This window comes from Lissotriton vulgaris, chromosome 3_1 (genome assembly GCF_964263255.1).
Source record: "Lissotriton vulgaris chromosome 3_1, aLisVul1.2, whole genome shotgun sequence".
Lineage (NCBI taxonomy): Eukaryota > Metazoa > Chordata > Amphibia > Caudata > Salamandridae > Lissotriton > Lissotriton vulgaris.
This window is the reverse complement of record NC_141689.1, coordinates 928,815,411-929,884,133: the sequence shown is the minus strand read 5'-3', so window position 1 is coordinate 929,884,133 and position 1,068,723 is coordinate 928,815,411. Positions and strand designations below refer to the sequence as shown.

At 45.1% G+C, this 1,068,723-nt stretch overlaps 1 protein-coding gene and 1 pseudogene across 1 annotated transcript; one reads left to right on the top strand and one right to left on the bottom strand.

Annotated features, from left to right (window-relative positions):
- Nucleotides 1-182,483: 182,483 nt before the first annotated feature.
- LOC147727230 (annexin A1-like) lies at nucleotides 182,484-853,704 on the bottom strand. Its single transcript, XM_086963596.1, has 12 exons — nucleotides 852,874-853,704; nucleotides 767,743-767,827; nucleotides 552,584-552,678; nucleotides 477,699-477,812; nucleotides 330,585-330,675; nucleotides 316,865-316,944; nucleotides 316,521-316,577; nucleotides 289,338-289,431; nucleotides 218,151-218,246; nucleotides 199,411-199,469; nucleotides 190,644-190,766; nucleotides 182,484-182,540 (listed from the first exon to the last, which is right to left on the bottom strand). The coding sequence occupies exons 1-12, from the start codon at nucleotides 853,702-853,704 to the stop codon at nucleotides 182,484-182,486; spliced, it is 1,782 nt and encodes a 593-aa protein (XP_086819722.1).
- LOC147727231 (uncharacterized) lies at nucleotides 362,466-363,249 on the top strand (annotated as a pseudogene).
- Nucleotides 853,705-1,068,723: the final 215,019 nt, after the last annotated feature.

The window sequence follows — 1,068,723 nt, the reverse complement described above, 5'->3', positions numbered from 1 at the left end:
TCCATTAGCCTCAAACTACCACTTTCACGGAGCCTGGTATCTAGGGTCCCGATTCACAGAACTAACTAACCACAAAATCCCTAAACTTACTACCATTTTGGTATTCACAGAAGGCACTTATTCATTTCGGTATTCACAGAAGGCACTTATTCATTGATGAGTAAGTGCCTTCTGTGAGTACCAAAATGAGTATGTGCACTTATTAATTTTGGTATTCACAGAAGGCACTTAGGCCTAGATGTAGGTAATTCTATTTTACCACTTCTTAAATACCGAATTTTACCGATTCGGTATTTAAGAAGTGGTAAAATAGAGGGCAGGGGGGGATGTAGGTATTACAGATTCTGTAAATACCGAATCGTTAAGATTCGGTATTTACCGATTCTGTAAATACCGATTCGGTAATGCCCATTGATTCCTATGGGCATTGAAGCCCATAGGAATCAATGGGCATTACCGAATCGGTATTTACCGATTCAGTAAATACCGATTCCAGCAAGGGTGCAGGGAGTGTCACTTTGACACCCTCTAGCACCCCAAATACAGGCATGTGTGCCATGTGGCACACAGACATGCCCTAAGGGCATATATGTCTGTCACATGGCATAGGTGTGCATGCACACCAGGATTCGGTATTTTACCACCCAATTGGATTGGGTGGTAAAATACCGAATCTGAAAGGCCTTTGGGGCTCAGAAGAGTCCCACCTACATCTGGGTTTTACCGAATCGGTAAAATTACCGATTCGGTATTTTACAGAATCAGTAAATTTACCGATTCGGTTACCGAATCTGTAAAATTATGCCCCTACATCCCAATCACCAAATACCGGTCGGTAACGGCCGGTATTTGGGCTCCTACATCTGGCCCTTATTCATTAATGAGTAAGTGCCTTCTGTGAATACCAAAATGAGTATGTGTACTTATTCATTTTGGTATTCACTGAATAGTCCAATAGTATGTGCACTCATTTTGGTATTTACAGGAGGTACTTACTCATCAATGAGTAAGTGCCTTCTGTGAATACCAAAATGGTAGTACCTGTTTAGGATTTTATCTTAAGTTAGTTCTGTGAATCTGGCCCTATATTTATAAATACACACTGGTTGCATAGTTAAACCCATACCAAAGTAACATTAAAACAATTTTAAACCTGACAATGTGGTGGCCCTTAACATGGAATATCAACAGAGGTTTTCACTGGGCAGCTATTCCCAACCTGTTAAAAACAAATGATATGGAAAGTATACCCCATTTGATATTTTAAAAATAATCAATTCTCACTTGCAAGGTGTACTGAGCCCATACACTTTACAGAATCAGCAAGTGCTACATATTCTATGGTATGAAATGGCATGCATGCAGATTCTTACTCAAAATTTGAAAAACAATACACATAGACAATTTCCATTGGCCACCATTAGCAAGGGTTATACAAAAACAATTTGTGAGACAAGCTTCAATTTATAGTCTCAGCACCTGTACTCTCACCCCAGTGAAGTCATCCTCCAACTCATGACCGAGGACCCCCCTATTTAAGGAAGCTGTTTAGTTACTTGTTGGATCTGCTTTCTGCCTCACAGTGCCTAACTTCGATCCCTCACTTTCGGCGGACAAGGATTGAAGGCGGCTCTCTATCCTTCAAAGCGGCAGATGCGTGGAATTCTCTTCCCCTTGAACTACGCAGCATCGATGACCCCTCCATGTTCAAGGAAAAACTAAAAACCCTGCTGTTCGCCTAATGACAATCTCCCCCTTCTGTTTCTTTTACTGGTTCTTCACGCCGGGACACTCATGAGTAGCCGTGTGAGTTATAAATTACTGTAAGATAACATAACACATAACCTATGTATGTATGTATGCATGCATGTATTTATGTATGAGAACAAGGTCAACAACAGGCATAAAGTCAACGAAGTATGGAAGAAGTAACTACTCTGAGGCTGGTTTGGGTGATGGAATGTTGTCTAAAATGATGAGTCTTCAACTCTTTTTTAAATGCGACCAGCATTTGTGCAATCCCGATGGATATGGGCATGTGGCCCCATATCTCAAGTGCATAGATGAACAAGTATTGGTAATCCAATAGGTCTCACATTGTTTGTTTATGTTTTAGAGCTATTGGCATGGTAGATGGCAATGTCTTTTTTATGTGCTATTGAGTGTATGTATATGCTGTGTAATTGTAGTATGTAGGTTGGATTTGATTAGTTGTGGAATTGTGTGAAGTGGAATTTTGTGGTGTGGAGTGGAATTTTGTGGTGTGGAGTGGATTTTTGTAGTGTAAATATGTGGCATGGTGTGTTGTAGAACTACATGGATAGACTGCACCCTTGCCGTGGGGGTACCGTGGGCCTACCTTAGGGGTGCCTTACATGGAAGGAAAGGAAAGGTTAGGGCCTGGTAAGTGGGTGCAATTGCCAAGTTGACAAGGTAGTTTAAAACTGAGAGTGTAGACATTGCAGTGGCAGGTCTGACATATATTTGGAAGGGGAAACATCCTTTACAACGCAACTTTTACCATGCAGTGCCTTTACGACGCAACTTTTACAACGCAAACCATTACAACGCATTGTGCTGGGGGGCGCTCTAGGATAGGGAATAGGTTTGATTTACTATCCAACACCTTCCCTACTATCCACGGGGACTGGAGTTGGAATAGTAAATTAAACTATTCACTATCCAGCGCCCCAAAGCACTATGCCTTGTAAAGGCATGCGTTGTAAAAACTGCGTTGTAAAGGCATGCGTGGTAAAAGCATGCGTTGTAATGTCATACATCCATTTGGAAGGCTATTTGTATGGGTGGCACAATGAGTACTGCAGGCCCATTAGTACTATTTTGTTTACAGGCCCTGAGCACACACAGTGCACTGTACTATGGACTTATCAGTAAATCAAATGTGCCAATTATGGATCGCCAGTTATAATTACAATTTACACAGGGAGCCCTTGCACTTTGAAACTAATCAGCAGTGGCAAAGTGTTCAAAACATCTAAGCCAGCAAAAACGAAATCCAGCACAGCATCAAAAATACAGGCAGTAGATGCAAAAAGTCAAGGAAAACCACGCCAAAGATGCCAAGTCTAACAATTCCACACTGTGAGCTGTGAACTTGGTTGAAGAACGGTCATCTTTCAGATGGAAAAGGAAGAAGTGGACCTTTGTGCACACTCTTTAGGAGTGTGACCTGATCCGGTTGGTATAGAGTCGGTTTTAAGCTGTTTGTTGCTCAAAGGGCAGGGGTTGGGTGGAATGCCAGTGCTCCTCGAATCACTAAAGGGTATTTTGGGTGACATAAGTTGAGGCACAAATTGATCCTCATTGCTGTGGGACTGATAGCCCAAAGAGATGTTGTTTTTCACTTGGGTAGTCTTAGTACCCCTGATTTGGGGCATTGGAGGAAGGGAATGGATTGGTGCATGACTACTGAAACAATTGTGTGAGGAAAGTTGAAGGTGTGTGAAGAAATTAAAAAAAAATGTGAGTCAATTGACGGACTCTTTAACTTGAAGTGGCACCGGTGGTGCAAGGGGCTGTGCTCCCATGCTGAAGTGCAGAAATGAGCTCTAAATCAATTTTTTCTGCTTTTGTCCTAAAGTGAACCATGTCCCACTGTCCCAATAGTTTGTCCTAGCCATTCTGGGATGGCTCCAATTTGATTGTTTATCTTGCTGGCTTGAGGAGCTGTTTTTCGTACACCTACATTGTAAGGTAAGAATAGGAAAGTACAACCAGAAAATATATTAGTAGTTAAATTACAGTGTGCCCCAGTAGCTACATATGGGGCAGAGTTTTGGGGCTTGGCAAAAACCATAGTATCCAATCAGAAGAAAATCGCTTCTGTAGGAAAATCTTGGGTGCCCCAATCTCGACCTCCGAGTATATTTGCCACAAGCACTTCATATGTGATTTTATTGAGACTAGACCAGTGCTATTTTGGCTTGCGATCTGGAGGAACAAATCAGCCACCCTGACACAAGAAATTATAAGTGATTGTCTTAATTGTGAAAAAGGAATGGCCATCCCCTGGCTCTCAGGAGTTTATAATAGTCTATGTAGGGTGGATAAAGGCCACATCTTCTTGGACCCCTCCAGAATTGAGCCTAAAGATAAGAACAAGTTAAAATATGCACTATATGCACTTTACAACTCAGAAAGGATAATAAGGAACTTATTAAATCGTCAGTTGTGGCATATATGAGCAATGGTTTGTGCAGGCATCCAGTCCCACTTTATCTTACTCTGCCAATGACCAACTGGAAACGATCACTCTTGTTCCGTTTAAGGGCAGGAACTGTACGATTTCTATTATGTTTCCCCCTGGGCTATTATTCAAAATCACACAATAAGCCTTGTCCTTGTGATGGAGTGAGCACACAAAACTATTTGCACTTTTTCTTCTCTTGTAAATTTTACTTAAAATATATCAAATGGTTTTTAGCTTCGTATTCTAGTAAACGAAGACCCCTTTCCTTGTGGCAGTTCTACTTGATGTTGCTCTTCTTGTACACTGACTGATGAACTGGTCTTTCGCACTAGCACTTTTTTGAGACTCATTACCCGTGTTCGTCAAATGATGGAAAATCCTTGAATACCTGTTACATCCTAGCTGCTATAATAATCTGCTATCCAAATTCTGATTTTGTAAATGCATTTGAAAAGTTTTTTATGGTATTTATTTTTATGATATTCTGTATATGAGATTGTTTTTATGAATTTTTGAAATTCGAATAAAGATTTCGAAACATTTATTGATATATTAGTAGTTAAGCTTAGGTAGATGAAGTGAAGTTAAAACTAGTAATGTGAAGCCAGAATATTAATAATTTACTATAGATGATAAGGTAGTGGTAAGTGAAGTAATGATACTATATGACTGTCCGAGCCATTGCAGGTTGATATTACTAGCCTCAACATATGTCATACAACCATCAAAATAAGTTCCATGTGTACATCTGATTTACGGTTTTGATTCTCCCTCATTTTTTTCTAGCAGTTTTAAATAGCGCAAACATGACCAGAAGGTATTGAGTGCCTTGACTTGCAACACAGGAAACCCTGCGGATCCGATGCACAGACATGAGGAGGGGCCATCACGCATTGTGCCCAACAAAACCAGATTGGAGGAGGTGCTATCACACTCTGTACAGTGTGAAGGCCAACAATATTAGTCTCTTAGTCAAATCGCCGGGGAAGAACTTGGTACACAAAGGAGGGACATTTAGATAAATGCACCAATAACAAGCCAGCATATCTACATGATACAGACAACAACTAATGGCAGTTAGTGGGTGTGCCAAAGCCCACAGAACAGAAATACCAGGTCTTGCAAGGCTCGACTTAAAACAAGCCTACTGCCTTGTTTTTGTTTTAGATTTTACACTTTGTAGTAGTCTGCTGTTTGATTGTGTCCTGGCTGTGAATGTGCTGAAATCCATCATAGATGGTGAGCTTGTCTTAAGGATAAGTGGGGATGCTTGTCATGATGGCTACTTTAATAATGCAGCTGGTTTTAAGATGGTGCAGGCCAGCAAGGAGAGCCAATGGAGTTCCATAAAGATGGGGGTGATGTGATCACATTTCTTCCAGTACTGGATAAGACCTACTGCAGCCTGACCGGTAAAATGGCCTTAAGGGGTGCAAGTATGGATGAACTTTGAATCAGAAATAAGTCATTATGCAACCTTATGAACATCATATCCAGCAATGCTAGATAACCAGCATAAAAATAATTGTGTAGTCTTGAGAAGTAAATCTTTAGAGATCAAAAAGGGCCTATTACATATTGCATTCTACCCCATGTAACCATTGACTAAGGATCCCAGGAAAAGCTTCAAGTTTATAGGTAAGGGATGGCAAACATTGTTCCCTCACAATGCTAATATGGGACTTAATGAGTGAGAATACATTTTGAGTACAATTCAGTGAGTCAGTACTATTTTTTAAATGGGCAACATATTGCTTGTGTCCATCTTTCCCCTTCAAATCTACTCCCAGGTAGTAGTAATGAGAGATGTGTTCTACTCTGTTGTTACTTATAGCCCGATTTACAGCCGTCCTGCCACAGTGGCAGTCCCTAGTACTCCGCAGAGTCGATGATCTTTCACCCACCGTATTTAGATGCATGCAGGCTGCCTCATCGTCCCTGTCGACAAAGTGTTTCCCGCCACGGTTGCTGCACACTCCCAACTGATGCAGCAGAGTCCAATCTGGCAACCACAACTCTATCAGGGTGGCGTGTTCCAGCTGTGCAGATTTAGATTTCATAGTTGTACTGGTGGTCTACTAGCGGCGGTTCCCAAACGGAATGAGCCTGTTGTGGTACACGCTCAACGATGCACCATTACTGTGACCATTGGATGGATGTTAGTAGAATACACTTGATGTCCACTTGCTAAATGGAACCACCTCCATAACACATTTTAAAACACACCCCATTTCAGACCATGATCCTTTGCCATTCTTTTGCAACAAGACATTTGCTACCAGAGGCTTTGCCAGTGAAGTGAAGGTTTTTTCTTCATTCTTCCCATCTCCTGTCCTTTAATCCCCTTTCATGTATTACCTTGTGGTCAGTTATTTAATATTATTTTTTGCACAATGCCAGGCCCCACAAATCCACAATTTACTCAGGGAGAATTATCAGTCATGGTGGATGAGAAATACTAAGAGTAGAGCCGAAATTGTCCAAAATGCCCCCATCACAGAAAAGGCAAACTTGGGCCATAATAGTCGACAAAGTGAATGCTGTAGCCAACAGCCTGCATAAAAGGAAGGAAATTGGGAAGCTGTGAAACAACCTGGGGGTGGATGCGTTCCCTGGCCTCAAAGCATCACATGGAGGACAACATTACTAGTGGTGGCTCTCCCAAGCTCCCAATACCATTCATGCCCTGAGAGCAGAAGGTCTTGCTGATCCTACATACTGAAGGTGTGACAGGAATACCTGGTGAAGTGGAGTCTAGTAAATTACATTTTGCAAAGTCTTAATAAACCTCAATATCCTGTTTGTTCTCAGCTCAGCCGTTTCCAATGTGTTTTTCATTACTAGAAACCTCAAACTGTCAATATCACATAATTTAGATTGTGTGAATATATTGTGTTGCATCTAAGATTACAGAGGCCAATACTCCATTACATGTTACATGATGGTATGGTGGTACAATGCCAAATAACCCATTACCATATGTGTGTCATATTGTAACGATCTGGCCCAATTCCACTTCATATTTTCCACAGGTATGATCCACTGGCTATGTTGCAAGTCTTGGTAAGCTGACTTTGAAATGACTACAACTACTATGATGCCCTGTTTCTGTTTCTCAAAAGAATATTGCTATCTTATATTTAGGAAGCTGTCTCTGTATATACTATGCCAAAGTAAGGTATAGTGTGCACAGAGTCCAGTAGATCCCCAAAGGTAGGCAGAGGTTAAAGTAGATAGTTCATCACTCTCTATTTGTGGTAGCGTGGGCGAGCAGTAAGGCCTTATCAGGGGGTAGTGCTAAGCATTTATTGTACACACTCAGGCAAGAAATTATTTCACACACACAAGGACTGAACTCTAACCAATTAGTTATGTGTAATAAAATAATATTTAGGTATATTTCTTTTCTAGAACCAAGCCAGGCCTGTTGGCAGGTAAGTACAAAAATACTTTGCAAGCACAAGCAGTTTAAATAAAGTTTAAATGCATTGAATTGGTTACAGAATACTTTACTTTGTATTTGCAAATAGTCAGAATTACTTTTCACTTCTTTTTTGTACACAGCCATGGATCTCCAGATACTAGGCTGGTGCATTTCCTATGGGAAGGAAAAATTTGATATTGTGCTTTGCAACTGCTTTGCAGGTTTATAGAATTACTCACAAGCCACATGCAGTCCTGAGAAGGAAGAACTGGATTAACGGGTCCATGGATAGGATTCGGTAAAATGCCCACTCGAGTCTCACTGCCAGTGGCACAGAGGCAGCTGGGGGCAGAGTGCAGGGACCAGAAGTTAGCCAATGGGCTAAGCACCGTCATTGGCTTGGGGACTGCAGTGAGCAGGCAACAAGGTTGGGAAACAAAAGCTCCTGGGGTCAGCACGGTATTGCCCAATGGCCAACACAAGAACTACACCACCAGCGGCACAGGGACAGCCGGGTGTAGGGTGCAGTCTTGACTGATACTGCAAATTCGGTCACAGTTTCCTCTAAGTCAGTCAGCTGCTGGTGAGGCAAATGGAGTCTTTGCCCTGTGGCCTCAAGCGTTCAGTGACATAGTCGGCTAGGTGGTTGCTCTTTCTGGACCATTTTGGTTACGGAGTTGGTCCAGGTGTCACATTCGGTCATGGTTGAGGGGTTCTTAGCTGCCGGTTGGGTTTGGGAGCTTGTTGAGGTTCAGACATCACTTGGATCCAGGATAGGATTGCTGGGAAGACCTTCTAAGGGTGTTGGTTCACTCGGGCGCCGGAGGAGGAGTGATGGAGACTCAGGGAGTCGGCCGGAGTCAGAGTCGGCTACTTTCGAGCAAGTCCTGTGCTGATGGGAGACAGAGTGCTTTTCAGGCACAAAGGCAGGGCATTTTTCAGGAACAAAGGCAGGGCAGGCTCTTGGTTTTTGGGGACTGCTGGCTGCAGTACACACCGAGGTTCAGTTGGAGAAGTCTGAGGTCAAGACAAGCCGGAAGGACTGGGGCCAAGTCAGTTGGTGTCCTCCTCTTATTCTCTCCGCACAGCTGCTCGGTCCTTCATCTTCTTGCTTCTTCTTTTTGGCTCAAGTCTGAGGAGGCAAGGTTCAGGGTTGCACCTAAATACTAACTTTAGGGGTGTTACAGGGAAATACAGGGCGGGACCAATGGTTCCCTTTCTTGAGGTGGGTACTTATGCCCCCTCCAGTGGGAGGGGGCATAAGCCTCACTCTGGTTGGCTGTATCCCCAATGTGCAAGATAGAGGGGACTGGGAGTTGTACTTCACTTCACCTCCTGCACCTAAGGGGTGGGGTTGGCACAGGTGGACAGCCCTCTCCTCCTAACTTGATTTTCCCACCGATTCTTCCAACAAAATTAGGAGTCAGAACTGGTGAGTGCCAGTTGGTAGGGGCAGAAAATATCTGGGGGTAGCTTACAAAGGCCCCTAGCCTTTGAAGCTTTCCCTTTGTGGACCCTGCTCATCCTGGGGGATGAGGTTTGGTACCTCGTCCCAGGATGTGCTTTGTTTCAGGTCCCCGATAGCAGCAGGTTCTCGACCCAGGGGTCCAAAAACATGTGTGGTGGTGGCAGGTGGTGAGCGGCCACTCTGGCAGGACACTTGAGTTAGGTCATTTTTCTGGTGGCATCTCTAAGATGCCCTCTGAGTGCATTTTTCATTAACTCCCACACTGGCATCAGTGTGGATGTAATGTGCTGAGTAGTTTGATACCAAACTTCCCAGTTTTCAGGAAAGCCATTATGGTGCTATTGTGTTATTATTGACAAACTCCCAGCACCATATACTTTTTATGGCATTACTGCACTTACAATATCTAAGAAATAACTTGGACACTGTAGGGGTAGAAGGCTCATGCACCTGTACCCTCACCACTAGTGTAGTGCAACCAGCTAGAAGGGTGGCTTACCTATGCCAGGGAAGTGGGTGGTAGGCATGGCACACAGGGACGTGTGCCATGTCGACTTTTTACTTTCTTCTGTGCCAAACACGCAACCTGCAAGGGCAGTGTGTGTGTGTGAGTGTGTAAAGGTCCTCTAAGTATGGCACAATAAGTCCTGCAGTCCTTAGGGACATTCAAATGGCCATGTCTGAACTGGGGTGGCTTGGTGAGCAAAATAACAATGGATTAAACCCAGATCTGTGACTGGGGGTGAATGTTTTGCCATTGCACAACATTCCGTCCATCATCTTGTATGTTTTGCTGTTCACCCTATGTGGGAAGGATATGCCCAGACGTGGGTCCCTTGCTCACTACGCCACTGGAGTCAAGCTATCCCGGCTAAAGACAGCTGATAGCTACAAACCGGTACTAGGATGCTTGATTCCGGTCCAGGGAAGACATGGCTTGGCAGTTCGGGCTGGACTGTTCCCATGAGGCACAGGATCAATACTGATTTGCATATGGCCATGTCTGAACTGGGGTGGCTGGGTGAGCAAAATAACGATGGATTAAACCCAGATCTGTGACTGAGGGTGAATTTTTTGCCACTGTGCAACATTCCGTCCATCATCTTGTGTGTTTTGCTGTCCTTAGGGACATTCCCTGGTCACAGTACACTTGGTACCTATGGTACCCTTTTGAAAGGACTTACATGTAGCCAGAGAGTTGCCAATTGGGTTTTTCATTAGTACAGATTAGGGAAAGAACATAGGCCCTGTGTACCTGGTTGGCAGGAACCCAGGGCACACTCAGCAGTCAAAGTACATCAACATTATGCAAAAAGTGGGGGCAACCATGCAAAAAGGGCGACCACTATCTTCCAACAGGCTCTCCCTTCTGATGGAAAACCTCATCAGACCGGACCAAGCAGGCTTTATACTGGGATGATCCACCTCCCATAATCTACATAATCTGTTCTCCATCATGCAGGGAATGGACCAGGATGAGCCGTCTTTTTAGACACCACTCCCTGAAGTGGGGCTACTTGTTGGTGGTATTGACCCACATGGGATTCCAGCCTGGATTCCTCAACTGGATTAAACTGCTGTACTATCACCCCAAGGCCACATTACTCTCGAATGGGGAGCAGTCCTCAGCCTTCATTATATCCAAGGGCACATGGCAGGGGTGTCCCCTTTCCTCCCTGATGTTTGCGATCGTAATTGAGCTGTTGGCTGCCATGCTGCGCCTGCATCACAAACAATATGTGGTAGACTATCCAATCCGCCCCATCTTAATTTCGCTCTGTGCGGATGATATCATGTTATATGTGCGAGAGCCTAACAATGGATTAAATGCTATGAATTACGAAATAATAAAGTTTGGAGCCTACTCGGGCATAACAATAAATTGGGGAAAGTCTCAAATCCTGCCGCTTACTCATAGCAAAGCTTAGTTCCCAATGGAATACCCACTGCAGTGGTGTGACGAGAAGTTCCGGTATCTTGGTATCACTATCAATAAAGGTAAAGATGCGCTAATGAGGGCAAACTATGGAGTGATCATCGACAAAGTGGAAAGCTTGATCACCAGATGGATAGCTCTTCCGCTCCCCTTTGTGGTCCATGTGGCCTTAATGAAAATGGTAGTTTTGCCCAAATTCCTATACTTGTTTACAAACATCCCCTTTTCGCCGGGTCGTCACTTCTTCACCAGGTTGAGGAATCAACTTATCTGATTGGCATGGGAAGGAAAGCAGCCTCGGATAAAATTGAGCACCCTACTGCTACCATTTGCCCAGGGCAGCTTCGAAGCATCTGATCCGGAATTGTACAGTTTCAGTGACCAGGCGCACTATGCAGCAGATTGGCTGGATCCTCTGCCCTTCATGACTCACTTGGCGGTCGAGCAGGGGCTTGAGGCGTCCCCCTCCCTTGCAGGCCTGTTAGGCATAGATAATAAAATGGCTGGGGGATCCCATTCCACAGTGACCAATAATACGTGGCGCTCCATAGCCAAACGATCCCAGATGCCTATGTATATTCCCCGCTGCTCCCTATTCGGGATGAGCCTAACCTACACGTCACACAGGAAGGCATCTGCATAGCATATTCCTGAGGTTTGGGATACATACACGGGGAGATCTTTATAAGGGAGAGTGACTCAAAGACGCAGAGGCATTCTTCGGTGACACATGTCCCACAACCATGGATCGATTCCTATGCATACGCCTACGACAGGACGTCATGGTCTCTACGCCTAAGTTTCCAGAGGAGCTCCCCATACTACTCTCGCTGCATCTGACACTGGGGGCTGGGGCAAAACACGCTGTATCAACCATATACAAAGCCACCATAGGGGCAGGACTATCGGGGCCCACAAAAGCGAGGCAGGGATGGGAAGGGGAGCTAGGTCAACCACTTACTGATGATGCCTGGGCATACTGCTGTCAGCAGACTGAGCGCATCACAGCCACTAGTAGGTTTAGATTGATACACTTCAAATTTCTCCACCGCATTCATTATACTCCAGCAATGCAGCACAAACTTCAACTGCAGGACAACGCTGTGGGAGAGAGGGGGCGTGGTTCCTGCATGTTGCATGGTAATGTAGGTCTGTGGCGCACTTTTGGACCAAGGTAGTGACGGCCCTGGGAGACATGATTGGGGAGAGGCTTGAACTTACACACAAAATGGGTCTCCTGGGATACCTCCCTGGGCATAAAGGCAACATTAGGCTCTTCCTGGCATTGGGTCTCTCACTGGCAAAGCGTAAAGTTGCATGCAGATGGGGAAGGGGCAGGGTGCCCAAATTTAAGGACTGGTTAGCTGACCTCTCCTATTGCAAGGAGCAAAATGCCATTTACGTGGAACTTCCCAATCGCGGCCCGAGACATATGGGCACCCCTCATAACATATCTATTGAGGGGCACGGGATGGGAATCTGACGCCACTGTAGCGCCTATGCAACCTGTTAGCCAAGAGAAGGTCGGAGAGTCTCAGACCAGTGGGGAGGCATCCTAGAATGCATGTTGAGTAAATGTATATGCCTCCCATGTCCATTTTTAAGCCGAATGTACTGTACCCCACATTTGAAGAACAGCATCTCTATGTTACTGACCATGCACTGTGTCCCTATGTTTCGATGTTTGCGCTGTAGCTGAAATGCCCACCATGTATTGTTGGTTTGAAAGTACTGTATTATTAACAGAAATGCCAATAAACAAAGTTAAAAAAAAACATGCAAAAAGGGACACTTTCCTACATCATATGTCTCAGCACTACCCTCCTCCACAGCACATCTACTACCTGTCCAACGCACCAAGAAAGCTTCTTGGGGAGACCAGCGCTTCCTAGTCTTCACTCCCAGACTTTGGAGTTCCCTCCCTCTCCGCATTAAAACCAGTCCCACACTGATCACCTTCAGGAAACAATTAAAAACCTGGCTTTTCAACCAATAACCACCCTCTGCAGCGATTTCCTTTCTGAGTTCAAGTCCACAAGCGCCGAGACACCCTAGGGTATTTGCGCGCTATACAATTTGCCTAAACATAAACATAAACATAAACATTTTCTCTTATCTTCAACATACAGTAAAGTCATATGGTGGTCAGTCCCTATTCAATGCATTCTTATGAAAATGGCTTGTGTTGTTTTTTTAATGTTGGGCTGTTCTTCTCAAACAATTGAATTGATGTCATGAGTTTCACAAATCAAACGGTGATGACATAAAATTCATACGGTATGGAATTTACCATGCTGGATACAAGTGTTACTTGCACAAATTGACTCTGCATTGTTCACATGATGACTAATGCCAAGCATCCATTCAAGTTTTGGAAATGTCTGTTTTGAAGTCAGCTAGGCCTTGGAATTGTGAATTGCACATTTCACCTCTTCACTGTGTTGGTCTGAATGATTGGGAGATGGAAAGAATACTTCCTCATCACTTCATGAACATTTCAGGACGTCCTATTACCTGCTTATTTGAAGTTGTTTTGATGGAAACTGCTAAAAGATATGGTAATATGTTCAATACCACTGCACGCTATCATCACAATAATCTCTACCTATTTTGTCTCCTGGCTATCTACATGTTTTGACTCAAAAGATTTGAATGTACAATACAAACTATTACTCATAAAAATGTTCTCAATGTCTCAATAGTCCTAACTGGCACAGTACATGGCAAGGAATCTGCCACTGAAAAGATCAATGCCACCACCAGCAAGAAACCCCAACACTAATTTCCTCCACTGTAGGCCTAGCATTCACTCTGTGTAATATTTCGGGACACATTTGCCTTTGTGATGCCAGTAGTATTTTGGACATTGGACTCTCCAACCAAGGTTTGATTTGGTGTTGTTCATCCTCTACTGGTCAAAAACTCATTGCCTGGTGTTATATATCTCAACTCTATCAATACATTTGTTTTCTTTCATCATAACTTGACAATTTCACTATTACAGTATTTCTCAGTGCCATTTTGCACATTTCCAGTTCAAGATCATGCCAATGTGGAAGAAGTGGATATGTCTAAAACAACAAGATAGCATAGCCAAATTATCATTGACTCATGTCATAGCTGGAGTCAGATCTTCTGGCTCAATGAGGAATCCCATTTCATTAACACAAGCAGACAATACCTGGGCAGCAATACATTTTGTAGACACTGGGTCATTCCAAACCTCTGGTCCTGTATCTTATAGAATGCCACAACCAAATTTCAGTGGTGTGCCATAACAAGTATACCCCAAAATGATGTGTTGCATCAACTGCTACATACACTTAACACACAATGAGGATTTTGCCAATGTGAAGGGAGATGAGCATGATTTGTCTACACTATTACATGTGTGTTGCGTAAATGATGGCACACATATTGCTTTATTGCCAATACATGACAGAGAATATGTCCAATGTCATCTTCAAATCTTCCATTCAATCACAGTGTAAGTTGCCTTGGTACAAGATTTGTATACCCAACGTCTATGTCTGTCTTGTCCAGGATCAACCCAGCTTCAATTTGTACTTCAAAACAGCACAATATGCCAACAAAAGTCAAATTTCTGATATGTCCAAATGGAGATGAAATGGCGAAGGAACCTAAAAAAGATCAAAACAAAAAGATTACCAGTCTCACGGAACATGATGGTCACATTACAAAGTCAACCTTTGGAGAACACAGATTCACGAAACAATCTGAGATAAACAATGCAACTGAACATAGGAGTCAATGTCTCCAAACTTTGATCAACAAACACCTTTGGCCTGTTTTTTCCTGAACTTGCCCTTTCCATCAAAGTGCCACCACATACTTCTCTAATCACCACATCAATAGTTGGTGTAATGGTGAAGGAGATAACATGTAAATATATACTTATACTTGTGAGAAGAAGTTGTCAATGACATCTTGACGTAAGTCAACTTCTTCCTCTTCACCACTATCATCTGCATTTGGCATAGGAGGATCCTCTCCTGGTGGCTCCTCATGGCCTCCATCCTCAGTGATATAAGGGAAATACTGTCACAGAGCAATGCTGTACAGCATGCAGCAGGCCCCTGGGATTCAGCACACATTATCAGGTGAATAGAGGAGAGTTCTGTTAGACATGGCATCTTTTGACGTGTTTCCCCATAGTTTTTGCTTTCTGGCCTCTCTTTTTTTACTCAGTTTTTGCTGGTGTAATGATTCTGAGTACTTTCCTCACTGCTGTTCATTGGTAACATGCGAGTGCTTGTGTGATAAAATGGACAAAGTTGCAAGCCCTTGCCAACTAAAGACCCCCATTTCTAACAGGCTCCAACAGTTTTGTCAAGTCAACAAAATCTGACCACCGTGTTTTTCCATGTGTCTCTTTGAAGCGGTTTTCCCCTGGCATAGTTGGATTCCTCAGTGGTTCCAATAAACAAGGTCATTTAACCCCTTCTCTGCGTGGCAAATTGCACCGTGGTGCGAGAGGGGGCGTGGCTGGGCGTGGCGTGTGCTCATGACGGGCGGGAGCCGTTCAAACTCGGCCCACCAATTAATTCTCCCGCACAGGCAGGGCATTACTCATGCGTGGGCAGAGCGGCAAAAGTCTGACGGCTCCGGGCCATCATGAGCACACCACTACCGTGACTCATGACGGCCGGGAGCCGTCCTGAGCATCAATGAGGTTAAGGTAAACTGAGTCTCCGAAACGGAAGACAAAACATTTTCAAAATAATGTAACACAATTCTGGATTATGGAACCAGAAATATTCCAAACAATGTAATGTAAGATTTTACTGACCAACAAGCCTGGCTCTCTCAGTTCTAAGTTGAGATGAGACATTTGCAGGGGTATGGGGCTATTCTGCAGTACAAACGAATTATGGGCAGAGCTAGGGAAATATGCACAGGCACTTGTGATGGACAAATCCTGTAAGCAGACAACTTGCATAATGATTGAATAGAAATGTTTCCGACTCCACTAGACCTGTTCTTTGCATGGGGCAATTTGTTGATCATCACTTGCTCCAACCACATGTGGTGGGCAACCCAACCCATAAAAGCCCCACTTCACATTGGCTAAATACTGCTGCAGTGGAAACTGGATGAGGCTGTTGATGTGTCTCATCATTGAAGATAGAACGTCTTGTAACACACCAATGAAAGTTGGTTGTGACATATCACCAGACACCCGTCGTGCTTGTATTGTCAACGCTCCGTCCATCATTTACTTTAGTTTTTCTTTATATCACCAGACACAGCCACAGTGTAATGGAAAGAACCTGTATCCACAAAATGAAGTACTGCCATGAGTTTGACAATTGGTGTAATAGATGTGGGATTTCTGTTGAGATCTAGCACAAGCTGATAAATTCAATCCAGTATAGTTTGTCTATTCAACCGGAACTTCTTGATTCTTCCTGAACTTCTAAAACTTGCTGAACTCCCTTTTTGTCATGATGCTAAGATCTGGAAATTGGCAGTGCATATGAGGGTTATGTCTCCTCACTCTCCCAGGGTTCAAATTTGCTACATTTTCAACAGCAACACATTTGATAATTATCCGTGAAGTCATGTACTCCTGCAAAATTCATGTTATCCATATTTTAATCCAGCATTTGCTTTTTGTCCTTTATTCTTCACAAATGACATTTACTGCCTCAAATGATTGGGAAATTTGAAAAGATGGAAATATTACATTTTAAATTAGTTTTTTTACACACTTTTTTAAAATAGTTAATCATAAAATACTGCTAATGGAGATGTAAGCACACTAACGTACTATATTAAATCGTTTTTTTTCAAAAGAGTGAGTGTCCATCAAAGTTTGTATGTGTGAAAAAACTAGTCCCCATTTTGAGTGGTGGTGATACACTTAACAGTTAAAACACACTATTTTGAACTTCAGAAATGGCTGCTGCCTGTCCTCTCAGACTGGACATTTGGAATCAGATGTGTGTGATGCTTGTTGACCGCAGTGAACTCCAACGATGGACACAGCCATAGGCTAATGTTGTTGAAAGGAATTTACAAAGACCAATGGCTGTGACCATTTCTTCTGACGATTGTGTACATCTAGTAAATGTATGCTACAGTTGGATAAAAATCACTTGCCTCCTAACATTGCTGCTATAAAGACTTGCTCCAGTTTTGCTGCTGTATTTTGCTTGTGGGAGCAGATGAGGAGACCACTTCCTTCTTGCCAGAGGAGCTGGATTTGCTGGTACAGGAGGTTCTCTCCCTGTATGGCCAGCTCTATGGCTCACCAGAGGGACATGTACATGTCTGAAATATATATGGGAATCTAACTGGCTTTTTCCATTGACACAAGCTGCAATGTCCCTTTGAGTACCCTGAGTGAAGTGTAATTAGTGATCTGTGATGTCATATATAATGTTCCTTAGAGAGGACAATGATGGTGGGGTTTTCGAAGCACTTTGCCATCCTAAAAAAAAAAGAAAGCTTAATTGTGTGCTGTTTTTTAAACCCCTGTAGTGCAATTGGTGTGTATGGAGAGCTATATCTAAATATAAGTTTGATTGACATGTACTACGTTGTAAACGCACATCATGGCAATTTGAGAACACATTTCCCACGGTTTGCCAGAGTCCTCCTTCAATGGCGACGGGCATGACCTATGCGAGGAGCATTTTCCCCCTTATGCTCTGCCTTCTTTCTGTTATTTACAGCCGTATCATCAAACCATGGCTTACCTGCCTACGCATGAGTGCTTTCTCGAGGACTTCCAACTGCCTCGCCCAGCAGGACCCTGACGCAAGATCCACTAACCCAATCCAAGGTCTCACAGAAAGCACATCTGGGGGGTTCCAAGAAGTGAACAGAAAAGCCAGTGAATAGTGTGTTGCAGAAATGAGGAATGCATTTTCAATTCCTGGACTATGAACACCCACAGAGAACTGCCACTCGAGCACTCCAGACGAGGAACCTAAGGAGCCATGGGAACTCAGAACACAGACCAACCGGATGGAGGGACTCACCTTGTCCCAGAGAACCAGCTCCGAGAGACAACTAACCAGTGCTGTACCCAGCCACATTCCAGGATGAACATGGCTTCTGCATGTACAGCAACGATTGTGGAGCTAGCTAGGATGCAGTATTTTAAGGTCCTTGAAATGTTGAAGTTGGGTCGGGGATCAAGCTGAAGAGGGACAAAATAGTCTACTCTAGTCCGGGTACTTGGTGAAGGGCGTTTTTTTAAGGTGTAAATGGTCCCACACAAACCCACGCTCTACCATACTGAAAGAGATTGGATAACCAACTTACCTATCTCTCTCTCTATTCCCTGCCCTGGCACTGGTACGTTTGCAGTATAGTGGAAGACCTCTACTCTGACCTGAAGAAAAGAGAGAGACAAGCTCGAGGAAAAGAATAATACCCATGTCTAAAATACTGAAAAACAAATATATAACGGTTGTCCGCCATTGTGTTCGCTAATTCCCTACACGTGGTGGAGAATGCTGGCAACTCACCATTAGTTTGAAATAATGGAGAACCTGCTTCAACTGTTTATAAAAGGGCAAGAGAAACTCGAATGAGCCCTAGAACAACAGATGTCGTCTGCATAGGCAGCTAGAGACTTATTCAAGGACTTTATAATGCAACAGGTTGAGTGTATCCACAGAGAAGGAAAGGACCAGGTACAACTGACCACCAGACTGCAAAACCCACCCTCGGGCCCCACCAGGTTCCAATTGCATTACAGAAGTACATCCTGGGCGAGGACCCAGACGTCTTCCTTTTAAACTTTGAAAGAGCTGCCTGAACTCGTGGTTGGACCATGGCCAAGTGGCCCTTCTTTTTGGCACCCTTCCTGACAGGAGAAGCCCAAACCGCTTACCAAGTGGTGAATGCCAGTGGAAATACCCCATACTCCGACATTAAAGCCCTTACACTTGGCCACCTCAGTACAGACTCTGAAGCCTATGGGGTCAAGTACAGAAAAGTGAGTGCGACGCCTTGTGATAACTAAAACTAAAAGCCACTGCTGGCAAGTGGCTTTACCCACAAGAAAACACTAAGAAAGAGATTATGGCTCTCATATATCTAGAGCAGTTTTAGAGGCTTTGCCCTTCCCCACCTACTGCTGGCTCAAACAACACAGTCAACAGCAGTTGAGCAGGCTGTCGAAATGGCCACCAAGCTCGCTCAAGCTCAGCCCATGCCTCTCCTTGGGAAGTTAATAAGAACCAACAAACCCATGCCACAGTCGTAAAACCAGAGAAAAAGACAGCAAAAACTACACAGAAAGTAACCTGTCCCCAAACCCACAAGACAGAAATGTTACTCTCCTGAGGACCTCAGTGTTTTGACTGCAGGAATTGGGTACACATCGCATGGGTCTGTCCCAAAAAGAAGACTCCAGAAGAACCCATGGACATTAGCTATCTCTCTAAATCTATTCTTTATTCAGAGAAGCTGGGAACATCTTTCTTTATAAATCTTTGGGTAAATGAAAAGTAAACCACTCCCTTGTTAGACTCAGGCTGCAGACAGTCCGTCATTCTCATTTGGTAAAAGCCTCTCAGCCCTTTCCTTGAACCAAAGTACCCATAAAGTGCATCAACGGGGACTTAAAATCCTATCCTCTAGCAGTAGTTCCAGTCAGGGACTCTATTGGGTCCACCTCTCTAGTCATAGTAGGTGTGATGCATAAACTACCTGAAGAGGTCATTTTAGGTATTGACAATCGCTGCTTCATTGATTTTGTTACGGACAACTTTAACAAAACCCATTTGAATCTCCTTACTCAAAGTCCCTGGTCTTCTAGTTGGAGATTTAGGTATGCACAAAATAATGATCCCACCCTTCAATGTGCCTGGCAACAAGCCCGAAGCCCCCCGAAACCTATCCTTGTTTCAGACTACATAACAATCTCCTCTTTCACATTTTATTTTATTTTTATTTTATTTGCTTTTAGAGCGCTAGACTAGACCCCCGAAGGGGTATCTCCGCGCTATAACTGCAGATGGAGGTAGGAGTAGCAATGTATTCAGGAATAGAGTAACGTTAGTAGCTGGAAAACAAATAGGTTTTTAGATTTTTTCTGAACATCAAATGGTTGGTGATTGACCTTAATTCAAGCGGTAGTGAGTTCCATAATATGGGTCCAGTGTGGGCCAGGGCACGGCCACCTTGTCTGGTTTTCTTGATTCTTGGTGTTTTAAGAAGTTGCTGGCTGCTGGAACGCAAAGAGCGTCCTGGAATGTAAGGCTGAAAGATGTCAGTGAAATACTTAGGGCCTATCCCCATTAGGCTCTTGTGTATGGTACAAAGAGTCTTGAACTGAACTCGTTTCTTCACTGGGAGCCAGTGAAGCTGAGACAGTAGGGGGCAAGATGGTGTCCTAGGAGGAGCATTCACGACAATCCTTGCGGCAGTATTTTGAATGACCTGCAATTTCTTGAGTTGCTCCTCGTTGGCTCCTTGGAGCAATCCATTGCAGTAGTCAACCCTACTGATAACCAGCGCCTGCACCAGCGTTTTTCTGTGGTGATCCGGGAGATAGGGAAAGACACGTCTTAGCATCCCTATAGCCCGGAAACAGGTGCCGGCTACTTGATTAGCGTGGTCCTTGAAGGTAAGTTGTTGGTCAAATAATACTCCCAAGTTTCTGATCTTACTCTTGGGGGTAGGGACAGGACCCAGTTCTTGAGGCCACCAGTCTGATGACCAGTGTGTCATTGCCTGACCGAACAACATCACTTCGGTTTTCCCGACGTTACACTGCAGACAGTTAGATGACATCCAGTCTGCAATGGCTCTCATGCCATCTGCAAATGATCTTTTAACTGCAGGTGTAAGATTTTTAAAGGGAAAAAGGAGTTGGGTGTCGTCAGCGTACGACACAGGGGTGAACCCGAAAGATCTCGCTAGGTTGGCAAGGGGGGCCACATATATGTTGAAAAGTGTGGGGCTCAGACATGAGCCCTGTGGCACCCCCTTATTGAGCTCCCTGTAGGTGGATGTATGGGCGCCCAGCCTAACCTCTTGAGAACGCCCGGACAGAAAGCTCTCCAACCAAGTCAAAGCCCCTCCCCCTATTCCCACCTCCTTTAGGCGATGGAGAAGCACCTTGTGTGACACCGTATCGAAAGCGGCGGAAAGGTCCAACAGCACCAGAATCATAGAGCAGCCATCATCCAGTGCCATTTTGATGTTGTTGGTCACTGTTTGAAGTGCTGATTCTGTGCTGTGGTTCGGCCTGAACCCCGATTGAGAGTGGTCCAGGCCTTCCGTCGCTTCCAGATGTTGGGAAAGGTAGGTATTCACGTGCTTCTCCGTGATCTTGCCTAGGTAGGGTAGGAGAGAGATGGGACGTAGGTTGGATAGGTCTGTCCAGGGAGATGATGCCTTTTTTCTTATCGGGTTCACCACTGCCTTTTTCCAATCTGCCGGGACCTGGCCTGTCCTAAGGGAGATGTTGACCATTTCAAGTATGTGGGGACCTAAAAGAGGAAACAGTGGACCTACCATTTTGGCTGGGACAAGGTCATTGGGGGATCCCGTTTTAATATGGTTACAGAGAGTAAGAAGCTCTGTATACGTAACGGGAGGGAAGAACGTCAGAGAGGGTTTATTGTCTGTAGTGGTAATCGTAGTGGGACCTAGATTAGTATTATTTTTATTGATATTGTTGGCAGCTACTATTTTTTCATATATGATGTTGATTTTATTCTCAAAGAACAGTGAGACTTTATCGCACAGGTCCTGCGAAAAGTCGTCTGAGCTTTCACAGGCCATGGGCTTAATAAAGTTTTGGAGAATGTTAAAAAGCTCCTTAGGGCTATTGCCTGCCTCTGCTATTTGCTGTGTTAATTGTTGTTTTCTTGCCAGCTTTATATTTTTATAGTATTCTGATTGAGCTTTTATAAAGATCAAACGGCAGTCTTCATTTTTAGTTTTTCTCCAAGCTTTCTCCATACGTCTGCATTTTTGTTTTTCTGCCCTCAGTTCCTTTGTATACCATTTTTCTTGTTTTGACACTGTGTGTTGTTTGTGTTTTTTTAGGGGAGCAATAATTTCAATTGCTTTTTTAATGGATTCATTCAGCTTAGCTAGGGCTAGATCCGCTGTATCAGATTCTAAAAAGTTCGGATCTGTCCATGCTTCTTGAGCTGTGTTAGCATTAACTTTATGCCATTGACGTCTCCATAAGGGGGAGGGGGGAGCGTTCTTAATAGGTCTTACAGGAATTAGTAGCATAAATTCCAATAAAGAGTGATCGGTCCATGATATACTTGTGGCCAGGGAGCAGTTTATTTTGGCGGAATTAGAGAAGATAAGATCAAGCATGTGTCCTCCTATGTGAGTAGGTCCTTGATTTTTTAATTCCAAGCCCAGATTTGATAGATCTGTAAGTAGAGCCGTGGATTCGGTTAGCATTGGCTGATCTACGTGTGTGTTAAAATCACCTAGAAGTAAGAAGTCTTCTTTGGATTTTATATGTGGGGCTAAAATTTCCTGAAGGGTGAGTGCAAAATTCGGATCTGCTCCCGGGGGACGGTAGACCAGAGCACCCTTCCAGGTAAAATGATTAGTTAGGTAAATTTTAAAAAGCAAAATTTCTAATTGTGAGTTAGAGTGTTGTTCAATGATTGTGCATTGTATATTATCCTTATATATAATTGCCACACCACCTCCAATTTTGATATCTCTGTCTAGATGTTTGATTTTGTACCCAGAGGGAATCCCCATTGCAATGGCTGTAACTGTATGGGGTTTCAGCCAGGTTTCCACAAGGAAACATATATCTGGTTGGATAGAATGTATTAGGTCCCAAACCTGATGTTGGTGTTTAGGTAGGGAACGCACGTTTAGGAGAAAGCTTTTCAAACCTTTGACAGAAGCATTGGAATCTGGGGGGGGCAATTTGTTGTTCAGTAGGTGTCGACACAGAGGACAGGAGTAAACCTCCTCAATGCGATACCAGGGTATGACTGTACTACAGCATGTAGGTGGTCTAAGGCTACGTAAAGTGTGGGCTGAGTAAAGGAGGGGTTGGGAATCCTTACCAGTAACTGTTTGGGGGAAGAGACCAGGGTCCATCGCCCCTCGCCCCGTCCTGTCCCGGACGGGCGCAGACGGGCTTTTCTTCGGCGCTTCTTAGGCGCGCTCGAAGGCGCCCCCTGCGCGCAACCGCTGCGCGCTTGTAGGAAGGGCGTGGCTAAATAGCCCGGAGTGAGGTAGCCACTAGAGCGCTAACCTCAGCTCCGGCTAACCGGAAGTGCAGCCTGGCTCTTGCCTGTCCGCCCTCCGCACAACGGCACTGCTTGCCGAGTCGGACCAGGGCGGGCAGACTGTAATATTGAGCCCAGGCGAGCGATAAAAGCGGGAGAGAATGCAGGGATTAAAAGAAATGACCTGAGTGGTCTATCAAGTGAGTTTTAAAAGCGCAAAAGAAAAAAATGATTTCTTTCTTGTAAAATGCTTCTCGCAGCCCAGATAATATCGCTAATTAACACTCAGATGTTGAAAGTACTCACAGGCAGCAGCGGGTCCGGGAGACACTGCCACCGTCTCCCTACCGCGCGTGCTCGTGAGTCAGGGCGGCCTAAATAGCCCGGAGTGAGGTAGCCACTAGAGTGCTAACCTCAGCTCCGGCTAACCGGAAGTGCAGCCTGGCTCTTGCCTGTCCGCCCTCCGCACAACGGCACTGCTTGCCGAGTCGGACCAGGGCGGGCAGACTGTAATATTGAGCCCAGGCGAGCGATAAAAGCGGGAGAGAATGCAGGGATTAAAAGAAATGACCTGAGTGGTCTATCAAGTGAGTTTTAAAAGCGCAAAAGAAAAAAATGATTTCTTTCTTGTAAAATGCTTCTCGCAGCCCAGATAATATCGCTAATTAACACTCAGATGTTGAAAGTACTCACAGGCAGCAGCGGGTCCGGGAGACACTGCCACCGTCTCCCTACCACCCCCCAATTAGTGGTCCCTCACAGATTTCAAGATCAGGTCCTTTTTTTTGCTCATTCCCATCTTTCCGCAGGACATAGCAGTGCTGAGAAGACCAGACAAAATATCCCAAAACATTTCCACCAGCCAGAAATGACCAGCCATATCACCAAATATTTTAAAGGATGTGAGGTTTGTTGGAAAAATAACCCATATAAGTGACCAGCTGTACCACTACAGCCTCTTCCTATAATAGGAAAGCCATTTGAGAGAGTGGGGATGGACCCAAAAAGCTCCCTTCCTAAATCAAAGAAAGGGAATATATATGCACTTGTTGTTATTGATTATGCGACTAGGTACCCAGATGCCATCACCCTAAGGGCCGCTTAACAGCAGGCATGTTCTTTCCTAGAGTGGGTGTTCCCAAAGAAATCTTAACAGACTAGGGGCTCCTTTTGTTTCCCCGCTTAGGAAACAGGTCTGCAAAACTCTAAACCTCTCACACATAAAAACTTCAGTCTACCATCCGCAAACTGATGGGCTATGGGAGAGGTACAATGGAACCCACAAACTTACACTGAAGAAAATGCTAGCAAGTGAAGGCAAAGAGTGGGACCTGCTTCTACCCCTTGATCATTTTGTTATCTGCGGGCAAGTCCAGAGAAGCTTCGGATGCTTATCCTTTGAGTTATTATACTGACGACAACCCAGGACCTTATTGGAAATTACAAGGGAACCATGAGAAAGGGGAGAACATCCAAGAAACCCTAACCCTACTTGATTAAACCCAGGGACTAAGGTCTTGTATAAGCAAATTACGGGACTTGGCTTTTTCCAATCTGGAGAAGGCTCAAAGAAAGCAAAAACTCTTTTATGACAAGGGAAAAAAGTGGAGACACCTTCAAATCGATTATGGATTCCTGGTGCTCCTTCTCTCCTCCCAAACGAAGATGAGGACGGAATGGAAAGGCCTGTATAAAATCATTGGGGAAATAGGCCAAACGACCTATCAGGTCCAGATGAATATTTATTTGTTTATTTTTAGAGCGCTACACTCATCCCGAGTGATATCAAGGCGCTAATAGCGAATAAGTTGGTTAGGCTGCTAGGGGGGGAGGACACAGATGAGTCTTAGTATCTGGGGAACAGATGGGTTTTTCATTTCTTCCGGAATGATAGGTAATTGGATGTGAGCCATAGATCCAGAGGCAGTTCATTCCATTTCTTGGCTGCCAGGTATGAAAAAGATCGCTCTCCAGTCCTCACTTTCTTGATGCGCTTTGTTCTAGCCAGCGCTTGATGTAATGACCACAGGCTCCTTGTGGGGACATAAAACTCAATTTTCTACTGGAGTATTTTAGGGTCGCTTTGATACAGTGCTTTATGTGCATGACTGAGTAATTTAAATACTGCTCTTTGACGCATGGGTAGCCAATGCAGGTTCATGCACATTGGAGCTGAACTTAGCCCGCTTTTGTTGCAGACAAGTTTGGCAGCGGCATTTTGGAGTACTTGTAGCCTCGTGAACAGGAGCTTAGTCATGCCTACAAATAATGTGTTCCCATAGTCGAGCTGACTAATCCGCAGGGCCTGCGTGACTGAGCTCCTGCAGTCCAGCGGTATCCATGGGAAGAGTCTAGCTAATAATTGCAGGGTCGCAAAACTCTACCACAAAGAATCCGCACATGGTCCTTCGCGGATAGGGTGTCATTGATAATGATGCCCAAGTTTCTTGCACATTGTTTGTGAGTTGGGGCAGTGCCAAGTGTTTGTGGCCACCACTTGGCATCCCAGATTGATGTGGCACCTCTGAAAAGCAAGATCTCTGATTTCCCTGCATTCAGCTTTAAGGAATGCTCGTGCATCCATTGTGCCATCTCTGCAAGGCAGTTATGTAGTTTTAGTTTGGTAACCTCAGGCCTTTCTTCCAACGCTACAATCATCTGTGTGTTTTCTGCATAGGAGCATATGCCAATTCCCCACTTCCTGCTGATTTTGGCCAGAGATGAGACGTAGGCATTGAATTAAAAAAGAATCCAAAGATTTCACATTGACCTCCTAAAAAAATGGATAGGCCCCCCTCCCAAGTCTACGCATCTTGCCCAGACTGCTTCCCAGAACCCTTGATCAGTTGGTCATTAATGATTCCCTGACACTCAAAAACTAAGCCAAACTCCATGCAACGCTATTACCATTATCTCATACCTTTTCTGATCTCCCAGGAGAACCTCATTGATTGAGGGCCTGGACGCCTGAGGGCAGCTGTAGCACTTTACAAATCTTATTTTCATTTCATTTCATTTCATTGAACACGCTATAGACATGCGTCCTGGTGAGATAGTGAAACTGAGACCCTATCAAATACCAGCTGCCAGAAGAGAGGCTATCGATGTGGAGGTAAACAGACTGCTTGAGATGGGTTTTAATAAACCTTCTCAAAGCAACTGGTCATCTCCAATAGTCCTGGCCCCGAAACCGTATGGATCAATATATTTTGTATTAACTTAAGGGCCATCAATTCCATCTCTAAATTTGATACATACCCTCTTCCTTGAATCGACAAATTAATAGAAAATTAGAAGAGGCTCATTATATCTCAACCATAGACCTCACAAAAGATTACTGGCAGGTGCCCCTTGTGGAAAAAGACCAAGAAAAAACTGCCTTTGACAAGCCTAACAGGTTATATGAGTTTACTGTACTTCCTTTTGGCTTCCATGAAGCACCTGTCACGTTCCAGAGGCTTATGAGCAACATCCTTCATGAGCACCAGACATATCTCACCCTATCTGGACGATATTGTCATTTTTAACCCTTCTTGGGAAGATCATCTTGCACATTGTACAATAGTTCTTCAGACTCTGGAAACAGCTTGCTTACTCATCAATGCTTAAAGTCCTGAACGACCTTTCAAAAAGTGTAATACTTTGGATACCTTTTAGGTAACGGTCTTATCAAACCACAAGAAGATAAAATCAAGGCCATCTTAGATGTCCCTTTTCCAACTAACAAAAAGGAAGTAAGAACTTTTTTGGGGTTACTCGGATACTATTACAGGTTCATCTACAATTATTCAGAAATTGCCACCCCTTCAACCAATCTTAAAAAAGGAAGTAAAGTGTAAAGACCTAACTAATCCAGCTGTCGAGGCCCAAAAAGCCTTTGCAGAACTGCAGAAAGTAATCACCTCTAGCCCCGTCCTGGTTTCTCTGAATTTTAAAAAAACATTCATCCTAAAAACAGATGCTTCTGAAAATGGACTGTGCGCCATCCTCTCAAAGATCTCTGAGAAGGTAATTGAGTTCCCTGTCTTGTTTATCAGCCGAAAACGTTTTCCCTGTGAAATGGAATACCCTACTGTTGAAAAAGAGTGTCTGGCCATCAAATGGTCCATTGAGAAACTGCACTATTATCTAGAAGGTTCACATTTCACACTCTACACAAATCGCACCCCCTTACAATGGCTGAGCCGGAACAAAGGCAAAAACCAAAGAGTCCTTCATTGGTTCCTGTCCCTTCAGCCATTTCACGTTGATTTCCAGCATATTAAGGGCTCAGCAAATGGGAATGCTGATTTCCTTTTTCACTTAACCCTCTTTCCCGATCGGAAAAAATCTGTTGGAGGGGTGTGTCACAGTTTGCCGGATCCTTCCCACAATGGCGACAGGCATGACCTACGAGAGGAGAACTTTCCTCCTTACGCTCTGCCTTATTTCTGTTATTTACAGCCATATCTTAAGACCACAGCTTACCTGCCTCTGCGTGAGTGTCTTCTTGAGGACTTCTAACAGTGGGACGGCTCGGAGCTGAGCCCTGCCCCGCAAACCCCTGACGCAAGACCCACCTACCCAATCCAGGGTCTCACAGAAGGCACATATGGAGTGTTCACGGAAGGGAACAGAAAAGCCAGTGAAAAGGGCATCGCAGAAACGAGGAAGGTGTTTTCGATTCCAGGACTACCACCACCCATAGAGAGCTGCCGCTCCAGCAGTCCAGATGGGGAACCTAAGGAGCCACAGGAACGCGTAACACAGAACAATCTAATTGAGGGACTCCCTTGTCCCAGGGAACCAGCCCAAGAGCCAACCTACCCGTGCTAAGTGCAGTCACATTCCAGGAGGAGTGTGGCTTCTGCAGGTACGGCAATGGATTGCGGAGCTAGCTAGAAGGCGGGATCCCAAAATCCCTGAAACGATGACGTTGGCTGGGGAAAACAAGCTAAAGAGGAACTAATCAGTCTACTCTTGTTCGGGCACTTGGTGAAGAGCGTTGTTTTTAAAGGTGCAAATGGTCCCCCACAAACCTACCCTTTAGCCTACTCAAAAAGATAGGATGACCCACTTACCTATCTCTCTCTCCCCTCGGAGGCACTGGGGACATTTGTATTGGAGATAACAGTAGCTCCCAGACCCCTTCAGCATAGCACATAGCCTTGAGGCCATTTATTAGATAGGCATGTGGTCCTTTTTGCATTGAAACGTTAAGGGAAGCCTGTGTTGATATCACATCCAGGTCATGAGGCTGCAGATAACAAGGCCTGACAAGGAGCAGTACTCAGTCAGAATTATGGGCCGGGGCTGGGTCACAGGGACAAGCAACTGAAGGTGTGAGGTACATCTGCAATAAACATATATCCTTGCCAGGGTTCATAAATATGCCACAGAATGATTTTAAATGGACAACAGTTGAAAGGGAGAGCTACCAAACTACTAGAGCTAACACTTCATGTCATTAGACTCCCATTTCAAAGTGTTTCATACCTAAACTGCATTCCTCTTATTCCCAGTGGCCAATATTCACTGTGCAATAAGTATTTATTAAGTATTTATGTTTAGCCTTCAGTAGTTCACTATCCATTGCACTGATCAGGAGCAGGTCACGTCACAGAATATGTAGGAGCCCCCTGGGTGAGATTATGTTATACACCTGGATTGGTGAGTCTAGACCTTGACATGGGTTGATGGTAGGCAACAGGTCACTGCAAAATTGTGTATGAAGATATTGGTTTTGGTCATCATGTGACAATACACATGTTGTATACTAACATATGAGTTATGCTAGTGATAGATGTAGCAAAATCGTGTTACATCAATACAGACAAACAAAAGTCACATAACCATTGTTTTTGCTATCAGTTCTTGTATCCATAGAGGTCAACGCCCATCAGAAGTGGGACATGTAGAAGGCCATCACCAGAAAGGTGTGGACGCTGGCAGTCTTCAATCGCCACAGCATCCACTGCCGGAAAAGGTGGGAAGACGTACAATGCTGGACATGAACGTCAGCTGATGACCAGCTCGGTCAGTCATCCCAAAGTAGTCAGGTATGTGTGCTGCACTCTGACTCTCTTAATGGCCCGCATTCTTGTCGTGGCCTATCTGTTGCTTGATGGGCAGTTGAGGGCCCAACAGCAGCAACAAGGGGGTAAGTTTTTATCAGAGTTTCACATGTTACATGACAATTTTTTGGTTACAGGCAGGATTGTTCCCAATCAGTGTTGCGGGGGACCCAGGTACATTGCACAAAAAGAGTTCTTGAAGGAGTCATTTTTGCACAATGCGTAGGATGATGTGCTTTGTCAATTAAAATGTTGTCAATGATCCCACCTGATTCCTATTTGCAACCAATAGACTGTTGTGATCAGACATTGGCTGCCTAAACTCCACATTTATATCATGTTGCTTGATGTCATGATGGACAGTTGCACCAAACAAGTCAATAGTATTTATTGTGTCAGGTATGATGCTCCTTCACTATTGGTGATGATGTAATGGTAGCCCTATTACATATGCAATAGCATACTAGGCCGTTATGATACAGTTGATTGACAAAAAGTCCTTGTTAGACCCAGCAGTTTCTGGCTGGCTGGGATGCATCTAAGCCAATCAGAATCCACCTTTCTAAATAGGATGAGTATGATACACTTGTCCAATAACCTGTGGTCAGCCTCTGGTACCTTGGGACTGAGCAGTCAGGCTCATCCTCAAGGCTCTAGTGTAAAGTACTGGTGCAGCACCACCCTCGCAACACACTACGCCACAAAAAGACTCCACACCATATGTATAAAACACTTGTCTTTTTATTACACACACACAGTGATATTAAAATGAGATGCACAATTTATATACACTTTACAGTCATACACAATTGTCAAGATTTTCCTTTGAAATCAAAACAAAACACACAATGCATATACACTTTGCAGTTCTATTCAATTGTCAAACTTTCCAATTAGCAGAATGGTCAGAAAGTCACAGGTGTTTGACTATGCCTTGTGACCCAGCCCCTCAGTCATTCAACTACACCAGCCAACAATACACTTTGCCCCTGCTGATGCCTCATTGACTAGCTAGTCAGAACCACCTAACACAGAAAGAAACAGGTACTTAGTTTTGCCAATCCGGATTAGACTTCCAAGCACCCAGCAGAACCAGCACAAGTGCAGGATCGCTATCCTCTCGTAGACCAAAGGTTGTGACCCAAGAAGCTGACAAGCTTCCAAGTCTGGAGAAACGTCTTCCCCTCAAGAGGAGGAATGACATGCCATAGCCCCGACAGTCAGCTGCAGGTGCCTACAAGGCACACGAAACCCCATGGGCCATGTGACAGTGTTCTCCACAACAAAGCACCTTGTGGCGCGGGTCAAGGGCGAGGAGCCAACAACCTTGGACAGAGGCTGCATTGTCAGGTGCTCTAGTCCTCCCAATCTGGAGCGCAAAGTCAGTCTCAACTCCCGGCTCAGGTTCCCCCAACTCCCTTCTGACACCACACGCTCTGGACTCAAGCTAGCACAGGTCCCCTAGTTATAGGTATCGGTCCCTTGGACTCTGCAAGCTTCTCCCACACTCCGCAAACTTCTTATATCTCAGCACCTCAGGTGGCTGCTGATCTTTATGAGCACACTTCTCTGCACAGCGTGATGATGGTGTATGCCAGTTCTGTCCTTGTCCCGCCCACAATCACTTCCACCCATCTCCTATGCACCTGGTGTGATCCTTACGATCTTGTGAAGATGGTGCGGTACTTTGTGTCCCTGGGAGCTCATGGACACAAGGACAGCTCACTGGCCCTTGGAGAGTACTTAGGGACAGTTGCCATGACAGTTGGTACTTAGCTGCAGGCCAGCAACGTTCAGGCAAAATCCACCAAGTGATAGTTCCCTTCCTGGAGCACACAGGTTCCAGTCCACCACAAGTCTTCAGATAGTCCAGCAGCAGTCTCCCCTGACCTATTGGTTCCCCATGTTGAAGACCCAGTGTCAAACCAGCGTAGTATGGCTCCAAATCAAAAAGAATCTCTACATTCGAAGGCCTGAGCCCCAGTAATTATACCCACCATGGCCTTTGAAAATATGATGAATTCAAAAAGCCACCTTTGAAATGGACAGGCCCTCTCTAAATTGTGTCATGTCTGTCATCCTATCCTGGAATGTTTGATCACTATCTTTAGTGAAGTCAAGACCCTGCCCCTTGGAATGCAGGTGTCAATTTGACCCCCACCTAACTGTCCCAAAAGGCTCCTCAGATTCAGAAGTCCTTCATTTCCCTTGAGCCCCTAGTTTATGGCCTTCTATTAGGAATGCACAGATGTAGCTGTCCCTCTAGCACTAGATGTGAATTAGGAGACATGCACACAGAGCTACGAGAAACAAAATGCCCACTTTGCCAAAGTGACATTTCCAAAACTGTAATGTCGAACCCACTCATACTACCAGAGAGGATTCAGAATTATGAACTCATTGATACTAAACTCTAAACTGATACTATTCTGCCCACAGAAAATACTGCTAGATAGCTTTCCCTACACCCGCAAATGATAATCCAATGCGAGAAGCAGCGCCTGTCATACCTAACACACTAGATACATAAACAAAGGAAGAGTGTCCGTCAGTGTGGCGTTAATAAAGTAGAAATAGCACGTAAAAATATGAGGCCAGCTGTGGTTGGTCAAAAGACTGGACCAACTTTCAAGAAAAAATACATGATTTTTTCAGGAAACCCTCACTCACCCTAGTGGTGACATGCTTCATCATCGGGTCCACTAGGGAGATCGAGTACCTCCCCAGTGTGCTACGACGCCAGGAGACTGCGGAGCAGGTTTGTGAGAGTGAAGAGTGAAAAAAGTTAAGTGTGGTTAAAAATGTCAGAGGTTGTACCAAAAAATCATTTATTAGCTGGTCAACTTGACATATTAAAATTAAAGACTATGTGCAGGGAAACTAGCCAAAAGAAATACTGGTGTTTCCCTGTTAGGGGAAGGTCAACATGTTTCTGCCCTTTAAGTGTATGAATTTACAGGGCTTTCATCAGGACCAGCATGCGAGTGTTGCCTCAACAGGTATAGGCGCGCTAAGGCCCACCCTGCCGTAGGCGGTGAAAGTTAAAAAGTAGCACTATGTGTAAAAATTGGTGCGTTAAAAATACAAACCAAAAGGCTAGGGGATTTACCTCTATTGCGAGGAGCCCAGAAGTTTGTACTCAATGTGAACCACGCCCCATAGATTCAGGGGGGGGGGTGGGAGCGACAATGGCACACCGCCCGCAACGCTCAGCACCCACTCGGCACCTAGCTGTCCCCCGCTGGATCTCGTGGATGAACTCTAAACTGCTACTATTCTGCCCACAGAAAATACTGCTAGATAGCTTTCCCTACACCCACAAATGATAATCCAATGCGAGAAGCAGCGCCTGTCATACCTAACACACTATCTGATGCCATTTAAGACCCTTGCATGTAGCGCACACACGCATGCCGCCTGCTTCTTTCTAACATCGCACCCTTTCACCAGGGAGAACTCTGATATAGCTAAAGACATACAGAACCTTGGCATATAACTTTTAAATTCCAAGCAGTGTTACAGTAATCTATGCACGCAGGCCCCATCAGGGCAAACCTGTGGCACAATCGATGAGCTACCTCTGTGGATGGCACAACCAGTGCTACAAACCCACGGAGGAGCATTCACGATACATGCACCAGGTACATGTTTTAGCCATTCCCTTGACAAGGGACTTACAGCTAACTCAAATCAGCCAATCATATATACACCCATCACCTGTAGGTATATACACAGAACTTTGAACTGCACTGCAGTGTCAAACATGCTCAAAGTCATAAGACAGCAAAATAAGATCAAAACATGAGGTGGGCAGCCGAAAAGGTCAGGATAGACCACGCCAACACATGCCAGGTCTAATAGTCACATTGGTAAGTTGGGGTTCTACACAAATAAGAGAGACCACATGATCCAAGTTGACAAGTGACATCAGTATTAATGGCAACATTTTGTATTCAAAGCATATCCAAATTGTGTTTTACATCAGAACTACTGTTTCATACATGTTCAAAATGACAGATGTTTGCCACACCCACATGCACCCTCCCAAACACACACCTGTCCCTTCCAACCCCATACCATCTCTTCTACCTTCCAACCCACTCCTCAAAAGGCTATACCCAACCCTATTACCCCCAAATGTAGCCCAAAACAAGGAAAAGGACCCCATCCCAACGGGAAGACCACCTGTCCCAAAAGCACACACCCCCAAACTCAAGGCCACATTTCCCAGAACCACACCCCCTCCCAAATCGAAGGACACCCCTCCCACCCCCCCCAAGACGTACAATCTTTGAGGGGACTGCTCTGCCCACTAATTGCCCTTTCCCGCAGATGTTCCCCTGGCAGTGCAATTGGAGGCAATCTGGGTGCAATGGCACCCATGTGCAGAAGAACTGTGTGGACACATATGGACTGGCATTTGCTTTGTTTCATATTAGTGGAGAGTTTTCTCATTGTGAATAAATCACATTTCATCTTTTTACCAAGTTTGTCCAGGCATTAATATTCCTATGAAATTGTTTGATTCCATCAATGTACATACTTTATACATGTCTACTATGTTAAATACATACACTGTTTCACATGGTGTTTTGCAATTAGGTGCAGCCATTCAACATAGTAGTGGAAACTTGCACACATAGATGTTGAGAAATTATTTAAGGCAATTTTACTACAGGTTTGTTTGTTTCACCTTTATTACTGATAAGTAGGTACACATATGCATTTCACTTTGTAATATTATCTGCAAATTTAAATTGTATACAATACAGGATTTACACTAGAGAAGGGATAATTTAAATAGATGAGGAGTGATTCAAATTTGGAACTGCCATTGATTTTCCATGTATTCTATGAGGTGGGGGTTACAGCTTGTCTAGTGCAATTTCCTCATGAGGTTACATTGCACTTATCCCCATATGTGATGCATGGTTTTATTGTGACAATGTTAACACTTTATTTCCAAACACCTGAATTTCGAGTTTCTATTTTTTGATTTATTATCCATTTTTGTGCGTGTCCTTTTTTTGGAAGGCAGCTGGTGCTTTATTCATGAACACAATGTGGTTAGACATGTGTTACTGTAAACCTCTTAGATGTCAACATTCGAGACATGTCCATTTCACACTGGTATGCTATTACTTGTGAGAGTAACTTAATGATGCATGAGTCCCGAGCATTTGTGTAGAGCCAAGTGAAAAAAGTAGCCTCTGTTTCCGGCGACGACAGGGTTGATTTACATTGTGATCTTCCTGCCTCTTCTGCTGACACAGGAAATAGGAATGTGAGTAAAGTTGGGTTTGTGCCTATTATGCGTTCCATTCCACCAACTTAGGTGTGAAGGGGTCTTCGCCACAGCTGCGTTGGCAGGAAGGCACATTGTGATTGTCCCAATGGAGAAACTGTTGGTCCTCCCTCTGAAAGCCTCTTTTGCCTATCCTGCCATCAATACAGTTGAGATTTCCTGGCGGTGATGGAGGGATCACAGCAGTCATTTATCTATGCAATCACCAACATCTAAATAGGGTGGGTGGGCCACCAAGCTGGAGGGCACGAAGACAGCCTAAAAAACATGGCAGGACCCAATCTGCCAAGATCTAAATCAGGTCCTAAGCTTTCAGGATCCGTTGCTCAGTTACTTTGCCATTGGTGCATTTTTCAGTTCAGCATTGATGCCAGTATCCTCTAGCACAGCCAGTAAGCATTACAAGCCAAATGGACAACATTATCCACTTGCTTTAAATCAGTCATTTGTGCATAACCTACTTTCGGCTATGGAATGAACTCATTCTAGTAAATTTCCCAAATCTGCCAAGTACAGATCAAATACCAGGGGTGCTAGGACTTTCCATTGTTTTAATTCATGGATTGTTCAAATCCAAGGACAAAGTTCACTTTTACGACCCAGTTGAATTCTTACCCAGTTGTAGTGTTCAAGATGTACCGGATTGTGATTGCTGGCAACAAAGTCTGTTATTTTCCATTCTGTAAGCTTCTGCAACATCCTTCTCCTCCCCACACTGTCAGGGGTTAACCTAAAATCTATGACACATACGTGAAGTGGAGTCTGAGTGTGGACAGAGTGCTTTCTGAAGAAAGATAGAATAAGATGTTATCCAGCATACCAAAACTTGGCTTGAAAACTCCCTCTTAATAAAAGCTCAAACTGTCTTTAATCATGTAGCTTTCGATTTTTTTCTTCAGATGTCTAGTATAATATGGTATACTGTCTTGAATCTATGACTTACAGGCCTATTATGAGATAATTTGCCAGCTCTGTTAACCCTTCTTGCACAGCTGCTGAAGTGTCAAACCCATGCATGATTTTAGTATTATATTCAAACATGACAGTCACAACAATCGAGTGGAACCAATGCAGCCAATATTTTGGGCAGATATCCTACCACTTTACACAGGTTTGCATCACAAAGTAGATGCAAACAGGCACAGTTTGGGGATTTATTTTCCAATGCAAATCCTGATTACATAGGAAAGTAGCCCTAAAGTAATGACACGACTAATGAGCTACTTTGCATTAAGTGAGGGGTTCCATGGGTTGTACATTGTGATTCCCATGCAACTAGCAATGGATTTCGATGTAAAGACCTAGCTATTAGAAAAGATACAAAGGACAAAACACCAAAATTAACAACCTTTTTGAGGCAAATGTAAAAGAAGAGAAAGGTTTTCTTTTCTCAAAACCTTTCAAACTTTGAGTGTGTGATGCAATGTACTACACACACAGAGTGGGGAAAGTGTTATACTGTGTCTAAGCATAATATTTTGTACTGGAGGCATATCCTAAATTACTTTACTTCCCTTTTCAACACACTTTTCTGATCACTTCAGGCCCACGTAAAACATTGGTTAGTTCTGGAGAACATAGAGGTCCTCAGAGGAAAGGAAAATGGTTGTCCTTATACCCCAAATTACATAATCAATAATCACCAACAATAAGGTTTACAGAATGTATTTTTAGCTTATGATGTCTTTTTGAGTTGTAAAAATGCATCATCATTTCCTAGGAGACCCATTTAAGGGACCAGGATCTCACATATACTCGTCCCTCAGAAAAACATCCAGAACAGAGCATGATCTTTTTTGGAAAGCTGTAATGATTTGATCAGGTAGTGACACACTTAGGGACTAATTACGACTTTGGCAGTCCTACAGCGACACCACCAACACGCTATCCGCTGTAGGACCGCCAATGCTTTTTTGCACCACCACACCAGATTAGGACTTTAATCCTGTTCTGGCAGGCGTTGCTGCAGTGGTCTAACTGTGGCAGCTGTTAGGCTCATAGAAGGATCTAACATGCAGACTGGCTCCAATAGAGAAGTGACTGTCCCTTCCTCCCTGGTGTGGCATACATGCCTGTGAAACTTGGGGTGTAAATAAAGAAGGGCACTAATTCTGCCTCCACCCGCTTGCACCCTCATGCCCAGGAGCAATAGGGGGCCCTATGTGTTGCCTCTCTACCACCCTTTTAATGGCGAGCTCACTGCCATGCACAGGGTAGTGGAAAGCCAACTTGTAATATGGTTGGCGGTGCCCTAGCTCCTCTGCCAGCATATTACTGCTACCTAACCGCTCGCAACTGCTGTGGGATCCTGCTTCCTCAGTGGACGCAGCAGTCTTGTGGTGGTACAACCTCCACGCTTGTAATACGACGGGTGGGCTTGTAGTGTGGTGGTGGTCGCACCGCCACCAAGAGTACGTGTAGTCATAATGAGGCCCTTAATGAAGCTAGTGGTATCTTCATCATCAGTAGATCTTTACAGATGAGTATCTTCCATTCACATCGCATTGACCTCTTGCTGACATTGTCAGCCACGACATAGGGAAAACAAAACAGGCATGCTGAATTACTATTTTTAGTTAACTGGAGTTGATAATTACTTTCCACATTTTTTAGAATAGAAAACTCATTAACGCTTGAAACAATTCCAAAGAAGTGAACGTAAAAATTCAAAAGGACATGCCTCCAAGGTGAGGAGTGAGAGAATGATATTGTACTCAAAATAGACCTGCCATTTAAAGCACAGAATAGAATGGTGTGGAGGAAATCAATTACCCCTGAACAATGTGTCATGTTTCTGTATCAGGATGGTATTCTCTGGAATTTTAAAATGATCATTTAGCATAGATGACATATCTGTCAATTTGCACCAATTAGATTTGAAATCAATGTCCCTGGAGAGAATCCAAACAACCTCACAATTTTAGCTTATGACTGTTCATCAAACTAACCTTTCAGCAAGGGATTTCTTGCCTGATACGGTAAGGTTACATAGTTTTCAACCTTAAGCTCCATCTCTCTATGAAGAGAGCTAGAACAATAGCAACTCAAAGATCGAATTGGTTGACTTTGCGATTAATCAAATAACCTATGTAAGCGAATAAGTGAACTTAGAATTACTTCTATTCAATGCGTTTCCGGCAGGGAGTGAATATTTTAGGATACCAGGAAGAAGAAAAGAGACCATATTTAAATTAAAAAAAATAAAATAAAGCATACTGTTTCATCAAAAAGCATAGGATATCATACATAATGTTTCATCAAAAAGCATAGGGTATCTACATTTTGCGCTAACAAGAAAACACAAGCAACCTTCTACTAACAACATTCATGGTTTGGAGGTTGACGCCAAGGTTTCAGTACTTCCTGTATGAGGGAGTACCATCTTATGTGTCAACAACTATTTTCTAGTAAAGTGCTCCAGCAAACACATTTTAAATACCCTGCAATATGCGTCTGTACACACAATCAGAAATCCTACATTAATTCTTGCTCCAAAGGCCTCTTTCTGTTGGGTTCTGATATTGGAGCAAGATTCGAGGGATAACCTACACGTTGTACCCTTATGACATTAACTGCACACCTTTTAAAAACATGCTGAAGACTGAACGACTAATCTGTTATGTATCAGTTGTTAAAGAGGAGGTTCACTTTGCACTGAAAGCGAACTAGCTCTCTAAATTTAAAAGGCTGCCTATCGAATGGCCCCAAAGAGAGCCACATGTGCTCCTCTTGATAAGGATGTCACTACTTCTCTTTGATGTGTATGCTGTAAAGGCTAGTCTGTTTCCTGTTAAATCACCCGATGGACTTCCCTGTGAAATATGGACCACTTTTGTTCTGCTGCCCAAAGCTGATTGAAAAGTGTTTTTGAAGCTAATAGCCCTTGCGTCAGAAAAAACATCCATCACTGTGATAGACAACTCAGCTGTGAAGCAGTTAGATAATATTGCTTAGTTTTGAGGCTCTATTGAGTGGTGAACTCTAGTTGCACTTTGATGAGCTATCAAATATTTAGTTTCTTTTAGATGTTACTCTAAACTGTTGCACTGATATACAATTATAAAAATAAACACATATAACATGTGAAATCAATGTGCTGTTTATTGAGACATATAACTTTGATTATCCATATATTATACTTATTTTACACGTCAGTCTTCAGTTTGTAATTATAGTTAGGTCAGAGTTTCCATAGGAATAGCTTTTCTGTTTGATTAATAACTTTGGCACCTTATGATAAACAATAAAAAAACTCTCCAAAACAAGTTCATCCACCTCAGCTTATTCCTGGAAAGATTCAGGAGTATCCGTCAAGTGGGACTGTATCACGGAACAAGGCATACCTTTACCACGCATGCCTTTACAATGTTGTTTCTACAATGAACATGCCAACACATCATATGTCTTTACTATGTACAAACATACATAGGGGTTCATTGTAAGTACCTTTCCACGCATACCAGCTAATACCACACATACCGTTACATCGCATTATGCAAATACATGAAAAGTTATACTTTTACATCTTATAAAAAGCTATTACATTTTGAAGAAAGTATGTAGAATAAGGTAACACAGTAACATTTTTCAGCACATCTTTTACATAAAAAATTAATTGAAGAAATCATGTTGTAATATAACTAACACTTTAATAAACACATTTACATATGTTTTTTGCACAGTAGTCCTTTCTTTATTTTAACCCTATTTATGTATTTTGACCCTAACCAAGATGGCTGTTGTTATATGTGTGGATGATCAAATAAATGTTTTTGTTAGCAAATTAAATACAGTTCGATTAAGTCTTCTTGCCTTTATAAAGTTTTATACAGCGCAAACATGACCCTTGCGGTTATCAGAACACTTTACAATGAACAAAAAGGTGACAAGTATAAAAATAACAACATCATCAAGGAGGAGCAAGGTGTGGGGTACTCCCTTAAAGAGCACACCAGAGGTTCCAGTTGGACAGCAACCAGTAAAACAGAGTAAGAACATAGTTTATGAGAAATAAGCATGCAAGCAGGCAAGGGATAGATCAAGTTCTGGACTATAGTTCATGTGTACACTGGCATAGATTTGTTCATCAGTGCCCTTTTGACTTTCTTCATGAATGAGGCAGTTCTGGAACTCATGGTTATTTCATAGGGAAGGTCATTCCAGATTCTTGGGGTCATACCTGGGAATGTGACGTTGTAAGTTTTCTTTTTATGAAATTTTGGTGGTTTCAGCAGGAAGGGCTTCTAGATGCTATGACTCCACCAGACAGATCTTGTTGTTGTGCAAGGTAGCTTGGAGTGTTGAAATGTAGGGCTGTATGTGCCATGCAGGCAATTTTTATATGAATCCTTGCCTCATATGGAAGCCAGTTAAGTGATTTCACGTCCGGAGTGATGTGATTGTTCCTTTTTGATCCTGTAATGAGTCTAGATGCAGACTTAAAAGAAGCCCTTAGTGGTGCCAGCTTGGCTCTGGGTAGGCAGCAAAGGGTTGCACTCCCATAATCCAACCTGGGAATCACTAGTTCTTGCACAGCAGACTTGAGGCCATCCTGGGGAAGGAAGGAGTTTTGTTTTTCTTAATTTGCTCATGTGGAAGTTCGCTACTTTGGTGGCAGAGCTGATGTGCTACTGCATGTACAGATTCTTGCTGAGCGTTATTCCCAGAGATCTTGTTGACTCTATATTGTGTAGAAATGAACTCAGTGCTGTTAGTTGTTTCATCCCTTTTGCAATGTCCAGAGAACGTTTGGGTCAGACAATTAGAACGAATTTTGTTTTGAGAGCATTTATTTTGAGGAGGTTACCAGTCAGCCATTTTTGTATTTTATGTAGGATTGAATTTAGAGATCCAATATTTCAGGGGAAGATACGATTTATTACAATTGGCATAGTGTAATACACTACAATACATATTTTATTTTGAATTATGGAATACCACCAAAAACGGATAAATTCAGTCTTCCCCCATTTTGTGCTCAGTGGTAAACTGACTTTGCTCGTGACCACAGGCATCAGAGAGAGGAGGAGACCAAAAAGGCATTAGTCTTCATACACTGCCAAAGGACGAGGAAGAAGTGGGGGCCATCAAAAGCATGTCCTGTGGCAGGACCCCCAGACAGAAACCTCAAGAGTGAACAGGAGCCAGACAGCTGGCAAGAGAAGCTAATAGTTAATCTTTCTACAAGAACTTTCACAGAAGTTGAGAAGAGTGTACTTTGCAAAAGCCTTTGGTTTCGTCCCGACTCCTAATGAGGATGATTTTAGGACAGAACTTGAATTACACCGGTTCTTTAGGATTACCCGCCTACACGCCTTTTTTTTGTAAAACCACCTGTGGAGACAGACGACTCTGGGTTCAAAAACCCTCCACTTTTACACCTTTAGCAGGAATGGTGCCACCTGAGGTGGTCACCTTTGAGCAGGCCAACCTGAAGGATTTATGCCAAGCCCCGCGCAAGACTCCCTTTCACAACATGTCAAAGATGGAAACTATGGCCATGTAGACCCTGGGGACTGACACATCGATTAGCATCAAACCTGCAGAAAAAGGAGGTGCCATTGTGATACAAGACACAACAGATTACAACTTGGAGTGCAAACGACGATTGTCTAACAACCGTTACAACACACCTGTCAGGGAGGACCCCACAAACCATATCAACAGACATATAACATCAATGATGTTTACAGCAGAGGCACACAGGTGGATCAGCAAGAAAGAGGCAGAGTTTCTGATCAGTGACCATCCCACGACACCTTGCTTTTACACCCTCCAGAAAATTCATAAGGGGGGAGACCTCCCGTGGGTAGGCTCATAGTGTCATAGATAGGTTCCATACTAGTACCACTATCCCAGTTTTGCGACTACTTCTTGCAACCCCTGGTAACAAAAATGCTGTCATTCCTAAAGAATATGACAGTGGTCCTCAACCTCTTGGAGGGACTGGGTGAGAACTCCCTGGTTGACCGATTGATTACATTAGCCATGGAGGTCCTCTATACAAACATTCCCCAGGACGCCACTCTGGAAATGATAGAAGCTTCCCTCAGGAATGAGGATTGGACCTCACCCACACCCATCAATTTCATCATGGAGTGAGTGACCCTTGACCTTAAAGAGAACTATTTCCAATTTGAGGACTAGCTGTACCAGCATATGCAAGGTACCCCAATGGGCACTACATTTGCCCCATGTCTGGCATGCTTATACATGACAGACTTTCAGAGGAAAAAAATAGAGAGTAACAACAACCCCTACAGAGAAAACATACTATTGTGGAGGAGGAATATAGATGATATACTCATCCTGTGGCAAGGCACCACTGACTCCTGCACTGAACTCTGCAATTGGGTGAACACACTTGATCAGATCCTCAAGTTTAGCAAAACCACTTCCCTCACCAAGATACCCTTCCTGGACTTAGTGGTAATACTCCATGAAGGAAAGCTCACCACAAAGACATTCAAAAAACCTACCGATACTAACAGCCTCCTTCAGTATGACATTCATCATCCAAAACACCTATAGGACAAGCTCCCGTTTGGTCAGTTTTTGCGCCTACTTCGTAATTGTAGTGAGTGCGGCATTACAAACGACAAGCTGAATCCCTGTGCTCTGACCTTGAGGCCTGTAGATACCACATAAATGTGGTTCAAAAAGCCAACAAAAAAAGAACCAGAATTAACCACAGGGAGGCCTTATTGGAACCACGAGAACTTCCACCCAGTGATGTTATCACCTGCATCACCTCCTTTACCACACAGTCCAATAAAATCTAAAAGATCTTAAAATAACAATTGCCCAACCTGTGTACTGGAGAATTGTCACCAGCTACCCCTTGCTTCACTTTTAAACGAACTGCCAATATCAAGGACAGGTTGTACACACAAGACCACTCCCTACACCCATCAGGCGCCAGCAACAACTATGGGGGCTCCCTCCCGTGTCTGAGCATCACCCATGTGGGTCATGTAGTGTGTGTCCTTTCACACGCCAATCCAAGCAGGTAGACATAGGTACCACTGATGCATGCATATAGAGAACCCATACAAACTGCAATACACGCAATTGTGTGTACATGCTTACATGCCCTTGCCAGAAATTATGCATTGGCACGACCACATGGGCAATTAAATTGCTCATCACTGAACATCGAAGCAACATAAGATGAACAAATATCATGAGAAACTACTCACATACTACGTGGAACAACAACACACACCTGACGACATCCAGTGGACAGTCCTGGAAGCAAATGCCACCCTGACCTCTCATGCTCTTTTAGTCAGTGAACAAAGATGGGTATTCCGATTGAAAAGACAAGCTTGAATGATGATATTTCATGGGGAGGTGACTCACTGACACCTATTTTCTGACTAGAGACAATGGGACTATGACCCTGAAAACACCGCTTGGTGAGACTGACAATCACTCTGTTCCACCAAGGTTTTGTTACCCCTTGGACATAGCCCCCACATGATAAATCCATGCAGTCTCTTCAGTCGAAGTAGACCCCTGTAATTGTAAATCTGACCCACCAAGGTGCCCCATTTGTTACCCCTCATGATGGATTATAATCAAATATATCCATCACTATTGAACCAGGGCACTCCATTCCAAAATGGCCCCTGTATTTTCACATTATGTGTGACCATGTTCCAAAATGGCCTCTGCCTTGGTCGATCCATACACCACTCCAAGAAGGCCCCTGTAATGGCAAGACTAATCCAACATGGCTGCCATCCATTACCTCTTGATAATCCATTTTAGAAACTCTCTTAGGCCACCCAGGGACAGCTGGCTATAAGTAGGTCCCACATTGGGCACCTCGCGGATCCAAGTAAGTGCATTGTATGCTGAGTGAGCTACTTTCCAACACACACATACTGTTATTTCCTATTGCCTTGCAAACTGTGGGGTATTTTGGCATTTAATATTAGCATTATCGTCCAAATGATCCCGCCGCCATGCCGTTTTTTAACCTTCTTTAACACGCTTTCTTTGCACGTGGTGACATCTGGCCGTGTTCATATGCGGTCCTGACCACCCCGCTAAGTTTGCTTGCCCCACGACCCACCCCTGTAAAGAAGCGTGTCTTGTGTGAGTGCCGCTCATGGCTCCTGAGTCACACCAGCATGTATCATTGCCAGCACGGCCGGGATCAAGTGTCAAAAATCTTTCAAACACGGTGCGACCTGAGCAATGAATGCCGCTCATGGCTCTAGAGCACTATGACATGGTGCAGCCGGAATTACGTGTTGAGATCCGCATAGCTGCAGCACGATCAAATGGCTTGAGCTTCAGGCGCTTTGGGATGTACAGGCATGTGTCAATGGCCCTCTCCTCTCCAGGTGTGTAGCGTGTCTCTAGTGTGAGCAGCACATTGCTGAAGACTCGAGCAGACATTTCTTTTTGCGAGTTCAAACCGGGATGCACAGTATCTGTTGAGGGACCCATTTTTGCATTGCGACTTGAGCATGAGACACTTGGTTCTTGCGCAGGAATTGACTACCTGTCCTTGTACTCTCTATGGCCACCCGGAGCCCACGCTAGCCTCCTGGACAATATGATCAGTTTTAATTTTTCTGCACCAAGGGATAACCCAATCAGGAAACTCAGACTGATAAGCATATAGCGCAACCGTTTCCCCCAACTGCTACCCTCTCAAATTGGGGCACTCATTTCAACCTTATTTAAAATGTGATTTACCACACTCAGGTGCCAGTTGTGATCATCACTCTCTGCAGAAGGCACCAATTTCATACAAACTAGACAAACTATGAACCTCCTTATAATTAGAGCGCCCCAACCATGTTAACAATTTACACTCACCTTTTGCAGATTGGTCCCCCTAGTAAGTTGAGCGAGTTTGCCAGGTTATCCCTGTAGGGGCATCATTACCTTCCACTTTCGGTGAGGGAAAAGGGTGTAAGAGACTGCATGGTCCACAATAATAGCCTACAATATTAGTGTCACCACGTGACTTGGCCACACACTCACAATATTTGATGTATGAAATATGTGACCACTTGATGAGATGGTGTTACTGTGTATTCTTACAAGTTGGTTTCCCTATTTGTTGTTCAATAGGTTCTTCAGATGTCCTGCATGTTGATAATGCTTATCTTTATAGCCACCACCAAGTATTAGAACACCATATTAGCTGCACTTACAGATGGCTATGCCACAGACAATCACAATGGAGATGCATGGTTTGTCACCGTAACCATGCAATGAAGATATTCTCTGTTTTTTAAAAACATATACCTTGTAACTGTTTTCTTCTCCAGGAGCCTTGCTTACTTTCCCTACTTTTGTTCTTTTTCCTAGGCAATATACATGCCCACTTCTCTTACCGTTTTTCATGATTCCATGTAATTTACTTTCAGTGGGACCCAGGCCATGTCTCATCCAGTACTAACTTCCTTTATGATATACTTTTTTATCCTCTAGGTGCACCATTTTCCGGAAGTTATATTTGTCCCTCACTTATGATTTGTTACTTCAGAAACTAGGACTACCTAGGAATCCTGACATAACAGGACGTGACTTTGACCTCTGTCTTACACTACTTGCCGCCCCCTTTTTGAGTAGATGAGGATTATAGGTCCTGATAAATTGTTGAGATCCTGTTGGACTTTTTAATTGGCAAGAAATATGTTGAACCTTGGCACACCCCACTGTGACTAATTTTTCCCTCTCAGTTCACAACTTTTCAGTCTGTTTTTACTCATTGCCCAAGTACTCCTCTAATAAACTCCTTTTGGCGAATCCAGGAGCCCTTTTTAAATCACACCCACACAGTCTCACCTCTACTCACTTCACATAGGCTCTCCCTCACATAATACCATCTAGCTTCATGACGGCAAAACCAAGAAGGCCTCCTGCGAAGAGCTTCCCTGCGGGGCCCGCTGGGCATTGCAGCACCAGCCCAACGTGGAGCTGCCCTATGATGAAGCATGACACCCCTTTGGTGTGAGAGGGCCCTTGCTTCTTATTAGAGCTATCCCTGGATGAGCATTACTACCCTGTGCTTTCTAGCACCTACTAATAACTGCCATTACTGACTTGGTCTGACATCCTTTTCCTTCCTCCAGCCCCCTAGGAACAGCATCCCTTTTGTCTTTAGCTTATGATTGGGGCTCGTATGCTTGACCAATCAAGCCCCCATCCCTCCTTGTGAGACTTAATAAACTTAGCCACCCATATGTTTAAAAATGTAAAGTAAATTGTTCTCACCTGACCATGGAAAGGGGCGACCACTCGGTCCCCCCGAACGTATGGTAGGGTGCCCTGACCCCCCGGGAAACCATTTTGGGCGGGAGGCGTGTCTCGGCTGGTATGCCCGAAGCGGCGTAGCCGGGGCGCGCCTTTTTCCCGCCCAAGAGGGGTTGTCCTAGACACCTACACCGTTGGCCACGCCCTGTAGGCGGATCGGAGGAGGGTACACGCCCTCCCGAGGAAGAATAAAAGGAGCAACAATCCAAAGAAGCATCCTCTTGTTCCTGTGCTTGGAAGCTGCACCTCCTCGTTGCACGTGAGCCCTCGACGGAACAAGGAGCCAATTTTGAGAACTTGTAATTTTGTGCTTCTCTTTTCAGTGACTCCGAATCTTTGGATCCAGGACCTCGTCGAGCAGCAAGTTTCGAATATCCGATAACGATGCCTGGCAAGACGGTCGGAAAGAAGGTTGGGACCAAACAGATGCTTCGCATGCTGGTGAAAGACATGGCGAACATGAAAAAACAGATGGCGGCAATGAATAATACGGGCAGGCCGAAGAAAGTCTTCGGACCAGCATTGCCGGGAGTAGTCCCTGCCGGGAGAGGTAAAAGGGCCAGGAATAGGGTGGCAGGGGGGGAGGCCCCAGTTCCCGAGTCACCCCCGGTGAGCCTGGTCAGTCCAGTGGAGGCCCCAGTTCCGATCCCGAACACGGGACAGCCGATCCCTGTTGTGGTTACACCCGTTAACGAGGAGGATATGCCTCCCGAGTTGGCCGCCCAGTTAGCTGCATGGTTAGGCAAAAACACCGAGGGTGCTACGGCGCCAGGAGACATGGCCGAAGAGGCCAGGTTACTAATGAAGCAGTTGCGGCAGTCGAGAGATGCTGCGAAGGCTCCTTTTCCTCTTGTTTCCCCTCAGGTTCCCTCGGAACAACCGGCGTCTGGCGTTGGAACAACAGCAGGACCAGCTACCGATTCGGGTAAGCAGCCGTTGCCAATGGCAAGGGAGGGATCGTTACCCTCAAGAAGGGAAAGGGTGGTTCAACATATCCCGATGGCCACGAAAGAATTGATCTGGGCTGATAAATATGTGAACATGTTTTCTCTCTTGACCGACCACCATGAGGTAGAGCACGTTAAAAGTCAGAAGGATTTGTTGCATCCGAGTGTATGGCGTGCAAAAATGGCGGGATTCAGGGTGGATGAGACGATCGCTAATTGGGCCAGGGCGTTTGCAATGTTCACTGCGATCATGGGGGAACGTAGGCCCGAGGTATTGACTGAATTGGCTTGCTACCAGACACGTATAATGGATTTCTATGAAACGTATGAAGGCAATCAATGGCTGGGTTATGATAATAAGTTTCGTAAGGCCAAGGAGCACGACTCATCTCTGACGTGGGATTGTTTCGACTCCATCTCTTGGCAGAAGCAGCTCATGCCGAGCACGACAAAGTCGTCTTCGCTTGGCGGGAATGGGGCGGAGCCCTCCCGCCATTATCCGGCGGCGCCCTTTCGAGCAGGCACCAGCAGTGATCAACACCCAAGGAGTAGTGGGAACTCGGGTAGAAAAGGGGTCTGTTGGAGCTTTAACAGAGGCAAGTGCACGAGGCCACAAGGGGCATGTAAGTTCAAGCATGAGTGTGCGGGGTGCGGACAATCTTCACACCCGAGAGTTCGTGCAGAGCCAAGAATGGTGATACAGGGGGTAGAGGAGGGGCCAAACAATGTCGACCGAGTGGCACCGCTACCTACTCCCGTGGACATCATGGCAATGATCCCTTGGCTGAACGAATACCCTGATCATGTCTCCGCCGGGGTGTTGCGAGACGGTTTCTCATATGGTTTCCGCATCCCGGCGGAGGATTTTCGGGGGGAATCACAGTGTAAGAACCAACTGTCGGTTCAACAGAATACGGCGGTAGTGCAAGCTAAGATTGCAAAGGAGGTGGCCCGTGGTCGGGTTGCTGGACCTTATGGGCATCCGCCAGTTACTAACTTCATTTGTTCACCGTTGGGAGTAGTCCCCAAGAAGGACCCAGGTGAGTTTAGGTTAATCCATAACTTGTCCGCTCCTAGGGGTCTTTCGGTGAACAATGCGATTGACCCCGGAGTTTGTTCGGTGCGGTACGCCTCCTTCGATGAGGCCGTCGCCATGTTGAATCGCCTGGGGCCCGGAGTGCTGATGGCAAAATCAGATATTGAATCAGCGTTCCGGTTGCTCCCGGTACACCCGCGGGATCAGCGTTTGTTAGGTTTTGTGTTTCAAGGATGCTACTACATGGATAAATGTATGCCAATGGGTTGCTCCATCTCTTGTGCGTATTTTGAGAAATTCAGTTGTTTTTTGCAATGGGCGTTCACCAGAGCTACGGGCTTTACGCAGGTTATGCATTACCTTGATGATTTTTTGTTCCTGGGGGCAGCCGGTGACACAGAATGTGCACAGGCTTTACTGGAATTTTGCAATCTCATGAAACGATTTGGCATGCCACTGGCACCAGGGAAGACAGTGGGGCCATGTACTTCACTCGAGTTTCTTGGAATTGAGCTCGACTCTGTGGAGGGATGTTTCCGTTTACCCAAGGAGAAGGTAATGAAATTTAAGGCCTCTCTCGAATTGTGCATCTGCGAGAAAAACGTAACTCTCCATCAGTTGCAACAAGCAGTGGGCCAGATTAACTTTGCCCTTAGAGTGATACCGATGGCTCGCCCCTTTTCCCGCTCTATTGCACAAGCCATGGTTGGCCTCAAGGAAGGGCACCACCGCACACGACTGTCAGCAGAGGTTCGCCAGGATATGCGCATATGGTTGGCATTTCTGGCAGATTTCAACGGTCGCGTCGAGTGGAATAAGCCACCAGCTTCCTCTGAGGAGCTGGGGTTATGGACCGATTCGGCGGGGAGTGTGGGATTTGGCGCCGTCTTCGGTAATCGATGGTCGGCGCGAACATGGCCGACGTGGTGGCACGACAGTGGGCTCACAGGTAACATTGGGTTTCTTGAGCTGTTCCCCATTTTGGTGGCCTTGAAGACATGGCCGGATGGGTTTCGTAATCGCACAGTGGTGTTCTGGTCTGATAACATGACCGTGGTTGAATGTATCAATAATCAGGCAGCACGCTGCAAGTGGATTTTGAGATTACTGAAAGAAATTGTTCTACTGTGTATGAGACTAAACGTCCACTTTAGGGCAAGACACGTGCCTGGTGTACTGAACCAGGAGGCTGATGCACTCTCTCGTTCCCACATGCAGGCCTTCAGGGGTTATCTACCCTCTGCGGACTTGGTGGCGGCACCATTTCCCGAAGCTCTCTGGTCACTCGGTGCCCCGGATTACAAGACCTCATAGGAGCAAGTCTAGCACCCAGGACAAGGAAGGCATACGAAGGAGCGTTCCGTTCCTATTGGTAATTTTTGGGTCCAGCTAGGGGGGAGCATTGGGGGCAGGAGGAGTATGTCCTGAAGATTCTGGTATCACTACATCAGGCAGGCCGATCAGCGGCAACAGCCAATAGGCACCGGGCCGCCATTGCCTTCATGGCGCAGGCTCATGGCATTCAGGACCCCACATCGTCCTTTCTCGTAAAGAAGGCACTGCGTGGGTGGCAACGCCTTGAGGGTCGTAGAGTGGACGAGAGGCGCCCGATTGGGCTAGCAAGGTTGTCCCTGTTAATGTCCGTACTCCCTGCAACTAGGCGTGGGCGGAAAATCCGTTCCGCTCGCGGATTTTGCGGATTTTCGGGAAATCCGCAATCCGCGAGATTTGCGAATTTCCCGCAAAATCCGCAAATCCGCGAGCAGCGGATTTTGCTCGCACTGCTCGCACTGTTCGCGTGAGTTCGCGCCCCGCGAATAAGTGCAAAATTGCAGAAATACGATTTTAGCAAAACTGAAAGTAACTACTTACCAGGTTCAAAAGTTCAGGCTCATCATTAGTAGCCATTTCCTGGAGTGCTTCCTGAGGGGCCCCTCCAGAGTTCAGTTGCCAGTTGAAACTAGTATGTGACCCTGCTCTGAACCTCAGAATAGTTACACATATGCCACAAAGGTCCTGAATTACAGCTAAGGGAGACAAGCAGGAGCCAGGCTGGAAGTTAAAATCCATTAATCAGCCCCTAATTCATTATTGTCAGTTGGGGCAGGGCAGGTGTTGTAACTAATTTTGCAACAATGAAAGCACTTAGCAAGTGCAAAAGATCACTAATCAGGGCGCACTAAGGAAGCAGGTGCCAGCTAAAAAAATATTCTGTGACACATGAATCAGCCCCAAATTAATTCAGGTCACTTGAGGCAGGGAAGGTGTGCTTTGCTTTGCCGAAAATAATGTACACTGGACAACCAGAGGGTGTGGTGATGAAACAGAGGGTGGCATGGGTGGGCCAGAGGGTGGCATGAGTAGTCAGAGAGTGGCAGTGGTGACAGAGAGTGGCAGTGATGAAGAAGAGTGTCCCAAACAGGCTGGACACGTAGAAACAACAAGTTCGCGAAACTTGCGACCCGACAGGTAAGTTCGCAATTTGCGAAAGTGTACAAAACCCTCGCGAACTGGCAGAAACACGGGCGAACACCAAAAAAAAAAAAATCCGCAAATTCGCGGGAATTCGCGGATTTTGCGGATTGCGAATCCGCAAATCCGCAAAATTCGCGAACGCGAGATCCGCAAAATTCGCTCATGCTTACCTGCAACATGTTCATCCCAGTCAGAGACAGTGCTTTTCCGGGCCGCTTTTGCATTAGCATTCCATGGGGCTATGCGGGTAAGCGAACTGGTAGCGAGGAACAAGCAGGATACGGGGGGAGGTCTGTGTCGAGAACACATTCAGATCAAGGGTGATACAATGGTAGTCACAATAGCCAGGTCCAAAACCGATCAGGGAGCGATCGGGGACAGTGTTGTTGTCCAGCGCATTCTAGGGTCCCCCATGTGCCCGGTGAAATGCGTGGAGGAATATTTAGCGCAAAGGGCGGCATCATGGGGGGGAAGCTTGCTGAGACACACCGACGCCACCCCACTGACTAGGTTTCAGTTTCAGCGGGTGCTAACAATGGCAATCGCAGCAGCGGGCTTGAACCCGAGCGATTTTGGGACCCATTCCTTCCGGATAGGGGCTGCTACAGAGGCTACAGCCATGGGTCTGAGTGTTGAAAAGGTGAAACAATTGGGACGTTGGTCCTCGAACTGTTATAAAAGGTATGTGCGGTTGCACATGTTGTGAAGCCGATGTCATTCACTCACGCTTCTTGTTTTCTGTTTGGTTTACAGTTTCGCGAGCAGGCTTTGCGGGGCGGACTGTGCAGTTGACCCGACACCTGGGGACCAGCGGTCAAAGATCACCGGCTGAGGGAAGAGTCGTGTGGGTCGTTGGCCACTCATACGTGAGGCGTGCCGCCGACGTATTCAAAGCAGGTGACATGATTCACGTGGCTGGGGAATACGGGTACAGGGTGACCTTCCACGGAAGGGGCGGACTCTGTATTGACCATTTTCAAAGTTTTATTGAGGGACTGTTAGGGCGGACGAGGTCACCGCCGTCTGTAATCATAGTACACCTTGGGGGCAATGATTTGGTGACCATTGGTCGACGAGTACTTCTCGAGCTGATTTTATCCTCTGTTAGTTGGTTGGCGAGAAGGGTTCCAGGGTGTACAATAGCATGGTCACACATGATTCCCAGGAAGGTGTGGCGGGGGGGCCTCTCTGTGTCAGCTTTGAATCAGTCGGTAAAGAAAGTCAATAACAAACTTAGTAGGTTGTTTCACTCAGGACAGTTGCATTGTATTCCACATGGATGTATTCGGGGGGACCACATGCATCTTGAAGATGGGGTCCATTTGTCCCGGGAGCGGAATGTCTTACTCATAGGAGACTTCATAGCTTGGTTAAAGGGTTTGTGTAGCCATGACCTTTAGTAGGAGTCTGTGGGGGGTCCGGATAGCCGGTCAACTATCCGGCCTGTGGCGGTAAGGTCATGATCGGTGAGCAGTAATTTGAAGATCCCTAGAGGTGGGGCGCCACCCATTATGGATGGGAGCGCCCGGGGGGAGGCGGCCATTGGCCCCTCACACGGGGAGGCGGCACCCTCTAAGGATGGGGCCGCCAAAAGGGAAGGCGGTCATAGGCCCCTCCCAGGGAAGGAGGCGGCTACGGGCCCCTCCTACGAATATCCCGGGGCCAGGACATCCGCGACGGCGGATGTGGTAAGCAGTGTGGGGTGGGAGGGGGGTCTACGCTACCTTCTAGACACCTCACACGAGTCCTCGGACGACCACTAAGACGGCGTCGAGTAAATAAGGGGCCCCCGTTAAGACAAGGGAAATTGGAAGTTGGCACAGAGGTACAGTCCTCTGTGCGCCAGCCCCTCACAAGTGAGGGGGGAGTTCTGGTATTAGGGATCTGACACCGGTTACGACCTTGCCGTTGGCCCGTAATGTTAGGATGTACAATTTTTATTTAGAGAATATGCATTTGCAGGATGTTTAGACTCGGCTAGGAGAACCTTTGTATTAGAGATGTGTTAAGGTTAGCCAATAAACATCGCAATGTATAAATGAAAAATTGTACATGATATGAAACTGTTATTTTAATGTTTTAATTTTGTTTCATATTTTAATAAATACGGCCGAGAGGGTAACTCCCTCCCGCCTTCCAAAAGTTCAAGAACTGTGTCCGTCTTCCCATCCTAGGGGATTGTGTTGGGAGGGGGTGACGGGTATCCCGGCCATATGGAAAGGGGCGACCACTCGGTCCCCCCGAACGTATGGTAGGGTGCCCTGACCCCCCCGGGAAACCATTTTGGGCGGGAGGCGTGTCTCGGCTGGTATGCCCGAAGCGGCGTAGCCGGGGCGCGCCTTTTTCCCGCCCAAGAAGGGTTGTCCTAGACACCTACACCGTTGGCCACGCCCTGTAGGCGGATCGGAGGAGGGTACACGCCCTCCCGAGGAAGAATAAAAGGAGCAACAATCCAAAGAAGCATCCTCTTGTTCCTGTGCTTGGAAGCTGCACCTCCTCGTTGCACGTGAGCCCTCGACGGAACAAGGAGCCAATTTTGACCCACCCACCAGCCCCTTATGGCAACAATTAGTATTGCAATTAAGTCGATTTGCAGTGATAATATCTCTTTTTTCCAGGTTGTTTTAATAAAGTTTGGTTTGTTTTTTAAGGCAATAAAATGATTTGCTTTTTACCATGTTTTTTAAGCGGAGTATCACAGTCTAGTTTGAAAGATGTGTTACATGTGTAGATAAAGGTTTATATTGCGAATGTCCAGTATAATCGCTTTTCCGCTCCTCATTAGGTTCAAAATGTCGTATTTATTTTGGTCGGGCGGTAAGGTCATGATCGGTGAGCAGTATTTTGAAGATCCCTAGAGGTGGGGCACCACCCATTATGGATGGGAGCGCCCGGGGGGAGGCGGCCATTGGCCCCTCACACGGGGAGGCGGCACCCTCTAAGGATGTGGCCGCCAAAAGGGAAGGCGGTCATAGGCCCCTCCCAGGGGAGGAGGCGGCTACGGGCCCCTCCTACGAATTTCCCGGGGCAGGACATCCGCGACGGCGGATGTGGTAAGCAGTGTGGAGTGGGAGGGGGGTCTACGCTACCTTCTAGACACCTCACACGAGTCCTCGGACGACCACTAATATGGCGTCGAGTAAATAAGGGGCCCCCGTTAAGACAAGGGAAATTGGAAATCTGCACAGAGGTACAGTCCTCTGTGCGCCCGCCCCTCACAAGTGAGGGGGGAGTTCTGGTATTAGGGATCTGACACCGGTTACGACCTTGCCGTTGACCCGTAATGTTAGGATGTACAATTTTTATTTAGAGAATATGCATTTGCAGGATGTTTGGACTCGGCTAGGAGAACCTTTGTATTAGAGATGTGTTAAGGTTAGCCAATAAACATCGCAATGTATAAATGAAAAATTGTACATGATATGAAACTGTTATTTTAATGTTTTAATTTTGTTTCATATTTTAATAAATACGGCCGGGAGGGTAACTCCCTCCCGCCTTCCAAAAGTTCAAGAACTGTGTCCGTCTTCCCATCCTTGGGGATTGTGTTGGGAGGGGGTGACGGGTATCCCGGCCATACAGCTTGTCCATGCTTCCAATCTTGACCATGAAACTCCACCAACTGTGGAGACAGAAGCACAACTTCGTATGCCAAGTCTGAAAGTAAAAAAGAAAATATATAACAATTTTACCCATTACAACAAATGGACAAGCTTGAGGAAAATACTAATGATTTAAAAAATATAATGCATTACAAATAAAATATGCTATTTTTTGTAATTTAAACAATGTTTTTTTACTATTTAGGAAAACATTTTCCTTTTTTTAAAACAATTTATTATCACCTCCAGAGAAGATCGCTACCACTCAACTTTGGCTTAAACACCTAACTGCACTCAATGTCCAACCCACCATCGTGGACTCAGCAAAATCTTTAGGCATAACACTCGACACCAATCTCAACATGCAGCAACATATCAGCAAGGCAACTAAGGGAGCGAACTACCAAATCAATACCTTGAGGAGACTTAAACCCTTCCTCCCAGCCAAAGACTTCCAAACTGCAGTACAAGCACTAGTCATTCCTCGAATAGAATACCGCAGCACCGCTCTCTGCGGTCTCCCTCTAACCACTACTGCACCCCTAAGAGCTTCTCTAAACGCTGCAGCGAGACTCATCACTGGGTCAAAAAAACACTAACATATCTCCCCTGACTTGAAATCTCTGAACTGGCTGCCTTTTGAAGCCAGAATACATCTGAAAATCGCCTGCATGAAACACAAGGCTGTCACCTGAGCTCACCCGGATATCTCACCCAGAAGCTGACAATCTCTGGCGGCTCTAGAAACACTAGAGGCACAAACAATCTTCTGCTAAAACCTCGAAGATTCCGGAAGGAAAAAACTTATAAACGCTCCTTCTCAGGAATGGCACCCAGGATCTGGAACTCACTCCCTCCTGAAACCAGGCTCATATCATCCATCACACTCTTTAAGAAAGAAGTAAAAGCTATCCTCATGGCTTAAATACACCTGAGCTATTGTCGTCAAGGAAAGACGTTGGTTTCTAAGTAGCTGCACCGATATGTATTATCTGGTCGATCCCTGCGATTATTTGTATTACTTGTGTTGTTGATTTACCTGTCGGCCTATGCTTTCACTTTTTTGTACCACTTGCATTATTGACGTAACTGTTCTACTGTGCTTCCTCCTATGATTACCCCTCCCCAGTTATTACCTACAATTACGCCATATCTAATGGCTTGTTATGTATGCTCTGTAAAGCGCTCTGATATCTGCAAAGATCTGGTTCGCGCTATATAAAACTTTCAAAATAAATATATAAATAAATAAATAAATAGTTTAAGTAAAATATGTGGTGCAAATTTTTGTCTTTTACGTTAAAATGTTTAAAGATAGTTTTTTAGGCTATTATTTAAAAATGTTGTTCTATGTTTTACAGATTAATGTCAGTATGTTTATACTTGCAGTTCATCTATTCTTAATACATAATTTGTCTGTGTAATTAACATAAAAGTATTAAAATTAATACTTGAGTATTAAAACACAAACCCACTCAATACCCCGATATGCCTTGCATTCCATCCCTAAAGGTGTGTTTTACGGTCCTAAAAATATTTTAATTGAAGGACATTATAATTATGTATCATATATCATAATGTGTCAAAAGAAATTCTCAAGTATCAAAATTAATACTGGAGTATTATTGCACTTCTCCAGCCAATACACCTAAATCCTTTGCATCCTGTCCCTAAAAGAATGTGCTACTGCCCTAAAAATATTTTAATTAAAGTACATCATAATTAAATATCATATATTATACTGCCTAAATATTAACCCCTTGTATGCTCATGACGAGCTGAGCTCGTCATGGCATACAGTGCTCGGGTGCTCATGACAAGCTCAGCTAGTCATGAGCCCCACCCACGGGGGGAGCGCTGACGCTCCCCCCATGGCTGCCCGATCTAATGATTTTTTACAGGGAAGGCAGGGGAAGACCTTCCCCTGCCTCCCCATGCCCTCCCTGCCCGTGTCATCAATGCGCGCCGACGTCAATGGAGGTTCCCTCCAACGCTCAGGGAAGCCATTTGCTTCCTGCGCGTCGGAGAAGAACAGGTAAGTTTGGGGGCTGGGGAGGGGGGATTTTAACTAAAGAGGCATTGGGGGAAAGGAAAGGGCTTTCCATTCATGCCTCTTTTGAGCATTCCTGCTGCACGATCCAACTAGATACCAGGGATTTTTTTCGCGGAGCGGCCCCTTGGGCAAGGGTAGCTCTCCTGTTTGGGGGCAATTTATTTGGCTTTGTCTGCCCCCCAGAGGGGCAGAATTAATTATTTTTTTAAAAATCGTTGCACTTTGGCCAATGAGCAGGGGAGTGGCATGAGTCACTCCCCTGTTAGGGGCCATTTTGCGTAGCCCTAATGTTTTTTGTTTTGTTTTGTGGAGCGACCCCTTGGACAAGGGTCGCTCCCCTTTTGGGGGCAAGTTGTTAGCCTTTGGCGGCCCCCGGGGGGGGCCACATTTTTTTATATTAATTAGGATGTGCTGGGGAGTGGCCCCTGCGGCAAGGGTCACTCCCTTTGGGGGCCATTTGGTGTAGCCCTAATGTTTTTTTTTGTTTTGGGGAGTGACCCCTTGGACAAGGGTCGCTCCCCTTTTGGAGGCAAGTTGTTAGCCTTTGGCTGCGCCCCAGGGGGGACATTTTTTAAATATTTATTAGGATGCCCTGGGGAGTGGCCCCTTCAGCAAGAGTCACTCCCCTTGGGGGCCATTTTAGGGCAAATTTATTTTAAATTATAGAATGTGCTGGGGAGTGGACCCTTGGGCAAGGGTCACTCCCCTTGGGGGCCATTTAATGAAGCCCACATTTTTTGTTTTTGTTTTGGGTAGCGACTCCTTAGGTAAGGGTTGCTCCCTTTTGGGGGCTATTCTTTTTGCTTTGTTTGCCCCCCTTGGGGGGGGCAGATTACAATTTATAAATATGTATTTGACACACTGTCAATCAATCAATTTGTCTTTATTCGGTTCTTTTACACATAAGCCTATAAAACATAGTATGGGGATCAACCAGATCTTCCTATGTTCTAGGTAAAATTTGCAGAACAACACAGTATGCATTGTTGTCTGCTCAGATCTATCATCACAGGGGCAGCATGGTAGTTCTATAGACCATTTTTTACTTTCTGGAAATACAACCAAATAATGAAAAATATTGAGCCTGAATCTAACCAGCAGATATCTCTCAAACACACTAAAATTGTGTATTAGATACGGCTCAATTGAAAATGTCGTTTGGATGGCTATAGAGTGTTGTACTGAAGGTTTGGTTAACTCCCTAGCCAACCTTACTTCATCTAGATGTGCTAGGCACATAGCCTTCAGAGTCTTTCTTGGTAAGGAGCATATGGAAGACGGATTTAAGTAATATTTTCTAAACCCAGGTCTATTAGGAAACGTTTTACGTAGAGTAACCAACCGATCTTATGGTAATGGTCAAGTGACATACACTCTAAAATGATCCCCTGGGTGAAAAGGTTTTTATCAGTTGACCAAATACGGTGCCACAAAAGGAGTGGTTCCGTTTTTGCTATATCAGTCAAATAGGGGATACCTAGTTCATTATGGCAGGAGTAAGTAGAGGTGCTTTTGGGAGCTACCAGGAGGAACCTCAGGAACGCATTCTACACGGTTTGTAATATGGTGGTATTTGTATGTCCCCAAACTCCAGAACCGTACAATGCAATCGATTGACATTTAGCTTTGTATATTTGAAGCAGTTCTAGAGGTGGCCTTTTCCCCAATTTTTTCGAAAATTGAACCAGGGCTATTATTGCACGCATTAAGAGAAGCTTTCTAGACTCTACCGCGGGCTTCCAGTTGAGTCTATTGTCTATTAAAATACCCAAATTTGGGTACTGGTCGGTGTTGTCTAATTTCTCCTCTCCAAGATATATATTATTGTGCCTTTTTTTCCCTGGGCCCATAGTCATGGTGAAAGTTTTTTGACATTTATATGTAGGTCCAGGTTACCAATGAATTGTGCGTATTTGTTTAGGGCCTTCTTTAGTTCAATGGGGGTTCTGGCGAGTAGCAGGGCATCGTCAGCATAGAGGAGAGTGGGGATTGAGCGATTTTTTACTCGGGGTAGGTCCCGGCTCCCATTGATCATTTCCCTCTCCAGCCCGTTGGTATATAGCGTGAAGAGGAGTGGGGCCAGGACACATCCTTGTCTCGCTCCTCTCTCTATGTCAAACGATGCCGTTAGTTCACCTTGTAACCCAAATCTCACCCTCGCTGATGCGTTCATATACAGTTCGCGGAGGAAATTCAGTAATAGTAACTCAACGCCCATTTCCTCCTGGATGGACCGTAGTTTGCTATGGGATACGCAGTCAAAGGCTGCTGAAAGGTCTACATAAACCATAAAAATAGAGCCTCCCTTTGAGCTAACATATTTGCCCAGAATGAGTGACAGATTCAAGGCCTGGTCTGTCGTTTCTAGTCCTTCCCGGAACCCATACTGCAGGTCCGAGAGGATCACTCCCTCCTCTGCCCATTCTTGGAGGCGCTCTAGTATCACTCTGCCCGCCACTTTGCCTAGGTAATCCAACAATGATATGGGTCGATACCATGAAACTTCCTGGCGGTCCCCTTTTTAAAAAATGGTGACCATGATGGACTTTGACCACAACTCTAGTAAACCAACCTCACAGGATGCCATAAATACTCTTGTCACCAAAGGGGCCCATAGATCTAAGTTAAATTCAAAAAAGTCTATTAGTACCCTGTCCGGTCCCGGAGCCTTTCTACTCTTACTGGAATTTAAGGCTGACCGCACCTCCTCAAGGCTAATGTTCAACGAGATTGGATAGGGGGAACTAGTCTGCGCTTTCTCTTCATTGGCACTTACTTGTTCTGTTAAGTTCTCTTGACATTTAGTAAATATTTTTGAAAAATGGTCTACCCAGGTGGTTTCGTCGATGGCAACGTCAATGCTGGGAGCCATATTATCCTCCGTTAAATATGGGGATTTGACCACGGCCCAAAATGCAGCACTATCCCTCTGTTGACAACTATTGTGCAATTGTACCCAGAGGGCTTGTTTTAGTTCTAATTTCCTTTCTTTTAGAGCAGCCTATATTCCCTCCTTAATTTTGTAATGTCGTCAGGGGCCCTATCTATTCTGTTAAGTGCCCTTTTCAGTTTAGAGTGAGCATCAGTGCATCTGTGGTTAAACCACCCTTGATTCTTCTGCTCCAACCTTGTCAATGTTACAGAGAGCTCAATTTTTATTGCCTCAAGTATTCCCCTGAATTTAATCGGAACGTCCTTGTCGGGGGTAGCCCGATCTAAACATTTGTCTACTTCGCTAGAAACCTTGTATAAGACTTTTTTCTCTATAGCTATGGGGTCAATTTTCTCCCACTTTAGAGAGAACCTGTTTATTTTATCTAGGATTAGAGAATTCTGTTTTAAGGCACTCAATATAGAGTCCGTCCTCGAGTTCTGAGATGAGCGGGATTGGATGCTAAGAGCAGAATGGTCACTCAGTGTCGTGGTGTGCACTGTAAACTTGGTTACCCGCTTTACCAATTCCGTGGATATGAGGTTGAAGTCTATTGTCGTTTATCTCCCTCCTCCCAGACAGGTCGGATCATAGTAGGGGGGAGATGGTTTCCTTGGGTTTACTATGGTGAGCCCCAGATCAGATAGTGTAGCATTTAAGGAATTTCCAATTCTGGAGTGGGAAAAATGCGCTATCTGATCCTCCTTTTCGTCTGTTATCCCACACATAGTGGAAGTGTTTGAGGCACATAAATGGTGATTAAAGTCTTCTACCCAGATGATGGTAGCTAATTTTACAGAGCCTCTCATCAGAGCGGACAGTTCCTCATGTAGGTGAAATAACGTAGTCATTAACTCGCCCTCTGGAAGATTGTTATAGAAGTTTACCAATACTACGGTTTCCACCTTGTTAAAGTGAAGTATAAGTAGTTGGTAATTGACTTCTAATTTTGTTGGGACTACTTTCAGGGCACCTAATATGTTAGAAATGTAAATTATTAGACCCCCCTTTAGGTCTACCTGAGGAGACTGCAATTGCTGGTGAAAAGAATCTCTTATAGCCCACTAAATGGATAGGCACGGTGGACCAAGTCTCCTGGAGACAGAATATACCATAGTTTTGCACACATTCACGCCAGGTGACCATATCCATTTTATTTTTAAAAGCCCCGCTATGTTCCAAGACATCAACCCTATTGAAAAAGGACTGCTTTCGCGTTTACTACCTGCCAGACCACTAGCATCTCTTGTACCAGGTACCATTCTTAGGGACGTTATCAGGTTTTCACCTCCAGTACTGGCAATTGCTGTTGCATTTTGCCTAGACCCCGTAACCCCAGAAGCCAAATCAACCCCCCTATAGTCTGTTGTTTCCAATCCCTCCCCTAGCGGCTCTTGTTGCGACGTTAAGTACTTATCCCTTTGCAAATCGTCCATTGGAGAACACCTATATTCCAATGGTCCATGAGCTGGCTCAGTCCCCATCAACGGGTTGTAAAGTCAATCAACACCTTCTGAACCAGAAAGTGCTGAAAATCGATTACCAGTGGGGTGGAATTTCGGTCTAGCCTTTGAGTAACCCGCTCTGTTTGCGATCTTGACATTAGTGGCTGTGGGTAGAAATAACTAAGGTCTTGTGGTACTATTCCCTCCCTACCGTTCTCTGTGTACCAGTCCCCAATATATCTACTGGCCCTCTGGTCTCTAAAATTAATGATGATTATATCCCCCCTTATGTCCTTTGGACTTTTCCCCATCCAGTCTACTCGTCTAAAATTGGAAAATCTCTCCATTGATGTTCGGTGGTAATGGTATATTTTCCTTGAGCCAGAAAATGACCTTGTTTTTTAGTGCTTGATAATGTTTGTGTTTTCCTGGCTCGGGTTTCGGCACCCCTGTTAGTACTACCACAAACGGTGCTGCTTCTGGAGGGAGATCGACTTTGGGCAGAAAGGCTCTGGGATTCTTCAGGGATTGGGTTTTCCTTACATTGGTAGGTTGAGTACTAGATTGGGTATTTTCTGGGTTCCTACGCAGTTCCCCCTCTACGGGTCTATTAACTACTGCCACTACTTTTTCTGATGGCTGTTGTAATTGTGGTCTCAAAACATTTGGAGTTGGAGGGATCTGCTTTTTGGGCACATTTGTCTTGTTTAACCTATTTACCCCGGGTAGCACTGGTGGTTGTGCGGGATGAATCTGTTTAGATACTATTAGATCCTTAATTAGTTCTGTGTTGGATCTAACTGCCTTTTCTATAGTTCCCAAATGATCTGATACTTTCTTCAGCCTCTCAACCAGGGGCAAAATAAGTGATTTAAGCAATTGCTCAACTCCACCCAGGATAAATTCTGTATCAGTGTCGCTATGGGGGATGTTAGGGTGGCTAAAATTCGCTAACATGGGCCCTGTCTTCTGTGAGGATTTCGCAGTCAATTTTGGAGTTTTTGCATTTCTGCCATTATTGGTGTTACCCCTCGCTTCCTTTTCTTTGTTATCTGTCCTGCTCGGGTCACTGTTTTGGGTACTTCTTTTTGACACACTGTGAGTGAATGTAGTGGGGAGTGGCCCCTTTGACAATGGAGTATAGCAAAAAGGGGTTCACCCAACCATAGTCACTGGGACCTGGGTAGTTACAGTACAGAGAGAGAGGGGTCCCAGTAAAGGACAATCAATTCATAAACATAAAGAAATGGAGAAACAGTGGATAAGAGATAAGCCTGCACTGTATTTATTCACAATGTAGGTGCGTATTCAATATCATATCATTGAATGAACATTCATAGACTGTACAGTGCCCCAAGGGGTAAGGGAAGTGATAATGTGAGGATGGTGTGGATAGGGAATAGTGACTGTAAAATACAACCAAATGGCGCAATCGCACTTGTATGTCAATTTAAATGTAAACCAACAAAAGACCAAAGGTTCAGTACATCACTTGATCAAATTCATACTCCACATAAAACATCAATGTGTATCAATAATGGGGTGAAGCTGAAAAACAAAGAGACAGTTGTCGACGTTTCGACCCTCTAAATGTCGCAGGATTTATTTGTACCCTTGCTTCGGTGTCTTCATCAGGATGGGGTAGGGGCAGGCAACCTATTTAATATATATCGATAATTAATTGAAATTAGTTTCAACTCTGATAATGATTCACAGTATATGCTACTGTTAAGCACACTCTTCTAGACAAAGCATACCAAATTAATTGTTGCTCGTCTTCAGATTGAAAGTAGACAGGGTGAGATTTGTCTGTTGGTGTTAGCTTTGAATCCTAAGGGTGAGAGAGTTTTACAATAGTGAAGAGTGAAAACTGACATTAAATTACATTGTTAAATGAAGTTTGACCGAGAGAGCACTTACATGCTGTGTCGATGCTGAAAGGCCCTCAGGTCTAGGATTAAAGGAACGGACATAGTATTAAATCCGGCCCTATTTTCATATAGAGTACAGGGTATAAACAGTTAATTGTTATATAAAAGGGAACCATTGACTCACAGTAAGGATGAGCATTCGTGGTCGAAGGCAAGGCACAAGCTCAGGCCGGAGAGTCTGAGGAGGGATTGGATGACTCAAGAGCAAGGAGCAGTGCCGAATCTCATAAAGACAGGGTGTCGGAAAAAAGCTTACCCGTGGGTAGACCGTTACTATGTAAGTCCCCATTCGTGTGTAACATCGAAAAACACCGCAACAGTGCAGCATCTGGGGAGAGAAAACAGGACCACAGTTTGTAAATGCCAAGCCTTGAACGTTAAATTGCCACATCGGTCGTATCGACAAAAAAGCTGAAAGCTTACCGGAGGCAGAGTTAATCTGTGCTCTTCATCGGCTCGCGACTAGCAATGGCGAGCGGAGCCCCCTGTTGGGACTGTTACTCAGGCAACCAGGTCATGTGACCCCAGAGTTGCGTGTAGAGATCGTAAACAGACTCCCGACCATGTAATGGTTGCTGGTAGGCGATGAGCAAATCGATAAACCAACGTTGTTTTTGAAAAACACTTTCATAAAGAGATCAGAACGTTATTAGGGAACATTGTGAAGCACCCGGTGGTCAGATAGGGTTGTATTACAATTTAGTTGGTCCCGATGAAAAGGAGACGAATTCTAGGGACATCGAGCATTGGATTGATTAATTGGTGCTATAACAAAAATCACAGTGGTGTACCTCTCACATGATGGTAAAGACCACAAAGGTGAAGAAACAACTTTAGTGAATCTAAACACAACTTGTTAAGATAACAGGGGTTTAACCATAACTTTATCAATGACAATAAGCATGTGAACAGTACTGGGATAATAAGCATGTCAAAAGTCAAATAACATATTATGAAACAGATATACACATATAGTTATTCATACGGCGTACCAGTCAGGTGAGGGTAGAGGCCGTATCAAGTAGATCTAATAGCCAGTGTCCAATCATGAGTCCCTAGGGATAGGTTAGGGCAGAGTAGCTAATTGGGAAAAAGAGCTGTCATGTTCATTCAAGCCATTTTGAATTGAATCAAAGAAAAGCATCCACTTTAGCTCTCTGGTATTAAGTATACTGCGGATATTGCCCCCACGGGGTCCTAGGCTTACCTTCTCTAGCACAATCCACTTGAGGCTATCAGGGGGATGGGCACTAGATTTTAAGTGGTCAACAAGCGGTGCGCCCTGTACCTCGCATCTAATGCGACTCATATGTTGGAAAATTCGTACTTTTGCCTTCTGCTGTGTTTGTCCAATATAAATCAGATTGCATGGACATGTTATAGCATAGATTATATTGGAAGTATTGCAATTGCTGTGAGATTTGAGCTGAACTTTCCGATGATTGTGCTCAAACTCTTTAGCTTGTATTGTAGTGATGCAGGCCTTACATTGTCCACATCTGAAATGGCCAATGATCGGTGGAAGGTTCTATAAGGAGGTTATGGTTGGGTCCTCTCGGGTTGGTAGGAGAGATCGTACCACGTAATCTTTTACACTTTTCGCTTTCCTGAAAGCGTGTAATGGTGTATTCTTCAGGTTCACATCATCTGAAATCATTTCCCAGTGTTGGTTCACAATGCGCTTTATTTTGTTGCTTTTAGTTGAAAATGTAGTCACACACACAATTCTGTCTTGTTGTTGATCTGTTCTATCTTTTGGAGTTAATAGGTCCTCTCAGGGATAGAACCAGGCATGTTTCCTTGCTTTTTTGACCAGTCATCTGGGATAGCCACGTTGTTGGAGTCGACTGGAAAGATCTTCTGATTCTGCAAAATAATGATCTTTCTTGGAACAGTTCCTACAGATATGTAGGAACTGCCCAAAAGGCAGGTTATCTCGTAAGGCTCGAGGGTGATGACTATTGTGGGTGGGCGTAGTGGGCGTAGTGGGGCTTCGCGAAGCTACGTGAAGTGGGAGAGACACTACGTCCACCTACCACTTCGCGTAGCCCCACTACGCGCCAGCCGCCTCCCTCCCATCCTCCATAAATACTTAAATTGAATTTTATAAAATGATTAAAAACCACTTAACTTGTCCGCCGCGTCCACGGGGCTCCCTCTCGTCATCGCGCGATTTGCGCCACCGTCTTTGATAGTAATGCGCATGCGCAGCCGTCCGCACATGCGCATTTCTCGTGAGAAATGCGCATGCGCGGGCGGTCGCGCATGCGCATTACTATCAAAGACGGCGGCGGGAATAGCGCTATGACGAGAGGGAGCCCTGGGGACGCGGCGGACATGGTAAGTGGTTTTTAATCATTTTATAAAATGCAATTTAAGTATTTAGGGAGGGCGGGAGGGAGGCGGGTGGCGGGCAACTGGCGGGCAACTTCGCGGGCGTAGTGTTGCCTGCTACGCCCACTTCGCAAATGGCGAAGTAGGCAACACTACGTCCACTCCGTGGGCGTAGCGAAGTGCTACGCCCAGGGTTACTATTGTATAGCAACAATGAATTCCTTTCCGCGGGCTTGCGGTAAAGTGTCGTGAGTAGAGTTCCTGAGTTTTCATAAATGGTAATGTCAAGAAAATTCACAGTGTGGTTATCAGACTGGATCGTGAATTTAAGATGGGGGGATTGCTGGTTGAGCCATGAATAAAAGATGTCAATTCATTTGAATCCCCATTCCAGATCACCTTTAAGAAAAAATTAAAAACTGCATTATTTCCTATATTAGAATAAACAGTGGTTTCTGGTAATTGCCCATGGTTTAGTGCTCAATTTTAGCGCCGTGATATCCTGGTTGGATGAATGTTGCACTTTAGAAGTACATATAACAATAACAATAACAATCAACAGGATGTCGTCAATATATCCCATCTAGAGACCAAGCTGGTCTCTGAATGGATTAAGGTTATTAAAGATGGTGTCATCCTCGAAAGCTGACATGTAAAGAATAGCCACATCAGGAGCGAATGGAGCACCCATCGCTACTCCCTTCGTTTGAAGGAAGAACTGTTTTTTAAACATGAAAAAGTTTTCAGTCATAGCTATCCTGAGTAAAGCAATAATGAACTCAGTTGGAACTGTCACTGGTGCCAGTCGTTGTTGGAGACATCTAGTTATCACAGCCAGGACTACCTCCTGGGGAATACAGGTGTATAAAGAAATGACATCACATGTCGCCAGAATTTGATGTTGCGGATCAAAAGGTAAATTCTCCACAATATTTATGGTATGCAGAGTATCCCGTAAATATGATTGTGTGGATTCTGCAAGAGGTTTCAGGAAGAAGTCGATGTATCTCCCAAGTGGCTCAAGCATGGAGCCGCAGCCCGAAATGATAGGACGTCCCGGGGGGTCAACCATACTTTTGTGGATTTTCGGTATGGTATATATGGTGGCTAACCTAGGACTCTTTTGGTTGAGATACTGGAACTCATTCTCCGAGAGGAACCCTTGGTCCCGGCCTTCCTGGGTCAATTCCAAAATTTCAAGGGCCAATGCTTTAGATGGATCCGCTCTTAAATGTTGATAGCTTACACCATCATTCAGTTGTCGACCGATCTCTAGTTCATATTTAGACACATTTTGGACGACAATGCCACGCCTTTGTCGACTAGCTTGATGATAACCTTGTTATTTCGAGCAAAAGATTGAAGTGCAGCCTTCTCATTTCTGCTTATGTTGTACTTAATATAAGACTTGTCTTGCAAAGTTTGTTGCACATCTCTCCAAACCACGGCTTCATATGCCAAGAACTTATATGACATTGCACTGGAAGGAGGAACAAAGGTGGATGGTATCCTAAGACCCGTATAGGATGAATTCTGATAGGGTATACATAGTTGCGAAAGAAGTATCTCAAGCGGATCTTTCTAAAGAATTTAAACAGTTCAGTCCGTACTGTGAATTGTCTGGTGTGCTGGTGGGGACATAGGATAGCCCTTTGCTTAATACTTTTAATTCATCATCATTCACATTGTACTGGGATATATTGACAACCGGACTAGGGGTAGATGTAGGATACACCACCGGTATGTCTTGTTGCGTGTTACCCCCTCGCCGTGTTGCTCCTGCTGGAAATGAACCTGCTTCTGAGCTTGGCCTCGGCCTCTATCCCAGTTGGTGGTGTTCTGTTGTTGACCACGTTGTTGGCCTCGGGGCCAAATGTTGGCCCTGCCTCTCGGGGATCTCCATGGGGCTTGTCGTTGGCCTAAAAAAGGATAGTATTGATTTTGATGGTAACCGTAGTCAGGATAGTTATAGGAGTGACTTGGGCCAGCTTGATATTGTTCGCCCTCTGAACTGTATGATGAATCAGAAAAGATGGAATAGTTACGTCTACCGCGATAGGATCCACACCCTCTGTTGGTGAAGCGCCCTTGATTATCCTGGCGGTAGTAATCATCTTGCAGGTAAGGATAGGTTTTTTTCTTATCATATAGGCATATATCACGTGCAAGTTTTTCCAATTTTCTGTTCAGTGTGGTCAGATCAAAGTCTTTAAGAGATGCTTGAAGATTACTTAGGGTGTCTTTAGCACTGACAAAGGTCACTACCCTTTTTTGGTGCATATATTTTGCCTTGCCATTTTGGTATGCCCATGATGTTAGGTTTTAGTTGGTGTAGCTCACTCCAGCACCCCAGTTCAGATATGGCCATATGCAAATTAGTCTGACCCTGTGCCTCATGGGAACATTCCAGCCCGAACTGCCAAGCCATATCTTCCCTGGCCCGAAACAACCATAATGGGCCTGGTTACTGGCTAATCAGCCGTTATCAGCCATGTTAGCTTGAGTCCAGTGGCAAAATGAGCAAGTGACCCACGTCCGCCAACTTAGGGCAATCAAAGCGCACAGGGTCAGTCTGATTTGCATATGGCCATGTCAGAACTGGGGTGGTTAAGTGAGCTAAACAATGTTGATGGATGAAACCAAGATCAGTTGACTGGGGGTGAGTGTTAGATTTGCTCAAGCGCTCCATCCATCATCCCCTTTGGTATCACCTTGAAGGGAAGTTCTGTTGGTTTTTTTTTGTAGGGCCACTAGGGCACCAGGGTTTATTTTTATGTTGGGGATCCACCCCTTGGACATGGGCCGTTCCCCTTTATGGGAGGTGATTGTGGCCTTTTCTGCCCTCTTTGAGTGGTATAGTAGCAGTATGTGTTTAGTCCCATCTGTCCCCAAGGGGTGCAGAAGCCACTAGACACCATAGTTTTTAAAATGTTTGTTTTGGTGGGGTGGCCTCAAGGGCAAGCGTTGCTCCCCTATTGATTTTATACTGTTAGGCCCACCAACCCCTTAGCTTGGCAGGTGGACTGGTGCATTTTTTGTATATGTGATTCTAATGTTTTTTTCTTCTTTTTAAATCTAGTGTAAAGCTTTTGATTCCTGTTTGCGGTTTCGACAGTGGGTGTTCTGCAGTTTTGTGTAGTTGCATTTTTGAGGTAAGAAAAACATTTTAGTTGTACGTACTCCAAATGAGTAATATTGCAATGTATGAATTATCTTTTTTGTAAGTGGTGTCATAGTAGCATTTAGTTAGTGTTTTGAGCATGAACATTTTTGTGATGTGTTTTGCATTGTCTTCTGTGTATTTTTTTTCTCTTTCTTTTTTTATTGGGATATTGTTGAGCCAAACTGTGTCTGTGCAGATTATGTGGTGGTAAGTTTAGCTGCTTCTGGCAAGTGAGTGGTATTGTTTTGCAGTGTATTGGTATTTTTGGTAAAGGTGAATTTTGTTCATTGCTTATTTTACATAGTGTTTGTTGTTGCTGACTTGTGTGACAAATTACCTTTATTAGTAATCATTATGTCTAGCAGTAGAATGACTGCTCAGCAGGTGGTTGGTATGCTTCTTGAATCTTCCTCTGAGCCGGATTATGACATTGACAGTGCGTCTGAGGGAGAAGAGGGAGGGGAAGATTCTGGCAGTGAGTTTTCTCTCCCAATGGAATCATTGGATGTTGAAGGTTCTATCAGTGCAGATGAAGGGCGTGTTTTAGAAGATGATACTGCTGGGCGATGGTGCAAGAGGCATCTGGATTGCAGCCTGAGGATGCTAGTCTTCCTACTGGAAGTGCTGGATTCTGGGTTGATACTAACATGGTGCAGCCGCTGTTGTCTGCCCTTAGCGGTGATGCAGGATTGTGATTTTTTTTGCCTATACAATATTTTCAGTCATTTATGGATGATGTCTTTTAGGGTGAGATTGTTGAGCAGACTAATTTGTATGCTGAACAGTTTTTGAGGGACAACAGTGACAAACTTAGGCCCCACTCTAGAGCTACCCGGTGGATTCCCACAAATCTGGAAGAGCTGAAGATGTTTTTGGGTTTGACTTTATTGATTGGTTTGGTAAGGAAGCCGAACCTGACATCATTTTGGTCTTCCAGTCCCTTGATGGCAACAGCCATATTTCCAGCTGTTATGACTCGTGATCGGTATTTACTTTTTCTATGCATGTTGCATTTTGTCGATAATTCTTTGGCGTTGCCACGTAGTCACCCTGACTGTGACCGGATTTTTAAGATTCGGCCTGTTCTTGATTACTTTGTTGATCGATTTTCAGAGATTTACATTCCAGGGAAAGACATATCTATTGATGAGTCTTTGGTTTTGTTCAAGGGTCGTTTGGTTTTTAGGCAGTACATCCCTAGCAAGAGGGCACGCTATGGAATTAAACTGTATATGTTGTCTGAGAGTAAGACAGGATATGTTTTTAATTTTCGTGTGTACACTGGTAGAGATTCCACTATTGACCCCCATGGTTGTCCGTCCACTTTTGGAGTTTCAGAGAAAATTGTGTGGGATCTTGCTAGAAGACTGTTGAACAGAGGCCACCATTTGTACCTTAATGACTTCTACACTGTTGTCCAATTGTTTAAGGAATTGTTTAAAGTGAACACTTTTGCATGTGGCACAATCCTCTCTAACTGCAAAGGTTTTCCGAAAGAGCTTGTTTGCAAAAAACTTCAGAGTGGTCAGTACAGTTCCTTGCGTAGTTAAGAACTACTAGCTGTGAAATTTGTGGACAGGAGGGATGTGTACATGCTGTCTACCATCCATGATGAGAGTACTTCACCTGTGCCTGTTTGAGGTCAGGTTGCTGATGTGCACAAACCTGTGTGTATTCTGGACTACAATAAGCACACGGCTGGTGTTGACAGAGTAGATCAGAGGTTGAAACCTTACACTGCTATTCCGAAGGCTTATGTTTGGTATAAGAAGTTGGCCATCCATTTTTTCAACTTAGCAACTTTTAATGCTTTTATTGTGTTCAAGGAGTATTCTCCTGCGTCCAAGTTGACATTTCTTCAGTTTCAGCACTCTGTGAAATCTAGCCTTGTTGTTGTGGAACAAGTAAGTGTTCCTAGATTTGGAGTGGTGGAGGATGTGACTCGATTGAAAGATCGCCACTTTCCTGATTACATTCCTCCCACATCTACAAAAGACTTTTCTACTAGGAGATTTAGAGTCTGTTGGCAAAGAGGTTTGCGGAAGGAGACTCGTCTTTTCTTCCCTGGGTGTCCTTCTAACCCTGGGCTGTGTGTGCCTGCTTGTTATAGAGCTTACTACACACAAAGTAACTTGTGGGAGTATCTATGAGTTGTAAAATGAACCGCCTGGTCTGTATTTTTTAAAATTTGTATTCTGTTTTAAGGTTGGCATTAGTGCAATGTATTTAGTTTCAGATTTTGTGTTACTAGATTTGTATCTATTTGCAAATAATTTTTTTTTTGTAAAAATAATTTAAAAATGTGATGGTGGTGTGCGTAGGCTGGCGCTTGGCTGGCGGTGTGCGTGGAGTGGCGCTTGGCTTGTGGCGTGCGTGGAGTGGCGCTTGGCTGGCGATGTGCGTGGAGTGGTGCTTGGCTGGCGGTGTGCGTGGAGAGGCGCTTGGCTGGCGGTGTGCGTGGAGTGGCACTTGGCTGGAGTGCCTGGAGTGGCGCTTGGCTGGCGGTGTGCGTGGAGTGGCGCTTGGCTGGCGGTGTGCGTGGAGTGGCGCTTGGCTGGCGGTGTGCGTGGAGTGGCACTTGGCCGGCGGTGTGCGTGGAGTGGCGCTTGGCTGGCGGTGTGCGTTGAGTGGCGCTTGGCTGGCGGTGTGTGTGGAGTGATGCTTGGCTTGCGGTGTGTCTGGAGTGGTACTTGGCTGGCGGTGTACGTGGATTGGCACTTTTGCTGGCAGAGTGTGTGGATTGGCGCTAGACTGACCATGTGCATGGCCTGGTGCTTGGATGGTGGTGTGGGTGGACTGGCGCTTGGCTGGCGTTGTGTGAGAAGTTACTTTCTGTTTGGTAACTACACACACTTCTAGCTGAGCGTCACTCCACGCAGACCATCACTTTGTGTAGTTGCTGTGTCTGGAATGTGGGCGTGTGAAAGTGATGGGCCTTGAATGACGCTGTCTGCTGGTGTGAGTGTTGTAGTGTGATGGGCCCGCGGCTGGCGGTGTGAATGTTTTGTATGTGTCACACGTATGAAAGTTGTAAGAATGGCCTGTAAAGAGGTTGGTGCCTTGACGTGGCTTTTACAGCTCACGAGCTGTGAGTCAATGGTTCAGTTTCTCATTCTTTTAATTATTAACAGTGCATTTCATTTTTGTGAAATGACTTGCCAATACAATTGTATATACTGAATCATCACTCACCCTTGTGCCAAATCCAACCAGTATGTGTGTGCTTGAGGATTAGATGGCTGTGCAGTAATATTTGTCTTTTTTCTCTTTCTGATTCAGGGTGTACCTTGTCCCTTTTTGTGAATGTTGTAATGTGTTGCTTTTGCTCCCAGATGGTATGAATGGTTTTGTGTGTATCAGGTATGAAAGGTGCGTGAATGGCCTGTAAAGCGGTTGGTGCCTTGTCGCGGCTTTACAGCTCACGAGTTGAGAGTCACTGGTTCAATTTTTATGTATTTAATTATTGACAGAGCATTTCATTTGTGTGAAATCTCTTGTTAAATATATTTTATGTACTGAACCATCACTCGCCCTCGTGCCAAATCCAACCAGTATGTGTTTGTGTTTGAGGAATAGATAGCTCTGCTGGAATGTTTGATTTTGAGTGTCTCTGTTAAGGTGTACATTCCAGCTAAGAATAACCTAGTAAATGTAGATATTATTGTTAAACCATGGGAGTATATGGTGATGTCTCTCTTGTAAATTCCAAGTTAATTTTTTATCCACAATGTCCTGCAAACTTGAAAATGTCTGTCACAATTTCCATGCAATATTGTCCCAAAAATCTCACGCTGTAGAACTGAAGACATAATTAAGTCAAAACAGTTTTGCAAGGGAAGTCACCTGGGATTTTGGACCCGTGCTCGACGGCCATAATACATTTCTGAAAAGTCTCCCGGGGGCTTCCAAGGAGGTATGGCTTGCGCGGATCCCCCAAAGTTTTCTTACCCAGAATCCCTTGCAAACCTCAATTTTAGCTTTAAAAATAATTTTTTCACACATTTTTGTGTGGGAAAGCGTGGCATCACTGGGCTCACACAAATTTCCTACCACCCAGCGTTCCCCCAGGTCTCCTGATAAAAATTGTGCCTCACTTGTGTGGGAGGCCCAAGTACCCGCGACAGACAAGGGCCCAAAACATAGTCAGGCGACTTCAAAATTGCTTATGTCAAAACCACCTACTTTTGCGTGGGGGGTCACCTGAGTTTTTGGCCCCGTGCTCGACAGCCATCTAGGGAAACCTACCAAACTCACACATTTCTGAAAATTAGACATCGGGGCTTCCAAGGAGGTATGGCTTGCGTGGATCCCCCAACGTTTCCTTACCCTGAATCCCCTCAAACCTCAATTTTAGCTTTAAAAAATAATTTTTTCACACCTTTTTGTGTGGGAAAGCGTGGCATCACTGGGCTCACACAAATTTCCTACCAAGGTAAGGGAACGTTGGGAGATCCATGCAGGCCATACCTCCTTGGAAGCCCCCGGGTGTCTACTTTTCAGAAATGTGTGGGTTTGGTAGATTTCCCTAGATGGCCGTCAAGCACGGGGCCAAAAAACCAGGTGAGCCCCCTTGCAAAAGCAGGTGGTTTTGACATAGGCAATTTTGAAGTTGCCTCACTACGTTTTGGGCCTTTGCTTGTGGCCGGTACTTGGGCCTCCCACACAAGTGAGGCACCATTTTTATCAGGAGACCTGGAGGAACGCTGGGTGGTAGGGAATTTGTGTGAGCCCAGTGATGCCACGCTTTCTCACACAAAAATGTGTGAAAAAATGATTTTTAAAGCTAAAATTGAGGTTTGCAGGGGATTCTGGGTAAGGAAACGTTAGGGGATGACAAAAGCCATACCTCCTTGGAAGCCCCCGGGCGTCTACTTTCCAGAAATGTATAGGTTTGCCAGGTTTCCCTAGATACCGGCAGAGCTATGGCTTCAAAACTACAGCTAGGCACTTTGCCAAAAAAGGGTCATTTTCCACTGCGAAATTGAGGTGTGACCATGTTGCATTTTGCGCCGTTTCCTGTCGCAGGCACTAAGCCGACCCACACAAGTGGGGTACCATTTTTCTTTGAAAACTTTGGGGAACGCGGGGTGGAAGGAAATTTGTGGATCGATGCAGATTACAGAACTTTCCACCACAGAAATGTGGGAAAAATTTGTTTTTTTTGTCAATTTTTTAGGTTTGCAAGGGATTCTGGGTAACAGAAGCTCATGTGAGTCAGTCAAGTCACTACATCCTGGATTCCCCTGGGTGTCTAGTTTTAAAAAATGTATAGGTTTGCTAGGTTTCCCTAGGGGTAAAAAACTACAGCTAGCTACTATGCCAAAACAGGGTCATTTTTCACTGCGAAATTGAGGTGTGACCACGTTGCGTATGGCGCAGTTTCCTGTTGCAGGCACTAGGCCGACCCACACAAGTGGGGTACCATTTTTCTTGGAAGACTTTGGGGAACGCAGGGTGGAAGGAAATTTGAAGATCCACGCAGATTCCAGAACCTTCCACCACAGAAATTTGGCGAAAATTTTTTTTTTGCCCATTTTTTAGGTTTGCAAGGGATTCTGGGTAACAGAAACTGGTGGGAGGCAGTCAAGTCACCCCATCGTGGATATTTCTGGGTGTCTAGTTTTTTAAAATGTATAGGTTTGCTAGGTTTCCCTAGGTGACGGCAGAGCTAGGGTTCAAAAACTACAGCCTGGCACTTTGCCTAAAAAGGGTCATTTTTCACTGTGAAATTGAGGTGTGACAACGTTGCGTTTGGCGCCGTTTTCTGTTGCAGGCACTAGGCCGACCCACACAAGTGGGGCACCATTTTTCTTGGAAGACTTTGGGGAATGCAGGGTGGAAGGACATTTGTGGATCCAAGCAGGTTACAGAACTTTGCACCACAGAAATGTGGAGAAAATTTGTTTTTTTTGTCCATTTGTTAGGTTTGCAAGGGATTCTGGGTACTAGAACCTGGTGGGAGGCAGTCAAGACACCCCATCCTGGATTTCCCTGGGTGTCTAGTTTTTAAAAATGTATAGGTTTGCTATGTTTCCCTAGGTGCCAGCAGATTTAGGGTTAAAAAACTACAGCTTGGCACTTTGCCAAAAAAACCGGTCATTTTTCACAGCAAATTTGAGATGTGACCATGTTGCATTTTGTGCCGTTTCCTATCACAGGCACTAGGCCGACCCACACACGTGGGGTACCATTTGTCTCAGAAGACTCTGGGTAACGCGGGGTAGAAGAAAAGTTGTGGATACACGCAGATTCCAGAACTTTCTACACAGAAATGTGACAAAAATGTGTTTTTTTTGTCAATTTTTTACCTTTGTAAGGAATTCTGGGTAACAGAAACTGGAGGGAGGCAGTCAAGTCACAACATCCTGAATTGCCCTGGGTGTCTAGTTTTAAAAAATGTATAGGTTTGCTAGGTTTCCCTAGGTGCCCGCAGAGCTAGGGTTAAAAAACTACAGCTAGACACTTTGCAAAAAAAGGGCAATTTTTTTACTGCGAAATTGAGGTGTGACCACGTTGTGTTTTGCGCGGGTTCCTGTCGCAGGCACTAGGCCGACCCACACAAGTGAGGTACCATTTTTCTCGGAAGACTTCGGGGAATGGGGGGTGCATGGAAATTTGTGGATCCACGCAGATTCTTGAACTTTCCACCACAGAAATGTGGGGAAAATGTGTTTTTTGGTCCATTTTTTAGGTTTGCAAGGGATTATTGGTAACAGAACCTGGTGGGAGGCAGTCAAGTCACCCCATCTTGTATTCCCTTGGTTGTCTAGTTTAAAAAATGTATAGGTTTGCTACGTTTCCCTAGGTGCCGGCAGAGCTAGGGTTCAAAAACTACAGCTAGGCACTTTGCCAAAAAAGGGTCATTTGTCACTGCGAAATTGAGGTGTGACCATGTTGCGTTTTGTACCATTTCCTGTTGCAGGCACTAGGCTGACCCACACAAGTGGGGTACCATTTTTCTCAGAAGACTTTGGGGAATGCAGGGTCAGTGGAAATTTGTGGATCCACGCAGATTCCAGAACTTTCCACCACATAAATATAGGAAAAATGTGTATTTTGTACACTTTTTTAGGTTTGCAAGTGATTCTGGGTAACAGAACCAGGTGGTAGGCAGTCAAGTCACCCCATCATGATTTCATCAGGGTGTCTACTTTTCAAAAATGTATAGGTTTGCTAGGTTTCCCTAGGTGCCGGCAGAGCTAAGGTTCAAAAACTACAGCTAGACACTTTGCCAAAAAAAGGTCATTTTTCACTGCGAAATTGAGGTGTGACCACGTTGCATTTTGCACCGTTTCTTGTTGCGGGCACAAGACCAACCCACACAAGTGAGGTACCGTTTTTATTGGGAGACTTAGGGTAATTCAGATTTGTAAAATCAACTGTTATTACTTATTGAGTTTTCATTCATTTCTCCCTTCCAAATGAAAGACTGTGTAAAAAAAATGTCCTTTTGAAAAATGACCAATAATTCTCATGCTAATATGACTATTCCCAATTTTGAAAATGTGCAAATATATACTGTTTCTAAACTCTATAATTTGTACCCAATTCAGAAATACATAGGTGTCTTTCATACCAATTTTTCCATGTATACATTTTCTCAGAATAATTGCTCTATACCCGGTACATAATAAAATACCATTGCAAGTCGCTGCTCAGTTTTTGGCCCTGGGTTCGTCGGGTTCTTGGTGAACCTAAAAGTCCTATATATCCCCACAACCAGGAACGTCCAACGGATGTAACAGTATATTGCTTTTAAACAACTGTCATAATTACAAGAAGTTACAGGTGAAAACGTTAAGACAAAAGGCTGTTTTTTTCAACTAATTTTCAATTTTTCCAATGTTTAACTGTTAGTTTCTATAAAGAAAGCTTCATGGATGTAGACAAATAACCCCTTTCTAAATTCAGTATTTTTATTACTTTTCTAAAATGTATATCTTTCCAGGATCCATTATTGCTTTCATACTCATTTCATTTTTACCATTAACTGGAAGGAGGTTGAAAGCACTAAAAATTACAAAATGAGGCTATGTCCCAGAAAAATGCCAAAACTGTGTGAAATATTTTGGATCTCTGACAAAAGACTGTCATTCCCTAAAAGTTGGGAAAATGGTGATTTCAGACCCACAACCAGTTTTTCCCATTTTTTCTGATAAAAACAACATTTGTACTGTATTTTGCTTAACTTCTGGGACCCCTCCAAGGGAATCCACAAACCCTGGTTCCCTTTAGAATCCCCATGATGTTGGAAGAAAGGGACGCAAAATTGGTGTGGATACCTTATGTGGTCAAAAAACTACCGGGGCCTAAGCACGCACTACCCTAAATAGCCAAAAAAAAGTCTTAGCACAGGAGGGGAAAATGTCTAGCAGCGAAGGGGTTAATACTTGTGTTAAAATATTATCTGAGTATTAATGTACTTCCCCACCCCTATTGAAAAGGGGGGGCTGATGGTCTGGCCGGAACACCTTAGCAATCTATCGGTGGTGTTCTGGTCGGATAACATGAGTGTGGTAGAATGCATTAACCAGCAAGCGGCACAGTGTCCATTCATACTGCGCTTGGTAAAGGAAATTGTGCTACAATGCTTGAAATGGAATGTGACTTTCAGGGCCAAACATGTGCCAGGTGTTCTCAACAATGCAGCTGATGCCCTTTCTCGCTTTAAAATGCAGGTATTCAGGGAGCAGCTTCCAGCAGCAAACCCAACGCCAGCACCTTTTACGGTTGCTGACTGGTGGATTGGTGCCCCAGACTACCGTACCTTGTGGCATCTAGCTTAGCCCCCAGGACCAAGACAGCATACGAAGGGGCGTTTTTGTCTTACTGTACTTTCTTAGGGTGCAATTGGGAGGCTAGCTGAGCGCAGGAGGACAGTTTTGTTGCATACCTAGAGTTGATGCACAAGGAAGGGCGCTCGGTGGCCGCCGCAAACAGGCACAGAGCGGCAGTTTCCTTCTTCTACGTTTGTAGTGCGCAAGGCTTTAAGGGGCTGGCGTCACATACAGGGACACTCGACAGATTCGAGAAAGCCGATTGGGCTGGTAAGGCTCACAGCCCTGCTGTTAGCACTCCAGGGAGTCTGTAGCTCAACATGGGAGGTGATGCTTTTCAAAGCGGCGTTCACAATAGCGTTCTATGGAGCTCTAAGGATAGGCGAGCTGGTAGCTGCGTCAAAGAGTGACAAAATGGGCGGTCTCCAAGTGGCCTGTGTGGTGATCCAGGTTGATACAATGTGGGTAACAATTCAAAGATCGAAAACCGACCAAGAGGGAAGGGGGATACCATAGTGCTTCACCGGGCTCGGACTAACCCTTGTTGCCCAGTCTCGCATGTAGAGGCTTTTAGAAGGCAGCGGTTGGGTACGCTTGGGGGGGCATTATTGTGTCACACGGATGGTACACCATTGACCAGGTATCAGTTTAGGAGAGTCCTAGATCTGGTGGTCGCAAAAACAGACCTGGATCCCACGGAATTTGGCTCCCATTCCTTCAGGATCGGGGCAACAACTGAGGCAGTTGTAAGGGGACTCCCAGTCGAAAAGGTTAAAAGGATTGGGAGGTGGTCTTCTGAGTGTTACAAACGTTATGTACGTATTGACATGTTGTGACATAGCCAGATGACTCACGCTTGGTATCCCTTGGTTTTGCAGTTTCTCGAACCGGTCACGCGGGAGAAGAACTAGCTGAATGTCGGCAAGAAAAATCAGCTTCGCAACGCAAGCACATGAAGATCAACGGACAGTGGTGACTTGGATCGTGGGCCACTCTTATGTTCGGCGCGCTAAGAATGTATTTCTTTCAGGTGACAGGATGAGAAGGGCCGAGGAAAAGGGGTTCTCAGTTTCCTTCTTTGGGAGGGGAGGCCTGGGCCTTGGGCAGTTCAAGGACTACTTTGTGGAAATTTTATCGCAGCAACCCGCTCCCCCGTCAGTGGTGATACTTCACCTGGGGGAGAACGATTTGACCAAACTGGGGAGACGCATCCTGATAGACGAAATCATATCCACTGCGGGGTGGGTGTGGGTGTGAACTTGCGCGGGTTGCACGGTAGTCTGGTCGCAACTTATTCATCGTTGGCAGTGGCGAGGGGGGGACTCGGTCAAGGCATTGAATCACTCGGTAAAGAGGATCAACACACAGCTGGACAAATTGTTTTGAGCCCCCCGGTTGCAGACGATTCCTCACGGGTGTATTTGGAAGGAGCATTTCAACCTGCGGGACGGGGTGCACTTGACTGAGGCTGGGAATGTTCTGTGGTTGAACAACATATTAGCATGGCTAGAGGGATTTGCGAGGGGAACATGACCTCTCTGAGGAGTAGGAAGGGAAGAGGCCAGAACGTCGGGTAACAATGCTGGCCTGTGGCGGTAAGGTCATGACCGGTGAGCAGCTATTTTAAGGCCTGAGGGGCGGCATCATCCTTTGGAGGTGTCCGCCCAGGGGGAGGAGGGGTCACTGGCCCCTCCTAGAACTTCAGGGGCAACTGGTGATACAAGTTAGGTCCCTCCTTCAGTGGTTAAATGGAGTTCGCGGGGTGGACCGAGTAATTAACGGGCTCGGCTGCATGGGTGGACCGAGTAATTAACGGGCTCGGCCGCATGCGTGGACCGAGTAATTAACGGGCTAGGCTGCATGGGTGGACCGAGTAATTAACGGGCTCGGCTGCAGGGGTGGACCGGGTAATTAACGGGCCCGGCTGCGCATGCGCACCGGCGTAAGGGCGCAGCTTGTAAGACCTGACACCGGTTAGCGACCTTGCCATATCGGCATAATTGTTAGTATGCAAACATTTTCACATGAGGATGTTAGATTCTGTTAGGAAACAAGCTGTATTAGAATCTTGTTAAGGCTAGCCGATCACACTTGTCGATATGAATGTATCTAAATGTTCCTGAATATATTTGCATAAAAATTTTATTTTTTGTTTAACAATTTTATTATTTTGTATCTTAATAAATACGGCTGGGTGGTCTTGCGATCCCCCGCCTTCCAAAGACAAATCATGTACCGTGTCGATGTGTTCTGGGTTGATGTGGGTATACAGGGAGAGGGGCGGTAGCCGTTACTGACCATGATCCCTTCCATCCAATTTCTAAAGGTATCTGTTACAGACCTAAAAATATTTTTTTAGCAAATGAACCCATGTCAGATATGATTCCCATATGTCATTTGGCTTAGATGAATGTTGCATTAGTTCCCATAATGTTGATAATTGTGTGTGACTGAAAGTGACATCACGCAACCAGGCTTCCAATTTAGGAATCCCCCACCAGCCCCAATGTATGGCTACCCTCTGCTTGGCAAAGAGCAAGAGCATGGCATGCAATTTCCTGGTTTCAGCCGGCGTGTCTTTCACATAGCCCAGTAAACCAATGTGCGGCTCGGGGTCGACTGGTGTACCAATTATATCATGAATTGTATTAAAATTTGCGCCCCAGAATGATGCCAATGGAGTACCATGTCATGTGTATGAACATGGCAGGGTCGAACCCACATCTCCTACATCTGTCATTTGCCTTGATCTCCATTTTATGCTTACAGACTGAAGTTCTGTATAACTGATGGATGAATTTGAAAGGATTAAGTGCAGATGATAATTGGGCGAAAGTACAGCAAGTTGACCACAACAGAAAGCCCGATGGTGGTCTGTTAAATGGGATTGCAGTTCTGAGTTCCAACCCTGGAATGCCTTTGGCGTGATTATGGGGGTGGTGTTCTGCACATTAATGTATAGGTGTGTTATGAGCTATAAGGGGGAGACCGTCTGAATAATGTTTTCAAAAGCCATCAAAGTGGTCGAGGGAACATGGAAGGTTGTGTGTATTTGCTTGCAAGTTGCCCTGATTCTATACTAAAGAAAAAGCTCTGAGAATGTCCTTCACCTCCCGACTATGGTTTCCAGTGGAGCTCTAAACTTTTCCTCGGGATACAGATCAACAAAAGTATGTAGCCTTAGCTATGGCTCTGCTGGCACACTCCGACAACAGTCCTAAATATATTTTAAATAAATATTGCTATTAATTTAAATCATATATAATGACCTTTTTACATTAGTACTTAGATTTTAAGCAAATATAACCATTTTGTAATTAATTATATAGTATAATTAGCTTTATACTTACTCAATAATGCATGGTCAAGGCATGTGTGGTAAGTGTATATTCCTATAATGTCTGGTAATGGCTAAGCCTGGGCAGAGTTCACCTAGCGGTGCTATGCGAAAGTCAGCGAAGTTGCTAAACCACTCCGGCGGGCTACGCATAGTTCCACGAGCACGCAGAGTTGATTGTCAAGACTGTTCTCATGATGTTTTCCACCGTACGTGAACACGGATTGCGTGTTCGGGTGGAAATATTGTGTGAAGTGCACCACGCGTCAGACATGGGCATGGCCATCTTGTTTCTTACTCTGTTTGTGGTGCTGGGCCTACTTTTTCATCCTTATTTAATCTCTTTTGTCCTTGGCTTTTTATTTATAATCTTACCCTTTGTTTTTAAGTATGTATTTGTTTTTTTTTCTACTTTACTGTGTTTCAGGCGAGTTTTGCACTTTATTTTTTAGCTTTCCTACTTTCTTATTACTACCCAATCCTTCCTTCTTTTTCCCTGTTTCTTTTTTTCTCTCACCCCCCCAGCCCCATGGCAGGCAAGGGTGCACCAAGGCATGGCCTCCTCCGCCCTGTTTTCCAAGCTGAAGGTGGCAGCACTATTTTTTTATATCCAGTGCCACCTCCCCTCCACCCTGGCAACAGGAAGCAGGCCTTGGTCCAGCAGCACTTAGCAAGGGTGCAACGGGTAGTTTACCGCTGCCCTAAGGTCTGGCGCACCCATCAGCATATGGCGCACCGCTGGTCCGACATTCTTGACCGAGAGCAGGACCTGCTGGACCTGCTAGGTGTTGCGGTTGAGGGGCTTGGTGAGTAATTATTAAAATTATCCATTTTTATTATTACCTGTGTTCTATCCTATAGCTATTTTTTTTTCCCCAACTAATGCAAGCATGCTACTTACATACAGGGAAGTTAAGTGTTCAAATATTATGTAATACTTTTATTCTAGACAGGTGCTTAGCTTACTTGGTGCTACCCATGTAACCTAGTTATTGAATCATTCTTGTTGCCACTCAATTGGGCTGATGTGAATAGTAATGATTATGTTAGACGTCTGTAATTAGTTATTTGTAATGTTGTAACCGCATGGTGCATACCAATGCCACACGGACGGTGCAGGGATGATTGTGAACAACAACATCTATTTTTCAATGAAAGCTTGTGCTGCAGGCCTTTTTTCACCAGCCACACAAGTTTCCATTGGCATATGGAGGTTTGCAACCGCCCTATGGCCTATGGACGATCACATTGATTCATAGAAGACTAGTGCAGTCGTTGTGACCACTGCGCCAACCTACGGCAGGTCGGTTCCAGAACTGCAATGGCGTCCGCCCGACAGCATTGGATTCATAATGATAAGGCCTTTAGTGATTAGTGCACTGGCCCATCAAAGGGATTTGACTTGAGACTGAGAGATTGCAAATGAGATTTGAACATGAAACATCATGATTTGTTTCAATTTATTATTAGTAATTCCAAAATGCAGTTTACTAAATTTGGAATAGGAGATAGGTTTTGTACATTTTTAATAGGATAGGACGATCTGTGATATACTACTACTAGATGATTTGATTTCGAAAAGTTCAAGGTTATTGCGATTGCCTTTGACTTTCAAATATATTTTGGGGAGATATTATTTATTATACCTTTAATCTTTTATTGTCTTTATGTTTTACATCACCATCCAGGTGCAAGAAGAAGGCTGAGGCAGGTGAGTGTCTGGGAGCTTAAGCTGGAGGCGCCTCCCTGGGTTCCTTGGCCTATGGCTCTGCTGACCCCATTAAGTCCTCCTGGTCTTAACATTAATACATTTATTTCCCTAATTTGTATGCTCCTTTTTGGATAAAGTGATGTCTACCTGTTTATATGTTATTTCACAAATTCTGTTTGATGTATCCATTTCTAAATTCTTGTTATCCTTGGATTATCATATTTACTTATTTTCTATATTTCAAGTTTCTCTACTTTAAGTCAAACTGTCTCTAGTTACTAGTAGCCTGTCTACTCTGTAGCTTCCTTTCTTCTGCCTTGTTAGTCAGGTTTCCCTCTACCCTTTTGTGGACTGGGTTTTGGTGGTACTCTAAGACTCAGAGAACATTGGTCACATAGTAATACTACTCCTCTGCTGTGCAGATTGCATGCCCATTGCCCATGTAAGGTATTCTACACATGTAATAGATGGGAAGCCTTATATTCACTTAAACAAGAGAGTGGCAATGGTCACGTTGGACACCCCAAAGTTGTGTCTTCTTATTAGCTAGGCCTAGCATCATATTAGCAGCAGTTGGTGAACTGATGACTTTACACCATGTGTGGGAGGAAGTACGAGGAGGACAGCCCCATTGCGTTACCCAACCAAGGCCATATGCTATTTTTGTCTGCAACCATCAGATTCATCAATCAACAGCTCCAGCCACTTCTTAACAGCATGTCTCTTGCCTTGACTTCAGGCTTTTTAGATATTGTCCAACAACAAAATGCCCATCCTGATATTTGTTTATAGAAGATACTGTCTGTAATGAATGTATCCAGATTGTAGTGAATGATGTGTGTGGTGAATTTTTTATTTCGCTATAAAACAATGATTAGGGGGAGGTGTATCTAGCATCTAAGAAATGTGTAATCTTTTTTGCAGCCACAACAACCACCAGTGCTGGGGCCAGGACAGACAGCACCAGCCAGTCTGCAGATGTGGCAGCAGAAAGGGGTGAGCCAGCGGAAGTGACTGGCAGTAGTAAGTCATATTGCTTGCTTATTATTGACAATTAATCCTAATTATCAGCTCACTGTAAAGGTGCAGTCTTGTTGACTTGTGAACAACAGGTGTACAACATAACAGCAGGAGTTGAAGTTGAGCTGAGTGACTAATGTCCGCTCCTATCTTCAACTCAGCAGAAAACGTTGCATGAACAAGACCTTGAACTATGGGTTGCTGGAAAAGGGAAGGATGTAAGGGGAAAGGTTGTGTGAAATGCATTATATATGACTGAAAGCGAAGGAAATAGTACTATAGGTGGCTGATAGCAAGGATGCATGGGTGGGTGAAGGATGGATGAAAGGTTGGTATACAGGTAGGAACAAAGCTTGCCTGGGTGGGTGAAAGTGTATGTGTGAAAATGATGCCTGCCTGGGTGGTTGATTAGAATCCTGTGGTGGTTTCTTTTGATTTAAATCAAGACACATGAACATATCAAATGTCAAATAAATGTATGTTGCTGAAAGGTTTTTACTTGAGATCATAAGACTAGAGTGAGACAGAAGGCAATGTTTGGGCCCTTGGATGGATGGCTACATGGATGGATGGGTAGTTTCAATGTTAAAGAGTGGATTGAGAGAATGTAAAAAAAATCTTAAATGGTGGTGAGTAGCTAAGCCAAGGGTGAAGAATAAAACATAAAATACTTGAAGAAGATTGCAATGTTGATTGTAAAAATCATTGGGAAGGAGAATAAGGAACTCTGGTGCTCCTCTGTAGAGGTGTTCGTCTCACCTTTACTTGCCTAGAATGTTTTTTTTTAGGGTTTTTACTTTATTCGAATGGTTGAGGAGGTGGTATTTCGGACTCCTCCCTAGAGTCACTGTAGTTTTCAAGCACATTATGTATCCTTCCTACCCACCCATCATCAATCACCTCCCACCATAGTTACCCATGGCATACATTTCGGTGTGTTTTGCTTAGAGCATTGTTTACAATTTGAGTTTTTTTTCTTCATATGTAGCTACTCCTGCTGCTCCACCGACCAGGCAGGAGATTGCAGCCTGGACTTGGAGACCATCAGGGCTGAGTATCAGAGGCTAGTTGCCAAGGAGGATGAGGGTGAAGATGCTGCAGATGCCCCAGGGCCCAGCCAGGCCCCAACAACCACCCCACTACCACATTGTTGTTGCGGTCCAATGGGTGCCCACCGGCGCCACCATCACTGCACCAGCACTGCTGCTCCTCCTTATGTCCACCATTATGAACGCCGCATCATGTGAAGGCTGGCAAATATTGTTGCCAGGCAGGAATGAGTGGTGAAACACTTCCAGCAGCTCCTAACCTGCCTTTAGTGCTCTCTTCAGGCCCTTTTTTAATCTGTTTTTGGGTGGGTGGATTTGGGGGATTGTTGGGTTTTTCTTTATTTATAGACATTTCTTGGACATTACTTGGACATTGGTTGGGGTTAGGGACAAGGGTGGGTCAGTTGTGGGTTTTGTATATTGTTCAGGGAATAATGAACTTTTCATACTTTTACATTTGAATATATTATGAATGATTTAATAAAATGTGGTGCGGTTGATTGTTTGTTTTACTTCTCAGTGCTGCCTTTTCCGCAGCCAGTTTTAAAAGGCTGCTGATAGTGTAAACAAAATGGTGATGCGGTACCTTCCCTTGTACTACTACTCTTTCCTCCTAGTCTCTGCAGTCTACTCTGCTACTACTATATAATTAATTTATTTTAACTAAGTCTGCGCGAAATCGAATTCGTGGTCTGTAAAATCAGAGAATTCGTGCAAATTGGTGTTTTTGTTTTTGCGTGTTTGCAGGGCGCTGTGCGTGTTTGCAGGGTTTTTTCCACCGCAATGACCTAGAACATACCCATGCGGTCATACATGGGCACAGCCATCTTGTTTAACGTGTTTGCGTTGCGTATATCCGGTTCCGGGCCCCAGATGCATGCTCGCGTTGTGCAATTCCTACGTGCGGGCCTCAATTACGTGTTCGCGTCCATTTTTGCATGTTCACAGGAGAAATATAGAGCAAATTTATTTATTTATTTATTTATTTATTTACTGAAATTTATAGAGCGCGAACGAATACCCATGGGTGTCTCGGCGCTAGACTGCAGTAATGTCTCTCCTAGAGGGGAGTTCATGCGGGCTGGTATACTGTATTACACGTGGTCCTCAATGGGCGCGGCCATGTTGTTTTTCATTCATTGCTATGGTTTTGGGCATGCTTTTTGTATCCTCCCCTAATCTCTGCAATCCTTTGTTTCTTTGAACTTATTTTTGATCTTTTTTACTCATTATCCATCCCTCCATTTTTCTACATCTATATTTTGTGTTTTTTCCACTTTTGATTACTTTAAAACTACTTTTTTAAACTTTGTTTTTCTTTACTTTTTCCCTATTCTTTCCTATTTTTTATTTTACTTTACTGTCCAGGACCATGGCGAAGGGAGCCGGCAAATATCTGAAAGGGAAGGGTCCCGCACCCCGTAGCCGGCTCCCTTGTGGGCGCTTAAGTGGGGAGGATGTTACGGCCAGGGAGATTTTCAGGGCGGTGGAGGTGGCTGCACTTATCTTTAATGTGCAGCGCCACCTCCTCAAGACCGTGTCAGCAGGGAGCAGGCTCGGGTCAGGGTGTGTCCTCCAGGAGCGTCGCCAGCTGTGGGCTAATGTGTAGTATAAACAGACAATGGTCCAAGACCCAATTTTTTCAAAAATGAAAAATCAAAGATTTAGCAACTCAAGGTGTGCATAAAATTCACAACCCAAACACAATTAAATGAAAAACAAAAGAATAGGCAACAGTAATAAATTCAAGCTTTTTATGCATTTGATTCATGCTTGGGATTCAGAATTATATCTACAAATTTTTACATTTTATATACAATGCCCCGTATCAAGAGCGTGCAGTAAAAGAAAGGAAAGTGTCAAAGGGCGTGATGGTGATGAGGTGAAAACGGAGGACAGAAATCACACAGAGTGTATAAAAAGTTATTCTGTATTGATCAGAAGAAACAGTCAACAAAGGACTAGAGCAATAAACCCTGGCCACATTAGTAGGTCAAATATACAGTCCTTAGTCATGTTCATGAGACATTAGATGTATAAATGTCTGCACTGAAGGGAAGGTAACATTAGTGGTCCAGGTATTCTTAATTATGTGTCGACGTTTCGACTCGTCTTGGGGCCTTGCGGTTAGTTAGTCCTGGGCCATGCGAGTCTTCTTCAGGACGGATATAACGGGGCAAGGGATCAAGTAGATGACCCTACAGGAAATACAAATATCAGTGAGGATGTTGCCTATTTTCTATTAAAATTGAAACCTAGGGGAGGGTTCAAAATTAGCTTACCCTTCACAAGTTGGGGGGTAACTCAGTCTTTTCAGATTCGTGAAGGTGTCTTAGAGGTCCTCTGAAAAAATCAAAGAGGAACCTATGCATTACAATAATGCTAGCCCAGTGGAAAATTAATTGCCAGAATGACCAGTATAAGTATATAGTTGATTACCTTATGTTTGTACTTGAGGTTCCTATGTTAATCATGAGATCAATATAGAAAATATGTCTCCTCAGTTCAATTATAGGCACTTGTACAGCTGACAGGAATCATCCCATATTGTTGTGCCTGAAAAGTAAAGGCCATTGACTCGTGAATACCAATACCTTGTTGTACAAACAGAATTGTAAACAGATGGCCAGTCAGGGGCCAATTACCTGTATGAAGGTATCAATGCCAAGAATTCCAAAACGAAAACGAAGTCAGGGACAGCAACTGCAATGTGCAAGAAAGGGAATAAATGTCCATTCCTAACAAAAACGCTGCGCGTTATGCTGGCAGGGCTGCCTAATGAACTTACTTGTCAGTCCGAGCAGAATACTGCAATGTGCAAGAGAGGGGATAATTGTCCATTCCTAACAAAAACGCTGCGCGTTATGCTGGCAGGGCTGCCTAATGAACTTACTTGTCAGTCCGAGCAGAAGTGTCTGATCAATAGACACGCGTTAAGGAACCTCCAGACCGAGTGGAGGAAGCTGTCGGTTGTTGGTTGTGTTTAGCCGCATTTGAAATAATAGAGCGCGAAAACGGACAAATCCGTGGCAGGGCACTTCCGGGTGTCCAAGGACACTCCCTTTGCCGAGATTAGACGGGTACAAGTTGATAACATCAACTCAACAGGGTATAATTGAATTACTGGCAATGTGAGCGCCTTGCAGGTTATTATATGGGTCAAAAAATTAATAATTAAAATTATTGATTATGGGAATATTATTGCGCAATGCATATTCCTATTTGTTTTTAATTTACGTTCCAGTAGGCTGAGCTCACTAACCCCCTGATTATGATACATATACATTGTACTGCTTGCAAATTAAAAGGGCAGATTAGCTGTAAGGATGAACCTCCATAGCGGCCATCTTGGATTGGGGAGAAACAAATCATGCCCGATAGATTAATCATGTTTAAAACATACAATTTGACAGACATATTTACAAGAAAACAGAGAGACAGTAGCAGCCACTGTATACAGTTACAATTCAATGCGTAGTTGTCATAGTGGTGGGCACTATGTATATTTATACTAAAATACATAATTGCCAAGGTGTTAATTATGTACAGTGGCAGTAAGGGGACAGTTAGACAAACACTATATACAAGTACACTCAATTCATAGTTACAATTTAGAAACCAATGTATATAATTGCTCTCGGAGTAAAATTATCCTAGCAGTGATGATTAAATGGACATATGGGATCGAATATTTGTTGCAGGTAACTTAAGGAGAACAACAGGGGGAACAGGATCAGAGGATTCCCACTTGTCTATTGATCTCCTCCAATTCATTCAACCCTTTATGTGCCGTGTCCAAGAGGTGTATCCAACGGCATTCCCTCCTGCTAAGGGTGCTCTGTATGTCACCCCCTCGTGGGTTAGCTTGTATTTTTTCCACCACCCACCATTTGATGCTTTCCGGGGGGTGTGAAAAAGTAGTGAAATGCTGTACAAGTGGAGCCCCTATTGTTTTGCATCGTATTCGACTGACATGTTGGAGGATCCTACACTTTACTCTTTGGATGGTTTGTCCAACATACATGAATCCACAGGGGCAAAGGATGGCATAAATCACCCCTGTGGTGTTGCAATTACTGTGGATTTTTAATGTGTGTTTTTGATCATTGTGAGTAAAAGTGGTACATTCCACAGACATGGGGCAAGCTTTGCAATTCCCGCATTTTTTGTGCCCAATTACTGGGGGTAAACCCCATAGTGTGGTTTGAGTCGGGGCTACAGGTGTTAGAAGAAGTGACTTGATGAGATGATCCCTAATACTTTTGCCTTTTCTAAAAGCATGCAAGGGGGTCGAGAGGCCACCTACTTCATCCTGCACCAAATGCCAATGCCGGTTGATGGCTTTTTTTATCTGGTTGCTTTTAGTATTATATGTCGTCACACAGACTAGCCTTTCTTCATTTTTGTCTTTCTCTTGTGTCGTGAGTAGTTGGTCCCTATGATTATGCCAGGCTCGTTTTCGTGCCCTCTTAAGTAGGCTGATGGGATAACCTCTCTCACTGAGTCTAGCAATCAAAAGGGAAGACTCATCGAAGAAGTCTTCCTTCTTGGTACAGTTCCTTCGGATCCTCAGGAACTGTCCAAAGGGAAGGTTGTCCCTGAGGTTCCGGGGGTGGTGACTTGAGTACCTAAGAAGTGTGTTACGTTCACTGCTTTTCCTGTAGAGAGTGGTGTACAGGTGTCCTTGTTCTGATTTTATTTGTATATCCAAGAAACTAATGGTATATTTATCGCATTCTAGGGTGAACTGAATGTCCGCCAGTTGTTGGTTGAGCCAGTCGTGGAAGTCAGTCAGTGATGTTTTACAGCCGTTCCAGATGAGAAGGACATCATCGATGTACCTGGCCCAAAGTTGGATTCGGTCACGATAAGGGTTAGTTTGATTCAAAACATACATCTTTTCATACTCACTCATAAAGATAATAGCTAAGTTAGGGGCGAAGCTCGCCCCCATAGCTACGCCCTTGGTTTGTACGTAAAATTTACCCAGAAAGGTGAAAAAATTCTGTGTCATCGCTATGTTGAGAAGTCTAAGGATAAACTCAGTCGGAACCCTGTGTGGGGCTGGTCTAAGGTTGAGGACCCTTTCCATGCAATCCAACGCAGCCTGTTGGGGGATATTGGTGTAAAGGGCAGTGATGTCCATGGTTGCAAGCAGGCTAACCTCCGGATCGTATTGGAGACCATCCACTAACTGTATGGTTGCCGTAGTGTCCCTTAGATAAGTGGAGGTGGAGATTGCTATAGGTTTCAGGAATATGTCAATATATTTACACAGTGGCTCCAACACTGAGCCACATCCTGAAATAATGGGTCTCCCCGGTGGGTCTACCAGACGCTTGTGTACTTTGGGGAGTGTATAAATGGTAGGCGTGCGTGGATGTTTATTGTTCAGGAAATCAAATTCTTGTTTGTTGATGATTCCTTCCTGCAGGGCATGGCTTGTCACAGTGTTCACTGTGTGGCTAATCGTCTTAGTCGGGTCTTTTTTGAGGAGCTTGTAATTGCCCTCAACGTTCAGTTGGGTCAAAATTTCAGAGCTATATTTGTCCACACTTTGAATAACAATCGCGCCCCCCTTATCGGCGGGCTTTACTACAATATTGGTGTTCTCTTTGAGACCGTAGAGGGCCAACTTTTCTTCTTTGCTCATGTTATATGGTACATATTGTCTAGTACTAAGGATCTGTTCCACATCTCTTGTGACTACCTGTTCATAGGCCAAGATCTTACTGTTGACCAAATGCGATGGCGGGTTGAATTTGGATGGTGGTCGCAATCCGCTAGCTGAAAAAGTCGGGTTATGGGGGACTTTCTGGAAATAATGTTTTAAACGCACTTTCCTGAAGAATTGCTGTAACTCAATTTTTAAGTTGAAATCGTTGGGCATGGATGTTGGGACAAAAGAAAGCCCTTTAAAGAGCACTCTCTGTTCCTGTTGTGTTAGTACATGATCGGACAGATTTATAATCGGATTTTCTGGTCTGTGGACTACCATCTGTAGTGTTGGCGTCTCGTCCTGATCTCGCCATGAGAATCCGGCTGGAATGGTTTCTTGCCCCTGCCTGTCCCTCGATTCCAATTTCCACCCCGCGCTCCCCTGGGTCGTCCCCAGGGGCGGCCTCTGCCGCGTGGTCCCCACCATTGATCCTCGCCTAAAAAAGGCTGTTGATCTTGGTAATTCTGGGCCGAAGAGTTTGCCCCTGTACTTGTACTTGGACGATGTTGCTCGTTATCTGAGCCACTACTTGCTGATGAGCCTGAGAAAGTATTGTAGCGTCTGTATCCACCACGGTCTCTACTCGAGAAACCACCTCTATGATCTTGAGTGTAGTATCCCTCCTCTAGATAGGGGTATGTGACCTTTTTATCATATGCCTTAATGTCCTTGGCCACCTTCTCTAGTTTGGTTCCCTGTGTGTATATATCAAACTCCCTGATAGTTTTTTCTAGCCTCTCTAATGCTTCTTTAGCATTGACCAAGGCTTTATCATCAATAATTTCTTTTCTGAGTGTTGCTATCTCCCTAGTTAACCTCTCTACTTCAGCTACTGCTGTCTCAATGCCCAAGACCATCCAATGTCTTGAGCACGTATTGGATATAAAACTGAAGCCCTCCTTAAACTTTGGGTTTTCTAGGAAGATGGCTGGTTCGTTCCTGACCTGTAATCCGATTGGGATGACGTTTGATCTTAGATATTTGGCTAATGTATGCCCATGTAACCTCGTACGTATTAGCTTCTTTTCCAAGCGTTCTAGTTTGGTAATCTTTTCATTTAATGTCAAGTCATTGGTGGTAGTAGGGTCAGTAAGGAAAGTCCCACTGCCCTCTTCTAATAAGGGTTTATCTATATAGTCCTCACTATAAGATAAAGTCTCTTTTTCAGACATTCTATGGTGGGCTAATGTGTGCCGGGCCATGCGGAGGGAGTCGGGGGTTCGGCGCACCTACCAGCAAGCGACACACCGGTGGTCGGACCTCCTTCACCGGGAGCAGGACCTGCTCCACCTGCTAGGTGTAGAGATCCCTGGCCTTAGTGAGTAGCTATTTAATAACTACTTTGTTTTCTTCTGCTCTGTGTTATATTGCTAATATATGTGTTTTCCTGAAGAGCAAGAATACTGCCGATTCGATTATATTGCAGGTAAATTAATGTTTATATAGCTTCTGTGATTGCAGGTGCTTGCCTGCTCAGTGGCGTTGCTACTATGCTTCCTTGTTTGCAATTTTGTGCTTATTTGAAGGCAGAACTGCGTAATGCTAAAGAAACTAGTGACTCAAGTCTAGTCCTTCCTTTGTACTCCTGCTGCCACTAAGAAGAGATAGTGGTGGATTGATAGGTTCAGTATATTATGACTTGTTATTTAGTAGTAGGACATTTTTTTAGTGGTCTGCAATCATGATGACGGACTGTGTCTGTCACGTTGCGTGCTGGTGAATGCTGGCAGTCATAGTAGAACCTTTTTGTTGTTGGTTTAGTTAGTGATTTACATAACTTTCCAAGTAGACGGTCTGCGAATCCAGCAATACTGTACTATCTATCCTAGTTGACCAGATCAGATAGGTCAATCAATACATGTAGCGCAATTGTTGGTAATTTGTTTCCCCAAGATAATTTTAGATTGTGGTCAAAGAAATCAAATATTTCAAAAAAACAATCTTCCATGTTTTTGTTTATTTCATGATCATCAGCACCTCCCAGGGGCAAGAAGACTACACCTGAAACTCCGGCGGAAAGAGGTGGGCAGGAACGGTCCTCTGCAGGCCCTTCTGCTGGCCCCAGTAAGTTGGTTGTTCTGTTGTTAATATTAATAATTATACTTCCCTAATTCTATTTTTCACAAAACAGTCTTTGATCTTGTAGACTGTTTCTACATTCTTATCTTGCCTCTACCATCACTCCCTGTGCTACTACTAATATTTACTATTATTATGAGTAGGTCTGTGTAGGTAGCTAAGCTTACCCAGTCGGCAAACGGTGTTAAACCAAACTCTGATCCAGCAATAGCTCTAGGCACTGAGTGCAGTCCTCTGGGTTGCCCTTGCTGTCTATTCCAATGTTCTTAATGTAAGTGCTTTGACAATTTCCAACAACAAAATGTCAATGTGTCCAACAAGAATAAGCTAGTAGTTCGTTTTTTTGAGTTGATAGGAGTACATACCATACCGCTAGTATTTCAGGGACTATTCTGCACATACAGAAGTATGGAGAAGAGAAATAGGACATTGTTGATGGTAGGTGCAGTTCGACTTTCCACATACCTCAGTCCGAACAGAAGTGGAACCCCCAAACCCCTGACCGACTATCTAGTGAATCTGACCAATGATTACGACCCAGAAGAACAGAAGTTGACTACCGCCGAGTCCCAGGTTGCAGGCAAGTGTGCTAAACAAACAGTGTCCCAGTAAAAACTCCTGCGAGCGTCATTTTGTGGTAGATAATTTTGATGTATCCACAATATGTTTTGGGCCTTTTTCTGTTGCAAGTACTTGGCCCACCCACAGAAGTGAGGCAGAATGTTTAACACGAGGTAGAGGGATCAGAGATTGGTAGGAAATTTGTGGTTTCTTTATGATTCTAGAAGATTATGGCACAGTAATGCAATGAAAATGTGTGACGACTTTAGTCACATTTTGAGGTTTGCAAAGCATTGTGGGTAAGAAAACGTGTTGGGATCCATGAGAGAGACACCACCATGTACCTTTCTGAGTGTTTAGTTTATGAAACTATCAAGAGTTGGTAGATATCACTCAGAAGCAATCTACACCTTTGCAGAGATAGTCAGAAACAACAATTATTAATGCACAACCAGCCATCACTCAAGTACACACACACACTGGTTATATTTGGCACAAGGGTGAGTGATGGTTCAATATATAAAATTGTATTAACAAGAGATTTCACAAAAATGAAATGCATGGTTAATAAATGAAAGTTCAAAACAATTAACCAGTTGCTCATAATTCGAGAGCTGTTAAGCCATGTCAAACCCCAGTCACTTTACAGGCCATTCATACAACTTTTGTACCTGATACACACGACCATTCACACTGGCAGCCAAGAATTCAACACATTACAACATTCACAAAAAGAAGCAATGTACACCCTGGTGGAGAAAGACAGAAAAGGCACAACCATCCATTCCTCAAGTACACATAGACAGGATGGATTTGGCTCGAGGATGAGTGATGGTTCAATATATAAGATTTTATTAACAATAGATTTCACAACAATTAAATGCACTGTTAACAATTGAAAGGTCAGAACAGTGAACTATTGACTAACAACTCGTCAGCTGTAAAGCTGCAGTAAAACACCAATCTCTTTGCAGGCCATTCACACACCTTTCATACGTAACACACAAAACCATTCACATTGCCAGCTGCAAGACCAGCACATTACAACACTTACATTAACAGACAGTGCCATTCAAGGGCTCATCACTTTCATACACCCACAGGCCGGACACATCAACTACACCAGCAGACATAGCGTGTGGACTGGCATTTGGCTTCCAGTGTGTAGTGGCCAGCAGAAAGTTACTATTCACACACCGCCAGCCATGTGCCTGTCCACACACACTGCCAACTAAGCACCAGTCCACACACACTGCCAGCCAAGCCCCAGGCCACTTACACTACCTGCCAAGTGCCAGTCCATGCACACCTCCAGCCAAGCCCAAGTCCACACACACCATCAGCCAAGCCCCAGTCCACGCACACCACCAACCAAGCTTCAGTCCACACACACCACCAGCCAAGCGCCAGACCATGCACACCATCAACCAAGCGCCAGTCCACTCAAACCACCAGCCAATCAACAGTCCAAGCACACAACCGGCCAGGCTCCAGTCCTTGCACACTGCTAGCCAAGCACCAGTCCACGTTTGCAAGTAGATACAAAACTACAAACACAAAAGCACTAACTAAATACACTCCACTAATGCCAACCTTGAAACTGTACAAAAAATATAATACAATGCAGACCACGAAGTTCACTTTCAGACTCATGGATGCTCCCAAAAACTCTTTTGTGTGTGCTTAATCCTAAAACAAGCATGCGCACACAATGCAGGTTTAGAAGGACATTCGGAGCAGCACATAGAAAGTCTCGGTCCGCACACCTCTTTGCATAGAGATCCTACATCTGCTGTTCGGAAAGTTGTTTTCGAATGTGGGAAAAATGTGATCTTTCAATCTAGCCATATCCTCCACCAGTCCAACTCTAGTAACACTAGCCTGTTCCACTACAACAAGGCTGCTTATCACAGACTCCTGAAACTTAACAAAGGTCATCTTTGACTCTGGAGAACAACCATTAAATACAACAAAAGCGGTAAAGGTTACTAAGTGGAAAATATGCATAACCTACTTTTTATACCAAATTTAAGCCTTACAAAGAGTAGTGTCGGGTTCAACCTCTGATCTGCTCTATCAACACCACATGTGCCTATTATAGTATAAAATGCACACAGGTTTGAATACTTTAGCAACCTGCCCCAAACAGTCACAGGTGAAGCACTTTCATCATGAATAGTATTCAGCATGTGGACATCTATCCTGTCGGCAAACGTAACAGTTAGAAGTGCATCTCTACGCAAAGCACTGTCCCTACACAAAAAAGTGCCCACTTTGACCAATTCCCTGAACAAATATACATCAGTGTAGAAGTTATCTACATATAAATGGTGACCTTTAATAAAACTCTGCCAAGTTCCTACACAATTTTTCCACTCACTCCAAAGTGGATGGACAACCAGGAGTGTCAATCCTGGAATCCCTGGTGTACACCCTGAGATTAGAGACATCTCCAGTCCTACTCCCCCTCAGCATATAAATATTAGTTCCTTAATGTGCCCTCTTGCTAGGAATGTACTGCCTAAAAACCAAGCCGCCCTTGAATAAGACCAAAGAAACATCCACAGGTATTACTTTCCTTGAGCATAGACCTCTGAAAAACGATCTACAAAGTGATTAAAGACAGCCCAAATCTTAAAAAGACAGTCATAATCAAGGTGATCTCATTGCATTGCTACACCATAAACAACAAAATACAGCATCCAGAGCAGAAGTAAATACCGAGCATGACTCATGATTGCAGGAAATATGGTTGTTGCCACCAAGGAACTAGCAGACCAATAAGAAGACATCAATGGTTTCCTTATCAAGCTCATCAAAAAAGTTAAACCCAAGAACTTCTTCAACTGATCCAGGTTTGTGGGAGGTTTAGCAAGTAGCTCTAGAGTGGGAGGTCAGCTCTTCCAATGGGATGCCTTGCAGCCCCAGGCTGCAATCCAGATGCATCTTTCTGCTCTATCAGCACATCAATGTCCTCTTCTAAAACATGCTCTTCATCTGCACTGAGAGTGGCTTCATCATCAGATGATTCCTCTCGGACAGAATTTTTTACTCCCTCCTCTGATACAGATGCAGAGTCATTCTCTGAACCATGGTCAAGGGAAGACTCGAAAAAGCATACCAACAACCTACTAAGTGGTCATCCTGTGGCTAGCCATACTCGTTGCTAAGAAAAGTAACTTCACAAACAAGTGGAAAAAAACAACACTTTGTAAAATAAGTAATAAACAAATTGTGGCATTATCACAAAGATCTATATACTCAAAAACAATATCACTGACTTGCCAGAGACAGCTAGACTCACCAGCACCACTCTGCACAGACACAGCAAAAACAAACTATATCCCACTAGAAAGAAAAAAAAGTACTCACAAGATAACACAGTACACATCATTCACAAATGCAAAAAGATTTTTACACACAATAAAACAATGTAAACATGCTTCCATTATTACACTATTTACACAAAACGCATTAATGCAGGGAAAAATTAATCATTTAGGGCCCGATTCACAGAATGAACTTATTACTTTTGGCATTCACAGAATGCACTTACTACTTTTGGTATTCACAGAATGAACTTACTCATTTCGGTATTCACAGAAGTTAGGACTACTAACTTTAGGACTCTTAAATGCCTTCTGTGAATACCGAAAGTCTTAAAATTAGGATTTTTCTCAATTTAGTAGTAGTAAAGTTAGGACTACTAACTTTAGGACGCCTAAATGCCTTCTGCGAATACCGAAAGTCTTAAAATTAGGATTTTTCTCAATTTAGTAGTAGTAAAGTTAGGACTACTAACTTTAGGACGCCTAAATGCCTTCTGTGAATACCGAAAGTCTTAAAATTAGGATTTTTCTCAATTTAGTAGTAGTAAAGTTAATTATCCTAACTTTACTACTACTAAATTGAGAAAAATCCTAATTTTAAGACTTTCGGTATTCACAGAAGGCATTTAGGCATCCTAAAGTTAGTAGTCCTAACTTTACTACTACTAAATTGAGAAAAATCGTAATTTTAAGACTTTCGGTATTCACAGAAGGCATTTAGGCGTCCTAAAGTTAGTAGTCCTAACTTTACTACTACTAAATTGAGAAAAATCGTAATTTTAGGACTTTGGGTATTCACAGAAGGCATTTAGGAGTCCTAAAGTTAGTAGTCCTAACTTTACTACTACTAAATTGAGAAAAATCCTAATTTTAAGACTTTCGGTATTCACAGAAGGCATTTAAGAGTCCTAAAGTTAGTAGGCCTAACTTCTGTGAATACCGAAATGATTAAGTTCATTCTGTGAATACCAAAAGTAGTAAGTGCATTCTGTGAATACCAAAAGTAGTAAGTGCATTCTGTGAATGCCAAAAGTAGTAAGTTCATTCTGTGAATCGGGCCCTTAGAGTATATAGTACCAAAACGTTTTCTTACCAAACACATGCAACTGCACAAACTGCAGAACTACTGGTGACAAAACCGCAAGCAGGAATAACAGCAAAAATAGCAACATCTTTGAACTAGAGTAAAAAAGAGAAATAAAGCATTACAATGACAAGAAATAAAACAAGTAACATTATAAAACGCTAGTTCAATACCCAAGTGCAAGTCCACACACACAGCCAGCCGAGCTTCAGACACACCCAAAACATTTCTCTAGTGTCTAGTGGTTTACTTCTGCTGGTAGGTTTTGTCTGGGCAGATGGGCCTCCAAATAAGGCCCATCTGCCCCAGGGGGCAGAAAATAGACAAAATACATTTTAAACAATTATTAGCCCTAATAGGGGCTATCCTTGCCCAAGGGACAGCACCAAACTTAAAATGACGATATCCCTGGAGCCAGTGTGTTTTATGCATCCCCTTACTGGGGGAAGATGGGCTTCCAAATAGGGCCTATCCACCCCGGGTGGGTCAGGAAACAGCCAAAAGTAATTTAAGAAAATGATATTCCCATTGGGGGCGATCCTTGCCCAGGCAACCACCCCTATGCCTAATTTAACAATATCCCTGATGCTAGACAGTTTTCTGCCCCCTGGCTAGGACAGATGGCCTCAATGTAGGACCGATCTGCCCGGGGGGGACACAAAATGGCCAAAGGTAATTTAAAAAAATAATTAGCCCCAATAGGGGTGATCCTTGCCCAAGTGACCATCCCCAAACATAAAATTACAAAATCCCTGGTGTTAGTGGGCTTTGTGCCACCCCCCTGGGGGCAGGTGGGCCTCCAAATAAGTCTGATATGCCCCGGAAGGCAGGAAACAGCCAAACGTTATAAAAAAAAATGATAGCCCCAATGGAGGCGCTCCTTGCCAAATGGACCACCCCCACGTATAATGTTACAATATCCTTGGCGCAAGTGGTTATTATGTACCCCTCCCCAGTGCAGATGGGGCTCAAAATAGGACCTATCGGCCTCTACGGGGGGCAGAAATGACCAAAATAAACTGCTCAAATTTGGAAATGACCCTTGACAAAGGGATGACTCTATTTCCCAAAACATACATCCCTGGTGCGAGTAATGGCATTCCTACTCAAATCGTGATCATGCAGTACAAATGCCCTGCAAAGAGACATCCTGCTCCCTTCTCCCAGCTGTGCTCTCCCTTCCCCCTCCCCTATTTAATGGTGGCCTCTGCGCTAGTGATGGAGCGAGACCTCTGACCTTCTGGCAAGAGATCTGCTCTCTCCCCCCGCAGTTCCGCTGGTCTGCGCTTGTTCTGCAGCTGCCCGGTGTGAGCAGGGTTCAAGACTGCTCTCCTCACGCTCCCTGTCTTCCCCAGGTTCTCCTCCTACTGCTGGTACTGTTTACTTGTTTATTGCATTTTTTCCTGCCTTTGTCTGCCTTTCAATTGCTTTGCCTGTTTTTGACTGAACTGTATATTTTGCTGTGCACTGTGCATTTTGTCAGTTTTGTTGACTTTGCAGTCTTTCCTTTTTCACTGCCCTGTTGCTACTCCTGCCCCTGGCCCCTATCCCCACCCGCTTCACCCCTCCCACCTCCCACCTCCCCGAAGCGCTCTCCCTCCCTCCATTCCGCTGCTGGTGGCACACCAAGTGCAAGCCCGTCTGTCCCTTCCGCAACCAGCATCAGGACCCCTGGTCTTTCATCCCGACAGAGATACAGCCCCTCGGCTCTCCACAAACTCAACACCGGCAGGAAGAACAACAACTGCATGCTCGCTGCGCCTCTCAACACACATGGATCCTTCACCTGCCATCACTGTCGCCACTCCTTCACCTCTGCCAAGACACAGGACACCTCAACTCCCTCCAGCAACAACTCTGTTGCACCCCAACTCCTGAGTTGTACCCTCCTTAACATCTGCTCCCTCCACAGACAAACAACAGAAATCTGGTACCTTCTCGACAGCACCTTGCCGGATACCGCTTTCCTCACTGAAACTTAGTCAAACACTGCCTCCGGACCAGACATTGTGTCGCCATACCCGAAGGATACAAGTTTAACCGCAAAGACTGACCCTACCGCCCTGGGAGAGGCATCACCATCGCCCACAAAGCCAACCTTCACTTGAGCACCTACACCAATAGGCCCACCGACCTGATGGAACACCTCCACTTCAAGATACAGGCCAACCCGTCTTCCACCCTCCGAAGCACCCTTATCTACAGTCCCCCAGACCCCGGGCTACATTCGCTGACTCCATCACCAACATCATCTCACCACACAACATCTCCTCCACTGACTTCATGCTACTAGGATACCTCAACTTCCAACTCGACAACCGCCAAGACCCCAACTCCGCCTCCCTCCTGGACAACCTCCACATCATAAGACTCAAGCAGATCATACCAGAACCAACGCACATCCTCAACCCCGTCTTCACTGCAGGTAGCTCCATCACCTTCAGTCACACCACCGAACTCAAATGGACGGACCACCACTATGACCATTTCCCCTTCAAAACCAAAATCCCCACAAATGCCCACACCAGGCCCAACACAGGAATCGAAACAAGATCTCCGATGACCAGCTCTCAGAAGCCCTCAGAAGCTCCGCTCCCACTGCCACCGACAACAACCCCACCACCTCTGCCTGCATGCTACATAACTGGATCATCTACTGCGCCAACACCATCGCACCCCTCAATAAAGCCCCCAAACCTCACGCCAAGATAGTCAGCTGGTTCTCTACCGAACTCCAAGACTCCAGACGTACCGGCAGATGACTCAAGAAACTGTGGAGGAACTCCAAAACCCCGACAAACCTTGACAACTTCAAAACAGCTACCGCCGCCCACCACAAACTCATCAGACTCTCCAGGAAGAAAGCCCTTCAGGGCAGAATCTCCACCAGCGCACACAACAGCAAGGAACTCTTCAGCATCATCAAAGAGTTTGTCCAACCCAGCAGCGAGACCACAGACATCCCACCGACCCAGGACCTCTGTCACAGACTTGGTGCCTTCTTGAATCACAAAATCAAGGCCATCTATGACAACTTCGATGATGACAGCTCTCACGAGGAAACCCCCCTACCGATACCAGCACCACTCAACCAACACTAGTCAGATGGACCGCCCTTAGCATCAAAGACACTGTGCAGATAATGAAGACCACCCACTCCAGGGGCCCCCACAGACACTTGCCCCACCACGTCTTTCACAGAGCTGCAGACATCGTTGCACCCAAGCTACAAAAAATCATCAATCAATCTTTCAAGACCGCCTCTTTCCCCGAAGACTGGAAACATACCAAAATCAACCCTCTCCCAAAAAACCTTCAGCTGACGCCACCGACCTCAAAAACTCCAGACCTATCTCCCTGCTTCCTTATCCGGCCAAAGACATTGAAAAAGCCATTAATGAACCAACTCGCCACCTTCATAGAAGAAAACAACATCCTCGATTCCTCACAATCAGGCTTCAGGAAGAACCACAACACCAAAACCACTCTCCTCGTGGAATCTCTACTCAACAGAAGAGAGACGTGCCCCTCATTCTCCTGGACCTCTCCGCAACCTTCGACACTGTCTCTCAACGCACCCTAGCCCGCAAACTCCACGAAGCAGGTATCCAGAACAAGGCCCTTGACTAGATTGCCTCTGTCCTCTCCAGCAGGACCCAATGAGTCAGACTCCCCCTTTTCAATCAGAACTCACCTTAACTACCCGCGGAGTCCCACAAGGATCCTCCATCAGCCCGACCCTGTTCATGATCTACATGGCCCCATTCGCATCAATCGTCAGAGCACACAGACTTAACATCATATCATACGCAGACGACACCCAACTCATCCTTTCCCTCTCCAACCAACCCAACATCACCAGATGCAACCTTCAAGTTGGTATGGAAGCCTTCGCCAGATGGATGAAGAACATTTACCTACAACTCAATGAGGACAAAACCAAAGGGCTTATCATGGATCAACACCCGATGCCTGGAACGACACCTGGTGGCCCTCCACCTTTGGGGCCCTCGTCGCTCCTACGAACCATGCACTCAATCTCGGGATCATCCTGTACTCCAAACTCAAAATGGACCGCCAAGTCAACATCATCACCTCCTCCTGCTACCACACCCTCCATCTACTACAAAAGACCTTCAACTGGATCCTCTACACACACAGGAAAACCGTCACACATGAACCTCACCCGCAAACTCCAGAACATCCAGAACGCCACCACCAGATTAGTCCTCAACCTACTGCGCCACTGTCACATCAGCCAACACCTACAGACCCTACACAGGATCCCTGTATAGAAGAAAATTACCTTCAAGCTTCTCACCCATGCACACAAGGACCTCCACAAGACTGGACCCACCAACCTAAACCACACCCCCCCAATGTTCTCTCCGTTCGGCCCAGTTCACCCTTGTAACTGTACCTGTACCTCGGACCAAGAAGACCAGAGCAGGATGACGCTACTTCTCCCCCCTCATGGCCCTTCCATTCTACCTCCGACAGACCACATGCTCCAGAAGTTCCTAAAAAACCTCAAGACCCAGCTCTTCGATGGGACTCAGTGACCACCCTCCAGACTACTGTGGCCCCCCGTAACCCTTCTCCCCCTCCACCCAGTGCCTTGAGACCCATTCTGGGTGAGTAGTCTGCGTTCTACAAGCCCATGATTGATTGATTGATTCTTATGTAATGTCCTCTGAGGGAATATCAATGCACTGACCTTGCACAGGATCGAGATTCACATAACTGCTTCTTTTATAGGGAATTTGGCAGATACACATTTCTACTGCTATTTATTGACCACTAGAGTGCAGATCTGAACTTCCATCTGCATCGGTTTTTATTTTTACTTCTATTCCTACAGTTCTTCCGGTTTCCTGGTTACTAGAATTTACCCTTACTTCTGTCAAATGCCTTCACATTTCATGCTATTGAATGGTTTCTGGTGCTTATGCTGCTAAACTATAGTTATTGTTAGTGTGGCACAAACAGTGGACTGTTTAATAATTTTTGCATCTTTGTAAAGGATGTCGTCCTTGTAGGTTTGCGATTAAGCATGGTCGGAAAATCCATTCCGCTCGCGGATTTTCGGTAAATTCGCAATCTGCGAACTCTCGTGAATTTACCGAAAATCCGCAAATTCGCATGCAGCGGATTTTTTTGCTTGGTGATACAATATTGCGGCGTGCGGCGTTCACTTACCGTCATTCAGCGTTTGCTGAGTTGTTTTTCTCAATATTTTGCGAGTGCTGCACCATTTTGGTTTGGCGACGCATCGCGAGAGTTCGCAATTGCGAACATGTAGATGCGGCGGGCAGCAACAATCTCGCACTCGCGAAATTACAAAATTTGCAATTCTGCACAAGAAATCCACCAGCAAGCAGCATAAACCTTCTGAAAATGATGATTTTTTATCAGAATAATTCCTCAGGTTGACATTTGCCTGCACTTTTTTGGATTTGAGGCCTTTTTGACTTTCTTTGGATCACTTTTGGATTAGAAATCTACTTTCACAAGGAAGTTTGTTTGGGGCATTAAAGTTGCTGTTCTGCAGAAAAACGAGTTTTGCAAAACTGAAAGCACTCAGCAGGTGCAAAAGTTCACTCATCATTAGTAACCATTCCCTGTAGTGCTTCCTGAGGAGCCCCTCCAGAGTTCAGTTGCCTACGTTTGTTTGGGGCATTACAGTTGCTGTTCTGCAGAAAAACAACTTTTGCAAAACTGAAAGCACTCAGCAGGTGCAAAAGTTCAAACTCATCATTAGTAACCATTCCCTGTAGTGCTTCCTGAGGGGCCCCTCCAGAGTTCAGTTGCCTACTTGCAACTATTCTATGACCCTGCTCGACCCTCACAGCAGGCTCATAGAATAACTACAAGTAGGCCACAAAGGTCCTAGGAAAAAAAATTGCACTGCAACAGAAAGCAAATTACAGATAAGGAAGCAGGTGCCAGACAGGAAGTTTAAATTCAGTGACACATCAATCAACCCAAATTAATTCATGTCAGTTGAAGCAGGGCAGGTGTGCTTGCTTCCCCCCCCCCATAATCTACAGTGATGAATCAGAAGGTGGCAGTTATGTACCAAAGGGTGGCATGGGTCAATCAGAGGGTGGCAGTGGTGAAACCGAGGGTGCTGTGAACCTGTGATGATGAACCAGACGTAGAAACAACAAAGTCGCGACCGTTGCGAGCCAACAAGTAAATTCGCTATTGCGAACTGGTACAAAACCCTCGCGAACTGGTAGAAACCCTTGCGAACACACACACAAAAAAAATCTGCAAATTCGCGAGAGTTCGCGGATTTTGCGGATTACGAGTTCGCAAATACGCAAATTCTCGAACGCCAGATTCGCAAAATTCGCCCATGCTTATTTGCGATAGTGGTCTGTGTCATGTCACTGTCAAAGTCTCAGTGCGAACAGACCCCTTTATGGTCTTGAAGAACCCTAAACTTCAGGATTTTTACTTTGTGTTCAGAGGAGTGGACTCTAACACCAACCAAATACCCTCGTAAAGTGCTATTTGGGGTTCACTGACTTACTTTTGCAGAGGCAAGCAGGGCTCAGGCATGTCTAGTTTTCCTTCTCTGACAGTATAGAATCCCTCAGGCAGGAGGGTAGTCTTCTGCCAGCAGGACAGTCCTTCTTTTGTAGTATCCACTTATCTAGGAGTGCAATAAAGATTCAGTAAGTGGGCCCAATATGTATGCCTGTTGTCTGCTTCAAAGTCGGTGAAACTTTTAGACTTCACCCAAATCTAGGTCTTGAATTTCTTCCCTTCCGGCACTGGTCCCAGGATGTCTAGAGTTACAAAAGGCTGGTGAAAATTCCTTTGTTTGATCGATGAGGCAAGTCCTTTGAAGTACAATTTAGGCAGGTGACAGATCCATCCCTCTAATCAGGTCAAGATTAACCATCCTTCCAACACCCAGACCCCCTTCGTGATCCTGTCTGGGAGGAATACACAAAGTAGGTTAAGACTTACACCAGGAAAAAACAGATGTGACTTAACACCATCTTCCCACTTTGAAGATATAAACATGGTGTCTATGACATCAACAGACCATTATCAACTAAGCCTGAGAAAAAACTATTTTCATTTACAATTTTCATGCTTCCTGCAGTGCAAAAATATTACTGCTCCAAATGTCACATGCACATTGTGTAATCAAGTACATGTTGTGGCCATCCAGGGTACCGCAGTATAGGCACTTCCAGAATGTAGAAGCACCTCAGATCAATGCACCCAAACAAGATTGCCTAGCCTCGGTACCAGAGATGACATGCAGTAGGTGATGAAGTCTAAAGAACACTTAATAATGTAGTAAGCCACCAACAGGAAGAGCAGGACTACAGTAATGCAATATTTTACAAAATATTGCAATGAATGTCATCAGGTAGTCTTTTCATGTGAGACTAACAGTAGAGTTTTCGCCAAAGCAATGAACAAAAGTTTCATTATTAAGCAATGCAAAAACATTTTGTAAAGACATTTGGAAAAATGTAAAAAAATCCTTAAAAATAAAAAAATATTGCATCTACTTCTGCCTAACTCCATTGTGGGTGTGTATGCATCTCTCCTCTCCTGCTTGCTTTCTTTGGTCAGCTTTGTTCCCCTCTATCTGCACTCTCCCACCTGCACTCTATTATCTGTGTGCGTGCCCCTGCCTTTTATTTCCTGCCCTTCACGGTCCATTGTGTTGCGACTCAATATAACACCTGCCTTCCCTTCTCAGCTTGCACATACTCCCTCTCCCCTCTCCACCCTGCCCTTCATTCTCCTTGTACATGCCCCTGCCCCCTTCTCCGGCCCTCTGCACTTTGTTGTTCTGCGACTACGCTTGCTGCTTCTTGTCCCTAGTCAAGTTGCTTCCCCTGCTTATATCCTCCTCATTTCTGCCTTGCGATGTTTGAGTTTGAGATCCTCCCACCTGTCTTCTAATATCTTTGGTCTGTTGTGCTACCACTGCCCATGCTGACTGACCTTTCTGATCAGTGTTCTATTCCTTTGTTTGCTTCCCTATCATCTACCCTCTGTTCTCTGTGTTTCTGTTCCTGTCATGGCCTCCTGGCCTCCATGATCCACTGTACTGCCAATGCACTTGCAGCTTGCAGTCCCTGCTTAGCCTGTTTCCCCTCATCTGCACCCATCTAATGTCCTCTGTTGTCCATGTGAGTACACCTGAACACACTCTGCTGCCCTCTCTGGTACCTTTTGTTGGTACCGTCAGTTGCACCTTCTATCTATGATCTCTTTGCTGACCCCAGTACTCCCTCATCCCACTGCTATCGAACATCTCATGGTTTTCAAAGCTGATGCCATACACTACATATTATATCCCACTTAAAAAGGTATATTTACATGTGAGTATGCCTACACATATAAGTTCACTACAAAGTGCAGATGAATATGCGTCCACCGCCTGAAACAAGGAGTCCAATTTATGAGTAACCTTTTACATGTTGGTTGAGGTCACAGCCACTGTTTTGGTCATCTCCACCACTGTGGTGATCTCACATTGGTAGTGTATAGGGAGATATTAAAACATTTATTACATTTTAAAATAGTTTATGTTAAATGTTAACATAAATTAAATGTATATATTTCTTTTAAATGTAGAACATAATACAAAAATAGTTCAGCAACTTCAACTTAATGTTGAATTACAAATGTATTGTATTTAAAGAAATGAAAGTGTTTAATTAAAGATGTATTTTTAAAAAACTCCTAACGCAAAACTTTTGTATTCATTTCTTGAGTATTAAAATTGATCAAAAGTTATAAATAGCACTAATCTTTAACATTGTTTTTGAGCTAGAAATATTTTTAAATTACAAATATTTTAGAAGAAAATAACAGTCATTTTTTATTAACATATACTTTTTAACATAAAATGATATTATTGTATATCTTTAAAATTCAAAATACATTAATTTATTTGCACAATATATCCTATGGGGGATGAAAAGCAAGCAACTCTTTCAGAAGATCAGTTGTCTTCCAGATCCCCAGCAAGGAAAAAGAGGGTTAGCCCATCGTCTTCTTCTGCAAGCCCCTCTTCTGATGATCTAGACACCACTTGGAAACCCCCACCTCGGTCTGAGAGTGAGACATGCAACAAGACAAGGCTAAGGAAACGGAAGGTTCCAGAAAGCCTTAGAGTTATGGAGGTTGATGTAGAAGAGGAGGATGATGATGAGCCTGTCATCATGAACATTAGTCCCGCCCCAGTGGCAGAATGGGAATGGGCAAAGAGGAATGGAGCATTAATCAGGAAAATTCAAGTCTGGTCTCCCACCAGGCAGCTTTGAACCATCCAGTAGGCAAATTCATCACCAAGGGCAAAACGTTAAGGGGCATGTATAGATAGTGCAGCAGGCAGGCTGGAAGCAAGGAAGTGAAGGGTGCCCTTAGCAAAAGACAGCTCTAATGAGTATGAGAAAAAAGATGACCCTCTCCTATTAGTAAAGTCACCGTTTATATTCCAAATCATCCATTTGTAACATCAGTTGTCACCATACGATGGTCTGATCATCATGTGTTCGTTCTTCCATTCACCGGGTACAAATTGATACATCAACATATTTGCCCATGCTGGTCATGAGAAATGACTGTCCATTACATCCTCACATGTTAGTTCACAAAGAGCTTATTTACTTTATTGCTCCTCGTGGATATAGTCCAAAGATCGGGTTCCCACAAATTTACACACAGAGAAATACTGAAAAAGTGTCTTATTGCTTAAAGAATGTTGCACAAATAGAACAGATAAAGCTAAATTTGGGGAACGTAACAAAAATCCAAACCAGGCTATAAAATAATGCACCTTAAGGGAAAAAAGGCCACTCAATGCATTTTAATGTTTGCATTTCTTATTTAGTTAAATAAACTGCTAAATAAATTAAAGTATAACAAAATAAATCAAACATATCATATATGGGCATATTCGTAATGTTGGCAGTAATTAACACACAAAAAAGTTCAGCTCCAATTATCAATCCATCAATCATGGTTGATAAAGTGCAACTACTCACCCAGGAGGATCGCAAGGTGCTCGGGAGAGAGGGGCGTCTCCGTTGCGTGTTGGGTTATCCAAAGAGCCTGGTATTGAGGTCCTTACCAAACTGGGGCAATGTTGGAGATAGCTAGAGGTGGAGGGGGAGGTAGTCCCAGGGTGTGGCTGTGATGTAGGAGAAGGACTTTCCTCTTGTTCTGGTCTTGTAGATAAGTGAGACGGAGGCCAGAGAGAGCTCAACAGATCAGAGGTATCTTTTAGGTGTGAGGAAAGAAAGCGAATTTGTTCAGGTATGTGGGTCGGGTGTTGTGAAGGGCCTTTTTAAGTGTGGGTGTGGAGTTTGAAGGTTATCCTTCTTTTAGCTGGGAGCCAGTAAAGATGGAGTAGCTGTTGGGTGAGATGGCCGCAATGATGGATGGCGAAGATCAGTCTGGAGTTTGCACAGGAGTTTCTTGTTGATTCTGGAATAGAGAGAGTTGCCATAGTCCAGTATGCTGCTGATGAGCGCATGCATGACAGTTTGTCTGGATTTGGACGGGATTCATCTGAACGTCTTTCGGAACATGCGGAAGGTGTTGAAGCAGGCCGAGGATACAGCGTTGATCTGACGGTTCATTGTGAGCAATGAGTCTAGTATGATGCCGAGGTTTTGTGCGTGGTCCATCGGGATGGGGGATTTCTGAGGGCAGAGGGCCATCAAGAGTCATGCCATTCAAAGGGGTTGCAGCCAAGGATGAGGACTTGTGTTTTCTTGGAGTTGAGTTTCAGGCAGCTGTTCTTCATCCAGGTGGCAATGGCTTTCAACCCTTCTTGGAGGTTGTATTTGGTGATGTTGGGTTCAATGGTGAGGGAGAGGATCAGCTGGGTATCGTCGGCGTACGAGATGATGTTGAGCCCATGGTTTCCAACGATGGTCGCGAGGGGGGGCTATGTAGACATTGAAGAGGGTGGGGCTGAGGGAGGCGCCCTGGGGCACTCCACAGTTGGTCTCTGTCGGTTCGGAGAGGTATGGAGGGAGTTTGATCTTCTGAGTCCTGCCAGTGAGGAAGGACCTTATCCAGTCGAGGGCCTTGCCATGGATGCCAGTGGCACAGAGTCTGGTGGCTATGGGGGGTGCTTTGTGAGATAGTGTCGAAAGCAGCAGAGAAGTCTAGCCTTTCAGCCTGGAAGAGGAGGGAGTGGATGTTGTCAGTGGTGGTGATTAGGGCAGTCTTGATGCTGTGGTGGCTGCAAAAATCCAGAATGGGAGATGTCCAGGATGTTGTTAGCTTCAATGAAGTCTGCTAGCTGGTTTTTGATGGCCTTTTGGACGGCCTTGGCTGTGAATGGAAGCATCATAATACGACTCCATACTCAGAACTTCACTAGGGTCAGGTGTGGGAGAGAAGGCAATTTGTCATCTAGCTTCTCCGTTGGCAGGGGAGTAAGACAGAGTTGGGTTCTGGCGCCAACCCTGTTTTGCCTCTATGTCAACGGAGTAATCCCCCATCTGAATGCAGTCCCCAACAGAGATGCCCCAAGGCTGGCTGGGTCGGGAGTCTCTGCGATCATGTTCACAGATGATACCCTGCTACTCGCTAAGACTCCAATGGGAATACAGCGTGTCTTGGATGGCTTCGTCACCTTCTGCTACGATAGGGGGCTTGAAATAATACATACAAAATTAAGTTCATGATTTTTAACCCCCCGAAAACAAGTCGCCCAAACCCTGCTATAGGTGGTGTACGGCTGGAAAGGGTGTAGACATTCGAGTATTTGGGTCTGACCCTTAATGAAAACATGACCTGGGCCCAACATCAGATCAAATCCTAATTAAAGCTCTCCCAAAAGGTGGGGGGATTCTTAAACTACTGAACAAATCAATGTTAAAACGTGTCGGCCCACCTCTTGAAATCTACAAAATGCAGGCACGTGGGGCGGTAATCCATGGAGGTGAATTGTGGGGCCACAATTGTGCCCCGCAACTACTGCCACGGAAAACAAGTTTATCAGGCAGTTGGTATCCATGCCTGTCAGCACACCCCTGCTTCCCCTCAGGCTATATTTGGTATTGAGATCACTAAAAGAGGAATTGGGCCTTAAGCCCCTAACATTCTGGAGGCGACTGTGGGTCACCCTGGAACTCTCAAGCTATAGGGAAGAACTTTTGGACCTATTAAATCTCCCTAATGTATGGAAACTTCCTTGGTTGAAATATATTAGACAGGAATTTGAGAGGCTAGGTTGTCCCCTATTGTGGACCAACCCGGAACAAGCTTGCAGAAGTAGAACCCGTAAAAACCTGGTTAAAATGTATTACGATCAGAATCTGTCTACTTGTTTATCGAATGCCCAGATGGGGTTATTTTCGAGCACATTTGTAGTAACGAAAGATTACTATAAAATGGAGTCTATGCTTGATGATATTAGTCCTACCTCCCACAGGAAGTTGTATCTTCAATGGAGACATGGCTCCCTGCCAATCAGAGCCCTCACTAGCCGTTGGTGTCCAGCTACCCAGCATGTGGTAAAATGAGATTTAGTGTATCTTTCTGTGTAAAGCTCCAGGTTGCTTGTAGGTTTTTAATGACGAGCTGGACTTTGATTTAACCTTTATTTTAATTGCTGTAAATGTTCTTATGATGAATTAGTTTTATGATAAGATGTACCTTCATTTTATCTTAAAATTGTAATGATTTTTGCTGAAATTTTAACTGTGACTTTTTTTATGACATATTGTGTCGAAATAAAGATGATACAGAAAAAAGAAAAGGAAGCAGGTAGATGGGCCTGAAGTTCTTGAGGTCTGTCGGGTCTGCGGAGGGTTTCTTCAGGAGGGGGATAACCTTGGCGTCTTTCCAGTCATCGTCGAAGGTAGCGGTCTCGAAGGAGCAGTGGAACGTCTGACATAGTTTGGATGCGATTGCAGAGGCGGCACTGTTGGGAATGTGGTGGGGGCCGGGGTCTAAGGGTGCTCCAGAGTGGATGCTTTCCATGATCTTTAAGTTGTTGCCTGTCGTGTGCGGGGTCCATTTGAGCAGGGTCTGCTGGGTGGTGTCACATAGAGGGAAGCTGGAGTGGTCTTGGTTGTCAAGTTGTCATAGATCATCTTAATCTTATGGTGCAGGAAGCGCTGAGTCTGCTGCAGAGGTCTTGAGAGGGTGGGACGTCTCTTATTTCGCTGCAGGGTTTGACAAATTCCTTGATGATGGAGAAGAGCTCATTTGTATAGTGAGCTTTGTTGAGGATTCTGTCTTGGAGGGATTTCTTCCTAGTGGATTTGATGAGATGGTGGTGTGGAATGGTGCCTGCTTTGTAGGTGATGCGTGTTTAGGGGTTTTGTTGTTCCTCCATGTCTTTTCAAGATGTCCGCAGGAATGTCTGGATTTTTGGAGTGCAGGGCTGAACAAACTTTCTTACTTGATGTGTCTTCTGGTGGCTTTCTTGAGGGAGACGGGTGTGTTGGTGCAGTTCATGATCCAGCGATGGAGGTTGCATGCAGCAGTGTTTGCATCTGGATTAGTCGGTGTTGGGGTGCTGAAGAGGGCGGAGGTGAGGTTTTTACTACCAAAATGTTTTAAAGTACCTACATGTAAGCTATTTCTAAAAATCCTTCAAATTGAATAATCTTTAAGGATATAAGGTCTTTATAATGTTAGTCAATTATACTGAAACCTTCAGTCATATAGCAAATTGCTTTCATGGATTACACCACTGGCTATACTGTCATGGCGCTTTACAATAATATAACAACAATGGAGGAGTGCTCCCTGGAAAGAAAAATACAGAGAAGGATTACTTCTGTATCTAGAGCTTAAGGCTCAGGTTAGCACTAAGTGCCCCAGCCCTATACCGGACAGTGTTTGTCCTTGTAGAAGACCCCTCACTCACCAACCTGGTTGGTGACATGCTTCATCATCGGGGTCCCACCACATAGGCCGAATGCCCATAGGGTGTGCTGCGACACCTGATTACAGTGGAGCGGGTTTCTTGATTATATGTGCAGAAAAAATACTATGATTGTGTATTAAAAAGGGCCAAGACTACTCACTCCAAGACTTTATTCTTGAGTGCTTAGACCCTGTTAAAAGCAATGTGGCACCTGTGCCTATTTAGAAAGGCTTCGGTTTCTCGAGAAGTGTGATAAAGTAAAAAATAGCGAAGTGTGCTATGTTAAAAATAGGTCTACATGTTTCAACCACTTTAAAAATTATTAGGTTTTCGTCAGGTTTTACGGGGACCAGGAGTTCCCACCACACATAACCTGTGCAATTTCCCTGACTCTCTCCATTGTTATACGCTGTACCATAATATCAATGGAAATGCTACGTTTTATCATTAATTTTCGTGTTGAGTTTGTTAGAAATATAAAGAGATAAGTTAATAAACGTGTTTAATTCATTATTTGATTAATCTTACTTTTTCTACCTAACCAATCACACTTTTATAGTGCTGGTACTTCTATGATGTTTCACCGCTCTCCGAATGTGAGAAAAGAATGTACTGATGTTGCATGCAATGGACCTGTCTTTTGTGAGGGATGTTTGCTCAGCTTCTGCAAATGTTGAGCATGAGAGGGGGAACTGCACTGCAGCTGCTGTCAGAAAGAGACCTGCTTTGTTTGAGGGAAACTATACACTATGCAAGGAAATTCTTCAATGTTACTCAACTTCAAGTACTTTGTATGTGTTTCTACACATAAATATGCTGTACAAGGGAGCCTTGAATATCTATTCTCATTACAGTACCTGTTCTGTGTTTTAATGAAGCTTGCTCTGCTTCTTTGGTGTGTCCCAAGTAAGTTTGTGGTATTTTAGTCCCTTCTATAAGTCCTGTTCAATATGAGGGACACTTGCACAGCAACTACTTGTGGGATGCCTACAGCCAGTGGCAGCTAATAATTTAGATGGAGTGGGCAAGACACGCACACATGCCCACTCATTCACACCCAATCACAGCACACATTCACAAATACCCATATGTCCATATATACAGACATAGGCATGCACCAAATGTTTTTTAAATGTACTGGATTCCAGCCTTGGATGGCAGGGTGAAGCTTCAGTGGTTTCTGAGGATTGAGATTGCTGCCTCCTCTCATTGACTGAATTTGTCATGGGTCAGCCAAAGAGTTAATGCAGCAGTCCCTTACTCATCATAGAGTGTAATGGAGTCAGTGAGACTGCTTCCTCAACTTACTCTGTGACTACATTCTGCCATGGGGACTTCAGGGCTTAAACCTGTAGCACCTAGGTCAAATGTTATATGGGACGCTCCCTCTCGCCATGAGGGAGGGACCACACATCACTTTGCCAGGCTGAGCAGGTCACGTCTTCTGGGCTGTAACATCTTCAGCCTAGAAAAGTTCAGGTCAAACATCCAGGCGCCTGCACATTTAGTGCAAGTACATTACCTGGCTGCCTGGCCTGGACATGATTGCCACGCTATCCTAAACCCCTGCACCATTCCATCTTCTCAAGTTTAAAATCTTCACTCAACCTTGAATAACAAACATATTAATAAACTTTAATCAGTGCCGCAAAACTGCCATTCCTAAGTGTGAAATGCAGACTTGCCACCTGCAGGCCAAAGTAGATGTCAGTTGCGAGGTTGAATTCATTGAGCAGGGTTGAAGTCTCATATAATAAAAACTGTGTCTATTCCACACCGAGCTGTTGTTCAAGAAGAGGTGTGTGGAGTGAAGAACAGGCGTAAGTGGAGGGCAAATACAAATAGTGGAGAAGATACTTGTGGGAAAAGAAGAGAAAGTACAATTGTGATGAAAGGGAGAAAAGAAAAAGGGATAGTGATGGCACAAAGCAGAGATGTAAGGAGTAAGAAGGCATTAAAAGGTCACCATTACTGGTAAAAGTATTTCATTGCGCTTGTTTTCTGCCTTTATCACCACCTTTTACTAGTTGAGCACTGACTACTCTGCTGTGAGATGTTGGACTGTTTTGCTAGAGAATAACTGTGCCTGTGTGTTGTGGGAACTGAGGTACAATTCCTGAAGCATTCAAACACATCTTTTATGTTTTTCAACGCTTTCCTCTGACAGCACTTTTGTGAATTCACTTCAGCTGAAGTCACATGGTTCAAAGGTTATGTCTTATTGCGTTATGCCCCAAGTCGTCACTCATTGAACTTTGGAAATTGGCTCTTCTATGCGCTATTCCTAAAGTCTACAACCCCAGTTTATGTGTAGCTTCCACACTCATTTCTAGAAGTGATTATAACAAACGTGCTAATTATTCAAGTAGATTCTGGTAAGGGAAGGTTTCTGAAACACGGATTAGTCTTGTGTAGTACCACACAATGTTACATTTGTACAGTATTAGTTCTCCCTTTCTTTACAAAGGTTGTAAAAGCGCCCTTTGTTCAGACGTGTCAGTAAGGGTTTGGTATTGTGGGCGTGCATGTAGCTGCAGTGTGTTGCTGAATTATCCAGTAGCTGGGTGTTTAGAAAAGGGTTTGCGCAAGAAGAAAGTCTACTTCTTTCAGAAAAGAGGAATGTCAACCCCCTCCGGCTTTTCACCACAAATGAACTAAGGCACATAGCTGCCCTTGTGCCTGGTTCATCCCACACAAGCTGGAGCTTGCCTCCACAAAAATGTGTCTTGGTTCGGGTGTGTCTCACCCTCCAGAAGCTGAACTGCACTCAATCTTTACAGATTCAAGCTTGTGTGGAATACTTACTCTGCCAATGTCTGCAAACCAAGTATTGCCTAACATAATTAAGTAACCAATGGGTTCTTGTAATGTGCACATATAACTGCAGAACTTTAGCAGTTGTTTAGCTTGAACATGCATTTGCTAATCAGCCCATGTGCAGGATAGTGTTACATACACTATTGAGAAAGAGAGTGAGACCATTAACGTCCTTTACTGCATGGGTCTGTCTGTTGCCATACCAACCAAATGGGAACCCTCGAAGTTGCAGTAGCCCAAGTTACTCATCTATCAGCAAAATTAACAAGAAGCAGTTGACACTGATCTGCCAAATAAAATGCTCACACTGAGGGCCATATTTATAAAAAGAAATCATGCAGTGATGGGGCCGGATTCCGTATCCTAAATTTGCTCAGGAATATCTGGCTGATGGTCTTCATTGCCTGCTAGGAAGTGTGGAGGGAAGAAAATTATTTACCAATTATACAATTTCAATTTCAAAAAGCTTTATTTGACAAGAAGTCATAAAAGCACATACAAATTTTTGAATTTCTATATCCCTGCAACAAAATGAGCAAAAGGCCGTCCTGCAGGTGGCTTGATAATATGGGTCCGCCAGAGCTTATGTTGTAAAGTCCAGCAAATTGGGTCCCCAGAAAAGGATATCTTGATGGTCAGGCTTGAATGGAGCCTTGAACACTGGGTGGCTATTTTTAATGTCTATGCTAGGGGAACAATTGGGGGCCGTACTTCTGAGGTAATTATCGCCCTTGATTCCCAGCTAGAGGCTTTGCCAGGCCATATTGTCCCGATTGTGGGTGGGGATTTTAACATTACTTATGAACCACTCGGTCAAGAAGACTTGGATTTATCTGCAGAACAGGACCGCAGATGGGGTATCCCCAAACTTGAAGTCCCAGTGATAAAAAGATGGTCAGCTGCCGCAATTCAATTAAAAGCAATGTGCCTAGAAAGAGGCCTTAGAGCAGCAAATGGGCGAACCCCTTCAGACCAGCAGGGAGCAAACACCTTTGATAATGGATGAAATAGCAGCAGAATAGACTACTTGCTGGCGGACATAAGAATATGGCACAGCCTAGTGGATATGGTCATTACACCTCGACTGGAAAGTGACCTATTTTTCTCTATTTTTAAAATTAAAAGGTGGACAGAGTAGAGCCACCTAGGGGAGGAATTTCAACATTTGACATTGTTGCCTCAAATAAGATGCGCCATGTTAAATGGAATACATTTATTGAAAATCAAATAAAGTTGGATGTGCTCACAGCGGAAGTCGTGAGCGAACTGGCCCAGTTAAACATCCAAACCAGTTGCTCGGATGTTCCCCAAATTATGTTAAATGCACACAATCAACTCTTCTCTAGGTTAAAGTCTTCCTTCCTAAAAGAAATAAAAACAGATAATAGAGGTTCAAACCATACTGCTAGGTTGTATAACGAATCCTGTAAATTAGCCTGATGTAAATTGAGTGTGGAACTAAGGTCTAATATTGCTGCTAGAGTGAGGGAGGCAAGGGACTCCTATAGACATATCCAGAGGGTTGCAAAAAGAGAGTGGGACCAAGATAGGTGGCGGGATTTGAGACATGCTTGTGAAGCTAAAGATTCCAAGCAATTTTGGAATATTTTCAAATGGGATAGGGGAGGATTGGCAGAACCGCCTCAAAATTATGTTGCCCAGTCTCAGTGGTTAGAATTTTTTAAGCCCCAGTATGCTTGTAGCCTGTCAGAAGAGGATTACCCCTTGCCCCCATTTATCTTTTATCAAATACAGCTTTTTACTACAAAAGATGTTAGTCTAGCACTCGATTGTGTGTCAAGGGGCAGAGCCTCAGGCATGGATGGTATCCCTGCCTATGTATTTTTAAGCGATAGACTGTCATGGTGCCAGTACTTTGCCTTGTTAGCTAATTCAGTGGCTAAGGGTGCTCCCATTCCAATCTCGTGGAAGGGAGCAGAAATAATCCCTGTTTTTAAAAAGGGAGACAAATACCTCCCCAGTAACTACAGGCCCATCAGCCTAATAGATTCAGCACAAAAATGTATGGGTCGCTTAGTCCAGAATAAAATACAGTCGTGGGTAGAGGAACAAAATATATTATCCCCATTTCAAGCGGGCTTTCGTTCATGCACTAGTTCCATAGACCAAGTCTTCCGCTTCATTACAATTTACTGGAGGAATGTGGTCTTATCTAAGGGGACTCTTTATGCAGTATTTGTCGACTTGAAATCGGCTTTCGGTTTGGTCCCTCGCTGTAAACTCTGGAAAGTTCTTGCTGAATTGGGGATGGCCCCAGAGCTAGTGACCCTTCTTGTCCGCTTGCATGTGAGCAATTTTGCTAGGATCAGATGGGGGACACAGGGTGAGGTCACCTATTCATTCCCTGTCAACGTAGTGTTCGGCAGGGTTGTGTTTTGTCCCCCACCCTGTTTTCCTTATACATTAATGGAATAGTGCACCATTTTTCCAGATACCCTACTGATGCCCCTGTCATAGCTGGGGCTCGTGTACCTGTCCTCTTGTTTGCGGACGACACCTTGATTGTCTCCAGGACCCCGAGTGGACTGCAGAAGGCTGTTAACGCCTTTGGGGAATTTTGCCATCTGCGAGGGCTTGAGATTAATACCTCAAAAAGTAAGTTTATGTCCCTGAACCAGCATAAATCTTTTAAAGGTGGAATCTTCCTGAACGACACTTCTTTAGAACAGGAGGATGCTTTCACCTACCTAGGTATTTTGCTCTAGAATAGCTTGGGATGGAAAAGCCACACTGACATGGCCATTTTAAGATTCCACCAGCTTGTAGGTATTTTATCCTCCAAACATAAATCCTATTTCACTAAACCAATTGCTCCAGTATTGGAGATATATAACACCAAAGTGATAAGCTCTGCCCTTTACGGAGCAGAGCTATGGGGATTTTATAACTTGAGTCATATGGCAAAAGCTGAGAATAAATTCCTACGTAGTCTAGTGGGTGTTACCCAATGTACACCAATGGTACCGCTCTTATTAGATTTAGGTAGAAAAAATGTGGTATATATAGCCAGGCTACGTCCACTTTTGTACTGGAGGCGAATCTGGACCACCACTGAACTTACACACTATGCCCAGGGCTTGAAAGATGTGATTTCGGGAGATCGTTTCCATAAAATCCAGTGGTTAAAAGAGCTTAGGTCTCTATTGATAAAGCTGGATTTAAGGTTATTATGGGAGGAACCGGAAACAGCAACTTTCCCTACAAAAAAACAATTGAAAGAAAAATACTAGGAAACGGTCCTGTTATCATCCTACCGGTCCGGTATGAATACTAACCTGACAGGCCGTTTTTTAGATTGCAAAACTTGGCCGTCCTGTGAAGCATATTGGGACATAATTGAGAGCCCCCCTGATCGAAAATTGTATTTTCAATTTCGGGTTGGTACCCTACCAATTAAAGCTTTTACCTATAAATGGGCGGCCTCCTGTAGTGACCGGGTTTTTGGCTCTATTTCTGAGTGATGGTGACTTTAAGCTTGCTACCATCCTGAATCTCTATTCTTGGCTTGTGTTGGTCCTTTTCAGGCCTTTTTCCAGACCTAGAAGCATAAACTAGAGGATAGCTGCTTTATATGATGATAGATCCCTTATTCTTGACTCTAATCCATCTATTGCCTATTGGCTTTGACATAATTATGTGTCCTTTCATCATCCTACCTATAGTAGAGGGTGGATCCTGTAGTCCTGACTTTATATTACATATTGGTATGGTTTGTGTATGTACTCTGACAGAGCTAAGTGTTATTTCATCCTTTTCGGGCCTACAAGGCCCAGAACTAGAGAGACTCCATTTTGCTTTCTGTCCCTGCAGACTGAGATGCTTGCAGGGTAAAGGTGATGTTTTAGTTATGAGGTGTTGTTCACTTGGAGAGAACCGGTCTGGGCTGGCCCTTATCGGTAGACTGTATTATTCTTTGTGTCGAAGACACCACAAAAGGCCGGCCGGCTGGGTGTGTGTCCTTGTCGCGGAGTGGTGCAGGGATCTGATGGGCGGCAGGCTGATGACTGGAACTTTCCATGAGGAGAGAGCATTCCATATTAGTGAAGTGCAGAAGAGGCGGAGTCAGTTAGTCGATGCTTGGAACAAAGAGAGGAGTCAGGGAGTTGGAGCCGGAGAGAGAAGAAGTCAGTTGAAGCTGGAGAGAGAAGTTAGTTAATGCTTGGAGGGAGAGAAGTCAGTTGAAGCTGGAGAGAGAAGTGAGTCGGTGTTTGGAACAGAGAGAAGGCAGATGATGTTTGGAGCTGAAGAAATCAGTCAGAAGCAGTTACTTATCAGAAGGAGTTGTGATCAGCTGGAGTCTAGAGTGATTCCTTTTGGAAGAGTCTGAAGTTATATCGTGGATTAGTCTGTGGGAGCCGCTGGAGTGAATTGGACATTGGAGCTGGGATAATCAGACAGAGTGAAGAAGCTAGTGGAGAGAACGGTTATCAGAGCGGCAGAAACTATTAGACTGAAGCTGGAAGGTGAAGACAGTTCGTGGGGGAGAGGAATCCAGTGCAGAGTGATCAGCGCAGATGCGTGTCCAAGAGTGCAGGGGAGAATCTGAGACGAGCTAAGGCACAGACGAGAGAGGAACCCAGATGACAGCTAGAGCAAGACTTCATACTAATCAGGTGATATCTGTCCTGTTATATTAGTTTGCTTTACATTTAAACATTAACCTTGTCCCTATTGTATTGCTAATCCTTTTTCTTTCAGCGGTGTGCAGTATAATCCATTCCCTCTTTAGCTTTCTACAGTCCCTGTCAATTACATGTGGATGTGTTATAGTAATAAAGCTTTCCATTATAATAAATAGACCCCGCAGATCTGTGTATGTGTTTATGCTTCTTTTACTTTTCAGGCTATGTGTTATAGTGCAGTATTATATTGTTGATGTTATTAGTAAATAAAGATACCCCAGTTCTTAATGAACCAGTGTGTATATACTTCATTCTTATACAGTAAAGTTAGCCTTTCTTCTAGTCAGGTGCTGTTGCATGAACGGATGCTACCCCCGATCAGGTAAATGGTAACTGAATAATGAGGGAGAGAGGAGCCCTTGAAATAGAGAATAAGTTGTACACCGTGTAATCCGGCCATTCTTGTGTGATCCATAATATTGTAGTATTGTACCTCTAGTGGATAGTGAGAGATTCCCCAACATGAAGAGCTAAAGGTACTCATAGGAAAGTGATCGTTGTTGTAAGGCGGCGTTAATGAGAGCACCAGGGGGGGAACTGGTGTGTAATGAGATCGCCTCTAGAGAAAGTGGCGTTAATGAGAGCACCGGGGGGAAACCGGTGTGTAATGAGATCGCCTCCAGAGAAAGAGGCGTTAATGAGATCATTGACTGCGGTCAATGTTTATACCCACAGGATTGTGGCTTGTGTCAGTATGTAATAGTGAGAGCACTGGGAGGATACAGTGCCTATCTTGAGCGAGCACTGGGTGTAGCCAGTGTGTAATAGTAAGTTATTGGAACTGCCCCCTTCACTATGAGTAGGAGGGTAGCATAGTCTGGGTCTGAGTTGCCGCGAGACTATAAGGTATGAGTGTGGTGTAGGGCATGGACGTCCTTAGTAATCAGTGAGTATTCCTAGTAATCCCTATAGATTTAGTGGTGTTTCTGATGATATGAGCTTGTATATTGCTAATTCCCCATCCTCAGGTAGGTACCCAGGTGCCTGGATAGATGGGTCCTGAGGAGGGAGGTGGTTGGGTTTCGGCTGGGTTGGTGGTGTCTTGGTGAGCTGATTCTATCTGGTCCGAAAATCTAGCCTTTACATCTGGCGTCGCGAACCGCTTCGAATAAAGTGCATGGGGAGTGGCCCCTGACATGTATATGGACTTGAAACCCTTTAAATTTGACATCTGGAAACAGTCTGTGAATTGCATGGTGAGGTGTGGTCCCTGACCTATGGGCTTGAACAGTTGGAGTGTAAGGAGATTGCAGTACATCATGGCATCTGACTTATGCAGTGTGGAAGAAATGCTTTTCATGTTGGTGTTTGAACTGATAGGCTTGAAGGGTAACAGTACGTGTGGGAGCCAATTACATCTTGGTGTTAATGCAGTTGTAAGTATGTGTGTGAAAAATGCTTGTAAATTGCCCATTAAATGGCTTGCTGCATTTGCTTATGCTGTGAAATGTGAAATGTGAAATGTATTCAGTGTAATATGACTTGTTGAGCTCCTTGTGAATAGCTCCTTGTAAATATGGCTTGTGAATAGCATGTCATTATTATGACTTGCCGAGTTCCTTGTGAATAGCTCCTTGTAAATATGGCTTGTGAATAGCATGTCATTATTATGACTTGCTGAGTTCCTTGTGAATAGAGCCTTGTGAATATGGCTTGTGAATAGCGCGTTGTGAATATGGCTTGTACATTGCATGTTAGCATTACGTTAGGCAGGAGAGAGCTGGATCTCTTTCAAGTGCTTGGAGAAAATATTTTAAAGATGTGCGCACGTGTTATATGAAAACGTGGAGAGATGAGTTCTGGAATTCCCCATGTATCTGCAGACATCAAGGAATGATTGTGTTTGAGCTGCCAAAGGGTTAATATCTTGAATTGAGACAGCAGTATTTATTTCAACATGCTGTTTAACATGCATGGTTACGTGAGCTGACACTAAGAATCAGTGACTGTTAGGATTAATGATGGTTTGATTTGACTTTTTAATTAGTTGCAGGGATCGCCTATGTACTTTGACAGCTAGCTGACGGAAGGGTAACATCTTGCACGGAGAAAAAAAGCTGTGTTCATATAACATACTGTTTGAAATGCGTCCACGAGTTTGTGTGGGTTTGCCTTTGAACACATGATTTAATGTGTCTGACTCGGAGGTCGGAGTATTATAAATCAACCAGTCGGATTAAGAAAAGGGTTTTCAGCTCAGCGTGGATGGCGCAAAGGGAGATACATCTCAGTGTTTTAGAATTAGTGTTTACCGGTTGTGAAATAAAACAGACCCATCATGGAATGTGCTTTAATCAGTGAAATGCAACCGTGTGCTTTTAAAAAATGCTTTGTAGTGTATTTTGCACATCTAGAAAATATTAGTGATTATTTCCCTAAAGCAAGCTGCCCCTTTTGTTTAAAGTTCAAATGCAAATGTTTCTGTATTTTGCGCTGATATGAAGCAGACCAGCGTGAGAGAAAACCCACTCAGTTAGGAATAAAGGCTATATGCAAAAAATAAATCTGACCCTTTTAATCATTAGACCACAAAGGCTTGCGCACCAAATTATGAATTCTTGATTACATGTATAACTTTTTTTCCCCTTGTTTAAATTGATGGTGTTTCACATGTTATTTTAAGAAATGTGTCGTGATTTCCTATGTTGCTGCACGTAATGTTATTCTAATGTTTTTTCCTTTCAGCAAGTAACAGTCCATTATGATATATAGTTTGTCTTAGATTCTACAGAATTATTTTGCTTCTTACTTGAGAATGCTAGCATATGTCTAGGTTACAATAAATGTTTTTATTAATTCCTGTTTTTAGGATGCTTTTTACCATGTCTAAATTTGCTTAAATTAGTTAGAAATAATGGTGCAGGTTTTTCTTTGCAGCCTGAGAACGGGTATGTTTTAAGTTAGATGGAATGTGTTTTTTGACCTTGGCTGATATGATAGCCAGGCTCTAATGAGTGTTTTGAACGGAGGGGCCCTTTTCGGTGCGTCCGTCTGAGGCAGACTTGTCCTTGCCTTGTTTTTTTTATTTTTGGCAAATATTCAGCAGTTCTCAGCTCTCAGAGTTTTGAAAGGGTGGAGGACCTGCCCCGTGGGTGACATCAGGATAAGGGGAAGGCAGTGTAGAGAAAAAACTTGGCAGGAGCTTCGCTCCTGCAATGAGATCAGCATTTGGCAGTGATTCAATATCACATCGCAGTGTAGCCCGGCTCCTGCCTATTATGGTTGGAGCTGATTCAAAACTCTGAGCGCGGACATCTTTCTGGAGGGAGGGGCTGTTTCTCAAAGGAGTGAGAGGTAGTTAGCCGCCCCAGCCCTTCTGGCTGTGTATGAAAAAATTTGATTTTGCCCAAACAAAATTAAAGAATATGGTATAGGTAGAATGTTTAAATCATTCCTTGGATTTAGAAGAGTTCTTTTCATGAATTAGGAGGTTTCTTACAGAAATGAAAAGCACTTGGGGTGCTTTTTGAATGGAAAATGTGTTTTTGCAAGATTGATGATACTTGTTTTGCTCCAGATGGCTGTTCTTTTTGTGGGGCCCCTGTATGAGTATGGAATTTATTATTTTGGAATGATGTGTTTTATTATTTTCTGAGTGAGTGCCCCCCCCCCCCCAAAAAAAAAAAAACCCGAGCCTGGACCCAGACCGGAAGCTGACGTACCTGATGACTGATGACCAGATTGGAGGGCGTGCTTCCTTGGCAAAGGATACAGATGAACATGGAGGATCATGACCTATACGAATGAACTGTTTTCCTAAGAAGAAACCATCTATGGATTCCTATAGAAGAGAACTTTTTATAGTGACTGAACTTTTGAACTTGGCCATATATTATTCCTGGATTTCCTAAAAAAAAATTTCTTGACAAAGCCAATAGTTCTATTTTTGATTTTTTTTTTATTAATTGACTTTTTGCAAGTGATGATCTAAAAGAACCTATTTTTATTTGGTTATAATGATGTTCCTTTACGAAAGGAGTCTGAAATGTAATTCCTTGGCCTGCATTCTTGAGTCTTGCATTTTTTCCCATGTTTCTATTTCAGATGGACATTATGCCACTTTTGCAGTTACCATAAACAGGCCCCAATTGAAAAAAAAATTCTCAGTCCTGTTCATGGTTTTGATTTTCCAGTTTAAAAGATGCAGTGCCACAATAATGCAATGATGCAAATGATAATATTTGAATGTCATAGGGTGTAGTATGATTAGTGAGCTGCTTTAATAATCTGATGCCCTGTGATATATGATATTTTGATTTTAGCATGCTACGCTATTTCATTATTGATACAGATTGACTTTACACTTGTTTATCTTTCACCTATTTTATAGTTTTCCTGTTTTCTCTAAAACAGTTTTACCAATGTGGGAAAAGCAATGTTTTAAATGATGGTATACACATGTGTTCCACAGATTGACACAGAGGGATTAGATGCAAACTGTTTCCTGAGTTAGATGACTTATGACCTTTACCTATTGCCTTTGGCATGGTCTACTATTACTTAATTTCCTAAATTTAAGTCTATGATTTAGCTATTTTAGCTATAGGGATTTCTGGACAGACTATTTATGTCTGAATTATCTTTTAGAAGAATATATACACGACAATTAGATAACTTTCTTTGATTTATTGCTTGATATGCATAGTGCTACACCAGCTATTTTGTAGAGATGAGGTTGTCCTTGTTTTCCTATTACTACACTTTCACTTTGATCCATCAACTCTTATTTAGAACAGTGGGATTAGTTCCAAGGGTGGTCAACTTAGACTTTAAGTTGTCCTGGGAGGTGTGTCTTTTAAAAAGGAAGTTTATCAAAATGGGACTAGCTCAAGAGCAGGGTTTAGTCTGACATTATTATTATTGTTTTCCTAGCGACTCAGTATGGTTTTGCCGATTGGCAGTGGCACCTGTTGGGTGTCTTTGGAAAGCCCTCACCCACCAACCTAGTTGGTGGCATGCTTCATCATCGGGCCCACCCAGTGACACCTAGCGTGTCCCGGGTGTGCTTCGACGCCTGATTACAGCGGAGCAGGTATGTCACTGTGTGTGCGTTGTGGGGTGTTCAGGTATGTGAAGTTAAAACGGATTGGCGGATGGTCCCTGAGGTGAGGATACTTTATTAAAAGGGCCTCCGTCAGCGGTTAAAAATAAGGCTGTGGGACGTTAGAGGCGGGTTACGACCTCCTACGTCCTTAGAGTGTCAACATGTTTCAGCCAGTGCCTTATTACTAATCTGGCTTTCATCAGGACTGTAAAATATGTGTGAGTTAAAATAGGGGTTGTGTAGTGTAGTCTATGTGTCTACACGCCCTAAAGTGTATCTAACTGTGAGAGGGGGGATTCCCTTCTCAAGATCACGCTTTCAATGCTTGTTTTTTGCTCCAAGGTTATTGAAGTGGCAAGGTGTGGCCAGGATTTCTGGCCAGCAGCAGCGTGGGACCTGTTGTGCCTCCTTCGCAGAACCCCTATTTTAACTCACACATATTTTACAGTCCTGATGAAAGCCATACCATACTGAGTCGCTAGGAAAACAATAATAATAATGTCAGACTAAACCCTGCTCTTGAGCTAGTCCCATTTTGATAAACTTACATATAACTAGGGATCTGGACTAGCTATCTGGTCCTCTCTCTCCCTCTTGATTTTCGCAATCGCAGGTGTGTCTTTTAGTCAGGTTATGTCCTACATCTATTAGTAATAGTTGCCCAGACCTTGAGGACCCTTTGTCATGTTTATTTGTCAGATTTTACCAAATCCTTTCTTAAGTTGACCGAAGTAGGTAGGCCTCATTAAGGCCCTTTGTTGTTTTCATTTAACAAACATGTCCCTACATCAATAGATTTCATGAGTTATCACTAGAAGTTGAGGCACATTTAGTTCAAGGGTGCTTTGGTTAGTTTCTGTTGTTATCAGATCAATCTTAGTTACATTTCAACATTCATGTCAAGGGTGCTTTGATTTGTTTTCAATTGGTTGCCAGATTTATATTCCCTACATCAAGTTTTAGGTGGTATTTTCCTTAGTTGTCATTTATTTTAGGGAGTCTTTTGGTTTTTGATTTTGTTGATATGTTATGTTCATGTTTGTTTATTTGTTTGTTGTTGTTTATGGATGTTAGCAAGTTAAAGTCAAGGGTGCAATGTAGTGACCGGGTTTTTGGCTCTATTTCTGAGTGATGGTGACTTTAAGCTTGCTACCATCCTGAATCTCTATTCTTGGCTTGTGTTGGTCCTTTTCAGGCTTTTTTCCAGACCTAGAAGCATAAACTAGAGGATAGCTGCTTTATATGATGATAGATCCCTTATTCTTGACTCTAATCCATCTATTGCCTATTGGCTTTGACATAATTATGTGTCCTTTCATCATCCTACCTATAGTAGAGGGTAGATCCTGTAGTCCTGACTTTATATTACATATTGGTATGGTTTGTGTATGTACTCTGACAGAGCTAAGTGTTATTTCATCCTTTTTGGGCCTACAAGGCCCAGAACCAGAGAGACTCCATTTTGCTTTCTGTCCCTGCAGACTATGATGCTTGCAGGGTAAAGGTGATGTTTTAGTTATGAGGTGTTGTTCACTTGGAGAGAACCGGTCTGGGCTGGCCCTTATCAGTAGACTGTATTATTCTTTGTGTCGAAGACACCACAAAAGGCCGGCCAGCTGGGTGTGTGTCCTTATCTTATCTTATCTTAGGGGATTCTTGTACAGCGCACTGTCACCGGAAGGTTTCCTGGCGCTGGCTGAGTGCCAATGAGATGAAAAGACGGGGGTCTAGCCAGTCTGTGTGAAGAGGTGAGTTTTCAGGAGTTTTCTGAAAGCCAGAAGGGAATTGGCAGATTTAAGAGGGAGAGGTAACTGGTTCCAGAAGGCGGGGGCAAGGTAGGCAAATCTGCGACCGCCGTTTTTTTTTAGTTTGGTAGCAAGGACAGCTAGCAAAAGGCGATGGGAGGAACGAAGATTGCGTACCGGACGGTAAGGAATGACCAGTGATTTGAGAAAGGCAGGGGAGGTCCCGAATACAGCTTTGAAGGTCAGGCAGCCGATCTTAAATGCAGTCCTCTGCTCCACCGGCAACCAGTGGAGTCTGTGAAGCAGTGGTCTCGCGGATTGCCACTTCAGGGTTTTATAGGCCAGCCTTGCGGCTTGGTTCAGTACAATCTGGAGCCTATTAAGGAGGAATTTAGGTAGGCCATAGTACAGGGAGTTTGAAAAATCCAGGCGGGAGAGCACCAGGGCAATCAGGACTTGTATCAGGGCCTCTGGTGTCAGGAGATGGGAAACTTTCCTAATTTTTCTGAGCTGGAACATACATGATGATACAACCGTGCCAACCTGAGGCTTAAGAGAGAGCTCCGAGTCAATTATGACCCCGAGGATCTTTGCTGACTTAGCCGGGACGGGCGGGGAGCCGAGCTCAGTTGGCCAGAACTGTGGGCCCCAGTGAGTGAAACTGTTTCCTGGAAGGATTAACTCGGTCTTCCCCGGGTTTAATTTAAGCTGGTGGGAGTTCATCCAATGTTGGATGTGTAGCATCACTGCTTGACAATCGAGGGCTGCATTGGGGGTGTTAAGCGGGAAAATGATTTGCAGATCGTCTGCATAGTTGAATACGGTGATATTCCACCTCTTCAAGGAAAAAATGAGCGGCTGAAGATAGAGATTAAAAAGCAGAGGGAACAGGGACGATCCCTGAGGCACTCCGCAGATGGATGGGACCTGTGCGGCTGTGAAGGGACCAAGCCGGACCGCCTGCATTCTGCCGGACAAGAAGGATTTGAGCCAGGCAGAGGCCAGGCCTCGGATGCCGGCTTGCTCGGCACGGTGGATAAGGATGTTGTGGTGGTCCACCGTGTCGAACGCAGCCGACAGATCCAGTAAAACAAGCGCCTGTGATGTCCCTTTATTGGCATTAGCCCTAAGCGTATCCATAACTGCCAAGATCACAGCCTCGGTGGAATGGGCTGGTCTGAACCCAGCCTGATTAGGTTCGAGAAAGTTGGAACGCTCGATAAATTCAGATAGGCAGCCAGTAACATGTGCCTCCAGGAGTTTGAATAGGTAGGGCAAGAGGGAGATAGGCCGAAAGTTGGCGAGATCGTCCGGGTCAGCTCCAGGCTTTTTCAGTAAGGGCACAAGGACAGCCTCCTTGAAGGAATTAGGTACTACTCCTGCCTCCAATGAGGCATTTAATAAAGGCAAGATGCAGTCCGGTATAGACAGGCAGATGTCGCGAAAGACAGAGGGGGGACAGCAATCATTAGGTGAGCCAGATTTAACTCGAGCAGCAAGTTTTGCCAGAGTGCTGGGGTCGAGGGCAGGGAAAGAAAGCAAGGAGAGCGGGTTTTCAGGGGGGGAAGCTGGCATATCATCAGGGAGGACTGAAGGAATCGTATCCTTGATCTTGGAAATTTTTCCAATAAAGAAATTATTTAAGGCATTACAAGATTCTTGCGTCGGGGTCTGAGAAGGAAGAGTCCTTGCATCAGACGTAGGCTCCCTCATGATTGAGAAGATCTCCTGAGATTTGTTAGGAGCAGTGAGAATCCTTTCCGAGATGTGAAGAGCTTTAGCTGCAATAATAGCATCTTTATATTTTTTTCTCGCAGCGATATATAGCTCTCTGTCGATGGGCAGATAATTACGTCTCCACCTACGCTCCGTCTGGTGCAGTTCGAGTTGCTGAGCTTTCAGGGTGGAGTTGAACCACTTGTGGGACTTACTGTGCCGGGAACGGGGGAAGCTGGAGGGAGGGGCAAAGCGATCACTGGCTTTGATGATCCAGCCAGTAAGATCTTCCACCAGAGTGTGGACAGTCGCAGTTTTAGATAACGAAGGACGAGTCTCAGCCAAGAATGAGAGGAATACCTGAGAGTCAAGAGTGCTCCATTTACGGGCAGTCCCACCGGCCATGGGAGGGACCTTAAAGCAACCTCTGACTGTGATCACTGTATCGATCAAGTAATGGTCAGACCAGATACAAGGGGTGATCACAGGATAGGAGAGAGTGAGATTATGAGTCCAGATGTGGTCTAAAATATGACCCCCAGTGTGAGTGGGGGAAGTGACGTGTTGGTTCATGTTGAAGCTGGTGAGGACTTCAAATAGCTCAGCCGCATGAGGGCCAGCTTCCTTGTCATTATACCAATAGTTGAAGTCGCCAAAGATGGCGACTCGAGCAGATGAAATAAGTAGATTGGCTATCTGTTCACTGAGGGCAGCAGGGAACGAAGGCATAGGGTAGGGAGGACGATAAAGAATGATGATGGTAAGAGCACCCTCTCCGGTCTTTAGCTTAATGATGAGATTGTCCATGTCAGTGAGAGTAAAAGAGGAAGTGGAGGTAAATTTAAGCTCCTTACAGATGACAGCTGCCACCCCGCCGCCGGTGCGGCCAGAAGGTTGGTTCGTATTGAGCAGGAAGTAGTCGGGGGCAGAGCAGCTAAGATGTCAGGGAGAGAGTCATCATTCAGCCAGGTCTGAGGTAAGTATGAGAATATCAGATATCGGTGAGGAGGAGGAAGAGATCAATCTGATGCTTGACCAGTGAGCGTGTATTTAAGTATAGGGCTCGGATACGTGTTTCAGTCACACTGGGGTCGGATAACTGTTTAGTGCAAGGGAGGGGAGGAGGTACATACCAAGCAATACCGAGGGCCGAGATAGTATCTAATGTCCCCGGGGGTAGTGCGACAGATACACAATCCAGATCCCTAAGTGCATGAGAGGAATAAACACAAGGGGAAGTGGCCTCCAGCGCCTCCTTAGCGCGGACGGGCGCAGACGGGCAGGACTCTGGCACGACTCCGGCACAGGTCCGGCGCGTCCGCTGCCCGCGTCCGCTGCGCGGATGCATGACCGTCCCCTTTTATGCGCGACTAGAGCGCGGGGGATTGGACACACACTCAATATGGCCGCCGCTTGTCTGAACCTGGGACCAACTCTGCATGCGTCTATACTCGGCTGGGAGTGGCCCAGGGCAATAAGGAAGAGTGGGAAGGAGTCCTTGACGCGGAGTGGTGCAGAGATCTGATGGGCGGCAGGCTGATGACTGGAACTTTCCATGAGGAGAGAGCATTCCATATTAGTGAAGTGCAGAAGAGGCGGAGTCAGTTAGTCGATGCTTGGAACAGAGAGAGGAGTCAGGGAGTTGGAGCCAGAGAGAGAAGAAGTCAGTTGAAGCTGGAGAGAAAAGTCAGTTAATGCTTGGAGGGAGAGAAGTCAGTTGAAGCTGGAGAGAGAAGTGAGTCGGTGTTTGGAACAGAGAGAAGGCAGATAATGTTTGGAGCTGAAGAAAGCAGTCAGAAGCAGTTACTTATCAGAAGGAGTTGTGATCAGCTGGAGTCTAGAGTGATGCCTTTTGGAAGAGTCTGAAGTTATATCGTGGATTAGTCTGTGGGAGCAGCTGGAGTGAATTGGACATTGGAGCTGGGATAATCAGACAGAGTGAAGAAGCTATTGGAGCGAACGGTTATCAGAGCGGCAGAAAATATTAGAATGAAGCTGGAAGGTGAAGACAGTTTGTGGGGGAGAGGAATCCAGTGCAGAGTGATCAGCGCAGATGCGTGTCCAAGAGTGCAGGGGAGAATCTGAGACGAGCTAAGGCACAGACGAGAGAGGAACCCAGATTACAGCTAGAGGAAGACTTCATACTAATCAGGTGATATCTGTCCTGTTATAATAGTTTGCTTTACATTTAAACATTAACCTTGTCCCCATTGTATTGCTAATCCTTTTTCTTTCAGCGGTGTGCAGTATAATCCATTCCCTCTTTAGCTTTCTACAGTCCCTGTCAATTACATGTGGATGTGTTATAGTAATAAAGCTTTCCATTATAATAAATAGACCCCGCAGATCTGTGTATGTGTTTATGCCCCTTTTACTTTTCAGGCTATGTGTTATAGTGCAGTATTATATTGTTGATGTTATTAGTAAATAAAGATACCACAGTTCTTAATGAACCAGTGTGTATATACTTCATTCTTATACAGTAAAGTTAGCCTTTGTTCTAGTCAGGTGCTGTTGCATGAACGGATGCTACCTCCGATCAGGTAAATGGTAAGTGAATAATGAGGGAGAGAGGAGCCCTTGAAATAGAGAATAAGCTGTACACCGTGTAATTCGGCCATTCTTGTGTGATCCATAATATTGTAGTATTGTACCTCTAGTGGATAGTGAGAGATTCCCCAACATGAAGAGCTAAAGGTATTCATAGGAAAGTGATCGTTGTTGTAAGGCGGCGTTAATGAGAGCACCAGGGGGGAAACTGGTGTGTAATGAGATCACCTCTAGAGAAAGAGGCGTTAATGAGAGCACCGGGGGGGAAACCGGTGTGTAATGAGATCGCCTCCAGAGAAAGAGGCGTTAATGAGAGCATTGACTGCGGTCAATGTGTATACCCACAGGATTGTGGCTTGTGTCTGTATGTAATAGTGAGAGCACTGGGAGGATACAGTGCCTATCGTGAGCGAGCACTAGGTGTAGCCAGTGTGTAATGGTAAGTTATTGGAACTGCCCCCTTCACTATGAGTAGGAGGGTAGCATAGTCTGGGTCTGAGTTGCCGCGAGACTATAAGGTATGAGTGTGGTGTAGGGCATGGACGTCCTTAGTAATCAGTGAGTATTCCTAGTAATCCCTATAGATTTAGTGGTGTTTCTGATGATATGAGCTTGTATATTGCTAATTCCCCATCCTCAGGTAGGTACCCAGGTACCTGGATAGATGGGTCCTGAGGAGGGAGGTGGTTGCGTTTCGGCTGGGTTGGTGGTGTCTTGGTGAGCTGATTCTATCTGGTCCGAAAATCTAGCCGTTACACCTCCCCAGATGAAAAATGTCACAATTGTTTAGACATGGTAGTCTATAGCCCATTTATTTTTTGTATGCCCCCTATATTTATTTATTTTTATTTTATTTTCTTGTAAAGCGCTAACAATCATCCCAGTGGGATATCACGGCGCTATGATTACTAAAGTGCATGTACAGTTGGCATAGGTCGAGTGGTATACAACGTTTAAAACAAAGTTTTTACCACGCACTACCACTACAACGCAGGCATTACCACGCATACCATTACAACGCATTGCGCTGGGGGGCGCTCTAGGATAGGGAATAAGTATATTTTATATCCAACACCTTCCCTAGTGTCCACGGGGACTGGAGTTGGAATATAAAATTATACTTACCACTATCCAGCACCTCTAAGCGCTATGCGTTGTAACGGTATGCGTTGTAAATACCGCGTTGTAATGGTATGCGTGGTAAAAGTATGCGTTGTAACGTCATACATCCAGGTCGAGTGGATTAGTCTGGATGGGGGAATAGGAAAGTTTTTACTTGTTTCCTGAATGCCAAGTGGCATTCTGTGAGTCGGAGGGCCATAGGCAGTTCATTCCACTTGATTGCAGCGATGTGGGAAAAGGCTCGCTCACCCATCCTAGCTCTCTTTACCCGAGGGGTTCTTCCCCGTGCCGAGAATTGGGAGCGGAGGTTCCTGGTGGGAGCATAAAACTGAATCCTGTTTCTGAGGATGAGAGGGCCTGTCTTGTGCAGTGCTCTATGTGTGATACACATAATTTTAAAAGTTGCTCTTTGCTTCATTGGCAACCAATGGAGATCACGCAGACAGCTCTTGGCCGAGTCAAATTTTCTTTTCATACAGATAGCCTTCTCTACTGTACTTTTAAAATGGAATCCCTTCCTAGTTCCAAAGAGAATTTCCGCAAAGGGTGTCAGCACGTGCTGACTTCCTAAGAAGTGCACTCACGTTAAATGAGTCAAGTAGCATAAAGCTACAGAGCTCGTTTTAAGATGCTCTCCTTCCTCTGTCAAAAGCGGACGTCCTACAAATATGTCCCTGTGCCTAATACAAAAAGGATAAGTTACACCCCTAACAGGTCACATGGTAAATTATTCTGTGAACACCTTCTTGAGTAAGTTTCCATAAAATAGAATTGATCTGCTCTCCCAACATAGCTGGAATGATGCCCTGGTCTACCGTCCTCCGGGACCCTTTTGTAACTTCTCGCTCCAAGTAATGAAACCCATCTCCCTGTATGTTATTTGTCTAGAGACTTTCTGATCCTAGGTGATTTCAATGTCTATAGTGAGAACACCACAAACCAAGATACTTCTACTTTCCTGGCAGAATTAACATCACTGGAATTAGGTAAGATCAACGATGGCTCCACCCATCTAGCTGGGCATACACTGGATATTATCCTTACTTACTACCCCAATATTATGTGTGGAGCTACATCTCCACTATCCTGGACATACTACTCACTAATTGAGTTCCACAATAATGGCCCTGCTACACCCAATATCTCCAGTTCTAACTCACCTAGGTGGCGCAGACAGTGGCACAAACTCACGCCGGAGCATTTTCAAGATATCCTTCCTAGCCTGTAGAATCTTGATGCAGACAACTTCGAGGAATGCCTGGCGGGTTTTCATTTTACTTTTAAAGCCACTATGGACTGTGTAGTCCTGCTGAAACAATATTCCAGTGTAGCTAGATGCCCGAGACAGCATGATTTTCCCCAAACCTCCGGACAGAAAAGAGCCGCTGTAAAAATTTGGAACGACACTGGCGCCATTCGCACGATTCTCAGGATAAAGAAAGATTTAAACATGCACTGGCCCAATACCATAAAAACATTAAAATTGCTCCCAGAACCCACATAGTGATGCAACTTAATCATGTTTATCAGATCTTAAAAACTTTCACCAATCCCAAGGCATGCGCTAAAGAAGAAACATGTTCTCAAGCCCTGTGTGACAAACCAGCAATACACTTTACAGAGAAAATTAAATTGATTTACAATAAAATCACTTCAACCCGATGTCCTCAGACTGACCTCACACAAACCACCCTCTGGGCATAGATAATGCACAGAGATTAGACAAATTCAGGACACTTGAGTCAGAGGATTTCGAGAATCGAAAGCGGCACAAATTATACCCATCTGAAAAAATCTTAAAGCCCCTATGGAGGATTCATCCAACTATCTCCCCATTTCATTACTACCTCTCCTGACCAACGTTCTAGAAACATCCGTCTGATTTTGTCGAAGCTTTGAACTGTCTCGATCCATCTCAGTCGGGCTTCTGACCCAGGCATAGTAAGGAGACTGCTCTGATTGAGGTCACTGACAACATTAGAGTGTCCCTGGATAATGGAAATCTGTACTTCTGGTGTTGCTTTAGTTATCACCAGCCTTCAACACAATTTCCCACCAGGTTCTGCTCAGGAGACTTGGGGAAATTGTTCTCCAAAGGAGTGCTCTGCAATGGATGATTAGTTTTCTGTCTGACAGAACTCAAACAATAAATCTAGGCCCTTTCCGTTCAAAGACTACTAAGCTGACTAAGGGAGTATTGCTGGGCTCGTGCTTGAGCCCCACCTTATTTAACATATAGGTTGCTCCCTTAGCGGGACTACTAAAGAAATTAGGATTTGTTCCTATGTCTTATGCTGATGATACTCAGCTACTACTCTTCTTTTATAAGAAAAATCCAAATGCTCAGTCTATTTTCTCAGAGGGGATGATGGCCATCGCAGTCTGTATGTGTGACAACTTCCTCCAGCTTAATGTAGGGAAAACTGAGATCATGTTGTTTGGGAGGGCACCATCAAGGTGGTTGTCTGGGTGGTGGACAGAGGAGTTGGGCATTACAGCGACGCCCAAAACAGTGGTAAAAAATCTGGGTGTCTGTTTGGACAAGAAACTGACTACGAAGGAGCAAGCCACATCTATTTCTGGGTCATGTTTTCATATGTTCAGTCTCCTTCGGAAGTTATTTCCCTTTTTGCTTTTAATCATGCGGAAAACACTTATTCAGACATTAGTGTTATGTCGCCTGGACTATACCTATCCTCTGTCTGATGTACACATTTCTTCTCTATATCAGATAACATACATGTCAAATTATGTCAATGGACATCTGCTGTATGTAAAGGTACTGTGGGAACAAAATAATTTGACATTCGGTCTTCCTTCTTATAATAATCATATTTGTTCAAATATTTTAATACAGTGACCTCGGGGAGCACTACATCATTAGAAAAATAATATTCAAAGTATGCTTTACTAAAGAACATACTCAGCAACACGCTATATGTCATGCCATATGTCGGGGTAGGTGATGATATCTAATACCCTCCTCTACCGATGCTGGCAATTGCATGCACACATAGCAATTCTCTGCATCCACGTACTCATACAATAACCTTGCGTACTTGTTAGAGCTTGGGGTCTCTAGTTGCCAATGGTATACACATTTGTCCAAATGGGGACCCTTGCGTCTGAGTCAGGGAAAGGGGATTACACTACTGGATAACCCCTGCTCACCCCCTTGATAGCTTGGCACGAGCAGACAAGCTTGTCTCAGAGGCAGTGTGTCAAGCATTTGTGAACACTACTGAAGGACACCACACCGGTGTTGTATAAAAAAAAGTATATATTCCATAAACTTATCACAAGACCACAAACGACAAAAATCCACAATACTGTAATCACGATTAATACTTCACGATGGTAGAAGTTATTAAAAAATAGGTCATTCACTTAATCAGTTTTTAGCAACAGACAACCCCAACTGGAGTTATCACGACAGCGAGGTCAAAGAGTTTTCCAAAGTACGGCTCCGACTGCGAGGTGCGCAGCTTTAGGCCGGGAGTCAAAACAGACCCCCACAGAACAGTACCTTGGAAAGTGAACACAAAGAGAGTACACAGCATCTGGGAAGTGCAGTGTCATTGGCGCGTTGCAGCGTCGGTTCCTCACCCCTGGGTGAGGTGATGCGTCGGTGTCCTGGATGCTGGCGCAAATCCAGGGGTGGCATTGGTTCCTGACCAGAGAGGAGGTGACGTTGCGATGGCACCGATACCCTGGTTCCTTACGGTGTCACTGTGTCGATGAGTTCTTGGCCTCCATCGTCGAAGATCGGCTCGCGATAATGTCAGCTTCGGAGTTGATACCGCACAGCAGCAGGCGTCGGTCTATGTGTACAAGTCGGAGCAGCGCTCACGACTTCGATGCAGATTGCAGCAAATTTCACTGGCATTCGTGTCGCAGTTTCCATCTGTAGCGACTTAAACATCAAGTTCTCTAAGCGGGCAAACAGAAGGGGTGAAGTCTGATATATCTGAGACTTTGGTCAGGAGGCAAGCTCAATTCAAGCCCTTTGAGAAATATTCTACAAGATGATGGAAGTTCTGTAAAAGTTCCTTCTCCTTTCCTCGGCAATGAAGACACCACTGCAAGGCCAACCCAACAACAGCACACTGGCAGAGGAGAAGTCCAAACTCCTGCAGCTTCCTTCGGTTCTTCTCCTCAGCAAAGGTTTGTCTTGTGTTCCCACAAGTGACCTAAAGTACTGGGGTCTGGGGCCCAATATTTATACTGCAAAATCCGTTGTCCTCTGACAGCAGAGGATCCTGTACCTAGTCCAAACCAGTTCTGTGCGGTCTTGGAGTACTTTGTTTACATGACTCCTTCTTTCCTCTGGCAGGGTGGGTCAGGGTCATCAGACACACTACGGGAGGTGGAGACAGCATTGTGAAAGGGTGGCACAGTCCTATTCAGGCCCAGGTGCTACTCCTTCCACCACTCTAAATGAAGATAGGTCTACTCAGCCCTGTGCTGACTCTCCCTGTCTCCTGGAGCCACCCCTGCCCCTGTCACTCACAAAACCAGACACAAAATACACAACCTAGCAGAGGCAGGCTGGATGGTCAGACAAGAAAATACCTCCTTTCTAAAAGTGGTATTTTCAAACGCAGAATGTTAAAAACCAACTATACTAACAGATGCATTTTATCATTCTGAGTTCAGGCATACTAAACTCGAATCTCTACCTCGTCCCCCGGGTCAGTTAGGATTATAAGGTGTAATAATTAAGCTGCCCATTCTGACCTATGGGGACTGGTAGCCTTGAAATAGTGAAAAACGAAATAGGTTGTGATTCACTATCAGGCCATGCCACACACATCACGGCATGTCCTACCTTTTACATACAACACACCTTGCCCGTAGGCCTACCATCGGGGTGACTGATATGCAGAAAAGGGAAGGTTTGGCGAATGGCAAGTGGGTGCACTTGCCTAATCGACACAACAGTGCAAGACTACACACGGGCTCCGCAGTGGCTGGCCCGAGTTACACTTTACGGGCTGCTTCGGTGGGTGGCACAATTGGTGCTACAAGTCCACCAGCAGTATTTGAGTTACAAGACCCGGGCACACACGGTGCATGATACAAGTGTCTGACAGTAAGCCAAATAAGTCAATCATGGGGTCACTAATCAAAACATCAATTTAACATACGGAGCACTTGCACTGTGGTACTGAATAGCAGTGGCACAGTGCCCAAAGCATCTAACCAGTAAAAACATATCAAAAGAGGAGGCAATCAGTAAAAAAGGACAGTGAGACTCACACCAATGGTACCAGGTCTAAGAGTGCGCATTAAATGTAAAGTCACCCCTGGAGAGATATCTATGTAATAAGCAACTAATTTCTTTAATCATGTCCTCATCTGATTCTGATGCACCCCCTCTAATGTGCAGAAGGTGTAAGTGTCATGGCCCTCAGGAAGAGCACCCAAACAATACCCTCTTAAAGGCTTCTGTTATTTCCCTTGATGACATTCAGGGTATTCCCCTTGCAATTACTATGGCCATCAGATCTTTAAGTCATGATATCCATGTGTTTGTTTAAAGTTATGATGTTTGATAAAAGACTTTAGCAATATAATTGTTCAAGAAAAAGGTTTCATTATTTGATATGGGCAATAGAATCTTGTTTACCAACCACAATCAGGCATTAAGATATATCCATAAAAAACTTTTCAACCTGCACGTTTTAAAACTTGTAAGAATAAGCATTTCACATGTTCACGTTTCAAACAGTCAAAGGATTAACATTACACGTTCGCCGAATCTGAAAGAAAAGTCAACAACAAAGAGATAAGTGACTAGTTCATTTTCAGAATATGATTCTTCCCTGAAAGAACGATCGGTAAGTGCATTTTTTAACTTAAGAATAAACTTGAATGTTGCACATCAGGAGCGCATAGGAAAATATAATTTTGAACCAAATTGGTGACAACTAACCGGTAAAAGGACCATTGTTTGTTGCGCAAACTTTGAAGGTTATACTCTGGACATAATCACTTAGTGGTAAGAATAATTACCACTCATCAAAGGTAATTTGAGAAGTTGAAATACTCTGAGGAGAGTTTATTAATAATTGTAAACTCAGAAGATGTTTAATTACTTGTAATAACATTTTCTGACTTTTACAGGACAAGAGAATAATACCTACAAGTTATAGAAAATACTTAAGCCATAAAAGGAACGGCTGATTGTTTTAGGTAAAGGTACTGACACTTCAATGTTAATTCAGAGACCAAATACAAAAGATTGTTATATGCAATTACCACATTAATATATGGTTGTTTTACTTATTGAGATGATAAGTGGATGCTGTCAATTAGAAACTACCTGTGAAGTAGTGTGGCTCACTGGTTAGAGGCGGCAGACCCGAGAGCAGAGGACGGCCCGGGACCAGAGTTCGATTCCTGGCGCGGCAGGTTTCTGGACCAGGGTCAGCGGACTTGATAATTCTCTCGCCTCGGTGCCCACTCTGATCAGCGATCACACTTGGCAACTCTGGGCATTAGCTTGCCTCATCTTCACTAACGGCCCCACCAGACTGCCGGGGATGCCTGGTCTCACCCTGGAGATACCCATTAAGGGACCATCTCTCAGGGAAGCCAGGAAGGGTTTCGCAGCGGTCGAAGCGCCTTGGGACCCTACGGGTAAGTAGTGCGCTATATAAATGCCTATACATTTACATTTACCTGTCTTATAATTGTGTGAAGACGCTAAATAGAGGTTGTCAGAATATCCTGCGCATCAGCATCCAGAAAGTATCTCTTTTCTTGTCTTTTGAACCCCTTTCCCCTTGGGGGCTCTTCAGATTTCAGAGTGTACACACAACTCTGCCATTTGAGAAGCCTCTGGGGAGATTGGGGTTCGATCATTGCAAAGAAGAGCAAGGAGATCAGGTGGGTAGTTGCTTGACAGTACGTGTCCTTCTTTCCCCTTTTTTGCACGAAATTGCAATTGACGACCCTGACCCCCACTATCAGTGTACCTATCAGGCATTTCTGCCTATGGTTCGAATTTCCAGACTCCATATTGAATCAGTTTTACAACTTGGTGCAGTAATGAAATACCAAAGTCTTCTCCTTTCCCTTAAGAATTTCTCACACAAAGTTCTTACTAGATTCTTTTTGGATCCTTTAGAGTTCTTCCGTATTCAGTTCAGCAATGATAATTTACAGTTCAAGAATAGCCATTCCTATCTCTCTTTCTTCTTTTACTGAAAAGTCACTAAATATATTGTTCTTCCACTCGGGCCTAGGTTATATTTTGTAAGAACAATGGTCATGTACTTTCTTTTCCTTATTCAGTTCAGTTTTTGTCATAGATCAAATCAGTGCCACGAGCATCAAAAACGAGTTCCAAAATCTCCATACGAAACGCTGCCAATTCTTGAGCCGAGGGCTGGCAACCAAATGTTGGAAATGAGAGTTGATTTAGGATCAGAAGTCATAATCCACTCAGTCTTGGAGGATCAGGTACCGTCAGAGTCAAGAGCCCGGGAGCCTTGACTCCTGGGACTAACAGTTCTATGTCAATAATCAGCATGGTCTCTCCGCCTCTCACTCTTCCAGACCTCAGTCTCCCGGACCTCTCTGGTCCCTGCATCTGTCCCTAGGTATGTCCACTTGGGAGCAGCGTACCTCCGACACGGCACTCGTTCTCTTCTTGATTTCCTTAGGCCTTCTTGACTTGGCTCAGATTTAGAAGTATGGCAGCGTGATCCTATTCTGATGTACGCCTCAGATTCAGGCTTTTTTGTCTCACTGGCCACGTTTCATTTCCAGCCTCAGATCTTCTTTCAACCCTGGTCTGTTCCCACCCGTCTGGTCAGCTGAATCCAACTCTACTTCGATTCCAACATCTCCGTATCCCACAGTGTTGGTACTGGAATCTTGTGCAGCGCATTCCCTTCAGCTCGACCCAGTGAGCAGTCTGTTTCCGTAGTAACCCTCACAGCTTGGTTTGTGCCCTCTTCAGAACTCGCACTTTCACCTGAATGTCTTTAAACGAGAGGAGTTATTTCTTCGGTGGGTGCTGGTACTCTGCAGGTGTGAGAAGCGTGGATCCAGTTCGGTAAGCCTCCGCACTTCACAACTGTGCTAGTAACCAGGATTAACTTGTAGGGAACTCACCACTGTGCATCAAAGCAACTCTTCCTTAGGTGCTTCCTGACCAAACCTAGTGCCCCGGGCTTAGGTCATGGAGGAGATCTCTCGAGGTGGGTGCAGTTGCAGTCTCGATCTGGTGAGGCATAGAATTAAACATATCAGCCAATCCCTTGCAATAATCAAGAACCAAATCATCGGTGATGTATATCAATGCTGTAGCTGGCATGGCAGGCAAATGCATCACCCTCCCCATCAATATCTCGTGGGGGGGAAGTCCTGTCCTCCTATCTGGAGTGCTACACAAACTCATCAGTACCAAGGGCAGCACATCAGGCCATTTAAAAGACGCTGACGAGCAAACCTTCGCCACTCTCATCTTGATAGTCCCATTTATCTGCTCCACTAGGCCGGACGCCTCCGGCATGTAGCTACAATGCAGTCTGTGATCCACGTGTAAGGCGGCACACAACAGATTCATGATCTCACTATGAAAGTGAGTTCCTCTGTTCGATTCTATTGGGGTCGGAATTCCGAATCATGGGATAAACTCTCCAAGTAACAACTTTGCCACTGTTAGTCTGTCACACCTCCTAGTCAGATGCGCATCTACCAATCGTGAAAAGACACACACCACCACCAAAACGTATCAAAAACCATTGCACCTGGGCATCTCGATAAAGTCCACCTTCATCCAATTGAAATGACCTCCTGACCTCCCAATATGACTCAAAGCAACTACAGTTTTCTCTACTGGATTAATTTGCTAGCACGTAACACACCTTTGACACACTGCCTCAGCATACACACGAAACCGTGGATTAAACCATATCTGTTCAAACACCCTCACCATGGCGTCTCTTCCAAGGTGAACTGCTCCATGAATATGCCTTGCCATATGTCTCAACCAACAGTAGGGTAACACTGCTTTTTTATCTGTTGACACCCAAATGCCATCCCCTCTTTTTTTCACCCTTTGCTCTAACCCATGCTGCTTCTTCCTCATCTGGGATCTCTTCTTGGAGTCTCTTAACCTCATCCCAAGTATCAGCCACAGCCAACATCATGCTGAGCGCAATCTTTTCTGTGGTCTCCCACATATTCTCTGTTAAAAATACAAGTATGTATAGCACAAAAGCGAGTCACTTCATCAGCCTAGCGGTTTCCCTTGGTGACAAAGTCCTCCCCCTTCCCATGTGCAGCACATTTCACCACTGCTATTACCTTGGGTTTCTGCAATGCCTCTAGCAGCTGTTGTACGTGTTCCCTATTTCTGATAGGAGATCCTGATGACGTTAAGAACCCCCTCTGTGACCATAACTGCCCGAATTTGTGAACCACTCTGAACCCATACTATCTGTAAAGATAGTCACCCTGACTTGGTCAGACATGAGACATGCGCATATTATGCTAAATATTTAGGCCACTTGTGCGGAGTATACTTCTTGTAAACAAGCAGCTTCCACTACTTCAGAGATAGTACAAACAGCAAAAGCTGTTCTCAAATACCCCTCATCGCCTTTTAAGCATGAAACATCAACAAAGAGGACTATATCAGATTCAGGTAAAGGTTCGTCAACAATATTGGGTCTGGGCTTGGTAGAGAGCTCAGTCACCTCTAGGCAGTGATGTTCCTCACAATTGTCTCCTTCAATAGGTGGATATGGCAGCAGAGTAGCAGGATTCAGCATAGAACATCTTTTCAAAAAAACATTTTCGGATGCCAACATGACTTGCTCATATTTAGTGAACCTATTATTGGTAAAATACTGACTTTTGGTTCTTATCATCAGGAGTTCCACTGAGTGCAGGACATATACCATATGGGGATGACCCATCACAATGCTTTCACATATTTCAATGCTGACATCTGTTGCAGCAAAAGATCTGAGACATCCAGGCAACGCAGAAGCCACTGAATCTAAGGTGGCTGAAAAATAGGCCACTGGTCTACGGGCACCCCAATGTGTCTGAGTTAATACTGCCAATGTGCACCCCTCTCTTTCATGGCAGAAAAGCGAAAACGCCTTGTTATAATCGGGCATTCCCAGAGCTGGCGCACTACGTAGGCGCTCCTGTATCTCCCGGAAGGCCCTTAAACAGTTGCCATCTCATGGTACCTGATTGCTTACATCCTTATGTGTTAGTCTTAACAGAGATCTTGCCTGTAGAGACAAGTGTGGGATCTACTATCAACAGTAGCCAATCATACCCAAAAACATTGAGACTTCCTTCTGCGTCTTTGGAGTACCCATTTGCAAAATTGCCTCTGTACGATCTGGCGACACCTTTCTCTTTCCCTTTTCGATCCGATGCCCCAAGTACTGCACCTCAGGCAAACAGTACTAAAGCTTGCCAGGGGACACTTTTTGTCCATTCTCTGCCAGTTGATTCAACAGAGACACAGTACCTATTGAAGTTCTGTAAATTCTGTCTTGTCCCGTGAGGTTATGGTTCCGTCACGATTTTGGTGATGTTGTACTGTATTTAGTAAGTACGGTTAATATGGAGTGAATTTGTCACGTTAGCTAGCGAGTTCATTATGTATTCAGAGACTTTGTCTTGAATATGGGTTCCATTTTGTCCGTGCCTCCATTTTGCGGTGCCATCCCGCAGGCCGGTGAATGCGGTCGAACGAATAGAGCGACCTGGCCTTCTCATATCGGTATACATTAACTAGGTTCTTCTTGACTCTAAGGTGAACTGTAAGAAACTGACCCCTTCACCTGAAACTGACCTCGCTATGCCAATTTCCTTGGTTGATCGTTGTCTGAGATTGCCAATCAAAGTTCAGGACATCGTTAACTTTTAGGTTCTTTACACATGCCTTATCTTGCTCTTTATCTGTCATTGTTTCCTTTCTATGTTTCTTCATTACATGCATTGTGCTTTCAATTATGGGTTTGTCCGGCTTGTGGAGATTTAATTTGGGACATTCCTAATAATTAACCTGTGGGTTGGGACAATGTGAATTGAGGTTTTTGCTATGTGATGCTGCGTGGGAAAATGTATCTTATTGGTCAGAACTTTGTGCAGTGGGTGTCCATTTGTAATGTGAATATTGGGTATAAAAAGGGATGTTTCGCCTTACAAAATTGAACAGTTTCCTGAGTTTTACACCGTGTTGTATTTCTAGGATTCCTGTTACTAGCTGCAGCTAATAAAATTGGTCTTTGACGCCACCCAGAAGTATTCCGTGTCTCTGTATGCCAAGACAGGTGAATCAGAAGACTTTGTGCGTGTCCCTGGCGCCGCTGGGTTTAAACCCCGGTTCTTCACTATCATACAAGCATCTTCCGTCTCTGAGGAAACCAGAAAATCATCTATATATTGGACAAGAACCGAATTCTGTGGCATTGTCAGACAGTCGAGGTTCTTTTTCAAAATCTGATTGAAAATAGACAGACATTTTGTTTACCCTTGTGGGATATGACACCATGTTAACAAACGGTTCTCCAGCCGGAAAGCAAATAAAATTGTCTCTCCTCATTGAGGGGTATCGAGAAAAATGCTTGGCATAGGTCAAGGACCGTAAACCATTCAGCCTCGCAACGAATTTGTAACAGAGTTACAGCTGGATTCGGTATCACAGGACAACATGGAATTACAATCCCATTAACTCTTCGCAGGTCCTGCACTATATTTGCCACTAGGTTTGTGCAAGCCATTATAGGTGAATTAAAGGGGCTTCCTCTGATTGCCTTCAAAATGCCTTGAGCAATCATAGATTTGATCACTGGTGTTATTCCCGCCACCATCTGTGGTGTTAACTTACACTGTGGCATCCTTGGGAATTCGACATTCAGCTTGACCTGTGTCTTAACTGGTTCAACTCATTCAATCAGACCAAATCTGTCTCCTGTAAAATCCCATACCACACGAGAGACCGAGTTCCTGCAATCAAAAGGCAACTAGTCTTTGGCCAAGACAAATAACATTTCTGCACACAAATTTTTACATGCCACCTTAAAGGTAGCATTGTCATCACAGGCCTGTAATTCCACTCCCCTCGGAGTATAATAGATGGTACAATTTAGTTTGCTAAAAAGATCACGTTCTAACAAATGAACCAGACTCAAATCACACACTACAAACTGGTGTCTATCCTGAAAGGTTCCTATTCTCACAGGCAACTCATTTGTTGGTTGAGGATTGGTCAGCTTCTGATAGGTAACTCCTACCACTTGGATTGATTGTCCAGAAAGTGACAAGTTGGGGACCACTGCTGACCTTATAGTAGATAGTGCTGCACCAGTGTCAACTAAAAACGTAATGGGATGAAGTTGACATCAGCTTCCATAAATGGTCCACTCTTATCTATCTCTAGAGCTGCGCCTAAGGTGCAGTCCTCCTCCCCCTCTTACACCTTCCTTGTAATCGGTTCATATCAGAACTGTTGGTCAATTCAATGAAGGGCATCTGTTGATACACATATTTCCTAGAATAGATCCTTGGGGGTTGGGGCACCTGTACCTGAGGTTCAGTACCTCCCCCAAACATGCACTTAGGCCTAGTCACTGTGTTCAGACCATCAGATACCTGCACAGTTTCCTCATTTTGCATTTGATTCGCTGGATTTTAGCGACACTCGCACTTTCAAAAAGCCCGATTTTGTGTCAATAATGACTAGCAGTATTTTTCCTCTCCTGTCCCTGTATCCATTCTTCTTCCTCTCCCCTGCCCTAGGGGCACCACCACATTTTGCCCTACTCCTCAACTACTCCCTTGCTGTTGACCTATAGTGCCTCTGTTCCTCTGCACTACATCTGGTATTTAAGCATACCTCAACTGTACCATCATCAACGTATCCTTCATTTTCCTATGGGTGGACTCTACTTGATTACTACAGTACTTGGCATAACGCAGAACCTCGTCCACTGACTTGTTCTGCCAACATATCAAATGTTGCTGAATCATTAAACTTATCTCAGCCCTCAATCCTAACACAAATTTCAATACAAACTGTTCTATATCTTTCTGTTCAAGGGCATCCAGCTTACTATGCTGCTTAAAGGCCATTAGGAGTCTCTCGTAATACCCAAGTAATTGTCTGTCGTATACAAGATCGATAGTATACACTCTCTCAAGAACATTAACACTCCGTGACCCACGACCTGCATCAGTCACTCGAGTAGGTATAATCCGCCCCTGGCCTGAGGTTTCCACACGCGACTCTATTATATCCACTCACACAAATTTCCCTACCCCAAGTGAGCCGTAGATAGCGCTCCATGACACCCCCATCAATGATCAGACAATTACAGTACAAAGCTATCCCGGGATCTTGGACTGCTCCTGAGTCCGTTTTCCAAAAACCTCCTGATCGGCATATGTTCGTACCAGTAAACCAATAAACTCACATTCACTCGACTATCATTCCAAATCCGTAAGACATCACACAACCAATTCACTGCAATCTAACGCACACATCACTATTCATACTCATGCTACCAATGTCTCCTCTGCACCATCAATTTCCACCGACCTCCGTCAACACCCGCTGTCCTCTGCACTCAGTCATGGGCTATCTTTTGGGGCTCTGTAGGTCTAATTTTGTTCTAGATTTTCTAAGATCTCCTCTCACTTCTAGAGGCAACCATCCATTTCTGCTAATAATTGATGGGGCCAGATTCCATATCCTGAATTTGCTTAGGAATATCTGGCCGATTGTCTTTATTGCCTGCTAGGAAGTGTGGAGGGAAGAAAATAATTTACCAATGATACATTTTCCCTCCTGTCTAACTAAATAACTACAGACTCAGAATTCAGTTTTTGTTGATTTAATACAAAGCCAGGAAAAACTGAATATAGACACACCTCAAAATCAAGGCATGGAGATACATGAAAACTAATACAGAGCCCAATTCACGAATATAGTTCATACAGCACAATAGGCACAGAACAATAATTTCCAAAATGAGAACACAGTTGAGTAAATACACTGCATCCAGATACTTTGTCATTTGTATTTCTGAATTAAAGAATAATCTGTCCCTACTCTACTTGTATAATGGCATCCCTTCCTAGTTCCCAAGAGAATTTCCACAAATGTTGTCAGCATTTGTTGACTCCCTTAGAAGTGCACTCACGTTAAATGAGTCAAGTAGCGTAGCACTACAGAGCATGTTCTAAGATGCTCTCCTTCCTCAGTCAAAAGTGGAAGTCCTATAAATCTGTTCCTGTGCCTAATAGGCACAGCGACAGATGCTGTGGCGTTGAGTGATGCTGTGGCATTGAGTAATGCTGTGACATTGAGTGATGCTGTGGCATTGAGGGATGCTGTGTGCTGAGTGGTGCTGTGGCGTTGAGTGGTGCTGTGGCATTGAGTGGTGCTGTGGCATTGTGGGGTGCTGGGGTATTCAGTGGTGCTGAGTGATTCTGTGGTGCTGAGTGATTCTGTGGTGCTAAGTGATGCTGTGGTGTTGAGTGGTGCTGTGGCATTGAGTGGTGTTGTGGTTTTGAGTGTTGCTGTGGTGTTGAGTGGTGCTGTGGTGTTGAGTGGTGCTGTGGCATTGAGTGGTGCTGTGTCATTGAGTGGGGCTGAGTGATGCTCTGGCATCGAGCGATGCTGAGTCATTGAGTGATGCTGTGGCAATGAGTGATGCTGTGGCATTGAGTGATGCTGTGGCATTGAGTGATGCTGTGGCGTTGAGTGATGCTGTAGCGTTGAGTGATGCTGTGGTGTTTAGTGATGCTGTGGCATTGAGGGATGCTGTGCGCTGAGTGGTGCTGTGGCGTTGAGTGGTGCTGTGGCATTGAGTGGTGCTGTGGCATTGTGGGGTGCTGTGGCATTCGGTGGTGCTGAGTGATTCTGTGGCGCTGAGTGATGCTGTGGCATTGAGTGGTGCTGTGGCATTGATTGGTGCTGTGGTGTTGAGTGGTTCTGTAGTGTTGAGTGGTGCTGTGGTGTTGAGTGGTGCTGTGGAGTTGAGTGGTGCTGTGGCATTGAGTGGTGCTGAGTAATGCTGTGACGTTGAGTGATGCTGTGGTGTTGAGTGATGCTGTGGCATTGAGTGATGCTGTGGTGTTGAGTGATGCTGTGGCATTGAGTGATGCTGTGGCATTGAGTAATGCTGTGAGGTTGAGTGATGCTGTGGCATTGAGAGATGCTGTGCGCTGAGTGGCATTGTGGCTTTGAGTGGTGCTGTGGCATTGAGTGGTGCTGTGGCGTTGTGGGGTGCTGTGGCGTTCAGTGGTGCTGAGTGATTCTGTGGTGCTGAGTGATTCTGTGGTGCTAAGTGATGCTGTGGTGTTGAGTGGTGCTGTGGCATTGAGTGGTGCTGTGGTTTGGAGTGTTGCTGCAGTGTTGAGTGGTGCTGTGGTGTTGAGTGGTGATGTGGTGTTGAGTGGTGCTGTGCGTTGAGTGGTGCTGAGTGATGCTGTGGCATCGAGTGATGCTGTGGCATTGAGTGATGCTGTGGCGTTGAGTGATGCTGTGGCGTTGAGTGATGCTGTGGCATTGAGTGATGCTGTAGCATTGAGTGATGCTGTGGCATTGAGTGATGCTGTTGCGTTGAGTGATGCTGTGGCATTGAGTGATGCTGTTGCATTGAGGAATGCTGTGCACTGAGTGGTGCTGTTGCATTGAGTGGTGCTGTGGCATTGAGTGGTGCTGTGGTGTTGTGGGGTGCTGTGGCATTCAGTGGTGCTAAGTGATTCTGTGGCGCTGAGTGATTCTGTGGCGCTGAGTGATGCTGTGGCGTTGAGTGGTGCTGTGGCGTTGAGTGGTGCAGTGGTGTTGAGTGGTGCTGTGGTGTTGGGTGCTGTGGAATTCAGTGGTGCTAAGTGATTCTGTGGCGCTGAATGATTCTGTGGCGCTGAGTGATGCTGTGGCCTTGAGTGGTGCTGTGGCATTGAGTGGTGCTCTGGTGTTGAGTGGTGCTGTAGCGTTGAGTGATGCTGTTGCGTTGAGTAATGCTGGTGTGTTGAGTGATGCTGTGGCGTTGAGTAATGCTGTGGTATTGAGTAATGCTGTGGTGTTGAGTGATGCTGTGGCGTTGAGTGATGCTGTTGCGTTGAGAGATGCTGGGGGGTTTGAGTGATGCTGTTGCATTGAGTAATGCTGGTGTGTTGAGTGATGCTGTGGCGTTGAGTAATGCCCTGACATTGAGTGATGCTGTGGCATTGAGGGATGCTGTGTGCTGAGTGGTGCTGTGGCGTTGAGTGGTACTGTGGCATTGAGTGGTGCTGTGGCATTGTGGGGTGCTGTGGTATTCAGTGGTGCTGAGTGATTCTGTGGTGCTGAGTGATTCTGTGGTGCTAAGTGATGCTGTGGTGTTGCGTGGTGCTGTGGCATTGAGTGGTGCTGTGGTTTTGGGCCAGATGCATCAAGCGAAATGCGCTCGCAAAAGGGCCAGATTCTCAGAATCTGGCCCTTTGCGAGTGCAATTTTTGCATTTGGGATGCATCATCCCAAATGCAAAAATCGCAAATAGAGAATTCGCTAAAATGCGATTGTTTGTATTTAAGCAATCTCTAATTGAGATTCCTTAAATGCAATGCATGAAAGTATCAAAAATAGTGAATTCGCTAATAGGGCACGCAAATTACCATGAAGTACAACTTCATGGTAATTTGCAAAAACTTTGAAAAATGCACTTTTATGCTTTTTTCAAAGTTTCATGTTGCGCACACACATCCCCTAAGGGCATGTGTGTGCGCAACATAAATGCACAGATCACATTCAGGGGTTTAACAGGGTGTCCTTTGGACACCCCTGCACCCTTGAACTCGCAATCTCAATTTGCGAATCGCTAATTGCGATTCGCAAATTGAGATTTTCTTCTCATTCATTCCTATGGGCCTCTAGGCCCATAGGAATGAATGAGGAGGTATTCATTAATTGCGACTCGCAATTTGCGAGTCGCAATTAAGGAATCGCTATTATTTTTGTGATTGCTTGATGCATTCCATTTTGCTACTCCTTATTAGCAATTCCTTAATTTTCGCTAATAAGGAATCGCAAAATGGATGCTTGATGCATCTGGCCCTTTGAGTGTTGATGCGGTGTTGAGTGGTGCTGTGGTGTTGAGTGGTGCTGTGGCATTGAGTGGTGCTGTGGCATTGAGTGGGGCTGAGTGATGCTGTGGCATCGAGCAATGCTGTGGCATTGAGTGATCCTGTGGCATTGAGTGATGCTGTGGCATTGAGTGATGCTGTGGCGTTGAGTGATGCTTTAGCGTTGAGTGATGCTGTGGTGTTTAGTGATGCTGTGGCATTGAGGGATGCTGTGTGCTGAGTGGTGCTGTGGCATTGAGTGGTGCTGTGGCATTGAGTGGTGCTGTGGCATTGTGGGGTGCTGTGGCATTCGGTGGTGCTGATTGATTCTGTGGCGCTGAGTGATTCTGTGGCGCTGAGTGATGCTGTGGCATTGAGTGGTGCTGTGGCATTGATTGGTGCTGTGGTGTTGAGTGGTTCTGTGGTGTTGAGTGGTGCTGTGGTATTGAGTGGTGCTGTGGTGTTGAGTGGTGCTGTGGAGTTGAGTGGTGCTGTGGCATTGAATGGTGCTGAGTAATGCTGTGACGTTGAGTGATGCTGTGGCGTTGAGTGATGCTGTGGCATTGAGTGATGCTGTCGTGTTGAGTGATGCTGTGGCATTGAGTGATGCTGTGGCGTTGAGTAATGCTGTGAGGTTGAGTGATGCTGTGGCGTTGAGAGATGCTGTGCGCTGAGTGGCATTGTGGCTTTGAGGGATCTATGACAGAATTTTGACAGACAGAATTTCGACCTACACAAATATCGGCATAATTATATCGATTGCAAGAATATCGACGCCCTATGTACAACATGGTAAGTACCAAAATATCGAAAAAATAATATCGATGTTAAAAATATCGTTGTCAAATATATCGTTTTTTGGGGTTTAAAATAACATGAAAAATACTGTAAATAATACTTATAAATTACTTAAACAAATTTAAATATATTTAATAATGGTAAAAAAAATAATAATACATATTTAATAAAAAAAATTAATATTAACAAATCATATATAATATATACTTACTTAACAATAATTACTATTCCCACTCCAGTGGGTGCAACAGTAGAGAAAACTGACCCTGAACCCAAAAAATATCCCTTTACCCAAAAACCCCAAACTGACCCTGAACCCTAAAAATACCCCTTTACCCAAAAACTGAAAACTGACCCTGAACCCAAAAAATACCCCTTTACCCAAGAACTGAAAACTGACCCTGAACCCTAAAAATACCCCTTTACCCAAAAACTGAAAACTGACCCTGAACCCTAAAAACACCCCTTTACCCAAAAACTGAAAACTGACCCTGAACCCTAAAAATACCCCTTTACCCAAAAAACGAAAACTGACCCTGAACCCTAAAAATACCCCTTTACCCAAAAACCCAAAACTGACCCTGAACCCTAAAAATACTCCTTTACCCAAAATTAATTAATATTACAATTAAATTACTTCCCACCCTATTCCCCTATAAACCCACAACCCGCTCCAGTAGTAAAACATATAATTTAGTTAAAAATATACATAAATTATCAATTAATTATTCAATTATTCAATTAAAATAAATCATTGCCAATTAATATTTAATTGCAAAATGAATTAATCATTAAAAAATAATTATTTAATTACAAATAAATTACTTCCCACTCTATTCCCCTATAAACCCACAACCAGCTCCAGTAGTAAAACATATAATTTACTTAAAAATATACATAAATTATCAATCAATTAATCAATTAATCAATTAAAAAAATTCATTGCCAATTAATATTTAATTGCAAAATAAATTAATCATTAAAAAATAATTATTTAATTACAAATAAATTACTTCCCACCCTATTCCCCTAAAAACCCACAACCCGCTCTGGTAGTAAAACATATAATTTACTTTTATATATTTTTTATTTATAAAAACATATTAAACACATATTATAACAATTAATTTAAATACTTAACTAAAATTTCTAACACATATTAGTAAATCGAAATTACTTACATCGATATATATGCTATCGATATAAGTAATTTCGATATTACTTACCTTAGGGTCGATATTCTTGCCATCGATATTCTGGACATCGATATTCTGTCCCTTCGATATTAGTAAGTCGAAATTAAAGATTCAATATATTGACTGTTTACCGGCTTTGAGTGGTGCTGTGGCATTGAGTGGTGCTGTGGCGTTGTGGGGTGCTGTGGCATTGAGTGGTGCTGTGGTGTTGTGGGGTGCTGTGGCATTCAGTGGTGCTAAGTGATTCTGTGGCGCTGAGTGATTCTGTGGCGCTGAGTGATGCTGTGGCGTTGAGTGGTGCTGTGGCGTTGAGTGGTGCTGTGGTGTTGAGTGGTGCTGTGGTGTTGGGTGCTGTGGAATTCAGTGGTGCTAAGTGATTCTGTGGTGCTGAATGATTCTGTGGCGCTGAGTGATGCTGTGGCCTTGAGTGGTGCTGTGGCATTGAGTGGTGCTCTGGTGTTGAGTGGTGCTGTAGCGTTGAGTGATGCTGTTGCGTTGAGTAATGCTGGTGTGTTGAGTGATGCTGTGGCGTTGAGTAATGCTGTGGCATTGAGTAATGCTGTGGTGTTGAGTGATGCTGTGGCGTTGAGTGATGCTGTTGCGTTGAGAGATGCTGTGGTGTTGAGTGATGCTGTTGCATTGAGTAATGCTGGTGTGTTGAGTGATGCTGTGGCTTTGAGTAATGCGCTGACATTGAGTGATGCTGTGGCATTGAGGGATGCTGTGTGCTGAGTGGTGCTGTGGCGTTGAGTGGTGCTGTGGCATTGAGTGGTGCTGTTGCATTGTGGGGTGCTGTGGTATTCAGTGGTGCTGAGTGATTCTGTGGTGCTGAGTGATTCTGTGGTGCTAAGTGATGCTGTGGTGTTGAGTGGTGCTGTGGCATTGAGTGGTGCTGTGGCATTGAGTGGTGCTGTGGTTTTGGGCCAGATGCATCAAGCGAAATGCGCTCGCAAAAGGGCCAGATTCTCAGAATCTGGCCCTTTGCGAGTGCAATTTTTGCATTTGGGATGCATCATCCCAAATGCAAAAATCGCAAATAGAGAATTCGCTAAAATGCGATTGTTTGTATTTAAGCAATCTCTAATTGAGATTCCTTAAATGCAATGCATGAAAGTATCAAAAATAGCGAATTCGCTAATAGGGCACGCAAATTACCATGAAGTACAACTTCATGGTAATTTGCAAAAACTTTGAAAAATGCACTTTTGTGCTTTTTTCAAAGTTTCATGTTGCGCACACACATTCCCTAAGGGCATGTGTGTGCGCAACATATGTGCACAGATCACATTCAGGGGTTTAACAGGGTGTCCTTTGGACACCCCTGCACCCTTGAACTCGCAATCTCAATTTGCGAATCGCTAATTGCGATTCGCAAATTGAGATTTTCTTCCCATTCATTCCTATGGGCCTCTAGGCCCATAGGAATGAATGGGGAGGTATTCATTAATTGCGACTCGCAATTTGCGAGTCGCAATTAAGGAATCGCTATTATTTTTGTGATTGCTTGATGCATTCCATTTTGCTATTCCTTATTAGCGATTCCTTAATTTTCGCTAATAAGGAATCGCAAAATGGATGCTTGATGCATCTGGCCCTTTGAGTGTTGATGCGGTGTTGAGTGGTGCTGTGGTGTTGAGTGGTGCTGTGGCATTGAGTGGTGCTGTGGCATTGAGTGGGGCTGAGTGATGCTGTGGCATCGAGCAATGCTGTGGTATTGAGTGATGCTGTGGCATTGAGTGATGCTGTGGCATTGAGTGATGCTGTTGCGTTGAGTGATGCTTTAGCGTTGAGTGATGCTGTGGTGTTTAGTGATGCTGTGGCATTGAGGGATGCTGTGTGCTGAGTGGTGCTGTGGCATTGAGTGGTGCTGTGGCATTGTGGGGTGCTGTGGCATTCGGTGGTGCTGATTGATTCTGTGGCGCTGAGTGATTCTGTGGCGCTGAGTGATGCTGTGGCATTGAGTGGTGCTGTGGCATTGATTGGTGCTGTGGTGTTGAGTGGTGCAGTGGTGTTGAGTGGTGCTGTGGTGTTGAGTGGTGCTGTGGAGTTGAGTGGTGCTGTGGCATTGAGTGGTGCTGAGTAATGCTGTGACGTTGAGTGATGCTGTGGCGTTGAGTGATGCTGTGGCATTGAGTGATGCTGTCGTGTTGAGTGATGCTGTGGCATTGAGTGATGCTGTGGCGTTGAGTAATGCTGTGAGGTTGAGTGATGCTGTGGCGTTGAGAGATGCTGTGCGCTGAGTGGCATTGTGGCTTTGAGGGATCTATGACAGAATTTCGACAGACAGAATTTCGACCTACACAAATATCGGCGTAATTATATCGATTGCAAGAATATCGACGCCCTATGTACAACATGGTAAGTACCAAAATATCGAAAAAATAATATCGATGTTAAAAATATCATTGTCAAATATATCGCTTTTTTGGGTTTAAAATACCATGAAAAATACTGTAAATAATACTTATAAATTACTTAAACAAATTTAAATATATTTAATAATGGTAAAAAAAAAAAATAATACATATTTAATAAAAAAAAATAATATTAACAAATCATATATAATATATACTTACTTAACAATAATTACTATTCCCACTCCAGTGGGTGCAACAGTAGAGAAAACTGACCCTGAACCCAAAAAATATCCCTTTACCCAAAAACCCCAAACTGACCCTGAACCCTAAAAATACCCCTTTACCCAAAAACTGAAAACTGACCCTGAACCCAAAAAATACCCCTTTACCCAAGAACTGAAAATTTACCCTGAACCCTAAAAATACCCCTTTACCCAAAAACTGAAAACTGACCCTGAACCCTAAAAATACCCCTTTACCCAAAAACTGAAAACTGACCCTAAACCCTAAAAATACCCCTTTACCCAAAAACTGAAAACTGACCCTGAACCCTAAAAATACCCCTTTACCCAAAAAACCAAAACTGACCCTGAACACTAAAAATACCCCTTTACCCAAAAATCCAAAACTGACCCTGAACCCTAAAAATACTCCTTTACCCAAAATTAATTAATATTACAATTAAATTACTTCCCACCCTATTCCCCTATAAACCCACAACCCGCTCCAGTAGTAAAACATATAATTTAGTTAAAAATATACATAAATTATCAATTAATTATTCAATTATTCAATTAAAATAAATCATTGCCAATTAATATTTAATTGCAAAATGAATTAATCATTAAAAAATAATTATTTAATTACAAATAAATTACTTCCCACCCTATTCCCCTATAAACCCACAACCCGCTCCAGTAGTAAAACATATAATTTACTTAAAAATATACATAAATTATCAATTAATTAATCAATTAATCAATTAAAATAATTCATTGCCAATTAATATTTAATTGCAAAATGAATTAATCATTAAAAAATAATTATTTCATTACAAATAAATTACTTCCCACCCTATTCCCCTAAAAACCCACAACCCGCTCTGGTAGTAAAACATATAATTTACTTTTATATATTTTTTATTTATAAAAACATATTAAACACATATTATAACAATTAATTTAAATACTTAACTAAAATTTCTAACACATATTAGTAAATCGAAATTACTTACATCGATATATATGCTATCGATATAAGTAATTTCGATATTACTTACCTTAGGGTCGATATTCTTGCCATCGATATTCTGGACATCGATATTCTGTCCCTTCGATATTAGTAAGTCGAAATTAAAGATTCGATATTTTGACTGTGTACCGGCTTTGAGTGGTGCTGTGGCATTGAGTGGTGCTGTGGCGTTGTGGGGTGCTGTGGCATTCAGTGGTGCTAAGTGATTCTGTGCCACTGAGTGATGCTGTGGGTGATGAGTGGTGCTGTGGCGTCGAGTGGTGCTGTGGTGTTGAGTGGTGCTGTGGTGTTGGGTGGTGCTGTGCGTTGAGTGGTGCTGTGGCATTGAGTGATGCTGTAGCATTGAGTGATGCTGTTGCATTGAGTGATGCTGTTGCGTTGAGTGATGCTGTGGCGTTGAGTGATGCTGTGGCGTTGAGTGATGCTGTTGCATTGAGGAATGCTGTGCACTGAGTGGTGCTGTGGCATTGAGTGGTGCTGTGGCATTGAGTGGTGCTGTGGTGTTGTGGGGTGCTGTGGCATTCAGTGGTGCTAAGTGATTCTGTGGCGCTGAGTGATTCTGTGGCGCTGAGTGATGCTGTGGCATTGAGTGGTGCTGTGGCGTTGAGTGGTGCTGTGGTGTTGAGTGGTGTTGTAGCGTTGAGTGATGCTGTTGCGTTGAGTAATGCTGGTGTGTTGAGTGATGCTTTGGCGTTGAGTGATGCTGTGGCATTGAGTAATGCTGTGGTGTTGAGTGATGCTGTGGCGTTGAGTGATGCTGTTGCGTTGAGAGATGCTGTGGCGTTGAGTGATGCTGTTGCATTGAGTAATGCTGGTGTGTTGAGTGATGCTGTGGCGTTGAGTAATGCTGTGGCATTGAGTAATGCTGTGGCATTTAGGGATGCTGTGCGCTGAGTGGTGCTGTGTCATTGAGTGGTGCTGTGGCATTGAGTGGTGCTGTTGCGTTGAGGGCTGCTGAGTGAATCTGTGGCGCTGAGTGATGCTTTGGTGTTGATTGATGCTGTGGCGTTGAGTGATGCTGTGGCATTGAGTAATGCTGTGGTGTTGCAGGATGCTGTGGCGTTGAGGGATGCTGTGCGTTGAGTGGTGCTGTGGCATTGAGTGAGTTGTGTTAGAGGGTAAAGTTGGAGGGATGATTTGGAGGGTGGAGTTTGAGTTGGAGGGTGGATTTGGAGGGTGGAGTTAGAGGGTCTAGGGTGGATTTGGAGGGTGGATTTGGAGGGTGGATTTGGATGTAGGATTTTGATTTGGATGGTGTAGTTGGATGGTGTAGTTGGATGGTGTAGTTGGAGGGTGTAGTTGGAGGGTGTAGTCGGAGGGTGGAGTTGGAGGGTGTAGTTGGAGGGTGGAGTTGGAGTGTGTATTTGGAGTGTGTATTTGGAGGGTGGAGTTGGAGGGTGGAGTTGGAGGGTGGATTTGGAGGTTGGAGTTGGATGGTGGAGTTGTAGGGTGGAATTGGATTTTGAAAGTGGAGTTGGAGTCCCTAGTTGTAGTTTGCGGGTGGATTTGGACGGTGTTTTTGGAGGGTGGATTTGTATTTGGAGGAACGAGTTGGAGTGTGGATTTGGAGTGTTGAGTTGGAGGGTGTAGTTGGATGGTGGAGTTAGAGGGTGTAGTTGGAGGGTGTATTTGGAGGGTGTAGTAGTGCTTGGATGGTGGATTCGGATGGTGGATTTTGAGGGTGGAGTTGGAGGGTAGAGTGGTCGGCAGGTAGAGTGGTGGTGTTAGAGTGTGGGCGCTAGAGTGTGGGTGCTAGAGTGTGGGCACTAGAGTGGTGGATAGGGTGGTGCTGGATAGGGTGGTGGCGCATAGAGTGGTGGCGCATAGAGTGGTGGCGCCTAGAGTGGTAGAGTGTTGATGGTGGGAGTGGTAGAGTGGTGGCGGTAGAAGGCTGTACCGAGTGAGAGAGAGAGTGTGTGTGTGTGTGAGAGAGAGTGTGTGTGTGTGTGAGAGAGAGAGTATGTGTGTGTGTATGAGAGAGAGAGTGTGTGTGAGAGAGAGAGTGTGTGTGAGAGAGAGAGAGTGTGTGTGAGAGAGAGAGAGTGTGTGTGTGAGAGAGAGTGTGTGTGAGAGAGAGAGCGAGTATGTGTGTGAGAGAGAGGGAGTGTGTGTGTGTGAGAGAGAGTGTGTGTGTGATAGAGAGAGAGAGTGTGTGTGAGAGAGAGTGTTGGTGTGAGAGAGAGTGTGTGTGAGAGAGTGTGTGCGTGAGAGAGAGTGTGTGTGAGAGAGAGAGTGTGTGTGTGAGAGAGAGAGTGTGTGTGTGTGTGTGTGTGTGAGTGAGAGAGAGAGAGTGTGTGTGAGAGAGAGGGTGTGAATAACAAGAAGCCAGGCAGCCCGGAAGGCGTCTCAACATCCTGTCCGAGTACAAGCAGAACAGGGACACCAGCCTTCACTTTCGTAAATCCAAAGCAGTCTACTTCTTGATAAGAACTCAAGGGAGGCACGAAAAGGTGAAATGCCTTCCAGTTTGAAGCACCATCAAAGGGCTGTTAAAATCGGATGCGAAGTATACCCATACTTGTGAATTTTAAACGCTCTGGCATTGTCAATAAAGCATTCTCAAATTGAATTGCATGGTAGAAAAAAATGGAAAGCGAGCAACAGAAATCATAACCAAGTGGAAAGAGCCCCTGTCTAATCTGTAGTAGATTCTGCTCTCTTGCATAAAAGCGTAGGATGTCTTACGCCAGAGCCGCAGATTTTGAAACTGAGCAACACCCTGTGGTTCTGGGGGATGTATGACATTACAACGCATACTTTTACATTGCATGCTTTTACATCGCAACTTTTACAACGCATAGTGTTGAGGGGTGCTGGATAGTGAATAGTTTAATTTACTATTCCAACTCTAGTCCCCGTGGATAGTAGGGAAGGTGTTGGATAGTAAATTAAATCTATTCCCTATCCTAGAGCGCCCCCCAGCACAATGCGTTGTAATGGTTTGCGTTGTAAAAATTGCGATGTAAAAGCACTGCATGGTACAAGTTGCGTTGTAAAGGATATTTCCCGATTCTGGGCAAATCACTTCATTTTTCCGTGTCTAAAAAACAAACACAAACAAGACCGAAAGAAACTGGAGAAAATTACACAAATGGAAGGAAAGAGAGACGAGGGAAAGATAACAAGCAAGAGAATGAAAGATGAGATGAAGGAAAAAAAGAAAGGTGGTGAAGGGCATAGCGACTAGCGAGGGAGAGAAAGCATAGAAGGGGAGAAGAAATGAAAGAAAATGAGAGAAGAGAAAAAGAGAGTAGAAAGAAAGAAAACAGCAGCATGTCTTATCAACAAGACTGAGAGACAGCTGAAGATTAATGAGAGAGAGGGCTGTGAAGAGGGAGAGAGAGAGAGAAAGGGCGAGTGAGAGAAAAATCAGAGGTAAATGTATTGCACTCGAATAAGAAGCAGCAGGCCAAGGGAAGATAAGTGGGCATTAATGAGATGCCACGGGCTTGGAGGGAGAGGATATGGGAGGGGGAAAGGAGGGAGAGTAAACATAAGCAAGTGTGTGAGGGAGAGTAAATGAGAGGAGGGAAAAAGAGAGCGTGAGAGAGGGGGGAGAGACAGGAGGCGAGAGCATATGGGCAGTGCTGTGGGTAGAGCAGCAGCCTTTAATGTCTATTGGTGTGAGAGACAAATGTTGGTGTGCGAGGATTCCTTTCAAGTAAGGTGGGGGGGCAGGGGAGCAGGGGAGCATGCGACTGGGAGGGAACGAGCATAGCGCGCGCCTGGCGAAGCTTCACGCTTCAGTAGACAGCATGCATTGGGAGAAATCCGCTTGTTCAAGAGGGTTGTTTCAACTACAATAGACCAGAGCTATAAATAGCTCGACCTAAAAAGGCAAAGTTACACCCCTAACAGGTCACATGGTGCAATATTCTGTGAACACCTTCTGGAGTAACTTTCCACAAACTCCTAATAATTTTACAGCTCTGTTGGCCAACCTTGGTTTCACCTGGCACTGAAGGTGTCCTTCCTTCTCTCTGTCAGAGTTCTTCACAGGCATTCATCTCCTCCCATGTATCTTCTTGAATCTAAACTAACGAGGTGAAATTCCTGCACCTGCAGGAGGGGCGAAAAGAAAACCTTCTACACACATCAATTTTAATTAACTCCAACCCTAAAGCAAACAAGGAGAAATGAAAGTTTAGGAAAACTAACCCTGGGCACAATACTAAGCTACACTCTCTGAACGTGCTTAGTATGTGCTCCTTTACACTACGTGAATTGAAAATAGCACAGTGCAAAAACACGTAGCGTAGCAGGCATTTTTTGCTTGCTCGTAGTCCCCAAAGTCAGGTTCGCGACCGTGAGCGAGCAAAATCAACATCATAGCAAGATTTGTTCCTCATTCGCAATCAGCAACATGAAGTTGCCAATTAAAAGCTTAGAAAATAAACCTCCCCGCGGGATTGCCAACGCGGGGAGGTCAGGATTCTCATTGCGAGTGGTTGTGTATGCTCTCGACCGCTCGCCATGAGAAACTACCAGTCTGCATTGAGAAAGCTGCCGCTCGAGTACAAATCTACTTGAGCTGCAGAAAACGATTGCTTGCACTGTGCAAGATGCCGTTTGCAATGACTGCACAGTGCAGACAAGCATCCGGCACTGTACGAACTGCATATTCTCTACTGCACTACGCAGTTTGCATAGCTACTCATAACGTGCGTAATGTGAAGTACACTTCACGTAGCTAGGCCTAGCACTACTACGCAAACTGCGCCAGGGAATAAAGAAAATAAAAGGTAGGCCTACAATTTGGCTAACCTAATGACTTTGTTAATATGCATTCATTACACAGGCCTTTATATGAATCATCTTATAACAGTGAATACATTTGTTTTACCTAATATTCATTATATACGTGCATAGTTTACGTGATTTCTCTAAATATGTGCAAAATGCTGATCAATCCTGCAAATAACATCAAAACTTCATTCTGGTTTAACATGATGATATATAAACTCCATTCTAATATGCACAAAGTTCAACCAAACATTAAAATATACGCAACTGCAATTTGTACATGTATATAATGCACCGGTACAATTTTAAGAACGTTCAGCACAGCTTTGACCATTATACAGTGCATGCCTGTCCTTTCCTAGTGATGGCTCACTTTTGGCTCCCTAGTGCCAACTTAGGCAACCATGGGGCATATTATCAAGGGGGTTTATCGCCGCTTTTTTGGCTTTAAAAGCCAAGAAAGCGGAGATAAAATTATCTCCCTATTACCTAGCTGTCGCTAACACCAGTTAGCAACAGCTAGTAGGAGATAGCGACCATCGTGGGCCCCACTTTGCATGTCAGTGATATTTATCACTAATGACATGCAAAGTGGGCGTGCCAAGATGTTAGCGACTGGAAACAGTCGCTAACATCGCTATCTCCTATTACCAACTTTTGGAGATATTCGCGCTAAGCGCGAATATCTCCAAAAGCTAACACCTGCCCTGAGCAGTTCCTAGCCATGTTATCCAATGGGAGGTGGATAACATGGCTAAGAGCATTAGCTCGGTAATGCATGAATATCGCTGACTTTTCAGCGATATTCATGCATCGCTGCCGATTTATATCGCATTTGCGATAAACCTTAGTAATACCAAGGTTTATCTGCGATAAAAATCGCCGCAGCTGAGCGGTAAATTTTTGTCTCTAACTAAGCAATAGCGATAAATATCGCTATTGCTTGGTAATATGCCCCCTTATGTCATGTTGCAAGAGTGCCTGCACTGCAGATAGTATTGTTTTTGTGCAGGGAAACCTTCATGCGCGAAAACAATCTTCAGAGGCAACTTCCTCTTTCTAAGTGTGTAGCATAACTTCTTACAGCTTGTTTTATCCATTCAGCTTAACTGGAGGTCAGCCAATTGACTCTTGTAGTCCATGTCTTTGTCCTGGGAGCAGGTCCAGCCTTTAAGGTCTCCTCGCGGGTCTCAACAACAGGTGCAGTCCTTCTTCTGTCTTCCACGGGTCCATTATTTTCTGACAAGGGTGCTCAGGGGTGCCCAGACATTTAAGCCTAGCCTTAGCCTGTGGGTGAGGTATCTCTTGCCCCCCCCCAACTAACAAATAAGGAAAAAGTTCCCAATGGTATCCCAACCCATTTTTGTAGCAGTCCCTAAGTGTCCTACAGCAAACAATCCCACAGTGCTCTTCTCTCCATAAATCTAACATGGCATTACCTTTTTTTCCTGTATAGGATACCTGTGGCCCCTTTAAAGGTGTGGCTAGAGAAATGGGCAGCCTCCTCTGCTCAAATCTGGTTCTAGGGGCAGAGCCTCTCCCATTTGGATTAGTGCCTGACGGACTAGGGTTAGAAATGAGCAGGCAGTCCCACTGTTAGCTATAATCTGCCTTTTACAGAGTTGGCCTCTTTGAAGTTAATTGAGCTCCTGAGCGCAACCTAGATGGTCATCCTGTCAGAGGAACAGAACACCTCCCCACACCCAAGTTCTTTGTCTCACTCCTGGGATCAAGTTCACACCTCATCAAAGGGCCCATTCAGTTTCTGGGTGACAAGTGGAAACTTGGAAACTATCTAAAACTGCCTTTTGTAAAATATTTGGTAAAAATCCCACTTTAACAATGGTTTTGGCTCGTAAAAAATATTTGAAATATATCCCAGAATTAGCTTTGTTGCTGTTTCCTAAGTGGAAGTAACATTATTAATTGTAATATTGCTTTCCAGAGTTTTCCTAGGGAACATCTAACCCTGCTACAGGCAAAGCAGCTTTTAGGGCCTTATCATTATGAGGACATGTTCAACTTTAAATGTTTCTATGTCCGACTTTTAAATATGATGCGCTCTGCCTCATAGGCATTTAAGGCCTATTAGGGTGATTTATTAATATTTGAAAAGATGGCTTATGTCTGTCAAAAGGGGTTATTTTGGCAAATTGGATTTGAAGTTTTAAACTGCATGGACAGCTACAGTGGTAGGCCTGCAGTGATATGTTGCACTGTTACTCTAGTGATAGCTCAATGGGTGCTGCAGTCTACTTGTGGCAATTAATGTACCTACCCTGGGTACACTTAGTCCCATATACTAGAGTGTTACAGGTAAGTTAAATATTCTAATTAGGAGTGTAGCCAATATTAACATGTTTTAGGGTCAGAGCACATCCGATGGTCAATGAACAGCAGTGTCGCAATGTGCAGAGTAAACAAACACATCAGGTGGCCACAAAAAAGGAGCATGTTCTACACTATGGCATAGAGCAGGCAGGCTTAACTTGGAGGCAATGTAAAAATTATGTTTGCAGTACCAAAATGGCAATAAAGTCAGTACACAACAAAAGAAAAATACCAAACCATGTAGAAAAATAGAGAATATTTTAATAAATAAAATGACACCAGCACAACAAGAATCCAATAGGAGAAAACATTTATTAATGTTTAAAATGTAAATATGAAAATAGCACCAAAAAGTGTTTAGCACCACTCATTGTCATCTGGCTGCGCTTTACCGGAACCTAAGCGCAAATTAAGGCTGATCACGTTGAAACGCCGGTCGAGTACAGAAACCAGTTGGATGTTTTACCTTCAGACTTTAGTCCCTGAAATGGAAGTCAAATATCCTCTGTGAAGCAAGGTAGCAGGCTATGGCCGAGGCAGGTTCCACAACATCAGGTAGTCAATGGACAGGGTCCCAGTGAAGCCACTGACTTTTGACAGGAAAGCTCTGAGTGGGAGAGATTTGAATTTTGTGCCCAAGGAAAGTCACTCCCTGGATGGATACTGATAATTTTGGTGCATTTGCCCAGAGAAGGTTTCTGACTTTGGACAGTGTCACTTTTTTGGAGCTTGGATTCTTCCAGCAGTCCGAGCCTGCAGACTGTAGATACGTTTATTGGTTAGTTCAGAAAATAGTGTATTATTGCATGTGCCGTCGACAATCATTTTTCATCGGGGTTCCTCTGCTCTTCTGTACGGCTGTTTTTTTCACACTCCATTCATGCAATTTTAGTGAGGTACCGGAAGGTGTCCCCTGTCGGGGTATCTATTTTTAATGGCTTACGTTAAAGACTGGGTTTTGTTTATGGTACTCCTCAGTTTTTTATGAGTTGTTAGGCCTCCCCTTATCCTTAACCCCTTCGATGCTCATGACGGAACGGTTCGGTCATGAGCATCGGTTGAGCTGTGCTCATGATGGAACCGTTCCGTCATGAGCCAGTTGGCTCATTAGAACCTTCAGCACGGCGCGAGAATTTGCGCCGCGCTGAAGGTGTTAACTACCTGAGTGTCAGGCTTCTGAAGGATTTTTTCCGGCATGACCTGGTGAATATTAGGGTGGCATACATTTTAGCTAGGGTCTATGGGCGTCACCAGCCCTTTGTTCTGAAAGTGTGCAAGGAGGTGCTATCAGTGTGGGTTGTGTCTTTTGACCTACACATATGCAGGACGATATGTAATGAGGGGCGTGTCACAATCTGAGTACTGTTGGTGGTTGCAACGTGCCCTGAGATCACGTGTGTCCGCCTATAGTCCCTGGCATGTGTCATGCAACGTGACCCTGGTGGTACCAGGTGTCTTGACTGCGCCTTTTTTCTAGAGAAAACTTTTGGGCTTCTTTTTGTTGGTCCTTTGGGTGGCTCCCTAGAACTTACATGATCTTTTGTCTCATTTTTTCATGAAAGTGGAAGCAGTCAGAAAGCTGTATTGTGGCCCCAGAGTACACCTGCTCATGTTGTTTTGAGGTGTTTGAGGCTGGGCTTACTGCTTTCTCTAGATGGTGTATGTAAGTCCTTGTGTGTTGGCTGATTGCTAGGCCTGATACGGGGGTGAGGACTTTCTGCATTCTACTCTAGCTTTGAGCTGTGATGGACTTTGAGGATGCCCTTCTCCCAGGCACTCCCCTCTCCCTCAGACCACATCTTTTCCAAGGTATTTGGGCATGCAGTTTGCAACTGTGTCTAGGACCTCCTAACCGGCAACATGCTCCGGTCTTTATTTTGAGTGGCGTGAACCAGGGAACAGACTTTGGATATTTGGAAAACTTGAGGGAACAGAAGAAAAAACATTGATGCATGAAGAATCCGGTGTTAAAGTCAAGAACTCATGAACATTTTAATAATTATGGTGATGGGCTGGGACAGTTGCTCTGGTGAACCTCCCCTCCCAACTGACTCTGCGTTATGCAAAAAAGCCAAAAGCTTAAAAGACACTCTGGTAAGAATGCAAAGGATGTAAGAACTACTGTACGAAGCCTATGGGGGCCTACCAGAGGTGATGAGCCACCACCCTTGCGGTAACAGCAGTGTCGGTCACCTGCCAGAACAACAAAATCTCTGAATTTAGAACCAGGCAAAACATGAACACTATGCAGACATACCAGTTGCAATTCATCAAGTGTGGTCTACCTTATCACATGCTCCTGTGGATTATGCTACGTGGGGATGACCATGAGAAAAATTAAGACCTGAATTGACTATTACAGGAGCAATATAAGGTGCAGATGGAGCAAAATAAAGAGGATGGACTACTTCATCAATCAAGGACATACTCGCACCGATATTACCTGGGTAGTAATAGAGCAATTGATAAGTGCAGAAAACTTGAAAAGCCGCATTTCGAAAAGGAACAACGCTGGATTTACCGGATTTCAACAGGAAAAACAGGCATAACCGACAACATTCCCTGGAACAATATAATTTAGTACCTGACCCACATGACTTCACTTCTCCATCCTCTTCCCTAAGGGCATGTATGTGCACCACATGGCACTTTGAAAAATGCAAAAAGTGAATTTTTCCTAGGAAATTGCAAACTACCACCATCTTAAGTTGGTGGTAATTTGCGATTCCTTAAAACAATATCGCAATTTGTGATGGCTATAAGAATAGCATTTAGGGAATCACAAATTACGATTCCCTAACTGCATTCTCAATTTAGGTAATCGCAAATAATTGCAATTACCCATATTGCAAATTGTTAAAGCTTGATACATTGCAAAACGCTTTTGGAGATGCAAACGGGCCAATTCTGTGAATCGGCCTGTTTTTAATTGCAGAATGCGTTGATACATCTGGGCCTATAAGTAGAGAGCACATGCACTTTAGCACTGGTTAGCAGTGGTAAAGTGCCCAGTATCCTAAAGCAAACAAAAAGGAGTCATAAAAGGGGAAGAGGAAGCAAAACATTTTGGGGTGACCCTGTAGAAAGGGCCATTTCCAACATGACTTCCTCTCTAGCCTAAAGCCAGGATAGCCAATGTTTGTAAAATACCCCTCACACACCAACAGGCCCCTTGGTGTCATGCTTCATCATTGGGGCCTTTGCACCCCTCTAACGGGATGCGGCGTGCTGCGACCTATGACTACGTGGGAGCACTTATAGTATGGACTATGTGTGGTGCGTGTGGTGGATGTGGTAGGGTACTTTATGAACAATGTGAGTGGTGGGATGTGGTGAAGGTTAAAAAGTACCTGGCTCGTAGGTGTTAAGGAAAATTTTTTATTCAACCTCGGACTGGTACTAGTAAAAGAAGTGCAGTTTGAGGTAATCAGCTGTCGTAATTATGGACAGTACCTCTGGTGTGCGTCGACATGTTTCGGAGCTGGTGCTCTTCTTCAGGACGGGGGCACAACTTCCCCACCTTACTCACGTTTTTCTATTTTGGTGTGGAATAATCCAAAAAGTGAAGGACTATTTACAGTGTTATTAAAGTTAACTAAGGCTACAGTGTGCCTACAGCGGCTTTGGAACATGCAGTTGCATGACCTAGAGAAAACAAAACAAAATTAAAAATAAATTTGGTTGCCCTGGTTGGGCTAGCTCTGACAGGTGCAGTCACCTGGAGCACCAAAGATTCAATGATCCTGTAAAAGGAAGGGGACACACAAGACACACAACACACAGAACACATATTAAGTAAGAGAGGCACTGGGTCATACCTAATGTGTTAGGTTTTCTTGCTTCATGAGCATCAAGTGAACGTAGAGGGTATTGTTGTTGCTAAATTTGTAACCTAGATGGATAGAGATTATGTTTCAGTCTCTTGTACTCACTGTTTTTAGGTAGTGGATGGTGTTAAGGTGTACCAAATACTCACAAACTCTGGGTAGAAATTTCTCTGTGTTCTCCCTACGCTGCTCCGCTGGTACTGACTCCTGGAGCTCTCCCTATCATATTTATACCTGCAGTGCTTAATTCATTTCTGCCATTCATTGGCTAATAGGCGGATGTATGTTATGACCTTATATGGTCGATCCGCCCGTTAGCCAGTGGCATGGTATCCTTTAATTGGTATGCCCGGTTCTCTCGCGCATGCGTTTTTCTAGACCGAACGCTGGAGGCAGGACATTTTGATGCACATGCGCGCTTCGGGCACAGGTCCTTTTCCTTGCAGCTGACGGCTATTTTTCAATAAAAAAACGGGCATACCAATTAAAGGATACCATGCCACTGGCTAACGGGCGGATCGACCATATAAGGTCATAACATACATCCGCCTATTAGCCAATGAATGGCAGAAACGAATCAAGCACTGCAGGTATAAATACGATAGGGAGAGCTCCAGGAGTCAGTACCAGCGGAGCAGCGTAGGGAGAACACAGAGAAATTTCTACCCAGAGTTTGTGAGTATTCGGTACACCTTAACACCATCCACTACTTAAAACAGTGAGTACAAGGGACTGAAACCTAATCTCTATCCATCTAGGTTACAAATTTAGCAACAACAATACCCTCTACGTTCACTTGATGCTCATGAAGCAAGAAAACCGAACACATTAGGTATGACCCAGTGCCTCTCTTACTTAATATGTGTTCTGTGTGTTGTGTGTCTTGTGTGTCCCCTTCCTTTTACAGGATCATTGAATCTTTGGTGCTCCAGGTGACTGCACCTGTCAGAGCTAGCCCAACCAGGGCAACCAAATTTATTTTAAATGTTGTTTTGTTTTCTCTAGGTCATGCAACTGCATGTTCCAAAACCGCTGTAGGCACACTGTAGCCTTAGTTAACTTTAATAACACTGTAAATAGTCCTTCACTTTTTGGTTTATTCCACACCAAAATAGAAAAACGTGAGTAAGGTGGGGAAGTTGTGCCCCCGTCCTGAAGAAGGAGCACCAGCTCTGAAACATGTTGACGCACACCAGAGGTACTGTCCATAATTACGACAGCTGATTACCTCAAACTGCACTTCTTTTACTAGTACCAGCCCGAGGTTGAATAACATTTTTTCCTTAACACCTACGAGCCAGGTACTTTTTAACCTTCACCACATCCCACCACTCACATTGTTCATAGAGTACCCTACCACATCCACCACACGCACCACACATAGTCCATACTATAAGTGCTCCCACGTAGTCGTAGGTCTCAGCACGCCGCATCCCGTTAGAGGGGTGCGAAGGCCCCAATGATGAAGCATGACACCAAGGGGCCTGTTGGTGTGTGAGGGGTATTTTACAAAACATTGAATGTCCCCGCATCTGTGGTCGACATTCCCCCCTGGTCCACAGTGAGTAGGATTCTTTTTGTTTATGTAAACAGTGCCCGTGGAGTAAGAATCCTGACTCTCCACTCTACCTCCCTTTTGTTGTTACTTTCTGTAAAGCCATGATAGACCAATCAATACTTTGATGGACGTCCCTGCTTGGGTGATGGAAAGAAGGACAATAGTCCACTACTGCAGGGGCAATTGTCAGTTCTATGTTTCATTGAACTCGGCTGGATCGCTCTGTCTGTACTCTCCTGAGCCACTGCCTGGACGCATCTGAACCCTTTTCCTAACCGTGGACCCCATTTGTGCAGCACCTACTCATAATTTGCTCACAGATGCATCCCAGTACTCAGACAGTGCCACCATGGCCGACAAAGTTATGCATCCCTTTCCACACCTTGGGTATGACTTCTGTCCACAACCCAGGGAGAACTCTGCCCATAAAGACAACAACCAACAGAAGTCATAGACAGCTGTCAGTATTCAGAGCCGGTCATCAGGTCATCCAGGGGTCTCTAATCTCTGTGGTTTCTAAAGTGGGTGGAAATAGCCCCAGCAGCCTTTCACCCTTTTTCCACTTCACCTCCCACCAATAATGGGGTGGTATCCAGAGTCTTGTCAATCAGCCTAGGGTCTGCACCCTGAGAATGAACAGGAGACAGGGATTGTCTCTCCCTCACCCTTTTCATGCCTCTGGGGTCCTGCACCTTCCGCTTGGAAGGGTACCCCCAGGTACAGGAACTGTTAGGGTGCCATGGGCGGCCGCCCCTTCCAGTTCCCCTGACTTCGAGTGCAACTCATTCTTGTGAAAGCATTCTATGGGCATCTGTGTACTAGCTATGACCCTTCTCTGGGTCACCCCTTCCCGCCCCACTCTAGGGAAACTAGGGCCAAAGGGTAGAAGATGTGCTGCCCATGGGCTGGAGTAACCCTATACACCTTGCCTGTAAACTCCTCTGTAGATACTAGCATTCAACAACCATGGTCTGGCTAGCCCCGATGTCCCTTATAGCAGTGACTGGGACCCCGTCGACTGCCACCTGGTGGAAGTGATGAATCCCACCCTCAGGGATCAACACCTCACCCTCTGAGTCCTTCTCCCAGCTAAGGGTGATCACTTCTTAGTCTATCAAATGCCCCTGGGAACTATTTTCCCCTAAGGCCACATTGGCCACCCCTGTAGAGGTACTACCAGTTGGTAGTTGCTTGTGTCATAGCTGGGAACAATCACAGCCGTGGAGTTGGAAATGGGGTGGCCTGAGCCACTGCCTTCCAGAATCTCCTCCCTGTTTCTCAGATGGGGCATGGGAACCCTTTCCTCCCCCTTTACCCTGAGGCCTGTCTGTGTCTTCCTTGATCTCCCCCTCACTCTGCTGGGGTGCCTGAACCACCCCACCCAGGTTTACTACCATGTACCTTTATGTGGACTCTGGTGCTTATCCAGAGGTCAGCCTCTTTAGCAAGCAACCTGGGGGCAGAGAGCCTACTGTGAAAAAGGTGCTGTCGCAGATCTGGAAAATAAAGACTGAACATGTGCTCTCTAGCAGCCAAATGAAACAGCCCCATGTATTCATTAACCTCACTACCCTTCACCCAACCATCCAGTGCCTTGCAAAAAGGGATCCACACATCTCACCCAGGTCTTTTGGGAAAGCTTCTGACTATCACTAAATTTCTGTCTGTACTTTTCTTGGGTCAACCCAAATTTCCTGATAAGGGCCTCCTTCTTGATGGAATACCTCATCCTGTCACCTTATCCAGGGCAAGTAGGGTGTCCCTTCCTTTGCTAGGAATGTGCCTCCACAGATTAGCTCTTCAATCCTCCTCAGGGACATTGTGCATCTGTAAAGCACTCTCCCAGGCCTCAAACCATCAGTCTGTGTTGTCTCCCACAACAAAGGCAGACACCAAACCCTTGGGTATATGGACCTTCCTGTCAGAGAACACTGAAAAATTGCTGCCACCACTGGACTCTCCTTGCTTAGCCTTGAAGTCCAGATAATGTTGGTGCCTCTCATGAGCCAACCGCTCTAGAGCAAATCTCCATGGCAGTTTTTGCTGCACCTTGGCCATTTTTATTTTATTTTACTTCCACCATTGGCAGTCTCTTTCTCTACTCCTCCTCCTTAATGGCCTATCTCTTTTGCCTTTCCTCATATCTGAGCTTAGCCAGCTCCAATCTGAACTTTCTCTCCTCCCTCCTGTCTTCCAGCTGCTCCGGAGACGGGATTTTAGATGAAATACTGCACTCTGCCCCGGAGGGATCCTCCATTCCATTGACTCCCTGTTCTACAGACATTTCCAGATTCTGCAGTAAATCCTGCTCCATATCATCCTCTACTATCACTGCATCCTTCTCCTCTGGGTTTGCAGGTGCATCCTGGGTTTCCATCAAGGCCCTTAGCACCTTTTGCAGCTCCAGGTAGAGACCCTTGTGGAAATCACAATTCCCTTGCAGAAGGTTTTGAGCTGGGCCACAAAGTAACTCTCCAGCTTGGCCAGCTCACACTCCATGGCTGCAAGTGCAAGAGCAGATTCAGATTTAGAACCTCCAGTGAGTGATATGATTTTAGAAAAAAACCAAAAGTGTCTATAAAGGGGAATAAGCCATTTAAAAAGGTTAATTAGAGAGAGGATAGATGGAGGAAAAATGCCAATGAGGATCAGAAACAATTGATTAGAATTGGTCGTTTTTGTGGATTGTAGTGTACACCAAATTACTGTAAGGCACTGTACACACACAGGTCCTATTTTCACCGCTGATCACCAATATTAGAAATTGGGATTCTGGTTGGCAGAGGTATGCACTGCCAAATAGTGACCACAATCCTAGTTGGGGGGAGTCAGATACACACCCAAGATAACCTGTGCTCACCCCCTAGTAGCTTGGCACAGCGAGTCAGGCTCAACTTAAGAGGCAATGTGTAAAGTATTTGTGCAATACTTAATACAGTAAAACAGTGAACAACACCACACAAAAAGAATTCACACCAGGTTAGATGAAGCAAACTTACTTTACTGAACATAACAAGACCAAAAGGACAAAAATCCAATAAGTTGAACCGAAGTTATGGATGTTTAAGCACTGTATTTTAAAATATTCTTTAGAGTTATAAAGCACCAATCGGAGCTATCTGGTTGCTCAGGACCGGGTCAAATCTGAAAAGTAAAGCCAACCACAATGGAGCGTGGGACAGACACAGGAGCCCCTCATGGCCTGTGGCAAATAATACTTTCATGGAAGAATCGTTGATGTCGAGGAGCAAGCTCGGAAGAGCAGTCGTAGGTGTCCGTCTGTTCCGAGTCGCACAGTTCGGGGATGCGCCGGCATCGAGCCCCTGGTGATGAAGGCAATGCTTCTACGTGGAGCTGCACTGAGATGTCCTTGAAGCAGCGATGTGTCAGCATTGAAGGGAATGTGTCAGTTCCGACAGGCACAAAGTTGGAAATGAGTACTTTCTCAGACAACCCACTTCCAAGAGGCTCGGGGTTGGATTGGCATCACTTGGCAGGGTAGGACTCACAGTTGGCAGAGTTCAGAGGCTGTTGATGGGTTGAATGAAGTCTTTGATGTCCCTGAGACTTTAGAACAGGAGGCAAGCCAATAAGTCCTGGAGTCACTGGGTTCTGGGAATGTAGAGATACTGGTTCACTCTCTCTCACTATCAGTAAAGGAGGACAGCGGGCACAGTAGAGCAGGAGCCCAGCAGAGTCCAACAGACTGACTTCCTTTCAACAGCAGAGCAGTCCTTCTTTTTGGCAGGGTGCCCTCAGGTTCAGAAGTGTACTCAGTTGGTGGAGTCATAGGTCCAGTACTTATACCCAGTTGTGCTTTTAATGTAGGTGAGACTTCAAATAGAGTTCTTTGAAGTACACAAGGTCCCTGCTCTGGCTCCAGACTCACTGCAGGGGAATATGTAGCTCTTTGTCGGGGGACAGGCACAGCCCTATTCAGGTGCAAGTATCAGCTTCTCCCTCTCATCCTGCCTAGGGTAACCCATCAGAATGTTAATGGCCCATCCGGATGTGAATGGCCCAACATGCAGAGCTCAGCTCCCTTTGTGTGTGACTGTCTAGGGGGAATGCACAAAGCTCAACTGTCACCCACCTCAGACTTGTATCAGACACAGGCAGAGGCACAGAATGGTTAAAGTAAGAAAATGCCAACTTTCTAATAGTGAAGATAAAATACCCATATCTCTATCTGGGAGTGCCCAGTGCACCACACGGGCGTCACATTATAGTGTACACAATGTATACAAGCAATTTTAACAAAACATGTAATGACTGCAAATTATATAACAACAGTTCTCAGTCAAATTTTCCAAGAGTCAAAAAGTGATTATCCAGCCTTCAAATCATAAAGCTGCTGTTAATCTGCTTTTATTCTTGGTGATTGCAGATGATATTCACAAAATAACAACTGATGTTGCTTTTAGTCAGCATAAACAGTGGATTAAAAGTCCCAATGCATTTCGGGCTATTAAACAAAGTCCTTCATCAAGGGAATCTGAAAGACGATGATAAATACAGTAAGTGACATAAATTGCAATAGAGTGAAATCAAAGTAAATTCTCAGAAAACCCAATTCCAAGAGGCTCAGGATTGGATTGGCATCACTTGGCAGGGTAGGACTCACAGTTGGCAGAGTCCAGAGGCTGTTGATGGGTTGAATGAAGTCTTTGATGTCCCTGAGACTTTAGAACAGGAGGCAAACCAATAAGTCCTGGAGTCACTGGGTTCTGGGAATGTAGAGATACTGGTTCACTCCCTCTCACTATCAGTAAAGGAGGACAGCGGGCACAGTAAAGCAGGAGTCCAGCAGAGTCCAACAGACTGACTTCCTTTCAACAGCACAGCAGTCCTTCTTTTTGGCAGGGTGCCCTCAGGTTCAGAAGTGTACTCAGTTGGTGGAGTCATAGGTCCAGTACTTATACCCAGTTGTGCTTTTAATGTGGGTGAGACTTCAAATAGAGTTCTTTGAAGTACACAAGGTCCCTGTACTGGCTCCAGACTCACTGCAGGGGAATATGTAGCTCTTTGTCGGGGGACAGGCACAGCCCTATTCAGGTGCAAGTATCAGCTTCTCCCTCTCATCCTGCCTAGGATAACCCATCAGAATATTAATGGCCCATCCGGATGTGAATGGCCCAACATGCACAGCTCAGCTCCCTTCGTGTGTGACTGTCTAGGGGGAATGCACAAAGCTCAACTGTCACCCACCTCAGACTTGTATCAGACACAGGCAGAGGCACAGAATGGTTAAAGTAAGAAAATGCCAACTTTCTAATAGTGAAGAAAAAATACCCATATCTCTATCTGGGAGTGCCCAGTGCACCACAAGGGCGTCACATTATAGTGTACACAATATATACAAGCAGTTTTAACAAAACATGTAATGACTGCAAATTATATAACGACAGTTCTCAGTCAAATTTTCCAAGAGTCAAAAAGTGATTATCCAGTCTTCAAATCATAAAGCTGCTGTCAATCTGCTTTTATTCTTGATGATTGCAGATGATATTCACAAAATACCAACTGATATTGCTTTTAATCAGCATAAACAGTGGATTAAAAGTCCCAATGCATTTCGGGCTATTAAACAAAGCCCTTCATCAAGGGAATCTGAAAGACGATGATAAATACAGTAAGTGACATAAATTGCAATAGAGTGAAATCAAAGTGAATGGCATATGCCAGAGTAAGGACAAAACGACATTCAGTGTCATCATGCCTATATGCGGTGCGAAATAGAACATTAATAAAAAATTGATGTTGCAGTGCCAACACGTGATGTTAACCGAAAAAGTGAAAAAGTGAGAAACCGAAAAATGCTCGAGAGTGTTGTTAATAGTCTCGTGCTGAACCAAGGGACTATCACCCATCCGTGCCCATTAATTAAAGTTTTGTCGTACCTCAATCGTTTTAGAGGGAGGCCTCTAAATGTAAAGACCAGCCGGCGATATGTCATTAATCTATAAAATGGGAAGACAAACACCGTAACCAAGGGATACAGATAAGAGAGCGCCTCAAAGCTTACCTCAATCTGTTGCAGTTAGTTGCAAACCTCTCATGAATTATCAAAACTTGGTTACACAACCTATGAAGAGAAGCTAGTATTAAACCTGGAAGTCCATGTATGAGGGCTTTTTTCAGACCGAATATCAATAACTGTTGAGTCAACTTCCCCAGAATGTCGGACACTAAGCCATGGAAGTCAGTAACGAAGACGCTGGCTGCAGCAAGGAAGGCCGGACGTCGTCTTGCATTATTTACATAGCGAGGGGCAAAACTATTGATATGGAAATAGGACTGTCTGCTGAATCTATGGTGGCCATTATTGAAAGTGTAAAGGTCTAGTGTGTTAGATCATGATTATTTAGAATGGAGGAATGAAAAAGAAAAACTTGAAAGTGGTGAAGTGTATGAAAAAAGTAACTATGAAATAGCGCAAAAACTACACGAAGATTAAAAAATTAAAGAATGATAATAGTGCTCATGCACGAGAAAGAGCGAGGCACTGCCAAAGTGACCAGCATAAAATTCCATGTAGAATAGTAATACCAACCATATAAACATGATGAGGCATAGTGTATGAGAATCATTCAATTACAGTATCATGATGCAAACAATATGTACTAACAAATCCAAATAGATCAATGCACGTAGAGAACAAATACAGAGACAATTGCAAATATGTTGTTACCTATTTGATATGAAGCACCAGAATATGAAAAGATCATTACAATATAATGATAAAAAATGAATAGTACAGTCTATTCAGGGTCAAACAATGTATTTAAAGGGTAAATGCAGAAGCATTTCAATCATTATAAAAAACAGGACAATTCAAATTTGTCATTCAACTCAGTTGGAGACAGTGTTTGCATGAACCAAATCCAGTGGGACTCAGGTTGTGATAAAAATGTGGGCATGTCTCTAACTGGTCAAGTTTCTACCACCTCTAGAACCCCAAATCTTAACTGTGGTATAGTGTGTTTTTCTGAAAGTCAATGTTGTGCTAGAGGAGAACTGAGCGTTCTTGAGCTGATGCGATTCTTGTGTTCAGTTTTGCAGGTGCAGAGATTTCTCTCTGTTGTTCCAACATAATACAAGTCGCAAGGACATTTGAGTACATAAATCACATGGTAACTATTACAGTTGGAATTGAAATTCAGGAAGATGTTTTTCCCTGATCGGGGATGAGGTAGACTGTTCCCTGTGATGATGTTATTACAATGTGAGCAATTCATGCACTTGGACATTCCTGTAAACGATGCTTTGACCTTATTTTTGGATTTGTTCAAAATCTCTTTTAGATTTCATGATCTCTTGTAGGCAAACAACGGTGGGTCTGCAAACATTCCTTTCTAGAATGATTGATTTCAGAAGATTAGAATGGGTTGAGTATGTGGAGACAAATACCTCCCTTGTTGAACCAGGTTTTTTAATTTTCTTTTTCAACAGGTCTTAGCGACACAACGCTGATGACCTGATGACTGCCTGCTCAACTATCACTGGACGGTAACCTCTGCCTAAAAATTTGTCTTTAGATTGTTCTATAGTCTGCAAGCTAACCTGAGGATTGGAGGTAATGCGCCTGACTCTCAAAAGTTGAGAGAAGGACAAATGGCTTTTTAGTGACCAAGGATGAAGCTTTGATATAGGAGAGCATTGCTGCGATCAGTGGGTTTTTTAAAAATGGTGGTTTCAACAATGTTGTTTGACAGTGTAAGCAGAACATCCAGAAATGCTATGCTTTGAGATTCAATGTGATGGGTGAATTGAATCCTGGAATTGATGCCATTAAGTATGAGAACCTGAGTTTCTAAATCATTACGAGACCCATGCCAGACAATCAATATATCGTCAATAAAATGACGGTATACTATGAGGTTAGATGCCCATTAAGGATTGGATCCCGCAAGTGACTCCCCACATGTGCACACGTTGCCATTGAAGGCAATGGAATGCTTGCACGTTTTTGGCTGAAAAGCCGAAGCCATTCCAAAAGGTCTTTTTGCCTAGCTGCGCATGCGCGCGTAGGCGAGACCTAAAAAACAAAGTCCTTCAGCAGAAAGGTATTCTGGTATTATACTGACCTCTACTGGTCGTTTTCTATCAAGACAATTAAATAGAGGAAGTTGAACAGAAGAAAAAGTCCCTAAGCAGAAGAAGACAAGTCCTAGGGCTGATCTCCAGAGCCCACAAAGTACCTATACACATAAATATATACTAAAGTATATACAAGAGGTCTTGAATGCTCGACTTGAAAAGGAAAACAACTAATAGACAGGATCGAAATATTTTAATAGCCACCCTAAAATGTGCATCTGTTCTGTCCTGAGATCTTTGAACGACAGTAATTCTGAGGTTAAGTCACCAGGTACAGTAGCACTAAACAGAGTTTAGTAACATTTAGTAAACTGAGCAGAAACACAACAGATTTAACTCACAATAATGAATGGCCTCTAAAGAGTAACCCTAGACTGCACCCAGCTACAGGCAATTAGAAAGCCATACCCTTCTCAGGATGTGATTGCATGAGAGCATACCATTCTGTTACTTCTTGCGCTTTTCATTGCAGAGGATATCAATCAATTTGACATTTTCCAGATACCTTCTGATTTTTCTCTCCATCACGAGTTTAGAGGGGCTACAAATAAAATATATCATATTACCCATTGGCTCATAAATGAATGCTGGACACCGAAGTAAAATACACCTGGAAATATGTTGTAAAACTATTTTGCAATCAAACATGTATTACTTCTATTCTCCCCAATAGCTTAAGAATTCAACAACAGCCTGATGAAGATTCATAGTGGGGTAATGAACTTGTGGATTGAGATGTTGCTCATATTCCAAATGATGTACCTCATTCTCCTCAAATAATGAAAATCATTTGAGGATTATGAAGGAAGATTTTTACTGACTGGTTACAGCTTTCATGGGAACTGCACGTGAACATCGTGCCTAGCTAAGCGGCTTCTCCTTGGTATGTATATTATATTATTGAATGTAGTAAGGACTGCAAAACACCTGGAGAGTATGTGTTCTGTCACACAACGACAAATATTAGTTCCATAGGAAACTTGGGCAGTTTTCCAGGGGTGCACATTGTTTCAAAATACAGAATCCCAAGTATCAGAGGCAGAGCTAGGGGTGGAGGTTGGTATTGCAGCCAGTGTTAAGCATCCAGATCAATTTTTGATCAATGATTTATTTTTCATAATGTCTCTTGCTATGAAGAAATAAAAAAATAATTATAACATAAAATACAAATGTGTTAGTATTCCTACTTTTACATATGTACACAATAAAAACAAGCATTAAAGCTACAACTTCTAGAAAATCTTTCATGTTAAAGAACACATGCAATTTTTAATCTCTCAAGTTTGTTTTCATTTAAAGAATTGTTAGAATGAATTAAATACCATCAAAATTAATAGGAAAAAATGTTTACTACCAATAATGTGAAGAATGACCATACATGATGTTAGTATTATTCCCCAGCTCCATTATTTTCTATGAGTGTGCCTTGTGGTAGCAATGTTTGGCCAAGGGTGGTGTTTGACTTTCCCTTAAGCTAGGCTAAAGTAGATTTGATCCTCGTCAGTATTAATACTGGAGTAGAAGTGCATCTTTGTGAAACAGCATTGGCTTACTTTTTTGTGGATGCCCTTTAGCATTAGCATGTGCCAACCAATACCCTTTATGTTGATTTTCTATTAAATATTCCCTATTCTACTACTACCACTCCAATCCCCTCCCACACTTACACCAAAATCATATACCTATGAGTGCTGAGGGCTCCATGCTCAAGGCAGAGAACTCTGCACATAAGATACACTGCTGGTGCAGGCAGAAGTTTCTACCTGGAGATTTGTGAATACACTTTGTGAGCATGTAATGTATTACTGCTGGAAAACAATTTGACATACTCAAACATTATTTGGTGAGTAGACCCTTGTATGTTTTGGATTTTCTCCTTCTGTCCAGAATTGTATGTTATGGCCAGCATTATGTTGAGAATAACCTGTGAAAGTTTTCTTTATTAAAGGTCTTTTGTATGTATGTAAGATTGCATATATCTGAGGGGGGCTTTAGGGTGTCTAACTATGGTGTACCCCTGTGAAGGCTTTAATAGCATTGCCAGATCAGACCGTGCATTGACAGTGTGACACCACTTGGGTGACACAGAATTAGTGCTTAATTATGTACGTTTTTGACCACTTGAATCTGTAATATGACACAGTAGCAGAGATAAATGTGTTGCTTTGTTTCTCACACACCACAATGCAAGTATGGGAACTCTCATTTTGCATTGTTCATTACACTTTGCATCTCTATCAAGAACTGAAGTGTCTTCTATGATACAAACATGCTGCAGTGGTGCTACAGGGTTACCCCATGTTGCTACAGTATTACTTTACATATGTAGTCGAGGTAAAACGATAATGTTTATTTCTATTTTATGAAAACAGTCAACTATGCTAGAGTGGTGAATATAGGTATTGTACCATGCCCTCTCTGTGGGGTCACCCCCAAACATTTTGCCTTTACCCCTTTTGTTTTCTGAACCCATTTTTGTCATCCTTTAGAACTCATTGCATTTTACCCCTGATAACCAGTGCTAAAGTGCTTGCACTCCTTCCTTTAAAAATTGGCATATTGAATGTACTAATATTTCCTTTGTAGAGTGGTACTACATGCACACAGGGCCCGTAAATTAAATGCTACTAGTGCACCTGCAGCATTTATTGTGCCACCCACATTAGTAGCCTTGCTTAATTTGCCTCTGATCTGCCATTGCTCCTGTGCACAGTTTTAAACTGCCATCTTACCGTGGCAAAATAAACCGTTTGCCAGATCTAAACCTTCCTGTTAAATACATCTTCTTTACCCCTTAGGATAGGTCCCAAACAACCCATAAGGAATGGCGCAGTGTATTTAAAAAGTTGGACATGTGCTTTTAAGTTTTACATGTCCAGGTAGTGAAAAAGTCACAAACATGTTTTTCACTACTTTGAGGCCAACCTCTCCCATAGGATGACATTGACCTACCCTATTACATTTAATAAGTGAGAATGTTTGTTTGGTTCCATGTGAGAATATCATGTTTGGTGTCTAAGGAATTGTCATTTTAAATCCTCTTTAGTAGTAACGTAAAATTTTAAGTCACAATTCTGAAAATGTAACTTTTAGAAAGTAAAAACATATGTGAGAGTGCACTCCTTCCCTTATGAATTCATTGATTCATCCGTATATTATTGTTCTTGTAATGCCTGCTAACAGCTGCTGAGAACTGTACCAAGTCCCAGTAATGTAAAGATACTCCAAAGCGGGCACATAATTTGCGCACCCGACTGTCGCTCTGCTGCATGGGGGATAACCCCTCAAAGTAAAACACTTCACCTAAAGTTCAACATTTTTATCACTGTATTCCAAACTTTTTACCAGTCATTTTATCCATGTTCTTTTATATTTAATCACCATGGAGCCAGAATGGTTGCACCTGAGTGCTCTATTCACTAATTTCAAAGGCCTCCTGTTGCCAATCTGGGCTTTCAACAGTGGCACGTGAGGTCAACCATGCTTCAGAAAAGACCCTTTAAGTCATTCCGAATTTATTTCGAGCCATGCTGGCTCTTCGGCAGGGTTCACTAAAATACATGAAAAAAACAACTCAACTTACTGCTCAATTCAAACATACTATGCGAAATGAAATGCTGAAATACCCAATGTCGCAACCCAAAATGACCCTCTCTACCTCCCCTAACCTTATCATTTGAATTACACTCATGTACTCTAACTTATATAAACCCATTCCCACTGCATCCTCAATCCCTCAAGCAAAAACTGCATCGAAATGCTTTGGGTATGACATAAATGGTCTTTTCTGAAGCATGGTTGACCTCACATGCCACTGCTAAAAAGCATGGATTGGCAGCAGGTTACATTTGAAATTGATGAATAAAGCATTCAGGCGCAACCATTCTGTCTCTGTGGTGTTAAAACATGAAAGAACACGGATAAAATTACTGGTAAAAAGTTTGTAATACAGTGATAAAAATGTTGAACTTTGGAGTAAGTGGTTTTCGTTGAGGGATTATCCCCCATTCAGCAGTGCAGAAATCGGGTGCGCGAATTAAGTGCCCGCTTTTGGAGTACATTTAGGAAGTAGGCATTTTTTTGCCCTAAACATTTGGTGCCTGCAGTTTGTACCTAATCCACATGATTAGGTGTACTTGGTTGTTGACCTTTGTGTATTCCTCCAAAACATCTGCACAATGGAGGGACTAGAGTTTGGGCAGATGGGCCATTGTAGCAGGATGATGGGGCGGAGCTGTGCACAGACCTGCTTGCCCTTCAAAGACACTCCCTCAGCTCGTACACAAAAAACTTCACACCAGCCTTCTGTGACTACAAATATACTGGGACCAGATCAGGAAAGAAGGAAAATCCAGACACGTCTTTCAGGGTAAAACTTTAAGAGTTTCTTACACTTCAAAGGTGGTACCAGGTATAAAAGTTGGACTCCCAGACCCAATCTTCAGTTCACTTCTAGACCTAAGGAAGGACCCTCAGAAGACTAACTTGCAGCCTTTGGCCCGCTGCGTACTTCAAAGGACTGCCCTACACACAATGAGGACTGCCCTGCTTCCTGAAGCCTGCCCTGTGCCTAAATCACAAAAGGTACCCTAACGTAATAGAAATAACTTCAACTAACCTTGGTTAGGAATGGGAAGGTTAATAATGAAGCATCTTAGTTATTACCCACTAGGTTGTGGGAAAGGAAAAGATTTCTTTTGTTTATATTACCCTCACACACCCTAGTGGTGTCATGCTTCATCATCGGGTCACCATGACTCCTAAAGGTCCGTGTGGGCTTGACCGTTTTTCAGGGACCTCTTTCAAGATGTGGCCAGGGGGTCTTAAAGATTAAACATCCTCAGACAATTCCTGGTTTCCCTTTATTCTGTGAAATGACTGTGATAATAAAAATAAAAGCATATAAATGGGCAATTGGATATTAATGGTCCTATGACCCCCGTGCCAACATGTTTCAACTCACTATATGGCCAAAAACTAGTCCAGGGCTTCAGTGCAAAAAAAGAAGAAATTAACTCCCTGGTGAGAGCTGAGGTGCAATACTACACTACTTCTATTTTGTGAAGAAAGTGCAGATAGCTGCTCCTTTGTTATGAACAAAAGATAGACTTATCTCGTGCATGTTTACAATTTCCAAGCAGTCGAACCCAATCAGCTGGGATCAGCTGACGACGGCACAGGGTAAATACCAGATACCTCACGTCCCGCGCAGCGGGCAGGCCAAAGGCAAGCCCATCTGCCCCCGTCCGCGCCCGTCCGCGCCCGTCCATGCCTGACCGTGCCCAGGGGCCAGGTCCCCTGGACCAAAAGGGACTGAGATTACCTACCCAAGACAACAGCTTATGGCAATAGGGACACTGGAAAAAGATCGTTTGCGGGCACTGCATTGACCTTGCATCCAGTAACCACCCTTGCCCTAAATGCAAATTCCTAGTCACAAAAACAAAGCCCATCCCTCTTAAAAAAGTCAAAGATAAGGAATATAAATTACTCCTAGTAAACTGCAGATCATTGCGGAAACACCAATCAGAAATAAACATTCTACTCAGAGAAGAGGGTCCGGAGGCCCTTTTCCTCACCAAAATGCGGTTGCACAAATACTCAAATCCAGATGTGGTACAAACACTCCCCCCAGGATATCATATGCTAAGGAATGACAGGAAATCAGGGAAGGGAGGAGGAACCGCCATCATCATTAAAGACCACATAAAAGGCCAGATAGAACCAGACATTGCATTAGAATGCGAGAGTGTGGGTTTCACACTATCCTTTACCCACACATGCTCAATAACCGGGATACTGATTTATAGACCCCCTTGCTCCTGCGGAAGGTTCATTGAATCACTCACAGACCTAACATCAGCCAGGGCAAACCTAACTGCAAATATCATCATCATAGGAGAACTCAATCTACACATAGAGGACCCCAAGAATGCAGAGGCATGCAACCTAACTCAAAATCTTCTAGTGCTTCAAATGGGACAAATGGTAACCAGACCAACTCACAATAAAGGACACTTGCTAGACCCGGTCTACTCGAACATGAACTAACTCGAGACACTTGACCCCGTCCCCATCCCCTGGTCAGACCACTTTTTAATTCCCATAGTCTGGAAAACACCTTACCCTCCACCAGACTACCAACTCACGAAAGAGTGGGACCGACCATGGCCAAAAATCATCCCTGAGACCTGGACAGAGCAGTTAACTACCACCTACCCTAGCAGTGCCACAGAGCCCACTAGTGCATTTGAGAAATATAATGATTGGATCACTGCATCCCTAGATGCAACCATCCTGCTTAAATGGAGGGCAAAGAGGCCCACTAACAAAAAATCACCATGGTACACCCCAAATATTCGGGAACTCAAACAAAGCTATAAAAAGCTTGAGAGGGCATGGAGACGGAACTACTGCCTGGAGAAAAAACAAAAATACAAAGAGGCAATAAAGATTTATCAAACAGAAATAAGGAAGGCACAAACACTTTACTTTGCGGAAAGGATCAAGGGAGCAACCAACGCCCCTAAAGAAATAGCTAGAATAGTGAAAACGTTATCTACATGCCCACAGCCAGAAGGTCCCAAGGAAAGAGCCCCCCAGAGATGTAAGGAAATAGCAGAATTCTTTAATAACAAAATACTCTATATATACAACTTGTTCCAACCCCCCAGAAGGACACACCATGCCCCAATACCCCTAGTGGACCGGACACTACTAATGGATTAGAAAAACTAGGGCGTATTGAAGAAATACCGATCATGGATCTCACCACCCTTGATAACATTTTTGGGAAAATCGAATCTGGATCACCCAGCGACCCAGCTCCCGTACACATGCTAAAGAAAGTTAAGGAAGCAATCCTCCCAGTTCTCCTAGAAATGCTCAACCTATCCCTGACCATGTCAACAGTACCGGTAAGATGGAAACAGGCGATGGTGAGGGCACTCTTAAAAAAACCAAGCCTAAATCCAGATAACTGGGGGAACTACAGACCAGTCTCGCTCCTACCACTACTCTGTAAGATACTAGAGAAGCACGTGAACACGATACTGTCCAACTATCTAGAATCACAGGACATCCTGCACAAATCACAAACAGGCTTCCGTTCTAACCATGGGACTGAAACAGCACTCCTAATGGTAATGGAGGAAGCTAGGAAAGTACTGGATCGCGGAGGAACAGTGGCAGTTATCCTACTGGATCTTACGGCCGCGTTTGACACGGTTAATCATAGGATCCTATTAGACAAAACTCAGAGAGATAGGAATCGGAGAAAGGGCCTTAGAGTGGCTGAAGTCCTTCCTATCAGACAGAACCTTCCAAGTGTTCAAATGCAGGCACAAATTAATAGAGATTCCTCTCACGTGTGGAGTCCCACAGGGCTCCTCTCTTAGCCCCACCCTTTTTAATGTGTACCTAAGACCACTAGCTGAGATAGTACAGTCGTGTGGTGTCACTATAGTCACCTACGCAGATGATACTCAGCTGGTAGTAGCCCTAGAACACCCTAAGGAGAACCCCATTGACCTTAAATCATGCCTGGAACAGGTAGCCACATGAATGGAGCAATCGTTCCTCAAACTCAATGGAGACAAGACGGAGCTAATGATTCAGGGAAATAAGGCAGAGACGCACACAAACATAAACTGGCCAAGCCGCCTAGGCCCCACCCCCTAGCCCAAAGAGAAGATCAAATGCTTGGGAATCTGGCTAGACAGGTCTCTCAAACTTGACCACCAAGCAGTCACAGCAGCAGCCACTTGCTTTGGCAACCTAAAACAACTTAGAAAGATTTTACCACTTCTTCCGGATACTGTGCGTAGAACCATGGTACAATCACTGATTCTCCCCCGGCTAGACTATTATAATTCACTCTACCTTGGAACCTCTAAAACCACAATCAGGAAATTACAAATAGTGCAGAACGCAGCAGCCAGAATACTCCACAATATTCCAGGCAAAAAATCAGCGAAACCGGTAATAACAGCACAACACTGGCTACCCATAGCAGAACTCATCAAATTCAAAGCACTATGCACTGCCCACAAAACTCTCTGGAAGTACCCTGCACGTTTGCACTTTTTGCTCATGTTTTATAATTACTGTGTGTTTTAATATGTTTTAGATTGTCTATATTGTAAATGCACTTTTATGGTTTGAATCAAAACCGAATGAAGTCTTTTTGACTTGACTTGAATACAGGCCGAAAATAAATCATACCCTCCTTACTTTCCACCGACCTTCACGTAACCTTAGATCCGCCAGCCTTTTCCAATCTAAGATACCCAAAACAAAGAGAGCAAGAGCAGGCGGACGCATGTTCTCCTATAACGCAGCCATACTATGGAACTCTCTCCCGACCAAGCTCAGATCCAATCCTGACCATCTAACGTTCAGGAAACAACTAAAAACATGGCTATTCCAGAACACTCACTAGATCTCCTAGGTCCAGTCCATCGCCCGATAGCTCTGGGATGCCTTTGGTTGCCATGCGCTCAACAAGAATTAATTAATAATAGTAATATTCATTTTCTTTTTACTCCAGCTGCATAACAGGGAAAAAAAGAATAAAAAAGAGAACATAAGGTAACAACATTATTGTGATGCCTGTGGTTTCCCATTCGTGATGTGCTTGTGAACTGCACACATGCTCATCCAACAGGAGGGTGAGTGCAAGCCATTTTTCTCTGTAACCTGGCTGGTGCGCATTTTACCAGGGTTCTTTTCAGCCACTCTTTATAAAGTGCTGTATATTGAGTGGCGATAAACATCGCATTCTGATTTTATTCCCATTCTGGTTTACGTGTAATTGTTAAAAAACACCGGCGTGACACTCGCATCAAACCATACAATTGCACAATCATTCACTATAGGTTCATTCAAACTGTCACATTCTGCTTTTAGTAAATCTGCATTGATAATTACCATCCCCACATACCTGTATGTGGTGTATCCCGCATGGGGCCAATCAAGATACTCACTTCAAGGGTCCTGTTGAATTAAATACAGACTCTACGAAGGGTAAGCATTGGCAAATTAAATAACTCCATTTTCACATTTTTAAAAGATGCTTACAAAATCAAGAAATCAAGGAACTATTTGATATGTATTATACCTTTTTATTTGTTTATAGCTGAAGCAAACACACAATTTGAGTTGCATTACCAGGAACAACGCTGTCTAGTCACTTCCGCACATAGACACAAGAATTTTTTTATAATCTCCACTGGTTTTCTCCTGTGAATGTAAACAGATAACCACATTGAGTTAGAGTTGCTAAACAAACAAGAAAAACTAAATCGGATGGTTGGGGAAGGCAAAACACAAGATACTTAAAAGCTACAATTGAAGTAGTTCAAGCAGTGTATAACATTTCTCTAACTGGGAAAGGACCTAAATCATACAGAAACCCATCCTCAGAAGGTACTGCTGAGTCCAGCCTTTTGGGGATTTTTCTTGGTTATCTACCTCTCTTTCCTCTGCCTCATTTTGAAAGCAACATATCTGTCTTAGAATGTATAGCACCTTGAAATCGTTGGATGAGTTTAGTGCCAAACAAAGCACCAAATAAATAAATACATACAAATGCATGTGAATGAAGAAGCCCGATGGTTTCCCCTTCTTACCTTACAGATGAGATTTTGGTTGATCTGCAACTGTCCAGTATTATTAGTAGCATCGCTATTACCATATTTTGTGCATCATTCCTGCTGGATAACAGTATAAGGATGAACTGCTCCCTTCTAGGATGTTTAGTTGTCAGACATGCTGCTGTCTTTTATACTTCGCTGGGTTTCAAGATAGATGAAGTTGTCTTTGTCCAGTCAGGAGTGGAATATAGGAGTAATTAGCAGAATGTTAAACTGTAAATGTTATCTTCAGGAAATTTACCTGGATAAATTAGATGCTGGTATACTTGGCAGACTACATATTCCATGCCAAATTACTATTTCTGTCAAAATAAATTCTCAGATTATAGACTGATTAGCTGGCAAAGGCAGGAGGTCCATATTCGCAGCCATACCAGTTTGCTCCAGGCGGAAATATCAGGCTGGCAAGGAGGAGCTCAGTTTTGGCTGGATTACGCTTAAGAAAGTTGGTTCCCATCCACCATTGGCTGATAAATATTTGGCCAGCGAGTCAGGATCTCACATGCTAACATCAGTTGGAGAGACTTTAGACAACCTGAAGATATTCTTTGTGACATCAGCATATATTTACAATTGGGCTCCTGGTAGATGGGGGAGCTATGTGAGTGGCCACACACACAAATTTTAATAGAAACGTGGAGAATGGTGATCTCTTGAGAATATCACAACTGAATTCCCTGATCCCTTTGGTAAATGTGCGAGGGTGACAATCTATTGCCTATCCCTGAGAAAAAATTTGTACCTGTTGAAAAAAGTTTCTGTGAAACCTGTCTATGTCAGTCTATTGGTGAATAGTAAATAGTAATTATTTGAGAAGTTAATGTTTCACACTGTAATAGCAAGTGCATTGTGTTGTAAAAGTAACTGTTTTGAGGAAATGGTCAAAAGAGGATCTGCCTCTTGGTTACTTATTTATTTTTTGGGAGTTTCATATAGTGCGAACTCGACCCAAAGGTATCAGAGTGCTTTACATAAGCACCAGTTGCATTACAGATAGACACTTTCATTTTTGATAGGCACAGAAAGATTACGTGATTTGCCCAGAATCACAGGATGTTGAGTGTCTCCCTGTTGAGACTCGAACCCGGTTCCCCTGCTTTGAGGTTGAATACTCTATCCATTAAGAAACATCCTCTCTCTTAGTGTAACTATTTACGTGTAACCATTTACCCAGTGTATCCACAGACACTAGCTCATAGAGTGCAGTCTAGCAATAAAAAAAAATTCAAGAGATGGCTGTACATTGATGATACCTTGGTCGTTGTCAGAACTACTGCTTTTTTAAACCTAAGATTAAAGCTATCAATGACTTTTTTGCGATGTCGAGGAGGGAATAATTGTATAGATTATAGACATATCAATCCATGCATACCATCAGTCTACTTCAAAGGAACTACCAGGAAGTAATTGTGCCACACCTAAGAGGTATATATGCCCACATAGCGCTGTATCGTCTATATCTGTTCTGCAAAATAAATATAAGACAAATGGCCACCCTGCACCAATCCTCAATCAATCAATCAAGACATTTGTATAGCGCGCTACTCACCCGGAGGGTCTCAAGGCGCTTGGGGAGGGGGGGGTCCGCTACTGCTCGAACAGCCATGTCTTGAGTTGCTTCCTGAAGGTGAGGTGGTCTTGGGTCAGGCTGAGGTAGATGGGGAGGGAGTTCCACGTCTTGGCGGCCAGGTAGGAGAAGGATCTTCCTCCCGTTGTGGCTCTTCAGATGCAGGGGACGGCGGCGAGGGCCTGGCTGGTCGATCGGAGCTGGCGGGTGGGAGTGTAGAAGTTGAGGCGGTCGTTGAGGTATCTTGGGCCTTGGTTGTGGAGAGCTTTGTGTGCGTGGGTGAGGAGTCGGAACGTGATTCTCTTGTTGACGGGGAGCTAGTGCAGGTTTCTTAGGTGTGCGGAGATGTTGCTGTGTCGGGGGATGTCCAGAATGAGTCGTGCTGAGGCGTTCTGAATCCGCTGGAGTCTTTTCTGGAGTTTTGCAGTGGTTCCGGCGTAGAGGGAGTTGCCGTAGTCCAGATGGCTGGTGACGAGGGCCTGGGTGACCGTCTTCCTGGTTTCGGTGGGGATCCAACGGAAGATCTTCCGTAGCATGCGTAGGATGTTGAAACATGACGAGGAGACGGCGTTGACTTGTCTGGTCATGGACAGGGAGGAGTCCAGTATGAAGTCCAGGTTGCGTGCGTGGTCCGTTGGTTTGGGAGCGCTGCCCAGGGCAGGGGGCCACCAGGAGTTGTCCCAGGCGGATGGTGATGATCCCAGGATGAGGACTTCCGTCTTATCTGAGTTCAGTTTCAGGCAGCTGTTCATCATCCACTCGGCTACGTCTTTCATCCCTTCGTGTAGGTTGGTTATGGCGGTGGCGGGGTCGTTGGTGGGGGAGAGGATCAGCTGGATGTCGTCGGTGTAGGAGATGATGTTGAGGTTGTGTTGGCGTGCGATGGCCGCAAGGGGGCTCATGTAGATGTTGAACAGCGTGGGGCTGAGTGATGATCCTTGTGGTACGCCGCAGATGACTTCGTTGTCTTCTGATCTGAACGGGGGGAGGCGGACTCTCTGTGTCCTTCCGGCGAGGAAGGAGATGATCCATTTCAGGGCCTTCTCTTGGATTCCGACGTTGCTGAGGCGCTGCACTAGGGTGCGGTGGCATACAGTGTCGAACGCCGCGGAGAGGTCCAGGAGGATGAGGGCCGCTGTTTCACCGTTGTCAAGCAGGGCTCGGATGTCGTCAGTGGCTGCGATGAGAGCGGTCTCGGTGCTGTGGTTGGCCCAGAAGCCGGACTGCGAGGGGTTGAGGGATCCACTTGTCTCGAGGAAGGCGGCCAGCTGTCTGTTGATGGTCTTCTCGATGACTTTGGCAGGAAACGGGAGGAGCGAGATGGGGCAGTAGTTTTTGAGGTCGGTGGGGTCGGCTGATGGTTTCTTCAGGAGGGCGCTGAGTTCGGCATGCTTCCAGCTCTCCAGGAAGGTTGCGGTGTTGAAGGAGGTATTGATGATGACCCGGAGATGAGGTGCAATGACGACGTCGGCCTTGTTGAAGACGTGGTAAGGGCAGGGGTCGGTTGGAGATCCGGAGTGGATGGAGTTCATCGTGCGTATGGGCTCCTCGGTGTTGATCGGGGTCCAGGCGCGGAGGTTGGTTATGGGGGGCGTTGTTGCGGTTGTTGGGTGCATCGGCTGTGTGCTGAAGCTGTTGTGTATGTCTGCGATCTTGCAGTGGAAGTATGAGGGGAGTGAGTTGCAGAGGTCTTGCGATGGGGTGATGTCGTTGTTTCCGGCGCTGGGGTTGGAGAGCTCTTTGACGATGTTGAAGAGTTCCTTGCTGTTGTGGGTGTTGTTGTCCAGATGGTCCTTGAATGCGGTTTTCTTGGTGGCGTGGATCAGTTGGTGGTGTTTTCGGGTGGCGAGCTTGAGGGTGGTCATGTTGACTGGTGTTGGGTCTCTGCGCCAGGCTTTCTCGAGGGCTCGGCAGTTCTTCTTGGAGCTCTTGAGTTCGTCGGTGAACCAGGATGCTTTCTTGCTGCCGAGTCTGCTGGGAGGGGTCCTCAGTGGGGAGAGGTCGTCTGCGCAGTTGCTGATCCACCACGCAGAGCTGGCGGGGGGGTTCAGGCCCAGGGATGCGGCGAGCTGGTCGGCTGTGATCTTGTTCCAGCTTCTGCGTGGAACCTGTTGCTCGTGGTCGTGGATCGTGTTCTTTTTGAAGCTGAAGTGGACGCAGCTGTTGTCTGTCCAGTGGAGTCCGGTGGCGTGGCTGAAGGAGATGTCTTCCTGGAGGAGAAAACGGGGTCAAGCGTGTGGCCAGCGTAGTGGGTGGGGGTGGTCACCAGCTGCTTGAGTCCGAGGTTGGCGTGGTTGTCCAGCAGGGAGGTTGTGTTGCGGTCGCTGTTGTTCTCCAGGTGGAAGTTGAAGTCCCAGAGGAGAATGTAGTCAGCGGAGAGGAGGGCGTGTGGGCTGATGAGGTCGGCGATGTCTTCGCTGAATTGTGTGCGTGGCCCCGGGGGTCTGTAGATGAGGGTGCCTCTGAGGGTGGTCTTGGGATCGGTGTGGATATGGAAGTACAGGTGTTCGGCGGCTGTGAGGGAGTCGTCGGTGTTGGTCGTGATGCGGATTGTGTTCTTATGACGATAACGATGTCTCCTCCCGTCTGGTTGACGCGGTCCCTCCGGGTGAACTTGTAACTGTCCGGGATGGCGATGGCGATGTCGGGCGCTGAGGAGGCGTTCATCCATGTTTCCGTGAGGAAGGCGACATCTGGGGATGTCGAGTCGAGGAGGTTCCAGAGCTCCACAGCGTGTCTGCCGACGGAGCGGGTGTTGAGCAGGATACACTTGAGGTGGTTGCTGCTGGTGCTCGGCTTGGTGGGTGCAGTGCAGGTCCGGATGCAGGAGAAGTCGCAGGAGTGGCAGATGAAGGGTCCGTGGGTGCGTCTCGGGGTGGCGCAGTAGCAGCCGGGGGTTCGGCTGGTGTTGAGTGCGTTGAGGGTGGCTGTGTCGTAGGTTCGGCGGGTGGGCTGGCATCCTTGGGGGCCAGGGGGTCTGGTGCTAGGCGCGGTCCGGTCGCGGACAGGCGCAGACGGGCTTACCTTTGGTGCTCCTTCGGCGCACAATCTGTGCGCCCGCTGCGCATCAACGCTGCTCGTGGGAGTGGCCGTCATAAGTAGGGAGCCGGGAGGGCGGGTCGGCTGGGTCTCGGCGAATGGGCGGCGGGGGGCGGGGCCGCAGGGAGGCAGTGGCGGGAAAATCGGAGCGAGCGAGCGGTCGGCTCTGTGGTGGCTGGGGCGCTCTGGCGGCCGGTTCTCAGGTGGCTGGGGCGCTCTGGCGGCCTGTTCTCAGGTGGCTGAGGCTCTCAAGTGGCGGTCGGTGTCAGCGGACACAGGAGGGGGTGACCAGGCCTAAGGAAGGTGCGGTGGTCACTAGTGAGGGCTGTCCGCGGTCCCCTTAAGTAGGGAGCCGGGAGGGCGGGTTGGCTGGGTCTCGGTGAATGGGCGGCGGGGGGTGGGGCTGCAGGGAGGCAGCGGCGGGAAAATTGGAGCGAGCGGCCGGCTCTGTGGTGGCTGGGGTGCTCTGGCGGCCGGTTCTCAGGTGGCTGGGGCGCTCTGGCGGCCGGTTCTCAGGTGGCTGAGGCTCTCAAGTGGCGGTCGGTGTCAGCGGGGACAGGAGGGGCTGACCAGGCCTAAGGAAGGAGCGGTGGTCACTGGTGAGGGCTGTCCGCGGTCCCCTTAAGTAGGGAGCCGGGAGGGCGGGTCGGCTGGGTCTCGGCGAATGGGCGGCGGGGGGCGGGGCCGCAGGGAGGCAGCGGCGGGAAAATCGGAGCGAGCTGCCGGCTCTGTGGTGGCTGGGGCGCTCTGGCGGCCGGTTCTCGGGTGGCTGAGGCTCTCAAGTAGCGGTCGGTGTCAGCGGGTACAGGAGGGGGTGACCAGGCCTAAGGAAGGCGCGGTGGTCAATCCTTGAGCCTGATTCACAAAAGTAAAGTTAGACTTTTGGTTTGAGTTTAGACCAAAAGTCTAACTGTACTAGTTTTTGGTATTCACAAAGGTAAATTATGAGTAATATCTTTACCTCCGCACTCGGGACGGAATCTCCTCACTCAGGAGGAATCTCTGCACTCGGGCAGAGATCCGCCCTGAGTGTGGAGATTATGATCGAGTGCGGAGATTCCACTGCAAGTGCAGGATAGAATCTTCTCATTTGGGCATAGATTCTTCCCAGAGTGCAGAAACTCTGCCAGAGTACGGACATTAAAATACTACTCGTAACTTAACTATGTAAATACCGAAAGTCGTACTCCTAGACTTTTAGACTAAGTTTATCTTTGTGACTTGGGCCCCTTGGTTGTATCTCAATCTCTTCCTAGCATTTGGCATCCTCTGTATTTTTAAACCGTGAATGGAAAATGCGCATCATCTATTTGGGTAGGGAAAGCAAAAAGTACCGTTTAAAAGAAAGGCAATTTCCATTAGTTAAGGGTGACCGATCTCTCCTGAAGTTAAGTTCTATCTTTACATAGCAGCAGCACTATGCCTGTGGTGAGGGATATCAATGAGGAACGCTGAAATTATGTAATGTAATGATTCCTCACACACCAGAGGGATATGGCCCTTAGAATGATTCCCACATTGAGATTCTTCATAAAGGCAGATTCAGCAAACTTGTTCATTTGAGTAAGTTAAAACTTGCAAAGTGACAAGCATCTAAAGGTTTCATGGCCTTCTTGGATTTCTCAATACAATTTGGGTTTCAAGAGCAGACTTGTTTTTAGAAATATATTCCTCAACTATTTTAACTTGAAATGGGTGTGTACTGCTTATGAATACAATTATTATAATCTGTTTTAGGTATATCTATAACAGAGTCACACTGATGCCAATAATTGTGAAAAATGTAAGATTGACTCTAAACAATATCCTCGGACGAAGCGTAACATGCCCATTCGATGTATTAGTTGTAACTTGAGGCCTATAACATATAATCCTACATCCTCTTGCTACCTCTAACACTGTAATGCTGGGCACCATAGTTTGTTTATTTTTCGTACATACAAACTATGGCATTCTAAAAGTCTAAACATAGAGAAAGGGTTGCGTGCACGGAAGGCCTATAACTAATATCCATGGTTTCCAGTGGCCTATCTCAAGCTCCCGTACATGGCCAAAATCTTGGCACGGAATAGAAGACAGGGAAAATGCTATTTTAGGACATACATAATTTTCCTTAGGGCTACATTACAATGGATCAAATATACTAATATTTACAGGCTAGATCATACTCCATAAAAAATACACACAATTACACTTAATAGCTCAGTTTGTTGCCAATATGTAGAGCAGAGGTTAGCAAAAGGCTGCCTATGCTTTGGTTTTGTTCCATGCTGGTCAAAAACAATGTGTCCAATTCTATCAAATGCCCGACTTTTGCACCTTCATGAAACTTAAATGATTGCGATGGTGAAAAATGCTACCTGACAGTGACATTTTCTACATAAACATTTATGCACACTAATTCACAAATTAACATTGAATGTGAAAAACTTATTTCACTAAATTGGAGGTTTAACCAGTTTTTGAAAGCTTTTCTCCCAGAATTTCATCTTTTTTTAATATCACTGATTCCTAAACTTTGTGAAGTTCTTCTTTAGGATTACTGGGGTGGCCCAGTGTGTGGGAGACATCTCCCATACCTGTGTATCAGCCAGTCCCATGAGTCCCTGCTTGAGGCGCACAATGGGCTACCACCAACCAAAAAGGATTCTGCCTCATCACCAGTCCATTGTAGAATCGGGCAGCAGATACTGCAACATTATTCTGACATAAAGAGAATGGAGGGGGGAGATCAAATCATGTAAAAGATGGTATCTACACCTCTGCGTTCTCCTGCTAATTGGCCGCACAGAGGTCATAGGTGAGATCTTGATGGAATAGAGTATACGGCCTCACACCACCAAGATCTAAAGAGAGTACTAGATTATTGCCTTTTTAGCTTCAGTCAGAAGTAACGGCTCTGTACCAGAAGGTGGATTACTCTAAAATAATTCCTACATAAATGATCATACTAATGCAGTCTTCTCTTGGATAACAGTGACACATTCATTACTTTACATTTAAAGCATGTCCCTCTAGACTGATGTGCTAGTGCAAAATTAAAAAAATACAAAGGAAAACATTAGGAAGTCATGAAACACTTACCTGGATAGCCTTCCAAAGTGCTTTGCCATACATCCGCTTGTACTGAGCTTTGATCTCATTCAGGTCAACCTCATAACGGGAAACCATAATTCTTATCAATGTTCTGTCTCTAGTTCCAAAACCCTGTTGAAATTGCAACTCATTTTTGTTACCTATAAACTTCACGCTACTATTCAAATCAAATTATTTTTCTACTTGCATTTTTGAAGTTTAGCATCAAAACAAGCTCTTTTGTGTAATTCTAATGTATGCAATTTGAAAATAACATGTTCACTTTTATGTGGAGTTATTTTATGTTAAGATAGTTATTATATAATGCATATATCCCATGAACACTGTTGCATCTAGGCCCTGGCTCATCCAAACCTGACTGATTCACAAAGGTAACCTTTGACTTTTGGTCTAAGTTCAGACCAGAAGTCTAACTTTACTACTTTTGGGCATTCACAAGTAGTATAGTTCTGGCAGAGATCCGCCCAGAGTGCAGAGATTCCGCCCTGGGTGTGGAGATTCCGATCCAAGTGTGGTGTGGAATCTCCACACTTAAGCAGAGATTCTGCCCCTAGAGAGAAATTTCCACCCCAAGTGTGGAAACTCTGCTCTGAGTACAGATGTAAAGATACTACTCATAACTTACATTTGTGAATACCGAAATTCATGAACTTAGGGGCATAGTACAAGCCCCTATCGCCACAGGAACATCACTTTTTGTAACCTTCCTGTGGCGATAGAGGCCTTGCCTTATGTACAAGGCAGCGTTAAGCCACCTAATGTGGCTTAACGCTGCCTTGTACATAAGGCACCTGTTAGAAATGGGGTCCCAGGCTGGCACTGACTGGTGCCAATGTCCAAATAGAGACCATTCTTCCTAGGTCAGGGCAAGAGGGCTACCCACTTCGATAACCCCTGCTCAACCCTGTGGTAACGTAGCACGAGCAGTTAGGCCTATCTCAGAGGCAGTGTGTGAAGCATCTGTGACCATGCACAATAAGGCAGTAACGACACCAGAGCAGGACACAACTCAAGTAGGTATATAAAAATAGTATCTTTATCCAAGGTTTAACTCAACACTCTCAAAGCGTTTCAACAAGCTACAATGCACGTAAATCAGTAGGGACTTAAGAATGCACTAACGTATTTACCAGAACGTGGCACTGACTGAGATCAAGGCCGGGGCCTACACCGCTCATTGCGCACCAGGTTCCTGCCATTGAAAGGGGACACAGCACGCAGCTTCTTGAAGAAGCGGAGACGGTGACAAGCGTACGCCCAGCGACCACAAGGGCTTCGGCTGCCCGGGCTGGCGGTGGTGATGACTCTCATTGTGCAGCTCAGTGGTGGGCTCACAGCGGCAGCAGCTCTTGCTTAGCTGAGGCAGCCCACGAGATGATTGAGACAATCCTTGACAATGGTGAACAAGATGTGGGCAAACAGTGGCTGCAGCTCTCCCTTAGCTGCGACGGCCCATAGGATGAATCACAATGATGCAAAGTTGATAGAGGTGCGGGCACTCAGTGGAGGCAGCACTCTCTTAGCTTCGGCAGCCCACAGGACAAATCACGATGATGCAAAGTTGCCAAAGGTGTGGGCACTCAGCGACAGCAGCTCTCTCTTAGCTGCGGCAGCCCACAGGACAAATCACGATGATGCAAAGTTGGCAAAGGTGAGGGAACTCAGCTGCAGCAGCTCTCTCTTAGCTGCGGCGGCCCACAGAACAAATCACGATGAGGCAAAGTTGGCAAAGGTGCGGGCACACAGCGGCAGCAGCTCTCTCTTAGCTGCGGCGGCCCACAGGACAAAGGATGGCTGGCACAATGGTGGGCACTCAGCGGTGGGAGCTCTCTCTTAGCTGCAGAGGCCCACACAGATTCAGCGAAGGTTCTGAGGATTTAAATTGAGGCCGACTCTCAGTGGCGGCAGCTCTCTCTTAGCTGCAGCAGCCCACACAGATTCAGCAAAGGTTCAGACGATTCAAATTAAGGTGGGCTCTCAGCTGCGGCAGCTCTCTCATAGCTGTAGCAGCCCACAAAGGTTCAGCGAAGGCCCCAGATTACTCAATGGAGGCCTCACCTGCAAATAGGATTCCTCGCACAGGAACTCCGAAGGCTGACAGGATGAAGTCTAATGTCCCTGAATTTTCAGCAGTAGACGCTCTCAATTCAGGCCCTCGGGTAGTTTCTTCAGCAAGTTTGGTGAAAGTTTAAAAGTCCTTTCCACTATTCACTCAGAAAGAGGTTTGTCTTGACATCCAGAAGTAACCACTTGAAAAATTTTTCATCGCAGCGTTTTATATCTAAAAAGTCTTTGTTCTTCTAAGGTTGCAAATCATTGAATACAGCCAGAACCAGTTCAGTGGGGTCAGGGGGCACTTGGTTTACGAGGTGACATCCTGTCCTTTCAGAATGAGGGGCCTGCTGTAAGATGCCCCATGGGAGGTGGAGCCATCATTCACCTTGCCAGGCACGGCACTGCTCTTATCAAAGAGTCACCCCTCCCAATGCTCTGCATGCCGCTCTCTCTCCAGCCATGTCTGACCCAGCAGGCCCTACTGCTGCAAATCCAGACGGCCAATACACATACTAGCAAAGCCTACAGAAAAGCTTAGGCAAGAAAATACCTTGTTTCCAGAAGAGGCATTTTCGAACATGAGATATGTAAACAGTCCTTACTAAAAGGTGTGTCTCCCTGTCCCCATCTTAAACCTATCAAATTTGAATTTCCTATCAGTTTCCTGGGGTCAGATAGGATTATGGAATGTAATCCTCAGCCTGTCCATTCCGGCCTATGAGGACGGATAGCTTCAAAATAGTAAACAGTGAAATGGAGGGTACTCGCTATTAGAACATGCTACACAGACCTAGGCATTATGGTGATCCAAATTCATACAGTCATATTTACACAGGGAGCATACACACTATGGCACTGATTAGCAGTGGCACAGCGCCCAGAGCCTCTAAATCCAGCCAACATGAAAGACATGAAGAGAAAAGAGGAAGGGAGACCCACGCCAATGATGCCGGGTCTAACAGCACCCTTTCACGCTATGGTTAGCGTGAAAGGGACGTGCAGTGGGTGTTGCGGTGGGCGTTCCACCGCAATACCCATTGTATTTTACGCTGCCCCCTATGTACAAGGGTGGCGTACATAGGAGGTAGTACCACAAATTAAGACCAGGAAAATCCTGGTCTTAAGTTGGCAAAACAAGGAGAAAATGATTATTTCTTCTCGTTTTTGCTTCTTCCATGTGAGCTGCCCCGTTCAGCACTCATGGGAAAAGCAAAATGCCATGGTTTGTGTATGTATAGGAAGGTGTCCCTTCCTGTATATAAAAGAAACCTTTTTAAAATATGCCATTTTGTAACTTTCATGTGTGCTGCATGAAGCAACACACATGAAAGTTACAAAATGGAATTTTAGGATTGTTTAGGTGCAGGAAGGGACACCTTCCTACACATAACCAACCCTCCCAACAAAAGATGAAATAGGCAAAAACAGGAGGCTGGAAGGCAAAATGTTGAGGAAAAGCCACATCGAGGATGTCAGGTCCAACAACTGTTCTAATGACAAGGCATTATTTCAGAATGGAAACTCTTTCAACTTGATTCACCAAGGTAAACTTAGATCAAAAGACTAGGGGGATATGTACAATGTTATGTTATGTTATGTTATGTTATGTTATGTTATGTTATGTTATGTTATGTTATGTTATGTGGAGTCTTGTAGAGCGCTTAGCTACAACGGCAGAGTGTCCCGGCGCTATCAGACCTGTCAGGCTACGAAGTCTAGAAATCGCAGAGAACCACTGATCATACAACCAAGTTTTGAGCTCCTTTCTGAAGGAGAGCAGGTTGTCTGACTTCCTGAGAGACAGAGGCAGCTTGTTCCACCATTGGGGTGCCAGAAGTTTAAAAGAGTGTCCCCCAATGCCCGCTCGTCTGATTACCGGGACAGTAGCCAATGCTGAGGAGGCAGATCTTAGGGATCTGGCAGGATGGTAAAAGCGTATTCTTTTCCTTAAATAGAAAGCACCAGTGCACGAAGAGCTTTAAATGCCATGGTCAGAGTCTTAAAAAGGATGCGATTGCGCACTGGCAGCCAATGTAGTGAGATTAAAAGCACCAACGTTTTGGACCTCCGACTGAGGCCAAAGATTGCTCGCGCGGCTGCATTTTGGACAGTCTGCATTCGGGTGAGGAGATACTCCGGGAGGCCCAAATATAAAACATTGGCGTAGTCCAGCCGTGATCCAATCAAGGCCTGAACTGTGATCCTCCTATCGGCAAATGACAGGAAAGGAAGGAATTTCCTAGGAATTTTTAGCAGGCCGAAACATTGTCCCACTAATCCCAAGATATGGGGTTTAAGAGTGAGCCCATTGTCCAATTTCACACCCAGGTTTTTTGCCATAGAGGTGGCAGCTGAGGGAGAAAACATATCAGCAGGCCACCAGAATTTCCAGTGGGCGTCCGGGGGACAGCCAAAAAAAAGAACCTCTGATTTATCAGAGTTACATTTTAGTTGGGTCAATTGGAACCATGCAAAAACGGCTTCTAGGCAGCTCTTGATGTTATCGCCATTGAAAGCAGTATTTTTATTACAAGTGAAGAGAAGCTGCATGTCATCGGCATATGACACAATCATGGCTCCAAAGGACTCAACAAGTGCTGCCAAGGGGAACATATATATATTAAAAAGAGTAGGAATCAGAATTGATCCCTGAGGGACTCCCACTTCCAGCGGTGGAACCAGGACTGAAAATGGAGGGGCCCAGATTGCTTGTTGGCGGTCAGAAAGAAAAGACTCAAACCAACTGAATACCGTCCCTCTCAGACCAATCTCCTGGAGTCTTAAAAGAAGACGGCTCTGAGGGACGGTATTGAAGGCCGTCGACAGGTCAAGCAGGACCAGCATCACCTTTCCTCCATTGTCCAGAGCCTCTTTAATAGACTCAGATACCTCCAACAACGCCGTTTCCGTACTCATATTGGAACGGAAGCCGGACTGGGTGCGATGGAGATATCATGAGCCTCAAGAAAATTGACGAGGGAGGAGTGGACATGCTTTTCCACGACTTTAGCAAAGGCCGGAAGAAGTGAAATTGGATGATAGTTAGCATGGACGAGGGGGTCAAGGCTGGGTTTTTTCAAAAGAGGGAGGATATGGGCGTTTTTCCAAGAACTAGGGACAGTGCCCTTGATGAGAGACTGATTAAGGACCGGATTAATTATGGGATTGATGACATACGCTATCTTGGCGATGAACTTAGCAGGACAAATGTCCGTCGGCGACCCAGATTTTAGTTTGGATAAGAGTTTCAGAGATGCTTGAGGGGAAAGGGGGGGAAAAGTAGTGAGCAAGTTTCGTTCAGAAAAAAGAGGAAGGAGCGTGTGAAAAAGGACTAAGATCAACCGTTGGGCATATCGTCTTGAATGGAGCCTGGATATTCTTAATTTTACTGGCAAAGTAATTAGCCAATTGTTTAACCCAGAGTTCCGAGGGAGAAAATTTGGATATTGAGGATGAAGGGGAGGTAAATTCCTTAACTATAGCAAAAATGTCCTTGCTGGTGTTAGCAGCTGCTTCAATTCCTTTAGCATAGTAAGATTTTTTCTCAAGGAGGATATCCTTGTGATAGATTTTAATGCAGTCCCTGTAAGCCTCCTTTAATGGCACATCATAGTTTTTGCGCCACGCTCTCTCAGCTTTCTTACAAAGTCTTCTGCTTTCGTGCAATGCCGGGGTAAACCAGGGAGCAGAGGCACGTGTGTTGTTTTTGCGGCTAGTGGAGAAAGGTGCCATTTCATTGAGGCGGTGTGTAAGCCAGGTCTGAAACAATTCTAAATCAGCCTCAAGATCGCCTGTTAGATGGCACGGGTGCGAGGTGAGAGATTGAGCTAGCATGTCAGATGACACCCGATGGTAAGAGCGGGTGACAGATGGCCGCGAACTAGAACCACTCTTAGAAGATTTTAGCACATGCAAGATATCAAAATTCACTAAATAGTGATCAGACCACACCACAGGAAGAGGAGGGGCTGAGGCGATAGGAATATTAGAAAAAATTTGATCCAATATGTGGCCTTTGTTGTGGGTGGCTGTATTGTGATAAGGAATCAACCCAAATGGATTAGTGACGTCCAGGAGCTTAATGGTATCTACAGCATCTGCCACGCCCATATGGATGTTGAAGTCCCCCAAAAGCAAGCAATGTTCACATTTCATAATTAGTGAGGAGACAGCGACATGAAGTTCCTCATAAAAAGAGCTGGCATGGCCCAGTGGCCTATAGACTAGCAACCCAGAGCATGAGTGGTGGGGAGAAAAAGATAAGAAGAAGCTGAGGGACTCCGTCCCCTGAATAACTTCTGTGGGAATAATTGAGCAAGTGTAGCGTCTGTCCACCACAATTGCAACTCCTCCACCCTTGCCCTTTGCCTGGTCTTTTCTAAGAATGTAATAGTTCTGAGGGAGAGCATTGGATAAGTCGGGACTGGAGAAGTCTCTCAGCCAAGTCAACGTCAAAAACAGACACGCAGGCTTGGACTCGGATAATAAATTAAAGAGATCCAGGGCATGTTTACCCATGGACCGCGTGTTGAGGAGCATACATTGGAGCTTCTTTTGGAGGACTTCCCCGGGATAATGGGATGAAAGGGGCCCGGAAAATCTTTAGAAGATGAGCCAATAGGAGGTGTCCATCTGCAGCTGGAACAGCGGAAGACACCCTGCAAACTATCGGGGGCCACCGGACAACAGCCAGCATTGATGACCCTAAGTGTTTTTAAATGCTCTGGCTTGTAAGTGAGCAAGTCAGTGTGGTATTTATTACAAATCCAACCGTCCGTCCGACACCCGGTGCCTCCGGGTCGCTGACGGAGCCTCTTGGGCTTAATGACATGCTCTGCCACTTCGGAAATGCAAGGCTGTCCCACATTTACAAGAATGTGCTGCAACCTTGCGTTTCCCCCTGCGATGGCGCTAAGTTTAACAACTTAGCACCAACACAGGCACCCTTGCACCAGAGTACACCAGAGTTACATTGCCTGTAAAGCTAAAAAGAATCAAAGGTAAGTTGATATGGATTGGACGCCCCAAAGTACTTGAAAAGAAATTTCAGACACCATCCCAAAAGGTAGCCAAGGCGGGGCATTCTTTAAACATATGAATGTCAGAAGCTAAGGCCAACCCGCATTTCTTGCAGCTCAGAGGTGAGCCTGTAGTGATTTTAGAAAGTTTTAATGGAGAGAAATAGGCCCTGTGAATGGTAAACAGGGGGTTCCTTTTCAGCTGTGCCAGTTTTACTACCTCATATAAGATCTTGCAAGAATTCTGCCATAAATATTCGCATTCTTCTGCAGGTAAGGGACAACCCCACAGTTCCTCGGCCAGTTTAAATTCACCATCCACAGATTCGATTATGGCTTCATACCAAAAAAGAAACCTCCTTCTTCCCAGGGGGCTTAGTCACAAGCTGAAACCTTGAGAGGCCTACACCAACTTTGTCTTCAAGTTTTTCCCAAGAAACAAGAATACCGTCGGTGACCAGGTCCCTCCAGTCCGCCAATAAAACCTTTTCTCAAGGGTACTGCCAGCCTATCAATCAAACACTCCGGGGCAACAGGAGAGTCCCAGAGGGGATCCTGGCTAGAGAAGTAATAAAGCGTAGCTGTGCCCCTCACTCAGTTTGGCCCAAGTTTTAGAGAATCCCTGAAGAACCTTCAACTTAACCTTTTTAAAAAAATTTGGGTCTCCAAAAAAAACCCCTCCTCAGGTAAGTTGGCGCCTCTAAGCGTGGCTAGAATCAAGAATTGAGACAAAGGGGTATTAGTTAGTGGCAGGATGGGCTATCTTTGACTTGATGAGGGAGAGGAACTGTCAACTACCACACTTGCATATCACAAAGGCTCTCCCTGAGAAACATCACAATGGAGTTGACACTAGTCTTTTTTCTCCCAGTCAAACTGGGGCCAGAGCATGGAGTGAGGAAATTTCTAGCACCTCTGGCAGTGGAAAACTCTGAAAACTTCTCCTACTTCAAACTGGGAACTAGGTATAAATAATGGACCCCACAACCCAACTCTCCAGTAGATCTCTGGAAGTCTCAGAGAACTGTTTTGCTGCCCTGCAAGAAGAACTTCTGCCCTGCTCCTTGGCTGCCTGAGTGGGAAGGACTCTATCTGCATCCTGAACCCATGGCCACCAGAGTGACTCCAAGGGCTACTTGGCTGGCCTACTGCTCAGGGCCTCAGGAACAGAAACGGCTCCAACCACTTTAAACTCAGCACCTGCACTCTGCCTGCTGTGAGTTTTGCCTCCAAGTTCATGATGTGGCAGGATTAGAAAAATGTTATGCCATAAACATTTATGTGTCTGAGTCATATTTATTCATTAAGGCAATGTTTGTGGAACATCTATGCATTCAGTATGTAGTATACCTTTTAAAACATCAAGGGCCAGATGTATGACCTTTTTTTCAGGGTCACAAATGGGAAATTGGACCGTTTGTAACTGCAAAATGAGTCTGCCCTATGTACAAACCTGAGTCAGTAACCTATTACCGACTCACAAAATAGGATTGTGACTCGCTATTAGGAAGAGGAGTGCCAAAGGCCTCCCTTCCTAATAGCGAGTCATACTTCAATGTACCATTGTTTTGCGACCGCATTTGCAGCGGTATTTGAAAGTATTTTAATGCATTTGGTTCCATTTCTTTACAGCTGACACACACAGTAGGAAAAACGGTCAGAAATGTATTCACATACAGTACCTTCATTGAACGAAACAACTGTAGAGCAAAATAGGCTGGTTCGCTAATTACGCAATTCACTGCAAAGACAACGATTAAGAATGTATTTAATACAGGAGCAGAAATTCGTAACATGGTTGACGCTAACACCCATATATTTTTTTCATTGCATTTTTTATTACATTGTTATATAAGAGAATGGATGACATGACGTAAATTAAGTTTGCCAATAACAAACATCACAAAAACCTGATATTTCATACAAAGTTATGTTTTTGATACCTGTGAAAATGAGCATTTTCTGTCATAAGTTATGCATGAGAGGCTCTGTGTCTATTCATAACTGCCTGGCTCTTCCTCCTTACATTAAAGACTGTTTAAAATCTGCCTCATCTATAATAATCATCACGAAATCCCCTTTCACAAGCCCTCCAAAATTACACAAACACTCCAAACCACCATTCAATGTTATCTGCTTCAACAGCCACCCGCTTCTTACATGCCCAAAGAATTAACCGTTCAGTCTTTGTCAATGTACTCACTTTCGTATTAGTGCCGGTTTCCTTTGAACTCTACTGGGGCAGGGCTGGAGTTGGGAAAGAAAAGCAGCCCTGGAAAAATGCTCAAACCAGCCCGCTATCTTTGTCTCTTTGTGTAAACCCTCTCTTTCCATCCATCCATTCTCTCTCTAGGGCTGATTTTGACTTTGGCAGTGTAGGAGCGGAGCAGCATGACACCGCCCGCTCCTGCACTGCCAAAGTCGACCGCCGCACCCCCCCCCCCCGACCAAAATGAGCGATCATTTTCTGCGCAACAATCACACTACAAACGACCTCAGATGGACTGTGATCGAACAAATCATTGGAGGTTCGAACATCCCAGACAGACTGTTTGAAAAAGAACAGAGATGGGTATATCGCTTGGGAACCCATACTACTGGTCTCAATGACGATATTCCCTGGGCCTCTGTTCTAAAATAACTTTATTTTGAATCTGACATTTGTAAACCGACCTTCCTTACACATGCGCACCACCAACCTACCGACCCGGAAATGGGTACGACTCCTTTAAGTAGGTTCACGCTCTACTCCATCCACCATGACGCATGCGTATTACACACCCCTTCCGGACCCGGAAGCTCAACTCAGCCTCCCTCTCTCTATAAATAGTCTCACACTCCTTCAGCCTGGATCGGCGAGACCCGGTTCCGAGGGCTGAGCAGGTGTATCAGCGGGAGACTGGCGTAGTGGGCGTGAGTGTATCTGCGACCACTACAGACCTTACGAGATAAGTACTCTTTTCAGCCAACTGATTGTGTTCGTCCCTTGTTCCCTTTTTGTTCCCTCTTTCCCTTACAGGATGTGCCAAAAAGCGCTGCCTCCCCCCTCCCGAGGTCTATGGGGTGTAATACCACCCCCTGTGAAGTGAGATTTTTCTCTTTTCACCCTTGAAACTCTTGGTTGAATGATCACTGGCCCTTGGCCCATTGATCGCTCGAGTGACAGAGATGAGTATGAATGCCCATCACATCGCAATTCCCCCATCTCTCACTCTCACAAATGGTCAAGCTCACGCGCACTGTTGACAATCCAAATAGTACACTAGTGAGCCTGTTCAGTCACGACTAAAAGTCTAATGGTATATGTTCCTGTCTAGACCACAGGCAGAGCCACGCACCTCTGCTAATTTGTACGAGATGTGCACCCCCAAGCACCTTGAGCACTAGTCACAGGCTTTACCATATGAGCCTTATTGACAAATGATTTTAACCTTTTTGTTTGTCTTTGTATATGTCTGTTTGTACCTTTTATCTTCACAGGTTTTAATTTTGGTCTCCATATTTTTGGAAACCTGAGGCTGTGTGCTTCCCGCCTTCCGGCCGGTGTAGCCCCCCTCATTTTACTTCACAGACACAAATTTTTCACTTTCAAGGCCTACGGTCGGGTGGGCCTTAGCGTGCTCATACCGCCGGGGTTTACACTCTAGGTCCTGACGAATGCCTGGTTAACTATACCGCTTGGGCAGAAACATGTTGACCAACCACACTTTCACTTAAATGTTATCGGTACAAGACCATCCAATTAGTTGGCCTTGTTTATCGACACATTTTTTACTTTGTCCTTGATGATCAGCTAATAAATAATTTTTTGATACATTCAAGACAATTTTAAACCACCACTCTTTACACTTCTCACGTTACTTATCACATAGCCCCTCCATCCTCACATGACCAGCTCCGCAGTAACTCTGGCGTTGCAGCACACCGGGGTGACATTCGGTCACACCCGGTGGGGCCCGATGATGAAGCAAGTCACCGACCAGGTCGATGAGTGAGGGCTTTATTAACAAACCAAATGGGCTTGTGTTTGACTCCTTGTGCTCAGTGCAGACCCCCTCTCTACCTGCATTAGAACACTCTTTTGTTGTTAACTTCTGTTAATCTATTGGGGACTAAGAGTGTTCGCGCTTCTCCCTACCTCTCTCTTTGTTGATAGATATATAGCAGCGCAAAGCTGTGAGAGTTTATTAACCCTCAACCCCCACCATGGCGAACTTGGGACTTACTTTCTCTGAAGCTGAAATTGACGCACTTATGGCAGATTCCAACCTTTTTGCAGACCCGGCCATCTCTCAGGCTATAGCACATACTTCGGAGTGGGAAAAACTAACCGAAAATAAACGAGACCGTATACGGACGATCCTACACGGTACTATAATGAAACATTACCTCTCTTCCAACTCGGCACCCAGGGGCCTCCTGGTAACCAATGCTCCACGCATTTTTCTGAATGACGCACAATTTCGCAAAGATTGGGCCATGATTGCTTGGCACTGCACTCGAGACTGGCTTGTGCTAATAATCAAGACCGCTTTGCGCCTGTCGGAAACCCTACTAATAGAAATTCAGGAAACAGAGACACACATCAAAACTACCGTGACCGGTTATAAGAAAAAACTAGACGAAATTAACCGAGAAATGAATGAATATAAGGAGAACCTCCTACAGGCCAAGCTAACTAAATTCCAAAAGGATCTCAAAAAATTTGAGTTCAATAAAATCTACCCATATGCGGACCCTGACTATAAAGCTACAGCAAAGAGTGCTAACGATTCTGATGCTACTGATGATAATTCGTCCAACAGCAGTGGATCGAGTTCAAGTTCATATAAACAAGGACGAAGACGTGGCAACAGAGGCAACAGAGGCAACCAGCGGTATCAACATAACCACATACCCAATTGGCCGATGGCACCACATGCAGGTTTTGGGCCCTCACCTTTCCCTTTTCCACACCCACAATTTCCGATGATGGGATGGAATCCAGGTTGGCACCAACCGCCACCAGCAAACCAATACCAGCAGCCTTTTTTAGAGAGGGGCCGGAGAGGAAGAGGCAGAAACAGAAGAACCTCCAACCAAGTCTCCTGGCAACCAGACGATGCAGTTGGCAATCACACCAGGATCAAGACACCGCAAGCGGGGACAAGCAACCAACAAGTCTAGTGAACAACCTTTCGGACTACCAACTGACTACTACTGAGACTAAAGTACTAGAGAAGGGGCTGGGCTTTGTACCCACTGCCCGCCCGGATAAGTTCAGATTACACTGCGAACTAGCAGACTTCTTTCGCAAATTGAAGCTAAAGGCATTTTTTGAAGGAAAAGAGGATCCTAATGCAGACACTAGGAAAGGGGACACAGGACTAAGGTTAAAATCAACCTTTGTTCCTCCTCCACACACGGTACCTGCAGCAATTATAGCCTTCGAACAAGCAGTGTTTCTGGACCTGGAAACTAGCTCTGAACCTGAGACTTATGGAAACTTCTGCACCGCAGAATATCAGGCACTGGAGAAGTTGAAAAACAATAGCGAGATCACTATAAAACCTGCCGACAAAGGCGGTGGTATCGTCATTCAAAATACCAAGGATTATGAGAAGGTCTGTGAGGCACTTCTGAACGAAACTAACAACTATACTCCACTCATCACAGATCCTTCCCCGGATCTACAAAACCGGATTACAAACATGGTTAAGGAAGCCGAAGAGAATGGGCATCTATCCAAGAATGAGGCGGACTATCTCTCAACCAGTAAAAATATCATCCCGTATTTCTACACGCTTCCCAAAACTCACAAAAACAGGCTGCCGCCACCAGGCTGCCCCATAGTGTCAGGAATTGGGTCTCTACTAGAACCACTGTCTACTTTTTGCGACCAGTTTCTAAAACCCATTGTCCAAAACACCCCCACATACTTAAAGGATACGAAAAATCTCCTGTATGAATTACAGGCCATCACCTTTGAGCCCGATACCATCATCCTAGCAACCCTTGATATAGAGAGTCTGTACACCAGCATCCCGCAGGATGAAACTATCAAGGTGCTGGGTACAGCTCTCAACTCGGTCACATGGGAATACAACACCCCCAAGGAATTTGTATTAAAGTGCGCAACTATTGCACTCAAAGAAAACTTCTTCTCTTACAAAGGCCAGCTGTACCTGCAATGCTCTGGGACCTCGATGGGCAGCACGTTTGCGCCCAGAGTGGCGGGGCTGTATGTATCAGATTTCGAGGCTAAAAACATTCAATCCATTAACAATCCATTTGCGAGGAACATCACCTTCTGGAAACGATACATAGACGACGTGCTGCTCATCTGGAAAGGCAGCATGGAACGTCTGATGGAATTCGTGGGGTGGATCAATACAACCAACAGGTATTTGAAATTTACCCACACAGCGAGTACCACGGAGGTGGTCTTCCTGGATGTGGTCATTACGAACAGCGGTACCTCACTAACGACCAAAACCCACTACAAAGCCACTGCAAAAAACAACTTACTGCAATTTTCTAGTTTCCATCCGCGCCCATTGAGGGAGAACTTACCCTATGGGCAATATCTAAGAGTCCGTAGAAACTGTAGCAACCTAGAGGATTTCAAGACCCAATCATCTGACCTTACAGTTAAGCTGACCCAGAGAGGCTATCCCAAGCGTATCCTCCAAAAAGGCTTCAAACGAGCGCGAAACCAACCGCGTGAAGCCCTCCTTGAACCAGTTATGAGAATAACGGAGGAAATACCACTTACGTGCGTCACCACCTACAGTACGTTATCGAATCTTGTAAAGAAGTCGATAAACAAAAACTGGAAAATAATCACGAGCACGAAAAAAGACTGGCAAAAACCTTTATTCTTGTTCAAAAAGGGACACAGTTTAAAGGACGCTCTCGTTCACACGAGACCGAGACAACTGACAGCACCTCTGATACGGAGTATTACAGACGCTTTGAACCTCCCCAAAGTCACAGGCCATTTCCCATGTGCCAATTGCTCGGTCTGTCACCTGACTACTCCATCTAAAACCCTGGATCTGGAACCAGGAAGAACTTGGCACCAGAAAGTACATACCAACTGCAATTCCATCAATGTTGTCTACCTTGTCACTTGCCCCTGCTCTCTCCGCTATGTGGGCATGACCACGAGAAAAGTGAAGCAGAGGGTATGTGAACATAGAAGCAATATCAGGTGCAAAAAAGCTACGACCAAAATGAGCGATCATTTTCTGCGCAACAATCACACTACAAACGACCTAAGATGGACTGTGATCGAACAAATCATCGGAGGTTCGAACATCCCAGACAGACTGTTTGAAAAAGAACAGAGATGGGTATATCGCTTGGGAACCCATACTACTGGTCTCAATGACGATATTCCCTGGGCCTCTGTTCTAAAATAACTTTATTTTGAATCTGACATTTGTAAACCGACCTTCCTTACACATGCGCACTACCAACCTACCGACCCGGAAATGGGTACGACTCCCTTAAGTAGGTTCACGCTCTACTCCATCCACCATGACGCATGCGTATTACACACCCCTTCCGGACCCGGAAGCTCAACTCAGCCTCCCTCTCTCTATAAATAGTCTCACACTCCTTCAGCCTGGATCGGCAAGACCCGGTTCCGAGGGCTGAGCAGGTGTATCAGCGGGAGACTGGCGTAGTGGGCGTGAGTGTATCTGCGACCGCTACAGACCTTACGAGATAAGTACTCTTTTCAGCCAACTGATTGTGTTCGTCCCTTGTTCCCTTTTTGTTCCCTCTTTCCCTTACAGGATGTGCCAAAAAGCGCTGCCTCCCCCCTCCCGAGGTCTATGGGGTGTAATACCACCCCCTGTGAAGTGAGATTTTTCTCTTTTCACCCTTGAAACTCTTGGTTGAATGATCACTGGCCCTTGGCCCATTGATCGCTCGAGTGACAGAGATGAGTATGAATGCCCATCACATCGCAATTCCCCCATCTCTCACTCTCACAAATGGTCAAGCTCACGCGCACTGTTGACAATCCAAATAGTACACTAGTGAGCCTGTTCAGTCACGACTAAAAGTCTAATGGTATATGTTCCTGTCTAGACCACAGGCAGAGCCACGCACCTCTGCTAATTTGTACGAGATGTGCACCCCCAAGCACCTTGAGCACTAGTCACAGGCTTTACCATATGAGCCTTATTGACAAATGATTTTAACCTTTTTGTTTGTCTTTGTATATGTCTGTTTGTACCTTTTATCTTCACAGGTTTTAATTTTGGTCTCCATATTTTTGGAAACCTGAGGCTGTGTGCTTCCCGCCTTCCGGCCGGTGTAGCCCCCCTCATTTTACTTCACAGACACGAATTTTTCACTTTCAAGGCCTACGGTCGGGTGGGCCTTAGCGTGCTCATACCGCCGGGGTTTACACTCTAGGTCCTGACGAATGCCTGGTTAACTATACCGCTTGGGCAGAAACATGTTGACCAACCACACTTTCACTTAAATGTTATCGGTACAAGACCATCCAATTAGTTGGCCTTGTTTATCGACACATTTTTTACTTTGTCCTTGATGATCAGCTAATAAATAATTTTTTGATACATTCAAGACAATTTTAAACCACCACTCTTTACACTTCTCACATTACTTATCACATAGCCCCTCCATCCTCACATGACCAGCTCCGCAGTAACTCTGGCGTTGCAGCACACCGGAGTGACATTCGGTCACACCCGGTGGGGCCCGATGATGAAGCAAGTCACCGACCAGGTCGATGAGTGAGGGCTTTATTAACAAACCAAATGGGCTTGTGTTTGACTCCTTGTGCTCAGTGCAGACCCCCTCTCTACCTGCATTAGAACACTCTTTTGTTGTTAATTTCTGTTAATCTATTGGGGACAAAGAGTGTTCGCGCTTCTCCCTACCTCTCTCTTTGTTGATAGATATATAGCAGCGCACAGCTGTGAGAGTTTATTAACCCTCAACCCCCACCATGGCGAACTTGGGACTTACTTTCTCTGAAGCTGAAATTGACGCACTTATGGCAGATTCCAACCTTTTTGCAGACCCGGCCATCTCTCAGGCTATAGCACATACTTCGGAGTGGGAAAAACTAACCGAAAATAAACGAGACCGTATACGGACGATCCTACACGGTACTATAATGAAACATTACCTCTCTTCCAACTCGGCACCCAGGGGCCTCCTGGTAACCAATGCTCCACGCATTTTTCTGAATGACGCACAATTTCGCAAAGATTGGGCCATCATTGCTTGGCACTGCACTCGAGACTGGCTTGTGCTAATAATCAAGACCGCTTTGCGCCTGTCGGAAACCCTACTAATAGAAATTCAGGAAACAGAGACACACATCAAAACTACCGTGACCGGTTATAAGAAAAAACTAGACGAAATTAACCGAGAAATGAATGAATATAAGGAGAACCTCCTACAGGCCAAGCTAACTAAATTCCAAAAGGATCTCAAAAAATTTGAGTTCAATAAAATCTACCCATATGCGGACCCTGACTATAAAGCTACAGCAAAGAGTGCTAACGATTCTGATGCTACTGATGATAATTCGTCCAACAGCAGTGGATCGAGTTCAAGTTCATATAAACAAGGACGAACACGTGGCAACAGAGGCAACCAGCGGTATCAACATAACCACATACCCAATTGGCCGATGGCACCACATGCAGGTTTTGGGCCCTCACCTTTCCCTTTTCCACACCCACAATTTCCGATGATGGGATGGAATCCAGGTTGGCACCAACCGCCACCAGCAAACCAATACCAGCAGCCTTTTTTAGAGAGGGGCCGGAGAGGAAGAGGCAGAAACAGAAGAACCTCCAACCAAGTCTCCTGGCAACCAGACGATGCAGTTGGCAATCACACCAGGAGCAAGACACCGCAAGCGGGGACAAGCAACCAACAAGTCTAGTGAACAACCTTTCGGACTACCAACTGACTACTACTGAGACTAAAGTACTAGAGAAGGGGCTGGGCTTTGTACCCACTGCCCGCCCGGATAAGTTCAGATTACACTGCGAACTAGCAGACTTCTTTCGCAAATTGAAGCTAAAGGCATTTTTTGAAGGAAAAGAGGATCCTAATGCAGACACTAGGAAAGGGGACACGGGACTAAGGTTAAAATCAACCTTTGTTCCTCCTCCACACACGGTACCTGCAGCAATTATAGCCTTCGAACAAGCAGTGTTTCTGGACCTGGAAACTAGCCTCCATGTTGTTTCTGCTCTGAAGCAGAAACAACATGGAGGCAGGAGACGATAAAGAGATGTTAAATACACATTGGAGATAATATAGTGGGAGAAAGAAAGTAACTATGAGCAAACTTACTATGTAACACAAAAAAGTTGCACAGTATACTATAAGTCTCACTTTATATTTTTAACATTTTTGATCTACTTGATGAATTACATATAAAAATGAATAATGGCTCAAACAATTTTTGATTATTAAATATAAATTTATTCTTCTGATTCTTTTTCATAATTTAATAAAACTTCTAATAATATATTGTCTGGAATGTCCTCATTTGTATTCTGTGATTCCATTGATTCCACACACTGAACTAATTCATGGTCCAGAGACTCATCCATAAAGTCAAAGTCATAATTTTCAGCAATTGTTTCTTCTGTGTTTTTGCCAAAACAATTTCAAAATAAATATCCTGTTCTCCTTCCATTTTGTCCTTACCTTTTTTCTGATTCACTTAGTTCCTTTCTGACACTCCTTCCTTTACTCTCTCTGTTCTTTCTCTCTATCACTCCCCATGTCTTACCCTTATTCACTTTTATCCACCCTCTTTCACTCCTCTTTATTTACACTCACTGCTATTTTGTTTCCCTCTGTCACCGCTGTTCCTTTTCTCTAGTTCTGTCACTACCTGTCATTCCCCATCCTTTACTCTCCTTCTTTTTACTTTCATCACCCATTCATATTCTCCCAGAACTTCAACTTTAGTCTTCTTCCTCTTTCTTCTCTTCTTTTCCTCCCTTATTCATTTTCCTTTTCTCATTATATTTTTTTTCTTTTTTTTTTTAAAAGTTCGCTGACGGAGCGCGCCCCAGTTCGCGAACCGGGACGCTCACTGGTACGCGCACCGAAAGCGCACCAAAGTGAATTTTTTTAAAAAAATGAATATACTTTAAAAAAATATATATTATATTAATATACAATATAGGGTTCATTTTTATAAAAACATACCTTTCTCAGCTATAGACATTTGCGAAAAAATAACCTTAGAAATTCACTAAAAAGTACATAAGTATGAAGCCCTAGAAAAAGTTAAGAATTAGCATTTAAAAAACCTATGAAATTCACAGAAAAAAACAAAGGTTTCACACCAGTTATAGTTAGGAATTAGCAGTTAAAAAACCTTTGAAATTCACTGAAAAAACCATTGGTTTCACACCAGTTATAGTTAATAATTAGCATTTAATAAACCTATCAAATTCACTGAAATAACCATAGGTTTCACTCCAGTTATAGTTACCTGGAAATTTTACTGACATAAAACCATTGAAATTCCCACGTTATAGTTAGTTGGACTCACTATAACTTGCGCGTGTAATGCACTGCTGATGACATCACATATTACATCACTCATGACATGGTCAGTGACATCACTCATGACATCACTGATGACACCATCCTTGTGACAGAGAGACTGACCTACTTTCACTGTAAAGTAACCCTTGAAACACATTTTGAAAAATAAAAACTAACATTTAAAAAAAGTGGACATACCTATACCAGTTACAACAACCAATTTAGTAATTCCACCATTTATATACACATCCACTCACTCACCAACACTTCTATATAGTCACTCATACATATACTCACTCATCATATGTAGTGAGACACCTATACATCTATTAACACACCAACAGTCTTCCAAAAGTTGCTCACACACATACTCACACATGCAAATAAACTATTGAACATCCATTTATTTGCATATACAACTATACACACACTACCACCTTACTTCTAAGGAAACTTACACATACTTAGTCTCTTAAACAATCACTTATAGAAATACATACTTATTAAAACAAGAACTCTTTCAATCTCTCACTCTCACATATACTCAATTATATACACCAATATTCACATATACTAGATTAAAACATATGTAGTTACTGATAAAGTCATTAGTGAGACATTCATTTACTTACTAACACATACATATACACACTCATTCACCCATACAGTCTGGCACATATGCTGTCTTCAAAACACATACAAACAGTGAGTCAGTCATTGATGCATCAGTGTGCTAAGTAACACCCCCACCAAATCATACAGACATTTATACTGATACTAAAAAAATATCTAATAAGCCATAGAAACACACATGTAACTACTCACCAACCCATGCACCCACTTATATACAAAGTGAAACACTAATACAAACATTTAAATATTGAAACAATACTCGCTAATATATGTATTCACTATGATACACTTAATAAGCCAGTTAACCAATCATTTTTTTAAAAAAAAATATCCATTAAGACACTTATTTAACCATTTATTCTTCCATCGACCTTTACATATACATGTATGAAAAATATTTTTTTTTCAGAAAGACACACATTCACTAGATGGTGTCATCAGTGATGTCATGAGTGATGTCACTGACCATGTCATGAGTGATGTAATATGTGATGTCATCAGCAGTGCATTACACGCGCAAGTTATAGTGAGTCCAACTAACTACAACGTGGGAATTTCAATGGTTTTATGTCAGTAAAATTTCCAGGTAACTATAACTGGAGTGAAACGTATGGTTTTTTCAGTGAATATATATATATATATATATATATATATATATATATATATATATATATATATATATATATATATATATATATATATATATATATAACCTACTGGCGGATACACAGACAATTAAAATATGTTTGCTCTGAAAAACACTGGAAATAGCAGCAGCGCTTTATGGGAAGGCATAGACACAAAGCCTGGCACCAACAAAGCTGGTTATAGCAGAATTTAAAAGCCCCGTAGGGGAAGCGCAATAGAGCAATACACGTTATAGCTGGGGGAGACCAAACAGACAGGGGAGATCAAACAGTTAGCTTTGATCTGTATTTATAAACTCCCCTCTGACGTAGGGGGAGAAAAAACAGATGGTCTTGAACACGCTGGATGCGGCCGGATGCGCCCCCGGCTGGGCGGCGTTTAGTTAGAGCCAGAGTCGGCACGGAGCCAGGACGCCAACCTCAGCACTTGGCCGCCCGATGCTGGGGCTGGATGCTGGATGCAGCCTGCACCCCCCGCGTTTAGCTGGACCCCGGTAAGGAAACTAAAGTCAAAGTCAAGAGGGAGCCGGAACCGTGAGCTCAACTGCAGCAGTTTGATTTCCTCCCGCTTTGCTTAAAGCAGCCGGGCGATCGAAATGATTGAAACTAAAGAAATAAGGAATGAAAGAACAAAAGAAAAAAGGAAAGAAGGAGATATGAATAAAAGAAGGAAAAAAGATAGAAAGAAAGAAGGAAAGACAGAAAGATAAAACAAAAAGTAAGACGGCAATGAAACACATATTACAAATGCCGAAAATTAAACACAATAACTGGTTTCCTTCCCGGGCAAAGTTTATTAAAAAACCTTTATTGAAATTCACCAGAATAAATGTCTTCTGCTTAGGAATTCACATGTATAATATTGAAGCTTTCGACAATTGAATACACAAGAACAGTTTCAAATGATCTCAATCTGTGAAATACCAGCAGTAAAACAGTAAACAAAGGACATTCTAAAAGGACTTCACAACAGCATTGGCAGTACACAGGAACTTATAGAGAGAGGAATGTGGCCTGTGCTCATATCTGGTATAGGGTCCTGCTGTCACATTGGACTCTATACACGAAGGCAATATCAAAGCAATAGAGTAAAAAAAACATTGGCACACAAAGTAACTAGCTTGTGTGTCGAAGTGCTCATTGTGAAAGAGAAAAATGCAGTCAGTCAAACTGATGTTTTCCAGTGACTGAAGTGGGCTTATTCTCTTCCCCATAAAGTATATTGTAGTGGGCAGAAGCAAAATATGAATGACACACCAACAGACCAATGTGTGATGAAGGCTGACTGAAAGCCACTTTAAATAAGAATATTGTACATTTATTCTATTAAAAATCAGAATATATTGGCTAACGCCATACCTACAAAGAAGCTTTTGAACCATCCCTCTTCAGTCACTAACTTGTTTGTGCGAGCCCCCTTCAGACATTGGCTCCATTGTCTGTCCATCAAATTGTGGATCAGTATTTGGTGTATGACTGTTCATATTTCCTACTTTACATTGGTGAGTATAGAAATTAGTTCACCTGAAGACTTCTACTGTTGCCACCCTTTGTCTTTCTCCATCATTATGGGCCACACTTGCCTTGCCCACTTCACCACCCACATGCTCGCCCTACCTCTCCTGGCCGCTGCATCCACAGCACTTCGCGTAGATTTAACACAGTGTCCTTCTCCCTCTGGTGCCTGACCTTGTTTGCGGGTTGCTTAAATTTCTGCACAAGTGAAACAAGAGCCTATCTCCCTGGAAGCTGAATGCTCTGCATTTGTATGGTGACATTGTCGTAATTTGACGATGGCTGGGTTAGCGCTTAGCTTTGCTACACGTTATTTCCCTTAACTTGGCCTTATTCAAAAACGCCATTTTGTATGTTACCACGGCCATTTTAGGGAATGAGCGGCCTCGTGGTCAGCATGCCCTTTAGTCCTTTGTCCGTGCCGCTGACCGCTTGAGTTTGCCCAGCAACAGGCTATTTTTAGTAACGGTCAAGCCAGTACATGCGCAGTTCCAACTGACCAGTCACCCCTTAGGAATGTTCCGCCAAACTGACCAGTGGAGTTGTAACCCTTCCCATTAGTTGGCTGTGCTCCAAAAATGACCATATATGTACCTAAACTCTGTAACCATGTACCGCCTACCTTTTAATTGTCTGTAAATTGTATAAAAGAAGGACTCGCACCAACGTTCGGTGTGATACTTCTTGCATTACCGAAGGGTGCTGTAGGAATGTACCACCACCCCATGGGGTCTTAATAAACTTGTCTTTTGTACTTTTTAGTTTCTGTGCCAACAGTTCTTTTGGTGTAAGTGGGTATTCTGCGGAGCATGTAGGCCTTGGGAACCCAACACCACAACATGGGGTGTCCCCTTCATATCACTGACAGTGGAAACAATGCAGGTGTGTGTGTCTAGCAGTAGCAGTGATGTGAAGCGGTGGAGCACACACTTAACTGATACATCATACTATTGCATGTTCCTGTGATGGCTAAAATGTTTACAGAAAAATGCATGGGTTTGGTAATCACCACTAAACTCAGAATCTTGATCCAGGTGTAAACCCAAATTGGGAATCCTGTGGGTCCATGAAAGTGGCCCATGCTTTTGAGATTTTCATTCATACTGTAATGTCTTATTATCAAATCATGGCATAATTTGCTTTATCATGATGCACCTTTTTAGCTGACGTTCCCTGCCACCATTTCTTTCACATCTAGTAGATTTCACTGTTGCTCTCCTACTTCTTGTGATGAAGCAAGCTTAAAATCTGTGCTGCTCTTACTTCTCTGCATTTATTCACATTAACTCATTACCCAAAGTCTGGTACCTGTGCATACGCCACAGCTGTGTAGATGATGGAAATAAAAATTAACTCCAGCATTATCTGCATCACCTTTCTCAAACACACACCGACTGGCTCATGCCCACAACCAAAGAAGTCTATATTTGTTATATGTTAATGTTAATGTTAACCGAATTTATACAAAGCGCACGAAAACCCAGAGGTGTCTTGGCGCTGAGGATTCAGTAGCCCGCACAACATCTAGTCCTGGAACAGCCAGGACTTTAAACCTACCCTGAAGATGGATAGGGAATTCACACTTCTGAGTTCACATGGAAGAGTGTTCCAGAGCTTGGAGGTACCATAGTGAAAGCTTTGTCCACCTCAAAACAATGTATGAACTCTGGGCACCGTCAAGAGTCTGGCCCCTTAGGAATGAAGTTTTCCTGTAGGTTTGTACCAGACAAAAAGCTTCTGAAGAAACGAAAGGCCTGTGTGATTCAGTGCTTTGTAGGCCAAGCACAGCGCCTTAAATGTAATACTCTGTGGTACCGGGAGCCAGTGCAAATTGTGTAACTCATTTGATACTGATTTATGCTTGGGGATGTTGAGCAATAGCCGTGCTGCTGTATTTTGGACCATCTGAAGCTTCTTTAGACACTGCTTCTGAATATTCAGATATAGCCCGTTGCAATAGTCCAGTTTGGACTGGATCAGAGATGTTACCACTGTTTTTCTAATCTGCGTGGGGATGTATGGGAGGATCTTCCTTATTTTCTTGATAAGATTGCCCTTCCTTCCTGTCTTGTTGGGTATAGTAAGTCTATTTACTACAGAAAATAGTTCCTTGGGGGATTTTTTTGCTGTCTCAATCTGTTTGGTGAAGTAATGCCTCTTTTGTGATATTAATAGGTTTTTATATTGTGTTAGAGCTGTCCTATACACTTCCCTTTCTGGCAAGTCATAATTTACTCGCCAACGACGTTCCAGACGGCGACAATTTTGCTTTTCTTTCCGTAGTGTGTCAGAGAACCAGGGGCAGATGGAGTATTCCTGTTCCCTGAAGATTTTTCTATGGGTACCAAAGCCTTAACTGCTTTAGTAAGCAAGTCTGTGTATTCGATGGCAGCTAGGTCGGAGAGGAAATGATGCAGATATGTTCCCGGACGCTATCTAACCCCGTGACATATGAACAGTTCTTCTATGATTAAGCACATCGTCATCCTATTCCTATGACAAACCATCTCTAGCAACAGCTTTGATATTCTTCTTCTTCTCTTCAAGATAAATGTGCAATTAGCCTCTCTATCGAAGCATAGCAGGTCGGGTGACTTGGGCTCAAGTTTCACCACAGTTCCTCCCTTGATTGGTACCGACAGTGACCGCTTCCTCAGATTGATTCTCCAGTCTTATCTGATCCATTTTCTATAAGTTATCTACATATCATATAGAACTAGCATCTTTCTGCAGAATCGTTCACTTGCGTTTATCAACATCTAGTGTTCAGCTTCTGTTCTGTTTTCTGTTGGAAATTTTGGTGACTTTCCTGAAGAAGGCGTCTTGTATGCCGAAACACGTGTAGAGAAAATTACAAACATCTACTACATCTCAGCGACTTGTGGTTCATACCACTTGCATTGTCAATTTGTTTCTTCATTAATTTCAATTATTTGTTCCATGTTTAAAATGGTTAGTGCGGTGTTTATATTATTGTTTTGTATGTCATGCTATTTATGTTTCATCATGTATTTTTATGTTAGACTTTTACATTTTATGTGAATAAAATGATATATTTTTAACTTATGTGTGTAGTACACTGAGCGTACATATGTAGTTATTATCTCTCCATGTATAGGACTTGATTTTCATATATGGTCCCTAGTTGCTTAGGAATGTGTCTTCATTTATAATAGCTAGGTCGGTGTGACCATGAGATTGTGGTTGCGAACCCTCCAACTGTGTGCGGAGAAATGCTTTGTCCACTTTACTCCATACTGTATGAGAAGAGGCGGGAGACTTAGTGGTACCAACAAGTCCAACAGACATACCTAGAAGGCTGAACTTGATTAGTGAATGGTCTGACCATGTCAGAGGAAAGGTTTCATGAGCTGTAGTAAAAATGCCATCCAGCGTATGCTTGGCCTTGTGGGTGGGAGTCTGTACTAGTTGGGTCAGACCTACAGCTCCCAGTGTGTCTAAGAGTGCGCCTGTCTGTCTATTGTCCTTCTCTTCCAGATAAAAATGAAAATCTCCAAGGATGGTGAAATCCTTATTTAAAAGAGTAGGTTCAAGAAGGCTATCCAGATTCGTTATAAAAGTGCTTCTAGTGCCCGGTGGTCGCCTCTGAAAGTCAGCTTAGGGCTGAGTTCAAGTGTGAAATAAAGAGCCTCATATGAGGACATTGAGGTAGGGTAAAACGTTTCTGGGAAACGTTCTCCAAAAAAAATTGCTATTCCACCGCCTCTTTTTAAAGACCTGTCAACCCTGATCGATCTAAATCCAGTGGGGGTTGCAGTGATGAAATCTGAGTCAGAGGCATCATCTGCCCATGTTTCCGTTATGAAAAGTATATCTAACCCCATGTTTTCTATCATGTATGCAACTTCATATTTGGGTTTTGCCAATGATCTAACGTTGAAAAGGCCGCAATAAACCTCAACCCTATCGGAGAGTTTGGGAACATTATGGCCCTGAAAATTTCGGGGAGACTTGAGGGCATTGATCCTTCGAGCTTGCGAAGTGTGAAGCCGCAGGGAAAAATTGCATTGCCTTCACCAGGACCTAGCAGACAACAATTATCCTTAGTATTATCAAGGCGAGTTAGCTCCCTAGCGGAGTATATTAGCATATGGGAAGTCAACTTGCCAGGGGTTCTGGCCTTAGGCGCGGTCCAGGCGGAACGGGTGCAGACAGGCTTTCCTTAGGCGCACCCGCTGCGCGCGTCTGCTGCACATTCGCACCATCTGGTGATTATATACGGATTTCCGTTGGACGACTAGACCGCAGCCCGACCAGAAATGGGTGAAATGAGTAGCAGAGGTAGGAACGCCCTCCGCACAAATGGCACGTCAGCCATTGCGTATCAGGGTCAGCCCCAAAGTGCAAAGAGCAGATTCGGAATACAATGAGCAGGTGAGCAGCAATGAGTTTAACATTTTTAAATCTAATAGGCAGTTACAGTAGCAGAAAGATATACGTAACTGTAAAAGTTATAGGATAAAACAATCAGAGCAAAGTAAAAGACAAGGCTAAAAGGTGCAGGGCATCAGCAGGGCTAACTTGAGTATGCTCCGCGTCCGCACCATCTGGTGATTATATACAAATTTCCGGTGGACAACTACACCACACCCCGACCGGAAATGGGAGAAACAAACAGCAGAGGTAGGACCGCCCTCCGCACAAACGGCACGTCTGCTGCGGCAGAACAGGGTCTGCCCCAAAGTGCAAAGAGCAGATTCAGAATACAATGAGCAGGTGAGCAGCAACTAGTTTAAAAAAAATTAAATCTAATAGACCGTGGCAGTAGCAGCAAGATATACGTAACGGTAAAAGTTATAGGATACATCAATCAGAGCAAAGTGAAAGACAAGGCTAAAAGGTGCAGGGTGTCAGCAGGGCTAACTTGAGTATAAAAATATGATTCCATCTCTGAAGCCAGGACTGCCAAGGAAAGTGCCTGGTACCTTGAATGTCAAGCCAGAGGGAGTGGCTGCTTCCTCTGGCATGCCCTTCTTGATGTCCATGATTGGGTCCTTGGTAAAAAGGCATATATGAGCACTGCTATCATTACATAGCTATCCCATACTGTTAAAGTGTTTAAATAATAAATACACATATCAAAAGTAGACGCAGTTAAGAGAACCAGCTGGTAATCTTTATTGACCTCTTGTACTCGGGTCTTGAACCCCTGGTCTCAAAGATCATAAAAACTGTAACGGAACCAAACGTAAATAGAGTCCAAGGAGAGATGTTCACTTTCAATGCCCTTTGTACTAGTGGGTCCCAATTATGCATGGGGCGCGCTTTCCCTGTTGGCACCCAGTGCGTCTAAAACAGGTATGCCAGGCACAAACACGGTAAGTGTGCCCCATTACATAGAATCCCCTACCCCCAAGGCAGTGCGCTCAGGTGAAAAAAGAAGCGGCTTTGAAGCAGTTGCTACATGTTTCACTATGCAGGTTGCAATCCCGTGCACTTTTAAAGGGGTTTAGAGAGCCCCTTGCAGACAAGTTCAGTGAGTAACTGTACCCGCCTTAAAGGAGATGTCTGGATGGTCCTTAGGACCCTCATTTACCCTTCAGAGGGCTGCTATCAGGGATTTCACTGGCAGTGCAACAGCTTTTAGGTGGGGCATTGTCAGTGAACCCCCTGACAGCCTCTTTGCCTCAGCTCCCACATCTATAATACAGTTCCGGCACAGAGACAAAGAGATTCTCTCATTTGCATGGGGTCAAGCCCCCATGCAAATGAGGGAAAGTCTTCTTGAGAAAGTGCTGGCGCTGTATGAGCACCAGCACTTTCAGTATTACAGGAGGGGCTGCCCAAGAGTCTGCGGCCCCTTCTGGAATAATAATGTGCTCCGGGGGCGCGCAAAGCGGGTGCAAATGCCTGTTGCATCTCCGGGGCACTTTGTGTAATATGGCCCCTGGCCTTGTTTTAGCTCCTTGGCTATAAATAGGAGGCTTTTAGGAGTCTTGGATGGGTCAACCTCACGGTGTTACCTATGCTATCACTGACATTTTCTTGATTCAAAATTCACATACATAAAAAAAGAGACATCAGAGATCAACGTTTTAGGGAAAACCAATACATACCAATGGTTGTCAGAAGGTTTGCAAGGTTCCCAACAAATTCCTGGTTCAGCGCCGTTTTCAAATCATGCTTGCTATAGGCGAGATATCTCTTGAAGACTGTGCAAACATTAAATAGTAATATATAACCAAGTGAAACATTACTCACAGTTGATACAGTGTTTTTTTTCTGGTAATGCTCCATGATCATGAAATAAAATCATATAATTTGCTCAACACTATATGAATGGTGCCGCCACCAATGAAGGCAGACTTTTTCCTCTCCAAAGCTCGGACAAAAGGAGATGATTTGACTGGGTAAGTGGGGCGATCAGTAAATAAGGATAAAGAGAATGCATGTCATCACCAGTATCTATACTGCCCATCTTGGGAAAGGACAATTATTCCACAATAATGAAAACAATTGTATTTTTAGTGCAATAGTAGGCCATTGCCTGTCTGCAATTAAAATGTATGTGAGCATTAATGTTAGTGGAGAATAATGGTAATTGGAGAACTGCTAATGTCAGGGTAGGTGGACAAGAAGATGAGTACAAAGCAGATATGATTTTAAAAAAAAGAAAAGAAGGGCAGAAAGCGCCCAATTTAGTGTTTGGCAGATAGGGCACTTTGTCACAATGAGGTTGGAGCATCCAAGCCATGTCTTCCCTGGACTGGAAACAAGCATCCTAGGTCCGGTTTCTGGCTATAAGCCATCTTCAGCCAGGAAAGCTCGACACTCCAGTGGCTTAGATCAGTTGACTGGGGTGAGTGTTTGATTTGCTCAAACTCTCCATCCATCACACCCTTTTGTATTGCTTTGCTCACCCTAAGTTGGCAGGGTATGCTCAGACGTGAGTGCCTTGCTCACTTTTCCACTGGATTCAAGATAGCCTGGCTGATGAGGATTATGAATCCGAAACCGTTCCAGGATGCTTGTTTCCGATCCAGGGAAGAAATGGCTTGGCAGTTCGGGCTGGACTGTTCCCATGAGGCACAGGGTCAGACTGATTTGCATATGGCCATGTCTGAACTGGGATGGCGGAGTGAGCTAAAGAATGGTGATGGATTAAACCCAGATCAGTTGACTGGGGGTGAGTGTTTGATTTGATACGCTCCGTCCATCATCCGGTTTTGTATCACTTTGTTCGCCCTAAGTTGGCAGGGTATGCTCAGACGTGAGTCCCTTGCTCACTTTGCCACTGGATTCAAGATAGCCTGGTTGATGAGGATTATGAGTCCGAAACCGGTCCCAGAATGCTTGTTTCCGGTCCAGGGAAGACTGGCTTGGCAGGGGAGTGCCAATTGCAAAAGACATGGAGCATGATCCGACAAGGATCTGGGAAGATAAGACACCCCCATGGTCCAGGTGGCCACATTGCGAGAAACCAACCAGAAATCCAAGTGGGACCAGGCACCAATACAGTTGCCTTCCCTAATCGCAGAATATCTACAGTGCCAGATATTGACTAAATCTTCATCTGAAATTATAGCCTTTAGGGCTTTGCTTTCTGAAGGATGCAGGGCCCCGGCCATCTCCCTCCTGTCAAAGTCATCATCCAAGATAGCATTAAAATTCCCCCCCACCAGATAACAGTGCTGCAACTGGTTGCCCAAACTCTAGCCCAGATGTCTTGGAAGAAACTAGGTGAGTCCACATTAGGGCCGTATGTCACGACTATCGCAACTGGGGCCCCACCCAATGTACCCATTATGATAATAAATCTGCCTTTGGGATCCCTGTGTAGTTCCCCCTCCCTCCAGTCCAAGTCCCACTTAATCAACACTGCTACTCCTCGGGAGTAGTTGGAATATATGGAGGAGTATACGTTGCTCCACCTCTTGGCCTCAGATTAGGGAAAGGCACGACATTAAGGTGGGTTTCCTGCAGTAAACATATGTCTATGTTATGTCTCAATAGGTAAGCATGCACAAGCCTGGACTTCCTGCCGTCATTCAATCCCTTGAAGTTCCATGTGAGAAAATTCAGATTGGTAGCATGGTGTCAAACTGTACGAAGTGCAAGAAAGCAGTGGGGCAAGGGCAGCACAGCATGTTCCTAAATCTTCCTGTGCAGACAAACAAGCAACAAAGAGTTTTACTGGCTAAACACACAACAACATTCCCCACCTCCAACCGTCCACCCACTCCAACCACCCAATCACGTTGTAGGTAACTCTCCCATGAACACATAGAGAAACATTGAGCACACGTGAATCCTCCCATAGAGATGCAGGGACACCGGCACACTCCCCTGCTGACAATGTGTACATGAAAAAGTATCTAACAAATATAAGGGTAGTTGCAAAGAAAGAACCTAACAAATTTATTTCTTTATAAAATTATATCATTTTTAATGGCTTCTCATGTTAAAAAACAAATATTACTATACATCCACATTACATAATTTTTTTTTTTTACAAAACATAAATCATATAAATCGTTAAAATATCATCACACAATTATTAAAAGAAGAAGAAGTGGCAATCAATACTCTCGACGCGCGTTTCGGCTTTCTGAAAAAACGCCTTCCTCAGGAGCCACAATTTATATTAATAAAATTTCAATGCTTAGGACCAGCTTATATTCCTTTTCTCTTTAGCGGTTCCCAAACCAATGATGTAATGGATGATAAAATTGCTAACTAAATAAAAATGAGGAATCCGTTACGATATTGGATTCAGTTAAGGTCAAATGCCCTCTTAATAAAATTGCCTCGCGTCTGCTCTCTTGAATGTAAATTTCAAGTTGCATTCCTTAGGTCGGATACGAAAGCCGAGTGGAGTCTGAATTGCTCGTATCAATTTCATTCGAACGTCTAAGAGACCCGGGGACACTTCTATCCGTGCTTATTCTTCCTCGAAGCGGTTCATCAAGGATTGCAAGAAAACAGGGGAGAAAAGCACGCCACTGTAATGGATATCTATCATCGTATCCTAGACTGGGAAATCTCCTACCCGTGCTCCTTTTTATCGACGTGTTTCATATTGTTTGCGACGCTGCATTTGATAGCTGCTGGCGTTTCGGGACCGTCCTTGCTGTTTACATTATACACTCCCCTGCTGAGGCAGGGAGGCCAAGATACTGCAGAGAGCTGAGCTAATAACAGGAGAATAATTCAAATAAACCACACACATATCTTTAGGGTCTGACTGGAGTCCTGTAAGGCCATATAACTCTGTCCAGTCTGGTATATCGCAACTTTGACCGACATGCCGCATGGGCCCCCCACGACCCCCACTTATATATAAGCAGGCCCCCGCCGATGCAGGTCTCACACACCCACCCTGGGCGAAGCCTGCCAAAAGGAAGAAGCTTAACATAGGAGATCAAGCTATAGCAGACAGGGGCCATCAAAGAATAGGATGCCAAACAGGGCTCCCACCAACAAAAACAATACTAAACATTCAGAGCATATAACATGGAATAGCAGGAGAGCTGTCAGTCATTGTCACTTAGCTGGATTTCTGCCGAGTCTGCCGATCTGGAGCCATGCTTTGACTGCTTACTGACGATGCGTATTGCGAATTTAAGGGCGGACTTGGCATCAGTAAAAAAGTGTGTAGAGCCATCATGTGTAACCTTAAGTTTGGTGGGATAAACAATGAGTAGTGGACCTGGGCCTGCAACAGGATCCGCTTCGCAGGGAGAAATTAATGTCTCGCCGACTGCACTGCAGGTGTAAAATCTGGGTAAAAGGAAAGCTGGTTATCCTTGTGCGTGACTTTCCCAATCTCACGCGCCAGATGCAGAATCCAGTCGCGGTCTTGGTAATTAAAGATCTGAGCCAGTATGGGCCAAGGTGGAGCTTCAACTGGTGTTTTAGGGCCGAAAGCACGCAAAGACAGGGGAGAGGTGAGTATCAAACAGTTACTGGAGTTAATCAGCCACGTAGGTCTCCATCTTGACAAGGGCCGTGGTCTCCGGTATCCCTGTGATACACAAGTTGTTTCTGCGAGACCTCGCCTCCAAATCTTCATTTTTGGCGCAGATTAGCCCCAACACTCTATCCATCCGCAGTAGTTGTTCTTCTGTTTCCACTTAAAATTCATGGAAGTCGGATATTTTATTCTCAAATAAGTCGAGTCTATGTTCATGGGTCTTTACCTGGGACTTGACGGATTCCAGTTATGTAGTGAGCGTTGTAGGAGAGTAGGGTCTGCTATCCTATGGTCACCCCAATTTTTGCTTTTTGCTTCACTGGTTTTCAACTTACTGAGGCTGTGGGCCTGCTAATCAGACCCCCAGCCCGCTGTTCTCTCTCTAAATTCGTAATACATGTGCTATAGGTACATACCACTATTGGAAATGGACTCCTTGTCAGCCCCTGTACCATGCACTATAGGAGCTCAGGGCATAGGTGCCACCAAGGCCTACCAGGGGCTGAAGCATAGCTTTTGCCACCCCTGGCAGGTTCTTAAATTGACACAACTGGCTGATCACTCAGCTGGGGAAAGTGGGTGTAATCACCCCTTGCTTAGATATAGTATACCTATATCTAAACCTATATCTGGACACATATAAACCTATGAGCCACTCCTATGGAAGGCCTTATCAATTCTGGAGGCAGAGTGCGTGGTTTAATGTGAGATGGAGCACTGGCATGAGCTGAGCCTGTCTGCAGCTGTCGGGAACAACCCCCTAAGCTGTTCCGGGATAATGCCATACCATATACCATTTACCATTTAAGAAGTCTTTATTCGATTATTTCATCTTAAAAGACAAACATACACAATAAAATAACAAGTACATATAAAACAGATGTAACCGACATACATATAATGGGTACAAAACAATAATTAATTATTGCATTAAAAAGTATTAAATCAGTTGATATAGACATTCTTATAATGGGTACATAACGATAGATTAAGAACAATATAAAACCAGGAAGATCAAGATCAGCATTAAAAGTTGCTATTTAAATGTACAAAGGCAATCCTAGCACTGGTTATTTTTTATATCATTAGATCTAATCACCCACGCCCATCCGAGGAATTTCGCCACACCAGTAGCAATGAGAGGGGTTAGATTGGTTCTTAAGAGTCTGCTAGCCTCAATAGCTGAGCGAGTACCCAGGGATCTACAAACTGGGCCGAGCCATTTGGTCCTTGGAGCTGCATAAAGTGGGCAGACAAACAAAAAATTATCAACACTTTCGCTTGAATCTTGACAATGAGGACAACGTTCTGACCCTCTTGAACACCATTTATTGGTAAATACCCTTAAAGGCAGCGTACCACATCTAAGTTGATGGAACAACTTACGGTCCATTGGTTTAGTAATTAGATCCCAGTATTTTTCAAACTTAGAGGCATCTTTGTGTTCAATGAACTTACTAGAAAGGTTATTAGAAGGTAATCTCTGATGTCGGTTTGTGGTCACCCAGTCCCAATACAGTACTTTTAATGTTTTCTTTGTGGGAAAGTCTGCCGAATCAGGGGCCACCCAAAGTTTACTTAACCCTAGAGCATAGAGTGACAATTTAAGATCTCTAAACCAACTTATATTCAATGAACCGGGGATGTTTCTAACATCAAGGCAGGCCTTTGCATACATGTTAAGCTCCAGCGTCGTCCATAGGCGCCTCCAGAACGCCAGTGGGCGAAATCTAGCCTGCTCTTCAACCGGAAGACACCCTATATCGTACATAAGTGGGATCCTTGGGGTAGACTGCGGCAGCCCTGTGGCTACCCTGAGAAATTTGTTTTGGGCTAATCTCAGGGGGTCCAGGTTGCTATACCCCCAAAGTTCCGCCCCATAAAGAACAGAGGGAAGAACCTTAGATCCGTAGATTTTAATAACTGGCGAGATGGGCCGAGTATAGGATCTTTTGTGCTCTTTAATCAGCGCACTTCCAACCTGGAGATGTTTCAAAGCCATTAGCTCAATCTGTGGGGTCCAGCTTAGGGAGTCGCTGAATGTAACTCCTAAGTAAGTGAACAACTTCAATTGTTCAAGGGGCATACCCCCCATTGTGACCCTCACAGAGATCTGCTTGTGGCATCTTAAGACCATAAATTTGGTCTTAGAAACGTTTACCTCTAACTCATGTTCGTGACAGAATAACTCAAACCTAGAGAAGGCCCGCTGAAGACCCTGTCTGGTTTTAGATATTAAAAGGGTATCGTCAGCGAACATGAGTAGAGGTATTTTCATCCCTGCTAATGAAGGGGCATCTGTGGGCTGATTAGCAAAATAATTGACAACCCTATTAATATATAGGGAAAAAAGGGTAGGGGCTAAAACACAGCCTTGCCTAACACCTTTTGCCACGGAGAACCTGTCTGTCACTTCCCCCGGTTTGCCCCAACGCACCTGGGCGTAGGTATTCCTATGTAAACTAATTAACAAATTGACAATAGGAGTCGGCATGCCCATATCTAAGAGGCTCTTCCATAAACCAGCCCTAGGTACAAGGTCAAAAGCAGACCTAAGATCTACAAATGCAGCAAAAAGGTTGCCTTTGCCTAAGTAGACCGTCTTCCAGAATAGTAACATAAAACGATAGGCCTGGTCTAAAGTGCTAACGTGGGACCTAAATCCAGCCTGTAATGGAGTCAGAATATTTTCAGATTCTATCCAATCTTGAATCCTGACAAGGACAAGACGGGCTATAATTTTTTGTACTGCATCTATTAGGCTGATAGGCCGATAGTTAGAGGGAATCGACCTATCACCTTTCTTGTATATGGGCAATATTTCCGCCCCGGCCCAGGAATCAGGAACTCTGGCCCCAGATGCCAGAGCATTAGCCAACTGTACCAGATAAGGAACCCATAGATCTTGATCCCGGAGGAATAAGTCGGCTGGGATGCAATCTGGTCCAGGAGCCTTCCCTCTTGGGAAAGAGTTCAAGACAGATTTCACTTCTATTGGGGTAAACACTAGAGGGTCAGCTAGTAATGGTAAGCAGATGTTACCTAGACAACAATCTGGACCCTTAAATTGGTTCCCAAAGTAACTAACCCACTGTTGTTCACCCACTGAAGATGGACTCGGCCGATCATCCTGAGACAAGCCCCATCTAAGTAGATGCCAAAACTGCTGGAAATTCTTGGAACTACATGCATCCGCCAATGCGGACCACCTCTCTTCATCCCATTTCACCCTGGCTCTATGCTTCGCTGCTTTAAAAGCCTTCCTACAATCCCTTATACGGCTCAAATCCGTAAGTTTTAGAGCCTTAAACAAATCAGCATGGGTTCGACGACACTCATCATCGAACCAATTTAACCTTTTTGTACACCTCCTTCCCCCCCTCTTAGTCAGGGATTTGATGAAAAGTTCCTTTAGAGACCCAAACATAAGAGTGTGAGTTTCAGTGATCATAGTGTTAATTACCTCCTGAGATTCACATTTGGAAATGTTATCCAGGGAATCGGAAACTACAGCTCTAATAGCTTTACAGGCTTCAGGATCCACACTAATATTTGTCCAACGTACTCTTCTAGTGTCATTAGTGAGAGTAACGTTGTCCTGAATGAAATTGGGGGCATGTTTTTCTAGTCCTGAGAAACTTGTGTCCCTAAATGCTACCACTAAGGGATCGTGATCACTTTCAGGGCGAGATGTTACCTCCATATCCACCAACAAGTGCCACATTTTAACATCCAGTAAAACATAGTCGATTCTACTACAATACCTACCATTACTAAAAGTAACCTTACCTAACCTTTCTGAAATTGTTCTACCGTTAAGGGCGCGCAAGCCATGATCCAAACAGATACCCTTGATAAAAATAGCCACCTGAGACCACCTTTTAATCGGAACAAGATCCAATTGTGGGATCCCCCAGTCCTGGTCTTCAGAGTCAACAAAAGAACCGTCATCCTGGCACTGGGGTTCAAAGCATGAGTTTAGATCACCCATTACCACCTTTAGCCCTAAATCTGTGGCTGTACTTAAGTAATCATCCAGGATGATGAGGGATGGAGAGATCTTACCTCCCTGAATACCCCTGGCATAAATATTAACTACCAGAATATCCAAACCACTTGTGGATTTCATACTAACAAGTAGTATGTCCGGACTGTCAATATAGACTTCTTCGGCTATGACGTCCGCTTTCTGCCTAACCCACACTGTCAGGCCCCCCATAGCCCGACCTTTTTGTCCTCTAACAGCCAATTTGCTAAAGGACAAGTAACCAGTAAGAAACAGTGGTTGCAGTGACCAGGTCTCTTGGAATGACCAGACATCCCCTTTGCGAATGAAGCTAACGCAATCCGGTATAGACAATCTAGGTTCCACACCTGCAATATTCCAGCTACCCATAATAGTACCATGGGCATTTGTCAGAGCATTAGGTATCCCCTTATCGAGAGGACACTCAACATTTACATTTGGAATAGCAACTGTCTGCATACTGGCAGCTCCCATTATAACAACACCGTCACCCAGTAAGTCATGTATACCAGAGCCAGAAAGCTCACCCAAAGTACCTACCGCTGGGGTTCCAGACTCAATGGATGCAATTGCTTGATCTATGGGTTCTTGCACCACTAATGTATCCCTAGACCCATACAATTCAAAAGAAGCTACCGTTACTTTTTGAGCAGGATGGCCCCCGGGGTCTAAAACTATACATGAGACATTCAATTTGGATTTAGAAACTACATCCCTTGGGATTTCCAGACTGCCCACATCAGCCATTGCAGTGGTATATTGTCAATCAATATGATTCAGGTCTGATAGGGGCGCATACAGATTCCTCAGCGGGATGTTCCAAAACTCGTTCTGCTGGATGAATTTGCCAGGGATGTTGAAATTAGAAGGGTTGCTAAACTGTTGCCGGGGGTTGGGAAAATCAAGTGGTGTGGAATAACCCAAGAACTGTGGGTATGTATTAAAGTTAGCCCTGGATGGTGTGTAAGTAGAACTATTGTATGCTGATTGTGAATAAGCTTGATACATGGCTTCTGGGTTGATCTGGGGCCCATTAAATCTATGGTTGAAGTTGGTCCATTTGAGGGGGTGTGGTTTACTTAACGGGCGTGATTGTCCTTGTGATTGGCCTTGTGGATTAACCATTGACTCAGGGTAGAAATAACTTAGGTTCCTCGTGGAAATACCACCATTGTAGTTTCCCACGAACCAGTCGGTGGGATGGGACACTACCCTGTGATCCCGGAAGTTAATAATCATGATATCACCCTCAATATCTTTTGGGCGGGGACCTACCCACTTGCATCTACGAACAGAAACAATATCACCATTAAGATGGGCCGGAAGTGGTCTGTTAGTCTTCAACCAAAAGATGACCTTATTCTTTAGATTATCATTACTTTCCCTATTACCATTGAGAAGAGGAGGCACACCCGTCATAATGATGACGAAGTTGGCTGAGTCAGGTGGAAGATCTACCATGTTTCTATGATTTAGATTGGGTCTAAAGGAGGAATTGACTGACTTGACTACTCCTGTATTGTGGGTTGCCTTATTGCCCACAGCCGGTGGCTTGGTACTTGGTACACTCGCCTTATCTTTAACAGTGTTCGAAACCCTACTCCCCACGGCCGGTGACTTGGTAGTTTGTACACTCGGCTTATCTTTAAAAATATTGGAAGCACTTTTAGGTGCGGAAGGCCCTTGTTGTGTTTTAGGTTTACTATGTGTTATGTTGTTAGTGGAAACTCCAGATTGAGTTTTCAAGGGAGCAGCAATAACACTGGGCTTTGAAAGAGGGGCCGGTAGGCCTACCAAATTCGTTGGTAAAGGTGGAAACCCAGTGAGTAAAAGTTGGTCCATCTTTTCACGTAGTACCCTTACACGTTCCAGGATGGGTAGCATATAGGATTTCAGGAGTTTCTCAAAGATGTCAAAACACTCCTTGTTGAACCCAGTATTGGCATCCACTGAGGGCGTTGGTGGAAGGGAAGACCCAACGGGAACTTCAATGACAGGAGGTACCGAAAAATCGGTTAGCTGCGTGTTTAGGGTGGGGGGACAAGTTTGTTGAACTATACCTTTTCTTTTAACCCCCCCCCTTTTTCCTTTTCTTCCTCGGTGGAGGGCAGACAGCTCGTACATTTCTATTGGATTTGGACTCAGAAATGATATTAGAATGGGTCTGCGAATTCCTTCCCTGGGATACACTTAAACATGAGTGATTAGTAATGGTTGAATGTAACTCTGGGGCTGCAATCTGCTCAACATGATCGGTAAAGTCAATATAGCTACTCTGGACAGGATTAGGGCTAATATGACGCCCCTCGCTGTTGGTAGGAGAGCAAACAGGAGAACAATTAGGAATACGAAATATACTCGGAATTTGGTCAGTGCTTGTTACGTCCAGATCAATAATCGTTTTCCCTTGTACTGCCATATCTTGGGAATTGTTAGATGCAGGCTGAGAGGTCAACAATGTTTGTTTCAAAAGTTCAATGGACCGACGAAGATCAGCCCGCTTTTCAGCAAGAAGAAGTTCTTTGCCAATCTCCTTAGTGACCTTGTCGAAATATTTATCAAGGGGCCCCTGGAAAGATGAACCCACACTAGGAGGGATAGAACTAGACATATTCACCAAAGGACAAAAGATGGCCACAGGAGACAAGACCCTTTGACGGCATGCACTAAGGATATGTAACAGGGGGAAGAATAACACTCAGTTCCTTTATAAGAGTTAGAGACCTGGCCCAGCCCAGCCTCCTTCGGCCCCTGACGGCCACAGACGGTCCCGCCCTTGTCCCGGGCTTCTCCCGGCATGCTCCCGCTCGCTCCCGCGAAGCGGGGGGAGTGGTCGGCTTTAAACTCAGTTGCAGCTAGCTAATAGATTGAAGGACAGGGGGGTGTGGCCAGCGGGGAGAGCAGCCCAGGTGTGGTGAATGGGCGCGCAGGGGCTCCTGGACACTGGAGTCCCTGCCTGCGTGCTCGCAGCCCCGCCGATGCTCTCACCTGCCCGCGCCTCCTCTGTAGCACTCCCACACAGCCAGCCGCCTCCGACACACAAGGCGCTGCGGGACCCGCAAAGCAGGTCCGGCGAGGTTTTACACGCTGTCAGCTGCGGTGGCCTCAGATGCAGAGATTCCTCTGAGATAGGGGCTGAAGTCCAAAGGTCAGCTCTGCTCGAAAGAAAGGTTACCATATACTATTAAGTGCCTTATAATCCTCGCGGTTATATAGCAACTTTGGTTTGGCTTTATCAAAACATGTCGTGTAAGGTGTCATACGATTTGGAATACTATCCCCTCGACAGTTCTGTCGACAGGGATAGCATTCCACCCCTCTAGAGGGAGAAGACATGTTACTTTACTGAAACGCGGTTGATTTTGAAAAGAGCCTCAGATCCACAAAATGGAGGCTTCTGCCACAGACACAAGTTTGACCTCCTGCTGCTGACCGAAACTCAGCAGAGGAGGCCTGGACAAAGGCTTTCCTGTCACAGGGCGGTGTTACACCACCCCAGACAGGAGATAGTGGATTGTAGCAGGGAGGTTTGAAAGAAACCAGACACTGCCTGGGGAGCACAAGGCTGCCCCTTGCATAATCCGGCCAAACCGGTTCTGGGGCACACCAGCCCCTGTCCCAGCGTGGCCTGGATCAAAGGAAAGGGGTGTATCCACCCCCTTCCTGGGTCCCACCCATAGGAGGGGACCTAGCAGGTAATCCAGCCTCCTAGATTGGTATAAGAATGGGAGCAGTGCCAACGCACTCAGATTATCCTGATGAAACATTTGAAATGAAACTCTGAACCCTTCGACATCCTACTAAACGTAGAAGACTGAAGAATCTCCCTTGTGGTCAAGGAGTGACCACCCTGTGCAAACAGGCACCATCCAGCACCTCGACGTCTGCTTTGTTGCAGTTCCCGCCGGAACTCGAGCGACAGAGATCGACGAGATCAAGCTTGCCTGCCTTCTAACAGCCTGATCCACAGTCCCTGCAGAGCTGAGACCCGTGGAGGCGACCAGAAGCGTGGGTCATGCCATCTTGAAAAGATCACGAGACGCTGAAAGTGTAGCCCACGAGTGACCCTTGAAGCTGTACACCGGGGTTTGAGAAGCCCCAACCCTGAGCCACTCTTGCACCAAAGCTCACCCCTCTACACTTGACGAGTGCTGCGTGGGGTCCTTCTGCTTTCTTTGGATCAACGCGCTGGCCCGGTCACTTGCCAGCTGGCTTGTGGCCCCTGTGCCGACGAAAACCTAAAACCGACTTGTGATTCTGGTTGCTCCAGATTTGCACCAGCTCTTCTGAAAAGGAGCCCCCGCTTTGACCCTCCTGGTCCCAGTGAGAAGCAATCTTCTAGTCCTGCGTGGATTGCTCTTGCCAAGTGTTGTTTGCTCGAATCTTGAAGCCGACGTTGCCGACGGTGAGAGCCTGCGTGGGACAGCTCGTGACCAGCTCCTGGACGTGACACTGCCTGGGGAGCACAAGGCTGCCCCTTGCATAATCCGGCCAAACCGGTTCTGGGGCACACCAGCCCCTGTCCCAGCGTGGCCTGGATAAAAGAAAAGGGGTGTATCCACCCCCTTCCTGGGTCCCACCCATAGGAGGGGACCTAGCAGGTAATCCAGCCCCCTAGATTGGTATAAGAATGGGAGCAGTGCCAACGCACTCAGATTATCCTGATGAAACATTTGAAACAAAACTCTGAACCCTTCGACATCCTACTCAACGTAGAAGACTGAAGAATCTCCCTTCTGGTCAAGGAGTGACCACCCTGTGCAAACAAGCACCATCCAGCACCTCGACGTCTGCTTTGTTGCAGTTCCCGCTGGAACTCGAGTGACAGAGATCGATGAGATCAAGCTTGCCTGCCTTCTTACAGCCCGATCCACAGTCCCTGCAGAGCTGAGACCCGTGGAGGCGACCGGAAGCGTGGGGTACGCCATCTTGAAAAGACCATGAGACGCTGACAGTGCAGCCCACGAGTGACCCTTGAAGCTGTACACCGGGGTTTGAGAAGCCCCAACCCTGTGCCACTCTTGCGCCGAAGCTCACCCCTCTACACTCGACGAGTGCTGCGTGGGGCCATTCTGCTTTCTTTGGCTCAACGCGTTGGCCCGGTCACTTGCCAGCTGGCTTGTGGCCCCTGTGCCGACAAAAACCTAAAACCGACTTGTGATTCTGGTTGCTCCAGATTTGCACCAGCTCCTCTGAAAAGGAGCCCCCGCTCTGACCCTCCTGGTCCCAGTGAGAAGCAATCTTCTGGTCCTGCGTGGATTGCTCTTGCCAAGTGTTGTTTGCTCGAATCTTGAAGCCGACGTCGCCGGCGGTGAGAGCCTGCGTGGGACAGCTCGTGACCCGCTCCTGGACGTGACACTGCCTGGGGAGCACAAGGCTGCCCCTTGCATAATCCGGCCAAACCGGTTCTGGGGCACACCAGCCCCTGTCCCAGCGTGGCCTGGATAAAAGAAAAGGGGTGTATCCACCCCCTTCCTGGATCCCACCCATAGGAGGGGACCTAGCAGGTAATCCAGCCCCCTAGATTGGTATAAGAATGGGAGCAGTGCCAACGCACTCAGATTATCCGGATGAAACATTTGAAATGAAACTCTGAACCCTTCGACATCCTACTCAACGTAGAAGACTGAAGAATCTCCCTTCTGGTCAAGGAGTGACCACCCTGTGCAAACAAGCACCATCCAGCACCTCGACGTCTGCTTTGTTGCAGTTCCCGCTGGAACTCGAGCGACAGAGATCGATGAGATCAAGCTTGCCTGCCTTCTTACAGCCCGATCCACAGTCCCTGCAGAGCTGAGACCCGTGGAGGCGACCGGAAGCGTGGGGTACGCCATCTTGAAAAGACCATGAGACGCTGAGAGTGCAGCCCACGAGTGACCCTTGAAGCTGTACACCGGGGTTTGAGAAGCCCCAACCCTGTGCCACTCTTGCACCGAAGCTCACCCCTCTACACTCGACGAGTGCTGCGTGGGGCCATTCTGCTTTCTTTGGTTCAACGCGTTGGCCCGGTCACTTGCCAGCTGGCTTGTGGCCCCTGTGCCAACGAAAACCTAAAACCGACTTGTGATTCTAGTTGCTCCAGATTTGCACCAGCTCTTCTGAAAAGGAGCCCCCGCTCTGACCCTCCTGGTCCCAGTGAGAAGCAATCTTCTAGTCCTGCGTGGATTGCTCTTGCCAAGTGTTGTTTGCTCAAATCTTGAAGCCGACGTCCCCGATGGTGAGAGCCTGCGTGGGACAGCTCGTGACCCGCTCCTGGACGTCGCAGATGCCCCAGAGCCCACGTGGCAGCGGAGAGAAGCTCCTCGACAACCACCTGATTGCGCCCGACATTGCCTGGTTCCGTCCTGGTTCCACCCTGGTCACTGCTGAGTGACCCAGACTCTGTCCCCTCTGCTTTCAGGTACTTTTCTACTCTGATCCACCCTTGGATCACATCGGACACTTCTCCTTCACATCGCCTGCAGCATCTTCAGCTTCAAGCACCAAGAACCTGCGTGACGAAACCCGACGCCACTTCGACCCTATGCACCCGCTTTCTGTGGGTGAGGTAACATTGCAACGCCGGTGTTCCCACACTGGTACACACCTCTAGGGCCTGTGTCTTAAGTTTTGTCTGTGAGAAGTTGGCCTGATATATGATGTTTCCAATTCTGGAACCCCCTTGTATCAGTCCAAACAACCCTTATGATGATCGGTTGTAAGTCAACCTTATAGACCAGTTATCCTAGTGGTAACGTGGACAAAGCAGTCTTAGGCTTAACTCTGAAAGGCATGTGAAGCCAACTGTATTACCATACACAACCCCCTTGAATACCAAATGAAAGGACACCACACAGATATATATTGAAAATATATATATATTTATTAACTACAAATATCCCCTGAACTCTTTATGAGCACAGAAGCACAAGCGTTAAACCAAACACAGTTTAAAATACACAAAAGTTGCACTATATGGATGAGCCCTAGGGGCCACCTAAACCATATACTAAGAAAGTGGTATAAGAGATACCAATCTAAAAGGAAGCAGGCCTAGGGCCTTGGGAATCGCTTGAGCTATTCGGGACTAGCAGTGACTAAGTTGGGAAAGTCCCGCGGGACTCGGGTGCAGTGTTTAAAGTGCACGCACTCACCAATACAAAGTCTATGGTGCGTAAAAGTTAGAAAGTTAGTTAGTTCGAAACCTTCCGAGTGACCTAGAAAGCTGAAACTTGAGACACAGGCCCTAGAAGTGTGTACCAGTGTAGGAACACCAGCGTTGCTGATTTACCTCACCCACAGGAAGGGGTGCATAGGGTCGAATTAGTGTCGGGTTTCGTCACGCTGGTCGATGGTGCTTGGAGCTGAAGATGCTGCAGGTGGCTCGAAGTGAAGAGTTCTGGTGGATCCAAGGGTTGATCTGAAGATGTGAAGACGTGAAAGCAGAGGGGACAATGTTCAAAGTCACTAGCCAGTGACTACCGTGGAACCAGATTGGAACCAGGCGATGTCGGGTGCAAACAGGCATTGAGGTGTAGCTTCTCTCTGCAGCCACGTGGACACCGGGGGATGAGGATGCCCAGGAGTCGGTCATGAGCTGTCACACGCAGGTTTCTCGCTGTTGGCGGTGTCGGCAACTTGATTGAAGCAAACAGGCCTTGGCTAATGCAAGCCACGCAGGAGTCGAAAGAGGCTTGTTACTCGGACCAGCAAGGTCAGAGCGTGTGCTCCTTTTTACAGGAGCTAGGGCAAGTCTGGAGCAACCAGACCCGCAGTGTAGTTCTTCGTATTCGTCGCCAAGATGGCCGCTGACCATGTGGCTAGTGGCCCGGATGGCGCGTCAAGTGGCACAATGCAAAAGGGCCCCACGCAGATCGTGGAGATGCTGGGGGGCTGATCTTCGGTGCAAGCGCTGCTTGGTGGTGGCGGTTCTCAGTCCCCAAAGCACAACGTCGAGGATGCCTCTGATGCTGCGCAGTCAGCTCTTCGGGTGTCTTCCAAGATGTCCGGTCCCATGTCTCTCGGTACCTCTACAGGTCCCTTCTTTGCAGGGACTGTGGATCGGGATGTGAGAAGTCTGGGAGTCTGGGTCTTGTCAGGCTCTGGGCTCGGGCTCCGGCGGGAGGCGGCAGCAAAGCAGACGTCGATTCGCTGGTTGGTACCTGCGTTCACAGGGTGGCCACTCCTAGGCCACAAGGGAGATGCTCTTCAGTCTTCTGTGCAGCAGAATGTCGAAGTCCAGTCGTCTTCTTAGTTTCAAGTTGATTCAGGATGATCTGAGGTGCTCTGGCACTACTCCCACTCCTATTCCCAATCTGAGGGGTGGATAACCTGCTAGGTTACTCCTCTGGGTGGGACCAGGAAGGGGGGCGATTACACCCCCTTTCCTTTGTCCAGCTCCTCACCAGCCCTGGGTCTGGAAAGTCCCAGGACCGGTTTGGACTGGCTTATGCACGGGGACACCTTGTGTGCCCCGGGCATGTCTTAATCTATTCAGCCCTGTCCTACCCAATACACAAAACCCTGTCTGGGGTGGTGCTCGCACCTCCCAAGGCAGGAAACCCTTTGTCCAAGCCTTCCTCGCTGGAAGGACTCCCAGCAGCAGGAGGTCAGACTTGTGTCTGTGGTGGCAGCATCCATTTTGTGATGCTGAGGCTTTGGTTAACTTTAACCGGGGTTAAGGCTACGCACATGTCGTGTCTCTCTAGACGGGTGGAATGCTATCCCCGTCGACAGAACTGTTGAGGGGATAGTATTCCAAATGGTATGACACCTTACTCGACATGTTTTGATAAAGCCAAACCAAAGTTAGCATATAACCGCGAGGATTATAATGCACTTAAGAGTATATGGTATGGCAATATCCCGGAACAGCTAAGGGAGTGGTTCCCGACAGCTGCAGACAGGCTCAGCTCATGCTAGAGTATCATCTCACATATTTCCAAGCACTCTGCCTCCAGGATTGAAGAGGCCTTCCATAGGAGTGGCTGATAGGAACATATGTGTCCAGTTTAGGGTTAGATATAGGGATACTATATCTAAGTAAGAGGTGATTACACCGATTTACCACAGCTGAGTGATCAGCCAGTTGTGTCAAATATGGGGGCCAGGCCAGGGGTGGCACAATACATGCTGCAGCCCCTGGTAGGCCTTGGAAACACCTATGCCCTGGGTACCTAGGGTACACTGTTACAGGGGCCAATAAGGTGAACCAGTTCCAATTGTGTATGCACCTAAGGTACATGGAGTCCATTTTAAGGAGAGAGCATTTAGCCTGGGGCCCTGAATAGCAGGATCCCAGGCCAACTATGTCAAAAACCAGCTAAACACCAGGCAAAAAGTTTGGGGGTAACCATAGTCAGATATCTACCTTCCTACATAACCCCCCCCCCCCCCCAAGCGAAAGGAGATAAGGCTATCCTTGACCAGGTAAGCCTATATTACCTAAGTGGCCATATAAGGAAGTACCAGCTCTGGCTTGGTAACCCCCTGTCTCATGGCCCACTAAGCAATCCCTCACCCTAAGGGTATCTGAGGGTCTCCACCATAGGGAATCTCTACCTGTGGTGTGTCTTTGCAAAGTTTAAGGCTGATGTTGGGATGGAGTACTGAAGTGAGATTCCTCTGTAGGACTCAGCTTCCTCCAATCACTCTCCACCATGTGTGCCTTTCTTTCTTTGACTGAGTTGCACTGTGCTCTCAGGGTCAACCTCTGGCTACCTAAAGCTGGAGGCTGGGTCCCTTTGGTTGGCTTACTGGAGGGACAGTTCAGGTTTGGGCCCTTAGGGTCCCAGGTTTGGCTGTGCCCAACAATATCCATCTGGGGGAGGTCCCTAACTACTTTTAAGCAGGATCCCTCAGGAGTTTTTAAAGATTTCACCTCACTAGGGCTACTAGTTTTGGTGCCCCTAATCTGTTGATGGGGGTGCTTTATTTGACAGGGGGCCCTTAGGAGCTCACTGTCCTTCTTGTCCTCTGCAGCCCTGGGCTGAGTAAGGCAAGGTAGAGAGGGGCAGGTTACCTGCTCCAGACTGGGTCCCACCTGAGAAGGGTCCACTGCCATCAGAGGCTCTGTCAGGCCAGGCCTAACAACCTCCGGGACAGTTCCTTTATCAGGGGTAAGATCAGTTCCCTGAGGAGGCTGATCCTTTCCTAATGTCTGGTGAGGGGGAGATTTCTCTTCCTCCTCCATGCTCTCAGTTTGGGTGGAGTGATCCATCATTTCAGGCTTCACTACCCATGTATCAGTTTGAGTTTGGGCTGTGGCCATCACAGCCCCACCAACCTTTTCAGGAGGAGACTCAGTTTGGGTATGAGCTGTTATCATAACAGCTCTGTTAATCTTTTCAGGAGGGAAGTTAGCTAGAGATGGGGCTGAGGTTTGCTCAGCCCTCCCAATCTTTTCAGGAAGGACATCTTGGATTGGGGCTGTAGCCATTATAGCCCCACTAACCTTTCCATGGAGATTTACCATTCTAGAATGGGTTTGCTGTTCAACCTCGGCCCAGGCTGAGATTTCCAAATCATTACCAAGTAGGCAATCTACAGGCAAGTTTGCTGACACTGACACTCTCTTTGGGCCAGTGACACCTCCCCAGCTAAGATTGACTACTGCCATGGGGTGATTGGTTTCTATGCCATCAATGTTTGTCACCTGAGATGTGGCATCAGATAAAAGTTGCCTTGAGGGGACTAGACATTCAGCCACCATGGTGATGCTCGCCCCTGTGTCTCTGAAGGCCTCAACTTTCAAGCCATTGATGAGGGGCTCCTGTCTATACTTGCTCAAAGTGTTTGGGCAAGCAGTGAAATTGGTAAACCCCATGCCAGTCTCATAGACAAGTGTATCTGAGGTAGGGGGCCTGGTTAGGCCAGGATCCACCTGAGCTCCAAAAGTAAATCCACCCAAATTCTTGGGGGTGCTCCCACCACCTGGGGGACCACTGCTGACAGTGACAGGAGGTGTTGGAGCCTTACTTGGAGGTATATTCTCTTTATTGCCATTCTTGGGACAACAGCTGTCTGTTTTGTAATGCCCAACCTTTTTACAGGCATGACAATAAGGCTTTTTCTGGGTTGAAGAAGTGTCTTGGGACCCACCCCAATTCTTGGAGTTTTGGGGCCCTGGGGAAGTCTTTTCCTTGATTTTATCCCCACCCTTCTCTTGAGGCTTGGTAGTCTCTTTCTTTTGGTCACCACCCTGGTTCTTAGGCCTGATCCCGGTTCTGACCCATTTGTCTGCCCTCCTACCCAATTCTTGTGGGGAGGTCAGATCAGAGTCAACCAGGTGCTGATGTAGAAGCTGATTTTGACGATTACTTAAAATGTTCTCTCTCATAATTAAATTATACAATCCTGTATAGTCAGTAACCTTACTTCCCAGCAACCAGCCCTCCAGAGCCTTAGTGGCACATTCAACAAATTCAGACCAGTCCTGAGTCTGTGTCTTCTGGGTGTCTCTGAACATTAACCTGTACTGTTCAGTGGTTAAGCCTAACCCATCAATCAGAGCACTCTTCAGGACCAGGTAGTTTCTAGAATCCCCATCACTAACTGTGAGGAGTCTGTCTCAGCCTCTACCTTCAAAGGAGAGCCACAAGATTGCTGCCCACTGCTCCTGAGGGATATGCTGTACCTTGCAGACTCTCTCATGTGCAGTCATCCATTTGTGGATATCATCCCCAGCTTTGTAGGGGGGCACAATCTTACTCAGGTTTCTGGTATCAAAAGACCTGTCTTTATCCTTAGGGGTAGTGCTGCGACCAGTGGATCCTAATCCACTCTCTCTAGGCTGTCTTGCTCTAGCAAGCTTCTCTTGGGCCAGGGCAACCTCTAATTCTTGTCTCTGGATCCTAAGCTCAGCCTCTCTCATTTTGGCCTCATGCTCCCTTCTCTGAGTGCTAGTCATCTCCCTTCTGGAGTGACCATGAGAACCTCTAGAAGCCTGGGAGGTATTGGAGTCACCTGAGTGATTCCTCCTCCTCCTACGCTCCTGGTTAAGTCCACTTTGGTGTCTGGGCAAGGTCAGCCTTGCTTCAGTCCCAAATACACTTAAGTTAGCCTGGTTAAGCCTGCTGACTAGCACCTGGCTATTTCTGCCATCATCAGAATCACTTCTCCCCCTTCTGTCTCCTCTTTTTCTTCCTCCTCCACATCTACCTGAGGAGCTCCAGTGATGGGGACTTCCTCATCTACTAGGACTATAGGGACAGGGGCATCAGAATTGTCTTCCTCAGAAGGAGAGCCTCCTTCAGCATTCCCTGTGGGGTCTGCTTTAGAGGTCTTTAGAGTCTCAGACTGATCCAAGATCTCTCTAAGGTGGTCTGTAGTAGGGGAAGGCCCTGTCTTCAGACCACTTAAGGCACAAAGCTGCCTTAATTCCTTAAAGAAAAGATAGCAAATTTGGATGGTGCCCTTGGAGGGTCACTCTCAACAGGAGTAAGTCCACTGGACCCCTCTGCTCCAGACATTGCTCTAGTGTGGTGGATGTGTTGCAATCTACCTACACTGGTGTTTACCTACTAAACCTATCTAGTAATTGTAGTCAGGGTGTGCTACTCTCTATCCTCTACAACAACTAAGTTCAGTAGAACTTATGTATACTAGTCTTGTTTTATATGTACCTAACAGGTACCTGTATGATCTTTCAAATGATAATCTCAAAGATTGTAATGGTAAAACAACAGCAAGCTCAGATCCCAATCCGCTGCTCACCAATGTGAGAAGTTGGCCTGATATATATAATGTTTCCAATTCTGGAACCACCTTGTATCAGTCCAAACAAACCTTATGATGATCGGTTGTAAGTCAACCTTATAGACCAGTTATCCTAGCGGTAACGTGGACAAAGCAGTCTTAGGCTAAACTCTGAAAGGCATGTGAAGCCAGCTGTATTACCATACACAACCCCCTTGAATACCAAATGAAAGGACACCACACAGATATATATTGAAAATATATATATACATATATTTATTAACTACAAATATCCCCTGAACTCTTTATGAGCACAGAAGCACAAGCGTTAAACCAAACACAGTTTAAAATACACAAAAGTTGGATGAGCCCTAGGGGCCACCTAAACCATATACTAAGAAAGTGGAATAAGAGATACTAATCTAAAAGGAAGCAGGCCTAGGGCCTTGGGAATCGCTGGAGCTATTCGGGACTAGCAGTGACTAAGTCGGGAAAGGCCCCCGGAACTCGGGTGCAGTGTTTAAAGTGCACGCACTCACCGATACAAAGTCTATGGTGCGTAAAAGTTAGAAAGTTAGTTAGTTCGGAACCTTCCGAGTGACCTAGAAAGCTGAAACTTGAGACACAGGCCCTAGAGGTGTGTACCTGTGTAGGAACACTGGCGTTGCTGATTTACCTCACCCACAGGAAGCGGGTGCATAGGGTCGAAGTAGTGTCAGGTTTCGTCACGCTGGTCGATGGTGCTTGGAGCTTAAGATGCTGCAGCGGCTCGATGTGAAGAGTCCCGGTGGATCCAAGGGTGGATCTGAAGATGTGAAGACCTGAAAGCCGAGGGGACAATGTTCAAAGTCACTAGCCAGTGATTACCGTGGAACCAGATTGGAACCAGGCGATGTCGGGTGCAAACAGGCGTTGAGGTGTAGCTTCTCTCTGCAGCCACGTGGACACCGGGGGTCGAGGATGTCCAGGAGTCAGTCACAAGCTGTCATACGCAGGTTTCTCGCTGTTGGCGGTGTCAGCAACTTGATTGAAGCAAACAGGCCTTGGCTAATGCAAGCCACGCAGGAGTCAAAAAAGGCGTGTTACTCGGACCAGCAAGGTCAGAGCGGGTGCTCCTTTTTACAGGAGCTAGGGCAAGTCAGAAGCAACCAGACCCGCAGTGTTGTTCTTCGGTTTCATCGCCAAGATGGCCGCTGACCATGTGGCTAGTGGCCGGGATGGCGCAACGAGTGGCACAAAGCAAAAGGGCCCCACGCAGATCGAGGAGATACTGGGGGACTGATCTTCGGTGCAAGGGCTGCTCGGTGGTGGGGGTTCTTAGTCCCCAAAGCACAACGTCGAGGATGCCTCTGATGCTGCGCAGTCAGCTCTTCGGGTGTCTTCCAAGATGTCCAGTCCCACGTCTCTCGGTGCCTCCACAGGTCCCTTCTTTGCAGGGACTGTGGATCGGGCTGTGAGAAGTCTGGGAGTCTGGGTCTTGTCAAGCTCTGGGCTCGGGCTCAGGCTCTGGCGGAAGGCGGCGGCAAAGCAGATGTCGATTCGCTGGTTGGTACCTGTGTTCACAGGGTGGCCACTCCTAGGCCACAAGGGAGATGCTCTTCAGTCTTCTGTGCAGCAGAATGTCGAAGTCCAGTCGTCTTCTTAGTTTCAAGTTGATTCAGGTTGATCTGAGTTGCTCTGGCACTGCTCCCACTCTTATTCCCAATCAGAGGGGTGGCTCACCTGCTAGGTCCCTCCTCTGGGTGGGACCAGGAAGCGGGGCGGGTACACCCCCTTTCCTTTGTCCAGCTCCTCGCCAGCCCTGGGTCTGGAAAGTCCCCGGACCGGCTTGTACTGGCTTATGCTTGGGGACACCTTGTGTGCCCCGGGCATGTCTCAATCTATTCAGCCCTGTCCTACCGGATACACAAAACCCTGTCTGGAGTGGTGCTCGCACCTCCCAATGCAGGAAATCCTTTGTCCAAGCCTTTCTCGCTGGAAGGACTCCCAGCAGCAGGAGGTCAGACTTGTGTCTGTAGTGGCAGCATCCATTTTGTGATGCTGAGGCTCTGGTTAACTTTAACCGGGGTTAAGGCTACGCACATGTCATGTCCCTCTAGAAGGGTGGAATGCTATCCCCGTCGACAGAAATGTCGAGGGGATAGCATATAACCGCGAGGATTATAATGCTCTTAAGAGTATATGGTATGGCAATATCCCGGAACAGCTAAGGAGGTGGTTCCCGACAGCTGCAGACAGGCTCAGCTCATGCTAGAGTACCATCTCACATATTTCCAAGCACTCTGCCTCCAGAATTGAAGAGGCCTTCCATAGGAGTAGCTGATAGGAACATATGTGTCCAGTTTAGGGTTAGATATAGGGATACGATATCTAAGTAAGAGGTGATTACACCGACTTACCCCAACTGAGTGATCAGCCGGTTGTGTCAAATATGGGGGCCAGGCCAGGGGTGGCACAATACATGCTGCAGCCCCTGGTAGGCCTTGGAAACACCTATGCCCTGGGTACCTAGGGTACACTGTTACAGGGGCCAATAAGGTGAACCAGTTCCAATTGTGTATGCACCTAAGGTACATGGAGTCCATTTTAAGGAGAGAGCAATTAGCCTTGGGCCCTGAATAGCAGGATCCGAGGCCAACTATGTCAAAAGCCAGCTGAACACCACACAAAAAGTTTGGGGGTAACCATTGTCAGATATCCACCTTCCTACATTGTCCATCTAGGTTCAGCGGATGTATCCTAAAACTCTATTTGTGTAACTTTTACGAACCATTGACTTAACATTGGTGCATACGTGTGCTTTAAGCGCTGCACCCGAATCCTGCGGGCTTTTCCTGACTTCAGCATTGCTTGTCCCGACTGCTCCCAGCGATTCCCTAGGCCCTAGGCCTAACCACTGTTCGATTGGTATCTCTTATACCACTTTTTTAAGATATGGTTTGAGTGGCCACCCGCCCTCATCCATAATTGTGCAACTTTGTATGTTATACTGTGCTTTTGAATTAACGTTAGTGCCCCTTTGCTCATAAAGAGTACTGGGGATTATTCTTAGTAATAAACACATATATTTTTATAATATATACTTGTGTGGTGTCCTTTCATTTGATATTACAGGACTGTGATTGGTAAAACAGCTCGCTTAACACGACCTTTTGAGTTAAGCCTTTAAGGCTGCTTAGTCCATGCTACCCCTAGGATAGCTTGCCTAATAAGGTTGACTTACAACCAGACACCATAAGGGATTGTTTGGACTGATACAAATTGGTTCCAGAATTGGAAACATCATATATCAGGCCAACTTCTCACATTGGTGCGCAGCGGTGGGGATTTGAGCTTGCTGTTGTTTTACTATTGCAATCTTTTTATCAAATTGAAAGATCACATCAAGTACCTTAGGTACATATAAATCAAAAGCTTAGCATATTAAGTTCTACTAAACTTAGTAGTTGTAGATTAAAGGGATTAGCACACCCTGACTACAACTCACTTGCAAGGTACAGTAGGAAAACACTAATGTAGGTAAGTGCACCACTTGCACCTCACTAGCAGTCATGTCTGGCGCAGGTGAAGCCTCAGGCTCTGCTCCTGTGACAGTTGACCTTGCCAAGGCAACTTCCAGCTATGACAAACTTAGCCACAAAGACTTGAGTGCCTTTTGCATTGCAAGAGGGCTAAAAAGGGGCAGACACCCCACCATTCCTATCCTGATAGCCATCCTGGAAATGGATGACGTAGCTAAGGCGAATGCAGCTCCCTTAGATTTAGGAGATGGAGTGACCCACCCTGGGAATGAGACCACTCCAGAGGAAGAAGAGGAGGAGGAGGAGGGCTCAGAAGAAGATGAACCTGAGAATCAGGATCAGCAGGGTAACCAGATTGTAGTTGCCAGGCTTAACCAGGCCAACTTAAACCTACATGGGAATGGAGAGGGCCAGCACCTCCCCAGACCTTACACCATAATTCCCTCAGGCAATAGAAGGGTGAGATCTCCATCAGGGGACTCTCGTGTTTCTAGTGTCTCCAGGGAATCTCAAAGGGGAATGACTTCCCCCCAGAGGAAAGAGCATAGGGCCAGGATGAGGTCTGTCCAACAGCAGATAGAGAGGGAAGAGATAGCCTTGGCTCAAGCTAGACTTGCTTTAGCAAGAGAACAAAAGTTGTGTGGATTAGATTCCACTGGTGGCAGCAATATTCCTAGAGAGAAAGACAGAGGCTATGACAATAGAAACCGGACAAAATTGTGCCCCCCTACAAGGAAGGGGATGACATCCACAAATGGATGACTGCTCTTGAGAGAGCCTGCATGGTACAGCAGGTTCCTCAGGATCCATGGGCTGCAATTTTATGGTACTCCCTTTAAGAGAAAGGGAGAGATAGGTTAGACCTGAGGATGCCAAATACTACTCTGTCCTGAAGAGTGCTCTTATTGAAGGGTTTGGCCTAACCACTGAGCAATACAGGTTGTTGTTCAGAGACACCCAAAAAGCACAGACTCAGGACTGATTTTGTTGATTGTGACACTAAGGCTCTGGAGGGTTGGCTGCAGGGAAGTAAAGTCTCAGACTATACAGGATTGTACAATATTATAATGAGAGAGCAGATCCTTAATAACTGTCAGAACCAGCTGTTGCATCAATACCTTATTGACTCTGATCTGACCTCTCCCCAAGAATTGGGAAAGAATGCAGACAAATGGGTCAGATCAAGGATTAAGCAGAAACCCCAGAACCATGGTGACCAGAAGAAAACAGACCAGAAGGGTGGGAATCAGAAAGATAAAGAAAAGGACCAGAAGTCTCCAGGCCCCCAAACTAGTAATAAGGGGGGTGGTTCCCAAAATGACAAAAAGAAAAAGAATGATGGCCCAAAGAAACCTTGGTGTAATACCTGCAAATCAGTTTCACACTGGGGCAGCGAATGCACCAAGAAAAATCCAGTTCCTACCACTGCAGCTCCTAAAGCAACTGCACACCTAGTTCAGTCAGCAGTGGTAGTGCACAACCTAAGGGGATAGTAGGGTTAACCTTGGGTACTGAGGTGGAAGCTGGCCTAGTCAGAGTCCCCACTCAGGCAGTTCTCCTATATGATGTGGACTTATCTTTGTCCACTACAGTGAGTCCCAGTAACCTGGGCAAACATAGGCAGACACCTTCAATCAATGAGAAACTGGCTCAGGCCTACAGGGACACTTGTGCCAGTGTCACTATGGTGACAGCTGACTTTGTGGACCCTGGTCAGATTGTACTAGGTGAGAGTTACCTAGTGACCAATGCAAGCAACTCCACTACTTCACATAGTATAGCTGTTGTGAACTTTTGCTGGGGAGGGGTAAATGGCCTAAAGAAAGTTGTGGTAAGTGCAGACCCAGTAGACTGTCTGTTAGGTAATGATCTTGAAAGCTCAGTTTGGTCAGAAGTGGAGTACAGGACTCATGCAGAAATGCTAGGGATTTCATTTCATGTCCTTGCAGTGACAAGGTCTCAGGCTAAGAAGTGCCTTCCTGAACCAGTGATGGATCATGAAACATTAGACCAACCACAACCCAAGAGAAGAAGCAAGAGGGTTAAGGCTGTGCCTTCCCACTTGCCCCAGGTTGAGGATCAGACTTCACAGGAAGCTGATTCTGCAGTCCAAGAGGAGACTGTCTCAGAGGAACTTGAGCCTGACCAGGTTGAGTTTCTAGGGACAGGCAGACCTGGGGCAGGCCCAATTAGATTGCCTTTCACTTGAACCCCTCAGACAGCAAGCTGCTGCTGAGGCTGCAGGGAATGCTCAAGGTGCCCATTAAGTTTATTGGGATGATGGACTCCTTTACTCAGAGGCTAGAGACCCCAAGCCTGGTACCACCAGGAGGTTGGTCATACCTTTGAAGTTTAGGGGTTTCCTTTTTACCTTGGCCCTTGATATTCCCCTTGCATGACACTTAGGCCAGAATAAGACTTGGGACAGGCTTGTTCCTCACTTTCACTGGCCTCATATGTCAGAAAATGTCAAGAAGTTTTGTCGCTCCTGTGTCACTTGCCAAGCCAGTGGTAAGTCAGGTGGTACAACAAAGGCCCCCTGATACCACTACCTGTGGTGGGGGTACCCTTTGAAAGAGTTGGAATAGACATTGTGGGTCCCATGGATCCTCAAACAGCATCTGGGCACAGATTTATACTGGTGGTAGTGGATCATGCCACCAGGTACCCAGAGGCAATTCCCCTGAGGACCACAACAGCACCTGCTGTGGCAAAAGCACTCATTGCAGTTTTCTCAAGAGTGGGCTTTCCAAAGGAGGTTCTTTCAGACAGAGGTGCCAACTTCCTGTCTGGATACTTAAAAGCAATGTGGAAGGAGTGTGGAGTAAACTACAAGTTTACCACACCCTATCACCCACAGTGCAATGGGCTTGTGGAGAGATTAAACAAGACCCTCAAGGAAATGATAAAAGGATTACCAGAGAAGCTTAGGCGGAAATGGGACACCCTTTTACCCTGCTTGCTCTTTGCTTACAGAGAGGTCCCACAGAAGGTGGTTGGCTACAGCCCTTTTGAACTTTTGTTTGGCCACCCTGTAAGGGGTCCACTATGTTTGGTAAAGGAAGGATGGGAGTTACCTCTCAAAAAGCCTAAGCTAGATGTTGTGGACTATGTACTTGGTCTCTGCTCCAGGATGGCTGAGTATATGTAAAGAGCATCCAAAAACCTGGAGGCCAGTCAAGAATTACAGAAAGCTTGGCATGACCAAACGGCTGTTCTGGTTGAGTTCCAGCCAGGGCAGAAGGTGTGGGTGTTGGACCCAGTGGGCCCAGCAGCACTCCAGAACAAATGGACTGGACCCTATCCTATCATTGCGAAAAAGGGAGAAGACACCTATGTGGTTGACTTTGGAACCCCTAGGAGCCCCTACAGGGTGCTCCGTGTAAATTGTTTGAAAGCATTTGTTGACAGGGAGGACATGAGTCTCCTCATGGCCACAGATGGGGATCAGGAGGAAGAGAGTGACCCTCTCCCAGACCTGCTTTCCAAGAACCCTGATGATGGTTCAGTTGATGAAGTAGCCTTGGCAGGCAGTCTCACTGAGCAGCAACAGGTGGACTGCAGACAGGTGTTGCAGGCCCACAGACACATGTTTTTACTCACACCCAGTCAAACTAACTGGTGCACCCATGAGGTGGACACTGGTGACAGTCTGCCTGTGAAGAATAAGATCTACAGGCAACCTGACCATGTCAGGGATTGTATAAAGGCTGAGGTGCAAAAGATGTTGGAGCTTGGAGTGATTGAGCCATCAGAGAGCCCATGGGCTAGCCCAGTGGTCCTTGTGCCAAAAACTCATACCAAAGATTGAAAGAGAGAAATGAGGTTTTGTGTGGACTACAGAGGTCTCAATGCTGTCACAAGGACAGATGCTCATCTCATTCCAAGAGCAGATGATCTCATTGATAAATTGGCTTATGCCAAGTTTCTGAGCACATTTGATTTGACAGCTGGCTACTGGCAGATCAGGTTATCTGAAGGGTCAAAAGTCAAAACAGCATTCTCTACCCCTAGTGGACATTATCAGTCTTTGGTAATGCCCTTTGGTTTGAAGAATGCACCTGCCACCTTCCAAAGGTTGGTGAATCAAGTCCTTGCTGGATTGGATGACTTTTGCGCAGCATATCTAGATGATATTGCTGTCTTTAGCTCCACCTGGGAGGATCACCTGATCCACCTGAAGAAGGTTCTGGAGGCCCTGCAAAAGGCAGGCCTGACTATCAAGGCTACCAAGTGCCAGATAGGGCAGAGCAAGGTTATGTACCTGGGCCACCTAGTAGGTGGGGGTCAGGTTCAACCATTGGAGAGCAAGATCCAGACCATACAGGACTGGGCTCCTCCAACTACCCAGACACAAGTCAGAGCCTTCTTGGGCCTGACTGGGTATTACAGAAAATTTGTGAAAAACTATGGGTCTAATGTGACACCATTGAATGCCTTGACATCCAAGAAGATGCCCAAAAAGGTTCAGTGGACAGTTAGCTGTCAAAGGGCATTTGATGACCTGAAGAAGGCCATGTGCTCTGCACCTATCCTGAAGAGTCCTGACTACTCTAAACAGTTCATTGTACAGACAGATGCTTCTGAGTTGGGGGTGGGAGCTGTGCTTTCACAACTTAATCAAGATGGTCAAGACCAGCCCATTGCTTTTATTAGCAGAAGGCTGACCCCCAGGGAGAAACGTTGGTCAGCTATTGAGAGGGAGGCCTTTGCTGTGGTTTGGGCCCTGAAGAAGTTGAGGCCATACTTGTTTGGTACTCACTTCCTAATTCAGACAGACCATAAGCCCCTCTTGTGGCTAAATCAGATGAAGGGTGAAAATCCCAAACTGCTCAGGTGGTCCATTTCCCTACAGGGGATGGACTTTACAGTGGAGCACCGCCCAGGGACCGACCATGGTAATGAGGATGGTCTCTCCAGGTACTTCCACTTAGAACATGAAGACTTATCTGGTCAAGGTTGAGTTTAATGTCCCTGCGTTTGGGTGGGGTTGTGTAGGAGAGTAGGGTCTGCTATCCTATGGTCACCCCAATTTTTGCTTTTTGCTTCACTGGTTTTCGACTTACTGAAGCTGTGGGCCTGCTAATCAGACCCCCAGCCTGCTGTTCTCTCTCTAAATTCATAATACATGTGCTATAGGTGCATACCACAATTGGAAATGGACTCATTGTCAGCCCCTGTACCATGCACTATAGGTGCTCAGGGCATAGGTGCCACCAAGGCCTACCAGGGGCTAAAGCATAGCTTTTGCCACCCCTGGCTGGTTCTTAAATTGACACAACTGGCTGATCACTCAGCTGGGGCAAGTGGGTGTAATTTCCCCTTGCTTAGATATAGTATACCTATATCTAAACCTATATCTGGACACATATAAACCTATGAGCCACTCCTATGGAAGGCCTTATCAATTCTGGAGGCAGAGTGCGTGGTTTAATGTGAGATGGAGCTCTGGCATGAGCTGAGCCTGTCTGCAGCTGTCGGGAACAACCCCTAAGATGTTCCGGGATAATGCCATACCATATACTATTAAGTGCCTTATAATCCTCGCGGTTATATAGCAACTTTGGTTTGGCTTTATCAAAACATGTTGTGTAAGGTGTCATACGATTTGGAATACTATCCCCTCGACAGTTCTGTTGACAGGGATAGCATTCCACCCCTCTAGAGGGAGAAGACATGTTACTTTACTGAAACGCGGTTGATTTTTAAAAGAGCCTCAGATCCACAAAATGGATGCTTCTGCCACAGACACAAGTCTGACCTCCTGCTGCTGACCGAAACTCAGCAGAGGAGGCCTGGACAAAGGCTATCCTGTCGCAGGGCGGTGTTACACCACCCCAGACAGGAGATAGTGGATTATAGCAGGGAGGTTTGAAAGAAACCAGACACTGCCTGGGGAGCACAAGGCTGCCCCTTGCATAATCTGGCCAAACCGGTTTTGGGGCACACCAGCCCCTGTCCCAGCGCGGCCTGGATCAAAGGAAAGGGGTGTATCCACCCCCTTCCTGGGTCCCACCCATAGGAGGGGATTTAGCAGGTAATCCAGCCCCCTAGAGTGGTATAAGAATGGGAGCAGTGCCAACGCACTCAGATTATCCTGATGAAACATTTGAAACAAAACTCTGGACCCTTCGACATCCTACTCAACGTAGAAGACTGAAGAATCTCCCTTGTGGTCAAGGAGTGACCACCCTGTGCAAATAGGCACCATCCAGCACCTTGACGTCTGCTTTGTTGCAGTTCCCGCCGGAACTCGAGCAACAGAGATCAACGAGATCAAGCTTGCCTGCCTTCTTACAGCCTGATCCACAGTCCCTGCAGAGCTGAGACCCGTGGAGGCGACCGGAAGCGTGAGGCACGCCATCTTGAAAAGACCACGTGACGCTGACAGTGCAGCCCACGAGTGACCCTCGAAGCTGTACACCGGGCTTTGAAAAGCCCCAACCCTGAGCCACTCTTGCACCGAAGCTCACCCCTCTACACTTGACGAGTGCTCTGTGGGGCCCTTCTGCTTTCTTTGGCTCAACGCATTGGCCCGGTCACTTGCCAGCTGGCTTGTGGCCCCTGTGCCAACAAAAACCTAAAACCGACTGGTGATTCTAGTTGCCTCAGACTTGCACCAGCTCCTCTGAAAAGGAGCCCCCGCTCTGACCCTCCTGGTCCGAGTGAAAAGCAATCTTCCAGTCCTGCGTGGATTGCTCTTGCCAAGTTGCTCCGATCTTGAAGCCGACAGTGCCGACGGTGAGAGCCTGCGTGGGACATCTCGTGACCCGCTCCTCGACATCGCAGATGCCCCAGAGCCCACGTGGCAGCGGAGAGAAGCTCCTCAACAACCACCTGATTGCGCCCGACATTGCCTGGTTCCGTCCTGGTTCCACCCTGGTCACTGCTGAGTGACCCAGACTCTGTCCCCTCTGCTTTCTGGTACTTTTCTACTCTGATCCACCCTTGGATCAAACCGGACACTTCTCCTTCACATCGCCTGCAGCATATTCAGCTTCAAGCACCAAGAACCTGCGTGACGAAACCCGACGCCACTTCGACCCTATGCACCCGCTTCCTGTGGTTGAGGTAACATTGCAACGCCGGTGTTCCCACACTGGTACACACCTCTAGGGCCTGTGTCTTAAGTTTTGTCATCTAGGTTCATCGGAAGTTTCCTAAAACTCTATTTGTGTAACTTTTGCGCACCATTGACTTAACATTGGTGCATGCGTGTGCTTTAAGCGCTGCACCCGAATCCCGCGGGCTTTTCCCGACTTCAGCATTGCTTGTCCCGACTGCTCCCAGCAATTCCCTAGGCCCTAGGCCTAACCACTGTTCTATTGGTATCTCTTGTACCACTTTTTTAATATATGGTTTGAGTGACCACCCACCCTCATCCATAATTGTGCAACTTTGTATGTTATACTGTGCTTTTGATTTAACGCTTGTGCTCCTTTGCTCATAAAGAGTACTGTGGATTATTCTTAGTAATAAACACATATATTTTTATAATATATACTTGTGTGGTGTCCTTTCATTTGATATTACAGGACTGTGATTGGTAAAACAGCTCGCTTAACACGACCTCTTGAGTTAAGCCTTTAAGGCTGCTTAGTCCATGCTACCCCTAGGATAGCTTGACTAATAAGGTTGACTTACAACCAGACACCATAAGGGATAGTTTGGACTGATACAAAGTGGTTCCAGAATTGGAAACATCATATATCAGGCCAACTTCTCACAAGCGTGTCAAGCTTGGTGTCGATATTGAGCAGGCTTGACCAGATTTCAAGCATCAGTGTATGGAGATCTTCACCTTGATCTTCCAATTGCTGTTCCGTATATTTCTCTGTGCTGGCTTCGGGGTCAGATTCCATGAGTCTAATCAACCTCCGCTGGTCAAAGTTTAACTTCGGCTGCTTTCCATCTTGTTTACCCATATTTTGTGCTGGTGTCACCAGTCTCAGCTGCAGAGCTTCTCAGCCTGTTGAGGCACAGGGCACACATCCAGGACCCTCTCTTCAGTATGTGGCCGCCTGTGTCGAATTAGTGTGGGTTAATGCTCAGTCTCTGCCCACACGGAAGCAAAGGTGGCCCCCCAGCACCACAACCAGCAAGCGGACACACCTGTGGAGATCGGCAACACACTCCTAGTAAAGAATGCTCCTCAGCACATTACCAATCTAGCAGTCCATAGTGGCGCCAGGAGTGTTAACCCTAAGTGTCCTCCCATCACGATCTATGTGTTCTTGGCACTACCGCTCAGCACTCCACCACATAGGCCCCTCTCGCAAGTTGGCTGCTGCGTGGGGACCAGGTCCGCAGGATCAAGACAACTCGCACTGCATAGCCAGGGGCAAGGTGCACACTGATTGGGGTCCCTCAAAAACATTGGTAATTATTTTGCCCGTGGATATCAAGGGTACGATCTCCAGTTCAAAGTGTGTCACCAAAAAGCGCCAAGCTGAGCTCACATGAGGCACGGCTGCAAAATGACGCCTACAATTCACGGGGCGCTCCACATCCACCTCTCCACCGTACCTCACCTCTGGAGATCAAGTCGTATGTAGCAAGTCAGTCAGCGAGGCTGCACAGCACTGCGGCAGGAGCCGGCACCGCCACCGGGACCTCCAGGAAGACGGGAGCACCTCGCTGTCGTCTCAGCTGAGGCCCTCACAATGCCAGCCGCTATGCTCAATTTCAAGGTCTGCCTGCACACGCAGCGTCTGGATGTGCCTCTGTCGCCGGCCTCCACACTGCACGTCGCACAGACGAGACCCAGAGCAGGACACATAAATGCGAGTCACAGTGATTGACTCCTGAGGTATTTCTCTTTCGATGTGTGGATGTTAGCTCGGGATTAGCTCTCCATTTGCAAGGATAAACGCAGGATCGTTTCTCGGCCGGCAGAGCTCACTCACAGAGCAGCCATACCACAGCTTGGCAGACCATACCCCCCCTCTCCAGGATTTTGACTTCGCTTCAAATGAATCAAGAAAACAGGACATAGCAGAGCAGAAGCAAGAGGCTGCACTTATGGTTTACCAAGCCCAAACCAAAAAAGCCTCTGGCCTGACAAGCCGGTTCACCCAAAAGACCCAGACCCTAGGAGTCCTGCCACGCATGCAAGGAATGGTTAACAAATATTTCCCTAAGAGGGATCCCCACCTACCAACTTCATTGGGTTCATGGGACTTTAACAGTTCATCATTTTCCTCATCGTCCTGCGTAGGATCAGAGGGCAAACTGGAATCAGGTTAAAGTCCCGTAGGTAAAATTCTTGCCCTGGCCTACAATGGGATCCCCAGTGCAGCAAAGAGAGCCTTGTTTTCATTCCCCAACCAACCCTCCAGACAACTGCCCCAGAGTCTACAGTAACAGAGAGTGATAATCATTCTCTGAATCAAGTGAGCATACAAAACTGGGGCTTGGAAAGAGAAACCCTGCACAAAGAACATCGCTCACAAGCAGTCAAAGTGATCATGGAAGTCCACTGCAGCCAGACCCACCCTCTCCTTTTGGGCTACACTACCTAAAACCAAGCCATCAGAAACTGCTCCAGAGGCAGACTCTGTTCAATCTCCTTCTAAAAAGCCTAGGATGGAAAGTATGTACGATCAGGAACTCTAAAACCTATTGGGCCAGTTCCTTGCCACACTAGAAGCTGAGATGGAAGCATCAATGGCACAAACTACAGCGTTTAGAAATGACCTTAAACCCAGAACCATGAGTCCCATTCACCAAGGAGTACCAGTCTCTCCTTCTCCCCAAGCCTCCTAGCCCCACACCGGCCTCCCTGTCCTCCATTAGTATCAAGCATGATATGATGGCCAGGGTGCTCGTATGTCAATCACATAAGATGTAGCTCCAGATAGACCTAACTCAATCCATCACCTCGAGCTGAATTGAATTGGGACTCAGGATTAGGACAATGGAAAATCTCTTTTGGTAAACAGGGATGGATAAACTCTGCTAATGTTCCCCATAGCTTGATAAACTAAGCTCTCTACCTGAGATACTCTGTTCTCTTATGGACAGGGTAAAGCTTTCAGACGTGACCTCAGAAAAAATTGTAGTCCATCCTCCCCAAACCAAAATCTTAGACCCAACCCAATCATCACTACCAACAACTTTTCCCCAAATGGGGTAATACTGGCCTCACCACGGCCCGAACAGAAATCCCATTCTTTATTAAATCAGCCCACTTACACCTTGGCTAGTATTGAAGCCTAACTCCCCTGAAGCTCGAACAGAGGGAGAGCACAAGTTCAATCGCCTGAATCACCATTCTCATCAGGCACCAAACCTTCAATAACAACAAAAAAGATACTGAAAAAAACAGTCTAAGAAACAGTGCCTCACAAAACAGAGATCCCTCATCACAGGACCTACCAGGGTCTCTCATGTGAACCAAAAGGATGGGTCCACTAAACTCTTGTCCATATTTATCACAGCTCCTAAATCAAGCCTGGGCCACCTGATAGGCACAAGCATGCAAACCGGCATGGAAAGTTCATCGAGGCCTTCTGCTTCCCTCTGAGGCGTTGCAATCCAGACCACAAAAAGCAGCAGCTGCACTGATTTGCCAAATGGACCTGGAAAAAACATTAAAAAGTGACTACTCTGGGTACTGGCTTGGATCAGGCACCAGCAGTTAGCACGAATCCACCTGGGGTCACAAGGCTTCTTATACCCACAATTGAAACATAAATGGCATACAATGAACCCCAGAAAGGTAGTGGTGCACTCAGCAGCATACTAGACACAAAGCAATCCAACACCCCCCAGCCACAGGGTGGAAGGGCTACTCAAAGAGGCTGTTTCTACGAGCCCATCCTCTGCATTAACCCGTTAAGCGCGCCGCAAATTCCGCCCCAGTGCAGACGTTCCATTGCGCGGGCGGGATCGTAACGTTCAGCGGACGTGCGCAGCACTAGCGAGGTAGTGCACGCGACGTCCGCCGAACGTTCGCAGCACTTAAAGGGTTAAACAAACTCACAGTGGCCACTTACGGGATCAATTGTGTGAAACCTTAAAACCGGCATATGATAAGTGTGCATCTATTCTTAACTGCCCCAAGTAGAATTAAGTACTAATAGAATACCTTCTCACTCAGATGAAGCTGTTAGGGGGCCTCTCACCAAAGGCGCCCCTAGCCCTCCTGGCTATGCAAGTAGCATCCAAAATACATACTGGCCTATTGCACCCAGCAATCAAGCACAAACAAATATGTGGTATGGGCTGAGCGACGAGAATTCGGACCAAGCCCATCTAAGCAGTGGGTCAATCCTACACCCGGTGAAAACAGTTAGTTTGACATTCAGCCACAAACAACATCGATACAAGCAGTCTATTGCTCGAAGGCAAATTGGGAGGGACAGCCAGTCACACACAACAAATGGACCATCAGCTCAGAATTGGAGACAACGCAGCCCCACATTTCCAACTCAGTGGCTCCCCAGGTGCATCTTGCCACACAGCTCTCCAGCTGGAATGGGGTCTGGAGACTCAACCTTCAAACCAGGTGAAGTCACATATGCAGGGACCATGGACCACTTTGGACTAGCATTCATTCCACACTACAACTCCAAGTGTGCCACTGACATATTAAACAGGGGTAATTTGTTACATTTGTTTAAACACATTTTAAAACTGAATGATCTGTCATCGGCTGAACTAACTTGTGCAAAGTTCGCCCATTTCCTGGAAAAAAGACCCTGGATGCCACAATCATCACATGGGAAAGAGCTGATCCCAGAGATGCCATACTGAATGAATACATTATATTTGAAGAATGGGATATCGAGTTGTTAAAGCTCCACCCACCAACATACCCCCATGTCCTACTGCGGCAGGAGCCCACTATGCAACACAGAAGTGTTCAGAGAGGGGGGTGAAGTGCCACCACGACTGGCTACCAAGCATCTCAAAGGGCAGGCAGGCCCCCCCCCCACACCACCACACATCCGCCTGCTGCCTTGTTTCCTCCTGCTGCCTGCCGCCGCCTCCCTGATGCCTGCGCCATCTCCCGCTCCTTCCTTCCTGCCGCTGCGTCCCTGCGGCCCTGCCCCCCTGATCCCCATTGGCCACCCTGCTCCCACCTCCTAGCTGCTCCTCACTCCCTACCCACCTCTTAAGGGGGCCGCGCAGTGGCGTAGGAGCGACCTTTGACCCTGCTCACAGGCAGGTCACTCCACACGCCACAACACAGCCGCCTGCTGCCTTGTTTCCTCCTGCTGCCTGTTGCCGCCTCGCTGCTGCCTGCCGCCGTCTCCCGCTCCTTCCTTCCCACCGCTGCATCCCTGCGGTCCTGCCCCCCTGATCCCCATTGGCCACCCCGCTCCCGCCTCCCAGCTGCTCCTCCCTCCCTACCAACCTCTTAGGGGGGCCGCATAGTGGCTTAGGGGTGACCTTTGACCCTGCTCACAGGCAGGCGCTCCCCACGCCACCACACAGCCGCCTGCTGCCTCGTTTCCTCTGGCTGCCTGCCCGCCGGCTCCCTGTTGCCTGCCGCCGTCTCCCGCTCCTTCCTTCCCGTCGCTGCGTCCCTGCGTCCCTGTCCCCCTGATCCCCATTTGCCAGCCCGCTCCCGCCTCCCAGCTGCTCCTCCCTCCCTACCCACCTCTTATGGAGGCCGCGCAGTGGTGCGCAACGGCTGCACGCAGCGAGTGCACCGCTGGCACGCCAAAGGCGCCCATCCGTGCCTGGACCGCACCCAGCACCAGAACACCTGGACCCCGCGAACGCCACAACACCAGACTCCGCTACAATGCCAGCACCCTCTATGCACTCAACGCCTGCAAAAACCACACCTGCTTCCAAGCCGCCCTGAAACGGACTCACGGACCTTTCTCCTGCCACAACTGCAGCTTCACCTGTGACATAACCACAAAACCTCCAAGGACTGGACACAACCACCTCCTCTGCATTCTCCTCAACACCCGCTCCGCGCGCAAACACGCCGTGGAGCTCTGGGATCTGCTCGACAGCACCGCCCCAGATGTGGCCTTCCTGACTGAGACCTGGTGGAACGACTCCTCGGCGCCCGATATTGCCATAGCCATCCCGGACTGCTACAAGATCACCCGCAGGGAACACGCCAATGGAATCGGAGGAGGAATAGCCATCATTCACAAGTCCACCCTCAAGGTCGCCACCCACACAGATGACTCCCTCAACACCCCCGAACACCTGCACTTCCAGATCCACACCAACCCCAACACCACCCTCAGGGGAACACTCATCTACAGACCACCCGGACCCCGAGCTCAATTCAGCGACCCCATCACCGACCTCACCAGCACCCACGCACTCACCTCCATGGACTACATCCTCCTCAGGGACCTGAACTATCACCTCAAGAACAAGAACAATGCCAGTTTCGCCACCCTGATCGACAACCTCGCCAACCTCGGCCTCAGACAACTCGTCACCGCACCCACCCACGCGCTGGCCACACACTGAACCCCATCTTCTCCACAGACACCCACGTCGCCTTCAACCACACCATCGAAATCCACTGGACCGACCACCGCTGCATCCATTTCACCTTCAACAAGCCAACCACGCACCAACGAACCCAACAGCCGCCTTGCCGCTGCTGGAGAAAAGTCACCGAAGACCAGCTGATCACCAACCTCGCCCAGAACCCACCCACCAACCCAGACGCCGCAGCCTGCAACCTCAGACAATGGATTGACGACTGCGCCAACACCCTCACACCACTCAAGAAACACTTCAACAACCACGCCAGCAAAAGAGCCACCTGGTTCACCGACGAGCTGCAGACCTCCAAACGCGCCTGCCGGAAACTGGAGAAGATATGGCTCCACGAAGGCACTCCGGACAACCACGCAGCCCACAAGGACACCACTCGCAAACATCACTACCTCATCCGAATAGCCAAGAGACCCTTCTTCAAAGACCGCCTGGATAACAACGCACACTACAGCAAAGAGCTCTTCAGCATCGTAAAGGAACTCTCCAACCCCAGCGCCAACGCCAACCACATACCGCCCTCACAAGAACTGTGCAACTCACTAGCCATCTTCTTCCACCGCAAGATCACTGACATCCATTACAGCTTCAACACCATGACCGCCCCAACTACACCAGACCCCACCTCCCCTGTGAACACAACCAGCTCCAACTGCCTGACGACCTGGTCCAACTTTAACGATGACGAGACATGCAAGGTCATGAACTCCATCCACTCAGGATCTCCGTCAGACCCGTGCCCACACCATGTATTCAACAAAGCAGATGCCAAAGGCGTGCCAAAGTCAAGCCCGTCTGCGCCCGTCAGCGCCTGGACTGCGCCCAGCGCCAGAACTCCTGGACCCCGCGAACGCCACAACACCAGACTCCGCTACGACGCCAGCACCCTCTACGCACTTAACGCTGGGCGAAACCACACCTGCTTCCAGCCGCCTCGAAATGGACTAACGGACCTTTCTCCTGCCACACCTGCAGCTTCACCTGCGACAAAACCACCAAACCTCCAAGGACTGGACCCAATCACCTCCGCTGCATACTCCTCAACACCTGCTCCGCAAGCAAACACGCCGTCGAGCTCTGGGATCTGCTCAACACCTCCGTCCCAGACTTGGCCTTCCTGACCGAGACCTCAGGACTCCTCAGCACCTGAAATCGCCATAGCCATACCGGACGGCTATAAGATCACCCGAAGGGATCACGCCCACGGAATCAGAGGAGGAATAGCCATCGTCCACAAGTCCACCCTCAAGGTCGCCACCCACACAGACGACACCCTCAACACTGCCAAACACCTGCACTCTGGATCCACACCGACCCCAACACCACCCTCAGAGGAACACTCATCTACAGACCACCCGGACCCGAGCTCTATTCAGCGACTTCATTGCCAACCTCGCCAGCACCCACGCACTCAACTCCATGGACTACATCCTCCTCGGGGACCTGAACTTCCACCTCAAGAACAACAACAACGCCAACTCCACCACCCTGATGAACAACCTCGCCAACCTCGGCCATCTTCTCCACAGGCACCTACGTCGCCTTCAACCACACCACCGAACTCCACTGGACCGACCACCGCTGCATGCATTTCACCTTCAACAAACTAACCACGCACCACTGCACACAACATCTGCCTCACCGCTGCTGGAGCAAAATCACTGAAGACCAGCTGATCACCACCCTCGCCCTGAACCCACCCACCGACCCTCCGAACCCAGACGCCGCAGCCCGCAACCTCAGACAGTGGATCGACAACTGCGCCAACACCCTCGCCCCACTCAAGAAACACTCCAACAACCACGCCAGCAAAAGAGCCACCTGGTTCACCGACGAGCTGCAGACTTCCAAACATGCCTGCTGGAAACTGGAGAAGATATGGCTCCACGAACGCACTCCAGACAACCAGGCATCCCACAAGGACGCCACTCGCAGACATCACACCCCTCATCATCACCTCCCCTGTGAACACCACCAGCGCCAGGCACCTGACCTCCTGGTCCAACATCAACGACGACAAGACACACAAGGTCATGAACTTCATCCACTCAGGATCTCCGTCAGACCCGTGCCCACACCATGCATTCAACAAAGCAGACGCTGCCATCGCACCCCAATTAAGGAAGGTCATCAACATCTCCTTTGAAACAGTGACATTCCCGGAAAGCTGGAAGCACGCCGAAATCAACGCCATCCTCAAGAAGCCCAAGCCGGACCCCGAGGACCTCAAAAACTTCCGGCCCATCTCCCTGCTCCCTGTTCGAGGCGAAGGTCATCGAGAAAATCATCAAAATGCAACTGGCACGCCGCCTGGAAGACAACAACATCTTGGACCCGTCCCAGTCCGGGTTCAGACGACACCACAGCACAGAGTCAGACCTCATTGCTGCCAGGGACGACATCAGGCGTCAACTAGACAACGGCAAAACATCAGCCCTCATCCTCCTGGACCTGTCAGCCGCCTTCGACACAGTCTGCCATCGCACTTTAAAGGCACGCCTCCTAGAAGCCGGAATCCAAGAGAAGGCCCTTGACTGGACCACGTCCTTCCTCTCCGGCAGAACCCAGAGCGTCTGCCTCCCGCTATTCCGATCCGAGGCCACCGATATCATCTGCGGCGTCCCCAAAAGCCCATCCCTCAGCCCGATGCTGTTCAACATCTACATGGCCCCCCTCGCACAAGTGGCCCTCCAAAACGACCTCAACATCATCTCCTACGCAGTCGTCTGAAGATGAACTCGGACAAGACTGAGGTACTCATCCTCGGACCCACCCCCTCAGCCTGGGATGACTCCTAGTGGCCGACCACATTGGAAAACAGCACCAACACCCACTGACCATGCATGCAACCTAGGATTCATTCTCAACTCCTCCCTCTCCATGTCTAAACAGGTCAATGCCGTCTCCTCCTCCTGCTACAACACCCTCTGCATGCTCTGCAGGATCTATAAGTGGATCCCGACCAAAACAAGAAGAACGGTGAGACAGGCCCTCGTCAGCAGCATACTGGACTACGGCAATGCACTCTACGCAGGAATCCCAGCCAATCACCTACGACGACTACAACGCATCCAAAACGCCTCAGCCCGACTGATCGTCAACGTCCCCCGCTGCAGCCACCTCACCCCCCACCTGAGAGACCTACACTGGCTCCCCGTCGACAAGAGGATCACCTTCAAGCTCCTCACTCATATACACAAAGCACTCCACAATGCTGGACCAGCCTACCTAAACAGCAGACCTCAGCTTCTACACCCCCACCAGCCAGCTCTGCTCTGCCAGCCTTGCCCTCGCTGCTGTCCCCCGCATCCAACGAACAACCTCCGGCAGCAGATCCTTCTCCTACCTCGCAGCCAAGACCTGGAACACCCTCCCCACCCACCTACGGCAGACCCAAGACCTACTCGCCTTCAGAAGACTCCTCAAGACCTGTCTCTTCGAGCAGTAGCGGCACCCCCTCCCCTCAGCGCCTTGAGACCATCACGGGTAAGTAGCGCGCTTTACAAGTACTCTGATTGATTGATTGATTGAAAGGCAGCTAATGCTCTATAGGTATTATGCACCAAGAATCAAAGAGATGCAATATACATGACAGCAAGCAACAACAATGACAGGGGGAACCAGCTGGTAGTTCCCCAATCGGGAACCCAACAGGACTATTCCTAACAACCTCCTATCAGTCTGCCTACAAACTCAGAAAGCTCCAAAGGAGCAAAATCTCATAATTACATCATTGAACGTGGGTGGTCTGAGGACAGTTCTAGAATCAAAATCTGTGGTGGCATTCCTATAAAGCAAGATCGAAGTTTTGCCCCATAATCAAAACCCCCCAGCTTTGAGAGTGGTAAAATTTTCAGGGCTAACAATTTCTCAAAAACATCTTCCCTTGCTCCTGATTTACTGCTATCACAAAACACTGAAAGCATCAAGAGAGCGTGCAATCAGCGATCGCTGTAACCACTACAAGTCCCACAGTACCTTCAAAGGAATCTCAACAATCAATTACATTTTCCCGGTCTGAAACCTTTGCAAATTGTCTTGCCAACCTCGAGATTCCCAACAGGGGTGAAAGCGACCTTAATTCCCTAACTCTAAGTCTGGAGCTGGTAGTTCCAACAGCAGCTAAATACCACGCAGTGGATTTTTTTCACATGCCCGGAAGCTACAAAGTTAGTCAGGAGGATCAGTTGGAGGGCCACAGACACCGCTACAGTGACTAGGTGGTGACAAAAGGTGCTTATCAATCCCATAAATGCACAGGGAGTCCTACAAAACAGTAGTGGGGCAAGATGGCAGCTGCTGCAGTAGTGGGGCAAGATGGTGGCTGAGTGAGCTGGCTCCTAACTACCTCCCCACAAAACCTCTCCCTCCTTGATTTTGGATGCTCGCAATGGTATAGAGCCACTAAAAAAAAGGAACTTACTTTTCCGCATCTCCTCAGATGATCCGTCTTTCATGGTCCTGGCTTCTGGGGGTCCCGCTGCCTTGCAAATTGGTGGCGTGGAAAACTTCCAGTATTTCCTCTCCGTTTGTTTGCTGTATTTACCCCGCTTTAAAAATGCCACGAAGACCGGCACGAAAAGCATTAAGGACGGGGGCTGCCGGTAGGCTCTGGAAGCTCTCAGCTACCTACTCCGAACCTCGATCATAGAAGGCGACAATCTACTTCTAATGGTGGCTTGGCTGCCCGGCTCTGGGGACCAACAAAAAAAAAAAGGTTCAGCTTGGGGAAAGCAGACGGTCCCTGCTTTGTTTAAAGCACAAATCGATAACAGTAAATCAACGCGGCACCCAGCAGCCAGTCTTAAATGGATCAGTAAGACGATACATGCTGGCGGCGGTTGCTTCAATACCACAAGATGCTCCCACTCAAGGAATGAAATCGCCGCGGGGTGAGCCTCTCAATCAAGAAATTAATGAGGGGCCACTGGTATGTGTTGTTGAAATCCCAACCATGGATGTAGCCATTCTCCCTGGTGGCAGTGGAGAGCCTGGAAGTTCAATAAGCCTATCCTCCATAGGTGTTCCTTCGGTCGGCTGTGAACGGTATGGGGTCTCAACAGCAAGAGGGGTACATTAAACATTATGGGAGCAGAAGTCCTTTCTGGTGAAGGCCAGGCAAAAGTGGCAATAGAATCGTCTTACACAGCTACGGATGCTAATCATGTGGAAGATAAGCTATTAACCTCTAAGGAGTAGCATGTTGTAGATACATTCTATTCATTATCAAATTACTCTAACTCCTCAGGCGATGATCATCCCAGCAATAAATGTGCCACAGATAGAAGCGATAGTAGCAGCCTACACTGGGAAGAGGAGAGTGATAAAACATTGCTGAACATGGCATGGAGTGCAGACTGCTAGACCCAATCACTCGCTCGGATCAGGCCAAGGGAGGACAGGCTGATAGTAGGCCACGCGCTATTCTTATTTGCCTCAATAATTCTTTGGCTAGGGAGGCCCTTTACGATCTGGCCAGAGCAGATAGGAAGAGTACTGGTAAGGGCTGTGATTTCTATGTGAGGCCTGACTTCTGTCAAGCGACAGTTGAAAAAAGATGGCTCCTGCGGTAACTAATGCTGGCATTTCAGGCAAAGGGAGCACAGGTCTTTCTACTTAACCCTGCTAAATTGAAGGTGATTTCCCAGGGGCAAATGCATTCTTCTCAATCTGAGATCCAAGCAAAGGAATTTTTGTCCTTATTATAGGCTTGCAACGGGTAGCTGAATTAGATACGTTTTGTATTTTATTTGCTAAGGGAGAATAAGCTGGATATTATAAGATATGAGTTATGAGACTCCAATTTCGTTTCTCTTTCTTATAGAATTTCCATTTTTTCTTTTTGTCTGATTCCTTGCTCGTTTAATATGTTTGTTTTGGCTCATCTTTAGAATAGATTGTATGTTATATGGTTGAGGGAGGTTTAGCTTAGTGGAGGGGTATGGAGGCCCGCTCAACATCACCAGGGACAGGTGGTCCCTATGCCTCGAGAGTTGGGGGGTTCGGGAGGGGTGGGTCAGGGTTTTGGGGACAGGGAGAGGATTCACGGGGCGGGGCATGGGTTGTGGGTGGTGTTGGCAAGCACAATTGATAATTAACTTGCATACTCAGAGTGTACATCTTCATTTGAATAGGAAAATACTGAAAATACTGAACTGCATTGCTTGTAAAGATTATTTGAAATATATATGTCATGCTATCAGCTTAGGGAAAGAACTGGTACCCTATAAGGATAATGGTTAGGGACAAATTACGCATCTGTTCTATAAATATCTGTGGACTCAATGATCGCAAAGAAGGAATCTATTTGCCAAACTGATTAGGCATATGCAACTAGAGGTTTTATGTGTACAGGAAACACATATAGCCTGGAGTAAACAAAATTGGCTTAGAGATACAGGTCTTGATCTATTGCCTTGTACACGTCAGGGCACCACTACACAGGGTAGCAATTTTAGCAAAGCATGGAGTCATAATTTGCAAATGCAAGAAAGAGGATCAACTAGGATCAACTAGGGCGATGGGTGATTTTGGAAGCAGATATTAATGGTGCTCCTTTTACAATCTGCTCCCTGTACGGTTCAAACTTAGATGACCCTGAAGTTTTGAATTACATCAGTATTGAACTAGCTGTGTGGCCATCTCTGCAGATCTGCTGCAGTGACTTTAACATTCATCTAGAGAATAGCTTTAATCTCGCTGGTAATAATTTATATTCAGGAAGAAAGAGCAAGACCTTTAAAGCACTACAGGGGCTAGTCAGGGAACATGGACTAGCGGAGGTATGGCATAGATACAGACCAGGGGATTCGGGCTTCACCTTTTTATCTGCACCACATAACAAACTGGTTTGGCTGGATTTACTTTTGGTTCATATCAAATAGTTGAAAATGCCAGCATCAAATTGTATCCAAGAATAATCTCAGATCATAATCGGCGAAAATTGAACAACCATTAAGTGGGCTTTCCAGAACTCCACCGATATGGACGTTTGACAGAAAAATTCTATTAGATGAAGTCTATTGGGCACATGGCTAAGTGGATCACTGATTTTTCTAATATCAATAAAGGTAGCGCTCCTGAAATCATAGTGTGGGATGCGTTCAAAGCCGCTTTACGGGGGACACTCTCAGTTTTTTTTGTATCGCCAAAAGACGGTTATAGCAAAGACCAAGGGATGGATTGCCTATCTAAGCCTTGCAGAGGTTGAGCTTCTAAGGAAAATGAGTGCTGCTCAAAACATAGATGAGTATCAACATCTTATCGCTGCCATTAAATCTAAAATACATCAATATTTTGCGAAAGAGCTCGCTGCTAAGTAGATACAGCACAGGTCTGATATTTATGAATTTGGGGAAAACACTGGGAAATTTTTGGCCAAACATATCCAACAGAGGGCGTCTGCGAACTGAATAAGTAGGATTTTAGATTCACTGGGTCAGATACAAGACACTCAGTCGGGAATCCTAAGCGTATTTCAAAACTTTTATTATCAGCTATATACTGCAGGAGGGGAAGCTACTACGGAAAGTATCAGGGAATTTCTAAGTGAACAAAACATGGTGAGAGTCATGCCCGAACAAAATGAGGCTCTCAACGCCTAAATCAGCAGTGAGGAGGTCGAGAAAGCAATAGTGTACCTAGCCACGGGTAAAGCAGTTGGGCCTGATGGGATCCCCCTAGAGTTTTTTAGGACATTTCGGCAATTGCTAGGTCCTATATTGCTATCTTTATTCCAGCTTGCTCCTCGGGGCCAGACCCCTAAATCATGGCAGAAGACTACTATTGTAGTGTTCAAGAAAAAGGGCAAACTTGAACTTAAACCGGGATCTTACAGACCGATTACACTCATCACGGCGGATAGCAAGATCTACTCGAAAATAATTGCCTCTAGGCTGGGCTCAGTTATAACTCCTTTGGTATCTATTCGACAACACAGGTTTATCCCGGGTTGGGATACAACAGACCATGTCAAGAGAGCAATAGCCCTCTTTGATTGGACACAGGCCACTGGATCACCGCTCAGGATTATCCTGTTAGACACAGAGAAAGTGTTTGACAGGGTCTCCTGGCGGTTCGTTTGGTCTGTTTTACACTGGAAGGGATTTACTACAGAATGTATTCAAGCAGTCCAGGCCCTCTACGTAACACCGAAAGCAGCAATTCGTATATCAGGACAAATATCACAAACATTCAATATCTGCAGAAGAACAAGGCAGGGGTGCCCCTGCTCCCCACTGCTATTTTCATTGTACATTGATCCTTTTTTAAATAAGCTGGAAGCAGAAACTAACATTGAGTCGGTTAAGGCTAACAATATTAGCTATAAATCATTGGCATATGCCGATGATATTGCGATCTTCACAAGTAACCTAAGGTTAGCTTTTCCAGTAGTGGAAGATCTGGCGAACTAGTATGGCACAGTATTCGACTATAAAATTAACATGGACAAGACCCATTGTTTACACTCAGACAGCTCCCCTACGTTAGGCATTCCAATTGCATCAGAGGCAACCTATTTAGGAGTCAGATTAACAGCAGCAGAGGAACTTATCCCGGTACTTAATATCTTAACGGTGATTCACACAGTTAGCAAGTCTTTGGAGAGACTAGATCATCTACATTTAACACTACATGGTCCCTGCATTGTTATCAAAATGTCTATTTTCCCAAAATTCTTATCTTTTTTTCAAACGATTCCATTGGCATTCCCAACACCCTGTATAACAAAAATTGAAAGGGTTTGTTTCAGGTTTTTGTGGGGCTATCGGCGGCCCAGAATGGTAAGTGGATGACTCTTCCCAGATCAAGGGGTGGATGGGGGTGCCACATTTTCTATTATATCACTGGGCAGCACTAGTGCAGCATATGGGAATACCGGTGACTGGAAATATGGCTAGGTCAGAGGCTGTTCCCAACCACATATGAGATGCATTTAGGAGACAAAGCTAGACAAAGGTTAGTTAAAATTTTGGAACCAAGCTACTATAAGAAGACAACATTCAAAATAGTACAATCGGCTTATTCAGTTTGGAGGAAAATTCGATGTAGATTTACAATATCTAACATTAACGCATATACCCCCCTTTCAGCGAGTGGTCTCCTACCAACTATCTTCCAGGACAGAATCACTTCAGCTGGAGCAATGCAGGAATCACTGTCCTAGGGGATTTATACCATGAAGGACAATTAGTCCCACTTATGATGTTACAAGAGAAGTTTGGTCTCTCTAGGGGGGACTTTTCCAAGTTTTTACAGATTCTGAATTTCCTAGGTTCTAGTGTACAAGGTGCAAACAGTAATCTGGGCACTATTGGTCTAATAGAACTGCTGCTGAAACAATCACGGATTGGAGAAATTTATCAAGCATTACTGGCAGAGTTCTCAGATGATTTAATATCTCGAAATGCTAGCAGGGAGAGGAGGCTAGGGAAAACAGGGATAAATATGGAGACATCATTGGAATTAGCTAATTGTGTGCTTATATCTGGAAGCCACAAAACTCAGCATTTTATGTCTGCTTTTGATTTATACTATACCCTGCCAAGACTTCTAAGTGGGCTAGCTCCCTGGGGAGTTCATGTAGTAGATGTGGGCTCTAGGGAGCAGACACTCTACACATGTTTTATACTTGTCCTGGGTTGGCACTTTTCTTGAAGGATATAAATCACTTTTTGAATTTGATTCTTGCACTCACATAATATTTTCTTCTGAATTGATAATCCTGGGGGTAGAAAGTGACAAAGTGGGAGAACCTCGCGGTAGGGCTGAGACTAGTTTTCTTTTCATTGCTAGGGCTGTCCTAAGTCTATGGATAACATCTCAGTGGATTAGTCCAGATGCTCCAACATTTATTAATTGGGGATCCAGGACAATAGCGCTATACAATATGGAATCTTCTGTTTATAAAATACGAGGGTTAAGGAGACGAGCATGGGAGTTAAAAATTAGGTTTGCTATTACTAGTTGCTTAGAGAAGACTGTGTAGACTAAAGGTATCCTTTATTATTTATCTATTGCCTCCACTCTCCCTGGAAAAAAAAGAAATTATCTTCTAGCTTCTCTTTTTTTTGTCTCTTTTTCTCTTTTTTGATTACTGCAAATAATGAACTATAAATCTCTATTTTTTCTAAAGTTTAATGTACATTGCTGATATGTTGATGAAGCTGTATTTACTGTGACAATTCATTTTGGGGGAAAAAAATAATAATAAAAAGGTTACAAAAGTTTACAAAACAAGTGGGACAAACTGACAATAGAACTTATAGAGTCATTATTCACTGCTGGAGCTCAAAAGCAAACCCCCTGCAAAAGGGAAGTTTCAGCTAAACCGACCATATATAGACCCTTGTTGTTACAAGGTACAAGCTCACATTTTAAAACTCCATGACTGCTGACTGCACTAAGAAACTAGATAATATCCAGTGGCATGATAGGACCAACCTCCCCCTAGTTTAATGCTGCTCTAACTAACTCCTATACATGACTCAGATCAGCAATCTGCACCGCTGCACTTTGTACCACCCTGTCTTAGGCTATTATCAGTGCATTTCTGGCTTTCTAGAATGTAAATATTTTTACTCTAACTAATCTTTTTCATCCATGTGTGTCTGACATACATATAAATTACTTTACTAGTACAATGAACTGAATCACTCATTAAAAGTGGATTTCAATGGGTGCTTTACCTATGACGATACACACAATAACCTTTCGTTATGTTTTTTATTAACTAAACAATACATTTTGATTCCTATGCGAGTGGGCGGCCAGATGGCTTGTTTCACTGTACCTCATCGCCAGCAATATCCTTTTTCCATTTTTGTGCCTAAGCAATTTTAGTTACCATGATTATCATAACGTCACCTTGACTCAACTTCTTTAACCAAACAGCTATAACCATGCAGATAAAAAGGTACACACTTATTTAGATGGAAACTCTCCCTCTTTGTCAATTTCATGACCTAACAAGATGCTTGCTTCTGCTTAACATGCAACACTTGGAATCTAGCACCATAAGAAAAACTAAACCGTTTTTCCTGAGAGAACAGACAGTGCTTAAAAGACATGATCATTTATTTAAATACCATTTTAATATTGAGATAGAAGAAGTTTCACCCATATGAGGCTGACGGCTATTATCCATTGTAAACTTGCATAGGTCTACATTACTCAGTCAATGTCTTTGCAGTGGGAATCCAACTAACACAAAGAATATTTAGTTCCGGTACAAATATCTATATTTGCGTTTACTTTTTATTTAAAGGTTTGACGCCCTAACTTGCCTGCATTCCTGCTTTGCCGTTTGTGCTGCTGCCTTTGGGCTTCGATATTGTGCCACATCACGGGGCTAACAGGAGTCCGCATCACTTCTCCTCTGCTCCCGAACGCGGACCGCGGACTGCCTGGACTCCATCTCCCAGAGGGCAGTGCGGTATCGCATGAGGAGCAGCGCCAGCTGCCACGGGTCCATAAAACTCACCGGGGGCTCACGCGGTGTGGGACGCCCTCTCTTGCCTGCATTCCTGCTTTGCCGTTTGTGCTGCTGCCTGGGGGCTTTGATATTGTGCCACATCACGGGACTAACAGGACTCCGCATCACTTCTCATCTGCTCCTCTGCTTCCAAACTCGGACTGCAGACTGCCTGGGCTCCATCTCCCAGAGGGCAGTGCAGTCTCGCGTGAGGAGCATCGCCAGCTGCCACCGGGTCCATAAGGGGGACTTGGGGGGCAGCCGAGCCGCGAGGTCTGCCCCCCGGGCAGGTTTGGGAGGGGGAAGTGGGAATCATGGAGGCGGCCATTTTGTCGCTGTTTGGGCTGCCTGGGATAGCCCAAAGGCAGCCCAATTAATACTAAACAAGCCCAAAGGGGCCATATAGGGGGTTTACACTTCCGCCCAGCCACCATTTTAGGTATTGAAACCTGGTGGCTGGGACCGTAATTAGCAGCTTGTCAGGAAAGTTTTAGTCAGGAGCTTTTTGTTAGGCTTTTCTGGGGCAGCTTTCGCTAGTTTTAAGGCGGGGGGCTTGGCGAGGGGCGAGTCCTCGAGGCACTACCCGGATGTGGCGAGGCGGGCGCCCGGCGGGGCGGGCTTTCGTGGCGTGGCGGCGGCGGCCATCGCCTGCGCGCCGCCACAGAAGTTTGCGCGTTTCCAGGTAGGGGTCAGGGCTGCGCGGATACCAGGAGCGCGGCCCTGTTTTGTGACGGGTGGAGTGGGGATAAAACAACGATGCAGGGAGGGCGGACGAGGCGCGCTGCTAGTGGCGCCTCGCCGTCCTTCAGAATGGAATCGGCGGGGAGGGCGGGGCGGCAGGAGACCGTGGGCGGGTAGCGAGGCGGAGGGGTGTTGCGGCCGCCCTGGCGCGGCTGGCGAGGTCGGGGAGGCTATGCCGGTGAGCGGGGCCTCCCGGGCGTTTGGTGCACCGGGCGGGAAAGGGGGCGGGAGGGATGGAAGCGCGCGCCTCAGGATCGGGGGGGGGGAGGGGGGCGGGGGGGAGAGCGTGCAGGGAACCCGGGCGGAGAGTGGGGAAAAGGGGATGTCGACAAGGGGAGGCAGCCCACCATCAGAAGGGGAGCCAGGAGAGCGCTTCACCTGCCTGGCAAGAGAGGGGGACAAGGGGGGCTGGCAGGGAGGGTGCTGAAGGGGGCGCAAGGTAGGGGGGTACCGAAGGGCGGTAATGGGGGGCATGCGGGGGGCGTTCTCACCAGCATTGCGGCTTTGGTAAGACCCAATAGGGCAGGGAAAGGGAGCGGTAAGGGTTTAGAGGTTTCGAGTCATGGGGTGCCGGTGGAGGGGGTGGGTAGGCGGGAGGGGAGCTGGCCGGGGGAGGGGACCGGGAGTAGGGGGGTTAATATGGAGGGGGTACGAGGAGGTCGGGGGGATGAAGGGGGGCGGGGGAGGGGGGCAGGCGGTGCAGGGTCCCAGTACACCAGCAGTACCTTTGCTTTGGCAGGGGGTCGGCCGGCGTGGGGCTCCGGACTTGGTATGGCTTGGGGCGGCCCGGTGGCACCAAGGAGAAGGGAGGGCTGTGCTTCCTGCAGCAGGCTCGGAGTACACGAGGGTCTCGACGCGGCTGGTTACGAAGGCCCCAGGCGGGCTCGCCAGTCCCTCCACCCACAGGGCCTCCAGCGGCTTGGGGATTACGAAGGCCCCAGGCGGGCTCGCCAGTCCCTCTCACCCACAGGGCCCCCAGCGGCTTGGGGTTCGCCAGCGGCCATGGAGCAACGGCACGGAGGACTACTTGACTAGACTTGGTATTCAAAGATAAAATAGTGGTCCGCAAGTGCAATCTTTGCACGTTTACCAATCAACTCAGCTGGGGACTTGGTGAGAGCTTCGTTTCCTTTTATAAGACAATGCGGATGACATTGGGGGGCTACAATTGTGGAATGCTCGCGGGCAAGCTTTACACGTCCTTTGGGCCAAGGATATTAATTTCCTTGTCATGTGCTTTTCATGTGCTTTTCATTATACACGCTTAGTCACACTTGTGCTATCTCTACCATAGGAGTTCGTCATTACCACATCAGGTTTTCTGGGTCCTCAACGTATTCGGCCAGTAGGGTAGGATAGATAGGCAACCTGCAACAAGCAGTCTACCGGGAGGATGGGGTGGTCCTTACGCAGGCAGCATGGGTAAGCTTAAGTCTCTCTTAGATAGAACGAGGAGGTGGTGTTAGTTGGACAATATGTGTATAGTTGTGGAAACAGTGGAGGAGTCCTGTGGTTATGCAAACGCTATGGTCGGATGTTGGAATCATTGGACAGAAGTTTGTGGATGTTGAAATACATTGGACACGAGTTTGTGGTATATTTCTTTCCCAACACATTAGTTCCAATATATACAAGAATAAGATATCGCAAGATCTACGGATGAAGGACGCGGCGTTCTGGTTAGGGTTCTTTTTCGGACAAGCGGCCATTAAGGGACAGAAAAAGGGGTTTTTGGGGATCAGGAGTACCCCTGAGGGGTAGCAGTGGGTAGGTTGGTATTCCGTGGTGGTGGCTCGCAAGGTCGGGCAGGAGTGTGTGTTACTCGCCTGGGCGAGGTTGGGTCATGTAGCCACATAAGAGATCTCTATTGCGGGTGGGAATGGAGACATGAGCGGACATAGAGGCAATAATTCTATGCCTTTAGGGTGGTCCAAAGTTGTTGCAGAGAAGTGGGAATATGGAGGCTATTAGCCACGTGCCCGTTTTGGTTGGAGGCAAAGTCAGGCATTAGACTCCATACCATTATGGCCGACATGTTTGCTGTGCAGTTGGTCACGTGATCGCAGGAGCGACCATAGCGTAGCTGCACCCATCAGCGAAGACTGGACTGTTGAAGCGAGTTTAGTGAGGGCGGGATTGATTTAGGCAACAATGGGTCTGTATGTTTCACTGTGGCTGGGTGTTTTTGTTGGGTTGTACAGCGCTATGCACGGAACTCGGGCATTACTTTAGTTTGTCACGTTACGTTTCCTTGCGAGGTTGCACGGGCAAAGTACGGGGGATGTAAGTGCAGTTGGATTCGTTCATGGGGGCGCTACGGTCTCATAACATGATTGAATATCGGTACTGTGGAGTACATGTGTTCAATTTTAGTTTCGTCTCGAAGAGTGGCGGGAGGTAGGATAATCGGATTAGTGCTGGTTACACAGCAGTAGGAGGATATGTATAACTTCAGGTGGTTGCGGTGGGGACTTTGGTTCCTTTTTGAGAACGGACAATTAGGTCTTGGCTGCCGGCCGTGATGGTGAGTACTGAGGAGCTAACATGGATGTTGGTGGAGTGGGCATTTCACATAGTAGGATGGTGCGGCACCACTGAATGGACAGCCGTCTGAGACCTGGTTTACGTTTGACTCCACGAATATCTGATGGTGTGGTGGGGTTTTCGTACACGCGGGCACGTTGGGAGTGGAAGAGGTGCAGGGGCATTGTGATTATGCTCTTGGGGGCATTACGTTTGTGGTGGGCAGACGATACATATACATGTTCTTAGGGGATTGGTCGTACAGATGTGTGGTGGTACATGTGTGATTTTACAATAGATTCATGGTGCAACACTTGTCCTGACGAGGTTATCGGAGATAATGGTGTGTGGGACCGAACCGGCAACGATATGACACTCTTCCATATACAAGACTACTGAGCATGGCATTGGGATTAGGTATACAAGGGAGGAATAATGTTATATGGCAATGTGCACTTATTGACCATATAGTGTGGGAGAAAGGGTCGAACAACACCGTACATGGTAAACCTGGGCAGCTGTGGATATTTGAGTAGCCAGACATGAATGAAACATGGCTTCACATGGGGATGTACGTAAGATAGGCTCTTAGGTAGCTTATGGAAACTGCAACATTTTGATTGATAATAATCAAGGGGGCGGTATGGAATGTTGTTCACTAGGGGCCACAGATATGCTCGTAGGCATCTTATGCAGACTGCAATGATTTGATTTGATAATAATACCTGGAGCGTTGTGGAATGTTGTTCACTATGGTGCCACAGTTGAAGGTAAAAAATAACTTTAAAATAATTCCCTAAGGACCACTTTATATTATGGTCTTTGACTAGGCCCAGTTCCTGGGGAATATTGTCTTGCCATATGTCTGTTCATTAGGTAGGTGGACACGGATTGCTGATGGGTGCGCGAGGTCCGGCGCGTTGTTTGAAGGTTTCGTAGGTTCCAGCAATGGTTGTACAGAACGAGCGGGTCACTGGGGAGTTTCAACCCTACCTGGATGACTCTTTTTCGGGGCGGGGCCCCGGACTCCACGAACTGCCAGGTGGCCTGGACAGGTTTCAGGAGATCACGGAGGTCCTTGGGGTGCCATTGGTGTCGGATGAGGCAGTGGGGGGCCACGCACAGCGCTGTCACCTTTGTGTAAGAAGCTGGTCTCGATTTTGCTGGAGGCACGGTTGCCGGCAAGCGAGCAGCAAGGATGTGGGCGGCTCAAGGTGATGGAGCCAAACCACAAAGGGCTAGTGTGGGGAAATTCAAAAGACAAGTGGGGCCAGGCACGGTGCTGTCAATTTTTGGGTATTGAGCTGGGCTCGGTGTTGCTGGAGACACGTTTGCCGGCAGACAGGCAACAGCGGATGGGGAGGCGGATAGGGGTGAGGGAGGCAAGGAACAAGGTGCCAGTGTTGAAACTTCAAATGACAAGTGGGGCCAGGCACGGCGCTGTCAATGTTGGATTTTGAGCGGGTCTCGGTGCTTACTGGAGGTGAGGGAAGCAAGGCACAAAGTGCCGGTGTTGGAAAGTAAAAAGACATGGTGGACGGCATGGTGCTGTCAAATTTGGGTATGGAGCTGGGGCTTGGTGTCGCTGGAGACACGGTTGCGGGCAGACGAGCGGCGGTGAATGTTGAGGCGTCTCGAGGGGAGGGGGGCGAGGCACGAGGTGTCAAGGTTGGAACGTCGAAAGACGGTGGGGCCAGGCACGGCGCGGTCAATTCTGGGATTGAGCTGGTATTGGTGTTTACTGGAAGTACGGTTGCCGGCAGGCAAGCAGCGGCGGATGTTTATTTATTTATTTATTTTTAGAGTTTTCTATAGCGCGAACTTGAACCGAGTAGGTTATCAGACGCTTTACGTAGCACCAGTTCCGTTACATGTTATCACAGCAGTTTACATAGAATCAGTTACGTTACACAGTTCAGGAACTTGAACCGTTTAGGCTATCCAAGCGCTTTACATAGCACCAGTTCCGTTACATGTTATCAAGGCACTTTACATAGAATCAGTTACGTTACACATTTCAAGAACACGTTTCTTTTTGTTCTAGTGAATAGGGTTATCTCTTCACACGGGGGAAGGGATACACCTGGCTATATTGTTGAGCGGCTCAAGGTGATTGAGGCATGGCACAGAGTGACAGTGTTGGAAATTCAAAGACAGGGGGCCGGCATGGCGCGGGGACATTACACGTCGGTGGCGATGATCTGCAGTGGATCGGCGTTAAGGGCGCAGCGGAGGCTTTGGAACGTGCAAGGGGTCGATGAGGGGGCATAGTTATTGACAAGTGTTGCTCTTGAGGCCGGGAATGGTTTCTTAGCTCGGGCGTTGTGGATTTGGATGGCGGAGTACTCGTTGTAAAGGGGGCCGAGTGGCAAGCACGGGATGGCTTATTTGGTGGTAAGCTGGTCTCAATCCTGAATGGTTTCAGGTTGCATGGGTCAGGGAGGCCCGTTTGTTGGGGGGGTGCACTGTGAGTGGGGGCAGGCGGTTGGCGTCTCAATTTTTGCATCAACAAAGGGGGGTTTGGGGGGGCAGGAAAAGGGGGGAGGCGAGGTGTACTCGCCTACCCCACTTTCCCTGGGTGGCGGAGTTTGGGTTGATGTTGGCCAAGTTTGGCTGGAGTTCGGGTCTTTATCATTATGTTGGGGATTTGGGGAACGGGAGCGGGGAAAGGGTAAACAGTTTTGGAGTTACATTAGAAGGGCTTAGTTACAGTTGCAATAAGGCAGATAGGTCTGTAGGTATCAATAGGTTTTGGAGTTAGGATGTAGGGGAGAAAAGTGGATACATGAGGATGTAATGGAATTGTATATTTGTATATGCAGGGTGGGGGGATTGTATCATGTGGGGATCGTAGGGGTGGGGGCAGACAAAACCTAAGGGGTCAGGTAACTCGATGTTTAGAGAGGTGTTAGTTTTGTGAGGTGGTTCCAGTTTTTATATATGTGATGTGCACCTGTTTCAAATAAAGCGGCCTTTTACACACACAAAATGGTAGTCGGTCTTGATTGCCCCCCTTCATCCCTCCCAAGGGGGACTTGGGGGGCAGCCGAGCCGCGAGGTCTGCCCCCCGGGCAGGTTTGGGAGGGGGAAGTGGGAATCATGGAGGCGGCCATTTTGTCGCTGTTTGGGCTGCCTGGGATAGCCCAAAGGCAGCCCAATTAATACTAAACAAGCCCAAAGGGGCCATATAGGGGGTTTACACTTCCGCCCAGCCACCATTTTAGGTATTGAAACCTGGTGGCTGGGACCGTAATTAGCAGCTTGTCCCACCCTCCCACCCTTACGATGGGGTTGTTGGGGGGGGATGTATTGGCGGTTATGTTTTTAGGTGGCGGCGTTTGGGACAGGTGCACAGGGGGGATTTCTGTATGTATTTGTCGCTTTGAGCAGGTGCAGGCGGAGTTTGGGTTGATGTTGGCCAAGTTTGGCTGGAGTTCGGGTCTTTATCATTATGTTGGGGATTTGGGGAACGGGAGCGGGGAAAGGGTAAACAGTTTTGGAGTTACATTAGAAGGGCTTAGTTACAGTTGCAATAAGGCAGATAGGTCTGTAGGTATCGATAGGTTTTGGAGTTAGGATGTAGGGGAGAAAAGTGGATACATGAGGATGTAATGGAATTGTATATTTGTATATGCAGGGTGGGGGGATTGTATCATGTGGGGATCGTAGGGGTGGGGGGAGACAAAACCTAAGGGGTCAGGTAACTCGATGTTTAGAGAGGTGTTAGTTTTGTGAGGTGGTTCCAGTTTTTATATATGTGATGTGCACCTGTTTCAAATAAAGCGGCCTTTTACACACACAAAATGGTAGTCGGTCTTGATTGCCCCCCTTCATCCCTCCCAAAACTCGCCGGGGGCTCCCGCGGCACGGGAAGCAAGCGGGCTCACCCGGGCAAGGGCGGGCCCGTCCTTGCCCGTTGAAGCCCAGAGGAGGCTGGGCCATCCCTCTAACAAGCGGCCCTACATTATACCATCTCTATAACAACCTCCAGGTACAGATTTTAATTATACCTTTTGCATTATTGACTCGTGTGAAGCTAGATTGGTACTCAACGTTGTGGTGGAGTGACTTTCTGATGCACAAAAAATGAGTAATTCTGCAATGACAAATAGAAAGGGGCCAAGGGGACTTTGGATGCATTTATAATGAGCTCAGAATCATTACTATGCCATGAGATAGAACTAACAGAGAGGCGGTTGTCTTTAGACTTCTTATCTCACTCAAGGCGAACCTCACTAGCATTATATAATCCGGCAGGCATCTCCCAAAACTCAATTCAATCCTGCTCATCACCTTATAACTTGTGGACAGCACCAATGGCCTTGGATTTGCTGGCCCTTGTACACAATGAGCCGCCAGCACCACAAATGGATATCATTAACGGGCCAAGTATAGCCTCTAGAACCCGGACTTCCAATTTTTCTATTGGGGGCACAAAGTCTAAGCCGAAGGTAAAGGCATCCGTGAACCGTAAAAAGGGTATGGGTCCTTCAAAGGAAAAACTTGTGTGCGACTCCCAGACCAATATAGTGGTAAAGAGTTGTTCTGTAGGTTCCTCAGACCATGGACGTTTCATTGTCTATGCAAGCCTGCCCCAAGGAGGATGGCTCAGCCACTAATGCCATTAATATGACTGTATTGGACACTGCCCTTGGTCGGATCAGAGAATCTATAGACAAATATGTTGCCTCATTGGACGGCCGTTTTAAGCTTTTGGAAGGTACATTGACTGATTTGTCCGGGTGCCTGGAGTCATGTTCTATTTCTGTGATCTCTTCGGGGCCCAGTGAGGGGCAGAACTCTGGCAATGCCTCACACCATCAACTTCCACCATCAGCTTCTTGCACATTAGAGAAACTGCTGGCAATGACCCTGGTGATTGAGGAACTGCTGAGTAAGATACAGGGTATAGGAACAAATAACACACTGCCCAGTCGCTCAGGATGTTTAGCGAGCACATTAAATGGTGGAAATATAGCCAACCCCCTTATGGCGGACATCTCACAACCAGACGACAACCTGGGAGGGGTGCTGGACACATGAGTCATCTTAATTTAGATTATGACAAGGCGCCATCCGATATTGCACCCGTTATTAATCAAAGATTGACCAACCCGGAGATTACACATAGGGAAAGGGACAGGGTAAATTATGAAGTCTTGACCTTAAATTTACCTCCAGAAGCCACACTGTATACAAGAATATTTGCAAATGTACCACAATCCTCGTCCAAATCAATTGAATCCCGGGAGACGTTACATAATAAGTCTCTTGGCTGGCTTGGGTCTAAAATTGGTCTGACCAATGCCCTACTAAGGGAATTTAAAATGGCAAGGAGAGTGGGATGGGTGGGGAAACGTGACAAGAGGCTCCCGGGTAATTGCATAGTCCTTACTTTTAGAACACCTAGCTTAACACAAGAAGTTTTGCTCCAACAGGGTTCCCTTTGTGTGACCAATAATGGTATAAATTTACTCCCATTGGGTTACTTTTATCCCCCCCACTAACTACCTCCGATGCGCAGGACTGGAGACGCAAACCCCAGCCCACTTCTTGAACAACATGCACCATACTCAATTTAGTATACCCCTGACTAATAGATTTGAGGTCCTTTCTTTCTTGGAAGATAACGATTCAGAAAAGGGGGAGGGTGGGACCGGGAGCCGATATTTATGCAGGTCCTGCACACAGAGCTCCAAGAGGACTGTGAGAAGAAATAGTTTGCAGTTCCTAGAGTGGGAGGAGGAGGGAGAGGGGGAAAGACAGGTCTTTCTTCATGATGCCCTCACACACCCCAAAAGGTGTCATGCTTCATCATTGGGCGTTGCTCCTCGTCGGGCCGGTGCTGCAATGCCCGATGGGCCCACCGTAAACAGGGCTCTTTGACGGAGATCTTTTTAGAAGAAGCCGTAGGGTGTGTGTGGGTTAGAGGACAGGGGAGAAGTGGTGCACGTGAAGTGAGTCTTAAAATAAGTCTGGATCAGTCCTATTCACGTGTGATTTTTAATGATTCAGGTAGATCCAGCCTAATTAGAAATATATGGATGCTCTATGGGGAAATAATGTTCCTAATGGGCAGTCTGACGGACAACTCTGTTCACGGGAATGCTATCTGTTTTTTGTTCCTGAATGCCTCATCTAATACGGGCATAGTTTCCATCATGCATGCGGATCAGGAGATTCAAGATGGGCGGGGGAAACACCATCTCCTGCAGGACCAACCAGAGGCGGTCTCGGGGAACCAGGTCAAAGGCGGTCTTCCAATATAGAAGTACCAGCCTGAAAGCCTGGTCTATTGTGCTTGTGCATGCCCGAAACCCTGCCTGGAATTGTGAGATAATATTATTCTCCTGGGCCCACGAAAGGATCCTCTCCAGGAGGACCCTGCCAACAACCTTCTGACCAGCGTCAATAAGGCTTATTGGGCGGTAGTTGGCAGGGTCCCCCCCCTGGCCCCCTTCTTATAAATAGGTATCACTTCTGCTCCCTTTCCGGAGTCTGGGACTGGAGATCCTTCAAGCAAAGCATTAATCAGGAATACAAAATAGGTAGCCCATTCTCAGCGTTTGCCCTAAATAAGTCTCCCGGTATACCGTCTTGGCCCGCGGCCTTGGCTGTAACAATTTTGTTTATGGCCGCCACTACCTCATTTTTCCCTATGGGGTCAAAGGGGTCCAAGGGGATCGGAATGGATACCTTAGGGCAACTAGAGGACCCACATCTCTCCAAGGTCTCGTCTCCTGCATAGAGTCTCCTGAAATGATCAAACCACTCGCCATCAGAAATATGGTTAGGGATTTGATCCGGGTCACGGCCATTGGATCTTCTTACCAGGGCCCAAAAGAGCTTGCCGTTCTTAGACTGTCTCACTGTCTTTAGGCAAGTCCAATGTGATTCTTCCCATGCCCTTTTCGCCTCTATAATGGCTCGTCTGTACTGTAGTCTCGCAAGAAGCACCTCGACAATATTGTGGGATTTGATGGCAAGTATCAATGCTGTCTTTTTCCTCCTACAATCCTTGTTAAACCACTTCTCCATTGGCTTGGTACTAAGGGAGCGCTTTTTAAGAGACAAGGCCTCTAAGAAAAGCGAACCCATCAGGTCAATTGTTTCAACATAGATTGTCTCCACCACTGGGGACCCAGCCTCGTTCATACATGCTACAGAAAGCTTAGTGGTCTGATCTTTTAGGATTACCCCTAAAGCTATATTTTTCTGTTCGTTCAGAGTACATTTTGGCCTTTTGAGAAACCTTTTGCAATTAGATGGTATAATTGACTTTGTAAGCATCCCAGGGCTAGCAATACGGCAATGCTTTGTTTTGCCACAGTTCCTACATGGAAAGAGATAGAGGATTTTGATCACTATCAATAGATGGTATAACAATCATATCACTCACATATTTCCATAGCCTCTTATCAACCGATATATAATCAATTCTGCTCGGACATGACACTTTGTTATATGTATTAGCTCCCAGGACATCGGAGGGCGTGCGCCCGTTGACAGCTCTTAGACCAAGTACCAACATTAGGGCATTCATTTGAATGACCACTGGCGACCATTTCTTCACTGGTAAAATCAACAATGAAGGTATACCCCATCTTGCATCTTCATCAGTGGGAAAAGCGTGACAAACCGTCCTGCTATAGACCAATATCATTATTAGATTATTTTTCAAAGGTGGCTGGGCGTGTTGTTTTAAACCGCCTCCAGATATGGGCAGAGGAAAACTGTATAATCTCTGAATTACAGTATGGCTTCCACCAAGGTGTGGGAATCATCAAACAATGTTTGAATCTGAACGTACTGATAGGAAAGTACTTAAAGGCTAAAAGGGGGAATTTATTTTTATGCTTTGTTGATTTGAGTTCAGCCTTTGACTGTGTTAACCATCAGAAGCTATGGAGCATTTTAGACGCCATGGGGGTTGATCCACCCATTCTTAACTTTTTAAAACAGTCTTATTTAGATGCTAAGCCCTGGGTGCACTATGGAAGGGGTGGTAAACTCATTAAGACCCTACCGATAAAGAAGGGGGTGCGGCAGGGGTGCGTGTTGGCACCCCTCTTGTTTACTCTTTATATTAACAGCCTGGGAGCAAAATTAGGTAATGATTGTCAGGATTTGCCATGCATAAACGGACGGCCAATTGGAGCCTTATTAAATGCAGATGATGCCGTCCTATTGGCCCATACCCCCATTGGACTACAAAATGAATTAGCAGCTTTTCTGCCTATATGCTAGATCTTGACCTTCGGGTCAATATAAACAAAACATTTACAATGAAATGTTGTAAGCCTAGCACCAAGTGCCGAGAATTCGATATTGAAAACAAGAAACTCGAATTCATGGCCCATTTTTCCTACTTGGGTATTGTATTCGAAAAAAGGTGTCTATGGGCTAAAGCTATCACATCTAGGAAATTATTATTCTGTAAAGCCACTGGTGCTATAATTAACTTTGCCAGGAAATTGGGGAGGCTCCCAGTTGCAGATTTAATAACAATCTATAAAGATAAATGCATTCCTGTTGCCATGTATGGAGCAGGCATCTGGGGTTATGCCAATGCCGAGTGCCTGCAAATAATTGAAAATAGGTTCCTGAGATATCGTTTAGCTGTACCTAGTAGCACAGCCACATTCGTATGCCCCGCAGAGCTGGGGTTGTCTTATCTTTTAGACTTGATTGAATTGTTGCGCATCTTGTTGTGGCAAACAGTTTGGACTGGTACTTCTACCGGCTGAACAGGGAGCTGATCATTGATTGATTGTCCCTTGACGGGGCTGATCGTATTACCTGGTTGACCTATTTCAAAAAATTCTTAGAGAGTCTAGGACACCCAGGATATTTCTCTAATCCTGACTGTTTGAACAATGTTACCAGAAATAATTTAAAATCACCATGTCTGGACTATTTGGAGTCCATGAATCAATCCAGTAACATTGTAAAACCGTCAGTGAGTAAACACCAACTACTCTGACTCAACCAGGAATACAACCATACTAATTGAATACTGCAGGTGCCTATGATAGATTGCTATTGACCCGCCTACGCCTTCCCATCTTTCACACTAGGGTTACCTTCCCATAAATTAATGACTGGTCCCGCACCTTATGTTTATGCCCCTGTGATAACATCTCTGCTCAGTCGATAATTCATGTTATGTTTTTTTGCAAGTTTTATTCTATGCCCCGGAAAAAATGGATTTGACCAATTTTAATAAGTTATGGCTTAAGATAATGTCGTCCCGCCCTTCTAAAGTTGCAATATCTGAATGACAGATCCGGGATTTATCACATTGTCAGACAACGCTGTATACCCCTCCAAGAGGTAGGGGGGCATGTCCTGGTTTGTGGCGCCAAAGCGCAATGGTAAAATGCGGAGAAAAAGCAAACAACAGAGAAGGATGACTTGTAACATGTTTAAGATGATTTTTTATCATGCTTGTTTAAACATTGACGTGACGGCACTGCTTTGAGAGCAGGTTGAGCTATGCCTTTAGGGAAATGTAGTCCACATCTGCTGGAATTCGTCTTTATTATTGTCCAATTGGACTAAATATCCCATCTCACCTTGCAATGGCTGGCTTCCAATCAGAGCTTTGTTTACATACTGGGATACGTAGTCCCACCTCGCCATGTCCATTGTCTTTTCCATTCTCAGGACTCGTTTTCCCATAGCTCCGTGTGAGCCGAAAGAGAGCGGTGTGCGGCCTAGTGGTAGAGCCAGCAGGAGGCGCTGTGGTTTGGCGGAGTGCGCAAGGGGTGGAGCGGCTGCTGGAGAGTGAGGCCCGGTACGTGGCCTGTGCTGGAGACCGGGATGCGGTGCGCCCGCTAAGCCCCCGCCATGTTCAAGTGCATGCCCCTGTGGCGCTGTAACCGGCAGCTGAAAGCCGTGGACCGGCGGCACTGCTTTCTGCAGGCTGTGCCCAAGGAGGTGTACCGGCACTGCGGGAGCTTGGAGGAGCTGCTGCTGGACGCCAACCAGCTGCAAGGGCTGCCCAAGGTAAGAGGTGGGTGCACAGTCCCAGCACAAAGTACCGGGGCACATGGAGCCCTCAGAAACAAGTGTAAAGACTGACTGCTCATGGCGAGGGGGAGCCAAAGCTGTCCATATGGGATGTGGAGAGAGGGGAACAGCTGGTACCTGGGAGGATGTAGGGTAAGGGACCCTACTAGGTACCAGGGGAATGGGGCCTTAACATACTTAACTCGAGGGCAGGTGCACATCTCATTTACAGCGAGACAAGCACACATTCAAAGGCAGGCAGACACACACCTCATTTAGAGCAAAGGAGGCACACTTCAGTCGGAGGCAGGCAGGCCTCACTCGGCGAGACGGAGCGGACGCTTCTCGGCGGAAGAGTGGGGCAGCTCAGGAGTTGGTGTCTGGGTTGGATTCGCCACGTCCTGTCCCAGGTGAGTGCACGTCCCGTCCTTTCACCTGAAGTGCTTGATGTGCCCGGTGAGAGTATGTGGTTGTATCCGTCAAGGATCGTGAGGTTAGCCTCTGGGGGCACTCTGTCTGTGCCCTCAGTCCCAAGGCCAGGCGTGTGCTGCGGGCAGCGTGAGCCCCAGACCTCGGCTCTCCAGTCCCCTCTTTGAACTGGCTGCGAGCAGTGCACTGGTCCCCAGATGACCACTCTCCCTCCTCTTCCTTCGGACTTGCAGATTGGTAGCCTATGATGTGGGGGCGACGAGTGGACGAGCAGGAAGACCCCGTTCAGATCTCACGCTCAATCTACCACAACTCCTTGTGTCTGTCCGTCCCCCACCCCCGCTCTTCCTCGTGCCCGTCCCCCCGCCAACACTGTTCCTCGTTGTGCTTGTGTCGTCGCCCACCTTGTTCCTCGTTGTGCTTGTGTCCGTCCATCACCCACCCACCCACCACCCCCGCTCTTCCTCGTTGTGGAGGCAATTTGCCATCTTGTAATAAACTGACCACTGCGGAGTGAGATTCAAGTACTGTTGTGGAGGCACAAACATGAAAAGTATGCACATTATATGTCTGACCGATAGCAGCATTTTACATTCAAGAAAGAGGCAGAGTTATTCTACCCCATTCACTTCTGGATAGTTAGTTGCCACTGTTTGGATGGTTGGTTCAGTATACTGAGTTTGGAATTGGGCGATGTTAAAAAATAAATAAAAAGAGAGAGCGCATTCGCCTTCTCAAAATAGAAGGAAATATAAAAGGGCTAAGGCTGCTGGTAGCAGGGAGAGAGGATCCTCTCGCCCCTTGCAAGTTTTGCCTCGAACCAAATTGTGAAGAATGGCTTCTAAGACTGTCTACTATTCTAAAAATAAAGGATGTAAACAGAAGGATAGGGAGCGTATCATTATTCACCACAATCATGGACCTCTCTCGAACATGATATATAGGGGTAGGGCTCTGCTAATAATGCTTTCATTTATTTATTTATTTATTTGATCAATTTATAGGGCGCAACAGCTACCCAAAAAGGGTTTCCCGGCGCCTAGGCACAGCTAGTTTGAGGGCAGAAAGAGGGAGGTGGCTGTTGAGTGTTTATTGTTCAAACAGCCAGGTCTTAACAAGCTTTCTGAACCTAAAATAATTTTCTTCCTTTCGGATACAGGGGGGGAGCGTGTTCCAAAGGGAGGGTCCCAGATAGGCAAAGGATCTGCCACCTGTTCTTGCTCGTTTGAACCTTGGTATGCAGAAACAGGCTGCCGTCTGCGACCGGAGGTTTCTTTTGGGGGTATAGAGGTAGGCAAGAGTTTGGAGATATTTTGGTGCTGTTCCTGCTTTTATTCTGAACATATAATTCAGAGCTTTAAAGCGGATTCTGCTTTCGATCCTGAGCCAGTGAAGATTCCGACGATGGATCGAGACTCCGGAGTTCTTCGGAATATTGCAGAGTAGCCTGACCGCTGCATTTTGCACTACCTGTAGTCGTCCGATCACAGATTTGTTTGCGCCCAAGTACAGAATGTTGCCATAGTCAAGCCTTGATGTAATAAGGGCATTGACTACGGTCTTTTGCGTTGACACAGGCAGCATCCAGAGGATCTTCCTCAGCCATTTAACTATGGTGAGACATAGGCTGGTTACTTTACTGACCTGTTTGTTCATGGATAGGGAGTTGTCCAGTATAAAGCCCAGATTACGGGCGTGGGTCACCGGGGTAGGGAAAACGCCCATCTGATCAGGCCAATGTACGGGATTCCGGAGATCTTGATCTTTTCCCAAAATCAGTATTTCCGTCTTGTCGCCGTTTAGTTTTAACTGGTTTGTTGTCATCCAGTTCAAGATTTTTGATAGTCCTTTCTTAAGTAACTAGGGGGAGTGAGGACAAGATTCAGATAGGGAGAAGATGATTTGGGAGTCGTCAGCGTAGTTCATAAGCGTTAGCCCTGATTGTTCAACAAGGTCGGCCAGGGGTTTGAGATACATATTGAAGAATAAAGGACTTAGGATGGACCCCTGGGGCACTCCATGCGATGCAGGCAGGGTGTCTGAGACGGCTCGTGAAGATGCAATCTGGAAAGTTCGGTTAGCCAGGAAAGATCTGATCCAATCCAAAGCCTTTCCTCGTACACCATTTGAATACAGCTCTTTAATGAGAGTTTCATGGGAGATGGTGTCGAACGCCGCACTTAGGTCCAATAAGACGAGTGCGACCGGCTGACCTTGGTCGAGAAGCTTTCTGATGTGTTCAGTGACACCAAGAAGGGCGGTTTCTGTGGAGAAGCCAGCCCTGAAGTCAGATTGCGAAGGATGGAGTAGAGAATTTTCTTCTGCGAAAGTGGCTAAAGCAGAGAGTACGTGCCTCTCTAGAAATTTAGAAAAAGCTGGGAGCAGAGATATAGGTCTATAATTTGCCAGTATTTCTGGGTTTGCAGTTGGCTTTTTCAGAAGGGGTGTCACCATGGCATGCTTCCATAAGGCTGGGACAGTAGCAAGGTTGAGGGATGAGTTTAGGAGATTAGCAATGATCTCCAATGAGTGGTCATCCAATTTTTTAATGATTTTGATAGGGATGGGGTCCCTGGGGGAGCCGGATTTAACAGTTTTAAGGATTCCTTTCAGTTTATCTATTGAAAGATCAGGCCAGGATTCCAGTAGATTTCCATCCAGAAAGGTGGATATTGAGTCAGAAAGAGTGGAAGGTTCTGAAACAGAATTTCTTGCCTTAATGTCTGAAATGATTTTATCAATTTTCTCAGTAAAAAAGCATGCTAATGCCTGGCATTGTTGCGTGTTTAATGGGGGTGCAGCAGCTGTAGTGTGTGCGCCAGCCAGTTCCTTGACTTTAGAAAAGAGAGTTTTAGGCATGTTGGTTGCTTCAACAATAGTTTTTGAGACAAAAGCAGCTCTTGCCTTTGTACAGGCCGTGTGATAAAGATTCCTGGCTTCTTGGTAGCTTCTTTTAGCATTGGGATCATAATTTTTATGCCATTTGCGTTCTAATGCTTTGCATTTGGATTTTTCAATCTTTGGGCTATCGTTAAACCATGGAGCCGGAGGGCGATGTCTGCTCCCTTTGGTGCAAGTAGAAGGCAGACATTTGTTAGCTGCATTGCTAAGCCAGTTATGCACTTCAGTTGCTAAGCAATCCATGTTGGAGTATTGGCTTGGAGGGTTTTGTTGTAGTGCTGAGTTTAATGCTTCAATGTCTACTAACTTCCAATTTTTCCTGTAGGAAGCGTCGGTATTTTGTTGCAAGCTGAGGGAGGGTGGGAAAGTAATTCTGAAATTAATAATATGGTGGTCAGACCAGCCAGTGGGCAAGGTGGCAATACAACTTCCCTGATGTTGGATATTATGGGGTCCAACAGGTGGCCCGCTATGTGAGTCGGGCTAGAATTTATCAGGGACAGATTTAGAGCCTTTAGGTCTTCCAACAGGTTAGAACATGAGGGGATGGTGGGATCTTCTAGGTGCAGATTTAAATCACCCAACAAGGAAAAGTTGCTTGATGACATGTAGTAGGGAGTAATGAGAGTGGCAAATTTGGATACCCATTGAGAGGAATTGCCTGGTGGTCGATAGATCAGAAGGCCTGACATTGTAAAATTGGGGTTCAAGGAGATTTTGAAAAGACCTGCTTCACAGTCTGGGATCGGTACAGGTTCCAAGGTGCATTTTAGTTCTCGGTTAAAAATGATGGCTATCCCACCCCCTACCTGTTTGTCCCTGTCTATTCTGACAATGGCGTAGTTATCGGGGAGGGCAGTAGCAACATCCGGGCCGGCGCTGTCATGCAACCAGGTCTCGGTTAAGAAAAGGGCACTAGGACTTTTTTCAGTAAGGAGGTTGAATATATCATGTTTATGTTTGGGCAGTGATCGACAATTTGTGCTATAAAAAACATAAGTCAGTGGCTCGATGTTACGCAATAATTAGCTTTTTCTGTGTCTCCTAGATGGGTCAGGGTGGGGTTGACAAATTGTGGTGGACAGTTTACATTCGGAGCAATCACGTGTTCCGACTTTATGGAGGTTAAATATGGAGCACCTCGGGTTAGGGGTAGGGCGCAGCGCTTTCAAAGCGGATGACGATCTTACCAGCCTTGCGGATGAAAAGGAAGTGAGAGCCTCGGCCTCGTGCCCCGTCCTGGCACGGACGGGCACAGACGGGCTAGTCTTTGGCGTGTCTTCGGCGTGCTGATGGCGTGCCTGCTGCGCTCGACCGCTGCGCTGTCGAGTAGTGAGCATGGTAAAGAGGTGGAAGAGGAGTGGGCGTGGCTACCTGTGCTGGGCGTGGCCCCGAGTCACGTGAGTGAAATGACGCTGAGTAGGGATTTAGATCTTCCCCCTTCTAACCTCATCTCAAAAGAGGGTGTGACTGTGGTAATGGATATACTTTAGGGTCTACTGGGAAGGCCATCACTCAAGGAGGCCCGTAGCATCAGTCATAATCTATTGGTATAGTTTTGTGAACAAGCAAGATACAAGCTTTGCGAATGGAAGGAGATGAAGAAGACATCTGTTCTAAAAGTTTTCAATCATATACCCAATCAGGAATTTTCTCTCCTCCACCCCAGGGAAACTAGTAGAGCCATAGTGGTTTAATCTGAAGACTGTGGGTATGATCTGGAGATAAAAGTCCACTGGCTGTGGCACATATAGAAGTAGACTGTCAGCTATTGCTTCCCTGCCCCCTCACTGTGCTTGCTTCCCTGCCCCCTGGCTGTGCTTGCTCTCCTGCCCCCTGGCTGTGCTTGCTCTCCTGCCCCCTGGCTGTGCTTGCTCTCCTGCCCCCTGGCTGTGCTTGCTCTCCTGCCCCCTGGCTGTGCTTGCTCCCCTGCCCCCTGGCTGTGCTTGCTCTCCTGCTCCCTGGCTGTGCTTGCTCTCCTGCCTCCTGGCTGTGCTTGCTCTCCTGCCCCCTGGCTGTGCTTGCTCTCCTGCCCCCTGACTGTGCTTGCTCTCCTGCCCCCCTAGTTGTGCTTGCTTCCCTGCCCCCTGGCTGTGCTTGATACCCTAGCTGTGCTTGCTTCCCTGCCCATGCTTGCTTCCCTGCCCCCTGGCTGTGCTTGCTTCCCTGCCCCCTGGCTGTGCTTGCTTCCCTGCGCCCTGGCTGTGCTTGCTTCCCTGCCCCCTGGCTGTGCTTGCTCCCCTGCCCTCAGGATGTGCTTGCTCCCCTGCCCCCTGGCTGTGCTTGCTCTCCTGCCCCCTGGTTGTGCTTGCTCCCCTGCCCCCTGGCTGTGCTTGCTCCCCTGCTCCTGCACACTGGTTCCTCTTGCTCCCCTACACCCTGGTTCCCCTGCCCCTCGCTGTGCTTGCTTCCCTGCCCCCTGGCTGTGCTTGCTCTCCTACCCCCTCACTGTGCTTGCTCTCCTGCCCCCTCGCTGCGCTTGCTCTCCTGTCCCCTCACTGTGCTTTCTCTCCTGCCCCCTCGCTGTGCTTGCTCTCCTGCCCCCTGGGTGTGCTTGCTCCCCTGTCCCCTGGGGGTGCTTGCTCCCCTGGCTGTGCTTGCTCCCCTGGATGTGCTTGCTCCCCTGCCCCCTGGACGTGCTTGCTCCCCTGCCCCCTGGCTGTGCTTGCTCCCCTGCCCCTTGGCTGTGCTTGCTCCCCTGCCTCCTGCCCCCTGGCTGTGCTTGCTCCCCTGCCCCCTGTTTCCCCTACCCCCTTGCTGTGCTTGCTTCCCTGCACCCTCGCTGTGCTTGCTTCCCTGCACCATCGCTGTGCTTGCTTCCCTGCCCCCTGGCTGTGCTTGCTTCCCTGCCCCCTGGCTGTGCTTGCTTCCCTGCCCCCTTGCTGTGCTTGCTTCCCTGCCCCCTCTCTGTGCTTGCTTCCCTGCCCCTCGCTGTGCTTGCTTCCCTGCCCCCTCGCTGTGCTTGCTCCCCTGCCCCCTTGTTGTGCTTGCTTCCCTGCCCCCTCTCTGTGCTTGCTTCCTGGCCCCCTCGCTGTGCTTGCTTCCCTGCCCCCTCGCTGTGCTTGCTCTCCTGCGTGTGTGTGTGGGGCTTGGGTATGTGTGGGGGGGGACTTTGGGTGTGTGTGTGTGGGGCTCTGGGTGTGTGTGTGGGGCTCTGGGTGTGGGGCTCTGTGTGTGGGGCTCTGTGTGTGTGTGTGTGTGTGTGTGTGTGCGTGTGTGTGTGTGCGTGTGTGTGTGTGTGTGTGGAGCTCTGTGTGTGTGTGGGGGGCTATGTGTGTGTGTGTGTGGGGGGGGGCTCTGTGTGTGTGGGGGCTCTGTGCATGTGTGTGGGGCTCTGTGTGTGTGTGGGGCTCTGTGTGTGTGGGGGGGGGCTCTGTGTGTGGGTGTGTGTGGGGCTCTGTGTGTGTGGGGGGGGCTCCGTGTGTTTGTGTGTGGGGCTGTGTGTGTGGGGGGCTCTGTGTGTGTGTGTGTGTGTGTGGGCTCTGGGTGTGTGGGGGGCTCTGTGTGTGTGGGGGGCTATGTGTGTGAGTGGGGGGGGGGGCTTTGTGTGTGTGTGTGTGTGTGGAGCTCTGTGTGTGTGTGTGGGGGGGGCTCTGTGTGTTTGGGATGCTCTGTGTGTGTGTGTGGGGCTGTGTGTGTGTGTGTGTGTGGGGCTCTGTGTGTGTGGGGGGCTTTGTGTGTTTGTGGGGCTCTGTGTGTGTGTAGGGCTCTGTGTGTGTGTTTGTGTTGGGCTCAGTGTGTGGGGCTCTGTGTGTGTGGGGGGCTCTGTATGTGTGGGGGGCTCTGTGTGTGTGTGAGGCTCTGTGAGTGAGTGTGGGGCTGTGTGTGTGGCTGTGCGTGTGTGTCTGTGGCTCTGTGTGGGTGGCTATGCAATAGGTCATTCATTTGCAAGGTATTAGGCTATTGGCATTGTAAATGACAATGCCATTTATTTAACGATTAAGCTATTGGCAATGTAAATGACAATGCCATTTATTTATGATAAAAAAATAAAATAAATATTGAGCAATGCCAATAGCTTTACCTTTAATAATGCTGAGACCATTGCATTGTAAATGCTTGTTTTACTTGGATTTGAATGCATCAATTTAATTCCTTTTTTAAGAATACAAACAATAAGATGAAGGGTAACTAGGGGGTGAAATGAGAAATTGAACATTTCAGTAAGTTTTTGGGGTGTTTCATGTTTAAGAATACAAACAATAAGATCAAGGGTAACTAGGGGGTGAAATTAGAAATTAAATATTTCAGCAAGTTTGTGGGGTGTTTCACGAACAAAGTGAACATGTGCAAAAATGTGGTTACTCGCCTCAGTTTGCACAGGTGCAGTAACCTTTCTGCAATGAATCTGCCTAATCATTAGGGGCCGTATTATTTCTTTCAGTGACGAGCGCAGAGGCAGAATCAATTAGTCATTAATATGCACGAGGCATTAAGCTTTGTGCCACCCCTTGTAATTGCTTGCCTGCGAGAAACAGTAGATCACTGTCCACCCATTTTCAAGCGGCCAACATTTGTTAAAAGCAGCTGGGGTGGCTTTAAAAAACAGGCTTACAGGGAATGTGTTTGGGATGAGCTTCCAGTGGACCCTCGACAAATGTAGTCTTCCCGAATTAAAAGCAGCCACCAAGCAAATGGCTGGTATTGTCCCAGTAGCACTTATTATCTTTAGGTTTGTGAAAGGATCTCACCATCTGGCCAGTAATCAGGGAAACATCCTAAACAACGAAGATCACGCTAGTGTGGGTGCCCCTTTCATGCACCTTATCTTTGTGATTCAAGCCTGAGTTGCAAAAGGCACAGTAAACGTCATGAAAGCTTTTGTGACTTTTCAAAGATCATTCTATATATTGCGAATCGTGTGTTGTGGTAGCAAATCATTCCATTTTGCAAATCAGAAGCATTCAAACCACAAATGCACTTCGTTCATGTAAATGTAAATTAATACTTGTATAGCGCACTACTCACCCGCAAGGGTCTCAAGGCGCTTGTACGAATACCGCTGTGGAACCCATCCTGGCTTTCCCTGTGAGGCGTCCACTCCTGGGCACCCCCAAGGTGGAGGCCAGGCATCCTTAGCATTGTGGGGGCTGTTGTGGAGATTAAGCAAGCTATTGCCCAGAGTTGCAGAGTGGGACTCCATGATTGGAATAGGCACCGAGGCGAGAATTATCAGGTCCGTGGAATTTTGATCCCAAGACCCGCCGAGGCAGGAAATTGAACCCTGGTCCCGGGCTAGACCTCTGCATCAGGGTCTGCCGCTCTAATCATTGAGCTACACTTCTCCACGTCATCAATTCTTGAGTTGAAAAGTGGTTGCTAGTCAGAGTGTAGTTTCTATGAAGCATAGTCCTTAATATGTACTCGAATGTACATTTGCAATGTGACTTGAAAATTGAGATATATTTGCTTTACATTAAGGAATGTATGCATTCAATTAACTATTGTAAATGTAATTATTCACCCACTTGAATTAGCCTCCAGTTAAATACCCATTGCACATGCATTTCCTGACTTCTTGCGATGTAAGATCTCACTTATACCTACCCTTACGAAGGTGTGGGAAACTTCTTGTTGTAAGAATGTTGATGAAGGCATTAACATCTGTCCCCTTTCTCTTCTCCCCAGCTTCATACAAGGCCTATTTCAAAGCAAAGCAAAATAACTTATTATTCCTTAGTATGGATGGGTTCAATAAAATGCATTTCTTGGTATGTATTTAAGCGCATCATCTAGTCATATTGTCCTAGATTTAATACAGGTGTATGTCGGCTGAAATTTACTGTAAAATTAGAGTGAAAAGTTCCTGATAGGATTTTCTAACTGCACATTTGTATCTGATGACCTATCATGATACCAGACAATGATGCAAATATCTCTTTTCCCACCTCTTTCTTCATGCTTTCCTCCCCTTGAGCAATATTCTGGAGCTGTCTTTACTACAAACTTAGCCATCCCAGAATCTCACTGGTATTCTAATGTTTGAACATTCTGAACGTTTCCTTGAGCTTCAGGAAGAAAATCTTCATCAGAATTTTGGGAATAATCACAGCCTTTTTTAACACATTTCCCATGGCCTGCTGAGGTCTTTATAGTGGAATAAACATCTTACATTTTGTTATTCAAAAGCCCGAGGAGACAAAGCATTCTCAAATTTGCTTCTTCAAAAAAATGCAATAAGAAGGAGAGGCACCATTTTTATCAGTAAGATAAAACAACTGTTACGTGAGAGTCAAGGAGACAACGTCAATGTGCTAAATACAGTAGATGTTGTTGTTTCCATAGCATATGGCGCATCGAGAAATTACAAGGATAAATCCAACATAACAAAAACAACGAAGTGAACCATCCTTCACATCCTTGGACAAATTGTGTTACTGGGAAGTCGTAAATGGAACGACATTTGTCACCATTGCTGACATTCTACAACATTCTCATAGCTACTTGGCTGGAAAAATAAGTACTTAAAGAGCGGCTTCCTATCATTTAGGTGGTGTGTTGGATTACCAGTGGGGTGGTGATGACGATGCCTGATCACCGTTCATGAGCATCGGAAGGAGGACTCACAATGTAGGACCCCATCTCACTCCTGTTTGATAGGAATGCTCTGAGGGATTGCTTCAGTCTTACGTTCTCTTCGTTAACACCTGCAGAATGACATGTGAGTGTGAACTGCCCCCAAACTCCATTAAAAAGTCAGCAGAAACCCAGAGTTGCTTGATAAATCTCTGTTTTCTTTGCATTGCGTGTTTGTGATAGTCTCTCTCTTTCTGCTCTCTCTGTGGTACAGTCAGTTGTGAGACTGCAACCCTCCCCCAACATTTCACTTTTTCCTTCAGAACCACCACCCTAGCAGAAAGAGACATGGTTGGAGTCTTGTGGGAAGAGGCATACTTTTAGAAGGCCACCCGGCTGACGTTAAAGCGGTGACTATGAATAAAGCGTTGTTGAAATTAACCCCTCCCATGCTGGTGACAACCCCCGGCCGTCACGCCCCGCGGTGGGCGTGTGCTGATGACGGCTGGGGTTCGTCACGGCCCCGCCCTTTTCTTTTGTTTACCGCACAGCGGTAAAATCGCGGCCGCAGCGAAGGGGTTAAAGGAAGTGTAAGATTCTAGGCAAAGTTATCATAGGCTGAGCTTGGGTATAAATACAGGGGATCGTGATTGATCACTGCTGCATGGACTGAAGAATCAGAATAGTGGAAAAAGGGATCAAGGGAAAAATGGAAGATCTATGGGGGGCAGTGTGCCACAATTAATCAATGCAGACAGGTAGCGAGAGGTGTGGTGCAGCGGCCGGGGTGCCTGCCTCAGGAGCTCAGGGCTCACAGCTAGACTCCCGACGCCTGACTCTGGATCGCAGAGCACACAGCTCGATTCCCGACGCCTGACTCTGGATCGCAGAGCGCACAGATCGATTCCCTGCTCCGGTAGCAGCTCAGCACCATGTGACTCGGGACAATAGCTCACTTAATCTCCCCGACAGCCCCCAGTGTCCCTGTTGAGACCCCTAGTGGTGAGTAGTTTGCGCCCTACAAATACAGTATTGATTGATTGACAAATATATTACAAGTTGAGGAGGCTACAACCGGTCCAACAACCAAACAAATATCCACGATTTAGGATTTGGAATGGAGACATAATTCTACCTGCTCAGGAAGGGGAGTCATTGAAAAAGCCCAACACAGTCAACTTTTACTAAGAATTTTGCAATTTTCTCATCACCTAACTATTCTGCTGTCATGAGTGGCTGCCTCCACGAAGAGGGCTATTTTTGACGCTCTATATATTCAAGTAAATCAGGTGGGAAACAAAAGAGGCAAGGAAACCAGTGTCGCTGCGGATCAAATTAGTCACACCTCTCTGAATACAAACCTTGTACAAATGATATCTGACTGGCTCCGCTATCTTTTGGCTAGGTTTAGGCTATAGAAATCCCATTTGCATAAGTACATAAACTTGATAGCCAGTACTCAAATAAAGATCACATCGTTGCCCGCCCTTTATATCAAGTCATGACTGAATGGATCAACAATAGAACAAAAGCCATTCCGTTTCCTACCAGTCCCTGTCATACGAAATCAACTTCTTTGATCATTCGATACTAAATGGATCATTTTTTAAGACTATTGTGAAATTGTTTAAAGAAGGAAGATTACACAAATAGCGCAGACCAGTTATTGAAACCGTATAGAAAGAGGGTATTTCAAGAAATTGCAAAGAAGAGAACCTAGTTTAATTAAAAAGAGGCATTACTTGGACAGACTGATGAGAACATACAGAAGAATCTGGGATGTGTTGCCACCTTCAGAGAATACAACAAACAAGTTAAGTCCCTGATGCAAAATAGTGGAACAGTTTCGGGACAACGAAGGTACCACTTGACTTAACCTACTCATCTTTGCCCTTAAAAAGCACAGAAATATTAAAGCATGCAAACAGACTACGCAGCAAACTGAACATTTCAGAATAGCATCAAAACTACCACGTGTGAATGTCAGCACAAACGAGGTAAATGTTCGATCTGTGCACAAATTATTGAAGGACAAGAGTTGAAGAACAACAGCCACACCTACTGTGTCCCTGAGCTCGGGGTCCTCGCCGCACCGCGGGGGGTCCTGGGGACTGTGTTACACCCCTGTGTACCTGTAATTCCATCATTGCACGCAAGTGTATGTGTGCAAAACTCGTCAATCTTTTATATAATCCAGTACAAATCAAAATTGAGGAATAAGCAATCAATGCCCCATTAGTCAGTCAGCCAATTTTCGCAGGAAAGTCACACAAAGGGAGCTATTGTATCGACAACACTAGAAGGTATACACCTTGACACCAGTGACAGTGATACAAATACATCTTATTTCAAAAGGAGACTTGTATAATGTTAATAGATTAGTCAAGCGAATCAGGACTCAAAGAAATGTCAGGGACAAGCAATATTAGGTAATCATTTCATCAATCCTATGTCTCATTTTTAGTGATAGTCAATAAACGAGAGGATCTCTCAGTCAGCAAGTTATCCTGTGGCCATGCTACCTGGCAAGGATGAGAGACACATGTGAGTGTAAGAAGTGCTTGATTATTTTAAGTTTGCTTTAGTCTGAAAATTGGCTATTCTGAATCTGTGCGACTATACCGCCCATCATTACGTCTGCCAAAAAACAGGTGTACGCACAATCTGATCCACTACAGATGTAACATCTCCTGTTATTCCCATTACTCCACGTTCTGACTTCCCAGGAGCTGTCTTTTGTCAAGTAGTGGGCACTTCAGAGAAGCACGAGTGGTACCACTCTGAGTTGGTGAATTAACAGACTATTTCTCAGGGATTTCAAGAGAGAGCGAGCTATCGGAACACTCGCAGATGCAGGTTAGGTGCCTGATCGACCCCTTAAATTTTAGGAAATTCCAGAAAAAGGAAGTTAAAAAATATTTATAACAAAAATAATGGCTCCTAAAAATTGAAGACTATTTGAGCTCATTAACAGTTCACCAGATTAGGAGTATACAAGTTTAGTAAAAGCCTTTTGTCACTTGAGCCACAGATCGACAATAGAATAGAGGACTTACAGCGTCCTTGTCACGCACTTAGCAATGATGGTGGGAAGGATGTACCTTCCGTGGGAAGAGATTCTGCTTACTTGGCCCAACAGGTGAGTTCTGTTGGGTTGATTCATTAACAGGACACACAATTCTAACCCACGCTTGTGGCATGCTTCATAAGAGAATTCTAGAAGCACAAATTCATTTAAAAGAGGGCCACCCTGAATGCATGCTTATTTGTGGGATTTGTCAAAATAAAATAACCCCATTTGGGTTTTGCAGCAACTAACCACGTATGTTTCAAAATAACAACATTTTGCTATAAACATTTCTTCTTTGGAGAGCCTAATTGTATCTGTTTTCCTTTTTTTTCTTCAAAGAGAGACCTGTACTTTTTAAAGATATAGCTTTGACCAGACATGTATTTTATTATCCGTGTTCACTCTGTCACACTGCATTAGAGTTTTAATCTTGGAGTAATCTCATAGAAAAATCACTATCTACTGCCCCTGAATGCCAGGAGTGGAAAGAGAGTTCTTGGTCAATCCAAATGGAGTTAAATTTTGTCTAAGACAACTGTGAACTAACCGTGATGTGCCCCTACAAGACAACTGGCCTCAAATTCACCTCTTACATACCAATCAAATGTATATCTTCAGGTGCGCAAACCATACCCCAGCAGCAACAGATTCTGATACAGATTTCGTTGTTGGTGATGTAAAGTGGTTTAACAAATTGCAAGCATTTTTCCCATCACTTTTTTATGTGTTTCACGTAACGCCCTAAGTTGCAAGTGCATGTAAACCCAGACATGGGTACTGTGCTCACTGTGCCCTGGAAACAAGCTGTACCTGGCTGCTGAGCCCCTATCAGGGAGAAACCAGTCCTAAGTTGCTTGTGTTCTGGTTCCAGGAGGACCCGGAGTGACAGTTTGATCTGGACTGTTCCCATGAGGATCAGGGTCAAGGCTGATTTGAAGGGTGCAAACTGAGGTGGCATGGTGTGCAAACCAATTGTGGAGATTTGGATGCTATTCTAAGCAATTACCAGTGTTTAGACAAATTGCAAGCATTCCTCCTGTCACCTTTTATCTGTGTGTAGTGGTGATCATAATTGCAGAAGGCAAACTCCCATGAAATGCAGGCAAGTATCAGACAAAGGTCGCCTTACCTATCATTCAGTCGCACATTTCTGTAATACATCTCTGAACAGTTTTTATAGATGGTCTACATTAAACTGTGTCAGATTAATAGATTGACTTAATAGGGGCCTATTACTATCTCAGTGGGAAAGCCACCGACCTTAGGTCGGAGGCTTTCCCACCAAGATCGTCGGTTTCAATTCAGACCACCTGATAACAATATAGGCAGTCGGAATTAAAATCAGCCGGTCATGAAGTACGACGGGCTCAAGGATCCAGTCGGAGGCTGGCCTGTAATCCCATTGGACGTTGTTTACACCGTTGGGATTACAATGCTCAGTTTCAGACGGGCTTTCCATGACTGGCTTTTCGATATGGAAAGCCTGTTAGAAAGAGAGTTTGGAGGCCACTGGCAGTGCCCCTTCTTTTTTGTGGCCTCCGGTTGGGGGACGAGGGGGCACCTATAGTGCCATTCTGTTCATGACTGTACCATGGTGGCACGTTGCGCAGAATAAACCCAATCTCCCATTTCTCTATGGCCAGTTTAAGGCTGCAGCACAAGCTCCTATAGGGAAATGAGAGCATGCAACTGCACCATCTGCATTCTCTTGTAACTCTGCGGGCGGAACCTCCAACTGGAGGTCAGTCGGTCCTCATTCCACGATGATGTCAACATCATAATCAGGCCTATAGACTGTAGTGATTGACTAAAACTCTTTCTTTAGCAACAGGCATTTATTAGTAGCCCAGGTACTCGTTTTAGCACTGAAATTGGCTTGAGAGATAGTGAATCATTACGCAAATCTTTGATTTCAGATCCTACCCATGACGTCTCTTGTTCTTTTCTTTAGGCCTCGATTTTGACATTTAAACATTGATTAGTGGCACTACCCTCACCCAGGTGTTGCTCTTGCCATTGCTGTCACTACCCTGTCAAAGCTATAAATATCTGAAAAATGCTGCAACAGTACAATCACATAATTCCAGTGGCCCTGCTTATAGACCTTCTGCCTGTCCTATTTCAAATGCCATTCTAATTTGTAGGAGACATTCAGAAACAAGACATGAAAGACACTAAAGAGATGAAGACTGGTCAAAAAAGACATAAATATACTTCCCTGCTGTCAGATTCATCTCTAAAATCTAACACTGAACAAATCACAAACATGGATCTTATTCTACAGTGAATTACAACTGTACCAAGATTTGCAGAGAACCCAGAAAAAACACGAATATAATGCAAATGGACATTCAAGGGTTAAAGAAGAACTTTATGGATTTGGCTAGCAGAATCGTTGAAGATGAGTCTCATATCAGCTGCCTAGAAGATGATGGATCAATATCACTGAACCTCAACAATTCTATTTGTTCTAAACTTGACTTTCTCTCTTTGAAGTTATTGATCTGAAAAATCATGGTAAAGAGGAACCCCAAAGATATTTGGCCTTTTGAAGGTGTAGAGGATACTGCAAATTCTTGTGTGGAATTTCTAGAATTCCCTGTATCATAAACATATTTTTCTGTAGAGACATTAAAATTTGGAGAGCTTGCAGAATTTGCTCAGGCAAATCTCTTGTGGACTCATTTAAAAGTAAGAAACAACTGAGAACCATGATCTTCAAACTACTGAGATATCAACACACTGAAGAAATTGTCAAGCATATGAAATACACCAATATATAAACCGGGAAGAGGTTAAACTCGGTATTGCTCAGGACTAATCCTGCACTTCTGTGCAGAAAAAGCTTTCTGGCCCTCAGTCAACAGCTCTGATCTCTATTCATCAACACTTTTTTGGGTCCATCCCGCTTTAATATCATCTTCAATGACAAACCCAGAATCTGCTCGGATCCAGAGAGATTCAGAATGTTTTTTTTCTCACTATTTTGGCCACTGACCTCTAATTTCTGTATAGTTATATATGGACATGGTCAGCTAACCCAGTCCTTATTTGTCTTCAAATTGCAAAAGTTTGTATTGTTTGGGTAATGGGTTATGGTATATTATATATATCTTTTTACTAACTCTTCTTCTTTGTATAAGGCTTTTTAGATACCTAACATTACATAGTTTGTCAGTGATGTTATATTACTATCCCTATCTCATATTAAGGTATCTTTTGATCTCATTCCCACATGCAAACAGAAATTGCTCAATTGATAAAATGTAAGTTAATATTAATTTTAGACTCTGCTTGGATGTTCTGCAGCCATTACATACACCATATGCTCCTAACAAGTAATGATAGCTGTTCTCTGGATGCCAACTCTTGCTGTTCCAGTTCTTCGCAAAGGGTGGGTTTTTGATCCCTAGGGCTTCAGCTTTTTTGGTATATTATGCTTATTCTTTCTTCTGTCCATTACCTTGATTCCTCATTTCTCTCTCCTTTCCTCTTTCCCAATCTGGCTTAAACTGGCATATGAGAGTGCATTTATAGATACACCTTGTTGCGGTAATAGGCTACTGCATTGCTATGCCCTCTCTTGTTGGTGCCTATTTAGTACATCATCATTCTATTTCCTCTTCTACCATTTGATCTCTATTGGATACTTTATGGTGCATACCTTGCTCATAATGAAGTTATGTATGCTAACATTACTCAATCACTAACATACTATCACTGAATATAAAAGGGCTAAATCATCCTTTTAAAAGGGAAAAGGTAGTTTATTACTCTCAAATATTAAAGGAGGATATCATCTTATTACAATAGACAATATCTGGTTTGTTAGATTCCTCAAAATTCAAATACTCGGATCAGTGACTGTTTAGCAATCTTGCCCATCAAAAGAAAGATAATGTTGTAACACATATATCTAAAACATCCAATATTACTGGGACCTTAAGTCAGCAAGACAAGTTAGGCAGATAGGTAATCATCCCAGCTAAAAGAAAAGAGACTAAGTACTATATTATTAATGTTTATGCACCAAACAATGATGGCCCAGACGTCTGGTCTTCCTTAAATACAGCTATCTCAGACCTCCCACAAAATAACAGTGTAACAATGGGTGGGAATTTCAATCTTCCTCTAGATAGAACTCTTGAACCTCTATTACAGGTCATTTCCAAAAGAGCAAATACCCAACTTTTGAATCTTTGTTAAAACCAATAATGTATTAGTAATTTAGAGGATCCACATCACCTATGGTAGTGATTAAACATTTTATTCACAACCTCATATTTTGTACTCTAGGATTGATTACCTTTTAGTAGAGACCGATTGCTCAAACAATCCTCATCTTCAAACATTGAGCAAATTGTGATCTCAGACCATGCATGCATTTCCCTAGAATTTAACCTTGGTGTGTCTATACCATCATTAAGAAAATGAAGAATGAATACTATTGTTATAGATAACAAAGAAATGAATCAATCCATTCAGAATTTCATTATCCGCTATTTAAATAAAAGCAACATAGCTGAGACTTCTCCAAAAATCTCAACACACTGAAAAAGTTCTCAAGCACATGAAAAATGACAATACAAAACTAGGGAAGGTAATTGATAGTACTAAAGACTACTCCATAGACACATTGCTTCAAAGAAAGAATTTTCTGGCCCACAGACAACAGCTCCGGTCTAAATCCTTCGATACTTGTATTTGGGTCTATCCCATTTTAATATCAGCTTCAATGACAAGCCCAGATACTTCTCGGATCCTGCTGATCTCCAGATACTTCTCGGATCCTGTAGTTTAGACATTAATAAGGGCCTCAATACGATGTCGGTCGGTAAACATTCCGACCGACTCAGTGTCGGAACCGTTTCCGACCGAATCGGGTTTAGATAGTCTAACCAGCCAATTTCGATGTTTTCGAACACCATTCGGTCGAACTCCTGTTGACTTCAATAGGAGCCTGTGTTCTAACTGACAACACAGGCTCCCATTGCAAAATTGGGTGGTGCGGAAAACCTTGCACCCTGTGGCGGGCATGCCATTGTGAAAGCCACACTGTGCATGGTTGGAAAGAGGGGACCCATGGGTACCCCCGTAGGCCCAACCAGAGGACTCTGAGTGTAGGGGGCCTGCTACGTGCCCCCAAAGTGAGTTTCCGACAGCCGATCTGTATCAAACAAACCGAGTTGGAAAGGCAGTCCGAATCCGACATCGTGATACTTCAGTCAGAAACGCAGTCCAAAGAGCTGTACCAGTTGGCTCCGACCAACCCGGTTTCACCGAATGTCGATCTGAACCGAGTCCGAAAGACCGTATGGTTATCTACTATCGTAATCTGTCAGTCTGAAATGTTTCGAAGTCAGTCGGAAACGCTGGTTCCAACACAGATTCGGACAAACCAAATGCTGTTCGGAGACTTTCCAACTGACATCAGAATGAGGCCCTTAGCATTCAGACATGGATCATTAATAGTAGCAGTTTGTGTGTATTTTTCTCACTATTTTGGCCATCAGGCTTTAGTTTCTCTATGGTCGTTTGGTGGGCATGATCAGCTGACCTGGTCCTAATTTGACTTCAAACTGTTAAGGTGTGCATTGTTTGGTTAATGTGTTATGGTATATTATAGAAATACTTTTGCTAATTACTCTTCTCTGAAATTGAAGGATTTTTAGATACATAACCTTACAAATGTTGACTGTGATGTTTTATTACTCTCTCCATCTCATATTGAGTTGGGTATCTTTTGATCTTATTCCCACATACAAATGGAAATTGCTCTATTGATATGCTGCAAGTTGAGGAATATTTTTTTAGGTTGTTTGGCTGTTCTGCCGTCATTATATGCACCATCACTCCATTTAATCTTCTACCATTTGACCTTTATTGGATACTTTATGTGGCCTACCACACTTACTTGCTCACAATGAAGTTACTAACAACACTCTCACTGAATACAAAGGGGTGAAATCATTCTGTTAAAAGGAAAAAATAGTTGATAACTGTCACAGATTAAGGAAGATATATCATCTTCCTACAGAAAATGAGACTTAGGGCCCCATTAGGATGGCGGGCGGATCGCCCCTGCCAGGCCGGCAGAAGCCACCGCCGGCCTGGTGCCGGCGATCTGCCTGCCATCCATGCAGGAATGATCCCCCGCCATATTATTTTGGCTGGGGGGTCCTCGGCCGATGGAAAGACCGTCCGCTGCTTTTCTTCCCGGTCGATATATCGACCGGGCAGAAAAGGCTTCTATATGGTGACAGTGTCTTTCAGACACTGCCAGCCATATTAGCATGTGCTATTGTGAAGGTTTTTCCGTGGCGATGCCGCCACCGAAAGGCATGCAGAGTCTGCTTTCCCATGGACTCCTGGGGGGTGCACATGGTTTGGTACCCCCCTGCCTTTCAAAGAACAACGTGGCAGGCACCGCGGAGTGCCTGTCACGTTGTGCTTTGAAATTCACAACATGTACTTTAGCAATGCTAAAAATACGGGATGCGGCCGCCACTGTGGCAGGTGCTTCCTAATTGCCCCCACGGGACCCCCGCCCTTATGGCGGGCGTGGTCCCCTTCACCGTGAGGATGGAGGGCGGACAAAGTCCGCCCGCCATCTTAATCTTAGTCTGCTAGATTCCTCAAAATCCAAATACCCTTGGATCAGTGACTGAGGTAACTGCTCATCAAAAGAAAAATTGTGTTGTCCCTGTTTGCTCTAGCTTCCACACAAACTTCATCACTGAGCATACACATTGTGTATACCTGGCAGAGTTCCCTCTCTCTCTTTTTCTGCTTTTTCTATCTCTAGTTTTTAAAATCCCCTCCTCTATGCTTCCAATGTTATGGTACAAATATATTGTGCTGCTAATAATACTTTTTGGTTATTGGATGTAAAAGTCATCTTGATATTCACACAATTGATATACACTCTCAGCAGTTTCGATGGCCCTACAATGATACCTCACCTAATTCTCATACACATCATATGAGATATATGTTGGCTATTGTCTATTTTCATGTCTCAATTGTAACTAAGTCTGTGTCCTATTCTTAGTATGCACCATGATAATTTGTATCCATATAACAACTCAATAAAAACATTTGAAATGAAAAAGATGCTTTACAGACCCATAGGAGAAGTGCAAATTCTGACATCAGATTGGCAGAATCTCCACTTTTTTACTACCCTGGAATTGGTGGCACATGTGTGGATGGAAGGACCTTGAAGAAAGGAACCTAGCACTGCCTCCACTATGTTGCCTCCATTAACATCTTTTCAAGGTGTTAATGAAATACATTGGTACACCTTGAAGTTCACATAGCGATGTGATACATATGTGAAGGCACCAACACATGTGTACTGGTGTCTCCTTGGGCACAGATGCGGATGTTGTGTATAACAGCTCGTTTTAAATTTGAAATAAACCAATCAAAGTTCCTTTTGCTTTTTTCAACCGTAAGTGATTTTATTCATCATTTACTTTATCCAGGTAAGTAAGCAATATGATTTATATCACTCCTAGGTTTCCATTTTGTATTTATTCCCAATGCATTTCGGCTACTGCCTTCATCTGGGGAATATCGATTAACACTAGAGCTACGATGATTTAATGGGGAATCAATTCAAACGCCAAAATGGAAACCCAGGAGTGATATAAATCATATTGCTTACTTATCTGGATATTCACAGCATCCGCATCTGTGCCCAAGGAGACACCAGTACACATGTGTTGGTGCAACTTTGTTGTCTATTACTCTCTTCTGAGCAGGGAGATATTCTTTGGAGCAGGATACACACTTTAGTGTGTTTTATCTTTTAGGCTTTGCACAGTAAAAACCATTAGTCTTATACATATGTGAATGCCATAGAAACAATTAGCAAAACTTTTTCAGATATTTTATTATGCTAAATATATTCATGTAGGAGCTCTCATTTTTAGATACGCTTAATATAGTGTGTGTTGAAGTAAAGTTGAGTAAAAATCATTGAAGGAAACTACCAATGTATTTGTAGAAAAGTTATGTTTCATCCATTCGACAAAAATACTCAATTTGGCAAGCTTTATCCAGTATATACAACAACCATAAAAGTACAAAAGCACATATTAGCAAACAATTAAATCGTATTACTAAAAAAAAGTATGAATAAGGACAATCCAATTAATTATCACAATAAAATAAGTTGGGAATTAAAATGGTTTTTCTCGCATAAATTGATTTCTAAATGAATGATGCAACAGAGAAACATATCTCTGCATAATTTAGTTCAATTAATAGGTTCAGAGCAGCATTAGTTGTTCTTACATTGTGTTTCTTGAACAATGGCTTTAACTAAAAACTTCTAAAATTCAAATAAAAATTACAAAAAAGTAAAAAGTGCATAGTGCTCTCTTTGAAATACTCGTCGCATGGGCATAGGCTTACAGGAACATTTTTCATTTAGGGAAAGGCAACTAAATGATGATCGATTCCTATTCGCAGCCTTGTTAATATGAATTGGTGCAAACGTTTGGTGACTAGAGACAGGCATCATTGGAAACCACCACTGTCTACATTTGTTTTGAAAGACAAAAATGTAGTATGCTTCCCCACTTTTCTCATGCAGGTCTCATTTTTATGAGCTAAGAATAAACCCTTTATTTTATGTTTGGACAATCCTATCACATAAGCTAGGTTTTCACAAATCTTAATTTTAAATAACTCCTTATGTAGGTCCGTGACATATTTGATCCACGGGATAGATAGACTATTGTCAAGTTGTAAGCAATCCTGAATGATTTGTTGTGTAAACCTTGTCTCTTCCTTGGCACACATGGATCTCCAGCCCATTAGTGGTTTCATAGCAATCATATCTGATAAATATCTAATTCCCACTTCTTGATGTATTATCTCTGTAGATGCAGACCTGGGCAGACATAACAAGTGTTTTCAGAAGGAGTTTTCGTCCAGTTGTAGTGCAAAACTTATAGTGTTTGTAATGTGGCCCCATCCCTGAGCCATATAATGCAATAGAGGTACTTCGGGCCTTACAAATATACACCATATCCTTGATATGGCGGCTTCCCTCTTTGGATGCAAAACGAAAAATACCTTGTGTGCTCTTTAGCATTCTAGTATGGTCATTAGTTAGTTCTTGTGACCAGTCACCCTTGCTTGAAAAAGTAATTCCCAAATAGCAAAAAATTTTAACTTTTTAATTTTTTATGTTTTAAGCCACATACCATAGTGAATGTTTTTGCTTTGTTAATTAACAACTTTCTATTAGTGATAAAAGCTGGAAACTTATCTATTAATCATTGTAAGCCTACTGGAGTTCTAGATAGGACACCCCATCATCTGCGTAAAGCAGGACTGGTATAGCTTGACCTGCAACTTGGGGTGCATCCGCCTTCACTGATTTAAGTACTGTGTCAGCCTCATTTATAAATAAGGTAAAAAGCAGTGGGGCTAAAACACAGCCTTGGTGGATGCCGAGTTTCACCACAAAACTTGGGATGCAGTTACCTCACTAACCATACCTGACTCGGGATGTCAGTGTCTCATACAGTTTTGCCAAAAAGAAATAATAAGTTCTAGTGCTCCCAAATGAAGCAAAACTGGCCAAAGAATGGAATGGTCAACGAGGTCGAAAGCACTGCTGAGGTCTGCAAAACATAAATACAAGCTCCCTTGATTTGCACACATATGTTTGCCTATTAAAAGCTCTAAATTAATACATTGCTCTGTTGTACCTAGCCCTCTTCTAAAACCATATTGTCCTGGCGATAAAATCTCATTCTCAGTGACCCATTCCTCTAATTTCACCAATATGACTCTACTCATCACTTTTACCGAGGAATCTAAAAGTGTAATAGGACGGTAGTTTTTGGCTTCCGATTTGTTCCCTTTTTTGTAAATAGGAACAGTAACTGATTGACCCCAGGTGGATGGTATGCCATCAGTCACTGCTAACTTAAAATCTAAGGGAAGTATGGGGCCCAATAGATCTGGCAAGGTTTTATAAACATACCTAGGGACTCCAAAGGGGCCAGGGACTTTCCCTCCATTAATGCCATTTAGACCCTGCCTAACTTCCTCAAGACTAATGTTTAAGGATATTATTGGCCACTTCTGGTGTGATGGACTGTGGGAACTAGAGGCCTCACAAACAGGTGGGTTAAAAATGCCAAAAAATGTTAAAGTCCATTCTTCATAGCTTACATGAGACAATATTTCTGGGTATGAATCATTTTTCAGGAAAGGTGAGTTAACAGTTTCCCAGAAGAGCTTATTATTAGATGTATCCGCTGCCCCGGATTGTTTGTCCCATGCTTCCTCTTGGAGCTCTTTCTTACTCTTTGCGAGCACTAGTTTATAGTTAAATGTTAGATTTTTAATTAGCTCTTGGTTTCTAAATCCAATACTAGGAGCCTGTTACAGTTGTTTGGAAGCTTGAGTACAGGTGATTAAACCATCCCTTGTTTTGTATAGATGTGTCCCTATAGAGAGCTGTCAGTATCTCATCAATGGTGTTACTCATGTTTCTGAAATGGGTTAGCAACATGGTGGGGTTAGCATCTGCAGTAAGGCAATATATAATCTGTCCACCACATTTTTTACAATATCATATATTACTTTATTCGGGTCTACCCCTTCCCACTTTATTCGGGTTCCATTTGGTCTGAGCAGGGAAATATTACCCGTAACAGTGTGTAGAGATGGACATTTTTTACCTCACCCCAATATTGACAATATAATGCAATTGTGGTCGCTGAGTAACAGTTGTGCAATCCTAGGTGTAGTGCACAATTGAGTAATACTTGTAGAAATTAATACATGGTCAATCACTGAATTTGCATTCCTGCCAATAAAGGTTGGTATCACATCCTCATTAACATCTTGTGCACATTGCAACAAGCCAAGGTCATATTTCGTCATAATTGTATTTAGTACTCCTCCATAGTCATTGTGTGGGAAATGTATACAATCGTCCCCTTCATCACTCTTATACCCAGTAAGCTTTGGTCATGGATAATGGAGATATTTGCGTGTTAAAATTCCCAACCCATATAATTACAAATTAATGTTCAATGCACCCATCACATTATCAAGCCCCTCCTCCAGGTCAAATATTGCATTGCTACGAGTAGAATTAAGGATGTTATTATAGAAGTTAACCAGTAGCAAATCCCTTCCATCTTTACAATTCAGCCAGAACATCTGTGAGTATGCTCCTATTTTGATAACTCTTTTGACGGTGACTGGGAGTTTATTTGACATTAGAATTACGAATCCACCTTTCGCTCTACCTGCAGGAGATGGCAATGCCAGTAAGTCATATGAGGTATGCCCTGCTATATGTACTTGATCAGTGCACCAGACTTCCTATAGACAGACTATATTGTGTCTATTAATGAAGTCTGCCATCCTAGTAAATCTTTCTTGCTTAACAGGACATCTATATTCCACGTGACTATTGTGTGATCATTTACCGGTAGGTTCTGTGTATTATGATCCAGTTAATCACAAATAATATCGTCATCCCCCTTGTATGCAACGTCTCTCCATGCACACTTGTTACATCTAACATGATATTAGGCATAATCACCACTGGGTTATCAGCTTTTGATGCTCCAGCACCCGTTAGCCCTTTCCATTTTTGCCAGCCTCCACATTATATGGACATGCAACATTATGTCAATCATTTTCTTCCTATATACCTAGAGCTTGATATCTGTTAGACACTGGTAGAGCATTTTGGGGAGGCTTTGGCCCAGCAAAATTCAAACTAGGGGGCCCGATCGACTCCCCTATTAGTTATTGATCTTAGATGTCTATAGAAAAAGCCAAGAGGTAGGAGGGACACATTATGATCATATTGTAGTGGTGCGACTGCTCTTTCCAGATTATTCCTAGCCCAACTGGGGTTTCTAAAAATTAATAATAATACAGTCTCCTTTAAAGCACTTAGCCAAGGGGCCAATCCAGCTTATTCTCCTTGTTAGAAGAATCTGGCTTGCACATTCCATTGACTAGCCACAATTCTTATCTAGTCAGTGAACACCTCTGTTTTTCAGGGTATTGTCTGATTCCTTTTGGTCCAGTAGTAACTGTGGCACATCAACCATTACTGCCACATACGGGCAAAATTCAGGAGGTAAGATTATAGAGAAACCCACTATACTCTCAATAATCTCCTCACCACCTTGCTTACTACAGTTAATAATTGGTCGGTTCAACTCTTACCTGTCCCCTCTATCAGTGCATGTTTGGTTAAACTGTGATTGCCTTGATTGGGGATGAGTTACTGGCTCATTATGGCCATCTTTACTGCTCGAAGTAGCTCTTTCTTGGGAAACGTGACCTGAATTGCTACGAGTTGGCATGCATGTTTCCTTGGTGGTGGCAGCTATTTCCTGGGGAGGCTGTTTATTACGTACCCCCATTACGCCACTCTGTCTTTCCCATGCACTGTTATCAAGATTACTTAGTATACCATTAATCTTAGCTATTTCACCATTCAAGTTATCTAGTTTATTATGAAGGGTTTTTAGCATTTCTTCAATTCTCAGTGCTACAAGAGCTGTACTTTGTGTCGCATGTGCATTCATTAAAGACTCTTGCTCGGGAGGGGCATCACAGGCCTGGGCTACTATATTCTGTGATGGTCCTTTATTGTTTTTATTACTCCCTACCTTTACCTGGCTCTTTTTACAGCCTCTTTTCCTTTTGGAGTAGGGGAACCATTAGGCGAGTGTAATCGTAATGTGCTGGTCTGTGAATGCAATTCTGTGTTGAGGTTAACAGTACTTTCTGTTATCCTTGGTGTACCTGGTTGCTTGTTTTTAGTGGATTCCCTTAATTGAGCATTCTCCTTCTGAACTACACCGCTAACCCCACTATCGATCTCTTCTATCACTGTACCTGATCCTAATGATAGGCGGGGTTCCGCCCTATCAATTTCTACGTTAATTGCACTGACTCCACGCTCTAGATAGGAATCAATGGTAGTACATGGGGGATTAACTACTACTTTTTTTTATTTCGCACTTGGCTATTACTATTACCCCTTTTGCTAAATGTTGTCCCCTCGTTCAGCAACGAAGTGCAATGTCCCTTGACGGAAAGCCAAAAAAGTGCAAATGCAATGACTTAGGGCTAGGGGTTTTAGGGTCAAGGTGCCAAGTATAAGTCTATAGGACTGGGGGTTTAGGATCAGAAGTGCCAGGTATAAATACAGAGGGCCTCATTACAATGTCGGTCGGAAGGGATTGGACCGGCTTTCGGTCCATCTGAATGCTGTGTTAGAAGCCTTGTTTCCAACTGACTCCGCAACATTTCCGACCGACCGATTACGATGGTCAGAAACCGGTCAGACTTTCCGACTCGGTTCCGACTCGCATCCAAACAGCATTCAGAGAAATTCAGTCAAAGCCAACTCATATGGCTCTATAGAAAGCATTTCTGACCGACGCATTACAATGGCAGATTCGGACAGCCTTTTTTAATCAGTTTCTCCAGCATGGATTGACTGTCGGAAACCAACTTTGGGGGCCCATAGCAGGCCCCTCTTCACCCGGAGGCCTCCGGTTATTGGGTGATGTTTTAGCTTTAGGTATTAGTTAATGTATACAATTACAATTTTAGAGAATTATAGTTTTTATTGTAATCTTAAATAATATATTGGTAGGTTCAATTACTTTTTCTTTTCTATTTTAATAATTTTGTATGTATAATTGTAGTTTTTGTGCTAAAAAGGGATTGAGTTGTCAATGTTTTGTTTCAACAGTATATTAAGTAATACTATATCACTATTTAATTATTTAAAAAGGCTATTATGTAATTTCGTACCTATACTAAATCATCGAACAAATATTTTAGAAACATTGGGGTTCATTTATTTATCTTTTAAAAAGTACCTAATTCTTTGATAAAAAATCTATTAAAAACAGACAATTCATACTTAATCAATTTGCTTCAATGATTTCAATATGTACTGAATGATAAAACCTTTCTGAATTTTTCTAGAATATTTTATTGAAAAATGTAAAATATGTTACTTTTTGAAAATGTGCTATTTTTAACTAGGACAACAAATGAAAGCTCTCACCCTAATATTTGTATCTTCAGCAAAGGCAGTCAGACATGAAATAAAATACCAAAGCAAACCTCCCTAATGTACTCACTTTCACCAATGTGTGTGGGACTGGAATCAAAATAGTAAAACTGCCTCCTCTGATACTCTCCCCAATGTTAATGGGATTGAGGTTAGAATAGTAAGTCTGAACCCATCCCCGAATGTATGCAGGCTCCCCAGTGTTTATTGGGACTAAATCTAGAATAGTAAATATGCCCTTCCACCAATATATACACTTTGTACCATGTTATTATCACTTGAGCTAGAATAGTAAACCTCATACCCCAAAATTCAATGCACTTCTTCCTCCTTAAGGCAGTAGAGTAACTCTGACCTCCACACACACACATATATGCACTTTTCCCAATCTTAGAATAGTAAATTGGGACCCCTAAATATATGCACATTCTCAGAGTTAGTTGGACTGGGGTTAGAATGGAAAAAAAGCTTTACCCAAATATGTGCACTTTCTCAAATGTTAGTGTAACTTAATCTATAATAGTAAATATGCCCACCCCCAATATATGCAGTCTTTCTCTAATGTTTGCTGAACTGGTGTTACATTTAACCCCCCCACCCCCAATATAGGGATATTCCCCAGTGTTCAAGGGATTGAACCAGAACAAACATTAAAGCTGAATATCCAAAATATATGCACCTGTCCCAATGTTAGGGCTAAAGTTAAAATACTAAAACTATCTGCCTCACACCCACCCTAAAAACATATGCAGTTTCTTGAATTTTAAGAGGGATTGAAGTTAGAATAGTATACCTATCCTGCTCCAAATTCTTTATGCACTTTCTCTAATGTTTGTGAAACTTTTATTAAAATAGGTAATTTGATCCTAAAGTTTTCTAATGTTTGCTTTAGTAAAGTAAAGTAAAATAATACCCTTTAATTTTTTTTTCTTAGTTGTGCGGTTTGAAGGGGTTTGGAGTTAACATGCTATGACTACTCATTAAATGTATTTATAAGTTGTTATAGATGCATAAAGCATTTAAAATTATGAAAATATTAAATTTAAAAAACTGTGTTATAACAAATGCTAATTACTACATTTAGAATTACAGTCCATCTAAAAAGAGTGTTTTTTAAAATGTAATAAAAAGTCCATTTTTATAGGACTTTTAAAAATTATTATTTTGTATACATTTGTATGGTTTAAGAAAAAATATGCTTTGTTATTTATATTTGAACTATAATTAGACATGCTTTAATTTTTAAAATATAATTTTGCAAATAAAACATATTTTAGAATATTAGATAGCTATATAGTTGGTTGGTGGGTTGATTAGCTTTATTTCGATATATGCAATATCTTAAAAGCAGTACAGCAGATAAAATGGTCACAATATTTACAACATGTGCAACACCTTTAGAATGAAAAGGAATAAAAACAGTGACACAATTGAGAACCAATATATACAATTAAAATTAAGATTAAATTGAAAGAGAAAGCCTTTTTGCACCAATCAACCAGGACCACTTTAAAAATGTAGACACGCCGCAAACCACCAAGGCGGATGTGTCAGACAATAAAATCCGTAGGGCCACAGAGTGCTGGCGAGTTCCTAGGAGTCTGCACAGTGGTTTAAGCCATTGCCTCCTGGGAGCAGAATAGTCTGGGCATTCAAAGAGGATATGTGCTACTGTCTCGATCCGTTTAGAACAAAGGGCACAGTAGGGGGACAACTGGGAGGACGATTTCCACCGGGATACCAAATCGCTAACAGGTAAAGTCCCCACTCTAAACTTGAAATATAAAGCCCAGTCAAAGGGAATGGAAATCATGTCGAGGTATGGTTCATAAGCCACCACGTCTTTGATCTTCAGGAAATCTGAGGAGGAATTACAGTGACGTGTGTCGACAATGAGTTTAGAAGTGACCCAATCCCAGTAAATTTTCTTTAACGCGGCTTTAGGAGGGGCAGAGCGAGTATCCCAGGCATCACCAAGTCCCAGCTCACCCAAAAGGCATTTAACATCCCTCAGCCATTTAATCCTGTGCCAACCTCCCATAGCCATAACCTCAGCCAATGCCTTAGCATAGGAGGCAAGTTTGGGCACCCTCCAAAGCCGAGCCCACAAGAGCAACGGACGAAGTCGTGCCTGGTCCGCAATTGGTCTACAACTTAGATCCAACAGCACGGGGACTGTGGGTGTACTCAGAGGGAGAGCCAACAGATCTTTCAAGAATTTGGACTCAGATTTTACTAGTACATCCAAATTACCTGTACCCCACAACTCCGCCCCATACAGGGCTGCACTGACCCCTCTGGCTTTGTAGATCTCCAGAACTGGGGCGATAGGTTTTGTTGTGGAGGAACGTTGTTCCCTAAGCAGCACTCCTCCCACCCTTTTGTGGTTAAGCAGCATCTTGTGAATGTGCGGAGTCCAACTCAATGAGTCACTAAGGCGAATTCCCAAGTAATCGAACTCCGATACCCTCTCTAGAGGAGCCGAGTTCAACACCGGGGGCGCCCCAGTTTCCCGGGAGGATTCATGATCAAGTATTTGGTCTTATCAACATTGATCACCAATCCCCTAAGGGAACAAAACTCCTGGAAGAGGTTAAGCAATTTTTGGAGGCCCTGGGGGGTCTTTGCAATGAGGAGGGTGTCATCTGCAAAGAGCAGTGTTGGAATTTGTGTCCCTGCCAGGGAAGGTGCGTCTGCAGGTTCTTTAAGCAGATACTCAACCACACCATTCACATACAAGGAGAATAGGGTGGGAGCTAGCACACACCCCTGGCGCACATCCCTTCTCACTGGGATCCTGTCAGTTTATTCCCCGTTCGTACCCCACCGCACCTGCGCACAATTGCCTGTGTGTAATTTTATCAGGAGCGATAGGATATAAGGGGGCAGCCCCAGACCCTATAAGACCCTCCACAATTCCTCCCTAGTTACCAGGTCAAAGGCAGTCTTGAGGTCGATGAATGCCAAGTGAAGACTGCCTTTGCCCAGCACCACCACCTTCCAGTTCAGTAGGACTAATCTAAAGGCCTGCTCAATAGTCCCAGTGCCTGAGCGGAATCCAGCCTGGAAGTCTGACAAGATGTTATTGTCATCCGCCCATTGTAGAACCCTCCCCAGGATCACCTTCCCTGCCACTTTCTGAGATGAATCAATCAGACTTATAGGCCTATAGTTAGCAGGGTTGTCCTGACAACCCTTCTTAAATATCAGGACAACATCCGCCCCTTTCCAAGATTCTGGTACAGGGGCTCCCCTCATGATGGCATTTAATAGTGTAGAAACCAGCTTCCCCCATTCCTTGGAATTTGCACGTAACAAGTCACCGGGAATCCCGTCAGGCCCAGCGACTTTAAGGGGCACCAGGGACTTGATTACGTCCTCCACTTCTCTGGCGGTAAAAGTGTCTCCCTCTATATCCATTGCGTGGTCCACTAGAGTCCATGGGTTGGTAAAGGCCCCATCAGAAGCGGTGTAGAGAGACAAGAAGTGGCTGAACCAGTTCTGGGCTGGGATATTACATGTCAGCAGAGAGTCACCTGGCCTATCCCTTGATCTTACCAAACTCCAAAAACCCCTAGCATCCCTTGCCAAACTTGCAACCAGGAGGTCCGCCCAAAATTTCTCCTCCCACTCTCTTTTTGCTACTTTCATGGTCTCAAAATAGTCTTTCCTAGCGAGCCTAATTGCAGCCTGGGATTTAGATTTAACTTTTCTTCTACCTGCATTTTTTAGTAAACCACCCCTGTACTTTGGGCAGTTTCTTCCTTTTATTAGCCGCAAGGGCCATGCTGGGGAGAATGAACAAGTTGCTCAAGGCGCTGGTTAGATCACAGAAGGTCATAGAGACCTCCTCAGACAGTCCAGTCAGTGAGTCCAATTTACACATTGCTGCGGCTAGGAGCACCCCTATGTCTGCCACTTTCTCTTTGGACAAAGTAAGCTTAGCCCATTTGAGCCTTCTGCCACTATTAGATGGAATGACTTCATGGGAATGTGGTGATATATGGGAAGAAATTCCACCCCTGGAAGCAAGCCACTGGAGAGAAAGGACAAGTGAGAGAAGATTGTGATCACTCTCAATTGATGGTATGACCTCCATATCCTTCAGGAATTTCCATAGCCTCACGTCAAGAAGAATGTAGTCTATTCTCGACGTATGGTTTGGCCTGTTATAGGTATGGGCTCCCGCTACGTCAGACTTTGTCCTCCCATTAGTAGCCCTAAGATCAAATTCCATATTTAGGGAATTGATCTGTACTGCCACTTGGGTCCACCTCCTTACTGGGGTCAACGCTAAGGCAGGGATCCCCCTCCTGGAGTCCTCCTCGTTGGTTCCCAGGGTATCGTCCAGGCCCAAGGGCTCAAACGTACAGTTCAGGTCTCCCGCCACCAGGGTGCGGGATTTGTCGGGGCGCTGTCTTAGCAAGCCTTCTAATAGGGAAATTGTGGGTGAATGTATACCTCCCTTCATGCCTCTGGCATAGATATTAAAAATGTCCAGGAGCAAGCCACCCTGTGCACCCTTTAACGTAATATTAAGGAGATCAGGTGAATTAGAGAAATTCTGGACCACCTGGCAGTCAAGAGAGATCGCAACCCATATGAGAAGTCCTCCCGAACGGCGTCCCCTTCCCGATGGAGGGGATACAGCGGGGACAAAATAAGTTGAATAACCTACCTTGTGGCAGGGCTCCCTACTCCAGGTTTCTTGGAAAATACAAATAGAGTAGCCCTCCACAAGGACGTTCCAATCCGGTAAGCCCAGCTTCCTCGAGATACCCCCAACGTTCCAGCTGAAAATCCTAAGTTCTGGATCCGCCACAGACGGCCCCCTGTGGGACTCGAGGCCTAATGACCCCCCCATCGGATCTATGGTCCCCAGACCACTGTCCCCACTTTGGGTTCCTATACACAGGTTGATAGCCTGAGCTTGATTAGAGGCTTTGTTTGACTGGAAAGGAAGATTGCTATTGTGTCTACCCAGTTCATTAGGAGCAGGGGCGTTACTAGGGCTCAACGACCCAATAGCCGCCTTTTGGCTGGTATCGGTTCAATAACCAGGAGGCCTCCCATATGACCCAAGCCAGGCTGCCGGTTGGTAAAGAAGTGGGTTGGCAGTGTTCTCAGGATAGGCAGGGATATTGCTCCATCCCCCACCTGCGAGATGTATACCATTAGAGCTTACTGCAGGCCTAGGATAAAAATAGGTTAAATCTACTACTTCTACGCCTGCACTTCCAGTACCATGCTTCTGGTTACAGATTGTTTGGGCAACCCTACAGTCTTTAAAGTTTACCACCACACAATCTCCAACTAATGTAATGTGGGTGTACTTGTAAAGTGCACTGCGACTCCATAGAGTATCCTGGCGCTGAAGACCGCTGGGGAACCCGTCCTGGTTTTCCCTGTGAGATGGTCCCTTTCTGGGTATCTCCAAGGTCAAACCAGGCATCCCCAGCGTCTGTGGGGGGCCGTTGTAGATATCAGGCAAGCTTAATGCCCAGAGTTGACGAGTGTGTTCCCTGGTTAGAGTAGGCACGGAGGCGAGAATTATCGAGTCCGTTTTGACCCTGGTCCACAACCCTGCCGCATCGGGAATTGAACCCTGGTCCCAGGCCGTTCTCTGCTTACGGGTTAGCCGCCTCTAACCAGTGAGCCACACCACTCCACTAAGTGCTTAGTACCATACCCAACCCACCCTACCCTTCTAACTCCTAGGATCAACCCATCTAATCCCCTGGGGAGAGGTCTATTAGCTTTTAACCAATGCATGGTTTTGTTTTTGAGAACCTGATGGGATTCGTATTGGCCTTCCCTCAGGGAGGGTACGCTGGTGAGTATAGCGACATACAGGTGGCACTCAGGGGGTAAGTTCATGGGTGGAGCTGCTAGTGCCGCTTTGGGGGGCAATACTTCTGGCTGAGGAGCTTTTGGGAGGTTAGTGCAGGTTCTTAGTGGAGGGGCATCAACAGGTCCGGTACCATGCCCAATCGGGGTTCCCTTGGGTTTGGTAGGTCCCTTCCTGCCAGGTTGCTCAACCCTGGTAGGTGTCTTAGCCGGGACAGTAAGTGGTTTGGGTGCATTTAGTTGTGCTAAGACCGGTGTTGCGGCCGGCCCTGAGAGTCCAGTGCTACTCAAGGGAGCCACCGTTTGGGTAACAAGTGCATCTGCCGCAGCCTGCTTATTTGCAGTATTTGCCATATTAAAAGCAGCAGTAGGTGCGGCATGTAGAGGAGTAGGGATCACCCGAGTATTGGTATCCCCTCCCAGTCCATCCTCCCTAATTCTACGGTGCAATTTGATAAGGGTTTTGAGGGAGAAGAAGTTATCCAGAGTTGCCTGTTCAAATCTGTCCAGCCTCTCTCCCAACCCTTTTACTTTCTCTACAATCGGGGATAACAGTGATCTCATCAGTTCCTCAATTTGTACAATAGCAGTGGAATTAGGTGGAGCTGCAAGGGAGTCGGTCGTTAAATCTACACATACTTTCTCGACTGACTTACCGAGGTGAGCATCCCCCTTCTCAATCCTGGGATTTTTCATGCCTAGCCCCTCACCTGTTTTTGTTCCCATTCCTCTAACTCCCTGATTCCTTTGTCTCTTATATAGCTTTGGGAAGCTGCCTTTGCGCGGGTTAGCAATCCTCTTCCTTTTAGTGTGTGTTAAGCTCTTTGGCACCGGCAGAGGCACATCAGGTATCTGCGGGGTATGGTTATTAGAAATAGGAATAATAGGGCAGGAAGTAGGGACACATTTGGGCGTGGATCCGAAGTACTAGTAACAGTAGGCATGGGTATAGAAATAGCTGCCAAATTCTCAAGCCTATCTACACTGGCCCTCAGGGAAGCAACCCGTGACAGCTCTTGTATGGGGGAAGTAGTTAGCAAGGGGGCACAATTACTTGCAGGGGAGGTAACAAATGCCAGGGAACCCAAAGATGACCGTTTGGACGGAGGGTGTTCGTGAGAAAGGCGCCGCTCTGTCATAGCAATTTCTTTCCCTATGACAGTGGCAACCGTGTGATAACTTGGTCCATTGGTCCTATGATACAGCTGGTTCCCCCCCTCCCCTCCTCTCAGGCTTCTCCCTGAACGGGTGGACATTACCACAAGACAGCAAACCAGGGATTTCTATTACTAATAGGGAACCCCTCTGTACCTAATGAAACAGTCAAAGATGTAAGTGGGGTGGCCCAGCCCAGCCAAGGACAGCCCCGGACAGCCACAGACTGCCCGCCCTTTGCCCGGTCTTCGCTCGGCGTCCCGCTCGCTTCCCGCGGAGCGTAGACGAACTGTTGAAGTAGGGGCGTTGCAGGCGGGGGGCGTGGCTACCGGGGGCGTGGCCGAGATGGTCGAGGCTGTGCAGGGACTCCTGGGCATGAGAGACCTGCCGTGCACCGCCCCTGAAGCTGCTGCTTGCTACCCGAGTCAGGCAAGGTCCACAGGCGAAGATTCAGAGACAGTCCCCAGCTCGAGCCACAACACCAGGGACCCACAATGCAAGGCACAGAGGATAGCCCCAGGTCACTTCCTTCCTCCAGTAATCGGCCAGTAGTGTGAGCGTCAAGATGGGATACGTAGTCCTCTCCGCACTCCAGCATTGACACAGAGACTCCTCAATTACGGGTGAGATCGGAAATAAGCAAAAGCGCAAAATTCCCTGAGAGCTATAGTCTTAGCCCAAAAGCTAATCTGTGACACAGAGACTCTCCAATGACAGGTAAAGCAAGAAATTGTAATCGTTCTCCAAAAGTTGGCCCGTTCACAAGGTATAACGCTGAAAGAAAGAGCCAGACCATCCGTTTAACAACTGGCCTACCTCGGTCCGATAACGCGGGGAAGAAGAATACCCAGCCTCCTCAGTCTCACGCATTCGTCAGAGCGCAAGCTGCAATAGAACGGGAAAGAAGCACCGCTGTACCACTGCAAGCCTCCGTAGCCTCCGTACCTCCTTCAATTAACGAAGCACAAACAAGGCAAAAAGCACCTTAGGGCGTCCTCATCTGTTAGCGTCTCCGCCTCTCAAGTCGCAGCAGACCGAAGAGTAGCACCTCTGTGACGCTGCAAACCTCCGTTACGTCTGCAGCCACTCCGGACAACGAAGCACCTCGGACACCTCAAAGGACCCGCAAAAGCAGCGAGATTGGAAACGCCAGCCAGCCTGAAACCACCATCTTACACATGGTAGGAGGGGCGAAGGAGATCTGCTATATATTACACTGACGTCAGTCAGTAGTACATATATTACACTGCAGCATATTTATATACTTATCTATTTATGATAAATGTTTTCGTTTCTTAGCAAAATATTAGATTTATTTTAAATTAAAATATTACATTAAATCTAAATTGCATTGCAGTTATTTTTTATATATTGTAGATATGTTGGAATTTGTTCTAATATCAAGTCACCATCTCTTTTTTAATCTATATTTTTAGAATCTATATTTTTGTATTTAATATATTTTAAATATGATGGTTTTAATGTCAACATTTTTGTACTTGCCTTTATAACTATCAAAAGTTGATATAGTGGCCTTAAATATTTTTACTATGAAATGCTTGTATCAATATTTTGCAGTTGATATTCTGACATGCAACTCATCTTCAACTTTAAAACAATATAGTCATTCAGTCCTTAGCGAGAAATAAAATGCAGAGTGGATTTTAAACAAGTTAGCATTTAAATAATTTCAAGATAACAATTACCTAAACACCAAAAGTTTATGTGGTCTTTTCAGAAAGGGTGAGGTGCAAATAATTTAAAATACATTTGGGACAATTGCAGGAGTAAATGTACTTGTGCCAATATAGCAGTGTAAAGAAAAGGCTGAGTGAAATGTAGTTTTAGGAAACTGAGATCAGGTAACTAATTTATGTTTATTGATATATGTAACAGTAAAACATCTTCTATGACATCCGACAAGAGTACACACTCTGCCACGGTTTTTTGTGACATTCTTAACTGTTTAAATACATGAGAAAGAAAAGATGACTACCATATTGTTTTTAGAAGGACAAGACCACCAAGAACCTGTACGTGGAATGCTTACCCCTGCATCCCTGTCCACAAATTCATCATCCAAATGAGTATCGTCACTTCTGTCACCCTGGAAAAATCAATTGCTGTGCGTTAAATTCAGATTTGCAACATGAATTGTTATTAAAAGTGCATACTCAAACCACATGAAATAAACTAAACATTACCAGTCCAAAGACAATCATATGCTTTCAAGTAAAAGCCAAAAACACTCTATCAAACAGACCAACTAACGTGCAATGAAAATACATGTGAGCAAACATCCAAATGAGTGATTAAAAAGGAACAATGAAGAAGATTCTGCTTGAAGAAGGCTCTGTTTATAGACATAAAATTACCTGGGCATGGCATGCTCACCTTGGCTAGTACCAACAAAGTTTTCCGAAAATATCCACTTGTGACTTCGCTAATATCTTTAGACAGCTCAGTATAGAAATCTGCATAAAGGAAATAGAAAAATACCTATAATAGCCACATAATTGCAGCTTGGTAGCTGAAACCTTTCCTGATTGGGTCTGTATTAGTGTGTGGAATAGCACACAAGAGTTAACAAAGTTGAGGGCACTGGATTCACTTAGTGAGCCCTCAAGGCACAAACAGTGTCAAAAAGCTATTTGATAAAATCTACTTTATTCAAAAGGCTTCTGAATACTATAACTCCTGAAAAAAGTAAAATGACTTCCTAGAACACAGAGATGGAAAATGCTATGGGACTAAGACACTGTCACAAGTCTGACTTGCGCACTTTTCAAGACCTACCTGCTGTCACCAAGGCTGGTTTTGGAATCCAAATAAAATTAGACCTTGAAGACCCTTTCCTCTTAAATCCATGTTTTCCTTTGCCATCACTAATAGAGGGGTGGTCAATTAAAATCGTTCAACTATGCTCTTATGACCCAGCAGTGCAGACAGATATTCTATTTGCTGAAATATAAATCCCATTATATCATATGGGATTTATATTTCAGAAGACAGAGACCGCAATGGACCTTGTGAGGAGCAGTGTCATTATTTCTTAACTCCTTAACCACAGCCATTATTTCGCCGTGAGGCGGTTCCGTGGAGTGGGCGGGGCCACGAAGGCCATTGGCCGTTCGCAGCACCAGCGAGGTAGTGCTTGCGACGGCCAACGACAGACGGGAGCATGGAAGGGGTTAAAGAAGACCACCATTCACTTCAACTGATAATCCACTTTCTGACATCACCCCATTGGAGCTCATAATGGAAAATGTATGTCCAATGAAGGAATATTTATGTAAACAATATTTAGGAAAGTCTAGATGACATTCTGGCATAGAAATTTGAAAACGAATTATCGTTAGCTGATGACACTGTGTAACACCATTTTCAAAGGTCAGAAGATAAAAGTGCCTAAGGAATGAAAGTTGGGTAGGAAGATTAGGATAGTCATCATGTGTCAAGTAATTTGAGTAGATATTTACTGTAATATGATAAACAGACTTAAGATGATAACAGCATGAAAAGAGGTCTGTTTTGCAGGATTAGAAGCGTGGATGTGAAACTGCAGAGGTGAGTACATTTGATTGTTGGACTTTGCTGTTTTTGCAGGGTGATCCCCTAACTGTTTGCTTCTTTCTCCTATTTTTTCCTGACCTGTTGTTGTTGGCTACAGGTCTTTGGCCACTTTATCACTGTTAATCAGTGCTAAAGTGCCTCTGTTCTCCCAGAATAAATTATGTTTATGGATTGATGGTTCCCTGGTTGACTATTTAATTTACTGATATAGTGCAATGTGTGTGCCCCACGCCTGTACATCAAATGCTACATGTATGACTGCAGCATTGACTGTTACACCCACATGAGTAGCCCTGAAATGAAATCTCATACCTGCCACTGCAGTGTCTGTGCAGAGTTGTAAACTGCCATGTTGACCTGGCAAGTGCACCTACTTGCCAGGCCGTAATCCCTAACCCCTGTAGTAGGCCCAAGGTTCCCCTATGGGTAGGGTGCAGTATTGGTGAAAGGTAGGACATGTGTGTGACATGTCCTGATAGTGAAATACTACCAATTTCATTTTTCACTATTGAAAGGCTATCTGCCCAATGGGATATATTATGAAACATTTTGTAACATCTTAGAAGTATAACTTCCCACTGTGACAAGATAGACAAATCAAGTTGAGGCTCTCTGAATTCAGAATTTATTAACACATATTTTAACAAAGATGGTTTTTAAATTGTGTGTATGAAAAATCCACTTTTAGAAAGTAAATCAGAATAAGCTAAACGTGCCTTCAAGGGATTTTGGGCCAAATGTAGGAGCCCAAATACCGGTCGTAACGGCCGATTTCGGCAGTTACCGACCGGTATTTGGGTTTTGCTATGTAGGGGGCTGAAAATTACAGAATCGATATAGTTACTGATTCGGTAAATTACCAAATCGGTAGATATACTGATTCTGTAATTCCAAATGTAGGTGGCACAGTTTACAGTGCCACAGGCCCTTAGAAATTCGTTATTTACCATGTAATACTGTTGCATGGTAAATTACGAATTTCTGTGTACATGCACATCTGTGCATGTACACCTGTGCAATATGGCACACATACATGCCCTAGGGGCATGTATGTGTGTCACATTGCACACAAGCCAAAAACTGGGGTGCTACAGGGTGTCAAAGTGACACCCTGTCGCCCTTGGCAATTCGTTATTTTACCGATTCTGTAATTACCGAATCGGTATTTGCCATTGATTCCTATGGACTTCAAGGCCCATAGGAATCAATGGCAAATACCGATTCTTTAATTACAGAATCGGTAAATACCGAATCATACCAATTCAGTATTTTTTACCGAATGAATACCTACATCAGATTTACCGATCCATGAATACCGAATCGGTAAAATTCGGTATTTATGAAGTGGTAAATCTGATTTACCTACATCGGCCCCTTTATTACAGAAAATCTTGTTGATTCAAAGAACTACATCTGTGAAGCCCTAATTAGTGACTTCAAGGAAACAAATTACCAAAGTCAACAATATTCATTCAATGTGAGTGTATCAGCAAAGAAAAGCAAGTCAGGTGTATATTAATTTTTCTAAACTGGTGTGGTGTCCATTTGTGGTGTTATCACTGTATTACTGTGCGTTTTGACTCAGTACAGATACTTTACACATTGCCTTTTGGATTAGCTTGTCTGCTTGTGACAAGCTAAACAGGGGGTTGTCTAAAGTTTATTTATTTATTTTATTTATTTTTTGAGTTTTCTATAGTGCTGGCCAGACCCAGGGGTATCGGAGCGCTTTACAGTCGGTCAGGGTGAAAAAAGTGCGGAGCAGTACAGCAAACAATAAACAAGATACATCCAAGTTCGATTCTTAACAAAGTTGTTTGCCGCCTAAGGGATGGTTTTGAGGTAGTGTTTTGAGGTAGTCATAGTTCCATGGTGGTCTATTGAGGTAGAGTTCGGGAATGCACGGTTGAGGTAGAGGGTTTTTAGACGGCTCTTGAATTCGGGAAAGGAAGGGGTAGTTCTGATGTCCACTGGGATGCAGTTCCAAATTTTTGGTGCGTTGCCGGCGAAAGAGCGTCTGGCAGTTTTTTGTTTCTGGGTTTTCAGGGGGATGCGTAATAGGGAGTTTGAACTTCTGAGATTTCTGGTTTGGCCCGCCTTCTTGAGTCTGGAGGCTAGATATTCCGGTTTCCCTGTGTGCAGGGCTTTGTGTGTGAGACAGGCCGTTCTGAAGTTTGCGCGCATTTCCACTGGGAGCCATTTTAGATCTTTGAGTGCGGTGGATATGTGGTCAAATTTCCTTGCTCCTGAGACCATTCTGGCTGCTGCATTGAGGGTTGTTTTTAGTGCTGCCAGGTGTGAGAGGGCTGTGCCGGATAGGGTTGCGATTCCATAGTCCAGTCTGGACAGGACCAGTGCTTGGGTGGCTTGTTGGAGATCCCTCTGTGGGATGTGTGGATGATTTTGTTGAGGAGCTTCAGATTGAGGAAGGCGCTTTTTGCGGAGTTCTTGATGTGGTTTGTCATTGTAAGTTTGCGATCAAGGGTGATTCCAAGTGATTTTACTGAGTTGGTCAGCGTGAGATTTCCTTTGAGAGCGTCAATGGTTTTCACCCATTCAGTGATTTGCGGGTTGTCATCTCTGTAGGAGATGAGGAGGATCTCTGTTTTTCCTTGGTTTAGTTTGAGGTGTCTATCCCCCTTACCCTGTCTAGAAGAAAGAGTCCCTACTTGGACCTACCTCTGCCAACTAGAGACCCCCATTTCTAACAACGATCATGTTTGAAAGCTGGAGGTTGACTACCTAGATTACATTTCAGAACTTTAAAGATGAAGGTAGTGGGAAGTGAGAGGGCAAAGAGGGCAAAGACGTGTTTCTTTAAAGGGGGAAAATAAAAAGACCACTTAATGGTGTCAGGCAGACAACCTGAGCAGAGAACGAACGATCAATGAATATTGTGAGATATAGAAGACGATAGTAGCGTTTATGAATAAGAGATGAAGGCATTGAATCAGAGACTCAGCAGCACTTGGGATAGCAAGAGTCAGAAAATAACAAAGCTTAGAATCTGATATCAGATTTTGGGGTGTGCAAAACTCATGCAATTTGGTTTTGTACAATATATTGAACTTTGTACAGATTACATGAAATCGCCCTTCATTATACAAGATGCAAAACTGACATTATATTTTAACTGGCTATATTGTATCGAAATAGTTGCAAAATGCATCCTACTGCCAACTTTGGAATACGAGGATGAATGTTACACTAAAAATAGTGCAATAAAACAAAAGCACTGCTAATGACAGCAACTCACGTATTGTTGGGCCTGTACCTTTCTGGAACATTTTTACTGCAAATGGCACATAGTTGCAAGACATGACATTATAGCAGAATGTCGTCTGGCAAGAGTAACGTGGGGTTACTACAATTATGCTGAAATATGCCAGCATAATGATGAATTCACCTGGGCCTAATTAGGAGAATCTAGAGAAACAGAGTCGCATAGAGGTGGCTTGTTGGAGATCCCTCTGTGGGATGTGTGGCTTGATTTTGTTGAGGAGCTTCAGATTGAGGAAGGCGCTTTTTGCGGAGTTCTTGATGTGGTTTGTCATTGTAAGTTTGCGATCAAGGGTGATTCCAAGTGATTTTACTGAGTTGGTCAGCGTGAGATTTCCTTTGAGAGCGTCAATGGTTTTCACCCATTCAGTGATTTGCGGGTTGTCATCTCTGTAGGAGATGAGGAGGATCTCTGTTTTTCCTTGGTTTAGTTTGAGGTGTCTATCCCCCTTACCCTGTCTAGAAGAAAGAGTCCCTACTTGGACCTACCTCTGCCAACTAGAGACCCCCATTTCTAACAACGATCATGTTTGAAAGCTGGAGGTTGACTACCTAGATTACATTTCAGAACTTTAAAGATGAAGGTAGTGGGAAGTGAGAGGGCAAAGAGGGCAAAGACGTGTTTCTTTAAAGGGGGAAAATAAAAAGACCACTTAATGGTGTCAGGCAGACAACCTGAGCAGAGAACGAACGATCAATGAATATTGTGAGATATAGAAGACGATAGTAGCGTTTATGAATAAGAGATGAAGGCATTGAATCAGAGACTCAGCAGCACTTGGGATAGCAAGAGTCAGAAAATAACAAAGCTTAGAATCTGATATCAGATTTTGGGGTGTGCAAAACTCATGCAATTTGGTTTTGTACAATATATTGAACTTTGTACAGATTACATGAAATCGCCCTTCATTATACAAGATGCAAAACTGACATTATATTTTAACTGGCTATATTGTATCGAAATAGTTGCAAAATGCATCCTACTGCCAACTTTGGAATACGAGGATGAATGTTACACTAAAAATAGTGCAATAAAACAAAAGCACTGCTAATGACAGCAACTCACGTATTGTTGGGCCTGTACCTTTCTGGAACATTTTTACTGCAAATGGCACATAGTTGCAAGACATGACATTATAGCAGAATGTCGTCTGGCAAGAGTAACGTGGGGTTACTACAATTATGCTGAAATATGCCAGCATAATGATGAATTCACCTGGGCCTAATTAGGAGAATCTAGAGAAACAGAGTCGCATAGAGGGGGTTAACGGACCATCACAGGGAACATGCTAGATCAATTATGGAGTTAAAGAAGTAGCAAAATCAGAAGTAGACAGTGCTTAATTTGAGACAGTGGTTTCTGGTGCTTTCCACCGGCACTGAATTGTCAACAGACTGCCATATGGAGGCATTGTTTCTCTACATTAAAGATGAGCACAACAACAGAACTTTAGCAATATAAATTACAACATGACTAATAACTACTATCCAAGCAATTCTTATAGCTTTGTGGGTCTGGAATAGTCTAAATTTCACACGTGTAGGAGTGTGATGGTTAGTAGTTGCGTTGGTACTTTCATTGGCAGCGCTGGTAGGGGCAGTGAGTGGTGCAAGTTGCAGTGGCCTCCTGACAACGGCCTTGGCACTTATTTTTTTTATTTTTTTACAATAGCGAGACAAGAGATTGGGAAGATCTTTGAAAATAGATAGGAAAGACCCCAGGTATGGTGACAGAGTGGCTATAGGTGTGAGAAAATAACTTTTCTTGGCAAACAGAAGACGAGAGTCATGAGCCGAGTGGAGACTGGAGTGAGAAATGTGTTATTAGAAGGATATGCCTTTATTAAAAATTATTTTGCTTTCAGGTAGGATGATTTCTCTAAACAGAGAGAATAAGTATGGCAAGGTCAGGGAGGAATTCTGGAAGGCTCAAAAGACTGAAGGAGTGAGTAGAATTGATGATGCAGATCAGAATGGGTGAGAAGTAGTTGAAATCACTATTAAGGTCAGTAGGATTCAGATTAAATGGGTGGGAAATCTATTGTGCGTGAGACAGAAGGGAATAACAGAACAAATGCCTAGGAAAAAACAAAACTTGATAGTAAGTAAAATGAAATAATTAGTAAAATGTGAAATTTGAAAGTAAAAGAGAGAGAAAATGTCTGAAGTTCCACAGAGGGAGAGAGGAGACAGTGGTTCAGAAGCATACTGAAAATCAAGAATGCAAAGGCATCCAGCAGCTACATCGGGGGATAAACGCAGTGAAGCCCACATTTCAACAGCACAACATAAGGTGAGCCTGGCGCATCGTTTTCAGCGCTACTAATGGCTCTCCTGGGCTAATATTCAGCGAGAATCGATTTTCTGATTCCGGCCGCCATTTTGTTTCGCGTTTTAACGCGATTTTCCCCTCAACTGCATGACTATATGAAAGGCTTCTCCCCTCCCACACTTGTCATGGCTAGCATTTTTTTAATCCAATACTCTTCAATTTTTGGGCTCTCATTCCCCACTAATACTACCTAGGACATGACATCTGCTTGACTTTTGCCACCATTTTAAATACATTTCTCATGTTTTTCCTCATTTCTTCTTCCTGGAACTCTGGACATCCATTTATGCAGTGAAGAATTGCTAATTTGAGACCCCTTTTTTACATTCTTTCTACTTCTATATGGAGAAATTGAGCAATCTCAAGCTTTCTGCGGCAAAAAAATTAATTATATGCTCCGACTCTGACTCTACTATTCAGGATATGGAAGGCAATCCTGCTCCAAGCAATGATTTACAACCTGGAACATCTTCCAAAATGCATCCTGCCAGCAAACTTCCAACAACGACAGGATCTACCAAACGTCTAAAGAAAGACCCACCCTCTCCGAGCTCTGCTTCTTCCTCATCTTCTATGGATCTCATATTGGAAGAAATACGTACCCTCAAGCCATTTATGGAGATGACCACTAAAACTTTACAAACTATGGGGCCCATTAGGATGGCGGGCGGATTTCCTCCGCCAGGGTAGCGGTGGCCACCGCCACCCTGGCGGAGGCAATCCGCCCGCCATCCTTCCCTGCATTCCCCCCCGCCATATTACGATGGCGGAGGGGAGCGCAGCGGTCGGAAAGACCGCCCGCCTGTTTTCCGCCCCGGTCGCATAGCGGCCGGGGCGGAAAAGGGATAACATGGTGGCGGTGTCTATCAGACACCGCCATCCATATTAGAATAGGCATTTCTCAATGCCTTTCCGTGGCGGCAATGCCGCCACGGAAAGGCATGCGGTCTTCACTCTGGGGGGCCCCTATGGGCCCCCAGAGTGACGGGCAAAGGGGGGTGGCACACGGGGGGGTACCTGTGGTACCCCCCTGCATTTGCATAATCGCAGCGGCAGGCACCGCGCGGTGCCTGCCGCTTCGAGTATGCAAATGCGTGCATTTGTTTTTCACATTGTGGCGGGCGGTGCAGTGAGCACCGCCCGCCACAATGTTACTTTGAGGAATGCGCCCGCCACAGTGGCGGGCGCATCCTAATGCCAATGTCGGGACCCCCGCCCTTTAGGCGGGCGGTCCCAATCTCCGTTAGGGTGGCGGGCGGAATGTTTCCGCCCGTTATCCTAATGGACCCCTATGCATGATAAATGGTCTTCGTTGCATTCTCGTGTGCTGATCCTAGAACAATCGACAGAATCTCATCACACTTCCTGCTCTCGTATTTCTTCGATGGAAGCGGACATACTTCAACTCAAACGTCAAGCGGAGGATTTGGAAAATCGAAATCGCAGAAACAACCTTCGCCTTTATGGTCTTCCAGAACTTTTGGAGGGGTCTAATCCTCCTGCCTTCTTTCAAACTTTTCTCCCGAAGATTCTGGACTTACCCGCCTCATTACCATCAACATCCAAAGAGCCCATAGACCGGGCCCCAAAGTGTCTAACAAGCCTCGAGGTGTCATCATGTTGTTTCTGCAATACACTGATCTTCTACAGGTTCTCTCAGCGGCCAAAGCTAAAAAGCAGATTATATGGGAGGGACATTGCCTGTATCTGTCACAGAACGTAGCTAAAACAACAGCTGACCGTCCAAAAAAATTTCTAGACATGCGTCCTCAACTACGAGCCCTCAACGCTAGATATAGCTTGCTCCACCCATGTCTCTTCAAGGTCACTTACAAAGACAAAACTACCACGTTTGAAAATCCAGTTGCTCTATAAGAGTTCCTTTGTCATCATGGAGCAGATGCAATGGACGCCTCTGGAAATGCTTAGTTACTTAACTGGTTTTTATAATGGTTTAACTGGTTTTTCATACCATTGGTTATGTGGTTATGCTCTATGTCTTGTTGGTCTTTCAATGCTTGTTCTTGATTATTCCCTTTTGTATGCATATACCCCTTTTTTATCCCATGTTTTCTTCTCATATTTACTACCCTAATTTCTCTTTTTACAGATGTCATTGTCGTCCTTCCTTACCCGATGTGCCCCTTCTGTTTCATATAATCCAGGTGTTTTGTAGCGGTTGTTTGGTGCGCTCTCGTTGTCTGCCGTCGTCATCTTTAGGCGTCGCCACCCTCATTTTTCGTTCGTTCCCGTAAGTTTGTTTTTCAGTTGTATGTATTGGACATGTACTGTCTTCTTGTTCCATATCCTTTTTTCTTATTTCTATGTATAATGCTCTTTTCTCTTTCTTCTTCTCTTTACCTTCATCTTCTCTTTTCTTTTACCCTATTATTCTCTTAATTATTTTCTTCCTTTATATTCTTTCTTGGTTGCTTTTGTGAGCTAAATTTATTCGTTCATATTCTCTTATTGACTTAAATTCTGAGTTACTACATGAAATGTTAAAGGTTTAAATAATTCAATTAAAAGGCATCGGGTATTGTCTCATCTTGCTAAGCTTAAGACTGATATTGCCCAGATTCAAGAATCCCACCTTTCAGATAATGAAGCCTCTAAGCTTAAAAGATGTTGGGTGGGTCATGTATTTAACTCCCCTGCTATGGGCAAGAAAAATGGTGTCGTGATATTATGCTTTAAAAAATTGAATGTTTCTCTTATTTCTCATGAATTTGATGATAATGGCCGATGGGATTGTTAAATTACTTCTAGATAAGATTCCTATTGTTATTTTCAATGTTTATGTTCCTCCTGGTGTTGCTAATTCTTTCTGGCCTACCATCTCTGAAAAACTGTATTCACTTAATGATGATTATCTTATTCTTGGTGGTGATTGTAATCAAGTCCTTGATCCTATCCTTGACCGTAATTCTAAAGTTACATTTTGTACATCCAAAATGCACACTCAATTTACCAATTCAATATATAATAAAGCTCTAGTCGATATTTGGAGACTATTTCATCCCGACCTTAGAGAATACAGTTTCTATTCCCCTTCCCATCATTCCCAATCCCGTATAGATTACCTTTTCCCTAGCAAATTACTAGCTCAACACGCCACTTCCTCTGACATTGGGTCCATTTTAATTTCAGACCATGCTCCTGCCCATGTAGATGTCGATCTCATTCCCTTCTCTCCTCATCCTGGTTGATGGCGTTTTAATAACTCCCTTATCCTGGATTCCAATTTTTTTACTAAATTCACTGAATTCGCCACTACATTTTTTCTAATCAATCATACCCCAGATTCCTCCTTTGTTATGATATGGGATTCTTTTAAGGCAGCTGCTCGAGGTTTTATTATTAATTTTGTCTCACAGAGGAGGAAATCCTTGGAGGCTAAGTCGACCCAACTCCTTCATAAAATAAAACTCCTTGAGAACACGTATTATCAAACCAACACAGAAGTTTCCCTCAAAGAACTTATTGATGCCAAAATTACATTTAATAAATTAACTACTGATGTAGCCTCCAATTACTTGTTAAAATGCAATTCCCGCTATTATGGAGGGCAAAATAAAATGGGAAAATTGCTCGCCAATTATTTGAAGGTAAGGAAGGAAAGACTTAAAATTAATTCTGTTCAAAGTCCTACTGGTGAAGCTTTATTCAAAGATAAAGATATTCTCCATGAGTTTGTCAATTTTTATCAAAATCTATACACCCCTAAAACCATCCCAAATTCATCAGATCTCATGCCTTATTTTCAATCTATTCCTTCCCCTCCTTCTGCTCAAGTGGATTTTACCTCCTTGGATTTGGACATCACTCTCAATGAGATTTCTCACGCTGTCTCAGTTTTACGCCGGGGGAAAGCACCTGGCCCGATGGATTTACCATTGAATTTTACAGTCACTTTGCTTCACTTCTTTTACCAAAATTACTTCTTTTGTGTTCAATCTTTTTTAGACACTGGTTCCTCTCAAGTTCCATTTCAAGAAGCTATGATCTGTTTAATTCCTAAAGATGGCAAGGATCATACTCTCTGCAAAATTACCGCCCTATTTCTTTGGTTAATACAGATTATAAAATGTTTGCTAAGTTGTTGGCTCTCAGAATGGATCCAGTTACCTGACTTAATTAGCCTGGAACAATCAGGTTTTGTCAAGGGTAGACTCTCTTCTGACACTTCTCGAGTCTTCTTTAATATCCTAAGTAAAGCTTCTTCACTTAACCATCCTTTGGCCGCCATATTTCTTGATACAGAAAAAGCATTCAATACGATTAGTTGGGACTTCATGTTTCATGCTTTGCAATGGGCAGGTTTCCCTCCTAAATTCATTACTCTTATTTCTTAGCTTTACTCTGGTCCCCGAGCCTTTACCTTTGCTAATGGTATGGTCTCCGATTACTTTTCCTTGCATAGAGGTGTTCGGCAAGGCTGCCCACTATCTCCTTCATTATTTGTTTTGGCCCTGGAACCTTTTTTGACCAAAATTCGACTGGATGATAATATTTCTGGCTTCCACTTTGGTTCTCAACAAGTTAAGCTCTCTGTTTATGCCGACAATATCCTTTTATATTGTTCTGACCCTCAATCTTCTCTTCCTTCAACAGGTTTCTTCTTTTTCTCAAGTTTCTGGTTACCGACTTAATGTAGATAAATGTGAGATTCTCCCCTTAAACAATTTATGTCAAAAACATCTTTTTGAACAATCTGGTTTCTCTCGGCAACCCTCTAAGATTAAAAATTTAGGAATTTGGTTTGCTCCTCTTTTGTCGGACACTTTGAAAATACATTTTGATTCTATACTTAAAAAACTTGGCTCAGCTATATCCCGCTGTAATCCTCTCTTCCTTTCTTGGTGGGGTCGCCTTGATTCTATTAAAATTATGTTGTCTTCTATAGTACTATATACTATATCTATGATACCTGTCCATATTCCTGGTTATTACTTTAAGAGAATTGATGCTACTCTAAAAATTTCTATGGAAAGGTAAATGTTCTTGCATATCTCTGACATCTCTGAAGAAAGATAAATCCTATGGTGGTCTTCGCTTTCCTGACTTTTCAACTTATCATCGCGCTTTCTCATTGAAAGAAGCTGCCCGTTGGATTACCACTGATTTCTCGTTTTACCCCCCTTTATGGCTAAAAATAGAACCTTCCTTCTTCCCTCCCTTTGATTTTCAGGAAATTCTTTCTTTCTCTACCAAACTATCCTCTCTTTGCCACCCTGTTATCTCACATTCTCGTACTCTACTTTTACCTTTTTTATCCTCCTCTTATTCATCTCTTCATTCTATTGATCTCCAACCTATTTGGCATAACAAACGTATTCAAATTCGTAGTAGCACTATTTATTGGAAGTCCAGGCATTCCAAAGGTATAAGGTGGATTTCTCAACTTCTTTCTCCCAATCAACCTCTTCGCTTCTCCGAAGTTAGGTCTACATTCCCCCTTCCCCTATCTTCTCGCACACAATATGACTTGCTTTATCCTGTCTTAGTTCAATATATCCAATCTTTACCCATGTCCTTTGCTATTCCCGCCACTTCTCAATTCATTTCTTCAGCGTTAGATCAATCTCCATCTGCTTCTTTTCTTCATAAGTCCTTTCAATCTCCCCTAGATAGGCCTAAAACTAAAAGTGAATTAACCTGGGAAAAAGACTTATCTCAGGATTGGTCAATTCCTCTCTGGGACAAAATATGGTTTAAGATTCATAAGACCTCCAGAGCTGCTAATACTACTCAAACCCTTTTTTTCATTTACAATCGGATTTTATTTACTCCACTAATTTTGTCTACCTTCTCACCAGATACCCCTTCCACTTGTTGGTCTTGCGCACATCCTTCTGCAGATTTAAAGCATGCTTTTTGAATGTCCCACCATTTCCCAGTTCTGGAATCGCATTTGGTCCCAAATTCAATTAATATTCCATGTCCAAATTCCCTTCCCGATCACTCTTGCCTTTCTCGGTACTCTCTCCCCTATATGGCCTCAATCTTCATAAAACATTAAGCTCCTTGACCTCTTAATTGCTATTGCATTCTACCTCATCACATCTAACTGGAAAGAGGCGAAGAATGTCACCTTTCGCTCTTGGTTGAACGCAGTTTGTTTTCACCATCGACTAGACACCAATGATGTCACTCCCATCTCCTTAGCAATCTAACAGGATCTACTGTGGCGACCTTTATCTAATTATCTAACTCTAATTACTTCCCCGCCCACCTCATCCACATTCCACTCTGATGATGTACGTAAACCTCCTTGAAAATCTTCCCATTGCCTTTTTTATCACTACCCTAATTAGTTGACAGTTTTTATCTTTTTGACATAATGATGATTCCTTGTCTCTTTTGCTTGACTATGCTTATGATGTTACCTTCTCTTTGTAGAATTTTTTTACTGATTTTCTTTTATGTCTCTTTATACTTTACTAAGTTTTTTTTATTACCATTATGTTTGTATCATACCTTTTGTAAGATCATAACATTTACCTGTTTTCTTCATTTATGTTCCTGCCTTTTTGTTCTCAATAAACTCAAACTTAAAAAAAAAAGAATGCAAAGGCATGAGCAGCGATAATATGAACAGTGAAATCCTTGAATACAAACCTAAATATCCTTCCATAAAGAGGAAAGAGGGAAGGTAGCAATAAATAATATAGCACAACTAGAATCAGTCACTGTACCAAAGCTGAAAAGCTGTTAATTCTAAATGTGTGTGTTTGGTGACTCATGGACCAATTGTGATAATCGAAAGGGTTTTACTATAAGAGTGGTACTGGTCTTTCCCACATTCGCCTCCTCACACTTTCCTATTGAGCCTAATAATTCCTCAGCTTTAGCTATATAAAATCTAAAGATGAATCATGGTCAACAATCCTATCTATATACATCTTAACGGAGGTACTTAAAGATTACCTTCTTTGTAGACCTTAAGGATCGCCTTGATTTCTGTGTTGTTTCTCGAAGCAAGGATTTCAATGAGGATGTCTTGATCTGTCTCCAAAATCTATATAGAAATACAATATAATAAACTAGTTGCCATTTAATACAATAACATTGAGACACCTCAGCTTTTGCATTCTTTGCACCCTGTAACTCAGGATTTAAAATTATGAGGCAAGTACAAACAATAGACAAGCACAAGGAGGCATTTGTCTGAATGTATCAGGCAGATTGATTTGCCATTGCACTATAAAAGGCGATTTTAAGGATTTAATAAGTTTAACATGCTTACAAATGCAAAACACACAAGACTTGATTCCAAAAGGTAACTTACACACTTTTGGGTAAATTCACATTTTGGAGTGCGTTTATGGCTTTCGGTATTCACAAACTTCGAATGTAAACCTACTACAAAGGTGTAAGCTGCATGCCTCCATGGGTGACGTTACTACCTAACCACCTCTCTGACCCTCCTTAATTTCTTTAACTCCTCCCACCCACAGTTACTATTAAAACGTGTTCTTAAATGTGTGTGGCAACTCTGCAGTTGGTGTGCAGAATCCACACACATATGTATAGATAATTTGCAGGCTCGCATTGTTTGACAATTGCAATTGTAGTATTTATTTGGTATTAGAATATGTACTACAAAGTGCAGTTTGTGAATCACGCTCACAGTGTTTGATACACAAAATGTTTTTGAAGTGGAAGACAGATCTGCTTAGAAAAAAGTGGAACACTTCATACACAAATCTGATTCACAAAGGAAGGACTGACGCATTGCAGCATAGAGCATTGACACTTGACCCATTACCTCCTCCTCCATCGTCCTCATTTCATTAAATCAGTGATTAATTTGAGCCAGTAGTTTCAGGTGCTCAGAACCGGCACTTAATCATCAACACCGGTGCTTGAGCACCAGTTATGGACACATGAATTTTGGTAGGCATAGGGAGATTAAGTGATTAGGCTAGAATCATAGGATGTTGAGCTGACACCGACACTCAAACTTGGTTCCCCATCTCTGAAGTCGGCAGCTCTTGCCATTACCCCACATCCTCTTCCCACTTGTTGGGATTAAGTGTGAGCGCAAAATCCGTTACGCTCGCGGATTTTGCGGATTTTCGATAAATCCGCAATCCTGCGAACGCTCGCGAATTTACCGAAAATCCGCAAATTCGCACACAGCGGATTTTTTTTTCTTGGTGATACAATTTTGCGGCGCGCGGCGTTTACTTACCGTCATTCAGCGTTTGCCGAGTTGTTTTTCTCGATATTTTGCGAGTGCTGCGCCGTTTTGGATCTTGCTGCGGGATCCCGCAGGAATTTGTCGAGCGCGATTACGTCATCGCGGTTTGCCAACTTGCACAGCGAGAGTTTGTCAACGCGAGTACGCCGTGATCACGTATCGCGGGACTTCGCAATTGCGAGCTTGTAGATGCGGCGAGCAGCAATAATCTCGCACTCGCGAAAATACAAAATTTGCAATTCTGCGCAAGAAATCCACCAGCAAGCAGCATAAACCTTCTGAAAATGATGATTTTTATCTGAATAACTCCTCAGGTTGACATTTGCCTGAACTTTTTTTGCGAGGAGTGCATTTTGGGGAGTGGGGGGGGGGGGGTGGGAGGAAGGAAGTGCCCCACAGTCTTCAACTTCCTGTTCCAGTCCAGCAGGCTCCTCCCAGTGCTTTGTCCATCTCCTTGGATCTGGAGCTGGAAGGATTACTTTTTGTGGATGCTGCTGGATATTTGGATTTGAGGCCTTTTTGACTTTCTTTGGATCACTTTTGGATTAGAAATTTCACAAGTAAGTTTGTTTGGGGCATTACAGTTACTGCAACTACAATTTTGGAATTTTCGATTTTTGGGCTGGTTTGGGGCCTTTTGCCCAGGGGTACTCAGTGGTGGGTGCACTGAGTATTTCTGTGGGGTGTTTTGAATTTAAACATCATGGAGGGGCTGGATGGCTTGGGATTGTGCTGATTTTTCTGTGATTTTCGTTTTTTTGGCCTGTTGTGGCCTTTTCACCAGGGGTAGTGAGTGTTACATGGGCCTAGTCTTTCTGTGGGTTGTCTTGAATTTAAACATCATGGAGGGGCTGGATGGCTTGGGATTGTGCTGATTATTCAGTGTTTTTCGATTTTTTGGGGTGTTCATGGGGATAGGCCATGTGGGTGGGGGCCATTTTGAGTGCTGCTACAGGCCCTGGCCATGTGCTGGGAGGGAGGGGGCCATTTTGAATGCAGGCAGTGTTGTTAGGCCTGCAACCATTTTGCCTAGTTTTCAACCTTTATGCCCAGTGCTAGTGAGTGTTTGCATGGGCCTAGTCTTTCTGTGGGGTGACTTGAATTTAAACATCATGGAGGGCCTGGATGGTTTGGGATTGTGCTGATTTTTCTGTGATTTTCGTTTTTTGGGCCTGTTGTGGCCTTTTCACCAGGGGTAGTGAGTGTTGCATGGGCCACGTCTTTCTGTGGGTTTTCTTGAATTTAAACATCATGGAGGGGCTGGATGGCTTGGGATTGTGCTGATTTTTCTGTGTTTTTCGATTTTTTGGGGTGTTCATGGGGACAGGCCATGTGGGTGGGGGCCATTTTGAGTGCTGCTACAGGCCCTGGCCATGTGCTGGGAGGGAGGGTGCCATTTTGAATGCAGGCAGTGTTGTTAGGCCTGAAGCCATTTTGCCTAGTTGTCAACCTTTATGCCCAGGGGTAGTGAGTGTTTCATGGGCCTAGTCTTTCTGTGGGTTGTCTTGAATTTAAAAATCATGGAGGGCCTGGATGGTTTGGGATTGTGCTGATTTTTCTGTGATTTTCGTTTTTTGGGCCTGTTGTTGTGGCCTTTTCACCAGGGGTAGTGAGTGTTGCATGGGCCTAGTCTTTCTGTGGGTTGTCTTGAATTTAAACATCATGGAGGGGCTGGATGGCTTGGGATTGTGCTGATTTTTCTGTGATTTTTGTTTTTTCGGGGTGTTCATGGGGACAGGCCATGTGGGTGGGGGCCATTTTGAGTGCTGCTACCGGCCCTGGCCATGTGCTGGGAGGGAGGGGCCCATTTTGAATGCAGGCAGTGTTGTTAGGCCTGCAACCATTTTGCCTAGTTTTCAACCTTTATGCCCAGGGGTAGTGAGTGTTGCATGGGCCTAGTCTTTCTGTGGGGTGTCTTGAATTTAAACATCATGGAGGGCCTGGATGGTTTGGGATTGTGCAGATTTTTCTGTGATTTTATTTTTTGGGCCTGTTGTTGTGGCCTTTTCACCAGGGGTAGTGAGTGTTGTATGGGCCGAGTCTTTCTGTGGGTTGTCTTGAATTTAAACATCATGGAGGGGTTGGATTGCTTGGGATTGTGCTGATTTTTCTGTGATTTTCGTTTTTTTGTGGTGTTCATGGGGACAGGTCATGTGGGTGGGGGCCATTTTGAGTGCTGCTACAGGCCCTAGCCATGTGCTGGGAGGGAGGGGGCCATTTTGAATGCAGGCAGTGTTGTTAGGCCTGCAACCATTTTGCCTAGTTTTCAACCTTTATGCTCAGGGGTAGTGAGTGTTGCAGGGGCCTAGTCTTTCTGTGTGGTGTCTTGAATTTAAACATCATGGAGGGCCTGGATGGTTTGGGATTGTGCTGATTTTTCTGTGATTTTCGTTTTTTGGGCCTGTTGTTGTGGCCTTTTCACCAGGGGTAGTTACTAGTGAGTGTTGCATGGGCCTAGTCTTTCTGTGGGGTGTCTTGAATTTAAAGTTCATGGAGGGCCTGGATGGCATGGGATTGTGCTGATTTTTCTGTGTTTTTCGATTTTCTGGGGTGTTCATGGGGACAGGCCATGTGGGTGGGGGCCATTTTGAGTGCTACTACAGGCAGGCCCTGGCCATGTGCTGGGAGGCAGGGGGCCATTTTGAATGCAGGCAGTGTTCTTAGATCTGCAACCATTTGTCTAGCTTTCAACCTTTATGCCCAGGGGTAGTGAGTGGTGCATGGGCCTAGTCTTTCTTTGGGGTGTCTTGAATTTAAACATCATGAAGGGCTTGGGATTGTGCTGATTTTTCTGTGATTTTCGATGTTTTTGGGCTGTTGTTGTGGCCTTTTCACCAGGGGTAGTGAGTGGTGCATGGCCTAGTCTTTCTGTGGGGTGTCTTGAATTTAAACATCATGGAGGGCCTGGATGGCATGGGATTGTGGTGATTTTTCTTTGTTTTTTGATTTTTTGGGGTGTTCATGGGGACAGGCCATGTGGGTGGGGCCATTTTGAGTGTTGCTACAGGCAGGCCCTGGCCATGTGCTGGGAGGCAGGGGGCCATTTTGAATGCAGTCAGTGTTCTTAAGTCTGCAACCATTTTGCCTAGCTTTCAACCTTTATGCCCAGGGGTAGTGAGTGGTGCATGGGCCTAGTCTTTCTGTGGGGTGTCTTGAACTTAAACATCATGGAGGGCCTGGATGGCATGGTATGGTGCTGATTTTTCTGTGTTTTTCGATTTTTTGGGGTGTTCATGGGGACAGGCCATGTGGGTGGGGGGCATTTTGAGTGCTGCTACAGGCAGGCCCTGGCCATGTGCTGGGAGGCAGGGGGGCATTTTGAATGCAGGCAGTGCTCTTAGGTCTGCAACCATTTTGCCTAGCTTTCAACCTTTATGCCCAGGGGTAGTGAGTGGTGCATGGGCCTAGTCTTTCTGTGGGGTGTCTTGAATTTAAACATCATGGAGGGCTTGGAATTGAGCTGATTTTTCTGTGATTTTCGTTTATTTGGGCTGTTGTTGTGGCCTTTTTACCAGGGGCAGTGAGTGGTGCATGGGCCTAGTCTTTCTGCGGGGTGTCTTGAATTTAAACATCATGGAGGGCTTGGGATTGTGCTGATTTTTCTGTGATTTTCGTTTTTTTGGGCTGTTGTTGTGGCCTTTTCACCAGGGGTAGTGAGTGGTGCATGGGCCTAGTCTTTCTGTGGGGTGTCTTGAATTTAGACATCATGGAAGGCATGGGATTGTGCTGATTTTTTTGTGTTTTTCGATTTTTTGGGGTGTATAACTGAACTGATGTTCCTCTGTCTTCCATTGCTTTTAGGTGCACAAGACTCAAGAGAACCACCAGTGCCAGGAAGAAGTCCTGCAGCGGTGTGTGTGTGCAGCATAACGTCACGCGACGTCACGTCTGGCCACAGACAACTCTGCAACTCGTGCAACTGCGGCCTGCTGTTCTGACCTGCTCTGAAGAAGATGGCCCCAAAAAAAGTTCTCCGTAGCTTCTCTAGCAAGAAAGTTGCCAGTAAGGAGCAGAAGAAGCAAGTTACCAAGGAGGCTGGTGTGCCGGCCGGTGCGTTTTTTGGGAGTAAAAACAAAAGTACGCCTGCAGCAGCAGCGGGATCTGCTGGGGACCAGGCTGGGAGCAGCACCCCCGCTCCATTGGGCTCAGTGCCTCCACCACCACCACCACGCCAACTTAAGTCCAAGCCCTTGAGTGGTGCAGAGGCAGTCGGTGTACTTCTTCAGTCACCATCGACCAGTGATGTTGGCTCATCGCATGAAAGTAGCAGCAATGTCCCTGAATCAACACAGGTTGTTGTAACTCATCTGACAAGTGTTGAACAACCTCAGCCGCAACAACAACCACATGTGCAAGTACAAGCCCAAGTACATGTGGAAGGAGAGGCAGCGCAAGGAGATGCGCAAGCAGAGGTGCATGGAGGGTCACAAGTGCCCACAATAGTTGTTCCTCCCGAAGTAGGGGCACATCAGGAAATCGACAATCAAACCGAGGTATCATTTGAGGAAGCCACTCCTCCTGATGATCATTCATTGTCTTCCACATCCCTAGCAAGGAAAAGATCAAGGTTGGTGTCTACATCTTCTTCAAGCCCACCTCCTTCTGATGATACGGATCCCAATTGGGAACCAGCACCACTGCCGTCTGAGAGTGAGGCACACCATTACCTGACAAAGGTACTTAAGCGTAAAAGGAAGGTCGTCGAAAAACTCATAGTTATGGAGTGTGATGAGGCTCAACAAGAAGTGGCGGATACTCCTGCGGATGAAGACTCTCACGATGACGACGCAGTCATCATAAAGTTCACTGCAGCCCCAGCGGGCATGCATCAAAAAGACATTTTGACCCTAGCCCGAGAAGCTGCTGAGCGTGATGATGTTGTCGACGAGGAGGCAATGAAAGAAACACCACAATCATTGGAGTTAACTAGTACACCAACACCTACCGCTTCCATTTTTCTTAGTCGCCAGAAGGGACCTCCATCCACCTCGACCTCAATTAGTGGTGGTGAAAGTGCAAAACGTACTGAAGTTCGGCAATCCACATCCTCCACTTCATCTGGCATTAGCAGCAGGACCACCACCACCAGTATCGCCGCCTCCTACGGCCCCCAAAGACATTTCAAGTCCGCAGTTTGGGACTTCTTTAGTGTTTGCCCAAAAAAGGAAAACTTTGCCATTTGTAGCATTTGTAAGTTGGCAGTTAGTTGTGGTAAGTTTGGTTCCAACTATGGTACCAGAGGCCAGAGAGGTCATCTTGAAAGAAAGCACGCTGTCAAATGGTTTGCGCACCTACAGGCGATCAAGGAAGCCCGAATTGCACGTAATGCTGTTTCATCTGATGATGACGAGGAGGAAGAAGACGTGTCAAACACTTCACTTACACCCAGTACCCCTGTCAACAGCACACCCCATGTGAGCCACACTAAGAGTGTGGGAAAGAGTGAAACACCAATGGGAAAAAGTTCATCAGCGAGCGTAACTGGGTTGAAGATATCATCATCATCATCATCCTGTAAATGCTTGGTCCAGGGCAACGTTAAAAAGATGCTGTTTACAGAAGTGCAATATGAACGCAACCACCCACTGACGCGTCTGTATAACACTAAGCTGGCTAAAATGCGAGCTCTGGACCTTCTCCCTCTTTCTTTTGAAGAAGGTGTTGGTTTTCTAGAATTAGTGGCAGCGCTCTGCCCTAAATGGAAGGTTCCTAGCCGGTTCTATTTTGCCAGAGTTGCGGTTCCAGCACTACATGAAGATGTGCAGGAGGTGATTGGGGCAGCTTTGCAGATGAGTACTGTTCACACTATACATCTGACAACAGACATGTGGACCAGTGGCACAGGCGCTGATTACATGTGCATCACTGCACACTGGGTCTCTTTTTCAGGGGTTAAAGCAAAGCTAAACGCAGATGTTGACCCGGACCAGGTTTTTAAAGCTGCTCGGAAACATGAAACACTAGCCATGTTTGGTTTGGAGAAACGTCACACAGCACAAAACATTTTGGATGAGTTTAACACAAAGGTCCTTGACTGGCTGTCCCCCAAAAAACGCCAGATTGGTTATGTTTCCACGGATAATGGCTCCAATGTAGTTAAGGTCATGGAGCTGGGTCAGTATTTCAGAGTGCCGTGTTTGGCGCACTGTATAAACCTGGTTGTCAAAAAATTCTTGAGTGAGAAAGACAGTCCAGCCTACGAGGTAGTAGACACCTGCCGAAAAATGTGCAACCATTTCAGCCATTCTTTTAAGGCCCGGAAACATCTGAGGAGCCTGCTACATGAACATCGAATGCCAGTGAAAGCACTCATCCAGGAGGTGGCAACACGTTGGAACTCAACCTTCTACATGCTTGAGCATCTGTATGAGCAGTATACGGTACTCGATCACTATTTCTTAAAACAGGGTACAGCTCACAAGGACCTGAGGATGGGTGCGGCGCAATGGGACATAGTTAAAAGCCTGACACTCATGCTTCGTCCTTTTGAGGTCTTCACGCGTGCAGTCAGCGAGGAGGACTGTAATTTGGGAAAAGCTATCCCATTGTTGTACATGCTGGAGCCCCAACTGAAGGAGGTGTCTTCTGTGTTTCAAAAAGATGAAAAAAACAAAGACCCTTTTGTTTTGGCGGAGAAATTATTAGAGCGCCTACAAGGTGATGAACGTCTTCAAATGATCCACTCAAACCAGCATTACATTTGTGCTACGATTCTGGATCCACGCTACAAAAAGGCGCTGGCAGTCCGAGCATTCTTTCCTTTTGCTGATGAAGATGTTACAAAGTACAAACGTTGGCTAGCCATGTCAGCCAAGAGGTTTGAAAGAGAACGACAGAAGATTGATGGAAAAGGCAGTACATCAGCATCAGCATCAGCAGGCCACCCCCAGTCAAAACAATCCACTTCTGCACCTGTGGCTGTGGCACAAGTGACCTCTCAGCCGTTAAAGACACCGGCAACCGGATTATCTGCACCAGACACAACAGTAACATTGGATGCTGAAGAGGATTGGCTAAATCGGCTTGGGTTTGGTTCTCAAAAGGTCACAGCAAAAGCTAAGCAAAGTGGAGGAACCTTGGAGGACCTTGAGTCGATGGTGCAGGACTATCTGAATGACTCAACAGAGGTCTATGTTAATGCTTAACCATTGGCGTATTGGCATGGGAAAAAAGAATTGCGGCCACAGCTCTCCAACCTGGCTTTAAACTACTTGTCTTGCCCACTCACAAGCGTGTCTTCTGAACGTGTTTTCAGTGCTGCTGGTGGCATTGTAACACCCAAATGGAGCCACCTCTTGCCCAAAAATGTGGAGAGGTTAACAATGATCAAGATGAATGAGCACCTCATACCACCAGATTACAAAGTACGAGAAAGCACGCCGCATGATGACGAGGAGGACAGCAACGTAGATGAGGGAATTTATTCTCTGTTCGGTGACACTGACCTCACCCTGCCTGAATTCGCAGAGTATGATGACGAACTCTTATTCTTATTCCCTGACACCGAGCCCTGAAAATGAGACAATAAATCAATAACTTTCTTTTTCGTCCTTATTCACTTTTATTCCTGTGTGTCTGTCTTTCTTTGTTGTGCACAGTTAATATAATTCAAACTTTAATCACCTAATCACAAAAACAAGCCCAGCAGCAGAACTGTCTTCACTTGTTTGCTTATTGATTTGAAGGTGCCGCAGTCTGCATTCCTCAGGTTCACAAGTTCAGAAGAACATGCTCCTCTATCCTCCTCCTCCAGACTCCTATTTCCATCAAAGCAGAGGGCTGGATTACGCCCAATGAAGAAAGACCCAGCACTTGTGGGGGTGTTCTACTTCTTTGCAGGTGAGTTGACGGCTCTGGGGCCATTGCTGGGAAGCTCCAATACCGGAAAAAAGTGGTTTGGACCAAATCTGAGGCGGAAATTATTTTGTGTTTTTGCTGACTTGCTTGCCTTTGAGGTGCTCTTTGGGGGGGTTCCTGGTGTTTGTGGGTGAGTTTTGGGGTCTGGGAGCACTGCTGAGACAGTCTAATCTTGATTGCATTTGCTTTTCAGGAAATCCATGGTGGAAAACTGGAGTTATGGCCTAGCTGCACAGCGCGTTTGGACCGAAGGCCGAGAACTATTGTAAGTATGAGATTTTGCTTTTGGGCTGTTTGGGGGTGTTGTGCTTTTTGGCGGGTGGGTTGGCGGGTCTTGAGGCATTCCTGGGAAGGTCTAATACTGGATAGAAGTGGTTGGGACAAAATCCACGCTGATTTTTTGTTGTTGCTATTTCTGACATTTTGCTCAATGTAGCGTTTTCGGGGGCCTCTTTGGGGGGCTTCCTGGTGTTTGTGGGTGGGTTTCGGGTGTGGGAGCACTGCTGGCTATGGATACTTTAGTTTGCAAGAGGTTTGAAGCAAGTCCTTGGTGGCCGAGGGGAGTTAGGGCCTAGCTGCAGAGCGCGCGCGGAGTGATTTGGGAAATTGGTAAAAAAAATGACTAAGTCCCCATTTTTGTACTTTTGCTCTTTGGCTGTTTGGGGATCTTCTGCTCGTTTTCTCCTGGGTTGACGGCTCTGGGGCCATTGCTGGGAAGCTCCAATACCGGATAAAAGTGGTTTGGACCAAATTGGAGGCAGAATTTTTTTTGTGTTTTTTCTGACTTGCTTGCCTTTGAGGTGCTCTTTGGGGGGGTTCTGGGTGTTTGTGGGTGTGTTTTGGGGTCTGGGAGCACTGCTGAGACAGTCTAATCTTGATTGCATTTGATTTTCTGGAAATCCGTGGAGGAAAACTGGAGTTATGGCCTAGCTGCACAGCGCGTTTGGACCAAAGGCCGAGCAATATTGTAAGTATGAGATTTTGCTTTTGGGCTGTTTGGGTGTGTTGTGCTTTTTGGCAGGTGGGTTGGCGGGTCTTGGGGCATTTCTGGGAAGTACTTAGTTATCAATAGGAAGGAAGAGGAATGGCTGTCCTATCGGTTCCCCGAAACAAGGTACAGTTTATCAAAAGGAGATAGGACACTTGTAACCACTTTTTCCAAGAGATTTGAAAAAGCCCTCATAAACGCTGCGTATCTCGAGAAGCGGTATATTTTATTCTCCGCCCCACGCAAGCGTTTTGGCAACAGTCATTGGGCTTATTCAGTCAGTGTCTTGCCAGCCTCACCCGAGGCGATCTCTGGTTTTTTGTGGCAGTATCCAGAGAAAAGCGAGTTACCCCACTGAAGCTGAGTGATAAGATAAAAAGTGTGCAGGTGAATATAGGCTTTATTCAGTTCACTTGACCACTTATTAAAATTTATTAAGTATGCTCTGGGGATAGTTAGGAATCCTTAGCATAGGTCAGTTAGAAAAAAAAATAACGTCGACATGTTTCTGCTCTGTCGGCCCGAAGGTCTAAGAGCTTTCGTCAGGACAAATATACAAAAAACACACAAAGTGAGTATAAAAATTGATGTCAAATTTTTGACATAAAGGGACTCTATTAATTAATAGTCTTACCCTTGAAGGTTTTCATATACCTAAGGATTTAAGAGGAAAGAGAAATGGGGGTAACTATTGACCATTTGGCAATTTCATTCTAGAATACTGGTTTAATCAAACAAGCATTGTGTCGATATGTATTTTGTATAATTTTTACAACAAATAGTGCAATTAGAAGAAACACACAACTGAAGTGACATTAAGGTGAATTTTGGGGGAAGAAACAGCGATATCACAGTAGTGCACAGTTAGCTATGGTATGATAATTCATACCTGTGAATTATGGCTAGGTTTTTTGGACGCTTCAATAGCAAGAGGCAGGAAATAAAAAGTCGCTCTTGTACTTGTATAGGCATTGTACCTCGTGGAGAGGTCTTACCTTAAGAAGAAATCAATCGCATTTCAGCAGGAGGATTCAGGCTGAAAGGACATCGAGAAACGGGGTTGTGAGGGAGCTGTGTGTTAGAAACTAGCACACGGCGATGGAAGTGGAAACACTCACCCGCTTTCGAAGCGTACTCCGCGTCTTGTGCTGGCTCTGCCTCCTGGAGCACGCGTTCGATGGCGTTTTACCAAGTTTAATCATGGAAAGAGAGAGCGGACATTTGTTGTTTGGCAAAACGGGGTACTTTTAGAGACAACAAAATGCAATTAGCGTCCTACGATTTTGCAGTAAATGATTTATGCGTGATGAGCATGGTTTTTCTTAAATTGCCAGAGCTTAAAAGCGGTATTATTAAACAATCGGCAAAAATGCCGAACAAGGTGGTTTTTCTACCATTGCTTCTCACTCGATATTAATGTGTCTCATTTATTGTGTGGGGCTTGCAATTGAGTTGTTAGGGCTCAATTTACAGAATTTACTGTGGAGCTCATAGGTTCAGCGTGCATAGTGGACATTGTTGTCTGGCAAAACGGGGTAATATTAGAGGCAAAAATATGCAGTTAGCTTCCTAAAAATTAGCAATAAGTGATTTTTGCATGATGAGCATGGTTTATCTTAAATTACCAGAACTTAAAAACTGTATTATTAAGAAATCAGCAAAATGCCGAACGAGGTGGTTATCATACCATTAGCATCTCACTTCGATGTTGATGTGTCTCAGTTATGTGTGGAGCTTGCAAATGAGTTGTTAGGGTTCAATTTACAAAGTTTACTGTGATGCTCGTAGGTTCAGCGTGCAAAATGATGCCATGAGATATCATCATTCAAACCAAATTTATTGGTTTTAAGACGGTCTACCCAACGTTGTTCTTTCTCATATAGTATTTTATCTGCGTTGGGTGTAGTTTCTGATATCTTTTCTATTACTGTCCACCTCAGGTCTTCGATGCTGTGATTTTGTTCGATGAAGTGAGAGCACAGCTTGGTTGTATTCTTTTTAAGGCGAATATTACTTTTATGTTCCCCTACGCGTAGTTTCACCTTCCTACAAGTCATCCCTATGTATTTTTTGTCGCAAGGGCAGGTGACCATATAGATCACATGGGATGAATTGCAGTTGCTGTGTTGTCTCTGTGTCCATTTTAGTGTGGGGGACAATTGTAAAGTTTTGGTGCTAGTGGTCGATTTGCAGGCTAGACAGGACCCGCATGGATAGTGTCCTGTAACTGGAACCATGTGGGCATTTATTGTAGGTTTTGCCATGATTGTTTTCTTCGGGCGCGTATGTACCAACATATCTCGTAAGTTCTTTGTGCGTTTGTTTGCCATCCGTGGCTTTGGCCATTTGAATTTTCCAGTGTTGACAATATGCCAGTTTTTGTGGATGAGTTTGTTCACCTGGTATGAAGCTGGGCAAAAAGTGGTTACGCATGTCATCAGATCCACAGTTTCACTTTTTTCAACAGTTGTCAAGAGGTTATCTCTAGGTTGGTTCGATGCTCTTTTTCTGCATCTTGCTATGGTCGATGTCTTGTACTCCCTTTGAAGCAGTCTCTTGCTAAGTTCTTTTGATTGTGCCAGATAGTCCTTTTTTTGGCTGCAGTTCCTTTTCAACCTTAAAATTTGGCTGTACGGTAGATTGTCCCTTAACGGTTGAGGATGGTAGCTCTTGTAGGACAATAAACTGTTCTTAGCTGTTGGTTTCCTGAATGACTTGGTTTCTATTTGCAGATCTTTCGAGTATATTGTCAGGTCTAGGAAGTCAATGCATTTCTGGGAAGGTCTAATACCGGATAGAAGGGGTTGGGACAAAATCCATAAGGAAAAGCCTTTTGGGTTCGTTAGGGTTAGCCCTAACAGCAGGATTGCGTGTGTTTTGGGGTGTTCTAGATTTTTGCAACTGAGTTCTGGGGTCTTAGAGCACTTGTGAGAATTTGTAATTTTGGTTGCAAGTCATTTGAAGAAAATCCATGGTGGGAAAGGGGGGATTTGGCATAGTTAAAGAAAGCCTCTGCCACTATTCTTAACTTAGGGCTCGTTAGGGTTAGCAGTATTTCTATTGCATGTGTTTGGGTGGGGGGGTTTTCGAGTCTTGGAGTGATGCTGGCTATGGATACTTTTGCTGGCTTGCAAGTGGTTTGAATACAATCCACGGTGGGTAAGGGGGTATTTGGGCCTACTTTTACTTTTGAAGTACGTTTTGTCACTAGTTTTCTGCTAGGCCTCGTTTTTTGAGATCTGATTGGGGGTCTTCTACATTTTTGCAACTGGCTTTAGTAAGGGTCTGGGTGGAAGCACTGCTGGGAAGGTCTAATTTTGTTCTAAAACACAGTTTACAGTACACCTAGCTTGAAGGGAAAGATCCGCTAAATTAATTTGCCCATACTTATTTATCCTTGAAAAGGTGACTCAGACAGAGTACGCACTTTCAAAAATGTTGTACTGTCTATTAGGAAAATCAAAGTGTGACTTTTTGCACTACACAGCGTACATACCTTATATTTATTTATCAGTGCTGTTTTTCGTTCAATAATTACAGGCCGGGTTTCAGTCTGTGCAATGGGGAAAAAAGGATGGAGTCAGGCTTCACATTAGCGAGCCGCAATCCAGCATCAGCCAGGCAGGCAGTGGACAGGGTGTCTTCTGGTCACCAACATTGATGGACGAAGCGTCAGCTGGAATGGAGGAGTGCCGCTAATAAGAGGAATTGTTTGCTGCATGCAACTTACTTACCAAATTCAACATGACAACTACAACAATGCAGATACAGTATCCATTATTTTCTTCAATGAGTGTGTGTGACTGCATTTCTTGGATCTCCCTCTGCTTCTAAATTGATCCCTACAGCCATTCTATAGGTTTTTACTTCGGCTATTATTTAAACCTAATTTAATGTAGCCCTGTGTACTGTCGCATTCTGTCATTCACGGTTGTCGAAAGTACTACTTACTTTTCTGTAACAATGCATTCAGTAGTGCATGCACTTCCTTTATGTCACGTAAAAGATTTATGGTTAGCTTTGTACCCAAAAATTTCTTTATGTTCAACTATTGTTTGTCCATGCTGTGCTTTTTTTTTTTTCTCAACAAAACCTACCCAAAAAGAAACCCCCATTCCCATCCATTTTACAAACCCCAACCCTCTTCCCCCGGGTTGTGTGGTTTTGCTTGATGTGTGACTAAATGACATCAATAATTCCACACACTTGCTGGGGATGATAAGGTCATAGCAACAGGCTGGTGAAGGAATCCGAGGATATATTCTAGACTTACTCAGCTTCAGTACTATTTCTTGTAGTAGTAGCCAATGTGAGAGAAATCCTACACAAGTACAAGTTATACTATCAATACTTTACCATTTGTTAGGCTACATTGTGGCACTGTTGTAGTCTAGTGTACTGTCACCTGCTTTATTCTCTATCGTACCGTTGTAATGCTACAGTAAGGACAAACCAGGTTTCATTTTCTTTTTTTCCATAGCCATGCAACTGCCACTGTGTCACACCAGTACTACCACCGCATTGAGGAGGAAATTTCAGCCGCCCTGGATTGCAACCTTAATCGCCATTTCCCGTGGAGCCAGCCCTGGGCCTAGCCCTACTTTCAAACAGAAATTACAGGTAAGATAAGCGTTTGGTTGGAGGTAGTATAATGGAGTATTAGGAGAGACGAGAGATTGACGGTAGTACTACTAAAGTCCTAGGACTATTCAGGAAAACAAACTTACTGTTAAACCCCCACCCACCAGACTCAAAAGCAGTAAAAAACAGGTATGGTCAGATAAAGTTTCAAAAAGTATATTTTTATAGCCCTAAAAAAATAATCTCCCGCAAGACCCTCCCTAACCCCAACGATTGTCCTTCAAAAGTCCCCAAAAAACCCAACTCCTAATTCCCACCCCCCAAAAGTCTCTAAAAAAGGAGCAAGGGACACTACGGCAGGGTGCTGTTGACTTTAGCAGCCAGGGCATCATGCTCCTTGCGGAGGGTGGCATGTTCAAAGCGGAGGCCCTCCACCAAGTTCTTATAGTTCAGCACCTCCTGCTCCAGGTAGGACAGTCTGAGGGATAAGCGGCGCCGGCGTGCCTTGCAAATCCTGTGGGGGGCAGCTGCTGTCTTTGCTGCTCAGCGGTGGCGTTTGGCTTTGGTAGCCCGGCTCCCTACCGCTGGAGCACTGCGCTGGCTGGCAGCCCGCACGGAGGAGGATGCAGCTGTCCCAGTGGACGTTGTTGTAGTACCAGACTGCGTCTCCTCCTCCTCCAGGGCCACCAGCCACCGATATTCAGCGACAGTGGCATCCAGCCTCTGTTGCTGGGCCATTCGAGCCAGCTCCCTCCTCCTTGATGGTCTCTTGGATTTGGAAGGAGCAACTATATGAAGAAAGAAAGACATAGTCTGTAACCAATGCTCCTTAAGATTAACACAAAATGATTGAGCAGAAAGTTGTGTCACAGTACAAGTAGCAAATTGAAAGCACAGTAAATAACTATTGAGGACAGTATCTATGTAACCTCCGACTTCTTCATCCTTGCTCTAACATTAGTAGGAGTTTAAGGAACACATTCTACGAGCACTATGGACTTCCATTACAGTCGACTATGACAGTACACCAGTCTTATTCTTCTTCTTCTCGCTTGTTTAGGAAAATTGGTATGTTATCTTATGCAAGCCGGCATAATGCCAGCGCAGTGAACTTGCACCCGAGAAAAACAGACGCACACCATGGTGAGTGAGACAGACTTGCGTTACTGTACCGGTCCAGGACATGCAGGTGGTGAAGCTCTTACTTTTCTATTACGGGTGGCACTGAGAATACTCTGTTAAAAGGGCTACTGCTTAATTAATTTAGCTTTCACCCTACAGTGCAAATGAGTATTAGAAAAGGAAAATGAAGAAGCTAAATAATCTGATTATCTATCACTTCACATGGGATGTATTTGATGACATATGGGATGACTTTAGGTGCTTTGCTTATTATTGAGTGAACAGTGATACACCCACACATGAATGACGTACTACTACTAAACTAAAGTTATTAAGAGAGGTAGGGAGTGTCCACCGTAATAACCGGATATATGCTGTGCTTGCAGTTGCAATACAAACTATTGCTACTATTCATGGTAGTATTTGGACAAAATTACAACTTCTTTTCCTTGCCTTTCCTACACTGGAACGGACGTGCGGGTGCGGTGTTACATGCTCTTCAAAGTAACACTTAGTTCATCCAGTGACCGTCTACTCTCTCTAGATACACATATGCTATCTAAGAGTATATGCTATCTAAGAGTCAGATAGTACCATGATTCAGGCATCCATCCATTCAAAGTATATGCACACATACAGTTTCTGTGTCACCCACCCAGGCTGTTCTCCTTCCACCCATCCTTGCTTCATCATTCACCCAGCTATGCACCATACCATATTCTTTCCTTCCCAGCCACCTCAGGGACCAAGCAAACACATATCATTGTTCTTTGCCAGTCATCATTACATTTCTCGTCCTTCCACACTTACTTACACCCTTCTTTCGCTTTTCGTTCATCCCATCCATCAAGTTCATCTCAGATCTGATTGGGATTCTTCTCGCCAAAAACTTCACAGCTAACTCGAAGTACATTTAGAGGAGGCTACTATACCTGGGGTACACAGTCAAAATATTGAATCTTTAATTTCGACCTACACTTATATCGAGTTGCTAATATCGAAGAGACAGAATATCGATGTCCAGAATATCGATGGACAGAATGTCGACCCTAAGGTAAGTAATATCGAAATTACTTATATCGATAGCATACATATCGATGTAAGTCATTTCGATTTACTAATATGTGTTATAAATTTTAGTTAAGTATTTAAATTAATTGTTATAATATGTGTCTAATATTTTTTATATAAATAAATATATATAAAAGTAAATTATATGTTTTACTACCAGAGCGGGTTGTGGGTTTTTAGGGGAATAGGGTGGGAAGTAATTTAATTGTAATTAATTAAATATTTTTTAATGATTCATTTATTTTGTAATTAAATATTAATTGGCAAAGAATTATTTTAATTGATTAATTAATTATTTAATTGATAATTTATGTTATTTATAAGTAAATTTTATGTTTTACTACTGGAGCGGGTTGTGGGTTTATAGGGGAATAGGGTGGGAAGTAATTAAATTGTAATTAATTAAATATTTTTTAATGATTCATTTATTTTGTAATTAAATATTAATTGGCAAAGAATTATTTTAATTGATTAATTAATTATTTAATTGATAATTTATGTTATTTATAAGTAAATTATATGTTTTACTACTGGAGCGGGTTGTGGGTTTATAGGGGAATAGGGTGGGAAGTAATTTAATTGTAATTAATAAAATCATTTTTAAGCATATTTTATTTTGTAATTAAATATTAATTGGTAATGAATTTTTTTAATTGATAAATTAATTCTTTAATTGGTAATTAATTTTTTTAATTTATAAATTAATTCTTTAATTGGTAATTAATGTAATTTTTAATGAAATGTTATGTGTTACTACTGGAGCGGGTTGTGGGTTTATAGGGGAATAGGGTGGGAACTGATTTAATTACAAATAATTTATTATATTTTTATGTATATATTAATTTTAAATTAAATAATTATTTGCAATTAATTATTTCAATTGATTAAGTCATTATTTAATTGACAATTAATTTTCAATTAAATGTTATGTGATAGTACTGGAGCGTGTTTATAGGGGAATAGGGTGGGGTGGGAATAGCAATATTAACCTTTACGCTATCCAACACTTTCCCTATTGTTGCACCCTCTGGAGTGGGTATAGTAATTTTTACCCCTACGCTATCCAACACTTTCTCTACTGTTGCACCCTCTGGATTGAGAATAGTAATTTATACCCACCCGCTATCCTACGCTTTCCCTACTGTTGCACCCTCTGGAGTGGGAATAGTAATTTATACCCCTACGCTATCCAACACTTTCCCTACTGTTGCACCCTATTGAGTGAGAATAGTAATTTTTACCCATCCGCTATCCAACGCTTTCCCTACTGTTGCACCCTCTGGAGTGGGAATAGTAATTTTTACCCTTACGCTATCCAACACTTTCCCTACTGTTGCACCCTCTAGAGTGGGAATAGTAATTTTTACCCCTACGCTATCCAACACTTTCCCTACTGTTGCACCCTTTGGAGTGAGAATAGTAATTTTGACCCACCTGCTATCCAACGCTTTCCCTACTGTTGCACCCTCTGGAGTGGGAATAGTAATTTTTACTCACCCGCTATCCTACGCTTTCTTTACTGTTGCACACTCTGGAGTGGGAATAGTAATTTTTACACCTACGCTATCCAACACTTTCCCTACTGTTGCACCCTCTGGAGTGAGAATAGTAATTTTTACCCACCCGCTATCCATCGCTTTCCCTACTGTTGCACCCTCTGGAGTGGGAATAGTAATGTTTACCCTACGCTATCCAACACTTTCCCTACTGTTGCAACCTCTGGAGTGAGAATAGTAATTTTTACCCACCCGCTATCCTACGCTTTCCCTACTGATGCACCCTCTGGAGTGGGAATAGTAATGTATACCCCTACGCTTTCCAACACTTTCCCTACTGTTGCACCCTCTGGAGTGGGAATAGTAATTTTTACCCTTACGCTATCCAACACTTTCCCTACTGTTGCACCCTCTGGAGTGGGAATAGTAATTTTTACCCCTACGCTATCCAACACTTTCCCTACTGTTGCACTCTATGGAGTTGGAATAGTAATTTTGACCCTTACACTATTTAACGTTTTCACTACTATTTAATTTTCTTAATTGGGAATACAAATGTTATGTGTAGGCATTTATATAGCGCACTGCTACCCGTAGGCGTCCTGGCGCTTCGACCACCGCGAAACCCTTCCTGGCTCCCCTGAGAGATGGTCCCTTAATGGGTATCTCCAGGGTGAGACCAGGCATCCCCGGCGGTCTGGGGGGCCGTTAGTGAAGATGAGGCAAGCTAATGCCCAGAGTTGCCGAGTGTGATCGCTGATCAGAGTGGGCACCGAGGCGAGAGAATTATCGAGTCCGCTGACCCTGGTCCAGAAACCTGCCGCGCCGGGAATCGAACCCTGGTCCCGGGCCGTCCTCTGCTCTCGGGTCTGCCGCCTCTAACCAGTGAGCCACACTACTTCACTAATCTATGCTATCCAATGTTTTTATTACTGTAGTTATTTTTATACTTTAAATAGTAGTTTTATTTATTTATGTATTTTATATATTTTGTAGTAATTTAGATAATGTTGTATTTAATTAACTTTAAAAATATAGAATTATTTAATTATTATGTTTTAAATATATATTTATTTATATATTATATTAATTTATGTATGTAAATGCATTAGTAATTTACATTATTTTTTTTATAAATTATAAATAATTGACATAATTAATAAAAAATATTGTTAAGTAAGTATATATTATATATGTTTTGTTAATTTGCATTTTTTTTTAAATAAATATGTATTAATTATTTATTTTTAACATTATTAAATATGTTTAAATATGTTTAAGTAATTTATAAGTATTATTTACATTATTTTACATGTTTTTTTAAACAGAAAAAAAAACGATATATTTAACAACGATATTTTTAACATCAATATAATTTTTTCGATATTTTGGTACTTACTATGTTGTAGATAGGGCGTCGATATTCTTGCCATCGATATAATTGCGTCGATATATGTGTAGGTCGAAATTCTGTCTGTCGAAATTCTTTCATAGATCCTATACCTGGTTTATTTATAATACACCCATGCAAAAAGCACACTCTGCAGTCTTCAATCTCAATTAGTAAGGAATATATAGCTTACCTCTGCCCGCCACCACCGTGTCATCCCCCACAAAACTGTCCGGCACTTCCACCGCCTCCTCCCCAGAGTTGTCCTCGTCCAATGCCACCACCACCTCTGCGCTGGCCCCGCCTCCAGATGTTCCACCTACAAAGTACATTTAATAATGTTAGAATACACCACTCACTACTATATACTATTTGGTCTAGGAGGAAGAAAGAAATGTGAAAAAAACAGTATACAATGTAATAAATTGTGACTGTCTATTCTAAAGTAAAAATGTCCCTTTTTCCAGGGAAGGCTGTTGTCTTGCTGCACCTTTTTGGCACAACTGATGAATGCTTGCTTTTTATTTTTAACACGCACCACTTTTTCTCCTAACAGACAAAAGCTTGACTTCTAAGAACACGAGCAGGATCAAGTTCAAACCAGGTGAGAGCTCGGCTCGACCACAAGAAATGTGCCCAATTAATCGTCAGCACTAGGCACTTTTCCATTTTCAGTTAAACGTTTACTTTTATGACAAACTTGATTTTAATAAATGTGTTTACTTTTAATAAAGCTTTTAAAATTAAATAGACTCTGTGGTTTTTGGTCCTCCAGACTAGAGTGGATGAGCTAAAGGTTTTGCAATTTTTGCAAGCATGAGTCCGTGCCTCTGACATCATTGGGGAATAATCATCGGTGACTTTGGGAGCTAAATGACTCTGCCACACTATCTAGTCAGTAAGGAGATTGGGGGTTCAACTACAAAGTCTGTTATCACTGAGGTATGTGGAAAGTCTAACAGCACCTATTATAATTGATAAGCTAAGCAATGCATTATTTTGTGTCCATAGTTCTATTTGTGCAGATTTGTCCCTGCAACAGTAGTAGCATGGATTGTCCTCCTATACAAACCAAAAGTAAAGTAGTATCTTATTCTTTCTTGGTGGTCATTCACCTTTTTATTGTTGGCAATTGTCAAAGCATAAACATTTAGAAGACTTGAAAAGACATTATGGACAATCCCAGAGGACTGCACTCAGTGCATAGAGCTATTGCTGACTAGAATGGGAGTCCAATGGAATTGCCAAATGTGCAATCTTAGTTAGCCACACAGACAGACTAATAAGAATAATCTAGTAATACCACACGGAGTCATAGTCGAGGCAGGATAAGAATTTAGATCCAGTCTACAAGAATATCAAAGACGATTTAGAAAAAATCGAATGAGGAACGCTGGGAAAAAATAAGTACTCTATATTAAAATTAAAACTTACTGGGGCCAGCAAAGGAGCCCTCGCCTGCCCGATCCTGGCCTGCATCCTGAACATCACCCTCCTCCTCCTCCTCCTCCTCCTCCTGTGTCCTCCTCTTTCCCCTGGGGGAAGCTGATGTACAACATGAAAGAAAGAAAAACAGAAAACATGGATGATATTTGTCAACCAAATCAAACATTTCAAAAGAACTAACAAAATATTTTGGCGAAATAGCAAATAGACAACTATTCCACAGGATATATTATTGACCAATCTCATGTGGACTACTACGTTATTTGTATTGCTTGATTTGCGGACCGTCGAATTGGAAACTTCTTATGTAACTCACTACACAAAGTACTAAAAAGATTTGCTTAGGATTGGCAGGCAGCAGTCCGCTGCATGCGAAGTGAGAGCCAAAGTCCATCGTGATTGCAGATCAGCGACAACACTAAAGTTTCCTACTACATTAACCAGTCATTAAAAAACTCAAACTATCAATCCACCACCATTATTTCTTCTTATCGCCATGTGTACAAAGGAAGGACTGGACTTGAGTCTGTAGGGGCTGATTTAGAAGCCCCTTGCGGCTTTTTTGCTCCATTATTGCGTCACTTTTGTGGCGCAGCGACAGCACAAAAGAGTCGCAATGGTGCGGCGTATATTAACAACGTGACGCATATGGGAGATGCATCACGTTGTAAAGCCCTGCGCCATCAGGGGGCGTTCCAGCGCAAGGGAGGGCGTTCCTGCGCAGGAACGCATCCTAAAAGTGGCTGAGGGAAATCTACAAGATTTCAATCACTCTCTTTAACGACAATGATGCGTGACTCAAACCCTGCGCCTGCTTGAAGCAGAGGTACGGCTTGACGCAGCATTGGGGAGATAGGGCACCCCAGAGCATTGATGGAGCTGCGCCATTGTTGCGACGCAACTCCAGCAATGCGCCGCCTTTACGCCACAGATGCGTAACGCTTTGGTGACGTTTTGGGCCCATGGTGCACTGCATTGTAAATACGGCGCAGCATGGGTGATGGTGGCGTGGCGCACAATTACTGGCGCATCCCTGCTACTTTGCAAGGATGCTAGGTAATTAAAAATCTGAACCTTAGTGTGTAGCATTATGCAGTTCTTTAAACTACACTCATACATAATTTCACAGGCCAATGAAATGAACACAAAATCGAAAACAAATAAGCATAGTAGCAACACTACTGAGAAGGAGAGCAGTGCACCTGAAATGCACAGAAGATTTTGAAATATAATTTACCTACAATGTAATGAGCAGCATTATTGCTCTTGGTAAAAAACAAAAATTTGCAATATAATAACACAGCAGGAGAAAACAGAGCAGTAAAGAAATAGCTACTACTACTCACCAAGCCCGGGGATCTCGAGGCCAAGCAGGTCGAGCAGATCTCGTTCACTGGTCAGGACATCCGTCCAGCGGTGGGTGGCCTGGTTGTAGGTGCGCCAGACCCGAGAGTGGTGGTACATGGCCCAGCACACCTTATCCCACCACTTCTGGCGCTCCCGGATCCCGTACCCGACACCGATCCTGCCGCTTGCCATGATGGTCCTGGGGAGGCGGCGCTGAACATAAAAAATGAGTGCGCCCACCTCCTCCGGGCTGAAGATATCCCTGGGTACGACCTGCTCCCCCCTCAAACGCCCGCACGGGAGCCGGGCACTGGGTGCGGGACCCTTCCCCTTCTCTGGATGCTTCCCGGCTCCCTTCACCATGGTCTGGGCGGAAAGGAATAAATAAAATAGAATAGGGAAGAGAAGAAAAGAAAAGAGTTTAAAAAAGTAGTTTAAAATTAACCAAAAGTAGCAGTAAACACAAAAATATAGTGCTAGAAAAATAGAGGGATAGATAATAAGTAAAATAGATTTAAAAAAAACTTCAAACAAGCAAAGGATGGCAGAGATTTGGAGAGGATACAAAGAGCATGCACAGAACCATAGCAATGAATGGGAAACAAGATGGCCGCGCCCGTTCACGACCGCGCGGGTAAGTTCGCGCGAGATTTTCCTCGCGAACACTCGCAAAATTGTACCGGCAAGCCGCACACTTTGCGAGATTACACTTCGCGCCCGGAAACGGAAATACGTCATGGAAACAAGATGGCAGCGCCCTTGAACGACCACAAGGGTTACTTCGCACCTTGCGCTACAAGCGGCTCGCGAAAACACACAAAACCTTGCGAACTAACACGCCGCAAAAAACAAATCGCATATTCGCACGAATTCGCGGCTTCCGAATTCGATCTCGCTCGTGTTCGCGCCCCGCGGATCCCGCAAAATTGCAGAAAATCAAGTTTTGCAAAACTGAAAGCACTCAGCAGGTGCAAGAGTTCAAACTCATCATTAGTAACCATTCCCTGTAGTGCTTCCTGACTGGGGCCCCTCCAGAGTTCAGTTGCTAGTTGCAATAATTGTATGACCCTGCTCTGACCCTCACAGCAGGCTGATAGAATAGCTACAAGTAGGCCACAAAGGTCCTGGAAATAAAAATTGCACTGCAACAGAAAGCAAATTACTGATAAGGAAGCAGGTGCCAGACCTGTAATTTTAAAACAGTGACACATTAATAAACTAACCCCAAATTAATTCATGTCAGTTGAAGCAGGGCAGGTGTGCTTGCTTTTCCCCCCCATAATCTACAGTGATTATGAACCAGAGGGTGGCATTGATGTAACAGAGGGTGGCATGGGTGAAACAGAGGGTGGCAGTGGTGAAACAGAGGGTGCTGGGAACCTGTGATGATGAACCAGACGTAGAAACAACATAGTCGCGACCGTTGCGAGCCGACAAGTACGTTCGCTATTGCGTACTAGTACCAAACCCTCGCGAACTGGCAGAAACCCTTGCGAACACAAAAAAAAATCGCTAATTCGCGAGCATTTGCGGATTTTGCGGATTGCGAGTTCGCAAATTCGCAAAATTCACGAACGCCAGATTCGCAAAATTCGCCCATGCTTAGTTGGAATTCATTGTTAGTTGTTAGTTCTGTGTTAGGCAGCACCAAAAGGAGGTACGGGCTGGTCGAAGCTGCCTCCTGACAAAAGCCCTGGTGCATATATTTATACAATTTAACCACTGCATTCTTTAAATGCTAAGGTTGGCTTTCCTTTCTCCTACACTAAAAAACCTCACCTAAAGTGGTAAATGCGGACCTTCACTACAACACATCCATCTTTCTCTGTGTTGTGAAGACAATATATGGTTCTCCATACTCTGCTATAAAAAGTAGGAGACATATATTATTGAATATTTTCTTCAAAGTTATGACATTGAGAGCCTGATGATTAGATATGAGTCCCTTCAAGCATTAAGGAGGTGTCCCTTCCTGTATCTATGGTCGTATTTCAGAAAGCATATGTAGGCTTTATTTTTGAGTATACGGCTAGGTAGAACATCCTGCTCCAAAGGTACTTCTCCACAAAAATTCCCCTGCATTCCCCTCTAACCCTCTACTCTTCTCTGAAAGTGCCTGATGTTTTTTAGGGCTCTCAGGGAAATATGAGTCATGAATGTGTTGAAGTCATGCTTTATGTTGGCAGCACATTAGTGGGGATAAGGATACTCCTTCCTGCTGCTGTTATAAGTTAACACAAGCCAGCATTTCCTCTTTGCAACCTCTTTAGCCCCAAGCACCACCTTGCCTGGTCTCAAAACGTGGTACTGCAAGGCTTCAGCAGTTCGCAAAAATGTGCTGCCTAGTAACCAGGAACCTTGAAGGCTACTGAGGGAGACACCATGTCACAGAACCTGTTCTGTCCTCAGAATGAGAAACTGAGTTACAAGAAGGTGCTCATAGGCTGGCTCTGTCTGCCCAGTTGCAAGAAATGATCACCAAATCAGTGCATGTTGGTCTTCAACTCTATGAGGGCCTATTCCTTATAAACACAATAGAAATGCAAGATTTTTGTCTCTAGAAACTCTAGCTGTGGAAGAACTGGAACAAAGGGGTAGTTGTGGTCAGGGCCTTAGCTGACTTAAGCCCTGCAGAATTTGCACACTAATCTGCCTTTACTGACCCAGGCTTGCATAAGGTGGAGGACAATTTTTTACATGGGACCAGAGTCTGACTGAGTTCTCCTGCATAGTGTTATGCATAAAAATACAGAAGGGGAGGGGGGCGTGTCTAAGATGGCTACATGAATGGCCGTGTTATCAGCTTGCTCCGTTGCGACCACCAAACATCTTTCAATTAGCATCCGTCAATTAGACCAGCAACCCACGGCATTACTGCGAGATGCACCACGGACATCCCACAATCTAGCTGAGCCCATCTGAAGTCGCTCCGGCTGCGGAGAGGCAGGCCATCGAGTTGCAGACCTGGGTCCGTGTTTGCGGCCTCTGCCTTCATTGGACCTCCGCTGCAGACACCCCTAGCCGGGGGAGTCTGATTCATTACCAGAGGCCCTACTGTATGCCGCATTGTGCTTGTGGCCCCATGGATGCGGCATGAGTTTGCTGTGCCTCGTCGAGCACCCTGCTATTTCATCGATGCCAGTAGTGAGGTTCTATGCCACAGCGAGGCCGTCCCGGCCACGGACTCAGGTAGGCCACCCATGCCTCATACCTCCTCCGGTATGCTTCAAACCTTGTGGCTGTTACTGGTAGGGTCCCTCAGGGACCTGACCTTCATCTGTGTGGGCCCTTATTCACGGGCCCACCAGACTGCTACCAAGAGGCCCGGTCCATATTTTGTTGAACTGCATACTCCGTGCACATAGAGTGGTTCATGAGGCCTGGCCGGCGCCCACCATACCATACTGACTCGAAGACATTGCAGTTACCCCCTGGACTCATGGAGGCCCCTTCAAGACCGGGGGGTATACAATGGCTGGGCAGTCATAGCTCCCTGCTGCGCATCGGCGTGTGGACGCCCCTTGTCTCTGCAGCGCTGAGCCGGGAAGCCCCCTCCTGTCCAGGGGTGAATACGAGTAGAGGGGAAGAGGAAAACGCATAGAGTTTCATTATCTTGTGTGAGATTCCATCCCAGGGCACGGCCTTCATTGACAGGGCTCATAAGGGAGGCACCCTCCTCTTGTATTATGGATAAAACAGCTGACATCTACACTGTACGGTAACTAACACCCACTGGACGATTGCTGCCTGTGACTCGATAATTTTTCTGCCTTGCCCTGCCACACACTATAATTGTCACTCTTGCTCGGTGCCCTGGCCCAGTTGCTGCATTTAAGGTGGGAGCAACAATAGAAGACTACCCCCTTGACCGGGTGGGGCTCTGGCATTGGTCCCATTGCGTTCTTTCTCTCCCTCTCCCTGGTACTTACGGAAGGCCATTACCACCAGGATGGGCAAGCCAAGGCCTGAGAAACAACAGCCATCGGCCATGGACCTACTGGGCCCATCATCCGCCGCCGCGGGTGCCGGCCAGTTATTAACAGACCAACCCATGTCACAGGCCGACCCTTCACACTGCCTCAACGAGCTAATGGCAACGGTGATGGACATTAAATCTACCCTGGTCCCAAAAATTGATACGTTATGCGGTGTTGCAGGAATTCTGCTCAGACACAGAACTGTGCACAGGGACCCAGGACGTCAGTGAATTGTGGTGGACCAAAAAACTTTCCTTAGTACCTAGAACCCCTAACCAACTAGCATCAGTGTCACATTAGCTCTTTGTCCCACAGCAAAGTAATCAATGATTAGACAACCCAGAACATGCGACTAAGGTTACTCTCAGGAATGGTGGGAATCAAGAACACTCTTTCGTTTGTTAGTCTCATGCCAGTCCACAGCATGGGTAAAAAATGTTTATTTTTAACGACATGCACTAAGATGCAGTATTTTTGCAAGCATAAGATTAAAAATAATACAAGCAGCATTGTTACAATTCCATAAACATGAAAGCGGAAATCATAATATAATGATGGTGGGAACAGGTTCTATAGTGCCTTGAATGCCATCCTCCTAGCTAGGAACTATGTTTTATAAAATATAGAAGGTCTCCTAGGCTTGTGTGTGGGACCCCATATGTCTAAGATCAGCAGGAGTGAATCAAATCAGGATCTGCAAAAACTCTCTGTCTCTCTGGAAACGGAATTCTTCCAAGTGTCTAAAATCATGTATGCAGTGCCATATTAAAGGGACCAGAATTCCAGTTAACTGCAGCTGCATATATGCTGTGTCTAAGCATGAGCCGATCAGCCAGAACAACAGCTAAACATTGTTATGATAACCTTGGAGGCTTCAGAACTCAATTTGCAGACTAAGGTCATGATGTAAGTCTAGGGATGTTGAAAACAAGCCATTCTCATGTGAAGATATTATAACAGCTACCTTCAGTGTTGTGTGCAAAAGCGGCAAAAAGGCAAAATGGCGTTCAAACTTCTAATAAGCTTATGCTAACATAGCAATGTGCGCAAGCAGAGATCTGCCCTCACTACACCCTCCCTTGATCGGAGAACGCAACAGAAGGGGAGCAAGTTTAGAACGCAGAGTTAAAGTTCAAATGAGACAGAACCAAGTTAAAATTTTGCCAAACGGGATAATTGGAAGTAAAAACATCTGAATCCGTTAACCACAAAAATTCAAAACCCAACAGGGGTGTATAACGTCAAACACAAGTAATGCGTAGAAAGAAAAAATTAAAAGATATCATGAGGCCATTACTTGTCTATGAAGTAGAGAGACAAAGAAATTGTCACTTCAGTCCAACAGAGTATAGGCACAGTATGTTGCAACCGCCTCCAATCCAACAGGAAGTCGTTGTTATAGTCAGTAAACAGTTCAGCCATCCAATTCAGTAATGGAAAAGAACATACATGTTCTTCAACAGCTGCCGCCTCTCGCACCGTCAGAGGACAACTCGGGTGTTCTTCGAGATAACTGCATGCCAGAAAGTCATGGGCTGCAGTCCGTATAATCCAATTACCTGTGACTCCATGAGCCGCTGCGCAGGCCATAATCCCGACTCATTACTAGATCATAATCTGGGTTAGAAGACACCGTATTGCAGAGACACAAAGACAGAGCCCACTCAAAACTGCAATCCAGGAAATGGAAGACAGGCTGCATGCACGTAACGTACGAAAACCGGAAAGATAATCCATACGCCACACTCAATGTAGCCAAAGGTAGTGAGCCATAGTAGTCAAGCAACCGGTTATGAAGCTGGAGCAGCCGGGGCAGGTTGTCGTGTGGCACAGAATGTGCAACCATTTTTGAGCAAGCAAATTAACAGCTGCATACCAGCAGCCAAGGCGAGAATTAATGGTAAACCGCCGAAGAGGCTCGAAAAAATTGAATGAAAAATTGCCGGTATCACACCAAAAATAGTTTAGAATGAGGCCACAAACCCGAGAACTTACTACTCTAAAAAAGTGCACCAAGCCTGTTGTCAACAAGGCATTGAATATAGTGTGAATCAAAGTAACAAAATGGATGGGGAGATCAGTATTCAAAAGGGGATGCACCTCTGTGCGAGTGTTTGCTACATGAAGGAAAAATGTTTCACACGCGGATATAAGGGCGACTTCTTTTTGAGAAAAGTAGAGCTCTTATTCGACTCATCTTGTTGAACTCTACTTTCAAGGTAGGAATGGAAGGCCAGATGGATACATCGAGCTTTCCATGCAGAGGATGCAACAGCACATTTTTACAAGAGACAACACGTTGGGAGACAGTCACTGTGTACGGAATACCTGCCAGCATACCACAGCAATCTTCAATATTTAACCCCATCGATGCTTATGACAGAACGGTTCCGTCATCAGCGTCGGTTGAGCTGTGCTGATGACGGAACCTTTCCGTCATGACCACACCCGTTTTTTAGAACCTTCAGCACAGCGCGAAAATTCGCGCCGCGCTGAAGGTGTTAAAAGTAAAGAATTATCCTTTGCTAACAATGTGAAAGTCGGTGTAATAGCCGGGGCTGGTGTACCTTTTAAAATGCAGGCCAAATTTGGGGTGTCTGAATTACAAGAGCTGTGCAATTGTATGTTCCTACAGACCAATGAGTGGGCGGGTGTTTTAATGCAGTCTTCACCTTTCAATTAAACGTCTTTACCGTCCCTCAGGCACCTATAGCTAAACGGTAGGGACCAAACTTCATGGATCTAAGTGCTACCCAAGGGTTCATATCTGCCTATGGCATCGTGTTTCATACATGCTTCAAATGAAAATAATGGAAAAGGTAGAGTTATTAACCGAAGAATAAGCCGAACAGCAGAATTAATTTTGGCCACAGAAAATGGTAACGGTTCCAATTTTTTAATATGCAAATGTGAATATGTAGCATCTTTTATGGACAAAATTGTTGTTTTACTGATTAAAGGGTATTAATAGAGAAGAAGTGTTCATGTAATCCCAAGGCACCTTCCAAGCCTTCAAAGTTTGTAATGTCCATGCAAACTGCATAATAGAACATAATTGATTTTGACCATGGTACAAAACAGAGCCATCATCTTGCACAATATCAACGACAGAAGAAACACTATTGTCTAACGTGTAAATATGGGAAGAAAGTGTGTTAATGCTATTATCTACAACTGCAAGTACTTTTTCTAAATTAGCTTGATCAATAGCACTTAACCAAGCAGCTTCAATTTGAGACAGATTCCAAACCTCGTTGTAAATAGCATAAACCCATCTTTTTGATCTGCTGTGGCAGGACCTTACACAAAGTCATTCAAATCAACATTGTCAGTCAATTTTGATAAATGAAGCTTAACCAACGCTAAAGTGGAATGTTTAGCCAGTTCTGACATAGCTTGCCTACTGAGTAGGTAGTGACTGAATGGCCACTTTCAAAACGGGGATCCACTCTAACCTGTGTGTCACCCGGGGCCAAACCCAGAAAACGATGTTGGCATGAATCTGAACTTTTTTGCCATAATAACTAACCTTGGGGATCAAAACGTGAAATATTAAAGGACACATTTATTAGCAGAGACTGTAAATCACTAAGGGCCAGATGTAGGTAACCAAATACCGGTCGGTAATGGCCAAAATTACTGAATTTCGGCTGTTACCGACCGCTATTTGGTGTTTGAGATGTAGGGGCCACAAAATCGTACGAATCGATACATTTACTGAATCAGTAAATTTACCGAATCGAAAATGTACCGATTCAGTAAATTTTCCGGTTCGGTAAATGTTTCAGATTCAGTAAGTTTTCCGATTCGGTAAAATTACTGAATCTGTAAATAAGAAATGCTAAAAAATGACTTTTGAGATGAAGGTAACCTCTATAATTCAAAATTTACATGAAATTCGGTATTTAAGAGTCTGTATTTACCATGGATTCAAATCAGGTGGTAATCAGGTGCAGGCTATAAAAGAGTGCCTAAAGAATAACTGTTTGACTAGAATGGCGGTATTCTACGTGATTGCGAGGCAGCTACGGCTCCAGGCAGAAGGAGAGAGGGTCTGGAGAAGGGAGGAGCAGGTCTACAGGCAGAGAATCACCCTATTCCAACTGACTGAGCCAGAGATCATACAAAGATACAGGCTACACCCCCAAACCATCCTGGAGCTGATCAGGGACCTCCACCCACTTTTGGAGCACCCAACCCCAAGGGTGCATGCCATCCCACCCCATGTGCAGGTGCTGCGTAGCCTACACCTGCTTGCCTCTGGGAGTTTCCAGAGTGTGGTTGCTGCGGTAGGTGGGGTGTCCCAGAGCTGTCTGTCATGTTTAGTTAGGAAATTCTTAGAGGCCATGATGCAGAAAATGCATTGTTACATCATCTTCCCTGCAACGCACGCAGAACAGCTCAGGACCAAGACAGAGTTTCATCAAATGGCACATTTCCCCACCGTCATTAGCTGTATTGATGGCACCCACATATAAATATGTCCACCTGCGGCCACAGAGTACATTTATAGGAACAGGAAGTCTACCCACACCATAAATGTACGGGTAATCTGTGATGCAAAGTACATCATCACGGACATAGTTGCCAAGTTTCCTGGAAGTACCCACGACTCATACATCTTTCAAAATAGTGGAATTTACACCCGCCTGACTGCGGGGGAGTTTGGCGAAGGATACCTGCTAGGTAAAACACTGTGTGACACTTCCTTGATACATATTGCAGATGTATATGTATGTGTGGATGAGTAATGTCTTTTTCTGTTACATATAGGGGCTAGTGCATATGGGGTCCGGTCTTTCATCCTTACTCCCTACCTCAACCCTTCAACCCCCAGCCAGAGGAGATACAACAGGGCACACAAAACTACCAAGAACATTGTGGAGCACACCTTTGCTCTGTGCAAAACCAGGTTCCCCTGCCTCCACAAAAGTGGAGGGGCACGCCAGTACACACCAGAGACCTGCTGCAAGATGATTGCAACCTGTGCAATGTTGCACAAACTTGCCATGAAGAAGGGCACCGAGGTGGAATTATCTGAATATGAGGACCATGATGATGAACAAGCACTGCCTGAACCCAACACTTTAGAAGTTGCAACACCAACAGATGGCAGACACAGACGGGAAGAGATCACACGCAAATACTTTTAAGTAAGTAAAGAGACACAGACAGGTGGAGTATGCACCCAATGTAGTTTAATTTTGTCACTACGCAGGTTCCTAAAGCACAATTGTGCAAATCAAATTATATACATTCAATGATGTTAGTCCTGGGTCACTTCCCCATTAACTGAACTACTCATTTTCGTTCATGCCTACCAGTGCCAGATGTTTGTTGCTGGCTGTCTTCACTTGGCGTTTGAGCTGTTGCCTCACCGTGGTGCCTGCTGCTCCTCCGTGTCTTTACAACAAGGGGGTTTGCCATGCTGCTCCTACTTGTGCTCCCTTCACTCTCTGGCACATCCAGAGCAGCAGTTTGTGCTGTTTGTGCATTTATCAGCACCTCAACAGCACTGGTCAGACTAGCAATGCCCCTAGAAACCTCATTACTATTTTGCATTAGTCCCTCCTGCATGTTTATGCATCTCCTGCATAGCCGGGAAGTGGCTGTGGCCAGGCGGTTTATGGCTTTATTTTGTTGCTGCGCACGCTGATTCTCCTTGCACCTTAATGCAATTTCCTGATCTAGTTTGGTGCACAGAAGCTGCACCGATTGTGACATATCACGCATCCCTGCAGCCATCTCCTTGTTGACATCAACTAGTTCTCTGATGCCCTTCCCTATGTCTTCAATATTGTTGTTTAGGTTCCTCATTTGGCGTTGGACAGACATGATGGCCTTTCCCTGCAGCCTTTGGATTTTCACCATGCTCCCCTCCAGGCCATGGAACACACTGGGACCCTCCACACGTGAAGCTACACTGCTTTCTCGGAGCCTGCGGCGTCTGGTAACAGTACGGGACACCTCTGCACTGGACTGCAGTGTGGCAGAGCTACCTTCCCCAGGCAAGGTGTGTGTCTTCCCTCTCCATGTCACCTGCTGATGACTCCATTTCCAATGGTGGGGCAACACCATGCCTCCTGCTCTGTTGTGCGGCAGGTGTTGTCATAGGCAGTGATGCTGGCATTTCTGGGGATGACAGTAACAGAGGAGATTGTGTACGTTCTGGGGACTCCTGCAACTCTGGAGCAATTTATGTGTCTTGGGATGGTGGCTGTGTACTTGGTGCACCTGTGTCCTCTGATACATTCTGTGCATTTGGACCTTATTTCTGACTCCGGGGATCGCCTGCAAGATGTCTCACCTGTGGACATATGAGCGTACATTAGCTAAGCGCTACTGCCTCACAGCCATTACAATTGAATAATTTTCACTTGAACAATGTACATGTTGCCTGCGCTTCATTCTGTCTGGAATCAGTTCCCTAACTTGCTGGTTGCTATGCTGTATGACATTGTCTTTCATTTACTGACTACATGTCCAATAATGCATTGCTCCTGTATAGTGCTAGCTGTACTAGACTGGGGTTCACTTAGCCACATAGGGTAAAGGGAAGGATGATGGTGTGGGGGGGATTGCTGTGCATGCGTCTTACCTTTTCTGCTGGCAGCTCTGGCTGAGCTAACTACTTCTCCCAGTCGGCAGACGCTTTCAGGTTCTATGGTTGAGCTCACCATCTCCTCCCGGTTAGTAAGGGGGGGTGCTTGGTTTATCCCTCGACCAGTTTTGCTTGCCTGCTTGTGGTGTTCACCTTTTTTTTTTGTCAGGCTCCTGAGGTCGAATCCACCTCTTTTTAAGGTCCTCTATATCTCTAGGAGTCACTCCAACTGCATTCAATTTATCTTGAATGCCCAGCCAAATTTTCCTTTTGGCAGATTCAGCCACAGTGAGGGACTGCCTACCAAACAGTTTTTGGTGGTCCTTGACCACCTCCTCAACAAGGACCTGCAGCTCCATGCTGCTGAATTTGAGTTTCCTCTTCCTCTCTGGATGATCTTTGTCTGTGCTGCTTGCCATTTTTCAAATGTAAAAGTGCACAAAACTCTTTCTGCTGCTCAGGGACTCAGCTCAGCTCCAACTGCCTCTCCAGAAGCTTCTAATTAGTTGCAGCTACCTGTGTAGCCACTCCTGGTAGGGAGGGGGAGGGTGGTGGCACCTGATTGGCTGCCTGATTCAGTTTCACTTTTCTTTGCCTTTTGGATTCGGTATTTACCGAATCGGTATTTACCGAATTGGTATTTCCCATTCATATCTATGGGCCAAAAGGCCATAGGAATGAATGGGGAATACCAATTCGGTAAATACCGATTCGGTAAATACTGAATCGGTAAATACCGAATGACTGATTCCGATTTTTACCGATTTGGTAAAAAATACCGATTTTTCTACCTACATTGCATTTACCGACTCATAAATACCGAATCGGTAAAATTCGGTAAAATTCGGTATTTAAGAGACGATAAAATGCAATTACCTACATCTAGCCCTGAGTGAGTTACTTGTGTGATTGTACCAGGTGGGGTATTCTCCCAAATCAGGAAGAGAAGGAGCATTTAATTTTTTAGACATAGCCAATCCAAAGCAGGTGGGTAGTGAAATAGTCAAATTCAAAAACAACATATGGTTCAGGATGAGACATGCACAATACTAAGCCTTGGTGCCTTGTGCTTGCCAACTTTTAGAACCCCAAACAGATTTAAGATCAATAGTATCTTTTCCCAGCTCATAGCCCCAAAAGCCAAGTGGTCAATAATGGACTTGGAATATAACATTTTAGTGTGAGGAAGTCTATCTTTGGAAGATGACTTAGCAGTCATTATATCTACACTTTTTCAAAAGAGTTTGGAGCTGCCTTCAACCGGGGCTGGACAATGTTCCCATTGAGGATATTTAACCACATTGCTAAATGTGTTTGCTTTGTACAGAAAATGATTGCCATAGTGATGGTAGCAAAATGACTCAGCATAACTGGCGGAATCTAAGTACGAATCTTCAGCATCAAAGGCAGCATAATATTTCAAATCAGAAAATAGAGCCTCTACAGCTTGGACATCCCAATCATCAGAGAGAATGTTTTGTTTAACCACATCCCCCATAAAAACATGAAGTTAATTAGGGACATTAATGAACTCTGTGGGTCCGTGGATTTGAAATTTCACAGCATCCCATACAATACCATCTAAGACAGGCCAAGTAGTGATATTCACAAAAGTCTGGTCCCTCTTTATGATGTGTGATGAGGAGGGGGATGCGAAAGTTCTATCAATTAGTAGATCTTTCTTTAACATAATGACTGTTCACACGATGGGAAAAAGTATACCACAAACCCAATGGACATGAACAAAAAAATTGAGAACTGCACCAGCCAAATGTAAGTCCAAGGGGGTATCAAGAAATATTTTGGAAACGAAATAGCAAAAATAGAAACCCTTGAAGGGGACTTCGATGAGACAAAATCAGTGTCAAATGAAATGCGCGACTGATTAGCCACACATGTCTGCAAACCGGGCATGGAAAAATCTGTGGGGTAAGTATACTCCGTATCATCAAGGGGATCACCAGCCGGTAGATTCAATAAAGGATTTTTAACTGTAGGCATCTCAATGGCAATGTCAGGTCCAGTGTCCCTTGCCGGAGCCAAAATAGAATTTCTCAGCATTGCTGGACAAGAGACCGCAGGAGTCATACTAAGAAGTATCGGTCACTCGCTGTAATTTTGACATTGTCAGTGGAGATGTACCTGTTGTGCTTGCGACCAGGAAGTGGTGGTAAAATGACTGTTTCTGTGCCCTGCATGGCAAGTACAGGAACTGGTGCTCGATATGAGGGGCCAAACTCCTTCTTGTTCTCCACCTTCTCGTGGACCAGCCAGCTACTGGAATCTGAAGAACAGCATCAGATGTAGAGGGCAAATGTTCCCTCAGAAGACTGTCTCTGGTCTTTTGTAGATTCTGTAAAACATCACAATGTTCATCTACGTCGAAGGATGCAGAGGACGCCACCATGTCTAGACCCTCAAGGTCCGGAACAAACATTTTCATACCAAAGAGCATTTCGTATGGGGTCCGCCCACTCAGAGACATTCTAGGGAGATTATTAAGTGCACATTGCACGCTATAGAGATGGACCAGCCAGTTCCGGCCTGTACCTAAAACCTTAGCTGTCAAGGATTGCTTTAAGTCATGGTTCATCTGCTCCACAACTGAATTACCCTCAGGCTTGTAAGGAGACGAAAATTTGACTTGGACCCTGAATGAAGCCATGGCATCCTTGTATGCCTTAGAGGCGGAAGCTGGACCCTGGTCCGAATGAAAGGTACCACATGCAAAAATTCCCACAAAGACACGCAAATCCCTGATGATAGTGCGGGCATCAATACTCCTTTGTGGCCACACCCAAACAAAGAGTGTGCACAAATCAACTACAACTAAGATGTACTTATACGCAGTATCAGAGGAGAAAGGACCACAGTTATGTTATGTTATGTTAATTATTTCTTCTATAGCGCTCGGCTACTCCAAGGAGCATCCCGGTGCTTTGGCGAAGAATATCTGCAGGTAGAAGGGCAACATAACAGCTGAAAAGGAGACTAAAAGAGGATAAAAAAACAAAGAGAAACTATTTAGTAAAAAGCCACGTTTTCAAGCCCTTCCTAAAAGCAATAAGGCTGGTAGCCTGTCTCAGGGACAGTGGTAGTTCGTTCCAAGCCCGCGGGGCCAGGTAGCGGAACGACCGGCCTCCCATTCTAGCACAGTGATCTAAATAAATGCACCCAAGTGGTTTATTAGATAACTGTGCCAGGGGCAGGCACGCAGCAGTTGAAGGTTTAATCTGTCGGAAAATGTCACAACGAAGAACATAGTCATGTGTCTGTTTGTACAAACCACGCCATCAGTAACGCTGTTGTAGAAGAGATACAGTAGCTGATATGAGGCATGAGCCGAGGCCATACCCTCATGATCCGCTGTTATCAAAGCCTGCCTGCGGTCTACGGTGGGAATCAACCTGTCACCAATGTTGTTAATTCCCACATAGGGAACTTTATCGAGAATTAAATGATAAGAGTATTTAAAAGGGAAACCTTTCGGGTAATTACCTCCCTTCTCTGTTGCAGCAATAGCTGCCAAGATGTCATTGTCAATCTTACTGTTGGAACGTGTAACTGCTGCTCCTAAGTATGTCGCAACTGCTCTCTTCGCTGCTTCATCAGCAAGACCGTTACCAACAGCATGTACCCCCAAGCGTTGGTGACCAAGAGAATGAATTACAAACACGAGTGGGAGCCATTCTTTGAGCTCAGCCCCTCGAACCCAAAGCATGTTGTGTTTAATCGTGCTACCTTAGTAATCACGATAGTCGTTCTGAGTCCAAAAGAATAAGTTGTCAATGTAAGACTGTACACAGTAGTACGAATCATTCACAATAAGAGTAGTCACACTAGGGTCTGCATACTCCAGTGCAAGCACCAGAGCACGGAGCTCTGCCAATTTGGCAGTACTGTCCCCTAATGTCTATGTATGCACGACAACGGACTTGAACTCTCCATTCACCATTGTACCAACCACTATTGCGCAGGGCTCAGAATAAGCATGTTTAGACTCCGCAGCTTGTTGCGCCGAACTGTATGAGCAAATTATACAATGGAAATCCTCTAGCGGGCGCATGGTCAGAGGAGCAGGATGAACAAACTCATACTGCAAGTACTCCTGAGTTTGTAAAGAGGAATCAAAAAAAAGGTGACATCCAGAGACGTCAAAGATGTGGCCCAATGTATCCACCTGGGATGTAATATTTTCCAATTAGGTACACTGGCCTTCGTCACTGCCTCCAAGGCAGGATACAATGTAACAACCAACATGCATTACCCCTGCGACAGTGCACGTTCTTTCAGAATCGCCATCTGCACCGCAGTCAAGACCTTTTACACAGAGGAAATACACATTTTAGCCATAGTGTACAAGTGCGATAGGGACTGTGTCACCCTCATTAAAAGTCAGGTACGTGAAACCCACTGCCCCAGGCACAATTCTTAACACCAAGTTGGTGTGATTATCACGAGTTAGTAAGAATCTAGATTCAAGAACATCAGACTGCAAAGATCGCAAAATCGCAGAATGTTCAGGCAGCCAGCAAAATCTGGAGAAAGTAGGTTATACCAAGGCATAAAGTGGCTTGATACGCTGGGCATAATTGGGAATGTAAGTATGCCTGAAATTCAAATACCCAGGCAAAGATTGTAGTTTTTTCACAATTGTGCGCATTTCTCCAGGAAGTGAGGTGCCAAACCCCGACCTTCATTATTGAGCTCAGAGCCCAAGAACAACACTGTGTACTCAGCAATGTGAGATTTTGCAAAGTTAAATTTGTAACCGAAGTCCGTAAACGAACAAATGATGCTGTCAACGTGACACAGATGCGTCCACAATTTGTCGTCTGTGAGATAAATGTCATCCACATACGAACACGCATCAGGGTTGAGCCTCTTCAAAAGAGAGACTATGCGGGCGGAAAAGACACCAGGACTGTTCTTGTAGCCCATAGCCAATCTTCGAAACTGTTTTTGTTAATGCCACAGGTAAATTCTGTCCATTGTCTACTAATAGAGGACAGGTTATGGCTAAAAAAAAGCCATTGGATATGTCAAGTGTTATCTTAAACCTTTTACACATGAGACTATCCACAAGGGCTTATCTGTGAGTATTCTGTACCGCGCATGTCCAACAATGGTAGTGTAAGTGTCGGTAATCCAATACCAAACCGTACGAGCCATCAGGCTTCGTCACAGTAAAAAGAGGGTTATTCATCGTAGACACACACATTTCAATGACACCTTGATATTCCAATTGGTCAAGGATTTCTGCCATGGAACCTATCGCTTCATGTAGCATGGGGTATTGGGGTTGAGACTGTGGCATAGACCGCAATGGAATCTCATGACTGGGAGAAAATGTGCCCCATCCACATTGAGTACGGTAAACTGCTGGTGCAAGCACCTTCGCCCACTCTTCTGTAAAATGCAGTGCCTGCTCCTTCAGCACTGTGTGTGCGAAAGCAGGGAGGATTACCTCCCCCCCCTTGGGGAGCAGCCAGAACAAAAGGCAGGGGCCAATCTACTTCCGCTGACAAAATGTCATAGGCAGTCGTAAGATTTTCCCAAAATACCCTTTTTATAGTACGTTGTATGTCACCTTCAATTAAAAGGACAATTTCAAAAAGTCTGTCCGGGGGAGCCACTCTAGTGTCAGCTGTCTCAACAGTAACAAACGTGTCAGTTTCTGTCACCTTCAGAAGTAGACGCAATGGTTCCTGCACTATGGTAATTTTCGCCGTGCTGTCTAACAGCGTCAGCGCCCACGTCAGATTCTGAAGCTGTGTTCTCACTATCCGTGGCATATCTTGCTGGTAAAGCAGCAACTTTCTTCTTCTGAAACTGGGGTCGAGGACGATGAGAATCGTATTTCTTGCCTTTACCTTCAGTCTGGCGGGGCTGGTCACAGCTTTGCTGGGTACCCCAACCTCTGCCTCCTCCACCGGTTGGTGAGACCGATGTTTCCTGCGAAGAGCGAGGAGAACTTTGTTCAGGAACCTGAAAACGATCAGGTGACTTAATAGAAGTGTGGTCACGCAAATCGTAAGTGCACTCAGTAGACACAGGTATTGGCGAAGCCGGACGAGACCCCTGTTTCTGTTGCTTTTTCCCCTGTTTCATATTCTTATTCCAATTCTGCTTTGGAATTTAAGAGTGTTTGTCTTTATTAGACTTCTGCTCCTGAGCTTGTTTCTGTGCTGATTTAGCAAAAGGCTTAACACCCAAACTATTGTGGCCAATGGTCTTATGAGCTGGCGTAATAATTTTCGGCAACTGCCGGGGCTTATCAGCATTGGGGTCATCGCGCAAAGCATTAGATACCTGAAAGCTCACTGCATCACCCTTGACATTAGCAAGGACCAGATCGGACACTACGTCAAACACTCCAATGAGTCTAATTCTTAATTCAACAGCCGCCTCCACCCCATGTTCATCCTGGACACGCTTAATGACGGAAGGTAGGACAGCCATGGACGGTGTGCCAAAACACTTCACATAGACTGCCACAAATATCTTACCCCAGGTATCACAATCAGTCACCTCTGGCACTAAGTCCTTCTGCAAACTAATAGTAAGAATCCTGTGTTTCTCAACAGGAGTCGTATTGGGAAATACTTCTTTCAGTAGGTTTAATTTCTCCGCAAGCCAAAAAGGCATATTGTCCTTATCATGGGGCGCTTGCCCATAGCCGCATTAACCATGACGGGACTAAGCTTCATCCCGCCCGGCCCAACTGGATGCGCCGCAGCTTCAGGTGCCTCGCCCTGGACGTTGTGGGCTACATATTGTACCAAGGCCCTAATAACCCCTATAGCAGAGGTATAAAAGGTCCTCAATTCACCAACGCAATATTGCATGTAACACGGGTGTGGACTAAACCCAGACAAAACAGGCCAAGAGGCTCCTGGGATGGACAAAGGACCTAAATGAACCACTGTTACAGAGTGGGGAAGGGTGCCAATAAACCATACCCGGTGCTGCCAGGCTGAAATCAGAATCTCCTGTGTCCTGTTAGGAGTATACTCCATAGGCGTGGCAGTTTGCATGGCATTTGACACCGTGCCCTACGGCCACCTCCTGCAGAGATTGAGGGAGTGTGGGTTCAAGGGAACGGTGTTGAAGTGGTTTGCTTCCTTCATAGAGGGTAAAAACCAGGAGGTCTAGTCAACCCCCTTTTAAGCTAAGGGCCAACTTAGAGTGTGGGTGTGCCACAGGGCTCTATTTTGAGCCCTGTACTTTTTAATCTGTACATGGCCCCCCTAGCTACATTGGCTGAAAGGAACAAGGTCACAATACTATCGTACGCCGATGACACTAAACTGCTGTTCACCTGCAGGAAGGGTGAGGAGTTCAATGGGGAGAAGATCAACAAGTGTCTAAAGGAAACTTTTGCCTGGTTCAAACATAACCATCTGAAATGTAATACAGACAAATCTGGAATCATTTTTTTCGACTCCCCCCTGTTGGACGTCTGGAAACAATGGTGGTAAGCATGGGTTGAAAATTCGTTCCGCTCGCGGAATTTGCGGATTTTCCGCAGTTTCGCAATCCGCGAATCTCGCGAAATCGGGGTAAAATCCATGAATCAGAGGGGACGAATTTTCAGCCAAGCACTTACAGGGTTACAGCAGCAGGTGCGAAAGTTGAAGCTAATTTTTTGTAACCTTTTACAAAAGGGTTACAAAGAAATTAACTTCAACTTGGGCACCTGCTGCTGTAAGCCTGTAAGTTCTTCCTGGCGTTGCCTACTTGCAACTATTCTCTGACCCTGCTCTGACCCTTGAAGCAGGGTCATAGAATAGTTACAAGTTGGCAATGAGGTGCCTGTCACGAAAAATAAACCTCAACAGGAAGCACTGACAGAAAAGCATTTGCAATGCATTAGGTCTCGCATTAGGAAAGTTTGAGCTATTGGTCTTGTAAATGACAATTTTTTTTATTTATGTGTTGGTTTTGAAAATAGCTAAATTAATAGCTTTGGCATTTACAATGCCAATAGTTATAACTTTTGCAAATGTGACACCTATAGCATTTGTAATGCAACATGTTTTGTATTTACGTGACTTAGCAGTATTGATATTACAAATTACAATGGCTTTTCATTTTTTTAAATAATTAATACTTAAATAAAAATGATTTTAATTTATAATGGCAATAGCTCAAACTTTTGTAAATAACTTTTGTGAAGATTATGTTCAGTGTATTTTATTGTGACGAAAATCCAAGAACAGAAGTGAAATATTAACATCTTTTTCTGACATTTGTAATAAAGTTTGAAACATTGAGAGAACATATTTGAACCAGTTGTTGAATGGTTGCGCAGATTGATGCTGGGGTGGCGCTGAGTGGTGCTGTGGTGATGCTGAGTGGTGCTATGGTGGTGCTGAGTGATACTGGGATGGTGCTGAGTGATGCTGGGGTGGTGCTGAGTGGGGCTGTGGTGGTGCTGAGTGATACTGTGGTGGACCTGAGTGATGCCCTGGTGTTGCTGAGTGGTGCTGTGGTGCTGCTGAGTGATAATGTGGTGAGGCTGAGTGGTGCTGTGGTGGTGCTGATTGGTGCTGTGGTGCTGCTGAGTGATGCTGTGGTGATGCTGAGTGGTGATGTGGTGGTGCTGAGTGATAATGTCGTGGCGCTGAGTGATGCTATGGTGGCACTGAGTGGTGCTGTGGTGGTGCTGAGTGGTGTTGTGGTGGTGCTGAGTGATGCTGTGGTGGTGCTGAGTGATGCTGTGGTGGTGCTGAGTGGTGCTGTGGTGGTGCTGAGTGATAATGTGGTGGTGCTGAGTGATAATGTGGTGGTGCTGAGTGATGCTGGGGTAGCGCTGAGTGATGATGTGGTGATGCATAGGGCAGAAAGGCACAAAAAGCAGTCTAACAAAGGGCAGAAGGGCACAAAAACAAGGGAATAACAGAGGGCAGAAGGGCACAAAAAACGAGTCTAACAGAGGGCAGAAGGGCAGAAAAACAAGGGAAAAATTAGTCTAACAGAGGGCACAAGGGCACAAAAAACGAGTCTAACAGGGGGCAGAATGAATCCCGCCCTGCATGTTTGTCCACGAAGATGCCACCTTTTTGTGCAATACCTCTACTCAACTGGAGTACTTTCTACTGTCTAATCAGTAAGTGCTCCCTCGTTGGCTAAATGTATAGGGGCAGATTTACAATAACTGGCGCATCCCCAGGGATGCGCCAGCTATTGTGGGCTGCAGCTCCGCCACCCATGGTGCGCCGCATTTACAATGCGGCGCACCATGTGGCAAAAACAGCACAGATGCGTCACGCATCTGTGCCGTAAAAGCAGCGCATTGCTGGTGCTGCGTCATGCTTGCGACGCATCTCCAGCAATGCTCTGGGGGGCCCTATCTCCCCAATGCCGCATCAAGCCTTGCGCCAGCTTCAAGCAGATGCAGGGTTTTGACGCAGCATTGGCCTAAAAGTGACGAGTGAACACGCAAAAAACTAAAATCTGCAAATTCGCATGAATTCGCGGATTTTGCGGATTGCAAATTCGATTTCACGCAAATTCGCAGAACGCAAATTCGCAAATTTTGCCCATACTTAAATGGTGGCCCCACGACAGGTCTCTTCCCCAGGCCGTGGTCAGGACTGTAAAGAACTTGGGAGTAAAAATGGATGACACCCTTTCTATGGTACCTCAGGTTCAGTCAGCAGTCGGAACCTGTTTTGGTCTCCTGAAGATACTCCGGAGGTTTTAATTTCTATTACAGACGAGCATAAAAAATGGTTATTTAGGCCCTTATCATCTCAAGGTTGGACTATGCCAAAGTCTTCTATTTGGGCCTCTCGAAGTTCTTACTTAACAAACTGCAGGTAGTGCAGAACGCGGCAGCCAGGTCTGTTCTGAGTCTAGGGCCTAGAGATCGGAAGTCTCACCGAATGACAAAAAATCGAGATACAAAAATATCGGAGCAATGATATCGATATCAACAATATCGACATCCTATCTACAACAAGGTAAGTACAAAAATATCGATGTCAAAAATATTGTTTTAAAATTTTTTTGTTTTTTAATAAAAACATATGTAAAATAAATTAAATACTACTTTAAAATATAATAAACATGGTTAAAATATGTTATAATATTTAAAATGAATAAGTAATAAACATAATTTAACAAAATAATAATTAAACATATACATATAATATATAGTATATATACTTACTTAATAATCAGTCAAACATATTTTAACAACATAAATAATTAAAAATATTATAAATTACAAATGTATACACATAAAATAATAACATAAATAAAAATTAAATAGTTATGCAAAACAAATTAAAAAAGATATTTTACTTTTAATATTTTTAAAATTAATTATATACTACATTAACTAAAACAGTACAAAAAATATTAGGTAACAGAGGGAATAAAATACTATTTCAACTCCCAAAAAAACAACAGTAAGGAAAATGTTGGATAGTGTAGGGGTAAAAATTACTATTCCCACTCCAAAGAGTGCAACAGTAGGGAAAGTGTTGGATAGCGTAGGGGTAAAAATTACTATTCCCACTCCAGAAAGTGCAACAGTAGGGAAAGTATTGGATAGCGTATGGGTAAACATGACTATTCCAACTTCAGAGAGTGCAAAAGTCGGGAAAGTGTTGGATAGCATAGGGGGTAAAAATTACTATTCTAACTCCAGAGAGTGCAACAGAAGGGAAAGTGTTGGATAGCGTAGAAGTTACAAATAACATACTTATAAATAAATTATTATTTAAAAATATTTTAAAAATCAAATATTAAATAAATCTAAACTATTTACAAATACCAATAAATAGTTATTAAAACATATTTACCAATGAATAATTAAGTAACAATACATTATTAATAAATACCAATTAATAATAATTATAAAATAATAATTATCCATTAATAAACAGAGAATACAATATTTCGCATAACAAAAGCATATTAATGATTAAAAAGTAATTACCAATTAACTAACATTGAACAATTAAATAATTTCTTAAACCAAAAATATTAATTATCAAACATTAATTGCCAATTATGAATTACCCATTAATATAATATTATAAAATATCAATAAATAATATTTAGTAATATTTAATTACCAATTAATGATTAAACTACAATAAATTAATTTTCATAGCCAAAAAAATATACTTTTAAATAAGTACCAATTAATAATTAATTTACAATAAATTAATTATCAATACTCAACTATAAATGTAATAATTATTAATTACATAGCAGTTACTTTACATTATATATTCCCCTATAAATGCACTACAAACTCTAATAATAAAATAGTACACTTAACATAATTATCAATTAATCAATTAATTAAAATCAATCACCAATGAATTAGTATTATTTACTAATAATAATTAATTAACAATAATTTAATTAACAATTCCAATTAATAAAAATAAATTATTACTTAATTACAATTAAATTACTTGCCACCCTAGTCCCCTCGAAACTGAGAACCCGCTACAGAACGTAATAATCAATAAATCAGTTAATTAAAATTAATGACCAATTAATAAAAATTGATTAACAATTAATAAATAATTAATAATAATATAATTAACATTACCAATTAATAAGAAAAAATATTACTTAATTACATTTAAATTACTTCCCACCCTGTTCCCCTATAAACCCAGAACCCGCTACAGAACTTACACACAAAAATTAACTAAAATTAATTTATAAATCCTAAAAATGTATAATTAATTTAGTATAATTAAATTATTTCCCACCCTATTCCCCTATAAACCCACGACCCGCTACAGTACTAAAATACAAAATTTACTTAAAATAACATTAAAAAAAAATAACACATACTTATTAAATACATAATAATATACATAAAAATCATATAAAAATCGATATTAGTAACATCAATATTGCTAATAGCGATATTAAAAAACCCAATATTACTTACCTTCAAAATTCTGTCACTTCGATATTAAAAAAATCAATATTATTTACCTTCTATATTCTGTCTCCCCACCCTCTCGCCATCTTAAGAATCTGCACTGGTTACTGGTGCGCAGTAGAATCCACTTCAAAGCTCTGGTCCGAGCCTTTAAGGCCCTGCATGATATAGGAGCAAAATACATCTCCAGAAGAGTCTCTTTCTATATACCTGGCAGATCTCTCAGATCTGCCCATCAACATCTCATGGTCATCCCTAAATATCTTAGAGCCCGCAAAGGCGGCCGATCCTTTCAAGCGCAAGTGGCTGGACTTTGGAATAAACTACCCCTCCCACTAACCTGCTCGCCTTCAGGAAACAGTTGAAAACATGGTTGTTTCAACAAACAATATAACCTTTTCTGTGTTCTTCAGGTTTTCCCTTTTCTCTTTCCTGTCTCCCCCTGCATTTTGGTCTTCTCTGTCTTAAGCGCTCTATTGAGTAGCTGTGCACTCTAGAAATCTATTTTAACATAACATAACATAACATGAAACGTTTTGCTATCTGTATTAATCGCAGAGAATGTGACCCATGAGTAGAAAAGCTCAAACGGGTATGCCGCTTCATCACTCTCCGCAAAAACAAACCACTATGCCCTCCAAGGGGACGGCATAAGCCTGCAAATGATTGCGGACCACCTTCCGACTATGTTGGGGAATCTCAACATCACCCATAATCACACAGTAGAGAAGACGTACAATGAAAGAGTAGTACAGCACTAAGGGGCCGATTCCGATCTGGGTCTGAAATCACTCCGACCGAGCCGGATCTGGGGTGTTTTCCGACCCATACGGATTCCTGCAGGCACACCGAGTGAGTATGATGCGGCCATATGCTGTCGGACTTGGAGTTCTGGACTTTTTGGTTCCGTCCAGAGGTGTCAGGGAACAACACCCAAAGACCCCGGAGTTCCACCTGCCTTGGTGCACAAATGAACAGAAACACGGGCTTCTCGATGGTGGCGTCAAAGACCAAAGGTTTATTACTGCAGGGACACAGAAGTCACAGAAACTACGCATGGGCAGTAACTAGGAGCCTGTTCGATTTGTACAAAGAGGGTTGCTCCTTATATACTAAATTTTGGCCTTCAGGCGAATTCTTTACATGTTGGTACATTCCCAAAACCTTTGTGTCATAAACAATAAATATTTGGCGTACATAGGAACCGTTGATAAAATCTGTTACAAAACATCTACGAAGAGGGGTTCCCACTAGTTCATCACAATCCCTTGTCAATATTGCATTCAAGAGCTGGACCGCCTCATCGTAAATTTCGTTACCTCCCCCTAATAAAGATTCAGAAAGAAACGGAGCCAGGTGTGGAAGATAGAAAAGCGAGATAAGAGATGTTTGTAGGTTGTAAATGGGCAAGGCTACCTGCTTCGGCCGCCTAATCGTGATCAGGACAATGGACACGAAGACCAGTTTGGCAGGACTGGCCTCGGGCAGAGGAGGCAGTCTTTGCCGAGTCATGCAGCTACAGCGTGTTCTGGTCTAAGGTGCACGTGTCACTAGAGAGGTGAATCTCCGGCTAAGGCTACGTGTCCTTAATCGAAATGAAGTGATCAGAGGTTATTGCGTATGTGAGGGCAAGAAACACAAAATGGCGGCCATGATCTAAGATGGATGCCGTGGGTAGATCAGAAATGTGTTTATAAAAGGAGTGCTCTTGTTTGTAGCATAGCGAAAACACCAGGATATACTAAATGGATCATTTGCGGTTCGCTGATACCAATATTATGTATTTCCGACAATATTGAAAACACGGGTTCAAATCGTCACGGAACCTCAGACCCTCCTTTTGCCCTTACATAGGCAATTACTCAGTCTACGTCAGAGTCTAATTCTATGCTCATCAGGTCAGTGACATGCTGTTGTATCATCATCCTTTCTCGTGCCTTTTCTCCAAACGCAGGTGATTTCCTAAAACAAGTTGCAGCACAAAGACTACACAGAGCAGGACCACACTGGATAATCAGGCAACATGAGAATAGGAATACTAAGATGACACCAATGACCATTAGAACCTTCCATCCCCACGCCGAGATCAGAGTCCAAAACCACTCCATAAAGGACCAGTTTCCCTTGTCTACGTGAATAGAGTCGGAAATCTTGTGTAGCTTAGAGATCGCCTCATAGACTGTTGGAGCATTATTAGGAATAAAGACACAGCAGCTCGATTGGATCATTCTGCATACCCCACCTCGATCTGCAAGGATAACGTCTAGAACCATACGGTTCTGCAACGTCATGAGTCTATCCGCCTGAAGCTCAGCTGTCAAATTGCTAAGGGCACCAGCAGTTTCGGTAATAGTAGATTCAACTACCCGTGTTAGCTGACGTATGTTTCTACTATTGGCCATAGGCCCCCAGAACGGAAGGAAGCCTTTGAAGAAGTCTCCAGCTTCCTGACCAGCAGTATCTTCCTTGCTGAAGACACCTCTCACTACTCTGGTTCTGTGGTAATCAGATGAAGCAGTGTATGTCGGAGGCAACAATCGAGCAATATAGCATGATCCTGAAAAGTCGGCAGGCAACCATGTATAAGCTCTATCTCGACAGATGAAGTAGGTACCCCTAGCAGTAAGAAAGGCAGGGGAAGAGTTAGCCGGAAACACATAAGTCTCTACGCACTCACTCCCCCCTAGCTGAGCTCTCGGATTTCTCCCATTCCCTTGCAAACAGACCTGACCTCGGTGAGGTACGACCCAGATTGGAGTTGAGCTTTTACGCTTGCTTTCTCCTAAACTAAGGCGATACTCTGAAGTATTCCAACTTAAATACACTCGCAATTCGTCTCTAGGGTATGATGGAGTATTATTGACGTCCTTGACCATGTCAATAATTCCCTGGACTAAAGCTTTGTTGGCAGAGTTATATTTAGTGGAACGTGGTGGACGTGGAGGATAGGTTTCAAGGGCATAAGCAAAGATGGTTTGAAGGGCCTGAAATGATCCATTGTAGCTGAAAGGCAAAACCAGATAGGGAATACCTTTATCCATAGTGTGGGGTATCAAGCCACACACCCAGCAGTCTGTAGTGTTAACTACCAGTTGGTGTTGGTGCAAGAGCTGTACAAAAGTGTTGTTAATGAACTCTGAGCGTAGAGCTTGCTCATGTTTGGGAAACGAATGAAAAGAGTGTATAGAAGAAACAGTAGAAGTAGCAGGATCAAGGGGAGGTACTGTAGTAACTGGCACAAAAATCAAATTTATACTGAAGACGATTCCACCCACCAACGTTATCAAAACAATCAAGAATGTAATGGCACATTGCATCAAAAAGCATTTGCTGTGAAGGATTCTGCAAAGTCTGTTTCTGCGAACATAAATCACATTTTCTCGTTGCAGCGCAGGAAGCTCCATCTTCTACAATCCGCTCGCGACCACTGATGATGTGTACGTAGATGAAAATGCCTCTATCAGCCCTGGGAGTTCCCAGAACCAACAGAAAGATCGACCTTGTGTCAGACCCCTGCAAATTCAACTAGGCACACAGCCACGACCCTACGGCTACCCAGACGGCAAGGCAATTTAAAAACAATAAAACAATAGCAAACTTCCTGGCTGAAGGCAAAAGTTCAAAATTTCAAAATATCACAATAGGCAGTTGCCTGCTTTATTTGTCCATTTTACGATTCCGTAAGTTATATCTTTGTTTCGCAGGTACTGTCTGATCAGCAAATAACGTTTCACTGGTAGCTGTTGCAATGTTCAAGTTCGCAGATGACAGAGTTTTTTCTGATGCAGGGGACAAAAGTTCAGAGTTCAAAGGAGTCTTTTCTGAAGGAGAGTCAGAGCTTGGAGTGTCAGTGATCAATTCGGCATCGCTGAAAGGGATGAATTTTGGCGTGCTTTCAAATTCAGAGGAACCAATTCCCTTCTTCACCCAGTCGTCGTAAGGAAGTGGCAAAGGCACACGCTTTACATGGGATGCATGCACTCAGTGCTTGCGTCCAGCCACACGAACTGCTGTTCTCGTTGCAAGTAGGACTTGAAAGGGGCCGACGAATCTCGGCTGAAGGTTCTTCGTCCTCGCGAAATTTCTGATAACCACAAACTCTCCTGGTTTCAGCTGATGCCCTGGACTCTCCGGAGGCTTTGGCAAAGCATCGAAAACCTGTTGGTGAATAAGACTCAATTTAGCAGTCAAGTCGTAAAGGTAGTCTATCAACATAGGATATTCTAGAGAACAAAACTTTTTAGGCCTCGGCACACCCCAAATATTTGCCGGACGGCCAAAAACTATTTCGTAGGGGCTAAGCCCCACTCTAGAATGTACAGTTGCTCTCGTTGATAACAAAGCCAAAGGAAGTGCGTCTGGCCAGGCTAAACCTGTGGATGCTTGTATTTTAGCTAGTTTCAGCTTAAGGGTACCATTGTAACCCTCCACTAAACCAGCAGACTGGGGATGGTTCGCACTATGGAACTTTTGTTTCAGACCTAGGCCGGCACACACACTCTGCATAACTTTCCCTATAAACTCACTTCCGTTATCTGACCATACAATCTGTGGCATTCCATACCTAGGGAAATATTCTTTGAGAAGAATCTTGGCAGTTGATAGGGCAGTATTGTCCTTTAGTGGATATGCTTCAATCCACCTGGAAAAAGCACAGACTACCACCAGGACGTATTTCAAATTATTACAGCGATCCATGTGAATGAAGTCTAACTGAATCACTTCAAAGGGGCAGGAAGGAGGAGCGAAATGACCAGCTGGAGTTGGAGTTCCCTTGCCAGGATTATGCATCAGGCATACCATACAATTTTTCACCACTCTCTCTGCACACTTACTGATCCCATCATTCTTCCAGACCGGAGCCAACATCTTACAGATTCCTTTAGAACTTATATGCGCTACTCCATGCGCCATTGTCACCACTGCAAGCACATACGCGTCAGGCAACATCCATCGCTGCTGTTCTGTCAAATCAATCCAACACCCATTCGAATCCAACTTGCCCGTACTTTCTTTCCATACACGTTTTTCTTCCTCAGTTGCTTCTCTCTGAATCTCTTTCACACTTTCCATAGTATCCTCACACATTCCAGACTCAGCAATCCATCTTGCAGACGTAGCAACATACATTCTGCTCATTGTGTCTCTAGCTGTCTGTTTAGCAGTTTCATCAGCAAAAGCATTCCCGCGACCAACATCATCCGTGATTGCTTTATGAGCACTGCACTTTACAATCGCAACTTCAGTCGGCAAGGTTAGAGATTCCAACAAGTCGTTAACTAGCTGACCATGTTGGATCTAAGTCCCATGGGACGTAATGAAACCTCTTTCTCTCCACAGACGGCCAAAACTATGGGCCACGCCAAATGCGTACTGACTATCTGTAAAGACATTCACTCTCTTTCCCTTAGCTAAAACACACGCTCTTGTTAGAGCTATTAATTCTGCAGCTTGGGCAGAATTCTGACTCACTCTTGCAGTCTCCACAATCGTCTTCAAAGTCGTTACTGCGTAAGCAGCAGTCACATCACCATTCTCCAATTTAAAACATGACCCGTCCACATACAGCGTGCCATCTGGATCGGATAACGGAGTATCCTTTAAGTCAATGCGTCCTTTTGTCTCTTCCTCCGTTTTAAAACAACAATCATGTGGCTCGGAATCACTCGACTCTTGATCAGTCGGCAACAGCGTTGCTGGATTCAATACATTACATCTTTTGATCTGAATATGACTCGCTAGTAATGTCAGCTCGTAACCAGATAATCTCGAACTGGTAAGGTGTTGTGTCTTCGTTTGATTCATGAGTGTATCCACCGCATGAGGAACCATGACCACTAGCATGTTGTTCACCACCAAACCAGCAGATTGTCGAATGGAAGCCGCAGCTGCCGCTGTAGCTCTCAAACAACTAGGCAACGCTCTAGCTACCGGATCTAATGTTGATGAAAAATACGCACAAGGGCGTTGTTTGTCACCAAACTTCTGTGTCAGAACACTCAACGCGCAACCTTCTCTCTCATGAACATAGAGCGTGAATGGCTTACTGTGATCAGGTGTACCCAATACAGGAGCTGAACACAATGCTTTTCGTAATTCAGTAAAACTTTCTTGACATTCATCAGACCATGGCACCGGACTCGGAACATTTTTCCCAGTCAAAGCTACCAACGGTTTTGCTAAAAGAGAAAAATTTGGGATCCACTGCCTACAGTAAGAGGTAATGCCTAAAAAGGCACGCACTTCTCTCTGTGTGCGTGGAACACTCATCTGCGTAATTGCTTTTATTCTCTCTGGGGTCAACTTCCTTCCCTCCTTTGACAAGAGATGACCTAGGTAGGTCACTTCTTGGCAGCAGTATCGCATTTTCGAAGGTGACACCTTATGATTCAAATTAGACAAATGATGCAATAACGAAATTGTAGCTGCTTTGCAAGTTTCCTTGTCATCGGCAGCCACTAGAAGATCGTCTACATACTGTACTAGAGCAGAACCTGGAGGAAGGACAAAGGAGTCTAACTGGCTTTTTAATGCTTGACTGTAAATGGATGGGCTTTCACAATAGCCTTGTGGAGCGCATTTAAATCTGAAACTTCGACCTCCTAGACAGAAGCCAAAAATATCTCTGCTTTCCTCGGCTATTGGAATGCTGAAAAAGGCATTTTTCAAGTCGATGACTGAGAACCAAGTGGCTGTAGCAGGAATCAGTGTTAACAAGGCAGTAATGTCTGGCACTACAGGAAACTGCGGGACTACAATCTTATTAACTTCTCTAAGGTCGATAACAAACCTATAAACTGGAGGCTTTGTAGGATCAGTTCGTTTCAAAATCGGTAGTACAGGACTGTTACAGACATTTCCTCTCGTTTCTTCAACCACACCTTTCTTAATCAAATCTTGCACAATCAATAAAAGTGCACGCTCACCTTCACTAGATATTTTGTATTGAGGAATTCTTGGAAATTTTACATTTGCTTTTAAAGTTACTACATATGGTGGTATTTCTAAAAGGCCTACATCGTTAGGACCAGTCGCCCAAAGAGAATCAGGGAGAGAACGTAGCTCTGGTGGGAGTGCATCCATTGACAAGTACATCGGAGAAGTGATATTTTTACCCAACGTAAGCTGTACTCCTTCCGGAGAACAGTACAATGTCGCATATAGTCGTTTTAACAAATCTAAACCAAGCAGATTCTCATTACAACCTGTCGTCAAAATCAGAGGTGCTTTCAAGTGACATGGTCCAACAGAAATAGACAACGGACCAGATATCGGGTTGTAAACAGGGGCGCTGAAAAACCTACAGAAACATTTGTTGAGCCGGACAAAGGTGCGCCAGGGAGTTTCGCATGAATGATAGAACTTTTTGCGGCACCAGTATCCAACAGAAACGGTTCGACTACACCTGATGTTGCTACTGCGACATAAGGCCCACTCTGATCCACTGGAACTGATACTACTCCCTCTCTCTGTCCATGGCTGTCCTAGTACCCATTTTGCTGAAATCCCTCATCCACTTCACAATAGTCTTCAACAAGATATTGTTGAGATCTATTTTGCTGAGTAGACTGTCCATTTCGTTGATAAAAGTGATTGGAAGGACGATCATTCGTTTGTGGAGGCATAGCACCACGCCCTCGACCTCTAGAATTCTGCACAAAACCACCACGACCTCTCTGAGCTTCTGCTGCATTATTTTGCGCTAAGATCGGACATTAATTTTTGTAGTGACCCTCTTTCTTACAGTACGCACATTGGTTCCACTGATATTGAGGTCTCGATGTACTATAATCTGTCCTTTGATACGGACCCTGTTGCGTATTAGTCTGATTCGTGCGAGGCGGATACGCCTGCTGCAAAAGAACTTTAGTTTTTAAATCCTTCGTTTTCTTCTCTGATTTCTCCTTTTCCTCTTTATCCCTGTTTTCGTAGTACTGCGCAGTCGCAAGTATTTGCGCAGTTGTGGACACAGCCCACGCACTCTCTGAATCCTTTAATTTATTGCATAATTCAGGTAACAGATTATGCACAAATTTATCGACAAACAGTCTTTGCCCTCCTTCTGTACTCATGTCCTGACCACTATGATCTACAAAAGTCTCTTCGAACCTCGTGAAGAAGTCGGAGACACTTTCGTCTTTCTTCTGCCTGCATGCTGATAACTTGTCCCAATTAACACGCAATGCGGGCATCAGAGTCTTCATTAGATCAATTATTCTACCTGGAAGGTTAGCAATTAGGGGTTCGGGTTTTGCACCATCTACTTGCTGACCATCCGCTGCAGTGATAGCTGCCCAGTCACCACCTAAGGCAACTTGATGATCCTCTCTACGAATTTTAGCCCACACTGGTTGCGGAACTACGTTGCCAAATAACATATCGATGTCTGCTAAGTTCATTATACAAGCCTCAACTGTCTGTGTTAATTCCTTGTAATATCCAGCAGGATTCTTACGTGGATCTGGCAAGGCCTGCTTCACTGCTAACACTTCAGCTCGCTTCCACGGAATGTGTATCCATACTCTTTGGAATTGCGCTGGAGCGGCTACAATACCATTATTATGATCAGCTTGCACAGCTTCGCGCCAAATTGGAGGAACCTCCCTCATTGGATATTGGCGACTTAACTTCGTCTTGCTTTTCTCTAAATCTCTCGGTGAACGAAGTGATGGATCATTCCTATAACTTAAAATCAATTCCATCGCTTCTTCTATATTATCACCCACTATCATTCCAGCAGCAAACTCTTTCTGAACCTTAATTAAATCTTCTAGATTTGATTCAACATCATCTTCTTCTATCTCCTCACGTAACAACGAGCACATCTCGTCAAAGACATACCGTTGTGTTGGTTCTTTCCACTGCATAAACGTTTCTAGCACATCTTTCGTACTATATCTCCTACTCTTCGAAATCCATCTGAGAGCCGTGGAATCTAAAATTCCCCGTTCCTCAGTACTCGGAAGCTGACTACGTCTCTGAACAGAGTCGGAAGTAGGAGTCTTAATTAAAGTTTTATAGAAAGGAGACAGCATGTTAGACACAGAATCAGTGATTCTCCGACGAACAGAAAGTGGAGTCAACATACTCGCAGACGCAGAAAACACAGTAGAGGTAGGAACAGATAACGGAACAGTAGAAGTATCGAGGAAGATAGTTTGTGGAACAGTAGGTGTAAGCGAGACAGATACAGGTATAGAAGTCGGCAATCCAGGAGGAGGAGCCGTAGGAACATTTACATTGACCACAGGAGGTACGGGAGCCTGATTCTGAGGGACAGGAGCAGGAATACCAGGTTGTCCAGCAACCGGCAATTGAACATTCGGTAAAGGTGGAGCCGTAGCACCTTGTGCATACGGTGGAGGTGACCGTAACAAATAAGATAGCAGAGGATCGTTTTCAGAATCTTCCAGTATCTTAGCCGTTTTCGATGGCAAGGCAGGATAGCACTTGTCAATCGCTAAATTGTGCTCTCTAATGGCCACCTCTATGGCTTTCTCACACTCGTTAACTTGCAACTGCTTAGTTGCTTGCTCTAGAGTCAACTCTTCTTGCTCTTTCTGTTCTTTCTTTAACCTTTTCATTTCCCTCTGTTTGGATTCTTTTCGCCAGAAACGGAAAGAATCAAACATTGCCGGCCGGGCTTTCTTCTTAAACAATTTCGCTTCTAGATTGTCGAGAATTTCGGGTTCAAAACTACCATGTAGTGGCCAACTAAGGACACCATCTTTCTCAGTGTAACGGACCCACACCTCATTATAAGAGATAGGACCCACACCATATTTACAATACAAGTCATACAGGGGAGTCCCAATCGGAGGAACCAGACATGAGTCCTCCAATCGTGAGTCACTGTTGCAACTGAAACAAGACAACATACAGTTTTTCCGACTTACCATTTTCAGTCCGGAACACAAAACAAACAAAACACGAAACAGATATGTGCACTCGAACCAAGAACTTAGGCCTACCAAAACGAACTGATGTATCGATACCCAAACTAAACCAAATAGATTATCGTAACCAGAACAACCAGTAATAATCTTACGAAACCAAACCAAACCAAGAACCACAAAGGATTTTAACAACCCTCACAAAGTAACCAGCTAGCTATCACTAAATACTTAACTGAGGCACTGAAGACGTCACCACGGAGAAACCCGTCACGTTTCGCTGTACTAAGGACTGCACCTCGGGTCCAAGACAGGGCGACGGTCAAGGCAACGGCCCACTGCAGCCGTCCTGAACGGGAACCCTCGTGGAAGAGAACAACGGGCCACTTTTGCGATATGCCGGGATCGATGAAGTGGGGCGCCTCCCTCAGGAATCTTCACACGAAGCTTCTCGAACTCTTCAGGCTTTTGGACCGGTACCGAATGACGTCGCCCAACGTTGGGCGCCAATTGGAGTTCTGGACTTTTTGGTTCCGTCCAGAGGTGTCAGGGAACAACACCCAAAGACCCCGGAGTTCCACCTGCCTTGGTGCACAAATGAACAGAAACACGGGCTTCTCGATGGTGGCGTCAAAGACCAAAGGTTTATTACTGCAGGGACACAGAAGTCACAGAAACTACGCATGGGCAGTAACTAGGAGCCTGTTCGATTTGTACAAAGAGGGTTGCTCCTTATATACTAAATTTTGGCCTTCAGGCGAATTCTTTACATGTTGGTACATTCCCAAAACCTTTGTGTCATAAACAATAAATATTTGGCGTACATAGGAACCGTTGATAAAATCTGTTACAAAACATCTACGAAGAGGGGTTCCCACTAGTTCATCACAATCCCTTGTCAATATTGCATTCAAGAGCTGGACCGCCTCATCGTAAATTTCGTTACCTCCCCCTAATAAAGATTCAGAAAGAAAGAAACGGAGCCAGGTGTGGAAGATAGAAAAGCGAGATAAGAGATGTTTGTAGGTTGTAAATGGGCAAGGCTACCGGCTTCGGCCGCCTAATCGTGATCAGGACAATGGACACGAAGACCAGTTTGGCAGGACTGGCCTCGGGCAGAGGAGGCAGTCTTTGCCGAGTCATGCAGCTACAGCGTGTTCTGGTCTAAGGTGCACGTGTCACTAGAGAGGTGAATCTCCGGCTAAGGCTACGTGTCCTTAATCGAAATGAAGTGATCAGAGGTTATTGCGTATGTGAGGGCAAGAAACACAAAATGGCGGCCATGATCTAAGATGGATGCCGTGGGTAGATCAGAAATGTGTTTATAAAAGGAGTGCTCTTGTTTGTAGCGTAGCGAAAACACCAGGATATACTAAATGGATCATTTGCGGTTCGCTGATACCAATAATATGTATTTCCGACAATATTGAAAACACGGGTTCAAATCGTCACGGAACCTCAGACTCGTTTCGGTTGGACTCCCATTGAAGTCACTGTGGATACGCGTCAGTGCCATCTGCACTGTACATGCCTGCCCATGTGTCCGAGCCGTAAGGCTGCGGGTAACAGGGCGTCCGATGCGGACCCCCAACTTCCCGCTCCGGGAGCTATTGCGGGACGGAAGCTCCAACTCGATCCGGCTGTCCGAATCGAGCATCGTACTGGCTCGGTCGGAATACGCCTCCATTGCGCGCCACGGTTAGCTTACGGCCGAGACGTACGGAGCGGTTCGGACCTGGAAACGATTCGGACAGAGATATTGGGCTTGTTCTCATTGTACTTTGATGTCCGGACTCATGTACGAACCGGACGGAAATTCAGCCTCCGAATCCGACCAGCTAATGCCGAACATAATTAAAAGCCCTTCCGACCGAGATCGGAAACGGCCCCTAAATGGGTACTAACTCAAAGTTCGAACCTTTTTAAATTATCAAGCTTGAATAAACCTATGTAAGTATAGGTAGGTTATACCGTTACCACTGTCAACCGGAAACAATAGTGAGGGTGTTGTGGACTGATATAAGCACTACTCGAGAGTCTCAAAATAAGACCACTGCGTTAGGTGCGCCATGTTGCAGGTATTCTGCTAAGACACAGAACTGTGCACAGAGACCCAGGACCTCAGTGAATGGTGGTGGACCAAAAAACTCACATTACTACCTAGAACCCCTAGCCGACTAGCATCAGTGTCACATTAGCTCTTCATCCTATAGCAAAGTAACCAATGATTGGACAACCCAGAACATGCAACTTAGGTTACTCTCAGGAATGGTGGGAATCAAGAACACTGTTTCGTTTGTTATTCTCATACTAGTCCACAACTTGGGTAAAAAAGAGACACAGTAAAGTTTAAAATGTTTATTTTTAACGACGTGCTCTAAGATGCAGTATTTTTGCAAGCATAAGCAGGCATATGATTAAAAATAATACAAGCAGCATTGTTACAATTTCATGAAACACAAAAGAGGAAATCATATAATAATGATGGTGGGAAACAGGTCCTTTAGTGCCAGTATGTCACTCCCCCTAGCTAGGAACTATGTTTTATAAAATATGGAAGGTCTCTTAGGCTTGTGTGGGGGACCCCATACCTCTAAGATCAGCAGAAGTGAATCACATCAGGATCTGCAAATGCTCTCTGTCTCTCTGGAAACTGAATTCTTCCAAGTGTCTGTTAGATTTGGGGGTCTCTAGCTGGCACAGGTACGTACTTATGACAAATAGGGGCCCTCTTCTCTAGTCAGAGTAAGGGTGATTACACCCCTAAAATAACCCCTGCTCACCCCCTGGTAGCTTGGCACGAGCAGTAAGGCTTACTTCAGAGGTGTCGTAAGTTAAGCATTTATGACCACATATAATAACCCAGTGACAACACTTCAAATGGACACCACACAAGGTTTTATGTAAAAAAAGTATATTTTATATAGAGTTACCACAAGACCAATAAACGACAAAAAGAATCCACAGTACTATTAGCTCTCAAGAGTTTTTGTTAAAAAGACTTAAATCAAGATTCTGTGCGAGTCGGTAGCCAGGACAGGCTAAACCGTTGTTGAAAATAACAGAGTCTAGCAAATCCAGAGGACTGCGTTGGTACGGGCCCACTCAAATGAAGACAGACTCAGTCACAGTACCTTTTACTTGGGGCGGCCGGCATGCATGTGCGAGCCGGTTCTGGAGATCGTTGCGGTGCAGAAAGGCTGCATTGCAGGACGCGGTGTCCCTCAATGCGACGTAGGCAGACCCCCGTTGACAGAGTCGGTGGATCCAAGGCTTTGTTGCAGGGTGAGACGGTGCTTCGATGCGGTTCTTGCAGCTTGCGGTGCGGCGAACGAGCCGGAGTTCAGGAGATGGCGTCGATCAGACCGGACAGCGGTGCGAGTCGAGCAGTGCGTCACGAATCGTGCAAGCCGGTGCCCAATTCCTGTGTGGTCACAGGACTCGAAGTCAGCAGCAGTGACCGCATTGGTCGGACCAGTTTGATTCAGTGTAGCGAGGCGTTGAACGTCGCGGTGTCTACCAGTCGCAGTGCAGGCTACGGCTTGGTGACGGCGTCAGGACGGAATCGGTGAGCGCAGAGCTTGCGTTGTTCAAGGCGGATGTTTCTGCATGCGGTGCCTACAGTACATTGGGCCAGTCGTGCGAGTCGGTCACAGCTCTCTGCCTCTGTAGCCACTTGTTTCCAGCAGCAATTCACAAAGGCTGGTGAAGTCCACTGGCCCTGGGACTTCGATCAGGTGGCAAGCTCTCTTCCAAGCCCTTGGAGATCTTTGCACAAGTTTGAAAGAAAAGTCCACAAAGTTCTTTCTCCTCTCTTTGGCAGTCAGGCAACCACTGCAGGCCAATCCCCCAAGCAGCACATCAGCTTGGGAATAGTCTCTCCTAAGTTTCTTCAGGTTCCTTCTCCTCAGCAGAGGTTTCATCTTGAAAGTCCAGAAGTGATCTCATTTCTTGGGATCAGGGTCCCAATATTTATACCCCAAAATCCTTTGTTCTCTGTGGGGAGAGGGGCCTGTGCAAGGTTTAAGCCAGTTCTGAAGCACTCTGTTTACCAGACTTCTCCTTTCCTTTCACAGTGCAGGGCAGGCACATCAGAAACCCCACAGGAGGTGGAGAAAGCTTTGTGGAAGGCAAATACATTCCTGGAGCACTTTGTTGACAGTCTTCCTTCTCTTCTTTAAGTGTGCAGGACAGAGACATCAGACGCACCACAGGAGGTGTAGTCAGCATTGTGGAGTGAAGGCCAGCCCTATTCAGGTCCCATGTGCAACTCCTCCCTCCCATCTAGATGCAGATCTTCCTATTCACCACCGGGCTGCCCCAACCTGTCTCTTGGAATCCCCCAGCCCTGTCACTCACAAAACCAGACAAAGGAACACACAACCTTGCAGAGGCAGGCTCAAATGGTTAGGCAAGCAAATACCTACTTTCTAAAAGTGGTATTTGCAAGCAAAGAATATTAAAATAAACTTCACTACAAGATGTATTTTATTATCCTGAGCCCAGGCATGCCAAACTCGAATCTCTACCATGTTCTCTGAGTCTGCTACGAGTATAAACACTGCCCTTGGGCCTACCATAGGGGTGACAAATATGAAGAAAAGGGAATGTGGGTGCACTTACCCAGTCAGCATGACAGTACCAGACTGCACGCAGGCTCTGCAATGGCAGACCTTAGACACATTTTACAAGGCCGCTTCTGTGGGTGGCACAACCAGTGCTGCAAGCCCACTAGCAGCATTTGGAATTACATGCCCTGGGCACACTCAGTGCACTGTACTAAGATCTGACGAGTTAACCAAACATCCAATCATTGAACGACTAATCAATACATCAATTTACAGTAGGGAGCACTCGCACTGTGGCACTGGACAGCAATTGTGCAGTGCCAAAGCATCTAACACCAGTAAGAACACATGAGGCAACAGCAAAAATGGAAAGGAGACCCACGCCAATGGTGCCAGGTCTAACAGTGTCTAAAATCATTTATGCAGTGCCATATTAAAGGTGCAAGAATTCCAGTTAACTGCAGCCACAGTGTATGTTGTGTCTAAGTGTGAGCCAATTAGCCCGAACAACAGCTAAACATTGTTATGATAACCTTGGAGTCTTCGGAGCTCACTGTGCAGACTAAGGTTGCGATGTAAGTCCAGGGATGTTGAAAACAAGCCATTCTCAAGTGAAGATATTCACGAATTCAAAACTTGTGGTACCAGCTACCTGCAGTGTCGTGTGCAAAAGCGGCAAAAATGGAAAATGGTGTTTAAACTTCTAATAAGCTTATGCTAAACAACAATGTGCGCAAGCAGAGATCTTCCTTCAGTACAGCGCAGAGCCAAGTTTCCTGCGAGAGGACCACAGAAAGTTAAAAGACAGAGTAGAGGATGTGGAGTCAACAATCACAATGGTGAAGCCCTCCGTGTCCTCGACGGTGGCCCGAATCAAGTCACTGAAAGAAGAGGTGAATCTTCTCAGCGATCATGTTGACCACTATGGCCGATCACGCCGGAATAACGTGTGCCTGGTGGGCCTGCCGGAAACCGTAGAGGCACAGAGTATGGAGCTATACTTAGAAACCTGGGGGCATATTACCAAGCAATAGCGATAATTATCGCTATTGCTAGGTTAGAGACAAACATTTACCGCAGCGCTGCAGCGATTTTTACCGCAAATAAACCTTGGTATTACCAAGGTTTAATGCAAATGCGGTAAAAATCGCCGCAAAGCATGAATATCGCTGAAAAGTCAGCGATATTCATGCATTAGCGAGCTAATGCTCTTAGCCATGTTATCCACCTCCCATTGGATAACATGGCCAAGAACTGCTCAGGGCAGGTGTTAGCTTTTGGAGATATTCCAGCTTAGCGCGAATATCTCCAAAAGTTGGTAATAGGAGATAGCGATGTTAGCGACTGTTTTCAGTCTCTAACATCTTGGCACGCCCACTTTGCATCTCATTAGTGATAAATATCACTGACATACAAAGTGGAGCCCAAGATGGTCGCTATCTCCTACTAGCTGTCACTAACTGGTGCTAGCGGCAGCTAGGTAATAGGGAGATAATTTTATCTCCGCTTTCTTGGCTTTTAAAGCCAAAAAAGTGGAGATAAACCCCCTTGATAATATGCCCCCTGGTTCTCAGACACCATACTTCAAGGCAAGCATTCCAAGTTCTTTTCTGTGGAACAAGTTCAGAGAGTACTGGGGGGGATTTACGGGCTCGGCCAGAACCTGACATCGGTTTCGTAAACATGGGCAGGAGTTACTCTTTAACAGGAAAAACACGTAGCAGCTGAAAAGGCAAAAACACCACGTTTACCGCGTTAGCCGTGCTGCCTGAGTGAGGCAACACAAAATGGCGGCCAAGTACAAAATGGCGGCTGAATACGAAGGGGAATCGGAAACTACGTAACCTCAATTAGCAGGCCAGCTTCGCAGGGCATTCTTTAGGGATGTTAAACGCTGCCTCCGCGAACATGAGATTAAGTATGCACCACAATACTCGGCCTCATTGCGAACACAGCATAAAGGAACCACGATCTTATGCCATTCACCTGATGAAGCTTGGAACTGGGTGGAACAAAACCAGGTGGCGTCAGCTCTGAAAGCCATGAGGGACTCCCACCAGCAAAGGAAAACAGTCATAAACAGCGGATGCCGCAGTCAGTCCCGCGGACAGCGCCCCACCACAGCCCGAGTGGCTCAAGAAAGGGAGCAGGCTCTCCAACAGGCCAAAAAGCATGGTGCCAGAGCTTCCCCTCTTCTCTCCGACGGAGACCTCCCCGGAGCAGGAATACTTCCTATTGGAATCACAGCAGCGGTTGATGCTGTGCGTCGGCCATGATGTGGCACTGCAGACCTCAAATGCACTGGGTTGACCACCCATGATACTGGGACTCGACGGACCTGCGTAATTCATGCTAATGGACCATTGTACTCAAGCAGGAGGCAACCACTGGATACAACTCTTCATCGCCCTTTGATTGGCTGCTCTGTGAACACTCTACCAAGGTAGTCAGGAGACTATGTCGAGACTGTGCGAGTATTTTCACACCCCACACACGATAAGTGACTGTGATAGACTTATCTTGAGTTTTGTGATTTTCTGTTTTCTTTGTCTTCTTATTTGATTATGTTTGCATTCAAGAGCACATGGACTCTTGCCCGTTGGCAATTAGGCCTGGCGTGGGGGGGGGGTCGGTTTATACAGTTCTACAAAATGCCAGTCCATAAGATATTTCTGCATGCCATGCTAGAATGCAGAATTGTCCTTCAAGTGCTATTTCACTGCCTGTCACACATGGGGAGTGCATATTTATTGTCCTTATCACTTACTGAAGTAAATGCCAGGGAATAATTACTTATTGTTGACTTGAAATGTGAGTGGCCTGGCCGGTTATGTCAAGCGCCACAAGGTCTACCAGTACTTACGCAGTCGTAAGATAGCCAAAGCTCAACTTCAAGTGACTCATTTAACACTACAAACACTGCAGTCACTCAACAAAAGGTGAACTGGCACGGTAATAGGCATAACATACTCTGGAAGAGGGGCCGTGATTTGGGTGGCACCTGGTATTCCACTACAGATATCAATCAATCAATCAATCAATCAATCAATCATCGTATTTATATAGCACACTACTTACCCAGAGGGTCTCAAGGCGCTGGGGTGGGGGGGGGGTCCGCTACTGCTCGAACAACCAGGTCTTGAGTTGCTTCCTGAAGGCGAGGTGGTCCTGGGTCAGGCGGAGGTGTGTGTGGAGGGAGTTCCATGTCTTGGCGGCGAGGTAGGAGAAGGACTGTCCCCCTGGGGTGGCTCTGCGGATGCGGGGGACAGCAGCAAGGGCGTGGCTGGTCGAACGAAGCTGGCGTTTGGGAGCGTAGAAGTTGAGGCGGCTGTTGAGGTATCCTGGGCCTTGGCTGTGTAGGGCTTTGTGTGTGTGGGTGAGGAGACGGAAGGTGATTCTCTTGTTGACCGGGAGCCAATGCAGATGCAGATCTCTCAGGTGTCCGGAGATGTGGCTGCGACGAGGGATGTCCAGGATGAGTCGTGCTGAGGTGTTCTGGATCCGCTGGAGTCTCTTCTGGAGTTTGGCGGTGGTTCCGGCGTAGAGGGTGTTGCCGTAGTCCAGACGGCTGGTGATGAGGGCCTGGGTGACCGTCTTCCTGGTCTCCGTGGGGACCCACCGGAAGATCTTACGTAGCATGCGCAGGATATTGAAGCACGACGAGGAGACGGCGTTGACTTGTCTGGTCATGAAGAGGGAGGAGTCCAGGATGAAGCCCATGTTGAGTGCGTGGTCTGTTGGTTTGGGTGCGCTGCCTAGGGCGGGGGGCCACCAGGAGTCGTCCCAGGCGGAGGGTGAGGATCCCAGGATGAGGACTTCCGTCTTGTCCGAGTTCAGTTTCAGGCGGTTGTTCTTCATCCATTCGGCTACCTCTTTCATCCCTTCGTGAAGGTTGGCTCTGGCGGTGGCGGGGTCGTTGGTAAGGGAGAGGATCAGCTGGGTGTCGTCGGCGTAGGACACACACACACACGTTGACCTTCAGGACCACTACAGGACCACTACTCGATACTAGAAGGCTCTTTAGATGGTCGCCCACTATGCGTGATTTCACTTAATGGGCCTAACTCAAGGCAATTCACATTCCTTCAAACCTAACCACAGCACTCACTGCCACTGCCAAACACCGCCAACTTAAGGTAAATATAGTGATTCTCATAAAAAAATCATTAATGTGCTGCCATAGACTAGACTAAACTAGGCCCAAATTGAAGGATATAATTTCCGGTTTCTCTGTTTCATTTAAAGGACACATTGGGTCCACCCCTTTTTAACGTGTGCAAGAAGGATACCGATCCGAATTTAAGAAACGGCGGTTTTAAAAACCAAGCAAGGAAGGTTAACAAATACTAAATGTAAGCATAGAATTAGAAGCAAAAGCAATTCAGGAGTAATACCCTTGCATTTATACATAACAAATCTATCTGTCTCTCTAGAACAAACAAAGAAAAGATGAGAATCTGACCAAAGTAGCAGGAATACATGCAAATCGATAATATGTAAAAGGTAACTATACCTTTAAACTGTATGTAGCATATAACAACTCATGGTAAGCATGACTGCACGACAGGAGAGCAGATCCAGCAAAGGGAGAGTATAGCCCTTATGACAATGGGAGGCAAGGGTCCTCATAACAATGGGAGGCAAGGGTCCTTATGACAATGGGAGGCAAGGGTCCCCATGTATCGAGCAAATTGGAGTGAGGATCGCTGATACCCAACAACAACTAGAGAACGAAGTGGTTAATTTGAACCCAATTCCCGAGCAAAAATATAATTTCTATGGTCATTAGGATGTTGTACAACAACTGGTATAAGGTAGACATACAGGACTGTGATAGATAAAAAATGTGAGAAAATATTAGGAGAATACTAATGTGTACATCACAAGTGAATAATGGTGTAAACACAGAATGATGTTCATGCATGAGAAGATAGGAAATTATCTACATGTATATTAAGAGCATGAGACTTAGAATTAACTATTTGCAAGATACTGATGGCAATATGTTTATCTACAGGAATTCTAAACTACGGGCAACCAACCAGTGCCATATAGAAGGGAGAGACTAATCAGTATAGTCTTGATAAATATGGTAAATTATTAGCAAGACCATCGAAACGCGTCGACGCCCTACAGCACGATCAAGGGAGAAAAGACCTAGGGCCTCATTTATGAAAAGTGACGCATCGCTGCGTGAAAACAGCGATGCGTCACTTTTCACTGCGCACTCCTTGCGACACCAATGATGCGTCATATTTAATGTATGGCGCATCATGTCGCAAGGACTTACAGATACGTCAGTATTTCTGACACATCTGTAAGCGCAAAAGTGACGCATTGCTGGAGTGTGTCACAAAAGTGACGCAACTCCAGCAATGCGTCCTTTCACATGGGGAAAGCCCCATGTGAAAGGGCTTGCGTCAGTCTTACGCCTGCTGTGAGGCAGGCGCAAGATTTTGACACAACCGCATCCTAAAAGTGACGCAGTGAAATCTCATAGATTTCACTGCGTCACTATTACGAGGCTTTTTGCGGGGGAACGCCCCCTCTGCATACATTATACCGGACGCAGGTATAATGTGGCGCAGGGGTTTAAAAAGTGACGCATCTACCTAGATGCGTCACTTTTTAAATATGGCGCAACAAGGCGCATGTTTTACGCTGCCGATGCGTCACAAAAAGTGACGCATCCGCAGCGCAAAAGTGATGCAAGGCCTCATAAATGAGGCCCCTAGCCTGTATATTTACGAGTACATGTTGTCAGGATTGTGTCCTATTGAAATCCCATAAAACGTGCAACACCAATTGACAATTTTTATGTCCTGTATATGTCTCTCTTTCCTTTTTTCCTTCCTTTTCTATATCCTTTGAGCATCTTAACTGTCAACGAAATAATTTCATGATTTATGTAACGCATGTGTTTTGAAGGTTTTTTTAATAATTTGTGTGCATACTTTTATCTCCGGCTCCTAGTGAGCGGTTTTTTAATGAATTAACTGTATTTGTATATGTATGAATACCCTTTTTTTATAAATAAAAAAATTAACTATATGACTGTTTAAGTGTATTAGTTTAGGATTGGTTGTAGTGGGTTTAACAACTAGGTTGGCCAAGATACCTATTTGTGGGTCTTCCTGAGTAAAAAAGATCGGCTCACCAAGGGAAACAACTTTTTTCTTACTAACTAGGGAAATACAAGGACTAGAGGCTGAAATACAGCAGTTGAAACATGCGGCTCCTATGGACCTGCATATACTACCAGCACTCAGGAAAACCAAATTAGAACATAAGTGTGGGAAGTTGTCCTGGCATATGCTGTCCACTATTCTAGTGGCCACCTTGCACCAGTCCAAATGACCCTTATTGATGGTAGGTAAAGAAAACCATGATAGAAAGCTAACCTAGTGGTAGCTGTAGAGAGAAGCCTTCATGCTAAGTCTTGGAGGAATGTAAAGCAGCTTGTTTTACCAGTCTTTAATCTTGTAAATGACCAAATAAAAGGAGAACCACACCAGGTATATATATGTAAAATATATGTATTTATACTAAAGACATACCCCTAGTCTATTTATGAGGCTAGAGGCAAAAGTACTTTCAGTAAACTTAATAACACAGAGTAAATAAGCACAATATACGCTGAGCCCTGGGGGCGTACCAACCATATAGTAAGAAAGAGGTATAAGAAACCACGACTTGCATAGAAACAAGGTCTAGAGCCTTTAGAACCGCTGGGGCCACCAGGCACCACCCAAGGGAGTGACACAGGGGACCCACAGGGGACACATGAAGTATGTGAACACAGCTGCAAATCACCATGAACTTCTATGGGGAAAGTCGCGGTTGAAATTTTAAAGATAAAGGACACTTAGAAGAGGACTTGGAGCAAACCCCTTTAGAGATAGGGTTTTTAAGAGCCCAACACCCAAGGGAGCACTGGAGTACTCGAGTTACCTCACCCAGGGAAGCCGGGTGCATAGGTGTCTCTTGGTGTCGGGTTTCGTCATAGTTTTCAATGGCGATCGGCTGCAAAGTGCTGCTGGCGTCTAAGTGGAAAGTGTCCAGTGTGATCCAAGCCTGGATCGAAGATGAGAAGAACCTGAAAGCAGAGGGTACAGAGTCTGGGTGACTTGCCAGTGACAAGGAGCATGATAGGCGAATGCCCACTGATGTCGGGTGATTTCAGGTGAAGAAGGAAGAAGGTGAAGCTTGACTCTTCAGCCACGAGGACCAGGAGGTCCACGACAACCAGGATCTGGATTTGAGCTGTCCCACAAAGGTTGTTGAGTACTGCGGTGTCGGTTTCCGGATTGGACCCAACCAACCTTAGGAACAGCAACCCATGCAGAAAGCAGAGATAGGCTTTGGTGCAGACCAGCAAGGTGTGAGGGATTCACCACTTGGTAGGGAGTCAGGGTACATCTGGAGCAACCAGGGAAGCCCAAGGAAAAGTAGAGTTACCTTCGAGGGGACCCATCAGTCGACGGGCCAGGGATCGGAAGGAGCCTCAAGCTGACATGCAAGAAGCGGGCTCACAGAAAACTTGTGGACTGTAGGCCCACAATCTTCTGTGCAGATGGTGCTCAGGGTTTGGGCTACAAGTAACCCAAAGCACAACTTCAAGAACGATCGGGAAGTCAATGCACTAGCAAATGTGCATAGTGTCCAGGAGTTCTGGTTCCATATCACTCGTGAGGGCTGTGGAGCTCAGCTTTTCTGGGGACTCGAGTCGGCCTCTGAGACATCTGGAAATCCTCTCACTGTGTCACAAATGCTTCAGAGTCCGTCAGGAGCTTCAGAAATGCAGACCGGGAAGATGCTTCATTGGTGCCTGCTTAAGCAGGGGAGTCACTCCTTGACCCCAAGGGAGATTCTTCCATCTTCTAGTCTTTAGTAGAGCGTTGAAGTTCCAGGATTCAGTGTCAGAGTTTCGTCCAGGTGTAATCTAAAGTCGTGTTGCCAGGGGTCCCTTACTTATACTAAGAAAAGGTGTTGGACATACTCTGGGGACCCACCAATGGGAGGGTCTGGAAAAAGGGGTTGCTACATCCATTTCATTTGTCCAGTTTCATGCCAGAATAGGGGCTGGTAGACCCTGCAACCGATTTGAACTGGGCTATGCACAGGGACACAAATTGTGCCCCCAGTGCAGACTTTCTGCACCCACCCAGCTCCAATACACTAAAGCCTGTCTGGGAGGTGGTTACACCTCCCTGTGACAGGAAACCTATTGACCAGGCCTCCCCTGCCGGAGGTTCATGATCCTGGGGCTTGTTTAAACTATTACCGGGAAGACCAGTGTGTACATATCTCTCCCTCTAGAATGGTGGAATTCTACCCAACCCCCCAGCCACTACTGGCGGGGGAGGTACGATTCTAAAGTGTTTGACACCAAACACGACATTTTTCCATGCAGCTGTTACAAAATTAGCATTTACAGCAAGGTTATAATGAAATTGAGAGTATATGGTCTGGCTGCATCACAGAACAGCCTCAGAGAATAGATGCAGAAAGCTAAAGAGGGGCCCTGCTCATGCATGGGCACCCGCTCACACAAAACCAAGCACTCTGCCATCAAGATTGATAATCTCTGCCATAGGAGTGACTGATAGGTTTATATGTGTCAGTGATTATAGGTAGATATAGGTAACCTATATCTTAGTAAGAGGTGCATGCATCACCTTACCCAGGCTGCAGTAGCATTCCTGTGTTGTCATTTGGGAAGGCTTCCCAGGGGTGGCATAATACATGCTTCAGCCCCTGGTAGGCCTCTGGGGTACCCATGCCCTGAGTACATAGTGTATCATATACTAGGGACTCACAATTGTACCCCAGTAACCAAACTGGAGTGTACCTAAAGTACCTACAATCATTTAACCCAAGGCTGGGTTCCTGGATGGCAGGACCCACGCCAGACTAAAGTCGAAAAACAGTGAAACACCAGCAAAAAGTGGGGGTAACCACAGTAAGCAGATCCTACTCTTCTACAAAAAGGATGCACTGGATAAACTGTGCGCCTTCGATTATAAGCAGTAATCGGTTAGACACGGAGGGTGACAAAGCAGGCAAGACATTTGCTTGGCAGTTGAAGAGAAACCTTACGCAACCACCTATCACTGCAATATACACCCTTGATGGTACCCTGGCCAACACGGAGGAGCAGATCAATGGCTCCTTTTATAAATACTATACATCATTATACAAGGCCCCTGACTCAGTTGACCCACAGGCAATGAAACTGTTTCTAGAACAAGCGACCCTTATACAAGTAACGTCAGACCAGTATATGGAACTGGAGACTTCGCTTGCGGTAACCAAAATCTCGGATACCATCAAACAGCTAGCTAGAGGCAAAAAGCCCCGAATGGATGGCTGCCCCACGGAATTTTATGCTACATATTTGACCCAGCTGTCTCCCCGGTTGCTCACTATTTTTACAGATTTCTTTGACAGAGGCATATTACCTCCTTCTCTCCGCAAGTCGATACTCATAGTCCTTCCTAAAGCTGTAAACCTGGGCGGGTCCCCCTCATCATGAGCTCATACCGTCCGTTGTCATTGCTTACATCAGCCCATAAAATCTTGGCAAAATTGCTGGTCAATAGGCTGCATGGGGCTGTTCCTCTACTGGTACACTCGGACCAAAATGGGTTTGTACCAGGTAGGAGCATGGGACTGAACCAGTGACGCTTGTTCAAACTCCTAGAGTGGGCCCAAACGGCTCCCGGGCAACACTGGATAGAAGCCTTAGATAAAGAAAAGGTATTTGACACCCTGCGATGGGATTACCTACGGGCGGTGCGCGCCCGTTTTAGTATAGGCACCAAGTTTCTCCGCAGGGTGAAAATATTATATACTGCCCACGCGCCAGAGTGAAAACGGGTCGCGTCATCTCACCACCCTTTGACATCGAGCCTGGCACAAGGCAGGGCTGCCCACTGTCACTAATTATTTTCGCCCTGGCCATGGAGGCTCTGGCTTGCGCGCTTCGCAGTCACGTTCTAGATTGGGGCATACGAGTGCATACGCAGTGGCATATAGTGTCCCTATATGCGTATCACACACTGATTTATTTATGCAATCAGGACGAGGCGCTCCATGGTCTAGTCGCACTACTTGACAACCATGAACAGTTGTCGGGCTTGAAAATCAACTGGGATATGTCTGTCTTAGTGCCGATGTCCCCAATCCCAATCGAGCAGAGACAGTGGCAACCTCATGCCCCTCTTGCCAGAGTGTATGACTTCTTTAAATACCTGGGAGTACAGGTCTACCATTCTCCATCTGATTGGTTGGATGGCAACTTGGGGAAGTCGATCACCAGCGCCAGGGCGACTCTCTCGTTCTGGACTACCCTCCCTCTATTCCCCATGGGCTGGATAGCCATATCCAGGATGCTCCCCCTCCCTAGGCTCCTACATTTCTTCGCCGTCCTCCCCTATAGTCCGCCTCGGAAATTGTTCCACAATCTACAGTCATTGCTAATCTCCTTGATATGGGGCAACTGTAGGGCAAGGGTAGCACTCTCTAAGCTGCAGCTAGCTGGATCAGACGGAGGTTTCGGAGTGCCAGATTATGAACTACACTTTGCTGCTGCCCAGCTTCAGTGGCCTATGCGCTGGTTGGCAAAGCAGAATTTATCTGAATTAGATAATTGAGCAATGGCGCTAGCACAACCAGACCTGCTTGAATGGCAATCGGGCACTAAAACTCAGCTCCAGAGGACTGAGGGCTGCACACTGTTACGGGCAGCTCGTACTGCTTGGTTACGCTACGTCGTGCCCAAACGTCGCCCTCTCAGTACGCCCCAAACCTCCCCATAGAGACATCACCAGGGTCATATACCCGCCTAAAACTTCCGGCATTGGCTGAATGGCAGGCAGCTGGCCTGACAAAACGGAGAGACTTATTTACAGACTCCTCCCTATGTAACTTTGATACTCTTTTGGACGACTGTGGTGTGTCACCAGAAACGTTCCTTCTCTACGCGACACTAACACAACAGGCAACACGAATCAGGGGGGACATAAGCACAGTACCACCAACTTTTGCAGCCTTGCAGACACTACTGACACACAGATCAGGCAGGAAAACCATCACGGCCATCTATAATTCGCTCAAAACGGATACCGCCCCCTCATTGTCCCCATTACGAGAATACTGGACAGTGGCACTCTCTACAGAAATCACAGAGAAGCAATGGGAACAGTGTTTGGGAAACCACAAGGCTATCTGAATGAATGCCAGACTGAAATCCACGTAATTCAATTATTTGCATCATACATACTTAACCCCGCACAGATTGGCGCAAATGTATCGAACCTCCAGTTGCTGTGACTCGGGCGCTGACTTCATGCATATAGTCTGGACCTGTTCTCACATTATAGCATACCAGGAGAAAGTATCTGATATACTGACGGCGGCAACAGAAACCATAGTTCCAAATCAGGGCGCACACTACTTGCTAGGCATAACAAAATGGAATGCATGTCGTAAGAACATCAATAAATGTATTGAGTTGGCGCTGGTTCAAGCCAAACGTTCTTTGGCCATTGCTTGTAAATACCCAGCAGGACCTTCCACTAGACAGTGCTTGAACGTCCTCCGGCGTGCCCTGGTTGCCGAACACGTGCCACTGACATCTCAGCCCCTACGCCCAACGACTCGGACACAGCCTGTAGACTAGCAGCACTATGTGGCTATTATAGAAGCTAGCCTCCGTGATTCTAATGACCACAGATGATATGGTAGTGGTACTGATGTTGATACCGGGTGATGCAACAGGGACACCCCTAACATCTACACTAAGACACACAGGTCAGCAAAGAGTTCGGTTGCATATATGCAGACGGGGTGGATAGATAAAGTAGCCCCCCACTCCCAGTCTGGTCCGATAGCACCTACACATAACGCGGCATCTACACTGTAAGACTCCTCTCTCACTTTACTGCCACTGCAGTATCCATCATAGCAGGACTCTGGTGGTCCGCACTCCACATTTGGCACAATCAGCGCAAATATATTTTTGACAATCATAGGACAGGCACACTAGTTAGGTGGTAATATGTTTTCATTTTTTATATTATGTCTTGTTGCAGCTTTGTATAGTAACATTAGATGGCAAACTTTTGTAGTGAAATAATGTCTTTATAGTTTAATTGCAATGTCGAGTATGGCGATTTGCCCCCCTCCAGCTAGTGGGCACAATAATGCAAAAGGAGATGTACCACAACAGGTACTTTACTATGTTTTATTTCCAGCTGTATGTTGTTTTGTGTCTAAAATGAATAAAGAGTATTGAAAAATAAAAAACATACAGAAGGGGAAGGCAAGAACGTGGAGTGGCCTGACTTCTTTACTAGCAGTAGTCTATTGTCACAGCTATAAGCAGAATTACCTCAAGAGAAAAAAGTGGACTCATTGATAGAATACTTTCCCTCCACGTATTCATCATTTCTGAGAAAGTTTAATCTTTGGATATTGTTTACAACAAATTATATGTACTTGGTAAGCATTCTTTCTCTTCTTCCAATTTTGTAGTAGTGGCGTTCTCCTACAAAACCTAATCGAGGCCCTACTGAGGAGACGCACGAGGGAGCAGATTGTTTTTTCAATCTGCCCCTAGAGATTCAACTGTTCAGGTTAATATCAGGCAATTAAAGTCAAGTCAAATAAACTTTATTCGACCAAAGGCAAAAAAAAGCATAACATTAGGAGAAAAAGACATGCGATCCATTTTTTGAAAAAGGAAATCCAACGACATATATCTTTAAATGTTTCTTACACATAATAAAAAACACATGAAAAAATAAAATGTCAACCTCAAGGAACAGTACATTAGGTTGCCTATCTATTCCGGATATAAAAAGCAGTTTTAATACAATTTAATAAAGAATAGCACAACTCCCATGAACCTGGCTGGAGATTGTAAATATATTAGCTCTTCTTTCTGGGATCTCAGATCTGGTTTGTGGAGAATAGGGACCAAAAAAGGAGTGCCGTGGCTGCATTTGTAATGTGTAAAATAGGATAAAGCAATTAGGGATCTATATTGAAGTCATCATTATCAAAATATCTTAATTCGATTAAAGAAATCATAAAAAAACATCATAAAATATTCCAACAAATCCAACTTAAAGTGCATTCACGATTATAAAGTGGCGGTATATGCGGTAATACATTTGTACATAAATACAAAAAGAGTTTGGGTAACAATCCATTCAGTTCATACATCAACACATTCATGAAGTCCATTGGAATAATATACACAGGTATGAGTTACTAATTAATAAGGAACATCGTTTGTGCAAATATGCAAAATCCGGACTAAAGAGCAATTGCCAACTAGTCACAAAAATAAATAATTCCGAATATGAAGTGCAATGCCTTTAAGTAAAATATTTTCCCAAGAAAAACAAAAATTACAGAATATATAATTTATAATAAGACATAAATACTATGAACATTAAAAATGTTAAAAAATACAACTAGGCAAGGTACTATCTTGGTGTTTTCAAATCTATTAAAACAGAAGTCCTATTTAAATTTTCAGACCATTCTTCATTCTGATATAGTTAGCAGCCAATAAGAATCTCAAGACTCCAAAAACAACAAGCTGGGTATTATCGGTTTTTAGGATTCGCAACATTTCCATATATCTTCTCACACCCAGCTTTCTTCCTAACGGTGCAATCCGTTTCTGTCTAGCATTCATGTAAGTAGGGCAAAAAAGGAGAACATGAGCTATGCTTTCCTTTGTTGATAGCTGGCACATTATGCATTTACTGTCTTCCTACCCATTACAAGCACTTCCCCACCCGGCTGTAAAAGATCTGACTAGAAGGGTCCCGTACATTCGTTTTAAATACAATATATTTGCAAGTTGAGGTTCTATATGATCAAGAAAGACCTCAAAGCAGGGGACGGGTTTGAACACCGGGTAGTCATTAGTAAGTGGGCCAGTGCTGCTATTCGATACATTTTTTTAGTGCTGCCTGGTTATGTTATGTTATGTTATTATAAGCTTGTAGAGCGCTATATCACCCAGGGTTATCTAAGCGCTATCAGTGGACACACAACATCAGTGGGTACAGGTGCTAAGTCACAGAGGCCCCCACGCTTCCCCAAAAAGCACCGTCTTCAGCTTTTTCCAAAACAACAGCAGGTTAGTTTCCTTCCTAAGTTCCACGGGCAGGTGGTTCCATGCCAGGGGGACAATGCTAGAGAAGGCTCTGCCACCCTTGGATGTGAGGTTATACCAAGGGCAAAGCAGGTTACAAGCCTCAGCCGACCGGAGGGACCTGGTAGGTAGGTACCTGAAGAGCCGAACCTTGATGTATTTAGGGGCTGAGCCGTAGATTGCCTTGTGCGCAATGCAGAGGCTTTTAAATTTTATTCTTTGAGCAATAGGCAGCCAATGTAAACTGCAAAGTAGGGGCGTAGCTCGAGTGTGCCTAGGTTTGTTAAAGATAAGCCTGGCCGCATCGTTCATTACGACCTGAAGTCTGGCCAGAAGATTATTTGGAAGGCCATGGTATAGGGAGTTGCCATAGTCCAGCCGTGCCAGAATCAAGGCGGAGACCGCCAACCTCATTGTGGAGAAGGACAGCAATGAGGAGAGTTTCCGCAGCTGGCATATCAAACTCACACAAATGCCCACCACAGATGATACCTGCTGAGTCATAGATAGTAGGGCATCAATTTTGATGCCCAGGCTTTTTACTGCTGGCGCTGGTACTGTAAGTGGCCCTAATTCAGCCGGCCAAAACTGATCACACCAAGGATTAGCGGCTGTAGTGAATGCCAGGACTTTAGTTTTGTCTGGATTTATTTTTAGAGAGTTATCCGACATCCAGCTGATTGTGAATTTGAGTTTGTTTTGCATTCTCAAGTGAGCCTGAGCAGTATCGTCAATCTGAATCAGAATCTGTGTGTCGTCTGCATAATTGTAGACTCTGCAGTCCATCCTGTTCAGTGCCACGATCAGCGGCTAAAGATAAATATTAAAAAGCAGTGGTGACAGAGCCGAACCTTGGGGCACGCCGCAGGTCAGCTTTGCCGACTTGGAAACAAGGTCAGCAAGTTGAACTCGTTGGGACCCGATTCAAGGAAGGATGTCAACCAAGCAAGGACTGTACCCTGAATCCCCAGGTCCTTTATCCGCGATAGAAGTTGGCAATGATTAACGGTATCAAATGCAGCGGATAAGTCCAAGAGGATTAGGGCACAGGGTTTTTTTTTGTCAGCCTTGAGTTTCAGGTCCTCCAGCACGGACAGCATTACCAGTTCCGTGCTGTGGTGAGCTCTGAAACTGCCTGATTGGGCTCAAGGAGGTGATTACTTTCCAGGAAGTGGGTGAGAGATTGTAGGACATGCTGCTCTAGAATTTTCGCAAGAAAGGGAAGCTGGGAAATCGGCCTAAAATTCTTTAGGTTTTTTGGGTCAGCACCAGGTTTCTTAAGTAACTGAACTACCCTTGCTTCTTTAAAGTTGGAGGGCACCTGTCCCGTCTCCAAGGAGTGATTTAGCAGCATGAGGACTTTTTCCTCCAATCCAGGCCATCCCAGTTTGAAAATCTGAGGTGGACAAGGGTCAGCTGGAGAGCCAGATTTCACCCGCTTCAGTATAGTCGCGAAACACTCCTTGGTTAGGACTGGTAAAACCGATAGATTTTGTGAGGTAGGGCTGACGGGGAATGGGAGGGGTTTAGTAGAGCACGGAAGGATTGGGATCTGGTTGATTTCTGGGACCAATTTCTTGATTTTATTCATAAAGAAGTCTTGAAAGTCTTGACAGTCTTTAGAGTCAAAGGAAGGTTTTGGCTCTTTGACAGTGCGAAGATCATTCAAGACTTTAAAAACTTCTTTCTGGGGGTTGGCTGCCCTTTGGATGGCTGTTTCGTAGAATTCGGCCTTCCTCATACAAATGGCTTTTTTATAGAGTGCAAGCTGCAGAGTGTAAGCCTCACGTGCAATGAGCGAGCGGGACTTCCGCCAGGCTCTTTCGCGTTGGCGTAGAACTTGCTTTAGTACCCTAAGATCTTTATTAAACCATCCTGCGGCTTTGCCCCTGTCTCTCATTCTAATTTTGTGGACAGGGGCAACAACCTCAATGGCTTCTTTGAGTGAATCTTGTAGGGCGGTGCTTTCAGTATCCACATCGTCCATTGGCGATGTGGGGTATAAGGTTTAAGATAGAGCGGTTATTAAGTCATCAGCTTTAACCTGCTTCCAACTACGGGGTAGTTTCCACTGTGACTTAACTTCCTGCTGTCCCAACAGGAGAGGAAAGTGGCCTTCAATCAGGTAGTGATCAGACCAAGGACATGGGGAAATCACCAGGGGTGCTAAGAGTGGGCGAGAGGACCAGATCAGGTCCAAAGTGTGGCCCTTCAGGTGGCTTGGCTCCTCAACTACCTGTGTGAGTCCCAAGTGTGTTAAGACTTCATCAAGTTGTTTTGCCTGGCTGTTCTTCGGGGTAATTTCCCAGTGAAAGTTAAAGTCGCCTAACACCACTAACCCTTCATAATGAGTGCGGAGGTCCTGGACCATCTTCAAGAATGGTTCCATGAACTTAACTTTTGTGCTTGGAGGGCGTTAGGCTAAAAGAAAGGCCACACAGTCCGTAGGGGAGCAGAATTTCACACCAAAGACGTCTACGCCTTCAATACACTCAGAATATATTGTTTCCATCTTTAGAGTGTTTTTAAAGAGGAACGCAACCCCACCCCCCATTACATTATCTGGACGGTTGGCATGAATGGCGGAAAAATTAAGGGGAAGGGCTGCCACTAGGTCTGGAGTGGAGGACTCATTCAGCCAGGATTCGGTAACGCAGAGGATATCAACAGTGTCCTCCTGCAGGAGGGAAAAGACCTCGAGACAGTGCTTCTGCAAGGATCGGGTGTTGAGTAGTGAGAACTTGCACCCCTGCCTGCTCGCCTGTTTCGGCGAAGTGCCCTGTAAGGGGGGTCTGATTGCTAACTTAGAGCTATCATTAGGTCTCAGGAGTCCTTCCCGTTTAAGTCTCAATATTACCCTATCTGGTAATGTGTGGACAAGTGAATCACAGCATAACAATGACTGTCTGGAATAAACCAGGGAGGAGCCAGGGGTCCTGGCCCCTGTGCCCGGTCTGGCGCGGATGGGCGCACCTTTGGCGCGCCCTCGGCGCGCCTGCTGCGCGCGTCTGCTGTGCGACGGTGCCGCCATTCCCTTCAAGTAGGATACACCAAGGAAGGCCCGCCTGCAGCCCGCCCCCGGAAGTGCATCACTATGGGGAGCCTAAATTAGCCCAGCTATAGGTCCCTGAGCCCTCCACTCAAGCGGCACCAGCTGTGGTGGAACGGGGCTGTTGACCAGCGTTAGGCAGCGTTTGCAAGGTGAGAACAAAAAATACACATTAAAAGTCGTAGTCACTTAAAAGTGCAACACTCACATACAATTTAAAAAACAAGCAATAGTATTTCTAAAATCAGCCGCAAAAGGACTTGAGAATTAGTGCAAAGTAAGCACAGCAGAGCGCTCAGTAATATAGCTGCTAGCACCTCACCAAGGAAGCGCGTCCGTTGGTTCCAATAGATCCCCTTTAAGTTCTATTTTTTAATTAAGGGTCCCATTTTCTAGATAGAGCCAGAGCTCACTGAGCACTAGGTTTGTTAACCACCTGCATACATTAGCCAGCCAGGGGAACGATACATGTGTATCCATTGTATATTTAAGTGCTGTTGCACACACAAGGTGGAAGATCCCTACTCCAAACCTCTGCTGTGAGGAAAACAAATTTGATGTGCAAGGCTTCCAGCCTGGGGATTGTTAGCCAATACCAGTGGGTTAAATTCTCTATCCAGCCTTCGTATGGCTCCACACTATGGAGCTGATTACGATGTCATACGGGCATGAGTCCATCCAACATCGTTTGGGAGCTGTGACTGAACAACCTTCTAAAGTCGGTCCCAATTCAGCAACTAGAATGCGACAAACACTGTTCTGTCGCACTCCTATTCTTTTCCATGGGAGCATGCATTCTGTTCGAAATGCTCGCTGTTAAGGTAAAGAGCAAAGGTGCAGTTCTTCCCTACACCCATGGTAGGTACCTCAGGGTGCCTACCACTGGGTGCAGGAATTAACAAGGGTGCACCATAGGTGCCCCTAGGCTGCCATCTGGAGGCCTTGCACCCATGGGGGCCATGCAGATTCCTACAGCCTTTCTGTGTCGGAAAGGCTGATATAGGAAGGCTGCGGGAATCTGCCACAATAATCCCTCAGGTGGAATGAGCCACCCTTGGGCTTCCTGGCCCCTTTACAAATGCTGTTGAAAGCTATTCTGAAAGCCTGTTCAGGTTCCTTTCTGACTGACCACATTGTAATTGGTCAGTTGGAAAGGAATCCAAACTGGACATTTTAAAGCGGTTGTAACGGCTCCGACTGATGGTTGGAGCCTTTTCCGCCAGCATCGAAATCAGCCCCTAAGTGTTGTAGATATAGAGGCAATGCCAATGGAGGTTTTGGCCTGGGAAGATTCCAGATGTTTGTTTGTACAATAGGCCAAAAAGCGCTGTTTAACACACAGTTTGAGACCAAGCCTAATCATGGAAGGGTTATCATAGAGGTCTGTGAGACATAGTGCATTGAAATTATTTTTCATGTAAGATAACCATGGAATCTGATTTGCTTTGTCTATTGACAGGCAATCAGCAATATAGGTTCTAGTTACTGCAGTCTCAGGTGTGCTCCAATTTTTTACCCAAAGCAATAGCTGGAGCAAGCCCTCAAGTCTTTCAGGTATGTCACCCCAGTTTTTCGTGGCATACTAAAGTGGCTGTGTTAACCAGACCTTACAACACTGTTTTCTGCTCTTTTCAGCATCCTAGTGTTGTTGTAACCCCACAGACGTGTGCCATTGGTTTCCAGACGAGATTCATTTACTCTCGTAAAGGTTCAATATTTAATTTAATGGCTAATTTTGCAGTTTGCAAGCAAATCTAAAGGTAGTTTCCACATTCTTATAAAGGGACTCAGATATTACAGTTAAAAGGGGTGCCCAACTAAATGTTCAGTAAAAAAGAATTACCCAAAAATGTTATCAGGTATTTCATTTGAATGTCTGTAATTCAGCAGCATCTCTTCCCTCAATTAAAGCTTGATTCGACAAGACACGTGCGCCTGGAAAGCTAAGAAACCCTGAAGACCTCCCTGAGTCATTTCATATGTACTCTTCCTAAACTCTTTAGTATGCTTCCAGAAGAGCTCATCAAAAAGTCAGACTAAGATAGTAAGCCGATGACTCCTGTACGCCATTTTGGTAGGGTCAGAGTTTTGGAGCTTGCAGACTTTTTGGTCCTTTTCCTCCTTGCAGAAAAGTGGGTCAGCCCTTTCTTGGAAGGGGTCATGTTATGGGTTTCCCTTCATTAGAAACATTCCAGTAGGAGCCTTACTCCACTCTGCAACCTCTCTCTTCTCCATTCAGGGCTTCAATATATTGATCCACTGAGAAGTCACAGACAAGGATTTCTCGACTTCCTGAGAGTATTCAGGTTAAGATGCATGAGTACTTGTAATCATAGACGGATTATGTGGAGGTTGACCAACTTTCACTAACTGTGCGCTAAAGTTTAACTTGAAACTTTAAATGTTTCTTCTCCTGTTTTGACAAGTTATTGACAAAGGTTCATGACTCCATTTTTTTCCAATTTTGGTTTTTATTGATTAAGTAGTTTTCTTAATTCATTGTAGAACATTTATCATTCAATCTCTTTGAGTAATCAATGTGTGTCCATTATAACTCTGCCCAATGCATTTCGGGTCAGATCATGTGACCCTTCGTCAGGGGCCTGTGGAAAGACGAATACAGGACCTTAGCCTTCATCGTAATATAAACATAAAATGAAAATAAAAGGTTCATGCATATACACACAATTAAGTAAGTATTCTTGTAACATTCCTAATATTGTGCTGGTTAAGTAGTGCAATGAAATAACAGAACATAGCGAAAGTGGGGAAAGGGGTGAGTAAAGTACAGGGCGAGAATTACGGAAAAAGGTTCACGGGGTGCCGAAATTGCGCACATGGGGTTAAGGAGCACTTACGCGAGTCAGAAAAATCACGGTGATCACGCTCGTAACAGGCGGGTAACCAGGATCGGTCTCGTGGATACCGGACGGGTAGAGGAGAGTTACTCGCGGTCAAGTTTTAAAGAACAGGCAAAGTTCCGATCACATGATCTTGTTAACAATGGAAGTCGAAGAAAGACTTCTCGGTGGTATTACGTGCTAGGGATCGAAATCATGGAAATAGTTCCAAATATATATTTAAAAGGTAGCAGTGCAAAAGTGAAATAAATTGGTTACGTGATGTGAAATGTGTAATATAAAATCGGCGTGGGGTTACTGGTTAAGACAATAGAGATGGACAAGGGACTCAGTTTCGGATAGTCGATGGAGGTGAAAAGAGGACAGATTAACAGATATGAAAAAGTACACAAAATGTAGCCGAACGTCTTTCCACAGGCCCCTGACGAAGGGTCACATGATCTGACCCGAAATGCATTGGGCAGAGTTATAATGGACACACATTGATTACTCAAAGAGATTGAATGATAAATGTTCTACAATGAATTAAGAATAATGGACACACATTGATTACTCAAAGAGATTGAATGATAAATGTTCTACAATGAATTAAGAAAACTACTTAATCAATAAAAACCAAAATTGGAAAAAAATGGCGTCATGAACCTTTGTCAATAACTTGTCAAAACAGGAGAAGAAACATTTAAAGTTTCAAGTTAAACTTTAGCGCACAGTTAGTGGAAGTTGGTCAAACCTCCACATAATCCGTCTACATAAAAGACACGAATAGGCATCGTGTAACAACGTGTAGCGCTAAACAAAGAATTACAAACAACTCAAGAAAAATCTTTAGCAAGTGTGCACAGAGACCTAAAACTTTTTGTATCTTGAACCCACTGCCAAAACCTTTCTCTGTAGCACCGACATCTAAATTTGAAAATGCAACTTGATGATATAGCCCAAATAACAACTAACAAAGCAGAAACATTGGCATTCACGCCTGAAGCCGCAAAAGATATTTACGGACTGATACAGGAGACCAGAGCCTTCACACCACAGATATCAACGGTAACACAATTACTACGCATATTTGAATATATATCCAAAAAGGAGATTAACCAAAGGCTCCACGCCACAACATTGATTCATTATCACAAGCACCAAAGAATTCCTCGGGGACTACGAATAGCCCTTAAACCGATGCTATGTAAAAACAACAAAAAGTTTATCGAAAGATGGTATCAAATCCTAAACAAATGCTCCCTAGATTTAATCTTATTAATAATTGAAGAATTATCAAAAGTTCTAAAAGAACTAGAGGAGGAACTGGAAGGCATAAAAAGAGAACTGAATAAACAGGAAGATTTGCAACAACTATTAGAAGATATCAACAAAAAACTTGAAAGATATACCAAAGAAGTAAATGACCGAAAGATTCGAAAATATCGACGTGACACGATCGATTATAAATTAGAAGAGGTGTACACATGGGCAGAAATTTATAATCAGCGAAAATGGCAGCAACCACAAGCGCAACCAGAATCAAATGTGGGCTCATCCCAAGAAAGCGTAGTGTCAGAATCGGACATTGCAAAAACAAGAGAACCAATATTGAAAACACCAATCCTATCCACTTCAAAATCAGTAGAGTCACAAAAACCTCAAACTCAAGCTCAAAAACCGGCTTTTTTAGATGTAAGCCCAGCAGCGAACGAAACACCACAAGCCACAAAACAAGGAGAGGCAAAAGAAACGGAAGAGGAAAGAATAAAAAGAGTCACCAGGAGCCAAACGAAAGTGACTTAGTCATTAACATTTCTAAGATACAACTCAATGAAACTGAAATTAAAATCCTCAACAAAGGTACGTCATTTGTCCCAACCTACCAATCGAATTCAGCTGAAACAGAAATAGCCCTCTTCAAATCTTTCAGGAACTTAAAATTACGCTACTTCTTCAAAAATAATGAGAACATACCATTTCAAGAACCTGACAGCCAAATTAAGGAATTTAAGCCAAAAAGTACATTTTGCGCTCCGATCACCCACAAAACTATTGAAGCCTTTGAACGATCAATACTAACTGATTTACAAAAAATCAAATTTGCCAAACCAAAGAGAACGAATCTATCACCTCATGAATGGAACATCTTAAAAAACTTGAGTCAAAACGAAGAACTGACCTTCCAAAGAGCCGACAAAGGGGGAGCTCTAATTGTAATGGACACCAGCTTTTACATTGAAAGTGTAAACACGCATGTGAAAGACATCAACATATATATGCCACTTGATACAGATCCGACTGATGAATACAAGAGTTTATTGCAACAGATAACAGACAAAGCACTTGACATGAAAATAATCAGCAAAAAGACTCATCAATTTCTGGAGACAAAATACCCAAGAAGACCCAAACTGTACATGCTACCAAAAATCCACAAGGATAAGAAAAACCCACCATTCAGACCAATAGTCTCTGCTTGCGGCTCAATCTCCGAACCGTTAGGACAATATATCGACTGGTTTCTCCAACCAATTGTTCAAGAAGGTAACACATACATAAAAGATACGACCGATTTCCTTAAAATACTCAACGAAGTGACTCTTCTACCTGGTAAGGGATACTGGCTATGCACAATAGATGTGACCTCGCTCTATACCTCGATCCCCCATAACAAAGGAATGGAAGCCTTGGAATGGAGCCTACTCAAAAGAAACGAGATGCATGAAAGTCAAAAGATTTTCCTTTTGGAATTAATGCAATTCGCCCTATTCCACAGTTATTTTGAATGGCAACAGAGTTTTTACAACCAAAGTAACGGAACATCTATGGGCTTTGGGGGAGCCCCAGCATACGCATGTATCTTCATGTCTAAATTCGAGACAGACTTCATTCTCAACAATCCAGATTGGAGGAACAATTTAATTGTATTTAGAAGATACATAGACGATATCTTCCTCTTATGGCAAGGAAACAAAATGGCACTTGAAAATAACATCAGTATCATTAACACCAGAGATGAAAGAATCAAATTCAAACACAACATTCATCAGGAATCCATTGTTTTCTTGGATGTAAAAGTTAATATGACTGACTTCAACTTCTCTACTCAAGTTCACATTAAGCCTACTGATAGGAATTCAAGCCTACATTTTCAAAGTTTTCATCCTAGCACTCTGAAAAAACATCTACCTATATCACAACTAATCAGGTTGAAACGTATCACATCAGATTCACAACAGTTGGAAATCTCTATGAAAGACCAACTCAACAAATATCTTGAAAGAGGATATCCCACCACTGTTCTAGATGAATCTATGAAAAGAAGTAAAGTTATCCCAAGAGAAAAACTCTTCATGTCTAAGTTGAACACAACAGAACAAAAAACAGTATGTGTACTTAAATATTCTACTGAAGCCATGAAAATCAAAAAGATCATTAAAACCCACTGGAACTTAATCAAAATGGAACCAGACTTGAAGGATTTGTACAATGATAACATCACATTCGCGTTTCAAAGATCAAAAAATCTGAAAGAAATTTTAACCACCACATCTAACAAAATGAAAAAATCGAAATTCAAAGGAATGTGCAAATGTTTTAACTGCACCCATTGTAACAATGTCATAGTGGGCAACAAACTAAGACATCCTACTCAAGGCTATGAAATTGATTTAAAACACAACAGTACCTGCGACACAACAAATACCATCTATGCCATCAAATGCCCATGTGGCAAGATCTATGTAGGCCAAACGGAAAGGAAAATTAAAGTACGGATAACAGAACACAAATCAAATATCCGACTACATAACCAGAAATCTACTGTAGCCAATCACTGGTCTGAAGCTAATCACCAAATCTCCCAACTGAGATTCACGGTATTGAAGACCATACCACAACGCAGCGATATGGACCCCACAAAACAAAGACTAAGAGCCGAATTTTTTTGGATCAAGAAATTGAACAGTCTGCAGCCATCCGGTATGAATGACCGGATAGAATATTCATGTTTCCTATAAATGGCATCATTAAGGACCATTCCAACCCCCTTCTTGGAGCCCTTTGAACTTACCTGGACCTTGCCGCCACCGCCTTGAGAGTCATTGAGAGCCCAGCAGGCGCGAAGGAGCGCAAACACCGACGCCGCCACCGCCAAGAGTCCCAGGGCACCGGACTCCGCGCCGCCGCTCCGGGAGACCACAAATCCCGGCAGGCCTCGCGGCGGCGCGTGTGCAGTGACGCGGGACGTCGCGGGTCAGAGGGCGCCAGAGCCCTAGAAAGGAGGGAGAGACCCGGCAAGCGGGGGGAGCCCTTTGAACTTACCTGGACCTTGCCGCCACCGCCTTGAGAGTCATTGAGAGCCCAGCAGGCGCGAAGGAGCGCAAACACCGACGCCGCCACCGCCAAGAGTCCCAGGGCACCGGACTCCGCGCCGCCGCTCCGGGAGACCACAAATCCCGGCAGGCCTCGCGGCGGCGCGTGTGCAGTGACGCGGGACGTCGCGGGTCAGAGGGCGCCAGAGCCCTAGAAAGGAGGGAGAGACCCGGCAAGCGGGGGGAGCCCTTTGAACTTACCTGGACCTTGCCGCCACCGCCTTGAGAGTCATTGAGAGCCCAGCAGGCGCGAAGGAGCGCAAACACCGACGCCGCCACCGCCAAGAGTCCCAGGGCACCGGACTCCGCGCCGCCGCTCCGGGAGACCACAAATCCCGGCAGGCCTCGCGGCGGCGCGTGTGCAGTGACGCGGGACGTCGCGGGTCAGAGGGCGCCAGAGCCCTAGAAAGGAGGGAGAGACCCGGCAAGCGGGGGGAGCCCTTTAAACTTACCTGGACCTTGCCGCCACCGCCTTGAGAGTCATTGAGAGCCCAGCAGGCGCGAAGGAGCGCAAACACCGACGCCGCCACCGCCAAGAGTCCCAGGGCACCGGACTCCGCGCCGCCGCTCCGGGAGACCACAAATCCCGGCAGGCCTCGCGGCGGCGCGTGTGCAGTGACGCGGGACGTCGCGGGTCAGAGGGCGCCAGAGCCCTAGAAAGGAGGGAGAGACCCGGCAAGCGGGGGGAGCCCTTTGAACTTACCTGGACCTTGCCGCCACCGCCTTGAGAGTCATTGAGAGCCCAGCAGGCGCGAAGGAGCGCAAACACCGACGCCGCCACCGCCAAGAGTCCCAGGGCACCGGACTCCGCGCCGCCGCTCCGGGAGACCACAAATCCCGGCAGGCCTCGCGGCGGCGCGTGTGCAGTGACGCGGGACGTCGCGGGTCAGAGGGCGCCAGAGCCCTAGAAAGGAGGGAGAGACCCCGCGTCGCGGGACGCGAGCGGGACGCCGGGCGAAGCCCGGGCAAAGGGCGGGCCGTCTGAGGCCGTCCGAGGTTGGCCAAGGTTGGGTTGGGCCAGGACCCCTGCCTATTCAGACACAGGTCTAGTGACTTACGCCGCGTATCCAGCTTATCGTCTGACAGGTAACCTGCTTATTAATATTCCACGCTACCCTGTGCTTCTAGTCATCTGCACACATGCCTGGTTTGCCTGGGAAAAAGCTAACGCCTGCTACCAAAACCATGGAGAACTATTTAGTACAGGTAGTTGCGCAAATAAATAGCAACAGAAGGTCCTCCCTTGGTATGGAGTCTTCCACACAAGCTCCACTAATAGATATAGAAGCTGAGGATCTTTTTAACCTAACAAACACTAGTCTCTCCGGAGTGGCACAAGTTCCCTCACAGGATACAGCTACCATTCAACCAAGTGGCATAGTGGCCAGCACCGATGATAACAGTGATAGTATCGTTATGCCCCTGAGCCCCATGATCTGCGAGCATATCACTCCTTCCATTGTTCCAATTCAAGTGCCAAGGATTGTAGGGGTAAAAAGAAAAGCCACACAAAAACGTCCGGGGCTGAGGTCATCTAAAAGCAGAACCACAACCCCCCCAAGGAAAACTGCTTGTGTGGAGGAGGACGATCTCTTGGGGGAAACATATGAAACCTTCTCTACTATTTTACTTCAGAAATTTTGCAGTCTGATGGACACAAAAATCAAAGGCATTGTCAAACCACTGATAAGCAAAATTGATAAGTTATCCGCTGAAGTTACTAAACTGGAAGGTCTCCTTGGCAAAACGTTGGGTGAAGTAGAGAAACTCCCAGAGGTCATTACATCAAATGTACATCCTATGGTTAATGACATCTTGGCAAATAAATTACCACCAACTTTTATCCCTAACCCCCCACTGGTCTCTATGACGACTCCTCTGGAAACTAGTTCTGGTGTTGCACCCCCTGCTGTCTCATTTGTTGACCCCAACGCAGCGAAAAGGTCATTTGAATTGGTGGTGGAAGCCTCGCCATTAGTACTTGTTTTGGCAAACGTACCCCCTCTGGGTGCCGGTGAAGCGGAATCAACAACATCGCTTATGAATAAATCACTATCTTGGCTTACCAACAACATGGCCATATCTTCGTGGGGGAAACAGCAACTGGCTGAGGAATTGGTAAATGCAAGAAGAGTGGAGTGGATTGGGAATAGAGAAAAAAAGTTTAAGGGCGACTGCGTAGTGCTCAATCTATCACATCCAGATGCACTACCAAATATTTTGCCTAATATTTTCCCGCCGCAGAGACGCTCCACTTCTATTGTTCCACTGACTCTTGACTTCTTCTACCCCCGAAAAGACAGAGGCCCCAATCCAAGCACCCTAAGAACAAAATGGAACATAGTAACCAAAAGGGCTAGTAAGAATCATGGGCCCGTTGAGTGGGGTCTAGGTTTAGAAAATAGATTCTCTGCTCTTTCCAATCTAGATGCTTGTGATTGACAAATAACCAACTGTATGACTAAGCTGCAAATATCTCCGTTGCTGTGTACAACAGGGGGGCAGAATGAAGCTATTGGCTCTTCAAATGAGCCATGTTTTCCTGATACTTTAGTAGGATTAACAAACCCAACAGCTGATGCTAATGTTATTACTGATGCAAGTATAAATAGGCCTGCTCCTAGTCCTGATTTTTGCGGGGTGGGTGCTCTTGGAAATCTTTTATCTTGGAATATAGCTGGACTATGTTCTAAGATGGCTTGTGGAGAGTGGCTAGAATTCATTCGCAAGTATAATGTTTGTATTTTCCAAGAAACTTGGGCCTGTGACCCTGTTTATGCATTGGGCTATTTGAACTACTATGTACCGGCCACTAAAGGTGCCAAGGGGAGACCAATGGGTGGTCTCACCATATGGGTCCAGCAGTCCCTAAAAATACAGGTAAAAAACATAGAGCTAAATCATAAAGACATCCAGCTCATTCGACTATTGAGGGATTCTTCTACCCCCATTGACATTTACAACTTATATGTTAGAGGGGGAAATGTTGGTAAATCTATGGTATTATCCTCACTGTACAGTTACTTAGATATCCATTCCTCTGGGAACAATATCATACTGGCTGGTGACTTAAACCGCACCTTTGAACCTCTTGATACTGGAGAGGCTTTTTTAGGAGCAGAGGAAGATACTTTGTGGGAAATCCCAGCACTTGAACTAACCCCTTTAACTCGTTGGTCGGAGGATATCTTAAGCTTGAATGCTATGTGCTTGGAACATAGCCTACGGGCTCTGAATGGTCGCACTAAGACAGACAGAGTAGGAGCCATGACCTTTGACAATGGAAGATCTAAGAGTCGTATTGACTATGTGATATGTTGTATGGCCCTGTGGCCATCTATTGTTGATATGGAGGTCAAGGATCGGCTCGAGAGTGACCACAATCCTCTTTGCATCCTCCACAAGTGGTGGCAGTCTGATGAGCTTGTTCCTAGTATTGCTATCGACCCTTTGCCCCCGTTGTTGGTTCCTACTAATGATTTACGCAGGCTGAAGTGGACCAGTGTCAACACAGATGCGCTGGTTATGGAAAAAATCAACACGGCAACTGACAAGGCTATCATGGCCCTTGAGGGTGAAACTGGGCATTTTTCCAGTGTAAACCATGCCACTAGGGTACATGAAGCTCTTTTCACAGAAATTAGAGGCCATTTCTTGAAACCTGCAAACAAAAAGAAGCACGCTCACAGACCTGCACGTTGGTACAATCATGAATGTAGGATAGCCAGAACCTCTTTGGGTGATGCAATTAAGAATAAGAACCTAGAGGCAATTAGATTAGCCAGGAAACATTATAAACAATGTATAACAAAAGCGAAAAAAGACTGGGATGAGGCTCACTGGAACAATTTGAAAAATGCTAGTGATCGTAAAGATTCCAGGTTATTCTGGCATATAGTCAAATGGGGACATGATAGGATAGATGAAGCATGCACTAATAATGTCCCCCAGGACGCCTGGGTAAAGTTCTTTAGTGAGCAGTATGCCTCTAGAGATCAGGCAACGGATAGAAGGTGTATGTTGGGCCAACACAGTGGGGATGACGTCTTCACTAAAAATGAAATACTTACTGCCTTAAAAACTGTCCACGGTGGGCGGGCCCCTGGTATCGACGGGGTGCCGGCAGATGTCTTCTTGAGTGATACTGATAGATGGTGCAGATACATACTCTTGTTGATGAATTTGATTACAAGAGGGGTGGATATCCCAGCGAGTTGGAAAGGTGCTGAAATCATTCCAATATATAAAAAAGGAGACCGGGCCCAGCCGGGAAACTATCGCCCCATTAGTTTAATAGACACCATCCAGAAAATAGTGGGCCGAGTAGTTGTCAACAGGTTGCTGGATTGGGTTGATGATCACAATATCTTATCCCCATTTCAGGCTGGATTCCGTAGGGCAACCAGCACTGTTGATCAAGTCTTCCGCTTTCGCCTAATACAGTGGAAGACCGTGGTGCTGGGGAGAGGCAGCCTGTATGCAGCTTTTGTTGACTTGCGGGCTGCCTTCGACCTAGTGCCAAGGGCGAAGCTGTGGGAAGTGCTTGAGACTCTAGGGGTCCCGGGAGATCTGTTGTTTTTAATTATGCGATTGCACGAGGGCAACTACGCCAAAATTAGATGGGGAGGATTCGGGAACAACACTGCCGAATTTCCTGTTGAGCGTGGGGTTCGGCAGGGTTGCTCAATGGCCCCAACCCTGTTTACTCTATTTATTAATGGTGTTGTCTCCCGCATGCAATCCCAGTCTGTGGACGCACCTTCTCTTGCTGGGGAGAAGGTCCCCATTTTAATGTTTGCCGACGATACCCTAATTTTATCGAAAACGCCCAGCGGCTTACAAAAAGCATTGGCAATATTTGATGGGTTCTGTGCTGACCACGGTCTTGAGGTAAACGCAAACAAGACAAAACTCATGGCTTTTAACCCACACAGAAATTTTAAATCGAATATCACCATGAGTGGCCGTACTTTAGAAGTTGTAAATTCCTTCACATACTTGGGGATCATGATCTCCAACGACAATAAGTGGCAGCGACACCTTAACATCGCCACATTACGGCACAAGCAGCTATCTGGGGTAATAATTAAGGAGCAAAAGAAGTCACTGTTTAAACCAATCAAACCACCATTGATAATCTACGAGGCTAAAGCTATTGCCTCTGCCCTGTATGGTGCAGAGCTATGGGGGTACGAAAACCTCAATGATCTCCAACTATCTGAAAATAAATTTTTGAGGTCATTGACGGGCACCCCACAGAGCAGCCCACTATTACCCCTACGCTATGAGTTAGGTAGAAGAGAGCTCATGGAAAAGGCCAAACTGCGCCCGTTATTATACTGGCGTAGGCTTTGGACCACACCTGAACTCGCGCACTATGCGCAGGGGTTTTCTGATGTTATTAAGGCTGATCTCTACAACAAAATCAGGTGGTTTAAAACATTAAAGATTGAATTACTCAATCTAGGACTTCAGGCCTTATGGACAGATCCTGCTGGGGCTCCATTTCCCTCCAAAAAAGTGCTAAAGGATATATATTGGGAACATGTAGCCAATACTAGCTTACTCAATAACAACAGTGGGACTATGACCTCTGTATACTTAGAGACTAAAACGTTCCCCATTTATGAAATGTACTGGGACTATATAACGAACCCCTTGGATAGGAAATTGCTATTCCAAATGAGGGTAGGCTCGCTCCCACTCTGTACCCTAACAGCCAAATGGAAATCAGGGGGAGCTGTAGTATGCCCTGCCTGCGGGGTTGGTAAAGAAACATTAGGTCATTTCCTGTTCTGTTGCCCAGTATATGCTGCCCCAAGACAAGCCTGGTTGGCGCCCATGTGCAGGAATTTAGGCACTAAAAGTAGCATGGTGGCATTGCGTATAGCAAAATCTACCACGGATGAATGGATCAATATTGCAATTGCAAAGTACCTGGGATGGGCGTGGGTTTTAAGGATGAGACTGCTGGCATGCTAAATATTGCCAGTAGTCACCCAGAGATTGCTAGACATTTGTCTACTCTCTGTAATTATTTACGAGTCAGAGACTGCTAAACGAATGTTTATTCTCTGTAAATTTTATCTGACCAAAGACTGCTAGACATTTTCGTCTATTCTTTGTTTATGAAATTTGTCGTCGGCGTAAAACTGTCTTTTTTTAATGAAATGAATTGCTTTTTTTTTTAACGATTAATCACCTGGGATGACTAACATTGTTACTTCAACCACTACCCTCTGGTCTATATTTATCGACGGTCACGTTCCTCTGCACCTGTTTATATGATGTACCACTGTTTTTAACTTGTAAAAATATGTATGTGCTTGTTCGATTGTTCATGTAAATTTAATGGTTTTTTAATTGCATGTATGTTTGTCTGCTTTTATGAGTAAAAAAACTCGAATAAAGCATTTTGAAACTTGGAACTCTTGACACCTAATGACCTATGTGGCAGATGCCTCTCTGGCATTTATAATTGTGACTAAACTTGTATCACTGTTGATCCTTATTATTATTTATTATTTACACTATTATCTCCATGATTCCAATGGAGACCATAGTCATTATGTTTTGATTATTAATAGTATTTGCATTCACACAATCATGTTCGGCTACATTTTGTGTCATTTTTCATATCTGTTAATCTGTCCTCTTTTCACCTCCATCGACTATCCGAAACTGAGTCCCTTGTCCATCTCTATTGTCTTAACCAGTAACCCCACGCCGATTTTATATTACACATTTCACATCACGTAACCAATTTATTTCACTTTTGCACCGCTACCTTTTAAATATATATTTGGAACTATTTCCATGATTTCGATCCCTAGCACGTAATACCACCGAGAAGTCTTTCTTCGACTTCCATTGTTAACAAGATCATGTGATCGGAACTTTGCCTGTTCTTTAAAACTTGACCGCGAGTAACTCTCCTCTACCCGTCCGGTATCCACGAGACCGATCCTGGTTACCCGCCTGTTACGAGCGTGATCACCGTGATTTTTCTGACTCGCGTAAGTGCTCCTTAACCCCATGTGTGCAATTTCGGCACCCCGTGAACCTTTTTCCGTAATTCTCGCCCTGTACTTTACTCACCCCTTCCCCCACTTTCGCTATGTTCTGTTATTTCATTGCACTACTTAACCAGCACAATATTAGGAATGTTACAAGAATACTTACTTAATTGTGTGTATATGCATGAACCTTTTATTTTCATTTTATGTTTATATTACGATGAAGGCTAAGGTCCTGTATTCGTCTTTCCACAGGCCCCTGACGAAGGGTCACATGATCTGACCCGAAATGCATTGGGCAGAGTTATAATGGACACACATTGATTACTCAAAGAGATTGAATGATAAATGTTCTACAATGAATTAAGAAAACTACTTAATCAATAAAAACCAAAATTGGAAAAAAATGGAGTCATGAACCTTTGTCAATAACTTGTCAAAACAGGAGAAGAAACATTTAAAGTTTCAAGTTTCCAAGTGTTTGATTGGTTCAGATGATCCGTCCATCACCACCCCCTTGTGTTCTGCTTTGGCCGCCATAAGTGTGGCAGGGTATGCTCAGACGTGAGTCCCTTGCTCACTTTGCCACTGGATTCATGCAAGCCGGGCTGAAGACGGCTGTAATGCCAGAAACCGGTCCTCGGAAGCTTGTTTCCGGTCCAGGGAAGGCATGGCTTGGCAGTTCGGGCTGGACTGTTCCCATGAGGCACAGGGTCAGACTGATTTGCATATAGCCATGTCTGAACTGGGGTGGCAGAGTGGACTAAAGAACGGAGATGGATCAAACCCAGATCTTTTGACTGGGTTTGAGTGTTTGATTAGTTCAGATGCTCCGTCCATCATCAACCCCTTTTGTACCACTTTGGCCGCCATAAGTGTGGCAGGGTATGCTCAGACGTGAGTCCCTTGCTCACTTTGCCACTGGATTCAAGCAAGTCAGGCTGAAGATGGCTGTAATGCCAGAAACCGGTCCTCGGAAGCTTGTTTCTGGTCCAGCGAAGGCATGGCTTGGCAGTTCGGGCTGGACTGTTCCCATGAGACACAGGGTCAGACTGATTTGCATATAGCCATGTCTGAACTGGGGTGGCAGAGTGGGCCAAAGAACGGTGATGGATCAAACCCAGATCATTTGACAGGGTGTGAGTGTTTGATTGGTTCAGATGCTCTGTTCATCACCATCCAGTTTTTTTCCGTTAGTGCATTAAGCAGCACCTCTACAGCACTTGTCACCCTTGACACCTCATTGCTGCTGTATGTTAGTCCCTCTTGCATGTTGATGCATCGTCTGCATAGGAGGGAAGTGGCTGTGGCCAGGCGGTTCATAGCCTTAGTTTGTTGCTGCGCATGTTGTCTGTCCTTGCACCTTGCTAACCTTTCCTGGTCCAATTTACTGCACAGGAGCTGCACTGATTGTGTCATGTCGCGCACTCCTGTGGCCATCTCCCGCATCCCTGGAGCCATCTCCCTCATACCTGAAGCCATGTCTGTATTCTCATCTACCAATGCACTGATGCCCTTCCCTATTTTTCCATATGTGTATTCAGGGTCCTCATCTGGCGTTGCACAGACTGGATGGTCTTTCCCTGCATCCTTTGAATCTTAACCATGCTACCCTTCAGCCCACAGAAGACACTGGGACCCTCCACATGTTGTGAAGCACTGCTATCTCTGGGCCTGCGGCGTCTGATACCTATACGGGCAACCTCTGCACTGGACTGCTGTGTGGCAGTGCTTCCTTCCCCAGCCAAGGTTTGAGTGTCTTCAGCCTCCATTTCACCTGCTGAAGTTTCCATTTCTACAAGTGGAGCAACTGCATGCCTCCTGCTCTTTTGAGGTGCAAGTGTTGTTTGCGGCAGTGACGCAGGCAGTTCAGGTGAGGACAGTAGCAGAGGGGATCCTGATCATTCTGGGGACGCCTGCAGATGTGGTGACATTTCAAGGTTTTGGGACGGTGGCAGTGGTGTTTGTGCACCAGTGTCCTCTGTGACATTCTCTGCACTTGTGCCTGCCTCCTGGCTGTCATCCCACTGTGGAGCAGTGCCTTCCTTCTCCCTGGTACACCTGCGAGATGTCACGCCTGTGGACATAAAAGCGTACATTAGCTCTGTGCTCCTGTCTCACTGCTTCTACAATTACATTTTCTTCCCTCAAACACTGTACATATTGCCTCAGCCTCATTATGACTGATATGTTTAGCCTAACTTCTTCATTGCTGTGCTGTATGACATGGTAGGTCTTTCAAATACTACATGTCCCATGATGCATTGCTCCTGTCTTATACTACCTCTACGGCAGTGGGGTAAACTTTGCCACATAGGGGAAAGGGAAGGTGATGGAGTGGGGGGATTGCTGTGCATGTGTCTTACCTTTTCTGGCGGCAGCTCTGACTGAGCTGTCTGCATCTCCCAGTCCACAGACGCTCTCTGGTTCAATGGAGAACCCCACCAAATCCTCCAGCTCAGTCAGGGGAGGTGCACGGTTCTTCCCTCCTCCAGTTTTGTTTGCCTCTTTGTGGAGCTCTGCAATTTTCTTCTTGGTTATGCTCCTGAGGTCACACCACCTCTTTTTCAGGTCTTCTATGTCCCTTGGAATCACTCCTACGGCATTCACCTTTGTCTGTATTTCCAGCCAAATGGTTCTTTTGGCAGATTCAGCCACAGTCAGGGACTGCTTTCCAAACAACTCCTGGTGTTCTTTAACCACCTCCTCCACGAGGACCTGCTGCTCCATAGTGCTAAATTAAATTTTTCTCTTCCTCTCTGGATGTTCCTTTTCACTGCTGCTTGCCATTTTCAAAATTTAAAAACACAAAAAAAAGTTTTCCTGTGGCTCAGTGACTCAGCTCTGCTTGCTCTCCCTCTCCAGAAGCTTCTAATTACTTCCAGCTGCCTGGATTTAGCCACTTCCTGGTTGGGAGGGGTTGGGTGGTAGCACCTGATTGGCTGACTCCTAGGTTTCACTTTCTTCCCTTTCCAATTCGGAATTTACCGAATCGGTATTTACCGATTCGGTATTTCTGATTCATGAATGAATGGGAAATACCGAATCGGTAAATACCGAATCTATAAATACCGATTTGGTAAATTCTGAATCACAGATACCGAATTTTACAGAATCTGTAAAAATTACCCAATTTTTACCTACATCCCAAATACCGATTCTAAAATACCGAATCCTTAAAATTCGGTATTTTGGAATCAGTATTTTTAGATCACCTACATCTAGCCCTAGATCTTTCATTACTTTGCCAACTAATCAAAAGAGTTACTCTTCAGTCCAACCTGTTAATGATACATCTGGTAGACATTCTAGCTTCCCTGGACCTGTTGGATGCCTGTCATCAAACACCCACTCACATCAAGTCACAGGGTTTTCTCAGGTCAGTGTATTGGTTACCAGTTCTGTGTCCTTCTGTTAGGACTGGCCTCAGCTCCTAGGGTCTTAGCTTTGTTTAAAAAAAATAAAAGAATCACTCTTATGTTTCCAGGGGACTTGAAAATGTTCACCAAGTATGCAAGATTCTCCAAGTACATCAGTTCCTACTTAACTAATTCCAATCTGGTACCTTTTCAGCTACAGTTGCTACAGTACATAGGAGCACTCTTTCAGCCAGACAAAAGCATCCTCCATGTACCTCAAGCTGATCACCCACCAACCCTTGTTAAATCAGACCAGAACAACACACTGAGATTGGGTAAGGGTTCAAGAAGAGACAGTAGCTTGTTTAACATTAGCTGTCTGAGCTTTTCTTCACTTTCAGCCTATGTTTCACCATCTCCCATCCCATTAGAACCCTTTTTCTGAGATTTATTGCAAGAAATTGGGTTGTTGGTTTACTGGGGTATGATCCTTGGTCAATCAGCAAACAGAATCCTTCTCAGTGTGAGGCACACATCAACCCTAAATCATCATCCCTGCTCATCCCTCTGGTAGTTTGCACAGAGCAGCCAGGCTTTATATTAGAGGCAATGTGTAAAGTATTTGTGCAACACTTCAAACAGTAGTAAAGTGAAAACACAAAACAGAAAGGATCCCAAAGCAAGTTGGAAAAATAGATTTTTCTTTAATAAATACCACAAGCGTAAAATTACACAAATCCAAATAGTAGCAACTGACATATGCAATTTAAAATGTTTTTTGTGAAAATAGTGGCAGAAATCGCCAACTGTGGATATCTGGTCCCGCCGGATGGGAACTAAGTGACAAGTACAAGTCTACTGCGATGACGCATGGGCCAGCTACAGGGACCCAGTTAGACCGCTGAACAGCTGGTACCTTAATTGTGGAGCATAGCTAGGATCCGTGTCGAAGATCTGTCATGCAGATGAAACAATGCATCAGTTCCAAGATGCTTCAAGGCTGTGATGTGAGGGCCTGCATTATCCCGGAGGATCCTGTCGACGGGGCTTGCGATGCTAAGTCTGGTGTCGAGAATGTATTGTGCAGTTGGGGCGATGCGTCGGTTCTAAAGATCTGTGAGGCTTTGGTGCACAGTCTGACACCCTCCTCGCTGCTCCTGTCGATGAGGGATTCGAGGGCCCATCGTGCAGTGGCGGTTCCAATGCAGGTCTTTTTGATTGGTCCAATCCACGCAGCAGATGGGATGTATCGGTTCTGCTGGGGTTTCTGCCACACATCAAAGGAGAATCAACACTTCTGCACGATCCACAGAGGCTAAAAGAGCACCTTATGCCCACTTTGAAGAGTCAAGGACTGAGGAGGCCCCCTTGTGTGGGTAGAATCGTAGATGGCAGAGTCCAGGTGCAGGTGTACGGTAGCTTAACACTTGTTGTGTCCCTGAGGCATCAGATCAGGAGGCCAGCTGATGTAGCCCTTGGAGGAACACTGGGATCTGGGTTCAAGATAGACAAGTCCAGTCCTTTAAACCCAGGCAAGAGGGCAGCAGGCAGAAGGTCAGCACAGCAGGGCAGCAGTCCTTTAGATTGGCAGTCCAGCAGAATGTCAGTGCTTTCAGAAGAACAGCAGTCCTGCTCCCCAGCAAATTATCCACAGATACAGAAGTGTACTGAAGAGTGTCTGAGGTCCAGTATGTATAGACAGTTGTGCCTTTGAAGTTAGGGAAGCTTTTAGAGGCCGGCATTTAGATTTCACAGATGTCTTCCCTTCTTGGCCCTGGCTTCATACTAACTGCAGGGGGTATGCAGTCTTTTGTGTGGAGAGAGGACACAGCCTGTTCAAGTGTAAGTAGGGCAGGGTTCAGCTCCTCACTCCCATCCTGCAAGTGATGGCCCAACCTGGCACACCTAATCTCCTCATTGTGTGTGACTGCCTAGGAGCAATACACAAAGCCCAACTGTCACCCATACCCATGCATGTGACCCAGAGACAGGTTATAGGCACCAAATGGCTAAGGCCAAAAGATGGCAACTTTCGAAAAGTGGCATGCTCCAAACTGTATTTTAAAATCAAACTTCATCATAAGTTAGGATTTTTTAATCACAGTTTCAAAGACATCAAGCATGAATTGGTCATCTGTTCCCATTTGGAAATTGCACTTATAACATGTAATAAGGTAACTCCAATGTTATCCTTGAGAGAGGTATGCTTTGCAGTAGTGAAAAAATACTTGAGGAGTTTTTCACTACTAGGACATTTTAAAATTAAAAGTGCATGTCCAACCTCTTAACTACACTGCGCCCTGCCCTCTGGGGCTTCCACGGCCCGCCCTAGGGGTGACACATGCATTAAAAAGGAAGATTTAGGCTTGGCTGAAAAAAGATTTATTTTGCCAGGCCAATGTGGCAGTTTAAAACTGCACACAATGGATACCACGTCAGGCCTGAGTCAATAGTAAAGTGCTACATAAGTGGGTGGTACAATCAGTGCAGCAGGCTAATTAGTAGCATTTAATTTGCCTACAGGCTGCAATGGTAGGACTGAGACATGCTGTAAAGGGTTTCTTCGCTATATGCCACATTCCGTCCATCATCTTGTGTGTTTTGCTGTTCACCCTATGTGGGAAGGGTATGCCCAGATGTGGGTCCCTTGCTCACTAAGCCACTGGAGTCAGGCTATCCTGGCTGAAGACGGCTCATAGCCAGAAACCAGTCCTAGGATGCTTGATGCCGGTCCAGGGAAGACATGGCTTGGCAGTTCGGGCTGGACTGTTCCCATGAGGCACAGGGTCAAGACTTATTTGCATATGGCCATGTCTGAACTGGGGTGGCTTGGGGCCATATGTATCATACTATCGTTTTGCGAATTCCAAATAGCGAATTTTAAGGTATGTATGTAAATAATCGCTATTTTCTAGCGATTTCCAATAATTCCGGAGAAGTGTGGCTCAGGGGTTAGAGGCGGCAGACCCGGAAGCTGAGATCGGTCCTGGGCCAGTGTTCAATTCCCCGCCTCGGCGGGTCTTGGGCTAAAAATTCCACGGACTCGATAATTCTCGCCCCGGTGCCTTCTTGACTCACGGGTTCACACTCTGCGACTCTGGGCAATAGCTTGCTTAATCTCCACAACGGCCCCTCGCGGCGGGATGCCTGACTTTCACCTTGTGGATACCCTGCTATCTCACAGGGGAATACCAGGACGGGTTCCCTAAGCAAGCGCCGGGAAACCCACTGTGGGTAGCTGTGCGCTATATAAGCTCAACTACATTTACATTTACATTTGCGAATTCGCAAGTTGCGAATTCGCAAATGAGGAATACATCCCATTCATTTCTAAGGGCCTCTTGGCCCATAGAAATGAAAGGCAAAATTGCGATTAGCAATTTGCTAATCGCAAATTTTGCAAATTTTTCAGGGTGCAGGGGTGTCTCAAGAACACCCTGCTGCACCCCTGAAAATGACATGTGTGCGCATGTGGCGCACATACATGCCCAAAGGGCATGTATGAGCGTCAAATGGCACCTTTTGTTTTTAAAAAAAAATGCTTTTTTAAAAGAATTCGCAATTTACCACCAACTACAAGTTGGTGGTAATTTGCGACATCCTATTCCAAAATCGCAATTTTTAAATATTTCATACATATCATTTAGGAAATCGCATTTTGCGATTTCCTAAATGCTTGTGCAATGTTAAGGAATCGCAACATTTGCGATTCCTTAAGATTTGCGATGCGATAATTTCATACATCGCATTTCACGTTTTTCTTGTCGCAAACGCTGCGAATTTCCGATTCGCAGCGTTTGCGACAAGAAAAACGCTTCATACATATGGCCCTTGGTGAGCAAAATAACAATGGATTAAACTCAGATCTGTGACTGGGGTGAATGTTTTACCATTGTTCAACATTCCATCCATCATCTTGTGTGCTTTTCTGTTCACCCTATGTGGGACGGGTATGCCCAGACGTGGGTCCTGTGCTCAGTAAGCCACTGGATTCAAGCTATCCTGGCTGAAGATGGCTGATAGCCAGAAACCGGTCCTAGGATGCTTGATTCCGGTCCAGGGAAGACATTGCTTGGCAGTTCGGGCTGGACTGTTCCCATGAGGCACAGGGTCAATACTGATTTGCATATGGCCATGTCTGAACTGGGGTGGCTTGGTAAGCAAAATAACGGTGGATTAAACCCATATCTGTGACTGGGGGTGAATGTTTTGCCATTGTGCAACATTCCGTAAATTATCTTGTGTGTTTTGCTGTTCACCCTATGTGGGAAGGGTATGCCCAGACGTGGGTCCCGTGTTCACTAAGCCACTGGAGTCAAGCTATCCTGGCTGAAGACGGCTGATAGCCAGAAACCGGTCCTAGGATGCTTGATTCCGGTCCAGGGAAGACATGGCTTGGTAGTTCGGGCTGGACTGTTCCCATGAGGCACAGGGTCAAGACTGATTTGCATATGGCCATGTCTGAACTGGGGTGGCTTGGTGAGCAAAATAACAATGGATTAAACCCAGATCTGTGACTGGGGGTGAATGTTTTGCCATTGTGCAACATTCCGTCCATCATCTTGTGTGTTTTGCATCCCCACTAGTGGCATTCTATTTACAGTTACCGTATACTAGGGACTTATAAGTAAATTAAATATGGCAGTCAGGTGTATTTTACCATGGTTTAGGGAGAGAGGACAAACATGTTAGCACTGGGAAGAAATAGTAATGTGAAGGAAGGGAAGGAAAGGCAAAATATTTGGAGTCACCCTGCAAAGAGCTCCAGGTCAAACAAGCTGGAAGTGTTTAAAGAAAGGGAATACATGTTGCAACGTTTAGAATCCACTGATAAATAAATGCATATTGCCCTGACATTAGCAGTGCAGTGGCATCCTCTTTCAAATCCTGCCTTCATGTCTTATGAATAATGAAGCTGAACTATTCTTCGATTGAAGGATGAAGATAGAAACTTCCATAAAAGCATTCTTCTAATTGTGGTTTAAAATCATATTCCTCAATGGTGTTTGCACTTTTATAAGTCTAGATAAGAGCGTTGGAAAGCGCTATAGTGCTAACAATGCATTTCTGTAAAAGCTATGGCATGTGACAGTTAGCCTTTTTAGAACGGTAGCTTTTTCTATATTAGATGTTGTATTAGGTCAATGTACAACTTTCAACATGCCTGAGGACACCAGAATTATGCAGCAATGAGAAATAATTTTCCTGGAAGGTTGAGGAAATCATCCTACAAAATATTAAATGTAATTTGAAAGAAAGCACATTCCTCATCATAATTACTTTACTATTTTACCATTTTAAGAACCATCATTACTGTCTGGCCAAAAGTTTTACCTTTTTTGTTCCAGTTTTAGCATCTAAATACAGGAATAAGCAACTGAAATGTATATACTTAATATCTGGAAAAATATATGCTGCTGTGCAATGGTTGTTCTTGTAGCTTTTGATTTTTTTTATATAGATTTTCAAATGGGATCTGGTAGATTATTTGGCAAACACTGTAAAGACTACCAATCACAAGTATGCTTTGAATACAGGATCGGTAAAGCAATAGCACTTTGTTGCTTAGCATACAACTGGCCTTACCTCTAATTTTAATGTAATATGTGAGCACATTATTGCTCATGGCATGTCTAGGATGATTTGATAAATTAATGGCTTGTACAAAGGGTCTGTTGGGGGACATGATCACACCTATAGCTATCAAATGCCCACCTGACATGTCAAAGGGCTTGCCTCCAGTGCACACAAAATAACTTAACACTACTCTTTTGTCACCCCAGACAATTTGGAGCCTTGGCAGGGGAAGATAAGAACTTTCCATAACCAGATGCAGAGGTAGTATTAGGAATTCCACCCACTTCACAGGCAGGCACAACAAACACATATTGGACCCTCTGTGACTCCTGGACCTGTGGCCCTTACAGTAGAATGACTGGCTTGCCACTACAGAGCTGCCCTGCCTCTACTAGACAATTGACCTGCTGCTTGAGTACCCAATTTCTCTCTGAGAAAGAAGAATGGACCTGCTCCTTTCATCCCAGGCTAACCTGATTGACTCCAAGAGCCAGGTGGCTGAGCTCCTGCATGAGCTACAGAGATACAACAAGCTCCAGAGGTCTCTCTGCAACTGTCCACATAACCTGCTGGATTGGATCAGCATAGACCTGCAACTGGACCTGTCTGAGCCCTGCTGGCCTCTTCTGAAAGAAGTTCCTGGTCCCAAAAGGGTGCCTCCCCAGGTCTTCGACCCTTGGTTCGAATCTGTTGAGCCCCTCCTGAGAAGAAAGGATCAATCCCAAAGCTTTGGGCTAGTCGTGATCACAAACTGGCCCCCTCACATCAAGATTCTGTCGCACACATCGACCACCAAGGTGAAGCTCCTTTGAACCCGACTCCTTACACAACAGCAACCATCTGCGACAACTGGCAAGGCGAGATCTGCACTTCGCGCTGCAGCAATGAAAGCCCTTGGTGACTGCCAATGCAAGCTTCAGCAACAACCACCTGCAACACCGGACTGGCTCTTTGCACTATGGTGACAACATCCCATGCCACCCGCCCTGCTTTTTGCGCTACAGTGAAGACCATCCACAATGTTTTCCTTACTCCTCATGAACTCCTTCACAGCGAGTGTTACTCTTTGCGCTGGAGATTGGAAAGATAAATTTTTCAACAGGAATAACCTGGTCCCTGTAGGTGGCCCATGTTCCATAGGGGTCAGCCTGAACTTCTGAATGTCCCCTCGTCTAACACGACCAGATGACTGGGAACAGCACTTTGTGCTCTAAGGTGCTTTTTTCCCTAAAGACTTGGAAATTACATATCTCTGGTTCTATGAATTGGATTTTTGAGGTTCTGGTATAATTATTTATTAAAATGTTCTCTTGTTTTCAAAATTGGTGTGAGAATGTTCTTGTGTTGTACCTTCGTTTTATTACTCTGTGTGTGCTGCATAAGTACTGTACACAGTGGCTCTACGTGAAAACTGCTGCTTTGGTGCCAAGTTATCAGAGGGTTAAGCGCAAGTTAATTTAGTGACTGTTGTGTTTCACCCTGACAATATTGAGGTTGTTGCTCGAATAGGGTTTTCACCCCCCTCAATCAAAAAACCTATTTCTTATATTGGTGTTCAGTGGTAAGATCCAGTGTTGTCTGTGCAGTATCACTCAGTGATTTTGTGTAACTCTAAAATCCCTTATAAATAAATTGATACCAGATTAGTTTTTTTCAATTCTCCATGATTGACCTCTTTTGCTTTTTTCAAATTCACTTCCATTCTGCCTGACATTGTGCACCTGTAACATTTGCCTGTCAGCATGGAATTTGAGCTCAACAACCTGGAAAGATACACTGTGGCTGATCTCAATGAATTCTACGGGGCGAGAGGGCTTCCAGAAATCAAGATTTCCAAGAAGAAGGAGTTCCAGCAGGCACCTCAGGAGCTAGGAAAAGGCCCAACAGTTACAGTCTACAGCACAAGAACAAGAGGAGGGTAAGGATATGGAGAAGCAGGAGAATGAAACAGAGGAGGAGAATGAAATCCTCCTGACAATCACCCCAGAGGAGAGAGAAGGACCCACAGGTGTGAGGTCCCCTGCCAGGTCCAGAGCAGGCAACAGTATATCTTCCTACGCCTGCCCACTGAAGACCTGGAGGGCAGGAGAGCTGAGAGGGATTTTTTTCTGAAGCTGAGCAAGCTGAAAGATGGAGGAGGCAGCCACAAAATGGGAGGCTGTAAAAGAAGAGGGTTCTGAAAGAAGGGCTTTGGAGAAAGAAGGACTGAGGCAGAGATTGCCTTAGCCAGGGAGAAGGCTGAGCTTGAAAGGGCATTGGCAAAAGGAAAACATTGTCTGGCTCATGAAGTGAGTCTGAAGGAGCAGGACATGAAATCAAAGGAGGTTCAAGGCTTATGAGGTTGCCTGAGAAATGCACAGGGTCCCTGAGCAGGTTTTGGGGCCAGTCTTTGGAGGCACATTCCAAATGAGAGGAGGGATTCACTATCGGACTCACCCATGGGAAGTGTGGGCTGAGGTATAGAGACAGCCAGAAGCTGCCCCACCAGTCCTGGGTAGATTATGTGCACAGCTTTTGCAAGGCACTGGATGGCTGGGTTGAAGGGTAGTGATGTGAAAAATCATATTTTGCTGTACAATCTTTTTGCAAGAGAGCACTTGTTCAGTTGTAAATTTTCAGGACTGTGCCAACACCTGAAAGACAGCAAGTTCACTAGTCCTAGGGAGTTTGCCAAGGAGGTGGGCCGCTGGCTCAGCACCAGGGTCCATAAGAAGGTATCTGGAAGTGATTGTAAGAAGGTTCCCCCCAGATGAGTGAAGGGGAGGTCGCAGGATAAGGTAGGGAGAAAGGGTCCCCATACCTCTTCGGAGATACAGGGAGAGATTTTAGTGGGCACAAGGACAGGCCAACCCATGTCAACTCCGGTTCTTTGATTGTTCTCAGTTAGGACAGAAGCAGAGGAACTCTGCCTGTCCTAAGAAACCGCCCACTGGTGGGAACTCTACAAGAGTGGCCAAAATAGCTTTAGCAGTAAGCAGTCCCCAGGTGCAATGGTTAGAGAATGCCCTAGTCTCCCATAGTGAGGATATAGACTCAGAGGGCAGATGTGTTATCCCTGTGGATAGCAGTCACCACTTCAACCTGATCACAGTGAATGGAATCCCTTTCACTACTATGAAAAATATTGGTGACAGCCATATCACAGTAGTGGAGTGGCTGGTTTCTCTAGTTCAGTACCTACCAGGACAGGTGTGAAGGTTAAGCCAGGCCCTTGAGGAGGGCTTTATCCATTCTATGGTCCTGGAACCCCTAGGATTTCTAGGAAATGAGTTACCACTGGCATTGGAAGAGCTGGAAGGGAAGGCTCCCCGGGTTGCCCTGAAAGCTCAGGTCTCAGGTAGTACTTCCTCTGCAGGAAGAGTTTATGCCCAAATTGAGAGGAAGGGGCGGGAGGTGGATGCAGTCCATAAAGAAAGGACCATTGGTTAAAATCTTTGAGAGCAAAGCCCCCAAAGACAGACCTTTATGAGGCCACTTCTGATGTGGAGGTGGTTCCTGTGCAGTCACAGAGCCAGAGGGTGTTTTCCTGCACCTGGCAGACACAGACCATATGCCACCCTTGAACGGGGTGGTGGTTCCCCCTTGGAGATCTTGGCCTCGCCAGGTACCTGATCAGTCTCACGGTACAGACTCTGGGCTTAGATACACTTCTCAGGTCACTGACCCTCTACTGATGTGAGGGAGAGTGGAAGCAGAGTGCCTAACACAAAAAGCTGCTGACCCCAATTTTGAGAAACCTCAGAGGTATATCAAACCTCAGGAACAAAGACAAAGAAGGAACTCCTTGCCTGCCCCATGGCTGGAAGTGGGGCCTATCGAGACCACTGCTTGGAGCCTCCACTAGGCACTTGATACTGGCAGCTGTCAGTGGCCTCTTCTGATTGTTGTTGTCCTTATAGGCAGAATTTTCCTAGGGATGGGAGCAGAAGTCTAATCCAAGGGGCAGAATGAGCCATATCCCTTTGTTGGCTATGGTCATACTATGTGCCTACAAGGATGCACCTGTCAGCAATTAAGTTTAGGAGTCTCACAGATGGAGTCCACAGGAGAGGAGAAGCATTCTCCAAGGGTCAGTCCAGTGGCTGAGGAGAATATTGACAGAGGGATCCAACTGGGTTCAGAAGGAAATAGAGCTGACAAGTGCCACTGCAGAAGATGCCCATTGTCCATGTTCAATCAACTAAGCAGGGAAGCCCATCAAGGTATTGATTGGTCTTCCATAGCTTTTGACTGGAAGGGGGGTCATGTTTGACCTGGCCTTCTCTGCTGGGTTACCTCAAACCTTTTGCCTTCACTTCCTTCCTTTGCTGAACCCGCTTTTGTTGGGCTTTTCGGAATCTGTGTACTTTACCACTGGTAACCAATGCTAAAGTTCTTGTGCTCTCTCCCAAACCATAGTAAAATTGGCCTACTCCTGATTGGCAAATGTAATTAAATATTAGTCCTTAGTATATGGTTCTAAATGTACCCAGGCCTGTAAGATAAAGGCTACTAGTGGGTCTGCTCCACTAAATGTGCCGCCCACTAAAGTAACCCTTTACAACATGTCTCAGGCCTGCCTTTGTTGCCTGTTGTGGGGGTTTAAACTGTCATTTTAGCTTGGCAAAACAACAAGCTTTTACCAGACCTAAGCCTTCTCTTTTAGTCCATATAAGTCACTCTTAGTTAGGCCCTAAAGGGCATCCATAGGGCAGTGTGCATTGTATTTAAAATGTTGGATGTGTTCTTAAGTTTTACATGTCCTGGTAGTGAAAAACTCCCAAAGATTTTGTGCACTACTGGAAGGTCTACCTCTTCCATATACTTATACTGGGTTGCCTCTTTAGATTTGCTATCGTTTGATTGGACTACACTCAAAAACTACAGGGGGAGTCCAACAATCCTGAACCAGGGACAGACAATCGATATACCCAACAAAAGGTTCAGGTAGAGAAGTCACAGAAGTTTTGCAACTTATTTTATAAAGTTATAGAAGTAAAAGAAAAGAAGAAAAGGAAAAAGAGAGAAGCCTATAAAATCATATAGTCAAAATAAATTTGTACAAGTTTCAGAAGAACATTATAGTTTATTACATATTAGGAAAAATATTTAAAAGAACAATTACGCTCAAGACAGGAGGTTGGCATACAAAAAACAAACATATCATAAGCCAAACCAGTGGCTTAACAAAAAAAATTACATATAACAGAAACAGCACAAACAAAAGTAATGTGCCCTTCAAACAGATTATGGCCACAAAAAGCGTTGACGGCGTTTCGACCGCTGTATTAATGTACGGTCATCATCAGGACTTGAATTTGCTTGAGCGTTACATAGTTTAGGATTAAAATTGGCGGACCAACCGATGATCAATAGTCGTCAATTCAATTCCAACTTGAAAACAAAATCCAAATTGGATACTACGCATCCGTAGATAGTGGTCAAATCAGTTATCGATATCCAGAATCCACTTGGTTCTGCGCCCAATGAATCGTCGTTATTCGTGTCTTCAGCAGGACAGTATTACTGCGTCCACGCTTCGTCTAACGAGGTGTAGGATAGCGTGCGGACGAAACGTACCATTCATCGACCTGTACCATGAGTGATAACACCGCTGTTTTGGGTATGCAGGCTTACTCTCTGGCAGGGCAGTTGCTGAAAGGGCATTACGGCTTTAACAGAGCCCGTCACACCAGGCTGGTCTTACATATGACTTACAGCCATTTTGAAGGCCGTACTACTCTCCACTGAGACAGACGTGAGTGACACTGCCCCAGCCCTAACAGCTGCGCAGTAGTTCTGGACACCAAACAGCTTCTGACACATGTCACGGACTATCTCAGCCACTCAGATCTTCCGGTGATAGTGGCCTGAGAGGAAATGTTCTAATTTCATGACAGGCAGGACTTCTCTTTGCAAATACGTCTGACGCGATTTCTAAGGTGCTTTTTTATTCCCATGCTCTGCCCTGCCTTAAACCATGGCCCCTACAATGTGACAGCCGGGGAGTGATGTGTTTAATTCACACAGCCAATTAAAATGAGAAGGGCATCCATTAAAGGCAGACATCAGGATTACCTCTGGCTTGCATCTCGCGTCAAGTGAGTTAAAAGTCGCGCCACAGACCCATCAGTCATATGATGTCATAGAGACGGCATTCATCCTATCTGAGGGTCAGAGCTCTGCTGTTGCCTGGCAGCTGCTTTTAGAGGCACGCTTCCTGCCTCAAGCTCTGTCGCCTCACACCCTCTTCTCCAGTCTTATTCCTGCTAATTGACATATTTACGTTTCTTACTTTTTACTGCACGTCAGCCTTGCCCAGAGAGACACAAGAGTGGAAAATGTATTGAGCCACATTGCTTGAAAGTTACTTTTTTCAAAGCAGTCATTTAGTCTACTTCCTTATTTCAATTGAGATTTTCTTTTGCAATTGTTCTGCCTTTAAAATGTTTTAAAAAGTTCAAAAAGGACATAAGAGAAGCTTTGCTTGGGGCATAGCCAAATGCATGCAGAGCGACTGGCCAGCTGGCAAACAAGTCAATCGGGTAAATGTTGGGACATGGGCGCGAGACAGAAGGTGCAATCTCGGGCCCGATTCACAGAATGAATTTAAGACTAAATGCTAAACCTACTACAATTTGGTATTCACAGAATGCACTTACTACTATCTGGTATTCACAGAAAGCACTTACTACTTTCGGGATTCACAGAATGAACTTACTACTTTCGGGATTCACAGAATGAACTCACTACTGTTCGGGATTCACAGAATAGACTTACGACTACTAACTTTACGTCCGCCGCCGGGCCGCAATTTCCGCCACCGGGCCGGATTTTACGGCACTTTGGCGGACTTTACGGCAAATTATCGTAGACTCCGATTACGGGCCGTAAATTATGATCACGGGGTGTAAATTACGATTACGGGCCTTAAATTACGATTACGGGCCGTAAATTACGAATACAGGCCATTGGTCATGTTAGCAAGGGGAAACAGCTGCCCAGTCCACCCATCCCCCAGCATGGATCAGCTGACACACAGCAGCCAATCCCAGCCAACAGCTCCATTTTGCTATGGTGTATGCTGCCACTGCCTACCATCCCCCACCACGCTCCAGCTGAAGCTAATTAACACTAATTGACCAGTACCACAAAACACATAAAAGCAGCACACAGTGACGGAACAGGTTTGGCCACAGAGAGATTGTTATCACAATGCTTCCAGTGCCAGAGAACATGGAGATGAGAAGGAAAAAATAATTCACAGCAGAGGAGACCACCATGCTAGTGGAATATATAGTAAGGCACCACAATAGCCTATATGGGCTATCACCATATTGCACCAGTGGGGCACAGAAGCAAGAACTATGGCAACAGATAGCCACTGTTGTCTCAGCCCTAGGGGTGGAGAGGCGAACTATACAGGACATTAAAAAAAAGTGGCAGGACGAAAAGCAGAGGGTCAAGGAAAAATACTCCAGGATAGAACTGCGCAGAATCCTCCCTGCTGCATGCCCTGGACCCCACATCCAGCTCGCCCCACTGAAGGAGGATATCCTGACAACAATACACCCCCACTTAGTCCATGGGCCGCCTGTCAGTGACGTCCGCCACGTGGTACCAGGTAAGTGGAATGAAAAGAAAATGTGCATGAAGAGATTGTCTGTGTTACACTGTTATAGTGATCATGGAAATTGTCCTAAGTGCACATAAATATAAGGTTAGTCAGAGACTCATGTGTCACCCACTACGTAGCACCACAAGTCACAGAATCCTTTGCATCAGAAAAGGCTAATACCCCCCCACCCAATTAAAAACATGTGCACAGTACTGATGCCATACATACACAACCCAGCTAATTCAATAACTAAACATATTGACAGAAAATGTGTAATGACAAATGGAAATTTTACATTAAGTTAAATAAATAAATTAGCTAAAGACAAACATTAGCAAGGAAGCGTCAGTACCAATGTGACATGTGACCAATTCAACCCTTGCGCAAACACTGATGTGTTGTGTACATATGGTGGTGCACTGTGGTGCAGGGATAGACAGATGTGTGTTGAATCTGATGGTGTCTAGGGGGGGCTTTGCTGAAGTTGTGTCACAAGAGCGTTGCAACTCCAACAACATCCATGCACTGCCCATACCAAACGTGCTGTGCCACTCCTTACATCTGCCTCAAGCAGGCGTAAGGTTGCGTCGCAGCAGCCTCTGATAAGTGATACTGTGAATCATGTAGATCAGTGTTTCCCAAACTGTGCTCTGCGGACCCCCAGGGGTCCGTCACACATTTCCAGGGGGTCCGTAGGCAACAGTTTTAAAAGCACAGAAACTTTCTTGTATAATTAGCAGCTTTCGACCAACAATAAAAGTGTCAAGAGAATGCCAGTGATTAATGTACGTGCTGGAGCATGAGGAGAATGTTGTTCAGTGGCAGCTGTAATTTAACTAATGTAGCACAGAGAGTAAATGTGCCTACTGCAAAGAACGTATAAAATGCATCTTAAAAAGCAGTATTGTATGTACCTAGGTTTGTGGTTACTGCTTTTGTCACAGAGATTCTTTTGTTACTGTGCACTTCATGAGTGACAATCGTAATCTAGCGGAGGGACCTATAAACTGTCATCAAAGAGCTGCTTGCAAACTGCATGGTACCAGTTAGTAACTTAAATTTTATCCCAGTTATTAATTATCCTGATGCTGCTTAAAAGAAATATTTGGGTGGAAAAACATTTAGTATGCTAAAGTCAATGCTAGCCACTGTGTCATGTTCTGAATCCTGAGTTTGTGCTTTTCCAGACCAGGCACTCTTTAACCCCTTCCAGGCTCATGACGAGCTGGGCTCGTCATGAAGTAGCCTCCTACCAGGCTGATGACGAGCCCAGCTCGTCATGAACAATGGACTTTTGAAAATTACAGCACAGGAGCAAAATATCGCTAGCAGCGATGGTGTTAAACATTTTATATACACACTGATTTACATGTATGATTCAATGTCTCTATATGTGTGTGATGTAAAGTGCTCTGACATTCTACATTGGTATGAAAGATGCTATAAAACAAATGAAAAACATTTGACAGAGGGCCTATTACTTCAATATAAAACACTAAGGGCCAGATGTACGATCAGTTTTAATATGCGCAAAGGGGTTTGCTAACCCATCTGCCCATGCAAAAACCTATTGGGCCATGTACATAGCCGATTTTGCGAGTTGCAATTTGTTTGCAACTCTCTAAATAGGTTTTGCAACTTGCTATTTGGAAGCGGCATTTCCTTCCAAATAGCGAGTCTCAAAACCATGTACAAATGTTTGTGGTCGCAAAACAGTCACAATTACCACCTACTTCAATTAGATGGTAATGCATTCGCAAATGGGAAGGGGTCTCCAGGGGACCCCTTCCCCTTTGCAAATGTATGCAAAATTATTTTTTAAGGGCAGGCAGTGGTCCCAGGGACCTCTGCCTGCCCTTAGATAATGTAAAGACAACCTTTCATTTTCTTGATTCATTTTATTAAATGCATTGTAAACAGGCAGCATTTTCTTTTCAAAACTGCTTTATTTAAAAGCTGTCCTGACATGGTGGCCTGTAGAGCCCAGCAGGCCGCCATACCTGGGAGGGCTGGCATTCCCAATGGGCTTGCAGATTGCAAGAGGCTCAATAATATTAATGAACCTTACAATTTGCGACCCCATTGGGAATCCCAGACAGTGTTAAACACACTGTTGTACATTTCATTTAGCGACTCGCAATTTGCCACTCGAAATGTGTCGCAAATTGCGAGGCGCTAAATTAAATGGTTGCACATCTTGCCCCAAAATCCTTAGTACTTTGAGTATTTGTTTTGTGTGCACACGAGTGTATTTTTCTCAAATTACTGTTAAAATGATTGAAATTTAACTCATACAAATTGCATGGGGGTCCCCGGCTTCCAGTGGTAACTCAATAGGGGTCCTCAGGAGTCAAAAGTTTGGGAACCACTGATGTAGATTACACTGACTCACTTGGACGCGGCATATTCCAAAGGAGTGCACACCCTGCCTACCTCCAAGCTGACGTTGCGCAGGGCCTCACAACATGACGATTCACCATAGTAGCGTCACGTTGCGAATAATCCTAAATGTGTTGTCTGTTGTACACCACTGTTGTGTCACAGAAGTGATGCAACAACAGTGTAAATATTTTTTCCCAGGGGCTTGTAAACCTGCCACAAAAGTCTCCAAAAATACATCACCCTGTGCCGGCCTAAATCACAAAGCAGATGGTGAGAGTATCTTCTGATGTGAATATGTCCAACACCTATCCTGGTGTCCAATTTCCAATCTGCCACGCCATTACATCCCCAACACACCACTGCTCCTACCTGCCCCGTCTGCGGCAGTTCCACGCAATACTGTTATCACAGAGAAGATATGGGCAAATCCCCGAAACGTTACACAAGCACATTTCCCATTTGTCTACTTTTCTCTCTTCTCACCCATTGACACATCCAGCCAGACCACTGACAACTTCAGTAGCAGAGGTCACCGCATCGCATAGGAGGAATCGGCAACGTACCGATGAAGGCATGTCAACCACACTAACTGGTAGGTCAAAGTGGACAGGAGATGGTCAAAATGCATACATCGTCAGAAGACAACAGAGGGACAAATAGTTCCCAGCTATGTAAGACAACCATTTATGCTACATGTGCTGCATTACAGTTGGAGATGTCAATGGACATTCACCTTTAACATATGACATTGGTGAACAGCGAAAGACAAATTATAAAATGTCTTGCCTCATCATACCTTTGTAAATGTGGTACACAACATGTATTACACCAACAGACCCAGAATGGGGAAAGCAATCCTGTAATCGAGGGCCACAACAAGTCAAAAGGGTGTACACTCCATATTGTAATAGTGTTTGTAGACCTAATCAAGAAGTAGCATTTGCACCGATACGGAAATGAAGACCAAACTAAGAGATACCAGTCTCTGTAGTTTGACAATGCATACACTGTCCAACTTCTAATCTTTCATAAATACTTTGTTCAGCACAGTCCACACAGATGATCAGGTACTGCGTACATTGGATGAATAATTTCCGGACATCAACAAAACACGATAGTGGGCTTTACCTCTGGATTCGTAGGCATGTCATTGTGATATAGGTAGCATCAAGGTAGTGGGCCCAATCTAAGTTATATGTGGGATCACTCATTACATAATGTATGACACACTTCTGCAACGGTGGTGACCATGACTGCTTGTGCCCGTCCTGTGCCAGGAATCCAATGCATCACATTTGGCAGCAGGAATATAAAGTTGCCAAACAAACTTATCATTGTAGGTCCAATGCGGTCCTCCCATAACCCCAGACGCCCACTGACTTCTGCTACTAGGTTGGACTTCACATCTGTCCAGGGACCACAGACTGCTCTAGTGCTGGGCCATGGTTAGTCAAGCTTGCTGAATGCTTATTAATTGTGCCTTTCACCTCCACCGTTTGTGTTGTACAACACTGTTATACTGCATCACAATATGCTCACATAGGGCATTTGAACACATGGCCGATCAGACCCTGGTGGCAAATGAGATGCCGACACAAAATGTATGCCAAGTGTGTGCACAATGGACATACAATAGAACAATGTGTCATAAGAAACGTCCACAACACAACAGGCTAGCAAGTCAATGATATGCTAAATCCCTAGCAAAATTGACATGGTCAAATCAAAATGAAATTGGCATGGCTGAGGCACACACTGGTGCCAGTTGTGTACCTGTGAGATGGGTGTAGGGGCTGCTAAGGTGATTCTTCATGCAGTTACACCTGCAAAATTATTTTGCTGAAAAGCAACAGGATAATCCAGTGCAGGTGCGAAGATTCAAAGCTTCTCACCTCATCTGCAATGTGTGATCTAAACCAAATGTTGTCTTCTGCTTGCCTCCCTTCTACCATATTCACATGTATAGGTGAGTGTATGAAATATGAGGTTTGGATGTCTGCTGCACACACAAGACAATATCTGTTGACATGTAAGTAGTACCATGATGTTGGAAATGGAGCATGGGAACAGAGAACACTCAAAGGATGGACATTAGTAGTCTGTGTTCTCTCATTCAATAATGAGCTGTGTTACCTCATGGGTAGGGAAGCACATATGGGCAAAATCAGGCCCCTGACAATTGCACATCTTACACATGAACTCCTTTCTGACTTGTCAACAGACAACATTACACCCATGAAAATAGTCAGTCACGATGCTAAGGGTGAAATCAGTAACCTTCTCATACAAGTCCGTCAGTTGATGTGTCATCTTATTGATGTCAGTGCCGCATGGCTGTAAGCTTGCAAATGCTGCTTGTGAGCAGGTGCCCACATGTTAAGTCAATGAGCTACAAATGCTGCACAGCATCCTTGATTATCCACAAATGGCTCATGAGAATGTAAATTGTTCTCATAGCTACAATCTGTTGTACGAAAATATGGACATGTATTTCTCATCACAGGGGCTGACAGGATGAGACCACTGCAGCGGACACCATCCCGGGGGGATGCATGACATCGTGGCTGCAGCTGTGAAACTGTCACGCACCTGTCCCTCAGGTAACTCGGGCATGAGGAGTGTCAACAGCTTAGATTACAAAGCCATTACAGAGATCGAGATCCCCTTCTACATGGAATCAACAGTTGTTGATTACAAAGTGAAATACAGACCAGGAGTGACACATATGCATGTCTGTCATTTGGTGAGGCAGATTGTTGAGAATGTTCTTTCAACCCTCTACAGCTATGTCTACAACAACTATGGTAAGACAGGTGCAGCAGGATACACCAGGGGGGAACGCAAAGGGACAGAGAGTTGTGGCTGGAACTGGTGAGTTTGCTAGTATCATGTAGATCTCCGTGTAACACCTCAGGGCTATGGTGTGAGCGGCCATTTGTGGTGGTACCCAAACCAGATCACATGATCCTCATCTGCTGATGCAAGGTGCAGTAAGTACAACCCTGGTGTTGCTGCACATGTATTACCTGGTCAATCACCAATACAGTTGCAACCTCTGTGTTTCACATGATGCTGAGGGAGAGGCTGACAGACCGACAACCAGTGCTGGCCGACGGGAAATACGAGGGGAGAATCCCCTGATCCTCCAGGCAGCAATGTCGGCTGTAACTCATGCCCGAGAGGAGGAGGAACAAGATCAAGAGGACGTTGCCTTTGAGGAGGATGATGAGTACATTTTCTTTGACTCCGGGGATGACAATACTGACATCCCCGCCTCACATTTTCTGACAAGCAACGCCCGTCTGCCTCCTCTCAAACCATCAATACCACAGCATATATCAAAACAGCCATGGCTCCCACACATCCACTCACAGACATCACTCACTCAGAGTCCTCACGTCCGGGACCGACATGGTGGTTCCCCTACCCACTCTTCCCTACGCAGTGTATCCCTGCCATTCTCGCCACAAAATTAGTGGGAAGTACCAGCCCTGTTGTGGACCAGGTGTCCCCTGGCAACCCTTCTCCTGCCCACAGACTTCTACCTGCCAGCCCCCCTGTTTTTGGACCTGCTCATCTCATCCCTGGCAGACACCAGCAGAGGGGGCCTGCACATGACGATGGTGGCCAGTGGGAGCAGGACTTCTTCCGACAGCAGGCTGATGTTAGGCAGGACAATCGGGCCATAGGGGCTACCCTGTCCGACATTTCTCGGTCCCTGCAGGACATGGCCCAATTCCCTCAGGTGGTGGACAGGTTGGGCCAAGCTTTGGATAGGATGGATAGCACTTGGCAGGAAATGTTTAGAAATATGAGAGACCTGATATCCATCCAAAGGGAAGAGAGTGCAAGACACCATGCCTTGGCCATGAAGATGATGGAGGGCATGGTAAGAGTGATCCAAAGTCTACCTTCACAGCCAACGCAGGGAGGGGAACAATCATGTCGGCCTGTAGGACAGCACATCTCCACACCTGTAACACAAACTGCACAGCACCACAGCCAAGGTACATAAACACACCCGCACCCTGAACAGTCACTCCCACCACCCCCACTACCTGCCCGAAGACCACCAACCTCTGCACAGTCACTCCCACCACCCCCACTACCTGCCCAAACACCACCAACCAACCTCTGCACAGTCACTCCCACCACCCCCACTACCTGCTCGAAGACCACCAACCTCTCCACAGTCACTCCCACCACCCCCACTACCTGCCCAAAGACCGCCAACCTCTGCACAGTCACACCTACCACCCCACTACCTGCCCAAACACCACCAACCTCTGCACAGTCACTCCCACCACCACCACTGCCTGCCCAAACACCACCATCCTCTGCACAGTCACTCCCACCACCCCCACTACCTGCCCGAAGACCACCAACGTCTGCACAGTCACTTCAACCACCTGATCAACCAGCCCTTGTCCTGCCACAGACACCTAATGTGCAGACACCATCAGCACCTGCACCTCTTGATCAGCCTGGACAACACCCACAGACACAAAGGCGACAACCTCAACCTCAACGCGTTCCTCCCCCCCACAATTGCGGAAACGCACACATGACTGCCATTGAAATGGCTTATTTGTTTTGGGCTCCTTAGTTTTTTTGACAATAAATATCTACTACAGTAATATCCTGTTGTGTACTATGTCTCTTCTGACGATGTAGGCATGTGTGTGTGTGTGTGAGACAGGTGCAAGTGTAACACATCATAGCAACACATTGTAGTGTGCATAGCATATGACTTACTAAATATGTGTCTATATTTGGGAATAGACATTCAAAATTAAGTCAAACTAGTCAGACAAAGTATAATTCTGCAAAGTTATTTATGTAGGAACACAAACAAACCGTCCGTTTGGAAGGGAGAAAGGTAAACAAATGGTGATCCTAATGCAGAAGGAGAAGGGAACTTGTATTTGTGTGTGGCAAAACAAATATAATACGTCAGGTAGCGTCATGGGAACCAGTCTTTTCACAAGGGGAGAAAGAAATCTTCGTCCAAAACAATGTCTCAGTCCAACAGTCAAGTGTCTTTCTGGTCATCATCCAGGAGCACAATGTCTCTATCCTCAGGGTCGGACACATCCACACGTCTGGCTGATGCAGGAACAGGCATCATGGTCCGAGGTGTCCGGTCCTTCACCCCCATTCAATGTCCACAGCCTCCACCCGGGACATAGCACCAGTGTCATGTACGTCTTCATCCCGGGTGGGTGAAACCCTCTGGCCTGCAGATTTTGATGGCCCCCCCCCTCCTCCTCCTCCTCCTCCTCCTCCTCCTCTCCTTCATCACTGGTGGAAAGAGGGTTTACCCGTCGCCGAACTGATGGTCTACTTCTCCAGAATTGTTCCTGCGGATCTCCTGTCTCATCAACTGTGCCTGCAGAAGTGTAAGCAAAATCTTGAGGTGGTGGTTGTTCCATGCATGACGCTACACATACATAGAATAGCCTAGGTCCAATTTTTTTTATCTCTGATCACACTGTACAGTTATCGGGGGCGATTTACAGCTTCTGGCGCATCTCCGCTAATCAGCAGAGGTGTGTCTGATGAGTTGCAACGCATCAGCCCACCCGTGCGTCACCCCTGATGGACCACATGTACAAAGCGGCACACCGTGGCGCTTGGGTGGGCAGATGTGTGATGCATCCCTGGTGGAAGACCCGAGCTTTGCTGGAGTGGCGTGGCAAGTTCAACCCGCCTCCAGCAAGGCTCGGGGGTGCACGATCTATAACATGCTGTTGCAATCCTTACACCTGCTTCAAGCAGGTACTTAGATTTGACTTTGCTTGGCCTAATAGTGACTGAGTGAAATCTTGTAGTTTCACTCAGCCACTTTTAGGATACGATCCTGCACCGTATGCGTCACGTTGTAATAATCCAGCAGCATGGCGCTTTGTGTGCTCTGCCGCTGTGTCACTAAAGTGACCCAATGGCGGTGCAAAGAGGCGCAAGTGCCTTGTTGATCTGCCCCTCAGTCCTTATGGACTAAATGGTGGTTGGGAGCACACTGCCTCGCAGTCCCAGCACAGTTTGCCCCTTTGCATCCGGGTATATGCTGTGTACAGTACTAACTAGCTCCTGAATCATCTGTGTTTGCTGGGAATGCTGCCAAGGTATTCTCAAATCACACTAACACTCACAGGCACACAGCAAACCAAGATGATTTACTTTGCTCTCTCTGAAACTGCTGCTCTCTACTGATGTAGCGCTCATTCCAGGAACACGTGTCTAGGGATTTACAGCAAAGTCAGCAGCAAATTTGGTGTATGACTCCAGATTATTCCAAAGTAAGTTTGGAATGTGTACTGCATTTACCAGGATGCAAAGGGACAAACCGTGCTGGGACTGTGAGTCAGTGTGCTCCCAACCCCCATACTGTCCATGCACTTACATTACATGTATGCACACTGTCATATACTGATTTGAGTTTGACATGGACATCTCATGTGTATTATTGTGGCTTGCGCAACTGCATTATCCAAACCTCAACCTTGGCATTGTTGTGATTTGTGTGTCGTGTCACTGCTGCATGTGCCAGTTCAACTACAAGTCCACCAGAGGAGAACATGAAGAGTCCATATATAATAGATATTGGCCATTGATATTGATTTGCAGCTATTTAACGTCTGGACAAGTGTCATCTGCTTTGTAGCATTGTATGGGACAAGACAAATATGGGTCACACATCCACGTGGGGTCTGGAGTACTCCTCTAGCTACATTGTGTGTCTAGCCTTTTGATTAAGCATGGGCGGATTTTGCGAATTCGCGATCTGCGAATTTGCGGATTTGCGAATTCGCGATCCGCAAAATTCGCGAATTTTTGCAAATTTGCGGATTTTTGTTTTTTTGCGTGTTCGTGGGGTTTTTTGCGTGTTCGCTTGGTTTTTTGCGTGTTCGCGGGGCTTTTTGCATTTTCGCGAGCCGCTTGCATAGCGAAGTTACCCATGCAGTCGTTTATGGGAGAGGGAGAGAGAGATAGATAGATAGATAGATAGATAGATAGATAGATAGATAGATAGATAGATAGATAGAAAGAGAGAGAAAGAGAGGGAAAGAGAGAGGGGGAGAGAGAACGAGAGAAAGAAAGAGAGGCCAGATCTCTGAAGGGCCAGATTCCTGAGTTGCCCCTACAGAACATACAGTTTTTTATTTTTAGCAAAATGCATATGAAAATTGTGCTGTAAAGGTCTCTTTTAGTTTAACCCCTCCTGACAACTCAAAATGGGTGTATTTGCCATCCTCTCCCTTCTTCCTGTTTTTTATATCTGTAAGTGCTTCCTGATGAGGTTTAATTCCTTGGACAGGTGCCTCGTTGCCTACTTGTAACTATCCTCTGACCCTGCTTCAAGGGTCAGAGCAGGGTCAGAGAATAGTTGCAAGTAGGCAACGAGGCGCCAAGAAGCAATTAGCAGCAGGTGTCCAAGTTGAAGTTAATTTGTTTGTAACCCTTTTGTAAAATGTTACAAAGAAATTAGGTTCAACTTTTGCACCTGCTGCTGTAACACTGCTGTAACGCTTGGTTGAAAATTCGTCCCCGCTGATTCGCGGATTTTACCGCGATTTTGCGAGATTCGCGGATCGCGAAATCGCGTAAAATCCGCAAATTCGCCTGCGAAACGGATTTTACGCCCACCCTTACTTTTGATGTCTCCACACATCTTCGGACACTCCAGTGCCACATAGTGGCTTACTTGACTAACAAGGTAGCGCAGTGCACCGCTGAACAGTGGTGGGCGGTTGTGACAGCTACCTGTACATGTAAAATGTCATACAGGCCACTGAGGGTTAGACGTCTGTCAGTGGACACACCTTGCAGACCTATGAAAACTTGTGAGTGATGCAAGGATCTCAATATCTGTCTCGACTCCAAGGCACATGATGATCTGTCTCAATTGGAACACAACGCTACAGGTGCAATGCTAATCACAACATCCAATCCCCTATGGCCTGCCATGTGCAGACTGGACAGTCTCTGTACCATCGCTCATCCAATGCACACATTCGTTATGATAGACTTGGTACAATTGTAGTGGTGCTGGCAGAGCAGAATTCAATATGGATGCATGAGTGTGGCTCATTTACCCAGTTGTCATGAGAAAATTACGACTCCCAAACTGCACTCTGGCCTGTATAGTCCATATGCCACAGTGTGCCTCCAGAAACTTGGTGAATGCTGCTTGGACATGGAATTGGCTAATGGAGGCATGGGACACACAATGGTACAGCACTGTTTCACTCACATCATACTCCCAGACTCATATTGAATATGATGCACTTACTAGGTCTATGCTGCTCGTGCTCCTCCAGCTGAGCATGGAGGGTTGGCCACGCTGCTCGCAGGACCCTCCTGTACAGTGGTGAGAGGTGAGGACGATGTACATGGTGCTGGGAGGACAGGCCAGCCAGCTCCGTAGCCTTGTGACGGGCCCACCGCTTCAGGTCCTCCCAGCGCTTGCGGCACGCCCTAGCCCTCCTGGTGGACACTGCACTGCAGCGCTTGGCGATGTTGGTCCATAGCCTGCCCCGGGCTGCAGTGCTCAGCTGGTGCTCAGGGTCCCCATATAGCTGAGGGAATTTCTCCAGCACCCCCTCCACTAAGATGTCCAATTCCCTGTCTGAGAAAGGGGGGGCTCTCTTCTCATATTCCTCAGGCATTATGGGGAAATTGGTCAGATGAGAGCAGCAGGATGCCTGAGGATCTGATCAGTGATAGAGGATGACTCAGAATGACCACAAAATGGCTGCCAAGTACTTCCTGTAATGTATTTCCCGTCTCCCACTTCATGTATTCCCTTGCCTGTATGCAATGATGTGTTGTAGTTTATTTTCGTAATTTACGGCCCGAATTCGTAGTTTTCAGTTCCGGAGCGTCGTTTACACGCACGCACATTACCATACGCCGCCGGAAACTACGATTTAGCGCCCTAACTTGCAAAAATGACCCGGAACACATTATTTCGTACAGGATATGTTATACAGGTAGTGGGAGACAGGAAATACATCACAGGAAGTGTTTTGCAGCCATTTTTTATTCATCCTGGGCCATCCACAATCAGTAAACAAATTCACTGCCATCCCGTTGTTCTGGTGTAGGGGAAAGTGAAAGGACAATGCAGGTGTGATTCATGATTATGTATCAAAAGGGGGAACAGTTCATTTCATGTCATTTATGCACTGACAGGGGGTAGGGGGCTGACAACATCCATCCCACTTTTATTCTCATACTTTGCATTATGGGACATGTAGTTCATATTGAGTACTCAGTATCAGAGTTGAATGAAGTGTTATGTAACATTGGTGTGGAGAAGTGTGGATATGTCAGATACATATGGGGGCAGCTATACGACCCCTGTGTGCCCCAATTGCGCCACAGTAGCGTACGTTTAGTGGCGCAGCAGCGCTACGCCAACTCCATGCTGTGGGGTATCTTCAACGTGATGCATCTTTGAAATGTGTCATATTGTAAGTCCCTGCACCGCAGTTGTGCGTTCCTGCACAGGGGGGGGGGGGGGCGTTCCAGCACACATACGCCTCCGAACAGTGGCAGCGTGAAATGTACAAAATTACACTCAGTCATTTTCATGGCCATGCTGCGTCCCAACCCTGCACCTGCTTGTAGGAGGCCTGAGAATTGATGCAGCATGTTGGGCATCGGCTCGCCGCTTGCCTTGCTGGAGCTGCGTTGTGCTTGCGACCCAACTCCAGTGGTGCTTCACCTTTATGACAGCATATGCTTCACGCTTCTGTCTATACTTGGCCCACAGCGCACAGCTTTGTAAATGCGGCACATCCATGATGGCGCAAGGGATGTCTGCTGTGAGGCACAATTACTGGGGCATCCCTGCTGATATGCAGAGATGCAACTCTTATTGTAAATCTGACCCATGGTGCATAAATCTACCATGACATCATCACTCACATTCTGGGCCCATCATTTGTGGGGGAGTCAATTCTCTAGTGGTAATAGGCCTGAGTATGCAACCTTTTGTCATTTGGTGACCCATCTTTATGAGGTCCAGGTATGTCTCTCAGGACATGTATTGTTTGTCATCAGCGTGAATAGTTTGTTTAAGGGATGTCCACTACGCTGATCGCTGACATGGGCACGTGACCTGAGGCACAATCCACCTTTTGATTTCTGTCAGCAGCTGTGATTTGCATGCAGTTAGTGTGGTTTGCAAAGTCGTCTCAGGGTGGGATTTATGGACACTGTTGTGTCTGTCCACATTTCATCATTGACAACAGACTGCAAATCACATGTTGTCTTTGGCACTACAGGTTGCTCATGCGAAATACGTGGCAACGAGCTGATCACGGACTTGCATGCCCTGACGTCGGTCATGTGCAATAGCCCGGTCGAGAGGCATGTGTAAGCCATGCATTAGAGCAATGTTGTGCAAAACACAACAGGCTAGTATGATCTTGCACACGACTACTGGGGTGGTACAGAAGCACACACCCTGTACGGTCGAGACATCTGAATCGCGACTTCAACAGACCAAAAGTGTGCTCGATGATGGCTCAAGTACGTATGTGTGTCCTATTGTACCTACGCTATGGTACAGTGTTAGCATGCCTGTAAGGGGTGAGGAGATGTGGAGAGAGTGCATACCCAGCATCGCCTGAGGAGGGAAGAATGGGCAGTTGTTAAAATTTCACTCTTTGACTTTCACAGAACATGATCTATACGTTCATACATGCAGTGTCTGTTGGGCCATGTTTCTTATTGTACAATCGTTACTATTAGGGGGCATTCAGACATTTCAATGACGCATATCACTCATTTTCAGTGCTTGGTACTTACCCAGTAGCCACATGTTACCAAATTCTCCAGCAGCCATACACCGAGCAAGAGGTGACATGTGGAATATGAAGCTGTCATGTGTACTGCCTGGGAACGCTGCATGCACATTGATGAACCTTCCACTGGCATCACAGAATGCTTGAACATTGATGGAATACCATTTGTTTCTGTTGCAGAAGATGTGTGCAATTTGGCAGGGTGGCTGAAGGGCCACATGGGTGCAATCTATTGCACCCAGCACACGTGGGAATTGTGCAAGGAGATAAAAATCTCTTGCTGCCCTTTGTCTCAAGGCCAGTGTATATGGCATTTTGATGTAGTTGAGGGCTCTATCAGTGATACATCTCAGTACCTGATGCAGGCACCGTGACTGGCTCGCCTGGGAAATGTCCACATGGTCACTGGTGACCCTTTGGAAGGACCCAGTAGCAAAGAAGTGGAGGGCAGAAAGGATCTTGAGGTATGCTGATATTGCATGTGAGCAGCAGGTCACAGAGTCAAGTTCCTGCTCCCACTCACATACCATTTCCAGGATTACTTCAGGTGGGAAATGGTACCTGGCCCTCACATCCTGGCTGTACATTCCAAATAGGTTGATCCTCTGCCTGTAGATCCTCTCTGCTCTCCTCCTCCTCCTCCTCAAGTAGTTTTGCCGCATGGCAAGGGGTAGTGCTACAAACATGTTCAGTGACATCCTGAAAAGGGATTGTTTGTGTCTGCTCTGCATTCATACATACTGCAGGGCTGGGATTGGCTGCTGTGTGTCAGCTGATCCATGGTGGGGAATGGGTGGACCTTGGCCAGGTGTTTCCTCTTGGCTAACATGACAAACGGCCCGTAATCGTAATTTACGGCCCGTTATCGGATTTTGCGCTGATATGCCGTAAAGTCCGCCAAAGTGCCGTAAAATCCGGCCAGGTGGTGGAAATTACGGCCCGGCCGCGGACGTAAAGTTAGTAGTCGTAAGTCTATTCTGTGAATCCCGAAAAGTAGTAAGTTCATTCTGTGAATCCCGAAAGTAGTAAGTTAATTCTGTGAATCCCAAAAGTAGTAAGTGCTTTCTGTGAATACCAGATATTAGTAAGTGCATTCTGTGAATACCAAATTGTAGTAAGTTTAGGATTTAGTCTTAAGTTCATTCCATGAATCGGGCCCGACATGCCTATTGCAAGGCACCCGTTATGTCATGTAATACTATCTTCCCAATTTGGTGTTTGTGTTTGGGAGTTGTGTAGTGAAGAGTAAGCCTGTTGGAAACGTATCCAGCGGACAGGAGAATGCCCAGACGTGGATATATTTGCTCTCAGCATCTGTGTAGGAATCTGAAAGGAGAGGCTTCCAGGCCCATTATTCTTGTGTTCCAGTGCACCAGTGCAGAGTGCAGTGCTCCACTGAGCTTCAGGGTCAAATACAGTGTGCTGTGCTCCACAAAACTCCAGAAATTATGCTGAGTGTTGCAGCCATTTTGAGCCATGGGCAAAGTGGGCAAGTGTCCAAGGCCCCACCTTTCAAGGGGTGTCCTGGTACAATGACTGGGACAGTCAGAAATACTGTAGCAGTCCATACACATTCTTGTTCAATCTGAGAGCTGCACCTCTCTTAGTATACCACTCTATGACCTCGGTCTTCGCCTCTCTCTCCACCACTCTATGAGCCTGCCACTACGTTCTCTACCTCAACTCTCTTACTACCTCAACACCTCTCTCTGAACCTCACTGCTCTGTTTCCATCTCAACTCTCTACCTCGGATCAATCACTCTCAGCCTTCTCTCTCTAATTATTACAGATCTGTACCTTTCCACTATCCCACTCTCTCGTTCTACCACTGTTCCCTCTACTTTATCTCATTTACTATCTTATCTTATCTCTTTCTCTACAGCTACATTCTGTGCTGTAACTACCATTACATTTTCCCTTCATCTCAGCGCCTCTTCTCTACCTCACATTTCTCTGCCTCCCCTCTCTGCCTCTTTCTCTTTAAAGTTCTCCATACCTCAGCTTATTTAAACTCTCTACCTCACAAGTCTCTCTACCAAGTTTAGTGCCCTTGCATTTCTGTTGCTTGCTTACAAGCAGTTTTAATATCTTAGAGTTTCGTGTTGCTCAAATAGGTATAATCTCTATTATTTATATCTGTTTCTGTTGTCTATATTGCTTGATTTTGCTCGTAGGATAGTGTCACTCATAATCTTTCATGCGTGCCCATTTAAAGTTGGTGTTATATAAAAATGCACACATTCTACTTTCTACAGCTTGAGGGACAGTGGTTGTGTACAATGGGACAGTGCACTTCAGCTGAATCCACGCATGTCAATTACAGGACATTTAAAGGAGCACTTGTTTAGTGACCTACCTAATCCAGTGAGATATTTCACTGAGCAGTTCAAAGCTGCAGCAGACATCACAAAATACTTCTCTATGTCTGATGTTGTACCCCTTCCAGGCTCATGACGAGCTGGGCTCGTCATGAAGTAGCCTCCTACCAGGCTGATGACGAGCCCAGCTCGTCATGAACAATGGACTTTTGAAAATTACAGCACAGGAGCAAAATATCGCTAGCAGCGATGGTGTTAAACATTTTATATACACACTGATTTACATGTACGATTCAATGTCTCTATATGTGTGTGATGTAAAGTGCTCTGACATTCTACATTGGTATGAAAGATGCTATAAAACAAATGAAAAACATTTGACAGAGGGCCTATTACTTCAATATAAAACACTAAGGGCCAGATGTACGATCAGTTTTAATATGCGCAAAGGGGTTCGCTAACCCATCTGCCCATGCAAAAACCTATTGGGCCATGTACATAGCCGATTTCGCGAGTTGCAATTTGTTTGCAACTCTCTAAATAGGTTTTGCAACTTGCTATTTGGAAGCGGCATTTCCTTCCAAATAGCGAGTCTCAAAACCATGTACAAATGTTTGTGGTCGCAAAACAGTCACAATTACCACCTACTTCAATTAGATGGTAATGCATTCGCAAATGGGAAGGGGTCTCCAGGGGACCCCTTCCCCTTTGCAAATGTATGCAAAATTATTTTTTAAGGGCAGGCAGTGGTCCCAGGGACCTCTGCCTGCCCTTAGACAATGTAAAGACAACCTTTCATTTTCTTGATTCATTTTATTAAATGCATTGTAAACAGGCAGCATTTTCTTTTCAAAACTGCTTTATTTAAAAGCTGTCCTGACATGGTGGCCTGTAGAGCCCAGCAGGCCACCATACCTGGGAGGGCTGGCATTCCCAATGGGCTTGCAGATTGCAAGAGGCTCAATAATATTAATGAACCTTGCAATTTGCGACCCCATTGGGAATCCCAGACAGTGTTAAACACACTGTTGTACATTTCATTTAGCGACTCGCAATTTGCCACTCGAAATGTGTCGCAAATTGCGAGGCGCTAAATTAAATGGTCGCACATCTTGCCCCAAAATCCTTAGTACTTTGAGTATTTGTTTTGTGTGCACACGAGTGTATTTTTCTCAAATTACTGTTAAAATGATTGAAATTTAACTCATACAAATTGCATGGGGGTCCCCGGCTTCCAGTGGTAACTCAATAGGGGTCCTCAGGAGTCAAAAGTTTGGGAACCACTGATGTAGATTACACTGACTCACTTGGACGCGGCATATTCCAAAGGAGTGCACACCCTGCCTACCTCCAAGCTGACGTTGCGCAGGGCCTCACAACATGACGATTCACCATAGTAGCGTCAAGTTGCGAATAATCCTAAATGTGTTGTCTGTTGTACACCACTGTTGTGTCACAGAAGTGATGCAACAACAGTGTAAATATTTTTTCCCAGGGGCTTGTAAACCTGCCACAAAAGTCTCCAAAAATACATCACCCTGTGCCGGCCTAAATCACAAAGCAGATGGTGAGAGTATCCTCTGATGTGAATATGTCCAACACCTATCCTGGTGTCCAATTTCCAATCTGCCACGCCATTACATCCCCAACACACCACTGCTCCTACCTGCCCCGTCTGCGGCAGTTCCACGCAATACTGTTATCACAGAGAAGATATGGGCAAATCCCCGAAACGTTACACAAGCACATTTCCCATTTGTCTACTTTTCTCTCTTCTCACCCATTGACACATCCAGCCAGACCACCGACAACTTCAGTAGCAGAGGTCACCGCATCGCATAGGAGGAATCGGCAACGTACCGATGAAGGCATGTCAACCACACTAACTGGTAGGTCAAAGTGGACAGGAGATGGTCAAAATGCATACATCGTCAGAAGACAACAGAGGGACAAATAGTTCCCAGCTATGTAAGACAACCATTTATGCTACATTTGCTGCATTACAGTTGGAGATGTCAATGGACATTCACCTTTAACATATGACATTGGTGAACAGCGAAAGACAAATTATAAAATGTCTTGCCTCATCATACCTTTGTAAATGTGGTACACGACATGTATTACACCAACAGACCCAGAATGGGGAAAGAAATCCTGTAATCGAGGGCCACAACAAGTCAAAAGGGTGTACACTCCATATTGTAATAGTGTTTGTAGACCTAATCAAGAAGTAGCATTTGCACCGATACGGAAATGAAGACCAAACTAAGAGATACCAGTCTCTGTAGTATTGACAATGCATACACTGTCCAACTTCTAATCTTTCATAGATACTTTGTTCAGCACAGTCCACACAGCTGATTATGTACTGCGTACATTGGATGAATAATTTCCGGACATCAACAAAACACGATAGTGGGCTTTACCTCTGGATTCGTAGGCATGTCATTGTGATATAGGTAGCAGCCATCAAGGTAGTGGGCCCAATCTAAGTTATATGTGGGATCACTCATTACATAATGTATGACACACTTCTGCAACGGTGGTGACCATGACTGCTTGTGCCCGTCCTGTGCCAGGAATCCAATGCATCACATTTGGCAGCAGGAATATAAAGTTGCCAAACAAACTTATCATTGTAGGTCCAATGCGGTCCTCCCATAACCCCAGACGCCCACTGACTTCTGCTACTAGGTTGGACTTCACATCTGTCCAGGGACCACAGACTGCTCTAGTGCTGGGCCACGGTTAGTCAAGCTTGCTGAATGCTTATTAATTGTGCCTTTCACCTCCACCGTTTGTGTTGTACAACACTGTTATACTGCATCACAATATGCTCACATAGGGCATTTGAACACATGGCCGATCAGACCCTGGTGGCAAATGAGATGCCGACACAAAATGTATGCCAAGTGTGTGCACAATGGACATACAATAGAACAATGTGTCATAAGAAACGTCCACAACACAACAGGCTTGCAAGTCAATGATATGCTAAATCCCTAGCAAAATTAACATGGTCAAATCAAAATGAAATTGGCATGGCTGAGGCACACACTGGTGCCAGTTGTGTACCTGTGAGATGGGTGTAGGGGCTGCTAAGGTGATTCTTCATGCAGTTACACCTGCAAAATTATTTTGCTGAAAAGCAACAGGATAACCCAGTGCAGGTGCGAAGATTCAAAGCTTCTCACCTCATCTGCAATGTGTGATCTAAACCAAATGTTGTCTTCTGCTTGCCTCCCTTCTACCATATTCACATGTATTGGTGAGTGTATGAAATATGAGGTTTGGATGTCTGCTGCACACACAAGACAATATCTGTTGACATGTAAGTAGTACCATGATGTTGGAAATGGAGCATGGGAACAGAGAACACTCAAAGGATGGACATTAGTAGTCTGTGTTCTCTCATTCAATAATGAGCTGTGTTACCTCATGGGTAGGGAAGCACATATGGGCAAAATCAGGCCCCTGACAATTGCACATCTTACACATGAACTCCTTTCTGACTTGTCAACAGACAACATTACACCCATGAAAATAGTCAGTCACGATGGTAAGGGTGAAATCAGTAACCTTCTCATACAAGTCCGTCAGTTGATGTGTCATCTTATTGATGTCAGTGCCGCATGGCTGTAAGCTTGCAAATGCTGCTTGTGAGCAGGTGCCCACATGTTAAGTCAATGAGCTACACATGCTGCACAGCATCCTTGATTATCCACAAATGGCTCATGAGAATGTAAATTGTTCTCATAGCTACAATCTGTTGTACGAAAATATGGACATGTATTTCTCATCACAGGGGCTGACAGGATGAGACCACTGCAGCGGACACCATCCCGGGGGGATGCATGACATCGTGGCTGCAGCTGTGAAACTGTCACGCACCTGTCCCTCAGGTAACTCGGGCATGAGGAGTGTCAACAGCTTAGATTACAAAGTCATTACAGAGATCGAGATCCCCTTCTACATGGAATCAACAGTTGTTGATTACAAAGTGAAATACAGACCAGGAGTGTCACATATGCATGTCTGTCATTTGGTGAGGCAGATTGTTGAGAATGTTCTTTCTACCCTCTACAGCTATGTCTACAACAACTATGGTAAGACAGGTGCAGCAGGATACACCAGGGGGGAACGCAAAGGGACAGAGAGTTGTGGCTGGAACTGGTGAGTTTGCTAGTATCATGTAGATCTCCGTGTAATACCTCAGGGCTATGGTGTGAGCGGCCATTTGTGGTGGTACCCAAACCAGATCACATGATCCTCATCTGCTGATGCAAGGTGCAGTAAATACAACCCTGGTGTTGCTGCACATGTAATACCTGGTCAATCACCAATACAGTTGCAACCTCTGTGTTTCAGATGATGCTGAGGGAGAGGCTGACAGACCGACAACCAGTGCTGGCCGACGGGAAATACGAGGGGAGAATCCCCTGATCCTCCAGGCAGCAATGTCGGCTGCAACTCATGCCTGAGAGGAGGAGGAACAAGATCAAGAGGACGTTGCCTTTGAGGAGGATGATGAGTACATTTTATTTGACTCCAGGGATGACAATACTGACATCCCCGCCTCACATCTTCTGACAAGCAACGCCCGTCTGCCTCCTCTCAAACCATCAATACCACAGCATATATCAAAACAGCCATGGCTCCCACACATCCACTCACAGACATCACTCACTCAGAGCCCTCACGTCCGGGACCGACATGGTGGTTCCCCTACCCACTCTTCCCTACGCAGTGAATCCCTGCCATTCTCGCCACAAAATTAGTGGGAAGTACCAGCCCTGTTGTGGACCAGGTGTCCCCTGGCAACCCTTCTCCTGCCCACAGACTTCTACCTGCCAGCCCCCCTGTTTTTGGACCTGCTCATCTCATCCCTGGCAGACACCAGCAGAGGGGGCCTGCACATGACGATGGTGGCCAGTGGGAGCAGGACTTCTTCCGACAGCAGGCTGATGTGAGGCAGGATATTCGGGCCATAGGGACTACCCTGTCCGACATTTCTGGGTCCCTGCAGGACATGGCCCAATTCCCTCAGGTGGTGGACAGGTTGGGCCAAGCTTTGGATAGGATGGATAGCACTTGGCAGGAAATGTTTAGAAATATGAGAGACCTGATATCCATCCAAAGGGAAGAGAGTGCAAGACACCATGTCTTGGCCATGAAGATGATGGAGGGCATGGTAAGAGTGATCCAAAGTCTACCTTCACAGCCAACGCAGGGAGGGGAACAATCATGTCGGCCTGTAGGACAGCACATCCCCACACCTGTAACACAAACTGCACAGCACCACAGCCAAGGTACATAAACACACCCGCACCCTGAACAGTCACTCCCACCACCCCCACTACCTGCCCGAAGACCACCAACCTCTGCACAGTCACTCCCACCACCCCCACTACCTGCCCAAACACCACCAACCAACCTCTGCACAGTCACTCCCACCACCCCCACTACCTGCTCGAAGACCACCAGCCTCTCCACAGTCACTCCCACCACCCCCACTACCTGCCCAAACACCACCAACCTCTGCACAGTCACTCCCACCACCCCCACTACCTGCCCAAAGACCGCCAACCTCTGCACAGTCACTCCCACCACCCCACTACCTGCCCAAACACCACCAACCTCTGCACAGTCACTCCCACCACCACCACTGCCTGCCCAAACACCACCATCCTCTGCACAGTCACTCCCACCACCCCCACTACCTGCCCGAAGACCACCAACGTCTGCACAGTCACTTCAACCACCTGATCAACCAGCCCTTGTCCTGCCACAGACACCTAATTTGCAGACACCATCAGCACCTGCACCTCTTGATCAGCCTGGACAACACCCACAGACAAAAAGGCGACAACCTCAATGCGTTCCTCCCCCCCACAATTGCGGAAACGCACACATGACTGCCATTGAAATGGCTTACTTGTTTTGGGCTCCTTAGTTTTTTTGACAATAAATATCTACTACAGTAATATCTTGTTGTGTACTATGTCTCTTCTGACGATGTAGGCATGTGTGTGTGTGTGTGAACTAGGTGCAAGTGTAACACATCATAGCAACACATTGTAGTGTGCATAGCATATGACTTACTAAATATGTGTCTATATTTGGGAATAGACATTCAAAATTAAGTCAAACTAGTCAGACAAAGTATAATTCTGCAAAGTTATTTATGTAGGAACACAAACAAACCGTCCGTTTGGAAGGGAGAAAGGTAAACAAATGGTGATCTTAATGCAGAAGGAGAAGGGAACTTGTATTTGTATAAAACAAATATAATACGTCAGGTAGCGTCATGGGAACCAGTCTTTTCACAAGGGGAGAAAGAAATCTTCGTCCAAAACAATGTCTCAGTCCAACAGTCAAGTGTCTTTCTGGTCATCATCCAGGAGTACAATGTCTCTATCCTCAGGGTCGGACACATCCACACGTCTGGCTGATGCAGGAACAGGCACCACACGGGAACGTGACACACAAGGAGTATGGTGGGAACCAGTTTGGGCCAACGGACAGGGGGACACATTGACGGTGGTATGGGAAGGCACTTGGGAGATGAAAGACGTAATGGCTGTGTTCAGGGACTGGACTTGGGTGCCGATGTTGTCCATAGATCGGACTAGGTGCGCTTGCATCGAGCGTATCTCCAGACACACCTGTAGCAAGATGCGAGCGGACATGTCAGGTTGACCCTCGACCATCCAACTCAAGTCCCCTGGCACAGCCACAGGAGGAACAACACCGGCACTAGGGGGCGGACACAGAAGGGGCGTGGTGCCTCAGGTCTGGAGCGGATGGGTTTGGCTTGGCGGCTAAGAGGAGGGGGACAGGTATCAGGGGATTGAGCAGGAGCCCCCAATGGCATGGGGGACTCTAGTGGTACGGTGGGGCAAATGGCAGGCCCAGATTGAACGTTGGCCTGCCCCGGGGACACCTCTTTGTGACCCACTGGTGATGTACGTGTGGGTGAGGGGCTATCCCCCACATCATGGTCCGAGGTGTCCGGTCCTTCACCCCCATTCAATGTCCACAGCCTCCACCCGGGACATAGTACCAGTGTCATGTACGTCTTCATCCCGGGTGGGTGAAACCCTCTGGCCTGCAGATGTTGATGGCCCCCCTCCTCCTCCTCCTCCTCCTCCTCCTCCTCCTCCTCTCCTTCATCACTGGTGGAAAGAGGGTTTACCCGTCGCCGAACTGATGGTCTACTTCTCCGGAATTGTTCCTGCGGATCTCCTGTCTCATCAACCGTGCCTGCAGAAGTGTAAGCAAAATCTTGTGGTGGTGGTTGTTCCATGCATGACGCTACACATACATAGAATAGCCTAGGTCCACATTTTTTTATCTCTGATCACACTGTACAGTTATCGGGGGCGATTTACAGCTTCTGGCGCATCTCCGCTAATCAGCAGAGGTGTGTCTGATGAGTTGCAACGCATCAGCCCACACGTGCGTCACCCCTGATGGACCACATGTACAAAGCGGCACACCGTGGCGCTTGGGTGGGCAGATGTGTGATGCATCCCTGGTGGAAGACCCGAGCTTTGCTGGAGTGGCGTGGCAAGTTCAACCCGCCTCCAGCAAGGCTCGGGGGTGCACGATCTCTAACATGCTGTTGCAATCCTTACACCTGCTTCAAGCAGGTACTTAGATTTGACTTTGCTTGGCCCTAATAGTGACTGAGTGAAATCTTGTAGTTTCACTCAGCCACTTTTAGGATACGATCCTGCACCGTATGTGTCACGTTGTAATAATCCAGCAGCATGGCGCTTTGTGTTCTCCGCCGCTGCGTCACTAAAGTGACCCAATGGCGGTGCAAAGAGGCGCAAGTGCCTTGTTGATCTGCCCCTCAGTCCTTATGGACTAAATGGTGGTTGGGAGCACACTGCCTCGCAGTCCCAGCACAGTTTGCCCCTTTGCATCCGGGTATATGCTGTGTACAGTACTAACTAGCTCCTGAATCATCTGTGTTTGCTGGGAATGCTGCCAAGGTATTCTCAAATCACACTAACACTCACAGGCACACAGCAAACCAAGATGATTTACTTTGCTCTCTCTGAAACTGCTGCTCTCTACTGATGTAGCGCTCATTCCAGGAACACGTGTCTAGGGATTTACAGCAAAGTCAGCAGCAAATTTGGTGTATGACTCCAGATTATTCCAAAGTAAGTTTGGAATGTGTACTGCATTTACCAGGATGCAAAGGGACAAACCGTGCTGGGACTGTGAGTCAGTGTGCTCCCAACCCCCATACTGTCCATGGACTTACATTACATGTATGCACACTGTCATGTACTGATTTGAGTTTGACATGGACATCTCATGTGTATTATTGTGGCTTGCACAACTGCATTATCCAAACCTCAACCTTGGCATTGTTGTGATTTGTGTGTCGTGTCACTGCTGCATGTGCCAGTTCAACTACAAGTCCACCAGAGGAGAACATGAAGAGTCCAGATATAATAGATATTGGCCATTGATATTGATTTGCAGCTATTTAACGTCTGGACAAGTGTCATCTGCTTTGTAGCATTGTATGGGACAAGACAAATATGGGTCACACATCCACGTGGGGTCTGGAGTACTCCTCTAGCTACATTGTGTGTCTAGCCTTTTGATTAAGCATGGGTGAATTTTGCGAATTCGCGATCCGCGATTTGCGGATTTGCGAATTCGCGATCCGCAAAATTCGCGAATTTTTGCGAATTTGCGGATTTTTGGTTTTTTGCGTGTTCGCTGGGTTTTTTGCGTGTTCGCTGGGTTTTTGGCGTGTTCGCGGGGCTTTTTGCGTTTTCGCGAGCCGCTTGCATAGCGAAGTTACCCATGCAGTCGTTTATGGGAGAGGGAGAGAGAGATAGATAGATAGATAGATAGATAGATAGATAGATAGATAGAAAGAGAGAGAAAGAGAGGGAAAGAGAGAGGGGGAGAGAGAACGAGAGAAAGAAAGAGAGGCCAGATCTCTGAAGGGCCAGATTCCTGAGTTGCCCCTACAGAACATATAGTTTTTTATTTTTAGCAAAATGCATATGAAAATTGTGCTGTAAAGGTCTCTTTTAGTTTAACCCCTCCTGACAACTCAAAATGGGTGTATTTGCCATCCTCTCCCTTCTTCCTGTTTTTTATATCTGTAAGTGCTTCCTGATGAGGTTTAATTCCTTGGACAGGTGCCTCGTTGCCTACTTGTAACTATTCTCTGACCCTGCTTCAAGGGTCAGAGCAGGGTCAGAGAATAGTTGCAAGTAGGCAACGAGGCGCCAGGAAGCAATTAGCAGCAGGTGTCCAAGTTGAAGTTAATTTGTTTGTAACCCTTTTGTAAAATGTTACAAAGAAATTAGGTTCAACTTTTGCACCTGCTGCTGTAACACTTGCTTGGCTGAAAATTCGTCCCCGCTGATTCGCGGATTTTACCGCGATTTTCGAGATTCGCGGATCGCGAAATCGCGGAAAATCCGCAAATTCGCCTGCGAAACGGATTTTACGCCCACCCTTACTTTTGATGTCTCCACACATCTTCGGACACTCCAGTGCCACATAGTGGCTTACTTGACTAACAAGGTAGCGCAGTGCACCGCTGAACAGTGGTGGGCGGTTGTGACAGCTACCTGTACATGTAAAATGTCATACAGGCCACTGAGGGTTAGACGTCTGTCAGTGGACACACCTTGCAGACCTATGAAAACTTGTGAGTGATGCAAGGATCTCAATATCTGTCTCGACTCCAAGGCACATGATGATCTGTCTCAATTGGAACACAACGCTACAGGTGCAATGCTAATCACAACATCCAATCCCCTATGGCCTGCCATGTGCAGACTGGACAGTCTCTGTACCATCGCTCATCCAATGCACACATTCGTTATGATAGACTTGGTACAATTGTAGTGGTGCTGGCAGAGCAGAATTCAATATGGATGCATGAGTGTGGCTCATTTACCAGTTGTCATGAGAAAATTACGACTCCCAAACTGCACTCTGGCCTGTATAGTCCATATGCCACAGTGTGCCTCCAGAAACTTGGTGACTGCTGCTTGGACATGGAATTGGCTAATGGAGGCATGGGACACACAATGGTACAGCACTGTTTCACTCACATCATACTCCCAGACTCATATTGAATATGATGCACTTACTAGGTCTATGCTGCTCGTGCTCCTCCAGCTGAGCATGGAGGGTTGGCCACGCTGCTCGCAGGACCCTCCTGTACAGTGGTGAGAGGTGAGGATGATGTACATGGTGCTGGGAGGACAGGCCAGCCAGCTCCGTAGCCTTGTGACGGGCCCACCGCTTCAGGTCCTCCCAGCGCTTGCAGCACGCCCTAGCCCTCCTGGTGGGCCCTCCCACTGCACTGCAGCGCTTGGCGATGTTGGTCCATAGCCTGCCCCGGGCTGCAGTGCTCAGCTGGTGCTCAGGGTCCCCATATAGCTGAGGGAATTTCTCCAGCACCCCCTCCACTAAGATGTCCAATTCCCTGTCTGAGAAAGGGGGGGCTCTCTTCTCATATTCCTCAGGCATTATGGGGAAATTGGTCAGATGAGAGCAGCAGGATGCCTGAGGATCTGATCAGTGATAGAGGATGACTCAGAATGACCACAAAATGGCTGCCAAGTACTTCCTGTAATGTATTTCCCGTCTCCCACTTCATGTATTCCCTTGCCTGTATGCAATGATGTGTTGTAGTTTATTTTCGTAATTTACGGCCCGAATTCGTAGTTTCCAGTTCCGGAGCGTCGTTTACACGCACGCACATTACCATACGCCGCCGGAAACTACGATTTAGCGCCGTAACTTGCAAAAATGACCCGGAACACATTATTTCATACAGGAAATGTTATACAGGTAGTGGGAGACAGGAAATACATCACAGGAAGTGTTTTGCAGCCATTTTTTATTCATCCTGGGCCATCCACAATCAGTAAACAAATTCACTGCCATCCTGTTGTTCTGGTGTAGGGGAAAGTGAAAGGACAATGCAGGTGTGATTCATGATTATGTATCAAAAGGGGGAACAGTTCATTTCATGTCATTTATGCACTGACAGGGGGTAGGGGGCTGACAACATCCATCCCACTTTTATTCTCATACTTTGCATTATGGGACATGTAGTTCATATTGAGTACTCAGTATCAGAGTTGAATGAAGTGTTATGTAACATTGGTGTGGAGAAGTGTGGATATGTCAGATACATATGGGGGCAGCTATACGACCCCTGTGTGCCCCAATTGCGCCACAGTAGCGTACGTTTAGTGGCGCAGCAGCGCTACGCCAACTCCATGCTGTGGGGTATCTTCAACGTGATACATCTGTGAAATGTGTCATATTGTAAGTCCCTGCACCGCAGTTGTGCGTTCCTGCACAGGGGGTGGGGGGGCGTTCCAGCACACATACGCCTCCGAACAGTGGCAGCGTGAAATGTACAAAATTACACTCAGTCATTTTCATGGCCATGCTGCGTCCCAACCCTGCACCTGCTTGTAGGAGGCCTGAGAATTGATGCAGCATGTTGGGCATCGGCTCGCCGCTTGCCTTGCTGGAGCTGCGTTGCGCTTGCGACCCAACTCCAGTGGTGCTTCACCTTTATGACAGCATATGCTTCACGCTTCTGTCTATACTTGGCCCACAGCGCACAGCTTTGTAAATGCGGCACATCCATGATGGCGCAAGGGATGTCTGCTGTGAGGCAAAATTACTGGGGCATCCCTGCTGATATGCAGAGATGCAACTCTTATTGTAAATCTGACCCATGGTGCATAATTCTACCATGACATCATCACTCACATTCTGGGCCCATCATTTGTGGGGGAGTCAATTCTCTAGTGGTAATAGGCCTGAGTATGCAACCTTTTGTCATTTGGTGACCCATCCTTATGAGGTCCAGGTATGTCTCTCAGGACATGTATTGTTTGTCATCAGCGTGAATAGTTTGTTTAAGGGATGTCCACTACGCTGATCGCTGACATGGGCACGTGACCTGAGGCACAATCCACCTTTTGACTTCTGTCAGCAGCTGTGATTTGCATGCAGTTAGTGTGGTTTGCAAAGTCGTCTCAGGGTGGGATTTATGGACACTGTTGTGTCTGTCCACATTTCATCATTGACAACAGACTGCAAATCACATGTTGTCTGTGGCACTACAGGTTGCTCATGCGAAATACGTGGCAACGATCTGATCACGGACTTGCATGCCCTGACGTCGGTCATGTGCAATAGCCCAGTCTCCCACATTCAGAGCTAGTCGAGGGTCGAGAGGCATGTGTAAGCCATGCATTAGAGCAATGTTGTGCAAAACACAACAGGCTAGTATGATCTTGCACACGACTACTGGGGAGTACAGAAGCACACACCCTGTACAGTCGAGACATCTGAATCGCGACTTCAACAGACCAAAAGTGTGCTCGATGATGGCTCAAGTACGTATGTGTGTCCTATTGTACCTACGCTATGGTACAGTGTTAGCATGCCTGTAAGGGGTGAGGAGATGTGGAGAGAGTGCATACCCAGCATCGCCTGAGGAGGGAAGAATGGGCAGTTGTTAACATTTCACTCTTTGACTTTCACAGAACATGATCTATACGTTCATACATGCAGTGTCTGTTGGGCCATGTTTCTTATTGTACAATCGTTACTATTAGGGGGCATTCAGTCATTTCAATGACGCATATCACTCATTTTCAGTGCTTGGTACTTACCCAGTAGCCACATGTTACCAAATTCTCCAGCAGCCATACGCCGAGCAAGAGGTGACATGTGGAATATGAAGCTGTCATGTGTACTGCCTGGGAACGCTGCATGCACATTGATGAACCTTCCACTGGCATCACAGAATGCTTGAACATTGCTAGAATACCATTTGTTTCTGTTGCAGAAGATGTGTGCAATTTGGCAGGGTGGCTGAAGGGCCACATGGGTGCAATCTATTGCACCCAGCACACGTGGGAATTGTGCAAGGAGATAAAAAATCTCTTGCTGCCCTTTGTCTCAAGGCCAGTGTATATGGCATTTTGATGTAGTTGAGGGCTCTATCAGTGATGCATCTCAGTACCTGATGCAGGCACCGTGACTGGCTCGCCTGGGAAATGTCCACATGGTCACTGGTGACCCTTTGGAAGGACCCAGTAGCAAAGAAGTGGAGGGCAGAAAGGATCTTGAGGTATGCTGATATTGCATGTGAGCAGCAGGTCACAGAGTCAAGTTCCTGCTCCCACTCACATACCATTTCCAGGATTACTTCAGGTGGGAAATGGTACCTGGCCCTCACATCCTGGCTGTACATTCCAAATAGGTTGATCCTCTGCCTGTAGATCCTGTCTGCTCTCCTCCTCCTCCTCCTCAAGTAGTTTTGCCGCATGGCAAGGGGTAGTGCTACAAACATGTTCAGTGACATCCTGAAAAGGGATTGTTTGTGTCTGCTCTGCATTCATACATACTGCAGGGCTGGGATTGGCTGCTGTGTGTCAGCTGATCCATGGTGGGGAATGGGTGGACCTTGGCCAGGTGTTTCCTCTTGGCTAACATGACAAACGGCCCGTAATCGTAATTTACGGCCCGTTATCGGATTTTGCGCTGATATGCCGTAAAGTCCGCCAAAGTGCCGTAAAATCCGGCCAGGTGGTGGAAATTACGGCCCGGCCGCGGACGTAAAGTTAGTAGTCGTAAGTCTATTCTGTGAATCCCGAAAAGTAGTAAGTTCATTCTGTGAATCCCGAAAGTAGTAAGTTAATTCTGTGAATCCCGAAAGTAGTAAGTGCTTTCTGTGAATACCAGATATTAGTAAGTGCATTCTGTGAACACCAAATTGTAGTAAGTTTAGGATTTAGTCTTAAGTTCATTCCGTGAATCGGGCCCGACATGCCTATTGCAAGGCACCCGTTATGTCATGTAATACTATCTTCCCAATTTGGTGTTTGTGTTTGGGAGTTGTGTAGTGAAGAGTAAGCCTGTTGGAAACGTATCCAGCAGACAGGAGAATGCCCAGACGTGGATATATTTGCTCTCAGCATCTGTGTAGGAATCTGAAAGGAGAGGCTTCCAGGCCCATTAATCTTGTGTTACAGTGCACCAGTGCAGAGTGCAGTGCTCCACTGAGCTTCAGGGTCAAATACAGTGTGCTGTGCTCCACAAAACTCCAGAAATTATGCTGAGTGTTGCAGCCATTTTGAGCCATGGGCAAAGTGGGCAAGTGTCCAAGGCCCCACCTTTCAAGGGGTGTCCTGGTACAATGACTGGGACAGTCAGAAATACTGTAGCAGTCCATACACATTCTTGTTCAATCTGAGAGCTGCACCTCTCTTAGTATACCACTCTATGACCTCGGTCTTCGCCTCTCTCTCCACCACTCTATGAGCCTGCCACTACGTTCTCTACCTCAACTCTCTTACTACCTCAACACCTCTCTCTGAACCTCACTGCTCTTTTTCCATCTCAACTCTCTACCTCGGATCAATCACTCTCAGCCTTCTCTCTCTATTTATTACAGATCTGTACCTTTCCACTATCCCACTCTCTCGTTCTACCACTGTTCCCTCTACTTTATCTCATTTACTATCTTATCTTATCTCTTTCTCTACAGCTACATTCTGTGCTGTAACTACCATTACATTTTCCCTTCATCTCAGCGCCTCTTCTCTACCTCACATTTCTCTGCCTCCCCTCTCTGCCTCTTTCTCTTTAAAGTTCTCCATACCTCAGCTTTTTTTAACTCTCTACCTCACAAGTCTCTCTACCAAGTTTAGTGCCCTTGCATTTCTGTTACTTGCTTACAAGCAGTTTTAATATCTTAGAGTTTCGTGTTGCTCAAATAGGTATAATCTCTATTATTTATATCTGTTTCTGTTGTCTATATTGCTTGATTTTGCTCGTAGGATAGTGTCACTCATAATCTTTCATGCGTGCCCATTTAAAGTTGGTGTTATATAAAAATTCACACATTCTACTTTCCACAGCTTGAGGGACAGTGGTTGTGTACAATGGGACAGTGCACTTCAGCTGTATCCACGCATGTAAATTACAGGACATTTAAAGGAGCACTTGTTTAGTGACCTACCTAATCCAGTGAGATATTTCACTGAGCAGTTCAAAGCTGCAGCAGACATCACAAAATACTTCTCTATGTCTGATGTTGGTGTTTGTTAGAGGTTGCGGACTGGGGAAACAGGGCTGTGTGTTTTCTCTGCACTGGAAGCCCCTTTATATCAAGTGCTTCACAGACCGTGCATATATGTGTGCATTAATTCCTTATCCTATAAAATACTATTTATGTATGGACAACATATTTTCAAAAGGTACATTTTTGCATTACATTTGTTTAAGATGTTTAAGGTGTTTCTAATACAACAAATGATTTTAAATTTGAAAAGCACTTTAACCAACGATGTTCCAATCGTTAATGGCACCCCCATCCCCGCCCTATTATATGCGGACGACGCTGTGCTAATGGGCCGCACACCCAATGCCTTACGTATTTTAATTTCAGGCTTTGTCTCCTTTATGGCAGATTTGGGTTTATCTACTAATTTCAACAAATCGTATATTATGAACTGCGGCCCTAAAAGATATAACTAGAATTAAATCTGGAGAAAATACCCTAAATAGCATAAGCACTTTTCCGTATTTGGGACTACTCTTTGCAAACTCAGGATCCTGGCAACCACATGTTGCGTATGGGAGAAATAAGATTGGGAAATCTATTAACTCGGTTCTTTCCCTTCGTCAACCTAGACATGCAGATGTTGTTTCCTCCCTTATAAAGATTTACCGTACTCAGTGCCAACCTACTGGCACGTACGGATCAGAGGTGTGGGGATATTCTAACTGTATCTCCATTCAAACTGAGGAAAACAGATTTTGTCGAAAGGTATTGGGGGGAGTTGTCTCTGCTGCAACATAAGTTTGCCCTAAAGAACTTAACTTACCCTTTATAGAAGACTTCATCGGTTCAATGCCAGCACTTTTTTGGCTAAAAATTTGGCTTAACCCTTCGGCCACTTTAACACGCAGTATACTTACTGACTGCCTACAAAGTGACAGGTCTCATCATATTCCATGGTTGAACGCGGTAGACAAAAGTCTGACTAGCGTGGGGTATGGTTCTTTATTTACTTCCCCTAACACCATAGACCACTCCCATAAGAATAAAATCAAAGGGGCTTTTTACAACCTTTATAATATGGAACGGATAAGACAGGAACATCTAAAGCCATCTGTTATTAAGTACTCTACCCTTTGCGACTCTAATGTTGGTCTATCAGTGTCACCTCAGAGATATCTGCTTACTACATTAGGTAGATGGAATAGGAGTCTTCTGTTCCGTCTCCAGGATGGTAGTATTGTGAATCTGTTAAACTTTCCTCTGGGATACAACAAACATCTTGATAAGCTGGATTGTCCATGTATGACGGGTGGTAAACAAAGCCTGGTGCATTTTTTCTTTTTCTGTAATTTTTATAGGCTGTACACCACTCGCTACTTAATGCCGTACTGTCGCAGATATGAACTCAGAGACTTTAATCTGGCATTAAAAACTTTTCGAATGCTAAAGTCAGACGAGGAGATATTCTGTGTAAGCAGCTTCCTTAAAGCTGCTGTCCGCTCCCGTGCTTCTATGGATTCAGTATGATGAAAAGACTGAAATTGCATCTTTTGCACAAATTCCTTTTTTGCACATTTTGAAGGATGTATGTACGATTGTACATGTGTAAGCTCTCCTCTATATGAAACGATATTTTTAACTTTTATAAATTTTTGTATAATCATTATTTGGTTCCATTAATTGTACTAATATGACGTACCTGTTGTTCTAACTATGACTTTTTTAAATGTATACTGTACTTTTATGGATGTATCTACTCCGAATAAAGATCATTTGACTTGACTTGACTTGAAAAGCAGAAGCATCAATTGCTAGTCAGAGATCGAGTATTTTTGGTACTTACGAGTTTGAGCTATTGGTATTGTAAATGCAAATGCGTTTTATTTATGTTTCTTTTTTTAACATGGATAAAAGGCATTGTCATTTACAATGCCAAAGTTTAAGCTATTGGCATTGTAATTGACAATGTAAATTATTTATCTGTTTTCAAAACCAACACATGGATGAAGGGTTTGTCAGTTACAATGGCAATGGCTCAAACTTTTGCAAATGCGAGACCTATTGCATTGCAAATGCTTGTTTGACAAGCAGAGAGCTGGTATTATCTGCTTTCAAATTTTGTATTTCAGCAGCAAATGGGTACCTTTTTTCTCCTGTGTACATCTAACGTCAATGTTTTGCCTTTCATTCTTGTCTCAATATGCGAAAAACCTGAACAGAGACAATCAACCCAACTTAGGGTCCCCAGACCCACCTAGGATGCATTTATTTGGGGAAATTGTCCCACCCTAAACATGCCCCTGAAGCCATGCCCTTGATGATGGCTTAGAGTGCTCTGAGTCCCCTAAACAGCTGCCGAGCCTTCTTGAGTTTGCCCTTGGCGCCCTGAACTGAGATCTGTGAGCTAGTGCAAGTGTTGCAACCCCACAGTCCTCTTACAGCTGGACCAATGGCTGCATCAAATCGAGGGCGAGCTGGCCTTGCATGGACTTGTTCTCTCAGCTGACCATCAGCAGTGCACCTTGTTCTGTGTTCAAACCATTCCTGCCTGACTGACTGGTTGAGTATCACTATATTTGTTAAGTGATCTACTGTTAGAGCTGTCAGCTTTTGGGTGGCCTTCCCCTAAACACTTTTGCCTACTCCCCTCCTATTTTTTTTAATTAGTTTTTATTGACCGTAGGATTCTTCTAACCAGTTCTAAAGTGCATGTGCCCTGTCCTTTAAACATGGTAAAATTGAATTATTCCTGATTGGCACATTTCATTTACCTATAAGCCTAGAAAAGTGGTATTACATGTCAACAGTGGCCCTGCCATACTTATTGTGGCAAAGACTTAAGTAGACTTTTAAACATATCTCAGCCTGCCATTTACAGTGTGTAGTGTACTTTAAAACTGCCAATTCAACCAGCAAAATAACCCCGTTGTTAATCATAAAACCCCATTTTAATATAGAAAGGCACCCCCCCCCCCCCCCAGGTAAGGCCCTAAATAGCCCAAAGGGTAGGGATGCATTGTATTTAAAAGTTGCTCATGTACTTCTATGTTTTATATATCCTGATGGTGACAAACTCTTGAATTAATTTTTCACTAATGTAAATCTGACCTCTTCCATAGGATAACTTTGAGTTACCTATTATAATTAACATATAATAATGTTTGCTTGGGAGCAGGTAGAAATATTATTGTCGTTGGGGGTGAACTATGAATGCTTCCAAAAGCTATCCCTGTTTATAAATGTCTGTCTATGCAGTGACATAATATGATCCAATTTTCTTTTTTTTCTCTTTTTTACACTATGGAGAGCGAGAGAAAGTCCAGTCAGTTGCACTCTTCTGTTTACAATGCTATCACATACAAGCAACTGCTGCCTTAAAAGTTCTTCTGAGGAACTCTGGGTTTCTTACTCGATCAGGATGCTGTGTTCTCCCTCTGCCCTATCCTGGAGGATGGTGGTATCCAAAGATATTGGAGTAGACACCTAACTCACTCATCGTGACATGCTTTATCATTGGCGCCTATACACACCCGGGTGAGATGATACTACCCGGGAGGATTCAAACATAGATGGAATGGGAGTTCTAAGATAAATCACTACTGGATAAGCAGGGATCCAGATTAGTGATATGTTAAAAATATCTCAAGGTATACCCAAATGCTATGCTTTATTTGGAGGGTACCTGGGGTATGGACTAAATGTGAATTTGGGGATTTTACTGAAATTAATCATTCAGATATACCTCTATTACTTTGCTAACATGTTTTGCCCCTCACCAGGAGCTCATATGGGTCTGGGGCCTGTGTCAGGGCTTTATAATATTGTTTTTTCCTTGCTTCTTTATTGTGCACACTGACCATGCACAACCGTGAGGCATAGTGGCCTCATCTATCTTGGTCCTGTTTTCAGTAGATTTTCTAAGAAAGGAGTGAGACGAAAAGGCCACTATTTCTTCTGTCACCCATTCTGACTTTTAAATCGTGTCTAATACATTCATAATGTTGGACCGTGTAATTGTGTTTTAAACATATCTTTAATTGGTGAATGACTCTTTGGCAACAGTCTTCCCTGTAAATCTCTCTTTAAAATCAATATGAATATGTGATCCAGTGACTATTTACATTGCTGTGATTTGTGATCTTATCTAACTCTTTACTTGAAAGTAAGTGGTGAACTATCTGATACGTTAAGATGCACTCTTAAAGTGTGGTTATTTGTCTGTGTAGTTCATATGCTATGCATTCCTTTTTCGATCGCCACCCTGTTGTGTCAATCATACTTAGACACTCTTGTGCTTACCCATTGGTATTATTCTGCAAGGGGATGCACCTCAGGAGGGAGGTGTTGACTTGTAGTCAAACACTACAGGAGAGAGAATGCTGCTGTCTAAATATGAAACAGTTGTTTTATATGTACATACAAGATGTTTTGTATTAAAGGTTTTTTGTTGGAGTTCCTTCTCATTCCTTTAGTAACTTTCATATTAATAAAATCTCTACTAGCGAGACTCCCAGATGGTAACATTGCTTGCCAGTATCTTTACTTTTCGCTCCCTGATGTGTTTTGAGAATTATGGACAAGCAAGCTGATCTGCCCCTTTACACGGTAATTGCATGTATACTGGTTTTATATCCCTCAACCTGGGGACCCATGGTGTATACAAAAACCCCAATACTTACTCATGTTGTCACCCAAGATTTATTGCCCTGTAATGCATTGTTCAGAAGTTTCAAAACAGCTGAAAAGGTGCATGTCGCTCACCTCCCAGTGCGTCTATGTACAGGCTGTTAGTCTGATGGCAAGGTTTTTGCTCACTCTCACAAATGGGGAATTGCGCTGTCAGCTATGGACAACCACTGAATTCTTCCATACACACTCATTCAATTTACTTACTTCATCAATAATTCCAGCACCACAGGATTACCTTGGTGACCCTGCTCAGACCACTGCTGAGTGCTGGGCTTGGCGGATTGGGTCTTTTTTTGAAGCATTGTCGCGCTGGATGGTACCACGTCATCTAGAATGTATCCGTATTTTCCCATTGAATGTCGGAAAATGGAATCTCATGCTTGAAAAGGGTAAAGTTTTGAGTGCAGAACTCCAGTTCTTACTTATTTTGGCATTCATTATGATACCCGGAAAACCTAGTTTTCCTAAGTAATTGTTTCCAAAATTGTTATTTGTTTATTTTCAGGGGGTAGAGGTTGATTGTTTCTTCCCACATTGATTGCATATCAAGTGCCCTTCCGCGTGGTTAATAAAGTTTTGTGAATAAAAAAGGTTTGTACAAGAGTAGGAAAAACATGCAGGAATATTATTGGTTATGGGACGTTTCGTACATGTGATTGAGAAGCCCATGACATACATCTTATTTATCACTGTGTTGTTAGGGAATCTTATTCATTTCATGCTTCATTTCATTGTGTATTCGCACATTGGAGGCACCTTGAGGACCCTTCTTTGTTTTTTAAACAACCCTATACATAAAAAAAGAATTGTACATAGAAAGGCAATTCGAGAAGGAATTTATGTTTTGTAAATGTGTTACGAAGGTCCTGATGTAACTTTTTTATTTTATCATCTTATCGTTTGGAAATCATAAGCATTTTGTATTTAAAACCCCATATCAATGCCAAACTCTAGTACACATGTTGTGTTGTTTAGCTTGTTGTATCTACGTCAATCTGATACCCGGGTCCTCCTGAATGGAAAACTAGACCAACAGTTAATCTATTGGTTCTTGGGTTTTTAGACCTTTTTTTACACTATATAAATGCTATTTGTTGACTCTGGTTTCTAGATATCCCCTTTCACATTAACACTTTTATGTCAAAGTGATCCAGGGTATCTCTTCATTCAACTCCCTTGACAAACCTCTTATTTATCACTGTGTTGTTAGGGAATCTTAATCATTTCATGTTTCATTTCATTGTGTGTTCACACATTTGAGGCACCTTGAGTACTCTTCTTTGTGATTTATATAACTCTATACATGAAAAAAGAATCGTACATAGAAAGGCAATTCCAGAAGGAGTTTATGTTTCGTAAAGTTGTTATGAAAGTCCTGATGTACCTTTTTTATTTTATTATCTTATCGCTTGTGAATCATAATCACTTTGTATTTAAAACCCCCTATATATCTGTGGTTTGGTTCTTAGCCAACCTCTAGTCCACATGTCAGGTCGTTTTGCTTGTTGTATCTACGTCAATGTGATACCTGTGTCCCCCTGATTGGAAAACTAGACCAATAGTTCTTGGGTTTGTGGACCTTTTTTACACTATATAAATGTTAGTTATTGTCTCTGGTTTCTAGATATACCCTTTCACATTAAGAGTTTTATGTCAAGGTGATCCAGGCGGTAAATCCATCTTTATTCTATCTTTAATAGTTGTTTGTCATTTATGGTTGTGGGTAATTTCTCTCTCACAGTCCATGTGAAATAATTCTCTGTGTGGCCTGACATTTGGAAATGGCAAATTAATTTTGTGATCTTTTTTTTCACGCCGAAGGGGGCTTCGGTGTTCGTTGATGCGCGTTTTAATTTTACCTGTAGTCATGCCTATGTATCTTAATTAGCATTTGCATATGATAACATATACAACACTGCTACTGTTACAGTTTGCATGTTTTTTGAGTACCTATGGGGTTCTGTGCCCCATATAGACTTCTTTGTTTGCCTTTGTTAAGGGGCAAACGTTGCAACTCCTGCATGGGTAATGCCCTACTGCTTCAGGTAGGCTCCACATTGTTTGCAGTGTATTGACTTCCTCATTAGCCTGTCGGTTTGAGTATGTACCACTGAGTCTTTAAGTGATTTCCCTCTCTTAAACGCAAACATTGGTCTCTCTAGTCTCAATGATGCGGAGTTCAGAGTTATCCAGTGTTGCAGTAATAATTTTTTCACTGCATTGAATTCTGTGCATTACGGAGTCACACATACTAGTCAGGTGTTCTGAGGTTTGGTGTGCATCTCAAGTAATGATTCCTAGGGTTGTGTTTTTCCCTCTTGATTACCCTCTTCGCAAGTTGCTTGGAGTAGGATTTTTCTTCGAGTATTTTAGCCAACAGTTTTGCGTCTCCTTCAAAGGTCTGTTTCTCGATACAATTTCTTCGCAGTCTGAGGAACTGACCTATAGGTACGTTGTCTCTGAGGGCTTTGGGGTGGAAGCTGCTGCAGTGGAAGAGAATATTTACATGAGTTGGTTTGTAAACACCTCAATTTTCAATGCTTCATTTTCAGACCCAGTTTTCAGGTCATGGAAGGTGATTGTATCCCTGCTCATGGTCATGGTGAAGTTCAGGAATTCATGCAGAGTATTTAGCCTATTCAAGAATTTTGTGGCTTCTGTTTCAGTGCCCCTCCATATTAGGAAGATGCTGTCTATAAATCTCTTCCACACTAGCACCTTTGCATCAAGGGGTTGTTGTTGTCATAGATGTACCTTGTCTCAAAATCATGGACATAAATGCAAGCTAAGCTTGGGGCAAAAGTACAGCTCATAGATGTTCCATGGGTCTCTAAATAGAAATCTCCCTCAAATTTGAAGTAGCTCTTGGTTAAGGCCATTTACGAAAATCCAGGATGAACCTCCGTGGTGCAATTCCTCCCTTCTCAATATGGTTTCTATTACTTGTAGGGATGCTTCTTGTGGTATGCTGGTATACAGCGCCTTGACATCTAGTGTGATAAAGATGTTGGTTGTTTTGTTGAATCTCAATTCCTGGAGTAGTTCCAGCACATTTCATGTGTCCTTTAGATAGGAAGGCATTCTCTATACCAGTGGTCTCAACTTGCTTGTCTATAATTCTCAAAACACTTCTGAGCACGAAAAGTAAAGATACCGGCAAGCAATGATACCACCTGGGAGTCTTTCTAGGAGAGATTTTATAAGTAGGAAAGTGACTAAAGAAATGTGAAGGAACTCCAACAAAAACAACTCTAATTCAAAACACCTTGTATATAAAAAAAACATAATATTTTGACAGCAGCGTTCTCTCTCCTGTAGTGTTTGACTACAAGACAGCACCTCCCTCCTGAGCAACATGCCCCTTGAAGAATAATACCAGTAGGTAAGCACAAGATTGTCTAAGTATGATTGACACAACAGGGTGGCGATAAAAAAGTAATGCCTAGAAGATGAACTACACAGACAGATCACCACACTTTAAGATTGCATCTGGACTAATCAGATATCTGCCCACCTACTCTAAAGTACAGAGGAATATAGAGTAAGTTCACTAATCACAGCAATGTAAACAGTCAAGAGATCCCCTATTGATACTTATTTATGAGAGAGATTAACAAGGAAGACTGTTGCCAGAGAGTCAATCACCAATTGAAGATATGTATAAACCACGATAACACAGTCCAACGTTATGAATGTATGAGACTCGATTTAGAAATCAGGATGGGTGAGAGAAGTAATAATGGTCTCTTTGTCTCTCTCCTTTCTAAGAAAATCGTCTGAAAACAGAACTAAGAGAGGGGAGTGCGCTAGGCCACATGTTTGTGCATGGTATGCATGCACAATAAAGAAGCATTTATTTGGGGAGGCGTGTTTTAATCTGCTGAAGCCTTATTTTCGCTTTTGCTTTTACATGACAACTCTTTTGGATACTGAATTCCACACAGTACAATCCCTGGCACTTTGGATGACTTCTTCATATTAAGGACAGGATCATGTGGTGCAATATTCAGTTTTACTGTGATAGCAATGATAGAGTGCACAGCACATGTGGTTTGCAAGGAGCAGGGTGCAGTAGTAAAAAGTGGTCATTTGTGGATAACTTTCAACAGGTAAAAAATATAAAATTGATACAGAATTTACTGAAATATAATGCATTATTTTCCACTCTTGCAAATAGGTAATGGAACTCGGTCATTAAAGAACATGATTTGGCACTGAACCTCAAATATATTTTGTAAAATTGTGCATTTGAAACGTCAGCTGAGACCAACCAATTGCGTTGCCTACCTCAGTGGCCGACTTCAGATGTTCCACATCAAATTGAGCTGGAGTCTTCAGCATAGCCAGGACAACTTCCTCATAATGACCGGAAAGAGCTGTCTTCATCGACTCCTCTAAAGACTGAGTAACAATTCAGGAAGACAAATAACAATTTTTCAGTCCATTTAAATATCAACATCTAACTGATGATTACATCTGAGTCAAACACTTATGGACGATAGGACCGCTGCTACCCCAAGGGATCCGTGATCCTTGGCAGTCTGTCAGCTGTCTGAGGCTTACAATATGCAGGTTGTGACGGTGAGGCACCAGCAAGCTTATTGTTTCCTCACCACCACAGTTTTCATTGCAGTGAGCCTGACATGAATACAGTGTTGGTTAGGAAACAAAGGGGGCTCTCCAATACAGGGCCCTCTGTTGCCTCAGGGCCAGGGGATGCATGCAGGGGGGCACATGTTGTGCCCCCCTCATTATACATGCAGCCCCAGTTCCTGCATGGACTCAACAGTCCATGCTGTGCAGGAACGTGCTTTGGCGATACCACTGCAATATCCCTTGAGTCTTCAAGGGATAATATAGCCCCTGTCCATTTTGGAAACATGGCTAACCTACACTACTGTTGCTAGGTCCGTACTATAAATGGTCTTAATGCATGGTAGTGGAAACATTGTCTACACCTAGGGGGCCGATTCCGATCTGGTAAAATAATCCGCCGTTCGATTCGTATTCGTAGCCGAATCCGTACGAATGGAAAACTACAGTCCGACCTGCGTAGTATGATCCATTTCCGCTGATTGCCGTACAAATATCAGCGAACCGTACGAACCACAGTCGATGACCTGTACGAATTAGCATCGGAAATCCAACCATACGATTGGTAAACATGCCGACAACCACACTAGTACGATCCGCTTCGGAAATCCTGTCCGCGATTTGTACGGGCCAAAGTAGTCGTGCATGAAGAATGATTCGTACGGGATTATTCGCCTCACAGCAAGCGGCATCAACACACACCACCCGTGTACCCCTCAATGAAGCCTACGCGAACACCCCCACCGCCAACGGTCCATACAACTTACCCGCACGCACAAATACGACACGCACACACCCCGATCAAGCCTACGTGAACCCCCCACCCACCAACGGCCTGTAGAAGTCACACGCACGCACAAATACAACACGCACACCCCCTTCAAGCGACCGTGAACCTCCCCACCCACCAACGGCCCGTACAAGTCACACGCACGCCCAAATACGACACGCACACCCCGCTCAAGTGCCGTGAACCCCCCACCCACCAACGGCCCGTACAACTTCCCCACATGCACAAATACCACACGCACACCCCCCCCTCAAGCAACCAAGAACCCCCCCGCCCGCCAACGGTCCGTACAACTCACCCGTAGGTACAAACACGACAACCACACACCCCGATCAAGACTACGCAAACCCCCCACCCGCCAACGGCCCGTACAAGTCACACGCATGCACAAATACGACAATCACACCCCCCTCAAGCGACCAAGAACCCCCCACCCACCAACGGGCCATACAACTCACCCGCACGCACAAATACGACACGCACACCCCCCCTCAAGCGACCAAGAAACCCCCCACCTGGCAACGGTCCGTACAACTCACCCGCACGCACAAATATGACACGCACACCACCCCTCAAGCGACCGGGAACCCCCCCACCCGCCAACGGCCCATACAACTCACCGGCATGCACAAATACGACACGCACACCCCCCTCTAGCGACCAAGAACCCCCCACCCGCCAACGAGCCGTACAACTCACCCGCGTGCACAAATACAATACGCACACCCCCCTCAAGCGACCAAGAAACCCCCCACCTGGCAGCGGTCTGTACAACTCACCCGCACGCACAAATACGATACCCACACACCCCGATCAAGCCTACGCAAACCCCCCTACCCGCCAACGGCCCGTACAAGTCACACACACCACAAAAACAACATGCACACACCCCCACAAGCGACCGCAAACATCCCCCCCGCCAACGGCCCGTACAAGTCACACGCACGCACAAATACGACACGCACACCCCCCTCAAGCGATTGCAAACCCCCCCACCCGCCAACGGCCCATACAACTCACCCGCACACAAAAATATGACATGCACACCCCCCCTCAAGCGACCAAGAACCCCCCCACCCGCCATCGGCCCGTACAACTCACCCGCACGCACAAATACGACACGCACATACCCCGATCAAGCCTACGCGAACCCCCTACCTGTCAACAGCCCATACAAGTCACACGCACGCACAAGTACGACACGCACACCCCCCCTTAAGTGACCAAGAACCCCCCACCCGCAAACGGGCCATACAACTCACCCTCACGCACAAATATGACACGCACACCCCCGTCAAGCGACCAAGAACCCCCCCACCCGGCAACGGTCTGTACAACTCACCCGCACCCACAAATACAACACGCACACACCCCGATCAAGCCTACGCGAACCCCCCCACCCGCCAACCGCCCGTACAAGTCACACGCATGCACAAATACGACACGCACCCCCCCCTTAAGCAACAAAGTACCCGCCAACGGCCCGTACAACTCACCCGCACGCACAAATACGACACGCACAACCCCCCTCAAGCGACCAAGAAACACCACCCGTCCAACGGTTCGTACAACTCACCCGCACGCACAAATACAACACGCACACACCCCAATCAAGCCTACGCAAACCCCCCCACCCGCCATCGGCCCGTACAAGTCACACGCACGCACAAATATGACACGAACACCCCCCCTCAAGTGACCACGAACCCCCCCACCTGCCAACAGCCCGTACAAGTCACACGCACGCACAAATATGACAGGCACACCCCCTTCAAGCGACCGCGAACACCCACATCCGCCAATGGCCCGTACAAGTCACACGCATGCACCAATACGACACGCACACCCCCACTCAAGCGACCAAGTACCCCCCCACCCGCCAACGGCCCGTACAACTCACCTGCATGCACAAATATGACACGCACACCCCCCTCAAGCGACCAAGAACCCCCCCACCCGCCATTGGCCCGTACAACTCACCCGCACGCACAAATATGACACGCACATACCCCGATCAAGCCTACGCGAACCCCCACCCGTCAACGGCCCGTACAAGTCACACGCACGCACAAGTACGACACGCACACCCCCCCTCAAGTGACCAAGAACCCCCCACCCGCCAACGGGCCTTACAACTCACCCTCACGCACAAATATGACACGCACACCCCCCTCAAGCGACCAGGAACCCCCCCACCCGGCAACGGTCCGTACAACTCACCCGCACGCACAAATACGACACGCACACGCCCTGATCAAGCCTACGCAAACCCCCCACCCGCCAGCGGCCTGTACAAGTCACACGCACGCACAAATACGACACGCACACCCCCCTTAAGCAACCAAGAACCCCCCACCCACCAACGGCCCGTACAACTCACCCGCACGCACAAATATGACACGCACACCCCCCTCAAGCAACCAAGAACCCCCCCACCGATCCAACGGTCCGTACAACTCACCCGCATACACAAATTTGACACGCACACACCCCAATCAAGCCTACGCAAACCCCCCACCCGCCAACGACCTGAACAAGTCACACACATGCACAAATATGACACGAACAACCCCCCTCAAGCGACCACGAACCCCCCACCTGCCAACAGCCCGTACAAGTCACACGCACGCACAAATATGACAGGCACACCCCCCTTCAAGCGACCGCGAACACCCCCATCCACCAACGGCCCGTACAAGTCACACGCACGCACAAATACGACACGCACACCCCCCTCAAGCGACCAAGTACCCCCCACCCGCCAACGGTCCGTACAACTTACCCGCATGCACAAATACGACACGCACACGCCCCGATCAAGCCTACGCGAACCCCCCCACCTGCCAACAACCCGTACAAGTCACATGCACACACAAATACGACACGCACACATAACGCCAACACCCAAACCAGCACAAGGACTTTGCTAACGATTCGCACAACAACACTAAACATGTCTCCTGTGTACAAACCATTGTCCTGGCCACAGCCAAACAGGCAAACAGAGGTCAACACTAACACCCACCCCATATAACACACACCACCAATTCAAAATAGGCCACACCCACCAATTGACCAATAAAAGGGTCCACACATACAACCCAACATCCTTTGCAAAATACATATTTGCTAAAAGAAGAGCCTGCCAGCACATCAACAACTACACCCATTAACCTTCACACATACACCCTATCTCATCTACACTCACACCACTCCCTTCACAATCAGACCCACACACCCTCATCCATATACACCATCACCCCCTCAATCACATACACCCCACACCTTGACCACATCCAAGAATCCAAAGTTCACTGACCCCGAGAATGAGATCCTTACAGATGAAGTCATCAGAGTCGAGCCACAGCTGTTTGGCGCATTGGTCAGACAGACCAGCATAGCTGAAAAAACATGCATGTGGGAGATGATCGTTGACAAGGTCAATGCTGTTGCACCCATCAGGCGCACCAGGCAGGAATGCCAGGCCAGGTGGTATGATCTGCGGAGGATGGTCAAGAAGAAGATGGACCAGGACTACGCCTGTGCACACCACACTGGAGGTGGTGGTCCCCGCAGACCTCCAGTATACCAGCCCTGGGAGGAGAAAGTCATGACCCTGCTGCCACCGGTGGGAGTACATGGAATTGAAGGAGCGTTGAGCCTGGTGAGTATACAAAAAAAAACATGTTATATGGGGGGACTTACAACAGTGCCCAGCAGTATGGGGGGTGGGTGTCCATGAGTCCCAGCAGTGCCCAACAGTATGGGTGTGGGTGGCCATGAGTGCCAGCAGTACACAACAGAATGGGTGTAGTTGCAAGGGGGAGTCTCAAAGTGTGGAAGGTGTAGGGTAGGACGCTGCTCTCTTCCCCTATGTCCCAGGTACACACCCAAGCACCATGCCCAATGCACAGGGATGGTGAAATTTCACACAAGATAGTACACCACAGCTTCAAAAACTTGTCATGTTGCTGACACTTTTTGGAGATGCATCATTTTGTGACACAGTAAGGCAGTGTAGCAAGCGAGCAAGCACAAACAACCTGTCTCCATCCCTCTGTTGCCCTCTTCCTTCTGTCTGTCTCCCTCCCTCTGACTGTCTCCGTCTGTCTCCCTCTGTCTCACTCCCTCTGTCTCACTCCCTCCCTCTGACTCCCTCCATCCCTGTCGCCCCCTCTCTCTGTCTCCCTCTCTCTATGTCTCCCTCTCTCTGTCTGTCTACCTCTGTCTGTCTCCCTCTCCTTCCCTCTGTCTCCTCCTGAATCCCTCCCTCTATCTCCCTCTGTCTCCCTCCCTCTGTCTCACTCCCTCTGTCTCACTCCCTCTGTCTCCCTCCCTCCCTCTGACTCCCTCCATCCCTGTTGCCCCCTCTCTCTGTCTCCCTCCCTCTTGCCTGTCTCCCTCTTGCCTGTCTCCCTCTTGTCTGTCTGGTCTATTGTCTGCCTCCCTCCCTCTGTCTAACTCCCTCTGTCTCCCTCCATCTGTCTCCCGCCTCGGTCAGTTGCCCTCCCTCTGTCTCCATTTCCCTGTCTCTGTTACTCTGTCTCCGTCCCTCTGTATCCCTCCCTCAGTATTCCTCCCTCTGTCACCTCACCCCAGCTTCCTGGGCAAACACACAGTTGCACCCGAGCACTGCATAGGTCTTATAAAGACCATAGAGCAGAGTGTCTTGGGATGTCTCCTAATTACCAGCAGTCATGTACTAAGTGCCTGCGACACACCCACCATTTGCAGGCGACACAGTACTGTGTCAGGACACACAGTTTTGAAAGCTCTGTAGTACACAATGGGCCCTGGTGTAGGCAGAACAAGTCCCTCCTGTGATCATTACAAACACGAACACCAGGACAAGGTCAGACATCCTGTGCAGGAACCCACAGCCACGATTATGCCAGCATGCTACATGAGGGCACAGCCAAATCACAAAGGATGGACGCTTGCAAATCACACTCAAACTACTAGCATGGCCTGTCACACACAACAGAAACTTATCCCCTGGGGACAGGCAATGAAGTGCAACACTGTCACAATTGTCATGTACCACAACTAAACACTCACTCATATAAATACGCATACAACTTTAATATGCACAGTGCAGATGCTCCAGTCCATTGTGCCTCTCACACAATGTACTTGCCCCATCTTATGAACGTTGTAGATGTACTTAAGTACCAACATGGACATGGGTATTGACAAGGTGATGCGTCTTGGAGAAGTGCCACGTTCTAAAGCAATGTTCTAGAAGTTGGTGTACAGGTCGAGGGGTGTTGGCATTGGTTGGCCATCACGGAACAGCAAAACCTATACAAAGTAGATGAATTTATACTTCTAAATTCTGCTCTGTCTCTTACATGAACATGCTGTCTCTAAACTCTGTGCATGCTTGACGCAGGCATAAGCATCTACACCAGGGGTCTCCAACCGGTCGATCGCGAGCTACCGGTAGCTCGCAGAGGCCCTGTGAGTAGCTCGAGCCAGCATTTTTATTTTGTAGCCCTTAATTATCATTGTTGTTTTTCGGCCTTTTTTCAGTAGCAGTTGCCCGCCCTCACCCAAACCTGCTACTCTGATAAGCTAAATTAAGCTTAGCTGAGGCTGGCGGGGCGGGCTGAAGAGGACGTCATTAGAGTCATATTTGCGCATCCTGCCTTCCGCAGCCAGGCACCGCGCTTTCATCCCGCAGGTCATGTTCCAGTGCAGAGCAGAAGGGGCTGGAGAGCTTGGTAGTGAGCAAGACAAGTGGTGTGGCACAGGCAGTATTGAACTGCTACCCCACCAGTACCCGCACCATTAGCATTTTCCAGGCAGGCACCGCTTCTTTGATCCGTTTGTGAAGCAGCAGATCAACCGGTAAGCCCTGGCCTGAATTAGTTGTTCTTGGTGTGTAGTTGTAAGTGCAAGCTGACTAAGCGAGAGGACGCTTCCTACAATTCTTTCCTAGATTTTGATCAGACCGCTTTTTGTATCAGCATGGCACTGTGCATGTCCAATGTTGTGCGTTTGCAGCATGCAGAATCTCTTGCCTGAATTAGTCGTAGCATAATTGTGTGCCCGTACCTCAGCATTAGTATTTCTCGGCCCCCGGCGCCAAAAATATTCTTGCCCAGAACCACGGTCAGATCAAGAGTATGGATGGCGTGAAGAGAGTGAGGAGGGGGAGAAGTGATTTGTGATGCTAACCATTAAAATAAAAATGTCAAAACGTACTTCATATTATTGGCAGTGAAACACACCTAAACTGATCGTACCAAAATTCACTAATTTAAAATGCACTTGTGAATTACAATATTTTGTGCAACATGTCGATTCCCAGAGATAGCATCCCTAATGGAAAATAAAACTACGGTGGCCGTCTCCTGTTGTTTTAAGCCTTTAAGATGCTGAAAATTGACTTTTGGTGAAAGTTACACTTAAAGGTCAAGAATGTGCATCGCGTGCCATGATGTCTAACTCAATGGCAAACTTTTGGAGTGAGCAAACATGGCAAGGAATGAAATCTAAACAAGTTCTGCAAACAACATCCGTGGGATGCAACAAAAAGAATTAGCAGGATAGTAAAGGTTTCACAGCAAACTTCATTTTCATCACGATATAGATTGCTGGCTTATTATATGAAATATTATAAAAAATAAAATGATTTGCAGCGGGATCTTGAAGTACAGAGCCCCTGATTGAAGCTCTCAAAGTATAGTGGGTGTGAATGGATGCCAACTCAAAAGTTTTAAATACCTCTGCTCAGAGATGTTTTTATACATGGGCAAAGTGGACTCTGGCCCCCTGGAAGGCCCCAGCCTTCCGGGGGGGCGTGATAGAGCAAGCTCTGTTGTTCACAGAGTCTTGCCTTCATTCATAACTGTGAATAGTCCTTAAACATATTGTTTTATTGTTTAGCTTTAATTTATTGTTAATGTCTGTGAAAGTCTATTACAGACGTTTTTGCAGAGAAATGAATGTTGTATTTATGTTTCTTGCAACATCCATAAATAACGTTCCTATTAGATCAAAACAAGACTTCCTATATGAGAAATAGGAGGGTGTCACATGGAATATTTGCAGTAATATTAGTGAGCTGCTGCATTATTACATTGAAATCACACCCCACTATCCCTGAATATATCAAATGTAACAGCTTTATAATTTGGACAGAGGTACCTGTGCACTGTCAGTGACCTGGCATAGAGGGCATGAAAGAGCTGAGAATGGATCATAAATTCAAAGCTGTCCCAAACAGGGGCCCCCAAGATACCTTTGGCACAGGCCCTCAAAGTCCAAAAGATGTCCCTAGCTCTGCTTTTGGCCTGGCTTATAACACTTCCACTAGGGGACATATTTGCAGTCAGGGCAGGAGAGGAGGGCGGCTGGCCTTGATGGGAAGTGGTCTTATGGGAAGCAGTAAGGGAGTCATGTGTGGCCTACAGGTGAAGGGCAGAGATCGTCACCATGAAGATTAAGGGTTCATTTCCTCCCCTCCACCCATGGTTACCGTCTGTTTAAATTTGATTACATTGCGACTAATTAAAGGGTTCACCAACATGGATAATGGGAAGGATTTCATGTTGAGAAGCACGGCAAGGCCAACCAATGCGCTGATTAGCTCAGATGTGGTCAGCGTTTCTAGGGAACCCAAGTATTTTGTTCATACCACAGTATGGGCTCTGAATAAATTAGGTGTGCCTTAAAAAGTCAATGAAGCGGCGCGTGAGAGAGTCTCTTGGAAAAATTCGCAAGTTGCTTGGCCCTAGTAGCTCACGATGATTTTCACTGATCAGAAGTAGCTCTCACTGCAGAAAAGGTTGGAGACCTCTGATCTACACTGTATCCTGAATGTTGCGTGAAACACAGCACTGCTGTATATGTGTTGTGCCAGCAAGACAAGACACAGCAATGGCTGTGTCAGTCATTGTCAAGAGAATGAAAGAAGGAAAATACCCCTGCGTACATGTCAATTTGCTACCACTACATACAAAACTGAACAATGACAACAATGTAAAGCTGGTGGAACTGTGATGCTGATAATGTATAACAAATTAAGATGTCACTTGATAGTGCTTTAACAGTGTCTGTCTCTCACACACACAGGGCAATGCTTGGAGACCACCCCCAACCTGGGGGGAGAAGGATCACAGTCCCAGGCTCAGCAGGACCCTGACCCCACCGACAGCGACGCCACTCAACGCACTGTGGATGACCCCAACCAACCTGGCCCCTCTGGATCTCAACCCCCTGCAGCAACTGTACCAGCTACATCTGTGCCAACCACCATTCCCACCACATCCCAGCAGACAGGTCAGAGCCCTGCCCATGATCCACCAGAGAGCTTTTTTGGAGATGCATCATTTTGTGACAGTAAGGCAGTGTAGCAAGCGAGCGAGCACAAACAACCTGTCTCCATCCCTCTGTTGCCCTCTTCCTTCTGTCTGTCTCCCTCCCTCTGACTGTCTCCGTATGTCTCTCTCTGTCTCACTCCCTCTGTCTCACTCCCTCCCTCTGACTCCCTCCATCCCTGTCGCCCCCTCTCTCTGTCTCCCTCTCTCTATGTCTCCCTCTCTCTGTCTGTCTACCCCTGTCTGTCCCCCTCTCCTTCCCTCTGTCTCCCCCTGAATCCCTCCCTCTGTCTCCCTCTGTCTCCCTCCCTCTGTCTCACTCCCTCTGTCTCACTCCCTCTGTCTCCCTCCCTCCCTCTGACTCCCTCCATCCCTGTTGCCCTCTCTCTCTGTCTCCCTCCCTCTTGCCTGTCTCCCTCTTGACTGTCTCCCTCTTGTCTGTCTGGTCTGTTGTCTGCCTCCCTCCCTCTGTCTAACTCCCTCTGTCTCCCTCCATCTGTCTCCCGCCTCGGTCAGTTGCCCTCCCTCTGTCTCCATTTCCCTGTCTCTGTTACTCTGTCTCCGTCCCTATGTATCCCTCCCTCAGTATTCCTCCCTCTGTCACCTCACCCCAGCTTCCTGGGCACAACGATAATGTACAACGATAATGTATAACAAATTAAGATGTCACTTGATAGTGCTTTAACAGTGTCTGTCTCTCACACACACAGGGCAATGCTTGGAGACCACCCCCAACCTGGGGGGAGAAGGATCACAGTCCCAGGCTCAGCAGGACCCTGACCCCACCGACAGCGACGCCACTCAACGCACTGTGGATGACCCCAACCAACCTGGCCCCTCTGGATCCCAACCCCCTGCAGCAACTGTACCAGCTACATCTGTGCCAATCACCATTCCCACCACATCCCAGCAGACAGGTCAGAGCCCTGCCCATGATCCACCAGAGAGCCTGTCTAAAAATGAGGGACACCCTTTGTCGGGCACCCTTGAGGTGGCAGACAACATCCACCCTGCCAGCACTCGGGATCCCGTCGATCGGATGTGCCCACAAGCGCAGGCCGTGCTCGTGTGGGTCAGGGTAGTGGGAGTGGCTCAAGGCGGAGGCGAGATTCTGGCCAGTCAGCTGCAGGGCCCGGAATGACTGAACTGACAAACATCCTGGAGGCATACTGGCGGGACACCAGGGAGGTAAGCCGGTAGCTGAAGCCCTCAACGAGGTTAAATAACAGCAGGCTGAGCAACATGCCAGGCAAGAACAACATTATGGACGGGTGGAGGCAACACTGGCTGAGCTCTTGACGGTGCATCGGGGAATTAGCCAATCACTACGTCAGATTGCTGGCAACATGCAGCACCCTCCCTGTCACCAGGCCAGAAACATCAAGGCAAAGTGCAACACCAGCCACAGGGAGGGAGGAGGAGGAGGAACTGTCTGACGTAGCGTCCCATGCATCGTCCATGCCTGCACGTGAGGGTCCCCCAAGGAAGAAGGGTCATCCACGGCTAAGACGTTGAGAGGCAGTGGGGCATGCACAACTCCCAGGACACCTGACCTGGCATATTGCCCTAGGGTGCAACAGCATCACCTATTAGACTCTCCCACATGGACTTGCTGGTCACCATCTGCCCAATGATGCCAAGCACTGTGGCCTGGACTCTGTTGACTCAAACTGTAAGGCATCTCATCTCCAGCAGTGAACTTTGGATTCCCCTATCTCTGTACAGCACCTCCTCATGTTTCCTGCACAATATCACCTAATAAATATAAGAAACATCACACGCATTTGTGGAGTTATCTTGTACCCTCAGTATAAAAAATATATGTGTGCAAATGTATGAAATGCAAGAGTATTCTACAAACTGCAGCCATCCACACACTTGGATCTGAGTCCGGGTGAGGACACACATAGGTCTCAATATTCTAACAACTAGATACATGGATGGAAACACACACCTGTGATGGTTAGTAAATGCTGGAGGGGGGTTTGGATCACAAAACTGCAATTACAGACAGGTACAGGAGAGTCACTTGGAGGTGTATAGATCAGGGTTAAAAAGCTAGGTGTCCACGTAGGGAGTACCTACATCTGTGTCCTCAGGTATGTGAAGTATCATCAGCATGCTGCTGTACTGTGGATGAGATGAATGGTGCACAGGCCAAGGGTGGCAGGACAGACTCTGGGCAATGGGCTGTAGCACTCTACGCAAGCTCACCTGATTACGTGACCTCCCCTTATGGAGCTGCAAGTACAAAACTCCTGTGATGGGTACAATGCATCCAGAACAACTAGCCACATCTGACAATTATCTACACCAGAACGGCCACATCACACCACACCCAAGAGACGTGGTCATGGTGTGTGTCCCCTGTGGCTACTTGACTAACTGTGACGGCTATATTGAAGTGGTGTGACAAGGTTGTGTACTACCACATTACTGTAAGTAAGGCGAGGTGTGCTGCTGTGGTGTTGACAAGGTAACACTGTACAATATTGTGCTTATGGGAGGTGTGTGTGTGCTGTACAAGGCACATGACCTCGTGGTACGTAGACACACTGTCATGTGGCTCAGCATAGTTTTGCCAGTATGAGTAGCACACACAGGCATAGAAGCTGTTATGGGTGAGTTTGAGGCATCGTGATACCAGGAGGATGATTGTCTGGTGTTCTCTGTGTGTAGGGTGGCTGGTGCATGCTCTACAAATGGATGGAAGGAAGGGTATCCTGTAGGCGTGTGTGGTCCTGGATCTGGCTAGTCTGCGCTGCATTGTGGCTGTGTATGCAGCAGCAGGAATGCGTGAAGCATTGACGGCCGGAGGGGTGTTACAACTTGCAAATCAAGCACATACCACAAGGGCATTGGCAAGCCACAAAGTGACATGTGTATATGAATGCATGTGTGTCTGCTCCACTCAGGGTCACTGCAAATAAAATGGCACAGTAATCACCAAAGACCACGGTCACAGGATCAGGCCCCTTAGGGACAAGTGGGGCACATGACACACAGCGTCAGCAGGTGTGGTCTACAGGTAGTGTGTTCCAGGCTAAACAGCAGCTACACAGCCATCTACCTCACACACAATATAGTACTTTAGCCTTAACCAACTCCATGCATGTTGTCACTGTACACGTAAAAACCTAACAAGAATGACCTTACTTTATGCCATGTAGTATACATGCACATTAGAAGGACATGTGGTTGACATCAAGGAGGCACAATATTCTGTGGAAATCACAAGTCATGCACAACATGATGATTTACCTTGGTAGGCCATGGAGCATTATCAAACATATATGGTCAGTGGCATTGGCCAGAAGACAAAAAAAGTCAATGAATGATGTCACCTGTAATGCAAATTACAAAACCGGACCGGTTTCGAGATAACACCTCTCATCAGCCCGGCTAGCTTGACTCCAGTGGTGTGGAGGCTCTGGGACCCACGTCTGAGCTACCCCAGTACACTCAGGGAGAAAATTACAAAAAACAATTTGATGGACAGAATGTAGATCAATGTCTTACATTCACCCCAGTACAAGGATCTGGGCCTAAATCCGTCGTTTTTTGCACTCCACACCACCCTGGGTCAGATAATGGCTTTATGCAAATCAGCTCTGACCCTGTGCCCCATGGGAACAGTCCAGTCTGAACTACAACAGCCATATCTTTCCCAGACTGGAATCAAGCATCCGAGGACAGGACCGGTTTCGAGGTAACACCTCTCATCAGCCCGGCTAGCTTGACTCCAGTGGTGTGGAGGCTCTGGGACCCACGTCTGAGCTACCCAGTACACTCAGGGAGAAAATTACAAAAAACAATTTGATGGACAGAATGTAGATCAATGTCTTACATTCACCCCAGTACAAGGATCTGGGCCTAAATCCATCGTTTTTTGCACTCCACACCACCCTGGGTCAGATAATGGCTTTATGCAAATCAGCTCTGACCCTGTGCCCCATGGGAACAGTCCAGTCCGAACTACAACAGCCATATCTTTCCCAGACCAGAATCAAGCATCCGAGGACCGGACCGGTTTCGAGGTAACACCTCTCATCAGCCCGGCTAGCTTGACTCCAGTGGTGTGGAGGCTCTGGGACCCACGTCTGAGCTACCCCAGTACACTCAGGGAGAAAATCACAAAAAACAATTTGATGGACAGAATGTAGATCAATGTCTTACATTCACCCCAGTACAAGGATCTGGGCCTAAATCCATCGTTTTTTGCACTCCACATCACCCTGGGTCAGATAATGGCTTTATGCAAATCAGCTCTGACCCTGTGCCCCATGGGAACAGTCCAGTCCGAACTACAACAGCCATATCTTTCCCAGACCGGAATCAAGCATCCGAGGACCGGACCGGTTTCGAGGTAACACCTCTCATCAGCCCGGCTAGCTTGACTCCAGTGGTGTGGAGGCTCTGGGACCCACGTCTGAGCTACCCCAGTACACTCAGGGAGAAAATTACAAAAAACAATTTGATGGACAGAATGTAGATCATTGTCTTACATTTACCCCAGTACAAGGATCTGGGCCTAAATCCATAGTTTTTTGCACTCCACACCGCCCTGGGTCAGATAATGGCTTTATGCAAATCAGCTCTGACCCTGTGCCCCATGGGAACAGTCCAGTCCGAACTACAACAGCCATATCTTTCCCAGACTGGAATCAAGCATCCGAGGACCGGACCGGTTTCGAGGTAACACCTCTCATCAGCCCGGCTAGCTTGACTCCAGTGGTGTGGAGGCTCTGGGACCCACGTCTGAGCTACCCCAGTACACTCAGGGAGAAAATTACAAAAAACAATTTGATGGACAGAATGTAGATCAATGTCTTACATTCACCCCAGTACAAGGATCTGGGCCTAAATCCATCGTTTTTTGCACTCCACACCACCCTGGGTCAGATAATGGCTTTATGCAAATCAGCTCTGACCCTGTGCCCCATGGGAACAGTCCAGTCCGAACTACAACAGCCATATCTTTCCCAGACCGGAATCAAGCATCCGAGGACCGGACCGGTTTCGAGGTAACACCTCTCATCAGCCCGGCTAGCTTGACTCCAGTGGTGTGGAGGCTCTGGGACCCACGTCTGAGCTACCCTAGTACACTCAGGGAGAAAATTACAAAAAACAATTTGATGGACAGAATGTAGATGAATGTCTTACATTCACCCCAGTACAAGGATCTGGGCCTAAATCCATCGTTTTTTGCACTCCACACCACCCTGGGTCAGATAATGGCTTTATGCAAATCAGCTCTGACCCTGTGCCCCATGGGAACAGTCCAGTCCGAACTACAACAGCCATATCTTTCCCAGACCGGAATCAAGCATCCGAGGACCGGACCGGTTTCGAGGTAACACCTCTCATCAGCCCGGCTAGCTTGACTCCAGTGGTGTGGAGGCTCTGGGACCCACGTCTGAGCTACCCCAGTACACTCAGGGAGAAAATTACATAAAACAATTTGATGGACAGAATGTAGATCAATGTCTTACATTCACCCCAGTACAAGGATCTGGACCTAAATCCATCGTTTTTTGCACTCCACACCACCCGGGGTCAGATAATGGTTTTATGCAAATCAGCTCTGACCCTGTGCCCCATGGGAACAGTCCAGTCCGAACTACAACAGCCATATCTTTCCCAAACCGGAATCAAGCTTCCGAGGACCGGACCGGTTTCGAGGTAACACCTCTCATCAGCCCGGCTAGCTTGACTCCAGTGGTGTGGAGGCTCTGGGACCCACGTCTGAGCTACCCTAGTACACTCAGGGAGAAAATTACAAAAAACAATTTGATGGACAGAATGTAGATCAATGTCTTACATTCACCCCAGTACAAGGATCTGGGCCTAAATCCATCGTTTTTTGCACTCCACACCACCCTGGGTCAGATAATGGCTTTATGCAAATCAGCTCTGACCCTGTGCCACATGGGAACAGTCCAGTCCGAACTACAACAGCCATATCTTTCCCAGACCGGAATCAAGCATCCGAGGACCGGACCGGTTTCGAGGTAACACCTCTCATCAGCCCGGCTAGCTTGACTCCAGTGGTGTGGAGGCTCTGGGACCCACGTCTGAGCTACCCCAGTACACTCAGGGAGAAAATTACATAAAACAATTTGATGGACAGAATGTAGATCAATGTCTTACATTCACCCCAGTACAAGGATCTGGGCCTAAATCCATCGTTTTTTGCACTCCACACCACCCTGGGTCAGATAATGGCTTTATGCAAATCAGCTCTGACCCTTTGCCCCATGGGAACAGTCCAGTCCGAACTACAACAGCCATATCTTTCCCAGACCGGAATCAAGCATCCGAGGACCGGACCGGTTTCGAGGTAACACCTCTCATCAGCCCGGCTAGCTTGACTTCAGTGGTGTGGAGGCTCTGGGACCCACGACTGAGCTACCCCAGTACACTCAGGGAGAAAATTACAAAAAATAATTTGATGGACAGAATGTGTAGATCAATGTCTTACATTCACCCCAGTACAAGGATCTGGGCCTAAATCCATCGTTTTTTGCACTCCACACCACCCTGGGTCAGATAATGGCTTTATGCAAATCAGCTCTGACTCTGTGCCCAATGGGAACAGTCCAGTCCGAACTACAACAGCCATATCTTTCCCAGACCGGAATCAAGCATCCGAGGACCGGACCGGTTTCGAGGTAACACCTCTCATCATGCAGCAGAACGATTTGCTACAAGACTGCCAGGGACTGGCCGTACCTTTCTTCATCAGAGTGGTGTGATGCTCAAAGGGTTCCACCTCCAAATAGCCCCTTGGTCTGAGTACAAATGACAGACACAAAAGGGCGATAAGGCGAGGGAAGGAGAGGATGGGAACTGCAGGGAGGGAGACCTGAAACAGAGGCAAACAACTTTCTCATGTCACTGGCACTATAAATACCTCATGAGATACACTGTACCAGTCACACCTGTGAAGTGTAACGACTGTAGCCAATTTGAGATCACTCATTATGCTATCACATAAGATCAGATGCTGTAACACGGACACATAAAACCTAGGACAGTCTGTTATCTCTTTGAGTCTTGTGTAACGCTCACAAGTCTGCTACTATGCAATGAGATCCATATGGACAAAAACTAATTCACAGTGTCTGATGATGTGTACACTACAAACAAATTAAAATATATGGAATTGCTACTAACGCTAAGTGTAACATCTGTATTTGTGTATGTGTACCCGTAAGGGCCATGTAGGCAAACTTGACATCACCCACAACAGCTGTAAGCATCACATATGATGATGAAGCTAGTGACCTACATGCAATGAAGGCACTCTGTAGCCAGTCTTTTGCTCTATCAACTTTGCATCACTATGCTAAACATGACAAGCAGGTTGAAAATAAGTCACCAGCAAGTGATGAGCCACATAATGAACACCACCGTCGCACAGAAATGCTGCACGGGACTAGAGAATCATGTGAATGACCGCACTCCACTGGTGCAACAGAAAAATTTACATATCATCATCCCACCATTGTCATGTCTACTGCAAAACATACATGGCATCATGTGAATGAAAACAGAACTGCTACTCACTGTGAAGGCTGGCGTAGCAGTATTCTCAACCTGCACTGAGGTAACGACATGACAGTGAAATGACATACTGCAACAAGGGGCAATGCATCCATGCGAACAGAATCACAGGAGAGTTGTCTTAACATGTGGAACATACACTGGGCCACACCTACACGACATGGTTTTTTGGTAAACAAACTGGACTGGCCCACAAGGTTGAGGTGATGATCCAGACACATTCTAATGCACACAGTGAGGCTGCAATCCTCCAAAGAGTCTGTGGTTGTGACCTCCAACACAATGTCAAACCATGGTATATGCAATGTTTCAGTGTCAATGTCTACACACATTGATGCATTCACCAGAGTCTAAAACTGATAAGTGGCACAGCTTCCTCGACTGCCATGTTGTGTAGCATGCAGCACACCATGAAGATGTTACACACCTTGAGTGGGGTGTATTGAAGGGCTCCACCTGTCTTGTCCAGGCACCTGAACCGGCTCTTCAGGAATCCAAAGGTTCGCTCGATCACCCGCCTGGTCTTCCCATGAGCATTGTTGTACCGCTGGTCTGCAGCTGTCCTGGGGTGTTGCGTAGCGGAGTCATTAGCCACGGCATGTTTGGATATCCTGTGTCTCCTGCAAATTGACATCATGGAAATGAGTGTGTAAAATGATGCAGTTCATGAAGTAATGACATACTGACATAAACGGCTAATAGAGTTTACCCACCAACAACACATGCCCGATGGTTGTGCAGCTACAGCATCATCTGTGGTACCCTGCTACTCCTCATGATGAATGCATCGTGGCACGATCCTGGAAAACGTGCACAAACATGTGAGATAAGCATGTTTGCAAGACACACCACCAGGGCATTTATCGAGTGGTAGCGTTTCCTGTTGCGGTACGCTTGCTCCTGAGCCTGTGGTGGCACCAGAGTAACATGTGTACCATCAACTGCACCAATTACATGTGGCATGCGTCCCAGGGCATAGAATTCCCCCTTGACATCTGTCAACTGTTCTGGAGTAGGGAATGTAATGAACCCGGCTAAACATTGTTTGTGACATCCCTCCCACATCAGCTATGGTAAATTGGAACGTACCTGTGGCAAAGAAATGTAGGGCTGCCATCACCTTTACCTTGGGTGTCAGCGCAGTTGGGTACCTGTGTCGTGGTTGCAGATGTTGCACCAGCCTGTCCGTCAGGTCCTGAATCAACTGTCTGGTAAAGCGGTAACACTGTATGCAATTATGTTCCCTCATGGCATCCAAGTCTGGCAACGGCCTTGGCGTAGGGGGTGCCCTGCAAAACATATTTAGGAGAAAATGTGTACAACTGTCAGACAAAGACAATTATAATGTACATGGCACAAGCAACACTGCTTCAACAAATCTAGACAATTTTGAGTGTGGCGTGGGATACACACTGAGGAAACATGCGCCATCTGCCAGCCACTCCTCCATGAAAAGTAAAAGACCTGTGGCCCGTGAAATGGATATGACATGCATACAAATGATCTGATGGGAAGGTCTGAGTGAGCAGGACAATGTATCACGTCAGTGACACATGTCATGTGAATTGCAGTAGGAGGTTGTCTGCCCATCCAGACAGCTGACAGCAATACACACACCCACATCACATGTGCCATCATTTGCACAGATTTAACATTCCTATTGCGGTGTGTAATTTCAAAAACTAATACATGGACATCATCAGACAGCAGAAATGTATTATTTGTGACAAATGGTCTATGATGCCATCACACATATGAGTGGTTCATTTGCACAAGTGGCATGGTGCGCGTACATGTGAAACCCTGTCATCACGGCAAGAACCCATCATAGATGCTCCTACAGCAGATATACTGAACAGTATGAACAAGTTACTTACCTTTATTAACGAAATATCTGTAAGAAACAGTAGTTAGTATCATATTCCTACCTTGTAATACATACCCCAGAAAGACCAAGCCCTGTGGTGGGTCTTAAAACCAATAATCACACCATAAAGTCCAGGAGGACGGAACGGCCAAAGAAGAAATCCCTGCGCACTTGGCTGTCCAGGCATTAGTGTCTTGCAAACGTGTGCATCGAGGCCCACATAGCTCCCTGACAAATGTCCTGCAAGGGGACTCCCCATCCCGGGGCAATAGTAGCCACTGTGGCCTGAGTCGAATGGGCCCTCAGGCCAACAGGAGGCTCCTTCATTGGCAAGGGTTACCAAGCCTTCATACATAAGACACCCACACAGAGATGGTCTGCTTGTGTACCGGCCTTCCCTTTTCAGCGCCCACTTAACCAACTAAAAGTTGTTCATCCACCCGGAACTGGTGTGTGCGATCCAGATAGTATGAGAGCGCACGTTTTGGGTACAGATGGTGTAGCGGCTCTATCTCCTTTGAGGGATGCGTAGGCGGAAATAATGTGGGCAAGGTGAAAGATTTCCCGATGTGGAAGTCCGTGTCAAACTTGTGCGGGAAATAGGGTATTGTCCGCAACGCAAACTTGTCCGGATGGACTGAAAGGTCAGGAGTTTATGGAGAAAGAGCCTGGGGCTCACTCACTCCCGTGGCAGAGGTGTTGGAAAACAGGAAAGCAGTCTTCTGAGTAAGAAGGCGGAGAGGAGACTTGTGAAGTTGCTCACAGGGAGCACACATCAGATATGTAAGAACCCGGTCCAAGTACCACTGAGGCATCACATATGGAACATGTGGAAACGTGTGTCTGATGCCTTTCAGAAAACAAGTCACAATCGGGGACTACAACATAAAAGGTTGATCAGGCAGCCTTAGTAAGGCTGAAAGGGCAGGAACGTAGCCCTTGATAGTGCCCAGAGCAGAGCCCTGCTGGGCCTGAGAAAGAAGTAAGAGATGAAATTCATGAAGAGGTGCAGAAAGAGGGTCCACAGCCTTCGGTGTGCACCATGCCACAAATCGGGTCGACCTGCAGGCGTATACCGACTTTGTAGAGGTACGCCTGGCAGCATATATGATATTACGGACTTCAGGATGAAAGGCAAATGGCCTCTACTGTCGCCGCTCACTCTCCAAGCATGGAGGTGAACACTGTACAGGTACGGGTGGAGGACCGTCCCCTGCTGCTGCAACATGAGGTCCTCCAGAAGAGGCAGACAAACCGGGGGATCAACTGACATGATGATGAACTCGGGATACCAGTACCAACGTGAACATCTGTTGTAAGTCCGAAGTGGAGCAGGGTAAAATGAATGTGCTTGTGTCCTAACGTGAACCGCAGGTAGCGCCGGTGGGCCAGCAGGAAGGGGATGTTGAAATTACCATCCTGCAAGTCCAACGCTACCATCCAGTCTCCTTGGTCTAGGGCAGGTAGGACCTGAGCCACTAGTTTTGGAATAAAGGTAGGAGCTGTGCCAATGCAAACCAGATCATCCTGACTGAAACTTTGAAATGAAACTCTGGACCCTTCGACATCCCACTCGACGTGGAAGACTGAAGAATCTTTTTTGTGGTCAAGGAGTGGCCACCCTGTGCAAGTAGGCACCATCAGTTCATCAAGACTATCTTTGCTGTTGCTCCCGCCAGAGCTCGAACAACAGAGATCAACAAGACCCAGACTTCCAGATATCCAACAGCCCGATCCACAGTCCTGGCAAAGCTGAGACCTGTGGAGGCGACGAGAGACGTGGGACCGGCCATCTTGAAGAGTCGACAAAGTGCTTCCTGTGCAGCTCCTGAGGCACCCTAGATGCTGTGCTTTGGGGTTTGAGAAGCCCCAGCCCCAAGCAGCCTGTGCTTTAAAGATCACCCCTCCTCACTCACCGAGTGCTGCGTTGGGCCCTTTTGCACTTTTCCTGCTTGACATGTTGTTCGGTCACTTGCCCGTTGGCTAGTGGCCTCTGTGAAAACGATCCATCAAAACTACACTGCTGGTCTGGTTGCTCCAGACTGGCCCTAACTTCTCTGAAAAGGAGCCATTGTTCTGCCCTTCCCGGTCTGATCCAGAAGACATCTTTGAATCCTGCTTTGGTTGCATTGTCCAAGGTTTGGCGACTCCAATTCGAGAACCAACACCGCCAACAGCAAGAGCCTTTGTGGGACAGCTCGTGTCCACCAGCTGGTCATCTTCGATCCTTCCTGGTCCACGTGCAGCAGAGACAAACTACTCGACAGCACCTGATTGCAACCCAACACTGACTGGTTCTGTCCTGGTTCCATCCTGGTCACTGGCTAGTGACCTAGACTCTGTCCCCTCTGATTTCAGGTACTCTACATCTTCGATCCACCCTTGGATCCAACCGGACTCTTCTCTCCTGGCCGCCTGCAGCATCTTTACCTCCAGGCTCCATAGAACTCCACGAAGAAACCCAACGCACTTTGGCACCTATGCACCTGCTTCCTGTGGGTGAGTTAACGAGATTACACAAGTGCTCCTATAGTAGTTTACACCTCTAGTGTCCTACTTTTTAGTGGGTAAGTTCTAGTGCAGTCAAAGACTCCTAAACCTGTAACTTTCTGATTTTTACGCACCATTGACTTGTATGGTAAACGCGATTGCCTATAGACACTGCAACCGCATCCTGTGGGCCTCCTATGTCCTCAGCTTCACTAGTCCAGTGTAGGCCCAGCGATTCCCTAGGCCCTAGGCCTGTTTATTGTTCATGACGTGGTACTTATACCACTTTCTTAATATATGGTTTGAGTGTCCACCCTGCCTATCCATAATTATGCATCTTATTGTATGTTATACTGTGTTCTTTGTTTAACGCTTGTGCTCCTGTGCTCATAAAGAGTCAAGGGGATTATTCTAGAAATAAATACATATATTTTATAATATATCATTTGTTTGGTGTCCTTTCATTTGGGATTTAAAGGATTGCATATGGTAAAACAGCTGGCTTCACATGCCCTCTTGAGTTTAGCCTAAGACTGCTTTTGTCCATGCTACCACTAGGATAGCTGGTCTATAAGGTTGACTTACAACCAATCACCATGAGGGTCACTTGGACTGGTGCAAGGTGCTCACTAGAATAGTGATCATCATATACCAGGCCAACTTCTCACACACAGCACCCTCTGGTTCGCCACTGCCACCCTCTGGTTAATCACTGCCATCCTCTGGTTCATCACTGCCACCCTCTGGTTCATCACTGCCACCCTCTCATGTGCCACTGCCACCCTCTGGATCATCACTGACCCCCTCTGGTTTTTCACAGCACCCTCTGGTTCATCACTGCCACCCTCTGGTTGATCACTGCCATCCTCTGGTTCATCCCTGCCACCCTCTGGTTCATCACTGCCACCCTCTCATTTGCCACTGCCACCCTCTGGATCATCACTGTCCCCCTCTGGTTTATCACAGCACCCTCTGGTTCATCACTGCCACCCTCTGGTTGATCACTGCCACCCTCTGGTTCATCACTGCCACCCTCTGTTTTATCACTGCCATCCTCTGGTTCATCCCTGCCACCCTTTGGGTCATCACTGCCACCCTCTGGTTTGCCACTGCCACCCTCTGGATCATCACTGTCCCCCTCTGGTTCAAGGCTGCCACCCTCTGGCTCATCACTGCCACCCTCTGTTTCCTCACTGCCCCCCTCTGGTTTATCACAGCACCCTCTGGTTCACCACTACCACCCTCTTGTTCACCACTATAGATTATGGGAGGAAAGCAAAGCACACCTTCCCAGCCTCAACTGAGATGAATTAATTTGGGGCTGGTTAATGTGTCACTGAATGTGTGCTTCAAGTCTGGCACCTGCTTCCTTAGCTGTAAGACCTTCCTGTTGCAGTTATTTTTTTACCGGAGGATTGTGCCATACTTGTAACTATTCTATGACCCTGCCTTGAGGGTCAGAGCAGGGTCAGAGAATAGTTGAAAGTAGGCAACTGAACTCTGGAGGGGCCCCTCAGGAAGCACTACAGGAAATGGTTACAAATTAGTTTGAACTTTTGCACCTGCTAAGTGCTTTCAGTTTTCCAAAATGTGTTTTTCTTCCATTTCACGTGATTTGCCGGACGCGAAATCGAACTTGCATGTTTGCATGTTCGGGCGGTTTTTGCGTGTTCGGGTGGTTTTTTGCTTATTCGCGGGCCGCTTGCAGCGCACCGACCCCGAGGTTGCCCATGAGGTCATGTACGGGGGCGGCCATCTTGTTTGGGTGACGTGTTTGCATTTCCGGGCGCTCGTTGCAAGTTTGCGTCGTATGCCGCGCGCAATTACGTATTTGTGGGCGTTTTTGCGTGCTCGCGGGGGAAATATCGCGGAACTTACCCACTCGGTCCTCTATGGGCGCGGCCATCTTGTTTTTCATTCACTGCTATGGTTTTGGGCATGCTACCTTTCTATCCACCTTCCATCTTTGCAATCCTATGTTTTTAAGAACTTTTGGGGGTTTTCTTTGCTTATTATCTCTCTCTTCAATTTCCTACATCTATATTTTGTGTATTTGTTTTTACTTTTTTTTACTTTATTACCTACTTTATTTCTTTTGCTCGCTCTCTTATTTTTTTCACACCTATTCTTCTTTCCTTATTCTTGTGCCCAGGACCATGGCTAAGGGAGGCGACAAGGGCAAGGGGAAGGGCCCAGCCCCACGTACCCCGCTCCCTGGCGAGCGTTGGAGGGGGGAGGAAGTGCAGCCCAGGGAGATCTTTTCTGCAGTGGAGGTGGCTGCCTTGCTGGTTTTTCTCCAGGTCCACCTCCCTAAGACCGTGGCAGCAGGTGGGCAGATTGCTTCCGGTTACGGCCTCCGGGTGCATCGCCAGCTGTGGAAGAAGGTGTGCCGGCGCATGTATAAGGAGTCTGGGGTCCGGAGCACCTACCAGCAAGTGATGCACCGGTGGACTGACATCTTGGACCGGGAGCATTACATGCTCGACCTGCTTGGTGTGGAGATCCCTGGGCTTGGTAAGTAGCTATTTAATAACTACTTTTTTCCCTTCTGCTCTGTTATATTGCTAATCTATTTTTTTCTGAAGAGTACGAATGCTGCTGATTAGATTACATTACAGGTAAATTAATGTTTAAATAGCTTCTGTCATTGCAGGTGCTCGCCTGGTTATTGGCGTTGCTACTATGCTTACTTGTTTGCAACTTTTAAGTCATTTGAGAGCACTACTACGTAATGCTAGAGACAGTAGACTCAAGTCTAGTCCTTCTTTGTACTCCTGCTGCTGCCACTTTGAAGAGATAGTGGTGGATTGATACGTTGAGTATACTTTTTATTACTTGTTCTAGGACATTTGTTAGTGGTCTGCAATCATGATGACGGACTGTGTCTGTCACGCGACGTCTCGTGCTGCTGAGTGATGGCAGTTGTAGTAGAACCTTTTTGTTGTTGATGTAGTTAGTGAATTACATAACTTTCCTATTTGACGATCTGCGAATCCTGCAATACTGTACTACTATCCTCTTAGTTGACCAGATCAGATGCAATTGATGTTAATTTGTTTCCCCGACATAATTTTAGATTGAGTACAAAGAAATCAAATATTTCCCCAAAAACAATCATCCATGGTGTGTTTCTTTTTTTCATGATCACCAGCAACTCCCAGGGGCAAGGCTACGGCGGAGACAGAGACTCCAGTGGCAGAAGTTGGACAGGAGCAGTCCCTTGCTGGCCCCAGTAAGTTGCCTTATTGTTATCTTAATACTTATACTACCCTAAATTTTACAGCTCCTATTTATTATAAACTGGTTCCTAATAATTCTATGTTTTACAAAATAGTCTTGGATCTTCTTCTAATGTTGACTTCTTTCTACATTCTTATCCTGCCTCTACCATCACTCTCTGTGCTACTACTATTTACAATTATGAGTCAGTCTGTGTAGGTAGCTAAGCTTGCCCATTCAGCAAATGGTGTGAAACAGAACTCTGATACAGCAACCGGGTACTGTGGAGGTTCTCGTTGATTCGTCTCAGCCGTCTCAGCTTTACAGCGTCTCCACGTGTAAACTGTAAATGACTTCTGCATTTACAAGCGGAGACGCTGGAAAGCAGTACGGCTTAACCTGCCGCTAACACGGATACTCCTATGGTGTGTCGCATCTTTGGTATTACCCATCACACTGACGGCTGAGACGAATCAGCGAGAACCTCGACAGTACCCGGTAGCCGGGTCGGAATTAGAACCGGCTGAGAGCACCTAGCCATTGTGGCAATAGCTTTGGAACCGCTGCCCGCGGGAGCCCTGATGAAGTCGTGGGCTACTAGCCATGACGAAACACGTGTTGGCTGGGCGTGGTAGATAAAATCTGAATTGAAGAAAAACTTCTATCAAGACTACTTCCACATTGTTGTCTATTGGTTGTGTTGTATGATTACCAACAACATTTACTCTGTAAAAGGCGACGTGTGCACAGATACCTGCTGTATCAATTATGTTTGGATCTTGGTCCTAATTGGAGGTTTAGGTTCTTCCTCCTATCTGGGGCACCCTCCAAATAGTGGTTAGAAATTATAAATAACGTCACATTTGGGAGGCGCCAGTTGTGAATCGACAATCAAAAAAAACCTGGTCCGTTATCTTCAAAATGTTATACTGTGTTTGCTACTTGCTGGTGTTACTGATGCTGGTGTTACTGAGTGTCAACTTTCTGTTGAATTATTTTGACTTTATGTTAAAGACTATTGGCTACAGTATTTTTCTTTCTTTTAACATAGATGCTACACCCAAAAAGCTCACCCGTAAGGAGATGGCTGTCTGGGCCAGGGCCCGTAAGCTGGAGGCTATTTGTGTTGAGTATTGACGGTTGTGGGCTCGGGAGCATGAGGAGGAAACTACAAAAACCTCCAGTATATCCTCCTACACTGCCCCCGGGTTCACCAGCCACAAGCCTCCAGCCAAACGGAGCCGTGCCCGACAGCCTCCCACCGCACAGCAGCAAAAACAACAGCTGCCCCCCCCCCCCAGAGCCTGGATGGTACGCCAGCGCCGCCTCCGAAATCAAGTGGACTACCTGGAGCGGTTGGCCGAAAAACATCAGCGCCAGCTCCGGGACCTCCGCAAAGAGCTGCGGGACGTGCAGCACCAGCTTTCCAAATGCCACTGGAGGAAGTGACTGTCCCTTGTCCCTTTTTAAAAGACTGTTGGGGGGGTGGGAATTGGGTTTTTGGTAAAGGGTACTTTTTGATTTTTGGACATTGGTTTGGTTTGGGAGGGGGGTGAGTTGGGGTAATTCTATTTTTGTGACGACAACAACATCCATAATTTATATTTCTTAATAATTATATTTTTCATTCAACAACACAGTATACGTGCTCATATTATTTTGTGTGGGGGTTGGCTGTGGTTAATGGACGTTTGGTTTTTCAAACTTACCAGCATGAATGAAACATCTTGTCCTGAAATGTACCAAAATGTAAGTAACCGAGCTAGTCAATTCAGTAGCCCTACTACTGTACGTTACTAGTTGTACTGTTAGTCTCTGCTCTCCTCCAAACTTAGTACTAGCCCATTATTCTACTACCTCCCCAATATGCTTATCTTACCTGTGATTTGCGAATCACTGTTGGTGAATAAGGTTGGTTGTTGACTTGAATCCTTGACGGATGCAATATCATTGTTGTGCTGGTAGCAGTAGTGGTACACACTAGCAGTATCACCATATGAAAAAAAAGAGGAAATTAAACATTGAGTGGCCTGAGCGTAGCATTAGAAACAGTACAATAGATAGTACCGTACAGAACAGTGCCCTAGCCTAAGCAGTGCCAACGTAAGGTAAGCATTAATCATTTCATAGTTGGAAACGTCGTGTAGGAGGAGGATGTTCTTATCAATCCACGATGGCGCACATGAACTTCTGGTTGCTTTGACCTTATCCTCCCCAGCAAGTGTGTGGAATTTATTGTTGTTATCAGTCACACCTCAATGAAATACCACACAGCCCAAGGGAAGAGGGTTAGGGTTTGAAAATTGGATAGGAATTGGGTTTTTTGGGAAAGTTTGGTAGAGAGGAAAAAAACCACAGCATGGACAGTCAAACAACTAATGAAGAGAAACAAATCTTTGGATTAGAAGAGATTGATAATTCTTGAAAGGGACATAAAGGAAGTGCACTACTGCATGCCATAAGTAGTAAATGGATGGTTAGGTTACTGAAAAGTAGTACTACTACTTACTGCAACTTACTAGTAACTACAAAGAAACAAGTTGACAGTAAAGGGATGCAGTGATTATGCAATTTCACTTGCCTCTCTGCCCTCAGAGAGAAGAAACACTTAGAACATTAAATTAGTGTTAAAACATAGCAAAAATGTATTTAATTGCTGGAGGGAGGGATGAATTTGAAGCAGAGATCAAACAAACGCACACTCACACTCGGAGAAGTAAGTTCAAGTTCACAACAATATCATTTAAAAGATAAGGAGAAATTTGGATACTGTTACTGTTTTTTTGTAGTTGTCCCGTTGAATTTGTGAAGTCGATGCATCCAGCCATTCCTCTTATTCGCGGTACTCCTTCATTCCATCGGATGCTCCGTCGATGCATCTTGGTGACCAAACAAAGGGGTCGATTAGGATGGCGGACGGAAGAGCCACCGCGGCCCGTGAGTAGGTGGAAAAAGCCTTTTCCGTGTCCGCCTGCCGCGGATACTCCGTCCGCCATATCAGGATAGGAAAACTTGTCAAATTTCCGTCCGCGACGGAAAAGCACGCTCCGCCGGCCAACTACACACGACCACGCGGCGGACGTAACAGATCCGGACGCACCGCCGTACGTACTGACGACGAAGACCGTCCCCCCAATCAAGGTGGCGGAAAACACACATAAAACCGCAGCGGAAAAACAACCTGTCTGAACACGTCAGAATCCCCACAGCGAACACAGGTGACATAGCCGAGATACCCACCGCAAGCTGACCACCACCATGGACCCTGCGCTACACGCCTTCCCGATGCTCTTCGCGATCCACCACGTCCTAGTCATGGCCTACTATGGACGACGCAGGTAAGGCACAAACCATTGGCTGTCTGGAGGTGAATACCAGCAAGGGACGTGACGTAGGGAGGGGGAGTGTCATGTCACCGTAACCACTGATGAGAAGCAAATACGAATACACAATTGTAGTACGCAAGCAGGAATGACAACGACAAACCACGAGATTTGATAGACCACCTTTATTTCACAAAATAGGGGTTCAATCACAGTGTATGCGTGAGCATGGGCAAAGTGGGCACCAGAGCAGGCACATCATAGCAGGTAACGGGAGGGCAGTATGCAGTATCAGAGCATCAACAGGGCACAGTGCAGTACACAGCAGGTACATCATAGCAGGTAACGAGAGGGCACTATGCAGTATCAGAGCATCAACAGGGCACAGTGCAGTACACAGCAGGTACATCATAGCAGGTAACGAGAGGGCACTATGCAGTATCAGAGCATCAACAGGGCATTGCAAAGAACAGGTCCATCAGAGGCAGCACATGAGAGGGGCCAAGTGCATGAACAGTCCATTGCACAGAACAGGTCCATCAGAGGCAGCACATGAGAGGGGCACAGAGAATCAACAGTCCATTGCACAGAACAGGTCCATCAGAGGCAGCACATGAGAGGGGCACAGAGAATCAACAGTCCATTGCACAGAACAGGTCCATCAGAGGCAGCACATGAGAGGGGCACAGAGAATCAACAGTCCATTGCACAGAACAGGTCCATCAGAGGCAGCACATGAGAGGGGCCAAGTGCATGAACAGTCCATTGCACAGAACAGGTCCATCAGAGGCAGCACATGAGAGGGGCACAGAGAATCAACAGTCCATTGCACAGAACAGGTCCATCAGAGGCAGCACATGAGAGGGGCCAAGTGCATGAACAGTCCATTGCACAGAACAGGTCCATCAGAGGCAGCACATGAGAGGGGCACAGAGAATCAACAGTCCATTGCACAGAACAGGTCCATCAGAGGCAGCACATGAGAGGGGCCAAGTGCATGAACAGTCCATTGCACAGAACAGGTCCATCAGAGGCAGCACATGAGAGGGGCACAGAGAATCAACAGTCCATTGCACAGAACAGGTCCATCAGAGGCAGCACATGAGAGGGGCACAGAGAATCAACAGTCCATTGCACAGAACAGGTCCATCAGAGGCAGCACATGAGAGGGGCACAGAGAATCAACAGTCCATTGCACAGAACAGGTCCATCAGAGGCAGCACATGAGAGGGGCCAAGTGCATGAACAGTCCATTGCACAGAACAGGTCCATCAGAGGCAGCACATGAGAGGGGCACAGAGAATCAACAGTCCATTGCACAGAACAGGTCCATCAGAGGCAGCACATGAGAGGGGCACAGAGAATCAACAGTCCATTGCACAGAACAGGTCCATCAGAGGCAGCACATGAGAGGGGCACAGAGAATCAACAGTCCATTGCACAGAACAGGTCCATCAGAGGCAGCACATGAGAGGGGCCAAGTGCATGAACAGTCCATTGCACAGAACAGGTCCATCAGAGGCAGCACATGAGAGGGGCAGTATGCAGTATCAGAGCATCAACAGGGCACAGTGCAGTACACAGCAGGTACATCATAGCAGGTAACGAGAGGGCAGTATGCAGTATCAGAGCATCAACAGGGCATTGTGCATAACAGAGCAGGTACAATAGAGGCAGGTAACGAGAGGGCAGTATGCAGTATCAGAGCATCAACAGGGCATTGTGCATAACAGAGCAGGTACAATAGAGGCAGGTAACGAGAGGGCAGTATGCAGTATCAGAGCATCAACAGGGCACAGTGCAGTACACAGCAGGTACATCATAGCAGGTAACGAGAGGGCAGTATGCAGTATCAGAGCATCAACAGGGCATTGTGCATAACAGAGCAGGTACAATAGAGGCAGGTAACGAGAGGGCAGTATGCAGTATCAGAGCATCAACAGGGCATTGTGCATAACAGAGCAGGTACAATAGAGGCAGGTAACGAGAGGGCAGTATGCAGTATCAGAGCATCAACAGGGCACAGTGCAGTACACAGCAGGTACATCATAGCAGGTAACGAGAGGGCAGTATGCAGTATCAGAGCATCAACAGGGCACAGTGCAGTACACAGCAGGTACATCATAGCAGGTAACGAGAGGGCATTGTGCAGTATCAGAGCATCAACAGGGCACAGTGCAGTACACAGCAGGTACATCATAGCAGGTAACGAGAGGGCAGTATGCAGTATCAGAGCATCAACAGGGCACAGTGCAGTACACAGCAGGTACATCATAGCAGGTAACGAGAGGGCACTATGCAGTATCAGAGCATCAACAGGGCACAGTGCAGTACACAGCAGGTACATCAGAGGCTGCACAACTACGTGTCCCTACCAACCCGTCACAGGAACCACAAGAGTGCCACGCAGTTCCCAATGGACACACCATGTGAAGTAACATTTCAGTGAAGTGTACAGCACCTCACATCACAGACTCAGGGGGACTGCGTGAACCACCTGCCTCGGACACACTGGCAGCACCAGCAACAGGAGTGTGAGACACAGTCACAGCCCGAGTCACACACACATGGGCCACGGACCCAGACACACTGGCAGCACCAGCAACAGGAGTGTGAGACACAGCCACAGCCCGAGTCACACACACATGGGCCACGGACCCAGACACACTGGCAGCACCAGCAACAGGAGTGTGAGACACAGCCACAGCCCGAGTCACACACACATGGGCCACGGACCCAGACACACTGGCAGCACCAGCAACAGGAGTGTGAGACACAGCCACAGATGTAGTCACTGACACGTGAGCCACTGACCCAGACACACTGGCAGCACCAGAAACAGGAGTGTGCAACACAGCCACAGATCTCCTAACTGACACGTGAGCCATAGACCCAGATACACTGCCAGGACGTGCAACAGGAGAGGGCACAACTGACACTGTGCCACCATCTGATACATGAGAGTCAACTGCACCAGTGCCACTGGGACAACTGAAATGATGAGCCACAGGGCTGTATGGGCCAGGAGGCAGGGTGGGCCTGGGAGCTGGTGATAGGTCATCTAGAGCCAAATCGGGTGTGGCAGGTGTCAATGGTGTGTGTCTGCGTTTCTTATGGAGGTGTGAGTGCACCCTGGACAGGACTGGACTGCCAAGTGGCGGGGACTCCAAAGAATCACCACCCAGCATAGGTGGAGCAACTGCTGCCGGGGACCTGGTTTCTGGGGACGTGCTGGAGCCTGCTTGTCGTTTGCTCTGTGCCTGCCGCCTGGACTCGGAATGATGTGTAATGGGGGATGCTACAACAGGGGACACCCACCTCTGCTTCTGACTGGCCTGGATGGGAGTGGAGGTATGGGGGGACTCCGCCGCGGAGACATTAGTTTGGCGTCCAGTAGTAAACATCAGCCTCAGTGCAGCCAGGGGTGGAGTATGCCTGTCCTTGATTGCGCCAATGTCCATGCTAGATGCCTTGTCCGTAGGAGGTGCCTTATCCTTAGGTGGAGTGTTGTCTCTGGATGTAGCCTGTGCCCTGCTCGCCGCCCTGTTCCTGCCAGCAGACTTGTCGTCTGTGGTGCACCTGTCTCCAGTAGACACCTGCTCTCTGTGTGTGTCCATGCCCTTGGGAGTGTCCCTTACCTCTGCTGTGGGCCTGCTCTTGGGAGTCTCCCTGCACTTAGTAGGTGCCTTAGTCTTCTCACTGTCCTTGGGAGTGTTCCTATCGACCGCTGTGGGCCTGCTCTTGGGAGTCTCCCTGCTCTTAGTAGGTGCCTTAGTCTTCTCACTGTCCTTGGGAGTGTCCCTTACCTCTGCTGTGGGCCTGCTCTTGGGAGTCTCCCTGCACTTAGTAGGTGCCTTAGTCTTCTCACTGTCCTTGGGAGTGTTCCTATCGACCGCTGTGGGCCTGCTCTTGGGAGTCTCCCTGCTCTTAGTAGGTGCCTTAGTCTTCTCACTGTCCTTGGGAGTGTCCCTTACCTCTGCTGTGGGCCTGCTCTTGGGAGTCTCCCTGCACTTAGTAGGTGCCTTAGTCTTCTCACTGTCCTTGGGAGTGTTCCTATCGACCGCTGTGGGCCTGCTCTTGGGAGTCTCCCTGCTCTTAGTAGGTGCCTTAGTCTTCTGACTGGCCTTGTCCAAGGAACAGTCCATGGACATGTGAGTATCCCATGCCTTGGGAGTACCTTTTGTGTTGAATGCCCGTGTAGCTCCTGAAGGCATGTCCTCCAACAACACTTGTGGATCCTGTGTGTGTACTCCAGTGCATCTGACGTCGTGTACGTGAACAGATGTAGGTGATCTAGGGGATGTGGTCTGTGCCCTGCGTGCCCTGACGTGCTGTCTGACGCTGCTTCTAGTGCAATAACCTTTATTTGAGTCTTGCTCACAATAATCACTACCCCCTGAGACATCCAGCGGTGTAGATGGGGAAACAGAAGTAGGACCCTGTTCATTCGACTGAACTATTGCAGACGACACACTGCTTGCCAATGACTGCACTGTCCTGTGTAGACCTGAAAGATCGCCATGCATCCCTTCCATGAATGCCACCACCTGCCCCAACTTCCTATCATGGTCCTGGAATGCATTCGTCATATTGGTCTGCCCCACACACAGCTGTCGCAGCAGATCAACTGCCTCAGCACACAGTGCATTTTGGCTCACCGTGGCAGGGGCAGCGGTGCCTGCACCGAACGCCACTCTGCTCCCCCTACTCCTCCGGCCACGAACAGTACATGGTGCAGTTGGTGGAAGTGTGGGCCCTGTGTGCTGTCTTCCGACAGAAGGTGATGAGTGCCCACTCCCAGTCTGTGACAACAGTGCAGGCTCACCAAGAGTGTCCGACGAGGAGGACGATGGTGTCTCCACATGCAAGTCCTCAGGGACGGTCCTGTCCCCCTCTCCGGCGCTGGCCTCCTCCGTGTCAGTCTGCGTGTGTGCGATGTCTGAGCCGGACTCATTTCCTCGGCTACTCTCCACCGTCTGTGGCAGAGTGTCCTCTGTCAAAGCTGAAATGCACAGAAAAGATGTGTGAGTCATGGGCAGACTGACGTACAGATGGAACAGGATAGCCAAATTACATAGCAGACAAAGGTTTAGGAGCCCACATCCTGCACATGGCCCACCCCTACCAGTCATCCTCACATTTCCTGGAATGGGGCCATGGACCACTAGGGGATGTGCATTAACACTCAAGTACTAAGCAAGTGGCGTGTCAACATGGCGGACCTGGCTGTCAAATGAGTACCACCCAATGGGACCAAAATGGCAGCACAGGCATACGTACGCAACACGGAACTCAATAGTGTGTCTGGGCACCAATACATGCATAGCACTCACAAGTTTCCTACACAGACAGTATGCTCACCGCTAGTTTGCTGTTGATCGGCACTCAGACGTTCGGCCAGTTCAGGATGCGTCACTGCAATTATACGGTGCATGAGAGGGGTCATGGAGCGTCGGGCCAGACGGGGCGTCCTTGGAATCAGGCCCAGTGTTACTTCAGCTACATTCTTGCTCAGCCTGGAAATGTCGTCCCAGCGTTTGTGGCAGTGTGTATGTCGTCTGTTGCACACCCCCAATGCCCGTACTTCCCGTGCTATGCCCCTCCACAGGTCCTTGCGAAGGTGCAGCTTGACCTACCATGATGAAAGAGAAAAGGGTTTTAGTCAGTGGACAGGTGGCCTGTGACACACATAGGGGCAAGACGTAACTGTCAGCAGCCATGCACAATCGGGAACATATGTGTAGCCCACACTACACAGCTAAGATAGAAATTGGCAAGATCATTTAGCCCCCTCATGCACACCAACATGTCCCACACTGCACTTACCACCCGTCCTGGTGCGCCGTAGAGGCGTCCATAGTTGCGGAGTACACCGTCCACGAGGACATCAAGCTCCGCGGCGGTGAAGGGTCGAGACCGGATCTCATTGCCTCTCGACATGGCAAGATCACGGAGTATGGCACTAGAGCAGCAGTCGGTGGTCAGCTCAGCAGCAGCAGTAGGTCGAGGTGATGGTCACAGGCAGCAGTCGGTGGTCAGCTCAGCAGCAGCAGTAGGTCGAGGTGATGGTCACAGGCAGCAGTCGGTGGTCAGCTCAGCAGCAGCAGTAGGTCGAGGTGATGGTCACAGGCAGCACTGGTCCCCAGGGTAGGTAGCGTCGTTTTGGCCAACACACATATATAGGGCCCTCTGCACGTGTCAGTGGCATACGTCGCCAGGAATTGGTCAGCCCTGGAAGCGTGATCGTGAAATGGGCCACTGACTGGCCCATAGTTGCGGTGCACACCTTCCGCTACTTGCGATTGGCCATATGCGGCCAGCGTCCCTCTCCCCATTGGCTGCATGTGCATGGACCGTCACGGGCAGACATCGGCGACCGCACGTGCAAGCCTCAGGCACGGATGCTTCCGTTGCAACAATGTACTATCGGCCGGAGCGGCCGGGCCTAGGACGACCGCCGTGCCCGGCCATGAACACAAGCGCCATGGCCGGGCACGGCGGTTGTTCATGGCCGGGCACGGCGGTTGAACATGGCCGGGCACGGCGGTTGTTCATGGCCGGGCACGGCGGTTGAACATGGCCGGGCACGGCGGTTGAACATGGCCGGGCACGGCGGTTGTTCATGGCCGGGCACGGCGGTTGAACATGGCCGGGCACGGCGGTTGAACATGGCCGGGCACGGCGGTTGAACATGGCCGGGCACGGCGGTTGTTCATGGCCGGGCACGGCGGTTGTTCATGGCCGGGCACGGCGGTTGAACATGGCCGGGCACGGCGGTTGAACATGGCCGGGCACGGCGGTTGTTCATGGCCGGGCACGGCGGTTGAACATGGCCCGGCCGCTCCGGCCGGTGTACGGTGGATGATGCAAGGTGACTGTAAGGGGGGTCATGAAATGGCATGTCCATTGACTACATCTACAGGGTGTATGGGCCTGCACCTCCCCCGCTGAGTACGTGCACCGCCATGGAGGCGCCAGTGATAGTACATTGTTGCAACGGAAGCATCCGTGCCTGAGGCTTGCACGTGCGGTCGCCGATGTCTGCCCGTGACGGTCCATGCACATGCAGCCAATGGGGAGAGGGACGCTGGCCGCATATGGCCTTTGGGAAGTAGCGGAAGTTGAGCACCGCCATGGCGGCGCCAATTATGTGATCTTGTCAGACGCTGCACCGTGATGTGTTGTGTGCAGTTGTGTCATGAGGGATGTGAGCGTGATTGGGAAAGGTCATATGTCATACAATATAGCATGTGTGTCCATACAATGGCAATCGGTCGGAACATTATGGGCAAAAGATGTGCATTTCTACTTGTTGACGTCGGGTGTGACCCTACAGACGTTGTTACATCTTCACAACTACACAGTACATCACGGCTGTGTGGCCAATTAATGCATCTGTTGTCAGTTTCTTGTTGTGTCGAGGTGACTACAGTGGTGGTGGTACACATGCATTCCGTGTATGTGTTTTGTACGTTGTGTCACCATGCATGTCATTTCCGTATGCACATCATTATTGGTGGTGGCATTTGTGCTTGATGACATGGCGTGTGTACACTTATCGTTTGTGTGCATGCAGTAGCATGAGTGTCTGTGATGTGTCTACGAAACATTAGGGTGATGACAGAAGTTTTGTCAGTAAGGTACACATGTGATGGAGTTCTACACGTATGCGTCGTTTGTAAGTTGACCAAAGTTACATCTCTGTCCCACACAGGAGGGCTCCAAATGTGCTTCGGCCATACACTGTGCTGGAGGATATGGTAGACGAGGACATCATTCGGAAATTCAGGCTGGATCGACGTCGGTTGATGGACCTTGTGGCACTATTGTCTCCTCATCTGCAGCCACGTAGAACGTATCCTGGGTCGATTACACCCACTGCAAAGGTCATGGCAGTACTACATTTCTTCGCTACTCGCACTTTTCAGTTCACTGTTGCAGTTTCCGGGGGGATGTCGCAGGCCATGTTTAGCACGGTTCTTCGGGATGTGTTGACAGCTATGATGCTCTACAAGGATGAGTACATACATTTTCCACGGCCGGAAGAGTTGCCAGCTGTCAAAGCTGCTTTCTATGCACTGGGCCACATGCCTCACGTTGTGGGCTCAATTGATGGCACACACATCGCTCTGATTCCACCACGGGCACGCGAAAAAGTGTTCAGGAATCGCAAACACTTTCATTCGCTGAACGTGCAGGTGGTGTGCCTGGCGAACAACATCATCTCCCATGTGTGTGCCAGATTTCCTGGATCCGCACATGACGCCCACATCATGCGGAGCAGCAATGTCCCACGACTCATGGCAAATCTGCGACCCGGTCAAGCGTGGCTTGTTGGTGAGTGTGCAGTGGGTACTCTTGTGATCTCTGTGTTGCATGGGGTACCCACCATATATATTTCAGATGTTTGTCTCTGTCATCCCCCTACATAGGCGACTCGGCTTACCCAAACCGGCCCTGGCTCCTCAGTCCCCTACGTAATCCTAGGACGGCGGGTGACATGCGGTACAATGAGGCACATGGAAGGACACGGAGAGTAATCGAACGTACCTTTGGACTGCTAAAGTCCAGGTTTCGGTGCCTCGATAAGACTGGAGGGTCCCTGCCTTACACACCAGGAAAAGTATGCAAGATCGTGATAGCCTGCTGCATGCTCCACAACATTGCAGTACGCAATGGCATTGAACTGCTGTTGGACCCTGAAGACGAAGGAGTGCCTCGGCCTCCCATCCCACCCATGTCCACTGATGAGGATAGTGGTGAGGAGGAAGGTGTGGACCAGAGGCGCCAGCTCATAGATCGCTACTTCCCTTGAATGTGAGTATCTACCTGTAGTGGCGGTTGACAATGCCTCATGTATGTTTGCTGGTGTTGTGTGGGTATGGGGTTAATCAGCTGGGTGTTGTTTGTGATGGTTGCACATGTGTGTCTTCATGTCTTTGGACATGGAAGTGTCCATGATGTGTGTGCTCTCATCCCATGCTTGTGTGATGGTTGTCGTTTGTGTAATGTAGCTGTGCATTGTGTTGTGATGTGTGTGAATCTCTTTACTGACGTGTGTTTGCTGTCTCTGGTTTTCTCTAGGTCACTCCCGCAGCGCCATGATCATGTACGACTATGATCCCTGTACCTGTTTACGTCTGTATCTGATGGCAATCATGTGAATAAACATGGAGGCAAAACATCATTGTGTGAATTAATGCTATTTATTTACAGGTTGTGCTTCTGTGCTGGTGAATATTTACAAGTCAGTGGGGTGGAGGGAGTTGGAGTTGAAGGTATTGGCTGATGAAATGTCCGTGCTGACGCCACATTGGGGGCTGTCAGGGTAGACCAGCAGACCAGTGGGAATGATTGTCTGTGGGACAGGCTACTTAGCTGGGTGAATGTCTGGCACAGGCAGTGACATTGTCATGGTCGTCCCCTCTTGGAGCGTGTGCCTGGCGCTCCAACACTGCTCTCAGCCTCTTTCTTACTCGGACGGCCCCTCCGTCTCTGACCTGGAACAGATTCAGCTGGGAGGGCAGGTTGTTGATGGGCCACATCCGTCGCCAGGGGCTCAGGTGGTGGTGGCGGCGGTGGAGGCGGAGGCGGAGGTGGCGGCGGAGGCGGAGGTGGCGGGGGAGGCGGAGGTGGCGGGGGAGGCAGAGGTGGCGGGGGAGGCGGAGGTGACGGTGGCGCTACCACACTTGGTGGAGGGGGGGGGGGTTGTTCCGGTCAACCCATTCACTCCACATCGTTGCCTGCTGCCCCATGATCAGCAACATCTGGCCAAGGATGCCAGCGATTTGGCGCTGGGTGTTGGTGTTGTCCACTGAGTCCTGGTGTGCACGATCAGCGTTTGCCTGGGACCGGTCGTATGACGCCTGGCACCTGGCAAGAGCTTGTAGGGACTGTGCCACTGGCTGGGGTAGCTGTTCCTCCTCTGCACGGCGGTGTGTGGCTCGCCTGATTGGATGTTGTCCCGTTGCCTGTGTTTGTGGCCCACTCACCCTGCTTGTGTGTGGGGCCGTTGGACCAGCGTTGCGCGGTGGGTTCTGCTGGGTGGCAGCGGCAGGAGTCATGGTGCTGGTGGTAGTGGTGGTACTGGTGGTACTGGTGGTACTGGTGGTGGTGGGGACTGTGCAGATCACAGAGACAGGTGCCGCTGGAGTCACACATGCGACGTTGGTCTGTCCAGGGAGTCCCTGTGAGCCAGATGGCCCTGGCTGCGTGCTTGGTCCCGCTCCATCCTCCGCCCCGGAGCTGACTGTGTCCTCGTCACCAGAGAGTCCTGTAGATGTGAGAGGCGAGGCTGGCGGCCGGGTACTGGTTTCCGCAGTCAGTTGACGATCACCTGAGGGACAAGATCGAGCTGGTCAGTAATTTGGACATTACATGGGTATATGGATTTGTAGCCATTTCGGTTTCCTGTCGAACACACCCCACCCTCCACCACCACCACCACCACCACCCTCCCCGTGAACATGGGGGCCTGTTGGGAGTTGTAGTTTGGGCCTCTCACACACCCCACCCTCCACCACCACCACCACCACCACCACCCTCCCCGTGAACATGGGGGCCTGTTAGGAGTTGTAGTTTGGGCCTCTCACACACCCCACCCTCCACCACCACCACCACCTCCACCACCCTCCCCGTGAACATGGGGGCCTGTTGGGAGTTGTAGTTTGGGCCTCTCACACACCCCACCCTCCACCACCACCACCACCACCACCACCCTCCCCGTGAACATGGGGGCCTGTTGGGAGTTGTAGTTTGGGCCTCTCACACACCCCACCCTCCACCACCACCACCACCACCACCACCCTCCCCGTGAACATGGGGGCCTGTTGGGAGTTGTAGTTTGGGCCTCTCACACACCCCACCCTCCACCACCACCACCACCACCCTCCCCGTGAACATGGGGGCCTGTTGGGAGTTGTAGTTTGGGCCTCTCACACACCCCACCCTCCACCACCACCACCACCACCACCACCCTCCCCGTGAACATGGGGGCCTGTTGGGAGTTGTAGTTTGGGCCTCTCACACACCCCACCCTCCACCACCACCACCACCACCCTCCCCGTGAACATGGGGGCCTGTTGGGAGTTGTAGTTTGGGCCTCTCACACACCCCACCCTCCACCACCACCACCCTCCCCGTGAACATGGGGGCCTGTTGGGAGCCATGGACATGTTAGTGAGTTGGTGTCGAACGTGCATGGTTTGGGGCGTAGGGGATGTTTCTTCTCAGTTGTGTGAGCCTGACCATGTCGTGCTGATCGTGGTGTTGGTTTGTACTCACCAGTCTCTTCTCCTTCGTCAAGTCCGTCTAGGCTCTCTCGGTGCAGTATCCCCAGCACCTTCTCCTCCCAATCTGTGTAGGGTAATGGCTCCGGGGGTGTGCCACCGCCAGTATGATTGGCTCTAGTGACGTTTTTCGCTCGGATGCCCTTGACCCTGGTCTTCAGGTCATGCCACCGCCTCTGAATGTCATGCTTCGTCCTCGGCACAGTCCCCGACGCATTCACCCGAGTGACGATCCTGTCCCACATGTGGTTCTTTTGCGCCACGCTCGTCTGCTGGACTTGGGCCCCGAAGATGTGGGGCTCGACACGGATTATTTCGTCTACCATTACCCTCAACTCTGTCTCTGAGAATTTAGGATTTTTTTTGGGTGCCATGGTGTGTGGTGCTCAGTGTGTGAGTTGTGTGAGTTGGGAGGTGCAGGTGTGTGGTGTGTGATGTGTCGGATTTGTGTGGTGGGTGTTTGTGTGGTGGGTGTGGTAGGGTGGTGGGTGGGTGTCTTCTATGTGATTTTATGTGAGTTAGCAGTTTCTCGATTTGCCCTCTTGCTGGCAGCAATGCTGTGGTGCAAAGGATTGTGGTTGTGTGTGGGTGTCATTTTGTAGTCGTGTCTCAATGGTTGTTGCGAGTCAGGTGGTAGGTGGGCGTGTTGACGTGTGTGCATTATTGGATGATTGGGACTTGTCATGGTGGCTTGTGATTGGTGTTGGGGGGGGGGGCTTGTCAATGTTCGTATGTTTGCTTAGGACTTGCGGTGCAGTTTCTGACATTTGTTCGGCGCTAGGGATGTTGTGCGTGTTGCCCTTCCGCGGTGATGCTGTGGTTCTCGTGGCATTGTTTCCGCCGCGGACGTGGATGGCTGTGCGTTCCGTGGTACAGGCGGATTTATCCTAATTGCGGCCACGGAGTATTCTCAGGTATGGCGGTACATGTTTTATTTTCCGCGGTCATTTCCGTCCGCGGCAGTGGTTGTTCAGTGAACTCCGTCCGCCGCGGACGGACTTGGTTGTGTTCCGACCGCCGCGGACGGTGTTGGTTGAGAACCGTCCGCCGCGGTCGGAGTTTCGTCACATGAATATCCTAATCCCAAACGCGGTATCTCCGCGGCGCAGCCGGGAGTAAAATTTCCCCCACCATGGCGGATAGTACCCATTTCCGTCCGCCATCCTAATCGGCCCCAAACTGTCCACTGCCTGCCTGATGCGGATTTGCGGATCGCTAATTGTAAGCCTGAGTAGTACATCAATGGCACAGGGTAAAAGCCTGCCTGTAATTGATGATGGAAAAATACAACAGTAAGTGTTAACCGCATCGCTGCTGCGGCGATTTTTGCGCTGTGCAGCGTTTTTCATTCTCCCGCTTTACATGACGAGCTCAGCTCGTCATCAGCACACGCCAGCCGTGGCTGATGACGAGCTGAGCTCGTCATCAGCATCGAAAGGGTTAAAGACACCTCCGAGAAAAAAATATGTAAGGCATGCTGTGTAGTGCAAAAATTATGCTGTCACTTTCAGAGATGACAATCCCCAAAATCTAGATCACCCCACATTACCCTCCCAAAAACGTGCAGAATACTGCTGCTACCTCACAGAGGCCTAATTTCAAATCGTGTCAAAACGCACTCTGAAAGTATGCCCAAATACCCCCTTTCCCACCATGGATTATGTTCAAACGACTTGCAATCATTACAACAAGTTTTCCAAGACCCCACCCAGTCGTAAACATCTATAACTCCCACCCAAACACATGCAATACAATACTGTAGTGCTAACACTAACGAGCCCTAAGTTAAGAATAGTGGCAAACGCTTTCTTTAACTAGGCCAAATCCCCCCTTTCCCACCATGGATTTTATTCAAACCACTTGCAACCAAGATTGCACATTCCCACGAGTGCTGTAAGACCCCAGAACCCAGTTGCAAAAATCTAGAACACCCCCAAACACATGGAATACTGCTGCTAGTGCTAACCCTAACGAACCCTAAGTTACAAAAAATGCCAAAATGCTTTTCAGCATGGATTTTGTCAAAACCACTTCTCAGCCATCTCAGCTTTACAGCGTCTCCGCGTGTAAACTGTAAATGACTTCCGCATTTACACGCAGAGACACTGGAAAGCAGTACGGCTTAACCTGCCCCTCACACGGATACTCCTATGGTGTGTTACATCTTTGGTATTACCCATCACACGGACGGCTGAGATGAAGCAGCGAGAACCTCGACAGAACACGGTAGCCGGGTCGGAATTAGAGCCGGCTGAGAGCACCTAGCCATTGTTGCAATAGCTTTGGAACTGCAGCCCGCGGGATCCCTGATGAAGTCGCGGGCTACTAGCCCTGACGAAACACGTGTTGGCTGGGCGTTGTAGATAAAATCTGAATTGAAGAAAAACTTCTATCAAGACTACTTCCACATTGTTATCTATTGGTTGTGTTGTTTGATTACCAACAGCATTTACTCTGTAAAAGGTGACGTGTGCAGTGCACAGATACCTGCTGTATCAATTATGTTTGGATCTTGGTCCTAATTGGAGGTTTAGGTTCTTCCTCCTATCTGGGGCACCCTCAAAATAGTGGTTAGAAATTATAAATAACGTCACATTCGGGAGTTGTGGATCGACAATCAAAAAAAACCTGGTCCGTTATCTTCAAAATGTTATACTGTGTTTGCTACTTGCTGGTGTTACTGATGCTGGTGTTACTGAGTGTCAACTTTCTGTTGAATTATTTTGACTTTATGTTAAAAACTATTGGCTACAGTATTTTTCTTTCTTTTTTCATAGATGCTACTCCCAAAAAGCTCACCCGTAAGGAGATGGCTGTCCGGGCCAGGGCCCGTAAGCTGGAGGCTATTTGTGTCGCGTATCAACAGTTGTGGGCTCGGGAGCATGAGGAGGAAACTACAACAACCTCCAGTATATCCTCCTCCACTGCCCCCGGGTCCACCAGCCACAAGCCTCCAGCCAAACGGAGCAGTGGCCCGACAGACTCCCGCCGCCACCGCACAGCAGCAAAAACAACAGCTGCCCTTCCCCCAGAGCCTGGATGGTACGCCAGCGCCACCTCCGAAAACGAATGGACTACTTTGAGCGGTTGGCCGAAAAACCTCAGCGCCAGCTCCGGGACCTCCGCAAAGAGCTGCGGGACGTGCAGCACCAGCTGTCCAAACGCCACCGGAGGAAGTGAATGTCCCTTGTCCCTGTTTAAAAGACTGTTGGGGGGGGTGGGAATTGGGTTTTTGGGACACGGTGCGTTTTGATTTTTGGACATTGGTTTGGTGTGGGAGGGGAGTGAGTTAGGATAATTCTAGTCTTGTGACGACAACAACATCCTTAATTTATATTTCTTAATAATTATATTTTTCATTCAAAAACACAGTAAACGCGCTCATATTATTTTGTGTGGGGGTTGGCGGTGGTTAATGGACGTTTGGTTTTTCAAACTTTACAGCATGAATGAAACATCTTGTCCTGAAATGTACCAAAATGCAAGTAACCGAGTTAGTCAATTCAGTAGCCCTACTACTGTACTTTACTAGTATTACTGTTAGTCTCTGCTCTCCTCCAAACTTAGTCCTAGCCCATTATTCTACTACCTCCCCAATATGCTTATCTTACCTGTGATTTGCGAATCACGGTTGGGGAATACGGTTGGTTGTTGACTTGAATCCTCGACGGATGCAACATCATTGTTGTGCTGGTAGCAGTAGGGGTACACACTAGCAGTATCACCATATGAAAAAAAGAGGAAATTAAACATTGAGTGGCCTGAGCGTAGCATAAGAAAGAGTACAATAGATAGTACGGTACTGAACAGTGCCCTAGCCTAAGCAGTGCTAACGTAAGGTAAGCATTAATCATTTCATTGTTGTTAACGTCGTGTAGGAGGAGGATGTTCTTATCAATCCACGATGGCGCACATGAACTTCTGGTTGCTTTTACCTTATCCTCCCCAGCAAGTGTGTGGAATTTATTGTTGTTATCAGTCACACCTCAATGAAATACCACACAGCCCGGGGGAAGAGGGTTAGGGTTTGAAAATTGGATGGGGATTGGGTTTTTTAGGAAAGTTTGGTAGAGAGGAAAAAAAAACACAGCATGGACAGTCAAACAACAAATGAATAGAAACAAATCTTTGGATTAGAAGATATTGATAATTCTTGAAAGGGACATAAAGTAAGTGCACTACTGCATGCCATAAGTAGTAAATGGATGGTTAGGTTACTGAAAAGTAGTACTACTACTTACTGCAACTTACTAGTAACTACGAAGAAACAAGTTGACAGTACAGGGATGCAGTGATTACGCAATTTCACTTGCCTCTCTGCCCTCAGAGAGAATAAACACTTAGAACATTAAATTAGTGTTTAACATAGCAAAATTGTATCTAATTGCTGGACGGAGGGATGAATTTGAAGCAGAGATCAAACAAACGCACAGAGTCACACTCGGAGAAGTAAGTTCAAGTTCACAACAATATCATTTAAACGATAAGTAGAATTTGGGATACTGTTACTGTTTTTTGTAGTTGTCCCATTGAATTTGTGAAGTCGATGCATCCAGTCATTCCTCTTATTCGCGGTACTCCTTCATTCCATCGGATGCTCCGTCGATCAATCTTGGTGACCAGACACACTGTCCACTGCCTGCCTAATGCGGATTTGCAGATCGCTAATTGTAAGCCTGGGTAGTACATCAATGGCACAGGGTAAAAGCCTGCCTGTAATTGATGATGGAAAAATACAACAGTAAGTGTTAAAGACACCTCGGAGAAAAAAATATGTAAGGCACGCTGTGTAGTGCAAAAATTATACTGTCACTTTCAGAGATGACAATCCCCAAAATCTAGAACACCCCACATTACCCTCCCAAAAATGTGCAGAATACTGCTGCTACCACACAGAGGCCTAATTTCAAATTGTGTCAAAACGCACTCAGACAGTATGACCAAAACCCCCCTTTCCCACCATGGATTATGTTCAAACGACTTGCAATCATTACAACAAGTTTTCCGAAACGCCACCCAGTCGTAAAAACCCATAACCCCCGCCCAAACACATGCAATACAATACTGTAGTGCTAACCCTAATGAGCCCTAAGTTAAGAATAGTGGCAAATGCGTTCTTTAACTAGGCCAAATCCCCCCTTTCCCACCATGGATTTTATTCAAACCACTTGCAACAAAGATTACACATTCCCACGAGTGCTGTAAGACCCCAGAACCCAGTTGCAAAAATCTAAAACACCCCCAAACACATGGAATACTGCTGCTAGTGCTAACCCTAATGAACCCTAAGTTACAAAAAATGCCAAAAGGCTTTTCAGCATGAATTTTGTCAAAACCACTTTTATCTGGTATTAGACCTTCCCAGCAATGCCTCAAGACCCGCCAACCCACCCGCAAAAAAGCATAACACCCCCAAAAAGCCAAAAAGCAAAAATGGAAAATCTCATACTTACAATATTTTTCGGCCTTCTTTCAATTCTATCCAAACACGCTGTGCAGCTAGGCCATAACTCCCTTTTTCCACCATGGATTTCCTGAAAAATAAATGCAATCAAAATTAGACTGTGCCAGCAGTGCTCCCAGACCCCAAAACCCACCCACAAACACCCGGAACCCCCCCCAAAGAGCACTTCAAAAACAAGCAAGTCAGCAAAAAGGCAAAAAAATGTTTGCCTCCGATTTTTTCCAAACCAGTTTTATCCGGTATTAGACCTTCCAAGCAATGGCCCCAGAGCCGTCAACCCAGGCGAAAACAAGTAGAAAACCCCCAAACAGCCAAAAAGCAAATCTACAAAAATGGGGACTTTGTCATTTTCAGCCCAATTTACAAAATCACTCCGCGCGCGCTCTGCAGCTAGGCCCTAACTCCCATCTACCACCATGGATTTGCTTCAAACCTCTTGCTATCAAAAGTATCCATACCCAGCAGTGCTCCCAGACCCCGAAACCCACCCACAAACAACATGAAGCCCCCCAAACAGGCCCCCGAAAACATGATAGTGAGCAAAAAGGCAATAACTTTTTCAAGTCTGATTTCTGCCAAACCACTTTTATCCGGTATTAGACCTTCCCAGCAATGCCCCAAGACCCGCCAATCCACCCGCAAAAAAGCACAACACCCCCAAACAGGCAAAAAGCAAAAAATGGAAAATCTCATACAATATTTTTCGTCCTTCTGTCCAAACACGCTGTGCAGCTAGGTCAAGACTCCATTTTTCCACCATAGATGTCCTAGAAAACAAATGCAATCAATATTAGACTGTGCCAGCAGTGCTCTCAGACCCCGAAACCCACCAACAAACAACAGGAAGCCCCCAAACAGGCCCCCGAAAATGCTAAATTGAGCGATATTTCTGAAAAAGCTAAAACCTTTTCCTCATGGATTTTGTCCAAACCAGTTTTATCCGGTATTAGACCTTCTCAGCAATGGCCCCAGAGCTGTCAACCCAGGCATAAACAAGTAGAAGACCCCCAAACAGCCAAAAAGCAAAAGTACAAAAATGAGGACTTCATCATTTTCAGCCCAATTTCCAAAATCACTCCGCACGCGCTCTGCAGCTAGGCCCTAACTCCCCTCTGCCACCATGGATTTGCTTCAAACCTCTTGCAATCAAAAGTATCCATACCCAGCAGTACTACCAGACCCCAAAACCCACCTACAAACACCAGGAAGCCCCCCAAACAGGCCTCCGAAAACATGATAGTGAGCAAAAAGGCAAAAACTTTTTCAAGTCTGATTTTTGCCAAACCACTTTTATCCGGTATTAGACCTTCCCAGCAATGCCCCAAGACCCGCCAATACACTCTCAAAAAAGCACAACACCCCCAAACAGGCAAAAAGCAAAAAATGGAAAATCTCATACTTACAATATTTTTCGGCCTTCTGTCCAAACGCGCTGTGCAGCTAGGTCATGACTTCACTTTTCCAACATGGATGTCCTAGAAAACAAATGCAATCAACATTAGACTGTGCCAGCAGTGCTCCCAGACCCCGACACCCACCAAAAAACACCAGGAAGCCCCCCAAACAGGCCCCTGAAAACATGTGAGCAAAAAGGCAAAGACTTTTTCAAGTCTGATTTTCGCCAAACCACTTTTATCCGTTATTAGACCTTCCCAGCAATGGCCCCAGAGCCGTCAACTGACCCGCAAAGAAGTAGAACACCCCCACAAGTGCAGAGACTTTCTTCATTGGGCGTAATCCAGCCCTCTGATTGGAGGGAAATACGAGTCTGGAGGAGGAGGATAGGGGAGCATGTTCTTGTGAACTTGTGAACCTGAGGAATGCAGGCTGCGGCACCTTCAAATCAATAAGCAAATAAGGGAAGACAGTTCTGCTTATGGGCTTGTTTTAGTGATCAGGTGATTAAAGTTTTTATTTATATTGACTTTGCAAAACAAAGAAAGACATACACACAGGAATAAAAGTGAATAAGGACGAAAAAGAAAGTTATTGATTCATTGGCTCATTTTGAGGGCTCGGTGTCAGGGAACAAGAGTTCGTCCTCATACTCTGTGAATTCAGGCGGGAGTAGGTCACCTAACAGAGAAGAAATTCCCTCATCTAAGTTGGTGTCCTCCTCGTCTTCTTCCTGCGTGCATTCTCGTACTTTGTAATCTGGTGGTATGAGGTGCTGATTCCTCTTGATCATTGTTAACCTCTCCACATTTTTGAGCGAGAGTCGGGTCCTTTTGCAAGTTACAATGCCACCAGCAGCACTGAAAACACGTTCAGAAGACATGCTTGCGAGTGGGCAAGACAAGTAGTTTATAGCTAGGTTGGAGATCTCTGGCCCAATTCTTTTTTCCCAGGCCAATACGCCAATGGGTGATCATGAACATAGACCTATGTTGAGTCATTCAGATAGTCCTGCACTATCGACTCAAGGTTCTCCACGGTTCCTCCACTTTGCTTACTTTTTGCTGGGACCTTTTGAGAAGCAAACCCAAGCTGGGTTAGCCAATCCTCTTCTTCACACAATGGTACTGTTGTGTTTGGTGCAGATAATCCGGTTGCTGGCGTCTTTAACGGCTGAGAGGTCACTTTTGCCACAGCCACAGGTGCAGAAGTGGATTCTTTTGACTCCAGATGGCCTGCTGATGCTGATGTACTGCCTTTTCCTTCAATTTCCTGGCATTCTCTTTCAAACCTCATGGCTGACAGAGCTAGCCAACGTTTGTACTTTAAAACTTCTTCGTCACCAAAATGAAAGAATGCTCTGCCTGCCAGTGCCTTTTTGTAGCGTGGATCCAGAATAGTAGCACACATGTAATGCTGTTCTGTGTGGATCTTTTCAAGACATTCCTCGCAAAGTAGGCCCTGTAATAATTTCTCCGCAAATTTAAAAGCTTCTTGCTTTTCTTCATCTTTTTGAAACATAGAAGACACCGCCTTCAGTTGGTGCTCTAGCATGCGCAACAATGGGATAGCTTTTTCCAAATTACAGTCCTCCCTGCTGACTGCACGCGGGAAGACCTCAAAAGGACGAAGCATGTCTGTCAGGCTTTTAACTAGCTCCCAGTGCTCCGCATCTAGCCTCATGTCCTTCATAGCTGTACACAGTGTAAGAAAATACTGATCGACTACCGTAAACTGCTCATACAGACGCTCAAGCATGTAGAAGGTAGAGTTCCAATGTGTTGCCACCTCCTGGATGAGTGCTTTCACTGGCAGTCGACGTTCATGTAGCAGGCCCCTCAGATGCTTCCGGGCCTTAAAAGAATGGCTGAAATGTGTGCACATTCTTTGGCAGGTGGTCAGAAACTCGCACACTGGACTTTCTTCACTCAAGAATTTTTTAACAACCAAGTTTATACAGTGCGCCAAACACGGCACTCTGAAATATTTACCCAGTTCCATGGCCTTAACTACATTGGCGCCATTATCCGTGGAAACATAACCAATCTTGAGTTTTTTTGGGGACAGCCATTGAAAGACCTTTGTGTTAAACTCATTCAAAATGTTTTCTGCTGTGTGACGTTTCTCCAAGCCAAACATGGCTAGTGTTGCATGTTACCGAGCAGCTTTAAAAACTTGGTCCGGGTCAACACCTGCGTTTAGCTTTGCTTTAACCCCTGAAAAAGAGACCCAGTGTGCAGTGATGCACATGTAATCAGCGCCTGCGCCACTGGTCCACATGTCTGTTGTCAGATGTATAGTGTGAACAGCACTCTTCTGCAAAGCTGCCCCAATCACCTCCAGCACATCTGCATGTAGTGCTGGAACAGCAACTCTGGCAAAATAGAACCGGCTAGGAACCTTCTGTTTAGGGCTGAGCGTTGCCACTAATTCAAGAAAACCAACCCCTTCCACAAAAGAAAAAGGGAGACGGTCCAGAGCTAGCATTTTAGCCAGCTTAGTGTTATACAGACGCATCAGTGGGTGGTTGCGTTCAAATGGCGCTTCTGAAAACAACATGCTTCTAATGGTGGGCTGGACCATGATTTTACGGGATGATGATGATGACTTCTTTGACCCAGTTACGCTCGGTGATGATGAACTTTTTCGCATTGGTGTCTCACTCTCTCCCACACTCTTAGTGTGGCTCACAGGGGGTGGGCTGCTGACAGGGGTACTGGGTGTAAGTGAAGTGTTTGACGCTTCTTCCTCCTCGTCATCATCAGATGAAACATCAACTTATACAGTTTGATGACTTCCAATTCGGGCTTCCTTGATCTCCTTTAGGTGCGCATGCCATTGGACAGAGTGCTGTCTCTCAAGATGACCTCTCTGGCCTCCGGTACCATAGTTGGTACCAAGCTTACCACGACTAACTGCAAGCTTACAAATGCTACAAATGGCTATGTTTTCCCTTTTTGGGCAAACACTAAAGAAGTCCCAAACTGCGGACTTGAAATGTCTGTGGGGGCGGAGGAGGCGATACTGGTGGTCATGCTGCTGCTAATGACAGATGAAGTGGAGGATGTGTGTTGCCGAACTTTACTACGTTGTGCACTTGCACCACCACTAATTGAGGTCGAGGTGGATGGAGGTCCCTTCTGGCGAGAAAAAAATATGGAAGCGGTAGGTGGTGGTGTACTAGTTAACTCCAATGATGGTGTTCCCATTGCCTCCTCGTCGACAACATCACGCTCAGCAGCTTTTCGGGCTAGGGTCTAAATATCTGTTTGCTGCATGCCCGCTGAGGCTGGAGTGGCGTGTATGATGACTGCATCGTCGTCATGAGAGTCTTCATCAGCAGGAGTAGTATACTCCACTTCTTCTTCAGCACCACACTCCATAAGTACAAGAGTTTCGGGGACCTTCCTTTTACGCTTAGCTACCTTTGACAGATCATGGTGTGCATCACTCTCAGATGGCAGTGGTGGTTCCCAAGTTGGATCCATATCATCAGAAGGAAGGGGGCTTGAAGAAGATGTAGACACCATCCTTGATCTTTTCCTTGCTAGGGATGTGGAAGACAATGAATGATCAGGAGGAGTGGCTTCCTCAAATGATACCTCGGCTTGAATGTCGATTTCCTGATGTGCCTCTACTTCGGGAGGAACAACTATTGTGGGCACTTGTGCCCCTCCATGCACCTCTGATTACTCATCTCCTTGCGCTGCCTCTCCTTCCACATGTACTTGGGCTTGTACTTGCACATGTGGTTGTTGTTGCGGCTGTGGTTGATGAACACTCGTCAGATGAGTTACAACAACCTGTGTAGATTGAGGGACATTGCTGCTACTTTCTTGCGATGAGCCAACATCACTGGTCGATGGTGATTGAACAACTAGACTAAGTGCCTCTGCAGCACTCAAGGGCTTGGACTTAAGTTGACGTGGTGGTGGTGGCACTGAGCCCAATGGAGCGGGGGTGCTGCTCCCAGCTGGGTCCCCAGCAGATCCCGCTGCTGCTGCAGGCTTACTTTTTATTTTATTCCCAAACAATGTGGCGGGCGGCACACCAGTCTCCTTGGTAACTTGCTTCTTCTGCTCCTTACTGGCAACTTTCTTGCTAGAGGTGCTACAGGGAACTTTTTTTGGGGCCATCTTCTTCAGAGGTCAGAACAGCAGGCCGCAGTTGCACGAGTTGCAGAGTTGTCTTGTCTGTGGCCAGACGTGAAGTCGCGAGACGTTATGCTGCACACACACCGCTGCAGGACTTCTTCCCGGCACTGGTGGTTCTCTTGTGCACCTAAAAGCAATGGAATAGAGGGGAACATCAGTTATACACCCCAAAAAGTCAAAAAACACATAAAAATCAGCACAATCCCATGCCATCCATGCCCTCAATGATGTTTAAATTCAAGACACCCCACAAAAAGTCTAGGCCCATGCACCACTGAGTACCCCTGGGCATAATGGATGAAAGCTAGGCAAAATGGGTGCAGGCCTGAGAACACTGCCTGCCTTCAAAATGGCCCCTTGCCCCCCAGCACATGGCCAGGGCCTGCCTGTTCCAGCACTCAAAATGGCCCCCACCCACATGGCCAGTCCCAACAACACCCCCAAAAAGTCGAAAAACACATAAAAAACAGCACAATCCCATGCCATCCATGCCCTCAATGATGTTTACATTAAAGAGACCCCACAGAAAGACTCAGTCCATGCACCACTCACTACCCCTGGGCAAAAGGCCCCAACAGCAGCCAAAAAAATCGAAAAACACACAAAAATCAGCACAATCCCATGCCATCCATGCCCTCAATGATGTTTAAATTCAAGACACCCCACAGTAAGACTAGGCCCATGCACCACTCACTACCCCTGGGCATAATGAATGAAAGCTAGGCAAAATGGGTGCAGGCCTGAGAACACTGCCTGCATTCAAAATGGCCCCTTGCCCCCCAGCACATGGCCAGGGCCTGCCTGCCCCAGGACTCAAAATGGCCCCCACCCACATGGCCAGTCCCATCAACACCCCAAAAAATCGAAAAACACACAAACATCACCACAATCCCATGCCATCCATGCCCTCCATGACGTTTACATTAAAGAGACCCCACAGAAAGACTCAGTCCATGCACCACTCACTACCCCTGGGCAAGAGGCCCCAACAGCAGCCAAAAAAATCGAAAAACACACACAAATCAGCACAATCCCATGCCATCCATGCCTTCAATGATGTTTATGAATATAAACTATATCAGTTTCAGTATATGAACTATATGTTTCAGTATATGAACTATTCAAAAACAATCAGACAGACCATATAACTCAAAACCCCACCAATAACACAAAATTAAATAACCAATACAGTTGTACACCTTCCTTTCACTGGTCCCTACCTACAGTGGAACAAATTAGTAAAGAAATAATGACAACTAACTCGGGCAGCCCCTTAGACCCTTGTCCACCGAAGGTGATGCAAAAATGTTCAGAACAAATAGGACCAGCACTACAAAAATTGTTTGAAGTAATTCTGAACACCAACATATTTCCAAATGATTGGAAAACCATTTCGATCAGGCCACTCCTGAAAAAACCCAATTTGGACAGTGAAGTCCCTAGCAACTATAGACCTATAGCTAGGATCCCTTTCGCCGCAAAAGTACTGGAGAAATTGCTGAACAAACAGTTCTCAAGGTACCTGCTAGACAACAATTGGCTTGACCATTCCCAATTCGGATTCCGCGAAGGGCACGGAACAGAGACAGCCCTCCTTACGCCTGCTGAAGAACTTAGAAGAATACTAGACAATGGGGAAAAGGCTGCCTTGGTGCTATTAGATCTCTCTGCGGCCTTCGACACGGTCAGCCACGAGATACTAATAAAACGCATTAGAGAAGCCAGAGCAAGAGACCACGCATGCAATCTCATCGCATCTTACCTAAAGGACAGAAAATTCACAGTGGATCTTGGAGAAGCAAAATCAGACTCCTTCAAGGTACCATGCGGTGTCCCACAGGGCTCTTCATTAAGCCCAACACTTTTTAACTTATACGTGGCCCCCCTTGCTGAAGTAATAAGGGAAAATGGCTTTACACCAATTTCCTACGCAGACGATACACAAATCGTCATCTCCATAGGCAAAGACAATAAAGTAACAGCCAAAAAATTCCAACTATGCATGCTAAAAGTTAGTCAATGGATGCAACAAAATTGCCTCCAACTCAACGGAGAGAAGAGTGAAGTAATGATTCTGGGAGGTAATGCAGACATCTGGTCCCCAGACTGGTGGTCTCCTGAACTGGGAATAAGACCGGAACCCTCAGAGAAGGTTAAACATTTAGGATTCATGATAGACACCAAATTAGCATAAGAAGCCCAAGTAAACAAGCTAGCCTCGTCTTTTTGGCTGATATTAAAAATGATAAGAAAGATACTCCCATATCTGCCCCAAGACACACGTAAAACGGTAGTGACAGCTCTTGCACTGTCTCGATTGGACTACGGAAACGCATTATGCTCCATGACCTCAGAGACTCTGTCTACTGTAGCGCCATGAAACCTTTGGGTGTACGCGCGCTGTATAAATATTTTAAAATTCAAATTATATGCGGGAGCCAGAGTAAAAATCATGGAAAAAATGCAGCGACTCCAGAATGCAGCAGCACGACTAATACTGGAAATTCCAAAGTTTCAGCCCATTAGCCATAAATTAGAGTCACTCCATTGGCTACCAGTGGCCAAAAAAGTCAATTTTAAATTACTATGCTTGACCTACAAGGCACTGCAGGGCAAAGGACCTCACTTCCTGAAATCACACCTGAAGCATTACGAACCTTTTAGGCTACTCAGATCTGGACAACAAAAACTGATAGCGATACCCAAGTTTAAACAATCAAACTGGGGAGGAAGAAGTTTCCTTGTTCACGCAGCGCGGACATGGAATCTACTGCCACTAGATATAAAAAACAGCCCAACATTGAAGATATTTAGAAAGAAAATCAAAACCTGGTTATTCGCTGCATAAACTGCGCTAACTTCAGACCTGCACAGGAAAATGGACAAATCATAGCGCCAAGACGCCTCCGGGCATTCGTGCGCTTTAGAAATTGATAAATTAAATCAAATCAAATCAAATTTAAATTCAAAACACCCAACAGAAAGACTAGGCCCATGCACCACTCACTAGCCCTGGGCAAAAGGCCTCAACAGCAGCCAAAAAAATCGGAAAACACACAAAAATCAGCACAATCCCATGCCATCCATGCCCTCAATGATGTTTAAATTCAAGACAACCCACAGAAAGACTAGGCCCATGCGCCACTCACTACCCCTGGGCATAATGGATGAAAGCTAGGCAAAATGGGTGCAGGCCTAAGAACACTGCCTGCATTCAAAATGGCCCCTTGCCCCCAGGCACATGGCCAGGGCCTGCCTGTACCAGCACTCAAAATGGCCCCCACCCACATGGCCAGTCCCCATCAACACCCCAAAAAATCGAAAAACACAGAAAAATCAGCCCAATCCAATGCCATCCATCCCCTCCATGATGTTTACATTAAAGAGACCCCACAGAAAGACTCAGTCCATGGACCACTCACTACCCCTGGGCAAAAGGCCCCACAGCAGCCAAAAAAATCGAAACACACACACAAACTAGCACAATCCCATGCCATCCATGCCCTCAAAGATGTTTAAATTCAAGACACGCAACAGAAAGCCTAGGCCCATGCACCGCTCACTAGCCCTGGGCAAAAGGCCCCAACAGCAGCCAAAAAAATAGAAAAACACACACAAATCAGCACAATCCCATGCCATCCATGCCCTCAATGATGTTTAAATTCAAGACGCCCCACAGAAAGACTAGGCCCATGCACCACTCACTACCCCTGGGCATAATGGATGAAAAGTAGGCAAAATGGGTGCAGGCATGAGAACACTGCCTGCATTCAAAATGGCCCCTTGCCCCCCAGCGCATGGCCAGGGCCTGCCTGTACCAGCACTCAAAATGGCCCCCACCCACATGGTCAGTCCCCATCAACACCCCAAAAAATCGAAAAACACACAGAAATCACCACAATCCCATGCCATCCTTGCCCTCCATGATGTTTACATTAAAGAGACCCCAGAGAAAGACTCAGTCCATGCACCACTCACTACCCCTGGGCAAAAGGCCCCAACAGCTGCCAAAAAAATCGAAAAACACACAAAATTCAGAACAATTCCATGCCATCCATGCCCTCAATGATGTTTAAATTCAAGACACCCAACAGAAAGACTAGGCCCATTCACCACTCACTAGCCCTGGGCAAAAGGCCCCAACAGCAGCCAAAAAAATCGAAAAACACAAAAAAATCAGCACAATCCCATGCCATCCATGCCCTCAATGATATTTAAATTCAAGACACCCCACAGAAAGACTAGGCCCATGCACCACTCACTACCCCTGGGCATAATGGATGAAAACTAGGCAAAATGGGCGCAGGCCTGAGAACACTGCCTGCATTCAAAATGGCCCCTTGCCCCCAGCACATGGCCAGGGCCTGCCTGTACCAGCACTCAAAATGGCCCCCACCCACATGGCCAGTCCCCATCAACACCCCAAAAAATCGAAAAACACACACAATTCACCACAATCCCATGCCATCCTTGCCCTCCATGATGTTTACATTAAAGAGACTCCAGAGAAAGACTCAGTCCATGAACCACTCACTACCCCTGGGCAAAAGGCCCCAACAGCAGCCAAAAAAATCAAAAAACACACAATATTCAGCACAATCCCATGCCATCCATGTCCTCCATGCCCTCCATGATGTTTACATTAAAGAGACCCCACAGAAAGACTCAGTCCATGCACCAATCACTACCCCTGGGCAAAAGGCCCCAACAGCAGCCAACAAAATCGAAAAACACACAAAAATCAGCACAGTCCCATGCCATCCATGCCCTCAATGATGTTTCAATTCAAGACACCCAACAGAAAGACTAGGCCCTTGCACCACTCACTAGCCCTGGGCAGAAAGGCCCCAACAGTAGCCCAAAAAATCGAAAAACACACAAAAATCAGCACAATCCCATGCCATCCATGCCCTCCATGATGTTTACATTAAAGAGACCCCACAGAAAGACTCAGTCCATGCACCACTCACTACCCCTGGGCAAAAGACCCCAACAACAGCCCAAAAATCGAAAATTCCAAAATTGTAGTTGCAGCAACTGTAATGCCCCAAACAAACTTACTTGTGAAATTTCTAATCCAAAAGTGATCCAAAGAAAGTCAAAAAGGCCTCAAATCCAAATATCCAGCAGCATCCACAAAAAGTAATCCTTCGAGGTCATCATCCGAATGAAAGTGACCAGCACACGAAGAAAGCACTGGGAGGAGCCTGCTGGACAGTAACAGGAAGTTGGAGACTGTGGGGCACTTTCCGTACTGCTCATACCTCTTGGATACCCTGTCCAGTGGAGCAAACGGGAATGCGGTCTGTGATTTGGAGGCATGGATGCCCAGGCTCTCTGGGGTGGGGTGGGAGGACAGGAAACATGGGTCGTCCGGGGACGGGTGTGGGCGTCTGGCCACGTGCCTATCTACAGCCAAACCTGCAGCAGGCCTGGACATAGTGGCCAAAATAGCGTCAGTCAATGCCTCATGAAAAGGCTGCAGAGGCTCAGCCGAGCTTGACTGCAGTTTAGGGACCTCAGTGAGGAGGTTTGTCCTCACGGGCGCGACGGGGAGATGAAGGGGCAAGGCTTTGGCCGCCAATGTAAACACCACACAGTACGTTGCCCCCTTCTCTAAAGACACAGTTGGATTTGAGACATAACCAGTGTCTGGCGAGGTGTCCAGACCAATCGCATCCCCCAGTCCACCTGTCCAGTCATCCTGGGACTGACACTCACGTGTCAGAGGGTCTTCAGAACCCTCCCAATACTCCTTATCACCCCTTCCCTGATAATCAGGGTTGTCAAAAGATGTGCCCGGCTCGTTGAAGTCAAACTCCCCATACAGCATCAAAGCGGCGTTCATCCGCGCTGTTCCCATGCCGGAGCCGAGGACGGCGCCAAGGGTGACACCTGGGGGACTGTTGCCGGTGAGGTCGTGAGGTGAACCAGCGAGGACCAGGTTCACCAATCGGATCCAGTGTGGCACAGCGGCGCCGGGAGGAAGGCGCCGCCGGCGTATAAGCCAAAGCACCAGACGGCGTCGGGCCGAAGCACCAGACACGCTAGTGCCCCCAGACGGGTCCGCTGGGCCCAAAGCCGCGGCGTAGCCCGTCGATGGAGTGAGGGACATCATGGCCATGAGGAAGCACTCTAACTCCTACTGCGTTGCATGCTGCCCAGGGACCGGAGGTCGTGGTGCAGGCTACGACGTCCGTGAATCTGACGGAGCCGCTGGGCGGTGTCACCCAAATCCCGTGCCGCATTGCACGTGCATCATGGGGAGTTAGAAGTGCGATGTCTTCACTTTGACTTCTTGTGGTTACCTGACGACTTTGCCCTGGAGGAGTGATGTCAAATCTCGGAGCTCGGATGGCTCAAACCCCACGCCCGGTCCCTCGACCTACGTCCAGACCATGAGATCTTGCGGTGCAGGGCCAACTGATGGAGTCCGAGCCACTTGCGTGACCACTCTCACCTAGCTTCCAAAGTCAGGGCTCGGCAGTCGAAGCAGCTCTTGTTGTTGTGCTTGACGTCGAGACAGTGGAGACACTGACGGTGAGCGTCAGTCACCGACATCAGTCGGTCGCAATCCTCACAGGCTTGAAAACGGCCATCCCTATTGCACCATCCAGAGTCGTAAAATCAAGTTAAATGATCAGAAGTGATCGTACGAAGTTTTGAAACAAAATGAGTAAGGTTACACTTATACGGGAACCGCGCTGCTGGTGTGAAAAAAGAGGACCTGACGTCAGAACGCGGAGGCGACGTCTAAGTACTCAGATAACGTCATCACAGCGCACACAACGCCAACGACACACGCGGAGCCATAGACAACGTCTACCGACGCACAAGGGTACTGCTAAGCAAAAATTGGCAGATCCAGTTTGACGCTTGGGGACATTCTAAGGTGAGGAATATAATACTGACCTGTTTCTCGACGCTCGACGCAGCCTTCTCATCCAGCAAAGACATCGCCTTCAGCCACGCCACAGAGCTTCAATGGACGGACCACAGCTGCGTCCACTTCACCTTCAAAAGAACGACGACCCACCACCACCAGCATCAGGCTGCCCGCAGAAGCTGGAACAAGATCACAGCGACCAGCTCGCCACCTCCCTGAGCCAGCACCCTCCTGCCAGCTCAGCAAACCCCAGCCAGGCCGCCGACAACCTCACGAAGTGGATCAGCAACTGCGCGGACGAGCTCGCCCCGATGAGGACCCCGCCCAGCAGACCCGGCAGCAAGAAAGCCCCATGGTTCACCGACGTACTCAAGAGCTCCAAGAAGAACTGCCGAGCCCTCTAGAAAGTTTGGAGGAGGGAACCAACACCGGACAACATGACCACCTTCAAGCTTGCCACCCAGAAACACCACCAGCTGATCCGCGCCGCCAAGAAAACTGCATTCAAGGACCGGCTGGACAACAACGCACACAACTGCAAGGAACTCTTCAACATCGTGAAAGAGCTATCCAACCCCAGGGCAGGAAACAACGACATCACCCCATCGCAGGACCTCTGCGACTCCCTAGCCTCATACTTCCACAACAAGATCGCGGACATACACAACAGCTTCAACAACCAACCGACGCTCACCATGACCGAACCACCACCCCCCACAACCCCCCTCCGCGCCTGGACCCCGATCAGCCCCGAAGACACCGTCCGCACGATGAACTCCACCCACTCCGGATCTCCGACCGACCCTTACCCCCACCACATCTTCAACAAGGCCAACGCTGTCATCGCACCCCACCTGCGAGACATCATCAACACATCCTTCGACACCGCCACCTTCCCTGAGAGCTGGAAGCACGCCGAACTCAGCGCTCTACTCAAGAAACCCACAGCGGACCCCACCGAACTCAAGAATTACCGCCCCATCTCACTCCTCCCGTTTCCAGCCAAAGTCATCGAGAAGACCGTCAACAAGCAGCTGGCCGTCTTCCTTGAGACAAATGGATCCCTCGACCCCTCACAGTCTGGCTTCCGAGCCAACCACAGCACCGAGACCGCCCTCATCGCCGCCACTGATGACATCCGAGCCCTGATGGACAACGGAGAAACAGCGGCCCTCATCCTCTTGGACCTCTCCGCGGCATTCGACACTGTCTGCCACCGCACCCTAGTTCAGCGCCTCAGCAATGTCGGAATCCAGGAGAAGGCTCTGGAATGGATCATCTCCTTCCTCGACGGAAGAACACAGAGAGTCCGCCTACCACCATACAAGTCAGAGGCCACCGAAGTCATCTGCGGCGTCCCCCAAGGATCCTCGCTGAGCCCCACCCTCTTCAACGTCTACATGAGCCCCCTGGCGGCCATCGCACGCCAACACAACCTGAACATAATCTCCTACGCTGACGACACCCAGCTGGTCCTCTCCCTGACCAACGACCCCGCCACCGCCAGAGCCAACCTGCACGAAGGGATGAAAGAGGTAGCCGAGTGGATGACGACCAGCCGCCTGAAACTGAACTCAGACAAGACGGAGGTCCTCATCCTGGGCTCCTCCCCCTCCGCCTGGGACGACTCCTGGTGGCCTCCAGCCCTGGGCACCGCACCCAAACCGACAGACCACGCACGGAACCTGGGCATCATCCTGGACTCCTCCCTCTCCATGACCAGGCAAGTCAACAACGTCTCCTCGGCATGCTTCAACATCCTACGCATGCTACGAAAGATCTTCTGGTGGATCCCCACCGAGACCAGGAAGACCGTCACCCAGGCCCTCGTCACCAGCCGACTGGACTACGGCAACGCCCTCTACGCCGGTACCACCGCCAAGCTCCAGAAGAGACTCCAGCGGATCCAGAACGCCTCAGCCAGACTCATCCTCGACATCCCACGAACCAGCCACATCTCCGGACATCTGAGAGACCTGCATTGGCTCCCCGTCAACAAAAGAATCACCTTCCGCCTCTTCACCCACGCACACAAAGCCCTACACGACCAAGGCCCGAGCTACCTCAACAACCGAATCAACTTCTACGCTCCCAAACGCCACCTCCGATCAGCCAACCACGCCCTCGCCGCCGTCCCCCGCATCCGAAGAGCAACGACAGGAGGAAGGTCCTTCTCCTACCTGGCCGCCAAGACCTGGAACTCATCCCCACCGACCTGCGCCTGACCCAAGACCACCTCTCCTTCAGGAATAAGCTGAAGACCTTGCTGTTTGAGCAGTAACGGCACCCCCCTCCCCCCAGCGCCTTGAGACCCTACGGGTAAGTAGTGCACTCTATAAATGTCTTTGATTGATTGATTGATTTCTTTCATATGCAAACAGCATGCACAATGTCGCACATGGCACACAAATGACGTTGTCACACAGGGTCATGCTGTGCGTCAATTCAACATCTGTGACAGTGGGCATGTTGCTGTCATCATGTGACAGTTCCCTGTACTGAATGGTGTTCTATTCCAGTGTTGATGTGCATCACAATATATTTAAGACGTTACTCATGGGAGAAGTGTTGAATGTATGTGAAACACATGTGCACCATGATTAATGACATGTCTCAACAGCTCTTCACACATCAACTGAGCCACAAGGTCACAGTCCCTGTGCTTCTTCACTGTCTGCCACACCTGGGGCCTGCTGATGTAAGGATGCCATGCTGATGTATGCATCCACATCGTCAACATGAGTCTAGACTACATCCCTGCCATGTGATTTCCTGGGGTCACTCTCCCAATGGTGACATGAAGGAGGTCAAGAACGCAGCCTACAGAAGCATTCACTTGAGCATGTCTGACGCACTGTACCCCAATGGTACGTGCGTGTGTACGCCTCGTTTCCCTATTGCGTTCTAGCCATACCCGAGCAGAGCGTACCCCAATGGTACGTGCGCGTGTACGCCTCGTTTCCCTATTGCATTGTAGCCATACGCGAGCACAGCGTACCCCAATGGTACGGGCGTGTGTACGCCTCATTTCCCTATTGCATTCTAGCCATATGCGAGCACAGCGTACCCCAATGGTACGTGCGTGTGTACAGGTCGTTTCACCATGGAATGAGTTGCATTTGCGACAGCAATCGCACCGTACTTGTGTGGATATTCAAAGAAATACATAGGGAACATCTAGGGGAACAGTGGAATGATTAGAATGCAGCCAGGTTGTCATGGATACAGAGATTCTTGAGCCTCCTACAGGTGTTCTGGAAAATTTAGTTGGGCAAAAGTATACAATGTTGCAAAAGTTGTTGTTCAGCTCTGGCTCAGTTTTCAAACTATGCATATGTGTGTCATGGCCTTATGTGTGATGGGATTAATTGAAACATAGGATGCAAACTATAGTGGCCTATCATACAGTACTCCTGGGACTCACAGACCCTCGGCAGCACAGTTATAAGGCAGCATGTGGCTGTGCACAACATTGGAGTGGAAAACACAGCTGCTGTCTGTGTATCCTCTGGACCCTGATTAGCTGAGCATGGAGAGGGCACCTGCATTCAGTGATGGTGAGAACAAGGCCCTGCTGGATACCATCCTGCCTAACTACAGCAAGCTGTATGGGAGACCAGAGGAACAGGTGAGTGATGTGTGCACTACCTTGGAGTGTGCACCTGTTGTGTGTGTAAAACTATAGGCACTATGTATGTATAGTGGAGAGATGCTATGTTGTTGGGAGTGAGTGCCAGTGTGTACAGTGTTGTCTGAAGAGGGTTATTTGTTGTGGTGGGGTGTGTGACAGCATGTCACGTGCTGCAGTGCACTCTGATGTGGCATGTATTAGTCAGTGAGTGCCATGCTGAAATAGTGGTTTGCACCCCTTATGTCATCTGCAGCCTTTCAATGGCATGTAGTGCATTTATGTTTGCTCACAGGCCACATACTCCTGGACAATGATGCAAGTGTGTTCATCATCCGATGCCCTGTTTCCTCAAGTTTTTTGTGCAAATATGTGTGTCTTTGGAACATGGACCAGGTGTACTGATGTTCTTTAACTTTACATTCGTGACAGGTATCTGCCTATGAGAAGGGTGACATCTGGCTGGCCATCGCCAGGGCTGTCAGGAGTGAGGGTGGGCCTCGCAGGAGGCTCAGAAACATCAAGAAGAGGTGGCTGGACATCCGGTGCTGGACCTGCCGCATCACCAGGGTACAGCTGAAGCTGGAAGCTCCACGCCGGCATGGCGGCACCCGCCATCTCACCCCCCACATGCTCAGGGTCCTGGAAGTGGTGTTCCCAGGCCTCTGTCGGCAAGTTGCAGGGGAGACAGCAGCAAGAAGGGGTAGGTACATGTCTGTTTGTTTCATCAGATGCTTGTTTACATGCCTTGCCCAGCATAGCGCTTTGCCAACACTTTTTCTTTCACAGGTACTCCTAAGGTGCAATGTATTAGAATGCTATCCGGTAGCACATCATCATGTTGGAGTGAGGTCTGTGACACCAGTTGGTACCTTACATGACCTGTTCTCAGGACACCCCCGCGCCGGTGACCTGTTCTCAGGACACCCCCGCGCCACACGGCCACCAGCTGTAGCGTGTGCCACCCCGCCCCGCTGCTGCACTCAGCCTCGCTGAGCCTGCCTCGTCGTCCCCGCCCCGCTGCACTAGTGGGCGCTGTTGCGCTAATTCACTGTTATTCTCTTCCCCTCTGACGCTTGATCTGTTTTTCTCCCTTGTGCCATTGTACTGTATTGAAATTGTTTTCTCCTCGCCGTATCCTCGCTGTATCCCCCTGTGCCTCGGACGCTTGATCTGTTTTTCTCCCTTGTGCCATTGTACTGTATTGAAATTGTTTTTCCCTCGCTGTATCCCCCTGTGCCCTCACCCTCTGCCCCTGTGACCTCCCGCCCCACTCCCCGCTTCCAGCCGCCGTGCTAACGGCCATGCCCCCTTTCTCTTCTGTACCCTCCCCGCACCCGCCTCCCAGCTGATCCTCCCTCCCTCCCACTTCGCCATAAATGGCGACCGCGTGCACGTGCTGCGTTGACGCGCAGCGGGCGCGCCGATTGTGCGCCGAAGGCGCACCAAAGGTAAGCCCGTCTGCGCCCGTCTGTGCCTGGACCGCGCCCAGTGTCAGGACCCCTGGCTCCTGCAGACACCAGCCCACCCGCCGGACCTACGACGCCACCGAACTCACTCATCGCCGGCCGAGTCCCGGGCTGCTATCGAGCCACCCCGAGATGCACCCACGGACCCTTCTGCTGCCACTCCTGCAAGTTCACCTGCATCCGGACCTGTACTACACCAGCACCGACCAAGCCGAGCACCAGCAGCAACTACCTCAAGTGCATCCTGCTCAACTGACCACCCTGACTTGAATTCTCAAGCAGCCACATTGGACCAATGGCTGTCTCAAGCCAGTGACGTGGTCGCCCCCATTAAAATCATTAAAATCATTAAATCTAAACGCCCTTACGACGCTCAGCGTTGGTTCACTGACCAACTGAAGGCTGACAAACTCCTTCTCAAACAGACTGAGCGCCTTTGGAGGCGTAACTATGATCCTTTATTAAAGTCCACTTATATTGATCTATTAAAATCCTACAAAAAATCTATTATTTTGGCCAAATCCTCCCATTATTTCCAGAAAGTTATCAATTCTGCATCCAAAACAAAAGAAATGTTTTCCATCGTAGCTGAACTTTCCCTACCTGATCAAGTTACACCTCAGCCTCTACCCTCACAAGCTTTGTGCGATTCCCTTAATTCTTTTTTTATCGACAAAATTTCCACAATTAAAAACAACATCCCCCCTACCACATTGTCTCAGGTTAGCGCCCTCCCTTCTCCGAATCCTCACTCCCTGCACAAATTTCCCCTATTTCCTTGGATACTTTTTTTCATTACTCCAGGCTGTCGGCTCTGGTTCCCCTAATGACTGTTGCCCTCCTTCAATCCTAAGAGATGCCTCTATGGCCTGTCCCGGGCCTCCTCTTGACCTTCTAAATCGATCACTCTCTACAGGCTCTGTCCCCAATGCTTTCAAAAGCGCTGTGGTGGTACCTATTTTAAAAAAACCTGGTTCTGACCCTACGATCTTGGGTAACTATCGACCTATCTCTCTCCTCCCCTACTTGGGGAAGGTCTTGGAGACCTACGTCACCCGCTGCCTAAGTACTTTCATCGAGGAAACTCATTTCCTCGATGATCAACAGGCAGGTTTTAGACCGGCCCATTCCACGGAGGCAGTGGTGGTGGCGGTTATGGACACGCTGAGACAGGGGGCTGATAAGAACCTGGCCCAGGCCCTAGTACTACTTGATCTCTCGGCCGCTTTTGACACGGTCGACCATGATATTTTGGTCGACTGTGTCAGAAATGCTGGCATCTCGGGCCGGGCCCTGTCTTGGATTGTGTCCTTTCTCCAACTCCGCTCCCAATCGGTACACCTGTGTTCCTTCTCTGCTCCCCGAATTTCACTTTCCTGTGGTGTTCCCCAGGGCTCTGCTTTGTCCCCTCTTTTGTTTAATCTTTATATGCAGCCCCTCCTTGTCTCTCTCCGTCACTTCTCTGTTACCACCTTCCACTATGCAGATGATCTGCAACTTATTTTTCCCATCGACCCCTCCCCCCTTTCCTGCTCCAATTTTCAAACCACAATGCTTACCATCTATGAGTGGATGAACTTTAGCCAGCTGAAGCTCAATCCAAGCAAAACAGAGCTGGTTTTGATTGGCGGGCTCCCACATCCCTGGACTCCCAACTTCGGGTCCCCTGCCCTTGGTCCCCCTCCCTGCCCAGTCAACTCTGTGAAGAGCCTAGGTGTTACTATCTCTAGTGACCTTTCTATGCGGCCACACATCAACGCTGTTACCTCAGCCTGCTTTTATCATCTTCGCAGAATCAGGAAGATCCGAAGGTTCCTATCACCAGAGGCTCTCACCCTTGTCATCATGGCCCTGGTCACCTCACGTTTAGACTATGCCAACTGTCTATACGTGGGGATTCCTGCATACCATCTCCACCGACTTCAACTGGTGCAAAACCAGGCAGCCAGATTAATTTTTCAGCAGCCCAAACACCAGCACGTCACCCCGATGCTAAAAACTCTACACTGGCTCCCGGTTGCGCAACGTTGCATCTTTAAATTGGGATGTACCATTTTCAAATCTCTCTTTGCCTCTGCTCCTGTCTTTATTTCTCTCTGCTTGCACCCCTATGTTCCCTCTCGACACCTCAGATCCTCTGCTCACAATCATCTGATTACTCCTAGGTTCAATCGCAAGAAGCACTGTGGTGCCTGTTTCTCTTTTCTTGCTCCGTCCACTTGGAACTCCTTTCCTCTCTCAATTCGTCTCACTCCTGACTATTCTACTTTCCGTAAATTCCTGAAAACATATCTGTTCCGACTTGCTCATGGCTAGCTGCACTCACTCCCCTGTGCCCTTCCACTGGTCTCCGAGCGCCAAGAAACCAATTGGTGTATGTGTGCGGTACTAAATTTCTTTAACATAACATAACATAACATAACATAACACCCGCTCCATCCACAGACACGCCGTCGAGCTCTGGAACCTGCTCAACACCACAGCCCCAGACATCGCCTTCCTCACGGAAACCTGGATGAACGCCTCCTCAGCTCCCGACATCACCATCGCCATCCCGGACGGCTACAAGATCACCCGGAGGGACAGCGTCAACCAGACAGGAGGAGGCATCGCCATCCTCCACAGGATCGCCATCCACATCACGACCAACACCGACGACACCCTCGCACCCGCTGAACACCTGCACTTCCAGATCCACATCAACCCCAAGACCACCCTCAGAGGCACCCTCATCTACAGACCCCCGGGACCATGCACACAATTCAGCGAAGACATCGCTGACTTCATCAGCCCACATGCCCTCCTCTCCGCTGACTACATCCTCCTCGGGGACCTCAACTTCCGCCTGGAGAACAACAACGACCGCAACACCACCACCCTGCTGGACAACCTTGCCAACCTCGGTCTCAAGCAGCTGGTGACCACCCCCACCCACTCAGCCGGACAAACACTCGACCCCGTCTTCTCATCCAGCAAGGACGTCACCTTCAGCCACGCCACCGGACTCCACTGGACGGACCACAGCTGAGTCCACTTCAGCTTCAGATGGACCACGATCCACCACCACCAGCAACAGGTTGCACGCAGTAGCTGGAACAAGATCACAGCCGACCAGCTCGCGACTTCCCTGAGCATGAACCCTCCCACCAGCGCAACCAACCCAAGCCAGGCGGCCACCAACCTCGCGAAGTGGATCAGCAACTGCGCAGACGACCTCGCCCCCCTGAAGACCCCGCCTAGCAGACCCGGCAGCAAGAAAGCCCCATGGTTCACAGACGAACTCAAAAGCTCCAAGAAGAACTGCCGAGCACTCGAGAAAGCCTGGCGCAGTGACCCAACACCGAACAACATGACTGCCCTCAAGCTCGCCACCCAAAAACACCACCAACTGATCCAAGCCACCAAGAAAACTGCATTCAAGGAACGACTGGACAACAACGCACACAACAGCAAGGAACTCTTCAACATCGTTAAAGAGCTCTCTAACCCCAACGCCGGAAACAACGACATCACCCCTTCGCAAGACCTCTGCAACTCCCTCGCCTCCTACTTCCACAACAAGATCGCGGACATACACAACAGCTTCAGCACTCAACCAACGCACGCAATGACCGAAACAACAGCCCCACACCACCATCCTCCGCGCCTGGACCCCGATGAGCACCGAAGACACCATCCGCACAATGAACTCCATCCACTCCGGATCTCCGACCGACCCCTGCCCTCACCACGTCTTCAACAAGGCCAATGCCGTCATTGCACCCCACCTGTGGGACATCATCAACACCTCCTTCGACACCGCTACCTTCCCGGAGAGCTGGAAGCACGCCGAACTCAGCGCTCTACTAAAGAAGCCATCAGCCGACCCCACCGACTTTAAGAACTACCGCCCCATCTCGCTGCTCCCGTTCCCTGCAAAAGTCATCAAAAAGACAGTCAACAAGCAGCTGGCCGCCTTCCTCGAGACGAACGGATCCCTCGACCTCTTGCAGTCTGGCTTCCGTGCCAACCACAGCACCGAGACCGCCCTGATCGCAGCCACCGATGACATCCAAGCCCTGCTCGACAACGGAAAAACAGCGGCCCTCATCCTCCTAGACCTCTCCTCGGCCTTCGACACTGTCTGCCACTGTACCCTAGTGCGGCGCCTCAGCAACGTCGGAATCCAGGAGAAGGCACTGGAATGGATCATCTCGTTCCTCGCCGGGAGGACACAGAGAGTCCGCCTCCCCCGTTCAGATCAGAAGCCACCGAAGTCATCTGCGGAGTTCCTCAAGGCTCCTCGCTCAGCCCTACCCTCTTCAACGTCTACATGAGCCCCCTCGCAGCCATCGCACACCAACACAACCTCAACATCATCTCCTACGCCGACGACACCCAGCTGATCCTCTCCCTCACCAACGACCCCGCCACCGCCAGAGCCAACCTACACGAAGGGATGACAGACGTAGCCAAGTGGATGATGAACAGCCGCCTGAAACTGAACTCGGACAAGACGGAAGTCCTCATCCTTGGATCGTCACCCTCCACCTGGGACGACTCCTGGTGGCCCCCCGCCCTGGGCAGCGCACCCAAACCAATAGACCACGCACGCAACCTGGGCTTCATCCTGGACTCCTCCCTCTCCATGACCAGACAAGTCAACGCCGTCTCCTCGGCGTGCTTCAACATCCTGCGCATGCTACGTAAGATCTTCCGGTGGATCCCCACCGAGACCAGGAAGACAGTCACCCAGGCCCTCGTCACCGGCTGGCTGGACTACGGCAACTCCCTCTACGCCGGAACCACCGCCAAACTCCAGAAGAGACTCCAGCGGATTCAGAACGCCTCAGCACAACTCATCCTGGACATCCCACGCCGCAGCCACATCTCCGGACACCTCAGAGATCTTCACTGGCTCCCGGTCAACAAGAGAATCACCATCCGTCTCCTCAACCACGCACACAAAGCCTTACACAACCAAGGCCCAGGATACCTCAACAGCCGCCTCAACTTCTACGCTCCCACACCCCAGCTTCGATCGACCAGCCATGCCCTCGCCACCGTCCCCCGCATCCGAAGAGCCACCACAGGCGGAAAGGTCCTTCTCCTACCTGGCCGCCAAGACTTGGAACTCCCTCCCGACCCACCACCGCCTGACCCAGGACCTCCTTGCCTTCAGGAAGCAGCTCAAGACCTGGCTGTTCGAGCAGTAGCGGACCCCCCCTCCCCTAGCGCCTTGAGACCCTCCGGGTGAGTAGTGCGCTATATATAAATGCCTTGATTGATTGATTGATTGATTGATTGATTGATACACACTATATATATAAACAATAACGGTGGGTCTAAAGAAACTCAGAGCTCTGTGTTCAGAATGTGTCTAATCTACTACAAGATACGTTTGGACCCATCACTCATCAGGTACACACTCTGGACCGCCCTTTTTGTCATCATTTGGGCCAGTCTCACCAAGTGGTATGTCCACAACGTACAATTAGCACACTTAGATAGTGGTAACTGAAAAGCAGTGCACAAAAAATGAGTGAAAGTGAGTAGTTAAAAATGGATAGTGGGTGCAAAAATGACTTTAATGAAAGACAATCCACTTCCAAGATTTAAAAAAACGCGAAGTGCAAAATAACAGTAGTTTTCAACAAATATCTACTGCATGTATGGAAAGGTCGACATGTTTCTGCAGTTAACAGATACTAAGTGTATCACCTGCTTCTTCAGGACCAAGAATATATTTTGCTACTGCTTCAAAAGGTGCGTGCGTGCATAATAGAAATTATATAAATATTGGGATATCACCTGAGTAGGCCCTCTCAATGCTCCTGTTTAGTAGAAGCTGATTTCCACAAGTGAGAGGAATCATGTGCAGACGACACATATAAAAGAAAACAGAGAAAATGGCACAACACATTAATAGAAGTTATCACTCCTGAGTTTCAACAGTTGAAATTACTTGTGTACTTGTATATCTCAAGTACATTACCCAACCATTCACTATTTAGATATGCCTCTCACTCACCTAGAGTTTGAGGGACCGGCGCCTCTCCTCACCTGGCCACAGCTCAGGAAATAGGGGCAGCGCTCTATTTTAATAACCACAAAAATAATAGTGAAAATCCTCATAGCAAACGCCAAATCACAGTCACCGATCCGTCAACTTGTTACAATTATCCTGTATACAATGGTAATGAACACATCTTTTTGCGCATTGCATTATATCTGTTTTGTAAGAATGCTCACTAGATGTGTTGCCACCAACAGGAAAACAATTCCATCCATTGCGAGTAGAATAGTATTGTTTTAGATGTTAAAAAATGCCTACTGCCGAACAGGTATCTGAGGATGTTAATATTACAGCGAAGCTGCAAAGGTCAGCTCAAGAGCATAGTACCATTGAGAATTAGCGCGCAATCCAGTTTGCAAAAGGCGATTTCAAGCATACCTTTCCATCGGTACTCCAGTCAGGCATCTGCGCTGTTCGGGGAGGCAACGGGAAATGTTTACATGCCGTATTTCTAGCTGAGGAAAAACCATCAATAACGTACCAGCGCTAGTGCGCATGCGCCGATCCCCACCGGCGAAGGCTGCGTACGTCATTTCAAACCGTCAGATGGGCTCATGGGAAATGTTGTCGAAAAACTAGATGGCGGAATAAAAACAGATTCCAACCGAGCTGTATCATGTCGAGTTTTCAAAGAGAGTTTTAATAATGCAAAGCCAGTAAAAGTATTTAATATTATAATGTACTGGCATTTCAATTTTCGAAATTAGAAAGAATGCTTTGGTGTCACTGGCATCACCTCACGAGATGAGGAGTAGAGTTGTGTGTTAGCAGTACTGATTGAAAACACCAGGTCTCCTACCCTGAATAAACAAGATACTATAAGCGATGAAAGCGCTTCAAATTAACATAGTGGCGAGATTGGGGATTGGACCTATAGTTTTAACACACGACTCTACTCCTCATCTCGGGAGGTGATGCCAGTGACACCAAAGCATTCTTTCTAATTTCGAAAATTGAAATGCCAGTACATTATAATATCAAACACTTTTACTGGCTTTGCATTATTAAAACTCTCTTTGAAAACTCGACATGATACAGCTCGGTTGGAATCTGTTTTTATTCCGCCATGTAGTTTTTTGACTGGACTGGACTGGCCATTGGACTTCGGTGAGCAGGGACTCTTATTTGCGTTTACATTTTTGATCCAGCTGAATAAAGCTATTTATTACAGTTTGTGTACGTTAGTTTGTCTGATAATGTCTTTGACTGCTGTGTATCTGGGAGCTGGTGTGATGTTCAAATTTGGGTATATTACATGTGTCTATTTCCTGATGGTAATGAGGTTAAAAATTGTATGTTTTTGCTTTAACTGCTGGGCAATGCTGGGCACTGCTGGGGGTCTTAGCCACACACACACTCTAATGCTGGGCACTGCTGGGGGTCTTAGCCACACACACTGTTATGCTGGGCACTGGTGGGCACTGGTGGGGATCTTAGCCACATACACACTCTTATGCTGGGCACTGCTGGGGGTCTTAGCCACACACACCCTATCCTGCTGGGCACTGCTGGGGGTCTTAACCACACACACTCCGTAATGCTGGGCACTGATGGGCACTGCTGGGGGTCTTAGCCACACACACACTCTAATGCTGGGCACTGCTGGGGGTCTTAGCCACACACACCCTTTGCTGCTGGGCACTACTGGGCACTGCTGGGGGCCTTAGCATTACTCTAGTTTCCACTCAATCAGTCTGAAAAACCATTTGCCATTCTCACAATTTACCAGAATCAAAAGGATCAGCAGTGATGAAGCACAAGCAATGGAGGAGATAGAAGAAATGTCCCAACAATATAGCAGAAGAGGATATCCGAAACAGGTATTGATTGAAGCAAAACAGAAAGTCACCCAGAAAACAAGAGAAGTGTTACTTCAGAAGGTTCAGAAAACTCCTAGCAGGAGCGAAGTCTTCGTGTTGAAACAATTGACGCTCACATCAAAAATAAAGAAATGTATCTTGAGGAGGTGGGAGCTAATTGAACAGGAGGAGGACTTTAGAACAGTATTCGTTGACAAACCAATATTTGCACTATCAAGATCAAAAAACCTCAAGGAATTACTGAAACTGAAAAATAAGGACATTTTGAAAGAAAATAACAAAGGCATGCGTAAATGTTTCAATTGTGGACATTGTGGAAACGTACAGGTGGGAGACACTTTTGCACATCGACATACAGGGAAACAAATAAAACTGAGACACACCTCTGATTGTAACACTAGTTCTGTAATTTATGCCATCATATGTCCGTGCGGCCTAGTTTATGTACGCCGTACTACTAGAAAGATTAAGATAAGGATTACAGAACATAAGTCCAACATAAGGTTAAGTCAGGAGAAATCAAGTTTGGCCCAACACTGGAAGGAGAGGCAACACACTATACCCCAGTTAAGATTCACTGTACTGGAGCAGGTGTTAGTTGAACCCCATGTGGATCCTAACATAAGAATAGCTCAGAGAGAAACATTTTGGATGAGACATCTGAATACCGTAAAACCGGGTGGGCTTAATGACAAAATAGAATTTGCGTGTTTTCTGTAATTATTGGTTTGAATAACAGCATTGATATCAAAATCTGTGGTAACATGTTCAGTTGTAAATACAGGATTGAGCTCACACTGAAGTGTCATCAACGATTGAGTATGCAGTGAATTTATAGTTAGAATTTTTAATTTTTCCATTAGCTTGTTTTTTTAGTAGTGATCGTGAGACGCAAACATTGTTGTTCACCACACAGTGTAGAAGCAGTGAGAGGAATAGTACAAGTTGATGGGGACCATAACGAGTTAGAATAGTCCTTTTTCTATAACTACTGATGGGTGTCGTACGTAATTCATACAATATCACTTTAACATCACCTAAAAATAATGTTTAACAGTTCACATTAGCGTACGCACTTATACACTTTTAGAAGAGTTTTGCCCGTAAATGAGCAGTGAAATAACGGGTATTTGAAAAATATCAGAAACCTTCAGGGGGCGGGGACACCTGTCCTTCTTTGATGATGGGTTTAAATAGACCCCGGTTAGACACGTGGCCACATGGCGTTGCTAGTGTTGTTGGAGTGAGCAAGGCGAACAGGGCGTGTGCATTGGAAGGAAGACAGACGGTAAGCGTTACAACGCGTAGTATACCGAAACATTGAGCACGCTGTATGTTAAGGTTGTAGAAAATTATAGACATTTTCATTTGACAGTGGGCTCCTTTTGTGCTTTCAGCATTCAGCGCAGAGTATTTAAGAGGCTCAAGATATACACCAGAAAACTTAGAAGTAAGTGATATGCCATTGTGATACTATAACGGTAAACGGCTAGAGAGAGTGTGCACTTACGTGAGTTTTCGACTTTGGTTTGTAGGACTATTTGCTCAACTCACAACTGTTGAAGAAAAAGCACTTGTGCTTGGTTTTAGGGTATGTTTCTTTTTTCTTATTTGTTGTAAGGCAGGTAGTAGAGTACTCATATCATATACGTTGATTACGCTTGGTTGAACTCAATAGCATGTATAGGGAAGACCACAGTAGAAATGAATATTGCTTGGATAGCTGGTTTTGTTGGATTAAGTAACATGCTCAAGAAAAGATGTACTTTTGTCGCATGAATAAATGGTAGTATGTGATTAGAAGATGATAAATTGACAATATGGTTATAAAATTCTTATTATTTATTTATACAGTTATTTTCCCCTGACGAAGATGCGAATGCATCGAAATGCATTGGGAACCAACACAAGCACGGATGAAAAGTGTTTTCCTATGTATTAATCTGATATTCGCCATATTGGAATTGTATCGGCAAAACAGTTTGAAAAATGTGTTTTTCAGAGTAATTGTGTATTTTTACAAAACGAAGTAAAGAATAATTTGTGAAGCTATTTAAGTGGTGGTTTCGTTTATGTAAACTGCACTGGAAGAAAATGTTTTTTGGAAGATAAGCATTGAAATGTAGGATTTACCATGTCTGATTATTTTTGAATGTAAGTTACACAAAATGTGTTGCACCTGAGCAAGTTTGAACAGTGCATTCCTGAACGTGACACAATTGTGTCTGTTTGTGCCGTTCATTTAAGAACCTGACAGGGGTTAGTCAGGATAAGCAGGTTTGCACCAATTGGTTTAACATTAGATCAAATTAAGGCCTAAAAAATTAATGGTGTGCAGGTTACACATACAGCTCTAGGTCTTAGCCACATACACACTCTTATGCTGGGCACTGCTGGGGGACTTAGCGACACACACCCTATCCTGCTGGGCACTGTTGGGGTTCTTAACCACACACACTCTGTAATGCTGGGCACTGATGGGCACTGCTGGGGGTCTTAGCCACACACACACTCTAATGCTGGGCACTGCTGGGGGTCTCAGCCACACACACTCTAATGCTGGGCACTGCTGGGCACTGGTGGGGGTCTTGGCCACACACCCACTCTTATGCTGGGCACTGCTGGGCACTACTGGGGGTCTTAACCACACACACCCTATGCTGCTGGGCACTGCTGGGGGTCTTAGCCACACACACTGTTATGCTGGGCACTGGTGGGCACTGGTGGGGGTCTTAGCCACACACATCTCTTATTTTGGGCACTGCTGGGCACTGCCGGGGGTCTTAGCCACTCACACTCTATGCTGCTGGGCACTGCTGGGGGTCTTAGCAACACACACTCTAATGCTGGGCACTGCTGGGTATGTTTTCTACACATCACTTAGACTTACAATGACACTGCAGACGTATGTCCCACATATCTGACTGTTACACTGGTGTTATGCGCTATCCTACCGTACCCCGAGATCGATGACGTTGGTGCTGCACGTCTGACTATTACACTGGTGATATGCGCTAGCGTACCGCACCCCGAGATCGATGACGTGGGTGTGGCATGTCTGACTATTACTCTGGTGATATCCGCTAGCGTACCATACCCCGAGATTGATGACGTGGTTGCGGCACGTCTGACTATTACTCTGGTGATGTCCGCTAGCGTACCGTACCCCGAGATCGATGACGTAGGTGCGGCACGTCTCACTATTACACTGGTGATATGCGGTAACGTACCGCACCCCGAGATCGATGATGTAGGTGTGGCACTTCTAACTATTACTCTGGTGATTTGTGCTAGCGTACCGTACCCCGGGATCGATGACATAGGTGCGGCATGTCTGACTATTACACTGGTGATATGCGGTAGTGCACCGCACCCCGAGATCGATGACATAGGTGCGGCACGTCTGACTATTACGCTGGTGATATGCGGTAGTGTACCGCACCCCGAGATCGATGACGTGGGTGCAGCACATCTCACTATTACTCTGGTGATGTCCGCTAGCGTACCGTACCCCGAGATTGATGACGTAGGTGCGGCACGTCTCACTATTACACTGGTGATATGCGGTACCGTGTGTCGCTACGTACCCCGACAATACAGGCGTTTGATGGGGATGTGCGCGTGTGGCAACACGTACAGGTATGTTTGACTTCGTTGTACTCACCGTCTGCGCCATCCTCGGTTTATATATACGAGGTGGTGGGTGTTCAGGACTGGTATGACACAGACGATGGGGTTCATGTCTTGTTTGTCGTGTACCAGGGTGCGGGTTGGGCCGGACTCTGCTTTTACGGCAGTTTTTGATTCTCGTAGCAAAAGAGCCGTACGGAGTTTGCTCGACACGGATAGTACTTCCTGGTACGGATGACGCAGTCTATTTACATTTGGACGTAGCGTCATGCGTCAGCTGAATGACATTCGTATGGTCTTTCGATTTGCATGGAGTTTTTTACGAGTCGTACGGAGTGACGCTTTGGATTGGGATCGTACTTGCAGATTCGTACTGAGACATGTACCGGTACAATTCGTACGGGGAAAAACGCTTCGTACGGAAATTCGAAGTGCTTTTTCTTGAATCGGAATCGGCCCCTTACTTTCACCCATATTAAGTGTAAAAAAAAAGGCTCACAATAATAGATCATCATTACAGGAGACATCTGCACTCGTAACGTGTAGCCGAAGAAATTTCAATCATGAAAAATCCTCCTGTAAAAGTACTTTGGGCTGGAACTTTTCAGGGTAGTGTGAGTTTGTTTGAAGTAAGCAAACCTTGCAGCTTTGGGAAATGAAAATATGTGTATTTCATGGGAACAGGAGACTTCCTCTGAAAGCAAGTATAGTAATATGTGTATTCTCATGGCACTTTATTTCATTATAAATGTGAACTTGACAATTTTACCGTCCCCTCCCTTCCTGTAAAGCGCTGTGATACCCACTAGGGTCATGCTCGTGCTTTACAAAACTTTATAAATAAATAAATAAATATAAATGAAATAAGTAGTACCAAACTCCACATATATGCACCTACACAGTACATATATCCTCACGGTACATTGATGTGAATTTAGGAATAATAAATCTATACTCCCCTACACTCACTAACCTTTGGAGGTTTTGTCCCTCGAAATTCTTCCCTCGATATTCTTTTTATTACTATTTTCTGCGGTCGATATTCAGTAGTACAATTTCTGGCAACATTGACCCCTCTCTACTTATATTTGTGAATGAGAGAGATATTTTTTTTTATTTCCAATTTTTACAGAGTGAACACCTCCTCACAGTTGGTATTTCACCCTCAAAGAAAAGGACAATAAAAAGATGAATGAACCACCTTTATTTACCTTTCCAGTAGCCTCTCGGAATGCATATCTGATCAGTTGTCTTTCTGCATTGTTTCGCCTCGTCAAGACATCAGTAATCCCATCAACGTCTACTCCTATGTGAGGCAGAAAAAATAACCAATTTGTAATGGGTACCGAGGAAATTTGGTGTTGGGACATATCCGTCTGTAACAAGGTACAATGAGGAGGTACATATACTATAAAACAGCAGGCCTACCAACAGACTCACCACAGTGGCCTAATGCAAAATGATGGAGGAGCCCTGCAGAAAGAGACAACGGGTACCACCTAGTATCCCATATCACACAGATATTCATTGGTCTTGGGCTGAATGGGGTCAACCTGAATAGTTGGAGGCTCCTTGGTGGGTTGGTGCCCCCTCCCTGTACTGCAGGGGCTGCAGAGGCTGTGTTGTGCCCCTGGCTCACCAAACACATACTTCCTGCAAGATTTTTGCAAGGGCTAAGTGGAAGCGAAAGGAATGATTTACTGCTGTATACCCAAGCTAAGTTCCATCATTCACAAAGTATCCACTCACAAACAGAGATGTGCTCAAGGGTGTCGAAAAAATATTTAACAATGCATATAGGGAGCTTGTTTCATCTCAATAGTTAACAATGAAAAGGTTGCTAGCAGTAATAGAAAACGTCACACATATTGCAAAATGTGTATTTATAAAAACTAATGGTAAAGTTGTCTTAACTAGATTGTATTAAGTCCCTCATTCTGAGAGGTGCAGTGAAACCCCATTATTTAGTAACAATGTGGCAATTCCAGGGCGTGGGATTATAGTGGGATAACAATAATCCCCTGTGAAGTGGGACTTGTAGAATTCGAGTTTGAGCACTCCCTTCTCATATTGATTCCTTTTTATGGGTGATTTCCAGCCTCCACGTTAGGAGAGGTTTAGGCTGGTGAAATATCAGTGGAATTTTTTAGAGTGCTCATCTGGTAATCAATTTTCAACAACAACTCCCATTCCAGCCAAACGCGATTAACAAGTCCAATTCAGTACAGTCGGTTGGGGGTAGGAAGGCAGGAACAAGAGTAATAGGGGTACATTAGTATCCGATAGACCTCATAGTAGCACTCAGGAAGTAGATATTCTGTAAAATGTGTCAATTATTAAAACGCTAGCTCCTGAAACCTGCTTTTGTTTTACATACAGTTCTCCCTCCAACTTTATTTATTCCAATGTTTCTGCCTCCTCTTTTATCAGTGGCACCCACATGGTACCTCTGACTTTTGGTGGCGGGCTCCATACTTTCCAAAAAATTCCAACATGAATGCCAGACATGTACTGTGTTAGGCAAGCAATGCGCCTGTCTAGCTACAAGGTTGAGTTGAACTATCCGAGGAACATTTGCCTCACACTCCAGTCCCTGTGCTTTCTGTTTTACTTCTGTGACTGTGCTGCCTATTTTTTGTTCAATCGGAACTCCTGTCAAGGGTCCAGGATCCATTGAGGTGTTGAAAGAGTGAGTGTCAGAGAGTACTTGTAAACCCAAACGAGCACATATGTGAGTTTGTGCACATATTCATTGGAAGGTGATAGTAAATGTGTGCATTTGTGAAAGAGTTTTCTTGTTCTCTCCTGGCCTGGCATATCTGGGGGACATTTCTGGCATATTCGGTGTTAATTCCTGGCATTGACTCCAGACCTGGCATATTGGGGTAGTTGTTATAATTTTTTGAAGCCCTCTTGGTAAAATGGTATGAACCCTGGGCAAACTACTGACTATGATTTATTGGTTGTAATTTGTGACAATTGAACACCACCCAATACAGAATGTACCCTCACTAAACAAACTGATGGCCATGGCATATTGGTGGTGATTTGTAGTATTTTGGGTCTACCCTAGGGATGACGGTGGCATTTCTTAGCATTTTAGAAATCCATGGCATATTGCTGGTAGTTCTCAGTCTTCTGTACCCATCCATAGCAGGATGGTGGCTATCTCTGCATAACCCGCTAGCCATGGCATATTGGAGGTTACTGAGCATTTAGAGGAGCCCCTGTGGTACGCCGACGATTCCCAAATTATATTCTCCCTATCTGAATCCTGTCCGACATCCCCATCTCTACTCAAATCAGGGCTTCAAAACATCCTAAATTGGATGACAAGAAACCAATTAAAGCTCAATGGAGACACGACAGAGATTCTTCTCTTAGGAAAACGTCAAGATCTTTGGAATCCTTCGCACTGGCCTAACCAGATGGGTAATTTTCCTACCACAGTGACTCAAGTTCCTAATCTTGGAGTTATCTTGGATAGCTCCCTCTCCATGAGCCAACAGGCCAACAAAGTTGTCGGCCTATGCCTTACCATCATCAAATGGCTGAGGAAAATCATTTGGATGCTGCCCTCTTCCACTCAAAAGACCGTAGTCAATGCCCTCATAATATCACGGCTTGACTACGGCAACATTCTGTACCTTGGTTCAAACAAAGCGGTAGTCAGTCGACTACAACTTGTCCAGAACGCAGCAGCCCGACTACTGTGCAGAATCCCAAAAAATTCCGGAGTCTCGAGCTAACGTTGGGAACTCCAGTGGCTCAGGGTAGAAAGCAGAATCAGTTTTAAAGCCCTGAACTACATGTTCAGAATCAAAGCAGGTACAGCACCCAAATACCTTCTAGCTCTGGCTCACCCCTATACTCCCAAGCGTAATCTTCGCTCGCAATCAGCTGCCAACTTCTGTGTACCAAGATTTAAATTGGCAAGAAAGGGAGGCAGATCTTTTGCCCACCTTGGACCATCCCTCTGGAACGCACTCCCTCCCTTCATTCGAAAGGAGGAAAACCATGTTGGGTTCAGAAGGCACGTCAAGACCTGGCTATTCGAACAATAACATGAATAGCCAGTAATTTCTCCTGACATCCTTATACTGTGTCTCAGCACCGGGAAACCCTTTTTGGGTAGCTGTAGCACCTTACAAATTTAAAAAATAAATAAAATATAAATAAATACGCTGGTGGTAATTCCTGGAATTTAGGAGCCTATCCATCGAGATGGGGCACGTCTTGGTTCAAATACTGACCTTGGCATATTCAAGGGGATTTTTGGCAAATTGGGGCCCTCAATGTCATGATGGTTAGCATAACACTGATAATTCTTGCAAGAGTGAAAGGGTACATTACATGAGATTGGGATACAGAAACACTTTCAGTTATAGTCGAACCTGTGGGCTTTACTAACTGATAGATCTGACTTGTATTTTCAATTCGAAACCCGGTCTGGCGAACATATGCATGTTTAAAGAGAGAACTATTGGTTTGCCATGATTTGTTTCCATGATGTGATATCATTTTGCTACATCTCTGATACACTCAAATACAATTTCCAGTCTGGGACTGGCTTTGCAGGCACTCTGACACTCTGGCACTGTGAGATTGCCCGACTTAAAGGGCCAGTGAGTGGTCCATACTATTTGGTCCCACAGGGCGTTATGGAACCATAAAAATGGTCCAAACACTGGGCCTTTAAGCAGTGCCTGACTGACAGGCCAGTCTGAAACTAACATATACATCCATATAGTGGATTTACCACTAGACATTAAATTATGTTGTGATCATAGTAACCCATATTTTTAGAGGTTGAACAGTGTTCAGAATGATTATGTATGTTTTATTAGGATTCTATGTTATATTGCTACGGGCATGTACCAAGGGTCAGGCCAGCATCCATCAGAGTTTATGTATGCTAAAGCACATAGGGGCTGATTACAATGTGGCCCAGAAAAGCTCCGGCCGATGGTAGGAGCCTTCTAAAGTCGAATCGTAATGGGCCCGCCGGTTTACTTTCTGACAGCTGTATTACAATGCTGGCAGTCAGAAACCAAACCGGCCAGTCATTCCGGTTGGCTTCCACAGGGCTCATGGATCCTGTCGGACAGTTTGAACCGGTTCGTAATCCCAAAAGGCAGGTCTTTCTGTCCTTAGGATTACAATGCATAGTTCCCGGCATGGTTTCCATGCTGGCCTGTTCGACATGGAAACCATGTCAAAAAGTGTGTATGGGGGCCCGCAGCAGGGCCCCCTTGTTTGTGCGACCTCCAGTTGGGAGCCAAGGGGGCACCTATGGTGCCCCCCTGTTGATCCCTGCATAAAATATCAGGAACCTTGAGGTGCCTGCCATAGGGTGCAGGGATGAACAGCCCCTCCCCTTTCCCTATGGGAGCAAGTATTGTGACTGGTTTACGAACAGTGTTTGATTGCATCCTAATTAGGCAATCAGGACCCCCCAACCAGAAGTTGGTCGATCGTTCCCAGAACCGAGACAGTGTTGGGCAGACTTATGTCTACCCGACATTGTAATTAAGCTCTTAGTCTTAGGTAACTTTTAGGAGGCCTGGGGAGCAGGTATGAATAGATGACTGAACTGTGATGCAAGACTTTAGATCTTTATCACATGTTTTTATGATGAAAGCAACTTAGAGGAAATAAAAATATCTAGCTGAGAAAAGCTGTAGAAGGTGGCAAGAGCATCAGATTGACATGAGATGCACACCCAGCTGATGATTAACTTTTTTAAAGATATTGGGGTAGATCGCAAAAGAGCTCAAAATAAACTAGATACTGTTGAAATGATGGGAGAGGAGATCTGATGGAAATATTTGTAAATGAAATGTGCTACATTTTATGAGTGCTTTTATATCAGCCAGATGACTCTTGGGGCGGGGCTAATCTGCCATTAAATATTTACGGGCTTGTTAATCTTATTAAAATGTCAACATTTTCTAAATTAACGTTCCTATATAATGCTATTCCGTTAACCTTTCCCCTAAAAGAGATTATGAACCTTCAAGGCAAGATTGGTTCCTTCATATGGGCTTGTAAATCCCCAAGAATAGCTTGGAAAAAATTAAGGAGGGGGCTAAAAATAGGTGGTCTGGCTCTTCCGGATCTACTCATTTATTGTCATGCCTTTCATTTTAAAAACTTCAGATTATTGGCCAACAAATTGGACGCTTCCTCACAGGGACATCTATTCCAGGCACTCTTGCATGACCAACCACTGGGCCAGGAGTTTTTCTTATTTAAATTTGGAGACAAGAATTTTTTTAAAAAGGTCCGACTTAAGATTTTGTAGACTGCACTTAGAAATTGGGCATTTGTCCGGAAAACCCTGGGAATTGCATATTATAATTCTCACGCCCCAATATGGGATTTCCCGGGCACTCCGGAGTGCTTCAGGACCATCTATCTTTACCGCTAAAAGCTGTAGGGCTGTTGAGATGGGGCGACCTTTGGGTCAACTCTGGCCTAATAGATTGGGACACGTTAGTATTCTTAACTAATGGCTCTTTAACAAGATTTAAGTTTAAGCAACTCTCTGCCGGGTGGGCAAGGCAATCCTAGGACTTGGGAGGGGACACAGGGATTCTTGATTCTGTGTGTAGGCAATGGAGGTGGGAACGGGAGGTTTCGTTTTGGTATGGAGCATTAATAGGGGTAAAAAGAGTTCCAAACTGTGAATTGGTGAGCTTATGGGGTAATGTGATATCGGATAGCCCGGAGGAAACCCTGAAGGTTTGGACTGACTCATTCTCCTTGTCTCAGAGTTTAATAAAACCAGCAAATCTGAGGAGAAATCACTTGTTCACTGCCTACCGGGTCTACTGGACACCGGCTAAATTATCTAAGGTCACCTCAGCCAATTATTGTTGCCCCCGCTGTAAACTCCAGGAAGCTGATGACAGACATATGTTTTTAGAATGTCCAGAGATTCTCGAGTACTGGAAGGCAATTGTGGATTTCCTAGAAAAGGTTTTATTGACTGTGGTTATAAGCTCTCCTAGACTAGTCTTTTTTGGCTTACCATCAGGATATAGTGTTAATAACTTCTCACAATTTATATTTTATGTTGTGGTTATAGCTAAGAGAGAGATATGTAGAGAATGGAAATCGGTTGCCCTACCCGGGTTCTCTGATTGTTTACGAAATATTATGGCAGTAAGTAAACTAGATTTGGCCTGTCGAGAAGAGGGCACTGATAATGTATGGTCTGCTCTGATGGCCTGTTCAAAGAGGTAACGGTCCAATGATTATGCCAGAGGTTTAGTCGGTCCTGTCCTCCCTGGGTCCGAGACATCTATCAAAGGGATTGGGAGTCGGACAAGGAAACAGCCTACCTCTCCTCTAGGTGAGCCCTGTTTGCTGCACATTGAATCCTTGATGGCCGCACGACTGACAATGTGAAAGACATGAGGGGTTCCCATCTAGAGTCTCTTTATCTGGTGGCATGTATGAGGACAAAACAAAAAAAGATGACTCTTGGGGCTGGGTGGATGGGGGATGATTAGGATGTAAGGCGGACGAACACCAACAGGCCATCGGCGGCAGGATAGCTGTAGAACAACCACATTATCAAGCAGCCTGTTAGAGCATCAGTCGGACCATAATCCCTACAATGGGGGTGGTGCCTGCCATAGGTGTCCCTTCCATAGGTATGTCCCTTCCCCCTGCCTTTACATGGCGATCTGACCATCATATAGAGGCAAACAGAAAGAATTATCAGGGGCCTCTAGCAGGGCCTCCGACCTGCCTGGCCGCCGCTATGTTGCCACGGGGGGCACATGTGGTGACCCTCCAAACATCCTTGCACCATGTGCCAGGCACCAAATGGTGACTGCCACACAGTGCATGGATGTTTTCAAAATGCCTTTTTCCATGGTGGCTCGTGCTGCAGTCTTTTCCCAGGCCGCAGCACAAGCTGCAATGGAATAAGTAATTTTCTAGCGAGTCACGGCTATCACAGAACAAAAGCTTCCCACATCTAATGTTCACAGTGCAAGAGAGAGGCTTGGATACCTTCTGGATTTATTAAGAGGAGACAAAAATAGAAAAGTTTGAAATTAACCAAGAGAAATGAAAAACTAACCCTGCAGTCAATATGTTGACACATGGACCACTAAAAATGCAGAGGCATTGTTAGCACACCGAGTTGCAAAAGAAGAGGCTACATGTGATTTCAGTAGTCAAACTGTCGCATTTACATTATATGTGTGATAGTTTGTTTATTAGATACACAGAACCATGCTGAAGCATAACATGTTAGATTAGCCAAATGAAGAAAAAAGCGTATATTCAGGGCTCTTTTCTTAGATAGGCAAGGCTGGAAAATGTTCATTAATCTAATCAAATAGAAGAAAGAAGTTGAAAGGCTGCGATCACTTGCCCCGTTAGTGTAAGATTATTGTTTGCTAAAATGCAGGGCATTTTCCATTAGGGCCTGGAAAGGGGTTGGACTTCAACGCAGATGATCAAAAATTAAGATATCATAACTTCTTTGGTGCTCATGATCACTATTCTGTTTTGTAGCCATTCAATATCATTTAGTTGGAACTCTTCAACCTGCAGACTGCCTTAGCACAGTCTCCTAGCTGAGCGGGTATCAACACAGCATCATCTGCCAATTGTAATAGAATCGGTGTTGCACTGAACTAGAAACATGAGGACCGATTCATAATCATTTGCGAGTACAGGAAGAAGTACTGCAGCAGCAGTCCTTCACACAACATCACTGCGATACAGTAATACTACAGCTGTGCAACTTTAGATACTTTTGTACTCCAAAATGCCTCTGTAATCAGGCCCCAAAATCTGCAACCAAAACAGGCAACAAGAGCTGATAAACATGGTATAATATTCAGCTGTATGAGAATAAGGTATACCTAATGTTTAAGGAAAGTCATGGTAGATTAGAAAAGATGATATTTTACATTTGTTTTTTGCTTTTGTGAATCCTTGTAATCCCTTTTATCCTTTTACTTAAAATTTAAACAACACATGAGCAGCAACCAACGCACTGAATAGTTTGATAACAAAGGACCCGATTCACAAAAGTATTCTAACTTTACTACTACTAAAAGTTGTGAATACTTAAAGTCGTAAAGTTAGGATGTTGTCTTAGTTTAGTAGTAGTAAAGTTAAGAATCCTAACTTTACTACTACTAAATGCCTTTTGTGAATACCGAAACTCGTCAAGTTAGGATTTTGTCCCCGATTTCTATTGTAAATCGGACACATAGAGGATATGTTGCACTTTAAGCCCTTTTGCCATTAGATTATTGCAAAACACTTATTTTGTGAAAAGTGAAAAGCATTACAAATGAATTTTTTTTTTAGAAATTAATAAAATGACACAAATATAGAGAATAACACATTATAAATGTGTTACTGGCTGAACTGACAATATTGGAGTGTAGAAAGTAGGATGCACAGCAACCATGAAACTCCACCATTACATGATAACTATACTTTTAAAGCTGCAGTAAACTCAGGCCACTCCTGTATGATTTTAGTTACTTTCTCCAATGCCCTTTAACAATCCTTATCCTTATGCATTTGTCATGCTCTTTTAATTTCCTTCGGGGATAGCAGAAATGACCATTGTTTTCGCTCCGATCGAAGCGGCTGTGAAGGTGGTGCTCCCTCTTGCTGTGCTGGTAGATCCGCCTGGTTTCCTATTTACGTTCAATATCTTCCTTTTACCCCTCAGACACAGCTTTGCTAACGTTGCCGAACTACTCACTTCATCATAGTGGAAGAAATATATTTGTGGACTAACGCGTTTTGTTTTGTAATTAAACGTATTCCAACATGGCTGTCTCATCGTCATTCGTTCAGTGAGACCACGCCCAAGACATGCTGCAGCGACAACTTCCGATGTCACACATGCGGGTCTTGCCGGGTCACCTTCGAGTAGGCAGTTTGAAAGATCGTGACAAACATGCAGACTCTCTCCTCGGTGTGTAGGGCACAGAATCTACAGCATTTAGTTATGCATTTTTATATAGGGCAGACTTTAACCAAAGGTGTCAGCGCACTTCACAATAAGACCAATTATGTTACAAGAGGAAAATGTTACAAGTATACATGTTACAGAAGCAAATGAGATACAAGAAGAGGTATAATACAGCAATAGATGGCAGTCACTAAAAAATACAAAAACACACAGGGATGACACTTCCACAGGCATAGAATACAAATTTACAATAGTGAAAGAACTTCCTTCAGGGACTTGAAAGGGTGTGCATTCCGTGACGTTCCTTCTACCTGCCTTGGAAATGCAATGTCTGGTAACATCTAGGCTCTAGATTGTACTTTTCGCAGTGGCAAAAATAAAGCTTATGTAGGGCCTCTCCATAGCAGTAAGGGTTGGAGCCCATTCCTAGCATGTGACACGTGTTACTCTGTCATGTGGCATATGCCACAGCTGATGTGACATATGCCACAGATTTTTTAAATGGACTTTCATGATTATCAGTTGAGGATTTCCAAAGGACTATCTTTCACTCTGCTAAAAAAAAAAAATGTTTAAAAATAGAAAAACAATATAAAAAAGAATTTCCCCAGGTGGGGTTTGAACCCTTGTCAAAAAGCAGTCATAGCCTCTATGAACTACCACTGTACCAACTGTTTCGAATAAATTTGCTTTGCCCAAAGCCTTTGTGTCTTCGAAAGAGAGTGGTGTCCCTTTTCAGTTTCCATGCTGTTTTTCTTCCAGCATGCCACAAATCTACACTTGATTTTCGTAATTTATAAACAAGGAGCCCTTCCTTTCTCCCATTCTGGCACTTGCCCCGTGCATTTAGTTTTCTTACACAACCATTCCCAAAGTCTAATTCCACAAGGGATTTATTTAATAGCAAACCTGCCCCCCCTTCCACGTGCCAGTGCATGTCACAAATCTCTGACATGCACTGGCTTGACTAAAAAGGACACAAATCTCACAGACACTGCTAGGCGTGATTTACAAAAGGGAATCTTTTATTTGGGTAAAATAGAAAAAAAATAGAAAAGAATATAAAAATCATTTTCCCCAGCTGGGGTTTGAACCCTGGTCAAAAAGTTCTCATAGACCCTGTGAACTGCCCCTGTACCATTTGTTCTGCATAGCTTTCCTCAGCCCAAAGCCTTTGTATCTTGTAAAAAGGGGGATGTCCCTATTCTGTTTCCATGCTGTTTTTCTTCCAGCATGCCACAAATCTACACCTGATTTTCGTTATTTATAAACAAAGAGCCCTTTCTTCCTCCCATTCTGGCACCTGGCCCATGCATTTAGTTTTCTTACACAATCATTCCCAAAGTCTCATTCCACAAATTAAGGGATTTATTTCATAGCAAAGCTGCCCCCCTTCCACGTGCCAGTGCATGTCACAAATCTCTGACATGCACTGGCTTGACTAAAAAGGACACAAATCTCACAGAAACTGCTAGGGGTGATTTACAAATGGGAATCTTTCATTTGGGTAAAATAGAAAAAAATAGAAAACAATATAAAAAATAACTTTCCCAAGCTGGGGTTTGAACCCTTGTCAGATAAGCATTCATAGTCCCTGTGAACTGCCCTGTTACCATCTGTTCTGCATAGATTTTCTTAGCCCAAAAGCCTTTGTGTCTTTGAAATAGGGTGATGTTCCTCGTTTGTTTCCATGCTGTTTTTCTTCCAGCATGCCACAAATCTTCACTTGATTTTCGTTATTTATAAAGAAAGAGCCCTTCCTTCCTCCCATTCTGGCACTTGGCCCATGCATTTAGTTTTCTTACACAACCATTCCTAAAGTCTAATTCCACAAGGGATATATTTCATAGCAAACCTCCCCCCCCCCTTCCACATGCCAGTGCATGTCACAAATCTCTGACATGCACTGGGTTGACTAAAAAGGACACAAATCTCACAGACACTGCTAGGAGTGATTTACAAAAGGGAATCTTTTATTTGGGTAAAATAGAAAAAAAATAAAAATGAATATAACAATCGATTTTCCCCAGCTGGGGTTTGAACTCTGGTCAAAAAGCTCTCATAGACCCTGTGAACTGCCCCTGTTCCATCTGTTCTGCATAACTTTGCTCAGCCCAAAGCCTTTGTATCTTGTAAAAAGGGTGATGTCTCAATTCTGTTTCCATGCTGTTTTTCTTCCAGCAGGCCACAAATCTACACCTGATTTATGTTATTTATAAACAAAGAGCCCTTCCTTCCTCCCATTCTGGCACCTGGCCCATGCATTTAGTTTTCTTACACAACCATTCCCAAAGTCTCATTCCACAAATTAAGGGATTTATTTCATAGCAAACCTGCCCCCTTCCACGTGCCAGTGCATGTCACAAATCTCTGACATGCACTGGCTTGACTAAAAAGGACACAAATCTCACAGACACTGCTAGGGGTGATTTACAAATTGGAATCTTTCATTTGGGTAAAATAGAAAAAAAATAAAAAAGAATATAAAAAACGACTTTCCCCAGCTGGGGTGTGAACCCTTGCCAGATAAGCACTCATAGACCCTGTGAACTGCCCTTGTACCATCTGTTCTGCATAGATTTTCTCAGCCCAAAAGCCTTTGTGTCTTTGAAATAGGGTGATGTTCCTCGTCTGTTTCCATGCTGTTTTTCTTCCAGCATGCCACAAATCTTCACTTGATTTTCGTTATTTATAAACAAAGAGCCCTTCCTTTCTCCCATTCTGCCACTCGGCCCATTCATTTAGTTTTCCTACACAACCATTCCCAAAGTCTCATTCCACAAATTAAGGAATTTATTTCATAGCAAACCTGCCCCCCTTCCACTTTCCAGTGGATGTCACAAATCTCTGACATGCACTGGCTTGACTAAAAAGGACACAAATCTCACAGACACTGCTAGGGGTGATTTACAAAAGGGAATCTTTCATTTGAGTAAAATAGAAAAAAAAATAGAAAAGAATATAAAAATCGATTTTCCCCAGCTGGGGTTTGAACCCTTGTCAAAAAGCACTCATAGAGACTGTGAACTGCCCCTGTACCATCTGTTTTGCCTAGATTTTCTTAGCCCAAAGCCTTTATGTTAGAAAAAGGGTGATGTTCCTCTTCTGTTTCCATGCTGTTTTTCTTCCAGCATGCCACAAATCTACACTTGATTTTTGTTATTTGTAAAAAAAGAGCCCTTCCTTCCTCTTATTCAGGCACTTGCCTCATGCATTTCCTTTTCTTACACAACCATCCCCAAACTCTCATTCCACAAATTAAGGGATTTATTTCATAGCAAACCTTGCCCCCCTTCCACATGCCACAGCATGTAAAAAATGTCTGACGTGCACTGGCTAGACTAAAAAGGCCACAAATCTCCCTAGACACTATTTTGGGGGATTTAAAAAAGGGACATCTTTCATTTTGGTAATGAAGAAAAATGAAGGGAAATATTAAAAAAACAAATTTCTCCTGCTGGGGTTAGAACCCTTGTAAAAACATATGCTTTTCCCTCACTAATGAACTGTGCACCATGTATACCCATGATGAAGTATACTACACACAATCATTTTTACACCACACTTTTTCTTCTTCCCATGTGCCACAGCATGTCACACTTTTTTACATTGATTGGCATTACTTAGGGGGCTCTTGAGAGCCAACAAACAAGATCACCACACTGCAGTGAGGCTCTAATAGCCCAGGACCATAAACCACCAGAATCCTCCTTCCTAAAGTGGCTAAAACTGCCTTTAAACACGTTATTCCCAACATGGCTCACCAAGGAGCTGATGAGAAGAGTGCAGACACCGTCTAAGTGATCACTCGCAGTGCATCCCTGTTTTGCAGCCTACGGCTGTTCATGATGGCGGCTACGTGATTGAGCTAACCGGGTCTGTATCGCCTTGCCCTGCTGTATGGAATTGCTGTGGAGAGACCCCAGCTGTAGCACCGCCAGGAACCAGGAGCTGCCCAATGCAGAGCTACACTACGGGGAGAAGGTCGCCCGCTGAGTGAGATCGGGACCAGCTGAGGTAGGCTTGCTCCGACGCTAAGGCTGAGCCAGGCTGTGCCCACGCTGCTTCCCCTGAGCTACCTTGGGCTTCGGCTGAGCTGAAGGGCCACTTTAATATGAGTTGCGAGATTGCTGATGCGGCTGGCTCCCCAATCCTGGTTTGCACACTCACCTGGGGCCTGAAGAGGTCAAGAGGAGAACCCTGTTGAGACGCGCTGCTAGAAGGATGCTTATAGACCTATGCGACCTGTGCAGCGCCGGGAGGTGGTGCATGGAATGGTGAGGCCTTGATCCTGGGCCGCAGAGCAGCCTTGCTGCCTTGTAATACTCGGTAAGACAGGCTGAAGTGGACATTACCTGCAAAATCTCAAGCAAGACACGCTGCTTTTTGTGGGCCGGGGGCCTCTTCAGCAACACAAAAATCAGGGCGGAGGGTGAAGAGCTGGGCCGTGGCAGAGCCAGGGCTCACATAAATAACTGCACAAAGGCACAAACTGGCCTGTATAACTGCCCGTATGCACAAACTGGCGCCTTTTGACCTGAGTGGGATCTGCATACCCTGAGGGACTAGCAGAGCTAGCCGCTGCATCCTGATCTCCCTGAGAGGCATACCGTGCCCGCCCATACCACGTAGAGGGGAAAACCAGGGGTCCAATGGATGGCAAACAGGACAAACTTCAACTCCCGGCCTGGAAAAGCACTACTACCCCACCAGATACAGATATAAAATACCTTCTCCTCATGATGTGCCAAAGCCTCACTTCTATCGAGTCCAAAATGGACATCATGAATATGCACATGGACTACATCACACAAAGGTTGGAGAAGCATGATGGCTGCATTAGCAAAATGGAACAGCTGATATACACCCTCAAAGACTCTTCCTCCGACTGCTATAAACAACTCCAAGACATGGATAAACTGTTAAAAATTATTTCTGCAAAGACTGATGACTTGGAGGGGCGTTCACTCAGGAACAACGTGCTTATAGTGGTGATCCAGGAGTCTACCACAACTGGCTGCATGGTGGACTGTGTAGAATGCTTGGGATCTTTGGCATGGAGGTAATCTTCAGAGTTCTAGTGGTGGAGAGAGCCCATCGCTCACTTGCAGCCAGACCGCCATAGTGGCCTCTGTGGCCCATACTTGTGCGGTTACTTAATTATAAAGACCACAAAACGGTGCTGAGACTAGCAAGGGAAAAGCAAGAACTAGTTTACGAAGGGAACAAGCACTTGATCTACGAAGACTTCAGCACGACAGTACATGAAGCGTGCAGAAAGTTCCTACCAGTCAAGCGGAAACCCCAGCAAGCCAACATACAGTACTTGATGCTGTACCCCACCAGACTGTGAATCCCCTACCATGGAATGACACACATCTTTAATACCATGCAACAAGTGTAAGATTTCCTAAAAACTGTTGAGAGACCGTCACCCAAACTCGGGATTGTGATCCTGGCTCCCGACGGACGCCACCTGCTCTTGAAGAAGACTAAAGCCAGTTCATGTATGGAATTGGTCACCTGCATCACTGGTAGGACTATGCATTCCTTGTTTCATTGCTAATTGGTTTGAAAATATGCTCTGGCCCTGGGGGAATGGGCAAGCACGGACCCTGATGGAGCCTGCATGGGTGGTACAGCCGGTACTAATGAAATCGCCAAGCAATAACGACTTCCAGGGCATCCTCGCTCCTGCGAGGTGTGCTGACAGACTCTCTGGTGCTTTCCCCCAGCGGGAATTCCCTGAATGATGTAGTATGTTGAAGTTATGTTACTAATTTACTCATACGTTAGTATACTGCTTTTACCAGTATTAGCTCTTACACCTCTTGCATGTTACTAAATTGTCATTAATGAGTCCATTCTCCTGGAGGTGCCAACATCTATCCTTGCACAACACTTCAAGCAGAACACATAATGGGGGGTTTAGGAGGGATACTATTTACCTACAGGTTTGGGCTGCAGGTATGGGTGGGGGGCAGTCTTACTTTTGATACACCCAGCGGTGCTGCAGAGATTAATACTAAGCACATACAATTACAAAAGCATAGAGAACCTTCCATACAAACTCACCATGGCAGAACACATTGACCCCTCCATTCCCAGAGAGGACAAGACAGATATAGCGGAACCTAGAGCAGACAAGAGCCACGTGTACACTTCCTGAGATGGAACATTTGAGGATTCTGAGGCCCTCACAAATGCAGGCAGATCCTAGGATACTTAGAATGACACCAAGTGCTGGTGGCTATGTTGCAATAAACTCACTTGGACCGTAAAGCAGCACCCACCTTTGTAAAGAAATGAGCAGCACACAGCTGCTTCTCCTCCTACTCGACATATGCTAGAGGCACAGCAATCCTCATCAAAGACAGCATAGATACTGCCCTCTAGGGACACTACAAGATACACAGGGCAGATTCATTGTGATGTGGGGCAGATTAGAGGGACACACAGTAACCCTTGTTAGTTGCTACACCCCCAACATTGATGATGCCAGCTACTTTGACATGGTATGGGGTCGCATATTAGCAATAGGTTCCACTTTCATTACATGGGGAGCTGATTTCAACTTAGCACTAGACTCTCTTTCTGATTGCTCACATTGTGAGAAGTTGGCCTGATATATAATGCTCACTAATTCTTAGTGATCACTTTGTATCATGCCAAGCAACCCTTATGATGATGGTTGTAATTCAACCTTGTAGACCAGTTATCCTAGTGGTAACGTGGACAAAGCAGTCTTAGGCTAAACTCTGAAAGGCATGTGAAGCCAGCTGTTATACCATACACAACCCCCTTGAATACCAAATGAAAGGGACACCACACATATATATATTGAAAATATATATTGATTTATTAACTATAAAAATCCCCTGAACTCTTTATGAGCACAGAAGCACAAGCGTTAAATCACAAGACAGTTTAAAATACACAAAAGTTGCACAATATGGATGAGCCCTAGGGGCCACCTAAACCATATACTAAGAAAGTGGTATATGAGATACCAGGAGGAAAGTGAAGAGGCCTAGGGCCTTGGGAATCGCTGGAGCTATTCGAGACTGGCAATGACTAAGTCGGGAAAGGCCCACGGGACTCGGGTGCAGTGTTCAAAGTGCACGCACTTTTCAATACAAAGTCTATGGTGCGTAAAAAGCACAAAGTTAGTTTAAGGGCACTTCCGCTGAACCTAGAGGAACAAAACTTAAGACACAGACCCTAGAGGTGTGTACCAGTGTAGGGACACCGGCTTTGCAATGTTACCTCACCCACAGGAAGTGGGTGCACAGGGTCGAAGTGGCGTTGGGGTTTGACACGCAGGTTCTTGGCGCTTGAAGCTGAAGATGCTGCAGGCGATGTGAAGGAGAAGTGTCCGGTGGATCCAAGGGTGGATCTGAAGTGGTGAAGACCTGAAAGCAGAGGGGACAATGTTCAAAGTCACTGACCAGTGACCACCGTGGAACCAGATTGGAACCAGGCAAAGTCGGGTGCAAACAGGTGATGAGGTGTTGCTTCTCTCTGCAGCCACGTGGACACCAAGAGGTCAAGGACGTCCAGGAGTCGATCACGAGCTGTCCCTTAAAGGCTCTAGCTGATGGCGGTGTCGGCAACTCGATTGAAGCAAACAAGCCTTGGCTAATGCAAGCCACGGGGAAAGTGAAAAAGGCTTATTACTCGAACCAGCAAGGTCAGAGCGGGTACTCCTTTCTACAGGAGCGAGGGCAGGTCTGGAGCAACCAGACCCCCAGTGTAAATTGTAGGTTTCGTCGCCAAGATGGCCGCTGACCACGTGACAAGCGGCCGGGATGGCGAGTCGAGTGGCACAAAGCAAAAGGGCCCCACGCAGATCGTGGAGATGCTGGAGGGCTGATCTTTGGAGCAAATGCTGCTCGGTTGTGGGGCTTCTCAAAACCCCAAAGCACAGAGTCGAGGGTGCCTCGGATGCTGCGCAGTCAGCGTCTTGGGGGTCTTTCATGATGGCCGCTCCCACGTCTCTCGGTGCCTCCACGGATCCCTTCTTTGCAGGGACTGTGGATCGGGCTGTGAGAAGTCTGGGAAGCTGTGTCTTGTCAGGCTCTGCACTCGGGCTCCGGCGGGAGGTGGCGGCAAAGCAGACGTCGAGGTGCTGGGTGATGACTGTGTTCACAGGGTGGCCCCTCCTAGGCCACAAGGGAGATTCTCTTCAGTCTTCTGAGCAGCAGAATGTCGAAGTCCAGTCTTCTTCTTGTTTAAAGTTGATTTCAGGATGATCTGCTGTGCAATGGCACTGCTCCCTCTCTTATTCCCATCTGAGGGGTGGATCTCCTGCTAGGTCCCTCCCCTATGGGTGGGACCAGGAAGGGGGGTGGTTACACCCTCTCTCCTTTGTCCAGCTCCTCGCCAGGACTGGGGCTGGAAAGCCCCAGAACCGGTTTGGGCTGGCTTATGCACAGGGACACCTTGTGTGCCCCAGGCATGTCTCAATCTATTCAGCCCTGTCCTACCCAATACACAAAACCCTGTCTGGGGTGGTGCTCGCACCTCCCCAGGCAGGAAACCCTTTGTCCAGGCCCTCCTCGCTGGAAGGACTCCCAGCAGCAGGAGGTCAGACATGTGTCTGTGGTGGCAGCATCCATTTTGTGATGCTGAGGCTCTGTTTAACTTTAACCAGGGTTAAGGCTACACACATGTCGTGTCCCTCTAGAAGGGTGGAATGCTATCCCCGTCGCCAGAACTGGCGAGGGGATAGTATTCCAATTCGTATGACACCTTACTCGACATGTTTTGATAAAGCCAAACCAAAGATAGCATTTAACCGCGAGGATTATAATGCACTTAAGAGTATATGGTATGGCAATATCCCGGAACAGCTTAGGGAGTGGTTCCCGACAGCTGCAGACAGGCTCAGCTCATGCTAGAGCACCATCTCACATATTTCCAAGCACTCTGCCTCCAGGATTGATGAGGCCTTCCATAGGAGTGGCTGATAGGAACATATGTGTCCAGTTTAGGGTTAGGCACAGACATACTGTACCTAAGTAAGAGGGGATTACACCAACTTACCCCAGCTGAGTGATCAGCCAGTTGTGTCAAATATGGAGGCCAGGCCAGGGGTGGCACAATACATGCTGCAGCCCCTGGCAGGCCTTGGCTACACCTATGCCCTAGGTACCTATGGTACACTGTTACAGGGGCCTATAAGGTGAACCAATTCCAATTGTGTTATGCACCTAAGGTACATGGAGTCCATTTTAAGGAGAGAGCAATCAGCCTGGGGCCCTGAATAGCAGGATCCCAGGCCAACTAAGTCAAAAACCAGCTAAACACCAGGCAAAAAAGTTTGGGGGTAACCATAGTCAGATATCCACCTTCCTACATAACCCCCCCCCCAAACGAAAGGAGATAAGGCTATCCTTGACCAGGTAAGCCTATATTGCCTAAGTGGCCATATAAGGAAGTACCAGCTCTGGCTTGGTAACCCCCTGTCTCATGGTCCACTAAGCAATCCCTCACCCTAAGGGTATCTGAGGGTCTCCACCATAGGGAATCTCTACCTGTGGTGTGTCTTTGCAAAGTCAAAGGCTGGTGTTGAGATGGAGTACTGAAGTGAGTTTCCTCTGTAGGGCTCATCTTCCTCCAATCACTCTCCACCATGTGTGCCTTTCTTTCTCTGACTGAGTTGCACTGTGCTCTCAGGGTCAACCTCTGGCTACCTAAAGCTGGAGGCTGGGTCCCTCTGTTTGGCTTACTGGAGGGACAGGTCAGGTTTGGGCCCTTAGGGTCCCAGGTTTGGCTGTGCCCAACAATATCCATCTGGGGGAGGTCCCTAACTACTTTTAAGGGGGATCCCTCAGGAGTTTTTAAAGCTTGCACCTCACTAGGGCTACTAGTTTCGGTGCCCCTAATCTGCTGATGGGGGTGCTTTATTTGACAGGGGGCCCTTTGGGTCTCACTGTCCTTCTTGTCCTCTGCAGCCCTGGGCTGAGTAAGGCAAGGTAGAGAGGGGCAGGTTACCTGCTCCAGACTGGGTCCCTCCTGAGAAGGGTCCACTGCCATCAGAGGCTCTGTCAGGCCAGGCCTAACAACCTCTGGGACAGTTCCTTCATCAGGGGTAAGATCAGTTCCCTGAGGAGGCTGATCCTTTCCTAAAGTCTGGTGGGAGGGAGATTTCTCTTCCTCCTCAATGCTCTCTGTTTGGGTGGAGTGATCCATCATTTCAGGCTTCACTATCCAGGTATCGGTTTGAGTTTGGGCTGTGGCCATCACAGCCCCACCAACCTTTTCAGGAGGAGACTCAGTTTGGGTATGGGCTGTTACTAGTACAGCCCTGCTACTCTTTCTAGGAGGGAAGTTATCTAAAGATGGGGCTGAGGTTTGCTCAGCCCTCCCAACCTTTTCAGGAAGGACATCTTGAATTGGGGCTGTAGCCATTACAGCCCCACTAACCTTTCCATGGAGATTTACCATTCTAGAATGGGTTTGCTGTTCAACCTCAGCCCAGGCTGAGATTTCCAAATCATTACCCAGTAGGCAATCTACAGGCAAGTTTGCTGACACTGCCACTCTCTTTGGGCCAGTGACACCTCCCCAGCTAAGATTGACTACTGCCATGGGATGATTGGTTTCTATGCCATCAATGTTTGTCACCTGATATCTGGCATCAGGTAAAAGTTGCCTTGAGGGGACTAGACATTCAGCCACCATGGTGATGCTAGCCCCTGTGTCTCTGAAGGCCTCAACTTTCAAACCATTGATGAGGGGCTCCTGTCTATACTTGCTCAAAGTGTTTGGGCAAGCTGTGAAATTGGCAAACCCCATGCCAGTCTCATAGACAAGAGTATCGGAGTTAGGGGACCTGGATAGGCCAGAGTCCACCTGTCCTCCAAAAGTAAACCTACCCAAATTCTTGGGGGTGCTCCCACCACCTGGGGGACCACTGCTAACAGTGACAGGAGGTGTTGGAGCCTTACCTGGAGGTATATTCTCCTTATTGCCATTCTTGGGACAACAGCTATCTGTTTTGTAATGCCCCACCTGTTTACAGGTATGACAATAAGGCTTTTTCTGGGATGTAGAAGTGTCTTGGGACCCACCCCCATTCTTGGAGTTTTGGGGCCCTGGGGAAGTCTTTTCCTTACTTTTATCCCCACCCTTCTCTTGAGGCTTGGTAGTCTCTTTCTTTTGGTCACCACCCTGGTTCTTAGGCCTGATCCTGGTTCTGATCCATTTGTCTGCCCTCCTACCCAATTCTTGTGGGGAGGTCAGATCAGAGTCAACCAGGTGCTGATGTAGAAGCTGATTTTGACAATTACTTAAGATTTGCTCTCTCATAATTAAATTATACAATCCTGTATAGTCAGTAACCTTACTTCCCAGCAACCAGCCCTCCAGAGCCTTAGTGGCACACTCAACAAATTCAGACCAGTCCTGAGTCTGTGTCTTCTGGGTATCTCTGAACATTAACCTGTACTGTTCAGTGGTTAAGCCTAACCCATCAATCAGAGCACTCTTCAGGACCATGTAGTTTCTAGAATCCTCATCACTAACTGTGAGGAGTCTGTCTCTGCCTCTACCTTCAAAGGAGAGCCACAAGATTGCTGCCCACTGCTCCTGAGGGATCTGCTGTACCATGCAGGCTCTCTCAAGTGCAGTCATCCATTTGTGGATATCATCCCCAGCTTTGTAGGGGGGCACAATCTTACTCAGGTTTCTTGTATCAAAAGACCTGTCTTTATCCTTCTGGATAGTGCTGCCACCAGTGGATCCTAATCCACTCTCTCTAGGCTGTCTTGCTCTAGCAAGTTTCTCCTTAGCCAGGGCAACCTCTAACTCTTGCCTCTGGATCCTAAGCTCAGCCTCCCTCATCTTGGCCTCATGTTCCCTTCTCTGAGGGCTAGTCATCTCCCTTCTGGAGTGACCATGAGAACCTCTAGAAGCATGGGAGTTGTCAGAGTCACCTGAGTGAGTCCTTCTCCTCCTAGGCTTCTGGTTAAGTCCACCTGGGGGTCTGAATGGGTTGTTACCAGATTCATTCCCAAGTAGGCTTAAGTTAGCCTGGTTCAGTCTACTGACCAGCACCTGACTATCTCTGTCATCATCTGACTCACTGCTTTCCACCTCCTCCTCTTCCTCCTCTTCCTCTACATCTACCTGAGGAGCTCCAGTGGTGGAGGCTTCCTCATCTACCAGGATGATAGGGGCAGGGGTGTCTACAGTGTCATCCTCTGAAGGATGGCCTCCTTCAGCATCCCCTGTGGGGTTTGCCTTAGAGGGCTTTAGAGTCTCAGACTGGTCTAAGAGCTCTCTTAGGTGGTCTGTAGTAGGGGAAGGCCCTGTCTTCAGACCCCTTAAGACACAAAGCTGTCTTAATTCCTTAAAGGAAAAAATAGCAAATTTGGATGGTGCCCTTGGAGGGTCACTCTCAACAGGAGTAAGTCCACTGGACCCCTCTGCTCCAGACATTGCTCTAGTGTGGGTGGATGTGTTGCAATCTACCTACACTAGTGTTTACCTACTAAACCTATCTAGTAGTTGTAGCTAGGGTGTGCTACTCCCTTTGCTCTACAACAGCTAAGTTCAGTAGAACTTAAGTATACTAGTCTTGTTTTATATGTACCTAGCAGGTACCTGTATGATCTTTCAAATGATAATCTCAAAGATTGTAATGGTAAAACAACAGCAAGCTCAGATCCCAATCCGCTGCTCACCAATGTGAGAAGTTGGCCTGATATATAATGCTCACTAATTCTTAGTGATCACTTTGTATCATGCCAAGCAACCCTTATGATGATGGTTGTAATTCAACCTTGTAGACCAGTTATCCTAGTGGTAACGTGGACAAAGCAGTCTTAGGCTAAACTCTGAAAGGCATGTGAAGCCAGCTGTTATACCATACACAACCCCCTTGAATACCAAATGAAAGGGACACCACACATATATATATTGAAAATATATATTGATTTATTAACTATAAAAATCCCCTGAACTCTTTATGAGCACAGAAGCACAAGCGTTAAATCACAAGACAGTTTAAAATACACAAAAGTTGCACAATATGGATGAGCCCTAGGGGCCACCTAAACCATATACTAAGAAAGTGGTATATGAGATACCAGGAGGAAAGTGAAGAGGCCTAGGGCCTTGGGAATCGCTGGAGCTATTCGAGACTGGCAATGACTAAGTCGGGAAAGGCCCACGGGACTCGGGTGCAGTGTTCAAAGTGCACGCACTTTTCAATACAAAGTCTATGGTGCGTAAAAAGCACAAAGTTAGTTTAAGGGCACTTCCGCTGAACCTAGAGGAACAAAACTTAAGACACAGACCCTAGAGGTGTGTACCAGTGTAGGGACACCGGCTTTGCAATGTTACCTCACCCACAGGAAGTGGGTGCACAGGGTCGAAGTGGCGTTGGGTTTTGACACGCAGGTTCTTGGCGCTTGAAGCTGAAGATGCTGCAGGCGATGTGAAGGAGAAGTGTCCGGTGGATCCAAGGGTGGATCTGAAGTGGTGAAGACCTGAAAGCAGAGGGGACAATGTTCAAAGTCACTGACCAGTGACCACCGTGGAACCAGATTGGAACCAGGCAAAGTTGGGTGCAAACAGGTGATGAGGTGTTGCTTCTCTCTGCAGCCACGTGGACACGAAGAGGTCAAGGACGTCCAGGAGTCGATCACGAGCTGTCCCTTAAAGGCTCTAGCTGATGGCGGTGTCGGCAACTCGATTGAAGCAAACAAGCCTTGGCTAATGCAAGCCACGGGGAAAGTGAAAAAGGCTTATTACTCGGACCAGCAAGGTCAGAGCGGGTACTCCTTTCTACAGGAGCGAGGGCAGGTCTAGAGCAACCAGACCCCCAGTGTACATTGTAGGTTTCGTCGCCAAGATGGCCGCTGACCACGTGACAAGCGGCCGGGATGGCGAGTCGAGTGGCACAAAGCAAAAGGGCCCCACGCAGATCGTGGAGATGCTGGAGGGCTGATCTTTGGTGCAAATGCTGCTCGGTTGTGGGGATTCTCAAACCTCAAAGCACAGAGTCGAGGGTGCCTTGGATGCTGCGCAGTCAGCGTCTCAGGGGTCTTTCAGGATGGCCGCTCCCACGTCTCTCGGTGCCTCCACGGATCCCTTCTTTGCAGGGACTGTGGATCAGGCTGTAAAAAGTCTGGCAAGCTGTGTCTTGTCAGGCTCTGCACTCGGGCTCCGGCGGGAGGCGGCGGCAAAGCAGACATCGAGGTGCTGGGTGATGCCTGTGTTCACAGGGTGGTCCCTCCTAGGCCACAAGGGAGATTCTCTTCAGTCTTCTGAGCAGCAGAATGTCGAAGTCCAGTCTTCTTCTTGTTTAAAGTTGATTTCAGGATGATCTGCTGTGCAATGGCACTGCTCCCTCTCTTATTCCCATCTGAGGGGTGGATCTCCTGCTAGGTCCCTCCCCTATGGGTGGGACCAGGAAGGGGGGTGGTTACACCCCCTCTCCTTTGTCCAGCTCCTCGCCAGGACTGGGGCTGGAAAGCCCCAGAACCGGTTTGGGCTGGCTTATGCACAGGGACACCTTGTGTGCCCCAGGCATGTCTCAATCTATTCAGCCCTGTCCTACCCAATACACAAAACCCTGTCTGGGGTGGTGCTCGCACCTCCCCAGGCAGGAAACCCTTTATCCAGGCCCTCCTCGCTGGAAGGACTCCCAGCAGCAGGAGGTCAGACATGTGTCTGTGGTGGCAGCATCCATTTTGTGATGCTGAGGCTCTGTTTAACTTTAACCAGGGTTAAGGCTACACACATGTCGTGTCCCTCTAGAAGGGTGGAATGCTATCCCCGTCGCCAGAACTGGCGAGGGGATAGTATTCCAATTCGTATGACACCTTACTCGACATGTTTTGATAAAGCCAAACCAAAGATAGCATTTAACCGCGAGGATTATAATGCACTTAAGAGTATATGGTATGGCAATATCCCGGAACAGCTTAGGGAGTGGTTCCCGACAGCTGCAGACAGGCTCAGCTCATGCTAGAGCACCATCTCACATATTTCCAAGCACTCTGCCTCCAGGATTGATGAGGCCTTCCATAGGAGTGGCTGTTAGGAACATATGTGTCCAGTTTAGGGTTAGGCACAGACATACTGTACCTAAGTAAGAGGGGATTACACCAACTTACCCCAGCTGAGTGATCAGCCAGTTGTGTCAAATATGGAGGCCAGGCCAGGGGTGGCACAATACATGCTGCAGCCCCTGGCAGGCCTTGGCTACACCTATGCCCTAGGTACCTATGGTACACTGTTACAGGGGCCTATAAGGTGAACCAATTCCAATTGTGTTATGCACCTAAGGTACATGGAGTCCATTTTAAGGAGAGAGCAATCAGCCTGGGGCCCTGAATAGCAGGATCCCAGGCCAACTAAGTCAAAAACCAGCTAAACACCAGGCAAAAAAGTTTGGGGGTAACCATAGTCAGAGATCCACCTTCCTACACACATGACACCTCATCTTCACATCCGCAGGCAACCAAACACCTCACAGGCATCATGACAGATCACCAGCTATTTGACCCCTGGAGGTCCCTCCATCCATCATGAGGGGAGGGCATCTTCTATTCTAGCGTGCACTCCAGCTGGTCCTGAATAGACCTATGGTTACTGTCGAAGGGACTTAACACTTGGATCCAGGCTGTGACGCACTTGGCACAAACCTCCCTAGACCATTCCCTCCTGCTCATGAGACGAAAGCCGCCGGACAATGAATCTCCATATTGTTCCTGGCGACTCCAGCCCACAACTTGCTAGATAGAGCCTTCTGGGGAGAAAATACAGCAGGAAATTCTTCAATTCTTCCCTCGCAATAAAATCAGTGTCTCAACACTTGCATGTGTATGGGAAAGCTTCAAGTCACCATTCGGGGGCTATGTATAGCCAAAAGCAGAGGGATCCTACGTTCCATCAGGGGAACACTAAATAGACTATAAAGAGACATAAAAAAAACAGAGGAGCTCCAAACTTCTGCCCCTAGTCCAAAGAGAAGGGTTCAGCTTAAAGATCTACTAATTGAATATTCCAATGAGGCGGAACGTGAATCTAAATTCCAATCTAAATATTATGTGGCCAGATCATTTGGCGAAGGCAGGCAGCCCGGCAGAACTCTGTCTGAGGAAACCAGACCCCCTAGATTCGCTAATCAGATTTTGTAAATAATAGACGATGAAAGCATTAGGCATATCGAATCGTAGGAGATCCTTAATATTTTGACTGCCGACTCGCACGCATAGAAAAGTACCTCCTGACATAGCGTCCTACTTAAAGGACACTGCTCTTGGGTATACCAACAACTCTCGCAGAGAGTTTCTGTCTGCCGCTATAGTGGAGGACAAAATCCGGCCCGCAATATTGGGCCTGCATTCCGTCAAGGCCATGGGACCACAACATTCACATTACTACACGACATTGACCCGGAGATCTGCACAGGAGAAATGGGACTACATGTTCATAATATTGGGTAGAATGGGCCTTCCCCAGCCATTCCTGGCTTGGATAAAGCTGCTATATGTCTGGCCTAAGGCCATTACACAGATTAACGGTCTATACTCCAATCCAACCCCCATTATGCGAGGCACACGCCAGGGCTACACTCTGTCCCCTTTTCTTTTTGCTATCGCCATCGAACCCATCGCAGCCAAGGTACGGCAACATCATGGAGAGCATGCTATACCAGACCACTCACATCAGATACTAATATCATTATATGCGGACAATGTCACCCTTTATTTATGGGACCCACAGATTAGCCTCAAACCGATCCTAAGAGCGTTCATCAAATTTGGTTTCCTCTCCGGGTTAGGGATCAACTGGAGTAAATCGCAGATTTTCCAGCTAGCGCCCAGTACTGTTCAGTTCTCCTTCAAATTGTGCGAAATGGAAATAACATATCTAGGCATGATAATAACAAGAAATAAATAAGAAATGCTTCGCGCTAACTGTGGCACTGCGCTTGAAACCATCACTAACTGTGTGTCTCGATGGATCGCAATTCCATTCTCATTGGCTGGCAGACTGGCCTTGATGAAAATGGTCCTATTACCTAAATTATGGTATTACCTAATTATTGTGTTGTATATTTAATAATATACCCTTTAACACGGGACGACACTTCTTCGATACCCTCCGATCATTACTCATCAGAATAGCATGGGGCGAGAAACAATCCAGAGTGGGATGGCGGACCATGATGAAACCATGCCTCAATGGGGGTTTTGAGGCCCCAGTTATGGAGCTATATTTTCAGGTGGCTCAAGCCCGCTACACAATATATTGGCTCCATCCGCCACCCTTTATGCCACATCTGGCCATTGAGCAGAGATATATGGCTCCTACTCCTGTGACCTACTTTTTGGGAACACGCGTGCCTAACTGCTGTTGTGTGTCATAACACTATAAGATACCATAAAGTTCTATGTATGGGCAGTATAGTACAGAACACTTGCTTCTTGAGAGCTGCTTGTGCTCAATCGTTTATTGCCCCATGATAGTTGTATAATACCCAAAGTTAGATTATCCTTCCACCAGTCAGTGCTTAAATAGAGCCAGTGGTTGCCGTGTGGGGCAGTAGCACTTATTTATCGGGACCAGCACTTATTTTGTTTTGCATCTGTTGCTTCAAGATGACAAAAGAGGGAAAAAAGTGGAAAGATAGAGAAAGAGAAAAATGAGAACGTCACAAAGGGAGGAAGCAGGAAAGGCAAGAGTGAAATAAATGGGCGGGTATATGTGTGTCAGTGGAGTTAATGTGCATCATGAGTTTTGAGACAACCAGCTTTGGAATTTCACACACCAACTTTTAATTGCACGGCCCACGGGTTTCTCATAAAAGTTGCAGGTACCAGCACTCAGTATTTTACGAATTATGCGCTGCTACTAGTGCTCTCCTTAGGCTTTTCTGTGCATCACCATGTATCGTCATCATGCAGCTGAAGTAAACACCAATTATGTTCGGTAGTCATACTTAATTACACTAACTGCGCACCCATGTCTTATCATATGTGTACGTTTATGTCTGGATACTTGCTAAGCAATTAGCAAACCAAAGCTTTTCTTCATCCTATAGTGATTTTGCCAACTGTAAGTCATGTCTGTTTCATCTACCAACATACACTTCATGCGTCTTTATTTCACTCTTGCAGGTTCCATTTCATATCTGCTTTCTCTCTTCTGTCTTTCTCTTCCTTCCTTTGGTTTGATCTTTCTCTTTTGGCCAAAACCCAAGTAAAAATATTTTTCCTTTAACCAAAAGAGAGTCGCTTTATGCCCCACCTCGTGCCACAAACTTACTATAAGCACCAATGAGCACATTTCATTGCTCGTTTGACAAAGTGTCTTTGATAGGATCACATTTAGGACATTGACATGGATGTACCATGTTACAACGCATTTACTATTCTAACTCCAGTCCCCGTGGACCCTAGGGAAGGTGTTGGATAGTAAATTATACTTATTCCCTATCCTGGAGCGCCCCCCTGCGCAATGCGTTGTAATGGTATGCGTTGTAAAAGTCGCTTTGTAATGGTAGTGCGGAGTAAAAGATGCGTTGTAACAGGTGTATACCCATTGACATATTACACAGTAACTACATGGTGATTTGGAAGGTTTTGTACAGTGATCTTAAGGCCCCACAGACCTTGATCTAGGCACTTGCTTTAGGCTTACTTTGTCTTAATGGCACAATGTGGAGTGGCTATGTCAGAATCCAGAAACCACTGCCTCTTTCTTTCTTCTCTCCTCTCCTGCTTCTTCCTGCTATCTCTTTTCCATTTTCCTCTTCACACCGTGAGGGTGACATATTTGCACCCCGGTGTCCTCATTGATTTTGGATTATCAGTGGGTGCATGGACACTAGACCATATTTAGCTCCTGGTCCTGCTTTCTTTTGTTTTGAGCGAGAATCCTGTTTCTGTCAGCAATTCTCCAGAATGAGTGACACAACCGGCATATGAAAGGTGGCACTTTTCACTGCTTAAGCGGGTAAAAGTGGTAGTTGATGTGGTAGATTATTCCATTGTATGGCAATATATTCGAAAACAACCTCACAAAATAACTGGAGCTAAACAGTGGTGTCACATGGCATAGAGGAAGGCCTATCAATGAATTACCCTAATACTTGAAATAGAAAAGATAATGCAGTTTTTTAATTTAAAGATTTATAAAGCGCGCAGCTACTCAACAGGGTTTCCCGGCGCCGACAGTGGAACAAGTGAGATCGAAGCTCAGTTGGCATTAGGCCTGGCCAAAAAGAAAAGCCTTGAGCTTTTTACAGAAGGCAAAGAGGGATTGACAATTCCTGAGTTCTAGCAGAAGAGAGTTCCACAATTATGGTCATAGGAAAGAAAACGAACGGCCACCCATACGGGCCAGCGTTACTCTAGGGACTGAGGAAAGGAAAAGATTAGCATATCTTATATTGCGAGAAGGTCACTAGGGCTTGACAAGATATGGTATGTATGCGGGGGCCAGGTCGTGCTGAGCTTTAAACATGTAGCAGAGAGCCTTAAATTCTATATGCTTGCCAACCCTGAGCCAGTGGAGTTGATAGAGCAAAGGGGAGACAGAGGCGTGGCAAGGCAACCTATAAAGTAGGTGGGCAGCTGCATTCTGAATGAGCTGGAGACGGCGTACAGAGGTCTTGTCCCCACCATGATGCAATACATTACCCTAATCGAGCTTGGAGATCACCAAAGACTGCAGTACAGTCCTCAGAGCAGCAGGTGGTATTAGCCAGAGAATTTTATTTAACCTCTTGAGGACCACAAAGCAGGCCAAGGTAACTGCCGAGACCTGAACAGTGAGAGAGAGCTTGCTATCGATGGAAAATCCCAGGTTCTTAACCTTAGGAACCGGGGTGGGTAAAGGTCCCAAAGATACAGGCGAGTGGTTGTCTCCCCAAAGCTCAGGATTGTTCCCCAGGATGAGCACCCCCGTTGTAGAACCATTTAGCCCGAAGGCTTTGCTGGACATCCACAAGGAGATGTTACACAGACCATGTTTAAGTGAAGAAGGATCTTGATGTTGAGCAGATGATAAAGAAAAAATAATCTGCGTATCGTCAACGTATAAAAAGATGGTCAACCTAGATGTTTCTGCAATGTCTGCCAAAGGGCGAACGTAAAGTTTAAAAAGTGGAAGACTCAGGATCGAACCCTGCGGAACTCAAGATGGCAAGGCAACAGAGTAATATTTCAGGGTGTGAGAAAAGACTTGAAAGGAGTGATTCTCAAAAAAAGAAATCAGTCACTGCAAGGCTGCACCTACAATACCAGAGCTTACGTGGCGCTACACCAGAATGGAATGGGATACCGTATCAAAAGCAGCGCTGAAATCCAAAAGGATGAGCGCTGCTTAGCCACCACAATCAAGCTGCTGCCTAAGGTCCTCCATGACCCCCAACAGAGCTTATTCAGTACTGTGACCAGGACGAAAGCCAGACTGAGATGGATGAAATAGCTTATGCTTCGCCAAATGAGCAGAAAGTTGAGAGTTAATGTGTTTTCCAATATTTAGAAAAAGTGGAGAGAAGAGATATAGGCCTGAAGTTAGACCAGCAGAGGGGATGTAAACCAGTCTTTTTCGACAGTGGAAACACGAGAGTGTGCTTCCAATTGCGAGGCAACTGGCCCAAATTTAGGGAGGAATTGAGAAGCTGAGTAATCACTTCAAGGGAAGGCTCATCCAGGCAGCTGAGCTTGGAAGGAGGGAGAGAATCAAGTGAGGAGCCAGACTTGATGTTTCCAATTTGATTTATCAAAGGGTTTCAATCAATTGGGAGCCAAGCCTAAACTTGACAAGATTCATCAGATGCAAAATCAGGGGGAACAGTCACAACATGGCCAGAAAGTTGAGTAGTAGTGGGAAAGATGAAACATGAAGTTGTCATGAGAATGGGAATCCAACTTAAGCTCACGATGATTAGTCACAACTTTATTATGAAAAAACTGTGCAAGTTCATTGCAATGGTGTAGTGGAAGGGAGGGGGATGGCAAGGACATATTGGATGCAGGAAGTTCGGACACAACTTTAACTCGGGTTTTTGGGCGGAAGTAATGTTATACATATAGAAGGATGCACGAGCAGGGGGGGCTAGAGGGCGCACAACTGTATGGCCGCACTCGTGTGAGGCTCATCCTGAGGTCCGGAATAATTATCCTGCAATTATCCTCCTAACGACTTTAGGTGTGCGTCCAAAAAGCAAGTGATCCGTACCTTGGTGCCTGAAGGACACTCAGTACAACTTTGGAGAGAAACGGCTGCGGCATACACAGGCAGGAGCCGACTGTAATCTGACAGGCTGCAGAGGGACAGGCTGGCAGTAGTGCACGGCGGCAGGAGAGGCTGGGATAGCCCGTGGTTTGAAAAGCAGAAGCTGGGCCCCATGGATGTGCGAGAGGAGCGGTGGAGCCCCGGATCCTGGGTGGAGTTGTGCCCTGTTTGGCCGGTGCTGACGCGGGACGGCGTCCTGGGTGCAGCGCACTGTGGGGGCCAATTTTTTGAATGGTGCGGCAAGCCAGAACATTGGCGGATGATCCTACAGACTGGGAGGCAGTGGCGGCGCTGAGGGTGGTCGCGGCACAAAACGTGGCTGCCACTACGTGGCAACGTACATATTGGTGAGGGGGGGCCAAGTAACAGGGGCTCATCCTTGTGTGCATTCGGGGGCCGCAAGACTTGCTGAGTAGCCTGCAACGAAGGAGAGCAAATGTGAGGCTGCATTGGGCGGCGGCGGAGGCCTCCTTACCCTGCCAGATTTGGTCTGGCTCCCCAGTACCCAACACTGCTGTAGGAGTGCCTAACATTGAAGGCCCGGGACTCCCGCCCGATCGTAAATACAGCCAGGATCCAGCCGGGTGAGGGAAAGCAGCGGAGAGCAATGAGCAGGGCCAGGAACGATATACCCTGGGGCTGTGCGCTTGATGCCCGGCGCTGAGACCAGAAGTCCCCTCCGGTCGAGGTGAGGGTAGCAAGACTGGCCCACCATTGCGCCACGATTGGCGAGAGATGCTGATGCTGCCTGGGGATAGCCACTGAGGACTGGGCTATTGTGGGGGAGTCCCCCCCCTCTTCCCCCGTGCCTGCCGCCCCAGTGACCACCATAGGAAGCAGAGCCTCCTGGGCGGTGCAGGCAGGGTGCTGAAGGTTACGCTAATTTTTCATTTGGGAACATTGCAGTGCGCCCCCCGGTATTGCCCTATAGACCAACATTGCAACGCACAGCCTGGCTGCCTGCCAGGGAAGAACACTAGAAGAGACGCCAGGGTGGGGCCCCTACGACCCGGGCACGGCATCAGCAAGTTAAAGTGGCTAGGTGGTTGGGCCTCCTCCCTCAGGAACAGTGGGTGGCAGTGGTGTCCCGGAAGCTCGCTTGCTGGTTTATGGGGTTCGTTGAAGTGAGTGTACACACACAACGTAAAAGCTGAGCAGAACTCCCTGTTTCGCACGTAGTGAAACGTCCGAGGGCACGATGGGCAAGCCAGACGCCAGACAGCCGAAACTTACCTTTGAGACCTCTAAATCCAGCTGCAGAAGCAGGCAGCCTGACACCGGAGCAACAGGGGGAGAACAAGCTACTGGAGCGCAAGATGCGGACATGGAGCACATATTGCAAGAAATGCGACAGGGTTTCGCAACCGTTGTAGACAAGTTGGACCGCATGTCGTCTAGGATGGATGCAATTGCGCACAAATTGGACGGACACGAGGAACGAATAGTGGAAGTAGAAAGGCGTATCTCGGACAATGATGGCATTACAGCTGGACACTCAACTCAATTGGCTCGCATGGATAACATCTTGAGGACTATAGCAGCCAAGAATGAGGATTTAGAAGCGCGCAGCCGGCGCAAAAACATACGCTTGGTGGGGATTCCGGAATCCACAAACACTGACAAAATGGAGGAATATGCAGAGAAGATGCTACTTTAGGCTGTGGGCCAAGATGCCTTCTCCCCGCAATTCAATGTTGAGCAGGCACATAGGTCGTTGGGCCCGCGACCTGTCCCGGGAGCAGCACCCCGACCCATCATTGCATGGCTACTTAACTATCGTGATAGGGATGTGGCCCTACGGGCAGCCAGAAATATACAAACATTGACCTACGAGGGAAATGCATTTTCAATTTATCCTGATTTCACCCCCATGGTACAAGAAGAATGCAGAAAGTTCATAGACGTCAAGAAAAAACTTTGAGAGGCGCAGATAGACTATGACGCATCAGGGCAAACAGAAATTCTTCACCAATCCTGCCCATGTGAAGGAATACCTACGATCAATGAAACGGCAAAACCGAGATCGAGAGAGCCGCAATGGGTCGCAGAGATCATCAGCGGCCAGAGAAGACGAACATCCACACTGAGTGGACGAGGGCCGTACCGCGAGAATCAAAGAGCAGGTGGCAAGTATGGGAATGACAAAGCCTAATGACATTGGGACGTAAGTTCGGATGTGCACCAGTTGTTGGCCATTATTGGACTCCGGACCACCTCTCCCGCAGTGGAGGATTCCTGGTGTTTCATCGCCGGGGTCCTTCATGGGAGAGGAGAACTTGTGAGGCCCTCTAGAGTAGGTCTCCGGAGGGTATCACCCACTAATGTTTGGTAGTGTTCTGGGTTTTGTAGAACTACATTTTGTATGTTCCTATTGGGTAGGGAAGGGGGAGGGAAGGACGAAGGGTGCTGGCAAGATTGGATTGCTTCAGCGGGAGGGGGAAGTATGGAGGGGGGTCACGGGGGGTTGTTTGAGAGTTTATCGTCTTCGAATTGTGTGGTCCAACGAATAGAGGTCCAGAGGTACAAGTGGAACCAAGAGAACTATGGTATTATGAGACTGACAGGTGGGAGGCTGGCAGGGTGGTGACCCGACCCTGTTCCCCATTGCTTAAGATGTGGATTGGTAGAAATGATGTCTGCGGCGGGTAACACTGACCTTAATATACTATCTTAGAATGTGAGAGGCCTGGGGGATCCCCGTAAGAAGAGACAGGTTTTATCATACTTGGATCGTCACCACATACACATTGCTATGCTACAGGAGACTCACTGCCAGCGTAATAGGCCAATTACTTTTGTAAGTAAGTGGGCGGAGACTAGGCTTTTTTCATCCTACTCAAGCTACGCCCGTGGGACTGCCATACTGGTCAAGAGGCAGGTACCATTCCAAATGGCAGGCTCCTTATGCGATGAAGATGGAAGATATTGTATGGCATGGGGTAGACTGGGGACACAATCTGTCCTACTAGTGTGTTGCTATGGTCCAAATGTGGATGACCCCAGGTTTTTTGATGGCCTATGGGCCAAGATTTTTGAAATAAAGGTCATTTTATTGTCACGTACAATCCAAGTGCAAATAAATCCCACTCGGCGTCACATCACTACACTAGAGCGCAGGCTGCGTCAAGGACATCAAGGAGGCTTATCATTTGATAGATGCTTGGAGGCATAGACACCCACTGAAACGGGAGGGTACACACTTCACAGCGCCGTCACACTCATGGGCCAGACTGGACTATTTTTTAGTATCTAGAGGACTTGCACCATCAATAATAGACACAAGGCATCTTGCTAGAACATACTCTGATCATGCGCCGGTGTTACTGGTGCTCTCATCCTCAGACTTTAATATGCCGTGGAGCCCATGCAGATTGAATCCCTCCATTTTATTAGACACGGTCTTTCAAGAAGAAATTAGAGAGAAAAAAATTGACTTTTTTGCACGGAACAAGGACTCAGTGAAAAACGTAGAATTGATTTGGGAGGCCTTTAAAGTAACAATATGGGGATACTGTATACGGAAAGGTGCGGGGGTGCTTAAAGATATTCAGACAACGATCGGGGTTCTTGATAGGGAGCTTAAACGGCTAGAAGTGGAACTCGCGATAGCCCCCACTGTAGAAGCACAAATAGCCTTTCGAGAAAAAATGTCCCTGTACATGGAAGAAGCGCAGAGGGAGGCGAAATTCAAAAGCAAGTACTGGGTGGCCAGAAATTATGGAGAAGGAGACAGGCCTAGAAAAATTATGGTGCAAAAGGTGAAAAAAACACTTTGTGCCAACGCTGTCACGGAAATACAGGATTCGGGGGCGTCACTCATCGAGACACGCACAATATACTTAAAACGTTCTTGGAACATTATAGCGCTCTGTATACCACAACGGGCGCCTCGGTTGAGCAGCTGGTTGACTACCTAGTGGATGTGGCATTGGGATGGCTGAGCGACACGCAGAGGACTTTCTTATGTGCGCCCTTCGAGCTGGATGAGGTACGGGAAGCCATTATGAGCATGCAGTCGGGCAAGGCCACAGTCACCGATGGAATTCCAGTGGAATTCTATAAAACATATATAGACATCATGGCTCGGGTGCTTTGGGAAGTTTATGAGGACGCGTTAGAGGTGGGGCTCTTGCCGCGGTTGATGAGGGAGGCGCTGATAATGTCTTTGCCAAAGCCCGGCAAACCCCTTGGCCTTTGTGACTCCTATAGGCCACTTTTGATGCTCAACTGTGATGCGAAAATTTTAGCTAAGCTGATAGCAACAAGATTGAATCTGCTGATGGAACATTTGATCCTCCCAGACCAGTCGGGGTTTGTGCCTGGCAGGGCAACCTCTCATAACTTAAGGATGCTATTTGCGATCCTGCACACCACCTCCCCTGACCTCCCTATGGCTGCTATTTTTTGGACACTACTGAGGCGTTTGATTCACTTGAATGGGGATACCTATTCGGGGTGATGAAGCGGATGGGCTTCCCATCCTTGTTTCTAGCCTGGATTGAACTACTTTATACCAAAAGAATGGCCAAGGTTTTTATCAATGGACACACTTCCCAAATGTTTGGGATAACAAGGGGGACCAGACAGGGGTGACCCCTATCGCTGCTGCTATTCGCACTGGTGGTGGAACCTCTTGCGGCAAAATTGAGGCAGAGTCAAAATGATAAGGCTTTGCGGTGCTTTCAGCGCCAGATACTCATCTCACTATATGTGGATGATATTACCTTATATATCCGTGACCCACGTGAGAATTTGAACCCGGTACTCTGGGAATCCATAGTCTTTGGAAGCATATCCGGTATACAGATTAACTGGACCAAATCTATTTTTTTTCTACTGACGACGGCAGTGGAACATTTTGAAATGGACTACCCCTTGGAATGGTGTGCTGATGAGCTTAAATACTTAGGAGTCAAAGTTACAAGGAATAGGGGGGAATTGATGAGGGCAAATTATGGGACTATTATGTACAAGATCGGAGACTGTATGACGAGATGGGTGGCGCTTCTCCTGTCTATGGCAGGACGCGCTTCATTAATTAAAATGGTGATATTCCCGCAAGTGCTATATTTATTTCTGAATATACCCTACTACCTGGGCTCCTACTTCTTCAAAACCCTGAAAAATGAATTAATACGCCTAGTGTGGGGAGGTAAACAGCCTCGACTACAATGGGAAGTGTTAACTAGACCTTATTATCAAGGGGGCTTCGGGATACCTGATTTGGAGTTATACTTTATAGAGGCACAGGCACACTTCGTGTGGTTTTGGATTAAACAACCTCGCTACATGCCCCAAATAGCGGCGGAACATTGGCTGGCCCACCCTGTCCCGCTAGATGGGGCAATATACAGCAAAATCGGTCCCAGAGAAAGGCAACCGAATGCACTTTATAATTCACTTAAGGCGCGGCACAAGAACACGGAGATGTTGGCAGTGCCATTGGCATATTCACCACCTATCACCTGGATATCCCGCTACTGCAAGAGGAGGTATTTAGGAAATTCAGGGGCAAGTATGGACTGGTTAATTGGGGGGATATGTACCATGACAGTGAGTTCCGTGCTCTAGCACATATGTGTCCGGAAGAGATGCAGACGCCATTAGATGTGTTTCTATATATTAGATTAAGGCAGGGGGTGAAAGCTATCACCCTAACGTTTCTGGACGAGCCAGCACGACTGATGCCATTGCATGCGGTGCTGGAAAGGCCCAAACCCATGCGCCTAGTTTCACTGATTTACAACATAGTGCATGTGCAAACAGAGAGATCTGCAGCTCAGGCGCGGCTGAAATGGGACACAGAATTAGGGAGACACTTGACAGACTCAAAATGGGAGACCTGCTGCCTGCACACTGAGAGGGTTTCAGCGAGCAGCAGACCCGCATCATACATTATAAGTTCCTCCATTGATTATATTATACACCTGCTAAGATGCACAGATTTAAGCTGAGGGAGGACGATCGCTGTGACAGATGTTCTTTTTTGCATCTGGCATGGGACTGTCCGAACATTTGGAAATATTAGAAAGAGGTTTTTGAGGCATTGCAGCCCATGATAGATGAGACACTGATGCCGGACTGCTTAATGGCATTGTTGGGGTTTGTTACTCCAGTAAAGGCAGAACACAGGCGGTTTGTAGCTATGGCACTTCTCATGGCAAAATGAAAGGTGGCCTGCAGATAGGGGAGGGGCCGGGCGCCTAAGTTCTGGGGCTCATTGTTTAATTTTGTATGGTTAGGCAAGGGCATGGGTGGGGGTGGGGGAGGTGTGTATGTTGCAGATTATGAGACAGATATTTGTAATGTGGGCATGTGTAGTTAGTAAAGGTAATATAGTTTCACTTGGCTGATGTATAAACCGTGCTATCGGGTGGGTTACGTTTTACCAGCCAACTTGCATGTTTGAATAGTTTTTGCTGATAAGTGTACTGGCAGACACCTGTTAAAACTAACCCTGTGTATGGGTATAGTGGTGCTACTAGGAATGATGGGGGTTTCTGTTTGATTTTGTACTTATAAACTTTCTTATGGTATGGTGTATGTTTCAGTTGCAAAATTGTAGGTTTTAATAGTTTTTGCTGATGAGCATTCTGGCAGACGGCTGTTGTTTGATTTTGTAAGGTTAAGCAAGGGCATGGGTGGGGGTGGGAGAGGTATGTTTGCTGCTGAATATAAGATGGACAATTGTAACCTGGGCATATCTAGTTTTTCAAGGTAATGTCGTTTTTATGTAGTTTCACTGGCCACATTTATAAAGCGTGCTATGGGATGGCTTATGTTTAACCCACCAATTTGCATGTTTGAATAGTTTTTGCTGAGAAGTGTTCCGGTAGACACCTGTTGAAATTAACACTGTGTCTGGGTATAGTGGCGATACTAGGAATGGTGGGAGTTTCTGTTTGGTTTTGTACAAAATTGCAGATTTTAATAGCTTTTGCTGATGAGCGTTCCGGCAGCCACCTGTTGACATTAAGTCTAGGTATGGCTATAGTGGCGGTAACGGGAGTACGTGTGTTGCTCATTATAAGACGGGCATTTGTAACGTGGGAATGTGTAGTTAGTAAAGGTAATGGACTTTCACTCAGCCCATTTATTAAAAGTGCTATGGGATAGTTTATGGTTTTCCCTCCAATTTGCATGTTTGAATACTGTTTGCTGATAAGTGTTCCCTCACATACCCGTTAAAAGTAAGCCTGTGCTTGGGTACAGTGAAGTAGTGTGGCTCACTGGTTAGAGGCGGCAGACCCGAGAGCAGAGGACGGCCTGGGACCAGGGTTCGATTCCCGGCGCGGCAGGTTTCTGGACCAGGGTCAGGGGACTCGATAATTCTCTCGCCTCGGTGCCCACTCTGATCAGCGATCACACTCGGCAACTCTGGGCATTAGCTTGCCTCATCTTCACTAACGGGACCGCCGGGGATGCCTGGTCTCACCCTGGAGATACCCATTAAGGGACCATCTCTCAGGGAAGCCAGGAAGGGTTTCGCAGCGGTCGAAGCGCCTTGGGACCCTCCGGGTAAGTAGTGCGCTATATAAATGCCTATACATACATAGTGCCGCTAGTAGGAATGGTGTGGGTTTCTGTTTTATTTCGTATGTTAAGGAAGGGTGGGGGTGGGTGTGGGGTAGGTGGTTATGTTACTGATTGAAACACAGAATTTAGTAATGTACAGATGTTGAGCTACTGAAGGTGATGTAGTACCACTGGGATCACTTTTAAAGTGCCCTATGGCATGGTATATGTTTTATCCGCATATTTGTATGTTTTAATACGCTTTGCTCATGAGCGTTCCGGTAGACAGTTGTTTAAATTAAGTTCCTGTATTGCTATAGTGTGTCTACTAGGTTTGGTGTGGCTCTTTCTTTGATTTTGTAGGGTTATGGAAGGATGGGGAAGAGGGTGGTGCAGTGGCTGTGTGCCCATTTATGAATCAATTCATGGTATGGTATGTATTTTTCATGGCAAATTTCCATGTTTTAATACCTTTTGGTGATGAGTGTTCCAGCTGACAGATACACAAATTACACAAAATTTCTGTGGATAAGAAATCTTAGTGCTGATAGACACTCTTGTACTGTGGTAGAAGGCTGATAGCAATGATGGAAAATTATGAAACTTGGTGCCATTGTAGATTTCAATAGAAGCTTACACTGTTTGTTCGTTACAATGGTGTAGTTGGGTTCTAAGTGGGAGAAAAAAAGTGGGGGTTCTCTAAAAGAGGGAGGGCAAAGCTCTTAAAGGGGTGTGGGCTATGCAAGTTGAGCTGTGGTCTAAATCAAGATAAGTATCATTGTGTGCTTTAGAAAATCCTCTCCAATTATCCTACGTTAGGAAAAAAAACATTCTTTGAAGGATTTCCCTTTCTTTTACAACGTGGGTAACCTAGCTTGATGTTTCTAGTTCTCAGTAGTGAGCAAAATAAGCATGCGTATATCAATGTGCATACTGTCACTGCAGTGTAAATATTAAAAACATACCACAGGGTTGTATATCACGGAGGTCCTTATTGGGATCCAGTCGCAATGTTAGTTTTTAACAATTGAAAAAACTCGTTACCCGTTTTCGTCTGGTAGCCGTACTGAAAACAATTGTAAACGGGAACCCTTGTAAGTGGTTTTAAGGATTGGATTCGGTTCAGAGTGTTAAAAACGGGGCCTGGAGGCTCCGAGCGATAGTAACAGGGCGTGGAGGGACCTACCTTTTTCCACTCTACGTGAGAGCGAGGTACGAGATTTTAAGTGTAGGCATCAATGGCCCTACACGCAGTGCACCATCAGTGTGGTGCTCAGGCGCTGAAATGAATAAAGGAGAGCCGATCAGTGCGCGGCTCAAAAACGGGCCATAACAGGACAAGCTTTCTAATTCTGGGTTACTTACTCAGTCTGAATGACGACTCGCCTCTGCTGTGGATACTCGGTCAATGCCGGTTCCCTGTAGCGATCAGTGTGGGGGAGTGGTTTGTAGACTCCCTCACTGGTCACGTGATTGCCGCTGTGGGCGCCATCTTGGAGAGGTGATCAGTTACGAGCCCAGCGGAGGATAAGGCAGCGGTAGCAGCCATCTTGGAGTGGATACCTAAGTGGGCTGACCATTGGGGTGTGGGGGTGCGTGGGTATATTAACAGTGACAGTGACTTTGTGACAGTGAAAGTTGACTGGTGATATAATTAACATTAAAATAGTTTAGCCCCAAATGTCCAGTCCCATTTTTTCTTTGACATCTTATTCATCTCTTCATCATAATGCAACCATTTGAGGAATTCGTCTTAAAGCATTTGGTTTTCAAAATTTTTTACATAAAGCCAAATCTCTCTCTGGGTCGGGATAATTTTTCCACAGACAATTAGTCCAATCAAAGTAGTGTAGTCCAGTCCTCACTCTGATTGAGACCTGTATGGATGGTGTTGAATTGTATAATGGATTTCAATTCCTCCCGGTTTAGCAGTTGCTGCAAATTGCCACCTCTCTGTGGTACTTTGACGGACCCTTGTTTGCATTAAAAAAAAGTAAGAATATAAAAGACCACCTTGTTCGGGCTGCCCTACCTGCACCACCTCCAAATAACACAATTGAGTCAAATTGGGGTCTGCCACCACTGAGAGGGCATGTTAAGTGTGGACAATGTATTGTTTGTGATTTGACACTTGAGGGGCGCACTTTTAGTCACAATAATGTCACAATCCACATGAAAGATTTCACGAATTGCAATAGCTGCAATGTAATTTATGCGGTTCTATGCCCTTGCCCACGTATGTATGTGGGGCAAACGACACAAAAAATAAAGACAAGGATAAGCCAACATCGGAGCCGCATGAGATGTGGGACCCCTAATGCCCCGCTGGTAGAACATTTTGCCAGCATGAATCACACAGCAGATGACCTGAAATGGACCATCCTGAAGTCCGTCAAACTACCACAGAGAGGTGGCAATTTGCAGCAACTGCTAAACCGGAGGAATTGAAATCCATTATACAATTCAACACCATCCATACAGGTCTCAATCGGAGTGAGGACTGGACTACACTACTTTGATTGGACTAATTGTCTGTGGAAACATTATCCCGAGCCAGAGAGAGATTTGGCTTTATGTAAAAAAAATTGAAAACCAAATGCTTTAAGACGAATTCCTCAAATGGTTGCATTATGATGAAGAGATGAATAAGATGTCAAAGAAAAATTGGAACTGGACATTTGGGGCTAAACTATTTTAATGTTAATTATATCACCAGTCACCTTTCACTGTCACAAAGTCACTGTCACTGTTAATATACCCACGCACCCCCACACCCCAATGGTCAGCCCACTTAGGTATCCACTCCAAGATGGCTGCTACCGCTGCCTTGTCCTCCGCTGGGCTCGTAACTGATCACCTCTCCAAGATGGCGCCCACAGCGGCAATCACGTGACCAGTGAGGGAGTCTACAAACCACTCCCCCACACTGATCGCTACAGGGAACCGGCATTGACCGAGTATCCACAGCAGAGGCGAGTCGTCATTCAGACTGAGTAAGTAACCCAGAATTAGAAAGTTTGTCCTGTTATGGTCCGTTTTTGAGCCGCGCACTGATCGGCTCTCCTTTATTCATTTCAGCGCCTGAGCACCACACTGATGGTGCACTGCGTGTATGGCCATTGATGCCTACACTTAAAATCCCGTACCTCGCTCTCACGTAGAGTGGAAAAAGGTAGGTCCCTCCACGCCCTGTTACTATCGCTCGGAGCCTCCAGGCCCCGTTTTTAACACTCTGAACCGAATCCAATCCTTAAAACCACTTACAAGGGTTCCCGTTTACAATTGTTTTCAGTACGGCTACCAGACGAAAACGAAAACGGGTAACGAGTTTTTTCAATTGTTAAAAACTAACATTGCGACTGGATCCCAATAAGGACCTCCGTGATATACAACCCCGTGGTATGTTTTTAATATTTACACCTCGCTTTCTTCTGCTCAGTAAACAAGTGGACTCGCAACTGAAGTTTTCCACTTTTTTAATTGTGCCCCCAGCCTGGCGTGACTATTATAACTTCCGCCAGAAAAACCTAGAAGTGCAGGAAACCTCCCACGTGAGGCTTCTTACCTCGAACAATAGAGGTATGAACCACATTATTCTCCTTCTAACCAGTCCAACAATGGGAATTATATAGCGTTTTACTCGTAGCCACTTATCCACTCGTAGCCACTTAACTATCAGTACCACTCACAAACACGCTAAACCCAAGGATTATTAACTACCACTGCACAGTGAGAATCCCAACTCACCGTCATGTCCTGAGATGAACCAGAACAATCACTGTCACTGCGCAGTCCGATAACGCAGCGTACCACGCATGTCACTGCGATTCCGATTATTGTCAAAACAGTATTGTTATGTTCTCTTACCTGGCACGCCCACCCTGCACTTATTCACACACTGCGAATTCGATTGTGTTACAAAGTTGGCAGACATGTGTAAACTACTCCTTAGTGGTACTCTTAAAACTCTTTATCTCTTTTGTTTCTCCTAACAGGCTTTATTAAATTCAGGCATGCTTTGTTTATTTCTAAGTCCTGATGATGATCCCATGTATTTAATTGAGCAATAGGGATCGAAACGTCGACACCCATGAGTGGGGTTACACTTACAATATTGTCAAATGAGATTGTGTATGCTCCACTCCAGGTGACACTGTCAGTGATCTTTAATTTGTCTACAGTGCCCTGTTCTTGCTCCCTTCCTTTGCCTGAAAAACACCCCTTTCACTCTACTCCTATTTTTCCTTTTCCTTTTTGGTACGGCACAGGCTTGTGTCATGCTATTTCGTTTACATTGTATATTAGACATTGTTTCTTGAAAATAAATTCCTTTCCCGGCTGGGTCAGGAAACCTTAATCGTATTGTATTCCATTGTGTTCCTATACTGTATTGCATTTATGTTGAATAAGCCAGGCACCGGATACAGGCCAGAGCCTAGCAATTAGAATCATACCCCTAGCATACAAACGTATGGAAAAGAAAAACTAGGGCTGAGTGTACATGCACGGAAATCAAACGTACTTCCACCACAATTACATAGGCTTTTACATTTCCAGTCCTTAAGAACTGAGATGCACGGGCAGCTGCAAAGAGGAGCCGTGTCCGACAAGGCACTGCATGAGGTAAACAAACTAAGAGTGACTGATGCCCATAAACACAGTCCCGCCCGCCTTTGGCAGGAGGAGGCAGGCCAAGGTTACATAACGGATGATTGTTTTTCACCGTACACGTGGCCGGAAGCCCTGAACGTCCCGAGGGCTATGGCTCAAATGTGTTTGTCAGCTGCTCTGTGTGCAAGCAGGGGCGCTCCGGTACAGAGATGTCAGGCTACTGGCGACAGCCATCTTACAATCAGGACCATGCATGTATCAATGAATGTCTTTTATATAGCGAGCGGATGCTCCGAGTGTTTTGGCGCTCGGCATAGAGGTACAGGTGAGGCGCAGAGTCCCCAAATGTGTTCCAGAGTCCGCAAAGCTTAAAAAAGCGTCTTCTGGGCCTTATGAAGAGAGTTTCCTCTGGAATGAAATACAGCACGCAATGAACACGGGTAGAAAGCAGACGGATCTATTGCGCGTGTGCTAAAAAATTGTTTGTGTGGTACAGTTCGGTGTTTTCTTCCAATGTTGCCGTGGATACGCGGTTTTATTTTGGGCTCAGCGATTTCCGTTTTCATTGTTGCATGTTAAACCAGAGGGATGGTTAAGAGGAATGGAGAATAAAGGCAAACCGCTCTTGCCTCTGATAGGCTAAAATCTGCCACAAAGTATTGGTGACAGTCAAGGAGCGCAGGCACTTGTTCATAGAACACACTTGGAAGTGCAACAATAACTAAGTCAACGTGAAACAAGATAATATATCAAATACAAAACAAGACGGAGGGCATTGCTGTGGGGAGGGAGGAGGAGAAATGCGACACAGCCGCAGCAGGGGGCGGAGCCGGGAGAGCGACGATGAGGGTGTGAAGCAGCAGGGGCCTTTGAAGTGAAGCTAAGCTTCACTTCAAAGGTGTGGGAGGAGTGCTGCTAAGGCACGCTGGGGGAAGCTTGTGGGGCAGAGCGGGAAGAGCTGCTGGGGAACAGATGGCTGGCATTTGATGCTGTGCATGCGCATTTTAGGTCAATGCACTTGCGCATTGACCTAAAAGCCCACGGGCACAGCACCAAATCGCCAAAGTTGAGTAAAGTATGTTTAAGTTCCTATAGTCTCGCTCTGCTCAATGCGCATGCGCATTGAGAGGCGAGACCTAAAAATGGATTACGTTTGTGAGGCTCGAAAATAGAGCCCTATAAAGACCTGTTTCGATGTACCCCCTAAAAAAAGTGCTGGTGGTCAGACCCCCACAGACACACCCGCCACTTAAAGCCCTGGGTGCAGTGTTGTGTTTGCGAAGTTGTAGATACAATTGTTAGGCTAATATTGGAAGCTTTTTTGTGTGCTGTTTGGTTGATAATATCATCCTAAGTACATAGATAAAAAAAAATTAAAATACTATTTATTGTTGTTTGAGGTGGGTAGCAGAGAAAGTACTGTGGGGTGTGGCGGAGAGGTGAAAAGTATGAGGTAGTGCAGTTATATATAAATTGTAAAGGAGTATGTCCATAATTAAATAAATACTTGCTGTATGATATTTGGCACCACTTGTCATTCTAGTGCTCATCTGTTGTGCTCCCTCACATTGCAACACTGGGTCTGAAAGTTGTTAATCAAAGTTTTGAAATTGTATGTTATTATTTTAACATAGTGAACAAATGCGAAAAATATTTGAATCTATTTTTTGTTTTTCAGAAAATTATTTTGTTTTGATTGAAATTTAGAAATGCCTAGAAGTGAATAAAAAGAAAAGAGACGAAAATATATATTTGACAAAAATGAAAGATCTTGATGTAGAAAAAAATGCAAGTAGTACAGAAACTGTTTGTTCGACTAAAAGCAAAAGACAACTTTTGACAAAAATATTACGAACATTTAATGAGAAAAACAACACACAAAGCAAAAAGAAGAATTTTTCAAGTAAGGTGAAGCAGAGTTCAATTTCAAATACGAGGAAAAGAAAACATAATCAATAAATAGTATCTGCTACTAGGAGACAAAAGCAATTTCAAGAAATTCATCAGAGTCATTTTTGATCTAGAGTGAGAATTTAATGAAAACATGCTGCAAATATAAAAGAAAAATCTTGCAGTTCAAAGAGAAGTAGTGTATTGAAAGTATAGTGGATTATGCATTCAATATAAAACAGAAGTTATTCATTTTGATTTTAAAGAGAATGAAACTATTGGATAAAATAGTCAAAGTAGAAAAAAGAGACTTGTGAACAGAACCGACTTTTGTAAAATTTGTAGTGGTCAGTGGAGACATACTTCTACTACTGAGCCTTTTTTTAATGAGGAAAGTTACTTCCAGGAAAATAGTTCATTATTTGCAATTGATATTTGAGGTCGTTGCTACAAAGTTCAGGATGGTGTCCTCTTCCAAAGGAGGAAATGGTTGGTAAAAGTGCAGAAGAGTTTATAGCTGAACAAGTGCAAAGGAAATGTCCACAAGCTCCTGTGTAAAAGTTGAGTTGCAGTAGTATTTGTAGTATTCAACAGGAATCAATTGTTATAATGCAAAATGTGCTACGTGAATGTACTCAGAAAAGTATAAAACAGAAGATTAAGCCGTTACAAGGACTAGATACATGTAATGTAAGAAAATATACTGAGAAGAATGGGCATTCTCTTGCTTGTCTTTCAAGAAAAGTTTGTAAAGGTGTTTTTCATCATTTGAGGATGTTAGCAGTACACCATTCAGAAATGCGGAAGTTTGTAAAAAAAACTGTACTATGTAAAAAGTCCTGTGTTAAGTGAACTAAATACAAGTCTTTTATATAGTTCTTTATCAGATGTTAAAAAAAAAGGTGTGATGATATTGAAACGCAATATTTTGGTTCAGAAGAGCAATTCATAGAAAGTGAAAGTTTGACAAATACAGATGTTGGAGGAGATGAGAAAGTGATTAGCACTGATTATCCGGAGGAGCTGGCCAAATTGAATTCATATGAGTCGGTTCTAAGTCAATCTGTTCATCCTTTTCAAACTATAATTAGGATGGAGCCTAAAACAGGTAAACTGCCACCAGCAGACTTGCAAAGAGGGCTGAAAGGAAGAGTGGTATACTTACCTTTGGCTTGTAAGAAAAACATTGAAACTATTGCTGGAGAGAAAGTGGAAAATGAAGCACTAGTTTTTTTGTAAATGGTGTACCAACATAGAGTCGAAAAATATGGCAAGAATTTGTGGATGTTAATAAAGTTGAAAAGCCTACCTTACATCTTGTAGAGAACAATATTTATTACAAAAATTTAAATGTGGATGAAATGGTAATACGTTTAAAAGATGAATCTGAAATTTCAAGTGGTCAAATAGAGAAAGTGGACAAGTCAAGCACTGAAGATATTTATGAACATTACACAATATGTCCTTTGCATTCAAAAGAAGTGATAGGAAGTAGCATTGAGTTATTTCAAATGAAAAAAGCACAGGGCACTCCAATGAGTGTATGGGAGAAAAGCTTGGAAGCTCGTAGCTTTCCACAATTGTTTCTTACTGGAGAAGGTGGACGATATGATGACCGACCTGTACGGATTCCAGATTCAGAATATTGGTCAACAAGATTATATTCTGAAGATCCTAGATTTCGACAGTGCATTTCATACATATTTCAGCTTTAGTTTGAAAGTGACCTGTCGTATGCAGTGAATCATATACTTAAAACTGGAGTTCATCAATGACTTCTTTCTGCAAAAGAATTTGTGGAGAAAGTTCAAGAAACAGATGAAAATGTTGAAGTATAGTTAATTCATTTGATGGCATGTCAACGTGGAAAAAATGAGTATTTGTATTGTCATCATGAAGAACTCAAGTGTATGTTATGGAACTTAGGTACACAAAAATGGTTTGTCACACTTAGCTGTGCAGAGTATGCATGGAAAGATTTGCTTGAGTTTCTAAGAGAAGCGAATTCCAATATAAAAAATGTTTAAATACAGACTCCTGGTGTACTGTGTGCATTGGATCCTGTAAATGTTTGCAGATATTTGAATCATAAGTTTCAAGCTATGATGTCTTTTATCTGTAATAAAAAGAATCCACCTCTTGGAGAAGTTACTGATTTCGATTAGAGAAAGGAGTATCAAGCAAGAGGTGCACCTCATATACGTATGCTACTCTGGATTAAGAATGCACCTAAATTTGGAAATGATTCTGATGAAAAAGTATTGTCTTTCATCGAACAGCATGTGACATGTGAGATTCCAAGAGAAGGAGGAGATAGAAGCTTGAGACAGCAAGTTTTACATTTCCAAAGTCATCGCTCTGGAAAGTATTGCAGAAGAAAATACAAGTGTAAAGGAAAATTTTACACCAAGTGTCGGTTTTGTTTTCCTTGTCCAGTCATTTCTAAAGGAAGAGTACATTTGTTTTTTTTCTTCTGTAAGGCACACAATAGCTTGGTAATCTCCAAAGAATACATACAACTTAAAAAGAACAGAAGTGTCAAAGTATATCAATGACCACAACCCAGTCATTTTAAAAATGTGGAATGCGAACATTGACATCTAGTATGTTGCAGATAACTCAATTGCTGTTGCACGTTTTGTTACATCGTACATAACAAAATTTGAAAAAACAGAGATGAAACAAATGTGGGAAGAAATTGCACAAGAGAATAGCCTTAGCAAAAACTAGCACAGCTTTAGTTTGAAAATGCTTTCCCCCCAAGACATTGGATTGTATGAATGTTCAGCCCGCCTGTGCTCTTCAAGTTTATATTCAAAGTCACAAGGAATCATTTGGGTAAGTTTAGGTCTTGCCTGCAAACGAAATAGAGTGTTGAAATCATTGGAAGAAATTGAACAATTAGCAGCAAATGAGCCAGACAGTACAGACTTCTTAAAACTAAAATGTAGGACACATGCTATCCGAAAAGAAGTCGACATCTGGAACAGCTATGTCTGTATGAAGTACTTCAACATTACAGCTTCAAAAAAAATGTTTAACAGAATTTAAAAGAAAGAAAGTTTTCAGTAGTTGGATGTCATAGTTGTTTAGTAAAACATGAAAAGGGTAATCTTATAAACCACAAGAAACGTAGGGGTCCATTGGGATGGCGGGGACGATCCGCCCGCCATCCTACCTGGAATGACCCCCACCATATTCGTATGATGGGGGGACAAAGGTGGACGTTAAGACCGTCCACCGCTTTTTCGCCCCGGTCACCTTGCTGCCGGGGCGGAAAAGGTTTAATATGGTGGCAGTGTCTATCAGACACCGCCAGCCATATTAGAATCGGCATTTTCCAATGCCTTTCCGTGGCGGCAATGCCACCACGGGAAGGCTTGCGGAGACACCCTGCGGGGGCCCGTTGCGGGCCCCCAGGAACTCCGGAGGGGTGGACCGGAGCACATGAGGGGTACCTATGGTACACCCCAATAATACAAAGTATAACTGGCAGGCACCGTGATTTGTAATGCACAACATGTATCTTTAGCATTGCGGCGGGTGGTGCTTTGAGCACCACCCGCCGCGAAGCTAAAGATACAGGATGCGCCCGCCACTGTGGCGGGCGCATCCTAATACCCCTAACGGGACCCCCGCTCTTATGGCGGGCGGTCTCTACACACAATAGCATGACGAGCGGACAAAGTCCACCCGTCATCATAATGAGCCCCTAAGTTGGTAAACTCCAGATAAGAGAGAATTTTACTATTTAGCACTTCTGCAACTGTTCAAACCATGGCGTAGTGACAGTGAATTACTTGGAGAGTTTGACTGCTATGAAGATTCTTTTAATGCTTGCAAATATAGCATTGGATGTCTGATTTTCCCTACATATTTAAAAATGTTGAATGATGAAGTTGAACAAGAAAAGACTATTATAGCTGAAATAGTTCATGAAAGTTTTCAAGATAGTCAAAGTAGTGGTCCTTGTAGTCAAGATCCTCTTGGACAACCAATGCTGGAAAATGAAGCAGCTATTGCTATGCATGAAGTCGAAATTGCAATGCAACAAGCACACAAGGAGAATATTACATTGGAAAAGTTAGAAGAACAATTAAATGTTGAACAGAAAGAAATACTTGTGCAAGTGAGAGAACGGATAGAACATGGGGGCATATTATCAAGGGGGTTTATCTCCCCTTTTTTGGCTTTAAAAGCCAAGAAAGCGGAGATAAAATTATCTCCCTATTACCTAGATGTCGCTAACACCAGTTAGCGACAGCTAGTAGGAGATAGCGACCATCTTGGGGCCCGCTTTGCATGTCAGTGATCTTTATCACTAATGACATGCAAAGTGGGCGTGCCAAGATGTTAGCGACTGGAAACAGTCGCTAACATCGCTATCTCCTATTACCAACTTTTGGAGATATTCACGCTAAGCGCAAATATCTCCAAAAGCTAACACCTGCCCTGAGCAGTTCTTAGCCATGTTATCCAATGGGAGGTGGATAACATAGCTAAGAGCATTAGCTCACTAATGCATGAATATCGCTGACTTTTCAGCGATATTCATGCATTGCGGCCGATTTTTATCGCATTTGCGATAAACCTTGGTAATACCAAGGTTTATCTGCGATAAAAATCGCCGCAGCTCAGCGGTAAATTTTTGTCTCTAACCAAGCAATAGTGATATTTATCGCTATTGCTTGGTAATATGCCCCCTGGTTTGTTGCATGAAAAAAAAGAATGTCTCTGTTCATCTTTTAAACCTCTTCTGTTGTACATCAGTGGTCAAGCTGGGACAGGTAAACATTTTTTACTTAAAGATTTGACCAGTTATCCTAAAAAAACTACTGGTTCACATTTATGTTGTGTGGTAACAGTTGTTTTTTTTTTTTTCAGGCACTGGTTGAGGGGGAGTAAAATTAGCTATTATTTGAGTTTTGTGGACATTTCATTTATAACCTGATACATTGCCAAATTGTAATGCTTTGAGTTTGATAGCTCTTAAAGAATCAGTTGTTTCAATCGAGTATACAGCTATGTCATCCGCATACGCAGTGATTTTTAAACTTTGACTGTCAGTCTTAAAGGGCATTATTCCTGTCTGAGTATCCAGAGCTTTTAAAAATGGTTCTAATGAAAGGGCAAACAATAAAGGTGAAAGGGGACACCCTTGACTTGTACCTCTTTTGATTGAAAAACAGATTTTCCTAATGGCAGTGATTTTTTGGCTTCTCTTAGTTCTTCATTGGTTATTTCTAAGGTCAGTTCTTCTGTCTCGTTTCTTGTTATCTTATTTGTTATATTTTCTTTTAGATAGTTTTCGATTATGAAGTCGTCGGGCATGCTCTCTGGTGTGTACAGAATTTCATAATATTTAGCAAATTGTTGAATTATATCATCTGGCTGATTGTATCTCTTGTTATCAACCCCAGTGATTTGGAAGATCATAGATTCCGCTCTGTCCTCTGCTACTTTAAATGCTAAGATTTTTCCAATTTTGTCACCACCCTCATATTGTGAGAATTTATACTTATGGATCTGTGCAAAAAGAAAAAAAAAAAAAAAAGGTAACAGCTCCAACTGGATTAGCTGCACCCAATGCTAAAGGAGTTACTTTGCATAGATTATTGAAGTTACCAGTGGAGCATAACAATAAATTAGAATATCAGAAGTTGTCTGGAGAAGCTTCTTATGAAGTGTCAAGAGTGCTGAAGAAAATGTAAATTTTTAAATATTGATGACTTGAGCATGGTCTCAAACTTAATGCTTGCTTTTGTACACTTAAGAATGCAACAGGTATTAAAAACAGATTAGGACGTTCTCTTTGGGGGAGAAACATTGAATTGTATTTGGAGATCTGCTACAACTAGCTCCTGTGAAAGGAGAACCAGTGTTTAAAACTCTTCTACATGAAGACACTAAGAAATCTTTGGGAAGTATTGGAAATATGAATCTGTGGTTACATTTTGAATATAAAGAACTCACTCAGAATATGCGACAGGCAAGCAATGAAGATTATGCAAATATGATAAAAGATGTAAGAATTGGTGTTTTAAGCAAACATGGTAAGCAAGCTTTTCAAAGTCGTCTACTAAAGAACTTGTTTAGAAATTAAAACACACCTCCAGAAGTAATGTACAAGAAAATAAAAGAAAAAAAGTCTATACTTTGTTTAAAGCCTACAGGGGAATGTTTACTGAATGGAGCAATGGGGAAAGTTGTTGATTTTGTGAAATATCAAAATAGAAATGGAAATTAATTTTTGAAAGTTAAATTTGATCAGATTGCAGAGGTAAGACAGATTGCAGGTTCTGCTGCACGCTTTTTGCTTGTATAAGACTTGTATGTTCATAAAAAACAGTTTCCCGTCTGTTTAGCATATGCAATAACTATTCACAAATCACAAGGTTTAAGTGTAGATAATGCTTTAGTAAATGTTGGAAGAACTGTGTTTAAAGAGGGAATGGTATATGTTGCATTAACTTGAGTTAGAATGTTGTCTGGTTTGTATTTAATTGATTTTGAAGAGAACAAGGTTAGTGCTGATGTTAATTGTGTAAGAGAATATAATATTTTGAGATGGCATTATGCTCCCCATTTAGGTGAATATCCTGTTTATGAGAACGTGTTGTGTGTTCAAAACGCAAACATGTTGAAGAGTTAACTATGGTTGAAAAGCAGAAATAAAATAAACAGAAAAGAAAAGATGTAAAGAAGCAGAAAATACAAACAAGTGATGATGTTGTTGGATACCAATTAGAAAATGCTTCTGGTGTCAACTGCTATGGTAATGGTATTTTATGTGTTATATTTTATCTTGAAGATTTTTGTGGTGAAATTATAGAAAGTCAGAAAAAAACTTTATGTTCTGCACTTTACACTTTATTTCAAGAATTGAGAACTAATAGAAGTAAGATCTATTCTGCTTCTGGCATTCGCCAACTGTTGGATACATGCACTGGATCATTAACGTTCAGTGCTAACATACAGCAAGATGCACAAGAATTTCTTATGGTTATGCTTGGAGTACTAGAAGATGAAGGAATTCAGATTGAGAGTTTATTTGGACTTAGTTACAAATGGGAACATAAATGTAAAGAGTGTTTATTATCTTCAAGGACTATAGTTGACAAAGAACAATTTTTATATTTAATAAAACCTGACTGCAAATCTGTACCATTTTCCAAATTAGTAAAAGAAGCTGATCATGAGATGATGTGTTCTCGTTGTAAATCAAGAATGCTATTTACATTATGCCTACAAAGATATTAACAATATTTGATGATAATGCTGCAACGCTGTCGACCAAATGGAAGAAAAATGTAAACCAAAATTAAATTTTTTGTTGCTAATCAAGTATTTATTTCTGGAAGAACTTTTGCAACAGTTGCTTTTGTACTTCTATAAGTGGACCTTATACAGTTTATTTAAAGTGTAATGATGGATGGAGTCACTGCAATGATACACACTGGGAAATGAAACCGAGATTGCCTAATGAATTAGCCAACTCATACCTACATTTTCTGAAACAAAGATTTAGATACACCATTCGGCTTTAATGGAAAAGTGTGTAGATCTTTAAGGAATTTATACTGGATGCTTTCAAAGCAAAATTTTGGAAACCTTATCTGGTGTATTGGGAAAATGTGCAGAGAAACTACGTAAGATCTTAAACGAAATTCACACTGGATGCTTTCAAAGTAAAATTTTTGATATATTATCTGGTGTATTGGGAAAATGTGCAGAGAACTACGTAAGATCTTTAAGGAATTCAAACTAGATGCTTTCAAAGTGACATTTTTGATACATTATGTGGCTTATTGGAAAAATGTGCAGAGAAACTACGTAAGATCTTTAAGGAAATCATACTGGATGCTGTCAAAGCTAAATTTTTGATAGATTATCCGGTGTATTCGGAAAATGTGCAGAGAAACGACAAAGTAAAGTTAAGATTTGAACATTTGAAGTATGACTGGATGTGCTATTTGTGTTGATTTTGTATTATATTTGGGAGAATTAGTGTTTTGGGTTTTTGTAACAATTTAGTTGATTGTTTTTTTTTCCTTGGTCTTTATGATGAAACTACACTGACATCACTGTGAATAGTGAAGTTAAGTAGTAGCTGATGACAACAAAAAAAGGATGAAAAATTGCTATCTGAATGTTAATTGTTTTGTATTATTTATAAACTCAAAGTTCAAAGTTTGCTTTATTCAGTTACAAATTTTAAAATCATCAAAGCACATACAGTGTTTCATCATAGATTATCGGAATTCATATCACAATTAACACAACTGTTTACAATATAAAAAGTGCTTTACAATTAACAAAGACATGTACAATATAGAATGTTTGTTACTCAATTCGATAAAAATTCCAAAATTCATCTAGTAAACGTCACTGGTAAATACTTTCTACTGTACTGCGGGCTAAGGCAAAAAAGGGGCAAAGAAAGATGGTTATGGTAGCAGTATTTTCTTACGACATCTCACAGCCCCTATAATATAGCTTGCCACCCCATAGCATACCACGGCGGACCCAAGCATTTGTAAGTAGGCCAACGCTGGCCTTGGCTGCTCAAAATTACAGCCTCTGAGCAGCGGCAGGATAAATTTCTTTCGCTGTAATTTATAAAACTTACAGAAGAGGATCATGTGAAGAACATTTTGCTCCGATTTATTATCACATGGACACAGGCCTAAAGTCCCACTTATGGCGAACCCCCTGGGGAAAGACAACAACCATGGTAACATATTATGTTTAAACCTTAGCAAGACAAACAGATGGAAAGGCTTGCTTATAAATGTTAGGTATGGTTGAATCTCTCTCCCCGTGCTTAACATAACAAAATTTCTAACAGATGGTTTTGCCAATTCCTCCTCTTCCCTCTGGGCCATCGATCTATTTAAAAATTGATGTTTTACATTTTTTATTGCAGTTTTACTTAAGGCCCTGGGATTTGTAAATAAATCAAGGTTACCCATTTTGTCCATTTGGGTTTTAATATAACGGATCCATGGTATAGCCAAGGCCTTGTCTAGGGTCAAACAATCCTGGATAATTAATTGATTTAAATTCGGGGCTTCCGCTCCCAAATTCTTAGCCACCCTAGTATCGGCACTACCGCTATTTGATCAGAAATATAACCTTCCCCCAGGTCTTCGTGCACATTAAAAGTTGCTGCAGATTGTGGTAACGATACAATTTTTCTGAAAAAGAAATTTTCTGACCTTTGGATCTCACTTGAGTCAGTATAGCCCCACACCTCACTCCCATATAACACCATGGGCACCATTTGGCATTGTAAATTTTCATGATGGCCGGTAATGGCTTGCAACCTAAACGTTTTACAAAGCCTAGCAGGGCCCCTGTCGCCCCTGCCAATGTGTTGTGTTTCGTTGCATTACCCTTGATCTTTTGTCATCAAATACAATACCCAAGTAAGGGAAGGTAGGAACTTTCATAAGACTCTGCCCTTTAAAGAAAAAAGGTGCCCTATTCGCCCGCCCACCACCTAGTGACATAACCTGTGATTTTTTAAAATTGGTATTCAAATCCAAAGAGTCCATAAAATTGTTAAAACAGTCTAGAAGTGATTGCAGTCCTCTTGCCGTCCTGGCGATCAGCACTGTATCATCCGAATATAGTAATGCAGGAATATTTTTTTGGACAACTCTCGGGATGTCCATACACGATGAAGTTAAGGTGTCACCCAAGTTATTTATATAGAGTGTAAACAGCAAGGGTGCAAGGATGCACCCTTGCCTAACCCCTCGCTTTACAGGCCAAGAATCCGTCAGGTTCCCATTTTCACTATAGCGGACAGCTGCATTAGTGTCACTATGGATGACCTCTAAAAAGAATATCAGAGCAGGGTCCAGACCCGTGTCTAACATGGAAGTCCACAATTTCTGATGATTTACAAAGTCGAAAGCAGTGGAAAAATCCATAAAAGCTAGATGAATGTCCCCCTGCTTAGCGACCGTGTACTTCCCTATGACAAGATGTAAGTTGAGGCATTGACCAGCAGTACCTCTTTCCTTCCTGAACCCATACTGCAGGTCTGAAATAACTGATTTCTCGTCCAACCAATTAGTCAGCCGTGTCAGGAAGGCTTTTCCCATAATCTTAACAGCCGAATCCAAGAGATAGATCGGCCGGTAACACGCCGGATCCTCTCTTGAACCGTTCTTAACCCCTTGGCTGCTGGCCCGTTTCCGCCCCTGTGCTGTAAACAAATGAACAGGGGCGGGCCATGACGAACCCCAGCCGTCATCAGCACACGAGCACCGTAGTGCATGATGGCTGGGGTTCGTCATCAGCATGCAAGGGGTTAAATATTGGGACAATGACTGCTTTGCCCCAGGACACTGGGGGACCCACTATCGTGACTGCATTAAAAACAGAAGTTAAAATATTTGCCCAATAATGGGGATCTGCTCTATACAGGTCTGCCGGGACCCCGTCCGGGCCTTTCGCTTTCCCATGGGCTGTGGTCTCAATAGCCTCCAGGACTTCTTCTAAGCTAAAGATGACCTTTCCTTCCTGTACAAACTTGCCCTGGGATGGAGGAGATGAGTCATTAATTTCCACGTAAAGACCGCTATAGTGCTCCACCCACTTTTCTGGAGGAATGAGACAGTCTGATTAGTATTTTCTGTCTCATTAAACACGGGACTATTAATCATATTCCAAAACTGAGTGCTACTTTTCAGAACACTCACTTTGGTCAATTCCTCCCAAGCCATGTCCTTAAGCTCAATCGTCCTCCCTTTAATAGCCTTTTTATAGGCCCTTCTCGCCTCCGCTATCTTCTGCGCGTCCTTACCAGACTCTTTTAGCGCTTCTAAAAGTACTGTATGAGTGTCACTACAGGCTCGATTAAACCAATTTTTCAGTTTCTTCTGCCTTATTTTACTTTTCCTCGTCAAATCAGCAACAACCTCATCTCTAATGTGATTAAAAACATCCAAAATAACCCTTGGGTCTGAGTTTCACCTTGACATATAGACAGATCATCAGGTTTGCTCCTGTAAAGATTTTCCAGGAATTCAATAGGAGTGATCACCTCCCACCTTAGTCTGCGTCCTTGACATTTAGAGGCTATATTAGCATTTAAGATGTTAGATGTGACCGGTTCACTTTTAAAAGCCCTCATATCGATAATCAACGTGAGCGGATTGTGGTCACTAAAACCTCTCTGTTCGACTCTTAAAGGACCTGTTTTATCCCTCAGAAGACATGACACAAAAATGTAGTCAATAATTGACCCATTGCCTTGACCATTAAAAGTTGGGACTGGGCACTGAATTTCCACTTGCACTGGGACAAACAAATGATGTATTGATTAAAGACTCCCCAGAAACAACCCACTCCTCGTGTGCTGAAAATGGGTGTTCCCCAGTTGGTTATTTTCAAAGTCCATATTCTGCAAACATTTAATTAGGCAGACATGAATATTAAAATCACCAAGCACTAACAAATAATAAAAACTACTGTTGTGTTCATCATAATCATCCAAAAAGACTGATAGTGCTTTTAAATGCTCTAATTCGTCCCCCCTGGTAAAAGAATTATACAAATGTACCACTAAGATTGTAGGCAGGTTTTCCCCTTCCAATCTTACTGCCAAAATATTTAGGGAGCTTGTCACTACTAACGCAGCTTTGAATTGGAGTTTCAGGCTAAATAACAGCAGAAGGCCACCCCTGGGTCTCCCCATCGTGGAAGGTGCCGCAAATTTAATAAATGACTGATGACCCTCCAGATGGTAACTATCTCTGGCTTCCCATGTTTCCTGCACCGTGATAATACGATGTGCTGAAATCCTTCCAGTTCGTATCCCCCCTTTTTAATCTTAACCCAGCAATGTTCCATGACAAGATAGCCAAATTGTTGTCAGCCACCGTGGGTCTTGATTCCTTGAGATTGTGGGTCCCTAATAAAAATGCGTCATTTCCTGCTAAAACCATGACCCCGTTTTCACCTGTGGGGCTCGTGGTTAAGTCTTTGCGACCTGTGTGCTCCATGTTTACTGTAAGACTTGGAGCAGGCTCATTTCTCAAATTGCTCCCTTCACCAGTCAAAGAAATTAGAGGTCTGTCACTATTCACTATATCTGTGGGGTTCGATCTTGGATTGATGCTGACATCAGACTCCAGTATAATAATTCCATTGGGGTAATAGTCCATATTAGTTTGGTGGTCTTGCATTCCCCCCCCTTTTGGAGACTTGATGCAAATTTTAGACTTAGTCAGTCAGTCAACCATTTCCAGAGGGCTGAGCCTATTGTGTAATGGTAGGTAGTTCCTTAAGTATGGTGGCCCCTGTCTGTATCCACCCACCCTACCCTGTCCCTGTCCATGCCCCACGTGTGACCATACTCCTGTGGTGTCAGGGTGAATGGGTGGTGGAAAAAAGAACGTTAGCGGACTAACTTCTATCGTTGTCCCTTGGTTAGGTTTAAAGTTGTTCTGCTCCCACGAGCAAATATACTCCACCGTGCGGGTATCTTTAAAATGAACCAAAACACAGTCTCCTGCGATTGTTTTCGGTGTGTGCCCTACCCAGGGAACCCTGCGCACCATCAAGATGTTACTTCGCATATGGGGGGGGGGTAACGGTCTGTTAACATTGAGCCAGTGTACTACTTTGTTTTTTAGACAAATAAATGGCTCGTGGCTAGAGTTTTTCAATTCAGGCACTCCCGTGAGAACTATACCATACGGGTCCGATTGTGGAGGCAATAATGATGGTTTCGGCAGCCTGGGGATATCTTTAAAGGTGTCCCTCACCACAGCTTTAGGTTGTGATGAAAGTGGCGTAGCTTCTTTGCCCATAAGACTAGTGGGGGGGGGGGGGTGTTGAGAGGTTGTGGGACTTTTTACTGCCTTTTGTAGGTGATTCTGTGTAGGCTGCCCAACGGGTGCCACGATTGGTTGTGGTGTACCTATTGAAAAGGTTTTGGACTTCCCCCCTTATAACTCTTTACCTATAGCTCCAACTTAGTTAGCTGTTTTTCCATGCCAATAAGTCTCTCTTCCAAGAGACCAAGTAAGGATTTTAATAAGGTTGCCAAGTTGTCTAGATATAAGTCCTCAACAAATCCTTCGAGGCCTGATCTACCCTGGGTATTATTTGTGTAATTGGCTGTACTAATCCCTTGTGTCTTGTCCTGGGTTATACCTACAAGCCCGCCTCCCTCCACACTGGGATATTGATTATTAGAAACAACCACTAGTTTTGCCGTGGCTGGTGTTGCAATTTGATCCAAACCCTTAGTGGGTTTAGATTTTTTGCTGCTTGCAGCAACAGGTGCTGGCGCTTTCCTTTTTGGTAATGCCCCTTCCTTTTTTCCTCGTAGTTGTCTGGTGTTTTCTAAGTTTTGGGGACTTTACACTGCTACCCCTGCTACCACTTTCACAACTTCTAAATCTATTGACGGCTCCACTGTTGTGAGTGAATTGAGAGCGGGCAGGGAGCAAAAAGAACCCTGCGAGCTGGGATGACTGTGCATGAGAACCTCGATATCCGTGGTATTTGCCCTTTTAATGGGTTCCGGCGTAAGTACATTTGCCAGGTAACCCATAGAAGACCTTTTTGTAAACGCCAGATCCTGTGACACCCTCCTTTCCATCAGGATAATCCCCTGGTCTATGACAGAGTTCATTCTAGTGATAAAACTATCTAGGGTGCCTAATAACAAAGGCCCATCGACGGTCTTATTTCTTTTCTCCCGGGCAGGCATAGCTATGGACAGAAATACCGCCTAAGCACACTTACTGCAATTTCAGAAGTCCAAAAATTGCCAATGCACAAAATGTCAGTAGTTAGAGGGGGGCCCAGTCCAGTCTCGCTCGGGCTCCAACGGGCTACAACGGACCCGCCCTTGGCCCGGGCTTCGCCTGGCGCGATCCTCTAGCAATTCGCCTACGAGCGCGGGACCAGCAGTGGCGGCTTCCGGTGTCCAGCAAAACAGTCTGGTAGCTGTAGTCTCCCTCCACTCTGCAGCCGTTTGGATGGCTGACTACAGCGGCGGGAGGGAGACCAGAGTGACAACGGGAGCGGAGCTCTGCAGCAGGTGCAAGAAAAAACAGGTAGGTTCCCCCTCTGAAACCCTCAAGAAAAACTCATTGTGGGGGTGTGACTTGCTGCCGAGCAAGATGGCCGCAAACTGACGGAGCTGCAAGGGTGAGGCTGTCTCCCCTATAGTCCGATCATTAATCCAAAACTAAAATGCTGCAGAGGACACTGACAAGCCGCTGAATGTGAGCAACGCAGATTGGGCTAACTCCGGTGTTTTTCTGCCGAGTATAACACCGCGTGGGCCGTGCAGCAAGGGATGGCCTACACAATCGGTTGAAGCCGGGTGGTTGACTCGAGCACCAAGCATGCAGCCTGAGCCCGCTGCTTGGGAGGCACTTGAGATTGAGGACTGCAGAAGCGGGAACACCTACTGGGCACACCGACGCTTGCGACTCCTCACTCACCCGGGACTGGTGTGACGGAGCGGCCTACTGGCAAGAACAGACCGAGATTGGCGACCGACCTTGCCGGGGGTCGGTAGAGCGGAGTGGAGGACCGGCCCAGCGTCGCTGCATAGGCCCGGTAGGAGCCCGCGAGGGCAGAATCTCAGGCTTTAGGTGACGCAACTGTAGCGGTGGCTGAGGGACCCCTGGTGGGTGCATAGCCGGTGGGCCTGACACAAACTGGGGCACAGGCGATCAGAGAACCCGAAAAGGCCTTGTTAAAGCAATGGGAGGCGATTGTCGGCGGACAGGTGCGGGGCATCTGATGTCCACTGTAGACCAGAGAGATAAGAAACACCCAATATTGAGCATAAAATCAGGCAGTGGGTTAGCAGGGATTTTTACACTGGCACTTTAGAAATCGGACGCGACCTCCCCCAGGATTGGGTGACTACAGGTACAAAGTGCTATGAGTAGGCCACAGCTGGCCCACAGACAGCAGCCCTGTGTGAGGCGGGGAAGATACTGTTGGTCACGGGACTTAGTGAAGAGCCAGAGACCTACCTCTGGTGGTCCACTGATACAAATCTACGGCACATAACACGAAGTAGTGGAGGAAGGGAGTGACTACCTAGCCGAAATTGAATGGTATAGGGACACGCACGAATCAGCAAGGTAAACTTGATAAATTTGCATAGAGCAAAGACTTTCCCCCACTGCCAGAGCACAAAGGGCACACAGATAAAACCACGGAAGAAGCGGGACCAATCAAAGTGACATTGGAGGATATTATGTCTGCCCTCAACAACGTGCAATCTATGGTGGGGTCTATCTAAGTATGGGTGGAATTTTGCAAACTCGCGTAGATTCGTAATCATGATTCGCAAAATCCGCCAAATTCTGCGAGCTTGCGAATATTTTTTTTTTTTGCAAGTTCGCAGGTTTTTTTTACCAGTTCGGTATATATATATATATATTTTTTTTTTTATACTGCAACAACCTCTCTCTCTCGCTGTAAGGCTTGGTCACAGTCCGTGACCAAGCCTTACGGCGAAACGCATCGGTTTGTGACTCTGTGTTGCAAATAAATTGATATTTTAGCAACCTGGAGTGTCCGGAATACCTTTTTTATTTGAGAGAGGTTGTTGCAGCATATGATAAAAACGCCGGTTTTTAAGAAGGACCGCCGCACAGCTAAAGCTCTGAACTACCGGCATCGGTTATATATATATATATATATTCACTGAAAAAACCATAGGTTTCACACCGGTTATAGTTAGGAATTAGCATTTAAAAAACCTATTAAATTCACTGAAAAAACCATAGGTTTCACACCAGTTATAGTTAGCTGGAAATTTTACTGATATAAAACCATTGAAATTCCCACGTTATAGTTAGTCGGACTCACTATAACTTGCGCGTGCAATGCACTGCTGATGACATCACATATTACATCACTCATGACATGGTGAGTGACATCACTCATGACATCACTGATGACACCATCCAGTGAATATGTGTCTTTCTGAAAAATAAATATTAGTGAGTTATGTTTAAATATTTAAATACATATATTAGTGTTTCACTTTGTGTATAAGTGGCTACATGTGTTGATAAGTAGCTACATGCGTATGTATATGGGTTATTTGATATTTTTATTAGTATCAGTTTGAGTGTCTATATGGTTTGGTGGGGGTATTACTTAGCACATAGATGCATGAGTGACTGACTCTTTGTTTGTATGTGTTTTGAAGACAGCATATGTACAGGACTGTATGGGTGGATGAGTGTCTATATGTGTTTGTTAGTGAGTGAATGACTGTCTCACTAGTGTCTTTATCAGTAACTACATATGTTTTAATCTAGTATATATGAATATTGATGTATATAAGTGAGTATATGTGAGAGTAAGAGATTGTAAGAGTTCCTGTTTAAATAAGTATGTGTTTCTATAAGTGATTGTTTAAGAGAATAAATATGTGTAATTTTCAATAGAAGTAAGGTGGAAGTGTGTGTATAACTCTATATTCAAATAAATGGTTGTTCAATAGTTTATTTGCACGTGTGAATATGTGTGTGAGTAACTTTTGGATGAATGTCGGTGTGTAACAGGATGTATAGGTGTATCTCTTCATATGATGAGTGAGTATATGTATGAGTGACTATATAGAACTGTTGGTGAATGAGTGGATGTGTATATAGATAGTGGAAGTACAGAATTGCTTGTTGTAACTGATATAGGTATGTCCATTTTTTAAAAATTTCAGTTTCTATTTTTGAATATGTGTCTCAAGGGTTACTATGTGATGTCATCAGCAGTGCATTGCACGCGCAAGTTATAGTGAGTCCGACTAACTATAACGTGGGAATTTCAATGGTTTTATATCAGTAAAATTTCCAGCTAACTATAACTGGTGTGAAACCTATGGTTTTTTCAGTGAATTTAATAGGTTTTTTAAATGCTAATTCCTAACTATAACCGGTGTGAAACCTATGGTTTTTTCAGTGAATTTCATAGGTTTTTTAAATGCTAATTCCTAACTATAACTGGTGTGAAACCTATGGTTTTTTCAGTGAATTTAATAGGTTTTTTAAATGCTAATTCCTAACTATAACCGGTGTGAAACCTATGGTTTTTTCAGTGAATTTCATAGGTTTTGTTAATGCTAATTCCTAACTATAAGTTTCACTTTATAAATAAGACTGTTAACACTCTGGTACATTCTGTCATTGGGCTACAGTTGGGCTACATCTAGTTGAAATTTGGGCTACATTTACAATTTTTGGTCTCTGGTGGCCATCTTTGGGCTACATTGGGCTACTTTGGGCTACATTTGGGCTACATTTTGGCTCTAACATATATTAAGCCCAATGTAGCACAATACATATTTTTCTAAAGTTAATTTTTTTACAAACCACTTCAGAATAGGGCTACCTGTCCCTACAATTAGCCCATTTTTTTTTTTTTTAATTTTTTGGGGGGAGCGCTCCCGGAGCGCGCCCCGGAGTGCGCCCCGAAAAGCGTATTTCTGAAAAGCGCCACCGGGCGCGCTCCGGGGAGCGTCCCGTGAGCGCCAATATCGCAAACAAAAACATGATCGTGACGTATCGCGTAGCCGCGACCGCGTGATACGCACGGCGTAAGCGCACCCGGAAGTACTCGAGCGAATACGATCGCACAACGTAAACTTCCCACGCGCTTACGCTGCGCGCCCCCGGGCGCGCCCCGGGCGCGTAGCGTAAGCGCGTCGGGTCATGTGAGCAGAAAATAACACTTTTCATTGGTTCATAACAGTTTTAGTTTCATAATGATGAAGCCCCTGGTCTTGTGACCTGAAAATAACACTTCTCATTGGTTCAGGACAGTTTTTTTTTCTAAATGATGAAAGACCCCACCTTTTTTCCTTATTCTGACTTTGTCCTTTGACTGAGGAAGACCTGTTTGTTGCTCTCTCTACTTTTTTGCTCCAAATAATGGCTTCAGTAGTAGCATCAGCTGGTGCATCTGCTCCACCACCACCACCACAACCACCAAGAGGACCAGCTCCAAATTATATTGGTGGTCAAGAACAGGAGGAGGAGGAAGAGGAAGAGGAGGAGGGGAGAAGAAGATGGCTGCCAGAAGAAAATACACCTTACAAACCCAAACCACACATTGTATGGCAGTTTTTTTCAATCCCAGAGGGGAAAAAAAAGGTGAATGCGCCCAAGGTGACTTGCCTCATCTGCAATGATGAACTTTCACGGGGCAACCCAAACAAAAAATATTCTTTTGGTAACTATACCATGATTCGGCACATGACCAGAAAGCACCCAAACAACTACTCTCGTGCAGAGTTCAGGGGGCTGGCCAGTAACCTCCCCCAGTCATCAAGGACCCCCTCCCAAAGAAACCAACCCACCTCATCAGAACCAGAAACATCCGAGGTGATGCCTTGCATTCAGCCGAGATTTGCTGATTTTAAAATCACTTGTTCTGCATGTGGCAAGCTTATCGCCTATGGCGAAAAAAGCGTTAAGCTCATCGTCCTTGCAGGTGATAATCACAAGTGCCCCAAAAAGAAGTAATTTTTTGGGTTTTTTGTTTTTTTGCTCCAGTTGAGCCAGTTTCAATTCCCTTTTTTTGTTTCTCCCCCTAAAAAAATACAAAAAAAATATAAAACTGTTTTGAAAAGCCAAAAAAAGTTCAAAAAGTTCAAAAAACACAAAAAAAATATAAAACAACAAAAAGAAGAAAAAAAAAGTTCTTTTTAGAACTACCTCCAATTTCTAAATCAAAACTTCATTTTTTAAAAACTCTGTCACCTTTTTTCCTCATAGTACGCTCCCAGGGCCGCTCTCCGGTGCGCGCACCGGGCGCTTTCCCCGCGCAAAACGAAAAAAAAAAAAATATTTTAAATGCCCCGCGGGGCCCTTTTATAGCCCCCACATCAAACCTAGGGGGTCAAAGGGGTCTATCCCTGACGCCTTATGGTCAGTTCCCCCTTTGTTTTAGCCACCTCTTATGTCTCGATTTTACCGAGACACAAGATGGCGGCCGCTCTGGACTGTTTCGAATGTTTACAGACACCCGAGAGCCAATCAGCTTTCCATGCGCACCTCGCGTCACGCGCCCGGAGCGCTCCCTGGTGCGCGCACCGGTGCGCTGCTATAGATATATATTTTTTTTTGAACGTTAATTTCTCAAAATCCACTGAAGCACATATCTTGAGACATAGCAAAGGCACATCGGGCTACCAGTCCCTACAATTTTGCCAAGTTTGGTGGAAATCCATTCAGCCGTTCGGGCTAAAAGTGAAATCGACCGCCCTATGGAAATTAACATGGGGAAAACGCGTTTTGGGACCCCCCTTTTATCTCGCCCCCCGCTTGACGTATCCCCCCCAAACTTTCAGGGAAGGACCGGAACGCCGCGAGGCCATTTTCAGGAAATTTTCAGGCAGATTCGTCAACCGGCGCCAAAGTTATTCCAAATAGAATTTTGAGATTTAACATTGAAAAAAATCCTAACTATAACTACCTACTGGCGACTGCCAGTAGGTAATATATATATATATATATATATATATATATATATATATATATATATATATATATATATATATATATATATATATATATATAGATAGATAGATATATATATATATATATATATATATAAATATATACATACATATATATATATATATATATATATATATATATATATATATATATATATATATATATATATATATATATATATATATATATATATATATATAATGGATCGCAAGACATTCAAGTTCCAAAGGGACCGCACAGATTACGAGTTGGGTCAAATATTCACGTTTTCTAGGAAATATAATGCAATGCGTCGACCTGCCCCTGCCCCTAAACCAGCTGCAAAATCGAGAGGCAATTCAAAACAAAACCAAAGTGACTCATCTGCCTCAGCATTGAGCTCGGATGTAGAAAGTGAATCGGAAACGGACCGCCGCAGGAATGCAGCTGCCAGTACCCAAGCCATACCATCTCCGGGACAAGAAATCAGTTTTTTATGCCAAGAAAGACTACAGACATTGAAACCAAGGATATGGCAAGATTACACTGGCAAAGGTCAAACTACAAACGCAGGGAGAGGCTCAGGGCAAGCAAAAGGCGGCAGCTATCAAAAACCAAAGAAGGGCAGAGGCCAGTGGGCGGCAAATCAAAAATCATGAAAGACCCTTCTAATCGAACAGTAATAAATTTGACATTGCTTAAACAATCTAGTGAGTCAAGTCAAGTCAAGTCGAGATTTATATAGCGCGCTACATACCCATAAGGTCTCAAGGCGCTTGAGGAGGGGGGGGGGGGGGAGTTACTTGTCAAATATCCAAGTTTTAAGTTGCTTTCTGAATGCTAGGTGGTTCTGAGTAAGGCGGAGGTGAGTGGGAAGAGAGTTCCAGGTTTTATCTGCCAGGTAGGAGAAGGATCTACCTCCCATGGTGGCTTTGTTGATGCGAGGTACAGTAATTGATTTTAGAACTAGGCCTCTCTTATGCACCTGCCTGCAATTTCAATTACCCAACCACTAGTTGTGACATTTATAAAGCTGTCCGCAAATTAAAACTGCGCAAATTTTTCCCTTTGAAAACTATGAATAAAAACAAAAATATGCCCGAACAAGTTGAGGCCTTGGGTGACATACCGGGGACTCCGGTTCCAGAAGAAATAACGGAGCTATGGAACACAGAGGGGCTGGGATACAAAGAACGGATTTCCCAAAAATTGCCCCTAGGTGAAAATGATGAATTGGGAAATCGTACATCCATTGCCACACCATTTAAACCCCAGTCTACGTTTACCCCGGTTATGCCCCGCGACTCCATTGACATTTTCCACGAGAACACTGTTAAACAGTTGAAAGCACTGCAAAGGAATACCTGCATATACATGAACAAAAGAATGGATAAACCTACGCAAGATTATCGAGCACGGCTCTCCAAGGACAAAAACATCATTGTCCGGGGGAGCGACAAAGGAGGCAATGTGGTCCTCGTGACCAGGCAGCAATATGATAAAGAAGCATACTTACAATTGAATGACCGCCAATGCTATGAACGGACTAACACCTTAGCATTGAATACAACTAAAACTGACTTCCATAAGAAATTGGTCAAATGGAAATCGGCTAAACTTCTATCAGAGGCTGAATAAAAATACCTGAAAAATGATAACCCTGTAACACCGTGTTTATACTTTATTCCTATAGTCCACAAGGATGTCAACAACCCCCCTGGTAAACCCATCATCTCTGCCAGGGGAGGTTTGTTGGAACAAGCGTCCATGTACATTGACTATTTTACAAGGATATGTCCGGACTTTGGAATCCTACATACAGAACACGGGGGACTTTATGCAGAAAACACAACACATTGAACTGATGGAAGGGGACTGGTTAGTGGCACTTGATGTCACTGCCCTTTACACGAGCATTAGGCACAAGGATGGGTTGGAGGCAGTTGGACAATATCTTTCCAGAAGCTCAAATTTGTTCATTGAACATAACACGATGCTATTACAGATGTTGAAGTTTTGTTTGGTAAACAATATTTTTATGTTCAACAACCTCTTATACCGTCAGTTGCAGGGTGTGGCAGTGGGGGCCAGCTTCTCCCCAAGTTATGCATGTTTACACATTGGAGCTTGGGAGGAGCTGGTCCTCAAAATAAAACATCAGGAGACATTCAAGAAACATGTGGTCAAGTGGTATCGCTTCATTGACGATTTATTTGTCATCTGGAGGGGGAGTGAACAACTGGCAATGGGTTTATAAATTAATACATATGAATAACCTCAACCTCAGATTCACGGCCACACTCAGTCAGGAAACTGTAACCTTTCTAGACACTCAGGTCTTTGTCAGGAATGGTAGACTTGAGACCAGAATCTTTCGTAAGAGCACAGCAGGCAACAGCATCCTGCATGCTGGGAGTGCACATCCGACCCACCTCATAGCCAGCATCCCCTACGGGGAAATGCTGCGCATGCGGAGGGTCTGCAGTAATGACATAGATCTTAGAATAGTACAACAGGCCAGCAAGGAAAGATTTCTTCAGAGAGGTTACTCGGAACATCTTATTGAAAGGGCACGCATTAAATCCATGCAACGTAGCAGGCAGGAACTTCTTGCAAATTACCATAGTGACAGTGAAAATGCGGAAGAAATTAATACTACAGCTACCAATGCAAATCAGGACATGACACGCAAAACGGGATTCAGGGTTATTACGGGCTACAGTAGGCAGCACAAGGCCATATATAACATCATCAATAAGAATTGGCCTATCATCACTGGTGATCCCATAATTGGGCCCTTGCTACCCAAGAGGACATCACTTACATTCAGTAGGGCCCCATCACTAAGAGATCAGCTAGTTAACACCAGCCCTGAGGTCCTTGACCGGACAACCTGGTTGAAGGAAAACAACGGTTTTTACAAGTGTAAAACTTGCAAATCTTGCCAGCATGGAGTAAATAAGAAGACATTCACTGATGGTTTCAGTAAACAGGAACATGCCATCACTCAAGTGCTGACGTGCAAAACAGAGTTCGCTATTTATATCTTGGAGTGCCCTTGTCAGTTGGAGTATGTAGGGAGCACAAAGCTCCCTGTACACAAGCGCATACTCTAACATTTATGTGCCATTACAAATCAGGACAATACTTATCCTGTGGCACGGCATTTCCGTGAAATCCATCAAAGCAACAATAGCAGTCTCACGTACTATGTCATTGACTCTGTCAAGGCTAGTCTGCGTGGGGGTGATAGAGAGAGTAAGCTGGAAACCTGTTATATATTGCAACTTGATACCAAGGCACCTGGCGGTCTGAATACTACAGAGGACCTGTACACCTGCCTACCATAAATACATAGTTGCAATAGTATTCCTTTCACCCCACTTTTTCTGCGAACATTTGGCTGCACATTGGAGGCAATGATAGCCGGCTGGCATCTCCGGAAGGGTAGTGAATATGACATATTCATGGCTTTTCTTGTCTGGGGTGTTATTTAACTCCAATGAATTTCCTTACAGCCATGCTCCGGCTGGGGCATGGATTCGGGGTATCCAGATGAAAGGGGATTACAGGGCCCGACCAGTACTGCTCCAGTATATATGGCCCGTGGGACTTCACTTTGTATATACATGAAATATCCTTATGGGTTTATTGTGAATTTATCTTATTATCATTGAAGTCCTGTACATATGCTGTTGCCGCTGCTTTTATCCAACATTAGCAGATAGAATGATTATACACAGGTTTATAACCATCACAAGCACTTAGAAAAAATGTTCACATTCATTATATATTCTTGGATAGGATTCGCATAGTGGGCAGGTCACCTATTAAAAAAGATGTGAGGGTCACCCATCTGATTAGACTGAGGCATTTTCGTGTGTGTCAGCTATCACATTGTCAATACTATCTTATAGCAAAGTAAAGTCATTAGTTCTGTATAAGATGATCAGGAAACTCATATTTGTTTACAAATAGGGTTATGTTTATGTAGCGTAATTTGCACATATACCTAAACCATTTGCACTTTATTATATCAAATGTTTACATTGCATTTTTTGCACCATTAGCATTATTTTGCACATGAATAGATAGGAGTCCTGATCTATCTTTATTCTTAACATCGTGATTTTAGATTAATTTATGGCGATATACAATGTGGTTATTACTTGCAGAATTGAGGTGCCTCAAGTGACCCAGTCATTATTTTTAAGTTTTAGACATGCAGGTGTGGATACCCAATGATTTTATGAGTTTTAAGGTATTTAACCGCTATTGACAAAACTTGTTTAATCAACTGAATATTACTATTTATTTAATTGATTATTGTGTCATTGATATTATATGCCTTTGTGCTTAAATATGTTTTGGTCCAAGACCTTTCTGCCTAATAGGTGAGCCTCTGCATCCATTTGAATCTATCTTCACTGTTTATTATTCAAATTAACCACGTGGTGATGATGAAACTGAGCACTGGCACTTTAAAAATGAGTAACAGGATTTGTGGCGTGGTCATGTGAGCAAGGCTCCAAGGAGCCGAAATGTCATGCGGCAGTCTCTGTATCATTAAAAAAGAGTTGCACCTAACTGGTCCGTGTTCGAGGTTTTCTGTGCAGCGCTGCGCTGGGAGCAGGCAAGAGGCTGCCAGTGAAACGCGGCAAACGGTAATATATATATATATATATCCAACAAACGCTCTGACAGAGTGCTGGAGGCCCCGAGGGAGGTGGCGTGCGTTCCGGTCGAGCCAGCCGGAAAAACGTATAAAGCAAACAGCAAGATGCACGCTCTCAGCAGCTGCCACAAAAACACCAGAACAGGTACAATCCAAGGGTGTTTATTCCACAAGCTACATGTTTCGGCTTCTCACAAGCCTTGTTCATGCAAGTGAAAGATTGTGTGCACACAGTTTAAATTGTATAACAAACAAAATAGAAAGTGGACTGCGGGTAAAATTACGTCAATACAGAAACAAAGTGACCAAAGTCAAGCAAATACCCAAGAAAATCATGGCATTCAGGTAATTGTTGAATTATGTCCGACATCGATAAATGTCAAGGACAAAATGCAAAGATTTCCAAATTTGAAAACCGAGCAAAAACCCCCACAAAATAAGGCATAAGGATAGGGCCACTTGGTGGATGTTGATAAACATAAATGAACACATTATACACCTTGAAACATGTAAATCATCATGTCAAGAGCGTAACTGAAGCAATGAAATCAAGCAACATCGGACCCGGAATTATCGACTTGTGCGGTCACTGCCATTAAAGGGACAGTACCACAGTAACAGTCGGAACCAGAGGTAAAGGTTCGTGGTGAGGGGAAATGAACCTGTTAGAAACATGACACAGGTTAAAGGAAAAAATTAAAGAGAACAGTACTTGAGAGGGGGGATCAGGTCACTGTCAAGTGTGCCTCGTGCCCTTAACCCGCAGAAGTCCATAAGGTGTCAGTGATGCCCAAGTGGGCGTGCTCTTAGAAGGTGGCCGGAGCAGAAGAGAAATGGTGGGACAGATCCTGGAAAGAGAGGAAAAGAATAAAATTCAGTACATGTACATTCATGTGCACATAAAGTAAACAAGTTCAAACAGCATGGAGGATAGACATAAAGGTACAATATATGACCAAGAAAACTAGTCTATGTATAATCATCTTTGAGATGGACCGCAAGCTCTTCATCCTGATTAAGGCCTCCCGGGGCCTTCGTTTGGAAGGAGATGATATACTTTGACTCTATCTGTCTTAGTTTCAGGAGTCTGTTACCACCCCTAGGGTTTTTGGTTATCTGCTCTAAAATGAAAAATTTCATGAGGGCAGGATTGGAGAAGTGGTGTTCACTGAAATGTCTAGCCACAGGATATTTGGCATCTTTATTGACAATGGCACGGTAATGTTCAAGTATCCTTTTCTTGGCATGTGCAGTGGTACTGCCAATATACCACAGTGCACAAGGACAAACGATAACGTAAACCACAAAAATGGTAGTGCATGTCAAGAATTGATTGCGGGTCTTGTTGACTCCATTGTAGGAAACCTGCTTAACAGAGGTACTGGTTTTACAGGCCTTGCAGTGACTGCATGGATAAAAACTGGTCAAACCTAAGTCACGGTTGGTGGGATAGATGGTAATGTCACTGCGGACACAGATGTCTCTGATATTCCTCCCCCTTTTCTATAAGTGATGTTGGGTTTGTTGGCAATAAGATGCCCAATGGTAGCATCACTTTTCAGAATATTCCAGTTCTTGGAGACAATCTTGTGTATTTGTTGTGATTCTCTGTTAAATGTGAGGATGAGTCTAGTGTTATCATCCTCACTGTTAGTTTCTTCAGGAATTTTCTCACGCAAGGTATCAATTCGTGAGATGGAGTCTGCTCTATTCTTGGCTTTTTTGAGAACCCATGTGGGATAGTTCCTAAGTTTGAAACTTTTCACCATTTCGGATGCTGCCAGTTGGTAGTTGCTTTCCGTGCTGCAATTTCTTTTTGCCCTCAGCAGTTCGCCGTATGGAAGGCTCCATTTCAGAGGTTCCGGATGGCTGCTGAGGGCATGAAGAATGCTGTTACCGGCGGTAGCTTTTCTAAACAAGGAGGTAGTGATAGTGTTATCCTTGATTTTAATTCTGACATCAAGAAATTCCGCTGTCTCCTTGTTGATGTTATATGTGAGTCTGATATTCAGGTTGTTATTGTTCAGAGCCTCAATGAAACTTAACGCTTCCTCCTTGGTGCCTTTCCACACCATAAAGAGGTCGTCTATGTACCTCCACCAGGTAACCACCGATCTGATAGATTCGGTGAGTGATGGGTTCGTGAAGATGGTTTGCTCATCACAAACAGGGTTTGGAAGCATGTCTTCACTTTCTCAAAGGACGTGCCCTTCATTTCAGGGAACATAGCAAAATGCTCCTCGAGATGATTGAGTACTGTCTTCAAAACAACTATTTTCTCTTTGATGGGGCTATTTTCAAACAGGAGATTGGTACTGCGATGGGTTCGTGTTTTGCCCCAAGTTTCGCGAACCTGTTCATGGTACCATGAACAGGTTCGCGAAACTTGGGGCAAAACACGAACCCATCGCAGTACCAATCTCCTGTTTGAAAATAGCCCCATCAAAGAGAAAATAGTTGTTTTGAAGACAGTACTCAATCATCTCGAGGAGCATTTTGCTATGTTCCCTGAAATGAAGGGCACGTCCTTTGAGAAAGTGAAGACATGCTTCCAAACCCTGTTTGTGATCGATTATCGTGTACAGGGATTGGACATCCATGGTGATGAGAAAATAATCATCATCCCATGTAAGATTGTTCAATTTAGAGAGAAAGTCTTTAGTGTCTTTGACATAACTGTTGAGACCCTCAACCCAATCTCTCAAGTAATGGTCCACATATTTAGAGACATGTTCTGCAACGCTGCCGCGTGAAGAGACAATGGGCCTTCCCGGAGGTAGGTCCCTATTTTTGTGGATCTTAGGGAGTAAATACAGTACAGGAGAGTAGGATTATCATTTTTGAGAAATCTATACTCTTCCCACTCTAGGATACCCCTGTCTTTCCAAACAGTTAATTTGTCCCATAGTTCAATGATACTTTTGTTGTACATTTCAAAAGTAGTACAGTGTAAAAATTCCCTTCTGAAAGTTGTCTATGGGCTTCCGCAACATATAAATCCCTGTCCATGATGACAATATTGCCACCCTTGTCAGCAGGGCAAATGACAATGGCCTTGTCCTCCATCAATGATTTCAAAGCTCTCCTCTGTTTGAGAGAAAGGTTGTCATTTGTGGATTTATAGTGTCTGTTCTTTTGATGTCTGAAACTGTGAGATCTTTGTTAACACATTCATGGAATGTGTCAATCGCATCATGTGGCATAAGAGGAATAAACGTGGATCTAGGTTTGAACCCAGATGCGGCACTGTAATCTGTAGAAAAATTAGATTCGCTCAGTAATTGGGTGGTACTGGGGGTATCAGCCAGGGTTTCTTGACCAAGAGTACTCGATATCATAGGGTCATTGTTACATTCATTGTCAAGTTGTATGATATCGATAAGAGCATCTATATCGCCTATACTGAAAGTATCTTCTGTGTAGGTGAGTGGTTCACGTGCCTGTTGGTTATTGTGTCGGCCTCTCAGTGTATGCCATTTTTTAAGTTTCAGTTTACGAACATACTTGAAGACATCAATTCTGGATTCACTATAATTGAAGTACATGGCAGGGCAAAAGGACAGACCCAAACTAAGAGTGGTCAGTTCAGTTTTAGTAAGGGTACGTTTGGAAAGATTAATGACTGTTTCATTTACCATGTTGTCATCCATTATTGGCCTCTTCTGGAGCGTGTGTTGATTCTTCCCACGTCGCCCCTTGCATTGCCTCTTCTCCCAGCGCTGGCGAAGCCTCTTGCCCCGGTTCCTGCGTTTCCACGTCCCCTGGGTCGTCCTCGGCCTCATGATGGATTCGGTGGTGGAGGTGATGGTGCCGGAGTAGCCTGATTTGTCCGTCTGCTCTGGCGCAGATGACGATACTCGTCTAAAAAATTCGGTTTAGGAGCTGGGGTTTTGACTTGGTTGTTGTCTTCAATCGATGCATTTGAGACTTCTGATTCAGTCTCACTCACTGTAATCGACTCATCTTCCCCCCTTGCTGCACCATCTACCTGTGCAGTTTTGGCATTGTTGGTATAAAGATGATCGTATTTACGGCTGAAGGTTAAAATCCTTCCCGTGTCATAATCTTTATAGTCTCTCTCAAGTTTTCTTTCTTTGCGTGCCTTGATATCCTCTTCGTGGCGCTTGAGGCGTTCCTTCATATCTGCGACCAGCTGTTTGACATTTTCTTCATCTGCATGCTTACTAATGTCATCCATGAGTTCAGCGATTTCTTTCAATAGACACTCACGGTCTAGCCACGCATATTTGACTAGAATCTCCAACATTTTTCTGGAGCTGTTGGCAGAATTGATGGACCACTCTGCCAACATATCAGGGTTGGGTGCTTCATAGGTTGGAGTGGTAAAGATACGAAGTCCTCTGGGCACCATTTCTTGATCAATATAGTTCTGTAGGGACGTCGCCTCCCACCATTTGGATATTTCTCCTTTCTTCAATTTCTCAAGCTTGAGAATTTTGTCCTTGAGGGTTTGTGGGGGATCTTTCTTAACAGTGCTTCCCGTAGGGACTCCTTTCTTGGTCCTGGCAAACAGCAATTGTGCTGCTGCCCTTCTTTCATCTTCCTCCTCCATGTGTGAACTCCCTTGGAGAAGATGACAACCTGTGGTGTGTAGTGGCAGCCGCCCTTAGTAAATACTAAGTTCCTCCTGCTAATGTATTACTGGAAACAGTCTGAGGGTAGGAGACACTTGTAGTGGCAAAGTGAAAATATCACTGCACGGCGTGTGAATGTATCAGTACATAGAACGCCCGTGCGTAGTAACGGGAGCACTGGAAGAGGGAAAAGGGCGCCGTGCCGTTCACCCCTAGAGACGCGGTGCCTGAAAGTGTGAGCCAGCCAACACGCCCCGAGGGAGGTGGCGTGCGTTCCGGTGAACAAGGCTTGTGAGAAGCCGAAACATGTAGCTTGTGGAATAAACACCCTTGGATTGTACCTGTTCTGGTGTTTTTGTGGCAGCTGCTGAGAGCGTGCATCTTGCTGTTTGGTTTATACGTTTTTCCGGCTGGCTCGACCGGAACGCACGCCACCTCCCTCGGGGCCTCCAGCACTCTGTCAGAGCGTTTGTTGAATGAATTACGAAGAGTCTGCACTTGGCCCGGCTGTACTTCAAACTGGACTGTACTAGAATTCATGGCGAGGAGAAGGCGAGTGTATACGGTGAGTGCTGGGTGTCGGGCTGTGGGTCCTGCGTCCGTCCTCAGGGAGCGGGGTGTTGGCTGGCTCACGCTTTCAGGCACCGCGTCTTTAGGGGTTAATGGCGCGGCGCCCTTTTCCCTCTTCCAGTGCTCCCGTTACTACGCACGGGCGTTCTATGTACTAATACATTCACACGCCGTGCAGTGATATTTTCACTTTGCCACTACAAGTGTCTCCTACCCTCAAACTGTTTCCAGTAATACATTAGCAGGAGGAACTTAGTATTTACTAAGGGCGGCTGCCACTACACACCACAGGTTGTCATGTTCTCCAAGGGAGTTCACACATGGAGGAGGAAGATGAAAGAAGGGCAGCAGCACAATTGCTGTTTGCCTGGACCAAGAAAGGAGTCCCTACGGGAAGCACTGTTAAGAAAGATCCCCCACAAACCATCAAGGACAAAATTCTCAAGCTTGAGAAATTGAAGAAAGGAGAAATATCCAAATGGTGGGAGGCGACGTCCCTACAGAACTATATTGATCAAGAAATGGTGCCCAGAGGACTTCGTATCTTTACCACTCCAACCTATGAAGCACCCAACCCTGATATGTTGGCAGAGTGGTCCATCAATTCTGCCAACAGCTCCAGAAAAATGTTGGAGATTCTAGTCAAATATGCGTGGCTAGACCGTGAGTGTCTATTGAAAGAAATCGCTGAACTCATGGATGACATTAGTAAGCATGCAGATGAAGAAAATGTCAAACAGCTGGTCGCAGATATGAAGGAACGCCTCAAGCGCCACGAAGAGGATATCAAGGCACGCAAAGAAAGAAAACTTGAGAGAGACTATAAAGATTATGACACGGGAAGGATTTTAACCTTCAGCCGTAAATACGATCATCTTTATACCAACAATGCCGAAACTGCACAGGTAGATGGTGCAGCAAGGGGGGAAGATGAGTTGATTACAGTGAGTGAGACTGAATCAGAAGTCTCAAATGCATCGATTGAAGACAACAACCAAGTCAAAACCCCAGCTCGTAAACCGAATTTTTTAGACAAGTATCGTCATCTGCGCCGGAGCAGACGGACGAATCAAGCTACTCCGGCACCATCACCTCCACCACCGAATCCATCACGAGGCCGAGGATGACCCAGGGGATGTGGAAACGCAGGAACCGGGGCAAGAGGCTTCGCCAGCGCTGGGAGAAGAGGCAATGCAAGGGGCGACGTGGGAAGAATCAACACACGCTCCAGAAGAGGCCAATAATGATAGACGACATGGTAAATGAAACAGTCATTAATCTTTCCAAACGTACCCTTACTAAAACTGAACTGACCACTCTTAGTTTGGGTCTGTCCTTTTGCCCTGCCATGTACGTCAATTATAGTGAATCCAGAATTGATGTCTGCAAGTATGTTCGTAAGCTGAAACTTAAAAAATGGCATAAACTGAGAGGCCGACACAATAACCAACAGGCACGTGAACCACTGACCTACACAGAAGATACTTTCAGTATAGGCGATGTAGATGCTCTTATCGATATCATACAACTTGACAATGAATGTAACAATGACCCTATGATATCGAGTACTCTCGGTCAAGAAACCCTGGCTGATACCCCCAGTACCACCCAATTACTGAGCGGATCTAATTTTTCTACAGATTACAGTGCCGCATCTGGGTTCAAACCTAGATCCACGTTTATTCCTCTTATGCCACATGATGCGATTGACACATTCCATGAATGTGTTAACAAAGATCTCAACAGTTTCAGACATCAAAAGAACAAACACTATAAATCCACAAATGACAACCTTTCTCTCAAACAGAGGAGAGCTTTGAAATCATTGACGGAGGACAAGACCATTGTCATTTTCCCCGCTGACAAGGGTGGCAATATTGTCATCATGGACAGGGATTTATATGTTGCGGAAGCCCATAGACAACTTTCAGAAGGGAATTTTTACACTGCTACTACTTTTGAAATGTACAACAAAAGTATCATTGAACTATGGGACAAATTAACTGTTTGGAAAGACAGGGGTATCCTAGAGTGGGAAGAGTATAGATTTCTCAAAAATGATAATCCTACTCTTCCTGTACTGTATTTACTCCCTAAGATCCACAAAAGTAGGGACCTACCTCCGGGAAGGCCCATTGTCTCTTCACGCGGCAGCGTTGCAGAACATGTCTCTAAATATGTGGACCATTACTTGAGAGATTGGGTTGAGGGTCTCAACAGTTATGTCAAAGACACTAAAGACTTTCTCTCTAAATTGAACAATCTTACATGGGATGATGATTATTTTCTCATCACCATGGATGTCCAATCCCTGTACACGATAATCGATCACAAACAGGGTTTGGAAGCATGTCTTCACTTTCTCAAAGGACGTGCCCTTCGTTTCAGGGAACATAGCAAAATGCTCCTCGAGATGATTGAGTACTGTCTTCAAAACAACTATTTTCTCTTTGATGGGGCTATTTTCAAACAGGAGATTGGTACTGCGATGGGTTCGTGTTTTGCCCCAAGTTTCCCGAGCCTGTTCATGGGACATTGGGAGCAAACCATCTTCACGAACCCATCACTCACCGAATCTATCAGATCGGTGGTTACCTGGTGGAGGTACATAGACGACCTCTTTATGGTGTGGAAAGGCACCAAGGAGGAAGCGTTAAGTTTCATTGAGGCTCTGAACAATAACAACCTGAATATCAGACTCACATATAACATCAACAAGGAGACAGCGGAATTTCTTGATGTCAGAATTGAAATCAAGGATAACACTATCACTACCTCCTTGTTTAGAAAACCTACCGCCGGTAACAGCATTCTTCATGCCCTCAGCAGCCATCCGGAACCTCTGAAATGGAGCATTCCATACGGTGAACTGCTGAGGGCAAAAAGAAATTGCAGCACGGAAAGCAACTACCAACTGGCAGCATCCAAAAGGGTGAAAAGGTTCAAACTTAGGAACTATCCCACATGGGTTCTCAAAAAAGCCAAGAATAGAGCAGACTCCATCTCACGAATTGATACCTTGCGTGAGAAAATTCCTGAAGAAACTAACAGTGAGGATGATAACACTAGACTCATACTCACATTTAACAGAGAATCACAACAAATACACAAGATTGTCTCCAAGAACTGGAATATTCTGAAAAGTGATTCTACCATTGGGCATCTTATTGCCAACAAACCCAACATCACTTATAGAAAAGGGAGGAATATCAGAGACATCTGTGTCCGCAGTGACATTACCATCTATCCCAACAACCGTGACTTAGGTTTGACCGGTTTTTATCCATGCAGTCACTGCAAGGCCTGTAAAACCAGTACCTCTGTTAAGCAGGTTTCCTACAATGGAGTCAACAAGACCCTCTATCAATTCTTGACATGCACTACCATTTTTGTGGTTTACATTATCTCTTGCCCTTGTGCACTATGGTATATTGGCAGTACCACTGCACATGCCAAGAAAAGGATACTTGAACATTACCGTGCCATTGTCAATAAAGATGCCAAATATCCTGTGGCTAGACATTTCAGTGAACACCACTTCTCCAATCCTGCCCTTATGAAATTTTTCATTTTAGAGCAGATAAACAAAAACCCTAGGGGTGGTAACAGACTCCTGAAACTAAGACAGATAGAGTCAAAGTATATCATCTCCTTCCAAACTAAGGCCCCGGGAGGCCTTAATCAGGATGAAGAGCTTGCGGTCCATCTCAAAGATGATTATACATAGTCTGGTTTTCTTGGTCATAAAGTGTACCTTTATATCTATCCTCCATGCTGTTTGAACTTGTTTACTTTATGTGCACATGAATGTACATGTACTGAATTTTATTCTTTTCCTCTCTTTCCAGGATCTGTCCCACCATTTCTCTTCTGATCCGGCCACCCTCTAAGAGCACGCCCACTTGGGCATCACTGACACCTTATGGACTTCTGCGGGTTAAGGGCACGAGGCACACTTGACAGTGACCTGATCCCCCCTCTCAAGTACTGTTCTCTTTCATTTTTTCCTTTAACCTGTGTCATGTTTCTAACAGGTTCATTTCCCCTCACCACAAACCTTTACCTCTGGTTCCGACTGTTACTGTGGTACTGTCCCTTTAATGGAAGTGACAGCACAAGTCGATAATTCCGGGTCCGATGTTGCTTGATTTCATTGCTTCAGTTACGCTCTTGACATGATGATTTACATGTTTCAAGGTGTATAATGTGTTCATTTATGTTTATCAACATCCACCAAGTGGCCCTATCCTTATGCCTTATTTTGTGGGGGTTTTTGCTCGGTTTTTCTAATTTGGAAATCTTTGCATTTTGTCCTTGACATTTATCGATGTCGGACATAATTCAACAATTACCTGAATGCCATGATTTTCTTGGGTATTTGCTTGACTTTGGTCACTTTGTTTCTGTATTTACGTAACATGTCAGCCATCATTTTACCCGCAGTCCACTTTCTATTTTGTTTGTTATACAATTTAAACTGTGTGCACACGATCTTTCACTTGCGTGAACAAGGCTTGTGAGAAGCCGAAACATGTAGCTTGTGGAATAAACACCCTTGGATTGTACCTGTTCTGGTGTTTTTGTGGCAGCTGCTGAGAGCGTGCATCTTGCTGTTTGGTTTATATATATATATATATATATATATATATATATATATATATAGGCCAAGGTGTATTGAAGAATGAGTGGGTGTATCAGTGTCTGAATAGATGATTTAGTAGGAACGTGACTGACTATATAAGTGAGTGATTAAACGTGTCTTACTGAATGCATGGGTTAGTGACTAAACTGTGTGAATACTAGCAAAAAAATGGTCAGGGGTTCTGCCCACTTAACCCTCCCGTACCTGAGCAGGAGACATTCTAGGATGAAAAAGTAGTAACACAAGGTACCGAAGGAATTGATCCAAATTTAATTCTCAAACAAGAAACAATTATTTCTCTTGTGAATCAGAAATTAAACATGAAAAAACACATATGCAAATATATCAACACACATATGAGCGGACATCAAGGGAAGCACAACAACCGACAGTCTATATACAAAACGTCACATGTACATATATACAAATATACATCACATTTACAGTATCACGTTTCTATGTACCCTAAACATAAGATATATATAAAAAAAATATATATATATATATATATATATATATATATATATATATATATATATATATATATATATATATATATATATATATATATATATATATATATATATATATATATATATATATATATATATCCCAATTCGGAACAATGCCTCCAATTAATTTCCCATAGAGAGCACAACACAATGGTAGTCCCAGCAGTAGAGCACCTGGGGGTTAAAACATCAACCCAATCTATATTTGTAATGGTGCCAATCAGAAAAAAATCAAACAAATTTTAAAAGTAACAAGGGGACTCCAATCGAAGCAAAAGGTGTCGACGCAGTCGCGGTCGCATTTCAGCCAAAATGATGTAGGCTTCATCAGGACAAAGGGGTACTCTATTCTTCCTTGTCCTCGCAATATCTCGGACAAATGTCGGCGGCCAGCAAACACACCCACCCACACAAGGGTGGGGGGTGGGGCAGAAAACACTTTCTCACCCCAATACAGCGAATAATTCCCTTATATATATGTAGAAGGTCCACTCAAATGAAGCAAGCGGAAACCGGGCGTGGTTCAAATTGCACGTACTGTCTGCAGTCAAAGAAGCAGCAGAGCGACACGGACAGTCAGTGTTCGCACGACGAGATTCAAACTCCAGTCCTGTGTGAATGTCTGTATCAGTCAATCAGTTGGTGTACGTGGCTGCATAGGTTGGTGAGAAGCTACATGAGTGTCTATATGGGTTATTGAATGGTTTTCTGAGTATCTGTATGGGTGCCTGACTGTCTGGGTGGGTGGGGTGTATGTGACTCCCTGCATTGATGTGTGAGTGTGCGATTCACGGGGTGTATAGGTTTAAGAGTGAATCTGTGAGGGGCTGTATGTGTGGGTGAGTGTGTGTATGGCTGTGTTAGTGAGTAAATGGATATCTCAGTGGTACATGTGTGACTAACTACATATGTGAAAGACAGAATATGTGAGTGTTAGAGTGTATAAATGATTATATGTGAGAGTGAGTGATTGTGAGAGTGGCTGTATAGATGAGTGTGTACTTCTGTCAGTGATTGTATTGAGAATATGTGTTAGTATCTCTATAAATAAGTGAGATGGTGTGTGTGTATAACTGTGTAGGTGAGTAGGGAGTGTGATTGATTCTTTTCATGACTGACTAACTGAGCGCATAACTCTATGGGTGAGTGGTGGTGTGTGAGTGTTTGTATAGGTATATGCGTGTATATGAAAGTGCTGTATTGACAAGTGACTGTATTTATGAGTGCCTGTATGGGGGAATAAGTAGATGTGTGTGTAGACCTAGGAATCAGTGAGTGGGTATGCAGTAACTGGTATTGGTGTGTCTTTGGTTTAAAAAATGGTAGTCTGTATTTTAGAGTTGTGTGTCAATAGTATATAGGGTTATATAGGGTGCGAGGAGGTGCATCAGATTATAACGTGCATGATGTCATTAGTGATGTCATTTGAGATGTCATCAGTGATGTCACTGACCATGTCATGAGTTATGTAATATGTGACATCATCAGCAGTGCATTGTGGGCGCAAGTTATAGTTAGCTGAATTTAAGTGAATTACAAAGGTTTTTTAAATGCTAATTTCTAACTATAACGTCCCTGAAACCTATGGTTTTTTGAGTGAATTTCTAAGGTTTTTTAAATGCTAATTTCTAACTATGCCTACAGGGGTAGGACATTTGCAGGAAGAGGAAGAAAGGCACAGAAAGAAGCAAGAGAAATGCAGAAAGAGGCAACAGAAGTCAAGAAAGAGGAAGAAAGGTACAGAAAGAAGCAAGAGATATGCATAAAGAACCAACAGAGGTGCAGACAGAGACCTTGTTGCAGGTCATCCTGTGCCCTAGGCTCCCCCCAATCTTTTGCTGACAGGTACTGGTGGTAACTGACTCCGACTGACCCTGTGCTCTGCCTAATCAGGCCGTGAGCCAGTGCTATGCAGAAAGATACTTAGAATACTGTGAAAACACCTACTTACACTAGGGTACACTATGTGTTTGGGTACCCCTGTGATTGTAATGACCTTCCTTGTAAGGCCCTAGTACATAATAGGGCAGGCGGATTAATACTACCTCTAAGTCCGTGGCATATAATAGGGCATGGCAGTTTAGAGGCCAGCAGCCTTTTTCTGCACTTGCATGTGTGCACTGCTGGGCCTGAGGTCAGTTTTAATGAAGCCCTGTGTGTACAGAGGCAAGGAAGGTGCAGAAAGAAGCAAAAGAGGTGTAGAAAGAAGCAAGACAAGTGCAGAAAGAAGCAAGAGAGGTGCAGAAAGAAGCATGAGCAGTACATAAAGAACCAATAGAAGTGCAGAAAGAGGCAAGAGAGGTACAAACATAGGCAAGAAAACTGCATAAAGAAGCAAAAGAGGCACAGAAAGAGGCAAGAGAAATGCAGACAGAGAAAAGAGAGGCGCAGAAAGAGGCAGTCATGGTGTAAAAAGAGGCAAAAGAGGTAGAGAAAGTGGCAAGAGGGATGCAGAAAGAAGCAAGAGAAGTACAGAAAGAAGAAAGAGAAGTGCAGAAAGAAGCAACTGAGGTGCTGAAAGAGGCAAGACGGGGGCAGAAAGAGGCAAGAGAAGTACAGAAAGAAGCGACAGAGGTGCCAAAAGAGGTGAGAGAGGTGCAGAAACAGTCAAGAAAGGACCAGAAAGAGGAAACAGGGGTGCAGAAAGAGATAAGGGGATATAGAAATTTGCAGGAGAGGTGCAGAAAGAAGCAGGAGCAGTGCATAAAGAAGCAAGAGAAGTACAGAAAGAAGCAAGGGAGGTTGATAAATAGGGGGGAGGGGTACAGAAGGAGGTAAGAGGGATGCAGAAATATATAAAAGAGGTGCAGAAAGAAGCAAGAGCAATGCAGAAAGAACCAACAGAGGTGCAAAATGAGGCAAGAGGGGTACAGACAGAGGTAGGAGAGTTGCACAAATAGGCAAGAGGGGTCCAGAAATAGACAGGAGGGGTATCTTAAGAAGGAAGAGAAGTGCAAAAAGACACAAGAAAGGTGCAGAAACAGGCAGGAAAGGTACAGAAAGCAGGAACAGGGGTGCAGAAAAAGGCAAGAGAGTTGAAGAAAGAGGCAAAAGGGATGCAGAAAGATGCAAGGGAGGTGCAGAAAGTGGCAAGAGAGGTACTGAAAGAGGTAAGGTAGGTTTTGAAAGTGCAGAAAGAAGCAAGAGTGTTTTGCACACCATTAGTACCAATTTAATACCCACATTTAGCAACCAGAAACAGGTGTTCATTGTATCTTTGCAAACAACCTTTCATTATGCTGTAACACTTTGATCTAGAAACAAGATTTTTTGTTCAAATCTACAAATTATTGTCATATAGTTACTGCTTTCCTATATACTGTGTCAGGTTAGCATGAGGTTATTAAATGTTTAAACGCCATTTTTCCTTTTGCGGCTTTTTGCACACGACACATAATTGTTATTTTAGCTTTCAACCAAGAGGAGCGTTGTGATTTACATGAGAATAATATGTTATTGCTCTGATATCAGCTTTGCTTGGTACACTGTCTGCACAGTGAGTGCTGAAACCTCCAATGATAACTCGACACAGTGTTGTTGTGAGGTCTGATCTTCACGGCTTCCTAGACATAACACAAATGCAGCTGCTGTCAGAATCTGGCTTTACGCGGTTTTATATTGCTTAGTTTAGAGCACACCCACACACTTGATGGTGCTTCTCATGCAGAAAGCTGGTGGAAGATGATGTGATCCACTGCCACTGAGATTTTGAGGTATGGGCCCGCCCTGCTAAAACCCAAAGAGCCCTTCATAGGTATAATATACTATGCTAGTTAGGGAGGGTGAGAAATAGGTGTTGTTAATTCCTATTCATTTCAGCATCTTAGTATGCTGTCACCGTTCGCTTTCTATGGACTAGTAACTATGCTGATAACTTTGTTTCTTATAATATGTTTGCTTGTATTATATAAGATACTGCGTTTGAGAACCCTGCATTAGTAAATAAGTATTTCAAATATGCACGTGTCCTCTTTTACTCCACGCTCTGGCTTGAAATGATTATATAGCGAAAGTGTGTTCATGTGTTCCACGATACCTGGGGTATTCTAAGTTCATGTTCTGGTCTGTCTAAGCATTGGGAGTTTGTTATGACGGTAAGGGGATTTTGGGTACTGACGTGAGTTTTGGGCCATCCTAATTCACTGAGGTTCCAAATCTCTATGCACAGTTCTGTAGGAGAACGGAATTCCAGCTACATGGCGCCCATACGTTGTTGGTCTTATATCATGACACTCGAGTAGTATATCATTCAATCCTTAACCCCTTCGCTGTCGTTTCCGGAAAACGGTGGTGTTGGAAAGAACCTACATATTTGTAAAATAGGTCTTTTCAAGCTTGAATCTTTCTAAAAACGGTTTCCTTGAATTACTACCCAGTTGTGCTACAAAGTTTTCTTTGTTTTTCTACGTTCCTGTGCTGTCATTGCCAATCCTGTGGACATTCCCAGCATAGTCGCATTGCGGTGCGCAATCATTTGCTGACTTACAATGTACCCGTTGGAAGGTTTGGCTATGATAATGGTGGTGAGTGCGGATGCTGCTTTCCCATACGAACTGTTTTATTCGTGGGTGACATTTCCGGCGGTGGACGCTAATTCTGGGGTGTTCCACACATACCCTCCCTCTGCTGTACCGAATGAATATACTCCGTACAGAGCGCAGGAAGTACCTATTGATGTTTGGCAGCATCGAGTTTGGTTTGGCAGCGCCCTACCCCATTCTTTGACCACTCCGAGGTTAGGTTCTTTGTCCATTCCAGGCGCGAATTGGCCTGTTTTGGCTGGATTTACTCCTCATCCTCTACACTGCAATTGTAACCTAGCTGAACTTCGTAGACTACATGTGGTCTCTATTGCCGTGATTAGAGCCTTAGTGCACTACATTGGCCGTAATCTTCCGGGTGGGCCCCCAGGGGGTGCGGCGCTTCCCGCAGGACAGGGTGGTTTGAAACTCAATCCAGTAATGGTCAATGCTGTAATGGGCAGGCGACCCCAGGACAACAATGATTTTCCTTTCTGGCTTGCTGAGAAATTTGACCAGCTGGAAGCAGTATTTCCTAGTACGACTGGGTGAAAAACACAGGATTCTGACACTTAGTTTGCCGAAAGATTTGGCCCCTGAACTCGGTGACTGTGAGACCTGGGGGAAGATGTTTGCGGCAGTCTATGCGAGGTGCTACGGCACTCCGTCTATGGCTGTCCTGCCTACGGTCCTTAAACATGTTCAAGATGATCACGGCCCGGAATCGGTTGAGTTGGGTATGCACTTGTGTGGCACCTTTGATGTGGTTTGCGATCTCATCCTTGCTAATGTCAAGGGGGATGTAGTGAACTTTCAGTTAGCTAATGCTTTGGCTGCGATTCCCTAGGTCGAGAAACCACGACAGTTAGCAAGGATTATTGTGGCGGCTTATAAAACTGTGGGTCGCAATAGTATGGGTCTCATGCCTTTTTCTGTTAAAGAGAAAAAGCAGCCCCAAGGGCAAGCTTCGGAGACAGAAGTTCAGCCCAAGTCCAAGAAACAGAATTGGCCTAAGAAACAAAAGCAGGGAAAGAAACAGCAACAACAACAAACACAGGTTTCTCGCCCTGCGTCTCCATTGCCTGCGCAAACAGAACGTGTTTATGACTTGCGCAATTGCGCGACGATTAAATCTCCTGATCGATTTCAGGTTTCTGATCAACGCTCTCCTCGTTCCTTTCAGGACTCATCGGCCTCGACGACCGGTGGTGGGGGGGGCGGCAGGGGTCGGGATGGTCAGCACGGACGTGACCAGCCCCGCCCGAAAGACGGTGCCGGAAAGTAGGACGGCTCGACGCCGAAGAGACCTCAGTTTGCCAAGAAGAAAGTCGCGGCTTTAACAGCGCATCGATATGCCACAGATAGTGAGAACACAGCTTCGGAATCTGACATGGGCTCTGACCTTGCTGGACAGCGTGGCGGAGATTACCATTGTGAGAGAGGCCCTGCATCCACTACTGAAGGTGACAGTGACGGATGTTTATGTTCTGATAGAAACAGCTGATACAAGAGTTGCTCCCCCTGATAGACTTTTTGAAATTGTCCTGTTAATCGAAGGTGACATATAGCGAACAATAAAAGGGGTGTTTTGGGAAAATCTTTCGTCTACGTACAACATTTTGCTTTCTGAGGCTGACTGGCCCCCAGCTTTTGTTCTCGCAGCACCACAATGGGAGGAGGTAATCCTCCCCAGTTTCGCGAACACAGTCTCGAAAGAGGATGCGCTGCATTTTGCAGAAGAATGGGCTCTGGCTCTAGCACCAGCTTTGTACCGCAATCAATGTGGTTGGGATAAATTGTCCCCAAGCCACAAAATTCCTTTTCGGTCTAAGCCGCAACCTCAACCTCAATATCCCATATGACGTGAAGCCAAGGCTTCCGTCGCGGCAATCCTTGAACAATTTGAATATTAGGGTATAATTGAAACATATGTGTCACCGAGGAATAACCCTCTTTTTACTGTGACCAAGCCAGACGGTTCGTATCGTTTGGTGTTGGATTACCGGCATTTAAACTCGCATCGCCGTAACTGTGCAGTACAGAATACTCACTGCTCTGCCTTAGTGGATAGTCTTGTGCGTAAGTGGTTTAAAACTACGCTTGACATTTCCAATGGTTTTTATGCCCATAGATTGGATGGTCTAAGTTCCCAATGGACCTCCTTTACGTGCTGCGGTGTAAAAAAAAAGTTTTGGCGTTTGCCTATGGGCTATGAGAATAGTCCTGGAATTTTTACTGCCCGCATAGTCTCTCTTTTGGAGAGAATCGACCCGGATGCATGCTCGTATGTGGATGACATATATCTCACAGACGACGAACTTTGGGAGCATCTGTGTCGAGTCAACGGAATAATTCGTACCTTTGCAGACCTGGGTTACAAATTTAACTTTGCAAAATCGCACATTGCAGAGTACACAGTGCTGTTTTTGAGCTACGAGCTCAACAATGAGGGTAAAGGTTTGGTTCCTCACTTCCTGGAGAAATGTGCACAACTGCGCGCTCCAACGACACTGAAAAAATTACAATTTTTACTGGGCTTCTTAAAGTTCGGAAGGACATACATTCCGGAATATGCCCAGCGTATCAAGCCTTTGTATGCTTTGATACAACCTACTTTTACCAAATCATGCTGGCTGCCTGAGCATTCAGCTATACTGCAATCTTTGCAAGCTGATCTGCTCGCTTCTAGATTCTTACTGATTCGTGATAACCAGACCAACCTGGTGATAAGAATTATCCCTGGGACGGTGGGTTTCACATACCTAACTTTTAATGAGGGAAACACAGTACCTATTGCTTACAAGTCACACTTGTACACTTCGGCTGAAATGCGATTTTCCACTGTGGAGAAGGTTTTAACGGCTGTACAGATGGCACTTCTTAAAGAACCTGCCCTGTCACAGGGAAAACGCATGTTGCTGGTTACCCCATGTCCTGCCTTGGAGGCAGTTATGAAAGCCAGTGTACCAAATTCTAAAGGTTTGCACCCTCGGTGGATTCAATGGGCTGCATCCTTGACTTCCCAGTATGTCATGTTTATTTTTGACGCCTCATTACGGTCGCAGGAGTATCTACAGTATGAATAAGCTCATCCGGCTCCCTTAGCAATGCGACCTTTGGAGGATTTCCATTGCATCATTTACACTCAATCAATCAATCAATCAAAGACATTTATATAGCGCGCTACCTACCCGTAGGGTCTCGAGGCGCTGGGGGGGGAGGGGGGTGCCGCTACTGCTCGAACAGCCAGGTCTTGAGCTTCTTCCTGAAGGAGAGGTGGTCTTGGGTCAGGCGCAGGTCGGCCGGGAGGGAGTTCCAGGTCTTGGCGGCCAGGTAGGAGAAGGATCTTCCTCCTGTAGTGGCTCTGCGGATGCGTGGGACGGCGGCGAGGGCGTGGCTGGCGGAACGGAGGTGGCGTTTGGGAGCGTAGAAGTTGATTCGGTTGTTGAGGTAGTTCGGGCCTTGGTCGTGGAGAGCTTTGTGTGCGTGGGTAAGGAGGCGGAAGGTGATTCTCTTGTTGACCGGGAGCCAGTGCAGGTCTCTTAGGTGTCCGGAGATGTGGCTGTGTCGTGGGATGTCGAGGATGAGTCTGGCTGAGGCGTTCTGGATGCGCTGGAGCCTCTTCTGGATCTTGGCGGTGGTTCCGGCGTAGAGTGCGTTGCCGTAGTCCAGTCGGCTGGTGACGAGGGCCTGGGTGACGGTCTGCCTGTTCTCTGTGGGGATCCACCGGAAGATCTTCCGCAGCATGCGCAGGATGTTGAAGCATGACGAGGAGACAGCGTTGACTTGCCTGGTCATGGAGAGGGAGGAGTCCAAGATGAAACCCAGGTTGCGTGCGTGGTCCGTCGGTTTGGGTGCGGTGCCCAGGGCGGGGGGCCACCAGGAGTCGTCCCAGGCGGAGGGCGAGGAGCCCAGGATGAGGACCTCCGTCTTATCTGTGTTCAGCTTCAGGCGGCTCATCGTCATCCACTCGGCTACCTCTCTCATTCCTTCGTGCAGGTTGGCTCTGGCGGCGGCGGGGTCGTTGGTCAGGGAGAGGATCAGCTGGGTGTCGTCGGCGTAGGAGATTATGTTGAGGTTGTGTTGGCGTGCGATGGCCGCGAGGGGGCTCATGTAGACGTTGAAGAGAGTCGGGCTCAGTGAGGATCCTTGAGGGACGCCGCAGATGACTTTGGTGGCCTCTGACTTGTACGGTGGTAGGCGGACTCTTTGTGTTCTTCCGTCGAGAAAGGAGACGATCCATTCCAGCGCCTTCTCCTGGATTCCGACGTTGCTGAGGCGCTGCACTAGGGTGCGGTGGCAGACTGTGTCGAAAGCCACGGAGAGGTCTAGGAGGATGAGGGCCGCTGTTTCCCCGTTGTCCATCAGGGCTCGGATGTCGTCGGTGGCGGCGATGAGGGCGGTCTCGGTGCTGTGGTTGGCACGGATACCGGACTGCGATGGGTCGAGGGATCGATTCGTCTCGAGGAAGGTGGCCAGCTGTTTGTTGACGGTCTTCTCGATGACTTTGGCAGGAAACGGGAGGAGCGAGATGGGGCGGTAATTCTTGAGTTCGGTGGGGTCTGCTGTGGGTTTCTTCAGTAGAGCGCTGAGTTCGGCGGGATTCCAGCTCTCGGGGAAGGTGGCGGTGTCGAATGAGGTGTTGATGATGTCCCGCAGGTGGGGTGCGATGACAGCGTCGGCTTTGTTGAAGACGTGGTGAGGCAGGGGTCGGTTGGAGATCCGGAGTGTACGGAGTTCATCGTGTGGACGGTGTCTTCGGTGTTGACCGGGGTCCAGGCGCGGAGGGTGGTGGTGGGTGGAGGTCCTGCGGTCGTGGCGTGCGTCGGTTGAGTGCTGAAGCTGTCGTGTATCTCAGCGATCTTGTTGTGGAAGTAGGAAGCGAGGGAGTTGCAGAGGTCTTGCGAAGGGGTGATGTCGTTGTTTCCGGCGTTGGGGTTGGAGAGCTCTTTCACGATGTTGAAGAGTTCCTTGCAGTTGTGTGCGTTGTTGTCTAGTCGGTTCTTGAACGCCGTTTTATTGGCGATGCGGATCAGTTGGTGGTGTTTCCGGGTGGCGAGCTTGAGGGTGGTCCTGTTGTCCGGCGTGGGTTCCCTTCTCCAGGCTTTCTCGAGGGCTCGGCAGTTCTTCTTGGAGCTCTTGAGTTCGTCGGTGAACCATGGGGCTCTCTTACTGCCGGGTCTGCTGGGCGGGGTCCTCAGTGGGGCGAGTTCGTCTGCGCAGTTGCTGATCCACTTCGTGAGGTTGTTGGCGGCCTGGCTGGGGTTCGCTGAGCTGGCCGGAGGGAGCTGGCTCAGGGAGGCGGCAAGCTGGTCGGCTGTGATCTTGGTCCAGCTTCTTCGGGCAACCTGTTGCTGGTGGTGGTGGGTCGTTGTTCTTCTGAAGGTGAAGTGGATGCATCTGTGATCCGTCCAGTGGAGTTCTGTGGCGTGGCTGAAGGCGATGTCTCTGCTGGATGAGAAGATGGCGTCGAGTGTGTGTCCGGCGAGGTGGGTGGGGGTGGACACCAGCTGCTTGAGTCCGGGGTTGGCGAGGTTGTCGAGCAGGGTGCTGGTGTTGCAGTCGTTGTTGTTCTCCAGGTGGAAGTTGAAGTCCCCCAGGAGGATGTAGTCATCGGAGGGGAGGGCGTGCGGGCTGACAAAGTCGGCGATGTCCTCGCTGAATTGAGTGCGTGGTCCCGGAGGTCGGTAGATCAGGGTGCCTCTGAGGGTGGTCTTCGGGTCGGTGTGGATCTGGAAATGCAGGTGTTCGGCGGAGGGTGGGGTGTTGTCGGTGCTGGTCGTGATGCGGATGGTGTTCTTGTGGATGATGGCGATGCCTCCTCCCACCTGGTTGGTGTTGCGATCCTTCCGGGTGATCTTGTATCCTTCTGGGATGGCGATGGCGATGTCGGGTGCTGAGGAGGCATTCATCCAGGTCTCCGTGATGAAGGCAACGTCAGGGGCTGTGGTATCGAGGAGGTTCCAGAGTTCGATGGCGTGTCTGTGGACGGAGCAGGTGTTGAGCAGGATGCACTTGAGGTGGGTGCTGCTGCTGTTCGACTTGGCGGGTGCTGGTGCGAGGCAGGTCCGGATGCAGGTGAACTTGCAGGCGTGGCAGCTGAAGGGTCCGTGGGTGCGTCGTGGTGTGGCTTGGTAGCATCCTGGGAGTCGACCGGCGTTGAGTGCGCTGAGGTTGGTGGCGGTGTACGTCAGGCGGGTCGGCCGGGGTCCTCGAGGGCTAGGGATCCTGGCACTGGGCGCGGTCCAGGCGCGGACGGGCGTAGACGGGCTTACCTTTGGCGCGCCCCTCGGCGCACAATCGGCGCGCCCGCTGCCCGTGACCGCTGCGTGTTCGCACGGTCGCCATATAAGGCGAAGTGCGCGGGTGGGCGGAGCAGCTGGGAGGCGGGAGCGGGGAGGGAACAGAAGGAAAAAAGGGGCGGGGTCAGCGGTGGTGGCGGGAGCGGGGAGCGGGGAGGGAAGGCGGAGGGCGGCGAGGTAGGCGGGCAAACAGGAATGAAAACACACTAACACGGGCAGAAAATATAACAAAACAGGCACAGATGGATGACAAAACAAATCAAAAGCACACTAACACGGGCCGAAAATATAACAAGACAGGCATAAATGGATGACAAAACAAATCAAAAACCAAAACGACAACAGCAGAGTCAGCCGGCAGCGAGGCAGGCAGCGAGGCAGAGGGCAAGGCGATGGGGCACACGCAGCAGCTGGTGGCCGTGCGGCGCGGGGGTGTCCCACAAGATGGTTCGGCGCAGGTTGCGCATGGCTCTAAACATGCCTACGTTTCCGCATGTAGTCGCTGCCATGGTGAACGATGAGTTCAAGTCCAGTGTTGTGCACACGCAGACACTAGGGGACTGCACCACACAATTAGCAGAACTTCGTGCTCTGATGCTTGCATTGGAGTACAATGATCCAAGTGTGACAACTCTGATTGTAAATGATTCTTACTACTGTGTCCAGTCTTACAATGAGAACTTGTTCTTTTGGATTCAGAATGACTTTTGTGATTCCAAGGATAGCACAATAAAAGATAACATGATCTGGGTCAGAGTGGCTGAACTTAAGGAGAAGTTGCCGCTTGTGTTCGTTATTCATACTCTCGGCCTTCAGTGTGTTGGAGTTCACGCTGTCGGTAACTCGCTTGCTGATGAAGCGGCGAAATCAGCGGTATCAAAATATTTAGTTGCAGCAGTTACACGGTCCAAAAGTAAAATAGATGATGATGTCTTGGCGGCTGTGGCTGCCACTGAGAAGGGAGGTAAATATCCTATGGGTTTCCCTTCGGAGTACACATACCACTTAAGTACCGATAAGGGGCCCGATTCACAGAATTTCCGGGCCGGAGGCGGAGCTTGCGGCCCAGAAGTGGGGATTTAGGCGTGGCTGAAATGCCCACCTCTGGGCCGCAAGCTCCGCCTCCAGCCTGGAAGCTCCGCCTCCAGCCCGGAAGGTCCGCCTCCGGGCCGCAAGCTCCGCCCCCAAGCCGGAAATTCCGCCCTTGGGCCGTAATTTACGGCCCGAGTTCGGACGTAAAGTTAGTAGTCTTAAGTCTATTCTGTGAATACCGAAAGTAGTAAGTTCATTCTGTGAATCCCGAAAGTAGTAAGTTCACTCTGTGAATCCCGAAAGTTGTAAGTGCATTCTGTGAATACCAAATAGTAGTAAGTTTAGGATTTAGTCTTAAGTTCATTCTGTGAATCGGGCCCAAGGTTCCTTATGTGAAAATTCCTGAAGTTGGGAAACGGTTGGTTCCCAACTCGGATCGCCGAGCTACGTTGATTACAGCGGCGCATGAAGGTGTGGCGTCTGCACATGCGGGCGTCTCGGCCACTGTATCTCAGCTACAACAATGTTTCTGGTGGCGGGGACTGTACAAACAGACACGCGATTATGTCCTTCAATGTGACATTTGCCAGCAGATTAAGCCTTCGACTGCTGCTCGTCCACCACAGACGCAGTTGTACATTTCTAATAGACCACTAGGATGCGTTTATTTGGATCACTGCGGTCCTTTTTCATCTGATACTGCGTATAAGTACATCTTAGTAGCAGTTGATTCATGCACATGCTTTGTATGGGTCTGGCCGCATTGCAGCGCTGATTCACGGACTGTCATAAGAGATTTGCGTGTCTTTGTAGGGATTTTTGCCTGTGGCACCTTCCATTCGGATCAGGGTCCTGCTTTCGCCTCTAAGGCGTATAAGGATGCTATGATTTCGTTGGGGGTCCAAGTCAAGTTTTCTTCTCCATACAAGCCTGAGGGTAATAGTTTAGTGGAACGAATGAACTGTGACTTAAAGCAATATTTGACAGCACGAGTTATAGGCACTGGCAGAAACTGGTTGGCCCATCTCAATGGCGTGCAGCGTGCTCCTAATAATCTCCCTAGAAGGTCTCTGGGTGGGCGGACCCCGTACGAAATGCTCTTTGGTATCAAGATGTTTTTCCCGGACCTTGACGGTCTAGACGGGCTGGCCCGAGCCACAGCCTTTGACGCAGACGAACATTTCAATGTTTTACAGAATCTACAAAAGACCAGAGACAGTCTTGCAAAGGAACATTTGCCCTCCAGTTCGGATGATGCGTTGCAGATCCCGGTAGTTGGCTGGCTTCCCCAAGTTGGAGAACTGTTTTGAGAGAAGATCGATAACAAGAAAGAGTTTGGTCCTTCATATCGTGCTCCGGTTCCTGTGTTTGTAGTGAAGGGCACAAGAACAGTCATTTTACCTCCACTTCCAGGTCATAAGGAAAACAGGTATATCTCTATTGACAATGTCAAGATACACAGAGTGGCCGATTCTTCTTAGTATGACTCCGGCGGTCTCATGTCCTTCGATTGTGAGAAATTCTGTGTTGGCCAATACTTCTAATGCTGAGCCAGAAGTGGCCCTCAAGATGCCTGCTGTTTCCAGTTCTTTATTAAGTACTTTACCTGTTGATAACGTTGATGAACTTGATTACACTTACCCAGCTGACTTATTGATCCCTGATTTGCAAGCACGTTTGGCCACAGATTCCAGATTCTCTTTTGACACTGTTTCAGAAAATTCGAAAAAACCCTCACGTTTTGTAATTTATGCCACATTATTTAGAAAACATTTTTTGATCCCCCCCCTTGGACATATATTTGGCTGGTACTTTTTTCAATTTACCTTTTTATGTCAATTGGTTTTGTGTTTTATTTTTTGCGTCTTGTCGATGAACACTATGTCGAGGAGAGAACATGCATTCGGCATCTTAATGGAACTTTGGCCCCTCTTTCCTCATCACATTCTGCACACAGACTGAAGAGAGACTTGAAATTTGTTAACATCACTGCTTGGCCTGTTCTTGATGGGATTGTGTGGGATGCGGTTACATTTCAAATCCATGGCCCTACTGAAGTAGTTAATGTCCCTAATGTGTTCAGGGTAAACATGGGAGTTGGTGAAACAAAACATACGTTCTGATGATTGGGATGTTCAGGCCATAGAAGCATTATTCTCTGATTTGAAATATTATGCTGCCTTTGATGCTGAAGATTTATATTTAGATTCTGCTAATTAGGGTGAATTATTTTGCTTTCAGCATTTTGGCAACCATTATCTGCATAAAACGAGTTCCAGAAGGGTTACTGTAACTTACACACAGTGGGAACATTGCCCAACCCCTTTACAAGGCAGTTTGAATACTCTTTTGAGAAAGTACACCTATTTTACTGACTTTAATCAGTCAAATCCTGAGTCTTTTTATTTTAAAATGACACAGAAGTCCATGTCCAAAGTTAGGCTTACCGATACTAAACTATGACTATGTGTGCCACACCCAAAATCGGGACAAGAGGAAAGGGGGTGGTCTAGCCATTATTTATCATAAAACTTTCAGAGGGTCCTTTCAATCTGGTCCTACTGGCCTTGAGGAGTCACTTCTTTTCAACTTCACCCTTTCCGATCATCTATCCTTCAGTGGCTGTCTTGTATATAGACCCCAGGTATGAAAGCCCCATTCATTGTAGCACTGAGTAGGGTACTAGAAGCTGCAGCATCTGCCCAAAAGTTCACCCTTCTGGGGGATTTTAATTTTCATCTGGAATGTGACGCTGACTCAGACACCCGTGAGCTAATCGACCTACTGCTGGGGGTTGATATGACTATACGGGTATCTGACCCGACACACAAGGCAGGACATACCCTAGACGGGATTTTTTCTAATCATCCCAGTCTGAAAGTATCATCGGTTCTGCCGGTCCCTTGGTCAGATCACTCAGCGATCTACATCACAGTGTCCTTAATCACTCCCAGGAAACCACCTAGTACTAGAAACGCCCCAAGACAGGTCAGAAAATGGAACAACATTAAAGGAAATAACCTGGAGGACATACTAAAAAACTCCCTGACACCCCTCTCTGACAATGTGGAGGAAGCAGCCACGTCCTACACAACCTGGCTGGACCGTGCCTGCCTACTCCTGGCTCCTCCTAAAATCACCCACTCCACTCGGGCAATTCCCGCTGCTCCCTGGTTTTCTGAACAAATCAGAGAACATAAAGTACGGTGTAAAAAACTGGAGAGAATCTGGCGAATGAATTACTGCGAAACAGACAAGCAAATTCTTAACTCGGAGCAGGGACTCTATAAAGAAAGAATCTTGCAGGCAAAAAGGGCTTTCCTTACAAAACAGATAGAAGAAGCCAGCAATACCCCAAAAGAACTATGCCAAACCGTTTCATCTTTGGCAAACACTAAAACCATAGAAATTCCCCCCAGTCTTCCACTCTGTGAAAATCTTTCCATCTTCTTTCAAGAAAAGGTAGAAAACATTTTCTTTTCCCTAGACAGTCAGGTTAGGACACCTCCCTCGAGGGAGGGTCCGGAATCAGACAGTACTGCGGAAAAACTTCTACATTTTCAGCCTATCACAGAAAAGGAAGTTGTGAGTCGCCTATTAAAGATAAAATTGGGCTCCCCACATGATCCATGTCCTACGACAATGGCCAAACTAGCCCCTGACATCATTGCAACCGGACTTACCCCCCTCTTTAATCAGATTTTGGAGAAAGGGGAATATCCTTCCAGAGGGAAGCGAGCCTCCATCCTGCCCCTGCTAAAAAAACCTAACCTTGGCATCACCGAGATGAATAATTATCGGCCGATCGCTCGACTTCCCCGCCCCGCTAAAATCATGGAAGCCTACTTAAATGCACAACTAAGCACCTTTTAAAAGACAGGGGAACATCTCGACCCTTCACAACACGGCTTTCGTGCGGAACATAGCACGGAATCCGCCCTGATCAAATTAGTGGAAGACATCAGGCAGGTGATGGATGCAGGAGGAAGAGCGGCCCTAATTCTGTTGGATCTTTCCGCGGCCTTCGACACGGTCCACCACAAGTTGTTGGTGGACCGGTTGAGGGCCTGTGGAAGTCAGGGAAAGGCACTAAAAATCTTACAGGCCTTCCTTTCCAACAGAACTCAGTCGGTGGCCCTGGGAGACTATGAATCGCGTCCGTTTGTGTTGCCCTGTGGAGTTCCCCAGGGGTCCTCACTTAGTCCCACCCTTTTTAATGTTTATGTGGCGACCCTTACCCCGGTGATTCGATTGTTCGGTTTTCACCTTACGGCATATGCGGATGACACACAGATAGTAGTGTCACTGTTACCCGGCAACACTGACAATACAGCAGACAGATTCAAAGGTTGCATGCATGAGGTGGGCTGCTGGATGGCACAAAACTGTCTAAAACTTAATTCCACGAAGTCAGAAGTACTGCTCTTCAGAGCCAGGGATAACTTCTGGTCCTTGAGGTGGTGGCCAGATGAAATGGGACCGCTCCCCTCTCCGGTGGATAAAGTCAAAAACCTGGGCATATTGGGGGACAATTTGCTGTCCTTCAAACCCCAGATTAATGCACTATCTTCCTCCATGCATTATACCCTCAAAACCATCAGGAAAATTCTCCCGTATTTGTAGAAGGAGCACAGGAAAACTGTTGTTACTGGTCTTGTCCTTTCACGCCTGGACTATTGTAACAGCTTGATGTTAAACGCCCAGCAGAGTGTTCTTAATAAACTCCAATTATTGCAAAATGCAGATGCCCGCCTGATTACCGATACTCCCAAATTTGCATCTGTAGCTCAAGACCTGGTGAACCTCCACTGGTTGCCAATTCGCAAGAGAATTGCCTTTAAAGCGCTATGCATGGTCTTCAAGGCCCTACACATCATGGGTCCTAGATACATGACACTGCTCTTCCGTTGGCATAAACCAGCAAGAACCTTGAGATCGGGGGAATTGGCACTGGTCACGACGATCCCCAGAGTTAAACGAGCACGCTGGGGAGGCAGGAGTTTCTCCCTCGGGGCGGCAGAGGCCTGGAACAAACTGCCACTCTTCCTCAGACAATCCCAGGACCTGATGGCCTTTAGGAGAGAGCTTAAGACCTGGCTCTTTACCCATTAATCCCTTGCTACCCACTCACACTAGTTCAATTTTGCCAGCGCCAGGACACCTCCGGCCAAATTTAGCCTGTATTTTGAAAGGTACTCCAGTTCTCGCAATCGTTCCAACTTTCACATTACTGGCAAACAGCAGTTATTTACTATTTAATAACGAAAGCTGTTGTGGGTTAATTAAAGGTATCGCTTATGTGGTGACAGTATCAGAACGTGTGGTGTGTTTAGAAAAAGGCTCTGTATCCTCCTACACATGGGAATTCAGATGTTTCCATCTGGCCGCGCATCCCAACCTTGAGGGCAGAGTTCAATGGTATGACTAGAATAAGAGCCCTTTTGTCTCAGAAAGAGGTGGCCCTGAGTTCGGCCCGGGAAACATTTGTCCTTCACATAGCTAACACGCGCACAGAGGTACAGGCGCTATTAAATACTGATTTGCCATTACATTTCAGCGAGCTGATTCATCAAATCTTTAATGCCTCCTCCACTTCTGGCCTCGCACACCTTTTTAAAATAGTTAGCAGTGGTCTTGTGACTTCCTTCGAGAAAATATTTGGAGTCATCCCTGCTTTATTTCATTCTATATTTTCAAGACTGTTTAGTGGCTTCCCAGTTTTGCTAGCGTTGGCTGCAGGCATTCTGGTGATATTTTGTTTTATTAAAAATGGATGCCCGTCCTGCGTTAGAAGCCGCACAACCCTTCCTGCCATAGTTTCGCAACCGGATGCTTGAATACTATGGCGCACTGCCGCTTGCGACTTTAAGCACGGCATTTGGATTATCGTTTCGATTTTCCAATTTCACATGTGTTCAGCCTGTGTTTCAGTGCTTGAGCTCCGATTTTGACTGGGCCCTTGATTTGTGTCTCTGCAAGACGGTGTCTCCTGATGTCGATTTTAATCACCTGATGAGTCCCGTACTTACTCACGAGTTGATTTGTTCTGGCAAAAGGATTATGGCCTTGGCAGCGATGCATGGACTACTGGGTCATTGAAACATACTTGCAGCAGTGCACGATTTCTTGGCACAGAGCTTCCTTGAGAACCCACAGAGTTGTCCTCTGATAATGCTAGAGGCTCCGGTGCTGGAGGAGCACGTATGTTCTTTCCCACTAATAAATTGGATGGCTGAACTGTTTTCAGATGATGACAGTGATTTCATGCTGGAGGCTGTTGCTGCATATTTTGCATATTCAGTCCTGTCCTGAACTTTTCCTAATTACACAGTTTTTTGGGCCTTTTTTGCATACAAAATTTGATTTATATAGAAACAACAGATCTATTGACTTGAGTGAAAGTAAGCCGTAAATTGAAAAAGTTTGGAACTTTTTAAATTGACCGCTATATGGCCATCGCACCAGATTTTGAAAATTGTCTTAGCTCATTATTATTGAACTCTGCTTTCATGTTATGCCCCTATTCTAGTCTTACCTTGCCTTGTCTTGTCCATGCTCGGATCATTGGGGGGGGGTGTCATATAGTTACTGCTTTCCTATATACTGTGTTAAGTTAGCATGAGCTTATGAAATGTTTAAACACCATTTTTCCTTTTGCGGCTTTTTGCACACAACACATAATTGTTATTTTAGCTTTCAACCTAGAGGAGCGTTGTGATTTACATGAGAATAATATGTTATTGCTCTGATATCAGCTTTGCTTGGTACACTGTCTGCACAGTGAGTGCTGAAACCTCCAAGGATAACTCGACACAGTGTTGTTGTGAGGTCTGATCTTCGCACCTTCCTAGACATAACACAAATGCAGCTGCTGTCAAAATCTGGCTTTACGCGGGATTTATATTGCTTTGTTTGGAGCACACCCACACACACTTGATGGTGCTTCGCATGCAGAGAGCTGGTGGAAGTTGAGGTGATCCTCTGCCACTGAGATTTTGAGGTATGGGCCCGCCCTGCTAAAACCCAAAGAGACCTTCATAGATATAATATACTATGCTAGTTAGGGAGGGTGAGAAATAGGTGTTGTTAATTCCTATTCCTTTCAGCATCTTAGTATGCTGTCACCGTTCGCTTTCTATGGACTAGTAACTATGCTGATAACTTTGTTTCTTATAATATGTTTGCTTGTATTATATAAGATACTGCGTTTGAGAACCCTGCATTAGTAAATAAATATTTCAAATATGCATGTGTCCTCTTTTACTCCACGTTCTGGTTTGAAATGATTATATAGCGAAAGAGTGTTCATGTGTTCCACGATACCTGAGGTATTCTAAGTTCATGTTCTGGTCTGTCTAAGCATTGGGAGTTTGTTATGACAAACGAGACACTGTAGCTAGCTCGATAAGGGGATTTTGGGCACTGAGGTGAGTTTTGGGCCATCCTAATTCACTGAGGTTCCAAATCTCTATGCACAGTTCTGTAGGAGAACGGAATTCCCGCTACATTATGCAGCAGATGATGGATTATGTGGAAAATGCAGACAATGTATAATTGTTTAAAAGCCAATGCAGTCAAACAGTTGCATCAATCCAGTGGCCCTGCTCATACTAGGTCCAGAAGTGCTCCTCAGTGGTTCCTTCTTTTTCATTGAGTTTATAGTTTAGCTTCCATGGAAATGAGGTTACTACTCCACAACACAGTCTACCATACCATGTAATTTCTCTCCATAACACATAATCTCACTCTGCATAATTCCTGTACACTAAATACCACATATTTTCTATCCACATCAAAGTCAAAGTCAATCCAGATAATTTCACCGCACATCATACCACATAATTCTATTACACACAACCTACATCCACTCCAATCAAAGAAACATTAGTAAAACACATTTACATTTACAACACCTATGGCTCTAACTCTCTCAAATGTGAAACCTATCACATTGCAAATGCTTCTTTAACTAGTAGTCGCGTTTGCAGAGAGGTGGAGAAAGGGGGCTGGGCCTCCGATCAGCGTTCAGGAATTCCACTGCATAGGACTTACAGGAGGTACCAGAAGGGCTTCTTGGTCCCCAAAGTTCCTCAGTAGCAAAGTGGACTTTATCCCCCAACCCGTACTGTGCCAGGATCACTGTTCCCAATAATGTGTGCACATACGCGCAAACCTCTGTTACCTGTAACGTGCAGTGCTGTGTGTGGAGGATGCACATCAAGCAAGAACATTCGCATCACTGCTTTTAAAAAGCGAGCTACGCGAAAAACTGGTGTTTCTTTCATGTAGAGCCTGGCTGCGGTACCTACTGTGTGCTTTTGTTCAAGTATTCATGTTAATTGCACCGCCATCATGAGCTGCGATTAACATGAATACTTTAAACAAAAGCATACAGTCTGCCCCCAGCCAGGCTTAGGTAACAAAAGAAATGCAGCAACTCTACAAACACAATGTGAAAAGCACATGTTGTGTTTGAAGACTTGCTGAATTTCTCTTCTTAACAGAGCTGGGCTGCGGGGTGATTGTGTGACTTTGTTAAAGTTTTCAGGTTAATTGCAGCTCCAGGCGAGCGCTGCGATTAACCTGAAATCTTTAACAAAGGCCCACAATCACCCCACAGCCCAGCTCTGTTAAAAAGAGAAATGCAGCAACTCTGCAAACACGGAGTGAATAGCACACATCATGTTTGCAGACTTGCTGAATTTCTTTTCTTAATAGAGCGCAGCTGTGGGTTGATTTACATTTTTCTGTGCTTGGTATAGTGTGCCACCCTATTCGTATTTTCCTGTTTCTGTCATTGCATCCAGATAAATGATACAAGTACCATCATACCCATGGCTTTAAATGGGATGAAAAAACTGGGGGTCTCACAAAGTCAGTGTAATTAAGGGCGTAGCTGAAGACACATAAGCTAAAAATCTGTACTTAGCATAGTGTACTGCCAGACTTGTATTTTTCTGTTTCTGTCATTGCATCCAGATATGATACAACAAATAAAATCATACCTACAAGTCAGGAATATTGGGTTTGCCAATGCTTGTTAGTTGTATAAGATAAATAAGCAGCAACTATGGCTTGTATGTAATATTGAAATAGCTTCAACCTAAAGCCCTGGTGACACCACAGCAATGTTGTTGCTTCTGAGTTTCAAAAAGAGAAGGGAAATCCAGAGAGAAAATGACTCTCTTTAAACAAATTCCCATCCCCTACAAGTTGAGTGACTAGATCGTGCGACCCAAAAACCGGGACATTTCACAAAAATAGAGGAAGGACTACACATTTACATCAATAAAGTGGCAAATAATGACAGTCCTCATCCTCATAGAAACACAGAAGAGGTACTAAGAAAATAAATAAAATGTAATTTTTAAAACCAGCATCATGACTGTTTATTAAACTGCTTACTAATACCCGGTGCTTACTATCCCTGCTTTGGAACACCTAAAAAAATGCCTCTCACTGTTTTTAGTTCACCATGTCAAAAAATCGGGAAATGAGACACTTTTAATAAAATCTGCCTGGACAACTGTTGAAAAACTGGGATGGTCTGGACTAGTGGCAGCTTGTGACATTTGAAAATGGTTAGGCGTAAAATTATTGTTGCACCGCACTGTGGCGAGTGAACACAGTGAGCGATCCTAAACAACCTATGAGAATTTTTTTTAAAAAGAGTGTACAAATGGTGCATTTTCAAACAAATTTAAGGAAGAAGGAAGGTTAGTAAAGCAATATGATTCAATTATTTATCATTTAAGAAACTTTAGTGAATTTCTATCTTTCTCTTGTGAAAAAGCCCTTTGCTGTTATTGCTGTTGAGTTGCAGTCCAGCAATGTCACTGACTGAAGAGCCTGAAAAAAATTACATTTCCTTCTCCACTCATCCTTGTGTCCTTATTTTAGGTGTTATGCCTTTCAATAAGTATGGGCAAATTTTGCGGATTTGCTGTCTGCAAATTCACGCAAAATCGCAAAAAGTCCACCAATTCGCAGATTTTCCAGCAAACTTGCAGATTTTTTTACTCAACTGGAGTACTTTCTACTGGCTAATCCAGTAAGTGCTACCTTGTTGGGTACATTTATAGTGCTTTTCCTAAACTGCAACTGCATAAAGGGCCAGAAAATTTGTCTCCACTGACCATGTGTGCCTGGAAACTTTGCCACCACGCCAAAAGGCGCCGAGGTCCCTTGAGTGAGCTGTCCATCATAGTTGGCAAAGGGCGGGAGGACGTTTGATACCGCTAGTGTGTGGTGCGTGTCAACATGCCTCTTGTGTATAAAGGGTCAGAGAGCGAGCAGGGCAGCAGGTGAGGAGAAAGCAGCCTCCTGGTCACAGGAACTACACAGAGATTGCGCTCGAGAAACTCATGGATTCAAAGACCTCCCTCAAGTATTACAGGAAGTGTTTGATGGCAGATATGGGGTTAAAGCACATTTGCCCAGCCTTGACCGTGCTCACTAATGTTTTGGGCTGATTAAAACGTTCCTGAATTTGAGCTTCAACTCGGGCACCTGCTATATCTGTAAGTGCTTCCTGTTGTGGTTTAATTTTTGCGACAGAAGCCCTGTGCCAGAATGAATCCTGCCCTGCACAGTTATCCAAGAAGATGCCACCATTTTGTGCAATACCTCTACTCAACTGGAGTACGTTCTACTGGCTAGTGGCTAATCAGTAAGTGCTACCTCGTTGGGTAAATGTATAGTGCTTTTCCAACACTGCAGCTGCGTAAAGGGCCAGAAGATTTGTCTCCACTGACCGTGTGTGCCTGTAACTTTGCCACTGCACCAAAAGGCACCTAGGTCGCTTGAGTGAGCTGTCCATCATAGTAGGGAAAGGGCGGGAAGACGTTTGATACCGCTAGTGTGTGGTGCGGGGCTTCTATGCGTGTCAACATGCCTCTTGTGTATAAAGGGTCAGAGAGCGAGCAGGGCAGCAGGTGAGGAGAAAGCGGCCTCCTGGTCATAGGAACTACACGGGGATTGCGCTCGAGAAACTCATTGATTCAAAGACCTCCCTGGAGTATTACAGCTAATTTATGAAGGCAGATATAGGGTTAAAGCACACTTGCCCAGCCTCGACCGTGCTCACTAATGTTTTGGGCTGATTAAAAAGTTACTGAATTTGAGCTTCAACTCGGGCACCTGCTTTATTTATATCTGCAAGTGCTTCCTGTTGAGGTTTAATTTTTGTGACAGGAGCCTCGTGCCAGAATAAATCCTGCCCTGCATAGTTATCCACGAAGATGCCACAGTTTTGTGCAATACCTCTACTCAACTGGAGCACTTTCTACTGGCTAATACAGTAAGTACTATCATTTACCCAACGAGCTACCTCGTTGGGTAAATGATAGTGCTTTTCCTACACTGCAGCTACATAGGGCCAGAAGATTTGTCTCCACTGACCATGTGTGCCTGTAACTTTGCCACAGCGCCAAAAGGCGCCGAGGTCCCTTGAGTGAGCTGTCCATCATAGTTGGGAAAGGGCGGGAAGACGTTTGATACCACTAGTGTGTGGTGCGGAGCTTCTAGGCGTGTCAACATGCCTCTTGTGTATAAAGGGTCAGAGAGCGAGCAGGGCAGCAGGTGAGGAGAAAGCGGCCTCCTGGTCACAGGAACTAAACGGGGATTGCGCTAGAGAAACTCATGGATTCAAAGACCTCCCTCGAGTATTACAGCTAATTTCTGACAGCAGATATGGGGTTAAAGCACACTTGCCCAGCCTCGACCGTGCTCACTAATGTTTTGGGCTGATTAAAACGTTACTGAATTTGAGCTTCAACTCGGGCACCTGCTATATCTGTAAGTGCTTCCTGTTGAGGTTTAATTTTTGTGACAGGAGCCTCATGCCAGAATGAATCCTGCCCTGCATAGTTATCCACGAAGAAGCCACCATTTTGTGCAATACCTCTACTCAACTGGAGTACTTTCTACTGGCTAATCCAGTAAGTGCTACCTCATTGGGTAAATGTAAAGTGCTTTTCCTACACTGCAGCTGCGTAAAGGGCAGAAGATTTGTCTCCACTGAACATGTGTGCCTGTAACTTTGCCACCGCACCAAAAGGCACTGAGGTCCCTTGAGTGAGCTGTCCATCATAGTTGGGAAAGGGCGGGAAGACGTTTGATACCGCTAGTGTGTGGTGTGGGCTTCTATGCGTGTCAACATGCCTCTTGTGTATAGAGGGTCAGAAAGCGAGCAGGGCAGCAGGTGAGGAGAAAGCAGCATCCTGGTCACAGGAACTACACCGGGATTGCGCTCAAGAAACTAAGGGATTGAAAGACCTCCCTCGGGTATTACAGCTAATTTTCAACGCAGATATGGGGTTAAAGCACACTTGCCCAGCCTCGGCCATGCTCACTAATGTTTTGGGCTGATTAAAACGTTACTGAATTTGAGCTTCAGCTCGGGCACCTGCTTTATTTATATCTGCAAGTGCTTCCTGTTGAGGTTTAATTTTTGGCCCACAGGAAGCAATTACAGAGTTAGGGCAGGTGCCCGAGTTGAAGCTAACTTTGTAACCATTTTAGAATGGTGCCGGCAAGTTGCCAGAGTTGCTTACTTGCAAGGTACGACTCTGGCAGCTTGCCGGTGCCATTCTAAAATGGTTACAAAGTTAGCTTTCTTCAACTCGAGCACCTGCCTTAACTGAAATCCGCCAGCGAGCGGATTTGCAGATTTTTCAGCAATTTCGCGAGATTTGCGGATCGCGAAATTGCCGAAAATCCGCAAATTCCGCGAGCGGAACGGCTTTTCCGCCCATAGTTACCTTTCAAACCACTAGCAATGTGGAGGCTAACTGATTTTTAATTTAATGTGCTTTATGTTATTAGAAATGTGCATACGGTACAGTGCAACCTCACTGATTCCCGTAAATCCCCATCTAACCCCTTCCCAGATATCAAAGGACCCTAAGGTAAAGCGCTTGCACTCCGCCGACGCAAATACCTCAACACCCGACACCGGCATCTTCTCTATCTGTGTGGACCCAGTACACATGCTGGTTAAAATGCAGCCAGCTTGCCGGAATACTGCCACGCCTGCCTCCGATAATAATGCACCGTTAATGAATCCCACACATTAACTGCGCTATCTAATTTCTTCAATCAAACAATCAGGTGTGAAAGTTTTAGTTAAATTCACACTGGAGCGGACTACTCACTCTATGCTCGATCGCCATTGATTAAGAAAAGCATGTTGAGGTGGCCATATATGTAGTAGCATTGAATCCATTGATTTCTGGCCTTGGAAAACAATATGACAGAAACGGTAGTGCAGTACAAAAGATGGAGTCATGGCTAGTTTTAAACCAGCATGGCCGGTATTTTACAAGCACAGCAGAACCTCCCCTAAGAAAGTGCTGTATACCACTCAAACTTTTCAATCTTTCTTCTATTGAGGTCAATGCTCCGATGTACCTTTTTTAGAACTAGGATGTAGTTAGTCCAGCATTTCCTATTATAGCTTGCCTCCGGTAAACAGGACTGCATCAAGAGAAGCGTTTGCCAGGTACCAATCAGATACAATTTTACTAAAAGTGGCTGGCTGTTATTGTCGGTGTCAGGGGCTATAAAACAACAGTTAAAAAGCCTATGATGAGGTTTCTGTCCTGATGCGGGCTGGAAAGCTGGTATCTAATTTGTCACAGGCAGATTAAACCGATCAATGGTCCTCCCAGTGATCAATGTGTGCGAACAAGTGTTATATTGTCCACAGTAGATTCCTTTTTTTGTGCCTCTATTGTACGAAATGGGATGAGGCCCCCACTGAAGTAACGGGTGAGGGCTCAGGCTGCTTTTTTTAAATTTTCAAAAGCAAAACCATGCAGTTTTTAAACACGTGATACAGGCACAGCAAATTATTCAGACGAGTGGCACCCCTCCTACACCCCGTCCCCTCTCGGGATGACCAATCCACTATCTCTTTGTCTCCTGAGCCTGCAGCCTGGCCCACCCCCTCCCATTGAAATGAATACAGTTTTGTTAACTCTTTCCAGGACCACTGTAATGTGCGCCCGACAGCATCCTTGTAAATGGCATTATAATTCACCACTCCCTCTAAAATGATGTCACTGCTGCAGCTTGTGCCTGCAGGTCGAGTAATACCTCGCCCGTGGCACATGCGCAGCAGGACTTGTCCACAATACAATTCAACATGTTTATTGCGGGTCAGCAAGTCGTCATTTGTTTTAAGCTGCTGGGCATTTTTGCTAATCTTGCTTCTCCCTCAGGGTGGTAGGGAGGGCTACGCCCTCTACGCCCATTAACACAAGCCGCCCCTGGTCCAGACACATCCGGGACTCCTGGTCACCCTACCTACAAGGTTCACCTGGCATGACGGCATGACCTAACTTCTCTACTAGTGAGAAGTGTGAGCACAAGCACATCGATGTGCCTAGTGTCACTGCAGTCTGGAAAAAACTGACCCCCTGTGCCTTGGCACAAGACAGAGCCCGTTAGAGACCCGTTTCAAGGCCCACTTTAAAAAACTGCCGGTGCTCAGCATCGGTGAGACCTGGACCACTTAACTCCCTGATCATACCGACAAGTTGGACTATTGACTTTGTTACTGGTAGCTAGTTGCATAAGATAAATACGCAGCAACAATGGCTTCTATAAATTAAATCCATCTGAACAGCAAAACTCTCCAGCCATCTTCCTAGTTGTGATGAGGCTGCCAATGACAATGACTTGCATGAGTGTCTGTTATGGTCACACTAGTAGTACAGTTTTACAACCCCTTTTGAGAAAATGTGACATTTTAACAAGAAGCTGTTTGACAATTCAACAGTTGGCGTGCTTCTAAATATTTTTTACATTGTAGGGTGAATATCCTTTCCACGTTTAATGGGATCAGAGGAAGAAAGAAAGGGGAAATGTTTGTGGTATTTCTCTATTTTTTAATGTAGGTTGCTCATTATGGCCAGTCTGAAGAATAGACTAGATAAACATTTACCCAGTGAGACACTGATGATTGTAAAAGTAGTTTAGAGCAGTGGAGGAGTCTTTTTTAGGGTCCTAATTATTGTTCTATAATGGTCTTGAAAAACTGACATCTAAAAAGAGTATGTTTTTATGCATGATGATCTGTGACCTGAGCATTCCACTGGACTAGGTGATGTACTAGTGCAGTGATGGTGCAGGTTTTCACAGATCTCTTGGCAGCATTGTAATGTTGTTCTACATTGTATTTTTTCGAAGATTTGAAAGTTGAATAGCAGTTCGGTGATCACTTTTCTCACCTATAAAAGCCTCTAAGTGCACTGCCCACTCCTAGTCATGATGTAGGAATATTTTGTCTGCTCGTACTTTCTCTGATTCTGTTTGCATTTTTATTTTGTATTGTTTGAACGACTATGGTCTAAATAAACAAGTTTCTCTCTCTCTCTCACTCCTAGTCATCCTGTTGCAGCACCTGACGGGTGCTGCGATTAACCTGAAAACTTTAACAAAGGCACACAATCACCTTGCAGCTGCGCTCTATTAAGAAAAGAAATGCAGCAACTCTACAAACATGGCATGTGAAGCACATGCCGTGTTTGTAGACTTGCTGTATTTCTCTTCTTATTAGAGCTGGGCTGCAGGGTGATTGTGTGACTTTTTAAACTTTTCTGTGCATGGCATAGTGGGTCCCGAACTTGTATTTTCCTGTTTCCGCCAATGCATCCAGATAAATGATACAAGTAACATCATACCTTCAACAAGTAGGCCTATTGGCTTTGTCAGTGATTGTTACTTGCATGAGATAAATAGGCAGCAACTATGGCTTTCATATAATTTTGAAAAAGCTTCAACTTAAAGCCCTGGTGACACCACAGCAATGTTGCTGCCCCTGAGTTTCAAAAAGAGAAGGGAAGCAAGTGTTAGTGAAGAGAATACTCCAGACACATGGATAAGTAGTTTACACACTTGCAGCTGCCATCTGCTCAGACCTGCATCTTGGCAAGATTAAAAATCTTGGGAAGGCCTAACCAGCCTTCCACCTTTCTTAGTTCATTAAGGTGAGCACGGTTACATAGACCAAGCGTTTAGAAATGACAAGATGGCAAAAAAGGCTCCTTATAGAACACCCCAACGTCAACATGCAGAGACGCTACTTCTTAAGCATTGCCATACCACACCCGCTGTCTTCTCTGACATCTCATTTGTCCTTTTTTTTTCCACTCCCCAGATGCTTTCGCTGTCTCCTCCTTCTTTTTCTTCTTCCTCATATCAGTCCCACTCCACGTTTACCCACTTTCCCCTTCTCCCCATCCCATTCTACTCCATTTCCCTCTCACTGCCTCTCTTACCGGTTTTCCATTCTCCGTTCTCCCTCCCAGTTTTCTGCAGCCTCTGGCTGCCTTTCTCTTTCCGTCCCTCTCTTACCAATTTCTCCATTACCCCATCCCCATTTCTCGTCTTTGCACCCTGACTTTCTTTCTACTTTGTTCATCTCTCTCCCTTTCTCTGCCACTAAATCCTATTTCTCACTAGTCTCCTCTCTTTTTCCTTTAGGCTATGTTTCTATTTTGAAAACACATACCACTATCCCTGAATATTAGATGGAAGCACATTTAGAATTTGGACCAGTGTGCCTCTGCAGTGTCAGTGACCTGGCCGAAAAAGAACATGGAAAATCTGAAATTGGATCATTAATCCAAAGCTGTTGTAATCAGGAGCCCCAGAAATAAGTTTGACGCAGGCACTCAAAATCCTTGGGATGTCTTTGTGCATTTGTTAAAGTTTTCATGCTAATCACAGGCCCCATCATGAGATGCAATTAACACGAAAACCTTAAAAAATGCACACAATCTCCCTACAGCCCAACCCTATTAAGAAAAGAAATGCAGCACATAGCTGCCAAGGTTTCAAATTACAATGTGGGATGTTTTCATAATTTTACTGTAATGATTAGTGCCATTTGAACAGGGCCGGCTTTAGTGCTGGTGGCACCTGCTGTGACAATGTTTGTTGATACCCAATTACCACCTCCGCCACGGATTCTCTCATCATCAACCTTTAACAGTGACCATCAAGTGTCCATAACCTCTCTCTCTTTCATATTTATTTTGTTTAATAGCTCCACTCATACCGGTGTAAGGTGTTAAGCACTGTACATCACATACACATCACAGAGAGACACTGAATCTTAGTGTTTAAATCAATGTATAGGAAATGTTACATCAGTCAGAGGAATTCAACGTCTCTTCTTAACAGAGCTGGGCTGCCAAGGTTTTGAGCAAAGGATTGGAGTAATATTTGGTGCTGCACACACGTGCGGTCTTGTTCCTGGCACACATAGCCATGGCTGCAGTGCACAGAGACCCTACACTGCCCCACACAGATTAAACAAATTAAAGGGAATATTGGCTAGGAGGTGCGTTTGCAGAGCAGTGGAGAAAGGGGGGCATGGCCTCCGAAGACATCTTACCAATACCACTGTGTGAAACTTACTGGATGTAACAGGAGGGTTAGTTGGCCCCCAAGGACAACCTTGTGGGCCAACTACCCCTCCTATTACCTCCAGTAAGTCCCACACAACAGCATTGCTAAGTTCTCATTGCAGTCCACGCCCCGTTCTCCACCACTCTGCAAGCGTGCGTCCTGACGTGCTCTTGGATGGGGATTAAAGTCTGCTTCACTGCTGGGGTTCCTTAGGGGCCAACTAGCCTACCTGATACCTCCAGTATGCACCAGATAGTGGGATAGCTGACAGGTGGACACAGGCCATGCCCCTTTACTCCACCACTCTGCAAACATGCCTCCTGGCGCGTTCTGGGTTGGGGGATTAAGTCTCCTTGCCTCCTGAGGGTCCCTGGGGGTATCCCACCAAGTACCTCTAGTAGGCCCCATACAGCTGGATTGCTGAGAGTGGTCTGAGGCCAAGCCGCCTTTTTACACCACTCTACAAACACACCTCCTGGTGCACAGCTGCCTGGAGGTTGAAGTCCACTTTAATCCTGTGGTCCTCAGGACACAAGAGGACCTCATTGTCCCATCAGCAATGCGCCAAGAGATGCATTTGCAGAGAGGTGTAAAAGTGGCGTGGCCTTGGACCCCCCCTCAGCAATCCCACTGTGTGGGGCTTACTGGAGGTACCTCTTGGGCTAGTTGGCCCCCAGGGACCCTTAGGAATTCAAGGGGACTTAATCCCGGCCCTCACGTTGGAGACTCTGGGGGTAGTCTCAATGGCCCTGCGGGCCCTACTGGCTCCCCGCCTCCTGCAGGAGCCGACATTGATTTTGGGCAATGGGAGCTGCTGACATGCAGCTCCCCTTGCCCGAAAGCAATTCTGCTTTGCTTCTTGGAAGTGAGAGCAAGTTTCCAAGCATTGTTTGCTCTGGCAGGGCGGGAGCGGTGCACCCACACTGCCATAGCAAACGGCAAAGTGCACCCTGGAACATTGAAGGAGCCGCCCTGGGGGGTGGCGGGCCCGCGCGCTCTCCTCCCATGGTCAAAATAGCCCCAGTGAGATGGGGGTCCCCAGGGCCAGGGGGTCCGCAACGGACCCCCACCCATAATTAAAGTTTGCCCAGGGGAGGTGGTGGTCTTCAGGGCAGTGTTGGGAGTGGCAGGAGCCCCCCAAACAAATCTTCAATTATTTTTAAGCCCTGGGGAGGTGGAGGTCCCCAGGGATGTGGTGGGCGCGTGCCCCATATATATAATTAACTAAGCCCTGGGAGGTGGCAGTCCACAGGCTGCGGGGGACCCCGTGGGCGCCGCTAGTTAATTGCACATTGCCCCCTGGACCTGGCCCACCCGGGGCCTTATAGTGTGAATTCTGGCAATTTGGTTTGTTTTATTGCTTTTTTGGGGCCTTGTGGGACACCTGAGCAGGCCTAGAGGGTCAGGGTGTTTCTACCCTGCCCCTTTTCTTATTTTTATTTGCAAGATGGCTGCCAACACTTCTTGGTTTGGAGTATTGGCAGCCAATCAGATTGAAGCTCATGCTAGAGAAGGTTCGCAAATCCTCCTTGGTGCTCAGATAAATAAATTGTTATATTTTTAATTTCTCAGCAACTACCGAATGGATTTACACCATTTAAAAAAAGGGTGCATTCTGAACCAGGAGCTACATTTTTGCCAAATTTGGTTTAATTCCATTCAGCAGTACTGGATGTAGCCAGTTCCAAACCTCCTTTGGAAATTCACATAGAGAAAACTCGATTTGAGACCCCTTTTTCTAAGCCCCCGCTTAACGAATCACCCTAAAACTTTCGGAACAGGAGCTGACCAGAGTGAACCATTCATTTGAAGAAAATTGCATAGATTCGTCAAGCGGCGCCAAAGATATTGGCAATAGAGAAAAGCTTTTTGAATAGAAACATGGTACTAACTATAACTACCTATGGCTACCGCCAGTAGTTATATATATATATATATATATATATATATATATATATATATATATATATATATATATATATATATATATATATATATATATATATATATACATATATATATACATATATATATATACATATATATATATATATATATATATATATATATATATATATATATATTATATATATATATATATATATATATATATATATATATATATATATTCCAATCGAAGCTGCTCGCTATATGAAAACACCTCACACAACTTTATGCTTCACCTTATTTATTAAAGCGGTACAAAAGGGGGTGGTGATGGACAGAGCATCTGAACCAATCAAACACTCACACCCAGTCAACGGATCTCGGTTTAATCCATCACTGTTCTTTAGCCCACTCTGCCACCCCAGTTCAGACATGGCCAAATGCAAATCAGTCTGATAATGTGCCTCATGGGAACAGTCCAACCCGATCTGCCAAGCCATGCTTACCCTGGACAGGAAACAAGCTTCCCAGGACCGTTTTTTGGCGTTCCAGACGTATTCAGCCAGGCTTGCTTGAATCCAGTGGCAAAGTGAGCAAGGGACTCACATCTGAGCATACCCTGCAAATGTATGATGAACAAAGTGGTACAAAAGGGGGTGGTGATGGACGGAGCATCTGAACCAATCAAGCAATCACACCCAGTCAACAGATCTGGGTTTAATCCATCACCGTTCTTTAGCCCACTCTGCCACCCTACTTCAGACATCGCCATATGCAAATCAGTCTGACCCTGTGCCTGATTGGAAAAGTCCAGCCCAAACTGCCAAGCCATGCCTTCCTGGACCGGAAACAAGGTTCCAAGGACCGGTTTTTGGCATTCCAGACGTATTCAGCCAGACTTGCTTGAATCCAGTGGCAAAGTGAGCAAGGGACTCATGTCTGAGCATACCCTGCCATCTTATGGCGAACAAAGCGGTACAAAAGGTGGTGGTAATGGACGGGAGCATCTGAACCATTCAAACACTCACACCCAGTCAACACATCTGGGTTTAATCCATCACTGTTCTTTAGCCCACTCTGCCACCCAAGTTCAGACATGGCCATATGCAAATCAGTCTGACCCTGTGCCTCATGGGAACAGTCCAGCCTGAACTGCCAAGCCATGCCTTCCCTGGACCGGAAATGAGCTTCCTAGGACCGGTTTCTGGCATTCCAGCCGCCTTCAGCCAGGCTTGCTTGAATCCAGTGGCAAAGTGAGCAAGGGACTCACGTCTGAGCATACCCTGCGAACTTATGGCGAACAAAGCGGTACAAAAGGGGGTGGTGATGGACGGGAGCATCTGAACCAATCAAACACTCACACCCAGTCAACAGATCTGGGTTTAATCCATCACTGTTCTTTAGCCCACTCTGCCACGTACCACTTTGATTGCCATGAGTTGGCAGGGTATGCTCAGATGTGAGTCCCTTGCTCACTTTGCAACTGGATTCAAGCAAGCTTGCCTGAAGACGGCTGTAATGCCAGAAACCGGTCCTAGGAAGCTTGAATCCGGTCCAGGGAAGGCGTGGCTTGGCAGTTCAGGCTGGACTGTTCCCATGAGGCACAGGGTCAGACTGATTTGCATATGACCATGTCAGAACTGGGGTGGCAGAGTGGGCTAAAGAACGGTGATTCATCAACCCAGATCTGTTGACTGGGTGTGAGTGTTTGATTGGTTCAGATGCACCGTCCATCACCACCCCCTTTTGTACCACTTTGTTCGTCATAAGTTGGCAGGGTATGCTCAGACGTGAGTCCCTTGCTCACTTTGCTACTGGATTCAAGCAAGCCTGGCTGAAGACGGCTGTAATGCCAGAAACTTGTCCTAGGAAGCTTGAATCCGGTCCAGGGAAGGCATGGCTTGGCAGTTCGGGCTGGACTGTTCCCATGAGGCACAGGGTCAGACTGATTTGCATATGGCCATGTCTGAACTGGGCTGGCAGAGTGGGCTAAAGAACGGTGATGGATTAAACCCAGATCTGTTGACTGGATGTGAGTGTTTGATTTATTCAGATGCTCCGTCCATCACCATCCCCTTTTGTACGGCTTTGTTCGCCATAAGTTGGCAGGGTATGCTCAAACGTGAGTCCCTTGCTCACTTTGCCACTGGATTCAAGCAAGCCAGGCTGAAGACGGCGGTAATGCCAGAAACTTGTCCTAGGAAGCTTGAATCCGGTCCAGGGAAGGCATGGCTTGGCAGTTCAGGCTGGACTGTTCCCATGAGGCAATGGGTCAGACTGATTTTTATATGGACATGTCTGAACTGGGGTGGCAGAGTGGGCTAAAGAACAGTGGTGGATTAAACCCAGATCTGTTGACTGGGTGTGAGTGTTTGATTGGTTCAGATGCTCCGTCCATCACCAACCCCTTTTGTATCACTCTATTTATTTGCAGGACAGCAACAAACTTGAACGAGCCCTCACAGCAGAGTTAATCGCCTTTGTCACCATTCACGTTTCGGAAACTAATTTCCTTCATCATCGGCTTGGCTCACTGGGGAAGGCTGCAGCGGACATTGTTTGTTCAGGTGTTTTTCAATGGTACAAGTATATATATGTATATGTATCTGATCTACATGCCTCTATACACCAGAAAGGTTGCAGCATGTTGGCATATAGGTATGTGGGAGGCATGGGTGAGTGAAACATGCCTTGGCATATATTCCTAAAATATAATGGCTGTAACCTGCCACTAGAAATTCAGATGGGGCTTTTAGACTAACAGTTTAGGGATGAGTGATTAAACATGATTAGTTTGTAATTTATTTGCAATCATTTATGTTCAAAAAAGCATCTATGTTGAAAAAGCCTTTAACATGAATCACTGTCATGGTTTTGTCCAGCTGAAATATATTCATTTGGCCACATGAGTTAAGTACAATAGAAATTGTTACACTGCCTCAATGCCAACATATTTTAGGTACCAGATAGTCAGTCTTCAGCCCAAAAATTCAGTACCTTGAAAATCACAACTCAAGTAGAGATAAAGGAAGATGCAGAGAAATATGTCAGAGAGAGTGAGAGCTAAAGAACATCCACAGTGGGGTTGTGTGCAGCAAGGGTCAGACAATTCAAGGACTAAGGCAATTTAAATGCATGACCTTGCCAACGTCAGCTGCACATGACTGAAGGCAGTGACATTTTCCATTTTAATTCCAATAGGAGTAAGAAAAATAGCTAAATGGAATCATTTTAGCTGGCTTCCTTCACACATCTTTGCTTGCACAGTTTCTGTTTGCTGAAATTCGTTTTTGTTGGCTCTAGTGCTCTGTGGACTTTACCACTCCCAACCAGTGCCAAATTGCCTATGCTTTCTCTTTCAAACATGGTAATTTGCGCACTCAGTTTACTCATAAGTCCCTATTAAACGGTACTACATGTAGCCATGGCCTGTCATTAAACGCTAGTAGTGGGATGAAGCACTAATTTTTCCACCCACCAAAGTAGCTTTTTTAAAACATATTCCAGGCTGGCCACTGCAGTCTGTGTTGCAGTTTCAAACTGCCATTTAATCAGGCAAATTAAGAAAAAATTGCCAGGACTAGACCTTCCTTTCCAATGCTTATGAGTTGGCCCTAATGCAGTCCCTCTAGCCTTATAGGGCAGGGAGCATTTTGTTCAAAGAGGAGGACCGGTGTTCTTACGTTTTACATGTCCTGGTAGTGAAAAACTCTTGAAGTATTTTTTCACTGTTCTAAGGCTAATATCTCCCTTTGACTAACACTAGGTTGCCCTATTACATTTATTAAGAGCTAACTTCAGATTGGCAGGAGATAGAGATATGTTGTTTACACTCGGATAAATTGTAATTTAAACTCAATAGTAAAGTTGAATTTTAAGTTAGGATTCGGAAAATGGTACTCATAGAAAGTTTGCATTTTCTTATCCTAGCCATGTGCCTTCTGTGTCACATAACTGTCAATGACTTTACTGCTGGAGTTTGTATGTTGTTTTAGGGCTCTGACCCAAAATGGGGGTTGAGTGTGGACAGGATGGGCCATCCTGGCAAGGTGTCTGGTGGTACCCTTCAAAGGGCTTTGCCTCTTGCATACACACATGAACCTGAAACCAGGCGTCCCTCGCCTTTTGTCACTCCAAGGCAATTTGGAGCCCTGACGGGGGAAGAGAAATAACTTTCCAGAGTCAGATTTGGGTATAGGACAGGGAATCCCTCAACCACAAAGGCTACCACCTTGTATAAATATTGGACCTTGAGAGCCACTTCTCAGAACACTCCTGGATCTGTGGAAGTTACAGAAGGACTGTCCTTCTGTTAGAGGACTGTCCTGATGGCGGTCTTGCCATAGGAGAAGGAAAATTGGATCTGCTTCCTTCAGTTCAGGCTACCCAGAGTGACTCCAATTGTTATTTGGCTAACCTCCTATGTGAGCAGCTGGTACATAACAATGTTCAGAGGCTTCCCAGCAACTGCCCAGCTGACCTGCTGCAACTGGAACTCCCTGTCCTGCAACGGGACCTGCCTGAGCCCTGCTGCTATCCCCTGCGGGAGTGAGTCCTGAACCCCGAGAAGTGCCCCCCCACGTCCGGGGCCCTCAGTGGCATCAGTTGAGAGCTCCATTCAGGTGAACAGGTGGAACTTCAGAAGTTTGGGCTCTTCTTGACTGCAAATGGATCTGTTAATGCTAAGAATCTGGCACCAGTGACGACCGCCAGTGTAAAGTTCCAATGAGGCCTGCTCTTCAAATTGACAGAGACCATCTACGTCGACCACTAATGTAAAACCTGTACTTTACGCTACAGTAATGACAGCCTGTGAAGATCCTCAATGAGAAGCTACAGCAATGACCGGCTCTTTGCGGTACATTGGCGATAGTTCGCAATGCCCGACTTGCCCTTCGTGCCACAGAGACAAACACCTGTGACACTCAGCCTCCCCTAGCGACCTGCTCCACCGCAAATGAAACTATTTGCAATGGACATCAAAGGTAACTTTTCAGCTGGACTAACCTTTTCCCTGTATATGACCTGCACTCCATCACAGTTGTCCTGAACTTGTGACTCGGTCCAAGATGACCAGTTGTCCATTAGTAGCGCTTTTTGTTTTAAGGCGCTTTCATACTTTAAACTTTCAAAATAAATATCTCCGGTTCTACTTATTGTTTTTTGTTGTTCTAGTATCAATTGCTGTATTCAAATGTACTATATCTTTCTAAATTGGTTTTGGATTTTTCTTGTGTTGTGTTTTCATTTTGTTGCTGTTTGTGTGTTGCATGAATGCTTTACACAGTACCTGTAAATTAGGGCTGACTGCTTTGTGGCAATCTACCAGAGGGTTATGTACAGGTTAATTTAGTGACTTTTGTGGTTCACATTAACAGGAATTGGGCTGTTGACTGAGTGGGGCTTCCACTCCATCAACCAATAACTCAGTTTCTTAAATGGAATTACACCAAATTTGGCATGACTATTTGACTCGGAGACATGCCTTTGCCTTGTTTAGTGTAAACTAAATAAGTAATTTTCGAGAAATTAGCATTTGCATTTTTTAGGGGGTGCCTGACAGGATTTGATTATAGAAATGTATGGACCATTATTTCATGATGTTCATGAAACTAGGTTCACTGATCTCTGCAGACTAAACATTTTAAACATATTAAAATCTAATTGGATGGAGGAGCTGTTACCTTCTGTGTTGAGTCCATGAATCAAAAATCACAGGTATCAATCACAAATCTCTCTCATTGCCACTCCAAAACTTCAGGAAAAATTTTGTGTCTACCATTAAAGGAATCAGGGATTCATCCCCATAACATATATGAACATTGAAAAGAGCCATTAGGGATCATTGGGGGCATCACGTGAGACCTTTGCACAGATGGGGCGGGGACAAAGGCTCTCTATGTGATTTAATAAAGAATTGACATGGGGTTTTCAGATCCCCATGATGGGGTTGCAGCCCCCGACAGGGCCCTAAGGTCTTTGAATCAGGTAAAGAATATGCAAAACTCCGACATTGGCCCCAGGACCTTTGTTAGACCTCTTTGAGGTCTGCTGAGTACAGCGGGATAACCTTGCAATATTTAACGAGACTAAAAGCAGATGATGTTCAATTGTTAACAAGGCTGTTTTTAGAGTTAAGTGACTTTGTTAGACCTGAAAGTCTTAGGGTGTTCTTCCCCCAAATGTTTTACCCTACTCCTTTATTTTTGCATATCTTGTTTTTGCTGGCACTGGGACTCTGTGAACTTAGCACTGCTAACCAGTGCTAAAGTGTGTGTGCTCTCTCCCCTCTAAACATGGTAAGATTGGCTTGCCCCAATTGGCACATTTAATTGACTTGCAAGTCCCTAGGAAAGGGGTACTACATGTACCAAGGGCCTGTGTTTTAAATGCAACTAATGGGACTACAACATTGATTGTGCCATCCACTTAAGAAACTCTTAAACATTTCTTAGGCCTACTATTGCAGGCAGTGTGTGCAGCTTTAAACTGTCATTTCAACCTGGCAATATAAGTCTTTTGCCAGGCTTAAATCTGACTTTAGTATACATATAAGACCATTGAGTAGCCCCTATGTAGCCATAGAGTAGGGCGCAATGTATTTAAAAAGTTGTTCATTTACTAAATTTGCTTTTCACAACTACAAGGCCTGCCACTCCCAAAGGATAGCATAGTGATAACTTATTACATCTAATAAGCGATAGCTATCAAATAGAATCAGGTAGGAATATCTAGTCTGGTGTCCAAAAAATTGAAATTTAGATTCCTTTTTCAAGGTAAAGTCGGATTTTAAGTCACTTTTCTGAAAATACCACTTTTAGAACGTTGGCACTTTCTTGTCCCAACCATTTGGTGTCTTCAGGCTGATACTGCCTCACATGACTAGGTGTAGTTAGCAATTGACCTTTGAATATTGTTCATTGCTCCCAGACAGTGACACAAAGTGCAATTGATGCTGGTAGGATGGGCCATCTCTGACTTGATGATGGAGAGGAACTGGCACCTACCACACTAACATATCACAGAGACTCTGCCCAAGCACACTCACAAAGGTTTTGAATCTAGTCTTTTATGACCCCAGACAAGCTGTGGCCAGGGCATTGAGGGAGAAAATTCCAAACTCCCTGGGTGGCAGGAGGGGGTGCTCTAGAAAATGTTCCTTCTTCAAAGCTTTGATTCCCGCATATCGATCACCACCAAACTTTCCATAAACAAACTAAGCAACGAGAGTACTTTTTTAGAAAGATTCATGTCAAACAGTGTAAAAGTTATTTGCAAACCAAATAGGCATTGCTTATGGAATTGCTGCCACTCCATATATATCCATTTTAAGAAAAATGTGTTTCAAAACATACAGTCTGGTGTTCTCGGGTGAGTGTTGATATCTGGCAGGTCGTAAATTACAGAGGAGGACACTGCATACAGTATTGTAAAGTGGAATAATGTTGAGTGGAGTAGAATGAAGTGGAGTAGCGGACAGTGGAGTAAAAGTTATAGAGTGGAGTGGCGTTTTGTACAGTAGGCTGGTGTGGCATGCATAACAGTTAAGTGGCATAGCATGCAATTGAGTAAAGTGTCAACATTTTGAGTGGCGTGTCACTCTACAGTCTTGTAAAGTAGAGTATGGTGTTGTCCAGTAGAGTGTTGTGGGGTAGAGTTGAGAAGAGAGTTCTAAAATTGAGTGTATGGGGATGAAGTGGAGTCAAATGCTGTAGAGTGGCATAGAGTGTGGGATAGTTTTGTAGATTACAGATGAAAAGGGAGGAGGAGAGTGTGGTAGCTTGCGTTATGGAGTGTAGAGAGGAGCATTGAAAAGCGGCGAAGAGTGTGACAAAGTATTGTGTATTGGAGCTGTGGCGGCCCATGCAGGCAAAAGCAGGGGGGCGGGATGGGGTTGGGGAGGGTGAAAGTGACAAATGACGGGATAGGGAATGTAAAATGAATATTTAAAGAAAATCACGTACCTAGAGCTTCTCGCATCACCAGTTGGCAATGCGGCAAGCTCAAGGTAAGTGGTTTTATTAAAATAGTGTAATAGTGTAAGGTGGAGCAGCATAAAGTGTAGTGGACTACAGAAAAGTGGAGTAGTTTGCAATGGTATATAGTGGAGTGAGGTAGAGCACAATACCATACATTGGAGGGAAGTACGGTGGAGTTACGTACAGTGTGATAGGGTAGAGTGGAGTGGCGCTACCTGGAATAGCTTAGGGTGCAGTCGAGTGTAGTGGCATATAGTGGAATAACATAGAGTGTAGTGGCATACAGAGGAGGGGTGTACAGTGCAGTTGTGTAGATTGGAGTGGCAAGCAGTGGAGTGGGGTTGAGTGGAATAGCATGCAGTGATGTACCCTACAGGTTAGTGGCATCCAATGGAAAAGCTTGCACTGGAGTGGTGTTGCTGGAGTGGCATACACTGGAGTGGTGTAGAGTGGCATACAATGAAATCGCATATAGTGTTTTGGAGTAGACTGCAGTGGTGTACAGTGGAGTGGGGTAGAGTGGAAAACCATACAGACGAGTGTTATAGAGTGGAGTTGCTTACAGTATAGTAGCGTAGAGTGGAATGGCATAGAGTGGAGTGACACAGTGAATTGGCGTAGAGTGGATTGGCGTAACGTGCAATAGACTATACTTTCATCGACTAGAGTGACATACCTTGTAGTGGGGTATGTGAAACAAATAGAGTGTAGTGGCGTACAGTAGAGTTGCATAGAGAGGAATGGTATACATTGAAAGAGTGTTGACTGGAGTCATGTAGAGTAGAATAGCATATAGTGGTGTAGCCTACAGAGTAGAACAGAGTGGAGTGGCAGAGAAATGGAGTGAGGTAGAATGAGTGGTGTGCATTTGAGTGGTGCACAGTCAAATATCGTACACTGAAGTGATGTATACCGGAATGGCATAGAGTGGAGAGCTTAACTATGTTTGTGAAATTGAGCAATAATGTAGATTATGATGTTCAGAGTAACACAAAAGAGTGAATTCTTCTGCCGTGCGTTCCTACAGATTTACCAAGCAATGTAGGGTCACTAATGGTGTCTTGCTTTGCTTCGTATATGTGATTTAAGTATTGTGTTCCCCCTGCAGCACCATGCATTATGAAGAGTAATGCAATACAATTGTAGAGGTAGGCCTTGATTATATCTTGTGCCATAGTATACTGCAGTAACTTTGAGGTATACTGTGGTACAAGGCAAAGACAATTAAATGGCAACCATATTGCTTTTAGTAATGTTTGACTTTGTTCTGAGGCAGGCCCTCAGATATAGGTAACACGTTTTATTCATGTTCCCTACGTAGAGGGAGTGATTTGTTTTTCTATTTTATGACATATTTTTAATAATTTCCTTAGTTCCACTGTAGTACCTAGTGTTTCTTTTTGTACATTTTTTAAGTTTTGTGGTAAATTCTAGAATGCTGTGTGATTGGGAAAGGGGCTCAAATTACTTATTTACTTTGCATGTATTCAAACGCACGGGCTAGTGGGGCAGGGCCCAAACCGAGCCTGCACGCAGAAGATTATTTGTTGTGCCTTGAGCAATCATAAACATTGCAAAGAATGATGGTGTGCATTCTATCGGTTTGTTTTGACACTTTCATGTATTACTGCACTGCATAATTAAGTTTCCACCCTAAACAGATAAAAGGATTGAACAGTTAAAAGAATATATCGCCACGTGTCAGGCCGTACGTTTATCAGAGGGAGACAACTTCGTGTTTGAAGAACCATCAGAAAGCCCTGGGCAGGGAGCATAGGTAGTGGGCCCCGGAAGAGGGGGTCTGGGCGAGGCGGAGCCCCCCGGAACTCAGGAAGGTGTTTTAATAAAACGTCCAGAAAAGGCATTAGATGACCAGTACCTGCGGCTGCTCCTACCCTTCCGAATTAGTCTCACTTGACTACACAGCTTATTAATGGGCGCATTTCTTTATTGTGGTTCCTAAAATCAAAAAATGGAAATGTAACTTTGTATCTGTGATTCCACTTTGTCACATTGTGGTATTGGGTTCTCCAGGCCTACATACTCCTCAAAACCCGCTACACCATTAAAAGATGTTGGCACGGAAACTGGAAAATGCAAAAGACAAGTTTATTAAGACCCCATGGGGTGGTGGTACATTCCTACAGCACCCTTCGGTAATGCAAGAAGTATCACACCGAACATCGGTGCGAGCCTTCCTTTATACAGTTTTACAGTAATAAAAAAGTAGGCGGAACACATTTACAGAGTTTTAGGTACATATATGGTCATTTTTGGAACACAGCCAACTCATGGGAGGGGTTGCAACACCACTGGTCAGTTTGGAGGGACATTTCTAAGTGATGACTGTCCACTAATACAGAGGGTTTAACTGCGCATATGCGAGCTTGACCAGTACTAAAAATAACCTGTTGCCGGGCAGATTCAAGTGGTCAGTGGTACAGAGGAAGGACAAAGAGTATGTTGGCCACGAGCCGACGCATTCATATAAAATGGCCGCCAGCGTATTCAAAATGGCTCCTGAACATCATAGTCAAGTTATGGGGAAATACGTGTAGCAAAGCTTAACGCTAACCCGATCACTGCCAAATTAGGACAGACGACCCTTTTAGCGTTTAGCTGAAGCTACCTCATAGTGGACATAATCAGGATATTTGTCTTCAATATCAATAGACATAATTTTCGCTACTTCTCTATGAATCATTTGGTCATTCTTGACAATAGCTTGTCTGGATGGAATACAAGCAGAAAGGCACATAGAACATAACATAGGGCCACATTGAATACAGAGACATAGAAAGAATAATATCCCAATTATTACACATAGAATTGTCAGCAGCTTCCAACCCCACGTACTAAGTAACGTCCAAAACCACCCTGAAAATGTCCAAGTACCATTATCAGGATGTATCTCAGCAGCAATTTTATGTAATTTAGATATTGCATCATATACAGAAGGTGAATTATCTGGCACGTAAACACAACAACTACTTCATATAATGCGACATGCACCTCCACGATCAGCTAATATTACATCTAACACCTTACGATTTTGGAGCGTTACAATTCTAGTAATCTGAAGTTCCTCAGTTAAGTTTCCTAAGGCGATAATTGTCTCATTAGCGACAGCTTCTACAACATATGTCAGTCGTCTTATTTTCCGACTATTTAGAGCAGCCCCAACAAATGAAAAGAGGCCTAAATTAAAATCAACATATTGTTGCAAAGCAGTGTCAGTTTGGTCGATCTCATCGAGAACTAATGTTCTCTTCACTCTATTCAATATAAAATCGTGGTACAACACGTAATCATTATGATACATAGGCGGGGCGATAAACACAGGGGGTAATACAAAAGATATATAACATGTTCCTAACCATCCTATAGGGAGATGGTGATAACCTTTATTTCCACATATAAAGTACGTGTTCCGTGAGGCCACAAATGTAATACCATTTGGAGTGTCAAAGGTGAGAGTGGTGTTGCATTCACTTCTTCCTACTGGGATTGTACCTTTATTACGAACACATAGATCAGCTTTTGTATCAATAACAGTAATCACTTGCAGATTAGACATATTTACATTTCTTGCTATAAATTTGTGGCGAGGATACGTTGTCAGGACGGTATTCTTCCCATTCGAACTTAGTTCCATCAGCTTGTGGATAACCATCTCGATCATTGAAGCAGACTTTGTTGAGTCGAAAAAGTAGTCCACCTTTCGTTGGCCATCGCAAAGTAAACAAAAGTGTATACCAGGCATTACAAGTGCCATTATGGTAAAACAGGAGTGGAATAAGTGGTGTGCCTCTTTTCTTTTGATGTCCAGGCAACATCCCACATACCCAGCAGTTCGAAGTGTTTGTCATATTGTGGGTGTGATGCAGAATCTGGATGAAGCTGTTATTTAAATAAGTCTGTCTGTGTCGTTCTTCATGATAAGGCAAAGTAAAATGAAAATGTTCAGACGGAATTGGGGTAGTTGGCAATAAATGTTCTCTTGCCGGCACCAGGAGTTCTACTACCCAAGCTATCACAGCTATCACCACAATTGTCATAACAAATAGTACTGCACCAAGAATTCTCTTATTGTAGAAGATGCCATAGTTCAAAAGTTCAAAATGTCTCAAAAAACAACTAAAAAATAAAAATAAGAGTGCTGAACTCCAAGGTAGCCGTTGGTTTCTTCTCCGAGATTCAAGACGGGTGTCGCTACACTTGGCAGAACAGATCCCCCCCCCCTTGATATTCCCGGCTTCCGTTTCACAAACCTGGAGCGGTAACTCAACCAGTCTCGCACAAAATAACTGCTTCTCTTGGCCGTAGGTTGTATCTTTCTCTTCCAGAGACGGTGTGGTCCGGGAAGGCTCCCTCCGATTCAGTAGACGTAACAGCTGGGCTCTTTTCCGCGTCCAAGATGTCTCGTAATCAGACAGCACAGTTGGATTCACCAGATCCAGAGAGACACGGCGTCAGTGAGTGGAGTGCACCCACCGCTTCCTGTTGGTAACTCGTTCGAGCAACACCTGCTCAGAGCCATGCCACCTCGGCTCCAAGCTGCTTGTTCTCTCAAAGGCCTGGATCATGACATGATCGCCAGGACGAAGATTGTGAGCCTCTCCAATGGAATTGTTAGGGAGCGCTTCTCGAACCTGTTGATGAATGGAAAGTAAATCATTTGTTAATCGTGCCAAATAATCGTTCATCATTATACAAGGCACATCATGTAACAATCGAGGCTTAGGAACTCCCCATATATTCATAGGCCTTCCAAACACCACTTCATAAGGTGTGAGGCCAGTTCGGGAATGGGGCACTGATCTGATTGATAGCAATGCCAGAGGCAGAGCATCCGGCCATTTCAAAGACGTAGATGCCACAATCTTTGCTAGATTTATTTCAGAGTAGCATTATACCTTTCAACAAGACCTGCTGACTGCGGATGAAATACAGCATGAAATTTCTGCTGAATTCCCAATCCCTTCATCATGTATTCCACAATTTTCCCAACAAAATGAGGACCGTTATCGCTCCACAAAAATTTACAAACACAGTAGAGAGGGAAGTACTCCTTGAGCAAAACCTTAGCTGTTGTCAGCACTGTATTATCCTTCATGGGGAAGGCCTCAATCCACTTACTGAAAGCACACACCACCACTAAGACATACTTAAGGTTATTGCAACGCTCAAGCTGAATGCAATCATTTGCAGTACTTCAAATGGTGCAGTAGGTGGAACAAACCCTCCTTTCGGAGTATGGGTCCCTTTAGCAGGATTGTGCTGTAAACATATAAAAACAGGTCTGCACTACACTTTTGGCCGTATTGGCAATCTCAGGATGCTCCCAAACTCGCGTTAGCAATCGAGTAATTGCAAGAGCTCCGACATGTGCCAATCCATGTGTCATTTAGACCATCGCTTGCAAGTAAGCTGCAGGCAATTTCCATCTTTCCATATCTTTGCTTCACCAACAACCCTCATCATCCAGCACTCCCTCTGCTGCCCAGGTTGCAAGTTCTGCTTCAGACGCTGATTTATGAATGTCTAGTATCTCCTCTCTAGCATCATGCCATCGCTCAGCCTGTGATTTCACTACATACATTGGCGAGGCATTTCGTAACATAGCAGTTTCTCTTGCTATGCTATCTGCAAAAGCGTTTCCTTGTCCCACTTTGTCAGTCACTTTCTCATGTGCACTGCATTTGATTATCGCCACTTTCTTTAGACAAAGTAACGCATTCAAAAGATCACACACTAGTTCTCCGTGCATGATGTGTACTCCGTGCGAAGTCAAAAACCCTCGCTCTCTCCAGAGTAGGCCAAAATCATGCGCTACTCCAAAGGCGTACCGGCTATCAGTGTAGATGCTCACACATAAGCCCGCACTCAATTCACATGCTCTTGTTAAGGCTATCAGTTCCGCTGCTTGGGCCGATTTCTGTGGTATTCGTGCTGCTTCTACCACTGTCTTAAGTGTCGTGATCGCATATGCTGCAGAAGTTGTTCCATCTGGCAGCCTCAAGCACGATCCATCAACCCACAGTTCCCCATCCACATCTGGAAGTGACGTTCCTGTAAGTCGACACGACCCTTTGTTTGTTCTTTAGTCAGGAAAACACAATCATGGTGTTCTTCCTCCTGGCCTTCAGCAACTGGATACGGCAATAAAGTAGCAGGGTTCAGGGTAGCACATCTCTTTAGTGTGATGTGTGGCGCCAACAGTTTGAGCTCATATCCTGTTAGACGTGCACTCGTAAGATACTGGGTCTTTGTTTGATTTAACAGAGCATCTACCGCATGGGGAACTAACACCAGCAATTTGTGTGACAAAACTATTCCCTCACTCTGCCGTATAGCCACTGCTGTTGCTGCAACTGCTCGAAAGCACCCAGGTAACCCTCGTGCTACAGGGTCAAGTATTGCCGAAAAATACGCACAGGGCCTCTGCTTATCCCCGTGTGTCTGCACTAAAACTGACAATGCACACCCATCTTTCTCGTGTACATACAACGTGAAAATCTTCGTGTAATCTGGTGTACCTAACACTGGTGCAGAACAAATGGCTTGTCTCAATTGTTCAAAAGCATTCTGGCATTCATCTGTCCATTCAAGGGGCATTGGTGTAGTTTTGGACAGTAGCGCCAACAAAGGTTTTATAATATGTGAAAACCCCATTATCCACTGTCTACAAAAAGACGTTAAACCTATGAAAGCGCGCACATCTCTCTGAGTGGGGGGGACTGGTGTATCTGAAATTGCTTGAATTCGATCAGATGTTAATGCACGCCCCTCCTTAGACAAAAGATGACCGAGGTAGGTCACCTTTGGTCTACAATATTGTAGTTTCTTTTTAGATACTTTATGATTGTTCTGAGCAAGAAAGGAGAGCAAAGCAAGAGTACTCTCTTCACACTGTGCATGCGTGTCTGCAGCAAGTAAAATATCATCGACATACTGAATGAGGGCCACTCCCGACTGCAAATAAAAAGAATCGAGCTGTCTTTTTAAGGCCTGGCTATAGATGCTAGGACTTTCTGTATAGCCTTGAGGAACTCGACAAAATCTATACGATTTATTATTTAATGTGAAGCCAAATAGATATCTGCTATCGGGATGTATGGGAATGGAAAAGAAGGCATTTTTGAGGTCAATCACGGTAAACGTGGTAGCAGTGGGCGGAATCAGAGTAAGTAAGGTGGTGATGTCAGACACCACCGGGTACTGGGGCACTACAATCTTGTTGATTTCTCTCAAATCAATAATAAATCGATAGACCTTGTCATCAGTATCTTTCTTTAAAATCGGGAGATTGGGCTGTTAAAGACATTATAGGGAACTTCCTCCACTACTCCTGCAATAATCAAATCGTGTACAATGTGAGTTAACCTCATAGATGCTATTAAACATTCCTCCCCAGTGCTGCGCTGTCCATTGGAACTAGTGCTGAATGGACGTCCAATGGTCGTGCGCAGCACTGGGGAGGTAGTGCTGCTTTCGGCCAATGCACCGAGGCAGCACTTAAGGGGTTAAGGCAATTTCACCTTCCCTAGAGATTTTGTATTGTGGTACACGTGGCAGAGACACACCCTCCTTAACAGTTATTCGAATAGGGGGAATAAGCATCTGTCCCACATCCGTGTCCGAAGTAGCCCATAATGTTTGTGGGAGAGAGGCTAACGCTTCAATTTCTTGCATAGTACACAGTCTCTCTACATCTGGGTAATTGTCATTCAAGATGACCCGCACTCCTTCAGGAGCGCAACGTATTGTCGCTCAGAAGTATTTAAGCAAATCTATGCCCATAATATTGTCTGGAGTATTCGGCGACAATAAAAATGGGCACAGACCAAAGAATCTGTCAATGTAAAATGTAAGGGGTTGTGACAATGGGCTAAGAGAGGGTGTTCCATCGAACCCTATAGATGTAATCGTTTCGCCAGACAGGGGAGCCCTTGGAACACATTTTTTAGATAGAGCACTACGAGTAGCTCCCGTATCAACCAGGAACTGATCAATAGAACCCAAAACGCCCGCTGATACATATGGACCTCTTTGATCTACTGGTACTTCAACCGATTCCACACCCCATCCTACGCAATCCTATGCATGCACATAGTCCTGAGACTCCACATTCTCACCCTCCGATATCTGATACTGATTCCGTCGATCAAAAGTATTATGATCATCCTGACCACGACCCCTCGCCTCAAACCTGCCACGATCACTTGCTCTGCCCCTCGCTCCTGAATAACTATTCCGTGTCCTTCCACCTCCTCGACCACGCTGATTACGTTGTTCACGAAGCACCGGACAATCTGAAGCCCAATGTCCAAACTCTTTACAGTATGCACACTGATCCTCAGCGATGTCGGTACGACCAGAAGACGCACCATACCCTCCACGCCTGCCTCTATCGTTCCCTCTCGGCTGTGTAGCACAAACCTGAGCCAACATCACTTTCGTCTTTAATTCCTTCGCTTTCTTATCAGTACTTTCTTTGGCCTCTAATTCCTGTCGCTCATAATACTGAGCCGTAGTCAATAAGGACGCAGGGGTCGCCGTGGTCCAGGAACTTTCGCTAGTCTTTAAACTCTTTGCAATCTCCGGTAGGAGATTAGCCACATACTTATCGACAAACAAATACCTACCCGTGTCATCTGTTAATAATTGCCCACTATAATCATAGAATGCTTCTTCAAAACGTGAGAAGAAGTCAGACACCGACTCATCCGCCTTCTGTTTGCAAGACGCTAACATAGTCCAATCAATCTTTTTAGGGGGGACAAGCGTTTTTAATTTATTCAAAATAGCTGTTGGAAGATCTAAAATTAATTGACACGGCTTACATGCAGGCTCCCTATCTAAATCAGCTTGGGTTAAAGCTTTCCAATCCGCTCCCAAAATCGCTTGATCATCGAACTTACGAATCGCTCTCCACATATCAGGGGGCAATATTAACCCAAAGAAAAGATCAATATCAACTAACGTCATAACACATGAGGAATAGCCCCTTCCACTCCTTCATAGAAAGCTGCCGGATTTTTACGGGGGTCAGGCAAAGCATTTTTCAGTGCCATAACATCTGCTCTATTCCAAGGTGTATAAACTCAATTATATACAAAATAACCCTTTGCATCCCCGGACAATTTATCGTCACTTGTACCTTGCCCTTTAGGAGGGACATACAAAGGTGCAGCTTCACGCATAGGCATAACATGAACTGTAGAACGCTTATCTGCTCCAAAGATAGAACCCTCTTTGGATATCTCCGTCGACCCCGGCGCAGGCACGTCTGATGCTTTTCGTGCTTCCCGTAATCTTGACGCCTCATCCCGTAGCTGGACCAACCGTCGGAAAAACTCATCCGCATCTGCAATAACAAATAAACCTTTACGCATATTCTCACGATGAACTGATATATCCTTAGGCTCTAGATCAGTCGAATGTTTCCTAAATCGGTCTACAACTTCATCTCCAAACTGGCTCAAAAAATTCAATTGTTCTCGTTCGGACCACTTACTCATTTCATCATTAATCTCTGACATAGTTATTTTGCTCAAATTAAGTTTACGGACAAAACCTCGCAACTCCGCAGTTACACTAGCACTTAGCCTGACACGACTACTCCCTTGATCATCTCTGTCCGATTCCTCGTCTGGGGCCGTAGGCAGAACATACGGAGGCGGGCACCGATCTAATAATGAAAAATCATCAACTTCATTAGTAAGGACAGGATAAAGAGGACGTTGAATAGGGAATTGAACATTCGTTTGTAAATTACGTTCCCGTGCCTCCCTCTCTTTCTTCTCCTGCAACTCTTTCTCCTCCAGCTGTAAAGCCTTATCCCGAGCAGCCTTTCGCTGTTCTTTATCCACCAAGGCTAATTCACGCTTCATTCGCTCACGCACTGCTTTCTCCCACATTCGCACACAATCAAACATATCTTGTCTCGACCTACGCTGAAACAAACATTGCTCCACATACTGAACCTTTCGTAAATCAAACGACCCATGTAGTGGCCATTGCAATTCAGAATCATGTTTCGTGTACTTGTGCCATAATTTACTACATAATATAGGGGGAAGGCCGAATTTGATATACATTTCCCGATTAGGAGTCCCCTCTGGGGGAGCCGGCTGAGATTCATTTAATCGATAATTGGTACCATTTCCAAAACAGCACATTACTCAGAGTGTGCTTAAAACAGGCATGTCAAAATATCACAGAAACGCGATATCACAAAAATGGCACTTAATATACTTCACACAAATGTGCCGTTCAATCAAAGACAAATTTAGAGAGATATCTCTACATGCCTGCCTATGTGAAGTGCACTGCACATATGATTCAAATCATAGAACCAAATGTTAGCTAACTCAAAACATATTCAAAGAGCCACAGTAAGTGTCCGTAGACTATCTTACCAATCACAAGCTTACCAAATTCTCAGATATCCAGGTTCCAACTGCCAAGGTCTTTGATCGAATCAGCCAAAGCGGCACTGTACGACAACTCGAACGAGCAGAATCTAAGTCGAGGACTGGCGCCACCTGGAAGGTCAGATCAGAAGGAAAGGAAGAAAACACCGTGGGTGCCAAGACTCGGGTCACTCAGTGGCAGCGTACGCGTCCATGGCGAGTTTCCAATCCTTCGTCACGACCTCTCCTTCAGGCATCCGAGTCGCCGATGAGTCCCTTCGTGGTCGCCAATTTGTGGTATTGGGTTCTCCAGGCCTACATACTCCTCAAAACCCGCTACACCATTAAAAGATGTTGGCACGGAAACTGGAAAATGCAAAAGACAAGTTTATTAAGACCCCATGGGGTGCTGGTACATTCCTACAGCACCCTTCGGTAATGCAAGAAGTATCACACCGAACATCGGTGCGAGCCTTCCTTTATACAGTTTTACAGTAATAAAAAAGTAGGCGGAACACATTTACAGAGTTTTAGGTACATATATGGTCATTTTTGGAACACAGCCAACTCATGGGAGGGGTTACAACACCACTAGTCAGTTTGGAGGGACATTCCTAAGTGATGACTGTCCACTAATACAGAGGGTTTAACTGCGCATATGCGAGCTTGACCAGTACTAAAAATAGCCTGTTGCTGGGCAGATTCAAGTGGTCAGTGGTACAGAGGAAGGACAAAGAGTATGCTGGCCACGAGGCGACGCATTCATATAAAATGGCCGCCAGTGTATTCAAAATGGCTCCTGAACATCACAGTCAAGTTAAGGGGAAATACGTGTAGCAAAGCTTAACGCTAACCCGATCACTGCCAAATTACGACAACATGATCCGAATAAGCATGAGCGAATTTTGCGGATCTCGCGTTCGCGAATTTTGCGGATTTGCGGATTCGCAATCCGCAAAATCCGCGAATTCCCGCGAATTTGCGGATTTTTTTTTTTTTGTGTTCGCCCGTGTTTCTGCCAGTTCGCGAGGGTTTTGTACACTTTCGCAAATTGCGAACTTACCTGTCGGGTCGCAAGTTTCGCGAACTTGTTGTTTCTACGTGTCCAGCCTGTTTGGGACACTCTTCTTCATCACTGCCACTCTCTGTCACCACTGCCACTCTCTGACTACTCATGCCACCCTCTGGCCCACCCATGCCACCCTCTGTTTCATCACCACACCCTCTGGTTGTCCAGTGTACATTATTTTCGGCAAAGCAAAGCACACCTTCCCTGCCTCAAGTGACCTGAATTAATTTGGGGCTGATTCATGTGTCACAGAATATTTTTTTAGCTGGCACCTGCTTCCTTAGTGCGCCCTGATTAGTGATCTTTTGCACTTGCTAAGTGCTTTCATTGTTGCAAAATTAGTTACAACACCTGCCCTGCCCCAACTGACAATAATGAATTAGGGGCTGATTAATGGATTTTAACTTCCAGCCTGGCTCCTGCTTGTCTCCCTTAGCTGTAATTCAGGACCTTTGTGGCATATGTGTAACTATTCTGAGGTTCAGAGCAGGGTCACATAATAGTTTCAACTGGCAACTGAACTCTGGAGGGGCCCCTCAGGAAGCACTCCAGGAAATGGCTACTAATGATGAGCCTGAACTTTTGAACCTGGTAAGTAGTTACTTTCAGTTTTGCTAAGATCGTATTTCTGCAATTTGGCACTTATTCGCGGGGCGCGAACTCACGCGAACAGTGCGAGCAGTGCGAGCAAAATCCGCTGCTCGCGGATTTGCGGATTTTGCGGGAAATTCGCAAATCTCGCGGATTGCGGATTTCCCGAAAATCCGCAAAATCCGCGAGCGGAACGGATTTTCCGCCCACGCCTAGATCCGAACCACTTACTGTAGATAATTTGCACCTCCTCACAGTGCGCCGTTTTTGCTGTTTCACTTTTTCACTTGCGTCGCCACCTGCACCACAGTCACTTTTTGTAGAGCACCAAGTTTTCTATGGTTGTCATCTAAATTGAATATATGCAGTGCTGCTTACAACTGTATTATTCCGATCATGAATTTACACTATAAAACAAGATGATTTACTACCTTGTCTGAAAGTTTATAGAGAGTCTCCTTTTTCCCTTGTCAGCAATGCAATGTGCATGCATGTGTAACTGACTGTTCATTATTTCCTATTGGGACATTGTTTTTTATTTATACCTTCATTACCCAGTCCTAATTAGGTATATGGGTAACACTCCTGTTATTTGTACTAGACAGGAAAGGGGAGACACTACTAACTCCTGATCTAGTGTTTGGAAATCCAAACCCATACTTCTGGCGAAGTAAGCCTTTGCTTTGGCTCAGATTGGCCCGTACTGGTCAACGGAGTGGCAGTACTGGGGCCAGATTGAGAAGCTGCACTTTATGTCATCGTGGATATGTGTGGGGGGCAATTGTTATCGAGGAGGCTGATTGTCAAAATACACTTTGCCAATATTGCTGCTAACGAACTGCCGGACTGTCTTATGACGCCTGACATTATTTCTACATAACGAAGTACATGATTGTAGCGCTACGCATTGCCTTATTCTTCCATTGCAAAGTACAGGAATTGCAGCGGCCCGTATTGCATTATTTCTTCATTGCTGAGTACATGATTGTAGCTATGCATTGCTTTATTCATTAAATTGCAAAGTACATGATTATAGAGGTGCACATTGCATTATTTCTTCATTGCAAAGTAGGTGATTGGGGTGTGACGCATTGCATTAATCCTTCATTGTGCAGTACATAATTGTAGCAGTACGCATTGCATTATTTTCTCCTATTGCAAGGTACCGGGGTGTATCGTTATGCATTGTATTATTTCTCCTTTGCCTAGCACAGGATTGTATCATTACGCAGTGCATTATTGTTTGTCCATTGTAACATGTGTGATTCTAGCATTGCGACCAGCATAGCATTTTGAAAGCGGTGGTTGGGATTTGAACCTTCTAGCCAGCCGGAACGAATATTACCCTTTCTTATATGTTGACTTTTGTATCATGTGGTCTGATCATATATCTTTTTATATAAAGTTTATCCTTGTTTATTCAAACTTGTATGGAGTCCATTTATGGTATCACCAGTGGCTTGCTGTGGGCGTGGTTGCACATACTGTAGACTTGTGCCTTTGAGATAGGCCTGGCTGCTCGTGCCAAGCTACTAAGGAGGTGAGCAGAGCTATCTCAAAAGATATCCTTACTTGGCCTAACTTCGAGTGGAGAGTCCTGGATATTGCATTTGGTGACAGTGAGCAGGAAGGGGACTCTCGATTCCAACACTTGCATGAAGCAGAGCAGAATTACTTTTGGACAGAGGGAGCTGCATGTTAGCAGCTCCCTCTGTCCAAAAGCAAGGCTGGCTCCCACCCATTCTTCGAAGCCACCCTGTAGGGACAGGGACTCCCATTAGATGGAGAGTTGGTTTGGTTGTGGTTTGGGGAGCATTTCCCGCTTTCCCACGTGCAACACAATGGATTATCCAGGTACTTACAGCATGCTGGCGAGAAAGGGAGACAGGAGGTGAAAGGACGCCTCTTGCCAACTCTAATGCACTGATGTTTAATCAAGAAAAGGGATGTGACTTTGGCAGCAATTGCTATGAGCAAGGTTGAAATAAATAAAGCCATATTTTTTAAATACACGTGACTTTGGATTTTGTAAACATGTGGGCCTGAATGATTTAGAAATATAAGACTGTAATATAATGATGATGCTATTAAGCATGCGTTAAATGGACATTACAGTCTGCATAAACACAGTGGAATTACAGGTGCATTATGGGAACAATAGGAATGCTGTTTGTAGTGTGTGTGTTTAATGCAATTTTAGGCATGTGATTAACTGTATCAATATTTGGCTTACCTCTGAACAAGGCCATATTCTGCGACCAAAATGCGTCGGGAATGGATTTGTTTGAATACAATAAAATGGCAGTGTTTCATTGAGTGGGTCTGTGATACTTGTTGTGTGTTTGATGCTATCAAAAGATATTTCATGCCCGAAATTCGAAGCCACCCTGCAGGGACGAGGGCTTCCATTAGATGGAGACCTGGTATGGATGTGATTTGGAGAGCATGTCCAGCTTGCTCATATGCAATTCAATACATTTTCCAGGTACTTAAGGCATGCTGGCGAGAAAGGCAGACAGGAGGTGAAAGTTCTCCTCTTGCCAACCCTGATGCCCGGATGTTCAATCGAGAACACGGATGTGACTTTGGCAGCAATCGTTTTGAGCAAGGTTGCAATACATGAAGTCTATTTTTTTTAAATACACCGGACTTTGGATTTTGTAAATACGTGTGCCTGAATAACTTTTTGAGACTGTAATATAAAAGCGCTATGAAGCAGACCCTCCATGATTTCGCGATTTTGCGGTTTGCCGCGAAATCGGCACTTTTGTAAAAATGCTGCGATTTTTACAAAAGTACCCGCGAAATCGGCACTTTTGTAAAAATGCCGCGATTCAAATGGACATTGCACAGTGGCATTACAAGTGCATTATGGGAACAGTAGGATTGTTGTTTGGTCAAGTGTTTAATGCAATTTAAGGCATGTGATTAATTGCATTTATATCAGGTTCACCTGATATAAAGTTTCATGTTATCAGAGGACGTTCCATACCCGAAATTCAAAGCCACCTGCATGGACGAGGGTTTCCATTAGTTGGAGACTTGGTTTGGATGTGATTTGGAGAGCATTTCCCGCTCGCCCACGTGCAATGCAATGGATTTTCCAGGGATATACAGCATGCTGGCAAGAATGGGAGATAGGAGGTGAAAGGTCTCCTCTTGCCGACTCTGATGCAGTGATATTTAATCAAGAACACAGAAGTGACATATGCATCAATTGTTATGAGCAAGGATGCAATACATTAAGCCTGTTTTTTGAAAATACACCTGACTTTGGATTTTGTAAATATGTGTGCCTGAATACCTTTTTAATATAAGACTGTGCTATAATGTCGCTATTAAGCATGGTTCAAATGGACATTGTAGTCTGCATTAAAACACTGGCATTACAGGTGCATTATAGAAATAGTAGAATTGCTGTTTCGTTTCGTGTTTAATGCAATTTAAGGCGTCTATATCTGGCTCACCTGTGAGCAAGGACATTTCTATGGCCGAAACGCATCAGGATCTGCTGCCACTTTGAAAACATTAAAATGTCAGTGTTTCATCGAGTTGGGCTTCGATACCTTCATATGTTTGATCAATAGAATTCCTAGACAATAAAGTTTGGGTAGATTAGGACAAGCAATAAACTACAATCTTTAGAAAACCAAATTCAGGAAACACCATTCTCCATGTGAGTAGCTCACATCCTACCCCACTGATAAAAAGTATTCAGTTTGGAGAATTTTATAGTGCAAGGAAGTTACGTAGCACAATAGAATTATATGATAAAGTAGAGAAGGAAATGAACACATGTTTTTTAGAGAGAGGTTATCCACTATCTATTTTAGAGGCAGCTTTAAGAAAAGCAAGAGGATTAAACAGGGAAGATGCTCTATATAACCCTTCCAAAGCCATGAGAAAAAGCGAATAATGGAAAAATGACAAAGTACACAGTAAGCAGAGATTTATAACCACATACTGTGTAGAGCACATGAGAATTTTCTAGATTTTATGTAGACACTGGCGTTTAATAACGGAGAATCTGGCCGATCAACAATGAGACAACTCCAAATTACTTCCAAAAAACAAAAAAAATAGGGAGATCATTTGGTGAGAAGCGAATTCAAAGAAAAAATACAACAAACAACTTAGCTTAAACATGTAAAGCATGCCAGAATGGAGAGAATATTTCTACTCTCACAACTACTTTTAACAAAACTGTCAAATAAAAGAGAAACTTACTTGTGGAACAAGCTTTGCGGTGTGTATATATACTTAAATGCCCATGTGAAATGATATATGTAGTGAGTACCACATTGCCAGCCCATAAGAGAATCCTACAACAGAGGACAGCTATAGCAAACAGTGAGGAAGATACCCAGTGGCTAGGCATTTGGAAGTACCAACACAGTAACCCTACATTATTGAGATAAAGTTGCACTGCACAAGTACTGACAAAGAAAAGAAGAGGGGACAGAGAAAAAGAATTGAGGACATTAGAAATGTTGGAGTTAGACAGTAAGGAGCCAAAAGGTTTTAATATTGATGAAGAACTTTATGCTTGTCTATATTGATAAATGTCTCCCATTAAACACACTCTTCGAAGAGAGCAGTATAAAGAAACGTGCTATCAAAACAAAGAAAAAGGCGATAGAAGGGTAATAGCTAATTAGGACAGGCACTTTAATGAATAAAAGCACTTTAGATATTTTTCACTTTATATTGGTTTTTGGGTACATTTTATTGGAAATATCTACACTATAATAAGACACTAGCCAAAAGATATGACATACATGCTCATCAAACGCTGTTGTTTTTATAAAGTAGAAGGTTTATTTAAGGGAATTTTCCCATGAAATAATGATTTTTTACAGAAGAGACAATTGTAAAAACTGTTTGGTTTTTGTCCAATTTAGAACATCCATGAAATTGAACAAATGAAATATATATGGAAAGTTTCATTAAATGAAAAATGAGAACATTAGTAGAAAGAGCCACTGAGTAATCCACATAAAGAATCTGAGAATGTTGCAAAATGGCGCTGACTGTGATCAGCTATAGTGCAAGGATATGTTCCAGACTTGTCCTTTCCTAATGTATATTGTAAATAATTGAAAACAAATGAATGCATTGTAAAACAAATGGTGCTCGTCATCGTGAACAAGGCTATATTGACAGTAGGAATGCTTGGATGAATACCTAATCTTCGTAATGAAATTAAGAGAAGCCCACAGGAGATACAACATAATTTTTTGAAGGAAGGTGATTTGCATCCTATGTGAGGTGTGGCGGGTGCCTCGATAGATTGGCACCCCCGGCGGTTAGAAGACACACCAGCAATCACGAGGAAAAGTAATATTTACATATTTATATATATATATATATATACGTGTGATCAAGGCACAACCTGTGTCGAAACGCGTAGCGTGTAACTAAGAATAAATTTCTTTGGCTGTTACTTCCCGAGTGCACATTTTTGCTTTGAAGCATACTGTGGAATTTAATGGAATTTTCGCCGTGAGAGGTCCGCCGAACCTATGCGCCACCTGACTGGGGAGAAGGGATCCCAGAAGGACTCTTTGTGTTGCAGGAATATATATATATATATATATATATATATATGATTCCAAGGAAAACGGGTTAACGTTGCGCTCTCAGGAAAGAGACAAGCGAATCCAAAGTGTAATAGAAGCAGTTTATTACACAACGCGTTTCAGCATAAAAGCCTTGTTCACGTGTAACATCAACACAAGTGACACCGGTATTTAAACATAAGTTTTCGCGCTATATCCAAACAACAACATAAGTGTAGGACTAATCCCCATATGAGAAAGCTAAATGGCAGACATGTTGGAATGGTCTGAAGGTCCATATAACAACAAAGTGTTATCTGCAGTTCTCGCATATATAAAGCTACAACATAATCTCAGGGTGTTCTAGCCCATACCGGTATCGAGCAGACGAGGATATAAACAATATGCGCTCGTAGTCAGTCAACAAAATTAGCACATTTAGCAATATTGTGACTCCACATAAGTATGGCGGACATATTGGGGTGGTGTGCTCATCATCGCGTTTCTTAAGTACATACAATGGTGTACAAATCAATCAAAGAAAATGATGTACATAACAATCAATGTAAAATACATAGCATGGGTTTCCGGATGTCAGGAAAATGTAAACAACGCATAATAGTTGCGTAATCGTCAGGGATCGACCTATAACTTTATCTGATTAAGCACGGTTACCTCCAACATAAAATAAACAAAAGCACAGTAGAGGCTTAAGTAAAGCTTAAATAAAGCATAACAATCTATGTGAAATACACAATTCACAATTACCTATTATGGCAGGCAAGGAGATAGTGTCATGGAACCTCAGTATTATATTAGTCCAAAACATGTAGCCAAGGTAGTACACAAATTCTTACTTATGCATGATGGTCTAATACAGGATAAAGTGCGTTAGCTAACCGGCGAAAAATATATCTATAAATCGTGAGTCCCATGGTGCAAAACAAGTGATTCCAGGAGTGCAAAGGAATACTGAGTCTGTGCTGGTGAATTCATAGATAGACCCAACCTTTCCTCCTGTGGAACAAAAAACATAAAACATAAATAAAGTTTCAATGCATGATAAGATTATGTCATGAGACATAAGGCAGAAGAAGAATCATGGTTATACGTATAAGCAGCCCAATGGATCAAATGATATCGATACAGTACAGATTATGCAATCAGGCACATCATAGCTCCCTCAGGTGACTGGCCAATTCCTCATCCATATTGAGCCCACCCGGGAATTTGGTCTGGAACTCAATAATGAGTCTGGACTCACGTTGTCTAAGGCTCAAGATTCTGTCACCACCCCTGGGATTTTTGGGAACATGTTCCAATACGAAGAAGTTGAATTCTGCAATATTGGAAAAATGTTTTTGTTCGAAGTGGCGTGCCACAGGGTATTTAGGGTCGTGATTCACAATGGCTCTCTGGTGCTCAAGTATCCGTTTTTTGGCAGCACAACTGGTACTGCCTATGTACCATAATTTACAAGTACATTCTATGGCATAAATCACAAAGGTGGTACTGCAAGTGAAAAACTGGGTAAGTTTTTTGGTTATGCCTGCATATTCAATGGACCCACTGTATTTGCTATGTTTACAGGCCTTGCAATGCCCACAGGGGTAGAAATCTTTGAGCCCATGTTCGGTAATCTTGGGGTATAGTGTGATGTCATTTCTGACCACTAGGTCTCTTATGTTTCTATTCCTTTTGTACGTGATGAGGGGCCGGTCAGGTATGTTTTTGCCCAGTACAGTATCAGTTTTCAGGATCCCCCAATTCTTGGAGAGAATCTTTTTGATGCTGGCTGTTTCAGTATTGAACGTGAGTATGAGCCTGGTGGAATCTTCATTCTCACAAGTCTCTACACTAGGTTGTTGCTCAAGGGTCTGTGATCTCTCTATCTGATTTGCTCTCTCTTTCGCTTTTTTGAGAACCCAGCTGGGGTACCCCCTACTCTCAAATCTGTGTAATATATTGTCCTGTTCTATCAGGTAGGCTTCTTTAGTGTTGCAATTTCTCTTTGCCCTCAGCAGTTCCCCATAAGGTATACTCCATTTGAGTGCCTCTGGGTGGCTACTGAGGGCGTGGAGAACACTGTTTCCAGCAGTCGCCTTGCGAAACAAAGAAGTACAGATTTTGGAGTTTTTGATTTCCACTTGTACATCAAAAATTCAGTTTTGATGTTGCTGATGTTGCCTGATAGACGGATGTTATATTTGTTGCAGTTTAACTTAGTAATAAAGTTTTCTGCCTCCTTTTCAGATCCTTTCCATATAATGAAAAGGTCATCAATGTAGCGAAGCCACATGACAACCCTTTCAAAGTCTCCTGCTAAGGTGGTACTACTGCGGATTTCCTGTTCCCAGAATCCCATAAATAAATTAGCAAAACTAAGGGCAAAAGAAGATCCCATAGCAGTACCGGTGATTTGCCTGTAGAGGGCGCCATTGAAAGAAAAGATATTGTTGTTCAAACAAAATTGCATCATTTGCATAATCATTTTAGAATGTTCACGATAGCATATCGGTCTCTGGCTAAGATAGTGATCACAAGCTTCTAGGCCTTGTTGGTGATTGATTATCGTGTACAATGAATGGACATCCAAAACAATAAACAAATACTCAGATTCCCAAACAATATTCTCAATCTGGCACAAAAAATGTTTAGTGTCTCTGATGTAACTAGGTAATAAGGTTACATAATCACGAAGGAAATAATCTACATATTTAGATATGTTCTCACTGATGCTGCCAATGGAAGACACTATGGGCCTACCGGGAGGGTTGGTGGCATGTTTATGCAGCTTGGGTAGCAGATATAAAATGGGAAGTTTGGGAAAATCTCTTTTCAGGTAACAATATTCTTCCCAAACCAACAAGCCTTTGTCTTTCCAAGTTTCAAGTAATTCCCAAATGTATGTGATACTTTGGTTGTATATCTCAGTACTAACAGGTATATAGAAGTTAGTGTCACTGAGTTGTTTATGTGCCTCATCAATGTATGCCTCCCGATCCAAGATCACAATATTGCCGCCCTTGTCAGCGGGGCGTATTACTATATTGGTATCATCACACAGTGTTTTCAGAGCTTGTTTTTGGGAAAGAGAAAGATTATGTTTGAACCTTCCGTGTTTGCTGGTGTTTTTCTTTTTGCGTAAGTCAACCAAATCCTGGATGATGCATTCGTGGAATGTATCTATATTGTCATGTGGAAGCATGGGCATAAAGGTCGATTTAACCCTAAAGTCAGTTTTAGCCGGTGCATCTTGTGTCAAGTTCATATCATCCAGACATTGTGTGGCACTAATGCTCTGATTATCAGTTTCACAGTCATCAAGATTAGAAATCATAAGTAAAGTGTCAACATCACTAATGGCTAAGCTCGATGAACTGGGTCTGGGATTCCTAGAGTTGTTATGATTCTGACCCAGTCTTTTTAGTTTGTGCCATTTTTTTAATTTTAGTTTGCGCACAAACTTAAAAACTTCAATTCTAGTGTCAGTGAAATTGAAACCAGTAGAGGGGCAAACTGAGAGACCTAAGCACAATGTCTTTTTATCAGAATCCGATATTGACCTCTTAGACAAATTAATAACTGTTTTATTTACCGTTTTCAGGCGCATCAATAGTCCTTGTTTGAGCGTGTCTTTTTTGTTCCCACTACGCCCTTTGGTTTGTCGGTACTCCCAACGTTGTCGGATCCTTTTCTTACGGTTTCTCCTCTTCCCCGGCCTCTGCCCCTTCCCCGTCCTCGTCCTCTCGGTTTCGGGGAGGCAAATTCCGTTTGATGCTGTTTTTGTCGATTTTCCTGCATCACCCGAAACTCGTCTAAAAAATTCTTCCTTCGTACCACTTCATCGCTGGATGCACTTTCCACAGTGGTGTCAGATTCATTACCACTGGTGGTTTGATTGTTAATCGTGGATTCGCTTAAGTTTACCACCCCAGATGCTTCATTGGCTTTTTTATATAAATGGTCATATTTGCGGCTGAAGGTTAGTAAGCGTCCGCAGTCATAATCAGCATAGTCACGGTTCATTTTGCGTTGTTTTCTTAGCTTGATTTCCTCTTCTTGTTTAGACAGTCTTTCTTTCATGTTTTCCAGGGTTTTTTTGAGTACTTCCTCATCCATGAGTAGAGATAGTTCCGAGATAAGATCACCAATCTCCTTTAGTAATGTCTCCCTGTCTATCCAGGCATATTTAATGAGAATTTCTAGCATCCCTTTGGAACTACCAGCTGAATGTTCTGACCATTCTGTGAGCATCAGTGGGTTCGGTGTCTCATAGGTCGGTGTTATGAAGATTCTCAATCCTCGAGGTACCATAGATTGATCCACATAATTCTGAAGCGAAGTAGCTTCCCACCATTTGGCCACTTCTGCACGTTTCAATTTTTCTAATCTTTTTATTTTGTCTTCGGTTGTCTGACTTCTTCCTTCCGTTGTCTGGACATTCCCAATGTTGGTATTGGTTGGTTTCCTGCTAAAGAGAGCGAGAGCAGCCGCTCTTCTCCCAGATTCTTCTTCTGACATGTTTGTGTTTACAGAAAACTGCAGATGGTAAATGTTTTGTTGGAATCGCTTAGTAAAGTCTCTTCCCCCTTCCCTACAAATGGGAAGTTACTCCTGCCACAGTCTCTTTACCACGTCCTGGCGGAAAAATGGCAACAGGACGTTCAAACCGCACTATACAGCAATCTTAAGTAGCGGTTAAGTTGAAGTGGAACCTCACGCTTAGGAAAGACCGGCCGTCTAGCCGCTGCCCCGGGGAGAGCCTTGTGGGTACGGTCCGCCGACCGTAAACCACGATTTTCTCGCACACAAGGGACGGACTAGTCAGGCACGGCTTACCCGCTCCGTGAAGTGAGGCGTTCAGGTGCTCGCTCCAAACCACAGCGTCGGTGAAAATCACCCCTGGGCCGGTCCGTTGCACTCCTCAGTAAATCCAGAGGACCAAAAGACGCTTCTTCTGGAGTGCTGGGACCCGTGGGAGTTGGCGCAAATGCCAGCGAAGCAGTACGGTGATTCAAATGATTCCAAGGAAAACAGGTTAACATTGCGCTCTCAGGAAAGAGACAAGCGAATCCAAAGTGTAATAGAAGCAGTTTATTACACAATGCGTTTCAGCATAAAAGCCTTGTTCACGTGTAACATCAACACAAGTGACACCGGTATTTAAACATAAGTTTTCGCGCTATATCCAAACAACAACATAAGTGTAGGACTAATCCCCATATGAGAAAGCTAAATGGCAGACATGTTGGAATGGTCTGAAGGTCCATATAACAACAAAGTGTTATCTGCAGTTCTCGCATATATAAAGCTACAACATAATCTCAGGGTGTTCTAGCCCATACCGGTATCGAGCAGACGAGGATATAAACAATATGCGCTCGTAGTCAGTCAACAAAATTAGCACATTTAGCAATATTGTGACTCCACATAAGTATGGCGGACATATTGGGGTGGTGTGCTCATCATCGCGTTTCTTAAGTACATACAATGGTGTACAAATCAATCAAAGAAAATGATATATATATATATATATTACCTACTGGCGGTCGCCAGTAGGTATATATAGTTAGGATTTTTTCTCTATGGGATTTTTGAAAATTCTATGTCTAATAACTTTGGCGTTTGTGGACGGAATTGGCTGAAATTTTCAGGAAAATGGAACATTTTGTTTCTGAGCAGCCCCTGACAATTTGGGGGGGTTTCATCAAGGGGGGGCCGAGAAAAAAGGGGGGTCCCAAAACGCGTTTTTCCCATGTTAATTTCCATAGGGCGGTTGGCCTCACTTTTAGCTCGAACGGCTGAATGGATTTGCACGAAACTTGGCAAAATTGTAGGGACTGTTAGCCCGATGTGCCTTTGCTAGGTCTCAATATATGTGCTCCAGTGGATTTTGAGTAATTTAGGTTCAAAAAAAGATATATATCTGGGCGGAGCCTAACCACACATCTGATCTGATTGGCTGTCAGCACTTCATCCAAGAAGTGTTGGCAGCCATCTTGGGACCAATATACATGATAGCACCTCATTAAAAAGCATTGTAGTTAATAGAGGGTTTTAGGACTTTAGTTACATTATAAATCATTTGTTGATGGTACCATACTCGTTTTAGGAATTGTGGTGGGTTCTAAGGTGATTTTACCATGTGAAAAAACCTTCTGCTGTGATATCATGAATATTGTTTGACAGAAAACTAATATCTCATGATTTTCCCACAGTGGTTTGGAAGGGGATCTATAAGCTAAACTGAAAGCATATTTTCTGTAAATTCACATTATCTTTCTCAGTCATGTGAAAATGAAGTCTGACATTCTCAGTAAAACATGTACATCCAACAAGGACAGAGACTGTCAGTTGATTCCTTTGTGTTCTACTGCAGCCTCCTAGAGTGTTCTAAAGAACAACTAGAGCGCTTACAGTCCTACTTATTACAAAGGTATGGAACACCTGAAGCCATCTTGATTGGAATAAAGTGGTAACTCTTAAAACCTTTAATTTAAAAAGAAACAACATGAGGGGGTATATTTTGCCATAGAAAGTATGATTAGTGCTGCAGAATGAAAAATTAGGGCACATTTTGAGTGACTTCTCAAATCCTTTTCTATTTCATTAAAACATTCTGACATGCAGTCTCCCAAAATGGCCACCAGAGACAAAAGAGCCCAAATGTAGCCCAAATATCACCCAGAAGTAGCCCAAGTATAGCCCAATGACAGAATGTCCCAGAGTGTTCTAAAGAACAACTAGAGCGCTAACAGTCCTACTTATTACAAAGGTATGGCACACCTGAAGCCATCTTGATTGGAATAAAGTGGTAACTCTTAAAACATTTAATTTAAAAAGAAACAACATGAGGGGGTATATTTTGCCATAGAAAGTATGATTAGTGCTGCAGAATGAAAAATTAGGGCACATTTTGAGTGACTTCTCAAATCCTTTTCTATTTCATTAAAACATTCTGACATGCAGTCTCCCAAAATGGCCACCAGAGACAAAAGAGCCCAAATGTAGCCCAAATATCACCCAGATGTAGCCTAAGTAGAGCCCAATGACAGAATGTACCAGAGTGTTCTAAAGAACAACTAGAGCGCTAACAGTCCTACTTATTACAAAGGTATAGCACACCTGGAGCCATCGTGATGGGAATAAAGTGGTAACTCTTAAAACATTTAATTTAAAAAGGAACAAAATGAGGGGGTATATTATGCAATAGAAGGTATTATTAGTGCTGCAGAAAGAAAAATTAGGGCACATTTTTAGTGACTTTATAAATCCTCTTCTATTTCATTAAAAAATTCTGACATGCAGTCTCCCAAAATGGCCACCAGAGACAAAAGAGCCCAAATGTAGCCCAAATATCACCCAGATGTAGCCCAAGTATAGCCCAATGACAGAATGTCCCAGAGTGTTCTAAAGAACAACTAGAGCGCTAACAGTCCTACTTATTACAAAGGTATGGCACACCTGAAGCCATTTTGATTGGAATAAAGTGGTAACTCTTAAAACATTAAATTTAAAAAGGAACAACATGAGGGGGTATATTTTGCCATATGAATTATGATTAGTGCTGCAGAAAGAAAAATTAGGGCACATTTTGAGTGACTTCTCAAACCCTCTTCAATTTCATTAAAAAATTCTGACATACAGTCTCCCAAGATGGCCACCAGAGACAAAAGAGCCTAAATGTAGCCTAAATATCACCCAGATGTACCCCAAGTATAGCCCAATGACAGAATGTCCCAGAGTGTTCTAAAGAACAACTAGAGTGCTAACAGTCTTACTTATGACAAAAGTATGGCACACCAGAAGCCATCTTGATTGGAATGAAGTGGTAAGTCTGAAAACACTCAATTTAAAAAGGAACAACATGAGGGGGTTAATTTTGCCATAGAAAGTATGATTAGTGCTTCAGAAAGAAAAATTAGGGATCATTTTGAGTGACTTCTCAAATCCTCTTCTATTTCATTAAAAAAAATCTGACATGCAGACTGAAACATGCACTTTGAATACCAGCAGCAGACGTCCCTGGTGAGCAGTAGCTTTACTACAGTCATCTAATGTGCAACTAGAGTTATAACATTCAGAATTTATGGCAAATGTGTGACACATCTGAATGCCTTCTTTTTTTTTTTTTTTTTAAAACCTTTATTTATGAATGCACAATACACAGCGTCTGCCTACAACCCCGCAGGGCCGGCCGCTATGACATAAACAGGATGAATAAAAAGTAAATTAGGAGACAGTACGTTGTTAAAGCAATCTCTCGAGACTACATTATCGTATAGAACATAGCGCCATATAAATAGGATAAGAAAGGTTTAATTTTATGTTTTTGTCGAAAAGAACAACAACACACAAACACATGGTATCATAGTGGCAAGGGTCGCTGGAGGGGGGAGGAAGGGGGGAAGAAGGTTAATAAATAAAGAAACACATATGGGGAGGGGGGGGCGAGCACGAGAAAGAAAACAAAGCGTGTGATGGAAATTGGAAAAGGAACGTAAATCATGGAGAAGAGGGGAGAGGAACCTCATAGTCCAGCGGAGGAGAGCAAATGTCTCCGCGGTACGAATTCCACTGAGCCCAGACCCTGGACCACTGAATGCCTTCTTGATGGAACCAAAGTAAACAAGCATTGAAAATGCAATAGATCTCGCCCTCGTTTAAGTTAAAGCCATTCTGTTTGTAATGAGGTGGCTTTTTAGCTTTGCTTTTATTTGGGTTTTTTCAACTTTCATGTAAATAACATGCATCTGTATGCATATAAGTATATGTATGCATGCATTTATGTTTGTATTTATATAGATATACAGATGATATATGTTTATATATGTATGTATATATATATATTCACTGAAAAAACCATAGGTTATAGACCATATATAGTTAGGAATTAGCATTTACAAAACCTTGAAAATTCACTGAAAAAACCATAGGTTATAGACCATATATAGTTAGGAATTAGCATTTACAAAACCTTGAAAATTCACTGAAAAAACCATAGGTTATAGACCATATATAGTTAGGAATTCGCATTTACAAAACCTTATTTTACTCACACAAAACCATTGAAATTCCATATATAGTTAGTTGCACTAACTATATATCGCGCACCCTCAATCCACTTCTGATGATGTCACATATTACATCATTCATGACATGGTCAGTGACATCACTGATGATATCACTGATGACATCTCAAATGACATCACTGATGACATCACTGATGACAACATCCAGTGACTGTATGTTTCTGTAAAGTTAAAATATGTCTTACATATTGAAGAATGAGTGGATGTATAAGTGTCTGGATGAAGGATTTAGTAGGTGCATGACTGACTGTATGAGTGAGTGATTAAATGTGTCTCACTGAGTGCATGGGTTAGTGACTAAACTGTCTTAATTTGTGCATCATTATGTCTGTTGTTCTGTAAACTGTTGCATGTGTTGATAAGTAGCTATATGAGTAACTATATGGGTTATTGATTGGTTGCCCAAGTATTTGTATGGGAGACTGAGTGTGTGTGTGGGTGGCTGGGAGGTGTATGACTCTGTGCATAGATGTGTGAGCAGTTGATTCACTAGATGTATGGTTTCAAAAGTGCATGTGGAAACAGCTGTATGGGCTGTTGACTGTGTGCATGAGTGTATTGGTGAGTGAATGGATATCTCAGTGCTACATGTCAAAGTAAGTACATATGTAAAACACAGTACACGTGAGAGTTGACATATATAAATAACTGTGCATAAGAGCCAGTGAATGTGTGAGTGGCTGTATGGATCATTGTGAACTTGTATCAGGGATTGTATAAGAGAGTAAATATGTGTTAGTATATGTTTGAATAAGTAAAGTTTGCATAACTGTATAGTTGAGGAAATGGAGGTGTGATTGATTCTTTGCATGACTGACTAGGTGTGTGAGTAACTCCATGGATGAGTGACAGTCTGTGAGTGTCTGTTTACACTGATTGTATCTAAGGTTATATTAGAGTCTGAAGAGGTTCATCGTATTATCACATGAATGATATCATCAGTGATGTGATCAGTAATGTCAAATGAGATGTCATCAGTGATGTCATCAGTGATGCCATTTGAGATGTCATCAGTGATGTCATTTGAGATGTCATCAGTGATGTCATCAGTGATGTCACTGACCATGTCATGAATGATGTAATATGTGACATCATCAGCAGTGGATTGCGGGTGCGCAATATATAGTTAGTGCAACTAACTAAATATGGAATTTCAATGGTTTTGTGTGAGTAAAATAAGGTTTTGTAAATGCGAATTCCTAACTATATATGGTCTATAACCTATGGTTTTTTCAGTGAATTTTCAAGGTTTTGTAAATGCTAATTCCTAACTATATATGGTCTATAACCTATGGTTTTTTAGGTGAATATATATATATATATATATATATATATATATATATATATATATATATATACATACATATATATATATATATATATATATATATATATATATATATATATATATATATATATATATATATATATATATATATATATATATATATATATATATATATATATATATATATATATATATATATTTTGGCACTTATGCACTTTATTAATCTCCATGAATTGCAAATTGCGATTCAACAACACTGTTAACATTTGCACTTTTTCCACCACCCCGTCCCCCATTCTATTAAAGGTCGCGATAATTGGTACAATTTGTTAAATGTAGCTTGCACTAATGAAATAATTGCGATTAACTTAATGGTTCTATACAAATTGCATAATTTTTTACTTTTTGCTATTTTGGACAGGCCTTTTGCTAGGATTTGCACAGGGATTTATCCCATAATACTCCTATTATCATTACGCAACTTTGCACATATGTCAGTGCTTATATAGCCGTCTGCTACAATTTGCACAGGGATTTGTCCCATACCAGTTTGGAAAGCGGAATATATCTGGTTTCTATGAATGGATGTTGATTGTGCAATACTGCATATAGGCTTATGCTTGTTTTTTGGATTCATCCAGTAAAATTTAAATATTATTACAATTGTCATGCACAAGAAAATAATTGAACCATTAACAACAGAATAGAATTATAGTTATGATTCTGACATTTCGTTATGTATAAAACTTTTGTTTATGTCTATGATCAGGTGACCTGAGAGAGAAAGAGCGGGAGGCGGGCTTGCACTGCATTATAAAAAAGAAAAAATAACGTTGAATTGTTGCATGTGAACAAGGGCTTTGTAAGCCCGAAACGCGTCTTGCCCTCGCTACCTTCAACCCTTGGATAATAAATTCATCTGTGTATCCAGTTCGTGGTCCGTCTCCTCATTGCCTGGAGGGTTCTCATCTTTGCTAGAACCAGTAGTGGCTGTTTTTGGAGTTTGCGCAGATATATATATATATATATATATATATATTACTACAGCAATTTACTTCAAACAAGAAGACGCCGCACACCACTTCAATATTTGCTTCAGTTGGTTTATTTCCTGTAGGTTCTTTCCCACCTATGCGTTTCGGACATCAACTGTCCCTGGTCACTGTTAACAACACTAGTCTTTTCTTTGTGTTGGTTATTTATCCTAAAAGATCCACTTAGCAAGGTATGATGCATTGTGGGCTTAGTAGGCAATGCTTTCTTTCAAGCTTATCTTTGCATGGGATAGCTGGAGTCCGGAATTTTACTTTATTTTCGGGGAGTTGTTTACCACTGACAATTATTCAACAATTTTCATATGCATGGGAGACACCGATGTTTAGTACATCAGACATCTTATCAAACAAAAATAATTTGTTTTTGTTTTGAATTGTGTTCATGCCGTGTCACAAGGACTACATTTTTATCTTGGTGTAATTATTGGCTAAGTGCCTTTTTGTATTTGACCCCTTATAACAGGGGTCTTCAAACTGTGGGGCCCGACCCCCAGGTGGGTCGTGGAGTGATAGAAAGTGGGTCCCACCTTCCAGCTCACACTTCTGTCTATTATTATTAATTCCAAAAAGGGGTCCTGGGGCTAATAACCATCTGCTGGCTGAAATGGCAAATACGAAACACACAGAGGGGGAAGAAGAACCAGCCAAAGGGGGTAACCCACAGGGTATAGGGCCAGGTTTGTATAGCTTCCTAAAGGATAATAGATCAATGGTGGAGTGAAGCAAAGGTGGGTGAAAGTTCCACAACTGTGCGGCCCGCACCAAAACAGTGAGGCCGACTATTCATGTTTTTTTGCAGTAGGGAACAATAAGAAGATTGTCACAGGCTGAGAGGAGCATACAGGTATGCTCAGTGAGGAGAGATGAAAGGGTGAGAGTAGATGGGATGAGAGGGGACAGCATTGGAGCGAGAGAATTAGATTGAAGAGGTCAGGTATGAGGAGAAATGTGAAGTGCTGAAGAAGTGCAGAAACGCAGGAGGAGAAGTGAGTGTGAGCGAAAGGTGAGGGCACAGAGGAGGGATACTATTAAACGGTGAGAGAAGATAGTTGAGTGATGATCTGTGACATAAAAAGAGAATTTGGTACGATGTGGATGAGGGATAACAACGATGGAAGAGAGGGAGTACTGTGGTGGGTGCTGAGGTAATAGGGGAGAGGGACGCTGGTTCAAGAAGGTGTGGAAGAGCAAAGGGGAGATGTGAAAGATGAATGGTGGACTGGAGCGGTGTAAGATACAAATAGACAGAAATTTGAAGGAAGAGACTTTAGGTGAATGAGAGGTGCTGAGGGGAGAGAGAGGTGATGTGTCCAGAGAGGCCATTAGATAAATTCAAGAGAGGAGGGCAGTGAAAAGACAGAATGGCAAGAGGTGATTAAACATGAAGTGAGAGGTTGAATGAGGAGAGTTCAGAAGTTGTAAAAAGGGGTGAAAGAAAATGGCTTGCAAAGTAAGAGAGGGATCCATGGTTGGAAGAGGAGAGAGGGATGGAAGGGAGGGGGTGAGAGGAAAGTGGCATGGGTAAACTGCTTAACTCTGCATAAGGCTGCCAGGGTTTTAAGGGACTCTTGCTGCTCCCGGCCAGTGCTAGGTGAGCTTCTAATGTGGCAGCACTTATTCCTGTGGAGTGAAAGGCCCTTTACAAAGGTTAACTAGAAATATTTCTGTTGTTTCTTGCTGTATTTTCATTATAAACTGGAACTGATGAGATTAAATATTTTTCCCTCAGTGTTACTGTGTGTAAAAATGTCAAAATAATGAAGCAATACTATCCCAAAATATGCGGCATCACATAGTATTATTTATTTTTCCTTACCATACAATTTAGTCGAGCCTGCTGCATAATTTGGTCCTCACCTGACTCATAATTCAAGTATCTCTGCCTATAGTTTTAGAATTGTTTGTCAGGAGGGGGTCTTTGTGCCTGAAAATTTTGACCTGGGGGGGGGGGGTCTCGGCAACCAAAAGTTTGAAGACCTTTGCGTTATAACGTAATTGCCGTTCTCACAGGTTTCCTTTGCTCCGATACCAAATATTTAAAACAATTATCTTATTCACATGTCTAATGAAGTTTCTTATGTCATACTTTGTACAATATTTTTTGGATTTAGACCATACTTTGGGCAAAGTCTATACGTAAAGAGTTAGGTTGGTTAGATGTTATAAAGTACTCTCATGAAGATTCCATGGATTTTCACAATAGACCTTTAAAAAGCTTCCAGCTTTAGAAAGTCTTAAAGATGTACATGCATCTCTTCATCCCCATTAAGTCACATCGGGGTCCTGGTTTTGAATTTAATTATTAGTTTTGATTCAAGGCGTCTTAATCTACTGACACGATCTCCACCCCTCTCATTCTCATTTACTATATCGATGCCTGCATACTTGATATCCTTCCATGTTTTACCAGAATTATTCTTCAGATGTTTCGCAATGGCATAGCTATAGTCACTGTTGTGGATTGATCTTATATGCTCCAGTATTCTTTTTTTTGAGGGGGCAGGTTGTTGAGCCAATGTATTTCATACCAAAGAAACATTGTAGTTGATACAGGACAAATTGTGACTCGCAAGTTATTTTATCTCTGATTTCAAAAGTGCGTCCTTTGGAGTCCTTGATGCTTTTCAAATTTGGCCTATTTTACAAGCTTTACATGATTGGCATTTTGAGAATCCGTATTGGCGTTTGTCTAGCCATATCAGAGGTTTGGTTCTTCTGAAGTGACTATTGACCAAGGTGTCTTGTATTGACGGTGCTTTTCAAAAAACTATTAGTGGTCTGTCTCCTATCAGGGGTCCAATTTCTGTGTCCTACAAGATTCCCGCGGTACTCCCCGCAAAGAAGACAAGCACTCAGGGTGGCGAGCTCAAAGGTTTATTTAAATAAACCTTTGAGCTCGCCACCCTGAGTGCTTGTCTTCTTTGCGGGGAGTACCGCGGGAATCTTGTAGCGAGAATATTGCGGAGGGCACCATCCGCTGGGGAGCACCCGCCCGAGAGTGCAAGGATTCGGTGCAATCTTGAAGCAGCAATATATATATATATATATATATTCACTAAAAAAAACATAGGTTTCACATCAGTTATAGTTAGCTGGAAATTTTACTGACATAAAAGCAATGAAATTCCAAGTTATAGTTAGTTGGACTCACTATAACTTACGCGGCTGCAATGCACTGCTGATGACGTCACATATTACATCACTCATGACATGGTCAGTGACATCACTCATGACATCACTGATGACACCATCCAGTTAATGTGTGTCTTTATGAAAAATAAATATGTTTTATATTTGTATTTGTAAAGGACGATGGAAGAATAAATGGTTAAATAAGTGTGTAAATGGATGTTTTTTGTTAAAGAATTGATTGGTTAACTGCCTTATTAAGTGTATCTCAATGAATACATATATTAACAAGTGTTTTTTAAATATTTAAATATAAGTATCAGTGTTTCACTTTGTGTATAAGTGGCTTCATGGGTTGGTGACTGACTCACTGTTTGTATGTGTTTTGAAGACAGCATATGTGCAGGACTGTATGGGTGGATGAGTGTGTTTATGTGTGTGTTAGTGAGTGAATGCCTGTCTCACTAGTGTCTTTATGAGTAACTTCATATGTTTTAATCTTGTATATATGAGCATTGATGTATATAAGTCAGTATATGTGAGAGTGAGAGATTGAAAGAGTTCCTGTTTAAATAAGTATGTGTTTCTATAAGTGATTGTTTAAGAGAGTAAGTATGTGTAAGTTTCCTTAGAAGTAATGTGCCAATGTATGTATAGCTGTATATGCAAATAAATGGATGTTCAATAGTTTATTTGCATGTGTGAGTATGTGTGTGAGTAACTTTTGTAAGACTGTTGGTGTGTAACAGGATGTATATGTGTATCACTATATATGATGAGTGAGAATATGTATGAGTGACTATATAGAACTGTTGGTGTATGAGTGGATGTGTATATAGATGGTGGAATTACTGAATTGGTTATTGTAACTGGTATGGGTATCTCCATTTTTTTGAAAATGTTAGTTTCTATTGTTTGAATATGTGTTTCAATGGTTACATTACACTGAAAGGAGGTCTATCAGTCTGTCACAAGGATGGTGTCATCAGTGATGTCATGAGTGATGTCACTGACCATGTCATGAGTGATGTAATATGTGACGTCATCAGCAGTGCATTGCAGGCGCGCAAGTTATAGTGAGTCCAACTAACTATAACGTGGAATTTCATTGGTTTTATGTCAGTAAAATTTCCAGCTAACTATAACTGATGTGAAACCTATGTTTTTTTTAGTGAATTTAATAGGTTTTTAAATGCTAATTCCTAACTATAACTGGTGTGAAACCTATGGTTTTTTCAGTGAATTTCATTGGTTTTTTAAATGCTAATTCCTAACTATAACTGGTGTGAAACCTATGTTTTTTTCAGTGAATTTCAAACGTATTTTAAATGCTAATTCCTAACTATAAGTCTCACATTATAAATAAGACTGTTAGCACTCTAGTTGTTCTTTAGAACACTCTGGTACATTCTGTCATTGGGCTACAGTTGGGCTACATCTAGCTGATATTTGGGCTACATTTGGATTTTTTGGTCTCTGGTGGCCATCTTTGGGCTACATTGGGCTACATTTGGGCTACATTTTGGCATATATATAGCCCAATGTAGCCCAATATATATTTTTTCAAAGTTAATTTTCGTAAAAACCACTTAAGAATAGGACTACCAGTCCCTACAATTTTTCCCATTATTTTTTTTAATTTTCTGCTTTGGAGCACTCCCGGTGCGCTCCCCGGGGAGCGCCCCGAAAAGCGTACTTTTATAAAGCGCCCCGGGGCGCGCTCCGGGGAGCGTCCCGTAAGTGCCAATATCGCGAACGAAAACATGATTGTGACGTATCGCGTAGCCGCGTCCGCGTGATACGCACGGCGTAAGCGCACCTGGAAGTACTCGAGCGAATACGATCGCGCAACGTAAACATCTGACGCGCATACGCTACGCGACCCGCAGCGTGCCCCCCGGCGTGCCCGGGGGCGCGTAGCGTAAGCACGTCGGGTCATGTGACCTGATAATAACACTTTTCATTGGTTCATAACAGTTTTGGTTTCATAATGATGAAGCCCCTGGTCTTGTGACCTGAAAATAACACTTCTCATTGGTTCAGGACAGTTTTTTTTCCAAATGATGAAAGACCCCACCTTTTTTCCTTATTCTGACTTTGTCCTTTGACTGAGGAAGACCTGTTTGTACATCTCTGTACCTTTTTGATCTTAATAATGGCTTCAGTAGCAGCAGCAGCTGGTGCATCTGCCCCACCACCACCACCACCACCACCACCAACAGGACCAGCTCCAGATTATATTGGTGGTCAAGAAGAGGAGGAGGAGGAAGAGGAAGAGGAGGAGGGGAGGAGAAGATGGCTGCCTGAAGAAAATACCCCATACAAACCCAAGCCACACATTGTATGGGAGTTTTTTCAATCCCAGAGGGCAAGAAAAAAGTGAATGCGGCCAAGGTAACTTGCCTAATTTGCAATGAAGAACTCTCACGGGGCAACCCAAACAAAAAATATTCATTTGGTAACTATACCATGATTCGTCATATGACCCGAAAGCACCCAAACAACTATTCTCGTGCAGAGCTCAGGGAACTGGCCAGTAACCTCCCCCAGTTGTCAAGGACCACCTCCCAAAGAAACCAACCCACTTCATCGGGACCAGAAACGTCAGAGATGATGCCTTGTATTCAGCCAAGATTTGCTGATTTTAAAATCACTTGTTCTGCATGTGGCAAGCTTATCGCCTATGGTGAAAAAAGCGTAAAGCTCATCGTCCTTGCAGGTGATAATCACAAGTGCCCCAAAAAGAAGTAATTTTGGGGTTTTTTGTTTTTTTGCTCCAGTTGAGCCAGTTTCAATTCCCTTGTTTTGTTTCTCCCCCTAAAAAAACTACAAAAAAAATATAAAACCGTTTTGAAAAGCCAAAAAAAGTACAAAATGTTCAAAAAACACAAAAAAATATAAAACAACAAAAAGAAGAAAAAAAAAAGTTCTTTTTAGAACTACCTCAAATTTCTAAATAAAGGCTTCATTTTTTAAAAACTCTGTCATCTTTTTTCCTCATAGTACGCTCCCTGGGCCGCTCCCCGGTGCGCGTACCGGGCGCTTCCCCCGCGCAAAACGAAAAAAAAAAATCTTTTAAATGCCCCGCGGGGCCCTTTTATAGCCCCCACATCAAACCTAGGGGGTCAAAGGGGGTCTCTCCCTGACACCTTATGGTCATTTCCCCCTTTGTTTTAGCCACCTCTTGTGTCTCGATTTGACCGAGACACAAGATGGCGGCCGCTCCGGACTGTTTCGAATGTTTACAGACACCCGAGAGCCAATCAGCTTTCCGTGCGCACCTCGCGTGGCACGCCCGGAGCGCTCCCCGGGGCGCGTACCGGGGCGCTGCTATAGATATATATATTTTTTTGAACCTAAATTTCTCAAAATCCACTGGAACACATACCTTGAGACATAGCAAAGGCACATTGGGCTACCAGTCCCTACAATTTTGCCAAATTTGGTGGAAATCCATTCAGCCGTTCGGGCTCAAAGTGAAATCGACCGCCCTATGGAAATTGACATGGGGAAAATGCATTTTGGGACCCCTGTTTTATCTCTGCTCCTGCGTGACAAATCCCCCCCAAACGTTCAGGGAAGGACCGGAGCGCCACGAGGCCATTTTGAGGAAATTTTCAGTCAGATTCGTCAACCGGCGCCAAAGTTATTCCAAATAGAATTTTGAGATTTAACATTGAAAAAAATCCTAACTATAAAAACATAGGTTTTACACACGTTATAGTTAGGAAGTAGCATTTAAAAAACCTATGAAATTCACTGAAAAAACCATAGGTTTGACACATGTTATAGTTAGCTGGAAATTTTACTGACATAAAACCAATGAAATTCCACGTTATAGTTAGTTGGACTCACTATAACTTGCGCGTGCAATGCACTGCTGATGACGTCACATATTACATCACTCATGACATGGTCAGTGACATCACTCATGACATCACTGATGACACCATCCTTGTGACATAGTGACAGACCTCCTTTCACTGTAATGTAATCCTTGAAACACATATTCAAAAATAGAAACTGAAATTTAAAAAAAAATGCAGATACCCATATCAGTTACAACAAGTAATTCCACCATCTATATACACATCCACTCATACATATACTCACTCATCATATGAAATGATACACCTATACATCCTGTTACACACCGACAATCATCGAAAAGTTACTCACAGACATACTCACACGTGCAAATAAACTATTGAACATCCATTTATTTGAATATAGACTTATACACACACTTCCACCTTACTTCTATTGAAAATTACACATATTTATTCTCTTAAACAATCACTTATAGAAACACATACTTATTTAAACAGGAACTCTTTCAATCTCTTACTCTCACATATACTCACTTATATACATCAATATTCACATATACTAGATTAAAACGTATGTCGTTACTGATAAAGACACTAGTGAGACAGTCATTCACTCACTAACAAACACATATACACACTCATCCACCCATACAGTCTTGCACATATGCTGTCTTCAAAACACATACAAACAGAGAGTCAGTCACTCATGCATCTATGTGCTAAGTAATACCCCCACCAAACCATATAGACACTCATACTGATACTAAGAGAAACATCTAATAACCCATATACATATGCATGTAGCTACTTACCAACACATGTAGCCACTTATACACAAAGTGAAACACTAATATATATATTTAAATATTTAAACATTACTCACTAATATTTATTTTTCAGAAAGACACATATTCACTGGATGGTGTCATCAGTGATGTCATGAGTGATGTCACTGACCATGTCATGAGTGATGTAATATTTGACGTCATCAGCAGTGCATTGCACGCGCAAGTTATAGTGAGTCCAACTAACTATAACGTGGAATTTCATTGGTTTTATGTCAGTAAAATTTCCAGCTAACTATAACATGTGTCAAACCTATGTTTTTTTCAGTGAATTTCATAGGTTTTTTAAATGCTACTTCCTAACTATAACGTGTGTAAAACCTATGGTTTTTTCTGTGAATTTCATTGGTTTTTAAAATGCTAATTCAGAAAAATGTCGTGTATGCAACCTATACTTTTGGCGATAAAGTTCTGGCAATATTTTTTTCGAAAAAACAAGCCGTTTTCTTCACTGTTCAAGTTCCATAGAGACTCCTTGTAAAGCAATACAGAATTCGAAAGTCTGTACATTGCCTTTTTTTAAACACATTAAAATTTGTCTGTAAATAAAAATAGCCTTACTAAACTTTTGTGCGCGACCCGGTGTGCGCACTCTCGGCAACAGTTGTCAATAAAATGGATATCGCATTTCCAGGCTTTCGTGCGCGACCGAGTGCGCGCACAGGCCTATATATTTCGTGAAAACGTTGCGATTTGAACTTATTGAAATTCTTCATACACCCCTCAAAGAACTTATAGTACGTCAAAGAGACTGTACCTAGACTTTTTTTTTATTCTTATGAAACTTTTCAGTAAATGGAGCCGAATGTCTTTTTAAACTTTCGTGCGTTACCGGATGTACACACCTTGGTATTTTTTTTAGAAATATAAAACGTTTCATACTTTAACAATTGTGCGCTTAAATCCAGCTCAGAAGATATACAAAATCATGATGGTAGTTGGTTCAACCCGGACCGTTTATTAGAGGTAGATCGTCCGACTCCACCGGAAGACACCCCTAATAAAAAGGACATATATATAAAATGCCGACTAGCCGCTGTATCGTGCTAGCAAACTATAACATATAAATCGTTAGAAAAAACAAAAGGAATCGAGCAAAATCAGTAGGCCACTGATGAGATCTTTTTTTGACCTCGCTAAAATAGAAAAATTAGGTACAACCCCTCATGAGAAATATGAAACTAGTGAGAGAAACCGAGCTCGACGCCATGATGGCTGCAAGACAGCTCGGCTCCGCCGTCCACCCCACCCAAAATAACGACAAATATTATAAAGATACACAACACACCAGCAAAGTAACAGGGTAAAACGTTTTATTAAATAACTATTTACATGGCAGCCTACTGCAACATGAAAACAACACTTTCAATTGGTTCTTAATAGTTTCAATTCTGGAATTTACACGCAGCACTCCACCCACTTCCCTCACTATCTTTTCTACTCTCAGGAGACAACAACGTCCTACATCTTTCTGAAGACTTTGGTGAAATGGCTACTGTATCTCATTCATCTTCCGAATCTGACCAAAATGATCGACTACCTTTAATAACAAAAAATAAATCTTTCATCTGGCAATTTTTCACTTATCCTGAAGATCAAAAGAAAGTGAATGCACCAAAAGTAACCTGCACGATATGTGACTTGGTTCTCTTAAGAAGAAATCCAGCAAAAAAATATTTCTTTTCCATACATACCATGGTGCGGCATGTCAAACAAGTGCACCCTCTGCAATTTGCAGAGGCAACGACAAGAGCCCTGGCCACGCTATTACCATTAGAGGTGGCCAGCACATCTTCTGATCGACAACCTGTATCTCCATGCAGTGCATAGATGTACTTCAGATATTTAACTATATATGGTCTATAACTTTTGGTTTTTTCAGTGTTTTTCTTTGTTTTTTATTAGCAAATATCAAAAGCTTTTTTGTGGAAAATGACTACAATTAGGTATACATAAGCGGCGTTCATTTATGTTCACCACAGCCATTGTTAAAAGTAAAGTGAAAGTCGCGAAACAGTGGCCACGCCATCTAGTCCCTTTTAGGCCCCATCATGCACGTAAGTAACAGCCATTTTCTGTGTCATGGCCTCTCTGCCCACTGCCAATAGCCTATGATTGTTCAAAATTGGTTCTCTTTGGGTCATTCTCTGTTCACAAATAAGCATAAAGTCGCAATACTCTATTTAGTTTTTAAAAAGGACATATATATAAAATGCGGACTATCCGCTGTATCGTGCTAGCAAACTATAACATATAAATCGTTAGAAAAAACATGAATATAGAGAGAGGAACCGAGCTCGACGCCATGATGGCTGCAAGACAGCTCGGCTCCGCCACCCACCCCGCCCAAAATAACGACAAACACTATGCAAATATTATAAATATATACAACACACCAGCAAAGTAACAGGATAAAACGTTGTATTAAATAACTATTTACATGGAACCTACTGCAACATGAAAACAACACTTCTAATTTCTTCTTAGTAGTTTCAATTCTGAAATTGAACACCCAGTACATCCAGAGGTCATGTCCGACAAGTTGTGTGGGGGGATACCTTGCTAATGCCGCCACCCCCACCACCTTCTGTAGGAAGGACTCTGGATATCCCTGCCTTGCACAAATGTCATAAGTTCTGGATGTTGAGAGCCATACTTCAGGGTCCGACAAGTTGTGTGGGGGGATGCCTTGCTAATGCCGCCACCCCAATCACCTTCTGTAGGAAGGACTCTGGATATACTTGGTCCCTGAGAGGCTTCGATGTCCCTGCCTTGCACAAATGTCATAAGTTCTGAATGTTGAGTGCCATACTTCAGGGTCCAAGAAACGCGGACTCGGAGGGGGCGCTTGGCTCCTGCCCCCTCCCCAAGTCTTGTTCCCATGGTATGGCCTGAGATCGCCCACGACATAGGCGGCCGGCTCCCGGGGTCAGGCGTAACTTCTTGCCTTTTGATGCCTCTTCCATTCTGGACCTTGTCCCACAATCCGTTTGACCTGAAGACACATCCTGCGGTGCCCTGGTCCAACCATCACATTTACACCGTCTCACCCGCCATCCGGCTGAATTGCACCCACTCTTCCGATACAGCGACAGGCGGCTGCCACGGAGCTCAGGAAATGGCGGTCGGCTCCACAGACTTGGGCCTGGCCTGCAAGGATGGCTCTGGGCAACCCTGGAACTCGGACGCTTGACTGCTAGGGCATGAGCCCCATTCCCAAAAGCGTCCCGTCAGCCTTGAAGATTCTACAAGAGTCACCGAGGCACCCGACTCCTGCAGACTTCCGGTGGGGAGCGACTGCCATGATTGCTCGCGGAATGGCCACGACGTAGCCACGAGGTGCTCTCATGCTGACGCCAGCTTCAGTCTGAAACATCCAGAAACACTGTAGACTACCAATTCGATCAGTTCCGGTGGAGCCCCAACGACGTATCGCGTTCTTGCGTAATCCGTCATATGACGCGCCGCGTTAGCGCACCCGGAAGTGCTCCGGTGCGCGAGGCGCGAAGCGCAGCTTTCCGGAAGCAATGCGGAGCGCGTAACGTAAGCAATTACATTTCAGTTGGTTCTCCCTCACAATATTTTCAATGTCACATAAAACTCACCCATCACCCACTGCCATCTCTGGCTGTTTCCATGGTAACACCTCATTCTGCACCTGGCTGAAGGCACAGGTCAAAAGTTCATATCTCAACGTTCTACAGCAAAGTAACAACACTGTTTTCCCTCCAGAAACACCTGCCAATCCACAGCTATGTTACATGTCTTTTTTTTTCACACCCAATAGTACTTTTCGTTTAACATAAACATTAACATGCAACGTACTGTTCAATCTCCACTTCTTACAATCAACCAATCATTTTTATTTTTTAAACCACACCCAGCCTCTTCCTTTTTCTTTATTTAGAATTTCAACTTCTAACTACCATTCCACTTCCAGAACTGATCGGAGGACGACTACAAATCCCTTGAAAATGAAGGTCTGGCTAATAGGACACAGTTATATTCACTGGAGTGAAAAATATGCAGTAAGCAGACGAATTTGCAACCTCAGCTTACCAAATGTACACATAACATGGATTTCCAAAAGAGGATTGAAATGTCACCAATTGATTCCATTGGTGAAAACTTGTATGCATCTCCCAGAACCAGACCTTATAATTGTGCACTGTGGTGGGAACGATCTAGGCACAATCACTGGGGTAGGTCTGGAAATGCTTCTAAAAGAATTGATGACACTTTTTCCTCGATCTGCCTTGGTATATTCCAATATATGCCAAAGACAGAAATGGAATTGGTCCAATCACCATTGTGCACAATTTGAGAAAGCAAGGAGACATGTAAATAAATCTGTTTCTGAATCCTCAGAGATTATAGCATGGGTTCTATTTACCACAACAACTTGCGATACCACATGCAAGACGTCTATAGGAGAGACGGTGTTCATTTCACGAATGAGGGAAACAGAATCTTCCTCTGCAACATCAGGCTCTGCATCGGTACTTACTTATAAATGCAGAAAACACTCAATTAACACAAAGGCTCTTTTCAGAGCCACCTTATATCTAAGCACTCAAACTTCTGATTTATCTCCATTTTCACACTCTTGTAAAAAGGTGTGCGCGACCGAGTGCGCGCACCACGCAACATTTTTTTAAAAAAAATATATATATTTTCGCGAGAAAACCTACGCAGCAAAACAATCTCTACCTTCTCCCCTTTCCATATTCTAACGCTTTGAAATCAACAATATATTTACTCGCAATGACAAAATGGCGGTCAACACTTCCTGATTTCCTTCGAATCGAACGTTAACAGACGTCACGCAACAAAATTCCGCTCGCGCGCGCAGCCTTTTGGGTGCGCGCACGTGTGCGCGCGTATAGATATATAATTGACTTTAACTTTAATTTCCTCAGCAACTACTGAACGGATTTACACCATTCCAAAAAAAGCGTAATCTGCGAGCCGGACTGTACAGTTTTGCCAAATTTCTTATAAATCCATTCACCCGTTCGACCTGTAGCCGAGTCTAAAGGTCCTATGGAAAATAACATGGAGAAAACACGTTTTGGGACCCCCTTTTATCTCAGGCTCCACTTGACCAATCCCCCCCAAACTTTTAGGGAAGGAGCGCAGCGGACCGAGCCATCTTCTTTGAGAAATTCGCTAAGATTCTTCAACCAGGGCCAAAGTTATTCCAAATAGAATGTTGAGGATTTCCTATGGAAACTAGGTCCTAACTATAACTACCTACTGGCGACCGCCAGTAGGTAATATATATATATATATATATATATATATATATATATATATATATATATATATATATATATATATATATATATATATATATATATATATATATATATATATATATATATATATATGTATATATATATATATATATATATATTACCTACTGGCGGTTGCCAGTAGGTAGTTATAGTTAGGATTGTTTTCCATAGGGAATCTGCAACACTCTATTGGGAATAATTTTGGCGCCGGTTGAGGAATCTGCCTGAATATTTATTGAAATTTGTCTCGCTGTGCTCCGCTCCTTCCCTTTACGTTTGAGGGGGATTCGTCAAGCGGGGGCCAAGATAAAAGGGGGGTCCCAAAACGTGTTTTCCTCATGTTAATTTCCATAGGGCGGTTGGACTCACTTTTAGACCGAACGGCTGAATGGATTTCCACCAAACTTGGCAATATTGTAGGGACTGGTAGCCCGATGTGCATATATAAAACATATTTATTTTTCAGAAAGACACACATTCACTGGATGGTGTCATCAGTGATGTCATCAGTGATGTCACTGATCATGTCATGAGTGATATAATATGTGACGTCATCAGCAGTGCATTGCAGGCGCGCAAGTTATAGTGAGTCCCACTAACTATAACGTGGTAATTTCAATGGTTTTATGTCAGTAAAATTTCCAGCTAACTATAACTGGTGTGAAACCTATGGTTTTTTCATTGAATTTAATAGGTTTTTTAAATGCTAACTCCTGAGGGTGGGCGTAAAATCAGTTTCGCGGGCGAATTTGCGGATTTTCCGCGATTTCGCAATCCGCGAATCTCGCGAAATCGCGGCAAAATCCGCGAATCAGCGGAGACGAATTTTCAGCCAAGCAAGGGTTACAGCAGCAGGTGGAAAAGTTGAACCTAATTTCTTTGTAACCTTTTACAAAAGGGTTACAAAGAAATTAACTTCAACTTGGGCACCTGCTGCTAATTGCTTCCTGGCACCTCGTTGCCTACTTGCAACTATTCTCTGACCCTGCTCTGACCCTTGAAGCATGGTCAGAGAATAGTTACAAGTAGGCAACGAGGCACCTGTCCAAGGAATTAAACCTCATTAGGAAGCACTTACAGATATAAAAAACAGGAAGAAGGGAGAGGATGGCAAATACACCCATTTTGAGTTGTCAGGAGGGGTTACACTAAAAGAGACCTTTACAGCACAATTTTCATATGCATTTTGCTAAAAATAAAAAGCTGTATGTTCTGTAGGGGCAACTCAGGAATCTGGCCCTTCAGAGATCCGGCATTCTCTTTCTTTCTCTCATTCTCTCTCTCCCTCTCTCTCTCCCTCTCTTTCTCACTCTTTCTATCTATCTATCTCTCTCTCCCTCTCCTTTCTTGCTCTATTTATCTCTTTCTCTCTCTCTTTCAAGTTATTCCTCTTTCTCTGCTTATCTCTTTCTTTCTCCGTTGTTCTCTCTCTCTTTATCACTGTCTCCCTCTCTTTCTTTCTCTTTCTCACATCCTCTCTTTCTCTTTCTCTCTCCCATCCTCTCTCTCTCTCTCCCTCTCTGTGTGTCTTTCTCTCTTTCTCTCTCTCTTTCCATGTCTCTCTCTCTTTCGCTCTCTCTTTTACTTTCTTGCTCTTTCTCTGTCTCTTTCTTTCTCTCTCGTTCTCTCTTTCTCTCTCCCTCTCTTTCTCTCTCTCGATCCCTCTATCCTCTTCTCTCTCCCTCTCTCTCTCTCTCCCTTTCTCCCTCTCTTTCACTCTTTCACTTTCTTGCTCTTTCGCTGTCTCTCTCTTTCTTTCTCTCTCATTCTCTCTCTCCCAGTATGTTTCTTTCTTTCTTTCTTTCTTTCTTTCTTTCTTTCTTTCTTTCTTTCTTTCTTTCTTTCTTTCTTTCTTTCTTTCTCCCCCTCTCTCTCTTACTCTCTCTTTGTCTCCCTCTCTTTCCCTTTCTCTCCCTTTCACTTTCACTTTCTTGCTCTTTCTCTGTCTGTCTCTCTCTTTATTTCTTTCTCTCTCTCTTTCTTTTTTCTTTCTTTCTTTCTTTCTTTCTTTCGTTCTTTCTTTCACTCTCTCTCTCCCTCCCTCTCTCTCTCTCTCTATCTCTCTCTCTTTTGAAACATTGCAAAGATCTCGTAGATGACAAAGTACAAACAAGCATTTGCAATGCAATAGGTCTCGCATGTTTTGTATTTACGTGACTTAGCTGTATTGATATTACAAATTACAATGGCTTTTAATTCTTTTTAAATAATTAATACTTAAATAAAAGTGTATGTTCAGTGTATTTTATTGTGATGAAAATCCAAGAACAGAAGTGAAATATTAACATCTTTTTGTGACATTTGTAATAAAGTTTGAAACATTGAGAGAACATATTTGAACCAGTTGTTGAATGGTTGCGCAGATTGATGCTGGGGTGGCGCTGAGTGGTGCTGTGGTAGTGCTGAGTGATGCTGTGGTGATGCTGAGTGGTGCTGTGGTGGTGCTGAGTGATACTGGGATGGTGCTGAGTGATGCTGGGGTGGTGCTGAGTGGTGCTGTGGTGGTGCTGAGTGATGCTGTGGTGGTGCTGAGTGGTGCTGTGGTGGAGCTGAGTGATGCTGGGGTAGCTCTGAGTGATGATGTGGTGATGCAGAGGGCAGAAAGGCACAAAAAGCAGTCTAACAAAGGGCAGAAGGGCAGAAAAACAAGAGAAAAACGAGTCTAACAGAGGGCAGAAGGGCACAAAAAAACAGTCTAACAGAGGACAGAAGGGCCGAAAAACAAGGGAAAAACGAGTCTAACAGAGGGCAGAAGGGCACAAAAAACGAGTGTAATGGGGCAGAAAGGCACAAAAACGAGTCTAACAGAGGGCAGAAGGGCACAAAAAACGAGTCTAACAGAGGGCAGAAGGGCACAAAAACAAGGGAATAACAGAGGGCAGAATGGCACAAAAAACGAGTATAACAGAGGGCAGAAGGGCAGAAAAACAAGGGAAAAATGAGTCTAACAGAGGGCACAAGGGCACACAAAACGAGTCTAACGGGGCAGAAGGGCAGAAAAACAAGGGACAAACGAGTCTAACAGAGGGCAGAAGGGTAGAAAAACAAGGGAAAAACGAGTCTAACAGAGGGCAGAAGGGCACAAAAAACGAGTCTAACAGGGGGCAGAATGAATCCCGCCCTGCATGTTTGTCCACAAAGATGCCACCTTTTTGTGCAATACCTCTACTCAACTGGAGTACTTTCTACTGTCTAATCAGTAAGTGCTCCCTTGTTGGCTAAATGTATAGGGGCAGATTTACAATAACTGGCGCATCCCCAGGGATGCGCCAGTAATTGTGCGCCGCGGCTCCACCACCCATGGTGCGCCCCATTTACAATGCGGCGCACCATGTGGCAAAAACGGCACAGATACATCACGCATCTGTGCCGTAAAAGCAGCGCATTGCTGGAGCTGCATCGCGCTTGCGACGCAGCTCCAGCAATGCTTGGGGGCCCTATCTCCCCAATGCTGCATCAAGCCTTGCGCCTTATTCAAGCAGGCGCAGGGTTTTGACGGAGCATTGGCCTAAAAGTGACTGAGTGAAATCTTGTAGATTTCACTCAGCCACTTTTAGGAGACTGAGTCGGAACGCCTCCTGATGGCGCAGGGCTTTACAACGTGACGCATCTCACAGAGAGATGCGTCACGTTGTTAATACCCAGTACCATGGCACATCTTTTGTGCTGCTGCTGCGTCACAAAATGTCTTGGTAGACGGTGGTAGTGGAGGACCAGAGGGTGGCAGTGATGAACCAGAGGGTGACAGTGATGAACCAGAGGGTGGCAGGGGTAAACCAGAGGGTGACAGTGCTGAACCAGAGGGTGGCAGTGCTGAACCTGAGGGTGGCAGGGGTGAACCAGAGGGTGGCAGTGCTGAACCAGAGGGAAGCAGTGCTGAACCAGAGGGTGGCAGGGGTGAATCAGAGGGTGGCAGTGATGAACCAGATGGTGGCAGGGGTGAACCAGAGGGTGGCAGTGGGGAACCAGAGGGTGACATTGGTGAACCACAGGGTGGCAGTGGTGAACCAGAGAGTGGCAGTGGTGAACCAGAGGGTGGCAGTGCTGAACCAGAGGGTGACAGTGGTTAACCAGAGGGTGGCAGTGGTGAACCAGAGGTGCTGTGATGAAATAGAGGGTGGCAGTGGTGAACCAGAAGGTGACAGTGGTGAACCAGAGGGTGACAGTGCCGAACCAGAGGGTGGCAGGGGCGAACCAGAGGGTGCTGTGATGAACCCGAGGGTGGCAGTGGTGAACCAGAGGGTGGCAGGGGTGAACCAGAGGGTGGCATTGGTGAACCAGAGGGTGGCAGTGCTGAACCAGAGGGTGACAGTGGTTAACCATAGGGTGGCAGTGGTGAACCAGAGGTGCTGTGATGAACCAGAGGGTGGCAGTCATAAACAAGAGGGTGGCACTCATGAACCAGAGGGTGGCAGTGGTGAACCAGAGGGTGACAGTGCTGACCCAGACTGTGGCAGGGGTGAACCAGAGAGTGGCAGTGCTGAACCAGAGGGTGGCAGTGGTGAGCCAGAGGGTGGCAGGGGTGAACCAGAGGGTGGATGGGGTGAACCAGAGGGTGGCATTGCTGAACCAGAGGGTGGCAGTGGTGAACCAGAGGGTGGCATGGGTGAACCAGAGGGTGGCAGGGGTGAACCAGAGGGTGGCAGTGGTGAACCAGAGAGTGGCAGTGGTGAACCAGAGGGTGGCAGTGCTGAACCAGCGGGTGACAGTGGTTAACCAGAGGGTGGCAGTGGTGAACCAGAGGTGCTGTGATGAAATAGAGGGTGGCAGTGGTGAACCAGAGGGTGACAGTGGTGAACCAGAGGGTGACAGTGCCGAACCACAGGGTGGCAGGGGCGAACCAGAGGGTGCTGTGATGAACCCGAGGGTGGCAGTGGTGAACCAGAGGGTGGCAGGGGTGAACCAGAGGGTGGCATTGGTGAACCAGAGGGTGGCAGTGCTGAACCAGAGGGTGACAGTGGTTAACCATAGGGTGGCAGTGGTGAACCAGAGGTGCTGTGATGAACCAGAGGGTGGCAGTCATAAACCAGAGGGTGGCACTCATGAACCAGAGGGTGGCAGTGGTGAACCAGAGGGTGACAGTGCTGACCCAGAGGGTGGCAGGGGTGAACCAGAGAGTGGCAGTGCTGAACCAGAGGGTGGCAGTGGTGAGCCAGAGGGTGGCAGGGGTGAATCAGAGGGTGGATGGGGTGACCCAGAGGGTGGCAGTGCTGAACCAGAGGGTGGCAGTGGTGAACCAGAGGGTGGCATGGGTGAACCAGAGGGTGGCAGGGGTGAACCAGAGGGTGGCAGTGGTGAACCAGAGGGTGGCAGTGCTGAACCAGAGGGTGGCAGTGGTGAACCAGAGGGTGGCAGTGGTGAACCAGAGGGTGGCAGGGGTGAACCGGAGGGTGGCAGGGGTGAACCAGAGGGTGGCAGTGGGGAACCAGAGGGTGGCATGGGTGAACCAGAGGGTGGCAGTGGTGAACCAAAGAATGGCAGTGGTTAACCAGAGGGTGGCAGTGCTGAACCAGAGGGTGGCAGAGGCGAACCAGAGGGTAACAGTGCTGAACCAGAGGGTGGCAGTGGTGAACCAGAGGGTGGCAGGGGTGAACCAGAGGGTGGAAGGGGTGAACCACAGGGTAAAAGTGCTGAACCAGAGGGTGGCAGTGGTGAACCAGAGGGTGGCAGGGGTAAACCAGAGTGTGGCGGTGGTGAACCAGAGGGTGGCAGTGCTAAACCAGAGTGTGGCAGTGCTGAACCAGAGGGTGACAGTGGTTAACCAGAGGGTGGCAGTGGTGAACCAGAGGTGCTGTGATAAACCAGAGGGTGGCAGTCGTGAATCAGAGGGTAACAGTGGTGAACCAGAGGGTGACAGTGCTGACCCAGAGGGTGGCAGGGATGAACTAGAGAGTGGCAGTGCTGAACCAGAGGGTGGCAGTGGTGAACCAGAGGGTGGCAGTGGTGAACCAAAGGGTGGAAGTGGGGAACCAGAGGGTGACATTGGTGAACCAGAGGGTGACATTGGTGAACCAGAGGGTGGCAGTGGTGAACCAGAGAGTGGCAGTGGTGAACCAGAGGGTGGCAGTGCTGAACCAGAGGGTGACAGTGGTTAACCGGAGGGTGGCAGTGGTGAACCAGAGGTGCTGTGATGAAATAGAGGGTGGCAGTGGTGAACCAGAGGGTGGCAGTGGTGAACCAGAGGGTGACAGTGCTGAACCAGAGGGTAGCAGGGGCGAACCAGAGGGTGCTGTGATGAAACAGAGGGTGGCAGTGGTGAACCAGAGGGTGGCAGGGGTGAACCAGAGGGTGACAGTGGTTAACCACAGGGTGGCAGTGGGGAACAAGAGGTGCTGTGATGAACCAGAGGGTGGCAGTCATGAACCAGATGGTGGCAGTCATGAACCAGAGGGTGGCAGTGGTGAACCAGAGGGTGACAGTGCTGACCCAGAGGGTGGCAGGGGTGAACCATAGAGTGGCAGTGCTGAACCAGAGGGTGGCAGTGGTGAACCAGAAGGTGGCAGGGGTGAACCAGAGGGTGGCGGGGGTGAACCAGAGGGTGGCAGTGCTGAACCAGAGGGTGGCAGAGGTGAACCAGAGGGTGGCAGTGCTGAACCAGAGGGTGGCAGTGGTGAACCAGAGGGTGGAAGTGGTGAACCAGAGGTTGCAGGGGTGAACCAGAGGGTGGCAGGGGTGAACCAGAGGGTGGCAGTGGGGAGCCAGAGGGTGGCATGGGTGAACTAGAGGGCGGCAATGGTGAACCAAGGAATGGCAGTGGTGAACTAGAGGGTGGCAGTGCTGAACCAGAGGGTGACAGTGGTTAACCAGAGGGTGGCAGTGGTGAACCAGAGGTGCAGTGGTGAACCAGAGGGTGGCAGTCATGAACCAGAGGGTGGCAGGGGTGAACCAGAGGGCAAAAGTGCTGAACTAGAGGGTAGCAGTGGTGAACCAGAGGGTGGCAGGGGTGAACCAGAGGGTGGCAGTGGTGAACCAGAGGGTGACAGTGCTGACCCAGAGGGTGGCAGGGATGAACTAGAGAGTGGCAGTGCTGAACCATAGGGTGGAAGTGGTGAACCAGAGGGTGGCAGGGTTGAACCAGAGGGTGGCAGGGGTGAACTAGAGGGTGGCAGAGGTAAACCAGAGGGTGGCAGTGATGAACCAGAGGGTGCTGTGCCCATAAACGACTGCATGGGTAACTTCGCTATGCAAGCAGCTCGCGAAGCCGCAAAAAGCCCCGCGAACACGCAAAAAACCCAGCGAACATGCAAAAAACCAAAAAATCTGCATATTCGCACAAATTCGTGAATTTTGCTGATCGCGAATTCGCAAATCCGCAAATTTGCGGATGGCGAATTCGCAAAATTCGTCCATGCTTACTCCTAACTATAACTAGTGTGAAACCTATGGTTTTTTCAGAGAATATATATATATATATATATATATATATATATATATATATATATATATATATATATATATATATATATATATATATATATATATATATATATATATATATATATATATATATATATATATATATATTTATATATATTACCTACTGGCGGTTGCCAGTAGGTAGTTATAATTAGGATCTACTTTCCATAGGAAATCCGCAACATTCTATTGGGAATAACTTTGGCGCCGGTTGGCGAATCTTCGCAAATTTCTCCAAGAAAATGGCCCGCTCTGCTCCGCTCCTTCCCTAAAAATTTGGGGGGGATTCGTCAAGAGGGGGCCGAGATAAAAGGGGGGTCCCAAAACGTGTTTTCCCCATGTTAATTTCCAAACGGCTGAATGGATTTCCACCAAACTTGGCAAAATTGTAGGGACTGGTAGCCCGATGTGCCTTTGCTATGTCTCAAGATATGTGCTCCAGTGGATTTTGAGTAATATAGGTTCAAAAAAATATATATATCAATGGCAGCGCCCCGGTACACGCACCGGGGCGCATACCGGGTGCACCACGCGACTTGCGTGTGAAAAGCTGATTGGCTCTTGGGTGTCTGTAAACATTCGATACAGTCCGGAGCGGCCGCCATCTTGTCTCTCTGTAAAATCAAGACACAAGAGGTGGCAAAAACAGAGGGGGGAATTAACCATAAGGGGGCAGGGTAGACCCCCCCTGACCTCCTAAGTTTGATGTGGGGGCCATAAAAGGGCCCCGCGGGGTCAAAAAAATAAATTTGGAAAGGAAAAAAGAATGACAGACTTTTCAAAAACTGTATGTTTATTAATTGCTTTTTTTGTTGTTTTTTTTTTATTATTCAGTACCAACATGTAGGTACCAATGCAGAGTCTAAAATTTAATATACACCGTCTGCTCTGTAGATATCTTGCATGTTGTTACAGAAATTATTGTGGTATATGGGATTCATACCATAGTCTGTCAGGAAAGCAGAAACAACATGGAGGCAGGAGATGATAAAGAGATGTTAAATACACATTGGAGATAATATAGTGGGAGAATGGAAGTAACTATGAGCAAAATTACTATGTAACATAAAAAAGTTGCACAGTATATTTTAAGTCTCACTTTATATTATATCTATTTTGGTACTATTTCATAATTTATATATAAAAAAGAATAATGTCTCAAACAATTTTCAATGTTTAAATAAAAATGTATTGCTGTGATAAAAGAATTTCCAACAATCATCAGGTATGTCCTCATTTGGATTCCATGATTCAATTTCTTCTACACAATTAATTAGGTCTTGGTCCAGAGAGTGATCCAAAAAGTCTATTTCATCTTTGTCTTTCTTAGGATTGTTTTCCATATTAATTTCAATTGAAATATTAATTTTATTTTCTTCTCCTTCCATTTTCTTGCTGTAAATTGCATAAAAAATAAATATATCAGTAGAGATAGGGCACTATTGGGTTTAAGATCAGATAGGTACTTCTGAGTTTTTAACAGTGAAGTTATCTTTGGGCAGTGTATGGTTTCAGGCAGGAAGTAGAACTATTAAAAAGTGCCTGTGATGAAGCCTAAGTAAATTCATAATTATATCAGAGAAGCCTAACTCAATCCATAATTATAACAGTGAAGCCTATCTCAATCTCTAACTCCTACAGAGGGACAGTATATAACTATCTGAAAAAGTTTTGTCAAATTAACTTAAAGTGCACAACATAGTTCCCCTTCAAAAATATTAACTTACCTTTTTAAAAGCAGTTGAAGTTTTCTGTGAAAATTCTTTTTAAATGTCCCTCAGGTACTATTAGTCAAAATGGCTGTGTTTCCCTCTCATTTTTCATATATATTCATGTACATAACCAATCAAATGTCAGCAGATAAAAGTAAAAAATATAAGTAACATTTTAATTGGTTGCAAATTCTAACACTTTCATATGTGTTTTTGTCATGTAATTTACCTCAGGATATTTAGACAGAGCTACAGCCTAAATGCATCAATGGAATTTAACCAAATTTGGGAAAATGGTAAGGACTGGTATGTAGTAGGGCCTATTCTATATTTGGTGAAAGTCTGTTCAGTGGTTTTTATGTAATTTCATTTCCCACATTTTTGGGGGGAGCGCTTCCTGGTGCGCGCCCCGGTATGCGCACCGGGAGCGCTACGGGAGTCCGCCATTTTGTGGTTCTGTAGAATTGAGACACAAGATGGAGGACAAACAACGTTGGGAATGGGTAGAAGGGGGCACAGTAGACACTTCCTGACCCTCTAGGTTTTCTGAGGGGAGTATAGGAGGGGCATATATGCCAAAAAAAACAAAAACGCACCGGGGAGAGTACAGGGGAGCGTACCCTGGTGAAAAATAGTGAAAAAAGTTAAAAAAGATAATCGTTTTGAGTGATCAGAGGTAGGGTAGCTCTGAAAAGAGCTTTTGGGTTCTGTGGCTGATTTAGGTACCTACAAGTAGGTTTCAATGCACAGTCTTAAATTCAGGAGGAATATTCTATTCCCCTCATCTGAGAAGTGCACACCATCTCCTCTGTAGATGTCTTGCATGTTGTAACGCAAGTTATTGTTGTATATTGAACCCATTCCATAGTCTCTCATGTAAGCAGAAACAGATTTATTCACATGTTTCCGTGCTTTCTCAAATTTTGGACAAAATTGGTTGGACCAGTTCCATTTCTGTCTTTGGCATATATTGGAATATACCAAGGCAGTTTGTGGAAAAAGTGTTATCAATTGATCAAAGGTCTCCTTTAAAAGCATAGGACCCGTACCCTCCAGATATGCCCCCGCTGCCCAACTACCCTAGACATGCAAGATCCCCACATTTGAAATCACCAGAGATTCAGTTGGGGTTAAAAAGGCCATGTTTATTCACACATTGTATAAACATGACAAGCAATAACATGCATATCTAAAATCACAAGTTATAACATAACTACATTTATGAGCATATCAGCTCCATCACCTTGCCAACCCTAAGGGAGGAACACCATCTGGTTCGCATCTCGCAGCTGGGTATCCTACGCCAAGTGCCGTGCACCTGCCCCTTAGAGTGGTGGGTCAAGCCCTTCTATCCTTGTCCGCCATTACCGGGGCCCACCTCTCGACTACCAGGCTGCCCAGGGTCGCCCGGGAGGCTCGAAATCTGTCGCCCTAGCCTCCCCAGCCAGTGGTCACTTCCTCCCAGTGGAGAGCTTGCCATATCCCACCTCAGAGCTGGCCTATGGAGCCCAGCAAGCGGGCTCCCATCCATCTTGTTTAGCCACTATTATACTGATCGCAGGTCTCTTCTCTGCAGAACGCCCCTCAAACCATTAATCTAAGGGACGGGTGGGTGGGAGTTTCGGAAAGCCGGCTTGGATCACGAGAATGGCCAGGAGCCGGCGTGAGCAGTCAGGTATCCAGGAGTGATAGCGGGAACAGAGACCCCAGTCACAGGGAGTTGACCCTAAATAGGCCCAGAGTCTCCACCCCCTGACCCTCGGGTCACGCGATATCGCCAGAGCGGAAATGGGTCGGCCGGACGCCAATTGGGCCGTCCGCCCGACCAACCACCAGAGACCAGGAGCGGGCGGGGTCCGGAGAGGCCGGGTCCTAAGTGCGCGCGTCGTGATTCTCCACGCTTGTCATAGGACCCGTACACTCCAGATATGCCCCCGCCGCCCAACTACCCTAGACATTCAAGATCCCCACATTTGAAATCACTAAAGATTCAGGTGGGGTTAAAAAGGCCATGTTTATTCACACATTGTATAAACATGACAAGCAATAACATGCATATCTAAAATCACAAGTTATAACATAACTACATTTATGAGCATATCAGCTCCATGAGCATATCAGCTCAATCACCCTCCCAACCCTAAGGAAGGAACACCATCTGATTCGCATCTCGCAGCTGGGTATCCTACGCCAAGTGCCGTGCACCTGCCCCTTAGAGTGGTGGGTCCCACCCTTCTATCCTTGTCCGCCATTACCGGGGCCTACCTCTCGACCACCAGGCTGCCCAGGGTCACCCGGGAGGCTCGAAATCTGTTGCCCTAGCCTCCCCAGCCGGTGGTCACTTCCTCCCAGTGGAGAGCTTGCCATATCCCCCCTAAGAGCTGGCCTATGGAGCCCGGCAAGCGGGCTCCCATCCATCTTGTTTAGCCACTATTATACTGATCGCAGGTCTCTTCTCCGCCACAAGGGTGGCCAAGGCCCACAGGTCTGACACCCTCCCCACCTGCATTCAGAATAAATGACCAAAGTTCTTGGATAAACGTATGAGTTCCATAGTCCGACAAATGTACACCATCCTGGTGGTACATTGCTTCTCCGGAAATCATCCGGTGCTGGAGGTAGGGTAAGCGGCCCTTCACTGAGCACAACTTTGCTAGCTCGCCGTTCAATCGCCTCACCGAGATGTTCAAAGATCTAGGACGCACTCCTGGGCCCCATGCCCTGCGTGATATCATGCCAGACCAGACTAATTTCGTTGATGGGAACACATGCCCCAGCCAGGCAAACTCTGCTAGTAGGGCTTCCTTGACACAGCCAAGCGCCCCCTGTCGACCATGTCGTTGCCTCCCAAATGCAAAATAATCCAATCCGGAGATTTGTGCTCTCGTGTCCTGAGCTCCTCAACGATCCGCCTCAAGTGTCGGATCCGCATCCCTCCAACGCCATGCATTACGAATTTGGTCTCGCCCAATGAGGCCGGTTTTACCACCTCTCTTCGCTGCAAGCGCACCGCCGCGTGACGCATGAACGAGTGCCCGAGTACCCATACCACGGAAACGGGCATACTAATCAGAAAGGAGAGAGATGGAGCCGTTAGACACTGCACACATATGCATTACAATAATTCAGGCCTTATATATCGTTTGTAGCAATCAGAGGTCCAGCGACCTACACCTTTCACCATGTTGGGGGGCAGACCCGCCCCTGCCGCTAACGTTGCGGCGCCAATCCTAAAGGAATGAGAAGAATAGCCCGCTGCTCCCAGTCCCATTTTCCCCAGAGCCAACCCAAAGACTGCTTTAAACTGGTATTGAGACAGGCAATCTCCGTTTTCGTGGACGAAAAGAGCTGACCCCCCCTGCTGGGCGTCGGGCTAGGTACGCCTGCATACGGGATACGGGGCAGGCAGCTATCCCTGGGACAGGCCGCAACTGCATGTTGACCCCCTTTCCTGTTTGGTCTGTTTTGGACCATCTCAACCGCACTACCAGGCCCCCCGGGGAAATGGAGATATCTTTGAGCTGCAGGCCCGCCCCCGTGGTCTACTCTGGAGGCCGCCACAATATCACCCAGGCGGAAGGCCCCGTAGAAGGCCAGGCAGAAGGCCCCCCCCAGCATGATTCCCTCGAATGGTGACTTGCAAATGACAGGCAGTACCCTCAAAATATCAATCAAGGTCGGGAGGTCCAGAGGCCTACGACAGTCCCGCCGTGTCCCGTCTAATCGGGCCCATCCCGCTAAGGCCTTCCTGATCAAGAATGAAGCCCCAGGATACCGTTCCCCCGCCAGTTTAGCAAAGAAGCCTATCGCAGCCAGGAAAGCCCCAGCATAGGACACTGTTTTGCCCTGATCCCGTAGAACCTGTAAAAAGGCGTACATTGTTTCAGTTGAGAAGACCCTCCCCCCACTCAATTGTTCAACAAATGATTTGTAAACATTAAACTGTGACTGATAGGCGCGTTTGGTGCGATCACTCAGAGCGGCACCTACCAGCCCCGCTAAAGCGGGGCTCCAATTTTCCACAGTGACGTAGGGAACGTCGTCATGCGTCTGCGGGTGGAACCTCCGGAAGTCCTGCAACTTGGAACGAGACAAAACGTCAGCAGCATGGTTATCAACACCGGGTATATGCGCAGCCTTAAAAGTCAAATTCAATTTCAAGCATGCCAACACCAACAACTTCAGCAACCTCAGCACGTGTGGGCAAGTCGCCCCTTGCCGATTGATAACCTGAACCACTGCCATGTTATCCGACCAGAAGGTCACAACCCTGTCCCTGAAGCGCTCTGCCCACACCGTAACTGCAACCCAGATGGGAAAGAGCTCTAGAAAGGCTAAATTCTTAGTCAAGCCTGCTACGTGCCACTCCGCTGGCCAGACCGCCCCACACCAGGTAGGGCCCAAGATTGCCCTAAAACCAACACTACCAGCTGAGTCGGTGTATAATCCTAGTTCCTTACTGGACACCGGCGGCGCGGGCCACACTACTTGCCCGTTGAAATCTGCCAGGAAGTCCCGCCACACCTTGAGGTCCTCCTTCACCCCTGCTTTTAACCTCACCCGGTGATGTTTCTGGGCAAAACCCACCATCGCTCTCGCTATAGACCTTGAGAAAGGGCGTCCCATGGGAATGATCCGCAAAGCAAAGTTTACCTGCCCCACTAGCACTTGTAACTGATGCAACGTCACCTTTGGACACGCCAATGCTACTTCAATGGCTAGGGAAAAGGCTTTTACTTTATCCATTGGCAATCTACATTCCCCCGCTACTGTGTCAATTTCAATGCCCAGGAAGGACATGCCCGTGTCAGGGCCGACTGTCTTGCTCGGTGCCAGCGGTACCCCAAATTCCTTTAGCATCGCCACCAGCTGGCTTAGGGCCAACGCGCAAGCATCCGACAATGCGGGACCCATCACCATGAAATCATCTAAGTAATACACCACATCCGTACATTCTGACTTTTGCGAAAACACCCATTGCAGCATGGAGCTAAAGGTCTCAAAATACTTGCAGGAAACTGCACAACCCATAGGCATACATCTGTCATAATAAAATTGCTGTTGGACCTGAAAGCCTAACAAATGGTAATCCTCAGGGTGTACCGGTAACAAGCGGAATGCTGACTCAATGTCGGTTTTTGCTAGTAACGCCCCTCGGCCTAGCTCCCTCACTTTCTGAACCGCGGCATCAAAGGACGAGTACGTCACTGAGCACAGCGCCGAGTGGATGGCATCGTTTACCGATGCACCCTTCGGTGCGGATAAGTTATGAATCATTCTGAACTGCCCCTGCTCCTTCTTGGGCACCACTCCCAAAGGGGAGCAAACAAAGTTCTCCCAGGGAGGAGCCGGGAACGGGCCTGCTACTCGGCCTAACGCCTGCTCTTTCTCCACCTTTGTGGCCAGTACTGAGGGATGGGTTCTTGCTGAAACTTGGTTCCTACACTCAGTAATAGGGGGGACATGCAATGCTGGTATACGGAAACCACTGGAAAAACGTTCAAACAACATCCTGGCAGCTGCCCTATCTGGATACCTGCCCAACCAAAAGATCAGTTTTTCAATGTCAACAGGAGTAGGAAGATTAGGCTTGGGGAGGCTTGATATCCTTAGGGGCATTACCCCCCCCGTTCTTTGGATTTCTTATTGCACTTTGATTCCGGATGGGACTGGTGACCGCAGTAGGCCCATGCATGCTTGAACTTGCACAGCCCGGGGGGCCATGTGCATCCTTTCGATTGAATGCCCAGCATGTACCTTTCTTCTCTCCCGGCCCTCCCTGGGAATTCCGAAAGGGCTGCCTAGCCGGGTGCTCCCTATTGCTTACGCTCTCTAACCAAGCATTGACCTCAACCTGGTCCCAACAAATGGAGGAGTTCTCCTCCTTCGCCCAGCGAAACTCCCTATCGTATGTCAGCCAGGCAGAACCGCCATGAGTGGTGTGCGCTTTCACAATATTATTAGTATAAAACACCAGCGGAATCGCCAACTCTGGCCTTTTTTCCAACAACACTGTGACATAGACATGAAAGCCGAACAACCAATTGGTTATAGTCTCCGATCTCGGAAGGAGTGATCTTTCCCATCCCTGTCCTTGTAATCTTCTTCTCGTCTCTTCGGCCTGATAAGGGAGAATATATCTACGTAGACCCCTCTCCAGATCTTCTCACGCATTTCCATACTCACATGCATAGCTAACATCCCTGACTGGGACAACACGTTGCCCTGACTAATTCCCACCTCGCTGCTCCTTAGCGTAGCGTCACCAGGCTTACCTCCTATAGGTGGCACCGCTATCGCTGTCACGGGGGGCTGTGCATCAATCGCTACGCTGGGCAACGCTTTTCGCGACTCGACTAAAAGTGCCAACTGCCTCTGAATATCCTGCAATGCGCCCTGTTCTGTAACCTGCGGGGGCACCCACGGTGCTGCCGCCCCAGCGCTCACTCTCTCTCATACTCTTTCCGGGGCTGATAATTGGCCCACTAGAGTGGAAACTGACGCCAGCAAGCTATCCAACGGATCGCCAGCGGCTGCCACTGCGGCCACCGGCTGTGGTGGGAGTGGGGCCAGAGGGACCGTGACTAATGGTACCGCGCCACCCGGAGCCAACGCCCTCAACGCCTCCCTAATCTCAGACAAAACCGACCCCACTGGGTCTACTGGTGTGGCCATATCCGGTTCAGGAACAGAAGGGAAAACCCGCTCTGCATCCGACGGAGGAGTGGGGATGGGACCTACTGCTCCCTCGTCCTGTTTCCCCCTGGCAGGGCTAGGCCTACCCCTCGTCCCTTTCCTTTTTGGCTGCGCCTTGGCCTTCTTCTTTAATGGCGGACAAGCCGCTTTCGGTGGCACCCCCCTGCGCGGCCGCTCCACTACATCAGGCTGCTCCCCCCGGGAAGAATCGCTCTCATCCCCGCTATTGGTGGTCTCCTTGCTCAACTTTTTTAGCAGCAATTTCATAATCTGCGCTAATTTAAGTTCAGAGTCCTTACGCTTTTGTCCACCCTTTTTTGGCGCCATGCTAACTATCGCGCGCTTCGCACTACCTCGCTATAGCACCTAACGCGCCCTGAGTTCCCTGTTCCTGCACCCCTAAGCACCGTTCACGCTGCCCGGCTGGAGCCCGCACCACGAAGACCCTCGCACACAGCCGTAAGCCCCGTAAGGCATCGACACTCCAATCCCTTCCCTGCACCCACCGTGACTCACGGCTGCTCACGAGGCCCCCCGAGGCACTTGACCCCTTACCTGGCCACACGAACGGTCCTCAATCCTTCTGCTTCTAGAGTTTCGGAAAGCCGGCTTGGATCACGAGAATGGCCAGGAGCCGGCGTGAGAAGTCAGGTATCCAGGAGTGATAGCGGGAACAGAGACCCCAGTCACGGGGAGTTGACCCTAAATAGGCCCAGAGTCTCCACCCCCTGACCCTCGGGTCAAGCGATATCGCCAGAGCGGAAATGGGTCGGCCGGACGCCGATTGGGCCGTCCGCCCGACCAACCACTAGAGCACAGCTTTCCAAACTTTCCATGTTTGTGACACCCATTCCTGTGAAAAAAATTTCAGGGACACGGTACCGCGAGACAGCGCAGCGAGCACGAACCCCCCGTTCTCACCCGAGAAATTGTTGAAAAAGTAGTGGGCAAATAGTGCAATTCCAAGCAAATTTGAGAAAGCATGAAGGTTAATAAAGCAATTGTTAATCTGGTCTAACAAAGCCAGTGACTGACAAAACTGAGTGTAAGAAAGGTTAGGTTTGTGCATGAAACAAGAATATAATAATGCACACATTGACTTATGCCTCAGTGATTTACGGCAAAAAAAGGGCAGGTGCACGCCTTGCCAACCCTTTCAACCACGCACAAAGTCCACCTGCTGCCTTGCTGAATATGAGTTATACAAAAAGTCTGGAGCCCACGAAACCGAAGGAGGAGGTATCGAAGAGGACGTCGGACGTGCAGCAGGCAAGGTAAGTGAATTTATTTTGTATTATTTGCCACTCGCCTTGCATGCACTCCCTCACCACTTACTTGCTTGCCTGACCGGTGCCCAAACATGCCAGCCACCCCTGCCACCTGCCAAGTCTACCATATCTCACAGATATTCATTGGCCTGTGTGGGGACCCTTTAAATGGCAGGGTACCACGTGAAAGGTTTGGGGGGCTGTGCCACAGGGGTTACAGAAGCTTTGTTATGCTCCTGCCAATCACCAGACATCACATCCCACAGAACCGATGCGTGCTTTAGAACATAACTTGTATTTATAAAGCAGACAGGCACCCTCAACAATATTTTGGCGCTGAAATAGAAGACGTTTATTGTTCTCCAAATCAATGGTACTCATTTTATCAACCTCAGAATGCAGAAAGGTTGAATGGACCCACCTGATCAACAGATATCTAGAGTGAATGCATTAGTCCACTCAGCCACAAGACCGGACTACTTGTAAACGACAGAAGTAACACTCACCCTGCAGCCACCCAATTGAAATTTGAATTATATGTGTCTGCCACACAATCATAAAAAAACTGGAGTACACTTTTTAGTGACAAACACTCTTAAGTAGGCGTGCAACGTGGGTCCACCAGAGCAGAATATCTACAAGGAATACATTTCCATCCAAATCATCTACATGGGAACAATTTAGAGTCATTCCTTTAATATGTCAACATTTTTATTCCAATAATATCTTAAAAGATGCAGCTTTCCAAGTGGATCTGCAAACATCAGGTTACTCGTCTGACTTCACAAACCACAATGAGCCATGCGATTACCGTGGACCCATTCTAAACATGGTGAATAAGAATCTATTAGTTTGGCAATAAATGACTTTACTTTACGGGCCAGTAAAATATGGAAAACAAGTACGCATAATAACTCTGGATACTTGTATTCCTCTGTCTCTTAATCTACCCCAGGATTGATGGGCTTCAACTCAGATGGAAGGAGGATACGATTTCAAGAACAGCCCCTAATTCCGAAAGCAGATTTGCGCAGTCTCACCAGGTCAAAGTGCTGTGAAATAGCATCTACTGAGAATTCAGAGAGACTAGCGAAGCCCAGACAGTTAATAAATTATGATCAACAACGAATCACCACACCGAAGGCCACCCGAGGACTCCGTGGCAAAACAAAAAACACGAAGACAGGGGAATATGAGAGCTGGACAAAGTACTGCCAACATTAAGACCCATTAGTACGTCCCGTTTTGCGGGAAGGAAGACGCTGATTTTAATTTTCAGGGCCCAGCAGTGAGCAGCGCTGCAGCACTACCCGAGGGTCGAGGTCGAGGTCAGTAGAATTCTTCAAGTGGCCTCTCGCTATTTCGATCCAGGCCCGCGCCAGTCCCCCGTTAAAACTTGAGTCAATGCCCCCACTGAGCCTCAGCATAGACAGGGAATCGAGCTCCGGACCACTTCGCCTTCATGTACGTCGCAATCACGTCCTGACAGAGGCTCGCATTCCCCCGGCCTAATATCGGCCACAGACGTGAAGTCATTGCTTCGCATCTCGCGACACACCCACACATGGGGCGCGACACAGCAATGTGTCGCGCCACATAGTTTGGAAAGCGCTGCACTAGAGACCAGGAGCGGACAGGGTCCGGAGAGGCCGGGTACTAAGTGCGCGTCGTGATTCTCCACGCTTGTAATTTCCAGACCACCCCCAGTCAAAGTGCCCAAGTCATTTCCTCCACAGTGCACTATTAAGAGGTCAGGTTTTGGCAGATGCAAAAAGGTTTTCACCAATGGTATCAATTGGTGACATCTCAATCCTCTCTGGCCAATACATTTAATTTCCACATTTGTTAAATCAAGGTTGTGAAAAGTTCTGCAAGCTGCATACCTTTGAGCTCAGTGGATGTAGCTATGTCTAATAATCCACACAGAATACATGATGAGAGAAGGTTCTGGTGCAGTCAGATGAAGTGTGGGAATGAAATGGCAGTTGCAACAGTAGGAGTTTTCCACAAAAAAATGGTGGAGTTTCCCTGCTCTTGAATAACAAGCAATGATTGGTGGATTCAGATAGTTGAAAACTAAAAGTTAGGGTGCATGGCTGTGTTGTGTGAAAGAAGCTATTTGAATGGTTAAGAAAAAGTCAATTAAAATAATAATGCCCTGGATAAGCTGGTGTTTTGAGAGCTCAAACATCCTTGCTGACTTATTTTGCAACATTGTTGAATAAACTTTTGAACCTGAGAGTTCAATTAGGAGGGAGTTGCTATGGTAACAGGTAGAAAGGTCTCAGAGGGGGAAGGGTGTTGGTTTGAAAATAGTGAGGGAAGAGTTTTGATTGGTTGAAATGAGGCATATGTGTGTTGAATCAGAGCTTTTCTGTGCCAGTCTTGGTTTCAGTGTATTGAATGCATACCTTTTGCTCTGCTAAAGAAAAATTGTTGTGTGTGTCTGACACTGTTCTCAATCTCAAAGAGCATTTGTAAAGGTAAGTAATGATTTATTTAATTTAGATAGAGACTTATTTGCTCTACGGAGAAGATTTGGAAGTAGATAGTGAAGTTTCAGTAGTAAAATTGAATGCTTGTACATAGGACTTGTGCTGTGTTTGTAAAAAGTTATTTAAAAAACGATTTTGGGGTAAAAGAATGGCTTTTATTTTTTGGAGAAACAATTAATAGTGTCTGCCTCTGTAAAGAAATATATTTGAATGTTTTAGAATTAAGTTACCTGCGTTAACTCAAATTAGGAAGCATATTGAGATTCTTTCTTGTTGGTTTGTGGTATGTTTTTTTTAAATGCTTGATATTAAAATATGCAAGATAGAGGAATTGTCTTTTGTGAAACAGTGAGGTTTCAAGAGTGAAATTGAATGCTTGTACATAGGACCTGCGCTGTGTTGGTAAAATGTTATTCCAAAAACGATTTTGGTGGCAAATCAATGGTATTTACATTTAGGTCATATTTGTGATTGGCTTGTGCCGCAGGTGCGTCACTTTTAACATGGGAAAAAAATGACTCACCGGTGGCGAAAGGCTTTCAAAAATTAGGCCCTGAGTTTCTTTGCTGTTGGTTTGTGGTATGTTTTTTGGAAATGCTTGATATTAAATTATGCAAGATAAAGGAATTGCCTTTTGTGAAACAGTGAGGTTTCAGGAGTGAAATTGAATGCTTGTACATAGGACCTGCGTTGTGTTGGTAAAATGGTATTCCAAAAACGATTTTGGTGGCAAATCAATGGTATTTACATTTGGGTCATATTTATGATTGGCTTGTGCCGCAGGTGCGTCACTTTTAACATGGGAAAAAAAAGATGCACCGGTGGCGCAAGGCTTTAAAAAATAAGGCCCTGAGTTTCTTTGCTGTTGGTTTGTGGTATGTTTTTGGAAATGCTTGATATTAAAATATGCAAGATAGAGGAATTGTCTTTTGTGAAACAGTGAGGTTTCAGGAGTGAAATTGATTGCTTGTACATAGGACCTGCGCTGTGTTGGTAAAATGTTATTCCAAAAACGATTTTGGTGGCAAATCAATGGTATTTACATTTGGGTCATATTTATGATTGGCTTGTGCCGCAGGTGCGTTACTTTTAACATGGGAATAAAATGACGCACTGGTGGTGCAAGGTTTTTAAAAATAAGGCCCTGAGTTTCTTTGCTGTTGGTTTGTGGTATGTTTTTTGGAAATGCTTGATATTAAAATATGCAAGATAGAGGAATTGTCTTTTGTGAAACAGTGAGGTTTCAGGAGTGAAATTGAATGCTTGTACATAGGACCTGCGCTGTGTTGGTAAAATGCTATTCCAAAAACGATTTTGGTGGCAAATCAATGGTATTTACATTTGGGTCATATTTATGATTGGCTTGTGCCACAGGTGCGTCACTTTTGGCATGGGAAAAAAATGACGCACCGGTGGTGCAAGGCCTTTATAAATAAGGCCCGGAGTTTCTTTGCTGTTGGTTTGTGGTATGTTTTTTGGAAATGCTTGATATTAATTTAAAATATGCAAGATAGAGGATTTGTATTTTGTGAAACAGTGAGGTTTCACTAGTGAAATTGAATGCTCGTACATAGGACCTGCGCTGTGTTAGTAAAATGTTATTCAAAAAACGATTTTGGGGGCAAATCAATGGTATTTACATTTGGGCAATTTGGGGTGCAAATCAATGGTATTTACATTTGGGCCTTATTTTGATTGCCTTGTGCCGCAGGTGCATCACTTTTAACATGGGAAAAAAATGACATACCGGTGGTGCAAGGCTTTCATAAATAAGGCCTTGAGTTTCTTTGCTGTTGGTTTGTGTGTTGATTTTTGATAATGTTTGCTATCAACATTTGCAAGATAGAGGATTTGTATTTTGTGAAATAGCGAGGTTTCAGTAGTGAAATTGAATGCTTGTACATAGGACCTGCGCTGTGTTGATAAAATGTTATTCAAAAAACGATTTTGAGGGCAAATCAATGGTATTTACATTTGGGCCTTATTTTTGATTGCCTTGTGCCGCAGGTGCGTCACTTTTAACATGGGAAAAAAATGACGCAACGGTGGCGCAAGGCTTTCATAAATAAGGCCAAGAGTTTCTTTGCAGTTGGTTTGTGTGTTGCTTTTTGATAATTCTTGCTATCAACATTTGCAATATAGAGGATTTGTATTTTGTGAAACAGTGAGGCTTCAGTAGTGAAATTGAATGCTTGTACATAGGACCTGCGCTGTGTTGGTAAAATGTTATTCAAAAAACGATTTTGGGGGCAAATCAATGGTATTTACATTTGGGCCCTATTTATGATTGCCTTGTGCCGCAGGTGCGTCACTTTTAACATGGGAAAAAAATGACGCACCGGTGGCGCAAGGCCTTCCTAAATAAGGCCATGAGTTTCTTTGTTGTTGGTTTGTGTCTTGCTTTTTGATAATGTTTGCTATCAACATTTGCAAGATAGAGGATTTGTATTTTGTGAAACACTGTGGTTTCACTAGTGAAATTGAATGCTTGTACATAGGACCTGCGCTGTGTTGGTAAAATGTTATTCAAAAAACGATTTTGGGGGCAAATCAATGGTATTTACATTTGGGCCTTATTTTTGTTTGCATTGTGCCGCAGGTGCGTCACTTTTAACATGGGAAAAAAATGACGCACCAGTGGCGCAAGGCCTTCATAAATAAGGCCCTGAGTTTCTTTGCTGTTGGATTGTGTCTTTCTTTTTGATAATGCTTGCTATCAACATTTGCAAGATAGAGGATTTGTATTTTGTGAAACACTGAGGTTTTACTAGTGAAATTGAATGCTTGTACATAGGACCTGCGCTGTGTTGGTAAAATGTTATTCAAAAAACGATTTTGGGGGCAAATCAATGGTATTTACATTTGGGCCAGATTTATGATTGCCTTGTGCCGCAGGTGCGTCACTTTTAACATGGGAAAAAAATGACGCACCGGTGGCGCAAGGCCTTCCTAAATAAGGCCCTGAGTTTCTTTGTTGTTGGTTTGTGTCTTGCTTTTTGATAATGTTTGCTATCAACATTTGCAAGATAGAGGATTTGTATTTTGTGAAACACTGTGGTTTCACTAGTGAAATTGAATGCTTGTACATAGGACCTGCGCTGTGTTGGTAAAATGTTATTCAAAAAACGATTTTGGGGGCAAATCAATGGTATTTACATTTGGGCCTTATTTTTGATTGCATTGTGCCGCAGGTGCGTCACTTTTAACATGGGAAAAAAATGACGCACCAGTGGCGCAAGGCCTTCATAAATAAGGCCCTGAGTTTCTTTGCTGTTGGATTGTGTCTTTCTTTTTGATAATGCTTGCTATCAACATTTGCAAGATAGAGGATTTGTATTTTGTGAAACACTGAGGTTTCACTAGTGAAATTGAATGCTTGTACATAGGACCTGCGCTGTGTTGGTAAAATGTTATTCAAAAAACGATTTTGGGGGGGCAAATCAATGGTACTGTCTAATCCTTGTCAATAATGTAAAACCAATTCATGTGCTCAAAATATTTTTTAGAATAACATTTAAAAAACAGAGATAAGGTTATATGTATAAGTATTATAGTGTTTATATTGTTTACTTATTGTCATTGCTTTGTTGTTTGATAATAGTGGTCTATAATGTGCTTTTTTTTTTTACCACAGATTTAAATCAACATTTCAATATTAAGGCAAAATGCCCACAAGCCAGAGGAAAAGGAAAGATGCTATGCGAAAAAAAACAAAAAGAGCAACGCAATTAAAACAGTGTCCTACAACAAATACTACAAAAAATGCGAAAAAGCTTCTGGTAAGACAACGAAGTCCTTTCTTCGGAATATTTATAGATAAAAAAAAAATGTAAATATATATGTGAGTTTACAGAAGGAGACAGCAAATTTGAAGAGAAAGGAGAGGTCTCCCCAAAATCTTACTACTGCAGCAGGAGACAATAATATTTATAGGAATAGAAGACAAAATGAATTTAGGGACATACGTAAACAAATGTTTCGCAATAGGGTAGTTTTAAATTTATTAAAAAACATTAAGAAAGGTACACAGAGAGCTGCTTTTTATAAGAAAAAGAAAAATGTAGAGAAGATTGTTGATCAAGCTTTTAAAGTTAAGAACAAATTATTTATTTTAGTAATCAATAGAATTAGGACACTTAACAAGACAATCGATGTTTTCAAATCAAACAGTAGAGTCAAAAGAGTAATTATTCGAACTCATTTTTGTGAAGTTTTTTCTTGAGAATGGATGCATAGTTCAAGTTGTGAGCCATTTTTTAATGAGGAGAGTTACTTCCAGGAGAATGATTTAGTGCATGCAGTTGACACCAGTGGTCGCGCATAAGAGGTGAAAGATGGTTGTCCGATTGAAAAAGAGAAACTTGTGTCTAGAGATGCAGAAGAGGTATTAAGTGATGAAGTTTTAGGAAGACGTACTAAGGGTCCAGTGTACAATTGGAAATGTAGTAGTATTTGTAGTGTGCAACAGGATTCTATTGATGTGCTTCGTAATTTCTTACGTACATATAGTAAGAAAAGTCTAAAACAAAAAATGAAGATATTGCAAGACTTAGATCCTTGCAGAGTGAGAGAAAACACAGGTTTGCATGGACATTCATTGGCTTGTCTTTCTAGAAAAGTATGTCAGAGTGTTTTTCATCATTTTAGGATGTTAGCAGTGTATCATAACAAAATGAGGAAATTAGTGAGAAGGTTGTATTTTGCAAAAAGTCCAGCACTTAAGCTTAAACAGTTAAACAGTGCTCTTTTGCATGGAACTGAATTAGATGTGAAGAAGATTTGTAAAGACATTGAGATTTGTTATTTTTGTGAAAAAGAGGACAGTGTAGAAATTGACACAGTAATACAAGATAATGTGGAAGACAATGTACAGATTTCAATTACGGAAAAGTTTTATCAGGAAATTAGCAAGTTTCAGTTGAAATCAAGTGAAAGGCCTAATTTTACTTGTGTGTGTTATCGACGGACTCCTTATAAGATTCAGACTAGGTTAGTTGATTTATATGCAAAAAGTGAAATGGAAAATAATAGTGAATGAAGGAATTTTGCAACTTATTTGTTGGTGGAGAATTGTTTTGATTTGAGTTTTGATCAGTGTATTTGTAAATATTGTTATAATAAATGAAAGGAAAACAGAATGCCTGCTAGAGCTGTTTATAATAAGCTGGAGTTGGTAGACATTCCTTCTGAATTGATGGATTTAAATACATATGAATCTATTTTGATTCAATGTGTCCATCCTATTCAGGCAATTGTTCGCATGGAGCCTAAGACAGGGAAATTGCCTCCTTCAGATTTACAGAGAGGATTAAAGGAAAGAGTTGTTTATTTGCCTCTAGATTTCAAGAAAAATATTGATATTATTGGTGTAGAAAAAGTGGAAGAGGAACCTTTAGTTATTCTAGTTAATGGGGTTGCAACAAAGAGTAAGAAAATCTAGCAAGATTTAGTGGATGTTAGGAAAGTCAAAAAGGCAACGTTGTATTTGGTCAAAAACAATGAGTACTACAAACATGTATGTGTTGAAGCAGAGGAAATAGCTGCAGAAGAAGACAGTGATTGTTCACTCGGCCAAATTGAAAAAGTTGATGTGTCTAGAGGTGAAGAAATATATGAACATTATACTGTTCATCCTTTGCATTCCAAAGAAGTAATGGGTAATGCAATTGACTTGTTTCAAATGAAAGCAGCAAAAGGAAGTCCCATTAGTGCATGGGAAGAAAGTTTGGAAGCTCGTTGTTTTCCACAGCTATTTCCAACAGGTCGAGGTGGACGATATGACAATCGACCAGTTCAGAATTCCTGCTTCTGAATACCGGACTTTAAGATTATATGCTGAAGATGCAAGGTTTCGTCAATGCATTCCATATTTGTTTCATCTACTGTATGAAAGTGACTTGTCTGGACTTTCATATGCAGTAAATCATACACTGAAAAGTGGAGCACATCTGCAAAATGTTTCAGCAAGGGACTTTATGGAAAAAGTCAATCTGCAAGATAATATTTTGGAATCTCATCTAATCAATTTCATGGCATGTCAGCGTGGTACAAACGAGTATTGGTACCAGCGTCATGGGGAATTGAAATGTATGCTACGAAACTTAGGAACTCCTACATGGTTCCTCACTCTTAGCTGTGCATGGGACGACTAACTTGAATTTCTACGCGAGGCTAATATACAAAATATAGAATTGAAAACATCAGGAGAACTGTGTTCTTTGGATCCAGTGAATGTATGCAGATATTTCAATCATAGATTTGAAGCTATGATGTCTGTTATTACCAATAAAAAAATCCTCCTCTTGGAGAGGTTTTGGATTTCTTTTGGAGAAAGCAGTATCAAGCGAGAGGTGCTCCTCATATACATATGTTGTTGTGGATAAAAGATGCACCCAAGTTTGGATCAGATTCGGATGAAACAGTGATGAGTTTCATTGAAGAGTATGCAACATGTGCTGTTCCTAAAAGTGCTGAAGTTTTACGCTTCCAATCCCATCGTTGTGGGAAATACTGTTGTCGAAAATTCAAAAACAAGGAAAAGTTCTACATAAAAAGTCGTTTTGCTTTTCCACGACCAGTGATTTCTAAGGGAAGAGTAAATCATTTGATGTCATCTCAACGACATACTGTGACGAGGAAATCACCCAAAAATACATACAATTTAAATAGAAACGAGGAGTCCAAGTACATCAACGACTACAACCCAGTGATTTTGTCCATTTGGAATGCTAACATGGATATTCAGTTTGTTGCTAACAACTCTATTGCTGTGGCTCGATATGTGACATCTTACATCACAAAAAAAGAAAAGACAGAACTAAAGGAAATGTGGGAGGACATTTTACATGAAAAGAGTCTAAGCAAGAAATTATACATTTACAGTCTGAAGATGTTGTCGCATCGAGAAATTGGAGCATATGAATGTTCTGATCGGTTATCATCAGCAAGTCTCTATGCCAAATCGAGAACAATCATTTGGGTGAGTCTAGGTCTTGCTGCAACACGAAACCGAGTTTTGAAATCTGTACAAGAAATTGAGTATTTGGCGGAGAAAGAACCAAATAGTACAGATATTTTGAAGACAAACATGTTGGATACATACTATCCAAATAGAAGTAGTCACCTTGAGAATGCTTGTTTGTATGAAGTTCTGCAAAACTATAGTTATAAAAGGAACATCACAGAAGATATCAATAATGGAAAATATGCTGTCATTGGTAGTGAAGCAGAAAAAAGGCCATTTGATTAATCATCGAAAATTGAGTTGTGAATCTCCAGACAAAAGAGAATTTTACTATTTAGCTCTTTTGCAACTCTTAAAGCCATGGCGTATAGAAGAGGAACTACTTGGAGATTTTCTCTGTTACGAAGATTCTTTTATTGCAACAAAGGATACCATAGAATGTCCGGTTTTTCCAAATTATCTGCAAATGTTGAATGAAGAAATAGAGCAAGAAGCCACAATTGATGTAGAGATTGCCAGAAACAGTTCTCAAGATAGTCAGAGTTCTACTTCATTGAGTCAGGATCCACTAGGAGGACCAATTATCCAAAATGAAGCTGCCACTGCCATAGATGAGGTGGAAAGAGCTATGGAACAAGCTCAAGAGGATGTAGTTAACTTAGAAGATTTGGTAAAGCAACTAAACGTTGAGCAGAAAAAGATATATGATGAAGTCACAGAACAGATTGAACATGGATTCAGACATGAGAAAAAAGAGTGCTCATGTACATCATTTGAGCCTGTCCGACTTTACGTAAGTGGAGAAGCGGGGACAGGAAAAAGTTTTCTAATTAAAGCAATTTCAACTTATCTGCAGAAAAGGACTGATTCACCGCTGTCTTGTGTTGTAACTGCTCCAACTGGACTGGCAGCACACAACATTAAAGGGATTACTCTACGTCATTTACTGATGCTGCCAGTTGAGCATGATAATAAATTGCATTACAACAAGTTATCTGGAGATGCGTGTTCTGAAGTTTCAAGAGTCCTGAAGAAAATGAAACTTCTTATCATTGATGAAGTAAGCATGGTCTCAAATCTAATGCTTGCTTTTGTGCCTTTGAGAATGCAAGAAATTCTTAGAACAGAGTATGATGTGTTATTTGGAGGAAAACACATTATTGTTTTTGGAGATCTATTGCAGTTGACTCCAGTAAAAGGACAACCAGTGTGTAAAATGCTCACGCATGAAGATACCAGGAAATCCCTTGGAAGCACTGGAAACGTTAATATATGGCTAAATTTCAAATATGCAGAACTGTTTCAAAATATGCGACAGGCAATGGATGAAGATTATAAAAAAAATCTACAAGATGTAAGAATCGGAAAAGTAAGCGAGCATGCGAAAGAAGCTTTACATGCACGATTAATTTCAAATTTGTATCCAAATGAAAACATTCTTCCAGAGAATATTTTTAAGAAAATTACTGAGAACAAATCTGGAATATGTTTGATGCCAACTCTGCAAGAATGTTCCATCTTCAACAACAAAATGTTAGAGTTAGAAAATGAAGAGATTGTAAAACTAGAAGCAATAGATAAAATTGAGCATATGGGAGCAACAATTATTTTGTCAGAAAATTTGAAAACAAAATTGGATTCATTAGACAAGAGTATATCTAAAACAGCTGGTTTTGAAAAGACTCTGAATGTGTGTTTTAATTGTCATATCATTTTGAGAAGGAATTTAAATGTTGAAAGAGGTCTGGTAAATGGAGCAATGGATCATGTTGTTGATTTTATGAATTATAGAATTAGAGATGGAATTGAATTTAAAAAAAAAAACGTGATGGCATTGAGCAAGTTCAACAAATCAGTCGTTGTTCTGCTAGGTTTTTGCTTGCTAAAGACTTATAATGAGGAAATATAAATTTTATGGTCAAGTTGTGTTCCCTATCGTGTACCCCACCGTCTCCATGTACCAGCTTAAAGTGCATGTAACTTCCCTCCTGAGCCAGCTATGAAGACGCAAATACATTTGCGTCCAACGTTAACATGTCCTCTTTCAGACCCACCCTGAATGGGTTGAATAGTCCGATCGCCCACCATTCCTCCACCTCCACCACTTCCCGTATCTAAAGTTGATCTACCGAAACCGCTTCTATCTGATCCTATTAAAAGACAAGTTCAAGTACAGATACAGACTCCACAGAGAGATAATGTCCAAGCTTCCGCCTCAGGAGGTGCGATGGGGGGTCTTCGGACCCCGCCATTAACACACAGATTACACCTTAGGGATATGCAGAGTCCTTTCACGTTCAAATCACCCGTCTCGACCTACTCAAAGAACCACTTGCAGTTTGCAGATATGATCCAGTACCCGGCAAAGACGATAGAATGATGATGGCATCACTACGCTTACGACACGCTGCCGATTACCTGCTGTTATTTGCAGGAATGAAAGAGCGCCTAGATAGAATATATCACTTTGTTCAGACTGGGAAAGACCCTGAAAGTATTAAGGATGCCATGGAGCATCAGAAAGTTGACACTCAAGCATATATACTACGTTTTTTTATAAATTGCCTAATAAGAGAACGAGACAGGCCTGAAACTGAACAGGATGAATTAGATGCACTCAACAAGTGGGGCCAAAATATATCTGAAGGAAAACATGATAAGGGGACTTGCATAGCCAGTATGTACAAGAGAATAAGAAAAGCAGTGATAGAAATACACGAAAAAGAGAAAGAAAAGGCTTCCTCCAAGGGGGAAGAAGAATTCGAAGAATCAGAAAAGACTACAGACACGATAGCGTATGTAGGTAAGGGAACTTACCTTAGGAAAGGCATTCGTCCAGAAAGCAAGAGAGTTTTTCTCTCTGGCTTAACCAACCCGAATTCTCCTGAACATCAGTTCCAGGAGACCGATAAAAGGCTTCGAGACCGAATAGGGTACCATGTACTCAATTCTATGGATGAACAAGAACTAGCCCGGTCAGCAATATTATGGGCTGACAATCCGGATATATACAATGATGACACCGTAGCGCAGACATTCCTGAACCTTTCCCCAGACGAGCAGAAATTAGCAGGTGTATACATGATTCAGCACCTCCTCACGTTATACAGAAACCAACATTCTGATCCAGGTCCCTTACACGATACATTAGAAGCACTACTCATGGATAAATGGAGAGGTCTAAGTACCAAGTTAATACAGATAATTCTAGAACAACGACATAGATATAACACTTTCGTAAGCTCCGAATATGTTCCCGCTCCGCCACCAGAAAGGAAAATGTATCATATGGAACGTCTGCATGGCATTGAAAGTCAGAATCCCTTACGAGAAGTACATCCAGTTATGGGTGACGATCATACCTTGAAACGTGTGTATGCACACACGCCTCTGACCAAGTTAGAACTGTTAGAAATGAAGAAACTAGTACCCTGTCATGATAAAGACCCTGCAGGTTTTCACAGAGAACTTAAAGACATGTTACTAATGGGGGATTACACATATGAAGATATCATGAAAATGTTAAAGGTATTGTTGCCTACCGGCATCTACGAGAAACTAAAGGAAAAAGAGTGGGAGGTGGGAGAGAAAAAGATTGTATGGGCAGAAATAGAAGACGAGGAGAACAAACGTGTCCCAGGGGTATGCCTTGGGGAGAAAACTAAAGCATTACCAGGTTTGATAGTACAGGTTCTGCCAAGATTATTGACAACTAGAAAGGAAGACTGGGACGCAATCTCAGCATGTAAACAGAAACCCGACGAAGATACTAGTGACTTCTATTCAAGATTCGAGAAATGTTTTATTATTAATAGTGGTCTTAAACCAAGTAGCGAGTCGTACCCGCATCTTTTTGTATCAAAGTTAGTCGAGAATTCCCTGTTAGCAGTTAAAAACCGTGTATACAAGGTCGAGAGTACATGGCAAGCAAATACACCATCACAGATGTTACAAATGTTACAATACCATCAGAACAGAATTAGAGAAGAACAAGATCATGAACAGAAACGTATGAAAGACACGAAAATGAAAATGTTAGTAGCCCAATCAGTTCCAGCCGACGGCCAAAGAAAGGGTACGACCCAGACAGGTCACTCCGCAGCTCCCGTTAAAGGGACATGCAACTATTGCAAGCAGCCAGGTCACTACGTACATGAATGTCCCGTTCTGAAACATAACATAGCAACAGGTAAAACTAAAGAGAGACCGCATCCACCGAGACAAGATCAGGCCCAGCAACAGACCTCACAGAACGTACAGCCCATGCAGAATACGCAGCCTATGCATGCTTCATCTCATACAGCACAGACAGTAGCGGTATCACAGCCACAGCCCATTGCCGCGACTCAACAAGTTTCCCAACAAATGTATCAGTATGCCCAATCTGCTTACCCCGATTACCAACGATACGCATGAAACAGCCTAGAGAGGGAGTTGGGCTTGCCTCTTATTGAAATTCCTGTAGATCAAGAGGGTCCTTATGTACACAGTCAAGTATTGGGAAAAGACAGAAAGTTTTTAATTGACACAGGGGCAAGCCGCACCACAATAAGCCATGACGAAGTCCCAGGGGCACCCCTCTCAGGCTCACAGAATGTTTCCCTTGGTTTTTCAGGACAGCCCATTGTAAATGAGGTATCAGAACCCGTCCCCCTGGCTGTGGGTCCATTATCACGTGTTACAGACTTGTTACTGACGAAATCATGTCCAGAAAATCTGTTAGGAATAAAGACATTGAAGGCTCTAGGAGCCATAATATGTTGTTCCCCGGAGGGAGTTAGACTCTTTCTGCGGGATTTCAAGGGTCATTATGTATTACGAGAGTTTGATGTCAGATTGAAAAATGTACCAGATCACTTGTGGGCAAAAGGCCCAACTGATGTAGGTTGTATGCATATCACACCGTACCGTGTTACACTCAAGACAGGGGTTGTTTTACCTCGAATCAGACAATACAAGTTACCACCTGATGCTGTAGTGGCTTTACTGGAAATCATTGAAGAGCTCATTGCCCAAGGAGTGGTCGTAGAGACCGACTCCAATATCTGTAATTCACCCATCATTCCGATTCTTAAACGTACTGATCCCAATGCACCGCCAGTATATCGGCTGGTGATTGATCTGCGAGAACTGAATAAATGCATTGTACCACAGTACCCTGTGGTCCCCGATATCTCTTCCCTATTGACTGCTATTGATTCTGAAGCAACGTTCTTCACTGTAATTGACCTCAAGAACGCCTTCTTTAGTGTACCCATTGATCCAGAGAGCCAATACCTCTTCGGATTCAGTTTAAATGGACGAAGTTTCAAATTTTCCCGCGCACCTCAAGGATTCACAGAAAGCCCCAGCATCTATAGTCAAGCACTGAAAAGACAACTAGATTGTATTCAAATGCCAGTCAACACCGCTTTACTGCAATACGTCGATGATCTGCTGATCACCGCACGAAGTGAGCCCGAATGTGAACAAGCATCACTGACAGTTCTACATTTTCTGGCCGACAAGGGACACAAGGTGTCTCCTTCGAAGCTACAATTCTGTGTTCAGCAAGTTGTGTACTTGGGTCACTTGCTGTCCAAAGTGGGGAGACAGCTCACTCCCGATCGCATTCAGTTAATTGTAAATATGCCACAACCCCAGACACAAAAGGAAGTGCGGGCCTTTATAGGCCTCACCTCGTACTGCAGACAATGGATTCCTCAATATGCATTTCTAGCTAAACCACTCTTTCAGTTAACGACACAGGAGGCAGCGACTTCGACTGTCCTCCCTTGGACTCAGGAACACACACAAGCCTTTGAGGAATTAAAGAAAGCTTTATGCCAAGCACCAGTTTTAGCGACACCATGTTACAGCAAACCTTTTACACTTTTTGTTACAGAACGTGATGGTACAGCGTTGTCTGTCCTCACCCAAGATCAAGCAGGTTCACATAAGCCTTGTGCTTATTTTTCAAGTACATTGGATTCAGTAGCCCAGGCACTCCCTGCGTGCTTAAAGTCAGTAGCAGCAACAGCATTAGCAATCAGACAGAGCGATTCAATTGTTTTAGGCCATCAGTTAACAGTACAAGTCCCACATTCTGTAGAGGTTCTTTTAAACAGAACCCAGACTCAGCACTTGACTATAGCACGACTGACAGGTTATGAATTAACACTATTCCAGCCACACATAGAAATCAGGCGCTGCAGCATTCTGAACCCCGCAACATTGTTACCTACAATTATGACAGATCCAGCCCCGCATGATTGTATAGAGATCATTAATGCAGTAACAAAGCCTCGACGAGACTTAACCGATGTTCCATTAACAAATCCAGACCTGACACTTTATGTGGATGGTTCATGTATGAGAACAAGTACAGGAGAATTAGTGGCCGCGTATGCAGTGACCACTGAAACCGAAGTTAAAGAAACACATCGTATTGACACACTGTCCGCTCAAGCGGCAGAGCTCATTGCTCTGACCGGAGCCTGTATACTAGCCAAGAACAGAAATGTTAACATATACACTGATTCCCGTTATGCGTTCGGAGTTGTACACGACTTCGGAATGTTATGGCAAGAACGAGGTTTCTTGACCTCTCATGGTGCCAAGATACAGCACGGTCCCCTCATTCAAGCACTGTTAGAAGTAATACATCTGCCTTCAGGCATATCTGTCATGAAGTGTAAAGCACATACTAAAGTTACAGATTCTGTTTCCCAGGGTAACGACCTGGCAGATCAGACAGCAAAACATACAGCATTGACTCACACTCAGACAACTGACGTGACAAAGACAATAGTACCGACAAATTGTATGACAGTCAGGGATCCCACACTAGATGTAATCGATATTCAGACACATGCTACCCCAGATGAAATAAAGAAATGGACTGAACTAGGAGGGATCCAGTCAGATCAAGGTTGGATGACGAAGGGAAAATCTACATGGTTTCTCCCTGACTCTATGGTTCAAGTCATAATCAATACAGCACATAGTCCAGCACATCTAGGAGAAAAAGCGATGTTAGACAGTATACAGAATCTCTGGCACAATAAAAACTTACGAGCAGCAGCAAAACAGAAAGTGCGTACTTGCATGATCTGTTGTCAGTTCAATCCAGGTAAAAGCGTCCCTGTAGAGCAAGGTGGATTTCATCCTCCCGATCACCCTTTTGAAGTCCTCCAGATGGATTATATCCAGATGGACCGTTGTCGAGGATTCAAATATGTCCTCGTAATTGTTTGTGCACTCTCCCGTTGGACCGAAGCATATCCAGTCCCAGATTACACTGCTCCGACCACTGCCAAGCAGCTGGTTCGGGAATTCTTCCCACGGTACGGCTTGCCTCGTGTCGTGTATTCAGATAACGGACAGCCATTCTCATCCGAATTAATGAAACAAGTTTCCTTGCTGCTAGGATATCAGTGGAAATTCCATTGTGTCCGACATCCCGAAGCCGCAGGCCTTGTAGAGAGGCCTAATCAGACACTAAAGACACGCCTTGCCAAAATATGTCAAGAGAAAGGGGTCGACTGGATAGTCGCCCTGCCAGTTGCACTGTTCTACATGAGAATGGTTGCCCACTCGAGGTCAGGACTATCCCCGTACGAAGTGGTCTTTGGTAGACCACCGAATATGTGGGGGACGCCCATTCCTAAGAAATTTACTGATGTTGATTGTAACATGTTGACAGATTACCTTGCCTCCTTGATGTCTGCACTCCAATCATGTCGTTCACAGGTTGCCGCAGCCTTCCCTGACAACACTGATGTAAAGCCGCATGATGTCCGTCCTGGGGACCTGGTCTTGATTAGGAACTTCGACAGGAAAAGTCCGCTGGAGCCCCGCTGGAAAGCGCCGAAGACCGTCCTTCTTACTACGAGGACCGCAGTAAAAGTGGAGGGCAGAAAGGGGTGGATCCACACGAGCCATATTAAACAATGCAACGAACTGAAACCAGACCCAGACTCGTCCACCCCTTCCAAAGACTGTATTGAGCCTAGTGACTTTAAAGTTTCCGAACGAGAGAAAACTCCCCAAGAGGAGTATAAACTGAAACTCCGATCTAGCAAGTCAGACAGTTTAATTGTTTAAGTCCTCCCCTAGGTGAATCGGTTAAATAGTTTCTGACATGTATCCCCTAGATCGAGATAGAGAGAGAGAGAGACAACTCAAGAAACGTACATATTGCAAATCACTGCGTAGTCACTGTATAGTGACATTATTAATTATGTTTTTTCTAAGTCTTCTGATTATCGTTGCAAGTATACTGCTTCCTATCTATTACCCTATTTTCAAGCGTGAACAATCTGCTTACACTGTTTCTGCTGAACATTCTTTTAGTAAGTTACCTCCACATGAACTTTCTTACAGACTCGCGCTGCGCAACAACACATTCATTAGTATGTTACATCATTCCCATCAGACTAATAATGCTACAAACTGCTGGATATGTGGCCGACTCCCTCCCTACCAGAAATACAAGGGAGCTCTGCCCCTCTTTCCGTACCCGTTCACTCATAATGGCTCCTGTGGTGCATGGTTTAAAACAATTAATTCCTTAGATCCTGATATTGCTGTTTTCAAAGGGAGCTGGGTTTGGGGAAACTTGAACTTAGTTCTGCTCGATGTCTGTTACCCTGATAAGGAGGGACTCCCCACTAGAATAGGAACTGATCTAGAAAATGAAGTATATGGATTAGGTAATTACACAATTAACCTTATGATTCTTACTGTTGAATCCGAAGCTGCACCAGTTCTGCCCGCTATGTCAGTATTACCAGTCACTGGTGAATTATGTGTCAGTAAGAAAGGTTCAGTACACTTAGGTCATAGTAAATGTACTACTGTGGTCGAATTCAGTGATCAAGGTAAATCGTCCTTTAGAGCTACCCGTCATTCCTATTTTGTGTGTGGTCATACCGCACACATACGCTTACCTCCAGATTGGGATGGTACCTGTTATATTGCATTCCTTCTGCCACCTGTTTTTCTAGCCCCTCCTGATTATCACAGAAATACAAATCTAGTAAAGAATAGACTCCGAAGAGACCTCTCGCTTGTCGACTACACAGAAACGGCATGGGAACAATACACCGATTTTAATAAAGGATTCTTTTTCTTCTTGGGCCCTGTTCAGAATAGTAAACTAATACGCAGATTAACTAGAACACTTGAAGCAGTAGTAAATGAAACTGCCTCCGCCCTAGGTAACCTAACCGAAGAGCAGTCCGCCATGCGGGTTGTTGTCCTTCAGAATCGTCTTGTTATTGACGTCATCTTGGCAGATAGAGGTGGAGCCTGTAAGGTCATCGGGTCAAGTTGCTGTGTTTTCATTCCAGAAAACGCGCCGTCCGTATACAAAGCTATTACACGTCTTCATAAAATTGCCAATCTGATACATCAGAATCCAGGCACCTGGACTTGGTCCGGTTGGTTCTGGACAACGTTAACTGCTTGGGGATGGAAGATCCTATCCTTCCTAGGCATTGGCCTAGTCCTAGTATTCAGTTGCTGCCTGTGCCTACAGTGTGGGCCAGCGATTTGTGGACTGTGTGCCACATCATGCATTGAACATTCCAGTTTTCTCTCACAACGTCAAAGAAAGAAAGAAGAGCAAATGATGTTACAAGAACAAACTGATCGATTCATGAGGATCGATATATCATGAAGGGTCCGTAGGGAACAAGGAGGGAATGAGGAAATATAAATTTTATGGTCAAGTTGTGTTCCCTATCGTGTACCCCACCGTCTCCATGTACCAGCTTAAAGTGCATGTAACTTCCCTCCTGAGCCAGCTATGAAGACGCAAATACATTTGCGTCCAACGTTAACATGTCCTCTTTCAGACCCACCCTGAATGGGTTGAATAGTCCGTTCCTAAGTATGCTATGCCAACGTTTTTTTGTAGTGTACTTTACACGTTTTCCGGCTCTGGCAAAGTAGGCCCTGAATTTCTGCCATCGAGCCTTTTTCTGGCTTCTGACTCTGAAAGCTTCAGCCCAGGCTGTCTCTGTACCCGTGAACTCTGACTTACTTCCAGCGCGGCCCACCGCACTCAGCTCAGCCTGCTGCCTGCCAAGACTGACTACAACCTTCGAATTATCTGTTCCGCTCCTCGAAAATACATTCCTGCCTACTAGTTAAATAAACATCCTCTCAGCTGCAGGGCGAAAGGCCGGCCTCACTGTCTCCGTGCAAGTAATTCATAGCCTCTGTTACCATGCCCCCACGCTTCTCATGCAGACACTTAGGCGCTTATACATGCACTCACAGTCAGTATAGAATAGCTTCTGCCCCAGAGACTCTTTTCCGTTTAGATAATATGGTTCCCAAACATCAGATATCAGATATGATAGAAGTACGAGTTGATCTGACATGCCAGACTTCTGTCTCTTTCCGACAAGTGTAAATGTCAAGTCCCCTGCACCCTCCAGTTACACGTCAATCACACGTCATGCAGCTGCGCGCGCATCCAGGCCTCAGATTTCTGCTGACAGTACAACATTTCTGTTTCGTGCCACCCACTTGTGACACTTACATGTGACGTTTCTAGCACACACCTCTAGTTCACGCCTAGTTCACGCCTTCTGATTACGTACTCCTAACACGTGGATGCTGTTATCTTGTCTTCTCTCAGCTGTTACGCCTACTATATTGGTTTCCATGATGTGAATTAAGTATATAAGCTATGTATTGTCAATAAAATATTGCTCTATCCCTTCCTGAACCCCTTGTGGTTGCAGGAACATGATATCCAGTTCCGGAACGATTCATTTTTAAGGAATAAAACCCCTAAGAACTCTAACACCACGGACTCTGTTTTTTTCTTTCCGATTGAGTTATTATTGATTAAGTACTTACCTGCATAGAAATTAAGACGGTAATTTAAATATTTACGACAATATGTTCACCGAAAACAGTTTCCTGCTTGTTTGGCATATGCGTTGACAATTCATAAATCTCAAGGTTTTAGTGTAGATAGTGCTTTGGTGAACATTGGAAGTTCTGTGTTTAAAGAGGGTATGGCATATGTGGCATTATCACGAGTCAGAACTTTATCTGGATTGTATTTGATTAAGTGTGATGACACAAAGATTTGTGCAGATCTAGATTGTGTTAAAGAATACAATAGATTAAGAAGAGAGTATGCTCCACATTTGCCACAATATCCTCTGATTGAAAAACGTGTGGTTGGCCGAAAAAGAAGAAATGAGAGTAATTGTAGTGAGGTAGTAGCAAAAAGACAAAAAGTAGATGAAAATGTAATTGTAAGCAGAATGAAAAAGGTTCTGTTCAAGATGTGGTTGGATTTCGATTTGAAAACAGTTCTGGTGTCAACTGCTATGCAAATGTAGTGGTTAATGTTTTTTTTCTTAAAACTTTACAAGAACAGATCATTGAAAATCGGGATCAAAGATTGAGCAGTTTATTGAATTCTGTGTTTGAGAAATGTAGCAGTGATAGAGCAAAAATAGAAACTGTAACAGAAATTCGAAATATTTTAGATATGTGCTCTGGTCAAGAAAAGTTTTCACAGAACATTCAGCAGGATTGTCAGGAATTTTTAATGTATATGTTTGGTGTTTTGGAAGATGAAGGTGTAGATGTAGAAAATCTTTTTAGCCTTTCTTATCAATGGCAGCATGACTGCGAGAATTGTAGTTTATCAAGTACTACTAGAATAGACACTGAAAGATTTATATATTTAACTTTACCAGACTGCAAATCAGTGCCATTTAATAATCTAGTTAAAGCAGCTGAACATAATATGGTGTGTACCCAATGTAAGTGTCCAATGCTTTCCACATTATTTATACAAAGTTATGGTCAGTATGTGATTTTAGTTTTCCAACGATGTAGACCTGATGGAACTAAATTGACAACTTGTATCAAACATTTTGTGGCTTCTCAGTTATCAATTGCAGGAAGAACTTTTACAACTGTAGCTATTATTTATCATGATGGTCCTTCAACAACATCAGGACATTATACATGCTACTTAAAATGTCAAAAAGGTTGGAGTTACTGCAATGATTCTCATTTGACTTATAAACAATGTTTGCCTTTTGACTTAAAAAATTCTTACCTAGTGTTTTTAAAACCAAAATTTTAGCAAAGGTAATTGGTCTATGAAGACGGGTGCAGTTAATAAAAGTTAGTTACTTAGTTAGTCTAATGTTTAAAATTATTTATGTCAAATAGGTACTGTAAGTCGATCTCATAGTAAGTGATATCAGTATTATAGGAAATGTTCAACATGAGTGATCAAAAAAGGAATATGAATTTTAAAAGATTGTGAAAATGTTATATGTGCTTTTCTTTGAAAACTTCGGGTAAACGGTAATTTCAGAGTTTAATTAGAGAAATTTCAAAATATACTCATATAGCTGACATTATTTGGCCGTAAGGATAGTTGAAGGTATGAGCAATACGTTTTTTGTTAACACAAGGAGGAAAATGAAAACGTTGACAATTATTTCAGATGTTCTTAGAGCTTTTTTTATAGAAAGTCGATGAAATGGAACTTTAAGAGAACAGCAGAAACATTTTCCTACGAAAAGGACCTTCATTATCTGCTATTTGGCCTCATGGAAAAGTAAGTGAATCAAAGATTAGTGTACATATATAATTTGTAAAGTTTATATGGGTTTTTTAAAACACAATCTTTTAGATTGTGGGTTTTTTTCCCGCTGTTATATGATGAAGAGTTTGAACTCACTGTTTTTAGTGAAATTCAATATATTCTGAGAACAGCAAAAACTAAACTATCTAACATGTTCTATAAATAATTATATAGTTTGCGTTGTGTAATTTTTATTGTATTCCCATTGTCTCACTCTCATTTTCCATTTTTCCACTCACTTTCAGCTCTCTTTACTCACTTACACTGCCTTTTTTTCACTTTGTTTCATCGCTTTTTCTTTACTCCACTTCTTTCACAACCCCTCAATCCAATTTCAACTGTCTGCATTTCCTCTGTCCCTTGCACCACTTTTCAGATTTCTCACATTCTCTCAGTACCACTGCTTTAGTTCTCTTCCCCTCTCTAGCCTTGTTTTGCGCCTTTACTCTTTTTCCTTTCTTCACTCATTGTACTGCACTTCATTCAGTCCTTCCCTTAGTCTTTCTGTGTAGTTACTTTCTCACTCCTTTTTCCACTATCATTCTATATTAACCTCATTCCCTTCATCCCTTCACTCTGTGACTCCCCTTTAGTCACTCTCAGTCATCTTCCATTCCTCTTTCTTGTAAATAGATCCTCATTTAGACTCCTTTCCCTTTCACTCATTCTCCTTTTACTAACTTCTCTTTCCTGATTTCGTTTTGGTATCTTACTTACCTTCAGTAATTTGCTCTCCTTCTATTTCTTTTTCCCTTTTTTGTCCTTGTACATTACTTTATTTTCGTTTCTGTATCCTTCAGTCTTGCTTTATTTCTGAGTACATTTTTTTAGATTTTTATTCTCTTGACCCATTCCTTCTATTTCAAAATATATATTTTACTAATTTTATATATATATTTTTTTGTCTTTCACAGATTTAAAGTGTAGTTTAAACATAAAAGTAAGTTTACATTAATTAAATGGTAAGTGTGACTATTTCTCATCACCTTTTGTTTTAATCTCACTACTTTTCTCTCACCCTACCTCACCCTTGTTTCCTTAGTCTGCTTCCCTCAGTTACTCTTTTCCTTACTTTCCTACCACATTCAACTTCTTTTAGTGCCACTGTTAACCCACACTCCCTCACTTACCTTTTTTTCTGGTTCACTTAGTGCCTTTCTATCACTCCTTCCTTTACTCTCTCTGTTCTTTTTCTCTGTCACTCCCCATGTCTTACACTTTTTTTCACCCTCTTTCACCCCTCTTTACTTTCACTCACTGCTATTTTCTTTCCCTCCATCACCGCTGTTCCTTTTCTCTAGTTCCGTCACTACCTGTCATTCTCCATCCTTTACTTTCCTTCCTTTTACTTTCATCACCCATTCACATTCTCCCAGAACCTCTGCTTTAGTCTTCTTCCTCTTTCTTCTCTTCTTTTGCTCCCTTATTCATTTTCCTTTTCTCAGTTATTTCCTCTTACACCTTTTCTCTGTCTTACTATCTATTACACAGTCCCTGTGTGTTCCTACCTCTAGCTTTCTTTCTCTTTACACCACTCTCTCTGTCTCTTTCCTTATGCTCACTCCTTCATTATTTTTTTTTCTTTTTTTTGGGGTGCACTAACGGAACCCGACCCGGTACGCGCACCGGGGCACGCCCAAAAATATGCGCTTACCGGTGGTCAGAGACATCACTCATGACATCACTGATGACACCATCCAGTGAATGTGTGTCTTTCTGAAAAATAAATATGTTTCATATATGTATTTGTAAAGGTGGATGGAAGAAGAAATTTTTAAATAAGTGTCTAAATGGATGTTTTTTTTAAAAAAATGATTGATTAACTGGCTTATTAAGTGTATCTTAGTGAATACATTTATTAGCGAGTAATGTTTAAAAATTTCAATGTTTGTATCAGTGTTTCACTTTGTGTATAAGTGGCTGCATGGGTTGGTGAGTAGCTACATTTGTGTGTATATGGGTTATTAGATGTTTTTTTTTAGTATCAGTAAGAGTGTCTGTATGGTTTGGTGGGGGTATTACTTAGCACATAGATGCATCAATGACTGACTCACTGTTTGTATGTGTTTTGAAGACAGCTTATGTGCAGGACTGTATAGGTGGATGAGTGTGTATATGTTTGTGTTAGTGAGTGAATGACTGTCTCACTAGTGTCTTTATCAGTAACTGCATATGTTTTGATCTAGTATATGGAGTATTGATGTATATAAGTGAGTAAATGTGAGAATGAGAGATTGTAAGAGTTCCTGTTTAAATAAGTATGTGTTTCTATAAGTGATTGTTTAAGAGAGTATGTATGTGTAAGTTTCCTTAGAAGTAAGGTGGTAGTGTGTGTCTAGCTGTATATGCAAATAAATGGATGTTCAATAGTTTATTTGCCTTTTGTGAGTATGTGTGTGAGTAACTTTTGGATGACTGTCAGTATGTAACAGGATGTATAGGTGTATCACTACATATGATGAGTGAGTATATGTATGAGTGACTATATAGAACTGTTGGTGAATGAGTGGATGTGTATATAGATGGCGGAATTACTGAATTGGTTGTTGTAACTGGTATGGGTATCTCCATGTTTTTGAAAATGTTAGTTTCTATTTTTGAATATGTGTTTCAAGGGTTACATTACACTGAAAGGAGGTCTGTCACTCTGTCACAAGGATGGTGTCATCAGTGATGTCATGAGTGATGTCACTGACCATGTCATGAGTGATGTAATATGTGACATCATCAGCAGTGCATTGCAGGCGCGCAAGTTATAGTGAGTCCAACTAACTATAATGTGGGAATTTCAATGGTTTTATGTCAGTAAAATTTCCAGGTAACTATAACTGGTGTGAAACCTATGGTTTTTTCAGTGAATTTAATAGGTTTTTTAAATGCTTATTCCTAACTATAACTGGTGTGGAACCTATGGTTCTTTCAGTGAATGTCATAGTTTTTTTAAATGCTAATTCCTAACTATAACATGTGTGAAACCTATATTTTTTCAGTGAATTTCATAGGTTTTTTAAATGCTAATTCCTAACTATAACTGGTGTGAAACCTATAGTTTTTTCAGTGAATATATATATATATATAATTAAAGGGCTTTTGAGCAAAAAGGAATTCGAATTTTTGAAAAACGATTACCCAGTGACAGCACAACTGTACCTAATCCCGAAGATACACAAAGATGACAAAAAACCACCGGGAAGGCCAATAATCTCAGCGATAGGGAGCCTGTTTGAAAATACAAGCATATTTATTGACCAGTTTTTACAACCGGAAGTCAAAAAACTACCTGCCTATATAAAAGACACAGGAGATTTCCTATCCAAAGTATATGACGTTGAATGGAAGAAGGAATATGTGTTCATGACATTGGATGTCCAAGCTTTATATACAAGCATCAGACATAAGGATGGCCTCAACGCCATCAAACATTTTTTGGGGAAAAGACCTATAAGTCTGTTTGAACACACTCAAATGCTTTTGGCAATGACAGAATGGTGTCTTACGAACAACACATTCATGTTTGATAGGTTGCTCTACAAACAGGTACAAGGTTCGGCCATGGGCACTTGCTTCTCCCCCAGCTATGCGAATCTACACATGGGCTGGTGGGAGGAGCAGATACTATGGGTACAGCACAGAGAAACTATGGAAAACAATGTGGTTGTGTACAACAGATTCATTGACGACATATTCATTTTGTGGGAGGGTAATGTGGAAAGTGCTGTGAAATTCACAGAAGAACTGAATGAGAATGTTCTAAATTTAAAGTTTACCTGTAACACGAGCACAGAAACTATACAATTTCTAGATATAGAGTTGTTTGTGGAACAGGAGAGAATCCAAACACGTACATACCGGAAACCTACTGCAGGTAATGGGATTCTGCATGCCCACAGTTTCCACCCCACCTCTCTCAAGCAATCGATACCTTATGCAGAATGCCTCAGGATGACACGCAATTGTAGCACAACTGAGGGTCTTGCCAATGCCAAAACTGACCTATTCACGCGACTCCAAAAAAGAGGGTACTCCCCAGAAACATGCAGGAAAGCAGAAGTAAAGTGTAATACCAAGAATAGAAAAGATCTAATATTTCCAGTGGCGAATGAAGCAGTTACACAAAGCCAGGCAAGACAACCCCCTAGACTCATAACAGGCTACAACCGGTACCACTCGAACCTCCGTAAAATCTTAAAAAAGGCACTGGCCACTGATACACAATGACCCTACCATAGGGAGTGAAGTAGGCGAGAGTCCACTGATATCCTTCAGAAAAGCCAAATCTATGCGCAATGCCCTGGTGGTTAATGCACCGGTTCTGAAGAAAAAGAAAAATTGGCTACAGTCTCAAAAGGGGTTTAAAAAGTGCATGAAATGCAAGGCCTGTATGCATGGCATCAATACCACTGAGGTCGAATTACCATTCAGGAGGAAGAAATACTCCTTAAGGGAACACTTCACATGCAAAACCGAGTTTGCTGTGTACGTACTGACGTGCCAGTGTGGCAAAAGGTATGTGGGATCTACTATTCATCCCGTCCATGTGAGAATTCTGCAACACCTGAGGGCGGTTACAAACCTGGACCAGGCATACCCAGTTGCACGACACATTCATGAGTCCCATGAGGGCAAGGCGGATGGTCTAACATACTTTGTTATAGACAGCATCCCCAAGAACCCAAGAGGTGGAAATCGAAAACTTGCGTTACGCCGCCTGGAGTCTAGATACATAATTCTATTGAACTCCAAGATCCCCTCAGGTTTGAATGCGGATGAGGCCCTTAGTGTCCACATTTGAACTAACACCTCACAGCGTCCCGTCTGCTTCCATTTTCCTGAGTACCCGTGAACAACTGCATATTTTAAATTCACTGTAAATACACTGTGCACAGAAATATCGCTATAGGGAATTGACATACAACAGTGCAGCGAACATCTCACACCACGCCACACAACAGGCAACCCCCGGCCGTCAGTAAACAGCGCTTGCTATATAAATTAACAGTGACAGGTCCCCGCTCGCAATCCCTAAATCAGCAGGAGCGTTGATCCACAAACATTAGTTTAACTGCACTGGGGTTAAGGGCCAAACAGGGCACGCACGACGCTACACTCTAGTACTCACAGAGTCAGGATAATAAAAGGGGTTGTCAACTCCTCAGAGCGCGCGAAAGGATCTGGCATTTTTGAGATTACAGCGCCAGCCCAATCAGCAGGCTTATATGAGCAGACATGTCCACCCTGTATGCAGGAATACATGGGATTCGCTGATACATGGGCCTGACATACATAAACCACAATTGGTGTAAAGTGGGGTTTTGTAATGTTCGTTTTCACAGTAATGTTATGCACAATGATCCACATTTTATGATTCAAGCACGAAGTATGTTGTTTAGGTATGCTGCTATTTCCTGTTATATGTGAATTAACAATAACAGTAGAAAGACTATCCATGTTGGCTCAAAATGTGCAAGTCATATGTCAAGCAGCGTCATCACCTAGGGTGTAACCATGTAACTATAGCAACTGCTATTAGCATCAACTGAGACTACCCAATCAGTGATAATGTGCTTTTCTGTATATATAAGCATGAATGTCAGTATGCTATTGTTAGTGAACAAGGCGGCAGGAGTCCGTCGAAACGCGTCTGAGCAGAAACTGAATTAAGGAATAAATACGTTTGAATTGAAACTCACGGAGTCAGCGCCTTCTTTCATCAGAAGTTTGGTATGGTAAAGAATATATATATATATATATATATATATATATATATATATATATATATATATATATATATATATATATATATATATATATATATATATAGATAGATAACATTTCTATGGCAAAATGAAACCCCTCATTTTGTTCCTTTTCAAATTAAATGTATCAAGTGTAACCACTTTATTCCAATCAAGATGACTTTAGGTGTGCCATACTTTTGTCATAAGTAAGACTTTTAGCGTTCTAGTTGTTCTTTGGAACACTCTGGGACATTCTGTCATTGGGCTATAGTTGGGTTACATCTGGCTGATATTTGGGCTACATTTGGGCTCTTTTGTCTCTGGTGGCCATCTTGGGAGACTGCATATCAGAATTCTTTTAATGAAATATAAGAGGATTTGAGAAGTCACTCAAAATGGGCCCTAATTTTTCTTTCTTCAGCACTAATCATAATTTCTATGGCAAAATGAACCCCCTCATTTTGTTCCTTTGCAAATTAAATGTATCAAGTGTAACCACTTTATTCCAATCAAGAAGACTTCAGGTGTGCCATACTTTTGTCATAAGTAAGACTGTTAGCGGTCTAGTTGTTCTTTATAACACTCTGGGACATTCTGTCATTGGGCTATAGTTGGGCTACATCTGGCTGATATTTGGGCTACACTTGTTTTTTTTGTCTCTGGTGTCCATCTTTGGGCTACATTGGGCTATATTGGGCTACATTTGGGCTCTAACATATATATATATATATATATATATATATATATATATATATATATATATATATATATATATATATATAGCCCAATGTAGCCCAATATATATTTTTTCAAAGTTAATTTTCGTAAAAACCACTGAAGCATATACCTTCAAACATAGCAAAGGCACATCGGGGTACCAGTCCCTACAATTTTGCCAAGTTTGGTGGAAACCATTCAGCCGTTTGGGCTAAAAGTGAGTTCGACCGCCCTATGGAAATTAACATGGAGAAAACACGGAAAGTTTTGCTTATCCACACTGTGCTTGGAGACAGGAGTTTGGCAAACTCCACCAACCTCCCCATAGCGGAGTTTAACGGCGCCAACCTATTTGTAGGGGTACTTCAGCTGTAGGTGGTCTCTTGATAATCCGTTCATTACGCACCCAGTTTGTTTAATTATATTTCTGGCAGTCCGGAAATTAGGTAACATTTTGTTCCCCTTGGTGTATGTGGAAGTCATATTTTTTCTAATATTTGCCCTCATCTACCAATCAAAATGTTTGTTTTTAGCAGAGGTTTCAGTGGAGGTACTTTTCTGCATGTCATTAAAGTAGCTGGGTTCTCTGGCTTCACTTTGCTCCAGCAGAAGCACTTACATTGGAGCAGAGTGGCTGCCTTTCCTCGGCACTTGCGGCCAGTCCCAGCCAGCAGCCATGGCAGAGCACTGTGCCTTTGCAGAACCTCAGCAGGTAAGGAACTCTGGCCTCACAGTTTAACACTGTCGAGGTTATGGCTCTGAGTGTTTTCACTCAGTGTTAGCTGGTTTCTTATTTCATTATGCCTTAAGTATCATGTGGCACCGAAGTGTCAGGCTGTCTTTGTTCTAGATCCCTGCATGCTACAGCTGTAAAAGGGACCTCACGGACTGCTCAGCCTGCACATCTGCTTTGTTTTGCTGGGTGTGCTTTTGTTGTCATCCCCATGGGAACAGGGGTGGTACCATCCCTCTGCATTAGAGGCTGTGTCCGCATCTTGGAGTCTGGTGCGTGCTCTACTGTCATTTGATGTCATGCTGCCCCTGTGCCAGGGCTTTCTCATGGAAGGCACAAAGCTGACATTTGCACCCCTCTCTTGTTTAGTATGGCAGAAAACAGTTTAGAACACTTCAATCCATGTTGGCCATTTTTTATACCCCCATCCCCTCAAATGTGCCCCATCAAATTCATTCCGGGAGCAAATCCATTTCTTCTTTTTCTGCAGGAAATTCTCCATCCTGTGTGCTTGAAAATGTTACATATATGTGCCTGGGCAACCTTAGTTTGTGCCAGCAACTTGGGTGTGGGATAGAGGCACAGTGTCTTTGCACTTCTTGCTGCTAGTGAATAGCAGCACCAGTTCCTGCCTGCTTTTTTTTCACAGACACTGGTGCTGTCTGTTCATTCTCCAGCCTGAAGTGCGGTTGATTGCCAATAATTCTATGGAGGCTTCATGAAGACCAGTTTCCCAAATATAAAAAAGCGAGGGCTTGCATTGACAGTCTTAGCTCCTATATGGTTTCACGCTGCCCGCAATAAAGTGTGTCATGCAAAGTGAAAATACAGACCAGAGAAAAAAGCTGATGGTGCTGAGTGGTAGAAAAGCAAAAGTAGCATATTTTATTGTTGCAGTTCACTAAACGAAAAACCAACTTGTAGCGGTAGCAAATAAGGAATTAAAAAACGTTGTGAGAGTATGCGCCACTGTTCAAAGTGTTTTTACATACATGCGTATGGCAATACAAGTCACGTACATCTCTCAATCAATCACATCATTTCATTTGGTCAGTGTTACATCATCCGTGGGCATGTATGTACTTGTTTGTTTAGTCACTCAAAGCCTTTATATTCGCTGGCAATAGGAGGATAGAGAACACAATATATGCCACGTTCTGCAACAGTCATCCGCAAGTCATATTTTTAATCGTGATAGAGCTTGCCAATAACGCAACTCAATTTTAATGGGCTTTCAGCAGCTGTGTCCTGCAGTATGGGTGCACTCGCTAGCCAGAACAGCTTGCACTGCACCTGCCAGTTCTGATGGGAACAGCTGTGCCCCACTACACAGACTTCATCAATGCCTGTCATTTTCCTCTACTTCCTCACATGCTAAACAAGCACTGTCTATGGCCTCCAGGGAATTCCGATGTGCAATGAGTACACATGGGTATGTTAATTAGGGGTAGACGGAACTCCGTGGAATTCCATGGAGTTTTTATTCAACTCCATGGAATTCCGCAGACTGAAACTCCTCATGCTCTGTCCACCACAAGTTAATTCCCATTTGGATTTTGAACACGACTACAGCCCAAACTGCTAAACGGAATTATACCAAATTTCGAAGAAAGGTTGCCTTGGTCTAAAAAGAACCCTTTTAATGTTATTTGATTTAAATCCATTCAGTAGTATTCAAGCTATTGAAGGAAAACCAAATTTGTATATATACAATGTGGATCCTCTGTGAATCCGAAATGCCCCTTGCTGATATCTGATTTGCTGCCAACACGTCAACCAGAAAGTGTTGGCACCCATCTTGGTATTCAGCTGCAGCCTTGTTCCAATGAAAATATTGTTAAAAAAAGAAATAGGGGCATTGTAGAGATACCCTGACTACCCCTAGCTCTGGTCCTGCTATCATCCTCGGATACCACCAGTGCAAAAAGCATTTTTATTTTACATTTGTGCTGCAAAATCATGACAAAGTCACAAATCTGCGGTAAAAAAAATTAAAAACAAATGCGATGTCCTGTGCTTGTTTTGACTATAGCCCCTGGATGGGCCAGGCCCCTGGGGCATGTAGACATGCAAGAAAAGGAGGGGGCGTGCAGGGCACCCCTCCTTAGGCTCATTTAAGATGCCCTGGGACCACCACCTGCCCAGAACTACTTTATTATATTGGAGAGGTTTTGCTCGGACCCCCCTCCAGGAACTCATTTGAGCCCCTGAGACCACCATCTCCCCGGTACTTAATTTCTTTTCAGGGAGGGGCGCACCACAGACTCCCCTCCAGGGCTGTTTGAAGCCCCGGGAACCCCCACCTTCCTGTGGCTAAATGAAAATATTTGTTGGGAGTCACATGGAACCCCCTAGGTCATGGGGATAACCACCTCCCTGGGGCATTTAATATATTTAAAAGAGTGAGGGGGCCCACAGCCCCCTCCCAGGTCATATACAGCCCAAGGATCACCACCTCGCTGGGCAGGCCTATCTAAAGTAAAGGAGGCAGGATCACGCAGCCCCCTCCTGGAGCCCAATCATGGCTCTGGGGACCACCACCACCTAAGGTCAGATGCTGCTATTGCCTGAGGTACCCACCCTTGAGAGACAGCAGTTTGCTTTTGCTTGGTGGGAGCTTAACAGCTCCAGGCAAGCAAGAGTAAACATAATTCTGCTCCGAGGAAGCGGGAGCCGTCAATCTGCTACCACTTGGTGAGAGCAGAGTTTTCATCTGTTTCCCAGCCTGCTGTCAAGAGGGCATGGAAACAGATTAAATGGTTGGTCCTGAACACTGGGTGCTTCAAATTTAGCAATTCCCTGCATGCAGTAGCAATGCCAGCTCCCGCAGGAGGCCAGGAGCTGGCAGGGACTGTAGGGGCATTCAGGCTCCCCTTGGGAGCCCCGTTAAATCACACTAGATGTCCTGGGTGGAGCCAGGGAGCCCAGGCAGACATGGCTGGGTCCCCGGGGATGAAATCAGTCAGGTGAGGGGGGCCAAGCAACCCCCTCCTCGTATTGTGTTTTTTTAGTAGGCCCCGGGGAGGTCTTGGAGGGCCTGAGGTGTCCACATGGCCCCCGCTTATGTTTCAAAAATAGCCTAACAAAGTGGTGATCCCTGGGGCATGGTAAAGCCCCAGGGGGGGTCCATGCAGCCTCCCTCCATTGATAAATTAAAGCCCCAGGGAGGTGGTGGTCAACGGCACATGGTAAAGCCCCAGGATGGTGGTCTGTGTAGCCCTCCTTCATTGATAAAATAAAGCCCATGGGAGGTGGTGGTCCATGGGGCTCCAAAGAGCCCTAGGAGGGTAGCCCAGTGGGCCTCTGCCTTTTTTAGCTTGCACCCACTCACAGACACAGTCATAAACTTGTGCATCCCCTCACAGACCCACTCAAACACCCACTGATGGTCCCACTGAGAGACTCACTCACCCACTAATAGACCCACTCAGAAACTCATGCACCCACTCATAAATCCATTCAGGCATTCGTGCAGCCATTCACAGATGCAATAAGAGACTCACTCACCCACTTAGACATTCATGCACCCACTCACAGACCCATTCAGAGACTTACACACCCACCCACTGAGACTTATGCACCCACTCACAGATCCACTCAAACACTAACACACCCACTCAGAGAATCACCCACACATGCTCTCACAGACCCACGGAGACACTCATGCACCCACTCTTAGGCGAACTCATGCAACCACTGACTGACCCACTTAGACTCTCAATCACCCACTCAGAGACTCACACAACAACTCAAACACCCACTCAGATGCTCATACACCCACTCACTCACCCACTCAGACACTCATCTACCCACTCTGAGACCCACTCAGAGACTCACACTATGACTCAGAGACCTACTCAGACACTCGTGCACCTATTCACAGATCCACTAAGACACTCACACACCCAGTTACAGACCCACTCAGACACTCACACACCCACTCACAGATCCACACAGTCACTTACACAACCATGTATACAACCATGCAATCATTCACTCACCCACTCACAGAATCATACAGCATCTCACACACCCACAAAACCATTCACACACCCACTCCATGACCCATACAGCCACTGACTCACCTCCCTTTACAGCCACTCACACACCAACTCTCAAGAGTTACTGCTATGATATAAAATTTAAAAAAACATTGAAAAAGGTTACAGGAACGTTATAGTTAGTAAATATAATTTCAATTTAAATTCACTGCAAAAGCCAAAGGTTACAGGAACGTTAGAGTTAGGCTCATGTTTTTATATGCTCAAAACCATAGTAATTCAACAGTCATATTTATCTGAGCAAACTATACCATATGCCCCGGCAATGCACTGGTTATGACCTCATATATTACATCACTCATGATTTGGTCAGTTACATTACTGATGACATCACTGATGATATCTCAAATGACATCACTGATTATAATCATCCACAGAACAACTCACACACTGATTCATACACCCACCCAACCTCTCATTCATTTACTCACACACCCATACAACCACTCATACACCCACTGACTCATCCACGGAGCCACTTACAGACCCACTCACTCACACATACAGCTACTCACTTACCCATACACCTACTCACACAGCCACTCAATCCCATATACAGTCACTCACACACTGACTCACTCACCAATACAGCTACTCAAATATTTATTCCCTTGCCAAAACAGCTTCTCAACTGTGCCACTCACACACCCAAACAACATCTTACATACCCATTCACTCACCCATACAGCCACTCAGCAGTCACTCGCCAATACAGTCACTCCCACATCCACTCAGCTAACCAAACACACTCAGTTACTCACTCACCCATATAGCGACTTAGACACCCAGTCACTCACATATAGTCACTCATACAACCAGTCACCCATGCAGCCACTCACACACCCACTCACACAATCCTTCACATAGCCACCCACTTAATCATACAGCCACTCACACACCCACTCCCTCACTCATCAATACAGCTACTCACAGAGCACTCACTCACACAGCTTCTCACACACCCCATTATGTACCCATACACCTGCTCACACACCCATACACCTACAGTCCTTCACATAGCCACCTACTCAATCATACAGCCACTCACACACCCACTCCCTCACTCATCAATGCAGCTACTCAGAGAGCACTCACACACCCATACAGCTTCTCGCACACCCCATTATTTACCCATACACCTGCTCAAACACCCATACACCTAATCAGACACCCTAATATTTACCCATACAGTTGCTCACACACCGACACACACACACCCATACAGCAACTCACACACCCACTCACTCACCAATATAGCTACTCACAAAGCCACTCACTCAACTAGACAGCTACTCACATACCCATTCAGCAAATCACCCACTCCCTCACCAATAAAGCTACTCATGCAGCCACTCACACAGCTAGACAGCTACTCACCCACCCACTTATTCTCTCATACAGCCACTCACATGCCCCTCACACACCCATAAAGCCTCTCAAACAATCACTCAACCACAGATATACACAGTTACACAGCCACTCATATACAGTATATTTGAAATAGTATCACTCATTAGCAGTACATCAGTTATACTAATGTAACTTTTGTAGGGTAGTGCCTTCGTATATATTTTAACACTGAAAAGCTTCTCATCTGGTGTCTTGTTCATGTGTGAAATGTCGTGCTCTGTGATGCTGCTAGTGATCAGAAATCAAGGCACTGTGAATGGTGATTCTCAAAATCAGAGGTATGCTGTTGCTAGTTAGACACCCCTGGTGCTGCTGAAATCTGGTAATTAAACATTCATTATATTGCCATAAAGGTTAAAGTCGGGAAATCAGAGTCATTGATGTTAATTGGTGGTATTGTATGGGTCAAGCAAGTAACCGGGGCTAATTTAATTGCTAGAAATATATGACGCTCCTGTGCTGTTTATAACTAAACAGAATTAATGCTGCAGGTTGATTACAAATACAATCCTTAATGCATCATGCTGCTTTGCTCATGTCTAGGGTATCACGGTGTCTTAGGGCCTGATTCACAAAAGTAACTTACAATTTTGAGCAAGTTTACTAATTTTCGGTATTCACCAATTCCAAGTTTAAGTTAATACTAAACAAAATATAATATGTCCAGCACTACAAATGAACAACAAATGGTACTACAACATCCACCCTGAGAAAATATTGACAGTAGGGGTTTAAATATATCCCCATAGGAAATAAAGTTCAATATAACTAAATTATTTAAAATAGGTAATTATATAAATAAGTATAAATTTATGTTACAAATATATAACAAGGGCCTATTAATTATTTAATTATAAAATATTTTAACACATTATTATGAATTAAAAAATTATGCAATAGTAAGTGTTATTTAGCTATAATTTCATTTTAATTAATCAAATGCATAACTTTAAATAAGTATTACTGGTCATTAAAAACATCTTTATTGCTTTAGGTGTGAATGTATTTTTTTATGTAATTTTACGAAAAATATTTCTGATTTAATGTAATATGTTTCCTTTAATTAAAGTTTTAATTAAAGATTAATGTAATAGTGTTGTAGCAATGTTTTGTTCTGTTCCACATTCAAAGTAAATATATATAATGAACAAACATTTATATATAACATAAAAATATTTTTCTGATGTATTTTTGTGTTAAATAAAATATTATTTTGCTAATACTATACTTTAACATAGCAAGACTCCGCAGTCAGGGCAGAGATCTCTGCATGGCAAAGCATAGGTATAAACTGATAGTCATGTTTTAGATGGAGAATATTTAATATGATCTTGGATTTCAACATAAACTGATTTTCCAATGATCTTGGATAGTAGGTGAATGATGGGCCAGCAGTTTGCAGGGACATCAGGGTCTAGTGTAGCTTTTAGGAGCGAGAGATTCTGAGATGAAGCATTGAGTGAGGGGGTCATTGGCAATGGCAACTAGGGGTGAGAGAGCTTTGATGAAATAACAGGATAAGAGATCATCTTAGTAAGAAATGGCATTGAGGGAGTGCAGTATGAAAACGAGATCTACAAGGGATAGGGTTTGAACAATGACCAGTGCAGGATTGTACCGTAAGTGGTGGGTGTAAGAGATGAAGCAGCCTCGGTGTTGGCGCACTGTAAAAATGTATATCTGTGTTAATGCTTCTTTCAGAGTCCAGTTCTCGGGATGGAGCAGCAGGGGAGCCTCCGGGTGTTCTGATTTTCATAGGACCGCCCAGCGGGAGCAGAAAGAAATGCTAGAGGCTGCTTTCTTATCTCTGCCACCAATGGACACTAATGCTATAACCAATAAATATTGTGGTGAGAACTTCACAAAATAAAAAGCTAAAACATGCTGGGCAGAGTCTTGCTTTCAGTGAAGAGGATGGATCCAAAGCCCATCTGTGTGTACTGTTTATGGTATGTAGTATATTGATGTTGAGATATGAAATCGGTAACACAGCAAGCTGTCAAGCCACACCTGAAAAGAGTTCCCTCAAGTATGCAATAGAAGGGCAACATTCATTCAATCAGAACATAGTGACACTAAAACGCTCCTTGCCGGAACAGACACAAGAATAGAGAGGAAAGCCAATAAATCAGGAGCAGCAAAGGTAGCAAGTCAACAAAGCCATCCAACATGTCTGAGGGGCTGACTAAAATCCCACTGTAAGTATATGCAATGAAGTGGAGACAATAGGGCTTGCTAACAGATAGCTAAAGCTGTAGTTCAGATCTAAAAAAGCTGTCTTTGGCACATAAACTATCTAAGAAAGTGGACGTAGTTGTCACAGACAATTCACAGCAGTGGAACAGAAGCTCCGAGTTTATGTACAGGTGGGTTATTGACACTTGTGAGCAGGATGAGTGCAGCCAAGCAATGTACAGTTTCTCTTAGGAACTGAGGGGCATATTACCAAGCAATAGCGATAATTATCGCTATTGCTTGGTTAGAGACAAAAATGTATCGCCGACCTGCGGCGATTGTTATCGCAGATAAACCTTGGTATTGCTAAGGTTTATCGCAAATGAGATAAAAATCGGCCGCAATGCATGAATATCGCTGAAAAGTCAGCGATATTTATGCATTACCGGGCTAATGCTCTTAGCCATGTTATCCACCTCCTTTGGATAACATGGCTAAGAACTGCTCAGGGCAGGTGTTAGCTTTTGCGCGAATATCTCTAAAAGTTGGTAATAGGAGATAGCGATGTTAGCGACTGTTTCCAGTCGCTAACATCTTGGCACGCCCACTTTGCATGTCATTAGTGATAAATTTCTCTGACATGCAAAGTGGGGCCCAAGATGGTCGCTATCTCCTCCTAGCTGTCGCTAACTGGTGTTAGCGACAGCTAGGTAATAGGGAGATAATTTTATCTCCGCTTTCTTGGGTTTTAAAGCCAAAAAAGCGGAGATAAACCCCCTCAATAATATGTCCCTGAGAGACCAGAATACTAGCGACAGGTGCTAGCACTGCATCCCTTACCTGTCCTGCCTTGAAATGGTTCACCATTTGGTAGTGCAGTCTTTTACGGATCCTGCAGATTTAATTTGCACTAGGTGGTCTTTTTATGTCCTTGCACTTTTTATGGAAACAGGTGCACGGGCTGAGGTCCTTTCACAACACATGTTACCCCATACAAATGAGGGAATACTACGGTACATTACAGTGCTAACCTTTCATACATATGTAGAGTAATAATGAGGAGGCTGAAAAATCGTTGAGGTCCTTTTCGTAATACCAAAGTGCCCCACTCTGTACAAAACAGGTACAGATGCTTGTAGCCTTCCCGGAGATTATTATTATTTTTTTTTAAATCGGCCTCAGAATTAGACAACGGGTTCGGAAACAGAAGTAAGTGTATTATCAGTCTCATATTGAGTTTCAGCTAAAAGGCACAACATGAACAGGACACGTAAGTATTAAATACGATTTCCTATTCTTTAACTTTATTTCAAGCATACCTTTAATTTTCATGTATCTTTCCAGACTTTCAGCATCATGAGCAGCATAAAACTCTGGGCCTCTTAGAACTGGTCCAGCAGCAGCCTATAAACAATACAATTTCAAGGTATAAATTGTTTACTTAAAATCCTGAGATTGAAGTTGAAACAGTATTCTTTAAATGATACAGTCTAACGGTGTGACACTGAAATAAATAGCATTTCATTATTCAGCACTTTACTGGCAGAGGAATTTCCCATATACCAAACTAGAACTAAGTATACAAATGATTTTATACTCACGTACTAAAAGTCACCATAAGGCTGATGTTTTTTATATTCGTCTGTTTCTTACTAATCTCAGCTGCTTTGCAGTCTATTTCTTTCTGATCCTTTCGTTACGTTACGTTACATTAAAAATATTTGTACCGCGCACGTTCACCAACGGTTTCATGGCGCTCTTGACAAAATACGGTGACCAGGGAGGAGGAGTTACTCAAATGCTGACTGGAATAACAGAGTTTTTAGCAGTCTGCGGAAGCAGTCGTAGCTGGGGCAGAGACGAAGTGCAGTTGGAAGGGAATTCCAAGTGGAGGGGGCCAGGACAGAGAAACTCAGTCCTCCATGCTTTTTTCGTCTGCATTTGGGAACCACAAGGTAATTGAGAGATGTTGAGCGGAGAGCTCTGTGGGGGATGTAACGTGTCAGGCAAGATGAAATAAAAGCGGGGGCTGAATCAGAGAGGGCCTTGAAGACGGTACATCCAAGCTTGAAGGTACAGCGTTTGGAGACAGGGAGCCAGTGGAGGTTACGAAGAAGGGGGGTAACGTGCTGATGTTTGGGCTGGCGGAAAATCAGGCAGGCAGCCTGATTCTGCACCAGCTGCAGCTGGTGGAGGTGGAATGCAGGGATCCCCGCATACAGAATGTTGGCATAGTCGAGTCTGGAGGTGATAAGAGCAATGATGACTAGAATCAGGGCATCTCTGGTGAGGAACCTACTGATTTTACGGATCCGCCTTAGATGAAAAAAACAGGATGAGGTGACTGACTTAATTTGTGGTCTCATCGAGAGGTCTTCAGAGATGATCACCCCCAGACTCTTCACAGTGCTCACAGGAGTGGGTGCCGTCCCTAGGGATGAAGGCCAAAAGGTGGTATTCCAAGGGTTAGAGGAACCTCCCACTAGTACTAGCTCTGTTTTAGTGGGGTTCAATTTCAATTGGCTGTGAAACATCCACTCTGCAATGACCAGCATGGTGGACTGGAAATTAAGACAGGAGGAAGGAAGGGAATCAATGGGAAAGATTAACTGAAGATCGTCCGCGTAGTTGAAAATTGTGACCGGGGTATTACAGAGGGAGGCTAAGAGGCGTTGCAAATACAAATTAAATAATAAAGGTGATAGCGCAGAGCCCTGAGGGACCCCGCAAGTTAAGGATGAGTAGGGTGCAGAAAAAGTGGACAGGTGGACTGCCTGAGATCGGTGGTCGAGGAAAGATCTAAGCCAAGCGAGAGCCACACCCTGGATGCCAGCATTGTTGACACGGTCGATCAAGATAGCATGATCGACTGTGTCGAATGCTGCCGACAGGTCCAAAAGGACAAGGGCCTGTGAGATGTTTTTGTCGGCACCTTTCCTGAGGGCATCCATGACGGCTACAATGACCGCCTCGGTGGAATGGAGGGGTCTAAAGCCAGCTTGTTGGGCATCCAGGAAGGAGGATTTCTCGATGAAGGAGCTCAGGCAGTGGGTGACATAAGTCTCCAGGATCTTTCCTAGGTAGGGGAGGAGGGAAATCGGTCTGTAATTGCTTAAGATTGTGGGATCCGCATTCGTTTTTTTTAGGATGGGTAGAACGGCTGCCTGTTTGAAGGAGCGAGGGACTTCCCCTGTAGCTAGAGAGTTGTTGAGCAAGGCTAGTGGGGGGCCAGGACAAGCCAGGAAGGCCTCCCTCAGGATCTGAGGGGGGCAGCAGTCATTAGGGGAGCCTGAACTGACTTTATGGAGCAATGAAGAAAATTCTTTTAGTGAAATTGGCGGAAACTCTGCCAAACGACTAGTATTCATGGGAGGGAGAGGAGGGGGTAGAGGGGATGAATGGGGAGGGATATTATTTTTAATGGTTGTGATTTTGTCGATGAAGTAAGAGTTAAGGGAATCACACAAGGTTTGGGTTGGTTGGGGTTGAGGTGTGACCCTGTCAGGCAGGGAAAGCTCATTGACAATGGAGAAGATATCTTTGGCTTTGTTGTTAGAGTCCATTATCTTTTGGGAAAAGTAGGCGGTTTTAGCTGCCAAAATCGATTTTTTGTAGGACTTTAAAGAATCTACATAAGAGAGTCTGAGCTGAGGATCGTAGTTGCGCCTCCAACGGCGCTCAGCCTATCGGAGAGCAAGTTTATCCGCTTTAAGTTGGTCAGAAAACCACCGCTGGGCGTCGTGAGGGCGCTTGGCTTTAATTGTTTTAAAAGGGGCAACTTTGTCGCATGCAAGAAGTAGCCATTCTTCGAGGCGAGCAGCCTGATCAGCTACCGAGATCTAGGGAGTGGGTGTAGGTGGAGGCCAATAAGGCATGCCAGAGAGTGGTACCGACGGACAGAGCGGGGCCTCATATTCCTGAGCTGTTGCCGGGTGAGGTGAGGTCATCTCCCACGCAAAGCGCGGATTAAGACATAATGCACATCTTCCTTGTGAACATTGGGGCCCCAAGTTCCTGGTAGATATAAGTATTCCTATATAATTTAAAAACTATTTTTTGTTAATATTTTTGAACCTTCACCTTATCATGTTGCAGTAGTTTACCACCTAGGTCCTGACGAAAGCCAGATAAACATAGTGTAGTTGTATATTCAGACTACCAGGCGTGATTTTAACCTTGACACTCAGACAATATTTATTAAATACTTTTTTTGACTGAGTCGTTAATTTTAATTTTTCACCACCGCACTGCACCACACACCCTGAGCACTACCCTTTGAGTAACAGTCTGGCTAGAGTTTCTATTCCACATCCATATCCGCACCATCATTTGATGTTTGGGTGGTTGGTTGGATGGATTAACAAATACCCCATATGATGAGACTCAGCCAGAAGGGTGGTCTGATGGGAATATCTCAGCCAGCTGTAACTCTTTCACTATTTGCGTCCTGTTTTCTCAGTCACTAGTACAGCAACACATAGAAGACTGGTCATTTCTATATTTTGTATAATGTCTATGATGTAGGGAAATGAAATGACAGGTCATTAAATATATTCCCTTGATCCTCTTTAATTTTGTTTTTTGGTATAACATGCTTACCACAACAAGTCTTCCTCTTCACAACTTGATGAGTGAAAGCACAAATGTTTCCTTCTTGTGAGGGCTGTGTTGCACCCTTCTCTGGACCACTGCATCAGCCTTCATATGTTGCTTCTTTTCTTCATTGCCTCAGTTACAGGGGGAGCAGCGTATGAAAAATATGCACATCCCATCTGCCCTTCATTGGAATTCCCCTCCACATTTAGGGTGTATGGGAATGGCGGAGCTTCACTGCTGGTAACACATTGGAATTACCTTTCCGGTGGAGCTGATGCCCATGTTTACATGTCAACTAACTTAGAGTGACACTACCACTGGCATTTCGACCCTTTCTACCCAGGACACAATCATGGTGGGCTAACAAAGAAAAAGTATTTACATCTTCCATCTTATAATAACCCGGGATATGTAAAGCGTGAACTAATCACCAGTAAGGGTCACGAGGCGCAGGGGGCCATCAGGAGGATTAAACGAGCTACTGCCCAGAGTCACATGGTGCTAAATTTAGCTGCCGTCGGCGATCAAACCGTGAGCCCATTTCTCCAGAGTCAGCCGCCCTGGCTGCTGTGCCACACCTCTCCCTTCTTTCTGAAAGTGGACCACCTGTTTGAAAGTCCCTTTTTCCAAGAATCTGCCACAAGTGCCGCTGAATGTCAAAGCTGCTAAATACCAGAACTAGTGGGACTAGTTCCTCCCTTCCCCCTTGGGGCCAAGTGAACGGTACTTGCTGAGGGCTCTGCAGAAAGGGTCCTCCTAGATTCCTGTGGGTTGGTCCTGGCTGTGGTTCCCCTAGCAGAAGTACTTGAAGATCCTGCTGCACACCCAGGCAACATCCAAGTGGAAGAATGACTTGGGAGCTTAGGGAGTGCAGACAGAGAGAGTGGTCTACCTTGAGGACTCTAGGCTGCTCCTGACTGAAGACCTTAGACCATGACACTACCAAGGGGTTGTCATGAGGGCAAGTACAGATACTAGATCCTAGCTGGTTCTGAAAACAGAGAAATGACAGTGCCATAGGGTTGAAAAAGAAAAACAAAACCCATTCTGAAAACACAACTAAACATTTTGAGAGAAGGAGGCCACAGCCCAGCACTCCTGGTGGCATATGTACACCACTAGGTGTAAAGCATACTGTAACAACTGTGCCTGGGGCACACAGCAGGCCAACTCTGGCCTAAGGAAAACAATATGCACATTGAGTACTCACATGTTGTATTGCTGGACACTGCTCAGCATGTAGCCAGCTTTACAGTGCAGTTGGTCCTGTTATTGCTGACACCTAGAAGGGTGGTCTGTGATCAGGTGGAAGCATTAGCTGATTTGGTTAGTGCCTGCATGGGTCGCGCCCGGACCTGCCATCCTTGACATGATATTCCCCCAAACTTTCACCCCCTTATTTGATAAACCATTTTTTTGGGCATCAGGATTTTACCCCTGCCTTCTATATTTATGTCCTCCCCTTAAAACTTGATGAAATTTGCCTGCACCTAATTGGCACACTTAATTTACTTATAAGTACCTAGTAAATTGGTGTGCATGTACCCAGGGCCTAAAAATGAAATGCTACTAGTCACCATTAGCATGCCTTGTCCCACCTACCAAAGTAGCTTTGCAAAACATGTCTCAGGCCCAGCACTGCTGACTGTTCTGCAGTTTCAAACTGCCATTTTCACCGTGCAAAATAAACCCTGTTCCAGGCCATAACCTTTCTTTTTACTCCATGTTAGTCACCCCTAGGGCAGGCCCTAACCCCTCTGTAGGCAGAGTGCATGGTATTTAAAAAGTTGGACATATGCCTTTAAGTGTTTACATGTCCTGACTGTGAAAAACTCCTAAACGCGAAGTTGACTGTTGCAAGGTCAGTCTCTACCACAGACTAAAACTAGGATACCTTATTTCGATTATGTTATTTGCAAATACTTTATTTGGTGCTATGACCATAAAAGTGTGACAGACAGCATACAAATACAAATAACAAAAATAAGCAGGTAAATAAAAACATGATCATGTCAATAATCACAGTGCGTTACATGATATAAAATATAAAACCTAGTAAGTTCCTAAAACATAAACAAATAAAATTAGACATGAATACAATATAGCAGACATATGGGAACTTGTAAAGACCAGCATGCCAGCTACGAGGTTGGGCCCTCAAAGGCAACACAAGCCCTCTTGATGGACATTCCTCCCTATACACAACACAATCACATTTAGGAGAGCAACGGCCCAAACTTCAAAACATTAGGGACATTAACTCATGTCATAGCTTTAAGTAGGAATAATAATTCAAGGAGTGTTGAGATCGATAACCAGTAGAATGTTTTCCTGAGTTACCTCATCGCATTGGCTCTGATTCTCTAGCTTCAATGAAGATATTTGGCAATGGCACAGACAATATAGGTTCTTTGATCTCTGCTAAGCATGGGCGAATTTTGCGAATTTGCAATACGCGAATTTGCGGATTTGCGAATTCGCAATCCGCAAAATTCGCGAATTTGCAGATTTTTAAAATTTTTGCGAGTTTGCGGGTGTTCGCGGGGCACTTTGCGTGTTCGCGGGTGTTCGCGAGGCGCTTTGCATGTTTGCGGGTTTTTTTTTTTGCTGGTTAATCACTGCCACCCTCTCATTTTTTATTCCCATCTGCCCTCTGTACTACTTGTTTCTGTGCCCTTCTGCCATCTGCCCCACTCATTTTTTGTCCCCTTCTGCCCTCTGTCCTACTTTTGTGCCCTTCTGCCCTCAGCCTCACTTAGAATGGCGCCGGCAAGCTGCCAGCGCCATTCTAAAATAGCTGCAAATAGCTTCAACAGGAAGCACTAATAGATAAAGTAAAGCAGGTGCTGGAGTTGAAGGTCAAATTAAGCTACACAATCATTAATCACCCCAAGTTTGGGGTGATTAAGGATTGTGTAACAGAATTTGAGCAGCACCTGCTTTACTTTTTCTATTAGAGCTTCCTGTTGAAGCTGACTTTTGTAACTATTTTAGAATGGCTCTGGCAGCTTGCCGGTGCCATTCTAAAAGAGTTACAAAAGTCAGCTTGAACTTTTGACCCAATCCGTTCCGCTCGTGGATTTTGCGGGAAATTCGCGAATCTCGCGGATTTTGAATTTAACGAAAATCTGCAAAACCCGCGATCGGAACGGATTTTCTGCCCATGCTCTGCATGCATAATCCTCAGGGCCACCAAACACTGCCTGACACCCAGCTGTCTACAAATTGGAACAATTCTTCTCAACCTTTGCTGTACATAACCAGGGCAGAAGAAGAAAAGGTATTGTATGTTCTCTTCAGATTGTAGGCATACACGGCAATTAATACATCCTAACGTCCGATTAGGAGCAGCTACTCAAATACATTTTACACTCAAATGAATTGCAAGTTAACATTCTCTTTAATGATAACATAGGATTTTAAGTTACTACTTTTAGAAAGTTGGCATTTTTTGCCCTCATCAACTGTGCCTTGCTGCCAGTGTCCTGACTCATATGACTGGAAATGGCTCTGTTGCTGTGGGTTGTATTTTTCCTCCAGACAGGAAGACAAAAGAAGCCTAGGTGTGAGGGAAGAGGATCTTACCTGACAAGATGGCTGAGGAAGAGCTGTACCATACTCTGATTATACTTCAAAGGGCCCTGCCCACAGCACACACTAAGGAACCTGGCACCAGGCCTGCCCTTGTCTTTGTCATCCTAGATAGTTTAAAGCCAGGACCAGTGGACCGGGAAAACCAGAACCAGTTTTGGGGTAGGTCAGGGATTTCCCCGACACACAGGCTGGTACCAGATATAAAAATGGGACCTTCAGAACATCTCCCCCGAACACTCCTGGACCTCTGGAAGATTCAAAAGAAGGACTGCCTTGCTCCTGGAAGATCTGCCTTTCTATATGGAAGAAGGAAGGTTAGACCTGCATGTTTTGAACCCAGTCTACCCAGAGTGACTCCAAGGGTCAGTTAACTGACCTTCTATGTGGGCTACAGAGACACAACAAGTTTCCGTGGGCCTCTCTCCATCTGCTCTGCTGACCAGCACCAACTGAACCTGCCAAAATCCTGCGGTTGGGCTTTACTGGAGTGAATCCTGAACCCTTAGCTGGCATTGGTGATATTTATTTTTAAAACATTTGATTGCAATCCAGGGGTTTGGTTTCCTTTCTTCGAAAAGTGAACTCTTTGTGCCGATGACCATCCAGAAAAATGACTAATGGGAACAGCTGTTCACTACGAGAGTGACCATCCGCAGCAACTGGCAACTTGAAACCTGCAATTCACACTGGCATTGATCCCTTTGACGATCAACCAATGCGAAGCTCCCCCAATGACTGGTTCTGCTCATTAAAGCAACTACCGTCTGTTATACTTACCCAGCTCCTCAACCTGAAAGCCTCCTCCTAGAGACCTCTGACAAAGCGAATAGCCCCCTTCTCACCCGAATTGAGAATGTAACTTTTAAACAGGACTAACCTGGTCACTATAATCTGACCCATGCTCCATTGGAAGGCTTCCCGAATGTGTACATTTCCCCCAGTCCAGCATGACCAGATAATTTCATTCAGCACTTTGTGCTTCTTTTTGGTTCTACTGATTGGATACTGCTGATTTGATGTCATTGTATTTAATAAAATGTACTCTATTTTGCTAAAGTGGTTTGGCATTTAATTGATGTTGTGTTTTCACTTTATTACAGACTGTGAACTGCATAAATATGTTACTCATTGCCTCTAAGTTAAGCCTGCTTTTTTGTACCAAGCTATCTGAGGGTTACACAAGTAAATTATGTGACTTTTGTGGTTCACCTTGACAAAGATTGTGTTCAGTACAAGAGGGGTTTTACACTCTTCTGCAAAAATAAAATTTCTTACATTTCTATTTTTGTACTCCAGAAAGATCAGGATCTTCATCCTTGTACTGATTTAAGAGCTTCAAATAAGATAACAAGTAAGGATACATTTCCCTTGCCTCTTATAATGGATATAATGGAGCCCATTCAAAGTGCTCACCTCTCAAATCGGCTCAATTTGCAAAGCAATTACAATATTCTGGTTATAAAGTAGAGAAAAAAGCAGATGATGGCTTATTGCACCCCATTCAGACATTTTGAATAACATTTTGGTTGTGTAATATTGCAGATACGTTTTAGTACTTCACAGATCATATAGTCTCTGAGGCTTTAAATCAGTTTGTGCTGTTCCACTTGGATGGTATTGTGGTATTATCTTAATTCTGGTTGGAAGAATATGTGAGTCTCCTGCTACCATGATTTTAGCAACTTCATTTATTCCAAAAAACCATAGAAGGGTGAATTTGAGATGGTAAGATGGAATACCATTGAATTGAATGTCTCTGGTCTGCCTACTGATCCACGGACATTTTTGACATTCACCTTCTAATGTCATAGAGACTATAACATTTTTTGGTTTTGCAAATTTTTCTCACCAGTTTATTTCATATGTTCCCAACATAACTGCTGACATCGCCCACCTTTTGAAAAAGGAAGAAATAAGAAAGGATTTAATAATAAGATTACTAGGCTGAGGAGCCATGACACTTGAATGTATGTTTGCTCAAGCACCTATGACATATCACCCAGTCACTTTAAAAAAGTTTAATGGGGATGCAGATTTCTCTGAATGAGTTTTTAGGGCAGGTTTGCTAGAAAGGCAAGACAAATATTGGTTTGAACATGCTGTCTTATACTTATCCAATGCTTTGTCACATTCTGAATGGAACTATACAGTCTGCAAAGAGAGCTTCTTTTAGCAATGGACATGGCCTACACCTAAAGGAGACCTCCTTTGATGAGTACTAGAGAACCAATTGAAATTTGGACGGGTTATTGGATTTATACGGTATGTTTAGTCTTAAATGCAAGAACCGTTGTCAAGCTAGATGGACATTTTCTTTGCTCAGTGTGGTTTAACAACAAAGTATATTCTTGTGATTTTTCTTTTGTTCTGTTGCTATTCTGATAAACCTTTTACGTATGATCAGACTCTAGTTCCTTTTTATTTAGTGGCTGCTACTGTCCAGTTCTTTTCAATCAAGACTGAAATGGTGCACAAACAGAAGGATCCAAAATAATGTCATCTCAATCTTAAGACTCTTTTAGTTCAATGCATTAAATTGTATTTCTTTCAACAGGCGGGGTACCAACTAAATAACTACAACTGTATACAAGGATGATGTCTAATACTTCTTCATTTTTGGGGGGTTATAAAGGCATTACATTTACCTTGGGGTGAGCATTATGATCTTTTTGGAGGTCAGTTAATTATTCAGACATTCAGAATGATCACTTGGTTATCGCACTGAGCTCCTGAACCTTGGCATGCACACTTTATAACAGATCTCCCATCAATGGTTACTGTAGCTATCTTTTCTAAGATAGCTCATATTTCACCATCAGTCAATATACCTAGAGTAGAGAAAATGGCTCAATATTTCTTGGCAGATATTTTTCATCTTCCTGAGCTACCTCACTCCATTTATTCTGACAGAGGAACTATGGGCTGAATTCATGTATTGGTGGATGTGTTACTCCATCACAACGGTGACTGATATAACATCCTGATGAAATATAAATCCCATTATATCCTAAGGGATTTGTATTTCGGCGGATTCGATATCCGTCACCGTTGTGACCGAGTAACCCATCTAATAAGATCTAAATCAGGACCTACGATTTTTGGGGATTTTCGGTTGTTGAGTTTTATCTAGGACCCCGATCAATATTGTGACCTAATGCCCCTATACGGCTATAATCAATACATATCCAAATAATGGCATAACGATCAGAACCATATTTCAGTAACTCGTCTCTGCAGCTCATGACAGTCCATGACACAGCAGAAGCCACTTCCTTAGATTCCTAGATAGCACACCGAGTTCTTTCGACATCTCAAACCCCCAGCAACCTGGGAAAGCCCCGCTTGCTTTGTTTTGATTAGTAATAGAACTCCTGCGAGCACTGTAAGAACGACCAGTTCTAAATGACATCTTTATTGACGTCTTATGTCCAAAAACTTACGTCAAACTCGGCACCTTTCACGTAAAAATATACCAACGTTGCCTTAAGCAAACACACGGTGGTGGTGAATACTGGAGCAGAACAGCTGTCCCTTGCAGAGCCCAGCAGATGCGAGAAGCCCACAGGCGCTGCCCCTCCTCCTTGACGCGCTGAGAAAGACGCTGTGTTTTCTCCTGCCGAGAAAATCTAGCTCCGGCGTTTCCAGCCTACCCTTGCGGGTAAATGGGATATCGGGTCCTGAGAGGAGATGCCAGGCCTCCTGCATTCTATTCCAGAGGTACGGTGCTGACTAAACCCTTAGAGAGAATTCTTGAAACAAACTCTTGGCAAAACCATCTTAACTTAAACTGTTACTTACTCCCTCCCTTGTATTAGGCTTAGGTCAGGTACACTGGGGTAGGCGTAGTTAGAAGCACCAGTTGAGGTCGTTAGCCAATGTATATATGAATGTATATATTTTATTCATTTCAACCATCTTATGGCTAAGAAACCATATCAATGGTTTTACAGTATTATTTCATAATACTCCTTTTACTGTATGCACTTTTTATAATAACAAGTCTTGCAATTGTGGCAATTCATTTCTCTTGCATGAGAAGGAAGACTGCTCAATAAATAATATCTTTTATTGAAAACACCCGTCTCTCTATTCTCTGCATCCTGGTGAAAGTAAATCTGCACAACTGACTGAGTGAAATAGCTGTCTATTGTTTCACACGACTCTAGAGATTGACTCTTATTCTGAGGAGCAAAGTTGTCATGTTTATGCGGTTGTCAGAAGCTGAATCCCTTCTTGTCTGAAGCCTGGGAAGCTGATCACCTCCTATTCAGTAAAGAAAGTTTCCAGTGACCCCTGAGCTAGCTGGCGCAAACCTAAATTAAGTCTAACATAGTCAGTAGAGACCTAGAAGACCGCAGTCCTACGTCTACACTGCTGTTTATGTTATTCCAATGCGCAGGGCCTAAAAAGAAAATAGGAACTACACTACATGGCGCCCAACATTTGGTAAGGCGATAAAACTAACGCAAGACGTTAGAGTAACTCAGTTGTGCTTTTTCACACAGACCCTTTCTCCCGTAAATACTCCAATGGACGTCTGGAGTGGGTGAAAGGTTTAAATCCGCCGGAACTTAGTACGAAGAGATTCCTATGTAAAGTTTCTGGTTTAGTCAACGTTGAAGGATACAGTGTTCCAAAATATTGTGCACCTAATCTTTGTTTCCTTGGAAACCTGCTCTGCAAACTTTCATTAATACAATGTCAAATAATGGCAATAACAACGGAACCAATGAAGTCGCAGTAGATGCAGATCAACCGGGTTTCAATGTTACAGGGATTAATGTACCGGATGCATTTATCATCCCAGCAAACATAAGAAAAACTATATAGTTAAAACGTATAGAAAACGGACTGACATCACAAGGTGGTACAGTCATTTTCATGATAGAGGCACACGAATATCGGCAGACAGAGGTATTCTATTCTTGGATAAACTTTCCAGTGGCAAACACTACAACACACGAGTTTCACTATTACAAAATAGAGGAACCACCGGAAGAGTATGCTCCTTTTGAGGAGATTGAAATCCCATTAAAATACCAAGAGCACCTGCTCTGGTTTAAAGGCGCCCTAAAACATAATGATCACATCACCAGGCTCGGTCCACTAGGTAAACCAGGAGCAACGTGGCCGGTTCTAGCCAGCTATACACCAAATCCATACATTGAAAAAATGTCAAGAGAAGATCTTTTAGCACAGCTAAAATTACTGATTAAAATACATAGACAGTTAGTCCAATATGTAATGCGGACTGCAACAGTCCAAACAGCCGTTAATGTTCCACAGCTGACCCCTCATCAGGGGAACACAAATAAAATTACACCAAAGAACATACAATCATGTCTTGGAAAAACTCCCGCAAAACGGGAACAAATTCCTTTATGGTTAGCAAAGAAAATTACTCAAATAGAGGCAGTATTCCCGAATACTACCCCTATTGAGAAACACAGAATTCTGACTATCTGCCTTCCAATGGGGGTCGCACCACATGTGGAGGACTGTGACACTTGGGGTACAGTCTTTGCTTCCATTTACACAAAAACACATGGTGTTCCGTCCATGGCGGTAATACCGGATGTGCTAAAACAAATGCAGAATGAATACGGTCCAGAACCTGCTTTAACTCTTGGTATGAAATTACTGAAAGACTTCAAGCAGGTCTCGGCTACATTACTAGCCAACATAAAAGGAGAAGCAGCATCTGTGGCGATCCGCCAGAAATTGAAAGAAACAGATATAACAGATCAACCAATTGAGCTTGCCAGAATTATAGAAAAATGCTATGAAGAATTACGTGGAGATAGTTTGGGTGGGAAACCTGTAAAACCCCAACTACTCGAAAATCCGGAAAAAATATTTATTAAAAACAATCTAAACACTCCTAAAAAGAGCTTGGATGGAAATAAACAATCCACTCCCAAAGAAAAAGTTTTCCAGTCCAGAGGAAGGTCTCCTCGACGGAGGGAAAGAACTCCGACTCGAGAACACCAGTCTCCCCAGAGGGAGCTCTCTGAGAAAAAATATAACCTTAGAAATAGGGATAACTTGAAAAATCCTGATAGATATCAAAGTATTGATACACGTCCCTCTCGACCTTTTTCGCAGAAATCGGAAAGAAGAGGACGGTCAGACCCAAGGGAAGAGCACACCAAGTCCAAAGACAAGGAACCTGCTCAAAGTAAAAAATTACAATTCCCAAGGAAGAAGGTAGCCAGTATTAGAGTAATCGAACATGCCGAGAATACTGAGGACACAGCTGAAAAACGGAGAGTGGGCACAGACAATGCTAGAGAGTGCAGCAGAAATCACCATAGCTCGCAAGATCCTGATGAGTCATCTGGAGACAGTGGACACGAATGAATACATTCAGGTAGAAACTGCAGATACCAGAGTTAGCGAACCTCATAAGATATACGAAATAACACTACATATAGAGGGAGATAAGACTAGAAGAATAAGCGGTCTTTTTTGGGATAACCTCTCAAAAGGCTATGACATCCTGTTAGCCGAGAAAGATTGGCCCCCAGAGTTTGTCAGGGAGTGTCCTCATGGCGAAGAAATGATTATGCCTGCCTTCTCAGATCACATTCCAATTCACACTAAATATATATATATATGCAAGGAAATGGACAGTAGCCCAGGCACCAGCATTATATAAAAATCATGTAGGATGGGATGAGGACTCTCCTCCTCACAAAATCCAGTTAAAAAGTCAACCGACTGCACAAAGGCAGTAACCAGTTAAGCAAGAAGCTAAAAAACAGGTCAGGGAGGTTTTAGATCAACTTGAATACCAAGGGGTAATTGAAACATGCACCTCTCAAATGAACAATCCTTTGTTTCCTGTCTCCAAACTGGACGATTCGTATCGTCTAGTCTTGGACTACAGACACATTAACTCTTGTTGCAAAACATTTGCGGTACAAAATTCGCACAGTGCGGCACTAATGAATAACATAGTTTGAACAAAATACAAAACGACATCAGACATATCTAATGGGTTTTTTTGCCAAAATATTGCACCAGAAAGCAGGTACTTGACCACTTTCTCAATAATGGGGTCACAGAAAAATTTCTGTAGGCTCCCACAGGGTTCAAGGACAGCCCAGGACTATTCTCAGTCAGAGTTACTACAAATATATGATGATGAGGCATTATCTTATGTCGATGGCATCTATCTCACAGACGGCGACTTGAATACTCACTTGAAAAGAGTAAAGACCATAATACTTGGGTTCGCAGCAGAGGGTTACAAATTCAACTTTAAAAAGTCACGAATTGCCCATCTAACAGTATTATTTTTAGGATACGAATTATCAAGTGAAGGAAAAAGCCTAGCGGACAACTTTTTAGAAAAGTGCGCTGTACTCCAAGCACCGAAAACGCTGAAGAACTTACAATCGATTCTAGGCTTCCTGAATTTCAGAAGAACTTACATTCTAAACTACGCAGAAAGAATTAAACCTCTCTACGAATTATTAAAACCTGATTTTAAAACAATCAACTGGACTCAAAAACACACGGAAATTTTGAGATCACTGCAAAAAGACATGTTAGCAAAAACAAAATTAGAAACACGTGACAATACACACAACCTTGTAATCCGAGTCATCCCAGGAAGATGCGGATTCCGGTACCTGACCTCTAATGAGGGAGAAACAGTACCAATAGCTTACAAATCACATTTGTATACAAAAGCTGAAATAAAATTCAGTTCAACGGAAAAGATTCTAACTGCAGTTCAGACTGCTGTAGCAAAAGAAAGGGCCCTAGCACAAGGTAAACGGATAATAATCGTAACACCTATACCTGCTTTAGAAGCAGTAACTAATTCCAAATGCTAAAGCTCTGCATCCAAGATGGATCCAAAGGGTTAATTCTCTTGCTGCAACAGACGTAGTGTATGAATTTGATCCTAACCTAAAGACACAGGAATTTTTACAATATGAATATGAATGTCCTCTGCCACTTGAAATCCTGCCTCTAGAACAATACGGATGTATCATACATACAGACAGATCGGCACAACCCGCAGTAGGGGGTAAACAAGCTTACAGTGCTGCGTGCGCGATTGTTAAAGGTCGTTGGCACAAAGGGAAATTTAGACCAATTGTAACTAAGACACAATCTCTAGGATATTGTACAGCTCAGCGAGCTGAACTACTAGCATTTAAGATGGCGCTTGAAAATACCGATTGCGAATTCCCCACACTAATAGTGTGCGATTCATATTATTGCGTTCAATCTTATAATGAATACTTGAAGAATTGGGTTGAAAATGAGTTCAAAGTTGCAAAAGGTGGCGCAATCAAGGATAAAATGCTTTGGGAACAAGTAGTTCTTTTACAGAAGGAACTACAAAAGACTCACGTGATACACACTCTGAGTCATCAAAGTGATGGCGTTCACGTTGCAGGGAATTCATTGGCTGATGAAGCTGCGAAGGCAGCTGTGCAAACGGCTTCCGTAGCTGCTATCACCCGGTCAAAAACAAAAATAGACAGCGATATACTACAAGCTGTCAGTGCGTCAGTAAAAAATGATAGAAAAACACTCCCAAAACGCTTTCCAGAAAAGTATTTATATTTAACAGATACGAATAACGTTCCTTTTGCTGGAGTGGGGGATAGGGTAATTCCAAACATGAAACACAGGTTAGGACTAATTACAGTGGCACACGAAGGGCTTGCTTCTGCACACGCTGGCGTTTCCGTAACAATATCATTATTAAAACAGAGATATTGGTGGCCTCGTATTAGAATACAAACTAAGAAATATGTACTAGAATGCGAAATATGCCAAAAATGAAAGTATCAACAGTGAAACGACCAGCGCAGACACCCCTTCTCATCTCAGATAAACCATTAGCATGTGTTTACCTGGACCACTGTGGTCCCCTACAAAGGGATGGCAACTATAAATATATCATGGTCGCAGTGGATTCCTGTACGAGATTCATATGGATGTGGCCCAAGCGCTCGGCTGACGCCAAAACTGTTCTAAAAGATTTGCGAGTCTTTACCGGCACATACGCAATTGCCATGCTTTATCATGACCAGGGTCCTGCTTTTAGCTCTCGAGCTTATAAGGAGGCCATGACCAGCATGGGCATTGGATTGCGATTCTCTTGTCCATTTCATCCTGAGGGAAATAGCGTAGTGGAAAGAAAAAAACCGAGACATAAAGCAATCTATAACAGCAAAGGTAATAGGTTCGGGGATGGCGCAAAATGCAACCAAATGGCAGATTTCTTTTCGGCAAAAATTGCTAAAATCCTGAATTCCCTTCCAGCCCCACCTACCACTCAAACACTCCTTGGCTCCTCCCCTCTCCAAGACACCCCGAGATTAACCTCTTTCTCCCAAATCTCCATTGAAACGTTTCTCAACGTTTTACAGAAAGTCAAAAGTGGCTCCCCATCAGACCCAGCCCCCATTAGTAAATTGAAGCTAGTTGCTCCCACTATTGCTCCCCTGTTTACTAAGCTGATCAATGCCTCCTTTGAAAATGGAATAGTCCCGGCGAACTGGAAAAAAGCCACAGTTAAGGCTCTCATAAAAAAACCGCACTTAGATCCCACAGACCCTTCCAATTTCAGACCAATCTCATTGCTACCAGCTATGAGTAAAATAGCCGAACGAGTAGCAAATCATCAACTTTCGGATTTTTTAGAGACCAACCATCTTCTCCGCATGTCCCAGACAGGCTTTAGACCAGGACAGGGGACTGACACCGCTTTGTTAGCCGTTGTCGAGGAAGCCAGGGGGATATTGGACGCAGGAGGATCAGTGGCAGTGATCCTCCTCGACCTGAGTGCCGCCTTCAACACGGTGGACCATGCAACCCTTGTCCAGCGCCTTGGCCTAATAGGAGTGGCTGACTCTGCCCTGGCCTGGATATCATCCTTTCTCAAAGACAGGTCCTTCCAAGTGGCTGACGGGTACTCCGTCTCCACTGCTCAGTCTCTTAGGTGTGGTGTGCCTCAGGGATCTTCCCTGAGCACCACACTTTTTAATGCTTACATGGCTCCCCTTGAGGATGTTGTAAAGCCGTTTGGCATTAAATCAATAATGTATGCTGATGACACCCAGCTGGTCGTCTCCCTTAACCAGGCTGACAACGCTTTGTCCAATCTGAGCAGCTGTCTGGAGAAGGTGCACCAATGGATGTGCGAATCAAGGCTAAAACTAAATGGGGAGAAATCGGAAATACTCCTCTTAGGAACCTCCAACAAAATTCTCACTTCCCTTCCTTGGCCACCGTGCATGGGAACACCACCCATTCCCAAGTCCGAAGTCAAGAGTTTAGGGATATGGCTTGACCAGGATCTAAGTTTCAAAACTCAGGCGAGAAAAACGGCGGGAACCTGCTTCGGCCTGATAAAAATGGCTCGAAAGATTTTACATCTACTTCCGCTCCAGTCCAGGAAACTCTTGCTGCAGGGGCTTGTGAACTCCAGACTGGACTATGGAAATGTCCTGTATCTGGGGGCCCCAGTCTCGGTGATCCATAGACTTCAATGCGCACAGAACGCGGCGGCGAGAATCCTCACAGGAACTTCAACGAGGAATTCGGCCAAACCAGCTCTCAGAAGTCTGCACTGGCTGCCAGTAAAGGAGAGGGTCAATTTTAAGACCCTGTGCATTACTCACAGAATTTTGCACAATGAAGGCCCTCCCATTCTCAGGACACTGGTGACTCAACAACAGTCAAGTCGTCAACTAAGATCCAACTCTCTTTCCCTCGCCAATGTCCCCAGAATTAGGAAGGCCAGAACAGGCGGCCGCCTGTTCTCCTATAATGCTCCTAGACTGTGGAACGCCCTTCCTCTTTCCCTGAGGCAAGAACATAACCACCTCAGGTTTAGGAAACGCCTAAAAACCCTACTTTTCCCTTGAGTTCGCCTTCCTGACCATTCCTTCCCTCAGTACCGTGGTCTTTTTTTTCAGCGCCGGGATGCCTTAGGGTAGCTGCGCGCTCTAGAAAACATAAAATCAAATCAAATCAAATTAATGGGTGGGTCAAACATTTAATAAGTGTCCAACGTAGTCTTAACAACCTGCCAAGAAATTCTCTAAAAGGTTTCAGCCCGTACGAACTATTGTTCGGAACTAGAATGCATGTTCAGGACTTAGATAGTCTTGCTTCAGTGGTAGAAGATAAGAATAAAGACTTTGATATCAAAGATCGTTTGGCTATTTTACAGGACTTAAATGAAACAAGAAAAGCCCCGAGCAACATAAAGTTAAAACAACAGCCAACCACCACTGAAGACACACCACCTGTCCCAGCAAGACCTGTCTGGATTCCAAAGTTTGGGGATCTGGTCAGAGAGAAAATAGCGGTGAAGAAGGAATTTGGGCCTTCTTACAGAAAAGCAACGGAACAAGATCAGTAGTACTACCGCCCCTTGCTGGTAAAAAGGAGAACAGAGTTGTATCAATCGACCTGGTAAAACCACAATCATGTGGCCTATAATCAATAGCAGGCCCAGTGGACTCACAAAAAGCAACAGAACTCTTTCATCAAATCAAGGAAGCATATTTGAATGCACCATTAATTGAGAATTGGATTGTATCAGGGGTACTTATACTCCTACTATGACTAATTTTAGATTTAATTTTAGGAAAATGTATTACCGCTCAATGGACACAGCAAGTCAGAACATCAACTTAGTTCTGCAACCTCACAAATCATCTCACGTCAAGAAAAGAGAACAATCATCAGTAAATGTCACAACCATTCCAGTACCCGGCGGGGTCGTTTGGGACAAGACAGACTATGAAATATATGGCCGGTCTATATCTTGAAATATCCTCACCAGTTTAAGGTTTCATTAAGTGACTTTGTAAAACCAAGTAAATTCTCTGATGATTGGGACTTTAAAAGTATAAATGCTATGATGTCAGATTTGGTGTTGTCAGCAAAATTTACAGAACATGATTATTTACAAGGTTCATCTAATTATGAACAGATGTACTGTTTTTCACATTACGCAGACCACTATTTACATAAATCTGCCCAACCTAGAAATGATTTAAATATAACCAATGGGAACATTGTTCTACTCCACCTAAAAGCAGTTCAAAAACATTCTATGAGAAATTCCAATACTTCTCAGGGTTTAACACGAGTAATGCAGAAACATTTTATTATAAACTGTTGGAAAAAACAGGGACAAAAAACATGCTGACAAATACTAAATTGATATATTCAGAAGCATTTTATGAAAAAATGATTACATATGGTTTTTTTTAATTCTGGAAAAATAACATTGAAACAAAAACCATCTGGGGTACAAATGATTGGCAGGTACAAGGAATAGAAGCATTATTTCCAGCCTGCATGATCCCAGAACAAATAATGTTCCTGAATGACACAATTCAACAAACAACCTGTCTTGGCCTAGCTAAGATTAAAGACCTTAACAAACCGTCTATTCCAAAGCCAATACCTGATAATGCAACCACAGATATTGAAATAGACGTATCCCAAATTTTAAATGAAAACAGAACACATCCTGATTGGAAAAAGTGGTTAATCTGGCCAACAGACACGAATAACTGTCAAGATAGATTCCTGAACAAAATACGGGGGTTAGAAAATGTCCAGACCAGACCCTAGATACTCCCAGAGACAACATCCAGGGATAGTAACAGCATACAGTGTAGGGAAACTCTGCCTTGAATGGCTACAAACATCCACACTGGCACAAATTAAGCAACACTTGACTTTACTTAAAGATGGTGCTGACTTGCGCGATTTCATTATGGGACCACGCAAACAGCGTCAAAAACATTTCATAGCGGCCAGCATATATGCGGCATACAACGAGGCTTGGAAAGAAATTCAAATTGAAACAGCCGAGAAAATATGAGAAATTGATCGTATTAATTTGGAAAAATCACTTTCTGTTGTGGACAATGGGTTAATGACTCTGTCCTCCAGAATATATTCACTGGACTGTATTGTATCATCTGCTATTGACATAATAGACCAGGACTTGCTAATGTTACAACATGGCCAGTCCCAATTACGTTCTATTGTACAGCTAGGCTGGACGTTGCAAAATCTTCGTTCAGGCTATGTGCCATGGCGTTTAATCAACACAACGTCATTGTTTTCCATCTTTAACCTTACTGATAAACAAATCAGTTTAGCATAGAAAGGAGCGGACTATACAATCCTGAGCATCAAAAAACTTGAGAGATTACCATTGACAATGTCAGTAAGACCTGTCCTAGAATCGATAATACACGGGATTATCACAATTCCGATAACAACTTTCCAATTTAAAAATTGCCTTGAATATATACCGGCAGGCCAATATGAAAAGTTGGGTAAAGGATACATTAAGTCATCATGGAAATTACCTTATACACACACATGTTATAGTGACCTACAACAAAAATGTATTTCTTAGTGGTAATGAGTGTAAACATTCACTAAGCGGTATACTTTTGTGCCAAGGTATTAACTTACATGGGGCCTGTGAGGGTACTTCAAACAACCTTTCATCCCACCAACATGGCACACCTGCAGCACAAATAGAGCCATTCTTTAGGCAACTTTCTAACGGGAGTTACGTTCTAATAACGGATCACAGCTGTTGTGGCTAGCTGCCAGGGAAAGCATATCTTTTAAGCGTGAGTTCCATGGTCACTTGCTGTATGCAAGCATTGTATCCAAACGGCCCTGGAGACTCAATGGCTCTGATTTGGCCTAATTTGAATATCTCTTCTATACAAATTGATACTTTAAGCAAAATGAAGACTGAACTTTTGCAGACAACAGTGCCCATCTCGTCATCAAAAGAGACTTATGATCTCCAAGTTGCAGGGGCTGCGGCAGAGACACATACACTTTTATCAACAAATTGCCCGGTGCATTTCAAAGAAATGCTCAGCCAAATACTAAATATGTTGAATGCCAGTGGTATCTGGAATGTATTTAAGACAGTTTTTTCGGGACTGTTAACACCATTTAAAGCGGTCCTGGGTATCTTTCCAAATTTTGTACATTCGATTTTTGGCAGCGTACCAATACTTTTGGGACTCGTAGCAGGTATTTTATTTTTGACTCTCCTGCTCCGATATGGCAAACCAAAACGCAGAGATGACTCCGGCATGGATGAAAAAAACGATCCTAGCAATACGCTACCGGGATCGCATAACTAAAGTCCTTGGGATAGCTCGGCTACGAGATCTGAATATGACCTGGTTTCTTTCATTCAGACCTATATGGCAGACCTGTATCTTACCTGTGCTTCGATGTATGCTATGCGGAGAGGAATGCGTGTTAGACACCTGTCTTGCACTACCATCAGCAATACCAATGGATGTCGATACTTTGCTAAGTCCAGTAACGGCTCACGCATCGTGTTGTCCCCAGCAGTTACCAATCCTGATGACGGCATTCGTTGAGACTCCTGCATTACGACTAGGTGGTGGCAGTGAAGCAAGAAATGAAAGCAGCATCACCCAGGTACGACCTTCTGTGAGCATTGCTGATCCTGAAATCGACGATAGCAATCATTCTCACTACTGCCAAGTTACAGCATTATCAAACTTGGTCGAACTGTAACCTGAATATATAGACCAATTCTTTGCGAGCCTGTCTGAAATGATGTTCTCTCCTGAACAGAAACAATAACTTTTTTGGAAAAACATTCTGGCACACAGCGTTCCCATGAACTCTGAATTCGGCCTTCAGCTTTGATAAACAAAAGCTACTGAAAAGCGTTTTGAACTATTTTTCCCCGCTCACCATGAAATTAATTTTTCCAAAATATTTTCCCTTTTTTCTGGCACACGTCCTTTGCTTAAAGTAGAATTATTCATAAAGAACAGAGCTTCTATTTTTAATAGATCTAGAGACAAAAAATTTACCTTAGCCTCTAGCACATTTTACAGCAAATTGTATTTATATGTGATGATATAGTCTCGCCCTTCTTTTCTGTATTTAGAGACATTTTCATGTGTAAATCTTCGCAGAATCGTTCAAATATTTACATATGCAACATTTTTGAATGATTACTATGCTTGATAATGTACAGTACCAATTCATTTCCATGTATTTCAAGTACACCATTTCAAATGCAAAATGTATTTTGGGGTGGGTATGAATACACGTGCTTCTTATTGCTTTAGATTTTAGTAATTTGATGGACATAAATTTGTGGAGTGGGTGTTATGTTTTATCTAGGACCCTGATCAATATTGTGACCTCATGCCCCTATATGGCTATAATCAATATATATCTTTATTGACGTCATATGTCCAAAAACTTACGTCAAACTCTGCACCTTTCAGCTATAAATATACCAACGTTGCCTTAAGCGAACACACAGTGGTGGTGAATACTGGAGCAGAACAGCTGTCCCTTGCAGAGCCCAGCAGATGCGAGAAGCCCACAGACGCTGCCCCTCCTCCTTGATGCGCTGAGAAAGACGCTGTCTTTTCTCCTGCCAAGAAAATCCAGCTCCGGCGTTTCCAGCCTACCCTTGCAGGTAACTGGGATATCGGGTCCTGAGAGGAGATACCAGACCTCCTGCATTCTATTCCAGAGGTACGGTGCTGACTAAACCCTTAGAGAGAATTCTTGAAACAAACTCTTGGCAAAACCAACTTAAATTAAACTGTTAATTACTCCCTCCCTTGTATTAGGCTTAGGTCAGGTACACTGGGGTAGGCGTAGTTAGAAGCACCAGTTAAGGTCGTTAGCCAATGTATATATGAATGTATGTATTTTATTCATTTTAACAATCTTATGGCTAAGAAACCATATCAATGCTTTTACAGTATTATTTCATAACACTTTTTATAATAACAAGTCTTGCAATTGTGGCAATTCATTTCTCTTGCATGAGAAGGAAGACTGCTCAATAAATAATATCTTTTATTAAAAACGCCCGTCTCTCTATTCTCTGCATCCTGGTGAAAGTAAATCTGCACAACTGACTGAGTGAAATAGCTGTCTATTGTTTCACATGACTCTAGAGATTGACTCTTATTCTGAGGAGCAAAGTTGTCATGTTTATGCGGTTGTCGGAAGCTGAATCCATTCTCGTCTGAAGCCTGGGAAGCTGATCACTTACTATTCAGTCAAGAAAGTTTCCAGTGACCTCTGAGCTAGCTGCCGCAAACCTAAATTAAGTCTAACATAGTCAGTAGAGACCTAGAAGACCGCAGTCCTACGTCTACACTGCTGTTTATGTTATTCCAATGTGCAGGGCATAAAGGGAAAATAGGAACTACACTACATGGTGCCCAACATTTGGTAAGGCGATAAAACTAACGCAAGACGTTAGAGTAACTCAGTCGTGCTTTTTCACACAGACCCTTTCTCCTGTAAATACTCCAATAGACGTCTGGAGTGGGTGAAAGGTTTAAATCCGCCGGAACTTAGTACGAAGAGATTCCTATGTAAAGTTTCTGGTTTAGTCAACGTTGAAGGATACAGTGTTCCAAATTATTGTGCACCTAATCTTTGTTTCCTTGGAAACCTGCTCTGCAAACTTTCATTAATACAATGTCAAATATTGGCAATACCAACGGAACCAATGAAGTCGCAGTAGATGCAGATCAACCGGGTTTCGATGTTACAGGGATTAATGAACCGGATGCATTTATCATCCCAGCAAACATAAGAAAAACTATATTGTTAAAACGTATAGAAAACGGACTGACATCTCGAGGTGGTACAGCATTTTCATGATAGAGGCACACGAATATCGGCAGACAGAGGTATTCTATTCTTGGATAAACTTTCCAGTGGCAAACACTACAACACACAAGTTTCACTATTACAAAATAGAGGAACCACCGGAAAAGTACGCTCCTTTTGAAGAGATTGAAATCCCATTAAAATACCAAGAGCACCTGCTCTGGTTTAAAGGTGCCTTAAAACATAATGATCACATCACCAGGCTCGGTCCACTAGGTAGACCAGGAGCAACGTGTCCGGTTCTAGCCAGCTACACACCACATCAATACATTGAAAAAATGTCAAGAGAAGAACTTTTAGCACAGCTAAAATTACTGATTAAAATACATAAACAGTTAGTCCAATATGTAATGCGGACTGCAACAGTCCAAACAGCCGTTAATGTTCCACAGCTGACCCCTCATCAGGGGAACACAAATAAAATTACACCACAGAACATACAATCATGTCTTGGAAAAACTCCCGCAAAATGGGAACAAATTCCTTTTTGGTTAGCACAGAAAATTACTCAAATAGAGGCAGTATTCCCGAATACTACCCCTTTTGAGAAACACAGAATTCTGACTATCTGCCTTCCAATGGGGGTCGCACCACATGTGGAGGACTGTGACACTTGGGGTACAGTCTTTGCTTCCATTTACACAAAAACACATGGTGTTCCATCCATGGCGGTAATACCGGATGTGCTAAAACAAATTCAGAATGAATACGGTCCAGAACCTGCTTTAACTCTTGGTATGAAATTACTGAAAGACTTCAAGCAGGTCTCGGCTATATTACTAGCCAACATAAAAGGAGAAGCAGCATCTGTGGCGATCCGCTAGAAATTGAAAGAAACAGATATAACAGATCAACCAATTGAGCTTGCCAGAATTATAGAAAAATGCTATGAAGAATTAGGTAGAGATAGTTTGGGTGGGAAACCTGTAAAACCCCAACTACTCGAAAATCCTAAAAAATTATTTATTAAAAATAATCGAAACACTCCTAAAAAGAGCTGGGATGGAAATAAACAATCCACTCCCAAAGAAAAAGTTTTCCAGTCCAGAGGAAGGTCTCCTCGACGGAGGGAAACAACTCCGACTCGAGAACACCAGTCTCCCCAGAGGAAGCTCTCTGAGAAAAGATATAACCTTAGAAATAGGGATAACTTGAAAAATCCTGATAGATATCAAAGTATTGATACACCTCCCTCTCGACCTTTTTCACAGAAATCGGAAAGAAGAGGACGGTCAGACCCAAGGGAAGAGCACACCAAGTCTAAAGACAAGGAACCTGCTCAAAGTAAAAAATTACAATTCCCAAGGAAGAAGGTAGCCAGTATTAGAGTAATCGAACATGCCGAGAATACTGAGGACACAGCTGAAAAACGGAGAGTGGGCACAGACAATGCTAGAGAGTGCAGCAGAAATCACCATAGCTCGCAAGATCCTGATGAGTCATCTGGAGACAGTGGACACGAATGAATACATTCAGGTAGAAACTGCAGATACCAGAGTTAGCGAACCTCATAAGATATACGAAATAAGAATGTCTGACTAAATATCGAAATTAAAAATATCGACATACAAAAATATCGGGACAAAAATATCGAAGTCAAAAATATCGGAATCCTATCCCTAACAAGGTAAGTACAAAAATATCGGAAAAATAATATCGTAGTACAAAAATATCGAAAAAAAAATATCGTTTTTTAAAATGTATTAATAATGATGTTAAAATAATTATAAAATACATATAATGTTACTAATATTAAATAAAAATATTAAAACATAATTTAAAAATTAAAACTAATACATATACATTTAAAATAAATTAAAAACTTAATAATTTAATGTAATTTTATATTTTGTAATTTCATTTAATTGATTTAATTTAAATTTATTTAATTTTTACCCTGTACGACTGTACCCCAAAAACCCAAAACAGACCCAGAACCCTAAAAATACCCCTTTACCCAAAAACTGAAAACTGACCCTGAACCCTAAAAATACCCCTTTACCCATGAACTGAAAACTGACCCTGAACCCTAAAAATACCCCTTTACCCAAAAACTGAAAACTGACCCTGAACCCTAAAAATACCCCTTTACCCAAAAACTGAAAACTGACCCTGAACCCTAAAAATACCCCTGTACCCATGAACTGAAAACTGACCCTGAACCCTAAAAATACCCCTTTACCCATGAACTGAAAACTGACCCTGAACCCTAAAAATACCCCTTTACCCATGAACTGAAAACTGACCCTGCACCCTAAAAATACCCCTTTACCCAAAAACTGAAAACTGACCCTGAACCCTAAAAATACCCCTGTACCCATGAACTGAAAACTGACCCTGAACCCTAAAAATACCCCTTTACCCATGAACTGAAAACTGACCCTGAACCCTAAAAATACCCCTGTACCATGAACTGAAAACTGACCCTGAACCCTAAAAATACCCATTTACCCATGAACTGAAAACTGACTCTGAACCCTAAAAATACCCCTTTACCCATGAACTGAAAACTGACCCTGAACCCTAAAAATACCCCTGTACCCATGAACTGAAAACTGACCCTGAACCCTAAAAATACCCCTTTACCCATGAACTGAAAACTGACCCTGAACCCTAAAAATACCCCTGTACCCATGAACTGAAAACTGACCCTGAACCCTAAAAATACCCCTTTACCCATGAACTGAAAACTGACTCTGAACCCTAAAAATACCCCTTTACCCATGAACTGAAAACTGACCCTGAACCCTAAAAATACCCCTGTACCCATGAACTGAAAACTGACCCTGAACCCTAAAAATACCCCTTTACCCATGAACTGAAAACTGACCCTGAACCCTAAAAATACCCCTGTACCCATGAACTGAAAACTGACCCTGAACCCTAAAAATACCCCTGTACCCAAAATTAATTAATATTATTTAATTACCAATTAATTATTAATTATCAATAACAATAAAGTAAATATATTAGCACATTTGCTGTAATTAATCTAATGTAAATATTAATATTATGTTGCACAATTAATTAATTAAGAATAACAATAAATTATATATAAAAATTACTGTAATTAATTTTTAAATATTTAATAATAATTAATTACCAACTAATAATTCATTATAAATATATAAAAAATTATATAATTAAGTAATTAATAGAAATTAATTACCAATTAATTATTAATTAAAATATATACAAACATATATCAATTAATTAATTATTATTAAATTACTTCCCACCCTATTCCCCTATAAACCCATAACCCGCTACAGAACATATTTATCAATTAATAAATTAATTAAAAATAATTTAAAATTAATTCTCAATTAATTAATTAATAATTCCTAATAATTAATAATTAATTTAACATAATTAAATTACTTCCCACCCTATTCCCCTATAAACCCACAACCCGCTACAGTAGTAAAACACAATATTTAATAAAATAACATTAAAAAAAATATTAAAACATAATTAATACAATATAATATACACTAAATTTATTTAAAAATAGATATTAGTAACATCAAAGTTATTAATTTCGATATTATTAACATCGATATTTACTACTTCGATATTACTGATATCATACCAATATCGATATTTAGACTGTCGATATTACTTACCTTCGATATTTTTGTATATCGATATTAAAACTTCGATATTTTTGCTTATCGATATTAAAAAATCGATATTTTGTCTGTGTACCACGAAATAACACTGCATATAGAGGGAGATAAGACTAGAAGAATAAGGGGTCTTTTTTGGGATAACCTCTCAAAAGGCTATGACATCCTGTTAGCCGAGAAAGATTGGCCCCCAGAGTTTGTCAGGGAGTGTCCTCATGGCGAAGAAATGATTATGCCTGCCTTCTCGGATCACATTCCAATTCACACTAAATATATATATATATATATATATGCAAGGAAATGGGCAGTAGCCCAGGCACCAGCATTATATAAAAATCATGTAGTATGGGATGAGGACTCTCCTCCTCACAAAATCCAGTTAAAAAGTCAACCGACTGCACAAAGGCAGTACCCAGTTAAGCAAGAAGATAAAAAACAGGTCAGGGAGGTTTTAGGTCAACTTGAATACCAAGGAAACATGCATCTCTCAAATGAACAATCCTTTGTTTCCTGTCTCCAAACCGGACGATTCGTATCGTCTAGTCTTGGACTACAGACACATTAACTCATGTTGCAAAACATTTGCGGTACAAAATTCGCACAGTGCGGCACTAATGAATAACATAGTTTGAACAAAATACAAAACGACATCAGACATATCTAATGGGTTTTTTTGCCAAAATATTGCACCAGAAAGCAGGTACTTGACCGATTTCTCAATAATGGGGTCACAGAAAAATTTCTGTAGGCTCCCACAGGGTTCAAGGACAGCCCAGGACTATTCTCAGTCAGAGTTACTACTCTCGCTTCCCGCCACCGACATTGGCCCCGCCCCTTTTCTCTTCTGTTCCCTCCCCGCTCCCGCCTCCCAGCTGCTCCGCCCACCCGCGCACTTCGCCTTAAATGGCGACCGAGCGGACGCGCAGCGGTCACGCGCAGCGGGCGCGCCGATTGTGCGCCGAAGGCGCGCCAAAGGTAAGCCCGTCTACGCCCGTCCGCGACCGGATCGCGACCAGCGCCAGGACCCCTGGCCCACGAAGACCCCGACCGACCCGCCTGACGTACTCCGCCGCCACCCTCACCGCTCTCAACACCGGCCGACTCCCAGAATGCCATCAAGCCTCTCCACGACGTACCCACGGACCCTTCAGCTGCCACGCCTGCAAGTTCACCTGCATCCGGACCTGCCTCGCACCAGCACCCACCAAGCCGAACACCAGCAGTACCCACCTCAAGTGCATCCTGCTCAACACCCGCTCCGTCCACAGACATGCCATCGAACTCTGGAACCTCTTCGACACCACAGCTCCAGACGTTGCCTTCCTCACGGAGACCTGGATGAACGCCTCTTCAGCTCCCGACATCGCCATCGCCATCCCAGAGGGCTACAAGATCGTCCGGAGGGACCGAAACGCCAACCAGATGGGAGGAGGCATCGCCATCATCCACAGGAGCACCATCCGTCTCACGACCAGCACCGACAACTCCCTGACCACCGCCGAACACCTGCATTTCCAGATCCACACCAACCCGAACACCACCCTCAGAGGCACCCTGATCTACCGACCCCCTGGACCACGCACACAATTCAGCGAGGACATCGCCGACTTCGTCAGCCCACATGCCCTCCCCTCCGCTGACTACATCCTCCTGGGAGACCTCAACTTCCATCTGGAGAACAACAACGACCGCAACACCAGCACCCTGCTCGACAACCTCACCAACCTGGGACTCAAGCAACTGGTGTCCACCCCCACCCACCTCGCCGGACACACACTCGACGCTGTCTTCTCATCCAGCAAGGACATCAACTTCAGCCACACCACGGAGCTTCAATGGACGGACCACAGCTGCGTCCACTTCACCTTCAAGAAAACAACGACCCACCACCACCAGCAACAGACCGCCCGCAGAAGCTGGAACAAGATCACAGCAGACCAGCTCGCCACCTCCCTGAGCCAGCACCCTCCTGCCAGCTCAGCGAACCCCAGCCAGGCCGCCGACAACCTCACGAAGTGGATCAGCAACTGCGCGGACGAACTCGCCCCACTGAGGACCCCGCCCAGCAAACCCGGCAGCAAGAAAGCCCCATGGTTCACCGACGAACTCAAGAGCTCCAAGAAGAACTGCCGAGCCCTCGAGAAAGTCTGGAGAAGGGAACCGACACCGGACAACAGGACCTCCTTCAAACTTGCCACCCGGAAACACCACCAGCTGATCCGCGCCGCCAAGAAAACAGCATTCAAGGACCGGTTGGACAACAACGCACACAACTGCAAGGAACTCTTCAACATCGTCAAAGAGCTTTCCAACCCCAGCGCAGGAAACAACGACATCACCCCATCGCAAGACCTCTGCAACTCCCTGGCTTCATACTTCCACAACAAGATCGCGGACATACACAACAGCTTCAACAACCAACCAACGCACACCATGACCGAACAACCACCCCCCACCACCACCCTCCGCGCCTGGACCCCGATCAGCACCGAAGACACCATCCGCACGATGAACTCCATCCACTCCGGATCACCGACCGACCCCTGCCCTCACCACGTCTTCAACAAAGCCGACGCTGTCATCGCACCCCACCTGCGAGACATCATCAACACATCCCTCGACACCACCATCTTCCCCGAGAGCTGGAAACACGCCGAACTCAGCGCCCTACTCAAGAAACCAACAGCGGACCCCACCGACCTCAAGAATTACCGCCCCATCTCGCTCCTCCCGTTTCCAGCCAAAGTCATCGAGAAGACCGTCAACAAGCAGATGGCCGCTTTCCTCGAGACGAACGGATCCCTCGACCCCTCACAGTCCGGCTTCCGAGCCAACCACAGCACCGAGACCGCCCTCATCGCCGCCACCGACGACATCCGAGCCCTGATGGACAATGGAGAAACAGCGGCCCTCATCCTCCTAGACCTCTCCGCGGCATTCGACACGGTCTGCCACCGCACCCTAGTACGGCGCCTCAGCAACGTCGGAATCCAGGACAAGGCGCTGGAGTGGATCACCTCCTTCCTCGATGGGAGAACACAGAGAGTCCGCCTACCACCGTACAAGTCAGAGGCCACCGAAGTCATCTGCGGCGTCCCCCAAGGATCATCTCTGAGCCCCACCCTCTTCAACGTCTACATGAGCCCCCTCGCGGCCATCGTACGCAAACACAACCTCAGCATAATCTCCTACGCCGACGACACCCAGCTGATCCTCTCCCTGACCAACGACCCCGCCGCCGCCAGAGCCAACCTGCACGAAGGGATGAAAGAGGTAGCCGAGTGGATGACGACCAGCCGCCTGAAACTGAACTCGGACAAGACGGAGGTCCTCATCCTGGGCTCCTCTCCCTCCGCCTGGGACGACTCCTGGTGGCCTCCCGCCCTGGGCACCGCACCCAAACCGACAGACCATGCACGCAACCTGGGCTTCATCCTGGACTCCTCCCTCTCCATGACCAGGCAAGTCAACAACGTCTCCTCGGCATGCTTCAACATCCTACGCATGCTACGGAAGATCTTCTGGTGGATCCCCACCGAGACCAGGAAGACCGTCACCCAGGCCCTCGTCACCAGCCGACTGGACTACGGCAACGCCCTCTACGCCGGGACCACCGCCAAGCTCCAGAAGAGACTCCAGCGGATCCAGAACGCCTCAGCCAGACTCATCCTCGACATCCCACGAACCAGCCACATCTCCGGACATCTGCGAGACCTTCACTGGCTCCCCGTCAACAAAAGAATCACCTTCCGCCTCCTCACCCACGCACACAAAGCCCTACACGACCAAGGCCCGAGCTACCTCAACAGCCGAGTCAACTTCTACGCTCCCAAACGCCACCTCCGATCAGCCAACCACGCCCTCGCCGCCGACCCCCGCATCCGAAGAGCGACTACAGGAGGAAGGTCCTTCTCCCACCTGGCCGCCAAGACCTGGAACTCCCTCCCGACCGACCTGCGCCTGACCCAAGACCACCTCTCCTTCAGGAAGAAGCTGAAGACCTGGCTGTTCGAGCAGTAGCGGCTCCCCCCCCCCCAGCGCCTTGAGACCCCACGGGTATGTAGCGCGCTTTATAAGTGTCACTGATTGATTGAAATATATGATGATGAGACATTATCTTATGTCGATGACATCTATCTCACAGACGACGACTTGGATACTCACTTGAAAAGGGTAAACACCATAATACTTGGGTTCGCAGTAGAGGGTTACAAATTCAACTTTAAAAAGTCACGAATTGCCCATCTAACAGTATTATTTTTAGGATACAAATTATCAAGTGAAGGAAAAAGCCTAGCGGACAACTTCTTAGAAAAGTGTGCTGTACTCCAAGCACCAAAAACGCTGAAGAACTTACAATCGATTCTAGGCTTCCTGAATTTCGGAAGAACTTACATTCTAAACTTACGCAGAAAGAATTAAACCTCTCTACGAATTAATAAAACCTGATTTTAAAACAATGAACTGGACTCAAAAACTCACGGAAATTTTGAGATCACGGCAAACAGACATGTTAGCAAAAACAAAATTAGAAACACGTGACAATACACACAACCTTGTAATACGAGTCATCCCAGGAAGATGCGGATTCACGTACCTGACCTCTAATGAGGGAGAAACGATACCAATAGCTTACAAATCACATTTGTATACAAAAGCTGAAATAAAATTCAGTTCAACGGAAAAGATTCTAACTGCAGTTCAGACTGCTGTAGCAAAAAAAGGGCCCTAGCACAAGGTAAACGGATAATAATCGTTACACCTATACCTGCTTTAGAAGCAGTAACTAAAGCGAGCATTCCAAATGCTAAAGCTCTGCATCCAAGGTGGATCCAATGGGTTAATTCTCTTGCAGAAACAGACGTAGTGTATGAATTTGATCCTAACCTAAAGACACAGGAATTTTTACAATATGAATATGAATGTAAATGTAAATGTATTGTGATTTATATAGCGCACGTATCACCTGAAGGCATCAAGGCGCTTGCTTAGGGAACCCGTCCTGGCATTCCCTTGTGAGATACCCCGGCAGGGTATCCGTAAGGTGAAAGCCAGGCATTCCGCCACGAGGGGCCGTTGTGGAGATTAAGCAAGCTATTTCCCAGAGTCCCTGAGTGTGAACACGTGAATCGAGTAGGCACCAGAGCGAGAATTGTCGAGTCCATGGACATTTTTTAGGACTCAAGACCCCGCCGAGCCTGGAATTGAACCCTGCTTCCAGGTCTGCCTCCTCTAACCAGTGAGCCACACGTCTCCACATGAAGTCCTCTGCCACTTGAAATCCTGCCTCTAGAACAATACGGATGTATCATATATAGAGACGGATCGGCACAACCCGCAGTTGGGGGTAAACAAGCTTACAGTGCTGCGTGCACGATTGTTAAAGGTCAGTGGCACAAAGGAAAATTTAGACCATTGGTCACTAAGACGCAATCTCTAGGAGATTGTACAGCTCAGCGAGCTGAACTACTAGCATTTAAGATGGCGCTTGAAAATACTGATCGCGAATTCCCAACACTATTAGTGTGCGATTCATATTATTGCGTTCAATCTTATAATGAATACTTGATGAATTGGGTTGAAAACGGGTTCAAAGATGCAAAAGGTGCACAATCAAGCATAAAATGCTTTGGGAACAAATAGTTCTTTTACAGAAGGAACTACAAAAGACTCACGTGATACACACTCTGAGTCATCAACGTGATGGCGTTCACGTTGCAGGGAATTCATTGGCTGATAAAGCCGTGAAGGCAGCTGTGCAAACGGCTTCCGTAGCTGCTATCACCCGGTCAAAAACAAAAATAGACAGCAATATACTACAAGCTGTCAGTGCGTCAGTAAAAAATGATAGAAAAACACTTCCAAAAGGCTTTCCAGAAAAGTATTTATATTTAACAGATACGAATAATGTTCCTTTTGCTCGAATCCCTGGAGTGGGGGATAGGGTAACTCCAAACATGGAACACAGATTAGGACTAATTACAGCGGCACACGAAGGGCTTGCTTCTGCACACGCTGGCGTTTCCGTAACAATATCATTATTAAAACAGAGATATTGGTGGCCTCGTATGAGAATACAAACTAAGAAATATGTACTAGAATGCGAAATATGCCAAAAAATGAAAGTATCAACAGTGAAATGACCAGCGCAGACACCCCTTCTCATCTCAGATAAACCATTAGCATGTGTTTACCTGGACGACTGTGGTCCCCTACAAAGGGATGGCAACTATAAATATATCATGGTCGCAGTGGATTCCTGTACGAGATTCATATAGATGCGGCCCCAGCGCTCGGCTGACGCCAAAACTGTTATAAAAGATTTGCGAGTCTTTACCGGCACATACGCAATTGCCATGCTACATTATGACCAGGGTCCTGCTTTTAGCTCTCGAGCTTATAAGGAGGCCATGACCAGCATGGGCATTGGATTGCGATTCTCTTGTCCATTTCATCCTGAGGGAAATAGCGTAGTGGAAAGAAAAAACCGAGACATAAAGCAATCTATAACAGCAAAGGTATTAGGTTCAGGTGATGGGTGGGTCAAACATTTAATAAGTGTCCAACGTAGTCTTAACAACCTGCCAAGAAATTCTCTAAAAGGTTTCAGCCCGTACGAACTATTGTTCGGAACTAGAATGCATGTTCAGGACTTTGATAGTCTTGCTTTAGTGGTAGAAGATAAGAATAAAGACTTTGATATCAAAGATCGTTTGGCTGTTTTACAGGACCTAAATGAAACAAGAAAAGCCCCGAGCAACATAAAGTTAAAACAACAGCCAACCACCACTGAAGACACACCACCTGTCCCAGCAAGACCTGTCTGGATTCCAAAGATTGGGGATCTGGTCAGAGAGAAAATAGCGGTGAAGAAGGAATTTGGGCCTTCTTACAGAAAAGCAGTACCTGTCTTAGCAATCAACGGAACAAGATCAGTAGTACTACCGCCCCTTGCTGGTAAAAAGGAGAACAGAGTTGTATCAATCGACCTGGTAAAACACACAATCATGTGGCCTATAATCAATAGCAGGCCCAGTGGACTCCCAAAAAGCAACAGAACTCTTTCATCAAATCAAGGAAGCATATTTGAATGCACCATTGATTGAGAATTGGATTGTATCAGGGGTACTTATACTCCTACTATGCCTGATTTTAGTTTTAATTTTAGGAAAATGTATTACAGTTCAATGGACACAGCAAGTCAGAACATCAACTTAGTTCTGAAACCTCACAGATCATCTCACGTCAAGAAAAGAGAACTATCATCAGTAAATGTCACAACCATTCCAATACCCGGCAGGGTAGTTTGAGACAAGACATACTATGAAATATATGGCCCGGTCGAGATCTTGAAATATCCTCACCAGTTTAAGGTTTCATTAAGTGACTTTGTAAAACCAAGTACATTTTCTGATGATTGGGATTTTAAAAGTATAAATGATATGATGTCAGATTTGGTGTTGTCAGCAAAATTTACAGAACATGATTATTTACAAGGTTTATCTAATTAAGAACAGATGTACTATTTTTCACATTACGCAGACCACTATTTACATAAATCTGCTCAACCTCGAAATGTTTTTAAATATAACCAATGGGAACATTGTGCTACTCCACCTAAAAGCAGTTCAAAAACATTCTATGAGAAATTCCAATACTTCTCAGGGTTTAACACGAGTAATGCAGAAACATTTTATTATAAACTGTTGGAAAAAACAGGGACAAAAACCATGCTGACAAATACTAAATTGATATATTCAGAAGCATTTTATGAAAAAATGATTACATATGGTTTTTTTTTAATTCTGGAAAAATAACATTGAAACAAAAACCATCTGGGGTACAAATGATTGGCAGGTACAAGGCCTAGAAGCATTATTTCGAGCCTGCATGATCCCAGAACAAATAATGTTCCTGAATGGCACAATTCAACAAACAACCTGTCTTGGCCTAGCTAAGATTAAAGACCTTAACAAACCGTCTATTCCAAAGCCAATACCTGATAATGCAACCACAGATATTGAAATAGACGTATCCCAAATTTTAAATGAAAACAGAACACATCCTGATTGGAAAAAGTGGTTAATCTGGTCTACAGACACGAATAACTGTCAAGATAGATTCCTGAACAAAATACGGGGGTTAAAAATGTCCAGACCAGACCCTAGATACTCCCTGAGACAACATCCAGGGATAGTAACAACAGTGTAGGGAAACTCTGCCTTGAATGGCTACAAACATCCACACTGGCACAAATTAAGCAACACTTGTCTTTACTTAAAGATGGTGCTGACTTGCGCGATTTCATTATGGGACCACGCGAACAGCGTCAAAAACGTTTCATAGCGGCCAGCATATATGCGGCATACAACGAGGCTTGGAAAGAAATTCAAATTGAAACAGCCGAGAAAATATGAGAAATTGATCGTATTAATTTGGAAAAATCACTTTCTGTTGTGGACAATGGGTTAATGACTCTGTCCTGCAGAATATATTCACTGGACAGTATTGTATCATCTGCTATTGACATAATAGACCAGGACTTGCTAATGTTACAACATGGCCAGTCCCAATTATGTTCTATTGTACAGCTAGGCTGGACGTTGCAAAATCTTCGTTCAGGCTATGTGCCATGGCGTTTAATCAACACAACGTCATTGTTTTCCATCTTTAACCTTACTGATAAACAAATCGGTTTAGCACAGAAAGGAGTGGACTATACAATCCTGAGCATCAAAAAACTTGAGAGATTACCATTGACAATGTCAGAAAGACCTAACAACAAAAATGTATTTCTTAGTGGTAATGAGTGTAAACATTCACTAAGCGGTATACCTTTGTGCCAAGGTATTAACTTACATGGGGCCTGTGAGGGTACTTCAAACAACCTTTCATCCCACCAACATGGCACACCTGCAGCACAAAAGAGCCATTCTTTAGGCAACTTTCTAACGGTAGTTACGTTCTAATAACGGATCACAGCTGTTGTGGCTAGGTGCCACGGAAAGCATATCTCTTAAGCGTGAGTTCCATGGTCACTTGCTGTATGCAAGCATTGTATCCAAACGGCCCTGGAGACTCAGTGGCTCCGATTTGCCCTAATCTGAATATCTCTTCTATACAAATTGATACTTTAAGCAAAATGAAGTCTGAACTTTTGCAGACAGCAGTGCCCATCTCTTCATCAAAAGAGACGTATGAATTCCAAGTTGCAGGGACGGCGGCAGAGATACATGCCCAAATTGCCTGGTGCATTTCAAAGAAATGCTCAGCCAAATACTAAATATGTCGAATCCCAGTGGTATCTGGAAGGTATTTAAGACAGTTTTTTTGGGACTGTTAACACCATTTGAAGCGGTCCTGGGTATCTTTCCAAATTTTGTACATTCGATTTTTGGCAGCGTACCAATACTTTTGGGACTCGTAGCAGGTATTTTATTTTTGACTCTCCTGCTCTGATATGGCAAACCAAAACGCAGAGATGACTCCGGCATTGATGGAAGAAACAATCCTAACAATACGCTACCGGGACCGCATAACTAAAGTCCTTGGGATAGCTCGGCTACGAGATCTGAATATGACCTGGTTTCTTTCATTCAGACCTATATGGCAGACCTGCATCTTACCTGTGCTTCGATGTATGCTATGCGGAGAGGAATGCGTGTTAAACACCTGTCTTGCACTACCATCAGCAATACCAATGGACGTCGATACTAAGTCCAGTAACGGCTCACGCATCGTGTTGTCCCCAGCGGTTACCAATCCTGATGACGGCATTCGTTGAGACTCCTGCATTACGACTAGGTGGTGGCAGTGAAGCAAGAAATGAAAGCAGCATCACCCAGGTACGACCTTCTGTGAGCATTGCTGATCCTGAAATCGATGATAGCAATCATTCTCACTACTGCCAAGTTACAGCATTATCAAACTTGGTCGAACTGTAACCTGAATATATAGACCAATTCTTTGCGAGCCTGTCTGAAATGATGTTCTCTCCTGAACAGAAACAATAACTTTTTTGGAAAAACATTCCGGCACACAGCGTTCCCATGAACTCTGAATTCAGCCTTCAGCTTTGATAAACAAAAGCTACTGAAAAGCGTTTTGAACTATTTTTCCCCGCTCACCATGAAATTAATTTTTTCAAAATATTTACCCTTTTTTCTGGCACACGTCCTTTGCTTAAAGTAGAACTATTCATAAAGAACAGAGCTTCTATTTTTAATAGATCTAGAGACAAAAAATTTACCTTAGCCTCTAGCACATTTTACAGCAAATTGTATTTATATGTGATGAAATAGTCTCGCCCTTCTTTTCTGTATTTAGAGACATTTTCATGTGTAAATCTTCGCAGAATCGTTCAAATAATTACATATGCAAAATTTTTGAATGATTACTATGCTTGATAATGTACACTACCAATTCATTTCCATGTATTTCAAGTACACCATTTCAAATGCAAAATGTATTTTGGGGTGGGTATGAATACACGTGCTTCTTATTGCTTCAGTTTTTAGTAATTTGATGGACATAAATTTGTGGAGTGGGTGTTGTGTTTTATCTAGGACCCTGATCAATATTGTGACCTCATGCCCCTATATGGCTATAATCAATACATATCCCTATAATGGCATAACGATCAGAACCATATTTCAGTAACTCGTCTCTGCAGCTCATGACAGTCCATGACACAGCAGAAGCCACTTCCTCAGATTCCTAGATAGCACACCGAGTTCTTTCGACATCTCAAACCCCCCAGCAACCTGGGAAAGCCCCACTTGCTTTGATTTGATTAGTAATAGAACTCCTGCGAGCACTGTAAGAACAACCAGTTCTTAGTGACATCTTTATTGAAGTCTTATGTCCAAAAACTTACGTTAAACTCGGCACCTTTCAGGTATAAATATACCAACATTGCCTTAAGCAAACACACAGTGGTGGTGAATATGGAGCAGAACAGCTGTCCCTTGCAGAGCCCAGCAGATGCGAGAAGCCCATGGACACTGCCCCTCCTCCTTGATGCGCTGAGAAAGACTCTGTCTTTTCTCCTGCCGAGAAAATCCAGCTCCGGCGTTTCCAGCCTACCCTTGCGGGTAACTGTGATATCGGGTCCTGAGAGGAGATACCAGACCTCCTGCATTCTATTCCAGAGGTACGGTGCTGACTAAACCCTTAGAGAGAATTCTTGAAACAAACTCTTGGCAAAACCAACTTAAAATAAACTGTTACTTACTCCCTCCCTTGTATTAGGCTTAGGTCAGGTACAATGGGGTAGGCGTAGTTAGAAGCACCAATTGAGGCCGTTAGCCAATGTATATATGAATGTATGTATTTTATTCATTTTAACAATCTTATGGCTAAGAAACCATATCAATGCTTTTACAGTATTATTTCATAACACTTTTTATAATAACAAGTCTTGCAATTGTGGCAATTATTTCTCTTGCATGAGGAGGAAGACTGCTCAATAAATAATACCTTTTATTGAAAACGCCCGTCTCTCTATTCTCTGCATCCTGGTGAAAGTAAATCTGCACAACTGACTGAGTGAAATAGCTGTCTATTGTTTCACACGACTCTAGAGATTGACTCTTATTCTGAGGAGCAAAGTTGTCATGTTTATGCAGTTGTCGGAAGCTGAATCCCTTCTTGTCTGAAGCCTGGGAAGCTGATCACTTCCTATTCAGTCAAGAAAGTTTCCAGTGACCTCTGAGCTAGCTGCCGCAAACCTAAATTAAGTCTAACATAGTCAGTAGAGACCTAGAAGACCGCAGTCCTACGTCTACACTGCTGTTTATGTTATTCCAAGGCGCAGGGCCTATAGGGAAAATAGGAACTACACTACACGGTGGCTGTGTGTAAGGCCTTAAAGGAATTAAAAAAGTAGTTTTGTATGGTTACCAACCGCAGTAAAATGGTCAAACAGAGAACACACATTAATATATTCAATGTTACTATAATGAATACCAAGACAATTGGTTCTCTGTTTGCCCACTGCTGACTTTTCCAATGATAATGTAACTCAGGGTGCTGCTGGAAATTCACCTTTCTATTGCTTGCAATGCTGTACTTCGAGAGGGTTTACCTCTTCGGAGGCATGGCCAAGATGGCAAATGGGGCAAACACAGTATGAAGAGCTCCGTGCCATCCACCTTTCTGACGCCATCCTCTTCCATAGTAGCCCACTAACCGACCTCAAGATGTAATAATAATCTAAACTTACATCCACCCCAAAAAGAAACGACAAGCTGGCAACAAACTGATAAAAGCCTTGGAAATAACAATCTTCGAAGAGTACTCCGATTTATTCATCCTGGCAGGGGACTTTAACATGTTCCTCATTAGCTCCGATTCAGAGGACAACATCAAACAAGAACTCAGTGCTGCATGGGGAGTCCCAAAACAGAGCTCCACAAAAATCAATAAATCTACTAATTGCTCAAAAAATCTACTTCGCCAATTAGAACATCTTAACTTAAAAGCCTTGAATGGGAGCTATGCTGAAGACCATTCACCGGTCGCAACCTATCATTTCGATAAGCAATCCTCACATCTGGACTACACATTCACATCTCTAAATATGCTTGGCAGGGTGATGGCGTTCAAAATAGGGACGAGCGACCTTAGTGACCACCTGTCCCAAGAAGCCACAATAAAAGTCAATTAGTTTCTGGAGACTAAACCACACAGCATTGATATTGAAGTAACTTAAAAACTTAGGCAGCTTCGGTGCAATCCCTCTAACATCGACTCCATAAGACTCGCTGAAAAAACTCTTTTTACTCAGACGGCAAGTTCCACAAAGTTGACAGAAGTATGGCAAAACTTTATTTTAGACGTCAGTGTGAAATTGCTAAAAGGCCCGCCAAACAGGTCACGCCAAGGACAGGGAACATCAACCAAATTACAATTCACCCCAGAAATGAAAATGCAAAAACGGTTAATAAACCAAACACTGAGACAGATACGAAAGGATACAGCAAACCACGACTTGCAAACACTCCTAAGGAGAGCAAAAAAACTGTCAAAACAGATGGGAAAACCAAAGGCAAAAAAATGACGAGCTATGGGCGAAACTTCTTTATGAAGTATAATGGAAAAACAGCTCAAGGTTCTGGCAAATGATTAAAAGAATAAAGAATCCAAGCCAACTCGGCTTAAACTCAAACATAATGGAGGAAGAATGGACAAAATACCTACTTAAGCACTTCAACATTGAGGACAGCCGTGAAGAAGCGGTGACAATAAAGCTCTGCAAAGAAGCACAGAGGGAAATAACAGACAATCAATGCATAACTTCCACTACCCAAGAAATCTACACAAATGGAGTCACGCTACCGCCTCGAACGGAAAAAACAATGCCCGACCCTAGTTCTTTTTGCCAAATCAGGTCTGGACATTTGGCCACCACTCCAGCCGAGGTCAAAAGGCAAATAGCCAGGGAAAGTCCGACAGGAGCCCCCGGGCCAAACGGCATCCCACCGATGCTGTACAAATCGGACGCGTAATTCTGGAGCATAGTGCTAACACCGATATTCAACAACGTAAAGGACACTCAGACTCTACCTGAATCATGGCGCTGGTCAATAATCAGTCCAATCTTCAAACATGGCAACAAGAAGCATCTAAATAATTATCGGCTTATTGCAATCATAGATGAGGAGGCTAAGTATTTTGCAGGAACCATACTGGAGGACCTGACGCTATGGGCATCTGAAAACTCAATAATTCCAATCAATAAAATAGGGTTCTGCAGGGGTCAATTGACCACAACCAACATCATGGCACTGACCCTGCTGATGGAAGCAGCAAAAGAGGTTAAAAATCTCCTTTTACTCTCTTTAATTGATTACACTGCTGCATTAGACCACGTGGATCGCAACAAACTCTGGCAGAAATTGGACAACTGGGGAATACCCAAACATCTCCTAGACGTGCTGATCTTACTCCACTCAAACACCTGTATTAAAGTTAAACTAGGAGCGGGCACACACCTCTCTAAACCCATTCCAACAACAAAAGGGTTAAAACAGGGTTGCATGCTAGTACCAATTTTATTCAACCTCTTTCTTGCTGACCTGCCAGGGGAACTTGATAAATGCCTCTGTCACGCTCCGAAACTAGGGAAAATTCCACTGTCAAATCTGCTGTATGCAGATGACCTGGTGCTGATAAACCGGGCACCAATAGGCCTCCAGCACCTTCTAAATGTAGCCTACTCCTTTCCAGAAAGGAATGCCCTGCAAATAAACTTCAACAAATCCAAGGTCATGGCAGTGAACTACAAAAAAATAGGAAAATCAAGTGGCACCTAAACGGAGAAGGGTTGGACCTAGTGACCACCTACAAATATTTGGGAGTAATTCTGGACTCCAAAAACTCGTTTAAACCTCAATTGAACTCTTTACGAGGAAAGGGAACCATGACTTACCTGGCCATAAAATCTCTAAAGGCCAAACTCCCCGACCTAACGCTCAACCCTCTTCTCCAGGGTTTGCGCGCAAAGCTACAGCCAACTCTCACATATGGGAGTGAATCTCTCCATGGGAAGGACACCGCAGTATTGGACACAGTAATAGCTAATTCATACAGGGCTATCTTCAACCTGCCAAGATACGCCTTGCCTGCACAAATTCGGTTCGAATTTGTGATTCTGAAACAAACACTGGGAAGGCGGAGTGCATATGTTATCAGCTGGCACAAGATTCGCAGTGCTGAGCCTGGTTCTCTAAACTCCAACGTATGGGAAGAGCTGCTCCCACATCGTAAATCCTCAGCTAGAGATTACCTACTTGACTCACTTCAAGTCCTAGGTCTCCCCGACCTTTGGGACACCCCAACAGACCTCTTGTCTTTTAAAAAGTTGCGAAAAAATCAGCACGCATCATCTCCTCATTGAGGATAAGGACTCATTAGCAAAAAGAGGCCACTGTTGGATCACGCTCGGTGACAATGGAAGAATGCAACCGCAAGCATATTGTAACATTGGAATGAATTTAAAAACGAAAGAAAAGTTTTTAAAATTACGCCTTGGTGCAATTCCAGTAATCCCACATTTGCCACCGTGGGTAAAACTTCTCGCAGCAGTGCCATCTGTGTAAAGCTGACAAGGAAAACATCGTCCATGTGATATGTATTTGTCCTAAATTAAAAGACTTGAGGCACAACTTATTTCGACCCTTCTTTACATCACACGGCATCTGGACATGCAGGCAGGCTGTCAAATTGTGTTTTAACCACGCTAATACAAAATTAAATTGTCGGGTCGTAAAGTTTTTTGAATTAGTTGAAAAAAGACACAAGAGCACTTGAAGGCTGTTAAACATTTTATGGACAACTAAGATACTGATAGTAATCAAATTTGTAATACTGAGGAACTGCGCACAATGAACTTTTAACAAGTTTTAGCTTTTATTGTTTTGTAAAGGTTTTATTTAATTATGTACAAATAAAAATGACTTACTTACTCACTCTCCGACCAAGTGGGGGCCCTCCATATGACAGCAGGAGCTGGTTGGGCTGAGAAAGGGGCTGAGGGCTGTGAAGCTCTGACGGTGGATTGTGGGGACAGGTCTAATGCCTGAGGCAAGCTGCCGCTCTACCTCATGTGACTACCCCTTCCCAACAGCACTGCAGGGCCAGAGGTGAGAGACCGCAGAGCTGCCATGGTGCACCAGAGGAATGCATGGCGGGAATGCAGCCTAGTGTGAACCATGGTTGTGGGACCCCATGATCTCCCTCGAAACACGACCTGATTGGACGGGTCCTATGGTGCCACATCTGGGATAGCTTCCTTCTCGGCCTTAACATGAACAACTGAGGTGGGGCAACAGCAGTGGTGAAGGGTTTTTACCACTGGGGTATAGGATTACACCCTACGGAGCCTTTGTGGGAAGTTTCAGCCCCCCACAGTGCTGAGGTTTGCCTTTTTACAGCCTGTCCCTCAACTATGAGACAGTTCCTACCCACAGTAAGGTATGTGTACACTGCTGGGGCAATACTACATTGCCAGAGATTCAATGAACTCCTACAGGCCATCAAACATGTCAAGACTGCATTGGAATCCACATTGGAAACCCTGAGGATCAAAATGGGTCTGTTCAGAGCTGACTGAGGGACAGAGTGGAATCTAATGGATCTGCCTTGGCAGGCACGCTGCCATCAATTGAAGATATGCAGTTACAACTAAAGACCCTTTAAGCTGAAGTGACTTTGATACGCACCAGACAAGATGATGTAAAAGGTCAATAACTTTGCAACAACATTTGTGTAATGGGTCTCCTGAAGGGAGAGAAGGACCCTAATATGGACTTGTTTCTTGAAGATTGGTTGTTCAACACTGTGCTGGGAGGAAATAGATCAACCTTCTTCTCAGTTGAATGGGCCAATAGAGTCCACAGCAGGGCTGCCACTCAGGGACTTTGCCTAGGCAAGTGGTGGTACATCTCTTTAATTATCAAGATTGCAATCATATTTTACAAGTTGTCTGCATGAAAGGCCCCTGGCAAGTGAATAACATCCAGTAAACACCTGCCAAGACTACACAGCAAATTTGCAAAGCCAGCAGGTCTTGTTCATAGCGTTTAAATGGAAACTTTGCCAACTAGGTCTACAATATTGACTCACGATCCTAGCCAAATCAACCATCATAGACTCTGAACACATGCATTTCTGGAAGTGGCTGGTATTGAAGGAGGTCACTGCATCAATGTATAATTCGCTATTGCTTAATGACCGGCAACACCAGAGGCCCAGACAGTGGCAGCATTGAAGTCCAATTGGCAGGCATACAGAAGAAGAAGAGGTGAAGGAGAAAGCACAGGTGCTAGCTGAACTGGAGTTTAGACATTGTCAGCCCATGGGCTCACTTGACCATGCAATGGTTTCCCTAGAGAGGGTGTTGCCTTTTCTCCGGGAGATATGCCACCTCAAACTAGGTCAAGCCATGCTCTTACTCCCATGACAGCGGACCAAGTGATGTGAACTGAGGTACTATATCCTTTTTCCAATCTGTATACCAGGGCTATGTGTTTGTATGGGTGAAGGGTTCAATTGCAGCTGTATTATGGATGTTGATGGTCAAATATCCTTACCACAAATGGATATTTCAATCCACTGAGTCTGAAGGACATTTTTACTCTTGTTACATTGTAAAGTTTATATTTAGTCTAGAGCTTGTTTTCTTTCTTGACTTGGGGATGGGATTTGAGATTTATGTTATTGCCTTATTTTTTGTTTGACCAGACTACAATACAGTATCGATCAAAAGGAGGTCAGGGACACCCTGTGAAATTGGGGTCCTCGCTGATTGGAAAGGCGTGGGGAAGTCAACATGCCAATCATAAACAAGTCAGAACATTTGACAGATTCCCATCCTACATATGACATAATGACCTGGAATGTAGGGGATATGACCACACCTAGATGCCGCCACAAAGTGTACTCTTATCTGCGATGCACATAGATCCACTTAGCATACTTACAAGAAACCCACATGACTGCCATGGAACTCCTCAAGCTCAATCGCTGTTGGAGAGGCCAGATTGTTCACACCTCTTATTTGGCATATGCAATCGGGGTGCTTCTGTGGGTGGTACCAGCAATGCCATTGGTAAAGGTAGGGAAAATGGCGGAATCCATGGGGTGCTATATGTAGGCTGAGGGGAGGCTTAATATTGGTGCTGTGTGCCCTCAACGTTGGTCAATCACAATTCCTAGACATGGTAGCCCCAGCGATGATGCATGTTCTAAAAGCTCCGTCTGTATGTTGTATATACTTTAACTATGTGAACTACACTAGTTTGGAGAGATCTATATCTCTGCTACATGGCATACATCTTCATAGAATAGCTAGGACACAACTGCCCGAAGTACATGTGGTGCTCCATGCATCACCTCATGAGAGAATACTCATTCTTCCACATTTTGCACACCAGAATTAACCTTCTTTCCAGCCCTGACATGTTTGGGGCAGACGGCAAAGACCCATACCTACTTGGGGGTTACACATATGGGCCCTATATGATGACACATTCCATAGGTCTGTAGACACAAAAGTAATCATTTTAGGAAAATGATGAAACAGCGATGGAGTGGGATGCCTTTAAGGTGGTCATGCAGGGATAATGCATCAAGACTGAGTATGTGCGAAGCTCACACTGCAATGCAAACTTGTTGTAAGAGAGTATGCTATGCACGAGGCAGAAGTGAGTGACAGAGAAAGCATAGTGCATTTGATCTAGCTCCCTGCTCTTAGAGCAGATCATAAGTCCTTAGTGGATAGGCTCAGAAAACTGGAATATAAAGAATACATAACAAAACAAGTTAAAGATAGAGAGAGAGCATGATACATATGGCTTGGCTGCTGCTCTTGTACACCAAGACCAAAATGATTTAATCCCAGGGAGGAACACATTTCTCAACCTGAGGCGTCCCTTTTATTTCACTGAGGAATATCCCCAACTTTGCCTCTGCCTGTAGCACTTTGCTTAGACATACACAAAGCCTTTTATATTCTGGGTTGACCCTATCTATATGGAGTGCTACTCACACAATGGACCTGGGACCCAAGATAATGAAAACGAAAGGTCTCCTATATGCTAATATAGTTGCCTGGGTACGCACAGGTAGGGAAACCTTCTCGACCATTTGGGTAGGCAGGGGCACCAGGCACGGTTGTCCACTGTCACTGAATATGATTATGAGGTGCAAGAACCCCTGGCAGGCTTGTTTCTGCTGCAGGGTTCACAGTGGGGGATCCTGAGTGGAGACCCATGAGAAGCAATATTATTATATGCAGTTCACTCCCCAGTGTATCTTGGAGATGTACGTTGAGACCTACTTGAGTGATGGAAGCAATAAACAAGTTCAAAACTGCCTTTGGCTTGAAATTGAACTGGGCTAAATCCTGCCTCTTACCTCTCCAAAGAATTCTAGAGTGTGAAGTGTTCTACAACATGGGCTTAACGTGGCAGTACGACACATTCATAGTCACTTGGGGTCAATGCCTATCACTCAGACGACAACGTAGTATAGGGCAACTTGGGTGTGTTTACTACCACTCTGGGAGTTAGAGTTGCAATTGCAAAAATGTTGCGCCTACCTAGGTTACTCTACCATTTCTCACTGCTTCAACTCCCCCTTCCCTGGCAATTTCTTCAAGACTTAAATACTGTTCTTTCTGACTTGATATGGGCCACAGGGAAGAAGAGAGGGACTATCCATAAACTGCATTGCACCAATAGAAGGGGGAATGAGCTGTACTATTCGGTGGCACAGCTACAGTAGACCATGAAATGGTTATAAGGCACTTAATCCAGAACAGTTGTCTGTTTTACAAGTTATGTAAAGGCGGGGGATATTGGAATGACCTATGGACTCCCACAGAGACACCCCACACATTGGACAACTTGCCAAGGTGGCCAAATACTGTTGTCACATGTATGTACAACCCAGGAGCAGCCCACTGGAGTATGCACCCAGGCTGCCACTTTGAGTATTCCCAGCATTTGCAAGGTAGCTGACTGACACAAAATTAGACAGTGGATGGAGGCGAAGCATCCTCAGGATAAGTAACCTATACAAACATAAAACCGTGATGTCCTTCTATGTCCTCAGAGAGTGTTACAACATTGAGGAGAGCTAGTGTTTAGCACACAATGCCCTGACAGCCTTGGCAGGTACCCCGTAGAGCCCTAATTGTATATCCTGAACATTGCAATTGTTACTGGAGCATGGCGTAGGGGGATGAGCAATCACATTAATTTACAGTGCGGTGCTGGAATCCCATGGCTTATGTCTATATGCCCTGAGGGATTAATGGGCCCATTTGCTCCAGCGAGAGCTCACAGGCAGGCAGTGGTGTCTTGCACTGGAGCAGGTGCGGCGAGTCTCCAGGAACCTGTGTTTATAATTCACACAGTGTAACTAACTACATCAGACATATCTTACTCCAACGCTTCTACATCACATCTTCCCAGGTGTGGACCCGAAATGCCAACCGTGACTATGTCTGGATACAGACTTTTATCATAAAGTATGAGCCTGCCCAGAAATTGGGCTGAATTGGACAGACACAATGACGACACTAACAGACCTCATGGGACGTCCATTACAGCTTGATTACCTACACTGTTGGCTGGTTGTGTGGGTGTGACATGCCGTACATGCAAGAACAAATATGTTACAAAGCATGTAGGCCTGGTGTACATACTGTAAACATTTTGCGTAGCGAATACAAGGAAGTTCACCACAGTGCTCTCCCATTATCTCTGTGGCTTAGAGACCATTTCTAGAGGGCAACTGCTAAGACAATTGCCTGGCCCTCAGTTCCACTACAGTGAGAAGTGGTGACACAATGGGAAGCCTCGCACACATTTGTAGACAAACTGGCAGCAAAGACAGACAAATGACCACCTAGAGGCCCTGCATTCACCGACTGCCTTGCTCTTGTGCCGTTAGCTGTGGCCACTGAAAGAATTGACTCAATGATGAGTGACACAACATTTATGACTGAGGGCTAGACATTGGGGTCCTGCTTCCCACAAATTAATGGTGTTACTATAGCTCTTCCTTTCTTATTTTCTATCAAATCAATGGGTCCGATACTAAGACACATTGAGAGACTGTGTTTCCCAAGAGAGGGGCAATAGGTAGATTTCACACAACTGACACGATTGTAAATGGGCAATAGCGAATTGTTACTAATTATTACACAATGTTGCAGTAGCTCTTATGAGAGAGCCAATAGGGTACTCTAACCTCAATTGTCTGCTCACCATGTATGCCCTGGACACTAGGATAGATGTCTGTACTCATTTGGGAACTCGAGATGTAGGAGAACACATTGTGAGCTCACAAGGCGTAAAATGTAATGCATACTTTATACTGCTATGTTGGGAATCCAAACCATGCTAATCACTGTATGTCTATAAGTTGAAAAACCCATAAAGGGGGGCGTGGCTTGGCGCCGAACGGGTATGGCGGCTGAAAAAATACCCTCCCTCTCCGCCAAAACCTCTATCATCGGTATCTGTGGAGATTTTATTAGAGGAAATTAGGGCTCTTCGCCCTTTCAGAGAGGAAACCAACGCTAAACTTCAAGCGCTAACGGATAACTGGGCACAAATGGACGCAAGAGTCTCTTCAGTGGAGCAAAGTGTTTCTTCTCTTCAGGAATCTTCAGCTAATGTTACACATCTGACATCGCAGGTCTCCTCCCTTCAACGTCAAGTGGAGGATCTTGAAAATCGCAATCGGCGCAACACTTTGTGAATTTACGGCCTGGTGGAGGGCTATGAGGGGAATGATCCCATTGCCTTTTTCAAGTTATTTCTTCCCAAGCTTTTACACCTCCCAGAAGCTTCAATGCTTAATATTCAGCATGCTCACAGGCTTGGACGACTTTCTTCTTCAACTTCCACTACGCCACGACCGAGAGGAGTCATCATTTATTTCCTAGAGTATACGGATCTTATGAAGGTCTTGTCAGCGGCCAGAACCTCTCCTCGGCTCACCTGGTCAGGGTCATCTTTATTCTTCGTGCAGGATTATGCCAAGCCACTGCAAGTCGTCGCAAGGCTTTCCTGGATATGCGGGCAGATATGGACTCTGTCACCCGTGTCTTTTCAAAGTCATGTATATCAACAAAGCAACGACATACGAAGATCCTCTTCGCCTTAGAAGCTTCTTGAACTCTTGTGGACCGAACGTCATGGATCTCTCTGGACCTTCCTCCTCACTCCCTACTTGAACATTTTGGTCCTCTTCCATCTTATTGTCTCCTGTTATTATGACTCTCTTCTCTCTTAGTCCCCGTTTTTGATTGTTGCTGATTTTTATGGTTACTGTTATCGTTCTTTATGTTTATACGTTTCCGCATGTTAAAATGTTGCTGTCATGGTTTTCTCATATTATTCTCTTTATTGTCTGACTCATTTTTGATACTGTTGATTGTACCCATTCCTTCTTTGAAATTTTGGCTTAACCTTTTTTTTCCCTCATGTTTTTCGTAGATTTACCTCTCGTTCTGTGGTATTCTCCTGGCCGTCCATTTCGCTGGCTCTAGCAGCTTTGCCTGCTCGATGTGGTTCCACCCTCCCCCTCCTCTCATCCTGGTTCTGTTCCTGTTCGTTTTCCCTAGCCTTTCTTCGTTTGTAAGTATATCTTTTTCTCCAATGTGTTTTTCTCCCCTTTTTCTTTGGTTTTTCTTCTCCCTTCCTTTTTCTACTTCTTTATCCTCCAGGTGTCATTTCTCATTTTGCCTTCTTTTCTCCCTTATTGCTGTCTTTAATGTATTGTTCTTCTCCAGTGTTGCAGGCATGGTTCTCAACTTCTGTATTTTTCTCTCAGTTCAGTCAACTTTTCCTATGTTTCTCACATTCCTCTCTGTTACAGATTGTACTTTATTGAATATTCTGCCCGCTCTGAAAATATTACTATTCTCTACTCCTTCATTAATTTCAGACTTTATTTTTCTTGAGGCTTTTCTTTGCAATTGTTATCTCTCATTATCATATTTGTTATTATTTTTAATGTCACGTATTGTCACATGGAACGTTAAAGGTCTTAATTCTCCCATTAAGAGACAGAGAATTTTATCTCACCTAGCCAAGTTGAATGTTGATTTTGCTTTTCTGCAAGAAACCCATTTGTTTGAAACTGAATCTGCCAACCTTAGAAGAGGTTGGGTGGGTGAAGTTTTTTATGCCCCGGGTGATGGTAAACGCAATGGTATGGTAATTTTTTGACGTAAATCTATTTCATACTCTTTATTGGTTACGGAATCAGACGCTGATGGTAGATGGTTATACGTCAAGCTTTCTTTAAGGGGTGTTCCACTCTCTCTCCTCAATGTTTATGCTCCCACAGGAGGGGATCCTACTTTATTTAACAAGATGGCCACCCGTATTACCAAATTCATAGATGACAATTTTATTATGGCAGGGTATTGTAAACAACCTCTTGATCCCTTTTTGGATAGGCATTCGAAAGCTTCTTGCATACCTAACAAACCCAATAAACTCTTTGCTCAAGCAATTTCACAACACAAACTTATTTTATGCTTGGCGTTTGTGCAACCCGACAACAAAAGAATTTACTTTGTATTTTCCATCTCATCTTTCTCAGTCACGGATTGATTATATTTTTGTTTCTCACCACATTTCCCAGACTCTCACTCATAAAGAAATTGGCCCCATTTTGTTGTCCGATCACGCTCCCGTCTCAATCAATATTGATATTTTGCCTAAGCTTGTTGGATCCAAGCGATGGCATTTTAACAACACTCTACTTTTGGACCCCAAATTTAACTCCTCTTTTATTGACTTTTTTAATGATTTTTTTTTAAATTAACGATACCCCCTCTATCCCTAAGCACACAATTTGGGACGCCTTTAAGGCTGCGGCGAGGGATTTCATAATTGGTTATGTGGCCAAGAAACGGAAAACTGTTCATAGGTTTACTAGTGATCACCTCCAAAAAAATCAAAAGATTGGAACACTCCTATTATACCTCCCATTCACAAGATAGCTTGACGGCTCTTCTTGATGCCAAGATGCAATTCAACAAAAAATCCACAGAAGATGCTTCGCTATATTTGTTGAAATACAGTTTGAAGTTTTATGGTGGCAAGAATAAGGTGGGGACGATTTTGGCTAATTACTTGAAAGTTAAACATAATAAGTTGAATATTGAATCGGTTTTTGGTGATAATTCTGACCTTAAGCATAGAGATACTGATATTTTAGATGAATTCTCCCGTTTCTACGCCACCCTTTACTCTTCTGAAACTCAACCTACTGCTCATTCCCTATTTAATTTTTTTTCTGATATACAACAGCCTCACAATTTTCCTCTTGATTTGACTTCTTTAGAATCAGACATATCCCAACATGAATTACTTACCGCACTACAACACCTTGAGAAAGACAAAGCCCCTGGACCAGATGGGTTCACAGTTGAATGCTACCTTCAATTTTCTACACTACTGTTACCTAAACAACATTCCCTTATAGATTCATTTGTTACCCTAGGCAGTTCTTCAGGTACTTTTTCTGATGCTCACATTTGTATAATACCTAAAGATGGGAAAGATGCCAAATATTTTAAAAATGACAGACCAATTTCATTAGTCAACATTGATTACAAGATTTATGCTAAATAACTTGCTGCAAGATTAGACCCCTTTCTGCCTGACTTACTGAGACCAGAACAATCTGCATTTGTTAAAGGCTGTTTTATCACTGACAACACTAGACTTTTGTTCAATATTTTATCTAAATCCCCTCGCTTTCAACATTCTTTGGCAGTGATTGCATTAGCTGCAGAGAAGGCGTTCGACAGAGTTGACTGGACTTATCTTTTCTCTACTTTAAAATGGTTTGGTTTTGGTCCTAAAGTTATTTCTTTAATTTCATTTCTTTATTCCAACCAAAGAGCAGCGGTTTGTGCTAATGGTTTGGTTTCCTCCTTTTTTGATTTAGTAAGGGGTGTCCGACAGGGTTGCCCTCTTTCCCCATTTCTTTTTAATTTAGCATTAGAGCCCTTTCTATCCAAGCTTCGTCAGATTCCTAATATTCATGGTTTTCAGACATCGCAATCCCAGATCAAACTTGCTGCATATGAAGATGACATTTTGCATTTTATATCCAACCCTACTGATTCTATCCCCGCATTCCTTGCTGAGGTACGTGCTTATTCACTGATCTCTGGATATAAATTGAACAATGATAAGTGCGAAATTTTACCATTAACAAAATTTACTTTTAAACCTGATTTCAATGCTTCCAATTTCACTTGGAGCCCCTCCCATATTAAATACTTAGGATTACACGTTACTCCCTCCCTTTTAGACACAGTCACGCTTTGTCTCAATAAATGCACCCAGAAACTTTCAGATCTCAAAACTAAGTGGCATCCTCTCTATCTTTCATGGTGGGGGTGTCTTGACACCATTAAGATGATGTTGTCCCCCATTGTCCTTTATACAATCTCCCATATCCCAGTTCCTATCTCCACAAAATTCTTTAGGAAAATCAACACTATTCTTTCTTCCTTTCTCTGGTTGGGAAAAAAGCCTTGTATGTCAATTCTCAGACTAACGCGTCCCAATTCGGAAGGTGGTGTCAATTTTCCAGACTTTCCAGCATATCATAAGGCTTTCCTCCTGCGGCAAGCTTCCTTTTGGTTGCAAGATCCTCATGATGCATGTCCTCTATGGGTCACGATTGAACGTCTCTCTTTGTCCCCTTTTACCTTTGCTGAGTATCTCTCTTTTTCTTGTAAGCCACAATTGTTCTCCACTCCTTTACATAGATTTACTACCAAATTACTCCTATCTGTTACCCCTACCCCTCCCACTACAGTTGCTGCCTTTTTGAACACCACCATTTGGCACAATAAGAATCTCCTCATTAACAATAAACCCTTTTATTGGAAGTATTCAAGGAAGAATGGATTGATTTGTATATCCCAACTCTTCTCTAATTCAACCTTCCTACCCTTTTCAACGCTTAGCCAATCATTTAATCTCCCTGCTTCTTTCGCTTGCAAATACCTTATACTTATAGAGGTGGTTCTGTCCAATTATACTCACCTTCTACAATCTCATACTCACCCTGCATCTCCTACTCCAACTTCACGGCTTCACTCTTTTTTATGTACCACATCTAAAGCCTCCACCATTTACAAATTCCTCCGCACTACACATATACCTCGGCCCAAATCCAAGGTTGAGGAACAATGGGAATGTGATTTTGCCACTTCTTGGCCCATACCTTTGTGGGATAAGTTATGGACCAAGCTCCGTAAATCATCTAGGGCTGCCACTATCACACAGACACTTTACTTTATTTACGACAGGCTTCTTTTTACACCATACTCGCTAAGTATGAGGTTTTCCACAGTCTCTGATCTTTGCTGGTCTTGCTCTTCACCGCAAGCAACTTTACTTCATGTGTTATTTTCTTGCAATGTCATTCATGCGTTCTGGAAACAAATCTGGTCCCAAATTAATGCCATCTTCCACACACAAATCCCCTTTTCTTTCACTCATATACTTTAAAGGAAGTTTATCTCCCTTCTGGGAAGACACTACATTAAATGTTCAGATTGTTGACTTACTAATAGCTGTTGCTTTTCAACAGATCACTGTCAATTGAAAAAACTTTACTTATATCTCTTTTAAAGCATGGTGGTAAAATGTTTGCCATAATAACAGACTGGATACTGCTTTTGTTTTTCCTCTTCAGATGGCAATGAAATGCAATAATTTGTGGCTTCCTGTAACATTGTACCTTGATGTATGTGCTAAACGTTCATTTCATTTATGCCCAACTCAGCAGGAAGTCTCCAAACCACCTTAATTGACCTTAACGCTCCTCTATATTTCATTTTATCATGTTTTCTCATTGCTTATTTTGCTATCTTCTTATTATTATGCCTCCTTTGTCTCTTTAGAGCCTGCTCCAACTATTATTATGGGTGTAATGCTTCATTCCATTACCATTGCTTCTATTTTGTATTTTTTTTCCTTATTGTATTGACACCGTTTTTGTTTTTCATCAATAAAATTATTTTTTTCCAGTAAAGACTTACTATGGAAAAAGAGGGGTTTTCTCTTTTCCTCAGATTGATCTTTTAGTTCTTGCAACTACTGATTATGTGAATCAGTACCAGAAACTAAGACAACTTGTTTCTGAAATTTTATATAGTTCAGAGATCAAGTAGCAATCATGTTTTTCACTTTTTGCTCCTGGAGCTAAAGTTTCGCTGTCTACTCTTTTTCTTCCCCTTCAGAAACTCCCAGTCTAATCTTGGAATGATTTTTCGGCCCACTTATTGTAATTCATCAGATCCGTTATGTGGCTTTCCATTTGAATATGCATTACATTTGGAAAGATAATTGAATTTTCAGCTATCTAAACTGAAGCCTGTGTCCCAGATTCTAATTTTTAACTTTCATTTGAGCCTCTGACACGGATGGTACCTGGAAAAACAGAAAATAAAGTTCAGACAATTTGTGACTGTCAGCTTTTCATCTTCTATTCTTGTTTCAATGGAAGGGGAAGGTTTACCCATCTATTGAGTGAACATGGTCAAATACTTCTGCTCATGCTCTGTTACTAGTTTGACACTTCTTTCAAAAGCATCTTAATAAACATATAATTTCTGAGTAGGGTATACTGTCACAACAGTGACTTGATTCAGCTGCTGTTGGTGCTGTGATTAGAGATAACCACAGCAGTGTTTCAATATCAGTTAGAGACATTAGCTGACATGAGTGGCTGTGGACTTGTGGAATGCAGTGAAAAGAAAAGAATGTCCAACTTGGCCTTTTTCGTTTCATGTTTAGCAGTGTAAAACCTGCAATTAGACCACTCAAATAAATCCCTTTGACAGGTCAAAACCTACCTTTGAAACATTATTAAGCCACATTTATGTCAGCCTTGCAGCTTTGAAGGCAGTATGTTGGCATTTAAAAGTAGTACATGCACAAATGTAACATGTCCTACAGTGACAAGCATTGAAAAGTAATTTTTCACTGTGGCAGGTCTAGTTACCCTATGTATAAAACATAGTACAGATTAGAATCCGAATACTGCATCTCAGGAATGGGACTAGCTAGAAAATAAATTCAACAACTATTTTAACAGTTATTAAAATGCAATTGAATGGAGAAATTGGATTTTTTATTAATATTAAGGAAAGGTAACTTTTAGAAAATCAGCTCTTTACTGCATGAAGTTCCTGAACTTGTCCTGTTCAGTGATTAGCATTAGGTGTGAAATGCCTTCCAGGAGCAAATAAAAGGCTGGCCTAAATGGGCAAGAATGACTCATCTGAACCTAACAGAATATACAGAGTGGTGGCTGTGAGCATCTTTTTTGACACTACAGTGTCAAACCCTACTGAATGGTTTAAACCTGCTTGATGGGTTCCCTTTATTGATGAACAACACTTCGGGTGTACTTGATAGGCAGAAAACAGGACAATTCTTATGTATTGTTTGGTTCATGAAGAATCCTACTTTTGTCCTACCAGACCTCTGTGTCTGGGTTTTATGTGGGTACAGATGCTGCCCCAAACTGGATTTTAGTGTAAGATATGGAAGGACACTAGGGTTACCACAGTACATTCTCCACACACACACATCCAGCGCTCGGAGCTCAATTTTAGTGTAGCTGAAGTTTTGCTATATTCACAATGCCCAAAGTGGGTAGGGTTAATATTATTATTATTAATTAGCATTTATAAAGTGCATGGCTACCCAGAGGCATCCTAGCGCTAGGGGCTGTTCAGGCTGAGAGAGAAAGCTATCAATTACTATTCTGGAATAGCCATGCTTTAAGACCCTTCTGGAAGGAGAGGTGGGAAGTTTCAAGCCGGAGATTGAGAGGGAGGGTGTTCCATAGTCTAGCTATGTTGTATGAAAAGGAGCGTCCTCCACTCCACAGCCTATTAATTTTAGGAATGCAGGCTAAATTTAAATTCTCTAAGCAAAGAGATTTCTTAGGAAGATAGGCGGTGATGAGAGACTGATTGATGCAAGGGCCTGTGCCCCTAAGAGTCTTATGAGCAGTGCATAAGACTTTAAAGGAGATCCTTTCCTTTATTGGTAGCCAGTAAAGGGCTTTCACTTTAGGTCTGGCTGACTGCGTGCTGCCAAGTCGTGCAACACAATTCTGTGCCACCTGAAGCTTCCTTAGGGTTGACTTTTATGGCTCCCAAATACAGTGAGTTACAGCAGTCCAGCCGCGAAAGAATCAGGGCCTGGAGCACTATTTTCTTAGCTTCAGTGGGCAATAGGGGAAGGACCTTCTGTAGCATTCTAAGTATGGCGTGGCAGACCCCCGTTACTGCCACTGCCTGCTGGTCGAGTTTAAGAGAGTCGTCCAGCCACACACCAACGCTCCAACTCTTGGACTTCTGGACTGGGGGATGCTCAAGCACAACGGACAGGGCAGTGTGGGGCTTGCTTGGCAGTATTGCCCAAGTACATGATTTCCATTTTTTCTTCATTCAGTTTGAGACAGGTGGTGACTTTCCGCAAACAGAGCTCTAGGTCTGCAGGGTCAGTCAGCAGATGATTTAGAGAAATCACCAACTGAGCGTCATCCTCATAGGTGATCACTTTGATCCCATACGGCTGGATGACCTTAGCCAGTGGCCTCATATATACGTTAAATAACGTGGACCTCAGAGACGATCCCTGGTGAACTCTATAGTTCAGAGGAAGAGGGCTGGAGGTGGATTCCCCTGCAAAGACCTTAAAAGTTCTGCCATCAAGAAACAATTGAATGCAGGAAATGGATTTTCCTGCTACCCCCTCTCTCCTTAGCCGTTCAATGAGAACGTCGAAGTTGACCGTGTCAAAGGCCGAGCTAAGGTCCAGGAGGATGATGGCCACCACTCCTCCGTGATCCACTATCCTCCTGGCTTCGTCAACTACAGCCGTTAGTGCAGATTCCATACTGTGTTGTGGACGGAAACCCGTCTGGGAGTGATGAAGTAGCTCATGGGATTCTAGGAAGGCTGATAGGGTGGCATTTATATGTTTTTCTAAGAACTTACTAAGCAAAGGTAGGAGGGATATGGACCGGTAGTTGCTCAAAGCTTCAGGGTCCAGGCTGGTTTCTTTTCGTAATGCTTTTACCATAGCATGCTTCCAGACCGGTGGCACGAGTCCGTTGGTGATGGGCATGTTGAGCACCTACTGGATGGCTGGTAGAACCACATTAGAACCACATATTTGGTCTTAGATAGGATGCGAGGTGGGCGGGATCTAGGGGAGATCCAGATTTTATTTTAACAAAAATCTTAGCTAGAGACTCCATGTCGAAAAGAAGACATTCCTCCAATGTGGGAGTGGCTTCTACCCTCATGCTCCTAATCCTAGGCTCCTGTTGCCCGCTACTTCCGTCAAGCTGGTGTCTAGATCACTAGGTAGTACGGATACATGGAGCTTCTTATAAACAGATTGTATTTTTCCCCTGAAAGTAACATGCCAGCTCATTACACTGTCCCTTGGATGAGTTTCTGGAAGTATCACGAAACGTGGGCTCCAGGAGAGCTCTGGTAATCCGGAAGGTTTCTTTTGGTCCGTTTGATGCTGCCTTAATTTTGTCCTCATAATAAAATGACTGTGCCTTTTTCATTTCCGCCTGATATTGCTTTATGGCTTCTCTGTAAGTATTTTTGATGCTTTCACTGAAATTCTTCCTCCAGATCCTCTCTAGATGTTTGCATTTTTGTTTGCGCGATCTAAGCTGAGGTGAATATCATGGGGAGATATTTTCGCTCATCCTATGATTAAATTTTTTTTCCGGAATAACTTTATCCAGTGTGGATTCCAACCAACAGTTAAAGATCATAGCTGCCGAGATGATGTCTGCCTCAAAAGTAGGTTTTGAGTTTATAAGTTGTGTTGACCATGCCTCAGCTGAAAGTTTGGACCATGGGCAGACTTTCATCGAGCTATGTTCCTTAGATTCACAGTGGCAAGGGGATTTTAGAGTGAAGGGGATCATGAAATGATCGGTCCATGGTAGAGGAATATGACTCTTTACAGTCAACTCCAAGATATTAGTGAACACAGGGTCCAAGGTATGACCTTTTATATGTATGTGTGCGGTGACTTTTTGTATAAGTTGTATTGCGGTGAGATCTTGTATCAGCTCAAGTGCCTCTCTTTTACTAGGGTCCTCAACATTAAGGTTTAAGTCCCCTATCAGTGTTAAATTGCTGGCAGATTTTGCAAGCGACGCTGCCACTTCTGGGAGGGAGCTAAGGAGAGGGCCCCCTGGCCCCGGCAGTCGATAGATAAGAATTCCAGAGAAAGACAGTGTAGCAGAGAGAGAGACAGAGAAGAAAAGGCTCTTAGAAGAGTTAAGTACTAGGTTGGGTTTAGTTCTACAATTAAAGGTTGGCCCAGGGAACCTTTACCTCATAGGTAAGTCCATACCCAAGAGTCATTCCCATACACTAGCTAATGTCAGACATATATGAGGCAACTCAAGACACTCTCTTCAGAACACTGCTGGACCTGAGGAAGAACAGAAAGGACTAGACATGATTTTTGTGATTTGAGAGGACCTTTGAAGGATTGGGCCTGCTCCTTCCTGTACACAGGAGAAAGAATTTGACTCCAAGGATCATAAGGCTGATCTCATGTTCAAGCAACAGGGACACAATAAGCTCCAAATGTCCTTTCCTGAAAATGCCCAACTGGCTAGTGGCAGCTGTTCCTGGGCTAGTGGCAACCTGGTCCTAGGCTGGATCCTACTGTTGTCCTCTGCCTGATACTCTGTGGGACTCTAAGTACCTCCCCTGATGTCCTGAGGGCTTTAGGAGCGTATTCGTGTTGTTGATTAAGGCTTGAAGGACTGTGTCAGACACTTAAATCTTTGAGCAGGACGATTGGTTGCTGTATCCAACCTGGGCTTCACCAGAACCAGCCTCAAATTTCTCATTGGTCTACTGGAACATAGTCAACATTTTCTTTTCTTGGCGCTATTCCTACTTAAAACTTTAAATATTCATATTTCTAGTTCCCTTTTTGGATTTTTTGCTTTTTTAGTGTCATTTTGTTTACTACAGTTTGCTCTATATTTCTAATTTGGTTTGATTGTTTTGTATTTTGACTTTTGTTATTGTTTTGGTGCCACATAAATACTTCACCCATTGCCATATGTTAAACCTGTCTGATCTGTGCCATAGCAACCAGGGGTTTAAGCTCAAGTTAATTAAGGGATTTTAAGGGTTCACCCTCACAAGGGTTGTGATTATTCCTCGAACTCAGTAGTGACCCACCCCAATTAATATTCACATTTTGTACACTGATGGTCTAGTATTATCTATTATGTCTAAAGCTTCTGCAAAGGAGATGTCCCTAAAGTGAGTGAGCTTATTATGCTTCTATTCTAAAGGACTGTGGAACAGTGAAGGTTTTGGATCCTACAACTGCCCAGCCCGGATCTCAACAACAGGGAAAACAGAACAAATTGGCTGGACAGGAAAATTGACAAAAAAAGTTCTAAAGACACGCAGTCAATATGTACTACGTGACCACAGGGTTTATATCCCAAACAAATTCATTTTCTTTTTTACTGAGATTGTCAAAGTTTCAAAAACACGGGCGCAAACAAAAAACCATCACAACAGTGGGTTCATGTATACAGTATCTACAAATATACAAATTTACAAATGTACAATACTTACAACAACGAGTCAAACGAAACAAATGAAACTTTGACAATCTCAGTAAAAAAGAAAATAAATTTGTTTGGGATATAAACCCTGTGGTCACGTAGTACATATTGACTGCGTGTCTTTAGAACTTTTTTTGTCAATTTTCCTGTCCAGCCAATTTGTTCTGTTTTCTCTATTCTAAAGGAGGCACTAGTGAGTTCCAAGATATGCCCCGTGCTTCAGGCGTTGGGATAGATTGTCACATACGTCTTACATATGCTCAGGAGCAAGAATGAGCTGTCAGTTTATTGATTCTTTTGAAAACTTCTTTAGAATAATTTAGGAATGTGGCTATGCAAGTACAGTAGCATTTCCAGCTTGCCAGAAGGACTTGTTTTTTGCAAGCAGTACTTGCTAGTGAGTACTGTTATTTTGCTTCCTCTTATTATTTCAGCCGCCATTACTTTCCCAATATTCTAGCTTTATGTTTCCAGAAATAAAATTCTGGATTGAAATATAGATAGTCCTTCTGGATGGGTGGGAACGAGTGGTTATGGGAGTGCTTGGAGAGCATTTTGTCCAACACAGAATTTAGGTACTTCAAGATGATCGATGCTATCTTAAAATTAGTAGGTTTAGAGTTCAGATTATCAGCATTGACAATAGGAATTGTTGAAAAAAACCTCAAAGTTCTATCCATGACTGAAAGTGTTTTGCTAGTTTTTTTAATTATTGGCACAGCAATAGCAAACGTGACACCCAGATGTACAGATCAGGGTAATATTATACAGTAGTCAGCCACAGAATGTAAATCCGGAGTGGCATAGATGATTTGTAGGAAGTGGCATTCTTGATGAGTAGGTTCATTTATAAATGTTAAGTTGCAAACCTCTATTTCTTTCCAAAATCTATGTGCAGGTCATGCTAGGATTTCCAATTGAAGAATAAATGTCCCAGAGCAATGGTTAGGTAATTGATCAATTAAAAAATCTTCTATGATATATACTTACTCCTTCAAATAAATGAACCTACAAATTGAAAACAACTACATCTCAAGTTGCAAAGCAACATTCGTTTGTAATCCTCCGACTGTGAAAATGGCTGAGGTGAGGTTAATATGTAGAAAGAGCGCAAAATGATGATAGTCAATCAGGTCACTTGTGGTCAGAAGGCTCTGCACGCAAGTCAAATATATCCATTCCATATCAAGCCTTGCAGAACCACTGACTTATCTCTGAGATGAGAAACATCTATGACACTATGCACAGAGTGATTTAAATACATTGTGGATTATTACTCATTAGTAAACACTGTAGTTTAATACTAAAATATACATTTTATATAACGCCATTGTTAGACCTGTTACCATTGGTGTGGGTCTCCCATCCATGTATTTGCTATTGCCTCCTGTATTTTTGCCTTGTTTTTGCTGGTCTAGATGCTCTGGGCACTTGGCCACTGCAATTCAGTGCCAAAGTGCAAGTGCTCCCAATTGTAAATTGTTGTAATGGATTAGTGACTCCATGATTGGCTTATTTGATTTACTTGTCAGACCTAAGTACAGTGCACCATGTGTGCCCAGGGTCTGTAAATCAAATGCTGCTGGTGGGCTTGGAGCACTGATTGTGCCACCCACAGAAGCAGCTTGTAAAATATGGTTCAGGCCTACCATTGCAGAGCCTTAGTGCAGTCTGGGACTACCATGTCGACTTGGCAAGCGCACCCACTTGCCAGTGCCTAAACCTTCCCTTTTCTACATATTAGTCACCCCTAAGGTAGGGCCAAGGGCAGGGTGCATTGTATGTAAAAGGTAGCACATGCCCTGGTGTGTGTAGAATGTCCTGATAGTGAATTACAGCCAATTTCGTTTTTCACTATTGCAAGGCTACCTGTTCCCTTAGGCCAATATGGGCAGTTTGATTATAACACCTTATAATCCTAACTGACCCAGGGGGTTAGGTTGAAATTCGAGTTTAGTATGCCTGAACTCAAAATGTTAAAATACATCTTTTAGTGAAGGTGGTTTTTACATTCTGTCCTTGAAAATACCACTTTTAGAAAGTAAGTATTTTCTTGCCTAACCATCCAGTTGTCTCTGTGTGTATATTCCAGATCTGGCTTGTGAGTGCCAGGGGGCTGGAGATGGTTGTGGCACCAGCAGCCGGTGGGTCAGGGCTGGGCTGAATAGGACCTGCATTGAATAGAGAGTAGGGGGAGGAGAGTTCCTTTCACTGCTCTGAGCCCTCATAGAATAGAGAGTAGGGGGCAGAGATTTCCTTTCACTGACCTGAGCCCTCATAGAACAGAGAGTAAGGGGAGGAGATTTCCTTTCTGCCACCTGGGCCAGGTCTGCTCTCAAACAATGCTGTCTCCACCTCCTGGCAGGAAGCTGAACCCAGGAGGACAGAACTGGCTTTGACCAGGTACAGACACTCTCTGCCTTCAGAGATCAAAGGATTTTTTTAGTATAAATATTGGGGCCCAGACCCCAGAAATTTAGATCACTTCTGGGAATCAAGACAGACCTTTGTTAGTGAGAGAAACCAAGGAAGCTGAAGAAGGAGACTGCCACAGTGCTGGTTGCTATCTGAGGTTGGCCTGAAGTGGTTACTCAATTCTAAGAAAAGGGCAAAAGGAAATGTGTGTACTTTATCATCTTTAGGCAGATCTCCAAGGGCTCAAAACTGAGCTTGCCTCCTGTCTGAAGTCACAGGGGCACCAACACGTCACAACCAGCATCCCCCTGAATTTCCTTGTGGGGAATTCTACCTGCATAGATGTGCCTGCTATTATCCTGGGTACCTCTAGTGTCTGCGTGTCGCTCAGAGCTGGAAGCGTGACGCAACAAGGAGAAGAGTGTCACTGCCGCAGCATTGCATCGCCGAAGAAGGATGCTGCCGCCACAGCTGTTTGCTGTTGCATCACAGACGAAGTGCATCGCACCACCAGAGAAGGGTGACGCTGCCACAGAGGTCACCGTTGCATCACCGCAGAAGTGTCTCGCAGGCCTATCATGGCTCCAAAGTTCATCGATTTTGCTGTACGGGCTTCAGACGTGCACGCATCGCATCCCCGTTGTCGCATCGCATCCAAGACACCATTTTGTCGCATCCACCCGATCGTCACATCGCATCAAGGCGCCATCTTGTCGCACAGTCACCAGGCTGCAGTAAGAAACAATGCATCAACTCCCCACACAGTAAGGAAGCGACACATCACCTCCCCTGCGCTGCAGTAAGGAACCGGCGCATCCACTCCCCTGAGTGTAAGGAATGGCGTGTCAACTTCCCTGCAACCTTTTTGTTTGCATCGCGTGACGCATCCCAGGTACTTTGTGAGTAAAGTGTCGCATTTACCATCTACATTGAACTAAGCTATTTTCTACCACTTTAAAGACTTATTACAGTATTGTGGATTTTTGTTGTTTGGTCTTGTGTTAAGTCTTACAAAGATTAGTTATTTTTCTAAACTGGTGTGGTATCCATTTGTAGTGTTTTCCCTGTATTACTGTATATGTTCACAAATGCTTTACACTGCCTCGGAAATAAGCCTGTCTGCTCGTGCCAAGCTACCAAGGGGGTGAGCAGGGGTTATTTTAGAAGTATAGCCCCTTACCCTGACTTGAAGGGGAACATCCATTATGACGCGGTGTTTACACCGCGCTACCATTACAACCCAGGAATAGTAGATTTACTATTCCAACACCTTCCCTACTGTTGCCTAGGCTGGAGTTGGAATAGTAAATCGTACTATTCCTAAGTCCAGCAGCTACAGCTCAAGTCGTTGTAACGACTTGCGTTGTCATACCTGCGTTGTAATGGTAGGGCGGTGTAAACACTGCGTTGTATTGACATACATTCGACTTGAAGCAAGAGTCCTATTTGGACAAAGGTTTGAACCATTGCCAACTAGAGACCCCTATTTCTTACAGATATGCACAAATATCAACTTCACAATATCGACTTTCATCTCATCAACATTAGTAGATGTGAAGTTGGGGTAGTAAACCTACACTTCCCCATGTATTTTTCTATGAGAGTATATTAGTCGTCAATATTTTAGTTGCAATATATGTGTAGATTCAGAGTTCTGGCCTCAATATTGTGTAGTGAAAATAGTAGTGGGTAAGTTTATTTTCGCAGGCTGATTCGGAACAATTTGGTAGTTTGTTACGTGGAATTACTGAATAAATTCCCCCACCCCGCCGGCAGAATGAATCGGCAGTGGTTTTTATTTTTAACAAGGCTGGAAGATTGAGCAGTCACTCTATGTTGAAAAAAACACTGCAAATAAAGTTTAATCTGCTGTGGTTTTTAAACATAGAGGGACTGGCCCGTCCAGCCCTCTTAAAGCACAGCATGGCATACGCCTCGGGACCCTTACATACTAATGTAAGGTTGCTGAAGGGTATGCAGTGCAGTGCATACCCTTCTGTGTCCTTACATACTTTTGTAAGGGCACATAGAGATATGCGTTGCAGTGCACCGCAGTACATACTCCCTGATGGCCATAAATAAGTATGACAAATCACCAAGGGGTATGCACTATAGTGGATACTCCACCTTGCCCTTACATGCTTATGCAAAGAGTGAGTGGAAGTGGATGTTTTAGAAGAGGCCGAAACATCTCTTTTATATGGCATCCTTGACATACCACGTGATTGGACTCTGCTTAAGGTGTTTCACCCCAATAATAACAAAACATAGGAAACTACCCACTTGGACAATAAGGTAAACTTACAGTCGTTTGGGATCCTTCCAACGTGTCTAGCAAAGTAAGGCTTCCCAAAAGTGCGCATATGATGCTCATTTCTGAAAAAAAAGAAAAGAAACGAAAACAAATGTAAAGAAATTTCAGAAAACGATAACATTCAACATATGCAAGAGCAGGTATCATGGTTGTAGCTTCATCCATGTATGATGGTCACAGTTCACCTCGATGTGTAGTACACAGTACACAGTGTAGTTGAATGATTTTCACAAAGATGAAGGAAACTCTGTAAAAGGTAAGAAGTAGAATGTATATGAATAATATCGTAGGACTGGGACACTATAGAAGACACTATGTGCAATTCGAGAATGTGATTTAATGGTGCACATTGAAAATGAAGGAGAGAAATCTTTGCACGGCTAATAAGGAAATAATGCTCAGCGCTTTTTCTGAGCAAAGATCCACAATGCAAAATATTAGCAATATGTCATGACAAATGTAAACTATAATTGTTCATGCTGGGGTTACAAAGGGGCCAGAGGCAGGGTGAAAGTAACAACAGCAATCTGTCAAAAGGACAGCTGGTGTTGAACGTGACTCACCAAAACCATAGAAAATTAAATGAAACACTGTCGAAGAAAAAATAAAAAAGATTCTCGCTGAGGGGGAGTTTAAAGCGGTGTACCCACAGGTTGGGAGCTAGGGACAAACACAATTTCGCTACTGAGAAAATCAATAATGTTTTCATCTATCAATGTTTTTACACGTGGGCAATCAAAAGTAACTCACCATCTCCAAGCAGATATCTACAGTTCTGATAAAGATCTAACTAACTGTCTCCGGCAGCTTGGGTTCACTGTTCACGGTCCCCCTTGGTCACTCCTTGGTCTCTCCAGGGTCGCTTCACCCTACCTCAGTCCAGCCCAGGCCTATCTGACTGTTGGGTGGTTTCAGTGGCTGGAAAGGAGAGGACGCAGAGGCAACAAGGGAGCCGGGAGCAGGGAACAGGGAGCAGGCAGCCAGTGCCAAGAGGCCAATCACTGATTACTGAATACTGCATACTGCATACTGCATACTGCATGTTTGAACACTGAATACTGAGCTCTATGCGCTCATTGCATTTATTGCATCCATTACATTATCACTGCCCACCGCACTTCAAAAACATGGCAAGTGCAGCAAACAGCAGACCTAACCTGCCACAAGCACATCAAACAGTAAACCAAATCCACCCACACGCCTATCCAGGCACCGCAACATCTGGTGAGTGTCTGGTGAGCAAAAGGTCCTGCCAAAGGACTGCACGAGCTGCAGGTCTGACAATTGAACTACGCCTTTAGCCACTAGGCGGTCTTCAGGCAACTCCAGGTGACTTAAGGCGAGCTCATGAGGTCAGGCAGAACTAGGGAGACCCTGGCGTCAAAACCAAAGGCAAAAAAAGGGAAGAAACAAAACCCCAGCGTAAACTACATCATAGAGCCAAACCTCATCACAACTGCGCAGGAATCGGCCGAGCCTCAGGGTACGGCAGCAACAAACTGCAAGCCACAAGCACAAGCACAAGCAACTGTTACCAACCAAAGATTTATACAAAGTTGAACTTCTTAAAGGATGTGGGCTCAGCTATCTTTTCAAACAATAAATCTCTCCAAGGCCTTCAAACCCCACTGCTACCATCGTCACCAATGCTACCAGCACCGCCATCACCAATGCTAGTATCCATCACAAGCCCTTTATTTCTAGACAAACCTATGGTACAACAGCACCAAGGCGAGATTTTGAATCACAGAAACAACTGCACTTCCCAGAGGACCCCGACCAAAGGAGAGAAGCCCCGCGAATTTGTCGGTGATTCGCCATCACCTCCACTACAATTCGCAGGCAGACTGGAAATCGGCAGCCTGAGTATCAGCCAGAGGACTCCACTGGCAGAACACAAAGTCAACAAAATAGTTACCACATCATCACAACCAGATGACAAACTAAGCAACTGGTCCATCGAAAGGGTCAAACCCAAGCAAGAGCCCGGGACCGAACCAAGGACAAAAGCAGAGGAACAAATCAGGGAAACAAACTTCAGTCTTATAACGAGTACCCAATCCTGGAGTCACAGCATGCCATCAAGACAACAGATCCAACAATGAAAAGTCCTCTACCAGCCGCAGATCTGTACGGCTATGACCAAGGCAGTGCACCCACCAACCTGGGAGGACTGGGGGTAGGCTCACAGGACCCAAGACAGAAAGAAGGCGGCTGGGCAATGGTGTCTTATCTTAACACACTCGAATGGGAAGATATGCTTGCAACCAGCAACCCAGACCAGAAGGAGCACCCCCACCAAAGCTCCCCACAGTAGTCCTGTAGGGTTACAAACCAGGCTACTCACAATACCAACAATAGCAAAAACGAGAACTTAGGAAAGAACAAAACTCTGGTGTCTGGAATTCTCTCTTAAACACAATTCAACTTGCTGTCAAAGCCTTGCAATACCAATCAGAAAAGATGGAGTTACAATTAACAGTTCTGAACACACTGGCAGTTTTCACAGCGGGTATCGATGACAAGCTGGGCTACCTGAAGAGTTTGATAATGAGAGCACAAACAAACACCTATCTCAGTTGTAACTGCAACCAGGTAGTCGACAAACTAGCTACTCTGCCCTCAATGCTAACTTGTTTCATAAGCGATGTAAAAAACTAAAATGTAGAAAACGCAGCAAAAGATCTGGGCACCATCAAAATCGAGGAGGGATCATCTAGTAGGGAAAAACCTGACAAAAATCCAAAGGACAACCGTGATGATCACAACAAGGATATAACATTGATTGGAAAAGGGATTCCGCAAAAACGTAATGCCAAACAACGTCGTCAACAAAAAAGGAAAGGGCGCAATCAAAAACTACAAACGAACACAACAAAATACTTTTCCATTTTCGCAGGCACACAGGAATAACATACAACTAATGCAAGTAATGCAGGGTCAACACATTGGGCAAACCTGGCAAACCTGGTATCAAACGCTTCCAATCAACAGCAAAAACCAAACAGAAGAGCGGCGGATCATGATAAAATAAAGGTCCAAGACTCACAAGCAAGAGACAAAATCAAACAAAACGAAGAACAAAACATAGAAACACTGAAGACTCAACCATCTAAAAAAATCAGCAGTGTAAAGATCAGCCAGGAGCAAGACAATCAAGAACAAATGAGAGATCCAAGACTCTCAAACAATGATCCTGCTCCTCCTGGGCAAGCACCCGGCCAGATGCACTACCCAGAGGCATCAAGATCACCTGAAATTAAGCAAACATCTACTTCAAATCCCCACGAAGGGGACAGACAAAGAACCAACGGCCCAACCTCCATCCCAAATAATGCGGAAACAACAAGGGACACAGGAACTAAGAGTGCCAACACTATGATCAGACCAACGGGGAACTCACTGGTAAAACGGCCGCAAGACAATAGGGCAGAACCAAAGCAAACTCCTCCAAAACAAACAATAACAAGTCCAAACATAATGATCTCCTTACCAGCTGGAGAAAGTAAACACTTGGAAATCCAGGAAGTAAAGCTATGCAATGGACCAAGGGCTGCAACATACTGATCACCAGCGAAACAACAAAGACAAGGAATCAGCCTACAGCCAACAGAGGTCCTGGTCTTTTACACCGAATACACATCAAAAGGGCAGCAGGACCTGCTAAACCGCAGTAATATCCTTAGACTAATGAAATCTATCCCAAAGCTGGGGGGAATAGTTCAAAGGACTTAGGGCCAGATGTAGGTAAGTATATTTTACCGATTCATAAATACCGAATTTTACCGATTCAGTATTTATGAATCGGTAAAATAGAAGGGGGGAGATGTAGATAGAATCGGTAATTGAATTACCGATTCTGTAAGAATCGGTATTTACCGAATCGGTAAATACCGATTCAGTAATGCCCATTGATTCCTATGGCCATTGAAGCCCATAGGAATCAATGGGCATTACCGAATCGGTATTTACCGATTCGGTAAATACCGAATCTTGCAAGGGTGCAGGGGGTGTCACTTTGACACCCTCTAGCACCCCGAATTCAGGCATGTGTGACATGTGGCACAGAGACATGCCCTAAGGGCATATCTGTCTGTCACATGCCATAGGTGTGCATGCACACATGTGCATGCACACCTGGAATCGGTATTTTACCACCCAATTGGATTGGGTGGTAAAATACCGATTCGGTAAGGCCTGTGGGACTCAGAAGAGTTCCACCTACATCCCAAAATTACCGAATCGGTAGAAATACTGATTCGGTATTTTACCGATTCAGTAAATTTACTGATTCGGTAAATTTACTGAATCGGTAAAATAGGGCCCCTACATGCCAATTCCAAAATACCGGTCGGTAACTGCCGAAATTGGCCGTTACCGATCCGGTATTTGGGCTCCCACATCTCGCCCTTAGTCTCTGTAGAATTTTTACCTGTAGTTAACCCACAAAGCTCGGAGGCAACTAAGACAACTTGGACTTCAAGCAACATTGCAGACATGATCTTAGCTGAACAGGAGCTTCTCAAAACTGAGGAATCAAGTTGGTCCCCTTTCAAAAACCAGCCTACCCTTTACCTTTCCTGAGCAGGACGAGCCCAGCGCCAAAGAACCATCTGGTTCACACTTTCAGTGTACTCAGGGACGCACGGGGAAGCTCACCAAAAAGGAGCATAAGCAGCCCTTGGGATCAATCAGAAGCACGCTCAATGGCAGCAGTGGAGCCACACCAAATATCAACAAGGGAAACACTGTCCCGTACCATAATTATACGCCCTGAGGAGGACTGACGCTACTTATAAGACAGAGCCGGTAGCGGGGGAAGGGCACCAACCCTAGGCATCTACTCTTGCAATATCAATGGCCTAACCACAAAAATGGACAACCCAGGTTTCCAGCACTACATCTCCCTTTTTGATATAATAATGCTTCAAGAAACTTGGCTCAAAGCCCCAAAGCACATCAAGGGCTACACTTGTTTTGTCACACCAGCCGCAAGGACTGGTAGGTTCAGCCATCACTCAGGAGGACTGCCAACCTATGTTTCCACTACAACAATAGCTTCAGCAACCCTTATGGACTCATTTTTAACCACAACATTAACAGTTAAAATAAGACTTGTCCTTGAGAATAAAAAGGAGGAGGTATGCATAATCAACTCATACGTCCATCCAAAAAATAAAGCGAAAGACTCATCCAAAATTACCAATCAACTGGCTGAGTACGCTACCCAGATGGAAAAGCCAGTCTTCCTTCTGACAGGGGACCTAAATCAAGATCTATTTGGTTCGTCAGAAGCAGAGGTGGCACTGGCTCTAAACAGAATCTATAATATACCACCGCCAAGCGCCCTACTAGATAGGAAAAACACAGCAATAGCCTCTTTCTTAGACCTAGAACATCCAAACCTTCGGGCATTGAATGGAAGATTTTCGACAGATTCTCCTGCGGCAAAATCCTTTTACTGGACCACAACGAGCTCCATTCTGGACTACACTTTCACGAGTATTGCGCTATTTCCATACATCTCGGGGTTTAGAATGGGAGATAAGGGTGACAGCGACCACGGCCCCCAGAAATGCCAAATAATATCAAATACGCCAACCTTAATCAGGCCAGACACAGCTCAGGGGCCGATCTACTCCTTGAATCAGAAAAAGGATCAAATGTACGCCAGTTAATTCGACCCCTAAAGCCGAAGCTGCACTCCAACTTTTCGATACCCAAAAATCAACTGCAGCCGGGCATATTACTTATTGGGATCACTTTACGGCAACACTGCTAAAAAAAACTTGCAGTTACTGTCTCCTCAAAAGACAATCCTCGCAAAGAGTGCAGCAAGAACAATCTAAAGAAGGAACAGAGAGCACAACTAAAGAAACTAAAAGATCAGTAAACTTGACGCTACGGAAGCTGAGAATAGCCCCTAACAACATCAGCCTATGAGCAGAGTTGAAACATCAAAGGGCAGTGCTCGAACAAACAAAATGGAACATCAAGAGAGATGGCGAAAATGAGGCCTGGGCTAAACTCCTATACAATATAAATACTAACAACAGTGCCCGCTTCTGGCAAACAGTGAATGGGATCATGCGCCCACAGCATAAAGAAATAGGATCTCACATCACTGTAGAGATTTGGATCAAATACCTCTCCAGTCACTTCAATCACCACACAGAGCATGCAGGAGCGCAAATGAGGACCAATAAGATCACAGAGACAAACTGCGAAACACGTACGCTAGAGACACTGGGACAGGCCTCTCTAGGCATAAATACCAACCTCCCAGAGAATTTGAGGAACCAGCAGACAGCCTTAATTAAAAAGCAGATAGCCAAAGGCAGGAAAGAAGGTGCCCCAGGACCAAATGGTATTCCACCTGCCCTCTACAAAGCAAAGAACATAGAGTGGGTGGACATCATGCAACTTCTATTCGCGGAAATCAGGCTACTAAACAGAATTCCAGGATGGGGTCGACGATTGTTCCTCTCTATAAAAAAGGAGACTCAGCTGACCCAAACAACTACCACTTAGTAGACCTTCTTAATAACAAGGCAAAATACTTTGCCGATACTATATTAGAGGAGATTGCACTTTGGGCTGAGTCAAACCTGATTATACCACTGAATCAGACTGGCTTTCAGAAAAATACTGGCACATCAACAAACCTCCTTGCCATTTTACTAATTATCAACGCACCAAAATCTTTGAAGCTCCCGCTACACTTGTGTTACATCGATTTCAGCGCGGCATTCAATAACATTGAGAGAGGTAGACTACGGGGGAAACTAGCACAATTGGACCTACCGCAGTCGACCCTAAACATGCTGATGCTTCTCCACACCGACACCTGGGTGCAGGTGAAACTAGGAAGCGGCACTCACCTGTTCTCCGAAGTGTGAACCACCAAAGGACTCAAACAAGGCTGTGTTCTTGCGCCAATTCTATTTAACCTCTTTATGGCGGATCTACTGAGACTGCTCGATGCCTGTAACTCCCACTCACCGAGGATAGGAGGGAAAACTCTGAGCAATTTTCTGTATGCAGACGACGTTGTGCTACTTAGCCACACTTACATTGGTCTCCAACGTCTTCTGACTGAAATGCAAAAATATACCATGGAAAACAACCTATAAATAAACGTCAGTAAGACTTGCACAATGTCAATCAACACCAACAAAAAACAACAGAAGAGAGTGTCTCTTGGTGGTTTAAAAATTGAGCCAGCTTGTGAGTACAGATATCTGGGAATCATCTTCGACAGAGAAGGCGCTTTAGCGCACCAGGAGCAGGAAATAAGAAGGAGAGGTTCACTGATCGCCTTGATGATGAAAAACCTGGCAACCCAATTGATGGGTCCGACTCTGACCCCCTTTTTTAAAGTAATCCAGGCGAATCTGCTTAACTCGATTACCTATGGCAGCGAGGCTATGCGGGGAAGAGACTCCAAAGACCTGGATAGCACACAGGTCAAAGCTACAGAACAATGTTCTCGCTCCCGCTTTACACCTCTCCGGCTCAAATAAGACTGGAGTTCGGCCTGCAAAAGTAAGATCTAGCCAGTTACGGGGCATACATCATTTGCTGGCATAAACCTAAAAGCGCCACTACAGATACATTAAATTCTATGCTATGGCAGGATATACAAAGCAGGGATGCTTCTGAGGCAAGAACTTACTTTACCTTTGGAAGCCACCAAACTCTCAGTGCTCTGGGACACATAGCTTGGGCACAGCACTTTCAAAAAAATAGTCTGGAAAAATGTTAAGTCACTCTCCTTACTGGAGTATAAGGCACTATTCTCAAAAAGATCGCATGCATGGATGACCCTCAATTCTTATAAATCGCTAACACCACAAATATATTTCAACCAGGGTTACCCGAAAGCCACAGAAATGAAGCTCTTAAAATACAGACTAGGGATTCTGCCAAGTACAGAGCACCTACCGCCATGGCTCAGGAAAGACGGAAATGAAGCCTGTATGCTATGCAATTCAAAGAATGGTGATATTCTTCACGTTATCGGCTTATGTGTAGAACTGCAACAAGCACGCCAACTGCTTCTTAAAGATCAATTCAAGCAAAAAGGGATCAGCACCGCTGCCTGAATCCGTTAAACACTAAACTAAACTGTAGATTTGTGACATTTCTCGCAACGGCCGAGCAAAGAATGCCAAGACTGCCAAAATCGGGGGATAATACCACAGACTCAGCCCGATAAGCAGACGGACAATAGTACGTAAGGATAAATTCACTGCACATGTCCATCTAGGACCAGAGGGTCACCCTTGTGAAAAGCAAAATGCTAGCTGCAAAAATAGCACATGGCTGAACAGGACGGAAACAATCCAAAACGGGGATCAGAATTGCTCACCACTCAATGTAAAAAGTGTGTTTTGATCAGTCGTATTGAGTTATCTTTGGTGTAACCAGTCATGAATTTCCAATTTTATGTTGTATTTTAATGGTTTTAAATAATGATGTTTTAAAAATTCTGTAACATGCATTGCAGTGGTTTTAATTAACTATGCATAATAAATTAAACTTAAACTTAAATCATCAGACTTCCGGCAAACATTTGTGAAGATTGCGATCCCAAACATGCAGAATTTGCAATCTTTAGAAGAATGTCTCTCGAGGAGCATCAAAATCTTCTGAAAAGGATGATTGGATTAAAAAAATTCCTCAGATTGACATTTGGCTGTAAATTTTTGCTTAAGGAGTCCTTTTTCTTTTTCTACTTTTTTTTTAAGAGGAAGGAAGTGCCCCAGTGTTTCCAACTCCTTGTTCCTGTCCATCAGACTCCCCTGCAGTGCTTTGTCAATCTCCTATTCACTTTTCATTTGGAGTTGGAGCTGGAAAGATCCTTTTTTGTCTGCTGCATCATATATCTTTGGATTTGAGGACTTTTGGATTTGAGATTTTACAAGTCAATTAGAAAATTGGTGTTGTTTGTTAGATTAGGGCATTGCTTCTACATTTTTTTGTACTTATCATTGTTTATTTTTAAAATGTATTGTAGTGGGTGGCCTGTAGTTTCAGTAGGGGCCTAGTTGTTTCTTTGTATGTAATTTTTATTTAGTTTTCTTTTATAAAGGAAACATGTTGCACAGTTCACTATATTTTCTCCAACTTTTGAAATCAATTTGCAATATCGATTTATTTCACTAGCCCAGTAGTCTGCCAATAGGCATTTCAGCCAGTAGCCCCAGAGCTTCTAACCTGCAAACTTTTTTTAGCCCTGTGGATTTTTGTTTTTGGCATTTTTGTATTAAAGCTGTGTTGTTTAGGATGCCTCCTTGGTCTGGCCAGCGTGTCAGTGTGTTTGTTCTTAATAGTGGGCCAGCATTTGCCTTGGCTGAGCTTCTCCGTGTGGCCAGAGGCCATCTTGTAAAATCGGTGTCCTTAATAGGCCTACTTGACTTCATTGTTTTGCAGGCCTCCTGCTTGCTGTTTTGAGTGACCATGTGGCTGGTGGCCACTTTGTGGTGGTGGTCGTGCTTTTGCCATAGACCCGCATATCTTCTTTCCTTTGTCCTCTTGGCATATTGCTTCCTGTTGTGGTCTGCCTGGTGGCCATTTTTTAAGGCAACCAGTGTGCACTACTTTTGCCATAGGCCTGCATTGTCTGTCATACCTTCTTTTAGTTGTGACCTGCCTGGCCATGTGGCTAGCGGCCATTTTGTGAAGGCAACCAGTGAGCTTTTGGTAAAGGTCTGAATTGTCAGTCTTCACTTTCTGGTTGTTGTGGCCTGCCTGGCTGTGTGGCTGGTGGCCCTTTTGTTAAGGCAGCCAGTGTGTTTTTGCCATGGTCCTGCATTGTCTGTCTTCCTTTTCTTGTTGTTGTAGCCTGAACATGTGGCTGGTGGCCATTTTCTGAAGGGGTAGCCAGTGTGCTTCTGCATTTGGCCTGCACGCCTTCTTTGTGGTGGCCATGGCTTCTTGCTGGTTGTTGTTTTGCAAAATTTGTATGCATTCTTTTCTTCTTTTATGTTCTATCCAGCACAAAATGTAGCACAGTTCACTATATGTTCTTATACATTTGCAATATTATTGATTTGATTTGACTCTTTATGTGGCCTAGTCTGCCAATGGATTTTCCAACCAATAGGCCCAGGCCAGAGCTACTCAGGGGTGCATGAAACAACTGCTTCTGTGGTGTCTGTTGAATTTAAACTTCATTTAGGCCATGGATGGCATTGGACTGAAATGCAAAATGTGTTTTTTTGGGGGTTTTCACTTTTTTCATGTGTGATAAATAAATGCCTGTGCTGGATGTGTGTGGTTGTTGTATAATTTGCATTGCAATTTGCAAACCTTTTTGAGCCCAGTGGATTTTCGTTTTTGGTATTGTTGTCAAGCTGTGTGGTTTAGCATGCCTCTTTTGTCTGGCCAGTGTGTGGGTGTGTTTGTAATAGTGGGCCAGCATTTGCCTTAGCTGAGCCTCTTCGTGTGGCCAGAGGCCATTTTGGAAAGTCTGTGTCCATAAAAGGCCTGCTTGAGTTCAGTGTTTTCCAGGCCTCTTGCTTGTTGTTGTGAGTGGCCATGGGGCTGGTGGCCATTTTGTGGTGTTGGTAGTAGTGTTTTTGCCATAGACCTGCATGTCTTCTTTCCTTTGTTCCTCTTGTTTTCATTGCTTCTTGTTGTGGCCTGCCTGCCCATGTGGCTGGCGGCCATTTTGTGAAGGCAGCCAATGTGCTTTTGCAATAGGACTGCACTGTCTGTCTTCCTTTTCTTGTTGTTGTGGCCTGGCTAAGTGGCTGACAGCCATTTTGTGAAGGCAGTCAGTATGTTTCTGCATTAGGCCTGCATGCATTTCTCTTTCCTTTCTTCCTCTTGGCTTATTGCTTCTATCCATTGTCATCTGCAGCTCCCTGAATGCTGAATCCCACATTATGCAAAATGTCAAACAGGGTCAGTTTATTTGTATTTTTGTTGTTGTTGTTTTTCTTCTTTCCTATCCTTCCTCAGCTCAGTGTACTGTAGAGTAAGCTGGTACACCAACTATGAAAATCCTTGTTTTTGTCAGTCTCACAAATGTTTACACTGTATTGTTATTTTTTTTAAATAACCGAGGTGATACATTTAATAATAATATTAATAAGTGTGACCACTCCCAAAGTTGTATATTATATTTGTTTGTTTGTTCTAATAGTAATTGAACCACAACAATGAATACCACCTTTCACTGATGTTCTTCTTGCTTCTTTGCTTTTAGGTGCATAAAAGAGGAGAAGGTGTCATCACCCATTGTACTGCCTGACAGAAATCCAGCTGCGCACGACGTGACATGTTGTGTGACCACAGATATCTCTTCAACTTGTGCCACTGCGTGCTGCTGACATCTGAAGAATATGGCCCCAAAGAAAAGTACCAGGTTTTCCAGTACCAAGAAAGTTGTCAGTGAGAAAAAGGAACTGCCACTTGCCAAGACAGGTGTGCAGCCCAAAATCTTTTTAGGAAAACTCAAAACTTGTACCTGCAGCAGTGTCTGGTGAGCAAGCTGGGAGCAGCACCCCCGCATCAGTGGACCCACCCCACCAACCTAGGCCCAAGCCCATGTCTGTCTCAGAGGCAGCCAGTCTAATCATGATAACGCAGCCGAACAGTGATGTTGAAATTGACTTATCATTATAGAAAAGAAGTACCCAATCAATGCAGGGAACTGAGATAAGTGGGCAATAACTGCCACAACCACCCTTAATAGTAGTTGTTCATCCCAAAGTAGGGGCAGTTCAGGAGCTAGAGCATTCTGCAGAGGAAGAAGAACAAGCCACTCTTTCAGAAGATCAATTGTCTTCCAGATCCCCAGCAAGGGAAAGGAGGTATTGTCTATCAACTTCTTCTGCAAGCCCCCCTTCTGATGATCTAGACGTCAATTGGATCCCACCACCTCAGTCTGAGAGTGAGACATGCCACGAGACGAGGCTTGGAAAAAGGAAGGTTCCAGAAAGCCTTAGAGTTATGGAGGTAGATGTAGTAGAGGTGGATTACAAGCCAGTCATCATCATAGACATTAGTCCCGCCCCAGTGGAGACCAATATTACCCCTTCTTAAATTCCTGTGAGGGATGTGGCATGGATACCACCAACACAGATCATACCACCACCATCTCCAGCTTCCATATTTCGCCGGCAGCGACGTACATCCACCACAAGTACCACCTCAGTAGAAGTAGGTACTGCAAAGTGTCAAACTTCACGCCCACCTACCAGTTCATCCGGCATTGCAAGTGACACCAGCAGCAGTGCCAGAAAGTTGACCTCACAGTTTAGGACTTGTTTTCGGTTAGCATGAAGGAGGTGAACATTGCTAAATGCTCCATGTGTGCACAAGGTGTTAGTCTGGGTTAGTTACAAACTATGGTACCGGGGGCCAAACAACCCATCTGAGAAAAAAACATGTGATCCAGTGGAAGGCACACCTTAGCAGCCAAAAAAATGTACCCATTGCTGTTGATGGGGATGAAGAAGTAGAAGATACGATAACGGTGGGAAGTGAACAAGAGGGAGACATGTTCGCTGGTACACAAAGTAACTCTGTCCCTAGTAGTGTAGTGGTACCACCCACATCCTCATCAGCAATATCGCAGTGGCACAAGAGTACGAGTCAGGCTGAGACACCAAGGGGTCCCAAGCAAGAGAGTACCCCAATGAAAAAACATGCGTTGAGCCTAACAATATCTGGTTTCAAAAAGTCACCTGCATCAGGGGCACCAGAAAAAAAAACAGCCTACCATTCTCAGCATGTTTAGGTCGGAGGGGCAGTATGAACGCAACCACCCAAGAGCACTTTTGTACAATGTGAAGCTGGCCAAAATGTTAGTGCAGGACCTCCTCGCTTTTTCTTTTGTGAAAGGAGTGTTTTTTCTTGAATTTGGGACTGCCATCTGCCCAAAATGGAGGGTTCCTAGCCGGTCCTATTTTGCCAGAGTTACTGTTCAAACACTACATCACAACATGCTGGAATTGCTTGGACACGTTTTGTAGCAGAGTGCTCACACTATTTACCTGACAACAGACATGTTGACCTGCTGACAAGCCACTGATTACTTGTGCATCACTGCACACTGGATCTCTTTTATGGAGGTTGGAGAAAACATATCTGCTGCAGGTGTTGTTGACACTGCTGAGATTTTCAATTCTACTTGGAAATATGCCACTGTAGCCATGTTTGCCATGGAGAAATCTCATACTGCTGCAAACATTTTGGAAGACTTTGACAGCAAGGTCTTCGAATGTTTGCGCCCAAGAGGGCTTAACATTGGTTTTGTTCCCAAGGATGATGGCAGTAATATAGTTAAGGCCATGCATAATGGTGGCTATTTCAGTGTTTTGTGATTGGCGCTCTGCATTAACATCATTGTTCAAGACTTTCTGAAAAAAGAAGACAGAGTCAGCAACTTACTAACCACCTGAAGAAGAATCTGCACACATTTCAGCCATTCTTTTAAAGCCTGGAAGCAGATGAGGATCATTTAGCGTGAGCATAGAATGACTGTTAAAACACTCATCCAGGAGGTGCCAACACATTGGAACTAAACTTATTCCATACTAGAACGTCAGTTTGAGCAGTACAGACCAATCAATGAGTATGTCATGCAAAGAGGGGATGGTACTGTGAAAGGCATGATCATTCAGATGGACCAATTGGGCCTAGTTAATGCCTGACAGAGATGCTACTACCTTTCGAGCGCTTCACACATGAAGTCAGCAAGCAGGACTGTACTATGGGCCAAGCTATCCCATTGTTGCACATGCTAGAGAAACAGCTGAAGGGGGTGTCTGCAGTGTACGCATGTGTGGAGGGAGGGGAAAAAAAAGAAGCATATGAATTGGTGGAGAGCTTAACCTTTCACTTATCTGAAAATACAAGGGTGCAAACAGGCATTGTGTCATCCAACCATTATATTTCTGCCACAATTCTGGATCCACGGTACAAACAGATAATGAACACAATGATTCCTTTTTTAGGTCGGGATGTTGCCAAAGTACAAAACTTGGATAGCTGCGGAATCCAGTCGCTTAGAACAAGAATGGCTGGGAATTAAAGGCCTGCTACTCTAGGCCACAACAAGTTCAACTTCTGAGCCTGAGGGCAGTGCGGCTGGTTCACAGCAGCCAAAACCCCTAACACCAAGAACAACATCAACAAGAACAGGAGCATCAGCACCACCAAAATCGGTGCAAGAATGTTTTCTGTAGAAAGGGCTTGTTAGGTCCAGTGCTGAGGCAAAGGCAAAAGAGCCCGATCGGAGCTCCCCTGAGCATTGAGCGGATGATCCAGGCCTATCTCGATGACCCAACAGAGGTCTACATTAATCAAAACCCATTGGTGTGTTGGTATGGGAAAAGGCGCCAATGGCCTGTGCTCAGCAGGCTGGATATATACTGTCTTGCTTTCCCTGTTGAAAGTTTTCCTTCTAAGAGTGTTTTCAGTGCTGCTTGGGCCATTCTGACAGTGAGAAGGACCAGTCTCTCACCCCAAAATGTGGAGCGGTTAACCATGATCAAATTTAATCAGCACTTCATACCACTGGATTACACCATGCCTGAAGTAGTACAGCAGGAAGATGATGACGGCAACTTAGGCCATGGAAGTAGTGTGTTAGAAGACCTAATTCTGGGTGAACTACCAGAGTTTGAGGACAAGCTCTACTTCCCTGACAACTAGGCTTTTGAGTGTCGACTTGTTACTTTCTTTCTTGCTTATTTACTTTCACTATTTTTGTGTGTCTCTTTCTTTCCGGATCGAATCACAACAAATCCATCACCATTGTCTTACTCTTTTATTGTCGGATTGGAGTTGCAACTGTGTACAGTCAGTGAAGAAGTAAGTTCACTCCTCTGAGTCCTGCTCCAGTCCACTTCTGAGTCCTGACTCGTCCAAAATCCTTTCCCTCAAGCCAGACATTGAATGGAGAATTGTACAAGAAATTTGTGCCTGCCTCTCCGAGTCCATCCAAAGAACCTGATTATAGCTATCCTCTTTTCCGAGCCGAGAGGGACTTTCCCTTGAGAACAGGTAAATGATGGCATGCATTGGACGCTGACTCTGAGTGATTGGTGTTTGTGTTGTTGTTGTGCATGAAATCTACTAGAATAATCTACACGCAAAAGCGTGACTCAAGTCAATGTTTCCCTTCTTGTTGCTTAATAACAAAATTGTACTACTGCAGGCCGATCCATTGAATTTTGGATTCTGAAATCTGGACTCACTCCGTACACTTCAGAGTTGGACACCATGATGACCATACTATACTTGCAGTCAATCAGTAGGATCATAGATGATTGATGGAATAACTCGGGTCATTTCATGAAGTGGCCTAAAAGGTAAACATGTCAACAACAACCATGCCAGACCTACATATATGTGTAGTGGTGGAGGCTTGTGTAGTGGTATGACTGACAGCGGTGCATTGGTTTACTTACTTAATTTTAAAAATGCTATTTTGCTGTATATGTGTGCTCAGTGCTGTCTGGCTCAGAATCTAAGCTAAGTGGAGGTTGGGTGGGCACCGCAGGCCTTCTCTGTCCTGTTGTTGTTGTAGGTTAATGCTGGAAACAGAGTAGACATGATTTCGCCATGCCACCTCAGAAAGTCTTCTTGTTGAACTACTCCTTAATTTATACATTTTAACTTTAATTTTCTCCTTGATTTTTCAATATCCCTTTTGTTTTTCCATCTACACTCGTTACAGGCAGGCCTTTACCCTGTGCTATACTGGTAAAAATGACTCACACTTACCTTACCAATCAGCATCCTCCAGGCAGGCAGTGGCGCCCAAGATTGACGGTCGGAGCGTCCATGGAAGGAAGGACAAGAAGGAATGCCGAGATGCAGCTCCCAATTGGACTGTAACTTAGTAACTTATAGTATCATCATCTTTTATTTTGATTCATTTTTCCTCTTCAATCTTTACGACTGTGTGTGTGTTGTTGTTTATTATGTTTGCTTGTATATTTGACCCCTACGGATATTTTTTACTTTCCTTTGCTGGCTTAAAACGAATCCAGGTACAACAGAACATAAAATGTATGTAATTTGGGTCCCTCAGGGGGCAGACAGGTAGGGCAATTTCATAATGATAATAATTAATATTATACTTCTCCCCTGTACTACTAGTACTACTCATCATTAACCATCAAGTCATCAACATTTTTCTCCCTTAACAGAATTCTGATGGTCGTGTGCTAAGATTGTGTTTTGTTCATGTGTAGTGTTTGTCTTTGTCAAACCTTTCCCTCAAATACCCCTTTCCAACCATTCATCAAACCCTTACACCAATAATTGATCACACACTTGCAGGGGCGGATGTGGTGAAAGCAACACTAACTCATGGCAGGGCGAGGATCTTCTTCTACTTTTCCACCCATGCCCAGTATTAGCAAGTACATTTTGTTTCCAGAGGAACATAATCCATCATAATTATAATTACCAGCATCGATTCATCATCCTTCCAGCACTAAAGGTTACTCTAGTCCACTTCATAGATCGAGTCAACTTCAGTTTGTAACTTGTACTAGGCTATCCCCGCCAACATTATGTTTTATTTTACTTTAGCATTGCTTATCATTCATCATCATGGTTTCTTGTTTGCCAGTGTTCATGTGTACTCTACTTTTACTACTTATTCTCGAGTCTCACTCAGGCGACTGACTGTCTCATTTTCTTTTTTTGTAAATGCCACTATCACTGTCAGTTTCTACTACTACTACCACCACCACCATGGTATCTTGGTAAACCAAACTATCATCACCATGCAGCCATCGCTTTGCCTAAGTAAGAATAAATGTCAATCACAGGTAAGAGAAGAGGTTTGAGGGAGACCTATTTAATTAATATGGAAATGAATTCATTACTTAACACACCCACGTCCAGTTTCAGACTGCATAGACTAGGAGCAGAGACTAACAGTTCTAGTTGGACAAGTCACAAGTGAGGGTACCGCATCTATCTGTTGGTGTGTTACACTATCGCAGATTATTATTGCAATCACAAAACTAGCTGGGGCCCTGCAGCAGCAAAGGAAACCAGGTGGATTAAAAGAGTAACCCCTCCACAAAACATTTACATTTTATGTAAAGTAAGTATAAAAAATGTATTACCCTAACAAAATAAATTATTGGAAAAACCAACACCTGACCCACCACTCCCCCCAACCCCAACCAATGTCCAAAGATTATCCACTCCAAAAGTCCATTGTCCATAAAAACCCCAACTTTTCCCCAATGCCCCACCCCCACCCAAAAAAATAAAAAAGGGACAAGGCGACGGTGTTCTAGGGATGGGCTCGCAGTCGCCAGTTAATTGCCACGACCTCCTTTACTTGCTCCTCTAGACACGCCATCCGGAGGAGCATGTAGCTCTTGGATGCTCTACAATTGCATCCAAAGGGGTGGGGCAGCAGTGTTAAATGAAGATGAAGTACAACTGGTGGCTGCTAGACCGTGGTGGAAAACCACTGGGGGGGCCTGGCTAGGGCCCGGGGCAGTGGAGGAAGCTGTGGCTGCTGCCGCCTCTTCCTCCGCAAGAGACACCAGCCGCTGATATTCTCTGCAGATGGCCTCCAGCTTCCGGCGCCGGGCCATGGCTGCTAACTCATTCCTGTGTTCTTGGGAAGGCGTAGCTATATCAAGAAAGAAATAAAAAAGACAATTGTAACCAATAGTCTAAGCAAAACTGTAGCACAAAATTAATTATACACATAGCAGCACAGTAGCACTAGCAAGCGCAGTACATTACATTTGTGGTATCCTCCCAATTTCTTGGCCTCTAACATTTGTGGGAGTTCAAGCATTACTACTACTAGGCACTATGGAGTAGACTAGTCTTTCTCTCTCTTTTTTTTTTAGCTAAATTAACCTTGTAGGCAGTTAGGCATGCCAGCTCAGTCAGGTTTCGCCCTAGACAGATACACTTGTGTCAAAAGACTACATTTATTTTATTTACTACTTTCTGCAAGTGGGGTACCTGTAGTCTATAATTACACAATTATTTTGTTCTTCTGTTATGGCCATACTCTGATACATCAATGGCAACTGCCCAATTTCACTTTCACCCTGACTACTACAACAAGGCTTAAGATATTTAATCCAAAAGATCATTGATTATATATTAGACAGTGGCAGCAGATAGGCCACCCATGGCACGCTGTCTAAGTTGAAAATGAAATAGGTAGGGACTAGGGAGTGTGCCTCGGAGTTTATTTATTTTTATTTTTTATTTAGGACGTTTTATATAGTGCTAGCCAGACCGTAAGGTATCGGAGCGCTTCACATACTTACAAAGTGGTGCAAAAGAAAGCAAACAAAGCAAAACACAATACAGTACAGTACAAAGAGACATTCAGGGTACGAATCACAGTAGGAGGAAGAAGGAGAGATCCGTTACAGGGTTTTGGCATTCCCCATCCGGGCGGGGAGCAGAATCTCTTAAGACATTCAAGGCTGATCCTATCTGATAGTTAAGGAGCGATCATGGAACAGGATTTTGAGCTGACTTTTGAATTTAGGGAAGGAAGGAATAGTTCTGATGTGGGGGGGATAGAGTTCCAAATTTTGGGCGCATTACCGGCAAAGGACCGGTCCCTAGTTTTTGTTTTCGAGTTATCAGTGAGATCAGAAGTAAGTGTTAGAGCTTCTGAAGTTCCTGTTCTGACCTGCTTTTTTAAGTTTGGACGCCAGATTCAGGTTTGCCTGTGTGAAGGTCTTTGTGCGTGAGGCAGGATGTTCTAAAGTTTGCCCGCAATTCTATTGGTATCCATTTGAGTTCTTTTAGTGCCGGAGAGATGTGGTCAAATTTCTTTATTCCAGTGACCAGTCTGGCAGCCGCTTTGAGGGTTGTTTTCAGAGGAACAAGATTAGTTTTAGGTATTCCAGAGAGGATTCCATTACCATAGTCAAGTCTTGACAGCACCAATGCTTGGGTGGCTTGTTTGAGATCATTGGGTGGGATGAAATGTTTTATTTTGCTTAGTAGCTTCAGATTAAGGAAGGCGCTCTTTGCCAAGATCTTGATATGTTTGGTCAAGTCTAGTTTGGAGTCAAGTGTGATGCCTAATGATTTGACGGAGTCCGCTAGGGTGAGGTTATCATTGAGCGCGTCTATATCTTTTAGCCATCCCATCATTTGTGGGTTCTCTTCTTTGTTCGAGATGAGGAGTAATTCAGTTTTGTCAGGATTCAACTTTAGATGGTTGCTTGACAGCCAGCGTTGAACTTCCTTTCGTTTTTCGTTGAGTCTGTGAATGTCTTTGGCGGAGGAGATTTCCAGATAGATTTGGGTATCATCCGCGTAGAGGTGCAAGGGGATGTTAGCTTTCCTGAATAGGGTGGAGAGGGGTTCCATGTAAATGTTGAGGAGTTGAGGGGAGAGCACTGATCCTTGTGGAACTCCTCTTTTGACTGGATGAAGGTCAGATTCAAAGCTTCTCATTTTGATTCTTTGGGAGCGATTATGTAGGAAAGAGGGGAAACAGTTGAGGACCACATCATCTAGTCCAGCCCTTTCTTCAAGGGCTTTGAGGAGAAGAATATGGTCAACTGTGTTGAATGCTGCCGATAGGTCGAGGAGAATGAGGAGGCAGCATTGGTCTGAGTCCAGTGATTTGTGTATGTCATCAATTATGTTGAGGATTGCAGTTTCTGTGCTGCACCCTTTCCTAAATCCTGACTGATGTGAGTCAAGGAGGTTGGTATTGTCCAAGTGCTGTGTTAGTTGTTGGAGAACACATTTTTCTAGTATTTTGGAAAGGAGAGGAAGGTTGGAGACGTGTCTGAAGTTATTTAAGTCATTTATATCAAGGCCTGTTTTTTTTAGCAATGGGGTCACTTGTCCCACTTTCAGGAAATCTTGGACGGTTCTGGTTTTTAAGGAGCTGTTAATAATCCTGCACCACAGTGGGGCTAGGGAGAGTTTCAGTTTTTTGCTGAGTGGAGCAGGAAGGGGGTCTAGGCTATGAGATGAAAGTTTAGAGGTGGAGATAAGTTTGACTATTTCCTCTTCTAGAATGGGCTGGAAGAGTGACCATGATTTAGTAATTGGTGGTGCAGAGCTACCAAGCACCCCCACCATGCTGCTATAGGGCCGGGGAGAGCAGCTGATAACCAGAGAGCGCTCGATCTTGGAGACCTTGTCATTGAAGAAGTTGGCAAAGTTGTCGCAGCGCTCTTTGGAGGCCTGTCCTAGGGAGGAATCCAGTTTGGAAGTTTCTGTCTAATAATACTGAAGAGCTCCTGGGTCTGTGTTTTGCGCTGTCGAGAGCAGAGCGGAAATACATGGATTTCTTGTTCTTTATATAGTTATTGTACTTCTTCTGGATGGTTCTGAGTTTGTCTCGTGGAAGATAGTGGGCACGCTTTTCCATTGTCTTTCTGCAGCTCTTAGTTGTCTCCTTTTTTCATTAGTGTCAGGGTCGAACTAAGATCTGGACGGAATGGCTTGGTTTGTTTCAGTGGTACAAGTTGGGCGAGAAGGTCTACTACATTAGTTTTATAGAGTGAGGTAAGTTCGGTTGTGGATAGATCTTTGTGGCTGGATAGGAGCAGCTTTAGCCTATCTTTCATGACTTCTCTGGGAATCTGTGAGAGATTTCTGGACCATTTGGGGGGATCTTGCACAGGAGGCAGGGATAAGACTCTTTGGTTGATGTGGAATAAGATCATGTGATGATCGGACCAGTCTACTGGGAGGATGTTGTTGATTGTAATTGTGTCTTGTTGGGCAATGATGGCATCTAAGGTCGCTCCTTTGTTGTGAGTTTCTTCGGAGCAATGTTGGGAAAGGTTATTGTCACGGAGGAGAGTATTGAGTGATTGGATTAGTGTGTTGTTGGACTCATTCCAACGTAGGTTGAGATAACCCAGAATTATGTGGTTAGTGTCTTTGAGTGAGCAATGGGCATTCAGGTCAGAAAGATGTTTACCAAAAGTAGAGGTGCTTCCGGGTGGGTGGTAAAAAAGGTGACCTACTAACGGGCTGTTGTCCGTAAGCTTAATGGTGACAGATAAACATTCAAAGGAGCTATATTTGCACGGGTCCATTACAGTAATGACAATATCATCTTTATGGATGATGGCTACACCTCCTCCGCGTTGGTCTATCCTATCCTTATTGATGAGTTTGAAACCAGGGGGCACTAACATGCCAAAGCAAGGTGGGGAGCACTCCTTTAGCCAAGTCTCTGTGATGAACGCAATGTCTACGTCCTGAGAGAGGATGGCTTCAGCAAGTTCCGTTGCATGCTTAGGGGCAGATCTACAGTTAATGAGCATGCAGTTGGTAGATATATTATTTTTGATCGACTGCTTTTCTAAAGGGACCCTCGGTATGAAGGTGAGGGCGGGCGGAGGTCTGGTGAGCATCACAGGTGTGAAGTCTGTTCCGAAGCCCGTGATCACTTGGATCTTGCCGTTGGTGGCAATTGAGGGATGGGAAACATAGGTGGAGGCTAGGTCTATAGCTTCTTCATCCGACATTGCTGCTGTAGATCTGAGAGGCCTATTTGATTGGATCTCCACATCTTTACTGGTCTCTGTCTGAGCTTCAGATGCAGGGGCTTTAACTTTTGAGGGAAATTGTAGTGGGAACCCCACGTCAGTTCTAGGGGACCTTGGCGGTCGGTTCTCGGGGGTTGGTGAGTTCCCAGAACAGGAATTAAGAGGAAAAGAGTCAGTCGGACCGGAGCCCTTATGTTGGACATACTGGGGCTTACAAGTCTTATCTTGGTGGTAAAGGATGTCATCCAGGCCACTGAATATCATTTCTAGCTGACTTTCTAGTAAGGCCAGCCGGTGCGCCATATTTTCCAGGGCTGGTGACGAGCAGTTTTAGGTAGGGGCATCTCTAGGAATTGGGGGGCCAGGTCCCAATTAGAGGATTAGTGCTGGTAAGGACAACCTGGCTGTCATTATTAGAAGCCCTCGGTAGGGGGTTAGGTCTTGGGCTCTTCCTCTGTGGTTCGGCTAGAGTGATGTGGGGGTCAGTATACCAGGACCTAGGGAGGGTGTTATGTTGTTGGAGCGGGTAAGATTGCTGGGGGTTGATCTTCTCTGATAGGCTGATGGGGGTCAGTGGGCTGAGCTCGTGGGATGCTGGAGTGATGAAGAGGAGGATAAGATATCGGTCATCTTTAGAGAACTGAAGGTTATGGTTCGCAGGGACAGCGTAATGAGGGGAATTTCTGAGGAGGGGACTGGGGGATCTCGTCGAGGGGAAGAAGATATTTCCAACACCTGCAGGGGCAGGTTGATCGGAGCATTGGGATGGGGTGAGCAGGATGCCGTGACTGAAGGAGTGCTGAGCAAAGGGTGGGGAAAAGGGAGTCGAAGGCCTCTAGGTTCTCATTATTGGCATATATCAAAACTGTGCCATTTGAGTAAATGGTCACTGATGTATTCCCTTTTCTATTTGCTTGGTTGGGGAGGGAGGTTGTCAGTTTGCAGCTGTGTGAGGTGGTTGTCATTTTAGATATGTGAAGTTGCATTCTCAATACGGTGTTCCAGCTTTCCGGACTGTCTGTGTGGAAGATGAGATCCATCTTAATCTGTCCTTTGGCTGAGCAGTGGTATGTCTCAACAAATAGAGTTTCTGGGTGTTGTCTGATTAGATTGTGTTTGTGGTTTCGTCTCGCTTTCGCAGAGAGGTTAGGAGGGAAGCTAATTGCGAAGGTGTTCATCCCATGAGGTTTCATGTGGGTCAAGGTAGGAGGTTTGACGGAGGATGGCGTGCCTGGTGGCATTATTGTGGGTTGTGGAAGGACGGGATGAGCTGAACGTGGGGGCTAGAGGGTTTTCCCTGCTATGGGAGGCGTGATTGAGGAGGCAATGATTAGACTAAGTGTTAGGTTGCAGGTGGGAGACAGTGTCGTGAAGAAGGTAGGAGGGGACAGGGAGTAGGCTGGGGTATGGGAGTGAATTTTGCAGGGGGGTGAAGGCGACAAGAAGCAGGTAGATACCTTAGAATGGCCCCCGAGATGCTAGCACCGTTGGAGTAGGTGGAGGGTTGTCCCTATTGGTTACCATCATACTTGAGCTTTCTCATGAGCACGTTACCTGGGGGTGGGGGGAGCTATCAGCTATGGATTAGTCAAAAAAAGGTTGAGCGGGGGACAGGAGCAGCTTCGAGTGGCATCCAGCAATCGTTCAGGTCCCAGCGGTGCCCATTTTGAAACCAGGTGTAGACAGTCAAGCTGGACCCGAGAAGGAATCCAGAACTTTGTGACTCAGTTTATCGGGTAGATCAGCGCACTTCATATAGGGGCATGTGAGGATGGGCCACGCCCCAGCTTGCGCAGGAGCAGCCTCTAGATCCTTCAGCGTCCTAGGAGGTGGCCATCTTAGAGGCAGGGTTTACCTATCAGTCCAAACCTAGCTTCATACAGTGAATACATAATTAAGCCTGGGGGACCCACCGTGAGTAGCAGGTGGCGGGCCTTTCCTCAGCCCGCTGCAGGATCTAGTAATGTTGGAGGGCAGCCAGTCCATCTTCCCTATGTCATTTTTTGTCCTGAGTGGCGGCCATCTTGGGGTCAGGCACCGTTGATCGGGCCGATCTCAGCTCGATAAAATGATGTTTTAAATTGGCACCGTTGATCGGGCCAATCTCAGCTCGATAAAATTATGTTTTAAATTGGGCCTGAGGAGCCCACCATGTAGAGCGGAGGGGGGTAGTCTTGCCGCAGCCTGCTGTGCAAACCGGTAAGATGGGGGCAGCCCCTACGATCTTCTCCTCGATCCTTGCATGACCTGGGGGGTGGCCATCTTAGGGCCAGGCGTCGCCAGATCGAGTCAATCGAAATATCCCCTGCTATAAAGGTGAAGTAAATTGACCTGTCTCACCATATAGTGCGGATGCGGGAGGGGCACCTTACCCCTGCATGTTGTGCCCTCAGGTGTGCAGGGAGGCAGCCAAGCCGATCTTCACATCGGCGGCAAAGGACGCTGTTTCACTGGTCTCCGGTAGGAGCCCTGGGAGTCTCCTCAGCCACTCTGGTCTTCACTGCTGCACCAGACTCTTCTGCAGCGGAGCGGCGTTCGGACCTACGACAGGTCCATGCTGCGTTGTTCGGGTGGCGTGAAGTCGGCCCGACCAGCCTGGGAGGCACAGAAGCAACTCCCTTTCCCGGGCAGACCAGACAACAGGAGACGAGGAGGTCCGCTATGAGTGCCCCAGCGCGGTCAGTCCTGAACAGGGGGTAGATGGCTTGAGGCGGGGTGAACGGGGAGGACGGGCTGGGTGGGATTTACACAAAAGTGATCCCAAACCTCGAGAGCCATTTTCCCGATGCACAGGATGGTAGGTGGGTATGGGTACCTACATAAACAATATATATGCTGTGCTGAGTCAAGGGAGTATTCTGAAATACAGCCTTGAATCAAACACCTTGAAAAAAACCAGCCCTTGTTTCTCTTACCAGCGATTTTTCCATTTATCATTGCTTTGGTCTTCTAGCATTATATTTTTTTAATTTGAATCTCTTTTTCTATTCTCCTTGGCCTTCCTACTCTGCCATGGTTTATTTTTTTTTTACATTGTCTTCATCCAGTAACAGGCTCGACCTATGCCATGATGATTATACCATCCAGGCATCCATCCATTTAAAGTAAACATGGCTATCATTACTCTTAAATAATCTCTCAACAAACATTTCACCAACAACAAACATTTGTAATTTATTTTTTAACCACCACCCATGCGTCCTTCCTTGCTTGCCTTTGAGTTTGACCCAGGAAACCCCCCCCCAGAGGATTCTTGCTATCACCCATACAGTTTCACCCAGTCAGGCAGGCAGCCTTTCTTTCACCTTCCACCTATCTTTCAACCATGAATGCAACCGATTCCTATCAGCCACCTATGCATCCCACACATCCTTTTCTGCCCGTCATATATATAATATTACATGTCGCCTGCCCTTCCTCCTTCCTTCCTTATTTTTTCCCTTTTCGTTCAACCCATCCATACATAACATTTCCCCCAGAGTACCATTCATGTATTTCTTTTTTGTAAATTATATGATGAAATGAGGAAAACTGTTTTATTGCCTTTATTAAGAGAACTAGGACTCCGTCATTGTCGTGTGGCGATGATCAGTATTCAAGCCCTAGACAATTATGTATCTGTAGCAACAACAACTTTGTTTTTAACAAATGTAATGATTATTAGGAAACGTAGGGACATTTAACTTGCACTTTATAAATGTAATTGTTTTCGCCCTTTGTATTCGTTTTTATGAATATAATGAACTTGTGTATTATTATATAAACATGTATTTATGATATTTTATCTGTACTTTTATGATTGCACCGAAACAATCGAATAAAGATATTTTGAATTGAATTGAACAGTACAGTATAGTACACCCTTGCAGCGACTGTGTAATTATATATAATCTAAGCACAATTTACTAGCGTCCGCCCTGCTGCTGTCTCATGTACCCCTGTAGAAGCTGTTGCATCTGCTCCCTCCTGGCTGGCGTTACCGGCCCCGGCATTGGTGGTCGGTATACTTAGAAAAATAATTACACATTTTTTTAGATGGCATAAAAGCCTACCCCTATTTCTTTTTTTCATTAGCAAGATTGAGAAAATACAATACATACATACATATACCATATACATCACTACACATCATTTACTAGATTAGAGTAGACAGTAGTATGTCCTATCCTATCAAAAATAGTAAAATATTAAAATATCTGGTTGGGCATTTTGTTGGTGGCATTTGTTAAAAAAGCCTCTCAAAATTAGGAAGAGGACAACCCAAAGGACTGGACTCAGTGGCTAGAGCTATTGGTGAATTTGAGTTTTAAAACTTAACACCTTCGCTGCTAGGTGTTTTCCCCTCCTGTGCTGAAGAATGCAGGATGCCAGTGTTTCATGACGAGCTCAGCTCGTCATCAGCACAGCTCAACCGTGCATCATGACGAGCTGAGCTCGTCATGAGCATGGAAAGGGTTATAAAAAAAATGAAGAGTGACGAACTGGGCAAGCTACAGACACACTATTAGTAGTAGAGAGTCAGAGGCAGTTAGATTGATGTACACAAAAAAAACAGACACTAGAAAAATATATAATATATATATATATATAACTAAGTAGGTAGGTAATGCAAGGATTACAAGAATTTAGAAACAGATAGATTGAAGAAGATTTGGTAAAAAAAGAATTAGGAAACGGAAATATTAGTTTGGAAAAAATATTGAGCATTAAAAGTTGGGGAAATATAATTATTAATATTAACAACAGGAGGACGTACTGGGGCCAGCAGCAGAACCCTCAGTAGAGGAGTGATCCTGGCCCTGGGAGGCATCTCCGTGTCCCGCCACAGACGATCCTGTCGTCTTCTTGCCCCTGGATGCTGATCAAGTAAGATATAAAAAAGAGACAAAAATAGTTTGGTGTGAAGCAAATAAAAAAATGCTCTAAAAACATTTTTGGACCAGAAACAACAATTGCAATAAAATTGACCTATCTAGTCTGATCGACTAGTAGTAGTATCGTGGACCGTCTAGCTATTATTTATCCAGTTATCTAGTTATTATCTAGTTATTATTATCCAGTGTTCCGTTACAATTCCGGAATCCTAAACCTGTAAGTATCCCTAGTCTAGCCCACCTATTCCAGAGACATTGGAAATAAATAAATCAACCCACTTTGACGAGCCAATTGTTCACCAAGTCTGCATTTCCATTCGATTCCGTCCTCAAAAATGCATAGAGGGAAGCATGCATATTGCATACACCAAATTGTTGGTTGGTTGCTGCTGATGTGCTGATGAGTTGCTATATTACTCAGTCACTAGAAAACTACAAACGGTTCAACTAAGGACTAACCCTGGGTGTAGTGGGTGTACCGAGGCTATGCGGAGACCCACAGATGTTAAAACAATCTCCGCACACTCTGCGTAGCTCCACTATGAGCCACCCACCCTATTAACAATAGTTATCGGAAGCTTAAAACACAATTTAAACTATTAAAAAAGGCCTAACCTGAGCTGCGGCAGCGTCCCCCGGCTCCCCTCTTCCTCCAGCAGGACTTCCTAATGACAACTGCACATGCGCGGGTGCTCGCACATGTGCATTTCTCATGAGATATGTGCATGCGCAAGCACTCGTGCATGCGTAGTGGTCATTAAGGAGTCGAGCTGGAGGAAGAGGGCAGCCCGGGGATGCCGCTGCAGCCCATGTAAGGCATTTTTAATAGTTTAAATTGTGTTTTAAGCTTCTATAACTATTGTTAATAGGGTGAGTGGGAGGCAGGGGCTGGTGTCAACTCTGCTCTGCCACGGAGTGTGTGGGGTGCTGCCTACTCGCCTATTCGAGAAGCGTGGAGTAGGCAACACTCCCCAAACTCCATGGGTGGAGCAGAGCTCTCCACCCACACTTGCTAAGTACTGAAGTCAGCAGCATGTGACGTGACAGAGGACGAGTCACACGGAAGTAAAAAAAAATACCAACTAATGCTAAGTACCTATCCACCACTATCTTAGTGACAGGACAAAGGACTGGAGTCTCTCTAGCATTACCTAACTTAAGTTCTCTAACCTCTCTTACATAATCAACCCAAGCGAGCGCAAAGTTACAAACAAGTAAGATTAGTAGCGCCGAGTACCTGTCAAGTGTCAAGAAGTAACAATCAACTTACCTGCATGTAAGCAGCAGCATTCTTGCTATTTGGGAAAATATTTATATTCACAATAACACAGAACAGAACACACAATACTACTATAATTAGCTACTCACCAAGCCCCATGACCTCAACACCTAGCAGGTCCAGCAGGTCCTGCTACCGGTCCAAGATGTCTGACTAACGGTGATGCAGCTGGTCATGGGTGCGCCCGTCCCCAGAGCAGTGAAACCCTTGTCCACTGGCAGTGACACTCCTGGGTAGCGTAGGACTGCCGCCTGCTGCCAAGGTTAAGGGGAGGTGGCGATGTACAAAAAAAGAAGGGCAGCCACCTCCACCTCGGAGAAAAGGGCCCAGGGATGCCCCCCTTCCAGGCACCATCTGCCACAAGAAAGGTGGCTTTTGGTTGCAGGCGCAGCAGTGCCTTGACCTTCCCCTTCTGACTACTAGAGATAGTAGCAGCATTAGCCATTATTCTGGGTGGGCGAGGGGCAGAAAGAAAAATGTAGGAGTAAAAAATAAAGTCAGTAGAAGAAGTAGGAAAGTAAAAAAGAACAGTACAAAAAATGCAGTAAATGTAGAAAGAAAATGAAAAATATGCACATTGGGAGAGAGAGGGATAGATAATAAATAAAAAAAGATCAGAAAAACAGTGTAAAAAACAAAGGATTGAAAAGATTAGAGAGCTTTGAAAAACAGTCCCCAGAACCATACAAAGAGTAAGAAAACAAGATGGCCGCTCCAACTGGTGACCGCATGGTGATGTTTGTGCTATAGTTCCCCCGAACATGGAATCTGCGTCGCAAGCTTGCGGAACAAGCAACTCTGCATGCTTGCATAACTCTGCGTCGCGTTGCAGAGTTTTTTTTACTGCTTTGTGTAGGCTCCCGTAGTGCAGCTACGCAAACTCCGCCCTGGCTTAACAATCATACACCCACTGCGACACTCATGCACTCACTCACTCACACTCTGAGGCCCTTATTATTTTGTCAAAAACACTGTTGTGTAATCAGGACCGACCGACCTCTAGTCAGCGGTCCCAACCACAGCATTACAATGCGACTGCACATGGTACAGTTGCATACTCCCATTTTCCTATGGGAGGTTGTGCTGCAACTGTAAACTGGCCGTCGCACAAGCGCCCATGGACAAATTGAAGGATCTGTTCATCCCTGCACAGCATGGCAGCATACAGTGCAGAGATGAAAAGGGGGGCACCATAGATGCCGCCGGTGGTTCGCTTTCCGACAGGCTTTCCATGTCGGAAAGCCCGTCATGGAAAGCCTGTCAGAAACTGACATCGTAATCCCTATGGCAGAAACACCATCCATAGGGATTACGGGCAGGCCTACGACCTGCCGATGGGCTCCTTGAGCCCATCCGAATTCAGCCGGAACGACTGTCAGGTTTCACGGCGGTCAAAACTGAAACCCATGAGGGGACCAGCGAAGCCTCTCCTGGTCTCATCTTAATGAGGCCTCAGTGTCAAAGGTTAGATGTTACAGTTAGAAATTTAAATGTAAAAAACTCTTACAAATTCACTTAAAGAAACAGAGATTACAGGGACGTTATAGTTAGTAATTTGAATTTTTTTTAAACGTAGAAATTGACTGAAAAAAGCAAAGTATCAGGGATGTTATAGTTAGGCTCACATTTTGCTCGTACAAAAACAGAGAAATTCAGCAGTTATAGTTATCTGAGCTAACTATAACTTACATACCTGCAATGCACTGCTTATGACTTGACCAGACCTCACATATTACATCATTCATAACATTGTCAGTGACATAACTGATCACATCACCAATGAGATCTCAAATGACTTCACTGATCCAGTCGGCGACGTTGGTCATAGCATTCTGGAAGGTTCATCTGGTGCTGGTGTTGTCTTCAGTGAGGAAGAGGATATCATTACAGTGACTTTAGATGCAGGTTGTTAGCCAGAGACTTACCTGCCTCAACTCACCCATTCATCCATTCACTCATTCACCTGTCTGTCTATTTGACATTTGACTCCTTTATCCAGTCAACATGTAGAAAACATGTACAAATCGTCATTGCGGAAGCACTTTCATAATAATCATTAGCAAAGCCACTAGGCTGACTTTGGCAAACTATATTTTATTGCAAACCTGTGCCACAAAAGCAAAACACAAAAAAAGAAATTTGCCTGTAACCTTTTAGTGACGTTTTTTAAACAGCAAGTCTTTTATATGTGCCACGCAAGTTATGATTATTATTTGTGAAGTAGACAAGAGCAAATTGCCTCCTAACCAAACACTCAAATCGTAGCCTGGTACTATGTTACAGTGTCACTTAAAACTCATTATAACCCAAACCCAGCAAAACAAACAGGAAATGTAAAAAAAAAAGAATAGTAAAATCATGCTTTGAAACAGCTTTACAACTGAAGAGAAGAGAAAGGAACTAATTTTAAATGGATATGAGCAATGTACACAGGCTTTGTTGAGTCAATAACTATGGAGGGAGCCAATAAGTAGTGCTGTAACGGGAAGGAGAAAAATGGGAAAGGCAATTTATAAAGGCCAGTGGATGAAATCTACAGACCAAAAGCCCTATTCTTTATGTATAGTAGGTATGATTTTTGGGGGAATAGTCTGGGAAGACAACTAAAGCTATTTTGAAGACTAGACCTGAAATGGTTAGCCATGCTGGATTTGTCAATGCTTTATTAAAACTTCCAACTCAGTATGGACGCAGGCAGCCAGACACTGGGAGGAACTTGCACAGCGTTCAAGCAGCAAATACAGCACAGCAAGTAAAGTTGTTGCGCTGCACAAGGTTGCCTAAAAAGAAGAAAGTAAAACTGCACCATATCTACTTAGGAATGGCACAGTTCTGCTTCCTCCCTGCACATTCTGCCTTCTCCCTGTGCCAGTGGCTGTCGGCAGAGGTGAGAGCGATGTGGTGACAGCAAGGTGAGTGGTTTTATTATTTTTTTTATTTAATAAAAACTTCTTAAACTGAATATTACCAATCTTATTGTCTGTTGACTTCCAGCCCCTTACCCCACAATGTCCTGGCTCATCATTCTTACCTGTGCCGGCCAGTGCCCGACTGGCTGTAGTGGGCACAGGAGTTTCCCCAGTGGGCCGCTAGGGTGGGGCGGTTTTGGGTCCCATAGGGGGGCTTGCATTTTTGTTACGGGGGTTGGCAATAGCAACTCCCTGTAACAAAATCGACCTAGCAGTTTGCCTGGGCAGGTTTCATTTCCAAGTCTGGCCCTGGTGCCGGCTGCCCTGCACTGGTGCTCTTGTGCAGACATGCCAACCCTCCCGAATCAGGCGTGAGACTACCGATTTGAAGGCTAGTCTCCCGCCTCCCGATTCCTACAAGCAAAAACCCGATTCCTCGGGGGTTTCAGCTGACAGGGCTTGGTATTGTGTAAAGTGCTAATTCTTCCAACAAAGAGCGGCGATGCAGTGGCTCTCGAAGGGGTGAAAAACCAACAAAGAGTCATTAACAAGGCAATCGTCTTTTAAAGACCTGCGAACTACTGGGGGGGGGGGGGGGGCTGTTGCATCCCGGGCTGCCACAGAGGGGTGGGGGGTGCATGCACTGCCAACAACCAGGCCAGTGCCAAACACTTGCATCACCGTCTCTGCCTGCCTTATGCTCCATGCTTCTGAAAGGTAAGAAAAAAACGTGCATTTACGTTTCACATGTCCGATCCTACAGCAGCACACTTCCAAAGCCCATACATGCCCTTAACCCTATTCAAAGTCCCATTCTCTCGATTTTTTTTTAAATCTTCCACTTTGCCCTCCTTAAAAGTTGGCATGTATGCGTGTGGCTGCCATGCACCAGCACAAGAACCCGTTGTGCCTTTTGTGAAAGGATGTCTGTGTTGTCCTCAGAAAATATTTTTCTAGGAAGACCTCCCTTTCTGCTCAAAAACTATGGTTTAAGGCATTTTCTTTTGTACCCTTCTTTGTACGTAAATCGTCACAAACCCTTTCTTTCAATCCATTTTACTGCAAACCCATACTTGTAAATTGACATTTTTCAAGAGCCATGCAATGTTACAACAGGGGCATTGAATACCATTTTGCATTTGCTATTCTACTGTTTAACTGCACGTTTTCAAATGTACGGCTGCTCCCCGTATGCCTATTTCATTCGCTGTACTCAAGTGAATGAAAACCCTGAATACCAGTTATGGCAGACGCTGAACTGAACAAAAAGACTGTCAAGAATCTCCACCATTGGTATTCAGAGCTCTCCCTGAAATGTGAGTCTAAAGGCAGAAAGGGAAATCGGCATAGGAGATGAAAAGTTAATTTAACATTGTGATTGTCTTCGGCTCCAGGGAAATTAGCTGAACCTTAAATTGACACAGAAGAAATTTAACAGTTAAAACATACGTCAATTAAAAGCAGTTTAACCACGAACACATTTTATATGCTGCAACTACTTTTGTCTTTTTTTATTAAAATAAATAATACAGCCGCTGTGATCTTAGTAACGGAGAGTATTACGCACATTATCCTTTGCCCACGCTCAGTATTTTAAAAACAGCCATTCTTCTTCCATATGCTCAGCCATCTCTTTCATTTTGTAAACATGTGTAGATAACTTTCATTTCAGAAAAAATTACGGGGCATATTACCAAGCAATAGCGATAATTATCTGCCACTGACAGGCAAAGTGGGGCCCAAGATGGTCGCTATCTCCTACTAGCTGTCGCTAACTGGTGTTAGCGACAGCTAGGTAATAGGAATATAATTTTATCTCCGCTTTCTTGGATTTTAAAGCCAAAAAAGCGGAGATAAACCCCCTTGATAATATGCCCCTACATTTTTTTCAAAAGAACGAGAAATAAAATAATCTTACTTGCTTCACACAGAGGAGAGATCTTCTTCACCGTAAAATGCTAAGAAGAGCAAAGCTTTTTGCCGCAGTGAGCTTATATAGTCAGGGACGCACGCATACACTTAACAAGAAAGGAATGCAATGTATGCCTTAGCGATTGGCCAGCATGTCAGAATATTTACACCTACCCAACACCGCAGCCGAAAACCGGAGATTTGGCTCAAAATAGAAAATCGAACTTCAAAGTACATCAAACACAATATATACACAGACTTCCAAAAGTGCCATCAATCAGCCTTTTTCAGACCTGTCTCATGTTTCTGAAGAGTTGTTTGTATTTTAGAATTCCAAGGAAACTTTTGAAACTATCACCTTGTTCCATTAGTCTTTTCCCCAGTGTAGGTGTGTGGTAGCTTGTTTATAATATTTACTTCTTAGAAGAGTTTTACATTGAAACATATTGATTTTCTTTAAATCAGAAAGGAATTCAGCAATAGACAAATGCAGCCCAGGTTAAGACAATTTCTACATTGAGCACAAGTATATTTTATTTATATTTATTTTAATTGTATAGTATATGCTTTGTGACTTATTTGCTTCTATGCACGTTTGAAAGTGGCAAACGTGATTTCTGTGAGTGGGATATACGAATCTTTTGGGTGCACTTTTTGACATGTCCATTCATGCGGAGAGGGGGTACACTGACCTCTGCTATGCATTTCACATATTTACAAGCCATTTTGGTTACACTGAAACAAATGAAGAGGCTATATACAGCGCTGATAACATTTTTTTAATGTCCAATATAGGGAACATAGATTATGTCAACCCAGCTTTTGATGTTGCGTGGTCAATAGCCAACGTCATGTAGTTTATAACAAAACAACATGTATTTCTTTTTTTATTAATGCTATGGGCTGAATTAGTATGGATGAACCACGACCTTGGCCTAAGTGAGAGCTGTGGATGTCTAGTTTAGACATGGAAGGGAAATATGTCACATTACACTTGCATACAAAAGAAGCGATTTTAACACGAATGCCAGCTCAGATAGAACTTTGTGACAAACAATCACAATTTTTTTGTAGTTTTTGCCGGAAATGGACAAAGCTCAGAGAAAAATGTTCACTAAGTCATGCTGCATATAAAAATAAGGTCAGCAAGGGCAAAAAAAGCTCTATAGAAAACGAATTGAAACAGCTAGGAGAAAGGGTGAGGGGAGAGAACGAGCACAGGATACACAGGATGTGGGCTCTGCGGAGTTGGTAATAGGAGAAAGGAAGGAAGAATGATCTTGTATTTTGGAGGGGATAGTCAGGAGAAAGTGGGAGGCAAGCAAGTACGTTCACCATAAATATGGGGAAGGATGCGGAAAGCTCCTGGCTTGGAAATTAAAAATGGATCAGAACCAAAATAGGATACCAGTCATTATGATAGAGGGGCAGAGCTCACCCATTAGTGAGGACAAAGAGATAGAAGGTGCTTTTTGTAGATTTTTTTCAAACCCTCTACACACAAGATGTGGGAGCTACGGAGGAGCAGGATGGAGGATATCTGAATGATTTGAAATTGCCTTTTTTGTCAGATGAGCAAAGGGGGCTGTTGGATGCTGAAATAACGATTGAAGAGGTAGTAGGGGCAAAAGCGAGACTGAAGAGGGGGAAGGCGGCAGGACCCGATGCCCTCCAAAACGAGTTTTATCTGTCCCTTAAAGATGAGATTGCCACTTTCCTAACATAGCTATTTAACTTGTTTTTTCTTGGAGCTTCTGCTATCCAGGAGTCTTAGAAGGAGGCTACTATCTGCCTCTTGTTCAAAGCAGGGAAGGACTCTGTTAGATCTGGGGGTCTCTAGTTGGCAGAGGTAGGCACCAATGTCCAAATAGGGACCCTTGCTTCTAGTCAGGGTAAGGGGGATACACTCTTTAGATAACCCCTGCTCACCCCCTTGGTAGCTTGGCACGAGCAGACAGGCTTATCAAAGGCAATGTGTAAAGTATTTGTACCAACACTCACAGTAACATAGTGAAAACACCACAAATGGACTCCACACCTGTTAAGAAAAATAAAGCTTTTAATCTAAACTACACAAGCCCAAAATGACAAATAGCCAATATACACTGTTCAAGAATACGATTTTAATAGACTTCTTGGGTTTGAGTCAAAATAAGCCACAGTTGCGTCACGTTTAGCCAAAAGTACCTTTAGATGTGGCAGAAGTTCCAAATGGAAGCTGCAGCGTTGAAAAACAAGCAATGCGTCACTCCTGAGACCCAGGGGAGGCAATGCGACAGCCCCGCTGGACGCAGCGGGCGTGTTGCGACGAATCCGGTTTGTATGGAGAGGGAGGCTATACCTTGTATGGATTCCGGTGCGCAGGTTCGGTAGGAAGCGTCTCGCAAAGGCACGATGCGACGATCTTCAGGACGGGGACGATCTCAGGTGCGGCGACGATGTTCGCGGTGATGTGATGCGGCCCGCAAACAAGCGATGCGGCGATCTCACCAGGCAACGACAGGCTCTGCGGTGAATTCGCAGCCATAGTAATCTTCCCGCACCGGACTGATGTGTTCCGCAAGTAAAGGATGGTTCTTGCAGCGGCTACAGGCGCTGCGACCTCAATTTCGATCTTCGCGGCGGCGGGAATTTTCTTGCACTGTCGGGGATGCGCTCGGCAAGCGAGGGATGCAAGAAAATTTCAGATTGTCTTAGTTTCTTCTTGTCCAGCTTCCCAAACAGCAGGCACGACTTCTGGAGGCACCACAACTGGACCAAGCACTCTAGGAAGGGCAGAACTCATACAGCAGAGTTCAGGAGGAAGCTAGGGGTGAAGTCTTTTTGTTCCTGGGACTTCTAATCAGGGGGCCAGCTCTACTCATGCCCTTGGAGATCTCTTCAAGCAAGGGGACAGAGCAACCGCAAAGTCCTTCCCCTCTCCTTGGCAGCAAATCAACTGTGGGTCAGCCCGCAAGTACACAGCAGGTCAGTCCTTCCTCTTAAGTCTTCCAGCTTTCTCCCTGGCAGAGGTTCCTTCTTGATTCCAGGATGATCTAATTTTCTGTAGTCTGGGTAGCACTTGTTATATCAGTCTTTCCTCTATTCTCTAGAGGCAGAGAGGCCTTGGCTTAGTCAGAACCAGTACAGGTCGGTTCCTGAGCACTTTGTTTTTCTGTCTTCTCCTCTCCTTTCAGAGAGAGGGGCAAGGTCATCAGCCGCCCAGCAGGAGGTGGAACCAGCATTGTGGAAGGCAGGCACAACCTTTTTAAGGCCCGGGTGCTATCCCCTCCCACCACTCAAGATGCAGATGCAGTCATTCAGCCTAGGGTTGACTCATCCACCCTACTGGGGGCTCCCCAGCCCCTGTCAATCACAAACCAGACAGTCAATACACATACAGGCCAAGGCACACAGAAAAGTTAGACAAGAGAAGAGCCACTTTCTAAAAGTGCTGTTCTCAAGCACAAAGATGTGTTATTAAATTCTGAATTCAGGGATACCAGACTTTAATTTTCTATCTTGCTCCTATGGGAAGATATGCAGGTAAACATGATACTCAACATTCCCCATTATTGCCTAGTGGCAAGATAGCCCTCACAGCAGTGAAAAACGAAAATGTCTGTCATTCACTACCAGAGCATGTCGCAAATACTGGTGCATGATCTACCTTTCATATACACTGCTCCCTGCCCAGGGGGGTACCTTTAGCCTTCTATTGGAGTGTCTAATGTGTACAGAAAGAGAAGGGTTAGGCCTGGCAAGTGTGGACACTGGTTAGGGCAGCATGGCAGTTAGCAACTGCACACAGGCACTGGGGTGGCAGGCCTGAGACACCATTTTAGGGCTACTCATGTGGGTGGCACAATCAGTGCTGCAGGTCCACTAGTAGCATTAGAATCACCTGTCCTGGCACACTCAGTGCACTTTACTAGGGACTTCCTGGTAATACAAAAATGCCAATTATGGATAACCAATCACACTTACAATTTACTCAGGGAGCACTTGCACTTTGGCACTGATTAGCAGTGGCAAAGTGCCCAAAGCATCTAACCCAGCAAAAACGAAATCCAGCACAGCGTCAAAAATACATGGGTTAGAGGCAAAAAGTCAGGGGAAACCACGCCAAAGATGGCAGGTCTAACTGACCCAAGGTGTTGTGAATCTTACAGGCCTATCTCATTACTGAATAGCGACTATAAGATCTTTACGCAGATTCTGCCTGGGAGATTGGGAGGAGTAGCGGGTAATCTGAGACATCGAGACCAAAAAGGGTTTATAAAAGGTAGGCATCTTCATGAGCTGATACAAGAGTTATTAGGGCAATAGGCATAGCAACTCTAGAAGGTCTCCCTCTGTCAATAATTACCTTTGACGCAGCGAAGGCTTTTGATAGGGTGAGCTGGCCATACCAGCATAGAGTTTCTGAGTCATACAGGTTGAGAGAGGCTTTTGGTAGGGCTTTGAAGATGATCCATAGAAGCCCATCTGCTTGGATACTGGTAAACTGGAACCTCACACAAAACATATTAATTTCAAGAGGTACAAGTCAGGGCTGTCCCCACTCCCCTCTTCTTTTCAATCTTTATATTGAAACCATGGCCATCAAAATCAGGGTCAGTCAACAGATTTTGCCATTTGAGTTTGGGGGCCGGGAGAAGAGGGTAGCTTTGTACGCACATGATCTGATGATATTTACAGGGAACTTTTCACTCCAAGAAATTTCGGGCTTTTTAGACAAATTCAGGGAGATTTGCGGGTACCAGATAAACGGACAAAAAACCGACATGATGGAATGGCACTTGCAGAGTAACAACCCCGTAGTCAAGGAATCAATTAGATATTTGGGTATTACGGTGACAAAGAGCTTGGAAGACACTGCACAGGTGAATTTTGAGAGGGTGGCAAATGAGTCCAAAATGTTAAGACAAACTTGGGCAGGGCTTCCACTTTCTTTTTTAGGAAGATCGAATATCTCGTAGATGGCAATACTACCAAAACTCACTTTTCTGTTTGCCTGAATCTCCTTGGAGTTTAAGAAAGTTTGAGTTCACAAATTACAGGGTACACTGTCTAGTTTTATTTGGGCTTCTAAAGCAACCAGAATTGCGTGGAAGAAACTCCGTAGGGGGAAACAACAGGGAGGAATTGCTAGCCCAGATGTGTCCCAATTTTGTAGAGCATTTCAGTTTAAAGCAATTGGAATTCTATTTTAAGAATATCCAAAGTATCCACTGTATTTACAGGTGATGACTCAGTTAGAAGGAGAAAACTGAAGATACCCCTAGCAGCATGCAAACTTTGGTGTCAAATCAGAAGAGTCATAGGAATTCCTAATTACAGTACTTTTGCCCCAATATGGGCATCTCCAGGGACTCCTGAGTGTTTGTAGGATAGCATTTCAGGCATATTAGAAAGATGTCACATTACACTTGCATACAAAAGACACAATTTTAACACGAATGCCAGCTAAGATAGAACTTTGTGACAATCACAATTTTTCGTAGTTTTTGCTAGAAATGGACAAAGCTCGAGAGACAAATGTTCACTAAGTCATACGCTAATAATTCTAATGTGGAGGTGTGGGCCAGTGAACAAGAAGTGGCTGTCTCCTCTGCTCTTAATTGGTGGTGTGTATCACTGTTAGGTTGGCTGTGTCAAAGCGACATGCGCAGAATGGTTATTTGTGCTTTAAAACCTTGTAGGTTTTGTAGGTGGGGCGTAGATGCTGATTGTAAATCAGATTTGCAGGAAAAGGTGATTTAACTACTAATGTTGTTTTAGGTTTTCGGTGAGGTGAACTGCAGCATTGTGTGTTTTTTCTAATCGTTCTATTTGATATGCATGTGTTTGAGATACGGGTCTCTATTTAACAATGGTTTGCACCTCTGTCCAAGTAGGGACCCTTCTTTCTAGTCAGGGTAAGGTAGGATGCACTTCTAAAATAACCCCTGTTCATTCCCTTGGTACCTTGGCATGAGCAGACAGGCTTATCTCAGAGCAGTGTGTAAAGCATTTGTGCACACATTCAGTAATACAGTGAAAACACTACAAATGGACACTACACCAGTTTAGAAAAATAAGTAATCTTTATCTAAACCAAACCCAACCAAAATGACAAACATCCACAATACAGTAATCAAAATATGAATTTTAATATGTAGAAATGTAGTATGGTTTATGGGCTTCTTTCTGCGTGCATATTAAGTTACCATGGCTTATTAGAAGTTTAAACGCCATTTTTCCTTTTTGCTGCTTTTTGCACATGACACTGCTTGGCCGTTTTTGCTGAGTTAGCTTTCACGAAGGTCTATACATGAGAAAAGGTTTGTTTTTCTACATCTCTAGACATATATTGTGTCCCCAGTCTGTACAGTGAATGCTGAGCCGACAAGGTTATCAGAACGTGCAAGCCTGTTTATCGGCGTGTCCGTGTAACTCATTCTAGACACAACCATTTGGCAGCTGCAAGCCGAGTAGGATTCTGGCGCCTTTATCATAGCACACTCGCCAGAATTGAACACACTTGGAAGATTCCAGGCATGCAGAGAGACTAACCGGTCTTGATGTAATTTACACCTACTGAGCGGACAGTTAAATGATGTCTCCCTAAGAAAGCTCAAGAGACCTTCTATAGTTTTATAAAACATAGTTCCTAGATAGGGAGGGTGCTTTAAATGGGCGCTTTTATCACCTGTTTGTACTATTGTAACATGATTCCTCCTTTTGTATTTTATGGAATTATAACCATGTTGTCCGTATAATTATTATCCATATGTATGCTGATGTTGATTAAAATACTGCGCTTGAGATCACGTCGTTAAAATAAACATTGTAACCTTACAGTGTCTCTATTTTACTCCTGTTGTGGACTGGTATGAGCTTATAACAAAAGAGTGTTCTCATTTCCCACCATTCTTGAGATGGTCCTAAGTTGCATGTTCTAGGTTGCCTAATCATTAGTTTCTTTGCTATAGGACGAAGAGCTAATGTGACACTGATTGATAGTATGGTAGGGGAATTTTGGTACTAAGGTGAGTTTTGGCACACCCTAATTCACTGAGGTCCTAAGTCTCTGTGCACAGTTCTGTGTTGGCGCAGAATCCCTGTTACATGGCGCCGCCAACGAGTGTGGTCTTATTGTCAGACACTTGAGTAGTGCTTATATCAGTCTACGACCCCCTCACTATCGTTTCCGGTTGACGGTAGTGAAGGATAAAAAAACCTACCTATATTTACATAGGTTGTTTCAAGCTTGTTAATTCTCAAAGGTTTCTTTTTTTAATTAAAGCTCAGTTGTGCATTCTGGTATTGTCTTGTACTTCTCTTTTACTATTTCGATATGGCTGCGGTTGATATCCTGGCTCACAGTCGTGTAGCTGTGCGTAATCATTTGCAGGAATACCTTGTTTCTCTTGCGGGACAGGCGGTGGTTTTTGTAGTCTCTGCTGATGTGGTGTACCCATTTGAGTTGTATTACTCATGGGTCACATTTCCCGCAGTAGATGCTGTTTCTGGTGTTTTTCACTCGTATACCCCCGATGATGCTCCTGCAGTGTACGCTCCATATCGGACAGTAGAAATTCGGATTTCTGTTTGGCAGCATGCCATTTGGTTTAATGGCACCCTCCCACACGTTGTTACAGCGGTCAGACAAGGACCGTTGTCCATTCCAGGCGCTACTTGGCCTGTGTTGGCTGCTTACACTCCACATCCTCAGGCGGGTGCTTTGACAGCGCAACAACTGCGACCCCTGTATGCCTCATCGGTAGCATTTATTAGGGGTCTGGTTCACTACATTACTCGCAACCTCCCGGGTGGGACCCCAGCTGGTGCTGCACATCCAGTTGGTGGAGGCGGACTCAAACTTAGTCCCGTCATGGTTAATGCGGTCATGGCCAAGCGTCCCCAAGATAAGGAAGAAATGCCTTTTGACCAACTAGAGGCAGTGTTCCCAAATACTAGTCCTATTGAGAAACGCAGGATTCTCACCGTGAGTTTGCAGAAAGACTTAGTGCCTGACGTAACTGAGTAATCTGCCCATCTGAAGCTACAGAATACATATACCGCAACCGCAAATCAACTCACTCCATCAACGTGCAGATGATACTTCATCATTACTGACATTGTGGCCAAATTCCCAGGGAGTACCCACGACTCCTACATATTCAGGAACAGTGGGATCTATACACGTCTGGCTGCTGATGAATTCGGAGGATACCTAAAAGGTAAATCAATGTGACACACCCTGATGTATACCTTGGAGTAACGCATTGGTGACCCAAAATAATGGCACTTTCTTCCCCATTTAGGTCCTCCAGTCATTCATACTAACACCATACCTCAACCCATCCACCCCAAGGGAGAGGAGATACAATGTGGCACATAAAAGCATGCGCAACATTGTGGAGCGCACCTTTGGACTGCTAAAAAGCAGGTTCCGTTGCCTCCACAAAAGTGGAGGTGCACGTAGGTATCACCCCATCATCTGCTGCAAAATAATAGCAACATGTGCAATGCTGCATAACCTTGCCACAAAGAAAGGAACAGCAGTAGAACTAACTGACTCTGAGGACGAGCGGGAGGACAATACACCACCAGAGCCCTGTGCAGCTGGTGTGGCAGCAGCACTGGATGGGAGACACAGACGGCTGAGATAACGCGCAACTATTTCTGAGTGAGTAAGGAGATATAGCCAGTTACTGTATTTGCATGATGGTGTTTGATGACCAGTGCAAAACCACCAAGATCTGAATCAGTCTCCATACACCCATGGGTTACATCACCCATTAATGTACAACCATGGCAGGCTCTATTTTTTGCACCCACACGCTGCAATGCCACATTCCTTGACTCACTGTCCCCACTGCCAGTATGTTCCTGGGCAACGCTGTGGCGTTCGCTGCGCCTCCTGCTCTCGGTGGGAGAGGGCGTAATGCTACTACGGCTAGTAGCCTCCTCACTGTCCCCCCATCTGCTGTAGTGGCCACCTTCTCAGTTTGCAGCAGTTCAAGTGCTGAGGTCATTGTGGCCATCCCCCTAGGCACATCCCTACTACAGTGTGCCATCTCCTCCTGCATGGCAATAGAGCGCCTGCACATGAGGGAGGTAGCAGTGGACAGGCGGTTCACCGCCTTGGTGTATGCATCAAGTCTCTGCCTCTCCCTGCGCCTAGACAGGCGGTCCTCCTCAAACTTGGTTCAGAGCTGCCTCACAGCCGACGCCACATCACTCATGCCCTCAGACATGGTGTTATTAATCGCACTGATCCCCTTTTCGATGCGATACATGTGAGCATTCATGTGTGACATCTTCCGCTGCATGGACCGCATTGCTCTCCATTGCAGGCGCTGGACTTTCAGCATACTGCCTTCCAGCCCAGCGAACACACTGTCACCTTGGCTCGGGATTGGAGGACTGGCTGCCCTTGCCCTGCAGCGCCTTGAGGATGTGTGGGCGTGCTCGGATGGGGACTCAGATCTTTCCCTGTTGCCATGCTCAGCAACTGTGCACTGTTGGCCCCCTGTGCTCTCTTCCTCTGACACCTCCATTTGCTGGAGGGTGAACACGGCATGCCTCCTGCCTGACTGTGGTGGTGGTGTTGATTGTGGCAGTTGTGATGGTGTTGTTGGTGATGGTGGCGTTGTATGGAGCTGTGGTGAGGACAGAGATGGAGACGTTGGTGGTGCTGGTGGTGGTGCTGGTGGTGCTCCTCCTCCTGTTGTCTCCCCTCTGTCCAGGGTGCCTTCCCTCTGCTCCCCTCTGCTGCACTGCGAGATTTCTCACCTGTAAAGACAGAATGTAGATATACTGACTTATCTGGCAGCATTTGCATTGCATTAAACATTACACCTGCCAATCACACTGACTGTCCTCTGCTTGCTAATTGCTGTTGCATCCCTTTGGGTTTGCTAGACGGACTGTTCTGAACATGTGTTACTTATGACTACATCTCCCACAATGCATTGCAGATTATGAGTGAAACATGGACGGGAGTGGGAGTACCTATGCCTCTCTGGGGTTTGGGGTTGGGGAGGGGGGTGCACAGCATGCTGTGCATGAAGCTTACCTTGTTTTCTGGCAGCTCTAGCAGAGCTGTCAGCGTCACCGATCCCACTCACACTCTCCGGCTGGAGGGTGGACTCGACCATGGGCTCCAGGGCTGTTGGTGCAGGCGCTCTGCTCCTCCCTCCACCAGTTTTGGTTGCCTGCCTCTGCCTCTCCACCATCTTCGCCTCTGCAGTCTTCCTCAGGTCATACCACCTTTTCTTTATGTCCTCAATGGAGCGCTGGGTGACCCTAATGGCATTTATCTTGCTCTGAATCTCAAGCCAGATCTGTCTCTTCTGTGATTCTGGCACATGGAGGGACTGCTTGCCAAACAGCTTCTCATGGTCCTTGGTGACTTCTTCAATAAGACCTCAAGCTCCTTTTCACTAAACTTCTGTTTTCATTTTCTTTCACCTCCATCCTTCTCTCTTTCCTGGTTTGCCATTTTGCAAAAAAAAAATTCTTGGCAAAGAAAGGCTGTGTTGGTCCTGGCTCCTCTGCTCAGCTACCTGCCTCGCAGTGAGATCCAGGGTCAGTGCAGCTGCCTGGGTGTGGCCGCTTCCTGTTTGGGAGGTAATTGGGATGCACAGGATTGGCTGATTCAACAAATTTCGAAATTTTTAATTACCGAATAGGTATTTACCGATTCGGTATTGGATTTTGTATTTACGGATTGGTATTGGGGTTTCAGTATTTTTTGTTTTTTACCGAAACCTTCCGATTAGCTATTTTTTACCAAATATTACAGATTCGGTAATTTTTACCAAATCTTTACGTACATCGGAGAGCACACTTCAGGACTGTATAATAATCAGCATCCTCTTCTCTAACAGTGAGGAGCTTATTTCTACCTTTGTCTGCAACGGAGAGCCACAGGATTGCTGCCCACTGCTCCTGGGAAACCTTCGGAACTTTACTGGCCCTTTTCAGTGCAGTACCTCATTTGTGCATGTCAATCCCACTCTGGTAGGAAAGGACAATCTTGCTTAGGTTCCTATGGTCATGAGATCTTTCTCTACCACTAGGGAAGTTGCTGCCACCATGGGGCTCTAGCATCATCTTCTTTCTAGCTCTTTGGAGCACTAACGACTCCCTTTCTAAGGCTACCTGCTGTCTTCTAATTCTCAGCTGGGCTTCCTCATACTTGATCTACCTTTCTCTCTTCTCCTGGGAGGATTCCTTCCTGTGAAAAGAAACAGAGGTCCCTATGGATGTGTCAGAATGGATAGACTTCTCTGAAGGAAATCTTGACCTTCTAGACACACCTCCACCCTCCCTGGTGGAACAAAGAGAGGGCCTTAATGGCCTTCTTCCTGATTTCCAGGAGGAGCTGCATTTTCTAGGTTACGGTCATCGTTGCCTTCCTGCTCAGCTTCAGAGGTCAGGTCCAGGTCATTTCCACCCCTGGGCCTTTCCTCTTCTGCTGCCCCACCCATACTGCCTACCCCTCTAGGCCCTGAGGCCTTTCTGAGATCATCCAACAGCAGTACCTCTATGAGGCGTTAGGTGTTTGCCCTTTTGCCTCTCTTCAATCTCCTAGTAGTACACAATGCTCTCAATTCCAAGAATGGGAATGTGTCATACTTAGATGCCAGTACTGTACTGACATCTGGCAGGGACCCACTGGTTCCTGGCCTTGAAGTCATCACCAGTATGGTTTGGTTTATGCACCTACCTACTCTAGTGTGGCCTACTAAACTCTCTTGAGTTGTAGGAAGAGAGTGCTAAGCCCTTGACACACAACTCTAAGTTCAGCAGAACTTACTGTAGTTTAAGCTTGTATTATATGTACCTCAGGTACCTTTAGTGGTTTTCAGTTAGTCACTTGAGATTATCTGTTAAAACAATAACAAGCTTGAATCTCACTGCTGCCAACATTGTGAGAAGCTGGCCTGGCATATGCTGTCCACTAGTTATAGTGGGTAACTTGTACCAGTCCATACAGCCCCTTAGAGGTGATAGGTTAAAGACAACTTTATTTGAAAACTATCCTAGTGGTAGCTATGGAGAGCAGCCTCCAGGCTAAGTCTTGAAGGAATGTAAAGCAGCTTGTTTTACCAGTCTATAATCTCTTGAATGACCAAATGAAAGTAAAACCACACCAGGTATATATATAAAATATATGTATTCATCACAATGCACCCTACTAGTCTCTTTATGAGGCTAGAGGTCAAAGCACATATGTTACACTTAATATATCACAGTACATTAGCACAACATACGTTGAGCCCTATGGGCATAGCAAACCATATATAAAGAAAGTGGTATAAGAACCACAACTTGACTAGACACAAGGCCTAGAGCCTGTACAATCACTGGGGCAACAAGGAACCACCCAAGGTAGTGACACAGGGCACCCACAGGGAAGCGTGCAGAGTGAGAACACAGCCGGAAGACGCCGTTACCTTCTATGGGGAAAGTCACGGTTGGAAATTTAAAGATTAAGAACACTTAGGAGAGGACTTTGAGCAAACCCCTATAGACTTAAGGGGTTCTAGGGCCAACACCCATGGGAGCACTGGAATACTAGAGTGACCTCACCCAGGGAAGTCGGGTGCATAGGTGTCTTTTGGTGTCGGGAATCGTCATTGATTTCAGTGGCGATCTGCTGCAAAGAGTTGCTGCAGTCGAAGTGGAAAGTGTCCTTTGTTATCCAAGCCTAGATAGAAGATGAGAAGAACCTGAAAGCAGAGGGCACAGAGTCTGGGTTACTTGCCAGTGACCAGGGGCACGATAGATAAATGCCCACCGATGTCCGGTGTTTTCAGGTTGAAGAGGTCAAGCTTGACTGTGCAGCCACGAGGACCAGGAGGCATCGTCTATGACCAGGAGCTGGATTCTAGCTGTCCCACAAAGGATGTTGAGTGCTGCGGCGTCGATGACCGGATTGGACCCAACAAGTCTTGGCAACATAAACCCACGCAGAAAGAGAAGAAATGCTTTGGTGTAGAGCAGCAAGGTGCAGGAGACTCACCAAGTGCAGGAGAGTCAGGGCACACCTGGAGCAACCAGGGAAACCCAATGAAGTTAAAGTTGCCTTCTCAGGGACCCACCAGTCAATGGACCGGGGATCACAAAGGTACCTCAAGCAAAAACACAAAGGGCACACACATGGAACACTCATGGAATGTAGGCCAGCAAACTTCGGTGGAAAAGGTGCTCGGGGTCTGCGCTACAAGTAACCCAATGCACAGCCTCAAGGAACGTCAAGAAGCTAATGCACTTGCAAATGTGCATGGTGTCCAGGGATTCCGGTTCCACGGTACTTACGAGGGCTGCGGGTCTCAGCTTTGCTGGAGACTCAGGTCGGCTTCAGAAAAGTCTGCAAATTTACCTCCTGGGCTGCAACTACTTCGGAGTCTGTCGGGAGCTCTCCTCTACTCCAAAGGAGATTTTTCAGTCATCCAGTCATGTAGATCATCAAAGTTCCAGGATATCTGTAGCAGACTTTTGTCCAGGTGTAACCTAAAGTTCTGTAGTCAGGGGTTCCTTTCTTATACCCAAGGACAGGGTTGGACTTACTCTTGGGACCCACCTATGGGAGAGTTTGGAAAGAGGGCTGGCTACACCCATTTCCTTTGTCCAGTTTCGTGCCTGTGCAACCGGTTTTAACTGGGCTGTGCACAGGGACACCAAATGTGCCCCCAGTGCGGACTTTAAAGCACTCTCAGAGTGCACCCACCCAGCGCCAATACACTAAAGCCTGTCTGGGAGGTGGTTACACCTCCCTGTCCAGGCCTCCCCTGCTGGAGTTTCATCCAGCAGCAGGAGGCCAGACTCGTGTCTGTGTCTGCAGCATCCATTTTGTGATGCCAGGGCTGTTTTAAACTGGTACCGGGTATACTGGTGTGTACATGTCTCTCCCTCTAGAAGGGTGGTATCATACCCCCGCCGCCAGGACTGGCAGGGGGTATGATTCTAAAGTGTTTGACACCAAACATGACATGTTTACGTGCAGTTATTCCCATGGTTATAATGCACTTAAGAGTACATGGTCTGGCTGCATCACACAGAACAGCCCCAGAGAATAGATTCCGAAGGCTGCAGAGGGGTCCTGCTCATGCATGGGCACCTTCTAACACAAAACCCAGCACCCTGCCTTCAGGATTGATAAGGCCTGCCATAGTGGTGACTGATAGGTTTATATATCTAAGTAATGGGTGCATGCACCTTCGTACCCAGGCTGCAGTAGCAGTCCTGTGGTGTCATTTTGGAAGGCTTTCCATGGGTGGCATAATACATGCTGCAGCCCCTGATAGGCCTCTGGGGTACCTAGGCCCTTGGTACCTAAGGTACCATATACTAGGGACTCATAAGGGTACCCCAGTGCCCAAACTGGAGGGTACCTAAAGTACTTGGAATCAATTTAGAGAGGAAGCAGCTAGGCTGGGGTCCTGTATAGCAGGGCCCCAGCCAGACTAAAGTAAAAAAACAGTGAAACATCAGTAAAAAGTGGGGGTAACCATAGAGCAGATCCTACTCTCCTACACTGATGACATCTCAAATTACATCACTAATGAAATATGTATTATGTATATGCCAATGTGTATTGAAGAATGAGTGGGTGTATACGTGTCTGAATGGAGGATTTAGTAGGTGCCTGAATGACTGTTTAAGTGAGTGATTACGTGTGTCTTACTGAATGCATGGGTCAGTGACTAAACTGTGTGAATGTCTGTATTAGACTCTCTGTTGTTGTATAAGCTGCTGCATGGGTTGGTTAGTAGCTACATGAGTGTCTATATGGGTTATCAATTGGTTGCCTCAGTATTTGAGGAGATGTGTGACTCTGTGCATAGATGTTTGAGTGGCTGATTCACTGTGTTAATGGGTTCAAGAGTGCATGTGGATACAGCTGCATGGGTGGGCGAGTGTGTGTTTGGGTGTGTTGGTGAGTGAATGGATGTCTCAATGTTACATGTCCAAGTGACTAGATATGTAAAAGGCAGAGTATGTGAACGTTGAAGTATATGTGAGAGCCAGTGATTGTGAGAGTGGCTGTATGGATGAGTGTGTACTTGTATCAGTGATTGTATAAGAGAGTAAGTATGCATTTGTTTCTGCTTGAATAAGTGATGTGGTGTGTTGATAACTGTATAGGTCAGTAATGGAAGTGTTATTGATTCTTTGCATGACTGACTAGGTGTGTGAGTAACTCTGGATGAGTGGTGGTGTGTGAGTGTCTGTATAGGTTCATGAGTGCTTATGATAGTGTTGTACTGATGAGTGACTGCATGTATGAGTGATTGTATGGGTTAATGATGTATGGTAGACCTAGGAATCAATGAGTGTGTATGTAATAACTGGTATTGGTGTGTCGATGGTTTTGAAAATAGTAGTCTGTATTTTACAGTGGGTGTATCAAAGGTTATATTAGAGTGTGAGGAGGTGGATCAGATTTTCACATGGTTGATGTCATCAGTGATGTCATTTGAGATGTTATCAGTAATGTCATCAGTGATGTCACTGACCATGTCATGAATGATGTAATATATGACGTCATCAGCAGTGCATTGCAGGGGCGCGTGTTATAGTTGGCTGAACTAACTATAACGCAGGAATTTCTATGGTTTTGTACAAGAGAAATGTCCAACTACCTATAACATCCCTGAAACGTATGGTTGTTTCAGTGAATTTCTAAGGTTTTTTGAGTGCTAATTTCTAACTATAACGTGCCTGAAACCTATGTTTTTTTCAGTGAATTTCAAAGGTTTTTAAAATGCTAATTTTGAATCATAATGTTCATTAAACCTATGGGTTTTTTCAGTAATTTGGAATTCTTATTTGTGATATTTTGTAACTGTAATATCCTAAAAATATTTTTTTTATTTTGTTTGTTTGTTGTTAAAATAAAATATTGTCTTCTGTTTTCTTAAATATTAATATATATTTTTTTGGTAGAAAAAGTGGAGTCGTGCACCAATTGTGTACCTATCTTATTGGGTGTGTGGATTCAAACCCCCATATTGGTAAAGTTGTGAAGTATGCACGTTTCAGCCAGCCCACTCCGCTTACGCTTACAGGAAGGGAACTACAACGCTACATGTCCCAGGTCTTCCCTGTAGTGATCTGCAGATCACAGGTCTAGTTGTCAGCATGCCACAGCTACTCCCTCACGGCTAGTTTACACCCACACCACACCCATGCAGCATAGGCATCCCACGACATGTGATCTTGCCAATACAAAGGGCCAGGTGCATGTGCTCGATGCCATTTCCTCTCTGTATCTGAGTGTATCCCTGTGGTTATTATGTTGACCACTTTAGAATAGCAGCACCCCTGCCTAACCTAAAAACCCCTATCCACCAGGAAGGACTGGATCCATTTCAGTGCAGCGCCTGAGATCCCGCCTTTATTCAGAGACTGTAGCAAGGTGGTATGTGCTACAGTGTCGAATGCTGCGCTTAGGTCCAGCAGAATCAGGGCCATGGTTTGGCTCTCATCCACCCCCTGTCTGATGGTCTCAACTGCCATGAGTAGGGCCGACTCGGAGGAGTGTCGAGGCCGGAATCCAAACTGAGTGGTATGAAGGAGGGCCGCCTCCTCCACATATTCCATCAGCTGGATATTCACGACCTTCTCCGCTACTTTGGCCATATAGGGTAGGAGTGATATGGGGCGGAGATTCTCCAATTTCTCGAAACTGATGTTCGGCTTCTTTTGGAGAGGGAGTACTACCGCCTGTTTCCACCCTATGGGTACAGTGTGAGTCCTGGAAGATACATCCAACAGATGCCTAATATAGGGCTCCAGGATCCCCAGGCTTTCAGCGAGCCGCTTGGGTGATGCAGGATCCCTCGGGGAGCCAGATTTTACCGATCTGCAGATCTGTATGAGCGCCTCCGGAGGGGGGTAGTGAGGTTAGTTAAATCATGCTGTCCCCAAACTTCTCCCGTAGCTTCAGCAAACTCAGACCCTGTTGTGGTTTGGGCAGGGAAGAATAGATAGATATTTGCGACTTTTTCCACAAAGGAATCCGCAATACGGTTGCACAAGCCCAACGAGCAATCCCCCTGTACCACGGAGGATTTAGCTACCGAGATGGATTTATACATTTTGAACAGTTCCTTCGCGGAATTCTCCGCCTCCCCAATCTTCCCTGCAAAGTAGGCTGCTTTCAATTTACTAATCAACCCATGGTAAGCCCGCCTCTTCACTAAATACTCCTGTCTGGTTTGGCTTGAAAAGGCTACCCTCCACTGCCTCTCCGAGCGCTTACATTCCGACTTTGCCAACCGCAGCTCATCGCTGTACCACGGAGCCGTTCTATGTGTGCGGTGACCCGACTTGACCAAACAAAGTGGGGCAGTGCAGTCCAGTGCCTCTATGATGCGCTTATCGAGGTTACTACTGGCTGTTTCCACATCCAGCCCACCCGGCCTCCCTCCTTTAGTGAGTGCCTCATCAAAACTCGTCTGAGAGAATTTTACCCACTTCCAGCTGGGATAGTTAAGGGGTGCCTGTTCCCATATCCTAGCACCCGGCGTCTGCACCACGAAGGGCACAAGAAGATGGTCTGTCCAGGGCACCGGGATATTGGGTTTGGTCTCTACATTCCCCCAGTTAGTGAATATCGGGTCCAGTAGATGGTGCTGCTGGTGAGTGGGGGCCTTCACTCTCTGTTCCAACTGGAGCGCCTGTAGTTCTTATCAAAGCCCTGCCGCCCCTCTATCCAAGGGATCGTCCAAGCGCATGTTCAGATCCCCTAGCACAAGGAACTTATCTCTTCGAAGAGTGGCTTCGGTAATTCCCTCTACCAGACTGTCTATGAACCTGGAGTGGGGACCCGAAGGTCTATAAATCAAGAAACCCTTCACAGTGGTACCACCATTATTCCTAATGGTAAAGGCCCCTGCCTCACTGTCCATAATGGTAATATGCTCCATTTGACAGGTAAGCGGTTGCTTGAATGCAATGGCAATGCCCCCGCCCCTGCCGATGGGCCTGTCTAGCCTGGCCATCAGATACCCTTCTGGTAAGGCCTCAATGACATCTGGATCCAAGTTCGCGTCAAGCCAAGTTTCTGTGAGAAACAGGAGATCCAGTTGTTTTCCCGTGAGCAGGTCACAGATGTCTAGCCTGTGTTTGCGCAGGGATCTAACATTAAGCAGCCCACAGTTAAGACTGGGGTGCTCCTGCTTATCCTCTCCTCCTGTGCTAAAAACATACTGACAGTGTTTACAACTCACATTCTCCTCCACTCTCATGTGATGTAAGCACGGGTTAGGATTCAAAATGCGGAGGCTTAGGAGTTGATCCATGCTCCACACCGTGCGGACTCCCATCGGACCAGGGGTTGGGGCCCTGGCCCGTGTCCGGTCACGGACAGGGGCAGACAGGTTCGCCTTTGGCGCGCCGCCGGCGCGCCCGCTGCGCTGCCGAGCAGACATCCACCGTTTAACACCCCCAGCGCCTCGCCCCGTCCTCCCCCGCGCACTGGGAGTGACTGGCTCGGACCTACCACGCCCTCTACTCGAACGGTGCTAGTCACCGGCATCAGAACGTGGCGGGTAGGAAGGAAATGAGACTAGCCCCTCTGTGCCAAGCTGCTGCCTTCAGGTAGGAGACCTCGGCAGAACAGCGGTGCCACCCGCAGATGTTTAGAAGTGCCTCCGGGGTGACTGCCAGAAGACCTCTGCAGTCGGGATAAGCAGAAATAGTAAAAACAAACAGCAATCACGGAGGTAGCCTAATCGCTCTCCTCCCTCTGTTCCCCTCGTGGTTAAAACCAATTAAAAACTAATCGCAGGTCGCGCTGGTGCCGTAAGCAGCTGGGACACTGCAACTGTCCACTCACCACCACGGGGGCCCGGGATCCAATGCCTTTTAACACACTCAGCGCCTCGCAACACTAGAGCGCTGCCCGTCCTCCCCCACGCACCAGAAGTGACTGGCTTGGACCTACCACGCCCTCTGCTCGAACAGTGCTAGTCACCGGTGTCGGAACGGGGCAGGTAGGAAGGAAACAAGACCAGCCCCTCTGTGCCAAGCTGCTGCCTTCAGGTAGGAGACCTCGGCAGAACAGCGGTGCCACAAGCAGATGTTTAAAAGTGCCTCCGGGGTGACTGCCAGAAGACCTCTGCAGTCGGGATGAGCAAAAATAGTAAAAACAAACAGCAATCTCAGAGGGAGCCTAATCGTTCTCCTCCTCTGTTCCCCTAGTGGTTAAAACCGATTAAAAACTAATCGCAGGTCGCGCTGGCGCCATAAGCAGCTGGGACACTGCCACTGTCCACTCACCGCCGCATATTTTGACAATGTATTTCATATTTTGTTCCATACGCCTACACTGCGGTTAGCAGGGCTCTCAATTTGAATTCCGACTTGATTTATTACTTGCAGAGTGAATTGTACTCAATCTCCTCAGATTTTATCATGAGGAAGTAACAAAAAGCATTCCTCGATGTCTGTGCTGACTACTGCCTTCCATCTACACTGCGGACAGCAGGGCTCACAATTCAGATCAAGTCGCAATTGCAGATGACACTGTCCAGTAGTCAACAGACAATGCTACCAGTGTGGCCCGCCCGCACAATGCGTCATCACTGGCTGCACACACATTGAATGCTTCTGATGCCACAAACTCAGTGGACCACAAGTCACTGCCATGTGGCCTTATTGAGGCAGAATTACTTAAGCAAAATACATTGCTCCCAGTGTGGCCCTCCCAAACCACGTTTCATTGCTGGATGCCACATGCTGAGCACCACTGTTGCCACTAACTCAGTGCAGGACAAGTCAACACCACGTCGTTGTGGGCCCTTGCTGACTGCTGTCTCCAGCCTATACTGCGGTCAGTAGGTCTCACAAATATCCAATCCAATCCTGTCCTGCAAGGACATGCCATCATCGCTGGCTACCCACACGCTGAGCTCTTCAGGTGTCACTAACTCTGTGCATCACAACTCATGGAACCTTTATGGTTGGCTTTCGTGCTGCAGACACCGGACGCAACAATATCACCTCAGGCAGCAGGAATATCCCGAAGGGACATTAACAATTTATTCATATGAGCACGCTCATCACTGGTGCCCCAACCTCAGTGCACCACAAGTCATGGACCCTTCACGATACAATCTTTTGCGTGTGATTTAAGATCTGGTGCCCGTACCTTAGTGCACCACAAATCATGGACCCTTTTTGATTGAATCTCTGTGTGTGATCCGATGATCACTGTTGTAGTTTGCCAGCACCAACCATTCCCTGAGGGCTGGCTTGCACTCACCCCACATGCATCCAGCACGGACGTCACTGGACATTTGACCCTGGTAATCAAAAGGGGCCAGGCACACGTGCCCAGAGCCAGTTCCACTATCTATCTAACTGTGTCTGTGTGTTCATTGTCTATGCATGATTGCCCTGGACCCTACTACATTACATTGTGCTGTTGACTGCGCATGCAACCGTGTTACCTCTGGCAGTGGGGATGACCTCAGTTATGTAACTTTGTCTGGGTCATTCTATGAGTACGTGGGTAGAAACTGGATGAATAGAGCAGTGGAAGGAGAGTGTATGGTGAATTTATAAGTGCTTGGGGATTGGCGGAGTGATTGGATAAGTACATATGTTGGCGGAGCCTAATCCCTGAGCAAAAGCTTGGCTCAGATTGGCTGCCAACCAGTGGCAACCCCGGCGGAGCATCAGACTCGCAGCCCATGCTCCGGAGAGCAGCCGCTACACACGGAATATGAGTAGGCACCGCACCAGTTCCTGAGACACCCCCCTTCTTTGCGGGATCCCCACAGCCTTTGCTCTAGTACCCTGGGTTCCCGCCCACTACAATATGGGCCACTGGCTAGTGGGAATACTGCACTGAGGCCTGGAAAACCGAGTCCGGGAGCTTGGATTTCTCATTGTGGTATACTGCATTCTCATTCAGTGGATACCTTCCCAGAGTGTTAATGTAGAAAGGTGGATATCTGACTATGGTTACCCCCAAACTTTTTGCCTGGTGTTTAGCTGGTTTTTGACATAGTTGGCCTGGGATCCTGCTATTCAGGGCCCCAGGCTGATTGCTCTCTCCTTAAAATGGACTCCATGCACCCTAGGTGCATTATGAATTGGAACTGGTTCACCTTATTGGCCCCTGTAACAGTGTACCCTAGGTACCCAGGGCATAGGTGTTTCCAATCCCTACCAGGGGCTGCAGCATGTATTGTGCCACCCCTGGCCTGGCCTCCATATTTGACACAACTGGCTGATCACTCAGCTGGGGTAAGTTGGTGTAATCACCTCTTACTTAGATATAGTATCCCTATATCTAACCTTAAACTGGACACATATGTTCCTATCAGCCACTCCTATGGAAGGCCTCTTCAATCCTGGAGGCAGAGTGCTTGGAAATATGTGATATGGTGCTCTAGCATGAGCTGAGCCTGTCTGCAGCTGTCGGGAACCACTCCCTTAGCTGTTCCGGGATATTGCCATACCATATACTCTTAGGTGCATTATAATCCTCGCGGTTATATGCTAACTTTGGTTTGGCTTTATCAAATCATGTCGAGTAAGGTGCCATGCGATTTGGAATACTATCCCCTCGACAGTTCTGTCAACGGGGATAGCATTCCACCCTTCTAGAGGGACACGACATGTGTGTAGCCTTAACCCCGGTTAAAGTTAACCAGAGCCTCAGCATCACAAAATGGATGCTGCCACCACAGACACAAGTCTGACCTCCTGCTGCTGGGAGTCTTCCCAGCGAGGGAGGCTTGGACAAAGGGTTTCCTGCCTTGGGGGTGCGAGCACCACCCCAGACAGGATTTTGTGTATTGGGTAGGACAGGGCTGAATAGATTGAGACATGCCCGGGGCACACAAGGTGTCCCCGTGCATAAGCCAGTCCAAACCGGTCTAAAGAACTTTAGGCCTATCTCCCAATTACCATTCTTGGCCAAATTCTAGGAGCAGCACGTCCTCACCTATCTCATCTGGAGAACAATGCCTTACTCGAACAGAACCAGGCAGGGTTTTGTGCACATCACAGCACGGAGCTAGTGATGCTGTCCATCTTGGATGAGTGAAGGCGGAGAGCAGACAAGAAAATTCCCGGTGCCCTGGTGCTATTAGACCTCTCAGCGGCATTTGACACAGTTTGTCACAGTCAATTGTTGTCGGGGTTGAGGGACTTTGGCATCCAGGGCACAGCACATGTCTGGCTCTCCTCCTTTCTCCAAGGGAGAACTCAGAGAGTTCAGCTTGCAGACCTAGTCTCAACCACAGCGTCAATTACTTGTGGTGTGCTGCAGGGCTCTGCCCTCTCCCCTCTTTTATTTAATATTTATTTACAACCCCTGATTTCGGCCCGCAACCAGATGGACTGCCAAATTTACAACTACGCCGACGACACCCAGATCGTCATCCAAATGGAAGATTGTCCGGGCACACATGCGAGACTGCAAAACATCCTAAAATATACAGCTAATTGGATGTCTGTGAATTCCCTGAAAATTACCCAGACAAGACCGAGGTGTTGCCAATTTATCATAGCTGGCAACCCTTGGAATGATCTGTTCTGGCCAAGAGAACTAGGGGCGCCCCCAGAACCTGCAGCAGCAGTAAAAAGCCTGGGCATCCATGTGGATGGTAATTTGACAATGCAGAAGCAAGTTTCTGCGGTGGTGGGCACCTGCGTGGGCCTCCTTCGACAACTAAGGAAAATCTCCTCACTTTTGTCCTTTTCTACCTTGAGGCGCGCGATATCTGCCATGATCCTAGCCAGGATGGACTATGGCAACTCGCTATATGCAGGGCTCCCTCAAAAACATCTGAATAGACTGCAAATCGTCATGAATGACGCTGCAAGATTGATTTTTAAAAAACCGAGGAGAATGCATGCCTCCCCTCTCTTGCACGAACTTCATTGGCTGCCAGTCAAACAGAGGGTAATGTTTAAAGGGCTTTGCATTACGCATAAAGCTCTGTATGGAAAGGCGCCAAGCAATATGAAAGCTCGCTTGGCCCCTTACAGGCCTGGTAGGGTGTTGCGCTCATCGAATGCCACCCTTTCAACCCAACCGCGCTTTAGATTGTCCACCCTGGGTGGTCGTGCTTTCTCTAACGTCTTTCCAGCAGTCTGGAATAGCTTACCAATTGAACTGCGCAAAGAATCCAATTTGTTGCCTTTTCGTAGAAAATTAAAAACAGTACTTTTCCAGCAAGCATGGGGTGTGTTGTAATTTGATGATTGGCTGTATGAATTCTGGTATGTACCCGACAAAGCGCTTAGAGACCCCGGGGTGATAATGCGCTATATAAGTCGAAATAAATAAATAAATAAATGACACCAGAACATGATGCAAAGATTATTGTATTTATTGCGAAGGGGGGACGTGACCCCAGGAAGGGCCTAGATAGGGGTCTCAGATCCTGTCAGTACAGGTTATTAGATGTCCTTGGGCCACTGACAACATTTTATGACATGGCTAAGGAAGCGTACGTTTTCAAGAATAGTATTGATGTTGAAAAACACCAATACAGCGCTCTCTAGAGGAAAACAACCACCACAATGCAACTTTCACCACGCACTACCATTACAACAAAACATTTTACAAAGCAAGATCCATTACAACGCATGCTATTACAACGCATGCCATTACAACGCAGATGCTATAAAAGCGCATGCCATCGAGGGCAAGTGGTTCGTGATTCCGAACCCGTTCAATGAAGGTAGTCGGATATAGACGACTTTTGTATCAGCGGACCGCAAATGATGAGTGCGGTGTGTACCAGTGTTTCTGTCTTAATCGATCAATGAGAACACTACGTATTCAGGGATTTCATTTGAACCCTTGGGTTCCACTTTGTGTACGGCATCCATTTTGTGTGGTTGCCCTCACATAGGCCGATGACTGCGGCCGAGCGAGTCCTTGGGACACGTACACCATAGCTGACTCCTGAATTACCTGGCCGAACTGACTCCCTTGCCCGAGGTCGACCTCGCTGAGCCAGTTCCTTGTTAAGCAGCTGGTCAGATAAAGATCAAAGAGCAGGACATGCCGAAGTTTACAGTACACTGCACCCACTCTTCTATCTTGCTTCTCATCTGTTTCTGCTCCTTCCTTTATGGCTTAATCACTGACTTGGGTTGAGGTTTTATGATGGGTTTGTCCGGCCTGATCGAACAGGATATTGGAATGTTCTTGGTCATTTCTGGTGGGCTGGACAACGGAAAATGGGATTGTCGTCATGCACAATTTTTGAAATGTCACACTGTGATTGGCTAGTTTGTATGTAATTGATGCTAGCCTGGAATGTGATTTTTGGCATAAAAGACCATGCTTCGCTCATTGAATTTGTGCAGTCTCTAGCGAAACACCTGTGGGTGCTTCGTAGACCTCTGTTCCTGGTTGCAGCAAAAAAACTTTGGTCTTTGATGTCATCAAGAAGTGTCCCGTGTCTCTGTTTGCCGAGGCAGGGGAACTCGAAAACGTCGGGCGTTTTCCCTGGCGCCGCTGGGCTCTAAAACCCGGTTCTTCAGTAACCTCATACATTCCTCTCTAAGGAAAGGAGAAAAAGTATTTTCCAAACGCCCCATCAGCAAATGGTCTCTTATTTGGGTAAGCATTTATTAAAGGCCTTTCGAGGTATGTAGATGCTTTCAGCTCGCTTCAGAAATCTCAGAAAGAGATTAAGAAAGTTATTAACAAGCAAGCTTTTGGATTGGCCGGGAGAACCACGAGCCGATCTCCCAGCCGAGGGCAAGGTATCACCAGAAGCTCCTTCGTACATGGTTTTAGAGGATACCAGGGACAACAATCCTTTCATGGAGGTTGTTTTTCCCCCAGAGACAGAGGGCCAGGGGATGATATAGCCCCGAGGATAGAAGGAGCAGATGAACTACTGGTAAGTCTAGACCCTTCTGTTACCACCTTAAAACGGGCGGCAGACTAGCCCAGTTTAATCAAGGATGGTTGCCGGTCACATCGAATCCTTGGGTTTTGGAAACTGTACGTGAGTTACACGTAGAGTTGTGGATTACCCAATACAAGACAGTATGCCAAGAAATCTAGTTTTTCCATAAGATCAGATGACTCTCATAGACAGTGAGATATTGGAGTTAATAAAGTAAGGTACAAGTGTGAGAGAAGGAGATCAAGTGGATGGTTTTGTAAGCAATATGTACTGCTGAAGGGAGAGTGGATGACACGCTTGGATCTGAAAGATCCCTACCTTACAATCCCAATATGTATAAGTCACCAGAGGTTCTTCAGATTCATATGGAAGAGAAAGATGTGAAAGTTTGCACCCTGGTGCTTTTGGAAGGTCCTTCGCCCGGTGACAGTTTATCTGAGAGAAAAGGGTGTGCAGCTGTTAATTTCATTGGACCATATTCTGATGATGGCACAGGAGAGTATTATTATCACATGCAAATGTAGAAGTGGAGGGATTGGAACGTTTGGGCTTTGTAGTGAACTGAACAAAGTTGCAATTTGTGCCAAGTCAGCAAACCAGTTTTGAGGTTTTGTAATAGATACTCTGGAGGGTGTCCTGAGGTTACCAAAAGAAAAATTTGAAAGGATTCGAAAGGTAATAAGAAACACTCTGAGTTCAAACTGTATTTCCTTGAGAATGTTAGCCCACATAGTTGTTCTTTTGTCGTCTACAATTCAAGCTATCTTCCAGAGACTTTTACATTACAAGGCATTACAAAGACTAAATGCTTTTCACTTGAGGAATGGTTTGAAATATTTGGAGAATATATGGCTAACTCAAGAAGCAAGACAGGAGTAGACTGGGTGGCTAAGAAACATAGAAGCTTGGAATGGGCACGCAATTTTTGGAGAAAATGCATATTTGATAGTGGAAGCAGATGCAAGCTTGGAAGATGGGGGTGCCTGCTGCGGATTGCAGGGTACTGGCAGTCATCGGACAAATCAGGAAAATAATTTGCATATAAATTGTTTGGAGTTGTTAGCAGATTCTTTTGCGATAAAATGCTTTGGGGAACAGACTGCAAAATGTTCTGTAATATTATGAATGTTCAAAGGGCCTGGCGGATCTAGCGAAATTCTTCTGGGCATATTGCATTGAAAGGGACCTATTTGTTCAAGTGAAACACATTCCAGGAAGGTCAAACTCAACAGTGGATTGGTTCTAGAGGAATTTTTACGATTCTAGCGATTCGATGTTAGACAAAGGTGTGTTTATGAAGTTTAAATCATTAATGGATCCATTTTAGATAGATCTATCTGCAATCAGAGTCAATGCTCAGGTGAAGAGTTTCTTCAGTTGGCACCCGGATCCGGAGTCGGACGGGGTAGATTCTTTTCTCCAAGATTGGAGAGGGCTGTACCCCTATGTTTTCCCTCCATTTGCTATGATCAGCAGAGTGACAGGGATGATTTGCAAATGGAGAGAGACGGTGATGGTGATCCCCCCGTTCTGGAGTTCTCAGGCATGGTACCCTATTATGTTAGAGATGAGTGTGGACTTCTTGGTACTTCTTTGTAAAACCTTTATTTGTATTTAAGGTAAGCATGGGCGAATTTTGGGAATCTCGCGTTCGCGAATTTTGCGGATTTGCGAACTCGCAATTCGCAAAATCCGCGAATTCTCGCGAATTTGCGGATTTTTTTTTGTGTGTTCGCGCGGGTTTCTGCCAGTTCGCGAGGGTTTTGTACAATTTCGCAAACGCGAACTTACCTGTCGGGTCGCAAGTTTCGCGAACTTGTTGTTTCTACGTGTCCAGCCTGTTTGGGACACTCTTCTTCATCACTGCCACTCTCTGTCACCACTGCCACTCTCTGACTACTCATGCCACCCTCTGGCCCACCCATGCCACCCTATGTTTCATCACAGCACCCTCTGGTTGTCCAGTCAGTGTACATTATTGTGGCAAAGCAAGCACACCTTCCCTGCCTCAAGTGACCTGAATTAATTTGGGGCTGATTAATGTGTCACAGAATATTTTTTTAGCTGGCACCTGCTTCCTTAGTGCTTCCTGATTAGTGATCTTTTGCACTTGCTAAGTGCTTTCATTGTTGCAAAATTAGTTACAACACCTGCCCTGCCCCAACTGACAATAATGAATTAGGGGCTGATTAATGGATTTGAACTTCCAGCCTGGCTCCTGCTTGTCTCCCTTAGCTGTAATTCAGGACCTTTGTGGCATATGTGTAACTATTCTGAGGTTCAGAGCAGGGTCACATAATAGTTGCAACTGGCAACTGAACTCTGGAGGGGCCCCTCAGGAAGCACTACAGGAAATGGCTACTAATGATGAGCCTGAACTTTTGAACCTGGTAAGTAGTTTCAGTTTTGCTAAGATCGTATTTCTGCAATTTTGCGCTTATTCGCGGGGCGCGAAGTTGTACTGGGAAGCCGCCAACTCACGCAAACAGTGCGAGCAGGCCATAAAATCCGCTGCTCGCGGATTTGCGGATTTTGCGAGAGATTCGCGAATCTCGCGGATTGCGAATTTACCGAAAATCCGCAAAATCCGCGAGCGAAACGGATTTTCCGCCCATGCTTAATTTAAGGAAAGAGAACACAAGAAAATAAAGAAAGCAACAGTTTCGCACAACTTCCCACACAGGGGGTAATCCGGGAGGCATGAATCAGGGCATTACAGGCAGTGCTCAAAGTCCATTCAGCTCGTTGGAACAGTCTAAAAAATAGCGGAAGTATCAGACAAAGCGGGGAAGAACGCTCAGATTGGTAAGATGGTTGCCGTAATGTCTCCACCTGATGCGTTGAGCCTGTGTCTTCCTCAATCGTCAGGGAGAGTGTCGCAAAGGAACGAGATACCACAAAAAATGGAAAAAAAGGAACTCCCCCTTCCCCCCTCCGGTGGTGGTGACATCATACATTCTAGCAATCATTCCGGTTATATCAATCAGACTTGAAACAAATGAAGTGGCCGAAACGTAGCAGGACAAACTGCGGATGGTAGACCTTTGGAGAGGAAGCGCACCAAGGGACCCCATCGAAACATGAAGTTCTTGAAGTGACCTAGGAAAATGTCCGCCATCCGTTCCATGCTCAGCAGCTTCCACAACCTTGCATGCCACAGGGAAATTGCCGGGGCTTTCGGCATCTTCCAGGCCGCTGCCAAAGTGAATTTTGCAGACCTCAGGCACAACCATAGTATCTGTTTGTCTGCTCGGGTTTGGTGTTCGAGCTCCGGGTCCCGAAGACCCAGCAATATATGAGCCATGGAGCCATCCACAGGATAGCCTAGTATCTCTCGGATATGGGATGAAATCTCTTCCCAGTATGGGCGGATGATCGGATAGTCCCACCAAATGTGACGGAAATCACCAAGCAAGCCTCAGCCTCTCCAGCATCTGTCAGAGGGGGTCGGGAAGATGCGATGTAACTCGGCGTGGTATAAATACCAATCCATGAGAGTCTTGAGGTGGGCCTCTCTGAGTTCCACCGAGTGGTTATGCACGGTGATGTCCCGCCACAAGCCCGACCACTCCCCATCTGAGATGTCTCATCCAAAGAGGTCTTCCCATGTACCCATGTACCGGGGCTGAGGTGACACTGCGGAAGTAAGTAAAAGGCCATAGAGGAAGGAGATGACTCCTTTCATAGAGGAGGTTCGCAACAGAAAAGCTTCAAAAATCGAGGGCGGTCTCGTGGCCCCGGCGTGGACTGCAGAGAACGTGGCCCAAGAGAGCAGCTGAATATGGCGGAAGCGCTCGGATTCCGGTACTCCATAGTCCTGCATGCAGTTGTCAAAGGTAAGTGGGGCATGGCCATGGAACAGGTGCATGAGAGCGCGGCATCCCCCCTCTCTCCAAACATCAAAGGTCCCCTCATGAAGTGCCGGTGGGAAGGCCGGGGTAAAGTGTAGTGATGTGAAGGGGGATGAAATCTCTTCCCAGTATGGGCGGATGATCGGATAGTCCCACCAAATGTGACGGAAATCACCAAGCAAGCCTCAGCCTCTCCAGCATCTGTCAGAGGGGGTCGGGAAGATGCGATGTAACTCGGCGTGGTATAAATACCAATCCATGAGAGTCTTGAGGTGGGCCTCTCTGAGTTCCACCGAGTGGTTATGCACGGTGATGTCCCGCCACAAGCCCGACCACTCCCCATCTGAGATGTCTCATCCAAAGAGGTCTTCCCATGTACCCATGTACCGGGGCTGAGGTGACACTGCGGAAGTAAGTAAAAGGCCATAGAGGAAGGAGATGACTCCTTTCATAGAGGAGGTTCGCAACAGAAAAGCTTCAAAAATCGAGGGCGGTCTCGTGGCCCCGGCGTGGACTGCAGAGAACGTGGCCCAAGAGAGCAGCTGAATATGGCGGAAGCGCTCGGATTCCGGTACTCCATAGTCCTGCATGCAGTTGTCAAAGGTAAGTGGGGCATGGCCATGGAACAGGTGCATGAGAGCGCGGCATCCCCCCTCTCTCCAAACATCAAAGGTCCCCTCATGAAGTGCCGGTGGGAAGGCCGGGGTAAAGTGTAGTGATGTGAAGGGGGAATGGAATGAAGTCCAGCGATCATCTCCAGTCACCGTGTCCCAGACCTTAAGAGTAGTGCCGGTGGGGGTACTAATGTATGCGTTCTTGGGTCTGTCCTTTTTGGGTTTCCACGCCAGATCCCAAATCGATCTTCCCGCTACACTTCTGTCCATGTGCAGCCAGTGTTTCTCCGAGAGTTGTTTGGGACCACTCCACTATGACCCGCAGTTGTGCGGCTTTGTAGTATAAATGCATGTCAGGAAGGCCCACTTCTCGCTCCTTTCGCGGCCGGCGGAGTGTAGAGAAGGAAAATCGTGCTCTGCCCCCCTGCCAGACGAACCGTAGCATCTGGGTCTTGAGACGCCGGAAGAAGGCAGTCTCCAGCGGTATAGCGAGGGCCTGGAAGAGATATAAGAATTTGGGGAGAATGACCATTTTAAGTGCGTGGATTCTGCCCAGCCATGATATGTATTTCGGCTTCCAGTGCTCCAGGTCAGCCCGGGTTTGCGCCAACAACTGGGGAAAGTTTGCCGAATACAACTGTCCAATCGAGGGAGTCAGCCGAACTCCCAAGTACAGGATGGAGTGGGGGGCCCATGATAGGGGCGTGAGTGGCCGCAATCTATCCACCTCCACTAATGGAAGGGTAAGATTAAGGACGAAGGGCTTATCGTAATTAACTTTGAAGCCCGCTACCTCCTTGAAGCGAAGAAGAACCTGTTGGACGTGCGGAAGAGAGTGGGCCGGGTCCTTGATAGAGAGGAGGACATCATCGGCAAAAAGGGTAATCTTATGTTGCTCTCCCGAGAATGGGAGCCCACGTATCTCTTCATGCTCACGCACAGCAAGTGCCAGAGGCTCAATGCTCAGGGCGAAGAGCAGAGGGGAGAGGGGACACCCCTGCCTGGTGCCAAGCGAGTGAGAGAAGAACACAGAGAGATGGCCGTTTACTGCTACTCGTGAGCGGGGATTGCTGTAATTCGCTCTCACCATCGATAGGAATTTAGTGGAAAAGCCGAAGGCGGCCAAAGTACGAAACAAGAAGCCCTAGTCCACCCGATTGAAGGCTTTTTCGGCGTGCAGGTCTACTAGAACTGCCGGAATCCTGGACCTATTGGCCTTTTCAATCAGATGGATGACTCTTCTCGTGTTGTTGTTGGTTTTGGCGGCCCTTAATGAAACCAGATTGATCTGGATGAATGAGTGCCGGCATCAGGTCCTGGAGCCTTCCCGCAATGATGGAGGAATACAGCTTGGCGTCAATATTGAGGAGGGCTATCGGTCGGTATGAGGAGCATTTGGACGGGTCTTTCCCCGGTTTGGGAATAATCGAGATTACGGCCTCGGCCATGGAGCCCGATGTCTCCCCAGTTTCCGCCATGATATTAAAAAGAGAAACCAGAAAGTCGCTCACCTCTGATGCAAAGGTCTGATAGAATAGAGCAGTATAACCATCCGGCCCGGGTGCCTTATGGGGCTTCTGATTTTTAATAGCAGGCTTCCCCTCTATAGAGCGCTGCGTAAAAGCGCCCGAATAGGTCGGCCTTGTCCTCATCTCAATGATGCAGGATCCCCGCAGCATCCTGAACACCTCCTATATATTCTTTCCCTTTTATCCCGGAGCTAGTGAGCTAGGTGTCTCCCCACTTTGTTCCCCTGGGCATAGGAGAGGCGCCGGAGTTTAAGTGGAGTGAGCTCGGGGGAGGAGCCAAGCCAGCAACCGAAATGGCCGCATAGCCGCTCGGCTCCGTGAGCCCTTTCTCCCTGCATGCCCATTCTGTTGTGCGTTCTGAACTACAAAGGTGTAGGTGGATAAAAGAAGGGGAGCGTTCACTTACCACCTGCTCCTGAGATTCTTGCGTGATGTGAAGCCGGAGAATTCTCCTCCCATTGCTCAGTGGCCCGGGCAGTGACGAAGCCGGGGGGTCGAATGCAACGGGCGGCGACTGCAACTACAGCGGCCGCCTCTAATGGTGTGGAGTCGGCTGGAGGGTGCCGTTGTCTCGGAGTGCCGCTGAAGGCAGCATCAGCCAGGTCCCTTGTCGAAGAGCCTTGGGGGCCGAGAGACTTACTGGAGTTGAGGGGGGTGCGTGACTCTTGGCCCCCCTCATCGGACTCCGTGCCCGGACGTATCCAAGGATCGCCCCCGAGACAGGCGGGCAGCCCCCAGGGAGTGGCAGGGTCATTTGTTTAGCCTTTTGGTGGCTCTCCCTGGGGAACCCACCTCATAACTTTGTGTTCCGGGCGTACACTTAGCAGCGCCCTGTGCTGGGGCCAGTCCCCACAGTGTGGTGCAGTGGGACGGGGCCGAACTGATGAAGATGGTGGCTGACACCGCTCATCACGGACCATGTCCCGATCGGATGGCTGCCGTAGACATGGACGTGGGATGCTTGCGGTGCACTGTGGAGCCCACTCCCAAGGACGTCATGGCCGCCCTAACGGATCTGCGCGAGTCCCTGACTTGCAATGTTTGGGACCTGGATCGAAAAATGTCCGCCATTGTTGTTTCACCGCCCAGTGCGGACGCAGTCTGATTTCAATGGAGTGCCTCTGTGCCCGTTTCTACTTCCTTGGGGAGGACTCTGGACTCGCCTGGATTCCGTGGACTACCGAGAGACCTGATTGCTTCGTCCTTCCTGGACAGCGCGGATGCACACGTTGGTGCCTCTTTGGGACACATGCCTATCCTGATCCTAGAAACGCGCTGCTTGTCTCCTTTTCGGGCCGCCTCGACAACACCGTGGCATTCGCCAGACAGTGATATTTCCACTTCATGGATGGTATTGCTGCCCTTGGACTTCGGCGGCACACGTCTGGATGGACTCGAACTGCTGAACCCTCTTTTGGTATTATTCGGGATTGATTTGCTTGGATCCTTCAGATCCTCCAAAAAGTACAGTAACTTGATTGACAAGGGATCATTGGGTGGTTCTGTTGATAGACGAGGCCGGGGGTGAGGCATTTTTGGGTTTCGGTGGCCCCCACGTTAACTGACAGTGCTTTGGGTGTGTTTGTACTGGAGATGTATCTTTGATGTGCTTGGTACTTGACGCTCTCCGTGATGTTCCATTTTGTTTTTGGACTTCTTCCACGTACAGGGGTTATGGGCGGGTTATGGGCGGAGCCGGGCGGCGTTTTGAGGGCCCTCCTCCATCTATGCTCTTTGTCTTTTCTCTTTCTCTTTCTAAATTTCGGGTTCCATTAGGGCGACAGGCACGCGGCTGAGGGGTAGGCCTTGGCCTTCCGCGAGTGTGCAGGGTGGGGGTAGGGGGGTGGGGTTTGTCCATTTTTTGTTTCCATGGCCCTTTAGTATTCATCTTTTTCTATAGTGTCGTCTTCATTCATGGTTCCTGTAACGTGTACTGCTTTGAGGGGTGGGGTTGGGGATTGCTCTTCATCGGATTTGTGCCAATGTCTCTCCTGATTTATGTGCCATAACCTCACTACTTCGTCTGTGTTTATATTCATTGTGGATATCCTGATTTGCGTGCTGAGTTGTAGGACCACGGGTGATTGTATGGCACTTCTTCAGCTCCTTATATAAAAATGAACCTCTGTAATCCTGATTTCGGACCTGACCGTGTGCCCACGAATTGTTTCCTGTGTACATGTCGTTCCGGCTTTTGCACTGCTCTGATTCTTCGTATTGCTTGCTACCTTTTTACCTTTTTCGCGGCCGGCTGAGAAGGTTGTAGGCCCGTACCTGTATCTGATTGCAATACAAATAAAGGTTCACCAAAAAAAAAAAAAAGTAGAGTGAGCTCTGCTTTGTTGTTGTAGTGAGCTCAAATTTTCCCCTGAGTCGCCGTCAGTGGGCGAAAGGTCAACCTGGAAGGGTTCCGTTTATGCTCTTGTTCAAGAACATCGAGTTCCTTCTCCAACTCCTCACGCTCCTTACGTCTCAGCTTATTAAGGTTGGCATTGAGGCCCAAGCAGGTGCCCCTCATTGACGTCTTAAAGGCGTCCCATGTGGTGAAGGTTGATGTATCTGCCACAGGGTTAAGTTCGAAAAATTCACGTATAGCCTTGCGCAATTCCTTACAGGAAGTCTGATCTCGAATAAGCGAGGCTGGGAAGTACCATTTGCGTTGCCCGTCCCCCCTTGCCGACCAGCGCAAACAGAGCACGTGTAAGCTGTGATCAGAGACCGAGAGTGGAAACATTCTGGCGTCGCGAAGATCCCCTCTAAGGGACTGGCTCAAAAAAATGTGGTCCAGGCGGGAATAGGTTTGGTGCACATGAGAAAAATAGGTGTAGTCCCGAGATTGGGGATGGAGAGACCGCCACCTGTCCACCAGCTCCAAGTCTCCTATCAGGCGCTGCGTTTCAGCTGAGAACACCCCAGTGTCCGCACACTGGTTATGAGAGCTATCCATTCCCTTATGCCATACTAAATTAAAGTCCCCCATCAAAAGTAAGGCGCCCTCCACAAAGTCATCCACCCTTCGCATCAGATCCTGGAGGAAGCCATTCTGGCCTGCATTCGGAGCATACACTACCACAAAGGTGCACATTTTTTCATACAACAACCCCTTGACCATCAGCCATCGACCCTCCTTATCGCTGCGCACCCCCATGGGATGAAAGTGAAGGACAGACCGGAAGAGACAGGCCACCCCTCTATGCTTCATGGTAGCCGACGACCTGTAAATCAGGGGAAAGTTTTTATGGTTGAGGTGCAATTCGTCCTTGCGCCCCAAGTGTGTCTCCTGGAGACCCACCACGTCTAGTTGGTGATCAAGCACATACTTCCAAACTTTTTGGCGCTTCTGTGGGGAATTCAAGCCCTTCACATTCCTTGTACCTATAGTTAGTGGCATTACACAATGCTATCCTCACCCCCTGCTATCTGCATACTGCAAAGACATCTCACATACCTCACCTACCAGAACAGCCAAACGGCTCGTTGTGTTAGCATCTCCAACCCTAAACAACTGCGAAGAGTCCAGTCCAGGCAGGTGTGTGTCCCTCCCGACCTCCCCAGGCTCCCCCCCTCCGCCCTCAGCCACCACACTCTCCACGAATCCAGAAGTATGGGGTCTAAAAGCATAACCCCAGCACGCCACCACTTGACATCCATCCACATGCACACTTCTTGGTTACCACCACCGTCTCCCCTGTTCCCAACTACCCCGCCTCCCTCCAAAGCCCACCCACACAATTTTCCCCCCCAAACCCCGTAAGCTCCGCAAGGGGACAAAAAAACAAAAGAAAGCAATGGGAGGGAATAAGGAAAAGTCTCACCAAACAGGTCTTAAGTACCAGTAGTTCCAAAGTGCAAACAAGTACTGATACCATCAATGAACGAGGGTCGGGGATACAGTCAGTGGTCCCCCCAGGGTCTGGTCTGGGGTGTCTTCCCAGAAAGTACATATGGACCCACGGTACCTAGATCAGAGGTGTCCCTCCGACACCATCTATTCAGCCAACCAGGACTCAGGCCGCTCCGGAGCTGTCTCTTGATGTAGCCTCCGTCGCTGTAGTCACAGAGGCAACTGCTGCCCCTCTCTCCTGCAGGCTAGTCGTGGGGTCCAGTCTCCCCATTGCCGCTGCGCCGCCTACTCTCTGTCAGGATGGAGAGCGCCATCTCCGTCTCGCAGGGGAACTCCCACCTCTCGGGGAGGGAGCCTCGTCATTCAGACCTAGCAGATCTTTGGCAGCTTGCAAAGAGCAGACCTGCACCAACCTATTTTGCCATCTGAAGATGAGACGAAAGGGGTGACCCTAGGAGTAGGCCACTTTCTTGTCTCACAAAAAGGCGGTAACAGGTCGAAATTTGCGCCTTTTCTGAAGTGTCGAGCCCACCAAATCCTGAAAGAGCTGAGGATGATGATCCCGAAACTGCAGCGAGGAAATCTCACGTGCTTTCCTGAGTATGCACTCCTTCAGTTGGAAATCGTGGTCGCAAACCAGGATGTCCGGGGGGGGAGCTCTTCCGCCCCTCGGCAAGACAACTCTATGGACCCTGTCCATACGGATTTCATGAAGATCCTCCTCTCCCAGGATCTGCAGCAAGAGGGCCTCCACATAACTCCGCAGATCTCCATCCTCACCATCCCAAGGCACCGCCCAAATGCGAATGTTATTCCAGCGGGACCTGTTTTCCAGGTCTTCCGCGTGAGCCTGGAGATCCAAATTCTGTTCCATGAGGCGGATCACGTCTTGCTGGAGCTGGTGTACTTCGCCGACCACCCCCAGATCGTGGTCCTCTAGCGAGGCCTCTCACTCTCCAATGTCGTCCACATCCCTCCTCATCTCGCGGAGGTCCGAAGTGAGTTGGGAGCGGAGCTCCGAGATATCCTCCTTTATCACGGAGAAGAGCTCTAGCATGAAGGCCTTAGTGGCAGGTGCCTCATCATCTTTTGGTTTGGGCGAGGCGCTGGGACCCGGCGACGCCGGTTGCTGAGAGCTTCTTGGCGGTGCGTCTTTGCCCGGTTTCCCTGCACGTTGTCTGTTCGCCATTGTCTCTCCGTTGTTCAGGTCCACACCCCAGAGGCACAACAGGACAGCGGCCGCGCCATCGGGTGGGTATGCTAGAGGCCCCCCCGAGGCTCCGTAGTCATCGCAGCCCCCGGTAGACCCCAATCGTGGGCAGCGGCAGGCACCCCAAGCGGCGTGAGCTATGTGGGCCCGCAGGGCGCGACGGGGGGGAAAGGGTCCTTAAGTTCGCCACCGGGGTCACAGGGATACGACAGATTCACCAGCGATGTGCAGCCAGGGGAAGTATTCCTGAGTGAGTCAGAAAGTGATTAATCCCTCCCAGGGGGCAGCCACAACAGCCCACGATCCCCCCACGGCCCTCCGGGCTCAGGGGTCCGAGGAGCGCCACTCGTCCGTGCCAGCTAACCGCTAGTCCAGCTAGGCACCCCACCGGGCACCAAGTGGGCACCTCAGGCCTTCTCCAGTGCTAGCCCAGTCGCCTCGCAGCTAGATCTCCAAAACCTTGTGGCGCAGCCTTCTCCACAGCAAGTGCACCCCAGGCGGAGCAAGAACGCGGCTCCCACGCCCGGTGCCCTCGAGTATTGCTCTCCACTCGCTGCTAGGGGGCCGAGGAGTGTCCACAGTCCCAGGCCCTTTGACGCTCAAGGAGCACCCCCTCCGATCCCCAGGTCCGCGATAGGCCGAATCCACCTCCTTGTGGTTCAGGAATAGGCGGCCTGCAGTTCTCGGCCTCGCTTGCTTTATACCACCGGACCGGAGCGTCTGCTTGTCCGTCTGCTTCTGGCCGCCCTGCGGCCGGGATCGTGCAATCAGCCCCGATCTGGCCCCTCGGATGATCTAAGAGTGCGAGGCTCCGCTCAGCCGGGCCTACCGCAATGCCGCCTTAGCCGTCCTGCAGCCAGCTTCCGTTTCGCGTCAGGGCTCCACAGTCCCGGCCGCGGTCTTCACCACAGCTCCCGGCTTCAGCGTCGGCCACACCACCACAGGCTGCCAGCAGTCCGAGGTGCACCACGCCACAAGGAGAACCGCTAGGAAGCGCAAACTTTCAGATCACCTCGGGGGTCTCTGCAACACCCCCGGTCAGGTCTCCGAAGTCCCGGGTAGGCGCTGATCAAAACTTAGCAGGGTCGGCGCCGGAGGGACCGATTAGAGCGTCCTACTCCGCTGCCATCTTGACTCCGCCCCCTTCTTGGTACTTCTTCCGATGTTTCCGGAGATTGTCCAGGGACCTCAAGGAGTGGTACATGTTCTTTCAAGAGAGTGTGGAAAAAGCCAGGACTTTTATCAGAGGCTTCAAGACTCATTGAGGAGTCCTGGGCACCTGGAATAAATGGAATAGTTGGTGTGTGGAAAGGGGTATGGATCCCGTGTCAGTGGATGTAGTTTAGGAGTTAAATATTTTTAACTGATTTGTTGTCAAATGGCTTAGCATAGAGATCAGTGAACTTAAATAGATCGACAATTTCACTGGGTCACATTTTGGTGAATGGCCTGAACGTTGGTCAAGCTGTGAAGGTGAGCAAACTGTTAAGAAGTATTAGGTTGGCTAAAACTCCAGGTACCAGGTATACTACCCTCTGCGATGTTTCACAGGTTGTTCGTTTTCTTGAATAATGAAATGATAATACGAACTTAAGTTTAAAGGAGTTATCCTTCAAAGTTACGATGCTGCTTGCAATCTTTCCGTAGAGTCTCAAATGTTCCTGCCTTAGAGATTACCAGTAGGTGTTTTATGCCTGAAGGTATTTGTTTCCTTATATAACAGAAAACAAAAACAAATTCCTCAACTATATTCTACCCATGTTTGGATGAAAAGGAGAAATTGTGTGTGGTGCATTGTGTGAAGGAATATGAACGTAGAACTTTGTTGTTGAGACATCCTGGGGCGGAACAATTACTTATTTCATTTAGACACCCCTACAAGGCATTTCCTCACCCACTCTGGCGAGATAGGTGAAAGAAACGATGAAGAAATGTGGTATGGATATAAGTATGTTTGGGGCTCAATCAGATCATGGTGCTGCTGCTTCTAAAGCATGTATGATAGGTGGAAGTCTACAAGACATCTTACGATGTGCTAATTGGAGTCTCTGTTTAGATGTTATAATTTCAAACCTATTGAAAGTGCAGCAAGATTTTTAGTGATTAGGCTCTGAACTTGCTTAATATTGGCCTCCGGGTTTTGACATAAAATGACGATTTTCCACAGCCTTGGAGGGCTGAAAATCTAGATTTTATAAAAGTCACAGAGGCTAATATTATTCAAACGGCTTGTTGCTTCTCTCTTTCTCCTTGTTTATCCAATGTTAATAATGAAACATTCATATGTAAGAATGAAATTGCATCTCTATTATCAAACTCACCTGCCATGAACTCGCAGTCAACCACAACTTTGAAATACATGATCAGGAAGGCTCTGAGATCTAGGCCTGAAGTTACTGATTGACAAGTCACAGATAAGGTGGCACATAGAAAGTAGACAAATGGGTGAACAGGAAACTCAATCCCACAGATAGGCGCAGTGACACCACAATGGCCCAGGGAGACTGGCCCCAATAAAGCACACATTACTGGAGGGGCGCACACATTTCCAAATACAGCATAAATTCAGATGCCACATGAAGTTAGGGACACACAGCCAATCAGGACACAGTACAGACAGTACATGTAGTGATCACAGGCTCCTCATGCCGCATAACAGAACATGTTACCCGCTAGCCCCTATTGTGTTCACACAAGGTCGAGGTCCACCTGCAGTTGTGATCAGGGGCCTTATTTATGACCCCAAAGACAAGGCCTGCATTCTTTACCCAAAAAAAGATTGAGGGAAACACTTTATGATACCCAAATAAATGTATAAAACTTTGATCAGATCGATTGCACTTCGAGACAGTCAATAGACCTGCTTCTGTAACTGTACTCCCAGCTGAAGTGTTAAATTTAACTAACTGTTCCAGTTTGCCAAACGCCTCTTGTTTTTTCAAGGTATATGGATTTTATTAAAGACACAGAGGCTAATATTATGCAATAAATCCTTTATTGCTACCACTCAGCAGCATGTTAAAAGATTCTAGAATTTAGAACTTCGAGCCAACATTCCAAACATAATAAAACTCCCAGCAAACAGCCCTCTTCCTTCTTTTATGAACTGCGAATTGATGTACATCTTATGTTGTTAATAAAGATCGGTGGCGGCTCACTGAGGGAGTGCTGCAGGGTGGTGTTGGGGGGCAGGGGAGGGGCAGGATGGCAGGTTAGTGGTATCTACTGAAAGAGTCTCATTTGAACAGGCGGTATACAAGGAGATTGAAGCATTGAAAAGAAATCCAACTAATGTCTAGCACAACATGACAAAACTGAAACAACAGCCCTAAAGGAATTGAAAGACCAGACTCAAAAAATAATAAAAACCAGCAGACAAAAGAGGGGGTATAGTTCTACAAAACCTCAAGGACTGTACTGGACTGGACTTGTTTCTCCTTTCAGAAGAAGAAAACTGCTGAGTTTTGGATAATGACCCCACAACAACCAGACTGCAAACAGAAATCAAAAAATGTGGTGGAGAGAGCAGCAGAATGAGATTGGATCTTAACAAAAGAAGCAGAATTTCTCAACACTCCAAATCCCAAAATTCCTTATCTTTACACACTACCAAGATCCATAAAAATAGAACCCACCCACCACCCATTGGGCAGATCCCATTGTTTCAGGAATTGGATCATTACTAGAACCAATATCTTGCATCTGCAACTTTTGTTTGAGACCTATAGTTCAATGGACAAGCACTTACTTAAAGAACACCAAGGATCTACTTGTTCTACTACAGGATATGGCATTTAATCTGGTAACCGGCACCCTACTACTCCTAGATATGGAGAGCCTGCACACCAGCCTACCCCAAGACTCCACACTAAAAGTCTTGAGAGAAACTCTGGAATGGGAGAAATTGAATTTTATGACACCAAATATTTTTATTTTAGAATGCGCCAGTCTCGCATTAAAATAAAAATATGTTGAATTTGAAGACAAAACCTATCTACAAATGTTTAGGGCATCAATGGGCAGTACATTCACCCCCAGCGTAGTGGGTCTTTATGTATACAGCTTTGAGACCAGACATATTCTACATGACGAAAATACATACAGAAACAACATACAACTTTGGGAACACTACATAGATGATATTCTAGTAATTTGAAATGGAGATAACACATCTATGAGCAAGTTTCTAACATGGATAAATACATGCGATCCCAACCTAAAGTTCACTTACACTTCCAACAAGAAGTCTATAACCTTTGTGGACGTCACTATATATGCTGAAAAAGGAAAATTACACACAATGACATACCAAAAACCTACAGAAAGAAAAACCCTGTTCAAATTTGACAGTTTCCACCCAAGTGACCTCCAAGAAAGTCTACAGTATGGACACTTTCTGAGATTGAGAATAAACTGTTAAAAAATAAAACAACTTTATTACTCAAGCAAGAGAACTTAAAGGAAAACTGTGGGCTATCGTGAGATCATCTTAAAAAAAAACTACAAGAGAGCAAGCGGCCAAAACAGAAATTGTCTCCTAGAACAGATCAACTGAACTGATGACACTATTCCACTAGCTTGTGTGATAACTTTTAACACCATTGACAAATAAAGTTTAAAAAAAAACATAAGCAAAAATTGGCGCATTCTAGCTTCAGGCAAACTGAAATGGAAAAAAAAACACTCTTCTCCTTCATAAAAGCCAAACGCTTAAAAGATACACTGGTAAGAACCAGACGACGGAATGCAAAACTGAGAATGTAAGAACTACTGTATGAAGCCTATGGGGGCCTACCAGAGGGGATGGGCCACCACCCTTGGGGAAACTGTCTGTCACCTGCCAGAACAATGAAAATCCGGAATTTAGAACCAGGCAAAACATGGACACTATGCAGACATACCAATTGCTATTCATCTAGTGTGGTCTACCTTATCATGTGCGCCTGTGGATTATGTTACATGGGGATCACCACGAGAAAAATTAAGACCCGAATTAATGAACACAGGAGAAACATAAGCTGTAGAAGGAGCAAAATTAAAATGATGTACTACTTCATCAATCAAGGACATACTCACAACGATATGACCTGCTTGGTAGTAGAACAATTGATCACTGCAGAAAACTTGGAAAGCTGCCTTTTCGAAAAGGAACTACTCTGGATTTCCCGGATGTCAACACAAAAAGCAGGCCTAAACAACAACATTCCTTGGAACAATATCATTTACTACCTGACCCACATGTCCTCACCTCTCTACAAACAAAAAACGCCCAAAGACACGAAGAAACATTTTACCCCCACAACATAACCTTGAACTGAAGTATTGCCATAATAATGGTGCAGCTCCATACGGAGGGCCTGATTCACAGAACTAACTTATGACATAATCCTAAACTAACTACCATTTTGGTATTCACAGAAGGCACTTACTCATTTTCGTATTCACAGAAGTCACTTACTCATTTCGGTATTCACAGAAGTTAGGAGTCCTAACTTTAGGACTCCTAAATGCTTTCTGTGAATACCGAAAGTCTTAAAATTAGGATTTTTCTCAATTTAGTAGTAGTAAAGTTAGGACTCCTAACTTTAGGACTCCTAAATAAAAGTTGAGAAAAATCCTAATTTTAAGACTTTCGGTATTCTCAGAAGGCATTTGGGAGTCCTAAAGTTAGGAGTCCTAACTTTACTACTACTAAACTGAGAAAAATCCTAATTTTAAGACTTTCGGTATTCTCAGAATGCATTTAGGAGTCCTAAAGTTAGGAGTCCTAACTTTACTACTACTAAATTGAGAAAAATCCTAATTTTAAGACTTTCGGTATTCTCAGAAGGGATTTGGGAGTCCTAAAGTTAGGAGTCCTAACTTTACTAATACTAAACTGAGAAAAATCCTAATTTTAAGACTTTCGGTATTCTCAGAAGGCATTTAGGAGTCCTAAAGTTAGGAGTCCAAACTTTACTACTACTAAATTGAGAAAAATCCTAATTTTAAGACTTTCGGTATTCACAGAAGGCATTTAGGAGTCCTAAAGTTAGGACTCCTAACTTCTGTGAATACCGAAATGAGTAAGTGTCTTCTGTGAATACCAAAATGAGTAAGTGCCTTCTGTGAATACGAAAATTGTAGTAAGTTTAGGATTTTGTCTTAAGTTAGTTCTGTGAATCTGGCACAGAGAAATGAACACAAAAAGATGGAAAAATATTTAGAAACACCCAATTTTCACATAAATAAAAACCCAATAATTTGTGAATACTGAAGTTTATGATTTCATTTCTCCTCAAACTAAAACCCGAAGTTATGACAGGGACAGAGTTACCCAGGCTATATAACCTAAAAGTAAAATAATTCCATAATTATGTTGCTGAGCCACACAGAGAAATAAATGCATTGACCACACCCTTGCCACTTAATAATAAAAAAACACCTTGTCTCGACTAACTTAAAAGCATGGTTTGTAATACTAATAGTTGTACCGTAAATGGTAATATTTGTCCCTATCTTAGTAACAAAATCCAGGAAATGTCCAGTTCTAATTGGCTCAGAGGCATAGGGTGTTAGGTCACACCACTTCCGTCGCTCTACTCTCTCAAAAGTTCTTTGTTAAGACGCATGCAGTCATCATCAGCCTTCAGCAAAGGAAACCAAAACCTTCTCCATCCTTGACTCGAGCGCATTTGAAAACATTGTGTTACAGTTTCCTAGCACAGTTATCCACAAAACTAAACTTTTCCTTGGACAGTAGGAAGCTCCGCTGGTAGCCATCAACAAGGAAAGGACACAATAGTCACTACGAAGACTAAAATAAATGTTTCTGCATTCTGCGTTTAAAAAGCAAATTCACCCTTAAAGAACAGGCGGTATACAAGGAGATTGAAGCATTGAAAAGAAATCCAACTAATGTCTAGCACAACATGACAAAACTGAAACAACAGCCCTAAAGGAATTGAAAGACCAAACTCAAAAAATAATAAAAACCAGCGGACAAAGGAGGGGGTATAGTTCTACAAAACCTCAAGGACTGTACTGGACTGGACTTGTTTCTCCTTTCAGAAGAAGAAAACTGCTGAGTTTTGGATAATGACCCCACAACAACCAGACTGCAAACAGAAATCAAAAAATGTGGTGGAGAGAGCAGCAGAAAGAGATTGGATCTTAACAAAAGAAGCAGAATTTCTCAACACTCCAAATCCCAAAATTCCTTATCTTTACACACTACCAAGATCCATAAAAATAGAACCCACCCACCACCCATTGGGCAGATCCCATTGTTTCAGGAATTGGATCATTACTAGAACCAATATCTTGCATCTGCAACTTTTGTTTGAGACCTATAGTTCAATGGACAAGCACTTACTTAAAGAACACCAAGGATCTACTTGTTCTGCTACAGGATATGGCATTTAATCTGGTAACCAGCACCCTACTACTCCTAGATATGGAGAGCCTGCACACCAGCCTACCCCAAGACTCCACACTAGAAGTCTTGAGAGAAACTCTGGAATGGGAGAAATTGAATTTTATGACACCAAATATTTTTATTTTACAATGCGCCAGTCTCGCATTAAAATAAAAATATGTTGAATTTGAAGACAAAACCTATCTACAAATGTTTAGGGCATCAATGGGCAGTACATTCGCCCCCAGCGTAGTGGGTCTTTATGTATACAGCTTTGAGACCAGACATATTCTACATGACGAAAATACATACAGAAACAACATACAACTTTGGGAACACTACATAGATGATATTCTAGTAATTTGAAATGGAGATAACACATCTATGAGCAAGTTTCTAACATGGATAAATACATGCGATCCCAACCTAAAGTTCACTTACACTTCCAACAAGAAGTCTATAACCTTTGTGGACGTCACTATATATGCTGAAAAAGGAAAATTACACACAATGACATACCAAAAACCTACAGAAAGAAAAACCCTGTTCAAATTTGACAGTTTCCACCCAAGTGACCTCCAAGAAAGTCTACGGTATGGACACTTTCTGAGATTGAGAATAAACTGTTAAAAAATAAAACAACTTTATTACTCAAGCAAGAGAACTTAAAGGAAAACTGTGGGCTATCGTGAGATCATCTTAAAAAAAAACTACAAGAGAGCAAGCGGCCAAAACAGAAATTGTCTCCTAGAACAGATCAACTGAACTGATGACACTATTCCACTAGCTTGTGTGATAACTTTTAACACCATTGACAAATAAAGTTTAAAAAAAAACATAAGCAAAAATTGGCGCATTCTAGCTTCAGGCAAACTGAAATGGAAAAAAAAACACTCTTCTCCTTCATAAAAGCCAAACGCTTAAAAGATACACTGGTAAGAACCAGACGACGGAATGCAAAACTGAGAATGTAAGAACTACTGTATGAAGCCTATGGGGGCCTACCAGAGGGGATGGGCCACCACCCTTGGGGAAACTGTCTGTCACCTGCCAGAACAATGAAAATCCGGAATTTAGAACCAGGCAAAACATGGACACTATGCAGACATACCAATTGCTATTCATCTAGTGTGGTCTACCTTATCATGTGCGCCTGTGGATTATGTTACATGGGGATCACCACGAGAAAAATTAAGACCCGAATTAATGAACACAGGAGAAACATAAGCTGTAGAAGGAGCAAAATTAAAATGATGTACTACTTCATCAATCAAGGACATACTCACAACGATATGACCTGCTTGGTAGTAGAACAATTGATCACTGCAGAAAACTTGGAAAGCTGCCTTTTCGAAAAGGAACTACTCTGGATTTCCCGGATGTCAACACAAAAAGCAGGCCTAAACAACAACATTCCTTGGAACAATATCATTTACTACCTGACCCACATGTCCTCACCTCTCTACAAACAAAAAACGCCCAAAGACACGAAGAAACATTTTACCCCCACAACATAACCTTGAACTGAAGTATTGCCATAATAATGGTGCAGCTCCACACGGAGGGCCTGATTCACAGAACTAACTTATGACATAATCCTAAACTAACTACCATTTTGGTATTCACAGAAGGCACTTACTCATTTTCGTATTCACAGAAGTCACTTACTCATTTCGGTATTCACAGAAGTTAGGAGTCCTAACTTTAGGACTCCTAAATGATTTCTGTGAATACCGAAAGTCTTAAAATTAGGATTTTTCTCAATTTAGTAGTAGTAAAGTTAGGACTCCTAACTTTAGGACTCCTAAATAAAAGTTGAGAAAAATCCTAATTTTAAGACTTTCGGTATTCTCAGAAGGCATTTGGGAGTCCTAAAGTTAGGAGTCCTAACTTTACTACTACTAAACTGAGAAAAATCCTAATTTTAAGACTTTCGGTATTCTCAGAATGCATTTAGGAGTCCTAAAGTTAGGAGTCCTAACTTTACTACTACTAAATTGAGAAAAATCCTAATTTTAAGACTTTCGGTATTCTCAGAAGGGATTTGGGAGTCCTAAAGTTAGGAGTCCTAACTTTACTAATACTAAACTGAGAAAAATCCTAATTTTAAGACTTTCGGTATTCTCAGAAGGCATTTAGGAGTCCTAAAGTTAGGAGTCCAAACTTTACTACTACTAAATTGAGAAAAATCCTAATTTTAAGACTTTCGGTATTCACAGAAGGCATTTAGGAGTCCTAAAGTTAGGACTCCTAACTTCTGTGAATACCGAAATGAGTAAGTGTCTTCTGTGAATACCAAAATGAGTAAGTGCCTTCTGTGAATACGAAAATTGTAGTAAGTTTAGGATTTTGTCTTAAGTTAGTTCTGTGAATCTGGCACAGAGAAATGAACACAAAAAGATGGAAAAATATTTAGAAACACCCAATCTTCACATAAATAAAAACCCAATAATTTGTGAATACTGAAGTTTATGATTTCATTTCTCCTCAAACTAAAACCCGAAGTTATGACAGGGACAGAGTTACCCAGGCTATATAACCTAAAAGTAAAATAATTCCATAATTATGTTGCTGAGCCACACAGAGAAATAAATGCATTGACCACACCCTTGCCACTTAATAATAAAAAAACACCTTGTCTCGACTAACTTAAAAGCATGGTTTGTAATACTAATAGTTGTACCGTAAATGGTAATATTTGTCCCTATCTTAGTAACAAAATCCAGGGAAATGTTCAGTTCTAATTGGTTCAGAGGCATAGGGTGTTAGGTCACACCACTTCCGTCGCTCTACTCTCTCAAAAGTTCTTTGTTAAGACGCATGCAGTCATCATCAGCCTTCAGCAAAGGAAACCAAAACCTTCTCCATCCTTGACTCAAGCGCATTTGAAAACATTGTGTTACAGTTTCCTAGCACAGTTATCCACAAAACTAAACTTTTCCTTGGACAGTAGGAAGCTCCGCTGGTAGCCATCAACAAGGAAAGGACACAATAGTCACTACGAAGACTAAAATAAATGTTTCTGCATTCTGCGTTTAAAAAGCAAATTCACCCTTAAAGAACAGGCGGTATACAAGGAGATTGAAGCATTGAAAAGAAATCCAACTAATGTCTAGCACAACATGACAAAACTGAAACAACAGCCCTAAAGGAATTGAAAGACCAAACTCAAAAAATAATAAAAACCAGCGGACAAAGGAGGGGGTATAGTTCTACAAAACCTCAAGGACTGTACTGGACTGGACTTGTTTCTCCTTTCAGAAGAAGAAAACTGCTGAGTTTTGGATAATGACCCCACAACAACCAGACTGCAAACAGAAATCAAAAAATGTGGTGGAGAGAGCAGCAGAAAGAGATTGGATCTTAACAAAAGAAGCAGAATTTCTCAACACTCCAAATCCCAAAATTCCTTATCTTTACACACTACCAAGATCCATAAAAATAGAACCCACCCACCACCCATTGGGCAGATCCCATTGTTTCAGGAATTGGATCATTACTAGAACCAAAATCTTGCATCTGCAACTTTTGTTTGAGACCTATAGTTCAATGGACAAGCACTTACTTAAAGAACACCAAGGATCTACTTGTTCTGCTACAGGATATGGCATTTAATCTGGTAACCAGCACCCTACTACTCCTAGATATGGAGAGCCTGCACACCAGCCTACCCCAAGACTCCACACTAGAAGTCTTGAGAGAAACTCTGGAATGGGAGAAATTGAATTTTATGACACCAAATATTTTTATTTTACAATGCGCCAGTCTCGCATTAAAATAAAAATATGTTGAATTTGAAGACAAAACCTATCTACAAATGTTTAGGGCATCAATGGGCAGTACATTCGCCCCCAGCGTAGTGGGTCTTTATGTATACAGCTTTGAAACCAGACATATTCTACATGACGAAAATACATACAGAAACAACATACAACTTTGGGAACACTACATAGATGATATTCTAGTAATTTGAAATGGAGATAACACATCTATGAGCAAGTTTCTAACATGGATAAATACATGCGATCCCAACCTAAAGTTCACTTACACTTCCAACAAGAAGTCTATAACCTTTGTGGACGTCACTATATATGCTGAAAAAGGAAAATTACACACAATGACATACCAAAAACCTACAGAAAGAGGAACCCTGTTCAAATTTGACAGTTTCCACCCAAGTGACCTCCGAGAAAGTCTACGGTATGGACACTTTCTGAGATTGAGAATAAACTGTTAAAAAATAAAACAACTTTATTACTCAAGCAAGAGAACTTAAAGGAAAACTGTGGGCTATCGTGAGATCATCTTAAAAAAAACTACAAGAGAGCAAGCGGCCAAAACAGAAATTGTCTCCTAGAACAGATCAACAGAACTGATGACACTATTCCACTAGCTTGTGTGATAACTTTTAACACCATTGACAAATAAAGTTTTAAAAAAAACATAAGCAAAAATTGGCGCATTCTAGCTTCAGGCAAACTGAAATGGAAAAAAAACCACTCTTCTCCTTCATAAAAGCCAAACGCTTAAAAGATACACTGGTAAGAACCAGACGACGGAATGCAAAACTGAGAATGTAAGAACTACTGTATGAATCCTATGGGGGCCTACCAGAGGGGATGGGCCACCACCCTTGGGGAAACTGTCTGTCACCTGCCAGAACAACGAAAATCCGGAATTTAGAACCAGGCAAAACATGGACACTATGCAGACATACCAATTGCTATTCATCTAGTGTGGTCTACCTTATCATGTGCGCCTGTGGATTATGTTACATGGGGATCACCACGAGAAAAATTAAGACCCGAATTAATGAACACAGGAGAAACATAAGCTGTAGAAGGAGCAAAATTAAAATGATGTACTACTTCATCAATCAAGGACATACTCACAACGATATGACCTGCTTGGTAGTAGAACAATTGATCACTGCAGAAAACTTGGAAAGCTGCCTTTTCGAAAAGGAACTACTCTGGATTTCCCGGATGTCAACACAAAAAACAGGCCTAAACAACAACATTCCTTGGAACAATATCATTTACTACCTGACCCACATGTCCTCACCTCTCTACAAACAAAAAAAGCCCAAAGACATGAAGAAACATTTTACCCCCACAACATAACCTTGAACTGAAGTATTGCCAAATTAATGGTGCAGCTCCACACGGAGGGCCTGATTCACAGAACTAACTTATGACAAAATCCTAAACTAACTACCATTTTGGTATTCACAGAAGGCACTTACTCATTTTCGTATTCACAGAAGTCACTTACTCATTTCGGTATTCACAGAAGTTAGGAGTCCTAACTTTAGGACTCCTAAATGCTTTCTGTGAATACCGAAAGTCTTAAAATTAGGATTTTTCTCAATTTAGTAGTAGTAAAGTTAGGACTCCTAACTTTAGGACTCCTAAATAAAAGTTGAGAAAAATCCTAATTTTAAGACTTTCTGTATTCTCAGAAGGCATTTGGGAGTCCTAAAGTTAGGAGTCCTAACTTTACTGCTACTAAACTGAGAAAAATCCTAATTTTAAGACTTTCGGTATTCTCAGAATGCATTTAGGAGTCCTAAAGTTAGGAGTCCTAACTTTACTACTACTAAATTGAGAAAAATCCTAATTTTAAGACTTTCGGTATTCTCAGAAGGGATTTGGGAGTCCTAAAGTTAGGAGTCCTAACTTTACTAATACTAAACTGAGAAAAATCCTAATTTTAAGACTTTCGGTATTCTCAGAAGGCATTTAGGAGTCCTAAAGTTAGGAGTCCAAACTTTACTACTACTAAATTGAGAAAAATCCTAATTTTAAGACTTTCGGTATTCACAGAAGGCATTTAGGAGTCCTAAAGTTAGGACTCCTAACTTCTGTGAATACCAAATGAGTAAGTGTCTTCTGTGAATACCAAAATGAGTAAGTGCCTTCTGTGAATACGAAAATTGTAGTAAGTTTAGGATTTTGTCTTAAGTTAGTTCTGTGAATCTGGCACGGAGAAATGAACACAAAAAGATGGAAAAATATTTAGAAACACCCAATCTTCACATAAATAAAAACCCAATAATTTGTGAATACTGAAGTTTATGATTTCATTTCTCCTCAAACTAAAACCCGAAGTTATGACAGGGACAGAGTTACCCAGGCTATATAACCTAAAAGTAAAATAATTCCATAATTATGTTGCTGAGCCACACAGAGAAATAAATGCATTGACCACACCCTTGCCACTTAATAATAAAAAAACACCTTGTCTCGACTAACTTAAAAGCATGGTTTGTAATACTAATAGTTGTACCGTAAATGGTAATATTCGCCCCTATCTTAGTAACAAAATCCAGGACATTTTCAGTTCTAATTGGTTCAGATGCATAGGGTGTTAGGTCACACCACTTCCGTCGCTCTACTCTCTCAAAAGTTCTTTGTTAAGACGCATGCAGTCATCATCAGCCTTCAGCAAAGGAAACCAAAATCTTCTCCATCCTTGACTCGAGCGCATTTGAAAACATTGTGTTACAGTTTACTAGCACAGTTATCCACAAAACTAAACTTTTCCTTGGACAGTAGGAAGCTCCGCTGGTAGCCATCAACAAGGAAAGGACACAATAGCCACTACGAAGACTAAAATAAATGTTTCTGCATTCTGCGTTTAAAAAGCAAATTCACCCTTAAAGTAGTTTTGAGGCCTTCTTAGTAAAGCGTGCATTTTTCTCTAGGAGAAATAAGCAGACTCTGTTATTTGTTCACAATAAATGTTAGATCTCATTAGGAATATTTTAGCTTTTCTAATAAACTAATATAAACACTGTTGGATTTGGCCCTTTTTGTCCTAAAATTTTGCGCTTTTTCCCTAGCCTTTTTACTGACATGGTGTGTCTAAACTGAAAATAATAAATGTTGTGCAATGGGGTATCGCAACTTTATTTCCACCATTGTAAAAATGCACCTTTGTAAAATGTCACTATTAGGATGGACGCCATTTCTGTCTGCTTGTGCCTCCTGCCTGAAGTGGGTTGGCGGTCTAATGTTTGAAGTGACAAGGTGCTCTAAACTCTACCCTCTACCCACAGTGACATTTGAGGCTGGAACTGCCAGGGATATTCTAGAAGCTACCAGCCCTTTCTGGTAGGTGGGAGGAGGGGTGTATATGTAGAGCAGTAGAGATGTCATGTGCTCAGCCTGTGGGTGGACTTGACTGAGAGGGTACACTCTGCTAGGAAGCACCACAGCAAGGGCCTGTGTACTGGCTCCTGAGCCCATCTGTACCCCTCTGCTGTTCTCAGGGCCACTGAGAGACTCTGCTGGAGTGGAGACTGCTGTGCTAGCAGGATTGCCATCGTAATGGAGGATGACTGTTCCCAGGTACTGCTGCTTCGTTTTTCGGTGAACTGCCCTGCTGCTTGCTGATCTTGCCCTGCATTAACTGTCTCATGGCCCCTAGCGCCTCGTGAGCACTACATTTCAAGTGACTGGGCTCCCTATGCTGAAAAACGCCTTGTGAGGGTTGCAGCGCTATCCCAGCCCTCAAGGACTTTCCTGCTTATTAGCACCTCATGGGCACTATTGTCTACAATGCCAGAGAAGAGGAGCACTGTCTGTTGTCCCTGGAGATATTGGGCCTCTCTAGTGCCTGGTGAGCGCTGCCTCCAGCACCTGCCTAGGAGAAGAAGGTGCATGGGACCTGCTGCGCATGCTGCCATGGAGAGCTGGTTATTGTCAATACAGCGCTGTGCTGTCAAAGAGCATTAGTTGGTGGCCTACACTTCAAGGAGGTGAGGATCTGATGCCTGCCGAGCTGCCAGAGCGCTACTTTATTCTGGGAGACACTGAATTTAGGGAGGACTCTAGCGTCTCATGAGCGCTACAGCTGTGCCCCAGAAGGAGGTGAGGAGCATGGGCGCTACTTTCCGGTGTTCTTTATTTCAACCCCCCAAGGAGAAGGCCTGTGGGACTGCCCACGTTATTGCCAGAGAGAACCCTGCAGCCACCGAAGAAGCGGGAGCAGTGTGTGCTCCATTCTGGCTGTCCCAATGGCCTGCCAGCAGGAAGGGGCCTATAGGGGCACAGTGCCGGTACCCAGAGATTGCGTAAGGGCTCCAAAGAGTGAGTAGGGCTCAGTTCCAGCTCGGTGGAGGTGGTGACGGGGCATATTGTAGGTTCTCACCTCCCCCCGGTGCCGTTCTGAGGGCACCGTGGTGCCCGTGCTGACCTTACAGCAGCCCTGTCTGACAGCATGCAGCTGCAACCTTGGGGAGCACTGCGAATTTCAGGGGTCCTGGAGTTGGGCTCCCAACTGCGCAGTGGTACTGGTGCTTGTTTGTGGGCCTGACTCCCAGCTGCCCTGCGAGTGCGCAGGCAGCTGCAATGTATTGAGGGGCATTGTACTCCTCAGGAGAAGATAGAGAGGAGTGAGAGACACTCCTGCCCTGCCCCAGCGCTTTGCACACTTTGCTTTTTGCTGATTTTGCAGCCAGCCCTGACTTCGCGGGACAAAGGGCATTTGAGCCCCGGAGAGCGGCCAGTTGGCCTGGGGCCAGTTTCAGAGTGTTGTGCCCTGTGTTTATCCGGGCGAGGCCTATTGCCCCATATGATTTATTGCATAATATTGTTGCATATTGCATTTGTATCTAGGATGATACCTAATCCTTTAGAACATGCAGCAAGGCAGCAAGCCCTTGGAGTCACTTCGATTTTGGGATACCGGGCAAGGAGGGCAGCAGGCAGCAGGGCAGACACAACAGAGCAGGAGTCCAGCAGAGTGACAGCCCTATCAGCAGCACAGCAGTCCTTCTTGTCCTCATGTCCAGCAATGCACTGAGTTGGTGGTGTCAGGGGTCCAGCCTTACACCCAGTTGTACTTTTGACATGAAGGAGACTTCAAACAGAGACCTTTGAAGTATAAAAGGTACTTGCCCCACATGCCCTTGCTTTAGACTCACACCAGGGGGTATCCAGCTCTTTGTGTGGGGACAGACACAGCCCTATTCAGTTGCAAATGTCAGCTCCACACTCCAATCCTACCCGGGATGACCCTTCAAGATGTTAATTGCCCATCAGGATGTAAAATGGCCCATCATGCACAGCTCAGCTCCCTTTGTGTATGATTGTCTACAGGCAATGCACAAAGCCCAAATATCACCCACCCCAGATGCACATTTATAATCAGGCAGAGGCACAGGGTGGTTAAACTAAGAAAATGCCAACTTTCTAAAAGGCAAAACCAAAGGGGATGATGAGCGGAGTGTTGAACATTGCAAGCACTCACCCTCAGTCAACTAATCTGGGTTTAATCCATCATCATTCTTTAGCGCACTCTGCCACCCCAGTTCAGACATGGCCAAATGCAAATCAGTCTGACCCTGTGCCTCATGGGAACAATCGAGCCCGAATTGCCAAGCCATGTACTCCCTGGACTGGAAACAAGCATCCTGGGACCGGTTTCTGGCAAATCAGCCATCATGAGCCAGGCTAGCTTGAATCCAGTGGCAAAGTGAGCAAGGGACCCACGTCTGGGCATACCCTGACAACCCAGGGCGAACAAAGCAAAACCAAAGGGGATGATGGACGGAGTGTTGAACATTGCAAGCACGCACCCCTAGTCAATCGATCTAGGTTTATTCCATCATCATTCTTTAGCTCACTCCGCCACGCCAGTTCAGACATGGCCATATGCAAATCAGTCTGACCCTGTGCCTCATGGGAACAGTCCAGCCCGAACTGCCAAGCCATGTCTTCCCTGGACCGGAAACAAGCATCCTAGGACCGGTTTCTGGCTAATCAGCCGTCATCAGCAAGTCTAGCTTGAATCCAGTGGCAGAGTAAGCAAGGGACTCATGTCTGTGCAAACCCTGCCAACGTAGGGCGACTGGGTAAAATATGAAAAGTGAAATCAACTGCAATGGAGCATTGGACAGATTCAGGAGCCAAGCAGGGCCAGTGGCAAACAGTACCTTCACAGAAGAAGTGTTGTTGTTGATGAGCAAGCTGCGAGGAGTAGTCGATGTGTACGATTATAGGTGATCTGTCTGTTTCGAGTCACACATTTCGGGTATGCGTCGGCATCGAACCCCTGGTGAAGAAGGCAATGCATCATCGTGGAGCTGCACTGGGATGTCTGTGAAGTGGCGGTGTGTCAGCATTGAAGGGAATGTGTCTGTTCCGACCGGCCCAAAGTTGGCAATGAGTAAAATCTCAGAAACCCCACTTTCAAGGGCTCAGGATTGGATTGCATCACTTGGAAGGGGAGGACTCACAGTTGGGAGAGTCCGGAGGCAGTAGTAGGGTTGAACGAAGTCTTTGATGTCCCTAGGAATTTAGAACAGGAGGCAAGCCAATAAATCCTTTGAGTCACTTGGTCCTGGGATGTACAGATTCTGGTTTAGTCCCTCTTTCTACCAGTAAAGGAAGACAGCAGTCAGCAGGCAGAGTACAGCAGGAGTCAAGCAGAGTCTAGCATACTGACGTTCTTTCAGCAGCACAGCAGTCCTTCTTGGCAGTGTGTCCTCAGGTTCAGAGGTGTACTGAGGTCGGGGGTACAGAACTTATACCCAGTTGTGCTTTTTACATGGGGGAGACTTCAAAGAGAGTTCTTTGAAGTACACAAGGTCCCTGCCCTGGCTCCAGATGCACTACAGGGGAATATGTAGTTCTTTGTGAGGGGACAGGCACAGACCTATCCAGGTGAAACCGTCAGCTTCTCCCTCCAATCCTGCCTAGAATGACCATTCAAAATGTTAATGGGCACTCTGGATGTGAATAGCTCATCATGCACAGCTCAGCTCCCTTTGTGTGTGACTGTCTAGAAGTAATGAGCGAAGCTCAGCTGGCACCTACCTCAGACTTGTATCAGACACAGGTAGAAGCACAGAATGGTAAAGTAAGAAAATGCCACCTTTCTAAAAGTCTGGTCTGGAGGTCCGGCAGTCTGACGAAGCAACACGGTGCAGACGTGCAGTCGTGCTTGTGAAAGCAGAGAGTCCTGACCCAACCTGAGAGAAAGAGAGAGAGAGAGAGAGTCGGACCCTTCTAAAAGACCATATACAATGGTGAAGTGTTCTAAGAATGTTTTTATTATAATTGTTTATGTTTAACCAATCCTTACTTTTCAGCCCTTATATGAATGTATGTATAATGTTTTTTTTCTAACTGTGTTTGACTATTCTATTCATTTATGCATATAAGTATTCTGTTGTTTATTTCATTGTTGTGTAATAAAGAGAACCCAGTTTGCAATTCTGTTTGTTTACTGTTTCTGAGAGAGAGCAAAGGGTTCCTTTTTGCAGATGCTAATGTACAGAGGGCTGGGAGGCACCCCCACTTGCAGGTAACTGTTGATAACTAGGTACACTACTCAGGATCAGGAATGGTTGCAGAACAGCACATATAATTTGCTCTTAGTCTTTGTACAGGAAGGTCAGGCCCCTTTTTAGTGGAAAGGGAAATTGGCTCCGGAACCAAGACATCCAAATTACAGGTAATGTATCCTTCTTATAGGCCAGGAGGTATGTATTGATTCACCAGAAGGTGTTGCTCGTGCAGATGCACCTTGTTCGTCGGGAGACGTTGCTTATTTCACACCAGGGTGCGTTGCTCGTGCAGATGCGCGTTGTTCGTCGGGAGACGTTGCTTATTTCGCATCAGGGTGCGTTGCTCATGCAGATGCGCGTTGTTCGTTGGGAGACGTTGCTTATTCGGCACTAAGGTGTGTTGCTCGTGCAGATGCGCGTTGTTCGTCGGGACACGTTGCTTATTTCGCACGGGGGTGCGTTGCTCGTGCAGATGCGAGTTGTTCGTCGGGAGACGTTGCTTATTTCGTACTAAGGTGCGTTGCTCGTGCAGATGCGCGTTGTTCGTCGGGAGACATTGCTTATTTTGCACCGGGGTGCGTTGCTCGTGCAGATGCGCATTGTTTGTCGGAAGACTTTGCTTCACATATCCTCCAGACTATAAGTTTCTTGTGTCTTCAGTAGCTAGTATTGTCTTTTTCATTGGCTAATCTTCTAAGTATGGAACACATATGGATAGTTTGGAGAAGGCTGTGTTACATGATGACCGTGTGATTATAGCTGGGCCACCGGAATCTGAGAAAATATCGGTCATTACAGTGCCAAGCTACAAGATGATTAAGCATAGGTACATTTAGTGATTTTTGTGGTTCACCTTGATGAGGATTGTAGCTGTTGCTTCTGTAAGGCTTCATCCTCCTCAATCAAGGAACTCATTTCTCACAATAGGGTATTCAGCTTCACATTTGTAATTAGCAGGACCCTGTCATTCATTTAACAATTGTAAGTGGCATTAATCACAGACTCTACAAAGAGTAAGCATTTTCAAATTAAATAACTCAATTTTCACATTTTTAAAGGTTGCATACAAAATTAATAAATCAAGGAACTATTTGATATGTAATATACCTTTTTATTTGTTTAGAGCTAAAGCAAACACACAACTTGTTCTTTTAAAAAATTAGAGTTACAATAACAGGAACAAAGCTGCCTAGTCACTTCCGCACAAAGTCATAAGAATTGCTTCATAATCTCCATTGGTATCATCCTGTGAATGCAAACAGATAACCACATTGAGTTAGGATTGCTAAACAAACAAGAACAACTAAATCCAAGGGTTGGTGAAGGCAAAACCCAAAATCCTTAAATGCTACAATTCAGGTAGTCCAAGCAGTATATAACATTTCTCTAACTGGGAAAGGACATAAAACATAAACAACCCCTTCCTCAGCCAGTACTAATGATTCCAGCCTTTCAGGAGTGTTCTTGGTTATCTGCCTCTCTTTCCTCCGCCTCGTTTTGAAAACGAAGTATCTGTCTTAGGATGTATAGTACCTTGAAATCTGTGGATGAGTTTAGTGCCAAGCAAAGCAACAAATAAATAAATACATATAAATGCATGTGAATACAATCATTATAATCTGTTTTAGGTATATCTATAACAGAGTCACACTGATGCCAATAACTGTGAAAAATGTAAGACTAACTCGGACGAAGCGTAACATGCCGGTTAGATGTATTAGTTGTCTAACACTGTTCTGCTGGACACCTTAGTTTGTTTATTTTTGGTACATACAAACTATGGCATTCTAAGAGCTTACACATAGAGAAGGAGTTGCGTGCGCGCAAGGCCTATAACAAATGTTTATGTGTTCCAGTGGTCTATCTCAATCTTACGTACATGACCAAAATCTTGGCACGGAATAGAAGAAAAGGAAAAAAGCTATTTTAGGATATACATACTTTTCCATAGATCTAAATTACAATGGATCAAACATAGTAATATTTATAGGCTCGATAATACACCATAGAAATTGCACACAATTACACTTAATAGCACAGTTGGTTGCCAAGATGTAGAGCAGAGGTTAGCAAATGGCTGCCTATGCTCTGGTTGTGTTCTATGCAACTTGCCCAAGTCTATCAAATTCCCCACTTTTGCACCTTCATGAAACTGAAATGATTGTGATGTTTGAAGAATGCTAACTGACAGTCACATTCCCTATAAAAAAACATTTATGCACACTAATTCACAAATTAAAATTGAATGTGAACACATTATTTCACTAAATAGAGGTTTAACCAGATTTTGAAAAATTTTCCCCGGAATTTCATCTTTTTTAATGTCACTGATTCCTAAACTGTACGAAGTTGTTCGGATAACTAGGGTGGCCCAGTGTGTGGGAAACTTCTCCCATACCTGGGTATCAGCCAGTCCCACGAGTCCCTGAAAGTGGACCACAATAGGCTAAATCCAATCAAAAATGATTCTGCCTCACCACCAGTCCATTGTAGAATCAGGCAGCACATACTGTCAAATTCTTCCGACATAAAGAGAACGGAGGGGGGAGATCATATCATGTGAAAGATGGTATCCATACCTCTGCGTTCTCCCGCTTATTGGCAGCACAGAGGTCATAGGTGAGACCTTGGTGGAGTACCGTATACAGCTTTCCTCCACCAAGATATAAAGAGAGAACTAGATTATTGCCTTTTTAGATTCAGTTAGAAGTAACTGTTCTATACCAGAAGGTGGTAAAAACAATTCCTACATAAATGATCATATTAAGGCAGTTTTCTCTTGGATACCAATGACAAATAATTAATTACTTTACAATTAAAGCATGTTACTCTAGACTGATGTGCTAGTGCAAAATAAAATAAAAATACACAAAGGAAAACATTAAGAAGTCATGAAACACTTACCCGGATAGCCTGCCGAAGAGTTTTACTATACATCCGCTTGTAATGCGCTTTGATCTCATTCATGTCAACACCATAATGGGAAACCATAATTCTTATCAATTGTTTGTCAAGAGTTCCAAAACCTTGTTGAAATTGCAACTCATTTTTGTTACCTATAAATCACCAGGTGCACTTTATAAAAGCAATGTAGTACTTTACTTCAAGCTACTATTCAAATCAAATTATTTTTCTACTTTCATTTTTAAAGCTTAGCGTCAAAACAGGCTCATTTGTGTTTGTGAAATTCTAATTTGGCGATTTGAACATAACATGTTCACCTTTACGTGGAATTATTTTATGTTAAGATAGTTACTTTATAATGCATATATCCCATGAACACCGTTGCATCTAGGCCCTGGCCCACCCAAACCAAAAGAAAGAAGAAAACAAAATGCTTGTCCTTTCAAGATAAGAATTAATTAGAATATGGGCAGTGAATTACAGAAAATGTACAAATAATGGATTGCATTGTATCAGGATCTGAGCTTTTGTTATGACCATGATTGCCTCTGGATTCCTTTCGCGGATTCCAGCCTATGCTTATTGATGTTTAGGATAAGATTACCCAATGTACCATCCCGTAAATCATTGGCAACTAATATTCATCTAGGTTACCAGCCATTCCTAGATTATCATTTACACAGTGCTGGTGATGTACTTTCCTTTCAAAGGGCCTGATTCACAAAGGTAACATTTGACTTTTGGTCTAAGTCCAGACCAAAAGTCTAACTTTACTACTTTACAGTATTTACAAAGGTAATCTACGAGTAGTACCTTTAAGCAGGACAGGGATCCGCCCAGAGAACTGAGATTTCGGCCTGAGTGTGTAGATTGTGATCCAAGTGTGGTGTGGAATCTCCATACTCAAGAGAAGATTATGGCGTAAATGCGGAATTTCCACCCCAAGTGTGGAAACTCCCCTAAGAGTAGGGCTGGGCGTAGTTTGCGAAGTAGCGCTATGTGAAGCTACGCAAAGTGCACTTCGCACTATGTGAGCAACGAATAGCACTACGCGAACTGCGTAGTACCCTGTTCGCACTGTGCAAGATGCTGTTTTCAATGATTGCACAGTGCGGACAAGCATCCGGCACTGTGCAATCAATGAAAACGGCATCTTGCACAGTGCGAGCTGTAGTTTTCTGCTGCTCGAGTAGATTTTTACTAGAGCAGCAGTTTTCTCAACGCGGACTGGTAGTTTCTCATCGCGAGTGGTCGTGAGCATACGTGACCACTCGCAATGAGAAATCTGACCTCCCTGCGTTGAGAATCTCGCCAGGAGGTTAAGTCTCGCCGGATGTCATTTTGCTTGCTCCCGGTCGCCAACTTGATGTTGAGGACTACGTGTGTTTGCACTGTGCTACGTGTGGTTCGCGTAGTGCGAAGTAGCGCAAACTTCACAAACTACGCGAGAGTAGCATAGTGCTTTGCTCAGGGTTAGCTAAGAGAACAGTTGTAAAGATACTACTCATAACTTACCTTTTGAATACTGAAATTCATAAACCTAGTCTTTTGGTCTAAGTTTACCTTGGTGAATCAGGTCCAAAGAGTTTCCATACTGAAATAATGCCTTGTCATTATAACAGTTATTGGACCTGACATCCTCGGTGTGGCTTTTCCTCAACTTTTTGCTTTCCAGCCTCCTGTTTTTGCTGAATTCATCTTATGTTGGCTTTAGAACTATGCACATTTTATAACTGGTAACCTGCACTAAAGTGATTGTGCTCTCTTCTTTAGGTTGAAGATGTTTTAATTGTTATAACAACAAACATGATGCAGCGCTAATAGGACCCCAAAGATAGGTGCGATTATCTGGGTGCTTCGCAGAGCATCAAATAAGGACAAAACAAAACAACCCCGTCCACCCCCCCCCCAGTCTTCTCTCCCATCAAAGTTGACTAAGCATACAAGTGAAAGTTGGGTTATATGCACTGTAGCTCAATGCGATGAACTATGGGGCGCATCTGGATTAAGTCTGGGGAGGTGAAATAGCCGGAGATATTTTAGACAGGACAGTTCGCAAAATTCAGAGCATAGCAAGGAAACAAAGGGTTGTCACATATCCGCAAAAACAGCCCCATCGCCCTGTGATGAGAAAGGAATGTGTTCCATCCCCGGAGCGAACCATGGGCGGTGGAGCCACCCGTTAAAAGTGGGTAATCTATCTGTGCCCCACAGGGAAAGTACATTTTGCAGTGCCACCCCTCCAGCCACGCCTAATTGTTTGCCTTTACAGGATTTGAGGGGGTATGTAAGCCGATCAGAGACCCAGGGGCGGAGCTTGCTCGTGACCAAGATGGCCGCTTGAGCGCGTAGCTCTGCAACACCACCACATTATCTGACAAATATTTGCTCTTTTAGGTGTGGAAAAGGTATCATTTCGACGGTTACGGCTGCCGGAGGAACTGCGAAGCAGGACATGACTGACAGCAGTGTGAGTGGCTGGGCCTGAATACCTGGTCTTTTGTTGTTGACATGGCCACTCTCCCAACCCAGTGTTGCAGCAGAGGACGGTGTTCTGCGTCCGGTGGGGGTATTGACCCCTCCTAACAGTAACTAAAGTCTTGCCCATGCCCTCCTTGAGGCTCCTGATCACCCCCCCCCTGGCTGGCTGAGCTGCTTGGTGAGTGTGAAGCACCGGAGGTGCTCACGCACTGACCTGGATCGTCTTCGCTGTTGCAGCTAGAGGTGAGGGGGCTCGGGGGCCCTGCGGAACTGGCGGGACGCTGTGTAATCTTTAGAGGGGCTATTCCTGCGGTGCTGTAGGCTTGGGGCACGGGACACCAGCAACAGAATTTGCTGCTGGCCGCGTGGTATCCTGGAGCCCCACTGGTGCGGGCATGCGGACACCATTTTGGTCTGCCCTCACTCTGCCTTGTACTAGAAGACACCTGGTTGAAAGGGGCGTGTAGGTGGGGCTGACCCTGCAGAGATCACCGGCGCGACTGGGAGGAGTGGAGATGACTATTGATTTTTTCTGAAACTGCTGTGTTGAGGGACGCTCTGACCCTCCATCCTAGCACACGCCTGTCATGGGAATCGGTTCAGGCTGCCCCAGCCACAAGTTTGCTAACTCCTTTTGTCACCGCTCTGAGGCCCTTGTTTTACCCTACGACTTGTTCTGACGGGCCGCTGCGCGCTCCCTCCTCCTTTGGAAAAGCATTTCAGGAGTGGAGCGGTTCCGCCACTGAGCGCCTGGATTGTACAGTGGTGTGCTGCTGGGGACTACTGCCTGCAACATCTCTCCAGAGGGAAAGGTTCGTCCACTGGCGACCTGAGGACCTGGTCCCCCTCCCCCCTCCACTCTCCGGCATTTACAGAAGGAACTGTGTGGCGCATTTACCGCCCCCCCCGCCCCGGTTTTTTCTGCTGCTGCCCCACGAATAGGTTTCGAGCGTCCTTCAAAACTCCCAGGGCCTCAAAACAGCGATGCGTCACTTTTCACTGCGCTCTCCCTGCGACACTAACGATGCGTCATATTTACAGTATGACGCATCATGTCGTAAGGAGTTACAGATACGTCAGTATTTCTGACGTATCTGTAGGCACAAAAGTGACGCATTGCTGGAGTGTGTCACAAAAGTGACACAACTCCAGCAATGTGTACTTTCACATGGGCAAGTCCCACGTTGTTAGTGCCTGTGTCAGTCTTACGCCTGCCATGAGGCAGGCGTAAGATTTTGACGCGTTAGCATCCAAGAAATGGCGCAGTGAAATCTTATAGATTTCACTTTGTCACTTCTATGATGCTTTCTTGCGTCAAAACGTCCCCCTTGCATATATTATACCTGGGGCAGGTATAATATGGTGCAGGGTTTTACAAAGTGACGCATCTACCGAGATGCGTCACTTTGTAAATACGGTGCAACAAGGCACATTTTTTACTCCGCTGGTGCGTCACAAAAAGTGACGCAGCAGCGGTGTAAAAGTGACGCAAGGGTTCATAAATGAGCCCCCCAATACCTAGCTGTCACAGTCCTGACCAGCTGGTGTCCACGCTCAGTCAGTTGTTTTTAAGAGTCCGGCTGCCCTTACACCTGAACAGAGCGAGGGAACGCATAAAAGATGGGCAAAGTCGACAGAACACAACCGAAAATCACCTTTGACCAAAGGAAGGCTAAAGAGCACAAAACTGCCGCAGAAGAGGGTGAGAACACACAGGATCCACCTCAGGAGGAACCAGAAGGTGACATCCGCACTATGCTTGCAGCGATGGAGAAGGGCCTACAGAGCAGCCTTTCTGTGCTGGGCTCTAAGATGGACTCTCTTTCCTACAGTATGGATAGAATGTCCGAAAGACTGGACAAACATGCACAACAATTGGATATGGCAGAACGCTGTGTCACGGAGGTTGAAGAGGCACAGTTGAAGTTAAATGTGGGCCACAAGCAATTGGGAAAAGTTAAGCCGGTCATGCAGGACAAGACAGAGGACTTGGAGACGCGCTCGAGGAGTAGGAACCTTAGAATCACAGGCCTTCCGGAATCCACCCCAACTGGTAACATGGAACAGTTTATTGAAAAATTGCTTATTATGATTGACTGTAATTTTATTTCAATTTTAATATTTTGTGTGTATTTTTGCTTTTATGAGTAATTACTTGAATAAAGCACTATTTGACTTGAGTTGACTTGCTTATTACGCTCTTTGGGCAAGAGACTTTCTCATCCTTGTTCGCTGTCGAAAGGGCACACCGCTCTCAAGGCCCGTGTCCAGTGCAGGGAGCTTCCCCGAGGCCGATCATTGTGAAGCTCCTTAACTACAGCGACAGAGACTCTGCACTACGCGCGGCCAGAGACAAACAACCACTCCAATTTGAAGGCTATACAATATCTCTGTTCCTTGACTTTACTTCCAAGGTACAGGAGGCGTGCCAGCAGTTTGCTCCGTTGAAGAAGCAACTAAGAGAGGGCAATATTGACTACGCTATGCTTTACCCTGCCAGACTCCGGATTAATTACCAGGGACAGTCGCTCATCTTCACAGACCCATAGGCCCTACAGGGGGCCATGAATGACTGGGCCAGAGACAAACGACGCAGCCCGAAGCGACCTCTGCTGTGAGAGGCAGAAGGAAGAGTTCTTGAGGAGCAGGACTGATGGTGCAACTCTGTATCATGCAGATAAGATGATTATTGCTGGGGGTTTTTGTGATGTTGCGAGGCTTAGGAGAAGTATTACTCCGAGCTGTTGGGTTTAGTGCCTTATATATATGGTACTGCAACTGTGCAGGGTAGGTGCGGCTGTTATGGGTTGCAGAGGAAAAGGTCTACTAGATTAAACCTCTTTGCTGGACATGGTTCGTTTAAAACCACGATGTTGGGAGGGGGGATTTTATTATATAATGCCAACCTCAGAAGTTCTAAATCCATAGGTGGTGTGCGGGGCAGAGACCAGGCAAGATCTCTTTCAGTTTATGTATACGAAGTGTGCTACCTCTGCCCGCGAGTGTAATGCACAATTGGGGTATTGTTTCAGGTGGGGTGGGGGGATGGGTCCTCTTTGCGCTGTATTGAAACATCCGCATTTGCTGTTATCTTATAGTGCGGCACAGGAGGTCTGTTTGCCAGTTCTTTGTCTAGGCCTTGTTGGGGTTGACCTGGCATGGGTGGGGTGTGGGGTGGGATGGGGTTTCGAGATACGCAGAATTACTAGGAGACACTACACACTTTGCACAGTTACTATGCTAGTAGCAGGATCTTATGGCTGACTCTGGCATGAGAGGTTTGACAGGGTTTGATACAATGAACCGCACTCCCCGCAGGGTAGGTACACAAGGTACTTTGCGCTCTCTCACATGGTATGTGCGGGTTCTCAATGACCACAGAAAACTACGCAAAGTACTGGCATACCTGATAAGACACTAGTTCTACAGGAAACACACCTACCTCTCTCTAGTGCACTGCTTCGTAGTAGAGGCTTGCAGGGGAACACGCATGCTGGGGGCTTCACCACACATGCCCGGGGGTTACTCACATGGGTTCACCCTAAGTCTGCCTTCACACTGGAACCCTTACATATGGATGTTAACAGTAGATATGTGGTCTTTAGCTGTCGGGGCAAGGGTCTGGACTTACTAGTTATCAATGTGTACGGGCCCAACTATAATAACACAGACTTTTATATGGACTTGTTTAGTAGGGTGTAGACTTTTGAGGGGGGGGCAGAAGCTATGGGACGGGGACTTCAATTTAGTTTTGAATCCGTAATGTGACGGCTCAGGGGGACCGATCAGTCGTGTTACTGCCTCGGTTCGAACACTTGCTGCATCTATGATACACACAGACCTGTATGATGTATGGAGACAGCGATTCCCTGAAAAGGGGGGATTTACACACTATTCGGCATTCCATGACTTGCACACACGTATTGATTACTGGTTGGCCTATAAACAACCGTACAATCAGGTATGAACTTGTGAGGTGTTTACACTTTCTCTCTCTGACCATTCCCCGGTTCTGGTCATAATTAATACTCCCTCAAAGACAATCCCTCCTTATACTTGGAGTTTTTACCATATTCTCTATTGGATGTGGCATTCAAAGCTGACCTGACAGAGGCAATCTAAACATTATTTCGACAAAAACGTGGGCTCAGTAGAGAATTTCCAGGCAGTGTGGGAGGTGTTCAAGGTGTACATTCAAGGGGTCACGATGTCCAAGCACTCGGGAGCTCTCAAGGAATTGCGCAGGAGGCCGTCTGACTTGGAGGCCACGTTGGCTGACTTAGAGACATGTCTACAACATGGTGTTGATGATGAGGTGATGGCAGAATTCAAGGCACAGCTGTAGGAATTCCAGGAAACGGCTGAAGTCAAAATTAAACATCTCAGCAAATATGCCACTGCTCGTATTTACGATGAAGGTGAAAGTCTGTGAACTGCTGTGACTGCACCAGGGTCACTGAAGTGAACTTCGCAGTGGGGTTTACACTACCAGACGACTATGCCATAGCAGAGAGATTTAGACAATTCTAATTGTTATTATATCCTTTGGGTAGCTCAGGCACTGAGGAAATCTTGGACTACTTAACACATATTAAGATGCCATGGCTGACTAATACACATCGTGGATTTTTGATGCACCCATTAGAGAAAGAGGAAATACTTCTTGCACTATCTAGTATGAGAGCTTGTAACGCCCCGGGGAAAGATGGCCTGACGGTGGCCTTCTACAAGGCGTTCTTGGACCTACTGCTGCCACACTTAGCCACTTTATTTGATGAAATGTGTGACTCGGGCACAATTCCGCCCTCAATGAGAGAGGCTGTTATTGTGGCCATTTTTAAAGCCGGGAAAACCACCTGAGGAATGTTCATCATATCGTCCCCTTTCATTGCTCAACGTTGACACCAAAATCCTTGCAAAGACACTTGCCAATCGACTAGTGTATCTTGTTCCCACGCTGGTTGCACTAGAACAGGCTGGGTTTGTCCCGGGACGTAACATCACTTATAATCTATGCACAGTGTTTGGCGCTCTTCAACACACCATTCCGAAGACTCGCGCAGTAGCAGTGTTTCTCGATATGGAGAAGGCATTTAACTCTGTTGAACGGCCCTTCATGAGAAAGGTTCTGTTGCATATGGGCTTGGGAGCGGTCTTCTTGCAGTTGCTGGGGATACTCTTTAGCTTGCCCATGGCCCGTATTAAAATAGGAGAACTTGGTAACTGAACCAATATGTATTTTGCAAGGTACGAGGCAGGGCTGTCCGCTCTCTCCGATCCTCTATGCATTAGCAGAGGAACACTTAGCTTACAGGCTATCATGAACTCATAGTTTCGACGTATACAGATGATACGCTTCTCTATGTACATGACCCAGGATAGCATCTCTCATCTGTCTTGTGGAAAGTGGTTCTTTTTGGGGGGTTTTGGGTTGGCGAGTCAACTGATCCAAATCCATTATATTCCCCCTTATGCCATCTACAACTCAATTTGACCTGGACTACCCACTACAATTGACAATGAACTCAGTGAGATACCTTGGTATACAAGTATACTCAGACTCGGAAGTGGTCTTTAGGAAAAATGATGGTGAATTAGTGAGTAGACTGGAAAATAATGTGGGCAGTTGGATTTGTTTACCATTGACGCTACTGGGTAGAATTTCAATAATGAAATTGGTGATTCTCCCTCGATTCCTGTTCCTTTTAAAAAATATCCCTATGGTCCTCCCTGGTATATTCTTTAAGAAAATCACAACTCTGATGGTTAAATTGGCACGGGCGGGCAAACAACCGAGAGTTAAATAGCAAATTCTCACGTTACCTTATCACACGTGGGGGCTGGGGGCACCGGACTTTGATCTTTATTATAGAGCTGCGCAGAGTGCCCATGCTTATATTTGGATACACGGTTTGCCAGATATCCCTCACCCACCCCCGCTTCCCATGTTGCTCTTTACAACTCCAGACCGTAGAGCTGGCATTCTGGACTCGATTAACGCGACCACTCACGCCTGACATCACCTACTAAATTTGCAAGCTGGGGCTATTCTGTATTCACCCTTAGCGCCCCTGGAATGGTGTAATTGGCTACTGCCATGTAGAGATGGGGGTGTTGTCCGCGGACTCAACTCCATTGGGGTCAACACTATAAGGGAATTATTTGAGGGCGGCACTGCGAAGGATTGGGACTGCGTGGTTGTGGAAGGCACTACGCCCTCACTCCTCACCTAGGGGGTCATTAGGATAGCGGGCGGAAAACAACCGCCCACAGGGACCGCGGATAAACCGGGGGTCAAATTAGGATCATCCGCCAAAAAAGACCGACCTCGGCTGTAGCGGTCTAACAAAAACTGCCTGATGCGGGCGGTGACGACCCAAAACCGACCGCTGCGGTCGAAAAAGCAGCGGAAAAGCTACACCCCGCCGCAAGCACAGCGGAGACACCGCACTTGAAATTAGGATTTCCCCGATGGTCCCGCGGTACGAACCTCTTTTTCCGACTGCTGCGGTCGCACACTGCAGTGAATGGGAGAGGCAGCGGAAGAGCTGCAGCATAGTCACTGCCGCGGACGATACACAAAAAACATGGCGGACGAAGCCAAAACACCGCAGCAATGCCTAACTGAGCACAAATCAAAGTGGCCATGCCCCACAAACACACAAAACACATACCAATGTAACAAAAATATTAAAATTTAAAAATTCTCCCAGGACAACACCCATAATACACCTCACAGCAAAGGCCCAATTGGACACACCCACACAGCTGAGTATAAATACAGGTCCTTCACTGACCACAATTCTTTGCAACACTCCAGAAGAGAAGGGCATTCACCACATCTGGGAGGAGAGGCAAAATAGCACAGCACACACACATCACCGCCACCACCATCACACCAGCACCAAAAACTCCCCAGCACACAACACATCTCACACCTCAACACCACACCCACCACACACACCCCTGCACCCACAAACACTGCAAACACCAACCACCATGGCAGCACAGAAAATGCCAAAATTCACAGAGGGTGAGTTGACAGTCATGGTCAATGAGATAGTGAGAGTGGAACAACAACTGTTTGGTAGCCTGGTCCAAGAGACACCATTAGCCACAAGGACACAAATGTGGGAAAGGATAGTCCAAAGGGTCAATGCAGTCAGGACCACCCCGCGATCCAAGAAGGAGATCATGAAGCGGTGCCATGATCTCAAGAGGGTTGTCAAGGAGAATAAGAGCAAGAACTGGGAGCTGGCGAACGTGACTGGCAGTGGCCCTCCCATCCCACAGAAAACATTCACACCATGGGAGGAGAAGGTGCTTGCCATACTGCATCCTGAGAGTCTCCCAGGAATATCCCGGGGAACGGAAGCTGGTAAGTACAAACAAATGCCAACCAACACACTGATAAGTACTTCCTTTCACAACCCAAACACCATTGCATTGTTCAGCCTCACCTAACAGGTAGCCAGCCATCTTCACTGTGAGGCCTGTTTGGGGGAGGGAGGCATGCACTACCACCCCCAGCATGCCCCTTATTCACACTCCAGCAGCATGGAGGCTTCCTCCACCCAGGAGCATGTGTCAGCCTTTGCACTGTTTATCAAACAGACTCACAGGTATGTAGCCATCTTGTATTGGAGGACGGTTTGGGGGTGGGAGGACTGTATTACTACTCCTGGCATGCCCCCTGTCCCACACCCCAGCAGCAGGGAGGCCACCCCCACCCAGGAGCATGTGTCAGCCATTGCAGTGTTCACCATCACCTAACAGTTAGGTAGCCATCTTGTATTGGAGGACTGTTTGGGGGTGGGAGGCCTGTATTACTACTCCCAGCATGCCCCCTGTCCCACACCCCAGCAGCATGGAGGCCTCCCCCACTCAGGAGCATGTGTCAGCCATTGCACTGCTCACCATCACCTAACAGGTAGGTAGTCATCTTGTATTGGAGGACTGGGGGTGGGAGGACTGTATCACTACCACTCACAGCATGCCCCCTGTCCCACACTCCAGCAGCATGGAGACCTCCCCCACCCAGGAGCATGTGTCAGCCATTGCATTGTTTATCAAACAGACTCACGGGTAGGTAGCCATCTTGTATTGGAGGACTGTTTGGGGGTGGGAGGCATGTATTACTACTCCAAGCATGCCCCTGTTCCCACAACCCAGCAGCATGGAGGCCTCCCCTACCCAGGAGCATGTGTCAGCCATTGCACTGTTCACCATCACCTAACAGGTATGTAGCCATCTTGTATTGGAGGACTGTTTGGGGGTTGGAGACCTGTATTACTACTCCCAGCATGCCCCCTGTCCCACACTCCAGCAGCATGGAGGCCTCCCCCACCCTTGACCATGTATCAGCCATTGCACTGTATATCAAACAGACTCACAGGTAGGTAGCCATCCTCTCAGCTCTAGCTGTTTCTGTCTGGGAGACCTGTAACACTACACACGGCACCAATTGCATGCAATGCATTGACACAGGACATGTATGAGTTCATGATGTTGGCATGCACCATGTAATAACAGCCAGTATTGCCTGTAACAAGAATACAAAAGTTATGTTATGTTATATATTATAAGCTCAATTACTACCGGAGTATCCTGGCGCGGTATACCGCTGGGGAACCCGTCCTGGCTTTCTCTGTGGGATGGTCCCTACTGGGAGTCCCCAATGTGAAGCCAGGCATCCCCAGCGTTGATGGGGCCGTTGTGGAGATTAGGCAAGCTAATGCCCCGAGTTGCCGAGTGGGACCCCTGGTTAGAGTAGGCACCGAGGTGAGAATTATCGAGTCCGCTGACCCTGGTCCACGACCCTGCCGCGTCGGGAATTGAACCCTGGTCCCGGGCCAACTCATGCTTCCGGGTCTGCCGCCTCTAACCAGTGAACCGCACCACTCCACAGTTGTCTCCACTCAAAAGTTGTCTCAAGTGTGTAGTGTACAGACAGCAGATGACATGCAGCTAACAGAATCCCTGCACATCGCCCAACACAGACCATTTTCCATATAATCCACAGGTGATAAAGATCTTGCTGCTGCAGACAACATCAACCAGCAGAGCCAATCTCCACCCACGGTACATGGACTCACAGATGTAGACTCCCAGGACAGTTTGGACGATGAGCTTGAGGCCGGCCCATTTGGTGTGCCAAGGCCCAACCGGGCCAAGGACCCCACCCTCCCCATCACCACGTCTGCTGCACCAACAACTGCACAGCAGACCCCTGCAGTCACGGCCTGTGCCTCCACTGCTGCCATCTCAGCCACCATCACCACCACGAGCCCCCTCCCTGTCCAAGGGGATGACCAGGACACACCACCAACTGTGGAGGGCAGGGAGAGTGTGCGAGGAGCCACCGTGGCGAGGCAATAGGTCCGTGGCAGCAGGGCAGGTGGGAGGGCCAGGGTTCCCCCAGACATCAGGACCACTTCACCCGAGTCATCGGTGCATATGAACAGGTCCAGGGACAAAGTGGCCGGTCGGACGAACTTTTAAGTGAGCTCATCCTGCTGATGAGGTCCATCGACAGACGTATAGGTCAAATGGTGGACCTCATGGCCCAGCAAGTGGCGTTGCAGAGGGACAGGCCTGTGTCCCAACCAACACCTCTGCCCCCTCCTGTTGTGCTGCAGGATGACAGTGCACCATCCTTCCCTGCGCCAACAGAGAGGGGTGAGTCCTCTGATGCCGCTGGCCAGTCAGCAGGCCCCCTAACGCCAAAAAGATCAAGGGGGCGTCCAAAGAAGAGCCTAGGAGTCCCTGGAGGCAAAGCACCTGCCACACGCCAGTCACGGAGCCAGCCCTGATGGCAACCCTCTTCCCCACTGCATTGACTGTTTGGACTGTCTTTCCCCACATTTCCTAGGCAATGGCACTTGTCTGTTGGACTGGGTCACCAGATCCATGTGGTGTCTACTCTTGCATCTCATCGGCCATGACTGTCAACTCACTCCCCACCTTCATGTAAATATTCCCGCACAAATCACATGTCCACTTTCCAAATAAAATACCTGACGCACCAGATTTTGTGCTGTATTGTTTTTAGTGCAATATTTACAGTGTTGACATTGTCCATGATGTGTCCAAATGATGTACAGTATGTAGGGCATGATTATTCTGAAGCACCTAGGGAGACACAACAGAACAACAGTCAATAGTGTCATTGTGGCATCACAGACAGAACACTACACAAAACATACACAAGAGACTACTGGCATACAAAACAATGGGCTGCAGGTGTGAACGAATAGAGTCCAGTATACATCCCCATATAGAACGTTAATGTCACATTTACCACACACAGGTGACTGAACGTGTGCCTGTCTCTACCATCCGCAGATAGCCCTGCACAACAACAACCACCACAACAGATAATGTACAAGTTGAACCTCTGTACACACCTTCAAGTGAAGTATCGGTTGATGAGCTGCTGACAAATGTCAACTCCTTCCTCCTCTCCACTGTCCTCATCACTGGACTCAGGTCCTTGGGCAGGTGTGGGCCTTGGTTCTTCTCCATCATCCAGGAGCAGGGGAATCCTTTTGTGAATGGCCAAATTGTGCAGCATACAGTGATGAGGAAATATAAATTTTTGGTCATGTTATGTTCCCTAGCGCGTACCCCACCGACTCCATGTACCAGCTTAAAGTGTATGTAACTTCCCTCCTGTACCAGCTATGAAGACGCAAATACATTTGCGTCCAACGTTAACTTGTCCTCTTTCAGATCCATCCTGAATGGATTATATAGTCCGTTCTTAAATATGCTATGCCACCGTCTTTTTGTAGTGTACTTTACATGTTTTCCCTGCTCTAACAGAGTAGGCCCTGAATTCCTGCCATCGAACCTCTTCTGGCTCCTGACTCTGACAGCCTCTGCCCAGGCTACCTCTGTACCCGTGAACTCTGACTTACTTTCAGCGCGGCCCCTCGCGCTCAGCTCAGCCTGCTTTCTGCCAAGACTGACTATAACCTTCGAGTTATCTGTTCCGCTCCTCGAGAATGCATTCCTGCCTACTAGCTCCAGTAAACATCCTCTCCAGCTGCAGAGCCAAAGGGCCGACCTGTCTCAATGCAAGTAATTCATAGCCTCTGTTACCATGCTTCCATGGAAGGCCCCGTGCCCCCACGCTTCTCATGCAGACACTTAGGCGCTTATACACGCATCCACAGTTAGCATAGAATAGCTTCTGCCCTAGAGACCTTTCTGCCCAGATAGTATGGTTCCTAAACATCAGATATCAGATACGATAAAAGTACAAGTTGATCTGACATGCCAGACTTCTGTCTCTTTCCGTCAGTATGAATGTCAAGTCCCCTGCACCCCGTCAATCACACGTCATGCAGCTGCGCACGCATCCAAGCTTCCGATTTCTGCTGACATTGCAACAATTCTGTTAGCACCACCCCTTGGTGCCACCCACTTGCGTCACCTATCAGTGACGTTTCTAGCACACACCTCCAGTTCACGCCTAGTTCACGCCTCTTGATTACGTACTAGTAACACGTGCATACTGTTATCTTGTCTTCTCTCAGCTGTTACGCCTCTTACACTACTTCCTATGGTATAAATCAAGTATATAAGCTATGTAATGTCAATAAAGTTTGCTCTATCCCTTCTGACACCCCTGTGGTGGTCAGAACATGATATCCTGGTCTTGACCATTCCTTTATGAGGAATAAAACCCTTAGAAACTCTAACACCACGGACTCTGTCTTTTTTCATCCGATCTGAGTTATTATTGATTAAGTACTTACCTGCATAGAAATTAAGAGAGTAAATTAATTATTTACGTCATTTTGGCGCCCGAATAGGGACCCCTCCCCCACCTCATGCGCCGGTTGGCGCATTGCAAGCTCTGTTCCCTGCCGTCAGTTAGACGGAACCTACGCGTACCGGCAGGATTTCCTGCATCTCCCTCTGACTCAAGGAGGTGACGAAGACTGCGATCAGTGCCCAGACGAGGCGGTGAGGAGTGCGGAGGATCCCGACCAGAGCCTAGCCGAAAGAAGCAAGGTCCGAGGTGTCAAGAGGCCCACCAGGTTTCCGAAGTTTTCCGAAGTTTTCCGAAGTTTTCCGAAGTACCGAGTCGAGTCCAGTCGAGTTTTCCGAGGCCTTCTGTTTCCGTGCTTCCCGGTGAGTACCATTGCTGGGTCGTATCTAGACGGGTTTGGGTACGCAAGTCCGGTCTGCACTGTTTTTAGGCAGTGTATCTGTACTGTTTAGCAGTATATCTAGTATTCCGAATTTCTGCACTGTTACACCAGTGTATCTGTACTGTTGAGCAGTACATCCAGTAGAGGGGGGTAGTCATCTATGTCTCAAATGTTTTCATGTGATTAATGGCGTGGTATGAATGTGACCGTTTAATGTGCATTATTGTGTTTCTTGTATCAACTAAGCTGTAACCAGTATTAAGTAGTAAGGATCGAGCATTCAGAAATAAGTAAGCAAAATGCCGTTTTTCAACAAGTTAAAACAGATAGGAACTAGGAAAGGGATACTGGAGGAAGAAATTCCTATTCCCCCTAGGGACACTCCAGGTAACTTTATGTACCACAAGCATGGCTTAGATGCCATATTGTATCTAGATTTATGGGCCGATTACACCAAGCACCTAGACGAAAGACACAGATGGCCTGTTACCGGAACATGGGATGCCGAGTGCATCATGAAGGTAGAAGAAGCATTATGGAAAAAGAAAGCTAGACAATCACAGAAAGACGCCATAGAATTTTGGCGTAAGGAATCACATAAGCGTGCTGAGAAAGCACTCAGTAGAGAAGACAGACTTAAAGAATCAGACAAGGCTCAAGAAAACGAATTAGTTACTGAAGGAATTCGAGTAAAATCAGAACAAATAGACCGTGCCCGAAACAATCTTGTAAACGGAATGTATCTTGCGGCCGAAGGTACACCTGAGGCCCTATCAGAAATACCGAAAAATCTGCCGCCACCATTAGTTCCAACTAAAGTAATGCATAAGACTACTAAAGACATATTCCTAAATTCTTATCTAGAGGATGTAGCACCAGCTTACACCAATCTGCCTGTTCGTGCCCTGCCTACTGACAGGGATGGGGGTGGCACTACGCCCCCAGATCATGTTCCGCCAGTGCCGCGACAGACCTCCCCTGTTCCGCCAGCTCCGCCACTTCCCGTACCCAAGATTGACCTACCGAAACAAGTCCTACCTGATCCTACTAAAGGACAAATTCATGTTCAGATCCAGACTCCGCAGGGAGATAATGCCCAAGCATCCGCCTCAGGAGGTGCAACTGCGGGTCTTCGCACCCCGCCATTAACACGCAGATTCAATTTCAGGGACACGCAGAGTCCTCTCGCGTTCCAGTCACCCCGACTTGACGCATTAAAAGAAAACATGTCAGTTTGCAGATATGATCCAGTACCCGGAAGAAACGATCTAATGATATTGGCATCACTACGGTTAAGATCTGCCACTGATAGCTTGCTATGTTATGTAGGAATGAAGGAACGGCTAGATAGAATATATGAGTTTGTTCAAACAGGGAAAGACCCTGACAGTATCAAGGATGCCATGGATAAACAGAAAGTTGACATTCAAGCACAGATATTACGATTTTTCATAAATTGTCTAATAAGAGAACGAGACAGGCCTGAGACAGATCAAAGTGAATTAGATGCACTAACAAAGTGGGGTCAAAATATAGCCGAAGGAAAACATGACAGGGGGGCTTGCATAGCCAGTATGTACCAGAAAATCAGAAAAGCAGTGATAACCGCACACCAGAAGGAAAAAGCTTCCTTCGAGGAGGAAGAGGAATTTGCAGAACCAGGAAGGTCTACAGATACTATAGCGTATGTAGGTAAGGGAAACTACCCTAGGAAGGGCATCTGTCTAGAACACAAGAGAGTTTTTCTCTCTGCTTTAACAAATCCGAATTCTTCTGAACATCAGTTCCAGGAAACTGATAAAAGGCTTCGAGACCGAATGGGGTACCATGTACTCAATTCTATGGATGAACAGGAACTAGCCCGGTCAGCCGTGTTATGGGCCGAAAATCCAGACATATATAATGATGATACGTTAGCACAGACATTCTTGAACCTTTCCCCAGACGAGCAGAAATTAGCAGGTGTATACATGATTCAGCACCTCCTCATCAAGTATAGAAACAAACATTCTGATCCAGGTCCCTTACACGAAACGTTAGAAGCACTACTTATGGATAGATGGAGAGGTTTTAGTACCAAGTTAATACAGATAATTCTAGAACAACGACATAAATACAACACCTTCATAAGTTCTGAATATGTTCCCGCTCCGCCCCCAGAAAGGAAAACGTATCACATGCAATGCGGTAGTGGCATTGAAAGTCAGAACCCCTTACGAGAAGTACACCCAGTTATGGGTGCGGATCACATCTTGAAACGTGTGTATGTTCACACACCATTGACTAAGTTAGAACTGTTAGAAATGAAGAAACTAGTTCCATGCCATGATAAAGACCCTGCAGGTTTTCACAGAGAGCTTAAAGACATGTTGTTAATGGGGGATTACACGTATGATGATATTATGAAAATGTTAAAAGTACTGTTGCCCACGGGCATTTACGAGAAATTAAAGGAAAAGGATTGGGAGGTGGGGGAGGCAAAGATAGCATGGGCAGAAATAGAAGACGAAGAAAGCAAACGAATCCCAGGGTTAGGCCTTGGGGACAAGACTAAAGCATTGCCCGGATTAATAGTACAGGTTTTGCCAAGATTATTGACAACTAGAAAGGAAGATTGGGACGCCATCTCGTCCTGTAAACAGAAACATGATGAGGATACTAGTGACTTCTACTCAAGATTCGAGAAATGTTTCATTATAAATAGTGGCCTACAACCAAGTAGTGAGTCATATCCACACCTTTTTGTATCAAAACTAGTCGAGAACTCCCTACCATTAGTTAAAAATAGAGTGTACAAGGTTGAAAGTACTTGGCAGGCAAATACGCCATCCCAGATGTTACAAATGTTACAATATCACCAGAACAGAATTAGGGAAGAACAAGATCAGGAACAAAAGCGTATGAAAGATACGAAAATGAAAATGTTAGTTGCTCAGACGGTTCCAGCCGACGGTCAGAGAAAAGGTGGGACCCAGACAAGTCACACTACAGTTTCCGTTAAAGGGACATGTAATTACTGTAAACAGCCAGGTCACTATGTACATGAATGCCCAGTCCTGAAACATAACATTTTAACAGGTAAAACTAAAGAAAGACCGCATCCGTCTAGACAAGATCAGGTCCAGCAACAGACTTCACAAAATGTACAGCCAATACAGAATACACAGCCTATGCATGCTCCATCCCATACAGCACAGACACTAGCAGTACCACAGCCACAGCCCATTGCCGCGACTCAGCGAGTTTCACAACAGATGTACCAGTATGCTCAATCTGCATATCCAGATTACCCCCGATATACATGAAACAGCCTAGAGAGGGAAGGTGGTTTGCCTCTTATTGAAATTCCTGTAGATCAAGAAGGTCCTTATGTACACAGTCACGTATTGGGAAAAGACAGAAAGTTTTTAATTGACACAGGGGCAAGCCGCACCACAATCAGCCATAATGAAGTCCCAGGGGCACCCCTCTCAGGCTCACAGAATGTTTCCCTTGGTTTTTCAGGACAGCCTATTGTAAATGAAGTATCGGAACCAGTACCGTTGGCTGTGGGTCCATTATCACGAGTTACAGATTTATTACTTACGAACTCATGCCCAGAAAATCTGTTAGGAATTAAAACACTGAAGGCTCTAGGAGCTATAATTTGCTGTTCCCCGGAGGGAGTTAGACTCTTTCTACGGGATTTCAAGGGTCATTATGTTTTACGAGATTTTGATGTCAGATTGAAAAATGTACCAGATCACCTATGGGCAAAAGGCCCAGCTGATGTAGGTTGTATGCATATCACTCCATATCGTGTTACACTCAAGACAGGAGTTGTTCTACCCAGAATCAGACAATACAAGTTACCACCCGATGCTGTAGTGGCTTTACTGAAAATCATTGAAGAGCTTATTGCCCAGGGAGTGGTCGTAGAGACCGACTCTAATATCTGTAATTCACCCATAATTCCAATTCTTAAACGTACAGACCGCAATGCACCGCCAGTATATCGGCTGGTGATTGATCTTCGAGAATTAAATAAATGCATTCTACCACAGTACCCTGTGGTCCCCGATATCTCTTCCCTATTGACTGCTATTGATTCAGAAGCAACGTTCTTTACTGTAATTGATCTCAAGAACGCTTTCTTCAGTGTACCTATTGATCCGGAGAGCCAATATCTCTTCGGATTCAGTTTAAATGGACGAAGTTTCAAATTTTCCCGCGCACCTCAAGGATTCACAGAAAGCCCCAGCATCTATAGTCAAGCACTGAAAAAACAACTAGATTGTATTCAAATGCCAGTTAACACCGCTTTACTGCAATACGTCGATGATCTACTGATCACCGCACGAAGTGAGTCCGAATGCGAACAAGCATCACTGACAGTTTTACATTTTCTGGCCGACAAGGGACACAAGGTGTCTCCTTCGAAGCTACAATTCTGTGTTCAGCAAGTTGTATACTTGGGTCACTTGCTGTCCAAAGTGGGGAGACAGCTCACTCCCGATCGCATTCAGTTAATTGTAAATATGCCACGACCCCAGACACAAAAGGAAGTGCGGGCCTTTATAGGCCTCACCTCGTACTGCAGACAATGGATTCCTCAATATGCATTTCTAGCCAAACCACTCATCCAGTTAACGACGCAGGAGGCAGCAACTTCGCCTGTCCTCCCTTGGACTCAGGAACATACACAAGCCTTTGAGGAATTAAAGAAAGCATTATGCCAAGCACCAGTTTTAGCGACACCATGTTACAATAAACCGTTTACTCTTTTTGTTACAGAACGTGATGGTACAGCATTGTCTGTCCTCACTCAAGACCAAGCAGGTTCACATAAGCCTTGCGCTTATTTTTCAAGTACATTGGACTCAGTAGCCCAGGCGCTACCTGCGTGCTTAAAGTCAGTAGCAGCAACAGCGCTAGCAATCAGACAGAGCGACTCAATTGTTCTAGGTCATCAGTTAACAGTACAAGTTCCACACTCTGTAGAGGTTCTGTTAAACAGAACCCAAACTCAACACTTGACTATAGCACGACTGACAGGTTACGAATTGACACTATTCCAGCCACACATAGAAATCAGACGCTGCAGTATCCTGAACCCAGCAACACTGTTACCTACAGCTATGACAGATCCAGCTCCGCATGATTGTATAGAGATCATTAATACAGTAACAAAGCCCCGACGAGACTTAACAGATGTTCCATTGACAAATCCAGACCTGACACTTTATGTGGATGGTTCATGTATGAGAACAAGTACAGGAGAATTAGTGGCCGCGTATGCCGTGACCACTGAAACTGAAGTTAAAGAAACACATCGTATTGATACACTGTCTGCTCAAGCGGCAGAGCTCATCGCTCTGACCCGAGCCTGTATTCTAGCCAAGAATAGAAACGTCAACATATACACTGATTCCCGTTATGCGTTCGGAGTTGTACACGACTTCGGCATGCTGTGGCAAGAACGAGGTTTCTTGACCTCTCATGGTGCCAAGATTCAACACGGTCCCCTCATTCAAGCACTGTTAGAAGCAATACATCTGCCTTCAGCCATATTCGTCATGAAGTGTAAAGCACATACTAAAGTCACAGATTCTGTTTCCCAGGGTAACGACCTGGCAGATCAGACAGCAAAACATACAGCACTGACTCACACTCCGACAACTGACATGACAAAGACAATAGGACCGACAAATTGCATGACAGTCAGGGATCCCGCACTAGATGTTATTGATATTCAGACACATGCTACTCCAGAAGAAATAAAGAAATGGATTGAACTAGGAGGGATCCAGACAGACCAAGGTTGGATGACGAAGGGAAAATCTACATGGTTTCTCCCTGACTCTATGGTTCATGTCATGATAAATACAGCACATAGCCCAGCACACCTAGGAGAGAAAGCGATGTTAGACAGTTTACAAAATCTTTGGAACAATAAGCACTTACGAGCAGCCGCAAAACAGAAAGTGCGTACTTGCATGATCTGTTGTCAGTTCAATCCAGGTAAAAGCGTCCCTGTAGAGCAAGGTGGATTTCATCCTCCCGATCACCCTTTTGAAGTCCTCCAGATGGATTATATCCAGATGGACCGTTGTCGAGGATTTAAATATGTTCTCGTAGTTGTCTGTGCTCTGTCCCGCTGGACCGAAGCATACCCAGTTCCAGATTACACTGCTCCGACCACTGCCAAGCAGCTGGTTCGTGAATTCTTCCCACGATACGGTTTGCCTCGTGTTGTGTACTCAGATAACGGTCAGCCATTCTCGTCTGCATTAATGAAAGAAGTTTCCTTATTACTAGGATATCAGTGGAAGTTCCATTGTGTCCGACATCCCGAAGCAGCAGGCCTTGTAGAAAGGCATAACCAGACACTAAAGATCCGCCTTGCCAAAATATGTCAGGAGAAAGGGGTCGACTGGATAGTCGCCCTGCCAGTGGCACTATTCTATATGAGAATGGTTGCCCATTCGAGATCAGGGCTATCCCCGTACGAGGTGGTCTTTGGCAGACCACCGAATATGTAGGGGACGCCCATTCCGAAAAAGATTACTGATGTTGATTGTAATATGTTGACAGATTACCTTGCCTCCTTGATGTCTGCACTCCAATCATGTCGTTCACAGGTTGCCGCAGCCTTTCCTGACAACACTGATGTAAAGCCACACGACGTCCGTCCCGGCGACGTTGTCCTAGTTCGCAACTTCGACAGAAAGAGTCCGCTGGAGCCACGCTGGAAGTCCCCGAAGACCGTTCTTCTCACCACAAGGACGGCCGTGAAAATCGAAGGAAGAAAGGGGTGGGTTCACACGAGTCATGTGAAGAAATTTTCTGGACTGAAACCTGATCGAGACTCGTCCACCCCCACCAAAGACTGTGTCGAGCCAAAAGACTTTACAGAATCTGAACGAGAAAAGACTCCCCAAGAAAATTATCGCATGAAACTCCGATCTAGCAAGTCAGACAGTTTAATTGTTTAAGTCCTCCCCTAGGTGAATCGGTTAAATAGTTTCTGACATGTATCCCCTAGATCGAGATAGAGAGAGAGAAGCCAAGAAACGTACATATTGTAAATCACTTCGTAGTCACTGTATAGTGACCCTATTAATCATGTTTATTCTAAGTATTCTAATTATTGTTGCTAGCATCCTGTTACCTATCTATTACCCTATTTTCAAGCGTGAACAATCTACTTACAATGTCTCTGCTGAACACACTTTCAGTAAGTTACCTCCACACGAACTTTCCTACAGACTTGCGTTGCGCAACAATACATTCATTAGTATGCTACATCATTCTCATCAAACTAACAATGCTACAGACTGCTGGATATGTGGCCGACTCCCTCCCTTCCAGAATTTCAAGGGAGCTCTGCCCCTCTTTCCGTACCCGTTCACTCACAATGGCTCCTGCGGAGCATGGTTTAAAATAATTAATTCCTTAGATCCTGATATTGCTGTTTTCGATGGGGGCTGGGTTTGGGGAAACCTGAACTTAGTCCTGCTCGACGTCTGTTACCCTGATAAGGAAGGACTCCCCACTAGAATAGGAACTGATCTAGAAAATGAAGTATATGGATTAGGTAATTATACAATTAGCCTTATGATTCTTACTGTTGAATCCGAAGACACACCTGTTATACCCACTATGTCAGTATTGCCAGTTACTGGTGCATTATGTATCAAGAAGAAAGGTTCAGTACGCTTAGGTCATTGTAAATGCACTACTGTGGTCGAATTCAGTGATCATGGAAAATCGTCCTTTAAAGCTATTAGTCATTCTTACTTTGTTTGTGGTCACACCGCATACATACGTCTACCTCCAGATTGGGATGGTACCTGTTACATTGCGTTCCTTCTGCCACCTGTTTTCCTAGCTCCCCCTGATTACCATAGAAATACCAATCTAGTAAAGAATAGACCCAGAAGAGATATCCCACTTGTCGACTACACAGAAACGGCATGGGAACAGTACACCGATTTTAATAAAGGATTCTTTTTCTTTTTAGGACCTGTTCAGAATAGTAAATTAATACGCAGATTAACTAGAACACTTGAAGCAGTAGTGAATGAAACTGCCTCCGCCTTAGGTAACTTAACAGAAGAGCAGTCCGCCATGCGGGTTGTTGTCCTTCAGAATCGTCTTGTTATTGACGTCATCTTGGCAGATAGAGGTGGAGCCTGTAAGGTCATCGGGTCAAGTTGCTGTGTTTTCATACCACAAAACGCACCATCTGTATATCAAGCTATCACCCGTCTCCATAAAATTGCTAATCAGATACATCAGAATCCAGGCACCTGGACTTGGTCCGGTTGGTTCTGGACAACGTTAACTGCTTGGGGATGGAAGATCCTATCCTTCCTAGGCATTGGCCTAGTCCTAGTATTCAGTTGCTGCCTGTGCCTGCAGTGTGGGCCAGCGATTTGTGGACTGTGTGCCACGTCATGTATTGAACATTCCAGTTTTCTCTCAAAACGTAAAAGAAAGAAAGAAGAACAAATGATGTTACAAGAACAAACTGATCGATTCATGAGGATCGATATATCATGAAGGGTCCGTAGGGAACAAGGAGGGGATGAGGAAATATACATTTTTGGTCATGTTATGTTCCCTAGCGCGTACCCCACCGACTCCATGTACCAGCTTAAAGTGTATGTAACTTCCCTCCTGTACCAGCTATGAAGACGCAAATACATTTGCGTCCAACGTTAACTTGTCCTCTTTCAGATCCATCCTGAATGGATTGTATAGTCCGTTCTTAAATATGCTATGCCACCGTCTTTTTGTAGTGTACTTTACATGTTTTCCCTGCTCTAACAGAGTAGGCCCTGAATTCTTGCCATCGAACCTCTTCTGGCTCCTGACTCTGACAGCCTCTGCCCAGGCTACCTCTGTACCCGTGAACTCTGACTTACTTTCAGCGCGGCCCCTCGCGCTCAGCTCAGCCTGCTTTCTGCCAAGACTGACTATAACCTTCGAGTTATCTGTTCCGCTCCTCGAGAATGCATTCCTGCCTACTAGCTCCAGTAAACATCCTCTCCAGCTGCAGAGCCAAAGGGCCGACCTGTCTCAATGCAAGTAATTCATAGCCTCTGTTACCATGCTTCCATGGAAGGCCCCGTGCCCCCACGCTTCTCATGCAGACACTTAGGCGCTTATACACGCATCCACAGTTAGCATAGAATAGCTTCTGCCCTAGAGACCTTTCTGCCCAGATAGTATGGTTCCTAAACATCAGATATCAGATACGATAAAAGTACAAGTTGATCTGACATGCCAGACTTCTGTCTCTTTCCGTCAGTATGAATGTCAAGTCCCCTGCACCCCGTCAATCACACGTCATGCAGCTGCGCACGCATCCAAGCTTCCTATTTCTGCTGACATTGCAACAATTCTGTTAGCACCACCCCTTGGTGCCACCCACTTGCGTCACCTATCAGTGACGTTTCTAGCACACACCTCCAGTTCACGCCTAGTTCACGCCTCTTGATTACGTACTAGTAACACGTGCATACTGTTATCTTGTCTTCTCTCAGCTGTTACGCCTCTTACACTACTTCCTATGGTATAAATCAAGTATATAAGCTATGTAATGTCAATAAAGTTTGCTCTATCCCTTCTGACACCCCTGTGGTGGTCAGAACATGATATCCTGGTCTTGACCATTCCTTTATGAGGAATAAAACCCTTAGAAACTCTAACACCACGGACTCTGTCTTTTTTCATCCGATCTGAGTTATTATTGATTAAGTACTTACCTGCATAGAAATTAAGAGAGTAAATTAATTATTTACGTCAGTATGCCACAACGAACTTGCAGACCTTCCCAGGCGAGTATGCCAGTGCTCCTCCAGTCCAGTCAAGGCAGCGGAATCTGGACTTTAGTAGCCCAAAAGTCCGCTCAATGACAAGTCAGGTCCTGCCATGTGCCTCATCATATCTGACATCAGCCAGGGTCCTGGGATATAAAAACACACATTGCGATGTTGCACAGGCTGAGTGCAGCAGGTCACAGACACACCTCACGCCATATCACAGGGCATACTTACCCACAATGCAAGCACGATCTGGATGCAGGTTAGCCATCATATGGGACACCATGCTGTTCCTCATGATGTAGGAATCATGTGCAGAGCCGGGGAATTTTGCACACACAATCGAAATTGTCATGTCCGCAAGGCACACCACCTGCACATTAATAGAATGATAATGTTTCCGATTCCTAGAAATATGCTCAGTGGTCTGTGGTGCCACCAGACCTACATGGGTGCAATCAATGGCCCCTACAACATGTGGTATGTGCCCAAGGGCATAGAAGTCACCATTTCACTCCTGGCAATTCAGCTCCCCTGGGAAAATGTATGTATTGATCTTTATATAACATCATGGCTGCAAGAACATCCCTCAGCACCATGCTGAATATGAGTTGCGATATCCATGCAGCGGCGGCCACGGTCTCCTGGAAGGAACCAGTAGCAAAAAAGTGGAGGGCTGCCATCACCTTGTATGTGGGTGTGAAGGAAGTTGGTAGTGGCGACGAGGCTGCAGGTGGGGCTCCGACTGGTCACAAAGGGTCTTGAGGCTCGCCTTGTCGAGGCGGACACGTGTCAATGACAACCATCAAGAATTTGACCCAGCACATACCATGGATCATGTTACGCAAAACATTATAAATTCCATGTGAGATGTGTGACACACAAGGTTACATGTGTATACATTGGGGACACACCAATCCATTTACCTAAAACATGTCCCACAGACATAACAGAATATCAATGTAAATAGCACAGTTCCTGAACTGGACATTCCACATGTGCACAACTCATCCAGTAACATCCACAAAAGTGTGTGAGATGACCATGAATGCCTCACACATATCTGCTTTACCTGTCACACCTCAATGCATCATGTGAATCTGGCGCACATTAAGAGCACAATGATCACAGTAGATGTCAAACTTGTGTGCATTGCCTGATATGGTAGCACAAGTATGGAACAACACCATACAGTGAGACAAGCCTTGCCAAGGTCAGCACAGACCCACAGCACAGTGCTTGGTTACACATAATTAACACCAGCTTCACACTGTCAGCCATCATCAACCATCAAATGCATCAGTGAGAATGCAGGAACAGAGAGCAATCTGCGTCACACATAGCATGCAACCACCTGTGCCTGATACCAAGAGATGCAATTGTGTGTACAATGATGTGCCATTAAACCTGTTGCTGCTGTGTACTGATGCAGAGTTCACGGTTCAAATTCTCTTTGCATGTGACCAAAATTTGCGGAAACTTACGCCTGTCCGTGGCTGTGTGACACCCCCGTCCACAAGTGCGGTAGTTACTGGCATGGGTTGCTGGCGGTGGGCATGCTGCGCTACACATAAGGCGGTATCAACCATCATATGTGTGGTGCAGTATGCCCACCGCCAGCAACCCATGCCTCCATGCTAAAGTCTACTGCACTTGTGGACGGGGGTGGTGGTGGCACACCACCGAACTCCACTGGACCGACCATCGCTGCATCCACCTCACCTTTGGAAACCCACCATGCACCATCGCACCCAACAGATGCCCCGCCGCTGCTGGAGCAGTCAGAGAAGACCAGCTAACCAACACCGCCACCCGCAACCTCAGACAGTGGATCAACGACTGCGCCAACGCCCTGCTCAATAAACCCTCCAAAGGCCACACCAGCAAGAAAGCCAGCTGGTTCACTGAAGACCTCCAGGCCTCCAAGCAATACCTGCCGAAAGCTAGAGAAGAACTGACTCCGTGAACAAACACTGGAAAGCTACGCAGCCCAAAAGACGCTGCGGTGCGTCTGCCTGTTTTGGCCATCCTAATTTGTGGAGCTGAGTGGACGTCATTCTGCATAGCAGTGAGTCTCGATTGGCTTCCACCGCCGTGGTAGCGGGCGCACTTTGATGGCGTTGCGCGTCGCTCCGTGGCGGACGGGAATTGACCTATGTTTTCCTATACTAATATGGCGGACGTGGGGTCCGCTGTTCGCGGGCGGAAAAGGGCGTTTTCCGCCCCGCCAGCACCGCGGTGGTGCCACTGCCTGACATCCTAATGGACCCCCAAGTTCCCATTTCAAAGTATTTTATTCATTTTTATAAGCAGGTACATTAGTATTTCTGTTACAAGGTTAGCCACACGTAGTTTTTACAGGAGTGATTACAGGTACTTTGAAATATATGTTTAGCTAATCCCCTCTAGTTGCTGGAAAATTAGTCAGTTTCAGTATCACAGGAAATGACATGCATTACTACAGCTACTGGGGAGTGATCTGACTGAACCGATGAAAGTGACTGCACTCTCCCTAGTTATAAAAACGCAAGCCCTGTAGGGAATGTTTTCTAAAATTTACAAACATGCTATGTCATACAGGGAGAATCATTATACCAAAGTTTGCTTGGCCTGGCAGGGCGACCTGAGCAAGGAAATAGATGATGATATGTGATTATACTGCTGCCTTAATACGAAAGGAATTTCCTTTAATGGTAGGCACCGCTTGATACACGTTAAATATCTCAATAGAGTTTATTATACCCCAGAAAGACTTTGCAGGTATGGATTGCGGGAAAATTCGAGATGCAAGCTCTGCTTTGAGCAAGTAGCGGTCTTTAAACACTTAACTCAGATTTGCCTTGGGGGCTACGTTTCGGGGACGGGTGTTCTCGGAATTGGTAGCAATAACAGGGCAGGCTGTATTTTTTTTTTCCCCCCAAGTCCTATGATTGTGCTGCTTGGAAGGATCATTTTTTTTTATCCCCTTCTGCTATACATACCCTATACATGCGACTCAGGCTATGAAATGGGTTGTATATAGCAGTTCGCCAACCCTGTTGGTACCATCAGATGAGGATAAAGTTGGGATGCGTGGCATTGAGGGATACTTTGCTAGGTACCATCTAAATCCCCCCAGTATATCTGGGCCAGTGCCTCAGTCATCTTCTATATATCTTCGTCACTATATGGTTACCAAGTGCGAATATGAGGACAAAATAAAAAAAATAAAAAAATAAAAATAAATAACAGGGCAGGCGCTTACACTGGACCCGGCTCTGGTGCTGTTGGGCTACTCAAAACCTTTACCTAAGGGAATGCGCATGGGAAATTGATATGAAACTACTGATGACAAAGTGTAGGGTGGCAATTTGTTGGTCAAGGGGCCACTTCCTACGTTGACTTAATGGGCTTCTGACATGTTACACTGCTCTACTCAAACTGAAAGTTATAGTGACCTCCTGCCCCCCGCAATAGACCTAAGAATTTTTGGGCACTGTACAATACATATAGGGACAATAAAAATAGCAAGGATGGGGAGTCTCTGAGAGAAGGACGGACTTGAACGTTCCCGCCTCAGTATTGTAGTACCTTTGTTATATTACGTAGGGAGTAGGACGACCTCTGTAAAAATCAGTAAGTGCGTGAATTGGTTTGGGATATTGTAGTTCTGTGGGTTGCCTCATGATCAGTGATGTCCTGTCCTCCTGTCACCTGCCTGCCGGTGGGTGATACACTTGGCAATTAGGATGTGCTACTTGCTTGCATGTTACCCTGTCGCACTACGAACTGTAAGTTAATTTGGAATGATTCTGATTGTGATGCCACAATAACTGAAATGTGTCCGAAGTTTATTGTACAGCTCATATTTGGAGCCATTCTTGTCTTTGATAAAGCACAATAAAGTAATTAATTAAAAAAATTCAAAGGCCCTAAGGAAATCTTAAAAGTGTTGTGTCGAAATGACAGTCAATCTCATCTAGCACATGTGTCCAGTATACTTTGAGATGGAAGCATTCCCACAGCAACTGTAATAGTGTGCCATCTGCCTCACAACCTCTCCAGCAAGTGGGGGGAGCAATCCCGATTGCTTTTGTGCAATCGAATTGGCGTGAGGTACCAATACACCATAACCTTGGTGGCTGTTTCTATGCTGGAGGTGTTGCCTGCGGTGTGACAAGCTCTCTAATGGATATCTGCCCACTCCTTGGGGGTCAATGTCCGTTCGATCTCGGTTTCCCACTGTCTCTGGCCTGCAGATTTGACTTCCTGTTCTGGGAGCGCAGCATGTGGTACAGTTCAATAATGAGCCTCTTCGCGGTTTGTTTTGAGAGCAGCCAGAGCTCATGTGGAATAAGAAGTCTCCCCACCCCTGGTCGCAATTGCTGCTGTAAGACCCAGTGCCTGGTCTGCATATAGAGATAGCATTCAGTTTCTGGCATGTCAAAGTCCAACTTAAAATCCTCAAAGGAGCGAAGGCCCCTTAGGTCAAAAGAATGCCCAATAGATCTACGTCCCTCTGCATGCCAAAAGGTGAAGACCACCCAAGCTAGGCCAGGAGATAAATCTGGATTTTCAGTGATATGTGTGAGGGGGGACGAGAATGTAGTCAGATTGTGACGCACTGCTGCAGCATCCCAAACTTTCAATGTGGGTCTTGCCACCGGGCAGCCATAGACTCCCTAGGGTCTGGAAGCCTTACACAGGAAGGGGATTTTCCAGAGAGACTTCCGGGCCAGCGCCTTCTCCATGAACAGCCATGTCTTTTCGGACTCGGGCTGCGCCCATTCGAGCAAGACCTATTGTTGTGTTGCTGCACATTAGCGTGCGAGGTCCGGGATGCCCAAATCTGGTCGCTTGTCTGCCCAGACAAAAGCACCAAATTAAGACTGAAGTTGCTTTAATGCGCCTGGCGGAGGTTCTAATGGAAGGGTCTGAAACAAGTACTGGATTTTTGGGAGGACATTTATCTTCAGAGCTGCTAACCTGTCTAACCAGGATAGGCCGAATGGCTGCCACCTGTGAAGCTCCGATCTGACCTGTTTGAGTAACCTGGTATTGTACAAAGAGAGCGTCTCTGCCGTAGAGGTTGAGAACAGTATACCCAGATATGGAATGACGGTCTGGTTCCAGGAGATGAGACATGCTAGAGCCAGAGTGTTGATAGTGGGCTGCTGCAAGGAGAAGCTTAGTGCTTGGAAGTTAGACACATTTACCTTGAAGCCAGAAGCATGGAAAAGCGCTCCAGTTTATTCAAGAAGGCTGAGACGGACGTCTGGGGGGACTCAAGATTGGCAAAGAAATTGTCCGCATACAGGCTGATGGTATGCCACTCTCCCCCAAAGAGGATCCCCTCGATCTGCTGATTATCCAGGACTCTCTGGGCAAACAGCTACATATAGAGAGCAAAAAGGAGAGTGAGAGTGTACATCCTTGCCGTGTACCTCTGGCTAAACAAAAGGGGTCGGAGGTTTATCTGTTCACCCGTAGAGTAGCGGAAGGATGAGTATACCCGCTGAACACCCATTGGCAAAATCTGTTCCCAATGCCAAAAGCTCCTAGGACGGATTCCAGAGAGGGTCAATGGACCCTGTCAAATGCCTTTCCAGCTTCTATCGACAGGAAGATCCACTCCTCTGATTAAAGATGGCATTTGTCTAAAAGATGTAACAATCACCTGGTGTTGTCGTTATACAGCCTCATTGCTACAAGTCCTGCCTGGTCTGGCTCAATCAATCCCGGCATCATGGGTCCCAGTCCTGGATGCCAAGATCCCTATATAGATTTTGAAATCAATGTTCATTAGGGAGATTGGCCTCTACGAGGCACAGTATCTGCTGTCCTTCCCAGACATGTGCAATACCGCTATCGATGCTGAGAGCATTGTGGGTGGCAATTCAGTTGTATCGTCTATAGCATTAAAAAGCTGGGTTAAGATCAGAGCTAAGATACCGCAAAAGGTCTTATAGAAGATGGCAGTGAAGCCATATGGACTGGCTGCTTAAGGCAGGCAATGGCTGAGACGACCTCCATGATCCTGATAGGGCTGTCTAAGGTAGCAGCCTGTTCAGTCATTACTACAGAATGCTTCAAGCCCTGGCAATATATGAAAGATTGTGAGAGTGGCAGAGACTGAGCAGTGTAGAGGGCTGCGTAAAAGCCCCTGAAGGAGTTGGCAATATCGTGCTCCCGAGTGATATCCGCCGATCCAAAAGCCAAGAGAAGCGGGACTGCCGCCGCCTGCCGCTGCACGCGCAATGTGTGAGCCAATAAACACCTGCACTTGTCCCCCAGTGTAAAAAGTATGCTTCAATCGGAGAGCTGCTAATCCACCCTATCAAGATCAAGGCTAACCAGCTGGGCCCGTGCAGCAGTGAGTTACCGCCAAATGCGGGGAGCTCCCGTCCTTTTATGAATACCCTCCAGTTCCAATACTTTTTGGGAGAGTTCGTCCCTTTTATCACTATGAGCTCTATTGTCTGCAGCAGATGTGGTGATAAAGTCCCCTCGTGCTACCAGCTTAAGAGTTTCCCAGAGGGTGATAATGGATGTGCCCAGAATGTCATTAATAGCTAAATAGTCATTTAGTGTGTTGGCAAGGCATGCCACTACTTCAGGGCGGTGTAAAAGTGTGTCCCTATGCCTCCAGGAATAGGATGGGCAGGAGGTGGGGAGGAACAACAGGGTAGCGGTGAGGGCCACGTGGTCCGAGAGTGACTGAGGTGCAATTTAAAAAAACTGTGTAATCTGAAGGAGAGAGTGGGTCGCCAGAAAATAATCTAGTCTGGCCTAGGTCTTCCGGGCATGTGAGTAAAAAGTATAATCCAGCGTGTGAGGCTGGAAGTACCTCTACAGGTCCACTAACCCTATGTCCTGCAGCCATTGGCGGGAAGTGTCAGAGGGGGCCCCTGTCTACACCTGTCTCTGCCTGGAGTGGTCTCGTTGGGTGTCAATCACTATATTCAAGTCCCCCCAATAAGGATTTGTCGGTCAGGTGTAGACATCAAATCCCCAAGTGCCTTATGTATGAATCCCTCCTGACCTTCGTTCAGGGCATAATTAGTAGCAATAGTCAAGGCGTGGCCACCCACTGTCACCGAGAGGGCCAAAAGACATCACTTAATCTCGGAAGTCTTTGCACCCACGTTGCACGAAAACTAGCGGGCTACAAGGATGACAACCACAGCCCTTTTAACGGGGAGGGAGAAAAGGTACTGCTGTGGAAAGGCCTTGGAGTGCATCTGATGAGTATCACCGGACAGCAAGTGAGTTTCTTGCAGCAAGAAGAGGTGGGCGCCGGAGTTCTCAAGATAGGACAGAATACCTCTCTGCTTGATAGGGTTATTAAGTCCCTTCACATATAGCGTCACTATAGTAGCGCTCATCTATCTAAGTAGGCGACGAAAGCTCTATTTACTACCATCAGTGCAGTACAGTCAGAGTGGCCTGCATGAGGAAAGCCCTCCTGGACCCCATACAGGACACCCTTGATGCAGATGCGCAGCCCTAGCCTGCCCAAATCAGAAGGAACATAGTAAGGGAGAGGACACCCCAACAACAAGTACAACAAAAACCCCTTAAAAAATGAAACAAAAGCATGAACAGTAACAACAAGAGTCAATGTCCTGAGCGTCCTGCTCATGGGAGAAAAGGAAAAACAGGGGGTCTCCCACAGGAAAACCCATCACAACAGCACTGAGATCATTGGTGCGGCTCAGGATAAGAAGTAGAGCAGTAACCCACAGCTAGAGAAGGGCATCATCACTCTGCTGGGGCACCCGTGACAGTCGACAGGACAGCCTGCCGCTCACTGATCACAGTGTCCGGGCCAGGGCACGCCACTAAACCGGGGGTTTGATAGTAGTCCACCCATGTCTGCTCGGGTGCCTGCGGGGGCACGTGTCTCTAGGAGACTCATCCGTCACGGCCGCCTCAATACCCAGGAGTGAACAGGCTTCTGTGGTGATCGGAGTTGTCTCAGCTCTTCTTGATAATGGAAACTCAGTCTGAACAGATGCCCCAAGTGTACTTTATATCAGAGTTAATAAGGTGAAGAGTGACCAGCTGAAAGGATTTACATTTGAGGAGGGTGGAGGCCGCGGGTGACTCCACTCATCGCGGGGGATCTGCTCCTTCAGGAGTGCGTTCTAGCCTGACCCGAAACTCCGAGGGTTCCCCAAGAATGGAATGGAAGAGACCCACGACTAGCACCTCGATGTCACCATCCCCCTCTGCGTTTGCCAGGCCTCAGATGGGGATGTTGTTCCGTCGGGACTTGTTTTCTAGGTCCTCGGTGTGGGTCTGTAGATATCGATTCTGGTCTTGCAGGGTCAGCACCGCTTGCTGGAGGCATCACTAAGGTCGAGGTGCACTCGCCTGAGGGCCCGTCAGCCTTAGCTAGCCCTCCAGGCTTCAGGCTCCACAGACCACCACCGTCTGGGCCTGGGCCTTGGAGCCAGAATCGGCCGCTCCCACCAGCTGATCACTGAGTCAGGGCACCAAGGAGAGGCCAGGGCCCCCTCCGAGGAGCCCAGTCTTCGCTGAACAATGCTAAAAATGGCCCAGTGGGAGGGGAAAGCTCCAAGAGTGCATCTTACTGTGACGCCATCTTGGCCACGCCACCGCTCCCTTCTTTCAACATGGTGAAATCGTTTTTTACCCAACTGGTATATTTAATGTACTAAGGTGGTATTACATGTACCCAGGGCCTGTAAATTAAATGCTACTGGTGGGCGTGCAGCATATATTATGCCCCTGACTTAAGTAGTCTTTTAAACATGTCTCAGGCTTGCCATTGCAGCCTGTGTGTACAGTTTTAAACTGCCATTTTGACCTGGTAAAAAAACTTTTTCCAGGCCTAAACCTTCCTTTGTTATGCGTATAAATCACCCCGCCTAGTGTATTTAAAACATTGGGCATGTACCTTTAACATTGTACATGTCCTAGTCGTGTAAAACTGTTACATTTGTTCTTTACCACTGCACGGCCTAACTCTCCCATAGGATGAGTTTCAGTTGGGAGCAGGTAGGAATATCAAGTTTAGTGTCTAAAGAACTGCAATTTAAAACCCTCTTTAATGGTAAAGTCGGATTTTAAGTCACAAATCTGAAAATTGCACTTTTAGAAAGATGAAGTTTTCTTGTTCCAACCATTTGGTGTCAGCAGCCTGTGTCCTGGGTCAGTAGACTAGGTGTAGATGACAGTTGATCTTTGTGTATTGCTCACAGACAGTGAGACAAAGGGGGATTAGGTGGTGGCAGGATGGGCTATCTTTGACTTGATGAGGGAGAGGTACTGTCACCTACCACTCTTGTATATCACAAAGGCTCTGCCTAAAAAAACTCAAAAAGGAGTTGACACTAGTCTTTTTTGTCCCAGTCAAACTGGGGCCAGAGCAAGGAGTGAGGAAATTTCAAGCACATCTGGTGGTGAAAAACTCTAGAAACTTCTCGTACTTGTGGGCACCAGGTATAAATAATGGACCCTGCGGCCCAACTCTCCAGTTGACCTCTGGACCTGTGGAAGTCTCAAAGAACTGTTGTGCTGCTTGGCTGCCTGAGTGGGAAGGACTCTACCTGCATATTGCACCCAAGGCCAACAGAGTGACTTCAAGGGATACTTAACTGGACTACTGCTCAGAGCCTCAGGAATAGAAAAGGCTCCAACCACCCTGAACTCAGCACCTGGATTCTGCCTGCTGTGAGTTTTGCCCCCAAGTTCATGATGTGGCAGGATAAGGAAAATGGTATGCCATAAAATTGTCTGCGTCTGAGTCAGATTTAAACATTAAGACAATTTATGTGAATATCTATGCATTCAGTATGTATTACACCTTTTAATACACCAAGGGCCATATGTACGACCTTGGGAATTCAGCCCGTTTGTGACTGCAAAATAGGTCTGCCCTATATACAAACTCTGTTTTGTGAGTCTGTATCCTATTATGGCCTTGCAAAATAGGATTGCGACTCGCTATTAGCAAGGGGAGTGCCAAGGGCATCCCTTCTAAAAGCTTCCCCTTTGTGACTGGCAGAGAAAATATTTTTGAAGAGCAGGCAGTGGTCCCAGGGCCCACTGGCTGCCCTTAAAAAGTGAAATAGAAACGTTTCATTTTTCTTTTTTAAATGCATTCTGTTTTCCTTTAAGGGAATCGGGCTACATTTAAAAAAATAACTTTATGGAAAAGGCAGTCACAGACATGGAGGACTGCTGACCCCAGCAGGCCATCAGCCTAACCATTCCCAATGGGGTCGCAAATTGCGACCTGCCTCATGAATATTAATAAGGCAGGTAATTTGCGACCCCATTGGGAATCGCAAACAGTATCTGAGACACTGTTGTACATTCTATTTTGCGAGTCTCAAATAGTCACAATTTCAGACTCGCAAATTGGAAGGGTCGTACATCTGGCCCCAAGATAGGAATACAAGATATAATCAGATTCAGAGAATTAGCTCTGCTCCCCCTAGTCTATCCCAACCCTTTTGGCTGGTTGTTGGATTGCATCAATATTGATCTATAAGGAAACTGTGATACTTGCTAGAGGGAATGTTTACAAAGGATGTGAGTGTGAATTTTGGAAGGTGATGCATGAAACAGTTGACAGGCATTGTGAACTAATTCAGTGGAAAAGACAAAAACTTTAATTCTAGGCATAAGATTAAGACGAAGCAATGAAGCACAGGTGAGAAATATTTTCTATGATAATGTTAACCACAGTCATAATTTTCAGGAATGCATAAAGCAGTGCATCAAGGGCTTGAAATGTACTACCAACCACCCAAATTCATCTAGCTCCCTGAAATTAAAACAGCATTTTGCAACTGCAACTAAAGTGTCTTCCTGCAGGTGCCTGAGTCCACCCAAAAGGTCTCTTTCTCAAAATGTGGCATAATGGATTTGCGATTGTGAAAAGTGCAACACTAGCCTGCGCCATTATTAGACCACTGCATAATGTTTTATATTCTGGTACCCACAATCACATCATGGGCTCTCTGATATTGCAGGAGTTTCATATTCTTCCTTATATTGGTTTGCATAGACACAGTGCGTCTGATCACATCAGCTCAAAGTAGTCCTTTTAAAACTACTAGGCTCTTCAACCTCCTTTATCATGCCTGCTCTGATATCACTCACATCTCCCTGCACACTACTGCAAATCCAACACTGTACAGTAGAAATCTGACTACTAGCCATTATGTTAGGGTTGACTAGATACCTCCAAGGGTTTACTCCATATTAGAACTAGTTTTTCACAATTGTAAATGCACAGTCAACATCTATATCAAGTTAACACTTATTTCCATCCTTGGTCATTTAATAGCCTCAGCACCAATGTCAACATCTCTATAGTCATACTTGACTTAAAAATGGCCCTGGGTGACCTGCTCATATCTGGGTGAAGCACGTTAATCTATTCTGACTACTTTTGCCTGCCCTCTGCTTTAACTTTCAGCTATTCACATACCAGTTTTGTGAATTACCATTAAGTGCTGTCCCACCACAAAACGTTGATTCACTCGATACTGGTCTGCCAGAACAGCAAGAAAAAAAAAACTCCAATCCTCAAACCGTGAAACATAGACAGTATTTCCCCAGTGAAGCCGTCTGCTTCTCTCATAAAGGCATCACCAGAAAACCTACAAAACACATCAAATAATAAAAATCCTAATGCTCACTTCACCTTTCCTAGCGGGGCTCTTCTCCACATCCCTGACATGCTGCAGGTAAAAGGTGTAGTCCAACGACCCAGGTTGAAAGGATAGTTACCTTATCCTCGTATAAAAATAGTCCATACTATGATGTCTTCTTCCACCAACACCTCAGGACCAAAGAAGCTTTCATGTAGTCGGACCCACCTGCCTTCTTTAAAACATTTCTTTCGACTCTTCTTAAGTTACCTGAGGGCACTACTTTAAATATCCAGAGAGCGCATCGCCTAGGACCTCCATCACGTGCAGCGTCGTCCTCTTCATTCACAAACAAACCAAGAGGGGTAATCTTGTATTTCCTTGAATATACTGACTTATTGATGGTCCTTTCAGCTGCCAGAGCGATAAATCACATAATGTGGTCAGGAAAACCTCCGTTTTTTTCTCAGGCTCACGCTAAAGTGACTGCAGATCAACGCAAATAATTCTTATCTTTGAGGCCGCAACTTCGCTCAATCAATGCAAAATATGGCCTTTTTCATCCATGCTTATTCAAGGTGACTATCAACAACAGAAACCACAACAAAGATCCACTCAAATTAAAGAGTTTTCTCTACTCCTTTCATGCTGACACCATGGAGACTGCCTCATCGGTGAACTCTCTTTAATCAATAAACCCTATGCAGTGATGGTCATTTTTTCATGTTGTTATGATTTACTGACAAAGCTTTTCCTCTATTTGTTTTATATTACAAGGTTATTATGTTGAGGTTCATTATTTTATATTGTTAATCTTCATTATCAAGGTTACTTAACTTCCATTTTTTATCTCCACAGGTTGTATTTCGTGCTCCCTTTTCCCTCCATCTTTGAAGTTTGCTTGTTCGTTCCGTTCTTCCTCATGCCTTCCCCTGTGGGTCCTGGACGTGTCATTGTTCAGTGTGGCCTTCCATCCCTCCACTCCCCATATGTTATGGAGTTTATGTAAGTTCCTTTTTAGGTCTCGCACTCGAGACCTATTGTCGCCGAGATGCCTCTCAAGAGAGACAGACCGGGGCACAAGCGGCGAATCTGGTCTGTGGATGCACACGTCCAGCCTGGCGCCGTGTACATCTGTTGCTCCACATTCACCCTCACGGAAGCACACACACACATGGGTGCACAGCACACACACACACGCAGGCACACACACCGCCGCCGCCGGCCCCTCCCCACGCACACACACACACAAACAGACAGACGCACGCACGCACACACACACATACACACACAAACACACAAACCGCCGTCCCCCCAACTAAGCCCCACTTGCTGCATCAGCAGCCTCAGCCACCACTCCTGACTTTTGCTGCCACCGCGGTGCTCTCCCTCAGGCATGAGAGCCCCGCGTCACCACTGCTCCTGGGCCATCCACTCCGTGGGCGCGGGCTTCTCGTAGAAGACAGAAGTCCCGCCCCACGAGAGGCGTGACGCTCCCGAACTTCCGGTTTTGGGATGTGCAAGCTCACGGCTTGTTAAACTCGAGCTCCTCTGCTCGAGCCCCAATTCACAACCAACAGTCGGCGGCGACAAGGTTTGACCGATGTGTTCTTGCTCAAAGGCAGCGTAAGCGGCGTCAAAGCTTTTTCATGAAGGCAGGAGGATATGTATCCTTATTGTAGCCTTGTTATTTGTACATTACTGTAGCCAGTGGCTAGCCACGAATGTTTGTGTATTAACAAAAGAATCCGCGTTCGTTTTTCAGGAAAGATAATTGTAGGTAGCATTGATTGATAAAAATCGGTAAGCACAGCCGCACCTTTCCGTGGGCTTTACCTGGGATCATGTTTTTCTTGTTTAAATCCTTTCTTGTACACTTGTATTCATGCTGAAGCCTTTAATGAAAGAAATGTGCATTTTCATATCTTCCACACCATACGCCTCTAACGATCTGATTCTCTGGCGTAGTTTTAAGGGCGCCCTTCTTATGTTCATAATGTGTAACTGTGAGGTTGGGATAAACGTAGCTGAGAGTCATTTGTTTAGTACAGACACACTGGACAGGGTGCGGCGGGTCATGGGACCTGTGATGAACGCGGAAGGAAGGTTGAGGAGAGCTAACCTGTAATGTAGCTGCAAGCGATCTTTTTTTTTCAAAACTTTATTTGTGAATGTATATTCATCGCATATGCTTACAGTATTAGACAACAACCATGCAATACATCACGCTTTTTAATTTACTCCCAGTCCGCAAATGGAGGGCAGAATCTCAGTAACTAGGACATTTCCATACAGAATTATGCACAATATCAGAGTCCTCTGTTGTTGTCAGGACATCTCCCCATACCCACCCTCACCCTCCCCAACTATCCCTCCCCCACCCATCCTACCCAGGTGTCTAAAGTCTCCTAACTGTTCAGCCTTAGCTCACCGGTGTTGACCACTCTCCTTCCAGAATAAACAATAGAAGCCCTTCTAACCACCTCCGTCTTATCTCAATGTCCAGTATACAAAGCTGTTTTTCCCCGGGGCGCAAAGCGCTCAGTTGTCCTGGGACAGTGGCTGATCCATACTATCTAACTCCAGTAGCATGACCTCCCAATCCTGTGCCATGGGGGTTTTCCGCCTCCCGCCTTGTGATGTAATGTAATGTAATGTAACAGAGCATTTGTACCGCGCAGCAATCGCTCCAAGGAGCATCTAGGCGCCAGATACTGATCCAGAGATATCGGAAACAGGTTGGGAGCAGGTGAGAGCTCCTCCAACTGTTACACTAGGGCTCTAGCGCAAGTGTCCTGTAGCTTAAAAACCCAGGTTTTCAATCACTTTCTGAAATCTTTTTCATTGTCTAGTGCACATAGAGAAGGGGCAAGAGTATTCCAAGCTTTAGCTCCAAGCACTGGGAGGGATTTGCCACCTCTCGTGCTAAGCCAAAAACTAGGGACCGACAACAAGTTTGAGATAGCCGATCGGAGATTGCGTGATGGATGGTATCTGGCAAATCTCCGCTGTAGGTATTTTGGTCCTAGGGCATGGGTGGCTCTGAAGGTAATTATCAAAATTTTGAAAAGGACTCTCTTGGTTATTGGTAACCAATGCAGTATGTTTAGTGCCGATGTTGCAGATGATTTCTTTGGCCATTTGAGAACTAGCCTGGCTGCTGCATTTTGCACCATTTGAAGTTTATGGGTGGTATTTTTGGTAGTCCCTGCATATAGACTATTACAATAGTCTATCCTCGATGTTACTAGGGCCACTGTTACCGTCTTCCTAGCCTCTAGTGGGAGTAGGTCGAAAAACTTCCTGAGTCCTTTGATGATGGCGAAGTAGTTCCCTGCGACCTTCAGGGCTTTCTGCCTAAAAGACAGATTGCTGTCAAATGTGATCCCTAAACTCCGTGCCGATTGAGTTGTATTGGGCGGGATTTCTGCCTTTTCCGGCCACCAGGTTTTGGGAGTGAAGTTGTTGTTTAAGCCCTTAGGCACGATCTCTGTCTTGCCCGTGTTGCATTTTAGATGATTAGACTTCATCCAATTGAATGTACCAGTGAGGCAACCTTTGAGCTTTTCTTCCCATTCCTGTGTGTCTTTGTCCAGGACCAGTATCAGTTGAGTGTCGTCGGCATAAGCCACAACATCAATTCCAAATGTCGATATTAGCTTAATTAGAGGAGCAGTGTAAACATTAAACAGTGTTGGGCTAAGGCTCGACCCCTGTGGCACGCCTATCTTAATTGGTTTTTCCTTAGATCGAAATTCGCCCAGGGTGACTACTTGTCTCCTGTCACTCAGGAAGTTTTTAATCCATTCTAACAAGGTACCCGAGATGCCAGATGTTTCAAGCCTATTAATCAGGATGGCATGCAACACCGTGTCGAAGGCCGCCAACAGGTCTAATAGAATCAGGACGGCCTTCTTACCCTTCCTCCTCTTTTCAAAGGGCAACACTTTCTGCTCTGCCCCATCTCACCACATCCACCTGCCATGTCTCCGCCCTGGGCACCCTTGGGGACTTCCACTGCATTGTAATCTTCCTGATCGCTAAGAGGAGGGCAAGGGCCACAAATTGCAGTTTGGGTTTTAACGGCTTGGGGCGAGGGCGAGCTCCCACTAAACAATATAATGCGCTCTCCTTCACCTGTATCTGTGAGACCTCTCCTATTGTCCAGCAGACCTCTCTCCAATAGCCGCCTAGCTGTGGGCATGACCAAAGCATATGTAGGAGGCCTGCCCCATCCGCCCTCCATCACGGGCACTGATGTGGGGCGTCGGGAAACATCCAGTGAATTCTCTCCGGGGTGAGGTATGCCCTATTGAGCACCATGGCTTGGATGAATTTAAATTTCGCATTCCGGGAAACTCTCTTTGGATGTTCCAGGGCCACCCGTCAGGTTGCATCTGTAAAATCCTCCCCTGTGTCCCGCGACCAGGTCTCTCTTAAGGTGTCAAGGGGCAGTACAGCATGAGTTCTAATCCCTGTGTACAGCCATCGTACCAAGTGGCCCCCGGCCCCCATGTGGTGCATCAGATGTACTAGTTTGTGTTGCTGTGGTTGAGTGCGTTGCGGCGCCCAAGTCGTCCTAATAAAATGAGATACAGTAGCATGTAATAGGTAGTGTCTGTCAGAAGTCCCAGTCACCTGCACAAAAGTGCGATGCTCCAGCAGTAGGTTATCTCCAAAGAAACTACCCACACCCTCAATTCCGCATTCTGTCCAGTGCATTAGAGTGTTTTTGGAAAGCCTTCCCTGCGGTGTTGGGATACCCAGTAAGGGGATATTATCTGCATATGGCTGTGCAGATGATGTATAAGCCAGCGCCTTCTTCCAGCAGAGGAGGGCAGTACGTAGCAGAGGATGACATGGTCTTGGGATTCTACTTTTGGGTAGCAATAGGGCATGTAAGTCACCCCGGCCTAACCGGTCTGTCGTCCATCCGATCTCATGGAGGTTTCTCCCGGCCAGCCAATAGGACAACCATTGGAGCTGGCTTGCGTAATAATATCCTTGGAAGTCGGGGGCGCCTAGTCCCCCCATAGAGGTGCTAAGTTGCAATTTACACAGGCTGATCAGTCGTCTGCCCGACCCCCATATAAGGGTGATCAGCAAGGACTTAATGGTCGCGAAAATGCGGTACGGGATACATATAGGCATATTCACAAAGAAGTACAGTAAGCGAGGTAGCATTACCATCTTTGCTATCGCAATACGGCCCATGACTGACAAAGGAAGCGAGGCCCAAAAGCCAATACTGCTGCGGAGGATGGCGATGGCCCTAGAAACGTTGCCATCCAGCTGATCTTCCGTTTTTATATATATGCGGATCCCAAGGTATTCAAAGCTGGATTGGGCCACTGGGATCATGTAAGTGCCAAACGGTATAGAGGGCGGGTGGGGCACGTCCCGGAAATAAAATCCCACAGACTTTTCGGTGTTTATGGCCAGTCCCGATACCCTTACAAACCGGCGAAAGGTGTCATATAATAGCGTATGGTCAGCCTCTTGGTCCCGGAGATATAATAACATATCATCCGCGTATATGGACAGAATATGAGATGTCCCCGCCACTGGTATACCCAGCGCAACCGCGTGTTTGCGAAGAGCAATGGCCAGCGGTTCAAGCGCTAACACAAACAGCATCGGGGACAAAGGGCAACCCTGTCTGGTGCCTCGGTGAACTGGGTATTCGGCCGGCACATAGCGCCCCGTTCATGCCCGGGCCGTGGGGTCAGTATGCAGCAGCCTGATCCATCTTATTTGCGGGGCCGGGAAGCCAAAGCGTCGCAGGGCTTCGAACATAAAGGACCAAGAAAGTGAATCAAACTCTTGTTTGAGGTATAACGCAATACATCCCGCCTGTGCCAGCTCTGTATTTGACGCTGTCATTATGGCGTACAGGCGTCTCGTGTTGAGAGAGGTACTGCGCCCCGGGAGGAACCCACACTGGTTGCAATGCATGAGCGCAGTCAGGTGGGGCTGTATATGCAGGGCGATAGCTTTGCTCAAAATATTATATTTGGTGGCCAGCATGGATAGAAGCCTATAATTCACTAGCTCCAGAACGTCCCTACCCGGTTTAGGTATGGAGGTCACTATGGCCTGCATGGTTGTGTGTGGCAGATAACCCTTTTCGAATGCTTCCTTGTAAACTTTTTCTAGGACCGGTACTAATATGTCGGCATAAGTTGAATAGAACTCTACCAGGAGTCCATCCATGCCCGGCGTCTTGTTTCTATTTAAGTGTTTAACCGCTGCACGTATTTCGTGTTGGGTAATGGGTCCCTCAATCGACTTTTGCACCTCTACAGTTAATAGGGGGAAGGGAAGGTCCCGCATAAAGTCGGTTATTTGTGTAGGGTCTTCCGTCCCGGTTCGGTCATACAGTGCCTTTAGGTGGTCGTGGAATGCCCGGTTGGTACCAGATTGTGTACATACTAGGTCGCCCGCCTGGTTACGGACCTGGGTAATGATCGGGGTGTCTGGCTGATCTCGCACCAAGCGGGCTAACAGCGCGCCGGAGTGGTCTGCCTCTGTGTGTTGTCTCTGTAGATAGGCTTTATAGTCAAGGGTGCGCAGTGTCTCTAGCATGTAAAATATGTTGTTCCTGTAGACCCTATTTTTTCCCTGGTCCTCGACTGCCTCCTGTTCAAGCCCCGTCAATCGGGCCTCCACCTCGCATAACTTCCGGTGTATCTCCTGCCTGGCGCCGACCAACTTCCCTATAGCCACCCCACCGTATCACCACTTTCATCGCATCCCAGACCACCAGATTGGAGGAAGCAGAACCCCAGTTAAGATCCCAGTACTGTGTCAGGGCCTCTGAAAAGGTTGCTCTGAACGGCCCGTCTTCCAAGAGCTGTGGATTGAGTCGCCATGTAGGGACTGGGGTTGGGACTCTGCCCAGGAAATGGTGCATTTTAGGGGCCTGTGGTCCGAGAAGGTCTTTGCCAGGTATTCCGGGGCACCTATCAATGAAACCAGGGTGTGGGAGCACAGGAGCCGGTCAATGCATGTCTGTGGGTCGTGTACTGAGGAGTAGAAGGAATATTCTTTGTGAATGGGGTGCACCACTCGCCATACATCACAAGTCTCCAGCCCTCCACCCATGCCCTGAAAAAGTCAGTGAGCTTTGTAGCGCCAGCGGCTTGTAGGGGCGGTTGTGACCTATCCAAGACCAAGTCTAGCATGGCGTTCCAGTCCCCCCCGAGTACCCAGGGTATGTCTGCCCATGAGGAAAGTGCCCTCCCGACCTTCTGATTCTTGGTTGTAGTTCGGGGCGTATATACTGCCCAGGACTATCAGTTTGACATCTATGGTACCTTTGACTAGAATGTACCTGCCCTGGTCATCCACCTTCCTTTCCACTTCAACGAACGGCGTCCCATATCGCACCCAGATAGTGCCCCCCCTGGAAAAGGCAGAGTATGATGTGAAGTATATAGTCCCTCTCCACTTCTTCCTTAACTTCTGAGCTTCAGATACCGTGAGGTGTGTTTCCTGCAGGAAGGCGATTTGTGTCTGCTGCCTAAGGAGGTAGGAGAGGATCCTGTGTCTTTTCTTCACTGCCCCTAACCCTCGCACATTCCAGGGGATGACTTTGTACACTTCAGATTGTTCAGCCATAATCATTCGGTGGCGGGACCATTTCTGCCTGCGGTCGTGCTTTGGGAGCACCGGGGAGCTGAACCCAGGAGAATACACCTTTAAATATGTCTAACATAGTCAAAACTAACTCGGCGCAGCCATGGAACATAGCTGTGCCCAACATTAACAGTCGAATCATAGAAAACCAAATTCTCATGCTTTCGCCATTGAGGGGCGTGGTCTAGCACACATGCGTTCATTTTGTTACCAGTTCCAGTCTCCACCAGCTCAACTGTGGCCCGGACGGGGCTCATGATGCACAGAAGAGAAGTTCAGTGTAATATGTGAACAGTGTCTGTGGGATTGTCAGTAAGCGTCCTCTGGCAATGCCCAGGGGTGCCCATTGCAGTTTTAATTCTGGGGGCATGGTGTGTGTTGGGGAAAGGGTCGTTGACACCCATAACATACACATCCCACCTCCCCCATACATAGCATTCCAAAAGGAGGCAGGCACCAGAGGGACCGATTACAGCAAAAAAGGATACTGTACAATGACAGCAGCAGAGGTGCCGGTCCTGGGCTTCACCTGACAGGTCAGCTGTCTATGAGATCGTCCGCAGCTCTAGGTGTGATTGTAGGAAAGAGCAGCACACTGTTCTCAGAGTCTGAGTATGCCGTGTTATCGTCAGGGTTCGTGTTTATTTTCGCCGAGTCCTCCCTGAAGGTGCCGGTGATCGAGAGAGCTGTCAGTTGTTCCTTCTTCTGATGGTCCGACTACTTCCCGAGCCCCTCTCCGACGTCCTCGCCTCCGCCTCTTGGGACGCCTCTTGACTGCCATCCAAACCCATCACCTCCAGCCACTCTTCAGCGTCAGCAGGGCTCTCGAAAGTAGTGAGATTTCTTTCCGTGAACACTTTCAAGCGGGCAGGGAAGAGTAACGCGTATTTCAGCTGCGCGCCTCTCAGTTTCTTCTTCACCTCCATATAAGAGGCCCGCTGTTTTTGTACCATGTTCGTATAGTCTGGGTATAGCGATACCCTCTGGTTCTCAAAATGGATGGTGGATTTCTCACGAGCTTTCCTCAGGAGGACATCCCTGTCACGGTAATTAAGGATGCAGACGATAAGAGGGCGTGGAGGGCGCTCTGGCCGAGGCTGTCCCGTCGGGATCCTATGCGCCCTTTCCACACAGAAGTATGGGGAGAGTCAGTCCGTCGCAACATGGTCTCGGAACCACTGCTCCATGAACTCCTCAGCCCGCGGCCCCTCACATTTTTCTGGCAGGTCGATCACCCTTACATTATTTCTTCGATTGCGTCCTTCCGCGTCTTCGACCCTTTCCATCAGGGCGGCGACCTGACCCTGTATGTCCTGGATAGACGTGCTGTGGTCCGCCAGGGTGGGCGCAAGGTCGGTGAGCACTAGACCGTGGTCTTTGACTTTGTCCGCTAGCTTGCCGTGATCAACTTGTAGGAGAGATAAGTTAGTGGTGAGGGTCCCCAATTGTTGCTCCAGTGCGTGTCGTGAGTCTCGGATTTCCTGGAGTATAGGGTTCAACTTATCCGGTTGTTGATTACTCAACGTCCTTTGATCAGCCTGTCCAGTTCTGCTGCTGCTCGCTCCAGCCCCCACGTGCGGGCAGGGGCCCGTCTGCTCACCCAGACCCTCCACAGTTCTCTGGCCCTTCTGCACCATATTGTGCTTGACCTGGGGCACTCAGCCGCAGCGCGGGTACTCCTACCCCAAGGGCGCCTCAGTCCAGACAGTAGGCCACCATCCCCATGGTACACCCGCTCCAGTGATCTCGTGCAGGGGGGCCCCGGAGGATAAAGAGCCAAGGGGCAGGTGGTTCCGGCGCTGTTCAAGGACTCCTCTTGGGGGGCACGAGCCCTCGCCGGGGCCACACCAGGCGGCAGCCCACGCTACAGTAGTGCCTCCCTCAGTCTCTAGGCCAGATCAGGATTATGGTGGTAAATGAGTGCAGCTCCCCACCGTGGTCGCTGCGCAGGTTGTATGTCCAATGGTTCTGGGCGTCACTGCGCTTCCCCTCCGCTCACAATCCCCCCGACCCCCCAGTGGGCCGGTCCACAGGCAACAGGAAGGCGGAGGGGGGGGGAAGGGAAGGAGGAGCTCTACAAGGCCCCCCGCACAGCAGGGGCTGAGCCACAATCCTAGGGTACTCCCCAGACCGGCAGCCTTAAAATGGCATCGTCGTTTGGTCTCAGCGTCTTGTAGTCAGAGCACGGTACCTGGCGCGCCTCTCCCCGCCGTCTCCACCGTGCTCCGCCCGCTCCTGCAGTGGCTGGCAACATCTGAGGAGGTGTAGGCAGCCTCCGCCCCTGTCCACAGAGTGCAGGCCCCTCCCCTGCAGCTCCGGTGTCCGCTGCCAGGCGGGCCCCGGGATCTCAGGCCCGCCGCTGGGCCACAGCGTCACTCCAACTCCAGGCTTCTGGGGCCCGCTCCGCAGTTCCCGACGCGCCGTGAATCTGGCCGTCCCAGCGTCTCTCCTCACCGCCGCTCAGGCCGCTGCTCTCCGGACCGGGCTCTGGCGCTAAGCCACTCAGTTCAGTGGTGCAAATGTCCCGCACAGCTCCGTGCTCACAGGATAAATCCCGGCCGGGACAGAGCACTAGTGGAAGCCGTCCGCCATCGTGGCTGGTCGGCCACGCCCCCCGTAGCTGCAAGCGATCTTAAGTCATACTTGCTACCTTCTCTTAGCTTTTTAACCAACAGTTATGTATTCTGGGGACTAGAAGTTTAACATTTAGCATTGTAAACTTGGCTCAAAAATCCAAACATGCTAAGGGATACTGGCTAAAAAACCATGACTGGCTGAAAGTGGCGAAAATTGGTGAATATTTATGCATTTTCTTGTTTTTTTAGAGGGGGTGTTTGTATATGCACGGGGCGGGGGATCTGTGCAGGGATCTGTATGACTCGTCGAGTTTTACAGAGTGGGAACTTGACCCGGAGGCATCAGAGCGCTCCTGCCGGTGCCCAGATTTCGTTGTGCCTACACGCACAAAGGCGTCGAGTTTTTATGTAGCAGCGGATGTTTATTTATGCACCAGGTGATGTTTGACTTATATGTGCAGTCATTTCTCGGTGTCCAGATTTGTGGGTACCTGTAGAGGGTCTCATGTTTTTATTTACCACCTGTTGTGTATTTATACGCGCGGTGATGTTAAATGCATCATGTGTGCAGTGATTTGTCGGGGTGCACAATTTCTGGTGAGTACATGTGAAAGGTGTCGCATTTTTATGTGGCTTTGGAAATTTATGCACGTGGGGGTGTTTGGCGTTTCTGTGCAGTTATCTGTCTGTGGTCAGATTTCGGAGTGTAAATAGTGCCCTGTTTTATGTAGTACTAGTTTTCACATTGAGGTGAATTAAACTTAAAATAGTGCGAGACTTTTTTTAATGAAAGCAGTTCTGCACGCCGGATTGACAATAGGCATAATTTACCATCACAGATAATGTAAATACAACCTGGAGCCTTCGCAGATTCTCATTGGGCAGCCGTGGGTGTTCTCGTGACATCCCATCTCCCTTCGGAGGTTCTCAACACATTTATGGTTCCTCCTGGTGACATCTGGCCTGGTCTGGGCCCTGCACTTGCATCAGGTTAGCTGCCTGGCCATCATTCTAAGTCAGTCAGTCAGTCAGTCAAAATACTTTATTTCGATAAATCAAAATCATAAAAAGACAATAGCACTATACAATGTTCACATGATCTAAAATACATAATTGATACAGGATAAAATCATCATGATTAATTTACACAATCAAGATGTTTACAAAAAGGTATACAAATATTTTCCTTTAAAAATACATTTCAAATACATTAAAATACAGTAAAAAGAGGTCAGTTAGGTAGGACTACATTATCTCATACATTTTACATTTACACATATCAATTTCATACAGTAAACATTCCCTATAGTATAAACAGTATTTGATTTCATCCACTATTAAAAAATGTTATAAGAATTAATGGTCATCTTCCTCTTCTTGATCCTGACAGCCCCCACTAGGAAATTAGCAACATGAAACATAATCCTGGGGGTCTGCAATAACTGTAAAAACAGGAGTGCTGGCTTTACCTGAATAAACCCGGCCTCCTTTAGAATAGGGATCAAATATTTCGTCCTTACTGCCGCGTAGTGACCACAAAGAAATCAGAAAGTGCATTGTATTCTGGGTGGAAAAATTGTCACAAGAACACAGCATTGCATTGTCAGGGGTTAAAAGAAATCGGTGATAGGCTTGGTTCACAGTAGTTAAATACAATTCAGGGCCTACTTGGGTGCTTATAATAATGCTAGCCCTCACCGTTGGTTTCTGTAATTGCATTTGTTCCCTCTCCATGCTTAGCAATTCTCCCATCATACCCTTGATCAAGGCGATGTCCTTTGTTGTTATGGATGCCGGGGAAAAAAAGAGCTCTGGTCTCCCTAGCTTAACAAGACTGTCTTTGATGTAAGCTAGCCACAGGATTTTATTTGCTCTATCTAGCTGCAAACAGTCTTTTAAAATGATGTGGTTAAGGGGGATATCCTGGTTCAACCAGATCTTCAACCAAGGTAGAACAGGTGCCATTTTAATCAAAACTGAAATATATCCTACTCCTAATTCAGTGGGGATTGTGTAAGATGGAGTGGCCTGTGGCACAGAGAGGACAGCTCTTAAAAATGTATTCTCGGTAGTCTGTATACTGTCCGGAGAACAGTATCCCCAAATTGCACTACCATATGTGGCCACCGCAAGGCATTTTGCTTTATAGATTTTCAATAAAGTTGCTATTAGCCTTGCCCCTAATTTTTTCGAAAAGCCCTAAAGTGCAGAGAATGATCTAGCAATGGAAATGTTTCTGTTTTTTAACTGTGGACCCCAATTGCCTCTCTCATCAAAGGTGATCCCCAGGTATGGAAAAGTGGCTACTCTACATAGCTCTTCTTTGCAACATGTGAATGTCTTTAGATTCTTATTCTTATTACTCCTGCCCATTATCATGATTTGAGACTTCTTTACATTTATCTTTAGGTCCAGAGAACCCATGAAGTCTTCAAAAGCATCCAAAAGGCGTTGTAAACCAACACCAGTCCGTGAAAGCAAGACGGCATCATCCGCATATAGAAGAACTGGAATTCCAAGTTCTTCTATATGCGGGATGTCAAGGGATGCCTCTTTTAACGCTGGTCCGGTGCATTTATATAAATGGTAAATAGGAGGGGTGCCAGTATGCACCCCTGCCTAACGCCCCTTTCAGAGTTAAAGTGACTAGTGCATCGACCCTCCGAGGTTACTCTAACCGATGCTATGAGGCCGGTGTACAAATCCGCTAGGAGATTAACTAGAGCCCTGTCCAGACCCATGTCGATTAGGATTTGCCACAGTTTTGAATGATTTACGAGGTCAAAGGCAGACGAGAGGTCCATGAACCCCAGGTACATGGACCCTTCCTTGGCCCTAGTGTATTTATCCACCAATAAGTGCAAGTTAAGTCCTTGATCTATCGTGCTCCTTTTTGGTCTAAATCCATACTGAACATTTGATAGGACCCCTTTCTCGTTAAACCAATCATTCAGTTTAGATAAAATAACCCGGCCCAATATTTTCACAGACAAATCAATCAGTGAAATGGGTCTGTAACAGGAGGAGTCTTGCCTGTTACCCTTTTTAAAGACCGGAATGATAATAGATTTTTTCCATGAGGCCGGGATGTTGTCATGTTTGAGAGCGTTAAAAACGTTACATAAGACTTTAGACCAAAATTTCGGGGCGCATTTGAAAACGTCCGCCAGTACCCCATCAGGGCCCGGTGCTTTGTTTTTCAAAGTCAGATCTTTTGCCCTTTCCACTTCTGCCGCCTCAAAAGTGACGGCAGGGACCTCTATGTTACTAGATTCCACTATTATAGCCTCAAGAATTACAGCAGGGGCCTCTTTGTTGCTAGTTTCTGAGTATATTTTTCTGAAATGTTGGATCCAACCCTCGTCTGGGATGTTTGCCTCTAGGGAGGTATTCTCATCACCCGAAAATAATGGCTGATTTATGATTTTCCAAAATAAACCACTATTTTTTAGGGCTTCGGGTCGAGTAGTTGGGCCCATGCTACATCTTTCAAATCCCTTTTCCTCTCTAAAATAGCTTTTTTTATATATACTCCATGCGCTAGCTATATTTGCACGTTTTTTAGGCGTGGCTTTCAATGCTTTAAGTAAATCTCCATGCGCTTTAGAACATTTTTTATCAAACCATCTTTTGCCTTGAAGCGACTTCTGTCTTGATTCTGTCTGTAGACTATGGTTAATTTCTATACAAATGTTATCAAACGCCAATATAACATCTTTGTTTTGTGTTCAATTTGCTAGGCACATTGCCACTTCATCCTCTACCTTAGTCAGAACCTCTTGAAGGAATGTTTCAGGGACTATTTTTGTCCATTTTAACCTACGCCTCTGATCTTTGACGGCCACGTTTAGTCCCCCTCTATGTGTCACTGTTTTTAATGAAAGTAGATCTGTATGCTTCACTTCCAATAGAACAGGATTATGATCACTAAAAACTGATACCTCTGTATAATAACCTACAACATTGCACAACAATGTTGTAGATTATTATACAGAGGTATCAGACCTAGGATGCCCCCTAATCTAGAGACCTCTTGGGAGACCTGCTCTAGCTTTGCTACCAGTGGTCTAATCATTGCTTCTAGTTTTGACTCAATGATAGTTGCCAGGAGCTCTATATGGGCAGGGTGCAAATTATTTGCCTCAGCGTTATTTGTGGGTTCTGGTGTACTTCCACTGCTAGTTGATGTAGTACCCGTCTCTTTTTACTTCAGACCCACCACCCATTTGACAGGCGCCTTCCTACATGCCCGCACTACTCTCCGAACAGGTGATTGGGCTGGTGAAGGCCTTGGGGAGGGTGTTGGGGTCTGACTGGGGGTAGGGTCAAATATAACTTCCCGCTCTTCCGGTGTCAACTCGATGGATACGTCGTTGGTGAAAGTAACGTTAGAATCATCCAGGCAACTATCTGACTGGGGCCACGGAGTGGAAGGCGATATCAGCCTTGTAGGTGAAGTGTCTGGGCTTACCCTATTTAGTGAGAGTCGCCTTTCTTTATTAATTTTCTTAACCACCTTCACAAGATAGTTATCAATTGTCCTTGTCTCATTTACGGTCGATGGTTTTGTTGATCTAAGCTTTGACATATTAATGGACCAAATGTACTATACACAGGTAAGGTTGCCCAATAAAGTCTCACCCAGTAAATATTAGAGTTTGATATTGTTGATAAGGACCAGGAAACAAAAACAAGTAAAATCGATACAAGGAATTATATCTTACAGTTAGTCCAGGGTCCGAGGAGAAAAAGCCAAAGTCCGTGGCCCAGCCCAGCCTCTTCTGGCCTCTGACGCCCTTGTCCTGGGCTTCTCCCGGTCCCGCGGGACGAGGAACCAAGGGAGCCTTTATGCGCCTCCAGGCGCTTCCTGTGGCGTCAGCGGCGTCCTTGTCGCGCTGGGGCTGCTGGGGATTGTAGTGCCCAGAGGCCCGGCGGAGCCAAGCCCGACCGGACCACGAGCGGAGCCAAGCCCGGCCCAGCGAACACCACACCGGAGGACAGGAAACACAGTGGAGCCAAGCCCGGCCGTCAGCAGCTCTCCAGGTCAGCTGTACATGGCTCCCCCCGGACTCCACACCAAGGGAGCCTTTATTCGCCTCCAGGCGCTTCCTGCGGCATCAGCGGCGTCCTTGCCGCGTTGGGGCTGCTGGGGATTGCAGTGCCCAGAGGCCCGGCAGAGCCAAGCCCGGCCGGACTACGAGCGAAGCTAAGCCCGGCCCAGTGAACACCACACCGGAGGACAGGAAACACAGCGGAGCCAAGCCCGGCCGTCAGCAGCTCTCCAGGTCAGCTGTACACGGCTCCCCCCGGACTCCACACCAAGGGAGCCTTTATGCGCCTCCAGGCTCTTCCTGCGGCGTCAGCGGCGTCCTTGCCGCGCTGGGGCTGCTGGGGATTGTAGTGCCCAGAGGCCCGGCGGAGCCAAGCCCGGCCGGACCACAAGCGGAGCTAAGCCCGGCCCAGTGAACACCACACCGGAGGACAGGAAACACAGCGGAGCCAAGCCCGGCCGTCAGCAGCTCTCCTGGTCAGCTGTACACGGCTCCCCCCGGACTCCACACCAAGGGAGCCTTTATGTGCCTCCAGGCGCTTCCTGCGGCGTCAGCGGCATCCTTGCCACGCTGGGGCTGCTAGGGATTGTAGTGCCCAGAGGCCCGGCGGAGCCAAGCCCGGCCGGACCACGAGCGGAGCTAAGCCCGGCCCAGTGAACACCACACCGGAGGACAGGAAAGACAGCGGAGCCAAGCCCGGCCGTCAGCAGCTCTCCAGGTCAGCTGTACACGGCTCCCCCTCAGCTGTACACGGCTTCTAAGTCGTGGCTGGTATTCCTGGGCCAAGACCACTTAAACCGAATTAGAAAATTAGTAAAAGTTTCTATTTTCCCCTTTGAAACATACATTTAAAATAGCATATAGAAGAAAAGATAACAATTTTTAACAACGTTCTAATCTATCCCTACCTGATGATAAAAAAATAAATTAAGTGAGAATTGGAATGTTCAGAGGAGTTGACATTCTTTTAATTCCAGTGTTGGGTCTGGACTAACTAGAATCTCAAAACCAGTCCCTGCAGAGAATTATTTTCTGTGATAAAGTGAGCCGTGCAGTGAGTTAACATGTGGCTGTGCAGACTTGGACGAGTGCACCTAGAGGCTGGGCTTGTCACAAGCGGCGCTGGAGTGTAGTAACTGAGGCCAGCTTCTCCCCACGGTGGGGCGAGGCTAGATGGACGTGGGCTGTGCAGGGCACAGTAGTGTGGAACTCCACACTTCTAAGCCCATTTCTAAAATGTTCGTAGTCATAACTTTACAGGTAAACATTAAGCATGGATGGAAAATCCGTTTCGCTCGCGGATTTTGCGGATTTTCGGTAAATTCGCAATCCGCGAGATTCGTGAATCTCCCGCAAAATCCGCAAATCCGCGAGCAGCGGATTTTGCTCGCACTGCTCGCACTGTTCGCGTGAGTTCGCGGCTTCCCAGTACAACTTCGCGCCCCGCGAATAAGTGCAAAATTGCAGAAATACGATCTTAGCAAAACTGAAACTACTTACCAGGTTCAAAAGTTCAGGCTCATCATTAGTAGCCATTTCCTGTAGTGCTTCCTGAGGGGCCCCTCCAGAGTTCAGTTGCCAGTTGCAACTATTATGTGACCCTGCTCTGAACCTCAGAATAGTTACACATATGCCACAAAGGTCCTGAATTACAGCTAAGGGAGACAAGCAGGAGCCAGGCTGGAAGTACAAATCCATTAATCAGCCCCTAATTCATTATTGTCAGTTGGGGCAGGGCAGGTGTTGTAACTAATTTTGCAACAATGAAAGCACTTAGCAAGTGCAAAAGATCACTAATCAGGAAGCACTAAGGAAGCAGGTGCCAGCTAAAAAAATATTCTGTGACACATTAATCAGCCCCAAATTAATTCAGGTCACTTGAGGCAGGGAAGGTGTGCTTGCGTTGCCACAATAATGTACACTGACTGGACAACCAGAGGGTGCTGTGATGAAACAGAGGGTGGCATGGGTGGGCCAGAGGGTGGCATGAGTAGTCAGAGAGTGGCAGTGGTGACAGAGAGTGGCAGTGATGAAGAAGAGTGTCCCAAACAGGCTGGACACGTAGAAACAACAAGTTCGTGAAACTTGCGACCCGACAGGTAAGTTTGCAATTTGCGAAAGTGTACAAAACCCTCGCGAACTGGCAAAAACCCGCGCAAACACAAAAAAAAAAATCTGCAAATTCGCGAGAATTCGCGGATTTTGCAGATTGCGAGTTCGCAAATCCGCAAAATTCGCGAACGCGAGATTCGCAAAATTCGCCCATGCTTAATAAACACTAGTATACAGGCTAGTGCAGGTGTTGAGCCTTAAGGAGTAGTGGCATAGGGTGCTTTGGGAGTCACGTGAGGCTGATCACACTGAACACAACTGCATAGGATGTAAAGACTGAATTTACAGCAGGGCACAAATGTAAATGTAAATATAAATGTAGTGTACTTGTATAGCACACGAATCGACCCCAGCTGGGGTATCTCAGCGCTTGTACGAATACCGCTGTGGAACCCTTCCTGGCTTTTCCCTGTGAAGTGCCAACTCCTGGGTACCCCCAAGGGGAAGCCAGGCATCATTGCAACCCTGTCGCCTCCAGCCTGGCCGCCTCATGCAGGATGCCCGCATGTGCAACCAGCGGGCTGGGTTTGTTGGCCTCCTGAGGGCATCAGAAAGAGCTTTTGTGAATTGTCAGCGGCAGGCAGCATGTGTGATGAGTGTGGCTGCAGCAGTGCACATGCCCTTCTCACTTGTTAGTGGGGGGGTGGTCTTGCCCAGCTGCCTGTAGATACACTGACCCTGGCCTGTATTCCATCAGGCACACCAGGTCTTTCCTGTGTCTCAGTGGGTGTTTGTGTCTGCAGGGCTGAGCCTGGTCTCATTGTGGTAGCTTCAAGGTGTAGTATTTGTGACTCGGGATTGCCCCACCCTCCGGGGGCCTTTTTGCACCCTAAGTTCTGTGCATGCGGGGGGGAGGGGTTCACCACGTTCTGCATTGGGCCCTGTCTCAGTACGTTATGTCAATGGGTGTTGGGTCCCCAGAGGTGTGTTGTGTATTATTTGATGTGTGCTAGTTTGGAAGGCCACTTATCACACAATTGCTCCACATATGTTCTCTACATCCGGGTTATCATCACACAGGCGTCCAGCTACTATGGAGTTATAAGGGGGTGATCTGTGTTGCTCATCGGGTGAGTGAGTGCGCCTTCCCTGCCCGACAGATGTTGCACAGCCCGCAGGAAGACTCACGAGAGGGGATGTTGCTCCCTTCGGCGTGTGACTGCTTTTGGTTTGGAATAACTTTACTCCACTCTCCTCGAGAATATTTCTACAACACTTTCAGATCGGTGGAATTAAAAAACACAATGCACAAACTGAAAAAATACATGATTATACGTATCTCAAACCAGTCAATTTGTTCTTTCACCACATACCGCAGATCAACTCTTGACCCGTCTATTCCCTTGCATCCATAATCCCCCCACACCCCAATAAATAAACATTCATTCATTCATTTATTCATTCTTCTACCTCTCTCTCTCTACATCCCCCTCTCTCTCTACACCCCCTCTCTCTCTACACCCCTCTCTCTCTACACCCCTCTCTCTACACCCCTCTCTCTCTACACCCCTCTCTCTACACCCCTCTCTCTCTCTACACCCCTCTCTCTCTCTACACCCCTCTCTCTCTCTACACCCCTCTCTCTCTCTACACCCCTCTCGCTCTACACCCCTCTCTCTACACCCCTCTCTCTCTACACCCCTCTCTCTGTACACCCCTTTCTCTCTACACCCCTCTCTCTACACCCCTCTCTCTCTACACCCCTCTCTCTCTACACCCCTCTTTCTTCACCCCTTTCTCTCTTCACCCCTCTCTCTAGACCCTCTCTCTGCACCCTTCTCTCTCTGCACCCCTCTCTCTCTGCACCCCTCTCTCTCTGCAACCCTCTCTCTCTACACCCCTCTCTCTATACCCCTCTCTCTCTCGCCCTCACTCTATCTATCTATCTATCTCCTTCACTCTATCTATCTATCTATCTATCTATCTATCTATCTATCTATCTCCTTCACTCTATCTGTCTATCTGTCTGTCTGTCTGTCTGTATATCTATCTATCTATCTATCTATCTATCTATCTATCTATCTATCTATCTATCTATCTATCTATCTATCTATCTATATCTATCTATCTATCTATCTATCTATCTATCTATCTATCTATCTATCTATCTATCTATCTATCTATCTATCTATCTATCTATCTATCTATCTATCTATCTATCTATCTATCGCCCTCTATCTATCTATAGCCCTCTATCTATCTATCACCATCTAGCTATCTATCGCCCTCTATCTAGCTATCGCCCACTACCTATCTATCGCCCTCTATCTATCTATCGCTCTCTATCTATCTATCGCCCTCTATCTATCTATCGCCCTCACTCAATCTATCGCCCGCACTCAATCTATCGCCCTCTATCTATCGTCCTCACTCAATCTATCGCCCTCTATCTATCGCCCTCTATCCATCTATCACCCTCACTCAATCTATCGCCCTCTATCTATCCCCCTTACTCTATCTATCACCCTCACTCTATCTATCTATCGCCCTCACTCTATCCATCGCCCAGTTGGGGCTATATAAAAACGTTAAAAATAAATAAAATATCTATCTAGCGCCCTCACTCTATCTATCTATCGCCCTCACTCTATCTATCTATCTATCTATCTATCAATCGCCCTCACTCTATCACCCTCTATCTATCTAGCTATCTATCTATCTATCGCCCTCTATCTATCTATCGTCCTCTATCTATCTATCACCCTCTTTCTATCTATCGCCCTCTATCTATCTATCGCCCTCACTCAATCTATCGCCCTCACTCAATCTATCGGCCTCACTCAATCTAGCACCCTCTATCTATCGCCCTCACTAAATCTATCCCCCTCTATCTATCGCCCTCTATCTGTCTATCGCCCTCTATCTATCGCCCTCACTCTATCTATCGGCCCTCACTCTATCTATCTATCGCCCTCACTCTATCCATCGCCCAGTTCGGGGTATATAAAAACTCTATAAATAAATAAAATATCTATCTAGCGCCCTCACTCTATCTATCTATCTATCACCCACACTCTATCTGTCTATCTATCTATCGCCCTTGCTGTATCACCCTCTATCTATCTATCTATCTATCTATCTATCTATCTATCTATCTATCTATCTATCTATCTATCTATCTATCTATCTATCTATCTATCTATCTATCTATCTATCTATCGCCCTCAACCTATCTATCTGTCTATCTATCTATCGCCCTCACTCTATCTATCACCCTCACTCTATCTATCTATCACCCTCACTCTATCCATCGCCCAGTTCGCGCTATATAAAACTTTATAAATAAATAAAATATCTATTGCTCTCCCTCACTCTATCTCCCTCCCTCACTCTATTGCCCTCCCTCTATCTATTCCCCTCCCTCTATTGCCCTCCCTCCCTTTATCTATAGCCCTCCCTCTATCTATTTATCGCACTCACTCTATCTATCGCATTACTACAGCATCACTCAGCACCACCACAGCATCACTCGGGGGCACCGCAACATCACTATGCGCTACCACAGCATCACTGAACACCACAGCATCACTCGTTGCCACCACAACATTACTCAGCGCCACCACAGCATCAATCTTTGCAACCATTTAACAACTGGTTCAAATATGTTCTCTCAATGTTTCAAGCTTTATTACAAATGTCACAAAAAGATGTTAATATTTCACTTCTGTTCTTGGATTTTCGTCACAAAAAAATACACTGAACATAATCTTCACAAAAGTTATTTACAAAAGTTTAAGCTATTGCCATTATAAATTACAATAACTTTTATTTAAGTATTAATTATTAAAAAAAATGAAAGCCATTGTTATTTGTAATATAAATACTAAGTCACGTAAATACAACACATATTGCATTACAAATGCTATAGGTGTCACATTTGCGAAAGCTAAAACTATTGGCATTGTAAATGACAAAGCTATTAATTTCGCTATTTTCAAAACCAACACATAAATGCAAAATTTGTCATCTACAACACCAATAGCTAAAACATTCCTAATGCGAGACCGATTGCATTGCAAATGCTTGTTTCATCTTTCTACTCGCTTTTTACTACTAGCTTCTACCTTCTTTTCTTCTCCTTTTTTTAACTGCTGTATCTACCCATTCACCCATCTCGTTTTGCTTTTTCACTTCTTATCATGGCGCATCTTTTCACCTATCCCTTTTTGTCCCTTGTTCTTCTTTCTTCATGTTTCATATTCAGTCGGTTGGATGCTCATTGTAATTTGTAATTATAAGTTATTTCATGGAATGTTAGAGGTTTACATTCACCCATTAAACGCCAAAGAGTTTTGACGCACTTAGCTAAATTAGATGCAGACATTGCATGCATACAAGAAACTCATTTAACAGATGAGGAATCCGGGAAACTGAAGAGAGGATGGGTGGGAGAGGTTTTGTTCTCTCCAGGTGACGGTAAACGTAATGGAGTCGCTATTCTTTTTAGTAAGTCCCTGGCTGTTAAACTCCTCTCACATAGTCATGATCAATTGGGAAGATGGGTATTTGTTAATTTGTTGGTAGACAATGTAACAGTCTCCCTATTAAATATCTATGCTCCTACAGTTGGTGACCCTTCTTTTTGGACCACTCTCTCTCAACAAAATACACAATGCTATGATGCTAACTTTATTCTTGCAGGTGATTATAATGATGTCTTTGATCCCTTTTTAGATCGCAACTAATTGACTCCGTTTACCCCTCACAGATCTCATAAATCATTTGTGCACACCAAAAAACAACACAAATGTATTGATGCATGGAGACTTTGCAATCCTATGTTACGGGAATTTTCCTTTTACTCACCCACACATCACACTCAGTCTCGCATAGATTATATTTTTGTTTCTCATAATATTTCCCAATCATTAGTCCGGTCGGATATTGGTTCCATTTTACTTTCAGATCATGCTCCTGTTACCATCACCCTTGATGTTCTACATAAACCTACTTCCCCTCGTAAATGGCGTTTTAATAATGCTCTTCTTCTGGATCCTGTTTTTTCTTCTTCCTTCACTTCTTTTTTTGCAGAATACTTCACTCTTAATCAAACAGATGAGTTATCCTATCATACAATCTGGGATGCTTTTAAAGCCTCAGCTAGAGACTTTAATATTCGTTATGTTTCCAATAAGCGTAAAAATGCGGGCCAAAAAACCAATGACCTTCTTACTAAGATTAAACACTTAGAACACTCCTATTATTCCTCCAAAGTAAAAAATTGCTTATCAGAACTTCTAAAAATCAAATTTAAATTTAATCAAGACAGCGCTAATAATGCACCTAAATATCTCGAGTGCAAAATTCTATGGCGCCCAAAACAAAGCTGGAAAGTTGCTGGCTAATTACCTCAAAACCAACCCGAATAAACTTAATATATAATCTATCTATAGCTCCAATAAATCATTAAAATTCAAGGATGAAGATATCTTGAATGAATTTCTTCACTTCTATAAAACACTTTACACTTCTAAAACCTTATAATCTGATCATTCTATCTCTCAATTCCTCTCTAATATTCGTCTCCCATTTGATTCTCGTTCAGACATGTCGTCCTTGGAAATGGATATTACCCAGAAAGAACTCCACGCTGCTCTTAAAATTCTTAAAAGGGATAAAGCTCCAGGACCAGACGGTTTTAAGGTTGAATTTTATATTCATTTTGCCTCTATATTACTCCCCAAATTACACAACCTTATTCTTTTCTTTTTAGAATCTGGAGGTTCCACGGGTTCCTTTTCCGCTGCCCTTATTTGTCTGATCCCTAAGAAAGGTAAGGATTCCCAGCATTGCAAAAATTACAGACCCATTTCTTTGGTTAACGTGGACTATAAAATAATTTCAAAAGCTCTGGTGCTGCGCTTGGAAGCTCAATTACCAGAATTGATAGGCTCTGAACAATCTGGCTTCATTAAGGGACGGCTTATCACAGATAATACCCGTTTATTTTTTGATATCCTCTCCAAAACTTCCCACCTATCTCAACCTCTGGCTGCCATTGCTTTGGATGCGGAAAAGGCATTCAATAGAGTTGAATGGCCTTATCTCTTTAGTGCACTTAGATGGTTTGGCTTTGGACCCAAAATTCTTTCTCCGATTTCTATTCTGTATTCTAATCCAACAGCTGCTGTCACTGCCAATGGGAGCATCTCCTCCTATTTCACTCTTGCAAGAGGAGTTAAGCAGGGATGTCCTCTTTCCCCGTTCCTTTTTAATATTGCACTGCAGCCTTTCTTACTTAGGATTCGTCAAAGCACGGACATCCATGGCTTCACTTTTTAAGACTCCACAATTAAAATGGCAGCATATGCTGATGATGTTCTTTTATTTTTATCAAATCCTCAAGCTTCCTTACCAGCTTTTTTAACTGAGGTTGACTCCTTTGTATCGGTATACGGCTACAAATTAAATAAAGATAAGTGTGAGATCCTACCTTTGACGATGTATACGTTTAGTGCTGATTTGACTATATCCGGTTTTTCTTGGAGTCCCCAATCCATTAAAGATTTAGGTTTACATTTTTCTCCTTCTACTCAGGGGACAGTATCACGATGTATGGACAAATGTATTGATTGGTTATCTTCCTTGACGGCAAAATGGCACTCTTTGTATTTGTCTTGGTGGGGCCGCTTAGATACGATCAAAATTATGCTCTTTCCCATTGTTCTAAACACGCTTTCAAATATCCCAGTACCAATTCCCCTCAAGTATTTAAAAAAATGTTTAAAATAATTAATTCTATCTTATCTACTTTTCTTTGGGGTAACAAGAAATCACGTATGTCTCTTCGCAAACTAATCAGTCCTAAATTGGAAGGTGGGACTAACTTCCCGGATTTCCCTCTCTATCATAAATCTTTTCTATTAGTCCAATCTTCTCGCTGGCTTTTAGATCATTTACCAAGTGTCCTCTTTGGATAAAACTCGAACGTTCTTTTCTTTCCCCTTTTCTTTCCACGAGTATTTATCCTTTACACTTAAACCACAATGTGTTTCTACTCCTATTCTTAAGTATACATCGAAAAATATTCCTGCACCTTCCCTCATGTCTTTTTATGAAGGTCCTTTTTGGCATTATACGCACATTTTAATTAATAATAAACCCTTTTTCCGGAAATCTTGGTATTCCCGGGTAATTATATGGGTTCATCAATTATATTGTAAAAATATACTTATGTCCTTTGCACAGGCGAGCGTTGTTTTAGGTCTTCCCTCTTCCTTCCGCATCAAATACTCCACTTTAATACAGGCTATTCAATCTGCCCACCTGCAATATAGAGTATCCCTTCCAGACACACTTCCTGCTCTTCCGCATGTAGATACTCTACGTACTCTAATGCTTCGTGGTTCTAAAGCTTCTCTTATTTACAAGTGTTTACACTCCCCCTCCCTCCCACAAGACAAAACTAAAATAGAATTATCTTAGGAAAAGGATCTAGATATCTCTTGGACTATGGATTTTTGGAGTAAAATATGGCTTAAAATTCGGAAATCTTCTAGAGCTGCTAATACTACGCAAACTTTCTTCTTTATCTATAATAGACTCCTACTTACTCCTTCCACTCTGCATACATATTGTCCCACCACTTCGCATACTTTTTGGTCTTGCTCGACACCAAATGCTGATCTACTTCACCTATTGTTTATATGTAAATTTGTTCACCATTTTTGGGACCAGGTTTGGATGCAAATTAATTCAATGTTTCACTCCAAACATTCCTTTTCAATCCTACACATCTTCCTAGGTAGTTTGTCTCCTATTTGGGAACATGCTCACATGAATGTCAAGATTATCGATTTATTGTTGGCAGTGGCCTTCCAACAAATAACCAAAAATTGGAAAGATTTCACCAAGCTTTTGTATCAAGCTTGGTGGTATGCTATTTGCTACAATCATAGATTAGACACTACTTTTGTATATTCACAACATTTAGCACCCACACAACTAGATTTATGGGAACCGGTTATACTTTTCATTGACACTAGTGCCAGGCGACTTTCCTCATCCACACCTATACAACAAGAAGTACCTAAACCTCCATGACTTCCTTTTTTATTTTTTCTATCATTCTATGTATATTTTTAATGCATTACAATGTTTTCATTGCTTTGTAGCAATCTCTTTCTCATTTTTTGATGTTTCATGATAAAATTTATGTCATTCCTTTAGTTATTATTGGAATAATATTTTACTCATTTTTACGCTTTCCAATCTAACAGATGTATTACATATGTTCTCATTATTTTTCTTGTTTTTATACTATTGTATACCAATGTGTTATTCAATCTTAATAAACATCTTTCTGAACTTAAAAAAATACGCTTTCATGTAAATGTATTATTGCAGAGCTCTGATAAACAAATGTAATAATTGTTTTATTCACCTAGGGGCCCTTTTGACAAAGATTATTCCTATCTTGATCGCTACTTTTGTCCAGCAGTATCGCACTCAGATGAGGTGCTGCCTCAGATTATAAAATTGTGTTGTAGAGGACTTCACAGACCATTGATATGGCTCAAGCAAGAAGCAAAATCTTAGGTATTTGAAGTGGAATTTGAAAGTATTTAAATGCATTTGGTTCCATTTCCTTACAACTGACACACACAGTGAGGAAAACGTTCAGAAATGTATTCACATACAGTACCTTCATTGAATGAAACAACTGTTCAGCAAAATATGTTGGTTTGCTAACTGCGCATTGCACTGCAAAGACACCAATGAAGAATATATTTAATACAGGAGTAGAAATTCGAAACATGGTTGACGCTGACACCTATATTTTTTTATTGAAATTGTTATTATATTGTTATTTAAGAGAATGGATATCACGATGTAAATGAAGTTTACCAATAACAAACATCACAAAAACCTGATGATATTTCATACCAACTAATGTTTTTGATACCTGTGAAAATTAGCGTTTTCGGTCATAAGTTATGCATGAGAGGCTATGGGTCTGTCCATTACTGCCTGGCTCTTCCTCCTTACCTTAACGATCGTTTAAGATTTGCCTCATCTACAATAATCATCACTAAATCTACTTTCACAAGCCCTCCATAATTACACAAACACTCCAAATCACAATTCAATGTTAACTATGCCACAGCGGCCCGCTCTCCTGGAGCCTATCTTTACGTGCCCAAAGAATTAACCGTTCAGTCTTTGTCAATGTATTCGCTTTCGTATTAGTGCCGGTTTCCTTTGAACTCCACTGTGGCAGGGTTTAAACCAACCCATTCCCTTTGTCTCCTTGTGCAAACTCTCTCTTTCCATCTATCCATTCTCTCTCTAGGGCTGATTTTGACTTTGGCGATGCAGGAGGGGAGTGGCAGGCCGCGGCCCTGCTTAGTCACTGCCAAAGTCAGCAGCCGAGTAGCTGCTAGATAGCTAGCAATTTCATTGTCTAGTAGGTGTGCGTCATGAAGGTCCGGGGCGGTACAGTATAAAGGCTCATAGTGAGCTTTATTACTGCACCACAGTGGGACTGCAAATCAACGCTCCATCACGGCATGGATGGAGCAGCCCATGCCATGCAGGAAAAGGGTTTTTCTGGGCCAAGGCCCTCTTTGTTTCCCCCACCACCAGTCTTTTCATAGTGGGCTCACCACCATGAAAAGGCTAGTGGTGGGGAGTAGCATAATGTACTTGGCTGTTCCACAGCCGCACCGCCAAGCATATTGCTACCCCAGACCGCCATGGGACCACAGTTCCCAGGCAGTTGCAGTGGTACAATTGCGACGACCGCCAAATTTGTAATACTGCGGTCTGACTGCCGGTGTGGAGGTGGCTGGATCACCACTTCCATGCCCCAGCAAGTCCACTGCACCAGGGTCCAGTGCAAACACAGTAGTCCATCAAAAGCACCTTCACATTTATATTTCTAGCCATCCGCAAACCAAAACAATATTCACCTATAACATCCAAATCACTGTTGTATACATGTAGCTTCCTGGATGCATCAATCTTATCATCCTATGTCTGAACACTGTGTAAAAATGTTCCTGTGCGCCCCAATATCAAACATGTTTGCTCAAACTGCCAGATGATTTCCTCTAAAACCCAAATAGATCCTATCCTCATTAACATCATTTCCACAAGATGAAGCTTGTAGCTCGCATTCACCAAATCAGTGGCTTTCAAAACAACATAAATTTCACGTTAGTACGTGAAAATGGAAGTCAGATGCTGGTGCATCATTTGGAAAAGTGCTTAATCGTTAATACAATTCAATTTACTTGGAGAGATGCGTGAATGTCAACACTGCATTCCAAAAGCAAGAAACATTTTTTCTAATTGATTCTATTCAATACAAATTTTGTTTAGGGCACCTTGCAACTCATCTTCAGTGTTTGTTAGGCCTGGTTCAGACATCTTTAACAGATATTAATATCTCAGATCTCCACTAAACTGTGTACAACACTCAATATATGTATATAGATGTATACATACAACAAACATTGGCTAAGCCAATAGGTATGGTGTTGCCCGCCAGCCTTTTGGCATTTCATGTTTTCTTTTGTCACGGCTTTTATAAAACTTTAGTTTTTGACAACTGAGGGAATTTGGTAACCAAAAGAACCACATCGACTAAAGATGGCATAACTCATAGTGAAGTAAGCCAATGGCTTGAAGTGGAATGACCTGCTGCCTCTTCATACTCGAGTGGGTTGAAAAATATGTGAATGACAGAAACACAGACAGATGGATGAAGTGTTGCTAAACCCCTTTAATTAACACTGTCAGACACATAATTTTAATAAAATCAAAAGTTCTTGGCTAACATAGACCCAAAAAAGGCAATTATTGTGCCATTGGCTGTCACCTCTTGTCTTTGGGAAAGAAAAAACAGAAGGAAGAAAAGCAGGAAATAAAGGAAGAAAAAGAAAGAAAGAAAGAAAAACATGAAAGAAGGAATGAAAGAAAATGGAAAACAAATATGAAAGAATGAAAGAAAAAATAAATAAGGAATGAAAGAATGAAAGAAAAAAGGAAAAAAGGAGATACGAATATAAGAAGCAAAGAAAGCAAGAAAGAAGCCAGAAAGAAAAGAAAGAAAGCAAGAAAGAAAGAAAGAGAGTAAGAAAGAAAGAAAGAAAGAAAGAAAGAAAGAAAGAAAGAAAGAAAGATAAAACGAAAAAAAGAAGGCAATGAAACAACTATTACAAATGCTGAAAACTAAACACAATAAATCCTAGTTTTCTTCCTGGACAAAGTTTTTTAAAGAACATTTGTTGGAAATGACCAGAATAAACATCTTCTGCTTAGGAATTCACATGTATAATATTGAAGCTTTTGATAATTTAATACAGAACAGTTTCAAATGGACGCTATCTGTTATGCTGTGAAATACCAGCAGTAAAACAGTAAACAAAGGACACTACAAAAGGAATACAAAACAGCATTGACAGTAAACAGAAACTTATAGAGAGAGGAATGAGGCCTGTGCTAACATCTGGTATAGCGTCCTGCTGTCACATTGGACTCTAAACACAAAGGCAACATCAAAGCAATAGAGTTTAAAAACCATTGTCACAGAAAGGAACTAGCCTGTGTGGATGTGCTCCTTGTGAAAGAGCAAAATGTGGTCACTCAAACTGAAGTTATCCAGTGACTGAAATGGGCCTACTCTCTTCCCCATGCCTTATGTTGTAGTGGGCAGAAGCAAAATGTGAATGGCACACCAACAGACCAATGGATGAAGAAATCTGGCTGAAAGCCACTTTAAATAAGAATATTGTACACATATAGTATTACAAATCCAAAGGTATCGGCTAACGCCAGACCTAAAATGAAGCATTTGGCTGTCCCTCTCCAGTCACTAACTTGTTTTCGCAAGCCCCCTTCAGACGTTAGCTCCATTGCCTATCCATCATGTTTTGGATCAGCCCATGGTATTTGTTGTATGCTTACATTTTCTACTTTACATTTGTGAGTATAGAAATTAGTTCACCTGCAGACTTCTACTGCTGCCACCCTCTGTCTTTCTCCATCGTTATGGGCCATACTTGCCTCGCCCACTTTATCATCCATATGCTCCACCTGCCTGTCCCGGCCGCTGTATCCACAGCACCTGCTGTGGGTTTAACACAGTGACCTCCTCCCTCTGGTGCCTTACCTTGTTTGCGGGTTGCTTCACTTGCTGTGCAAGTGAAACAAGAGCCCACCTCCTTGGAAGCTGAATGCTCTGCATGTGTATGGTGACATGGGGTGTCCACTTTAGATCACTGACAATACAAACAGTGCAGGTGTATGTGTCTAGCTGTACAGTGATGTGAAGCGGTGGAGCACACGCTTAACTGATACATCATACTATTGCATGTTCCTGTGAAGGCCCATGCCCCCACCACTCTGCCAGAGTTTTTTTAAACACAGTGAGTTTTATCCCACACAAACTGGCAAAAATGTTTACAAAAAAATGCAAGGGTGTGGTAATTACCACTAAACTCATAATCCTGATTCAGGTGTAAACCCAAATTGGGAATCCTGTGGGTCCATGAATTGTCCCCATGAGTTTTGAGATGTTCATTCATACTCTAATGTCTTGTAATCAGATCATGGCATAATTTGCTTTAGCATGATGCACCTTTTTAGCTGACGTTCCCGGCCACCATTTCTTTCACATCAGTAGATTTCACTGTACTCTTGCTCTCCTACTTCTTTTGACGAAGCAAGCTTAAAATCTGTGCTGCTCTTACTTATCTGCATTAAAGCACATTAACTTGCCATCCAAAATCTGGCGCCTGTGGATACAGCGAAGCTGTTGAGATGATGGAAATAAAAATAAACTCCTGCATTAGCTGCATCACCTCTCTCAAACTTACACCGACCCGCTCATGCCCACAACCAGAGATGCCTATATTTGTTGTAGAAATATGATTCCATCTCTGAAGCCAAGACTTCCAAGGAAAGTGCCTGGTGCCTCTAATGTCAAGCCAGAGGAATCAGCTGCTTCCTCTGGCAACCCCTGCTTGATGTCCATGCTTGGGTCCATGGTAAAAATACATATATGAACACTGCTATCATTACATAGCTATCCTGTACTGTTAAAGTGGTTGAATAATAAATACATGTATCTCAAGTGGATGCAGTTAAGAGAAACAGCTGATATCTTTACTTGACCTCTTGTACTGTACCCGGGTCTCAGATATCATGAAAACTGTAACGGAACCAAATGTAAATAGAGTCCTAGGAGAGATGTTCACTTTCAATGCTCCTTGTACTTCTGGGTCCCAATTTTGTATAGGACGCACTTTCCCTGTTTGCGCCTGGTGCGTCACAGATTCCGCTGCCCCAGGGCAGTTCACTCAGGTGAAAAAAGAAATGGCTTTAAAGCAGTTGCTTCATGTTTCAATGTGCGGATGGCAACCCGCCTGCACTTTTATAGGGGATTAGAGATCCTTATGCAGACGAGTGCAGTAAATACAGTGAGTAACTTCACCCACCTGCAAGGGGATGTCTAGGAGGTCCATAGACCCCCTTTTCTCCCTCTAGAGGGCTCCTATCAGGGGTCGCACTGACAATACACAAACCTTTAGGTGGGGCACTGTCAGCTTCTTTGCCTCTGCTCCCACGTCTATAATACGCACAGATGCAAAGAGATTCCCTCATTTGCAGGGGGTCACTCCTCCATGCAAATGAGGGAATGCCTTCTTGAGAAACCACTGGCGCTGTATGTGTGCCAGCGCTTTCAGTATTACAGAAGGGGTTGCAAAAGCGTCTGCAGCCCCTTATGGAATACTAAAGTGCCCCTGTGGCACGCACAGTGGGTGCAAATGCCTGTTGCACCTCCTGGGCACTTCGTGTAATATGGCCCCTAGCCTTTTTTTGCTCCTTGGCTATAAATAGTAGGCTTTTAGGAGTGTTGGGAGGGTCAAACTCGTGGTGTTACCAATGCTATCCCTGACAATTTCTTGATTCGAAATTCACACATAAACAATAGACATCAATAATATACTTGTTGATTCAGACATCAAATATTGAGGAAAAACCAAAACGTTCCAATGGCTGTCAGACACTTTTTAATGTCCCCTTTCAATTCCAGGTCCAGCGCTTGTACAGATCATGCTTGCCATAGATGGAATATCTCTGGAAGACTGTACAAACATTAAATAGTAAGAGAAAACCAATTGAAACATTACTCACAGTTGATACATTGTTTGATTTCTTGTCAGGCTTCAAGATCTGAAATAAAATCATATCATTCCTTTAACAGTATATGAATGGTGCCGTCACTAATAAAGGAAGACGTTTTCCTCTCCACAGTTCAGAAAAAAGGAGATGATTTGACTGGGTAAGGGTGATCAGTAAATAAGGATAAAGAGAATGCAGTTATTGTAAATTTGATTAAAAAGCCTTCCTCTTCTTGGAGATGTCATCACCTGTAGTTATACTTCTCATCTTAGGAAAGGTAAATATCCACAATATTGAAAACAGTTGTGTTTTATTGCTATAGTAGAGCATAGGCTGTCTGCAATTAAAATGCATGTGAGCATTAGGGTTTGTGGAGATTGATGGTAAATGGAGAAATGCTAATGTCAGTGTAGGTGGACGAGAAGATGAGTACAAAGCAGTTATAATTTTAAAAGAGAGAAAAGAAAGACAGAAAAGACAGAAAGGGCCTGATTTAGTGTTTGCAGGAAGGGCATTTTGTCGCAATGACGTTGGAATATCCTTTCACCAGCAACTCTACGTCCGCCCAACAAATTATGGGGGGGTCAGACATCCAGGTTTACAATGGAGTACATTGTTCTCCTTTTAATGTAAACCTTCCTCCATCAGTCCGAGGGAGCATGAGATGTGTGAGGTATCCATACAAATATCTGACCTATCTAGAGTGTGGGAAGTGACATGGGCCAAGTCGGAGGAGGTCAGAGGAAGTGACCTATCACGGGAAGCAGTGCTGGCAAAGGCTTCCGCAAGACCACCGTGAAGGCTGTGAAAGCCACCAGTGTGTTCAGCCAAGAACATGTCAAGTGAAGCCAGGCAAAAGTCCGCCCTAAGCCATAAGCTTAAGACACCAAGCCACCAAGCCCTGACTGAGCTTAAAACCTGAACCCCCATTTCGAGGATGGATGGGGAGTGGCTGGGAGATGTGGCATGAGCAGTGTGGTCTGGGCATGGCAGGGAGCCAGGCGTTCAGCTCCCTGGCAACACTGATTGCAGTTTCCTGCTTGCTGTCTCCATCTGCCCATCATTGTTGAGATGCTGCAGTGAGGTTGGCAGTACAATTGAGGGATGCTAGATTTCCCTGGGTGACTCCAGCTGTCTGGCCTCAAACCGCAAGTACTAAAGGAGCACACTGGAACATAATCAGGAGTGGAGCATCAATGTTTAGTGAGTGTGTGGGCTCAAGGGTTGTACTCAGCCTTTGTAAGAGTGAGCCCAACGGCTTGTGGATGAGGTCCAGCCAGGTCTGGATGCAGCTTGGGGGAAACTGTAATGCTCCTACTCACCTCCTCTGGTCCTGATGCCAAGTGATAAGAGTCAGCTGGGATTATTGGGCAACATTCCCCCATTTCCATACAGGAGTTATCAATCACCATCAGCAACACCACACAGGAGGCCTGAATAAAAAGTGTACACCCACAGCTGTGGGATCCCAGAATAAAACAAGTAGTGTCCAGTGAAAGCTCTAAACAAACCATGTAACCTGTGAGGCAGTTGTGGTCTTGCTGGAGGAGTTAAAAGAGGCAGGGGTGAGTGCTCCTGATTCTGAGACTAGTGTGCTTGTGACTTGTAGTGAAGAGGGACGCAAAGATCTTGTGCAAGTGTCATTTATTGTCAGCTAAAGCACAACAGACTGCCGTCAGCTTGTCAACCTGGAAGCCCGGGTCACTGTGTCAACATTCCACAGCGAACGCCTGGCTGTCCAGGGGAATATACCAACATGGGATCAGGCAGAGGGGGGAAAGAAGGGAACAGGGGAAAGGGGAAAGCATTAACTTCAGTTACAACACATCATCCCCCTTAAGGGAAAGAACAGGAAAGGAACCGGTTATCTAGCCTGAGATGAATTAGTGTAATATGACTTTAGTGTATGTGTCTATCTCATTATGTACTGTTTGTGCCACTGAGGAGAGGTTCTAAATCTGTCACTCCTTCTGTCTCGTCTGATGGTTTCACTGATGTCATTACCTCCTGCTCTTCTCACTACTGTCCTATGTTCTCTCCCTTCTGCTGGAACCACTCGATCATGACTCCATAGTCTCCCATCTTCCACGACCACGGAGTTTCTATTTGGCCGCTGGATGGTCTTGGAGGCATAGAACTTGTTGCCGCCTCTCCATAGTCTCTCGGGTTTCTTTACATAGACTCCTTGTCCTTCCTGAAATTCTCTTTCCTTCACTCCCCACTTCTTGTCATACCATTCCTTGTATTTCTGTTGACTGTCTTCAATTCTCCTCTTGACCTCTTTGTGCTCGATCTCCGTTGTTTGTTTTCTCCCCATCCAACCTGGTGTGAGTTTGGTGCCCGCTTTTCTTCCCCTCAGTAACTCAAAGGGCGTGCATCCAGTGGTAGACTTAGGCGTGGTGTGGTATGCCCACAACATGTCCCTTATGGCTTCCTCTATGTTCTCCCCTGCCCGGTTGGCCAACTGTATGCACTCCTTCAGCATTCGGTTGACTCTCTCCACCTTTCCGTTTGCTTTAGGACAATACAGTGGTGTGCGAATGTGGGTCACTGAACAATCTTTAAGGAAATCCTTCATCTCTTCCGAGACCAGTTGCACGCCATTGTCGGTCACCAGTGTTGAGGGTATACCTTCTAGTGTGAACACCTCTTTCAGGAAATCTACTATCACCTTGGTGCCCACGCTATGGACGGTCTTGCAGGTTATCCAGCTTGAGAAGTAGTCTACTAGGACCAATAAATACCAGTCTTGGGGTCCTTTGCCATGAATGGGACCTGCTATATCAAAGCCTAACTTGCTCCACGGCTCCTCCGGTACTTCAACTGGTGACAGCGGTGCTCTTCTCGTGATCTTAGTTTTGTCACTCAGAGCGCACGCGTAACAATCACGTACCTTGTCCTCCATTTCTCTGTCCATTGTAGGAAACCAGTAGTCTGCACGAAGTCTGGCTTTGCACAAGCTTCTTCCTAGATGTCCTTCGTGCGCCAGTTCCACTACTTTGTTTCTTAAGGCTTCTGGAGGGACTAATTTCCCTGACTTCAGTATGAAATCACCTTCCACCGATAGCTCCTCTCTCACATTCCAGTATGGCTGGATCTCTGTCTCCATGTCCTTGCATTTCTTGGGCCATCCGGACAGTATATGCCTCCTCACCTTCTTCAATACTTCGTCTAGTTCCATCTGTGTTTCCCATGACACCTTTTCCACTGCTGCTAGACGCACCTCCAGGATTGAGCTACCCTTCACCTCTTCTTCCTCTTCTCCTTCTGCGGGTGCTCTCGATAGGAAGTCTGCAACTCTATTTTGTTGCCCAGGTATGTAGGATACTCTGAAGTTGTAGGCTTGTAGACCCACTGCCCATTTCGCTATCCTTGGCGTCATACTTTCCATGTCCTTCTTGGTGAACAGGGAAACCAAAGGTTTGTGGTCAGTCTGTACTTCAAACGGAATTCCCCAAATGAAAAATTTGTAGTGACAAATGGCCCAATAGACAGCTAGTGCCTCCTTCTCTATGGTCAAGTAATTTTTCTCAGACAATGTGAGTGTTCTTGATGCAAAGGCTATCACGTTTATCTTGCTGCCTTCTCTCTGCGCCAGAGTTGCCCTGATGCCTCTGTTGCTTGCATCCGTGGAGATGATGGTTGCACCATTAGGATCAAACTTCCCTATAAATGGAGCCTCAATGATTGCCTTCTTTATGCACTTCATGGACATTTCTTGTTCCTTTCCCCAATCAAAAACACTGTCCTTCTTTATCATGTCCCTTAGTGGCTGCGACACCATTGCAAAATCCTTAATGAATTTGGCCATATATTCCGCCAGACCTAGGAAAGAGAGTATGTCCTCTTTACTCTTGGGAGCGGGAGCATCCTCCACTGCCTTCACTAAGTCATGTTTTGGCTTGATGCCGTCTTCCGATAGGGTGTGTCCCAGGTAGTCCACCGAACTTACTCCTAGTTTGCATTTGGAGGGTTTCGTGGTGAAGCCTACCTCTTTCAACTTCTCCAAGACCCTTCTAGCCATTTCATTGTGTTCTTCTTCGCAACCTCCAAAGATAAGTATGTCATCCTGAAAACAGATGGTGTTCCTACAGTCTTTTAGCACATGTTGCATGACTCTTTGGAAAGCGGCAGCTGCTGATGCCAAACCAAATGGCATTCTCTGAAACTTTAAATTTCCAAATGAGGTTGTGAACGCGGTCAGTGGTTGGGAATCCGGGTGAAGCTTGATTTGATAATAGGCTGAAGATAGGTCCAGCACACTGAAATACTTGGCCCCCCTTATGGTGCTTAGCATCTCCCATATTCTAGGAAGAGGAAACCTGTCCACAAGGATATTCGCATTCAGGTCCCTCAGGTCCACACAGAGTCTTATGCTGTTCCCTTTATCCTTGGCCATGATGACAATCAGGGCTAGCCATGCTGAACTCTCAATTTCTGTAATGACCCCCTCACTGATTAGTCTCTGAAGTTCCTGCTGGAGGGGCTCCCTCATGCGCAATGGTATAGACCTAGTCTTGTGCACCACTGGTACAGCTCCCTCCTTTAACACTATCTTGTGCATGTAGTTCTTAAATACACCCAATCTATCACTGAACACTTCTTTGAACTCTTTGGTGAGATCCTCTGATATTCCTTCTGGTTCAATTAACAACACCTGCTCTCTGTTGTTTGGATCAAGAGTGATCCCCAACTGCTTCTGATGTTTCCAGCTCAATAGAGTTGATCCTCTCGTGGACACATACACCTTTCCTACTGTGTGTCTATCCTTAAATGAGATTCTCATTGTCACCATGCCCTCAAGGGGGATTTTCCCTTCATTGTAACCCTTAGGACTGATGTCTGGCGGCAACAGTTTTACAGGATGGTTGGCGAACTTATCATCAAACACTTTCTTGTCTACTAAAGTATATGGGGAGCATGAATCTGCATACATGCTAAACCTGACACCATCTAGTAAGACATCACATTTGGGGTAAACATCATCACCGTTATCTTCCTCATCCCCCACTTGGAAAACGTAAGACTTTTCCCTTTCCTCTTCTTGGTGTGACTCCTCAATAACATGTACTGCCTTTCCCGGGGCCTTACACACCTTAGAATAATGCCCCCACCTGTTGCACTTTCTGCACTGTACATTCCTTGCCGGACATTTCCAGTCATTGGCCAAGTGATTGGGACTACCACATTTATAACACACAGTGGAACTTGGCTTGCTGCGATTGACCTCTTTACTCTTGTCACCTACTTTACAAACTGTTTCACTCTCTGTACTAGATTTGCCTTCAGCCCTCTCTCTGTTTGTCCCCTCTGGTGCTTTCATTTCCCTCATGCAACGTGCCGTGTGTTCTAGTCCCTTAGCTATGTTTATAGCTTCCTCAAGATTTGGATTCTTGGTAAGTAATTCCTCTTGTGTCTTTGTGTCATTGGTGCACCTCACTAGTTGGTCTCTTATTAAAGAGTCTGTGAGTTGACCAAACTCGCATGTGGCTGACAAACCTCTCAACACTGCTATATAATTGCTCACTTTCTCCTCCCTCTTCTGCACTCTCTTGAAGAACTTATGCCTTTCCATCACCACATTTATTTTCTCCTTAAAGTGAGCCGCTAATTCCCTCAGCGTGCTTTCATAAACATTGACACCTTCCTCCACCACCTCATCTTCATCCTCAATCAATCTCCCTGTAACATCTTCGTATATTTTCCTCCCATGTGTGCCTAAATTGTGTAGCAATATATGTTGTTTGCGTATGTTAGTGTAGTTGCTACCCCCAATGGCTATTAAGTAAGATTTGAAGATACCTTCCCACCTTCTCCAGGGTATAACTGGTTCTCCTAACTCATTGAGGAAGGGTGGAGGTTGGCTCATTCCTGCTCCTGCCATTGCCATAAAACTCCAAAAATCCTTATTGGTCTATCAATTATCTAATGGATGCCCCCAAAATGTCACTCACAGCAAAATAACTCACTGCCCCCTATCTGCAGTGGTTTTAAGCTGAGGTATACACTTGTAAATGCAGAAAAACTTCACTTTTTCAACTTTGTCACATAAAACTTGTAAATACAGGAAAATAACATTGACCCAGTGTTCGTGCAGTCCCCTTTCTGCTTCTACAGGTTGAGGTTTATTGGGTCCAATGGAACTGCTACTTTCCCACTGACTGGCGGGAACTTCCTGTGGTGAGGCTTCCCCTCAGAGTGGTTCCTGTCAGGACAATGTCTACTTCAAGCGGAGTCGAGGCCTCCGGACGTGCACTTCAATTGAAATAACACTGCTGCACTGTTCAACACGAGCCCCCACAGGAGCACGAAATGGACACCCACCACGGAGTCACCGAATATCCCTACAGGATGGCTGACGGTAAGCGCGCTGCTTTCAGTAGAAATTCTGTCAGGGCGCCGTCAATTGAGCGTGCAGGGATCAGGTACAGCCTCGACGTTAGGTCAGAGCGCCGGTGACTGAAAGCGCAGGGGCTTCGTGCCGAATGAGTTTTTACAGCTTGACTCAAAGCGCCTCACAGCAGGAAAACGGAGTGAAAGTTGCGCTGACTGCCCTGTATCTTTTAGCAATATTATATGGATCGAGTCGCCCTGATCGCGCTGACTGGGTTGCTGCACATTTCCGCCCTCCGATCGTATTATGCTCGACCAGGCGGCTAAACTCCTTTCCTCAGCTCAAATTGAATTCCCCAGTCAAAACAGATTACAAGATGCCCGACCCGGCACCCGAGTGTGAGGAATAGCACACCGACCCCTACAGCTTCAACCCTGCTCCTGCACTCAAGTCTCAGTCACCACAAATCATGCGATGCCCGACCAGGCACCCGAGCGAGTCGTAAACCACCCAAGTGTGATTTTATATTTAAATGAACCGGGTTAGCCGATGTCGCCGCATCACCTTACTTGTATGCTTCCACAGCTTTCGTGACCCCCAGCATAGGTAACACGCTCCTGTCTGTGCTTTTCTCACAGGCTCCGTGTAATATATTTTCTCCTCGTTGACAAGCACTCAATGAATACTAGGGAAACGGCAGTCACTGTCCCTGGCCCAGTTTCCTCCTCCTCGTCGCCAGGAAATGTAGTGAAGAGGGACGCAAAGATCTTGTGCAAGTGTTATTTATTGTCAGCTAAAGCACAACAGACTGCCGTCAGCTTGTCAACCTGGAAGCCCGGGTCACTGTGTCAACATTCCACAGCGAACGCCTGGCTGTCCAGGGGAATATACCAACATGGGATCAGGCAGAGGGGGGGAAAGAAGGGAACAGGGGAAAGGGTAAAGTATTAACTTCAGTTACAACATGACTCTTCCTCCCTCCTACCCCAGGTGGGGCCCATTGGGGGCTACAAACTGACCGGGAGGAAAGGCAATGCTATCTATATCCTCGCAAGACACCATCTCTCAACATCTTCATACCAGCTTATAAAGGCCAAATCTGCACAGAACATCACATCATGCTCCTTGAGAACTTAGTAAACAAGTATCCAACAAATCTATGCCAAAATGGTCAAAAGGAAAGTCCTCACCTGAAAAAACCTCCCAGAGCGCTCAAACATCTTCTGTATTATGTATTACATCTAGGTGCCCCCTCTCCAGTACTTTTGACTTTGCTTCAAATGAATCAAGAACACAGGATATAGCAGAGCAGAAGAAAGATGCTGCACTTATGGCTCCTCCAACACTCACCAAGTCCAAACCAAAAAAGCCTCTGGGCAGACAAGCAGGTTCTTCAAAAAGACCCATACCCTAGGAGTCCTACCGCCTGTGCAAGGACTGGTTAACAAATATTTTACTAAGATCCCCAACAGGGATCCCCCACCTACCAACCTCATTGGTTTAATGGGACTTTAGCAGATCATCATTTTCCTCATCATTCTCACACTGCATAGCCTTGGAGGGCAAACTGCAATCATGATAAAAGCCTGTATGTCAAATTCTTGCTCTGGGCTGCAATGGGATCCCCAATGCAGCTAGGAGAGCCTTGTTTTCATTCCTCAATCAACCCTAGAGACAACTGCCCCAGAGTCTACAGTAACGGAGAGCGACAATCATTCTCTGAATCAAGAGAGCATTAAAAACTGGGGCTTGGAAAGAGAAACCCTGTACAGTGATGTTAGATAGTCACTGTGAGTCTAGTACAAATACAAGTTCAAGATCTCACCGCTGGCCAACAATGTTAGAACTGGGGGTCTCTAGTTGGCAGAGGTAGGTACCACTGTCCAAACAGGGACCCTTGCTTCTACTCAGGGTAAGAAATATACACTCTTTAGATAACCCCTGCTCACCCCTTTGGTAGCTTGGCACAAGCAGTCAGGCTTATCAAAGGCAATGTGCAAAGTATTTGTACCAACACTCACAGTAACACAATGAAAACATCACAAACTGACTCCACAACAGTTCAGAACAATAAAGTTATTTAATCTAAACTATACAAGACCAAAACGGCAAAAATCCAATATACACAGTTCAAGAATATGGTTTCAAATGAGTTCTTAAGGTTGCGTTAAAATAATCCACAATTGTGTCACGTTTTAGCCAACAGTACCTTTAGATGCGGCAAAAGTTCCAAGTGAAAGCTGTAGCGGTAAAAAGCAAGCAATGCATCACTCCTGAGACCCTGGGGAGGCGATGTGACAACCCCGCTAGACTCAGCGGGCATGTTGCGATGACTCAGGTCTGTGTGGGGAGGAATGTGATACCTTGCATGGATTCCGATGCACAGGTTTCGGTGGAAGCGGCTCGCAAAAGGTACGATGCGACAATCTTCGGGGCACCGAATATCTCTGGTGTGGCGTCGATGTGTGGCTCAGCGCGATCTTCTCTTCTCGTGGCCTCTCGATGCGATGGCTATACGACCACTCTCGCAGCGACGTGATGCGGTCCCCAGGCAATAGGTGCAACAATCTCACCCAGTGACAACAGGCTCTGGGACGATACTCGCAGCAATGTTAATCTCCTGCAACGGACTGGTGCGTCCCGCAAACGAAGGATGCAACGACTCTGGCAGCGGCAACAGGTGCTGCGACAATCTTGGTGTTCGCGGTGGCAGGAATTTCCTTGCATGGACGGGGATGCGCTCCGCAAGCGAGCAATGCGATAAAACTTGCAGACAGTCTTTAAAATCTTGGTTTCCAGCTTCCCAACTCAGGTTCAACTTCCAGAGGCACCACAACTGGCCCAAACACTTATAGGAAGGACAGAACTCTCTCCACGGATTTCAGGGAAGCTGGGGGTAATGTCCTTTTGTTCCTGAGACTTAACAGGGAGCCAGCTCTTCTCAGGCCCTTGGAGATTCCTTCAAGCAAGGGGACACAGCACAAAGCAAAGTCCTTCCCCTCTCCTTGGCAGCAAAGCATCTGCAGGTCAGTCCAGCAAAGCAACAGCAGGAAAGTCTTCCTTCTTCAGTCTCCAGCTTTCTCCTTGGCAGAGGTTCCTTCTTGATTCCAGGATGATCTAAAGTTTAGTGGTCTGGGGTCCTGTACTTATACCCCAAAAGGTATTTGTGCAGGAGGGCTCTGAGCCCAGTCCAAACCAGTTCTGGAGCACTCTGTGTACATGACTCCTTCTTTCCTTGCACAGTGCAGAGCAAAAAACATCAGACGCCCCACAGAAGGTGGAGCCAGTATTGTGGAGGGAAAGCACAGCTCTGGAGCACTTTACTGACATGATTCCTTCTTTCCTTTCACAGTGCAGGGCAGGGACATCAGACGCACCACAGGGGGTGGATCCCGCACTGTGGGGGGCAGGTACAGTCCTCTTCAGGTCCCAGGTGCAACTCCTCCTGCCCATCTGGATTCAGATCTCTCTATTCATCACTGGGCGGACTCATTCTGTCTCCTGGAATCCCCCAGCCCCATCACTCACAACCCAGACAGTCAATTCACAAACAGCCAAAGGCACACAGAAAGGTCAGACAAGAAAGCAGCCACTTTCTAATAGTGTCGCTTTCAAGCACAGGATTTAAAAACCCTCCTTCCTAAAAGATGTGTTATTATATTCTGAGTTCATGGATACCAGACTTCAATTTTCTATCTTGCTCTTATGGGAAGCTATGCAGGTAAACATTATACTTAAGATTCCCCACTATAGCATATGGGCAAGATAGCCCTCTCAGTAGTGAAAAACAAAAATGGCTGTAATTCACTACCAGAGCATGTCACACCCACTAGTACATGCTCTACCTTTCATCTACATTGCACCCTGCCCAGGAGGGTACCTTAGATCTTCCATAGGGGTGTCCAATGTGCACAGAAAGGGAAGGGTTAGGCCTGGTCAGTGAAGTCATTGGCCAGGTTGACATGGTAGTTTACACACTGCACACAGGCACTGCGGTGGCAGACCTCAGACACCATTTTAGGGCTACTCACGTGGGTGGCGCAATCAGTGCTGCAGGCCCACTAGTAGTATTTGTATCACCAGCACTGGCACACTCAGTGCACTTTACTAGGGACTTATTAGTGATACAAATATGCCAATCATGGATAACCAATTACAATAACAATTTACACAGGAGCTTATGCATTTTAGCACTGATCAGCGGTGGTAAAGTGTCCAGAGCCCTATTGTCAACAACCACAGGTCAGGAAAAACAAGGGAGGAAGAAGCAAAAAGTCTGGGGATAACACTGCAAAAAGGGCCATTTCCAACAAGTGAACATTGCTCACGAGCAGTCACGTTAATCATGGTAGTCCACTGCAGCAATATCCACCCTCTCCTCTCAGGTTACACTACAAAAAACCAAGGGGCTGATTCACATAACTAATCTGAGATCAAATCCTAAATGTACTATTTTTGGTATTCACAGAAGGCATTTAGTAGTAGTAAAGTGGGCACTCCTAACTTTACTACTACTAAACTGAGACAAAATCTTAACTTTACTACTTTCTGTATTCACAAAAGGCATTTAGTAGTAGCAAAGTTAGGAGTCCTAACATTGCTACTACTAAATGCCTTCTGTCAATACCAAAAGTAGCAAGTTTAGGATTTTGTCTTAGATTAGTTCTGTGAATCGGCCCTAACCAAGCCATCAGAAACTGCTCAAGAGGCAGACTCCGCTCAGTCCCCTTTTAAAAAGCCTAGGAGGGGAAGTATATTAGCAGACCAGTCCCTTTCTACACTGGAAGCTCAAATGGAAGATCAGATGAAAGCATCAAGGACACAAACTCGAGCCTTTAGAAATGACCTAAAACCCAGCCCAGAAGTCCCATTCACAAAAGAGTACCAGTCTCTCCTTCTGCAGGACTTCCTAGCCCTACACTGTCCTCTCTGTTCTCCATTAGCATCAAGCATGATACGATTGCCAGGGTGCTCCTTTGTCAATCACAAAAGATGAAGCTTTAAATAGACCTAACCCAATCCATCACCTCCAGCTTAATGGTCTTGGGACTCAGGCTAAGTACACTGAAAAATCTCTTTGGGCAAGCAGAGGTGGATCAACTCTACTTATGCTCCCCGTTGCTTGAAAAACTAAGTTCTACACTGGAGATACGCTGGCTGCTGGCCTCTGGACAGTGTAAAGAATTCGGACCGTGCCCTTAGAAATAATTGTATTGCATCCTCCCTAAACCAAACTCTTACACCCGACCCAATCATCACTAAAAACAACTCTTCCCCAGTTGGGTTAATACTGGCCTCACCAGAGCCCGAACAGAGTTCCCATTCTTTATTAAATCAGCCCACTCACACCTTGGCAAGTATTGTGGTATACACCTGTTACAACGCAACTTTTACAACTACCTACTATTACACCGCAACTTTTACAACGCATACCATTACAACGCATTGCGCTGGGGGGCGCTCTAGGATAGGGAATAAGTATAATTTACTATCCAACACCTTCCCTAGTGTCCACGAGGACTGGAGTTAGAATAGTAAATTATACTTACCACTATCCAGCACCTCTAAGCGCTATGCGTTGTAATGGTATGCGTTGTAATGGTCGTGTTGTAATGGTAGGTAGTTGTAATGGTATGCGTTGTAACATGGTACATCCAGTATTGCGGTCTAACTCCTCTGAAGCTCACCAGAGGGAGCACACAAGTTCAGTCTCCTGAATCACCATTCCAATAAGGCAGCAAACTTTCAAGAACAGCAAAAAAGATACTGAAAAACAGTTAAAAAAAACAGTGCCTCACAAAACAGAGATCCCTGATCACAGGACCTACCAGGGTCTCTCCTGCGGACCAAGAAGACGAGTCCACTAAGCTCTTATCCATATTAAACACACCCCCTAAATAAAGCCTGGGCCATATGATAGGGACAAGCACGCAAACCGGCACAGACAATTCATCGAGCCCTTCTGCTTACCTCTGAGACGTTGCAATACAGACCACAAAGGCAGCAGCTGCACTGATCTGCCAATGGAAAGGGAAAAAAACATTCAAAAAGTGACTACTCTGGGGACTGGCTTGGATCAGGCACCAGAAGTTAGCACCAATCCACCTGGGGTCACACTGATTCTTATACCCACAATTGAAACATCAATGGCATAAAATGAAACCCAAAAATGTACTGGTGCACTCAGCAGGATAATAGACACAAAGCAATCCAACATCTCCCAGTCACAGGGTGGAAGGGGCGGCTCATAGAGGCTGTTTCTACAAACCCATTCTTTGCATTAAACAAACCCACAGTGGGCACCTATGGGAGTAATTGTGTGCAGCCTTCAAACGGGCATGGGATAACTGTACATCTATTCTTAACAGCCCCAGGGCACCACAGTAGAATCAAGTACTAACAGAATACCCTCTCACTCAGATGCAGCAAGTAGGGTGCCCCTCACCAAAGCCCCCCCCACCCTCGCCCCCCCAGCCCTCCTGGCTATGGAAGTAGCATCCAAAATACATACTGGCCTTTGCACCCAGTAATCAAGCAACAACAAATATATGGTTTGGGCTGAGTGACGAGAATTTGGAACAAGCCCATCTGAGCAATGCGTCAATCCAACACCCGGTGTGAACAGATAGTTTGACATTCAGCCACAACCAACATCAAGACCAACAGACCAATGCTCGAACGCAAATTGGGGGGACAACCAGGCACACACTACAAGGGGACCAAAGGCTCAGAATTGGAGACAAAGCGGCCCAATTAGCAGACTACCACATATCCACCGCAGTGGCTCCGCAGGTGCATCTTGCCCTGCAGTTTTCCAGCCACAACAGGGTCTGGAAACTCAACCTTCAAAGCAGGGGAAGTCACATATGCAGGGACCATGGACCACTTTGGACTACACCCTCAAGGGTGCCACTGACATATTAAACAGGGGTCATTTTTTATGCTTGTTTAAACATATTTTAACGCCGAAGGATTGTTGTATTTCTATCTAGGACCCTAATTCGATATTCCCGATTCATGCCCTAATGTGGTTATAACAAACAATATCCTTATAAAGGCATAGGAATCATATCCATATTTAGTAATAGCCCATTCAGTCCAAATACGGCAAGGCTACTCCCATAGACTCCTAGAAAGTACAACGAGTTCTTTAAACAAACCAAACCTCCAGCAACCTGGGAATACCCTATGCTTTTGTTTTGATTTATCCTAGAACTCCTGCGAGCACTGAAAGAACGGCCAGTTCTTAGTGTCATCTTTTATTGACGTCTTATGTCCAACCTTACGTGAAACCCGGCACCTTTCAGGTATAAATATACCAACGTTGCCTTAAGCAAACACACAGTGGTTGGGAGCAGAGCGATGTTCTACTTGCCCGAGAGCCCAGCTGTTGCGAAGAGCCGAAGGAAACCGCCCCTCCCTTTTGACGCACTGAGATAGACGCTGTCTTTTTCTCCAGCCGAGAAAATCCAGCTCCGGTGTTCCCAAGTCACCCTCGCGGGTTGCTGGGAGATCGAGTCCTGAGAAGCGAGATACAAGACCTCCTTCATTCTATAACCAAGGTACGGAGCTGACTAAATCCTTGAAATAATTCTTGATTCCGATACTTGGCAAAACATAAACTTAACTTAAAACTGCAACTTACTTACTCTTTCCCACGTATTAGGCTTAGGTCAGGTACACTGCGGTAGGCGTATCTTAGAAGCACCAGTTGAGTTTGTTTGTCAATGTTTTTATGTATGTATAGATTTTATCCATTTTAAAGTATCATATGGCTAGGAAACCATATCAATGCTTTTACAGTATTATTTCATAATACTACTTTTACTGTACGCACTTTACTTTATGATAAGTATTGCAATTATAGCAATTCATTTCTCTTGCATGAGAAAGAAGACTGTTCAATAAAATAACAACTTTTTATTGAAAACGCCCGTCTCTCTATTTCTCTGAACTCTGGTGAAACCAAGTATACACAATTGACTGAGTAAAATAGTTGTCTATTGTTTTCACACGGGGAACATTCTTTACGACGCTGATTTTACTCCGCAGTACCCTTACAACGCGTCCTTTACAACGCAAGTCGGAACCACGACTAGCGCTGGAGGGCGCTACAGGACAAGGAATAATTTAATTTACTATCCAACACCTTCCCTACTGTATGTAGGCTGGTGTTGGAATAGTAAATTAAAAAATTCCTAAGTCCGCACCCCTCCAATGCAAGTCGTGGTAACGACTTGCGTTGTAAAAAACGTGTTGTAAAGGTAGGCATGGTAAAACCATGCGTCGTAACGTCGTACATCCTTTTCACACAACTCTAGAGATACACTCTTAATTCTGAGGGAGCAAAGTTGTCATGTCCTATGGTTGTCAGAAGCTAATCCCTTCTTGTCTGAATCAGGGAGGTTAACCCCTTCATATTTCAATTGAGAAAGTTTCTAGTGACCTCTGAGCTAGCTGGCAAAACTAATTAAGTCTAATATAGTCAGTAGAGACCTAGTTGACTTCAGTCCTACGTCTACACTGCCGATTATATTATTCCAATGCGCAGAGCCGATTGGGAATATAGGAACTACACTACAGGATCTGACATCGGATGAACTAGCTTCTGTAATGATTGCCCATCTCCTGGTAAAAAGGTCCCTGGATGCCCCAATCATCACATGGGAAACAGCTGATCCAGAGATGCCATACTGAATGAATCATTTATATTTGAGGAATGGGGAATCGAGCTCCACCCACCAAAATACCATCATGTCCTACTGCTGCAGGATCCCTCTCTGTAGAAAATAGAAACCTTCTCAGGGGTCCCACTGATCCTTGGTCCTTTTAAACCAACAAAGAAGAAATTGGCACAGAAGCTGAAATATAAAAGTAACATCTTTATTAACCTCAAATAAGGGAGACTACGTCACACAGAAGCCTTAGCAACTGAATGAGGCAGTCTGAGGAGTACAGAAAACAGAGGCCTTATATATGCTTAGTCACATAGTCAGCATAAGACCAAGGTACAGTCCTGGCACATGTAAGCATACAAAATGACTAATATGGGCCTGCAAGATCTGCTTACTCAACAAAGTGGGAGGAAAGTTACTTCTCCATACAGCAGCAAAAATAGCCTGACAGTTCTACAAGATGAGTAGGTGCATTCTACTAGCTAGGACCTTCTGAGCATGTGTGAAGGGGGAAGATGCTAAATATAGTTAGTTTCTAGGCAGATTACAAGAGCAGTCAACACTGAGGGAGGACAGGCACATGGCGAGCACGTGGCAGCACATGGAAAACAAGATGGCTGCCAGAAATACAAAATGGCTTTCAGCTCATACTAACAAATCCCTGCAATATTTAACAGATAGTCCTTTTAGCATTAGCTAAAGACATTCATATTATCCAATAGGAACTTAGAAAATATTTGCACATTAATTTTCATAAATTTATCAATATCCTTATTCATTGCTTGGTGGGCATTTTCCATTCTAAACATTTCATTAATCGGGTATATTTGAAGTATAAGCAGGAATACAAAGGGAACGGAGCATCGGGCCATAATTAACATACAGATTGCAGGAGAGAGTAATGACCACTATTACAAACAGAATTATCATTTTTCCTAGTCCTAAGCAAAAGCAAATCCTAAAACTGTCTAGTAAAAACATTTTAAGGGCTTCTTGTCCATTTTCCTTTTATGAGGGCTAGAACATCAATTATATTTGGGACCAGGACCATAGGAATTAGAACGAAGAGCTGCAAAGGGCTGCTCCTCCTTAAAAACGGGACATCCAGAGGGGTACATTATTGACAAAAAGAAGAAGTCCTTGGGGAAATTGAAGCCACTGTACAACCAACCAGAGGGGAGTCTTCTCCCTGTGTCCGTTTGAGCCTCACAGGCAGGCTCTTGTTGTTTCCACGGTGGAGCTGCACAACTCGCAACTCAAAAATCACAGCCCAGTTTCAAGGAAAAAGTCTCTTCTTTCAGGGCAGTCACCCACCAGGGCATATGCTCTTATCGATCCTGTCCAGTGTCTCAGGCAGTGCACCAGTTTTCTTCACTTCAATCTAACAGGCACCAGAGACACAGCACCTGTACCCTAAACTCAAGTCCTTCCCTAACTCCTGTATTGCTCTGCTGGGGCACTGCTCATTCTTTGGGGCCAAACATTGCATCCAGTGTGCTCAGGCACCTCTTGACCAACAAACAAAGAAGCAAACTTGCATTCACTTTGGGACCAAGATTCAGAGGCCTGATGCTAGGATCTCTGAAGCAACCCTTGTTTATAAAGGGGTCACCTCAAGCAAAGCTTCCTCGACATTCTGGTCGGTCTGTGACTCTCAGCTGGGCATTAAAACTTCATCCACATTTTCTCCTTTCTGGTTTGTGACCCCGTCTTTCGCCCAAGACAGTTGCAGGGTTACACACTAAATCACAGGGCTTCCGCCTTCACTGAGGTCCTAGTTGCCAGCAATGCCTGTGCTGGTTACCTTCACTTTGGCTTCAAGCTGGACTGGTGCTGACGCTGACTCCCCAGGCTGAATCTGATGTCCGGGCCCCTCTGGCAATGGTTGTAAGGCAGCAAATATCTATTGGTGGACAGAACAAAAGGTCTTTAGACAAGGCACAGAAACAGTCTATCAGCAGAGAGGATAGTCTCAGAATACATTCTAGTCTTGGGACGCCCCATATATTAGCAAGGCACCCAAAAACCACTTCCATCTATCTAAGTGAGAGTAAAAAAAAACAACATCCTATACCTATGGCAAGTTTAAAAGGAACTCTTTGGTGAACTGGTAAGAATAATACATCCCCCAATCCCAAGCAGCCAAGGAAGTCTGTTCATTTACTAAATTGTGAGGAAAAGAGAAAAACTACACACAGACATACCCTAAATCCTTACATTGGTGTATTCCTGTGTACTAATCTGAAAAACCCTCAAAAAAGGAAATGTCCTACACTTTTGCTCATAAACTTTACATTACTTAGGACTGCAGACACTTAAAAAATGATTTCTTCTTAATAAAAGCACCTACATTGTATGCTTAGGACCATTCTCTCATGTTATAGGAGCAAGCAACAGAAAAAAGTCTAAAATTGCTAATTTAACAGGGGTTCTTATCTATAAAACAATATTTCCTTCAAAGCATTTTTTGCTAAGGATCCCATGTGCATCTTCCCCGCATTCTACTTTTCGTGATCCAAACTATGCAACATCAGCTCTAATAAGGACTGTCAGTTTATTTACAGAGACTAGCTAATAAAAAAAACTAGCAATGGGAAATGTTCTCTTCCAAAGATAATTCAGGAACCAGGATAATGTAGATAAATAGGTTTATTGAGGAGACAAGAAATAAACCTCTGACAAGCTTGAGCCAACCGATATATCTGGAACCCTGGAACAACTCTTCACTCCGAGTGTTCCAGGTTCCAGACAAGAGTGGAGAATACCACACATCCCCCTTCTTAGGATGAAAAAGAAAAATACACTTATAGCTCAGAGAAAAACCAAAAGAAATAAGTATAACAGCATTGAACAATGTAAGAAAGAAAAACAATAATCTATACTACTATTATAAAGAGAGAACACAAACCTTTTGGCAAGGTAAACTCGGGAACCACATCGCCAATCCACACACCCAATACATTGTTGTAATCCTCAGGGTGTGCAGATGGACATAGGCTATAGAAAATAAAAAAAAACGTAATTTTTAAAATATAACTTAAAAAAAAAGTAGTGCCCTGAAAGTAGCGCCGGCCACGACGTAGCGCTGGCCGCAACGTACGTGATGACGAGGAGGAGCGGCTGTGAAGTGAGGAGTTCGAGAGGAGTGGCGGCTCAGGTAAGGCTCTGGGACACGGGATGGGAGGGAGCCGGTGCGGGAGGTTGGCCCGGAACAACTGCGGTAAGGCTCAGGGTCTGGGGGCAGCATTTCAGGCTTGCGTACACTCCCGCCCTGGCCCCCGCTCGCCACAACATTGTCCGGGACACATACAATGTTGTGGCGGGCGGGGGCCGGGCCAGGAGTGCACGCAAGCCTGAAATGCTGCCCCCAGACCCCTTCTGCCCCAGGCAACGCTGGGGCGGGCTGCTAGTAAAGACATATAACCTTACATTAATGTCATACACGAAATGTAAGACTAAGGGAAAGGAACTCAATAAAGTTTGATAAAGAACATTGAACATTACATGAAATTGTAATTAATCACTTATACATAACAAAATCATTGTACCGTGTGGGTGCCTGTCTCGCTCTTGGTCGCAAACATTCACCAGCCTTAACCACACTAGAAGAATCTTGGCTTTTCCTGCGCCAATTGACTCTAACGGACTGACTCTGATCTTTCCAATATGTAAGCGAAGAAGTCTGGGGGTCTTTAACATTAGAAACTCTCACAACTTTTGAAAGACTCCAAACATTCCCATCGGACAATTCCACAACTTGCCGGCCAACCCTGACCACTTGCATTGGGTTTGAAAAATGAGACTCACCACTCGGAACAAACCTACATTTTTTCACATGTACCCAGTCACCAATGTTAAAGAGTGGAGAACAAGAAGCATCAGAGGCCCTACTAGAGGTATACGATCTCTTTGATATAGGGAGTCATCTACTTTGTTTTTAGAGCCGATCAAATCCCTCATCCACTGCTGATTTAAATTGCAGCATTCTTTTCTCCCACGCATTTTCTCAAAAGGTGAACAATCACCATCACTTCTGGGAGTATTCCTATAATTCCATAACAACTTGCTCACAGCATCATAGCAATTTTTCCCATTACACAAGGCAAGCTGCAATCCTTCCTTTAGAACTCTAATCCAACATTCTACTATACCATTACCTTGTGGGTAATAAACAGATGATCGTTTGTGAATAATACCGTGATTATCGAAAAATTCCTTCATTTCCATAGAGGTGAACTGTACACCGTTATCAGATAAAATCGAACAAGGAAAACCAAAATATGGTGAAATGTTATTGAGTAATGAGAGTGGATGTGATTGCCACGAAAAACAAATAAATAAAATGTTTTTTTTACAAAGAAAACGCAGTGCAGAAATAATTTGTGCAACTTTATGAAAAGATAAACTATCCTATGAGTCATTTACATATTAATTGTCCTGGCCGTGTAAGCAATAATAGAAATAAAGAATTCTATTTAATAATGGTTTCCTTCCTCAATACGTCATAATGTAGGCATCAAAAAAGACGAGTTCGCTTTATTCCAAGCAAATTCATGTACGAAGCTACGTCACAATGCAGAGGTGGTCACTGAAGCACATGTACGATTCAATTGAAACGCACAAGTTGAAGATTCAGAATCTTTGCCAGAAGCGTGCAATGTCACTGAAACGCACGAAGATGCAACCAATTAAAATGAAGATTATGCAGCGCATGCGTGAACAATAGAGAACGCGCTTTGAGTGAGTGACGATGACGGCCGGAACACGCAAAAAGGCAAATAATTGTATAAAAGTCTCACCGCAACAGCAGGGAAAGCGGGACTTTCAAAAATCGGCAAAGCGCAGCTTCAGCAAACTTCGATGATAATGAGGAGAGAATCGACGGCCAGAAGTCGTCAACGGTAATCTTGATCTGCAAGGAAGCAGGGCTTCAAGCTTGTAAGTACATGGATCGATCGTTTCCCAATGTCGCCAGTGAAGTGTTCTCTTCTAAAGATAATTCAGGAACCAGGATATTGTAGATAAATAGGTTTATTAAGGAGACAAGAAATAAACCTCTGACAAGCTTGAGCCAACCGATATGTCTGGAACCCTGGAACAACTCTTCACTCCGAGTGTTCCAGGTTCCAGACAAGAGTGGAGAATACCACACAATGCCCTTGCAAAACTATATAGCATGGTAACAAACAATAATGGTGTTATCACCTTAGGACTTGTAGAACAAAAACTACTCACATCTTGTTCCGCTTAAAGGTCAAATGAGTGAACAGCAATCTAGACTACTGATCCAGTCATAATTTCATCAAGCATGATGGGCAGTAACATAACATATATATGTATTCATTTTATTAATGCTAACAATGTTTAAAACAGTAAATGTCTCATTGCTATTTCACAGACAGCTTAGAAAGGCAAAAAAAATGAGAAAATGAGAGAGCAACATACATTTTGCCTAGCCTTAATTTGTAGAGGAGATAGCCTCCTTCCCCCATTTTGACAGTACGAAACCTGAAACAGGTTTCACTTCTGTCAACACTATCAACCCCTATTTGTAGCAACTAGACATAAACAAAGTTATAGGAGGTGGATAGTTTATTTGAGGGAACTAAAAAACATGAATACTCAATCCCCAATTCTTTTTAGCACATTTACAAGTGTAACATGAGGGCACATGAGGTCAAACTAATTTTCATTGCCTCAGCTTTTTTTTTTACAGTAATCCTCAGACTAAAAGCATTAGTGCTGTATATATGGCCAAGCTAACATATACAATTGTATTGCGGTATATTCATATGAGTGCATAAAAACTTGTTTTTGGCAACAAGAAAAAAATAAGCACAACTCCTCCTTCTTTCGCTGCGCTGCCATCTTGTCTTTCAAAAAGTTTCAGATGTCAAAATGTCAAAGCAGACCTTGCTCTGCCAGGCTTCTAAATATAGAACTGACATTTAACCCTTCCCAGCTGTCTTATTCTTTGTGCAAGGGTTTCCATGCAGATGTTCCAATTCAAAGTCACTCTAGAGGCAGAAAGCTGGAAAGCACTTATGCCCCTGTTTTTCAGTTTAATAACTTGTGCTGGTTTTATACAGTTTCCAATTATAAGAAGTGTGCAATATACGTGTCTAACCATATAGAAGTCAGCTATTTGTATTATACCTAAATGTATGCATTTACTGAAGCCTAAGGCATTTTAAAAGTTACTCTAAATGAAAAATTTGTTTTTAAATTAATTAATTTTGCCCAATTTCTACTTTGATGTTTGGGGCACTTAAAAATGAATATGCTATACTTTTTTTTGCATAATAGTGATCCTCAGAATGTTGTCTAGATAGCCTGGGAATGAAAAACTAGAAATAAATCATAATTACCCTTATAAAAATGAGTTTATTACGCCTGCGCAGAGTGAAATTTCATATGCAAATTTCCTCATTATGCGGTACAACACAACTTAAATTAAATTTTAATGCTAGGAGGTCCCAGTTTGAGCATTCAGATTTATACGTATTAAAAAGCGAATTTAAAAGTAACTTATTTTTTTAATAATTTATTTTTCCATATTATATATATATTTTTTAAATAAAACCAATCATTTTGATAATTCCACTTAGGAAAAGAAAGCTTCATTTCTTGCCTATCATATTTAGACACATTCATTCATAAGCCTAAGCACAGAAGCCTAACTTGAAACATAAAAAGTTTTGCGCCACTTTTTAAAAGGACAATTATTATTTATTTTCAGAAACAAGAATGTGCTTATGTAAAAAGGCCTTGAGAAAGGAAATCCCTACTTTAAATGTTTTTCTGTTATCTAAAATAATGAACCTGATTTTTGTGACTTTTCAAAACAGCAGTCTGAAATGCAGGATTTTACCTCGTGTTTAACGGACAAAATCCTAGCTGAGTTAACATTCCTGTCTCTCTGTGGCCTACAATCAAAACAACAGCTGCTGCTAAGCGGCGGTTAAAACACAGCTGTTGTAAAGCTTTTTTTAAAGTTAAAATGAAAGCACGGTGACTGTCTATTTAAAACTGAGGCTTTTCAATGCATGTTCTATAATATGCGTTTTATTTCAACAACATCCAATTTACTCAGATGATTTGTTTGCCTGTTTATATCTAAGACAATGTATCTAAGGAAAATGTTGTAACATTTTATGATGGTGTATTTATTGCAAAAACACACAATTTCATTTTTTTGTAGCCTATTTTATTCTTATTCAATGTGAAATCTAATTTTATCTTTTAAGCATTGACAGTTTGTACATGTGCATAGTTGCTTGTTTTTATCAATCTAATAGTAACATGTAGTTATTTAGGATATCATATGGTTCATTTCTGGATTTTTATTTAATTTGTATTTAATATTAATTAAATGACATTTTGCACAATAGACTGATGACAGCAAGAAAACACAAACAAACAAACTAAGTTCATTCCAGACATATACAGAAGGGGTCATACACTCAGAACACATGATACAGCGCGCTTAAGAGCCATTATTTCACAATAGCGCAATCGCTTTTTGCTTACAGAAGTACCACTAATGTGAAACCACGAACCACATAGACATTTAAACACATGATTAACCCACAGATCAACACTTAGGACAGAAACAAAGGACAGCCAACAGAATGTACTCAAACCAAACCATTTGTAAATACCAGTTGTAAGTCATATTTACAAGAAGAGCTTCTCAATACTATTCCAAAAGACTGAAAAAAAAACAGCCAACAGACTGTTTCATTTTTAAGTAGCCAAAATACACTCAATTCACTAGCTTTGTCTGGCAGCACACCAAAAAATCGCTCTGCATTTCTCAAAAGTGCACAGAAAAGGATCCTTGTTTGTATTATTGTCATATTTTAATTACCTGGGGATACAAAATCACCAAGGAAGAAATATGTTTTTATACCTAAACCTATTTAGGTATATCCCTCTAGGGAGCCGGCTAATTCACTTCAGATCTCACTATGGTACCTCCAAAAAGCAACACATTCTCTGATGTGTGCTTGAAACAGGCATGCCAAAAATATTGCAACATATGCACATATTACAATCAAAGTAGAACTTAAAGTACTCCATTTGCCAATCAAATCAATTCAAAACAGAGAAAAGTCTCCTCATTACCTGCCTACATAAATCGCAATTGACATATTACATACATACAAATACAAATATTGGCCAATCATACTAATCCAAAGCCACAGTAAGCGTTACTAAACTACCTTACCAATCCAAGGCATTAAAAACCAACAGCAAGTGCCGCAGATTGACTCTTACCAAACAAATGGTTGTCCAAATTCTAACTGCCGAGTTCTGAATGACCTAACAGTCTTTTTTAGAATACTCACGCCAAAAAGGTTCTCAGTCAGGAGTGACATCATGTGGAGGATCAAAATCAGGAAGATAAGAAATATACTGGGCTGCAGAGACAGAGAATCTCCAGAATCTCTGTGCACAGAGTACCTCCTTAGTAGAGTCCTGTCCTGTCCTCCTCAGTAGATTTCTGTCTCCTGACAAGATCACTCCCTTAGATAGACACTGCTCTGATGAGCCCCACATTGGGCGCCATCTGTAGAAAATAAAAACCTTCTCAGGGGTCCCACTGATACTTGGTCCTTTTAAACCAACAAAGAAGAAATTGGCACAGAAGGTGAAATATAAAACAGAGATCCCTGATCACAGGACCTACCAGGGTATCTCATGCGGACCATGAAGACGAGTCCACTAAGCTCTTATCCATATTAAACACTGCCCCTGAATAAAGCCTAAGCCACATGATAGGGACAAGCATGCAAGCGGGCAAGGAAAATTCATCGAGCACTTCTACTTGCCACTGAGACATTGCAATCCAGAACACAAAGGCAGCAGCTGCACTGATCTGCCAATGGAAAGGGAAAAAAACATTCAAAAAGTGACTACTCTGGGGACTGGCTTGGATCAGGCACCAGAAGTTAGCACCAATCCACCTGGGGTCACACTGATTCGTATACCCACAATTGAAACATCAATAGCATCAATGGCATAACATGAAACCCAAAAAGGTACTGGTGCACTCAGCGGGATACTAGACACAAAGCAATCCAACATCCCCCAGTCACAGGGTGGAAGGAGCGGCTCATAGAGGCTGCTTCTATGAGCCCATTCTCTGCATTAAACAAACCCACAGTGGGCACCTATGGGATCAATTGTGTGCAGCCTTACAACAGGCATGGGATAAGTGTACATCTATTCTTAACAGCCCCAGGGTACTACAGTAGAATCAAGTACTTACAGAATACCCTCTCACTCAGATGCAGCAAGTAGGGTGCCTCTCACCAAAGCCCCCCCCCCAGCCCTTCTGGCTATGGAAGTAGCATCCAAAATACATACTGGCCTTTGAACCCAGTAATCAAGCAACAACAAATATATGGTTTGGGATGAGCGACGAGAATTTGGAACAAGCCCATCTGAGCAATGCGTCAATCCAACACCTGGTGTTAACAGATAGCTAGACAGTCAGCCACAACCAACGTCAAGACCAGCAGACCAATGCTCGAACGCAAATTGGGGGGACCACCAGGCATACACTACAAGTGGACCAAAGGCTCAGAACTGGAGAAAAAGCGTCCCAATTAGCAGACTCCCACATATCCAACGCAGTAGCTCCACAGGTGTACTTGCCCTGCAGCTTTCCAGTCACAACAGGGTCTGGAAACTCAACCTTCAAAGCAAGGAAAGTCACATATGCAGGACAGGCTAAAAATGTATTTTTTAAATTTGTAGCGTATGGTATTTACAAGAAACACCGAGAATTCTACTGCCTTGGGGTCATCCTAGTCACAGGCCTTTGGCCTACCCACACAAGTGAGGTATCATTTTTACTCGGGAGAACACGGGAAACGCTGGGTGGTAGGACATTTGTGCCGGCACGGAGATCCCATGCAAAAATGTACAGAAAAGTGTTTTTTTAACCTAATTTTAATTATGCATGCCATACCTTGCTGGACTCCTCCGGGTGTCTAGTTTTCAGAACTGTTTGGGTTTGGTAGTTTCCCAAGATGGCCGCCGAGCCCGGGGCAAAAAACTCAGGTGCCCCCCCAAAAATAAGGTAGCTTTGCTATAGGTAATTTTTAAGTCTCCACCGTATGATTTGGGCCTTTTCCAGTTGCAGCCACTATGCCAACCCACGCAAGTGAGGTACCATTTTTATCGGGAGACCTGGGGAAACGCTGGGTGGGAGGAAATTTGAGGATCCACGCAGATTCCACAACTTTACCACACAGAAAGGTGAGAACATTTTTGCGAAATTTGAGGTTTGCAGTGGATTCTAGGTAGGAGAATGATGAGGGACCCACGCAACCCATACCTCGCTAGACTCCCCCGGGTTTCTAGTTTCCAGAAATGTATGGGTTAGGTAGGTTTCCCTATATGGCCGCCGAGCCCCAGGCCAAAAACTTATGGGAACCCCCTTGCAAAACCAGATTGGGTTGTGATAGATAATTTTGATGTCGCCTCATTAGGTTTTGGGCCCTTGCCTGTTGCGGTTCCTTGAGCCACCCACGCAAGTGAGGTACCATTTTTCTCAGAAAACTTTGGGGAACGCGGGTGGCTGGAAATCTGTGTATCCACGCAGATTCCAGAACTTTCCACCACAGAAATGTGAAGAAAATGCATTTTTTCCCCAATTCTTTAGATTTGCAAGGGATTCTGGGTAACAGAACTTGGTGGGAGGCAGTCGAGTCACCCCATCCTGAATTCCGCTGGGTGTCTAGTTTTCAAAAATGTACAGGTTTGCTAGGTTTCCTTATGTGCCGGCGGAGCTAGGGTTCAAACACGACTGGTAGGCACTTTGCCAAAAAAGGCCAATTTTTCACTGTGAAATTGAGGAGCGACCACGTTGCTTTTTTTGCCGTTTCCTGATGCAGGCACTAGGCAGACCCACGCAAGTGAGGTGCCATTTTTCTCAGAAGACTTTGGGGAACACAGGGTGGGTGGAAATTTGTTGATCCAGAACTTTCCACCACAGAAATTTGAGGAAAATGCGTTTTTTTGTCCATTTTTTAGCTTTGCAAAGGATTCTGGGTAACAGAACCTGGTAGGAGGTTGTCAAGTCACCCTATCCTGAATTCCCCTTGGTAAAAAATTTACAGGTTTGCTAGGTTTCACTAGGTGCCGGCAGAGCTAGGGTTAAAAAATGACAGGTAGGCACTTTGCCAAAAAAGGCTAATTTTTCACTGCGAAATTGAGGTGTGAACACGTTGCGTTTTGCGCCGTTTCCTGACACAGGCACTAGGCAGACCCATGCAAGTGAGGTACCATTTTTCTCAGAAGATGTGGGGAACGGGGAGGGGGGGCAGAAATTTGTTGATCCACGCAGATTTAAGAACTTTCCACCACAGAAATTTGAGGAAAATGCATTTTCTTGTCAATTTTGTAGCTTTGCAAAGGATTCTTGGTAACAGAACCTGATGGAAAAAAGTCAAGTAACTCTATCCTGAATTTCCCTGGGTGTCTAGTTTAAAAAAATGTATAGGTTTGCAAGGCTTCCCTAAGGGCCGGCAGAGCTAGGGTTCAAAAAGGACAGGTAGGCACTTTACCAAAAAAGGCTCATTTTTCACTGCGAAATTGAAGTGCAACCACGTTGCGTTTTGCGCCGTTTCCTGATGCAGGCACTAGGCAGACCCACGCAAGTGAGGTACCATTTTTCTCAGAAGACTTTAGGAAACGCGGGGTGGGTGGAAATTTGTTGTTCCACGCAGATTCGAGAACTTTCCACCACAGAAATGTGGAGAAAATGCATTTTGTTTGTCAATTGTTCAGGTTTGCAAGGGATTCTGGGTAACAGAACCTGGTGGGAGGAAGTCGAGTTACCCCATCCTGAATTCCCCTGGGTGTCTAGTTTTAAAAAATGTATAGGTTTGCTAGGTTTCTCTAGGTTCCGGCAGAGCTAGGGTTAAAAAACAACAGGGAGGCACTCTGCCTTAAAAAGCTAATTTTTCACTGCAAAATTGAGGTGCAACCACGTTGCGTGTTGTGCCGTTTCCTGATGCAGACACTAGGCAGACCCACGCAAGTGAGGTACAATTTTCCCAGAAGACTTTGGGGAACACGGGGTGGGTAGGAATTTGTTGCTCCACGCAGATTCCAGAACTTTCCACCACAGAAATGTGAGGAATATGCGTTTTTCAACCAATTTTTTAGATTTGCAAGGGATTCTGGGTAACAGAACTTGGTTGGAGGCAGTCGATTCACCCCATCCTGAATTTCCCTGGGTGTCTAGTTTTTAAAAATGTGCAGGTATGCTAGGTTTCCCTAGGTGCCGGCAGAGCTAGGGTTAAAAAACGACAGGTAGGCACTTTGCCAAAAAAAGATCATTTTTCACTGCGAAATTGAGGTGCGACGACGTTGCGTTTTGCGCCGTTACCTGGTGCAGGCACTAGGCAGACCCACGCAAGTGAGGTACCATTTTTCTCAGAAGACTTTGGGAAACGCGGGGTCGGTGGAAATTTGTTGATCCACGCAGATTCCAGAACTTTCCACCACAGAATGTCAAGCGTACCTCCACAAGGTTCCTGTTGTTTTCGTCTTGAAGATGCTTGATCCCAATTCCTTGAAGAACTGACTAGCGTGACAAGGAAGTAAGCACTTATCACTGCCAGTTAGCTCCCAAAGGGAAATGGAAGTGGAAGAGAAACAAACAAAGAAACACTGTATCTCTTCTGAGATGTCTGGCGTTGTTTCTCTCGAAGTATTCTGGGCTGTGTGTCGTAATTTGCAACACCTTGAAACATTAGGCAATATAACAATTTTGTTACTAACAAGTCTACCAGCAATAAGACTCCTTGAAGATATTATACATACATTTCAATACATACCTAAAGTAAGATCAGCCCATTCCTATACTTCTTTTGCAAGGACATAAACACCTTGATATTATGTGATGTGCACCTTCAAAATGAATATATATATATATATATATATATATAACCGTTACTACTTGACTCCAAAGATTGTTCTGGTTTCAACTGGTTATTTTGTTAGTACAACTTATTAAGTAACACAAATAAAGGTAACATCTCTGACCTTGCTTATGTATTCTAATGCAGTAAATTGGATTCTGTAAAATAAGGTAGACAAGAAAAAACAAGGCAAACCTAATATTCCTTGAACATATCCATTAAGAATTGTTGTGCTCATTAATATCTTCTTGTGCAGTTATAAATCACTGCTACAGTTATAAACCACTGCAGTTATAAATCACTGCTGAGTATATTTCCAATACTGTGAATATTTCCAATACTGTGAATACAAACACTTTCTCACGAGTGAATCCAAGTAATTACAATTATTACCCAAGTTGTCACTAATGTGTTTCAAAACGCTACAAATACAACCTCAGCAAATGTCCAAAAACGTTACCAAATGCAACCTCAGCAATTGTCCAAATTGCATTTACCAAGGATTGTTTGTTAACACACTGTCTCAATAGTCTATGTTCTTACTGTCTCCTAGGATACCGGAAGGAAGTACGTGGAGGACGGTGTTCTAACTAAATTCGCACCCCCGTCGTTTTGTACACCCCCTACGTCAGTGGGGTGCCGATTCATGAAGGTTCTGCCTGTATATTCGTGCTCCCCCGTCTGGCTGTCCACACCCTACTCGTGTCACTCACTTTGCGCATGCGTGCTTCGGTTTATATTTATTATTTATGCGTCTTTATCTCGCGTGGACTTTACCCGAAGGTGTCAGGAATATATATATATATTTTAGGCACTGGGATGATTACTTTGTTTTGCCAGAATCACAGTATGACGAGCTGACACCGAGACTCGAACCCCTGTTCCAAAGTCAGCAGCTCGGGCGTAATATCACATCTTCTCCCACGGAGAAACCGTTCTACACCGTCCTATCTGGGCTGGACGCTGGTGTGTTGTACCAATGCTGTTGCCTTTTCGGCTGCGGATTGGAATTTACGTCAACCATTGAATCTGTTTTTGTTTCTGTTATTTATTTTAAATTGCATTTTTCTTATATCCCCTGCTGTAATTGCGACTGCTCAAGGCAGGATGGTTACATATTTTGCTTTAAACCACTTTCAAAATACCCATTAGCGGAACAATATCATGGCCCCGTTTGCATGATTTTCATCATTCTTTTTTGTGAGGCAGACAAACATTTCTCCGAGTTGATGAGCCATGTCAATCCTCACTACTGGCAAGGTCCCCTGCAGGTATTTGAATTTAAACATAAACACAAAATGCACCTGACAAGGACAACGACAAATGACAGGTCTCCCACTCAAGAACTTGGAGCGTTCCATAAAACCCCTTAACAACAAGAACATTACCATACATTAACATTCAGCCTGATCAGCCAGACTGTTCATGAATATTATCCTAGGAATCACCTCAATTCTAAACCATTTATTCCTAACCTCACAAATGTGCCTTGTCTGTAGAGGTAGTCCCTCTACTATGCCCACATACAATTCAGGGAGCATAACGCCACCAAAACCTGCTTTATTCCAGAAATCACCCCAATTCCAAATAATGTATTTAAATTTCACTGCGCAATCCACATTCATGACAGCGCTTAGGGTGACACTCTTCAGTCTTTACAAACGTGAACTGCCTGTAGAGAAAGTCTCTCTACTATGCCCATATGCTAATCAGGGTACATAATGCCTCCAATTCTGTCCCGCCCCACCGGAGCACGTCAGACGATGATAACACGGGCAGCAAGCAAGATTTCTCACTGTAGAAGTATGCTTGCTCCGCACGCCCTCCGAGGGAGCCACTGAGCCCTAAATTAAGAGTTATAAGTGCAACTGATCCAAAACACTACAGCGCACTTCTTGACGTCCTAAGTGTAATTACATACCTATGCAGGACACGTAATAGTGACTTGCCAATCCGGTCCTGAAGAAAGCCCTCTGACCCGACTTTGTACCCATAGGGCTGAAACTTGGTGACCGCTCGACCACCCATTTCTTGACACAGGTGCTATAGATCAGCAGCCCTTCTATTCACGCACAGCAATTCTTTTTAATCTTGCCCCATCCCTGACTAAATAAATTTGAACCAGTGGCAAGGAGGCAATTTTAAGTTCACTCCACTCTCACCCTCACCACTCCTGATCACCATCCCTGTTCACTACTGCGAATAACCAGTTGGTCTCCCTCCTGGTGGAGGAAAGCACAGATAAGACCCAATGATGCTTTTCACATAAGAAACAAAAGCGGACAACCAAGATATACCGCTACTACGAGTAATATGCGAATATGGGTTTTTTTAGAGTGGAAGAACCCAGATCCTGGTAAAAACAGGACAAGTGATCCATTCTCCCCTGATCAATAGGTATTTGAATTGCTACAGGATAGAGAAATAGCACACTCCTACCAGACAACTGATTAATACTGCTGTCTGCACGTTTGTCTCCTTAAAACAAAACACCATGCAACTACAAGCAGAAATAAGTGAAACTCAGTCGCCATAATTCTGAGAAATAGTCCCAGTCTCCTAGGTCTGACACTGAGTAAAGCACTCACCCTTAATGTCAGGGCCCTGTAGGACTATGTCCCTTTTCCAGGCAGGTGTTAAACTACTGTCTCAGTCTAAAGATCAGTGACTTTGGCTGTGCTAATGGCACTTGCATATCACAGCACAGCCTGCTGTTACCTATATGGGATTATGCATGCACCTTTTGTTTCTCTTCATTTGTCTACTCTACTTTCCTAAGAGGGAAACACAAGGAAGTAGCCAGGTGAGGTACTTTTTACTAATGATAACTGTGGCGATTCACAGAAAAATGCATCCAATCCACACCAAGGAAGTAACGTGCACAAAAAATTGGGCCCAGTAGTTATTGAGAATCTGCAAAGCTTTCTGGACCTCACAACAGCGGTGGCTTTGGTTCCCAAAACAATATGCTAAATGCCAGTGTCTCTCTGGGTAAAATGTTGAGGTCGATTTGCACCCTGCTGTAGTTTTCTGTCCATGGCCAGCACAGAAGTTGACTTCTCACTCACTCAGAGCACCCTAACGCCAACACTACATGCGAGTAAACATGCAGTGTACAATTGTGTTTTCTTTCAATCAATGCAATGCCAGGACCAGCTCTTTAGCCTCCAAGTAGGTTTATTTGTAATAAGAATTCTGGATGTATGTCGTTACAACGCATACTTTTACTCCGCGTACCATTACAACGCGGTATTTACAACGCATACCGCTACAACGCATAGCGCTTTGGGGTGCTGGATAGTGGTAAGTATAATTTACTATTCTAACTCCAGTCCCCGTGGACCCTAGGGAAGGTGTTGGATAGTAAATTAAACTTACCTCTTATCCTAGAGCGCCCCCCAGCGCAATGCGTTGTAACGGTATGCGTTGTAATGCCTGCGTTGTAGTGGTAGTGCGGAGTAAAAAATGCGTTGTAACAGGTGAATACCAAGAATTCTATCAGTATCGCAGGTTCCTAAATCCTAAATGTCGTGTATCCTCAAATAGAATTAGTATAGCCACTCTTTGTGGCCAAGCATTTTAGAGATTCAACCATCATTGTCTTTGAGGTTTTCTTGGGAAACCTCTCCATATTTGACTCCTCACAGTACGTCTACTACACTGTGACGGCCATCTAATTACAATGCACACATATATAAATCTTTAAAAGCCCAAGCTGCAGGACAGTGGTTAGTTGTTTATTCTGTACATTGCATACATTTTTATTCCCATCCTTTTTCTTCTTTTTTGATTGTTATATGATCCCTGTCAGTATTGTATTGGAAATCCCATAGAAACACAGGAGAAAACATGTGTTATGTTCATGTTGCATGCTAATAGCTGTGGACCATGTAAGACTGGCTAATGCACATAGGGATCACGTAATGTACTCCAGCTTTGCTGTACTTGGTGAGTGTGCCATTAAAACTAGGTTCCACACAGGCCCGGACTGGCATAGCGGGCACCGGGCAATCCCCCGGTGCGCCGCAAGGGTGGGGGCCGGTTTTGAGCCCCTGGGGGCCGATTTTGTTACAGGGCTGTTTTTGCAGCAATCGGCCCTGCAACAAAATCGACCGAAAACCGGCCCTAGCAAAGCGCTCGGCGGCGCCTCCAACCCCCCCGAGTTGGGAGGGGGGGGGCGGCCGAGCACTTTGCCAGGGCCGGTTTTTGTTCCCAGTCCGGCCCTGGTTCCACACTTGGGTGAACACGGCAGACCCCCATCAAATAGAGTTTCAACCTTTCCCAGAGTAAACTACCAGCCATCTAATCACATTTTAAGATACTTCAAAGACCCGGACATGTGTCTTAAGTAGAACTTTATATGCAATCATCTGTATTCATTTTTAGGGTTAGATTGCACTGCACTTGTGTTGTGCATGCGAAATCTCTTGTAATGGGATTTTCTTTTTACAAGGAGCTTAGACCCCACCCATTACTTACCTTTAGTAAACATTGGTTGGCTCCTATGTCACTCTTATTTCCTGTCTTCCAATTGATCAGTGGCTCCTTCTAACCTCCGGCTACCTCCTGGGCTTTGGAGGCTTAATCCATCCCATGGAGCATGGACCAAGTACTGCTTCCTGTTGCCAGTGCCCTTCTACTAGCTGCAAGTACTCTTTTTTATTTTCTACATAAGAGTGCATGCACCTGCAATCTACCCTCCCCCCACCTTCCCCGCTCCCTGTGGTTTCACCCAAACCCTTCCCCTTCACTAAAATCAATGTGAATGTATTGAAGCACTTTATATGAGCACGTTACATTACATTTGTTTTTGTTTTTTTAGGCACTAGGGAGATTACTTTATTTGCCCAGAATTACAGCATGTTGAGCTGACTCCAAGGTTTTAACCCAGTTCCCCAGTTCCAAAGTCGGCAGTTCTGGCCATTATGCCACATCCTCTCCTACAGAGATACCCGTCCTTACACCTTCGGTCTGGGTGCTGGTCTTTTGTACAAATGATGTTGCCTTTTTAGCGGTGGATAGGAAGTTTACGTTTACCATTGTGTCTGTTGATGCAAATATTTTGGTCAGTAATATTCTTCAGTGTAAATTTATTTTTCTACGCACTGTCCTCTATACCAAAGAAGTGATAAATTCATTGCTGCGTCAGAATACTTGTTCTGTTTACGTGATGTCAAGAAGCAATTTTGAATGGAGCCGTACTCCTTCCTGTCCGATAGGGTGCTTCACTGCAGGTAGCGTAACACAGTGTTCACTATTGGAATATAGCGTAACACAGTGTTCACGATAGGAATTCTATCTGGCTCCTACAGAAGTCAGTGGTTAATAAGCGTCATACCTGTTCACTAACGGTGTATACCGCTGTGTCCCATGGTCTCATGCACTACAGTTAAGCTATTAACACTTATATATGGTATTGTACTGTGAATATGACCCCATAGTGCTTTTTAGGGCTCGCCTGCTAATGCGCTTGCGCATTGCTGGCGAGAGATATTGGGGCTTAACCAGAGCTTAACTATCTGGCGATTTCATACAGTGCCCGTGAAAAGCGCGTGCACATCAAAGCCTTCTGCTTCCCTCCCACAGCTTCCCCCAGCGTGCGCTCTGCCTCAGGCATTTCTCCTCCCCTAATTATTCACGGCCGGCCGGCCGGCCGTACTTTCACTTTTACGGCCGCCAGGCCGTGTCTCGTTCTTTCACGGATTCCATACACATCCTTCAAGATTACAGCGAACGTTTCCCAGAGCCCTAAACAGAACGAATCGAGACTGCCACTTTTTCACAACTTTGAGAAATGTGCTAATGTTGCTGGCATAGCTGACATAATCACACTTATAGTGCCATTGCGCCCTTCCTTCGTGTAGTCTTCTATTTACCTTCAGCTCTGGATTAATTATGCAGACCATGTCAGTGACTACACCAGAATTTATTCTGCTTTTCATATACTAAATATATCGGTATATAGAATGATGTTAAATCTAAAGATTGAAAAAATGCATAAATATTTCTCTGTGCTAAAGCCTCCCGTTACGTTGAAATTGTTCTCTTTCTGCAAAATTCTCACTCTATCTTTCTGGTCTATCTCTGTCTCTGCTCTCCTCCCCCTGTTTGCCTCCCTGTCGTCTGTCCTCTGTCTCTGCATCTCCCGCTCTCTCTCTGCTGCCCTCTGTCCTTGCAATCCTCCATCCCTCTTGCTGCCCCTGCTGCTGTTTCCCTTTCTCTGCATCTCGCCTGCTCTCTGGCTGTCTCCAGTGACGCGACCCGGTCTCTCTCTCTGCTACACTTAGGCTGCTCTCTGACTGTCTTCAGTGACCTCTCTCTGTCCCTGCTCACCCCTCTCTCAGCCGCCCTCTGTCTGTCTAGGCTGCTCTCTGACTGTCTCCAGTGGCCTCTGTCTGTCTCTGGTCACCCCTCCTCACCATCACACACCCTCACATCCACTCACCCTCACACCCTCACCCACCCTCACACCCTCACCCACCCTCACACGCCCTCACCCTCACACCCCCTCACCCTCACACACCCTCACTCACCCTCACACCCTCACCCCCCCTCACAACCCCTTCACCCTCACTCACCCTCACACCCCCTCACCCTCACACACCCTTACCCTCACCCGCTCACCCTGACACACCCTGTCACCCTCACACCCTCACCCTCACCCTCACCCCCTCATATGGACTCGGGAGGTCTTTGTAGCCCGTCCAGCTCTCACCTCCCCCTTCCCTCTGCCCGGAGCCCTCCTCCGTCCCGCTCTCGCCTCCCCCTTATATCGTTTCATTGTTTGAGATGTTGAGGAATTTTAACGTGTCTTGTCCCAAGTTTGCCTCATTTCTTATTACTAGATTATACAACTCTTAACTCTTAGTGGTCTGCACACTAACCATCCATGTATATTGCTTGTTAGCCCTGCAGCAACTGCATGTCAGCTAACCTAGTGCACTCTAACCCCGCACTGTCTTTTATCCTGTAGGCAAGATGGAACTCTGTCTGCCTCTGCATTTTCAGTCCTGCTTACCGATTGTCCAGCGCAGTGAAATCCTTATGACTGCTGACCTTTCTTCACTACCAACACTGCACTGCTTTCAGCCACGAGGACAAAATTGCAATCTGTCCGCATTTTTAACTATAGCGCTGCATTCTTTCTGCGGCCGTATGGCACTCCCATCTATGAAGGCCCCCAAGTGCTCTGCCAGCCTGGGCGCTGCCAATGCAGAATGCTCACTGTTGGCTGTAACACTGTCTGCCGACCCTTCACACAAGCAGGACTTTCAGCTCTGCATTCCTACTGTCAGTAAATAATGTCAGGAGCACATATATGTACAGTTTACACACCAAAATGGCAACTCCCCTCAACATATTTTTCATTATCTAATATGCCATAGCAAATATGCAATAACAAACCAATGGCTCTGCACCACCATTTTAAAGGTGAGACCTATTGACTTTGCCCGTGTTTGTTTTAATGAGACTGTACTTTGCTGAGATTTTGCAAAATAAATTTGAACAAGCATAGCGTGTATTTTTTCATTTTCATTGTAGCAGTGTTATCAGCCACTAAAGGCTGTAATTGGGATATTGAAGTTGAGGAGAGAGCAAGTAGAAACTATTGTGACATTTGTTGCTAAAAGTGGACTGAGGTGCCAGCATTATACACACATGATGGAACAGAGGCCTGACATTTTATAATGGTGGAGAAAGCTGCATTTTGTATTTCGTTCTGTATTGTGAACTAATGTTCATTTATAGAGCTGTTCTATCAGACTTGTATAAGCATGATGATTGTTGGATTGGCCACTGGAGAATACTCATGGCCTCTTTGAACTTCACACAAAAGTAGAAGATCAGTCATCTACAAGGGTTGTATTGTCAGTCCCCAGCCTGTGTGTGCTGCTGTCTCTGCTCCTCCTGCGCCCTTAAGGGGCTGATCCTCTGTGTGTGTGTGTGTGGCTCTGTGTGTGTGTGTAGCTCTCTGCATGGCTCTCTGTGTGTGTGTGGCTCTCTCTCTCTCTGTGGCTCTGTGTGTGTGTGTGTGTGTGTGTCTCTCTCTGTGTGTGTGTGTGGCTCTGTGTGTGTGTGTGTGTGTGGCTCTCTGTGTGTGTGTGGCTCTGTGTGTGTGTGGCTCTGTGTGTGTGTTTCTCTGTGTGTGTGTGGCTCTGTGTGTGAATGTGGCCCTGTGTGTGTGGCTCTGTGTGTGTGTGTGTAGCTCTCTGTGTGTGTGTGGGGGGCTCTCTGTGTGTGTGGCTCTGTGTGTGTGTGTGTGGCTCTGTGTGTGTGGCTCTGTGTGTGTGTGTGTGTGTGTGTGTGGCTCTCTGTGTGTGTGTGTGTGGCTCTGTGTGTTTGTGTGGCTCTGTGTGTGTGTGTGTGGGGGGGGTTCTGTGTGTGTGTGGGGGGGGCTCTGTGTGTGTGTGGGGGGGCTCTGTGTGTGTGTGCGGGACCCTGTGTGTGTGTTGGCTCTGTGTGTGTGTGGGGCTCGGTTTATCTCCCACCTCGGACAGCTACTAATTTCTGCTATCAATTTGTTCGCAGGCATCTACATTGGAAATGAAAGCACCCTAATTAATAATATTAGGTGATTTTAATTTTAAAGTTGGAGAAATAGAACCATTGGTTACATAGCCCATATACTGACAGACTGCTTTCATTATTTTTTACTGTCCTCACACACAGACTCATGATCTCTCACCCCACCCCTCCCTGCGTCCCTCCTTTCCCTGCTTACCCCTCGCACCTTTCCTCCTAATCATTTACTGAGCACTTTATTTCTAGTTCATACTCACTGCTGCCTTGTCTGTCTGCACGCCCGGTGCGTGTGCTCACTAATTCCACTTTAGCCACTGAGAAACAATTATTCACGGTACATCTCTGTACAAGGAACGCTTCCGCACTTTGAATTACATGCTGCTATCAGTTTATTTGTACCCTTAGTCAAATTATAATGAAACCTCTCCACTTTTACTTATACAAAATGTCTCTGTTTTTTAGGTTTTGCCTGGCGAAAAGATGCGCTCTGCGCATCTTTTTCGCGCAGGCGAAAACCTAATGAGAATAGTACGGGAGACAGGAACGCCCCCGTCTTTCATTGGCTAGCTCCATAAATGGAGGCTAGCCATTGGAAGACGGGCCTGCCGTCAATGCCGGACCAGATTTGGGGGCGTTCCCGAGATTTTTTGGCTTTTGGCTACGTCACGCTACGTCAGCCAAAAGCCCTCGGGAACGCCCCCGAATCAGGTCCGGCATTGAGCCGGCACCCGCCTTCCTGCTTGCGTGAGTGCTTTGTTTTTGCCTTATGTCCGTGTGTGTCTGTTCCCGCTCCCCCCACCTCTCCGCTGTCAGTGTGTGGCCGTTCCCGCCCCCTCCCGCTGAAGACCTTACCGTCCCCGACCGTCAGTGAAATAATTAACCACCCCCAGGGCGATGCTCAAATGTGCTTACTGTTCAGTGGCTGTTGGACTTGGCCCGTCTGGCAGGTCCACCCCTGAAGTTTTGTGCTTATTATATGTGTCCGGGGAATGGTGATTCCCCTTCTGAGTGTGTGTGTGGTGAGAGAGACCTGCCTCCCATAGGAATGCATGGGGAATGTATGTGGCTATGGTAGTTCCTGATGCGTGGGGCGTGCCGGGTCGTGTTTGGTATGTGTGCGCTCGTGAGGTTGAATGCTACAAGATGATGTATGCGGCAGGTGTGTGACTAGAAGGGAAGTGCCACTTCTAGACCTTGGTGTGTGTGTGCAGTAGGTGTGCTGGCGCCTGATTGGCTGAAGCCGGCCGGGCCTTCCCCCACCAGGCTGGCTCCACCCCCCTGGGGTGGTCCAGTGTCCCTGGCCTGGCCAGTAACCTGAGATTACTTATAACCAGTTCTGGCTGGTTCTCTCCCTGCCTGCCCCTTTGGGAGACAAAGGAAGCTCCTGTATAAAAGGAGGGTGGGCCCTCTTCTCTCTCTCTTCTTCTTCCTGCTTGGGTCCCTACCTGGGTCGTGCTGCTGCGTGGGCTCAGGGTTGGCTGGCCTCCCTGGGCCCTGCCCTGCTCCTGAACTGCTGATGTCCCTTTTTCCCTTCTAAGAGCTGATGTGCTCCCCCTGAACTCCTGGACTTCCTATGGACCCTGCTTTCTATGGCTCTAGCGCTTGAGAGCGCTTTCCTGCTATTCTAGCGCCTTGGGGCGCTTCCTCCCGGCTTCTAGTGCCATCCGGCTGTCCTAGCGCCTCGAGGCGCTGCCGTTCTGCCCCCCAGCGCTGGGAGCGCTCTATTCCTCCAGCCGGTGCCCACCCGGCATCTGCCTGTCGTGGGAGAGGCCCGAGCCCCCAGCGAGTGCCTACCTCGCTTTATTTCCTTCCTGGCTGCCTTATCGAGGGAGCCGGGCCCTCGTCAATTTCCCCTGTGTTCACCGCCGCAGCCCGGGACCCCGCGTGAAGCCCGCCCCCGGGCCGCGCTCTGATTGGCGGCTGGCCCGATGACGTTTCCCCGGGCTGCGCTCTGATTGGCCGGCGGCCCCGGGGAACGGCCGTGCAGACACCGAGAGACGAGCAATGCAGGGGGCAGCGGGAGCCAACTCCGCGCCCCTGCGTCCACCCAGAGAAGTGCCGCTTCCCCCCCGGGGCCCCCAGGAGCAAGAGGGAGCCCCGGAGAGCGAGGAGAGACCGGCGCGTCTGCCACCGACCGGTGAGTGCTGCCGGAGGGGAGGCGGGGCGTCGGAGCACATTGTCGGTGCTCGCCCCTCCCCTCCAGCGCGAGCACACTTGTGCCTAGAGGCCCTGGGGCCCCCAGTGATACCGGGTCCCCCGAGGGGGATCTCACCTGCCCGCAACCTTGTCCCTGAGCCCCGCGAGGCTCCGTCACGGCCCCTTGGGCCCCCAGTGATGCCGGGTCCCCCGAGGGGGGCCCCGCCTGCCCACACCAATTCTCCCTGAGCCCGTGGAGGCTCCACCCTTTTGGACTTTTGCTCCACCGAGCCTGCGAGGCTCCCAGTCCCCCTCCTGTTTCCCTAGCCCCGAGAGGCTCCGTCCTGGCCCGTGGGGCCCCCGGAAGATCGAGTCCCCCGAGAGGGACTCCCCTGCCTATCCTGAGCCCCGAGAGGCTCCACCACGTGTCCCTGGCCCCCCGAGCCTGCAAGGCTACGTCCAAGCCCCTCAGCGGCCCAGCACTTCGTGGGCCGCTGCCACGTTTAGGTTTGCCCCGGGCCCCTGGCAGCCCACTCTGGACATCGAGACTCTAAGGCGCCCTTGCCCCAGGAAGGCCATCTGGCCTATGGGGTGCTACTGACTAACATCAAAGTGATACTGAAAACTCTTATGTGTGGCCCTGCTGATGGGGGCCTCTGTTGTATTGTGTAATTACATACCTATGCAGGACACGTAATAGTGACTTGCCAATCCGGTCCTGAAGAAAGCCCTCTGACCCGACTTTGTACCCATAGGGCTGAAACTTGGTGACCGCTCGACCACCCATTTCTTGACACAGGTGCTATAGATCAGCAGCCCTTCTATTCACGCACAGCAATTCTTTTTAATCTTGCCCCATCCCTGACTAAATAAATTTGAACCAGTGGCAAGGAGGCAATTTTAAGTTCACTCCACTCTCACCCTCACCACTCCTGATCACCATCCCTGTTCACTACTGCGAATAACCAGTTGGTCTCCCTCCTGGTGGAGGAAAGCACAGATAAGACCCAATGATGCTTTTCACATAAGAAACAAAAGCGGACAACCAAGATATACCGCTACTACGAGTAATATGCGAATATGGGTTTTTTTAGAGTGGAAGAACCCAGATCCTGGTAAAAACAGGACAAGTGATCCATTCTCCCCTGATCAATTGGTATTTGGATTGCTACAGGATAGAGAAATAGCACACTCCTACCAGACAACTGATTAATACTGCTGTCTGCACGTTTGTCTCCTTAAAACAAAACACCATGCAACTACAAGCAGAAATAAGTGAAACTCAGTCGCCATAATTCTGAGAAATAGTCCCCGTCTCCTAGGTCTGACACTGAGTAAAGCACTCACCCTTAATGTCAGGGCCCTGTAGGACTATGTCCCTTTTCCAGGCAGGTGTTAAACTACTGTCTCAGTCTAAAGATCAGTGACTTTGGCTGTGCTAATGGCACTTGCATATCACAGCACAGCCTGCTGTTACCTATATGGGATTATGCATGCACCTTTTGTTTCTCTTCATTTGTCTACTCTACTTTCCTAAGAGGGAAACACAAGGAAGTAGCCAGGTGAGGTACTTTTTACTAATGATAACTGTGGCGATTCACAGAAAAATGCATCCAATCCACACCAAGGAAGTAACGTGCACAAAAAATTGGGCCCAGTAGTTATTGAGAATCTGCAAAGCTTTCTGGACCTCACAACAGCAGTGGCTTTGGTTCCCAAAACAATATGCTAAATGCCAGTGTCTCTCTGGGTAAAATGTTGAGGTCGATTTGCACCCTGCTGTAGTTTTCTGTCCATGGCCAGCACAGAAGTTGACTTCTCACTCACTCAGAGCACCCTAACGCCAACACTACATGCGAGTAAACATGCAGTGTACAATCGTGTTTTCTTTCAATCAATGCAATGCCAGGACCAGCTCTTTAGCCTCCAAGTAGGTTTATTTGTAATAAGAATTCTATCAGTATCGCAGGTTCCTAAATCCTAAATGTCGTGTATCCTCAAATAGAATTAGTATAGCCACTCTTTGTGGCCAAGCATTTTAGAGATTCAACCATCATTGTCTTTGAGGTTTTCTTGGGAAACCTCTCCATATTTGACTCCTCACAGTACGTCTACTACACTGTGACGGCCATCTAATTACAATGCACACATATATAAATCTTTAAAAGCCCAAGCTGCAGGACAGTGGTTAGTTGTTTATTCTGTACATTGCATACATTTTTATTCCCATCCTTTTTCTTCTTTTTTGATTGTTATATGATCCCTGTCAGTATTGTATTGGAAATCCCATAGAAACACAGGAGAAAACATGTGTTATGTTCATGTTGCATGCTAATAGCTGTGGACCATGTAAGACTGGCTAATGCACATAGGGATCACGTAATGTACTCCAGCTTTGCTGTACTTGGTGAGTGTGCCATTAAAACTAGGTTCCACACAGGCCCGGACTGGCATAGCGGGCACCGGGCAATCCCCCGGTGCGCCGCAAGGGTGGGGGCCGGTTTTGAGCCCCTGGGGGCCGATTTTGTTACAGGGCTGTTTTTGCAGCAATCGGCCCTGCAACAAAATCGACCGAAAACCGGCCCTAGCAAAGCGCTCGGCGGCGCCTCCAACCCCCCCGAGTTGGGAGGGGGGGGGCGGCCGAGCACTTTGCCAGGGCCGGTTTTTGTTCCCAGTCCGGCCCTGGTTCCACACTTGGGTGAACACGGCAGACCCCCATCAAATAGAGTTTCAACCTTTCCCAGAGTAAACTACCAGCCATCTAATCACATTTTAAGATACTTCAAAGACCCGGACATGTGTCTTAAGTAGAACTTTATATGCAATCATCTGTATTCATTTTTAGGGTTAGATTGCACTGCACTTGTGTTGTGCATGCGAAATCTCTTGTAATGGGATTTTCTTTTTACAAGGAGCTTAGACCCCACCCATTACTTACCTTTAGTAAACATTGGTTGGCTCCTATGTCACTCTTATTTCCTGTCTTCCAATTGATCAGTGGCTCCTTCTAACCTCCGGCTACCTCCTGGGCTTTGGAGGCTTAATCCATCCCATGGAGCATGGACCAAGTACTGCTTCCTGTTGCCAGTGCCCTTCTACTAGCTGCAAGTACTCTTTTTTATTTTCTACATAAGAGTGCATGCACCTGCAATCTACCCTCCCCCCACCTTCCCCGCTCCCTGTGGTTTCACCCAAACCCTTCCCCTTCACTAAAATCAATGTGAATGTATTGAAGCACTTTATATGAGCACGTTACATTACATTTGTTTTTGTTTTTTTAGGCACTAGGGAGATTACTTTATTTGCCCAGAATTACAGCATGTTGAGCTGACTCCAAGGTTTTAACCCAGTTCCCCAGTTCCAAAGTCGGCAGTTCTGGCCATTATGCCACATCCTCTCCTACAGAGATACCCGTCCTTACACCTTCGGTCTGGGTGCTGGTCTTTTGTACAAATGATGTTGCCTTTTTAGCGGTGGATAGGAAGTTTACGTTTACCATTGTGTCTGTTGATGCAAATATTTTGGTCAGTAATATTCTTCAGTGTAAATTTATTTTTCTACGCACTGTCCTCTATACCAAAGAAGTGATAAATTCATTGCTGCGTCAGAATACTTGTTCTGTTTACGTGATGTCAAGAAGCAATTTTGAATGGAGCCGTACTCCTTCCTGTCCGATTTCTCTGTGCTAAAGCCTCCCGTTACGTTAAAATTGTTCTCTTTCTGCAAAATTCTCACTCTATCTTTCTGGTCTATCTCTGTCTCGGCTCTCCTCCCCCTGTTTGCCTCCCTGTCGTCTGTCCTCTGTCTCTGCATCTCCCGCTCTCTCTCTGCTGCCCTCTGTCCTTGCAATCCTCCATCCCTCTTGCTGCCCCTGCTGCTGTTTCCCTTTCTCTGCATCTCGCCGCTCTCTGGCTGTCTCCAGTGACGCGACCCGGTCTCTCTCTCTGCTACACTTAGGCTGCTCTCTGACTGTCTTCAGTGACCTCTCTCTGTCCCTGCTCACCCCTCTCTCAGCCGCCCTCTGTCTGTCTAGGCTGCTCTCTGACTGTCTCCAGTGGCCTCTGTCTGTCTCTGGTCACCCCTCCTCACCATCACACACCCTCACATCCACTCACCCTCACACCCTCACCCTCACCCACCCTCACACCCTCACCCACCCTGACACGCCCTCACCCTCACACCCCCTCACCCTCACACACCCTCACTCACCCTCACACCCTCACCCCCCCTCACAACCCCTTCACCCTCACTCACCCTCACACCCCCTCACCCTCACACACCCTTACCCTCACCCGCTCACCCTGACACACCCTGTCACCCTCACACCCTCACCCTCACCCTCACCCCCTCATATGGACTCGGGAGGTCTTTGTAGCCCGTCCCGCTCTCACCTCCCCCTTCCCTCTGCCCGGAGCCCTCCTCCGTCCCGCTCTCGCCTCCCCCTTATATCGTTTCATTGTTTGAGATGTTGAGGAATTTTAACGTGTCTTGTCCCAAGTTTGCCTAATTTCTTATTACTAGATTATACAACTCTTAACTCTTAGTGGTCTGCACACTAACCATCCATGTATATTGCTTGTTAGCCCTGCAGCAACTGCATGTCAGCTAACCTAGTGCACTCTAACCCCGCACTGTCTTTTATCCTGTAGGCAAGATGGAACTCTGTCTGCCTCTGCATTTTCAGTCCTGCTTACCGATTGTCCAGCGCAGTGAAATCCTTATGACTGCTGACCTTTCTTCACTACCAACACTGCACTGCTTTCAGCCACGAGGACAAAATTGCAATCTGTCCGCATTTTTAACTATAGCGCTGCATTCTTTCTGCGGCCGTATGGCACTCCCATCTATGAAGGCCCCCAAGTGCTCTGCCAGCCTGGGCGCTGCCAATGCAGAATGCGCACTGTTGGCTGTAACACTGTCTGCCGACCCTTCACACAAGCAGGACTTTCAGCTCTGCATTCCTGCTGTCAGTAAATAATGTCAGGAGCACATATATGTACAGTTTACACACCAAAATGGCAACTCCCCTCAACATATTTTTCATTATCTAATATGCCATAGAAAATATGCAATAACAAACCAATGGCTCTGCACCACCATTTTAAAGGTGAGACCTATTGACTTTGCCCGTGTTTGTTTTAATGAGACTGTACTTTGCTGAGATTTTGCAAAATAAATTTGAACAAGCATAGCGTGCATTTTTTCATTTTCATTGTAGCAGTGTTATCAGCCACTAAAGGCTGTAATTGGGATATTGAAGTTGAGGAGAGAGCAAGTAGAAACTATTGTGACATTTGTTGCTAAAAGTGGACTGAGGTGCCAGCATTATACACACATGATGGAACAGAGGCCTGACAGTTTATAATGGTGGAGAAAGCTGCATTTTGTATTTCGTTCTGTATTGTGAACTAATGTTCATTTATAGAGCTGTTCTATCAGACTTGTATAAGCATGATGATTGTTGGATTGGCCACTGGAGAATACTCATGGCCTCTTTGAACTTCACACAAAAGTAGAAGATCAGTCATCTACAAGGGTTGTATTGTCAGTCCCCAGCCTGTGTGTGCTGCTGTCTCTGCTCCTCCTGCGCCCTTAAGGGGCTGATCCTCTGTGTGTGTGTGTGTGGCTCTGTGTGTGTGTGTAGCTCTCTGCATGGCTCTCTGTGTGTGTGTGTGGCTCTCTCTCTCTGTGTGGCTCTCTGTGTGTGTGTGTGTGTGTGTGGCTCTCTCTGTGTGTGTGTGTGGCTCTCTGTGTGTGTGTGTGTGGCTCTCTGTGTGTGTGTGGCTCTGTGTGTGTGTGGCTCTGTGTGTGTGTTTCTCTGTGTGTGTGTGGCTCTGTGTGTGAATGTGGCCCTGTGTGTGTGGCTCTGTGTGTGTGTGTGTAGCTCTCTGTGTGTGTGTGGGGGGCTCTCTGTGTGTGTGGCTCTGTGTGTGTGTGTGTGGCTCTGTGTGTGTGGCTCTGTGTGTGTGTGTGTGTGTGGCTCTCTGTGTGTGTGTGTATGGCTCTGTGTGTTTGTGTGGCTCTGTGTGTGTGTGTGGGGGGGGTTCTGTGTGTGTGTGGGGGGGCTCTGTGTGTGTGTGGGGGGGCTCTGTGTGTGTGTGCGGGACCCTGTGTGTGTGTGGGGCTCTGTGTGTGTGTGGGGCTCGGTTTATCTCCCACCTCGGACAGCTACTAATTTCTGCTATCAATTTGTTCGCAGGCATCTACATTGGAAATGAAAGCACCCTAATTAATAATATTAGGTGATTTTAATTTTAAAGTTGGAGAAATAGAACCATTGGTTACATAGCCCATATACTGACAGACTGCTTTCATTATTTTTTACTGTCCTCACACACAGACTCATGATCTCTCACCCCACCCCTCCCTGCGTCCCTCCTTTCCCTGCTTACCCCTCGCACCTTTCCTCCTAATCATTTACTGAGCACTTTGTTTCTAGTTCATACTCACTGCTGCCTTGTCTGTCTGCACGCCCGGTGCGTGTGCTCACTAATTCCACTTTAGCCACTGAGAAACAATTATTCACGGTACATCTCTGTACAAGGAACGCTTCCGCACTTTGAATTACATGCTGCTATCAGTTTATTTGTACTCTTAGTCAAATTATAATGAAACCTCTCCACTTTTACTTATACAAAATGTCTCTGTTTTTTAGGTTTTGCCTGGCGAAAAGATGCGCTCTGCGCATCTTTTTCGCGCAGGCGAAAACCTAATGAGAATAGTACGGGAGACAGGAACGCCCCCGTCTTTCATTGGCTAGCTCCATAAATGGAGGCTAGACATTGGAAGACGGGCCTGTCCGTCAATGCCGGACCAGATTCGGGGGCGTTCCCGAGATTTTTTGGCTTTTGGCTACGTCACGCTACGTCAGCCAAAAGCCCTTGGGAACGCCCCCGAATCAAGTCCGGCATTGAGCTGGCACCCGCCTTCCTGCTTGCGTGAGTGCTTTGTTTTTGCCTTATGTCCGTGTGTGTCTGTTCCCGCTCCCCCCCCCCTCCGCTGTCAGTGTGTGGCCGTTCCCGCCCCCTCCCGCTGAAGACCTTACCGTCCCCGACCGTCAGTGAAATAATTAACCACCCCCAGGGCGATGCTCAAATGTGCTTACTGTTCAGTGGCTGTTGGACTTGGCCCGTCTGGCAGGTCCACCCCTGAAGTTTTGTGCTTATTATATGTGTCCGGGGAATGGTGATTCCCCTTCTGAGTGTGTGTGTGGTGAGAGAGACCTGCCTCCCATAGGAATGCATGGGGAATGTATGTGGCTATGGTAGTTCCGGATGCGTGGGGCGTGCCGGGTCGTGTTTGGTATGTGTGCGCTCGTGAGGTTGAATGCTACAAGATGATGTATGCGGCAGGTGTGTGACTAGAAGGGAAGTGCCACTTCTAGACCTTGGTGTGTGTGTGCAGTAGGTGTGCTGGCGCCTGATTGGCTGAAGCCGGCCGGGCCTTCCCCCACCAGGCTGGCTCCACCCCCCTGGGGTGGTCCAGTGTCCCTGGCCTGGCCAGTAACCTGAGATTACTTATAACCAGTTCTGGCTGGTTCTCTCCCTGCCTGCCCCTTTGGGAGACAAAGGAAGCTCCTGTATAAAAGGAGGGTGGGCCCTCTTCTCTCTCTCTTCTTCTTCCTGCTTGGGTCCCTACCTGGGTCGTGCTGCTGCGTGGGCTCAGGGTTGGCTGGCCTCCCTGGGCCCTGCCCTGCTCCTGAACTGCTGATGTCCCTTTTTCCCTTCTAAGAGCTGATGTGCTCCCCCTGAACTCCTGGACTTCCTATGGACCCTGCTTTTTATGGCTCTAGCGCTTGAGAGCGCTTTCCTGCTATCCTAGCGCCTTGGGGCGCTTCCTCCCGGCTTCTAGTGCCATCCGGCTGTCCTAGCGCCTCGAGGCGCTGCCGTTCTGCCCCCCAGCGCTGGGAGCGCTCTATTCCTCCAGCCGGTGCCCACCCGGCATCTGCCTGTCGTGGGAGGGGGCCCGAGCCCCCAGCGAGTGCCTACCTCGCTTTATTTCCTTCCTGGCTGCCTCATCGAGGGAGCCGGGCCCTCGTCAATTTCCCCTGTGTTCACCGCCGCAGCCCGGGACCCCGCGTGAAGCCCACCCCCGGGCCGCGCTCTGATTGGCGGCTGGCCCGATGACGTTTCCCCGGGCCGCGCTCTGATTGGCCGGCGGCCCCGGGGAACGGCCGTGCAGACACCGAGAGACGAGCAATGCAGGGGGCAGCGGGAGCCAACTCCGCGCCCCTGCGTCCACCCAGAGAAGTGCCGCTTCCCCCCCCCGGGGCCCCCAGGAGCAAGAGGGAGCCCCGGAGAGCGAGGAGAGACCGGCGCGTCTGCCACCGACCGGTGAGTGCTGCCAGAGGGGAGGCGGGGCGTCGGAGCACATTGTCGGTGCTCGCCTCTCCCCTCCAGCGCGAGCACACTTGTGCCTAGAGGCCCTGGGGCCCCCAGTGATACCGGGTCCCCCGAGGGGGATCTCACCTGCCCGCAACCTTGTCCCTGAGCCCCGCGAGGCTCCGTCACGGCCCCTGGGGCCCCCAGTGATGCCGGGTCCCCAGAGGGGGGCCCCGCCTGCCCACACCAATTCTCCCTGAGCCCGTGGAGGCTCCACCCTTTTGGACTTTTGCTCCACCGAGCCTGCGAGGCTCCCAGTCCCCCTCCTGTTTCCCTAGCCCCGAGAGGCTCCGTCCTGGCCCGTGGGGCCCCCGGAAGATCGAGTCTCCCGAGAGGGACTCCCCTGCCTATCCTGAGCCCCAAGAGGCTCCACCACGTGTCCCTGACCCTGCCTGAGCCCCGAGAGGCTCCACCACGTGTCCCTGGCCCCCCGAGCCTGCAAGGCTACGTCCAAGCCCCTCAGCGGCCCAGCACTTCGTGGGCCGCTGCCACGTTTAGGTTTGCCCCGGGCCCCTGGCAGCCCACTCTGGACATCGAGACTCTAAGGCGCCCTTGCCCCAGGAAGGCCATCTGGCCTATGGGGTGCTACTGACTAACATCAAAGTGATACTGAAAACTCTTATGTGTGGCCCTGCTGATGGGGGCCTCTGTTGTATTGTGTACCTTGCCTCATGTATGTCTATGCTGGTTAGAGTGAGTTCTATTGCTAGTCCTATGAGACCCCGGGGCGTGACGTGTTCTAATGCTAAGCTCCTGGTGATTATGTGTTCTAGTCCTAGTCCGAGGAAGCTCCCAGTTGTTATATGTTCTAAAATACCAATACCATCCTGTGCACCTTCCTGGCAGTGGCCCCTTGGCCCTGCTCTGTACCTTTCCCCTGGTAACCCCTGCTGTGCCTTGAGCACATTGTAAAGTGTATGTTCCTGTGTGTCCTTCCTAATACAAAGACTATTTTCATATATACTTTGTGTGGAGTTCCTTTTGTGGGAGGCCTGGGATGTTGCTGTTGGTGGGTGCGTGCGCAAATGCTTCACACATGTCCTCCGAGATAGGCCTGACTGCCCGCGCCGCGTTACCTAGAGGGCGAGCAGGGGTCGACTTTACATAGGAGAGGCGGTCTCTGACTGGCTGTGGCGCAAGCCCTGGCCGGCCGGGGGTCCCATTTCCTACACTGGTGGCAGCGGTGGGATCCGGACTTGTGTTTGCGCAGTACCACAACGATAACTGGACTCCCTACAAAACTCTGCATGGTAAATGGTCGCAAAGAAAGGAGATTATTGTTTTTATGAGGTTACTTAAATGTCCGTTCTGTGAAAAATGTATTCTGGTACGCTATGAGTTAGGTGGCCCTAGCTCGGGAGGGTAGATCAACTCCCTAGTGCAATGTGTTTTCTGGATTCACCAGAAGGGTGGGATCCAGTGGTGGCAGCGTAATTGTGTTCGATGTGTATGGTCCCTGTCCCTTCCCTGGAGTAATGATACCTGCGCCACATGGGTCAGGTCAGGTTGCTAAAAATGTCTGTTCTGTGGAAATGTTTAATGATTAATAGAAGTACCCGTTCTGTGGAAAGTTTAAGGTTACTTAAATGTCCGTTCTGTGAAAAAATGTGTGCGTATACACTCTGAGTTAGGTGTCCCTAGCTTGGGTGGGTAAATAATCTCCCTAGTACAATATGGTTTTCTGAATTCACCAGAAGTGTGGGATCCAGTAGTAGTTGCGTAATTGTGTTCAAGTGTGTGGTCCTTGTCCCTTCCCTAGAGTAATGGTACCTGTGCCACAAGGGTCAGGTTGAGGAATCAGGGGCGGTGGAAAACTGTCTTACCAGTCTAGGGGACGGGGTGTGGATGAATGTTGAGGTGTGCTGAGTAATGGAGTGTAAGTTCTCTGGGATGGGGAGCTTGCTGAATCAACGATAATAGTGTCCTTCCTTGCCCCGCTGAATGTGTTGGATGCATCATGTGTCCCGTACAACCGCTGACTGTGTTTGATGCGTCAGGTGTCCCCCCTTTACCCCGCTGAATGTGTTTTAGGCGTCAGGTGTCGCCCTGGCTGAATTTATGTTGAGTTGTATCCCGGACAAGGAAGACCTGCTGGCGCTGCCGCAGCTTGCCTTGGGGGGAGCTGAACACCGAGACCTGCTGGTGCTGCCGCGGCTCATCTTGTTGTGTTTTAGGCGTCAGGTGTCGCCCTGGCTGAATTGATGTTGAGTTGTATCCCGGACGAGGAAGACCTGCTGGCGCTGCCGCGGCTTGCCTTGGGGAGAGCTGAACACTGAGACCTGCTGGCGCTGCCGCGGCTCAACTTGTTGTGTTTTAGGCGTCAGGTGTCGCCCTGGCTGAATTTATGTTAAGTGGTATCCCGGTCAAGGAAGACCTGCTGGCTCGGCCGCGGCTTGCTTTAGGGGAGAGCTAAATGCTTAGTTCCCAGGTGGAAGACCAGTGGAGGGAGGAAGTTCCAAGACTGGTAGGAAAGTGTGTTCTGAGGGTGTTTCTCCTGGGAGAACGCGGAACCTCAGAAGTAGAGGTAGGGTGGGGCATTCTTGCCCGTGACCTCTGGCAAACCTGAGGGTGCGGACCCTAGGTGGAAGGAACAGTGGTAGTCGTGGCTACACTGAGAAAGGGAGTGGAGAATGGCTATTGTGGGCCAGGGGTTACCACCCCCCACTTCGGATTAGCAGGGACCAGTGGTATCTGGATGGCTTAGGGCCTGGTCCTAGTCATGGACAACTAAGGAGTACCAGGTGGGTAGCCTGGTTGGGCCTATGTCTTCATTTTTTTTATTTTTTTTTGTTGTTGTTGTAACTTTTATTATTTTCAGTCTGTGTATGTCTATCGGTCCGGCGGTGCGGGCCGCGTCCAAGTTCTATCGCCCTGCAGCAGGGAAGTCCATCACGGTAGTGATTGGTCTGCCCTGCGTTTGGGCTGGGAGGGGCATGTGTTGGACTTGGCCCGTCTGGCAGGTCCACCCCTGAAGTTTTGTGCTTATTATATGTGTCCGGGGAATGGTGATTCCCCTTCTGAGTGTGTGTGTGGTGAGAGAGACCTGCCTCCCATAGGAATGCATGGGGAATGTATGTGGCTATGGTAGTTCCTGATGCGTGGGGCGTGCCGGGTCGTGTTTGGTATGTGTGCGCTCGTGAGGTTGAATGCTACAAGATGATGTATGCGGCATATGTGTGACTAGAAGGGAAGTGCCACTTCTAGACCTTGGTGTGTGTGTGCAGTAGGTGTGCTGGCGCCTGATTGGCTGAAGCCGGCCGGGCCTTCCCCCACCAGGCTGGCTCCACCCCCCTGGGGTGCGTCCAGTGTCCCTGGCCTGGCCAGTAACCTGAGATTACTTATAACCAGTTCTGGCTGGTTCTCTCCCTGCCTGCCCCTTTGGGAGACAAAGGAAGCTCCTGTATAAAAGGAGGGTGGGCCCTCTTCTCTCTCTCTTCTTCTTCCTGCTTGGGTCCCTACCTGGGTCGTGCTGCTGCGTGGGCTCAGGGTTGGCTGGCCTCCCTGGGCCCTGCCCTGCTCCTGAACTGCTGATGTCCCTTTTTCCCTTCTAAGAGCTGATGTGCTCCCCCTGAACTCCTGGACTTCCTATGGACCCGGCTTTCTATGGCTCCAGCGCTTGAGAGCGCTTTCCTGCTATCCTAGCGCCTTGGGGCGCTTCCTCCCGGCTTCTAGTGCCATCCGGCTGTCCTAGCGCCCCGAGGCGCTGCCGTTCTGCCCCCCAGCGCTGGGAGCGCTCTATTCCTCCAGCCGGTGCCCACCCGGCATCTGCCTGTCGTGGGAGGGGGCCCGAGCCCCCAGCGAGTGCCTACCTCGCTTTATTTCCTTCCTGGCTGCCTTATCGAGGGAGCCGGGCCCTCGTCAATTTCCCCTGTGTTCACCGCCGCAGCCCGGGACCCCGCGTGAAGCCCGCCCCCGGGCCGCGCTCTGATTGGCGGCTGGCCCGATGACGTTTCCCCGGGCCGCGCTCTGATTGGCCGGCGGCCCCGGGGAACGGCCGTGCAGACACCGAGAGACGAGCAATGCAGGGGGCAGCGGGAGCAAACTCCGCGCCCCTGCGTCCACCCAGAGAAGTGCCGCTTCCCCCCCCGGGGCCCCCAGGAGCAAGAGGGAGCCCCGGAGAGCGAGGAGAGACCGGCGCGTCTGCCACCGACCGGTGAGTGCTGCCGGAGGGGAGGCGGGGCGTCGGAGCACATTGTCGGGGCTCGCCCCTCCCCTCCAGCGCGAGCACACTTGTGCCTAGAGGCCCTGGGGCCCCCAGTGATACCGGGTCCCCCGAGGGGGATCTCACCTGCCCGCAACCTTGTCCCTGAGCCCCGCGAGGCTCCGTCACGGCCCCTGGGGCCCCCAGTGATGCCGGGTCCCCCGAGGGGGGCCCCGCCTGCCCACACCAATTCTCCCTGAGCCCGTGGAGGCTCCACCCTTTTGGACTTTTGCTCCACCGAGCCTGCGAGGCTCCCAGTCCCCCTCCTGTTTCCCTAGCCCCGAGAGGCTCCGTCCTGGCCCGTGGGGCCCCCGGAAGATCGAGTCCCCCGAGAGGGACTCCCCTGCCTATCCTGAGCCCCGAGAGGCTCCACCACGTGTCCCTGACCCTGCCTGAGCCCCGAGAGGCTCCACCACGTGTCCCTGGCCCCCCGAGCCTGCAAGGCTACGTCCAAGCCCCTCAGCGGCCCAGCACTTCGTGGGCCGCTGCCACGTTTAGGTTTGCCCCGGGCCCCTGGCAGCCCACTCTGGACATCGAGACTCTAAGGCGCCCTTGCCCCAGGAAGGCCATCTGGCCTATGGGGTGCTACTGACTAACATCAAAGTGATACTGAAAACTCTTATGTGTGGCCCTGCTGATGGGGGCCTCTGTTGTATTGTGTACCTTGCCTCATGTATGTCTATGCTGGTTAGAGTGAGTTCTATTGCTAGTCCTATGAGACCCCGGGGCGTGACGTGTTCTAATGCTAAGCTCCTGGTGATTATGTGTTCTAGTCCTAGTCCGAGGAAGCTCCCAGTTGTTATATGTTCTAAAATACCAATACCATCCTGTGCACCTTCCTGGCAGTGGCCCCTTGGCCCTGCTCTGTACCTTTCCCCTGGTAACCCCTGCTGTGCCTTGAGCACATTGTAAAGTGTATGTTCCTGTGTGTCCTTCCTAATACAAAGACTATTTTCATATATACTTTGTGTGGAGTTCCTTTTGTGGGAGGCCTGGGATGTTGCTGTTGGTGGGTGCGTGCGCAAATGCTTCACACATGTCCTCCGAGATAGGCCTGACTGCCCGCGCCGCGTTACCTAGAGGGCGAGCAGGGGTCGACTTTACATAGGAGTGGCGGTCTCTGACTGGCTGTGGCGCAAGCCCTGGCCGGCCGGGGGTCCCATTTCCTACAGTGGCCCAGCATGAAAAAGTAAAATACGCAATCATGCATGCGTGTATAAAACATTTATTCCTTGAACGGATAATTACCTCACCAGCGTGCGCTAATGAGCTAGGGATGGGTGCACGGTATATGAACGGGCCTTGCGCCAATGTGTGCGTCTTGGGTTCAATTTCTTGTAGGTAGAAATGTTTAATTACCTCACAAGCAGGGGGCTAATGAGTTAAGCACGTGACCACAATACATGCAACGAGGTCACATGCCAGAGTGTGCGTCTTGCATTCACTACCTGCTGTCATGGTTTTAGTCTCGCGTACAATGAAAGGTGCTGTGCGTTCTGCTGCATGCGTTATTTTTATTATATATATTATTGGCACGTGGATGGAAACACCGATGAACTGCTGACCCGGGCGCCCATAAAATGGTGAAATTATCTGTAAAAAACTGCTAGGATTATATTCGCCAGAGTTAGTTTACACTGTTCGTCGTTTTATTATCTGACTCAACACAATATTTACAACGTGGACAAGAAATCCAAGAGGCTCGTTTAATGGCCAGTGGGAATATTGGGCACAAAACTCCCATGCTCAATTACATTTGCACTGGGTTTCCAATGAGATTTTGCACCTGATTAAAGGCTTGGCGTAGTAAACAAGGCATAATGCACGCTGGCCTGATTTTTTGTGGCATTGGTGCATTTTGCAATGTTTTGCACACAGTGTTTAACAAATGTAAAACTATAGTGATTAAAGGGATGCAGTCCTAAAAATGTGAGTAAAAACCATGTTGTACTGCACTCTCTGATAATTGGACCCTTATTTATTATGAGTTTTATGTTGTGCATGGCACCAAGAGATACAGATGGGCTTTATAAAGTAGCAGCGATACCAGCCTTACAATAAACTGAAGCAAGCACACAAACAAGACAAGTAATAAGAAGAATGGTGGAATGTTGGAGAGGTTAATGGGAGGAGGGCGTTTCAGGGATCCAAGCACTGCTTCCCTGGTCTTATAGGGACTGGTTACAGTTATGAAGTACGGGCGTTGGTTTCAAGGATCCCTGTGCTGTTTTCCCAGGCCAGCTGCTTGCTGCCCTCTCCCAGCCTGCCCTCTCCCAGCCTGCCCTCTCGCAGCCTGTCCTCTCGCAGCCTGTCCTCTCGCAGCCTGTCCTCTCGCAGCCTGTCCTCTTGCAGCCTGTCCTCTCCCGGCCTGCCCACTCCCAGCCTGTTCTCTCCCAGCCTGTCCCCTCCCTGCCCTTTCCCAGCCTGTCCTTTCCCAGCCTGTCCACTTCCAGCATGTCCTCTCCCAGCCTGCCCTCTCCCAGCCTGCCCTCTCCCAGCCTGCCCTCTCCCAGCCTGCCCTCTCCCAGCCTGCCCTCTCGCAGCCTGTCCTCTCGCAGCCTGTCCTCTCACAGCCTGTCCTCTCGCAGCCTGTCCTCTCGCAGCCTGTCTTCTCGCAGCCTGTCTTCTCCCAGCCTGCCCTCTCCCAGCCTGCCCTCTCGCAGCCTGTCCTCTCGCAGCCTGCCCACTCCCAGCCTGTTCTCTCCCAGCCGGTCCCCTCTCTGCCCTTTCCCAGCCTGTCCACTTCCAGCCTGCCCTTTCCCAGCCTGTCCTCTCCCAGCCTGTCCACTTCCAGCCTGTCCACTTCCAGCCTGCCCTCTCCTAACCTGCCCTCTCCCAGCCTGCCTTCTCCCAGCTTGTCCCCTCCCTCTCCCAGCATGCCCTCTCCCAGCCTGTCTCCTCCCTGCCCTCTCCCAGCCTGTCCTCTCCCTGCCTGTTGTCGTGTCCCGGCGGCAGCAGGCAGGAGCGTGCACTGCGTCCCCGAAGCCCTAAAGCAAGCAAGAAGTACACCCCCCCTCCCACCAATCCCTGTTAGGTAGTGGAAACTGTCCAAACTGGGGTGCAGACAGCCTCTCTCACCTTTCGGCCTGGTACCACTGCACCAGCCGCACTACTTCCCTACTGACCGTTCTCCACTTCAGCCCCGTCTAAATTACAATTCATGCTTGTGACCCTTTTGCCTGCTTGTGCTTGTTTTCATGACCCTGTTTCCTGCTTGTGCCTCCGTGTGCCCATGTTGCCTGCTTGTGCCTCCGTGTGCCCCTGTTGCCTGCTTGTGCCTCCGTGTGCCCCTGTTGCCTGCTTGTGCCTCCGTGTGCCCCTGTTGCCTGCTTGTGCCTCCGTTTTCGTGCCTCTGTTGCCTGCTTGTGCCTCCGTTTTCGAGCCCCTGTTGCGTGTGCCCCTTTTGCCTGCTTGTGCCTCTGTGTGCCCCTGTTGTCTGCTTGTGCCTCTGTTGCCTGCTTGTGCCTCCGTGTGCCCCTGTTGCCTGCTTGTGCTGTGTGGGTGTGTGTGGGGGGCTCTGTGTGGCTGTGTGTGTGGGGGGCTCTGTGTGGCTGTGTGTGGGGGGCTCTGCGTGGGGGTGGGGGTGGGGGGGCTCTGTGTGTGTCATTTGCGAGAGATAAAGCTAGTGGCATTGTAAATGACAATGCCATTTATTTATGTTAAAAAAACATAAATAAAAATAATGTCAAGAGCAATGCCAATAGCTCTAACTTTAACAAAGGCAAAACCATTGCATTGTAAATGCTTGTTTTCTTTCTCTTTTGCGTCACTCTAAATGTCTTTATCCCCACTCCCTCTCTCTTTGGTTTCTCATTCCTCCTTCTCTCACCCTTTTTACGCCTTTTTTTTTGCTGACACATTTTCCCTTACTCCTTCTCCATCATTCAGTTTCACACCATCTCACCAACTCTTTCTTTACCCCTCTTCTCTCTCTAGCCCATCCTATCCACTCCAATTAGTTTCTGTGCTCTTCCCTCTTTGTTTTCCACTCTCCTTTAGCCTCTCCCTGTTTAACCTGTTCTCTTCCTCTTCGTTTAGTACTCTCTCTATTTTCTCTAGACCTTTCACTTACTTCTTTGCTGAAAAATTCCCTCTCTCTAGTTCCATTGGCCTCTCCACGATGGGGATGCTCTCCCCTTCTCCCTTTCCCTCTGTCAACTGTCTGTACATCTCTATAAGCCTTCCTTCTCACTCAACCCACACCTCCCTCTTTATTTTACACTCTCCTTTTCCTTCTTTTGGTCTCTTTCTTTCGAACCTAACTCCACCTGAGAAAAACCCTACTTTCATTCTTTTGCCTCCACTATCTCTCTCTCTATATTATTCATTATCTCGCACTCTATAATCTCTCAGTCCTTATCCATGTATTTCTTCCTGCCTCAGTCCCCACTCCCTCTTCCACTCCTTCCTCCTCCATTCTTTGCCTGTTTCTCTTTCCCATCTCTTTCTTTCACTCTCTTTTTCTTCCACCCAACTCCAGGTTTCATATTTCTATATCCCTCCCCACCGATCTCTCCTTCTCCTACTACTTCCATATCTCCTTCTTCTTCTCTAGCGACACCTCTGTTTAAGCTCTACATTCCTATCACATACTTTTCTCTCTTACTTCCCTCGTTTGATCTCTCCCCTTCTACCTCTCCGACCTCACTATCCCTTCCTCTCTACCCAACTCGCCATTTTTAGGTCTCGCTGAAGCAATGCGTAAGCTTTGTTTTCGGCGAGAATCTAGAAAGCCGCTTTCTAAAGTCTACCCACTGCGGATCGCATACAGTTCATATGAGGTAGGCGCGTGCATAGGAATTCGCTCCCCCTACCCCTCCCACAAAGCAAGGCAAGACTCCTGTACTGATCTGCTGTTCATTTCCCCTGCCTCCTTCTGTGACTCCCGGTTCTCTTCTCCTGTGACGATCTGCTGTTCTCATCCACTCCACCCCCTTCTTTAACTCCCTGTTCTCTTCTACTGTGCTGTTCTGCTCTCTTCCACCGCACCTCCTTCTTTAACTCCCTGTTCTCTTCTGCTGTGCTAATCTGCTGCTCTCTTCCACCTCACCTCCTTCTCTAACTCCCTGTTCTCTTCTCCCGTGCTGATCTGCTGTTCTCTTCCACCGCCTCCTTCTCTAACTCCCTGTTTTCTTCTCCCGTGTTGATCTGTTGCTCTCTTCCACCTACCTCTTTCTCTAACTCCCTGTTCTTTTCTCCTGTGCTGATCTGCTGCTCTCTTCCACCTCACCTCCTTCTCTAACTCCCTGTTCTCTTTTCTTCTCCTGTGCTGATCTGTTGCTCTCTTCCACCCTGCCTCCTTCTTTAACTCCCTGTTAACTTCTGCTGATCTGCTGCTCTCTTCCACCCCACCTCCTTCTTTAACTCCCTGTTCTCCTCTGCTGTGCTGATCTGTTCCTCTCTTCCACCCACCTCCTTATCTAACTCCCTGTTCTCTTCTCTCGTGCTGATCTGCTGCTTTCTTCCACCCTGCCTCCTTCTCTAACTCCCTGTTCTCTTCTCCTGTGCCGATATGCTGTTCTCTTCCACCCGCCTCCTTCTTTAACTCCCTGTTCTCTTCTCATGTGCTGATCTGTTGCTCTCATCCACCCACCTCCTTCTTTAACTACCTGTTCTCTTCTCTCGTACTGATCTGCTGTTCTCTTCCACCCCACCTCCTTCTCTACCTCCCTGTTCTCTTCTCCCGTGCTGTTCTGCTCTCTTCCACCCCACCTCCTTCTTTAACTCCCTGTTCTCTTTTGCTGTGCTAATCTGCTGCTCTCTTCCACCTCACCTCCTTCTCTAACTCCCTGTTCTCTTCTCTTCTCCTGTGCTGATCTGTTGCTCTCTTCCACCCCGCCTCCTTCTTTAACGCCCTGTTAACTTCTGCTGATCTGCTGCTCTCTTCCACCGACCTCCTTCTTTAACTCCCTGTTCTCTTCTGCGGTGCTGATCTGCTGCTCTCTTCCACCCCACCTCCTTCTCTACCTCCCTGTTCTCTTCTCCCGTGCTGTTCTGCTCTCTTCCACCCCACCTCCTTCTTTAACTCCCTGATCTCTTTTGCTGTGCTAATCTGCTGCTCTCTTCCACCTCACCTCCTTCTCTAACTCCCTGTTCTCTTCTTTTCTCCCTCTGATGATCTGCTGCTCTGTTCCACCCCGCCTCCTTCTTTAACTCCTTGTTCTCTTCTGCTGATCTGCTGCTCTCTTCCACCTCGCCTCCTTCTCTAACTCCCTGTTCTTCCTGTAGGTTGTCAGCTGGTCGCCATGCCTGCCTCCAGCAGGCAGGTCATAGCTGCTGAGTCCGCCTGTGGTGCCAGTCAGCAGTTATTATAGACTGCATGGCCATACGATGGGGGTTTAAGGCCAGTGGTGGATTGGATATTTGTATAGCCGTGCTGTCCCTGTGGACCTGTCTTTTGTTGTGCTCTGCCTGTTTAGCAAAACACAGCACCACTGTTTGTAGATAGGCATTTCTGAGAGTTTTCATTTCTATTACCTACAAACATAGCACCCATATTAGTAGACTGCAAGTACAACCCCCAGAGTTTGGTTGTGCTATTGAATGGTCAAAGATCCTCTGTTCAATGGTACTTGTTTTATCGACCTTAGAAGGACGAAAAGCTATGTGAACATGTGAGTATAGGAGAGCAAACACAGATAATTGGAGTATGCACATTGGCTCCTTGGGCCACCAGTGTAATACATAACTGTTAACATACCACATGTCCCAGTAAGATAACGGTGTTCGGACAGTGTAGTGACACACACACAGTAGAGTGTTTTGGTGCTACTGACGTTCGTCTCTGCAATATTGCTGATCAAACAACAGCAGGGGAAGGGCCTGCTGGGGACAAAGATGGCAGATTCTGTTGCTGCTGAGCGCGGGCTCCCTGTTTTCTAGTCGTGCCTGTCTTCAGAGCAGCCTGTGACCGAAAAGGGAGCTCTCTGTTAGCTCACTGACTCCTAGCAGTCACTGCAAACCCTCCTGGCCTGATAAACATGTCAGCCTTGCTGACCTCTGATTCTCTCCAAACCCACTGACCACTGCCCACTCTGCTGTGACACCTACAACACACTGCAGCCCTAACTTACTCAGTAAACCACACACCTTCAAAACACACTGCAGCCCTAACTCACTCAGTAAACCACACACCTTCAAAACACACTGCAGCCCTAACTCACTCAGTAAACCACACACCTTCAACACACACTGCAGCCCTAACTTACTCAGTAAACCACACACCTTCAAAACACACTGCAGCCCTAATCACTCAGTAAACCACACACCTTCGACAAACACTGCAGCCCTAACTCACTCAGTAAACCACATACATTCCGCACACACTACAGCCCTAACCTACTCAGTAAACCACACACCTTCGACACACACTGTAGCCCTAACTTACTCAGTAAACCACACACCTTCAACACACACTGCAGCCCTAACCTACTCAGTAAACCACACACCTTCGACACACACTGTAGCCCTAACCTCCTCAGTTAACCACATACATTCGACACACACTGCAGCCCTAACTCACTCAGTAAACCACATACATTCCGCACACACTACAGCCCTAACCTACTCAGAAAACCACACACCTTCGACACACACTGTAGCCCTAACTTACTCAGTAAACCACACACCTTCAACACACACTGCAGCCCTAACCTACTCAGTAAACCACACACCTTTGACACACACTGTAGCCCTAACCTACTCAGTTAACCACATACATTCGACACACACTGCAGCCCTAACCTACTCAGTAAACCACATACGTTCGATACACACTGTAGCCCTAACTTACTCAGCAAACCACATACATTCGACACACACTGCAGCCCTAATTTACTCAGCAAACCGCACACCTTCAACACACACTGCAGCCCTAACCTACTCAGTAAACCACATACGTTCGACACACACTGCAGCCCTAACTCACTCAGCAAACCACACACCTTCAACACACACTGCAGCCCTAACCTACTCAGTAAATCACATACATTCGACACACACTGCAGCCCTAATTTACTCAGCAAACCACACACATTCGACAAACACTGCAGCTCTAACTTACTCAGCAAACCACATAACTTCAACAGACTCTGCAAACCAGCTAACCCACAAAACATTCTGCAAATCTCACCAACCAAACAAACAATTCAACCCTCATTGTGCACACAATATATTGCAAGCATGCACAACACACACGGTGTAAAACAACAAAAGCAGTAAAATGTATTTCTAATGCGAGAAATAAAGACCTACTCGAAAGCCCTAGTGTAGTAATGAGGGCAAGAAGGAAAATGTCCTAGCTAAAATAAAGTGCAGTGCTCTAAATGGCCAGTGTTTTCATATATCTTGGGCTGTGATGTGCTTGACACTGAATCTCCGTTCTGCACCAGGAGAATGGGACAATCTCTGGGTGCTTTGGGTTTGCTTGAGCAGTGGTCTGAGAACTGCAAATAAGTAAACTACAACCTACAGGTTCTCGACCTTCGGCTGTGTGTCTGTATGTGTTTTGATGGAGTCTTTGCATTTGCAAGTACAGTAGACACTTAAAAATACATATATCTGCCTATGAAAGTGCAAAATAAATGTCAACCACTCAGGCATTGGATATTGCATCTTATTGCTACCATTTTAATTTCAATTTTAAGCCTCCAACTCCTCAAGGGCAGTCTCGAATCTCACCAGTTTGCCTTGTATGAAAATGACTATTCCCCCTCCTAAGATGCTTGTGAAACTTTGGCCTCCTTTATCTAAGAGATCGAGGTCATTCATGACTGTATTTTCCATCTTATTTCATGCTTTCCCATGCAGAATCATTACAAGCCTTCATCCCTCGTATCCTAGTTCTCCCAATGATTAAGGAAGAGGGGATATCTTCCTTGCTTACCGCCTGAAAGGCAGTCTATCCAGATGATGTATTTTCCAGTCCGGATTTTGAAAATCTTTATCTGCGGTTGTTACACCTGCTTTCTAACTTCATCCTTCTAAGGAAGAGAGTTACGACTTGAAAAGTATGTTAGTCCTTTACAAGAAATAAGTCTGCAACATTCTCTGTGCTGGGAACCAAGTACACGATTGTAGCACTTGACTCTGTCCGGCTAATGAAGCAGAGCAGTGCAAGGCCTATTCGGGAGGTGGTGTGGGCTAGTACCCCCAGTTTGCTAGTACGTGACAACCACACTCAATAAGTCATTGTCCAGTCAGTGCTTTATTTCATAAATATTACTTTATTGCAAACACACTATTACATACTATGCATCATTTACTCTTACATTAGTATTAACGTTTTCATGATGCAAAGTTCTCTATACATGTTGGTACACCCAAGATTCGTTGTAGTAGAGTATGGTACTCATTTAGAGTTTGGCAGGTGACCCACCAGACCGTCATGCCAGCGAGGTTAGGCACATCTCCCCTGGTAGAATAGAGCCTGCCACACCTGGGAGCCCCACAAGGCAGGCAGAAATGTTTGTGCTGTAAGTGGAGCTGCCATTACCCTTGCCAAATGGGTACCATGTTTACTGCACCTTCTCAGCAGAGCGTTTTGTTTTAAAGAGTATATTACAAATGGCTTTGACATACTGGGAATTTTCTCCCAGCAACTGGGGACCATTTATTTTGTTTTCTGTTGGGAACCACCGGGCTTTCAGTGACACAGTCTCAAACAGGAAAAATATACCTTGGAATGACCCTCCCCCCCCCCCCCCCCCCCCCCCCGAGGGAAGGCTTCTGACTTACATTGACTGATGGTTTCTGCCGTCGGAAACCTGGTCTCATAAGTACTGTTGTTGTACCGTGATGTGTGACAGTAGCTGTAACTGGATGTCGCGTTGAGGTGGCAAATGCTTAGGCGACTGCATGAGCCTTGTCCCAATGCATGATGTTGGCAGGTACTGTGTCTAGCTTGTTCAGCTGACATAGCACACAGTAAGAGTATAACAGGCGTTAGGTGTTATGTTGAGGTGGAAAATGCTTGGCAACCTCTATAGGTTTGAGCCATGTTTTGCACATGTAGCTGGGGTTGTGTTTAATGAGTGCTCTTTGTATGTCCTAGATGTTCTGCTCCTTAAAATGGTGCAGATGTAGGGTTTATCTGTGGGAGAGATGCACAAGGGGAGGCAGTGCTAGTCCAAGGCTCACAAGAACAAACAACAGTCATCTGTCTAAGCTTTGGACACCAAACAAGTAAGCATCCTGTCACAGTCTGCCCTCCACCTTAAATTTTGGTGCAGTGAAAACAAGGAAACCCATGTGTGGAACCAACCTGCCCAACAGAGCTGCCTGAACCTCCTACCCTCTGGAAGTGCAGTTTCTATGTCCGCCATGGCCGCAGTGAGCATCCAGGTGAGCTTTACGGGTGGACGGCTGATATGAAAATCCATATGTATGAAGTATAGGGACTTGGATCAAGTGTCTCTCTATGACCCAGACTGGCCCACACAACTTGCAAAGGGTTTCTCCACCACTAATAAAATGGAGTGACGCGTTTGCTAATATGACCTTTGCCCCCCGCGCATCCTGTTAGTAAATTCAGTGAGCAGAACTTCCAATAGGAGCAAAGGTGAAGACAGGTGTTGCTGTCTTTATATTTTTGTCCATCTGTATTTCTGGGCGGAAGAGGAAAATGCGACCTATGACAGACACTTTTAACCCCTGGCTCAAACATCTCCTCTGCATCCTATGTTTCTACAGGGAATACAATTTTCTGTTTGGAATATTTCATGCCGAAGAAAATAAGGCATGCTGTTGCAGACCTTCAAGTATTGTATTTTTAACTCTTTAGAGCCAATTATTTGGGAAAATTCTAAATGTATTTTTGGGATTGTCAGCACAGCCCTGAAGTGTCAAGATTCTATGTTGGCGTAGCTCACCTAAGTGTGTTTGTTGCCAGTAATTATGTTAGAACTTTTTCAATTGAGGACTACACATACCATAATGCAAATAGAAATGAAAAACAAATGTATGAAATATTCACAGGTTTAGTTGGGAAACTTGTGAAGCTTGTAGCGCTTTAAGAAAGGTGCGGACCTTCAATGCGTTAGCATGTCCTGCGACTCCGGGGCTGTATGCAACCCCTGTGATCTTGCGTCACTGTCAAATGGTTGCAGTCGTGACATTTTAGCTACCAGCACTGTTCATGCTTTATGTTTTGAGTCCATACGTGCAGTGTTCAATGTGAAACTACAAGTCCTAGAATGCACAATGGTGTTAGTTAACAACTGTTACTAGTGTTACACCCAGCATGGAAAACTTGACACTACAATTTTGGCAAAATGACAGCAGTGGATGGCCGAGTGAAGAGACCCTTTGCTGCTGACAAATGTGGTGGTCAGAAGTTTATTTATTTCAAGAGTTTTATATAGCGCTGGCCAGACCAGAGGGTATCGGAGCGCTTTACAACATACGTGTCAGGAAATCACACAGTAATGCAGTATTATTTATTAAGTATTCATTCAGAAGCAGCAATAACATTTTAATCGATAACTGAGGTAACAGCTACAGGATTTTTTTTCTCGATTCTGCTGTGTTTTTTCAAGCGCTTCCGTCATCACATTTCAATATTGTAATGTATGTTAAGGGGCTAGTTAACTGCACCAGTTCTGCGGTGGGTTCTGACGAAAACAGAAGTACATTACTTTTGTTTCCACATGCATGCATGAAACATACATATTTTCAGAAGTATGAGGAACTAGAATCCATTTGTGTCCTTTAGGTAGCAGCAAGTAACTTCCCGATGTTGTTTTGAAATCCTGAGGTGAGCGGTTGCTTTAAAAGATGGTGGAGGCACAAAGTTTTGGGTGAGACAAGAAGGTTTCATTTAGGAGATCATAGATTCTACGCAGGTGTGTAGCTGCACAGGCTGTTGGAGAGGTACTTAGGGGCCATGCCATGGGCTACCTTGAATGCAGGTGCAATTAACGCCTACCACCCAAGCCAGTTTTTTTATGGCTTTAGGGGCCTCGACCTGTCTTAATTGTCACACTAGTAGCAGTTTGATGGTTAGTAGTTTTATAGGTACTGTCATTGGCAGCACTGCTAGTGGCAATGGGGTGTGCTAGGTACAGTAGCCTCCTGACGAGGGCCCTTGCACTTGTTTTTATACAAATTAAGCAGTCAGTAGGTTGTTAGAGAAGATATGGGTGTGGTGACGAAATTAGTTGTTCCTATTTCTTGAGAAGTAGGGAAGTAGAGACACTGGGGATGGTTGCAAAAACAGAGGGGTCAGTAGTAGGGCTTTAAGTGGGCCGGGTGTTGAGGGGTCTGAGCACCGGCAGTTTTATTAAGGGGGGGCTTGAAACGGGTCTCTATCGTGCTCTGTTTTGAGCCCTGGCACAGGCAGCCTGTTTTTTTTCCGGACTGCAGTGACAGCAGTTTGCTGTCACTGCAGTCTAGAAAAAAGTGCCAGGGCACAAACAGCCTGATAGAGACCTGTTTCGAGACAGCAGGCACATCGATGTGCGCTGCCCACACTGCTCACTTCTCACTAGTGAACAAGTTACGGCATGACGTCATGCCAGGTGAGCGTTGTGGGGGAAGGCAAATCCTTTAAAGAGAGTCATTTTCTCTCTGGATTTCCCTTCTCTTTCTAAAACGCAAGAGCAGAAACATTGTGGTAGGGTCACCAGGGCTTTAACTGGAAGCTTTTTCAATATTATATGTAATAACCATAGTTGCAGCTTATTTATATTATGCAACAAATAACTATTGGCAAAGCCACTAGTCCTTACTTCTTGCTGTATCATATATCTAGATGCAATGACAGATACAGCAAAATACAAGTCGGTCGGCACACTACGCTAAACACAGATTGTTAGCGTAAGTGTTTTAAAGCCACGCCCCTAATTACACTGGCCACGCCCCTTTGAGAGACCCCCCCCCCAGTTTTTTCATCCCACTTAAAGCCCTGGTCAGCAGGGATCTGTTTATGTAAAATACTGCAGATTTTAAACAAGTAGGCCAGGTGTCAGAGGTGCGGCACGTAGGCCAGCGTCAGACTAGAGGCGAGGAAGAACTGAACAGAGAGGTGGGAGAATGGAGGGCCTTGGACTTCAGAGCCAGAGGTTCATGTCCAGATGGAGCGCAAGGACTGACAGCCTTTGTCACTAGAACGAGTTCCCTGCGACATGCTGTGACAAAGTGTGAGAAAGCTGGTGGATGAGGTAATGAAGGGGGCCAAAGGTCACAAGTGGAAATCATGGCAAGACAGACTCCTTTCGAGGGCTGTACATTGAGTGCCATAAATGTCGTAATAGTAGTATCTGTTATTTACAGTACTTAGAATCGGCAGAACTGTAGCAGACAGCGTTCAATAAAAACATTTTATTTCTCTGTGATGCAGGAACAATCATAAACTCTCACTTGGCCTGTTCCATTACCTAAAGAAAATTTGGAGCGCCTAAAGGCGATTGAATTTTCAGAGAGTGCTACAAAAGAAAACACACCGGACGTGGGCCACTTTATAATGGCAGCAATGGAATGAAGGGGAGTCCTTCAGCTGCACACCTGGCGGGGGGGGGGGGGGGCAGCGCACTGTGCGGGGCACCGGAAAGAGGAGCTGCATCTGAAGCAGTGAATGGGCGCCTTTCTTTGGCGGCGGGGGAGCTTGCAAAAGCACCCCTCGCTCCCCGCAGCCCTCCTCGCCTTTCTGCGGGCCTCACCTCGGAGCCTCGGCCAGGCAGGAGCTCTCCCTGGTGAACCGGGGTTAACGCTGCTCAAGCAGGAGTAGTGTTCGGCCTGGATCTTGAAAGCGCATGCGTGCAATAACACGCATGCGCACTAAATTGGCAGAAGAGTGGGGAGCTTAAAAATACATGCAGCCAAGACATGGGGTTTCCACGCATGCGCATAATTATGCGCATGCATTGAAACGCTTGGGGTGTAAAGACAGATGGGGTGGGTCTATTGATAGTACACCGGGATCGCCGTGGGACAAGGTCTGGTCGAAAACTCACTCTGTCAGGAAACCGGAAGTTCGGGTGTCAGAGTGCCGACGGAGTCTTCACTGCAGCTCGGAGACTCTTCTGCAGTCCGGCGCGATGAAGAAGGACAATGGAGAAAGGAAACTGGAGGTAAACGGGAAACAGGATGGGAAGCAGGACGCTAAGATTCGAACGCTCGTGAAGGAACGCAGCAAACTCCAAGCGAAGCGTCTTTCACGAGTTAGGCAGGGTTTTTATAGTCTTTTCCATGCGTGTGATTACGTAAGCCTGTGTCTTCACGTGCAACGAATAAGCGGTTTGGGTAGGGCTTCCACGTGTGTGTCTCATGAATATTCATCAGCAACCTTGACATTTCAAAGGAACAACAAGCCTTGGCAACATCAGTTCGTAACAACAAGCCTTGGCAACATCATTTCATACAATAACCAACAAGCATTGCTAGTGCCAAAATAAACAATGTACTCCAGATATGCAAGCATTGCTAGTGCCAAAATAAACAATGTACTCCAGATATGTTTCCTATCCAGAGCTATTCTGACTAAACCCTACTTATTCATAACAGTTCCCCCCAAAGGTCCTCTAACTGGCCGTGGTTTGTTTGGGTGAACAGCATGAAATAAACGAATCAATCTTGGCGGCTGAACATTATTCTCAGGCTCCCATGATCTTTCCGAAGTGTCATAGCCTTTCCAGTCAATTAGATAATGTAAACGGCCATGAATACGCTTTGCATCTAAAATTTTCCTGCCCTCATACTCTTCATGGTCTCCAACTATAATAGGGGGAGGTGGGTCATCAGGACGAGTGTTTGGTTGTAGTGGTTTAATGAGAGACACATGAAACACAGGATGAATTTTATAATCAGAGGGTAAGATCAGTCTAATGGAAACTGGATTGATGATTTTATCAATAGGAAATGGGCCAATGAATCTAGGTTTCAACTTTTTAGTTCCTTCAATTAGAATGTTTTTTGTAGATAACCAAACTTTATCTCCTGGTTTATAAAGAGGAGCTGGAGTTCTACATCTGTTAGCGTATTTTTTCATAGTGTCTTTGTTTTTGGCCAATGATTTTTTAACACTTTCTTGAAAATTACGTAAACTGTTTAACCTTTCTGAAATTGCAGGCATGTCACTTGTCTTTTCTGGAAACAAAATTGGTAAGGTTCGGGGATGCTGACCAGTGAGAAAATAAGATGGAGAGCATCCCAATGCGTAGTGTTTAGTATTATTATAGGTAAACTCTGCTAGAGGTAATGCTTCAACCCAGTCCGAAGTCAAAGTAGTGGTCAATGCATCATAAACTTTGTTCTAGATATTGATTTAATTTTTCTGTTTGACCATCTGTTTGAGGATGGTACGCTGAAGATAAAGCTATATCTACACATAATTGTTTGCTCAGTTGTTTCCAAAATTTTGATAAAAATTGTTGGCCCCAATCTGAAATAATTTTTTTGTGACAAACCATGGAGCTTAACGATATTAGCTAAAAATATATCACTGAATTCTGCATCTGTTGGCAGTTTTGGTAAATAAATAAAATGCCCCATTTTGGACAATAAATCCAATACCACCAATATGGTAGTCATACCATGTGACTTGGGTAAAACAGTGACAAAATCTAAGCTGATCGTATGCCAAGGAGTTGAAGAAATTTCCATAGGTTACAATAACCCCATTGGAAGAGAGTGAGATGATTTCTGTCCTGCACATACTGGGCAGGTCTGAACATATTGATGTACACTTGTCTTCATTCCATTCCACCAAAAATATCTTTGACATAACTCCAAAGTTTTACTTTCTCCTGGATGAGCGACTATCGCTAGATCATGGTTCCATTTTATGACTTGTTCTCTTAGTATTTCAGTAGGAACAAATATTTTATTCTTATGATAGAATAACCCATCGGAAATTGAGGTGTGTTTTTATGAAAGCCAATGAACCTGATTTAAATCTTTACTTTGGTTTTTAAGTAAGGTAAAAAAATCAGTAGTAGTGATTTCTTCACAAACCTTCTCTACAGGGATTATACTCTGTAATTCTGAGTCTTGTTCCTTGTCTTTATTACACACTAAACGTGAAAGTGTGTCTGACAATAATTGTTTTACTCCTGGACGATACGTGATTAGAAAATCAAATTCGCTGAAAAATTGTAACCAACGCATCTGTCTAGGAGTGAAAGCTTTCACTATGGAATAGAACTGCAAATTTTTGTGATCTGAAAAGATTCTGATTGTATGTTTGGCTCCAAGGAGATGATGTCTCCATTCTTGGAAAACCGCCTTAATTGCTAAGAGCTCACGCTCAGCAATGATATAATTTTGTTCGGCCGGTAACAGCTTTCTTGAGTAGAAAGCTATTGGGTGAAAATTTCCGGTTTCAACATCCTTCTGTAATAAAACTCCACCTATAGCTGTTTGAGAAGCATCCGCTTCTACAAAGTATGGTCGGTCTGGATCAGGATGTTTTAAGATTGGTGCAGAAGTAAATGCCTGTTTAAGGGTATTGAAAGCTGAGTCAGCCTCTGAATTCCACTGAAACTTCCTTCCTTTTTTCAATAGTCGTGTAATTGGCACCACAATTTCAGAGAATTTTGAGATAAATCTCCTGTAGAAATTAGCAAATCCCAAAATTCTCTATACTTCTTTTATAGAGGTAGGAGCCGGCCACTTTAAAATTGCTTCCACCTTTTTTGGATCCATTACAATTCCCTCGGGTGACAGCCAATATCCAAGGATTTCCACTTTTGAGGTGTTAAACACGCATTTTTCTAACTTAACGAATAAAGAATTGTCCCTAAGTTTTTGTAAAACCGATCTAACATGACCTACGTGTTCTTCAGGATTTTTTGAATAGAGCAAAATGTCATCGATATATACAATAACACAGATATCTAATGGGTCGTGCAATAATTCATTAATGAAGTATTGAAATGCAGCTGGTGCATTGCACAGACCAAATGGCATTACAGTATATTCGAATAAGCCGAATTTAGTACGAAAAGCGTTTTTTCCATTCGTCACCCTCTTTTATGCGGATTAGATGATATGCTCCACGTAAGTCTAACTTTGTGTATATACTTGATCCTTTTACTTGGTTTAGAAGTACCGGAATCAAGGGCAAAGGGTAACGGTTATTAATCGTAGCCTTGTTTTCTGCACGATAGTCGATGCAGCCTCTAACATCTCCTGTCTTTTTTGCTACAAAAAACAGAGGAGATGAGACAGGAGAGGTTGAATGACGGATAAAACCTATCTCCAGTAACTCATCTAAATAGGTCCTTAAATACTGATTTTCTGGCTCAGTTAAAGCGGTATACAACGTAGTTTTTACCACGCACTACCACTACAACGCAGGCATTACCACGCATACCATTACAACGCATTGCGCTGGGGGGCGCTCTAGGATAGGGAATAAGTATAATTTTATATCCAACACCTTCCCTAGTGTCCACGGGGACTGGAGTTGGAATATAAAATTATACTTACCACTATCCAGCACCTCTAAGCGCTATGCGTTGTAACGGTATGCGTTGTAAATACCGCGTTGTAATGGTATGCATGGTAAAAGTATGCGTGTAACGTCATACATCCAGTTAAAGCATAAATTCTGCTGCAGGGTAAAACAGCTCCTGGAATTAAATCTATCCTGCAATCATATACCCTGTAGGGAGGTAATTTAGTAGCCTTCACAGGATCAAAAACATCAGAAAAATCTTTGTACTCTTTTGAAAGATCTTAAGAATTGGATTGTACAATGGCACAAGTAAGGGGCATAATGGAATCTGTTGTTTCTTGATAGCAATGTTCTTTACAATAGACAGAGTCTAAAGTTACTGTGCATTTAACCCAATCGATTTTAGGGTTGTGGAGTTCTAACCACGGTATTCCTAGAATGACCCCAAAAGCTGGTGTGTCGATCAATGAAATATAGTATATTCTGTATGACCATTGTCTGACACGAGAATTAAAGGTGTGGTATGGAATCTGATTAGACCTGAAGAGAGAGCTAAACCATCAACTGTCTGCACAGGTTCTGGTTCTTTTTTGGGAACTTTGGTTAGCTGTAATTTTTTTAGCAAATTCCAGATCAAAAAAGTTACCAGTAGCTCCTGAATCAATAAGCACAGGTATGCTATGTCTCTGGTGATTAGACAAAATCAAAATCATTCTAATGGTAAAATGCCTAGGTACGTAATTTCTAACACAAGTTGCATAATGTGAGATCCTCTGACTGTTTTCACTCGAGAAATCGATCTCTTCTTTTCTCGAGACATCTAGTTTTCCGACTCTTGTGCAGAGTTTTGTGTTACTGCCATAACCTTCTTTTTAATTGGTCTAATTGGACAGTCTTTGGCAAAATGACCAGCTTTGCCACAGTATAAACATAAATTACCCTTTCGCCTTCTATCTTTTTCTTCCTGCGTCAAGGGTCCCTTGATCCCTCCTATTTGTATAGGTTCAATCTGAGCATTTTTATCCTGGATTGCCTTTCTTTCTGTTTTGAAATGTAGATTTCTAAAATCATTTCTAGGCTTTTCATTTTTTCTTTCACCCAATCTGAGATAAAGTTTTACTACCAGATCCTGAAACTCAGCAAAATCTTCAGGTAAGTTGAATATGTGAGCCAGGGAATCTTGTAATTCTTCTCTAAGGCCTCGATAAAATAAAGATACCCTTTTATTCTCAGGCCATTCTGTTTCTGCTAACAATCTGTTAAAAGTGGTTACATAAGAGATTAAATCCTTTGAGCCCTGACGCAAGTTTATTAATTCATTGTCTGAAGCCTTCAAGAAAACATGTTTTGAAAACAAGCTGGACATGGCTGTTTTAAAATTAGTCAAGTTATGAATTAGTGGATCATTCCTGTCAACTAAGGGCATGGGCCAGTTAGCTGCCACTCCTCCCAGATAAGAAATGATAAATGCCACTTTTGAAGTATCAGTGGTAAAGATTTGTGGTTTGCACAAAAAATGTAGTTGACATTGACTCATGAAAGTATTGAAAGAATTACTGTCTCCTAGGAACCTTTCAGGATTTGCTAAAGGAACCAGACTTGGTGAAACCACTGTTAATTGAACTGGTTGATTTTGCTGTTGATAACTAGGAACCCCAAATTTAGGTGAAGTAAAACCGGAAACCCCAAATTTGGGTGGAGTTAAAACAGGTCGACTATCTGTATTCTGATCTCGCCCTGAAGTAAAGTTATTTTTAGAATGATCTAGTTCTTGTCTAAGAGCTTGGTTTTCTAGCCATAAATCCTGTACTTCATCATTCATTTTTCGTACTATTTCAGTAATTTCTGAAGCGTTTAAATTTGAAAGATCCATAATTAAACACCTTCAAGAGAACACCTTCAAGATGAAACAAAGGAAGAGGTTTTGGCTTCGCTTTCTGTCAAGCGTACCTCCACAAGGTTCCTGTTGTTTCTGTCTTGAAGATACTTGATCCCAATTCCTTGAAGAACTGACTAGAGTGACAAGGAAGTAAGCACTTATCACTGCCAGTTAGCTCCCAAAGGGAAGGGGAAGTGGAAGAGAAACAAACATAGAAACACTGGCTCTCTTCTGAGATGTCTGGCGTTGTTTCTCTCGAAGTATTCTGGGCTGTGTGTCGTAATTTGCAACACCTTGAAACATTAGGCAATATAACAATTTTGTTACTAATAAGCCTACCAGCAATAAGACTCCTTGAAGATATTATACATACATTTCAATACATACCTAAAGTAAGATCAGCCCAATCCTATACTTCTTTTGCAAGGACATAAACACCTTGATATTATGTTATGTGCACCTTCAAAATGAATAAATATATATATATATTGCCGTTACTACTTGACTCCAAAGATTGTTCTGGTTTCAACTGGTTATTTTGTTAGTACAACTTATTAAGTAACACAAATAAAGGTAACTTCTCTGACCTTGCTTATGTATTCTAATGCAGTAAATTGGAGTCTGTAAAATAAGGTAGACAAGAAAAAACAAGGCAAACCTAATATTCCTTGAACATATCCATTAAGAATTGTTGTGCTCATTCTTGTGCAGTTATAAATCACTGCTACAGTTATAGATCACTGCAGTTATAAATCACTGCTGAGTATATTTCCAATACTGTGAATATTTCCAATACTGTGAATACAAACACTTTCTCACAAGTGAATCCAAGTAATTACAATCATTACCCAAGTTGTCACTAATGTGTTTCAAAACGCTACAAATACAACCTCAGCAAATGTCCAAGAACGTTACCAAATGCAACCTCAGCAATTGTCCAAATTGCATTTACCAAGGATTGTTTGTTAACACACTGTCTCAATAGTCTATGTTCTTACTGTCTCCTAGGATACCGGAAGGAAGTACGTGGAGGCCGGGATCGCCGTGGGACAAGGTCCGGTCGAAAACTCACTCCGTCAGGAAACTGGAAGTTCAGGTGTCAGAGCGCCAACGGAGTCTTCACTGCAGCTCGGAGACTCTTCTGCAGTCCTGTGCGATGAAGAAGGACAATGGAGAAAGGAAACTGGAGGTAAACGGGAAACAGGATGGGAAGCAGGATGCTAAGATTGGAACGCTCGTGAAGGAACGCAGCAAACTCCAAGCGAAGCGTCTTTCACGAGTTAGGCAGTGTTTTTATAGTCTTTTCCATGCGTGTGAATACGTAAGCCTGTGCCTTCACGTGCAACGAAAAAGCGGTTTGGGTAGGGCTTCCACTGTGTGTCTAATGAATATTCATCAGCAACCTTGACATTTCAAAGGAACAACAAGCCTTGGCAACATCAGTTCATAACAACAAGTCTTGGCAACATCATTTCATACATTTCATACAATAACCAACAAGCATTTCTAGTGCCAAAATAAACAATGTACTCCAGATATGCAAGCATTGCTAGTGCCAAAATAAACAATGTACTCCAGATATGTTTCCTATCCAGAGCTATTCTGACTAAACTCTACTTACTCATAACACAGAAATGTGAGGAAAATGTCAATGTTCAGGTTTGCAAGGGATTCTGGGTAACAGAACCTGGAATGAGGCAGTCGAGTCACCCCATCCTGAATTTCCCTGTGTGTCTAGTTTTAAAAAATGTATAGGTTTGCTAGGTTTCCCTAGGTGCCGGCAGAACTAGGGTTAAAAAACTACAGGTAGGCACCTTGCCAAAAAAGGCAAATTTTTCACTGCGAAATTGAGGTGCGACCATGTTGCGTTTTGCGCCGTTTCCTATCGCAGGCACTAGGCCGACCCACACAAGTGGGGTACCATTTTTCTCGGAAGACTTTGGGGAAGGCAGGACAGATTCCAGAACTTTCAACCACGGCTGGGGAAAAGGTGTTTGTTTCCACACTTTTTTAGGTTTGTAAGGAAATCTGGGTAACAGAACCTGGTGGAAGGCAGTCAAGTTCCCCCATCATGGATTCCACCAGGGTGTCTACTATTCAAAAATGTATAGGTTTGCTAGGTTTCCCTAGGTGCTGGCAGCGCTAGGGTGCAAAAACCTCAGCTAGGCACTTTGCCAAAAAAGGGTCCATTTGTAACTGCGAAATTGAGGTATAACCACGTTGCATTTTGCCCCATTTCCTGTCGCAGGCACAAGGCCGACCCACACAAGTCAGGTACCCTCGGGAGACTTAGGGTAATTCAGATTTGTAAATCAACTGTTATTACCTATTGAGTTTTTACCCATTTCTCCCTTCAAAATGAAAGACATTGTGTAAAAAAAATCATTTTGAAAAATGACCAATAATTCTCATGCTAGTATGAGTATTCCCCATTTTGAAAATGTGGAAATATATACTGTGTCTAAACTCTATAATTTGTACCCAATTTAGAAATACATAGGTGTCTTTCATACGGATTTTTCCATGTATACATTTTTCCAGAATAATTGCTCTATACCCGGTACATAATAAAATACCATTGCAAGTTGCTGCTCAGTTTTTGGCTCTGGGTTCGTCGGGTTCTTGGCGAAACTACAAGTCCTTTATAACCCCACAACCAGGAAGGTCTACCGGATGTAACGGTATATTGCTTTTAAAGAGCTGTCAAAATTACAAGAAGTTACAGGTGAAAACGTTGAGACAAAAGGCTGTTTTTTTCAACTAATTTTCAATTTTTCCAATATTTAATTGTTAGTTTCTGTAAAGAAACCTTTATGGATTTAGACAAATGACCCCTTTCTGAATTCAGAAGTATGTCTCCTTTTTAAAAATGTATAGCTTCCCACGATCCATTATTGCTTTCAAACTCATTTCTACCATTAACTGGAAGGAGGTTGAAAGCACAAAAAAAAGCAAAAAAAGGCTATGTCCCAGAAAAATGCCAAAACTGTGTAAAAAATGTTGGTTCTCTGACAAAAGACTGTCATTCCCTAAAATCTGTGACAATGCTGAATTCAGCCCCACAAACCCTTTTTGGATAACATTTGCAGGGAAAAACCCAGAGGCTTTCATTTGCAACCCATTTTTCCAATTTTTCTGAAAAAAACTAAAATGTTACTGTATTTTGCTTAATTTCTGGGACCCCTCCAAGGGAATCCACAAACCTTGGGCACCTTTAGAATCCACATGATGTTGGAAGAAAAGGACGCAAATCTTGCATAGATACCTTATGTGGTCAAAAAGTTACAGGGGCCTAAGCGCGCACTACCCCAAATCGCCAAAAAGGGCTTAGCACAGAAGGGGATAAGGCCTAGCAACGAAGGGGTTAACAGTCCATGCTGTGAAGGAACGTGTTTTTGCGATACCACAGCAATATCTCTTGAGCCTGCAAGGGATAACATAGCCCTTGTTGATTTTGGGAAACACGGCTAACCTACACTACTGTTGCTAAATCCATACTATTAAAGGTCCTAATGCACAGTAGTGGAAACTTTGTCTGCATCTACTTCATAAAGTTTCACCCATATCAAGTGTAAACAAAAAGGATCACAATAATAGGTCATAATTACAGGAGACAAACAGTAAAATGTGTATCTGAAGAAATTCCATTCATGAAAAATCCCCCAGTAAAAGAATTTTGGCCCGGAACATTGAAGGGTAGTCCGAGTTTATTTGAAGTAAGCAAACCTTGCAGCTTTGGGAAATTAAAATATGTGTATTTTTTGGGGGCAGCAGATTCTAACACTGTTTTTAACAGGCCATCCGGTGAACGATGCACAATACCCTTGGAGACATCATCAATAAAGGAACTTACTAGAATGCAGATTGTTGGCGACTGTTAGAGTAACAAGACCGGGTAATAATATCTGCTTTTTATCTCTACTCTGAATAGACCTTTTCAAGGTTGTAGTACCTTAATCAAGATGGTAGAGAAAAGGACATAGTCTACTTTGGATAGAACATTTCTTATTCTAACAAGTGATAAGTTGAACCAGTATACCACTGAGATGTATGCCAATGTGTTACTGGAGCATATTGGTTCAGGTCTGCTGTACAGTTCCTACATAGACTAATCATATCTAATTCTGTAAGGTATGCACCCTGAGTTGCAACTCTAGAATATCAATTTAACACAATATCAAGGACAAAATATCAAAAATATATATATATTGACAGGTAAGTGATGAATAATGATGAATACGTTTTTACCCTAAGCTATCATTACTGTGCTTTGTCGATTGTAACCATGCCAGTGTTTCTTGTTATGATGCCAGACCTTTTCTTTGCTGACTACCTCTGATAACAAGTGTAATAACATGTGTATTCTCATGGCATTTTACTACATTATAATTGTGAACTTGTAAACTATTCTAATTTTACCCTACTCTCAGTTCCTATAAAGCTCTCTGATACCCACTAGGGTCACGTTTGCGCAATATAAGCTTTATAAATAAATAAATAATTAAAATAAAATAAGTAGTACGAAACTCCACATATTTGTACCTACACTGTACATATATCTTCATGGTACGTTGAATTGAACTTAGGAATAATAAATCTATACTACCCTAAACTCACTAACCTTTTGATATTTTGTCCATCAAAATTCTGCAGTCAATATTATTTTTATTACTATATTCTGGGGTCGATATTCAGTAATAAAACTTCTGGCAACATTGACCACTTTCTACTTCTTTGTGAATGAGAGAAATGTTTTTGAGTTCGAATTTGTACAGAGTGAACACCTCCTTACAGTTGCTATTTCACCCTGAAAGAAAAGGACAATAAAAATATGAATGAACCACCTGTATTTACCTTTCCTGTAGCGTCTTGGAATGCAGTTTTGATCTGTTGTTTTTCAGCATTGTTTCGATTTGTCAAGATAACGGTAATCATATCTTCATCTACTCCTGTGTGAGGCGGAAAAAATAAGCAATTTGTAATAGGTACCAAGGAAACTCGGTGTCCGGACATATCCTTCTGTAAAAAGGTACAAAGAGGAGGTAAGTGTACTATAAAACAGCAGGTCTACATACAGACTCACCACAGCGGCTTAATGCAAAATGATGGGGGAGCCCTACAGCAAGGGACAACAGGCCCTAGTATCCCATATCACACAGATATTCATTGGTCTTGGGAGTAATGGAGCCACCCTGAATAGTTGGGGGAATATCGTACGTTTGTCTGCATGGGTTTGCAACGACTGCGTTGTTACATCACATACCTTTACAACGAAAGTCAGAACAACAACTTGCTGTAGGGGGCGCTGTATCTTGGAGTAGTATAATTTATAATTCCAACTGTAGGGAAGGTGCTGGATTTTAAATCCAACACCTTCTGTCTCCTAACGCAAGTTGTTGTTCTGCGTTGTAAAAGTATGCAATGTAACAATGCAGCTGTTGTAACAACAGCATTGTAATGGCATGCATTGTTTCGCATGCGTGGTAGTCACAATTTAATAACGACATTCAATACAATTGTTGTGTGTGATTATGGCAATGAATTGTGTATACTGTAACAAGCAGACACAATTATGTTGATAGAGGAGTGAGTTAACTCTTCTGATTCACGTAAGTGTGTTTTCACTGTTTATGATGAACAAAGTCACAGTACGTGTGATCAAGGGATTTCATCCCGAAATGCATCGAGCTGTTCCATTCTGGCTGAATAAAGTACTGCGTGGAAAGCCATTGTTGTCCGCGGCTCCTGTTGTTAAGAGGTGACATCGTGTGTCGGTGTTTAGAGGCTGCTTCCTCGCCGCAGACCGCCTTTGTGAGAGGTAGGGGAAAGAGCTACCCCAATGCTTTGCACTGAATTGCGGGTTGGAAATATATATATATATATATATATATATATATATATATATATATATATATATGTATATATATATATATATATATATATATATATATATATATATATATATATATATATATATATATGTATATGTATATATATATATATTCAAAGGAAACCAGGTTAACGTTGCGCTCTCTGGTCATCAGACAAACGAATCCAGAGTGTAATATGAGCAGTTTATTACACAACGCGTTTCAGCATAGAAGCCTTGTTCACGTGTAACCACAACACAAGTGACTCCGGTATTTAACCTCATAGATGCTATTAAACATTCCTCCCCAGTGCTGCGCTGTCCATTGGAACTAGTGCTGAATGGACGTCCAATGGTCGTGCGCAGCACTGGGGAGGTAGTGCTGCCGTCGGCCAATGCACCGAGGCAGCACTTAAGGGGTTAAACATAAGTTTCAGCGTGATCTAAACAAACCAACAACATAAGCATAGGACTAATCCGCAAAAGTGTGATCTAAACAAACCAACAACATAAGCATAGGACTAATCCGCAAAAGTGTGAGAAGCTTGGCAGACATGTTGGAATGGTACAATCAACATCGTTACGCTCTCTACAGACATCGTATATACAAAAGTAAATCACTGTGCAGCACAATCAATGTATAATACATGACGTCATTAACACATTCATGTTATGCATGGGTAAATAAGGCGTGGCCAGTCCGTGGATCTCCAACGGACACTTACCAATGTATGGATATAACTGAGAGTAGACATAAATATCAGTCTAAATCAAAACAATATTCAGATGTGTGTACTAGCAGATCCAAGAGATGTTATGCTCTGGATCGGCTGGGATCCATTGGGTTGTTGATGGACTGTACACCCGACAGCAACATAATTTCCAATGGAAAACTAGATGCCCACATTGCTCTCAATCATAGGCAAAAAACGGGACAGGAGTGGAATCCCGAACAATCACAGTAAAATACACAATGATGTATTGCAGTCAGAAATGACGAAAAGCGGGATCTGGTGGGAATCCAAACAATCACAGTGAAATACACAATTTGGGTTGAGCCAAATATTAACTTGATTTCCCATATGGTCGATAAACTTAAAGTCACTGTCTAGTGCAAGTAGCTGAATATTGGAGTTAATGAGCCAAGAATCAATGTCTGTAGTAAAGCGTTGCCAGTAAATAAACTGAAATTCTTACTTATGCATGATGGAAAAAATAGTGGGAATAGGCGCTGACTACCCGGAGAGAAATATATCAGCAAATCGTGAGTCCCATAGTGAAAAACAGTGATTCCTGGAGTGCAAAGGGTGACTGAGTCTGTGCTGGTGAATTCAATGATAGGCCCAACCTTTCCTCCTGTGGAACAAAACAACATAAATAAAATAAAATATATATAAAATCCACTGTAAAATAATATACTATGTCATAAGACATAAGACAGAAGAAGAGTCATGGTTTAACATACGATTAGCAACTTGAGGATATTGGAGCACCACATTTAGAATAGGTTCAAACAGCAATGACTAATAGATCAGGTGACCGATCAGGTAGTTACTCCCTTAAATGGCTGGCCAATTCCTCATCCATGTTGAGCCCTCCCGGAAATTTGGTCTGAAACTCTATTATGAGTCTGGATTCCCGTTGTCTAAGGCTCAATACCCTGTCACCACCCCTTGGGTTTCTGGGAACATGTTCCAATATGAAGAAATTGAATTCTGCAATATTGGAAAAATGTCGTTCATCAAAATGGCGTGCAACAGGATATTTGGGATCATGATTGGCAATGGCCCTCTGATGCTCAAGTATCCGCTTTTTGGCAGCACAACTAGTACTGCCAATGTACCATAGTTTACAGGTACATTTGATGGCATAAATCACAAAGGTGGTACTGCAAGTGAGGAGCTGAGTCAGTTTTTTAGTTATGCCACCGTATTCAACAGAGCCCCTGTACTTGCTGTATTTACAGGCCTTGCAATGGCCACAGGGGTAAAAGCCTTCAAGCCCGTGTTCAGAGATCTTGGGATATAACGTGATGTCATTTCTGACCACTAAGTCTCCTATGTTTCTGTTTCTCTTGTAAGTGATCAGAGGCCGATCAGGTATACTTTTGCCTAGTACAGAGTCGGTTTGGAGAATCCCCCAATTTTTTGAGAGAATCTTTTTAATGCTGTCTGTTTCAGAGTTGAAAGTGAGTATGAGTCTAGTGGACTCCTCATTCTCACTGGTGTCTGTGATAGGTTGTTGCTCGAGGGTCTGTGATCTCTCTTTGTCATTCGCTCTTGCTTTAGCTTTTTTGAGAACCCAACTAGGATACCCTCTGTTCTCAAATCTGTTCACTATGTTTTCTTGCTCTTTCAGGTATGCCTCAGTTGTATTGCAATTTCTCTTTGCCCTCAGCAGCTCCCCGTAGGGGATACTCCATTTGAGTGCCTCCGGGTGGCTGCTGTGGGCGTGGAGAACGCTGTTGCCAGCTGTCGCCTTGCGATACAAGGAGGTACAGATCTTGTGGTTTTTTATTTCCAATTGTACATCCAGAAATTCAGTTTGGACATTACTGATGTTACCTGATAGGAGGATGTTGTACTTATTGCAGTTTAACTTGGTGATAAAGTTTTCTGCATCTGTTTTAGGTCATTTCCATATGATGAAAAGGTCATCGATGTAGCGAAGCCACATGATGACCTTCTCAAAGTCCCCTGTTAAGGTGGCACTACTGCGGATTTCCTGTTCCCAAAACCTTGGGGTTTTATTTTTTATTAGGTATAAATCACACACAATTGTTTACATACATCTCTATATAATCGTTAATAATAGCAAGAAGGGTTGCCATCATTATAGATGTCCCTAGTATCAATATTTACTCACACCATTTTAGACATGTACATATATCATTATAGTCTATTGTATTTATTTATACCATTTATTGCGT

Coding starts and splice junctions, on each gene's coding strand:
- LOC147727230 (XM_086963596.1), bottom strand. CDS start 853,704: ATGGCGCACCGGCTGGCCTTACTAGAAAGTCAGCTAGAAATGATATTC. Junction 767,828..852,873: donor TTACGGACAACAGCCCGTTA/GTAGGTCACCTT, acceptor TATTGTTTATAG/GCTGCTGCTGGACCAGTTCT. Junction 289,432..316,520: donor TTGTGGACAGGGATGCAGGG/GTAAGCATTCCA, acceptor GCTTTGAAATAG/GCCTTGTATGAAGCTGGGGA.